The following is a 1,153,433-nucleotide window of genomic DNA, read 5'->3' on the forward strand; positions in this document are numbered from 1 at the left end:
TATGACTGGTACTTTTGGTGTATTCTAATACAGCGAGGCCTCCCTCGCTATACAAACACTGGTGCCAGTATGGTGGCAAGACCTGCATTTACTCTGCATGCTAATGGTGGTAGCTGTCTACCTGGTTCTAACACAGCATGCATGCTACAGCTCGCTCAACAATCGGTGATGTCACTGTGCCCACATTCCCCCTATGCAGTCTGAAGATTAGTATTTGATTTCTAGTTGGTTCTAGTGCAACGTGTTTTCGTGCTCTATAGACACTGCTGTTGATTTCTGCCTGGTCGTAATGCAGCTGATGTGTCTGGGTCGGCATACCTGCACGACCTGCCTTTATTCAAGCACGTCTGTAAAAAGACGAACGCCACGCTCACTTTCCCCCCCTCTGGGGCCGAAGATATTATTTCAGGTTTTTTTAAGTCAACAATTTAGATGAAAAAAGAGCTAAACATATGACAGGAACTAAACAAATAGCATTTTAATCCACCCACTGCGTTCCCACACAAGCGTTTATAAAACATCACTGAGGGTATAAAATACAGCTAGTCAAAAGTGTGATTGTTTTTCTAAATGAAAAGGCTTTTATCTACGACTCCATCTAAACCAACTAACAGGAACATACATCTTTGCATGAGTATATTTCACATACAGTATGAGCGAACAGTACGTCTTTACAGCTTGTTAGGCCGCCGTCCCCTCACCCTGACGCCGTTTTGCTGCCCTCTGGTCACGCGGGCACCTTGGAGGGCCAGAGGCCTGATCTGGCGTCGGAGTTCCGTTGTTTCCGCCGGACCGAGGCTTAGCTTCGATGGTGGTGAGTCGGTTTGCTCGAAGGTTTTGGTTAATTGTGCCATTTCGGGTGAGGGGACAGCTGGGGGTTCAGAGGCCTATGCCATCTCCAGTGCCCGGTCGTGGGTTTTCGGGGGCATGTGTGCCTGTCTCGCGTGTATGGGCCCGCGGGTGATGTGTTCTTGCCTGGTTATGGTGCGCTATGTAAGCGCTGCTAGTACTGTGGGTTCAGTTCGCAGTGATTGACTTTCCTCCCGGTCAGAAGGTCTTTCCATACGAGTGGGGGTGCAGGGGTCGAGCGCGATATCCGGTGCAGGGCATCGGTTAGATCCGATGGCATGGGGATTCGCTGGTGTGGGCCCGCGCTAGTTTGGTATGGGCACGGTTTCCACGGAGATGCCATGGATGGTGAGATTCAGCTTGCCGCACTTCTTGGTCGCAGTTATCGTTTCTGTGTATTTCCACGCCCTTCTAAAGACTATTGGGGTAGGCGGTGTCTGGCCGTTTTTTGGTTCGTCCGGCTGTCGCCATCATATCGTGGTCTGGCGTCGGGTTGTTCCGGGGAGTGTGTGGGCACTGTAGCGATGTGTCTCCCTCTTTCTGTCTGTGGCTCCGTGTGGGAGTTTGATGCACTGGTCGTGGTGGTGACGGTTTAAGGCATCTGTGTTGCAACGCACCGCTATTTATGGCGCTGGGGCTGGTGAGGAGTTGTTTGGGGAGAAGGTTGGAGCTCTGGTAGCATAATTGTTGTGCGGGAAAGGCTCCGATAACTTTTGCGCTACCTCAAGCCCAGAACAGAAATAGCGAGTCATTGGCGACGTTGTGATCTCTTCCGAGGTTTTTGTATTCAGACCGCTTTTACACGGTAATCGGAACCGGCCATGAAGCATTTGCTTCAATACAGCGCTCTGGGGTTTCTGCCTCAAAATGCTGGCTGAATCAGCGCAGCGCGTCGGGTTCCCTGTGGCAGATCTCTGGTTACAGAGGGCGCCGTAATGCAGAAGGTTTATATCTCCCCACTTCCTCAAAAATAATATTTACGTGACCCGCTGTCATATTCGAAAATGAGAAAAAGCATGGCGACAAAATATAAACATGTATAACAATAACACGTGTAATCGACGCATGCACACACAATATCAATAAAATGCACATGGAACATGCGCCCTTTACCTCGATCTCTCCTCTCCAAATACTCTGCAGCCGCTATCAACCGCTGGATGTTGATCATGTGCACACCATCCATGTTTACATCGTTTTAAAATGATTTAAAAATAATCCCTCAAAAGGTCGACCGAGTTCAAAAAAATGAGCGTACTGGTTCCTTTTCGAGTACATTTGAAATTAAAAAATGCACCGTTGCTTATCGCCTCCACGGGGGAAATATCGCAGCAGCCGATTAAAACAAGGAAGCTGCGCGCTGAGCGCTGCAGAATTGTGAACGCGCCCGGCCATCTGTATTCACTAACGGAGGCACCCTGACAGCTCCTAATTATAATTTATGTACTTCTTTGCGCAAGCACGCACGAAATATGCCCAAAATGGCGGAACAAAACTACATTTACCCTATCACTTCAAGCCTATTAAAACGAAAACACAAGGAAGACGAATCACTGACCAGATGACAGAAACCCTAAGGAATGTGTGGAATTTCTCTCTCCAAGGCCCTAGGAGATACTTCTTTTTCTCCTTTAACATTAGTTCTCGAAACTCCTCCCAGTTTCACTGGGGAGGAGTCCGAGCTCTAAAAAAGAAATGAATACCGCATTTTTACAGTATAAAACAAGGACTTGCACTGCTCTCTGAGGACATACCTCCTATAGGCCTTCTATGGGTTTTTGGATTGGAAGGGCCTAATGATTAAACAATGTTTACATCAGGGTCCTTTATATTTACCTGTAAGAGTAGGATAAGGTTGTATGCTGATCACGATGTCTTGAGTCTCTAGGATTTGCTGATTGCTTCGACTGCCACTTGAACCTCTATGTCATAACCTGTAAAAGGCACATACACAAGAATACAATTAGAAAAACTGATGTGGTGAGGCACAGCTGTTAGCAAGGGGCTCTGAACTATAGAAGTCCAGGGGGCCGATTTACAAGCCCCTTGCGCCACTTTTGCGCCGCCGTTGCGTCACTTTTTGTGATGCAGAGGCACCATAAACAATGTGCCATGTTGCGGCCCCATTACAATGTGACCCATCTAGGGAGATGCGTCATGTTGTAAAGCCCTGCACCACATTATACCTGTGTCAGGTATAATGTATGCAGGGTGTGCTTTCCCATGCAGGAAAGCTTCCTAGAAGTAATGCAGTGATATTTACAAAATGTCACTGCGCCACTTCTAGGACACCACTGCGCCAAAACCTTACGCCTGCTTGGAGCAGGAGTAAGGAGTGAAGCAGCACAATAAGTATAGGCCCCCCATGCATTGCTGGAGTTGTGTCATGCTTGTGACACAACTCCAGCATTGTGTGACTTTTGCGCCAACAAATGCATCAGAATTTCTGATGCATCTGTCAATCCTTGCGGCACGGTGCGCCGTATTGTAAATACGACGCATACACAGTGACGCAAGGGTCTTGCACGCAGGCACAGGGAAACTGACGCATCTCTGCTCTAACGCAGTTTCTTGTAAATCTGCCCCTAAATATCTATAACTTGCTGAAAGGTGAATGTTTCCTCGTGAGTCAGGGTTTTTTCAGGGCGGTCTTGTGGGTAGAACAGACAGGTTTGCTTTAACAATAACACGAATAATCAAAGCATTACCATTTGTTACAATTAACTCCCAAAATGCTAATACACATTTAACATAGCAAAGCATCTACAAATACATTCACAGTTTGTAAATAATTTTGCAAGGGTAATACACAAGAGACAGGGTTACAATCCACTCCGGGTATTAAGATAATATACGTAATTCAATAACGCCAAATAAACCCTCGCAAAATAAAAAAGCTTTATACAAAAAAAAAGAAGAGCCCTTTTTTGCAACCTTAGGCTAACGAAAGATGGTGGATGGGGGGATAACTAGGACTAATAGTATGGTTACAGGTCTTTGTGACAGTTAATAGCACACTGCTCTATATTAGGATTTTAACCTTTAAACTACAAGTAACAAACGGATCTCTTTACCAATAGCAGCAACCCACTGAATTAACTATATTATGCATACATTTTGAGCTGCACGTACATGTTCTTTGCAACAGACACATTAGCACCACTTGCGCTACTATGGCTTACAAAAACTACTGCTAGACAAAACTGTGATCTCTCTGCAAAAGTACCATTAAGCAGCAGAGTTATATTTGTGCCACGCAGGGCTGGCTTTAGTGTGGATGATGCCAGAGGCAAAAATGCTTGCTGTCATCTCCAATCAACTGCGGGGTAAGTGGTGACCACCTCCAGCCCATGATTCATTCACCATCACCTTTTAACAGTGTCCCTCAAGTCTCCACAATCCCTCTCTTTCAGATGCCTTTCATTAGTTATATATTACCAAGCGTACCAACGTACAATGTCATAATGCTTTGCAACACAAAACCACTCAAAAATACATGTTTAAATCAACGTATAGAAAATATTACATATGTCAGAGGACTACAAGACCTAGGAACCACCTGTCATCCCTACTGGTAGACAGTATAGTTAAAGAGTACTTGGCCTAGAGAAGCACAAACTCAAAATTGAAAATGCTACACCCCAGCTGGGGTTGTATTTTAATAAGAAGAATGGGTTTCTACCCATATGAACCCTTTTTGCAACATTTATCTATGTTTAAATCTATACTTAACAGTGTATATGTTGCTCTTTCATGGCCTTTAGTATTTCACCCTTCTATGTTGGGATTTTAACTCATAAACCGCAAGTAACAAAAGGCTGTGTCTTAGGGAGAAAACAAGTGCAACCCTCTGATCCTTTAAAATTGCGTGCACTTTGTGACCTGCATGGTACACATTCTTTGCAGCAGACATTTTGATTTACAGCTTTGTGCAGCGTTCGCAACCCCATGGGGCTCTGCTAAAGCAACACAGTGCTGTAAATCAAATGTCTGCTGCAAAGATTGTGTACCATGCAGACATTTGATTTACAAACAAAACGAGGGTTCACTGTTGCTAAAGGAAAAGAGTCGGTCTAGGGTATATATAGAAGAACAAGCAAGGCTCTTACTTGTTGCCCTCACACATCCCAAGGGATGCTTCATCATAGGGAGGTTGCTCCTCATCAGGCCAGGCGCTGCAATGCCCTAGGGGCCCCCTGAAGTGTCACTTGGCCTGGCTACCAAGGGCCAATAGAACGCTTTAGTAGCCCCACCTATTAAACTGATTCAACATCTTTAATTTTACACTAAGTCACAATCCTATGAACACTACCTCACGGATAATATGGTGAAAATTCTCTAAAATATCTCCACAAAAGTGCCCCTTTGGGGACCTGTAGGGCATTGCTGTGTCAGCCCAACAAGGAGCAACCATCCTATGATGAAGCATGACATCCCTTGTGATGTGTGAGAGCAACAAGTAAGAGTCTCGAAGACTCTTCTATCTATACCCTAGAGCGACTCTTTTCCTTTAGGAGCAGTGACCCCTCATTTTGGTTTATACTTTACGTGGGAGCATGGGCACTGGACCTTTTTTCAGCTCCCAGTCCCCTTTCTTTTTTGATAAAGTGACATTTGATTTACATCATTGGGCCACATTAGCAGATCCCCAGGTTGCTAACGTGGCCCGAGGCAAGAAATATGGCAGCACTGCAGACAATCAGGACTCCCTGCAACCCCAGGGTGTTTCTAATGCACCCCGGGGCTGTAAATCCAACAGCGCACAGAACGAAGATAAACACCAGCAGGGAGTTCCCCTATGCTGCCAGCCATAGCCGATGTCAGGGTGAATGGGGGTCGTCCTTCCATGTCATTGGCAGAAGCCATCTCCGCCCCTGTGACGTAGGTGTTTCACAACACTGACATCACGGGCGGGGTCAGCCTTCATCGAGAACATGGAAGGCCGGTCCTGCATGGTCACAATGGGTCCACCGGCAACACCAGGCACCCGATCCATGAGCACCGCATGGCTGCAGTGGTCTCTGGGGGATACGAATAGGATGCTGGGATTGGCCATCCCTGAGGATCAACCATTACAGGATCCCAAGAGCACTGCAAGGTTAAGGTGGCTCTGGAGATTGGAATAGCATGCAGGGTACAGCGCTCCCCGAGGACCTGCCATCATGCAGCACACAGCCCTCCAGAGAACCACATGCATTAAGCATGCTCTGGGGTGAAATTGGATAATGGGGCCAGCAGGCCCCGATGACTCAACACATGGTGCACAGGCCCCCAGAGCATTGCTTCGCTGCAATGAGCTCTGGGGTGGAAATGGGAAGACAGGGGCCAGCTGAGCTCAAAAGACTCAACAAGTGGTGCATAGACACCCGTGGCTGCAGCATGCTCTGGGGGGTGAAATATGATGACAGAGCAGAGGGGCTCTAATGACTCAACACTTGGTGCATAGTCCCCAGAGCAACATATTGTTGCATAATGCTGTGGGGTGGTATGGGACTATGGGACCAGCGAGTCCCAAAAGGATAGGGCAACAAGTGGTCCCCAGTCACCCCAGAGCAGCGCATGGTTGAAGAGGCCTCTGTGTAGAGTAAATATCATGCAGAGGATGGCATTCCCCTCACAATTTTGTGGATTTTGCAAAACCACAAAAGGAAATTGCTTGTGAGATACCTGCAGGGTATTGATGAAGTAGATAGAGAAACACAACTAGGGTTGGTCATATGCTATCAGGTACCACATATAGCATGTGTTAGGTTGGTTTAAAAGGGTAGATCACACCATACAACTACCCATGTGTAGATAGATTTTATTTTATTAGGTCCTGACGAATTGCCACCCGATTGATTAACTACCAGGAGAGAAACATGTTGATCGCACAATAGAGCGCCATACCTGAGACATAATCTCAGACATGCGCCTTTGTTTCTTTTAATTAGGGTGCGAGACCTATTGAATAAAAACAGTATTCTCTGTTACTCACTGGCCTGTTTTAATACTATTTTTACGTTATACACCTTCACACCTTCATCTACATTGATTAGGCCCCTCACCCCCACTGCACCAAACGGCATTTGGTATATAAGTTCTCCGCCAAAAAGCCACTCATAGGGAGCTCGTCAAGTATTGCAGCGCCGACCTGATGAAGAGCAGCCCATATGATGAAGCATGACACCTTGCCGGGCGTGTGAGGGCCCTATATCCCAAGAGGAGGAATCTGGATTCTCCTACACTTCATGACCACACAAAACCAGTTTCCTCTTGTCTCAAAATTAGGAACAGCATACCTTTTGTATCTTCATTATTGTTAGGGCATGTATGCTCGACCTGTCTAAAAAGCCCTCAATCCCTCCTTTGTGATTGTTCCCCACACAGGACAAGTCAGCACCAGGTGCCCAAACCAACTCAGGGCCCAGGACCCACATCATAAAACCACAGAGACAACAAACATAGGTTGCAATTTGGGTGAGTTCTGAAAGTAATGTTGTTTTCAGTCTTTGTTAACTGTTTAGTATATTTTTATGCTCAGGCCCCCTTACAAAACCACAGACCCCACCCTGGAAATTGTTTTCTAGGAGGTGTAAAGGCTTTGAAGTTACTACCAAGTTTGCCTCCCTCAACCTCCAGCATTATGGTGCAGGATTAGACACATCAAAATACACATAGACTGCTCTAAATACCTATCAAAAATACATAGTAAATATAAAACATGTCCTCCAGTTATTTGCCTGAAGCAGTTGAGCTGCAGCATCAGTTTGCGCACTGCCATTCTGATCCATGCTTTTCTCCATTTTGAATGATGGTGTCCCAAAGGTCCTCAAACTTGTAATAGATGGTTTGTGGCCATTTCTGCAACTGCTTCTGTGTAGAGAGGGCTTGGGAGGCATTTTTATACATGGGATGGGGTCATTTGCTAAATATGCAAAGACCTGACTTTGGTGAGAGGTGGGCACTGAAATAGGTGTTGAGGGTGTGGGTTTCAGTTAGCATCTCCTGTGTGCTACTGTGAAAGCATACAAAAAAACTAAAGTGGAAAGGTCATCATTTGAAGTATGCATTAACAAGCAAGACAGCAAAGATAATAGTGGTGGTGGTAGCAATAGCACTCCTGTAGAAAAGGTGTTTCTGCATTAAACTCCCTTGGGTGTGCTGGGAGTACTTATCTACCCTTTACACAGTTCTCCTGAGTCAAGGCAGGACTGACTTACAGTATTGAGATGCCTTGCTTTAAGTTGGGATACACCCACCTTGCACCAGTCTGGTCATGTGCTGCATGTAGTTCCCTGGTTTGTGCTGGACACACTTATCTGACTTTTACAAGTTTCCTGTGTCAAGGCATCTCTGACTTACAGTTTTTGGAGAACTTACTCTAAGTTGGAATACACCCTCCTCGCTCAAGTCTAGTCATGTGCTGTATGAAACTCCCTTTGGGCATTCTGGCCACACTTATCTGACCTTTACACAGGTTTCCCTCATAAAGACCTCTATGACTTGCAGTTTTTTAGATACCTTGCTCTAAGCTTGATACACCATTGCTGCTCCAGGCTGTACAGGGGATGCATTAAGATATTTTTAAAATAGCATTTGACCATCCCTTTGGGTTAGTAAGTCGTTGGTCTGAGGGCTGGCTGTGTATTTCTACTGCCCCACCCTGTGGTGAGACTGATACGGGGCCGTGACACATGTCGAAACATGCCCCGGCATGCCCTTTTAGATTCAGAAGCACGACACACACAGGTAGGGCTACAATTTTACACACCCATTAGCCCTAGGCACTATGGCAGGGACCCTGGCATGTGACTAATGTGTGACAGGTGGTATCACAATGCACTTGACTCACCTACTTCAGTTCCAGGGAGGGCTCTCACACCGTAACACTATTGAAACCCTCGGGTTTAATATGAGCACAAAGAAGAGAGAAAACATCCAAGGTGAGCCTTTAGTGTCCTTGGGGTGTCCCTTTATTAGGAGGAAATCCCTCACCCATCATTGGTGGCATGCTTCATCATTGGGATTCTCCACTTGACAGGAAAGTCTAGCACGGCCACGGACCATGCCCCCACCCCCTCTCTGAGAGGGAGGAGCTCAGGGATGTTTTGTTTCTAGTTTTGGATGTACTAAATAGAACAATGATGAGGATGATGGGAAACTAGGATGATGGGAAACTAGGTTGGGTGAGATGCATAGCGCAAAGAAATATAGTAATAGTGAAAAAGTGAGATAAAATTGGCCACTCTGTACTTAATTTACCTTTATTAGCACATCCTGGGGCCAGGATTAAAACCAAAGTACTAGTAGGGGTAACATAACTGTGAGTTGGTGATGAAAAGGCAGTAGTCTACATGTATGTTTCAGCCTGTTGACCCTTGATAGAGGTGTCGTGTTGTAGATTTCGTCAGGACTTAAGTGTGATGCTGCTCGCTATAGTAGTTTGTCCACAATTACTTCAATCAGGAAAAACAGTGAAAGAGGTGCAAAAATTAAGGGGAAGAGAAAATACAAAACCAGTGATCTTTTTCTTCTCAGGAGATTCACTAGTGGTACCTATGCAGAAATATAATCATAAACAAACTGGCTAAAGTAATCTCCAAAAAGCATAGATAAATAGCATGGACATTTTTACTCTGCTTTGTTAAATTCATAGCAGTCTAACTGTGCTGCACCAGGCAAAACAGTGTGTGTTGACTCTGTAGATGCATATAAACAAGAAAACAAACATATATCTTCATGTCTTACCCATATATTGCGGTAAATTAGCCACAACTTAACCTGCATGCAGCTGAGGGAGGGGACACCGCTTTGTGAAAACATATGTGAGAAAATGTAATATCTTCACTCTTATTTTCTCATTTTTCACATGATTATTTACAAAAACAATCAAATCACTTAACCAGGGAAAGAGGTGTTATTACTATATTACAAGTTAGGGGGAAAAGGGGGGAAAGGGGCGTTTGATTAGTCTGTTTTAATGGTGTTTTACATCTCATGAACACCCGAAGGTATTTGTCAAATGGATAAATGTGGGGAAGGCGGCACTATATCATAACATTTATGCCTCGCTTGAAAGCCCAGAGTTTTAATTGTACTAAAATGAAACTACAACCCAGAGGAACCCTCCTGTAGATGCAAGACCTACAGACTAGGAATGCCTTTTGCTTTCTCGCCCTAAGTGCGCCGGGTTTGCCCAGACGTGGCTCCTGGGTTCACTTTGCCACTGGATTCAAGCTAGCCTGGCTGATGAGGGGTGATGATCTGAAACCGGTCCCAGGATGCTTGTTTCAGGTCCAGGGATGACCTGACCTGGCTTGGCAGTTTGGTCTGGACAGTTCCCATGAGTCACAGGTTTCGACTCGAGGCTTGAGCGGGGGAGAACATGGCGGCTAGCACTATCGGCTAGTCGGGAGACTCCGGGAGGCTCGGGTGTCCGGGTGGTTGCAACGCTAGACTAGCGTCTTCTTGGACCATCGGAGGATAGAGGAACACTGGTCTTTTTCCTACAGGATGAATTTTTGGTAAATTTCAGTCTTTGGGAGATTTTTGGGTCGAACGCTGCAGGTTCGGCTGCCGCAGCGCCTGGGTCGCGGCTGGATCGCGCTACTCGGATACTGTGTTTGGAGGCGGGACAGGCTTCAGAGCTCCCGGTGGGCATCGGCCGAAGACGCAGTTCGGCTTTTTTTGCTTAGTTTTTGGCACATGGGGCTGATGCTCAGCTGGACTCGGACCTGGATAATATACAGAGCCCCGACGCGGCAGGAGCCGCCACTATCGTTATAAGGCATCTCCAAAGCGGCAATACAAAGGTGAGAGGACATAGTATCAGTATTGCTGAAAGGGGGCTTGTACGGTGGGCAAAGGCAGCCTCTGAAGTTAAGAGAGGGAGAAGAGTAGCATCGAGGATCTCCTACGTTGGTAGAGATTTTAGTACCACGCAGCAAAAACTACCTAACCCACAATGCACCGGGGCGGGCTTTCAAAACAGCTTGTTTAATACTGGGAATATTGTGAACAAATAATAAGTGGCTGGAGAAGCTGTTTCTCGTATGTCAGGCAGTGAGTTACAGGGAAGCCAGTCTTCCGGTTACACGCTTAGAAGCAAAGGTGGGGAACAAGGTGGTGGGGGCGTACGGACAGATATTGTACCACCGGTATTGGCTAAATCGAAGGCTAAACTTTCCAAGAAGACGGGCAAAAAGAATACTTTTAAAGCTCAGAAGCCTGTTATTAAGGTCAAACCACCACCTTCATTAAAGGCTTACTTTAAAACAGTTCCTGCAGTATTGGAACTTAAACCTTCAGATAGGGGTTCCTCATTAGAGTTCCCAGAGGATCTCCATACGCCCAATAGGTATCATCTTTTGGGTCAGCTAGAACAAGATCAAGATCAAGGGTCTGAGCAACCAGAGTCTTTAAGGGTTGCTACGATGCAGAGTTCAGAGATGGTTGAAAATGAGTCCAGGGTCCATGACAATATCTTAGAAAATTCCAGTATTGACGAATTAACACCTACTCACAACCTTGGGATAGATCCCTCAGCCATATCAACTAGTAGTACTTTTACGACTGTTGAGACTCCACTTAGTGATCAACCTGTTTTGCTTATGCTTTAGTCTTTAAGCTACGAGGTAAAAAATGGGTTCGTAGCTTCGCAGAAAAATCAGCAAGAAATAAAACTATATTGTGAGAAGCTGGAAGAAAAGTTTGACGCGTTGGTGGCTAGAACCACTGAATTGGAGTCAACAGTCTCTGACTTAAGAATACTCTCACTCCAACATATCAGGAAAATAGATGATCTTCGACAACGAGAACAGGGGTACCAGGAGAAGATGGAGTCGCTAGAAAATGCGCAAAGGAGAAATAATTTGCGTCTCCTCAAGGTCCCGGAAGGGGCAGAAGGGAGTAATATCAAGGAGTTTGTGGTGAAACTTATCAAGCAAGTAACTGAAGTCGAATTTTCAGAACAAGATCTGATGAAGGACATACAACGAGTGCATAGGGATCCGTTTAGACAAAACCCTAACAAACCGAGACTCGGGAAGATATTAGTCCATTTCCTGACCTATACTTTTAAGGACGCGATACTCAATAGGGCGCTCAAAAGTAGTTCTCTTTCAGCTGAAGGAATTACTTTCCAGATCAGGTCAGATGTATCCTCGATCACATCATCCAGACAGTGGGAGCTTGGTAAATTTTTAGATCCCTTTTGGCAACTTGGCGCTACTGCCCAATTGAAGTTCCCTGCATCTCTAAAAACAATGTATAAAAACAAAATGAGAGTCTTTAAAAGGGTTGAGGAGACGGAAGAGTATCTCCAAATAGTTACAGAGGATGCTAAAGGGGACCAGCGGAAGTGAGACTAAGGGACTAACATATTAACAAGCTAATACGCTGACTCAATCACTGAATGTTCTCCCAAGAATGGTTTTTGTAAATAGTTTAACTTTCAGTTTTTTTTTTTTTTTTTTTTTTAGCAGTTTCACTAAATACTTACACCATCCGGACATCTGAGGAAGGAGCCTCAAGGCCTTGAGTGAGGCCAAGAAGAACGAGGGGGGTTCTCCAGGGGAGCACAGGAGGGATAGGGGTGTACAGTATAGGGGAGGGAGGGCACTGGGTGGGGAGCATGTGGAAAAAAAAATGTCAGAATCGCCAAATAGGATACTCAATCGTTTACACCTACCAAAGAAAATATGTTACAGGATAGGGTAGCCCCACTGGGATATATGAAGCTTCTGTCATGGAATTTAAACGGTTTATTGAAGAGAGAGGATTTTTCAATATTTTAAAGATGCCCCCAAGCATATTCTTATTGTGCAAGAGACGCATTCTACAGAGCAGGAGCTAAAGGAAATTTGTAGTAATAAAAAATGAATTCAGCATGTTATAACCACTTCACAGCAAAGCACTATTAAGGAAGTTGCAATTTTGATTAAATCAAACCCTGCTATAACACTGTTAGAATCAAGAGCCGATAAAAAAGGGAGATGGGTCATAGCAAAGATAAAATTCCATTCTTATAAATTTATGGTAGCGGGATATTATGGGCCAAATTTAGATGATCCGCTCCCTCTTAGAGAACTGTTGGTCGAGCTCCTTGATTTTGATGATCCTCTAATACTAGCTGGGGATTTTAACCTAGTCCTCGATCCGCAAATAGATAAATCATATAAACTTAAGACTTCGCACAACCCTAATACAAGATTATTATTAGTAAATGCAATCAATAAATTTGGCTGGAAGGATATATGGAGGAAGAAATTGGGTACAAAAAGAGAATTTACGTTTCACAATAAGAAGCTGCGCCATAAGTCCAAATTAGATTTTTTTCTAATTTCAGATCAGCTTTGTTAGGTCAGACACGAACTTAAACATTTAGGAGCACATATTTCAGATCATTAGACAGTTTCTCTAGCTTTGAAACTATCTGGCTCACAGAGCAATAAAAGATGGACTATGGATAGGAGTATTTTGTTGGAGGAAGACATAATAGAGAAACTGATGTCACAGTCTAAAGCATTTTTCGAGAACAATTTAGGGACAGCTACACTTCCTGTTGTCTGGGACTCGTATAAAGCTTTTTTGAGAGGGATATTATTGGCAATTCATTCTTCCAGACATAAAATATATAGGGCAAAGATCTCTGAGATTGAGTTAAAAATCACTACATTAGAACAAGCCTTATAAGATCGAACTTCAGCTTCAGCGTCAGGAGCAAATACTCGGAAAGAGTTGTTAAGTTGTAAATCACAACTCGAAGACATTCTAGATGATAGACTTAGAAAGCGATGGCAGGCTAGTTCTCTCGCTCATTTTGAATATGGGGAAGCTAGTGGTAAGCTACTAGCTTGGAAGGCTAAAAAGGAGCAGAAGAGGTATATATTTAAAGGAGTCCAGCTGGGCAACACGGGCTTGATCTCAGAAAGCAGGGCTGATATAGAGGAAGCTTTCTTTAATCACTTTGATCAAATATATAAGGAAGACTTAGTCCACAGGAAGACTCAATTCAGACATGGCTTGCGCAATATGCTGTTCGGCAAATTATTGAGGAATTAGTTTGAAAGAAATAGTTGGGGCAATAGAGTTAGCTAAAAGAAGTAAGGCTCCGTGTCCGGATGGGCTGCCTGCCGAGCTTTATAAAGCTCTAGCTCCAGTAATCCCTGTTCTCCAGATGCTTTTCACATACATTTTTGAGGAAGGAGGTAAAATCCCTTCTTTTTGGGATGAAGCTACGGTCGTTCTTGTCCTCAAACCTCTTAAATCTCCCTTCCAGTGTGATTCTTACAGACCTATCTCTCTGCTTAACTTGGATTATACATTTTTGCCCAAAATATTAGCAGAGAGAATAAATGGGGTAGCTGGTAGGTTATTACATCTTGATCAAAAGGGATTTGTCAGAGGGCGATCCATTCAAGATCTGACGCAAGCATTAGTGGGGGCTATTGTTCTTGCTTCCCTTCATAAACTTCCGATGGCGATCATAACACTAGATGCCACTAAGGCATTTGATCGCGTTAATTGGAGACACTTGGCGAAAGTCCTACAAAGGTGCAATCTGGGCAGTAATTTCTGCAGATCTATATCTGCATTTTATCATGCTCCAATAGCAAGAGTTTTGATAAATGGAAGTCTTTCAGCACCCATAAAAATCAACAGAGGTACAAGACAGGGGTGTCCTCTCTCACCCCTGCTTTTTGATTTATATATAGAATCATTGGCCGAAAAGCTTAGATTAGATCAGGGTATTCTACCATTCAAATATAAAAGTTGGGAGAAAAAAGTGTCTCTTTATGCCGATGACTTGATGCTATATACTTCAGACCCACTTAACGCAATCCCCCGTATTTATAGCGCCACCGTTCAGTTTGGGCAAATTTCTGGATACCAGATTAATCAGTCTAAATCTGAATGCATGACTTGGAATATAACCACTCCTACTCCAATTCCAATCTTCAAATATGAAATAAGATATCTGGGGGTACAAATTACGCACGATATAGAACAACTGGCTGATAGAAATTTGGCGAAAATTGAAAGAGAGTCTGCTGAATCTCTGAGAAGCTGGTCACTTCTTCCCTTGACTTTAATTGGGAGAGTCAATATTATCAAGAGGATGTTGCTCCCTAAATTAATTTTTTTATTTCAGAATATTCCGCTAGCTTTTAAAGAAGTCAAGTTAAGCAAAATCCAAGCTAAATGGAATTCCTTTGTATGGGCCGCTAAGGGTATAAGGATTGCATGGAAAAAGCTCCGTAGGAAGAAAAGCAAAGGAGGGCTTTGTGCTCCAGATTTGAAATTTTATGCCTGGGCCTTGCTAATGAAGGCGGGGGTAACGCTATTTGATACCCCAGAGAGGACAGAAATAGGCAATATGTTCCAGACGATGTTATCAGGGGTTCAAGGAGGCGCTCAGGGTTTCCTGTTGAAGTTCGGGGATCCGCGTTTCTTTAAGAAGGTTCGTTTAAAGATGTTGAGAGATATGGCATACGTCCGGGCCAGGATAAGAAGATCGCTGAGTATCCCATATTATTCTACTTGGGCTCCAATTTGGGAGTCACCTGGCTCTCCAGAGTGCACTAAAGATTCATTGATTACTCCTCTTCTGGTGGCCAATTTAAAATCTTGGGGCCAGCTAATGCCGGAAGGGGTGTTGTTAACTTGGGAGGAGATCTCTATTCTCACGGACAACAACTTATTCAAGTTTAAATATCTACAAATTAAGAGCTGGAGTCAGGCCATCACAGTTGAAATTGGCGCTAAGACAGTGTTGCAGGAGCTTTTACTGCGGAAGCCCAGGCGGATAAAAACATCAATCTTGTACTGGACTATATTTGAAGCAGAAGATGGGTACTTCTCTCTGCCGGCTCAACTATGGGGAGACCAGATTCCGGATGTCGACTTGCAGGCTTTATGGCAAGTATCTTTTGATCTACTTTATATTACAGTCTCTCCCGCCAATTTAAAGCGCAACCATCTTTTTTCTCTTCACAGAGTATACTGGTCTCCTGCTAGATTGGCAAAATTTTCTAACGGTCCCACTCCCTGTTGCCCAAAGTGTACGCAGGAAAAAGCTGACGACCTTCACATGTTTTTAGCTTGTCCTATTCTAAGAAATTTTTGGGCCACGATAGAAGAAGGTATGAAAAAGCTGTTTAATTTTGATATACAGGTTAGTATAACACTTGTTTTTTTTGGAATGTTTGCTAATTATGAGGAACTCCCTCAAGATATTAATAAATTATCTCTATATCTAATTATTTTGGCACGCAGAGAGATATACAAACTTTGGGTTAATGATATTGCACCTTCATACCTAGAATGGATCAGGGCAATTAAACATACACTTAAGTTAGATAACTTAGGTTGGAAGAGAAGGAAGCATTTTTGGATTCCCTGTACTGAATGGCTCGATAGGATGTAAACGATCTTGTCCAATGATTATGCCTTTTTGCAGAATGTGTTACACTAAGATCAGTTCAAGGGTCCGGAAAGATTGATGAATTGAATTGGATTTATTCTCCGTGGTACCGTTTGGCACCCTGTGGGTATCTGCAGAAAGAGCATCCAATAAGATCTTCAGGGTTTAAGGTGGGGGCCTCTACGCTGCTGTGTAGTGGGTGGCACGAACCTGCAACTTTGAGAATATCTTTTTATAATAATTAAAAAAATGAGTCACAGGGTCAAGACTGATTTGCATATTGCTGGGTCTAAACTGGGGTGGCATGGTGAGCAAAAGAATGATGGATTTAAAGTGTGTATTTTGCATTATCACCCTAAGAGCTCTGGGTATGCCCATACGTGAGTCCCGAGATCACTGTGCCACTGACCTCAAGCTAGCCTGGCTGATGAGGTGTGATGCTCCGAAACTGGTCCCAGGATGATTGTTTCTGGTCCAGGGTGGACCTAGCTAGGCAGTTCGGTCTGTGAAAGGAGGAACCTACCCAAAGGAGGGAACAAATCGCCACCTGACAAAAAATGTATATATAAAGGGAAATATCTTGCTATGATTCAATACATTCAACCAAAGATGGTATGGATTGAAGGTACAAAGAAATATACATTTCATAATATAATTAGTCCTTATGTAATTTATTGGATTATTCAAAAATCATATAAAAAATATAATATCTAATAATAAATAGTAAAAATATAATGGTAGGTGTGACAAAAACGTATTTCAAAATTCTTCTTTTTTTCTTTCTTTATCTTTTATACTTTTTCACCCCACAACATTCATGCTCAATCACTCAAACTTCAATCAACATACTTACTCCTCCCACATTTATATTCAAACCACTTAAGGTGAAAATTCATAGCTACATCAATTTGGACAACAGGAATAAGGACAGAAATGACACATATGGCTGTAACAAATTGCCATAAAGGAAAATATTTCCATCAGTCCATAACGTCAGACCAAAGGCCTCATATATACTTTGTCTCAAGGCAGTTGGCTATAACAAGAAGCACACTATTTTTTGCATTCATTTGTGTAGTAATGAGGCCTCTTCTTCATACTTGATTCCTCAGAAGAAGTCAAAATGTTCCTGTTGGACCCGAACCTAGTGCCGATACACACTTCTGTAAGGGCTCATGGAAGGGCTAAAACCTTCTTCAGGGCACAGTGATGTGTTTCAATTATATCTGAAAAGGGGGTAAGGGGACTATTAATGAAGACACACTAAATAGGTTTCCTTGAGTAGTTAGGTTTCCTCAAGTTATTGATTTTTAGGAGAAAGGAACCGAAGGCTAGATATCGAACATTCTGAGAAACCAGAAGGCCCAACAGGGTCCTCAACTATAGTTAGGATTCGGAACAGTACAATGAGCTAGGTTAATAGGTCCGAATCCAGCGCATCTGGACAATCTTCGGTATCAGCGTAAAAAAGAGCAAGGAACTCTCCTGCCTATAATAATCAGCATGGGAGGTCAGTAAATCTGGTTCTCCTGGGCATGTCTAAATCCAATATGTAAAATGGCCACAGATTCAAGTGGTGTGTAGTCAAGGGACGGTATTCCCTCCAATGATGTGGCTAATAGACTCGTCTTTCATTGAATAGAAGTGTTGGCAGGAGTGTAAATTGCCAAAAATGGTCAGGGATCGAAGAGAGCGGTGATCCCTGATGCTGCGGGCATGCAGCTCAGAATACTGCCCCGAAACCGGTCACAGGATGCTTGATTCCAGGCCAGGGAGGACCTGGCTTGGCAGTTCGGTCTGGACTGTTCCACTGAGGCACAGGGTCAAGACTGTTTGCATTTAGCTTGGTCTAAAGTGGGGTGGCATTGGTGAGCAAAAGAACAATGGATTTAAAGTGTGTCTTTTGCTTTCTCGCACTAGTGCACCGGGTATGCCCAGACGTGGATCCCGGGCTCACTATGCCACTGGATTTAAGCTAGCCTGGCTGATGAGGAGTGATGATCTGAAACCGGTCTCAGGATGCTTGTTTCAGGTCCAGGGAGGACCTGGCATGGCAGTTCGGTCTGGACAGTTCCCATGAGGCACAGGGTCAAGACTGCATTTGGCTTGGTCTAAACTGGGGTGGCATTGGTGAGCAAAAGAACAATGGATTTAAAGTGTGTCTTTTGATTTCTCGCCCTAGTGCGCCAGGTATGCCCAGACGTGGGTCCCGGGCTCACTATGCCACTGGATTCAAGCTAGCCTGGCTGATGAGGAGTGATGATCTGAAACCGGTCTCAGGATGCTTGTTTCAGGTCCAGGGAGGACCTGGCTTGGCAGTTCGGTCGGGACAGTTCCCATGAGTCACAGGGTCAAGACTGATTTGCATATGGCTGGGTCTAATCTGGTGTGGCATGGTGAACAAAAGAACAGTGGATGTAACCCAGATCTATTGACTGGGGGGGAATGTTTATTTTGCTCTGCATTCTGTCCATAATCTGTGTGTCTTTCATGCATCACAGTCAGCATTATGGAAGCCCCTGTTGACAGCCAGAGTGAGCGCTGCTACAGCTGCGTGTCATGTTTCAAGGGAGCATAGACAAAGAGGTATGTTGGTACACAATTTGGACGACACTTAATATCGAAAATACAAAGTTGTTCCAAATATCTAATGGAACATACAGACTTGGTATGCCTCATGCATCACAGTCAGCAGTGTGGAAGCCAAAGTTGACAGCCAGAGCAAGCGCTGCTACAGCTCTGTGTTATGTTTAGAGGGGGCACTGACACAAAGGGATTTTGGTACACGATTTCGGTGACAGTTAATATAAAAAATAAAAAGTAATTCCAAATATTTGGCAATATGTCAAATATGACAATATAAATAATCTGACTGCCGGTGACCCCTTTTCCTCACAGTCAGTACTCCGGGCGCGGTAGTCCGACGCCTAGAAGGAAATATGTACTCCGCTGATTGACAACATATCTAGAGAGAACATGAGGGGTGTGTCTCACAGGGGTTGTGTCTCAAGGTCTCTGGTATCTTGACATCCGAGCTGTGTCACAGATGTGACCTAGATACTGGGAATTGTAGTTCTAATTTGTGCTCCAATGATAGACGTGTCTCTCTCGATTCATAGAGAAGAGTTTGACGATACAAAGAGCCTCATATGCAACTGTAAGAGGGTGACAAAAGTTTATTTAAAACATCTCATTCAAATGTTGAGTGGCAAACAGGACCGCTCTTGTTAGAGATGATAATTTTTTGTATATCATAGTTCCTTGCCTTATTCATTTCATGACTATTTCAGGGGTTTCCATGAGTAAAACTAAGTCTTATGGATGACATGAGATCTAAAACACTATATAGTATAGGATATTACAATATTCATAAGTGCATTTTATGGCATACGTAGGTTATTACGGTCTTCTTCATGAAAAGAGGTGGTAGAGTATTGTTACCGGTAAGTGTTCTAATGCACCGGGGGAGTATGTAGTTAGCTCCTTGATTCAAGCTGCTCTAAGTTGTGAAGAACATGAAATTGCCTCTAGATGGAATCTAAGTTCAAATGAACTCCATGTCATAATCATTTCTTAGTGATCAATCAAACAATCAATCAAACATTTGTAGAGCGTGCTACTCACCCATGAGGGTCTCAAGGTGCAGAGGGGGGGAGCTGCTACTGTTCAAACAGCCAGGTCTTGATGAGTCTCCTTAAGGGCAGCAGGTCCTGGGTCTGTTGCAGGTTAACGGGGAGGGTGTTCCATGTCTTGTCAGCGAGTGAGATAAGGATCTGCCGCTGGTGGTCACATGGTGGATGTGTGGGACGGTGCGAGGTCAGCAGAGCGAAGCTGGCAGTTGGGAGTGTAGAAGGTGAATTGTTTGTTGAGGTATGCTGGTCCGGCACCGTGGAGTGCTTTTATGAGCGTGGGTGAGGATCTTGAAGGTGATCCTCTTGTTGACGGGGAGCCAGTGCAGGTCCCTCAGGTGGCGGTGATGTGGCTGTGGCGGGGGATGTCGAGGATGAGGCGAGAAGGGGCATTCTGTGTGTGTTGAAGTCTCTTCTGGAGTTTAGCCGTGGTTCCCGCGTAGAGGGCGTTGCCGTAGTCCAGCCTGCTGGTGACGAGGGCCTGGGTGACCGTCCTTCTGGTTCCTGGGGGATCCATCTGTAGATCTTGCGATGCATGCGGAGGGTGTTGAAGCAGGAGGAGGAGATGGCCTTGACTTGCTGGGTCATTGACAGAGATGAGTCCAGGATTAACCCCAGGTTGTGTGTGTGGTTGGTGGGTGTCGGCGCAGCTCCCAGCGAGGCTGGCCACCAGGAGTCGTCCAAGATGGAGGGGGTGGAGTCGAGAATAAGGACCTCTGTCTTGTTCGAGTTCCGTTTCAGGTGACTTCTCTTCATCCATTCGGTGACAGCCTTCATTCCTTCATGGAAGTTGGTTTTGGTGGTGGTAAGGTCTTTGGTGAGGGAGAGGATCAGCTGGGTGTCGTTGGCATATGAGATGATGTGGAGGTTGTGCGATTGTATGATGTTGATGAGCGGTGTCATGTAGACATTGAAGAGGGTTGGGCTGAGGGATGATCCTTGGGGTTCACCTTGGTGGCTTCGGATCGGAATGGAGGGAGGCGAACTCTCTGGTTTTTGTCGGTGAGGAAGGAGGTGATCCAGTCCAGGGCTTTGTCGTGGATCACTGCATTGTAGAGGCGTGTGCGTATGGCATGGTGGCAGGTTTAGGAGGATGAGGGCCGCTGTTTCACCGTTGTCCAGCAGGGTCCTGATGTCGTTGATGGCAGCGATGAGGGCGGTTCAGTGCTGTGCTTGCTACAGAATCTGGATTGGGTGAGTCCAAGGTTTTGTTTTCTTCGAAGAAGCGCGTCAGTTGTCTGTTGATGATCTTCTCGATGACTTTGGCCGGGAACGGGATTAGGGAGATGGGCCGGAAGTTCTTCAGGTCCTTTGGGTCTGCCTTGGGTTTCTTGAGTAGGGCGTTGATGTCTGCGTGTTTCCAGCTTTCCAGGAAGGTGGCAGTCTCCAATGAGCTGTTGAAGATCTGTCGGAGTTGGGGTGCGATGATGGAGCTTGCTTTGTTGAAGGTGTGGTGGGGCAGGGATATGAAGGTGATCCAGAGTGGATGGTGTTCATGGTTTTGTTGGTGTCTTCATCTTTGACGTTGTTCCAGGAGATCAGGAGGCCTGTGTGACGGGGGGGGTGAGCATAAGGTGTAGGCAGCTGTTGGAGGGGCCTGGATGTTTAAGCTGTCATGGATGTCTATGATCTTGCAGTGGAAGAAGGTGGCTAGAGAGTCGCAGAGGTTTTGTGACGACAGGATGTCGTTGGAGCTGGGGTTGGCGAGTTCCTTCAAGAAGTTGAAGAGCTCTTTGCTGTTGTGTGCGTTGTTGTCGATGCGTTCCTTGAAGGAGGTCCTTTTGGCAGTTCGAATGAGTTGGTGGTGCTTACGGCTGGAGTTCTTGAGATCTGCATGGTTGTCCGGTGTATGCTCGTGGCACCATTTCTTCTCTAGTCTTCGGCAGGTCTGCTTGGATCCCTGGAGGTCAGCGGTAAACCAGTTGGCCCTTCTGTTGGTGCATCTGTTTGAGGACTTCTTGATCAGGGCGTGAGTGTTGGCACAGTTGTCGATCCATTGCCAGAGGTTGCGGGCGGCTGTGTCGGTGTGGTCGGATGGTGGGTCTTGGGCGAGGGTGGTGATTAGCTGGTCTTCGATGACCTTGTTCCAGCTGCGGTGGGGGATTCTTTCCTGGCGGTTGTGTGCTGTGGTTTTCTCGAAGGAGAAGTGGATGCAGCGGTGGTCGGTCCAAGGGGGTTCGGTGGTGTGGCTGTAGGTGATATGGCTGCGGGCAGAGAAGATAGGGTCGAGCGTGTGTCCAGCGGAGTTGGTGGGTGTCGTGATGAGCTGTTTGAGACCGAGGTTGATGAGGTTGTCCAGCAGTGTGGTGAAGGTGCTGTCGTCAGCATTCTCGAGGTGGATGTTCAGGTCTCCGCGGAGGATGTAGTCTTCAGTGGCCAAGGCGTGCGAGCTGACAACATCTGTGATGGAGTCATTGAACTGTGGCCGGGGTCCAGGGGGGTCTGCACATGAGGGTTTCAATTAGGGTGGTGTTGGGATCAATGTGGATCTGGAAGTGCCGGTGTTCGGAGGTGCTGAGGGTCAGTGGCGTAACAAAACCTGAATGGGCCCCCCTGCAAAGTACATGGAGGGGGCCCCCGACTCACCACTCTGCCCCACCACCAACAAATCTGGTATATTTTGATTTGAAACCTCCAACATTAATTGAAATTTCTCTATATTTGCGTACTCCATGTTCGAATAAGAAAGTAAGAAACACTCTTAACATAAAAGCTACACCATTTGTAACATTATTGTGAAGAGCAGATTATTTAATTGAGACAGGAATCAGAGCAATGCCAAGGAGCGGTCCTATTGTTTGAGGAACTGCCTATCCCTGCAGAACAAAGAACAACTACATAGGGTCTGAATTAGAATTGACATTCATGGAAAATAACTTGAAACTTTGAAAGACAAACCCAAATCTGAAATTTAAAAGGCTCAACTGACAATATACATGAGCAGTACACAAGATATAACCCAGTATCCTGCCGCTCCAAGAGAAATAAACTGGTGTGAATTGTCTGCATGCCACACGCTTGCGTCTGTCAGGGATGTTGTATCATGTTTACCACTCTATGGTATTTAAAATGAACTGAGGATGCAATTTCAATATTTACGATCAGGGCGTTATTAGTAAGCAGGGCATAAACAGGCAGGCACACGAGGATGAAAACTGATTGGATGCTTCAGAACACTGATGCAGATGTGTGTCCAGCAATATACAAAACTCAAGCGTGTTTTGTAAGCAATCCCCCTTTCTTCTTGCATCAAGGTGAAAACACTTTCAAAGTGCGTGATAAAAACAAATCCACCAGTATGCAGAAATGAAGCTAGGTTGGTCAAACAATTCCCCCTTTGATTTGTGTATGAAGGCACAAATACTTCAAAGTGACTGGTCAAACAATAACAAGCACAACAGCATACAAAAATCAAAACTAACCAGTATAATCAGACTATGGCCCTTTGGTTTGTGAATGAAGGTGCAAATATTTCACAATGACTTTTTAAACAATAACAAGTACAGCAGGCAGCATCATACAAAAATCAAACCAGTTTAGTCAACAAATGCCTACTTTGGCTTGTGCATGAAGGTGCAGATATTTCAAAGTCACTGTTAAAACAATAATACGTACAGCAGGCAGAAGCATATAAAAATCCCTGCACTGTACCCTTCGCAGGCACACACACATCTAGGCCAAGGGTGAGTCAAGCACACAGCAGCTGAACTTTAAAAAAAATTAGTGAGCCTGTAGGCCTCACTCCAGTGACAGGGTAAAAAGGGACCTGTTCACTACTACTGATCACTACCAGTCTCTTCAGCCATGAGTAACTTACGACACTGGTGTGTCTCCTTCTCTATCAGCCACCCAACTACACTGCACTCTCGCCTCTCGACCATTGCCACACTGTCTATCCTTACTCCTTCCTATCCCATTTTATTTTTCTTATGTTATTCCTAGTCTGTCATTTCTCTTTTTCTATTTATGATTCGCTGCTTTCTATTTTACCCAGCTCTTTCCTCTCCCCTACAATACCCCCTCTTTCCACATATCTTTTCCAAGCTTGTTCTTCTTCTGTCTCCCTCTTTTCGGCCACTGTTTGCAAACTTCCTGTTCCTATCACACATTTATTTACCCTTTACTTCACACACTTTCCCTTCATTTTATAGACATATAAGCGTCTCCTTCCCACCTCTTTCCTGTGTTGCCGATCCCTTCATTACCCCTGACTAGGCCAGCTCCTTTCTTAAGTTTGGCATCTCTATTCTTACTTTCTTTTCACATTTTTTCTCATTCTTCTCCCCACCTCTAGCTCCCTACCCATCTCCGACCTCTTCTCTTCTCCTTCCTGTTAGGTTTCTCCCCAGTCCCTTCCACTGCCTGATCAGCTTTTCTTTTTTGTCTTTTGTCTCCAACTCCATCTCTTCATTGAACTTTCCCCTTTCTCTCATTTTTTCGTAGCACCTTCCCTGTCCCCTCTCTTTGTTCCTCTCCCCTTCCTCCTATCCTTCCTTCTCTCTTAAGTCCCACCTTCGTCTTCCTCTCCTGTGATTCTCGCCTGGATTCCAGTGTTCATGTTATCTGATTCCGGGCAGAGAATATGTTAAGTGGCTTCCGGAATATGGACTCTTGTGTGTGCCTGGACCCTCCCTGTAACACTTGCTCCTCATTAACTGCAAGCACAGCATGGACAAGGAGGCTGGCCCAAGAAATCTGTGCAGCTGGAAAGGCAGCAACACTCTGAATAAACAGCAAAGTGTCTATGTGTCTACTCACTGCAGGTCTGACACAATGCTTGTTTATTGACAGCAACTAGTGTAAGGATTTCCATTGCTTCTGTCAAAGCACTTCATGCAGAGAATTAGTCAAACTGCAAAGTGCTAGTCCTGTTGGAGTGTCTATATTCCAACAGCAACAGACAGACGAGATCTAGGACTGTGGCCCTATGGAAAGACTGAGGGAACATTGTGAAATGTTGTCTGCCTTCTTCCTGTGTCACATATGGAATTGTCGCAATTCGAGGAAGCCTTGTCTCGGATCCCAGCATCGTGAAGGCGTGTGCGTAGGGTGTTGGCAGGCAGTGTTGAAGGCAGCTGACAGGTCCAGGAGGATGAGGGCCGTGGTTTCTCCGTTGTCCAGCAGGGTGGTGTTGGGATCGGTGTGGATCTGAAAGTGCAGGTGTTCGGCAGTACTGAGGGTGTCGTCGTCGTTTATTTTGGTCCAGGAGAGCAGGCGATCAGTGCGGATGGTGGCCGCGGGGACGGTGGTCTCAGTGGTTGTCGGGGTGGTCATAACGTTGAAGCTGTCGTGAATGTCTACGATCTGTGATGGAAGACGGTGGCAAGGGAGTCGCACAGGTCTTGCGAAGGTGGGATGTCGTTGGTGTTGGAGCTGGGGTTGGAGAGTTCCTTCACGATGTTTAAGAGCTCTTTGCTGTTGTGTGCGTTGTTTTCTAGGCGGTCTTTGAAGGAGGCCCTTTTGTGTGATGATGTGATGGTGTCTGCGGGTGGCATTCTTGTGGGCTGCGTAGCTGTCCGGTGTCTGTTCACGGTGCCATTTCTTCTCTAGCGTTCAGCAGGTTTGCTTGGAGGCCTGGAGGTCTTCAGTGAACCAGCTGGCTTTCTTGCTGGTGTGTCTGTTGGAGGGTTTCTTGATCGGGGCAAGGGTGTTGGCGCAGTCGCCGATCCATTGTCTGTGGTTGCGGGCGGCGGTGTCGGAGTCGGTGGGTGGGCTCCAGGCTAGGGTGGTGGTTAGCTGGTCTTTGGTGACTTTGCTCCAGCATCGGCGGGGGATCTGTTGGGTGCGGTGGTGAGTAGTGGGTTTCCGGAAGGTGAAGTGGATGCAGCGATGGACGGTCCAATGGAGTTTGGTGGAGTGGTTGAAGGAGACGTGGGAGCTTGCGGAGAAGATAGGGTCAAGCGTGTGGCCGGCAGAGTGGGTGGGTGTTGTGACGAGTTGTCTTAGTCTAAGGTTAGCGAGGTTGTCGATCAGGGTGGTGAAGTTGGTGTTGCTCTCAAGGTGGACGTTCAGGTCCCCGAGAAGGATGTAGTCTGTGGAGGCGAGGGCGTGTATACTGATGAAGTCGGTGATGGAGTCGCTAAACTGTGGTCAGAGTCCGGGGGGTCTGTAGACAAGGGTTCTTCTGAGGGTGGTGTTGGGATAGGTGTGGATCTGGAAGTGCAGGTGTTCAGCGGTGCTGAGGGTGTCGTCGGTGTTGGTCGAGACTCTGAGAGTGTTCCTGTGGACGATGGCGAATCCTCCTGGTGCAGGCCCAGCGGGTGATCTTGTAGCCATCTGGGATGGCTATGGCGATGTTGGGTGCCGAGGAGGGGTTCAGCCAAGTCTCGGTCAGGAAGGCAACGACCGGGGAGGTTGAGTCGAGAAGGTCCCAGAGTTTAACAGCGTGTTTGCAGGCAGAGCAGGTGTTGAGAAGAATGCATCTGAGGTGGTTGCGTTCTTTCACGGTGGGTGGATGGGTGGGTCGGATGCTGGTGAAGCTGCAAGTCCTGAAGAAGGGTCCTTGTGTGCGTTTCAGGGCGGTGAGGAAACAGGTGTGTGGTCGTCCGATGTTGAGGGCATGGAGGGTGCTGGCATCGTAGCGGCGTTCGGTGTCATGGCATTTGCGGCGGCCAGGAGTTCTGGCGCTGGGCACGGACAGGTGCAGATGGGCTTGCCTTAAGGGTAGGTAGGAGGGAGGAGCAGCTGGGAGGCGGGAGTGGCGAATGGGTGAGCAGGGGGGCGGGGACGCAGTGGACGCAGCGCCGGGAAAAAAGGGTGAAGCAACGGGTACAGAAGGCAAAAGACAGGCAGAGAGGCACAGTGAAAAAGGGGAAAAACGCAGGAATTAAGGTTTACAAAGGCAAAGTAAACAAGGCAGATGACAAAAATGACGTGTGAACATGTAGATCATGTGAGAGAAATACATTCACACTGCATCACTACACAAAGGAGACTTTGGCGTGCTCCCTCAGATCTTTTAAAACATATTGAACCCTGCAAGACCATGGATCCGGGCCTGAGATCTACTCGGAAACAACAATGACATGCCACTAGTAACAGTGAGAACTATCACCAAGACATTTGTGAACCAGGCCCCTCCCCCTCGTGCTGAACCTGCTACACCACAACAGCTGACACAAACGCTACTCTATTGTTAAAAGAAAAAAAAATGTTTCCTTCCTACCTTACAACTCGAACCTACTTAAAACTTTGCTAAAAGGAGGCCCCTGCACTACGAGGAAAGCCAAGCCGATAGTGTGTCTCAACTCAGTGCTACACATTGATCCTGCTGCCGTAGGCCACCCTGAAGTGTCCGCCTGTCGAGGTCAGGGAGCACAATCAAACTCCTGCCGGCGGCACGGGCAGCAGCTCCTGGGGGCCCAGGTCCATTGGCAGGAAATTGAGAAAAAAAAACACATAATGGTGCCTGCCTGACGCGGAGTCTGGACCGTACAACATAGTCATAGTCTGTTCACGTGACGTCTCACGGAATCTCGCGGACGCTGTAGTTCATTTTCGGCCGTAGAATGAAAGAATAATTCCACTGTCCTGACAGTTCAAGAGCTGCTGCACGTCGCCTTACACTTTCATTGACCTCACTTGACCTAAGAGTTCTGCCCGCCATTTTGCAATTCATTATCAGCCAGATTTACAGTATGCATACTCATAGCTGCCAAGGTTTCGGATTGGTATGTGTGACATATTCATAATTTCAGTGAAATTCTGAGTGACATTTCAATGACTTTGAGTGACATTTTCTTGCAAGCAAAAGTAAGTAATGAAGCTGATGAGGGAAACATAAATATCACAAATTACAACTGTTTGACTAACAAGAAATTCTAAAAACTCACCAAACTAAAGTGTGCTAATGGTATGCAGCTGAAAAATTTGCAGAGTACTGCAGAGTCAGACTGCGTGACCGCACAGTTGTAATTGTTTCTGTGTTTGCTGCGGTTTTCATGACTGTTCGCTCATGGCTTTTTTTTTGTACCAACAAGCCTCCATGGTAATGAATTTATCGACCTCGGAAAGAAGAATGGCTGTGGAGGTCCTAATATGATCCAAATCTGTCTTGCAGGCTAGACACAGATTAGTAGTGTGTTCCTAATACACTGAAGCTTGCTAAGGAAATAGCCACTTTCCCTATAAAAATACGCATAAAGAAACTACTTATGAAAAACATAATATTGATACAGTGTGTAACGTACTACAAATCATCATTATACATAGTTTTGAAATAATAAAGTAATTGAATGTAAAATATGTTATTTAAAGGTTTTCATTTGAGCAACTAAGGAGGCAAAAGCCACTGAATGTCAATGATATTAGTGGTTTGATAAATAAAGATGTTTCGATTACAGAAAAGTTATTGCTTTCTATATTATTTTAGTTCTGTCAGATTCGTCCATGTACAAAATCACACAAGTGCTTCGAAGCCCTGTAAAGCAGACATTGCCTAAAATAAACACGTACAAATAAAGTATTTCATGGCTACAATAATCCTCAGCCCTCAGCCCCATGGCCCATAATTCTACCAGTCAAAACAAGTTCAAGCTCTCACTTCATTCCATTCTCGGTACCTGCTAAAAACCTCCTGAACTACCTATGCGCATCAGAAAGACACAAGGCACGTTGACAAATAGAATATTCAGCTGGCTGGATTTCTGTCGGACTCCTGGGCATTTTAGTTTCTAAAGTATTCAATTAAAATTCAACCACGACGACAAAGTTATATAATTTAACAGTACGAAAGTCACTGAAGGATCAAACCAGATGCCTGACTGACCTCAAGGCCCTCTTTCACGTCGATCTGATCGCACTCTACACCATATAAGTTTCAAACTTCAGTTTAACCAGTAAAAAAATTTATTATAACACGAGAGTTTTGCAACTTAACATGATGCATATAAATTACCTTAATTCCAGTGGTGCCTTGTGTCCCTGAAGTCCAAACGGGGGCGGCCAAACTGGGTGTCACCTGCAGGGTTTGGTGTAGTGGCGCGTGTAAGTCTGCAGCTGCAGATACAGCACCAGCCCCTACCCCTCAGCAACGGAACTCCCGGGTACGACTCAACTAATGATCCTGAGGGGCAGGGCTGGTATTTTCCATGGATCCAGGTGCAACGTGATAATTGAGCAGCCATGATTGCCGCCGGAAAATAATTTAATATCGGAGCTGCGCAGAGCGCGCTCGCTCTTGCTGGCTGTCTCAGTAGCGATACAGAAAAGGGGGTGGTGATGAACAGAGTGTCTGAATTAAGCAGACCACTCTTACCCAGTCCAAAGATCAGGGCTTGATCCATCACCGTTATTTATCTCACTGCCCCATCCCAGCTCAGAACCTGGCTATATGCAAATTAGTCTGTCCCTGGCCCAGTGCATCATGGGAACAGGGCAGACCAAACTACCAAGCCAATTCTTCACCAGAAAGGAGACAAGCTACCGGGGACCGGTTTCTGGCATTTCAGCCTCTTCGGCCCGGCTTGCTTGAATCCTGATGGAGCAGTGAGAAAGGGACTCATGTCTGAGTATACCCTGCCACACCTATAGTGGCCAAAAACGATACAGAAAAGGGGGTGGTGATGAACAGAGTGTCTGAATTAAGCAGACCACTCTTACCCAGTCCAAAGATCAGGGCTTGATCCATCACCGTTATTTATCTCACTGCCCCATCCCAGCTCAGAACCTGGCTATATGCAAATTAGTCTGTCCCTGGCCCAGTGCATCATGGGAACAGGGCAGACCAAACTACCAAGCCAATTCTTCACCAGAAAGGAGACAAGCTACCGGGGACCGGTTTCTGGCATTTCAGCCTCTTCGGCCCGGCTTGCTTGAATCCTGATGGAGCAGTGAGAAAGGGACTCATGTCTGAGTATACCCTGCCACACCTATAGTGGCCAAAAACGATACAGAAAAGGGGGTGGTGATGAACAGAGTGTCTGAATTAAGCAGACCACTCTTACCCAGTCCAAAGATCAGGGCTTGATCCATCACCGTTATTTATCTCACTGCCCCATCCCAGCTCAGAACCTGGCTATATGCAAATTAGTCTGTCCCTGGCCCAGTGCATCATGGGAACAGGGCAGACCAAACTACCAAGCCAATTCTTCACCAGAAAGGAGACAAGCTACCGGGGACCGGTTTCTGGCATTTCAGCCTCTTCGGCCCGGCTTGCTTGAATCCTGATGGAGCAGTGAGAAAGGGACTCATGTCTGAGTATACCCTGCCACACCTATAGTGGCCAAAAACGATACAGAAAAGGGGGTGGTGATGAACAGAGTGTCTGAATTAAGCAGACCACTCTTACCCAGTCCAAAGATCAGGGCTTGATCCATCACCGTTATTTATCTCACTGCCCCATCCCAGCTCAGAACCTGGCTATATGCAAATTAGTCTGTCCCTGGCCCAGTGCATCATGGGAACAGGGCAGACCAAACTACCAAGCCAATTCTTCACCAGAAAGGAGACAAGCTACCGGGGACCGGTTTCTGGCATTTCAGCCTCTTCGGCCCGGCTTGCTTGAATCCTGATGGAGCAGTGAGAAAGGGACTCATGTCTGAGTATACCCTGCCACACCTATAGTGGCCAAAAACGATACAGAAAAGGGGGTGGTGATGAACAGAGTGTCTGAATTAAGCAGACCACTCTTACCCAGTCCAAAGATCAGGGCTTGATCCATCACCGTTATTTATCTCACTGCCCCATCCCAGCTCAGAACCTGGCTATATGCAAATTAGTCTGTCCCTGGCCCAGTGCATCATGGGAACAGGGCAGACCAAACTACCAAGCCAATTCTTCACCAGAAAGGAGACAAGCTACCGGGGACCGGTTTCTGGCATTTCAGCCTCTTCGGCCCGGCTTGCTTGAATCCTGATGGAGCAGTGAGAAAGGGACTCATGTCTGAGTATACCCTGCCACACCTATAGTGGCCAAAAACGATACAGAAAAGGGGGTGGTGATGAACAGAGTGTCTTAATTAAGCAGACCACTCTTACCCAGTCCAAAGATCAGGGCTTGATCCATCACCGTTATTTATCTCACTGCCCCATCCCAGCTCAGAACCTGGCTATATGCAAATTAGTCTGTCCCTGGCCCAGTGCATCATGGGAACAGGGCAGACCAAACTACCAAGCCAATTCTTCACCAGAAAGGAGACAAGCTACCGGGGACCGGTTTCTGGCATTTCAGCCTCTTCGGCCCGGCTTGCTTGAATCCTGATGGAGCAGTGAGAAAGGGACTCATGTCTGAGTATACCCTGCCACACCTAATGTGGCCAAAAACGATACAGAAAAGGGGGTGGTGATGAACAGAGTGTCTTAATTAAGCAGACCACTCTTACCCAGTCCAAAGATCAGGGCTTGATCCATCACCGTTATTTATCTCACTGCCCCATCCCAGCTCAGAACCTGGCTATATGCAAATTAGTCTGTCCCTGGCCCAGTGCATCATGGGAACAGGGCAGACCAAACTACCAAGCCAATTCTTCACCAGAAAGGAGACAAGCTACCGGGGACCGGTTTCTGGCATTTCAGCCTCTTCGGCCCGGCTTGCTTGAATCCTGATGGAGCAGTGAGAAAGGGACTCATGTCTGAGTATACCCTGCCACACCTAATGTGGCCAAAAACGATACAGAAAAGGGGGTGGTGATGAACAGAGTGTCTGAATTAAGCAGACCACTCTTACCCAGTCCAAAGATCAGGGCTTGATCCATCACCGTTATTTATCTCACTGCCCCATCCCAGCTCAGAACCTGGCTATATGCAAATTAGTCTGTCCCTGGCCCAGTGCATCATGGGAACAGGGCAGACCAAACTACCAAGCCAATTCTTCACCAGAAAGGAGACAAGCTACCGGGGACCGGTTTCTGGCATTTCAGCCTCTTCGGCCCGGCTTGCTTGAATCCTGATGGAGCAGTGAGAAAGGGACTCATGTCTGAGTATACCCTGCCACACCTATAGTGGCCAAAAACGATACAGAAAAGGGGGTGGTGATGAACAGAGTGTCTGAATTAAGCAGACCACTCTTACCCAGTCCAAAGATCAGGGCTTGATCCATCACCGTTATTTATCTCACTGCCCCATCCCAGCTCAGAACCTGGCTATATGCAAATTAGTCTGTCCCTGGCCCAGTGCATCATGGGAACAGGGCAGACCAAACTACCAAGCCAATTCTTCACCAGAAAGGAGACAAGCTACCGGGGACCGGTTTCTGGCATTTCAGCCTCTTCGGCCCGGCTTGCTTGAATCCTGATGGAGCAGTGAGAAAGGGACTCATGTCTGAGTATACCCTGCCACACCTATAGTGGCCAAAAACGATACAGAAAAGGGGGTGGTGATGAACAGAGTGTCTGAATTAAGCAGACCACTCTTACCCAGTCCAAAGATCAGGGCTTGATCCATCACCGTTATTTATCTCACTGCCCCATCCCAGCTCAGAACCTGGCTATATGCAAATTAGTCTGTCCCTGGCCCAGTGCATCATGGGAACAGGGCAGACCAAACTACCAAGCCAATTCTTCACCAGAAAGGAGACAAGCTACCGGGGACCGGTTTCTGGCATTTCAGCCTCTTCGGCCCGGCTTGCTTGAATCCTGATGGAGCAGTGAGAAAGGGACTCATGTCTGAGTATACCCTGCCACACCTATAGTGGCCAAAAACGATACAGAAAAGGGGGTGGTGATGAACAGAGTGTCTGAATTAAGCAGACCACTCTTACCCAGTCCAAAGATCAGGGCTTGATCCATCACCGTTATTTATCTCACTGCCCCATCCCAGCTCAGAACCTGGCTATATGCAAATTAGTCTGTCCCTGGCCCAGTGCATCATGGGAACAGGGCAGACCAAACTACCAAGCCAATTCTTCACCAGAAAGGAGACAAGCTACCGGGGACCGGTTTCTGGCATTTCAGCCTCTTCGGCCCGGCTTGCTTGAATCCTGATGGAGCAGTGAGAAAGGGACTCATGTCTGAGTATACCCTGCCACACCTATAGTGGCCAAAAACGATACAGAAAAGGGGGTGGTGATGAACAGAGTGTCTTAATTAAGCAGACCACTCTTACCCAGTCCAAAGATCAGGGCTTGATCCATCACCGTTATTTATCTCACTGCCCCATCCCAGCTCAGAACCTGGCTATATGCAAATTAGTCTGTCCCTGGCCCAGTGCATCATGGGAACAGGGCAGACCAAACTACCAAGCCAATTCTTCACCAGAAAGGAGACAAGCTACCGGGGACCGGTTTCTGGCATTTCAGCCTCTTCGGCCCGGCTTGCTTGAATCCTGATGGAGCAGTGAGAAAGGGACTCATGTCTGAGTATACCCTGCCACACCTAATGTGGCCAAAAACGATACAGAAAAGGGGGTGGTGATGAACAGAGTGTCTTAATTAAGCAGACCACTCTTACCCAGTCCAAAGATCAGGGCTTGATCCATCACCGTTATTTATCTCACTGCCCCATCCCAGCTCAGAACCTGGCTATATGCAAATTAGTCTGTCCCTGGCCCAGTGCATCATGGGAACAGGGCAGACCAAACTACCAAGCCAATTCTTCACCAGAAAGGAGACAAGCTACCGGGGACCGGTTTCTGGCATTTCAGCCTCTTCGGCCCGGCTTGCTTGAATCCTGATGGAGCAGTGAGAAAGGGACTCATGTCTGAGTATACCCTGCCACACCTAATGTGGCCAAAAACGATACAGAAAAGGGGGTGGTGATGAACAGAGTGTCTGAATTAAGCAGACCACTCTTACCCAGTCCAAAGATCAGGGCTTGATCCATCACCGTTATTTATCTCACTGCCCCATCCCAGCTCAGAACCTGGCTATATGCAAATTAGTCTGTCCCTGGCCCAGTGCATCATGGGAACAGGGCAGACCAAACTACCAAGCCAATTCTTCACCAGAAAGGAGACAAGCTACCGGGGACCGGTTTCTGGCATTTCAGCCTCTTCGGCCCGGCTTGCTTGAATCCTGATGGAGCAGTGAGAAAGGGACTCATGTCTGAGTATACCCTGCCACACCTATAGTGGCCAAAAACGATACAGAAAAGGGGGTGGTGATGAACAGAGTGTCTGAATTAAGCAGACCACTCTTACCCAGTCCAAAGATCAGGGCTTGATCCATCACCGTTATTTATCTCACTGCCCCATCCCAGCTCAGAACCTGGCTATATGCAAATTAGTCTGTCCCTGGCCCAGTGCATCATGGGAACAGGGCAGACCAAACTACCAAGCCAATTCTTCACCAGAAAGGAGACAAGCTACCGGGGACCGGTTTCTGGCATTTCAGCCTCTTCGGCCCGGCTTGCTTGAATCCTGATGGAGCAGTGAGAAAGGGACTCATGTCTGAGTATACCCTGCCACACCTATAGTGGCCAAAAACGATACAGAAAAGGGGGTGGTGATGAACAGAGTGTCTGAATTAAGCAGACCACTCTTACCCAGTCCAAAGATCAGGGCTTGATCCATCACCGTTATTTATCTCACTGCCCCATCCCAGCTCAGAACCTGGCTATATGCAAATTAGTCTGTCCCTGGCCCAGTGCATCATGGGAACAGGGCAGACCAAACTACCAAGCCAATTCTTCACCAGAAAGGAGACAAGCTACCGGGGACCGGTTTCTGGCATTTCAGCCTCTTCGGCCCGGCTTGCTTGAATCCTGATGGAGCAGTGAGAAAGGGACTCATGTCTGAGTATACCCTGCCACACCTATAGTGGCCAAAAACGATACAGAAAAGGGGGTGGTGATGAACAGAGTGTCTGAATTAAGCAGACCACTCTTACCCAGTCCAAAGATCAGGGCTTGATCCATCACCGTTATTTATCTCACTGCCCCATCCCAGCTCAGAACCTGGCTATATGCAAATTAGTCTGTCCCTGGCCCAGTGCATCATGGGAACAGGGCAGACCAAACTACCAAGCCAATTCTTCACCAGAAAGGAGACAAGCTACCGGGGACCGGTTTCTGGCATTTCAGCCTCTTCGGCCCGGCTTGCTTGAATCCTGATGGAGCAGTGAGAAAGGGGCTCATGTCTGAGTATACCCTGCCACACCTATAGTGGCCAAAAACAATACAGAAAAGGGGGTGGTGATGAACAGAGTGTCTGAATTAAGCAGACCACTCTTACCCAGTCCAAAGATCAGGGCTTGATCCATCACCGTTATTTATCTCACTGCCCCATCCCAGCTCAGAACCTGGCTATATGCAAATTAGTTTGTCCCTGGCCCAGTGCATCATGGGAACAGGGCAGACCAAACTACCAAGCCAATTCTTCACCAGAAAGGAGACAAGCTACCGGGGACCGGTTTCTGGCATTTCAGCCTCTTCGGCCCGGCTTGCTTGAATCCTGATGGAGCAGTGAGAAAGGGACTCATGTCTGAGTATACCCTGCCACACCTATAGTGGCCAAAAACGATACAGAAAAAGGGGGTGGTGATGAACAGAGTGTCTGAATTAAGCAGACCACTCTTACCCAGTCCAAAGATCAGGGCTTGATCCATCACCGTTATTTATCTCACTGCCCCATCCCAGCTCAGAACCTGGCTATATGCAAATTAGTCTGTCCCTGGCCCAGTGCATCATGGGAACAGGGCAGACCAAACTACCAAGTAAATTCTTCACCAGAAAGGAGACAAGCTACCTCGGACCGGTTTCTGGCATTTCAGCCTCTTCGGCCCGGCTTGCTAGAAGCTTGTTTCCTTCCCAGTGTAAGAATTGGCTGTTGTAGTCTGGTCTGCCCTGTTCCCATGATGCACTGGGCCAGGGACAGACTAATTTGCATACAGCCAGGTTCTGAAACTGGGATGGTGCAATGAGCTAAAAAACGGTGTTGGATCTAGCCCTGATCTCTTGACTGGGTGAGAGTACTCTGCTTAATTCAGAGACTCTGTCCATCACCACCCCTTGTTGTAAATAATTTTGTCCACCCTAAGCGTGGAAGGGTATACTCAGACGTGAGTCCCTTGCTCATTGCACCATCAGGATTCAAGCAAGCCGGGCCGAAGACGCCTGAAATGGCAGAAACCGGTCCCCGGAAGCTTGTTTCCTTCCCAGTGTAAGAATTGGCTGTTGTAGTCTGGTCTGCCCTGTTCCCATGATGCACTGGGCCAGGGACAGACTAATTTGCATACAGCCAGGTTCTGAAACTGGGATGGTGCAATGAGCTAAAAAACGGTGTTGGATCTAGCCCTGATCTCTTGACTGGGTGAGAGTACTCTGCTTAATTCAGAGACTCTGTCCATCACCACCCCTTGTTGTAAATAATTTTGTCCACCCTAAGCGTGGAAGGGTATACTCAGACGTGAGTCCCTTGCTCATTGCACCATCAGGATTCAAGCAAGCCGGGCCGAAGACGCCTGAAATGGCAGAAACCGGTCCCGGGAAGCTTGTTTCCTTCCCAGTGTAAGAATTGGCTGTTGTAGTCTGGTCTGCCCTGTTCCCATGATGCACTGGGCCAGGGACAGACTAATTTGCATACAGCCAGGTTCTGAAACTGGGATGGTGCAATGAGCTAAAAAACGGTGTTGGATCTAGCCCTGATCTCTTGACTGGGTGAGAGTACTCTGCTTAATTCAGAGACTCTGTCCATCACCACCCCTTGTTGTAAATAATTTTGTCCACCCTAAGCGTGGAAGGGTATACTCAGACGTGAGTCCCTTGCTCATTGCACCATCAGGATTCAAGCAAGCCGGGCCGAAGACGCCTGAAATGGCAGAAACCGGTCCCCGGAAGCTTGTTTCCTTCCCAGTGTAAGAATTGGCTGTTGTAGTCTGGTCTGCCCTGTTCCCATGATGCACTGGGCCAGGGACAGACTACTTTGCATACAGCCAGGTTCTGAAACTGGGATGGTGCAATGAGCTAAAAAACGGTGTTGGATCTAGCCCTGATCTCTTGACTGGGTGAGAGTACTCTGCTTAATTCAGAGACTCTGTCCATCACCACCCCTTGTTGTAAATAATTTTGTCCACCCTAAGCGTGGAAGGGTATACTCAGACGTGAGTCCCTTGCTCATTGCGCCATCAGGATTCAAGCAAGCCGGGCCGAAGACGCCTGAAATGGCAGAAACCGGTCCCCGGAAGCTTGTTTCCTTCCCAGTGTAAGAATTGGCTGTTGTAGTCTGGTCTGCCCTGTTCCCATGATGCACTGGGCCAGGGACAGACTAATTTGCATACAGCCAGGTTCTGAAACTGGGATGGTGCAATGAGCTAAAAAACGGTGTTGGATCTAGCCCTGATCTCTTGACTGGGTGAGAGTACTCTGCTTAATTCAGAGACTCTGTCCATCACCACCCCTTGTTGTAAATAATTTTGTCCACCCTAAGCGTGGAAGGGTATACTCAGACGTGAGTCCCTTGCTCATTGCACCATCAGGATTCAAGCAAGCCGGGCCGAAGACGCCTGAAATGGCAGAAACCGGTCCCCGGAAGCTTGTTTCCTTCCCAGTGTAAGAATTGGCTGTTGTAGTCTGGTCTGCCCTGTTCCCATGATGCACTGGGCCAGGGACAGACTAATTTGCATACAGCCAGGTTCTGAAACTGGGATGGTGCAATGAGCTAAAAAACGGTGTTGGATCTAGCCCTGATCTCTTGACTGGGTGAGAGTACTCTGCTTAATTCAGAGACTCTGTCCATCACCACCCCTTGTTGTAAATAAGGCTGTCTCAGTAGCAGCAGCCATTGGGGCCCACATGTGACGTCAGTTAACAGCTATGCCGTGGCGTGCACAACTACAGCTGCTACAATCGGCAACCTAAATGGAAAGACAATTACGTCGCAAGCGCCCTAGAAAAAGAAAATTATGGTGCAGCGGCAACTGAACAGAGCATAACAACCAATTACTCAAATACTTTTTTTTTTTTGGGTCAGTTTTTATATAGCGCAAACTCAACCTGAAGGGTATTGACATTACGTGACTGTTCCCAGGCGAACCGTGCCGTGACACTGATGGCTGCGAGTTAATATTTACGGTATTTGGTCCCATAGTCAAGTCAGTCTGCATTGTGCTGAGGGGGCAGGGGGCCCCCTAACCTTCGAGGCCCCCCCGCACTGCGGGGGCTGCGGGGGCCTGTGTTACGCCCCTGCTGAGGGTGTCCTCGGTGTTGGTCAAGATTCTGAGGGTATTTCTGTGGACGATGGCGATTCCTCCTCCTGGTCTGTTGGTGCGGTCCGTGCGGGTGATCTTGTAGCCATCCGGGATGGCCATGGCAACGTCAGGTGCCGATGAGGTGTTCATCCAGGTCTCTGTCAGGGAAGCGGCATCCGGGGAAGATGAGTCAAGCAGGTCCCAGAGTTCAATGGTGTGCCTGTGGATGGAGCGGGTGTTGAGCAATATGCATCTGAGATGGTTGTGGTCTGCCTTGGTGAGGGGCAGGTCGTGCTGCTGCACGCTGGCTGGTAAAGCTGCAGTTTCGGCAGGTGAAGGGTCCGTGGGTGCGCTTTGGGGTGGCCTGGAAGCAGGTGGTAGATCAGCTGGCATGGAGTGCGTGGAGTATGTTTCCATCATAGCGGCGTTTGGTGTTGTGCTCGCGAGAGCTACGGGGTTTGGTGCTGAGCAAGGTCCAGGCGCGGACGGGCGCAGACAGGTTTGCCTTTGGCATGCCTTGGGGGAGGTGGGAGGGAGAAGCAGCTGGAAGGTGGGTGCGGGGCCAATGGGCGAGCAGGGGACGCTGCGGTGGGAAAAGTGAATGGCCGAAGGACAAAAGTAAGAGAGGCAAAGAAAGGCGGGATAGAGTGAAGCTGCAGGCAAGAGGGCAAACAGTGAAAGAGGCAGAAAAAACTGTGCTTTTAAACAATCCAAATAGACAAATAGAATAAAACTACAGGCAAGAGGGCAAAAGTAAGAGACAGAGGAAAACGGCAGCAGGGAGGCGGGGAGATGACACAGTTGGCAGCGAAGGCGGGAGCATGGGCGCAGCTAGGTTTAGCTGTGCAGCGTGGAGAGCGACCTGCCTGGAACAGGGTCAAGGGTCGCTTGTCCATGAAATATCATCATTGAGTCCATCAGTGTCACAGTGTAGCCGATACACCCATCTTTGTTCTCTTATAAATAAGAAGCTGGTGATGTCAGTAATGTGTGATGGGATATAAGGCTGATTGAGGACTGTCCACTTCAGGTCGTCTGCAGTGTGTTATTTCTCCAGAAAATGGTTGGTCAGCTTAGTTGCCAGTTTTTTACAGTGCATTTTACTTTTATTTTCCGTAATACTTGTCTTGATTTTCTGGGTAGTCATCCCTACGTAATGTAATCCACAGGGGAATGTGACCAGGTGAATCAGTTTGTTGCTGTTGCAGTTCATATGTCGTTTCAATTCCTATGGTCTATCAGTGCCGATGTCAACAGATATTGTGTGGCTTGTTTGGGAGCATATCCTGTCGGAGCCGCATGGAAAATGTCTTTTCACAGCAGGTAATCCCCATCGGGTGTCTTGATCCAAATTCTTTTTATCACGGGTCCTAGTGTGCACCAATCTGTCCCTTAAGTTGGTGCTCCTTTTAAATGCAAATAGAGGTACTTCGATGGAAGTATTGCCTGTTTTCAGAAATTTCCAATTCTTTCAGATCGAATTCTTAATCTGATTGGAGAAAGTGCAGAATGTGTTAACACATGTTAGTCTAGACATTTGCTTCCTAAGCGGTGCCTTCTCTATGAGTGCATCCCTGTTGTTGTCCTGTGCCCTCTTTGCTGATTGTTGTAGCAGATGAGATGGATAATCTCTTTCCTTTAGTTCAGAGGTCAGAGTTTCTGCATGTTCCACAAATTTTTCTGTGGATGAACAGTTCCTCCTAATGCGTAGGAAGTGTCCAAAATGAAGATTGTCTGGTAAAGACTTCGGATGGTGGCTGTTGTATGATAACAATGCATTTAAGCCATTGGTTTCTTGTATAGTTCTGTTGTGAGGCCTTCTCCTGATGGATAGATAGAAATGTCTAGAAAAGGTAGACTGGTTTTGTTGTATTCCAAAGTGAACTTCAGGAACCAGTTCTGGTTGTTCAACCACTGGTGGAAATTGTTGATGGTGTCTAGTTCTCCTCACCAGATGACCAAAATATCATCAATATACCATTTCCACAAAAGAATGTGGGCTCTGAAAGGGTTGTTTTGAGGCAGTACCTGATCCTCTTCAAAAGTGTGCAAGTACAAGTTAGCTAAGCCTGGCGCGAACGTGCTGTCCATCGATGTCCCTCACACCTGAAGATAGAGCGTATCCTTAAAGTGGAAGAAATTCTCCTTCATTGCTATCAGTGCACAGTCTATAATAAATTCAACTGGGGTGATGGTGTCCAGTTCTTTTCTTCCAAGTAGTGTCTCAATGGTCTCTAAAGTTTCATCTTGTGGAATACAGGTGTATAGAGACTCCACATCGAACGATACCAGGTAGTCTGTTGAGACTTCAAAAGGTATCTGTAAGTTGTCTAAGGACATTCTTGGTGTCTTGCAGGTATGTGGGCATATAGCTTACCAGCGGTCGGACAAAGAAATCCACATATTATGACAGGGTCTCGAGTATAGAGCCAATCCCTGAAATGATGTGTCTACTGTGTGGAGGTATTTGTTCTTTGTGTAATTTTAGGGAGTATGTAAAAATAGGGAGTCACAGGACTTGAGCTGATTAGGAAATCTGCTTCTTTAGTAGTAATACATCCGTTTTCTTTTGCTTTATCCACTAGTGCAGTGATTTTTATCTTGAGCCTTTTTGTGGGATCCATCTTCAGAGGTTGGTAGGAGCAACTTTTACTCATTTGTTTTATACATTCCGTTCTGTATGTGCTTGTATTCATTATTAATGTTGCTCCGCCTTTTTTTCTGCAGGTCTAATAATGATTGATTCAACATTACGCAGTGTGTCGAGTGCTCTAAGTTTGCTCTTTGGTAAATTTAGAAAATGCATTTTATTAGTCCCGAAGGTATTTGTCACCTCCTATAGAACAGTATTCTCGAAGGTGAGGACATGTGGTAGTATCGCATGTATGGGCGGGTTGAAAAACCGAACTGTTGCTCATGTTGGCGTTAGGGTTATTATCCTCTTTCATATTAGGTACCTTATCTTTGGGAAAAAAAGTAATCGCATCTTGCGGAAGAACTGACCTAGTTCTTGACGGATATGAAATTCATTGCCTCTGTGTGTAGGTACAAAACCTAGTCCTCTGTTAAGTACTTTTGTTTCCTCTACAGAGAGGGTTCGGTCACTTAAATTCACAATCAAACTGTGTTGTTGCTCGTCCCTGGCTGAAGAAGGCACAGCGGAGGGCTCCAATGCACCTGTGTCTGCTGTTGTTGTATTCTTCTTACTCGTGATTGTCCGTGACCAGGTCCTAAAAAAGGCTGATGCTGATACACATGGGGTTGTGGCTGAAATGGGAACATTGGCAGCTGAAAATTCGATGTCAGTTATCCCTGTGGTGTGGGCGGCTACCACTGTCGTTGCGATGGACCATATTGGTGACTTCTCCAATTACCCCATGCTTTCCTGGTGAAGCCTTTTCTTTGTGTCTTATTGCTGTCGTTAGAGTCTGAGTTGCTGGACCATTCTTTGATGCCAGACGATCAGTAGTTAGATCCATATCTCTTGCCTTTCAGATTGAATTGTGGCTGTGTATAGTCATCACTGATTCTTATGTAATGTGACCGAAACAATTGTTTTTAGATGTGTCTCAATAGCCTGTATCTCTATCAAAATTGCATCAGCAATGCGTTTGGCTGTGCTTATTATGAGAATCAACCAGTCTCTGGTGCATCACCAAGCGATCAGAGACCAGTCTTTCTTGAATTGTTTATCATTCAGAAATAGTGTGGGGGCATTAGTTACTATTAGGCCTGAGGGGGGCTATTACGATGTAGATATTCTGTCATAATCTCTCTGTGTATGTGGATATGAGTGTGGGATCTCTTTAAAGTTAGAAGGTTAGTCGAATAATCCAAATGGGCTGGTGTATTGCTCTGCATGGTGTCAATAATGCTTGGTGTAGTAAGGATAGTTTGGCTATGGCTTCAACAAATGCAAATCCTTGAAATTCTGACATGGTGCTGTTGGATAAAGTATAGATTTGCTGACAGTAGATTTTTCTCTCCGGTCCCTCTCCTCCCCTTTGTGCATATATATGGCTCTTACACCCCCACACTCTCACCCCCCACCTATTTCGTATTCGGGGCGGACACCTGTCACTTTTTACTTGACTAGCAAAGGTATCCCAGTATACTACTAGTCTACACACTGGCTTTGGAGTGGTGGGCCACGGTAAAGCTAAGCAGGAGGAAAGCCAGTAAGTCCACAAATCAGGTGTTGAATCAGGGTAGAAGGGAAAGGAATAAGGAAAACAATATGGCTTTGGAATGGTGGGAAACAGTAACCCTAAGCAAGAGGAAAACCAGTAAGTCCACAAATCAGGTGGTGAATCAGGGTGGAAGGGAATGGAATAAGGAAAACAATATGGCAAAGCCAAAATGTAAGCCAAAGAGCAAGGTCATGGTAACAGTCAAACGGTCAGGTAATCGAGGAACTGCAATAGTGAGAAATAACAAAGAAGGGTCACAGGAAATGGTGAATGAACTATATGATAAGCTGAATGCCAATTCAAAACAGAAAGTTGAAACATGACAGATGGCGGAACCTTCATAGAAATGCACCTGATCCAAAGTAACCCCAATCGTATCTTCCCCTTTTAAATGGTTAACTGGGGATTATGTGCACACTGGTAAAACACCCGCCATCACAGTGTTAGTCCTAAACAGAACATGACATCTATTGAAATAAGCACAGGTGCACCATATATCACAATTGTAATTCAAAACAGAAAGTTGTTGGCCAGCTTTCTAAAGCTTTCATGCTGTTCAAATAGTGCCACTGCTCTTTCTGAACTAGAAGTCCCACCCTTGGCTCAGGGTGGCCTGCTAATCAGTGCACTCCAGCTGCCAAAGACCAGTCTGCCATAGTATTAAGGGAATAACCTTTGTGTGTTTTTCTGCAAGAGTTCTCTACTTCCTATATCTTGCTGATTACTAAATTTGAGGCCCTCTACATGTACAGTGAGTCTGTGACATGAGTGATAGTAGTGTGAGGCTGAGTATTGTAGCCAGTGGGTTCTATTGTATTGCTCCTGGTTGTGGATAGCTTCCTCAGACAGTGGGTGTGTATTTTCTACATTCCTGTGGATGGAAGTTGTAGAGCCAGACACTGAAGTGAGGAGGATTGAGACAGGGCAACCTTTAGTAATTCCATGCAGACTTTGTTAGCAAGGATTTGATAATAAATTATTTCTGGGAACTGGCATTTGGTATATGGTAAAGTTGAAGGGCAAGACATCAATCTATGTTGTTGAAGGAGAGAATAATTCTAGGCCTGGCCTGACCTTTCATATGTCTCTAATTTGTGCTTCGGGAACAGTGATGACAGCCAGATGCAGCAAAACATGTTGTGGGGGTTTCTGCTTAGAGTCAGTGCCAGTGCTACCTGCCATGAGAAGCATCACTTTATGCAATGACTGTGTTTAGAGAACAGTCTAAGAAAAACAATTAAAAGAGAACAACACCAAATTGGTTCAGAAGCTTGAGACACTATATCCACATCCCTTGTTAGCTTCTGCAAGTAATATGTTATACCTTACCCACATTATCTCTGGTTGTCCTTTCTCAGTGTGTCTCTCAAATCACCTCACAAATATCGTTTTCTTAGCATATTTTAATGTGTTCACGTTTTGTCTCCACGATGCTAGTCACTGCCCTTAATATTAAATGTTAATCCTTTCCAATGAAGAGTTCATGTCATGGCCCGCTCTCTAACCTTGTGCTTAATTTGCAAAAAACATGAGCACAGGTGATCAAACATTTATTTATGAGCTAACTGCGGGCACTCTACAATGCTTAGTCTCTATTCCAATGAATGCCTCTATCTTCAACTACACTATCACTCTTCACTTCCTGTAATTTTATCTCATCCTTGTAGTTTGTTTTCATCCCTCCTATTTCCCTGTTTACAATTTCACTCTTTCGTTTGCATTTGCCTTTTTCTATCTCTCTCTCGCTCCCTGGGGCAAATTCCGAAGAAAGAAAATAGGCCCACATTTCAAAGAATGAGTGCTGGTACTTACTACCTCCAACCTCCAGCACAGTTTAACCCCTTCGACGCTCATGACGAGCCCAGCTCGTCATGGAGTTTCCATTGACTTCAATGGAAATTACATTCAAAGCCATAAAACACCTTAGCATCCAAGTGGTTAAGTACTCTTCATCCTACTCTAAGATTCTTTCTGGAGTCTTGATTTTTTTAATAAAAAGACTTTTTTAAAGTATTTTTTAAGTGCAATTTCCATTCATCTGCAACATATGGTCCAGGATGGGGAAGCCCTTCTTCCTGTTAGGTGTTTGAAAGAATGTACATCTCTTTTTACATCTCAATTTTACTGCTGGCTACAAACAATTGTAGCTAGACTGGTGTCTGCATTTTTTCAAAAAAACTACAGCTAGAAATATAGAGAGAGGGAGGTATTTGCTGAGCCCACTTCAGCCATTGTTTTTCATCTATATTTAATGGTTTGTCATTGTGTAGATGGTACATCAACAATAGCTGGCAATTTATGGCTTTTTGTTGAGTAAGTGCTTGTTCTTTGAATGTTTTAGTCTTTTATAAAACCACAGTGTTATTCACCTGTCACACTTGCTTGTTCATTTCTTTTACTTTTCTGTCTTGATAAAGATTTGTTGAATTTAAAGTGTTTTTATTCACAAAGTAAAGGCATGCATACATATAGGACCTTTTAAACGTTGATTGATTAATTGATTGTGAACCTGTTGCTGAGCAAAAATAACCTTGCATGGGTGAGGAAGCCATGAAGAATAAAAGTGGAAAGGCAATATCATGAACAGAGAGAAAATGAGAATCAGTCTAAGTAGGCAAATCATTGTGCTAAAAGAAGATAGCTTAGCAGTGATCTCAGTATACAAAAGAAATGTAGCCAAAGAGCCAGGTTTTAAGTAAGTTCCACAATTTCAGATGGTCCACCTGCTATATGTATTTACAATGGAAGGTGATTCCAAGTATACCAGCATTTGAGGAGAAGGACTTTCCACTGCTCATTGCATTTCAGATGATAGGCACTTTTACGGGGCATGCCTTACGTGATCTAAATGTGTGAGAATGTATATATTTGACAAGTCATATTTGTAAATTTATGACTCTCAATTTGTATAGGGCAAATTCACTTCCTAACAAGGAGCTATTGCAGGTATGTTAGTTACTGCAAGACTAAGGGGCTGATTACGATTTGCGGGTGCGCAGTGGTGGCGGTCTTCCAACCGCCCTATTATGATTCAGGTTGTTGGAGCGCCCTGGGACCATCACAACTGCCTGGGATGAGAGATCCCTGACGGTGGTTCGGTGGTCTTGTGCGTGCAATATGCTTAGCGGGACCGCCAGCGGGCATATTACAACTTTCCTCTCTGCCACGGTTTTCATGGCGGTTTCTCCTCAATGAAAAATGTGTCAGAGAGGAAACAAAGGGGCCCCTCCAGGGCCCCCTGTTGCCTTAAGACCTGGGGATTCATGCAGGGGGGCACATGATGTACCCCCCTGTGTGCATGCACCCCAGTACCTGCATGACATGGACTGCAGCAGTCCATGCCGTGCAGGTACTGACTTGACATTCCCATCGCAGTTCCTATTTTATAGGCACCACTGTAGCAATGCCAAAGAACCTACCACCAGACATGAGAAAACTTGTAATCTGGTGGGCAGTAAACACTCAGGTTTGGCGATGCGGCGGCGGGGCAGGCGGGCCTCCGCAGAGCCAATCTAATAATCAGACCCTGAGTCTTTTCCATTTAGGCTCAGTATTGATCATTCACCAATGTTCTGTATTGTCTGAAGTCTATTAATTGAATAATTGGGAAGACCGAAGTAAAGCGAGTTCCTGTAATCCAAGCAAGATGTAAGAGCTGCTAAATTACTGACTTTCAACAATCAATCAGAAGCAAAAGAAAGATCATTCCCAGAGTTTTAAAAAATGAGAAATAGTTGGTCATGACTTTATTAATCTGAGAGGCCTGTGTAAATGTAGAATATAATATAACACCTAGATTTTGCAGCATTTGGATGGGACAGGGGCAGACCCTAAATTGGTTGGCCACCACAAGTTAGACCAGATATTGGGATTTTTGTGAATAATGTCAGCTTCACGTTCATCAGTTTTCAGATTTAGCTTGTCTTCCCTTATCCATTTATCAACAGCAATCATACAATTCTGAAATGTAGCTTGCACTTGTTGCATCACTACGTCTAACCTCATCATTGACTGCATGTCACAAGAATAACTATATAGGCAAAATCCGAAAGACTGAGATATTATAAAGTATGGGTCTCATGGATGAGCCCAGAAGGCCCCCTCAGGAAAGCATTTTAGGTGTAGATGAATTCGTGAGTGGGAATACAGCCTGCAAATATGCAATGAATATACTGACCCACGTCAAAAGTATTCACTATGCAATATTTGGGTGTGTATGCCTTTCATGGTTCACCACTTACAGTAAAATGCAAACTTCATTTTCTGATTCCTTTTTAATAACATTCTTCTTTAAGGGTACAACTTAACTTTGCTAAAGCAATTTGTTCAGAAAAATGCCCTAATTGCAGCTTTCGTGCTGGTGTAGCCTATGACGTTGCTTAATTAGAGAGTTTTCTTTATATTACAGTGTGTGCAACACACATTAAGTTGACCATTACAAATGACTTCTCCTTACAAAACAAGACCTTTGGCTTTATCAAAGTCAAAAAAGTAAAAAAAGTACTTTATTCGGTTAAAAAGGTATAACCATAAAAGCAACAGAAAGTCACATTTCATTTACAGTTCTTAGTAATACAACAGTTGAAGGAGGATATTAAAATAATACATAGTATTTACACTGTTACAGTTCGTTTAAACAAATTGACTTCCTAAGTTTAAAAACCTGTTTAAAATACTCTGATAACGAAGCAATAGTAAAAACATTGTCCATTTTTTGCAATTCTAGATACGCTGGGCGACATCTGTACAAATTCATTTCCTTTAAAATAGGGATAATCAATTTTCTGCGAGGCAATATGTAGAATTTACAGAAGAATAAAACATGGATATTAGATTGTGTAGAAATTTCATCACAGGGGCATACAGGCAATTCCTTGGACCACGAGTTCATTTCAGGGAAGGTAAATAATCTAAAAACAATGTTAATTCTGAAACGTGTTAAAAGTAATCTGTCATAATTTGGCATATATAAATTTAGGTATGGCTGTAGTTTGTCACTTATTAAAGTTAGGTGGTGGGAAGTGACAGAGTTTTTATTCAATTCTTCAAGCTGTCTTTTATCTCTGAGCCAGTCCATACAGAGTTTTTTCAGTGCTTTCCTGGGGATGTGTGCCATGGAAGGCGGATCATCATAGTATTGCGAACAGTCTATTTCATTGAGAAACTTTTTAATGTAGTTTAGCCATTCGACTCCATTTACTCTCCCCAGTTTTAAGACATCCTGTAATATGGCACGGTTTAAAACACATTCATTCACAGTCCAGACTCTGTGCCAAAGTTTGCTATATCTCCTTTACGAAATGCCATTACAATACATAGAAACCATGACAGCTGACATATATGTTAAACATATGAAATCAGAAGGTACCTTGTGTGTGGTCTTTACAAGCCAAAGCCAGAGTTATATGTCTTTGCTCTGATTCGCCTTTTTAGTTCCTAAAGCAGAAGTTCGAATGGTTTCAAAACGGATAAACCACAATCCCTATCTCATCTCTAAATGGTGGGAAGAATGTCTCAGCTTGCATGACTATAAATATAACATTTCAAGGATGGGACCAAGAAGCAAAACAACACAATGCAAGAGCTTTTACGTGCATTTTTGTATACCATGGCTCCTGTGTATGATTCGCCCAAATTCTCATATAACAATTGTAAGCTATTGTTTGTATATGAATTCATATTCTAAATAGCAGAAGAGCTATCTAAACGTTAAAAAAGAAATACTACCATGGCAATATAGTTAAGATTAATAAATGTCCTTTTCATATAATGAATGGGAAAAAAGTATTCTAATCTTTTTGAATCTTTTTGAATCTTTTTGAAAATTAAAGCTGGGATAAATCACAATCATTGCCAAATTATGAGGAAAAAAATAACGGTACACAGCTTCCTTTAAATCCTTTCTACTGTTATTACCACGATAGGCTTTTTTCAGTTATTGCATTGGGGGATCAGCTATCCACTATAGAGCTTTTTGAAACAATTATTTGTCGTGTTTGTTAGTATTTTTTTATATTTTGAAGACAACTTCCTTCAGAAACTGCAGAGATGCATGTCTCGGACGCCCAAATTCCATGGTCTTTTGCTGTGACTCAACAGAGCCCCTGGCTGCTTTGCTTTTGTTCTATTGCTAGGCTGCAGCTGTTAAAATGCGTCTGAGGCTGAACCAAGTGTGAAGAGTTCTGACCTGATGTACAGTAAATCACCGGCTCGGCGGTGAACACATTAGCATCACCCTTAGATAAGTGATTATCCGTTACCACAAGAACAGCATTACAAGCACCAAAGCGTTCGACCTGACAAATTCGCCATTATAATTTATTTGCACTTCAGTCAGAGATTTGATGTTTTTAATTTTCCCGAATAGTAGCTAAGGGGCAGCGTGTTGGGGGGAGGTGAGGTCGGCGCCACCACTCACTCTGTGGAAATTGAATCAGTGTTTCTATAAATCATGTGCTGCATTAAAACGCACTGTGAAATAAACAATGATGTATGCGAATTTGCCGCACAACCTTAGTCAATACATATCAAAGTGGCTTTATGAAGGTATTGATGTTTTCATCTCTTTGTGAAGGTTGAATACATTTAGGCATTCACCCCCCTCCCCCCAACCGCCAGGGGACTAGTGATACAAATGAATCCTTTCACTTTGAAACCGGATCACGGCGGGCCCTGCGGAAAACAAGCTCACTCGCACCGACCCAAAATGGCAGCTGCGTAAAAAGCACTTGCCCGGCTCTTGTAGTTGAAAGAGCTGAGATATCGCATTCACTCTGCCACCGAGGACCTTACAAATGCCCTAATGGTCGAAAACATGCATGGCCTGGCTTTGTTGAATGCACACTCAGAAATATTAGGGTTTAATAAGATATAAAAACTCTGGCGCACTGAACGCTCTGTGCACTCAAGAAATCCATTATCCATCATCAGTTTTATGCTGTTTTCTCATTGAACAGCAGTGAACTTAAATGGTCATTAGGAGAGCTGTTAATTGCAAGTAGGTTGTTTTCCTTTAATAGAGGTTGGATAAGGATGAAAGGAAAGCCAGAATTGTGAGCGACATTTTGCGTCTTAGGAAAAAAATCCTGAAATAAGTACTGAGTAAAATGTCGACAACACTTCAAGAGATGCATAATGAAACTGCACCTGGGTAAGTAGGACACTGCAACACCATCTGTGTGAGAAAGCGCTAAATGGTATAAGAATAATTGAGGGGTTGAATCGCTTGCTTAAGTAGGCAATAATTCAGAATCAGTCGAGCATTAAGAGAGTTCCCTGGAGAAAAGGAAGGGTCAAAGTCACCCCTTATAGCACCAGGGGTGCAGCTAAATTCCTCAATAAACAATTAGGCATGTATTATGTCATTTCTGAATGATTTAAAATGAAATATGAAAAAAATCTTTCTTCAAATAGCAAAGAAAAAATGGTCTGTTTCGGTTTTGCTCAAAAGTATAAAAAAGTTTTTGCATTTGGATGTGAAAACAATCCTATGCTTTCTGTGAAGGACAAGGTGTCATGAGAAATGACCGTCTGATGTGGCACAGTCATTTATCAGCAGCCACTATCTCCTTTTAGAGAGCCATTTATTAACACCCACCAGTCCATGCCTTTCCTGTCAGTTCATAAAATATCTTTCAGGCCTCCTCTTCTTCTATGAATGGCAATGCACTCCAAGAACAGACAAAATGAAGGAACTAAAAACAATGTAACGTATTATGTCTGACCAAACATGTTCCATCAGATTAGCATCTTGTATATCTACTCTTGTCACCCTGACTTCTAGAATAAGAGTGTTATATATGATATGCATCCCTTCTATCTTGAAATGATTAAATGCCACACAGTTTTTGAAACCTTTCAGGTTTGTGACTGAGCACAACCATTTTACCTTCTTTCTGTCCAGAAAATATTCTTTAGGGTGCTCCTGGTGTTAATAGTCATTCGAATGCCTTTCTATGATGGTTTTCAAGCCTATTGATAAAGCAACTATGCATCTACTTGGGAAAAGGGATTGGGTCGGCAATACATTCCTGGATTAGACCACTGTACAGTTGAATGCGAATTGCAGGAACTTTCTGCTGCATCTAGCATTCATTAATGATACTCAACCAAGATTGCAAAGGTAATGGTGGATCAGGAGGAACATCGCGGCGGCAGGCTGACGGCTGCTGTGGAGCTCGGCACCCTGAAGAAGGCCACAGCATAGCAGTGTTTCCCATGTGATATTGACCCAGCCAGCGGATGAGAAATTTGTGGTGTGCAGCGAGGACGCTCCTTTGGTCAGATTTTCTTACAGTCTACTTTAATCGTTTTTTGGTGTTTTTTTCTATTCTGAAAATCCGACGAGCACTAGGACCTCCGCGGAATGCCCGAGTCATTCTGCCGTCCAGTCAGGAAGTGCGAGGTGGAAGAGCCGCTCCGCGGACTGAGAAGGGCAGCTGCGGGGATTTCTGAGCCCGAGGTGGGCAGGCAGAGACAAGGGGACAGCCGGAGAAGTCTTTGGTGCCGCTCCAGGGGCGCTCTCATTCTCTGTATTAGAGGACCGGTATGTTGGAGCTTTCTACGGATCAAGTCGGTAAAGACAGGCGTTAAGGAGGTATTGACGGGGAGGGCCTGTATGGAGGCAGCAGTCTCGAAGGCAGTGCTAACTGAGTCAGATCAGTGCCCCCCAGCGCTGACTGCGCTATCTTTGAGGAAGTTACCGCAAGAGAAAAAGTAAGTGAGGAGGTGACTTCCAGTACAGTGGGTTTTCACTGTGTCTCTAAAAACACAGAGCCTCAGACCAGGAATAGATATCAGCTCAGGTCTAGGCAGGCGGTCTGGAACCCAACAGAGCTTGCCGAAAAAGGAGGTCCAACACCCCGGTCCCCCTATAAACAGAAGAGGAAGGGAGATACAAGGAAGGTGGTAGTCACAAAGGCTGTAAAGCAGTCCCAGGCTCACAAAGGCACCCCCTCGCTCAAAAGTTATTTTAAGATAATGGAGCAGGCTGTAAAAGCTAAGGATAAAAAAGTAAAAGAAACTGCGGGGTCCAAGTTAGGAGCGCTAGAAGTAGAGATTATTAGCGTAGCGGACACGGGAAAAGGAGGAGGGATACCAGCTGAAGTGGAAGTGGAAGTGGGGGTGGGAGGTTACTCCTCCGAAGATAATGTGTTCTCTTTTCCATCGGTACCTTTGAGTAACAGGTACACAGTACTTGAGCTTTCTAACGGGGGGGGGGGTCAGAGGCTCCAATACATCCAATACAGGGAATTCCAGGGACATTGACGCTATCAAAGCTCAAAATCGAACCCTCACTATGGACTTGGACTTGGAGAAACTGGAAATTGCGAGTCGTCGGAACAATCTAAGAATTCTTAAGATACCAGAAGGTGAAGAGGTAGAAGATATCAAGGGATTTGTATGCAGACTATTGCGAGAGGACATACTAAAGGACCGGTTAGATATTGATCTAGAGGCTGAGATCCAGCGTGTACACAGAGATCCCTTTAGACTGCATGCAGACCGTAAAGTTCCAAGAAAAATCTTAGTTTACTTCCAGACATATAGTGTTAAGGAGTTAATCCTGACTAGATGTCTTGCACGCTCTTCCCTCCATTATCGTGCAAACCCTTACCAAATTAGATCGGATATAGGGGGGAAGGCAGCCCACAGGCAGTGGGAGTTGGGTTCAAGGATGCCAGAGCTTCGAGCGTTAGGTGCCCAGGTCCAAATGAAGTTCCCTGCCTTACTCAAGATAATGTGGAACAATAAGATGTTCAATTGCAATCACCCAGAGGAAGTAGATGAATTGCTTCTAAAAATGAGAAAATAGAGATAATAGTAAATTTCAGTCCTCTGGTATTAGGGTAAATGAGAATGATTCATATTCCTTATAGCCTCTCTAGGTTCATATGATTTCATTTAATTTGGAAAGACATATTGAAAAGTCAAATGTAAGTCAATATCCATACGTAGGCCATATATTCACTTTACTTTCTAGGCTTGATTCTGTAAGGCACACTTAAGAGGTGAATTTTACTCTTTCTTGGTGTTTATATAATAGAATGTGACTGGCTTTTCACAAAAAAAAAATATATATATGTAGGGCTCCTTAAGGCGTGATCACGCCCGGAATAAGGGGAGGGTTCCTCGGGGGGAGGGTTAGGGGGGGTTTAGGGGGGAGGGGAAAAAATCATATAAAAATGTCCTCATATGCCATAAATTGCCATTTTGTAACACAGAGCTTAAACAGAAATCTCTATTAGCTGCAGGTCTGGTCATAGTCTCTGATGGTTCCTAACACAGTCTCCAACAATAAATTCCTGTCCTGGAATTTGAATGGTATAAGAAGTTGGAGGAAACAACAAAGAATATGTGAGTTTCTAAAAAATACCGAGGCGTATATATACCTTTTGCAAGAGACTCATCTGGAGGCGGAGATCTGTGGTCAAATATTTGGAAAACTTAGTTGGGTACAGGAAGTTCTCTGCTCTAAACAGAGTGGTTCTACTAGAGGAGTAGCTTTAGTTGCGCGTACAAATAGGGGGATTAAGGTTCAGAACTGGGAAACCGATCGATCGGGTCGATGGCTGGTGGCAGTCCTCTCTATCAGAAGTTTTATTTTTCAGTGTGCTGTGTACTACGGTCCCAATGAGGACAACCCAGGTTTTCTTCAAAAGTTAGAGGAACATATTATTCTACATCCAGCTCCAGTCATCTTGGGAGGGGACTTTAATCTTTTATTAGACACACAGCTGGACCGTACTTCAAACGCTAAATATAATCCCCCAAATAAATCCCTCCTAGCTCTTAGGAATATCATGAAAGACTTCTCGTTAATTGATACATGGAGAGTAAAACATGGCAACCTCAGAGAGTACTCCTTTTATAGTAAGAAGTATAAACAGTACTCCAGAATAGATTTCTTTCTCCTAGATCGTGTCTTTGTGCCTGACATTACTTCAGTCTCACACATTGCCGCAGGATTGTCCGATCACTTTGCTGTTGAGTTAAATATCAACTTCAAGGTTAGCCCCTCGGAGTTCAGGTGGACCCTGGACAGAACTATTCTTCTCGATGACGAGATTAAAACCAAAATCAGAGCTAGTCTTTTAGAGTTTATTTCAGTTAACGTTGGGACTGCCTCAGAACAAATAGTCTGGGACACTTTGAAATCTTATCTTAGGGGTATCCTTGGTTCACATATGGTATTAAAAAGAAAACTAGAGAAAATAGAGAATACAAAGGTCCTCGACTTAATTAAAAAGAAGGAATTTCAGTTGCAGTTAGCCGTCTTGGAAGAAAGAGATAGGATTCCCATACTTGAAAAAGAACTGTTGCAGCTACAGATAGGCCTTAAGGCTAGAGCTGATAAGGTAAACAAAGACAAGTGGGAAGTAAGCAAGCTTCATAATTTTGAATATGGAGAAAAGTGTGGCTCACTCCTGGCCTGGAAGGCGAGGACCGAGAGGAGTAGGAATAACATAAGCTTGCTAATTCAGAAAGACTCTGGGATGCCCCTAACAAAGGATGTAGAAATCAGGATAGAGGCTAGAAGATTCATGGAGGATCTCTATCACGAAGAAAATAACTGTGGACCGGAGGAGCTTGAAAAGTGGTGGGATCGGAGAGAGCTACCCCAGCTGAGTGAAAGTGATATAGCTTTCCTAGGTACAGAGATCACTGAAGGAGAAATACGGGCTCAGATAAAAAAGATGTCTAGGAATAAGGCCTCTGGTCCGGATGGACTGCCATCCGAGGTGTATAAAGATAATGTGGAGGAAGTCTTAACACCCCTATTAACTCTGTTTAATAAAATCTTCTTGCAGGGAGACCAAGCACCACCATCTTGGTCAGAGGCTACGATTACCTTGATAGTGAAGCCCAACAAAGATCCTAAAAAAATAGAGTCATACAGACCAATCTCCCTGCTCAATTGTGACCAGAAAATATATTCCGGAATACTCGCATCTAGGTTGGCAAAAATAATTAAATCTATAATCAATTCGGATCAGAGGGGGTTCATACCTGGCCGTCAACTTAATGAACTTACGTTCCAAGTCCTAGGAGCGATAGATATAGCAACAGACAGGGGGCTGCCATTTGCCATCATTGCGATCGATGCAGCAAAAGCCTTCGATCAGGTGAACTGGTCTTTTTTATGGAAAACTATGGCGAAGTTTGGGTTCCCGGATGCATTTATCGAGGGCATTGTAACATTATATAGGAATCCCCGGGCCAAAATCTTGGTCAACGGTTGCCTTACAGACTGGTTTAACATCTCAAGAGGAACAAGACAGGGTTGTCCCCTGTCTCCCCTCCTTTTTGATATATACATTGAGCCCTTTGTCTGTTCCTTAAGATCAGATCCAGTAATTCTACCTTTTAAAATAGGGGATTTGACGCTCAAGACAGCATTATATGCTGACGATCTCCTCCTATACACGTCTAATCCGGTTGAGGCTATTCCTAGGTTGTTTGATTTAGCGTAGGATTTTGGTACTGTGTCTGGATATAAAATAAATAAAGATAAAACAGACATTATGAGCTGGAACAATACAGTTCAGATACCAGAAGCTAAACAAAAAAATCAGGTATCTAGGAATTTATGTTACCCACAATTTGGATAATGTCACGAAAGTAAGTTGGGAGACGGTAGTAAAGGAAGTGAGGAAACTATTGACCAGATGGAATACCCTGCCACTCAATATCTATGGTAGAGTCAATCTGGTCAAAATGATCATCTGGCCGAAAATCACCTTCCTATTTAACTCCATCCCCCTTCATTTAAAAAAAAACAGACATTGCGAATCTCCAAGGAAGGATTGGATCCTTCATCTGGGCAACTAAATCTCCAAGGATCGCCTGGAGGAAATTGAGAAGAGGGTTGAAGTTAGGTGGGCTGGCTCTCCCTGATTTGCTTCTTTACTGTTATGCTTTTCAGTTTAAGAATTTCAGACTTTTAGCAAATAAACTTGATTCTTCATCTCAGGGTAGACTCTTTCAGGCAATGCTTTCAGATCTGCCACATGCCCTAGAGTTTTCCCTTTACAAATTTGGGTATCAAATTTTTTTTTAAAAGGTTCGACTGAAGCTCCTAAAAGCAGCACTCAACAACTGGCAAACATTACGTAGAATGTTCGATATACCTTATTACCATTCCCTAGCCCCAATTTGGGACTCCCCAGGTACACCAGAATGCCTTTTGGATCGACTGGCCCTACCTTTGAGGGCGGCAGGTATTGCAAACTGGGGGGACCTGTGTATCAATTCGGCATTATTAAGTTGAGAATCCCTTTCGAACCTAACGGAGGGTACTATTACTAGGTTTAAATTTTATCAATTGTCCTCGTGGTGGGCGAGGCAGTGTTGGGCCTATAATAAGGAAATACTTCTATTGGAATTAATTAATAGGGACAAGGGATGGAAAGGTGAGGTTGCGCATTGGTATAATATATTTGTGGGGGCCAAAGATAATCTAGAAGCTGAAATCGTTAAGCTATGGAATGACCTTTTAGACCCTAATGCTGGAGAGGTCCTGAAGGTCTGGACAGACTCTTTTACATTCTCCCAAAAAATTATAAAACCTTACAATCTTAGAAGAAACCACCTATTCACATTGTATAGGGTCTATTGGACTCCAGCAAAACTAGCTAAGTTGTCAGCAGAAGTATATTTTTGCCCAAGATGTAAGTCTCCAGCTGCGGATGACAGACATATGTTTGTCGATTGTCCGTCTATTAAGGGCTATTGGAGTGAGGTGTGTGAATTCATAGAAGAAGTGGTATCATCCCCAATTGTTCCCAGCCCCAGATTGATTATGTTTGGTCTCCCCAAAGATTATAATATTCGAAATTGTATGTTGCAGTTTATTTTCTATGTTATTGTCATTGCCAGGAGAGAAATCTGTAGAGAGTGGAAGTCTGTTAACCCCCCCAGATTTGTAGACTGCCTTAGAAACATCATGGCGGTCAGTCGTTTAGATATGTTGTGTGGTGGAGAAAGCGCCAATGAGATCTGGTGTGCTCTGAATGCATGGACTGAGCGATAACATCCAATGAGTCCAATGATTATGCCAGAGGTTAGTGGTCCTACTCTCCCAAAGTGGCAAGCTACATCGTGAATGGGAGCTGGCTTAGGAAACAACCTACCTCTTGGTGACCTCCATCGGCTATCCATAGACCCCAGGGCGGGAACAGCTGGTTTATGCCTGTGGCCAGGAGAGCGCCTATCTAGAGTTGACATTATCTGGTGGCATGTATGAGGACACAAAAAAAGACAACAACAAAAAAAGATTGCAAAGGTAAGACTGGCCTGACACCAATTTATCCCAAGGAATATTATAAGAGAGGTGGAAGCTGCCTTACCTCTCTGTCAGGGGGATGTCTAGACATTCCTGTTGTCTATTACACTCCAGACACCACTGTGGAAAAGGAAAAGGCTTGGGAGTGTCCATGAATTGTAGAGGGCAGAGTCCTATAGGATGCCCATGACTGTTCAAAACCTGCATTTGCCAGGCACTCTCATCATTGGTGCCTTGGTTCGTCTGGTTTGTCCATGAACAAGTAAATGCTGCCACACATGGATTTCTTCTTTGTAGCTGTTTACAAAAATAAAATAGTGCCTGAATCAGTGTCTGGTTCTTTAGAAGTCATCCAGTCAGTCATAAAGCTTTATTCTACTTTTTATGACTTATAAAAGCTTGTACATAAATAGATACATTTCAACACCAGATCTTCAGAAGTTAAATCACACAGCTTCAGATCTAAGGTTATTAGAACTAGAATTCTTGCATGACACTTTCTCACTATTCATGAAGATATGTGCAAACGTTTGTGAGAATTAAAAAACGTAATTTGTGAGAACAAATGTATCAAAATTGCCATTCATTAAAAAAAATGTTCTGTCAAATAAGTGAACCATATGTAGAATGAACAGTTTTTCTCCTAATTTGATGGAAACATAACTTGCAAATTGATGTTTTACAAGATTATGTTTGTTAAAAAAAATATTTGGGAAAATGGTTATCAGGTGAATAGTTGCATAAAACTGCAAAATTAATTTTAACAAATAACACTAACAGAATGACAATTGTACACATTACTTACTAAAACACCTTTTCTGAATTGTCCGATCATAGAAGTTTTTTTTTTCCCAGACCACAAATTACTATTTAAGGCCAAATCTCTGTCCACTAAATTAACAAAAAACAGAACTGGTGTAGCTAGGAAAAATACATTAGGTCTGATTTATATAATGAAAGATGGCCCGTCGTTCCACCATGAGTAAATTACTCCATCAACTGCAGAGGGACTGCCCACCAAATTTATGAATGACGGTTAAGCAGGTGGTCATTTTTTAATGCACTGGCAGGAATCACCATCACAGCGGTTCTGGTCAATGCGTATTGCTGTTTGGTACAAGGCTGAGTCACCATGACGCAGCCCTGCACAAACAGTTTTCTTTTCAAAAAGAAAATCCTGAAATTGGATTTTCTTTTTTAAAACAAAAAATGTAACGCTCCCTCGCCATGGGAACCACCTCCCATGGTGGGGTGGGGGTCATTGTTTGCATTTTACTGTTGGACAGTAAAACAATTGCTATATGTCCACCCATCTAGATTGGGTGGGCACACATACAGCCGTCTCTCCATTGACCCTTACTCTGTGGGGCTGTCGGAGAGGTTTGACAATGGCGGTGATGGAGGAGTCACCAACATAGCCAAACCTAAGGTCCGCCTGAATATAGATTTGGTGGGTGGACCATTGTTTTGGTGGTATGTCATTGTTGCAATGGAGTACACTTGCTGCAACATATAAATCAGGGCCTTTATCTTTACATATTTTAAATAATAGTCATAACTAATTGATAATCCAAACTAGAGTTATTGTGACATTCGAAAATATAGTAGTTCTATAATATTTTGCCAATAGTGTATTTGTTCATATTTCGCTGTAGGTTTTGCCAATAAGGCATCCAAATATTGGACAACTTGAAAGATAGGGCACAACATTCATGACCAAGAATGAGTACCATTAGTGGAATTGAATATATAATTGACCTAACATCTACATTTGATTTAGTAACTTGAAATACTTCTGATATGGGGAACTATTGCACTCCACTGAAATTAGACCTGAAGCACACCCTTTTATTTTTCCTTAACAAACTTAATGTTTCTTTTGATGTTTTTTTCCGTTTTGGCGTGCAGCACTCCGATATGCTCCGTCCCAAACAAGCACCTGACATAATAAGCTCTGTAGGTGGTACGAGGTGTCCATGCCACGAAGGAGTTGCACAGCTGTATACAAATATGTAAATGATATTCACACGTATCCCATATTTTCACCAAATTTTATTCCAGGTTTTATTCCAAAGTTTACTCGTTCTTTCACCATCACGTCAAAAACATAAAGTTTTCATGTTTTATGCATCTTGAAACTCTGAGAGTGCCCATCCGGGCTTAATCGCAGGCAATAACTTAAAACTTCATAGTTCCAGAACATTCCATTCTACCCAATGCATTTCGGTCCACACGACCTTCTTCGGGGGTATCTATAATGTTAAAAGCATATTTTAGTGAACGCTACATTTACAACATTGTTGTGATCCCTGCGGGCAACTGGATAGCTTAAATTATTTCCATTTTCTGTACTATCCATTGCCCTACAAGAATGTATTCTATGAATCATATCATATGTTTTGTAATGGCGACAATGTACTAGTTTAGTGTGCCTGATTGAGACTTGATAGAATGACTGGTATGAGTGTTTTTTTTGTATGAGTATGAAAGTGAGCATGGAACGTGTGGGACTGCACATATTCAACTTTGAAATGTTTTTATTGAATGGTGATAAATTAATGTACTATGACTTAGATGTGTATGTATGCACCTTTTTTACATATAACTGCAAATCAATTTAAAATGAATAATAAATTCACATATATATATAAAAAAGTTGACATGATGGATTTTTCTAGTATCTGGTTCTGATTACTGGTTGTGGCTCCATTGAAAGTATAGGATCTCTTTATGGGCCCTGTTTTTTTAATCATAAAGGCAGGGGTTTCGTTCTAATTAATTTGCTACATTCTGTGTCATGTAGCACAAATATTTGGCCAAATCCATGCCCCTGAGCAGAGAGTGCACTGGCAAGTAAAGTGAAGATGGAATAGTTATTGGTCACCTACAAGTACCCACTGCATAGATGCCAATAAGAATCCAATGTACAGAGCATCGCCATAGCCTTATAATACATGAAACAAGCATAGGACAGACCTGCATGTAGTGCACACAGGAAGATAGGGAAAACAAGGCAAGCCCTGCTTCACTGTTGAGACCACACATGAGCACTTTGATGTATGTGGTGTTTATGAAAGCTGCATAGTGGGAATTATGAATGTGCACCTAACCAAGTCTGTTGAATTATAGAGCTTTTTTTATCACTTTTGGATTTGCTCAATAACATCCTTTTAAGCAGCGTTTCCCCCCAGCGATATCTGTGATCTTTTTATAATGTAGTTATATTAAGTTCCCTTAACCTGATTTGTTTTAAGGGAAATTCTTGAAGTTTTTAATTTACTCTCATCATTGCCCGCAGTACCCATGAAGGATGCACTGCAGCTTTGGCAAAGATGTATTGCTTTCAGGGCATGGTGTCTAGGCATTATCTGTGCAAAATCCCCATGCTTGTGGCTGTGTTTACTGGGCTAAGCGCTTAATCATCGACTCTGCTCTGATTAGCGATAGGTCATGGCCTATGGGGACTGGGTAAGAGTCCTTACTTTGCCTTCAGCCATTGGATAAACTCTGTGACACTGGCCACATCAAAATGCAAAGACTGCAGTCACAAACTGCCAGTTCAGTGCACACCCAAGGCATGTGACATTCCTCTGTGTATTATACAGACCCTGCAGCGCATGGTCTCTTGCCATGCTCAGCAGATTATGTACATAGGACATGCAGGGCCGAACTGGCAATCCTGCCACTCTTGCATTTCCAAGTGGGGTCAGGCTTTGGAGATGCATCCAGAGCAGAGGGGCCTGCCGTGGCCCACCCTTGCCGCCATGGCACCATTCAAAACGCAGCCTCCTGTAGTGTGTGACTGGTGTGAACATTGTTGCTATGGCTACTTTGAGTATCCACTCCGACCCTGAGGGTAGGGATCAATTCACCTCCTTGTATGGTACATATCGAAAGTTTCCTATGCATTTGTAAATCAGGGCCGAGCGTATACCTGCTTAAAAGTGTTCCTTTTGCTAAGGGAATTAGCAACTTATTAAAACCTTTGCAGAAAATGGATGTCTACTGCCCTGCTGTGTCACTGATACGCTTTAAGTTGCCTTTCTTGCTTCTATAAAGGCATTACAATGGGCATTTATTGTAGACAAACCATGTAATCGGCGTTGACAAGTATTATACTTTTATTTTCTGTCCCTGCTAGTTCAAAGTGCTCTTGCGGAAATAGTAGTTTTGTAGAGAAATGAGCACCTTTCTGCTACATCCGGCAACATGTTCTCTCTTCAGATGCTGTGAAAACAGAATACCAATTGTACAGAAGAAAGGACAATACAAAAGAGGAAATGATTCAACACACGAAGACACGTTATAACCCAAGCTCGTACAATTCACAAACCTTTCTCTCATAACTCCTTAAATAGAACCGGCCGACCTGTAGCCATGCGTTTAAAGGCTAACATATTGCTTCCACTGAACTATGTTGAAGGGCAGACCTACTCTAAATTGCCCTGTCTTTCCTGAACCGATGCCTTTTGAATATATTTTTCGGAGTGCCCGTGATTGAAGAATACCAGCTTTCTTTAGCGACCTTTGCAAGGAAATCATACATTACTGTAAGGTTTGGATTCTGAAGGTGAAAAAACATCTGGCAAACTGAAAGATCGTGGATTCAGTATATCTTTCCGAGTTGACTGAGGCGCCGGGGCCCAGATGCCGGAGGGCCCGCTGAATCCTGATTTTATTGCTCTGCAAGCAATAGGGTGGGGGGAGGTGGCATTTACTCAAACAGTGTACGCGCTGTCAGGGTTATAAAACAAATCCTCTCTCTCCCAACCCTTTCATTACTTAGTGCAATCTTTAAGAGGATTAGCCCGAAATAAGAATGTGCTTCTCAGTTGATTCTCGGATTGGTAACATGCGAGGTTCTTAATAGATTGCCCCAGGCTTTCGGGTTGCCGCAGAGCGAGCTCTTTCAGGCGGAGCTACGGAAGTGAGAACAGTCTGTTTCGCAGTGTTTTCCCATCTACGCAGAAATATATTATTGGCTTTGTGACGAGACACTCCCGAAGAGACTTAAAACATGAAGCTCGTTTGGGTTTTAAATGCGACGCCGTCGTGTACAGAAGAGAATGGATTGGGAGGGGGTGGAGGGATGCTGAGGGGGAGGGGTGCCCGTGCAGCTGGGGGGAGGGGTGTCGGTGCAGCAGGGGGAGCGGTATCCGGTGTGCACCGAAACACGCTCTAATGCCTTTTTAATATGATTAAAAGCTGCTGACAGGAGGGGTTTAGCAGCTAGCAGCTGACTCGCTTGATGTTCATATCAGTAGACGGTGACAAGAAAAAAGCAGGGAATATATTTGTTCATCCCGGGTTCAGGAAAAAGGAAACATAACATGAGAAATGTTGTGTGATTTACTTTTAATGACAGCGCGTCTGACATTGTTCAAGGCCCATCACATTGATTGGACGTGGCAGGGCCTCTAACAGAGGAATTTTGAGAGTGAAATAAATGAGAAATAATACTTCAATCAGAGGTGTCGTTTCAGGCATTTGAAAGCAGCGTCTGGCATTACAAGGCCTTGTAATCCTGAACGGGTAATTTCGGTTAATAAAAATATGAATTAATACTAATAATAACGGTGTAGGCAGGTTGACAGCCTATGATGTAGTGATATATTTGTCTTAGCACTTTGTACTCTGACACTTGAACTTCTATTTTACCATTTATCATCCTGGAATGCAAAGTGTTGTTCACTATAAAACTCAGGGTTGGCTGAATGTGTCTTTTGTTCTAATTTATGTATAAGGCACCTTGCAGCTGTGGTAGCTATTAATGGTTTAACGAGGATTACTGTTGGTTGCATATCAGACTAATATTAGATTGAACTCTTAACCCTGACAAAAGCATTCTTCAAGTATGTAAGTTAAATGCTTGCTCAGCGCCCAATCTTCCATTACGCAGTGAAAACACAAAAGTTGACAGCCTGCAGAAATAATGCATCGGCATTAACTCGTTGATAGTGTCCAGAGGTAGTTGTGACATGAATGTGTGACTTTTGAAGATTCTTGATGCCCCTTTGTTTGGATTGTCACAAATTTTGTTTCTGTTTCAACATCAAGAAAACAAAGCAATCCCCCAAAACGAGCTATAGCAGAACCTATTGTAATCTGCACATGCTAAAAGAAAGTGTTTTGTGCTGTCGCAGACAGGATGAAGCTCAGCTTTTTTGGTAGCTTCATGGTAAGTAAATGTAAGGTAATTGATCTTGTGTAACACTAATCAATGGAAAACTGCTGTCTGTAAAAAACTGTGCAGTAATTAGTCAAACCCCCATCCTGCCAGCAGAGGACAAAGCAAGGGAACATATCCTTAATGTGTCCTTGCATTGTTAACAACCAAGGTTTTATGAAAAGTTATTGAGATTAGAAGAACTTCAGTGGCAAAGCATCTCAACCCTGACCTCCTTCCAGTTAGAGTCAGCTCCCAATCCAGGCATTTCTAATGTTGTTTCTGGGGGCTGCACGTCCGCATGAGATAAATGTACGTGCAATAATGAATCGAAGTGGGAACCATTTACACAGAGAGCATCCTGAAAAGGGGACATATATCCATCTCCCAACATTCCCAGTCCGTGGTGGGACTACCTTCCTTTTGACACGGTTTGTGAATTACATTAAAGACAACAACGCAAGTGCCCTTGTTTTATCTGAAGATTTCATTCCCTGAAGACACTTATTTTCAGGTCTAAACTGGGGTGGCATGATTTGTTCTGCATTCCGTTCCTCAATTGTGTGTCTTTTACTTTTTTTCTGTCCTCCACCCTCAACTGGGTTCAAAATTGGATGTCCACCACTTGAAACTCAATCCCACTAAAACAAAATTTCTTCTAATCTTACAAAAAAAATCCAATCTGCCTCTCCAAAAGTGTCTGGAATTCTTCACGACTCTGAATAGGGTCGGACTGGGACAGACCCAGGCACCAAAATAAAAGTGGCCCCATATTAATAAATTAAATTGCTAAAAAAGTAGCCCATGTTTGCAAATTGGGCAGTTTTGAACTTGTAAAGGGATGTTGTATAAGTGTTTTGCAAAGTATGGGAGATTTGAGCTTGCCGCAGGCAATGTTTGTTTTAATATTGGGGAAATCAACAGTAAAAACCAGCCCAGCAGACCATAAACAGGCTCACAAACAGCCAAAACAATGGCCCACACACTGACCTGTCAAACTAACCCATCGGACATGGCCTGTTTGCTCTATAGTGCAGCCCAACCCTGCATCTGTACTGCAATTTAGCCATTGTGTAGGATGCCAAATTTTTGGGCTTATCCTTGACAACCATCAAGACCACAAGAAGTAAATTTCAAGCATGACCAAAAGTGCACACCTCCAGCTGAGACTGCTCTAGGGCCTCATGCAATTAAATCCTCAGCATGACGTGAAACCTGTGGTCCAGGCACTGTTTCTTTCAAGGCTAGATTATGGTGACTCTCTCATCTCTGGTCTTCGTAAAGTGCATCTACCTACACTGAAAGCAGAACTCCATAGTGCTGCCCACTTTATGACAGGCCATAGGAAATTCAGCCACATCTCTCCTATTCTTTGAACCTTGCAATGGCTCCAGATCGATGCAAGAGCCCATTTTAAACTACATACATTACTCAAGTTCAAGTTTATTTATGTTTAGACAAAAGTCTTCAAACAATAATAAATAAATATCTTGACATAAAATGGTACACCCCCATCACTCCCATCTTTCTCCACTCCAAAACCCCCACTACTCTAAAAATCGTACAATCTGCTCTGCCCAACCAGCAAATTCTCCAAGTATCTCCAAATAATACTTCAAAGATCCAATACATTTGAAACAACTTTAAGCCATGTTATGTAGATATAGTGTTTCTAGTTCAATCATGTTTTTAAAACTTTGAGATCGTACATACTAAATTAAAAAATTCCATAGTCGTCAAAATTATGAGTGCTTCAGATCGATGGGAGATATTATATTTTATAAAAAGTGGTATTAAAAACACACAGCAAATCCTATAAAAGTGCAAACAATATAATAAAACATTAACATTAACATTTTGAAATCCTAATCCACATGTACAGTTAGTTATTTTCAGCATTCAAAGTGCATCAGACTTCTCTGGTTCCTAGATATCGCACATTCAGAGCCAACCAAAAGTTTAAGAGTACTAACTGTACCTGAGCATTAGCCAAGGCAGCTATATGCGGAAACACCCTCTGATCATCCCACGATTCCATTATATAGCTTGCTGAGGGTTTACACTTTACATACCCTAGATCAGACATGCTTGACTCTTTTTTCCAAGCACTTACATTTATTACTCATAAAGTCCTCCACTACTCAATTCTCACCTACATGGTTGGAATACTGCTTGGACCCCAGATTTTCACACTACAATGGAGCTTGAGACATGCATTCTTTAGAAGATAAACAAGGCTTTGAAACTCTCTCCCACCAGGCCTTTGCACAACCTCTTCTCAGCTCGCATCCAAAAGGAAACTCAAAATCTTCCTATTAGAGAGACACTTTGGTTAAAGGTGGAATCGTTGCTTGCATCTCCTAAGTTGACTTGACCTATCTTTCCTTTAATGAAATATTTGTTCTCTCTGCTCTTTTGGATACTTATTGCTCATTTTCTATGGTGGTTAGCTTTAGCTAGCTACTCTTGATAATGTAACATCCCTACTGGTATGAAATATGTGTTCCTTGTTTTCCATGTGATAATAGTTTTGTTTTTATGATGTTTGTAAATCAGAACTTACTTCTTGCTCTCTTGTAAACCTTTATAATGCCTTGGGGCTAAGTCTGCAGTATATGAAAACTAAAATAAAGAAATACTTTTCCCTGTATAGATCTGTTTTTGGCTAGGCTGCTACTAGGTGATGGCTGGCTCTACAGCATCAGTAGCAGCTGTAATTGATGCAGATACATAGCTAAAATACCCTCTGTCTGTCAGATATATGTCTAACAATTTCGAAAATCTGTGCAATTTCCTAGAGGTGCCTTCGAGGAAGAGATAAAAAGCAAACCATATGTGCATAAATCAGCAATTTCATGAGGAAAATGGAAACTGAAAAACTCATTCCTAGCCTAAAAGAACACAGTCAGTACAGTCTCTGGACGATCGATTAATGTAGTTGTAGATAATTGCTGTCATTTTCATGTTATATCTTTGGTATCATCTCATGCATCTGTAACGTATTTTTCAAAATGACTTGAAAAATATGTTCTGTTACTTCAATGGTGCTGTCTTAAATGAACCTGCTTGTAAATCAGTTTCCTTCATTTTAACACAAGCATTAACAATGCCAAAAGAACTGGGATTAATTTCTTAAAACGCGTAGAGACAGAGTTGCCCATATGTATGTGTAATTGTAATTGTAAATTGTGTTATATAGCGCTTGGTGCACCTGACTAGGCATCGGAGCAATTGCTGCCAGTAGCATGCTACTTCGGAACCTAGGATTAGAGTTAAACAGTTAGCAGATTAGTAACACGTCTTTTTTTCCTTGTTGAGTAGTTGTGGTAAGTTTGTGCTCTCGAGTTCTTGAGTGTTTAATACTGTTTTGAGCAGATAGAATTGATTGAAACGGATTAGAAAAGGAAATTTACAAGTTGTTATTGGGAGTAGTGCACATGTGTGCCTGTTATTTGGGTGAATTTTAGCAACAATGGAGGGGGACATTTGAAATGTTTGGAAGTTTATAGTAGTCAGAAAGGTTTGGGATAGGTCTGAAAAAGGAAGGACGAGACAAAAGTTCAAGATAATATAATTTTTTAAAAACAAATAATTGAAATTAATTTGCACATATATATTACCTACTGGCGGTCGCCAGTAGGTATATATAGTTAGGACCTAGATTCTATAGGAAATCCGCAACATTCTGTTGGGAATAACTTTGGCGCCGTTTGATGAATCTCCGCGAATTTCTCAAAGAAGATGGCCCGCTCTGCTCCGCTCCTTCCCTGAAAGTTTTGGGGGGATTCGTCAAGTGGGGGCTGAGAAAAAAGAGGGTCTCAAAACGTGTTTTCCCCATGTTATTTTCCATAGGACGATTAGACACGGCTACAGCCCGAACCGCTGAACGGAATTACACCAAACTTGGCAAAATGGTAGGGACTGGTACGCAGTACGGCCTTTTGTTTAAATGGTGTAAATCCCTCCAGTAGTTGTTGAGAAAATTGAATTTGAAAAAATGTATATATCTATATAAGCTTACTGTAAGCTTACTGTACTCTGTACCTTCCCGAGTACGAGCTGCATTCTGATTGGCTGCCAATGTCTGTCAACACTCCAAAACAGAAATTGTTGGCAGCCATCTTGTACCTCGGTAGACTGAGGCACAGGAAAGCAGAAAAACAAACATGTAGAACTCAAAAAGGGGGCAGGGTAGAAGCACCCTGACCCCCTAGGCCTGCTTAGGGGGGTCCCACAAGGACCCCCCAGGCCCAAAACATTTTTTTTTGTTGAAAAATCGCGGGGTACGCATGAGATATGATTGGCTGTCAGCACTTCATCCAAGAAGTGTTGACAGCCATCTTGGGACCAATATACATGATAGCACCTCATTAAAAAGCATTGCAGTTAATAGAAGGTTTTAAGGCTTTAGTTACATTATAAATCATTTGTTGATGGTACCATACTCATTTTAGGAATTGTAGTGTGTTCTAAGGTGATTTTACCATGTGAAAAAGCCTTCTGCTGGGATATCATGAATCATGTTTGAAAGAAAACTATTATCTCATGCTTTTCCCACAGTGGTTTAGAAGGGGATCTATAAGCTAAACTGAAAGCATATTTTCTGTAAATTCACATTATCTTTCTCAGTCATGTGAGAATGAAGTCTGACATTCTAAGTAAAACATGTACATCCAACAAGGACAGAGACTGTCAGTTGATTCCTTTGTGTTCTACTGCAGCCTCCTAGAGTGTTCTAAAGAACAACTAGAGCGCTAACAGTCCTACTTATTACAAAGGTATGGCACACCTGAAGCCATCTTGATTGGAATAAAGTGGTAACTCTTAAAACATTTAATTTAAAAAGGAACAAAATTAGGGGGTATATTTTGCCATAGAAAGTATGATTAGTGCTGCAGAAAGAAATATTAGGGCAGGTTTTGAGTGACTTCTCAAATCCTCTTCTATTTCATAAAAAAATTCTGACATGCAGTCTCCCAAGATGGCCACCAGAGACAAAAGAGCCCAAATGTAGCCCAAATATCACCCAGATGTAGCCCAAGTATAGCCCAATGACAGAATAACCCAGAGTGTTCTAAAGAACAACTAGAGCGCTAACAGTCCTACGTATTACAAAGGTATGGCACACCTGAAGCCATCTTGATTGGAATAAAGTGGTAACTCTTAAAACATTTAATTTAAAAAGGAACAAAATGAGGGGGTATATTTTGCCATAGAAAGTATGATTAGCGCTTCAGAAAGAAAAATTAGGGCACATTTTGAGTGACTTCTCAAATCCTCCCTATTTCATAAAAAAAATTCTGAAATGCAGACTGAAACATGCACTTTGAATACCAGCTGCAGACCTCCCTGGTGAGCAGTAGCTTTACTACAGTGATCTAATGAGCAACTAGAGTGCTAACATTCAGAATTTATGGCAAACGTGTGACACATCTGAATGCCTTCTTGATGGAACCAAAGTAAACAAGCATGGAAAATGCAATAGATCTCGCCCTCGTTTAAGTTAAAGCCATTCTGTTTGTAATGAGGTGGCTTTTTAGCTTTGCTTTTATTAGTGTTTTTAAAATTTTCATGTAAATAACATGCATATGTATGCATATATATATATATATGTATGCATGCATTTATATTTGTATTTATATAGATATGCAGATTATATATGTTTATATATGTATGTATATATATGTATATATATATACACACATACATATATATAAATCCATATGCATATATATGCATATATATATGTGTATATGTGTGCATGTAGAGAGAGGTAGAGAGGTAGAGGTGTAGAGGTAGAGAGGTAGAGGTAGAGAGGTAGAGACTAGTAGAGAGAGAAGTAGAGAGAGGTAGAGAGGTAGAGAGTAGAGAGTGAGTAATAGAGAGTAGAGAGTGAGTAGTAGAGAGTAGTAGAGAGCAGTAGAGAGAGTAGCAGAGAGTGAGTAGTAGAGTGAATAGTAGAGTGAGTAGTAGAGAGTGAGTAGTAGAGAGTAGGTAGTAGAGTGAGTAGTAGAGAGCAGTAGAGAGTGAGTAGTAGAGAGTAGTAAAGAGTGAGTAGTAGAGAGTAGTAGAGAGTGAGTAGTAGAGAGTGAGTGGTAGAGAGTGAGTAGCAGAGCGAGAGAATAGTAGAGAGTAGTAGAGAGTGAGTAGTAGAGTGAGTAGTAGAGAGTAGTAGAGAGAGTAGTAAAGAGTGAGTAGTAGAGAGTAGTAGAGAGTGAGTAGTAGAGTCAGTAGTAGAGAGTGAGTAGTAGAGAGTAGTAGAGAGAGAGTAGTAGAGAGTGAGTAGTAGAGAGTAGTAGAGTGAGAAGTAAAGAGTGAGTAGTAGAGAGTAGTAGAGAGTGAGTAGTAACGAGTGAGTAGTAGAGAGAGAATAGTAGAGAGTGAGTAGTAGAGAGTAGAGAGTAGTAGAGAGTGAGTAGTAGAGAGTAGTAGATAGTGAGTAGTAAGGAGTGAGTAGTAGAGAGAGAGTAGTAGAGAGTAGTAGAGTAGTAGAGAATGAGTAGTAGAGAGTGAATATTAGAGAGTAGTGGAGTAGTAGAGAGTAAGTAGTAGAGAGTAGTGGAGAATATTCCAAAGTTTGGCACAGCACCACTTGCACAATAAGTCCAATCAAATCATATCACTTAGAGTCCTTATTGAAGCGCTGAATCTTGGTGTATATTCAAATGCTTTTATTTTCCTTAAGTTTATGTACCACAGCCTGCCGACGCGCTTCGTTCTGTACAATAGAACTTCTTCAAGGCGTTCTTATTTCCTTCAAGTTATGTCGGTATCCTGTTGTCATATAACTAGATATTTCTTCCAAATGTTAGACGAGACGTAAGTACATTCTTATTCAAAGTGACTAGGTATCAATTTTACCCACACAATTCGGGCAGACTTGAGTAATTTATAGCATCCTCAAAGTCAGTCTTTCAAAAATTCCAAAGTATAGGACATGATAATCCAAATCCAAATGTTTCTCAAGAAAAGTCATTTTCAATCGTTCGGAATATCGGCGTTTGGGCAGATATGACCCAGGGACCCCTAGTATGCAAGGGGAATTAGTTCCCCCTCTGCAAACGAGCCAGGGGGCTGCGTTGCAGAGAGGTGTAACAAGAGGCATAGCCTCATTACACCTCTGCAATGCAGCCCCCTGGCGCATACTGGAGGTTCCAGGTGGGCTAGTTGGCCCCCAGGGGCCCCCAGTATGCAAGGGGAATTAGTTCCCCCTCTTCAAACATGCACGGGGGCTGCGTTGCAGAGAGGTGTAAAAAAGGGTGTGGCCTCATTACACCTCTCTGCAATGCAGCTCCCAGGTGCATACTGCAGGTTCAAGGTGGGCTAGTTGGCCCCCAGGGACCCCCAGTATGCAAGGGGAGTTAGTTCTCCCTCTGCAAACACGCCCGGGGGCTGCGTTGCAGAGAGGTGCAAAAAGGGGCGTGGCTTCATTACACCTCTCTGCAATGCAGTCCCCTGGCGCATACTGGAGATTCCTGGTGGGCTTTCAGGTCTTATATAGTTAGGAATTAGCATTAAAAAACACCTTTGAAATTCACTGAAAAAACCATAGGTTTCAGGCCTTATATAGTTAGGAATTAGCATTTAAAAAACCTTGCAAATTCACTGAAAAAACCATAGGTTTCAGGCCTTATATAGTTAGGAATTAGCATTTAAAAAACCTTTGAAATTCACTGAAAAAAACATAGGTTTCAGGCCTTATATAGTTAGGAATTAGCATTTAAAAAACCTTTAAAATTCACTCAAAAAGAGCATGTGTAATGTGGTCCTACATTGCCATCAATGTACACTCCATGGCACACCAGCACTCAGTGATTCTTCGCGTATGAAGATGAGGTTGTCAGATACATTATTGTAAAAGGAGGGGAAAAAACTTTGTATACTTAGCCCCAAGATAAATGTGTATATCAAACCATGTACATATTGTTGCTTCTAAGTGTTTAGTGAAGTGTATATAAAGGACTTTGTGCCTGCAACCAAAACTTTAATAAGTATCATGGGTATATATATATATATATATATATATTCACTGAAAAAACCATAGGTTTCAGGCCTTATATAGTTAGGAATTAGCTTTTAAAAAACCTTTGAAATTCACTCAAAAAACTATAAGTTTTCGGGGTGTTATAGTTAGCTGGACATTTCACTCATACAAAACCATTGAAATTGCTCCTATATAGTTAGTTGTACTAACTATATTTCGCGCACCCGCAATCCACTGCTGATGATGGCACATATTACATCATTCATGACATGGTCAGTGACATCACTGATGACATCTCAAATGACATCACTGATGACATCACATATATTTATATATATTACCTACTGGCGGTCGCCAGTAGGTATATATAGTTAGGACCTAGTTTCCATAGGAAATCCGCAACATTCTATTGGTAATAACTTTGGCGCCGGTTGATGAATCTCCGCGAATGTCTCAAAGAAGATGGCCCGCTCTGCTCCACTCCTTCCCTGAAAGTTTTAGGGGGATTCGTCAAGTGGGGGCTGAGAAAAAAGGGGGGTCCCAAAACGTGTTTTCCCCAAGTTATTTTCCATAGGACGATTAGACACGGCTACAGCCCGAACCGCTGAACGGAATTACACCAACCTTGGCAAAATGGTAGGGACTGGTACACAGTACGGCCTTTTGTTTAAATGGTGTAAATTCCTCCAGTAGTTGTTGAGAAAATTGAATTTGAAAAAATGTATATATCTATATAAGCTTACTGTAAGCTTACTGTACTCTGTACCTTCCCGAGTACGAGCTGCATTCTGATTGGCTGCCAATGTCTGTCAACACTCCAAAACAGAAATTGTTGGCAGCCATCTTGTACCTCCGTAGACTGAGGCACAGGAAAGCAGAAAAACAAACATGTAGAACTCAAAAAGGGGGCAGGGTAGAAGCACCCTGACCCCCTAGGCCTGCTCAGGGGGTCCCACAAGGACCCCCCAGGCCCCAAAAAAATGTTGGTACGCGTACTCCGCGATTTAAAAAAAAATAAAAATGTTGGGGGCCTGGGGGGTCCTTGTGGGACCCCCTGAGCAGACCTAGGGGGTCAGGGTGCTTCTACCCTGCTCTCTATGCGTGTTTTCCACCTTTGTTTCACTGCTTTCTTGTGCCTTGGTTCTACCGAGGCACTATATGGCTGCCAACACTTCCTGGTTTGGAGTGTTGACAGACAGTGGCAGCCAATCAGCATGCCTTCCCGAGAAAGCTGCATGCTCATTGGCTGTCAACACTTCTAACCAGGAAGTGTTGGCATCCATCTTGGGCTCGATAAACCGAGGCACAAGAAAGCAGAAAAACAAACATGAAGAACACAAAAAGGTGGCAGGGTAGATACACCCTGACCCCCTAGGCCTGCCCAGGTGGTCCCACAAGGACAAAAAAGGCCCACATTTAAAAAAGAAAAAAAAAAAAAAACTTCATTGGATTGTGCATTAGGGGCAAGATGGCGGCCGCAGCAGTGGCCGAGTGAGGTGCTTGGACCGTTGCTCCGTTTGACCCCTCAGTCAAAGCCTCCACTCCTCCCTCCGGCTTCCCCTGTATATGCTGCGGTAATGCTGCGGTAATGCTTTAAAAAAACGACGATTAATGTTTGGCAAAGTACTCACCGTGAAACTTTGAACGCTCGAGGTTTTTCTATGCTGGCGTCCATCGGCGGTTGCTGACCGGCGGAGAGAGGAGAAGGAGGAGCCGTGACGGGCGGCGGCCGCAGCGGCTCCACCTGTCAGCCTAATCGGAACGCGGCTGCGTTTGGGAGCGGCCGTGGCTGCTCCGTGCTGGGAGAGATCTGCTGTGGTGAGCTGAGGACTGACTGACTGGCCGCGCTGGGATTGTTGTCCACGGTCTGCGCCCTCCGCAACTGGTGTTGGTGAGCTAGACAATGGCAAGGGGCAGAGGAGCTGCAAAGAACCGCGGAGGGATGGCTGCCCCCACACCTGTGAGTACTCCTGCTGATGGGGGAGTAACTACTGTGGAAACGGAACAGGTGGGCGCTGGGGGTGGCGAATGTGGCGCATCTGAGAGCTCTGGGAACAAGCCACCGGACAACACCATAGTGGGGGGCAGGAATAGTCGAAAAACAGCACAACTGCCAGATATATCGAGCACAAAAGGGCAGAATGAGCACTTGGTGTAGAAGGGTGGCCAAACTCTCTCTTTTCAAGATGCCACAATGAAACAGAGAGTAGTGCCTGCAATATTTAATAAAAAGGGGACTAAAGTCAAGTCTTGTGTAAATGTGGAGCAGCAGGATTTGCAAACTACCAACAACATTCCAAATATGATAATGGACGGTCAGCAAGAACCCCTGATGTTAGAGAGCGGGAACCTTTCTGACGAAGGCTCAATACAGGCGACCTCTCTAAGTCAGCAACTACTGGATACTGGGGGAGTTAGTGAGGGAGCACTAGGAAATACAGACGTAACAAACCCTACTGTTTGTCCAGCAACTGACCTGGGTAGTGAGTCTGAATATGCTGGCTCTGATGGCAAGTTCTATTCTATGACAGATCTGACTATGGCGTCTGATAAAGAAAATGATGAGGACAGTCTCAGCAATCCGGGCGACTGGGGGGAAACCCCTCTCGAAGAAGACCAGGAGATTCTGGAAGAATTTGAGTATACAATTCCCAATGGAACTGTAAGGAGAGTTGTAGATCCTTCAGAATCTGCAGCGATTGTAGGGTTTGAACAAAGCTTAACAGTGACCCAACTTAATCTGGATGCAGAGGATCTCGATGAAGAATCAATTACCTTAGGAATGGTCTATAAGAGTATTATGGCGCATCGGAATGAGACCAGGGCAGAGGGCTTGCGCACACAAGGAGCAGTGAAAAAGCTCCAAAACACAGTACGACGCCTGGTCAAAATGTGTGCGGAGGTTTCTACGCGTGTGGTAGAAGTCGAAGAACGAATTTATTCAGCTGAAGATACTCTGGGTAAACAGCAGGTGAATATTGAGAACTTGCAAAAATCCAGGTCTGATGTTGATTGGAAGTTGACAGATTTAGAGAATAGGGCAAGGCGCAACAACCTGCGCGTTTTGGGCATTGCGGAAGGAAAAGAGGGCTCAGATCCACGGAAATTCATTACTCAGCTATTTAGAGACGCTTTCCCGGAGCTCAATACCTGTAACTGGGACAATGAAGTAATCAGGGCACATCGGTTCCCATTCGTGATCAGGCAGCGCCAAAATAAACAAAATGCATATCCCAGGGCAATTTTAATCTGTCTTAACAACTATCTATTGAGGGAGGCATTATATGACTTAGCTCGTCCTGAACGGAAAAGGAAAGGCGCCGGATGTGAATTCTTTGTCCGCCCAGACTTCTGCCCGTCGACGGTACACGAGCGATGGGAGCTGCGAAAGTTAATAGCTCCATTCCAAGAAGCGGGCGCACAATGTTTTCTGCTTAATCCGGCAAAACTAAAAACGATCTATAAGGGCCAAACCCGATATTTTACTTCTTGCTCAGCTGCACAGCTTCATTTAATAATAATAAACTTTACTTTATTGCGTGATTTAAAAATAAACCATTGCAAGTACAAAACATTTAAGAGGTTCAAGATTGCATTTAGAATGTTGAGTTCATTAAAAGTCGGTAGTATGTATAGATGATAACAAGTGAAACTTCCATTTAAAAAGTCATATTCTTAAAAGCCAGCAACAGCAAGTAAAATTTGGCAGCATTATTCCAATGGGGTGTCGCAAACTCTGGGCAGCTCAGTAAGTTTTTTTGCAGCGCGCTCCATGAATCTTACTAGGGCACAATTTAATTTAGTGTTCCTAGGGTCGAAACAGGCCAAAACTGCTGCTCTACAGCTTCTAATCATGTTTCTATTCCAGTGATGCTTGAGTAGGGCCCGTCTCTCTGTCAATAGTAGAGGGCATAGGCATATGATGTGTATGATGTCTTCATTTTGCATCCCACAAAGTCGGCATTGAACTTTTCCATGTTCTCTTTTCCATTTTGGCCAATGAGTCAACAGGTTAATAGCTCCCAGTCTCAGTTTTAAAAAACTTAGTTTCATCCGAGCACTAAACAATATAGTAAGGTACGGCTGTGGAATTAGCGAGGCATAAGATTGAAGGGTCATCCACCCATGGCTTGTTTTTGCAAGGCTGGCTTTGTCTTCCACTATTGATAATTGTTTACTGCTGATTTTCGCTAGCCTTTTAAATTCCATCTGACTTGCGTGCAAGTTCCAGAGGTCATTTAGGCACAGGGTTTTTAAGCCTTTTGACCAGTATTCATGTCCTGCTCGCCATGAGTTGTTATCAATGCTGGCCCACAAATGGTATCCTAAACTTCCCTCCTTTGATAACCTCAATTTGTGACAGCACACGAGGAAAGACATGGCTCTGGCCAATCGTTGTTTGCAAATGCCAAGTTCCAACCTAATTTGTGCCGGTGATGTATGGTTTGGTAAGTTGAACACAGACCTGTAGATCTTAGTAATTATTTTATCCAGGTGGTCACTGTCCAATCCTTTTAAAGCTTCGCTGCCGTAAGTTAAGGTAGGAATGATTTTTGCCTGAGCCACTTGTAGAGTGGGTGCAAGAGTAGGGCCTTGTAGTTTCTTTTGAATTAGTCCGATTGCATAAGCAAGTGCCGTACCCTTCCTTTTTTGCTCTTCTAGGTGGGATTTGTATTTTCCGTTGTTGTTGAAAGTGACTCCAAGGTACCTTTGGCAGTTTGATTCGACAATGCTTTCATTGTTCAAAGCCCATGACAGTTTCTTAACTTTCCTTGAGTGCACCGCTAAAATTTTCGTCTTCCTGTTGTTGATTCGAAGCTTATTGTCGTTTGAGTAGTCGGAAGTAGCATCCAGAAGTATTTGCATTCCGATCTTTGTTTTACTTAACAGTACCACATCATCTGCATATAGTAGATTTGTCAGCGGCAAGCCAGATAGTTTGGGAGCGTGGGAGTTGACCTTATTAAGGGCTTCAGGGAGGTCAGCTAAGAATAGATTAAAAAGTGTCGGGGCCAAGACACAACCCTGTTTGAGGCCTTTTTCCGTCGGAATCGGGCGAGACAGTCTTGAGCCGTCCCCAATCTTAATTCTAACCCATGTGTCCTGGTGTAGGAGTTGTATGGCTCTTAGAAGGGCCTCAGGAATGTTGAGTCTGGACAGCTTCTGCCAGAGTTTACTTCTGTTGACATTGTCAAAAGCCGCTTGGTAGTCAATAAACCCCATATAAAGTGAACAAGAGCAGAATTTCGCTTGGTCAATTAAGCATGATAGGGTCATGAGGTTGACTGAGGTACCGGTGTTTATTGTGAAACCTGTTTGATTCGGAGGAATTATAGAGTTTTCATCAGCCCATGCCCTAAGTGAGTTGAGCAGCACTCCCGCAAAATACTTTGCTTCGTTGTCAATGAGTGCGATGAGACGGTAATTCCCTGGGGATTTTTTGTCCCCGCCTTTGAAGATTGGTGCAAGGATGGATCCACGCCAGGAGGGCGGTATGGTGTTGTTTTGCAGACATGTGTTAAAAAGGGGGCTTAGTTTCGCAGCCCAGAAAGTTGCATCTTCCTTGAACAGAGCTTGAGGAATTCCACCTGGGCCAGGCGCGCCATCCTTGCGTCCCTTTTTTATTATTTTTTCAATTTCGTCCTTCTGGACTGTCGCAAAATTGACGTGGCTTTGGGTCGAGTGACGTTCTTTTGTTGGTGTCATTTTATGACCTAGCTTATTTAGGGAGTTTGAAGGGTTCAGGAGAGGTTCCAGGACAATCTCTGTTTGTGATAATGTGTCCATGGGAGGGAGATTTGGATGGTTAATGAGCAGTTCCTGGTCATTAAAGTGGGAAAAGAGAAATTCAACCCACTCTATTTCAAGAATGCTCGAGGAAACAACTTTGGATGTGCGCCCAGATGCGCTATTGATTGTGCGCCAAAACCTGGCAGAGTTGTTTGTTTTAATGTCATGCTGCAGTTTGACCCAAAACAGGTTCCATTGGCTTGTGCGTAATTCACGTTTCGCTTTCTTGAGGTGGTTACGGGCCTCTCTCAATTTTATTATTTTAATGGGATCCATTGGATCAGCTTTTAAAGCCCGCCATAATCGATTCATCGATCTTGTTGCAGATAGTATTTCAGAATTTGAGCGCGGCGTATACTTTTGATCAGTTTGACTTGTGTATTTTGTTGGTTTGGCGAATCTGTCAGTAAGTTCGGTAGCAAATGTTGACCAGTTGGCACATATATTGTCCAGGCACGTTTGGCGCTCAATTATTTGTTTGGCCTCTGCTGATATGAGTGGAAGATCCTTAAAGGAGCATTTGATGCGTTTGAGGTTGATTGTAAGGCTCTCAGATGGCATGTCCCTTACCTTTTTGTGTTGTGTGAGGCAAGTCCTCAGAATAATTTTTTGCGGGCAGTGATCACTTTCTGTTCTGTTTCCAAGACAGTATCCTGCTACTTGGTGGAGCAATGAGATGCTGACGAAGGTATAGTCAATTAATGAAGTGCCTTTTTTCGATAGATATGAGAATCGAGGTGGCTTGTCGTCAGGATAACGCCCATTTAAGGCTCTTAAGCCCAGATTTTCAAGGTTACCTTGTAGAGAACTTCCATGTGGATCGTCCTTGTGCCAACCAGGCTTGGCTTGTGGTGGAATCACCCAGATGCTATCATGTGATTTAGTGACCTCATTTTTTTGGAGGACTGACATTAACCACATGTTAAAGTCACCAGTGAGTAGGATTTCTGAGTTTAGAAAACCTGTTTGCACTCTTACTACTGAAGCTGTTACTTCGTCTACAAAGGATTTCCTGGATGCTGTGTTTGGGCGGACGTAGGCATTCATGAAGATTAACCTCCAATTTTGGCCATTGTTCAAAGTAAGAGAGATTCCCACACATTGGAGGCGATTTGATGAGCCCGGCAGGTCCCAGGAGGTGACTGCATTTTTTGTCGATATATAGACTGCAAGACCGCCACTCCCTCTTCCTGGACGATTCAGTTTGTGCGCTGGAATATGGTGGGTTTTAAAGCCTTCTAGGTGCTGCGGTGCCGTAAGCCATGTCTCTTGTAGTAAGAGTATGTCGAAACCCCGAAAGTAGGAAATGGTAGCGTTGTCCTCGAGTTTGCTCGTAAGGCCATTTATATTCCATGAACAGATTTTTAAAGGAATCTTTTTGTGGCAGTCCACCCTGCTGGGATGTCAATTTAAAAGGCGGGTTGTATTCAGGGCGCCGGCCAGCCATGACCATGAACCCACCTCGTCCTGATTCCTATTTAGTGTGATCCCGTCTTCTTTTGCTTTCCTCATTGGGTGGACAGAAGTGGGAGTTTTGTTGCATGCACCCCTGAGGACGGAGTAAACTGTACCCCTCCCTACACTTCTATGTTCAACACCACAGCTTCCCTGTAGAACGTATGGATAGCCCTCTTCCCTGCCCGGTTGTATCAGTATTCCCCATTGCTTGAAGGTGTCGATTTGCCCTAGAATTTTGTTCATTGCCTCTGCGGTTCTCCAGGTGATCTTTGTGGGTTCGTTTAATTGGCCTTGACATGGTGCAATGAATTCTACCGATATTATGTCTTGAGTGGTAATTTCGTCTGACAAACCTGACGCTTGTATCAGGATATCATGGCTGCCTTTAGACTTATATTCTGGATAGAAGAGGGTAGAGAGGTTGTCCCCACTCCGAACTGTGCTATTTGGCCTGGGAATTGCCTCTGTTTTGTCCATGATTGGCAATTGCGCAATTTTTATCGAAGGACCCGTAAAAGGGATCTCGTTGCGCACAGTATCAGGCCTTTCATTGTTTGCCTGACCAAAGTTCCAGTTTTCACTTGCTGGGAGTGCGCCCTGTTGGTAGTTGACACGCTTTACTGTATCTTCCTGCTTTAAAATGGGGCCTCCAGGCGGCCTTGTCGCGAGACTCGGAGTATGATTCACATCTGTTTCATTCTGCGTGATGTGTGTGTTAGGGGGAGCCGAGTTGGTAGTGGTTTTTTGTTCTTTTGCTTCAATGAGCAAGCATTTTCCCGGGGGGACCGTTGGTGGTTTCTTTACTGTTGGCGAGCTGGAAATGAGGCTCTTCCTTTTGTCACAATCCTGGTTAATTAGTTGTGCTTCCGTTGTTATTCCTGGGACAGAGGGATTTCCTTGCTCATCGTCTCCGGAGACACCAGGACGTCTAAGGCTGTTGAACATCGGGTAGAGGTTTAGGACTTGTTTGCTCCTTCTCATTTTATTACGTCCTTTCCGCTTCCTCTGTCTTTTGACTTTTCCCGCAGGGTTTTCCTCTTCTTGTTCAATTGGGGAGAGAGGAGTGGAACTAACTCTACTAGTGACCTGGGGAGATTGCTTTCCTCTCGTGCCGCCACCTTGCACCGTATTCTCTTCAGGTCGTGGGGAGATGACAGCTTCTTCCTCACTTAGCCTTGAATTAGAAACTGTTGTGGATTGACGAGCTTCGCTTGGATTACCGGCATCTGGATCGCTGCCATTCCCAGAGATAGGTGTAGCTTTTGCTATTTCTTTTAAGTCTGCTACAAGCTTTTCCATTATGCCTGGAAGCGAACAAAGTTTCTCCACTTTTGGTGAGCAATCACATCCTTGCTGCGGGCGATCTACAGTTTCCTGGGCCCGTCTAATCAGGCTGTTTAGATTTGAGATCCTTTCGTCGATTTTTGCAACATATACGGCAAGTGTATTTAGAAGGCTGATTTGAATGTCCATTTTATCAGCCTGGTAGAACATTGCGTCTGCTGACTTTTGAAGGATATCAAGGGCGGTAGCCCATGCTTTTTCTTGTGAGGGGACCTCGCTTTTGTCCTGCCTTGGAGTTGCTGGTGGCTTGGGAGGGCCAGGATTTGAGTTCCCATATGAATTCAACATATTTGCCCATTCCGTCGAATCGAGGTAGGAAAGCTCCTTCATGACACCCTCAGCATCTTCTGTGTTCGTTACGATTTCAGTGTGCACTGGCTCAGATTTGCACACACGGTATAGGTCCTGTTGGTTGCAACCACCCCCCCCGAGGGAGTTGCCTGGTTTTTCCGTCGTAAAGGCGGTGTTAAAGCCCTTGATGAAATGAAGCGCAGATTCTCCGTTTTGACTGCACGGGATGCTGAAGCTGGCTTCAGGAAGCATTTGGTTAAAGTTTCCCAAAATGCTGATTTTTTCTACCGCTGGTTCTATATCGATTTCCTTTGTGTTGAGGCCAACGCTGGATATGAATAAAGCGAGTCTGGATGGAGCAGATTTGTGGCGACACGCTCTCAGTCTTGGGGGAGTCTTCCTTACTGGGCTCCACCTGAGCGCGGTTCGAACTGCCGTTAGCGGTTTGATGGAAACTGTGGTTGACTTGTAACTGCATTGAGGAGTCCTTAATGCCCCATCTGCTGCGCGGCCCTTGGAAATGATCACCAGTGGGCTTAGGGGGGTTGGAAGCCCAGTGATGTTCTTGTTGCTAGAAAAAACCGTTGACCCGGGGTCCTTTATGAAGTTGAATTTTGTTGTTATCTTCGGTTTGATTAATAGGTTTACTGCCCCTTGTATCAGGACACTTCCTGGGGGCCTGAGACTCACTATCAATTGTGATATCGGTGTCGCTCAGCAGCAGAATAGGTGACCGTTCTGGGTCCGAGACTGTCCTCACGTCTCTCCCTTTGCTTTTCTTTTTCCTTTGGGGAGCCGTTGTCCTCACCCTGCCAGATCTCATCTCGAGGCAAAAAGTAGATGAGGAGCTTAAATGAGGAGAGGCTCACAGAACTGCTGCTGGACCTCTGCTACGGCAGAGCTTCAATCTGCTGCTACTGGCCACCAGTCGCTGGGCACAGGTCCCTTTTCACAAGGCCCAGATCGCTGGTCACTGGTCTCTTATGCCTACACGCCTCAGGCCGCGCTGGCTAGCGTTCAGGCATAAAACCCACAAACTCGTGTCCCTTGCCTTGTCCCCGCTTTCTCTTCTATTCGCCAGCCCGCACCCCCAGCACTCAGGGTGATGGCGACGACGGTACAGTCTTTAGCCTTAGGGCTCAGTTTTTAGTGGAGACTGGGTGTGGGTGTGGGAGTAGGTGTGGTAGTTCTCCGCCGTGTCCCTGTCAACCCAAAAACCCAGAAGGCAAGCGACAGTTTTGGATAACACGAGCCTCAAACGCTGCACCCCTACCTCTTCGGGTGTGGTTAGGTCACGACGCGCGGTCCAAGGACTGGGTCCGACCCCTTGGAGCAACCTTTTGAGGCAGCTGGACTCCTCCTGCCAGTACCCTCAGCAGACTTGGATTGGCTCAACACAGCAGCTCAGCACCACTCACACTATCTCCCTAGCGCTGTCTCTCTAGCGCTGTCATTCTCCCTGCCATGGTACTGAAAGCACAGGGCAGCCGGCAGCTTCAGGGAGTTGTGGCCCGATTGGGGAGGGCCAAGTGGGGCCAAAGGCGGCCCGGCCGGCACGCTCCAGGTGCAGCCCGGTACTTAGAGGCTCAGAATGCTGAAAACGCCAAACGCCAAACCGCTGCCAACCAGCCTCTCACAGCCGGTCCGCTCTTCGCTCTAGCTCCGTGCTCCTCGAAAAACGCGGCAGGCCGGACTCCCCCAGTACTGAGGGCTTGCTTCACGCTTCACCTTCGCCCCCGACTCTCACCGGAGCTTCGGAGCTTCGGCCCTGCTCTGCTGCTCTGCTGCTCTGAGGCTGCTCTGGGGCCGCGCACGTGATCGCCACCTAGCGGTCACCGGCAGGAACTGCAGTCACACATGGGATTGTCTTTAAAAGAAATAGCAGCGCAGTCCAAAAGTCCTAATCCGCACAATACTAACTAAAAGCTAAACTTGAATGTGTTTCAAAACTGGGCGAGAGGTAGCAATTTCTGAAATGTATTGCTAGATTCTTGTGTTATGGCAGCAAAGGGAAAGTAATGGTGTTGATAAAGATATATTTTGGGGGGCTCCACTTCTCCCTTAGATTCACTTTTGTATTATTTCAATAATGTTTTTCTGTGGCTTTCTTTTTTACTTCTTGAACAGTATCTCTTTTCTTCAATTTAGGGAGAAAAGTTATTGGGGAGACATACACAGTTGCACAAAGTCGTACAAAGTTATATAAAACTAAGTAAAGTGGAATAGAGTCTTTAATTTTGGGGGGAGGGGAGGTAGTCAGAGGGTGGGGGCCGGGGGGGTCAAACACAGGAGCACGGGGCTAGGTACGTCCACAGCACAGAGGACATTGTCCTTAAGCCTCGCCGCGGGTGGTGGAGGGGTGGTGGGAAGGTAAGGGGAAGGGTGGGTTGGGGAATGGGGGGTAGTTGGTGGGTAATGGGTAGAAAAAAGAAAATAATACATGAAGCACGGTTGGGAAGGGGTCCTCGTGATGGAGCAGTCAGCAATTTTGTTTTTTTTTCAAGGGAGGATAGGCGGGAAAAAGAGGGAAGAAAAAAGAGAGAAAAGAATAGATCAGATTAGATGGCAGGTAGGGGGATCAGGGTAGGCATGTTGAATGTCAAGGGGCTGAATTCATTGGAGAAACGACGCCGGGTTGCACAGGAATTACGAGCTCTCCAATGTGATATAGTATGTCTGCAGGAGACTCATATAAGTTGGTCAAAGCGGCAACTGTTAGAAGAACTAGGGTTCAATGTAATTACTTGCACCAAATATTCTGGTGCTGCAAGAGGTGTAGCTATTCTTGCTAAAAGACATGTAACCAATACAGGCAGGACACTATCGGATGGGCTAGGTCGATGGGCAATTGCAGAATGTCTGGTGGACCATATTAAATTTACGGTCTGTGTAGTATATGGTGCAAATTTGGATGAAGCAAAGATTTTGGAACATCTGAATGTTGAATTAGCAGCGTGGCCCACACCTTTGATCCTATGTGGTGATTTTAATATAAATCTTGCACCGAATATTTTAAATAATGAACAGTCAAAGTATGTTGGCAGGAAGCCACAAGTGTTTAAAGCATTACAGGCTCTAACTGCTGATCATGGGTTAGTGGACGCGTGGGCCTTCTTAAGGGGGGCTGCACCTGGGAATACTTTTTTTTCTTTCCCCCATCGGAAGCTAGTCCGCTTAGATTATTTTTTCACCACCCAATCACTTCTAAACCAGGCAATGATACAAGTATATCCTAGAATCACTTCTGATCATGGGCCAGTAGTTCTTTCTATTGCTGGTATAACATTAACGACTCGACCAAGAGCCTTTTCTTTTGACCGTAAATTATTAGTGGAACAGCAATTCATTGAGCAGATGAAACAATGGATAATGTTTTTTTTCAACACTAATCGAGGGAGTAGTAGCGTTGGAGGAGTGTGGGATTGTTTTAAAGCCGCCTTCCGCGGAGAGGTACTCAGTTATGGTATATACAACCAAAAAAACAGACAGCCAATACCAAAAAACTATATCAGGATTTGATTATAGCTGAGGAAAATCTTATGCAAGGTATACCGGCTGGGAGGGATCCATCGGATCAGGTTTCAGCAGTGGCACGGCTAAAAGCAAGATTAAATTTGATCTGGGCTAAAGGGGCAGCAAAAAAGTTTTTTGTTAAATGACAAATTCATTATGAGTACGGTGAGGCAAGTGGCAGATGCCTCGCCCAAAAAATGAGATCAAGTGAAACTGCTCAGCGTATAGATGAATTACTAGATATGAAGGGTGACTCTGTTAAGGACGATCAGGGAATTTTGGAGGTATTTAGACAATTCTATGAGATCTTATATAAAGATGAAGTATATGATGAGGTAGTGGCTATTACCCTGATCAACCAATATTTTACCCAAGACCTCTCATTGGAGGAGATACAAGTAATGGAGAACCCCATCTCACTAGAAGAACTCGAAAAGGCAGTAAATGGGTTAGCATTAGGGAAGGCGGAAGGCCCGGATAAGCTGCCGCTGGAAATATTCAAAACTTTTTTTTCTGTTCTGAAGACAGATTTATTGGCAACAATGTTAGAGGCACAGAAAGGTGCACCTCCTAAAACATGGAGGGAGGCGTCTATAGTAGTGTTCCATAAAAAGGGTAAGGCGGCTAATATTCCTGGATCATATAGGCCTATCTCGCTTTTAAATGCAGATGGGAAAATATATTCAAAGATCTTAGCCAATAGACTTTCTGTAGTTATAAAGGGACTAGTATCATCAGTACAATATGGGTTTATCCCCCAACGCAGTACAATAAATCACGTTAATCGTGTGATTTCCTTTTTCGATTATGTTAAAGTCACTCGGAAACCATTTTGTTTAATCCTGCTTGATGCCGAGAAGGCTTTTGACCGTGTTACATGGCGGTACTTATGGAAGGTGATGAGGAGACGTGGCTTCGGGCCACAGTTCATTAAATCAATCCAGGCACTGTATTATCAACCAATTGCACGCATCAACACTATGGGACTCGAGTCGGCGGAGGTAGAAATTAACAGAGGTACAAGGCAAGGATGCCCCTGCTCTCCGCTATTATTCTCCTTATATATTGAACCTTTTTTAAAGATGTTAGAACTCGGTAAGCATATACCCCCTTTACTTATACAGTCTTATCAATTTAAAGTATTAGCATACGCGGATGACGTGGCTGTGGTCACGCCGAATCCAGCAGCAGTGATGCCAGCAATTGAACAACTATCTACAATTTTTGGTAGGCTATCTGGCTATAAGTTAAATTCTGCCAAGACTCAGCTGCTAAGTATTAATATTCCGAAATTCACCGATCCAAGGTTGTGTCAAGAAGTTACATACTTAGGGGTTAAACTACGAGCATGTACTACCACTTTGGTTAAAGTAAATTGGGAACAACTATTAGTTGGTGCTAAGAAACAACTAGATCGGGCCGAATGCCTACATCTTTCCCGAGTAGGGCGATGTAATCTATTAAAGATGTTGATATTGCCCCAAATATTATATTTATTTCGTTGTATACCCTTGGAGATATCTAAAGTCAGATTGGCACAATTACAAGCAATCTGTATGAGCTTTATGTGGTCAGGGAAAAAAGCACGACGGGCAAAGCACTTCATGACATTGCCGAAAAAACTAGGAGGATTCTCAGTACCTGACTTTGCATTATACTATTATGCATGTAGGTTACAAGGGATGGGTATCTTGTTGACAGGAATAGCACCTGAGCATTTGGCAGAATGTCCCTCGATATATCAAATGGTATTGGGTATAAAAGCAAAAAATCTCTTATTTCTCTATCTTGAATGGAGTTACTACAAGCGTACACGGTTTAAAATTTTAGAAGCGGCCTACAAGGTTTGGCGAGCAGTTAAAGCAATGTTTGGTTTTGCGAAAATTTCTTATTACACACCGTTGGTATCGCCAATATTTTTACCAGTCGATCTATGGGATAGAGTGATGTATAATTGGAGGGGGAAAGGAATAAGAGTGGTGGGAGATTTGTATTCTGAGGGTGCTCTTATATCTTTCGAAAAGTTGCACATGCAATATCAACTCCCTAGAGAGCATTTCTCTAAATATCTTCAGATTAGGGAGTTTTTAGAGAAGAGTGGCATTATCTTTCAACCAAATCCCTTGATCGAGGCTAATACAAGAAGAGTAAAGATAGGTATCTTATCTAATCTGATGCTAAACACAAAAACCAATGATATTGAACAGCAGAACCTCAAATGGGGGACTAAGTTAGAAAGACAAGATATCCAAATTGAAATCTCTTTGGATATGGGAACAGATTTATTTTTATCTGCAAAGCTTTCTGCTCAGCATTTCAAATCCCTCTTTAATTTATATTATACACCCGATAAGGTCTCGAAATGGTCTGGGGATGCTATGGGGAAATGCTTCAGATGTGGTCACATTTCTGCAAATGATGTACATATTTTTTTTATTTGTCCATCACTGGCTCCCCTTCTGTTACAGATAGAACGATTTTTATCGGGAAGTGTAGGTTGTCAAATTCAACTATCTGCAACTCAGATTCTTTTGGGGGTAGAAATGGGATCAAAGGATACTGGAATTGCAAAGCAACATGCTAAATTAATATTTGTGGCGACTGCTGTTTATAGACTATGTATAGCTTCATATTGGCTACAACAGGAACCACCCTCATTTGTGGAATGGCGGTCCAGATTTTTTGTCATTCATAATATGGAGCACAGTCTGTATGCGTTGAAGGGCGTACGTAAAAAAGAAACTTGGCACACAAATATGGGGCAGAGTCACACAGTATGTGGAGTTATAAAATAGGGTTATATCTTTTTACCATTTTTATTAGTGTCTGCCCGCAGAATTAAACCAATGTCTTGATTTTTTTTCTTCCCTTTTTTCATTTCATTTTTTTTCCTAATAGACTAATGTGTTAAGTGAATATCTAGATATAGTTTTTTCCTCTCTGTTTCCTCTTGGTTTCTCTATCCATAACTATCAATCCCCTCTTTGTGGATTGTTTATGACATGTGCTGTAACTTTTGCTTGATTTAAAAAGCGATGTTATTATTTGTATTATATGCTAATAAGCGATGATTTATGTGGCATTTATTTGTATTGATTGGAATGACTCATGCCAACTGCTTCATGTATCAAAAAATAAATAAAATGTAAAAAAAAAACAAAAAAAAAACCTGGACTGTTTTTAAAAAAAGTAACCCCCGGGGGGACCAAACTGTGGCGGCATGGTTATAAAGAAGTGTGGGGGGTCCACAATCCCCCCTCACTGCCCCGGGGACCGCCGCCCCCGGGACAAAGCAACGCAGCCCCTTGGCACATACTGGAGGCTCCTGGTGGACTACTTGGCCCCCAGTGACCCCCAGTATGCAAGGGGAATTAGTTCCTATTCTGCAAACACGCCAGGGGTTGCTCTGCAGAGAGGTGTAAAAAAGGGTGTGGCCTCATTACACCTCGCTGCAATGCAGCCCCCTGGCACACACTGCAGGGTACCGGTGGGCTAGTTGGCCCCCAGGGACCCCCAGTATGCAAGCAGAATTAGTTCCCCCTCTGCAAACACGCCCGGGGGCTGCGTTGCAGAGAGGTGTAAAAAAGGGTGTGGCCTCATTACACCTCTCTGTAATGCAGCTCCCTGGCTTATACTGGAGGCTCCTGGTGGGCGAGTTGCCCCCCAGGGACCCCCAGTATGCAAGGGGAATTAGTTCCTCCTCTGGAAACGCGCCTGGGGTTGCGCTGCAGATTGTTGTAAAAAGGGGGCGTGCCCTCTGAACATATGACTGCAAAAATGTAGTAATCAGTATAAAAAAATAATTAATACATTTAAAAATTGTCATTTAAAGAACCTTCGAAATTCAATGAAAAAACCATAGGTTTCAGGCCTTATATAGTTAGGAATTAGCATTTAAAAAACCTTGCAAATTCACTTAAAAAAACATAGGTTTCAGGGCTTATATAGTTAGGAATTAGCATTTGAAAAACCTTGCAAATTCACTGAAAAAAACATAGGTTTCAGGCCTTATATAGTTAGGAATTAGCATTTAAAAAACCTTGCAAATTCACTGAAAAAACCATAGGTTTCAGGCCTTATATAGTTAGGAATTAGCTTTTAAAAACCTTTGAAATTCACTCAAAAAACTATAAGTTTTAGGGGTGTTATAGTTAGCTGGACATTTCACTCATACAAAACCATTGAAATTGCTCCTATATAGTTAGTTGTACTAACTATATTTCGCGCACCCGCAATCCACTGCTGATGATGGCACATATTACATCATTCATGACATGGTCAGTGACATCACTGATGACATCTCAAATGACATCACTGATGACATCACATATATGTATATATATTACCTACTGGCGGTCGCCAGTAGGTATATATAGTTAGGACCTAGTTTCCATAGGAAATCCGCAACATTCTATTGGGAATAACTTTGGCGCCGGTTGATGAATCTCCGTGAACTTCTCAAAGAAGATGGCCCGCTCCGCTCCGCTCCGCTCCTTCCCTGAAAGTTTTAGGGGGATTCGTCAAGTGGGGGCTGAGAAAAAAGGGGGTCCCAAAACGTGTTTTCCCCAAGTTATTTTCCATAGGACGATTAGACACGGCTACAGCCCGAACCGCTGAACGGAATTACACCAAACTTGGCAAAATGGTAGGGACTGGTACACAGTACGGCCTTTTGTTTAAATGGTGTAAATCCCTCCAGTAGTTGTTGAGAAAATTGAATTTGAAAAAATGTATATATCTATATAATCTTACTGTAAGCTTACTGTACTCTGTACCTTCCAGAGTACGAGCTGCATTCTAATTGGCTGCCAATGTCTGTCAACACTCCAAAACAGAAATTGTTGGCAGCCATCTTGTACCTCGGTAGACTGAGGAACAGGAAAGCAGAAAAAAACGTGTAGAACTCAAAAAGGGGGCAGGGTAGATGCACCTTGACCCCCTAGGCCTGCTCAGGGGTCCCACAAGGACCCCCCCCCCCAGGCCCCAAAAAAATGTTGGTACGCGTACTCCGCGATTTAAAAAATAAATAAAAATGTTGGGGGCCTGGGGGGTCCTTGTGGGACCCCCTGAGCAGGCCTAGGGGGTCAGGGTGCTTCTACCCTGCTCTCTATGCGTGTTTTCCACCATTGTTTCACTGCTTTCTTGTGCCTTGGTTCTACCGAGGCACTATATGGCTGCCAACACTTCCTGGTTTGGAGTGTTGACAGACAGTGGCGGCCAATAAGCATGCCTTCCCGAGAAAGCTGCATGCTCATTGGCTGTCAACACTTCTAACCAGGAAGTGTTGGCATCCATCTTGGGCTCGATCAACCGAGGCACAAGAAAGCAGAAAAACAAACATGAAGAACACAAAAAGGGGGCAGGGTTGATACACCCTGACCCCCTAGGCCTGCCCAGGTGGTCCCACAAGGACATAAAAGGCCCACATTTAAAAAAAAAAAACCTGGACTGTTTTTTAAAAAATTACCCCCCGGGGGGACCAAACTGTGGCGGCATAGTGATAAAGAAGTGTGGGAGGTCCAAAATCCTCCCCACACTGCCCCGAGGACCGCTGCCCCCGGGGCAAAGCAACGCAGCCCCTTGGCGCATACTGGAGGCTCCTGGTGGGCTACTTGGCCCCCAGGATCCCCCAGTATGCAAGTGGAGTTAGTTCGTATTCTGCAAACACGCCAGGGGTTGCGCTGCAGAGAGGTGTAAAAAAGGGTGTGCCCTCATTACACCTCGCTGCAATGCAGGCCCCTGGCGCATACTGCAGGTTACAGGTGGGCTAGTTGGCCCCCAGGGACCCCCAGTATGCAAGGGGAATTAGTTCCTCCTCTGCAAACACGCCCGGGGGCTGCGTTGCAGAGAGGTGTAAAAAAGAGTGTGGCCTCATTACACCTCTCTGTAATGCAGCTCCCTGGCTTATACTGGAGGCTCCTGGTGGGCGAATTGCCCCCCAGAGACCCCCAGTATGCAAGGGGAATTAGTTCCTCCTCTGGAAACGCGCCAGGGGTTGCGCAGCAGATTGTTGTAAAAAGGGGGCGTGCCCTCTGAACATATGCCTGCAAAAATGTAGTAAATCAGTATAAAAAAAATAACAATTAATACATTTAAAAATTGTCATTTAAAGAACCTTCGAAATTGAATGAAAAAACCATAGGTTTCAGGCCTTATATAGTTAGGAATTAGCATTTAAAAAACCTTGCAAATTCACTGAAAAAACCATAGGTTTCAGGCCTTATATAGTTAGGAATTAGCTTTTAAAAAACCTTTGAAATTCACTCAAAAAACTATAAGTTTTAGGGGTGTTATAGTTAGCTGGACATTTCACTCATACAAAACCATTGAAAGTGCTCCTATATAGTTAGTTGTACTAACTATATTTCGCGCACCCGCAATCCACTGCTGATGATGTCACATATTAGATCATTCATGACATGGTCAGTGACAACACTGATCACATCTCAAATGACATCACTGATGACATCACTGATGACATCATCCAGTGAATGTGGTTTGCTTCGCTATTTAAATATGCATTATATATATAGCAATTTGCATTGAAGAATGAGTGGATATATATTAATAAATATTTGGCTGGAGGATTTAGTAGCAGTGTAATTGACTGTTTACTTGACCAATTTATAGTGTCTCACTAAATATAGTGGATAGTGACTAAACTGTGTGAATATCTCTATCACTTTGTCAGTTGTTGTGTAAACTGATTCTACAGTTGGTTACTAGCTATCTGAAAGTCTATATTAGTTATTGATTAGTTAACTGAGTATTTGTACGGGAGTGTGAAAGTGTGTGTGGTTCGGTAGGGGGTGTGTGACTGTCCAAAGATGTGTGAATAGTTGATTCAGTAGATATATGAAGTTAAAACTACAGGTTCTAACAGTTTGGGTGAGTGAATCTCTTTATGGGTGTGTTGATGAGCAAATATATTTCTCAATGGTACATGTCCAACAAACTAGAAAAATAAAAGGCAGTGTCAGTCAGTCAGAAAACTTTATTTTGGTTTGTTCAAACCATAAATGTACATGTACAATAATAACACAATTAAAAATACATTTGTTATAGAAACATATCTGATAAAGTGCAAAAAAGTGCAAGAGTGTACTATCTTCGTTACATAAAAAAGAGGATTAGAAAAATTCATTACAAGAGTCCACTACTGATCCAGACAATTTCTCAGTTTAACACTTAATTTCAAAAATTCAGAGTTTGATCTGTTTTGTGTGCGATGTAGGAGAAATGGCCACCTCCTGCTCTTCTTTTGCAGATTTTGGAGTGTGTGCGAGTGAGACAGCGTGTAGGTTTATGGCAGGCTGGTGAAAGTCTAGGCAGCTGTTCAGGTATTTTGGTCCTGTAATGTGTAGGGCTTTCAATGTGTGCATGAGAAGTTGTAATTGTCTGCGATTGTGCATGGGGTGACGATGAAGCTTCTTGAGGTGCGATGCAATGTGGTTGCAGCGGATTTCTGGGTAGTCTGGAGTTTATGTAAGAGTTGTTTGGAGATTCCAGCATAGAGAGTGTTGCTGTAATCCAGCCTGCTGGTGTTTAGGGCTTGCATGATGGTCTATCTGGCGTTTTGTTGCAGCCATTTGAAGATCTTTCTTAGCATGTGTAGGATGTGAAAGCAGGAAGTGCTCACTGTGTTGACATGTGCGGCATGTGGGCTTATCATCTAGGATGATCCATAAACTTCTTATGTGGTCTATGGGTGTGGTTGTTGGTCCTAGCTCCAACGGCCACCAGATGGAGTCCCATGGTAAGCTTTTTTGCCAAAGCCAAGTACTTACGTCTTGCTGGAGTTGATCTCCAGGCCGCTGGTTCGTTTCCAGCCTGCCAACATAGTCATGCAGTTGTTGAAGTTGGTTCTGGTGTTGGTTGTCTTATCCATCAGCGAGAGGATGAGTTGGGTGTCAACAACGCAGGAGATGACAGTGAGTTCTTGTGATCAGATGATTTTGGTGAGCGGTTTCATGAATACGTTGAAAAGGGTGGGGCTGAGATAAGATCCCTGTGGGGCTCAACATGTAGGGTTCCTGGTCTTTGATGAAAAGGGTGGCAGCCTAAGTCTTAGGGTTTTTCCCATTAAGAAGGAGTAGACAGTTTGAGTGGAGATGCTTGTATGGCACTGTTGATAGTATTATTGAAGACAGTGTCCAACCCACAGAGAGGTTATGTAGGATGAGGGCCGCTGTTTCTTCTTCGTCCAGGATGATTCGAGCATCATTGGTAGCTGCTATGAGAGCTGTTTCAGTGCTGGGGTTCTTTCTGAATCCTGATTGAGCATTGTTTAGTTATGTTATGTATTTTATCACATTACATAATTTATTACTTGATTGAAGTATTCTTAACAAAGATTTAGTACATTTGAAAGTCATCTTTTTAATATTCATTGTTTTCTGGATATTTAGAATGAATGTTATGAAACTTTTTATTATTATTATTATTAGTCAAATTTAAATGGAAACCAAACCACATTGTAAGGACATTAAAAAAAACATTCTAAAATGTGCTTTTTTTGTAGTACATGGACTCTATGGAGTGTGCTTAATTTGATATATACATAAAGAAAAAGAAAGAAAATGTGGTACAATGTGGAATACTATAAATTTTTGCTGACAGGGTTCTGCAATTGCAATGTTAATTTTCCCACACTGGGGAGGAATCATTGGTAGATGCTTGCTTCAAGGATGGACCTACAAGTGTGAGCTTGTCAGCTGTGCTGATGAATGGTCTGAGATCAGCATTATCATTGGGAACATTTTTATTTTTTTACCAGCACAGAAAGAAAGATGACATGCTGTGGTTAGTTCATTTATTGTTTAGGTAAGCTAAATATCATGCAAATGAATTCGGCACTGTGAATTTCAGGAAATAATTCAAAGAGAGACCTTGCTTCTTTGAAATATAAGCTTTGAAACCACTGACAAGCATTCACTAAGAAACTAATACACATAACTCACCTTATAATATAGAAATGAAAATAAAAGGGCCAATAAAATATGTTATTCAGAGTAAGTGAAGTTATAAACATAGAATGTGACATGTATTACTGCAGTGCAGATGTCAAATCCAATGTTCCTACCATAGTAAAAGTGCCACCACTTAACCACCATCATACGCTTCATCTTCACTAATCACTATTTTGGCCTCTGCAATGAGACTGTGGTCGGTTCTGGTCAAATACTTCTCTTTACAACTCATGAACATGGAAGAACAGCATGGAATAAACTGTGTTTGAAGACGGGCACAGCTTAAGGGGCACAGCTTATTATGCTGTTTCAGACATTTACACTCCCATAGTGCAATGTTTGCATGCAGGGATGTTTTCAGAGTAATGCAGCACTACAAGGGAGGGCACCAGACAGACATCTATCAGCGAGAAATCTCAAAAGCCTTTGCAAACAAGCCCTAAAAGCACTTCAGCAGAGCAATCATCCGAACATCTGTAAATGCTGCTCAGTTTCGTGAAAAGGCTCAATTGCTTCTTGATGGGGATTTCAGACTTTTTTCTTTCTCTGACAGGCTTGTTTAGCAAGTGAAAAAGCAACTCGTATCTCAGGCTCACAGAGGGAATTGTTTAACAGATGAGCGCGTCACTGATGAACTTGATGCAGCAGTCCCTGGCCTTAGCTAAGTGTCTTCCGCCTTAGTCTGAGCACTGCCACTGAGAATGATAAAGTGTCTCCTCATCCGTAAACAGAAGAGGAGAGCAATGTTAAAGTGCACCAGTGTCGACAAAAACAACAAGCAAACACCTCAGCGAATTAACCTCGAGCTGAAAGGTGCCCGTGGCTGCGACATAGTATATTAAAGCTTTGCCTAAAATTCCAAGCAGCTGATGATTGTATGCAGTTCGCTGTACGTTTATCAGTTGATATAATATGCCCGTTGTTGCTACATACTAAAGGAGCTATTAATTGTGTGCTTGTGGTGAAACAAAAAAAAGCATTGGTAAAGTCTGGCTTTAGCTAACAGTTTTAGGCGTTTGTCAAGGCTTGGTCTGGCATAGTTTTTCCAAAACTTTATTGCCGGGGAAGCTGACAGGGCCCTCACAAAGGTAAATTACGAAATAAACAGTGATTAAAAGCAAACAATGTTTTTTGTCTCATAAAACCAAAGTTGTTCCTGGCACTGAAGGAAACCTCTTTTTGTGTGAATGTGCTCCTTTTGAAATAACTAATTGCCCTCACTCACTGTGAAATTAGTTAATAGCTGAAATAGGCTGACCCACTGCCACACGACGTGTGCTATAATGGGAGGAATTAAAATATGAATAACACAATAACAGACACATGGATGAAGGGCACTGGCTGACAGCCCCTCCTATAAGTAGGTAGATCATAAATATAATTTTAGTAAAATCAAAAGATTTTGGCTAACACCAAACCTTATGAGATTACCACTTACTTGTTGAGCACAGAAAGAGGTTGTTTATATGAACCATTCCAAAATCTAAATGTTTTGTTAAGTTTTATTGCAATGACAAAAATCATAAGCAATTTGCTAATGGATATGCTTTTAATGGCCCATGGTCATGATCCTTAGATTTCCTGGCATGTACAAGGGGTAGTGTGTGCCTCAAGTTAGTAAAAGTGCAGGTGCCACTCTGCACAAGTAACAGCGGTGGTGCAGGAGCAGAGTGGGGGGATACCCCAGGACAGAGTCGCCATTCAACATCCTAGAGTAGCTATAAGAATTTGCCCTAAAAAGACAGAAGCTGAAGCAGAAGAAGGAAATATGGGATCATTTGGTTGTTGCAAGTTCTCTGCACGATAGGGCCAAGTTTTGGACTATAGTGCAAGTCCACTGATGATGGTATGGGGAAAGTAAAGCAAAAAAACCTTACAGGGAGTGTCTGAAAAGTTTCAACGCTCCGTCCATCATCTTCTTGTTGGAAGGGTATTCCCAGATATGGGTGCCTTGCTCACTTTGCCACTGGATTCAAACTAGCCTGGCTGATGAGGGGTGTTACCCTGAAACTGGTCCTAGGATGCTTGTTTCCAGTCCAGGGAAGACCTGGGTTGGCAGTTCAGGCTGGCCTGTTCCCATGAGGAACAGTGCCAAGACTGATTTGCATATGGCTGGGTCTGAAGTGGGGTTGGGAAGTGAGCTAAAGAATGAAGATGGATTCAACCCAGATCTGTAACTGAGGGTGAGTATCTGAAAAGTGTCATCGCTCTATCAATCATCTACTTTTGTTTGCTTTGTTTGCCCTAAGTTGGCAGGGTATGCCGAAATGTGTGACCCTTGCTCACTTTGCCACTGGATTACATTTTGCCTGGCTGACGAGGGATGTTACCCTGAAACCGGACCCAGGATGCTTGTTTCCAGCCCAGGAAAGACCTGGCTAGCAGATCAGGCTGGACTGCTCCCAAGAAGAACAGGATCAAAACTGATTTGCATATGGCTGGGGCTGAACTAGGGTGGCGAATTGAGCTAAAGAATTATGATGGATTCAACCCAGATCTGTGACTAGGGGTAATTGTCTTCAAAGTTTCAGTGCTCCGTCCATCATCTCCTTGTGTTTGCTTTGTTTTCCCTAAGTTGGCAGGTATGCTTTGATGCCTGTCCCTTGCTCACGTTTCCACTGGATTCAAGCTAGCCTGGCTGATGAGTGGTGTTACCCAGAAACTTTGTCCGCAGATGTTTATTTCCAGTCGAAGGAAGACTTGGCTTGGCAGTTCAGGATGCATGGTTCCCATGAGGAACAGGGTCAAGCCTGATTTGCATATGGCTGGGTCTGAACTGGAGTGGTGAAGTGAGTTAAAGAATGATGATGGATTGTCAGAAAAGTTTCAGCGCACCGTCCATCATCTCTTTGTGTTTGCTTTATTCTATTATACACCATAACAACTGATCAAACTCGTCATTTTAGTCCTTAATAAACTCAGTTAACATTTTTATAGGTGTCTTCAACCTCATTGGATAGACAAAAATACACTTCTGCATCATTTTCATCCTCCTTAAATTGAAAATGGTCTTAATCAATTTTGTGGAACCCCCAACCACGAAAGGATCCATGATGGACTTCCTCATAAATGAAATAAGTGAGGATTAAGAATGATATAGTGATCCCAGTGACTGGTCTGACCTCTTCCTAATTCTTTCCTGTCTGCACTTATCAAAAATTAATTGCAACCACTGTCCAGCCCAATAGACCCAAGCAATGGGTAAAACATCTGAGGAATATTAATACTCCCACAATATCTTTCAAAGTAGCACACATATTAAACCCCCTACCTCCCTTCACTGAGGGGGGGCAATGGGCTCACAGCTTAGTACAATAAAACACAATAGGAAACATAAACAACTTCGCCTCAAAAAACTGAAAAGATAAAAAGCAAATAGATCAGAGAATTTGTTATCTAAAGGATTGAAGAATGAAAGTAAAGCGCTCATAGCTGTGAATGTATTTGCAAGGAAAACATCTCTTCAAACAGCATAGCACAACATTGCATTGAATATAAAACACTGATCTTCATAACCAAATCTACCCATGTAAAATGGGTGCTAAAATCAGCAAAAGCCACCCAAAACATATTCCAGACAGTGAAACAAACCACCTCCACATATCAGAGTGAGTGTCCATATTCTTCAAAGAAATATGCGATCAGTTCTCTGTTTTAGTTGTTACAAAGATAAAGAGGTTTTTGCACTCCCTCCCTTGATCAATGAAACACTAGGGTGACAGAAATCTGAAATCATAAAAACCTCCTTCAGAGAAGTCATCCTAAATCTACTTCCCCTATAATTGGCAAACCTAAGTAATCCTCGCATACATTGGAAACATTCACACCATGCTTTACAAGGAAATGAGCATCTCTGTTACTCCCTACTGGATCAACCTGAATAATACTTCAAAGCAATAGTTCCTGCATCTTTCAGAATATGCTGCAAAATAGATCACCAGTAGTAAAAAGAACAAGGAGAAGACTGCTCACCAGAATTACTTTCACCTGGTCTTGAAGTTTCCTCTCCTGGCATTTATCCTAGGGACCTGCATGGGATTCCAGCACAATCACTTTATTGAGGAAACCAACTTATTGGAAAAACTATTGTCACCTTTCAGAACAGGATGTGACATTGATACTAAAATCTTGACAATAGAAGATAATGATCTACATGTTGAGATAAGGGTGATTCTTGTCTCCTCATACTCAGTGGCTTTTCAACTTCATCGTAAATAAAAACCTTAGACTAATCTGCAGGATTGAACCTTGCGACAAGTTCAGATTTTACGTAGAGGCAGATGAAGGGACACAAACCAGACGTTTTAGAAACAAATTTTCTGTTTGTTGTAGTGTATTATCCTGAAAGTGACCCCAAACACCTGCCCCATAAAGAGCTGCGGTGACGCATCGTATCTCATAAATTGTCAACATATCTTTGATGCGTCGATTGCCCAATTTAGCCGCAAATCTAAAAATACCATTTATATTTCTAAGCATCTTAGAACAGGCATTTTCCTGTTCCTGGGCCCAAAACCTATTCCCTGCAAACGTAATGCCCAAGTAACAGAATGTCTTGACTAACTGAACCTTAGAACCTTCAATATAGTAAGAACTAGATGTTATAGGGTTCCTACCGCAAGTAATAACAAAAGTTTTTGATTTATTAATTAATAAAAGCAGTAAAATTATCGATAAGACGCTATAACCCAATAGGGGTGCGAGAAAGTAAAACCACATCATAGGCATATAAAAGGATTGGGACAGACTTCCCATCCACCCTAGGGGCATCCGACTCAGACAATTATCAGGGCTGCGTCGACTTCATTGATAAACAATGAGAAAAGTAGTGGAGCTATGACGCAGCCCTGTTGGATGCCTCTTTTAACTTTAAAAAGCGGGGTATATTCGCATATGGGACCGTACCGCACCTTACTTGACAGCTCCCTGTGAGAAGTTGGCCTGGTATATGATGTTCACTATTCTAGTGAGCACCTTGCACCAGTCGAAACAGCCCTTATGGTGATGGTTGTAAAGTCAACCTTATAGACCAGCTATCCTAGTGGTAGCATGGACAAAAGCAGTCTTAGGCTAAACTCAAGAGGGCATGTGAAGCCAGCTGTTTTACCATATGCAAACCTTTTAATACCAAATAAAAGGGCAACACACAGGTTATATTTTCAAAATATATATGTATTTATTTCTAAACAACCCCCTGTACTCTTTATGAGCACAGAAGCACACGCGTATAACAAGGAACTTAATATAACATACAATAAGTTGCACAATATGGATAGGCCCTGGTGGCCCGTTAAACCATATACTAAAATTGTGGTATAAATACCATGTCACGAACAATGGTAAGGCCTAGGGCCTTGGGAATCGCTGCGGCTACACTGGACTAACAGTAGTTAGGGAGCAAGAGGCCCACAGGATGCGGGTGCAGTGTCTAAATGCACACACGTGCACCTATTGAAGTCAATGGGTGCGTAAAGTTAGAAAGTTAAAGAGTTAGGAGTCTTCCGACTGGACTAGAACTAAACCACTTGAAACTAGGATACTAGGAGAGTAAACCTACACAGGAGCACCGTAGTACTCGCGTTACCTCACCCACAGGAAGCGGGTGCATAGGTGTCAAAGTGCGTTGGGTTTCGTCGTGGAGTTCTATAGAGCCTTGGAGAAAAGATGCTGCAGGCGACCAGGAGAGAAGAGTCCGGTTGGATCCAAGGGTGGATCGAGGATGAATAGTACCTGAAATCAGAGGGGACAGAGTCTGGGTCACTAGCCAGTGACCAGGAAGGGTCCAGGAAGGAACCAGGCGATGTTGGGATGCGATCAGGTGCTGTCGTGAAGCTTGTCTCCGCTGCCACGGAGGACAGGAGGTGTCGACGACAACCAGGAGCTAAGCACAGACTGTCCCACAAAGGCTCTCACTGATGGCGGTGTCGGGTCTTGTTTCGGAATCAACAGGCCTTGGCAAATGCAACCCATGCAGGAATTGAAGATGGCTTCTGGATCAGACCAGCAAGGTCTGATGGACTGCTCCTTTTCAGGGGAGCAAGGGGCAGTCGGGAGCAACCAGACCATCATTAGAAATTCAAAGTTTCGTTGTCGCAGAGGCCACTAGCCAATGGGCAAGTGACCGGACAAACGCGTCAAGCAGAAAAATGCAAAAGGGCCCCACGCAGCACTCGGTGAGGTTGGAAAGGTGATCTTCGGTGCAGTTGGTGCTCGAGGTTGGGGCTTCTTAATCTCCAATGCACAACTTCGAGGGTGTCTCAGAAGTTGCACGGAAAGCAATTCGCTGGCTTTCCAAGATGGCCAGTCCCACGTCTCGCGTCGCCTTCACGGGTCTCAGCTTTGCTGTGGCTGTGGATCAGGTTGAACGAAGTCTGGAAGTCTGGGTCTTGTCAGGCTCTGTGTTCAAGCTCCAGCGGGAGCAGCGACAAAGCAAACCATTGAGCGCTTGATGGTGCCTGCTTGCACAGGGTGGTCACTCCTTGACCACAAGGGAGATTCTTCAGTCTTCTACGTCGAGTACGATGTCGAATGGGGCAAAAGAGTTTTGTATCAGAGTTTCAGTCAGGATTCTCTAAAGTATAAGGACACAGCTCCTACCTAAATACCAAATCTAGGGGCTGGATTACCTGCTAGGTCCCTCCTATGGGTGGGACCCAGGAAGGTGGTCCAGTTTTGCGCCAGAGCTGGGGCTGGAGTGCCCCAGCACTGGTTTGAACTGGCCTATGCATGGGACACCTTTTGTGCCCCAGGCAGTGTCTCGTTTCATTCTGCCCTCCCTGCCCCAATCCACTATCTCCTGTCTGGGGTGGTGCTAGCACCTCCCTGTGACAGGAAACCTATTGTCCAAGCCTCCCTCGCTGGAAGGACTCCCAGCAGCAGGAGGTCAGACTTGTGTCTGTGGCAGCAGCATCCATTTTGTGATGCTGAGGCTCTGGTTAACTTTAACCGGGATTAATGGAAGTAACATGTCTTCTCCCTCTAGAAGTGTGGAATGCTACCCCCGTTGCCAGAATTGGTGGGGGATTAGTATTCCAAAGCGTATGACACCTTACACGACATGTTTTGATAAAGCCAAACCAAAGTTAGCATCTGACCGCGAGGTACGTAAAGCACTTAAGAGTATATGGTATGGCAATATCCTAGAAAAGCTATAAGGACATGGTTCCGAAAGCTGCAGACAGGCTCAGCCCATGCTAGAGCACCATCTCACATAAAACCAAGCACTCTGCCTCCAGGATTGTTAAGGCCTGCCATAGGAGTGACTTATAGGTGCATATGTGTCTAGATATAAGGTTAGATATAGGAATACTATACCTAAGCAAAGGGTGATTACACGACCTTGTCCCAGCTGAGTGATCAGCCAGTTGTGTCAGTTTGGATGGCCAGCCAGGGGTGGCAAAAGATATGCTGCAGCCCCTGATAGGCCTTGGATGCACCTATGCCCTGGGTACCTGTAGTACACTATACAGGGGCTCATAAGGTGACCCAATATCCAATTATGTATGTACCTAAGGTACATGGAGTCCATTTTACAGAGAGAGCAGATAGCCTGGGGCCCTGATTAGCCGGATCCCAGGCCAACTAAGTCGAAAACCAGCTAAACACAAGGGAAAACATCTGGGGTAACCATAGTCAGGTATCCACCTTCCTATACTCCCCATATAATCTAGCCAAGAAGTATATTATCTCTTTGGGAGCACCCATGTCTAACAAAAAGGGCCGTAAAATAGAATGGCCTACCAAATCAAAAGCACTGCTAAGGTCAGCAAAAATAAATATAAATTTCCCTCCTTAGCTAGGGTGTACTTGCCAATCAAAAGATCAAGGTTGACACACTGCTCTAGTGTGCCAACTCCCTTTCTGAATCCATATTGCACCTGCGTAAGGCATGACTTCTCTTGAACCCAGGCTTCTAGTTTTGATAGCAGGACCCTATTTATGATCTTTATAGACGAGTCCAATAAGGAGATTGGACGATAATTACAAACATCGGTTTTGACTACCTTCTTATGAATTGGTATTATAATTGACTGGCCCCATGATAATGGAAATTGGGTTTCAACAGCGGCGTTAAAAACTCTGGTTAAAAACGGCAACCATAAAGCCATTTCATTTTTATAAAGGTCTATCTGGACCCCATCGGGTCCCGGTGCCCTACACCCCTTACTACTAATTATACCCTCAAACACTTCCTCTAAACTAATTGACAGGGGCATTATTGAACAGTCATCGGTGTTTTGTTTAGGCAAGGTGGATGGGACATCTTTATCGATTGGATTGAAAATATTTGAAAAATGAGCTACCCAAAAATTGCAATTAATATAGGAATTAAATTCTGGAATATGCTCATCCTTCAAGAAGGAACTATTGACAGTATAAAACATGAAAACCCCTGAAACAGGTTCAGGAGCCTAGCTATCTCAATTTGTAACAATATTCTCAACACTCACTGGGGTTGGAATAGTTGTGTTTTGAAGAAAAAGAAGACATTTTTCTTTTCTTGGTTCCCCTCACTCACCAGGGTTGCCCCATGGTGACATGCTTCATCATTGGGGCCATCCCAGCCCTCTATGGACTGGGGCATGCTACGACTTGCGAACTCCGTAGGAGCACTTAAGGTGATGGACTATGTGTAGTGCGACAAGTGTTATGTGGTGGAGTGGAATTGGTGTAAGTGGGTTAAAACTACCTACCTAGTGGGCTACAAATGATTTATTCTTGCTCCTGGGGGTAAATTAAAAACGGGGTAGAATACTAAGGTGCTTAAAAGAAATGAGTTAGGTGTACCTAATGATTCCTGTCATCATGTTTCGAGCATTCTCCAAGCTCTTCCTCAGGACTACACGGGGACCAGTACTGTGTTCGCCACTCCTAATAGTGCTCAAGTGAGCTTTTTAAAAAAAAGAAAACAATTCATTGCTGCAATAATAAGGCATGCATTAGTACATACGTAAGAGGATAATCATGTAGTATCTGTAGGAAAGAAAAACACACATGATGTGCTTACGGGGTTACATGGCCCCTCAAGATATACACATATTTTTATACACACACAAGACACAGAATATGAAAATGTATGCGCCTTTGTCCATGCTTGAAAAAGAAGAAAGCCTAATGGCGTGTTTGTTTCAAAACGCTTTCAAAAAACGTAATCAACACTTCGTGAAACATCATACACACTTCACACATTCAAAACGGCAGTTTGTTACATACATGAAAGGCGACCTAAGTTTGCCCCATGGATGCGGAGGGTTGATGGTATTCCTTCAATCTGGTGAATAAAGAGAAAATAAGGGAAAAATTGAGGGAAAAATTGCTGTGTTAGTGGTCGGTCATGCTACAAAGTAGCAAATTGGTGGCGGCAGCTGCCCGCTGTCTATCGGCACCTGTGGGTTTTAAAATGCACTTACTTAGATGAGATGATAGTGGAGTCACACAATTCTTACACTGGCTAAACTTACAAGACCCATTTCTTAAATTCACATCTACAATGAGCAGATCCAACCTTGTATTCCTGGATCTTAACATACAAGCTCAGCAGGGTAAACTAACTACAACTACACACTTTAAGCCTACAGCTAGGAACTGCCCACTCAAATCAAATCAAATCAAAATACGCTTTATTCGATATTTACATAGAATATCATAAAAGCATTCAACAGAAATTTTTGGTTTAAAAGAAAAGCTTCTCATATTTATAACGTGTATAACAATTAAATATATTTTCCATAAAAAAGAATCATTCGACAGGGATGATAATTTAAGAACATACTAATATACAGTAAAAGCTTTAGCGAATCAAGTTGTACCTGCTAACGTATTTCTAAATTTAAGTAGTAATTTTAAAAAATGTTCCATTTTACGTATAACATCCTTGTCCTCCAGCTCTTGTAGGCGTTCAAAGGCGTCTCTGCAGGACCTTAGGCCCCATTTTCTCAGCAGGGGTCTCAATAAAGATTTCCTTGGGGTGGTATAATAAGTGCAAAATAATATGGAGTGAATATTTGATTGGGCCGACATGTGATCACAAGGGCATAGGCTCAGATTTCGCGACCAGTCATTACAATTTGGAAAAGTTATTAAGCGAAAAAAGGAGCCCAGCCTGAATCTTGTAAGCAACATTCTTGTATAGCAGGAATTGTCACTGGACAGATATCGTTGTAACCCTTTATTCACTGTGATCCTTTGATAGGCCTGAACAGATTTGTTTAGTTTCTGGGTCGCCCACCTTTTGGCTTCTAAATGATCCAATAGGATCTTTCTAAGTTCTTTTCTTGAGATGTTCTCCAAAGTCGTTGGGTCGATGTAATATTCAGGACGATCTATATCTTGGAACATCTTTTTGACATATATAAGCCATTTCATGTGTTTTGCTCCCTCCAGTTTAAAGATATCCATTATTATGTCGCGATTTAGAGCAGTCTCGGCAGTGGTCCAAATTTTGTGCCATAGAAGCGGTGGCTCGACTTTAATTAGATCTATAATATACGGTAGATCTAATTCTATATGCATCATATAGACTGATGTGGATTTCGATGTCGCCAACAGGTACCTTAGGAAGTTGTTTTCTGCCACTTGGATTGATGAGATGTCATTTTCAATACCCCAGAGGCCGGCCCCATAGATGGCTGTGGACACACACTTGGCTTTGTAGATCTTAATCAGTTGTTTAACTGGCCTCCCTCCTATTTTGCTTGAAAAGTCACGTATGCCTCCAATTGCTCTAACAAAGGCAAGTTTCCTAGCTTTAACAGCGGAGTGCCATAATACCTTCCTGTTTATACTTATACCAAGGTACATGAAATTGTCAACTGTCTCCAGCTTTTGGTCCTTGATAAAAATGGGGCATGGAATTTTCTTTCTGCCTTTACTACAGGCCATGGAAAAAGTCTTCCCAATGTTGACTTTTAAGCCCCTTTCATGCATATAGATGGTAAAAGCAGTAACAGCTCTTTGTAACCCCAATCTTGTTTGTGAGATGATAGCCGCATCATCGGCGTACAACAAGATTGGGATGTATTGGCCTCCCACCTTAGGGTAGTCACATTCGATGTTTTTTAAATGCTCACCAATGGCATTTATATAGAGGGAGAAGAGCAGGGGGGCTAGGATGCAACCCTGCCTCACCCCTCTATTGATGGTAAACCTTGGCGAGCATTCTCCCTTCAGGCCAAACCGGACCCTAGCACCAGTATCCTTGTACAATTTCATGATGAAGGCAAGAATTGAAGGGTCCATCCCTAAGCGGTCAAGAGTTTCCCACAATTGGTCATGGACCACACAGTCAAAAGCAGAGCTTAGATCTATGTATGTTATGAAGAGGCTTCCCCTCTTAATCACCACATATTTTGACATAATAAGATGTAAGTTCAAGCTCTGCTCGATTGTACCCCTTCCCGTTCGGAAACCATATTGCAACCTTGAGAGTATGTTCTCCTCTTCTGTCCACTTTTGCAAGCGTTTCAGGATGATTCGCCCTGTGATCTTCATGGTGGCATCGAGCAAGGAGATAGGCCGATAACATGATGGTAGATGCCTGTCTCCTTTTTTATATATGGGTATCACTATTGCTTCGGCCCAAGTTGGAAGTTGGCCAGAAGCGTTCGCTGAATTCAAAACAGCAGTTAGAATTGGTGCCCACATATGTATCTCGGCCTTAAAAACGTCTGCTGGGATGGCGTCCGGACCAGGCGCCTTCCCGGACGGACTCTCCTTTATAGCTTCAATGACCTCTTCAAGTGAAAACACAATATTCGAGATACTTTTGTTCCTAGAGGGGAATGTTAAATGCGTAGACAGGGTAGAATCCGGAGGTGTGCCGATTAAAGGACTGGGTTTACTATATAATTCTTGGAAATGGGCAGCCCACATATCACCCCCTATTGCAAGGTCCAGGTGTCTCTTAATTGTTTTTACCCATGGGAGTGGGGTGTTTAAGAATTTCCAGAAGGCTGAGGAGTCCCTATTTTCACTTGTTGACAAAAGAGTCTGCCAGGCTTCTTTCTTAAGAATATTTTTTCTGTTTTTAATGGCAAACTGGTATCGAAGTCTGGCTTGACGAATCTCCATAACTTGTTTAGGTGTTGTGTGGAGAATTTTCTTGAGAGATTTTAAAGCTCTTGTACACTCTTTGTCAAACCATCCTTTCGGGGTAGTAGGGCCTTGCTTAAACTGTCTTGTAAGTAGCGTTTTCAGACTATGTTGGATTTTCAAGAAGGCTTCCACAATTGCTTGGGGATGTTCTTCGGGGGACAAGCAAGTGTGTATCTCCTTCCATCTCACCTGAAGTAAATTCTTAAGAAGGTTAGCTGGATTAATTTTTTCCCATTTAATAGAGTAACCATTTAGGGTACCTAGTCGGATGGGTTGTTCATATTTAGGTCCGGGATTACCATGGCTAGTGGTAGAAAAAGGTAAAACAATGGCTAGGGCAAGAGGATAGTGATCTCCAAAAAGATGGTCCAAGGTATCCCAACTTGATATGTAAGAGGCATGCACCCTCGAAAAAAGGATGAAATCAATGGTGGAATTTACTCCTCTCCCATGGTATGTCGGTTTAAAAGGTTTCAAAGGGGATAGTAAAGTATTTGCAAAATCTAAATTAAACGATGCCATAAAGTTATTTAATAGTTCCCCTGAGTTTGTGTGGACAAAGTGATTGGTCATATCGTCCCCTGTTTCCTTGTCGTGTGAAGGAGAAAATTCGCACACCCCCCTAGTTATGTTTTGACAAGTATAACAGTTAAAATCACCCACTAGTGCTGTCATACATTCCCCCCCCCTCATTTCTTTGATTGAGATAATGGAATGCAATAAATCATCTAGTGTTTTCTCCAGCCGATCTAAGGGGATATTATTGTACAAATTAATAATTAATAGACTCACAGCTGAGCCCAAATCCATAACTAAAATTTGGTAAAAAACCCCCAATACACTTTTCCGAACCCTATGTCCCACGTCTACACTTACATATATACACAGTCCCCCCCGGTGTCTGCCCTGATCACTCTCTATCGCTGCTGAGTGAAAGGTTTGGAAACCCAATAAATGTATCGGGGTAAGGACCCAGGTTTCCTGGAAACACAGGACAGAGTATGAGTTAACCACCTCCAGCCATGCAGGTTGAGTAGTTTTTGATGATATACCCGCCAAGTTCCAACTAAGGATGTGTAAACTGGGGGATAGATCTTGTGTTACCATGCAGGTAGGTAAAGTATTTGTGGTAATATGGTGGACAACTGGGGGAGAACGATGTACTGGCGATTGCATGTTAATTCCATTTGCCAGGTCTTTTATTGACTCGGTATTTTTTGGGAGACTCTTCATAGATGGTATATTTGAAGGTGTATCAACCTTTTCCTCCCCCTCTACCCTTAGATTATTCTCGAGGGAGAGTCAGTCTATGTCCTCCAAACCATAGAGCGGCTCATAATAATTATTACAGGGAAGATTCCAAAGTGGAGTTATTGGCGGAAAATAATTGCCATAGCCAGCTTGGTCATATCTAGGGGTTTGATAAATTTTGTTTCTCCACGACCTGCCATTATGCGGTTGTGGATTAAAGGTAGCAAAAATGTTTTCGCCCCTATTTCCCTGTCCTTGAATTTGGAACTTCCGCATTGATCTTTGATGGAATTGGGGTGTGAAGTTCTCATAATAGTTTGTGGCGCGATATGGTTTTGGGGGCATTAGGGCTTCTGGGTAAAAATATAATAAGGATTTGGGTGAAATAGGGCCATTATTAGTAGCAATAAACCAATCCATTATATGGGTTGTAACTCTGGGGTCTTTGAAAGTAACTATTATTACATCACCCTCAATATCTTTGGGGCGTAACCCTACCCAGCTAGTTCTCCTCACCATGATGATATCACCGTTTAGGTGTGGTGGCAATGGCCTGTTGTTTTTAAGCCAATAAATGACCTTATTTTTGAGGCTAACAGGGTCTTCATATCTTACTTCAGTTGATAGGGGGGGAACCCCTGTTAGAATGATAACATTGTGGGATGCTGCCGGAGGTAGATCCACATGTCTCTCACCCGGTGGTCTCCTATGTTTCTGGGCAAAGGTCTTCATGTCCCGCATGGGCTTGGTATTCCCCATTTTTGCCGAATCCATAAGAGATTGGATTTGAGTGGACTGTGCTTGACGATCTGCCGGCAATTTGGATGGAACTTTGGGGACTTTGTTCGTTTTGCACAAAGGAACTGCGGGAGGTGGTATGGTACATGTTTTTGGTGCTATTACAGTTATGGCACGGTTGGATGTTTTTACCTCTTTAATAACTTTCTCTTTATCTTTGGTGGTCAATGGGGATTTTGCCATATTACTATTTACGATGTTTAGGGTAGGACATCCTATAAGAGTGTCCAATTGTGTTCCTAATTTCCTAACTCTCTCCACTATTGGCATGAGTAATGCTTTCATAAGATGTTCCATCGCATCTACAAAGTCTTTCAAAGTTGGAGGTGCCTGAGCCATCAGTGACTTATTAAGGGTATTGGTAAGGACATTTGGGACCCCTTCTATTATATTATGTAGTTCTTTCGTTAATAGATCCTTTTGGGGTATTAATTTGTCAACAATTGTGTCGGCGTGGCATAGATTTTTCTTCCTTCGCTTTTTTGGAGGCGATTTGATAATGGCCTTTTTCCTTTTCACTGAGTTAATGCCTCTCGGCATTTTAGGGCCTTTATGTTTAAAAGTAAATAATATCGCCTCTGAAGGGTTGGATTTCTCCCTAATACATGTGCTTTCAGGGGTGTTAGTAGGTTTGGGGGTATCGAGATCAATAAGGTCAATGATTGTGTTACTGCTAGGAAGGGAATGCTCCAATTGATGGGTGATAAAGATCTGATCTTTGGAGGACGAACTAGACTGAAAAATTAAAGGAACATTGTCCGTATTAAATAAATCGTCATCAGAAGTTTCCTGGGTGTGATGATCCCCCTGGGCATCTGGGATGGTTTTAGGACCGGTGTTACAGGCTGTGTTTTTCAATTGCTCGATTGATAGCCGCCGAGCTGCACGGCGCTCTGCCAGGGCCAGCTCTCTATCAACTTCCACGTTGGCTTTTATAAAATATTTGTCCAATGGGCCCAGGATAGAGGAACCTACCCTGGAAGGTAAGACGTCATCAGTGGGTGTAGGCATACTCGGCTGGTAATCCCGCTCTTACAGATAGTTGGCGTACAATGTCTTAACTTTTTATACTTAAAACGACAGATGGATGGCCAAACCAAACCTTGTCTGGCCTTGGAGGGCCGTAGAGGGCCCGCCCTTTGCTTGGGCTGCGACCCGCGCGCGTCCCGCGATGCGCGTCACTAACCTTGCTTAAGTATCCAGTGATAGGAAAGGGGGCGTGGCACTGGGAGGGGGCGCGGCTCGCTCGGGAAGAGGACCCAGCTGGTGCTGGTGGACGCTGGTCCTCGCAGTCCCGGGGCCGCGCCTCTCACCTCTCACCTCCTCTGCGGCCAGGCAATCAAACTCCTTCCTCTGCCAAGCTGGAACAAGCTGGGGGAAATGGTGGTCAGCTACTCCTGTAGCGACATTAAAGCAAAAACAGAGGGCAAATCAGGTCAATCCTCACGGCGAGCGGTACAGAGTCAATTTATGTTTTTATACTCCTTGCAGTTAGTTGACAAAGTCCTTGGGCAGCTGCAGTTAAAGGGTAAAATTGTTGCTCTACAAGGCTAATCCCAGCCGAATCAGCCACGTACCTAGGACAGATAGTGAGTCCTACCGCGTCCTGGATTCCCTTTCGGGCTACTGCCACACCTGGCCGAATCCGGGCGGTAGATTGCTGCCCCCTGCGGCTGCTGCTACGTCCGGGGGTCCCCTGGGGGACCACTCGCGTCCGCTTCCGCACTCAGAGGACTCACGCTGCTCCAGCCATAGGCAAAAACACCGTTCACCGTGAGACCAGGCGGCTCCAGTCGCTCCTAGAACCGGTCGCTCCCAGGACCCTCCTCGCGGCTCCTTCTGTTGGTCCTTCACGGCCGCGGCCTTGATTCTTTTAGCTTTCTAGCTTTTCTAAGCTTTCTAGTTGTGCCTCGGAAGCAGGGTGAGCTCACTGCTATTTCGTCTTTTGATTCGGGAGGGCTGCAGGCTTTCCCCCGTTTTTCCGCACCGGGAGCCGAATGCTACCACCGGCGTCTTTCCTCGTCTCGCCTCGTCACTCTCCGCACTCGAGCGGAGTTTGCTCAACAGCGACCTCCAGTGGACCAAGGCTTACTCCTTCTCAATCGACCTTTCCATCTGCCTACTCAGATTCGACAGTTTCCATCCTAGACAACTGAGGGAGAACTTACCCTTTGGGCAGTTTCTGCGTCTTAGACGTAACTGTTCGGAAAAACAGGATTTCAACATCCAAGCAAAAGACTTGAGCACTAAACTACTTCAGAGAAACTACCCTCAACTCATTGTATCGCAAGCCAAAAAAAGGGCCTCAAATAACAATAGAGAAGCCCTTTTAGAACACAAGACCACTGATCAGACCACCAAGAACAATAGACCTATTTGTATAACTACTTACAATGTAGCCTCCGACCAAGTAGTCAAAAGTGTGAAAAAACATTGGAGAACACTTAACAGTGGTGGTTTGAATTTTGAACAGCCAATGTTCAGCCACCAGAAAGGCAAAAATCTCAGGGATTTTGTGGTCCATACACAACCAAAAGAAGTACATGGCTCTGAAGGAACAGTACGCCATCTACACCCCCTTCCAGCAGGTCATTATCCTTGTACAAACTGTAGTGTTTGTCATTTGACTACAGTAGTAAAACAAGTACTTTGTAACAATGGTGTCACCTGAGACCTGAGATCTTTTTCTGATTGCAATACGACTGGTGTGGTCTACATGATCACCTGTATGTGTATTTTGCACTATGTGGGTATGACCACAAGGAAGGTCAGTACACGCATCATGGAGCACCGCAGCAGCATCAGGTGAAAGCGATCAAATACTAAGATGACCACACACTTTCTTGAAAAACATCATACCCCCAATGGCATGAGGTGGGTGGTCCTTGAAACCATGCAGAACCAAATAAATATGGAGAAAAAACTGTTTGAAAAAGAACAGCGCTGGGTTTTTAAATTGCGTTCAGATACCCATGGCCTTAACGATGACATACCATGGGGGCAATTCACACAATGATTTTTGGGGAGTTTTTCGCTGTAACCTTTCTGCAATATTTGAGATCACTATTGTCTGAATTGCACTATCCATCGACAAATATAAGAGGTCAATTATGTTTCTTTCCTGTTAACCTTTATCAAAGTACCTATTGATACCCTCCTCTGAATATGGCCATGTTGTATTAGAGAACCCCGTTTTAAAATAACCAGTTAAAGTTAGGAGTATTTACAACCACAGTATCTCGATATTAATGATCTGATTACTTGCTTAAACGCGCGCTGTACCCCTTTGATTAATTAAGAGCCATGAATTGAGTCTCTTAACCCCTTTCTTTGAAATTAAATCCAAAATGATCTAGAACAATTGAGATCGGGAAAGTGAACTGTAACAATTTAGTATAGATGGATGGCCGCTGGTAGTTCCAATATAGCCTTATGAACTACTAAGATGGCCGCCACAATTTGTTTCACTATGAGCCAAAAAACTGCCTGTCCCGCAATATCGATGAAAAATCCTAAATTTCACAATCGATATGGGCTCATAAATAAGTATTCTAATAAATAATTATTTGGACAACAACAAACATCATACGTTGGTCGCCCGCTACTAGCATGGGCGACATACACCTAAGATGGCTGCCGCAAGTCCCAGGTGCTCAATACCCATCCTCGCAGGGTCTACTCGGACCACGATGACAGTGCGGAAATAGAAGTACATAAGCAACCACCGGACGCTTCGTCTCTAACATGCGGTCCGGATGTTGCAGTGTAGGTGATTCGGCCTCTAGTATCCTGAAACTCAGTAAGTGCATTTTAAAACCCACAGGTGCCGATAGACAGCGGGCAGCTGCTGCCACCAATTTGCTACTTTGTAGCATGACCGACCACTAACACGGCAACTTTTCCCTCAATTTTTCCCTTATTTTCTCTTTAAACACCAGATTGAAGGGATACGATCAACCCTCCGCGTCCATGGGGCAAAGTTAGGTCCCCTTTCATGTATATAACAAACTGCCATTTTGAATGTGTGAAGTGTGTATGATGGTTCACGAAGTGTTGATTACATTTTTTGAAAGCGTTTTTAAACAAACATGCCTTTGGGCTTTCTTCTTCTTTTTCAAGCATGAACAAGGGCGCATACATTTTCATATTCTGTGTCTTGTGTGTGTATAAAAATATGTGTATATCTTGAGGGGCCATGTAACCCCGTAACCACATCATGTGTGATTTTCTTTCCTACAGATACTGCGTGATTATCCTCTTATGTATGTACTAATGCATGCCTTATTATTGCAGCATTGAATTGTTTTCTTTTTTTTAAAAAAGCTCACTTGAGCACTATTAGGAGTGGCGAACACAGGGCTGGTCCCTTTGTAGACCTGAGGAAGAGCTTGGGGAATGCTCGAAATATGTTGACAGGAATCATTAGGTACACCTAACTTATTTCTTTTAGGCACCTTAGTATTCTACCCCATTTTTAATGTACCCCCTAGGAGCAAGAATAAATCATTTGTAGCCCACTAGGTAGGTAATTTTAACCCACTTACACCAATTCCACTCCACTACATAACACTTCTCGCACTACACATAGTCCATCACCTTAAGTGCTCCTACGTAGTTCGCAAGTCGTAGCACACCCCAGTCCGTAGAGGGCTGGGATGGCCCCAATGATGAAGCATGTCACCAAGTGGCAACCCTGGTGAGTGAGGGGACACAAGAAAAGAAACATTTCTTCTTTTTCTTCAAAACACAACTATTCCAACCCCAGTGAGCCTTAGCCCATTTCCCTCTATCTCCCTCTTACTTTTGAATACTATTGACGGTATCCCAGAAAAGTTTACTTTTTTTGGTATCGGCTGCCTGGCTTAAATCTTCCCAGGCTATTTTTTGAAGTTCCGATTTTCTGGTTTTTAGGGCTAAAGCATATTCTGCACGTGAGGCCCTAATTATATCCGGATTTCTTGGGTTCCCCCCAAGGGCTTGTTTGAGACGGCCCAAAGCCACTGTGCAGTTATCATCAAACCAGCCCACCGTAGGTTTTTTATTTCTGCGCACTGGTTTCGACAAGAGGTTCTCCACAATATTATTGATCTTAGTAAAGTTATCAAGCAACAATACTGGGTCAACCTCATCCCCTAAACAGACTTGGATTTCGGTCTGGCATTGTGTGATAACATCATGCTGAATTTTGGATGGATCCAAACCGGCCCATTTTATCCGGACACCGTTCGGTCTGATGGGAGCAATACATGGGCTGTAAGAAACACCAGTAACATTTTAAAAAACCCAACATAATAAATACAGAGAAATACTATTATGATCGCTGGTTGGGTCGTCCGTTATCCAGGGTGGTGAAAACAAATGTACACTATTACTGGATATAATAATGTGAACGATATTAGACATTGCATTTCTGCCTGTGAATGTGGGACGTTTCATGTTATGTTTATCAGTAGCACAATACAGTAATTCTAAGTCCAGCTTAGCGATAACACCATTGAAGGCCCTACCATAATCACAATGGGGGAAATGCATATAACAATCGTCTTCAGATTCCCCCCTCCTGGGCCCACAGACTTTAGTCAAAGATAATGGGCATATTTGAACATTAAAATCTCCAACCCAAAGAATATTAATCGGTTTCCTAATGGTACTAGTCAGCTTCTCAAGTTCCCTTTCCAGGGCATAAACAATTGAACCACATAGAGAGTTAAACACATTGTTATAAAAGTTGATCACGATAACATCTTTACACACGGTGGATACCAGCCACATAATCTGAGCATGAGTGCCCACAGTAATACAACCCTTAATTTTACATTTGTTCAGATGGTGGAAATCAAAATCAGAAGACCACCCTTAGCTCTACCCGAATGGGAAGCCTGGGCTGGTAGCCAATGTGAGGTAAAACCCTATACATATATTGGATCAATACACCACGTCTCCTGTAGGCATATAATATCATGTTGGGCCAAGATAAAATCAGACCATGATGGTGTACCTATTTTGCTTTTAAAAACAGCAATGTTCCAGGTGGTAACTAGATACCCTTTGCCCGTATTCGTTTCATGAAGTTACTGAGGGGGTACTTCGCGCCCCGCCTCTTTACTAGTGATAATTGGTTCTACTGAAGTACATTCTATATTGCTAGAGGTACTAGGTGTCCATATTACATTAGTGGATAATGGCCCACCATGCTCTGGCATGCATAGATCAACCTTGCTAGTTATGTTCTTGACGTTTAGAATTTCCGTTGTGGGACTTTTAGGTACATATCTTTCCCATGCAACCTGACTAGTCAGTATCGGTCCCTCACGTCAATCATTGGTATCCAAATTAATCAGAGCCTGGTACCTGTTAGTTACTGGGATGACAAAATTGGACAGAACAGAGAGGGGGCTCTCAAAGATCCATTTCTGGGCCAGCTTATGTTTCCATGCGTCACCATCAGGTGTCTATAAAAATACCCTAGAGGGAGAAATGTGGTATTAAATTCCCGAAGTGAAGGTGGTGGTGCATTTTTAATTGTATTAGATGCCCACTTTGGGGATCTAAAATTAATAATAATACAGTCCCCATCAAAGCATTTTTTCAAAGGCCCGATCCAGCCCACTCTACGGGTTGTTAAAACCTAACTTACTCCTTCCATAGGATAACCACAACTATTGGTCAACCAGAACACTACTTTGTTCAAAAGTGAACCATGTTCTTCTACCCGACCAATTTGGAGTTTGGGAACATTGGCCATAATTGCGACATAGGCGCTGCATTCGGGAGGCAAGTTTGCAACCGTGGCCATTTTCCTATCCCCATGGGCTGAGGCTATTGGACCATCAGTCTTTCCAGGATCAGATGTAATAGGTTTGTTTAACTTGTTCACTATTCTCTCCTTCTGGGGTGGTTCAAGTCTATTATTGTTAATTAGATTTCCTGTTACTGTATTTCTAACTTTTTCCCTATTTTCCACTTCAGTAATAGGGGTCCGCTCCTTAGGATTTTTACTATGATCACTACCCAAGGCAGTGATCGGATCAATAGGGCCTACAATAGCATCCTTTTGATGATTCCTGTCTGACTCATTTTGAAGTTTACAGTTGACTTTATCCAGCACTCCGCTAATGTTATGGATTTCTCTAGCTAAAGTATCTAATTTATCATAGAGCGGCCTTAGGAGCTCTATCATTTTATCAGAAATAGTCGCTAGTGTTAAATGTTGGGGTATAGCGTCTGTACTAAGCGAATGATCGGCAGATGGACCTGGTTTCCCATTACGAGTACTCTTATTAACATTTTTAGCTTTGGCTTTAGAATTGGGATTCCCCTGTTCTAGGGCATTTTTTCTGCATCCCCTGGTCTTTTTTGGTAACGGGGGCTTTCGGGGATGGTCAAACTAGGGGTCATAGATATTCGGGTAAGATCCCCACTAATCCCTCCCGTATCAATGGCGACCGGATCCAGCTCCTCGACTATCAATGAATTATTGGTTGATTTATTGGATCCGTTCTCGCTAGGGGGGACCAGAAGAGACCCTGGCCCCGTTCCCCTGTTCTGCCCCCATATAGCTTGAGCCCATAGAGAGACGCCTCTCAGTACGATCGATTTCTTCTGAGAGAACATTAACTGCTTTGACCAGAAATGAATCGATTGCAGTGCATGACGTATCAGTAAATGGCTTAGCTATCTTCCTCCTAGCCATAATAATACAACAAAGAGGGCTATACAGACAAAGGATAAATAAATGGCCTTATAAATGTGCCTACAGGGGCATAGGTGTTACTTGCCCAAATGTAAGGTGGAGCTAAAGGGTGCTAATACAGAGCAGTGGATGTTAACCTTGTAAAATCTTAAGGCCTTAAGTCCTTACTAAACAAAAAGTTTGCTTCCTTTACGGCTCTCTTGCTATAAGGTATCACATCTCCGAATAAAGTGCAAAGTAGGTTGGCTTTAAAGTGGAACGTGCTACACAGTATAAATTAGATTTCCACAGGCAGACTCGCTATGCAGACTTTGGATACTAAGCAACCCACTAGTAGTAAAGTGCAAGATAAATGGGCCTTAAATAAAGTGACATGTGCTAAAATAAAACAGTACAACAGTAAAAACTGTAGTACAGCAGTTCGAAAACCCACAGAATCTGAACAAACAATTTGTTAATATGTCATCATTGAGAATCACCATTAAAATAAAGTGCAATGTGAGTTGGCTTTAAAGTGATACGTGCTGCAAGATGTAATTTTATCTACCACACAAGCGTACTCGCTATGCTGGAACTTGATGTTTTAAATAGTCCATTAGTAATAAGGTGCAGGGTAAATAAACCTTAAAAGTGTCATTTGCTAGGCAAAGTAGATATATCGCACAGTTATGCAAAATCCCACGGTATCAGACATACAGAACAATATTAAAATAGAAAATTAAAACCCGGGAAATATTAAAATATTAATAAGTCTGAGGACAAAAGCAGCAGAAAGATATTAGAATATAAAAGGTCAATTTGGAGTGACAGGCACCAAAGTTAGGGGAGGATCTGAGACGATATTCTGTATCTCCAATCGCTCATAGTTCGTTAAGGGAACACGACTATTAGGCACAGTACCTTTCCCTTGGTTCTGTATTCCGATGGGAGTCCTGGTTGTTAGGGCGGGCCCTGCCCTGCCTCTTCATGGCTGTGACGGGCTAAGACGAGCCAGCCCTTGGCCCGGGCTTTGCCCGGGCACCGCCCGCATGTGTCCCGCCCTGCGGGGGGCGCTCGGCGGATTTGTAGAGCCTCCGGGTGCAGACTGAGGCATCACAGGTGTGCCCTGGGTCCCCGGGGGCTGCTGGGGGTTGTAGTTGCCTCACGATCATGCTGGCCGTTTCCCTTACGGTGTGGAGGAGAGTGCCTAGCGCCCAGCCGTTTCCCTCACAGCGCCCGATGGCTAAGATGCAGGCCGTTCCCCTCATGGCTCCCGATGTGACACAGCGGGTAGGTTACTGTTTGTCATGTGCTGCGGGGGCGCTCGGCGGATTTGTAGCTCCTCCGGGTGCAGACTGAGGTGTCACAGGTGTGCCCTGGGTCCCCAGGGGCTGCTGGAGTTTATAGTTCCCTCACACTCACGGTGGCTGTTTTCCTCACGGTGTGGAGGAGAGCGACCAGCGCTCAGCCGTTTCCCTCACGGCGCCCGATGGCTAAGATGCAGGCCGTTCCCCTCATGGCGCCCGATGTGACACTGCGGGTAGGTTACTGTTTGTCCCGCGCTGCGGGGGGCGCTCGGCAGATTTGTAGCGCCTCCGGGCACAGACTGAGGCGTCACAGGTGCGCCCTGGGTCCCCGGGGGCTGCTGGGGGTTGTAGTTGCCTCACGCTGGCCGTTTCCCTCACAGCATGGACGAGAGCGCCCGGTGCCCAGCCGTTTCCCTCACGGCGCCCGATGGCTAAGATGCAGGCCGTTCCCCTCACGGCTCCCGATGTGACACTGCGGGTAGGTTACTGTTTGTCCCGCGCTGTGGGGGGCGCTCAGCGGATTTGTAGCACCTCCGGGCGCAGACTGAGGCGTCACAGGTGCGCCCTGGGTCCCCGGAGGCTGCTGGGGGTTGTAGTTGCCTCACGCTCATGCTGGCCGTTTCCCTCACAGCGTGGAGAAGAGCGCCCAGCGCCCAGCCATTTCCCTCACGGCGCCCAATGGCTAAGATGCAGGTCGTTCCCCTCACGGCTCCTGATGTGACACTGCAGGTAGGTTACTGTTTGTCCCCCATTGAATGCCCCTTTCACACTGTTTAATGCGTGAAAGGGGCACATATTTACAAGGTCCTGAAAAGCCATATGAAGTGGCTTTACGTGGCCTTGTAAACATGCCGTGGCACCTTGCACCACCGGAATGTCAAACAAATGATGTTACAACATTGCAACAGTGCTGCTAGGGCCTCATAAAGGAGGCCCTCTGATAATAGAAGAGCTCCCACAATTCATCCTTGGCAAGGTTAACGACGCCATGGACCGCCTGCCTTTGCAGCCCAGAGAACTAAGGAGACAACCACCACCACCCCTTACATTCATTGCTCACCTGAACAACTGCTCTGTTCCTTTTGGGTGACCACTGAACCTGATCCCCTCTAAGTACTGACTTTGGTAGTCCGGAACTTCAGCAACAGGAAGCTGGAGACCTGGAACCGCAGAAAGCCAGAGACTCTCCGGAGCTATCTGTAACCATGGAAGAAGGAGAGACGCACAACCAGTCAACATTAAATAAGTTAATCTGCCATCTGAAGAGTCACATCCAGGGGCTGCACAGACTCTGCACCAGATGACCACGTCGCAGTTGAGACCACGTCACTGGGGGAGCGTTCAGGGGAAGTGTCAGGATTCTGTTTCTGAGTGCGATTGCGCATCATCACCACTGCATGCAGCGCCTTCCGCCTCTCTTTTCTAACCTGCCGCAGATTAGGGGTGGATTGTAGTTGTGGCGGGGGACAGCTGCTACTCCTACGCCTCCCAGTATGACTGGCTCCATGAATGACAGCTTGTTGTGCAGACCCTTCACTCCCTGTCGGCAGCACCTGACAACCAGTAGATTGCAGCCAGGTCCAGACCTGTTTAGTGGTGTCAATGATTTGCGTGTCAACATTTGAGATCACTCGCAGCCTTTACAGGTAGAAGAGGGAGTATTTGATGCCCAACTCTCGGAGACATCGCTTAACCATTAGAACCAAGGCACCCCTGTAGTATAGTCAGGGAAGAAAATAACTGTGGTCTTCTCCACTTTCACCTCCCCCAGCTTGCGTACCTCCCGCAGGACAGCGTCACTATCCCTGTAAGTGGCAGAAAAGAAAGGGTCTAGGACTTGTCCTCGGCAGTGGATTGCTCGCCGGCACTCAATGTGCCTGCATCACAACAAAGAATGGGGAGAGTGTACCTGCTGGTAGTAGGTCACTCAACCATGTCTCAGTATATGCCACTGCTTCAGTCCCTTCTGCTCCCTCGGGCAGACCCAACACCCTCACATTGTTATGCCAATGCTGCACTCAGGGTAATCGGGGGTACTTTAGCCAGTTCTTGCTCAATATCATGTATCTTGTAAGTCAGCTTTTGATGATCTGTGTGCTCCAGGGTAAAATCGAATGTGATTTTGTTTATGTTGCCCTCAAAGGAAGTTCAGAATTATTTTGGGGAGGTACCTGCTGCGAGTACATAGTCTAATTTGGAGTCCAGGTTGTCCTCTGTCACCTGCCATGCTGGACAGCATACCCCAGCCACTCAGTTCACTGACATGGAGGATCAGCCAAATGTTGACGCCACTCCCATCTGCACTGAGAGGAAGGGGTCCCAGCGTGAGAGTGATGTCTTAAAAATCCAAACAATTAATTACACCAACATTAGATACATCCACATTGTTTTATTCACAATGGGATTCGGTATATCAAATATACAAAGGAACAAATCAATATATACAGTTGGTTGTACAGTGCCCCAAGGAGAAAAGGGGGAGGGAGGGGGTTGGTGGTAAGTGATAGGTGGGGATGAAGTGATGGAAAAATAGCGTGACAGTAAAATCAATAAATCACAGACACTGTATTGGATGAATCATATACAGTACAGTGGACCAATGGTTCGTGACATTTAATCAGAGGATCATACTTCACATAAAACAATGAATGAAACAGATTGTGGAGTGAAGTTGATAATCAATTAAGTAGTTGTCGACGTTTCGACCCTCTAAGAATTGCAGGGATCAGTTGAACCCTTGCTGCGGGGTCTTCATCAGGACAAAGAGATGGGGCAGGCAACCTAATTCGGTATATAAAAATATTAAATCAAAATTTCAAAATAATGGGACATACCTCATGTTATACGTACCATTGTAAGCACACACATATAAACAAGTGGTAGAATACATGAATCATACTAATGATTACTTAAATATCGGGGACCGTTGAGTGTCACATTTAGATTTAAATAAACGAAAATGAGATTCATAAATGGGTTCACAGTGGGGCAAAGCCCATCTGAAAGAGCGTTAGGAGCCGAAGGAATGGACCGGAGGGAAGGTGACTGTGGCGCTCACAACAGCATGAAGGTAATGAATGGTTAAATACCTTGTATCTGGTTTTTGAGGAGCGTGGTCAGAAGCCAACCATCATATTTGTTCCAGTAGAAGGACAATTTTTAGTCTGAAATGGAACACGTGGTATGAGGCCACCAGTTAGTACTGGGACACCACTACTACGACAAGAATAGGCAACACAAGAAATCATTAAAATACACTAACTTACCACGCGGTAAACAAAGATTTTGCCACGGGTTGATTTGGGCAGTATATACGGCAATTATAGGTTCCTGTGGGTCACAAAAGGGGGGAGAGAGGGAGAGGAGAGAACCACCCGTCACTCTTAGTCGTTAAAGACGAAGTGAGAACATCACATGGTTGGACATAAAAGGACCGAATGCTTACCCGAGAAAGTGGGAAGCTACGAATAGAGCCGACGGTAGTTCTAAGGTCCTCGATCCCTGTTAAGTGAAATAAACAGGAGTACGATGTCACACAAAATCCTAGCCTATGAGGCAGTGGTTTGGAGTGATGTACAAGAACTTCTACGGGCCAAATCCTTTACGAAGTACAACACTAGCAAACTGGAGAAGGCAGCATTACAATCACTAGCCCTCAACACTCAAGTAGTGATCAAACCGGCGGACAAGGGCGGGGCAATTGTTGTCCAAGATACCTCTGCCTACGAATCTGAAATTCTCCGACAGCTGGGTGATGACACTAGCTATCAACTACTGCGCTCTGATCCATCTAAAGCCATTGCCCAAGAGATTTTGGAGTTAACACAAGCAGGCCTGGACCAAGGTTTCTTATCGGAGAACGAGTTTCACTACCTCAATCAAACACATCCTCGTTTGGCGACAATATATACCATACCCAAGATACACAAAAATATGGTTAATCCACCTGGCCGCCCCATTGTCTCGGGATGCGGCTCCATTCTGGAGCCTCTTGGGAAATATATCGACTTTTTTCTGAAGCCCTTGGCAGAATCCACCCAATCCTATCTAAGGGATACCATGCACACGATCAATATCATCGAAAATCTATCTTTTGACCACCGTCTTCAACGATTAGCAACTTGTGATGTGGTATCATTGTACACATGCATCCCCCAACAAGAAGCTCTTATGGTGGTATTACGGTGCTTAGAACGACGACCTGCCCCGGTACAAGTACCATCTGAATTTATCGTGGCATTATTGACAATAGCCATGACTAAGAATTTTTTTCTGTTTAAAAACAAATTCTACCTCCAGACATCAGGAGTAGCCATGGGGGCACCCTTTGCTCCTGATGTGGCAATACTTTACATGGCAGCTTTCGAAGAAGACACTGTTCTCAATCAAGTCAATCCATTCAGAGACCATCTGGGCCTTTGGGTGCGATACATTGACGATATTCTGCTAATTTGAAACGGAAATCAGGAGGAATTGTCCTCTTTTTTCACATGGCTAAATCATCAGTCTTTACATTTGAAATTTATGATCCAGTCGGACAACCATACCATTGACTTTCTAGATATTACCATCTACGAGGAATCAGGGATACTGCTTACCACACTATATCGCAAACCAGCTGAAAGAAATTCGCTGTTGCAATACAATAGTCACCATCCGAGGGCCCTCCGTGACAACTTGCCGTTTGGGCAATTCTTACGGATCCGTAGGAATTGCTCCAGCAAAGAAAATTACTTTACACAATCAGAGGACCTTGCTACTCGACTGCAACAACGCGGGTATCCAAGACGTTTGGTGAAGAAATCACGTAAACGCGCCTGGTTCTACCCACGTGAGGAATTGCTCTCAGCAAAAGATAAAAGTGATCTACCAGAAAAGAGGATTGTCTGTGTAACCACCTTCAACACCAAGAGCAATAAGATCAAGCGTATAATCAATCATCATTGGTAACTGATATCGGATGATATCGACCAGTCTGAAACTCCTCTACACGCCTTCAAGAAAGCCAAAAGTATCAAGAATTTTGTAGTACGGTCACTCCTTCCAACACCTGATGAGCCTAACATCACCTCATTGTGGGATTTACCCCCAGTGGTCGGCCACTCCAGATGTGGCCAATGCAAAGCCTGCGACACTGCCATTCAGACCAAGGTATTCCAACACGGCCAATACAGAGTTGTGCTTAAGACACACAGCAATTGCAACTCCTCTAATGTTATTTACGCAATAACTTGCCCGTGTGACAAAATCTACATTGGGCAAACGCAACAAAAGGTGAAAGCTAGAATCCTTCAGCATAAGAGTAGGATCAGATGCCAAGTACAGGGAGCTCCCCTAGTAGATCATTTCAAAGGGGCAGGACATTACTCGGACAGCCTCAAATGGGTGGTAATTGAGAAAGCTGCTCTTGGTCCACGAGGTGGCAATATCACTGGTATCTTAAATACACGTGAATTGAAGTGGATGTATTTTTTTGACTCTATTGAAACTGGCCTGAATGAATATGACAGCTCGTTTTCACAATTGGCAACGTTACCTTGATTCGTTTCCCCTTACATCCAATACACAACATGCCTTCTGGGTCCACTGGCCGAGATATATATATATATACATTGTTGGTACGCCACCTATGGGTATGCTTTAAATCATTCAAATTTTGAATAGATATTTCCATGTACCGAACTGGCTTTTACCCTCATGTATCTCTATGTACCGAACTGGCCTTTACCCTCATGTGAGAGGTACGCCATAGTAATTCTAACAACGTAATCTTGAGACAGTTTCATTCTTCTCTATCTGGAATGGCTTTTACCCCAATGTTGGAGGTACGCCACATATACAGTAGGAGATCAATTGTCATCACATATTACAGTAATTCTGGTCACCGATGATGCATGGCACACTATTATCAGGACGTATACACACGCATATACTTGCAATGTCACTATGGAATGTACATTCATAACCAGCAAGGTTTTTTTGTTGATTAGATTTTTTTTGCTGATTTGTTTTTCTTGCCGATTGTTTGTTGTGCTGATATGTTCACCACTGCTAACACTTAATCCGTCCATAATTCACGAAGGACGGAATATTCAACTTTTAACTTAAACTTAGTCTTTTTTCTACCTCTACACGCCTACCATCTACCACGTGATATGGTTTCCATAGTGATTTAATAAACAGGAACGGCTGCTCGCCATTGCGAGTTCGAACGGCGTTACACGTCTGATTGAGTCAGCGATTTCGAGTAAGTCTCCGACTTTGGTCTACCTCTTCACATTTAGGTTACCAATTTTATGGCCACCTAACGTACTCCTGTTTATTTCACTTAACAGGGATCGAGGACCTTAGAACTACCGTCGGCTCTATTCGTAGCTTCCCACTTTCTCGGGTAAGCATTCGGTCCTTTTATGTCCAACCATGTGATGTTCTCACTTCGTCTTTAACGACTAAGAGTGACGGGTGGTTCTCTCCTCTCCCTCTCTCCCCCCCTTTTGTGACCCACAGGAACCTATAATTGCCGTATATACTGCCCAAATCAACCCGTGGCAAAATCTTTGTTTACCGCGTGGTAAGTTAGTGTATTTTAATGATTTCTTGTGTTGCCTATTCTTGTCGTAGTAGTGGTGTCCCAGTACTAACTGGTGGCCTCATACCACGTGTTCCATTTCAGACTAAAAATTGTCCTTCTACTGGAACAAATATGATGGTTGGCTTCTGACCACGCTCCTCAAAAACCAGATACAAGGTATTTAACCATTCTTTACCTTCATGCTGTTGTGAGCGCCACAGTCACCTTCCCTCCGGTCCATCCCTTCGGCTCCTAACGCTCTTTCAGATGGGCTTTGCCCCACTGTGAACCCATTTATGAATCTCATTTTCGTTTATTTAAATCTAAATGTGACACTCAACGGTCCCCGATATTTAAGTAATCATTAGTATGATTCATGTATTCTACCACTTGTTTATATGTGTGTGCTTACAATGGTACGTATAACATGGAGTATGTCCCATTATTTTGAAATTTGATTTAATATTTTTATATACCGAATTAGGTTGCCTGCCCCACCTCTTTGTCCTGATGAAGACCCCGCAGCAAGGGTTCAACTGATCCCTGCAATTCTTAGAGGGTCGAAACGTCGACAACTACTTAATTGATTATCAACTTCACTCCACAATCTGTTTCATTCATTGTTTTATGTGAAGTATGATCCTCTGATTAAATGTCACGAACCATTGGTCCACTGTACTGTATATGATTCATCCAATACAGTGTCTGTGATTTATTGATTTTACTGTCACGCTATTTTTCCATCACTTCATCCCCACCTATCACTTACCACCAACCCCCTCCCTCCCCCTTTTCTCCTTGGGGCACTGTACAACCAACTGTATATATTGATTTGTTCCTTTGTATATTTGATATACCGAATCCCATTGTGAATAAAACAATGTGGATGTATCTAATGTTGGTGTAATTAATTGTTTGGATTTTTAAGACATCACTCTCACGCTGGGACCCCTTCCTCTCAGTACTTATTGAACCCAGGTCCCAGCGACCATGCTTGGGTAAACCCCCCCTCCATACTCTACTCCCATCTGCAGGCGGGACATTGTTGCACCAGATGCCCAGGCACAATATAAGACTTGCAGTGCATTTCAGTGTGTCCAGCAGGCCCCTTTCATCCAGTCAGGTGTATGTTAGCCAGGAGTCTTCATTTGGGCGGCACCATTAGAAATTCCCCGTACTGCCAAGATCTCACTACCAGGGAGTGAAGAAAGGCAGCCCACTCGCTCCCCTCCTTCGAGCTAACAGTGCCATCCAGATTCTGTGTTCCCCAGTGCCCCAGTGAGTGAGGAAAGATCAGGCAGCGTGGCCTAGGGCCAGTACCTGAATGACTCCTGTGCCCCTGGCACCCACCACCACCAACGTCCCATATCAGTGACTAAAGCCAGTGAGTGTAGTCCCCCACCAGTCTTGTGCAGTGACCTTGGTGATGTAGGCCCGCTTCAGTGCAGGGATTGCTCATCGCATGATATGTGCCACCCACAGGAATATGACACGTACTATTACCATGCGTGTCATTCACCACGACCTACCATAACAACGCATACTTTTACCACGAAGATACCTTTACCACACATGACATTACAAAGCACAGGCATGCGTTGTAAAGGTATACTCTTGGTAAAAGTATCTAAGGTAAGTTACACTACCCTGCCCTAAACCCTAATATAGTACCCCTGTATGATCCTCCCTGAGCCCCAATTCTTTCCCTACCCTAAACCCTAAATCACTACCTCTGCATGGCCCCCCAAACCCCAATCCTTTCCCTACCCTAAAACACCACCTCTGCTTGACCCTCCCCCAACCCCCAGTCCTTTCCCTACCCTAAAACACTACCCTGCATGACCGACCCTACCCTAAACCCTAAAACACTACCCAGCATGACACCCCTCGACCCCTCGACCCCCAGTCCTCTCCCTACCCTAAAACACTACCCTGCATGACCCTCCCCGACCCTCATTCCCCTTCATGCCCTAAGAAACTACCCTGCACGACCCTCCCGACCCTACCCTAAACCCTACAACACTACCCCTGCATGACCCTCTCCCGACTCTCAGTCCTCTCCCCACCCTTAGCACTACTCTGCACGACCCCCTGACCATACCCTAAACCCTACAACACTACCCCTGCACAACCATCCCCCGATCCCGAGTCCTCTCCTAACACTAAAATACTACCCTGCATGACCCGACTCTACCCTAAGCCGTAAAACACTACCCTGCATGACACCCCCTCACCCCAGTCCTCTCTCTATCCTAAAACACTACCCTTTACGACCCGCCCCCTTCCTCCAGTCCTCTCTCTACCCTAAAACACTATTCTGCATGACCCCGACTATACCCTAAACCCTTAAACAGTACTCTGCATAACACAAACCCCGAACCTCCTGAGCCCCTTTTACCATAAAAAAGTAACCCCCACTCAGGTCCAATCCCCCTTACCTCTCCCTCCTCATGGTACTCTCTCTCCTCCTGGTCCCTGCTGCACGTCGGATCTGAGGGGGCGGTGCACGTAGTTGTGAGGAAACTGAAGAGTCTTTGTTTCCTCAAAACGACATGGATCACCTATATTTTTTTACAAGGTATGTGCTTTTACCACACATACCTTTACAACAAAATTTATTGTAAAGGCAGACTTGGTAAAAGCACATACGTTGTGAAAAAATGCATAGTAATGACTACGCGTTGCTACAATGCAAGCGAGGTAACACATGCATTGAAATGGTATGCGGGGAAGCAATCACGTTGTAATGGCTGTTTCCAACCCACAGGCACTAGGCCTGGGCCCGAGCCAACCCCCGGGCCTCCTCCTCTCCCCATCCCACCTTCTCCCCAACTGGACATGGACACCGGGGATCAATCTGCTACACTATCTCAAAATCTATGACTCAGCCAGCAGGAGCATAAACCAAGCCAGATTTCACAATATTGGGTGCAGCAGTCACCGCCAAGTCAGCTGGGAAACCTCCCGATGAAGGTGATGCAACAGGGCCCCCTTAGGCATGAAGTTGCAGCTCTCGCGCCACACAAGTTCAGTGCAGCTCAGGGGCCTTACCCTTCCAGCCTCCGGCCAGAGCAACATCATCCAGCCTGTGAGGCAGAGAGGCGCAGGCCCCCATTGGCATTCTCCACCATGCATCCCGGTGTAGTGGTGGTGCATGTTATGCAATGAAGACCTCCCCACGTCAGTGTGCAGGAGCACTCTACTGATCACAGCTGCAAGGGCCGCAAGCTGGTCTTCTCACCTTAGGTCTGCAATGTGTCTCCATGCTACCTGCCAGACTACGCCACCTGGTAAGGGCGATCTCCGACACCTCAACATCTACTGCCATGCCCCACAGGCTCACGCCCAACATGGACAGCCTACACCATCAGGCCGTAGCAACTCCACAGCACCGGTGCCTCTCACAGACGAATGCCCAGCTGGGCCTCCAGGCCCCAGGGACTGTCCGCACTTTCAGGCAATGTCAGCATTGGTGTAGCAAGGATGGCTTAATGAAAAGTGCTCAATCACTGTTTTTCCCCAGCGATGCACCACTTTTCATATATGAGATCCTGATTTTGCATTTCCTCTTCTCTTGGCACTCTGGCTGGACATCCTGGCTGTTAGGGGGTGTGGGGGGTTGTTGACCTGTGCTGTACTTGGCCCTGGCTGCTCCATTCTGCATTCCACTGTTTTTTTGTTTTTCTCATTAGAGGTAGATTTATAGGCCATTTTTGCCTCTAGAGGCTGAAAAGTGACATTGGGCTGAGTATCGTGAATTTTTTTGCCACACATTGGCCTTTCGTTACTTTTGTCTCGCAAATGTCAAATTTGTTATTGCCTTGACATTAGTTTTAAGTCAGTTTTCATGGCGGCTAGCTGATACTATCACCATTTCACGACTTATTGTAAATACGTCACTTACATGGCAATGAATTTCAGCGATAGTGAGAGGTAAAATTGCTGCTAAGCAATGACAAATTTGCTTAGCGGCAATTCTTGTACATATACTTCATAGTCTTTGTTGACTTTAACAGAGCGAATTGGACAAACATAGCTGTCATGTTAAAAGCAAACAACATAGAACCTGGCAATATTACACATAATCTTAGAGAAAGGGAGGGGCTCAACACATATGTATTAAAAGTTTGTATAGCTGCACTAGCCTTTAGGAACTTAAAGCCCTGTTGCTGAAGTCTGGAAAGAGGGAGCCTGCAGAGGTAGGAACAAAGAAAGTGCTGCAGGAATTTGGAGACAGTGAATTAGGGCACATAATTTGTACAACAAACACACATTTTCTGGTGTTTGTACACGATGCTGAGTTATTTTGTAGGCTTTAGACATGCAGAGCTCAGATTAATAACCCTAACACATACTGATTTCTGATTGCGCATCTATTTTTCATGGATGTTAATTTCCCAACATGTTAGGGGTATCAGAAGTGACACCGCATGCCCTATTATCCACCCACAATGATATCACAAGAAAATACAATACAGAACATCAGGCACGGAGAATTACATAAATTAATGTCGTATAGCCTTTTACTCTGATGACATCCAGAAAGTAACACCACTGAAGAAAATAAAAAACTAAAATAAGCGCAAACATTTATTTTCTTTTTTAATAAATCTTTATATTACGTTTTGAAAACACATAAATAACAAACAGTGTAACATAGATATGAGCCCCCCAAGGGGCAATGTAGCCATGGAATCATCATCTAACTAGCATATCAAGTATATAGAAAATAATTGCAAACTTAAACACTAAGTTATACGGGATTAGCATAACAAACAAATTGTTAAACTAAGTAAGCCTATTTCAATCACCATGCATGTAATAACTAGGTGACTGCCATGATATTTTAGAGATGCATCAGTTACAGATCCAAGGGCAACCAACCATGTGACAGTCATAATAAGCCTAATAACAGCTTCCAATGCCAGCCACAAATGCCAAAACCCAAATACAAATGGAAGAGTCCCTCAGGCACACATTAGTAAAAATATAGGCGGTTATAACTGTACACCTTTTCAGAGTCCCAAATAGACCATAGCAACGGCAGCAGCTCCCCTCAGCACACAAAACAGAGACCTTAACAACACCAAGGAACAGGAATGTCTTGCTGTGCAACTGCGGTGTAAAATACTTCATACTACAAGTTCTTGCTATCAACTCAGAGGTCTAGTGATAATAGCAGCAAAGTGCTCCAAACGAATATTTTTGGTAATATTCGGATTACAAAATTGCATATAATCTTTTTCCCCATATGCGAATATGTGTAGCTAGAAGATGAAAGCATTGTCTGGCTCACATAATTGCATAACAAGCAAATATACCTTTGCATAATAGAAGAGGCAGGCACCGCGCGGTGCCTGCCGCTTCTATTGTGCAAAGGCGTGCTGTTTTTTTTTAACATTGTGGCGGGCGGTGCAGTGAGAACCGCTCGCCACAATGTTAAATCGTGAAATGCGCCCGCCACTGTGGCGGGCGCATCATAATTGTGATGTCGGGACCCCCGCCCTTTAGGCGGGCGGTCCCGATTGCCGCTAGGGTGGCGGGCGGGCATCCTAATGGACCCCTAAGTGTTCTTAGACATGTCTGGGGATATAGAACAGCAGCACATTAGGCCAGGGTGTCCTTCTGGAGGTACTCCTTACCCTAAATGTGCATTGAGAGACTGCATCCTCTTTCTAGAGAGGGAGGAATATTAATACATTGAAATGGATATTGTCCGGAGAGTTACCACGACTAACTAGAATTTCCTAATCTATACTTTTTTTGTGGAACTGAAATTGTATAGAACAGAATAGAATAGAATACAATGGAGTAGAATAGCAATTGTCCTCCGTATTCCCATGTTGCTTCTTTTCTTATCACGAACAACTTCTGCCATTAGAACTTACAAATAATGATAAAATCATTACTACTTGTCTTTAATATTTTATTATAGGTAACTTGGTGCTATCACAATGATCTGCAGTGAGAAACTGTCCCATCCATTCCTGCCACCTCTCAAAACTGGAGGTAAGGTAAGCTTGGCCTCGTGTACTTTTGTTGTATTAAGACTTCAACATAAATGAAATAGTCAATTCTCAGTGTTCTTTGATTTAAAAGTAACTTTCAAACAAATGACAGCATAGTTGTCACCCAGATTTAACCAGGTAATATACTTATCCAATTGGCCCTCTGACCCTCTCCAAAAAAGATGATGTCATCTATGAAGCAGTACCAATATTGCACATTTTCGAAAATTGAGACATTTTGTTATAAATATTCTTCTTTTCAGAGGCCCCACATAAAGGAAGGCTAGACTTGGAGCACAGGTGGCTCCCATGCTCGCCTCTTTCAGTTATAAATACAAATCGTCCTTAAGAAGGAAAATGTTATTCTTCAAAATGATGGTCCCACACCTCACCAGAAAATCAATACTCACTCCTTGAGGTTCACCTTCAGCCAATCCATCCCTAATTTCATTAACGTATCGTCGTAAGGGATGTTCGTATATAAAGTTTCTATGTCTAAAGTGACTAGAATTCCAACTAATCATCAAATTCCACACCTTCAATCTTGGAGATCATATTTGCTGAGTCTTTAATGTAAGCTTTGTATACCTACAAACCGTATTAAAAATAGTCCACATATTTACTCAATGGCTCCATCAATGACCCCAAGCAAGAAACAATATCTCTAAGAAGGGGGCATTTATATCTTTATGGATCTTCAATAATTTATAAAAAGCTGACATTAATGGATCATCCTACAACAAAAACCTGCAATCTTCCTCACAGGTCCAATCATTTTCTTTCGGCCCTGCTACAAATTTAAAAAACTTCCATTCCTAATCCACTCAATCTCCATTGAGTCCTCCTTTCATTATGTTCTGTAACAGAGCGCAACTTCATTACTCTAGACTAATAATCAACCGCATGAAATATAACCACCCCTCCACCCTTATAAGCAGGCTTAATGATAATGGAGAGGTCATCACTTAATAAATTTAAGGCATCCCGATGTTCCCTCGAAAGGTTATTCGGTTGGCGAAATGAGCTCTCTAAAATCTTCTGAACCCCTATTTCCTCTACTCTTTCAAATACATCAATTTCTCTTCCAGGTGTGTGAGTGTTTGAGTAAAGTTAGATTTAGGTCTCAACCCTGACTTATTAGCAATGGTAGCTCTTTCTGTTCCCTAAAAAAACTGACTAAGACAGATCTTCTGAAAACAAGCTTTTAGATCCCTTTCTCTATCAAACTTGTTTACACCTTTTTTAACCCAAAATTAAAGTCCTTCTCTAATACCGCTCTCCCTTTTGTGGTGATACCCTCCTGGAAAGATTAATAATGGGAGTTTTATTTACTGGTAATACCGTTGGCGTCTTATTCTTATATATTCTTGAGGAGGTCGATTTCTCTGCTGTTGGCCCCTCCCCCTTTTCTGATTGTTCCTTTGATTCCTATTCTGCAGTTGCTCTAAAAAAAACGGAAAATTCACCATTGAGGTCAAGCTCTTCTCTCTCCTCCCTTCTAAATCCTTCCTCATCACTACTAGAACATGAGTATTTCAAGAAGGTCAAATTTTGTTTTGACCTATACAGAAATGATCTACCCCTGTATTGCCTATCCCGTGATTGGTCATCCTTCTGTTCTTCATAATATTCTTTATTCAAATGGGGATACACCTTATTGCAACTAAATTTACTAATATCTTTTTTCAGTTTCAATGTCTTTATGTTAACAAAATATTCTCTGTATCTTTCAATCTCTTTGTTTGTATCAAGGCTCACCTGAGGATTCCACAGGAACGAGAGGCAATAGACTGAAGAGTAGATCTCCACTTTGCTCTATCACCTAGTCTGCCAAACAAAGTCAAAACAAACCAGTGTACAGGGGGAAGAGTGAAAATAAAGGAAGGAAAAGAGAAGAAGGTTCTTCTGTATGACCCGGACAGCAACATTTCATCACTGGAAAGGTACGTGATCCTGTAACCAAGGTATTAGAGTAAGAGTATGCTTAACCCGTTAAGTGTTGCGCAAGTTCAGCGAACGTCGTGTGCACTACCTTGGTAGTGCTGCGCGCGTCCGCTGAACGTCGCTGCCCCGCCCACGCAATAGAACGTTCCGCACCAGCGCGGAACGTTCAGCGTAGCGGAGGGGTTAAGATAGAGAGAATTAAATTTCGTAAATAGTAACTAAAACATATGTCAATATTCTATACTTGATTTATTCCCCTCTTCCATTAGCATCCAAAATAACTGTTTCAGGAGTCAACAAGTAATTCTGCATTGAAAAAAGCAAACAGAAAATGTTACAATGTGTAGCCTATTCCCTTGTATGGAATGTAAATGTACAAGGTAATAGGCTTACCATGAATATAAACATAGAAAAAGAAATATAGCCTAAAAATTATAGCCTAGTCATAAACCCATATGAAGGGTCTGAGTAAGCAACAAATAAAAATTCAAAATAATGCAGACTAAACGTAGTTCTTATTTCCTTAATTTCAGGAATCTAGTGTTCTGACTGCTATACTTCAGCATAGCCTAAAGCAATGCAACAATGAGGCATGCAGATGTCCATTTCAGCCATGGAGATCCAATAAGATAAGTGTTTCTAGATTTATACTCTGGAACTTCTATTTTAAGCATCTAAAGCACAATCGCGTTACTGCCTTCACCACGCGATGCTTTTCAACATTCTTTTCTTTTCATTAAGCAGGAAGGATTCCTGCCAGTGCCGCCGAGTGGATGAAGAGACACCGACCAAGAAACGGACGCGTTGACCCGGAAGCAGGTGAGTGACCCCGGACAGGAAGGAGACTCTTGCATGAACTAGAATGCGTAGTGCTCCTTTCGTCCCAATGGGCTCGTTTAATCATGAGCGGCTCCGCCCCTGCTGCAACTTGCAGCCAGGAGGGAGCATTCTTGACAGTTTGTCTCATCTAATTTCTTTTAGGCAGCATCTAATGCTGTGTTGTCCGTCAAGCTTTTTTCTAATTCTTCAATTTCTTTATTCTCAACCAACATGGATTGTGTTTTGATTTTAGTTTCTACCTGTGAATTATTGGGTTGCTAAGTAAAAAATCCAGACTTATCTTTCTTGTGTCCGAGACATTGCAACTGAATTGATTATTGTGACAAGTACCAGGGAAGCTTTATATTTCTAGTGTTCCAATCTTGTTTTGCCTTGGTTTTTGTCATCAGGGCACTACACCTTAGTGTCTGCCTCTACTGGTACATGATGTTGTTAGCTCCCGACTCAACCAGGGTGAGTTTGCTAACTATGCCATTAGGTGTTGTTAGACATCGATGTGTGCTGTTCATTATCTGCTGCCTTTTTAAATGTTTTCAATATTTTCAGATCACAGTTGATGCATGTCACAGCTCACCTGTGTTCTACACGTGTACAAAGCACAATGTGTGTCCAATGGTGCACCTCACATATTGTTACTAGTCTGATATGATATTATAATATTGTCATATTGTGTTTTTATTGCAGGTTTGTGTATATATCTACAGGTACCACTTTTTAGGGTGCTGAACGGGTGGTCATGTATATTCTTGACCACCACCAAAAAGTGTAGGTAGATCCATTTTTGGTCCTGAGGAATTGCCATTCATAGATAACAGGCATGAAACTTATTGACCTATTACACCAGCACATATTCTCGCATACCTCAGAGTGCGATTTCCTAGTTTTAACCAGGGTAGTCTCCACAACTCATTAAAATTGTTCTGAGTGGATCACTAATCTCTGTTTTATTTTCACACCACAGCACATTTTCACCACCTACACTACACACATTCGCTAGGGCCCTCACACACACGGCACCCAACGGCGTAACGGAAAAAAGATCTCCGCCAAGAAGGCCCTGATCGGGTATTGCAGCGCCGACCCGATTAGGCGCAGACCTGATGATGAAGCAAGACACCTGCTTGTTGGGTGTGTGAGGGTCTTTTTCCGTGAGGAGGAAACTCTTCTCCTGCCCATTCAATTATCCACACACTGGGTTCCCCTTTTTGATCCCTTACCACTGCCTGCACCACATATTAGGAACTGCATACTTCTTCAGTTTACACTGGTTATTGGGCGTGTATGCTGGACCTAAGTAAAAAAAAGCCCATAGCTCCCCCTCTTGGATAAGAAGCTTTATATTTCTATCAATATGTGCCAGTATAGTTTCAATAATTGATAGCATCCAGTTCCAACTAAACCGATTAGCTATAAAAGTTCCTGGTTTGTTGAAACTTCCAGTTATCCAAACACCCAATGTCCACTTCTAATTTGAAGACCAATAGGCATCACACCTGTTTTACAATATTCTATTTGAATTATGTCCTTTAGAATTGTTTTCAAATTCTTGAATTTGTACCACTTCTCACTATCATTTGAGACAAAGGGCAATTTATTGCCAGTTTTTGTATTACCATTGATGATATTATGAACTGGTCTTTGCTAAAATCAAACATTTTTAGCCTGTCCTTCACAAGTTGCTATCCTAAAACAATAACTCTTCGACCAAAAAGGTTGTACTCAAAATTTTAAAGAAATTGAGAGACCCCTTACACCACGGGGACAGGTTTCTATCAACCATAAATTATTCAACTCTCCTAGGAACCCTTCCTGTCTCAATATTTAGAGTCCTCACACAAATCAAACCAACAGCACACACAACCATATATCATTGAATATTTAGAAAAATGATGTGGTTTGAATTTTTTCTTTGACACATTAAAAAAACGCCACATTCAAAATTCATTAAATAATTACTCAATTAAAAATACAACAAATATATATCATAAAGGTGAAATCATCACAGAGAGCACAATTGGTCTTTACAACTAGACACATTCACAAATGATGTGACTAGTGTAATATAAATTCATTTAACGTAAAAATCTACAGTGTGTTGAAGTGCCCTTAAGGCTTTGTCAACATATTTCAGTGGACAACACAAATGACAACCATCTTCTTCAGTGAATGCCCACAGTGCCAAATTAAAACCATGCCAATCTCCAAATTTATGTGGCATATGTACATAGCTACACATAAAATATCATCATTACTTGACCCAATACACATATGGATAACCACCACACCAGAGAAGGTCACATTCACTCCATCTGTTCTTCATTTGTTTTAATACTAAGCACTCATCAGTTGGTAAATTGTCCTTGATCAGTTATTATTTACCTCCCCTCAGTGATGCACCTCAGGTTTTGGATCCTTGGAATGGCCTCAGTGAATGTGAATGTAAGTGTTTGGGCTCTTTGCGACTGTAAGTGGGCCAGTTGGCACATAAAAGTTGATGCTCACAATGCCCGCTAACTTGAAGTTCCGTCAGCGAGACTCTTTGTGCTACATCATCAATTGCTCGCAGCTAGCACCACTGAAAATCTTCAGACCATCAGTTTGCGACAACAGCAGGATCTTCACGCTACAGTGGCGATCATTCACAATGTCAAGCTTGTTCTTCAATCTACATTGCCGACGTCCATTACTCGATCCTTCTCCTCACAGCCCCCTCCACTGCAAACCAGACTCATTGCGCTGGACTGAGAATGTAACTTTTCAGCAAGACTAACCTGGTCCCTATATCTGACCCATGCTCCATCATGATCGGTTTGAATTTGTAATTTTTTCAGGTCGTGCATGACCATATAGCAGCGAGTGGCACTATGGTCATTCTCGTTCTATTTTGACTTACCTATATTAAGTTGCAAACTCAATTTGCTCACCTCAAATGTCTGCTTTTCTATCAAAGTAAGTGGAGGGTTAACACAGTACCATCCACTCTGAGATAGAAAGGGACAAAGTATTTTACCATTTCCTCAGGAAAGTCTTTAAGCATAGGATTAGCACAGTGCTATCCATGCAGAGTAAAATACTATCCTATCCGACCTGAAATTAATAAAAGCAACCCCTGACATGTGTTTCACTCTCATTAGAGCTCTTCAGAGAGGGAGTACCCAGTATAAGTCAAAAGAATACTACCCTTTAAGGCATAGAGTGACACATAATGTTTGCAAAAAGCTGCTTTCCACCTAAACTTGAGAACTGTTCAGAGTTCTATGCTTCTTTTTTTTAATCTGAAGTGCTCTAATGAGAGCAAAACATGTGTCAGGGATTGCTTTTATTAATTTCAGGTTGGTTTGGATGGTATTTTACCAATCCAAAGCTGTAGTACTGTGCAGCACTACAAATACCAGGATGCTCGGAGGCCCTTTGGGGGCAGGACATCCCTGCTCTTTGTCAAAGGCTTGGTTACAGGGCGCTGATTGCACACAAATTTAAATCTTTGTACTGGCCCCAGTGGGCGTGGTGACTGCAATGGCTACTGGTACATGTGGTGCAATTTAATAATACTCCTGTGAAAAAACTATAAGTTTTAGGGGTGTTATAGTTAGCTGGACATTTCACTCATACAAAACTATTGAAATTGCTCCTATATAGTTAGTTGTACTAACTATATTTCGCGCACCCGCAATCCACTGCTGATGATGTCACATATTACATCATTCATGACATGGTCAGTGACATCACTGATGACATCTCAAATGACATCAATGATGACATCACTGAAGACATCATCCACGTGACAATCACATACACCTTTTCATACAATAGTAAAATCTTTCATCACTCTTTGTAAAATACAGAGTATCATATTTGAATCCATTGATACAGCAATACAAGTATTTAAAAACCCACTCATTGATTCCTAGATGTATACACACATCTAATCACTTACCTGTAGATTCACTCATACATGCTGTCAATGAAAAATAGAACACTATCAAAAATACTTATACACCTATATCGACATTACATACCAGCACACAACCTATTCACATATGAAGTTATCCTACTCACTTATGCAAACAATGGATCATACTTACATACTTAGTTAGCTACACACTTATACAAACACTACTTCATCTATTCATTTAGATAGTAAGTCATATTTAGTATATTATAAAATCATTATTACAAGTATACAGTTATCCATACAGTCACTCACACAATCATTGAGTCTTATGTATACTTATTTATATACAACAACTGACACAGACACTGCCTTTTATTTTTCTAGTTTGTTGGACATGTACCATTGAGAAATATATTTGCTCATCACCACACCCATAAAGATATTCACTCACCCAAACAACTGTTAGAACATGTAGTTTTAACTTCATATATATACTGAATCAACTATTCACACATCTTTGGGCAGTCACACACCCTCCACCGAACCACACACACATTCACTCTCCCATACAGATACTCAATTAACTAATCAATAACTAATATAGACTTTCACATAGCTAGTACCAACTGGAGAACCAGTTTACACAACAACTGACAAAGTGATACAGATATTCACACAGTTTAGGCACTATCCACTATATTTAGTGAGACACTATACATTGTTAAAGTCCTCCATCCAAATATTTATTTTTATATATCCACTCATACTTCAATGCAAATTGCTATATATATAATGCATATTTAAATAACGAAGCAAACCACATTCACTGGATGATATCATCAGTGATGTCATCATTGATGTCATTTGAGATGTCATCAGTGATGTCACTGACCATGTCATGAATGATGTAATATGTGACATCATCAGCAGTGGATTGCGGGTACGCGAAATATAGTTAGTACAACTAACTATATAGGAGCAATTTCAATGGTTTTGTATGAGTGAAATGTCCAGCTAACTATAACACCCCTAAAACTTATAGTTTTTTGAGTGAATTTCAAAGGTTTTTTAAAAGCTAATTCCTAACTATATAAGGCCTCAAACCTATGTTTTTTTCAGTGAATATATATATATATATATATATATATAGGCAGTTACCATTGTTTAGTGATAGTTCCATAAGATAAGATGAGGGGTTTCTGTCTGTTTTGCTAATACATTTGGCACCATTTGACGCAACTGCACAAACCTTTTCATAAAAAAGTTTATTCACCTGCGTGCCTTCCTGGAAAGTTTCAGGGTGATCCGGCATGAGTGGACCAAGAATGTAGAGGTACAACAGATACAGAAACTGCCACTATGGACCATTCACTGGCGGGAGATAATTGATAGAGGTGAGGCCTCTGGGATGCCCCACCTTCCTTCCCGTTTGGGATAATTATGAATGGGGGAGTCCAGCGAGGGATGATCAGGGGATGAGGGGGCAGAAGAGGACTGCAATGAGATTACCCCTCATGGACGTTATCTTTTGAATGATGAGATTTTACCTATAATGGACTTTATTCCAGCACTGTCCACAGGTTGGAAGAGGTGGGGGTTTGCCTCTGTATTATGTACGTATGAATAAGATCATCCAATAAATGAAGATGTTAAAAAAAATGAGTGGATCAGTAAAAAAGGGGAGTCCCTAAACATTGATTTCCCATTCTAATCCCTATAGGAAACTTCTGTAATAGATACATTGGTGTAAATCTGTTTAGCAGTTTAGTTGTTTCAGAGAAATTTGCGTTTTATAGAGGTGCTCGAGCGGTCATGCAGGCTAACTTCCAGCTGTGCATGCCTGTGTGCCATGTAGGATGTGGACAACTGTGCAGGCCATGTGTATTGAGAGGATCACCGCATGGGAGCATTGGCAGAGGGCCTGACAATGGGCGAGGCCCTACAGTCAACTCCCCTCTGTGCATGACCGAAGGCTGTTTGCAGACGGAGGTTAGCAGTCTTATGAAGGTTGACCTTCAGCCAGATTCTGTGGCCAACCCCTTGCTTTGTATGGCCAAATGCCATGTTTTAAAGAAAAGTTCACTGAATATGATAAAAAAAAACAGACATTTACTGACATTTTAAAGTGGTATTCTAATTAGGTATGGTAACAAGTGCGTATCTTATATGTAAAAAGACTCAATTTCATAAAAACAAAACCAGTAAAGTGACATTATAGTAAGATCTTAGCATGCGTAAAAAAAAACTAGAAATGTACTGAAAAAAATAAAGCTTATAAGTGGCCTTATACTTAGATGTATTAATAAGACAAACACATAGGCCCCCATTAGGATGACGGGCGGACTTTGTCCACCCGCCATCCCATCGGAAAAAGGACCGCTCGTCATAAGGGCGGGGATCCCGATGGTGGCATTAGGATGCGCCTGCCACAGTGGCGGGCGCATCCTGTATTTTTACCATTGCGGCGGGCGGCATTGCCGCCACGGAAAGGCATTCAAATTGGCCCATCATAATATGGCTGGCGGTGTCTCATAGACACCGCCACCATATTATACCTTTTCCGCCCCGGTCGCCTTTGCGACCGGGGTGGAAAAGCGGCGGACGGTCTTACCGTCCGCCACGGTCCCCCCCGCCATCCTACTATGGCGGGGGTTTTCAGAGCAAGGATGGCGGGCGGATCGCCCCCGCCAGACTGGCGGTGGCTACCTAATTGGCACCCTAACGTTTAAGAAAAACAAAAAAGCACTGAAATTCACCATATATTGTTTGTTGAGCAAAATATTACTTCTGCCCCTGTCAGACACTGCATATGATCTCACATATTACATCACCGATGACACGGTAAATGACATAATTGATGATATATCACTCTAGTGATAGTTAAGTCAGAGTTTCAAGAGGGAGAGTATTTTTTATTTTGCTGATGACTTTGCCACTGTTTAACAAATCTTCACAAAACTTTCTTAAAACAAAGTTCATCCACCTCAGCTCCTTTGTGGAAAGGATTAGGGTGATCAATCATATGGGTGCCAAGAATAAGGGGCGTCCCAAACTTTGAATCCACTTGTTAATTACAAAAAGAAATGACTGCTGCAAAGGCAAAAAAAAAATCTGTACATAATAACACCAATTTTATAAAAAAGTTTAAACTTAAATCTTTATACAGAAAATGTGCCTTTTGTCATTTGGTGTAAATCTGTTCAGATATCTGCATTTTAAAGAGTAACACTGTCCAGACATGAATGGGTTAACAATAGGTATATCTGGACTATTGGTAAGCAGATACACTTTGATTGGCCTCTTTAAAGGGTACTGGTCATTCCCGAATGACTGAGCACAACATGAACAAAAGAAGTGCTTGATGGGGTCACAAGTTACAATTAGGTCACTACTCTATAACCAGTGCATTTCAGGGTTTTTAGTATTTTTAAAGTTGACTTTTCTCTCATTCAAGCACCTAACTACAAAGTCACTTTAACCTTTTTTTGTGAATATAGAGGTGTACGTTTAGATAGATTGATAGATAGATAGATAGATAGATAGATAGATAGATAGATAGATAGATAGGTAGAAAGATAGATAGATAGATAGATAAATAGATAGATAGATAGATCCCCCTTTGCATGATTACATGTATAATTATATATGCAATCAGTTATCACTACAAGCAAGCAATGCAGTAAATAATGTAATTTTCACCAGTATCAAAAGAGGTATTACCAGTATCAAAAGAGGACCAAACAAAGAAAAGATAGTCCTGCAAACTTTGTGACTTTTATTCAAGTGTATATTCAGCATATATATGTACACCCAAACTGAGTAAAATACAATTTGGGGAGGATACTTACGGGTCTTGTCTTTGTTATCTTGGAAATTATGCTAAAATTTAAAAAATCAATCTCGTAATGTAATTATAATTGCAAATCATGGGAGAGAATTGTATGATAATTATTTGACAGCTCTCAGTGTGAACATTCTAAACAGAGAAGCAGGGCCAGAAGTGCTCAGTACAAAATGGCAGGATATTGGAGTTGTTAATTTAAGTAAGTGATTATATGTGTGGTAATCTGCTCAATCTATAACTCAGAATATAATATATTACATATTGGTACAGTTAGTGTACAAGAAAGATGTGCTCTACTATGGTGAACACAAGCAGTTTAGTTAGTTTAGCATGGTGGTGGGGGATTAGTTGCTCAAGAAATGGATAGGTGTGTGAAACTCTGTACGTGTGTGTGTCTCATGAATAGCATGTTACTGCTTTGTTTATACTGGTGACAGAAAACTGCCTTCCAATGTGGTTGCAGAAAAATCAACTAGACCTCCAACTTTATACAAAGCTGAAACAATTAGAGCACAAAATGTCTGTATAGAAAGTCCAATTATGTGTCAGTAGGCAGTTGCTTGGGGTGTGTTTTTCAATCTAAAATTACAGAAACCACAATATGAAAATTGTAAGAAATTAGGTTGAGGGGGTGGAAGCCCCACTCAGGCAACGACAACAATCCCTGTCAGGGCTAACCACAAAAGTCACAAAATTAATCTGTGCCTAACCCTCTGCCACAAAAGCAGCCGTGGTTAACTTAGAGGCAATGTATATGGTATTTATGCAGCACACAAACAGTAATAAAATGAAAACAGAGCACATGAAAAACTAAAAACCTGTTTATTTTAGAAATACCAAGTTACTTTTAATAAATAAAATGATACCAGAATCACAACAATCCAATGAGTATAACCAGAGATGTGCCACTCATGGTCATCTGATTGTGCTAGACCATAGGAAAGTAACAAGTTTAGGCCAAACCCGATAGGAAGGCAAGTCGGATATGGGGATCTGGCTAGTCCCACTGAAAAGCTACCTTCTCAGGACCTCATGTAAAAAGTTCCATTTGCTGTGGAGGAGCCGCAAGGAGCAGGAGAGTGTCACGGATCGTTGTCACTGTAGCTATTGTCATATTATTATTATTATACTATTATTATTATTATTATACTATTATTATATTGTCATACTCGCAGCGCTTTGAAAGTGGTGCCTGGGTCTTTGATGCTCTGATCGCGCTTCCACACTGTTTGTGAGCCGAATCTCTGTTGGGTGTTCGTGCTGGCTTATAGTAGGAGCGCTTTAATCTTAACTTAATTAGAGCGCCGCTTTCGTTGTTGTGTGGATCCCTTGCTGACACGCATTCGCCCCGTGTTTTCGTTTGTTTTTACCGCCATCTTGTGACGGTGCCTCCCGGCCCGTAGCTCCGCCCCGCTCCCGCCTCCCAGCTGACCCTCCCTCCCACTAGCAGATAAGGAAGACCTCGCCAGCCCCATCGCTGTGACCGTCCTGTCTCTGGCAGCAACGGCCGCTCCCCCACGCTTCCCTGGCCATCGAATACCGTAGCTCTTGGCTGCTTGGTAACGTTCTTTGCTTTGCTCAGACATTGTAAAACGTAGCGATTTGACATAATTATAGTAGCGCTTGGCTGCTTTGTGACCTAGATTACTCTGCTTGCACATTCCAAAACGTAGCGCTTTGCCGAGATATCGCAGCGCTGGGCTGCTTAATGACATTGAAATTGTTTTTGTGCATACCTATAAGCGTAGCGCTTACTGCATACTCGCAGCGCTTTGAAAGTGGTGCCTGGGTCTTTGATGCTCTGATCGCGCTTCCACACTGTTTGTGAGCCGAATCTCTGTTGGGTGTTCATGCTGGCTTATTGTAGGAGCGCTTTAATCTTAACTTAATTAGAGCGCCGCTTTCGTTGCTGTGTGGATCCCTGCCTGCTTGCTGACACGCATTCGCCCCGTGTTTTCGTTTGTTTTTACCGCCATCTTGTGACGGTGCCTCCCGGCCCGTAGCTCCGCCCCGCTCCTGCCTCCCAGCTGACCCTCCCTCGCCCCTCCCCCTCCACTATCCACATATGACTGATGTCTCTACGCGCAGCGGTCACGCGCAGCGGTCGCGCCCCAGTTGCGCCGAAGGTGCGCCAAAGGTAAGCCCGTCTGCGCCCGTCCGCGCCTGGACCGCGCCCAGCGCCCGTCCCCCTACTCTATGCCGCTCCCAACCCCCCAGAGTAACTTATGATGCCGCTACTCTCCTCGCCCTCAACGCCGGACGCACCCCACTTTGCTGCGCAGCAACCCCAGGACGTACCCACGGCCCATTCTCCTGCCTCTCCTGTAAGTTCAACTGCTTCAGGACCCTCACCAAACACACTTCCTCCACACACAGCTCCGAACCTAACGACTTGAAATGCATCCTACTGAACACCCGATCGGTCCACAGACATGCAACCGAACTCTGGGACCTAATCGACACAGCGTCACCTGACATCGCCTTCCTTACTGAAACATGGATGAATGCATCCTCTGCCCCCGACATCGCCATAGCCATACCGGACACTTACAAGATCATTCGAAAGACCGCACCGAACAAACTGGAGGAGGCATCGCCATCGTCCATAGAAACACCATCAAAATTACAACCAGCTCTGACGACAATCTTGCAACCGCCGAACACCTCCACTTTCAGATCCACACCGATCCCAGGACCACACTTAGAGGAACTCTCATCTACAGGCCCCCAGGCACCCGATCTCAATTCAGCGACGACATCACTGACTACGTCAGCCCGCACGCCCTCGCCTCAGAGAACTACATTCTTCTAGGAGACCTCAACTACCACCTTGACAACATTCTCGACAACAACACCACCACCCTTCTGGACAACCTGTCCAATCTCGGACTCAAACAACTTGTTGACACCCCCACTCACACAGCCGGACACACGCTTGACCCTATCTTCACCTCCAGCAAGCACATCTCCTTCGAGCACACTACAGCTCTCCACTGGACGGATCACAGCTGTGTTCACTTCAGCTACAAAACAACCCTGACCCACAACCGTCCACAACCCATTCCCCGAAGAAAATAGAACAAAATCACCACTGACCAACTCCTCACATCACTCAGCCAAAATACTCCCACCCTAGCAACGGACCCAGACCAAGCGGCCACCAACCTCAGGCAATGGATTACCCACAGTGCAGACGAACTAGCACCCCATAAAAAACACCAGTTGAAATCATCCAGCAAAAAGGCTCCCTGGTTCAATGATGACCTTAAAAAATCCAAGAAGACATGCCGCACCCTGGAGAAGAATTGGAGAAAAGAACCAACCTCAGACAACATGACCTCCCTCAAGACAGCCACCCGCAAACACCACCAACTGATTCGATCCGCCAAGAAATCAGCATTTAAGGACCGTCTCGACAACAATTCCCATAACAGCAAGGAACTCTTCAATATCGTCAAAGAATTCACCAACCCTCCCGCAGCATCCAACGACATCACTAACTCCCAAGACCTCTGCGATGCGTTATCCTCCTTCTTCTACAACAAAATTGCCGACATCCACAACAGCTTCAAGAATACTCCCAATGAACAACTCACCCCACCCCCCTCAGATCCCACCCCTCCAACTAACTACCTTAACTCCTGGAACCCAGTCACCATTGAAGACACCATTCGCCTCATGAACTCAATCCACTCTGGCTCACCTTCTGACCCCTGTCCCCACTACATCTTCAACAAAGCTGACTCCATCATCGCCCCCCAACTCCGCGACGTCATCAACTGCTCCTTCAACTCCGCCACCTTTCCAGAAATATGGAAACACGCCGAACTCAGCGCCCTTCTGAAAAAACCAACAGCACACCCCTCAGAACTGAAAAACTACCGACCCATTTCCCTCCTCCCTTTCCCGGCCAAAGTCATCGAGAAAGCCGTCAATAGCCAACTCGCAGCCTTCCTTGAATCCAACAACTCCCTGGATTCCTCACAGCACGGCTTTCGAGCCAAACACAGCACCGAAACCGCCCTCAATGCGGCGACCGACGACATCCGAGCACTCCTAGACAACGGTGAAACAGTGGCCCTCATTCTACTCGACCTCTCCGCCGCCTTCGACACTGTCTGTCATAACACCCTCATACAACGCCTCAACAACATCGGCATTCAAGGTAAAGCCTTGGACTGGATCATCTCGTTCCTAGCCGGAAGAACCCAGAGAGTCCGACTCCCCCCTTTCTACTCAGAGCCCACCGAAGTCATCTGCGGCGTACCTCAAGGCTCCTCACTCAGTCCCACCCTCTTCAACGTCTACATGAGTCCCCTCGCCTCCATCGCACGTCAACACAACCTCAACATCATCTCCTACGCCGACGACACCCAGCTAATCCTTTCCCTCACCAAAGACCCCAACACCGCCAAAAACAACCTTCACGAAGGTATGAAAGAAGTAGCCGAATGGATGAAACAGAGCCGCTTAAAACTCAACTCAGACAAAACGGAGGTGCTCATCCTAGGATCCTCCCCCTCAGCTTGGGATGACTCCTGGTGGCCTTCCGCTTTGGGATCAGCGCCCACACCCACAAACCATGCACGTAACCTTGGCTTCATTCTAGACTCCTCTCTCTCAATGTCCAGACAAGTCAACGCCGTATCGTCCTCCTGCTTCAACGTCCTTCGCATTCTCAAAAAGATCTTCCGCTGGATCCCCCTCGAAACAAGAAAAACTGTCACCCATGCACTGGTCACGAGTCGACTGGACTATGGCAACACACTCTACGCCGGAATTACAACAAAATTGCAGAAAAAGCTCCAGTGCATCCAAAACGCATCAGCGAGACTCATATTAGACATCCCGCGCCAAGAGCACATCACCGGTCACCTAAAAAAGCTCCACTGGCTTCCCGTCAACAAAAGAATTACTTTCCGCCTTCTTACCCACGCACACAAGGCCCTTTATAAGCTAGGACCCGAATGCCTCAACACCCGACTGTCCTTCTACTATCCCACCCGCCAACTAAGATCATCCAATCAAGCCCTCGCCGCAGTCCCGCGCATCCGAAAAACCACCATGGGTGGCAGATCCTTCTCCTTCCTGGCTGCCAAGACCTGGAACTCACTCCCCACCCACCTCCGCCTTACTCAGAATCACATCTCCTTCAGAAAAGAATTGAAAACATGGCTATTCGACAAACAATGAACCCCTCCCTCTAGCGCCTTGAGACCCTCTGGGTGAGTAGTGCGCTTTATAAATGCCTGAACTTGAACTTGAACTAGCTTGAAGTGCAAATCAGGCAGTACAAGCTATCATAGCTGTAGCATGAAGAAACAATCAGGCGTCATGAGCGGTCCTTGCTGGAACTTTGCATTGGTGGTCAAATCCCGCTGTCATTGCTGTAGCGTGAAGTACAGATCTTCTGTTGCTGGTAATCCTTGATAGTCACTGTAGCATAAATAGGCAGCTTCACCAGAGCTTTGTGTTCGAGGTCGTTGCTGGAGGCAGAGTCTTGGTGCAAACGGACTGGTTTGTAGTCAAAACATCAGGATTTCCCCTTTTATCACTGAAGAAACACAGCTAATGCCAGCATGGGCCCAGGACCTGTGGAGGCACCTCTTGGGGATCAGGATCTCACTCCAGCAGAGGACAGCAGGGCTCAGGTAGGGGCAGCTGCATGTCCAGTGCAGCAGATCAGCTAAGTAGTTGCAGGGAGGCCTCTGGACCTTGTTGTGTTCCTGTAGCAGAGACAGGAGTGCAGCCAACTAACACTTGGAGTCACTCATGAAGCCTGGAATGTAGGGAGCAGGTCCAGTCTTCCTTCGCAGAAAGAAGGGCAGTCCTTAAAAAGTAGGGTGGTCCTATGGTAGCAACAGGGCAGACCTCTGCAGGGTCGGGCAGCCTTTCTCTGTGATGACCACAGGTCCAGAAGCTTACAGATGAGTGGCTCGGGATGTCCAATATTTGTAACTGGTGCAGACTTTGAAGTGTGGTGAATTTCCTATACAATCCCCACATCTGGCTTTATGAAGTTCTTCTCTTCTTCTGTCAAGGCTCCTGAAGTCTGAGGTTACAAAAGACTAGTTTTAGGTTCCTAGGTGTTGGGTGGAGGCAAGACCTTTGAAGTGTAAATGGAGCAAGGCATACCTCTGCCCTCAGCCATCCTGGCAGGATGGCCTACCCTGTCCACTTCTAGTCCCCTTTGTGTCACTGTCTGGAAGGAATAGACAAAACCCACCAGATGATCCGTTCACAGCCATGTGACCCAGGGCACTGGCAGAAGGGACAAATGATTAAGAAAATAAAATGCCCACTCTCTAAAAGTGTCATTTTTAGAAGTGTACTTCTAAATCCGACTTTACCACTAATGAGGATTTAAAATTACAATTTATTTGAGTGTAACTGTTAACACCATATTTCTATCAGCTCTCAGTCACAAATTTTCACTTATTAAATATAATTAGGTAACGCAGTGTTATTCAATAGGAAAGTTAGGCCTTACAGCAGTGAAAGCGATTTTAGGAGTTTTTCGCTGACAGGTCATGTAGACTTAAGCAGACATGTCCTGTTTTTTAAATATAAAAGCACCTGCCCTATAAGCCTTTTAGGGCCTACTTTATGGCTAAATGTGACTATTAGGTGTCGTCGAATTTGACTAGGTTTTAGGAAAAGGAAACGTGCACTTCAGCACTGGTTAGCAGTGGTAAAGTGCACAGGCTCCTAATGCCAACAAAAACAAATTCAGCAAAATAGGGGTAAATGCAAAAAGTATGGGAGAATACCATGCCAAGGATGTCACGTCTAACAAACCGGCCAGTTGTTTACTATGAAGGAACAACAAAATACAATTTTTATACCAATATTGTTTCAGAAATGACTGTTACTGTTTATATAAGGGGTGGTAAATATAAGTTCTAGTTCATAAATGATTAATAAATATAAGTGAGGCTTCATCCTTATCAAAAATTTGAAAACATCAGTCCTATAAACAAATAACACATTCCATGTGGTGCATATCAGGGTCATTAATGTTGTTTTATAAAACATATTGACGTATTTGAACTCATGGAAAGCAAAGTTACAATGTTATACATGACTGAAACCATGCTGGACTATAGTATACATGCACTCTCTAATAAATATCTAGATATGATAATAACTACACAATTCCAACAGAGGTCCATATAACAAATCATTAATTCCTTGCTGACAGGTTGAGAGTAGTATCATAGAAAATAACCTCAACTTCTTATTTAGAATTAAGATAGGGCACAGTGAATTCAGACGCAGCTGAGCATGGATCGTGCTGTGAGGAGCTCAGTGACTGTACAGAGACTCAAAGCGGAAATGAGAGTTGGTGTGAGCTACAAGTGGCTTTCACTGAGGTTGGGTAAGGAGAGAGCCAGGGGAGTGGCGGAAAGGGGCGAGAGTCATGAGCCCGTCCTGCTGTACTGATCACAGCCGCCTGCCAGCTTCAGTCCTGCCCCTCCCACAGTGGCCATCCCCCAGCTGCCAGCCTAGCCACCTCCTCAGAATTTTTTGCCATCCTACCTCACAGTCACATGGAGCAGCTAGCAGCATTGCTGGACCTAAGCTAGAGAGACAGCAGGAAACAAACAGGCAGAAGCTAGGAGAGGTGTTCGGCCCCAAAGTAGTGCAAGACACCATTAGGATGTCTGCGCTAGGGTAGGAGTGCCCCACTGTCAGTATCATCGAGAGGGCCCCTGAACAAGCAAGAGCAGGACCAGTCCCAAAGTCAGGAGCCACATGCCCATATTCTTTCCTCATCCCCAACAATGGTATGAACCAAGGCACATAATCAGAGTCTACTGGTGGCTAAGTCACAAGTGCATACAACAGATCTGTGGTCCAGTAAACTGCAACCATGGGGTGAATGCACCCACACTTCTTCAGCAGTGACTTTCCCTAGTCCTCAGGAAAAATCAGAAGCCCCGAATAGCCCCCGGGTGGAAACTCACATGACCCCAAACTGCCTTTCCTCCCATAGTTTAGATAACGCTTTGCTGAAGGGGGTCCGAGAAGGTCTTTTATGTGGCATGAGATGCTATAAAGTCCCTTTGACCAGCCACATGAAGGCAATATAGATCCGGCATAGCACTTGAAAGAACTGTGGGCCAAAGCATGATTACAATGTTTTGCTCTCAGTCCATCCCGAAGGACACCCAAATTGAGATTATGAGAGACCAGCTTTGACTTGCCTCATGCTCAACTAAGCCACAATGAGGGATGGGTTAATTCATTCAGTGATAATAAGGGGAGGCCCTCACCAGTCAAAATAAGCCTAAATTCCCTAAATCCCATGAGGTGTCCCCCGTTAGAACCATGAAGGTGATACCTCGGGCTCTAACTTTTCCATTTGGAAAAATTTGAGATTCAGGTGGACTTACTAAATACCCTAGTAGCCTACATTTTAGGCAATAACCAAAAACTGCAGTCTTTAAATGGCATGATTAGGAGAGTACAGCAAGACCTCTTATCACTCATGCCAATGTTCAATATCCATGGATCTATGCACAAAAGTCCCAACTCTCCTGTTGGACAGTCTAGAGGAAGTCAAAGCATCTAAAGCCTCCCTGCCATTACATACAGAACAACCTGTATTCCAGGTTCACTACACTCCAAAGACCGGAAGGAGTGGGACCAGCAACAGCCAACACGGTCGCTGTGTGACTCCTCATACCATATTCCACTAAGTCCAGTCATAAGCACGAAGTAGAAACCACCACAAACTAAAACAGGCCAAAAAGGCAACAGAAGCACCCCTTAATCTGTACCTTGAGGAGGCCACCCTATCCCCCTTCCACCTCAACGGGAGCAGGACCTAACCTATCAAGGTCCAAGAAGTTCCCTCTTGAAAAGACAGCATAAGCACCTTAGAAAATCCAGGAACAACAGAAGAACAAGGAGAGGAAGCAGTGCACAAAAGCCACGTTCCCCCTATCTAACCAGTGAGGGGTCATGTGACCTTCAGGCCTTCACAGAGGCCCAACAAAAGCAGTTAAGTCAATTACAGTACCTTCATGCCCGATGTTTCAACAAATGGAAGGAAAAAACAAAGTTAATCAGTGGTCAAGGATCTGACCCCGTGGCTCAATGTCTGGCAGTTAGAACCTAGCACCTCTAAAACTCAAGAGCCTGAAAAGGTCAGCACATCCTCCAAAGCGACCACATCATCCCCTCTTGGGGCATAGGAATTTCTACTGCAATCAACAAGCCCACTCCCACAACACAGTAGTAATCACCTGAGACCAGCTGAGTTAAGTCTCACCACACCCTCCAAAGGCAGTAGGCCAGCCTCACATAAACACACCCATAGCACATTTCGAAGTAGGCACTTGCTGATCCGCCAATATGCAACTATAACTACCCTTTCAAAAGCTCCAACTGCACATGGCTCTCAAATGAACTAAGCACACAGACTTGACGCAACAGGAAAATCCCCTCCCAATATCCCACCAGCCCGCGAAGGACGTTGTATTACTACCAAAGGTAGGCGATCCTGATATGGCCCTGTCAAGGCTAGAATTGATCTCACACTAGAAAATGAGAAGACATCATGATATCTCAAACAGAAGTGCCTTATTAAAGCCGATCAGTGCCTGATTCATTAACAATCCAAGCACCTAGAAGCAGTTGAATTTAAACCCAATACATCAATTCCCGGGAACAAAATCACTGTACGCACTTGGGTCAATCTAACAATAGCAACTCACATTTGGTAGAATAAGGAACAATTTTCAAGACAGGGCATCGAATTAAGAAGGGTAGACCGAAGCTCTACTCAAGCCCCCTACGCCCCTCACAAGGTCAGCAATACAAGGTGATACTCCTAACCAGAGGAGTTTTAATGGGGACAATTGGTGCAGCATATCCAAACGGACATAAAGTTTGCATACAAATATCAAGTAACCACCAACTTGATGGACTAGGAGTGCCATCAAACATAAGGCTGGTCACCCTACAGCCATTGAAGGGATCCTCATCAAACAGACATAGAGTTTGCCTACAAATATCAAGTAACCATCAACTTGACAGAGTAGGAGTGCTATCAAACATAGGGCTGGGCACCCTACAGCCACTGAAGGGATCCTCATCAAAGGCCCCGTGGGAAGCATGAGTTCAATGGCAAGGGGGCACCAGCATGGAAATAATATCTTTAAACTTTTGTTCTCGGACCGTGAATAGTCTCAGCAGCAAGGTGGGTGAGAAAGACTTCACAACCTACTTAAAAAATGTTTACATCCTGCTATTCACAATGAAGCAATTAAACAAAACCAGATAGAAGAGCAACAGGAGGGCTTTCTACTTACATCACCACCAATCTTCAATAGGACCAAGAACCAAGACCTTTAGATCTGGGCCTATGGTCATAAATGGCTCGATGGGGAGTGCCAAAAAAACTACTGGAAGCCGTTATTAACTTAAACTAATAAGACATTTGGGTCCAAGTCAAGGTCGTCAACAGCCGTAGAACCACTCTCAAGATAAGCAAACACATAGGCCTAAAGCAGGGCTGAGTTCTGTCTCCCTGTCTATTTAACATCTATATGGCTGACCATGACAAACCACAAATGAACCACATTTTTCTTCCACCAAATATTTTATCTGTTTTATCCATATTTTTATCTTCAATGCTTTTAGTCCTTCTTTCTTGACTGTTCGTTCAATTCATTTTATGCATTTCACAAATATACGAAGATGTCAGCACAACCAACAGACCCAAGTGCTATGCGACCCCCCAAACTAGCCCACAAACTAGTGCGATGCCTTCACTACGTTGATGACATTGTTCTACTAAGCCAAACCCCGAATTACCTTCAGCACCTTATCATCCAACTCGCAGAATACACCTAAATGCTGGGGCTGGAACTAAACCATAATAAAACAAAAGTGCATGTTTCTCAACTTCATCTCTAAGATCTAACTCCCCCCTTCACTTGGAAAGTGTTGTATCCCAGCAACCTTGTTGAGGATGTAGCCTAGTGACGGTTACCATGTTAACTTAGAATGTTCTGAGGGACTGGTGACTTGGTTGGGCAGTTGATGCAAATACTGACATGCATAGGAGTTTCTCCATGTAACTTAATAAATACATTAAGATCCTAATCTATGTATTGTACTTTGTAATAGAAAGTATCAGGTCAATCCTTAGAGTTGGTCAAATCATGAGATGTTCAAATGGACGCCCAACTAACTTTCAGAGAGCACCTCTCTTCTAGAAGAGCCACCGGAAACTCCAGCTCGCTTTCAAACTGCTACAAAAAAAGATATGCAATTTATCTCATCACTGCCTGCTTAAGGTCATCAGTGCAAAGTTTATGTCATCACTTACCTATACCTCTGAAATATTGTAAGGGTGCCATGTAACCTCACTAAATTTGCTCCCATTGACACCCTTTAAGAGATTATATGCCCTCCCACATCATACTTCTCAGGTCAGACTGGAGTTTTGTCTATTTCACCAAGGGCCAGTAAGGAGTGGAGCGCTTATAAAGTTCTGTTGGAAGCTCAGACCAGCTCCATTCGATTCACTAGAGTGCATGTGCTGGTTAAAAAGGGAGGGCAGAATCGCTATAAAAACTCATGGCCAAATGTCCTGCAGCAGGCCATTATCGTCCTAAAATTAGAAACAGCCTGGAATTCAAATGTGGAATTAGCCCCTTCAAATGAGCAACCAATAAGGTCACAAAACTGCAATCCAGGATCATCGACAAAGCAGAACTTACCCACAAAGGACAAGCACAGACAGTCTAACAATCCTACCCTTTCTGAGGCCCATTGCCATAGCTGATCAGACATATGTAATTGGCCATGAAACAACTTTACTGCTCTTATGACTTGGCGAATTTCTATCAAACAACCGTGCACCTACCTGGAAGCAGGCCTGGCCAGTTAGCCATTGCCGTTTATGTGGTCATAGCCAAGAAAGCATGCTCCATCTAATCTGTGTGTGCCCTAGCCTTCTATCCCTCAGGCGGATATTGCTATGCCCAGCTCTGAGGGCCCTTCTAATCAGGTCCTGTAACCCTGCAGTAATAACACTTTTGAATGGTCTCTCCATCCAGCTATCAGTGCTTTTGCTATAACTAACATGACAAAATAGAGACCACTAAAGACCCAGGCTCTGGGTCTTTAGTGGTCTCTATTTTGTCATGTAATTTTGTAAAGAAGAAAGGTTCACTCACTTGTCTTGTTTAGTTGTCTTTTGCTGTCAGATCAATGACACTAAGTCTTATGATACTGCAGGGGAGAGGATGTAGCCTTACGGCTAGAGTGGTCAACCTCGAAGCTGGGAAACTGGATTTGAGTCTCGGCAACGACGCTCAACATCCTGTGATTCTGGGCAAATCACTTAATCTCCCTGTGCCTAACAAATATGAATGTGTTCTTCTGTAATGAAACTGGTGCTTATGTAAAGCGCTCTGATACCCGATGTCGTAAGTCTAGTTTGCGCTATATAAAACAAAAACAAAAAAAAGTGCATCAACACTTAAGAGTAGTGAATTCACAATACTCACAAAGCCATTTCTCTTCCCTCATGTGCAGTATACCCGTAGTTAGCACTTTCCAGCAGCCTTAAAGTTATCTGCCTTAATGACTATGGAACTGGCATCAAACCTTCAATGAGAGGGGACCAGTGAATAAGGAACTCGGGGGTTGGCATCTCTTGCTTTTCCCTGCTGGATACCATACATGTAGAGCCTGGGTGTTGAATCTCTCCCTCAGGAGTTTCATGAAATCTCTTTGCACAGTTGTTGCATGATAGTTTATTTATTTATGTTTTATTTATTTAATGTGATTTTATATGGCGCAGACTTTACTCAAAGGACTAGTTACATTACATAAGGACTTCCGAGTACATGAGTCACATAAAAGATAAAAACAGAAACACTCTAAATTCACATAAGAATGGTAGTAAGTACAAAAGTCTACTACAGATACTAGTGGTTAGAGATGCATATATACAAATTGCAAATTCACTCAAGGAAAAGACGCAAACAGATACATTCTAAATTCACATAAGAATGGTGGTAAGTATATAAGTCGACTACAGATACCTGTGGTTAAAGTTAAATATATACAAGATGCAAATTCACTCAAGATTACATTTTAAGAAGCAATCAGGATTGGACAATTATAAATTACATATTTACAGAGCATGAACTTCTTGCCATGGTTCAGCCAGGCCTTTAGGTGCTGTTGCATGAACAGGCGGTGCTCTAGGGCCTGGAAGGATCCCCGAGGTTGTGATGGCCATAGGGGCAGAAGGTGAGGGTGGGTGGAGGCAGCATGATGGATCCACGGGCTGATCTTGAGCTCATGCTGGGCTCCATCTGTGGGAAGTTGGAGGACGCTCAAAGCAGGTGGATCTGTGCCACAAAGTCGGGTCTCCCGTCAGGCTTGTGGTAAATAAATAATTAATTACCGGTTCTATTTTTGACTATAATCAATAAACGGGTAGCTCAATAAATAAGAGTCAAGATACGAGGTAGCTAGAGTTGACAGGCTTTAATTAAGCATAAAGGACAAGAACAGGACAGCCTGTACGGGAATGGGATGATGCGCATCTGGGGGCAGGAACAGGGTAGGACCTGGGAGCATAAGGGGTAACTTTTAATAACAGTGCACAATATTTATAGTTAAACAAATACATTGCATTCAATACAGTAGGCGTAGCAGTAGGCGGAGTTTGTAGCAGTCGCGAAAGATAAGGGCAGAATGAGGTAACAAGAAGGCGTGTACAGGGCGTATACATAGACATGTGATACAAACGTAACAGAATATGTCATAAACGGGGCGTAAACATGGAGGGGGCTACCTGAGCAGCTGGGACCTCTAACCTAGTGGTGCGCGCAAACTGACAATGATGTGTTACTAGGGAGAACTGGGGGGCTATGACTTCTGCGCTAGAAGAGGAGACGAAAGTCTGGAGTGTCAGAGCGACATGTACCTAAAGCCTATCTAGTATCTAGTGTTTAGAGAACATGTTGATAGAATCCAAAAGTTATCAGGGCAAAGGCTAACAGACATTAAGACTGGTGCATGCATAATTCTACATGTAGTGTGTGTGCGAGGAATATTCTATGAATATTAATACAGTATTTCTCTTACATGGAGACATAAAGGCTAGACCATGACGGAAACTATTGATGCGATTCAGTAGCTTAGGAATGCAGAGAAGGAGGGCTGGACTGATAACTAGAATCGTAACATACTCTTGGCAGACTAAGAGGCAGAGCCAGGCCGAGCCAGGCACTGCGAGGCATGAAGTAAGTGAAGGGTCAGGGATACAGGTGGGGGCTGTATCGCTCCTCGGAGAGGGTTCAGAAGACAGGAGCTGAATCTGAGTCCGGGCCCTTTTGAGGCCTAGAAACGGGGATAATTCAATGAATTAACGTGCACACTGTAAAACGTGGCAACGTAGGATTACATAGGCCTGATATTCGTTGCTTTCACGAAGACTGGAAACTGGCATACTAGAGATGGACACAACTGTAATTGCATCTTTAATCGATCAGAAGGGAATACATGCATATCGATCATGCACATATAGCATAAGATGGGGAACACGTAGGCACATATGACATGGCAAAATTTACTTTTCCACATTCCCTCCTTGTGCCCTACGTTTCCATCAGGAAACATCTATATTCATGATACCATCTATCATTTCATATAGCATCATTTGCTCGTCTCGAATTGTCTTGGAACGGGACTTAGGACTAGGAATACAAGAGGTAGCGCACATGCCGCAAATCGCAGGGCCACATTGTATACAGAGGCAGCAACTGAATATGATCATTACTGCAATACCTAGGAATGACAATACTTTCCATCCCCAGGCAGATATGATACTCCAAAGCCAACCGGACCATGTCCAGGTGCCTGGATTCTGGTGTAACTGATGGGCAATTTTATGAAGTCTGGTTATAGCTGAATAAACAGACGGCGCGTTATTAGGAATGAAAATGCAGCAACTAGATCCGATGACTCTACATGCTCCTCCTCTATCGGCCAGTATGACGTCAAGAACGAGACGATTTTGGAGCACGACAAATCTCATAGCAGATTGCTCTTCGGTTAAGTTACCTAGAGCAGAAGTAGTCTCATTCACTACTGCTTCAAGGGTTCTGGTTAACCTACGTATTAGCTTACTATTCTGGACAGGTCCTATAAAGAAGAAAAAACCTTTATTGAAATCTGTATACTGTTCTAGAGCAGTTTCAGTTTGATCGACAATTGGGGACTCGATCTCCCTTCTATGTCTGACGTGTACTAGATGTGTGTTTCTGTGATAATCAGATGGGGCTAGAAAAACTGGTGGCAGTAGGAAGGCAATGTAACAGGTTCCATCCCAATCGAGGGGCAGACGAACATATGCGGTCTGACCACAAACAAAATAAGAATGACGTGAAGCTTTGAAAATAGATTTCCCACTGTCACTATACTCGACAGTAGTAGTACAATCACTATGTCCTACAGGTGCGGAACCATTATTTCTGACACATAATTCGCCTTTGACTGGTAGTACTGAAATAGCAGGTAAGTCTGGAGTAGTATCAGACTGAACATTCAGGACCATAAAATTCGAAGAATAATTACCTAAATTGTAAACTTCATTTTCTAGATCTAACCCTGTTCTATGGGAGAGACCTTGCTTGTCTGGAAAACATGTTCTATTCAGAAGGGACATATCATTGGAAGATGACGTTAACGTGGACCATGCTCCACACAAACCATTATGTGAGAACGGATAAGGAAAGAGTGGCAGAACTCCCTTCGGTGTCTGGAAAGGGGGGAGTCGACCACACACCCAACAATTAGTAGCATTGCTGGTCTGGTGTGAATAATGTAACATTCTGATAAATGTATTATTTCTCATAGCAAGACGATAGGATAACTCGTGAGGAGGCAGATCACTAAATGTGTGCTCTACTGTAGCATTAGAAAACTTATTTACATGAGAAATTGGAAAACATAAATGCAATGCATAACTTGTGCAGGTAACCATCAAACTTAGAAACAATAGAAAACTTAGAAAAACGATACATCGGATAGAGTTTTGACTAACTCTCTCACTATGGGGGTCTATCTCATACATGTCAGATACCTGTCTAACCGTTTCACCCGAGGGGGACTTAGACAATTAAACTGGCTGACTTATTTTACTAGACCGGAGTTTTAACTTATACTCCTGCTGCGGAGTTTTCTCAAACAGAGGAACTTTCAGTTCCGGATTTGAATCAATGTCTGATTTAGAGTCTGGTTTCAGGCAGTCTTTAAAAATGGAACAGCCTTTGGAATCGTCATTAAAAGTCTTTTTCCGGACCCCATGGAATTTCTTGATATGCGACAGATGGACCCAACCCTTGCGGCCTTCCAACTTCACGGCCGTACGGGTGGTCAGAAGGACTAGTCTCGGCTCCTTCCAACGAGGCTCCAGCGGACTTGAACGATCAAAGTTCCTGACCAGTACTAGGTCACCTGGAATGACCTCATGCGGTTTCACTTCAGTATTGTCTGGAAATGCAGCGGCAACCTGCGAACGACAAGAGTGTAGGGCAGACATCAAGGAAGCTAGGTAATCTGTCAACATATTACTGGAAACATCTGTAATACTGCGGGGTCTAGGTGTACCCCACATATTTGGGGGACGGCCGAATACGACCTCATAAGGGGACAGACCTGATCTGGAATGTGCAACCATGCGCATGAAGAATAAAGCAACTGGCAGGGCAACTAGCCAGTCTACACCTTTTTCTTTACATGTCTTAGCAATACGGACTTTCAGAGTTTGATTATGTCTCTCTACGAGACCGACTGCTTCAGGATGGCGCACACAATGGAATTTCCACTGGTACCCTAACAAAAGGGAAACATGTTTCATTAACTCAGATGAGAATGGCTGGCCGTTATCAGAATACACGACCCTAGGGAGTCCATAACGGGGGAAGAATTCACGAACCAACTGCTTGGCAGTGGTCGCTGCTGTGTAATCTGGAACTGGATATGCTTCTGTCCACCTGGACAAAGCGCATACAACTACGAGGACATACTTGAAACCTCGACATCGCTCCATCTGAATATAATCCATCTGGAGGACTTCAAAAGGGTGGTCAGGAGGTTGGAATCCACCTTGTTCCACCGGGACACTTTTACCTGGATTGAACTGGCAACATATCATACAAGTACGGACTTTCTGCTTGGCTGCAGCTCGTAAGTGCTTGTTAAACCAAAGGTTCTGTATACTATCTAACATGGCTTTTTCTCCTAGATGTGCTGCACTATGTGCGGTATTAATAATGACTTGAACCATAGAGTCGGGGAGAAACCATGTGGCTTTTCCCTTTGTCAACCATCCCTGATCTGTCTGGACCCCTCCTTGTTCGGACCATTTCTTTATTTCTTCGGGAGTAGCATGTAACTGTATGTCTATGACATCTTGAGTAGGGTCCTTAACTGTCATACAAGTAGTCTGTTCTGGAATGCATGTCTGTGTCTTGTTAACTGGAATGTCTGGAGTCTGAGCTGTAAGCTTGGCTGTTCGATCTGCTAGATCATTACCTTGGGAAATGATGTCAGTAACTTTCGTATGTGCCTTGCACTTCATAATAGCGATAGATGTCGGTAAATGTATTGCATCTAACAGAGCTTGAATGAGGAGACCATGCTGAATCTTGGTTCCATGAGAAGTCATGAAACCTCTCTCCTGCCAGAGTACTCCGAAGTCGTGTACAACTCCGAATGCGTAACGTGAATCTGTATATATGTTTACTTTCAGGTTCTTGGCACGTATGCAGGCTTGGGTCAGAGCAACTAGCTCTGCTGCTTGAGCAGACAGGGTGTCAATACGGTGTGTTTCAATAACTTCAGTGTCAGTAGTCACTGCATACGCGGCTACTAGTTCTCCTGTACTAGTTCTCATACATGAACCGTCCACATAAAGTGTCAGGTCGGGATCAGGTAATGCAATGTCTGTCAGGTCTTGTCTTGGCTTAGTCATAGTGTTAATGACTTCCACACAGTCATGTGTGGCAGGATTTGAAGTAACTGACGGTAACAGTGTAGCAGGATTTAAAACGTTGCAGCGTCTGATTTCTATGTGTGGCTGGAACAGTGTCAGTTCATAACCTGTTAAACGTGCAATGGTCAAGTGCTGAGTCTGTGTTCGGTTTAAAAGAACTTCCACGGAATGTGGAACTTGTACTGTCAAGGAGTGTCCTAATACTATGGAATCACTTTGTCTGATAGCTAGAGCTGTAGCTGCAACTGACTTGAGGCACGCAGGCAGAGCCTGGGCTACTGGATCTAGTGTGCTCGAAAAATAAGCACAAGGCTTGTACTGTCCTGCTTGATCTTGTGTGAGAACAGATAATGAAGTACCATTACGTTCTGTGACAAAAAGTGTAAAAGGCTTACTGTAGTTCGGTGTTGCTAGAACAGGTGCTTGGCATAAAGCTTTCTTTAATTCATTAAAACTAAGTGTATGTTCAGATGTCCAAGGGAGGACAGTCGATACGGCTGCCTCCTGTGTCGTTAACTGTATCAGTGGCTTGGCTAGAAATGCATACTGAGGAATCCATTGTCTGCAATAAGAAGTGAGGCCAATAAAAGCTCGTACCTCCTTCTGTGTCTTGGGCTGTGGAAGACTCGCTATTAACTGGATACGGTCTGGTGTCAACTGCCTACCCCACTTGGACAGTAAGTGGCCTAAGTAGATCACTTGCTGGACACAGAACTGAAGCTTCGAAGGGGACACCTTGTGCCCCATCTCGGCTAGGAAATACAGAACTGTAAGTGACGCACGCTCGCAGTCACGTTCAGAACGGGCTGTGATCAGTAGATCATCGACATACTGGAGCAGGGCAGTGTCAGCTGGCATGTGAATATTGTCTAGTTGTCTTTTAAGTGCTTGACTGTAAATACTAGGACTTTCTGTGAAACCTTGAGGAGCTCGTGTGAATTTATAGCTCCTTCCATTTAAACAAAAACCGAAAAGGTACTGGCTGTCTGGATGAATGGGAACACTGAAAAATGCATTCTTGAGGTCTATTACAGTAAAAAATGTAGCTTCGGGATCAATAGCTGTCAATAAGGATGAAATATCTGGGACTACTGGATACTGGGGTATGATACATTTATTAAGTTCTCGAAGGTCAATCACTAATCGATATACTGGAGGTGCATTTGGATCAGTACGTTTCATGACTGGAATGATAGGAGAATTACATACATTGGAGTCAGTTTCTACAACCACTCCTTGAGCAATGAGCTCGTCAATAATTTTGGATAAGGCTGCTACAGCCTCAGGTGGCAATCTGTACTGTCTGATTCGTGGCAAGACTATGCCTTGCTTGAGAGTCACACGATGGGGTGTGATTTGCATAAAACCTACATCAGTTGGACCTTGCGCCCATAAATGCTGCGGTACATTTGACAATCTTGGATCAAAATCACGTAATACATAGTGACCTTTAAAGTCTCTCAAAAACAAACGTATTCCTTCTGGGGAACAGCAAATTACTGCACCTAATTCTTTCAATGTTTTAATGCCTAACAAATTTTCTGGACATGACTTCGTAAGTAATAAATCAGTAGTTCGGGACAATGGACCAACTTCTAGAGTAACTGGCTTTGATATCTCGTTTACAATAGGCTTTCCTGAAAATCCAAGGGAAACATTTCTAGAGCCTGAGAGCGGAGCCCCTGGAACCTCGTCATGACTGATAGTAGTCCTACTTGCCCCTGTATAAATCAAAAACTTTCTGTCTTTCCCTAATACTTGACTGTGTACATAGGGACCCTCTTGATCTACAGGTATCTCGATGAGAGGCAAGCCTACCTCCCTCTCTAGGCTGTTTCATGAATACGGTTGATACTCTGGATATTCTGTCTGGGCATACTGGTACATCTGCTGTGTAACATGCTGTGTTGCAGCGATAGGCTGCGGTGCTGGAGCTGTCTGTTGTGCATTCTGTGGTGGCTGAGAAGTCTGCGAAACTTGTTCTTGTCTAGGCGGACGTGGTCTTTCTTTAGTTTTACCAGTTGCTATGTTATGTTTCAGAACTGCACACTCGTTTATAAAATGACCTGGCTGTTTACAATAATTGCATGTCCCTTTAACGGGAGCTGTAGGATGACTGGCTTGATTCGGACCCCTCTTCTGACTGTCTTGTGGAACAGATTGTGCAACTAGTACCTTCATTTTCGTGTCTTTCATACGTCTCCTTTCGTGTTCTTGCTCTTCCCTGATTCTATTCTGGTGATACTGGAGCATCTGTAACATTTGTGACGGGGTACTAGCTTGCCAAGTACTTTCGACTTTCAAAACTCGATTTTTAACTTGTGGACTTGAATTCTCGACTAGTTTAGTAACAAAAAGATGAGGGTATGACTCGCTACCTGTCTTTAAACCACTGTTGATAATGAAACATTTTTCAAATCTAGAATAAAAATCACTAGTATCTTCATCCTGTTTCTGTTTACATGCTGAAATTGCATCCCAATCTTCCTTTTTCGTGGCTAGTAACCTTGGCAAAACCTGAATCAATAACTCGGGCAATTCTTTACATTTCTCCCCAAGACCGGTACCTGGTACTCGTATTTTATCTTCAGCTTCTAGAGCTGTCCAATCAATCTTTTTCTCTCCCACCTCCCATTCCTTTTCCTTGAGTTTTTCATATACCCCGGCGGGCAACAGGACCTTTAACATTTTAATGATATCTGGATACGTGTATTCTCCCATACGGAGCATGTCTTTTAATTCTCGATGGAACCCTGCTGGATCTTTGTCGTGACAGGGAATTAATTTCTTCATCTCTAAGAGTTCCATCTTTGTAATAGGGGTGTAAACAAATACTCGTTGCATTTCACCATCCGGTGTCCTAACTGGGTGTACTTCTCGTAACGGATTCTGTCTATCTATGTAAAATGATTTACTTTCTGGAGGTGAGACATGACCAAAATGCGGATTCAGAAACGTTCTATATTTGTGGCGCTGTTCTAGAATGACGCTAATTAAATCAGTACCTAAACCTTTCCATTTATACTGGAGTAACTCGTTCAGAACATCATGTAACGGACCTGGATCAGAATGCTGACCCTCATACAGTGTAATGAGGTGCTGGATCGTATACATACCCACCAGTCGCTGCTCGGCTGGGGGCAGTTTCAGAAACATTTGTGCCACTATTTCGTCTGGAAAAGTGGTAGAATCAGTAGCCCATCGGACTGCTGATCGGGCTAGTTCTTGTTCATGCATGGTACTAAGTTCACTATAACCGATTCGTGATTTCAGAATGTGATCGGTAGCTTGAAATACTTGTTCAAGAGAACCTTGTTCTGGTGCTGGAAGATGAAAAACTCTCTTGTGTTCTAGGCGTGAATGTCGGTCTGGAAGTCTAGATCTACCTACATACGCTATTCTGGCGGTATTCTCGTCTTCTACTTCTTCAGTATCAGTGTTGTCTTCTTTCTCGCTTACTTGTGCTGCTTTACGATTGTCGTGTAACCTTATTATTTCCTTACGAATTTTCTTGTACATACTCTCTATACTACTGAGTGTCTTGTGTCTACCCTCGGCTATATTATCACTCCACCTTGTCAGAACTTTCATTTCGGTCGGATCTTTAGTCGGACAATCTTGTTCCCTTATTAAACAATTAATTAAAAATTTTAATAGCATGAGCTGAGTCTCAGCTTTCCTTAGAGACATGATTTCGCCAATACTTTCTGGATCGTCTCCTGTACGGATGAAACGATATATTCTGTCTAGATCTTCTTTCATATTCGGTAGGGTGTCCAAATACTCGGTCATCCGTCTTACGCGCAATGAATATATAACCATATTATCATCGCCTGGGACTGGATCATAACGGCATTCGGTAAGAGCTCGTCTGATATCTGCAACGGACTGATATTTGGGCGTACGCTGTAACGCACGTTCATGTAACTCGACTAACGTTACACGTTTGTGTGGCGGCGGGGTACCAGGAGGACCTCCCCCCGCGGCCCCTAAACTGGAATCGTCGACTGATACTCTTCGTGCTGGCAGAGTGACCGATGTAGCGGGAACTTGTACTATGGGCTGGACCGGGGGTACCGTAACAGGTGCTGTAACAGGTGCCCCGGTGACTGGAAGAACAGGAATTACATTATTTACAGGAGCTGGCGGCGTAGGATTTGCATATTCTGGGACTGTGTCGTCCAAATAGGACGAGAGAAAAATATCAGCTGCGGTCGGTTTGTGAGGTAGCTTAATCGGAACTAATGGCGGCGGAAAATTACATGGTGCTTCCGGGGTTGCTTTCAGCAAGCCCTCGGCAAGAAGAGGATACATACCCTTAATGAGGGCATTTCTCTGTCTGTCTGACTGTTCGGCTTTAACTCGTTCACCTACTTCGATCAATTCCCTTTCTTGGGCTCTTTCTGAGGATTCTCTACTTAATTCTGACTTTCTGATTTCTTTCTCTGTTCTTTTATGAGATTCTTTGCGCCATAACTCGATGGCATCTTTCTGGGACTGTCTAGATTTCTTTTTCCATAATGCTTCTTCTACTCGCATGATGCACTCGGCATCCCACGTACCTGATACAGGCCATCTATATTTCTCTTCTAATTCCTTGGTATACTCGACCCATAAGTCTAGATATAATATGGCACTTATGCCATGCTTGTGATACATAAAATGACCTGGACTGTCCCTAGGCGGGACAGGAACTGCTTCTTCGAGCAGACCTTTTCTAGTTTTTAACTGACGTAACTTCGTGAACAGAGGCATAACTAAGGCTGGACTCAATACAATACACGATAAACACAATAATAACTTTGAAAACAAATCATTCATACCACGACATTGAAAACACATGAAATAACATTTAAAAATAACGGTTCGGACAGAATACTACCTGAAATACTGAGAACAGAACACATGAATTTCTCGAGAACAGAACTGACTAGAATTACTAGATGCACTGCTGAAACAGTACGAAACTTACCGGTCTCATAAAGAGACACGTCAGGACCCGCATCCACCTAAGTGGACACTTCGTGTTGGATCTGTGTACCCAAACCCACGGACCAGAGACAAATTATTTGACCCTGTCTAGATACTACCCCAGCAACGGTACTCACCGGGCAGCAAGAACGGAAGGCCTCGGACTGGACTGGACTGCTACGACGACGGACGGACGAACTTCGGACTTCAGTTACAGGTGGGCCTCCGGATACCTCGGACCTTGGACTCTCGGCTTGGGCTCTGGTCGGGACTCGCCGCGTTCCTCCACCGCCTCGTCTGGACGCTGGACCGCAACCTCCGTCTCCTCCGTGGGCCTGAGGGATACTTGAAGCAGAAATATCTGCACGTGCACGGTATGGTTCCGTCACGGCTGCAGAGGATCAGGGGGCCTGCGTGGCTTCTCCGGCGCGTGGGGAAAGGGCAAGTCCCTATTCGGGCGCCATTATGTGGTAAATAAATAATTAATTACCGGTTCTATTTTTGACTATAATCAATAAACGGGTAGCTCAATAAATAAGAGTCAAGATACGAGGTAGCTAGAGTTGACAGGCTTTAATTAAGCATAAAGGACAAGAACAGGACAGCCTGTACGGGAATGGGATGATGCGCATCTGGGGGCAGGAACAGGGTAGGACCTGGGAGCATAAGGGGTAACTTTTAATAACAGTGCACAATATTTATAGTTAAACAAATACATTGCATTCAATACAGTAGGCGTAGCAGTAGGCGGAGTTTGTAGCAGTCGCGAAAGATAAGGGCAGAATGAGGTAACAAGAAGGCGTGTACAGGGCGTATACATAGACATGTGATACAAACGTAACAGAATATGTCATAAACGGGGCGGAAACATGGAGGGGGCTACCTGAGCAGCTGGGACCTCTAACCTAGTGGTGCGCGCAAACTGACAATGACGTGTTACTAGGGAGAACTGGGGGGCTATGACTTCTGCGCTAGAAGAGGAGACGAAAGTCTGGAGTGTCAGAGCGACATGTACCTAAAGCCTATCTAGTATCTAGTGTTTAGAGAACATGTTGATAGAATCCAAAAGTTATCAGGGCAAAGGCTAACAGACATTAAGACTGGTGCATGCATAATTCTACATGTAGTGTGTGTGCGAGGAATATTCTATGAATATTAATACAGTATTTCTCTTACATGGAGACATAAAGGCTAGACCATGACGGAAACTATTGATGCGATTCAGTAGCTTAAGAATGCAGAGAAGGAGGGCTGGACTGATAACTAGAATCGTAACATACTCTTGGCAGACTAAGAGGCAGAGCCAGGCCGAGCCAGGCACTGCGAGGCATGAAGTAAGTGAAGGGTCAGGGATACAGGTGGGGGCTGTATCGCTCCTCGGAGAGGGTTCAGAAGACAGGAGCTGAATCTGAGTCCGGGCCCTTTTGAGGCCTAGAAACGGGGATAATTCAATGAATTAACGTGCACACTGTAAAACGTGGCAACGTAGGATTACATAGGCCTGATATTCGTTGCTTTCACGAAGACTGGAAACTGGCATACTAGAGATGGACACAACTGTAATTGCATCTTTAATCGATCAGAAGGGAATACATGCATATCGATCATGCACATATAGCATAAGATGGGGAACACGTAGGCACATATGACATGGCAAAATTTACTTTTCCACAGGCTCGAGCACCCAGAGTGAAGCTCCGGCAGGTCCAGTGCGCCAACACCGCATTCAGGCCTCAGGACTGCTGGATGGGCAGGCAGGCTTGTTCCCCCAAATGTACCAACAGCAGCCAATCTGGGCTTGCGTGGCCACCGGCACTCTTCCACAGCTTATGGTTCCTCCCTGGGAGCCTCTGCAACTGGGAGTCTCACTGCAGGGTCGATTGGTGGGTGTCAACCCATACCACGTAGGCTGCAAAGAATGGATGGGCCATGCCTAGTAATCAAGGCCCCACTAGGCCCACTAAGCTTACCTCACTCTCAGGCCTCAGGGTGATCGGGCCAGAAAGCTCGGCCGGGCCCAGAACCTCGCAGGCAGACAATCTGGCACTCTCATGGACGTCGGCGCTTGCCTGCTCCTTCTGGGACTTATGCGTGCGCTTCCACGGCGGGAAACATACCACGGCTTTGGTACTGCTGCTGCCCCTCCACACCGTGGGCAAGATTCTAACGCCCCCATGCGGAATAAAGGTGAACCAATAACATCCAGGAAGGCAGGGTAAATCTTTGGGATGGTAGAAGGAGCACAGGATAGTGACAGATTTCCCTGGGTGAAGGCCGAAGCTCAGGCCGACACGTCTGCTCCTGCCTACATCTCATAGAACTGTGCCTTTTAAGAGAAGAGTATTTCAATCTTCTTCACTTTAATGCAATACGATGGGCAGTGGTGGGTGATTTTCTTCTTGCATATGCACATTTTTCTAACCAACACGAGTTTTTCGAGGTGGACTCTGAAGTCCTTGTTGTATTTGTCTTTGAACCCTACCAAATTGTAACTGATGTGCTGAGATTTCTACTTTAAATGTGCAAAGTTTTCAAATCGTTTTTGGGAAAACTGACTTTCTGCATCAAATTCTATTCCGGGATACGCAGCCCAAAGTGATAACTGCAGTACTATACTGACATAGTCAAGTCTTCCCTGTCCATAGCCATGTAAAATGTTATAATTGAGTTTATTTGCAATAAAGGCTAAAGGGGTATTTTTCTGTTGTTTGTCTAGAGAATGTGGTGTCCATTGTCTATGAGAAAGTCAGCTAGACAAGAGATCTTGCCACTCTCTTTGATCGTGGGTTTTTACAACATGACACAATGCCTCTGCCTCAACCTCAAGCACCTGCACTTCAAGATGGCCAGGCTCCTACTTCCACCTATCCAGCTCAACCCCATTCCAACGTCCATGAAAAGCAAACACACATTTTATTTTCTGTCATCAATTGGTTGATTCTTATTTGATAGGAAACTAAAAACAAAATATAACAACTAGTTTGCATTAAAACGTACCAAAATTTGGGATGTATGACGTTACATCGCGAACTTTTACAATGCACACCATTACAACGCAATTTTTACAACGCAGATACATTTACAACGAATGCTTTTACAACGCATGACATTACATATCAGATGCTATTAAAACGCATGCCATTACAACGTAAGTATAGGTAAGTATATTATTATTTTTTTTAATGTAATTTATTAAAATGTAATTAATTTAATAAATTAAATTATTTTTTAATAATTAATTTTTAAATATATATACTTTTAAAAATAGTTTATTTTAAAAAGAACAATTATTATTAAAGAACTAATATTAAAAAATAATAAAATTATTAAAATTAATTATTTAAATTATTTAAAATTATTTATTTAAAACCTGAACCTTAAAAATACCCATTACCCTGAACCCCATAACCCATACCTAGCCCTGAAACCTAAAAATACCCCTGTATCCCAAAACCCAAACCTAGCCCTGAAACCTAAAAATACCCCTGTACCCCAAAACCCATACCTAGCCCTGAAACCTAAAAATACCCCTGTACCCCAAAACCCATACCTAGCCCTGAAACCTAAAAATACCCCTGTACCCCAAAACCCAAACTTAGCCCTGAAACCTAAAAATACCCCTGTACCCCAAAACCCAAACTTAGCCCTGAAACCTAAAAATACCCCTGTACCCCAAAACCCAAACCTAGCCCTGAAACCTAAAAATACCCCTGTACCCCAAAACCCAAACCTAGCCCTGAAACCTAAAAATACCCCTGTACCCCAAAACCCAAACCTAGCCCTGAAACCTAAAAATACCCCTGTACCCCAAAACCCAAACCTAGCCCTGAAACCTAAAAATACCCCTGTACCCCAAAACCCATACCTAGCCCTGAAACCTAAAAATACCCCTGTACCCCAAAACCCAAACCTAGCCCTGAAACTTAAAAATACCCCTGTACCCCATAACCCAAAACTAAATATATACTATTACTTAAATTAATTTATTTAATTTACATTTAAAAAAAATGATTTAAAAAAATAACATACTTACCAATACTTACGTTGTAATGGCATGCGTTGTAATAGCATCTGCTATGTAATGTCATGCGTTGTAAAGTCATGCGTTGTAACGGATCCTGCGTTGTAATGGTGTGCGTTGTAACGGTGTGCGTTGTAATAGTTGCGTTGTAAGGGTTGTTTCCCCAAAATTTGTTTTCCCTTATTACTAAACATTAAATTCTTAAAATATATTGCTGCTTACTTACTATTTTGACAGCTTGGACTTTTTCTTATGTGCACTAATGATCCTTTATTTTTTTTGAGTTTAGAAAGCTTTATTGAAAAGAAGTATACAACGTAAAACACCATTACAGAGGTAAAAGATACAAAAGAAAAGTAGAACATCTAATAAAAAAAGACCTTGAACTACACATCCCTAAAAAAGGGGTATGAACTGTACCAATAAAAAGACCTTTTGTGGGTATTTTATCATAGGGGTAGGAGAAAAGGAAAAAAGAGAAAAAGGAGGAAGAGAAGAGGGGGAAGAGGGGAGGGGGAAAAAGGGCAATCTATAATACAAAATCAATACAAATGGTTACCAAATGACAGTAAAAGATAGAGAATAACAATAAAAATAATCAAGGAGCATGTGTGGAAAGGTATTCAGTAAAAGGCAGCCATAACAAGTCTCTTTTGATTAATAGGGGTACAGTTGTAGCATAAGCACGATCAAGTCTGTGGTGATGACACAACAAGTTCCGCCAAGCGTTATATGCAATCTTTGAAGTGTCTTTCCAGTTGGTAGTAATGATCTGAAATGAAATTGCTATGAACATATGAATAGATTTACGAACATTGCACTGAACATTCCATATGGGGGAAGACCCACCCAAAAAAACATGAACAATCTCGAAGAGAACATTAGTAGATAAAATATTATTAAGTGTAGACCACAAGCGAGACCAAAGCGATTTGACCAATGGGCAATAAAAAAACATGTGGAGAAGGTCACTATTATCACATGAGCATGACCAACACTTTTTTAAATCAAGTATTTTGAATTTGTGCAGATCAGAAGGCGTAAAAAAGAGCCTATTGTAAAAGAAATAAAAAGTCTGTGTAGTGCTAGCCGAGCGAGAAATTATGTGTACTTTGGACCAGATAGAATCCCAAACTTGTAGAGAAAATTCCTGATCTAAATCTGATTCCCAAAGAAGTTCAAGTTTAGATTTGGTCCTATCAGCAGGGGAATGTGATAGTAACTTGTAGATGGCCGAAGCACTGAAGGGAATAGTAAAGTCGGGCGGGGAAGCAAGGGAAGGTGTGACAGTGGATGAGGGGATGTTCTGAAAAATAAGAGAAGATAGGGTATGTGTAAGCGAGGTAAAGTGAGCCGAATGTATGTGAGAGAGGTTAAAGGAAACTCGTAAATCCTGAAAAGTTCTTAAAGAGTTATCTTTGAGCAAGTGGTCATAAGTAATAATTCCTTTATCAATCAATTCCTTCCAGAAAAGGTCTCTATTATTGATTTTAAGAAATGTATTGTACCAAATTGGAGTCAATGCATGAAAATTAGAAGAAGAGAAGAAAGAGCAAAAAAGTGTAAGAGCTAGTGCCTTAGAGTGCTTAAAAACAGGAGTAAGGAATCTTATTGGAGGTTGAGATAGGCGAGTGACTATAAGGAATGAAAAGGGAGTAAGTTGTGCATGTTCTAGAGAGCTCCAGGCTGTTAAGGGAGAAGAAGAAGAATCAGTGAGGAATGGCCAAATCTGTTTAAGTGTGAAAGCGGAGTGAAAACGAGAAATATTAGGAAAATTAACACCACCTAAGCTCTTGGGTTGCTGGAGACGAAAAAGGGAAACCCTAGCTTTGCGATTATTCCATAACAATTTCACTAAGAGACGATTGATGGTTGTAAATAAATAGTGGGGAAGGGTGATAGGAAGCATAGAAAGGTAGAAATTAGTAATACGGAGTAACATCATTTTAATAGTCGCCAATCGGCCCCACCAAGAAAGAAAAAGGGGGGACCAACCTTCAATAAGTGAAGAGATTTTTTTAAGTATATCCGAATGATTGATTTTAATGGTTTCTCTAATGGTATTAGCATGCAAAATACCCAAACATTTAACAAACCCTGAGTTCCATTCAAAGCCAGATCCCTCAAACATGTGAGCGAGACAAAACTTGTTAAGAGGAAGGACTTCGAATTTGTCAATATTCAGTTTATAACCGGATACTAAGGAATAATCATGGAGCAAAGAGAAAAGTACAGGTAATGAGGCAGTCGGATTAGAAATATAAAGTAAAATATCATCCGCATACGCTGTGAATTTGATTTCAACATCCCTATATACGAATCCGGAGTAAGAGGAGGAATTTCTTATTTTTTCCAAGAAGGGTTCTAAGGCAAGGATAAAGAGAAGAGGGGAAAGAGGGCAACCTTGCCTGGTGCCTCTATGAAGGGAGAAATATTCTGATTGTGCGCCGTTGACCCAAATAGAAGTCTCAGGATCCGAGTATAACAATTGAATATATCTGATAATATGGGGACTGAAACCATGCCATCTAAGAGCACCAAACATAAAGTCCCAATTAACTCAGTCGAAAGCTTTCTCAGCATCTAGAGTAATTGCTGCAACGGCAGAATCCATCTTGACAGCAAGATGTATAATATTAAGAAGGGTTCGTGAATTATCAGTGATAGATCTGCCTTTAACAAAGCCAGATTGATATATGTTCACTAGATCAGGGATGACCTTATTAATGCGAATAGCTAGAATTTTCACATAAATTTTACAATCAGTATTTATAAGAGAAATGGGCCTGTAATTTTTGCAGAGGGAAGGATCCTTATCCTTTTTAGGGAGTAGGCAAAGCATTGCCTGCGTAAAGGAACCTCTGGATTCGTCTGTGGTAAGGAAGTGATTAATTAAAGTGAGTAAATATGGTACTAGAACTGTTTTAAAATGAAGAAAAAAGCGCACTGTAAAACCATCCGGACCAGGAGTTTTGTCCTTGGGAAGAAGAGAAATCGCCTTAACAATCTCCTTCTCCAAAATAGGAGCATCAAGGGAGGAAAGATCTACAAATTTATTGGGGGATTTCGGGATAGATTGAAAAAAATAATCAATTTGCTCAGGAGTAGGGCTGGATTCAGGTGTGTAAAGGAAAAAGTAATATTGAACAAAGCAATCAAGAATTTTGCCATCCGAGGACTGCGAAACCCCCTGAGAATCTTTAATAACAACAATCTTGAATTTCTGTTTTTTAATTTTAAGATAGTTCGGAAGCGATTTGCCAGCTTTATTATGTCTACCATACATTTTGGCATTAAATGTAAGGAGTTGATTAGAAGCAGAATCCCAGGAGTGTTTATTATATTGCATTTTAGCTTTGATGAGGAAGGATAGTGTGTCAGGGGAATTAGAAGTAAAATAAATGTGCTCAAGGTCCTTAATGTGTTGGAGAATGTGTGATGCATGTTTGAGGGCTTGCTTCTTTTTCTGGGAGACAAATTCTATAACACAACCTCGAGCAGCGGCCTTAAAGGCATCCCAAAGAAAGTGAAAATCTGAGGCAGTGTTCAGGTTATTACCCAAAAATTCATCCATAAAAAGCGCAAAGTGATCAGTGAAATGGGGGTCAAGGAGTAGTGAGTTATTGAAACACCAACGACGAGAAGCAGAAATAGGTGAAGGATAGTCCATATCTAAGATAACAGGGGCGTGATCTGAAATGAGAATGGAACCTATTTCAGAGTTAGTCATAAATTGAAAGGCATGGTGTGAGAGAAAAATGTAGTCAATGCGGGAGTGTGATACATGCACTGGAGAAAAAAAAAGAAAATTCTAGGGAATCGGGATGAGATATTTTCCATGAGTCTATTAGACCTCTGGGGGAGATAGATTTGTGAAATTATTTTTGCATTTTATTGGGAACATATCGTGCTTGTGACTTACGGTCCAAAAAAGGGTCCCTAAGTTGATTACAATCACCACCCACAATCAAATTATCATTCACTTGAGAGGAGAGAAGTAAAGAAAAGTCATTCCGAAAAGTCAAATCAACACCATTGGGACCATAAACGTTACAAAAAGATAGATTAACATTATTTACAATACTATCTAGAAACAACCGTCTACCATTAAAGTCAGAAATTTCATTTTGTATTTGTACAGACAACGATTTATGAAATAAAATGACGATACCATTCTTGTTGTTAACAGCAGGGAGCAAAAGGCTTCTCCTACCCATTGTTTACGCAGTGAAGAAATATCCTGTGAAGAAAGATGTGTTTCTTGCAACAAAGCCACTTGACATTTCAAACGAGCCAAATGAGACAAAACATGTTGCTTTTTGATAGGGTTTCGAATACCCTTAACATTCCATGAAATGATTCTAAGATCATTCATAATGAGAGATGAAAATGAAATAGGAGAAAAAGCATAGACCAGTTAAGAAAGGAGAAGAGAAAATGAAAAAAGTAAGAGTAGGCGGTTAAAAAGAGAAAAATACTCAGAAGATCAAAGGGACAGTGAGGAGACATTAGTAGCCACCACAACAGCAAGATCGAAATTAAAACAGGAAAGTAGTAAAAATCAACAAGACAGAGTACCAAGAAAAAAGAAGAGAATAAGAAAAGGTAAATAGGAAAACTGTTGCCAAGGAAAGAGAATTAGAGGGAAATAGAATTTATATAGGAATGAGAGAAAGTGAGATAATCGGGAGTAAAAACTCCCAAAAGAGTAAAAACAGAGTAGATGACAAGAAGCCAGGAGGCTTCAGCCACAATACGCGAAAAATAGGAAGAACAAACAATGAAAGGGGAGGCAGAAAAAAAAGGACCAAGACAACCGTATCGCCGGGAGGGGGAAGACAGAGCCGACAATAAATTGCAGGATAATAGGAAGGAAAGAAATGTACAAACGTGACATGTGAAACAAGCAGAGCTATAAGAAAATATAAAAGGGGGGCTTACCAGGGTAGAAGGGTGAACACCAACGGAGTGTGTCGAACTAGCAATGATACGATGGAACACACAAGAATCCACGACCCTGACAAATATCGAACCTAAAACAGACAAGAAAACATAGACCAATTAACCGAAATACAGAGCAAAAACATGAACCAAAGGGAGAGATCAGAAGGAAGCCAAAAACATGAAACAGAAAAATACAATTAATATTTGCTCAGTTATGATCCTTTAGTTTTGACATCTTGTTCTGTGGTTATTGCAAGCAAGTCTGCTAACTAATCCTAAAGACTGAGAAAATACTCTGAGTAGTGTTAAAAACTCGTCTTTTTTACCCTGTTGCACCATCATATTCCTGTGCATAACTTGCTGTAGTTGCGTTAGTAAGCTATACCACTGTTATTTCATTTATTAATGTTCTGCTATAGATAATATATGAATCTTTGAATAATGTAAGCGCAAACATGTTCTGTCTCTTTCTAATGCTTTCCATAGTCCCTAGCTTATCAATTCTGTTGTTCATAAATATTTAAAGTAACCAATTTAAACTCATGTTTCAGAGTTTGACTGGTAAATATACCCAACAATAATTTCTAGACCTCAGTTGAAAGGAGTTTGTGCAACTTCTTTACTGAATATTTTCCCGAATATATTTCGGATGAGAAAACACAGAAGCAGTTAATTAGGAAAACCCGAAGTCCCATGCTAATTTCACTGAGACACGGGGGAAAGTTTAATTGCTATTTATTGAAGCTAGGATTTCTTCGTGTTAATAATTTGGAAAGCTGCTTGCCAAGACCAGTTCAAAGAAGGTTAATTGGAAAAAGGAAATGTGATGTGATGCTACAAGTCCATGACTTTTTCTGTTGGGGAAAAGATGAAAACGGAGCACAACTTGGAAAAAGGACATATTTTTACAGCAACCAAGGAGTTGGCTGTGAATGGAACTGTGTCCTGAACGTTGTTTGATGCAGCATTTTTAATCCATGTTAGTTTACTTCTTAACAATAAACCATATACACAAAATATTATTTCTTAGGCATTTGGACTTCTTACCTCTCGTTTAGTTATGAGCCCCAGATGAGGCATTTTTTATCTGGACAGAGATATTTCTGCAAATGTTGTTCATTCACCAGCACAGTCTCACAGTGTTACTACACATTTGCATGCAGTCTAATCCAATAATGCAACAGTATGTTTAGCTGGGCATGATAAACTTAGGGGTATATTACCAACAACTAGCGATAATTTTTGTCTCTAACTTGTTTAGAGACAAAAATTATCGCCGCACATCGGCGATTTTTATCGCAGATAAACCTTGCTATTAGCAAGGTTTATCGCAAATGCGATAAAAAACGGCCGCAATGCATGAATATCGCTGAAAAGTCAGCGATATTCATGCATTATCGAGCAAATGCTCTTAGCCATGTTATCCACCTCCCATTGGATAACATGGTGAAGAACTGCTCAGGGCAGGTGTTAGCTTTTGGAGATATTCGCGCTTAGCGCGAATATCTCCAAAAGTTGGTAATAGGAGATAGCGATGTTAGCGACTGTTTCCAGTCGCTAACATCTTGGCACGCCCACTTTGCATGTCATTAGTGATAAATATCACTGACATGCAAAGCGGGGCCCAAGATGGTCGCTATCTCCTATTAGCTGTCACTAACTGGTGTTAGCGACAGCTTGGTAATAGGGAGATAATTTTATCTCCGCTTTCTTGGCTTTTAATGCCAAAAAAGCGGAGATAAACCCCTTGATAATATACCCCTTAATTTTTAAGTTCAAACAACATAAGACCCTCACCTACCGCAGTGAAAATTAAAGAAGAGCTTCTCACCTTGTGTAACTCAGCTATAACCTATGCATTGATGTTACTGGGCCTCGCATAAGCCTGCCATACTACCCACCATAAAGGACTACTCAAAGTCCTGACCTCATCTTCAGGTAGTGTGGAACAGTCTTGGCCTGATTTGCATTGCTTCTGGGGAATAGCATGCACTAGGGGAAACTGACATCCAATTTTTCCAGAACCACAACCATGGCCTGCAGTGGTCCACAAGTATAACCCATTTACTAATGCTCTTCAATGACTGTATGGCCACACCGTTCCACAACGTGGAGAAACCCTACTTTGGTGTGTGCATTTATGCCAAAAAAACCTGACATTCACCTCAAAGTAAAATAGACAGACATATATGTATAGCATCATTGGGCTCTCAAAATGTATTATTATCTCTCTGCGTGTTAATGGGATTTCTCATTTCCACAACCCTTGAGGTTTTTTATGACAGATTTGGTCAGTGATGATCCATCTGTTCAATAGTGATTGTTGATATTGGTTCAGTGAGATACGCATAATGTGTTTGAACTTACAACTGTTCTTTGTGGCGTACATTGCATATAAGAACAAGAGCCATAAACAATACCTTTTATTTTACTCTTCAAGAGGGAACAGTTGTCCATTATACAGCCTCTTTGATGGTTTTTCTATTTAGGAAACAATTGCTGATAATAAGGTTACTGGGAGGTGTTATGTGCCTGAGGTTGCCAGGTGATTTTCACTAACCTGTTCTACTGGTTCTGAGATGGATGATTGTGTGAGAAGCAGGATGTGTTGATGGGCCGGCATTGCTTTAAGAGCTACGCAGCTTTGTTATCATGTTGTTCTCTTGAGTGTGCAAGTGTGCTTTCTGATGTGTTTATTATTGCCATGAATGGAGGGGTGTTTACTGTTGGAGTGGCATTGTTTTGCCAACCACCTGACTTCTGTGCTGTTTTTTGAGCATTTTGTTGCAGCATGCACCTGCATCTTACGCCTGAAGTGATATGCAAAAAGAATGTAAAGGATAGGCTAACAGATTTTTTATGCAAATCAGTATAACTTGCAGCCTGAAGTCAGTTAAGCCATGAGTTGGAGACCAGCCATTCCATTATTGCTTTCCTGAAATCTAGGTGACTGCTCATGATCCTCACTCTCTTCGGTGGCATATTCTTGAGCCTATATGTATGCACAGTAAGAGAGATCCCACCAGTACTGTTTTTAAGTGGAAGAATGGGGTGGGTCAATTCTGAATCTGTGGTTCTCCTTTCACTGTACAGTCTGAGGTAGGAGTGTATGAACACTTGTCCTGTCCCATAAATTATCCAATGAGCAACACAAATTGCTTTCAACAACTTTCTTCTTGAGACTGATAACCATTTTAGATCCTAAAGGGCAGAGGAAACATAGTCATGACTTCTACGATTGTGGCTTTAGGGGTTTGATGTAGCCTGCTGATTTGGAACAAGTAATCAAATGTAGAGCCCCCGGGCATAATCAGTTTGCGACAGTACCAGCAATATAGGTTACTGTATTCTATCGAAAAGACCCAGGTAAGGGAAGCAGGATTGTAATGTTCTTATCAAGTAAAAAGCACCGTTGGTCCCTTGGAAAACATAGGTTTGGAGAGAAAGATTTGAGATCATAATCACCTCCCGGTTTCTTGCATGACTTTTTAGCATTAGGTTATGCGCTCATGTTATATTTTTAGAATGACAAACCAGCAAGTGAGATTTGCAAAATTTCACATTATTTTGCCTTATTTTGGTGAATTTTCACAATAAAATTCCCAAATTTAAAAAGCCTTTCCTCTTACCTATGCATTTCAAATCAGGGAGATATGCTTGGGGCGTCATGAAGATAACCAAATTATGAGTTAAGAGGGGGAGCCCAGAGGTGCAGCCTGTCCAGAAAGATAGACATTTCTTTCCAGAACAGCAGAAAACTCCCATTCCTAAAGTACAGCACTAACAGCCTGATTCATGTAGGCAATAGCGCTCGCAAAAGGGCCAGATTCTGAGAATCTGGCCCTTTGCGAGTGCGATTTTTGCATTTGGTATTCACAATCCCAAATGCAAAAATCGCTATTTAAGAATTCGCATATTTGCGAGGAATGGCATTTAAGGAATCTCTAATAGAGATTCCTCAAATGCTATTCATGACACATCAAGAAATAGCGATTTTGCACTTTTGGGGCCGCTATTTACCGAGAGGTCAGACCTGTCGGTAAATAGCAAAAACTCAGAAAAATGCTTTTAAAAGCATTTTTCTAAGTTGCATGTTGCACACACACATGTCCTTTGGACATGTGTGTGCGCAACATCTGTTCAAATGTGCATTTTAGGGGTGCTACAGGGCGTCCTTTGGACTCCCCTGGCACCCTTAAAATCGCTATCTCATTTGCGAGTAGCAAATTGCTACTCGCAAATAAGGGATACTCCCCATTCATTCCTATGGGCCTCTTGGCCCATAGGAATGAATGGGGAGTTTTTGCGAGTAGCAATTTGCTACTCGCAAATAAAGAACATGTAGGAATCGCTATTTTATTAGCAATTCCTACATGAATGCCGTTTTGCGTGTCCTCAATAGCGAGTCGCTATGATTCGCTATTAGGGCCACGCAAAACGGCATGTACATGAATCAGGCTGTAAATTCTGAGAGGTCTTTCCAAAATGGCAGTCTGTTACGGAGAATCTTCCACCATCTTGTTCGTGACATTCATTCTTGAAATTTGTATTATACGTTTGCCTTGGGGTTATCTGTAGTATTGCTATTACTTTAGTGGGAAGCCATCAAAGATTTATCACCTCATCTTTAAAGAGCAAAGGATGAAATTGGGATGATTAATTAGGAGATTATAACGCCACAGGCCCAACATTATTTTGCTTATATAACTAAGAAAAATTGATAAATACAAATGTTTGAAAAGGGATACCTTAATTGAAGAGATAGATGTTTATTACAAAGATTTTTATTTAAATGAATCCCTCATCACCCAGAACTGATTCAATAAGGAAATAGTCAGCTTTTGATTAAATACAACAATCCGTTAAAAGTGAAAACTAAATAATAACGTGAAGAATACAATATAATGCAAAAGTAAACGTTATTACCACAGAGCCAAAGACATGCATGTGAACACATACAAACAGCTAAATCATGTATAGTCACAATGACAGGAACCTAGGGGAATCACATTACAAACCCGGAATAAAAAACCCACAGATTACCTAAGAAGGGACAATGAAACCTATTAACAATCAGGGATGAATAATACATCCTTGGATTAAAAAAAATCAAAGTTTTAAGAATCAGATATGATAGAGCTCATTTCCAAGCGTCCAAATTACTGCACCTCATCAGCATACAAGGGCTCTTTCATCAGGAAACGAACAATTGAATTTCATAAAGGTTTCACACACATTCTGAGTAACAAGACAGAATCAAAAGGGTAATAATAAATTGAAAACTACTTTGGACACAGAAACCGCTAGCTTACATTTGCCTTCCAGAGTCTTTTTTAGAAGGCTAATCGTGTTTAAATCATATACACCAAGAAAGAGATTCCGGTAGAAAAATGAACTCGATCTTAATTTACTCAAAAAATGAAAAGCAGAAAGGGAACCTGAAAACAGCTAATGGTAAAGAATAGGCTACAACTGTCTAAATAAGTACAAACAACTAGATCAATACCGAAGGCCAGTCAATACTGATTGCATCTTCACTACTACTACCCACAGGTCATTCTGAAGTTTGAAAGCGCAAATCAGCATCCCAGGCCTCATACTGTGCTCTGTATTGACTTGCTCACAGGGAATGTACCTAATTTCGTGATGCACTATGATTGCAGGCCAACACATAACACCTCACTGATGGAAAGGGGCCACTGTTTGTTACTGCTGGACATACCTTTGTTTGGGTGAAAGCAGCATCCACAATAACAGGGTTCAAAGATTATGAGTCTTTTTACTACTTTTTGTGCAAATGACTATGGAGACCATGGCACCAGTATTCTAGAGATTATTTTGTATTAATTAAACAAACAGGCCATCACCCATAGTAGTTCGCCTACTCTTGGAGAGGTTGTCTCCGTCCCTCATTTAACATATTCTCCTAGCTGTCTACCCTTCATTTCCGGTTTCTTGACTCTCATTCGGAAATAGTTCAGTATCCACTTCAGCGTCTGGCTACCCTGAGGTTCCTGAATCCTGAGTGTATACAGATGGCTAGGAAATTTAGACTGTTACTATACAGTTGTCTTGAGCAACTGAACTACTGGGTCAAAGGTTCTTGTGCAATGAAATCACAAGGCCACGGGTGGGAGTAAAGGAGGAAGGATGAAGGTTTGATAAGAGAGACTTTCCACAGTCGTAACCAGCTTGAAATACACACAGTCACACATCCCACACACAAATATAATCAGGTTCCATAGTCACAACTATGACCTGAATGTCGAGGAAGGTCTGGGCAGTGAGCTCAACTGTAGTGCAGCCAACTTGCTGTACATAATGCTGTATTGTGGATGCACAATACTTAGTTTAGCATTAGTGCTCCACATGGGCGGGGAGACAAGGTATGTGGTCATATGAATAGGAGTCGACTTCCACTCCTATCCTTGATGACACACAGTTCATAGGACAGAAATTGATGACTCACGCTCTGAAAGATACCTGATTTCATTTCTACCATTCACAAAATAATGGAAACTGCTGTTGGTGTATGGAGTTATAAGAACAAAGGAACAAGCCGTAATTGACCACTACATTAATCCACATCTTCTATGGCAATGTCTACCAGGTGCAGGCAAGCAGGGGAATTGCATGCATGTCAACGAGAGGTAGATAAATGTGGCCTATCTACACCCCCTTATCGCAAACAATAGGTTCATGCCAACCTGCATGGAATAGCATAATCTTTACACACCTAAAACAGTTCTCACAGAAACAACGAATTTATTTATTAACGTATGTGTTTTGTTTCGTTTTACAAAATCCCTTTCTCGTAGTTGTTGGGTTTATCAGAGCTCTTTGCAGGGGGGTGTTTCAGGTGTAGGTGCAGCTGGTATAGCAGTGATTGTTTCTTTTGCATATGTCATCCTAAGTGGGAAGGGTATGCCTAGACGTGGGTCCATGCTCACTACACCACTGGATTCAAGCTAGCCTGGCTGATGAATGGTGATACCCTGAAACCAGTCCCATGATGCTTGTTTCTGGTCCAGGGAGGACCTGGCTTGCCAGTTTGGGCTGGACTGTTCCCATAAGGAACAGGGTCAAGACTGATTTGCATATGGCTGCGTCCAAACTGGGGTGGGATGGTGAGCAAAAGAATGATGGATTAAACCCATATCCTTGTGACTGTGGTTTGCATTGTCTAGAATTCGTCCATCAATTGTTTCTTTTGCAATTAAATCTTTGCAGTGAAATCACTAGGCCACTTGTGGGAGTTAAGGAAGAAGGATGAAGGTTTGATAAGAGAGATTTTCCACAGTCTTAACCAGCTTGAAATACACACAGACACACACCCCACACACAAATATAATCATGTCCCATATTCACAATGTATTTATTTATTAACGTGTATATTTTATTTATTTTTACAAAAGCCCTTTCTCGTAGTTGTTGGGTTCATGATAGCTCTTTGCAGGGGGTGTTTCACGTGTAGATGCAGCTGGTACTTCAGCGATGTCCAAAAATGCTGTGATTCCAGGTCTGTCATTGGTGGACGAGAGTTGTAAACCTCTATTGGCCTGTTGAAATACCAGTTTTGGGAGATGGCCAAGCTGTTGGATCGGCCCAGGTACACACGTATGACGGCCCCAATGAGGCTTCGCGGAGACCACTTATAAGATGGTAGAAAGATGGTAACAGGTTGGTTGAATTGAGCCATGAACTGCAGCTTACAGGTCAACCGGCTGGACATAGGCATGTGATCATCGTGTGCAGATTTAATTGGAGGTAATCACTGTCAAGAGCGTTTGAAATGGAAAATGCAAGTGCAGGTACTGACTATGCCAAAGCCCCTGGTTTGTCCTGCGAGGTACCGGCGCTCTCCCATTGATGAGAAGCACTTGCTCTCAACTGTAAGATAAAAGAAGTACAGGTATTGGTAACCTTGCCGTATGTGTGCATTCATAGCACTGGTTTATCAAACTTAAGGTCTCATGTCAGAGAAAGGATGTGGCGGAGAAAGCAGGTAAACACATGCGTAGAGGCAGATTTGCAAACCGGCGCGTGCAAAATATGCAGGCAGTTTAAAAAAACACAAGTGTAATGTGTCCCAGTCATGTCCTTTCAGGGACTCAAGGCTGGCCCACCGGTGCAGCAGGGGGGCAACCATACAGGGGGCCCAACCCTTCAATGGGGGCCCCATTCAGTCGAAGTGAAATACAGGAGACACTCACTCACCATCCCCGACCCTTGGGCTCTGGCTGAGTGACACTTCAATACTTCATGAGATTAGGCATGTGCTTCAGGTTCCAGCAGATGCTCACGCATCAATTTACCTACTACTAGGCACAGTACCAAAACACCTTGTTGACGGGCATCTGAGGCCACAACGCACAGTTCCTTTTCTTAATCCAGCCACTATCAACATTTCCTTATTTACTGGTGTTTAAATGACGCCTGTTTAATGTGGCAAGTGGCAAGTGGAAAAACATTTCGCGTTATTAACGAGCCACTCATGCCCAAAGAAGACCAATTTAAATAGAAAAGTGCGTTTTAACAAAACTGTAATGAGAATGTTTGCCTCGACTAAGAAGGCAGACATTTTTGCTACGAAACTAAAATATTGGGTTCTGGAACTTTGGTCACATTTCTGATACACAAATGTTACCGGCCACTGCGACCTTTTTAGAAGAAAAAAAACTAAGCCAACTTCTCGGAAAGAAATCTCAACGTCGATAAAACGGTTCTAACTTCTGAAAGAAAACATGCTTTATTACCCACACATTTTTACGAGCAAATAACATATATCTACCAGTTGTATTTTTGACCTGATCTCCTGCACAAACCAGTTCAGTTCTCAGAACAATGTAACTATACTTTTTGATGTCTATTTTATTTTAGGGCCCCGGATGATTCCACAATTCCCTCCCGCCACGAGTAACAAAACATTAAGCACATGTTGTTGTCCCTTAGCCCATTGTTCCTATAACAGCACAGAGTAGGTTCTTTGTTTTTTTCGTTCTGTTCTGTTAATGTATTCATAAGAGAAGCTGGTGCTGGGGGCAGCTTTCCAATTAAGACAAACGAGCCACATTGAATTCCCCCCCAGGACGCAGCAGGGGTGTTGGCAAAATCTACTTCATTCTTTCCTGTCAAGGCCCAACTGGAAACAAAGGCATAAAAATTCAACACATCCACTTACGGAATAATAAAGGCAGTTGTTTAAAGCGTGAAGAGTTTCTGGCACCCTCCTGGGAACTTATGCAAATTCGCCTTTCCGTGCACAGCTACTAAACCATCCCTTTTGGAAATTAAATATGTACTTGCTTGGCGAGGAGCTGAGAGGGGAAGCGCGGGCCGGATCTCCATTAGATTTGCATTAGGAAATAAATCAGAGCTCACTGACGACACGGACAAAGTGGATTGAAAAAACGGCAATGCGGCACCCCTAATCTGATAGAGAGACTTAAACGTGGAATGTTGTGTATTCAGAGAAGAGTAGAGCGTAATCCTATATGTAGCAATGCAGTAAAAACAATCATACAAATAAAAAGTGAATCACAGAGAACTGAAACTCTGATCACTTCTACCGACACATTACTGTAGGATGCGCTCTAGTCTATGAGCGTGAACGCGATGACGCGTCACGCTATAGACAGGAGCGCGACGCGCGCGCATGCGCAGTAGGCGCGGATTGCAAGGCGCGAACGGGGAGAACGGCAGTTGGCGACCGGAGCAGTCACTGTGCAGACGCTCGGCGCCCTTATGCTCAAGTTACTTGTTTTGGTGTAAATAAAGAGGAAGAATTTATACACCTACTTAGTCTCAGTGTGAAGTGTGGGCAAGCAACATTACATTGGCGACGAGGCTGGGACCACGAACACCAGGGAGTACAGTGGTCAGGAGTAGGCACTCCACGACAGCCCCACACCAACCAGCAGAAGGACAACAGCAACAAAAGACGAGCAGAGGGTGTGGCAGTAGCGGAAAAGCACGGAAACAACCAAATACAGCTCCAATAACCAGGTCAGTGCCGGGCCAGGGAAGGAGAGCACAGCCAGCACCCTGGCAGCCAAAGGCATCGACCCCAAGACAGAGGAAGGGGCACAAACTGACGACCCCACGCAGGCTAGAAGGGATAGCACCCCAGGTAGCCCCAGAGGGCAAGGGAACACGGCAGGGAGTGCAGGAGCATCCGGTGTACCCATTCAACACAGTGCCCAGGTGGTAGACCCCAGAGGCGAGGCCAGGATGGCGAATCAAGCGTCGGCGCTGATGGCCCCTGTCCCATTCCTGCCTAGACCGGGTGAACCACAGCTAAAATGGGAAGACTGGAAGGAATACTTTCAAAACTACATTGAAGCACTTGAAGATGAAAATGAAGGGGCATTCACCCCGGAAAGGAAGAAGAGACTGTTACTCCACAACCTGGGCCCGGAGGGGGTGAGAGTGTTCAAGAACCTGGTGCCTAAGGAGAGGGGAGCGACTGAAACAGATGTCTTTAAAAACGCCCTGGATGACTTGGACAGCCATTACCGTCCAGCAGTTTGTGTCTCCATAGACAGGTATAATTTCCAACAGAGGAAGCAGGAGGTTGGTGAATCGATTGATGATTATGTGGCGGCGCTCCGACGCCTGGCCATCACGTGCCAGTACGGGGGTCTGCAGGAGGAGTATATCAAAGACCAAATTGTCATGCACACCACGTGCAGGACTGTCCAGGACAAACTTTGGGCGCAGAGCGAGACATCGCTCAAGGAAGTTGTTGCTATGGTCAAAAAGGCTGAGATGTCAAAACGCGGTGCCGAAGCAGCCAAACGTGAGAACGCACCGAGACAGATGGTAAACAAGATAGACGAGGCACCCCAGCCCAGCAAACCCAGAGGGGTGTATGGAGATCAAAGGAAGGATTCGAGATGGTCAGGGAAGCAGACAGTTCGCTCTGGTCCAGACAACAAGTTTGCGTGTTATAGATGTGGCAGCACGGCACATTCGGCGCAGGATAAACGCTGTCCCGCGTTCCGCGCCAGATGCTCGTTTTGTGGCCTGGTCGGCCATTTTGAAAAAGTATGTCGCAAGAAGGGGAAGAAATCCACGGTCAAGTGCGTCGATGCGGCCACAGCGGACGTCAGCGGGGAGGACGACCTGGAAGACGACGATTTGGTGTTATGCATCGAGGACCAAGTGTTAGAGGTGACGGGGAAGCGAAGAGATAAGCCTCGCACGGACATGCTGATAGGGGGAATGAAGGTACATGTGGCCGTCGATTCAGGATCTCCTTGGACCATCGTGCAAAGATCCATATGGGAAGAAGACTTTGTGCCTGTGGTGGGGCCAGACCTATGGCCGCCGGACATCAGACCCATCTCGTATACTGAGAACGCCATTCCACTAGTGGGGTGCCGAGACTTCATATTCGAATTCAGAGGGAGGTCAGCCACGTGCACCCTGTATATAGCAGAGAGAGGTCCTTCAGTGCTGGGGTGGAGAGACGCAGGAGATCTAGGAATCATACTCAACCCGGGAGGCAAAGAGCAGATTCTCTTGACGGACGAGTGGCCCCTCACGAGAGAGGAAGATTGGAAGTCAGCATACCCCAAAGTTTTTGATGGCTCAGTTGGGAAACTGGACAAGTTCGTCCACAGAATGGTCCTCAAGGAGGGCGCAGTACCAGTGGTGCATAAAGTCAGGAACATACCCATGTCTACCAGTGGAGCGGTACAACAGGAACTCCTAAGGCTGGAGGAGCAAGGCATCATAGAGCCGGTGGACAGTGCGGAGTGGCTATCCCCCTTGGTAGTGGTCAAGGAGCCCAATGGACAGGTTCGTCTCTGCGTTGACCTCCGCGAGCTCAACAAAAATCTCATCGTGGAGAAATTTCCCCTACCTAGAATTGAGGAGATGCTCACCAAGACAAAAGGTGTAACTCACTTCTCCACCATAGATCTCACGTCTGCTTACTATCAGATCGAGCTGCATCCATCGAGCAGGAAGTACACCGCCTTCATTACACCTTTTGGGTGCTACCAGTTCCGGAGGATGCCCTTTGGCCTGGCATCCGCAGCGGCTGTCTTTCAGAAGCTGATGCATCGGCTGTTCAAGGACATTCCGGGGGTACAGTACTTTCAGGATGACATCCTGGTGATGGGCTCTTCCAAAGGAGATCACGACAGGAAGTTGCAGAGAGTTCTGGAAGTGCTGCAAGCCAAGGGGCTAACGGCGGAATGGAGCAAATGCAAGATTGGGACCCACTCGGTGACATACTTGGGTCATGAGATCAGCACGAGTGGAATTTCACCCAAGGAACGGAACGTGAAGGCCATAAAGGATGCAAAGGCTCCCGGCTCCAAGGAGGAAGTGCGGTCGTTCCTTGGAATGGCCGAGTATTATAGCAAGTTTGTGAGACACTTTGCCACCAGGACATACAGAATGAGGCAACTCATCAGAGACAAGACAAAGTTTGAGTGGGACTCAGAAGCGCAATTGGAATTTGACACGATCAAAGACTGCATCAGCCAAGCTGTTCCATTGCAAGGGTTTGTCCCCTCGGGCAAGACCGTGGTGACAACAGATGCCAGTGATAAGGGCTTAGGGGCTGTTCTGGCACAAGTGAGGGATGATGGTGCCACTGAAACGATCAGCTTTGCTTCACGTGCGTTGTCTCCGACGGAGCAAAGGTACAGCGTCATTGAAAAAGAGATGCTGGCCGTCACCTGGGCTTTGGGCAGGTTCAGGCAGTTCGTTTGGGGCACAAGATTTAAGCTGCAAACTGATCATAAACCCCTGATCAAAGTCCTGACTTCCTCGGGTCATGAGACGGCGACCCCGAGAATAGCAAAAATGACTTTGAAGCTGCTCGATTACACCTATGATGTCGAATACCTGCCAGGAACGCAGAACAGGGTCGCGGATTATCTCAGTAGGGCTGCGGCGATGGAAGTAGCGCCGGAGGATGCCCTGGATAAGGAAGAGATGGTGGCAAGCATGGAGGACCATGAGAGATCGATAAGTATCCAAGAATGGGAGGCCGCCTATGATCAGGACGTGGAAAAAATGGAGATAAAGAGTCATTTGACGTCGGGCTGGCCAGACAAAAGGAGGCTCACCGATGGAGTACGGAGGTTCTATGAAATAAGAGAGGAACTGTCCCTGAGTGACTCGGGAGTGTTCATCTATAGAGGCGAGAGGGTTGTGCCGCCAGATTCACTAATACCCAGATTATTAACTCTACTGCACGAGGGCCATCTAGGTATTGTAAAGACCAAAGCACGCGTCAAGCAAATGTATTGGTGGCCAGGCATGGATGTCCACATTGAAAGGCAAGTAAGGGAGTGCGGCCAATGCCAAGGCGCTGACAAAGTGCTTAGACCACTCCGACCGGCCTTGGGGAAGTTTGACACACCAAAGGGGCCCTGGGAGAACGTGGCCATCGACATACTGGGGCCTGTCCTGGACAGTAAAGGAGTGAACAAGTATTTATGTGTGGTAATGGACAAGTATTCTAAATGGCCTGAGGTGGACATTCAAGAATCCATGGACACTGACACGATTCTGAAATTCCTGACGACAGTGTTCTTAAGAGAAGGCATTCCCAAAACTATCCTCAGTGACAATGGCCCGCAGTTTGTCTCGGACAAATGGATTAGGTTTATGAGAAGGAATGGTATTGAGTCGAAACACACGGCAGTGTATCATCCTGCATGCAACGGTCAGGTGGAGCGGTTCAACCGTGTGCTAATGGGCTCCATACAGGCGGCCATCACGCAGGGAAAGGATTGGGAGACCGAGGTGATGAGTATGCTGTGGTCCTACAGGATCACCCCCACGGCTGTGGGGTACAGTCCATTTCAAGTGCTGAGAGGACGGCATCCGTTCACTCGGGACAATGTAGTATGGAGGGAGAAGACCATCACCAGTAAATGGTCCCCTGCGGTGGTTCAGCACAATTTGGAAAAGGCCCAAAAGATCTATGCCGCTAACTACGACAAACGTCGAAATGTGAAAGGAACAGAGCTGGAGGAAGGAGAGTGGGTTAGGGTTAAACTCCCTACCCTACAAAAGAAAGGTGACAGCAAATATAGTCAGCCGTTACAAGTCAAGGAGGTGCGAGGTAGAGCAGCCCTCCTCAGCGATGGCAGGGTGTGGTCCCAAGACCGCATGGCCAGAGTGAACAAGATAGTCGTATGGCCCAAGCTGGAGGAGATAGAGACACAGAGGGACTTCCATGAAACCAGGCCTCAACCAGAGCAGGGTGATGAAGTCCTTCCCGATGGAATAGGAGAGGACAGTGAGATGGAAAATCCCGGCACAGGGTCTACAGCCAGAGATGTTATACCGACTGGAGTAACACAGAGTGGAGATCGGAGAGATGGAGCGAGATCCGGCGGAGAAAGAGAGGTGGATGAGAACATGCCGGTAAGACACACCCGTAGTGGCAGGGCAGTCACAGTGCCCTCTCGATATAGAGACTTTGAAATGGGTGGACATTAATCATAGGCTTGTCAGACTGGTGGCCCAGCCAGAGAACATTGGGGACCATGGACCCACTGTAGAGTTTGAGAAAAGTTATTTTGTTCATTGTTAAAAAGGGGAGATATGTAGGATGCGCTCTAGTCTATGAGCGTGAACGCGATGACGCGTCACGCTATAGACAGGAGCGCGACGCGCGCGCATGCGCAGTAGGCGCGGATTGCAAGGCGCGAACGGGGAGAACGGCAGTTGGCGACCGGAGCAGTCACTGTGCAGACGCTCGGCGCCCTTATGCTCAAGTTACTTGTTTTGGTGTAAATAAAGAGGAAGAATTTATACACCTACTTAGTCTCAGTGTGAAGTGTGGGCAAGCAACATTACAATTACGAGGTTGTACAAAATTACAATTTGTTTGGAGAGGTGTGACGGTTTTTACCAAGTCCACCAAATATAGTGCAGCTTTTTAGCTCATGGGCATTTTGCTGACAATTGCAATATGCTACCTATTAATGACTTCCCAAGCAAGTACGGACAAAGCCAATCTTTCTCACTTTGCCAATGCAGTCAGGTTGTGGCTATTGGCCTTTTTCATGCTTTTAAAATTGCACTAGCATTGACAAAGCCAACAGCAGAGGCCGGCCATCTTGGAAGTGCATTTTTATACTTTCAAGATGGCCATCATTTGCAGACATAAATTGGTGGCCAAGGTGAAAATGAAGAAAATAATGCTCTGTCATCTTTGAATGTTATTTTTTATGCTTTTCGAGGTACCTACCATGTTGAGTAATTCCACAGTGTGTTATGCCACGTTGCATCATGGTAGTATAAATATACACTTATAAGATGGCTATCAGTCACTACTGGCTTTGCCAATGCTGGTGACACTTCAAAAGCCTCTGACATTTCAAAGTCAATTGCGGTGGGTGATGTCATTGGAAAAAAACAGATAAAATCCGAAAGGTGCCAAGGGTGTGACAAACAAAAGAATAGAGAAGAAAGTCATTGCATCATAAGCATGTAAATGGAGTAGAGTGGACAAAAATGTCATTCATTAGTATGGGCCTGGCCCAAAGCCAACTCCATTTTGTACTGTATAAAATGGTCTCTGATACAACAATAGTCTCACTGTCGATGGCGAGATTACAAAATGGCACACGCTACAAAAATCACTTTCTGCAGACAAATCTTCTGAATAATAAATATCCCATATTCTTAGGACAACTTCAAGAGAAAGTCACATATTTGAAAGCATTTTTCATAATGCATATGGTACCGTACTTTCCTCGTGCCTATCGAGCCGTACAGGTATTTGCATTAATTTGGCACTTCCATATTACAAAAGTGTCTGAAGATGTTTGCCCATCCTATTCTCTAAGAGCAATTGTGGTAGCCCACAAGTAGTAACCAAACGAAGGGACCTAACTACTCACTCATACAAATGCACTTCTAGATTTCTTCACATATTTTAAATCTTCAATTTCTTGACAAGATGTGTATTTGTATTAATTTATAAATAATACATTTCGACCAAAAATGCTGTGCATACAGCAATATCGATACAGTGCATTAGGTCAAAAGTCTTAATAGTTACCAAAATGCGTTTTGGAGTTGGTTGGAGGCACTACAATGATAAAAGGTCACTATTATTATTCAGCTTTGTATAGACATGCTTTAATGAAGTTTTACTGAGATCCAGGGCCATGAGCTGCAAAGAGAGGGGGCCAATGCCAGCTTTGGTCAGACTCCACAGTCATTGAGGTTTTGGAGGTAGGGTTTGAAGGCCAGCTTGAAATCTATTAGGGAAGATTCAGCTCGAAGTCTTGTAGAACATAGGAAGAAATGGAGAGGAACGCAGCTTCTCTCTGCTGTGAAACAGTCATGTATTCTAGATTTAATGTGCACGTTAGGGAGGAACAATATTTATATGCCATCAGCAGAGGGGCCGTAAGAAAATCCAAAGGAACAGACTATGTCCTGGGGGGTGCAGGTTTTAAGAGAGCCCAGGACCAAAGAGTTTTAGGACGTGGCATAATGGGCAATGAGGAAACTGGATGCTTGTATGACATCGGACTTTACATAAAAAATTCATGAAATGAAAATGACTTAGTAGACAGGATGAAAGTGGAAAATATTAGTGGGTCAGCAGACATTTTTTTCAGTAATACCATTTACCACTTTACTTTTTAAAGCATTGTGGGTAGAATTTAGAGAGTGCCTGTGGTGTTTAGAGAAGTAAAGAGCTTTTGGGGCCGATTAATTTTGGACCAAACGGAATAGATAAGCGTCAGAGAGATTATCTGATATAAATACATGATTTAAATTAGCAGATGCACAAAGAAAGGAGGGCAACGGAAGGCCCACAATGATCCCATCAAAGGTTTCTGCAATTAGATTATTTGGAGATAACAATAGGTGGGGCAGTCACGTACTTGTTGGTTGGGCTAAACGGATGGGAGAAATGAGTGTGGGAGAAGAACATAAGGTTATAGGGATGTTATAGTTAGGAAATAGTAATTAAAAAGCCTTCGAAACCTTAGAACTTAGTTAGGCTCAGATTTCACTTGTACAAAGCTATAGAAATCCAGCAGTTATAGTTACCTGAGCTAGCTATAACTTATGCCCCTGCAATGCACTGCCTATGACATTACATATTACATCATGCATGACATGGTCAGTGACATCACTGTATGATACCCCGTTTCTGTATAGTGCACTAAAATGAAGTACACTCTGTAGAGAGTCTAAGATATCCTCAGAGGAAGACAGAGGCAGCAGGAAGATAATACTAACTCTCTTGTTGTGGTAGTGTGGGCGAGCAGTTAGGCTTATCAGAGGACAGTGTTAACCATTTTTTTTAACTCATAAAGGCAATAAATGAGACGCACACTCACAAATCAATAAAGCTGGGAATTGTAAGTGCGCTACTCACCCATGAGGGTCTTAAGGCGCTATGGGGGTGTCAGCAGTGCTGTTCAGCCGAAGAGCCAGGTCTTGAGAGTCTTCCTGAAACTCATTTTGTGTAAAAGTAACATGACTTTAAATTGAAGATATACTTTGTACAGTTTTAAAATACTTTAAGTAATACTTAACAGACTGTTGTATTCACAATAAAAGGGAATGTAGTTCAAAATATGCAGTACTTTCAGTATCTATGCACACATTGGTTGATGCCATCAAATATTTGCCATCGTGGTCAGCGGAGGAAGCCCGGGAGGTGTGTAGCTTTAATGGAGTTCAGCAGCCCGCTAACACTGTTAACATTGCGGTCACCAGCAGCACCTCACTGTAGTTCTATGGAAGCACCGTAAAACCCACCAATCGCTGGGATAAAGGAGTTGTTTTGGTTGGTGGAGTACCGCCAATATAGGGACCCTCGTGCTTGCATGTAGGAGGACTGCACTGAGGAGTTTCGGAGGACGAGGCTACCTGGGATGGTCGGAGGTCTTCTTCACCGACTGGATGTCGGAGTTCACCTGCAGCAGTTGAGCCACAGGTGGGTTGCATGGCAGATTGTATCAGAGGGGAGGTGGTTGTTCCAACGTTGCTGCTTCCACCATCGGGGCCACCGGCGGAGGGAACAGTCTGTCAGGAGCAGGAATGTTTCCATCCCCTGTGCTGAGAAGATCCCTTAAGGTGATGGAGGCTTGCTACAAAGTTTCTTTATGGTAGTTAGTCACATCAACATGAGTGCCAGTCCCCAACCACCGTGGTTCTTTATCAGCAGTCATCAGGGACTAAAGCCTCTAGCCCAAAGGGAGGTTCTTGACAATTTTCAGAAGGCTGGAGGGCTCCAGGGCTTCTTGGAGGCCTCACAGATGTAAAAAAAGACAGCAGGGTGCAGAGGTTGAGTCTTAAGCAGAAGCGTGGGGTTGTGCCAGTTTCTTCTGGATCGCCTCTCAATTCTTGAACTGCAACTGTTTTTTCCCGTCTTCTTCTTTTTGTCCTTTGAACCTGTAGTCAGGTTCTCAGGAAGCCACATATATACTGGGCGCTTTCAGGTGGGCTAGGTAAAAGCCAATGGGTTGCCTATCTTTGGGGTGCCCACACCCTCTTTATGTTCACCTCACATGGGATGTGGGTATACCCTGACTTCTAATTGGTTAATATCAGCAAGATGGTGGATAGTGAAAACTGGGGTCTACCTTGCCTGCTCCTCCTGAGGGGTGGTTCAGGGTGAAGGTAGACCCATCTCAAACACTACCTATTTTTCCTGTCAGTCTTCCCACCAAAAGTGGAGAAGGACTGGGGGGTCACCATCTGCCTCTACAGCAGAGGGCTAGAGGCAGGGTTCAAAGGCAGTATTTCCTTTGAAGCTCTTTTGCCAAGACAGATCCTGCAGGGGGGATGGTGTGACCACCTCCACCCAGAGCAGGCATTGTCTCTGGATACAGGAGAGCTCTGGCCAGGGTTCCAGAAACATGTCTGGTGATGGCAGACTAGCTAAAACTAGACAGGGATAACATCAGTGGTCAGTAGGTTTCAGGGGAACCTCTAGCCGAGACTCCTGTGTGAATTTATTAAGAAATCCAATGCTGGCATCAGCATGGATGTATTAAGACAGCGCTTAGACACCTACGGGTAGTAGTGCACTTTAGAAATCCTAATTTCATTTAATTCATTTCACAAGATTTTGGTGCCAAACAATTTAGAAATCATTGAAACCATCATGGAGCTAGGAAACTCATGCTGAAAAGTATCCAGCCCATGCGCCCAGAAGGGACTGGGCATTGTAGGGGCTTATCTTCTCATGCTGATATGCCCTCACATAGGATATAGTGCACCCTTTCTTAGGGTGGACGACCTGCCGTAGGGGTTACATGCCTATATTGTATGCAAAGTGAGGGTGGCATGGCACACAGGGATGTGTCCCATGTCAACTTTTTGTTTTGTCCTACACCTGGACATGAAGCCTGTGATAGCAGCACCACCTGTGCTGGGTGAGGGGTCCCTGGGGGACCATATTCTGTACCCATGCCCTGGGTACCAAGGGTACCATTTACAGGGGTTACAGGGGAACAGGAGTCATGCCATTGTACAGTCTTTGGGAAAGGAGATCTGGCTAGGGAAACCTAGTTAGCAAGAACCCAGTGCACTTACAGTTCAAAATCACATCTGATATCAGGCAATAAGTGAGTAACTGACCATGTCAAAAGATGAATTTTATAGTGTAAAGAAACAAGGGCCCCCTGCTATACTATGAGAGTTCCTTTAGGCAGGGATCAAAATATAAATGCAAAGTCTTAAGGCAACTCAAATAACAATTGAAGACAGACAATGATTCAGAATAAACTGAAGGAAGAGAGTATTAGAAAGATACAAAATGTGTTTTATTTCTTCATACAATACAAAGAACATGAACTGTAAATCCATCCACATGCTCTCTCCAGTCAATCTACATTCACTCACTCATTCTCATAGCTGAAAACATTCTAATAAACAGTAGCAAAAAAAATCGATATATATAATTAATTCCACTCTGGATGGTCAGTCTACTTCATAAAGATATTGATGATTAAAAAAGCTAGGTTCTGCACAACAGCAGTGGATAAAACATGGATCAAGACAACAGCAGTAGAAGAGAATGTGGCTAGAAACCAGATGGTATCTATGTGCGTTTTGGCACAAGAAGTGCCTTCATCAGCAGAAGCCACAGATTTATATATCTTGATACCTGTAAGTACAGAAACAGTAAATGTAAATATCGTTGCATCAAAAAAGATGATTAATCCAAGGATAAAATGAAGTGTTTGATTGCTTCGCATCTGTGAGCAGTAGTGTATGAAGTCCCAAATACCAAATATTCCATGCACACACAAGACATTTTTAACAAAAAATAATACATTTCCAGATGAGGTGCTGCCGACTTATTCCAGTGGATTGACCAGAGTAGAAGAATGTGTCTAGAAGCGGAGGAGAAAATTGTTACATGCATGAGAAAGTGTCCAAGACACCCAGTGTGGTTAGGTTGCCAAAAAATACCCTAAATGAATGCAGGAGTCTATCAGGCATAATACAGGGATTGTAAGAGAAATCCTCTCCAGCAACGTTTTATAGGAAACAGTATATATCTGAATGTAAAATTAAAGATTTTTGTAGAAGATTTGCAATGGTTATCATTATAGATCATGTCACTTCTAAAAACCTTAAGGTTAAGCACATCCACCCACCTAATGGATTAACAGGGTGTCCAACATATAATTCAGTCGAAAAATGCCAACTCGACGGGACCCGTCAAGGAAGGATTATACATACAGTCAGTCTTTAAAAACAGCCTCTTAACCAACACAAAGGGCATACGTTAACCTTACCGCCAACACGAGAAAACAGAAGGTGCGCTACTGGCAATGCACACTCACACAATATGTAGTGGTCAGCAAGCCCAATGAGAACGAATCCACCCGCTGCTACAAATAATTGATTATGCATCTGAAACAGTATTAGCCGCACTGTGATTAATGCTCAATAGTCTGTAAGGACAGGCAGTTAATGAGTGCATAGAAGAACCATCCCCACAAGGTCCTATGTTAATCCTACAGCTGACACACAAAAAAATACTAAAGAAATGATTCATACTGTTGAAGGTCTCTCTTTCAACGCCATGAGGGAAGCCCTTGTCACGTTGGACATTGAGTCCTTATACAGTAACAGACCCCAGGGAGATGACCTAAAGCAGGACAGTGGTTTATTGAATAAAATCAAATTGACTGCTGTGATGTTTTTTATCATAGAGATTCTACAGGTGATATTAGTGGAAACACATTTGAATTCAATGGGAGCCTCTACAGGCAAACAAAAGGATTTAGTATGGGAGCCTCTTGTGCTCCCACAGTAGCAAACATCTACATGGCTCATTTTGAGAAAACGTTTCATTCAACGATATACCCCCATTTTATTTATTCATCAATCATTGGGTTTGTTATATTGATGACATTTTTTTCATTTGTGTGGAGAGTCAGGCTCCCTTCATGAATATCTGGAATGGATCAATTACTGAGACACTAATTTGAAATTCATGGCTAACAGCAACACTCAAAAGATTGAAATTTCTAGACATTGAAATCAAGGATCATAATCATATATTAAAAGTTGATCTCTATGTCAAACCAACAGCTAGGAATACACAGTTATATTTTAACAGTTATCATCCTAAGACTCAGAAGGAAAGCATCCCCTTTGGGCAGTTTCTCCATATACAATAAAATTGCACTAATTTAAAAGATTATAATGCAAGATCCATCATGATGAAATCCAAGATCACATCTAGATGCTAGCCTAGAAGAATGGTACGTGAGGCGTACAAATGTTCCTGGTTTTTTGACAGAGATTACTTGTTGGGAAACCATCCACCCATAGGGGAGCCCAAATTGGTCTGTGTAACTAGACATTCAACTCTGAATGAGAGAGTCCATCAGATTATATGTGGCAATTGGCACATTTTGAATATTAATGCGGATCAGAGCGATATACGGCTGCATTCAATGTTTGCCCATAGGCGTGACAAAAATTTGAAACATCATGTAGTTCACTCTCGCATGAACACTGAGGTGCTCTACATTCAGAAAGCATTGATGGACAAGATGCAGTGGTTGGCAAGTACACATGTTCATAATGCAAGGCATGTGATAATGCAATTACCACCGCAACCATTGAACACAATGTGCATCACTTGGTCATGAAATATTTTACCAATTGCAAAACTAAGAACAATGTATATCTTTTATTGTGTCCATCTAGATTAGGATATTTAGGGGAGACATCTAGAACTTTAGCTACAGAGCTCTGGGAAAACCAATCGGCCATTCATACAAAAAAAATCATAGCGCCCCTTGTGAAGCATTATTTTGAGCTAGTGCACAAACCATGAAGAAATTGATTTGCTTATAGCGGAAACAATTACCCACAAACCAGGCTGCGATCCAGCAGCTATAAGAAAAAGCAGAGAAGAATACTGGATCTTTACTTTAGATACTGTTTCCCCTGGATTTAATCAGGAAATTCCATGGGAACGGGAACAAGCCATACATTTTAATTAAGCCTGGTCTTATTTTGCGGAGTTTTGCTACGCAGAACTCTGTGAAGTTATATAAACACTCAAACTGCTGTTCGCGCTGGTCTTCCTGTCGTTTGGGTAGAAATTCTACCCGAACTGAGTGTATCAGTGTGTGAGCTTGGGTGTGTTATAGGATGCATGAGTGTTTGGCTGGCTGTGTCATAGTCTTCATTACTGTTTGCCTGGGTGTGTGAGTCTCTGCATTGGTAAGTCCCTGGGTGTGTCAGTGTGTGCCAGGTTGGTTATTGGATGAATTAGTTTTTGGTTGAGTGTGTCACTGTATGCACTGCTGTGTGCCTGGGTGTGTTAGTGTCAGCATTAGTAAGCCTCTGAGTGTCTCACTGTGTGCATCAGTGTGTGCCTGGGTGTGTTATTGGATGGATTCATGTATGGCTGGCTTTGTCAGTGTCTGCGTTGCTGTATGTGTGTGTACTGATGTGTCTGCTTTGGTAAGTCCCCGGGTGTGTCAGTGTGTACCTGGTTGTGATATTTGATTCATTAGTGTTTGGCTGGATGTTTCAGTGGTTGTATTGGTGTGTAGTTCTGTGTGTCAGTGACTGTATCAATCTGTGTTTAGGTGTGTCAGTGGCTGTATCAGTGTGAGACTGTGTGTGTGAGTACCTCTATCTGTGTGCAGCTGGGTGTGTGAGTTGCTGCACTGATGTGTGCTTGTATGTGTTAGTAACTGTAGCTATCTCTCTTTGGGTGTACATCCTCAAAATGCAAAGTTAAGGGACAACAATGCAAGAACATTACACGGAATGGATGGTGTCATTGATCTGCAAAAAAAGAACAAACTGAAATATTAATTTCTTTTACAATTATTAGGATTAAGAAAATAATTTTACAATTTCATCAATGCATAAATACATAATTCTATGAAATTACCAGACATATCTCATACTGTAATGGTAATGGTTTTTACTAATCTCAGCTTCTTTGCTCATACACTGTAAATTATGTACTTTTTAAGCAGTCATCATTGAAGAGTGGGGAAGAAAGAATAGCAATGATTGTGGGAAAAACTGCACACTATCCCATTGCAATTAGGGAACACTGTGCATGGCACTCACCATAAATAAACAAATAAACAAAACACAACTTATTTAACTATTTACTGTTAGAGAGGGGTGTCTCTAGTTGGCAATGGTTTGCTCCTTTGTCCAAGTAAGGACTCCTGCTTCTAGGCAGGATGAGGGAGTTACACCCTTACGCAACCCCACTCACCACATTGGTAGCTTGACATGAGCAGACAGGCAGAGGCAGTGTGTAAAGGATTTGTGCATACATACAGTAACACAGTGAAAACACTACAAATGGACACCACACCAGTTTAGAAAATTAGGAAATCTTTATCTAAACACAGCAAGACCAAAACAGCAAAAATCCACCATACTTATATCTAGAGCTAACCAAAAATATGTTATTCGCAAAAACAAAGCGTGTAGCAAAAAATAACTCCACCTGGGGCTATTACGATGTCGTGACAGAGGAAAATCCCAAAGTACAGCACCGACCGCGAGTTGCGCGGCGTGGGGTCTGGAGTCCCAATAACAGTACCTGGGCTCAAGATGAAAGCAAAGACGGTGCACAGCTTTGGGGAGGTGATGCTTGGTTGGTGCTGGGCGGCGTCAGTTCCTTACAGCCAATGGGGAGGTGAGGCGTTGGTTCCTTACTGCAATACAGGGGAGGTAAGGTATTGGTTCCTTCCTGTTGCCGGCGAGGTGACGATGTGGTGGCGATGAGGTGTTGGTTCCTTATGATGATGCAGGGTCGATGGATTCAAGAGGTCACCCATATCATGTATCGTCTCCACAATGATGAAGCACCGGTGTAGTTGAGGTCGGGGTTGCGGTGCCAGTCAGAGCTTTGTGTTTTAAGCATCACGGGCAGTGCCCTCAACTCAGGTACATGCAGCGACCTCGATGACAGTGTCAGAGCTGGTATGGTGTGGCATCCGCAAGCATTGGGGCTGCGGTGTAAGTCAGACGGTGCACTGTGTACTTCACAAGTCGTGCCCACGGCTTTGTTGCAGGTCTCGGTGTCGCTCGCTGACATCGATGTTGCTATTTCCCTCTGTGGCAGCTGAAACAGCAGTCCCAGGTGCAGGAGGACATATGTGATGACATCTTTGTTCCCCTGAGACGTCAGAACAGGAAGCAAACTCTACACCAAGCCCTTTGAGATCTTCTTCATGCAGGATACACAGCACACAGCAACGTCTTGGTCCTCTCCTTGGCAGAAACAGCCACTGCAGGCCAACCCCACAGATTACACAGGAAAGGGGCAGTACTTCTCCTTCTGTTTTCCAAGCTCTTGTCCTTGACTGAGGTTCCTTTTGAGTCCAGAAGTAGTCTAAAGTTTTAGAGTCTGGACCACAATATGTATACCACTTTTTCCTTTGTTCTTGTTTGGTAGAGAGACTCTTAGCTCATTCCAAACCAGTTTTGTCCGGAGGTGGAGCCAGCAATGTGTAAGGAAGACCAGGCCTGTTCAGGTGCACGGAAGTCTCCTCCCACTACTCTAAATGTAGACGAGGTCTTTGTAGCCCAGCCGACTCATCCAGGAAAGGCAGGACACACCTCAACCCCCCAGTGGCTGTCTATAGTGAATGCACACTCCCAGCTCCTGTGACTCCAAAGCCAGTCAATCCCCAAAGCAGCAGAGGCACACAGGATGGTTAAGCAAAAAAAATTCCTACTTTCTAAAAGTGGAATTTTCAAACACACAATTTAAAAACCATCTTTACTAAAAAGATGTGTGATTAATTCATGAGTTCATAGAGTCCAAACTCCATTTCCCCATCTTGTACCAATGAGAAATTATACTTGTAAGCTGTTGCAAAATTTCTCCCATTTTATCCTTTGGGACAGATAGCCTTTCAATTGTGAAAAATGAAAGACACAGTATTTCACTACCACGACATTCCACACACCAGTACATGTCCTACCTTTCAGATACCCTGCACACTGCCAAAGGGGGTACCTTGGGTGTACTGAGGGGTGCCTCATATGTAAGAAAAGGGAAGGGTAGGGCTTGGCAAGTAGGTGCACTGGCCAGGCTGACATGGCACTTTAAAACTGCACGCAGACACTGCAGTGGCAGGTCTGAGAACCCTTTCAATGGCTGCTTCTGTGGTTGGCACACTTAGCAGCCTTTGAATTAAATCCCTGGGCACACACAGTGCACTGTACTAGCGACTTACTAGTAAATCAAATACACCAATCATGGAAACACCAATCCTTAAACACAATTTACATAAGGAGCACTTGCACCTTGACACTGATAAGCAGTGGGAAAGTGCCCAAAGCATCTGGACCAGCAAAAACAAAATTTAGGAAACAGCAAAAATACAAGAGGCAGAGGCCAAAAAGACAGGGGAAACCATGCCAAGGATGTCAGGTCTAACATTTAAAAATACAGTTTTGTGCACAACCACTATAAACATATGCAGGTATATCTTCACACCAGCAAGTACAAAAGAGAGTGATCTCTGCAAGCATTTTGCAATACCTTCAGGGTAAAAGATTACAGCGCAATATGTGCAGTGTAATTTATGTGGTATACATTTACCCAGCAGCGCTTCCAAGAAGTATTCACATGGAACAAGTTCCAAATGGAACCACTTAAAACAATTGAAAGGGTGTACAACTGAATGATGCTGCAAAATATTCCATCTCTACAGCACTTTTAAGAGAACCTTCATCAGCTGCAGTCATCTTAATACCAGCAGCCTGTGAAGATTTGAGTGAGATGATTACTCACTGTGCAAAATGCCACATGTTTTTTGCTGTACAAATAGGTTCTGTGGGTCCATTTTCTATTCTACTGTTTTTAGGTTGTATACTCATTCACCACAAATGATGTACTCTGGAGATGATGATCAATGATCAGTTTTAAAAAAAACAACCATAAAGATTTCAAAAAAACTTCACAATATGGGGGTCATTATGATGACGGGTGGACTAAGTCCACCCGTCATCCTAGCGGGACTCGGGACCGCCCGCCATAAGGGCGGGGGTCCCGGGGGTGGTATTAGGATGTGCCCGGCACAGTGGCAGGCACATCCTGCATGTTAAGCATTGTGGCGGGCGGTGCTCTCAGCAACTCCAACTCCAGTGAGTGCAACAGTAGGGGAAATGTAGGCTAGCCTAGGTGTTAAATTAACATACTTATACATTAATTTTAAAAATAAATAAATAACATATTAATAATTATTTAATACAAAAATTATTAATAAAATCCTAATAAAATAAATTAATATTTAGTTAAATACTATCACATTAATTCCCACCATATTCCCCTATCAACAAACAATGCGCTACACATAAAAAATAACACAATTAATTTAATTATCAACTAATCAATTAATAAAAATGAACTACCAATTAATAACTAATTAACAATAAATTAATTAACAATAACAATAAATAAAATGTAATAATACATTAATTATAATTAATAGCATTTTAAAATAACCAATTAATAAAAAATAAATACCAATAAATTAATTAACAATAACAATAAATAAACATTATTAATACATTAATTATAATTAATCAAATTTTACATTAACCTTTTAATACAAATTAATTACCAATCAATAATTATTTAACGATAAATTAATAATCAATAACAATAAATGTGAACATATGAACTAATTAATCATATTTAAATTACTTCCCACCCTTTTCCCCTATAAACCCACAACACACTACAGATTACAAATAACATGATTCATTTAATTATTACTTAATCAATTAAGAAAAATTAATTACCAATGAATAATTAATGTACAATAAATTAATTAACAATAAATAAAAATGTATTATAATTAATATAATTATACATTAACCAATTATTATAAATTAATTACCAATTAATGAATAATTAACAATCAATAACAATAAATAAAAACATATTAATTAATTAATTATAATTAATTTACTTCCCACTCTATTCTCCTATAAATCCACAAACCGCTCTGATACTAAAAAGCAAGATTTACTTAATTTGTTTTACTATTTTTCAAACATTTAATACATATATTTAAAAATATGAAAAAAACAAAAAAATGTTTTTAAACATACATATAAAACACATACTAAAATACATAACACAAAAAAATCGATATTATTTGCAACTATATTTTTGCTAATGATATTATTTACTTCGATATTACTTACTATGATATTAAAAAGATCGATATTAGTTACCTTAAGGTCGATATTCTTGACTTTGATATTCTGTCCCTACGATATTAAAAACCTGATATTAGTGTAGGTCGATATTAAAGGTATCATCTACTATGCTCTAGAAATAGCTTAAAGGTACAGTTGTATATTTTACTTTAGATGCCAAACACAATATTGAAACTGTGGATGTAGAGAAAGATTTGGAAAAACCGCTTGTTATTCTAGTGAAAGGTGTGCCCACAAAAAACAAATACATATGGCAGGAAATCATGGATGTAAATAAGGCGAAAAAACTTATATTATATCTTACAGACAATAATGTTTAATATAAAGATGTAGATGTTTTTTAACACAGAAGTTGCACAGAGGAATAAATGTTGCGTTCAAGTGGACAGTTTTGAAAAACTGCAAGAAGTGGATATTAACAAATATATGGGAATAACAATATCCATCCACTAGATTTAAAAGAGGTTATTGGGGATGACATTGAACTGTATCAAATGAAACAAGATAAAAGAGCTCTAATGAGTGTCTGGAGAAAACTTTACAGGGTCAATATTTTCCACAATTATTTCGAACTGTAGCAGAGTTTACGTCAACAAGACATATTCCAAGGACCCTAAATTTCATATTCCATATTTATTCCATCTGTTGTTTGAATCAAGTAGCTTCTTCTCAATTATCTTTGGAAAAAAAGAAAAAACATAGAACATTTTGAAACACCTTCTTAAAAAACATCAGTACTTTTAACAAACATTTCAAAAGTACCCCAACAAACTCCTGTCCAGCAGTAATGCCCCAACTTCTGACTTACCCTGAATTTCAATCTGTTCTCCTCTGGGGTTAATTCCTACTTGCTGACAAAAGCCTCCTTTATAGTGGAATACCTCAACCTCTTCCCCTTTTCTAGAGCCAGTATGTTGTCCCTCAGATCACCTCAAATATGACTTCAAAAGCACCTCTGAAATCCTCCTCAGGCATCCTCTGTATCTCAAAAGCTACTTCTTAAGCCAGAAATAACTTGCCTATTGTCACCCCCTCCTATAAGTCAGGCAAAATGTCTCTGAATATATGAAATCTTTTTTCTGCACTGGACACAGTAGTGGTGTTCACCACATTTTTGCTAGACTCTGCTATTTGGCCTTTAAGTGCACCTCCTTGACACTCCAGCCAGCAAGACCTTGTTCTCCTCCAAGGTTCTCTTTGCCTCACCTTTTCTGTTCCCGGCACCCAGCTCGGCCAGTTGCAGCCTCAGGTCCCACTCAGCCTGTCTGTCCTTGAGGTCCTAAGGGGACTGGATTTGGGAGTAGACAGTTCTTCCTGCACCAAATCCAATAGGGAAGTCTCTCTCTGGGGATCATCTCTCTCCTCTGGAGACTTTACCCACTTATTTCTCCACTTCTCGCATTCCATCTAAAACGCAATACCCTTTGGGGCCACAATACTGAGGTCAACCACAATTAAGGTTCTCTATTTTCAAGAGTGCTGATGTAGTCATCTTCAAACGCTTCTTGTGGTGCAGGTTGCATTCTGCGGATGGCGCTCCATGTTCTAAGGGCAAACTAGTTACTCAAACTTGGACGTACATATGAGTAAATGGGTGTGTGAATGGTCTTTTGGGTGTGTAAGTGAGTGTGGCAGTCACTGAGTGATGGGTACATAACCTGTTTTGTGAGAGTTTAACTGGGTCTGTGTATGCACCTCCCTGCCTTTGTGAGTGTGTGCAAATTACATTTAAGTTGCATTTCTATAGGCAAACACCCACCTCTAATTTCAGATGCTTTCATTCATACTAGCATAGTAATAATGATATACATTCAGTATAGCAATTCCTCTTTATCATTTCCTGTTCACTGTATTTTTAGATAATATTCTAATCTAAGTAGTCTTCTATTTTCCCTTCTACTGTACTTTCTAGAAGCTACACATTTTCTTTCACCTTACATACACTCACTATTTTCTTTCTGAATATGCATTTCTGTACTACAAACTAATTAACATACTTGTAAAAGCTCGTTGCTGTTCTATCAGTTTTATTTTTGTGTCTGGTAACAACTGTTTGCATTTGAAATATCCAGTCAGAACTCCTGTAAACCTCCTCCTCTCTCATAAGAAAAGCAGGTAAAATAGCAACTCCTCACCATGTGCTCTTACTTATGTCGATCTAGTTAACAAATCACAGGTTTCCTTACATCTTTTTTTTGTTATACCACTTCTAAAAGAACAGTATCTCTTTAATCCTTTCAAGAAGTCCACTTTGGTTATTTTTTTTTACTGAATCTGCGAATCAACATTGCACCCCATTTAACATTACAAATCCCTTGTGAATTTACACAGGGCCTGCGCTGAGCCCCACAACGGCTCAGTGGATCTCGTGTATGACGCCAAAAATCTTTATGGGCAATTTTAATGCCCATTAAACATACTTTCACCTCATAAGCAAGGGATCAGGAAAACTGTAATCTGACCCCTTGAATTAGTATGCAAGCAACTTTTTAGCCATGGGTATCATTCCCCGAGATATAAAATGGAGGGCTCAATTTTTCTGTCTAGTTGAGGCTAGTCAATCAGGACCTTGCTGTGGCGAGGTGAGCTGTGGATTTCCCACAGGTGGATCAGCGGAGGATCTGTGTCCCTAGAAAGATAAATTTGGTTTTCAGTTAATATCTCTAAACTTAATGAACAGATCTACACCAAATCACCAAAAAGTCATGCATCCTTGACAAAGACCTAGCTTTCTGCAAAAGTTGGTTCAATTCTGTCCAGCAGTTTGGGCTGTAGCCGTGTCTAAATTCTCTATGGAAATTAAGATGGAGAAAATGCAATCCCCCCCCCGCACCCACCCACCATGTCTCGACCCTGCTTGATGGATCATCCAGAAGCTGAACTGAACAGTGCACTAATTTGAAAAATGTTGTGAAGATTAGTCAAAACAAAAAATGTTCATCCTATGCTTAAATACTATACTGTGGAAATGGCAAAAGACTTCGTCCCTTTCTTTCTCGGCATGGATGACACTGTGCTAATCCTATGCTTAAAGACTTTGATAGAAAAGTAGGCATTTGAGGTCAGCAGATCTAGAGTATCGCTGGTGTTGAGAGTGCTCTATACAAGAGCTGCTTTCCACCGAAACTTGAGAACTACCCAGAGTTCTCTGCTTATTTTTTGCATAATCTATCCGTCACACTTTGCAAAAAAGGTTTTTTTTGTTACTTATACTGGGTGCGCCCTTCTGTCTGGACAAAGCTATACCTCTCTGAAGAGTGTCAGGAGTTGCTTTTACTCATTTCAGGTTGGCTTGGTTGGTATTTTACCCATTCAAAGCTATAATATTCTGCCTGAAGTGGTAAATGGCTTTTGTCATTTTGCAGCTCGGCAAGGACAGCACTGTGCTAGTCCTATGCTTAAAGACTTTGCTGTAGAAATGACAAAACACTTTGGGACAGCACTTTGCTAGTCCTAGGCTTAACGACTTTGCTGTAGAAATGGCAAAAAATTTTGTCCCTTTTCATCTCGGCGTGGATGGCACTGTGCTAATCCTATGCTTAAAGACTTTGATAGAAAAGCAGACATTTGAGGTGAGCAGATCTAGAGTGAGCTGGTGTTGAGAGTGCTCTATACAGGATCTGCTTTCCACCTAAACTTCAGAACAACCCAGAGTTCTCTGCTTCTTTTTTATATAATTTAATCGGCACTCTATGTCTAAAAGGGTATTTCTTATACTTATACTGGGTGCTCCCTTGTGTCTGGACAAATCTATACCTCTCTGAAGAGCTTTAATTAGAGAGAAACACTGTGTCAGGGGTTGCTTTTACTCATTTCAGGTTGGCTTGGTTGGTATTTTACCAATTCAAAGCTCTAATAATGTGCCTGGAGTGGTAACTGGCTTTTGTCATTTTGCAGCTCGGCAAGGACAGCACTATGCTAGTCCTATGCTTAAAGACTCTGATAGAAAAGCAGACATTTGAGGTGAGCAGATCTAGAGGGTCGCTTGTGTTGAGAGTGCTCTATACAGGAGCTGCTTCCCACCTAAACTTGAGAACTACCCAGAGTTCTCTGCTTCTTTCTTGCATAATTTATTTGTCATTCTATGCCTGAAAGGGTATCATATATATATATATATATATATATATATATATATATATATATATATATATATATATATATATATATATATATATATATATATATATATATATATATATCAATATATCAATATATCAATGGTCCCGGAGAGACCCATCCATTGACACACCATCAAGAACAACAGTGAGGCCCAATACCGGAGTAAAGCACTTTACTTGCAGATACAGCAGTGCAATGAAAACTCTGTCTCCTTTTGTGTTTCGGCAACCTTTAGCCTTGGTCACAGGTGGAGTATGCAAATGCAAAGTGCAATTGTGTGCGTCTTTTCAGTTAAAAGCCACGTGACAGTTTTACAACACTTCAGTTCCCATGATGCATTTCAGTGGGCCTTTTACTTCATGGACTCTTGTAACATCCGTCTGCCTTTAAATCAAAGTTCTTTATCATACCTGCATCAAAAATAGTGGGTATAATTAATTCACACTGTCCAATGCTTGTTTTGTGTGCCCAGTATCCGTATCATAATGCCCCTGCAACAAAGCCTGTCCTCTGACACGATCAAAATGAGGGGTCACCCCACTTAAAATCCCTTCCTGCAAAGCCACACATTTGCTTTTTAGCATATCCTTCAGTGGGGTTGTGGCGATGAGTGAGTCGAGCTCCAGGTTAAATATCCAAACAACATGCCTCCGGGCACAGGAGCCCCAGCCCTGCAGGGGGCCTCACTTAACAATGGTCCCGGAGAGACCCATCCATTGACACACCATCAAGAACAAAAGTGAGGCCCAACACCGGAGTAAAGCACTTTATTTGCATGTACAGCAGCGCAATGAAAACTCTGTCTGCTTACGCATTTCGCCACCCTTTTGCCTTGGTCACAGGTAAAGTATGCAAATGCAAAGTGCAATCGTGCACGCCTTTTCAGTTAAAAGTCATGTGACAGTTTTACAACACTTCAGTCCCCATGATGCATATCAGTGGACATTTTACTTCATGAAATGTTAAAACATCCATCTGCCTTTAAATCAAAGTTCTTTATCATACCTGCATCAAAAATAGTGGGTTTAACTAATTCACACTGTCCAGTGCTTGTTTTGCATGCCCAGTGCTCCGTATCATAATGTTCCTGCAACAAAGCCTGTCCTCCGGCATGATAAAAATGAGCGGTCACCCCATCTCAAATCCCTTCCTGCAAAGCCACAAATTTGCTATTTAGCATATCCTTCAGTGGGCTTGCGGCGATGAGTGAGTCGAGCTCCAGATTAAATATCCAAACAACAAAAAATATAAAGTTTGGGTATTATTAGCAGCTCTAGAGGTCTTATGAAGTTTATTCCAGATTTTATCCCAGAGAAGAATCAACCAATCTTGGGAGAGATCTGATTCCCATGCGACCTCAATTTTGGATTTTACTCTATCAACCGTATAGCAGAAAGAATTATAAAGTGCAGAAGCAGAAGGAGAGGAGAATAACAGTAAGGAAGTGGATTTGCGATCTAGAGGAATATCATTGGTAGGTGGTAAAGATTGGAGATATAGAATTAGAGCTGGATAAAGTGCATCATATTGTGAACGAGCACTAGAGGGTAAGGAGAAGGAGGATTGAAGTTCCGAAAACGAAAGAGGGACGCCATGTGAGAGCAATTGAGAGATCCAACACAATCCTCGAGAGTGCCAAACCTTCCAAAAAATTGTGCGATTATGAATTTTAAGTAATGAGTTATGTCAGATCGGTTGTTCGTGAATGGAAAGAAAGGAAGGATAAGACGACAGCAAAAAAGGAAGGAAAAGGGTACGAGAATGGGAAATAGTAGGAGTGCGAAGGCGTGTTGGGTGAGATGTGAAAGACATAAGTTCACGGAAATTGAAAGGGGAGATAAAGGAGGATTCCATGGATAGCCAGACGGAAGGGTAAAAAGGAAGATCAGAAGAAAACCAGCGAGATGACTGTTTCAAAGAAAAAGCTCGATGATATTCTCTAAAATCAGGAAAACGTACACCGGCCTGTGCTTTGTCCTTTCGTAAGGAGGTAAGAGCTATCTGAAGACGTTTACCATTCCATAAGAATTTCAATAGTAAAGAGTCAATCTTTTTGAAGAGAGAAGTCGGAATACGCAATTGGAGCATAGAAATAGTATAAAGAAGAAGAGGAGAGAGCATCATATTTATAGAATTAAGCCGACCCCACCAGGACAAAAAGAGCGGATGCCAACGTGTGATGGCTGTTTCCATTTTCTTAGAAATATAATCAAAGTTCAATTTGAGAGTGTCAGATAGGAGAGGAGCAAACCAAACACCCAAATAACAGCATTTTATTTACCCCACTTGCACTGTCAGATTTTTCACCAGATTCTCCTCCTACTTGCTGGTCTTGCCCATGCCCTTCTGCAGACCTAAAGCACATGTTGTTCGATTGTCCGCCCATATCCGGGTTTTGGATATTAGTTTGGACTCAAATACTAAAGATTTTCCAGTTTCAGATTTCTTCTCCCCATCTCACATTTTTCTAGGTTCTCTCTCACCTGACCTCCCCCAATCTCCATGTCACTACCTGCTCCTTGACCTTTTGATTGCTGTTGCTTTCCATATCATCACTTCTAATTGGAAACAAGCTACAAATGTTTACTATCGCTCCTGGTGGAATGCAGTCTGTTTTCATTACCGATTAGACACCAATTATTTATCCCCCATTTCCCTGGAAATTAAACGAGATTTGATTTGGCTTCCTTTGGTAACTTATCTTTCATCTTCTGCTCCAGTAAGCAATTCTCCGAATCCTGATACTGTTGTGGTGCGCAAACCACCATGACTCTCCTATTGCCTTTCTTTTATTCAACATGTTAATTCCAAGGTAATTTATTGTAATTTTGCTTTATACATAATTCCTTTGTTCACGTAATTCTCATGCCCATTGTATACATGCCTTTCATGAGATTTTATTGTAATATTTAATTCCTGTATGTATTTTAAACTTGCTAATCTTCTCCCTTAGGATATACTTTATTGTCATATCCATTTTCCTGTTTTTTCTTTTCTCTCCCCCCCTTTTTTTCTTCCTTCAATAAAATCAAACTTAAATATCCAAACAACATGCCTCCAGGCACAGGAGCCCCAGACCCTGCAGGGGGCCTCACTTAACAATGGCCCCGGAGAGACCCATCCATTGACACACCATCAAGAACAACGGTGAGGCCCAACACCGGAGTAAAGCACTTTATTTGCAGGCACAGCAGTGCAATGAAGACTCCATCTCCTTATGCGTTTCAGCAATCTTTTGCCTTGGTCACAGGTGGAGTATGCAAATGCACAGTGCAATCGTGCGCGCCTTTTCAGTTAAAAGTCATGTGACAGTTTTAGAACACTTCTGTCCCCATGATGCATTTCAGTGGGCATTTTACTTCACGGTACACTTCATATATATATACATATATATATATATATATATATATATATATATATATAATCATTATAATCACTGTATTCTGTCAATTAATAACGGCATAATATATATACTGCATGTATACAAGATACAAAAAGTCAATCATAAAATTACATAGATATATGATTGTGTATATAAAAGTCCCACTTAAGATAGATATAAAAAATGTAGAAACATATAGTAAAAAAAGAAATCAAAACTTTAAAATCATGCTTATAATGACATGTCATGCAGATTCTGTTCCCTCCTTTTTAGAGCACACTGAAAAAAAGAGGCCAGGAAATAACAAATGAGGGGATCAGATAAAAGTTTAAGAAATGTAATGCTGGACGACAGTGTCTAAATTTAAGGCTACACATGAGGGGAGCAATGTACATCTTCCTTTCCTCCCTGCACAGACTGCAAAAGAATAGGAGATGTAAATCGCCTTGGAAGGAACGAGAATCACATGGATGGACAGACAGTACGGCCTCTAGAGAGTATCTATTAGATGGATAACGAAAAAATAAGGGGAAATAATTCAGCCGGAAGCTTAATAATAAGTGTCTGTGTTTAAGATTTGTCACAAACGTTAGATACGTATGATCAATTGAGCTTAAACTCTGGGCAGAAAGCTATAAATTAACCCTAGACTTTGAACAATTTGTCTCCCATCTTACTGTCCTCTCCTTCGCCAGCAGTTTTTCTTTCAATTCAAATCTTGAGATGGATCTACATGAGGATGGATAGGCAAATAGATTAGCATGAACAATGGTGTAAAAACTAATGTTTACATATAGGAGCCACTCACTTTAGCAATGCCATAAAGTTTTAGGGAGTCTCTCACAAAATTTTGTGTGAACTTCAGATCTTCCCTTCTCCACACAGAGTGCCACAAAAGAGGCAGAGCGATACGGATCTGATCTGACATAAAAGGAACGTCCAGTTCAAGATGGCAATTATAGGATGAACAGGCTTTAGGAAGGCCTACCATGTGTTTCCAAAAGCAGTCCTCAATTTGTTGTAAAGTGGGTGTGCTGGCAGCACCCCAAATAGTAGCACAATAGGTAGCAACAGATGTTGGTTTTGCTTCATAGATCTTTTTTATTACATCAATTGGTTTTGACCCAAGCTTTTTTATGAATCTAAATAGAGCCCCTATACTTCTTTCCATCAATATCCCCCTATTATCCACCATGGTTTGCCACATGTTTTTAGAAACAAAATGTATCCCTAGATAACAAAAAGCGTCCACCACCTCCAAATTCCTCCCTTCTATATTCCATCTTGGGCTTTGTTTTATCCTCTTTCCTGTTACAAGCACAAAAGACTTGGCTTCATTTTCTCTAAGTTCTAGATTATTCATGAACCTAGTATACGTCTCTATCAGATTCTGGAGTACATTGCCAGTCCGAGCTAGAAAGACCGCATCATCTGCATAGCGAAGTATAGGCACTGGGGTGGAATTAATAATCGGAAGGGCAGCTTCCACACCGTTTGTGCACAGTGAAAAGAGGAAAGGGGCGAGTACACAGCCTTGCCTGACACCACAGGCTATTCCAAAGAGGCTAGTACTTTCGCCCTCTCCTCCATACCGAACACAGGCGATCGCACCAGAATACATTTCGTGTATGACATTAATAATGGATTTCTCCATGCCAATGCCTTCCAATATGGACCATAATTTTACAAAGACTACTAGATCAAAGGCCGATGACAGGTCCATAAAAGCCATGTGAAGTTGACCTCCCATAACTGCATAGTATTAAGCAATTAATAGATTGATCGATATTCCCTTTCCCCTTTCCAAACCCATACTGATTACGTGATAAGATGTTCCTTTCTTGGGCCCAAACCTCTAGCCTGTTCAAGAACAAACAGCCTATGAATTTTATAGTTCTATCCAATAAGGATATTGATCCATAATTTTTTGACAATGCCTTATCCCCCTTTTTTCAAAGAGGGGGTTACACCTACTTGAGTACTAGCATTAAAGGAATTGGTAAGAATTGAGACCCATCAATATTGGTTGTCTAAAAAGAAATCTATTGACACCCTATCAGGGGCAGGTGCTCTCGAGGGACTACAAAGTTTCAATGCAAATGTCACTTCATCCATTCCGAAGCATCAAGGATCTTTGGATATGGAGACCTGTAGGTCAGGTGACTGTGCTAGAGCTTTACCTGGCTGTTCAGACACCTCTCCACAGTGGGTTACCCTGGCCTCCTCAGTGACATGTGGATTGGTGGTAAACTCTGCATTACCATTGAGAAAGGGTGCATTAATGACTTTCCAAAAGTCCCTGCTGTTCTTTAGGACAGCTGCCTGGGATAGTTTATCCCAGGCCTCTTCTTTCGGAGTTCTCAGCCAATTGGTTCTAGCAGCTTTATACAAAGATTACAAGACTTTTACCAGTGCCACATCTTGTAGTTTTACTCTTAAAGCAGAATGAACATCCATAAGTGCCTTAGAGCAGGCATCATCAAACCAGTGAACTACTGCCGGCACCTTAAGAGTGTGTGGGTAAAATAGGTCATTATTGATTTCAGCTACAATTTGCACAAATGCTGGCATGATCTCATCAGTCAGCAGAGAGGGCTCTGAGCAGTTAAACATTTGCTTGGACATCTTTGCAACAATTCTACATGTAAATTTAGAGGTATCAATTTTTCCTCATTTCAGTACTGTGCCGTTTTTCCTTGCAATTAAGGGTTTTGGAGTTTGTTTCCAGCAAGTAATATTACTGGAGTCCCAGAGCATTTGACAGGAGATCACAGCATGGTCACTAAATGCGTAGACTTTGGCCTCAATAAGGAATATTTGGCCACTAAAGGGTTCAGAGACCGAGATGTAATCAATGGTCGAGTTGCTAGCCCGAGAGGAACATGTATATTCAAATTGGCCCATATAGATGCCTATTGGGTAAGTTATCACAAGTTTATGAACCACTAGCTGTCTATTACCATAGTCATTGTGACAAAAGTGATATATTGGGTACCCTGAGACATCAACCAGACTGCATGCCCCAAGGTCCGCTCTACTGCAACTGCAGGAATTAAAATCACCCAGCCATATAATGTCAAGAGGTCTAAGATAGGGTTTTTTAATTAGATGGACAATATCCCTCTCAATTAGTTCTATAACTGAGGACATACTTACAGCAACATTGTTATTATAGAAGTTGATTAAAAGTCAGTCCCTCCCCTTTTGACCCTCAATTAAAAGAATGTGGTAATGTGGCAATGGATTTAGGAAGGAAATTACCTTAATTCTAACTGTGATTGCTATTAGGGTGACCAAACTATGCAAACACATTTGACTGATAATGAATCAGCGTAAAATCCCAAATTTCCTGAAAATAGGGGATATCATATTTTGAGACAAGGGATAGCCAATCATTGTACACTTCTGATTATAGCCTGTAATATTCCAGGACATTATTCTACGGTTAGCCATGTCTGTTTCCACTGTTTCATCCTGAATGGGAAGTGGCCTTTATACACACTGGGGTTTAGATAAAAGAGGCACACAAGCAGAAGCAGAGAGCCAGTCAAATTCTTCTAGTATGCTCAACAGGGATATCTATTGTTAGTGATAGTAGAAGTGTCTGTCAGAACATTGTGGGAGCTGGGAAGGGATGTGGTACCTACATTCGTGTAGGGTCTACAGCTGGACCTATGTGGATTGTAGAAAAAACCCAGGGGAAGGACAAAAATCTGCATGTCAAATCATATAGTCAGGTAGAATGCTCAATAGGTATTCAACCAGTAGCTGATAGTTTAAATTAATGACTATACAGTCCCCCTTGATGGTTTCTGGTCCAGAGCCCACCCAAGACACATGCCTGGCTATAATAATATGATTATAAAGTTTAGGATAACCCTTATAAAATTTCGAGAGCCAGTGTAGAACCTTACCCATTAGCTGCTCTGTGGTTTCCTGTTTAGTCGGCTTTAATTCAGGGGTATTAACAAGAACAATGACAAAAGGGCAAGCTGCTTGTGATAAATCTAATTGTCCACGATGAGTGGGTTGCTCTGAAGGCTCGTAGGCCTATAGATTAATGTGGCCACAGATCATTAGGTTCTTTTTCAAGGATAGTTGTACCATTACGAACCAACCCTTCAGTGCCGAGCTGACATGCCGCTCTGGGTAAAACTGGGTTGGATTGTAATTGGTCATTGCCTACCACAGCCCCAAGATGCCCGTGAGCGTGTGCAGGGACTTCCAAAGTCTCAATGAAAGGTGGATAAGGGGGGCAAGCATTTGAATTTAAGACGGAACAACGAGTCAAGTGCTCCGTTGAGAGTATTGTGGATTTCCCTCAGATACGCCTCTTTGCCCTGGTCACTCATTCCCCAATTTAATGTTAATGATGAAATTTAAATTCTCCTCGATTTTGGACAGTCCGAGCAGAATAGGCTGCAAAAGAGTGTTAAGCGACTGTTCCAACTTGTGAAACAGGGAGTCTCTATGGGGCAATAAGTGTGAAGCAAGAACAGGGGCCGCATGTGACCTGTGAGGTGAGGCAGTTGGTATAGTTTTACACACTGTAGAGGAGTTAGCCCTCCCTCTCTAAAGTTTTCCTTGGGGTTCCAATCAGCGGCTGCCATCTGGTCACTGCCACCTCACTATTCCATATTCCATATTTCCCCTCACTGTTGCCACACTCTCACTTATATTTACCATTTTCACTCAATTTAACTTTTCCAGCTTCTCTGTTGGCTTAATCTCTACCTTGTGCTCTAAGTATAACTGTTTCTTTCTTATCACCTCTAGACTACTGTTTCTGCCCTTTTTCTTGTCCTTAATACTTGAATGCTTTTAACCGTTCTCCTATCGGTCTTTCCCTTTCGCTTTTCTTTCTGCTTTCCATCTTAGCTATCTTCTGAAATGTCTCCTTCATCTTTCACACAATTTCTCCACTCTTCCTTCCCTGCCTCAATCCACGGTTTCACATTCTTTGTGCTTACCTTGATCACTTTTGGTGTTCCTCTCACTTTCTTTTATTATTTTCCACCTCCTACTACATTCCTTCTTTCTCATTTGTCTTTTTTCTTCCATCTTTCTTTTTGCGACGGTAATTTCAAGCTAATTTCTCAATACAAAACCTCATCTACCTTGATTTTACCGCTGAAAAGGTGTTGGGCCCTTGACACCATGTATTACCTTCAGGAGTCATTACATACACATGAACAGTCAAAAAATGCAATTATTATTAAAGCCAATGAAGAGAGTTGTTGAATATTTTAAAGGGTTTTATTTTCTAGTCAAAAGTTAAGGTTTTCTCTGACCCTTTATTCATCAGTAAAATATCAATCAGGTTACAGAATTTTGAAAACAGGAAAAATATCATTAATACAGAACATATTACAGTCTGCACATAAGCATCACATGTAGAAAAGAAAATGTGGCGCAAAATGTAAGTCAAAACTCTTAAAGAGTTTCTAAGAAAAATAAGTCTTGCAAGGCTAATCAATAATTAATTTGCAAAAACCTCTCATTAAGAGAAATAAATGAATAAGACAAATAAATCTTTTCAAAACGAATGAATTAGTCAAAAGTATAAACTTAGAAATCGGCATCTAAACCTATTCTAATCAGCTGCACTCTCTGCTCTGGTGATGCTCAATCTGTCTCTCTCCCTCTCCATGATCAGACAGGACTTGCTCCTTGAAAGCGCCCCCTCCTTTACCAGACCTTAGAGAAATGTGGCTTGCCGTGCCACAAATATGACATGCAAGAACTTCTCTAAAAGAAAATATGAGCAAGGAACCTCCCCTCTCCTCGGACGCAAATCTCCTCCCAGGCTGCAGCAATCTCCTGTGACGTTTCTCGTACCTAACCCATATGAAAGAAGCAGAGTCTAAGGAGCCTAAGCTGAAGCCAACCACGCCTCCAAAGATGTCATTATATATACTCAAATTCTTGGCAGACTACACAAAATGTTGCATTTTCAGAAAAGCTTGTACCTGATTGGTCAGCCACGATGGCAAGAGGTTTCATCATCCCGATCTAATTACAAAATCCTAACCATAACAGTTTTAACAAAGGAAGTGTTAATGATTTAATACATTTATATGTTTTATCAACATTTACTAGAACAAAATTTCATTCTATTTTTCCTTCCTGTTATATCGCAGGCAGGAAAGATACTTTAACTAACACTGATACATTGGCACAATAACAAGAATGTACAGTTCACAATGGCCTTGACTCCTTCTGTTCTTGAGGCTAGCTGGTACAATCTGCGCATGCTCTGCTCTTTTAATGTAAGTCACAGCCTTGCTGGAATCACACGCGGCCATTTTTTCTTAGGCCCAAAAACAAAATAAACACAAAAGAGTATTTAACTTTATGTAAATAAACCCATTATGTTTTTCCACCCATACTAATACCTTGTATTATTTTTCCCTTTCAAAAACTATTAGTTTAAAGCAGCTTTTCTTATTATTTGTGCACAACATGCAAAAAAAGTGCAATGTACAACATAGCATTATTATGCATTAGAGTAAAATTTCAAAGCGCACAGTTAATACATACTCATGGTAACTATCTTTAATTTTTTAGATAGCTTTTCATGCAAAAAAGCGTTTAGCCCCATGTTCAGTGTTTGTTACATTATTAATTAACACACATTATAAAAAGAGGTGTTACATTTTTTTTTCCTTCTAAATATGCAACAAGCCATAGTCTTTTAAGACAGGGAAAGCGGTGTACATTACAAGGAAAAATGAGCTGGGAAAAGAGAACACATTTCATGGTTATTCTTCAAAGCTAAAACGGCTCCTTAAATCACAAGTTTTCTCTACACGGCAAAAAAAACACATGTTAATTCAGCAAAAGCATTTCAGACTGACTAGGCTCATTTCATGTCTTATGTGCCGTTTGCTTTCACTTGCACCAAATGTGCGTGTCAATTTAAATGCAGTCTGTCAGAAGCGCAAAAATAAAGCAATGCCTGACTCCAGATGAAATCTGCTCCATCTCTTTTTTCTGTTCTTTGTTTCACCTTTGCAACTGTATGTATCTTTCCATCTTCTTCTTTCCTATCCTTTCATATTCCTATTGTCTCTTTCTATTTTTGTTTCTTTTATTTTCTTTCCCTTTCCTTACCTTCCATGGTTTGTCTTTTGGGCTCAGTTTTGTTTTTCATGTAGCTTATTTTCGTCTGTTGTCTACTTCCGTCTTTAGTTCTACCTTGACCTTGTGCTTTTTTCATAGTTTTTTAATCTTGCTTTCTTTTTTCTACCTCATTTTCACAATTCTCCCATCTTCTTTCTTTGTTCCTTATTTCCATCTCCATATTTCTCATAATCTGTGTTTTATTTATTCTTCTCGTTCATCCCCACATTTCTCACTTTTCATCTCATGTTCTGTATTTGTCCTTTATTGGCTATGACTCGCTTTGTTTGCTTTTCTAAATTTATATTTAATAATACCACTATTGTTAGCCTTTATGCATTCCATATCTCTGGCAATCTGGCTATACTTTGTTCAGTCTTTGTTTCTTCTTTAATCCATCTTTCTTTCCTTCTATTTTTTCTTTTTATTTCCTTACTTTGCTCTCTTTTTTCTTTTTTTTCTTTCTCTCTTTTGTCCATCCAATTAATTCTTCATTCATTTCACATCTTTCTCTTTTTCCTTTTTCCTTCTTTTTCTTTTTTTTTCTAGTGCTCTCTCTTTCTTTGTTAAATACAGCCATATTGATCTGGCATCAAAGTTGAGAACCAGAATTGTGAGCCTAGAGCCAGTGACATATTTCAATGAAGTATAATTATGGTGGAGTGGCCCGGATTTAGTTCAGATAAAAGACACTCTGTCTATATTATTATTATAGTAAACACAATCATGGATGATTGCTTCACAGAAAGTTAATACAGGCTTTCAAAGCCAAATACAAATAAAAAACTACATGGATGTGGTGAGAAAAATGTTTCACAGAAGCTATTTATATGGGTCAGATACATAAGCCAGCACTGTAATAACAGCGCTCCCAATTCCTCAAATAGAAGAATTTACTTTGAAATGCTGCCGCCTGTTACTGTCAAGCTATAACACCAGAAAATGAAGAGCTCATTGCAGAAATAGTGGATTTATTTTCATCTTCAACACAACACATTCTCATTCCAGTTCACCTTAAAGAATGTGTTTGTTCAAGAGAGTTCTGCATCTCTTTTATTGCTTCAGCTGAAGAGGAATGTGAGGGTTTATGACAAGCAACTGCAGAGATGTCACAATCCTTTATGCTATGAGGAAGTGAATATTTAGCAAAGAATATTCTTATAAGAATGATGCCTATTTTATTTGGTATGGGGTGAAATCAATGCAAAAGTATATCCTTTGCTTTTCATAAATGTACTCATTAAAAACAAAACTTGTTCTGTAAAGAAGGAAGATAGTGCTCTCACTGGGTATATCTACAAAAACACACACAATGCAGTGCAGCAAAGAAAGTTGTTGTGCTGCATTTTGTGGAAAGGAGAGAGCAGGAAAGTTTGCATTCTCTCCATAGAGCTGACACACACATGTGCACACCCAAACACACACACACCATATACACCATAGTGCTGTCTGTGTAGGTCTGTCACAGGTTTTGTGCTGGAAGGGTACCATTCCTGTACAAGATGCTATGCCTAAATACAGACACTTTAAAATATTTCCCTCCTTTGATGTGAGCGGGACAGTGCAACACATAGGTAAAGTTGGGAAAAGATTGGAGAAATATAAGCATATCTCCAAGTTAACCCCACTCTCTAAAAGACATTGGGGCATATTACCAACAACTAGCGATAATTATCGCTAGGTTGGCTTAGCTGCAATAATTTTATCGCCGTGTAGCGACGATTTTTATCGCTTAGGAGCCTTGATATTATCAATGTTTATCTCCTAAGTGATAAAAATCGGCCGAAATGCATGAATATCGCAGAAAAGTCAGCGATATTCATGCATTACCAAGAAAATGCTCTTAGCCATGTTATCCACCTCCTATTGGATAACATGGCTAAGAACTGCTCAGGGCAGGTGTTAGCTCTTGGAGATAGCGATGTTAGCGACTGTTTCCAGTCGCTAACATCTTGGAACGCCCACTTTGCATGTCATTAGTGATACATTTCTCTGATATGCAAAGCGGGGCCCAAGATGGTCGCTATCTCCTACTAGCTGTCGCTAACTGGTGTTAGCGACAGCTAGGTAATAGGGAGATAATTTTATCTCCGCTTTCTTGGCTTTTAAACCTAAAAAGGCGGAGATAAATCCCTTGATAATATGCCCTATTATTTTTTGGTACTAAACCCTGTCTACTGTTGTTAGTAAATAGGACTTTGAGTCAAAACCCATGGTTTGTCGCATGGGATCATCCATGGAACACCCATATAAGACCTCGCTGACACAAAGATTTGAACTGGAAAGTAAATTCAAAATACACTTTTTGCTCAGGTTTGTGACATGTTTTTTGACACAAACCCAAAACAAAGTATTAGTAAATTTGCTCCGCTGTGTTCTATTTGTTCTGCTTAATTTTAAAACAAATGTAAACTTACACAAAAGTGTACATTTACCTTGTGAATCAGGCCCAAAGTTTGAAGCACATTGAGATATGAAGCACAAATAAAAGCAATTGTTCAATGAAGAAGAAAGTCGACATCAACTCTGGAAACAAAGGGGAAAAACTGACCAATGTGAATCAAATAGGTTAGTTAGAATACCGCCTAAAAGTTGAATATGTATGCCATGTATACATAGAGAGTTATTTACAACAAGGGGTGGTGATGGACAGAGTCTCTGAATTAAGCAGAGTACTCTCACCCAGTCAAGAGATCAGGGCTAGATCCAACACCGTTTTTTAGCTCATTGCACCATCCCAGTTTCAGAACCTGGCTGTATGCAAATTAGTCTGTCCCTGGCCCAGTGCATCATGGGAACAGGGCAGACCAGACTACAAAAGCCAATTCTTACACTGGGAAGGAAACAAGCTTCCGGGGACCGGTTTCTGCCATTTCAGGCGTCTTCGGCCCGGCTTGCTTGAATCCTGATGGTGCAATGAGCAAGGGACTCACATCTGAGTATACCCTTCCACGCTTAGGGTGGACAAAATTATTTACAACAAGGGGTGGTGATGGACAGAGTCTCTGAATTAAGCAGAGTACTCTCACCCAGTCAAGAGATCAGGGCTAGATCCAACACCGTTTTTTAGCTCATTGCACCATCCCAGTTTCAGAACCTGGCTGTATGCAAATTAGTCTGTCCCTGGCCCAGTGCATCATGGGAACAGGGCAGACCAGACTACAAAAGCCAATTCTTACACTGGGAAGGAAACAAGCTTCCGGGGACCGGTTTCTGCCATTTCAGGCGTCTTCGGCCCGGCTTGCTTGAATCCTGATGGTGCAATGAGCAAGGGACTCACATCTGAGTATACCCTTCCACGCTTAGGGTGGACAAAATTATTTACAACAAGGGGTGGTGATGGACAGAGTCTCTGAATTAAGCAGAGTACTCTCACCCAGTCAAGAGATCAGGGCTAGATCCAACACCGTTTTTTAGCTCATTGCACCATCCCAGTTTCAGAACCTGGCTGTATGCAAATTAGTCTGTCCCTGGCCCAGTGCATCATGGGAACAGGGCAGACCAGACTACAAAAGCCAATTCTTACACTGGGAAGGAAACAAGCTTCCGGGGACCGGTTTCTGCCATTTCAGGCGTCTTCGGCCCGGCTTGCTTGAATCCTGATGGTGCAATGAGCAAGGGACTCACATCTGAGTATACCCTTCCACGCTTAGGGTGGACAAAATTATTTACAACAAGGGGTGGTGATGGACAGAGTCTCTGAATTAAGCAGAGTACTCTCACCCAGTCAAGAGATCAGGGCTAGATCCAACACCGTTTTTTAGCTCATTGCACCATCCCAGTTTCAGAACCTGGCTGTATGCAAATTAGTCTGTCCCTGGCCCAGTGTATCATGGGAACAGGGCAGACCAGACTACAAAGGCCAATTCTTACACTGGGAAGGAAACAAGCTTCCGGGGACCGGTTTCTGCCATTTCAGGCGTCTTCGGCCCGGCTTGCTTGAATCCTGATGGTGCAATGAGCAAGGGACTCACATCTGAGTATACCCTTCCACGCTTAGGGTGGACAAAATTATTTACAACAAGGGGTGGTGATGGACAGAGTCTCTGAATTAAGCAGAGTACTCTCACCCAGTCAAGAGATCAGGGCTAGATCCAACACCGTTTTTTAGCTCATTGCACCATCCCAGTTTCAGAACCTGGCTGTATGCAAATTAGTCTGTCCCTGGCCCAGTGCATCATGGGAACAGGGCAGACCAGACTACAAAAGCCAATTCTTACACTGGGAAGGAAACAAGCTTCCGGGGACCGGTTTCTGCCATTTCAGGCGTCTTCGGCCCGGCTTGCTTGAATCCTGATGGTGCAATGAGCAAGGGACTCACATCTGAGTATACCCTTCCACGCTTAGGGTGGACAAAATTATTTACAACAAGGGGTGGTGATGGACAGAGTCTCTGAATTAAGCAGAGTACTCTCACCCAGTCAAGAGATCAGGGCTAGATCCAACACCGTTTTTTAGCTCATTGCACCATCCCAGTTTCAGAACCTGGCTGTATGCAAATTAGTCTGTCCCTGGCCCAGTGCATCATGGGAACAGGGCAGACCAGACTACAAAAGCCAATTCTTACACTGGGAAGGAAACAAGCTTCCGGGGACCGGTTTCTGCCATTTCAGGCGTCTTCGGCCCGGCTTGCTTGAATCCTGATGGTGCAATGAGCAAGGGACTCACATCTGAGTATACCCTTCCACGCTTAGGGTGGACAAAATTATTTACAACAAGGGGTGGTGATGGACAGAGTCTCTGAATTAAGCAGAGTACTCTCACCCAGTCAAGAGATCAGGGCTAGATCCAACACCGTTTTTTAGCTCATTGCACCATCCCAGTTTCAGAACCTGGCTGTATGCAAATTAGTCTGTCCCTGGCCCAGTGCATCATGGGAACAGGGCAGACCAGACTACAAAAGCCAATTCTTACACTGGGAAGGAAACAAGCTTCCGGGGACCGGTTTCTGCCATTTCAGGCGTCTTCGGCCCGGCTTGCTTGAATCCTGATGGTGCAATGAGCAAGGGACTCACATCTGAGTATACCCTTCCACGCTTAGGGTGGACAAAATTATTTACAACAAGGGGTGGTGATGGACAGAGTCTCTGAATTAAGCAGAGTACTCTCACCCAGTCAAGAGATCAGGGCTAGATCCAACACCGTTTTTTAGCTCATTGCACCATCCCAGTTTCAGAACCTGGCTGTATGCAAATTAGTCTGTCCCTGGCCCAGTGCATCATGGGAACAGGGCAGACCAGACTACAAAAGCCAATTCTTACACTGGGAAGGAAACAAGCTTCCGGGGACCGGTTTCTGCCATTTCAGGCGTCTTCGGCCCGGCTTGCTTGAATCCTGATGGTGCAATGAGCAAGGGACTCACATCTGAGTATACCCTTCCACGCTTAGGGTGGACAAAATTATTTACAACAAGGGGTGGTGATGGACAGAGTCTCTGAATTAAGCAGAGTACTCTCACCCAGTCAAGAGATCAGGGCTAGATCCAACACCGTTTTTTAGCTCATTGCACCATCCCAGTTTCAGAACCTGGCTGTATGCAAATTAGTCTGTCCCTGGCCCAGTGCATCATGGGAACAGGGCAGACCAGACTACAAAAGCCAATTCTTACACTGGGAAGGAAACAAGCTTCCGGGGACCGGTTTCTGCCATTTCAGGCGTCTTCGGCCCGGCTTGCTTGAATCCTGATGGTGCAATGAGCAAGGGACTCACATCTGAGTATACCCTTCCAATCAGGATTCAAGCAAGCCGGGCCGAAGACGGCTGTAATGCCAGAAACCGGTCCCCGGAAGCTTGTTTCCTTCCCAGTGTAAGAATTGGCTTTTGTAGTTTGGTTTGCCCTGTTCCCATCATGCACTGGGACAGGAACAGACTAATTTGCATACAGCCAGGTTCTGAAACTGGGATGGTGCAATGAGCTAAAAAACGGTGTTGGATCTAGCCCTGATCTCTTGACTGGGTGAGAGTATTCTGCTTAATTCAGAGACTCTGTCCCTCACCACCCCTTGTTGTAAATAATGTATACATAGAGAGTAGCACTCTGCATCTTTGACCCTTACCAGTAGATATTTGGATTTTCCTGTCAGCTGGTCAGAGGGCCGACCTCTTTCTCCACCACTCTGCAAATGTGACTACTAGTTAAAAAACCATAGAAAGTCATTTAAAAAAGCAAAGGTTACAGGGTCGTTATAGTTAGCAAATAGAATTTAAAACACCTTAGAAATTCACTGAAATACCAAAGGTTATAGGGACATTACTGTTAGGATCAAATCTCACTCGTACAAAACAAGTGAAATAAATGTTTGACTCCCCTTGACAAACCTTCACAAAATATTTCCCAAAAAGTGTGCTGGTAATTGAGTTGTACATGTAAAGTTTCAAAACGACCCGCAAGCGGGGCTGAGAAAAAGGGGGGGAGGGGGTCCCAATACGCGTTTACACACATGTTCATTCCCATAGAATTTTAGACACAACTATAGCCCAAGCTGCAGGATGCAATTACACCAAACTTGTCAGAAAGCGAGATCCTGATATGCAGATCGTGCTTTTGTGATTTGGTGTAAGTTTGTTCAGTAGTCTGGGCGATATTGATAGGAAAACAAATTTGGATATATAGGGACTCGGATTATCCACGTAATCACCTGTGAGTAAACCGCAAATTGAGGCACTTCAGCGAACGCCTCATTGGTTGGCCACACCTTCATAAAAAAGGTGCAGCCGCCATTTTGTGTGCCGTGGAATGGTTGTGCAAAAAATTTAAAGTAAGGAAGTAAGGGCATGTCCAATTGGTTATGAAGAGTATGTTTGTAATTATATACACTCAACTACACCTGCAAAATTTGCTTGGGAGTAAGCATGCTTCCATAGAGAGAGTTGTGAACGTCGGACCTACTGCTAGCAGAGAATATAAAATGTTTGGTCACCATGGAACGGAGCTAAAGGAGTTTTGGAGAGGGAAAGAAAAAAAACTAGAATGTTAATGTGAGGAGACATTGTTCATTAACGAAATAGTGAATAAGAAATGTGTTCGTCTGAATTTTGGGATTTGTAGGAAGTGTTGTGTAAATAGTAGTGTTTAGGAATAGATCTTAGAAAAGATTTTGGTTTGCATCACGGATCAGTGGTTCCTCCACAAGGTTACGCACGGGCCCACACTGAGAACCTCAGATCTGTCCTTGCATCAGCAGATCTCGTTCAAAACCGCTATTGAATTGGGCTCTCTTTAGAGGAGTTAAAAAAGGGTTAAGAAATGTGCCATTTAGAAGAGTTGTATGATTAGTAGGGAAACTAAATGGAATGGAATGAAAGCAGTGTTTCTATTTGTTTGCCGTCTCTGTAACCTTGAAATGAAGGTCGCATAGAGTGCCAATAACTGTTGCCTTGTATGAGAGCAGTTTACCATCCTTCTGCTCAGTTTTTATGTGCTTTCTTGAGACACGTTTGAGACCCTGAACTGAGAAAAAAAATACTCTCCAACAATCACAATTTAACATATATGTCTCTTATGCTGTAGCATAAAAAAAGTTGAAACATAAGAACTGGATGTTATTAAGGTGGATGAAAGTGAGCAGGATGTGTGAGAAAAGTAAAAGTAAATGTTGAAAGTGAGTGTAAGAAGTAAAACGTATTGTCAGCAACTATGAACAAAAAGTGGTATTCAACAATGTAGGGAGTGTCACAAGGAGTGAAATGCTAATGTATACAGTGACATATTAAGACATTTTATTATGTATACAGTTATGCATTTACATATACACAGATATGTAAATTAACATGAACTGATTCACAATGTTGCTTTTGCTAAGATAGCAAGGTATAGTTAAATATATTTACTTTTCACATATAATGATATAGCAGTAACATAGCAAATAGTACAGCGATGCATACATTTACAGAGAGAGAAGGAAGCTCATGTTTGTAGTAAGTCACTCATAGTGATATTGCTGTACACAGTTAGATAACTAGCTAAATAGTAAGATATAAGCTGAGGTATTAAAGAGAAATTGAAGTATATAGCAGGACATGCAGAGATAGTAGAATACATAGTGATAAATTAAAGTAAACAAATATATATACAGTAACACACTTACAGACACAGGCACAAAGTAATGGGGCTGTAATATAGGTATGATATACAGATAAGTATTGAGACATTCTAAACAGGCACTGTAAGGTAGGGACAACCACTATAAGGTGAATTACAGATTTTCTAAAATGATACTCACTCAAAAAATACAGACAAAGGGGCATATGTATCAACCGAATTTTGATTCGCAAATTCAGAAAACGGTATGTATGTGGATAATCGCATCGCAAATTTAAGGAATCACAAAATTTACGATTCCTTAACTTTGCGTAAGCATTTAAGGAATCGCAAATTGCGATTCCTTAAATGCTATGCATGAAGCACCCAAGTTGTGCGATTTCTCATTAAGAAATCGGAAATTACCACCAACTTCAAGTTGGTGGTAATTTGCGATTTTTTTCCCAAATGCACGTTTTGGCATTTGCAAAGGTGCCATGTGGGGCACAGGGCATGTATGTGCGCCATATGCGCACACATGTTCATTTCAGGGGTGCATCAGGGTGTCCTTGTGACACCCTTGCACCCTTGAAATTATTCTCAATTTGAGATTCTCAAATTGCGAATCGCAAATTGAGAATGACTTCCCAATCATCCCTAGCCTCCTGGCCCATAGAAATGAATGGGAAGGTATTCCTTAATTGCGATTTCGCAATTTGCAAATCGCAATTAAGGGATATTAAGAATTCGCAAAAAAATTATGATTTTTTAAAGACATCCTGTTTTGCAATTCTCAAATAGCGATTTAAAAAAATCGCTATTTGAGACTCACAAAGACGGAGGTTGATACATATGCCCCAAAGTCACAACAATTTGCATAGTCATACAGAGACTCTTACACCCTCACACATACCCATACATAGAATGACACACCCTCTCACATAGCCCATAGAGATAGTGTCATAAGTATCCTCATACCCATAACGAAACTCTCACAGTTTCATACACCCATATAGATACCATTTTGTCTATTCACATGCCCATTCACAGACTCTCACAACCTCTCACATACCCATACATAGACTGTCAGACCCTGTTACATACCCATATAGGCACCATTATACCCATTCACATACCTATACAGATACTGTCACACCCTTTCACGTATCCATGCAGACACACTTATAACCATTCATATAGCTATACGCAGATTCTGATACCGGTTTACATACTCAGACACGCCTCCTTTATTCCAATTTACATGCTTATACAGGCTGTGTGACACATATTCACATACTCAGCCAGAGACTATTACACCCTTTCACATACCCATACAGACACCTTTATACCTATTCATATGCTGATACAGATTCTCCGACATCCTCGCACATACCCGTGGAGAGCATGTCTCACTCTCTTACATACCAAAACGTAGACTGTCACAGCTTGTCACATACCTATGCAGACCTCCTTTATCCTACCACATACACATACACACAGCCTGACACCTATTCACATAAATCGACAAAGACTCTCACACATCCATATACTCTTACACCCTCTCACATACCCATGTAGACATCCTTATACCCATCACATAACCGTAAAGACATTCACACAGACTGTCATATACCCATATATAGACTTTCACATCATCTCACATAGCCATACAGACAGTGCCACAGCCATTCACATAGCCATACAGAGACTGTCACACACACTAACATACCCATATAGAGACCCTTATATGCATTTATATACCCATATACAGGCTCTCATACCCTCTCACATATTCATTCATAGACTGTCAGTCCCTCTCAAATACCTATACAGACACCTGTCATAACTATTCAAACACCTTTAGAGATACTCTGACAACCCCTCACGTATCCATACATGCACCCTTATACACATTCGCATACCTATAATCTTACACCATTTCTCATACTCATATACACCTCCTTTATTCTGAATCACATACTTATACAGACTGGGACACCCATTTCCATACTCAGAGACTCATATCCTCTCACATGCCCATTTGGATACCATAACAACCATTCATTCACATACTGATACAGTGACTCTGATATCATCTTACACACCCATAGAGAATGAAACACTCTGTCACATACTAATACATAGACTGTACTGCCTCTCATATACTTATACAAATAGTGTCATAATAATCATCACACAGAGAATCTCAAACACTTTCACATACCATGTAGACACCATTATGTCCATTCACATACCCATGCACAGGCTGTCACACACTCCCACATACCCATACATAGAATGTCAGTCCCTTTCACATGCCCATACAGAGACTGTTATCCCCATTCACATAGTGATACAGAGACTTTCGCATCCTCATACATATCCATAGAGACTTTTACACCCTGTCAGACATCCATACATAGACTGTCACACCCTCTCAAATTACCACATAACCTTTCACACACCCACACAGAGGTTCTTACACACTATCACATACCAAGATAGACACCATTATATCCATTTACATACCCATACACAGGCTCTCACACTCTCTTACATATTAATTCATAAATTGTCAGACCCTCTCACATACCTATACAGACACTGTCACAACCATTCACATACCTCCAGAGATACTCTCACATCCTCTCACATTTCTATAGAGATATTGTTATACTCATTCACATACCCATAAACAGGCCACACCCTCTTTTAATACGTTATATTGTTTTGTTGATATACTAGGTACTTAGTGAATTAATTATTAGATTATTTAACCTGGACCTTATGTATTGTTTATTACTAATCCAGATGATTAAAAAAAAGAACTACAATGCCTGACAAAACACAAAAATGAAAGAAACAGAAGACACATTATTATGAGCTTCAAAAGTGAGACAGAAAAACAAAATAAGGTTGAGAATGTACGGAGGAAAAACAATAAGCTGGTAAGAGTGCTAAGAGGTTCCTCAAAAAAAAATGTTGTAAGATGCAGTACAATCTTTTCTAAAAATGGATTTTGCACTTCAAGTGGAAAAAAGCAAGGAGTGCGTATTTCACAAAGTATGAAATGTTCTAAGAAATCAGAGCGATTGTCATGGAGACAGAAACAATTTAAGGAGGTAAGAGCTAAAATGTTTAACCTTCTGGCGTAGACTTTGGGTGACCCCAGAACTAGCAGTCTACCAGTCAGAACTAAAGGAGATTTTGGGTCTCCGTGGGGTCGGGTAAATTGCCATGGTTTTCACATATAAGAGATGTATGCTATAGGATAGGTCTTCCAAACTTATGGAGTAACCCGAAGGTAGTGTGCCAGGTAATTTCATGCCTAGAACTAGTAAGAGCCTATAGATCGCTCAAAGTAGCTGATATCCAGGGGGACAATCAACTTGGTCACGGAACAGCTGATTTTCTAAATATTAAAGCTGAGTATCACTTCGAGCCCCTCCTGGACGACATTCAACCTACATTGACAAGGAAACTATACATTCAGTTTAGACTAGGGACCATGCCACTTTGTGCCTTCACTAACAAATGGCTAAAAGCACCCCCCCCTTGGGTGCCCCTCTTGCAACTGCTATTCATGTCTTTTTCTTTTGTTCTGGCTATAAAACAGCCAGACAGTGATGGCTAATCCCACTTTGTAGAAATCTGGGTATAGGCAGTTTGTGGAGGCATTTAGAATACTGGGAACGGATACTCACCACCCATTGTTTTTGCCGTCTCCTGTTTTTTTAACCCCATGTGGCACAATCGAAGAGTGTTGTTAAACTCATCACTGCAAGTATAAAACTTCCACAATGTACATCTTGTCACATTTTAATGGTTTTAATCATTTTAACTTTTTAACTAATTCTTAACTTACCTTTTAACCTGTTACATTCCAAAAACTAATATTACTGATGAACTGAAACTCGACTAAATCAACATAAATAAATAAATCGTTTATTGTGATGATTATTTAAAATCTTACAATATTACACATCTCAGACAAAGACTAAAAACTGTATTCTTGAATAAAAACACAAAATGTTATTTGTAAATACTTAGGTATCTAAAATAGTCATGACATCTACATTACTTTTAACTATCATTAAAAACTTTACAAAAATAGCATTAAAAATGATGTCGTTTGAGTTCATGCAATTAATCAAGGCCTGTCTACATGTCCTTATGCCGCGTGCTTTGTAGGGAAACTTTAGTAATGATTTCCTCTCCTGTAGAAGCTTAGGGCAGGTACAGAGAAGATGAAGCATATCTTCCTCACCATAGTTACACAGTCTACATTTCATTTGAGTTTTCGGTCTCTCCCATGGGGGGAGGTGAGATAGGCCTGGCATAATTCCAAATCTGGCTTTAAGGAGAACCTGTTTGTTTTTTTCTGTCCATGGTGTTACCAGGTATTGTTGGATTTCCTTCTTTTTGTATCCATTAATTACCATCCATGCGTGTTTGGATCAACATGATATGTGGTAAATGTCCGATGAAGAAGAAGCTTTGAATTTTATTAACCCCCCTTCCCGTGATGAATTCTAATGCTATTTATAATCAAGTTTTGTTTCTATTTTATTTTCACGTATTGGTTTCTGCCATGTATTCTTTCTGCTACTGTTTGTACTGTTTACTTTTTATGGTCTATACTGACCGAAATAAAGTTTGCTGGAATGTAATGGCTAACATGTTTTGCACTAGAGTAATAGAAAATTTACAGAAAAGAATGAAAATATAAGAGGAAAAGTGATGTATTTAAGCAAAAGCAACATAGTGAGAGTGTCACAGAGCGAGCATTTGCTTTGAAGAGGAAGGCATTATTATTGAAATTGAATAGAATGAGGACACAAAACAAAATTGTGTTGCGCATGAAGAGAAGAAGTGTTAAAATGTGTATTAATAGAACTAAGTTTTCCAAAAGTTTGACAGGTGAATGGATGAGTATATCTAGTAGTGAGCCTTATTTCAATGAGGAAAACTATTTCCAAGAGAATACGCTAGTGCATGCAATGATTTAACTGGTCATTGCTATGAAGTGAATGATGGTACTCCTGTTGCAAAAGAGGAGATAGTTCCTAGGAATGGAGAGGGAGTGCTAGCTGAAGAGGTGCAATGAAGGCATAGAAATGCCCCATTTTACCAATGGAATTGTAGTTGTATTTGCAGTATTAGTCAGGAATAAATTGATTTATTGCAAAATGTTCTATGTGACTTTCCATGCAGAAGTCTGAAAACGAAAATGACAATTTTGAAAGGATTAGATCCATGCAAAGTTACAATATATAAATATTTACAGGGACATTCACTGGCATGTCTTTCAATTAAAGTTTTCAGCAGCACATTTCATCATTTCAGGATGTTAGCTGTTCCCCACTCCAAAATATGAACTTTGGTTAGAAGACTTTGGGCCATATGTAGGTAAATGGCATTTACCGAATCGTAAATACCGAATTTCACCGATTCGGTATTTACAATTCGGTAAATGCCATGTAGGTAATTATTCTGTAACAATTACCGAATCGGTAAGAATTGGTAATTACCGATTCGGTAATTACAGAATCGGTATTTGCCATTGATTCCTATGGACCTTGAAGCCCATAGGATTCAATAGCAAATATCGATTCGGTAATTACCGAATCGGTAAAATTACCGATTTTACAAGGGGGACAGGGTGTCACTTTGACACCCTGTTGCACCCCTGTTACTGGCTTGTATGCCATGTGACACCCATACATGCCCTTAGGGCATGTCTGTGTGCCACATGGCACAGGTGTACCTGCACAGATGTGCATGTACACAGGAATTCGGTATTTACCATGCCATAATATTTCATGGTAAATAACGAATTCCTAAGGGCCTGTGGCACTGTTTCCAGTGCCACCTACATCCCATATTACCGATTCTGTACATTTACCGAATCGGTAATTTACAGATTCGTTAAATTTACAGATTCGGTAAATATACAGAATCGGTAATATTTTGGCCACCTACATCTGAAAATCAAAATACCGGTCGGTAACGGCCGAAATCGGCCGTTACCGACCGGTATTTGGCCACATACATATGGCCCTTTATCATGTAAAAACTCCTACTTTATGTTTAGGAGATAAGAATATAACTTTATTGCATAGGACATTAGCAGAGGTAGAGAAAGTTTGTGAAGATGTTCAGTTTCGATTGTTTGGTTCAGAAAAAGAGTGTGGGGAAAAAGAAGAGTTGGTTGTTGGATGTGTAGAAGTTGCAGAATTTACAATTGAAAACTTTGCTAAAGACACTGCACAGTTTAACATAGTTTCCTCAGAAAAAAACAAACTGTGTTTGTATTTGTTGTCGACGCACTCTCTTCAAAATGAAAACTCAGAATGTAAGTGTATACTCTAAAATTGAAAAAGAGAACAATGATGAGTGGCAATAATTTGGTGCATATTTATATTTTGAGGAAATATTTGATTTATCCACAGAACAGATTATCTTTTGAAACTACTATGACAGGTTAAAGAATATTAAAATGCTAGCTAGATGTGTACATAAAGAGTTAGACTTGATATCTATTCAACAAGAGCTGAAAACATTGACAGGCTTATTTACAAGTCCATTGTGCCGCCGGTGTGTCATGGTTTTTGATGCACCAGTGGCACAGTATCCCTGTCCATATTTACAAGGCCCAAAGTCATTCTGCGTGACTTTTCATTGCCTTGTAAATATGAGACCCTTTCACGCATTACTCTGTGTGAAAGAGGCTTTCCATGGGTGTTGCTGTGGGTGTACCCAAGCAACATTTTTGGATCCTGATACATTCCCAGATTCACAAAGTGTCATAAACATGTTTATTTATTTATTTAGGAAGTTTTCTATAGCGCTGTCAAGACCCGGAGGTAGCAGAGCACTTTAAGTAATAGAATGACAAAAATCTGTATAAACATATACATAACATAAACATGAACATGAACATAACATATGCAAGGTATAAGCATTCAATGAGTGACATTGTAAGCGGAACATGGGTGAGTTGCCGAGCTTCTATGGTTATGGGATTCACTGTAGTCACATAGTTCAGGGGTTGCTTGCTGACCCCGGTTATCCACAGCCAAGGGAGCGGATCAGGAACAAGGATTTGAGTTGCCTTTTGAATTCCACAAAAGAAGGAATAGTTCTGATGTGCGGGGGATGGAGTTCCAGATTTTGGGGGCGTTTCCAGTGAAGGAGCAGTCCGCTGTTCTTTTCTTTCTGGTTTTGGGTAGGATGAGCAGGAAGGAGTTAGAGCTTCTCAGATTCCTGGCTTGGCCTGCTTTTTTGAGTTTATTTGCCAGGTATTCGGGTTTGCCGGTATGGAGGGCTTTGTGGGTTAGGCAGGCCGTTCTGAAGTTACTACGCATTTCTACTGGGAGCCATTTGAGTTCCTTGAGTGCTGGGGAGATGTGATCCGATTTTTTGATGCCGGTAATCATTCTAGCTGCAGCATGTAGTGTTGTTTTGATCGGTGCCAAGTTCGATTTCGGGATGCCTGTTAGCTTGAACTTTGTTCAAGGTATCATTGAGGAGAAGAATGTCAAGGTGGCAGAGGAGCGCGGTGAAGTAGGAATGTTAGGAAGGAGGTGTTGGCTAAGGGTAGATTGGTATGGGAGAGGAGGAGAAGAGAAGGATAGTTTGATCAAGTTGACTTTGTTCGAAAAGAAGCTGCCGATTTCTTCACATCTTTTAACATTGTCAAGTATGTTAGGGGGGCCAGAGGAAGTTTGTTTTTTAATGATGCTAAAGAGTTCTCTGGGACGGTTTTTGGCCTGGTCAAGTTGTGAACGGAGGAAGGAGGCTTTTTCAGTGAAGATGTGCTTCTTGTATTTGGCTCTGGCATTTCTGAGGAGAATCAGGTTATCAAGGGAGGGAGGATTCCTCCATGTGCGTTCAGATTGTCTGAGGGCCTGTCTTTCATTATTGAGGTCAGAGTTAAACCAGGATTTAGGGTGTATATTATTTTGATATTTAAGTTTGATAGGGCAATTTGGTCAAGCACTTGAAGGATAGAGTTATTGTAGTGTTCAGTAAGGTCAGTGGTGCTGTGAGGGGGGTGGAGGAGTAAGCAGGTTTTGATAGAAGATTCCAACTCGCCAGGAGGGATAAGGTGAAGATTGCGGGTAAGTTTCAAGGGTAGAGAGCCAATAGGGGTGGGGATAGTAATGGAGCAGTTCAAAGAGAAGAGGATAAGGTGATGGTCCGACCAGTCAACTGGAAGAATCATTGAGAGAGAGGCAAGATCCTTGCTAGTTATAATAGCATCCAGGGTGGCGCCTTTCGAGTGAGTCAGGGCTTGGCAGAGTTGTGTCAGGTCAGTAATGTCCATGATATCTTTAAGGCGGATGACAGACGGTTCGTCGTTATTATTCCAATGGATGTTATAGTCACCGAGAAAGAGATTCTTGGGGTGAGTGAGCAAAGATTGAATGATGAGATCCGAAAGCTCTTCGGTAAAGGGGATGGGATTGCCGGGGGGGGTGGTAGATAGTATGAAGACGAATGGAGGGGGAGTCAGGAGCGGTAAGATCAACGCAGAGGTATTCAAAGGTAGAAGGGTCCTGGGGATGAACAAGTGTGAGATTGAGTTCATTTTTAAAACTTAGGGCAAGGCCACTTCCAATTTGCTTTATTCTGTCTTTCCTAATGATGGAATATCCAGGAGGAATGAGCAGGTCAAGGATAGGAGTAGAGTGGGTGTTGAGCCAAGTTTCCGTAAGGAAAGCAATATCTATGTTTTCACTCAGAATGGTTTCCGCAGTATCAGTGGCGTGGCAGGATGCAGATCGGCAGTTAATCAACATGCAGTGAAGTGGAGAGAGGTCAGGGTATTGAGTGGGGGATCAAGGAGTATGGAGGTTAGTTGTTGTGGGGGAAGGCGATGTCGGGTAAAGGGGGAGTCGACTCGGGATAGTAGACTGCGGAAAAGGGGTATTTGAGGACGAGGAGGGAAGGGGGGAGACGGTGGGGTTCGTTGAAAAGTTAACCTGCATGGGAATTGGGTATGCAACATGATGGGAGCTAGAAATCGTGGAAGCCGTGTGGGGTTGGGGTGAAATGGAAGGGTCAATGGGTTTGGGGGGAGTCAGGCAGTTTGTAGGGAGGAGGGATCTGTGAGAAGAATAATCGACGATGCCAGTGCCAGGGGGGCTGTTATTGGAGAATGGGTGGGGGGGTAGTGTGTGGAGATGTGCGTGCATGGTCAGAGGAGTGGGCTTTAGTAAGGAGTGAGACGTCGGATCTTAGGGAGGAGAATTCTAGAACAAGGGACGAAAGGAGAAGCTCAACATTAAGGAGTGATAGAGTAAGAAGTGAGGAATGGAGTGGGTCAGAAGTTATTGGGAGGAGAGAAAAATAGGGGGTGGGATTAGGGATAGGGAGGGGGTAACCCGGGGGGGAAGGAGAAGGGGGTTATGACGGGTGGGAGGTTTCGTATTGGGGAGGGGAGGGGCCAAGGAGATGGGAGTAGTTGAGGCATTGGATTTGGTAAAATTGTTTGTTAAATAAGGGGGAGGGGTAGGCCAGGATGTAGATGTAGGTGTGATGAGGGTTGCAGGGGAGATCAGGGGCAAGTGAGAGGAAGTGGTCAGCGGAGGGGACATAAGAGTTGCTGGGGGAGTATGGGGGGCGATAGAACTAGGGGGGGAGGATAAGGAGCATCAATGGGGGGGTGTTACAGGAGTCAGTAGAAGAGAGGTGAATGGACGAAGGAGGATTGTTGAGAAGAGGGGGGAAGGGTGGGTCCATGAGAGGGGCTGGAGGGGACGAGGGAGAGCGGTATGAAGAGGAGGATAAGGTAGGTTTGTCCAGGGGAAGATCACAAGGAGAGGAGTGTTCAATAGTACTTAGAGACTGCAGGGTAGTAAGGGAGGCAGGAGGGGCAAGTAGGTAGTAGAAATATCGAACAAGTTTGGAGGTTTAAGAGAAATGTGTGGAGCAGACCCTAGTTGAGAGAGGCAGGGCGTAGGGGAGGGGGGCAAGGAAGGAAGCAGGAGGTGCCGGGCGATAGAGGGGGGTTGGAGGAGCAGGGAATTAGGGTTGGGAGTCAGGGATGGACGAGGGTGGGAAATGGACACTGGGTGGTATGTGGATGGGGAATCATTGGTGAAGGAGGATGTGAGAGAGGCAGAAGAACTAGGTGATTGTGAGATAAAGGTGTCGGTAGCGTTTATAAAGTTAGGAGGGGGGTGGTAGGTATTGAATGAGGGAGAACATCCAGGATCGTGGAAGATGTGGGGGAGACAGTAAGGAGATCAGGATGGGACCGTGGGTGAAGGGACTCAGAGCTGGTGATAAGGCAGTTAACTATGGGGGACAGCTGTGGTTGGGTGAGGGCAACCAGGCTGGGTGGAAGAATGGAAGAATCAGAGAGGAGGGGACATGAGTCATAGGGGAGTAGGGAGTCAGTGCTAGTATCAGTGTTGAGACTTCGAGTAGATAGTGTAGGAAGGGAGTAGACGTTACTGTTAGGAGAGATTGTAGGTAGATCAGAGAGAGGAGATAAGGGGGTAGGAGACAAGGGGGGAGATAATGGAACTAGGGGATGAGGGGGGGAGGGAGGAGTTGAGGGACTGATTGAGGGATTGAGATAAGGTACTAAAGTGGAGTTCGAAGATGTATAGGTGATTTTCCGGGGCTTGAATGAGGATATTACCAGATTTGAAGATGGAAATATCAATTTCTCCAGGAAAGGAAGAAGAGGGGGAGGTGGAGAGTTTAATACCATACGGAATGTTGCGAGAGTTAGTGACAGGGAGGGTTTGAAGAAATAGTCTTTTCCATTTAGAAGGACGTTTGGAGAAGAAGATATAGTTGGTGATTAAGGAGGAGTTAAGTGTATTGTGGTAATCAGCAAATAGGGTTTCAGAGTGGAGACAGTGGAGATTGTGTTTGAATTTCTTCTTCCCATGTTTGGTGAGGTGGGAAGGATAGAGGATAGACCAGGAATTAGGGCCAAGTTTTGAGATAGGCGATACAGAGGAAGAAGGGGAGAGATAGAGGGGAGGCATGATTGGGAGAGAATGGAGAGAGCGAGGAACGGAGAGTACAGATTAAGCCGAGAATTTAATTAGAACAGGAAAAAGGAAAGGAAAGGCGGAGATAAGGAAGTGATACATTAAACCAAAGCAAAAAGTTACAAGGAAATGAGAGAAGGCAAGGTAAGGGAACATCCAGGAGGGGGACAATAAAATCAGATCGAATAAACAACAACAAAAGAAAGCATAGTAATAAGAACAAAAAAATGCATTTGAAATAAATAAATAACAGGAATAAGTGCAATACTAATAATGGGACGTAAGTGACTGAGGCTAAAGAGAATAAACAGAATAACTAACAACAAAAAATAGAAGTCAATGCCTAGATAGCGCAAAAAAGTAAACATTAATTATAGGTCTGTGTGTTTAGGTCATATGTCAGTGAGTTTAGATAGTGCACGTAATTCCAAGGGAATGGGGGAGTATGCTGTGAAAGGGAGTAGTTAGATAAGGAATAGGATGGTGAGAGTAGAACAACATCAACAAAATACAGTATGAGCTACATGGATATCGTACTAATGTTACATTAGTTAAGGGTTGATTTAAGTCACACTGTTATGTTTCTAAATTAGGAGAACCTTTAGTAGTATATTGCGGCCCCAGCACTTCATTAGGCTCTAAGTCATCAGACTAATCCAGACGTGATTCTTATACCATTTATCTGGTGTAAGGTTAGTGAGGTCCCTAGTGCATGGCTGTACTTGTGCAACTAGATGTAAGCTAATTGTGAATTAGGCCGTGATCTATGACCTCATAGAGAGTGCAGAGAGGTTGTCTTAAGAATAAATGCATATAAAAACATATATATAAAAAATAAGAATAAAAAGTCTAATCAAACATTTACAGAAGTATTGGCCTAATTAAATAGTGATCAAATGGAGATGCGCTATTGTTAAGGACCAACACAGAAGTAAAGGGCAAGGTCCGTTACCTCATAGAGAGTGCAGAGAGGTTGTTTAAGAATAAATGCATATGAAAACATATATATAAAAAAGAATAAAAAGTCTAGTCAAACATTCTCAGGAGTATTGGCCTAATTAAATAGTGATCAAATGGGAGATGTGCTATGGTTAAGGACCGACAGAAGAAGTAAAGGGCAAGGTCCGTTACAAGCTGGCCGTAGTATTAGCATTGTATTAAGGCTTCTTGATTGCTCGTCAGTCATTGATGGGGGAGGGATTCGCCATCTTGGGCTAGTTGAGGAAGGCACCCCAAAATGGAGGACAGGATCTCCACAAGAACTGGGGGGATACTATCACAGTCAGTCATACACCGTCCACAGGGAGCAATCAGTAACTAGGTTCGGTCCGGTACCTCCGCCCGATCTCGGCACCAGGGAGGAGCACAGGGGACCAGTTCAGATGTAGTCAATCAGGTGGGGCTTCAAATCAGGCAAAAAGGGCCCACAGCTCCTAGCCAGGCAGTGGGGGGGGGAAACTCGGCTTCTCTCCACACTGAGAGACAGCCTGTAGGCCAGGCGGACATAGGCAGCCGAATCTCCAGAGTCCGGAAACAGCCACCGGCCCCGGGGATCAGCAGGGGCCACGGCGAGCGAAACAGCAATTTGGTCAGGCGTCTCGGCCGGGGATCAGCGGGGGTCGGGGCGAGCGAAGCAGGAATGCGGTCTGGCACCTCGGTACGGTCCTCGGTAGCAGGGGGGACAAGGCGACCTCCACTAGGCACCAAGGGAGACCGTGGGTCGGTTTTCGAAGTGGAGCCAGTCAAGTAGAGACTCAGTCAGGCGGAGCGGACAATGGCAGATCGGCGTACACAGAATCTGTGTGGAACCGCTGTCCGTCGGCAGGAACAAGAGGCCGAGGGGCCAACACTCACCTCTCCGCAGCCAGGGAAATCGCAGCGTGCCACGCCGATGGGCTCCATGGGGGCTGGGAGATCCAAAGTCCGAGATCCCGTGCAACCGCCTCAATGCTTCAGCCCGGCAATGCTCCGGTACACGACTCGTGGGGGGCGGGCTGTACGCGGGTGAGCCATGGAAGGGCGAGGCAGAGGTCACCGCATCAAGTGCTGGCCTCTGAGGTCGACCCAGAGAGGAGGTCGAAGTGTCGTGGTCCGGCAGGGGTGCCGTGGCGTGATGCAGAGCCGGCAGAAGCGAGTCAGAGCGGCGGTCCCAGGGAGCCGAGAACGAGTCGAGCCACCAGAGACCCCCGCACTCGCAAGCAAACTCCCAGTCCTGTTTTCCTCCTGACTGTCCACTGGTTGTCAGGCAGCAGGAAGGCAGGGTTGATCAGGGATTTAAACCGACTAGGTTATCCCGAACCCTGGAGCTCTTTCCTCGAGCTCCCTACCGAGCGGCCATCTTGTTGATTATTCTTCTGTATTAACCGCATGCGTGCGGTCGATATTCTGCTGCTGCGCTGGGATTTACAAAAACCCATTATTCATGACGAGCTGGGCTCGTCATGAGCGTGCGAGGAGGCTACCTCATGACGAGCCCAGCTCGTCATGAGCGTCGAAGGGGTTAAGAGCCATTTCATAAATGTAATTTTCATGATTCATTCAGTCATCATTCCAATCTACAATTTATGCATAATCTGAATGATATCATTGCTTGAAAAGCGTACAGTATACTACTCATTTTTAGTGTACATACCATTTCAAATGCATTTTATGTATTTTGGGGTGGGCTGGAAAACACATGCATAGGCATATGTTTAATATTGCTTAGAATTTAGTAATGATGGACATTATACGTGGAGTGGGTGTTGTGAACGAATATAGGACCCTATTTAAATATTCCCGATTTATGCCCTTATGTGGTTATAACAAATCATATCCTTATAAAGACATAAGAATCATATCCATATTTAGTCATAGCCAATGCAGTCCATATACGGCAAGGCTACTCCCATACACTCCTAGAAAGTACAACGCGTTCTTTAAACAAACCAAGCCTCCAGCAGCCCGGGAATTCCCCCTGCTTCTGTTTTGATTTGTCCAAGAACTCCTGGAGTCCTGAAAGAACTGTAAGTTCTTAGTGACATCTTATGTCCAACCTTACGTCAAACTCGGCACCTTCCAGGTATAAATATACCAACAGCTGCCCTAACAAACACACGGTGGTTTGGAGCAGATCGGCTATCTACTTACCACACGCCCTGCTGTAACGAGTGCCGAAGGAAGCTGACCCTCCCATTGACGCACTGAGAGAGACGCTGTCTTTTCTCTTGCCGAGAAATCCAGCTCCAGTGTTTCCAGTCACCCTTGCGGGTTACTGGGAGATCGAGACCTGAGAACGAGATACCAGACCTCCTTCATTCTATAACCAAGGTACGGAGCTGATTAGATCCTTAGAGAATTCTTGATTCCGATTATTGGCAAAAACTATCTTAACTTAAACTACAGCACACTAACAACTCCTTCCCACGTACTAGGCTTAGGTTAGGTACACCGGGGTAGGCGTATTTTAGAAGCACCAGTTGAGTACGTTTAGTCAATGATTTTATATATGTATATATTTTATCTATTTTAAACACGGTATGGCTTAGAAACTGTACCATGCTTTTACAGTATTATTTCATAATACTCCTTTTACTGTACGCACTTTACTTTATGATAAGTATTGCAATTGTGGCAACTCACTTCTCTTGCATGAGAAATAAGACTGTTCAATAAATAACCACTTTTATTGAAAACGCCCGTCTCTCTGCGCTTCTGGTGAAACTAAGCATGCACGATTGACTGAGTGAAATAGTTATCTACTCTTTCCGTGACTCTGGAGAGATACTCCTTATTCTGGAGGGAGCAAAGTTGTCATGTTTATGCGGTTGTCAGAAACTAATCCCTTCTTGTCTATTCAGGAAAGTTAAACACCTTCCTGTTTACTCGAAAAAGTTTCTAGTGACCTCTGAGCTAGCTGGCATTCATAATTAAGTCTAACATATTCAATAGAGACCTAGTCGACCTCAGTCCTACGTCTAAACTATCGTTTATGTTATTCCAATGCGCAGAGCCTATTGGGAATATAGGAACTACACTACATTGTTGTGGTTGTGTGTGTGGTTGTGTTTGTGGTAGTGGTTTTGTGTGGTTGTGTGTGTGGTTGTGTGTGTGGTTGTGTGTGTGTGTGTGTTGTGTGTGTGTGTTGTTGTGTGTGTGGTTGTGTCTGTGGGGTTGTATGTGTGGTTGTGTGTGTGGTTGTGGGGTTGTGTGTATGGTTGGTTGAGTGTGGTTGTGTGTGCTTGTGTTTGTGTGTGGTTGTATGTATGTGGGGTTGTGTGTGTGGGGGGGTAGTGTGTGTGTGGGGTTGTGTGTGTGTGGGGTTGTGTGTGTGGAGTTGTGTGTGTGGGGGGTTGTCTGTGCGTGGGGTTGTGTGTGTGGGGTTGTGTGTGTGGGGGGTAGTGTGTGTGGGGTTGTGTGTGTGGGGGTAGTGTTTGTGGTTGTGTGTGTGGGGTCGTGTGTGTGTGGGGGGATGTGTGTGTGGTGTGTTGTGTGTGGGGATGTGTGTGGGGGGGTTGTGTGTGGGGGGGTTGTGTGTGGGTGATTTGTGTGTGTGGGGTTGTGTGTGTGGTGGGTGTGGTGGGTTGTGTGTGTGGGGTTGTGTGTGTGTGGGGGATTTTGTGTTTGTGTGGGGTTGTGTGTGTGGGTGGGGTTGTGTGTGTGGGGGGGGTTGTGTGTGTGTGGGGTGTTGTGTGTGTGGGCTTGTGTGTGTTGGGTTGTGTGTGTGTCTGGGGTTCTGTGTGTGTGGGATTGTGTTTAGGGGGTTGTGTGTGTGTGGGGGGGTTGTGTGTGTGTGGTGTGGTATGTGTGTGTGGGCTTGTGTGTGTGTGGTGTTGTGTGTGTGGGGGGTTGTGTTTCTGGGGTTGTATGTGTGGGGTTGTGTGTGGGGTTCTGTGAGTGTGGGAGTGTGTGTGGGGGTGTTGTGTGTGTGTGGATATGTGTCTGTGGATGTGTGTGTGTGGGAGGGTCATGTGTGTGGGGTGTGTGTGTGTGGGTGTGTGTGTGGTGTGGTTGTGTGTGTGGGGGGTTGTGTGTGGGGTGTGTGTGTGTGTGGTGTGTATGTGTGTGGTGTTGTGTGTGGGGGTTTGTGTGTGTTGGGTTGTGTGTGTGTCTGGGGTTCTGTGTGTGTGGGATTGTGTTTGGGGGTTGTGTGTGTGTGGGTGTGTGTGTGGGTGTGTGTGGGGGGTGGTGTGTGTGGGTGTGTGTGTGTGTGTGGGGGTGTGTGTGTAGTGGGTGTGTGTGTGTGTGAGGGGGTTGTGTGTGCGGTGTTGTGTGGGGGGGTTGTGTGTGTGGGGTTGTGTGGGTGGGGGGTTCTGTGAGTGTGAGATTGTGTGTGGGTTTTTTGTGTGTGGATGTATGTGTGGGGGGGTCGTGTGTGTGGGGTGTGTGGGGGTGGGGGTGGGGGTGTGTGTGTGGGGAGGTTGTGTGTGTGTGGGGTTGTGTGTGTGTGGATGATGGCTGAATTCAGTGCTCAGTACCAGTCTCTTGACACACTGTGAGACCCTTAAATTTGGTTTTATACACATTATGAAAATGAAGCCAGAACAAAATTGGAACCATTGGAATTCACATGATTCCAGTAGAGGCCTAGTAGCAACGTTTTGTGGCGTACAGTTAAGTAAGCAGGAAATTTATCAGGCATTGATAGAGAATAGTAAAATATTTAAGGCAAAAAGGAAATCATTGATTGAACCCCCAGCTATACTTTGAAATGGGAATAATATTGGTATTGGTAAATCAGATATCATCTAAAAATCGACACTTGCACCTTGTCTCTGCACGCCATATATAATGAATTGTTACATCACAGGATGAAGGCCAAGCCGAGCACTACAACAGTAAAAACTAGTGACTTCAGGCTCTGGTGGTCTCAAGGCACATTAGGGTGTGAGAGGACACAGAAGGTCGGCTGTGGTGATGAGATGTATTTATATTTGCACCGGTATCCTCTTAATAGACCTGTAAACAAAACCCTCGTTATCTATATAACATTGATTAACAAAGCATGGGATGTGTTATGAAGAGAGACGAGTAGGCACAGATCAATACTGCAATGATTTTCTTAGCCAAGAATGGAAGTATGTCTGCAAGATGAAGAGAGGGTGGTAAATTGGATGAGGAAGATGAATGAATAGGAGACGGGAACAATAAGCGCGGGAGAGGCGAGGGAGAGAGGAAAGAGGAGGAGGGGCCGAGATCCAAGATCAGCGTGGGAGGAGGTTGGAGATAGGCCAAAATCCATAGGATCAAAAGCAGCGAGCAACAGAAGTGAACCTGTATGGAAGAGAAGAGCCAGGGCAAACAATATGAAACAACAAGGTTGAAATCGAGAGAGAGGGGAAGAAACAGAGGTAAGGAGAGAGAGAGCTGTATGAAGAATAAACCATGAAAACAAGTAAATAAAGGCTCACGAGAGCGAGGCCAGCAAGTTCTGGAGAGCATTCCTTTGACGTCTGATGAGGCGGCGGGGGAGCAGGGGAGTGGCTTCCTTTGAAGTCTGATGCCGAGGCACAGACAAATGGTGGTGCTCGATGTGCACGCGGGGAGGAGGGGGAGCGGCAGCCTTTGAAGTCTGATGCCGAGGCACAGACAAATGGTGGTGTGTTATGTGGCTGGCGATGGTGCGCACACGCATAGATCACATGAACTGTATGCAATCCGCAGCCGTTTTGGTAGACTTTTCTTTTCCGCTTACTATGATCGCGCCGAAGCAATGCGCAAGCGCATTGGCTCAGGCGAGACCTAAAATTCACCATTATTGATTGTTTATGTGCAGGAAGGGACCCCTTCCTGCACATAAACAATCATTCCATTCAGGCGGGCGCCCTTGCACTATGGCGAAGGGTGTCTGTGTTGGCGCAAGGCAGCTATTTTTAAGCGAGGGAAAACACAGAGATTCCCCGTAGTGTAAAAAAGGCACATCCCTGCGTTTTGGAATGGCGGAGTGCAACGCTGTGAAATATGCCTCAATGCCACAGTGCCATTTCTTTGTAAATATACTGTATTGTGACTCACACATTTCTGTAAAAGGAGTACTAATTGACACATAAATTGAATTACAGACAATTATCTCGTAGTAGTGTCTGAGGTTCCCAAACTCCAACACCGACATAACTGGTTGCATGTAAGATCAAAGAAATCGGGATATATATATATATATATATATATATATATATATATATTACCTACTGGCGGTCGCCAGTAGGTATATATAGTTAGGATTTTTTCTCTATGGGATTTTTGAAAATTCTATGTCTAATAACTTTGGCGTTTGTGGACGGAATTGGCTGAAACTTTCAGGAAAATGGCACATTTTGTTTCTGAGCAGCCCTTGAAAATTTGGGGGGGTTCGTCAAGGGGGGGCCGAGAAAAAAGGGGGGTCCCAAAACGTGTTTTTAACATTGAGTTTTCCATAGGGCGGTTGGCCTCACTTTTAGCCCGAACGGCTGAATGGATTTGCACGAAACTTGGCAAAATTGTAGGGACTGGTAGCCCGATGTGCCTTTTGTAGGTCTCAATATATGTGCTACAGTGGATTTTGAGAAATTAACGTTTAAAAAAGATATATATCTGTAACAGCGGACCGGGCAGCGTCCCAGGACGCGTACTTTTCGCGCAACGGAGCTTTGTGAAGCAAAGCTGATTGGTTCTCTGGCGTCTGTCAACATTCCAAAAAGTCCGTAGCGGCCGCCATCTTGTCTCTCGGTAGGATCGAGAGACAAGAGGAGGCCAAAACAAAGGGGGAAATAACCATAAGGGGGCATAGTAGATCCTCGCTGACCCCCTAGGTTTGATGTGGAGGTTTTAAAAGGGCCCCGCGGGGCAAAAAAAATAATAATAATAATAATCGAACGGCTGAATGGATTTGCACGAAACTTGGCAAAATATTAGGGACTGGTAGCCCGATGTGCCTTTGCTAGGTCTCAATATATGTGCTCCAGTGGATTTTGAGAAATTAACGTTCAAAAAAAGATATATATCTGTAACAGCGCTCCGCTTCGCGTAACGGAGGTTTGCGAAGCTGATTGGTCATTCTGTCACTGGGCTATAGTTGGGCTACATCTGGCTGATATTTGGGCTACATTTGTTTTTTTGTGTGTCTGGCGGCCATCTTTGGGCTACATTGGGCTACATTGGGCTTCATTGGGCTACATTGGGCTACATTTGGGCTCCAACATATATATAGGCCAATGTAGCCCAATATATATTTTTCAAAGTTAATTTTCGTAAAAACCACTGGAGCATATATCTTGAGACATAGCAAAGGCATATCGGGCTACCAGTCCCTACAATTTTGCCAAGTTTCGTGGAAATCCATTCAGCCGTTCGAGCTAAAAGTGAGTCCAACCGCCCTATGGAAATGAAGGAAATGAATGGGTAATTTGTAATTAGCAAATAGCTAATCGCAAACTAGGAATGGTAAAGAATCGCTATTTATTCCTTAAAGTTCGCTATTTAGGAAATGCAAAAAACTTTGATGATACATATGGCGGTTCATCTCTAACAAGATAAGAAGCATAGGGATACATTTATGATGACTGGCGCATCACCAGGGATGTGTTAGTCATTCTGTGCCGCTGTTCCGTCACCTATGGTGTGCTGCATTTACAATGCGGCGCATCATGGGGCAAAAACAGCACAGATGCGTGATGTATCTGTGCCGTAAAGGTGGCGCATTGCTGGAGTTGTATCGCAAGTGTGATGAAGCTCCAGCAAGGGTCGGGGGTGCCCCTGTCGCAGGGTTTCTGTTCTCACACAGAACTGTGGACAGAGGATTGGAACCTCGGCGAATTAGGGTGTCCCAAAACTCACGTTAGTAATCAAAAACTCCTTAGCAAGCTAGGTACAGTGTCACATTGGATATAACAAACTCTCAATGTTTAGACAATCCAGAATATGAACTTATAGTACCTCAGGATACGTGACACTCATGAACAGTCGGTCGTTATATATTTCTTAGAAACCAGAACATGGAGTTAAGAAGAACACATGTGTATTTGAAATGTTTATTTACTAATGCCGTCTTCTCAGGCGTAGTATCTTAGATAATACAAGTACACATATTATCAGTAGCAAAATTACCAGCATAGTTACTAGTACATAAAAAGCGAATGGTGATAGTATGTTAACATGCTGTAAATGAATAAGGGTTAGCAACACTTATAAGCAGCCGCGGGCCGTGGAGGGAGTTACGGTGAGGCAGGGAGGCGGGGAGGGGGAGAAGCAGGGTGGAGAATACAAGTACACATATTATCAGTAGCAAAATTACCAGCATAGTTACTAGTACATAAAAAGCGAATGGTGACAGTATGTTAACATGCTGTAAATGAATAAGAGTTAGCAACACTTATAAGCAGCCGCGGGCCGTGGAGGGAGTTACGGTGGGGCAGGGAGGCGGGGAGGGGGAGGGGCAGGGTAGAGAGGGCTCCACCCTGCTTCTCCCCCTCCCCGCCTCCCTGCCTCACCGTAACTCCCTCCACGGCCCGCGGCTGCTTATATCTCACCCTCCCTAATACACATATTATATTATTTGCTAAGAAGGTCTCTTTGTGTTGGTTTAGGGCGTGCCCATACTTTAGTGTCTTAGATTTGAAGGAATCACATCAGCATACACCAGCTCTCTCTTCATGTGAACCGCATCAACTGTTGTGTATGTGTGTGCGGCAAAGCAATATAAAACCCGCCTCATGCCCAGAATTGGCAGAAGTTGCACTTATGTTATGAGTATGAAGTCGTGGAGATCAGACCTCATAACAATTCTGTATCGTGTTGTTCTTGAAACTTTAGCACTCGCTGTACAGATATAGTTTAACAAGCAAAGCAGATAGTAGAGCAATAACATATTATTCTCATGTAAACCACGATGAACTACTAGGTGGAAAGCTAAAGCAACAACTAAGTGTCGTGTGCAGAAGTTGCAAAAAAGGAAAAATGGCGTTTAAACCGGTAATGAGCCCATGCTAACTTAACACGGTGTAAAGATATCCAGGACCTAGATGACACCTCCCCATGATCCGGAAACGAACTGAATAAGATAATAGAAGTGCCATCTCATGAGAGCAGATTGCAAGTTTATATGTGGACGGTCCGCAAGGTAAAGCATTAAAAACTAGGAAAATTTAATGCTAAAGAAAAATAAAACAGCCAAGTACTTTATCGAGTCTTAAGCCAATAGGCAAGGTAAATAATAAAAACTTGACAAATAAGTCAATGAATTGTCAATGAAATGCTAGTACTCAGCATATCAAACATGAAAAAGGTCTATGACATAACTGTGTATGCAAAATAAGCTGCAACAGCCTCCAATAGGAAGTCACCGTCTTCATCCGAAAACAGTTCAGCCATCCAATTTAAAAGCGGAAAAGAACATACGTGCTCTCCCAGCACCGGATCCTCTATCACCATCAGAGGACAGCTCGGTGGGTTTTCAAGAAAGCTCTGTTCCAAGAAAGACTGTGCTGCCGCCAATAAATTCCAGGGACCAATTAGTCCATGCATCAATGCCACAGCCATAATCCTTTCGCCAGGACAAACCAACTCGTGAGTAATGATAGGAGTCATCAGCTGATTAAAGTCGACGTCAGGAGAAACCGGTCCGCAGAGACACAAATCAATGGCCCAATCGAAATCACAGGTCAGGCAGTGAAATACAGGCTGGACACAGGTGAAGTAGGAGAATCGAAAAGATAATCCATATGCCGTGCTTAATATCGCCAACGGCATTGTGCCATAATATTCTAGCATGCGATTGCGGAACAGTGTCAGCAGCTGCAGGGTGGGAGGTTGCATAGGAGGGACATCCATATTTAAAAATGTAAAAAAGCACAAGAGCGTCCGCTGGTAATGCAAGTAAAAATGCCAATCCACGAAGCAGAGTGGAGAAAATAGAATGAAAGAAAGCAGGGATGACTCCAAAGATTTTCTCAAATGAAGTCACGAGACCACTGGTAACAACTTTAAAAAAGTGCGCCAGGGTCTTTGTGGAGGATGCGTTAAAGATAGTCCGAACCATCTTGCTGAAATTGAAAGGCAAATCTGAATTGAAAAGGGTCTGCACCTCTGTACGGGTGTTCGCTATGTGAAGCACGAAAGTTTCACGGGCCGAACTCAAGGCCACCTCTCTCTGAGACAAAAGAGCTCTTATTCTTGCCATGCCGTTGAAATCTCTCCCAAGGTTGGTATTTGTGGCCAGATTGAAAACTCCCTATGTTCATGTGTGGGAGAAAATAGAACATTTCTGCAGCAAATAACCCGTTCACTTACTGTTACGATAAAAGGAATACTTTTAATTAACTCAGAACAATCTTCATTATTGAGCATCAAATACCTACCATTTTCCAACAACTTGAACGTGGGGATGATAGCAGGAACTGGCGTGCCTTGCAACACGCAAGCCATATTTGGTCGGTGTTTGTTGCATGAACCGTGTAACTGTATGTGCCTACACATTAGTGAATGATCTGGCGTCTCAGTGCATTCCTCTCCATTCAGATAAACTTCTTGATCATCTTTGAAACATCTGTATGTGTATGGAAGCGACCAGACCTCATGAAGAAAAGCACTACCTAAAGGTTCATAACGACCTATTGGTATATATTTCATACAATTTTAAAACTTATATAAAGCAAAAGGCAGCATTATTAAACCGTGGATAAGGCACGTTGCCAAAAAACCCGCAATCCTCTGCTGATGATGTCACTGAGCATGTCATGAATGATGTAATATGTGACATCATCAGCAGTGGATTACGGGTAATAGTATCTCTAGTTTACTCCCCTATAGCTGTCTTTCTTTTAACATAAGTGTCTGTTTCCTTCCCTTATACTTACTGTTTTTGGTTCGCTTCCGGTTCGCGTACCGGCGAGCGAACTGGGAAGCGAACTAAGAGAAATAGAGGTTGGCACAGTTCCAAATATTGTACCAATTTTTTAATAACGGGGAGGTAGTTCTGAAAAGAACTTTTTTTTTTATTGTTTTTGTTGTTTTATATTTTTTTTATTATTTTTCGGAACATTTTTTTACTTTTTTTGAATTTTTCTGAACAGTTTTATATTTTTTTGGGTTTTTCTTGGAGGGGGCAATGAAAACGATTCATTGTAAAGGGCTCAACAGGAGCAACAAAACAAAAAAAGAAGTATTTATTATTTTGGGCGTTTCGTACAAACTTGCATATGATAGTCAATAGCTCTGTTGATCAGAGTGATGCTTCTTTCTCCGTAGGAAATGAATCCATCGCAAAATACGCAGATGTGTTTTACTTCACCAAATTTCATTTGTATATTTGGCACCATCTCCCTGCCCTCTGGTCCCGTTACTTCCGGTACAACAGATCTTCTGGCCATAATAGGGAGATTATCTAGGTCGTTCCGAAACTGTGCAGCACTGTAGTTGTTAGGATGCCACCTAGTCATATGGCGATGCATTGTGTAGTTTCCGAAACTGTATTTTTTCTCGGTTCCTCTGGACAGTCTATCTTGACATATAAGGCAAGTTACGTATCTTGCATTTACTTTTTTCTGACCTTTGGGAATTTTAAAAAATTGCCAAATTAAGTTTTCTTTCCGGTGAGACGTCCTGGGCTGCTCAGGCAAAAACTGCCTCTCTTCGTGCTCGTCGTCCTGTTCCTCTTCTTCCTCTTCTTGTTGAATTATAACTTGAGCAGGTGGTCCACTCTTCCTTGGATGTGGTGGAGGTGGTGGGGAAGCACCAGCTGAAGCTACTAAAGAAGCCATTGCTCAGTGATCACAAAGGGTCTTTCTCTCACAATGATGAAAGTCAGAGTGAGGAAAGAAGGAGGGATTTTCATCATTTGGGAAAAACAAGAGTTCTCAACCAATCAAAAGTGTTCATTTTAGATTATATGACCTAGTCTTACATCATTAGGAAACCAAAAGTGAAATGAACCAATGAAAAGTGTTATTACCAAGTCACATGACTTGCTGTGTTTACGTTAAGCGCTTTGCAGGGCCTCCCGGTTTGCTTCCAGAAACCTGCGCTTTGCGACTCGCTTCGCGTACCAGTTCGCTAACGTAGCACGTCATATGACGTATCACGCGACAACGTGAAACGTCATGCGGACGGGAGGCGTCACGATGTTGTTTTCTAACGCGGCACTTGCGGTAAAGAAACGTTTACCGGCTCGCGGTCTATTTCGCGGCATCAAGGTCAGCTAACGGGAAGCTTCCCGATTCGCGAAGCGGGATCGAAGAAAAAAAAATATTTTAAAAAAAAATTATTCATAAACATATAAAATATATTTTTGGATTTAAAGAAGAATAAATTTTACAGCTACAGATATTAGCTGTTAAAAAACCAATGAAATTCACTGAAAAAACCATAGGTTATAGACCATATATAGTTAGGAATTAGCATTTACAAAACCTTGAAAATTCACTGAAAAAACCATAGGTTATAGACCATATATAGTTAGGAATTAGCATTTAGAAAACCTTATTTTACTCACACAAAACCATTGAAATTCCATATACAGTTAGTTGCACTAACTATATATCGCGCACCCGCAATCCACTGCTGATGATGTCACATATTACATCATTCATGACATGGTCAGTGACATCACTGATGACATCACTGATGACATCTCAAATGACATCACTGATGACATCACTGATGACATCTCAAATGACATCACTGATGACATCATGACACACCAATACCAGTTACTACATACGCACTCACTGATTCCTACGTCTACACACACATTCACTCATTCACCCATACAATAACTCATACATACAGTCACTTATTATTACAACACTATCATATGCACTCATACACCTATGCAGACAGTCACACACTGCCACTCATCCATGGAGTTACTCACACACCAAGTCAGTCCTGTAAAGAATCAATCACACTTCCATTTCTTCATCTATACAGTTAAACACAGAACACCATACTTCAGTGACATCACTGATGACATCACTAATGACATCTGAAATGACATCACTGATGACATCTCAAATGACATCACTGATGACATCATGACACACCAATACCAGTTACTACATACGCACTCACTGATTCGTACGTCTACACACACATTCACTCATTCACCCATACAATTACTCATACATACAGTCAGTTATTATTAGAACACTATCATATGCACTCATACACCTAGTCAGTCCTGTGAAGAATCAATCACACTTCGATTTCCTCATCTATAGTTAAACACAGAACACCATACTTTTCACACATATACTAACACATACTTACTCTCTTATACAATCACTGATACAAGTACACATTGATATGCACAGAGTCACACACCTCCCAGCCAGCCACACACACACTCAGTCTTCCATACATCCAGTCATTCTTCAATATGTAAAACGTATTTAAACTTTACAAAAACACACAGACACTAGATGATGTCATCAGTGATGTCATTTGAGATGTCATCAGTGATGTCATCAGTGATGTCACTGACCATGTCATGAATGATGTAATATGTGACATCATCAGCAGTGGATTGCGGGTGCGCGATATATAGTTAGTGCAACTAACTATATATGGAATTTCAATGGTTTTGTGTGAGTAAAATAAGGTTTTCTAAATGCTAAGTCCTAACTATATATGGTCTATAACCTATGGTTTTTTCAGTGAATATATATATATATATATATATTACCTACTGGCGGTCGCCAGTAGGTATATATAGTTAGGATTTTTTCCCTATGGGATTTTTGAAAATTCTATGTCTAATAACTTTGGCGTTTGTGGACGGAATTGGCTGACATTTTCTGGAAAATGGAACATTTTGTTTCTGAGCAGCCCCTGGAAATTTGGGGGGGTTCGTCAAGGGGGGCCGAGAAAAAAGGGGGGTCCCAAAACGTGTTTTTAACATTGAGTTTTCCATAGGGCGGTTGGCCTCACTTTTAGCCCGAATGGCTGAATGGATTTCCACGAAACTTGGCAAAATTGTAGGGACTGGTAGCCCGATGTGCCTTTGCTAGGTCTCAATATATGTGCTTCAGTGGATTTTGAGAAATTAATGTTCAAAAAAAGATATATATCTGTAACAGCGGACCGGGCAGCGCTCCGGTTCGCGGACTTTACGCGTACCGGAACTTCGCGTAGCGAAGCTGATTGGCTCTCCGGTGTCTGTCAACATTCTAAACAGTCCGGAGCGGCCGCCATCTTGTCTCTCGGTAGGATTGAGAGACAAGAGGAGGCCAAAACAAAGGGGGAAATGACCATAAGGAGTCATAGTATATCGTCCCTGACCCCCTAGGTTTAATGTGGAGGCTTTAAAAGGGCCCCGCGGGGCAAAAAAATAATAAATTTTTTTTTGTTTTTTTGCGTGGGTAGCGCCCGGTTCGCGAACCGGGAAGCGTTCTGGGCAGCGTACTATAATGAAAAATGAATGATAGACTTTTCAAATACTGTATGTTAATTGATTGTTGGTTTTGTTGATTATTTTTTAATTTTTTTCTTTTTTAAGCAATTATTTATTATTGTGATTGTGTTTCAAAATGTAATAACATTTCTAACATTTAACTAGTTTATGAATTACATATAAAAATGATTAAAGACTCAAACAATTTTTTAATATTACATACAATTTTATTTTTCAGATTGTTTTTCAAAATTTAATAGAACGTCTAGCATTTGACTGTCCGATATGTCCTCTTGTTGAGTGAACATAAGTTCCCACATTTGACCGTCATCATAATGGAGTAAATGATCGACAGATTCTACACATTGAAGTAATTCATAGTCCCGTGACTCATCCATGAATTCTAAGTCATCAATGGGTTCCATAACTTGTTCACTGTTGCTGTCCAGAACAATTTCGAAGGAAACATTCTGCTCACCTTCCATTTTATTGCTGTAATTTGCATAAAAAATAAATATATCAGTAGTGATAGGGCACTGTTGGGTTTAAGTTCAGACAGGTACTTGTGAGTTTATAACAGAGAAGTAATCTATGGGCACTGTATGGTTTCAGGCGTGAAGTAGTACTATTAAAAAGTGCCTGTGAAGAAGCCTAAGTAAATTCATAATTATACCACAGAAACCTAAATCAATCCATAATTATAATAAAGAAGCCTTTCTCAATGTCTAACTCTTACAGAGGGATAGTAGAAGAAGCCTAAGTAAATTCATAATTATACCACAGAAACCTAAATCAATCCATAATTATAATAAAGAAGCCTTTCTCAATGTCTAACTCTTACAGAGGGATAGTATATAACTATCTGAAAATGTTTTCAAATTTATAAAATAATATCTCACCTTCTAAAAACAAGTTTAAGTTGTGAGTGAAAATGATCTTGCAATGTAATTCAGGAAGTAGTAGTCAAAATGGCTGTGTTTCTCTCTCTTTCTTTATATATATTCGGGTACATAACCAATCAAATGTCAGGTAAAAAAAGTAGAAAATGAAAGTAACATTTTAATTGGTTGTCAATTCCAACACTTCAGATGTGTTTTGTGAAGTAATTTACCTCAGGGTATTTAGAGAGGTCTACAGGCTAAATGGTTAAATGGAATTTCAATCAAATTTGTGAAAATGGTAGACATTGGTATGTAGTATGAGGTAATCTATATTTGGTGAAATTGTCTCCAGTCGCTTTTCTGTAAACTACTTTCCCACCTTTTTTGATGGTGCGCTTCCCAGGGAGCGACCCGGTACGCGAACTGGTGAGCGCCCCGGTTCGCGAACCTTAAGCGTTACGGGAGTCCACCATTTTGTGTTTCGGTCGAATTAAGATACAAGATGGAGGGCAAATAATGTTCAGAATGGGTAGAAGGGGGCACGGTAGACTTATCTTGACCCCCTAGGTTTTCTGAGGGTGGCTGAGGAGGCCCATATGTGCGAAAAAAAAACATTTTTTTTAAAATTTAGCGAGGTTAGCTCCCGGTTCGCGTACCGGGAAGCGCCCCAGGGAGCGTACTTTGTTGAAAATTAGTGAAAAAAGTTAGAGCAAAATAATAATTGTGAGTGATCAGATGTAGGGTAGCTCTGAGAAGAGCTTTTGGGTTTATGGTACATTTAGGTACTTATAAGTAGGTACCAATGCACAGTCTTAAATTCAGAATGAAAACTCTGTTGCCCTCATCTGAGAAGTGAACTCCATCTCCTCTGTAGATATCTTGCATGTAGTAACGCAAGTTATTGTTGTACAGGGAGCCCATTCCATGGTCTCTCATGTAAGCTGAAACAGATTTGTTTACATGCTTCCTCGACTTCTCAATTTGTGGACAAAATTGGTTTGACCACCTCCATTTCTGTCTTTGGCATATATTTGAATATACCAAGGCAGTCTGAGGAAAAAGTGCCATCAATTGCTCAAAGGTGTCCTTTAAAAGCATTTCCAGACCTACCCCAGTCAAAGTGCCCAAATCATTACCTCCACAGTGCACAATTAACAGGTCAGGTTTTGGCAAATGCATAAAGGTTTTCACCAATGGTATCAATTGGTGACATTTTAATCCTATGTGGCCAAACCACTTAATTTCCACATCTTGTAAATTGAGGTTAGGTAAATTCCTGTTCTCAGCATACCTCTGAGCCCAATAGATGTAACTATGTCCAACAATCCAGACAGAAAACATGGTGAGAGAAGGTTCTCCTGCAGTCAGATGAAGTGTGGCAATGAAATGGCAGTTGAAAAAATAAGAGTTTAAAATGAAAAAAACTGTGGAGTTTCTGTGTTAATGAAGCAGTAACAGTGATTGGTGGAATTTGATTGCTGAAAACAGAAAGTTAGGGTGCATGGATGAGTTGTTTGAAAGATGTATTTTGAGTGGTCAGGAAAAAATCATTAAATGAAAGAATGCACTGGATATGAGGTGCACTGAGAGTTCAGAGTTCAATTGCAACATTGTTGTGTGAACTTGCAAACACCAGAAGTCTTCCAAGAGGTGGTTGCCATGCAGAAAAGGCAGAAAGGGCAGAGGGGGGAAGGGTTTTCATTTGAAAAAAAGTGAGGGAAGAGTTTTGATTGGGTGACATGAGAGATATGTGTGAAGAATTACAGCATTTCTGTGCTTTTGATAGCTGCAGACTCTGGAGTGCATACCTTTTGCTCTGCTGAAGACAAATTGGTGTGTTTCTGAGACTGTTTTCAAACTCAAAGTATTTGCTAAGGTGAGAAAATATTTCTTTAATTTAGATAGAGAATAGTGTGCTTTAAGGAGAAAATTATGAAGAAAGTTGTGTTTTTCAAATGTTGCTTTGTCTCAAGTGTTTTACAAATAGATTTTGTTTCTTTGAGAAAATGTAATTGGAGAAAATGTGAAGTATTAGTACTGACAGGGTGTTTTTCTGCATAGGAGCTGTGGAGTCTTTTCAAATTATGACTAGAAAATCGTTTTTGAGGAAAATTATTGGTTATAATATTTCTGACAAGGACATAATGGTGTATGCTTCTTTATAATGCAATTGACTGTCTCTGATGTTATTTTTCCCATTTTAATGTAAGACCTTTCTCTGTGGCGCAAATTGCTTGTAAATATGCTCCCACCTGTGCATGGCAAATTTAGATTTTGAATGTTTGTGTTACATAGCCATGTTAAAAGTGATACAAACATGCTGCAAAGGCAATCAAAAAACGCTTTTATGTGTCTTAAGGACATTTTAAGTAATTTTCCCATGTGCAGTGTTTTGAAATTATGATTTGAAAATCGTTTTTGGGGAAAAGGAATTGTTTTTAAATTTATGACAAGGACATAATGGTGTATGCTTCTTTATAAGGCAATTGACTGTCTCTGATGTTATTTTTCCCATTTCAATGTAAGACCTTTCTCTGTGGCGCAAATTGCTTGTAAATATGCTCCCACCTGTGCATGGCAAATTTAGATTTTGAATGTTTGTGTTACATAGCCATGTTAAAAGTGATACAAACATGCTGCAAAGGCAATCAAAAAACGCTTTTATGTGTCTTAAGGACATTTGATGTCATTTTTCCCATATTACATTAAAAGACCTTTCTCCGTGGGGCACATTCCTTGTAAATATGGTTACACTTGTGCATGGTAAATTTAGATTTTGACTGTTTGAGTTACATAACCATGTTAAAAGTGACCCAAAAAAATTGCAAAGGCTTTTAAAAAACACTTTCATGTGTCTTAAGGACATTTTAAGTCATTTCCCTGTGGGCAGTGTTTTCAAATTATGAGTTGAAAATCGTTTTTGAGGTAAAGGAATGTTGTTAATTTTTATGTGCGCCATATGCCCCCAAATTTCTTTTTCAGGGGTGCAGCAGGGTGTTCTTGAGACACCCCTGCACCTTTCGAAAAATTCCTAATTTGCGATGAGCTAATTGCTAATCGCAAATTGCACCTTCATTCCTATGGGCATCCTGGCCCATGGAAATGAATGGGTAATTTGCAATTAGCAATTTGCTCATCGCAAATTAGGAATGGTAAAGAATCGCTATTTATTCTTTAAAATTCGCTATTTTGGAAATGCAAAATAGTTTGATGATACATATGGCGGTTGATCTCTAACAAGATAAGAAGCTTAGGGATACATTTATGATGACTGGCGCAATGAAGTGGACATCACTTACTTCATTGGTAGAGCTTTACATGTATTATCTCCTCTGTATTCTTCATCAAGCGTAACTTTAATCTGCAATCCTGAGTAGGCCTCACCTTAAACAAACCTCTGGATAGGCCACCACTTATCGTCATCATGAATTAATCATTTAAAATGCTAGGGACAGATTTATGATAGGTGTATGCCTCTTTTGCGCCACTTACAAAACACTGCCCATGGGGAAATGACTTAAAATGTCCTTAAGACACATGAAAGTGTTTTTTTAAAGCCTTTGCAATTTTTTTGGGTCACTTTTAACATGGCCATGTGACTCAAACAGTCAAAATCTAAATTCACCATGCACAGGTGGGAGCATATTTACAAGGAATGTGCTCCATGGGGAAAGGTCTTATAATGTAATATGGGAAAAATGACATCAGAGACAGTGAAATGCCTTATAAAGAAGCATACACCATTATGTCCTTGTCATAAATTTACAAACCATTCCTTTTCCCTAAAAACGATTTTCAAATCAAAATTTGAAAACACTGCACATGTGGAAATTACTTAAAATGTCCTTAATTCAAAATTTGCTATTCCTTATTTTGCGATTGCACTGAAGGATTTGCAAATTTTGCGATTCCTTAAATGCAATGTATCAAACAAAAAATATGTAAAAAATGACATTAAGGATTTGGAAACTACCACCAACTTCTAGTTTGTGGTAATTTGCGAATTCTTTTCAAAAAGCTTTTTTTCCAAAAAAACAAAAGGTGCCATATGACGCCAATACATGTCCTTAGGGCATGTATGTGCGCCATATGCCCCCAAATTTATTTTTCAGGGGTGCAGCAGGGTGTTCTTGAGGCACCCCTGCACCCTTGAAAAAATTCCTAATTTGCGATGAGCTAATTGCTAATCACAAATTGCACCTTCATTCCTATGGGCCTACTGGCCCATGGAAATGAATGGGTAATTTGCAATTAGCAATTTGCTCATTGCAAATTAGGAATGGTAAAGAATTGCTATTTATTCCTTAAAATTCGCTATTTAGGAAATGCAAAATAGTTTGATGATACATATGGCGGTTCATCTGTAACAAGATAAGAAGCTTAGGGATACATTTATGATGACTGGCGCAATAAAGTGGACATTACTTACTTCATTGGTAGGCCTTTACATGTATTATCTCCTCTGTATTCTTCATCAAGCGTAACTTTAATCTGCAATCCTGAGTAGGCCTCACCTTAAACAAACCTCTGGATAGGCCACACCTTATCGTCATCCTGGATTAATCATTTAAAATGCTAGGGACAGATTTATGATAGGTGTATGCCTCTTTTGCGCCACTGTGCGTCACTTTTATGATGCAGCGGAGGTGCAAAAGATTTGCTATGAGGCGACAAAATTACAAATTGATGCATTTAGGCAGATGTGTCATGGTGTAAAAAAAACGTGCCACCTGAAACTGATGCAGCAGTGATGCAAAAGATGCACCATGTTGCAAGACAGGCCTCACTTGGGACATATGTATCAAGCTAATTAGCATTCGCAAAGATCAAAATTCTGCAAATTTCGGCCTTTGCGAATGCTAATTAGACAAATGGTATGTATCAAACAAGTTTGATGCAAAATAAGGAATAGCAATATTTGCTATTCCTTATTTTGCGATTGCACTGAAGGATTTGCAAATTTTGCGATTCCTTAAATGCAATGTATCAAACAAAAAATATGTAAAAAATGACATTAAGGATTTGGAAACTACCACCAACTTCTAGTTTGTGGTAATTTGCGAATTCTTTTCAAAAAGCTTTTTTTCCAAAAAACAAAAGGTGCCATATGACGCCAATACATGCCCTTAGGGCATGTATGTGCGCCATATGCCCCCAAATTTCTTTTTCAGGGGTGCAGCAGGGTGTTCTTGAGACACCCCTGCACCCTTGAAAAAATTCCTAATTTGCGATGAGCTAATTGCTAATCGCAAATTGCACCTTCATTCCTATGAGTCTCCTAGCCCATGGAAATGAATGGGTAATTTGCAATTAGCAATTTGCTCATTGCAAATTAGGAATGGTAAAGAATTGCTATTTATTCCTTAAAATTCGCTATTTAGGAAATGCAAAATAGTTTGATGATACATATGGCAGTTCATCTGTAACAAGATAAGAAGCTTAGGGATACATTTATGATGACTGGCGCAATAAAGTGGACATTACTTACTTCATTGGTAGGCCTTTACATGTATTATCTCCTCTGTATTCTTCATCAAGTGTAACTTTAATCTGCAATCCTGAGTAGGCCTCACCTTAAACAAACCTCTGGATAGGCCACACCTTATCGTCATCCTGGATTAATCATTTAAAATGCTAGGGACAGATTTATGATAGGTGTATGCCTCTTTTGCGCCACTGTGCGTCACTTTTATGATGCAGCGGCGGTGCAAAAGATTTGCTATGTGGCGACAAAATTACAAATTGATGCATTTAGGCAGATGTGTCATGGTGTAAAAAAAACGTGCCACATGAAACCGATGCAGCAGTGATGCAAAAGATGCACCATGTTGCAAGACAGGCCTCACTTGGGGCCATATGTATCAAGCTAATTAGCATTCGCAAAGATCAAAATTCTGCAAATTTCGGCCTTTGCGAATGCTAATTAGACAAATGGTATGTATCAAACAAGTTTGATGCAAAATAAGGAATAGCAATATTTGCTATTCCTTATTTTGCGATTGCACTGAAGGATTTGCAAATTTTGCGATTCCTTAAATGCAATGTATCAAACAAAAAATATGTAAAAAATGACATTAAGGATTTGGAAACTACCACCAACTTCTAGTTTGTGGTAATTTGCGAATTCTTTTCAAAAAGCTTTTTTTCCAAAAAACAAAAGGTGCCATATGACGCCAATACATGCCCTTAGGGCATGTATGTGCGCCATATGCCCCCAAATTTCTTTTTCAGGGGTGCAGCAGGGTGTTCTTGAGACACCCCTGCACCCTTGAAAAAATTCCTAATTTGTGATGAGCTAATTGCTAATCACAAATTGCACCTTCATTCCTATGAGCCTCCTAGCCCATGGAAATGAATGGGTAATTTGCAATTAGCAATTTGCTCATTGCAAATTAGGAATGGTAAAGAATTGCTATTTATTCCTTAAAATTCGCTATTTAGGAAATGCAAAATAGTCTGATGATACATATGGCGGTTCATCTGTAACAAGATAAGAAGCTTAGGGATAGATTTATGATGACTGGCGCATCACCAGGGATGTGCCAGTCATCCTGCGCCGCTGTTCCGCCACCCATGGTGTGCTGCATTTACAATGCGTCGCAGCATGGGGCAAAAATGGCACAGATGCGTGACGTATCTGTGCTGTAAAGGTGGCGCATTGCTGGAGTTGTATTGCAAGTGTGATGCAGCTCCAGCAAGGCTCAGAGGTGCCCCATCTCCACAATGTTGCGTCAAGACCTATGCCTGCTTAAAGCAGGCGCAGGGTTTTGACGCAGCTTTCTCCTATCTGATTGTAAATGCGGCACACCATGGGTGGCAGAGCAGCGGTGCACGTTAACTGGTGCATGCCTGGGGATGTGCCATTTAACATAAATCTGCCCCTTTACATTTAAGTATCTGCAGGGGACACAGAGTCGGTGAGGCTTATCCAAGGTTAAGAAGAGATGAGTCCTGTTCACTGAAAAATTAGACATAGGCTTCACCTGCTCAGCATCGCTGGACATGGCTAAATAATAGCTGCAAAATGTTACTCTTGTTAAACAAATGTACTATTATAATCTCTGAGATTTGTCTCTTACTCTGCAACATCTCATTGTTGTTATCTTTCTTTAAAGATAAAGACAACATCAACATGAGCGATAATCTGCAATCAGTTGATTTTGACCTCATCATTGAACTTGTAATTGAAACATCAGTGGATGTTGATCCCTTGGATAATTTAAATCCTGAGGATGAAGAAGAACGTGATGAGGATGCAGATTTGTCCGAATTATATGACATAGGGTGGGAAGCTGACCTGCTTGAGCCTATGGAACTATAAACATTTATTTTAAAATTTTATAATAAAAAAAAAGTAAAAATGTAAACCGTTTAATTTAAAAATAAAGACACCTTCAAAAACAGGTTATGTGTAGTGTCTTCAATAAAATATTAAAATATGCTCATAAAATTAGATCAGATTCACATATAAGATAGCACAGGTAACATGATTATAAATTCCATTTCTTTTCTGCTATTTCTGTATTCTAAAATTGCCATGCACTAAAAAATCTTATATGTAAAAATGTAAAGTAGTGTTTTAAGTTTTTGATTACTGTTATTGATGTACTGTTGGGTAATAGTGGTTAATAACATTTTTTAATATATTTTACCACAGATTCAACTGCAGATCATTTCAACATTTCACCATGCCAACGAAAGAAAGACTGAGAAAGGCTGCAAAACGTCAAAGACAGCAGGTGATTGAAAAAAAGCAGCAGTCCTCTAACAAAAAGATTTGTCAAGTCAACAAGAAAGCACCGGGTAAGAGTACAAAAACATTCATAAGAAATATTTGCAGTAAAAAAAATATTACTACAGAAAATGTTTCAGTCCAGAAAAAGAGAACCAATTCAAATGGAAAGGAAAGGCCAATCAAAAATGTTACTGCTAGAGCAAGAGATAACTCTGTGCATGATAGTAGAAGGAAACAACAGTTTAGGGACATTCGTAAACGAATGTTCCGCAACAGGATAATTGGCAATTTGTTAAAAAATATTAAGAAAGGTCAACAGAAAGTGGTTTTTTATAAGAGAAAAAAAAAAGTTGAGAAAGTTATTGATCAGGCATTTGAAATTAAACGTAAGTTATTTATTTTGATAATCAATAGAATTAGGAAGCTAAACAAGGCAATTTATGATTTCAAAAGAAATAGTAGATGGAAGAGAATAGTTAATCGTAGTAATTTTTGTGAAGTTTTTTCTGGAGAATGGATGCATAGTTCAAGCTGTGAGGCATTTTTTAATGAGGAGAGTTATTTCCAGGATAATGATTTGGTGCATGCAGTTGACACCAGTGGTCGTGCTTATGAAGTGAAAGATGGTTGTCCAGTTGAAAAAGAAAAACTTGTGACAACAGAGACAGAAGAGGTGTTAGGTAATGAGGTTTTAGGAAGACGTGCTAAGGGTCCTGTGTACACCTGGAAGTGTAGTAGTATTTGCAGTGTGCGACAGGATTCCATCAATTTGCTTTGTGATTTTGTACGGTCATTTAATAAGAAAAGTTTGAAGCAGAAAATAAGGTTGTTGCAAGAATTAGATCCTTGCAGAGTGAGAGAAGTGACAGGTTTGCATGGTCATTCACTGGCTTGTCTTTCCAGGAGAGTATGCCAGAGTGTTTTTCATCATTTCAGGATGCTAGCAGTGCATCATAATAAAGTGAGGAAATTAGTTAGAATGTTGTATTATGCTAAGAGTCCAGCAATTATGCTTAAAAAATTATGTGCTGCTCTTTTGCATGGTTCTGAAATAGATGTGAAGAATATATGTGAAGAAATTGAGTTTTGTTACTTTGGAAGTAAAGAGGAGAATGTTGAAATTGACCAAGAAGAAGCGGGTAATGTGGAAGATAGTGTACAGGTTTCCAGTACAGATAATTTCCAGAGGGAAATTGCCACGTTTCAGGTCAAATCAAGTGAGAGGCCCAATTTCACTTGTGTGTGTTGTCGACGCACTTATTATAAGAATCAGACTAAGTTAGTGGATTTATATGCAAAAAGTGAAAGGGAAAATAATAGTGAATGGAAGGATTTCGCAACATACTTGTTGGTAGAAAATTGTTTTGATTTGGGATTGGATCAACGTGTGTGTACTTATTGTTGTTGCAAATTAAATCAAAACCAGATGCCTGCTAGAGCAGTTCATAATAATCTGGAATTGGTTGAGATTCCTTCTGAATTGAAGGATTTAAATACTTATGAATCTATTTTGATTCAAAGTATCCATCCCTTTCAGGCTATTGTAAGAATGGAGCCAAAGACAGGGAAATTGCCTCCATCAGATTTACAGAGAGGATTAAAGGGAAGAGTTGTTTATTTGCCTCTAGATTTGAAGAAAAACATTAACACAATTGGAGTAGAAAAAGTGGACGAGGAACCTCTGGTTATCTTAGTTAATGGGGTTCCGACAAAGAATAAGAAAATATGGCAAGATTTAGTAGATGTTAGGAAAGTTAAAAAGGCAACATTGTATTTGAAAAAAACAATAAATACTATAAGAATGTATATGTTGCAGAAGAGGAAGTAAGTGAGGAAGAGGATAGCGATTTGTGTGCTGGTCAAATTGAGAAAGTAGAAACTTCTACTAGTGAAGAAATATATGAACATTATAGTGTTCATCCTTTGCATTCCAAGGAAGTCATGGGGAATGCTATTGAGTTGTTTCAAATGAAACAAGCCAAAGGGAGTCCCATTAGTGTTTGGGAGGAAAGTTTGGAAGCTCGGTGTTTCCCACAGCTTTTTCCAACAGGTCAGGGAGGAAGATATGATGAGCGACCTCATCAAATTCCTGCTTCTGAATACCGGACTTTGCGATTGTATGCAGGAGATGCTAGGTTTCGACAATGCATTCCTTATTTGTTTCATCTCCTGTTTGAAAGCGATCTGTCTGGACTGTCATATGCAGTGAACCACATCTTGAAAAGTGGTATACACATGCAAAACATCTCGGCAAGTGACTTTATGGATAAAGTCAATGTCCAAGACAGTATTTTGGATTCTCACCTGATTAATCTCATGGCGTGTCAGCGTGGTACTAATGAGTACTGGTACCGTCGTCATGGTGATTTAAAATGTATGCTGAGGAACTTAGGTACTCCCACATGGTTCCTCACTCTGAGCTGTGCCGAGTATGGCTGGGAAGACTTACTTGAATTTCTACGAGAGGCAAATGCTAACGTCGAAAACATCGAATTCAAGACACCCGGAGAACTGTGCTCTTTGGATCCAGTCAATGTATGTAGGTACTTCAATCATAGATTTGAAGCTATGATGTCTTTCATCATGAATAAGAAGAATCCACCTCTTGGAGAGGTGTTGGATTTCTTCTGGAGAAAGGAGTACCAAGCAAGAGGTGCTCCTCATATACATATGTTGCTGTGGATCAAGGAGGCACCTAAATTTGGAACGGATCCAGAAGACTCAGTGATGAGTTTTATACAACAGTATTCTACGTGTGCTGTTCCAAACGCAAAGGAGAAGAAAAGCCTAAGAGAAAAAGTTCTGCGTTTCCAAAGCCATCGATGTGGAAAGTACTGTCGTCGTAAATTCCGAAACAAGGACAAGTTCTACACCAAATGTCGTTTCGGTTTTCCACGACCGGTGATTTCTAAAGGAAGAGTAAACAGTTTGATGTCTTCGCTGCGAAATAATGTGATGAAGAAATCACCTACAAAAAAAAAAAATTTTGAAGAGGAACGAAGAGTCCAAGTACATCAACGACTACAACCCGGTGATTTTGTCCATGTGGAATGCTAACATGGATATACAGTTTGTGGCTGATAACTGTATGGCTGTGGCTCGGTATGTGACGTCTTACATCACCAAAAAAGAGAAGACAGAATTGAAGGATATGTGGGAGGACATTTCCCATGAAAAGAGCCTCAGCAAGAAGTTGTACAGTTTCAGTCTGAAGATGTTGTCGCATCGAGAAATCGGAGCGTACGAATGTTCTGACCGGTTGTCTTCAGCAAGTCTCTATGCCAAGTCCAGGAGTATCATTTGGGCGAGTCTTGGTCTTGCTGCAACGCGTAATCGAGTTCTCAAACCTGTGCGGGAAATTGAGTATTTGGCGGAAAAGGAGCCAAACAGTACCGACATTTTGAAGACCAACATGTTGGATACATATTATCCAAATCGAAGCAGTCACCTCGAGAATATTTGTCTGTATGAGGTTCTGCAAAATTACATATTCAAGAGGAACATCAAAGAAGATACTGAGAAAGGAGTGTATGCTGTAATAGGAAGTGAGGGATGTCTGGTCAAGCAAAGAAAATGCCACTTGGTAAACCATCGAAAATTGAGTGGCGAATCTCCTGAAAAAAAGGAGTTTTTCTATTTAGCACTTTTGCAACTTTTCAAGCCTTGGCGTGCAGAAGAGGAACTGCTTGGAGATTTTCTCTGTTGCGAAGACTCTTTCAATGCCGCCAAGGAGACCATAGAATGTCCTGCTTTTCCCAAATATGTAGAAATGTTGAATGCGGAAATTGAGCAGGAAGCAATGATTGCAGCCGAGATTGCCAGAGACAGTTCTCAGGACAGTCAGAGTTCTGCTTCATTGAGTCAGGATCCACTAGGAGGACCTGTTATCGAAAATGAAGCTGCCACTGCTATGAATGAAGTGGAAAGAGCCATGGCACATGCTCAGGAGGATGCAGTTAACTTAGAAGAGTTGGAAAGACAACTCAACGTTGAGCAGAGGAAAATATATGACGAAGTTACCATGCAAATTGATCATGGATTAAGTCATGACAAGAAAGAGTGCTCATGTACGTCGTTGAAGCCTGTCCGACTGTACGTGAGTGGAGAAGCGGGAACTGGAAAAAGTTTCCTCATTAAAGCAATTTCATGCTATTTGCAGGAAAGGACAGAGTCATCGCTGTCTTGTGTTGTCACCGCTCCAACTGGACTGGCAGCACATAACATTAAAGGGATTACTTTACATCGTTTACTGATGCTGCCAGTGGAGCATGACAACAAATTACAATATCACAAGCTATCTGGAGAGGCTTGTTTTGAAGTTTCAAGAATCTTGAGGAAAATGAAACTTCTTATCATTGACGAAGTAAGCATGGTTTCCAATGTCATGCTTGCCTTTGTGCATTTGAGAATGCAAGAAGTTCTCAAAACAGAGTATGATGTGTTATTTGGTGGCAAACACATCATTGTTTTCGGAGATCTTCTGCAGCTGACACCAGTGAAAGGGCAACCTGTGTTCAAAATGCTCACGCATGAAGATACCAGGAAGTGCCTAGGCAGCATTGGCAACGTCAATATATGGTTAAACTTCAATTATGCTGAACTGCATGAAAATATGCGTCAGGCGAAGGATGAAGTTTACAAGACTATTCTACAAGATGTTAGAATTGGAAAAGTGACCGAGCATGGGAAAGAAGCTTTACATGCACGATTACTGTCAAATTTATATCCAGAACAAGATGTTGTGCCTGAGAATATTTTTCAGAAAATTACTGAGAAGAAATCTGGAATATGTTTGATGCCAACTCTTGCAGAATGTGCCAAATTCAACAACAAAATGTTGCATTTAGAAAAGCAAGAGATTGTGAAACTGGAAGCTATTGACAGAGTAGAGCATATGGGATCAACAATTATTTTGTCTGAGAATCTGAAAACAAAATTGGATTCATTAGAGAAGAGTATATCTAAAACTGCAGGTTTTGAAAAGACTCTGAATGTGTGCTTGAACTGCCGTATAATTTTAAGATGGAATTTACATGTTGAAAGAGGTCTGGTAAATGGATCAATGGGTAATGTTGTTGATTTTGTAAAATACAGAAATAGAGATGGAATTGAATTTTTAAAAATTAAATTTGATGGCATTGAGGAAGTACAGCTAATTGGTTGTTGCTCTGCTAGATTTTTGCTTGTAAAAGACTTATATGTTCGCCGTAAGCAGTTTCCTGTTTGCTTGGCATATGCGGTGACAATCCATAAATCGCAAGGTTTAAGTGTAGACAGTGCATTGGTGACTATTGGCAGTTCTGTGTTCAAGGAGGGTATGGCATATGTGGCATTGTCACGAGTTAGAACTTTATCGGGATTGTACTTGATTGAGTGTGATGTCACAAGCATTTGTGCGGATCTAGATTGTGTTAAGGAATACAATAGGTTAAGAAGAGAGTATGCGCCACATTTGCCTCAATATCCTTTGTTTGAGAAACGTGTGGTAAGCCGGAAACGAAGAAATGTAACCAATACTGGGGAGGTTGTAGCAAAAAGACGAAAAGTCGATGAACCTGAAATTATAAGCAGAAACAAAAAGAATTCTGTTGAAGATGTTGTTGGTTTTCAATTTGAAAACAGTTCTGGTGTCAACTGCTATGCTAATGTAGTGGTTAATGTTTTGTTTTCTCTAGAAAATGTAAAAGAAGAGATTGTGGTCAATTCTGATCAAAGATTTTGCAGTTTGTTAAATTCTGTGTTAGAGAAATGTAGCACTGATAGAACAAACATAGAAAGTGTGTCTGAAATTCGAAATCTGTTAGACAGATGTTCAGGCCAAACACAATTCTGTCAAAATATTCAGCAAGATTGTCAGGAGTTTTTAATGTATATGCTTGATGTATTGCATGCTGAAGGTGTAGATGTAGATCAGCTGTTTGGGCTTTCTTATCAATGGCAGCATGACTGCGAGAACTGTATGGTATCAAGTACTACTAGTGTAGACTCAGAAAGATTTATATATTTAACTTTGCCAGACAGTAAATCAGTCTCCTTTAATAAGCTAGTAAAAGCAGCTGATCACAACATGGAGTGTAGCAAATGTAAATCTGAAATGATGTCCACATTATTTATACGAACATATGGCCAGTATGTCATTTTAATGTTCCAACGATGTAGGCCTGATGGAACAAAATTGACAACTTTAATTAAAAATTTTGTGGCTTCGCAGTTGTCAATATCAGGAAGGACTTTTGTAACTGCAGCAATTATATATCATGACGGTCCTTCAATAACATCAGGACATTACACAGCTTATTTAAAGTCTAGAAATGGCTGGTCATTCTGCAATGATTCTGTTTTAATTTTCAAAAAAAAATTGCCGTATGACCTTAAAAACTCTTACCTGGTGTTTTTAAAACCAAAATTTTAGGGAAAGAATCTCGGTATGTGCTCTGTGGAATTTCAAGACGTTCTAATGGCTCCTACACGATTTGGCCTTGAGGATAAGTGTAGTTCAGAGACATAACTTCTAACCATAAGACTGGACGTCATGGAGAAATAAGTGCACTTTGAATGAGTTCAGAAAAACTATTTCTTTTTATAAGCTAATTGAAGCAGCCAATCAAAACATAGAGTAGAGGGAATGTAAGTCTGCAATGCTGTCTACTGTTTTACATTGCTTTGTGAGTAAAAGTGATGTAGAGAATTAAATAATTGTAGTAGTCATAGAGGTAGTGTAAGTCTGCTTCATAGTAAGCAGTATCAGTGTCATAGGAAATGTAGAACATGACTGAGCAAGAAGGGGAAGATATTACTATTCCAGGATTGTGAAAATGATCTTCAACATTTTAATTCTGAAAGTTGCAGAAATGCCAAATGACGGGATTGGCTTACAAGAAATCCAAGAGTTATAAATGGCTCTGACAAGATTTGGCTTTGTGGAAACTTGTGGTAGAGAGCAAGAAGTCATTTATTGCATGTAACATGTTTTTAAAAACGATGGAGGTTTTCTTTCAGAAAGTGGCGGGCTGAAAGTAATAACAGCACAACAGAGTGTAAGCTGTTCATAGGACATCCTTTGACGTCATGGAAAGTAAGTTAACTTTAAGGAGTTCTGAATTCTGATTTGTTATGTTGTATGGGTTTTTTAAACACAATCATTTTGATTGTGTTTTTTTTTCCCCGCTGTTATATGATGAATACCTTCAAGTCACTGTTTTTAGTGAATTTTGATACATTCTGAGAACAGCAAAAATAAACCATTTAACATGTATAATTAATTCTGTACTGTTTGCATTTATGATGTATATGTAGAACTGTGTAGGAGGCATGGAGAAGGTGAGGCTTCTGTAAGAGTCAAAGTTGTTGCATGCAGTGCTGCACTTCTGCGTACTCTTTCATATGCTGGACTACATCTGCACAATGAGTTACCTAAGCAAAGGAAACACAAGTGATGTGATTGTGAAATGAGCAAAAGAAATTGCACGTATTTCAATTACATCACCTGTGTTTCCTATCATTACGAATCACATTGTGCAGATCAAGTTTAGGTCTGTCCAGGGAAACATAGGAGGTTTGGACTTTGTTCAAGAGTGCAGTGGACATGACTCACTTCATTGGTAGACCTTCACATGTATTATGTCCTCTATTCTCTTCAACAACTCGAAATTTCATCTGCAACCCTGAGTAGGCCTCACCTCAAACAAACCTTTGGATAGGACACATCTTATTGGCATCCTGAAGCAATCATTTAAAATTTTAGTGTCTTGCGACACTTTTCTGAGACAACAGCAATGCAAAAGATGCACCATGTTTTAAGATAGGCCTCACTTCATCTGCATCAAGATACTGTTAGTTTAAAATGTATATCTTTAGGACTGTGTAGGGGGCCTCGAGAAGCAGAAGCTTCTGTAAGTGTCAAAGTTGTTGAAAAACTGTTTGTCCTTCAATCTTTTCCCTTGTCTTTTGTAATTTTTAAATACATGTTTTAATATTTTTCAAATGTTTGTTCTCTCTTTCACAGATTGAAAGTATAAAAACAAAAAGTGAGTAATTTAACGACAATTATAAGGTAAATGTTTTGTACTCTTTTCGTTACATTTCTATCACATTTAACTTCTATTAGTTCCACTGCTTCATTTCTTTAACCCTCAGTTTCCTGCCTTTGCTACTTCCCTCATTCCTTTCTCTATTACCTACTTACTCAACTCCTTCCACTCTTTTTCTCAGTCCCTCTCTTCTCATAGTTCCTCACTCTTGTTCACTCACTCCGTCTCTATTACTCTTAGTATCTTTGACTGATCACTCTATGACTATTTGTTCATAATGCTTTCTCTGTGTAGTTGAAGCACACTAAGGGGCATATTATGAACACAGCCAATAAAATTATTGCTGTTTTTATTGGCAGAAAACTGGTGCAAAAGTGGTTTTAGCGGCAGTTTTCTGCCGCAAAAGCGGCTTTAGCGACACATTTCTGCCAATAAAAGCTGCAAAACTTTTATTGCCTATGTTGATGATATGGCTCTATGTTACTTACATTTCTTTGCTGTTTCAATTAATCTTTTTCTGTTATTTTTTGTTTTCTGTTTTCTATTTTTTCTCTCTGTTATTCCCCATGTTTTAATCTTATTTTGAACATTCACTCACATTCTCCAAGAAACTCTTCTTTGTTAATGTTATACTCTCTTTTTTTTTCTTTCACTTCCTTAGCTATTTTGTTTTTCACAATTATACCCTCTTCCGTCTTTTCTTCGGTAAATAGATCTATTAAACAGTATCTCTTCTTTACTCCCTATAGCTGTCTTTCTTTTAACATCACTCTCTGTTTACTTTCCTTATACTTACTCTTTTTTTTCTTTTTTTTTTTTTTGGTTAGCTCCCGGTCCGCGTACCGGGAAGCTAACCGGGAAGCGAACCAAAAGAAATAGAGCTTGCCAGAGTGCTAAACATTCTAGCAATTTTTTTTGAAAGGGGAGGTAGTTCTGAAAAGAACTTTTTTTAAAAATATTTTTGTTGTTTTATATTTTTTGTATTTTTTTTGAACATTTTTTGTTTTTTTTGTATTTTTTGAACGATTTTATATTTTTTTTGGTTTTTTGGGGGGGGGAAACAACAAAAAACAGGCATTGAAAAGGGCTCAACAGGAGCAAAAAAAAAATTACTGGGGGCGGTTAGGGCAATTATGATGTTCATAAGCCAGGTTGATAGCATTTATACTCATATTGCCACATGCTATCAACGCACCATAGTGCATACAAGTATGTTTCATGTGGCCAAAATTCTCTTGTATGTTTGGCACAGTTTCCCGTGCCTCTGCTGGTGTCAATGAAATTGACGATCTTGATCTGGCCACAGGAGTTGATGTAGGATTTTCCTCCAAATCCCGTATTTCCGCCCGGCTGTAATTAAGTGGATGCTTCCTGGTCATGTGCCTGTGCATAGTATAGTTCCCATAACTATACTTCTTATCCGTCCCCCTTGATAATTTATCTTTGCAGATGAGGCAGGTGACATACCTCGCATTCACTTTTTTTTGGCCAGGAGGGATTGAATAAAACTGCCAGATGAAACTGGCTTTCTTATGGGAAACCCGGGGCACCTCTTCGAGGAACTGTGGTTCTTCTCCCTCCTCTTCCTCCATTTCTTCCTCTTCCTCCTCTGTGTTGGTCATGACCTGGGGAGGTGGTCCTCTCTTCCCATGAGGAGGTGGAGGTGGTGGTGGGGGTGCACCAGCTGAAGCAACTACTGAAGCCATTTCTGAAGTATTGAAGTACTAATAAAGGTCTTCCTCTCACAATGATGAAAGTCAGAGTGAGGAAAGAAGGAGGGGTTTTCATCATTTGGGAAAAACAATAGTTCTCAACCAATGAAAAGTGTTATTTTTAGGTCACCTGACCTAGCCTTACATGATTATGAAACCAAAAGTGAAATGAACCAATGAAAAGTTTTATTAACAAGTCACATGACCTCTCACGCTCATGTTACGCGCTGCGGAACGCGCCCCGGTTAGCTTCCGGGTCGCTGCGCTTCGCGCCTCGGTCCGCGCCCCGGAGCACTTCCAGGTGCGCTAACGCGGTACGTCACAAGACGCATTACGCGGCAACGCGATACGTCGCGCTTTCGCGACGCGCCGCGGATCGCTTCCGGGGAGCTGCGTTTCGCGCCTCGGTCCGCGCCCCAGGGCACTTCCGGGTGCGCTAACGCGGTACGTCATAAGACGCATTACGCGGCAACGCGATACGTCGCGCTTTCGCGATGCGTCACGATGTTGATTTCTTACCGGTTCGCGGACCGGGTCGCGGCATCAATTTGAGCTAACGGAAAGCTTTCCGGTTCGCGGACCGGGAGTGAAACAAAAAAAATATTTAAAAAAAAATTATTAATAAACATATAAAATATATTTTTGGATTTAAAGAAGAATACATTTTACAGCTATAGATATTAGCTTTTAAAAAACCAATGAAATTCACTGAAAAAACCATAGGTTATAGACCATATATAGTTAGGAATTAGCATTTACAAAACCTTGAAAATTCACTGAAAAAACCATAGGTTATACACCATATATAGTTAGGAATTAGCATTTAAAAAACCTTATTTTACTCACACAAAACCATTGAAATTCCATATATAGTTAGTTGTACTAACTATATATCGCGCACCCGCAATCCACTGCTGATAATGTCACATATTACATCATTCATGACATGGTCAGTGACATCACTGATGACATCACTGATGACATCTCAAATGACATCACTGATGACATCACTGATGACATCTCAAATGACATCACTGATGACATCACTGATGACATCTCATTTGACATCACTGATGACATCACTGATGACATCTCAAATGACATCACTGATCACATCACTGATGACATCATTCATGTGATAATACGATGAAGCTCTTCAGACTCTAATATAACCTTAGATACACTCAGTGTAAACAGACACTCACAGACTGTCACTCATCCATGGAGTTACTCACACACCTAGTCAGTCATGCAAAGAATCAATCACACCTCCATTTCCTCAACTATACAGTTATACACACCTTACTTATTCAAACATATACTAACACATATTTACTCTCTTATACAATCCCTGATACAAGTTCACAATGATCCATACAGCCACTCACACATTCACTGGCTCTTTTGCACAGTTATTTATATATGTCAACTCTCACATGTACTGTGTTTTACATATGTACTTACTTTGACATGTAGCACTGAGATATCCATTCACTCACCAATACACTCATGCACACAGTCAACCGCCCATACAGCTGTTTTCACATGCACTTTTGAACCCATACATCTAGTGAATCAACTGCTCACACATCTATGCACAGAGTCATACACCTCCCAGCCACCCATACACACTCTCAGTCTCCCATAAAAATACTTGGGCAACCAATCAATAACCCATATAGTTAATCATATAGCTAATGATCAACACATGCAGCAGTTTATAGAACAACAGACATAATGATGCACAAATTGAGACAGTTTAGTCACTAACCCATGCACTCAGTGAGACACATTTAATCACTCATACAGTCAGTCATGCACCTACTAAATCCTTCATCCAGACATTTATACATCCACTCATTCTTAAATATGTAAGACATATTTTAACTTTACAGAAAAATACAGTCACTGGATGTTGTCATCAGTGATGTCATCAGTGATGTCATTTGAGATGTCATCAGTGATGTCATCATTGATGTCATTTGAGATGTTATCAGTGATGTCATCAGTGATGTCACTGACCATGACATGAATGATGTAATATGTGACATGATCAGCAGTGGATTGCGGGTGCGCGATATATAGTTAGTACAACTAACTATATATGGAATTTCAATGGTTTTGTGTGAGTAAAATAAGGTTTTTTAAATGCTAATTCCTAACTATATATGGTGTATAACCTATGGTTTTTTCAGTGAATATATATATATATATTGTATTAGCAAATGTCCCAAGATGAGAGGAGCAACTATAGTGGCTGGTGCTGGCGGCAAGGTTCAGGACACCCTCACAAACAATGTTTTCAGCAAAAACCCTTCAAAAAAGAAGACGCCGCACACTTTTGTAACCGTGATCAGGGACAGTTCTTGTCCGAAACGCGTAGGTGGGGAACCTACAGAAAATAAACTAAAGATCAACAATCGAAGTAGTGTGCGGCGTCTTCTTTTTTGAAGGGTTTTTGCTGAAAACATATATATATATATATATATATATATATATATATATATATATATATATATACATATATATATATATATATATATATATATATATATTGCAGCTTGAGTACGGAAGAAGAATGCAAATAAGAAGTGCAACAATAACCTTCATTGGAAAAATCACATCTCAAATTTAGAGCTGGAGGGGAAAGTGTTCAAATGTTAGTTGTAAAGTTTATTATAATCATATCGGTCTGTAATTTGTTGCTGTAATAAACTTCAATAAAATATGTTTGAAAAATACACATGATCATAATTCATTTCTGTACCTTAGCTTCACGAAAGATTTCACCACAGGTATTGTGCATCAGATGTACTGCAATTAGAACTCTGAAGGCTTATAATTTTAGCATATCCTTTTTGTTGAAATCTGTGGCATACAAATTAGATATTATTTGTTATGTTCTCAAAGGAAGTCTTTGTCTGTCTCCTCCTATTTTCCAAGCAGCTTGCGTTTCTGCCTCTGCATGGGTCGTTATTACTTTTATTATTACAGTGTTTCTGCTCTGGCAGCAAGAAAACAATCACTGCTTTCTGTTTGTTAAATTAAATCTGCAGGGATAGCAGTTACACGAGCCCTTTTAATCTCCCAGAGACAACTCAAAATCGTTTCCTGCTTGTCTCCTCTAATCTTGCCCTCCCCCTCAGCATCACAGCCTTGCTTACTTTGTTTGTCCTTGCTGTTATCCCTCTACGCGCACAGGCATCCGCTTTGTGACAGCTCCTTCCAGCCCTTCCAGAAGGGATCTCTGAACTAATTCACCACACTTGACGCTAATCACATACTGGCTTTGACTTTGTGTATACAGGAACATTCTGAATGTGTCTATGTATGCTGCTGTCTCGAACATCATTTACAGTAATTACCTATTAACCAATTAAAGATGGTATGTGTGCACGACAAAATCAAGATGTAAATAACCAACAGGAGTCCACATTGGAATTTTATATGTTTTTGCGCTCTAATTATTATCATTAGTTTGTGAATGCTTAGAAACTGACCTGTTTGCAAACTCATAAGGGAAACCAGGCCTTGTTGCATTCACAAATGACACTTATTTGTCGGGATTACTTCTGCGTAATTGTATGCAGTTCAAATGTACAATTACGCAGATATAAAAGAATTTACACCTGAAATTAGTATTTAGTGAATACATGGCATTTCTATATAGCCAGCCATATTCAGTTGCAACAGTCGGTTTGCAGCCAAAAACGAATACTATTGTAAATTGTCCCCAAAGCTTTTGCTAAATGACAGATACTCAAATATGTGTGGAGGGGCGCTGTTTTGCACCCTTAAATAGTTTTAAAGGGGCTTTTGTGGCCAAGTATGAAAAACAGTTTTATGCCGAATTATGAAGTTAATTCTACAGTATACTTAACCATCTATTAATATGTCTAAATCAGTAATTAGTCTGTTGGTATATTAACCCCTTGCATGCTGATGACGGCCCCCGGACGCCATGCATTACGGTGGGCGTGTGCTGATGACGGCTGGGGGCCATCATGATCCCGCCCACTCTTCAAAACAGCTGCACAGCGCGAAAATTCACGCCGCATGCAAGGGGTTAAATAAAGCCAATGTTGGTGTCATTGACTTTTAGCTCGGTATTCCAGCTTAACAATGTATTTATACAAAATGGAGGCAAACAAACATGTGACAGCAAAAGTACAGACAACACAGAGTTATTGTTGAAGTGGGTGAAAATAGCAAATATTACAAAATCAAGCAAAACCCATGTTAAACAGAGGAACCAACTTGTTGCATTAAATGTGCTACCAAAAAAAACCCAATGGCAGCCACTCAGTTAGCTGCAAAATAACCCTCCTCAAGAAGAAGAAAACACACTCTTTTCTTATATAACCCTAACGGCCTTACCCGAACAACCTCTATACTCAGCATTAGCCGTTTTTAGTGGCAGGCCAGGGATGCCCAAGAGACAGGATGAAGAAAAGGAAACGTGTGTAGTGGGCCCCCATGCAAGAACAGGTTGAGATGACGAACAGGAGCATGACAAGGGAAACACAACTGAGCTCGAGCAACCAACCAGGCCTAAGCAACCAACTAGTCTAGCTGTCAACCTGACTGACAAAAAGCTCTCCATCGCACAGATGCAAGTTTTGTGCCTATGGCACATTGGGCAAATTCAAAGTCAGCTGTGAGATGAATGAATTCATAAGGAAACTCAAACTGGGGGCCTTCTTTGAAGGCCCACCACATATCAGCAACATCCAGGGGAACACTGGTTTGAGAGTAAAATACACCTTCACCCCTGCTGCTAAATCAGTGCCTGTAGAGATACTGTCCTTTGAAAAGGCAGTCCTGAAAGAAGCAGGGAAAATTGAGCCTAACACCATTAAGACCTTTCACAATACAACCAGGCAGTAAAAGATAGCCATCAAAGAACTGGCTGATGACAAACACATGGTGATCAAGCCAGCTGACAAAGAGGGAGCATTTGTCCTACATACAACAGAGACATATCGGAAAGAGTATCTGTGGCTCCTAAATGAGGGGAGACATTATGAAGTTCTCCTCACTGATCCAACTGAGTTTCTGAGAAAACAAATAGGCCACATGACAGAAAAGCTCTTGAATATGACTGGATTTCAGAAAAAGAGAGTGTTCCTTACCAATAAAACTCTGGTCTCACCACATTTCTACATGGTCCCAAAGATACACAAAAACTTGGTGAACCCACCAGGATGACCTATAGTGTCTAGGATAGGCTCTATTTTAGAGCCACTATCCAGATTTCTTATGCTTTTTTAAGGGTACTAGTTCAAAACACCAACACTTATCTCAAAGACACTAAGTATGTTTTATGCCTCCTAAGAGATACCCAGTTTGACCCTAAAATTGACCAACTCCTGGGGCTTGACATTAACAGCCTTTATATAAGCTTCCCTTACAATGAGACCCATAACATAATCAAATACGTGTTCTTCGAGTTGGATTGGGATTATCAAATACCCAAAAATGTTTTGATGGAGTTTTGCAAATGGGCCTTTACTCACAACTTTTGTTTAATTTGAAGTGACATTGTACCTATAGAAACTGTAGTGTAGCTCCTATTTTCCCAATAGGCTCTGCGCATTGGAATAGTACCTACAGCAGTAAAGGCCTAGACCAGACGTTAACTAGGTCTACTACTGTCGATACTAGACTTAATTTTTGGGTTTGCCAGCTAAGCTCAGAGTTCGCTAGAAACTTTCTCGAATGTTCAAGGAAGGATTAACTTCCCTGATTAGACAAGAAGGGATTTAGTTTCTGACAACCATAGAACATGACAACTTTGCTCTCCCCTAATCAAGAGTCAATCTCATGAGTCGTGTGAGCACAAGGCAATTATTTTACTCAGTCAGTACGTGCATTCTTAGTCTCATCAGAATGTAGAGAAAAGGAAGAGACGGGCGTGTTCAATAAAAGATGTTATTTATTGATCAGTCTCTTTTCTCGTACAAGAGAAATGGATCGATATTATTGCAATACTTATAGTTAAGTAAAGTGCATACATTAGAAGCAATAGTATAAAATAATACTGTAAAAACATTGATATGGTTTCTGAGCCATATGATGTTTAAAATGATTAAAATATATTTACATACACATATACTTTTGACTAAACGTACTCAACTGGTGTTTCTAAATACGCCTACCCCGTGTACCTGACCTAAGTCTAATGCGTGGGCGGGAATAGAAAGTTACAGTTTAAGTTAAGTTTGTTTTTGCCAAGTGAATAACTAAAGAATTCTCTAGGAGGGGTTATTCAGTTCTGTACCTGGAATTTAGGATGAATGAGGAATGGTATCTCTTTCTCTGCTCTCGATATTCCAGGCTGCCTGCGAGGGCTACCCGGAAGCGCCGGTGCTGGGTCTCTCGGCTTGAGATAGCAGCGCGTCTCTCAGCGCGTCAGGAAGGCGGGGCTGCTGCCAGCGGGGTCTGCTTCTGCTCTCGGCTTCGGCAAGTATGGCTGCTCCGTCTTGTCACCACGCGTGTGTTTGCATAGGGCAAGGTCGGCAATATTTATACCTTAAAGGTGCCGGGATTGACGTAAGGATGGACATAGGTACGTCAATAAAGATGTCATACGACTTGCTCGTTAGCACATTCTTTACTAAAGTTCTCTGTGAAATCAAAACAATGGCCGCACGGATTATCCAGGTTGTCATAGGTTTGATTTGTTATGAGAACGTCGTATGCCTTATCAGGGGCTGGAGGAATGTCGCTTGTCTAATTAGATCTCAAGCGTTATGACCTAATCAGATAACACGTTCCTGTGCCGTAGTGTGACTGCGTCAGATAACGGTATCTGCATCATGGGGGTTTTCTTGCCTCATGGGCTGACTGTTAGTTAACTAGCTAGGTAGTTTAACCAGAATAGGGTCAGGAATAGGGGGATCGATTCAGAACCTATAGAAATACACGACACCCACTCCACGCTAACTATGGTCATATCTACTAATCTATGCATAGTATAACATAGTACAACATACTATAGAGTATAGTGTATACCTTACCACCCCAAAATACATAAATGCATTTTGAAATTTTCAAATATACTGAAAAATTGCAGTCATATATATTGTATGCACTTAAGCTATGAATTAAATGCAAAATAAAACACGCATTGTTATGCATTATTGCTTTTTGGTATATGAGAAATACACATGAAATGGCTCTTAATATAGCTATACAGAAAGGAAGGTCGAGACCATTTCATCACATAATAAAATATTTGTGAACATACCAGCGGGCAGCTAAAGTCTATATAAAGTATCTAAAATAGAAATCTTAGTTCTTTAGGAATAGTTTCTTACTTTAAGCAGAAGATCAGTGTCCCGGGGAAAAAATATATAGAAACATTTTTTTTAAGGGCTTGCTGAAAAAAGTTGCTGTCCGTGAACTGGATTGTAATTGTTCATGTGACTTTATTTTTAAAGTTGAAGGCCGAATTCTGGGAACGCCGTGTGCGAGTTTACTCAAAAGTCTCTATTTCTGTTCCGGAGAGAACATCATATCATTCAGGCTTTCGAAAAAACTGTCAACAGCTTCATGGGAAAGTTCCACTAAGTCGGAAATAGGGGTAACCATGCATTCGTGCGCATGATTGTCTCCATTGACATTCTGATTTGCATTGCTGACAGAAGGTCGTACCTGTTCGATGCTGCTTTCATCTCGAACTTCACTACCCTTCAATCGTAGTGGTGAAGATTCCAGGAATGCCGTCATCAGAATTGGCAGCCTTTGAGGGCAGCACAGTGCGTGAACCTTGGTAGGAACCAACAGTGTATCTGCATCCACCGGCGCATCCGATTGTAGCGTCAGACAGGTGTCTAACACGCATTCTTCTCCGCATAGCAGACACCTTAGTATAGGTAAAACACACCTTTGCCACATTGGTCGAAATGATAGAAACCAAGTCATGTTTAGGTCTCTAAGCCGGGAGAGTCCCAGGATTTTTGATATCCGGTCCCGGTATCCAATGGCTAGGATCGTATCTTCCATTGTCGCGAGAGTTTGATCTGTGACATGGGTTGCCATAACGGAAAATAAGGACTAGGAATAGGATTCCTGCAATTAGTCCCAGGATCAGGGGAAGTCCGCCAAAAATCGAATGGACGAAATCTGGAAAAATACCCAGTATGGCTTTGAATGGTGTTAATGCCATCGAAAATACTGTCTTAAATACCTTTGAGACCCCAGTGGTATCAGAAATATTTAAGATTTCGCTCAGGATTTCCACGAAATGTACGGGGGAATTAGTTGATAATAATGTATGTATCTCTGCAGTCGTCCTTGCGACTTGTAGATCATACAATTCTTTAGATGACGTGAGCCTTGTAGGCGTCTGAAGAAGCACTGTTTTCATTCTGCTTAAAGTATCTATTCGAATAGAAGTAATTTTCAAACCGGGCCATGCCCTTGCCTCCCTGTCTGGAAAGGAGCTGGGGAATAAAGAACGTCCACAGCACTTGACCTTCGCCGTCGTAGTGACGAGATAAGGAGTCCCGGGCATAAGACTACAACATCTGCGGTCTACAATAAGAATGTAACTCCCATTATAGAGTCTTTGAAAGAATGGTTCTATTTCAGTTGCAGGTGCGCCTTGCTGGTGACATGAAAGGTTGTATGAATTCCCTTCACAGGCTCCGTGCAAACTAATACCGTTACACAGAAGCGTGCCGCTTAGTGACATAGCACAATTGTTGCCACTAAGAAACACTTTCTGTCCTTTGTTACTGACACATGCATGTGAATAGGGCAGGTTCCAAGTTGTTTTAAGGTACCCCTTTCCCAATTTCTCGTACATGCCAGCCTGAATATATTTTTGGCAGTATTGAAACCTGAAGGTTGAGATTGGAATATTTATGATTCCGTGGATTATCCATTCACTGACAGGTCGTTCTGACATTGTCATTGGTAATCTTTCTAGTTTTTCAATGCTCAAGATTGTATAGTCAGCACCCTTCTGCGCCATACCGATTTGTCTATCAGTAAGGTTAAAGATTTGGAATAGTGACGTTGTGTTGATTAAACGCCAAGGCACATAGCCTGAACGCAGATTTTGTAACGTCCAGCCAAGCTGTACAATGGAACGCAATTGTGACTGTCCATGTTGTAATAACAGTAAGTCTTGCGATAATATATCGATTGCTGAAGACACAATGCTGTCCAATGAAAAAATTCTGGAGGACAGAGTCATTAACCCATTGTCCACTACAGAAAGTGATTTTTCCAAATTAATACGGTCAATTTCCCGTATTCTTTCTGCTGTTTCAATTTGAGTAACCTTCCAGGCCTCATTGTATGCTGCATATACAGAGGCTGCTATGAAACGCTTTTGACGCTGTTTGCGTGGTCCCATTATGAAATCACGCAAGTCAGCACCATCAGTAAGTAAAGTTAGGTGTTGCTTAATTTCAGGCAGTGTGGAAGTTTGTAGCCATTGAAGGCATAATTTGCCCACACTGTAGGTTGTTATTATCCCTGGGTGATGTCTTTGAGGATATCTAGGGTCTGGCCTGGTCATTTTGAAACCCTGTGTTTTATTCAGGAATCTATCTTGACAGTTATTTGTATCTGTGGGCCAGATTAACCATTGTTTCCAATCAGGATGTGTTCTGTTTTGGTTAAGTATATGGTTTATGTCTATTTCTTTATCTGTTTCAGAGCTATTGCTAAACATTGTTGGCTTTGGAATAGACAGGTTATTTAAATCTTTGATTTTGGCTAAGCCAAGACAGGTGGTTTGTTGAACAGTGTCATTTAAAAATATCATTTGTTCTGGGATCATGCAGGCTCTAAACAAAGCTTCTAAACCCTGTACTTGCCATTCTTTTGTACCCCAAACACTTTTCAAATCAACATTTTTGTCCCAATAATCAAATCCAAAAGTATTCATTTTTTCAAAGAACGAATCAGAATAAATCAATTTTGTGTTGGTTATCATGGTTTTCATCCCTGTCTTGTTTGACAATTTGTAATAAAATGTTTCAGCATTACTAGTGTTAAAACCTTGAAAGTATGAATATTTGTCATAAACGGTTCTAGAGCTCCCTTTTGGAGGTGTAGCACAATGTTCCCATTGATTATAATTTAAAACATTTCTTGGTTGTGCAGATTTATGCAAAAAACTGTTATCATAATGGTTATAGCAATACATACTATCATAGTTTGTAGAACCTTGCAAATAATCATGTTTTGTAAATTTAGCAGACATTACTAAGTCAGACATCATATTGTTTATACTTTCAAAGTCCCAATCATCAGCAAATGAGTTTGGTTTTGCAAAATCACTCAAGGAGATCTTGATTTGGTGTGGATATTTCAGGATCTCGACCGGACCATAAATTTCATAGTCAGTGTTGTCCCAGGCTACCCCACCAGGTATTGGAATTGCTGTGAAGTTGGCTGAAGAAAGTTCTGAAGAAAGTTCTCGTTTCTCGACGTGTGAAGATGTGTGTGGTTTGAGGACCAAGTTGATGTTCTGACTTGCTGTGTCCATTTTAGCATATTTTCCCTCAATGAAGCGTCCCAAGGTAAATACCATGATGAGCCAAAGTATGAGGATAAATGCACCAAAACCCACCCAAAATTCAATCCATGGAGAAACCAGATATGTTTCTTTCAGTTGTTTCAAAAGTTCCTTAGCTTTGTCTTTAAAGGATTTTGATGATGGCTGTGTTTTTTGTTCGCTGAAACCTTCAGAGGAATCATCGAAGTTGATGAAGTAACCAGATGCAGTTCTGTCAATTGTTCCAATTGGTTCAGGATTTTTGTTTCTTGCATTTTCACTTGGAACTTCATTGTAGATTGGTGTGTCTCTGCTAAATGTTTTTATTTGGGTTTTCAGAGGTCTTAGTTCTATTGCATTGTTGCATAGTCCTTGTTGTTCTTCTGTAGGCGTTTCGAATGTGATGAGCCTCTTTGATAGGACCTCTGTACTGGTAGCAAACCTTGGTGTTCTGCTACTTATTGGGAGTCCACTTGGCCTAATGTTTGTTATTGGCCACATGTTGTGGTTTTACCAGGTCGATGGATACAACTCGGTTCTCCTTTTTTCCAGCAAGTGGCGGTAGTACAACTGATCTTGTCCCGTTGACAGACAAGACAGGAACTGCTTTTCTGTAAGAAGGCCCAAATTCCTTCTTTACCGCGATCTTCTCCCTGACTAGATCCCCGACTTTTGGAATCCAGACAGGTCTTGCTGGGACAGGTGGTGAATCTTCAGTGGTCGTTGGCTGTTGTTTCAACTGTATGTTGCTCAGGTCTTTTCTTGTTTTGTTTAAGTCCTGCAAAATAGCCAAACGGTCTTTGACATCAAAGGTTTTTTCTATTACCACTGAAGTCTGACTATCAAGGTCAGAGATCAACATCCTAGTTCCGAATAATAATTCGTACGGACTGAATCCCTTCAGAGAATTTCTTGGCAAGTTATTTAGACTACGTTGGACACTTATTAGATGTTTGACCCACCCAGCTCCCGAACCTAATACCTTTGCCGTTATAGATTGCTTTATGTCACGGTTTTTTCTTTCAACAATTCCGTTCCCCTCAGGGTGAAATGGACAAGAGTACCGCAATTGCACGCCCATGCTGACCATGGCCTCCTTATAAGCCCGAGAGCTAAAAGCAGGACCATTGTCCGAATGCAGAATGCCAATTGCGTATGTGCCGATAAAGACCCGCAAATCTTTTATAACAGTTCTGGCGTCAGCCGTTCGCTGGGGCCACATCCATATGAATCTCGTGCATGAGTCCACTGCGACCAAGATATATTTATAGTTACCATCCCTTTGTAAGGGACCGCAGTGGTCTAGATAAACACATGCTAATGGTTTATCCGAGATTAGAAGGGGCGTCTGTGCTGGACGTCTCACAGTTGATACTTTCATTTTTTGACATATTTCACATGCTAGAACATAGTTCCTTGTTTGTCTTCTCATTTGTGGCCACCAGTATCTCTGTTTTAATAATGATACTGTGGCTGAGACGCCAGCATGGGTAGAAGCAAGCCCTTCGTGTGCCGCTATTATTAGTCCTAATCTGTGTTCCATGTTTGGAATTGCCCTATCCCCCACTCCAGGGATTCGAGCAAAAGGAACATTGTTTTCATCAGTTATGTATGAGTATTTTACTGGAAAGCCTTTAGGGAGTGGTTCTATCGAATCCTTTTCTGAAGCGCTGACAGCTTGTAATATTTCGCTGTCTATTTTTGTTTTTGACCGGGTGACGGCTGCTACGGAAGCCGTTTGCACAGCTGCTTTCGCGGCCTCATCAGCCAATGAATTCCCTGCAACGTGAACGCCATCACGTTGATGACTCAGTGTATGTATCACGTGAGTCTTTGGTAGTTCTTTTTGTAAAAGAGCTACTTGTTCCCAGAGCATTTTATGCTTGATTGTGCCACCTTTCGCATCCTTGAAACCGTTCTGAAGCCAGATCTGCAAGTATTCATTATAAGACTGAACGCAATAATACGAATCGCACACTATAAGTGTGGGGAATTCTCGATCGGTATTTTCAAGCGCCATCTTGAATGCTAGTAGTTCAGCTCGCTGAGCTGTGCAATCTCCTAGAGATTGTGTTTTAGTGAGGGTTGGTTTAAATTTCCCTTCGTGCCAACGACCTTTAACAATCGCGCACGCAGCACTGTAAGCTTGTTTACCCCCTACTGCGGGTTGTGCTGATCCGTCTGTATATATTATACAGCCGTAGTGTTCTAGAGGCAGAATTTCGGTTGGCGGAGGACATTCAAATTCATATTGGAGAAATTCTTGTGTTTTTAAGTAAGGATCAAATTCGTACACCACGTCTGTTGCAGCAAGAGAGTTAGCCCATTGTATCCATCTCGGATGGAGTGCTTTAGCATTTGGAATGCTTGCCTTTGTTACCGCCTCTAAGGCTGGTATTGGTGTCACGATTACTATTCGTTTACCTTGTGCCAGGGCTCGTTCTTTTGCTATAGCTGTCTGTGTTGCTGTAAGAATTTTTTCCGTTGGGCTAAATTTCATTTCAGCCTTAGTTTACAAGTGTGATTTGAATGCAATTGGTACCTTATCTCCCTCATTAGAGGTTAGGTATGTGAATCCGCATTTCCCTGGGATGACTCGGATCACAAGGTTGCGTGTATTATCACGGGTTTCTAATTTTGTCTTAATTAGCATGTCTGTTTGTAAGGATCTCAAAATTTCTGTGTGTGTTTGAGTCCAACTGGATCTTTTAAAGTCTGGTTTAATTAGATCGTAAAGGGGTTTCACCCTTTCTGCGTAATTTGCAATGTATGTTCTTCCGAAATTTAGGAAGCCTAAAATTGACTGTAGGTTTTTTAGTGTTTTAGGAGCTTGGATAACGGCACATTTCTCTAGGAAATTGTCTGCCAGGCTTTTACCTTCACTTGATAGCTCATATCCTAAGAATAGGACCGTCAGATGGGCAATTCTGGACTTTTTGAAGTTGAATTTGTAACCCTCTGCAGCGAAACCAAGTATTATGGTGTTCACTCTTTTCAAGTGAGTCTCCAAGTCATCATCTGTTAAGTAAATGTCATCGACATAAGATAATGCTTCATCATCATATAGTTGTAGTAATTCTGTTACTCTCGCTGAGAATACCCCCGGGCTGTTCTTGTACCCCTGGGCTAACCGACAGAATTGTTTTTGAGTGCCATTTACTGAGAAAGCTGTTAAATATCTGCTCTCTGGTGCTATGTTTTGACAAAAGAATCCATTGGAGATGTCCAAGGTTGTTTTGTATTTTTTGCGCACTATGTTATTCATTAGTGCAGCACTGTGTGAGTTTTGCACTGCAAAGGTTTTGCAACATGTGTTAAGGTGTCGGTAATCCAAAACTAGACGATATGAGTTGTCTGGTTTGGCGACCGGAAACAAAGGATTGTTCATTTGTGAGGTGCAAGTTTCAATCACCCCCTGGTATTCTAGCTGATCTAATATTTCATTTACTTGTTTTTTAGCTTCTTGCTTAATTGGGTACTGCCTTTGTGCAGTTGGTTGTGATTTTAGCTGGATTTTGTGAGGAGGAGAGTCCTCATCCCATCCTACATGATTTTTGTATAAAGCAGGTGCTAAGGCCACTGCCCACTTTCTAGCAAGTGTATATTTTTTATGAATCGGTATTTGATTCGAGAAGGCAGGCATAATTACTTCTTCGCCATGAGGGCACTCCCTGACAAACTCTGGTGGCCAGTCTTTTTCAGCTAGAAGGATGTCATAGCCCTTGGATAGGTTATCCCCAAATAGTCCCCTTATTTTCCTAGTCTTATCTCCCTCTATACGTAATGTTATCTCGTATATTTTGTGGGGCTTGCTAACTCTGGTATCTGCAGTTTCCACTTGAAGGTATTCATTCGTGTCCACTGTCTCCAGATGATTCATAAGGACTTTGCGAGCTATGCTCACCTCTGCTGCGCTGTCTAGCATTGTCTGAGCCCATTCTCCGTTTTTCAGTTGTGTCCTCAGTATTCTCGGCATTTTTAACTACCTTGATACTGGCTACCTTCTTTTTTGGAAATTGTGATTTCTTTTTCAGTTGAGCAGGTTCCTTGTCTTTGGACTTGGCGTGCTCTTCTGATCGTCCTCTTCTTTCCGATTTCTGCGAGGAATTCTGAAAAGATTGAGAGGGACGTGTATCAATGTCTTGATATCTATCAGGTTTTTTAATATTATCCCTATTTCTAAGGTTATATCTATTCCCAGAGGGTTCACTCTGGGGTGACCTTTGTCTCGGGTTTGGAGATTTCTCTCTTCGCCTAGGAGACCTTCCTCTGGACTGGAATTTCTTTTCTTTAGGATTGGATTGTTTATTTCCATCCCAGTTCTTTTTTGGTGAATTATTATTATTATTAAAAAACATTTTTTCTGGACTTGTAGTCAGTTGCGGTTTTACTGGTATTCCACCTAGACTATCTCTGCCTAGTTCTTCATAGGATTTTTCTATGATTCTGGCAATTTCAGCTGGTTGGTCTGCTATATCTGTCTCTTTTAACCTCTGGCGGATCGCCACGTTTGCTGCTTCACCCTTTATGTTGGCTAGTAATATAGCCGAAACCTGTTTGAAGTCTTTTAGTAATTTCATACCAAGAGTTAAAGCAGGTTCTGGACCGTATTCATCTTGAATTTGTTTTAGCACATCTGGTATTACCGAAATGGATGGAACACCGTGCGTTTTTGTATAGATGGAAGCAAAGACTGTACCCCAAGTGTCACAGTCCTCAATGTGTGGTGCGATTCCCATTGGGAGACATATAGTCAGAATCCTGTGTTTTTCTAATGGGGTGGTGTCAGGAAACACCGCCTCTATTTGGGTAATTTTCTGTGCCAACCAGAATGGTATTTGTTCCCGTTTAGCTGGAACTTTACCTAGGCAGGATTGGATGTTCTGTGGTGTAATTTTATTTGTGTTCCCCTGGTGAGGGGTCAGCTGTGGTAGTTTAATCGCTGGCTGAATTGTTGAAGTCCGCATTACATACTGAACTAATTGTCTATGAATTTTTAGTAGTTGTTTTAGCTGTATTAACAGCTCTGCTGTAGTTATTCCTTCGATGTCTGGGTGTGGTGTGTATCCGGCCAAGACCGGCCACGTTGCTCCTGGTCTACCTAAAGGACCGAGCCTTGTAATGTGATTGTTATGTTTTAGGGCGCCATCAAATAAGAGCAAATGCTCTTGGAATTTGAGTGGTACTTCCACCTCCTCGAAAGGAGTGTACGTTTCAGGAGGTTCCTCTACTTTGTAATAGTGGAAGTACTTTGTTACAGCATTTGCTGCTGGAAAATGTATCCATGTATAGTATACCTCTGTCTGCCGATATTCGTGTGCCTCAATTACGAATATGACTGTGCCACCTCTAGGTGTCAGTCCATTTTCTATAAGTTTTAAGGTTATAGATCTCCTTTTGGCGACCTGGATGAGTATTAATCCGGGTCTGCTGTTTGCATGGTAGCATCAGCATCTGCTATTTCAGTAGCTAATCTAATTGCCTCTCTTTCATCATCACTCTCTGCCATTTTACAGACAGGATGGTATTATTTTTATTTGCAGATCAGGTTTCTTTATGGAAACAGAGATTAGATGCACAATATTCTGGAACTGTTTTATCCTTCAACGTTGACTAGACCAAGAACCATACATAGGAGTTCCCTCCTGCGAGGTTTTGGAGGATATAATAACCTTTCACCCACTCCAGACGTCTTTGGAGTATTTGGGAAAAGGGGTCTGAGTGAGAAAGCACGACTGAGTTACTCTAAATGTCTTACGTTAGTTTTATCGCCCTTTCCAAACGCGTTGGGCGCCATGTAGTGTAGCTCCTATTTTCCCAATAGGCTCTGCGCATTGGAATAGTACCTACAGCAGTAAAGGCCTAGACCAGACGTTAACTAGGTCTACTACTGTCGATACTAGACTTAATTTTTGGGTTTGCCAGCTAAGCTCAGAGTTCGCTAGAAACTTTCTCGAATGTTCAAGGAAGGATTAACTTCCCTGATTAGACAAGAAGGGATTTAGTTTCTGACAACCATAGAACATGACAACTTTGCTCTCCCCTAATCAAGAGTCAATCTCATGAGTCGTGTGAGCACAAGGCAATTATTTTACTCAGTCAGTACGTGCATTCTTAGTCTCATCAGAATGTAGAGAAAAGGAAGAGACGGGCGTGTTCAATAAAAGATGTTATTTATTGATCAGTCTCTTTTCTCGTACAAGAGAAATGGATCGATATTATTGCAATACTTATAGTTAAGTAAAGTGCATACATTAGAAGCAATAGTATAAAATAATACTGTAAAAACATTGATATGGTTTCTGAGCCATATGATGTTTAAAATGATTAAAATATATTTACATACACATATACTTTTGACTAAACGTACTCAACTGGTGTTTCTAAATACGCCTACCCCGTGTACCTGACCTAAGTCTAATGCGTGGGCGGGAATAGAAAGTTACAGTTTAAGTTAAGTTTGTTTTTGCCAAGTGAATAACTAAAGAATTCTCTAGGAGGGGTTATTCAGTTCTGTACCTGGAATTTAGGATGAATGAGGAATGGTATCTCTTTCTCTGCTCTCGATATTCCAGGCTGCCTGCGAGGGCTACCCGGAAGCGCCGGTGCTGGGTCTCTCGGCTTGAGATAGCAGCGCGTCTCTCAGCGCGTCAGGAAGGCGGGGCTGCTGCCAGAGGGGTCTGCTTCTGCTCTCGGCTTCGGCAAGTATGGCTGCTCCGTCTTGTCACCACGCGTGTGTTTGCATAGGGCAAGGTCGGCAATATTTATACCTTAAAGGTGCCGGGATTGACGTAAGGATGGACATAGGTACGTCAATAAAGATGTCATACGACTTGCTCGTTAGCACATTCTTTACTAAAGTTCTCTGTGAAATCAAAACAATGGCCGCACGGATTATCCAGGTTGTCATAGGTTTGATTTGTTATGAGAACGTCGTATGCCTTATCAGGGGCTGGAGGAATGTCGCTTGTCTAATTAGATCTCAAGCGTTATGACCTAATCAGATAACACGTTCCTGTGCCGTAGTGTGACTGCGTCAGATAACGGTATCTGCATCATGGGGGTTTTCTTGCCTCATGGGCTGACTGTTAGTTAACTAGCTAGGTAGTTTAACCAGAATAGGGTCAGGAATAGGGGGATCGATTCAGAACCTATAGAAATACACGACAAAACACGGGTACAGCATGGGCAGCAGCTTCGGCTGAGCATTGCTGGTCGCCATGTCCATCATCTAGAGGAACAGAAGATCTTATGCCCTCTGAACCCCTATCTCAATCAAATAAAGTTGTGGAAAAGATACATCGATAATGTCTTGGTCACCTTGGTGGGTGATGAAGACATTGCAAGGAATTTCCTACACTGGCTGAACACACAGAACAATTATCTTAAGTTCACTCACACTATCAGCAAAGAGGAATTGGTATTCCTTGATCTCAATAGTGTTCCTGCCCAGGATGCACTCAAAACAACGGCACATGAGAAACTAATGGCCAAGAACTGCCTACTCCTGTATTACAGTTTCCATCCCCGCCATCTGAGAGGAATACCTCCCTTTGGACAGTTCCTTAGATTGAGAAGAAACTGCTCAAACCGAGAGGATTACAAAATATAGGCAGGGCAGCTGGCAGCAACACGTAAGGCCCCGAAGTATCCTCAAAAGGTAGTGACAAGAGCTATGATAAAGGCTCACAGCAATGACAGGGAAGCCCTACTGGACATCCACACTGAAAAAGAGAAAGCAGAGAGACCCATTTGTGTCAACACTTTCAATATAGCTTCAAATCCAGTAAACAAGATTATCAACAAGCATTAGCGCCTCCTTATTAGTGGCACCTTCCAATTCCCAAAACCAATGTTCTCACACAAGCAAGGGCAAAGTCTTAGACATATGCTAGTACGGACAGACCACGGGGTATTATACCCCCGTAATGGGCCATTACGCCTGTGGTGAATGCAGCGTCTGCCTCTTAACCAAAGACATGGAAACAGTCACATTTAATAACAACACCACTTGGGACCTTAGAAAGCTCACAAACTGTAACTCACAAAGGGTAGTGTACCTCATAACCTGTCCCTGCAATCTACACTATGTTGAGATGACAAACCAGAAGGTTAAGACAAGGATCTGTGAGCACCGAAGCAATCTTAGTTGCGGATGGTCTACTACCAAAATGTCAACCCACTTTATTGAGAGGAGACACACAACTTAGAACTACAAATGAGTTGTCCTCGAACACCTGAGAGAATCAGTAAACTCTTAGTCAAAGTAGATGTGATCACCATTATTTTGCAGCATGAATTAGTTCACTTTTTATGACACTATGAGGTGGTGATCAGAATGAGTTTTAGCAGGATGTACTTGGAGTAATTTTTATATATGTGTTCGTTGAAATATGTTTCTCTGCTAAAGCTTTGGCGGACTAACTCTCTCATGATTGTGTATTGCAGATTACAAAACAGTGAATATCAAGTATGTATAGTCACCTCTTACATGCAATGGTCATGGACAAATTATTCAAGGGAGAATTAGATTAACAGAATTATCAACTTATTTGAGCTTACATTAATCAGCTCACAACGTCTGTAAATCGTAAAAATAATTAAAACAAACAGATATGCAGAAAAACCATTAAGTATTATTACAATATATTTATTTAGTCATTTAAAGGAACAATCATTAGAGGGTCAAGAAGGTAGGAAAATGTTCTAGGGAACGTGTAAGAAAGAGCACTAAAGTGTATATATAGGAGTCAAGAGAGCTCAAAGTGTGTATAAAAGCAAAGGGCATATATTTACAAGACTGTACAAAACGGATATTCAATAAACAGATGCAACCTGGCCAAAAGCAAATTTTTCATTAGAATAACATTTTCTAAAGTTGCAAGGAGAGTTTCCTTATGTCTATAAACAGGGGTAATGGGGAAGGGGAATTGGTCCAGGTACGGTAGGGGGTAGCGTTGACGTTTCGATCCGGCTTATCAGCAACCGAGGGACTTTAATACCTCAGCCATGCGGATCTTCCTCAGGACAAGGGGACAGGTGAAGTGACCCTCATCAATCTTGCAATGCTCAATTGGAGTCCAAAACCTTGTTACACCAATGCCCGTAAAGTGGAAAGGGCCAACTAAGGACAAATCCCGTTATTCAGTAGAAACTATGACAGTGGTGCCCAGACCATCCATGGAACATAATATTCTGCCCTGTATGTGAGGCAAGAGTTTGCTAAACGAATCAGGCAATCCTGGGCACAGTGTAATTTATATGACTGGAGACAATCTGATTGACGCCCTTACTCCAGTGGCTGCTACCTCAATGGAGTAAGGACGTCGATCAGATCGTCTCCAGTCATATAAATTACGCTGTGCCCCGGGTTGCCTGAGTGGATCTCTGTGTTTTGGTCACTTATCGGTATGAGGATGAGCCTCATCGTCCCTCTATCTCCCCCTCTTTTTGAAAGCATTAAATGTGTTGACATTTGGACCTCACTTTTGTATTAGAGGGGAACAGCTTGAGGACAATCAGTACAAGTTATTAGTGGTTGCTACCATACTATTTGAATAAAAACTGCATGCGACAATTAAAAGCCAAGGGGAGATATGAGACACAAAACACGTTAATGTGCTACATGCTCATTAAAGTCAAAGACACAGTCCTACAATGATTCAACTCTATCTCTTTGAACTTATCGAGTTTAAACATATAGAAATCACAAGAAGCTAAACGCTCATTCCTGCAGAGTTTCCTATAGATCCATTGTCTTTCCCTTTTTCTTCAGTCTCTCCGAGAAACATCTTGGAGTCTTGCTTATGGATAACAGCATCGATATCCACTAATATTCTCACAACACTCAACCATGAAGTGCCCTTTACCAACAACATTCAATAAATAAAGACCTGCCTCAGATAATCCTGAACTGGATATCAAGAACTGACCTATCACATTACCAGAGACAATTGAAGTTCTTCCTACTCATGACCAGCTCCATGCAACCACAGATCTGCCTGGATATCCTCCAAGAAGCTTGACAACATCACTTCACTCCTCTGCTGGCACAGTGTAAAAGTCACTTGGATTCACCCTAAACAAAGGCCTCACCATCAAAGAATACTTTGCCATAAAGACCACTACAGCATAGTATGTGATGTCACTCCTGAAAAAAGTCAAATCCTTCCTTCCAGTAACACATTTCAGAACAATAGTGCAAACCTTGTTCTCCTCATGCCTGGATGAAGGCAACACTCTACTTAATGGCCTGCTCAACACCATTCAGATATCACTCACACTTGTTAATCATTTGCCACAGTATGCAAAATACCTTTGTATTCTGCACATCATTAAAGAAATCTATCTATCTCAATCCAGAAATTACATAGGCTGCATTGTGTATCAGCGATTCCTAAGAAATGCAAAGCTGCAATGCAAGGTCTTGCAAGCTGCAATGCAATGCAAGGTCATCAAGGATTCCCTAGACGAGGGGCTTGCGGTACAAACTGCTGGGTTGAGATGTGTCATGCACTGGTTGGTTCTGAGAAAGCTGCAGGGCTTGCGATGTGAAGGCCGGCTTGGATGATGCATGGCACAGTGGTGGTTTCTTTAAGACTGCAGGCAATGGTGCAAAGTCCTGGCGTTGGGGGAAATCAAGGCAGCTGAGGCAATGCAGCGGTTTTGCTCGGGTTGCCCCACAAAGCAGAGGAGATTGATCTGTTCTGCTGATACCACAGATGAACTGGCAGAGGACCTTCAGGCACACTTCCATGGGTCCAGGACTGGGGTGGCACCACTTGGCAGGCCAGGACATACAGATGGCAGAGTCCAGGTGATGGGTTCAAGGTCATTGAAGCCTTCTGTCCCTGTGTCTCTGACAGAAGGCCACCCAACTAGCCCTTATTGTCACTCTATTGTGCTGAGTTCAACACATGGAGGTCCAGTCCTTCTCACCCAGAGAATAGGACAGCAGGCAGCAGGTCAGTACAGCAGGACAGTAGTCCTTCAGAGCAGCAGTCCAGCAGAGTCACAGTCCTTTCAGCAGCACAGCAGTTCTCTGCTGGCAGAGTCCACAGGTCCTGAAGTGTACTGAAGAGTTGGGTCTAAGGGTCCAACATTTATTCCTGGTGCCCACTTTGAAGTGGAAGAAACTTCTAGAGGTTTCCACCACCCTTGAGGTGTTAGGCATCCACCTCCTCCCTGTTCTGGCCTTTTTGAGAGTGCAGAGGCAGAGCCTTTGTGATTCGCAAGTGTGGTAGGTGACAGCTCTACCCCCTCTTTAACTCAGAATGGCCTATTCTGCCAACACCTATCTTGCCTTTGTGTCACTGTCCGGGAGCAATATACAACAACCAACTGTCACTTACACCTAGTCATATGACCCAGGATTAATCTATAGGCACCAAATGGTTAGAACAAGAAAACGATAACTTTCTAAAAGTGGCGTGTTCAGAATTGTGATTAAAACCCGACTTTAGCTTTGAAGGGTCTAGTAATTATAATTCTTTAGAAGCCAAACTCAAACTGTCCACCTGCTCCCAATAGGAAGTTACAGCTTATTCAATGTGATAAGGTAACTCCAATATTATCCTATAGGAGAGGTAGACCTTGTAGTAATAATAAACTACTTTAGGATTTTTTCACTACAAGGACATGTAAAACTAAAAATTTACATGCCTTTCCATTTAAATACACTGCACCCTGCCCTCTGGGCAGTTCATGGTGTACCCTATGAGTAACGTATACGTATTAAAAAGGAAGGTTTGGGCATGTTATGTTATGTTATGTTATGTTAATTAATTCTTGTATAGCGCAGGTTCACCATCAGGTCTCTTCGCGCTTCTAGAGGAAAAAATTACAACAGACAGTGCATTAGATCCGGAAAGGCCAGACTTAAATTGTGGTCAGTGCCTCCAAAACAAGATAGTTTAAAGTTTTTCCTAAAAGGAAGGAGACTCGGTTCTTTACGCAGATTTCCAGGAAGATTGTTCCAAAACTGTGGAATCAACGTGGAAAAAGCTAACCCACCCTTGCGAGCCAAATTAAACCATGGGACAACCAACTGGCAGGCAGCAGAAGACCGGAGAGCCCGCGCAGGAGTGTAACGCAACAGGCGATCCCTAATGTATGCTGGGGCCTGTCCATAAATGGCCTTATGGGCGATGCAAAGGCCCTTAAAAGATGCTCGCTGCCTGATAGGTAGCCAGTATAGTTTGGAGAGCAGTGGGGAAGCCTGGGACCTTCTAGGGAGGTTAAAAATGAGGCGTGCCGCATCGTTCTGCACAACCTGTAGTCTTCTTAATAATTTCCAGGGGAGGCCGATGTAAAGGGCATTCCCATAATCCAACCTAGACAGTATTGTGGACGAGACAATGACCTGGAGGGAAATAGTAGTAAGAAGAGGGACAAGCTTCCGCAAACTCCTCAGTATCCATGTACAGGTGCCAACCACTGCGACACTTGGTTGTTCATAGAGAGGTCGGCGTCGATTTTAATACCCAGGCTTCTAACCACTGAGACTGGGGTAGGAGAAACTCCTAGTTCCTGCGGCCAAAACAGGTCACACCAAGGGCTGTTGATACATGGAACAGCCAGGATTTCCATCTTGTCTGGGTTTATTTTGAGTAAATTATCGGTCATCCAGCTTGCTGTAAAACGCAGCACTTCTTGTACGTGATCCTGGCTGACACTGGTGTTATTAATCCGTACAAGTAGCTGAGTGTCGTCTGCGTAATTGAAAACCTGGCAGTCCAACTGAGACAGACTCTCCACCAACGGTTGAAGATAAAGATTAAAAAGCAGGGGTGACAGGGCCGAGCCCTGTGGAACACCGCATGTCAGGGAACCGGCGATCGATACCTGATCCCCCAACTGTACCTTCTGCGTTCGGTCGGTCAGGAAGGATTCAAGCCATCGAAAGGCAGGTCCCTCTATCCCTACATTAGTCAGGCGAGACAGGAGAATTTTATGGCTGACCGTATCGAATGCCGCTCAAAGGTCTAATAAAATCAGGGCACTCGATACTTTCTTGTCAGCCATTATTCTCAACTCATCCAGGACAGATAACATCACCAACTCTGTGCTATGGTGAGCTCTAAAGCCAGCTTGTCTAGGATGTAACACTCTTTGTTCCTCAAGAAAAATGGTCAGTGTCTTGAGGACATGTTGTTCAAGTACTTTAGCTAAGTACGGAAGCTGGGAGATCGGCCTATAATTCTTGAGGACAGAGGTATCTGCACCTGACTTTTTAAGTAGGGGAATAACTCTGGCCTCTTTCAGCACAGGAGGAAGGTAGCCTGTATCCAGGGAGGTATTCAATAATTTAGACCCTCTAGACTCGGCAAAGCCAATTGGAAAATTCTTGGAGGACACGGGTCTGCTGGTGAGCCTGATTTCACTCGGTTTGCCAATGAGGATAAGGTTTGAACATCCAAGGGAGGGAAGTCGGCAAGCCGAGTTTCAGGAGGAGGGGAGGCTATGGATTGGAAAGGGGAGCCATGGCTCAGAGGGGAATTTTCTATTTCTAGAAGGATGTCATCAACTTTTTGTAGGAAGAAAAGCTGGAAAGCATCACAGTCAATCGGAGTATCTGATGACTTAACCTCCTTATTATGACTGAGTTCTTTCAGAATTTTAAAGGTTTATTTTGCTTATTTATAGCAGACTGAATTCTACTCTCATAATATTCAGCCTTCCTTTCAATGATTGCATGTTTATAGGAAGAAAAAATAGATTTATATAGCTTAAGATCTTCCGGCTTATAATCTAGCCGCCACCTCCTCTCGGCTTGGCGAAGCTTTTTTCTTAGGTCCCTAAGTTCATCATTAAACCAAGGGGCGCCATGCTCTTGATGTCTGATTTTTACCTTTCTCACAGGTACTATTAGGTCGAGAGCAGAACAGATAGTAGCCGTGAGTTGGTCGGTCTCTTGCGCCAAATTACCTGGATGTGAGTGGGTGCCAATAACTGTATCAAGGGCAGAGGCTAAGTAGCTAGCCTCAACCTTCTTCCAATCGCGAATTAATCTCCAGGCTGGGGGTGGCCATGGTAGCTGGCAGTCACCCGGGACCCGGCAACTCAGAAGAAAGTGATCAGACCAAGCGCACAGGGTAATTTGTATCTGGCTAGCCAAGGGCGGTGACGACCAGATAAGGTCCAGTATATGACCTTTAATATGTGTGGGACTATCGACTAACTGGCAGAGGTCAAGTGCTTTCATTGCAGAGTCAAGATAGCATACTGCGGAATCCTTTAAAGCACTGTCCCAATGAAAGTTAAAATCACCTACAATTAAAAGTCTCTTGTAACGGGTACATAGGTCCGTAACCACTTCCATGAAGAGGTCTGTGAAAGTGGGAGGGGACTGTGGGGGGCAATAGACTACCATAAATAGGAGGCAAGAATATTTAAACAAAATCCTACCCCCTAATAGGTCAGCCCCCTCAAGGTGTTCAGCAAGGGCTTTAGTGATCGTGAGATGTTTCTTAAAAATAATGCCCACTCCTCCTCCTCTCTCATTTCCCTGCCTATTAAGCCATAGTGCTTCATAGCCGTCTGGAAGGGCTGCAATGATATCCGGGGCTGAGGAGTCCCCTAACCAGGTCTCCGTAAGAGCTAGGACATCAATGTCGCTCTCATAAAGCAAGGTAAACACTTCTAGATGGTGTTTGTGCAAGGAGCGTGTATTCAGGACACGTATATTGAGTCCACATGGTTTACCAGCGGTAAATTCCGATTTAAAGGTCGCCTCATCTTTCAGTAACCGATGTACATAGAGCTTCTCAAGGGTCCACCTATCCACATGATGAATGCTAGATGCCAGAGATTTTAAGAAAGTGGAGGTATAACTGTGCCGGGAGACAGGGGGGTGGCCCCTGGTCCCGTCAGGGCGCGGACGGGCGCAGACGGGCTTGCCTTTGGCGCGCCCGCTGCGCTGACTGAACATACTGCCCAATATAGGAAGTGAAGGGGGGAGGGAGGGGACCTTGACGCTGCCAAACAACTAGACCGTGTACAGCCCCAGCGCTACTCTTCAGGCGGTCTAATTATAGATACCGCGTTAGCGCTGAGGTTGTAAAAAATGCACCCAAGCACACAATGCGCACAAGTTCAGTAACTAACAGCCAGGATATAATTTTTAATAAGGCGCGAAATGCGCTAAAAACGCTAAAAGCAGTATTTTTAAAATTGCATTCCCACAGAGAGCGCGTCCTGCGCTGAGTCAGGTTGTATAATTTCAATCAAAAAAGCCGAACCCACCGCTCAGCAATCCTGCGGTAGAATTCAGCCCTCTAGACCGAGTCCAGCGTCACTTCCTTCTACATATAGGAAGTGAAGGAGGGAGGGAGGGGACCTTGGCGCTGCCAAACAACTAGACCGTGTACAGCCCCAGCGCTACTCTTCAGGCGGTCTAATTATAGATACCGCGTTAGCGCTGAGGTTGTAAAAAATGCACCCAAGCACACAATGCGCACAAGTTCAGTAACTAACAGCCAGGATATAATTTTTAATAAGGCGCGAAATGCGCTAAAAACGCTAAAAGCAGTATTTTTAAAATTGCATTCCCACAGAGAGCGCGTCCTGCGCTGAGTCAGGTTGTATAATTTCAATCAAAAAAGCAGAACCCACCGCTCAGCAATCCTGCGGTAGAATTCAGCCCTCTAGCATGAAGAATTGCTTTCTTTGCCAGGTTGAAAATGACAGTTTTATACTGTACACACATAGTGCAATGGCAGGCCTGAGACATGTTTAAAGGGCTACTTAAGTGGGTAGCACAATTGGTGCTGCAGGCCCACGAGTAGGATTTAGTTTACAGGCCCTGGGTACATCTAGTACGACTTTACTAGGGACCTACAAGTAAATTAAATGCACCAATTGGGTGCAAGCCAATATTACCAGTGTTTTAAGGAGAAATCACAAGAACTTTAGCACTGGCTAGCAATGGTAAAGTGTGGCAAGTCCTAAAGCCAGCAAAAATAAAGTCAGTAAAAGAGAGGATTGAAGACAAAAGGTTAGGGAAGAACCACACCAAGGGTACCAGGTCTAAGACTAACCTTTATATTGGATGCACTTATGTGGTCCTTGTCCCATTTAGTGCCCGTTAGTGCAGAGGAAGAGACATTCACCTCCTTCATATTGTTTCAAAATATCCTTTGATGCAAGCACCAGAAGGTTTTTATTTTTGTAAAATAAACTCGAGACCCGAGGGAAGAGATCTTTTTGTCATTATGTGAGGAACAGTAGGCTAATGTCATTCAATGAAAGTGAAAGGAATTGGCTTTAAAAAAAATGATTTGTTCTACCCTACTATTGATCCAGGGTTGTTTTTTTAAAAAAAGGGGTGGGGGACCACCTTGGCATTGTGTCATGCCCTCACCCAATAAAGGCCACCACAGTCTTTCTGCCATTGGTTGCTGCTTGCAAGGTTTACCCAGTATATTACCATAGAGGAGGCAGAAAGCCTACTAGGCAACAAGACTTTTTTTATTTTTACAAACAAGTTTGGTTGGGGTACCCTACCCTACCAGGGCCATTTAGGAAGCCAGACCCCCATCCATAAATGGCCCTGCAGACTTTCTGCCACCCGGGTTGATTGGGGCTTTACCCCCTGGAGGTGAACTCACCATTGTACACAAAATCTCCTTCTGACTTACTACAGCCAGCACAAATGACTACCAGTCCCCCATGGAGCACCTCCATTTCAAGATCCAGGCCAACCCCAGAATGACTCTACGCGGCAACCTCGTCTACAGAGCTCCAGGATTGCGCAACACATTCACCACAACCATCACAATCCTTATCACCCTCCACGTCCTCGCCTCCGTGGACTATGTACTGCTCGGAGACATGAATTTCCACCTCAACAACCTCAGGCACCCCAACTCCACCGCCCTCCTGGACAACCTCGTCAACATTAGGCTGAAACAGCTCATTATGTCCCCCATCCACAAGTCAGGACACACCTGCGACCCTATATTCACAGGAGGAAACAACATCCGCTTCAGTCACACCATGCAACCCCTCTGGACGACCACCACTGCGTCCATTTCTCCTTCTTGAAACCCACCGCACACAAGCCTACACCATGCCCCAGGCGCTGGAACTGGAGCAAGGTCACAGAGGAACACCAAACTCCGCTCTCAACTGCGCTCCCCCACCCACTGTGACTGACACCAACTCAGAAGCCAATAAACTCCATAGATGGATTGCTGAATGAGCAAACACGCTCGCCCCTCCTCCGGAACTCCCACAACGCCCTACGAGAGCTACCTGGTTGACCACCAACCTCTGAGAATCCAGACGCACGTGCCGATGTCTTGAGAAAGCTTGGAACAATAGCAAAACCTTGGAAACATGCACTGCCTACAAAACCGCCATGACAGAACACCACCAACGCATGAGATCCACAAAGGGGAACTTCATACAGGACGGAATCCTCACTAACTCCCGCAACTCTAAGGAACTCTTCAGCATTATTAAATATTTCCGCGAAACCTCAGACGCCCCTCCCTCCCAGGACCTCTGCAACCAACTCTGCTCCTTCTTTCTTCTCAAGATCAAAACTCTCTAACACAACTTTGACAAACTGAACCAAGGCACCAACACTACACCAGCCGGCATACCATCACCGCCTGGGCCCCTGTCACCACAGAAGACACTGCTAAGACCATGAGGAGCATATACTCAGGAGCCCCAACTGACCCATACCCGCAGCAGAGCTGCCGCCACCATAGAACCCGAACTACGACATACCATCAACTTCACTTTCGTACCCGGCACATTCCCTGATGACTGGAAATGCGCAGAAGTCAAGCCCCTCCTCCAGAAGCCCTCTGCAAAACCAACTGGCCTCAAGAACTACAGACCCCTCTCTCTCCTCCCCTCACAGCCAAAGTCACCAAAAAGATCATCAACATCCAGTTCACGGAATCCTTGACACCTCCCAATCCAGATTATGCAGCAACCACAGCACCAAGACTGCCCTCCTAGCCGGCACAGACGACATTCGCACTCTCCTCAACCAGGTGGCCCTCATACTGCTAGATCTCTCAGCGGCCTTCGACACCGTCTCGCGCCCCACACTCACAACCAGACTCCACAATGCTGGCATATATATGAAACTACCCTAGACTGGATCCGCTCCTTCATCACCGGCTGAACCCAAAGAATCAGACTCCCGACCTTCCTCTCCGAACCCACAGAGATCTGCTGCAGAGTACCCCAAGGATCCTCACTCAGCCCCACGCTCTTCAACATCTACATGGCCCCCCTCGCCACCACCATCAGAAAACACAGACTCACCATAGTATCCTACACTGACTACACCCAGCTAATCCTCTCCCTCACCAAGGAATCCGACATCAACAGATAAGCTTCCAGGAGGGCATGTAAGACATCGCCTCCTGGATGAGCAGCAGCTGCCTGAAGCTCAACTCGAGGAAAACTGCAGCCCTAAACCTTGGATCCACCCCCTCTGCAGGCGAAAGCACCTGGTGGCCCACCACCCTCGGAATCCCTCCCACACCCGCGGACCATGCCCGCAACCTCGGCATCATACTTGACTCCTCCCTCAAAATGAACTGACAGAACAATGCTGTTTCGTCCATGTGATTCAATACCCTCAGCATCCTCTGCAAGAGCCTCAAATGGATTCTCCCCGAATCCAGAAAGGCTGTCACCTACGCTCTCATAACCAGCAGACTGGACTACAGAAACACCCTCAATGCCGGGATCAACAAATCTCTTCTCTGCAAACTCCAGAACATCCAGAACACGGCAGCCAAACTCATTCTTGGTATCCGACGACAAGACCACATCACCCAACATCTACAAGACCTCCATTGGCTTCCCATCAAAAAGACAGTGACCTTCACTCTGCTCACCCATACCTACAAATCCCTCCACAACACCGGACCCCAATACCTCAACAAAAGTATCTCCTTCTACGTACCCAAGAGAAACCTCCGCTCCGCCAACTTTGCCCTGGCCAAAATCCTACGCGAATATAGTATGTTACAACGAATGCTATAACATTGCATACATAGTTACAATGCGGTCGTTACAATGACCGCATTGTTAGTACGTGATGCATTTACATCGCAAGTCATTACAATGATTTGCACTAGGGGTACTAGACTTAGAAATAGTATTAATTACTATTCCTACTCCAGTTTGCGTAACAGTAGGGAAAGTTTTGGGAATTTATTTCCAATACCTGAGCGCCCCCTTGTGCAAGGTTTTGCAATGACTTGCAATGTAGATGCATCGCCTACTAACACCGCGGTCGTTGTAATGGCCTTGTTGTAATGGTAGCGCGATGCAATGACAGCGTTGTAAATGCTGTTTCCCATCCCACGCATCCGCAGAGCTAGATCGACGGGAGCAAGAGCCTTCTCCTACATCACAGCTAAGACCTGGAACAAACTCACCCTCAGCATCAGACATTCCCTCACTCTGCAAGCATTCAGGAAGAGTCTCACGACCTTGCTCTTCAGATAACTGAGCTGCACAAACCCTTCTGCACCTTGGGACCCTCACAGGTGAGTAGCACGCTTCACAAATCTCTGATTGATTCATTCATTGACCCCCCGTTTGCCCCCCATGAGGAGTCAAAAATCCCAAAAGAGGCCAGGGATGATTGCTTCACTAAAATAAAGGGTGTGGGCAACTCATCCATACATCTGGCCTGGCTCTTACTCCCAGAAGGCCCAACAGTCTTTCTCCCTCTGTGTTCTGATTAGGGGCTTTACATCAACATGCCCTCTCCAGGGGGTAGAAAGCTCACAAGAAATATGAGCTGGGGAGGACTGTGCAGACATCAAGCTTCACCCCAACCCAAGGTTCTGACAGTCAATGATTCTATGATAACGTTTTAATGAACAATGAGTGATACTTACTCTTCAAGTGATAAAAATTCAATGAAGAACTTAGTAACGTCCCTCCCTATTGGCAAGATAAATAACTCCAACTTCATATTTATGTGCCCTCTTATATTAATTTACCCTAGTTCTATGTTGTCTTTAACAGCAACTGAAAAATATTTACCATTTGTTAACACTCCATGATTCCAAATCTAACCACACATGAATTTTCTCACAATAATATATACAAATATATGTTGCAGTTGTAAGAAGCTTTTCTGACTATATTGTGCTGTCCTTATAAACTGAACATCTAAAATGTACTGAAAAGGCTGCTTAATCATCTATATGAATCTGGGGGGGCTTATTAGGGGTAACTCTTTCCTTAGGAATGACTATTACAGATTATTCAATCCTAAGAATTCTGAATAATTCGTTGAGCAAAATCTCAAGCTATATTTGCTCACTGGACCTAAATGGCATGATAGAAATATTATCAGGGAGGAGCTGATGGGATTTAAATTGTAAATGCATTGAATTATGATTACTGGCATTCATAAAAATAATGCCATAAACAATATTAACACCTTCCAAAATATTCTTTATGTGGGTAATAAAGAAGCTTTGACTTGCAAGATCGACTTTTCATGATCAATAAGCGGGTCTGGTATTTATTGAAAGTACTTGATTGAAGATTTTTATAAATCAGTGCATGTATGATAAAAGAACTCCTATCTTAATGTGGGCACTACAACTCTCCCACTTGTAAAGGATTCTCTGAAGCTTATTTCTATGCTGCTCTGTGCTGAAGGGTAATCCATCGCAATATTCAGCTTTGGATCTTGTCCTACAAATATATTGTATCCATAACATCGGCTATCACTTTATTATGATGGGCAAGGCACATTGATATATGTAAATAAATCTATACTTACCTATATATTCTTACCTTGATAATATTATGATAATAAATGTTGTGATTATGGTATTTTTGCGGAACAACATTTTTCATACTATATTATGAAACACCATGGTATTGGTTTCTTCCACACCTATAACTGTTTTGATATATATTGTGATACAACAGGGTACTGGTTTCTTCCACACCTGTTACTTCATTGTGGCTATGGAAATATGGAATTTTCATGTAGCTATTATTTAAATATTTATATGTACTAGACTCACTTGATTCCCCAAGAAGCCAGAAAATAGTGCATCCCATAAGGGAAATACTGCATGTATTAATCTATGGAAAGCATCTATTATTTTTGCTACATAAGAATTTCCAGCTGGAGTGATGGCAATCTTCCACCCCATGCCACAACCACTTCTGACCACACACAGTATGATATTTGAGACAAATAGAAGAAGCAGAGAAAGTAAATGGGAAAAGCGAAAAAACAAAGACACTGGATATCACACTCCGCCTTGTCACTCTGGTAGGCACTGATGTCTGGAAGTTGGAATAGATTTCTAAAGACAAAAAGGAAATACGTAATAGTCTGCTGTGACTGTTCAGTGTTTAACTCAAACAATCAGAGCAATATCCCTTGAAGTTATGTCTGTATTACCAATTCTCTATTCTTGGTAAGGTGCTGACTTTCCTGAAACTGAAAGGAAGTGAGATATCAATGAGGTACTTAGTAACTTCCCTCCCCATTGGCAAGATAAATAACTCCAACTTCATATTTATGTGCCCTCTGATGTTAATTTACCCTAGATTCTATGTTGTCTTTAACAACAACTGAAAAATAGTTACCATTTGTTAACACTCCTTGATTCCGAATCTAACCACAAATATTAATTTTCTATTAATTGCAATTTTTGGCTTGATTCCACATAATACATGCATACCATAAGTAGTAATACAAAAGGTAAGAATTCCTCTGTTCCTTCAAAGAATTCAAAGTTCAAAAAAGGAGGTAATTGTCCTCAAACTCTTTGACTATTAAAGTCTAAGGGCCTTATTTAGATCTCAGCGGACTGGTTACTCTGTCACAACGGTGACAAATATCCTGTCCGCCAAAATCTAAATCCCGTAGGTTAGAATGGGATTTATACTTCGGCGGACGGAATATCTGTCACCGTTGTGATTGAGTAACCCTACGGCTGAGATCTAAATCAGGCCCTAAGTTGAAAAACACAATTCAAGTTTATTTTCCTACTTCAGCTGTTTTCCAGAATATGTCTCTGAAACAAGAATGTCTTTCAGCAAACTCTCCAAGATGAATATTGTTCATCCAATGCAAATCACAAATTCACAAAGCAAGAGTCATGAATGCAGCAATGTACTGGCTTCATTTCCTAGCAAGTTTCGACAAAGACTTGCTTTATTTCATGATGCGGGTCCGACGCTGCCATCTGTCCTTCAGTGGGGATCGTCGTCTGTAAAAAAGGAAGAATTTAGAATGCTAAACAGAGTAAAAAGACTATTGAGAGAAACATGAGCAGAAAAAGTGAAAGGACTGAGAGGAAAGAAAGAAACACAACTAACTATAAATGCCTATTTAAATTGAGTTCTCTGGCTTTAGAAGCAGGAAGGAGCAAATGAAACTCGGACAATGAAGCCCAGGCAGCAGCTGACAATCACCCCAAAGAAAAAACTTTCTGAAGCCCAATGCAGAAGTGGATCTCAAGAGAGAGAGGAGACAGCTGTGTAGAACTGAGACGAGGTGTAGGAGGATGGGACTGTGGTCCCAGCTCTCGACTTATCAGCCACACGACAGTCCACTGAATGGCCAAGGCTATTCCAATATTAACCAGGGTGGCAATGGCAGTAAACACTATCAGGCAGTGATGGCCAGTAATCCAAAGTAATGCTCAGCAATTCCCGGGTATAGAAAGGGGAGGGGGCATATAAGCTAACTCACAAAAGAACCAAAGGACACTAAGACACAAGAAGAAACCCACAGGGACACCCCAAAACCCAAATGACACTGAAGATGGAAACAAATGCAGTTCCCTAACTGTTGAAACAGATGAAAGACAGAATAGAAATTCTCAGAGTTAGGGCTTTACCTCTATCATTATTTTACTTACGCTTACCTTTTTCTGTGTTTGAGGGACCTGGAAGTGGAGGTAGACACCAGTAAGGGTAGACACGCTGTACACCAGTAGGAATCCTACAGCAGAGTAAATGAAAGAAATGTTATAGACTTGTTCCCAGACAAGGACTCGAATGACCTAACCAAGACATTGACAATTTTTGTTATTTCTTGGACAAAACCACAAGAAACATAAATAAAATCCAATTTTCCTAAATAAACCTTGAGCCCCATGGTCCAAATTTCGTGAACTGAATCCCCACCGTCTACACAAGGACACTGTGATAAACAAGGCAGGTTATATTTGAGCATTTTAAATGGCTGCTGTCAACTGCAAGCATAGCTTCCAGAGAACTGTTGTTTCATAGTCAGACTTCACCATCTAGTGCATTTTCCACAGGTACGAAGGATTACCTCAGGCTGCACTGAAACTCTATACATACCACCAGCCTTTCTGCCCTTGAAATAGAAGTGGTGCATGCTGGTTGAGAGTGCATCACCCTGCTCCGGCTGAACCAACATTGCAAAGCTCTGATTCCAGAAATTGTCTCCTGACACTGATTCATTTGTAATTAGATAATAATGTATTGATTACCTTTGGATAGTATCATAGCAAAAATATCCAAAGGGGTCCTGCTTAGCTTAGGATTTTATTTTAATATTTGATTAAAGTAATTTTTACGTGATAAGACTTTCAAGGAACAGAACAGTGCATCCATTGAATCATCCAAACACTTAAACCACATCTCCCCAGCTCTCAAAAGTCTCGCTTGGCTCTCCATCGAAGGAAGGTGCATCTACAAAACGGCATGTATCACCCACAAAGCTTTCCATACTGCAACCACCAAATATCTAGAATCTAAACTATCGCAAGCAGGGACAAACTGGGTTCTGAGAAGCTCCAACTCGCTCCTCCTCGTAACCTTAAATTAAAAAGACAATCATCATAGACATGCTCCTTCTCTGGAAATGGCCCAAAATCTGGAACTCACTCTATAAGGAACTACGCTGCAACCCTTCCTTTTCCTGCTTTAAACAAGACCTCAAGTCTCTATTACTCACCAATTACTTCAGCTAGAACATGCAATTGCTTATGCCTTCTAAAGACCAAACTCTCTTGGACAATTCCAATCAAAATATTTACCAGGCTAACTCAAAGTCTATCCTCCTCCCCAGCATCTAATTACTTTATTGATTATATTACTATGCTCTCACTGTGCCTATATTAATACTCTGTGCTCCTATATTTCTGTATACGACTTCTTGTGATGGCTTTTTACCTCGCACCATGTACGTGTGTACATTTATTTTATTTATCTAAACATGTAAAGCACTCTGTTACCTTTGGATCGAGACAGTGCTGCATCAAACTCAAATAAATAAAGAAATCCTTGCTTGCATGGTGGTTAAATCATATTAGGAAAAAATAAATAAACAAAATAACATGTTGCTTTCTTAACAGGAGTTCAGGAACTCTAGAATCTAAGACAGATTCCATACTCAGGTGTGCAACAAGTATTTTTTATATAATATTACCCAATGCAATTGTTTTTCCCCAGAACTATAAAGTGTACACTAGAGTATGTGTAGATTTAGGAACAAAAACCAATGAAGATGTGGTTTCTGAACAACCATCCAAATGTCACAAAATAGCCGAAATAGATATTTTCCAACATAGTTAATCATTTTTTTAAAACATACTTTATTAAGTACTACATCATAACAGCCATGTGTCCTAGCAAGGACATTGTGAGAGTTAAATTTTTTGTTGCACAAATCACTTCTTAGTACAGACTAACCACCAAGGTTCCTATGCCACCAATTTGCCTCCTCCACCCTCCCTCCTGGTCTGTCCTTCCCTGAATAAGTCACAACCAATTACAGTTACGCATCAGTAATGTCTATTAACCCTGCTGACTTGCCGTTGGAGAGTTAATAGGGTGGGTATGGTGCCCGTTGTCTTGTACCTACAGGTGCTGCCGGGTGGATTATGAAGTGGGGTTGAGGTGCGTAGGTAGGCGGTCTTTCTGCCTAAAGTCTTCCAGTGTAATGTCCCAGTCCATAGAGATGGGATGTTTTTGCAGCCTTCGCACCTCATCCCGTCGAATGGCAGCACTTTCAGCTTCACCCCTTCTAACCATGTAGTCCTGCCACGCGGTCAATGGGGGGCATCTGGGCGATTTCCATCTCATGGTGATCGCCCTGATAGCCAATACAAGGGCGAGGTCTAGAAAGCGTAGTTGGACCTTCAGGGCACTGGTGCGCCTGCGGAGTCCCAGCAAGCACTCCAGAGTGTTGTCTTGGATTGTGAGGTGCGTGATCTCCCCGAGTGTAGTCCGGACCTTTCCCTAATAGTCAATAAGGTGAGGGCAGGCCCAAATCATGTGTAGAAACCCCGCCTCACCTGTTTTGCATCGTGAACAGCAGTGTTGGGCCTCCTGAAAAATGCGCTGGATTCTCTTATGGGTTAAGTATGACCAATGGAGTATCATGGTTTGTAAAAATTTAAGTTTGGCATTGCGAGAAACTCGCTTAGTGTGTTCCAAGATACTCACCCAGGCTTTGCCAGTAATTTCCAAGTCTGCATCTTCTGCCCATTTTGTGCAAAGGGCAGTGTGCCGTAGAGGCTTGTGCCTGAATGCCAGTGTACAACCATTTAACAAGATGGCCACCCTCTCCCATATAATAAAGCATGCGCACTAGCTCGTGTTGTGGGGGTTCCATATGTTGGGGTACCCATGTCGTCTTAATGTAATGAGCTATTGTTGCGTGCAATAAGTATAGGCGGTCTTGTGCACCAGTACTCTGCACAAAAGTGTTGTGGTTTAGTAGGGTGCCATCCCCAAAGAAGGATCCGACCTCTTTCACGCAGGCTTCTTCCCAATCTCGTAGACAGGTTCTCGTAAGTCTGCCCCCGGGGGTGGGTAGTCCTAGGAGAGGTATATTGCACGCATATGGGACTGCCCCTCAAGTGTAGCGCAACGCCCTCTTCCAGCACTGAAGTGTAGTTTTTAGCAGTGGGGCCCCATCCGGAGGAATTTTTATCTTGGGAAGAAGTAAGTTGTGTAGGGCTCCACGGTCAAGGTCACAGGTTTTGTAGCCTATTTCTTGCAGGTTTCTGCCTGCCATCCAGAATGATAGCCATTGGAGCTGACTTGTGTAGTAATACGCTCGGAAGTCAGGAACTCCTAGTTCGCCCTTTTGGGGCTCTAGTTGTATCTTCTTGAGGCTGACCCTACGCCGACCCTTCCCCCAGATATGCTATGTGAGGAGTGTGTCCAGAGTGCGGAAGATGGATTGTGGAACTAACAGGGGTAGATTTACAAAGAAGTAGCTGAGGCGGGGAAGCATCACCATCTTAGTGATGGCAATTTGTTCCATTGCTGATAGAGGTACAGATGTCCAGAAAGCGATACTCGAATGTATGGACGTGATTGCCCTCATAAGGTAACCATCTAGTTGATCAGTGGGTGACCGGTATATGTGGACAGCCAAATATTTGCAAGTATTATGTGCAAAAGGCAGATTATATGTGCTGAATTGGTGCACATATGGGCGGGTGCCGTCTGAAATTATAAGGCATTAGATTTCCCCTCATTGATGGCGAGGCCCGAAATATGCTCAAAAGTGGAGGACATGGTGGGGAGGGGCACCGCCCCAGTCGTCAGGATGCGCAGAAAAATAAGGATGTCGTCAGCATAGATGGAAATTAAATGCGCGGTACCAGCTATTGGGATTTCCAGCTGTTCGGCTGATTGTCTCAGAGCTATTGCTAACGGCTCCAGCGCCAGAACAAACAATAGGGGTGAGAGGGGGCAGTCCTGTCTTGTGCTCCTGTGTATGGTATATTCACGTGAGATTTGGTTCCCAGTGCATGCTCTGGCGGTGGGATTAGAATGGAGCAATCATACCCATTGTAGGTACTCTGGAGGGAGCCCAAAGCGTTGTAGGGCCGCAAACATATAATTCCATGTTATTGAGTTAATCATAATTAATTAATTTCAATGAATCGCATTTACTGATTTGAAAATTTCCCTGTCTGAATCAAATAGTAATTTCTTAAAAATGGCTATATAAATATTGATTTTCTAAAAGCTGATCAGTAAAGGTCACTATTTTTAAATTGCTAAGATACCATAGCCAGAAAGTGACTGACACCTTGCACAGTATACTTCAGAGGAGATTTCAGGAGAGGTGAGGCACAATTAACTGGAGAGGAGAGTTGCTATGGCCTGAAAGCATGTAGTGTGCAAGGAAGACAAAAAGGGGTTGATTTAGAGTTTGATGGAGAGGGTACTCCGTCTCAATGAAGACGTTTGCGTTTATTGATAGACTGTGTGATTGCTTAAAATCTTTACAGTGTAAAATACAATGAATTACAAAAAAATGCAGTAAAATGCAGTAAAATCCCCCCCTTCTCGGCCAAAACCAAGTAAAACCATTAGTGCAAATATATAGTTACAAGACTGACATATTCTCTACAATTGTCCAATCAGGGTTCTTTTACAAGAATGAGAATTATGATTTCACCATGGGACCACGCCTACTAAAGTCTGAGAGACGTATAGAGGTTCGACATCCACACTCACGCTGCAGAGCCAGATGGCAACTGGTGGATTCTGCATCAGACCCTTTGCCGACCCAGATTAAGTGCCTAAGTCCGATGGTTCCGATTGCTTGTCGACACTCCCTGGATTAACTATAGGCTGACAACTTTGGGGCAGCGGGGGGAGCACTAAGCCCACTGTCAGGGCACATCGGAACTGTATCCTGTAGTTGGGAATCGAGTGCAGTTTTAACTTGGTGGATAAACTTGCCGACCCTAGCTAATAAGCAGGTCGTAGTTTCTGAAAAACACCAGTCCGAGGCCTCTCTGCATGTTCTGTGGCCCAGATTCCGTAAAGCCGGGCGGATCAGTCGCTGTCGGTCGCTGGCCAACTTTGTACAGCAACATAGCAGATGTAGCCAGGATTCTCTGCGATAGTTGCAAAGACGGCAAGCAATGGTGCCGTCCGTACGTGCCCAAGTTGGATTAAAGACGCGATCCTGAGAGCCAAGACGCGCATAAACAGAATTTTCTGTCTTGCCTGGGTTGTTAATGAATCATGCAGATATGGTTGGAGTTTGCCAGAGATATAGGACTTGTCCAGGGCCAGAGTTAGTGGGTTGTGCCTGAGCGAAAAAAGATCTAGTTCAAAAGAAATGGACTGAACTTGGCGCTTAACGGCTTGCGCTCAGGCGGTAAATGGAATTTCGTGAAGATGCAGGCTCCTTCCCTCAATTTTCAGAACTTTAATGGCTAATTCCACCTTGGAATGCCATGGGGAGCCTGCGTCGCCAAAGACGATTTTTAGGGAATGCTTTAGGGTGTTTTCAGGCGATTTCAATACTCTTATGTAGTATTTTAGCAAGTCCCCCAGTAGTACCAGCTCTGGACGTTTCAGGCCTATTTCTAATCTAAACCTGTTGTTCCGTGACTGTCTGGGGGCCCGAAACACCATCTTGTATGCTTTCACCTGGGCTGCTTGGACCACTTTCTCAAAGGCCCCTGGGTAGGCTATATGTCCGTACGTGATGGCGGGAATCAGTTTAGCCCTGAGTACTGTCAACATCGGGTCCGCAGAAGGACTGGCCAGGCCATAGCTTAAGCGCCTTAAAGACGCTATTATTTTGTTTATTTTTGGTTTGAGCTCCTTCAGATGTTTAACTGCAGTGGTCCTCTCACATACCCATGTGCCCAGATAGTTGTAAGATGGAGTCGTGGTGATTCGGTGCTCCCCCAGTGACCATGAAGTTTTTGTTTTAAGATGGTATTTGCCAAAGATTACTATCTTGGTCTTGCTCACGTTGATACATAGCTCATTGTCCTTGTTGTAGGTGGCAAGACTATTTAAGGCTCTTTGAAGCCCTATCCTGGTGTGGTCCATGATTACTGTATCATCTGCATACTGCAGCGTACCCAGGACCAGCTTCCCTAATCTAGGGAGTGCTAGGTACGCATCTTTCAGGGCTTGCCCCATGTCCGCTGTGTACAGATTAAAAAGTAGAGGGGCCAAGACGCACCCCTGCTTTAAACCAGAGTTGGTGGCAATTCTTGTGGTTGTAGTTGAAGAGCTTAGTTTCACCTGGACCCAGGTCCCCTCATAAAGTGCTTGTATGGCTTTTAGCAGGACTTTGGGGATCCCCCAGGTCACTAGTTTCGCCCATAGCCGGCTTCTGTTCACTCGGTCAAAGGCCGTTGAATAATCTATAAAGCAACAGAACAAAGGTAATTTGTTCCTCGAGTTAGCCTTCTTCGCAAGGTACGTGAGCGCTATGATGTTATCCAGCGTGGAACTGTTAGCCCTAAAGCCGGTCTGTGTGAGCGGAAGAATGCTGTTCTTATCCACCCAGGTCTCCAGATCCTTTAGGAGAAGGCGGGCATATACCTTAGCTTCAATGTCAAGAAGGGCTATGAGTCTGTAGTTAGCCGGGTTTGAGTGCTCGCCTTTTTTTATGAATTGGAAATAAAATTGAGCCTTTCCAAGAGATTGGCAAGATTGCGGTTGCGAATGAGTGGTTGAATAAGGAAGTAAGTTTGGTTGCAAAGAAGGCTGGGGCGGTCTTAAAAACCTGAGCGGGAATCCCATTTGGGCCAGGGGCGCCATCAGTTCTAATGGCCTTGATGTGCTTTACTATCTCCGCCTCTGAGAATTTTCCAGGTCCGGTCGATCTTGATTCTTCGGTAGGGGCGCTTTCAGTAATGGTGGTTGCGGCTGCCACCTTAGACCACGTGGTGTTACAAGGAGTTGGCCGATTTGGTTCACAGGTATACAGCCCCTTTGCATACTGTTCCCACACTTTTCCTGCAACACTGTTTTCCTTATATACACCTCCAGATGACAGGCTGTTAATATAACGCCAAAGCTTGCTGTTATCTTTTTCTTTGATTAGGGAAAACACTGTCAGCCAGTTTTGTTCGGTCCGCTTTCTTTTCAATTCCCAGATTTTCTTTTTGTAATTGGCTCGCAGAATGGCAATGGGGGGCCACCCTGGCAGGTGGATGCCTTTCTTTTTTGCCCTCACTGCATTGTTGAGTGCATGTTTAGTCGGATTCAGGCTCTGTGTTATTAGGCGGCATGGCCTGGTGGTTTTTTGACAGCTTCTTGGTTGATGGGTATTGCCCAGGCACTTCAATATATCTTTGATCAGTGTTTCCCATCTGTATATGGTGTTCTCACTGTCTTGTGGCCTTAGTACTTCCACCCTTTTGGCTACAAATGCCGAGAGTCTATGGCTGAGATTGGTCGACCATTTTATTCTTTTGAGGACTAGATGATGTTCTTCGCCTGTGGGCGTGCCAATTACTTCGTAGGGGTTCGCCTGTTCTCGTGTCAGGTTGAATGTGGCACGGAGAGGCCTATGGTCGCTTTCGACTCTGTCATCCACGGTGAAATTACAAAGATTGTGAGTCAGGCCTTCGTTGGTGAAGATGTAATCTATAGTGGAGACATTCCTGAAGGTCGGATTGGCGGTCCATGCGGGGTGGCTCGTTTTTTGTGTCCCATGGGTGGATTGCAAGTTGCAATTTGCTAGAAGTTCGATCAATGGAGCTGACTTCTTACTTGGGGGTGCCACAGGGATCAGGTCCAGTCCTCTCAGATTGAAGTCACCCGATATTATTACATCATAGTGCAAGCGGCTTATTAGTAGGTCTCCCAGGGCGATGGTAAGTGCTTCCAAGGCGTGGGGGGAATGCAGTTTTGCTGGGTTGAGATAACAGTTGATTAATAAAAGCGGGCGGGGTGTTTGATCCACTCTCAACCCTTCTATTGTAATGGCTTGCAGATCGGGTGACTCCAGATTTAAATCCTTTACATTAAGTTTACAGGCATGGCTTATGAAGATGGAAAGACCCCCTGACGGACGACCAAAGATCGTCCTTTTGGTAGCTGATTTAAAATGTTCGTAAAAGCCAGCTATTGAGGTCGTTGACCTAGCCCAGGTCTCCTGGATGCATAATATGTCCCCCTGAGGCAGATAGTCGTGAGTGGTCGTGTCCCTGCGGATATTATTTAGCCCCGCAATGTTCCATGAAATGATGGTTAACTTGCGAGCTTGGGCCCTTAATGGATATACGCATGCTCTGTTTTCATGGGTATAGGCGGGGTTAGGAGCCCTGTCTCCATGTGTCCTTCGTATGAGCCAGGCCTTGCCGCTGCACACTGCGCTGCTTTTCTTTTAGCTGGATTTTTATTTTTAACAGGGATCTTGGCCTCCCTGATTTCAATCCCCCGTCTGGACTGGTGGATTTTGTGCCTTTGAGAACAGAGATAGATTCTTGAAGGCCGTAGTGCGGTCTAAGGACGTGCGGGTATTTTGGTGCCCTGGGGGCGGTGACTTCTATGCCCCATTCTGCCAGTTGTGTTGCTTCATTGAGGACTGCTTGTTGTGCCTGCTGATTCACGAATCCGACTATGGTGGAATCACTGTGTGTGTCAGTCTCCAGGCTCTGAAACCTCACCAGTTCGATCATCACAGAGGTGATGTATGTCAGGAATCTATATGGCTGAAAAGACGTACAATGTTGGACCTGTTCAGGATGTCAAAGGAGCCTAAGGCTATGAATCTAGGGGTCAACAGCAGCTCATATGTTTCTGATGGATTTTTATGTTCAGTGGAGCGCCGTTGAGCCCCTTCTCCCAGGGACATAGGCCTCTGATGATTTGGATGTGGCGGGTTTTTATGGGTGTCTCCTGGCCACAGTCTATCTGGCGCCACTATTGGAAGTCCTACCTTTCTTGACGATCCTTGCCTTTCCTCATTGATTACATTCTGGTGTGGAAAGTTATTGTATGCAACTCTTGGCTGCTGACTGCCAGGAACCTCAATTGGTTGGCCTACCGGGCAGGGTGGTCCCAACTGCGCCCCCTGGTGTGGTAAAAGGTTTGTTTCTGTCTTTCTCTGAAGTGCCCAACCGGTTGGGCCGTTGGTGCTGGGTTATCCACCGATTACCACCTGTGATGACCTTGGTTGAGCCTCCACATTGGATTGTTCCTCTGTGTGAGGGATTAGATGTCCAAGGGCCTCGCGTGGAATGAGAGATGCATCGCTAGGCTTGTTGGTCTTGGGTGCGTGTTTAGCGATGAAAATGGGAAAAGGTGGTTTAAGGCTGCTTTCAGTGGCGGTGGCGCCAGGGGTTGTTATGGCTGGAGATATGATCCTGCTTTTGACTTTAGACTTCTTTAGTTGTTTCTTTAGTCTTTTCTTGGCTCTCCTTGACAGCAGAGCATTTACACTGGCCGGTACGCCTTCGGCTTTCTCCAAGAGAAGTATGCTGGCCGATGCTTTGTCGCATTCGGTGTCGGGGTCCAAGACATCAAGGTCCCCGTTCCCTTGTTCTGCCAAGCTGTGATTACTGCATGGCCCTCCCAGTGGAGCTCTTGGTGGGCTGATAATCGCAATGCATTGATCGGGCATTACGTCATGCACTTTCGTCAGAGCTGGTAACTTTTGTGCCGCCTGTACTTGAGAGGACCTCTCACCCAGGCCCTTGGCTAGAGCAAGCATATCTTTTAGAACTACGGGTAGGCTTGCCCATTTATCTATAATGGCGGCACAAGAGTGCATATTAACCTCGTGGGCTTCGAACAGCGCTTCAAGCTTTGCTAATTTGACATCTTGGCGCACCAAGTGCTGGGCAATTGAGTGCAGGAGATCGACTTGAACCTCCATCTTCGTAGACTGCCATAGTAAGGCCCTAGCCATGGTGTCTTGAACTTCTCTTATAACGATCAGGTTTAAATCTTTGACCGTGGCTTGGTCAGTGGAGTCTTGATGTTGAATCAGGCCCAAGGGGCTCCATTCCTCCGTCTGCGATGTTCTCCTGGTGTTGATTCTACCTGAGTTTATGGGTGTATCTTCAAGTGTGCGTTCTATTGACTGTTCTAGTTTTTGTAGGAACGATGCCGTTAGCGTGACCATGCCAGGAGTGGTCGACTTCATTGATGACCGGGGTGTCACCGTTGTGCTTGGTCGTAACCCTGTGCTCTTTGGGGGAGAGGGTGCAGTAGCCGTGTTTTGCTTTGCAACGCCTGTCTCCTTGTGTGCCCCTTCCGTGGATCTCGTGTGAACATCAGCTGTGATCTTTAACAAACTCTTCATCCTGCAACAGGTTGAAGTCATGCTTCCGGGATTCTGATTTTTTCGATATAGGGGGGCTTGCTGGAGGAACCGCCAGTTTGATCTTAGTTGGCCATTGGCGACCCCGGTTTTGCACTGCCCTCAGAGCCTGTTTGTCTCACGTCCGGGGGTATCGGTCCACTGGGGGCCTGGAAGAATTGAGTAATGAGACCCTGTGGGAGGGAGCTGCCCGAGACTGAGTCCTGAGTTTTTTGGGTGCTAGCACTTCTAGTTACTCTTCTTTGTGCCATGTTTTCAGGGTTCACCTCCGCTCCTTCCACCTCCGAGCTGGACTTGATCTTTTTGAGCGTCATCTTTAAAGCGCCATAGACTGGGGCTCTATGTGGTGAGATTCGTTTTCATATATGCTTATTTGTTGGGGTATCTCACCTATGGGGGCCTTATATTGCTTGTGTGAGTCTGGTTGATATTGTTGGTTAGTGTTTCTAATTCACCATGCAAACAGTACTGGTCAGGGTCCTTACAGGGGGAGCGGGAGGCGGCAAGCGGTGCACACAGGGGGGCCGCGGGCTGGGAGACCTAGTCAAGCAGCCCCTTGGTCCGCGCCCTCGGCTCTTACTTTGCATCCGCCCCTACAGGCAGCCGCGCTCGCCACTGCCACTTACCTCCCGCACTGGCTGCACAGTTAGACTCCAGACACGCCAAGACACTCCAAATGCTCCAGGCTCCAGATATTCCAGATAACCCAAAGTGCTCCAGTTAGCTCCCAAAAGGCAAAGGGCAGCAAAAGGCAGCCAGAAGCTCGCAATGCTGGGGTCGCAATGCTGGGGTCGAGGAGCGGAGGGGCCAAAAGTCTCACCACCTTCCTCACTTCTCCTCCCCCTCACCTGGGACCCAACTTTTCTGGCTTACCGGGCTTTTACCACAGTTTTTTCCCTGTTCGCTGAAACAATACTGATGCTCCACTTGCCTCTCCTCCCTTCAGTCACTTCACTTCCTTCCTTCCTTCCTTCTAGCTAATGCACTCCACCGTATCCAAAGATAGTCTGCAAACAAACTGCTCACTTCTTCCTCTAGTCACACCCCGGAGCCCATACCACACACCTGTGTTGGAAACTTCGTGCTCCTCCACCCTCACTGCCAGGCAGCGTGGACGAGCCCCAGATCCAGCCACTATTCCGGCCACGGGCTCAATGGTGCACAACAGTGCTCCTGCTTCTGTCACCGCGGAGGTTCCTTTTCTTGGAGCTGCTCTCCCAAACAGCACCTTCACAGCAGCTTTGCAGTCGCACACCGCTGCAAATTGATGGCAGTTTTGAGGGCTTGGGCGTGCACCCCTCCTGGGGTCACTGACCCTGGGGCACTCACCCCCCACCGTCACGGCGATGGCACTGGTTGTTTAGCCGCTAGTCTTGGTGCTCGGCGGTGGCTCACCGCGGCACACCCGCGGCTTATGGAAAACCGGGCACGGACCAGCCACTACGTTCGAACGCACACCTCCGGCAGTGAATGAGCACTCGGTAATCGTTTGCCAGTGAAAAGTGGGCCAAGTGTTTCAAACGTTGTTTGCGCCGCTGCCACCAACCTCAGCAGAAAACTAGAGCCGGGGATCACGCCAGTCCAAGCCCGCAACTCGGCAGCCTTTCAGCCCTTTCAGCCGCTCTTCTCAGCAGCTGCGGCAGCGTTTCTCAGCGGCGTTCACAGCGGCGTTTGGCGTACTGGAGTTTGCGCATGCGTCCACCTTCCAATCCCCGCAAAGAGTGAAAAGGTGAAGACAAAGTACCCTCTCTGCCCAACTGAAGGTCTGCCCTCCTGATACACAGATGGGTAGACCTTATGTATTTCAGAAAAGGAGACTATTCAGCCATACTCATCTGGTGGCCTGACAGTGTATATGCATTCTAATTGTCTTTCAATAATACCAGTTGGGATACTATATGTTTATTCTGACAGTGTAAGGGCGTTGGCGATTTAGTGATTCAACCTTCCACCAATTTAGAGTGGGTAGTCAAATGTCCAGTTTTCACTGACCATTACCATCAGGTTTGGGGCAGTGAGAACTGCAAAATGACCCCATACCATAGGATACTCCTCCCATGGTATGGGCATCATTAGTTTTTTTAATTTTCAAAACATAATCCCACTTTTGGGTTATGTTTTTGAAATTACAAGAAAAACATGTTAAAAGTTTGATGGATGGTACCATCATTTTTACAATACCATTCCTCAAACTTAAAATATATTGGCTGAAACCGCCATGATGGTGGTTCCGTCAATTGTTAAGAGATATCCACTGGGCCAGTGGATGTCTCTAAATTTGGTGGAAGAAGGAGACTCGATTTGGTGAGAGTAAAAAGTCCACCATACTGCTGGATTTACTGCCATCTGCCAAAGTCTAAATCAGGCCTAATGTTATATCGAAATGGTGCTTGAGATTCTTCTGGAAGAATGTGTGGCCAACAGTGGCACACTTTTTGGAAAGTTATCCTTGCTTGTTCATCAGGCCATAAAGCATTGCATATGGTAGGAATTCTTGACTGAATAAATGTCAATAGAGTTGTCACACGAATCATAGAGGACACTTACCAAAGGTGGTGTGATATATGGTGTAGGATAAAGAAAAAGGACACCAGCAGAAGGCAGAATGCACCTAGCAGTGATGTGGATCTATTGACATAGCTACCATCCACACCACTGAAGGAGGCAATTGAATTCACCCTTGCACCTGAGTCAGATACTGGGGTGTGTACCATCGATACATCTGTCACACCACCAGCAGGTCAATCATTGAACCCCTGACTCCTATAATGTTAAACAAGCTTGTCGCTGGGGTTATCATACTTTGGAAATTAGTACTGGATATGTATGAATACAAACTTATCCATACCAACAGTTTGTAAGACAAGTAAAATACAACACTTCCACCTGACTGGTCCCACTCATCCACATTTCACCTAACTGTAACACCATTACTGTCCATCAAATAGTGACCCACTCATCCTACATTTGATCAAGTGTTGTATTCAAGAGCCTAAAAAATCCTTTGCTGATTTCATCCCCTTCTCTGCTGCATTACCAACAGCTTCACCTTTCTCTCCATCATATGAAGGTCAGCCATTATGAAGTGGAAAAGAATGGCATTCCCTTTTATAATTGTTATTTTGTTACCACCAGATTTTACTTGGTGGTATTAAATTAAAGAAAAAACGTAATTTTGTGAGCAGCTTGTTTGAAGGCAGTATACAGAGCTACATGGTAGAAAAGTGTTTTATTCATCCAACTCATTGTGCTTCATTTTTGTAACATTCCAAAATCTGGGGTCACACCTGGGTACCATTGTGATATCCTTCCACCAGTTGTGCTCATCAATATTTAAGATATGTGTTTGTGCTATTGTTTTTTTCTTTGGTCATCTCGTTGTCTCTGGATCTGCAGGCGTGTACTCCTTAGTCAGTTTGCATTGACCACTGTACTTTGACTGAGTATTCCGCCTCTGTGTTACTGCTTATGTTTTCCCTTGTGGCTTGAGTTCCTGCCTGTTGATAGTGATGTTGTTTAGCTGTTCAATTCCTACGAGAGATTTCCAGATGTTGTGGGCCACATTCCTTGTTTTAGGGAACTAGGTCTCTATTCTTACTTAGGTCTTGGTCTTCAGTTTTATAGGTTTGAGGCCCCTGTTTTTTTTTTCATTTGCTTCTGCATGACACCTCTTGTCTGTCTAGCTACTCTATTGGCAGCCTTTGTATGGATTTGCATTAACCATCCTTTTCACTGCCAGCTTTCTTCCATACCCTATTCTATTCATGCCATCTCTTCCACACAAGAGAAAGGACTTCTGTTTACTTCTGAACATTGTGTGTGTACACTATATTCAATTTCTGCTTATGCTACTGCTTCCCTTGGAACTTCAAGGCAGCTTGCAGAGTGACTGTGGTCAAATCTGTCTCATATGGGCCTCCTAAGTTTCTTTGCTGTGCTAGTATTGAGAGTAAAGACCACATCTGGTTTAAAGTGCCACCTGTTTTCCCCATGTACCAGCCCCCCCGCTGCCTGTTGCAAGGTGTTCTTTTAGTCAGTTTTTTTTTCTCAGTGCAAGGCAACTGCAAGTGTCACTGTTTACCTTTCGTGCAGCAGTTTGTTCTTAACTTTGACCTCGGTTTGGTTATGGTCTCCATAGTTGGTGTCTTGTTTCTACTCTGCTGTATATATTTTGTCTGCAGTATTGTTTTGGGGGGTGAGGCTTTTTACTGCCCTGAGTGTCTCTGTACGTCATGCTGACACCTGTGTTTTTTTACTTGATAAGTGCTGTTCTACCTCTTTGTGAGCCTTCTACTGGCCGCAAGCTGGAATGTTTCTTGATAGGGGAAATGTAATTTGCCAAGTCTCTTGGTTTCGTTATATTGACACTAGTGTGAAGTTCCTCAGAGCACTGTTTCTTCTTGCGCTTTTCTGCCAATTGCTTTTCTTTATGCAATTTTTCTGCTTCCTTAGTTCTTCAGTATGTGAACAATCGATCCATGGTATGTATTCACGAAGCAGTAAATTAGAAGATTACACCATCAAACTATAAACATATTGGACATGATTCACAAACTCCATTTTCTATACATCAATTAGCACTATAAAATGCAATTCACGAACCTTCTGGTGTAAATCTCAACCTACACCTCTCTTATCTCTTATCTTTAATAGGAATGAGTTTACTCTTTTGTGAGTGGGTGCACTTCCCTCCCTAAGGCCCTCAGTAACACTCCCTTAACCACTGTTTAAGCTTCCCTAAACCCGATCTATTTAGTAGTAAGTACACCCTATTTTTCAAACACTCTCCGTGGTCTCTTACACATTTACTACTAAGTATTAAACTTACATGTGTGAGGATCTACATATTAGAAAGAAGACCTGAAGGCGGAGAATATCCCCCTCAGTATAGCAACAATCGGGATATTCACAAATGTAACTTACACTTGTGAGTAAGTTAAATGTGTAGTGTTCTTCCTACACTTTTGAATAACTTTACTGCTTTTGGCAATTCATCATTTATGAACATAATGTTACTCAAAAGTGTAGACTTAAATATCTCTACCCCCCGAAACAAGGAGTGGAAACAAATTCATGAGTATAAGTTAATGATGCATTAAAAGTTCAGCACTGATCATTTGGTGAGGGTTTATCATCACCTGGGTTTCAAGTTTTTGGGTGCTTGGGTTTTAAATATTTTCCTATTTATAGAAGCTAGGCCATTATTACTTTGCCACTTGTAGTTTAGGGAAAGAACTATTTGCAAAATCTACAACATTTATATTTTTCATCACAGCTAACTGAAAATTAGGAGTTTTAGTCTGCACAACACTGGTAACGTTACATTAACCTTTAAGCCTTTAAATATTTGTATGTCTTTATGGCCACAGCACTCTTCTGCAATAGTCGCATTATTATTAGGTTTTGGCTATTTGCTCAGAATGTATTAAGTAAATATAAACAAAGTAAAAGGTGCATGTCAGTTAAATTCCCATGGGACGCACGCATACAATGTATAATGTAAGGTTTCTTTATGAATCCTTATTTCCTGTTTGCAATTACCTCAGAGTCATGAATTCCACATGCAATCCTTTTAAAAAACAATACAATAAAAGATAAGAAGTTTAGTACACTGATTGGAAAGCTGTCTAGGTAGTTCACTTTCAGAATAGTATAGGGTCTGATATCAAATGAATATTTTACTACTAGAGAGGAAATGTGTTTCAATATATAAAGGCTGGTTTTTTTAAAAAAATCTACAATCTAAACTTCACAAATTCAGACTGACATTTCTGGTAACCCATGGTTAAGAAGAATTCCAGTCAAGAATGCATTAATATAAACTAATTTCATTTCTCCCGGCTTCATGCTTTTCAATTCTTTATCCCAGCTATTGGTTTTGAATACATTTCATCTCTCACACTAGAAGTAATGAGCAGGCAATGACTTATGAAGCCTAGAGACCATGTTGAGACGGAATTAGAATACAATTTTAATGAGACCGTGCTGAGAAAGTGGAAGTGTTATCCATTTGACAGACTTGGCAACATACCACGCATTATTTCAAATGCTCTTTCCCTCTCCAGCGAGGAACTGTCAAATATTCAGATCTAAAAAATGGCAGCAACTGTGCTGAATTCCTTTGGGGCTATAGCACATCATTAATGCAATTTTAAATCCCCAACTGCTTTTTAAAGAAGGTGATTCAGAGCAGCTGATGAAAAGTGACTTAAAACACAATACACAGAAAATGCTCCTGGTGACATAATAAACAAGCATTGGAAATTGAATCAGTCTTGCATTTGTTTGAGTTAGAGCTATTGGCTTTGTAAATGGCAATGTTTTCTACCTATGTGTTATGGAGTGTATGCATGTGGTGTGTAGGTGAATTATGTGGGTTGGATTGGATTAGTTAGTTATGTAATTGAGTGGCATGGACTTGGGTGGTGTGTGGATTTGTGTTGTGGAATTATGTGGCATGGTGTGCTGTGGAATGATGTGGATAGTAATTATGTGGGATTAGGTGTGCTGGGTTTATGTGAAATGGGAATGTGTGTTAGGGAGTGTAATTATGTTGAATAGAATTTTGCTTTGTGGAGTTTAATTATGTGGTGTTCTGTTGACTTTTGTGGCATGATGTGTAATTGTGTAGTGTGGATTAGATGTATGTGGCTTGTTTTGCAATTGTGTTGTTGACCTGTATTATTTGGTTTGGTGTCGAATTATGTGCTGTGGATTGGAAATGTGTGGAGTTGAGTCATGTGGTGTGTAACTGCCTGGACAGCTTTGTGTTTTCGAGAGCTATTGCCATTGTCAATGCTAATGTGTTTTAGCCATGTGTTATAGAGTGGAGTGGATGTATGTGGTGTGGACTGAAATTATGTGGGTTGGATTTTAATTGTTTGTTGTGTAATTGTGTGGTGTGGAATTGTGTGGTGTTGAGTTGGGTTATATGGCGTGGAATTATGTGGCATGGTGTGCAGTTGATTTATGTGGATAGTAATTATGTGGCATCAAATGTACTGGAACTATTTGGAGTGGGATTGTGTAGATCACATTTCATCGAAAAAACGGGTGGCCATTATCACCAGCCAAAAGCTAACGTCATCTACACTGTAGCACATTCCAACTGTGGCAAGCTCCTTACTGCCCTGGGACTTTAACCCTGCCTTTTTTTTTTTTTGCAGTTTTATATAGCGCGAACTAGACCCGAACCGAATCAGGTATCAGAGCGCTTTACATAGCACCAGTTACGTTACATGAGGACACACTTTCATTTTTTTAGGCACGGGGAGATTAAGTGATTTGCCCAGAATCACAGGAGGTTTTTGGCGTCGTTACCGAGACTCGAACCCAGATCCCCAGGTCCGAGGTTGAGCGCCTTAGCCGTTAGGCCAACCCCTCTCCCCTTAACTTAACATACATGTGTGAATGGGAGGACTACAAATACTAGCGACCACTATACAACACTGCCTCATAAAAACACATTTAAAAATCCACCATCCAAGAACTTTACAGTATCAAAGATCTGTCTGTGGTTTCACTGTATAGTCAAAACCAACCTGGATGCACATCCACAGCCTGATTTTTTTGGGACAACTCAATTAAAGTAGTAACTAGTAAAGTAGTAAGCTCCGCACATAAGGCGTGTAAGAAATGAAAGCAATTCTAATAATGCAAGTTGGAAGAAGGGAACTGCTATTCCCCACCCATCCACTAGATGGTCCTTTGAAAAATTTGAGGAGGCGGGGTACCTGGGGACTCCATAGGAACTAAGCAACAGATAGGAGGGTGCTGCTTCTCTGAACAGAGACACACAACGATTCTATTCCAGAACTAGACAACATGCTCTGTACAGCAACTGGAAAACGTTTTTTATGCTTGCATGGAATGTCCTCAGCATTAGTTTCTTGGGCGGAAGGAGGAACTCGGTCCCCACTAACTGGAAACATTGGTTTCACGTGTAAGGTGTGCAGTTGTCAAGAGGTTATTGTAATTGTAATTGTAATTGTAATTGTATTTGAGCTTGTAAAGCGCACTGCTACCCGTCCATAGGTCTCCTGGCGCTGTATAACTCTGGGGAACCCGTCCTGGCTTTCCCTGTGGGATGGTCCCTGCTGGGAGTCCCCAAGGTGGAGCCAGGCATCCCCGGAATTAATGGAGCCGTTGTGGAGATTAGGAAAGCTAATGCCCAGAGTTGCCGAGTGGAACCCCTGATTAGAGTAAGCACCGAAGCGAGAATTATCGAGTCCGCTGACCCAGGTCCATGACCCTGCCGCGTTGGGAATTGAACCCTGGTCCCGGGCCGACTTCTGCTCTCGGGTATGCCGCCTCTAACCAGTGAGCCACACTACTCCACCTGTCCAACATTTTTAGCCAACAGAAGGTTGCATTCTAGGACTCTGGGTTTCGGTTTCAAATTGCACCCCCAGGCTAAAAAAAAAAGCACACAAAATACTGTTGCTCGAAATGCCAGGATCAGGCAATGGCGCCATGCCCGATACTGGACCATTTGGTAGGAATGCATGATCCATCTGATGAATCAATTTGTTTCTTGGAATTCCACAACTGCAATGAAAAACACGCCTATGAGTGGCAGTGTTATGCAACAAAAGCAATTAATACAAGGGGGTCTGAAGTATTGTTGATGAGGTTTTTAAAGGTGAGGGAGATGGCCTTATCTGGCAGGTGTCTGTCAAGCAGTCTGTCCTCCAAGGGAGAGGATTCTGGTGGGCAGGACCCTGATGGAAGGTTAGTTTGGAGGGAGTGTTGGACTTGCATATATCTGAAATATTTCTTGTATACTAAGTTGTGCGTTCGTTGAAGTGATGCAAATGAAACCACCCCACCTGCCCCCCAGAGGTACCTGATTCGGTACAGCCCAATAAGATCCCATTTGTCAAACCCTCTTGTCCTCCCGAGGGAGCCCAGTTGTTCTATGTCCCATAATGGAGTGGTGAGTGTGAGCTTTTGGGTCCAACCCAGTCTACGGTTAAGTATGTGCCACAGTTGGACTGGGTGTTTTATGGGTCCCGTTAGTGAGTAAACACCAAAATTATGGGGCTTCGTTTTAGCCCCAATCCAGTGGCGACAGCATTTTTTTCAAAACTGCATTTGCTTCAATTTACTTATTCTGTCATTTTCTTCGCTTCATTTTTCAATCCTTGTTTTCATGCACAATATTTCTTCCTCTTATTTCATTATCCTTTTTCAAGCCACACCCTCATGCAAGGAAATGCAATTTTTCAAGTTTCTCATGTTTTGGTCGGCCATCCGAACCTTTCTTCCCAAAAAGACGTACAAAAGCAAGGTTCTGTTCAAGCAGTTTATTAAACCCAATGCATTTCGGACCTATCAGGTCCTTCGTCAGGGGAAAACTGTAAATGACAATAAGACATGTTTTAACATCATATTTAAATATATAAACTTAACTTATTTTACTAATTTACATGTTATCTATCAGATACACACCATGTTCCTCATAATTACCACTGTAACTTGTGTTGCGTTCGGGTACCCCCTCCCATCTGATTCCTCACTTTTAATTTTCCTAGCTGTGCGCTCGATCATTAGTTCTCAACCAACAACTCTTTAAACTCCATCTTCATTATCACGCTGTTTTCCCTGCTCTCTTTCCATTTCTGTTCCTCACCACCCTCTTCTTCCCACAATACTCTTTTCACCTACCAAAAACCGTTCTAGAACCCTCTTTACTCGAGTCACTCCTTCCCCACCCTCTCCATTTCTCTTGCTTTTTCCCGCTATGCGTACCTGCTCAGATGAAATCATCCTCCCCTCTCGTGGCAATGGAAACTACACCTTCATCGTTCCTCCCCTCTTTTAAATGGAACATACCGCCCTTTTGACACTCCCCTTAATCACGCACTATTATTCCCACATAAATCATCCTTAACTAAATGGAAATCCTACAACTCCCATAATCCCCTGTGCTTTCATCCCCAAACGCCGTAATTAATCCAGTGAAACAAACTGAACATCTTAAACTCATACAGTCCAATAAAAACAATAGTGTGAAAAATATCTAAAATATGTTAATCATATGTCCAACATGTTGTGTAATTATTTGTCATTTTCAACTAACGCCTTTGAAAATAAACAAGCTAGATGAACCAGTTCTTTCAGCCTTGCATGAAGATTCCGGTGTTCTCTCAATGTTCCTTGTTTTTCATTTATTTTAACGGGTGCTAACCCGGTGGGGCTTAAACGTCGACAACTACACACAATGAACGGGTTGCACACCATTCTCTTCACCATTTAATTTCTGAGTTCTTAATCATAAACTTTCTTCGTGTTGCGTGCTCACTGTTTGACATGCCAAGCCCATACTGCACGTAATGAACTAAACACCGTTAGTGAGTACCTATTGGGTCTGGAGTAAAGCGTTCTGTTAAAGTTACCCCCGGGGAGTAGCCATCTGTCCATTCTGTAACCTGGGTCATCCCCGATATGGTATGTGCCGTGATTCACGGCTGTTAGATGGGCTGCCCAGTGTATTTTTTTATGTCTGAGAGCCCTATGCCTCCATCGTACCATTCGAGTGTGAGTTTGTGTAGTGCTCCACGCGGTCTACCGTCCCATCGTAAGTCCCTCTGGATGCTCTCAATTTCATTGAAGAGCCTAGTCAGAAGCAGGTCTGGGAAGTTCTGCAAGGCGTATAGGAAGCGTGGGAAGGTCATCATCTTGAAAAGTGGTGCACATCCCAAATGTGACAACGGCAGCGCCTTCGAGGTCGCGGCGTCGTGCCTGAACTTCTGTAGTGGGGGGAGAAGATTATGCTCATAGCAAAGTTTGGCATTGGATGTAATGAAAATGCCCAAGTATTTAAATCCCTCTGGTGCTACTAGTATGGGTCAGCCCCGCGGTGGGGAAGGGGGGTCTCCTTGGAGAACGTACAACAACGACTTACTTCAGTTAAATCTATAACCAGAGTTTCTCCCAAAGTTGGTAAAGATATCAAGAACGACTCAAGAGTGCCCTCTGGGGAGAGGCGAGATATAAAAGGATGTCATCTGCGTAAAGGGAGATGTGGTCTTCCCATTCCCTCCGACCACTTGAGACCCTTGATGGATGGGTCTTTGTGTATTCAAGCTGTGAGCGGTTTGAGGGAAAAATTGAAGAGCAGGGGCAAGAGTGGACAGCACTTCTGAGTCCCCCTGCTGAGGGTGTACGTCTCAGATATCTTGTTGTTGACTACCACTTGAGCTAAGGAGCCTGAGAAGAGGAGCTTCACCCAACCAATGAAGTTAGGGCCGAAGCCCAACTTCTTGAGAACCACCAATAGGTATGTCCATTCAAGCGTGTCGAACGCCATAGTGGGGTCCGGCGAAACACTACTGCATCCTCTTGAATAGTGGTCAACCGCCCCAAAACTCCAAGCAACTGTAGTAGGTTTAGCACTGTGTTGCGATGAATAATGAAGCCGGATTGGTCAGGATGCACCAATTTGCATATAACCTGTTTTAGTCTGCTTACCAACAGCTTAGTTAGGATTTTGATTTTCGCGTTCAACAGGGAGATGGGCCTATAGGATGAGCATTCATCTCTTGGTTTCCTGTCCTTATGTATGGTAACCAAAGTTGCAATACGTTGATCACGTGGGAGTTGGCCACGGTCTCTGCTTTCCTCAAACATGTTTCTGAGATGCGGTCCCGTTTATCAGGTTTAAGTTTATAGTGCTCAATTGGTAGTCCACTTGGGCCCAGGGCCTTCCCTGGTTGGAGGCTCCAGATTTCCATTGCTATTTCATCATTCGTTAGTGCACTATCTAATGATTGCTGTTCTTCGACTGTAAGGGTAGGCTGAGCGATGTCTGCAAGGAGTGCAGATGAGTCTTCCTCCGGCAAATCCAAGCCGCTCTAGTAAACCCTTTGATAGTGGCCTGTGACTCTGCAACAATGTCTTGGGGGTCCTTTAATACTGCACCGGAGCTGCTCTTGAGCTCCAGGACCAGTCTGTGTGCTCTGTCTTTCCGGTCTAGCCATGCTATTAATTTACCCGCTTTGTCCCCCTGGTCATAAAATCTACCGACCCTATCCCTCGCCAGGGTTTTGGCCATGTCGGTCACAAAGGCTTTATATTCCATTGTTTTAAGTTGCAGTTGATGGAGGGTGTCCTGGTCCTCCCCTTCCTCCACTTCCTCCTCAAGGCGGAGTCGGTCATGCTCGAGACGAGCCATGTCTTTAAATTTTTCTTTGTGCGACCCAGCGATGGCCGACAATGCCTGCCCCCTAATACCACTTGCTTGCTTATTAACCTGGGTCATTCGGGATTACTAGCTATGAAAGTGAAATCAATGAAACATTTTGTGGTACTATGATACATAAACATCATAAGCAAATATGTCCGTACTGACACACTTTTAAAAATAACCCGTTTCTTATCGGAAGGGATCATATACAGAATGAACCTAAAGATTTGTGGTTTGAGAGTTACCTCCTTTAACCAGTGTATACCAGTATTTTTAATGGTGTTTTATTGCAGTCCTGTTGAAAGTGTGAACCTCTGTTTGCATATAAGTGATTTTCTGTGTTTTTACTTTCTAAGAACATATTCGCCTCTGACCCAGAGACATTGTGTTAAATTGGGCGCTGTAACCCAAAACCAGCCTCATCGTCATGTTGTACTATTTCCTTTCATTTAATGAACACCCCTTTAGAAAATGTTGTCAGTGGCTGATTTCAATCCTGCTATCTTTAAGAACGTTTTGTAGTCAAATGGCGAGTGAGAACGAGGGTTGTATTCTGAATAACTGTAGTTTGATATTCGGAGAACCTATAAAAGAACAGGTCCAAGAAGCAGGCGAGAGCTTTCTGCCATTGTCCGTACCTGTACTTTACAGTAATGTCAGTTTGGTCGAATTGCACGCGAACTGGTACAGAAAGAGATTTCAGATTTTTTTAATAAAGTCCTAATGACATGCTCATTTCAAAACTACCTAACAAATAGCGGAATCTTGCATTTTCACTTTAGTTGCGGAGGAGCAAGCACTCGAGTACTCTCATTTTATATAGGTATTGATTTTTGATACTACCCTCATCTACCCACCCATCCACACAACCATTTCACACAATCAGCGAAGGGCTGCTGTCTTTTCCCATGATTGTTTTTTTTTTTTTTTCGAGCAGTTTTGTGTTCATGCGTTCATGGTACTAACTTTAGAGCACTGTGCAGAGAAATGTCTTTAAAAAGTTCCTCTGTACGAAAAGCAAAACTTTTTTGGATTAGTAGTTGTGAAAACTATTTTCAGATTTTAATTAGGTCACCCACTGTAGTTATCTTTTGCGCTCTAATATTAGTGCTGTTGCTCACCAGGGAGAGCAGTTTGAGGCAACTCTATTAACAGCGAAGGTTAAAACTCTTCCTTGTTTTATCCTGGGACATTATCTTTCCAGCACTGGCGCGCGGTATTTCACAGGGAGTTGCAATTTGCAAATAACATATTGACGGAGCTGGGAGAGGCCTGGGAGGGCAGGCAATCTCAAAGAGATAAAAAAACATTCAGATGTAGGAAACTTCGTCAAAGTTTTTGTTCCACAGCTTGATAAATACAGCTTTGGACCTACAAAGGAAACGAGGCTGCAGGGAGATGTTAAGCGGCAATTAACTGCAGAAAAAAACACCCTGACAAGAATTCCTCATATGATTTTTCTGAAAGGAGAGGGATATTTATGTGAAGTCTCAAATACACACTCCCCTTTGTTACTCGATGCTAAAACAAGTTACATTTATTGGTCCCGTGATCGCCAGAAATATTCTACCAAAAATGCGTTTTCACAGCTGTGCAATTGTTCAGAGTTTATGTCCCAATTAAATCCTTTTATGAAACAGTGCAGTTAAATATGGCAGAATTCAGAAAGAAAAATGTGAACAGGAAAAAAAAAATGTGTGGCAAGCCATACAATATTATGTCAATAATTAGGAACATTTATTTGCAAATAAGTTATTTGCCCATTTGTGAGTGCATGCGCTGTTATGTTAATTGCGAGTTCTGTTGGGATCTTCTATACAGTGGGTGTAGAGGCTGATGTTGCTTACCATAGGTTGACTTAATTGTCAGGTTCATGTGCTTACTTCTTATTGGTCAACTTCCATAGGCTTTCTTCCTCTTCATGTGTTTGCCATACCCTGGAGCATTTACACATTTCTTTTATCCTTCCACTGCTCATTTTGTTAGATACTACTTTTTCCTGTGTGTTTAAGCACTCTACCAGGGTGCGCCTTTTTTTTTTACTCCTTTGTATACTTCCATCCCTTCTTTATTCCTGCCACACTCCCTTATCTGTGTTGCTGCTAGTCACCCAACTGCCCCCATCCCTCGTCCATGTTGCTGCATGCCCCATCCTCATTGTGTTGCAGATGGCCACTTCCCTCCCTAAACGATCACTCCCTCCCTCATCTATGTTGCTGCTTGTCCCAACCCTCACTCCCTCATTCTCTGTTGCTGCTTTCACCCATCCTCACTCTCTCCCTCGTTCATGTTGCTGCTTTACCCAACCCTCTCTCCCTAGTCCATGTAAATGCGTTCCCCCACCCTCCCTCCATAACAAAAAAAGTGCTTTGGCAAAGCACGACAATAGTTGGACATCCTCTGTTGCAAATCACCCGAAATGCATTGGGCAATTGTAAATATTTATGTAAACCACATGATCTGTAAAGAAACATTGTTATGATTCAATAACGAATGTAAGCATTGGAAAAGAGTTTACTATTTCAATAAAGCATTGAGAAAATTCAAATGAAATTGGTTAATTTGATTACCTATCAACATCAGAGTGCAATTAGGAGATGCCCCTCATGACGTGAGGTCAGCCTTGTGAGAGTTTCAAGTATCCTCACCCTCAGGAGGATTTACCCACTTGCACCACTCACCTGTTTTGAACTTTTTTCACCATCATCACTCACAAGGGAGTACAACAGTCTATCCAAATATTGGGTCATTCAGCCAGATTCATCATTCTCCCGTTTTGCGAGCCCCTAATAGCGATTCATAAGGAATCGCTATTAAGGACTTGCAAAACGGGATTCATGTAGGAATTGCAAAAAATATTGCGATTCCTACATGTTCCTTATTTGCGATTAGCAAATTGCTAATCGCAAATAAGGAATAACTCCCCATGCATTCCTATGGGCCTACAGGCCTATAGGAATGAATGGGGAGTTATTCCTTATTAGCGATTAGCAATTTGCTAATCGCAAATAAGGATGCGATTTCAAGGGTGCAGGGGTGTCCAAAGGGCACCCCTGAAATGTAATCTACATTGGTGTTGCGCACACACATGTCCAAAGGACATGTGTGTGTATAACATGCAACTTAGAAAAATGCATTTAAATGCATTTTTCTAAGTTTTTGCTATTTACCACGAGGTCTGACCTCTCTGTAAATAGTGGCCCAAAATTGCAATTTCGCAATTTTAAAATGATTCATGAATTGCATTTAAGGAATCTCAAATAGAGATTCCTTAAATGCAATTCTTCGCAAATGTGCGAATTCTTTAATAGCGAATTTTGCATTTGGGATGATGAATCCCAAATGCAAAAATTGCACTCGCAAAAGGCAAGATTCTGAGAATCTTGCCCTTTGCAAGTGCAATTTAGCTTGATGAATCAGGCTGATAGTTCTTATTATATTCGGAGTACATAGACAACTCACTCACCACAATGCAGTTGAAGAGACTGCTAAATTTACTGAACAAAGAGCAACAAAGGGCAAAAACCTTTGTATTCACATTGGATGAAATTCAACGGATCTACTATTTAATTGAGGAAACTGAGGGAACCATTACAAGTACTGGTAAATCAACGTCTTCACATCAGTACTTTAATCAAATATCACAAAGTACAACGGATCCCTTGAGGACTAAGGATCTCACTTAAATCCTCACTATGTAAAAACAACACCAGATTCAACAAAAAATGGCAGGCAATCTTAAACAAATGCTCTCTTGATCTTATATTGCTAATAATTAAAGAATTATCAAAACTTCTAGAAGATCTTAATAAGGAAATATATCAACTGAAACAGGAGCTAACCGACAATATGTCAAAAGAGAATTGGAATGAAACACTATCTGATCGAAATAAATAATTGGATACATACACAAAAGAAATCAATGTGAGAAAAATAAGGAAATTCAAAAGAGTTACCATTTATTATAAGCTAGGGAAAGTCTACAACTGGGCTGACATCTATGTGCAGAGGAGACAACAATGATCAAATTTCGGACGATTTTCAGATACAGACGCATTATCCTCCGATGACGCATAACAAAGAGATCAGCCACACAAGACACTGGGGAACCAAAGATTTGATAAAGACATGCCTTCTACATCGATCAACACCAATGGCAACAGGTCTTTTTTAGAGAAAGGCCAAAAATCACCAGACGAAGCAGGAGGAGAATCTCAAAAAACAAATTTGCTGCCGGTAGCGAAAGGCACACGAAGCCAGAGAACTTAGTCATTAACATCTCTAAACACCAGTTTACAAATTTTCAAATCAACACATTACAAAAAGGATCATCGTTTGTACCTACTTATTGCTCGAACATTTTGGAATCTGAAATCAGTCTGCACAAATTCATGCGCTTACTAAGATTAAAACAGTTTTTCAACAACGTAGTAGAAGAGAATCAAGGGCCTCAAGTTAACACCTGGTTGGGTTTGCGGAACAAAAGTACATACATGGCTCTGAAAAGCCATAAGGTACTGGACACTTTTGAAACAGTGGTTCAAAAAGGATTACGCAATATTTTCAGACAAAAATAATCCAAAGCCTCCAACATTACACAAAAGGAACGACAATTCTTAAAACAAATCACATCTAATCAAGAAGTCACCATTCGCCAGACGGATAAGGGAGGTGTCTGATTTTTACGTGGATAATGTCCAAGAGCATGTTCAAGACATGGATACCTATATGAAGTTGCCATTTGATCCAACAAATGCGTTTTTCAAAATTCAGTCAACGATCATAGAAGGTGCCCTGGAAAGCGGCACTATAACCAAGGCTGACAAAGATTACCTTCTTAAAAGCAATTCATCAGTACCATACATATATATGATCTCTAAAATTCATAAACACGCCACAAAACCCTCTTTTCGACCCATTGTATCAACGGTGAATTCTATACATGAGCCAATAGGCAAATACTTGGACAAACACCTCCAACCACTCGTACAAAGTATGACCACCTACATAAAAGATACCACTGACTTTCTAAATATACTGGAGTCCATAAAAACTGAGGTTACAAATGACACCATCTTGTGCACAATCGATGTTAAATCACTGTATACCTCGATTCCGCACAACCTAGGTATCCATGCAGTCGAATCATTTCCAGTTAACAGTGAGAAGGATGAATCAATCAATCAATCAGAGTACTTGTAAAGCACGCTACTTACCCGTGGGGGTCTCAAGGCGCTGAGGGGAGGGGGTGCCGCTACTGCTCGAAGAACCAGGTCTTGAGGAGTCTTCTGAAGGCGAGTAGGTCTTGGGTCTGCCGTAGGTGGGTAGGGAGGGTGTTCCAGGTCTTGGCGGCGAGGTAGGAGAAGGATCTGCTGCCGGAGGTTGTTTGTTGGATGCGGGGGACAGTGGCGAGGGCGAGGCTGGCGGAGCGGAGCTGGCGGATGGGGGTGTAGAAGCTGAGTCTGCTGTTCAGGTAGGCTGGTCCGGCGTTGTGGAGTGCTTTGTGTGCGTGGGTGAGGAGCTTGAAGGCGATCCTCTTGTCTACAGGGAGCCAGTGTAGGTCTCTCAGGTAGGGGGTGATGTGATCTCAAAATATTCCTCATGGAATTACTGCACTTCACGCTATTTCACAGTTACTTTAGATGGCAAGATGACTTTTATATACAATGCTCTGGAACATCTATGGGCAATTGCACAGCACCAGCCTATGCCAACTTGTTCATGCATAGCTTCGAACTTGATCACATCTTAAATCAGGAAGCATGGTTGAAACATCTCATCATATACAAGAGGTATATTGATGACATATTTGTTTCATGAAAAGGGCCACAAAAAGAACTAGTAGAAGCCATCGAGAATCTAAACAAGGTGAATGAACACATTGAATTCACGTCATCAATCAGTACAGAACAGATAACTTTTTAAGATACTTGTATCACTAACTACAATGGACAATTAATCACCAGGGTATACACCAAACCCACTGATTGAAATAAGTTCCTGCATTTTCACAGTTTTCACCAACCATCTCTAAAGAAACATCTCCCTTGCTCACAGTTACTCCTATTAAAACAAATTGCCTCTAACGAGGATGCATAGCAAGACAGTATGAAGACATGCATTAAAAAGTTTAAAGAACAAGGCTATCCTGACTCCATACTACAAGAAGCCATCCCCAAAGTAGAACAGAAGACACGAGAAAGCTTAATGGAAAATACCAAGCATAAAGACAATGCCAACAGAAGAATATTTGTTTCTAAATTTTCTACCCACAGTTATCAAATTAAACAAACTATATTGAAATACTGGCCTATGTTAAGCACAGAAGCTGATTTCAAAGGAATATTCAACACTACCCACCAAGATTTGCCTCCTTGAGGACGAAAAATTTGAAACAGATATTAAACAAACCAACAGATCAAAAAGAACAAAACTTCAAAGGGACTGTTCCCTGTTTAAATTGTGGCAGTTGCAACTCCAATATTAAAGGCAATACCATCAGACATCCGAACATAGGAACCTTAATCAAACTAAGAGTGACAACTACTTGTAACAATCAAAACGTCATATACATGCTGAAATGCCTGTGCGGCCTGGCTTACGTTGGGAAGACTGAGAGTAAAATGAGAATATGTTTAAATTAACATAAGAGTAACATAAGCACAAAGGATTCTGAAATCCACAGTGGCAGCACATTTCCACACCATGAACCACAACATCAGTCAATTAAGGTTCTTAATCTTGGCACAAGTCCCTATACACCAGGGACAGGATAACATGCAGTATCTCTTGCAAAGGGAAATCCACTGGATCAACTTTTTGGACTCTGTTAACCCGAAAGAGTCAAATGAACTCATGGATTTTAGTTGTTTTCTTTAACCTCATATAGTAACTCTTCATGCTTTATATTCATGAATACCAGTCTGGTTATGTTGGCATTACATTTTAGAAGGTTAAAGTTATTACCTTCTTGTACATTGCGATTTACGAACATTTGCAAACCTCATATTGTTCTTACGGACCAAGGGTATATCTTTCATCTTCACTATCACCCAAGTTCAGGATAAAATTCACTTCCGGTTTCCCACAGGTTCAAATATCTCTCACGGGCACACCAGGCTTTATAGAAGGCATTGGGAACTAATCGGTTCATGCGCGCATCTCTCAGGACGGGTAAGTCAGATGTTTTGATGTACATGGTTTCCGTAGGTTATCTTTCTTTTACTCTCAGCGAACATTCTCTAACGTAATGAACCCTTTGTCGTGCAGATATTTCGAGACTATCCGGCGACATCGCCGTAGATTCAATTTACGTGTTTCCAAGTAAGTGCTGAGGTAATTTAGAATACACGTTTCACACAGGGCACGTCACCATAAAGTGAAACTTTCAAAATAACCGTTTGAAGGTTTATACACGTTATTTGGCACCAGCGGTTTTCCTTACTATCCACTTACGTTTAATTACTTTGTTTTCAAAACTATAATTTTGTGCACTTTTTGGTACAACTTCTAAGTTTACTCGTCAGCACACATTTTTTTTCCATTCGCTTTTTGCATAGCACAACTCAGCTGCTATCGGGCACCTTTTAGACACAACGTCTTTAGTCGTGTTTCGCATACGTTTGCTCCTATTACTGTTACATGTTATGACTTGGTCATTTTCACATTGCATGTATTGCAAGTTCTTTGACTGCGAATTTGAACATTCTATGTTTTTGACTGCTGCAGCCAGACTCATCCTGGATCTCCCTAGATGAACCCACTTCACCCCCTACTCAGGATGCTCCACTGCTCCCAGTACAGAAAACATGTCAGTTCCAACTCCTGAGCCATGTATACACAGCCCTATGCAACTGCTGACCCACCTACTTGAATCACTGCCTGAACTTGCATCTGCCCATCCGCTCCATGTCCCTTTGTCTAACCCTCTCCCCCTGCATCCGACATAGCAGATGCAGAGGTTGCTCCTTTTCCTACATAGTAGGCTAATCAACTGGACTCTGCCACCACCTAGATACCCTCACCGGTGACAAGAAGCACTCTACTGATTAACCCCTTGGCTGCAGCAGTAGATCCGCCACAGCGCTAGGTGGGAGGGGGGCCGCGCGGCGCCACCATGCTCGTGACGGAACCACTCCATCACGAGCCTCGGGCGAGCTGTGCTTGTGACGGAGTGGTTCCGTCACGGCCCCGCCCGCTCAATAGAACGCTCAGTGCTGGTGCGAAATCACTGCCGCGCAGGCGTGGCAGCGGTGCCGTGACGGAACCAATCCGTCATTAGCACAGCCAGTCCATGGCTGGTGATGGAGTGGTTCCGTCACCAGAACCCAAAGGGTTAATTGATTAGGGCCTCACTAACACTTTGAGCAAGATATGCTTTATTTGCCTACTATATAATAGACCATCATAAATCACTTACAGTAGACTTTTTCCACTTTATGTAATAACTTGTACTGTTGCCACTCCAAGAAGCTCGCCCACTCTCTATGCCTAAATTAGTCTAACTTTCTACTAAGCATATGTTACTATATATTGGAAAGTAGTTTCATTATTGTTTAAATACTGCAAAGGACTGCTTGGCCATCCCCTTCAATGCAATTCTTTAGAAGAATGCACTGCTCTATGAAGAACTGACCTCCTCCAAAGGACTGAAAGTGATGTCAATGCACACTGCTATCACACTCTCAGCACAAGCCATGGTCATACAGTTGAAGGTTTGAAAAAATGACAATACACCTGACAAAATTGGCTATTCAGTGCCTTTTTAATACATATGCCTGGAGACAAGTTTGAGAAAATAAAATTAAAGAACATCTGCACAATCAGTGAAGCAGTTTCTAACATAAAGTGTAAGGTATTGAAGCAAACATTCAAAGTTCAAGAAACTGAAGAAACTGGCAGCAATTTGTATTAAACAATCACCAGAAAGCTAGTTTTTTAAAAGTCTGAGAAATAAAAGGTAATACAGATGTGTTCTGAAAAGTTCTATCTGTTTTTGTGAGATTCATGCAGCATATCCTGCACCATATTGATGGGAACATATCAGCTCTACATTTAATTTTTAGTAATGGCAGTTATTGGCAGACACAAGTGTCTCATTGGAGTAGCTTGCAGTCTATCTCCATGCCAAACTATAGTTAGCCTTTTATTGAATTTGGCAATCCAAACACTCCAGATATTGATTCAGTTTATTAAGACATCTGCAAATAAAATATAGGTACAAAACATTATCTGTGATTATGTAAGACTCTTCTTCAACTAAAATTTGAGAATATTTTACAAAATTTCAAGTGAGCGAATTAGTGTTTTTTTTCATAGACACAATTATATTGCATTGAAACTAATATGAGTTTGATACCGAAAGTGAACTTTACAGTGCCAGATTTATATTTCCCAAAAGGCTCAAAATGATCTGAAGAGCTTAAATTTGGTCCTAAGACATTGTTAATAAATATGTGTAAGTACATGTGTGATTAAAGGTAGGTTAAAAAGATTTTAAAAATATGGCATTGGAATTTCTTTGTGACCTACTCATCAAATGTAAAATGTACTACTATCTGGTCACAAACTATTGCTTGCAAATTATCACCAGTTTTTTTGCGACCAGTAAAGGTTTTTAAGAACCTACCTATATAAGAGGTTGAGTCTTAAAAATCCAGTTTGGAGTGTGTCACAATCTAAACTACCTCATGAAAATGAATGAGGTAGACTGTAAGTTATGATTCACTACGATTGATTTTTTTGATAGGGATGGTGGTCTGCCAGGGCCAACAGACCACCTTTCAATGAAGTAAACTTTTATGTGAATGCAGGCCATTTTCTTGAAAGGAAATAGGACTGTTTTTAAAAAGAAAGTATTTTTGTTTGTTCGTTTAATAATTGGCAGTTATCCCATTGACCACTGCCTACTCTTTAGCAAACCTTTTTTACATTCACAAAGTAATAGGAGTCTATTTTTTTAATGCATTAGCTCCTCCTTTGAGGTGTCGGTAAAATATCAATGTTTTGTGACCAGATTTCTGTCGCATAGAATTGATACATTCGATGCTGCTTCGGTATTTGGAAGAAACGTCTACAAAAACAACTCACAAATCCTAAAAAAAGGAATTTGTATGTACTACAAAGCATCTTAAGTGTCACAAATGCTGAATTGGACAATGTATGACCATTAAAATGCTTAGTCTGACTGACTCCTAGTGTTTTTGCAATTCTGATTGAGAATGAATGTGTAGACAGTACATAGGATTAGTAATATCCTAAAAAAAGGAATTTGTATGTACTACAAAGCATCTTAAGTGTCACAAATGCTGAATTGGACAATGTATGACCATTAAAATGCTTAGTCTGACTGACTCCTAGTGTTTTTGCAATTCTGACTGAGAATGAATGTGTAGAGAGTACATAGGATTAGTAATATCCTATATACTGAGATATGGAGTTTAAAAGCAAAGCCAGCTACAGAATGCATTCAAGTAAATTCTCTGTTGGGGACAAAGGCATGTATTGTTTTCCCTAAGAAAGCTATTACTGCTGGAAAATCATTCCAATACAATATGGCTCAACAAGAAAAAGATTCTGCATAATTTAATTCTTCTTCATATATTTATAAACTGTAGACCATCTATAAACAGGCAGGGTCCTGGAGCATTTGACATTTTATAAAGAAAACATGGTTATAAACATTTTCTTTTTGTTTTTAAATTAGTGTAATGAGAATGAACACCAGTCCTTACAAAGCATCGCTCTCTGAACAAATTACTACTTTAAAACCATTAAAAAAGCAAAAACGTGGAATGATGTTGCTAGGCAGAAGCTTTTCAAGGACCCTCACAGTGAGAAAAAGATTGCAGAAGAAATAACCTGCCCATTTTCTCACTAATGCATCATACTAATTCTAGGGAATCTCTGACTGCACCTCTCCCAAAGGCCTTTCAAAGAATTGTAGCAATGTTTGGTTATAAGGAGGGTATTTGTTTATCTATTGTATGTGATTCCACTAATTTGGTGTTGAAATGAGGTGTCTGTAGCCATTAAATCGAGGCCAATCCTGCCCTGTCCATTGTGATTCTCTGCTCTTCTTATCTCCTCCTTCCTTTGTGCCTGGGTTTCTGTCCCTCAGCTACGCCTTCTTGAGACGATCACAGTTCCTCATCCCTATTCTGATCCCTGTTATCCTCTCCTCTCAGGACATCCAGATAAAGGTCAGAAGGTTAAACTATCTTTCAGTGGTGTTTCTCTGTTTGAGCTAGGTAGGGCGTAAGGCTTGACCAGCTGGGGTTTTCTTTTCTTACTTTGTCCCTATACTACCTCTTCCTAAGCTAACCATATTACTTCATAGAGGTATACGGTATACTGATTGTTGCAGATTACTATTCGTTATTACCGCCTGCTATCTTGCACTGCAAAATCATCACTACTGAACAAACCCTAAAGCCCATTCACTGTGGTGTTAATTGTTGTCTGTAGGCTACATATTAGCTATGCCTCTAGTATCTAGGCCTAGACTAGGGTTGACTCTTTGTAGTTTTTTGGCCAGTTATTTACAAGATAATTTACTGGTTGTTTAATAGTTCTTTAAGAGATTAAGCCTTTGTTTCACCTGGGAGGACACCATGTAGTACTCCCTGCAACTTAACAGTACCGGTAAAGGTTAGGCCTCATGTATGTCAGATAGATGAAGAGTGCTGCACGGTGCAGAAGTCTTTCTGCGAAGGATTTATGTGGGTCTGGGAAGGGTACTGTACAGGGATAGAGCAGTACTGTGCAGTGCATGTGTGGAAAGTGGATGTATTGGGTTTATGTATGCCTGTGAGGAATACATTACATGAGAGATGTATTGCTGTGCAGTGTGTGCATAGAAGCATATCCTGGGTGTATGTGTGCTTTGTGAAGTATAACACATCAAGATTAAAGTGTTGTGCAGCACACTTGGTGAGTGAATGTGTGCTGGCCATGTGTGTGTTTGCAAATAGCACACCCTGGGACAGTACAGAAAAGTTTCAGCCTGCTGCACAGCCTGAATGTGCATGCTGAATGTATGTGTACTTGCAATGGTACAATACATGGAAGTAACAGTGCTGGACAGTAAGTGCACTGTGAATGTAGAATGAGTGAGTGTGACTGCATTGGTGCATTACATGGAGGCCCTCCATGAGGAGTAGTGGAACATTCCCAGACAGAATAGTGTATTTCTCCTATCCTGGGAGCTGGGTGGGACACACTGTAGAAATGGACGAAGGGACCTTCCATTTACAGTTCTAAAGGTTTCTCATTGATTCAGTGATAGATCACAAGGTGGAGACCTCAACACCTCTCAGGAAAGGAGATGGGACTGATAAGGGAATCATAAAGAGTAGGGCTGGGAGCCTGGGTTAACCTATTCATGCACAAATCACTGTGTCTGCCAACCAGGTGTAAACTCTGGGCACTCCTATGTATTGTGTTGTGAATCAATCAGCTTTAGAGTTATGCCTGTTGTGATAGACATCCTTTAATGAGGAAAGAAAAAAAGGGAAGAGGACACTTCAAAAGAAGTAGAAGCCCAACACAAATCTTCAACGGCTCAGACCCTAAATCCCATGTTGGTGTCTGGAAATCAATAATATGAAGGGTAGATTGCGGACCCAAATGTTGTCATCTGCCAAGCAGCCAGACGGGCTGTGTGATGAGGGGAAGGTCTGCAAGACTGCTGCCTTTGACCAGGACTAGGGGCCAAAGACTGCTAGTCTCTCTGCTGGGTGAGAGCACATCACCCACAGAAAGGCCAAAATCACCTGCCCTGGAGACTGGAGCACCTGCACCTGCCTACTTGCCAAGACCAGTGTACTCTGTGAGGAAGAGCAGAGCATTGGAGGGAGTGAGGTACAGTAGGGTGTCCTACTATGAGATCTCCCTTTGCAAGGTGTGTGGAGTTGGCTGTGCATGGATTAGGCTGTAGCCAGTGTGCAAGATTGTTTTCAGCGACACCCATATGCTACGAAAGGGCACTGTAGAGTAAGCCATGTAACGAGCGATGTGCGGGAAGCACCAAGCCCATACTGTCTCATAGCGGTGACCCGGTATGCCAAAGAAAGCTACCAAGGAAATAATTGTGTGACCAGCACACCAGGACTTGTAAATGTCTTAGCAGCAGTCCTGTTTGCAAGGAGGAGCTGCCGATACTAACTTGCTCAGGATTTCAGGCCCTCCCCTGGGACTGGAGTGAAGATATGGCTAGCAGATCGAGCATGCCCAATGAGATCTGCTCTTACTGACTACCAGGGGCACAGAGGACACAGAGAAATACATCACACCCTCACTGGGCTTCAGTTGGGAACTGAGTGATTGAATTACCCCCACCCCAATGAGGAGAAATTGGCTTACCACGTCTTTGTGTGCTGGGAAGTTCTCTAATCGCTGGAGAGAACCTGTCCTACCACTCAGAAGTGTGAGCCTGTCGGTTGCTGCAGGATGTGCAGCCAAACTTCTTGAGCAGTCTCTGAGAAGTCTCTGAACCCGCACATGCCCATGCTCAGGGTGCCCACTGAGCCCTGAATGCTTCCGTGCAACTGGAGTGAGTAAGACTCAAACTGGACCTTTGGGCCCTGGGGGATGCACAGCTAAAGATGCTGCAGCACCACAGACATGTTTGACTAGATTCCTAAGAGTCAAAGGGAAACTCTTAAATACAGCCTGTTGGTGGGCATTCCTTGAATGCACCACCAATGAATGAGGAATAATCCCTGACCACATTATAAGCTAGAATGTGGGACAGGGATGTGCCTTACAACTACTAGAGCCTCGACCTCAGGGTATTGTGTTTTTGCTCATGAATGTTGTTATTCCTTTGAATGTGAGGAGTGAGAAATAAAATACTTCTTATAAAACCAAGTATTTCACTGAATATTGATTTATTGTTTGTACTGTGTGCATTTTGAGCTATGAGTCATGTTCACTTATGTGTTTCTACCCTTCCCCTTGAGGGAGCCTTTGACTGCCCATCCACAGCTACCATTGAGAGTCAAGTGCAGAAGCCGTACTTGGCCAAGTTGCTCAGGATTCACAGAAGGTCAGCTCGAGATATCAGGAGTAAAAAGGTCTCAACCAACACGGTTGGGCGCAGTAACTCCTGCATGCCCGGTGGCCCTCTGCAGGTGTTCAGACCCCATGTTTAGAGCATGTCTCCTGCTGTCAGACTCCACATCAATGCCCTAATTTACTTACATTTTTCATCAGGGCTGTATTACTTTTTTGACACAGAATCCAATTTGGCATTATAAATCATGGCTTTGTAAAAGGAATAAAAGTCAGGTAGGTGTTACATGGGTGGTGTTTGGACATTCCCACGCATCTATACATGTTTCATGAAGCATACACATATCTAGAAAGACTTGTAAACATAGGTTTGCACCAAAAGTATGTGCCTACCTGATGCTGGTGTAACAGGGAGAAGTAACTTTATTTCTCCTCGTTATTTCCTCTTTTCATGTGTGTTGCATTCTGCAGCACAAATACGAGGAGGAAATAGTCTCAAGGGATAGTGTTTGTGCACAAAGCTGTCCCTCCTGCCTAAAAAAGAACAAAACATACACCATTGCGCATTAGCGCAAGGTGCATGTGTTGGTAATAGGCAGCCACGAGTTTGCCAGTGCTAGCAAAGCAGAACTACACTATATCTTTGAAAATCATGTACTTTTCTGCTTGCTCCCTTTAATGCAATGCAGTGCCGCAACTTCACTTGTGTTGCATTGCATAAAATGTTAATAAATATGGCCCCCACAGTATCTTTCGTATAGGCCAAAGTTCAACCAACTCCCTTTTGTACCACCGACCTAAGAATCTAATGCAGCTTATAGATCTTTCCATGTGGTCCAGGGTATTACTATACAAAAACTACATCAAAATGGTGAACAGTCTAAATATCGAATTTTAAATATCGAGTTGCCAAAATATTGAATTTTAAATATAGAATTGCCAAAATATCCACTTACAAAAATATAGTGGTGCGGAATATCGAAATGGAGGTAAGAAATATCGTTTTTAATAATATCGAAGTTAGTAAAATCAAAAGTCATAATATAGTTGTTAAAAATATTGATTTTGTTTAGTGTTTTAAGTGTTAGTATATGTGTTAAAAGTATATATTGTGTTTGTAATGTATGTTGGAATTTTTTTAAGTAATTAATTTTATGTTAAATTGTTTTGCATATTTTAATTCCGTAGCGGGTTGTGAGTTTATAGGGGAATAGAGTGGGAAGTAATTTATTTATAATATATTAATTAAGATTTTATTAGAATCAATTAATTATATGTTAATTACTTTTTGGGTAATTTTATTTCGTAACAGGTTGTGGGTCTATAGGGATATAGGGTGGGAAGTAATTAAATTAAATTAATTCATAAATTATTTAATTAAGAATTTTGTGTTTAATTATTTATATTGTTAATTGTGTTCATTAATTAATTCATAAATAATTATAATTTGCTTAAAATAAATAATAATGTATTGGTAATTATATTTATTGTGTAAAAAATATAAAAGTGTTTTTAATTTTATATTAAATATTAATAATGAATTTGTTAATATGTTAAATGTATACTTTTTTTAGGAGAGGGTTGTGGGTTTATAGGGAATAGGGTAGGAAGTAATTTAATTGTTATTAAGTAATTATTGCATTTTATTTATTGGTATTGATAATGAATGTATTTTTTTTATTATTTGTTGGTAATTACTTTTTATTAATTCCTTAATTATTAATTGGCAAATAATATTTAATATGTATTATTTATTGGTATTGATAATTGCAGTATTGCTGATTAATTATTAATTGGTAATTAATTTATATTAATTGAATAATTGAAAATTATATTAATTGTGTGAAATTTTATGTGGATTGTGTTGTGTGTTTATTGGGGAATAGGGTGGGAAGTAATTTAATGTTATTAAAGTTATTATTAATTTGTATTTATTGGTATTGTTAATTAATTTATTGTTAATTTAGGATAATTCATTATTTAATTATAAAAATGTTTTAATTTATAAGTATGTTATTTTTAACCCCTACGCTATTCAAACACTTTCCTTACTGTTGCACTCACTGGAGTGGGAATAGTATTTTTACCCACCCGCTATCCAACACTTTCCCTACTGTTGCACTCACTGGAGTGGGAATAGTAATTTTTACCCACCCGCTATCCAACATTTTCCCTACTGTTGCAATGTTTGGAGTGGGAATAGTAATGCTTACCCACCCAATATACAAAACGTACCCTACTGTTACACTCTCTGGATTGGGAAAAGTAATTTTTACCCACCCACTATCCAACACTTTCCCTACTGTTGCACTCACTGGAGTGGGAATAGTAATTTTTCCCCACCCGCTATCCAACACTTACCCTACTGACCACTCGCTGGAGTGGGAATAGTCATTTTTAACCACACGCTATCCAACACTTTCCCTACTGTTGCACTCACTGGAGTGGGAATTGTCATTTTTACCCACAGCTATCCAACACTTTCCCTACTGTTGCAATCACTGGAGTGGGAATAGCAATTTTTACCCACCCGCTATCCAACACTTTCCTTACTGTTGCACTTGGTGGAGTGGCAATAGTAACTTTTACTTTCCCGCTATCCAATACTTTCCTTACTGTACCACTCGCTGGGGTGGGAATAGTAATTTTCGGCAAAATTCCCTACGAATCGCCGTCCAGAGCGTTTTTCCCATACAATTCGTACACCATTCGGTCAAACACAGTGCAACCAAAAAATACATACGATTTGTATCCGGTTAACGCAGTACGCGACGTCCCTACGTAAACAAGCAGCTGTTTCCGGCCCAGCAAGTACGATTCGTGTCGGCGACACTCCGTACGACCCTTTTTCTATGGGAACTGAAACAGCCATAAGGCACAGTCCCGCTCGAACCGGACCCCGGTACGCGACATACACGCCATGAACCCCATCGTCCGTGTCATCCCAGTCCTGTACGCCTACCACCAGGTGCATAGATACCGATGACGGCACAGACGGTGAGTACAACGTACCACAACAACGGAAGTGTACTTGTACGGTGCGTCTTACACGTTTGCCTATACCACCATTGCTTTGATAGAACTTGCGACTCTTGAGGCGGAAGCCGGGAGTCAGGGGCTGAATATTTTAAACTTATTGAAATTTTTATTTCTGTGACACTTAGCTGTTTTTAAAAATCATTTGTAGAACGTTGTGTGATTTTGTGCACATCTTTTAAAATTCCACCTCATTTACTCCTACCCTTCACGCGCTCCTCCCGAGGGTCCACGCGGTCTCAGGTGGCCGATTTGGGTCTCCTGGACTACAGGATCAGGCAATTGAGCATTTTTTGCACAGGCCCCATCTTGGGGTAGGAACGGTCGGCGCTCTAGTGTCGTGGGCGATTTGGCCCTCACACTACAAAATGCCCGTCTATACCTCATACGTGCAGCGGACGAGCACAGCGGGCGTGACGATGGTGCGCCGGAGGTGCGCCAGAGGTAAGCCCGTCTGCGCCCGTCCGCGCCATGCCGGGCCCAGGGCCTAGTACTCTAGCCCCAAACCCTCACAAGACTCTAACATACTCCAGGGCACTCTTACGCCAACTGAATCAGCTCCCTCTGCCCCTCTGTGCCCACTCTATCACAGTCGATGGCTCTTGTAACTATTGTTCTCACTGCACTTATAAACTATCCTCTCCGAAGACCGGCCCTCTTGCCCATACTGTCATTAACATGGCCATGTTAAATTGTCGATCCCTGCCTAAATACGCGCAGGAAGTCTATATGCTCTTAGAGGAGCAACAATTGGAGATTCTGTTTTTAACAGATACTTTGCTCTCTTCAGACTCTGACTCGGACATTGTTCAGGCGCTGCCTCCGGGCTTCCTCATACAACATTTGGATCGAGCGAAGGGGAGGGGAGGAGGGATAGCCATAATTCATAGAGACTACCTCTCTTGCCGGCTCCACGGCAGCCCCCTTTCTGACTGCGAAAATGTCTATTTCACCAACCAAGGGTCCCCATGTAAATCCCTTTCGGGAGTTCTTATTTACCGTCCCCCAGGTACTATGGGACAGTTTTGCAGCTCTCTCTTGGAAACTTCAATGGCCCTGGCCAGTACCCTTTCCAATTTTATGATCCTAGGGGACCTAAATATCCATTTTGATAATAGTAGAGATAATTCAGCTTCGGAATTGTTATTAGATCTAGCAACACACCAGCTCCATTTGGGGAGCCACCAACCCACGCACTCATTGGGACATTTGCTGGATCCGATTTTTTCGAACATCTTGGATCTCAAAGTGATGGCACCAATTCCAAAACCGTGGACCGACCACCTGCTTATTCCGTTTAGCTGGTGGATCCCGACCACTCCCCGCCCCAGGCTAGCTCCCGGCAGACCTACACGTCCTTGGTCTAAATTAGACCCTGACAAATGGAAGCATGTTCTGGAGCTCTCCTCTCCAATCTATGAGGCAGACCCCGTAGTTTTGGACTCCAAGTTTTCCTCGTAGATCGAAAACTCCTTGAACATAGTCCTTCCCAAAAAACCTTCCCTTAAACCACGGGGAAAAAAACCCTTGCCCTGGTTTACTCAGGAGGTTCGCCTCCTAAAAAAACTTTGTTAAAAGTCTGAAAGGTTATGGAGGAAGGACTATGACCCTAATAGTAAGAAGGACTATAAACTTACAATTCTAAACTACAAAAAAGCCCTCAAAGCAGCGCAAGTAGTTTTCTGTGAAGAAAGGATAAGAGCTGCCTCTACCTCGTCAAGAGAAACCTTCCAAATCGTGAAAAAACTCCTAAAAACCCCAGAGCCTCCCCGCCCCGGGGATTTCTCGGACAACAACTGTAATGAGCTAGCAAAATTTTTTGATCAAAAGATCCAAAATATCTTGAAACAACTCCCCCCACATAATCCCGCTGACCAACCCGACCCGTTCCCGACACAGTCGCAGAACCTCAAAATAGGACTGGACACGTTTATCCCTATTATCGAGGATACCCTCTCTCCTATTCTACAGTCAATGAAGAGTGGCTCCCCGCTTGACCCAGCCCCTGTGAAGGCCTTAAAACTTGTTGCACCCACCATCTTTGCCCCGATGGTGAACGTGATCAATTCCTCCCTCTCGCAGGGAATTGTACCTCCTAGCTGTAAGAAGGCTGTGGTTAAGGCCCTACTAAAAAAACCTAACCTCGACCCCCTAGACTTGAACAATTTCAGGCCTATTCCACTTCTGCCAAGCATCAGCAAGGTGGCAGAAAAATTCATCAACGGTCAGCTGTCTAACTATCTCGAATCTAGTGAATTACTCAAACCCTCACAGACAGGCTTCCGCCCGAGCCAGGGCACGGAGACTGCGATGGTGGCAGTAGTTGAAGAGGCCAGGAAGATCATCAATGCAGGAGGATCAGTGGCAGTGATCCTCCTGGATCTGAGTGCGGCCTTTGACACCGTTAACCACCGTACGTTGGTCCAACGGCTCAGGGACCTGGGTATCTCCGGAATCGCCTTGTCCTGGCTAAGATCCTTCCTACACAGCCGCTCTTTCCAGGTGGCAGAGGGTAACTACAGCTCTAAAGTGACCCCCAATATACTGCGGAGTCCCGTATGGCTCTTCCTTGAGCCCCACGCTCTTCAATGTGTACATGTCTCCCCTCGAAAAAATTGTCACCCCTTATGGAATCAAACTGCTGACATATGCTGATGACACCCAGCTCGTTGTATCACTAAGCCATCAGGACAATCCTGCCATCGATCTGTATTCCTGTCTGAAACTGAACAGTGACAAGACGGAGATACTGGTTATGGGCAATCAGTCACATTTTCGTCCGGAGACCTTGTGGCCTCCCTGTATGGGTTTGCCCTCAACTTCAAAATCTGACATCAAAAGCCTTGGGATCTGGCTGGACCAGGAGCTTACTCTGAACACCCAAGTAAGGAAAACGGCCAGAGCCTGCTATGGTCTCCTCCGTACCTCCCGCAAAATTCTACCGCTGCTTCCCTTTCAGTCCAGGAAGCTCCTGGTCCAGTGCCTAATATTGTCCAGATTGGACTACGGGAATGCCCTCTACCTCGGTGCAACCAAGAAAGTGACAGCCAAACTTCAGGTAGTGCAAAACACGGCTGCCCGGATTCTCACAGGCGCCAACAATCGCTGTTCGGCCAAACCGGCCCTTAGAGCACTTCACTGGCTGCCAATACTTGAAAGAGTGCATTTCAAGGCCCTTTGTATAACCCACAAAATACTGCATGGTAAGGCCCCACCTATCCTCAAAGATCTCATTGTCCCCTACACTACCAACAGAACCCTCCGATCCACGAACCTTCGTCTGACCTTGACGCCCAGGATTAAGAGGGCTCGATCTGGAGGTCGTCGCTTCTCGTTTAATGCCTCCAAACTGTGGAACTCTCTCCCACTGGACATGCGTGCTCAACCCAATCTCCTTTCTTTCTGTAAACTCCTAAAGACCTGGCTGTACCCTAAATCTTTCATATCTGTTCTCACTCGTCTCTATCATTAGCACTGGGACACTCACGGGCAGCCGTGCGCTCTAGAAATTTTTGAACATAAACATTTTTTAAACATTGCAATAGTGATACGAGCCGCACATACGCCATGAATGTTGGGTTATGGTGCGTTTCTTGCGCTCGCGTATGGCACCATTGCAATAGTGATACGAGCCGCACACACGCCATGAATGTTGGGGTACAGTGTGTCACACACGCTCGCGTATGGTTCCATTGTATTATTGATACGAGCAGCACACACACGCCATGAATATTGGGGTACGGTGCGTCACACTTTCGCGTATGGCACCAGTGCAATAATGATATGAGCCGCCCACACGCCATGAATGTTGGGGAACGTTGCGTTTCACGCTCTGGTATGGCACCAGTGTAATAGTGATACAACCCGCACACACGCCATGAATGTTGGTGTACGATGCGTGACATCTGAGGGGTGGGTGGATATGACTCCCAGCAGTGTCCAGACATATGAGGGGGTGGGTGCAGAGGACTCCCAGCATAGGCCAACAGTATGGGGGTGGGTGTATATGACTCCCAGCAGTGTCCAGACAGATGAGGGGTGGGTGCAGAAGACTCCCAGCATAGGCCAACAGTATGGGGGTGGGTGGATATGACTCCCAGCAATGTCCAAACATATGAGGGGTGGGTGCATAGGACTCCCAGCAGTGTCCAGACATGTGAGGGGTGGGTGCAAAGGACTCCCAGCATAGGCCAACAGTATGGGGTGGGTACAGAGGACTCCCAGCAGTGCCCAGACATATGAGGGGTGGGTGCAGAGGACTCCCAGCATAGGCCAACAGTATGGGGGTGGGTAAAGAGGACTCCCAGCATAGGCCAACAGTATGGGGGTGGGTGGATATGACTTTCAGCAGTGTCCAAACATATGAGGGGTGGGTGCAGAGGACTCGCAGCAGTGTCCAGACAAATGAGATGTGGGTAGGTATGACTCCCAGCAGTGTCCAGACAGATGAGGGGTGGGTACAGAGGACTCCCAGCATAGGCCAACAGTATGGGGGTGGGTGGATATGACTCCCAGCAGTGTAAAGACATATGAGGGGTGGGTGCAGAGGACCCCCAGCATAGGCCACCAGTATGGGGGTGGGTGTATATGACTCCCAGCAGTGTCCAGACAGAAAAGGGGTGGGTGCATATGACTCACAGCAGTGTCCAGACAGATGATGAGTGGGAGCAGAGGACTCCCAGCAGTGTCCAGACAAATGAGGTATGGTGGATATGACTCAAAGCAGTGTCCAGACAGATGAGGGGTGGGTGCAGAGGACTCCCAGCATAGGCCAACAGGATGAGGGTGGGTGGATATGACTCCCAGCAGTGTCCAGACGAGTGAGGGGTGGGTGCATATGACTCACAGCAGTGTCCATACAGATGAAAGGTGGGTGCAGAGGACTCCCAGCAGTGTTCAGACATATGAAGGGTGGGTGCATATGACTCCCAGCATAGGCCAACAGTATGGGGGTGGGTGTATATGACTCCCAGCAGTGTCCAGACAGATGAGGGGTGAGTGCAGAGAACCCCCAGCATAGCCCAACAGTATGGGGGTGGGTGGATATGACTCCCAGCAGTGTCCAGACATATGAGGGGTGGGTGCAGAGGACTCCCAGCAGTGGCCAGACATATGAGGGGTGGGTGCAGAGGACTCCCAGCAAAGGCCAACAGTATGGGGTGGGTACAGAGGACTCCCAGCAGTGCCCAGACATATGAGGGGTGGGTGCGGAGGACTCCCAGCATAGGCCAACAGTATGGGGGTGGATACAGAGGACTCCCAGCATAGGCCAACAGTATGGGGGTGGGTGGACATGACTCCCAGCAGTGTCCAGACATATGAGGGGTGAGTGCAGAAGACTCCCAGCAGTGTCCAGACATATGAGGGGTGGGTGCAGAGGACTCCCGGCACAGGCCAACAGTATGGGGGTGGGTGCAGAGGACTCCCAGCAGTGCCCAGACATATGAGGGGGGGGCAGAGGACTCCCAGCACCTCGAAACATGTTGACCCACATAGGAGAGAGAGCCCATTAAATAGCTCCATCTCTCCGCTTCACTTTTCTTTTAATAATACCAGCCGGTGTTTAATAAAATTTCTTTTTTCCACTAGGCCAGGTATTTTTTAATGTTCACTCTTATATCACTCCTGACCCCACTGACACTCACTCCCAACACATAGCACCTCCACCTAAAGGTGCTCCAGCGTATCCGCTTGTCGCAGCACTGCCCCGCCCCGCAGCGGGACGGGAAGACCCCGATGATGAAGCATGACACCAAGGGCCCTTTTGGTGTGTGAGGGGTATTTTAACAATGAAGGTGTATTCCAATGACATCCGGATATACACCCACCCATTGTGAGGTGGCCCTTTTTGATTAACCTATAACCCTGATAAGAGGAGGACGTGCCCACCTCGGTGCCCACCGGCATCACCTCTTCAATCCCCCCTTTTGATTTCCTTAGACTCCCAGCATAGGCCAACAGTATGGGGATGGGTGCAGAAGACTCCCAGCATAGGCCAACAGTATGGGGGTGGGTGCAGAGGACTCCCAGCAGTGCCTAGACATGTGAGATGTGGGTGCAGAGGACTCCTAGCATAGGCGATCAGTATGGGGGTGGGTGCAGAGGACTCAAAGCAGTGCCCAGACATATGAGGGGTGGGTGCAGAGGAGTCCCAGCAAAGGTCAACAGTATGGGGGTGTGAAAAGCAGCGAGTCTCCTAAGACCCCCAATGCTGCCCGGCACAGGGTCACCTTTAATTCACTGGATTTACTATCAAAATAATGAGGCAGGCGCGGGAAACTGCAAGGCAAGAAAAAGGTTTATTACTCTGGAGAGGAGACCACGTCAACTGCAGACACTGATGTCTCAGGGAGGTGTTCTAACAACAGTTCTCCTGCAGGCCACTTTTATACAGTATCAGGACAAAGTAATCTTTATTATCAGTGTCATGTAAGCTTGGTATCCTCGCCCCGGACAGGTTGCCATACAAGCCGGACAAGTTGGTTCATACCCTCCCATCCATAAACAAAGGGACAAGTGATGATAATCTGCCAGCTGGTCCTTGCCTCAGGGTCGAGAATATGTGAGACCGGTCAGGCTTCAGTGTCTTTTACTGTTGATAGGAAACAAGTTCCATTGTCCGTTGAAAGGCGGATTCTTTGGGGTGCAAGAAACCATGTTTGCACGGGTCCTCGGTATCTGAAATCTTTGGTTTAGTACACAAGTGTGGGGAGGGGAGAAGAATGCAAAAGTTCATAAGTTCATTAGTTATCGAGGACAGGAAGAGGTGGTGGTTTAGCCAATGGGCGCTAATGTTTGTTGTAGCAATAGAATGTCTCTTTGAAGATACCATAAAAGGCAGGCATGCCTGTTAGTTATGGCCCCAGCACACATACCAGGTTTGGTCAGAGGGTCAGATGGTTGCTAGTGAGGGCAGGGTGAAATAAAGGGTGACCTCTAGAATACAAAATGGCTGCGGTCGGTCAGAATGGCTGCAGTTTATATGCCGTGGAACTTCCAGCAGACAAGATAGTGCAGGCAATGTTCACGATCTTTATTTTGCTCTCAACATTGGCTGTGGTGAACATAAATGAACGCCGCTTATGTACACCTAAAGTTTATCGATTCTAACAGTCCCTGCTTTTTCACATAAGTTAGGTAATTTTTGTTCATGTTCATCTGTTGTGGTGATGGTCAAGTTAACATTATTATACATAAAAACAGAGGGTGAGTAACCAGTATTGATAGTCGTTTGGAGGGGAATGAGGGTGGTAGAGGAGAGGAGGGTATCATTATTGAATCCATTTTTCTTTGTCAATATTTATCTCCATAAGTTCCTTTACTTTCTGCCTCATAGCTAAACATGCAGTTGGGCTGTTCATTGTGGTCTTTGGTGGCATACAGGTATTATAGGCAGATGCACAAACATCAGGAAAAGAATATTGCTATCAGTACAAACAGTATTGTCAATAACCTATGCAGTCAATGTAACAAGCTGGGAGACAGTGTATACAAAAGGGCATTTGTTGTACCATACGTTTAGACTTGGTGATGAGCATAATTCCTAGTTGATGCAGTAAATTCATTCTAACACAAAAACTAGGTTATTATACTAATTGCTTGGTAGGATAAGGACCATTAAGTGCATTATTGAAAACTGGACTATATGAGGAGCCAAACTAATAAGTATGTTCATGAGGACAACTGGTGTTCTATAATCCTTGTGATGCACATTTTACTCTTTCTTCCATATGGTGTGATACTCCTACGTTATTATTCATACAATGACACTATGGATGCAATTGATGTAGAATTTCAAAGGAAAACCTTAGCATTAGTTTTGTCAAAGCTCTTCTTTCCAGTGTCTTTTCCAGTGAGCCATCACTGGTAGGCCCCCATTGTTCATCTAGCGTTGGCGCTGTTGAGCACCGGCGGTGGAGCTATGTGTCCAGCTCGGATCCAGATTCCACGTTGCAGGGCGAGGTCGTTATTTCTCTGGGATCACAATCCCTTTGCCCTGTTCACTAACTAATTTATCGCTGGTACCTTAGACAGGGTACCCACACCTTATTCTTGATCCATGAAGTCCATCCCTACTAACCCTATTCTATCTTTGTACACTGTTCCTTCATCAAGTGGATTAAAACCCCATGTGAAAAAGGGGGTTGGGGGAGCAAAAGGAAGAGAGGCTGGAGTGGGGTCAGACTGGAGATGGACCAAGGGGGGCAGAGACTCCACAGAAGTGAGCCCACCAATTAGGTCTAATGGGCTAAGACTTTAGGCACAAGTAGACCAACAGGCTGGGGGCTTCTGGACAGCCCTCTCTCTTTCATTCTTCTTGTTGGTGATAGTGCCTCGTCCAGCATATCTTTGCTCTGCGGTTCCACCTTGGTCGTGGTCATAGGTGTTTCATGACAGGCAGCCAGGCTGTGCATCGCGTCCGACCTCTCTCTTCCAATGACTGGAGGGCGTCTTGAATCTAGCAGTGAGTATAAAATGAATTTTCAGAGTACTGGAAGGGGAAGACGTTACACAATTTAGTTTTCTCTCCCAATCCCAAGCAGCTGGGGAAATATGTATTATTTGCTTAAAAGGAAGATAATATGGATACTCTGAATCTTTACATCTGTGTATATTATTCACTCATGAACCTTCACTGTTGTGCAGGTCTGCAAACACCTATAGGAATTTCCAGCATACATATTATCTCTTGTGTCCATTTTTTTACGTTTATGGCTGTGGCAAGAAATCTAAAATTATTATTTATATAGCCTGTCAAATTTAAACTGACTTCTCCAGCAAAACCCCGTTGTTACAAACAAATTCCTGCAGGGCTATATTTTCATCAAGATCTGCTAACCACAATAAAAAGTGTGATGCGCTATTATCATGTGCATACAGGTACCCTTTCTAGTATTGTGCACCATAAAGTACACAGACTGAGCATTGTCCTTCCTGTCAATGTTCCTTACTTTTAACTAAACATCTTGACCCCAGTACCCACTCAGCAGTGCTTACTACAACATTCCCTTCAGTTTAGCTCAAATAATTTTCTTTTAAACATTATTCTTATTTCTTCATTATCCGTTATAACCTAGCTACTTCACTAGTTAATGAAGGACTTGCCATGTCCCTACAAATTATATGCAATGTTTGGGGTAACAAGAACAATGATGGTGGTGCCACTAAGGCATTCAAACGAAAACCACCGACATATAGCTCCCTTTTAAGGGTCAGATTAGGAGACATCAGTCGTCTTAGCCATCCTTTCATTTTCAGCCAATTAAATTCCATCATTTTACAGAAAGGAGGGGCAGTAACATGGCATAATATGGTATTTTGTTCCTGTCAATTTGTTCAAACACTGTTGTGTTAAAGCCAATTAGACGTGTACTTGTGAGGTACAGTGTCTTCATTTATTCAAAAACTTATTCACAGCATTCTGTGAAGTGAACGGCTAAGAGTGAGTCCACCCAGTTGTCTTATGGAATAGGTCCCAGCATGGTCATTCCTGGACATCATAGGTAGGCTCAAAGAGAGAGAGAGAGAGAGAGAGAGAGCAATAGAGAGAGAGAGAGTGAGAGGGAGAGAGAGAGAGTGCACTACAACAAGCTATCCAGTGCACTTACCACGTAGAACAGTACAGGACAATTCGCATAATAAGCACATAAGCCAAAGGAAAACACAAAACGCACAGCCTTTGTATACACACAATACAGAATAGGACGTGACAATACATGTACCAAGCACGAAGAAAAACGCAGTGTTAGTTGCACAAAAGGACTTTTTCATACACGTTGCGCATCTCATAGTTCATTTAATTTACCCAGGGACCAGGCTCCTTCCTTCCGCCCTTTTTGACAGTTGATGACCTAAGCAAGTGACCTGAAAATACTTATTCTTTTTAGTGGCTGGACACAAGCACAGTCGTACTAATACTCACAGTGGTGTCCCCCAACATCTAGCAACGATAATCCGAGTTGAGGTATAGGTGTAAAGTAGGGATGCCAGTCTTATGTGCAATGGTACAGCTCTTATGTTTCTATGTGGATGGAAGAAGAAGAGGTAAATCTGAAACATGACAATGTCTCTAACTTCTAGGTGGAGCGAGATAGGATGAACCCCAACCCAGGGGACCCTTCACTACTCCATTTGGTCAGTACATAAATCAAATTCATCATTCTCACTAGTGTGCGTCACTTTGGTCTAAATAGGATAGAAACTGTTCCTAGGAAAAGTGAAAGGTTGCACACTTGTGATACCTGCTGGAGCAGGGCTCTTTGTACTGCAATAAACCTTCAGGCTCCTGATGTAAACTGCCCTCCCATTCACTGGCTTCCAGGAGACACATTTTTAGTAAGAAATGTGTCACATTTTAATAAAAATGCTATTTGTCTTTCGCATGTGGGCACCAGGTTCGGGCCTGTTTTTCACATCCCATTTGCCACCTGGTTAGCAACCCAGCCATACAAAAGCGATCTCACATTGACCCATACACACATGACACATACACATACATACTATACAAACATTTCATGCACTCAGAGATAGTCCCTACACACAAAGCACAATTTCATAACACTAGCCTATTTTCGCACAAAAGACAGTGTGCTAAGCCTTTCCAACCTTCAGTTGAAACACCGCTATAACCTAAAGAAAAGGGGGTGAGGAGGCAGCATCTAAAGAACATCAATACGGGTGATGATGAAGATTTTTAACCCACCATGAATCAGACTCATCTCTGAGATGCAGTCCTTGGCACCTTGGTATTGAAGCCCAGAAAGATTTAGTGCAGTAAGGTTAACTAATGGCAGAACGTTCACTACATGGATCATTCAAGTGCAGCATTACAGACCGCGTGTAGGAAAAGGTCAGATGCCAGAGGTATTCAGTATAAGGTAGGGGGATGATGTATTAATGCTTTCATTTAAAAAAACAATCTACAGTGGTCTGGGGCTGTCCCCATTCACAGAATAGGGAAACTATAGGAGGTGGCAAGTTTCCTTGGGTGCATCCTTGTTTCTAAGTGCTACAGTGGCAAGACCACTAACAAACTCGTTTAATGTTTACATGGAGATCAGTTTGCGGGCGGATGGGGGAAACAGCGCAGCTCCAGTTAAAGAAAACGTGTGGGCACAGCTGTGCTAGGAAACCACAGATTTGTAACTGCCAGGGCTGGCAGACTTACCCATGGGGCCCGTAACCACTGACTAGGACATGCTTAAATGTTTGTGTAGGATGCACCACTCTATATGACATAAAAGAAGCTGTGCCTATCTAAAACTAGTAATATGTGTTTGCGCCTGATTTCTAAAATGCTGTGGCTAGAAAAGCTTTTCCATATTACAATCTAAACAGATGACCTTTTTTCCTATAAGGTTGTGGGTGTTTAAAACAGAGCAAGACTTTCCTTAAATGCTCATTCAGGTCATGGAACTTGTGCATGGACATGAAATGCTAACACTTAAAATGAGCTTTGTTGTGATGTTTCTCCAAGCCCTGGCTTTGGCAATGCAAGCAATTAGGGAAGATATTTTCTCTCTTTTCATTTAATAGATTTACATCTCACTTCTGTCTAATGTTAGACTGGATGGCATACTCCTGGTAAGGCTCAGGAGCGTTTGAAAAACCCCTCTGAAGGTCGGCAAGATTATTAGAGTGGAACGTGGGTGGGAAGGTAGGTGAAACACATGGTGTGCAAATTAAAGATTACGATGTTTAGGACCACAAGAACCAGAACGCACCTGGGGCTCACACTCAACCAATATCTGACTAAAGTACTCCCTTGGAAACTGTATAATAGTAGTACCAAAATGTTCAATGAAAATAATGTGTGCTTTTGCTCCTTGAAGGGAGCTGCGAAGTAAATGAGGCTGAATTTACTATCCTCTTCATTGACATATCTTAACGCCAGGATCTTACAAATTGCTTATGTTGTAGAAGTGAAAATAAATAAAACATAGCTTGACTATTCTTTTAGCGTTGTTTCTGCGTACTGCATCTTTTTAACTTTATAGAATTGTATTACTCATTCTACTGGCCATTGAAAATCGAGTTTCTTCTTTGTGTATTTGTTCCACAATGAGACCTACATTATGGAACAAATACCGTACTTAATATCTAACAAACGATTCGAGCTTAAACAACCATTTTCCAACAACTTTAAAAAAGAAAGGCATGATGGATATCGGTTAAAATAAATCTCTCAATTAATCCTAAATTCAGACAAGAAGTCTGCATTACCTGCCCTTTACTATTTGCAAATAGTAACTTCTGTTCAAACAATCAATCAATCAATATTCACGAGGCTAATTCATTTTTAACGTACATGTCTTTGTTAGGGGTGCCTTCCGGCAGTGCCGGATGACTGACCTCTAACAAACAGTCCGGTCCAAAACAACTACAAAACAATCTAGAGAAAAACAGGCATGACGTATTTACCGGTCAACATGAATATCTCAATCAAACAATTTAGACAAAAAGCCTGCACTACCTGACCTTCGCTGTCTGCAAAGAGAGAGAATATTCCTATTCTCTGTTGTTTGCAAGCAGGGAATGTCTCAAATAACTCAAAAAGGAATGCTAGTATTCGATCAAACTATTCAATCAATCAATCAATAAATCAATTTGTCGCTTTTTCACGACCTTACCCGGAGCTTATGTACAGTTCTTTGTCTTTCCCTTCCAGTGCCTGTTTGTCCTCTCACTCCAATATCAATGCGGCACTCCTCTAAGGTCCCAGTCAGGACCGCAGGTCACTTGAGAGAGGTCCGTTCGGAACCGGTGAAGTTCAGTTGATCGGCAGCCAGACGAGGGTCTCTTTCAGGCAGGTGCACTCCATTTGTTAGATGTTCACTCCGTAGTTTGGACCTCTCTCACCGGACCCACGTATCGCTGATGGACCCCGAGTTGGGACACCAATTGTGAAAAGCAGCGAGTCTCCTAAGACTCCCAATGCTGCCCGGCGAAGGGTCACCTTTAATTCACTGGATTTCCTATCAAAATAATGAGGCAGGCGCTGGAAACTGGAAGGCAAGAAAAAGGTTGATTACTCTCGAGAGGAGACCACGTCAACTGCAGACACTGATGTCTCAGGGAGGTGTTCTAACAACAGTTCTCCTGCAGGTCACTTTTATACAGTATCAGGACAAAGTAATCTTTATGATCAGTGTCATGTAAGCTTGGTATCCCCGCCCCGGACAGAATGCCATACAAGCCGGACAAGTTGGTTCATACCCTCCCATCCATAAACAAAGGGACAAGTGATGATTATCTGCCAGCTTATCCTTGCCTCGGGGTCGAGAATCTGTGAGACCGGTCAGGCTTCAGTGTCTTTTACTTTTGATAGGAAACAAGTTCCATTGTCCGTTGAAAGGCGGATTCTTTGGGGTGCAATAAACCATGTTTGCACGGGTCCCCGGTATCTGAAATCTTTGGTTTAGTACACAGGTGTGGGGAGGGGAGAAGAATGCAAAATATCATAAGTTCATTAGTTATCGAGGACAGGAAGAGGTGGTGGTTTAGCCAAAGGGCGCTAAGGTTTGTTGTAGCAATAGAATGTCTCTTTGAAGATACCATCAAAGGCAGGCATGCCTGATAGTTATGGCCCCAGCACACATACCAGGTTTGGTCAGAGGGTCAGATGGTTGCTAGTGAGGGCAGGGTGAAACAAAGGGTGACCTCTAGAATACAAAATGGCTGCGGTCAGTCAGAATGACTGCAGTTTATATGTGCGGGGGAACTTCCAGCTGACAAGATGGTGCAGGCAATGTTCACGATCTTCATTTTGCTCTCAACAGTGGCTGTGGCGAACATAAGTGAACACCGCTTATGTACATCTAAAGTTTATCGATTCTAACAGGGGTGGGTGCAGAGGACTCCCAGCATAAGCCAACAGTATGGGGGTGGGTGGATATGACTCCCAGCAGTGTGCAGACAGATGAGGGGTGGGTGCAGAGGACTCCCAGGAGTGTCTAGACATATGAGGGGTGGGTGCAGAGGACTCCCAGCATAGGCCAACAGTATGGGGGTGGGTGGATATGATTCCCAGCAGTATACAGACATATGAGGGGTGGGTGCAGAGGACTCCCAGCATAGGCCAACAGTATGGGGGTGGGTGGATATGACTCCCAGCGGTGTCCAGACAGATGAGGGGTGGGTGCAGAGGACTCCCAGCAGTGTCTAGACAATGAGGTGTGAGTGTATATGACTCCCAGAAGTGTCCAGACACATGAGGGGTGGATGCAGAGGACTTCCAGCATAGGCCAACAGTATGGGGGTGGGTGCAGAGGAATCCCAGTAGTGCCCAGACATATGAGGGGTGGGTGCAGAGGACTCCCAGCATAGGCCAACAGTATGGGGGTGGGTGCAAAGGAATCCCAGCATAGGCCAACAGTATGGGGGTGGGTGGATATGACTCCCAGCAGTGTTCAGACATATGAGGGGTGGGTGCAGAGGACTCCCAGCAGTGTCCAGACATATGAGGGGTGGGTGCAGAGGACTCCCAGCATAGGCCAACCGTATGGGGGTAGGTGCAGAGGACTCCTAGCATAGGCCAACAGTATGGAGGTGGGTGGATATGACTCCCAGCAGTGTCCAGACAGATGAGGGGTGGGTGCAGAGGACTCCCAGCAGTGTCCAGACATATGAGGTGTGGGTGTATATGACTCCCAGCAGTGTACAGACAGATGAGGGGTGGGCGCAGAGGACTCCCAGCATAGGCCAACAGTATGGGGGTGGGTGGATATGACTCCCAGCAGTTTCCAGACATATGAGGGGTGGCTGCAGAGGACTCCCAGCATAGGCCAACGGTATGGGGGTGGGTGGATATGACTCCCAGCAGTGTCCAGACATATGCGGGGTGGGTGCAGAGGACTCCCAACATATGCCAACAGTATGGGGTGGGTGGCTATGACTCCCAGCAGTGTCCAGACAGATGAGGGGTGGGTGCATGGGACTCCCAGCAGTGTCCAGACATATGAGGGGTGGGTGCAGAGGACTCCCAGCAGAGGCCAACAGTATGGGGGTGGGTGTATATGACTCCCAGTAGTGTCCAGACAGATGGGGGTGGGTGCAGAGGACTCCCAGCATAGGCCAACAGTATGAGGATGGGTGTATATGACTCCCAGCAGTATCCAGACAGATGGGGGGTTGGATGCAGAGGACTCCCAGCATAGGCGAACAGTATGAGGGTGGGTGGATATGACTTCCAGCAGTGTCCAGACATATGAGGGGTGGGTGAAGAGGACTCCCAGCATAGGCTAACAGTATGGGGGTGGGTGGATATGACTCCCAGCAGTGTCCAGACATATGAGGGGTGGGTGCAGAGGACTCCCAGCATAGGCTAACAGTATGGGGGTGGGTGGATATGACACCCAGCAGGGTCCAGACATATGAGGTGTGGGTGTATATGACTCCCAGCAGTGTCCAGACAGATGAGGGGTGGGTGCAGAGGACTCCCAGCATAGGCCAACAGTATGGGGTTGGGTGGATATGACTCCCATCAGTGTACAGACATATGAGGGGTGGGTACAGAGGACTCCCAGCATAGGCCAACAGTATGGGGGTGGGTGAATATGACTCCCAGCAGTGTCCAGACAGATGAGGGGTGGGCGCAGAGGACTCACAGCAGTGTCCAGACATGTGAGTTGTTGGTGTATATGACTCCCAGCAGTGTCCAGACAGATGAAGGGTGGGTGCAGAGGACTCCCAGCATAGGCCAACAGTATGGGGGTGGGTGCAGAGGAATCCCAGCAGTGCCCAGACATATGAGGGGTGGGTGCAAAGGACTCCCAGCATAGGCCAACCGTATGGGGGTGGGGGCAGAGGACTCCCAGCATAGGCCAACAGTATGGAGGTGGGTGGATATGACGCCCTGCAGTTTCCAGACAGATGAGGGGTGGGTGCAGAGGACTCCCAGCAGTGTCCAGACATATGAGGTGTGGGTGTTTATGACTCCCAGCAGTGTCCAGACATATGAGGGGTGGGTGCAGAGGGCTCACAGCATAGGCCAACAGTATCGGGGTGGGTGGATATGACTCCCAGCAGTTTCCAGACATATGAGGGGTGGGTGCAGAGGACTCCCAGCATAGGTCAACAGTATGTGGGTGGGTGGATATGACTCCCAGCAGTGTACAGAAATATGAGGGGTGGGTGCAGAGGACTCACAGCATATGCCAACAGTATGAGGTGGGTGGATATGACTCCCAGCAGTGTCCAGACAGATGAGGGGTGGGTGCATATGATTTACAGCAGTGTCCAGACAGATGATGGGTGGGTGCAGAGGACTCCCAGCAGTGTCCAGACATGTGAGGGGTAGGTGCAGAGGACTCCCAGCATAGGCCAACAGTATGGGGGTGGGTGTATATGACTCCCAGCAGTGTCCAGACATATAAGGGGTAGGTGCAGAGGACTCCCAGCATAGGCTAACAGTATGGGGGCGGGTGGATATGACTCCCAGCAGTGTCCAGACATATGAGGGGTCGGTGCAGAGGACTCCCAGCATAGGCTAACAGTATGGGGGTGGGTGGATATGAGTCCCAGCAGTGTCCAGACATATGAGGGGTGGGTGGATATGACTCCCAGCAGTGTCCAGACATATGAGGTGTGGGTGTATATGACTCCCAGCAGTGTCAAGACAGATGAGGGGTGGGTGCAGAGGACTCCCAGCATAGGCCAATAGTATGGGGGTGTGTGGATATGACTCCCAGCAGTGTACAGATATATGAGGGGTGGGTGCAGAGGACTCCCAGCATAGGCCAACAGTATGGGGGTGGGTGGATATGACTCCCAGCAGTGTCCAGACATATGAGGGGTGGGTGCAGAGAACTCCCAGCAGTGCTCAGATATACGGGGTACATCATCATCAGCATACCACAACTACATGGAGGTATGTGCACATCGCTAACTTGTGACTTTGATGACAGTGCCATAGCAACACATCACTTACAGCTGTGTCCCACTCCCTGGAGGATGGCTTACTGTCACACACTGCGTGACACACCACATGTGGGTGTGATGTCACATTCCACAAGCATACCCACCCATGGAGTTTGCTAGCTAAATGCACACCCGACCATCATGACACAATAGCGTATAGTGATGTAATAGCCCACCAAACAAAGACAGCGAAAGGGAACACACACTTTCACGTACATCCCTGGGCTGATATGAATGTCCAGGTGGTGGGCAGACCACCAAGATGTAGTTTATCATGGAAGCAATAGGGTCAAAAATCCTTAGGTACAATGCTCAGAATTGTGAGTCATGTGCCCAAATACCCTGCAGAACAATTTTCAACATAGGGGTAGGTTGTGATAACACACATGCATAGTGCCAAAAAGGGTGAATGTGTCCATGAAGGCATTTGTACATACTCAAAACACAAGTACAGTGAGTAGCATGGATGGCACAGACAAATGAGCAGTTGACATCTGTGAGCAGGCATGGCCCTTGCTGAAGGGAACCGTCACCAAAACAGGAAATGTGCACACATGTCAACACAACAATTGTGCAACTGTCTGCAGTGAAGATCTCAGGTGTCACAGAGGAAGGAACACTTTTTCGGACAATGTCTGGAGCCAAACTGAACATACACAACCAATGATTAATTGCAGAGACTTTGTGAAGCCACACAGATACCATGGTCCACCTCATGACCATCATCAAAAAATATATTTCACAACCCCAAAACATTACCATGATACCAACTCCAGGGCCCTCATCAACAACATCAAGTACCTGAAATGCAATAGTGTAAAATGCAAAATAAAAAGCTTTATTAGGCTTCAAATCCAAATAAATCGAAAAATGAGTCCAAGCTCTAATGAGTCCAATTGGCAGTCCATAACAAAGGCCTTTGGTGGACGTTGGGGAGGTCGTCTACCCCAAACTTGCCTGCACAGGAATGGACTAATGGTCTGTTGACCCTTGGGGGGCATCATTGGGTTCAGGACCAGGCACCGCAGGGACAGTAGTGGGAAGGGTAGGTGTGGTGGGTGCAGGGTGGGACGTATCGTCCTCTGGGGCTTGTGCAGCGCAAAAGGTGGAAAGGTTCTCAGCGCTGCACACTGCTGCCAGTTCGTCATGACTACCCCCTGCACCCGAGAACACTATGGGAGTGGAGGTTGAGGGCTGTGCGGGTTGCGAACTGTGAGTTTGGCTGTGTATCTGTGGTCTGACCCCAGTCCCTGTTGGTGTGCCTGCTGCCCTCTGAGATTGCGTGCCAGGAGGTGTGCGCTTTGACTTTCGTTGGGGTGTGCTGCATGTGTCCGTTGGTGTGCATGATTGTGCCTTCCTGCGTGTGCTTTGGACAGGTATGGGAGAGGGGAGTGTGGATGGGTCCGAAGGAGGGGGGACAGACCGCTTCAGGAGGGCAACTGCTGCCATCAGTGAGGAGTCCATGGACGTGAGAATCCGACGTTGGTCAGACATCGTAGCTGACATGCCCTCCATGAACGACAACAACAGGGTCAGTATTTGAGTCTCGCCATGGAGGACTATCAGCATTGATGTCTGACCAACCTGAATCTGCCGGAGTAGGTCGACAGACTCCGCACTGAGGGCAGCAGGGGAGACAGGGGCAGGGGGTGCAGTCCCTGGGCCGAAGGAGACATGGGGGGCTGCACGGACAGAAGGGACCGGAGCAACTGGGAGGGTGGAGATGGTACTGGAGGAGGCGGGGACAGACACAGTGCTGCTGTCGGGTGTTGCGGCGTATTCCCCCTCCTCCAGGGAGTCAGAGGTGGACCCATCAGAGTGGTAGGAAGTTTCGCCTTCCAAAAGGTCCGCAGGCCGACTCCCCTCACCCTCCATGCCACTGGCTCCCTCCGACTCCACAGCGATGGTGGCATTGTGGCTGGGTCCCTCCTCTTGGTCCGTGCATGTGTCTCCTTCTGTCTCTGATGATGATGCTGTGGGCAAGTAGAAGAAACAGAAAGGCATCAGTCACCTGTACACATCTGACACATGAGCACAAAAACAGTAGGTCACACTGCAAATCATGGCATGCATCATGAGTAACAGCCAGATAGCCCTGCACATATTTAAGACTTGTACTGCCCAGTTGGTATGGACACAATGATACTTGGACACAAGGAACCAAAGAACACACCAGGCCACAACTTGAATGAGAATTACACAGAGAGGATACTGTTTGTTTACAGGAGAGCTGATCAATACAATGAAGTGATGCCACCTCAAATACACAAAAAAAGTAACAGTAGTGGTGACCCTCAGGGAACAATAACCCACCTTACTCCCCAATGTGATACAACACTCAGAGCCCTGTAAGTACATTGTTTAAAAAATCAATTAAAACAAATATTAGCATCTAGGGACTCACCAGACTTTACACAATCGACATGTATTGAATGTGGTAATTCACCATCTTGTGAAGGCAACACGCATGTGCCTGCATGACAGATGTCTCACAATGAAATGCACACAAAAAAGATTTACACATTCTTTGAAACAGCTGGCACCCTTTAAGATAAAACACTGTTAGAAACAAATGGCATTGCAGATTTGCCACATACATGGTCCAGCGGAGTTCTGGATGTCTTGACACTCATTACTTTGTACAATTGACAACAAACGAGTCTCAAGACCTCAAGACCACTGTGGGGACATGTATATGGAGATCAAGGCACACCATTAATCACTAACACTGGACTCTTTGAAAAGCTGCCTGCTTCTTTGACGAAAGTGGAAATGTTGTTTTGTGTGCACTACCTTGTGAGACAACTATCATGCAGGCACATAAGTGTCATTTACACAATTCATCATATTAACACATTCAAAACATGAACAACTTTTAACAAGTCTTGTGAGTGCCAAGGTACAATCATGTATGTGACACTACTTGAAATATGACAGTCCTCACATGGGCATCCATTCCCTGATGACACAGTTGCTTGCACATAAGACCTACTGGTTGTCATGTGAAGTGGCACATATGTCCCAACTCAGGACAATGCTTCAGCTAATGGGCCTGCAATTGTGATGAACAAAATCATTGCTGCATTGTGGACACACCGTTATCCCCAGGCAAAATGTCAACGCAGAAGTGTGCACACTAACACAATACACCGTACCATCTGAACTACATACGTGTGGCAAAATTGTGTGAGGCACTATCATGTCTGGAACCAAATGACATCGGCTTCCAAGCCCTAAATGAAATCACTGGCCAACATCACAGGGGCAGTGCATGGTGGAACATTGATCAGCCAATTCACACCCACAGGTCAGACCTGGCAAGGGTAAATCAGGCAGGCCCATGTAGACCTCTCCTTCACAACACCCCCATACCTAAGTCAATGTGACTGATACAGCTCAAGAAGTGAGACCTCTGAATCAGGGTAACAAAAACTGTGCAGCAACAATTCCAAAAGTAACAGCAGCTCACCTAGTGGGGCTGGCAATACATATTACTCACAAACAACCAACAACAGATTGTTGTGAATAGGCACACAGGCACTGCCCAGTGTGAGTATGCACAAGCCAAATCTTGTATCCATGTCCAGTGGACACATGTAGCAGACACAGGAAACATAGAAACTATGCCAGGGAACAATACCACTGAGGCAGACCCATGCTGAGGCCACATAGAATGGGCACAGTGTTGGATGACACACATGATTAGGAGGCCAGGGTGTCTCAGGAGACAGTAGTGGGCACACTGATCCGTGGGTCTGAAATGAGCTGACTCTACCATGAGTAACCGTAATGGCACTATGCATATCTCACACTGATGTACATCATGTCTGAGAACACAACATGGGTCATGCATGCTGCAAGGATGTGCACTAGAAACCTCACACTCCTATGTTGAGACTCATCATCAGTGCAAACAAATATGAAGCCAAAACACAGTGCACGTGTCATGGCACAGGCAAGGCCCAAACCTATGTCACAGACCACCCTCCCACATGATGCGGAAATCAATGTGAAGTCTTATTTCCTTGATCTCTAGATGAGCATGATGCAAATGTGATTACACACAGACCAGGGGCCACATGTGAAGGAGGGGAAGGGATGAAAATGAGTACCAGGTGCCTATGGTCTACTGATTGAGGGTACGAGTGCTGCTGCGCTGCTACCTGCTACCGTTCACTTAGCGCTTTATTTTAATTGCAGGGGGCACGAGTTTGGTGCTCGCATTGCACTATCTGTTTTAACTTTTAGCTGCCATCGCAGGTGGCACGATTGAGGTGCTCACACTGCGGGTTTATTTTAATTTGGTTTTCCTAGCGCACTACTGTCCCTGGCACTGGCGCTGCTGCTGTAAGAGAGCAGGGGGGCACGATCTCAGGCGCTGCGCTGTATACGTTTTAAACATCACGTGTACCTTCACCTAATTCCCACTCCCCGGTCCACCCCGAGCCTAGCTCGTTGTTGTGGAGGGAGTTTCTTGCTGTCTCTTGACTCACTTCCGGCGGAAGGGGGGAGCGGTCTCATTTTCTACCGCTGCCTCCCCTCTTATACCGATGTGCTGGCCGACGTGACGATGGCGCGCCGAAGTCGCGCCAAAGTCCAGCCCGTCTGCGCTCATCCGCGACGGGCCGGGACCAGGGACCATGCCCCTTGGTATTACATTCCCAGGACCATCTCTTATTTACTCTAGAGAAGTCCTCCTCAGCCTCAGATCATCGTATTGCGCTTACAGCACACCCCTGAACTGTCATCTGGCCCCCATTACTTGTCCAAACTGCAACCTTTCCCTCTCTTCCCTTCCCTCTCTAATGAATACAGCTACTAGCAACTTCCCGTCATTTCAATCTTGGCCTAAATATATAGACTCTCCCCAAGTGTGCACGTACATTAGCCTAAACTGTAGGTCATAAGTCTTCGATCTTCTCACTTCTTCGCAACCAACGGCCCTATTTCTCACAGAGACCTGGCTTAAAGACTATTCTGGTCCGGACATTGCATCCGCCCTCCATGATAACTATACGTATAGAGGGAAAAACAGAGAGGGGAAAGAGGGTGGAGGGATAGCTATAATTTTTAACAGACTATACTCCTGTAAATGGGAGGATCTTGACATACCAAACTGCAAAGCAGGTTATTTTAAACTATTGTTATCTCCCAACTTCACACTTTCTGGGATACTCATCTACCGTTCTCCTGGCCCAGCTAGCTCCTGGGCCACGGTCTTTCCTGAGTACATAGCTCCACTACTTCAGAACTCCACCAACTTCTCGATTATTGGTGACCTGAACATACATTTTATTGATCCATCTTGTCCTATTAGTACCAATCTTCTTCAGGACCTTGCAGCTCTCAACATCACTTTACACAACTCTGGCCCCACCCATAAGGCAGGGAATCTCCTCGATCCCATCTTCTCAAACTTAGAAACCATTACGTGCAAACCGTCCCTACCCATTTTATGGTCAGACCAATATATGGTATCCTTCTCTGTCACTATCGGTTGTTCGTCCAACATCCCCTCTACCTCTATTGAAGTTAGGCCAACCAGAAACTGGAAAAATCTGGACCCCATGAAACTCAATTCTTGTCTTGAGACTACCAGGCCCCTCACCGAAGTCACCAGTATTAAAGCAGAGGCTGCTATTCATAGTTGGCTCACTCAAGCTGCCAACGTATGTCTACCCCAGCGAAAGCAAAAGCACAATCTACACCATCCTCCTGCGCCCTGGTTCACAGATGCACTGAAAAAAGAAAAAACTATATGTAAAAACCTTGAGTGCAAGTAGCGCATACACTATGATTTAGGCTCCAAGCAAACTTATAAGACCGCCTTAACCGACTATCACCTACTTTGCAAAACTGCCAAAAGGGAATATGTCAATATAACCATACTTGAGGCACAAAACTGCCCAAAAGCACTCTTTAAGGTTGTACAAGAACTTTCGGGCGCATCTTGTCAGCCCAAAGCGCCCTGTTTAGACGCCTCACAATGTAACTCCTTAGCAGAATTTTTTATCTCTAAAATCGACGCCATCTATACTGACTTTGACAAATCTATTCCCCCTCTCCCCCCCCCCAAAATCACTCGATTTTGCTACTCTCTGTGATCCCGAGGCTTTAGTGGATATACACCCCATACCCTCTCAACAGAATAGCCTCCCTAAAGCACCTGTTCCGGTGATTTCCCTTGAATCTGAAGTCTCAGAGGAGATCTACTTTTCACCCGCACAGCAGATCTGTACTTGGGATCTCCTTAACGGCCCCACACTTCTTGATATCATCAGCAATATCAAATCTGGTTCTCCACTGGATCCACTTCCCCACACATTCTAAAAATTCTGGTCACCCCCTCCCTTAATCTTATCTTGGATCTACTTAACTCCTCCCTCAGAGAAGCCAAGGTACCCTCTACATGGAAACATGCAATGATTGTGCCCTTACTAAAAAAGGCCAATGCTGACCCCAATAACCCATCTAATTTCCGCCCCATTTCTCTCCTCCCTGTGTTCTCCAAAATATTGGAAAAACATATTAATACACAACTCTCCCGGCATGTTGAATCAAGAAATATTCTTCATCCATCTCCATCAGGCTTCAGGTCCGGCTTCTCGACAGAATCTACTCTGCTGGGGGTCTCAGAAACCATTCAATGCCGAGTGGCTAGGGGGGAAACCGTGGCACTCATTTTGCTCGACTTGAGTGCTGCATTTGACACGGTTACCCACCCTATCCTTATTAATGCCCTTAAATCTTCTGGCATCACCGGCTCAGCCCTCAACTGGCTTGTTAGTTTTCTTTCAGACCGTACTTTCCAAGTATTCTCCCCTTCCTCAGCCTCTCAAACCTATAAATCGGCGTATGGTGTCCCCCAGGGCTCCATTTTGAGCCCCTTACTTTTTAATTTGTATGTCAGATCCTTGGCTACGATTGTAGAACAAGCTGGGCTAACCATATACTTATATGCCGATGATACACAGATTATCTACTCCCTCTCAATGGGATCTCACTCCACCCCCTCTTCCCTCTGCGTAGGACTTAGCAACATCGCCACGTGGATGCACGAAAACAAACTAAAGTTGAACGGGGGAAAACAGAGCTCCTTCTTTTTGGCCAGAACACTACTCTGTGGCGCCCCAACATTGGCCCACGCAAATGGGCACCCCCCCCGTTCCCTCCAAAACAGCACGTAATCTTGGCATTATTTTTGACGACCGACTTTCCATGAAGCACCACGTGGTCTACTTGCATCACCATCATCAAGTGGCTCAGAAAGATCATCTGCATGTTGCCTCAGGAGACTCAGAAAACCGTAGTCCAGGCCTTAATCACCTCTAGACTGGACTACGGAAAGATTCTTCTCCTGGGGGCTTGCAAAGAGGTGACCCGCAAACTACAGACAGTCCAGAACATGGCGGTTCGGCTGCTCTGTAAACTTGCCAATAAATCCCCCACTTCTAATTCCCAACGTAACTTGTACTGGCTTCGCATCGAAAGCCGCACGAAATTCAAGGCTCTCTGCTTTATGCATAGAATCAATGCAGGTCGGGCCACACCCTACCTTAGTACCTTGGTTCATCAGTACTGCCCAGCCCGTACTCTTCGCTCATCCAATCAGCAAAAGTTTCAGGTTCCTAGAGTTAAAAAAGCCAGAATGGGTGGTCGTTCCTTCTCCTGTCTTGCTCCCGTCCTCTGGAACTCCCTTCCCCTATCTCTGCGTAATGAATCTTGCTACCTCAAGTTCCGCAGAGAGGTTAAAACTTGGTTATTCAATCAATAACCCACCTCCTTATCTTTCAGTTGCCTCCCCCCCTTAATCTGGTTCTTAGCGCCGGGAAACCTCCGGGTAGCTGCGCGCTCTATAAATTTAAATATAATAATAATAATAATATGGTGAACGGAAAAGACACTGCACATATAACCTGTCTGACCAGACACCACAAATGTGGGAGTGTAACCAGGCTTCAGAGCACTTCAAAAAGCAGGTGACACACAACACAACAAACAGCCATGTACCTACCCCCTCCTTGCTGCTGTCTCTCCTGCAACTGCTTACTGAGGTCTGGAAAGACGACTGCCAGGACCCGGAGCATGTGGAGGGTGAGGTGACGGCTTCCACCATGCCGGCGTGGGGGCTCCAGGTCCGGCTGGACCTGAGCGATACGCTGGGTCCAGCACCGGATGTCCTGCCACCGCTTCTGGATGTTGCGCAGCCGCCGGCGATGGCCCCCCCCCCGCAGACCTGACGGCCCTGACAATCTCCAATATTTCCCCCTTCTCGATGGCAGTTACCTGTCAGGAAGACAAAGTGAAACCACATCACTACACCTGCTCCATGTCCCCGGCACACACACTTGCACACCATTGATAATGTGAACAGGGCATAGGATGGTGACAGGACTTGCATCATTGTCCATGTGAATTAGGCCTGTGTGCAAGCCACAATGCACTACTTGGCATTGAAAGCCAACAGATGGCGTAACGGGTGCAACAGACTCACAGATCATGGCACACACTGGGCAACACATGCAACTGCAGGGTTAGTGACAGCACGTGATAAGCACTCACATATCCCACTCCACTTGAGAACCCTCAGCAGACCAGACAGTTACACCCTGGCACAGATCACTCACCTGTCCCTGACAACAGCGGAAACAACCCTCACTTTGCACATGTGCCAGTTGACAATGGGGTGTCACAGGTGTTGTGCTAGCTTTGCAAGTCAGGCACACAGCACTGCTTACATGTCACATCAGATGGCAGAGCAGCTGCATGCGCCATGCAGCAGTGATGCAAGACATCACATACACACTCACCCAGATGACAAGGAACATTCATACACTTCAATGTCCATGAGGTCTAACACATCATTTGGATAATCTCACCACAGGTCCCCTCAAGTCATAAACATCTGTGAGTACAGTCACTTGTCACTCCTGGGGGAACACTGTTCCACCTCAGGACATTTGAGAATAAAGCCACCAAGGTCTGGCATGGCTGAAAATGTCATTCACTATGCTGTGTAGGTCACAGTAAGCACAATGCAAGTGAGGAGTGAACACACATGAACTACATCATGCTCTGCATGACAGGCACCACCATGTACATCCCCGGGACTCACTCACAACCACATTGCATGTCTGTCCCACCAATACACAATGCCTGTTGTGACACACACACAACAGGTGCACACTCAAAGGTAGTGCAGTCAGCACTCACCTGCTCCTCTGGTCTCCCATACAGCTTGCTGTACTGTGGTAGAAGGGCATCCAGCAGGGCCTGGTTTTCCTCCTCACTGAAGGTTAGGGCCCTATCCATAGTACGATCCATCATGATATGCCAGAGGATGCAGAGACAGCAGCAGTGTGGTCCACTCCAATGTAGTGCAGGCAAGTGCCCTACCAGGGCTTCATGCAGCCTTAAATCAGTGCTGCTGAGGGGCTTTTGGTTCGAGGAGTACAGAGTGATAGGTCAGATTTGTTTGCATCATAAGTTTCCTCCAATCCCTTTAAACATACAGCTCTGACACGTATTCGCATCGTTCTAAATTTGAGCTTCAGCTCCACAATCATTTTGCAACATTGTATATTTTTGACCAACTGACTTTTGCAGGGCACCTGTAGCACACACTCAAATCCCAGTATCCATGACAACCAGGATGCATTCAGGGCCTACTACTCGTCCCCTAACTCTTTTTTGACATACACACATGTGTACGGTGCGTTTCACGCGCTCACGTATGGCACGATTACAATAGTGATACGATGCGCACACACGCACGGAATGTAGCGGTACGGTGCGCTCGTGTATGGCACGATTACAATAGTGATACAATGCGCACACACGCGCGGAATGTAGGGGTACGGTGCGCTCGCGTATGGCACGATTACAATAGTGATACGATGCACACACACGCACGGATTGTAGGGGTACGGTGCGCTCGCGTATGGTCCGATTACAATAGTCATACGATGCGCACACACGCACGGAATGCAGGGGTACTGTGCGTGTCAGACAGTACGTTTCACATGCTGTAGTGAATGCAGGGGTACGGTGCATTTCAGAAGGTACGTTTCACACGCTGTAATGAATGCAGGGGTACGGCGCATTTCAGACGGTACGTTTCACACGCTGTAGTGAATGCAGGGGTACGGTGCGTTTCAGACAGTACGTTTCACACACTGTAGTGAATGCAGGGGTACGGTGCGTTTTTCAGACGGTACGTTTCACACGCTGTAGTGAATGCAGGGGTACGGTGCGTTTCTCACGGTACGTTTCACACGCTGTAGTGAATGCAGGGGTACGGTGCGTTTCAGACGGTATGTTTCACACGCTGTAGTGAATGCAGGGGTACGGTGCGTTTCAGACGGGGGGTACGGTGCATTTCAGACAGTACGTTTCACATGCTGTAGTAAATGCAGGGGTATGGTACATTTTTCAGATGGTACGTTTCACACGCTGTAGTGAATGCAGGGGTACGGTGAGTTTCACATGGTACGTGTCACACGCTGTAGTGAATGCAGGGGTACAGTGCGTTTCAGACGGTATGTTTCACATGCTGTAGTGAATGCTGGGGTACGGTGCATTTCAGACGGTACATTTTACAATCTGTAGTGAATGCAGGGGTACGGTGAGTTTCACATGGTATGTTTCACACACTGTAGTGAATGCAGGGGTACGGTGCGTTTCAGATGGTATGTTTCACATGCTGTAATGAATGCAGGGGTATGGTGCGTTTCACACGGTACGTTTCACACGCTGTAGTGAATGCAGGGGTACGGTGAATTTCACACGGTACGTTTCACATGCTCACGTATGGCACTATTACAATAGTGATACGAGGTGCACACATGGCAGGGATGTAGGGGTATGTTTCAAACAAGGATGTCTATCAAGTTCTTGTCATTGCATACTTACATGAGCAGGCCCTAGGTGTGGCAGGCAGTGATATAGCACAGGGCATCTGATCTTGTTGCACAATCGATGTGTGATGACCTGTTGACACATGTCATGTGTGATGGGGCACTATGTGGTACACATCACCTTTACACTTGTCTGCATCGTGACAATGGCTGTGTTGTTTTGTTGTCACATGCACACCTTAATCGCAATGTGTTTGATATGTATATTTGACCTTCCATGTGACCTGTGCGTGTGCCTTGCAGTCAGCTAACTGGATGGCATGACAACCTTCCACTGCAGGTATCGTGACGTGTGTCACCCCCGTGATATCTGGGGCTGTTCACTCAGACCAGCACAGCAGCTCATTTGAGGACGTGTAATGTTTATTTGTAAACCAACAGGTGTATCTGGGTTGTCGTAGGAGTGCCAGCAAGCTGGCATATGTGTCCTGGATGTATTGCACACGCCAGACTCCATAGTTACCTGATGTGTACTAGCAGTTTTGCATGTGCTATGTACATTGATATCGATATTGGCTGACAGTTATTCTCCATTCTTCCCAAATATGTCCTGCAGGGCACTGCCTCTACCAAGGCCATTCCCAGACTTGGCTACCGTGAGGGAACGTGACTGCATCCGATGTTATAGATTCACTTGACTGTTGATTCAGGACTTGACGAACAGGCTGGAACCACATCTCCAACCGCGACATAGGTATCCTACTGCGCTGAGCCCCAAGCTAAAGGTGATGGCAGCCCTCCATTTTTTTGCAACCGGTGCGTTTCAATTAACCATAGGGGATGTCGGGGGAATGTCCCAAACAATGTTTAGCCGTGTCCGGCGTGATGTTTTAGCAGCCATGTTGGAGCACATTGATGAATTCATCAGATTTCCAACTCCGGAAGAGTTGACAGATGTCAAGGGTGAATTCTATGCCCTGGGAGGGATGCCATATGTCATTGGGTCCATTGATGGGACACATGTGGCATTGGTGCCACCACAGGCTCAGGAGCAGGCTTACCGTAACAGGAAACATTATCATTCAATAAATGCCCTGGTGGTGTGTCTTGCTAACATGCTGATTTCCCATGTTTGTGCACGTTTTTCAGGATTGTGCCACGAATGATGCTGCAGCTGCGCAACAATCGGGCATGTCTTGTTGGTGGGTAAACTCTGTTGGTGGGAGAGGTGTGGCGCCGCGGCCAGGGCGACTGATGCTGGAATCTGGGGATCAGGGTTCGATCCCCGGCTCCGGCGGCAGGTTAGCCCAGCACCATGTGACTCTGGGCAATACCTTGCTTAATCTTCCCGACGGCCCCCAGCGCCTAGAGACCCTTACGGGCGATTGTGCGCTTTACAAATGTGGATTATTATTATTATTATTATTTGTCCTCTGTGTCTCAGTATCTTTTGCTCTGAAAGCATCTCCTGAACCACTTATTTACATGATGTATATTTGTAGGTGACGCTGGATATCCAAACATGCCATGGCTAATGAAACCTCTCCGCAACCCAAGAACAACTGCAGATCAGCGGTACAATAATGCACACGGGCAGACCAGGCGAGTGATTGAGCGGACATTTGGCCACCTGAAGTGCCTCGATAAGACCGGCGGATCCCTCCCATATGCCCCGGCCAAGGTCTGTAATATCTTCATCATGTGCTGCATGCTGCACAACAAGGCAGTTGAGAAGGCAGTACCACTTATCCTGGATCCTGAGGAGCAGGAACATCCACCCGTTGAGAATGAAGGGCTTGGTCACAATACAAGTGATGAGAAGGAGGAGGATGTATCCGGAGTCAGCTCATACGCAACTTCTTCTCATGATGGTGAGGTGAGTCACTGGGAATGAGTGTGCAAGCTTGTAGCATTGAGTGGCATGTGTTGATATGAGTGTGTCCAGCTGACTGTATGCAATGTAACTTTGATGTGTGTGTTCTGATGTGTCACGCAAGTGCTGATGTCATGCCACACTGAAATGCGCAATGACTGAGCTAGAAATGTACATGTGTACTACATTGTTCCAGTTTTTTACATGCCCATATCTTTGGCAAAGATTTTAAACGGTGAGCCCTTGTGTGTCTGTCATTCCCAGGTTGCTGTGGTTGTCTGTTCGTGTCATCTTCATCCTTCTGCTATTCCTCATGATGATTGCAACATGGCCCGAATCAGCGTTCCATGCACGGACATGTGTAAATGTCAGTTCGGGTAAGAGATCAAAACAGGCTGTTTGTGGTTGGTATGGTTTGAGAATATGTGGGAACTGTTTTTGTGCATGTTGTAGAACCATACATACATGTCTCATCACCATGGATCAAATTTCATGTTGCACCACTCCCATGACAGACAGTCACCCTTTTTGACAGTCATCTGTTGTGGAGGTTTTTACTCTGGTGAATGCATCAATGTGTTTAAACCTTGACACTGACACATTGCGGATACCACCGGTTGACATTGTGTGGGACATCACAGCCACAGGCTCTATGGAGAATTGCAGCATCACTGTGTGCAGCAGGATGTGTTTGGCTCATCCACTTAATCTTGTGTGCCAGTACTATTGGATTTCCAAGCAACCATGTTGTGAAGGTGTAGGCCAGGTTATGTCCCACATGTTCTGTCAAATGTCCGGTGAGTATGTTTGTATGGATGCATTGCCCCTTGTGCCAGTATGTCATGTCACTGTCACGTCGCAATCTCAGGGCCGGTGTAGAACACTGCTTTGCAAGCCTTCTCGGTAAGTTGATGTTAACTTTCTATTCCAATGATGCCAGGAATGTTGTGCTTATCACGTCACAACGTTGTGCTGTAGCTTCCGTGGCACCAGTCGGGTGACGTCAATCCCAGGATTCTCTTGTGGCGTGCTGCATATCCTGGTCACGGTAGGGGTGGTTTTGTGCTATTGTTCCTCATTACTCTCTGTTGGGTTCCAGACCAGCAGCTTGTTATGTTAGGCATTTCAAAGCCCAGTTGGACGAGCCAATGACTGGCTCTTGCGGGGCTTCCTTGTGTTTACCTAATTCCCTCCCTCATTGGATGAGCTTCTTAAGGCTCATGCTGGTGATGTGTCATTTCCCTTCTTGACCCTCACTGATTCCCAGGGGTAAGTACAGAATGTTGCCTTTCTGTGAGTAGCACTGCAGCGCATTAGAATTTCTGTTTTTTGGAGCAGGATTCATACGCTATTATTCCTTGATACCCGCATGGCTCTAATTGCATTGAAGCAGCCTGCAGAGCGTTATCCCCACTTTATTTAGCTGCCAAACTCTGCTACCTTTTATGTGTCTGTGTTCAATCCTCAGATCTACTATCATTATTATTACTGTGATCCCAAGTAGGATGCAGTGGCTGTTGTTTTCCTTTACTGGTGTAACTGTTACGGTACAGGTCCTAAGGTATTCTGTGATTCAGTGACAAGAAGTGTTGAATCCTTATGCTTGTTTACCTTTGTTTCAGATCTCCCTCTGTTCCCTTCATTTCCTTCCCTCTCCTGATCACCCTTTTGAGTCAGTCATTTATACTCAGACCAAGGGGCTATTGGGAGATGGGCCACTTTGCGCAGCACACGTTTCTGAGGATTCAAGGATCCGACAATCCCAGGCAGTCCTGTGCAGATTGTTTCTGCAGCATTACAGGTAACCTCATTGCATGACTGTTATTTTCTTCAGAGCAATGCCACTGGCCATGGACATTGGATATAGAAGCATGGTCTCAACACAAACTTGATCCATTTGTGTGGTAAATGCGTTCCCCACAGTACAATGTGCCGCATTACTGTCACTACAGATCTCTTGCCAGTTTGCATGCGTCATCTATGGCATACTTTACAATGATTGTACATATGGGAGTATGTGTACTGTGGCAACATGCATGCAGTTTATCTTGGCTAATGATCCATAATGTGCATGAGGGACATGTTTGTGTATGTATTTGTGCAGCTTGCAACCACAACGGGCAGGCAACACCTGCTGACGCTGTGTGTCCTGGGCGCAGCTTGGCCTTTTGGTGCCTGATCCTGTGCCCATCATATTTGGTGATTGATCATCCATTTTCTTTCAGTGACCCATGAGTAACCAGACACTCCTTCCTTTCCATACACCTGTTACATTGTGCCTTTCAAACCTCCTTGTCTTTGTGAGCTACTTTCTGCATGGTGTCTCACCCCTTCCGCCGCCATGTGTTCACTCATTCCTGCTGCTGGCCCCCCTGTGGCACCGCACCACCAAGTGCCCTGATTCTGCAACACACACACCTCCCAGATGCTCCTCCCTCCCTCCACCCATTCTTAATGCAGGCAGCAGCTTGTCAGTGCCACTGTTGCTCCACCTCTGTGCCAAAGGCAGGACCGTCAGCACCTGCAACGTGCACAGTGCAACACACTCTGGTCTTGAACCAGGGTCAACGGACTCGATAATTCTCGCCTCAGTGCCTACTCTAACCAGGGAACACACTCAGTAACTCTGGGCATTAAGCTTGCCTCATCTCTACAACGGCCCCCCACAGACGCCGGGAATGCCTGGTTTCACCCTGGAGATACCCAGAAAGGGAGCATCTCACAGGGAAAACCAGGACGGGTTCCCCAGCGGTCTACAGCGCCAGGACACTCGGGTAGAGTAACAGTGCGCTTTACAAGTATCCAACATTACATTACATTACATTACATTCCATGAAGCAGGTAACACAACAGACTCATGCTCCAGCCACCCTCCAAACAGTGAACACCAGACAATCATCCACCTGCTGTCAGCCAACCCCTAAGCGCACCCATGACAGCTTCGCAGCCTGTGTGTGCAACTCCTAATGCCAACACCGTGCTGCCATGCATGACAGATCATGTCCGTACAACAAGGTCATTTGCCTACTACTGCACACCCGCTATATGCACCAGCACACCGTTGGACTCTGATACCTCCTCAACTCAACTGCCCCACACATCGCCTTCATTACAGTAACCTGGTTGAACGCATCCTCTGCACACTACTTCACCATTGCCAACACAGACGGATACTAGATCACCCGCAAGGATCGCAACAACAATCCAGGAGGATGATTTGCAATTCTTTCTGAAGTATACCCTCAGAGTCACATACAATACCAAGGACATACTCAGCATTGTCAAACATCTACACTTCAGGGTTCACACCAACCCCCTGATCACCCTCAGTCTAACTATCATCTGCAGATCTCCAGGCCTACACCCACAATTCTGCTAAGCCATCTACAATTATATTAATAGTCATTTATTGAGCACACATCTAACCCAACGGGGTGTATCAGCGCTGTAGTGTGCAGAAAATGAGGCAACCTACGGAGGAGCAATTAATCAAGCAGGCTAAATAGGCAGGTTTCAAGGACTTTGCGAGACTCCCATTCAGACAGAATCATACGCAGCGGAAAAGGTGGCTTAGTCCAACATTGGGTGGTTCCTACCTGAAAGGTTTGACCTCCTGATCTAGGTTTTGCAAACCAAGGACCAATGAGCAAGTGGTTGTCATTGGAACGTAGATATTGTGATTGACAATAGGGACGGAGGCTCCTCCTAAGGTAGCCTGGACCACGGCCTTGTCCTGCCCTGAAGGCGAGTGTCAGCGCATTGAAATCTATTCATGTAGACATGGGCAGCCAATGTAGTAGTATAAGATAGGGGGAGATATGTTGTCAAAGTGAGACTCCACATACCAGGCGGGCAGCAGCGTTTTAGACCGTCTGCAATATATGGAGCAAGCCTAATGTGAGACCCACTTATGAGCCTTTTGCGTAGTCTGAATGGGAGATGATCAGTGCGTGAACCACCGTTTTCCAGGTTACATTGTGCAGATAGTTAATAAATGTCTTGATGATTTTAATCTTACCAAAACAGGCAGCACATGCCTCTTGTACCTGTGTGGCAAGGGATAGCTGATTGTCACATCTAACTCCCAGATTCATGACCAAGTCCTTGTGTGCCGGAGCAATGGCCAGTTCTCCTGGCCACCACAGATTGGAAGAAAGGGGAGAGGGTTGGTTGAAAAAAAAGGACCTAGGTGTTATCTGGATTAACTTTCAAGAAATTGTGGTCCATCCAGGCCACAAAAATCTTGAGACAATTTTCAAGTCGGTCCAAATTTGCGGCACACACAGCATTTTAGGTGAATAGAAGTTGAAGCTCATCAGCATATGATATGATTTTGAGTTCAGACATGGCAATCGATTCAGCCAGCGGGGTTAAGTAAATATTAAAAGTCAGTGGGCTCAGAGCACAGCCCTGCGGCACGCCCCACTTCAGTGGTTTGACTGGGGAGATGAATGGATGAGTCCCGAGCTGCTGTGTGTGCTCAGATAGTAAGGACGATATCCAGTTCAGCACTGAGCCCCCCACGCCTATGGTCTTAATGTGGTTCAGAAGAATGGGATGGTCGATGGTGTCAAATGCTGTAGACAAGTCTACCAGCACCAACACTGCCTTGGTACCTCCGTCGACCACCCAGCGTATAGAGTCTGTCATTTCAATGAGGGCCGACTCCTTACTATAGCCAGGATGGAAGCTGGATTGAGAGTCGTGAAGGAAGCTGTTATCTTCAACAAAGGCCATCAGTTTCTGCCCGAATAAATTTCACTGAAATCTTGTCCGGAGCTGGTAAAAGAGAGTTAGGTCTATGATTGCAAGGAGATTCAGGATCTGCGTTGCCTTTCATTAAGATGGGCAGGAGGAACGCATGTTTCCACGCATCCGGATTAGAGCCCAATCTGAGGGACAGTTATCAGATGGTGTTTAAACGGTGATTGGGAATCTTAGCAAGGATGTTGTTTTGCTAGCCGGGCTAGGGGTCAGTAGGGGAACTGGATTTACACATCTGCAATATGAGCAGAGAGACTTCCTGTGAAATTGCTGCAAAATCAGAGACCACTGAGCTGGGAAACGGCTTTACTGATTGGTCCTCAGCCATTGGACAACTACATCAGCATGCAGGCCCTCGCCTACACAGACGACATGGGTCAGGGGGACTGCAACTCCTGGCTGGAGGACAACCACACCGCCATCCTGCATTGGTATATCAAAGTTTGCATCCAGTTGTCCAGAAAACAACACACTGCACCACACTCCGCTACAGATCCACCAAAAAAGCTTTACCTTATTCAACACAAACAAGCTGTGTGGCACCCTCACACAGGACACTCCAACCAACGACACCGCCAAACTCTGCAACCGCACATACTGGATCTGCGAGTGATCTAACACTCTTGCCACATTGGCAGACTTTCCTGAGAAGCACAACAACATTTAAGCCACAAGGGTCAAGGCAGACCTACTGGACTCATACAGGTCTAGCCGGACTCATGTGCAAATGTTGTAAAGCAAACAAAAATCAGTTACCTTTCAGCCCTGAAATCAACAACACACAGACATCACCATGTCATCAGCACAGACAAGAGGACAACCTTCAGGTATGGCCTAGGCACCAACAAACACAACATGAATGACCTCATCAGCATTATGAGTGAACTATGTAACCCCAGCTCTCCATCCAAAAGACATCCCACCCTTGCAAGGCCAATGGGTTCACTTGCAACTTACTACCACTCCAATCTCATGGATGTACATGACAGCCTTGCCACACTGAGGCAGACAGCACTTTTTTTCCAGAGGACATACCCCCCCTCAAGTCCTGGAATCCCATCAGCAGCAAAGACACCAGCCGGCTCATGTACACCATCCACTCCAGCTCTCCATCAGGACCCTTCCCACACAACATCTCAATTACAACATACACCATCCTTGAAGCCCACCTCCGGCACATCATGAATGTCTCCTTTGAGTATGCCACTTTCCATGTGAGCTGGAGGCATGCAGAAACCCAGGTCCTTCCTTGACAACGGATATCAGTACCGCAGGATGTCCTGGAACATCACCCTGCTTGCCTACCCGGCAAATGTCAGCAAGAAGACAGTCAAGGAGCAACTGACCATCTCCCTCCAAGGAAACATCTCCTGGAAACTAGCCCCGGACGATCTTCCACAGTATTCACCCCACTGCAACAGCCCTCATTGCCATCATCAAATACATCTTGGACCCTGCTCAACAATGGGGAGAGCACCACCCTCACCCCATCAACCGCTCAACGGCATTCAACACCATGTGCTACCACACTGTCAGATCACACATCTCCAACACTGGGATCCACAGGAAGACCCAGGATGAAATCGCCAGGTACCTCCCCAGCAAGGCCCAGAGAGTCTGCATCCCCCCTTCGTCACGTAGTACACTGGGGTCATCGGACCCATGCCCCAGGCCTCATCTCTCAGCGTGACAATCTACAATGTCTCCATGACCCCCCTCTCCACCCTCACATGCACACACAACCTCATCATCATGTCTTATGCCATTGACACCCAGCTGCTCCTCACCCTCACCAAAGACCCAGCGACTCCCAGATGCAACCTTCAAGAAGGCATGAGGTGCGTTGACAAATGGATGCACATCAGCCACATGAGGCTGGAGTTGGACAAGACTGAGCCCATCATCTGAGGAATGTCCCCCTACGGCTGGGACAACTCCTTGTGTCACACCGGCCTGGGCAGCGCACAAGCACACAGTGGCCACGCACGCAAGCAGGTGCTCATCGTACACTCATCACTCACAATGACCATGCAAGTCAACACCATTACTACCTGATGCTGCAAGACCCTCTGCATGCCGCAAATGATCTTCAGATAGATCCACTCCTAGTCAAGACAGACAGTCACCCAGGTCCACGACACCAGCCAGCTAAACTACAGCAACGCCCTCTATGCAGGAACAAGAGCCAGACTCCAGGAGGACTTGTGCACATCCAGGGTGCGCATGCACACACCTCTTCCTCAACATCCCCTCCCACAGCCACATGACCGTCCACCTGAGATACCTACAATAGTCTCTTTGTAAACTGCAGGATCACCTTCATACTCCTCAGCCACACTCAGGAGGCACTCCACAGCCCCAGCCCCAAAGACGAACATGGAGGTCTCCCATCCAACATCCCGTTGCCCCAATTCTGTGCAGCCACCCTTGCCATGGTCACCATTCGTCACATCCACAGTACAACTGCATGAGGGAGAAAGTTCTCCCACATCACCAAACAGACCTGGTACTCCCTCCCTTGGCACCTCCACATGACCCATGACCTCTACACCTTCATGAAAGTCTTCCTAAACTGTCTGTCCGAGCAGTATGGCAAGCCCCCCCCCCTCAGCAAATTTGAACCACCACTGGTGATTATTTTGTTTCATGTATGTATTTGATGATAAATTGTGACCTATGTGTGTCCTCAACCGGACTCAGATCCCAGTGTATGGATGGCTTGAATTTGTTCCACACTCTGGCATACTTTGACATATCCCCACACGTATGTTGTTGACTCATGTAAAAAGACTGCAACATCCAATTCTATTGTGTTTGTTTTGTTTATTTATGGATCTTGTGCGTGAAACGTGAGTTAGTGATGGGTGCTGTACAATACGGGAGGAATCCAAAGTTCGCAGAGGGAGATGTGATGCCTTGCAGTTTGAGTCAACAGAGTCCAGACTACAGTGCTTGGCATCATTGTTCAGACTTCGACCAGCAAGTCCATGTGGGACAGTAGGACAGTCAATAAGGTTATGCTGTTGCACAAAGGCATGATGCTAGACCAGGTGACCTGGGAGATGCGCATGGCCCACTGCCTCTCACTGTCTTTTCCGTGGATGACCCACCTTCCTTGGGGGACCTTCATATGCAGGCCTTGACGATGCATGGGATGCTCCGTCGGACGATTCCTCCTCCTCCCTCCCTCTGCCTGTTGGCGGTCTTGGCCTTGATGTTTCTTGCCTGGTGAGACAGGGAGGGTGCTGCATGTTGTCAGTGATCCGACGGAGTGAATGGCTTATGTCCCTCTGCACCGCCAGGAGCTCATCCAGTCTTGCCTCCATCCGTCTTTGGTGTTCTCGTTGACTGGTGTGTTGCTCGGCCTGCAGGTTTTTTTATCTCTGTGAGGGCCCCCACTGCCTGGCTGAACTCCCTGGTGTCCCGCCGGTATGTCTCCATGATGTTTCGTAGTTCTGACATACCTGGCACTGCAGCTGGCTGGTCAGGTTCTCACCTCCACCTGGTGCCACTCCCACCACCCCTGCCCACACGAGCCTGGCCTGCCATTGTGGGCACATCAGGTCGACGGGACCCATGAGGGATGGCAGTAGTGGTGTTGTCTGCCACCTCCTGGGTGCCAGGCGAACCTTGTCCCTCATTGTCAGTCTGGCTCAGTTGTGAAGTGTGGGCAGGGCTCCGAGCTATCTGCTGGGATGTGGAAAGAATGGGTGTGGTGGTTGGCACAGATGTCCCTGATCCAGCTGCTGCATGGGTTTGGGCTCCAGAGGTGCCAGGTTGGTCGGGGTCATCCACGGAGTGGTGAGAGGCTTCGCTATCGGCGGGATGAGGATCCTGCGCAGCCTGGGACTGTGATTCATCTCCCCCCTCGTTGGGGGTAGATACCGCACGCTGCCCTGTGAGTGTGAGAGACAGACAATGTTAATGCCATTTAATGCAACATCCAATTTTCATATACATTGTCGTTGGCACTGTTCCACCTGGTAGTTGTCTATGCTTTGGATTGTTTACAATGTTCACTTGTGGATGGGTATGTTGTGGGGTCCGATTGATCTGTGCTCAGGAGTCATTGACATGTCAGTGACTATTTACAATGACTGGCACAGCCATGCATAACAGTAGGGATTTGCCAGTCATTGTGCACCAGAGCTATGCCAGCATGGATGCAACACATTTACACTGTGGATCACCATCGTGGGAAAACGGCACAGCTGCGTCATGCATCTGTGCCATATAAGTGGCACATTGTTGGAGTTGTGTCACTGGCACAATGCAGATCTAGCAATGCACTGTGTGACCCTATCTGCACAATGCTGCTTCAATCCTTTGCACAAAAGGGACTGAGTAAAATCTTTAAGATTTCACTCAGCTACTTTTGGGAGGTGTTGCTGCGCCGTGACGGCCACCCACCACCCCCCTTCCCCCCGGAACAGGACACCTACTTCTGGTGCAGGGCTTTAGAACGTGGCACATCTCCCAGATGAATCACCTTGTAAATACCCAGCACCATGGCGCAATTTTTGTGCGTCCACTGCGTCACACAGGTGAAGCAACGGCGTCGTGAAAGAAGTGCAAGGGACTTGGGAATCAGCACTGTGTATTTTTTGCTTGGATGCTTCATCAGATCTTTATTTATTTTGTTGTGTGACAGTGGGGCACTCAATTGCCTGTCCCCGGAGGCTATGTTTATGTAAGGGGTGTGTGTGACAGGCCGTGCTGGTAGTTGGAGTCTGATTTGGAACTGGGCGTCCCTCGTGGTGTGACTGTCCCCCCATGGAGCATGCTGCCATGACAGTGTTTGTGGGTTACGGTCTAAGATATCTGACCTTGTTGTCCTGGTGTTAATGTTTGCACTGGTCCCAGGAGGGCCTTGTGCTGCCTACACCAGGGCCCAGTGTCAGCTATCTTGTCAGTACTTTCCCACTCCCTGTGCATTGAGCATGGTGCATGGGTGTTTAACTGGGCCATATGGGATGAGTGCAATTGGCCATGGGCGTACACACAAATGTTGATAGGGGTGACAACATTTGTAGCTTCATCACCATTCCCCTTGCACCCTCCTCCCCTCTGCCTTGCACCCTTCTGGCCATCCCCCTTGCACCCTTCTCCCGGTCCACCTTGTACCCTGCTCTCCCTCCACCTTGTACCCTGCTCCACCTCCACCTTGCACCCTTCTCTACCTTGCACCCTTCTCCCCTCCACCAAGCACCCTTCTCCTCTCTGCCTTGCACCCTTCTGGCCCTCCCCCTTTCACCCTTCTCCCCTCTGCCTTGCACAATTCTCGGCAAACCCCGTGCACCCTTCCCACCCAATGGAGGGGACTGCCACCTGGGAGAATGGCACCATTTCAAAAGCATGATGGAGTAGGGCCGGCCCTGACTGGGCCCACACCAGACACACTGGCGATCCAGGGGGGCCAAGAGGCCCCCTTGCGCCCCCGCGGACGCCCATGCAATTGGGTCTTATTTGGAGTCACATGCATGTTTTGTCAGCTATGCTGGTCTGTCTGACCAATGCTCCAAACAGCTGTGGCTTGACTCTGATGACTTCATCTACAAGGATCTCCATCTCCTCCTTTGTGAACTTTGGATTCTTTTATGCGGACATGGTGTGGGGTGAATGTGATTGGGGGGGGTGACGGTGTGTATGGATGTGGGAGTGTGGGTCTGAATGTGAATGTGGGTGTGTGGGTCTGAATGTGATTGGGTGGGTATGTGTGAATGTGGATGTTTGCAGTTGTTGGTGTATTGTCTGTGTGTCTGTAGCTAAATGGCTATGTTGCCAAGGATGATGGTTTGTGTGTGTGGGCCCTTTTTATTAGTCAATTTGTGGGTGGGGCTTAGTTTGGAATTTTTGGTGGGTGTGTTATAAGGGGTGGGTCTGAGTTGGGACCTCTGTTTGCCTGTTTGGATCTGGCCAGGACATTCATTTCCAACGTTTTGTACACAGGGGGCATTTTCTGTGGTGTTGTGCGAGTCGTTTGCACCCTCCTTGTGCTGTGTTTAGGGGTTCACGTGTGCTTCGTTCAAGGAGGCTTTGTTTCGTATTTGATGGTGTGGCTCGCTCATACGTGACGTTTTTACAGGGTTCCCCAGGGCTTCATTAAGGGGGGTTTGTTTCGTATTTGATTGTGTGGCTCGCTCATACGCGATGTTTTTACGGGGTTCGCGTGCGGTTCGTTAAGGGCGGGTTCGTTTCGTATTTGATTGTGTGACTCGCTCATACGCGACGTTGTTATGGGGTTCGCGTGCGCTTCGTTAAGGGGGTTCGTTTCGTATTTGATTGTGTGTCTCGCTTATACGCGATGTTTTCCGTACAAATCGCAGTTCATACGCGACGATGTTTTCCCATACGAATCGCATTCTCGGTCCCCGGTCTGGATCGTACTTGTCGGTTCGTACGGCATGTTTACGAATCGTACGGTTCACTTTCCGAGTCCGTATGGTATGGATTTTCGCTTGTTTTTCGTACGGTTCGCAAACATTCGGACTTATTTTTTGACAACGGATAGTACTACACGATTCGGACGGATTTGTACGATTCGTACGGAAACGGCTACGAATACGAATTGTCAGACAGTTTTCTTTCCCGAATACGAATCGGCCCCTTAATGTACTGTCAAATATTAATTTAAAATATGTTTTTAACATTTTAAAAATTATAAATAATAATTACTCTTTAATATTATTAAATATATATATATATATATATATATATATATATATATATATATATAAAAAATAAAAAATTATGTTTTTTTATTTCATTTTTTATTTATTAATTTTGACCTTTGCTACTTAATTTGGAGTATGTTTTCCTTATTTATATGTATTATTTAATTAATTTCATATTATTTTTAAGACATTTAAAAAATTTGATATTTCAGCATTTTATATTTTTAACATCGATATTTTTTATTCTATATTTTTGCACTTACATGTTTGTAGATAGGGTGTCGATATTCTGTCATTCTATATTTTTACTTCGATATTCTGGTAAGTTGATATTCTTGTATTCTATATTCTGTCAGTGATCCCATCAAAATATGATAAATAGACACCCACCACTGATTATTTGGGACTAAAACTGATTAGTAGAGTTTATATAACTTTTTTTGCTCTGCCATTAGCCAAGACCTTTTGATTTTACTAAAATTACATGTATAATATACTTACTTAAAGGGGATTTCAGCCACCTTTCTTCATCCATTGGTCTGTCAGCATTGGGCAATAGGTCAGTCTACTTAAGCCACTGGCTAAGTTCAATTTGAGTGACTGCATTTTGCCCTTTAAAAGGAGCACAACCATACACAAGGTACTTCCCTTGAGCGCCAATGGTTTTGTTTTCAGTTTATAATTGCTTTACTGTTCTGTTTAGAGCCTAGTGTGATAGCAGGACAGGTTTGATGTGACCACAGGGCACATTTCAGCTTTATCAGATTCCTTGCTAGTGTATTTTCCTTTGGGCAGGCCTTGTTCATCTGACTGCTGCTATTTCACATAAAATCCCATGAACTCTGAATATAAAGTAATCAGTGTGATCTATCTATCTTTACATCCATGTCCTTCTTTCTTTATTGTTTTGTATCTTTTTTCTTTCCTTCTTCTTCTTACCTTCTCGCTTTCACTCTTTCCTTCTTTTTTCTTTCCTGTCTTCCTCCTTCCCTTCTTTCTTGCGTTCTTCCTCTTACCTTCTCTTTTATTCTTTCCTTTCCCTCATTCAATTTTCCAGCCTTCCTTTTTTCTTTCCTTCTCACCTTCTCTCTTTCATTCTTTCATTATTTCTGTCTTTTTTCTTTCTTTCTTTCTTTCTTGACTTCCTTCTGTCCTCATTACTTCTTTCTTTCTTTCCTTTTTTCTTTCTTTCTTTTGTCCTTCTTTTTTCTCCTTCCCTTCCTTAATTCTTTCCCTCTTTATTTCTATCTTTCATTCCTTCTTCCCATCTTTTTACTTCTGTGTTTCCTTGCTTCCTTCTTTTTTCTTCTTTCCTTCTTTCTTTTCCTTCTCCCCTTTTTTATTATATCTCTCCTTCTTTCCTTCTTTATTTCTTTCTCTTTTCTCTTTTTTCTTTATTTCGCCTTCTTTTTTCCTTTCTTCGTTTTTTCTTTCTTTCTTTCTTTCATGCCTTCTTTCCTGCTTGCCGTCAGCTCACATGAACACTGAATGTAAACTAATCAGTGTGCCCTATTTTGCAAGGCTGCTTTTCTTTCTTTGTTGCTTTCTTGATTTGTTTCTTATATTCACTCCTTGTTTGAGGGTCTAACTGCTGGTAAATAGCTGTTGAAATCTGTATAGGGCTTAATAACATAATAACACACAAATTAAGCTTTTTAGACGGTATGCGACGTTTACGACGCAACCATTACAACGCCGTTCCATTACGACGCGGTCATAACAACGAAAGTTGTTACAACGAATTGCGCTGGGGGGCACTCAAGGATAGTAAATCATTTAATTTACTATCCCAACACCTTCCCTACTATCCACGGGGACTGGTGTTGGAATAGTAAATAAAAAAATTTTAATTTGCGCCCCCTCAACGCAAGTCGTTGTAACGACTTGCGTTGTTACAACCGCGTTGTAATGGAACGCGTTGTAAAAGTGTGCGTCATAATGACGTACATCCGCCATCAGTTAAATTATAATGTTTATTTTCTATTTGCAAGCCACCGGTGAAACGGTACATCATTTTTGCTATTTACCAGCTGGGTAAATACTGAAATTGTTTTCTACTTGCCAGTGTACTGGTGAAATAGTATATACATTTTTCTATTTAACAAACAGCTAGAAAAATAATTATGTTTATTTTCCATTTGCATGGCTGCAGGCCAATTTGTCAATATGTTTTGCTGTTTTGCCACCAGCCGGGCAATGAGGGACTTTTTTTGCTGTTTCCTTGACTGCTGGCCAAGTAGTACCTAACATCTGCTATCTAGCCAGTGGCAAAGTAAATAGTGAACATTTCTTGTTAATGGCAAGGCCGCTGCAAAACAGTGCAACATTTCTTCCAATCAGCCACCAGCAGGATAAATAGTCACTTTGTTCGCTATTTACATGCCTGCTGGCCTAACAGTGCATAGTCTCCATTATATGCCAGTTGCAGGGTAAATAGCAAAGTTTTGCTGCTGTTTTTAAGGTGCTCGGCCATCAGTAAAAAATGTTTACTTTTTAAAGTGCAGCCAAGTAAGAAGAAGGGAAAATGTACTAAGGCCAACTAAATAGCTTCTATATGATCTCTGCAACTAAGTTGATGGCTAGATAAATAGTGAATTCTCTTTGCTATTTGCACGCCTGTGGGCAAATAGTACATATTCTCGCTATTTAGTCAGAGGTCAGGTAAGTAGTGCAGTTTCTTACCTGCTTGCGTGTAGCTGGTGAAATAGTCCATAATCACTACTATTGTAGTGGGAAGCTGGATAAATTGTGAAGTTCTTTGTTGTTTTCATGGTCACTGGCCAGATAGTAGATGATCATTGTTATCTAACCAGCAGCTCAATAGGTACATGATCTCTGCTCTCTAGCTGGTGACCAGGTGAATAGTGAAGCTTCTCTGCTGCTTCCCTGGCCTCTGGCCAAATAGTACATAATCTTTACTATCTAGTTGGCGGCCGGGTAAATAATTGCATTTGCTACCTATTTACACAGCAGTCACTCAAATAGTGCATAATATCTTCTATTTAGCCCACAGCTGTGTAAATAGCGGTGGGGTTTCTCTATTTACCCAGAGGCCAGGTAAATAGACGATACCAAATGCAATGCATTTAACAAACCTTCAGCCAGAGACCTCCGCCTCTCCCTTCTTTTACTGTCACTGCTTGTCCATATTCTAAAGCATGGTGGCCTAGTTTAAGGAAGTGCTTGACTGAAGAATGAACAACTATGGGGCAACTGTCTCGGCATGCAGAGAGAATGGCTTCCAGAGTCCAGTGCATTACCTGCTCAGCCTACAGCAAACGTATGTAGCACCTAGAAGAAAGTAGATGCCCATTGCAAGAGCGGTGACTAAGGAGTTGTTTGAATACAAGCTCACAGTTTGTATTAAAAAGCATGTAAAGTGATACTTGTCTATATTCAGTGACCAAAAAGACATGGGCTTTTCAGGTTTCAAAATTGCTGACATGGTTCTCCTCGTACACTCACTAAAGCAGTGACAGATGTTACTGCACTTCCATCGGCTCTGTAGCAGTGAGAGAGTGAGAGGCTCCCTCATGCACTCATTGAAGCAGTGATAAGATGTTACTGCTCTCTTGCATCTACCACTGTAGCAGTGAGAGGCTTTCCCCATACGCTTTCACTGTAGCAGTGACCAGATGTTACAGCATTCATACATTCAATACCCAGTTACCTTCGACACTCACGCTCAGCGTCAGGGGGCAGATATATCTGCGTGCCAATTACACCACACAAGGTCACATGCATTATTTATAGGCACGGGGAGATTACATGAGTTGCCCAGAATCACAGGATGTTGAGTCGACGCGGTAGCTTTGGTTGTTACGCCACATCTTCTCCACTTTTATTTTACCTCAAACTAACATTTGTGTTAAGTAAACCTCTATATAATGCTTAATTAAAATAAATACAGCAGAGAAAACACATTACCAACTTGGCAGTCGTGATAAACATTTTCGCTGCATGGAAAGGTGTTGTACAGAGGGGATTACTGGATCAATCCATTCACTCCTTCTCAACAATGCATGCTGAAGCAAGCACAAGGCACTACAAAACTAAAGTGATAATGTTTTGGAGTGCGCACTGCAGAAGCGGAGGGGTTCAGGGCCAGGGCCGGTTCTAGAATGGTTCAGCGGCCCAGCACCGATTTTACCCGAGGAATGTGCTGTAGCGAAAATATACCTGCTAGTCGGCGGGTGGTGAGAAGTGGGGAGTGGAGCAGTGCCCTGAGTATGGGGGTCACCGGTAGTGCCTGGCCGGTGACAGTGGGGAGGTATCGTCGCAGCACACCCTGACTGCCGTTGCGTGCGGCTTTCTTCTCAGGGGGTTATAGTTTAATTTGGCATCAGTATAGCGCTGTCCACGGCCCACGAACCCCAAAGCGTTTGTAAATACCGCAATCCTGAGAGAGGGCCCTTGTTGTGCTGAAGAGCCGAGCGACCTCGGCTGCGCTTACTGAAACCCGCAGCGCTATCCGTGCTCACTTCACCGAGGGGAGAGTCTTCCCTCTGCAGCCCGAGTCCCACACCAGGACTCTGACACCGCGTTTAGCTCGGGTTTAGCAAGGGTCTTTCTGAAACGGCTTGGAAGTGTGCTTTTAAGGGATGCTGGCACCTATGTGCCTGTCCTCGCCACTTCTGATTATGTGAACGGTTCCGCTGCCCAGCGCCGATATTACCAGATGAGCGAATGCGCCAAAAATGTTTTTTATTCATCAAGCATTTTAATTAGCAAGAAAGAGCTCTTCTTAAATTGTTATTTGTAAATGCTTCCACCGTCCCTCTAAAATCATCTTGTTAAGCATTCTTCTGTCAGAGCAGCTGCGTCTTGTGGCAGGTGATGGGGGATGCCCCGGGGAGATGAGGTGTTTTATGGCAAACATAAAGCGTGGCGGCCCGGCACAATTCTATCATGCAATGCTGCCGCTGTAGTTACAAAGGCTAATGCCACAAAGGAGAGTCTCGAGTTACAGACGCAGGGGTGATCTCTAAAATAAATAAACAGACGCAGCACACTGCACAGCAATTAAAACAAGTGTGAGCAGAGCGGAGGAGAACTGTAGTTAGGCGCCGCAGCTTCCAGACTACACGGAAGTTAGCATAGGATCAACAGCCAACCGAAAGCTAGATAACAAAAGCAATTACACAGGTAAACCAATCACAAGAGGAAAAACAAATTACATGGAGTTTAAGCCAACATACAGATTATTTTAGGTGTCGCTGAGACAGCGCAGGCAGCACATGCGCTGCCAAGGCGAGACCTAAAAAACGGTCATGCCACAAGTGTACTGTGGTTTCTTTAATATTTCTCTTCTTCTGAAAATGCACACTCAGTTCAGCGATGTCAGATGGCAACTCCAGAACTGTGCATCAGCTGTGAAATATGCTTGCCAGCACATTACATGCTTTAAAAGACTTGTTGATGAATCAGTCTGCTGATGTAGCTCTATTTTGCTGTTAAACTGTTTTATTCTGTAGGTTCCTCGAAAGTAGTGGTAGGATTCCAAGGAATCGGGAGGCTTAGTTTTTGCCAAAAAGGCAGTAACTTACCTACTAAATCAATAGCGTATGCATCTCCACCCAGTCAGTAGTGCAAAATTGCTCAGTGGCTAGTGAAATGGTTGTAATTTAGCAGTGTTTTGAATTGCCCCTTAAAGTTCTGAAGGCCAGTGGCCAGTTTCTGCACCTATGGAGGGGAATGCCATTGCATGGTTAACATTAGGTGAAACATTGATCATGTATTGTTCACTATCGGTATGACCTGTAGGTTAAGGAAGTACTCTGCAGATCCGACAAACTCGATGTGAAGCCAGTACAAAGGATACCATTAGTGTGATGCAGTTGAAATGACACACGCATTGGATCAGCCATCTTCACAAATGTAGTGACTGAATTTCTTAATGGATGACGTTGGATGGACCTTTTTTTTTACAGTAATGTTTATCTCTGAATTGTTCTGAGTTTATTATGTCCTGGTGTGGAGTTCAGCTAGATTTTGGTGACAAAATGAAGGGTAATAATGTAGAGGGTCATGCAATTCCATTTCCCACTGGAGTTTCATTAGTTCTGGGTGAGACGTTGGGGGCAGAAAGCCAGCAATAACAGCTCTGTATTTTGCGTGTTGAACTTCCAGACCTAACATACCAGTCAGCACTGAATTTCTGTTTTTCATTTGGTGAGTCTACATGGTGTTGAATGAACTGTCAAAATCTTAGTTGATAATTTTTTTTAAATAGTTCAAACCACTGCCTAATTTTTAAAAGTGTAAAGGCCAGTGCCCAGTATCCCTTGGAAGCTAATGTCGAGGTGCCAAACACTAAGGCTTCCAAGTCAGAATTTCTCCTCATGCCAACAAGAGCATGGCTTGGCCGGCTGCAAGATGGCCACACTCTGAGTGGGCTCTGCCAGCCAAGCTTCATAATCTGACATCATCCTGATGACAACCATACTGTTACTGCCTTCTGACGGCATTTCCTGACTTGGCTTCTCTGGTGGAATGGATTGAGCCCTTTCCCGTCTCTTGGTGACCACTGGAGGCCGAGGAACATCACCTGACGACAACGCTAGGACTCTGCACTGAGGCCGGGCCTGGATCGGCCCTCCTCCCTGATCCCCGAGCGGGGCTCCTGGTGCTCTCTTCTGCCTGCAGGACAGCGGTGGACTTGGCGCCGCAAGGTCAGGTGAGTGACACCGCTGTGGTGGTCGTCTCTGGCGGGGAAGAGGGTTTACGAGCTGTACTGCCCGGCCCGGGCGGCTGTGGCTAGGGCGCCATTTTCTCCCCAACTCGGCTGCACTACACGGCGGCTGCGGGCGCCTGGGCCCGGTGACGGAAGCGGTGAACCCCCGCGTCTCCCTGCTAGCGGGGCCGCAGATTGGCACGCGTCCCACAGACTTTCACCGGACTTGGTGTGTAGGTGCTCTCGCCACTGCTCCGCCCCTGATCTGACTGACTGCGGCCTGAGTCATATGAACCTCACCACCACTTGCGGCAGGCACTCCATTTGCTGCTCTGGGGTGCAGGGCCCTGGGCCCCTACCTGACTGGCCTCCTGTGCGACCCTGGGTGTCCCAAGCTATGATACGGCGCCAATTCGGCTCCATGGGCCGGCCCACGAGTCGGGGCAGTGCCTTGTGAACTTCCTCTGTGACACATTTCCGCATCCCACTTTACCTACTGCTCTTTGGCCCCTGTTGCTGTTGCCTGGAGCCGTTGCGGATCCCGGGATTGCGCCGGCCCGGAGCCCTATTTGCTGCACCCCCTGGAATTGGGCCTGCTTAATTTCACTGGCCGCACCTACTACAGCCTGGGGGCCCGAGCTTCACCTGCTCGATTTTGACGTGTCGCTACTACTGGTCTGCACAACTTTTCTCAAGAGCACCATTCTCTCTCCACTCCACGTTCGCCGTCCGCGAGGAAGGCATTTGAGCCACTGAGGAGTTACCCTGCACTTCTTCCTGTTTTCCCGGCCATCCGCTCATCCCCGCCATAACTGGCCCTGCGGGGAGGGCCTCACGCTAAAGTATCGCCTTGCCTCTTAGTGGTATTTGGTATGCTCGCTAGTCTCCCTCTGTGTCCTCTGCTCTGGTGAGGCGCGGTGCTGGTGTGGCACTGTCTGTCCCTGCTGGAGTTCCACAGTCCATGCTGTTTGCTGCGCATCTTCCTCACCATTCCTGCGCTCACTGCTCTAGGAGGCCGGCCATGACTGCCCTCACTCATTGAACCCTGATTGACTCTCCTGGTTCAGTCCATACCCGGTGCGGGGGGCTGCCCGCCCACAGCACCTTCTTCTGCAGCTCCTCTTGGCCGCTCCCTCTTCTCCAATGCCCTGGTACGGCCTGATGTCTGGTTTTCCCTACCATGGGGTAGACGGACCCAAGGCAGCCCAAAATTGCATTAAACAGCTCAGGTCGACTCATCAAGACGGTGCCAGTTCGGACAGTGGTGACCCTGTACCCATCATGGATGCGTCTCCTGCTCACGAAGATGAACTGAAGGCAATTATGCTTGATGTGAAAACAACGGTCACTGGCATAGCAACCCATCTGGACCAACCACCCCCCTCTCTGGACTCAGTAAAGGCCTGAGTTGACTCCCACGACAATCGTCTCCTCTACATCGAATCCAGGGTTTTGGATGCCGAGGATGCAGACACACGAGACCAGCAGAAACTGTTGCAGATGAAAAAAATCCTAGCGGTCATTTGTGAGAAAAACTAGGACTTGGAGGCGCGTTTTCGTCGGAGCAATCTATAACTGGTGTTCCTGAATCCACCAATATCTCCTGCATGAAGAACTTCGTGGAGCAACTTATCAAGGAACTTTGCAGTGACGTTCTTTCCTCTGTTTTTATTGTTGAATGGGCCCATCGTTCCCTTGGCCTCCGCCCTGGTCCCGGATTACCACTGTGCCCCATCATTGCAAAAATCCCACATTTCAGAGATCGGGACACAATTCTCTGTGCACCACGCAACATGGGCAAAATTAATCACCAAGGTAACTCACTTTCGTTTTACCCGGACTGCACTCTTACTGTCCAGGCTGCCCGGCGTGAATTCCTTCCAGCAAAGCGGATTCTGCAGAAACATGAGGTCTCTTATTCACTAGCCTATCCGGCAAAGCTGAGAGTCCGGCAGGGCACAAAAATGCTTGTATTCTCTGATCCCAGAGACGCCCTAGCATTTGCTAAGAAGCTCGACAAGTCATCACGCTCTTCTCCATCTAGTTCTCAGCTAGTCGCTACTGATCATCTTAGTGATAATGACTGAAATGCTGTGACATGTACACTGTTTCCTCTCCTAAATGTTGTCTGCTGTTATTCTGGCTTGGCCACCCTGCTTTACTGCAGGGGAGTACGCTGAGCTCTCACGAGATAATTCCCTCTCTTAATGTTGTTTCACCTCTTCCCAGTTGCTGGTTCTTGGGGTGGGTTGGGGTGGCATCTCAGCCGGATTGGGGAGTTGGAGTGGGTGCGGGTTGGGGGTCCTTCTGGTATTGTTTTTTGGGTTGCAGGGGTGGGGTGTTCGGTGGAGGTTGGGTTACCGGGTATGCTCTTCATTACTATTTGTACGTTCTTGCACTTTCAGAAACAGGGTTTCCCAATGCATAGAATGCGTGTAAATGGGTTGGCTGAGGTTGGGGGTTTCTTTGGATTTAGTGGAGCGGAACAGTTGTTGGGATTCTGTTGTCAGCTCTCTATTTGTCCATCATTTGCCTGATCCTGGTTTCAGGATTTTTGTCTGTGCGGGGGATTGGGTGGGGCCGGGGTGGGGAGTTCTTTGGGTCTGTTCGTCACTTTATGGTAACCTTGGTGTTGTTCTTTAGTCCTTATTTTATGACTTCAGTTGGCTTGTATCATTGTATTGCTCCCCAGGCTTATCGCAGCAAAATGGTGCACCACATCCTCCTTTTCCCTTATGGTATTGCTTCCCTTCTATTCTCTCGCTCTAAGCGCCCTGACGGCACCCCCCATTATTTGACCCTCTGGTGCTGCAGGATGCCTCCTAGGTCCACAACTTATCATTGGCATTTTCCTCTCTTTCCATTTGGACTGCTCTTGATCGCCACAGCGCTCCCTATGGCTCGCTCCAATGTCTGGCCTCTTACTCCAAGTCCCATATTACCTGATTACGGGCAAGATGACCGACACTGTTTGCTGGACCTGGAATTTACATGGTCTCAATGACCACTGGAAGGCCAGGCTCATCCACGTACACCTGCAATGGCACAAGGTAGACATCTTTCACTTGCAGGAGACCCACTTGCTGCCTGGGACCTCATCGATAGGGGTACAAAAGGGGGTGTTGATGAACGCAGCATCTGAACCAATCAAACACTCACACCCAGTTAACAGTTCTGGGTTTAATCCAACACCGTTCTTTAGCCCACTCTGCCACCCCACTTCAGACATGGACATATGCAAATCAGTGTGACCCTGTGCCTCATGGGAACAGTCCAGCCCGAACTGCCAAGCCATGCCTTCTCTGGACCGGAAACATGCTTCCTAGGACCGGTTTCTGGCATTTCAGCCGTCTTCAGCCAGGCTTGCTTGAATCTAGTGGCAAAGTGAGCAAGGGACTCACGCCTGAGCATACTCTGCCAACTTATGACGAACAAAGTGGTACAAAAGGGGGTGGTGATGGACGGAGCATCTGAACCAATCAAACACTCACACCCAGTCAACAGATCTGGGTTTAATCCATCACCGTTCTTTAGCCCACTCTGCCACCCCGGTTCAGACATGGCCATATGCAAATCAGTGTGACCCTGTGCCTCATGGGAACAGTCCAGCCCGAACTGCCAAGCCATGCCTTCTCTGGACCGGAAACAAGCTTCCTAGGACTGGTTTCTGGCATTTCAGCCGTCTTCAGCCAGGCTTGATTGAATCCAGTGGCAAAGTGAGCAAGCGACTCATCCAGGATACAATTGCGATACTGGGGTGAATCGCATTCCTCTTTTTACTCCTCTTATTGCCGGGGGGTCCATTTTGATGCGTAGGGGGCTCCCCTGGCAAACTTCTTAGGCACTCACGGATCCTGATGGCCGGTATGTCATTGTGCATGGCTCCCTATTGTCCCAACCTCTGACAATTGCGGCAGTGTACGGCCTAAACTCTGACCATCCCGATCTCTTCACTCATATTTGGCACCTCATTTCTTCCCTTGGCCAGGCGGCCCTTCTCTGGGGGGTGATTTTAATGTCAACCTTTCTACAACCTACTCCTTTCACCCTCGTGCCACTACCCTCTATCAGTCCATACTAGCGGATAACTCTCTACATGATGCTTGGAGTCACTTGTGGCCCGAGACCCACGAGGGCACTTGCGTCACTGGAGCTGCTGGCTGCTGGTCACGCATTGATTTTTGGATCGCCTCGCCGGATATTCTCACTTGGCTCACCTCCGCTAAATATATGGCACACACATTTTCAGATCATGCTCTTGTCCAAATCTGTATCTGTCCTCCTCACTCCCCACAGCGCGCTTTCACATGGCGGCTCCCTCCGAATGCCCTCCGTGACTCTGTCTTTTGTGACGAGATCCAGACATCGATTACCAACTTTTTTGATCTACATGTCGGTTCCGTGGACTCCGCGTCCACCTTGCGGCAAGGCTTCAAAACGGTAATACGTGGCGAGTATATCTCTAAACAAGCCGGAGTTCTTCGGTCCATCCGCTCCACATTGGATAGGCTGGAATCTGAAATTAAGACTTTGGATGCCGCCCAGGCCGCCCACCCCGGGCCTGAGAACCTTGAACGCTTATGGGAAAAGCATACTGAATTTGCAGAAGAGGCTGACAGGGAACTTGTTTTTCTTGGTAGAGAGGCCTGAGCCTGTCGTTTCAGCAAAGGTGATCAGCATGGAAAGACCTTGTCCAATGTCCTGAATCCTCCCCGTGCTAGGTCATATGCTGCGGCTGTCCAGGATGGTGGCCCCACTAGGACCACCAACCCTGGCGAAATCAAGTCTTGCTTAATGGATTACTATTCGCAGCTGTATACCGCCGGCTCTCCTCCTTCACACAAGGCCTTTGAACAATATTTTGACACCCTCGTATTAGTGTGGTTGAAGGACTATCATCGCAAATATTTGGATGAGCCTTTCACGAAGGAAGAGATACTCGCTGCCATAAACAGTCTACCTAGTGATAAGGTCCCAGGTCTCGATGGCCTCCCAGACTATTTTTCTTTGCTACTATCCTGGAACCACATCTGGCGGCCATGTATAATAATTCCTTTGACAATGGCCTCTTCCCGTAGTCACTCCGCGAGGCAATGATAACATTACTCCTCAAGCCTGACAAACCAGCAGACTGCGGCGATTCCTATCACCCCCTTTTTCTTATTAATATTGACAACAACATTTTAAATAAGTTATTGGCCTCCCGCCTTCTTCCCCTTATGCCCCTCATTGCTCTCCCTGACCAGTCTGGTTTTATTCCTGGCCAGGCCACCTCACACAACCTCAGGACTATTTTTTCGGTTCTTCATCAAATTAATCCTAGCCTTACAGCAGTGGCCGCCCTGTTAGATGCCACCAAGTTGTTCGATATGCTGGAGTGGCCTTTTTTCTTTTTTCTTTTGCCATGTCTCTGATTTTGCAATATGTTCATACGCAAGATATCCCTCCACTACACCCGCCCCTCTGCCCGTCTTTGTATCACTGGACAGATATTGGATCCTATATCAATCGAGCGCGGCACTAGGCAGGGATGCCCGCTATACCAAATGCTCTTCGCCATCGCTTTGGAGCCCCTTGCGGCCAGACTCCTGCAACACCACACTCAAAGGCCATAGGTTTTTCGCCATGCTCCCTCCTGGTCTCCTTGTATGCCGACGACATCACATTGTATGTCTGCCATCCCCATGACAACCTCAGCCCACTTGTGCAAGAGGTAATACGAGTTGGCGGACTATCCGTTTTACAGGTGAATTGGATCAAATCAGTGTTGTTCCCTCTAACTGATGCCACCGAACCATTTACGCCAGATTTTCCCTTTCTTTGGGCCTCGGGCCTAACCCGCTATTTAGGCATTTGGCTAAGCAGGGACTTGGATGACCTTAGAAGTGCCAACTTTGGGCGTGTGCGGTGGACTGGCTTGAGTCTAAAATACCCCATTGGAACCAACTTCCATTGTCCCTTGCTGGCCGCATAGCCATTGCGAAGATGGTGGTCCTCCCGAAATTCCTCTATCTCTTTTTAAATATCCCCATTCTTCTAACTGTCCATTTCTTTTGTAAACTTCATTCTTTGATCATCTCTCTTGTCTGGGCTGGGAAACAGCCCAGGATTGCATACGATATCATCACCCTCCCATGGCGGTGGGTAGTATGGGCGCACCGAATTTCAAGCTTTACACCTTAAGTGCCCTGGCCAGTTTTTTACATTTCTGGATTCACCCCTCCTCTTATAAGCCACATGTGGCGGTTGAGGCCGACATTGCATCTCCCTGGCCACTGACCACCGCCCTGTTCACCCCGGTGAGTCGTCCGCGTGCTGAGGTGAACACGGTTGAGACATTGCGCTGGGCCTGGTCCGGATTGCGCAGCCTCTCCAATGTTCCAATGTTATCGGTGAACTCCATGCTGATTATACGCCATCCCGCTTGCCCTCCTCTTCAGCCAACCGGCATGTCTAAACTGACCACCCGATTTGGGCTGACTACACTGGCGGATCTTTATCCTGGTGACACGTTCTACTCCCTTCCGGATTCCTCCGGTCCTATGACACATTGCTTTTTTACCAGCTGCGAGCTATTTGTAGGGAGCTGCATGCAACGTTTCCCCAGCCCCCACCTTTGATGCCCTCCCTCGATTTTATATATACATCCCCCTCTCCTTGTAAATTGGTGACTAAAATATACGCCCTCACGTTATCGTCCACCTCCATCTCTGCTGACTGAGCGCGCCAGGCTTGGGGTGAGGACTTGGGCATGGATATTGCTCAGGCTGTCTGTCTCTATTGCTGCAACCAGACAAAGAAATTATCGCCTAATTATCGTCCTCTTCTTATACATTTTAAATATTTGCATAGGTTATATCGCACTCCTGCTCTGCTCCACAAACTGGTACTCATACCTAACGATAGTTGCATGCGCTACGCTGCCCATGCCGTGGATTTTGCTCATCTGGCATGGTTGTGCCCAAGGGTGTCGGAGTTTCGGTTGGCGGTCTGTGCCTCCATTTCTGAGATTGTCTCTTGCCCGGTACAGCCGGACCCACCGTTGTGTCTGTTTGGCTTTGTCAAATTTTGCCCTGACTCTTCTCGACGCCTAATCGCTATGCTGCTCGTTCTGGTTAGGCGTAGGGTGGCCATGTGCTGGGGGCGTAGACCGGCGTTTGAGTTCTCTAATTGGCTCGATGACGCCTTGAGATGTCAGATCCTTTTATCAGAATTTTGGGACTTACTGTCTGCGCGATCCCGTCCGATAGACATATGGGGCCCCCTGGTGACACACTTCCACTCTCGTCCACACCTGAGCCACGCTGCCTCCCCTTCATTTTCATCCCTGCTTTCTTTGTCACTGTTTTTTTTCTTCTTACTCTTTTCCTCCTTTTGAGTTTCCCTCTCTCTTACTGGGAGTCAAAGCCTGATGAGGAAATGCTGGTTCCCAAAAATAAGTGCCTGTGGACCTCACCTGCAACCATTGGCTCACATAAAGCACTGGAACATACACAGCGCATTCACTTTTTCCTCTAGTTTTTAAGGACCATTTCTCTCAAAATACATATTACCAAGAAGTTTTGTGATACCACACTAGAGGCTACTGTGCACCTTGCAAATGCCATATAACACGATCGGCTTAGGCAGCCTCCCACCTGTCTTTTTCTATTAATTTCTTCAGTAAGAACTTTAGAATATCAGTACAAATATGACTAATCTGGATAGTCAGTAGCCGAATTACTCTTTTATTATTGATTGGTTCTCTTAAATTCTCCAAATTTGGCTTTTCTTTGGCTCCCATTAACTCCATTTTATCTGCCAAAAAAAAGGCTAAAGAAGCAAAATGGAATTTACTTCCATCCACATACCAAAAAAAACTGTACTGGCACAAAGTCCCACAGTTTGAGATATTATTGGCCAGGTTTCCGGAAAGAAAACAATTGCCCACTTCCAACGGGGTGAAGTGATTTGCACCGAATCACGCAGAGAAAGAAGTTGTTTGCAGCCTCTGCAACCTGTCCTTTTCAAGTCCGCGCTTGAACCGCGCCTGCTCCCTCAAATGAACCTGAAACAATCTCTTTTGTTTTTGCCTGTTACGCACTTTGTCATAACCCCGTGTCACGAGCTATATGACAAGATATTTTCTGTCCCTGCCTGCGCCAAAAGTGCAATATGTGTAATTGTTAAAATCAAATCACCCTGACAAGTTGGGGTCATGGCAGTTCACATCCAAAAGCGCGCGCATCCCTTAGGGGAGTGGGACATTATTAATATGTTGCAGACAGTAACCCGCCAGTGATAGCATCGCTCTCGCTGATGAAATGAAAGGGGTATTCCACTGGGTGCTGCGAAATATATTGTGTGTCTTGCACATAGCTGGTTGGGGATGTGCTGCCAGCTTCTTCACGGTTTGAGCTCCTGATTGAAGCACCAGCTGCGTTCCGGGCCCTGAAAGAGACCTTGAGATCTGCAAAGCCCGGCTCGGCATTCAGAGCTGACAAAACAAAACTGACAAGGAAAGCGATTGCTATTCTTTTTGAGTGTTCATCATAGGAAATGCCATTGAAAGAGGAAGAAAGAAGGGGAGATGAACAAAACAGAAGAACAACAAAGCCATTAGTGTTGGGCTGAATGGATTTCAGCCAGTCCGTGACACCGCTCGTGGGACACAGCAACCTCTGGTGCATGTTTCTTTAGTTCAGTACAATTAAGCATATGCTACATGTGTCTATTTACATAGACGACGTGTGTGAGCGACTGTGTTAATGTATGTTTCGTAATTTCTCTTTCCCCCTTCTTGCTCTCACACAAACATACAAACATGGCACATCTTTAAGCACATTCCACGCGCTCGTTGCTAAAAAAGCAATTAGAAACAATAAGATAACAATTAGTTTTCATATTTAACACTTTTCCCCACAGCTTTAAGGAGGGCAGTCCTGTCAGAATGGACATTGCTATTATTATTATTATTACCAGTGGCATTTGCCTTTTCCACTCCTGTCACATGTAATTCAAGTCAAGATTGATGTTTATTTTGTATTCATAATGTTGACTGGAAAGCAGATTTTCTAAAATTAACTGTAGGATACAATACATGCATTGAGCTAAACAACAGAGCTGTTTGTTGGAATATATGAAGATACTGTGGTATACTATGGCTTCACCAAATTATGCCAAATAAGACCATTTCTCCTTTTCAAGGTTGCAAACTAAATTTCACATTCTAAATTTATTTGAGAAAAAAACCATAGCAAATGATTGCAAATTATTTTTCATATTTACATACAAAGAATGAAACAGATTCATCTATTCAGTATACAGAGGGTTATTAAACAATTTGCTGTCACAACCTAAAGCATCTCAGATTTATCTGATTTTTAGCTGTCTATATCTGATAGACGAAAACTGAATTATTATGGGAACAATACTTAAATTCCTTTAGCCTTGTGACCTTATGGGAAACATTATGGATAAGAATTCATAAGTCATCACACACTGCTAGCGCAACCCAAACTTTGTCTTTTGTATTTATACTAGATTAATGATCACCCCTAAGATATTAGTCAAATTAGACTTTTTAATTTTTTTAAATTTATAACGCACACAAATCTACCCGGGAAGGGTTTCTCGACGCAGCCCAGCATCCCATACAGAGTCTCAGCTAACTAGACTGCAAAAAGATCTGCCTTAGGAAATTTTCGAAATTGGGAATGATCTGTGGAATGACGTAGGTAGAACGGAAGCCTATTCCAGTGCAGAGTGGCCAGATAGGAAAAAGACCTGCCTCCTGAATGAAACTTTCGTATTCGAGGAGCCATAAGCAGGGCTTTATAACTGGATCTCAAAGATCTGTCTGGCCGATAGGGGCAAAGCTTGTCAGACAGGTCATTTGGGTCTTTGCCATTTAAAGATATATGTGTCAGACAACACATGTTAAAAGTTTATTTACTCCACTTGCTCTATCCCGTTTTTCATCAGATACCCTCTCCACCTGCTGGTCTTGTCCCTGCCCCTCTGCTGATCTCAAGCATATGCTGTTTGAGTGCCCTCCTACCGCCCAGTTCTGGCAGAAAGTTTGGCAGCAAATCCAAAAAAAAATCCATTTTCAGGTCCCCTTTTCATCCACATTAGTTTTTCTAGGCTCTCTTTCATCCGAACTTCCTCATTCTCCCAGCCACTACCCTTTACTTGACCTTTTTATTGCTGTAGCTTTTCATGTCATCACCTCTAGCTGGAAACAGGCTGCAAATATTTCATATCAGTCCTGGTGGAATGCAGTCTGCTTTAATCATCATTTAGATACCAATTATGTATCTCCCATTTCCCTAGCTGTCAAACGTGACCTGATTTGGCTCCCTTTGGTATCGTACCTTTCTTCATATGCCCCTACACATCCCTCTCCTGATTCTGCAACAGTTGAAGTACGTAAACCCCCGTGATTCTCTTATTACTGCATATTTTCACTCTGTACTTATTAAGTCTCAATGTAGCATATTTCATTTGCTGTATTTATATTTATATGATGTGTTCATATTTCTTCATGCTTATATTGCTTACTTTTTATGAATCTACTCTTGTATTGCTTGTATTATATTGCTTATTTCGCTCATCTACTTATTTTAACTCTTCTCCCCCCTCCCCTTCCCTCCCCCTTTTCTTTCTATTTCTCAATAAATCAAACTTAAAAAAAGTGATTCTTTTATGAATTGGCAACCAATGAGGAGAATGCAAAAGAGGAGAATAAGGCATTCTGGGTGAGAGGTTAATTATGAGACGAGCTTCAGTGTTGTGGACAACTTGTAGTTTCTGAATTGTTGTCTCATTGATGGAAGTAATAAGGCATTGCAAGAATCTAGACAGCTGATGTCTGGAGTCTGAATCAAAGTCTTCCTCATAGAATGAGGGAGAAAAGGGAAAGCCCTCCATAAAAGGCTCTTTCAAAGTAATTGCCTGATCTCGTTGAACCCCCACATTTTTTTACCACTAACTTAGATTCTGTGGACCATGGTATTTGTTGGACTTGTAAAGAAGGCTTTGCAGATCTAAAAGATATGCTGTTTATATGCCCATCTGACCTTGATTTTTGGATGAAATTATTGAATCAAATAAATTAAATCTTTCATTGTGAGTTCCATTTAACTTTAAAAATATATTTTACGTAGCTTTTCAGATTATTGGACATTCTGATCGTTTGATTTGCGTATTTTAGATCTACTTTTAGCAGTTGCTTTTCTGAAAATTTCAAATAACTGGAAAAGTGCTAGACCTATTTCTTTTACAGCATGGTGGTACAGCATTTGTTCTAACCATTGGCTTGATACAACAAATGTAACACAGTTGTCACTTGCTATTAAGAGATAATCTCTATGGTCTTCAATAACATCTTTTCCTCAGTAATATTTCCAGACTGAGGAAAGATTTGTTGAAGAAGTTCTCAAGCCTACGTACAGAAAAAAAATATTCTTTTAATACACAACTATATAATATTAATATTGTCATTGAAATAATGCTTATATTTTATTTTACACACATTGTCAAATAGTAGTGTGTCATTCTTAGAGTTTTATCATAACCACCAACATTTATTATTATAGATGATGATATTAATCAATCAATCAATATTCTTTATTCGATCACTAAAAAGCACATCATAAATGATACGATTACATATAGATACACCATAAATACAATACAAAAGATCAAATCATCAGCAGAGTTATTATTTGTAAAATCAATAAATAACGCAATCGTACTCCATATTTTAACAAGGCACGCACAGCTAGATATACATCAAGGCAATCTAACTGTTACAAATAAAGCAGTGCCACCCTGCACCTATTAAATTTGGGCTTAATATATGAGGCAATAATAACGTTGTGTGAAGGAAAGATAACATTTGCAAAAGAAAACAAAGTGCCACAAAGTCTGGGTACACACCTTGTCACATTGGCAAATACATAGAGTAGAGGAGGGAAATTGACCTTGTGGGAAACATGTTCTGATGGAGCCCAGTCTGACCCGAGACAACCACATATGTTCCTAGGATGCCAGGACCAAGTAAAAAAAGTGCTACCAGCGTGGTTTGCACAAGGCAGTAATCCCTAATGGAGGGCTTCAGTAATTCTCTGCCCTCCCTTTGGACCCTTCTATCTGATAAAAAATGATTCTGGATCCACCCTTTGCCCTTCTTGCATATGTTGGTGGGACTCACATAAAATAGAAGGGCTACCAAGAGCAACAATTGTGTTCCTGACATATTTGACCTAGGAAATGCTATTCCCATAAGAGCAAGAAAGTAATCTAAAAAGTATCTCCCTGTTTAGGCTAGCCTGCTCATTAGACCAAATTAAGCACCCCAGCAGGAGGGGGCAAGCTTGATCAAATCCTCGTCTTAGTCCATGCCCAGTTCTTGGTGGTCAGCAAAGTGTGAAGTTGTCAAAGGAATCCCCAATATGCACTGGCAAACTCTATTTTCTTCTGATTAGATACAACCCACATCCCTGTAAACCCATTACCCCACTCCAGAAGAATACATCGGAATACATTTTCTTTTATAGATCTCAATTCGAGGCTGTAGGGGCTTTACCCTATAGAGGCAATAAGGGAGAAGATCATATTGACTGATTGTAAAAATAAATTTTTCCTATTAGCAACACATGGTACCCATGTGCAAGAAGTATCAAACGACAAACCAAGATATGGGAACTGACTCACTTTCTCAATAAACCTATCATTGACTCTCATTCAATGAGGTTTTGTGTTTGGAGGCAACAGACCATATTAAAATTTTTAGACAAATTAGTTTCCATTTCTAGCTGTGTCGTCAAAGAAACAAAAGTGCCAAGCAGCGGGTTAAATGTAAATGTAAATGTAAATGTCATGGTACTTATAGAGCGCACTGTCACCAGACGGTCACCTTGCGGTGTCACCTATGCGGTTTCCTGGCACTGATACTCATACCGCTGTGGAACCCCTCCTGGCTTTCCCTGTGAAGTGTCCACTCCTGGGCACCCCCAGGGTGAAGCCAGGCATCCTTAGCGCTGTTGGGGCCGGTGTGGAGGCTAAGCAAGCTATTGCCCAGAGTTGCAGCGTGGGGCCAGTGATTAGAATAGGCACCGAGGCGAGAATTAACAGGTCCAAGGAAATTGAGCCCGAGACCCCGCCGAGGCGGGAATCGAACCATTGGCGCCATACTGGTGAGCAACTATGCATCATCTGCATACTGAAGTGCTGGAATGGGTTTTTGTTTACCACTGCTACATCTATTCAAAGGTTCACAAGGACGGATTGAAGGCCCTTTACATAGTGCAAAAACAAGATAGGTGTCAGCACACAACCCTGTTGAACATTCCCCTTTCCTGAAATGGGTGCGATACACTCCCCTCCGTCCCCGTATCTCACAGAGGCAATCTCTCAGGAAGTTCACCAAGCCCCATTCAATACACACTATGGTTAAAATATCCCACAATTTTGATTTATTAAGACAATCAAAAACACTGAACAGGGCCATTAATGCTAGATGGAGGGAGCTGTGTTTAGCAAACATGCATTAACTCACTAAAAGGTGCAAGTTTACACATTGATCTATTCATCCAAGCACTTTCCTCAACTCACATTGGAAATGTGATTATTTTCCACGGATAAGAAAAGCAGTTAACCAAGAATAATTCTACCAATAGCCTTTACCATAGAATCGAGAAGGGAATTTAGGCAGGAGTATTTTGGATCCTGCACATTTCCTTTTCTACAAACTGGTACAATTATGGATGAGCACCAAGAGGTTGGTATGTGTTGGACTTGGCCCTTTTTGAAGGGTCATCCCTGAACTTTTTGCCTTCCTCCTAGCCTTTTTCTGACATGGTGTTGGTGGTTCTAGGACTCAGGGCACTTTAGCACTGCTGTCCAGTGTAAAGTGTGTGTGCTTCATGTGGTAAACATGGTAAGGTTGGTCTACACTGCTTTGGTGTATTTAATTTACCTATCAGTCCCCAGTAATGTGGTATCTCATATACCCGGGCCAGTAAATTAAATGCTACTGGTGGGCTAGCAGCATTGATTGTGCCACCCACCAAAGTAGCCTTTCAAACCTGTCTCAGGCCTCTGCCATTGCAGGGTCTGTTCACACAGTGTTACTGCCGTTGTGACGGGACACCTAAAGTGTGTGCCACGTCTGTGACCCCCCTTTTACTGCAGTCAGTCACCCCTAAGGTAGGCCCTAGCTAGCCCTCTGGCCAGGGTGCATTGTAGTTAAAGGTAGGACATGTACCTTAAATGCGTGACATGTCCTAGTGGTGACAAACAGCCAGTTTGGTTTCTCACTGCTGTGAGGCTGCCCTCTCATAGGAATGTATTGCAGATTCCCTGATAAGTGTTTCAGTGGTAATTCCTGATATGAGAGGAGCAGCGTGGTCAAGTTTGGTATGTTTGGAATAGTAATAATAAATGCTGCGCAATGGTGCGTGCAGTTTTATTATCACTATTTTAGAAATGCCACTTTTAGAAATTGGAATTTCTGTGTGCTATGTGTATGCCTGCCTGATATGTATTGCATGTCTGGATCTGGAGTGACAGGGGCTGGTGAGGTGTGTGTGGCTCCAGGGAGGGCAGGGTGAGTCAGCTCTAGGCTGAATAGGAGATCTGCCCTGACCCTGAATAGGTGTGGGCCTGCCTAGGTGAATGCTTGCTCCGCCCCCCTGTGGTGTGTCTGAAGACAGAGCACCCACCTGACAAAGGGGAAGAGGAGCCCTGTAAACAAAGTGCTCCAATACCCAAAGAACCAGTTGAGGCTGGTTCCCCCAAGCCCTGTGCCAACGCAGAAAAAAGAAAATGTTATATATATGTATACTTGGGATGTGACCCCCATGTGTTGTGCTTCCTTGTGCTGGGATAATTGCTGCTGGGCCCAGGAGGAATCGCCAAGAGGGACTGCCTCGCTGCTGAAGGGCCCTGTGAGCTAGTCTGCCTGGGCCAAGCCTTGCGCCCGTGGAGCTTTAGAGTTCCTTGCTCCTAGTGCCTCGAGAGTGCTGCGCTATTCGTTGTGATTCCCCTAGGCCAGGAGAGACTTTGATGGCCTGCAACGCTGGGCTGCAACATCTTCAGGAGGGAATCCCGACGTGGGAATTCCCCCGATTGCTAGAGATAATGAGAGCCCACCCTGCATTTGCATGCTGGTGGGAACTTTGGCAGCTGACCGGGAGCCCACCCCGCATTGCTGCTGCTTATAGGAGCGGGAGCCCACCCCGCGTTGATGGTTACATTAAAGGCGGGAGTCTACCCCGCACTTTAGTGAGGAGAGAGAGCCACCGGCACTGCAACGCCACCCGGAAACCAGGCAAAGTGCCGCCTGGTTGTGGGAGGAGCCTCGCATCACCGTGAAGAAGCCCCCGCGCGCCAAAGCCGAGAGATGCCACAGCTGAGCCTGAAGTCCAGTCAGGAGCCTTCCCTGCGTTGGTGAATGCCTAAGGAAACCGGAGACTTCGCTCCAGGTCCAGCGAGGTGCAGAAGGTGGTGCGGCTGCCTGAGGAGAACGGCCCTGTCATGTATATAATCCCCTGTAAATTATGACCTGGTGCCAGTTGGCACAGTATATATTGTGTGATTATGATTCTAATGTGTTATGGATAATGTAAAGGTTATTTTTTATTCAACCTTGTATGGAGTTCCTTTTGTGGTGTGCCTAGTGTGTTGCTGCGGTGTGTGTGGGTTGTGCAAATGCTTACACATTGCCACTGGGATAAGCCTGACTGCTCGTGCAAATTTACCAAGGTGGTGAGCAGGGCGTTATCTTCAGCGTAGATCTACCTTGCCCTGACTAGGGTGGTGGTTTCTGTCTGGCTTTGGCACATGCCCTAGCCAACCACAAATCCCATTTCTAACAGTATGTCAACCTTACCTGACAAGTTAATAACATCTGTGATAGAGCCCAGAAGCCCAAGGTTTTCTCATATAGATCCATGGGGATCCCATTGAGCCCGGGGGCTTTTTTAGAAGGGCTGTTGAGTATGGCTTCCATCACCTCCCCAAAGCAGAATGAAATATCTAGTGGCAGGACAGGACAATCATCATTTTCTCTGTCCTGGTTACTTACAATCACTGATGCAATAACTTTTACCAAAGTGATGCATCCAATCTTCAGGGCCAATATGCACGCACAATTGTTAGGAGTACCACATGAAGGAAGGCCAGTATGTACTGCCTTGCAAAAGTCTTGGGAATCTTTAGCTTGATAGGCCTGCAGCAATTTTTTCTATTTTTCAAACTTCAGGACAGCCTTTCTCTTTTTTAGCGACCGCGTGTATTTCTACCTGCAAACTCTTCTTGCTTCTTTAGCTCTTGTGCCGCACTTTAAATCCCTTCTAAAATTATTATTATCTTCTCTACATCCCTGGTCAAACCATGACTTGTTATGAACGACCTATTACCTATAGGCCTGGCGAGTAGGGCCCTAATATTGGAATTTATCTCCCGAAAGCTACCATAAACTACAAAAGTGCCATTTTCCTCTGAAAGATAAGTATTAATCAGACCCTTGCAACCAGTCATGGTTTTATTCAGGATTAGTGAGATGTTCACCGAGTACCAAAGTAGTCTGCACCCAGCGTCTTTTGTAGAAATAGGCTGATTGGTGCCAGCTACAGGCTTCAACCCTTTCATGGGGATTCATATCTCAATCGTTATGGGGTTATGATATTATTATTCAAATAATTGTTTGTTTGCTCTGAATGCTATTCTTTCATCCTCTTTTATTCTCCTTGTTTCAATCTTCCTCTCCATTGTTCTTTTCTTTTCTTCTCCTGCTCTTACCACACTAATAGATAATATATAACACCTTTTAAATGTTTTCCCATTATTGAAGGATGTAATTTTTCCAATACATCATAAGCTAATAATTCCTTTCTCAAATTTCTCAAATTTGTTAATGTACTTATCTTATTATCATTTGTATGTACTCTGTATTTAAATTGTAATACATTTTTTAAGAAAAGATTTGTGTTTATTTAAAACAATTTTGATGTTATTTTTTGTGTTCATGCATATACTCTAATGAATTATTCAAATAGAGTGTAACATCAGTTACAAGATAACTTACAACAACTTGCGGTGGATGGAGCTCTACACTAAGGAATAGTATGATTTCGTATTCCAACACCTTCTCTACTGTTACACACACTGGAGCTGGAATAGTAAATCATACTATTCCTAAGTCCAGCGCCTCTAGTTCAACGACTTGCATTGTGATAACCACGATGTAACATACCGCAATCTAAATTATCGCGTTTTAATGTCACATATTCAATAAAACGCATGCCTCAAACTTAAAGCTCCAGTGCTCTCAGAGCCACCTATCACTCCTAAGATCATCAACACCAGCAATCTGGACCTGCAAACCTATGATCAACCAATAAAGGTCCCATATGAAAGAATCTAATTTAGTGCATGAAAAAAACATGTGGATGATCTCAGCCTGCTCTGCCCCACACAGATGGCAGTTGCCACTAGGTCTGCTACCCCATCTAGCCAGATTAGCCAGACTATAATATAGGTCCAATATGGTTTTAAAATGCTGGCTTTTTAATCCAACCGTCAATAATACTTTACTGCCTAAATCCCACAACTCCTGAAGAAGCAGTCCCTCTAGACTGAATTTAGTCTCCCATTTGGTATTTTGGGCTTCTAAATGGTCCGGTAAGATCTCAGATTTACAGTCTCTACTAAGGGGGTCTGATCAATTTAGAGTGATTCCTTCTTTCTTTTGTTAATAAAGTCTTGAATCTGGAGATATTTAAAAAAAATCACCCTCAGTCAAACCATCTGCAGGAGCTCCTGCAGATCTGCAGGAGCTCACCAAATAAATGAAATTGCTCTTCCCCGTATTGATCGGCCAATACAATAATTCCCTGCTGTACCCACCAACTAACAATTACATTATAAAACACTGATGGAAGCACTGGCAAGCCTGATAAAGGTGTTTTATAGTTGAGCTTAGTGATGCCCAGTCCTTTGCCTTATTTTCCGCCATACCCTATATGCAGCACTTTCAATCTTAAATGTTGTCTTTGTTAGACCTGGCACCATTGGCGTGGGTCTCCCTTCCATTTTCTTTGCTGTAGCGTCCTGTGTTTTGCTATGTTTTTGCTGGTTTAGATGCTTTGGGCACTTTGCCACTGCCATTCAGTGCCAAAGTGCAAGTGCTCCCTATTGTAAAGTATTGTCATGGATTAGTGACTCCATGATTGGCTTATTTGGTTTACTTGTCAGACCCTAGTACAGTGCACCGTGTGTGCCCTGGGCCTGTAAATCAAATGCTGCTGGTGGGCTTGCAGCACTGACTGTGCCACCCACCGGAGCAGCTTGTAAACTATAGCTCAGGCCTGCCATCGCAGAGCCTGTGTGCAGACTGGGACTGCCATGTCCACTTGGCAAGTGCACCCACTTGCCAGTCCCTAAACCTTCTATTTTCTACATATTAATCACCCCTAAGGGAGGCCAAAGGTACCCCCATGGGCAGGGTGCATTGTATGTAAAAGGTAGGACATGCCCTGCTTTGTGTGGCATGTCCTGAAAGTGACTTACAGCCAATTTATTTTTTTCACTATTGCAAGGCTACCTGTTCCCATTGGCCATAATGAGCAGTTTGATTATAACATCGTATAATCCTAACTGACTCAGGGAACTAGGTAGAAATTCGAGTTTAGTATACCTGAACTCAGAATGATAAAATACATCTTTTAGTGAAGTTGGTTTTGTTATTCTGTGTTTGAAAATACCACTTTTAGAAAGTAGGTATTTTCTTGCCTAACCATCCAGCCTGCCTCTGCTAGGTTTGTGTATTACATGTCTGGTCTGTGAGTGACAGGGGCTGGGGTGGCTCCAGGAGACAGGGTGTGTCAGCAATTGGCTGAATAGACCTATCTGCATTGGAAGTGGTGGGAGGAGTAGAACCTGGGCCTGAATAGGGCTGTGCCTGCCTTTCACAATGCTGGCTCCACCTCCTGTGGTGCGTCTGATGACCCTGGCCCACACTGACAAAGGAAGAAGTTGTGCACTGGCACTGGCAGAATGCACCTAGTATTTGTTTGGACTAGGTACAGGCAAAGGATTTGTGTGTATAAAAAGGGGGACCCAGACCCCAAAACTTTAGATCACTTCTGGGAATCAAGACAAACCTTTGCTGAGGAAAAGAACCAGAGAAACTGAAGGAGGAGACTACCTATGTGCTGTGTGCTGTTTAGGGGTAGGCCTGCAGTGGTTGCTTCATTGCCAAAGAAAGGAGAAAAAGGACTGAGTGTGCTTTTGTCATCTTGAAGAACAATCTCCAAGGGCTTGAACTGTGCTTGCCTCCTGCCTGACGTCTCAGGGATACAAGACTGCGCCCCCAGCTACCCCCTGAATTGGGAATTGAAGTGCCTGCTGTTGTGCTGGGCCTTGTAAAAGACTGCGTGTCGCTTGGAGCTGGAAGCGCGACTCAACGAAGAGAAGCGTGTCACCACCGCGGCAGTTGCCATCGCAGAAGAAGCGTGCAGCCACTGCCGCTGTCGCCATCGCATCACCGAAGTGCGTCGCATCACCAGAGAAGCATGTCGCCGCTGCAGAGGTCGTCGTCGCATCCCCGGAGAAGTGTATCGCAGGGCCTGTCGCGGCTCAGAAGTTCATCGAGTCGCGCATCGCATCTATGTTGTTGCATCGTAACCAAGACCCCATTTTGAGGCTTCGCACTATGAGCGTCATCGCATCAGATCGCAATAAGAAACCGGAACATCAACTCCCCACACAGTAAGGAAGGGAGCCTCAACTCCCATGCGCAGCAGTAAGGAATCGATGCATCCACTCCCCTGAGTGTAAGGAACTGTACACCACCTTCCCTGTGACCATTTTGTTTGTTTGCATCCCAAGTACTGTGAGTGTATAGTGTCGCATTTACAATCTAAAGTGAACTAAGCTATTTCTACAATTTTAAAGACTTATTTGGAGTACATTATTGTGGATTTTTGTCTGTTGGTCTTGTGTTAAGTCTAGTAAAGATTACTTATTTTTCTAAACTGGTGTGGTGTACCTTTGTAGTTTTTTCACTGTATTACTGTATGTGTTCACAAATGCTTCTCCACAATGCCTCTGAGATAAGCCTGCCTGCTCATGCCAAGCTACCAAGGGGGTGAGCAGGGGATATTTAGGAGTGTAGCCACTTACCCTAACTAGAAGCAAGGGTCCCTATTTAGACAAAGGTGTATACCATTGCCAACTAGAGACCCCCAATTCTAACAGACATCTTATGATAGCTCGGTTCCACATTCTTTAGAAGATAGCCCTTGGCCTCACTTCCCAAAAATAACTGCACCAAATTTAGACCACGTGTCACACCCATTAAAACCCCATATGTTGTAGCATGCAGAACCAATAGTACACTGAGTAATTAGGGGCAGTCCAATCACTGTGCATTTTGGGGAGAACCATTTATTTAGAGGCCCATCTTGGTTTCTTATATTCCCACAGAAAGTTCAAACATGCACTTTCAAGCTTAGTTAGCCAAGATTTGTAAATTTCCAAAGGAACAGCCCTAAAAATAAACAGCACCTCTGGCATAATTGTCATTTTGAAAACATTGCATCTCCCCATCAACAAAAGATGTAGATGATTAATCCTATCAATTATGTTATGTAACAGTGGTGCTAGATTCAATTCAACTAATTGATTCAGGGCTGCTGTTACTCTAACCTCTAAATATACTGCGTCCGTCACCACCCGCTGCTTTTAAATCCAGTTTCTTACTACAAACAACTTGAGTCTTACCCTCATTCTATCTCTACCCAGAAAACTTCCTGAATTTCTTGCCTTTGTTTTCAATTGCAGAAGGGAGCCTAAAGGGTCTACTGTAACCACTGCTATATCGTCCGCTTAGGCCTGGACTTTATATTCTACTTGGTTCACTACAACCGGCCTATTCCGTACATTTGTCTCCAGTTGTGCTATAAAGGTGTCAATGTACAAAGTGAATAACAGGATAGAACAGTGACAGGCCTTCCTTGCCCCTCTTGTAATTGATATACTGTCCGACTCCATCCCCATCATTTGCAATGTGGCCCTAGGTGCTTGATACAATGCTTGTATTGCCTTTATAAATCCTGGGTCAAAGCCGTTCCATCTTAAAACCATCCACAAAAACCCATGACACTCGATGAAAGGTCTTTTTGCCATCCAATAATACTAGGCCCATTGGGCTCACCATGGCCTGGGCTACTCTGGGCAGAGTAGTTACCTCTCTAACATGATCCACAGTCCCATGCCCCGGGATAAAGCCATGTTGTTGAGGGGATACCACAGTGGAGATAACTTTATCCAACTGATTTGCTGGGATTTTGGCAATTATTTTAGCATTTCAAATTATTAAAGAGATTGCTCTATATGAGCCTTGGTGTAGGGGCGAGTTACCTTTTTTCCTAAAAATAAAGTTGTTTCCCATGAGGGTGACATTTCGCCAGCCTGTGCCTTTATAAAAACCAGGAGCACATCTTGTCAAAGTTCACTCACAAAAGCCCATAAAAGCTCCAGAGGCAGACAATCTTTCTTTAATCTAGCCCTATCTAATACCCCCACTAGATCCTCATACTCATCTAGAGGGTGGGGTCTATGTCTTCCAGGAATAGATTTTCATTAAAATCTTTAAAGACCCAGATTATATCCAAGGGGGAGTAACATTTCTGCCCTTGAATATCCATTATCACCTCTCTCCCTTTTTCTGCCTCTTTTTGTCTGATTCGTACAGCTAGTAAACTTCCAATATTCTCATCATACTCGTAGCACTCTGATCTACAGTTATGGAATTTAGTGGTCAACTCTTTACTTAAATACTGAGTGATCTTTGCTTTTAATATAGCCATTTTTTGCTGAACCTCCAGGGTGTCTAGATTTCTAGCAAGACGTCTATTCAGGCTCTCTTCTACTACAGATAAATCCTTATTTAACCCCTGAATCTCAGTATGCCTTTGTTTTTGTTGGTATAAACTAAAACTAAGGGTATTCAGGCTCTCTTCTACTACAGATAAATCCTTATTTAACCCCTGAATCTCAGTATGCCTTTGTTTTTGTTGGTATAAACTAAAACTAAGGGTATCACCCCTGATCCCAGTGTTTAAGGCATCCTACATCTTACCGTCCGAGGCCGACCCCCTATTGAGCTCCAGAAACTCTGTTATTCATTTATGCATATGATTTAAACGTGTTACATCAAGCAAGAGTTTCTATTATATCGCTCTATTGCAGACTGGTCAGCCAGTATGGTGGATACAAAAAAAATATCTAATCATACTAGTTTAGTATGTGGAAAGGAGAAAAACATAAAGTCTGGATCAGTAGCGTTCCAATTTTTCCTACATACCTGTAAGGCTGTGATCTTTGATCATATGTTGTAATGCTCTAAATACTAACGTTTTCCTACCCCTATAAGATTGAGTTACTGATTGATCATTCTTTACCTCTAAATGGACTTTGAACTCCCGATATAGAATGAGAGGGGTTGACCATGAAGACAGTTCAGTATTCAGATAATCACAAACTTAAACTTCATTCACGTTAGAGCCATAAGCTGAACATAACGTAAACCAGCCACTGCCCAAACAGCATTTTAAGATAATCCATCAGTTGAGCTTATCAGTTGAGCTACAGCTACAGAACACCTAGACTTATTCGTGAGAATAGCAACCCCCATGGATATCAAACCTTGTTGTGTACAGCCCAAGAGTGAGAAACTGTTATCCTTAAAAATTCCTTGTTTATCCCAAGGGATGTGGGTCTCTTGTATGCATACAATGCCTGTTTTTATGACCCTCAAGCCCAGTGCCACCCTACCCCTTTTCGCCTGTTCATTATGACCACAAACATTGAATGAGAAAATGCGTAACTTCTGATCAGCCATTCAATCCTTTCTTTAGGCTGCCACCACTCAAGCCACCCATCTGCCACCCAGCTACCTGTATCTGACAAGATGGACAAGCTTTCTGCACCAGAGAAATAACAGAAGAATCAAGAATTTGCAATGCAATAGGTCTCGCATTCACACAAGTTTAAGCTATTGGCATTGTAAATGACAATGCCTTTTATTAATGTTTTCAAATCCAAAATATACATTAAGGCACTGTATTTTACAATGCCAATATCCCAAACTAGCGTAAATGCGAGACCTATCGCATTGCAAATGCTTGTTTGTAGTAGGTACTAGACCGCACAACTTTGCAGTCGCGGACAAGGAGCAAATTGCACCCATATGAAATGGAAATATAGCTGTGTACTGATCCTTTGTCACATGGGTCACCTTGAACAAGTCTTGGCTTTTTATCCAGAAATATATTGCCGGCTGGGGCCTGGCTCTTCATACTTATTATGGAAATATCAGCATTACAACCCACAGCATGCAAGGCGATGTTGGCTGAAAACTCTATGCTAAAAGAGGCTGGTGCTCATAACATTGGTCAGTGGCAGCCATACAGGAGCATGGTAGCAGGGCTTGGGCTAGGCATGGGCAGTTGCCCAGGTTCCCCTGGTCAGCCCTCCAACTTGGGGTCTCGCCCCAATGCAACACAGTCAGACCACAACATGAAGGTGCCACCACGCAAGTGCGTAACCTTGGAAGAGCCCCCATCCCCTTGCCTCACAGCTATGGTGTAGCAAGGAGAACCCTATTCCCAGTTACAAGAAGACACATTCCTCAGGTTTGTCCAGCAATTTGTCCTTCCCACGCAGAAGCAGAGTGGGATGGCTAAAGCCCTGCTGTTTAGCTCCCAGGCAGTATTAACTCTGCCTGGAGATAAGAAACCATCACACCTTCAGCCCTTGATGAGCTGTTAAGAGGTGCTGAAATGTGGTTGAAAGGGAGGGTATGCAGCTTCAGGCGCAAGGGTATCTATTTAGATGCAAACAGCCCTGAATGTGTAACGTCTATGCAATTTAGAGGGGCCTCGCTCATTCCCTTTCTGCCCAGGGCCCCAAAAATCCTAGAACCGAACCTGCATAGTAGTCCTCCTTTTGTGGGCTTATGGCTTTTATAATATTACACAGAGTGGGAACGTTACCAGATGTATCCATGTCACCAAACAGCAATGTTAGAGACCCGTGCTCTTTTTTTACTGATCGTTATTTTCGGCAACGTTAGTACAACTGGATCAAATGACGGACTACAACTCCCAGAAGGCAATGCATTAAACTAAACACTAATTGTGGAACATCATTTCCGGGATGAAATATGGAGTTACCTGGTAACTTGTATGGTGGGTTAGTTGTCCTAATTGTCAGCATGGGCAACCTTTAAGGAGAATTGTGGCCTGCTCCAGAGGTGGTGGTGACGAGTGCTGGCAGTCTTTTCTAGGGCAGGGGGCAAGCAACCCTTCTGCATTAAACCTGAGAGATTCTGATGAAGCAAAGCTTCGCATATTTTGCGGCTTGCCGAAATCAAGAACCTCGTTTATGTGTAACAAGGTAACCCGTGTATGTTTTACTAACATTTTTATTTAGTTTGGAGAAAGACCGTGAAGCTTGCACATGTGTTTTACTAAAATAATTACTCGTGTCCCCTAAAATGGCCGCTGCTTGTATTTTAGTTACTGCGCATGCGTCAGCCACACTCACGTGTCCTGACGCGTCTGCAGAAGTGGAGGGAAAGTTATGCGCATGCGTAATTCATAGCTGTGCTTATCATGTGGTACAGCTCGTGCCACTGCTCTTGTGTCCGTCTCAATGTAGCTAACATTTAATTGCATAAGTTTATTTCTTGATGATGAGTTAAAAGTACAAACCCTGTGATGTGTTTTCCTAATGACATTATTATGTATTAATTTGTTTTCGCTTACTTTTCATGTACCGCGGGAAATGGGGGTCTGAGTGAGAGGAGAGCCATATTGGAGGTCCCTTCTGCGCCTGTGCGACATTCGGCAGCACGAGGGACCTTGGCTGATGGAACATAGCCAGCTGGCAGTGATGGGCGAGATGCTCCTGAGAAAGTCACCTCTGCCCTGCGAGAACAGCGAATGTGGCTCCTTATATGATACATTGTAATGTTGCGCTACTGTTTGCCGTGTAACTTCTCATGGGAACCCCAAACCTGCTAGGCGGTACCCAAATATGTTAATGAAGGCTTCAAATCGCGTATTGTGATTGGTGTGTTACCCAAACCCTACCTTAGGACCAATCGAAATTGAGGGATTCTGACACTTTGCAACATTGGGGGGTGGTACACTGTCCCCAAACTGTATATCTACCCTGGGTTCACCTAGTGAACCGTCCGACTTGTCTGGTTTAGCTGACCTGTCACTGACCCAACGCACTCAATAGGTGACTGAAGATACAGAGCGCTGCGGAGCACTCTGTCCGAATTTGACCATAGACTAAGGTTCTACTGAACCTTAAAGTGCTGGCAAGGCACTTAGCTGGGAGTTCGCTGACCCAATCGGGGTCTTGATCGATAGCTGCAGAGCGGGTGGAGCGCAGGCGTTGCTTCCGAACTGTGGGTTCCGGTCCTGTCCTGAAGAGGGTCCTGTCCTGAGGGTTTGCTGTCCTGTCCTGAGGGTCCTGTCCTGATTCCTTTTCCGAGGGTATCCTGTCCTGTCCTGGGTGTCCATTCTGCACCTGCTGTCCTTTGAGGGGTATCCTTCCTTGAGGGTTTCCTGTCCTTAACTGACCCGTGGCCAGGGTTTGGTTTCCACACCTTTTCTAGGTAAATATTACTCTGAACCTCTTGAAATTCTTGCACCTTCTGAATTTCTAACTTTTGCTTTAATAAAGTTAAACATTGCATATGTTATATTTCCATGCCTTTCCGCAACTATTGAACTATCATTTATAATTTTGCAAAGTTATTCCTATGTCTTCTCATTTGTTAGAAATTATATTTTGCATAGCAGTGTGTCATTTTCTGATATGGTCTAGAACTTCGTTGCCTAGATTGTTCAAAGGCCCCTTCACCTTAAGTGAAGCGTGTTATTCATTATAAGCTCTTCTATAGTCACACACACTTAGTCTATCCCTGTCTAGATAATACTGACTTATATAGTATTTTTCTTGTTACAATTTATTAGTACATTTGATGATTACTCTGTCATTATTTCTTTCTGCCTATGTGATTTACGTTATCTTGGTTATTAATTGCCTTATTTTACTGTACCTCATGCAAGAAAACATTGAATTTAGATAAACATTTTAAAACTTCCAGTTGTCCGTGGTCATTTAAACAGTATTTGAATGTTATTGGTTGGGTTTGTATTTTGCTGCCTTTCCTTTACAGCTAGCTCCCTGATTCATTGTGGTCATTAGGCACCTGCATCGGTGGATGGTAAGTCGGGTGCACTGAAAATTGGTAGCAGGGAACACACACACACCAACTTGATAGAGCTCGTGAAGTCACCCGATCGATGTATATGGTGATTTGAAAAGTATATGGGCCCTGAAGCCGGAAACGGCGAAAACTATTGGCCGGGTGGCCTCGCGCGCTCTATCAGTTTTCTGGTAGATCAGAGGATGGTTAGGGACTAGCTAAAGTTTAGGCAGGATTAGTTAGACTAGTTAAGTCGGAAGCTGCTAGTATATTAATACTGCTATAGGAAAAGGTCATTACGAGAGACCTGATCAATCTCTTGTGAATACGCATGAATAATCTTTTGTAAAAACAATTCATGAATTACTGTATTGTTATTATTCTTGTTCTTATATTGTTATATGTACTAATCCATGCAATTGTCAACCGTCTTGTTTCTTGTTGTCCGAACTCCCCGGGGAATTGAAAGGGCAAGTGGTGAATAGAATCCATTGTCCTGAGGTCACAGGTTCGAGGAAAGTTAGGTGCAGGTTAGGATAACCGGGAAGCACTAACTAGGGTTTTCTGAATACATGTGTGAATAAATGACAGTAACGGGGTTCATTGGCAAAATTCCCATAGTGGCGTAACCTAGTAAGGGTCACATCGGAAGAGTAGCAGGTTCCTCGGAGCTAGCGTGAAAGCAGAGGGGTCCGCTGAGAAACCTTAAGCTCGGAATATATCCCGGAAAGAAGTGGATGAGTTTAGGGGAATAACAGGTTCACCGATGCTAGAGTGAAGGGTAGGCGGAAGAGATCTGCCCGCAGCGAGTGAAAAGTAAATGGAAGTAGTTTACTTGCTGTAAAAGAATTCTTTCTCTGTCTAGACACTTGAGCACTGTGGCGAATGTGTATTTGTTGTAAAATAACCAAGCACTGAGCACTTTAAAAGAAAGAAAGTTTCCGTTACCTTGTGAAGGGAGGGAGTCAGTCGCGAAGCACCTCTGACGTCACTCTGTGCCGCGCTGGGATTGGTAGAAGCAGCGGGCGGGTAGCGGAGCTGAAATTGTAAAGGAGGGGTGAGCGCCGGAGCGTGGGAACTGTCTCACGAAGGGGCCGCGCACCCATTGGCGGAGCTTATTTTGTGTCGCGCACCCATTGGTTGCACGAATTATTCTGAAGCGCGTTCTGATTGGAGGTAGTTTGTAAACAAAGTTAGCGCAGAAGTCGTATGTGGCACTCGCGGACTACAGAGACTCGACCTGATCCAAGGCATCTAGGGTTTGAAAGGGATCAGTGGAAGGCTAATAGATACGATATTATGTACGGAACCAAGAGAAAAATGTCCCTTGTAAATAAGGTGAAAAATTATTTTAAAACGGACAAACCGATTAAATCTAGGGAAGGTGTTCTTGTCCCAGCACCCAATACTCCCGCCTCATTCATGATGTTTGACCGAGGGTACAATACCTGTGTGTGGTTGGAGAATTGGGTGAAGTACACAAAAGATGACGGAGTATTGGCTTTTCCGTTAGATGGTACTTTCAATGGTAGGATCTTATTTAATTTAAGAACCCGAATGAATGAACTGCATCCCAGACCGAGACTAACGCAGTATGAGGCATTAGAGGAATGGGAAATTGAGGCTTTTGAAAGAGAAAGACCCCGAATGGACAAGGGTTTGACCAAGTGGTACCCCAGGCAGAAACAGGAATCCAGGGATAAAAGGATGAAACAGTGGAGGCAGAGCATGATTGTTGAGGGTCTGTTTCCCATGATGCCGGCATGTCATAACATTGGAGCGGGTGAGAAAAGCACTGAAAAATGTAAGCATTGGGGGGCCCTGGGGGATTCAGATGATGAACTAATAGATGACATCTGTACCAGAAGTCCGCCACCTTACAATGAGGGAACCCGACCTTCCAGTGTAGGAGATGTTCCCCGACGCCACTTCCTAAAGGAAGAAGACAGGTCCCTGGGACTGGGAGGGGGTGGTCAAGTATTACCCTATCCTGAGAAACCCGAACTGGCGGAAACAAGGGATATATATCCCAAAGTGCCCGCAAGTCAGGAAGAAAAATATCCACGTACGAAAACCTTTTTTCCCAGACCCTTGTATGAAAGCGAAGAGAAACCATCGAATTCAGGACTGCCTTTTGTTCAACCTCCATATGGGGAAGAGCGCAGGTCCTTTAATACTGGAACTTTATTCCCGAAACCTAATTATGGGGGAGGACCAAGTGAAACGCATCCTACTGCCCCGAGTTTTACTCCTCCATTGACCCCACAGATATTACATGACACAACTCTAAGAAGGGTACTAGTGGAAAAGGAGCAAGAGGCTCTAGCTAGACAAAGAACAGAAATAATTCAGAAAATTTCTCAGATAAATACCAGTCCTGAGGCATTGACTATTCCAGTAACTATTGGACCGGTGGTCCCGTTATACGGAAATGGTAAGGGAAATCCGATTACTCCAGTCATGACCCCAGTCATAGCAACCCCGAGACAGGAACCAATCATCATAGATGATCAGTCCAGTGAATGCGAGTCTGAAGTTGCGTTCTTGGAATTGCCAAACAAACAAACTGGAAAGGGAATACAGCAGAGGTATAATCCTTTTAATACAAAAGAAATTAAATTAGAGACAGCAACAGGTACTAGGAATGTCTCTCTGGTAACTCCGGATGAAATTGAGAGTTGGAGTCGTGAATTAGAGAAGCAGACTCCGCAAACAAAGCCTTTAGACCTCTACAAGCTGAGGGTTGAAATAGAAGAATTAATGGCAGGAAATGTGGGGTTGGATCGATTGAATACCTACTCTGAGGAAGAATTGTCGTTCATATGTAAAAGCTTTACAAGGAATACCAGAGTGCTCCACGAAAAACTGACCGAAACAGCAGTTAGCATGGGGGTAGATATCTCAAAATCCAAGCCCTTACAGAAACCGTACAGAGCAGACTTCTCAGACAAAGATATAGAACACCTGAATGTGGCAGGGAAGAAGTTGCAGATTAAAGAATTAATGGGGGTACTGCAGAAATGGGGAGATGTGGAAAAATGGAGAAGCAGGTGGGCGAAAAAGAGGGAAGAGGTTCGCTCCCGACAAGTGACTCCCGAGTTTGCTTTAAGAGAGGTAGAAAAACCTGAGCAGTTATGCCCCATGCGCGAAGTTCCAGGAGGGAAATATGTGCATGTCCCCTGGTCTAGGCAGGATATTGTGTCCTTCACGAACGATTTTCCAAAATTACGAGAGAAACCAGTTGACTGGTACCGGCAAGTGGAGAGGTTCGTGAAGGTACAGAAATGTCTGTGGAAAGACCTGGATGGGTTTTTCGACATTGTGGTTCCAGTAGACTTATGGACCCAGTGTAAAATAAACATAGATTGGCCCAGTGAAGAGTATCCCAGAAACAAGGAAACAGGGGAGCCATCAAAGGAAGTCATGCGAAAATATGAGCAGGTAATTCAGCACTTGAAAGAAAAGGTGCCCGCCAAGGAAACTGATTGGACAAAAATAGATAGAACAACACAGGAAAGGGACGAAACAGTGCACTCCTTCTATGAGAGGTTATTGCAGGTATTTAAAACATACAGTGGTATTGACAACATCGACCTGAAGGATATGACGCACTTTATTTACAGGTTTGTAAATGGTTTAAGACCTGAAATTTGTCAGTGGATAAAAGACAATAAAATCTGTTGGCATACTAAGAAAATGGATGAGGTCCTGCGGTACGCTAAGTACTGCGAGGACGAGATGGCCGAAAAGAAAAAAGCCCTTAAAGAGAAGGTTATGTGGGCTCAGGTGAAGCTCGCAGAACAACAGGAAAAACAATTGAGTAACATGGTTAAAAATGCTGAGAACAAAGGTCCTGGGGGAGGGGGTGGAGGAAAGCCCCGGCCCAAATTTAGCAGGGAAGAGGCTATGAAAAAATTTCCCTGCCATCAGTGCGGCGAAATTGGACACTGGCGAAACGAGTGTCCCCAATTAGTCGATGTTAATGAGAAAACTCCTGATTTAATTCCACAGACGCAGAAAGAAAGACCAAGAAAGACTCAACCCCAGGTAAAAACAGTTCAGGTGCCTCGAGCACCCAAGCAGGTATACAGGGGAAGACAGGCAGAAAACGAAGAGATAGAGGTTTGGGAAAGCGGGGAGAACAGAAATACAGCAACTTCGCAGTATCTGCTGAATGATACCTTCCTTTGTAATGATCAGGACTGACGGGGCCTGAGAGGGGAGGAAGAGGAGTGCGTACTTGGCGCTTCCTTGCCGGTAGACCAGTCTGGACCATATATTGAAGGAAAGGTTGACGGAAATGATGTCACCTTTCTGTTGGACACTGGCGCTACCCGTTCTACTGTAAGAACAGTGGACGTTCCAAACCTACCCCTCTCGGGAGAAAATATCCAAGTAGTAGGTGTATCTAATCAATTGATTAGTACTCCTGTTACCGAACCAATGGAGATTTCAATCGGAAATTTTAAACAGATGCATAGATTTGTCGTCTGTGACACCAGTCCAGTAAATTTACTGGGACGTGATTTGCTGTGCAAAATGAACTGTACCATCTTTTGCACACCAAAAGGTGTTGAAATACAGACCCCAGATGAAGACGGCATTTATAAATTATTATTGCTTAGACCTGACTCAGAAATTAAAAGATTGACCCTGCAGGACTTGCCCCAAGAACTACAGGAAGCCGTAAAGCCAGAGGTGTGGGATTTCACTGGAAAAGATGTGGGTTTGATGAAAGATGTGGACCCCATACAAATAGCCATCAAGGACAATGCAGTATATCCTAACACTAGGCCCTACCGAATGAATGCTGAAGTGAAAGCAGGTGTCACTCTGGAAATACAAAAATTATTGGAAGGAAACATCATACAGGAAGTGATGAGCAGCCCATGCAACTCACCGATTATGGGCATTAAAAAGCCTAGTGGCAAGTATAGGGTAGTGCAGGACCTGAGAAAGGTTAACAAAATTGTAGTTCCTTGCTGCCCTATTGTCCCGAACCCTGCAGTAATTCTGTACCAAATTCCTTGGGATGCTGAGTGGTTCACTGTGATTGATTTGTGTCATGCATTCTTTTCGATACCCCTGCACCCCGACAGCAAATTTCTTTTCTCATTTGCCTTCGAGGGTCACGTGTATTGTTGGAACAGGGTCCCTCAGGGGTATACAGAGAGCCCCTCTATCTTTAATCAGATCTTGAAAAAATGTCTAGAGACTTTGATCTTACCTGGGAACTCTGTGTTAGTGCAGTACATAGACGACCTTCTACTGGCATCTAAAAGTCACAGGGACTGTGTAGTTGACACCATTGCCCTCCTAAATCATCTGTGTGAGAAAGGGCATAAAGTGGCCCCTGACAAACTACAGTTCTGTGCAAAATCAGTGAAATATCTAGGACACCAGATAGAAAAGGGTGTCAGAAAAGTCACTTCAGAAAGAGTGAGAATAATTCAAAAAATGCAGTTGCCCCGTACTCAAAAAGATGTCAGAATGTTCCTGGGTGTATTAGGGTACTGCAGGCAGTGGATTCTGGGATTTGCAGCCTTAGCCAGGCCCTTGATAAAAATGACCACGAGAGGAATGCCAGATGTTGTACAGTGGGACGATGAAAGTCTAATGGCTTTCACAAGATTGAAAAACTGTCTGTGTACAGCCCCTGCGTTGGGAATGCCAGATTATTCCAAAGAGTTTGCCCTTTTCTGTGACACTCGCGATAATTGCGCATTGTCTGTCCTGACTCAAGAACATGGCACGACCAGAAGGCCTGTGGCCTATTTCTCTGCCACACTGGACCCAGTAGCTGCTGGGTTACCAGGCTGTCTGAAAGCAGTAGCTGCTACCTGTGCAAGTTTGGAACAGAGTGAGTCCATTGTCATGGGACATCCTGTGACCGTGTATGTTTCACATGGAGTGGTAATTCTATTGACCAGAACTAAAACACAGTATCTCACCCCTAGTCGGCTGACTAAATACGAGAGGATTCTTGTGGGTGCAGCAAATGTGAGCATTGTTAGGTGCGGTATTCTGAACCCTGCCACCTTACTCCCCGACCCCTTGGAAATGGAAGGTGGGGATGATGATGAACATGATTGTATTGATCTGACAGAGTTCAGTACCAAGCCACGCCCAGACATAAAAGAAGTGCCATTGCCTGAGCATGATAAAGAACTATTTGTGGATGGTTCCTGTCTAAGACATGAATTAGGAGGCTTGAGTGCTGCTTATGCAGTAGTGTCTTTCACAAAAATTGAACAAGCAGGTTACCTATATAACATCAAGTCTGCACAAGTAGCCGAATTGATAGCCATGATAATGGCTTGCAAAATTGGGAAGGACTTACGCATAACAGTGTATACTGACAGTCAGTACTGTTATGGCGTTGTGCATGACTTTGGCCAATTATGGCTGCAGAGGGAATTCATGACTTCCTCAGGTACTCCCATTCGGAATGCAAAAGTTGTTCATGACCTTTTAGAGGCCATTCAGTTGCCCAAAGAACTGGCAGTGGTAAAATGTACTGCTCATCAAAGGAGCATGGACAGGATATCAATGGGAAACGATTATGCTGATCGAGTGGCTCAATGGTGTGCCAAAGATCGGTATATTGTAAATCCAAAACGAGGGGGGCCAGGAACCAGCTGCCAGCTTCAGGTGTTTGAGGAAGTGCCTACATGGGATGAGGTGAGAGAGTGGCAGGAGTCGGCTCCTTGGCAAGAAAGAGAGAAATGGAAGGAGGATGGATGTAGACCGAGACGTGTGGATGGTGTCATCATAGGTCCAACTGGTATGCCTGTGTTACCCCGACACTTGCTTGGCACAATGGCAAGATTAATACATGAAGGATCACACATTGGTAGGGATGCCATGATTCTGGTATTTCAACAGACTTGGTACAATAAAAAGTTCAGGAAGGTAGCAGAGTCCCTCTGCCAGAGGTGCCTGTCATGTCAACAGATGAACCCAGGCAAGAGGACAATGGTTGAACTGAGCAAGATTGGGAGATCAGGGGGTCCCTTTATAAAGATACAGGTTGATTTCATCACCATGCCCCGTTGTGAAGGGAAACGATATGTCCTTGTCATTGTTTGCGTATTCTCAAAATGGGTAGAAGGTTACCCTACTCCTCAAAGTGACGCACTGACAGTAGCGAAGTGTTTACTAAAAGAACTGATACCTAGGTTCGGAATACCATGCATTATTGAATCAGATAAGGGTGGACATTTCCAGAATGACATACTGGCTGAACTCTGTAAGGCCTTCGGAATAAGGCAGAAACTCCATTGTGCATACCACCCAGAGGCTTCTGGAATAGTGGAACAAGTAAATGGAACTATCAAAAACAGACTAGCAAAGCTGACAGATGCTACTGGCATGACCTGGGTGAAGGCCCTGCCCCTGGTCCTGATGGGACTGAGAAGTGTTCCAGACCGCAAGACAGGCCTAAGTCCCCATGAAATCATTATGGGAAGAGTGATGAGACAAGCATGGGTGCCAGGAAGCAAACTGTTGAGTATTACTGATGATTTGGTGCTTGAATACTGCAGAAGATTGGGTGACCAAGTGCGTTCTATCTCTCGCCAGATTGGAGACGACGGCATCCTCAATCCAACGACTCCTCTCCACAGCTTGGTTCCAGGAGACTGGGTCAAAATAAAGAAGCACACTCGATCAAGCTGTCTGGCACCAAGGTGGGGAAAGAAACGCCAAGTAATCCTGGTGACAACCACTGCAGTAAAAGTCGCAGGTGTTCCCCAGTGGATCCACGCCGGACACACCCAGAAGGTATTGCCAGACAAAGGATTTGAAGAACCAGGGCAACCAGCAGAGGACCCTGAAGAAGCCAGACCAGTAGCAACTGACAACGAGCAGCCCAGCACCAGTCAGGTTGCAGGAACAGCAGACGTTGGCCCAGGAGTAGTTGACTGCGAACTGCCAAGAAACCAGCCTGCTGAAGAGGTCCAGGAAACTGAGCCAGGAGTAGCTGAAGACGAGCTGCCAAGCATATGGCCAGAAGAATGGATACCGATGATTGATCTGACCGAAGATCCTATCAGAACAAGAGAACGACTTAGTGAAGGTAGAGAGTGGACTAGTCAGGAAAAGCAAGGCACAGGCGAAGAACCTCAGCCACTTGAGATTCAAATCAAAACTGAGGAAGGAGAAGGTCAGACAGGGACAGAGCACGTGATTGATACAGATCAAGTGAATAAGACTGAACAAGTACCCGATACTGAACAAGTGCAGGATACAGAGCAAGTGTTTGATACTCCTCCACTAACTCCTGATGTGGATAAGGGACAGACTAGACATAGAGTAATAGTTCGAGCAGAAGAAAATCAAGAGATCGAAGTGCTTGAACAGGATCAGATAGGGTTAAAAGAACGGGTTCAGGAAACAGAAACAGAAACAGAGACAATCGAAAGCCAAAAACAAAATATTTCTGAACAAGGCCAGATTAGCAACCAGGCAGAAGAATTTGATGTTAGCCCTGGAACTAGTCAGATAAGGGAAGTAGGAGAAGAAAGTGGAGAAGAATTACCACAAGATAAAGAGAACAAGAGAAGAAGAAAAGAAAGTGAAGTCCAAGTACCGACTAAGAGACTAAAGAAAAGAAACAACCTTGAGCCTAGGTTTGTAAAAAGACTGAGACTAAGGATAAAGACAGTGGAAGAAAAACGTGCAGAAGCAAGAAGAAGTGCTCGAATAGCAGAGCAAGAAGAAGACTCTTCCAAAAGAAGGAGTGAGCGAATAAAAAGACAAAACAAAAAGTACAAGTCTCCTGAATGGACACTGGTTTTGGAAGAACTTGAAGATCTTGATATAACTGACGTGAGCGACGGAGAACCTGTCCCAGAGTACTCAGCTGAAGAGGAAGACGAGCCACCGTGAATTTGCACAAAGTAAGCTAATTGTGTAAAGCCAAAAAGAGGGGTTCAAGAGACTCCTTCTGAGCCAAAATGTCTGATTCAACAGTGAATGGTAGACCTAGTTGCAGCCGTTTTAAGACGTGTTGCAAGGTGTGTATATGTAGTATAGTAGTACTGATAGTTATCTGGATAGGATTAACAATTTTCATTCCCTTTGCTGTAAGTAAAGATACTAACATTGTCCCTACTGAAGTTGTAAATACTGACAGTGAGGAGCTAACAACACAGAGTGTAGCACGACATGAAAGAGCCCTGAGACAAACAAAACAGAACTTAGAAGCATCAGATGAGGGAGGACTACATTATCATGGAGTTAAGAACAAGACACACTTAAATGTTTTCGCAAACTTGTTAATACACTATGTAGAGACTATGGAAATTGAAGATTGCTATGTCTGCATGAAGCTACCTACTTCTGTGGCTGAAGGCGTGACATACCATCATCTGCCATTGACATATGGAATTTCCTGTAGCATTTTAGCTAGTTTATTTTACAAAAGGGGACCGTTACAGTATTATTACTCTAACAATGACGTGATCTTTTCTGAACTTCCTATACGTGGGAACTTGAATCCTGTACATACCAAAACTGACACCATAAGATATATGGGAGACTACTTCCTGACTATAGGGAACATTGACATAGCAGACGCACACAGAGATAACTTGACTTGTTCTTTGCGTGAGCAGGAAAAGATGTTCCTGAACATGGCAGAGAAAAGGAGAATTAAAATTCAGAAGAAGGCTAATGACGAAAGTCAGAAAAAGCCAAAGTGGGCAGAAAACATGGAAGGCACCTCATCTGGTGGAGCGGGTCCTGCTCTGTTGCTGGATTTTGAAAAGAAAGGCAAGCTATGTCTTCACCGCGAGAAGACTAGCTATTATAATAATGTTTTCATTGGTTCCAGTGAATGCGAACATAATTACAAGGTAATTGGAGGTTGGGGTTTCAAAAATGGGTCAGAGCCTGTGTTTCCTGGAATTTATTATATTTGTGGGGACAAGGCTTATTTCAAATTGCCGGATCACTGGTATGGGAGCTGCTACTTTGGCATTGTTTTCCCGAAAATATACCATGTGAATGGAAAAGCTGGAAGCAATGAAGATACTAACGGCTTAGTGCGTAGTAAAAGAGAGAGTATAGGTGAAATTATGGGTAGTATTTTCAGTGCACTGATACCTGGAGTGGGAGTGGTTCTGAACACTCACCGAATTTGCAAATTGTCTACTATAGTAGATGTGCTGTCTACTGAAACAGCTCATGGATTTCTGCTGGTCAATACCGAAATGGTTGCGATCAGATCAATGGTTTTACAAAATCGACTTGCTCTTGACACCTTATTAGCGAAAGAGGGCGGAGTCTGCCGGATGTTGAAGGCGCAACATTGTTGCACTTATATTCCGGATAAAAGTGTACAGATCAAAAGATATGTGAAAAACATTACTAATTTGGCAAAGGAACTCAAACCACTCGAGGTTGATAGTGCCTGGAAGAGACTGGTAGATGGTCTCTCAAATGTAGGTCATTGGCTTGCTAGCATAGGTAAAAGCTTATTATTCAAAATTCTGATGCCAATTGGTATTATAGGTCTTATTATACTTTCCATTTTCTTATGCTGTAAATACCGCAAGCGCACCAAAAAGCACGAGGTTAATGCAAGAGGAGTGAAACGAAGTGTGGATGAGATTGAATTAGAGGAAGTGAATGATCAGATATACAAAAAGGTGAAGACTTCTCACCCTGCTAAAACTGAAAGAGAAAAGCTAGAACGGTTGCTGGAAGAAATAGAACTTTATAAAGTGTGAAAGAAAGTTGGCATCTGGTTCCATTATAATTTGTGATGATAGTAGATATCATCAAAGAGGGGATTGATGAAGCAAAGCTTCGCATATTTTGCGGCTTGCCGAAATCAAGAACCTCGTTTATGTGTAACAAGGTAACCCGTGTATGTTTTACTAACATTTTTATTTAGTTTGGAGAAAGACCGTGAAGCTTGCACATGTGTTTTACTAAAATAATTACTCGTGTCCCCTAAAATGGCCGCTGCTTGTATTTTAGTTACTGCGCATGCGTCAGCCACACTCACGTGTCCTGACGCGTCTGCAGAAGTGGAGGGAAAGTTATGCGCATGCGTAATTCATAGCTGTGCTTATCATGTGGTACAGCTCGTGCCACTGCTCTTGTGTCCGTCTCAATGTAGCTAACATTTAATTGCATAAGTTTATTTCTTGATGATGAGTTAAAAGTACAAACCCTGTGATGTGTTTTCCTAATGACATTATTATGTATTAATTTGTTTTCGCTTACTTTTCATGTACCGCGGGAAATGGGGGTCTGAGTGAGAGGAGAGCCATATTGGAGGTCCCTTCTGCGCCTGTGCGACATTCGGCAGCACGAGGGACCTTGGCTGATGGAACATAGCCAGCTGGCAGTGATGGGCGAGATGCTCCTGAGAAAGTCACCTCTGCCCTGCGAGAACAGCGAATGTGGCTCCTTATATGATACATTGTAATGTTGCGCTACTGTTTGCCGTGTAACTTCTCATGGGAACCCCAAACCTGCTAGGCGGTACCCAAATATGTTAATGAAGGCTTCAAATCGCGTATTGTGATTGGTGTGTTACCCAAACCCTACCTTAGGACCAATCGAAATTGAGGGATTCTGACACTTTGCAACATTGGGGGGTGGTACACTGTCCCCAAACTGTATATCTACCCTGGGTTCACCTAGTGAACCGTCCGACTTGTCTGGTTTAGCTGACCTGTCACTGACCCAACGCACTCAATAGGTGACTGAAGATACAGAGCGCTGCGGAGCACTCTGTCCGAATTTGACCATAGACTAAGGTTCTACTGAACCTTAAAGTGCTGGCAAGGCACTTAGCTGGGAGTTCGCTGACCCAATCGGGGTCTTGATCGATAGCTGCAGAGCGGGTGGAGCGCAGGCGTTGCTTCCGAACTGTGGGTTCCGGTCCTGTCCTGAAGAGGGTCCTGTCCTGAGGGTTTGCTGTCCTGTCCTGAGGGTCCTGTCCTGATTCCTTTTCCGAGGGTATCCTGTCCTGTCCTGGGTGTCCATTCTGCACCTGCTGTCCTTTGAGGGGTATCCTTCCTTGAGGGTTTCCTGTCCTTAACTGACCCGTGGCCAGGGTTTGGTTTCCACACCTTTTCTAGGTAAATATTACTCTGAACCTCTTGAAATTCTTGCACCTTCTGAATTTCTAACTTTTGCTTTAATAAAGTTAAACATTGCATATGTTATATTTCCATGCCTTTCCGCAACTATTGAACTATCATTTATAATTTTGCAAAGTTATTCCTATGTCTTCTCATTTGTTAGAAATTATATTTTGCATAGCAGTGTGTCATTTTCTGATATGGTCTAGAACTTCGTTGCCTAGATTGTTCAAAGGCCCCTTCACCTTAAGTGAAGCGTGTTATTCATTATAAGCTCTTCTATAGTCACACACACTTAGTCTATCCCTGTCTAGATAATACTGACTTATATAGTATTTTTCTTGTTACAATTTATTAGTACATTTGATGATTACTCTGTCATTATTTCTTTCTGCCTATGTGATTTACGTTATCTTGGTTATTAATTGCCTTATTTTACTGTACCTCATGCAAGAAAACATTGAATTTAGATAAACATTTTAAAACTTCCAGTTGTCCGTGGTCATTTAAACAGTATTTGAATGTTATTGGTTGGGTTTGTATTTTGCTGCCTTTCCTTTACAGCTAGCTCCCTGATTCATTGTGGTCATTAGGCACCTGCATCGGTGGATGGTAAGTCGGGTGCACTGAAAATTGGTAGCAGGGAACACACACACACCAACTTGATAGAGCTCGTGAAGTCACCCGATCGATGTATATGGTGATTTGAAAAGTATATGGGCCCTGAAGCCGGAAACGGCGAAAACTATTGGCCGGGTGGCCTCGCGCGCTCTATCAATTCAACAACCACCTCTCTGGTGAATGGATAGTAACAGCCCGCCTCTGCAGTGCAGCATGGATGGGGCATCTCCCCTCTCGGCTGTGGGACACGACGCCCCTACCCCCTTCTTGAAAATAGTGTGCTTCCGATCAGGAGGACACAGTGACCCAGACCCCCACCTCTCCTCCCTCCCTGGTGCCTGCACCATCACTGTGGGCCTAGCCGAGGCCGCCGGTGTGTTGCAGTGAATCTCTTCCCCCTGCTGATGGCTCCCATGAATCCCTCCTGCTCTAGGCCTCCCCTGCACGGGACGTGGGGGCCGGCAGTGGGTGCACTGTGCAGAGGGCACTCACCATGTTGCTGTGCGGCCTCCTCTCCTCCAACTCCACCCGGGCTCGGGCAGCTGCTGAGACGAGCAGTGCTCCCTCTCTCTTGTTGGATCCTGGTGGTGCCTCATCCTGCTCTCACTCGTGCCACAGGCTTGCCGGCAAACCGTACCGGACCTGGGGAAGGGATAGAGCACGACACAGCAGCCGCCTGGAGGGGGAAACATTATATGAAGCAGAGCTGATAGCAGCACCGGGTGCCCGTGCGCTTCTGGAGGGACAGCAGTGCTTCAAGGTGGCTCGTCCACCAAGGCACCCTGTGACTTTCGCAACAAAAAAAATGAATTATTCTGTGCATTTAATCAAAAAGTCAACAGAGAGAGTCAATATAAAATGTCTACTGCAGCAACCTCATGGCACGAAGGCAAATTCTGGGGAGTGACTAAAAATTCAGGACAAGGTTAACAAGCATTTGCAATGAAATAGGACCTGCATTTACGCTAGCCTATTGCATTCCAAACTGGAGTACGGGCGGGAGGTAGGGGGGTGAGAAGGCATGAACAACGGGAGTTTGGGGGGGCCAGAAAGGCATGGACTGAGGGAGGGGCGGAGAAGGCACGGGCAGTAAGAGAACCTCATTAAAGGAAATGGTGCTCACAATCTAAATAACACATACCATGCAACACTCAAAGTAAAGGGGCCACAAGCAATGGAAGGATACAAATGACGACGTGGCCATTGTAAGGAGGGACTAACAAGTCTATAAACCAATCGTAAGGCAGCATTTAGGAAGGACAAAGATACAAGCCAATGAAAAAGATGGGCGGGGATCGGGCAGGGTTTCCCTCCCCTATTGAACTACCTCAGATCAACCCCAGAGCAGCGCTTGCACGCTGGCTCAGGGCTTGACCTAAAAAAACGGCACATGAATATCGCTAGTTCTGATTTGTCTGCTGGGCCACATACAAGTGACCCAGAGCCTGTTCAACCCCAAACTTTCATTACTTCGAACACCCTGAACAAATCCCCACCCAGCCACCCGCCCTCTCCCTGCCCCCCATCACCCAGGAGTGGCAATTAGACCTTCCAGGTCTGTTGATGGTAATGTGCCCTCCTCCCAGGTCCAAATACACAGTAGCTGACCACATATACAGCTGCACCATCCCCTGATGTGGTCAGATGTATGCAGACTGAGTGCCAAAAAAAGTACTACTTGTGTGACAATATATAAATAAGCAATTCTGCAAACCAATGTATCCTAAATAATCATGATGTTCAAAATAATCGAGCTATTGCATAAACCTTTAGTCATTTATTTATTTTATGAGATTACAAGTCAATAATCATCACGTAAAGGCAAATATATCCACAAACATATCAACCAAACAATATTTATTAATACTCAAACTATCATATGGATACCTGATCCAGACTTGGACACGCCTATCCCGAGCTCAGGATCTCAAGAAGCTCTTTTGCCTTGATTTCTGATGTAAAAAGAAGGGTCTTATATTGTACGATAACAGTTCATTTGGCAGGATTAATGAAGTACACCTGAGCTCCTTCATTTTGAAAGGGTTAAATCCTTAGACTCAGGCACCACCTCTTCTCCACAGTGAAGTGGCAGAAATCAGGCCTCACGAAAAATGAGCCGCCATCAAAAGAACCTTTCCAATCCATGTGAGCCAGATCGAAAACTGTTTGCTGAAGAAGAAAATTACCAAAATAGATTAAGATTGCCCTTGGCTTTCCTCCATCCTGCAAAAGCTGGGGATGTTGCTTAAATGGGAACCTATGGGCCTGCTGGATCTCTGAATCCCAGTTCCAGTCGAAAGGTCCAGGGAAAGCCCTGGAGTCTGACGCGGTGGAAAATAGGTGGCCAATCTATTCCTGCAGATTACTCTGAAACCCCCCACCCCCGTATGCAATGTGATCTTGTGCACCCCATGATATCCCTGATGTGGATACAGCAGAACCTGCCACAGCTTTAGATCTGACCGTGACATCATCTGCGGGTGGCACCGCTTTCAGAAATGCCTGCGCAATCAGCATGGCTGGATAGACTGCCTGATCCTGCAGTGACGACAGGTATGGTCACGATAGGCTAGCTAATGGGGGTTCATTTGACTGGTATAATCTCAGGGAAAACAATTGACAATACTGCTCAGGTCTCGGAAGGGGGCTGCCTCAAGAACCCTGTGAGATAAGCTGCTTTTGGAACCCTGCAGGCATCATATCAGGCACACATGGCAAATCTTATAAAGCCATGGCACAACCACTGCAAAATTCTGATCGATCTCAGATAAAGGCCTGTATAGATGCTGACTCTGGAGAACATTTCTTCTATGTCTCCGATCAATCAGACTGGTCTGAGAAGGATTTAGACTCTTCCGGAGAATGCCATTGGCGAGAATTTGCTGGGCAGCATCTTATGCTTTACAAGCAGTTTAGACTGCAGGCGTGGTACACCACCTTTTGTGGCTCAATCAGACTCATGTATCACAGTAAAAAAAAAAGCTTACAACAAGAATGTTTTTTTATATCTCAAAATTCGCCAGTCTGTTTTACATGTTCCTAAAATTAGCTTAATCAGCCCTCCTGGCAGTCGAATTTTTTTTGTAACGGGCAGCAAGTGCTTGACTTATTGACCTCTCTTACATAATTCTACTGTTGCTTTTGCAGACATTCACTGATTAGAAATCTTTATGCCTCTGTAGACACTGAAAACTAGCCTATAACATGCATATGGTACACAAACAAGTAGTCATAGATTATGAATGCTCTGGGTATTTATATACATTGTCTATCCTAGGTGTGGATACAGTATGCTTGGAGTAACATACATGCAAATGTTGATTTATCTATGTACTTTGTTACTGTATTCCTGGGTTGCTAACCACATGTGTGTGTGTGTGTGCATCAATCTATACACTGCGTACAGCCATATAAAAGTTTAGAATTATGATAGAATATACATTTTTCTCTCACCGTAGATAGCATTATTCCATCAAGCATGTCTTCCTAAACACACCATCTAACAACATATGTCAAAGTCAATAGGTCTCCCCATTGGGCTTTTTCAATGAACACCTATTAGATTTGCCAATGCATTTTTCTGATGCTTTTCATCATTGTAAAAAGGAAATAAATGGTTATTACTGATGCTGAGAAACTTCAGCAAAGAAAAAAAAAACATGATGAAGTCTATGGACGTATGTATCATCACGCATGCAGCATGCGTCATGTCACTATGGCAGCACCAACATAAAGACTCATGCTCTTGAATTTGTCACCAGGCCTAATAGCCACTCCCTGCTATTAGACAGACTGGAGGCTTTTGGGATAAGGGGTCAGGTACATCAATGGCTCCAATCTTTTTTGACTGGTAGGACCCAGAGAATCCAATTGGGGGATGCCATCTCTAAAGCGGGTACTCTGGAGTGCGGAGTCCCTCAGGGCTCCGCACTATCCCCATTGCTCTTCAACCTGTACCTCCAGCCGCTGATTGACTCCCTGGCCAACATGGGTTGTCGTGTATTCAATTACGCTGACGACACCCAGTTATTGGTGAGTATCGATAATACGACTCAGGCACAAACTAATGCCCAGAATATCCTCAGACATACAGTTGGCTGGATGACAGCCAATCTGTTAAAAATAAACCCGGCAAAAACTGAGGTACTGGTGGTCTCTACCCAAGCCTCGCCCTGGAGCGATCTTTACTGGCCCCAGGAATTAGGGCCCTCACCAATACCGAGGGAAAATGTAAAAAGTCTTGGAATTAAAATCGACAATGAGTTGTCTATGGCCAGTCAGATCTCCTTAGTAGTAGGGATGTGTACTGGTCTGATTAGGCAGCTACGAAAGTTGGCCCCACTCCTTTCCTTTTCTGCTCTCCGTATGGTAGTTTCTGCTACCATTGTTTCGAGGCTAGATTATGGGAACGCTCTTTATCTTGGTCTACCTAAACTCCTGATTAACAGACTGCAGGTAGTTTTGAATGACGCAGCGCGTTTGATCTTCAAATTACCCAGAAGATCTCATGCCTCTGATCTATTACGCATGCTACATTGTCTCCCCATTAAACAGAGGGTGGAGTTCAAGAGCCTGTGTACAGCCCATAAGGCCATCTATGGGCAAGCACCTGCATATATTAAAGAGCGTGTGGAGCTATATACCCCTGAGCGAGTACTACGGTCCGCAGAATCCCAGCTTTTGGTCTGTCCCCGCTATAAGCTAAAAACTAAAGGCGGCAGGTCCTTTTCGGTTCTGGTTCCACAGATTTGGAACAACTTACCAGAATCACTTAGGAAAGAAACGAATCTCCTGCGTTTTAGGAAGATGTTAAAAACTTCTTTATTTAGGGAGGCACTTGATTCAGCTAAATAAATTTAATTACAGGCTCCGACTACCTCTCCTTCATGCACTGTTTTGTTGTTTGTTTTAAGCGCCTAGAGACCTGTTGGTGATTTGGCGCTATAAAAGACCAAGTTAACAATAACAATAACAATAACATGTCACCACAACCATTTTGTTTGTTATTTAATTCACTTTTCCAATATGGAAAACATCCATCTTGGAGAGTTAAATTGAAAAAGTGTAAAAAATGTGTCAACACACATTTTTTAATGAAAGGGGCTGATCAGAAGCATCTGGATCTGCCAAAAAAAAAAAAGAAACTAGAATGCTATCGTAATGGCGGAGCAACTAAGGAGCAGGTGCGGGTAGTTGAGCGGAATCGGTAGAGGGAAGAGCAATGGAAGAGCTAGGTGGGGCGGTGTTCGATTTAATAATGCAAAGTGGGATGAGAAGGGACCCTGGAAGCAACGGAAACGCTTTGGGGAAGTAACTTAAAGAGCATGGGGACAGGGATGTGAACAGAGTAAGCACTCATGAGAGTTCTATGTTGTTCTAGTGCTCTGTGTTGTTCTCTTGCATCCGTGTGCTTCCCTCCTCCATGCTCAGTGTAGCTCTCAGCCATGTGCTTCTCTCCCTTCACTCTGCTTTGTGTCAGTGGCGTAGCAAGGTCTGGTGGTACCCCGTGCAGAAAATTTCTTGTCACCCCCCGCCCACATTGAAATTATTAAAATAAGGAAAAAACAGATAGTTACACATTTCTTTGCAATTTTGTCACCCCCCTCAGTGATAACACCGGGGGCGGCCCGCACCCACCGCATCGCCCTTCCTAAGCCAACGGCACTGCTTTGTGTATCTTTTGCTGCCTTGTGTACTTCTCCTCATCCCATTGCTCTCCATCATCTTTTGCTTTTCTTCCTTTCCTCACCTACGCTCAGTTGCTTCCCACCCCCAAATAATCCTCGGTTGTCCCATGCCGCAGTCATGATTTATTTTTTTAATATATTTGTAATTTAAAAAAAAAAAACTTTCAACCCACTTCTTTAGTAATTATTTTACCGATCCGTTTCAATCAGTAAATAAAAAACAAAAAACAAAAGGGGCTTGTGTAATTTTAAAGGCGTTCACACTTGGTTTGCATGAGTGTGATGATGCATGCTCATGCAAACTTCACCACACTTGCCAGTGCAGGCAACTGATGCTGCCACCAGTGAGCGCATCCTCGCACCTTTTTTTTATTTTTGTTCATTATGCACAGTGCATGAGACAGAGGTTCATCGCTGGGCTCCCTCAAACAAAAGGAACAATGGTGAGAAACATAAAAAAAATATTAGAAGAATTGTTTTGGTAACGGTTTATTTGGTAAAGGGTATCTTGATTTTCAAGTAGATCCAAAAAAGTAAAGCATTCTATGTACGTTCTTCTAGATTACATTGGCTTTCACCGACCACTTATCACAAAGGTACAAAGTTCCCCGGGGAAGATAACAATGTGTGTGTACGAGGGAGGAGAGCATAGGCAGGGGACAGACTGTTCCCTTGTTGGAACTAGGAGACCTCACACATCCAATTAACTAGATGTCATGCTTCATCATTGGTCTCCTGCTCCTCGTCAGACTGGCGCTGCAATGTCCGACCACTCCCATGAGAATAGCCATTATTCTAGTGTAAATTGAAACTTAACACTAATGTAAATCCCAATTGCAGGCATGCATTTTGTGTATGTCATTCTCCATGTATTCCTCGCAATGTACGCATGGAATTCTCGCTTTTATATTTACCAATTGATGTATCATACAGATTCACTGTTGTCACCACGGGGAAGGGTTAATCTTCATCATTAATTGTTGTGTTTTTCATAGCATGCTAAACGTGGCACTAAAATGGTTGCTTGGGTGCATAGTTGTTGTATGCAACTAAACAAGACACACTGGTATGGAGCCGCAGGCCAGAGACATGAGCTGTAACGAGATAGACAGGCTAGGAGGGATGTTCCGACGTAGTTTTGCACAAATAATTGTTCTCACCACAAAAGGCGCATCTGTGAATGGAATACACATATTTAACATTCAGCAGCGCTGAGCTGTCCCGCATTCTTTCAGGGGGTCACTCGATCCTTCCACACAATAGCATGTAGCAGTCTGAAAGGCCTTGACTCTCAGCTGTGAACGCTCATTAGGTAGTTCCTGGCTGTGCCTCAGACTTATTACAAAGCCCTTTAATAGCTTTATTTCCCTTTTCTGCTATGCCTCTTTCAATGTGTTTGTGTGAGGCAGCTCCACCAGTTGAAATGTCAATAGGTAGCCCCTGGAGACTTCAATTTCTTGCCCCTGGCACTGTCATCACTCTAGTTAAGAGTCTATCATTCTTGTTGTGAGCGAGTTTGAAAAACCTTAATGATTCCCACATAGGCTGATAATTTGTCTAACAGCTTTGCCTCCATGCCAATAGATCGCCTTCTTGGACAGAGAAGGTATTTTTACACATACTCTACAGAGCCTTAAACCTGGGTGAAAGCTTTTTTTGTTTTTTAACTCATGACTAATCTTGCGAATATTGCACTTTTTTGGAATTAGTGCATTTCATGTACTTTTTTCCACACTTAGACATTTCATATAGTTTTTGCATGGAGAGGCTGGGTCAAGTGGGAAGATTTCACATACTTGGCCATCCAATACACTGAGAACAGAAAGGGCCCACCTCAAGATTTTTTTTTCATGCAAACCTCTGTCCAATACATTGATCAGGTATCTTGCATAATGTTTATAGTTTTGGACACCTCAAGTCAAATTTTCGGCCACCAAAGTATAATTCACTACTACTATTTTCGCAACTGTTAAGTATGGATAAATTGACAAAATGTTACCTACCTTGAAAACAAAACTAATCACAAGCTGTGTGGCTTGAGGAAATCACGCACTGTTCACCTGGTGCATAAACACCTGTTCATAATAATCATAATCATCACAATGTTAATTTTCACACTGTTATATTTGCATCATTTGTTTTAAACAGTCAAAAATCAAAAAGTTCTCTGAATTGTGTACATAACGATAGAATAAATCAGCTTCAATCTTTTACAAATCTTGCAATTGTACATTGTACATAATACATTGAAATGAAAATCACTGCAACAATTACATTGACGTTGCCCAATGCATTTCGGAATCTAGAGGTTCCTTCTTCAGGGGCTGATCTGTGAATGAAATATATTATAATGAGATGTTAGTGTCCATGGTGATAGCAAAACCCATGTATGTGATAAATAAAGTGAACATGGTGTGTGCCTACCTTATTAACTTTAGTGTGGTACTCCTAAAGTCTCAAGACAACCTTATCTGCAAAAACCAAAGTGGCACAATAACTATATGCTAATTAACATCCATAATAACAATATGGCGCAGTAATAGAAAGAAAAAAGAAAAAAGAACTAAATGTATCTAAGCTTACCATTTAGGGCCAAACTACAGAACGTCATATAGCTGTAGGTGAAAATGAATTAAAATGTCAAGTAACACTACCATATCAATAAATCGAACCACATACACAACCAATGGACCGATCATACCTTAAGTCCTTTATCAATGCGATTAACTGAAAAAGATGTAAATAAATGCATGTGTTAGAACACCATGTGCTGCAGCACACCACGAGTGAGGTAACGTAACACTAAAATGATCTTACCAGGTTTTCTCTATTGCAAATGATTATCTAGAAAAAACGAAAAACAAGTCCAATATAAACCTCTACATTAAATAAATAAATTTGCTATATCTCCCCAAGGTTACTTCATCTCTACGGTCCGTACCTGAAATATAAACCGGTTACTCGATATACTCGACGTAATCTTTGCCTCGCCGAGACTCCACTTAATGCGTATCAGGAGGTAGAACTAAACGACGGACTCCAAAACAAACGCTCAATGCTCTGAATCCAGTTACAAGGAAAACAAGGGAACCCTACTCACTATGGAATCAGGGTGCGTACTATATATCCGAAACAGTGGTTCCAGTGGCGCATTCAATGTATAATTGATAATCAATACAACATATGGTATTCAATAACACTTTGAGGGATTTTAGGGATGTCGGAGGGAAAAACAATACTCTTCACACTTATATTTCAACCATCGTTAGTTTTGTATTTATCAGAGATAGAAAAATATTTTCATACATGTAGTGTTCAAAGGAAAGTGCAGAGGTGTCCCAAGTGTAAAGTCAGAACCAAAAAAGTACATAAGAATACAATTAAGTGACAACAAGTGCGATATACACGGTTTCTTCAGGGGATATTTTAGAAGGGAAAGAAAACGACCATTGGAGCAATAATTGTAACAGCAGTAAATGTCACAGTGACTATCTAGAATCATAGGCACTGTTTGTAGGGTTCGTTTTCAGGGGGGCGTCGATGGCGTTTCGACCCTGGGCAGGATGTAGGGTCTCGTCAGGACTGAGGGGATGTGGGACATCTGGATATTGACATGCTCAATCACTTGTTAAGAGTGCCCACCATGCGTGAATAACGGAAGTTACAGTGGACACGGCCGGGTACACTGTTGTGGTGCGATCGGTGATAGGCGTATCTGGGGGGCAGGTTGCCGGATTGGGAGGCAGGATGTGCCTGTACGGATGTGGAGCTGCACAATGGCAGGCCGGGATAGTACCCGGGTGAAGTAGCGCGATTGCTTCTGTAGTCTGTCCCGATCTGACTGCAGTGGTGGGCTACCCCCCTCCCCGTGCCCCCCACAGATACGCCTATCACCGATCGCACCACAACAGTGTACCCGGCCGGGTCCACTGTAAGTTATTATGCTTCTGTTATTCACAGCATTTTATTTTGAGTATTATGAAATGCATGTCAGTAGATGTGTACATAAGCAAAGTATTCATTTCTTTAGATACCAGTAGAAACACACCAAAATTTGAAATCATATGTTCATGCACAAACTGTCAGAATTTCATTTCTCCTTTAGGTTTTGGAAAGGATAGATACTAAAACATAGGCAGAACTGCGTGGATGGCACCTTCGGATTTTAGTGCCCTCTATAACTTTTATCCTATCCTATCCTATCCTATCCTATCCTATCCTACCCTATCCTATCCTATCACAAGAATGCATGGTGTGAAGACCAGAATTCAGACTGTATAAATGTAGGTTCACCCCTCTAAATGGCCAGAGTGGGAAAATGTGGTTTAGCGCCACAAATGGCACAATCAATTATGTTAATTCCTAATATAGGGCAGGAATAGGGACCCAATTGTCAAATGTGCCTCATGCACTAATATTTTGCCTCTAGTGAGAAAGTGATTGTAGTTACTCCTTTTGAGAATTTCATGGCTCAGTCAGTGAGACCCCCACACATAGACATAGACCAGTTAGTTTACCTGCCAATCTAATTGCTATACCTTTCAATGCAGTGGAACACACGTTTTAGGCAGTGTGCATTAACTGTCTTTGAGACATGCTGTATTTACTTAATGGGCTTCAAGCACACCCATTGGCTTGTGATTATCTGGTTCCATTGTCACTCTTGTAGCCTTGCTTTCTATTTGTTTATTGTTCATGGCATGCATTTGGCATGCCTCTGTCAGGCGCCAACGTCTCAGCGAGCAGCCCCTTTAATGGGTGGCGCAAGCAGACCTTAAGACTGTGCGCTGCACCTTGAGCGACTGCTCGTCGTTCTATTTTTCTGACTGGCATACATGCTGCTTGCATTCACAACGTCTCCTGCGTCTCCTTCTTTTCTACCTGTTGGAGTGTCAGGCCCATCTTCTCACATCATGTTCTTGTGGATTTTTCCTGAATTTTCCTTGCTAAAGCTGCACCTGAAATAAAGAAAAGAAAGAGGATTAAAAAAGTAAGGGCCATTTGTAGGTAGCCCAATACTGGTCGGTAACGGCCGAAATTACCGAATTTCGGCCGTTACCGACCAGTATTTAGGGTTTGAGATGTAGGAGGCAGGTTTAAGGATTCGGTAATTGCCGATTCTTTAAGGAATTGGTAAAATACCGATTCCTTATTTTAAGGAATCGGTAATTACCGAATCCAAAAAGCTATGTACTGCCTTCTTGGATTCAGGATTCGTTATTTACTACCAACTACAAGTTGGTGGTAAATATCGAAAACCTTTAAAAAAGCAACATTGTTCTTTTTTAAAAGTGCCATGTGGCAGACATACATGCCCTTAGGGCATGTATGTGTGCCACATGTGCACACATGCACGATTCAGGGGTGCAACAGGGTGTCAATGTGACACCCAGCCACCCTTGAATATGTGCCCCCTATTACGGATTCGGTACTTACCGAATCGGTAATAGTGAATGGCTTACCATTCATTCCCATGGGCCTCCAGGCCCATAGGAATGAATGGGAATTACCTAAACGGTAAATACCGATTCTTTAATACCGAATCTTACAGATTCGGTAATATTTATCAAATTGTTTCCTACATACCATTTACCGATTCTGAAGTACCGAATCGGTAAAATTCTGTATTTTAGAATCGGTAAATGTATATTACCTACATATGGCCTTAAATCTCTTCAACTGGGTAACGTGCTACGACACTTGAAAATATCAAATCTTTTACACTTATCAGAAGACTTGTTGACAGTGCTTGAAGTGTAAATGTCTAAAAGAAAATAAAGCAATCTTGAGTACTATAAACATTGCGATTTAACTATGTAGATATTTTGAACATTCCAAATTGTTATTATCAACATTCATATGTGAGGTGTTTAACATGTCTGTTTTGGTTGATTTGAGTCTATAAATGAATTACTTTAATTCACACAGGAGGACTGTTTCAAAAATAAGTTTGAATTTTCAAAGAAATTGCTGCCTGAAAGCCTATGGTGTATATATAATTGCTCTTTTCTAGGGCATCTGACACTTTCCAAAAGTGAGCATCTTGGGGGAAAAACGGTTATTATAAGAAGTTAATGGAGAGTACTTAAAATATAGGTATGACATTAAAACCAAGTTTGATCAAATATGTGAGATAATACTTTATAATTTAGATTTTACATTGTGGTGTCTTAGCAACAGATACAGACCATGTACACATGAAAATATCGGTAAAACAGATAGAAGGGAGGAAGGGTGAAAGGGACTTTTAGGTAATTAGATCAGGTTACATCCAAAATATAATCAGTGTGAAAAGATATATTTTTTATTTTTTTATATTTATTTTATTTCCACATTTTCAGACACATGATATGACAAATCAAAACAATCTTGATCAATCAAAGATACACCAAAAAAGAGAATACAAATGTCTAAGAGAGTTAATGCATCCAAGTACAAAGGCTTTCTCACGTCCCTTCATATATCATATCTATACTAAATACTAGAAAGGACACACAATTGAAGCTCATACGTTCGTATATACCTAGATAATCATGTAATCAATTATTCATATGAGCAAAAAAAAGTTCCCATACCATCAGTCCTAATTTTCGTTTCCTTACCCCCTTTAATGAGTATAAACTAAATTCCAGGCTGGCTAATCTATACATTTTTGCCCTCCAAACTTCAAATCTTGGCGGTTCAGGGCATAACCAATCTGCTGCAATACATAAACGGGCCACTGTCATAGCAACGAATAAAAACATTCTATGTTTATGCATAATACCCCCTTTTGAGACTGATTGCCCCATCCCTAAAAGCATCAAGGCAGAAGTGATACGGAGAGGGTCCCCTAAAATAATATTTAAGAAACGTTCCATATCACGCAAAAACAAATTCAATTTAGCACAACTGGAAAAAATATGTTCCATATCGGCCTTTTCTACATCACAGCGGAAACATTTACCATTGTGCCGATTACCCCACTTTTCCATCCGTGCTGGTGTATAGTATAATCTAAATAAGGTTTTATAAAATTGAACTTTTAAGTTTGCCGACATTAGAACTTCTTTTGATCTTGTAAGAGCCTCTTCCAGTGGTATATCAACTTCATTTTCCCCCAGTATCACTGACCATTACAAAGTATGCTTTTCCAAATCATCCTTTTTTCCCAAACTTAAAATCTTGTATAGCACCCCTATTTTGCTCTGAGATTTTATAGCCTCAATCAAGGGATTGGAAATTAAATTTAATGGGGCGGACTTCTCCATTCTCCATTCTCCGTTTGTAGTGAATGTAGCGGCTGACCGGCGGACTCGATAAGCTGCTGGAGAAGCTGAGCGGTGAATGCTGAGCTTGGATAGCGAAGCAATAAGCGTGATTGCAGCTGCAGGCTGAAATCAGCAGAGCGCCGGTTTTCACTAACACTTGGCCGGGAGTGAGAGCTGCTGCAATGCCGCCAAAGGGTATAAGGGGGAAGCCGCGGATGCTCGAGGAGCAAGGAGAGAGAGTCACCCCTGCTGAGGTGAGCAGAAATACTATTACCCCTACGCAACTAACGTGTTAAGAATGCCATGGGTCTCACTGATACAGCTAAAGCAAAGGGAGGGGCACTTGACAAGAATAAAGTTATACTGGCAATTTTCGCTGCCGCCGCATCAGGGAAGGATAAGTCCAAGGGGGCCCCTGCAAAAGGGTTGATAGATGCATCTGCCCCCAAATTCATTCCGAATACTGCAGAGACTCAACAGACTGGGGACAGTTTACCGGCAGACAAAGGCGCTCCCTTGCTATCAGGAACTGACAGTGGGGGTAAAGATCAACTAATGCAACAGGATGCAGAAATTGGTGACTTTTACTCTATGTCGGAAACTTCTTTACCCTCATCCTGTGAGGACTTAGTTGCCCAATATGCCCAGCATATGAGCATGGAAGGGGAAGGGGGGAGCCCAGTCAGCAGTATCTGCCTGGATGACTCGGTGGATATAACAGAGGACAGTTCATCTACTGTCTGAATTTTTTTTGTTAAAACCCCAGGCATATTCGGCGAAAATGGCGCACTGTATCATTCCCAGGAGGACTCTCCTAATGCTACAATTGGGGATATTTCATTAGCTCTGATTTATGAGTTCATAATGTCCCTTCGTGATGAGACAAGGGCAGAAAGTCAACGGGTTCAAAACCTTTGTCGCAAGCTCCAGAGCTTGGTTCGCCAAATTGCAAAATGGCAGGCGGATTCTGCAAACCGGTTTAACGAGGCTGAGACCCGTATCTCCAACTTAGAAGACATGGCTGAGCAACAGAAAGGGGTAACGGATGCATTACAGGGAATAAAGGAGGACACTCAATGGAAATTAGCGGATTTTGAAAACAGGGCACGTCGCAATAACTTAAGGGTCCTCCAAGTGCCAGAAGGAAAAGAGGGACAGGATTCGCGTAAATTTATAGTAGACTTATTTAAGGAGGCCTTTCCTTAGCTAGGCAAATGGGATTGGGAGAGAGAAATCGAAAGAGCACACCGTTTCCCTTTCCATGCTCGGGGAACCGCTGGTCAAACCACTGGCAACTCAGGAGAGAGAAATCAGGGTAGACCTAGGATATTACTAATTTCCTTCAACAGCTTCTTAGCTCATGAAGACGTCTACAGACTTGCTAGACCAGATAAGCAGAGATCTGGTCCTGGTTTTGAGTTTTTTGTCACCCCAGATTTTTGTAAATACACCATGGAAAATCGCTGGCAGCTTCGTCAACTAATTACCCCGTTTCAAGCCAAAGGAGCACAAGCCTATATTCTGAACCCTACAAAGTTAAAGATCATATATAAGGAAAGTACACGATATTTTACCACTGCAGGGTCAGCTAAGGAGTTCTTGAATAACATATAGAAAAATATGTTTTTTTTTTGGGCTAATGGGGTAAAAAGACTAACGGGGCTTCAATGTGGACAGTAACATCTGTATTATTGTAATGATAACTTTCCAACTTGGTACTTATTTTTGTTGGCTAGATGTAATTAAGTGTTTACCCTTTTCTCTTTTTCGTTTTGGTTTTTGTCTTTTGATGCTTATCTTGTTTTTCTCCCAACTAGGGGTGAAATTAGGATAAGAGAGGGGGTTTATGCTTAATCTACTTTGCATATGTAGTCTAGTCTCTCCTGATAATAAGGAAGGAGTTTTCTCCTTGTTTTTCTTTATTATTATAGTGCATCAGAGGGCTTGTGGGTGTGTATGAGGAAGCTGACAGCAGGCATCTGCAGGACCATAAGTCCTAAAGCCTCGCTATTGGGTTGGGAGGGAGGGGTTTGAGGGATCACAGGGGTTTCTGGGTGTACGGGAGGTGGGGGGGTATGGTGGTGGGGTATAAGGGGAGAAAAAGTCCACACTTTCAGACAAGGAAAAAGATAATAAAATGAAAAGAGAGTTGATAAAAAGTTTTGTATGCAGCAGGAAAGAAAGGCTTTTCATGGAACCTGTACTGTTTATATGTGTTAAACATCACTGGGGAACTTTATTAGGGAATCATGGCTGCTAGGGATATTCAAATATGTTCCTTAAATGTGTCAGGTTTAAATAATTTTAATAAACGCAGAAGGATAGCTGCTGAACTAAGGTATGTCTCGCCTGATATTGTTTGTGTCCAAGAAACTCACATTCCATGGAATAAACATCATTTGTTAGCAGAGTTGGGGTTCTCTGTTCTAGCCTCCTCACAACAAGCAGGAATGACGCAAGGGGTGGCTTTCTTAGCTAAAAAGAATATGTTTACGGCACAAAGGAAATTAGCAGACAAAATGGGTCGATGGGTGATAGTTGAATGTATGGGTCGGTCTGGGATCTTCACGCTATGTAATAAATACGGGTCAAATTTAGATGAGCCTCTGATTTTGGAAGAACTTCATATCGAGCTTGCATCCTGGCCCATCCCCTTAATTATATGTGGGGACTTGAATATTAATCTTACTGGTTTGGATATTGAAGGAGGGATAAAAAAGTATAAAGGGCGGAAACCACAGGTGTGTAAAGCGCTCTTTAATATTTTAAAGGACTATGGCTTGGCGGATGTCTGGAGTACTTTATTCCCCGCAGATCATGTATTTACTTTTTATTCCCATCCCCAAAGAAAGAAAGTGAGATTGGATTACTTTTTCACAGGCATCATGCAATTATCTAAAGTTAAAATGCGATCTACCCTAAAATTGCATCAGATCACTCGCCTATTGTCTTAATATTTCCGGGGCTGGGGGTATTGGGTACGGCTAGAAAATTTTCCTTTGATCGGAAATTGTGTCTGAATGATAAATTTAGAGAGCATATGACAGGATGGTTAAAGGAATTTTTTGATAATAATATGGACCCAGCTAATATCAGTATTGTGTGCGACTCCTTTAAAGCCTGTTTTAGGGGGGAGGTCTTAAGCTTTGGGCTAGCCAGCCAAAGAATATTGAAATCTGAGATGGAGAGGTACTATGTGGAGCTGCGACTGGCTGAGGAGAATTTGACTCAGGGAATAGCCATGCAGGGTAATATAGATAGTTTAGAGGAGGAGGTCGCCAGAAAAAGGGCTACAATTCTGGGAGTATGGGATGCTGAGAACGCGAAAAAATATGTGGCACAGAGAAAAATCTGTCATGAATATGGGGAAACTGTAGGAAGATCTTTAGCCCTAAAATTGCGTATGAACGAAGCAAGTCGAAACATTGCAGCCTTAAAAGATAATACTGGGGTGTTAAGGTATGATACAAAGGAGATCTTGGCCATCTTTCATCAATTCTATTCTAACTTATATACTACTGAGCAAAGTGCTACTGCGGAATTAAACCTTGCCTCATTTGGGGAGCTCGCCAAATTAGATCTTGAAGCAGCAGATATGCTGGATTCTCCGATAACGTTAACCATCGCAGTAAAACGTTGTTGATGGGTAAAGCAGCGGGCCCGGACCAACTACCCGGGGAGATGAGTTAAAAGAGGTGATGCTGGCCACGTTCAGGGCGGCTCAAATCGGGGTAGAACCAAAGACATGGAATGAGGCTACAATAGTAGTTTTTAGTAAAAAAAGGTAAAGCGGTAGAACTTCCGGGTTCATATCGGCCCATTTCACTTTTAAATTGTGATGGGAAAATATATTCCAAGATCTTAGCCAATCAGCTTTCTAAAGTTATATCCTTCCTAGTATCTCAAGATCAACGCGGTTTTATACCGGATAGGGGGACGGTGACACATATTAATAAAGTTATCACTTTGTTTGATATCGCGGAGGTAGAGAGACGGAAACTTGGGCTGATTCTGCTAGATGCAGAAAAAGCGTTTGACCGCGTGGAATGGCAGTATTTATGGGCACTAATGGAGAGTATGGGCTTGCGTCAAAAATTCTTAACCGCAGTCCAAGCTTTATACGAATCACCGATAGCTAGAATAACATCATTAACATCAGAGGTAGTGCAAATCACTAGAGGCACGAGGCTGGGGTGCCCTTGCTCTCCCCTACTCTTTGCGTTATACATAAATCCTTTCATTGAAATGCTCTCTAGTACCCGGTTCATTAAACCCTTTGTGGTACGTAGTATCCCCCACACAGTATTTGCATACGTGGATGATATTGCGATAACATCAGAGGATCCGGCCTCCGCATTGAGGTAGATTGAGTGGCTAGCAGGGGAATTCGGTCGTATTTCCGGGTACAAGTTAAATGCCATGAAAACTCAGCTTGTTTGTACTGATACTGTGGTAGTAGATGCTCCAAGAGTTGTTGTGGAGGCTATGTATCTGGGAGTTAAGATCCGGGCATCAATGTCTGCTGTAGTGGAGGTAAATTGGGGGTCACTATATAGTAATATCGCAGATTCTTTAGAGAGGTGGGGGAGGCTGCATTTTACCCTGAATGGTCAAACGAATATATTGAAAATGAATATTTTGCCACGAGTGCTTTATCTTTTTAGATCAATGCCATTAGAAATCTCGGCAATTCAGCTTCAGAGCACCTTGTACATAGGGCGGAGGCAATCTCAACAAATGGGACATTAAGGGATCTTCGTCAAAATCCTTGCTCTGTGGGGAAGTAGGCAACACAGGGTAACATTTATCTATTGCCATACAATGCTGTCTGTCAGAGACTTCAATCGCTTGATCAATCTCATTATTCTTAAACCGCTGGGCAGCTTGTATAATCGTCATATCTTTCTTTTTCATATCTCTTTTTGCCTGCTTAATTTCTCTCTGTTTGGCTTCCTTACGCCAGAGGCGGAAAGAGTGAGTCAAACATTGCCGGACGGGCTTTTCTCTTGAACAAAATTGCTTCTAGATTATCTAGTATGTCAGATTCAAAACTACCATTTTGTGGCCACTGCAGAACACCATCTTTCTTTGTGTATCGGATCCATGCATCGTTAAAGACAATGGGGCCAACACCATGTTTCGAATAGAGCTCATAAGTGGAGTTCCAACCAGAGGAATTGGACAAGAATCCTCCAACCGGGAATCCCTATTACAACCGAAACAACAGAACTTCCTAAACTTACTAAAACCAGGCATTTTCAAAGTCACTGGTCTATTTGCAAACCTCAAGGGGATTTGGAGCAAATTACACAGTACAAACGTACTTACCCCTTGGCTTCGGCTATTGCAACAGTCGAATAACAAATTAAAAGAAAAACAAAGAAATGGGCGCTACCCACAAATACTTAACTAGATGTTTTTCTCACGCCAACAGAGGTCCGTCTAACGTCTCGCAATACCAATCATCACCAAAGGGGCCAAGGCAGGGCGGAAGTCAGGGCAGCAGTCGTCAGCAGCTGTCGAGAAGGAGTAGCTGCGATTCAAAAGACCTTCGGTCCACTTCGACATACAGGGGTCGCTTGACGTGGTTCGCGAATCCTCCAGAATTTTCCTGCGGGGCTCCTCATGACCCACGGGCTGAACCGCTACCACTGATCCGGCCCCACGTGGGCGCCAGTTGTAGAACCGGGCCTTATGGGCCTGGCAGCGCAGGGCACGCCTTAATCTCCGAGTTCACCTGCCTTGTCGGACAGAGACACGAGACACTCTGTTGGGCGTAGAAAATCAGGTTTATTAGCTGCAGCTAAGCACAGTTGTCCCAGAAGTACAGAGTAGGTTCTCAGGAGACTGCCACTTCAATTCCGTGGCGTGCAATCTTTTATAACACACATATTTACGACGTGTATTCTCAACACATACAAAGCTAACCAAAAGGAGAAGTTGGAAAACAAGCTATCGATTGTCCCAAATACGCCCTTCTTTCAGACTCTGTGTGTTACCCCTCCCCATAAGTTAATCAATGCTAGTGCCATACTCTAATTCGCAGGTGGCAGGACGTATTTGTGTGCCTCAAAGGATAGTTGTGTAACAAGAGAATACAAGGAGAGAATAGCGAAGGCCAGTCGGATAAGATAGAATAAGGAAAGAATAGAGAAAGCCAAACAATCAGTCGAGACAGGGATCAATCAATCCAGACATGGATTAGTGGACTCGGCCAGACCCTGACATCGGTTTCGTAAGCAAGGGCAGGGGGCTACTTTTTAACAGAAGAGACACGTAGCAGATGGAAACGGCAAAAACACTCCGTTCGCCGTGTCGCCTGAGTGAAGGCAACACAAAATGGCGGCAGGCCACAAAATGGCGGCTGAATACTGAAAGAAGTCCGAAATCAAAGAACTTCAGAAGCCGCGAAGAGCTGTGAAACTTATGACATTATCAAGATCCAGGGGTGGCTTAGCAGCACCTGATTTTGTTTTATATTACTATGTTTGTTTTCTTCAAAAAATGGGTGGTTTATTATGTGGAGTGGATGATTACAATGTAACAACAAGAACTTCTAGTAGCTCCATTACCAATTAGTCTTAGGAACTGAAGCTAATCGTAGTCTATTCCGGGAAATTGATTGGAGTTACTTTAAAAGAACTAGGTTTAAGACCGTAGATGCAGCAATCAAAGTCTGGAAAAAAGTGCGTATAATTATTAATTTAGGGGCACTGTCTTACTACACTCTGATGAGTGCGACAAAATTGCTCCCCTTTATAATCGATGATAGGGCGCGGAGGGTTTGGCAGGAAAAGGGAATTGGGCTGCTAGGTGATTTGTATGATCAGAGGGGAAATATTAAACAGTTTGAGGATCTAGCAAAGGTGATAAGGTATTAATTGAGTACTAAAACATTCTTATTTGTTTAGCAGCCATAAGGTGCTCAAGACAAAATAGAAGCCTAGAATTGGTACTATGATGTCCACCAACTCATGTCCCTTCATGCCCTTGGGTCAGGTAGGATCCATATTACTGATCCACATGATCTATAGGGAAGGTGGGAATTTACGGCATATCCAATTCACTCTTGTGACTCAAGTCCGGTAAGAGCCTGACAGCCTCCTTTAGTGTTTATCCATCCTCAAGTGCTGCATCCAAGTACAAAGTCCCTCGACTGGTTAGCATTATACCATCTGTTTGTGGAACTTTTTTTGTGTTTGAAAAGGGATTAATACAATTGCTCATGTTTCTTCTTTTGAGGATGTATTTCTCTTTCTGTAGGGGCACGTCTTTTTTCATTGATTTCAGCCCGGACCGAGCCCAGTTTGTGTTTTTGGAAAGTTTCAAGCCACTACCGTGCCCTCTTAACCCCCATAGCACTCACTTCGAATTACCTGCTCCTCAAGCCCATCTCCTCCCCGGTCTCCTTGTGTTCCTGCCTTCTGGGGCTGTGTGGATGTGGGGTCATCACTGTAGCGTGAGGCCCAAGGCACGAGCCAGGCACAGCGCCGTCCACAAACTGCAAAGAACATGAGCTTCGGAAATCTATAGCAAGGATCAGAGAAAACACGAAGGAGAGAGAGGGGCATCACAATACTAGACGCAATCACACAGTCATGAGGTTTTACTAAATTAGTCTACCATAGGTCATTGTTCGGCAAGTAAAATTTTGCTCTCACATGTTTACCAATTGCCCCCATATCTTCTTGTGACATATAAGAAAATCCATTGTGACATAGCTCACCAATAGTCATTGTAGGATGATGCAGGCAGGGCCGGACTGGACGTAAGGGGCACCGGCTGTTTCCCTGGTGGGCCACTAGAGTGGGGGCTGGTTTTGGGCCCCAGCGGGCCATTTTTGTTACCAGGGGCCAGCATCAGCCCCATGTAACAAAATTAGCTGAAATGGGCCCTAGCAAACAGCTCGCTGCACCACAGGGGTGGCAGCCAAATAGATTGCCAGGGCTAGTTCGGTTCCCAGTCTGGTCCTGGAAGCAGGGGACTGAGCGGCCCAGGTTTTCATGACTTCGCCAAAGGCGAGGCCAAGCTGTTGGAGGGGATTGGGTTGTTAGCCATTGATGTCAGAGGTAATTTGTTCCCTGTGTATTTATTTACAGCTTTGTGGCTTATTGTTAAATACACAAATCGCCCAAGGTGTGTTGTCAGTTTAAATGGCATGAATAACTCATGTAGTAAAGGCATTTCTTTTTTTAAAGTAATCTACTTTATTTATTACAAACAATTTGTGCGTTATTTTTGTGAAAGTAACATTTAATAAAATATTTTTGGTGTTTAGCTCTAAAAATATGTAAAGTTCTGTGGTGACGTAACATGTCCCCTTAAAATGCCTGCTTTGCTTTCACCCTTCCTTTGTTCACTGGCGACTCCGCTGCCAGCACCCCATCCAGCAGTAGTGAGTGGGCGTGGTAGTTACAGGTTTTTGAAGTTGTGTTGCTGGAATGTCCTGAAGGTGCCTGATACCGGCTCTTGTAGCCATGCAATAACCTGGGATAACAAATAGGCAGATTCTGAAGTATGGCTCTTCAAGGCTGAAAGTGAGACTAGAAGCCAGATGTACGACCTGACAAATAGCACCTCACAAATTGCATCTCATTTGCGAATAGCAATTTGCGAGGGGCTATTTGCCATGTACAACAGTGTGTTTAACACTGTTTGCGATTCCCAATGCGGTCGCAAATTGTGAGGCTCATGAATATTAATGAGCTTGTCGCAATTTACGACCCCATTGGGAATGGCTGGCCCTTCCAGGGATGGTGGCCTGCTGGGCTCAACAGACCTCCATGTCAGGGATTGCCTTTCAATAAAGTTTTTTTTTTTTAATGCAGCACGTTTTCCTTAAAAGAAAATGGGATGCAGTCAGTCAAATTCACTTTATTCGATTTTTAAAAAAATCATAAAAGGCATAAAACATTTATGTACATGAGTTAAAAAACACATAATTCATGAATTTAGATTTACAAGCACCATGCAGGGGCATTTAAAACAAATACAATACAAAACCCGGACTGTAAACGGTGTGGATGGAACAATTACTTAGGAGGTATAGATACACTAGATGACACTTTTTTTTTGTTTTAGTTCTACATGCTGCCACCAAAAAACCTGCCATTCCATATATAATGCGGGTGCTACTCAAAGACTGTAGGTACGCTAGGGCCGGCCTAACTTGGACAAAGCCAGCCTCTCTCAAAATTGGTGCCAAGTATCTTTGCCTTATGTCCGAGTATAGCCCACAAAACATAATAAAATGCATGGTATCCTGTGTGGAAAAATTGTCACATTTACAACATGGACCCCCTTCTGGTTTGCACCAGGATTGGTAACTGCCTAAAGAGAAATGGATCAAGTTAAATCTAAATTTAGTTAATAAAAATCTGTGAAAAGGCTTAGTTACAATCCTAAGGTATGGCTCGAGTGTGGGAGAAATTAATAATATGTAATGCAATCTCACAGTAGATTTTAACAATTCTTGCTCCTCACGAGCTAGTCTGACCCTGTCCATGAAATGCTTTTTGGTCCAATTGACGTCCTCCCTCCTAATAGTGTATGGTAATAAGAAGGGTTCCGGACGCCCCAACTGAGCGAAGGTGTGTCTCACATATTCCAACCAGGGAATATGCTTAGCATGGTCCAAGGACATGACATCAGTCAGGATTGCGTGGTTAAGGGTTAATTCTTGATTCAGCCATGTCTTTACCCAGAATATTAATGCGGCCAATTTAAGCTTGTTGGTTACGTAGTCCAGACCCACCTCACAATGAATCGAGAAGGTGTGGGTGGACATAGGAACGGACAAAAGGAGTCTCAGAAACCTGTTTTCCACCTTTTGAATCAATTCCTGAGACACATACCCCCAAAGGGGTGAGCCATACATGGCAATCGGGATGTATTTGGTGTTGTAAACTTGGAGGAGCGCCTCCATAGGCCTGGCCCCCAATCTTTTTGAGAACCCTATAAGGGCGGATGTTGCTCTAGCCATGGATATACTCTTGGCCTTGATTTGGGGACCCCATGATCCCTTCTCATCAAAAACCACCCCTAGATGGGGGAAGACTGTAACCCTCGAAACCACCTCGCCCTTGCACATAAAAGGTTTAGATTTACTCTTATTTCTATGGGGGCCGACCACCATCGTGTGTGATTTTTTTGCATTAATTTTTAAATCTAATCGGTCTATAAAGGCGCCGAAAAGATCCAACAAACGTTGGAGACCCACCCCAGTACGGGCTATCAGGACTGCATCGTCCGCGTATAGGAGAGCCGGTATTCTTACATCCCCTACACACGGAACGTCCACCTCCTCTGCCTCTAGATATTTGCCCAGGCCATTTATATAGATTGTAAAGAGGAGGGGGGCCAAGATGCAGCCCTGGCGTACTCCTCGCTCAGATCTAAAGCGGCTCGTGCACCTTCCCTCCTTGGTGACCCTTACTGTTGCAAACAGCTCCTGATGGAGGGACGCCATACAATTCACCAACGATGTATCGATCCCTATCTCCAGTAGGATATCCCAGATTTTTGCCCTGTTTACTAAGTCAAAAGCCGAGGAGAGGTCCATAAATGCCAAATACAATGTCCCCTCCTTGGCTACCGTGTATTTTGAAATTAGCAAGTGCAGGTTGGAACACTGGTCCAAGGTGCCTCTCTTCTCTCTAAAACCATACTGGATGTTAGATAAACCTCCGCTCTTCTCGATGTTACCCCTTAATTTAGACAATAAGACTCTGCCTAAGATCTTGATAGCAGAGTCTAGGAGGGAAATGGGTCTGTAACACCCCGGATCATTGCGCCTCCCCTTTTTAAAAATTGGCACAATAATTGAGGTGACCCATTTAGTAGGAAAGACTTTGCCATTTGCAGCAGAAAACACGTGCGTTAGGACCCTAGCCCAGAGTTTGGGGAATGTCTGTATAAGTCCGCAGGGACGCCGTCCGGCCCCAGGGCCTTGTTTTTAGACGTCTCTAGAATGGCTCTCTCCACCTCGGCTTCATTAAAAAGTAGAGGAGCGCACTCAGGTGCCATCCAAGGACCGCCTTGGGCTCCAGAGTTTGACTCGCCATACACCTCTCGGAAGTGGGTGTGCCATTTATCATCTGTGATGAGACAGTCCATAATGACATTATCTTGCTCTGAAAAGAAGGGCTGATTTATTGTGGCCCAAAACTGGGAACTATCACGCAAAGCATCAATAGAGAGTAATTTCTCCCAAGCTGCATTTTTTATCTCAGTCTTCCTCCCGTTAATTATATGCTTATACTCCTTCCTTAAACAGGCAACAACTGCCTTAACTCTCGGGGTGGTTTTTAGAGCTAGCAATAGAGCCCTATGCGCACTAGAGCACTTAGAATCAAACCATCTGTGGTGATTGTTGTCTCCCTGCCTTGATTTGACTGTCAGAGCTTTAGATATTTGTACACAAATGGCCTCAAACACCCCCATAATGTCATGATTGTGGCGTATTGATACTGACATATTGCCATGTTACCCTCGATTTTAGGGAGTAAATCGTCGGTGAAGTTTCCAGGGACTACCTTAGCCCGTTTTAACCTGCGCCCTTGGTCCACCGAGCGCAAGGCGGGCCCTGGTGGAACAGGGCAGGGCTTTGTCCCCACCTTGTGGAGAGGTGTGTCTCACTGGTTAGAGGCAGCAGATCTGTAAGCAGAGAACGGCCCGGGACCAGGGTTCAATTCCCGACGCGGCAGGGTCTTGGACCAGGGTCAACGGACTCGATAATTCTCGCCTCAGTGCCTACTCTAACCAGGGAACGCACTCGGTAACTCTGGGCATTAAGCTTGCCTCATCCCTACAACGGCCCCCCACAGACGCCGGGGATGCCTGGTTTCACCCTGGAGATACCCAGAAAGGGACCATCTCACAGGGAAAACCAGGACGAGTTCCCCAGCGGTCTACAGCGCCAGGACACTCGGGTAGAGTAACAGTGCACTTTACAAGTATCCCACATTTACATTTTAGAATCCCCCCAAAGCACCTAAAGCAACACTGGATTGTGGTCACTATATATTGAGACTATTGCTTTATAGGATGCTACCCTGTGTAGGATACCCGGGGTCAAAAAGATGTAATCAATCACAGAGCCAGGGTCAGAGCCCTTATAGGTAATTGTTCTTGCCCCCTCCTCGGTGTTGCAGGGTTCAAAAAGATTGAAATTGGCCACCAACTCTTCGAGAGCCTCCCCTGGCTTGGTATGCTCAAAATGGGGTACCATCGAACCCGATGGTCCCTCATGTTCACCTATGGTGCACAAGTCCCTACAGAGGTGTATGTTCAAGTCGCCCACTAAAATCAACTCGAAATTAGTGTGATTATTTTGACTGTATGTAAAAAGAAAATTACCCAGTGCATCAATGTGTTCAGTGCCATTGTCTCTATCCCAGGAGTTATAAAAATTAATAAAAATTATTTTACTAGATGGAGAGACTGCCCATTCCACGATTAATAGATTCGGTGAACTAGTTTGGATCATATTTAAAGTCCCATTAAGAGTCAGTGAGAAAAGGGAAATAAGGCCACCCTTCGCTCTACCAGCGGTACTAGGGACGGCCGGGACGGAAAAACTAGTAAAGCCGTCTAGCCAAAAGTTGGAGGTTGTGTCCCATGATTCCTGGAGGGCTATAATATCATGGCTAGTAACAAAGTCAAGCCAGGCTATGTCTGCCCTTTTCGCTCTGATTCCAGCTGTATTCCAACTAAGGATTTTGCAGGTCGCTAACTTGTCAGGGGCAAATACCCCGGGCATGGCAGGCTGCGTTAGGGCTGGCTGTCAATCATTATCCTCGATTGCTGAAAGAGGAGCAAAGCGGTTGCTCAGGGTTGGCCCGCCACCCACCAAGGATGTATCAACTGGCTGAGGATGAGAAGCTGGCTGGGTTCCTAGCCCCCTTCTTTGGTGCTGACTCTGTGTGTACCCATCTAGTATCTCCACACTCGCTAATGGGCTCGTTCTCCTCCTTATGGAAACTGGGAGATGGGCCATATGTTGAGTGCCAGGGGATGGGTAAAAAAAGCCCAAGGGAACCGGTCTCATATGGCTTGCCTCTGATATCTCTGAGCCATCCCAAAACAGTCTATCTGCCAGGTCTGGGGTGTCAAAATTTATTATCACACAATCCCCCTGAAATATCTTAGGCCGTCTCCCAATCCAGGCCACCCTTCTGGCAAATATGATCCTGTTCGAAATGTTGACCCCACCACTGCTAGTTTCCGTACACCACAATCTGGCCTTGTTTATCAAATCTCGTGCAGGTTCAGACACACCCTCTTCTAGAGGTGGTACCCCAATAAATATTGCAGCTAAAGGGGCAGCCTCCGGGGGTAGATCAACTCTTGTCTGGCGGCCCCCTACCCGCCACTTTAGAGATGTTTTGGAAGGATGGGCGGCGCTGCCTGTGTTGCCTCGGTTCGGGTGAGCTGCCTCTGAGGTGGAACAAACTGTGTGGGAAATCCGGGACCTATCGATTTCTGTAACCCGCTCGTTATTAGGCGGCAAAATGCCAGATGAGCTTGACAATACATCAGATCTTATGCTTTGCGAAACCATACCCCCTCTGTGTAGAGCAGGTACTAGGGTCAAGTCATTGACAATTTTATCAATTAGGGTACATTTCTTTAGTAAGCCAGCAAGGCAGGTATTCAAGGTTTCCACAATGTCTTTGGCTATGTTCACCAACAAAGGCTCAATGCGAGCAACAAACAAGGACTCTAACTGGTCACCGATGTTCACAGCAGTCCCGTTGGCAGTGATCAGAGTGGCCTCCGTTTTTTTCAGTTTTTTCGAGGTCCGTTTTGGGTTTTGGCCAGTAACCTGTGGGTCCTGTGGCAGGGGCGGAGCTGCAATGATGTCATTAGGGGGACAAGCTGTTAGTGCCACAATCGGAATGAGGCTGTGAAAGATTAATTGACGAGGAAGGAGCCAATCCCAGCTGATGTTCAGCGTTCACAATCTCCTTTGTCAATGCCCCCATAGCTGAGGAAAGGTAGGAAATAATGGTTTCAGAGTGTCTTGGCACCTTAGCCTTCTTCCCCCCCTCCTCTGCATTCACAGCTTTCTTGCGCTTACCCATGAGTAGATGTGGATGTTAGAGGGCTGGCCCTGCCCTACCTCGTCCAGCCCCGGACGGCCACAGATGGCCCGCCCTCTGCCCGGGCTTCGCCCGGCTCCACCCGCGAGCGACCTGCGACGCGGGAGGGACTGCTCGAATTTAGGCGCCTCCGGGCGGAAATGACTGGTGGTAGGCAGCGTCCCCGTCTGGCAGGGGATGCTGGGAGTAGTAGTCCAGTTGGTCCGTGAACTCGTCCCCTCTCAGCGGCCGTAGGAATGCGGCGGAGGCGGGGGAGAGTAAAGGTGGCTGCAGACCCCTTGAGCAGCGGTAGGTGAACATCTGCTTATGCCCCCACAGACGAGCAGGAGCCCCCGCTCCACCGGAGGGACTGCTCGAATTTAGGCGCCTCTGGGCGGAAGTGACTGGTGGTAGGCAGCGTCCCCGTCTGGCAGGGGACGCTCGGAGTAGTAGTCCAGTTGGTCCGTGAACTTGTCCCCTCTCAGCAGCCGTAGGAATGCGGCGGCAGCGGGGGAGAGTAAAGGTAGCTGCAAAACCCTTGAGCAGCGGTAGGTGAGCGTGTGCTTATGCCCCCACAGACGAGCAGGAGCCCCCGGGATGCATTTAAAAAAATAAAAACGTTTTTGTTTCTAATTTTAAGGGCAGGTAGTGGTCCCTGGGACCACTGCCTGCCCTTAAAAAATATTTGTAGGGACAGACTCAAAGTGGAAGGGGTCTCCTGGGGACCCCTTCCAATTTGTGACTGCATTACAACCCTCTTGAAGAGGGTGGTAATTTGCGAGTGTTTTGCGACTGCAGTTGCTGCCGCAAAACATTCATACATGGGGTTGCAGTCGCTATTAGAAAGCGAACACTCCTTCCTAATAGCGACTCGCACTTCCTAAATAGCGAGTCGCAAATGAATTGTGACTCGCAATTTAGGAATTGTACATAGCCCTTTCACATTTTGCATGTGCAAACAGGTCGCAAACGTGTTTGCACATGAAAAATAGGGTTGTACGTCTGGCCCCAAGTGACAAATGACTTCTCACTGTCATGTGTACTTCTCGTCCCTGCGTTCTGTGTTCTTCTCTCCCCCTTCACAATTGCACTCTGTGCTCTTCCCTACATGCGTGATTCTCCCCCACTCCCAATGTTGCTTTCTGCCATATGTGATGCTTCGCCTTTCGCTCCCCCACTCGTTTCCCATTCACTATACCCCAACCACTATAATCCCTTTAAGTGAGAAAAGACACCCCACAACAAAAAAAGTGTTTCCTTCACTGCCTGTTTGCGGCTTATAAAATTGTGCAAGCAATGTATGCATCAGTGACCATGTAACATCACGTTTATTTTTCTACTTGTTGAGTTATTCCCACACACGCTTGTGCATATATCTACGGGAAGGAAGTTCGAATATCTCTGGCACCATCGAGTTAATCCTCTTATCCATGCGCATCAGTATTTCACATGTGCACAACCAGATGGTCTTGGCTGCAGACATAATTCACAGGAAAAAATTGAACTTAAAACATTCAAATTTGAAAAGCCTTATATTACAAGTGAAAAAAACGTACGTTCAGATGACACTCAATGCTGTCATCATTTACTTAACTGTTGACTCAGCTGAAAGTAACCCAGTAGTGGCTTGTGGCATCCCTGCGTGGTTTGGTTGTTTGAAATTTCACCTGCTAAGAATTGAAAAAAAAGTATATTTATAATTCAAACGCTCTGAGTATTTTAGTTGCATTTAAGCGTAATCTTTTAAAAGTTTCCTCCCATTCTCCTGCACTGGCCAGGGCCAGAAGGCACTGATCTCCTGCTGTTAGGCCTCATATATTAGATTAGTGCTTCTTCAGATTCGTTTAAACTGTAAACACTATACATGACCTATCACAAATTGAAAAATAAGACATTTATGTCTGCACTCCAGACTCAGCCTTTGTGTAATGTGGCCCCTCACAACAGGGAAGTCTCTGGGCTGGAACACCCACAACAGAGGCGCAGAAGGTGTGAAGCTGCAGCCCTTACCTGACAACAGTCAGTCGGAAAGCTTGATCAAGAAAGACAAGGCTGGGCCTCAGCTTAAGGGTTCCCTTCACCTTGCATGACAGAATCTGCTGTTCAGTCACTGCCCTCTACCATAAATCAACGGACAGTACTTCAGGAAATCTAATAAGCAAGCCTTTAATATCAACGTCTGCATTTGATTTTTAAAGGAGTTCCCTCACTTCAGAGTCTTAATCTCCACCTACAGGAATGCTGGCAGTACACTTCTGTCTGTGAATATTGTCTTTGTCCTTCATCTTATCATGTCAATTCATGCATGCTTCTTTGTCACTACCAATGTTGCTTCCTGCCACGTGCAATGCTTCCCCTTTCGCTCCCACACTTGTTTCGCATTCACTCCTCTGATATTCCACCCCCTTTACACCATCATAACCAAGAGACGCGTTTGCACACAGAGGCTGGGTACTGAAAAAGCCAATTGGTATCTTTTTGTTTTTATGATGATAATATGCATTTTGAGCTTGGTGTAGCTGAAAGGATAATTACTCCTGCACCACTGGTATCATATGCTAACCGCTTACACAAAACACAGTGCACCAAGACGTAGACTATAAACAATGCATTGTTCATAGGGTGCTCTTAGTGTGGTCAGACATGGGCCACACACACTGGAATAGTGCACCCTGACACTCACTGTAAAAAACACAGTGTGCAGAAAATGTATAGCTCTTCAATCCCTCGCGGCACAGCACCAGGATAATGTGCTGAAAAGCTACACACTCAAAAGGCCCAAAAGGCGTGACCTATTGGCTTTGCTAATGCTTGTTTGTTAATGGAGTGCACAACCAGGGTCGTATTGGGATCGCAATTAGGCCATGGCCGTCCCAAAAAATGTGACTCATATTCCCAGACCACGCCCATTCATGAAACACCATTTTGTTAGTCTCATTGGACTAATTTTTAGAGAAATGTTTGGTAAATTAGGTATTTTTAAGCTTACAGATCCAGTAACATTGACGAAAAGTTGAACCATTACATGTTGCCCAGATGGGCAAGGTGAAAAAACTGTCAGAGAGCTACAACACGTGATGAGGCTAGAGTTGCCATCTTTCAATATGACCAGTATCTTAATTTCCTGGCTGGTACAAAAATAAAGAAAATGAACCAAAGGCTGCATTTTTACCTCTCATGCCTTTGGACACATGCATCAAGCATTTTTGTCTTTCCAAACGAATCAGCCCCTTTGCAAATCCCAAAAATGCTTTTCAGATGCAGCAAACCCTATTTTGCGGTTTGGTAACCTGTTACAGAATCGCAAAATGCGTTTGCGATTTGCTATTAGGAAGGGGCTTGTTTAGGGCGTCCCTTCCTAATACCGTATCGCATCGGTATGTAGGAATGTTTTGTGACCGAAATGCAGTGGTAAAACATTCTCATTTTACCACCTACTTTTAAGTCGGTAGTAACCCCTTCCCCTTTGTGAATGTTTGTAAAAGCATTTTTTAAGAGCAGGCAGTGGTCCCATGGACCACTGCTTGCTCTTAAAAAATGAAAGGAAAACTTTTCATTTTTATTTTTGTAAAGCAGCCTGTTTTCCTTTAAGGAAAATAGACTTCTTTACAAACAAAAGATTGCTTTATTTAAAAGCAATCACGGACATGGTGGTCGCTGAACCCATTCCTAGGGGCCCGCAAATTGTGACCAACCTCATTAAAATAATGAGGTAGGTCATTTGCGATCCCCTGGAAATCCCAGAAAGTGTTCAACACACTTTCATGCATACCGTTTTGCAATTTCCTAATTGCGAATTGCAAGAATTCGCAATTAAGAAATCGGAAAACGGTTTCTTCATGTATCTGACCCTTTGTATTTTTAAATAGTAGACATAATAAAAAGGCAGTTAAAAATGTGTTTTAAAGCTGTCTTTTGACTCATAGTTAAACTAAACAATGGCAAAAAAATGTTAAAAGGAAATACTAACTCCTTTAATATAAAGAACTCTAATTATAATGCTCTGGCGTTTGTAGAATCTTAGAACATGATCAAATAGCAGGTTATTTATTTTTGTAGTTTTATATAGCGTGAATGCGGTGTAAGGGCACCAGAGCAATTGACGAGTTACACTATATGAGATCAAATACTTTCCTATTTCAGGCTTATTGTGATATGCCTAGAATCACAGGATTGTGAGCCGAGCCCGGGACTCCTTGAACATATTTCCCAGGTCAGAAATCGGATGCTCTGACCTTAACACCACATCCTCTCTTTTGTTTTTCCTCTGGGTAAGGTGTTGTTGCAGCAAACCTAGGTAAACCCATCCACCCATCCACCAAGGCCTGAAAGGCATAGGGCTAAGGTGACAGGTGAAGGGGTCAGAAAAAGCAAATACCTGCTACTGCTCCAGCAACAGGAAGGACGGTGCAAAATAACCTGACCCTCAGCAAGGCACATGCAGCTTCTCTTTCTCACCTCCTCCCAGTTCACCTTAGCCTCAGGGTGATGGCATGGCAGAGAAAGGGTCAAGAAAAGCACATAGTTGTAACTCCAGGGAACTGAGGCGAAGATGACCCAATAGTCTCAAAACCACTTGCACTCCCCATACCCCCACACGAGGCCCTGCATAACTCCCACCATGCCCTGAATGTAATTGCCTAGGGAGGGGGGGCTGAAGGGGGCAGGACAGGGCAGGAGAAATGACATTGCTTTTGGGTCTGGCAGGTTCCACAGAATGGCTCAAGGGCCAAAACACCACCTGGCCCGGCAAGGCCCCATCTCCGACTCCCCCCTCCCCCACCCATCATAGCCTGAAGTGCAATGGCCTCTCAGGAAAGGAATGAAACGTAGGCAATTGCGAGGGACGGTTAACAGGGGGTCCTAAAAAAAGTCAGCCCCAGGCCACCCTAAGACACTGACCCATCGCCCGATGCCCGACTGCCTGCCTTCCCAATTCAATCCTGTGCACAAACCCAAGATGCACCTGGGCAATGAAACACATATTTTTATTTTTAAATTGGGGGCACACCCCGGTTGGGTATATAGCAACTCTAGAATAAAACAGATATGCTCATATCAGGTCATGTATAGCATGGCCCAAGATGTATTTAAATAGCAAATTCCATTAGCGAATGACTGACACTTGACAGTGCCAAAAGGCGAGCCAGGGAATGTTTCTCTTCCTGTACTTGTGGTACTTCAGTTTGGTGCCTGCCCCCCTTTACAGTTTCAGAGTGTTTTGTGCTCGTCCTCTGACACAGGATATATTATGAATAATAGGCTTATATTTGACAACAGATTCACCATTCAGAACGAAGTCACTGCTCTGGTCCAAGTCATGTAATCCTAGTTTTAAAAAATAAAGGCAGTGTCAACTGATAAACAGCTGAAGAATATATACACTGCCCCAATTTCATGAGAACGTGAATGTAATGTTGTGTCCCCCAGGGACGTCCATGGGCAGTTTTCCGGTATGTGCATTTTGGAAACAAAAACCCATAAAAGTGGGGGCGTGGCTTGCGCACCGCAACGTGATGGCGGTCCGTGAGTAGCTCCGGGGCTTCGGTGGCTGTCGGGACGATTTAGGTCCCCTTTCAGCACTACCTACTCATCCAAAAGTGGATTTTCGGTGATGTGAAACTGCCAGGAATGTAATTCGCCGCAGTCCGACATACGGAGAGCTGTCTTTGGCTTCGTGAGGGGTTCTGTGTCTCGGAGGCTGGGAGCGGCCGCCATTTTGTGGTGTGACGACGCTCGCTTTCTCTCCCTCATGGGCCAGTGAACATTCCTTCTCTCCACAGGCACAAATCAATTAAGGTGACATTTTACAGCTATTTATCATTGCCTATGGCCCCTATTACTTCTGTTTGCTGCATAACCATTTTAGAGCGCTGTTGCTTGCTTCTGACGCTTCTGGGATTATAAACTGCTCCTCATTGGATTTTTCAGTAACGCTTTTGACCTGCATACTTCAACTGCCTCAGTGTTACTTCCTTTAATAATCATTTTTCTTCCTGCTTGGGGTCTGCGCCTAATTTATTGGCCGTGTTTTTTCTTTTTCCTCTGGAGTTCTTACTGTGACTTGTTCCCCTTTTAATATTGAGATACCTAACCTCTTTTGTGTATTATCTGCTACCTTGTTACAGTGGTGGTATCTCTTATGGCTGATATTATGGGTCCCCCCCTCTACTACTAAGGATGCTAAAGGTGCGCTTAAGAGGTTGAAGCAAATTTCTCCTACCCCAGAGTCCTCTCAGAAGGCGGCGACCACTACTTTGGACACCATTTTGTCACGTCTTAATGCTGTTCATGACATTGCGCAATCCACTAAAACTAACACTGACTTGCTGCAGGTTGAGGTAGCGGCTGTTAGAAATGAGTTTAAGGCACTGTACGTGTTTCGACTGCGGAGACACGGATTAGCGATGTAGAGTACTCTGCAAGGCAGCATTCCACACACTTTCAGCGAATGGAACGCTCAATGGCGGCGTTGAGGAGAGTTCTCACGGAGCAGGAAGATCGCAACCGTAGAAGTAACCTACGTATTTTTGGTCTGCCTGAGGAGACGGAGAAGTCAGCTCTCTCAATGGTTGACTTCTTACACCAGTGGCTTCCCTCTACGCTTCAAATTTCCTTTCAGAGAGACTTTGAAATTGAACGAGCTCATCGTGTGCCAACGTTTAGATCCAAGTCTTCCACACAGCCGAGGGCGGTCATTTTTAAGCCGCTGCGTCACCAACACTCGGAACAAATCCTGGCACACATGAGGAAGATTAAGACGGTATCTTGGCAGGGCCATCGGATTTCTATCTCGCAGGATTTTGCTAGGGATACAGTGATTCGTCGGAAAGGTTTTCTCAATTTACGGAAACCCCTGTCAGAGATGAATATCCCTTTTTCTTTTGCTGGTCCCTCCAGATTTTGTATTACCTTCAAGGGCCGGTCAAGAATTTTTGATGATCCCACTGAGCTCTCTGCCTTTCTAGACAATCAGTCTGAAACTCAAATGGATTCCTCTTCTTCTCCTGGTGCCTCAGGCACTTGATTCTAATGCTTCTGGATTGTTTTTTTACTCTTAATTCTCAAATGATATTCCTTCCAGTTCTTCTGGATAACTATTACTCGCTGTTTGTTGGTTTGTCTCATTTCGTATTTTTTCGTGCTTCATGTAGTTCCATTTTTTAGTGATCCGTTTGTGCAGGTGATTCTTCTTTTCGCTCCTTCTTCTTTCGTTATTTGTTCCGTATATCTACTCTTTTATTGGTCATTCTATGGTTGGCTTTTGTCTAGTCCGTTCTTTTTCTCTCATCTATTATGTTGTTTATTTTCCTCATGCATTTCCGCTAATTTAATGCCGTTGATGTCGTTGGCTTGATGTCTTCTATCTTTGGAGTATTTTTGGTGCTTGTTGTTTCTTTCGTTTTTCTTAGACCATGGATATTTTGTTTCTTGTTGATTATTTTTTTCCTGTTCGTGTTCTTAGCTCTGTCTCCTCTTTTAGGTGACTTCCATGTAGTTCTTGAGTTTAGTCTCTACGCTAATTATATGTTTTGCTATCCGTTGTTGGGAGTCTCTTTGATGTAATTTATTTCCATTTTTTAATTATTTTTTTTACGTGGGATTTTTTATGAGGTCCTTTTTCATTATATGGATAGATGTATACCTTTTTTCTTTTTGACTATTGTCCTATTTATTACTAGTCTCCCTTCATAGTTGTTGATGATGTTTTTATTATAGTATTAGTATGGTTCTATTTTGCCTAACTCCTTGACGCATATTTAGTTGTTTTTTTAATATATCTATGCTTGTCACGAATAGTAGACTATTTTTCTCAGCAGTTACTTTCTTTACTTCTTATATTTCTTGCGTGTATTTTTCCATGTTTTGTATTTCATTACATAATGTGCTTTTTATGCCTTTACTTATCCCTTGCTATCCTTACTTCTTAGGTATTTATGATGTTCTTATTGCAACATTTAGCGTGACTCTAGTTTGCCTAACCTATTAAACATATTTAGTTTATATGAAATGTCTATGCTTGTTACAAATTGTAGACTGTTTTTCTCAGTAGATAGTTCTTCATTTCTTAATACTCTTGCTTACATTTCTTCATACTGTTTTCTATCTCATTCTATAATGTACTTTTTATGCCTTTATTTATCTCATCTGGTGATGTCACATTAGCTTCTGTCCTCCATTTTATGAGGTATTTGATATCATTGTGCATATTTTCTCTGCTTCTATACTTTTTCTCTGTTCCCCTGCCTGATTATGGGTTGGGTGGTCTTGCTTTTATTACCGTTAGTTCCCTGGCGGTTCCACTGTTTGCCTCCTCCATGTCCCCCCTGGCATGTTGTTGGTCTTATCTAGACCTCCCCCTGTGGATCTTTCTATGTCTCTCTTTCTTCCCCTTTCTCTTCTTTCTTTCTCACTTTTCCTTTCATTTTCTTTTCTTTTCTCTTCCTTTCTTGTGCCTTTTGGATCTTCTGTTGGTGCGTTACTGTTTTGTTATTGGTCGGTGATGTATTCTTGTTGTTGCTGTTGTGTTTATTTCATGTTAATTGCTTTTGTGGTTGAATGATGCCTGGTTTGAATGTGGTTTCCCTTAATGTTAAGGGACTGAATCATCCGGTCAAGAGAGCTAAAATTCTAGATTATGGTAAATCTTTATCTGCAGACTTGGTTCTATTGCAGGAGACGAAAGTCTCCCTAACGGAGGCTTTGTGGTTAAAGAAGGACTGGGTTCTGAATGTGGCTTGTTCGGACGCCCTTGGCAAAAAGAATGGTGTGATAACACTTATATCTAGGAATTCCGGGTTATCATTTATTTCTACTGAACAGGATTCTGAGGGCCGGTGGCTTCTATCGAAGTTATCTGATGGGATTTTGGATCTTTATGTTATGAATATTTATGCGCCGAACAATGATGACCCTGCTTTTTGGCAAAACATTATTAAAGTTCTTGCTCGCTTACAGCATAATGGCAATCTAATAGTTAGGGGTGATTTTAACTTGCCTTTGGACCCTATCTTGGATAGAAACTCTGCTTTTTCCTTCCACCCCCCTAGATCCCACAAGCAATTGTTGAATATGTGCTTTTCTACTAATCTTCAAGATATTTGGCGTCTTCATAACCCTACGGGTAGCGAATTTTCCCTTTTCTCCTCTCCTCATTCTAGCTTTTCTCGTATTGATCATCTCTTAGTGCATTCGTCCTTAGTACAATCCTCGTCTTCACCGTACATTCATCCTATTCTTGTCTCAGATCATGCGGCAGTTTCCTTCTCTTTGGCAAGTTTTGCTCCTAGGAATAAACACTCTTCGTGGAAATTGAATACGGAGATTTTGCATGAAGCTTCTCAAATTCAGGCAATTACAATCTGCAATTCAGCATTTCTTCTCTGAAAATGAAGGTTCCGTCAGCTCCCCAGTGGTCTTATGGGACGCATTTAAATGTACTCTTCGGGGGCAAATAATTAAAATTATGGCGAAGAGAAATGCTGATCTCAAGAAGGAACTTGCTGTTCTATCAGATAGTATTCGACACCATGAACTTCTTTTTCGTCAATCTAGAGGTAAGCAACTGTTGCAAACTATTAAAAACTTGAAATATTCCTATAATTCTATTGTTACTAGGATGGTGCATATTGGGGTTCAAGCCCAGAAATCGAAACGGCTTCTTTTGAAAAATCGGACTGGTAGGATCCTAGCAACCACATTAAAGTTTCAGGAGTCTAGTTCTAGGTCCTCTCAAATTTCTTCTATCACTGATAGTTCTGGTAGTAAGAAATTTAAATCTAAAGAGATTCTTGAGGTCTTTCGTGATTTCTATAATACTTTATGTACCCCCACTAATCAGTCGTCTTTTGAGGATTGTCAGGAGTTCTTAAAATCTATTCCTCTTAAATCTGTATCAATGGAAGATGGGGAGAAATTGGGTACCCCGATTACACATGATGAGATTATCCAGGCCATTAAATACACTCGATCTGGCAAGGCCCCTGGTCCGGATGGTTTTCCTATTTTGTTCTATTAAACCTTTCTCCCTTCTATGGTTCCCCGTCTTAAAGGTATTTTTGACCTTTTTATTCAACAGAGTGCGGTTTCTGGAACGGCGGCGGATGCTACTATTGTGGTAATCCCAAAAGAAGGGAAGGATCCTTCTGATCCTAAGAATTTTCGTCCTATATCCCTCCTCAATATGGAGGCTAAAATCTTTGCTAAGATTCTTGCTAAGAGGTTGGAATCCTATATTCCCGTGCTGGTTCATCCATCTCAGACAGGTTTTGTTAAGGGTCGGCTTGCTAGAGATAATATCCGTACTTTTTCCCATATTCTAGGTACAGCCAAACGTTCAACACTTCCGGCTGCAGCATTAGCCTTAGACGCCGAGAAGGCTTTTGATAAGGTCTCTTGGCCTTTTCTTCATGCTGTTCTTCGTGCACATAATCTTGGGGATTCTTTTGTGAACATGGTTATGTCCCTTTATGCCCACCCTAGGGCGAATATTAGAGTTAATGGTGATACTTCTGATTTTTTTGAGTCTTCGTCAGGGGTGTCCACTATCCCCGCTCTTGTTTTTATTAGTTATTGATCCGCTCCTGAGATTGATTGACCTCCACCGGGCCATCAAAGGTTTTACTTTTGGTTCGCATTGCCTGAAAACAGCAGTGTATGCTGATGATGTTCTTATTTTTTCTGATGATATCGTTTCCGCTATCCCTGCGAATACGGATACTATTGCTCTTTTTTCTAAGGTCTCTGGGTATACTCTTAACAGAGATAAGACAGAGATGTTTCCGCTCAACGCGTATTGCTTCCGGTCACATATGGGATCAGCAGGTTTTAAATGGCAATCAAAACACCTCAAATATTTGGGGATCTGGTTCTGCGGTACCCTCTATGATACTGTAGCTTATAATGCGTCTCAGACCCTAATTAAAGTACGGCGTCTTTTAGATACTTGGTCCCCTAAACATATTTCTTGGTGGGGTAGGGTACAAACATTAAAAATGATGATCACACCTATCATTAGTTTTGTCTCTTCAATGCTCCCGGTAAAGCTGTCTTCCTCCTTCTTTTGGGAGATTGATTCTATTACTTCTAAATTTCTCTGGAGTGATAAATGGGCAAGATTCGCATATAAGTCTTTACGGAAGCCTTACGAGTTGGGTGGTTGTAATTTTCCAGACTGGGACAAATACCAAGTGGCTTTCTTAGCCTCTCAGGGAGCCTTGTGGTTTTCTTCACTTCCTGGTCACATACCTTCTTGGATGTGCATTGAACAACATCTTTCTTCTCCTCTACCTGTCTCTTCCTTTTTAACCACGTCCACACTAGCTATTCCGTTTTCTCGTACTATCGTATTAGATACTATTGCTGCTGTTAGAGCTGTCGACAAGAAAGTGATTACCCCGATCCATAAATCAAGATGGTCTTCCTTGTGGCATAACCCTAGAATAAAGTTTATTTTTGATCCTCCACTAATACAATACTGGGCATCCAAAGGAATTACGTTGGTTCGTCATTTATACGACGACCATAATGATTCACTACCCTTCTCCTCCTTGGCTCGCCAGTTCTCGCTCTCGAATTTAGATTTTTACACCTTCCTCAAAATTAAAGTGGCCCTCGCCAAGGTTCGTTTGGTGCCCACTTCTCCCACTATTGCATTATTCTCTTTGTGGCTTAAGACTGGTCATACTGCTTCACAAATTTATAATTTTTTATTATCGACTTCCTCTGGCTCGGATACTGTTGCACAGCAGAAGTGGCTACGTCACTTTGATAAGGAAACTATTGACCATATTTCTCCGGAAACATGGCAGCTGATTGGTAAGCTCTCTCTTCGTGATAAAATTGCTCCTTCTTTGTTCCAATCTAAATTCTTTTCTGTTAATCTTCTTCATTGGACTCCTGTGCGATTACATACTCTACACTTAAAAGATGATGATCTTTGTTGGAGCTGTGGTTTGGCTGCTGGGGATTTTCCGCATATGTTTTCCACTGCTCGCTTTTGCAACCCTTTTGGGATCTTATACATAAACATCTTATGTTAATCTTTCAAATCAATTTCCAGCTTTCCTTGCCCATGATTTTGTTGGGGCCTTTGGCTTCCCGTGATCCTTTACCGTTGGATGCTGTAGATATGCAGTTATTAGATCTATTATTGACTGTTGCTGTTAAGGTGATTCTTATGGAATGGAAGTCCTTCTCTTCGGTTTCATATCATACATGGTGGGCATGGGTTTCTTTCTTAAGAAGTACACACACTTCTGTTGATGCGGCTCACCTCTCCCCCGCTATTTCTAGTAATGTTTGGAGAGCTTTAGACATATATATGGATTTGGCCTCAAAGGGCTTGGTTGATCAGTATCCCTTTCTTCCGTCTACCTGATTGCTGTTTGTCTTTTTTTTAATGTATATGTGGCGCCACAGTAGACCCTTTTCCTTTCCTCTCTTTTCTTTCCTCTCTTTCTTCTTCTTCTTGTCCCTCTCTTTCTTCTTCTCTCTTCTTCTGGTTTCATTCTCTTCCTTCTATATTTCTCGCCTTTCTGATAATGATACCTTTGAGGGTCTGTACGGTTCATTACTGTGATTCTGTTATTATTTACTCCGTACTTGATCTGAATATTAATTGAGATGCTCTATTTATTATTTGATCAATTACTATATTGAACTTCTGTATTTCTTTTCTTTCCCTACCTCAATTGTATCATTATGTATTGTATTTTAATCACTTTACTCTTTTAAAACTCTAATAAACTTATTGAACTAAAAAAAAAACATAAAAGTAAAAGAGTGAATCTTACAGCAATTTGATGAAGAAATGAGTGAAATTCCATATATTTTATGTGCAGTCAATTAACCGATGTATGTTATTTGACAATGCTTCCTATCGTTTTCTTAATGTTTTATGCATCTCCTTTCATTTCTAAGTTTTAGCTTCCTTTCATTTTCCAGGCCTAGCCAGTCTAAGTAGATTGGTAGTTAAATATAATTTTAACGTTTGACTGTATAATTAGTGTGTTATATTGTAATGCTTATTATTATTATTCATCAATAACCTTTTATGGTTCTAATTATGACTGTGGATATTATTGGAATAGGCAACATGGGACATTAAACACCACAGACCTCAAAATCTAAAACCATAGACAACATGTATATCCTTTGTATCACACAGCAAATTAATCCATAGGTTACAAAATTCTTACCCGCTTCCATGCGTCAGATGGCCCTTGATCGTCTGACGTCACGGTGGGCTTGTGCGGAGGATGGCCGGGGGCCGTTACAACTGCGCATGCATGGAATTCTCCCACACCGCAGGGGAATTCCGGCTGCAGTGAAGTGGTTAAAGTATCAAAAAACAAATGTATTCCTTAAGTTAAACCAGTTCCATAGGTGCAGGCCTCAAACATCCATTCTACATATTTATAATACAGCCACAACAAGCTAGTTATTAAAATGCATCCTGGAAGGGGGCTGAGATAATTCCAGTTTTTAAAAAGGGGGATAAAGCTGTAGCAGCAAATTATAGGCCAATCAGCCTTATTGACTCCATCCAAAAGATCATGGGAAGACTGATCTTACAAAAACTTCAGTCCTGGATGGATCATGAGAATATTCTTAGCCCTCTGCAGGCAGGCTTCAGACCCCTCACAAGTACTATTGACCAGGTATTCCGTTTTATTAATATTTATTGGAAGACCGTCACCCTGGGGAAGGGGGCATTATACGCGGTATTTGTGGACTTGAAGGCAGCCTACGACCTGGTACCACGCTGCAGGCTGTGGTGTGTTTTAAGGGAGATGGGGCTGTCCTTAGAATTGTTATCCCTGATCGCCGCCTACATGAGGGTAACCATGCACGGGTTCGGTGGGGGGCCAGGGGGGAGGTCACCAAGTCATTTGCCGTGAACAGGGGAGTGCGACAGGGTTGCGTGCTCGCACCGACCCTGTTCTCGCTCTTCGTTAACGGTGTGGCCGATTTCCTCTCCGAGGTACCCTCCGATGCCCCACAGCTGGCCGGTGTACACATACGGATCCTCATGTTTGCGGACGACACCCTAATCTTAGCAAAAACACCTAGTGGTCTGCAGAAAGCCTTGGGCAGGTTTGAGGAGTTCTGCTCAAACCGAGGTCTAATTATTAACATGACAAAGACAAAGTACATGACTTTTAACGAACATAGATCATTCCGGGGGAAGTTATATATGGATAATGCGCCTCTCGAAAAAGTGGATGCTTTTACGTATTTGGGGGTCACGCTACAGGCTGATATGAAGTGGTCAAATCAAATTGACGTGGCCACGTTAAAGCACAAACAACAGGCTGGGATTCTGGCAGCCGAATTTAAGACTTCCCTCTCGAAACCAATTAGTCCCTTGCTAGAGATCTATAGCATGAAGGTCTTCAGCTCCTGTTTGTACGGAGCTGAGCTATGGGGGTTCACGAATGTCTCTACTTTAACGGTAGCAGAAAACTCATTTCTACGTAAGGTCACAAGTGTCCCTAAAAGCACACCTATGTGCCCACTGCTGCATGATTTGGGAAGGAAACCTGCATCGGACCTGGCGAAACTACACCCCCTTTTATATTGGCGGCGATTGTGGAGTACGGCTGAACTATCTCATTATGCCATGGGTATTAAAGATGTAATGGATAGTGACCCGTTCCACAAGGTGAAATGGTTAAGAGAGATTAGATTGCTGCTAGAGAACCTGGGACTGAGTGAATTATGGACTGACCCCCCCAATGCTATATTCCCTTCAAAGAAGAACTTGAAGGAGTTGTATTGGGAAATGATACGGGTTTCTGTTTGCTCCAATGGCTCAGTAAAGCATCTAACTAGCCGGTTCTTAGATTTTAAGTCAACGCCGGCCCTAGAGCAGTACTGGGATGCCATTGAGAAACCATCAGATAGGAAGCTGTATTTTCAGTTGAGGGTTGGTACCCTGCCTGTCAGGGAATTTACCAGCAAATGGGCAGGGCTCGCTGAGACTGGTTGTCCAGGGTGTCAAGACAGGCGAGAGACGATCAGCCACCTGCTGTTTTTTTGGCCATTATATAAGAAACCTTGTGTGAAGTGGATTACACCTATTTGCAAGTTGCTAGGTTTCAGAAGGCACGAGGAGGCGTTGAGAGTTCTTTCAACAGATCCATCGCTATTATTGTCAATAGCTATGGCCAAGTTTTTGGGTTGGTCCTGGTGTATTCGTTCTAGGGCATTGCCACAGGCCCCTCGTATTGTTGTTGATCAAGTGTCACCCCGGATGAATAATAATTAACTGGAATTATGAAATGTGAATGCCTAATGATGTATTCTATTGAACTAATTTTTATGGAATTTTAAGACATTGTCATTTATCATTATCATTCGACAGTTATTATATGTTTAATCCCATCTTAAAATGTTTTTAGGTCTGGATTATTTATGTTTTTAGACTGTATGTTTCTATGTATACTGTGCTTTTATGACTCATCTGTCGAATAAAGCTATTCAAATTGTTAACAAAAAAAATGCATCATAAAATGCCTGGAAGCAGAATTATCTGCCACAAAAGTAACAAAGTGCCCCCAATTCAGCATCAATTATCACTTAACTATCAACTTGGATTTTGTGTAAATACATGTATTTTGTTCAACAACAGAAATGTTTCATTATAAAAAATAAAACGTATTATATCTTCAGAATGTAGTAAAAATACACAATTTCAATGTTAGTCTGCTTCCTAGCCACACTCCTTGATGTTATAGATCAATTGGCTCCGGGTTTAACTCTCATAGGGAGCAACTTTAATGCGATTCTAGACCCCATGACGGATTCTACGGGACCCCCATAGATGCCCGCCACCAAAGAGCTAACTACCTACATAAGTGGATGATTACTCTAGGTTTTTGTAACATGTGGGGAACCAGGAATCCTAGTCAGAAGCAATACCCACATACCTCTACTGCACTGGTATATGGGTGGGGGGAGAAAAACATCAAATTATTATACTGGCTGGCCTCTTGACCCCTGGCCGGACGGATCATACTCAAGATAGCAGACAGTTAGGGCAGCATGCACCATTCCTCCATGGCAGTTGCACAGGTCTTTGCTGACTACTATGCAACCCTATAAAGGGCCGTCAATTGTCCAGACTCTGAAAGGGCCACCCCCATTCTTGACAATAGACCACTGCCCAGCCTTTCTAGTGCTGAACAGCAAGAGTTGGACCAGCCAATTACCCTCGAAGAAATTGGGAACGCAGTCTCAGTGATGTCGCCTGGGAAGACTCTTGGACCAGATGGCTACCCTATTGGATTCTATACTAAATATATAAACATTCTTGTGCCTCATATACTAGCTCTTTATAAGGAGGCAGTACAGACAGGCTCCTTTCTCGGAGAACACGATCAAGCCACTATCCATCTCCTGTGCCAATTACCGGAATATCTCTCTTATTAATGGGAAAGTTATGATTTGGGCAACTGTGCTGGCCAACCGTCTATGGCAAGTTCTAAGTTCTTTAAGTCCCCCTGATTAATGAGGCTTCCTGGCAGCCTGCTAGAAGTACAAGGCACTGTTTGGGGTGCTGACATGTGAAAATGGCTCACGGTCATAAGCTTTCAACCCCACTGGTTGGTACTTCTGATATACTTTGAAAAAGCCTTTGACTCGGTGGACTGGAACTATTTGACCCATGTGCTAGAGAGGCCGGGATTCGGGCCCTGCTTCTGTGGACTTGTGAGCATCCTATACTCCAACCTGATCTTTTAACATCACCTTTCTCACTTGCAAGGTAAAAGTGGATCTTAAGAAGTTGCAGACTTTACCATTGAACATCATGGGAAGGATAGCCCTTTTACAAAATGATGGTACTGTCTCGATTCTTGTATCTCTTCCAAAATTTCCCCCATAGTATCTCATGCCACTGGTTTAGAGAGATGGCACAATGCCAGGCCCCATTTAGCCTTCCCCATCTCTCAGTGCCCTTCTTACAAAGGGAACCTAGGTATGGCTAACATGTATTATCTGGCCTCCCACCTCTTGATCATGAACAAATTGTTCAATGGATCACGGTTGGACCCAGACTATAAATAGGAACTTGCTAGACTGGGATATCCACAAATTATGAAGCTGCTCTATTGCTGCGCTATACCCAGGATGATTCTGGGAAGTTATCCTGCTGTTGTCTGTGGGTGGAGGCTGTGCTGCGACATACAGGATGGTCCATGTGCAAATTAACGGGGTGGTTTCTTATGAATTTTCCATCCACTGAGGGACCAGGCAGGGTTACCCGTCAACCCCTCCTACTTGCGTTGGCCATCAAGCCCTTAGGTCGACTTATACAATGCGATGCACAAATCAGAGGATTGGAATTGGGCATGGGACATGAAGAACGCATTGCACTTTATGCGGATGATGTGCTACTGTATCTTTCAAACCCACTGAATAGTGGAACACAATGTCTCCGCCTCTTGCAGCTCTTTGCACAATCTTTGGGATTTACAGTGAACCCGGCCAAATCGATTCTCATACCACTTTTTCCCTCATGAGACTGTGAGTATTGGCAAGCAACTACCCACTCCGTTGTCTATGTTTTCAATATCAGGACATCAAAGTGGCTCTCGACCCAGCTCTAACCTGGTCTTTTAACATCACCTTTCTCACTTGCAAGGTCAAAGTGGATCTTAAAAAGTGGCAGACTTTACCATTGAATGACATGAGTGAATAGACCTTTTACAAAATGATGGTACTGCCTCAATTCTTATATCTCTTCCAAAATTTCCCCCATACTATCGCTTACCACTGGTTTAGAGAGATGGATTCACTCTCCGAGTCCTTTTTGTGGCACAATGCCAGGCCCCATTTAGCCTTCCCCATCTGTCAGTGCCCTTCTAACAACGGGCTTAGGTATGGCTAACTTCTACTATCTGGTATCCCACCTCTTGATCATTAACGACTGACTCAATGGATGGTGGTTGGACCCAGACTTATCAGGAACTTGCTACATTGGGATTCCTACAAATGATGGAGCTGCTCTATTGCTGCGCAATACCCAGGACAATTCTGGAAGTGACCCAGGTGTTGTCTGTGGGTGGAGGGCTGCTCTGCGACACACAGGATGGTGGAAAAGGGTAATTCAACACACCCCCTTGTGGCACGGCACGTAGTTGGAGAAGGTGGTGGCGTTGGAAGGATTTGCTCAATGGTACACCATCAGTATCACTCATTTGGGTGACAACTTGGAAGGCTCACATTTTTTATGAATGAATGAATGAATTATGTCTTATACCGCGCGACTTAGCCCAAGGGCATCAAGGCGCCTACAGATCGTGCAGCTTGTGTGTAATGGAGAGCCAAATTACAGATAAGCCTCTTCAAAGAGGTACTTTTTCAAAGCTTTACGAAAGAGAGTGATGGATGATTGTCCTGCTAATTCGGGGGGGAGAGAATTCCAGAGCCTAGGGGCGAGGGAGGCAAAGGCTCTCCCTCCCCACCTTACTTTGAAGGACCGAGGGACTGACAAGAGGTTTTTGTTTGAAGAGTGGAGGGCTCTGCAGGGAGAGTAGGGGTGGAGAAGGGCCCTAATACCCTCCGAGCCGGAGCCGTATAGAGCCCCATGGGCAATGCAAAGGATCTTGAAAGAGATCCTGGACTGAATGGGCAGCCAGTGAAGGTTCTTCCTGGCTATGGAAGCAGAGGAGAGTCTAGGGAGGTTAAGGACCAGCCTGGCTGCCGCATTTTGCATCTGTAAGCGCTGAATAAGGTTCTTGTTGATACCTGAATAAAGCGCATTACAGTAGTCTAGCCTCGAGGAAACCAGGGCCACAGTAACCTGCTTCCGCACTTCCGGAGAGAGGAAGTGAGCAATCTGTCTCAGGACCCTGATGATTCCACAGCAGGTTGAGACAGTCCTGCTGACCTGATGGTCGAAGGAGAGAGTGGAATCGATCAATTCCCCCAAATTCCTGGCAAATTGAGACGGGAGAGGACACGCCCCAAGGGACGGGGGCCACCAGTCACTCGACCAGATGTCCCGATTAGCTCCAAAAATCAGGACCTCTGTCTTCTCCACGTTTAACTTCAGGAAGTTCTGAATCATCCATAGGGAGACTGCTTTCATACACTTCCTGAAGTTAGAGGCGGAGAGGCTGACCGATTGAGTAAGGGAGACCATGATCTGGGTGTCGTCAGCATATGACAACACCTCTAGGCCAAATGATCGTACTAACCTGGCTAGTGGGGCCACATAGATGTTTAAAAGTGTGGGACTCAGGGAAGAACCCTGAGAGACCCCACACTGCACAGGTTTAGAAGGAGAGAGGAAGTCGCCCAGCTTTACCTTCTGTTCTCTTTGACTAAGGAAAGAAGTCAGGAGGTTCAAAGCTGAGCCGCCAACACCAATCTCCTGAAGGCGGGCAATCAGAACGGAGGGGTACAAGGTGTCAAAAGCCGCCGTGAGGTCGAGCAGGACCAGCAGGGTGGTCTGGCCCGTATCGACCTTCACTCTGATGTTGGTAATAACCACCATAAGAGCAGACTCCATGCTGTGGTCTCTCCGAAAACCATGATGGGAGGGGTACAGCAGACTGGCGTCATCCAGAAAGGCGCTTAGATGTTGGTTGAGGTGGTACTCAAGAATTTTAGCAGGGGCGGGTAACAGAGGGATTGGGCGGAAGTTATTCAACACCCCAGGATCCAGAGTGGCCTTTCTCAGGAGGGGCTTAACAACCGCCGTTTTCCACAAGAGTGGAAAATTTCCTTCCATAATTACTAGGTTCAGCACCTCTAAGAGGGGAGGGATGACCACCTCCCTGCACTCCTTGAGGATCTTAAGGGGACAAGGATCCAAAGGGGAACCAGATTTAGTTTTATCAAGGAGTAGAGTAAGCGATTCACGGGTAAGGAGGGGAAAATTAAGGAAACTAGGGCGATGTTCATTCGCCCGACTTTCCGGAAGGAAAGAGGTAGGAGGATAGGGGACACCAGAGTCCAGGTTGAGGGCTTCAAGCGACCTATAAATATCAGCTATTTTGGTATGAAAAAATGAGGAGATCTTATCACACAATTCTTGGGACCCTACTATGGGATCCGGTGACTGAGGGTTGGAGAGGGTGTCAATGATCTTGAACAGATCACGGGGGGGAATTTAACGAGGACGTTAGGCTAGCAAAGTGCGCCTTCTTTTCCTCAATTATTGCTAGTTTATATTCTGCAAGGAGGCGTTTGTGCACTTCTCTCTCCTTCGGGTCAAGGTGGGCCCGCCAACGTCTCTCCTGTTTACGGCAGCACTGCCTTAACAGTCTGAGCGAATCAGAGAACCAGGGGGAAGAAGGTCTCTTTCTGGCTGAGTAATGATGTTTAGCGGGAGCTAAAGTATCCACCGCTCTCAAGATGGAATTGGAGAGTTCGAGGGCCGCAGCGTTAGTATCCCCGAGGTGTGGGGCCTCAGGTTGGACAGAAAAGGGGCTAGAGTTGCATTATTAACCTCCTTTCAAGAGCTTCAGAAGACATGCACGTTATCCAAAACACAATTCCACAAATGTATGCAGTTGCGCCGTGCCTTTAAGAGTGCAAATTCCCCCGATGCATTTATCCCAGAATTCAGTCCCATCGAGGCGAAATTAAGGATTAAGGCTCTTAGTAAGTGATAGTAAAAGGGGGAAACCCAATATACCCTTGTAGGTTTGGGCAATACAATGATTAAGTAAAAGGACCTGCAAGGGATTTTGTTACACAAATAACTTCTAGTTAGTTATATGATTCAATCTGAAAGTGACGCTCCAGCAGGAGATGACTTCAAAATGTCAATAGACAACTGAGCAATAATGCAAACAAAAAAAGAAAGAAAACACGGGGAACCTTGGATATTTTGAAAATGTCAATCATATTTAGACAGTAGGTATTCGAATAGGGTAAAATATTTACAGCAACAAAGTGCACTCTTTGTCCTCAAGTGTATGCTTTAATTGTAATGTATATAATAATATCATCACCCATAAGGTAGGCAGATTTCTAAAGGATGTGACTTTTGTGGAGGCCAATCAGACACTCTTCATCTTTGCTAAATAATGTAATTTAATCCCTAAATAGTGTTTCTCATTTTATGTAAATAATAATTTGTTCCCATTAACCTGAAAATGGACCCGTTTGGCTCCCAAATGTAGTTTTCAATTTTAACAAATAGATGAATTTGTAGTTGGTCAGCCAGTCAAGATATCTTTATTTGTTATACTCTCCAATAAAAGATACACAATATTTTAAAATGCATGCACATAATATAAGATTCCTGTGGTGTAAAAATATTAACAAAAAAACAGTTCTCTGACTCACATCTCTTATTAAGCAAAAGTAGTGGCGTAAGGTTTTTTTCTGTAAGCCCTTCTGTGGAACAACAACAGGAAATTATTTCAAATCAATCTAAATCTAGTGAGAAAGAATCTACGATGCGTATTTGTCACAAAGGCTAGGTATGCTTTAATCAAATTAGCCGTATTTTGCTTTATAGGAGCACAATGAGGGCATAATTACCTCCACATTCCTTCTTGTTTCCCTGTATTTCCCCAAAACCTTTTTTTAACATACTTTTGCACAAAGATCACAGTTCCCCATGTGTGAGAAAGATCTCTGGTTTTTCTATGACTTCTAAGCCTTCTTAATATGTTTAAACCAGGGTATTTGTAATGATTGCTTCAGCGGTCGGAATATCCTTTCACCGTTGTGACAGAGTAACCTGTCTGACTAAATCTAAATTAGGCCCCTAATTTTCATAGAGTGAGGGCCACAGGTCATCATAAAATATTTGGGAAGGTTTGTACCAAGATTCAGATTCACCATTAACTGTGCAAAGTAATCTTACAAGCATTGCAAGCCACTGGCTGTTCAAACTATTTAAATAATATCATCTGAGTATGAGAGTAAAGGAAGTGGGCAAGTCGCTATCTGTGGCATGTCCTGCCCCCTTCCTCTTAGATATACCTCCAGATCATTAATGCATAGTGTGAAGAGAAAGGGGCTCAACACACACTCCAGTTCTCTTTTTTGTTGTTGCAATTGCTGATTGATTAGATTGGTTAGCGAGGAACAAAGCCAGTAATACAATACAAAAATACAGAGAGTAGTACTCAGCGATAACATATATGCTCAATGGGGTAGTCACAATTACAAAAACATATTACGGCAGATATATGCTTGAGTTATAATGCATTGAATGGGAACCACAACGAGGGCACAATTAGGGGTGGGCGATAAATTCTGCTCTGCTGGCAGTGTTGGTGACGTTTTGGCCACACCGCATTACGCATGTAATGTGGAGTTCTGGCCAAAGTCTGCCAATCACCACATTTTTGTCTCAGATGGCTCACCCATGGTAAGTTGGTGAGGGAGAATTGGCATCCCCAGTGTGAATTCCAGGTGCTAGGAGGGCACCCAATTAGATTTTCCCAACTTTGGTTGTGACCATTTGGATGAGAAAGCTGCAGCTCAAGAAGAAAATCTACTTGAGCTGCAGCAAAACCAACTCAAGATGCAGTACCCTCTGGCTGATTTTTCAACGTGGAGCATGCTCTTGGTGCTAAAAATACGCTGGAGCAGCATGATGTGCCAATTTCTGCCCATTCGCTGAACTCCATAGAATCTCATAGTTTTCATATAACTCCATGAGTTAGGTAGAATGAAGGGGGATGTGTGTTTCCAGCAACAGGGGGCTAAGGGAGTGAATGGGGAGGGAACAACAGAGGAATGGAGGAAAATGGAACCAAAGGTGAAGAAGGGACCATGGGGGGAGGGGGGTGGGAGGGAGAGAAAGGAAAGAGAAAGGAGGACCCACTGGAGCAGGGAAGGTGGGAATGCCCAACAACAAGATGCACCCTTGGGTTAAGTTCCCTATCTGGGAAACAGGGTAGAACTGAGGAGGCCTCAAAGCTAGTGTCCCTTACTACATATCGGAGGGAAGAGGAGGATGGGGGGAAATCATGGTCAGGCTACTACCTCCATATCGAACACATGTCTGCCAACATCTTTAAAAAAGGGAGCCATTTGAGAAGAAATGTGTCGGCATTATGTTTCAGATTGGAAATAATTTTTTCACAAGAGGCAGTTTTATACATTTCAATGAGCTCTTTATTCCTAGTGTGTTGGTGACTGTGTGGACCACCAGTGGCATAGAATGCAGAGCTCAGTCACTGTCAATGCCGTGGTGAACAATCTGCGTTCATGTTAGTACAGCTGGGGAGAATCCTACAGTGAACAGTCACAATATCGATTTTTTAATATCGAAATGGCAATATTGTTATTATATGTGTTAAAAGTATGTTTTATTTTTTAAAGTAATGAATTTTATGTTATTTATTTTTTGTGTAATTTTTTTCCGTAACGGGTTGTGGGTTCAGGGTGGGAAGTAATTTAATTATAGTAAATTAAATAATGATTTTTATGAATTATTACTTATTTGTAATTTAATTTTGCATTTTAGTTCTGTAGCAGGTTGTGGTTTTATAGGGGAATAGGGTGGGAAGTAATTTAATTGTAATTAAGTAATTATTTGTTTTTTATTTATTGGTATTTAAATTAATGTATTGTTCATTAATTATTAATTGGTAATTTATTGTTATTAATTGGTAATTGATTTTTCTTACTTGATTAATTGATAATTATATTAATGGTATTAATTTATTATTTGGAGCAGGTTGTCGGTTTATAGGGCAATATGGTGGGAAGTAATTTAATTGTAATTAAGTAATTAACATTATTTTTGTGTATTGATAATTCATTTACTGTTAGTTCATTATTAATTGTTACATTTATTGTATTATGTATTAATTTTTTGGGATTGAAAATTAATTTGTTTGTTAATTATTTAGTAATAGGTAATTAATGTTTACTAATAAATATTTATTGGTATTTATAATTAATTTACTAATAAATAATTTGTAATTGGTAATTAATTTATATACATTTTTTATTTGTATGAATAATTAATTTATTTGTTTTTAATCATTAAATCATTACTTTCTCTACTGTTGCACTCACTGGAGGGGGAATAGTACTTTTTACCCTCCCACTATCCAACTCTTTCCCTACTGTTACATTTGGCTATCCAACGCTTTCCCTACTGTTGCACTCACTGGAGTGGGAATAGTAATTTGTACCTATCCGCCATCCAACGCTTACTTTTGTGTATTGATAATCAATTTACTGTTAATTCATTATTAATAGGTACATTTGTTTTATTATTTATTAATGTTTTGGTATTGAAAATTAATTTGTTGTTAATTAATTAGTGATAGGTAGTTAATGTTTAATAATAAATATTTATTGGTATTTATAATTAATTTATTTATTAACTAATTTGTAATTGGTAATTAATTTATATTAATTTTTTATTGGTATGGATAATTAATTTATTTTTATTTAATCATGAAATCATTACTTTCCCTACTGTTGCACTCACTGGCGGGGGAATAGTAATTTTTACCCCTACGCCATCCAATATTTTCTCTACTGTTGCACTCACTGGAGTGGGATTAGTAATTTTTACCCCTACGCTATCCAACACTTTCCCTATTGTTGCACTGTCTGGAGTGGGAATAGTAATTTTTACCCCTACGATTTATCCAACACTTTCCTTACTGTTGCACTCTCTGGAGTGGGAATATTAATTTTCACCCCTACGCTATCCAGCACTTTCCCTACTGTTGCACTCTCTGGAGTGGGAATAGTAATTTTTACCCCTACCCTATACAACACTTTCCCTACTCTTGCACTCTCTGGAGTGGCAATAGTAATTTGTACCTCTACATTATCCAACACGTTCCCTACTATTGCACTCACTGGAGTGGGAATAGTAATTTTTACCCTCCCACTATCCTACACTTTCCCTACTGTTACATTTGGTGGAGTGGGAATAGCTAATTATTCCTACCTGCTATCCAACGCTTTCCCTACTGTTGCACTCACTGGAGTGGGAATAGTCATTTTTACCTACCCGCTATCCAACGCTTTGCCTACTGTTTCACTCACTGGAGTGGAAATAGTCATTTTTACCCTCCCGCTATCCAACGCTTTCCCCACTGTTGCACTCACTGGAGTGGGAATAGTAATCTTTACCCTCTTGCTATCCAACGCTTTTCCCACTGTTGCACTCACTGGAGTGGGAAAAGTATTTTTTACCCTCCTGCTATCCAACGCTTTCCCTACTGTTGTACTCACTGGAGTGGGAATATTAATTTTTACCCTCCCACTATCCAAAGCTTTCCCTACTGTTGCACTTACTGGAGTGGGAATCGTACATTTTACCCCTGCTATCCAACGCTAAAAATTTAGAATATTTTTTAATATTATTAAGTTAATATATATGTATTAAAAAATAAAAATACATGTTTATTTTATTTTCAATTTACATTATTATTTATTAACTTTAAGGTTATTTAAGTATTTTTAAGTATGTTTTACATAATTAGATTCATTATTTCATTATTTTACATTACTTTTAAGACATTTAAAAAATGTGATATTTTAACAAACTATATTATCTACAACAATATTTTGGATTCGTTATTTTTGTACTTACCTGTTTGTAGATAGGAATTCGATATTCTGGTAGTCGATATTTTGTCAGTGATATTTTTGTAGGTCAATATCTAGCTCCTCGATATTCTGTCAGTGATTCTAATCCTACGTGTCGTAAAGCAGAATCAGGTGGCATGGCATCGGAGTGGATATGGCTATCGTCTCCCTCAACGTGGAACCCACTTGATTCCAGAGGGCACGATTGTCAGGGCAATAGTGTAATATGTGAACAATGTCACAGTGTACATGTCCACAGCTCCAGCAAGGGGAGTGGGGTAGTGGCCCCACCGACTTAAGTCTTGCCGATGTCCAGTTTTACTCCTGCAAGATGATAAAAAGGCTGAATTTCATTTGAGCCTCCAGTACACCTTGGCTAAGGTTATCAAGGATCTTGGCCAAGTCCTACATCTCATATTCTACCTGAAGTCAATCCTGTTATTTCGCTAGCAGTCATACCTCCTGTGGCTGGGAGTGCAGATGGCAGATCAGAAGATTCTACAGTGCTGACATCACACCTTTGAACTGCCCCCAGGTATTGAGATAAATGAGCACTGAGGTGAGAGGGACATTCCAAGGTTGAGTGCCTAATGTACATGTGAGACAATGGCTTATTTGCGTGTGTCTCTACTGCTGGCTGGGAAAATGTTGAATTGTTCCAGGAGCATCTCAAACGATTTGAGCATCTGAAGAGAGTTCAGATGACTCAGGTTAGGAATCCCACCTTGCCCAGGGGCCTCAATTGAGCATTCCTCCCCATGCAAATACTGGCATTGCACCAAATGGGAACCTTTTAATGGAGATCTGTGTTCACCGAAAGGAACCTATGAGCCCTTGACCATGTTCTGAACATGCAGTAGTGATCTACGGGGAGAGACCAAGGCCACCCAAGATCTATGGGCCATGAATTTAGCAATGGCTAAATGGGACCTCATCTTCCACCACATGGAGGGCTTAATGTACCTGTCTACCTGCTGCAGTAGCTTGAGGGTCGTTAACAGATGGACCTTTCCCAGCATGTAGGTATATCTAGGGAGGGTCACCATCTTTACCACCTGCGACCTCCCCCACAATGACAGGTTCAGCTGTATCTCCTTCTTAAAATCATATCTCCTCCACTCCAAGAGCTGTTCCAGATTGTACGCCACTATGTGCTCAATTCCCTGATTAACATGGATTCTCAAATACATAAGATGAGAAGACTTCCATTGAAACAGTTAGCCATCTATGGCAGCACGGATAGTCACCCTAGAGGGCAGCAGAGGTTTGCTCCTCCCCAGTTAACCTTGTATCCAGATATGTCTGCAACTGTGGCAATAGTCTCCATCAGTGCCAGGAAGGAGGAAGAGAGTGCTGACAGTGTGGCCATAATATCATCTTCAGATAAGTAGTGCATTGAGGGGCCACACAGAGTAGGAATCCCCACCATTCACTCTGACTTGTGCAGTGTGGCAGCCAAGGGTTCCATGGTTTGGAAGCAGGAGCAAAGGTTACAACGGATAACCAGTCACGTCTGCTTTCAGACCTGAAATAGTTCAAGAGAAATCCTTCAATATTGACCTGTGTCGTTGGGGAATTGTAAAGCCAACTGACCTTGGTGATAAAGTCCACACCCAGACCAAACTTGAGGAGTGTGGCAAATTTGTAATCCTATTCTATTCTGTCAATGGACTGCTTGGCTTCCAGCGATAGTGCTGGAGCTACCTCTGACAGATTCTTGGCCAGCCACATGGCATGAGCCAACGTGCGGAAATAATTATGAGACGATCTACGCAGAACAATCCCTACTTGTGTATGATGGATCAGGGAAGAAATAACCCATTTGAGATGGGCAGCTAGAATTCCAGCCAAGATGTTGATGCCTCTGTTGAGGAGAGATATGGGCCAGTACCTGCAGAGAGAAGGGGGTCCTTCTAGGGCTTTGTGGGGTCCGTGAATAGGGCCCTGTTGAAAAGGAGGCCAAGGGAACCAGCCCGGTCAGCTTCCTTGAAGGCATCTTAGAGGGAATCCATCACTTCAGCTTTCGTCCACTTATGAAACTCGTCAGAGAAGCTGTCCTCCCCAGGGGCTTTATGATATGGGAGGTTAAGATGGCTTGCGCTACCTCCTCCTTAGTGATTTCTCCCTAGAGTAACTCCCTACCCTTTTCGATGAGGCCGGGTACATGGTTCATTTTGAAGATCTGTTTTGGATCTGCAACTCTGTTGGGGTAGTAGATTTCTCCGTAGTAGGTTGCGAGGGTGATTGTGATTTCCTGAGGGCAGCTGACAATACAGTCGGAGTCAGTTTTAATGGTGGGGATAGCCATTCCCACTTCTCGCTGCTGCAGCTGCGCCTCTAGCAACCTGCCCAGCTTTTCCCCATGTTCCTAGTGATGGTACCTACATTTTTGTAGTAAGTATTCAGCTTTGAAGGTAAAGAGGGCATTGAGATCCATGCATGCTTTCTTGAGACTGTGAGAGATGGGCTGTACAGAGATATGTGAGGCCAGTTATTCCTCCCTTAAGCATTTACTGTTGTGCCACTCTTTGTTTATTGATCACAGCTGTGCCTTTTATCAGCTGGGCCCTAATTGTTGCCTTAGTTGCCTCCAACAGGGCTTGAGCTGAGGACTTCAACCCTTTGGTATGCTCAAGGTAAGTCCAGACATGGAACATAAGCTGTTCCTGGCTTATGAACTGATTAAAGCGGCAGAGGTTTAGGCTCCAGGGCTTGAGTATAGATGTTGCAAGGCCAAGGTCAACCAACAAATGGATTAGTGAGTGGTCCAACAGCTCAGTCTCAAATATGATGGGGTCACTCAAATTGGGGAGCATGAGTTGGGCGACAAAGAAGAAGTCCAGCCGCAATAGAGTGCCCTGCAAAGGTGAAACATAGGTGTATCCTTTGTCAGCAGGATGAATGAAGCGGCACATCCCAATAAGGCTGTGATCCACTAAAATGTCACCCAGGAGGGCCTGATCCTCATGGTTAAACACATTGACCAGGCTGGTGCAGTCCAATATCGTATGCCAGTTTCCAGTTGCCCACTACAAGCAGTTAGGTGGCATCGACCTCTGTCAACACTCGGTTAAGCAACCAAAGAAAGGGTAATTTCGGCCCTGTTGGTGCATAAATGGTGCCCACACAGAGCACCTTGTCACAGACACACAGTTTTACAAATACGTACTGACCCTCTAGGTTGATCCATGCTATGAGTACCGTTGGTGTTTCTTGCGAGTCAGTATAGCCATGCCGTACTTCCAAGGCGTTGTTATCCTGTCATTCTGTGGAGGGGGAAGCAACTATATCACCTTGCCCAACCAGTCTCGCCAGAGCTTCTTAGCCTCCACACTCATAAGTTGGGTTTCCTGGAGTAAGGCTACATCTACATGTTTAGAGTTAAGGTATGTAAGCCGTTTTTTGCGTTTGATATAGTGCACAAGGCATTCACATTCCAAGAGATGACATTCAGGGCACCCTGCAGTAACATCTTGAAGTACTATGTCAATAGGGCAGTAAAGGTAGAGGAGGAAGGAGGAATGACTGTGCTCACTATGCGAGGAGTTCAGGCCTCCACTAAAGCAGGTCCGGGATAGAGGCGGGACACAGCTAATGAAGTGCAATGGGGATGTGAAGGGGGAAAAGGTGAGGAGAGGGAGCAGAAAGAGGGCACTCCTACAGAACTATGCACATTCCAGGGGTGGTAATGTATGGAACAGTGCCAAATGTCCTATCGTGGAGCCCGAGTGGGGGGCCAAATATAAGGGGAGGGGAGAGAGACAAGGAGAGTGAGTACAGTGCAGAGCTGGGAATGGGTGAGGGAAGTAATACAGATAGATTAACCAGCAAACTGGCAATGTCTGCTAAGATACAAAACCAAACTCACAAGAAATGTAATCAATGGGTCCAGACCTCTACGTCCACTGAGACCAGGGAGGCCCCTTGACTTTGGAAAGAGGCAACCAGCTTGGAGTCTAACTGGCCTGACAGCCTAGGAAGACTGGGAGAAGTAACAGTGCAAACTATAACAGACACTCAATATACAGCAAACAGTGAACAGACATGCCATACTCAGCAGCCTGTTAAAAAGAGAACTGGAAACAAAGATGCATCAGGAATCACTAGGGTTCTCAGGTAATAAGTGGGCCATGTGTCAGAGGAGAGTGAGGCTTGTTGCGTCCCTTGTCCAACGTCAGCTTTGCTACAGCCTTGATCATCTTCTATTTCCTGCTCTGTAGTCATTGTGTCTTGGTGTGTGACTCCAAGTGGCTGCCAGTCGGTGAACAACCTTTACAACGAAACTATTACAACGCACTACCATTACAACGCGGTCATTACAACGCAAACCATTACAACGCATTGCGCTGGGGGGCGCTCTAGGATAGGTAATAAGTTTAATTTTGTATCCAACACCTTCCCTAGTGTCCACGGGGACTGGAGTTGGAATAGAAAATTATACTTACCACTATCCAGCACCTCTAAGCGCTATGCGTTGTAAAGGTTTGCGATGTAAAAACCGCGTTGTAAAGGCAGGCATTGTAATAGCCTGCGTTGTAACGTCATACATCCCAGCCAGTCCTCAGTCCCTCGCCACAGCATGACCATGGCTGGGATAAGTCGGGTGGGAGAACCAGAGCAGTGCCCATATTCTGGTCTTGCATGCTATTAAGGAAAAATTGCAGTACCTCTGGATCATGGAAACCCCGGGATTTGCTGTCCAGCATGATCCACATGCATGCTAGTTTATAGATGCCATACTTTAGGTGTCATTAGTGGCTGGGACCAAAGGGGCTGGAAAGGCTTCTTGTTTGTCTCACTAGAGAAGTCAGCTGACACTTGGATCTTGTGGCCTTCATAGTCATAGGGTCCATGTCACTGTGGCGTTGTGAGTATCTACCATGCCTGTTTGTGGTAGAGGAAGAAAGCTACGATGGGCCTCTGTCTATGACAGGGGGCATCGTGGCTGGATTCTGTGGGCTCTCTGCTTTTTCAGTGGGGCAAGAAGAAAGTAAGGTTGGGTAGCAATTTCAAATGAAACTGTGGACATTTCTGCATTTTCCGGAATTCCAAAGAAGCCATTGTCCCTGCAGCTCCTATCCTTGAAGTCAGTGATCTTGTCATGCAAGATCCGGAGTCCAACAAATGGGTGTTTACGAGATAGGAGGCACTCATATAATTATCCCATATAGAATTTAAATGCGCAAGATTAGGTTCTGTGTTGTTCTCAATTGATGGGAAGGTACACCCTACTAACCTCAGGCCACCAGTTATTTAGCAATTATGAATAGTTTTTATGTGTTTTCCCCGTCGGAGCTACACTCCCTCATGCTTCCATTGGCACTCGGACACAGAGGGATTGTGCCAATCTCCTTAAACAGAATTACTAATTTTAATACTGTGGACTATTTTGCAACTCCTATTGGGTGAGTGGCTTACACATAACACATTTATGTAGACTAATATTCTGTTATCCTATGTTATTTGACTTTTATAGGGCTGTAATTAGATATTTCCCCCTGATTTGTTTTATGCAAGGACTACACCCGAGCACACTTTGTAAAAATGTGACTACACCGCACTGTGAAAGGACTTTACTTGTTGGGAACAGTGCATTTTAAAGGATCAATTATTGATGACACGCCGAGAAGGAGGTGTGCATTTCCTCATTTGCCTATTACTCTTTTGTTTATATTCATCATATAACATGTTGTTTGATTGCAAAATTCTTTTACCAAATATATTTTCCGCTCCTCTTCTATTTTAGGACAGACTACAGAATTATTTCAGGTACCCATGAAATTACCCTACTATCTGGCGTTTAACTTTAATTTTGTGTTACTTGGCACACTCTTCCTGCCACAAACAACACTGGGATATAAGGACTGGCTATGAATGTTCTCCATTATAGATGCCCATGATACACATGAGCAGTCTACCAAATATTCACATATGCAACACACGAACCTATACTTAATACCATCACATTTTATCTGGACTGATAACGCCATATAGGTATCGTCCATAAATATCTTGAAAACCATGTGGGATAATGTAAACTGGCACTAGTTTGACTGTGAAACTGAATGATGCACTTGGGTCTCCATCTCAGGAGCTCATATAAATTAAATAAAAAAGGTGTTTCATTACTATAATTAATAACTGTAAATATGACATTTGTTTTGACCATCTGTAATGAATACTTACACAATGTACTGCAACATTGGTTATTTGTATTTTTTTTTAGCCTTGATGCAGTCATAGTGATACCTTCCTGAGATGACGAAACACGTGTTGGCTAAAGAAGGTCTTTCGGCATAAAGAAAAATCCAGAAAAAAAAACTAAAAAGCAAGACAAGAATTGCTCACTGTCTACTATTCTTTACTAAATGTGATTACATATGCTGATATGCAGTCTGTGTGCCTCATGTGTGTAACCTAAGATCTGGAGTTTGCAGTCCCAGACCAGGGTTTTTGATCAATTCTCTCTTCTAGTGCTGATAGGCGCCGGTCGAGCCCTCCACTTTGTCGTGGAAGCCGGTGATGTCCGCCAGGAAGTACTCCATCTCCATAATGAGGCTCCTTCTCTTTGCATTGATGATCTCGACTCTGTGTCCCACTACTATGGTTTCCTGGAGAATCAGATCCATTGTATGTTCTGAGGAGCCAGTAAGAGCGGCAGGTGCTGCTTTTAGTCTGGGAGACGTCCTCTGTGAAAAGAACCTGTCCGGTAGACTTCCCGGAGGCCATTGCAGGCAGTGCAGAGAGTCAGGGGGGAGCAGACGTGAATTCTCAGCAGGTGACAGGTCAGTCTCCCACCCCTCCAGGCTAGCAGGCAGGTTTCAGTAAAAGGAAAAAGGGAGAGGCTGGTGGGCACCGCTACACATGCAGCGGGAACCCCAGATACCAAAGGTATGGTCAGGAGGTCCCCCTGTGCACTCGTCCTTGCTTGCTTACCCTTGAGTGGGATTTAGAATGGCAATGGGGGCACTTGGAATGACAGAGGAAAGAAAGACAAGAACAGCCAAACACCCTCCGTGTGACCAGGGACCAGTCAGTCCATGGTACGCTGGTCATTGCCAAGATATGTATTGTCTGGGCATCCTCCCTTTTTGGGGGGTCTGTAGTCTACCCCCAGTGCTTGTCGAATCATGGGGGGGCACCTGTGCAGGAAGTAGCTGATCTACCAGGGCTTGGTCTGTGCCCCAGCCTGCCCAACAGGGCCAATCAGTTAAATGGCAGATCTCATGCTGCATCCCCTTCGAGACAAGAGTAATCCAGGGGAGAGAGTAGGGCATGGGGTGGACCCCATCCAAAGGGGCAAAATGTGTTGATGAGTCTGCTGGGTAGGAGGTCCCACAGGCCAAGAAAGCAGGTAGGAAGCAGGCTCCATCATGCAGAAGTCAGGGATTGGCAGCGACACTGGCGATTTGTGCCTCTCCCTGATAGTATGTGTGGGGTGGGTGTGATATGTCCCGGACACCCCCACCCCGTGGAGCTTGGCTCCAAGGGCTGCCCCAATGCGCTGGGCTGAAAGGGCTGATGTTGAGTGCCGGCCACCTGCTACTGGCTGTTGCAGAGGGAGAGAGGGGCAGCTGGACCCCCCATTGGGTCCGCTGGTGTTTTGAGGGACCCCACGCTCACTGGAACACCGAGATACTGCCGGAAACCATTGCTTTGTCCCCTAAGCCTCCCGGCTTAGCTGAGCCTCCAAGCTCAATGGCCGTCACAGTCTGTGCCCAGAGTCCGTCCCACTACAGCTTATCTCTAAGTGACTTGACAAGTCACCCTAAGCACCATATATTATGCAAACGGATGTGATCCTGATTCACAAAGGTAAACTTACATTTTTGTGTAAATTATGTTTCTGCACATAACAAGATATGGCAGTTTTATCTTTTGATGTGCAGAGACTGCACATAAAAGATACTACTCATAAAATACCTTTGTGAATAGCAAGCAATAGTAAACTTACACTGTAAGGGGGCTGCTTGACTGTTGAGGGGGCATTGGAGTCCGCGATTTTGCTCCCCATCCTGCCTGTTGTGCCTCTGGACACCTGCTGGTCTACCTGACCTTTGCCTTCGCTGCCGCTGCCTGTTACCGCGCGGCCGCTGGGGGACTACATTACCCAGCCTTCCTTGCGGCGGAAGCCGCGTTCTTCACATCCGCGCCCGGAGGCGCTTTAAATTTGAGCGCAGCCCCAGTGGAGCGGGGCTGCTTGACTGTTGAGGGGGCATTGGAGTCCACGATTTTGCTCCCCATCCTGCCTGTTGTGCCGCTGGACACCTGCTGGTCTACCTGACTTTTGCCTTCGCTGCCGCTGCCTGTTACCGCGCGGCCGCTGGGGGACTACAATACCCAGCCTTCCTTGCGGCGGAAGCCGCGTTCTCCACATCCGCGCCTGGAGGTGCTTTAAATTTGAGCGCAGCCCCCGCGTCGCGGGTAAGCGCGCGGGTCGCGCCGGGCTAAGTCCGGGCAAAGGGCGGGCTTTCTGTGGCCATCCGGGGCCAGAGGAGGCCGGGCTGGGCCGCCCCACTAACTTTCCCTACGTGGGCTGCGTTATCTATTAGGGTTTCCAGGTCAGTTGAGTGATTGTGTTCCATCGATAAATAGTTTGTATATGCTACTGTTAGCTGTGGCCACAGTGGAAGCTCTTATTCTGATGCCCAAAAAGTTTGTGGGTAATCTGGTTGTATTATCGTTCTGTGTCATTCATAATTGTTTTACAATTAGTGAGATTATATGAGGTGGATTTAATATGACGCCTACCAAAGGAAAAGGGAAAAAAAGTGTGACCAGCAGCATTGTAGGGTCTATTACTGGGATCCTGGACCAGTTTATTACAAGGGCTGCTGTCGTGTTGGAACGTGAGATAGTGGTTTTTCGAGCCGTGGATGAGACGTTTCCTAGGTGGAAATACGGGGAGTCGCCAGCTTGACAGTGCTGCCGTGAAGATATCCATCTCCACGGACTTATGGAATCTTCATTTGGGAAGATTTGAACTCGCAAAGAAGAGTCTCATACCTCAGTATAGATTCCATACACCTCGATGAATAGAGGTTTGCACAAGACATAGATCCTCAAGTGGGTATCAATGTTTCTTTTGCGAATATCCACCGACCGTGAGTAGGCACTTTAGGGCGTGTTCTGCCCGGTTGGGTGAGTTTATTATTATTATTTTTTCTGGTCCTGAGGAATGCTGGGTCGAAATAGACCAGAGAGCTGAAACATGTCGACCGTATTTTAGGACAGGGAGTTCAAATTTGCTTAACTCTCGATGTCCCCTTTTTTTGCACATCGTTTTTAACTGAGCTCGAATCACCCCTCTATTAAAAATGTTGGTTGAGGGAGTGGTCTATACTCATTTTTAATCTGCACATTTCGTTTGGTATGATGTTGTCCACATACACTAACTTGTGAACCCAATGAAGACAAACGGCTACCCATCTGCGGAGGGTGCCTGAGGGTTCCATTTTCCATCTGGGCTGCACATCATTTCTCCTCTGTTTGACACAGTAGATTTATTTGCATGTAGCACTGGTATTTGCCGGTAGCCACTTTTATTGCTATTTTCCTTAATGGGATCTCTCTTTTTGCTGATATAATTGTTGTTGTTGTACATACTCTCTTGTTGTTTAATCTGGAACGTGAGATAGCTCTAACTGAAAAGAGACTCTTGTTAGAGCCCATCTTCCCTAAGCGCTCGTCGCTGGGCACCATCAGGGATGTTGTTACCCCTGAGCAGTCATCTGTTTATCAACCTAAGGACGACAACTGGTTGGACACTAGTCTGGAACTGACTGTCACTGACGTATCTGCTGCATGCTCTATAGCTAATCCTACTTCTTCGAGATTATTACCAGAGCATAGCTCTAAACAATGTCCTAAAGCAGCTACAAAGACAGGGAAAAGAAAGCGTGGGGGAGGTGTTTAAAAGGGCAGGTGTCCTAAAGTAATTAAAACTATTAATTCAGGAGGGGCTTCTGTTACTTCGTCTCAATCAGTTATTAATAATATGGCGCCCAACAACAATAAAGATCTGGGGGTACAGATGCCTGAGTTGTTACTGCACTTGCCGTTGACAGCTCAGTCTCTTGATAGCATTTTTGGTCAGATAGAACATCTTATGAAGTCGCCGATGCTTCCCCTACTTGAGAGAATAAAATTAATTCTTGAAAACCTGGGGAAGTTGGAAAGAATTGTCACGGCAAATTCGATTACCTTAGAAAAGACTGTGGGTTGCTCTTTGGTCCCCGCTTGTATAGCTAAAGGAAGACCAGCTCCAGATCCTGGTGGTATTTTAGTAGCCACCCCTAATACAAATCTTCCAAGATTATCCAGGTATCTAAATCAATACGATAGTAAGGGCGTTACTGAGGTAAATAAGACAAGTATCCCGAACAGCAAGAGAATTGAAGTGCCGGTGGGTGAGTGTAGGAAGGAGTTGGCACCTTCTATAGTGGCGGCAGAGGTAACTCCTATTGTAAAGAGGGTACTAGTTCCAGAGAGTGGGAAGAGGAAACATCTCTGTATTGATCTCCGCCCTGATTCAGCACCTTATACTGTAATACTGACTGGGGTACCAGAGGTCCAACAAGAAAAGCTGGCGAATCATAGGGAGTTGAAAAATAAAGTCATTTTTTGGCTCAGCAACCATAGACCACTTCCAGGTTATATTAACGGTGAAATCATACATGTAAGGAGGGTGAATTGGTTGGGCAGAAAATGAAAAGACCAGGATGGGGATTGTATAATTGTAGATTTTAGAGATCTTAGAGTTGTAAGGTTCATCTGTGAAGGAAGTGAGTTTAGAGGGGAGGGAGGGATTCAAACCCGTAATTTGAGTTGCTTCTACCCTCGACCAGTCTCAGGTACCCCTCTGTTTTCTCGGAATAGGATCGAAACATCATTTAGACACTCTAACTTTGCATATAGGGAAGAGTGCCGTCCCCCCGAGTTAATCATTTTGATACATTATATAATCAGCCTATTCCCATATATAATCGATTCGACCCCTTATCTACCTTAGAGGAAATCGACTGACTTGGGGATGGCATCGGATTGTATAAGTTACCATCACAGGGGGGTACGGCACTACTTCCTGGGGCAATTACTCCTAGTGTTGAACCAATGTCTCATGGATTTACCCCTTCCCAGCGCTCCTCTTTTATTGAAGATAGCACTCTCACAGGGTGTTCTGTCCCTTGCCATATGGCGGTCTGTCAGACAGCGAACGCCACTACTGTTACCCCCACTGTGAAGGTTTCTTCATGGAGTATTGCTGGCCTAGAATCTAAATTACACTTATCAGATTGGGCTAGCTTTATTGACGAGTCAGACATTTGGTCCTTTCAGGAAACGTGGGCAAAAGCCCCTCTTTTTCGCTCTGGCTTCCTGAACTTTTTTAAACCTGCAGTTAAGGGCACTAGAGGCAGACCGGTGGGTGGTTTGTCTATTTGGGTACGACAATGTGTCGATGTGTCAGTGGGGGAGATTCCAATTGATAGCCCGGATATTATGGTTATTAGGGTCAGTTCTACGAAGGGGCTCAGCATTGTTATTATCAACATTTATGTAAGGGGCCTTCCAGGTGGAAGATGCTCGCCAACAGTCCTCTTATTGGAACACTTTCTAAGTGTTGAAACTAAAATCGTAAATAGGATTGTGGTTGGGGACTTCAACACCTGTTTTGAGCCCCTGGACGTGGATGATGGGAAGCTCTCAGAAACTGAGGACTCTATCTGGGGTATCCCCCAATTGGAGCTTACACCCATTAAAAAATGGACGCAAGCGGCTCTGTTTATGAAGGGTTTGTGCCTTGATAAGGGCTTAAAGGCCGTTAATGGCAGAACGAAGTCAGATAGGTCTGGGGCAGTGACCTTCGATAACGGAAGATTTGGATCCCGCATTGATTATATATTGGTTAACTTGGAGATGTGGTCGGTCATTGCTGACATGGTGGACACGTGTAGACCAGAAAGTGACCATAATCCTCTAGTCCTGTCTGTGGTAGATAATAGTTTTATGAACACCCCCATGGTTTATGACCCTTTTGTACAGGCAAAAGTAACCCTAACTAATGATGAAAGAAGGGTACGCTGGCCAAAAACAGCTATGAATGAGAGTTTACGGGATATGATTAGGAACCTGCATGGGCGGATTTTGCGAATTGGCAATCCGCGAAATTGCGTATTTACGGATTCGCAATCTGCAAAATCCGCGAACTCTCACGAATTTTGCGGATTCCTTTTTTTGTGTTCGCAAGTGTTTCTGCCATTTCGCAAGGGTTTTTCACCAGTTCGCAAACGCAAACTTACTTGTCGGGTAGCAACGGTCGCGACCATGTTGTTTCTACGTCTGGTTCATCACAGCACCCTCTGTTTAACCACTGCCACCCTCTGTTTCACCACTGCCACCCTCTGGCTCACCCATGCCACCCTCTGGCTCACCCATGCCACCCTCTAGTTCATCACTGTAGATTATGGGGGGAAAAGCACACCTGCCGTGCCTCAACTGACATGAATGAATTAGGGGCTGATTAATATGTCACTGAATTTGAACTTCCAGGCTGGCACCTGCTTCCTTATCTGTAATTGCTTTCTGTTGCAGTGTAATTTTTTTAACAGGACCTTTGTTGTATACTTGTAGCTATTCTCTGAGCCTGCTGTGAGGGTCAGAGCAGGGTCATAGAATAGTTGCAAGTAGGCAACTGAACTCTGAAGGGGCCCCTCAGGAAGCACTACAGGGAAGGTTACTAATGATAAGATTGAACTTTTGCACCTGCTGAGTGCTTTCAGTTTTGCAAAAATCCAAATATCCAACAGCATCCACAAAAAGTAATCCTTCCAGGCACTACAGGCAGGGAATGGTTACTAATGATAAGATTGAACTTTTGCACCTGCTGAGTGCTTTCAGTTTTGCAAAAATCCAAATATCCAGCAGCATCCACAAAAAGTAATCCTTCCAGGTCAAGATCCAAATCAAAGTGACCAGCACATGAAGAAAGCACTGGGAGGAGCCTGCTGGACAGGAACAGGAAGTTGGAGACTGTGGGGCACTTCCTTCCTCCCAGCCCCCCCCCAAAATGGACTCCTTGCAAAAACAAAGTGCAGGCAAATGTCAACCTGAGGAGTTATTCTGATAAAAATCATAATTTTCAAGGTTTATGTTATGTTATGTTATGTTAAAGATGCTTGATACCGCGCACGGACACCAATTGGTTTCATGGCGCTCAGAGACAAGTGGGGGGGCGAGACAGGGGGGTGAAGAGGTTAATCGTAAGCAAGAGGGAACAAATGAGTCTTCAGGAGTTTACGAAAGGTGATGTAGTCCGGGGTGAGCTGAATTGGGAGGGGAAGGGAGTTCCAAGTAGCAAGAGCAAGAAAAGTAAAGGAAGCGCCCCCATGTTTCTTGCGTTTAAACCTGGGAGTGATCAAGAGATTATGGGCAGAAGACCTAAGGTGTCGTGAAGGAATGTGAGGGTGAAGGCTGAGAGAAATAAAGGCAGGGACAGAAGCGGAAAGAGATTTAAAGACAGTGCATCCCATTTTGAAAGTACAGCGGTGCGCTACCGGGAGCCAGTGGAGTCTTTTCAACAGAGGAGTGACGTGTTGGAATTTAGGCTGTTGAGAGACCAGTCTGGCTGCCTGGTTTTGCACCAGCTGGAGCCGGTGGAGGTGGTATGCAGGGATCCCCACGTACAGACAGTTGGCATAGTCGATACGTGAGGTGACCAGGGCCATAATGACTAGAATGAGAGCCTCCGGGGATAAATACCTTCGGATTTTCCCAATTCTTCGAAGGTTTATGCTGCCTGCTGGTGGATTTCTTGTGCGAAATTGCAAATTTTGCAATCTCGCAATTGCGAGATTGTCGCTGCCCGCCGCATCTACGTGTTCGCAAGTGTTTACTCCCGCGAAATTGTATAGTATTCTAGTTGGCAAGTGCGACCAAGCAAAAAATCCGCTATGCACGGATTTATGAATTTTCGGCAAGTTCGCGAGAGTTCGCGGATTGCGAATTTGCCGAAAATCCGCAAAATCCACGAGAGGAACGGATTTTACACCCATGCTTACTTAAAATCACAATGGATAAACTCAATAGCCTCGAGTCCCAGGTTGAGGTAAAAGAAAACATACCCAGTATCCATAGCGAGTTATTTTCAGTGCTTAAAACCTTTTTTGTTAAAAGCTTACCCCCTGACAATAAAAATAAAGCGTTGAGATCTTGTTCTTGGTTTGATAATGGTTATAAGGGGCCCTAAGAGCACTGCTTATAGCCATTAAATCTAGATCACCAGATGTTATTCACACTTGTAGGACCACATATAAACTTGCCCAAACAAAAGCAAAGAGGAATTGGGATGAGAATCGCTGGAGGGGGTTACTCCAGGCTTGTGATGGGCGGAATATATTACAATTTTGGCACCTCCTTAAATGGGGTAACCGCTTGCAAGATATGCAACCCTCATCTCATGTGGAGCCACAGCAGTGGGTCTCGTATTTTGAATATCAGTTTAAGTCTAAGAGTAGGTCTGTAGCTGTAACACCTACTCTCACTTGTGAGGATATCTTGGTTTTTGCCACTAGTGAAGTGAAGTCAGTCTTAAAAGTGATCCCGAGTGGTAAAGCACCGGGGCCTGATTGTATCCCTGCTGACCTATTCAAACACGAGCAAGATGTGTGGGTCCCCTATTTGACAATGCTAGCTAATGCCCTTGCCAATGGAGCAGCGCTTCCCGATTCTTGGCTAGGGGCTGAGATATTGCCAATCTACAATAACGGCGATCGCTCTGCCCCCGCCAAGTATCGACCGATTAGCCTCATAGACGCGGTACAAAAGATCGTTGCCCGTCTTCTCTTGGGACGTATACAGGGCTGGATGGCCGATTTTGACATATTAACACAGCTCCAGGCGGGTTTCCGGTCACATATTGGGACACTTGACCAAGCATTTAGGTTTATGCTTCTGTATTGGAAAGAGGTTTCCCTTGGGGGTGGCATGCTCTTTGCAGCCTTCAGGGACCTAAGGTCTGCGTTTGACCACCTTGTTCCAAGGATCAAGCTGTGGGAAGTTGAGGATGGGCATGCCTAAAGAGCTGGTGGTTCTCTTGATTAACATGCATGAACATACGCATGCCATGGTGCGATGGGGCAAACCAGGGGAGATGACCGAAAGGTTTGAGGTTTCAAAAGGGGTCAGACAAGGGTGTGTGCTAGCCCCCACCTTGTTTTCTTTGTTTATCAATGGGGTTATGAACTATTTTTCTAACCATCCGACAGACGCTCCCTCCCATGCCGGTATGAAAGTCCCCCTGCTCATGTTCACGGACGATACTCTCTTAATATCTAAGACGAGACAGGGTTTGCAGCTAGCCCTGTCTCGCTTCGAGCTCTTCTGCCGCGAACATGAGCTGGAAGTTAACGTAGGGAAGACTACATTTATGGTCCTCCGTGGTCCTAGATCTGTCAAAGCAAGGGTTAATATGGGGTGTGTTGTCCTGGACCAGACAGCTGTTTTTACTTATTTGGGAGTTACCTTTAGTGAAAACTTAACTTGGAAACCCCAGATAGACCTCCTTACCCTTAAGCATGCCCAACTTGGTGGAGCATTGTTGAAGGAACACAGAAATTCCTTAACGAAGCCATTGGACCCCCCTGATCAAAATCTATGGCTCGAAAATTCTTTACTGCAATTATGTATGGAGCGGAACTGTGGGGCTTCAGCGACACTTCTCAACTTAAGGCTGCACAGAACAAATTTCTTAGGTCAGCAATTGGGTTACCTCAATCAACTCCTCGTATTCCCCTATTATATGACCTAGGTTGTCAGCCCGTAGAGGATATGGTACGGTATAGACCTCTGGCGTTCTGGCGTCGTCTGTGGACGACACCGGAACTGTCTATGTATGCTAAGGCCCTTTTAGAAGTTAAAGGGTTAAGGGGCTCATATACGATTCCCTGGCTATCTGAAATAAAAACCTCTTTGTTTGATATGGGGATGGGGTCCTTATGGGACGACCCTGCTACCGCTGTTTTTCCCTCAAAGAAGCTTTTTAAGGAAGCTTGCTGGAGCAGGATTAAGGCAAAGAGATTAGCATCCGTTCTGGGCGGTTCTATGACAGCATCATTCCTTGCTATTAAGGATGACTCTATTTATGAAGAATATTGGGACACCATAACAAAACCTTTAGATCGTAAACTGTATCATCAGATTAGAGTAGGCTCCCTTCCGCTCCGAGGGCTAACGAAAAACTGGAATCTATCTGGTAATGATAGATGTCCCTTTTGTGTGGAAGAGGTTGAATCTGTTGAACACTTCCTCTTTTGTTATCCTATGTATCTACAACCTAGACGTGTATGGCTAAGTCCCGTATGCCGTTTATTGGGAACCAGATCCGCACAGGCCGCTAGAAGAATCTTGAAATCTGACACTTCAAAACCTATTGTTATAGGTGTGACTAAATTCGTCAGTTGGGCCTGGATAATTCGGTCCCGGAATATGAGTCTTTAATAAAATAGTGCATATGATGTTGATTTAAGAAAACTCTGTTTTTATTTTATGTACATTGGATTGTGCTTAGATGGTCTTTATGGATTGTATTAGTCGCGAGTCTTTGCTAAATGTATTTAATATCCTTTTACTTCTGGTTTTAACTTGTTACATATTTATGGATTTTATTGCTTACTCTACGACATTTTTATCCACAAATGTATAATGTATTGTGTAGTATGTCTTTTATGATGTAAATCGAAATAAAGACCTCTTTTGACTTTGACTTTGTAAACTTACACAAAAGTGTAAGTTTACCTTTGTGAATTAGACTCCATGTTGGTATGTAGCTGTAACAAGAAATGAACAAAATTGAGGATCAATGCTGCAGCCCAGAGTTTTGTGCCACAACCAATTGACTCAATCAATTGCCCTTGATAAATCCATAAAGGTGAATTGTATGGCATTGTTTTTAGTGATCGTATATTTGGATGTTAACAGGAACAAGCTGAGGCACTGATCGATGGTGCCTAAGATCTGGTGAGAGACTTATTGCACATCCAAAATGTATGAGTTATCAACAGCCCATTGCTCCATTTAATCTAATAAAGACTCTCTCTGCCACTTTAGCCATTGAATCTACTAGTGAAATTGGGCTACAGCAGGCCAGGTCAGCTTTATACCCTGAGACCAAGACCTTGGTCATGATATTTTAGTGGCTGCCCTGGGTACGTTTATGAGCAATTGAGCCCAAAATTCCGTGTTGCTATTATGAAGATCAGCAGAGATTCCATTAAGGGCAGCAGTTTTTCTTGACAAATTCTTTGTCAAAGCCAGCTTAACCTTTTTATGCTCTAACTGGCTGTCATTACCAGAGGCATTGGTGGGTGGATACGTCAATTTTACTAAAATGCTCCCTCCAGTTAGTAGATGGTATACATGTTGTGCAGAGGTTTCCTTAACGAAGGGGAATTTACAACCTTCTAGAAGGCCACATTATCTCTAAGCTCACTAGCAATTGACCACTTATTTGCAATCCAAGCTCACAGCTGTAATTCAAACCTCATGGTGTATCACACATACATTTGGGAATAATTCCAGTGTTAGGGGGTTATGATCACTAATGCACCTTGACATTATCATGAAATTTACAAAAAGGCTTCACAGATCCTGTGATAAAAAGTATAAAATAAATAGTGGAAGAAGCCCCACTGCCCATAAACGTTAAAACTTGGGAGGTGCAAATCCTACATATATTCCTCAGCAAAATATAAATTGTACATAATTAAAAGGCCAATTTCAACATCATTTAATGGTTGTGCTGAGAAAAATATTATTTGGATTAAAGAAACACACACTCCTTATTTGATGGTTGATAGCAAAGACACATTAAAACCAGCCATCAATAAAAGAACCTTGATTATTTCGCCATCTTTATATATAAAGCGGTTATTATAAGCATTAACTAACACAGTCTTCTTGGAGCTTACACCACCTACTCACACCAGACGGTAATGAGGAGAATTCAGCTCCTGCCTAAAGATTTGCACAGAGTACCTGTGTGATATTAAGGTGGCTAGGTCACCTTTAGACACCTTAAGCTCGCCCACACCTCAATGAAATGGGAACAATGAATAAAAACAAAACTGCAAATAGACTACACATTTTTGATACGCATAAGCTAATCTGGGTATCCCAACTTGGAACTAATAGCCTCCACATTCCGCAAAATACACATTAACTGCTCATTGTTGTGGCCTGACGTATTCAAACAGTCTAATCTGTAATTTACGCCACAAGAATTAGAAGTGTCTACTATACTGTTTTGTTTCTGGCACAAATTCAGGCAATCCAAAATTAACAAATATAACAATGATGAACAAAAAATTTGATTCAGTTGTTAGGAGTCTTAAGAATGTGTCCAGTATCCAACTTTTATAGATTTTTCAATATAGGAAATTTTCCAATCAGCCCGGCCAACGCGTTTCGTCCTCTATGGACTTCATCAGGGCTGTAAATCAAATTAATATATATATATACACCACTCATATGGAACACATTTATATATATACTAGCAGCCCGCCCCAGCGTTGCCTGGGGCAGAAGGGGGCTGGGGGCAGCATTTCCGGATTGCGGCAGCGTTGCCCGGGGCAGAAGGGGGCTGGGGGCAACATTTCAGGCTTGGGTGCACTCCCGCCCCGGCCCCTGCCCGCCCCAACATTGCCCAGACCGCCTCACACCTCCCGCCTCCCTCCCGCCTCCCGCAGCCCGCCCCAGCGTTGCCTGGGGCTGGGGCAGCATTTCCGGATTGCGGCAGCCTTGCCAAGGGCAGAGGGGGCTGTGGGCAACATTTCAGGCTTGGGTGCACTCCCGCCCGCCCCAACATTGCCCAGACCGCCTCCCGCCGTCTTCGTGGGTAATAAATCATCTATAATTGAAACATAGCAATAATCAGCATCTACTTAGATTAGTGAACTGAAATGGAGCATGAGGAATTTGATGATTTGAGGCCTGGATTGGAGAAATTTAGAGGAGAACTTTAGGGGGACTGAGCACTACTTTGTAATGATATACAGACTACTAAATGTGGATTTTGGGAGAAAGATAGTTTATATTATGCTGATTATTTGCATGTTTTAATTATAGATGATTTAGGGAGCACTACACCTCCTGAAAAGCTTTTTATTACCCATGAAGACACTGAAACAGGAGGCTATACCTCTTGCTATATAAAGTCTCAAAAGTTTGCAAAGCACAAGTGAGTTGAAATTCAATAATGGTTATGTGCAATAGTTTTTTTTTGGAATACGTTTTCAATGGGAATCTTTTGATACCTGACTGACATTTAGATTTGACAAATTTAGGTAGGGAATTTTTGTATTATAAATTAAAATATGAAATAAGGTAAAAAAAAGTCCTTGGAAGGTTTTAAACAATTGTTTTTTTTAAAAAGATGTGTAAATAGGCAGGTAACCGGGGTGGGTAGAGCTATGTACATATTGCATTAATGATGACAACAGTGGAAAATGGAAATTTGATAGAATAGCCCTATTTTATTTATGTGCGTAGACTCCACAGTAGTAAAGATACCACTACTAAAATACCTTTCTGAATAGCAAACAAACATAAACCTACACAAAAGTGTAAGTTTACCTTTCTGATTCAGGCACCAGGTATTCAACTTCTCCCTTGCGTGACTCTCAGTGCTTGTGACTGGTGATATTCAGCTACCTGTACACTGAAAAACCCCAAGCTCTAAGGAATTGGCTCTGCCCTCTGCCCTAGACTGGGCTTACACTGATTATGGAAAGCAATAAAGATACACATGCATTTGTTTTGTATTAAAGTTAGGAATGAGAGCAGAAACTATTGACCTAGGCAAAGGTTTCAATAATAAACTGATTGGTAGCTAATAGTAATTGGATATCCTTACCATCCTAATGCTTTAGCAACTACTGTGTGTTCTCTGCTCCAGTGGTGAAATCAAGGACATTTCTTGAAGCCTCAGCACCGTAGCACTGTCTATATGGCTGACTATACCAAGGTCAAAAGCTATAACTAATCTAGTCATCATTCAACATCAAGCATTAAGGGTTTAATTAATTGAGACTTGTCTTTGGAGGAGTGAAATCAGGGAGCCTTCTTTCTATTCAAGAGCAAGAATTCTTGGACAGTATTCCAAACACATTAGGGTATATTGTAGAAGGTAAAATAACAAGATTGTTACCTGAGTACAAGGCACAGCATTGTTGCAATGGACATTTCCAGTAAGGGTTGTGGCAGGTGGATTTCTCAAGCTTAATGATTAGTCGGGGTCGAAACACAGATACTTACACACTTCAGTGTATCCACAGGGAATTTGATGCTGAACTATTTTGAATTAAAAGATTTTATTTGCATTTTGGAGCGAACAATAACTTTCCCCAAATCTGCTGCAGCACTTCCAACACAAAAATGAATCAAGGATCAAGTGCACTGATATGAATATGCCAGTATGAACATATCTGAGTGCCATTTGGTTAATTAAAATCTAAACATGGTGTTACACACCTGGTATGAAAAGGAAATTCATTGATGGTACAATTTGTATTACGAAGAGACTCCATGCATGTTGTAGTTCCCTAAATTCCTACTAAAACTACCCTATGAAGGAGGACTAGTCCATGCCAAATGATGTATTCACATACTTAATGGTAGCAATTATTATTTACATCCCTAGGGTCTCCATGATGTGTGTATATCAGTCCCCGAAGGATGGCTTTGACTCCCTACTGACAATTAACACCAGTATCAACAGATTATCCATTCGTAATGTGAAATATCTCAATATGGGGTAGGATCATATATGGATCTCAGGAACATTCACCTCAAATATACTGTCTATTGACAACAAGAATTATTCCTATTATCTACTCAGTTTTAGACAGATCATAACAAGTGCATAAGCATGCCTGTTTTATCAACAGCTTGCCAGTCTTCTCTTGTTTCATGCTTTCAGTTTTTGAAAGATTTGGAACCAGTACATGTTCACCTTACAGATTGTCTTTCTCCATTCTGCATTACAGGACATTAAGCATGCCTGCTCATTGATGCTTGCCTCCACTTTATTGCTATGTTCTGTGCCTAACTCTTTCTCCCCTTGTTTCTGACCGGTGCATTTGCCTGGTGGAGTAGCCAGCAGTATTCTTTTATATGTGTTAAAAATCACATGGATATCATGAGTCTCATTTTTCATCCACCTTTCAGAGTGAGTTTGCGGAGGCATCCTGATTAACTTTTGGGTTCGGATTCAAATAGAGCAGCTAAAGTAACTGAAACGTTTTTTTTTTCTGGAAGACCAAAGTTTCCCTCAATGTCCTCAAAAGACTGAATATGTCCCTTATATGAACAGTGAGGTAACCATTACACATTGATTCCCTTTCCAGTCTTTAAAAGCCCTTCAAAACTCCTATATAACCCCAGTGTAAATTGAGTAATTTGGAACAGAAATGAGGAAATCCTGTTCCATATCTAGAACGTGATCCTTCTGATTGGAGAAGAATATAGACCATGACCTCTATGTTTTTTTTAGCCTCTACAGCAAAATACAAATGGATGGTTAATGCCTGAATTAATCTCAGCCACTGGACATCACTTGGATCTCATTCCAGTCAATCGGTTTCCATCCATTATGCCATAGTGGACAAAGACCACTCATGTGCATATTAGTCTTGGTCCTGCTCCAATAGAAATGTCCAGCCAAAACTACAAGGCCAGGTCCCTCCAAATGAGAACAGAAGTAATGCCAGAATTAAGTTTACTTAGAACTCATCAATTATTTCAGGACAGTTGTCCAATTACTTGTCCCCTCCAAAAGTGATAACTACACTCATGGTGTCTATCAAAACAAACATCAAAGTGATGAAAGAAATGCTTAAATGAATCCCAACATTCACAAGCTGCCAGGCCATATCACCTCCAGATGAGAGCGCAAGCAATTCCAGACCACATAACGCCTTCATAGGCCGCATAAGTGAGGTAAAGCTTGAGTCCTGTGGCACAGTGAGTGTTGGATCAATATATGGACTTTCCAACCACATTTGGGGCATCTACTACAAGATGTGATGGCAGCAATGATTGTATTAATCTCAGCAATTGCTGTTTGTGCAGATCTCATTACAGTCCAAACTAGCCCTGGCACCATCCATAACAATTTCCCAGGGAGGACCTTGTTAGCAAAGCAGCATTGTTTGTCTGTTCCAGGCATTCACCCTCCAATCAAAAACCACATATGAGAGGCATGAAAGTAGCAGTATATAGTTGGAAAAGCCCAGACCCAGATCTGGGCACATACACACACCTATTATCCCTATGTTGATACGTTGTTTTATTAAATCTGATGTGCACTTTTGTATTTTTCTGAGTAACCATTTTGGTGAAGCCTTTCCAGAATACAGGATCAGTTAACTCTCTCAAATACTTAGCAGTCAACAATTGAAGCAAAGCTTATTTATGGGACCTTTAATGCATTTTCCACTCTATGATTTTTTATTTTGTTTTATCCTTACACTGCCTGCGTAAGGCCCATCCAGATTGGTCTGGATTCTATTAATATCGGTATCAGTGGACATAAACTTGCAGACAATGCCCCTTTGAGAAGAGGAAGGATGAACTAAGAACTTTTGTGGTTGTAAACCCTGTGTTTCTCAGAATTACAGGGATTGCAGAAACAAAATCCCTATGTCATATTTACTAAACACATTTAATGGGTAAGATACATTTTTACTGACTCATAAAATTGGTTTAGAAATAGTTCGATCCATAATTTGGAAAGGTATCTTTTTGGTGTTTCCTCCCAATTATGAGTTGTAACATAGGTATCCCTGGCTTTGACCGTATCTCCAGTTGCAAACCATTGAATAGTAATCCACTCTAAATCTGAGGTAGTAGCTGATTTGCAAAGGAAATGGGGTCCAGAGTGGACTGCTTCACCTTTAGAAAAAAAGTGGCAACCTCAGGGGAGTGTAGGCAGTAGCCCAGGAGGTTGAGAAGGTACCACTGCCAACTCTCACTGTTTTTCCTCAAATGGAAAACATCTTTTTAAAAGCAGCCCTATTTCTTTTGAGTTTTGAAATGCATTCACAGGGATGTTGGCCTGCCGGCCCTTTCAGATCCCCATCCCTTTATTACAGGCAATGGTAGGAATTTGCAGATTGCAGACTGCCTTGTTAGTACTCATTAGGCAGACCATTCTGCGACCCCTTACAAATCCTTACATTGGAAACTAATCAATCAGTAAATAGGTTTGTTAACAAAATTAAAGCTGGTTGTAACATTATCGTCACTATTTTGACTAATGTTTGTGACCAGAATCTTAGTCTATCTGGCCCTATGTTATGTGTGTTATGTTATGTGTGGCTACATATGTGTGACTGATGGGCATCATGGTCCATCAGTCACACATATCTGCTACAAGCTTGTGCTGTGGCAGTAAACCTGCCATAGCACTAGCTCCCATAGACAAATGCAGGATCTGTTCATCTCAGTGTGCCTGCCACACAGTGCAGGGATTAACAGGGGGCTGCATAGGTGCCCCCTCTGCCCCCAGTTGGAGGCAGCAGGGTGAAGGGGACTCTGTTAGGGGCCCCCAATGTCGCTTCCTGACAGGCTTTCCGTTTCGGAATGCCCAAAATGGAAAGACTGTCGGAAACCAACATTGCAATCCTACACCGGAAATGCCGTCCATAGGGAATACAGGCCGGTCTCTGACCAGCCGATGGGCTCCTTGAGCCCGTCGGAATCCAGCGGGTATGACCGGCCACTTTGAAATCCGACCGCCTTATTCATAATACAGCGGTCTGAATTAAAACTGCGGATGTCGATAAGAAAGCCTCCGACCTGGGGTCAGAGGCTTACAAACCGACATCCAAATCAGCCGCTAAGTGCCTTGCTTGCCCGGCTTGCTTGAATCCTGATGGTGCAATGAGCAAGGGACTCACATCTGAGTATACCCTTCCACGCTTATGGTGGACAAAATGATTCAGAAAAGGGGGTGGTGATGAACAGAGTGCCTGAATTAGGCAGACCACTCTTACCCAGTCCAAAGATCAGGGCTTGATCCATCACCGTTTTTTAGCTCACTGCACCATCCCAGCTCAGAACTTGGCTATATGCAAATTAGTCTGTTCCTGTCCCAGTGCATGATGGGAACAGGGCACACCAAACTACCAAGCCAATTCTTGTACTGGGAAGGAAACAAGCTTCCGGGGACCGGTTTCTGCCATTTCAGGCGTCGTCGGCCCGGCTTGCTTGAATCCTGATGGTGCAATGAGCAAGGGACTCACATCTGAGTATACCCTTCCACGCTTATGGTGGACAAAATGATTCAGAAAAGGGGGTGGTGATGAACAGAGTGCCTGAATTAGGCAGACCACTCTTACCCAGTCCAAAGATCAGGGCTAGATCCAACACCGTTTTTTAGCTCATTGCACCATCCCAGTTTCAGAACCTGGCTGTATGCAAATTAGTCTGTCCCTGGCCCAGTGCATCATGGGAACAGGGCAGACCAGACTACAAAAGCCAATTCTTACACTGGGAAGGAAACAAGCTTCCGGGGACCGGTTTCTGGCATTCCAGCCGTCTTCGGCCCGGCTTGCTTGAATCCTGATGGTGCAATGAGCAAGGGACTCACATCTGAGTATACCCTTCCACGCTGAGGGTGGACAAAATTATTTACAACAAGGGGTGGTGATGGACAGAGTCTCTGAATTAAGCAGAGTACTCTCACCCAGTCAAGAGATCAGGGCTAGATCCAACACCGTTTTTTAGCTCATTGCACCATCCCAGTTTCAGAACCTGGCTGTATGCAAATTAGTCTGTCCCTGGCCCAGTGCATCATGGGAACAGGGCAGACCAGACTACAAAAGCCAATTCTTACACTGGGAAGGAAACAAGCTTCCGGGGACCGGTTTCTGGCATTCCAGCCGTCTTCGGCCCGGTTTGCTTGAATCCTGATGGTGCAATGAGCAAGGGGCTGTGGCCCTGTTTGGGGGCCACAAATTTTCTTTCCGACAGTGTGGTATATAAATAAATAATACCGGATCTATTTTTGAATGAATAAATGAATAACAGATAGCTCAATAAATAAGAGTCAAGATTCGAGGTAGTAGGAGTTTGCAGGTTTATTACAGCATAAAGGACAGGAACAGGACAACCTGCACGGGAACAGGATGGCAGCGCTGCCGGGGGCAGAATCGGGACAAGGACCAGGATCAGGATCCCCTTTTAATAACAGTACATGAGCATATATACATAACGCAAACACATAGCATTACATTGCAATAGGCGTAGCAGTGGGTGGAGTAATAGGCGTGACGCGTAGCAGTCGCGAAAGATAAGGGTGAAAATAGGTGTAACAGAGGCGTATACATAGACATGTGATGCAAACGTAACAGAATATGTCATGAATGGGGCGGAAACATGGAGGGGGCTACCTAAGGAGCCGGGACCTCTGACCTAATGGTGCGCGCAAACTGGCAATGACGTGTTACTAGGAGAAGCTGGGGGCTACGAACTCTGTGCTAGGAGCAGAGACTGAAGTCTGGAGAGTCAGGGCGACATGTACCTAAGCAGTATCTAGTATCTGATGTTTAGAGAACATGTTGATAGAATCCAAAAGTTATCGGGGTAAAGGCTAACAGACTCTAAGACTAGAGCATGCATTATTCTACATGTAGTGCGTGATGAAGAATATTAAATGAGCATTAATACAGTATTTCTCTTACATGGGGACGTAAAGGCTAGACAATGACGGAAACTATTGATGCGATTCAGTAGCTTTAGGAATGCAGAGAAGGAGGACTGAACTGATAACTGGAATCATAACATACTCTTGGCAGACTCAGAGGCAGGGCCAGGCTGAGCCGGGCACTGCGAGGCAGGAAGTAAGTGAAGGGTCGAGGATACAGGTGGGGGCTGTATCGCTCCTCAGCGAGGCTTCAGGAAACAGGAGCTGAATCTGGTGTCCAGGCCCTTTTGAGGCCTAGAAACGGGGACTTTACAATGAAATAACGTGCACACTGAGAAACGTGGCAACGTAGCTTTACATAGGCCTGATATTCGTAGTATTCACGAGAACTGGAAACTGACATACTAGAGGTGGATACAACTGTAATTGCGTCATTAATCGAACAGGGGGAATACATATGCATATTAATCATGCACACATAACATATGATGGAGGACGCGTAGGGACACAGAACATGGCAAAATTTACTTTTCCACATTCCCTCCTTGTCACTACGTTTCCATCAGGAAACATCAATATTCATGATACCATCTATCATTTCATACAGTATCATTTGCTCGTCTCGAATTTTCTGGGAACGTGTTTTAGAACGGGACTTGGGACTAGGAATACAAGAGGTAGCACAAATGCCGCAAATCACAGGGCCACATTGTATACAGAGGCAGCAGCTGAATATGATCGCTACTGCAATACCTAGAAAGGACAAGACTTTCCATCCCCAAGCGGAAATTATATTCCAGAACCAACCGGACCATGTCCAGGTGCCTGGATCTTGGTGTAACAGATGGGCAATTTTATGGAGTCTGGTTATAGCTGAATAAACAGACGGCCCGTTATTTGGAATGAAAATGCAGCAACTAGATCCGATGACTCTACAGGCCCCGCCCCTATCGGCCAATATGACGTCAAGGACGAGACGATTCTGTAAAACGACAAATCTCATAGCAGATTGCTCTTCAGTTAAGTTACCTAGAGCAGAGGCAGTCTCATTTACTACAGCTTCAAGGGTTCTGGTTAACCTACGAATTAGTTTACTATTCTGGATAGGTCCTATAAAGAAGAAGAAACCTCTATTGAAATCTGTATACTGTTCTAGAGCAGTTTCAGTATAATCGACAATGGGGGACTCCCTTCTATGTCTAATGTGTACTAGATGTGTGTTTCTATGATAATCAGATGGGGCTAGGAAAACAGGTGGCAGTAGGAAGGCAATGTAACAGGTTCCCTCCCAATCGAGGGGCAGACGAACATATGCGGTCTGACCACAAATAAAATAAGAATGGCGTGAAGCTTTGAAAATAGATTTCCCACTGTCACTATATTTGACAATAGTAGTACAATCGCTATGTCCTACATGTACGGAACCATTATTTCTAACACATAATTCGCCTTTGACTGGTAGTACTGAAATAGCAGGTAAGTCTGGAGTGGAATCAGACTGAACATTCAGGACCATGAAATTCGAAGAATAATTACCTAAGTTGTAAACTTCGTTTTCTAGATCTAACCCTGTTCTGTGGGGAAGACCTTGCTTGTCTGGAAAACATGTACTGTTAAGAAAAGACATATCTGTTGAAGATGACGTTAACGTGGACCATGCTCCACACGAACCATTATGTGAAAATGGATAAGGGAACAGTGGCAGAACTCCCTTCGGTGTCTGGAAAGGGGGGAGTCGACCACACACCCAACAATTAGTGGCATTGCTGGTCTGGTGTGAATAATGTAACATGCGGATGAAAGAATTATTACGCATAGCGAGGCGGTAAGAGAGTTCATGAGGAGGCAGATCACTAAACGTGTGCTCTACTGTAGCATTAGAAGACTCATTTACATGAGAAACTGGAAAATACAGGTAAAATGCATAACTGGTGCAGGAAATCATAATACTGAGAAATAAAATGAAACATAGAAAAACGATACATCGGATTGAGTTTTGACTAACTCTCTCACTATGGGGGTCTATTTTATACATGTCAGAAACCGGTCTAACCGTTTCACCTAGGGGAGGACTTAGACAATCAAACTGGCTGACTTATTTTACTAGACCTTAACTTGAGTTTATACTCCTGTTGCAGAGTTTTCTCTAACAGGGAGGGTGCAGTATCATTGTCTTTTGCGGGACAGTCCTTAAGAATAGTACTTTGGCAGTCCTTTGAATCCTGGGAAATGTTCTTTGGGACTGGCTTCAATCCATAAAAATTTTTAATATGCGAAAGATGCACCCAGCCTTTGCGTCCCTCCAACTTCACGGCTGTACGGGTGGCCAGGAGGACCTGTCGGGGCTCCTTCCAGCGAGGCTCCAGTGGACTTGAGCGATCGAAATTTCGCACTAGGACCATGGATCCGGGAACGATTTCATGCGGTGCCACCTCGGTATTGTCTGGAAATGCGGCAGCAACCTGTGAACGACAAGAGTTGAGGGCAGACATCAAGGAAGCTAGGTAATCTGTCAGCATATTACTTGAAACATCGGTAATACTTCGGGGTCTAGGAGTACCCCACATGTTAGGGGGGCGGCCGAAAAAGACCTCATACGGGGACAGACCTGATCTGGAATGTGCGACCATGCGCATATAGAACAGAGCGACTGGCAGAGCTACGAGCCAGTCCACACCTTTCTCTTGACAAACTTTTGCAATTCGAATTTTCAGGGTCTGATTATGTCTCTCTACGAGACCGGCTGCTTCAGGATGGCGTACACAATGGAACTTCCACTGGTACCCTAACAAAAGGGACACATGCTTCATGAGTTCAGATGAGAATGGCTGGCCGTTGTCAGAATATACGACTCTAGGGAGTCCGTAACGGGGGAAGAACTCACGAACCAGCTGCTTGGCAGTGGTCGCAGCTGTGTAATCTGGGACTGGATATGCCTCCGTCCACCTGGACAAAGCGCATACAACTACAAGGACATACTTGAAACCTCGACATCGCTCCATCTGAATGTAATCCATCTGGAGGACTTCAAAAGGGTGGTCAGGGGGCTGGAATCCACCTTGTTCCACCGGGACACTTTTACCTGGATTAAACTGACAACATATCATACAGGTACGGACTTTCTGCTTGGCTGCAACTCGTAAATGCTTGTTGAACCAAATATTCTGGATACTGTCTAACATAGCTTTTTCTCCTAAATGTGCTGGACTATGTGCGGTATTAATAATGACTTGAACCATAGAGTCGGGGAGAAACCATGTGGCTTTACCCTTTGTTACCCATCCTTGATCTGTCTGGACCCCTCCTTGTTCGGACCATTTCTTGATTTCATCGGGAGTAGCATGTAACTGGATATCTATGACATCTTGAGTAGGGTCTTTAACTGTCATACATGTAGTCGGATCTGGAGTATGTGTCTGTGTCGGATTAACTGAAGTGTCTGGGGTCTGTGCTGTAAGCTTGGCTGTGCGATCTGCTAGATCATTACCTTGGGAAATGATGTCAGTAACTTTCGTATGTGCTTTGCACTTCATGATAGCAATGGATGTCGGTAAATGTATTGCATCTAACAGAGCTTGAATAAGGAGACCATGCTGAATCTTGGTTCCATGAGAAGTCATGAAACCTCTCTCTTGCCAGAGCACTCCGAAGTCGTGTACGACTCCAAATGCGTAACGTGAATCTGTGTAAACATTAACTTTCAGGTTCTTGGCGTGTATGCAGGCTTGAGTCAGAGCAACTAGCTCTGCTGCTTGAGCAGACAGGGTGTCAATACGGTGTGTCTCAATAACTTCGGTGTCAGTAGTCACTGCATACGCGGCTACTAGTTCTCCTGTACTTGTTCTCATACATGAACCATCCACATAAAGTGTCAGGTCGGGATCTGGTAATGGAATATCTGTCAGATCTTGTCTTGGCTTTGTCATGATGTTAACTACTTCCACACAGTCGTGTGTGGCAGAATTCGAAGTAACTGATGGTAACAATGTAGCAGGATTTAAAACGTTGCAGCGTCTGATTTCTATGTGTGGCTGGAACAGTGTCAATTCATAACCTGTTAAACGTGCAATTGTCAAGTGCTGAGTTTGTGTTCGGTTTAAAAGAACTTCCACGGAGTGTGGGACTTGTACTGTCAGGGAGTGTCCTAAGACTATGGAATCACTTTGTCTGATAGCTAGTGCTGTGGCTGCAACTGACTTAAGACACGCAGGCAGAGCCTGGGCTACAGGATCTAATGTGCTCGAAAAATAAGCACAGGGCTTGTACTGTCCTGCTTGATCTTGTGTGAGGACAGATAATGCTGTACCTTCGCGTTCAGTGACGAAAAGTGTAAAAGGCTTACTGTAGTTCGGTGTTGCTAGAACTGGAGCTTGACATAGGGCTTTCTTTAACTCATTGAAACTGAGTGTAAGTTCAGATGTCCAAGGGAGGACAGTCGATACGGCTGCCTCCTGTGTCGTTAACTGTATCAGTGGCTTGGCTAGAAATGCATACTGAGGAATCCATTGTCTGCAATAAGAAGTAAGGCCAATAAAAGCACGTACCTCCTTCTGGGTCTTGGGCTGAGGAAGACTCGCTATTAACTGGATACGGTCTGGTGTCAACTGCCTACCCCTCTTGGACAGCAAGTGTCCTAAGTAGACCACTTGCTGGACACAGAATTGAAGCTTAGAAGGGGACACCTTGTGTCCCATCTCGGCTAGGAAATACAAGACTGTAAGTGATGCTCGCTCGCAAGCACGTTCAGAACGGGCTGTGATCAGGAGATCATCGACATACTGGAGCAGGGCAGTGTCAGTTGGCATGTGAATGTTGTCTAGTTGTCTCTTGAGTGCTTGACTGTAAATACTAGGACTTTCTGTGAAACCTTGAGGAGCGCGTGTAAACATATAGCTCCTTCCATTTAAACAAAATCCGAAAAGAAACTGGCTGTCTGGATGAATGGGAACACTAAAAAATGCGTTCTTGAGGTCTATGACTGTGAAAAATGAAGCTTCGGAATCAATGGCTGTCAATAGGGAAGAGATATCTGGGACAACTGGATACTGGGGAATAATACATTTATTAAGTTCTCGGAGATCAATCACTAAACGATATACTGGAGGTGCATTTGGATCAGTACGTTTCATAACTGGAATGATCGGAGAATTACATACATTGGAGTCAGTTTCTACAACTACTCCTTGAGCCATGAGCTCGTCAATAATTTTGGATAAGGCTGCTACAGCCTCAGGTGGCAATCTGTACTGCCTGATTCGTGGTAACACTACACCTGGCTTGAGAGTCACACGATGGGGTGTGATTTGCATATAACCAACATCAGTTGGACCTTGCGCCCATAGATGCTGTGGAACATTAGACAATCTCGGATCAAAATCTCGTAATACATAGTGACCCTTGAAGTCACGTAGGAACAATCGTATTCCCTCGGGGGAACAGCATATAACTGCACCTAATTCTTTCAGTGTCTTAATGCCTAATAGATTTTCTGGACATGACTTAGTAAGTAGCAGATCAGTAGTGCGGGACAATGGACCTACTTCTAGAGTAACTGGCTTTGATATTTCATTTACAATAGGCTTTCCTGAAAATCCAAGGGAAACATTTCTAGAGCCTGAGAGCGGAGCCCCTGGAACTTCGGCGTGACTTATAGTGGTCCTACTTGCCCCTGTATCAATCAGAAACTTTCTGTCTTTCCCTAGTACTTGACTATGGACATAGGGACCTTCTTGATCTACAGGTATCTCGATGAGAGGCAAGCCTACCTCCCTCTCTAGGCTGTTTCATGAATATGGCTGATACTCTGGATACTCAGACTGTGCATACTGGTACATCTGCTGTGTAACATGCTGTGTTGCAGCGATAGGCTGCGGTGCTGGAACTGTCTGTGGTGCATTCTGTGACTGCGGAATCTGTGAAACTTGCTCTTGTCTCGGCGGACGTGGTCTTTCTTTAGTCTTACCGGTAGCTATGTTGTGTTTCAGAACTGCACACTCGTTTATAAAATGACCTGGCTGTTTACAATAATTGCAGTTTCCTTTAACGGGAGCTGCAGGATGACTGGCTTGATTCGGACCCCTCTTCTGACTGTCTTGAGGAACAGATTGTGCAACTAGTACTTTCATTTTCGTGTCTTTCATACGTTTTCTCTCGTGATCTTGCTCTTCTCTGATTCTATTCTGGTGATATTGAAGCATCTGTAACATTTGGGACGGGGTATTAGCTTGCCAGGTACTTTCGACTTTCAAAACTCGATTTTTAATTTGTGGACTTGAATTCTCGACTAGTTTAGTAACAAAAAGATGAGGGTATGACTCGCTACTTGTCTTGAGGCCACTGTTTATGGTAAAACATTTCTCAAATCTGGAATAATAATCACTAATATCTTCATCTTGTTTCTGTTTACAGGCTGAGATTGCATCCCAGTCTTCTTTTCTAGTTGTCAATAACCTGGGCAAAACTTGTATTAACAGTTCAGGTAATTCTTTACATTTATCTCCAAGACCGGTACCTGGTACTCGTGCCTTGTCTTCAGCTTCTAGAACTGCCCAATCGATCTTTTTCTCTCCCACCTCCCATTCTTTTTCTTTGAGTTTCTCATATACCCCTGCGGGCAACAGGACTTTTAACATTTTAATAATATCTGGATACGTGTATTCTCCCATACGGAGCATGTCTTTTAATTCTCGGTGGAACCCTGCTGGATCTTTATCATGACAGGGAATTAACTTTTTCATCTCTAGGAGTTCCATCTTTGTGATAGGGGTGTAAACAAACACTCGTTGCATTTCACCACCGTCTGTCTTTATTGGATGTACTTCTCGTAACGGATTCTGTCTGTCTATGTAAAAGGGTTTACTTTCTGGGGGTGAGACATGAACAAAATGCGGGTTCAGAAACGTTCTGTATTTGTGGCGCTGTTCTAGAATGACACTAATCAAATCGGTACCTAAACCTTTCCATTTATACTGGAGTAACTCGTTCAGGACATCGTGTAACGGACCTGGATCAGAATGTTGACCCTCATACAATGTAATGAGGTGCTGGATCATATACATACCCGCCAGTCGTTGCTCGGCTGGGGGCAATTTCAGAAACATTTGTGCCACTATTTCGTCTGGAAAAGTGGTAGAATCAGTAGTCCATCGGACTGCTGATCGGGCTAGTTCTTGTTCATGCATGGTACTTAACTCGCTATAACCGATTCGTGATTTCAGAATGTGATCGGTAGCTTGAAATACTTGTTCCAGAGAACCTGGTTCTGGTGCTGGATGATGAAAAATTGACTTGTGTTCTAGACGTAAATGGCGATCTGGAAATCTAGATTTTCCTACATACGCTATTCTGTCGGGATTCTCGTCCTCTACCTCTTCAGTATCAGAGTTATTTTCTTTCTCGCTTACTTGTGCTTCTTTACGTTGTTCGTGTACCCTTATTATTTCTTTACGGATTTTCTTGTACATACTCTCTATACTACCGATAGTCTTATGCTTACCCTCGGCTATATTATCACTCCACCTTGTCAGGATTTTCATTTCGGCTCGATCTTTGGTCGGATAATCTTGTTCTCGTATTAAACAATTAATCAGAAACTTTAATATCATGAGCTGGACTTCAACTTTTCTTTGGCACATGACGTCACTAATACTTTCTGGATCATTCCCTGTACGGATGAAACGATATATTCTGTCTAGATCTTCTTTCATATCTGGTAGGGTGACTAGATACTCGGTCACCTTTCTTACGCGTAATGAATATAAAACCATACTATCCTCGCCTGGGACTGGATCATAGCCACATTCATTAAGGGCTTTTCTTATTTCTGCAACAGACTGATACCTGGGCGTACGCTGTGACGCTTGTGCATGTAATTCGGCTAACGTTAAACGCTTGTGTGGCGGCGGGGTTTGAGGAGGACCTCCCCCTGCGGCCCCTAAACTAGAGTCGTCTACTGATGCTCTTCGTCCTGGCAGAGTGGGAAATGGAAATGTAGGCTGGACTTGTATGGCGGGCTGGACCGGGGGTACCGTAGCAGGTACTCCGGTGTCTGGAGGAGCGGGAAGTGCCTGATTTACAGGGACTGGCGGAGCGGGATTTGCATATTCTGGGACTGTGTCGTCCAAATAGGACGAAATGAAAATATCAGCTGCGGTCGGTTTGTGACGTAGCTTGGTCGGAACTAATGGTGGCGGGAAATTACTGGATGCCTCTGGGGTCGCTTTTGGCAAGCCCTCGGCAAGAAGAGGATACATACCCTTAATAAGGGCATGCCTCTGTCTGTCTGACTGTTCGGTTTTAACTCGTTCACCAATCTCGATTAATTCCCTTTCTTGGGCTCGTTCTAAGGATTCTCTACTTAATTCTGATTTTCTGATTTCTTTTTCGGTTCTTTTATGAGATTCTTTGCGCCATAACTCAATGGCATCTTTCTGTGACTGTCTGGCTTTCTTTTTCCATAATGCTTCTTCTACTCTCATGATGCACTCGGCATCCCATGTGCCTGATACAGGCCATTTATACTTTTCTTCTAACTGTTTGGTATACTCTACCCATAAATCTAGATATAGTATGGCACTTATGCCATGCTTTTGATACATGAAATGACCTGGACTGTCCCTAGGCGGGACAGGAACTGCTGCTTCTAGCAGACCTTTTCTGGTTTTTAACTGACGCAGTTTTGAAAATAGCGGCATGACTGAACTATAATCTGGACACAATACAATACACAATAAACACGAGAATCACTTCGCACTCATACCACGACATTAAAATACATGAATAACATTCAGAATAACAGTTCGAACAGAATACTACCTGGAATACGGGAAACAGAATACATGAATTTTCTCGAGAACAGAACTGACTAGAACAGGAACTAGATGCACTGCTGAAACAGTACGAAACTTACCGGTCTCATACAGAGACACGTCAGGACCCGCATCCACCGGAGTGGACACTTCGTTTGTGGGTCTGTGTACCACCAACCCACGGACCAGAGTCAATTAGATTGACCCTGTCTAGATACTACCCCAGCAACAGTACTCACCGGGCAGCAAGAACGGAAGGCCTCGGACTGGACTGGACTGCTTCGACGCCGGACGGACGAACTTCGGACTTCTGTTACGGGTGGGCCTCCGGATACCTCGGACCTTGGACTCTCGGCTTGGGCTCTGGTCGGGACTCGCCGCGTTCCTCCACCGTCTCGTCTGGATGCTGGACCGCCTCCTCCGTCTCCTCCGTGGGCCTGAGGGATACTTGAAGCAGAAATATCTGCCGGTGCGCAGAAGAGTTCCGTCACGACTGCAGAGGGTCAGGGGGTCGGCGTGGCTTCACCGACGCGTGGGGAAAGGGCAAGTCCCTATTCGGGCGCCATTATGTGGTATATAAATAAATAATACCGGATCTATTTTTGAATGAATAAATGAATAACAGATAGCTCAATAAATAAGAGTCAAGATTCGAGGTAGTAGGAGTTTGCAGGTTTATTACAGCATAAAGGACAGGAACAGGACAACCTGCACGGGAACAGGATGGCAGCGCTGCCGGGGGCAGAATCGGGACAAGGACCAGGATCAGGATCCCCTTTTAATAACAGTACATGAGCATATATACATAACGCAAACACATAGCATTACATTGCAATAGGCGTAGCAGTGGGTGGAGTAATAGGCGTGACGCGTAGCAGTCGCGAAAGATAAGGGTGAAAATAGGTGTAACAGAGGCGTATACATAGACATGTGATGCAAACGTAACAGAATATGTCATGAATGGGGCGGAAACATGGAGGGGGCTACCTAAGGAGCCGGGACCTCTGACCTAATGGTGCGCGCAAACTGGCAATGACGTGTTACTAGGAGAAGCTGGGGGCTACGAACTCTGTGCTAGGAGCAGAGACTGAAGTCTGGAGAGTCAGGGCGACATGTACCTAAGCAGTATCTAGTATCTGATGTTTAGAGAACATGTTGATAGAATCCAAAAGTTATCGGGGTAAAGGCTAACAGACTCTAAGACTAGAGCATGCATTATTCTACATGTAGTGCGTGATGAAGAATATTAAATGAGCATTAATACAGTATTTCTCTTACATGGGGACGTAAAGGCTAGACAATGACGGAAACTATTGATGCGATTCAGTAGCTTTAGGAATGCAGAGAAGGAGGACTGAACTGATAACTGGAATCATAACATACTCTTGGCAGACTCAGAGGCAGGGCCAGGCTGAGCCGGGCACTGCGAGGCAGGAAGTAAGTGAAGGGTCGAGGATACAGGTGGGGGCTGTATCGCTCCTCAGCGAGGCTTCAGGAAACAGGAGCTGAATCTGGTGTCCAGGCCCTTTTGAGGCCTAGAAACGGGGACTTTACAATGAAATAACGTGCACACTGAGAAACGTGGCAACGTAGCTTTACATAGGCCTGATATTCGTAGTATTCACGAGAACTGGAAACTGACATACTAGAGGTGGATACAACTGTAATTGCGTCATTAATCGAACAGGGGGAATACATATGCATATTAATCATGCACACATAACATATGATGGAGGACGCGTAGGGACACAGAACATGGCAAAATTTACTTTTCCACATTTCGGTCGGACCACCATGAAAAGTCTGTGAAAAAAGGGACATTCAAGGATTGCGATTCTGACCACCGCCCGTCATGATCTATGATCCCAGCGGAGGGGACAGTCTCCCCTCTGGCCATTTGTGCTTGACAGCTGGTACTGAAATCCACGAGTCGGACCGCATTGCTGTCTGTCCGTTGGACTGCCACTGACGGCCTGTCGGTGGTGGTCCTACCGACATCGTAATGAGGGTCATAGTCTGACTGTGCTCTTGCTGTTACTTTATCTTAATACTTGAAACAAAAGTTTCTGCTACCTGTCATTAACAATGGAGCAGTCATGACTATTGAACATTTGTCAATTGGGCTGAACTATAATTGAACATATTTGACATGTCTTTATTGCCGTAATTTCTAGATTTTATAGGTGCAACCTTTATATAGGAATTACTCTCTAACCACCCTTTTTGGTGTAGTGAGTGGTCATCAATGCTACCTATCCATAGCAGTCAGTTGGTAAAAGCTACGTCACAATTACATGTTTGTGCATACACCTATTATTAGGCCAAAAAGGCCACCGGGTGCAATGAAAGCTAGTGCATGGACTAAGCTAGTCAATTGGCTGTTAGTCTTGCGGTTGTATAAACATGTCTATTATGCAAAAAAGGCTTTAATACAGAAACCTAGAAAGTCAATTGATCATATAGGTTATAATAATATATAATGACATCTTCTCATTAGAGTATGAGGGCTATGGAAACAATAGCAAATATCATTGGCTGGGATGTTAGATGCAGAATTGTATAAATAGATAAAACATATCAATCACTCATGAACGGTCCCAATATGGAAGCCTATCTTTATCAAGACGGAAATTTGCCCATATGTTTTCATTGTTTTCTACAGGAATAGTGAAGTAAAATGACATTATACAGTTGTTCTTCAGTTGATGGCAACAATTCAGACAAATGCTGTTTGGTTATTGTTTTTTAAAGGAGCAACTCAAACTGATGAGATGGGGCCTGATCAGTCTGTAAGATGAGTGCTGCTATTCATTGGAAAGCCCTGGTTATTTGTATATGTCACTTGGCTCTTATCACCAGGGGTGTAACTTGGTCTGTAAGACTGGGGTGTGAGCTTCAGATTTTTAGACAATCACGCTGGCATATCATTCTTGTCGTTATACGAGAAACAGCACATCAGGAGGGCTTAAGGGCCAGTGGAACAGAAAACAAGTGAGGATTGTGAGGGATACTTAAACACAGTATTTTGTAAAATAACCAGGTTTTAAGACTTTCAAAGGAGAGAAGAGCGTATGTGTATGTGTTTTTGTCTGAGGGAGTATTTAAAAATCCCATGTGAAATCTGACAGACACCTTATTATACCTGACTGAAAGCTCCTGTACCCAACTATTTATTGAATAATACATTTATCAACGGTGTGTAATACCCCAACCTTTCCCTGAAGCAATGCCCCTACTTGTTATGAGTGGCATCTTAATTCCAATGAGGCTAGTAACTACAGTTACTGGTCCCATTGGACTAGATCCACAGGAACACGACAATCTCTTTACTTTCATATACGGATTTCAGCTACAGACAATAAAGGTACCAGTTCCCCTGGTAATTTCTAATTTCTTAGTAGACCATTGAATCCAATTCATAAAAGGCTGCATTTTTTCCACCTCCGGAGCTATTGATATTTCTGGTATTTGTAGCTTAGGTGCAGGGGGAAATTCCAGCCCATTTTAAAGAGCACAAGTTCTTTGGAGCTGACTCTGCAGATCTAATTTCTTCACAGTTGTTTGGCCAAGCAAGAACGTTAACGTCAGTCGGGCATGAATAGACTTTGCACTAAAGACGTCCACCTGTAAATTCTATAAGTCTGGAATTATTGATTCCATCATGCAAATATTGTTGAACTGCACCTGTTTTAACCAAGCTCACACTTTAACAAACTTGCATATCAAGGAAATTGATGCCTCTCAGACAGTGAGGAAGTAGAAAAAGGTTTAAAGAACTGTGCTGCCGAATTTGTAATTTAGGAGGTCTATAAAGAATGGAAGATGTGAAGGTATTTTAAAGTGAATCTTCATGTTTTTAGAATGTATTACATATTTCTACTATAGTGATTATTAAATTGTTTATATTGGCTTTATGAAACCTATACAAACAGTGCATAAATAAGAAAAAAATCTACCTTAGACAATGATAAATGGATGCTGTTCACTGGAACTTTTAAACAAAATGTATTGATTTTAGATGAAAATGAAGCACCAAGTCTGTAAAGGAACTAGGGGCCATAAGTACTAAAAATGTGTTTGGTAAAAGTTGTCAAAATTGTGCACCAACTTTTACCGAATGCATTAGTGTTTTTTGAATTAACCTATGTACTAACAGGTCAGTTCACAAAATACTGAATCATACAGGGTCACAAACCGACCTACCTCCTTATTATTAAGAAGGTAGGTTGCAAATTACAACCCACAAAGTTTCAATGCCGTCACACTGATGGTGGCCTGCTGGGGCCACCAGGCCACAATGTCTGTGATTGCTTTTAAATATAGCAGTCTTTTTTCTTAACCACATCCCACATGGGATGCAGTTAAAAAAAACGTTTTCAAACTATTTTCATGAGTTAGCAGTAGTCCCATGGACCACACAGCCTGTTTCTAATAATGTTTTTGTCAACATTGAAAAAGGGAAACGGGTCCCTTTAAGGCCCCTTACTGTTTGTAAATGGGTTACCACCACGTTTGTGGCATCAGTAAAATATTAATGTTAATCAGTATTTGGAAGGGACTCCGTTAACAGGCCCCTTTCAAATAACCATTCAGTATGGTTTACTAAACCCATTTAGGGATTTTGAAAACCTTTTCGGAATCATGAAATGGGCTTAGCACATTTGAAAACATGTTTTGGCATTCACAAACCTTCTGATTTACTGTATCAAAAGGTTAAAAAATGCTACAACCCTTGGAGTATGAGGTTCTTTATGAAATATCAGACCCCAATAACAACATGCTAGCCCAACACATTAATACAAAACAAAAACGCACCAAACATAAAATCATTAAGGAAGAACATAAGATAACACAACAAAATAGCCACAATAGAACTCAACATAGGAGCATCACAATGAAAGCACAACCATAAGACAACCTATGTCAAAGACTATAGCTAGGCTATCCTATTGCAGGTTAAACCTATAATAACTAATAAAACCACCGAAAGGGAAACTGCCCTCAACAGTGTAAACATATAAACTCAGATAAACACCTTGACAGCCACAAAATAAAATTACATACAAAGAAAGGAACGTGAAAAAGAATTAGTCAATTTTATTTCTTCCTGAACAGACCAGCAGAATGTAACTTTCTTATACAAGGTAGCAACAAGAAAGACTACTGGAAGATCATTCCGCTTGAGTTTTATTGTTTAGGTGTGTCACTAAAATTTTTTGATTCTTCTTTCTTTGCTTGGATTAAAAGTAGAGGGCTAAGTATCATATTGTAGGCATGATCTAGCTACTGTTTACACTGTAAAGCATCTGCAAAAATTGAAATCATATTTGCTCTTTTGGCAGTGTTGAATTATTTCACTGACTGGTGAAAAGGCTGGCTCATTATAATGGCAAATATGTACTATTACATTTGCCCGCAGACACAGAATAGTTAAAACCCCTTTGGTTCATCAGCCCCTTTACTAACAAGTCAGGATTTGTAGAAGGTCCACTGACCAACACCCCAGGCTTTACACATTCAATGCAAAGTGTAGTGACAATGCTGACACCATACACATGGTATAGTTGTGAACTCATGGAACCAGATTTTCCCCATACCAACAAATCTTGTGGCAGCAAGGTGTCTCATCATTATGTATAATACCTTCAGCTAATACTGGCTTTTAGCTAACTGCATTTTACTGAAATTTGAGAGCTCATATTTACTCTATTAACCACAAATTTGTAAGCCTCAGAATACTATGTGATCTGTTAAAGGATCAGGATTAACTTAAAGTGTGACCTATGCCATGGGGACACATGACAGCTATACATTTCCACGTACAAGCAGCTTCACCTTAAAGTAGTCAGACAAAGAGGGCATGCTTAAAGCATCAAGTTTCAGGTGCCTTAAAATGCACGCTACAAAGTATTCTGGTGTAATCCAACATTTCTTAGGTTTCACAAGGTACTATGCTATAGGCAGAGTTGACCACCCTTACAATGTCATATTATTCAGTAAAGAGTAGGAGAATATCACCCAACTGTATGAGGCAATTTACTTCAAATGTTTGAATACAGCACTCTTATATTTATAATCCATTAATAGTCCTGGAAACGAGGCAGAGTCCTGACTGAGTGAGTATGAGAGCTAAAGAAAAGTGAGAGAGGAAAGTGAGATGTAAGTAAGGCTGCAACACACAGACTTTTTATGATTAAAACAGTCTAACATAAATCTACTGGACACACTGCCAGTGTGAAGACATTAGATACCCTGTAGTACTTCTCCTTTAAATTAAATATGTGCTTTATAACAATCTCTGCAAAAAGCAATGTGTTTTGTAAATATTGGAAAACATTTTTTTTAATCTATTTAATAGCTAGCCAGCCGTATAAAAACAGATAAGTACTGATTTCAAAAGGTTCGGAAAACACTGAGAAAACACTAAGGAAATCCACAAAAAATGAACATTGAAAGCAGGACAGCCTAGTTATAACACCCAACAAAACAACAAGCAAAATAATGCCGCAAAAACAACAGAACAACTAGAAAGCAATTCAGAATACTACTAACACAACAAAAATAATAACATACAACTACAATTCACCACCACAACAAAAGCTTAAGGGTTTAAAAAATAAATGCAATCTGATATGACAATCCAAAAGAAACAGAAAATCACAAAATGACAAAGCACAATAAAAACACAACAAAACAAAAACATTCACAATTGCACTGACGAGAAAACAAGACAGTAGCACAATACTAACGCAATACGACACAGTATAAAAACACAATACAATAACAAAACAACACTACAATAGCACAATACAAGAATGAACTCCAAAGCAGCACAACACAACAATACAATACAATACAAACAGATTAAAGATTGATAATACAACATGACACAACAAAAACACAACCACATCAAAATAGCAGTATAAAACAGCTAGACAACAAAATGACCTAATATAACTTACCGCAACAACAGAAGAAATAAATCACAATCTCCACCTTGTTATACTGTGTTGCAATGTTTAATGTATATTACATTGGTTAAGTATGTTTATATGTGCTCTGTGTTATTGTGCTGTGTTGTGTGCCTTAGTATAGTGCTGATTATTTTATTAGTTACATTGGTATGCTTTTATGTTGTGGTTTTGTTGTGTGGTTTTCATGCAAGTATGCTTTTGTCGTGCAGTGATGTTGGATTGATGCTATTTTGTTCTTGTGGTTATAATAAAACAATTATAAAAAGAATAGACAAACAATGCTAACAAACATGTAAGCAATAGATTTGTTTTTCTGGAAAAGATATCATATTGTCGGACAGTCCAAAGAGAATAGTTTTCAGTCGAATCTATACAGAGGTACACTTTTATCCTTATTTAAAAAAATATTAATAAACCATTTTAAAAAGTTAAAAACAGGAATGCTCACAAAAGTTGCCAATCTGTACCGTTTTAGGCTGATGGGGTGCTGGAAAAATGTCAAATAACATCCTTTAAATCTAATTATTATATTTTTTTCGAAATTACAGAAAACTATGAGGCTCACAAAAGTTGACCAATGAAGTGCTAGATGAAAATTGCAAATAACATCCTTTCTAATCTAATTATTATATATATATTTTTAAAAACACAAGGTACTCACACAGTAGACATCCACCAGATTTTTGAGAGAACCAGAATAATCTACTGCAATTTAAAATGTGAATAGGACGGGGCGAAATATTAAGCAATTTATCAAACAAATGTAACAATTTAGGGGCATATTATCAAGATAGGCGATAAAATTATTGCTGGTTTAGCGGCAGAAAACTGCCGCTAAAACTGTGATAATGGGCTTGATAATATGCACTATGGAATTCCAATTGAAGCCCATGTTAGATGTCCTTCATATTTAACATAGGCTTCAAATGGAATTCCATAGAGCATATTATCAAGCCCATTATCGCCGTTTTAGAAGCAGTTTTCTGCCGCTAAAGCGGCGATAATTTTATCACCTGTCTTGATACTATGCCCCTAAATTACTAACAGGTTTTAACAAAACAAATAAAGCTTTTACTTTCTTTCCAAAGGAAAATTATTAAACTTCTTAAATTACAGAATTATAAAGGAATCGAGGAAATCAAAATCTCAAGTAACAAAAAAATGTATGTTTCCTAGTTTTCCTCCACTGGAATAAACAAGCAAAGTTTAGAACCATACCACACCCAACATAATAACGAAAACACCACAGCTGAACCAAATTATAATTGCAACAATTACAAATAGCAACAATAAAAAACAAATACTTCTACTCAAATGTGGGTATAGAATATTAAAGTACCAGGGGAACCTTATCTGTAAGGACAGACATACTGAACTCAGGGCTTATAGGAGGTGTGTTAATTATTTCTCTACTCATTGCAGATGCACAGCGGTCACTCTGGTGACATATATTGAACATACATCAGAGCATAACGACTCTGCTCTGCAACTGACGAAGGAGTAAGGGAAAATACAAATCTTGCAACCACATCCAGTGAGCCATTTGGTGAAGTTCTGAGAGAACCTATTCTTGTTGCTGGAGTTTCACCTGCCATTCCAAGCAGAAGAAACTAACCCTGGGTGGAACACTATGCTACGCTCGCTGAGTATGCGTAGTTTGCATAACTAAACGCTATGCGAATTGCACGTAGCACAGTGCAAAAACGCGTATCTGGCTTTTTTTGCTCGCTCGCGGTCCTCAACGTCAAATTGGAGACTGCAAGCTGAATCCCCGAGAGACTTTTTGCTTGTTTGCGATCAGCAACATCAACTTGCCGATCGCGAGCGTAGAAAATAAACCTCCCTGTGAGATTCTCAACACGGGGAGGTCAGGTTTCTCATTGCGAGTGGTCGCATATGCTCGCGACCGTTCGCGCTGAGAAACTACCAGTCCACGTTGAGAAAGCTGCTGCTCGAGTACAAATCTACTCAAGCGGCAGAAAACGATCGCTTGCACTGTGCAAGATGCTCTTTGCAATGATTGCACAGTGCGGACAAGCATCCAGCACTGTGCAATCAGTTCAAACAGCATTTTCCCTAACACACTATGTATTTCGCGTAGCTTGCGTAGTGTGAAGTGCACTTACGTAGCTATGCATTTTGCTACTACGCGAACTACGCCCAGGGTTAGAAGAAATACCAAATTCACAAATTTCACACATAATGGTGGAATTGCTACCTGATCTTATAGAGGGTGGTGCAAATACTAATAATGCAGTAAAGTGTTGGCATAACTTATTCAGTGCCTCAATTGGTAAAGCTGTACTGCACCACTATAATTTTTGGGAAATTTTAAGAATGGAGCAAAGTTTCCATGAAATGACAGAAGGCTTATATTGTTTAATATTCATCCATTAGGTGACAGCGCTATAACGGGGACAATAATGCTTATGGTGAAACTATGAGCTAGCAGGACTATAGGCCAATGTATCCTGAGGAGGTGCATGGAATCAGTATGGCACCAACGCGTACGTTGTCCAACAAACAGTAACTACTGAAAACTGGAAACCGCATGACAAAATCTGCTCTAGAAAAAAAACATATATACAGCATCAACTAGGGAACCTATTTGAAAATTCCATCCTAAAAAATCTCAATTAAAGGAAAACAATATTGTAGGGAGTATTAGGGCCTTATTATGAGTATGGTGATCCACAGGGCTGCCAAACTCACAGGATCCAGGAGCCTGCGGTGGTCGAACAGCGGAAGGGGCCAATAAAATGCTGGCAGCACATCTGCAGCACCACTAAGCATGTTACGAGTTGCCTGTCCACTTATTTATTTTATTTATTTATTTAGTGTATTTTGGTATCGCGCGCAGCTACCCCAACGGGATGTCCCGGCGCTCCTGTGTGATTACATGCTGGCTGAGATGTTTATTTAGAGAGAAAGATGATCAGCAGAACAGGTAAGTTTTTAGGGCTCTCCGGAAGGGTTGTTCATCCTGGATAAACCGGATGGCATTTGGTAGCTTGTTCCAGAGAGCTGAAGTCAACACTGGGAAAGTTTTCCCGCCTGAGCGGGTTTTCTTGAATCTGGGAACATTAAGGAGATTTTTTGAGGAGGAGCGTAGAGTCCTAATGTTGTTATAAGGAATCAAGCAGGTGGAGAGATAAGCAGAGCCCTTGCCTCTCAACGCCCGATGAGCCAATACCAGAGCTTTGAATTTTGCCCTTTTATGTATCGGTAACCTTTGGAGTTCCCGACGGTGGGGAGAAATGTGCTCACGTAAGGGAATACCGCCAACCAGTTGAACCGCAGCGTTCTGGACTGTCTGGAGGCGATGACAAAGACCCACAGACAGGCCAGTATAGAGGCCGCTGGCGTAGTCCAGGTGCGAAGTAACCGACGCCTGGACTATGATCTTCCTGGTGTTACTGGGCAGAAAATGGATGAACTTTTTTACCATTCTAATCTTGGCGAGACATGCTGCGGAGACTCTATGAACTTGATGGTGGAATGTGAGGTTGGATTCCCATCTAAGTCCTAAATTTTTCACAGATTCTTTAGGGAGAGGGGGGAACACTCAAATCTAGAGGCCACCAGATGTTAGGGTCAAGTGGAGTCGGCTGGTGGAAAAAGAGAACCTCCGTTTTCCCTGCATTCAGCCTTAGGAAGTTATTGTCCATCCACTGGGCAATTGTGCGGAGGCAGTTTTTTAGGGGATCAAAGGTTGTGGAGGTGATGCTGTTAAATGAAAACAAAAGCTGGATATCATCAGCGTAAGAGGTGACCTTTATTCCAGTTTGGGCGATGATATCAAAAAGGGGTGGAAAAATAAACATTAAATAGAAGGGGGCTCAGCGAGGAGCCCTGAGGGACTCCCCACCGAAGCGGACGGCTTTCTGAGGTGAATGGGGGAGTGAACACTGCCTGGGTCCGGTTGGACAGAAAAGATGAAATCCATTTTAAGGCCGTACCCTGGATACCCTTCGATTGGAGGCGTTCAAGGAGGAGGGGGTGGGAGACGGTGTCGAATGCTGCTGACAAGTCCAGCAGCACCAATACCGCTCTTGATCCCTCCACCGTACTGCATCTGACATCTCGATTAGTACCGACTCAGTACTGTATCCTGGCCTAAAGCCATGCTGAGAATCATGGTAAGCACCTGATGCTTCTAAAAAAAAACGCTAATTGTTGTTGAGCGAGTCTTTCGAGTACTTTAGCAGGGGCTGGTAGCAAGAAAATTGGCCTGTAGTTGGAGGGCTCATTTGGGTCGGCACTAGCTTTCTTAATTATAGGGACAAGTCGTGCTTGCTTCCAGGAGTCTGGGAATACTCCCGACTGTAAGGAGTCATTCCAGATCCCATTCAGAGTGTGGTTAAGGATGGGGGCTGAAAGCTTATATTGCTTAGCAGGCAAAGGGTCAAGAGGAGAGCCAGATTTGCTTTTAAGAAGTTCCATAAGAGATTGTTCCAAGGTAATCTCTGCAAAGTCGGAGAACGTACACTCAGGGCCAGAGGCAGGGGGGTTGATTGAACTTTTATTTACGTGAGTATTGCTGGGAAAGGAATCATAAATAGTGGCTATTTTGTTCTAAAAAAAAACAGAAAGGTTATCGCAAAGAATCTGTGACACCACTGGAGGTCGTTTTAAAGCTAAGGGATCCGTAAAAGATCTGACTGTCTCAAATATTTCCCTAGATGAGCCTTGTGAGCGATTGATTTTTTCTTCAAGAAAAATTCTTTTATGTTCGATGATCTTCTTCCTGTAGTTTTTTAAAGCAGACTTATAAAGGGATTTGCGGTCAGGTGAGAAGGTGATTCTTCAACGTCTCTCTAGGCGTTTACATTCCGATTTAAGTTTTCGAAGATCATTGGAATACCATGGGGCCGATGGGGCAGAACGATAGGTTTTTATGGGCCTGACTGGGGCAATAAGGTCGATTGCCGAAGTGATCCGATCATTAATGTTGGTCAGGCGAGTATCGAGATCTAAACTCGTATCTGAAAGGTCAATAGGTTGGAAATAAGAAACAAGGCTGTCCACTGCCTCTTTCATGGTGGTGAGCCCACCATGACAAGGGTGGCAGAGAGGCAACTAAGGGTCCCATGCCGCTTGAGGGCCCGAGGATGCATGCGGGGGGCAGATGTTGTGTCCCCTAGAATTGCACCCAAGTTACTGCACAGTGTGGCACGAATGCTAGACAGTGCAGGGACATGCTGCAGGCACTGTTACAGCTGCTGTCTGCTGTGAAGGCTCTTCTATTAGCCTACCACTGCCACCAACGCGAGACCGCGGCAGCACCACCCTCTTGACTTGGATTCAACTCTGAATCCGGTGGCCCGTGTGGGTGCACCACAGCACCACTCTATGATCTCTTAAAGCGCTGTGAGACTATAGAAAATAACAAATCCATAATAAAGAAAGAAAAATTTCCCCAAGAAGACAGAGAACATCCAATCTCCTGAAAGGAAATGTATGGCAATTACTTCGCCTATCATGGTAGCTCCTTAATATCAAATCTGCCTGCGCCCCAAAACAATGGGTGCCGTCAAAAGGCATATTGATAAAAGTCGCCTGGACAGCCTCCAAAAACCTGAAGTTCTTTCCTGATGTCTGTCTCTAATTAGCTGCTTAATATCAGAACAGAGGTTATCTGGAAGTGAAGTGATGGCAACATAGTCTACAAAGAGTCCCAGAAAACATGGGAAAACCCCCCAAGAACACAAAACATGTTTGGAGACCTTAAAGCAGAACTAGCAGAAGAAAAGATTTTCTTTGCCACATATATCTTGACTCCTATACTCCCTTTTCAATGGAGTCTTCGTCGAAGAATCCATATCCTGTGAAGCTGTATCAGCCTGCACTGCCAGACTACAAGTGGTAGGATGCCTGAGTAGACAAACTGCGTCTCCAGAAGCAGGCAGGTGCCTGTAAGATATAGCACGGTCCACTGAGGCACCTGTATCAGGTTTTGACCAAGTTTCAAACAATTGGTCAAACAGGGCCTCACTGTATGGAAAAACAGGTTCTTCTCCCATTTGACCTTGGTAGACTTCTCCACTGTAGGCAGTGACAACTCCAAAACGGCAGCCACTCTCCTCAGCATATCAGCAAAGGAGGAACTTGTCTCAGTAGTCAGACTAGGAGGGGTAAGTAGCCCTGAGGCTGTGCAGACTCCAGCCCACTAACCTCACAAAGTGCACAAATCCAACTCTCCTCCACTTGAGGTGGAAGATTCTAAGAAATGGCCCTGACTTCCTTGAATCACCCTCCACAAGGTGACTCCCAGAAGTCTCACCATGAAAAGGAAATGAAAATGCCACATTCCCCTCAGTTTGCTCAATCGACTCCCCATCCAACGCCAATCAACGCAGAGAAGGCGATGCTTTGTCATGTCATCGATAGGAAGAGGAGGCGTGACTTCAATTGGCCGCTTTGACGTCAATGCCAAAGTCTGCTGATCAAGAATATACACTGAAGGTGGATTCCCTGAAGGGCTGTGCACCGGCATCAAAGCGGAGTCGGCTGACCCAACAACTCAGATGGCACAACCGAGGGAGAACGCACCAGCGTTGCTCCACTTACCTTCCTTGGACCCGAGGGCTCTCCAGAGGAAGGCTGGGGTCCAGAGATGAGAAGGAGAGAGTTATAGTACTTCCTCGTCTGGGCCATTGATGCCCCGGCTCCCAGAAAGATGGTGAGATGCGAGGGGGAGTCAAGCGGGAGGAGCTGGGGGAGTCAGAGTCTACATGCAGCAAAGTTGGGGGGTATCGCAACTTTAAACACCTGCACTTACCTTTGGATGACTCTGGAGAGCCTTGTCCCTGAGATCAGCTTCGGCTCCTGGAATGGTCCAGTGAACAGAACTCCATTTTGAAATATGAAGACCGGGGCTGTGAAGTCTCCGAGGATCGTGACAGATGTGCCACCAATAATTTCATACAGTGTTCCTTGAGTGCCTTTGGATTCAGCCTCTGGGGTGTACTCACGATACACCTGCAATCATGGGGTGTACACACCGTACCCCTACGCACCGTACCCCTAGGCAGCGTACCCATGCAATCATGGGGTGTACGCACCGTACCCCTACGCACCGTACCTGGGGGGCTCCGTTTCATGCGCGGTTTGAGTCGAAATCTGCTTCTCTGGATGTTTTGAGCTCCCATAGAAAAAGAGTTGTACGGAGTGTTGACGAGACGAATCGTACTTGCTGGGTCGGAAAATGCTGCTTCGATCCGTACTGACGTCACGTGCTGCGTGTTCCGAATGCGATTCGTACAGATTTTTAAGTCGTATGGTCTTTCATACGATTTGTACGGAGATCTGCTTTGAGTCCGAATCGTACTTCATCGTACTTATGGGGACGTTTAAGGGTACGATTTGTATGGGAAATATGCTCCGTATGGCTATTTGTAAGGGATTTTACCGAATCGGAATCGGCCCCATAGTATCTAAAGTATATAAAAAAACTTACAACTTCAAATTCCTCTTTTTCACAGTTGAATCAAAAATGGGCACCACACTTACATCTTCATTCACTTAGTATATCCTGGAAGGACATCTGGAATTTTAACACAGCTAATTATCTTCCGGCCCCCCGGATACAATCTAATATTTACCTACTTTATCAATGCTTCTGGACTCCTGGCAAATTATTTAAAGCTAAACTCCTAAATAATCCAAATTGTTGGCACTGTCAGTCTGTGACCTACAACAATTGTTCTATTGTACATAATTTTTTTTATTTGGAATATGGTATCTTATTACTCAGATCCTTAAGATCCAAACAGCTTTATCATTTCAGGTTTTAATTCTAAAATCCTCACTCTTTAAATCCATTTTATCCCCTATGGATTGTAAATTGTTCGATTTCCTTATTTCTACTGCAATCAAATCTATTACCTGTAATTGGAAAGACACTCCTTAACTTTTGGTTAATGCATGGTGGAAATGATTATTTTTCTTAGACACGGGCAATGTTTTTATCCACACTCTCATAAAGACCCTTCTTCCACTAGGTCTAGTATGTGGTCTATCTTAGATTCTTACATCAGTACTTGTTCTACAATTTAGGTACTTTTCTCAATTTGTATTATTAATCTTTTCTTACTGTGGCCCTTTTATGTTTTATTTTATTATTTGTATCATATTTGTACTATTCTGTAATGTTGATATAGGTATTCTATGTTTTATTATATACTGTAGTATGTTTCTATACATTATGATTCGGTATTCATTTTTATATTGTGTTTCATATATATGAAAATGTCTTCAATAAAACATTTTGAACATAAAAAAATATATATTTGGCAGTCCTTGAGTATTTCTCAATACATTTTATAAAGATGATAATGGTCACATGCAGAAAATATTTTAGAGAACATTTCCCAATTGTTCGTATCCTGTCTGTATGACATCTAAGACTCAAATGTGATTTTTCTATACTTTATAAAATTCAGATTGCTAGCAAGTCTGGTATGTTCCGTTTTAGCTAAAAATGTAGCCATCTCTCTTTTGCGCAGCCCATTACAGAAGAATATAGTTAACTTGTCAGTATGTAAATTATTGAGTGGACATTTATTTTTTCCTTTAACTTAAAAGATATTTTCTTAATGTTTACACAAGGAGACTGAGCAATCTAATTCCGCAGTGGGTTTTAAATATTGCTCAACACTTTGACATATAAATATAAAATGAGTATTCTTGTATGGAAAGCTTTATGAATCAGTGAAAGAATCTTAGCTATGTCTCTGACTGAGCATACTGAACTTTGTCAGTATGCCGCACGTTAGCCAATAATAACAAGTCCCTACAGCATAAATTACATACTATTAAATTTAATGAGTTCTTGTAAAAAGTGTCTGAAAATACTTAACAAAGTCCTCAGCATGAGCACAAACATTACGGGGTAAAGTAATGCATTCCAGATGAGTGATAACATGCGAATAATAGTTTGGGCTTTTCTAAAACATTTGCACAACATGTGTGTTTGCTTAATGATAAACACGCAGTGACAGCACCAATTTCGTGTTAAAACATTTGAATATTTAATGTAGCCAGTGAAAATAACTTCTTGCATATAAAGATTGCCTTTGATGCACCAACCACAAAACCCAATGAAGGTTTTCTGGTTTCAAGCACATGTATTCTATAAAAGGTATCGCCCAATAAGAGTAAAGTGGCACAGATGAAGTAAAGCAAAAGGTACAGGTTCAAGAATGTATTAATGGCCCTAATGCACTACGGCCGGATATTAGTTAAAAAACCAAAGCAGGGTTGTTTGAAACTTAAATTGTGTAGAAGAAGTTGTGACAAGATGAAACGTCATAAACTTTTAGTTGAGAATCCGACAACTTTTCCTGGGAATAAAAAGTCAGTCAAATAAAGTCAGAGAATTCTTTTTGAACAAGGTATTTGCGACAGAGTTCTCTAGAGAAAAAGTTATTTTTTCAGATTTCTTTCACGTGATACCTGTTTTTGCAAAATAGTCATCTGTTTTTTGCTGTTCATCTCAGTTTTTGCTGTCACAAACTTCCTCTTCTCAAAAGTTTTCAAAAACGTCTTAGAATTTGCAGAAAGAAAATGGTTTAACCTCGTAAACAAGAATCACTAATAGAGCTGGGAAGAGTATTTATGTATTAATTTTTCTAAAATGCTTTATTGCATTTAGCCATTTGTTCAATTACGGTTTTTGATGGGTTCATTACTTTATATTGCTTACATTAACCCCGGGCGGTAACTCAGCTCCGCCAGCGGAGTTTTGCCTAGTCCTACGTTCCATTGCGAACGCGGAGTTTAGGCAAAACTTCGACTCCGTGGTGGAGCGGAGTTAGCCGGCCCCTCCACCCTCCCAAAGTAATTACCTGCCGTGTGCGCCTCCTCCTCGCCATGGCTGATCTTCCTCGCCCTAGTCGTCCTTCTTCTTTGATAACCCTTACCTTGTCTGTCATAGCTTACATTCATTGCTCAAGACTAAAGTGGTATAACTTAAATGTAGCGGATGTTATTTCACGATATAGAAACATGTTTGCATCAAATTAAAGAACTTTGGAAATATTTTCTTTACGTCTCTTTATCGAAGTTTTAAAATCAGTTACACAGAAGAAACAAACTGCATGTCACATTCGTAAGACAATACATTGAGTAGTTAACACAGCCTCACAATCAAATAACCAGCGAATTCTCAGCGCGAATGAGGCCAACAGGAGCAGTTTTACGTAGCATCATGCAGCGAAAACACAGGGGAGGAATAACAGAAAGGAAATGAGGAGAGAAAGGGAGAGGGTAAGTAGTCACACATAGAGAGAAGATCGTGAGAGGTCTCGCAATGGCGACCCTAATCCCAATAACAAGGGGATTTGACTGAGGGGTGTTGCACCCAAGCTTGGGCCTGTCACACTGGAGGGCACATAGTATAAAGGGACAAAAGATGTGCTGATCGACCTAATGGGCATACGGGACAGCGTCCACTTCTCCTTCTTCATCCCGCAGCCACAAATATGATTCTAGGGGGTACCACATATATTTGGGGCATGACCGGATGGGCATAAGGTTCTAGTATGCAGTCCGCTGGTCGTCGCAGTATGTGCCATCCTTGAGCCAGTCAACCAGCCGAGGGACCGGCCGGTGGCCCCCACTCGCTTTTTGGCCAGGAGGAGCAGGAGGGCGGTCAATGTCCACAACTCAGGGCAGACCTCTTTAACATAGCCAACAGCGCTACCTGGGGAGTGCGCTCCAGCTGCAGGTCCATGATCTCGTCAATGGCCTAAAAAACAAATTGCAAGAAATGACTTACTCCAGGACATGTCTCAGCTAGGTGGAAGAAATCAGTGCATGGCTCCGAGCATCTAAACAGCAGGCATCTTTTACAATGCCCAGTCTATGCAGACGTTCTGGGTCCTCTACAGTCTGTGCAGATTTTTAAATTGCACCATGTGGAGCCTATAATTGGGCAATAGCACCCTGGCCTGATTGCAGCAAAAGTTCCACTGAGCCTCTAAAATTGAACCCACACCGATGCTGACCTCTGCATTCCAATATATAATCTGGATTTAAGCCTTTGTGAGAAGGTTCTCAAGTACCTGAAATGTGGGGGGCACTGCCGGGAAGAAAGTACAGAGTAAAAGTATTGTCGCTCTCAGGTAGCAATATGTGAACCTGTCTATGGTAGTGGCGTTGAGCTCCTGCAGGGTTTGCTATGGTGTAATAAAAGAACCCTCTGGGTACACGGCCCCCATACTTGTGAACTGCAGCCAACACATCCTATTACGCATGCCCGGCATCCTGGGTAACAGGTAAGGCAGGGTTTCCAGGCAGGTGAATAAAGGGGGCAAACAGGGCATTCAGGCAAGCCCACCTTCGCATCTCATTCCATGCCCACTCAGGACAGCTAACCTTGTCAAGTGTTGCTCGCTGGCATCGCTGAGTCAGATATAGCATCATATGGAGAGAGCATGGAGCAGCATGATTGTGTTCAGGCACTGTGTGTGCCATGAATTGTGTGAGGTATAGACAATGAAATGTAAACTGCACCTGTAAACTAAAATAGTAAAGATCCATGACTGGTGCACACAGCCCACCTTGCACAAAGGGGAGGATGAGTACTTCCCAGTTGATCCTTGGTTGGCATGTGTGATCTAATTTGGCGCCAAAAGCACAGGGGGAGTTACAGTGGGAGATTAATGTACAAATATACAAATTTGGGCAGAACAATCACATTCACTGGGAATAGTCTCCCAGCCATGGAGAGTGGTAGTCTCGACCAGGTCATCCCTCCAGCCAGTCCATCAGGTAGCCAAAGCTAGATCTCCAAAGGTAGTCTGAGTTATGGCACAGCCAGACACCCAGGTATTTAATCAGTCCACTTGCCCAGCAAAAAAGGAAATTCCGTGTTAATCTCCTCAATTGGTGCTGTGATTGAAAAAAATCACAGTTTTTCCCCACTTGACGTTAATACCAGAAAGACCACAAATTTGGTGAATTATCATATCAGGAGGTCTAGATTATTGCACAGGTTTTTGATGTATAAAGTGACATCATCAGCATACATGGATACCAGTACCGCATGGGGTGTGAAAGCCAATCTGCTATGGGTTTGATGTTATTACAAGGAAGAGGGACATAGATAGGACAATGTTTTACGGGGTCCAGTGTACTCGTCCTATAGACTAGTGACACAAAGAGATGTACAAAAGTTCCCCGGGAAGAGTGACGGAGAGGGGTGTGTGTGCTAGTGAGTGGGGGGAATCCCCAAGTTGGAACTAGAACCCTCACACACCCAGCAAGCTAGGTGTCATGCTTCATCATATGGGCTCTGCTCCTCGTCAGACTGGCGCTGCAATGTCTGACGGGCTCCCGAAACCGGGGCTCTTTAACGGAGATCTTCTGTTCCCGCCATATGGTGCATGCGTGTGAGAGGGCCTGTGGAGTGTGGTCGTGAAGTGGGTGTTAAGTTAAAAAAGGTGAGTCAGTCTACATACTGATTTTATTCTCGTAGTAGACTCCCTTGGTTAAAAACAAAGAACAGTGGTGTGGGAGGGGAGAGACAATGACCCTAACACTATTAGGGAGAATTGGACTACTACCCTCAATTATCGGTCGACATGTTTCTTGCCTGATGGCAATTCTTCAGGACCTAAATAGGATCGTACCACACAGTGAAAAAACTAGTGACGAATATATACAAAAACAGAAGTAGGGGGTCAACACTTGCAGGCAGGTATACGGCCGTAATACAGTCAGTAATACCAGGGTGCAGGCTAGTCTGTCCTGCTGCAATTAGAATGCCCTAAACCGGATCCCTGATGGACCTCTCAGTCTGCTCCCGTGGGACTGGCTGGGGAGGTATAGTACCTTCAGCGGCAGCAGTCCAAACGGCTTCACCTACCCCACGAGCAGCGTCTAAGCAATGACGCAGAGCAGCTGGTCAGCGTCATTGCTTAGACGCTGCTCGTGGGGTAGGTGAAGCCGTTTGGACTGCTGCCGCTGAAGGTACTATACCTCCCCAGCCAGTCCCACGGGAGCAGACTGAGAGGTCCATCAGGGATCCGGTTTAGGGCATTCTAATTGCAGCAGGACAGACTAGCCTGCACCCTGGTATTACTGACTGTATTACGGCCGTATACCTGCCTGCAAGTGTTGACCCCCTACTTCTGTTTTTGTATATATTCGTCACTAGTTTTTTCACTGTGTGGTACGATCCTATTTAGGTCCTGAAGAATTGCCATCAGGCAAGAAACATGTCGACCGATAATTGAGGGTAGTAGTCCAATTCTCCCTAATAGTGTTAGGGTCATTGTCTCTCCCCTCCCACACCACTGTTCTTTGTTTTTAACCAAGGGAGTCTACTACGAGAATAAATTCAGTATGTAGACTGACTCACCTTTTTTAACTTAACACCCACTTCACGACCACACTCCACAGGCCCTCTCACACGCATGCACCATATGGCGGGAACAGAAGATCTCCGTTAAAGAGCCCCGGTTTCGGGAGCCCGTCAGACATTGCAGCGCCAGTCTGACGAGGAGCAGAGCCCATATGATGAAGCATGACACCTAGCTTGCTGGGTGTGTGAGGGTTCTAGTTCCAACTTGGGGATTCCCCCCACTCACTAGCACACACACCCCTCTCCGTCACTCTTCCCGGGGAACTTTTGTACATCTCTTTGTGTCATGGGTTTGATGTTGCCAGAGCCTAGCCTCCAAGGGCTCCATTGTGATGGCAAAGGGGATGGGTGACAGGGGACATCCCTGCTGTGTATCACGAGACACTGAGAAGGGGAGGAAATCACGCCATTGACATAGAGACAAGCTGTTGTTTTCGAGTCTCAAAGAACAATTAATCTGATAAAGTTGCGGCTAAGGCCCAAGGGGTCAGCAAGGTTAACAGATAACGCCATTGAAGTGAATCGAATGCCTTAGTGGCATCCAGAAAAATTGGCAGCAGTGCTAAGGGAGGGTTCTATTTTTTTTTAACATACTTTTATTAGAAGGTATCAATACAGTACATCGCTGGGTGCAGTATTCAACACAGCCTTATCATAACGATGCGAATCATATTAAACACAATAGTGAAAATAGTATGTTAAACCATGATTTATGGCATTTACCGCATCTTAGCACGTGTACACATTTAAAACATACCCAGTATAATTCCTACTTTCATTTTTGTTTTTAAGAAAAACATCCCCCGCTGATCATGTCTATTCTTTGTACAGCTCTGAAAGGATATATCTCAGAATAAGCGACCATACCCGGAAAATACTGCATCAACATGTGGCATAGCATGAAACTTTTGAAAGAAACAAACACTCACTAACATTCCCACCGTCTCCCTTCTTCCGTAGGCTCAGCGAATAAGAAATTGTGCATTCGTATATACAATCCAGTTCAGCATATTGTCTTTTTGTTATATACATACATTAATATGCTGGCCCCTAGCAGCTACCCATTGTATTCCACAAGGCTCTTGTACCCCCTAGTTTCTGCACATTCCAAGCTCCATCAGATCACACTCTAGGGGCAATACTCTAGTATGTCTACAGCGCCAAGCTCCTCTAGCAACGGATTCCATTCCATAATTATAGGTGTCTTACGCAATCTGCGCTATTCCTCCCTTTTCAATTCCGAACCTTCTGCCCTTCCTTATCGCATTAGTTCTTCATACCAATCTTTCAATGCCGGTGGTCTAGCAGCTTTCCATTTCATTGTGATATTACTTTGGCAGGAATGAGTGCCAAGTTATAAAATTTAGTGACCGGGCTACCTTTCTTCCCTTTGGGGCCCAGCCCCATCAAACAGTATTCCAGACTGTCGTTATTCCTCACTGGAGCTATATTTGTTAGAATCCCACTGACTGTCACCCAGTAGTGTCGTAGTCGTGGACAGTTCCACAACATGTGTATCAGATCTGCCGCCGGCAATTGGCAACGCGGGCACACATCCAATATATCTGGAAACATGGCTCTTAGCTTACACGGTGTCAGGTAGGCTCGATGTAGGAGCATGAGTTGTACAAACTTGAATTTCGGGTTCCTCAACACCTTTCTCGGATGTTGCACCATCACACTCCATTCCTTGTCACTGATCGCCCGGCTTATATCCGCGTCCCACTTGTCACGAAGAGTCTGGAGAGACACCGCTGCCACTGTACGGATGCCTTTGTATAGCCACTTTGTAAGGTGTCGACCATTACCCATCAAATGTCTCATTGTGACCAATCTGTGCATGGCTGGTTCCACCCCCCCAGGTGCCCACTTACTTCGGATGTAGTGAGATAAACTTGTGTGTAAAAGAAACAGCGTGTCAGGCGCTCCGTGTTCCCGTACGAACACATCATGTGGCATCAGGGTACTCTCCCTGAAGAAATCACCCACTGTGGTTATACCTACGTCTTTCCATGCCCTTATTCTCCTCACCGTAACCCTGCCCATCTGAGTGGGGATCCCCAGTAGAGGTAAAGTCGGGGCATATGGGTCTCTATCTTGGTGTATCTAAAGGAATGTGTCCAGTATAGCAACGCAATTTTCAAAAGATGTGGCGCTGTTGGTGGGATCTTGCTATTAGGCAACATAAGCGTATGTATCTCACCCCTTTGCCAGTCCAAGTGTGTCATGTCTATTTCTTGCAAATTCCGGCCTACCAGCCAATATGCCAGCCACTGTAATTGACTAGCTTAACAGTAGGCTTTCAGATCAGGGACCCCCATTCCCCCTTGTTTAGTATCTAGGTACAATTTTGTAAGTCCTATACACCTCCTGCCCCTACCCCAGATCAATTCAATCAGTAGAGAAGAGAGTAATTTAAACGTCTTGGATGGTACCATTATGGGTAAATTGGTGAAAAAATACAATAGTCTAGGGAGCACCGCCATTTTGGCAATCGCCACTTTGCCTGCTACAGTTATTGGCAAGGTGAGCCAGAACTTTATTTGGGACCTGATTGAGGCTAAAACCATGATTCAGATTGCCTTCTAGAAGGTGCATTGTATCCCTATATATATTAATTTCTAGGAATTTGAAAGTGCTAGATGCGATCTGGAATAACCAGGTCCCAAAGTCCAGTGAACCAGTACGTGCCACATCCGTAAAATAATAAACATAGGATTTGTTATCGTTGATAGACAGCCCAGATAGTGCTTGGAATGCGGCAAAGACAGAAGGCACAGGCTCACAATCATTATGTAAGTCCCTAAAATATAATATTAAATCATCCGCATATGCAGATACAATATGTGTAGTGGGACCCAACACTATTCCCCTGTGACCAGCAATAGAGTGCAATTTCTGTAGTAAGGGTTCTAATGCCAGGGTAAACAGTAGAGGCGACAGTAGGCATCCCTGCCTGGTTCCCCGCGCAACCTCATATTGCTGCGAAATATGTCTACCTGTTTGTGCCCGCGCCGTAGGGTCCTTATACAACAACATCACTCATTTTATGTATTCTTCAGGTATGTCATATTTGGACAGAGCATAGAACATATACTCCCATTGCAGTGAATCAAAGGCCTGGCATAGGTCCAATGAAATACAACCTACTGTACCGGCTCGCTGGAGGGTATGGGGCATTATTTGATGCAGCCACCTGATATTAAGGGATGTGTTCCTGCCTGGGACAAACCTGCACTGGCCATTGTGTATCAACTGCGGTATGTACTGACAAAGCCGAACCACCAGTATCTTGCTCAAAATTTTATAATCTACATTTAATAATGTGAGGGGCCTATACCCTGCCATGTCAGTGCTATCCCGACCCGGCTTTAACAGTGAAACCACCATGGCCTGCAGCGTGGTATGTGGAAGGGTGCCTACTTCCAAGGATGAGTGATATAATCACTGTAGGTGGGGTACCAACAGATCAGCAAACGCGGCATAAAATTCAATGGGCAGACCATCCCCGCCAGGTGATTTATTACGAGGCAAGCTATGAATCGCTCTTTTTTGTCCATAGCAGTTATCGGGAGCCCCAGCTCCTCCTTGTGTGCCTGCAACAATTGGGGGAGATGCAGACCGTCAAAAAAAGCATTATGTTCCGCTCCCACAATGGCATCCGGACGTGTATATAAAGTTTCATAATATTCCTTAAAGGCCTCATTTATGTCTAGTTGCGTACACACCAGTTCACCTTTTGTATTCTTAAGCGCTAATACGGGACAACCTGTGGGGCATCTTTAATAATTCTAGCCAGTAACGGTCCCACATTCTCTGCTACCGCATGCTGTTTCTGCGCATAAAGCCTATAATCCAACAGCCTTAGATCTTCCAACAGTTCTGCTTGGCCTATGTGAGCTTCTTGCAGCTGTACCGTATGCACCTCGTCTAATGTAGTCATCTGCTCCAACCTCCCCAGTGTATTTTCTATGTCGGTAAGCTGAGTGACAAGGGTATGTCTCGCTCCTACTCTTGTGCTAATCGCTACTCCCCTCACTACAGTCTAAAATGCGTCCCACTCTATCTGTCTGGAGGAAGCTGTATTTGCATTTTCTGAGAAGTAATTATCTATAGCAGTAGCTAGTGTTGTCCTAAAAACTGAGTCTTCTAACAGCTGCGGTTGTAGTCTCCATGTCGGCATCAGAGTCGGTATTTTGCCCTATTGCAGCGTAATCTCCACCTGGTTATGATCCGATAATGCTTTCCCCAGGTGAGTGGAGTCACTGACTGCATCCACCACCAAGACCGAGCAAAATATCCTGTCAATGCGAGTACGTAATTTGTGCATTGGGGAGTAGAATGAATATTCACTGTCCCTCTGATGCGTTGCCCTCCAGGCATCAATTATACCCCACCCATGTGCCCAGTTTCGTAGTAGCTCCACTAGCTTTCTACTGGGTGCGGCATGCAGAGGTGGGTATGACCTGTCTAGCTCTATATCTAGCACAAAATTAAAATCACCCCCTATCACCGACGGGTAGCCCTCCCAATCTACCAACAGTGTACTCAAAACCTTCCAGAACTTGCCTTGCTCTGTATTCGGAGTGTAGACACTCCCCAGTACGATGTGTTTCTCATCAAGTAACCCATGTATTAGCACATATCTGCCTTCTTTATCAATATTTTGCTCTATTTGTTTAAAGGGCATACCATTTCTAAGCCATATCGCGGCCCCCCGAGCGAAGGCCAAATATGATGTAAAGAATAATTGCCCCCTCCATTTCTTGTTTAGCTTCACTGCCTCATCATGGTTTAAATGAGTCTCCTTTAGAAACGCCACATTCACTTTTCATCTTTTCAAATGGGCTAGCAGTCTATGTCTTTTCTGGACTGAGCCAAGCCCCCGAACATTCCAGGAATTATATTTATAGGTATCAGGGTGTGCCATCAGGCCTTGTGCGAGGTGGCCTCCTAGGACCACAGGCACTACTGAGTTGGAACAGTGTCATATTAGCTAACGCTGAGCCCACGAAAACAATAAACCACCTCAATACTCGGGTCCCCCTATGAACAGCAGAGGACCAAACCATAACTAACAGTTCAACTGGAACTCTACTGAAACAGTACCACACTGCAGTCGCCAAGGGGGCGGAGACAACCACCAAAGTAGTATAGGTCATATACCTTGGTCATGTACCGTTCCTGTATTGCTCCATCACAAACTCTTTAAATGCCGAAGCAATGACATAGAGAACAGCGTAACTTATTACATCATCAGCAGAATAATCTACTAGGCAGTACATTATACAATACCACTCTTGCCGAGCCCTCTTCAGCAATTCAATAATTGTATGCCGTTTTTGCGGTGATTAAAGGGAACAGTGTTAGGCTGGATTCAGACTCCGATCGGGCCGAGGCCCCATCTGACGAGTGAGTAGATACAGCTCGGATCCTGGCATCATGTTCTGCCAGTGCCGCTCCCGTCAGCAGAGCATCCGTCTGGCTGTTCGTGATCTGTTCCACGGATGGAGTCATCCTAGGATGTGCCCCCCTGTGTTCTGTAACTTGCAAAGTTGATGTGGCTTCCCGTCTCGGCGGGGAACACATAGGCCAACTTCGTGGGAATGAGGCCTGCGAGGCAGGGGGGTGAAAGTGATTTCGAGCCAGTTTGCTACTTCCTCAGGGTTCTCGAAGAAAATTGACTTTTGTCTATGGATTACCTTCAATCTGGCCAGAAAGAGTAAGGCATACTTCAGACTGTGCACTCTCAATTTCTTCTGAACCTCTTGGAACGTGGCCCTAGCCCTCTGGACCACTAGCGTAAAATTCGGGTACAAGAAGATCGTTTTATTCTCAAATCGGATAGGACTATTTTCTCGTGCCGCTCTTAGAATCGTGTCTCGATCCTTGTAATTTAGGATACAGGCAATCAGGGGCCTCGGGGGTGCTCCCCGCAGGGGAGGCCTAGGCGGCACTCTATGAGCCCTCTCCACGCTATACAGCACCGACAGCCCCTCTTTCCCCACATGTTATTTTAGCCAGGTCTCCACAAACTGTGTGGCGTTGCATCCTTCACTTTTCTCCGGTATTCCCAGAATTCGCACATTGTTCCTACGTGACATCCCTTCTGCATCATCCACCCTGTCCTGGAGCCCCCCGTAATTGACGCCGCACCTGTTCCATTTGAGTAGTTTGCTCAGTTTGTTGAGGTTTCAAGTCATTGATAGCAATTTTATTGGATTTCACCTTTTCTGCCAGTTTTTTGTGGTCCGCCTGTAACAGATTGAAGCTAGTAGAGAGTGAGCCCAACTGCATTTCCATTGCCAGGAGCGAGTCCCGTATTTCCTTCAATATGAAGTCTAATTTATCCATAGGTTGTGCTTCATCTGTGGGGGGGACCACATCTGTGACCGCTTCTTGTGCCCGGCCACTCGACATTACTGTGCTCGTAGTCTCCAAGACATGCAAGTCCAGTTGCTTAGCTCTAGTGCGCCCCATGGCGCCGAGTGTATTCTGCGTTTGTGTAACCTGTTATTCACAATCTCTAGGCCAGATGGGAACACCAGCAGTCCCGCCGCAATAACATGAGGGGAGGGCTACAGTATATTTCTGCTCCGTGATGATCACTATCCTTGGTTTAGGATCGTAGGTGGCCCTCCTCGCCGTCCCTGGACCTCATCCGGCCACCACCTGTAGCATCACGTGATTCATACAGGCCGCCCACATGAGGTGCGTATAGTTGGTTTAACGTGTGAGTGTGGTTCTGCTATCTAAAACACCAAGGCGGCGCATCTTCTTGTCACCACAGATTCCCAGGGCCCAGCTATGTCACTTCGGAAGACCATTCAACCCAGTTCCTCTACTGTTTAGAACACACCAACGTGTAACTACATGCTGTCCAGTTCAGTCCAATAGCCCCTCTTTCGCCAGGTACCCGCAAGTACAGGCAGTCAAATCACAATTCGTATGGCCCAGGTCTAATAATAGAGCCACAGTCTGTATGTAGACACCACTCGCAGTCAGCACATTGCTGGGGTCTCAATATTGTATAGGGGGAAGGGCGCAGAACACGTAGGACAGCGCGCCCTGCAGCCCGTGCATCACCCCACTACTATACCTTTGCCATGTTATCGGCGGTCCATCATGTAATCCTTATCCGATCAGGTTTCTTTAGGCGCACAGTCTCACAGCACTTCAGTCTTCAGTTTTCCGCACCCCTCTGCGTGACTCTCAGTGTCCCTTCCTATGCGCAGCAGCCACTAGGTGTCCGTGGGTCACTGCAGTTGGCCCCCCAGTTCATGCGCCCTAATGCCAGCCGCGTAGCCCAGTCTTCACTCCTCCACTGCCCACGTACTGCACACCTCCAGGGTCACAATATTGCCGATGGGGGAAAGGTGCAGATCACGTAACACAGCGCTTGTGTATGTCCGTTCACCACTCTATTTTTGCGCTCCTACCATATTGCCGTGTCTCCGTAGGTGTCCCGCTCTTATGCCACAGCTTTCAGGTTCGGGATCCACAGCCCAGCAAGACCGCCGCTTCTTACTGGTATCGCTTTCATCAGCCTCCGGCCGCCATCTTGTATTACCTTTGTCGTCTAGTGCCGCCGGACCCCATCCAAAATGTCAGGGATCACAGCCCGAGGCCATGTGTGCCTGTCACTGCCTGTCACGGCCCCCTTTTGTGTGTCGAGCGGGAAAGAAGGGGAGAAATTCCTTCAGCGGTTTCGTGAGGCCCCACACTCAGCCACGCCCCAGGGCCCTCATCGTCACTCTCCTTCAGGCGCTCCACGCAGCAGCAACGGTCTGACTCTTTTCTTTCAAAAAGGGCGACTCGCCTCTCCTCGTGCAGTCCGCTCGCTCTTCAGTTGATCCGCTACAGCTTGCAGGTGTTCAGGGTTCAAGAGTGCCCCATTCCATCAGGATATTTTGGCAAAGTGTCGGGATGGGTACGGAGTTCTCTCAGCTCACGTCCGCCATGCTCGGCAGTTAGCCACGCTCCCAAGGGAGGGTACGAAGACCTGTAGTATTGCAAAGAAACTGTAAAGCATGTGTAACATGGCCCACCCGGGCACAATGCCAGAATGGTACAGCGCACAATGAGAGGAATCAGAGGGAGCAGAAGAGAGGGTATCAATTTAGCGAGAATTGTATTATCCATGTTAAGCACGGATAGTGGTCTGTATGACTTGCTGTGCTGCAGGTCTTTGTCCAGTTTGAGGAAAATGACTATTAGCGCCTCTCGGAGAGATGGAGGTAACTCGCCCCTCTCAAGTGATTCCCCAAACATGTTAATAATGTGCAGAGCCAGGATGGGAGCAAACTCCTTATAAAATATGGCAGTGAGGCCATCTATGCCAAGAGCCTTTTTGCTAGGAAGTGCCCTAATAACCTGCACAACTTTCTCCTCTGTGAACTGCTCATCTAGGTTTCTGCGATGCGCATCCTCCAACAAGAGCAGCTGCATCGATTCAAAGAAGGAATCGAGGTCTGGGGGCATTTTGGGTGTATGTTTGGAGTGTGACTCCAAGTCCTCATTTTTGTTGGGGATAGATTCCAATACCTTTCCATTAGTAGCAGTTTCTCACTTGCTGCTGCGCCGTCATCCTCCACAGCTGACCAATATGTTCATCATGACTGGCCACTTTCTCCTTGAGGCGATCAAATCTATCAATAAGCAGGTCTATTCTGTTGATAATGGCCATCAGGCTGTGCCTTAAACCCCAAAACATCTGCCGGGAGTCAGATTCTGGGGCTGATCCGCCAGCACTTCCGGGCCTGGGTGGGGGGGTGATCCTCCAGTGGTCCGTCCACCCCACATGTCTCCTTATGCTGGTCAAATGGCGGTTTGGTCTGCCTTGTGTCAGTTTTCCTCATCTTGATGCAGAGGAGAAGTCAGCCCCAGGTGAGGCCACCAAATCACTCGGATCTGCATGCTCTCGGGAACACACTCTTGCTCCTCAGCGTAGCCCCGCCTTGTCCCAGGCAATCCGCGCTCAGGGGGCATAAGCAGGCTGCAGAGCACAGTTGCATCACCAGCAGAGAGAGGAGGAATGGGCCATCCCCTGGGGTGGCTGCAGTGCCAATAGGAAGGGCCAGTTGTCTGGTGACTGAAGAGAATGAGGCCCCACCTCGCCTCAACAGCACCAGGGGGCATGAGCTGGCCAGCTCCAGGTAGCACTCCTAGGTCTCCACTAGTTTCAGCCACCCCAGTCTTTGAAGGACAAGCCAGAGGATAGGCACTACCTGCTGGGTCTAGCTCTTAGTGTATGGGGTCCCCAGCCGCAGAGCAGCAAGGTCGCGATAATGCTTCCCCAGGCCCAGGTCGCAATCCAAGGGCCCCGGATTGACCCGCCACCCTGCAGATATACAATTAAACCTTGCAAGGCCCGTGCTTGCTAGTCAATTTCAATGCTGATGGCCCTGCACCATCGGCATCTCAGGGATCCAGGTCATCAGTGAGGAGCAGGACCGGACATAAACAAAATACACAGTAAATAATCAGAAGGACCTCGCTGACCAGGCGCATTTGGGGCGCTGGCCCAGGGAACTGCCTGGGGGCAGATCAGCTGCTGCAGTCCCAGTATTGTGCCTATTTTAGCAGCCAGATAGCACCGCCACTCAGAGGCACACCTGTTATCGCTTTGCACATGGAGCCCGGCTCTGACATGGGAGTGGCTGCTGCACATGGTCCCCAGACCACCGACCTTAAGTGCGCATGTCTCCACAGCTTCAGCCCACAGCAAGGTTGACCCCTCCGCCAGCGTCACTCCAGTGACCTCAGGCCAGCGTTCCACTCACCTGCCACTAGAGTAGGCCGCAGGGTCTTTCCCAGTGGGCAGTGCCGTCCCAGCTGCCCAATCACCAGAAATGTGGGGGTCCATTCCCAGGCCACCTGGTGTCTGCTGTTCACACCCTCAGCTCTCCAATAAAGGCTGTACCAACTCTTGGCCACCTGCAGCAGCTGCAGGCCAACACACTATTTGCCCGTCTGTGAACCAGGCCACAGATTCATTGACAGCAGTCTGCACTGTCCCGGCTCATCAGGCATGAGCAGTGAAGGGGCCCCCGCCTAAAGTAGATTTAATCATGTGCTACCACTGATCGGCGAGGGCAGATGCTGCTCTAGAAGACAGATTAAAGCAGGATTAGTCCTCCAGCTGGCAGAGCCTCGTGGATTGTCAGCTATCTTGCGACCGGGCCCTCTAGCTCAACCTTTGAATATTTCAGGTGTATTCCGACAAAAATTGAAAAATTGCACCAAGTGTAAAAGTACAAAAACTGATTTCTGCCATTTCAACTCAAGCATGATCATGGTTCACCCCAATTTGTGAGCAATGGATGCTAGGAATGGTACTGTTTGCTAGGCCTGGACCTGGAGTATTTTTCTCTGTGCTTGTTATGGATAATGGGGAAGGCATCTTAGCAGCTACACACAAGAGATCTAAATCTGTTAGCATCGATTGGGGCCATCTTGAAGAATTAAACTTGGAAAAGGTATTCTTGTGTAATGTAGATGGCCATCTTAAATTAGTTTTTCACCCATAATGCTACATGATGATACAATTATGACGGCAGCTTATAATAATCTCCGATCATTTTTCCATGGGCATTAACTCTCCAATTCAGTTTTCCGGTCCTTTCTGTTACCAAATTACTAAACATAACCTTCAAAATGCAAGTTTACAACTGCCTCATTCCATCATCAAAAAATTCACAATATTATGTGAGGCTCCAGAATCACCCAGTAAGCAGTGAAATATCGGACTTCTCAATCAGCCTATCCCAATTCACGATAGCCAATCACTGTCCCAAAGGGCCTTGTTATACAGTCCTACTTTATGATATTCACTTCCTACCTGTCTCTGTCACAGGGAGCACTGCATTGCTGATATGGTCTGCAGGCAATTACCCTACCAGTGACCCACGTGGCTTTTTCAAATGACCCCCGTGGCCTGCTTTAATGGCCCAAATTCTAGAATCACTAAAGTATACAAAGGAGTGATGGATGAAATGCTTGAATTAATCTCACTTACTGGTAATTACTCGGACCACATCCCAATCCATCATTTATTTCCAAACCATGTCACCTCAGTTTGGACACAGCTATATGCAAATCAGTCTTGACCCTGCTCCAATCAGAACAGACCAGCCCGAACTGCCAAGCCAGGTATTCCCTGAACCAGAACACAAGCAACCCAGGATAAGTTTAGCCCTAGTTATGGGCTCATCAGGCAGATACTGCTTGGTTCCAGTGACACAGTGTGCACGGGACCCACATCTGGGAATACCTGTCTCACTAAGGGTTGAATATTTAATTTAATCCCAGCCACTGGTAATTACTCAAGCTGCATCCCAATCTATCGTTATATTGCAAGGCATGTCACCTCGTTTTGGACCCAGCTATATGCAAATCAGTCTTGACCCTGCTCCAATCGGAACAGTTCAGCCAAAACTGTGAACCTGGGTCCTCCCTGAACCAGAACACAAGCAACTCAGGACTGGTTTCACCCTAGTTATGGGCTCATCAGCTGAGGACAGCTTGGTTCCAGTGACACAGTGTGCATGGAAGACATATCTGGGCATCCCCAGGCCTGGCAGTTTGGGCAGAAATGTTCCCATGAGGGTCAGGAACAAGACTGATTTGGATATGGCTGGGTCTGAACTGAGGTGGCACGGTGGGTAAATAGCGATGTATTGGGATGCGGCTCGAGCGATTGCTAGAAGCTGAGATTAATTTAATCATTCCATCCATCACCTTGTTGTTTTTGCATTTGCCGCTGTAAGAGCGCCAGTTATGCTCAGACATGGGTCCCCGGCTCACCATGCCACTGGATTCAGGCTATCTGACTGATATGGGGTGATACCCCAAAATCAATCCTAGTATTCTTGTTTCAGGTCCAGGGAGCACCTGGCCTGGCAGTTCTGGCTGACTGTTCCCATGGGGAGGAGGTTCAAGATTGATTTGCATATGGCTGGGTCCAAACTGGTGTGGCATGGTGGGCAAAAAGATAATGGATTTAACACAGATCCATGAGTGGGTGTTTGATTTGTGCAGCATTTCATCCATCATTTGTTCATGCTGTAAACTGAATACAGAAAACAGGACCCCAAGCTGAGGACACGAACGAATAAAACAGAAACGATTGTGAGTTTTTATATATATATCGGCTTTTGTGTTTGAGTAATTTTGTTAAAAATATATGATTTTGTGAAATATATATACATATATGTATATATATATATATATATATATATATATATATATATATATATATATATATATATATATATATATATATATATATATATATATATATATATATATATATATATATATATATATATATATATATATTGAAAAATAATCCCAAATTTATATGAACATCCAAAAAGGAACGGCCACGCACTCCAAAAATAAAGTGCCCCAATATTTATTGGCCTACGACGCGTTTCAGCCACCACGAGTGACCGTGATCACATATAATGCGCTGCCGCATTGTTAACCATTTAAACATTTCTAAATCCCACATGAACAACCATGTGAATGGCATTAAGGAAATCCTAACAAAACAAACCCTTTACTTGTTGGAAAAGACATACTACTAGCATTTCCCAATTTCATACATAGAAGACATAGTAAACGTCTACAATACATAACATTTCGAAACTGAAGACCTTTGAAAATATAACAAGCATAAATGATCGGACTTCAATAGAATGCACATTAACCAACTAAACCACAGTCTAAAATGTTTAAATATGTCATATTAAGTAAACTTATTATGTTGTATAAAAATGTGAAGTACATTGCTAAACATCTCTAATAGAAGTAGTGGAAGTAGAGAACAATGCTCACAGATGTATTCAATGCAATCTATGATAAAAACAACATATTGTTGCTAATTCATATGGTCTCATCCTACCAATGCCTAAAGTCTCCACATACATTTCTAGAGTGTTAACTGTAAAAAGCGTGAAGTGCTAAGTGTAATACAGTACAGCGGCGGAGAAAACCTCACATTTTTTATATTCTAAGTTCTTATAATACATCAATCAATCAATCAATCAGAGTACATGTAGAGCACGCTACCTACCCGTGAGGGTCACAAGGCGCTGAGTGGAGGGGGGAGGGGTTGCTGCTACTGCTCGAAGAGCCAGGTCTTGAGGAGTATTCTGAAGGCGAGAAGGTCTTGGGTCTACCTGGGTGTTCCAGGTGTTGACAGCGAGGAAGGAGAAGGATCTGCCGCCGGAGGTCGTTCGTTGGATGCAGGGGACAGCGGCGAGGGCGAGGCTGGCGGAGCGGAGCTAGCGGGTGGGGGTGTAGAAGCTGAGTCTGCTGTTACGGTAGGCTGGTCCGGCATTGTGGAGTGCTTTGTGTGCGTGAGTGAGGAGCTTGAAGGTGATCCTCTTGTCAAAGGGGAGCCAGTGTAGGTCTCTCAGGTTTGGGGGTGATGTGGCTGCGGCGGGGGACGTTGACGATCAGTCGGGAGGAGGCGTTTTGGATGTGTTGTAGTCGTCGTAGGTGTTTGGCTGGGATTCCTGCGTAGAGTGCGTTGATGTAGTCCAGTCTGCTGCTGACGAGGGCCTGTTTCACCGTTCTTCTTGTTTCAGTTGGGATCCACTTGTAGAACCTGCGGAACATGCGGAGGGTGTTGTAGCAGGAGGAGGAGACGCCCTTGACCTGCTTAGCCATAACTGTATATTTATATTCTCATGTTCCCACCCGCGTAAAATTCATCTGGAAAAAAGGTCCTAATATTGTATTATCCAATTCAATAGAATTAGGTCTATAATGTCAACATAACCAGCATACATATATTAATACAACTATTTATAAGAATATTAATATAACATATTTATAGAAAATTGTGCAAATACTTGCTACTGTTAAGGCCATAAGAAGTTTCGGAATCCAATCCGAAAATATATTGTGACTCTAGTTGTTGGATCGTTTTTTTCTCTGTTGCCATGGCACTGCTCCAATCGCGTAATATTTTAGACAACTGAGTTCAATGTTGTGTTTCAGTTTAAAATGTCTTGCTACTGGATATGTGGGATCTGAATTCACTATTGCCCTCATGTGTTGTAAAATCTTAATGTGCACCTGCAGCTTTGTACTGCCCACGTAACACAGTCCACAGGTGCACTTAAGGACATGTACTGCAAACTCAGTTCTGCAGTTGTAGACACCCTTAATTTCTGCTGGTTTTGGACTAAATACTGTTGTATAGTTCGAAGTGTTGACACCAAATCTGCAGGTCCTACATGAACTACATTTGTAAGCCAATTTGTCTTGGCAACAAATTCAGGGCTGCTCTTAACCAGCGTACTTCTCATAGATGGTAAGGGTAGGCTTATCATGTAATAGTTGGCCGAAAACAGAATCCGTTAAAATATTAGGCCATTGGTTGTTGATAATGGATCTAATCTTCCTTGCCAGCTGGCTGTAGGTGGTAATGAGTCTAACCTCAGACTCTTCACCCTTACTTGCTGTACTGATGTTCTGTTTGGAGTTAGAGCTAAGATGCGTTGAAAAAGCATGGTTTCTCTAGGTTTTTCATTCGCTTTTGAAATTGCTTGCTCAATAATCTTAATGCTGTATCCCCGCTCTTGAAATCTATCTTTGGCTTCTTTTTGGCATGATACCACATCTCTATCTAAGATGCAGATCTGACGTAGTCTCAAAAATTCACAGGGTCTTGTTAATCAAATGTCTTGGGTGGAAACTGGACGCATGTAGTGTGGAGTTGCCTACAGTGCTTTTACGGTGCAATGTAGATTCTAATTTATTAACTGCAACATAAATGTGCACCTCCAAGAAATCAATTGCATATTCATCTATGTGTGCAGTAAACTCCAAGGTGAGTTTGTTTATATTAATACACTCTACAAAGGCTGCTGCACTGGTAATGGAACCTTTCCACACTATAAATACAGCGTTGATCTACCTCAGAGATAATCACATGTGAGTCCCAATCTTTTTGGTGAGTTACCATGAGAACCTGCTCCTCCCACCAGCCTACAAGTAAACATGCATAGCTGGGGGAGAAACAAACTTCCATTGCCACACCCTTTAGCTGTTGGAACACCTCCTTCTCAAATTAAAAGAAGTTGTTATCTAGACACCAGGCTATCAAATCTAAGAGCATTTTGTTGTGATTATACATTTTGATTGATATTTTTCTTAAATAATGCTCATCCGCCAATTGCCCATCATTATGGTCAATGCTGGTGTATAGGGAGGTTATATCTAGAATAATAAGGATGTAATCGTCCAACCAGGGCACATCATTCAATCTGACTAAAAAGTCACCAGTATTCATGATGTAGGAAGGCAACTTTTGTACAAAATCCTGAAGAAAATAGTCCACATATTGAGGGATCTTTTCAAAGAGGCCATTCTTTGCAGATATAATTTGTCTGTTCGGTATTGGGGAGACTCCTTTACGAATATTCACAATGACATATATTACAGGTAGAACAGGAAATTCGTTATGCAAGATTTGGTATTCATTTTTGGAAATAAGACCCTCACATTTCCATTTAATGAAATCATGTTTCCATGCCTCTCTGATTGATTTGACTTGATGTAAGTTTGCTATTCTGTAGCACATGGTATCGTTGAGATGTTTATATGCCTCTTTTAAGTAATCATCATTTGACCAGAGAACTATATTTCCTCCTTTATCTGATTTACTAATCACTATGTCATTATTTTCTTGCAATGTTTTCATCAGATTAGCATAGTGTTTGTCTTGAAATTTGAATTTTCTGAATGTATGTCAGGTTTTCTGATGTAACTTCTTGATTTCTTCCACAACATGATCGTGGAAGATATCCACTGCGGCCCGCAGCATCATAGGCATGAATAAAGAGGGAGATTTAAACGGACTAGATGCAGCTGCAGAAGGATTAATACCAATATTATGTGGTGCTGTCTTTGTTGAACTTGCCACGTCCCTGTTGTTCTCTTCATTTGCTTAATCATACAGTTTGTTTTATTGCTGCATCTGACACTTGTAAATTGTTGAGATTCCCACCACTATAAGGAGGATCTTGAGTATTCCGGCCAAGAGATTGTTTGATTGTAAAATATTTTGTTCATTTTAGTTTTCTGATGAATTTAAAAACATCTACTCTTGTTTAGTCGTAATTGAAATTACTCTCAGGGCAGAATGTTAAACCGAGTGACAAAAGTTGAATTTCTGCTTGATTTAAGTCAGTGTCCGACAAACTAATCACAGTATTGCCCATCTTTTTTACTTTCTCCTCCATCTGTTGCCTTGTTGTTTCTTGCTTTTTGTATTTGCTGAGTTTCCTCATGGCCTGTCATCTTTGATTTCTCTTTTGTCTAGTATATTCTTTGGATTTTGCAGTCTGAGAGTTCGTCGACAATCCTGCTGTAAAAAATCAAGGTCTTCTGCTAATGTTAATTTTCCTAGGTCACCTCCTCTATTGTTGTGAGTCATTCTGCCATCCTCAGAATCTGTCTCAACTTGTATTAAACAAAGGTCAGATGCAGATGCAGCCACTGTGTCTTCTCTTAGGTTAATGAGTCTTTCATTTTGCCCAACTATGTTAGAGCTGGTGATGCGCTGCCGTTTGATGGAATCAAATTTCCTCAAGAAGGTAAAAATCGGACCAGCTCGTAATCTGTCTTGTCCCCAGCGAATTTGTAAGCTTTTCTTGTTTTAGTGGTATCTTCTTGTTTCCTAAGTCTATCTTTTATTTCACTTTGACTTTTAGCAATTAAAACCTTCAAATCAGACGTGTCCATTTCATTATTAATATGATCAATTTCTTCAAAAATGTATTCACGATCAATCTGCACATACTTAATAAGAATTTGGACCAGCCTCATAGATGCATCGCGATACTCTCAGCCCTTTTCTTCAGCATCATTGGGTTCGGGTTTGCAAAACTCAGAGCTACCAGTATACGCAAACCACGTGGAATGCAGTCCGCTTCCTGATATTTTTTAAGGGATTTTTGCTCCCACTATTTATGTATATCTATTCTCATATTCTTCTCCAAAACCTTTAACAATGATTTTGCATCATTATCCACAGATGGATTCAGCAATCCCTTTTTCTGTTTATTTTCAAAAACTGCAGGTAAATTGTCAAATAGTTCCTCTGCCGCTGCCTCCCTCTCCCGCAGCGCGTCATTAGACATGTTGAAACCTTGTAAAGTGTTTCTATGAGTCCTTCAGATGCAATATCCTCAATCCACCAGTTTAAACTTGCACACCTCCCCATCTGTCAATTACTGCACTACTCACCGCCGGTGAAACCAACATAAGTTACAGGGATGTTATAGGTTCTGATTTCACCCATACAAAACCAAAGAAATCCATCAGTTATAGTTAACTGAGCTAACTATAGCGTATGCCCCAGGAATGCACTGCTTATGACCTCACATATTACATCACTCATGACATGGTCAGTGACATCACTAATCACATCTCAAATGACACTACTGATGACATCTTCCACAGAACCACTTACAAACCCACTCATACCCCATTCAGTCTCTCATACACCCACTCACATACCCATAGAACCACTTGCATACCCATTCACAGACCCATACAACCACTCACACACCCACTCACTCAACCATAGAGTCACTCGCACACCCACCCACTCACCTATGTAGGTACTCACACAGCCACTCACTCATACAGATACATGCACAACTACTCACTCACCCTTATAACAACCCACACAACCACACAATCACCCATACAGCTGCTCACACACACATTTATTCAACTATACAACCACTTATACAACCGTTCAGTCACACATACAAACTCTGAACACAGCCATACACTCATCCATGCAGGCATTTACATAAACATCACTCTCCAATACAGCCACTTACACAGCAACTGACCTAACCTATCACCCACTGTAACAGCCCAACACTCACCCAAACAAAAAGATATAAACCCACTCACTCACCCATATAGCCACTCACACACCCACTCACCCACCCCTACAGCAACTCACAGAGCCACTCAGTCACTGATTCAGCCACTCACACACTCACTCACCAACCATTGAGCCACCCTCGCAGCCACTCACCCTCCTATAGAGTTACTCGTACACCCACTCACTCACTAACACAGCCACTGACTCACCCATAGAGCTACTCACACACCCACTTATTTATTCACTCAGACAGCTACTCACACATCCTCCGATTCAACTATACAGCCACTTTTTCACGAATACAGATACTCAAACATCCACTCACATAAATATATAGCCACTCATGCGCCCACTCACACATGGATAAAACAGTCACACAGGCATTAACATAATATTTATAAGACATAGTATCACACATTAGTATTTCACAAATTATACTGATTTAACTTTTGTAGTACCTTAGTATATATGTTTAACACTCAGGAACCTTTAGAAAACACTCACAATCCCTGGATGATGTAATTCGTTATGCCATCAGGGATGTCATTAAACACATCATCAGTGATGTCACCGACCATGTTGTGAGTGATGTAATAAGTGAGGTCAAAAGCAGTACATTGCTGGGGCATAAGTTATGGTTAGCTCAGAAAGCTATAACTGATGAATTTCTATGGTTTTGTGCAAGTGAATTCTGAACGTCTCTGTAACCTTTGTTTTTTTGTAAATATTTATATATTTTTACATACTAAAAAAAAATGTTTGAATGTTTTAGAATACGACAGATACCTTAGCCTAGATGATTTTACTGGCCTGGATTCGTAAAATAATGACATAAGAAGGGATAAAGTTGCTCAACAGGTCACTAAAAAGTTGTTATTTTTCATAAAAAGGTTATGCTGTTTTGATTTTTAAAAATGTTTATGATTCATTTGTCAAAATGGTGTTTCATCAAAACAAAAAACAAAAAGTCACAAAATGTTTTTCTTTTTTTTCTTTTTTTGTATCCATATAGGTCAACTCCCATCAGAAGAAGGATATTTGGAAGGCCATCAACAAGAAGGTTTAGATACTGGGGCTCTACAAGCAGTGCAGCATCCACTGCTGCCAGAGATGGGAGGACCTATGACGCTGGACCAAGAAGTCAGCAGAAGTCCCGCTTGGCTAGTCCTCCCAACACTCTAAGCATGTGCGCCACACCTTGACCCCTCAGTGGACCACATACTTTTGGTGGCCTATCCCTAGCTTGATGGGCAGCTGAAAGCAAGACAGCAGCATTAAGGGGGTAAGTTATTTTTATGTTTCTCATTTTAAATAACTATGTTGTTATTGCAGCAACACAATTTGTCATCAACATAAAGGTTGACACATTACCAATGCATAAGAAGAGTTCTTGAAGGTGCACGTTTGGCACAAGAATGTGCTTTAAAAAAAATGATAAAAATGATACAAATATATTTTGGATCACTTACAAGGGACTCTTTTGAGCAGACACATGCCTGCCTAAAATAACATGATTTTTTAGATTTTATAGATTAGATTTTATAAGGGACAGTGGAACCAAACAGGCCAAAAGTTTTATTTGTGTCAGGTGTAATGTTCCATCACAATTGTTAAGAGTGTTATGTTTCTCCTACTACAAGTGATATAACATAAAAGGCACCTTTGGTACAGTGGATATTCAAAACTTTACATTTATGAGTTAGTATTATAGACAATTTTAAACATGTGAGCCAAAATGACTAAAAGCATTTTTTTAATGCATAAAAGTTTGATTAATAATATATAAAAAATAAGTTTTTAATAAAAAATACAATTTATGCTAGAAGTGACAAATGTGCATGTTTATTGAAAAATGTATTCTATAGGTATATATTTTTTAAACATACAGACTGGAATGTGAAAACATTAGTGACAGAGGAACACATACCAAAACACATTAATATTATGTCCTTTGTATGTCCAGATGATAAATCAATAATGAACACAAATAGAATAAGTAAAGGGACTTTCGCAGATGGAATGTTCCATCACAAATAAAACAGATATTTTGTTCAACCTATTCCAAGGGCAATATTTTATAATGCACTTGGAATTTGACAGATGCAAATTCCGTCACATATATGTTGGAGTATCCTATTTGCAAAAATAAAAATTAGGCACAAAAAATGACTCATTTAGAACAATTTGAACTGCATTATAGTTAAAAAAATGGGCTTGTAAATTGCATTTAGTTTATTAATTTCTAAAATATATATGAATCAATGTGTTTCAAAATTTACTATAATGTTCTGCCAAATTCTAACTAAACTAAAAACCACATTTCTTATTTTTTTTTATTTTCCCAAAGAAAAGCAAACTAACAATAAATGAAGCTTTTTTAGAGAAAATGTCACTTTTTGATTTCTGTACTAAATTGGATTAAAAATGTATCAAGCCCTTTTTTCCTATGCTATAGAAGTAATTTAAAATAACAAAAAAATATTTTTGGATTTCTTCAACCGCATAAGTAAAGACATAGGACATGATACAATAATAAGCAATTTAAGTACTGAATCAAAACATTTAATTTTAACATTTAAAAAATACTTAAGTTAATTAAAGTAAGTCTTACTATTGTGAAATGTCCAAAGAAAAGTTTAAACAAATATTGGTACAACATTAAGTAAATAATGGCACACTTTGATTCATATTTTTATTTTTTAAGAATCAGCTTTCTTTGCCTTGCCCTTGAACAAACATTATACAAAGGGATTTTGGTTTTATATTAATTTTTTTGCAACATACGTTCACTATTCCAAAAAACTAATCAGAACCATTCAGAAGTGTTAAACAGTTCCTGGAGAGAATTGAAAAAAGTTAAGAAAAATGATAAAAATAAGTTCAGAGCAATAAAAGAAAATGATAAAACTGTGACAAAATGGTTTCTGAAGATGGTCCTTACATGTAGGAGATAAAGATTAAAAAAACAAAGTTTAAAAGTCTTGAAGCAAGTGAAATATAAACATTTTGAAAATGTTTTGAGGAAAAATCTTAATGAACTGTTATTTTTACAAAATACAACTATTTATATTTACAGCATCTTCAATAGCAGGTGAAGGAGATATTGGCCAAGAAGGCGGAGAAACAGCTGCCCACTGTGTTTTGTCTGGTGAAACATCAGACACTCAATGGACACAGTGGCATGGAGGCTACCATATTGTCATTTCATTGTTGGCCTCCACAAGTGAACAGTCCCTGGTGCTAGTGGACCCTACCAGAACTGTAACAACCTCATCCTTGCCCACTACTCAGAGGCACATCTCCACCCTCCCTCTTGCTCAGCCCCCAGTTTTGAAAATCCGAACCTCCAAAAGAGCTGAGGTGAGTAGGCTATTGACCTATTACGCAGCATCTCTGTAGGCCAGACAACGATGGAGAATGTCATCCAGAGTCTAACATGCCAAATGCAACAAATGGTTGCATTTCTGGATGCCATTAACAGTTCAATTTCTGGCATTCAGAGATTGCTTGCCAAAATAGCAGCCTCCTCACTCGCCCCAGCCTCCCAAACAGGTCCCTTCCTCAACCAAAATCCAAACTCCCACCCCAATCCCAACCACACTCACTTAATTTCATCCACCCACACCACCAGACACAAGCATCACAATTACATACACACATAAACACAGCAAGAAACACAAACAAATACACACACAACTTGTGCATACTATTGAAAATATACCCAAAGCACCACATATACAATACCTATAACCACCACACCCACAACTACCTCCACATATACCAGAACCAAAACCACAGTCACAAGCACCACACCCACAACCACCACCACGCCCACAGCACCACCATATCCACAACCACCATCACATCCATAAACACCACAACCACCACAACACCCACAACCACCACTGTACCCACAACCTCCACAACCAACACCACAAGCACCACCACACCCACAAGCATCATCAAACCTACAAGTACAACAACCACCACATCCACAAGCACCAAAACCACATCAACCACTGCAACAACACACTCACCAAAACAAAAGCACTCACACAAAAGCACACCTACACCAAAAACAACACCAACAAAAGCAAATGCGCACACTCACCAGAATATCAAACACCAGCCACAAAACACACTTCCAAACATACACAGCAAACACCAGACCCACATGCAAGTGCCAAACATACTGAAGTAAGCACCACAACCACACCAACCACAACAACACTCTCATCAAAACACAAAACAACACCAACCAAAAACCGATGCCAAACATACAGATGCAAGCACATCATCCACTCCAGCTCCCACTATCTTCAAAAACCAATGCTCTATAATCCCTCCCACCCTTATTCCTCCTTCCAAATTCACCTCTTATCTGTCCTTAACACCAACCATACCTAAACACACCCCTCCTAAGAAACATCTTTGAGGTGCCTGCTCTGTGCCCAATAGATGCTCCTTCCTAAGGAGGTTACTCTTTGGATCATATTTAGGAGGCAAGATATGGGCAACAAAGCCACAAGCTGTTGTTGTAGAAACCCCTTTTTTTCTGTTTTTGTTTTATAGAAAAAAGTTCATAAGAGAATTAGCTCAATTATTAATTAAAAATGATTTGACAAAGTTTGCACTAACATTAATTTACAAATCATTGATTATTAAAAACTTTAATGATGAAAATGGGAAATACATATTCTAAGTTACATTTATAACAGCAAATTAAAAATATTTGTTATATGACATATTTCTAAAGTCCAAACATTAGATTTTCTTTTTTAAATGAACATAAAAGATTTGATCATGATAATGGACACTTCAACAAACAAACAATTGATTTTGTTATGTATTAATTCAGGAGTGTTTATTTAAATGGAATAATTGAAAAAATAAATACATATGCATTACACCTTAAAAAAAGAAATACAATTTAATAAAATACAGAAAATGAACTAGACAATGGGAAATATTACATTACTATAAATAGATAGAAAATATGATTTAATTTTTGAACTAACATTAATTTTATATATTTTTGTTACCTTGTCTAGAGCAATTACTGAATTATGCTAAATTGAAATTATTAAAAAGTGTGTAATGCATACATTTATACTTTGAAAGTTTATGAAAAATAATTAAACACAACCGAATTAACACATTTTGAATTTTGATTAATGTCAAATTTTGTGTAAGTGTCCATTATCATGATTTATTTATTTATTTATTTATTGGAAGCTTCCATCATATTTGGGGGGAAGAAAGTTAATAGAGGTGTGTCTCTTTACATTTTTTAACCAAGAACATTACACACATATGCATTGTGCATTCGAAAATAAAACTTAGTGGTAAGGAAAATTTTAAATGCACATGTCCAGAGCAAATGTAAGCAGAAAATTGAAAGAAAACAACCCAAAAAAAGCTTACTTTCGATTTTGGCAACAACGGGGATGATTTGCTTCAGCAGCAGCAAAGGAAGTACTTGGACAATCAGGTTCAAGACGGAAACCTTTGAAACCGCCACCTCAAGCGTGGAGGTATACCCGCCACAGCTAAATCTACGAAAAGCCACATCGTGATTGGACCAGTGGATATATTGGCTGAACTGTCTCCGATAGCTGCATTTGCGCATGATTCCATCAAAGCAACAAGAAAATTCTGGAGGAGATGGTGGGGCTCGGATGGACTATCGTCCAAAGACCACCTGCATCTAAATTGAGTGTGCAGACCACCTAGTAGGCTGATGGATAAACCAATGGAAAAGTAATGGCGAGACCAGATCTGTCAAGATATAAATTAGGCCCTAAGTCCGTAAGATTGTCTTTTTGGCATTGTAAGTCCTCAATCCCATAACAATCCTAAAGGGGAATGATCAGAAAGTGCTCCTTTTAGTATGTCTGTTTCCTCTGTATGTGCTGTTAGTGTATGTGTGATGAGAAAGTAGTCTAGCTTAGGCTACAGAGTATTGTGGTCTTTTGATGGAAAAATGTACTCTGTCTCAGTGTGTTAATTCACCAGATATCTATGATGCCATCATCCTCCTCAATATCTTTCAACACTGCTCTGGCAGGATTATTTGGCATTTCTATGTATACAGTAGAGTCTAGAATAGGATCTGGGGCCAAATTTCAATCACCACCAATTATTTTGAATGGTAAGGTAGTTTCAGATAGAATTCTATCCAGTTTCTGGAAAAAGGTAGTTTTTTCAAGATTAGGGTAATCACTGAGCCACTACTCGAATCGTTTCCCTCAACACAAAGCCCCTCTTTGTATCTGTCTATGTCTTCATAACTTTATGTGGTAATGCTTTCTTGGATAAAATATTCAGCCTGCTTTTTGGTGCTTCCACACCATGTATTCATTGAGGCACTGTGGAATGCAATCCTACTACTATGTATTACTGTACCCACCCAAACCCTTTTAAGCTTTTCTGGATTCAGTGTGGGAGAGAAAGATTTCTTAAAATAGTATATATTCACTCTCTTCAAAGCAAAAAATATGAAGATGCTTTCCTAGTTTACATTGTTAGATACTCTGCATTAAATGATAAAATGGTGAGGGGTTTAGAATACATTGTCGAAATGTTTCTGAAATAGTTTGGTGTTCTACTCTGCTATGGTTATATATTATCAGTGGTCACTTTGTGTATGATTGTGTGGCTGCCATCCTTAGGAGAATGTGGGATATATACATCTCAATGGGAGAGGGGTGGAGGTCTGGGGAAGAGGAAGTTGTGTGTGACTAGCTCTGTATATATATTACCATAAATGGAAGATGGAGGGGAACAACTAAATTTATGTGTACCCTTGGACTGATTGGGTGGGGGAGATGTAGGAGTGTGTTCCCCACCCTGTCGAGTTCCAATCAGTACTTTGAGCTGTAACAATCTCTAAAAGGTATATTTTGGCTTTTTTGCAACAGCTTTTTGTTAATGCTTAGCATTTTCCCTCTCTATACTTCTACATCTCAGTGTGATATTGTTAGGATTTGTGCACAGCAAAGAGCATGTCCCCTCTCATTGTACTAGTGGTTTCTGTAATAGCTCTCTTTAAACATATTATTGAAAGCCTTTCTTGTTATTGCAGCCCCTCCTTAAGACTTCTGTGTATGTTGCTCAATGTATTCGCAAGTTTGGACATTGCTGTCTTGTTTGCACATTGGACATTGCTTTACCAAGGCTTATTTAGAACACTCCTCCCTAGGCCATGTGCTATTTCAACTCATTAGCATAATAACTGAAGCTCTGTACACCTGCTTGTGAGAACCACACCCAGTTCTTCGAACCACACCCAGCTCTTCGAACCACACCCAGCCCTGATTATAAAAGGCAGCCCCTGAGCCTCACCCAGTGCTTGTGCTCGTCTACCTCCCACTTACCTGAGAACAGATCCTTCGGGGCTGGCACTCCTGCTCTCTCCAGACCTACATTGGCTACAAGGGGCGCGGCTGCTGGCTCTTCCTTTTTCCGGTTTCCGGCTCCTTCTTGCCTCATCCCCTCTTCTGTCAACTGCAATCTACCTGCAAAGAGAAAGAGGACAAGGTTAGACTGATCAGTATCCCCTTTCAGCAACAAGTAAGTGCAAAACTTTTTATTACCTGAAAGAACTTTGTCGGCGATTTCTGGATTCATGTAAAGACAATTTGGAACAAGATATCTCCCACGAACTTTGTTGTTCCAACCCCTTTGTTACAAGACTACTTTGTGCTTTGTGGAACTTTGTGAAATAAACATTGTTTTACATGGAACTTTTTTAAGAATCGAACAGAAGAAACCATTGACAGCAAGGCAAACAGCAAATCAAGGACTTGCACGAATTACCTGCTGTATTTTGATGTAAAAGTACAGTATTTGTTTTATAAGAAGTCTGAAAATGTGTGAAAAGTGAGTTTGTTATTAAGAATTTAGGCTTTAGTTATATTAAGGTGAATGTTATATGTTGGTAATTCTGATAAAGATATTCGTTGATTTTACAGAAGTTTTACAGTAATAGAAAGCACATCCCAGAACAGTAACACATTCCAAACCTGGAAGCTAAAGACCAGGATCCAAGAGGTACTTTTAGAAGAGAATTTCTAAATAGATTAAGGGTTTGTCAGGAACTCTTTTAGGGATAGGTTGCACTTATCTGTTCTTTGTTTATGTTTCATTAGGCAGCAGTTTCTACAAGAAGTCAGAGAGGGCCGCAGATTTTAGCAGCACTTCTACAGTGGAAACGCAAGAACGGTGTTGTCTCTCTTTTTTTATTTTATCCACTTCCACCCTTCCCTTGAGCTCCTGGTTCTTAGTGCACTGTTTAAAACTAGTGTGCTGGAACAAGCAGTTTCAGGGTGGGGTCGGACTGTCTTCAACCTCCATCAGAACTGAACAGAAACTCAGGTGAGCTGGGCTTTGACAGAAGCACAAGCCTTTAAAATATTCAGTTCTGTTGGACGATGAATGCCGGGGAAGAAACAGAGGGCATTGACGCCATGGATATGGCGCAGGCCCTAAACGAGGACTTAGCCCATAATGAATCAGTGTCTGGCATCTTGCAACAAATGCAAGAGGAAATAGAGAAAATAAAGTTGGAAAACACCTTTTTAAAACAGGATTTAAGCAGGTGTAAACCTAGGGAATCCCAGTGGAACACAGCTTTTACGCCTTTGTTTAAAACCTCCTCAGAGACAGGGGGGCGAGCAGAACATACAACTTTCCCTCCTCCTGTTGAGGTTACTGTTAATGTTCCTAATGCTGTGCCTTTAGCAGCACCTGAACGTTTTCACGGAGATAGTAACAAATTCCATGTTTTTATCAATCAATGTCAATTACACTTCGTTTGTAAACCACAACAGTTCCCTACTGATGCTACGAAAGTGGCATTCGTCTTGTCTTATTTGGGCGGTACAGCAGCCAATTGGTCAATTCCTTTTGTGGATAGAGATGATCCCATCCTCCATAATTGGAATCAATTTAAACGTACTATGACCAGCCTTTTTGCAAAACACACTTTTATGCAGGCAAGTGATAATGAGCTTTTAAATCTTAAACAAGGTAACAAGGATTTATTGACCTATCTCACTAGTTTTAATCGTTTACTCACTGAGACACGTTGGCCAGAAGAAAAGCGTGTCTCCCTTTTTTATAAAGGTTTGAGAGACAAGTTAAAAGACGCGCTGGCTCATATCGTTGATTTGCCAGAAGACTATTCTGACTTTGTAGATTTAGTCGTGAAATTGGAACACAGACTAGGAGAAGGAAAGGGAGATAAATCCAAACTGGAATCGCGGTTAACTTTTATTAGACATGAGAGGAAAGACACAGATAATAAACTCCCTGAACCTGAGCCTATGCAAATAGGAACACTCAGAGGTCCACTCACGTCAGAGGAAAAAGAAAGAAGGAGAAAACTTCAATTATGTTTATATTGTGGCAAGGCAGGACATTTTGCCAGAGAATTTCCAGTAAAACCTAAAACTTCACGAAAGGGTACTGTTTCCTCTGTCTCCTCAACTGAATCGTCAAACGTTTAAGCTCGACAAGGGGGGAGGTTACTTGTTTGAGAAAACCTCCTAATCAAACTTCTAATTCTGCAGCCTTCATGGTACCGCACATACCTAGACATTTCATAATTCAGATCTTTTTAATTGTTACTACCCAAGTTAGACATTCTCTCCCTGTCCTACTGGATTCAGGAGCAACAGGAAATTTTGTGGATAATAAGTTAGCTAACACATTAGGTCTTCCTATTTGCCTAAAGCCTTGTCCAGAAGCAGTATGTGCAGTGGATGGGTCAGAATTGACCTCTGGATTAATCACAAAACAAACAAGTCCCCTTGTCATGGTCTGTCAAAATGGGCACACAAAGATGATTAGCTTTGATCTGATAGATACCCCTAATTTTGGCTTGATTCTCGGGGTACCCTGGTTAACAACTCATAACCCAAAAATTGATTGGGTGAACAGAACAGTTACTTTGTGTTGGAACCTAAATATGTCAGGTCACCTAGGGTAGCCTGGCCTAGGGTAAGGCAAATTCAACAGAGGCACATGTGTAAAGGTTGCAAGCCACCCCGCAGTAATTCAATGCAATATCACCCAAAAATGACACTACACCACTGTTTGGAAAAATACGAGCTTGTTTATAAAAATATTCTTTGCTTTCTTGTCTTCAGAAATTACAGCTCAGTACATTACATTTAATCATGAGATTATTAAGTTCCTCAAAGTTGCCAAAACTCTTTCACTATTTGGCTTTCTAACTTTACATCACATTACAGAAGTTCCCAGGGAGCAATGACTGCACTCCTCTAAAAGAATGGTTAACACATTTACTCCCACTCCACCACCGACATCAGGAAGTACTGGCTAACCCTCCACACTTCCCTTATTTAAGGACTTGCTCTTCTGGAGAACTGTCACGAGGCAGGCACTGTACCAATATTTATATAGCCAGTAGGAAACAACAATCTGTGTAGACCCCTATGGAAGTCTTTATGGGCGCTGCACGATTTAGGCTTGATACTTTGTTTAAATAAATACTAGGCCTTGCTTCTCTGCCTTTGTTTTTGTTTACTTAACCCCTTCCATGCTCATGACGGAACGGTTCCGTCATGAGCTACGGTTGAGCTGTGCTCATGACGGAACCGTTCCGTCACGACCACACCCGTTTTTATTACGGCCCAGCACCGGAGGGGGAATCGCGGTCGCGCTGAAAAGGTTAAAGAGGACAACTTCCCCCTCTCGACTTCCTCCTTACTTGTAGAGAATCTGCTGGGCTGGTGTCTTTGATCGCCGGGGGCGGCAAGGAAAAGGAACCGAATCACACTGTGGCTCACCAGCCTCTGGTGGCTCCTCGGCTCTCCCCTCCCGCTCAAGCCAGCTCCTCCGTGTGGCGCTCAAGCGGGGAAAAGAAGGCACAACAACAAACACGAGCCGCTGCTACACTCCAGGCGCTTCCCTGTCCGGTTCCGTCTCCGCCTTCCTTGAGGGAAGCGGCTCGACCGGGCATGCGTGGGAGAGTAGCGGCTCAGGCCAGAGCCTGCTCGACTTCGCAGGACTACCTCCTCCGGTCCCGCCCACACGTGCCGACTGACGCGCTCAGACAGCAGGGCCGGCGCTGATCAGAGACAGGGAAGGAAAGGGTGATTCTCCTCACACGATGTCACCGCCACAGTCACCGGACCCAGGGCGATGAGAGCGGACTTTACCAGGCGGCCAGTACACTCGGTGACGCCTCGCCAGGCACACAATTTTAGCCCCAATCCAGTCAATCCGACTACTCCTTGACAAGGGGCTACCCCAGGTAACGGGGAGTTGGGGGGAAGAAAGGTTTGATTAAAATGTCTGATGACTCCTCTTTTGCTCACAGTCCCCTTGGCTACCGATGGAAGTATCCAGGAGTCCCTTTCCTCAAACTCTGCACTAGAGCCTCTTTCCTCACTGGTCAGGGGGCTTCCCACAGGTACAACCTCCCTCACCCACGCCTTTCGCTGGGATCAGATGAGTACAGGTGCCCAGGGTCTTCAGGATCCCCTACAGGCAGGGTCAGGACAACGACTATAAGGGTAGAAGGGTGGTGAACCAGTAAGGAGCGTCCCTACAATGGGAGGTCAACCCTCTGATGATCCTACCCCCTGTCTTATACTCCAGCCAGCTTACACTGCAAGACAAAATGGCTGACCAACATTCCGCCTTATATAGGCTGACCCTCAGAGGTCCAGAAAGGACCAGAAGGTTCTGGAATGCCCTACTCTATCCTATGGGACAGGTTCCAGGTATGACAGTTGTGACAGTTGGTAGCCACCATTTTATGACTCCAAGGAAATTCCTGTCAGGAAAGGCCTCTAGGCCTGAGGTGAAAAACTATGAGGGCGAAAGAGCACCTATCCCCTAGACCAACACCTTGAAAAATCTAGTGGACACATAAATGAATAAGGGTATGAGGGGTAGAAAGGGAACAAAATAAATAATACATTGGAGGGACTACGCAAAGGGCCAGACAGGTCTAACACTTTGGATTCCTCATTCTGTAGAACCAATGGCTAACAAGAAGCAGGTACAGAACAGAGCAAAGTAATACACTGTGCTAGTGTTACACAAGACAAACCAAGTCTCCCTCCTGAATATTCTGACTTTAAAGACGTTTTTGATCCAGTGAAGGCTAGTGTGTTGCCCCCACATTGGTCATATGACTGCCGTTTAGAACTTATCCCAGGGGCCCCTTTACCTAATAACAGAGTATATGTTTTGACTGACGAAGAGACCAAATATTTAAGAACCTACCTAGACGACCTACTACAGTCTGGGTTCATCCGACATTCCACATCTCCGGTGTCATCTCAACTTTTTTTATCCCGAAGCCGGAAAAATCTCTGCGTGCGTGTATCGACTATAGAGGACTAAATAAGGCTACAATAAAAAATAAATATCCTCTTCCTCTAATACCTGTGTCGTTGGATCAATTAAGACATTCTACTGTATACACTAAACTAGATCTGCGGGGAGCTTACCACCTGGTTCGAATAAAAGAGGGGGAAGAGTGGAAGATAGCTTTCAAGACAAAGTTTGGTCTATTTGAGTACACAGTAATGCCCTTTGGGTTGTGTAATGCCCCTGCGGCCTTTCAATTCTTTATAAATGAGGTCCTACACGAATTCCTGGATGTTTGTGTCATAGTATACATAGATGACATCCTCATTTACTCTAAGAACCCGGAAGAACATACCCAACATGTTCGTGTAGTATTATCAAAGTTAAAAGAAAATCATCTCTTTGCTAAACTAGAAAAATGTACTTTTAAAGTCAGCAAAGTGGACTTTTTAGGATACTGCCTGTCACCTCAAGGAATAATTAGGGATGAAAAGAAAATTAGTGAAATGATGAAATGAAATGAAATGATTACGCACTTGTATAGCGCACGACTACCCGTAGGCATCTCGGCGCTTGTACGAATACCACCGAGGAACCCTTCCTGGCACCCCCAAGGTGAAGTCAGGCATCCTCAGCGTTGTTGGGGCCATTGTAGAGATTAAGCAAGCTATTGCCCAGAGGTGCAGAGTGGGACTCATGATTAGAATAGGCACCGAGGCGAGAATTTTCAGGTCCGAGGAAATTGAGCCCGAGACCCGCCGAGGCGGGAATTGAACCCTGGTCCCGGCCAGACTACTGCATCAGGATCTGCCACTCTAACCATTGAGCCACACTTCTCTAGTGCTATAACTGATTGGCCAGAACCATCATCTGTAAAGGATGTCAGAAATTTCTGGGTTTCGCCAATTTTTATAGGAGGTTTACTTCTCATTTTGCAGACATTGCAGCCCCAATAACCACCTTGTTGCGGAAAGGGCAACGATTTATTTGGTCTGATGAGGCGGCACACGCCTTTCAACTTCTGAAACAAAAGTTCACTTCAGCCCCAATTCTGAAACATCCTGATCCTGACTTGCCATTTTTTGTTGAAGCGGATGCTTCACAAGTAGCTTTAGGAGGAGTTCTCTCTCAACGAGATGCAGTAGATGGCCAATTACATCCTATAGCCTTCTATTCCAAAAAGTTATTACCAGCTGAACAAAATTACACTGTGGCTGAAAGAGAACTATTAGCTATCAAAGTAGCCTTTTCTGAATGGAGGAACCATTTAATAGGAGCGGAGTACCCTGTTACCATCTTCTCTGACCATAAGAACCTACAGTTTTTGGGATCACTAAAAGCATTAACTCCACGTCAGATGCGCTGGTTAAATTATTTTAGTACATTTGACTTCGTTATAACCTATAGACCAGGTGCACAACAAATTCAATCTGATGTGTTATCTAGATACGGACATACCTCAGACATGAAACAAGACAAAATAGGAGAACCCATTATTCCTCCCCAAAAACTTTTGGCACCAGTACAATAGAAGGATTTCATCCCAGATCTATATAATGCACACATGCAAATAGCACCTCAAGATTGGTTAAAGGATTTCCATAACTCAATACAACGAGGTTTATTGTATCACGACAACATGCTGTTAGTGCCCACCACAGAATTACAAACACAGATGATAATTTGGCATCACGCCTCACCATTGGCAGGTCATCCTGGCTGGGTAAAAACCCTGGAAAATGTGCGAAAACACTTTTGGTGGGATAATATGAGTAAGGACATTAAGCAATTTGTCACTACCTGTCCAGTTTGTGCAAGACATAAATCTTCTCATAAGGCCCCTGACGGTTTGTTAATACCAATGCCATCACCCAAACAACCTTGGCTGCACTGTGAGTGTAGACTTTATTGTAGGTTTACCACCAGTAAAATCCTTCACAACAGTGTTAGTGATAGTGGATTTTTTGTCTAAAATGGCACATTTTGTACCATTACGGAAATTGCCAACTGCGACAGAATTTGCCGATATTTTCATAAGAGAAATTGTGCGTTTACATGGTTTGCCAAGTAAAGTGGTGTCATACCGAGGTAGCCAGTTTAACTCTAGATTCTGGAAAAAATTATGCGAAAAACTGAAAATAGATGTGGCATTATCTACTGCTTTCCATCCAGAAACAGATGGACAAACTGAACGACTGAATCAAACCTTACTTCAAACGCTACGTTGTTTATTGGCTGATTATTCTAGTGAATGGTTGGAAGCTCTCCCTGTAGCGGAGTCTGTTTATTATAATACTGAGCATGCAGCTCTACTTTGCTCACCATTCAATTTCATGCAGGGGTATCATCCCAGAGCTATACCCATTTTATTAGAAGATTCCCTGTTGCCTACAGTAACAGATAGACTAACGAGATTAGGTGACATACAAGACAAGGCCAGGAAACATTTATTAAAGTAAAAAGAAAGCGTGAAAAGACAGGCAGACAAACACAGATCTGAGGCCCCAATGTATAAAATCGGTGACAAAGTATGGCTCTCCACAAAGAACCTAAATATAGAGGGATCCCGAAAGCTGCAACCACGTTTCATTGGACCCTTTAGTATAACTGCCATAGTAAACCCGGTAACAGTAAAATTGGACTTACCAAAAGAATACCCAGTACATGCTACATTCCATGTGTCCTTGCTTAAGCCGTACAACCCAAATACCCGACCTGAACCACCACCTCCACCCATACCAATTAAGGGAAATCTAGAATATGAAGTGAAAAGCATAAAAGACGCAAAAAGAATTCATGGACGTCTGTTTTATTTAGTAGAATGGAAAGGATATGACGAAACTGAGAATTCATGGGAACCAGCGTCCTATGTATATGCCCCACGGTTGATTAGACAGTTTTATCTAAAAAATCCAAGGAAACCCCGTCCAGTAGGAGGGCCTTTGAGGGGGGCGACTGTTAGGGTTTGTGCACAGCAAAGAGCATGTCCCCTCTCATTGCACTATTGGTTTCTATAATAGCTCTCTTTAAACATACTATTGAAAGCCTTTCTTGTTATCGCAGCCCCTCCTTAAGACTTCTGTGTATGTTGCTCAATGTATTCGCAAGTTTGGACATTGCTGTCTTGTTTGCACATTGGACCTTGCTTTTACCAAGGCTTATTTAGAACACCCCTCCCTAGGCCATGTGCTACTTCAACTCATTAGCATAATAACTGAAGCTCTGCACACCTGCTTGTGAGAACCACACCCAGTTCTTCGAACCACACCCAGCTCTTCGAACCACACCCAGCCCTGTCTATAAAATGCAGCCCCTGAGCCTCACCCAGTGCTTGTGCTCGTCTACCTCCCACTTACCTGAGAACAGATCCTTCGGCGCTGGCACTCTTGCTCTCTCCAGACCTTCATTGGCTTGAACGGGCACGGCTGCTGGCTCTTCCTTCTTCCGGTTTCCGGCTCCTTCTTGCCTCAGCCCCTCTTCTGTCCACTGCAATCGACCTGCAAAGAGAAAGAGGACAAGGTTAGACTGATCAGTATCCCTTTTCAGCAACAAGTAAGTGCAAAACCTTTTATTACCTGAAAGAACTTTGTCGGCGATTTCTGGATTCATGTAAAGACAATTTGGAACAAGATATCTCCCACGAACTTTGTTGTTCAAACCCCTTTGTTACAAGACTACTTTGTGGAACTTTGTGAAATAAGCATTGTTTTACATGGAACTTTTTTAAGAATCGAACAGAAGAAACCATTGACAGCAAATCAAGGACTTGCACAAATTACCTGCTGTATTTTGATGTGAAAGTACAGTATTTGTTTTATAAGAAGTCTGTGAAAAGTGAGTTTGCTATTAAGAATTTAGACTTTAGTTAAATTAAGGTGAATGTTAGATGTTGGTAATTCTGATAATGATATTCGTTTGATTTTACAGAAGTTTTACAGTAATAGAAAGCACATCCCACAACAGTAACACATTCCAAACCTGGAAGCTAAAGACCAGGATCCAAGAGGTACTTTTAGAAGAGTATTTCTAAATAGATTAAGGGTTAGTCAGGAACTCTTTTATGGATAGGTTGCACTTATCTGTTCTTTGTTTATGTTTCATTAGGCACCAGTTTCTACAAGAAGTCAGAGAGGGCCGCAGATTTTAGCAGCACTTCTACAGTGGAAACGCAAGAACGGTGTTGTCTCTCTGTTTTTTATTTTATCCACTACCCCCTTCCCTTGAGCTTCTGGTTCTTAGTGCACTGTTTAAAACTAGCGTGCTGGAACAAGCAGTTTCAGGGTCGGGTCGGACTGTCTTGAACCTCCATCAGAACTGAACAGAAACTCAGGTGAGCTGGGCTTTGACAGATATTGGCTGGTATCTCTAACCGTGAGCTTCACATTCTCCCTCTTTTTCTGTATAGTGACCTGAGAGTGTGGGGAGATCTTTCATAAGATAACATGTCTCAAATGTATGTGCCTTCTGTTTATAGCCCATGGGTCTGTGAGGTAGGCAAGTTGTTGCTTTAATTAGGGGTCACTGTTGCTCCTGATGCGTAATGTATTAACCAAACAACTTACAGGCCTATTCAGAAAGACATTCTGATGGTAAGCCAGTTTTACCAATAGGAGGTGCAGTATTAGCTAGGGGAATCTCGACTTGAAATCTACACTACATAGTTTAGCTATCAATATTACAAAAGAAAATAATTGGATACTCATCCAACTTCATTCGGTGTAAGGTCTGTTTTACAGGCCCTCAATTTAGGCAGGCTGGTTTGCTTTCTTCTCTTTAGCTGGCTTGAAGAGAGACCCGCATATATCCCCTCTGTCAGTTTACCCTGGCAGGGGTTAATCTCCTGATGGTTATGGCATTCTCCTTCCATATATGTTGCAGGGTCACTATGTTTTATATCCATTGGGTAGGATTCTAGACAGTCAAGATGCTTTTCTAGTTCTCCTGGATCTGTGCAGTCTGAGGATTTTCTGTCCATCATTACCCACATGGTTGCTGCGTTTAGAAGGCTGTCCTTTATGTCCCATTTTCACAATATTGATCTTGGTGCTAGGAAGGGCTTTCTCTTTTGCATTGGTTTCTGTTGACAAATCTACTGATACGTGTGTTGTGTGTCCATTGATGGTGAATTGGCCAGATTTCCAGGCTTGTTGCAAGACTTGTCTTGCCGATCAATCCTCAGAAAACATACTATGATTTTTCATGGTCTGTGCTAGGTTGGGCTAAGAAATGAATTAGGCATGATCTTGTATGTCTACTGAATTTCTAGTGGTGGTGGAAGTTCATGTTTAGGATATTGGGTAGTTCACTGATCAGAAAAGCTTTCACATTGCCATTCTCCATCTCCTCATGTATCCATAAAACCTAACGTTTGTTGAGTAATAAATCTTCCAAACCTCCTCAGAGTGACATAAAGTAAACGCAGACACCAGGGAAGCTTCAAAACAGAGGAAAAATGTCTTTGCACCTTTCTTCTTTTATTGGCATGCCAAGGCACAAGGTAGACGCATATCCCAGTGTCACGTCTTGGAACAAGCTTCTTCTGCCCCCCATAGATCTGTCAGGGGAGCTTATATAGGGTATAAAGTGCTGTCATCAGTTAAATCCTTAGCTCTGGACAAGGCCATTTACTGGTATATATACAAATAGAATTGCCATGCAAGCCCAAGACATAGAGCAAAATATACCTATTGCCGTAGAAGGGAACAGAAAATAAGTTTAACCTAAACTTGCAAGAATTTGAGTCCTTTTGACAGCTGTTACCCAAGGACATGTCAGAGAGGGCAATAAATGTCCTTGGGTCAGGCTGGAATAGATCTGTAAAGGAGGGGGGTTTGAGGAGCACAGAGCAAGCAGTTTGGTCAGAGACAGACATAGTTAGCTCAGTGGGTCTGAGATAGTGCGGGGGAGAATTGGGACTGATTCCCTTATCTGGCTGGTGCATACATATAGATATATATTTTCCCCACAGTTGCTTCACCTGGCTCTGTCTTTGAATTCTGTTGCTTTCTGCCTGAGATACTAGATGTCTGGGCTCCATTTCATCACTCTATTAAGGAGGTTTTCAACATCTGCTACATTTTACTCTGTCATTCCCCGATTTCTTTGATAGGTGGATAGTTCAGCCCTTGTTGTTTTGATCTCTGTTGTCACGTTCTGAATTTATGAGTCTGCAAAACTTATTCTGAGTCCTATACTGATGATGATGGATTGCAGAATATTACTTAGTTGTGGCTTAGCTTATGCCATTGCTGTCAGTTTTTTCCCTCCCACCACTTCAGTGAAAAGCAGCTATCTTGTGTGTTTTGAGGAGGACATGCCTCATGGCTGAAGTTCCAAGATCAGGGTTTGCTTTAAGGATGTGGTTGATGCACCAAATAAGGTAATGTCTGTTATAACACTTTTGTGGACAGATATTATGATTCCAACAAAGATTCTCTGGCGTTGTGTCAACTTTCAACCTATAGGCCTTGTTGTAGTCTATCTATAATTCTATGTTTTTTAGATCTTGACATTTGCCTGTATACACTCCTTGTATCCAGGTGAAACTGATGATATGATCCTGTCTGTTAATCTTACTTGTGTCAATGGCCAACTGGTTAAGGGAATACTTCTCACTTCCTCTGAATGGCTCATCAATAGTGACTGAAGTACTAGGGTAACATTTTCCTTAGTGTAAATGCTATTAGTGGCCTTCCCAGTGAGTGTTTTGGGTATATTTTACATAAACATTTTTTTTTTGTTTTTTTATATTCTTTATTCGGCATTTCATTAACACCATAAAAGTACAGTATAAAAAGAATACAAACATTTTTAATTAAAAAGGAACATCCACTATAATACAGTGCCACCAGTTTCACAGATCATATATAAGAACATAATTTTCCTCTCCACCATACAATCAGAATTATTGTGATGTCACTCCACAGCTTCCTCTGGTAGCCCTTAATTTAACTGAGGTTCTTAGAAAATTTATCACACAGAGTAAAGTAAGGGGATCTCGGGCCATTTGTAAAAATACGAGAGCTTCTTTCACAAGTCTAAGATTGGCCTTTTTGAACAAACCTATTAAAAAGCGACGGCTGGGCATTAGATAAAATGGGCATAATAGTACAAAATGAAGGGTATCCTGCGGAGATCGATGATCGCAGCCGCAGGGACCCTTTGACTCAACTGAATTAGTGAAACCCGCTGGCTCGGCTAGTAAATGATGAAAAAGGTTGAGCCTAAAACGTGTAAATAAAAATCTGTCCTGGGGATTATGTACAAGGGCGAGAAAGCGCTCCAAACCACTACAGGACCTCACTACAGCATGTGCCTGAACTGACTGTTTATTTCTGGCTTCCACATCACGTGCTGTAGCTTTATATTTAGAGAGCATCTCCTTTACTCTAGATTGGTCTCGTTTCGTAATACATGATGGTGTTAAAAAAAGATCTACACACCCGATCCTCTCTAGGCCATCCTTCACATATTTAAGCCAAGGGATAGACATCCCTTTCTCCCTCCCCATGCAGTCTATGATTATCTGTTGAGTCAGACTGGCTTCTTGGTTGACCCAGATCTTTAACCAAGCGGCAAGGGGCCTGCTCCTCACCCTGTCCTCTAGGTACTCGCATCTCAATTCTTCATGTACAATATGGGATGATTCACACTGGGGGACTTTGAGGAGTTCTCAGGTATTTATTTTCCTCTATTTGTACTTTAGATGCCTCCACCATCCCCCACAGTTCTGCCCCGTATGCTACTTTAGCACAGCAGATCGAGTTGTACAAAGTCAGCATCTGCTCTGGGGACCATCGCCCCAGTCTACGGCCAAAGTTCATTATGGCCCCTGAGCTTGATACTAGCTTGTTACAACATTCCTATATCAATGATTTAAAACTTAAACCCCTATCGAAGAAAATGCCCAAGTATAAAAAGGTCTGTACCTTTGCCAAGCTTGCTGAGCCTATTTTGTAGTTAAAATGTTTTTCGAAATATTTTGGGCCCACCTCCATGACATATGATTTAGTCAGGTTAGCAGATAAATCTAAGCTGTTCATAAACTCTACAAACCCGTCTATCAGACGCTGCAGTACCAATGGAGTGCGTGCCAACAGGACCGCGTCATCTGCGTAGAGCAAGACAGGGATTGATCTGTTTCCTATTCTTGGTGAGTCCACTTTTAATTTAATTAAAAAAATTCTAGGCCATTAATGTATATAGAAAACAGGAAGGGGGCCAAGATGCATCCTTGCCTGACCCCACTGGTACACTTAAAAGACTCAGTGTGCCCTCCCTCCAAATTATACCTCACTTTTGCAGATGTGTTCTGATGAAGGGCTCTCAGGATATTAATGAGGCCAGCATCAGCCCCGAGATTGGACCTTATGGCCCACAGCTTCTCCCTATTCACATAATCAAAGGCTGCTGCCAGATCCATAAATGCTAAGTATACCTTTTCCTTGTTAGCTACTGTGTATTTCGTGACCAATAGATATAAATTTAAACATTGGTCAGTCGTGGATCTGCCGGCCCGGAAACCGTACTGGACGTCTGTGAGAATATGGTGTTCTTCTTCCCAGCTCATAAGGTGATTCAGGATAACCCTGCCCTACTTTAGCTGTTACGTCTATCAAAGAAATAGGACGATAACACTGGAGGCTATCCCTACTGCTCTTTTTAAAAATAGGCACTATTGTGGCCGTTGACCATGAGCGGGGTTGGCCAGAAACCGTGGCCGCGTTTATCAATCTAGTTAACACTGGTCCCCACAGTTACGCATTGCTTAGAAAGAGGTCCGGCGGAATCCCGTCCGGACCTGGGGCTTTATTTCAAGTGAGGCCCTTAATGCCCCCCACAATCTCTTTTAATGTGAATACAGGCACCTCTGTTCCACGCTCCCTGTTTGCCTCATACTCCCCAGTCACGGGGGTCCCTCTATTATATAGTCCACTAAAATGTTCCACCCACTGTTCCGGGAGCACATTGGACGCTATCTGGGGACTATTTCCATCTTGGAAGCAAGGACTGTTAATTATCGACCAAAAAGTGGAAAGATCTCTTCTTTCTGCTGCCCCTCTTAAACCTTCCCACGTTTGGGTTTGGAGCGTGTTCCTCCGGCGCCTTACTGCCTGTTTATAGAGTAGTCTGCAGTGTGTGACCCTTAAACAGTCTCTGGGCTTGAGTTTGAGAGCTGTTCTTAGATTCTTTTGGGCTAGGGAACACCCTCTGTCAAACCATTTAGGCACAGTTGTTATTTTTCCTCTCCCTGTCGTATGCATTAGGCTATCTACTAGCCGCCCTATCTCTTCAAATGCCTCAACCAACGGGGGCCCATTAATCTCTAGGTTTAAGCACACCTCTAGGTGCTGTTTCCCCTCTTCCAAAAGTGATTTATAAAATCTATCTCCGTCAAGTTTAGACCATTTTAGGCGACGCCCCTGATCCGTGACTGTCTCCCTAACACCTCCTATTCTCCTCCTTATTTCTTTACTTACCCATGATACTGCCACTGTCACTGTTAGAGGATTATGGTCACTGAAACCACTACAGTCAATATTAAATCCCAAAATTCGCTGTCTTAACAGGTGGGATACGATTACAAAATCAATATAGGAACAATATCCTCTTCCTTTAAAGATGGGGTTGACCTGTCTGTTAGGTGTAATAGGTATCAGATCCATTGAATGTTCCATACTATAATTTTTCATCACCCTGCTTAGTTCCCTTCCTTCCACCGTGTGGTCAAAGTGGGCTCCCTCATCTACGTTACAAGATCTCCAGTTTTCCGTGAAAGGTATCAAATTTGGACACAAATGACAATTAAAATCCCCTGCTATTAAAATCAGTGGGGCCGTGGCGTCCTTCTCCCGCTCTCTCTGTGACCCCAGTCTTTTTTCCAGCTCTCCCACTCTGCATCCTCTCGCATTATAAAAGTTGACTTTAATTAGGTTGAGATCCTTAGTTTTATACTGCACCGCTATTATACAGTCTGATTTCCAGTTTAGGTCCTTCCAGTTCCCATCCAGACTCAGATAAGCCCAAAAAAGGAGACCACCCTTGGCTCTGCCTGCGGATGATCTATTAGCTGGGACTCCGAACACTTTATATCAGACCAAGTTAAAATTAATCGGTTCCACTTCCCAGGTTTCTTGGACACAGATTACATAAACATTTAATTAACTGCACTCTGCATCTTATTGTGGGTAGGAGTGATGTTAGGGTCTCCCCCTTGACAATCCATCTATCACCTTGTTTTTTTTAATTCTAGTTTGTCTGCCCTTTTGCCTTACCTCTTATGCCAGTTATATGCCCCCTTTTCTCCCTGATGTGAGCCTCCTTTGTCTGTTGGCCCTCACTGTGACTTTCTTTCTTGAGGCCTGGTAAAGGTGCATATGATTATATAAAGAACCTATAGATAGTATAGATAGGCTTATTTTCTCACTACTTTTGTGCCTCTACTTCTATTCTGTGAAAGAGAGGGGTCTTAGGTCTCAGCCACTAGTATAGTGGTCAATACTCCTCTACCACACAACTTCCATTTGTGTTTTTATTTGGTCACTGGCAGATTTTGTTTGATTTCAGACTCCACCTCCTAGTACTCTGTTTTCCACTCCAGCTCTGATTTTTAGTCAGCTGTGGGTTGGGTACTGACTGGCACTTTACCTCTCTGCTTCTCTGACAAGAGGTATTTGTGTGGCCACCACCAGATCTACACTTTTCTACAGTCTTTGTTGTCCTCTGGTTAGCCGTGCGTCTATGCTTTTATGCCTCTGCCCTAATGGTCAGCCTCGCCGTGCTCTACAAGACAAGAGGGAGTGTAGCCCCACTCTGGTCAGTACGATCCGTTCTTTACACATTCATTCTGCAGCAGCTTCACCCCCGAAGGTGCATCTGTTTTCCTGTGCTTGATTTATCCCTGATGCATATTGTCAGACACTATAAGTCATAGCAAATTAAGGTTTTTCCATTATTACCTAAAGGAGCTCTAGCTTGAGGCGGCCATCTTAGTCAGTGGCCAAGCTCCCTTTCCATTTCTGAGATTCCCTTTCACCCTTAGATTTTTTTTAATGCTTTACAGTTACTAACTCATTTCTCATGTGTTACTTACTACATTTGATTCACTTACTTCATTGTGCTAAGCATGCCTTCATACAATATTTCTGTATTACATAGAGCCCATCTATCTCTTACTTTTATTGTTCTTGATTTATGAACTCATCAGTGTCATTCAGTATCAGTGTCCTTTTTCCAGTGTTGTCATATGCTCTGTTCTTTCTCATCCCAATTTATAAAATGTTTGTTGTCTATAGTTGTGGAAAGATGCACCTGCTATGATTTACTATACAACACTCTTTCATTAGTTAATTAATTGATGTCACAGTGACAAGCCTAAGTAGGAAATCAAACTTACTTCCTTCTCCAACAAAACTGCCTCTGTTTGCCAATCCCTCCCTATCTTACGTTAACCAAATTCAGCTTCAACACCGTTCAAGGCTGATCTAACAATCTCTGTTTTCAACAGTGTAAAAAATGATGATCCAAGCTTTGGATGAAAAGCTGAACATGTGCTAATTACCATTCCAATCTTTACTAGATACCATCAACGTATTTGCTCCTCTCTTTCATCCATTCTTCACTAAACTTCTCCCTAGAACCATATACTTTGCGTTCTTCAAATGACCTTCGACTACATGCATTACTCCTCAACTCCACATCTTCTACCTTCTCCATCTAACCATTCCTCTCACACACTGAAGACAATATTAAAACAATCACAGTACTCAAATAATAACATATCTTTCCCTTTACATAATAACCCTTGCTCCCATGGTCCACATTATCTAAAACAGGGATTCTGGATCTCTCTCCAATTCACAAATTTCTCCATAACAAATATCACTAAACTACCTCAACAGCAAAATTTCCCTTCCCACTTTATGCCTCTCAGAGACCCTTTATTAGTCTCTGCCCGAACTAAAAGCTCTCAGAAACCACTAGATATATAACTGAAGTTTGAAACTTTTACCGTGCTTCATTCAGTTTGAGATTTTTGTCTTGCTCAGTTGACCTATAAGGGTGAATATTCTAGTCTCACTTGTCTTCCTTTGCTAGTGACTCCCATGCCTTGGGTATTTGTGCTACGATATTCATTTCAGATCTAACTAATTCTAGAACAACTGGATAGTATTCCCTTTCAGTTTTCTTCATTTCTGCACAGAAAGGCAGTGTTGCAGCTGAAGAGGAATACATATGAATTTAAAACAGACAAAGAGATTATTGGGAATTTAAACAAGACTCTTGTTCAAATCATCTGTGACTCCCTGGTAACATAAGGTGGAAAAGTGTATGCACACCATCTCAGATTGCTTTCTACATATTACATCCTTAGAGCTCTTGCTATCTCGCACTATATTCCTAAAACACTGCATGAACAACTGAACTTGAATGACTTACACTTGATTCCTTTCCGCATGATTCCTCTCCTTTCTTTCTTCCGAGTAGCCCTCTTCTTACTTTTTATCTTCAGCATGTTTTCTATCTCTGAGTATAGCCTCTTTCAGTCTCAGCTTGTCTGCCTTAATCTCTCTCTAATGCAATTCTGTAGTTGACTGATACCTAATTTCATTGATCACAACCTCTCTTTAATACCCTTTGTTTGCAACCTAACATTACCTAGTCTCCACCAGCCTATCTACCTTACCAACCATTCATTTGAAACCTCTTAGCCCCCACTAATGATCACACTTAACTAGTAATAATATAATCTATCACAAAATAACTGAAGTAAACACATGGAATATTTTTTGTTGAGACTACATGTCTTATGACAATAACCAACATTTAATTATGGTATTAACCACTAACCTTGGGTTTTGGATTACCTTGCTACTTGCCATAAAGTGTTTCAATGCCTCATCGGGTGTAATAAATGCTATATAAATGCAATTACAAAAAAGCTGCCCTTAACAACCTTCCTAGACGTGTAGCACTTTGATGTAAGAGTGCACACGGTGATATTGTCATATATTTGTTTTTTAGAGCATATATGTTGTGTATAGGTTTTGTAGATATTGTATATGAGATTTATATATTGTATATTGTATTGTCCATAGAGATGAATTCAAATTAGGGTATTTCATTGTTGTAGAGTCTTTTGTTGATATAATTTTTTGTGCTCCACCTTGTCTTTAGATACTTATATATGTGATTGTGATCTGTGAATTCATTTTTCTAAAAATCATTTTGAAACATCAGGGTTATTAGTTTATCCCTGTATGTAAATAAATATTGAATCGATCCCTCTGTACTTTATTCTTATTTATACACATCTTTTGATGTAATGTGCTCATGTATAGGAGGGTAATTTGGGCATAACCCCTATTTTTCCTAGTAGCCCTCAACAATTATGGCCACTCAGACTTCACTAAACTGAAACGGAGCCACTATACAGTGATTACAAACAGAGGTATGTGAAATTATATTTAGGGGTGTGCAAAATTACCCCATTAAGACATTTACCACACCCATATGGGTAGTGCAAAATGTGCCTGCCAATGTCATTGGTGACATTTTGTACTTAAGATAAATATACAAAACACATCAATTCCAGACGTGATTCCTTGTCCAGAATCCCAAGCTGCCATGGAAGTCCCAACGAGGGCTCATTTGAACCTTCAAGCCCATTCATAGCTTTAGGAGGTTGGATACATTTACCCGAATGTCCCCATTCAGCATTCAGTATGCACTGATTACAAAACTGACAAGCAGATTTCCTCTGTATTCATAGGGTAAAGGCATTGCTGGCATTCCATCCATCTGTTTGCTCTCTTTGGATGGTACAAGGGTCCTGGAAGCCTGATACATGTGCTCAAATGGTCAGTCTCTGCTCCCGGTGGAGGAAAGAGTGCTGCCAGGCCAGAGCTACTGTTGGGCCTTCCTGAGGTCCATATGCTCAACCGCCATGTCTAAAATTCGTGGGTAGAGCTCACCTGCCTTGCTGGTCTGAAAAGAGGTGACTCTGCCCTGGATGAGAGCTCTGGTGGGTCCCAGGTAAGGACCTGAGAAGTGAAGGCCTGCAGTCTGTGTCTCAGGAAGCCCAGGATGGGCTTCCACATTGCCAGGAATGGCTCCGCTACTTTGCAGTGATAAGACGCTCTGATGGGGCCCCCAGTCAAGGCTCTTACAGGACAGCAGCCAGTCTCTACGAATTGCAAAGAGTAGGGGACGGGGCTATACCGAGTCACTGATCCAGCAGGCCTGGGCTGAAAGCCCCGCAGCCCTGGGCTCCCATCCCCAGCCCACCGTTTCACTTGGAGCACAGGACGAGGTCCTGTGGGCACCAAGAGGACTCCACTGATTGGCCAAGTTAAGAAGTCACAAGCCAGAGCTTTAGCTGGCCTGGAGTGGTGGAAGCCTCCTCCCATGGGTTCCATTCTCCAGCCTCCCATGTCACTTAGAGCCCAAGACAGGGACCAAAAGACGTGGCCGCCTCCCTTCTTGTCTGGGTTGAGAAGCTCTGACTGGACCTCGGATCAGAGCTGTGGCAGGCCTGCGGGTGGGTGTTGAGGACCTCAGCTGTGGGCTCCATTTAATGGCCCATTATGTCACAAAATGCCCAGGATGGAGTCCCACACGCACACAATAGTCTGCCCTGCTTGCAAGCACATGATGGCTACTTGTGCTGAGTTTATTACCTATGATGACATGAGTTTAAGAGGGGGCAATAGAACATGGTGCAGCAACCATTTGTTGAACTATTTGGAAGGGCATTATGGGAGGAAATGGGGCACAACAATTATGTGTGAAGTGAGGTATCTCAGGTTTGGTATTTGTTGATTATTCTATTAAACACATTAATGGCCAGCTGACAAATCAGGGATTCCCCTTCAAGTTCAACTTTGCCAAAAGGTGCAAATCATTTTACTCACCTCTGTCCTTTATGATAATTCTAATTAAACTTGAGGTTGAGTTTTTTAAATAGACTCAGATATAGCCACTCTCTATGAAGGGATAAAAGGAACAAAGGATCCCTAATGTGTATGCCATCTCTAGGAAGGGATAAAAGAAACAAAGGATCCTTGAAGCATTGTATTTAGCTCTCTAGTAATGTGTTTTTAACTCAATGTTAAAAGTTTGAAATATTCTGCATTCTTGTCCCTCTATGTTGGTAGCGCAAACTTAGCAGCCAAGGCATTGTCAAGTGGATTACATACTGCTAATGGAAAAACAACAATGTGCTTAACATTCTGCGATGTAATATGCTAAAAATATGAACAAGTTCTGAAATATGTGTAGGTAGAATTCAGCTGAAATGAGTATAAAAAAAGATTTTTGCTCAGTACTATGTCGGAGCCCTTACCAGATTAAAGGATTCATTTTCAGGATCTAACTAGTGACCCAAGCAGGTATTGTTCACCTCATACACATGTTTTTAGTTAATTGTGTGTCATTGTGAGTCAATGTAAGAGTTAGACCTGGCATCCTTGGCATGGTTCTCCCATAACGTTTTGCGTTCAACCCTCCTGTTTTGCTGACTATGTTTTTACTTGCTTTAGGATTCTACACAATTTATCTCTTGTAAACCGCGTTAAAGTGCTTGTGCTCTTCCTTTAAATGCAGTAGAACTGGTTGACACCCCAATTGGTACATTTAATTCACTTGTAAGTCCTTAGTAAAGTGGTGATTCATGTACCCAGGGCCTGTAAATGAAATGCTACTAGTGGGCCTGCATCACCTATTGTGCAATTCACTTAAGTAGCCATTTTAACCTATCTCAAGCCTGCCAATGCAGCCTATGTGGTCAGCCAGGTCTAAACCTTCCTTTTTAAAACACGTCACTACTGGGGTAGGCCCTAAAGAGCCCATAGCGTAGGGTGCAGTGTACTTAAAAAGTAGGGTATGTACCTTTAAGCTTAACAGGTCCTGATAGTATAAAGCTTTTACATTTGTTTTTCACTACTGCAAGGCCTACCTCTCCCATAGTATAACATTGGGTTACCTTATTACATTTAATAAGTGATAACCTTCAGTTAGGAGCAGCAAGACAGGTCAAGTGTGCTGTCTAAAGAATTGTAATTAAAAGCCCTCTTAAATTGTAAAGTCTTAGTTTTATTCACAGTTTCGAAAATGCCACTTTTAGGCCTGCAGCCTGTTCCTGGGTCACATACCTAGGTGTGGCATATAGTTAGTCTGTGTGTTTTGCTCTCAGACCAGCAAGACAAAGGGACTATAGGTGTTGGCAGAATGGGCCACTCTTGAGTTGATGAGGGTTAGGGGTTGCCACAGACCTTACTTGCACACCACAAAGGCTCTGCCTGAGCATTCACAAAAAGGGTTTGACACTGGTCCTATGTGGCCACAGACAAGCTGAGGCCAGGACAGGGAGGAAGGCAATGAATTATACCTCAGGGGTGGAAACCTCTAGATGGGATAGAACAGGCTTCCAACAACCTTAAAACCAGCACCTGGACCCTGCCATCTGTGAGTCCTGCACTCCTAAGTGGTTACATCCAAGACCTGGACCCTTGGAAGTAGGCCAGAAGGTGCTCTGACAGCCAATATGAGAATTTAGCAGAACTGACACATTTCCTTCGCATCGCAGCACATATTCCACAGAACCAGAACACTGCCTCTGCTGCTTGATGCATTGCCTTTGGAACTGACGCATTGCCTCTGCTGTGGGGACTTCTCCAACACAAGAACACCACATTGCCCATCGCAGCCCATGGGAACTGCTGGCTAGGCGATACATCTCCATGCAAGGATATTGCATCGTCCAACTAAATCCATTAGAACCATGTTGATACAGCTTCTTTAACCCAGAAACTACAAGGCTGGACATTTGATAGATCTCTGCTACTTGAGAACGAATACTGCAATCATATGAGAAGCTGGATTCTTGAGTTTTTAGCAATAAATAAAGGAAGCACAGCGGTAAACTTTGTATGGGATGCCCTAAAAGCAGGAATTAGGGGAGAAACTATACAATATTCCTCTAGGATTAACAAACATGGTAGAGAATCTCTAAGACTGTTACAGGACGAATTAAAGAGGGTGGAAGAAGATCTTATAAGGGTGACAAGTGGTCCTTCCAATATAGAAGAAATAGATAATATCCAGCAACAGGTTGCAATAGCCAGAACATCAATCACAAATGAATACACCATTAAGGCAGTAAAAAAAGCTACAGCCCATCGCGAAATAATGTAGGAAGTTAGCGAAACAATGGGGCAGCAGCTAGCTATACAGATGAGACAGCAGACCGCACAGAATGTTATACTCGAGATCGTTGACCCGACAGAAGGTAGGGTAACTGACTCAGGGAAGATCAGAGAAGCATTCTGGCGCTTTTATAGTGTACTGTATACAGAGGAGGGAGAAATAGACCAAGCTATGACTACCGAATATTTAGAAGCAGATACCTGTAAGCAATTAAATGTAGAAGATCAGGAAAGTCTAGAAGAGCCCCCCACTCTTGATGAAATAATAAAAACAGTGAAGGATCTCTCCCGTGGGAAGGCAGCGGGACTAGATGCAATCCCATTAGAATTTTATATAGCATTTCTGGACCCACTTCAAGAAATACTGTTAGATCTATGCCTACATGTATTTGGAGGAGGACAGCCTCCAAACTCATGGTCCAGGGCACAAATTGTGATATTTCCGAAAAAAAACAAGCCCCCGGACCAGATGGGCTCCTATCGCCCTATTACTTTAATAAATGCTGATTCAAAAATGTATTCCAAACTACTGGCTAATCGTATTTCAATAATTATCCATAAATTCATATCCAATATTCAACATGGCTTTATCCCCGGGAGAGAAACCACAAATCATACACAGCGGGTAATCAGCTTATTCGACAGTACTCAGGTGGCAGGAGACCCTATGGCGCTAATATTACTCGATGCCGAGAAGGCTTTCGACAGGGTCTCCTGGCAATTCCTCTGGCAGGCCATGTCCCGGGTGGGATTCAAACAGGTTTTTATACAGGCAATCCAAAAGTTATATAATAATCCACGGGCCATGGTGATGGTTAATGGCTGCCTTTCTAAAGAATTGATAATTGCGAGAGGAACTAGGCAGGGATGTCCTTGTTCCCCATTGTTATTTGCCATCTATATTGATCCGTTCATTCGAAGATTGGAAGGCAGTAGGAACATAGCCCCTATATCGACACAAGGCTACCTAACAAAAACCCTCGCATATGCCGATGACATTGCCATCGCTACTTCCAATCCAAACTTGGCTATGCCTACTATTGAGTTAGAGGCCAAAATATTCGGAAAAATCTCAGGGTATGCATTAAACCAGGGAAAAGCCCAGATTATTATTAATAATAACTGTGATATGACGGACTCGCGTATAACAAAATCTGCTAGCTACTTAGGGGTGACCATTACATCTGACTTAGAAAAACTTGTCGACTTAAATCTGAAACCCGCATTGAATAAAATGCAGAAAGATCTCCACCGTATTAATAATTTACACCTCTCATTGATTGGAAGGGTCAATGCACTAAAAATGGTCTACTTTCCAAAGCTACTGTATATATTCAGAGCTATTAATCTTGAAATTTCAGACCGCTGGTTTAAGACAATGGAGCGTATCTTTACAAACTTTATCTGGTCATACAAACAACCCCGCCGTTCATACAAACTGCTGACGCTCCCCAAAGAAAGAGGAGGTTTAGCGCTCCCAAATCTTAAAACATACTACTGGGCAACAGTCTTGTTATATAACCAGGAACTCTTCCATCTCGAGAGGATAGAGGTAGGGGAAGATGAGACCCCATCAATTCACCGGATAATACTGGGGGATAACAGCACAGGCTATCTGTGGAGATATCTATTCGATAGCTATCACAAAAAAGTGAGATTAAAAACGCTTATAGGAGCGTTTAAGGTATGGAAATCTGTGAGGAAGATGGTGGTTTAGGTCATTTATCCTACTATACACCAACTCATAATAATCCTTTCCTACCGGAAATCTTTAGAGATAGCTGTATTAATAGGTGGAATGCGGCTGGGATTACTCATCTGGGATGTTTTTTTTCCTCAGAGGGGCTACACTCCTTTGGAACCATGAGAGATAAGTTTCATTTGGAATGGAAAGTATTTACAGATTAGAGACTTTTTGTCAAGACATACAATGAGAGAGGGTATTAGGTGTAAAATAGACATAGCCGATATTTTAAGCCACATACAGAAAAAGTTTAAGATCGGGGACATATATTCTCTATTACTGAGATATCATACGGATGATATTCAAAAAATTATCCAGAAGTGGCAAAGTAAAATCTCGATCTCCTCTGAGGAATTTGAACAATCATATGGGTTATCTCAAACGGTCCTCATGTCTACTAAACTTCAAACCCAATTCTATAAAATATGTTTTTTTATGTATTATACCCCGGCCAAAATATCCAAATGGGGCAGTGGGAGAGGAACATGTTGTTTTCGATGTAATCTACAAAATGCGGACTGTATACATATTTTTTCTTCCTGTCCCGTTTTAACTCCACTTAAAACAAATATTGCACGTTTTCTGACTCTGATTCTTGGAATAACGATTAATCTAACAGATGAAACTGTAGTTCTGGGTGTTACAAACCCTGCTAACCACAATGCCGGTCGCGAATTGATTTTTATCTCGATGGCTGTAATGAGAATATGTATAGCCTCGGCTTGGTTAGATCCTATAGCCCCATCATATCAACAATGGTTTGCAAGATTGTTAGCTATTTTTAATTTAGAGATGGCGATATACAAAAACAAAGGCAGGAAGAGTCAGATTAAAGGACAAAAAATCTGGTCTCCCTTAATAGAATGGTCTAAAATGCAATGATATATACAGTAGTAACCAGTCTGTTTTGCTTAAACCGCAACTCAACTTTGCAATCTCAGGAAATTGAATGTTAATACATTAATTTAACTTGTAAATTTTCCTTTTCAGTGTTGTTTTGTATAGCTTTCAATGGCTTTTAAGTGGCCAATTTTGTGTTTTTCTGATCTGCTCGACCGGGGAGGGAGGGACGGGGTCTGTGTTATATGTTGTATTGTCTTTCTGTTGTAAAATCAAATAAAAAATGTTAAAAAAAACTAATAAAAGCACTGAAAACCCCATAAAAAATAAATTAAAAAAAAGAACCATGTGACGCATCACATTTTGGCACAAGGACAACACATCACACTTCGCAGCATCCCAGAACCGTGACTGCATGATACATCTCCTTGTCAAACCTCGCATCGCATCTGCTGCATGATGCAGCCTCAACAAGGGACTTGCATCTGTTCGCAACCAGGATTAAGGTACTGCGCTCACTGTTCCTAATTTGATGCCTGTAGCCAGCCCTGCTTCCATCACAGTTGGCCTGAACTTTTGACTTTGTCCCAGTCCAGTGTGATCAGATAACCACAGTTGAAATTTGGTGCTTTTTGGCCCTATTGTCACTGGAATCTTTAAACTTGCATATTTCCGGTTCTGCTGATTGCATTTTTGTCATTTTGATCTTGATTTATGTATAACTATTTACTCTGTGTGTCTAAATTGGTGTGGGATGTGCCTTGTTCTGTATTGTTAACTTATTTCTGTTTGAAGTGCTGCATAAGTACTTTGCATACTGCCTCGGAGTTAAGCCTGACTGCTAGGCACCAAGCTCCCAGATTGTTGAGGACAGGTTGATTTAGGGTTTGCTTCTGACTTCACCCTGACAGGGACTTTGGTTGCAGCTTGATTAGGGTTTCACCCTCCTGAACCAGTAACCCAATTTCTTGTCTTAAGCATTAGAGGTAAGTCTGGTCAGAGATATATATTCTCCATGCAATTAGCTGTACATTAAAAGGTTCTTCTAATATGATCATCATCCCAATCCGTACCTCAGTCTATCCTAGCTAACCTAAGTCTGGTTTAGCATAACGGTATCTAATGTAAATGCACCAATCAAAGAGCATGATAAAAGAGTTCTGAAATAGTTATGTGGCAAGACATACATTGACCCATTAGATCAAGCATCTTCACTACAGAGACTAGTGAAACCTTGTGTTTATCACTGGTTGAGATGAGAGGCCAGCAAAAGGCACTTCTTGCTTCTTCATGCTGAACATTGCAGGAGGTGGTCATAGATGCTGACTACGAGAATTGGGAGTGACAATTTCCGCACATGCCAGGTAAACGCATTTGTGACAGTGACCTTTTGACATTTTGTGCTATTTTTTTACTGCAAAATGCACCTTTTGTAGTTTTTGGTGCAAGAGCATATTTCATGCTAAAAATGTGCAAAATAGCTTGGCATGTGAACAATAGCTGCTCCTATATATTTGATCATGTTCTTTCACTCCTCACACAATAGAATTTTACCTGAACAAAATCTACATTACACAATATGTCATAATGGGGCATTCTCATTAATTATGTTTAAAAATTGTAATGCAAAATGTCAGAAATGTGTGGATTACACTGATGTCAAATGAAATTAAACCTGGGCCTAATAATGATGTCGCACAAATGCAAGCATCCCTTCCATCTACTTTTGTATGCCTGATGTATTGCCCTAAGTGGCAAGGGTGTGCCCACACGAGGGCCTGTGCGCACTGTGCCACTGAAACCAAGCTACACCAGACAAATGAGGCCCAATCAGACAGACAACGGTCTTGGGTTGCTTGCAGGACCTGGCCTGGCAGTACCACTTGGACTGCTCCTATTGGAGCTGGGTCAAGACTGATTTGCATATGGATGGGTCCAAACTGAGGTGGTATGGCATGCAAAAGATTAATGGGTTGAAATGCTACCCGAAAGCTGTTCAGCATACTTTATTGGAAAAGTTTGACCTTAAAACTGTCTTGAATTTTACTCTTTGAGCTTACCGTTCGACCCTTCACTTGACCACAGGTGAAATCCCTGCAATTGATGTTCGAGAGAGCCATGACAAATACTTTACCTCAATGGATCAACAGAAGATCAAGTCTAAGGAAGAAACCCTTATAACAGACTTGGATCATAAATGGAAAATGAAGGTCTCTGCAGACAAGCACCAACATGCAAAAAGGTGTTACTTTCACTAGAGGAGATTGAGTGCTTGTTTGTCAGTCTAGAAAACAAAAATCTGATGCTCCCTTTGATGCTGAGTAATTTTATGTTGTGACCAGCCAGCAAATGACACATGGTAACTGCCCAACGTCCTTGGAAGTCCATTATGCGAGATTCCTCGCATTATCGACATGTGGCTCATCGCTCGTCAGGCACTGATGTCAATGTAGAGACTGGGTCTGAAAGGTCAATTGAAAATTGTTCCTACTTCGCCACTGCAGGTCATGGACATTTTACTTCATGTTCCCAGTTTCCAAAGATATGATCGAGACGTGTGGTCACAGCACCAAGAAGACTCATCGAAATACTATGATTGTATATATATTTGTAGAAAATTAAAAAAAATTATTTAACAGAGAGGAGCAGAGGGGAGATGTAATGTTGGGTGAGTTAGCAATGACGGAACCCTTTTGGCTCCTGATGGACTCCGTAGAACTGTGACGTCAGTGTTAAAGTGAATGCAGGTTTAGAATGTTGAGTTTGCGGTTACACACAATTAATAAAGCTGTGTAATACCAAGCTCCGTGTGTGGTATAGTCATTGGTAGGTACCCAGGATAGGGAGGATGCTATACCTACTACTTGCTACTTCCCACCTTTACAACTTGGTTGAGCCTGCAGATTAGTCAATTGTATTTGGAGGTAACGAACTTCCCATCATTCAACCACCATCAGTCTATTTGAATGATAGCCATAGGCATCATGCATATGCATGCATGCACCCTTATTCAAAGGCACAAGTGCCCAACTTCCCCTTTCTACTGGGTAGCTCATCATGTATAGAGCTGATCTTCTATAGACTCTCCCATGCCACCTTGAACGAGCCCAATCATACAGGTGCTCAAAATACAATCACACCCTATTCTACCTATGTATTTGGATTCTATAAAACCTTTTGACCTTCCTGTCATTTGCAGAGTAGCTTACTTATCCCTTGATACCCTGTCATTCAACAACAGTATGGTTGCATTGTTTAATTCTACTTGGATGCTATGTTTTTTTTTGTTTTGTGTCAGTCCTCATTATAGTTTTTTTATCAAATATTTTGATTGCATTTAGTATAGCATTGTTATACATTAGTGAATCGAAAGAGTATACATGTATGTTGCAAGCCGTCAATGTGAAAAAAACAGACACTGACAACAACCAGTATATCTCCTGCCCTCCCTCCCATCTCCAAACCTCCGTTGCCTGCCCCTGGGCAGTGTATCAAAATCAAAGGATGTGTTCTGCCTCTCAGCCTGCTAGAAACAATATAACCAACTCTGGTGTCAGTGCTACCTATGAGAGTCATTTTCAGCATATCATGCAGAATGATTTCCAGTACTTTTATTTGTCTGTGACGTAAGATTTATTTTGAGCTGGAGGGCAAGTATCTCAGCTAGGGCATCCAATCGATCTCAAAGAAGCTGGCCCTTTCCTCTAGTGTTCCTGTGATTTTTTTTCCATACCGGGAAAAACCTCATAATCTATGTTTCCATTTCCCCATCTTAGGTTTTTTTTTTACTCCATTAAGCTGTGATTGTTTATCTTGCTGCATAGAATACCAATAAGATCTACCGTCCTCTGAGAAAGTATTGAGTGATTGTTTGTCTGTTGGGTAGAGATAGTATGGGATACATCAGGAATATGGGAATGAAGAATCAAATATTGAGTCAAGAGCATTTAAATCTTCAGACCAGAAGGTATTACTCTTGTGGTAGTGCCAAAGGACATGAACCAACATCTTTGTGCCCTGACAGGAGCAACAGCATCTGTCTCACTTGCACGATTCCCACCTGTGAAGCTTCTATGGCATGTAGTACCAATGTGTCAGTATTTTAACCGCTGCTTCCCTCACCGAAGTGTTCGAAGCAATGTTGCAAGCCAAGGTGTGCATGTCACTCCATCGCTCATCAGATAGCTCACTATCCAGCACCTCCTCCCATTATCTCTGACTCAGGACCTCAATTGATTTGAGATAAGACCTCTAGCATCAATTCTTGCGATTTGCTATTTTTTAAATTCAGTAAGATGTTTAGAAATCAAAGTCTTCACTGAACTCTGCAGATACCTAGCACCTAATCTGGTAAAACCTAAACCTCTCTTGACAGTTTTGTAGACCAGCAGCCATTTTAATCCAGAATTTACTTATACTTTAGCTTCAGCCCTATTCAAAGAGTTTTATTATACGGCTATGGTTTACAGCATAAGGTTACTCAATGGCTAATTGGTTTTCATTTAAAACTTTAAACAATAATTGATTTTGCTGATGATTAGATTTTAACACCCCTCAGACTTGCCTTGTTTTTGATGTCCTCCTGGTAATTACTGAGATTTGAAAAGTTATTCCCTAACATGAATTGGTTTTATAATCACATCATTCACTTCTATAAAATACAAAGAGTGGCTTCATCATGTAGATTAATGGCCCTCTTACTAGAGAACTTTGGCCTGGCAAAGACGCAGCAGCTAGGGAAAATGTATCGCTGACTGTTGTGCAAGTTGTGGAGGGGCTATGGGTCATAAAACAGGCCCAGAAACTTCTAAAAGAATGGTCCACAGACTGACCTGCCAGACCAGCCTATCGAGCACTGCCTCATTGCCCTAAAAATCAGTCCGACCCTGCATATAGGCCCAATTATGAGTTGAGCAGAGCAGTATACCACTTCACTCAATTATAAATGGCCTGATTTTCCTGCACCTGCATTTTCTGAGTTCAGGAATCCTGCACCAGATGTTACCGTGTGGAAAACCCATCCAATAAAATTGCTTTGATATGGGCTGCAAGTTCTTCCCAGCATTGGGACCTGCCCTTACTCAATCCATTTCCAAGTCATGCAGGGAGCCCTGCCAGTTCACATCCCCCCTTTTCCTCAGCCACACACTTGCACCCAGCTCACATTTACCACTGCTCTGAGGTGCTTAATGTGGGCGTTAATCCCAACAGATTTGGTATTTCCATGCAGAATACCTGGAAAACATAATTCAACACATACATTTTCCATTTCGCAGGGATTGACTTGTAATAGAAAATGTATGCCTAGGGATACGATACAGAATCGAATATACCTGGTCACCTGGGGGCATATTTATGAATTTAGTGGTGCAGGGCAGTGCATCAAGCCACCTTGCTGCGCTGCCCTGCATCGCTGGGAAAGGGCAGGATTGCACCGTATTTATCCAATACAACACATTCCTGTCCTTTCCCTCTGTGCTGGTGCTCTTTTGGCAGCATAGCACCATGGTGCAAGGGTGCCTCCATTGCATTCAGGATTGTGCAGGAAGGGGCTTTTTCCTCTTTTTATGTGTGCTTCAGAATGCGGCCTATGTAGAAAGAGGAAACAACGAGGAGAAATAAACAATAGAAATTTCACGTCACCTGGAGAGGCATAAGATTTTGGCGCATAAGATTTTGATGCATTGCCAGAAATCATGGGAATTGCATGAGAACACCCACCGCAATTGTATTGTATTGTATTGTATTGTGATTTGTAAAGCGCGATTGCTGCCCGATGGGCATCCAAGCGCTAATGCATGGAGAACAGAGCTGGGGGGAGGTAGGAAAAGACTGAGAATTAGATGGGCCTGGCAAATAGATGGGTTTTCAGTTGTTTGCGAAATGAGAGTAAGTTAGGATTGGACCGGATTTGTAGTGGGAGTGAGTTCCACATCTTAGCAGCATTTAAGGAAAACATTCTTCCTCCGGTCCTGGCTCTCCGTACTCTTGGGACTACGGCCAGAAAGGCCTCTGTGGACCGTAGGGTTCTGTTGGGGTGGTATTGAGTGACCAGATTGTTAATGATCACTGGGCCTGATTTCCAGAAGGCAATGCCCATGGAATGCCTCCATTGCACAGGGTAAGGCAATGCAGTGATTTGTGCGGTGTTACCTTACTCCAGATTTTTGAAGTCATTCAAAGCCATGATGAGCGGCTTTGCATGGCTTCATAAATCTGACTTAGAGGCTTGTGTCATGCATGCATCACGCTGCATGGTGCAAACACAACACACACCTCTGATAAATATGCCCACTTGTACCCCTGCACCTAAATCTGCCCCTCTCTTCATTAGAGCCATATTGCTATAAGCTTGTAAAATGTTTCAATACAGCTATGTTAAAACTGTGCAGTTCTCTGGGTCACGATGGACCACTGAAAATACAGCCTATTTCACTGTGAATTATTTTAAATATGTTATGTCTGCTGTGTGAATTCGGTGAGAAAATAGACACTTCATATGCATTCATTCAAACGTTATACAGTAGTGTCATTTGAAAGCTGTTTAATAGCTGCTTCCAGGCATGGCCGGTGCAGGTGAGAGCAGTGGGGCGGTGGGGCGAGGTGAGGGGGGGGGGGGGGGGTGTGGAGAGACGACCTCAAGGGAAATTATTTATTTTTCTACTTTTCCCTAGTGATCGCCTCTCGAAATCCCCCTCACAGGGCCCCACTGCCCCACCGCTCTTACCTGCAGCGGCCGCGGCTGGCAGCTTCTATATACCTTTCGTACATACCTATATTCCAGTGCAGAGTGAATCACTGGGGTGCCTGGTTTCTGTATGCATCCGCTTAACTTAACCATTCTTTATTGATTTTTCAGCAGGTTACAGATATAAACAAACACCATGCCAGTAGCTCAGAACCACAAATATATGGCGATGCAGTTTGTGCTAGTAGTATCACAGTCTACAATCACTCATAAGGGAAAAATGTGTCTACCTAGAAACATTTATCCTGGTTACACCTTTCAGAAACATAAACATGAACAAGTACTTGCCTCCTACATAACATTTCATGTTCATTGTATTGTATTGTAATTGCATTTATATAGCGCTTACTACCCCTGACGAGGCATCGGAACGCTTTTTCGGCGAGTAGCAACATACTGCGGGACCCATAGAGAATTAGTGATGAATTAGTAAAGTGAAACATGCAAGTACATATTAAGTGGTGGATAGGTTAGTCAGTTATATGGATTTGAAATGATAGCAGAAGGATAGAGAAAGACAAAGGTTTGTATTTATATAGCGCTTGTTGATGCACGCTATTCAGGAAGCCTATAAAGGATTAGTGGTGAATTAATATGGTGAAATATGAAGTAATTTCAGTGGTGGATATTAGTCTGTTAATTGGAGTGAGAGGGATAGCGGAGGGATAAAAGGGGAAGAAAGATTTACATTCACATAGCACCTGTTACCCCTGTTGGGTGTTGAAGCACTTTTCTGGTGAGTAGCACGCCACTCTGGAACCCATAAAGGATTAGTGTTGAAAATGAGTATAGTATAAATATGAAGTAATTTGAGTAGTAGATATGTTATATGCAATTTGAGAAGTGAAACATGTTAGTCAGTTAATTTTGATCGAAAAGGATAGTGGAGGGATAAAAGAGTGAAGGATTTTTTTTTAAATGTTTGGGTCTTAGCAGTAGGAGGAGACTTTTGGATAAGTAAAAAGGAGTTTTGGAGGGGAGGAGTCAGAGGGAAGAGTTTAGAAAGGTTTGTCATAGGGGATCGGTGTTGTAAAAAGAGGTGTCAAATGATGCAAGGAGGGGTAGAGTAGGAGAGAGTCTAGAAAGGGTTATTTTGGCGATCATAGTAGTGGTATGGGGTTTGGGATAAATGAGAGAGTGGATGTAGAGGATATATTGATAGATGTATAGGATAAGGGGTCAAGCGTGTGGCCGGCGGAATGGGTAGGCTTTGTGACGAGTTGCCTCAGTCCGATGTTGGCGAGGTTATCCATCAGGGTTGTTGAGTTGCTGTTGTTGTTGTTCTCAAGGTGAAAGTAAGGACTCCAAGGAGGATGTAGTCAGCGGAGGTCAGGGCGTGCGTGCTGATGAAGTCGGCGATGGAGTCTCTGAACTGGGGTCGGGGTCCGGGATGAGGGTGCCTCTGTGGGTGGAGTTGGGGTCTGTGTGGATCTGGAACTGCATGTGTTCAGCGGTGCTGAGAGTGTTGTCGGTGCTGGTCGAGACCCTGACTCTGTTCTTGTGAACGATGGCAATTTCTCCTCCGACTCCGTTGTTGCGGTCTCTGCGGGTGACCTTGTAGCCGTCTGAGATGGCAATGGCAATGTCGGTGCGGAGGAGTCATTCATCCACGTCTCTGTCAGGAAGGCGATGTCCGGGGATGATGTGTCTAGCAGGTCCCAGAGCTCGACGCCATGTTAGCGTGCAGAGCGGGTGTTCTGAAGGATGCATTGGAGGTGGTTGCGGTGTTTTGGTGGGTTGTTCAGCGGCTCTGAGGCTGGTGTAGCTGGAGCTCTGGCAGGTGAAGGGACCGTGTGTGAATTTCGGGGCAGACTTGAAGCAGGTGTGGGTCCATCTGGAGTTGAGAGCATGGAGTGTGCTGGCATCGTAGCAGTGGTGGTCGTCGTGGCTGGTACAGGGAACAGGGGTCTGGCGCTGGGCGTGGTACGGGCTTGCCTTAGGTGTGCCTTCGGCGCGGCCGCCAAATATGGGGATGTGGGAGGGAGGAACAGCTTGTAGGCGGGAGGTGGGAGGTAGGGGCAGCGATTGGACAGTGAGGGGGCGGGGCAGCAGGGGACGCAGCGACGGGAACGGGAGCGGCGAGGGCATCAAAGGCAACCGGACACAATCAGGGGCAGCGAGGGGGAACAGAATTCTAGAAAACGAGCACAATCAGGGGAACAGAAGGCAAGAAAATGGGCACAAAACAGAGGAACAGAAGGCAAGAAAATGGGCACAAATTAGGGGAGCAGAAGGCAAGAAAACGGGCACAAATCAGGGGCAGTGAGGGGGAACAGAAGGCAAGAAAAACGTGCACAGATAAGAATGCAGGCACAGGGGGGAGACAAGCAACAGCGATCACAGACACCACAAGAGACTATGGGCAGTACAGGGAAGACAGACAAACATCGACAGTGATACAAACCAAAGGCCAGCACTGGCCACCAGGGATGAGGCGCAGGTGGTAGCCTGCGGGTGGAGGAGGCCCTCAACTGTGGGTCAGGACACACATGCGGAGCTGTGTGATGGGGGAGTGACCTACCAGCAAGGTCAAGGAAAACATAAGGAAAATATTAGTATGTGCACTCATGTGAATGTCTGTATTATTCAGTGAATGCACCTTCAATATTTCAAGTGCACCACTTTACATTAATGATTTTAAAGTACACAAATATATAGTATTATATACACACATATATGGCATAGTGATGACGTGAAAGAGTGGGACCAAAATGATGGTACTCCAGTGCTACATTTTGATATTATGACAATTGAAGTAAAGGATAGGTACTAGTACAATTAAAATGGAATAAGCTGTTCATGTTTGAAGGTCAAATCTTTAGGAAATTCACAATCAAGTTCACAAAAAGTACAAAGGAAAACCTTTGCAGTGCAAAATTCATGCTAGCTAATAGGAAATCAGAATGTAGAATATATGCAAAAGAAAAGGTAAAACCAATAGCGAATGACAGAGAACTGAAGTGAAAAGATAAGGTATCCCTACTACCAAGTAGCGTTAATGTGCAATGAAAGAACAACTGTTATCCCTATGTGATTAACATGTGATGTAACTGGTGCTCATGTAAGTCAGCACTCCAATACCTTCGGATCGTGTATATGCAAAAAAATGAACAAGACAAAGTTCAGATGATGTGCCTTTCTGGCAGCTCTGGCTCCTCCGTAATGGTGAAGGAGCATTGTCCCACTGGCTCAGAGCTAGCAGCTGAAAAATGAAACAATATCTTACTATTGTTTTATTTTTTAGCTGCTGGCTCTAAATCAACATGTGCAGGGAGCGGCGGGCTGGGCAAAGGAGGCGGCAGGCAGACTGGTTTGTGCACTTTTAAGTGCGCATGTGTGTTTGGCCAGCCGTCTTAGGTCAGCCAAACACTCATGCGCACTTAGGTTTCTCCAACCCAGCTGTATTGCACAGTCAGGTTGGAGAAACAGCACAGATTCCCTGTGCCTGAGCGAGCGTTGATCCAGCCCGCTTAGGCCAATCCCTGTGCTGCTCTCATGCTCGAGAGCAGTGCGGGATTTGATGGGAGTCGGGATGCTGTCCCAAGGGCACCTGGGACCGGAACTGCAGCAGAGGAGAGCAAGGTGTCTGGCAGCACCAGGTAAGTGGTTTACTATTTTTCTTTTTATCATTAACGCCCCCGCGCACTCCCCCACATGCATCCTACCGGCCCACTCTCCACCCTCCTTCACTCCCTCCACCCTCCCCGCCAGTATTTTCCTGTTTCAGCCGCCTCTACTTTCTGAAAGCCTTGCATGTACTAACACAGTGAATGTATGCTATAGGCCTGTCATTATTTTTAAAACTATATGACTTTTTACATTTACTTTGCACCTACATAACAACAGATATGTTGTCATGGAAATGTGTCAACTTTTTATAGGCCTCGTTTGCACCATTTTGGATCCCAAACTGCTATTTGAGATTACTAAAATTTACACATAGAATTATCCAGTTTGTCACATTTTGTGAAAACAAACATTCCATTTGTTTTGTATGTTGGAGCCAGAAGGGTAGCTACCTGTAGTACGGTCAGTGCAGTGGCACCGGTACCTAGAGCTTCGAGAATTCCCAATTTGCCCTGTACCAGTTGCAGTCATGTTAGAGGCTGCCCTTATAGAGTTTATTAAAAACAAAGACTGTCTGAGGCCTGAATTTGTGTTTACTGTTTGGGGAGGCTCGAAGGGGGAGGTGTACAGAGGGAGGAGAAGATAAGGGAGAAATGTAGGAGAGGTAAGGGATGAAACAACATTTGAAAGTGAAAGATAGAAAGGAAAGGGTGAGAAGAAATCCTAACAGAATGAAAGAATGAGTGATGGATCAGAGAGAAAGAGAAACAAGGTAAGTACGGGCAAAAAGGCAAGGGAAGAGAAAAAGAAAAGGGACAGATTTAAGAATGTCAAGAGGCACGGAGAAGGAGGAAAGGAAGAGACGGGAGAGGGTGAAGAAAGAAACAGATAAAGGGAGTAGGGAGTAGGGAGGAGAATGTGAAAAGGAGGAAGGAGATAAGAGAGAGCTAGAGATAGGAAGGAATGAAGAAAGAAAGTTTCAATGGAGAACTTTGGGAGCCATAGGCAGGGAGCAGCTTTTCTTATTGCAGCAGATGCAATATTAAACAAGCATTGCCATTGCCAATAGGTCTCGCTTTTGGGAGCTTCTAAGTAGTTAGTTTTGCAGCACAATATCCTTGGGTAACAACATCAACTGTTGCACGGCTAAACACTTATAAGGTACCAGTTTTAGCTATGCAACAGCATATGTGATTGCACCAAGGATATTGTGCTGCAAAACGAAACACTTATAAAGTCCCAAAAGCGAGACCTATTGGCTATGGAAATGCTTGTTTATGCATGTATTGGCTAACCTAGTCAGGGAAAAATAAAGGCCATGATAGTGAGATAATGACAGTGCATAATTTGCATTTACTACCTTTTTTTATGTAGCGCGAACTCGACCTGAAGGTATTGGAGCGCTTTACATCGGCACCGTATTTACAGTATACATTGGGGTATGGGGAGATTAAGTGATTTGCCGAGAATCACAGGATGCAGACGCGACCCCGAGGCTCGAACCGTGGTTTCTAGCACCAAAGTCGGCAGTCTAGCAGACGGACCACATCCTCTCGCCCTAAGGAGTCAGGGTGAAAGTTATTTTGCAACCAGCACTTTACAGGCTGGGACTTGCAGGTCTGCTTTCACTGATACAAATAGGAACCTGGAGATCGAAGTATTTGCAAAATATTTTGGTTAAAAGGCAGAACTCGCTAAAACTGACAAACATTGGGTTAGTGGAAGCTAGTTTATGTGTAATAGTGAGATAAATACAGCTGAACCGAATAAACCACATTTGAGTGTTTTAGGCACAAACACACACAACTTTTCATTGCATGGACTTGGTATTCTATTCTAGTCCCTCACCATACTTGGAAAAGTATGATTTGTTAAACAAGAGACTGTTACCACTGTAGACCCAAACAGACACAAACGTAAAACCCTGTCTCTACTGAAGCCGCATAATTTTATAATATCTGAATTAAACGGAGGAGATTATCACACTGGATTGAAACACGGGTAATTGCATGGCTTCTTCTTTAACACTTTCTTCACAGATCCCTACAACGTATTTCAGGCCTTTTCTTATTCTAGATCTGTAGCAAACGAACCAAACTGAGAAGAGATTGAGCATGGTTGGCTCCAAGAGTCATTAGAACATTTGACATGAGGCCCTTGCCCGTATACAGTAATCCTCAATACTAATCTCTTATGATGCTACTCTTTTACCCTCTCTCCACACATCTGTATTTTAAGCACTGGTAATGCACCAATAGCTCATCATTCAGCAGCCTGGATACTGACATACAGAAAGCAAGAACATCTGAAACAAGTATGCATAACTGTTACATGACTGTTCAAAACACCAAGGGGCATATTATCAAGGGGGTTTATCTCTGCTTTTTTGGCTTTAAAAGCCAAGAAAGCGGAGATAAAATGATCTCCCTATTACCTAGCTGTCGCTAACACCAGTTAGCGACAGCTAGTAGGAGATAGCGACCATCTTGGGCCCCACTTTGCATGTCAGAGAAATTTATCACTAATGACATGCAAAGTGGGCGTACCAAGATGTTAGCGACTGGAAACAGTCGCTAACATCGCTATCTCCTATTACCAACTTTTGGAGATATTCGCGCTAAGCGCAAATATCTCCAAAAGCTAACAACTGCCCTGAGCAGTTCTTAGCCATGTTATCCAATGGGAGGTGGATAACATGGCTAAGAGCATTAGCTCAGTAATGCCTGAATATTGCTGACTTTTCAGCGATATTCATGCATTGCGGCCGATTTTTATCGCATTTGCGATAAACCTTGGTAATACCAAGGTTTATCTGCGATAAAAATCGCCGCAGGTCGGCGATACATTTTTGTCTCTAACCAAGCAATAGCGATAATTATCGCTATTGCTTGGTAATATGCCCCCAAATATCTACTAAGCATGCGGCAAATACAAAGATAGCGACACCAGATGGACTCATTAAGGCATACACCCCTCAAGTGACTTTACTCACTAGAGAACATACCGCGATCTCATTCTGAAATATATACATTTTAAAAATGTTTTGATGCACAGAAACACTTTGATTCAAAACACAGCCTAAAGCTAGTTGCACTTTAATGCCATTAACAGGCTAGAGCCACGGCTGAAAGTTTCGTCACTTCAAAAAGCATGTTTGGAAAGTGAGAGTAAATCTTTTTACACTGCCCAGTGCTAACCAGTGACTCTGACATGCCCCACGCTAAGGATAGAGAGGACCTCCTTCAGATACCACCAGTACAGAACTGGAAGAGTGCGCTTCTGGTGCAGGTACAAGAGTGTTTTTAAATCACTGTTAAAAATAACAAAATGTGGTGTGTATGACATTCAATTTTGTGTGTGAAATACCTAATTAAGGAAAAAAATCTCAAGGTAATTTACAGAAATGGTTTATGAAAAGGGCATGTGTGTAACTTATTGTATTCTTTTTGAAGTAATCTTAGTATTTGTAGAAAATATTTTACAGATTTATGTTTTCAAATGCCTATTAAAATGAACATAAAAATGAGGAATCAAATATTTATTTCAAAATGCATTACGTTCATTTTTTTGCGAGATAACTGATTATTCAAAAACAATTTTGAAGATATTTGTTTTGTAAATATGGTTTATGGAATGGCTTGGAACTTATTACAAAATAACTACTTATACTAATGCTAGCTATTATGGAATCATTTAAATAGTTTTTTTACACAGGATGTCTTTTTAATTAAAATAAATGTTGCAGGAATCATTTTCTTTTAGAAAATGTGTAGCACAAAGTTCTGCGATCCTAAGTACAATGCTCCATACACGGCAAAAATGAACCACGAAAGGCTGTTGATGACTTGTGAGTTAACGAGACAACAGGCTGATACCAGACTGTATGACACAGAAAAGAATGTTGCCTACCAGGTAGAGTCAAATGGCCGGTATGGAGTGGTATGTTAAAAGGGCTGAGCAGTGACTCTGCGGGTACTTCCGAGGCGATGTGCTTAATATCACATAATCACCTCGACCTGCACCCATTTTAATAGTACCAGCCCGGGGGCTCATTAAAATAGTTCTGTCCTACCCCACGAGTCAGGCACTTTTTAAGCCATTCACTCACTCATATTACCCCACCACATACTTTCACCCAACCCTCACACACACCACACATAGTCTATTTGATCAGTGCTCCCGCGTAGTCGTAGGTCGCAGCACGCCGCATCCCATAGAGGGGGGCGAAGATCCCAATGATGAAGCATGACACCAAGGGTCCTTTTGGTGTGTGAGGGGTATTTAAAAAACACTATGTGCTCCCCACCACAGTAGGGAACAGGGTGTCAGCCAGAACATTGGGACATTTTCCTGCCTCCTCACCTTGACTGTTTTACCTGAGCTGGGACGCTGTTTCCTGATCCCTTGCCCTCCCGCCGCCGCGATAACACCACCTCGTGGCTGCCAAGTGGAGGACTCACTCTACCAGGGACCCTAGCGGCTGGAGACGCCCACACCTTTCCCCCCGCCCGGAGGCGCTTTAAATCCCGCTGACTCCCCGCGTCACGGGAACGTGCGTGGGACACGCCGGGCTAAGCCCGGGCAAAGGGCGGGCCTTCTGTGGCCGTCCGGGGCCAACGGAGTCCGGGACGGCCCCCCCCCCCTTTCCAACTGTGTTCCCGTAAAGTAAGACTCTTTCCTCATTGACATTGGGCAGCATTTACTGACTGGTTGAACATCGTTCGGGTTATTGTTCAGGGCTTATACCTTTGTTAGTCCATCAGGGGCAGTGTGTAAATTGAAATTGCTTTGTGCTCATGTGTAATCCGCCCACGTTTACATTTACTTTTAAAGTTGTTGATGCCAGCTTTGCCACTTTTTATTATTAACTAATACCTCATATCGAGCACTAGTAATGTTGCTACATCTAAGAAATGGGAGAATGATTGCACAGGGTAGTGTGGGTGGTTCTGTATCAGGGACTCTGGAGCATATCATATCGAGAGCAGCAAATGTTCTTGAGTATGAAATTTCTGTTACTGAAAAAAGACTATCCCAAGAGTTGGCTGCCAAAAGATCCTCTCTGGGTAAAATTATGACCGCTATCACACCAGAGCGGCTGCTTGCTCGTAGTGAACAAAATCTAAGCATTAACCAGGAAAGGGCAGGTGTTGATACATCTATAAATAGCTCTTCACTAGACACCACTACTGATAGTATATCGATTCTGGGGAGTAGACCACCAGAACCCAATCTCCCCACTACTAGTAATTTGTGTATCGAGACTAATTCCAGGGGGAAAAAAAGTAAGGGAAACTCCACACCGCCAACCATAGGCAAGAGAAAGCGTGGCAGAAGGATACAGATGGGTGGATGTGTGAAAGTACAAAAAGTAAAAAAATTCTCCACCACCACTCAAACAGACCCCCCCCCCTTATACTGCACCATTTATCGGCTAATGGCCCATGTAACCAAGCTTCTATGACTACTCCCAGCCAATTTCCGGCAAATCCGCTCCCAAGAGGTACTGTAGAAACCTTAGAACAACTTCTAAAATCTTTAATACTTCCAATTCTGGAGAGAGTTAAACGTCTTAGTGAGAGTGTAGGAAGGCTGGAAAACATGGTAATAGCAAACTCGGCTACATTGGAAAGGGCTGTGGGATACGAAATTGGTCAAGGGCCCCCACTACCTCCCGATATGGCTGTGGCTTCTACAAATGGTCAAAATTATATTTCTCACTCCTTACCGCTTAACCAAAGTGAGAAACAGCACCCCACCCCTGTTCCGGTAGGAGCCACCAAACCGCGAGAAATAGTTCAACCTAGGAGGGTCGCGGACCCAACTGTTGATGATGGTGGGAAGAGGGTAGTTACTAATGACCCCAAAACTGTATATACTAGAAGATGCCAAAATCCCCTTCGGAACGAGGCTATTTTAGAAAAAGTGCCTAGTATACATTTACCTCCTGAGGCAGCACCCTACACGGTAATCATGGCAGGTGTACCGGGACTCCACCATGACAAGCGAGATTCACACAGAGAGCTCAAAAAAAAGGGTACCCACTGGCTTAATGGGAATAGGCCACTCCCCCCTACATGAAAGCAGAAATCTTATCTGTTAGAAGGGTAAGCTGGTTGGGTACTAGAAGAAAGGACGTGGAGGGTGATTGCATTATCATAAACTTCAGGGACCTGAGTGTGGTTAGCTTCATCGCTGACCATTATAGAAACCAGGGTGAAAAGGGAATTCCTACCCTGGACTTGGACTATTTCTTTCCCCACTATTGGAGAGGAGAGATATTTGATCAACTAAACGGGTGGGATATGTTCTCCAGACGCCCTCATGGCCCTTGTGGTCAGAAGTTTCGCGTCCCCGTGCATAACCGCTTTGAGACGTTGAGTAGCCTGGAGTATGTGGACTGACTGAACTATAGGCGAAGGGAAAACAGTATAGTTAGGCATAGTGGGAAAGCCTGTAAAAATTACGCGGAGATGTCTTCTAGCAGCTGTTTAAACGGGGAGTCATTGGGTGCTGGAAATTCAGAAATTGATATTGAAATCCCTTCCCCCTAGTACCACATGGCAGATCAAGCTTTCAAATCTACACTCCCCCCAAAGAGAGCGCCCATGACACTGTTATATCTATTACAAGATCTTTAAATCCCGGGGTGGCTTTATCTGTCAGGGGACTTAAGTTGGGTGACGATGAGCCCAGATCCAGGGACCATTGTTTGAGTGTAAGTGGGTGTATTAACACGGGTAGCATTGACCTCCCGGACTCCCAGCAGGTTTTGCCCCCTCAAGTAATGCCCAAGATTTTTGACACCCACCAAACTACCCTGGTTTCGTGGAATATATCTGGTTTGAGGAGCAAGATCTCTATATGGGGAATGGTCTGCCTGGGCGGAGAAATTTGATATACTAGTCTTTCAGGAGACATGGGCAGTTGAGCCGGTCTATTTACCAGGTTTTCTTAACTTTTATAAAGCAGCAGTTAAAGGGGTAAAGGGTAGACCTATGGGCGGCCTCTGTATTTGGGTCAGGCAAACCATTAAATGCAGCCCCATTTAATTAGCCATAGACAACCCGGACCTTTTGGCCATAAAGCTGCATTTTTCCGGTGGCCCTGACATACTCATTATTAATGTTTATAATAGAGGCCTGCCTGGTGGGCGTGGTACCGTTACCTTTCAAAACCTTGATAGTTTTTTGGATTCAGTTAATCCGGGTATAAACAGAATAATAGCAGGGGACCTAAATTGTTCTTTTGAACCACTGAACGTCGATGGGGATACTTTTCTGACAGAATTAGACGCCCAATGGAACATTCCCCCCCCCTCGACCTTGCTCCCATTAAGAAATGGACAGAATCGGCCTTTCAATGGTTGGGCCTCTGCCTAGAACGTGGTTTTAGGGCAGCAAATGGGCGGTCTGTCTCTGAAAAAATGGGCAGGGACACTTTTGACAATGGCTTGCATAAAAACAGAATAGATTATGTCCTCATCAAGGCTGAGTGTTGGTCAACTTTAAGGGATATGGAGATTGTGGATCGCCCTGAGAGCGACCACAACCCCCTTGTAGCTACCTTTCAGCTAAGCGGAGTTCTGCACTGTAAAGAAAATACGGAGATAGTCACGGCTGATGCGCTTTTAACAAATGACCAACGTAGGGTGTGCTGGGCAAAGGTTGCTATTGACCCGGGGGCACTAGATGCGATCAAAATCAAAGTAACTAGGGCCCTGGAAACCTTGCGCTCTTTTCCAACACAAGCAGACATAAATCTGAGGATAACACAACTTCATGTAGACCTGTTCTCCAGCCTAAAAATGCACTTTTCTAAATCTGGTAATCTCAAGGGTGAAAAGGGGTAAACCCAAGTCCAAAAACTGGTACAACAAACAGTGTAGGGAGAAATATGGTTTACTAGCTGCAGCCATCAAAGCAAAGAACATGGATGTTATTAGATCATGGATGTTATTAGATCTGCCAGACGGAGCTACTCCAAAGCCAATAACCAGGCCAAGCAAGAGTGGGACAATGACCACTGGCAGGACCTCCTAGATGCCAGTAAACAAAAAAACCTGACCAAGTTCTGGCACATTGTGAAATGGGGCATTTCTCAAAACTCGCAGGCACCCGCAAACCATGTCCCTATAGATAGATGGGTCGAGCACTTTGAGTCCCAATTTTCAGGGTTAAACCTGGTTGAGGCAGACATTCCCCCTATCACCCAAGATACGGCCAGTATGCACGATCTAGTCTTCGAAAGTAGAGAAGTTGAGGAGGCCCTGAGTAAGATCCCTAGTGGAAAGGCCCCGGGTGTTGACTGCATACCGGCAGACCGCTTCAAACATGATCTAGACAACTGGGTACCCTATATCACTTTTTTGGCTAATGCCATATCCAAGGGGGCGGTTGTCCCAGAATCATGGAGAGGCGCCGAGATAATACCAATATATAAGAAGGGGGACCGCTCAAACCCGGGTAGCTATCGCCCTATCAGCTTGATAGACACAATCCAAAAAATCATTGCTAGGATGGTCCTGGCTCGAATACAGAGTTGGATGGAGCTGGAGGAAATTTTATCACCCCTCCAGGCTGGGTTCAGATCATGCACCAGCACCATCGAACAGGTCCTTAGGTTCAAACTTATCTACTGGAAAATTGTCAGCCTTGGCGGCGGTACCCTGTTTGCCGCCTTCGGTGACCTTAGGTCAGCATTTGACCTTGTCCCTGGGGCCAAATTGTGGGAGGTCCTAGATAGTATGGGGATGCCCCCGGAACTTCTTAATATTGTAAAAAGACTCCACGAGGCAAATTTCGCTCAAGTGCGATGGGGCAAGCAAGGGCAGGTCACAAGCAGATTTCCAGTGTCAAGGGGTGTTAGGCATGGGTGCGTCCTTGCGCCAACCCTGTTTCTGTTATACATCAACAGGGTGGTACAGTATTTTTCAAACTTCTCGACGGACGCCCCCTCCCTGGGTGGGACTAAATATCTGTTATTAATGTTTGCGGATAATACGCTTTTATTGTCTCAGACGCAGAAGGGCCTGCAGGCCACCCTAAATAAGTTTGATGAATTTTGTAATGACCACAATTTACAGGTTAATGTCTCAAAGACCAAGTTTATGGTATTTAACAGGGGTAGACCTGTTGTGGGTCACGTCACTATGAATAACACAAAATTAGAACAGACTAACGTAATGACATATTTGGGTATCATACTACAGAATAAAATGAGTTGGAAGCTGCAAATTGACACTCTAACTCTTAAGTTTGCCCAACTCACAGTGTGTCTGATAAAAGAACAGAGAACGTCCCAGACCAAAAGGATCGGCCCAGCCATGAAAATATATAACTCCAGGATAGGTTCAGCGATCCTGTACGGAGCGGACTTATGGGGTTATGCTGACCTTTCCTCCTTTGTTAAGGCCCAAAACAAATTTCTAAGAAATCTAATAGGTCTCCCCGGTTCCAGCCCCACGAAACCGTTACTAATGGACCCTGGGTGCCACACCATAGATGACTTTGCCCGCTTTAAACCACTAGCTCTATGGAGGAGGTTATGGTCTACCCCAGAACTGGCTATGTATGCAAAGACAGTGCTGGATGTACGTTCCATATTGTGTTCGGGAAATCTTCCATGGTTTAAGTAGATCAGACTGTTCTTGAAGGGTATGGGTTTGGGAAATTTGTGGTCTTACCCTGTTAAGAGCCCCTTTCCACCCAAAAAGCTATTTAAACAGCAGTACTGGACCATGATTACCCAGAAGCAATTTAGCCAGACTTCGGCCACCTCTCTGTCTGGGATGTTTCTGGAATTAAAAAATGACCCTCTACTAGAAGAATATTGGGACACTATTACTAGATATAGTGATAGGAAACTATACCATCAGTTTAGGGTTGGCTGTCTACCCATCCGTTCATTCACCAAAAAATGGCAGGGACAGGTTGGTGATTCTTGTAGAAGGTGTATGGATCGCAGGGAATCTATAGGCCACATATTTTTAGAGTGTCCGGCCTATGTGGCCCCACGGGTGAAATGGTTAAAATCGATTTGTCGGAACCTGGGCACAAGGGTGGGATCCGAAGCCTTAAGGGTCCTAAGATATGATACTAGCGAACCTATTGTTATCGCCATAGAAAAATTCCTAGGATGGGTATGGATTATTAGGGCCAGGCCGGAATCAGTGTAGCATTTTTCTTAAAGTTTTTAAAGTTTTATCTTGCACTAAGTGTGTATTGTATTTTAACTATGTTTTATTATTGTTTACTCTAAAAGCCAAGTGTCTTTTTTAACTTATGAAAAATTGTATTTTAACTATATTTATGAATTACTGTTTGTTTTCCCTGTGGCTGTACTTACAGTACAAACTGTCTTTTATGATGAATTGAATCGAAATAAAGACATTTGAAATTGATAAATTGAGGGAACACACTGCCCAATCCGATGGATTCTTGTTGTTTATCTACTTCCGAGTGCCGTCATGAGGCAAAGAGGATGAGGTGGAGCACCTTGATTATCTACATCATTCTGTAGTATTGTGCTGCCCACAGAGGAGTAAAGGCGAGTCTGATCTGATAAGACACTGCCAGTCCTCAGCTTTTAGTGAGCTTTGGAGATCCTCTTTTAAGAGCTTAAAACCAAAGAGGTTACACATCCGAGCTTAAAAAAAAAAAGGCCCAACCTACAGGGTCAGTCTTAGTGATGCCGGAGCGACAAAACATGCAAGAGAACCAACTGGAAAGAAAGTTACTTAAACAAGGGCTGGGATTAACCCTATTCCCTGTTCTGAATTTGAGGTCTATCATGAGGAGGAATAGGAAGCTGAAATTAAGGATGGGCTACAAGACCTTAATGTTAACAGCTGTAGTAATAAGGGACTAGAGTTCACTGTTCACATCAGTAATGATGGGCAACTGGTCTTCAGTGTTGACAACTATAGTGAATGGGGACAAGACTTAAGTGTTCACATCAGGCTTGATAGAAATGCATCGCTAGACTACACTGTTCACAACAGTGATGGGCACCAATCCTTCAGTGTTCACAACTGACATGATGGTGATGGCGACAAGACTTAAGTGTTCATATTAGTGGTGGCTTCGGAAATATTCCTGAACGGTCGCAGCCCTACACTGGAAGGCGATCAGGACAACCGGCAATGTACAGAGCGGGTTCATGTTGTTCTGGATTAAGATGCATTTACCCCATTTGTTAGTTCATTCTCATCAAGGGCAGAGATTCAACATTTGTAGGGTCAGGTGGTGCCCACACAGCCGGATACCTGGAGTGCTGCCTCTCTGGAAAGAGGAGGAAGAGACTACAGAGTGACTGGGCCCAATCCCTGGCTGCCTTTCCCCTCCTGCATCCTGGGCCGTGGCTTATCCACTTCATAGAAGGAATAGCAGAACCCTCTCCCCCCCAATATCTGGTCCACCCCTCACAGCGGGGGCGCCTATCCTAGTCCTAATGGTGTAGCATAAACTGATGCACCTCCTCCCTGCAGACAGTGGTGAGGGGTCCCCGACTATCCTGTCTCTCAGAGGTTCGTAGCCCCATACTCACCACCCCCCGGTTGTGCAGTAGCACTGATGTCTACAGTCTATACCCTGACACCCTTCCACTTAGGGGCTAGCAGGACATCACACAGCAAGGATCCCACGTGTAGTATCCAGAACATAAACTAGGGGCAGCACAGCGCAGCCTGGCAGAGGCTGCCCGAGGACACCCACAGGCTGTCCACAACACAGCAGAGGAAACTCTGAAAGTGCTGCTTCAGCAGCGGCACCTCTGCCCTCTGGATCTCACACTTATGCTGACAGCCTCGCTTGGTGCTAATACTTGTACATGTTCATCTGCCCCGTTTGGACAGAGGTGTGCGATACCAATTCTTTAAGTGGAAGTAGAGAAGGGCCGGTACTCATCCTCAGATGCCTGGTCCCTACTGAGGAGTGCAATTACTCTCCTGTTAAAAGTACTGCAGCCCTGCAGGGTAGTGCAGATACCCTGCCTTTCAGATGGAAAACGCGAAGGTACTCAGTACATGCCCATTTAAAGCACTAACATTGGTTACGCAACACTAAAAAGCACATAGGTCAAAGGTCAGTTGCACAGAGGTCGCTGATGAGTTCCAACATCACTATTATCGTAATTACGCTTTTTGAAACCTCAAAAAAAGCTTACCTGTTTCCAGTCACAGACCGCTGATAAATATGTAGATTTTAGGCTGAACGGAGGATCCTGGAAGGTATGCCTGCACCACGGGCGCTGCAGCGCCCTGCGTTACGCCCATCACCGGACTTGGAGTAAGTCTTTTCTCTACAACGCTCTGTTTGGTGCCCCCTCCTCTGTCCCTCCAGGTCTCTGCTGGTTTTCTCTGGATTCCCGGAGTCTAACCAAGGTTAAGTCAAATGCAGGAAGTCGTAAACACGGATTGCGCTGTTCCTACCAAATTGTTTTATTTATTTTCTGTTTTTATGCAGCGCAATCTTGGCCAAGCGGCTCAGGGCGCTTTACATGGGCCCTGCTTGTTTACATGTATTAGGCATGGGAAGATGAAGCTATTTGTTTTCCTCGTTGTACGGCATTTAAGCCCGTGGGTTGCGACCTAGGGAAAGCTTACATTACCAAAAAACATAACCACAGCGCCAGCAGCTCTGACATTTTGAACCTGCGTTTTTGCAATTTTTCTTTTCATTGTAAAGGCAATAATACATCAATCATGAAAAACAAAGTTCAATGTTATACCCGATGCTGCCACCCTGTGGTCTTTTAAAAAAGTTATTTGGATAGTTGTAGACGTATTTGATAAACAAATCAAACGCCCCCATCCTCTTTCCATGCATTCAAGTTTTTTTTCATTCTATCCTCTCATACATAACCTCTGGGATGAGAGCGCTGCACACTAATATTGTAATCATAACGTAAGAGCAAAGACAACCCACAATGCTAAATAGTGTGTACCACGCGATAAGGTCAAGCAAGTAGGGGGTGGGTGGTTGGGGGCAGGAGTGCGGCCGAGAGCAGGCAGCTTTTCCCTTGCGGGAGCGAGCGGCGCCAGAAGAGATAATTGATAACATATGGTGCCGCTCGCTCCCGCAAGGGAATCGCCAGACGTGCATGCGTTGCCATTGGAAGCAATGCAACACATGCACATTTTTGCCCGCAAAGCTGTGCCAATGGCTTACGGTCTCTTTCCTATGCAGCGCATGCGCTGTGTAGGCGAGACCTAAAAAGGTCCAGGTGGTGTTAGCCCAATGAACTGTAAATAAATATTTATTTAATACCAAGCCTAGAGGAGATCACACTTACTTTCATTAGGGCCATGGCACTCAGGCTATGTAACTGGTTAGATCCTACTAAATTCTGTATGTGCATTGATTTAGGGTGGATGGGCTGATGCACATTGAGAGATGGCTCAATGGCAAATGGGACATTGGTCAAAGGTTTCTGACGCAGAGCCAGAAGAGTCAATGCATTCATAAACATTGTGCTTCCCTTGACTCTAAGTAGAGTTGGGGTATTGCAGGTTTGGTGAATGAGACACTTTTGCGTGCATGTCCAACATCGGCAAAAACCTTTAAAGGAGTCCATGACCTGCTCCTACACTGCTGTATATCACTTTTCAGTCTTTACATTTGTTTTGTACTGGGCTCTAGTTAATGATTTAAAACCCAATGTTTCATTGCCTGCTTGTATTGACTCTTGATTTTATTTCCTTGCACCGGTTTCGTTACAGTTTTGCATCTGACTCTCTATAATAGATGTCTGTGTTTTCCATCTCAAGGTGGTAGACATATCTTCTATGATTTATTTGGCCTCTCCATATGTCTTTCTATTTAGACAGTGCTCATTTCCTTCTAGTCCTACAATACACGTAATTTGACTAGTCAAAAACAGTTGAAGGTAAAACAGCATAATAGTAATGTGTCAAAGTAATAACAGTTTGTGTGCTGTCTGTGCATCGACACTTTAATTTGTACAAGATTAAGCAATCACTATTGCTACAAATATCTAGTCCCAGTTTTCAGTTTCAATTCAATTAATGTTGCAATGCTTGTATTTACAATTAGGGACATGCCTGTGCATAATACATTTCAGAATACATGTACTTTTCTGTGTCTTTTCCCCCCTCCCTTACTCCGATGCGGTCAGTCTGTTGCCCTGTGGCTAAGCACTGGCCCAGGTGCAAGCTGAGACAACCTGAAGAACTGGTGCCATCAGGGGCATGTAGAAAGCAGGTCGGAGTGAGACAAAGAGGCAAAGTGAATTGTCTGGCAGGTACCCCTCTACATTTCCCCCTATCTATATCAGGACAGGCTAGTAGTGGCCAGGGGAGGTTAGTAAGCATATGCATGTCTCTCTCTCTCTCTCTTTTGCTCTCTTGCTTCGCATGTAGATATATGTTTGCTCATCTGCTGCTGGCCTCCCAGAACCAAGCTGGTCTGTTATTGGCTATCAGCCAAGGAGCAAGGAGGCAGGCCTATCACCATCCCACATAGAGGTATAGGCCTTTACGATTATTGGCCGCCTCTTCCTCCCATCCCATTGTTCCAATGTCAGTATGATGTTAGATGTACCTAGTGTGTTACAGTCTCTAGGTAGCACGAACAGGACTCGAAGGTGAAGAACTTCCTTAAAACTGCTGAGCTGTTGAGTACCGATTACCTCTGCTCTTTGTGTCTACAATGTTTTAGAGACAATGGAGACAGTGAAGGCCACCTCTGCAACAGGTGCAGCATCAGTGGTGCTACATCTATACTTCGCAAAATATTTGTTGCATTCAGCACTAGGGTGACAGAAGTGACTGTCAGTGCCAAAATTAAGCTGTGGCAAATTTTAGATGCAACTTTTCTGTGTAGCAACATTGTTGTGTTTGTCTGTGTTCTTTGTCCCATTTTGCATCCCACCTCCCACAACACCAGGTGTGTAATTATATTCGTGGGCAGGCAGTCCACTGAGTCAGGCGAAGGATATCCTTTGCCCCACTGAAGACACTTAAGCTGAGCTGAGTGGGCACTATGTTTAATGTCCCAGCACTGCAAAGTTGTTTTTGTTTTTCAAAGCAACGGTTTGATATTAAAAAAGTAAAACCAAATGCCCCTGGTATGTTGGCAGTTTTCTTCTACAACGTGGTGTCATTTCTTTGGTTTCCTTTTTGGCACCACCAGGATTTTCCTGGCAGTCCCAAGCAGGAATAACGTACATTGGAAGATCCATATAATTTAGGGTGGATGGGATGATTCACATTGAGAAATGGCTCAATGGCAAATGGGACATTAGTCAAAGGTTTCTGATGGCAGATCCAGAAGAGTCTCTGCAGTTGGAAACATTGTGCTTCCCTTGACTTTAAGTAGAGATGGTGGAATTGCAGGGTTGGTGAATGAGACGCGTGTGTTTAAGTGCATTTCCAAAACTCTAAATTAGTTCATGGACTGCTCGTACGCTGCTGTAGGTCACTTTTCAATGTTTACTTTCGTTTTTTACTGGGCTCTAGTTAATGATTTTAAATAACCCAATTGTTCATTGCCTTCTCGTATTGACTCTTACATGAACCGGTTACAGTGTTGCATCCATCTTTATATTATGGATTTCTTTGTTTTCCATCCCAAGGTGGTAGACATATTTTCTATGATTTATTTGGACTCTCGCCATGTCTTTCTATTTGGACAGTGCTAACTTCCTTGCAGTCTTACAATACACTTAATTTGATTAGTCATAAGCAGTTGAAGGGAAAACGGCATGATAATAATGCGTCAAAGTAATAACATTTTGTATGCTGTAAAAATCTCACACAAAGTATTCAATAATTACTGAGGAAACTACTAGGTTTGCACATTATTATCTCAATAAAGTATTGTCATTATAAGGCCTGCTTTAATTGGGCATCGCTCGACAATTTTAGCTTACTTTTTCTGATGTGATTTTAAATCATAAATATTTTGCAGACCATTGATAATTCATTTCTTTTCAAACATCGCCCGAAGACTACATAACGAGCTCCCTCCCGCTCTTCCTGTCTCTGGCTTCAATATATTGCTGGTTGCACTTTCAGCAGGTCTGAATTCCACGCATGACACCGAGGTTAAGTACTGTGTTATTTAAACAAGAAGCATGCTTTAATAGCAGACAAGTATGGAGGGTGGAGGAGGGAGAGGGGGAGAAATGCGCCAAGGGAATAAAAATCTTATCAGCAGTGCATGGGAGGAAGCAATAGTACATTAATCTACTTTTGTAAAAATATCCCTGGCATTGCATAATTCATCTCTTCGCAATTTTATTCCTCCAAGTTTGGAAAACATAACTGCAATTTCATTCTTGTTATTAGGCCTCTTGAGAAACCAGCCAAAGCCAATAAGAAACAATTATCCATCAAGTCATTGAAGATGTCAGACTCCTCTGGCGTTCCCTAAGTGGAATGAATGCAATTCCCTGCTACTACATCCCATTTACAATGACTACACATAAGTGATGAAAGTCAAAACGAGCATCAAGGACGAACTCATCCAATTTTGTGGTTTCCTATTAAAGAAACCTATGTCTTGCAGAAATAGATTTCTAAAGCGCCACCAGTACTGACTAGAGAAAATAAATAAACCCTGAAATACTAATATTTTTCTTATTACGTGACATGTGGAACAACGAAAGCACTTTAAATATATTTTGGGATGTCATTTTAGACTAGTTATAGTCGTATTTGCTCCCATAAGATGCGTTTCCTATCTTGCCTTGAAAGCTTCAATCACAACAATGTGAAGAGTGGATTCAGACGAGAATGGGAAATGAGTAGAATAGTTTGCAGCTCCCAAAATTAAATTACACTGTGTAATTCAACTTAAACTGATTATGTTGACTACATCTCACCAGAGCACTCATCCTATATTATTACCACATCCGCCCCCTGTTTGAGAGTATTTAGAATTTTAAAATAATATAAAAAAATATTTAGACACACTGCTTCATTTGTTAAATAATAAGTCAAGGTGTCCAAAGTTGTTCTCAGAAGCTGTGCACCAGTGGTGACTAATGTCAGGATTGCCAAATTCCAATATCAAAGCTGCATAGTCTTGATTCCATCTCATGACTCTTTCATTCACTATCATGTACTCTCTGCCTCTTTTCTCTTGCTGGTTATGTTTGATCACTGCTTCCTACCTTTGTCACTGTTTTTCAGTCTTTCTCTTTTTCCTCCTTTTGTGTTTTTCTCTCTCTTCCTCTGTGTCAAAGTCTGATGAGGAAACACCTGCACTCAAACATGAGTGCAGGTGGGCCTCACCTACTCGAATTAGGAACTGATTACACACAAACATAAACCCGGAGTCCCTACTATAATTCAGTAAAGGTACATCTGGAGTTTTAACATATGAAACAAAGGACCACTCAGTAGTGTAACGAAACGTTTAAGTGCTCATTTCTTTGGCAGCTTTCTCATCTCCTAGCAACTCATTTCTACTGTTGGAATCTTGCTGTGGAAGCAAACATAGGAGCTTGGCTGTGGAGCTGAGAGGTTGGCACCTGGGGGATGTTGAATCTAAACCGAATAAACATCGTCAACATGGAACTGTGTCCTGTCATCCCAAAATTGGCAACGAGGATGGGATGCACCTGAAGAGGATAAGCACGTTTCCAAGAAGGAAAAAAAATCCTTTGAGAAACTGAAGAAGTTTTAAGGGTTGACAGTGTTTAAGAAAAATATGAGAAACAACCTGACACCTGCAACACCCAGCCATGCTAACTATGTGCTGAAATTGTACTCATTCTACTGACTCAAGGTGAGAGTCTATTGATTTTCCTGTGGGAGATTGTGGTACTGAGGAGTTCAATGTACGTTATGGTTTGAGTTCAAGTGTATACAACCCGCCGTCGGCGTGCTGATGCATGGCAAAGCTACTGGATTGTGGAGGCGTTCGTGAGCTTGGAAGCTGCAATGCGTAGCTTCATACTTGATTTCGGTGACGAAGTGAGTTCCAGCCCTGCAGGGGACGTCTCTGTGACAGCAGCAAGTTCTAGTCTTTGACGGCAGAAAGTTCGAGTCTGGTGTTTGTTCATGTGATAGTTCCTGTGACACCGCATACACTGTGCATGCACAATGACGTGGTTGCTACGTGAGGAAAAGACGCTGTGCGTGCCGTCATCTTTTATCTTGTGTCAGCATATAGAATCACACGGGATTGCAGCGCATTGTGTGTGGAGCATCTGAGGAGCTCTTATTTAGAATACTGTTTGCTAGCTGCAGTGGGCATAGGTGATGGGCAGACAGCTGTAAACGACGTTTGGGATCGACAATACAGCGTTTGGGATCGACAATTGTGATAATCTGTGATGAGGCATCAGTGACGGGCACACTACCTGTCGCATTTTCGTGAGTGAATTTTTTTTTGTGAATGTGAGTGCTGCAGGTCTGATGTTTCCGCAAGGTTGTGTACACTAGGTGTAATCTGCATAATATGTTTGGTTGCTTGATAATACATGTGGTATGTGGTGATCCAGTTAGCTTAATTCTACATCAAAATGTGTAGGTGTTCATTAAAGCACACTGCACAATGACCTCACAGTCCATACCTCTTCCTTCAACATTCCTGCAAGAACCAGGTCCAACCTGCGTGGAATGGGTGGACTGGAAGGAGTCATTTAGTACTTATCTGGAAGCTATAGGCGGGGATGTATTCATTGCTAAGAGAACATTTGCAATTCTCAAATACAGTCTAGGGGTGGAAGGTAGGAGAGTGTTAAATACATTACAAAATCAAAAGTCAGACGAGGAAGAGTCAATCAATCAATCATAGACATTTATAGAGCGCTCTACTTACCCGGAGGGTCTCAAGGCGCTAGGGGGGGGTGCTGCTACTGCCCGAACAGCCAGGTCTTGAGCTTCTTCCTGAAGGCGAGGTGGTCTTGAGTCAGGCGCAGGTCGGTCGGGAGGGAGTTCCAGGTCTTGGCAGCCAGGTAGGAGAAGGACCTTCCTCCTGTTGTCGTTCTTCGGATGCGGGGGACGGCGGCGAGGGCGTGACTGGCTGATCGGAGGTGTCGTTTGGGAGCGTAGAAGTTGATGCGGTTGTTGAGGTAGCTCGGGCCTTGATCGTGTAGGGCTTTGTGTGCGTGGGTGAGGAGACGGAAGGTGATTCTCTTGTTGACCGGGAGCCAGTGCAGGTCTCTTAGGTGTCCGGAGATGTGGCTGTGTCGTGGGATGTCGAGGATGAGTCTGGCTGAGGCGTTCTGGATCCGTTGGAGTCTCTTCTGGAGCTTGGCGGTGGTTCCGGCGTAGAGGGCGTTGCCGTAGTCCAGTCGGCTGGTGACGAGGGCCTGGGTGACAGTCTTCCTGGTCTCGGTGGGGATCCACCGGAAGATTTTCCGTAGCATGCGCAGGATGTTGAAGCACGACGAGGAGACTGCGTTGACTTGCTTGGTCATGGAGAGGGAGGAGTCCAGGATGAAGCCCAGGTTGCGTGCGTGGTCTGTCGGTTTGGGTGCAGTTCCCAGGGCGGGGGGGCACCAGGAGTCGTCCCAGGCGGAGGGCGAGGATCCCAGGATGAGGACTTCCGTCTTGTCCGAGTTCAGCTTCAGGCGGCTGGTCGACATCCACTCGGCTACTTCTTTCATTCCTTCGTGGAGGTTGGCTCTGGCGGCGGCGGGGTCGTTGGTAAGGGAGAGGATCAGCTGGGTATCGTCGGCGTAGGAGATGATGTTCAGGTTGTGTTGGCGTGCGATGGCCGCGAGGGGGCTCATGTAGACGTTGAAGAGGGTTGGGCTCAGCGAGGATCCTTGGGGTACGCCGCAGATGACTTCGGTGGCCTTTGATTTGTACGGAGGTAGGCGGACTCTCTGGGTTCTTCCGTCGAGGAAGGAGATGATCCATTCCAGTGCCTTCTCCTGGATTCCGACGTCGTAGAGGCGCTGCACTAGGGTGCGGTGGCAGACGGTGTCGAAGGCCGCGGAGAGGTCTAGGAGGATGAGCGCCGCTGTTTCTCCGTTATCCATCAGGGTTCGGATGTCATCGGTGGCAGCGATGAGGGCGGTCTCGGTGCTGTGGTTGGCTCGGAAGCCAGACTGTGAGGGGTCGAGGGATCCGTTCGTCTCAAGGAAGGCGGCCAGCTGCTTGTTGACGGTCTTCTCGATGACTTTGGCTGGAAACGGGAGGAGCGAGATGGGGCGGTAATTCTTCAGTTCGGTGGGGTCCGCTGTTGGTTTCTTGAGTAGAGCGCTGAGTTCGGCGTGCTTCCAGCTCTCAGGGAAGGTGGCGGTGTCGAATGAGGTGTTGATGATGTCCCGCAGGTGGGGTGCGATGACAGCGTCGGCCTTGTTGAAGACGTGGTGAGGGCAAGGGTCGGTCGGAGATCCGGAGTGGATGGAGTTCATCGTGCGGACGGTGTCTTCGGTGCTGATAGGAGTCCAGGCGCGGAGGGTGGTGGTGGGGGGCGGTGGTTCGGTTGAGTCGGGCGTGGCGTTCGTCGGTTGGGTGTTGAAGCTGTTGTGTATGTCCGCGATCTTGTTGTGGAAGTAGGAGGCGAGGGAGTTGCAGAGTTCTTGCGATGGGGTGATGTCGTTGTTTCCGGCGTTGGGGTTGGAGAGCTCTTTCACGATGTTGAAGAGTTCCTTGCAGTTGTGTGCGTTGTTGTCCAGTCGGTCCTTGAATGCAGTTTTCTTGGTGTCGCGGATCAGCTGGTGGTGCTTCCGGGTGGCAAGCTTGAGGGTGGTCATGTTGTCCGGTGTTGGCTCCCTTCTCCAGGCTTTCTCGAGGGCTCGGCAGTTCTTCTTGGAGCTCTTGAGTTCGTCGGTGAACCATGGGGCCTTCTTGCTGCCGGGTCTGCTGGGCGGGGTCTTCAGTGGGGCGAGTACGTCCGCGCAGTTGCTGATCCACTTCGTGAGGTTGTCGGCGGCCTGGCTGGGGTTCGCTGAGCTGGCGGGAGGGTGCTGACTCAGGGAAGCGGCGAGCTGGTCGGCTGTAATCTTGTTCCAGCTTCTTCGGGCAACCTGTTGCTGGTGGTGGTGGGTCGTCGTTCTTCTGAAGGTGAAGTGGACGCAGCTGTGGTCCGTCCAGTGGAGTCCAGTGGCGTGGCTGAAGGTGATGTCTTTGCTGGATGAGAAGACGGCGTCGAGTGTGTGTCCGGCGAGGTGGGTGGGGGTGGTCACCAGCTGCTTGAGTCCGAGGTTGGCGAGGTTGTCCAGCAGGGTGGTGGTGTTGCGGTCGTTGTTGTTCTCCAGGTGGAAGTTGATGTCCCCCAGGAGGATGTAGTCAGCGGAGGGGAGGGCATGCGGGCTGACGAAGTCGGCGATGTCCTCGCTGAATCGTGTGCGTGGTCCAGGGGGTCGGTAGATCAGGGTGCCTCTGAGGGTGGTCTTCGGGTCGGTGTGGATCTGGAAGTGTAGGTGTTCGGCGGTGGTCAGGATGTCGTCTGTGCTGGTCGTGATGCGGATGGTGTCCTTGTGGATGATGGCGATGCCTCCTCCTATCTGGTTGGCAGTGCGGTCCCTCCGGGTGATCTTGTAGCCCTCTGGGATGGCGATGGCGATGTCGGGAGCTGAAGAGGCGTTCATCCAGGTCTCCGTGAGGAAGGCAACGTCTGGTGCTGTGGTGTCGATGAGGTTCCAGAGTTCGATGGCGTGTCTGTGGACTGAGCGGGTGTTGAGCAGGATGCACTTCAGGTGGTTGGTGCTGGTGTTCGTCTTGGCGGGTGCTGGTGCGAGGCAGGTCCGGATGCAGGTGAACTTGCAGGACTGGCAGATGAAGGGTCCGTGGGTGCGTCTCGGGGTGGCACGGTAGCATCCCGGGGCTCGTCCGTCGTTGAGTGCGATGAGGGTGGCGGCGTCGTACGTCCGGCGGGTGGGCTGGGGTCTGCGGAGGCCAGGGGTCCTGGCGCTGGGCGCGGGCCAGGCGCGGACGGGCTTACCTTTGGCGCACCTTCGGCGCTCAGTCGGTGCTCCCGCTGCGCGCGTCCGCTGCGCGGTCGCTGAGGGGGCGTCATAAGAAGGGATCCTGGAGGGCGGGTCAGGCGGGAGGCGGGGAGCGCGTGGGCCTATCGGTAGGCGGGGGGCGGGGTCGCGTCAAAACCGGCGCGAAATCCAGGCGGCCGGCCCTGCGGCGGCTGGGGCGCCGGGCTGGATCGGCGATCAGGCGGGCGGGCCTGCGGCGGCTGGGGCGCCGGGATGGATCGGCAGCAGGCAGCAGGTAAGTGGCAGGCAGCAGGCGGGGAGCGAGGGGGCAACCAGGCCGAGGGCACAGTGGTCGCTGCAAGAGTGGGGTCGGGGTCCCCTTAAGAAGGGATCCTGGAGGGCGGGTCAGGCGGGAGGCGGGGAGCGCGTGGGCCTATCGGTAGGCGGGGGGGCGGGGTCGCGTCAAAACCGGCGCGAAATCCAGGCGGCCGGCCCTGCGGCGGCTGGGGCGCCGGGCTGGATCGGCGATCAGGCGGGCGGGCCTGCGGCGGCTGGGGCGCCGGGATGGATCGGCAGCAGGCAGCAGGTAAGTGGCAGGCAGCAGGCGGGGAGCGAGGGGGCAACCAGGCCGAGGGCACAGTGGTCGCTGCAAGAGTGGGGTCGGGGTCCCCTTAAGAAGGGATCCTGGAGGGCGGGTCAGGCGGGAGGCGGGGAGCGCGTGGGCCTATCGGTAGGCGGGGGGGCGGGGTCGCGTCAAAACCGGCGCGAAATCCAGGCGGCCGGCCCTGCGGCGGCTGGGGCGCCGGGCTGGATCGGCGATCAGGCGGGCGGGCCTGCGGCGGCTGGGGCGCCGGGATGGATCGGCAGCAGGCAGCAGGTAAGTGGCAGGCAGCAGGCGGGGAGCGAGGGGGCAACCAGGCCGAGGGCACAGTGGTCGCTGCAAGAGTGGGGTCGGGGTCCCCTTAAGAAGGGATCCTGGAGGGCGGGTCAGGCGGGAGGCGGGGAGCGCGTGGGCCTATCGGTAGGCGGGGGGGCGGGGTCGCGTCAAAACCGGCGCGAAATCCAGGAAGAGGAAGATGTGTATGAGAATGCTATGACAGCATTGGTTGAAAATTATGGAAAACATAGTAGTAGAGAGACACAAGTTATTTTCGCAACCTCATATTCAAGGAGAAAAAATAGAGCAAAATGTGGAAAGCTTTGAGGAGATTGGCAGTAACGTGCAGATTCAAAGAACTCAGATCATTAGAGATAAATTGATCAATAGAACCAACAACCTAAAAATTCAAGAAGAATTATTAGATTTGAAGGACCCAACATAAGACAAATCTATAGAAATAGCCAGACGTATTGAAAATACATCTCAGTATGTTAAAGGAATTAGCTGGACCAAGCATTAAGATTTAAAGTGATCAGTACTAGGTGTGTGCTGTGAATTCTAATAAGAAATCTGTACGAGTTGTAGGGAAAGATAACAAGAAACCTATTAAGAAACAAGACAGGGGATACAAAAGGTCATGTTTTAGGTGTGGGAGCATTAGACCTACTGCTAAACCCAGCCAGTGTCCCGATACCAAGAGTGGATGCTTCAAGTGTAAAAAATTTAGCCATTTTTCAAGAGTATGCAAAGGGGATGAATTCTCCAGAAATCAGAGATCAGTAAATGTGATAAAAATTTCTATAGCATCTATTTCAGAAGATGAAATGTATATCAACAATGACATGGACATAGAAGTGTTGGTTGTTAGCAATGTTGACATGCTATGCAAGGAGTCCATAAATGGATATAGTCCCCCAGATGCATTGTGCACATCAACAATGCTGACGTACATATGTGGGCAGACTCCTGTTCCCCTTTTACATTAATTGATAAAAAGAAATGGGAAGGCTTAGAAGCCATGGAATTGAATCCTACCGATGTCGAACCTCAAGGTTATTGTGGCAAAAAGTTACCTATTTTGGGATATTTCAATGCTGAAATGGGTTTCCAAAAGAGAAAAGCATTTGCAAAAAAATATGTAGTGGAAGTAGGAAGATCCCTTTTGGGTGGGAGGGAACAAAAGGTGTTGGGTATTGTTCTTAATCACAACCATCCCTTACAAGTTTTGTTAACTGAACCTCATGAAAGCGGTGAATGGATTAAAAAGTTTCCCAATTTATTTCTCAAATAATTTTAACATCGAATTGTTCTGAAGAAGGATGCCAGACCCAAGGTGCACAAGGTGTGTAATGTACCAATGACTCTAAGAGGTAAGTTAAAAGATGAGTTACAAAGATTATGTAAGGAAGAGGTTATAACGCCTCAGAATGGTTAAGGCCCATTGTAATTGTGCACAAACCTAATGGAAATATCTGCATGTGTGTGAACTTGAGAGACTTGAATGAGTGTATTTTGGTTGGCCGACATCCTTTGCCCGGTATAAACGAAATCTTGACAGAGTGGCTGGTGGAAAGTGTTTTACTACATTGGATTTATCCAGCGCTTGCCACCAGGTGCGATTACAACCAGAGTTGAGACACTTGACACCTTTCATTACATCAGAAGGGGCATTCCAATTTACTTGAAGGCCTTTTGGTCTTGCTTCGGCATCTGCCATATTTCAAAGGGTAATGCAATGAGATTTGAAGGAAAAATGCAATGTGTTAGTATTCCAGGATGCTGTTTTGATCTGGGGAAAGGACAAAAATCAGCATGATTAAATTTTGCTGGAAGTACTTGCAAAATTGGAGGAAACGGGGCTCACCATCAGTTTTAAAAACTGTAAGTTTCGGAAGTTGAATACTTGGGACACACGTTATCACAGAAAGGCATCAAGCCTAAATTAATTCTGGTGGAAGATTTGAAAAAAGCCCCTCCCCGTGTGACAAAGATCAACTAAGGTCATTTCTTGGTTTAGTTGAATACTACGCCAAATTTGTGCATTATTTTTCTGAAAATGTACATCATTTGCGAGAACTGATGAAGAAAGGGGTGGTGTTTCAGTGGGCATAAAAGTGTCAACTAGCGTTTGACACAGTAAAAAAAGTCGTAGTGAAGGCCATTGCTTTGAGACCCTATGATCCCATAGACATTATAGTAACGGATGCTAGTGGTTATGAACTAAGAGCTGGATTGATGCAAGAGTGTCAGGGTAAAGAAAGACTCATAGCTTTTGCATCACACACTCTCAGAGAAGCAGAGAAGCAGAAAGCACATATCCTATGGTGGAAAAGGAAGCTTTAGCCTGTTGGTGGGGTGTACAGCATTTTCGTGTTTGGCACAAAATTTGAACTGAATACTGATCACAAACCCTTGATTGATATATTTTCCATGGGGGGAGCGAGCAGAGCCACTCCATGCATTGCGAAATGGTTGTATCGAATGCAATAATTTTCATTTGTTTTGAAATATGTTCGTAGAATGTGAAACTTGTAAGCAGATTGCTTGTCTCGTTTACTGGTTGAGGAAAAGGAAGAAGAGTGTAATGTGGAAGACGAGTGGGTGGTAGCGAACATAATCGATATATGCCAATCTATCAGTGAAGAGGAATGGAAGGAAGCCATTTTGGCTGATGCTGTTTTAGTGAAGGTGTTAGAAACACTACTGTGGTGGGTGGTTGGAAACCGGATGAAGAGGATTTGTCCTACAAGGATGTGTGGGAAGAATTGTCAGTGGTGAATGGGGTTATACGGAGTTGTTATAAACTGGTTGTTTCTGAACAACTGAGGGTTAGATTAATGGAGTAATTACATGAAGGCCATGGTGGCATGTGGGCTATAAAAAGGAAAGCCAGGGTGGTTTTTTGGTGGCTGGTGATGGACAGCCTCATGGAAAGGTTTGTAAGGAAGGGTCTATCTTGCACTTGCAGTGATAAGCCACACGTGTTGAGGGACACTGCAATTAATCCTCTACGGTTGCCAGAGAGAGCTTGGGAAAGAATTGCCATTGATATATGTGGTCCATTTGAGGGGCTCAAATTTTGTGAAAAATATGCTTTGGTAATGATGGATTATTATTCCAAAAGGCCGGAGGTGGCGTTTGTCAGGGAGGTCAAATCACGCAGCGTCAATGTTTCTTGTGAAGAACAATTCTGGAGGGAGGGTTGTCCTGCAGAAATGTTGATAGATAATGGGCCTCAATTTGTCCCTGAAGAGTTGTGTGACTTCTTAAAGAGGTGGGGTATCAAGCATAGTAGTTTATCATCCCTGGGGAAATGGTTTAATTGAACGCTTCAACCGCGTGATGGGGGAGAATATTCAATTGACTTTTTCCATGAGTGAATGTTGGAGAAGTCAGGTTAAGAAAATGTTGTGGAATTATAGAACCACTCCACATTCTGAGACTTTTTTGTTTATTAAAAGGAAGAGTTGCCTGCACTGTAGCAGTACCGGCTTGGATGGCGAGGAGCAGTAGAAAGGAGATTGATGATAAACGATTATGTGCAAAAGTGGATAAATACCAAGATACTTATGAGCAAAGTCATAATGACAAGATAGGAAAATATAATAGAGTTTTTGAAGAAGGGAAGTTTGTGAGAGTGTATTCGGGCTATACTGTGAGGAAGGGAAGCTCTAAATTAACCGAACCAAAAAAAGTGGAGAAGGTTGAGGGCAATTTGCTCAATTGTCAGACGGTAGGTGCTGGAATGTGAGGAAAGTAGTCAAGTGCAGTCAAGTGTAATCCCGTGATTGAATGAAGTAGTTTACCAGAGGAAGTGAAGTGTTAGGGGAAGTGTGCAAGGGAGACTCAAGTAAGCGTTCTAAATTTAGACAAAGTAAACTGGGTGAGTATATCTGTACTTAGAAATTATTTCATTTTTATTCTACAGTTGCATATAAAGGCGTTTAAGATTTTGTGTTAGCAAATTTAATTGTGTTAAGAAAGGGAGATGTGTTATGTTTTCTTTGAAGTGCTCATTTCTTTGACAGCCTTCTCATCTCCTAGCAACTCAGTTATAGTGTTGGGATCCTGGTGTTGAAGCCAAGAGAGGAGTTTGGCTGTGGAGCAGGGAGGTTGGCTGCTGGAGGTCCTTGCATCTATACTGAATAAACATCTTCAACTTGGAACTGTGTCCTGTCATCCCAAAAGGTGCCTTGCAAAGAACATACAGTGGTCCCCCCAGGCTCCAGACCCAGTCAGGAGCTCTCAGCTGCTGTCCCTGCACAGTGCTAAAGGGGGCCCACCCGCAGCATGGCGCTGTGGAGGCTATTGTTACGCCACTACTACTCATCATCGCTCTGTTATAATTTAAGCAAAGAATATACAGCAAGCTTTTTATGTTACCTCTATTGTGGCTTCCTATGAGAACCCTAATAACCTCACCATTTTGAATACTCCTTCAATACTTTCAAGCCTTAGAAAGATCCCTGTTGTGTGCCTACTGCAGCAGTGTATTCAATACTACAAAGTATTGCTAGAGTTTATGCAAATCATTTGCACCATACATAAACTATGCATATACTATAAAAAGATATGTTATGTAAAAACTCACCATCTTAAATATAATGAGACAGTTGACAAACACATGCAGCAATCATTATTAGTAAATTCAGGCATGTTTATGTGATCAGTTCAGTACCTGATTCACAAGATGCTGTCCCCTCCACCTACCTGAAAAGCACAAGACCCATAGAACAGACACCATGCCCTCAGAATGGATGTGTCTGAGGTCACACTGTTACCTTCCAGCATCCACCTTGCAGCAAAATGGACCATACCTGGCCCTACTTTCTGAGTGGGGGTCTGAAGAGAAAATGATAAGTGCAACCTTTAAAAAGAAGCCCAAAAAGGAAATTACACAGTGGGGCTTACTTATGAGACAGTTTGTGTTGCGTTTGCACCATGCAACATGGTACATGCACAACACAAACCTTAAGTGAGATTTATGAAGCTAGGCAAGGCCATTTTGTGTGGCCCTGAGCGGCTCCATAAATCTGGAGTAAAGCAATACAGCACAAATCGCTGCGTTGCCGTACTCTGCGCAAGGGAGGCGTTCAATGGGCATTGCGTGGGTGTTTCAATGCAACCTCCAAATTTTTTTACGCATTCCTAGATTTGCCAGAACTAGTAAATCTGGGAATGTGCCAATAAAATATGCCATCCCAGGAGAGGCGTAACGAGGGGAAAAATCTTTACTTCTCCTCGTTACTTCCTCTTTCTATCTGTGCTGCCTTCTGCTGCACACACAGAAAGTGGAATATGGCTCCCAGTATTGTGTTGAGCAGGAAGGTGCCCCTTACTGCACAAAAACAACCTTGCATGCAATCCAGGCACCCTTGCACTATGGTGTCTGTGTTGGCCAAAAGGGCGCCAGCACTGGGGAAAAGGCAGAAATGTGTCATATTGCCTTAAACATGCGATCCTGCCCTTTCCCTGTCACGCAATGCAGCACAGCGAGGTGACTAGCAGCGCTGCACTGTGTGGCAGGTTGATAAATCTATCCCAGTGTATCTGGATTATCTGCATTTCATGCCATACCGATGGAAGATTGCACACTATACAAATGCCAAATAAAAGTAACAATAAAATAGTGTCTAGGCACTGACATTAAAAGCAATCAGGAAAGAACAGACAAGGGCAGGCTCGGTTTCCACTTAATAATTCGAAAATCAAAAACATTGGCTCTAATTAAAAAAAGTTATTTCGTTTTGGATAAATTAGAAACGTTGTCTGAAGAGGCTGACAGATGGTTTTCACTTCATTTGCAGCCAGTCAATAATTCATTCCCAGCTATCCTGCATGATGTCCTAGTCAAGCAGGCTATTAGAAAAAAACGCAGAATAGCCTGTTTCACACCACGACAACTCTATTTCCTCTCTATTCCCGTGAAAATTAATGTTATGTATCCAGCCACATGCATTATTATTCAGTGTGTGTCAATTGCTTTCATGTTGCCTTGTGTCAGTGTGCACATAAAAAAGTCTGAAAAAGGAAGCCCTGTGGATGTCTTTATCTGAACTGAGGAAACGTGTTTACGATTGGTAAATAAGAAAAGCTGTTCCTTGGGGAAGTGTTTTTCTGTGATTGGTTTGCTTGTTGGGGTGGGCTTGGAAATAATGTTTTCTGGAGCTCAAAAACCTAGGTCTGAGCGAAGTGGAGCAGCCGCAATGATCGTAGCTGGCAGAAAAGAAGGAATGGATGTGGTTGCATAGCTTATGGGCATCTGGGTGCCATTTTTTTCTCCTCTTGTGAGCTTGCTGCTGGAAGCCCAATTCTACTCTGATCTATCCTATGAAAAATTCAAATTTAATTTAGATTGGTGGTATTTAATCCAGAGAAAATATTATACACACAGCATAACAATACAAAATGGAGCATCTAAACTCATTATTCATGTTACTGCAATTTCCACTTGGCAAAATACACTAGATTTAAATGAATTAAAATGAATATTGAAAAGTGTCATGTTAAAGAGCCCCCATATGATTTGTAGAACAAACAATTGTGTTATTAACTAAACATATTATTATTTGTGCGACTAAATATGCTTGAAGTTAAAAGCAAAAGCTGCTCTGTAATCAGTTGCCCCGTGGAGGGAGTTCAGTGAGGCAGACAGGCGGGGCAGGGGAAGGTGGGGGAGGGGGGGTAGTAAACACCTGAATATGGATGATTGCAGGTGAGTAAACAAGTTAAATGAATAAAACGAATTTCGTTGCACGCCCTGCATTGTAAAATGCGATGCAGCTTGCGCTACAAAATTCGTTTTATTATTTAATTGTTTACCTACCTGCAATCATCCATATTCCGGTGTTTACTACACCCCACCCTGCCCCTCCCTGCCCCGGCCTTCTGCCCACGGAACTCCCTCCACGGGCCGCAACTGTCTGTAATAATGTATATTTTGAGAGAACGCACCTTAAAATCTGTCGTACAACTGAAACAATAGGTGTCTCTTATTCCACTCCTTTTATCAACATGTCAGTCATTTAAACAAGCATTTGAAATGCAATAGGTCTTGCATTAGGAAAGTTTGAGCTATTCATATTGTAAATGTCAATTTTTTATTTATGTGTTGGTTTTGAAAATAGCAAAATTAATAGCTTTGTCATTTACAATGCCAATAGTTATAACTTTTGCAAATGTGACACCTATAGCATTTGTAATGCAATATGTTTGTATTTACGTGACTTACATGTATTGCTATTACAAATAACAATGGCTTTTAATTTTTCTTAATCATTAATACTTAAATAAAAGTTATTGTAATTTATAATCGCAATAGCTTAAACTTTTGTAAATAACATTTGTGAAGATTATGTTCAGTGTATTTTATTGTGACGAAAATCCAAGAACAGAAGTGATATATTAACATCTTTTTGTGACATTTGTAATAAAGCTTTAAACATTGAGAGAACATATTTGAACCAGTGATGCTGTGGTGGTGCTGAGTGATGCTGTGGTTGCCCTGAGTGATGCTGTGGTTGCGCTGAGTAATCCTGTGGTTGCGCTGGGTGATCCTGTGGTTGCGCTGGGTGACCCTGTGGTGGCACTGAGTGACGCTGGGGTGGTGCTGAGGGATGCATTCTTGGCTCTGAGTGATGATGTGGTGTTGCTGAGTGATGCTGTGGTGGCCCTGAGCGATATTGTTTTGTGCTGAGTAATGCTGTGGTGGTGCTGAGTGATGCTGTTGTGGTGCTGAGTGATGCTGTTGTGGTGCTGAGTGATGCTGTGGTGGTGCTGAGTTGGCGTTTTGGTGGTGCTGAGTGATGCATTCTTGGCCCTGAGTGATGCTGTGGTGGTGCAGAGTGATGCTGTGGTGGTGCAGAGTGATGCTGTGGTGATGCTGAGTGATGCTGTGGTGGTGCAGAGTGATGCATTCTTGGCCCTGAGTGATGATGTGGTGTGTTGCTGAGTGATGCTGTGGTGGTGCAGAGTGATGCTGTGGTGGTGCAGAGTGATGATGTGGTGTTGCTGAGTGATGCTGTGGTGGTGCAGAGTGATGCTGTGGTGGTGCAGAGTGATGCTGTGGTGATGCTGAGTGATGCTGTGGTGGTGCTGAGTGATGCATTCTTGGCCCTGAGTGATGATGTGGTGTTGCTGAGTGATGATGTGGTGTCGCTGAGTGATGCTGTAGTGATGCTGAGTGATGCTGTGGTGGTGCTGAGTGATGCATTCTTGGCTCTGAGTGATGATGTGGTGTTGCTGAGTGATGCTGTGGTGTTGCTGAGTGATGCTGTGGTGGTGCAGAGTGATGCTGTGGTGGTGCAGAGTGATGCTGTGGTGATGCTGAGTGATGCTGTGGTGGTGCTGAGTGATGCATTCTTGGCCCTGAGTGATGATGTGGTGTTGCTGAGTGATGATGTGGTGTCGCTGAGTGATGCTGTAGTGATGCTGAGTGATGCTGTGGTGGTGCTGAGTGATGCATTCTTGGCTCTGAGTGATGATGTGGTGTTGCTGAGTGATGCTGTGGTGTTGCTGAGTGATGCTGTGGTGGTGCTGAGTGATGCTGGGTGGTGCAGAGTGATGCTGTGGTGGTGCTGAGTGATCCTGTGGTGGTGGTGGTGAGTTATCCGGTGGTGGTGTTGAGTGATGCATTCTTGGCCCTGAGTGATGATGTGGTGTTGCTGAGTGATGCTGTGGTGGCCCTGAGCGATATTGTTATGTGCTGAGTAATGCTGTTGTGGTGCTGAGTGATGCTGTGGTGGTGCTGAGTGATGCTGTGGTGGCGCTGAGTGATGCTGTGGTGGCGCTGAGTGGCGCTGTGGTGGGGCTGAGTGACGCTGTGGTGGTGCTGATTGATGCATTCGTGGCTCTGAGTGATGATGTGGTGTTGCTGAGTGATGCTGTGGTGTTCCTGAGTGATGCTGTGGTGTTGCAGAGTGATGCTGTGGTGGTGCAGGGTGATGCTGTGGTGGTGCAGAGTGATGCTGTGGTGATGCTGAGTGATGCTGTGGTGGTGCTGAGTGATGCATTCTTGACCCTGAGTGATGCTGTGGTATTGCTGAGTGATGCTGTGGTGGTGCTGAGTGATGCTGTGGTGGTGCAGAGTGATGCTGTGGTGGTGCTGAGTGGTCCTGTGGTGGTGCTGAGTGATCCTGTGGTGGTGCTGAGTTATCCAGTGGTGGTGTTGAGTGATGCATTCTTGGCCCTGAGTGATGATGTGGTGTTGCTGAGTGATGCTGTGGTGGCCCTGAGCGATATTGTTGTGTGCTGAGTAATGCTGTGATGGCGCTGAGTGAAGCTGTGGTGGCGCTGAGTGATGCTGTGGTGGCGCTGAGTGACGCTTTGGTGGTGCTGAGCGATGCTTTCTTGGCCCCGAGTGATGATGTGGTGTTGCTGGGTGATGATGTGGTGGTGCTGAGTGATGCATTCTTGGCCCTGAGTGATGCTGTGCATATGTGTATGTGTGCAGTTAAGTTTATGTAACTCCTGTGTGTGTGCCAGCCTCTCCATGTAAGACAACGTGTGTTAATGCGGCCCGCAAAAAAGAAAGACTACTAACGAAGTATTAAAGGCCTGCACATAACCTGTAGTGCAACCTTAGCAGTTATGTTTGTGCAACTCTCTTTGTGTGTGCCTGTTTATATAATAGAACAAATGTTAATGCGGGATGCTAGAAAGTATTTATTCGTTTTAATGAGACCTAAAACAAGTCTTCACAGCTCAATGCTGTTTGGGAGATGGGAGGGGAAGTAGGAGAGGGGGGAGTGATAGGGATGAAAGCGCTAGCGGCCGCATGCTGGCAAATGGTGACCTGCAGAGCGCTTGAAAAACAATCACTTCAGAAACAGATGTCAACAGCTGACTCTATTTCTGCAAGTACTATGGCAAAGCTGGGCATTTTGTACTGGAACAGACATTCACAGCGTAACGTTTACATTAGGCCAACATATCATCTTATTGTTTACAGCGTTCATTTCCGACAGCAATGTATTGTTCCTGGAGCAATGTGGGGTGAATGCAGACAATGGTGGTGGAGGGGAGTAACGAGGGGGGGAGCACGCCGAAACAAAATGAGGGAGGTTGTGAGGTTGAAAGTGAAAGCAACTTTGGGGAAAGCATGTGGTGTTATGGCCAGAGCTGCTGGCTTTGCAAGGGGAGGACCCAGGTTCGAGTCTCTGCGTTGGCTCAATATCCTGTCATTCTGGGCAAATCATTGTCTAAAAAATAAAATAAATAATGTAACTGGTACTGATGTAAAATGCTTTGAATATCTTCGGGTCGAGTTCGCACTATATAAAACTGCAAAACATAAATAAAAGCAACATGAGGGAGAATGGGGGGGTCGCAGAAGGAACACAGTGGGAAGAAGCACACTGGCGAGTGCAACAGGCTGGTGACTGGGTGACAGAGCAACATCGAAGAAACTTACATGAGGGAGGTAATAAGAATAAGAAAAAAAAACAGCATTAATCTCTGCCCTGTCGGTGCAACCAATCTGAGCCGAGGCAGGAGATGGTGGTATTGGAAGAATGAATGAATGAATGAATGAAGGAAGATTTTTAAAGCGCGAACTAAGCCCAAGGGCATCAAGGCGCTATAGTACAGACAGGCCAATAGGCACAAACAGCGTGCATACTAGGATTTACTTCACAGAGATCATTCAGGTCTTTAAGGACTTACAAAAACAGGCGTGAGTTTGCTGGCCCGAGAGGGAGACGGGTAGAGCGTTCCACGCCCTGGCCGCTAGAAGAGAAAAGGCTCTTCCCCCCCATTTAGTCTTTTTGAAACTAGGGACCACCAACAGGTTTTTATTGGCAGACCTAAGATTCCTAGCGGGGATGTACCTGTGGAGGTTCTTCTTTATACCCATCGGGCCCTGTCCATAAAAAGCATTATGAGTAAGGCAAAGGGTCTTAAACAAAACTCTACGATCCACTGGAAGCCAATGCAGTGAAATGAGAGCGGAAGAAGCCGAAGAGCGCTTGGGGAGATCCAGTACGAGCCTAGCCGCGGCATTTTGTACCAGCTGTAAGCGACAAAGCTGGGCCTTATCTATACCCAGATTAAGGGCATCGCAATAATCCAGTCTGGCTAAAATTAGGGCAACCACAACCTTTTTTCTGGTTTAAATGGACAGAAATTGGGAGATCTTTCTAATCACCCGAATAAGGCCAAAACAGGTGGCAACTGTTCTAGAAACCTGGCGAAGCATTGAAAGACCAGTGTCCAATATCACTCCTAGATTTTTTCCCTGAGAGGCAGGAGTGGGGCTGAGACCCAGGGAAATGGGCCACCAGTTACTGGACCAGATGTCCGACCTGTCCCCAAAGATCAGAATCTCCGTCTTCTCACCGTTAAGTTTCAAATAGTTTGAAACCATCCAAGTGGAAACAGCGGTCATGCAGTTTTTGAAATTGAGCGCAGCATCACTGGGATTTTGGGTGAAAAATACCATGATCTGTATGTCGTCCGCATGGGACAACACCTCAAGTCCAAAGGATTGCACCACCCTGGCCAGCGGGGCCACATAGATATTAAAAAGGGTAAGACTCAGAGACGAGCCCTGAGGCACTCCGCAGACCAGGGGGTGAGACTCTGAGTAAAAATCACCCAGTCTAACGGTTTGCGACCGTTTGGTAAGAAAGGAAGCAAAAAGGCCCAGGGCCCATCCACCCACCCCTATCTCGCTGAGATGCTCTACCAGCCTCAAAGGGGAAAGGGTGTTGAATGCAGCCGTAAGATCAAGTAGGATGAGGAGAGTGGTAAAGCCTGCATCCACCTGAACTCTTATATTGTCCAGCACCGTGGTAAGAGCCGTCTCCGTGCTATGCGCCTGCCTGAAGCCGTGTTGGGAACCATCAAGAATGCTGTGGTCCCTCAGGTATGTACTCAAATGTGAGTTCATGTGGGATTCGAGAATTTTTGCTGGGAGAGGCAGCAAAGAGATAGGGCGAAAATTCTTAAGATTTTGGGGATCTAAAGAAGGTTTCTTAAGGATGGGCCTCACCACCGCCGCCTTCCAGGCTGCCGGATAATGGCCCAGAGAGATGGCTAGATTAAGGACCATCATGAGATGCGGGATCAAGGCTTCTTTAGCTATTTTTATCACTTTGGGGGGGGGCAAGGGTCCAAAGGAGAGCCAGACTTAATACCTTCAAGCAGAAAGCTGACCGAAGTAGGTGAAAGCTCGGGAAAATCGCAAAAACTTGCTGGGATGAGGCTGTTGGAGGAGTTATTCAAGCAGCCCTCAGTGGAGACAACCGAAACCAAATTGGCATTAAGGAGCTTCAGCTGATTGTAGATATCTGAGATTTTAGAGCAGAAAAAAGAGGATAAGCGGTCACATAGCTCCTGAGATGGTTCTACTTTATCCTAGACTGTCGGAGTCACAAGGGAGTTAAAGATTTTGAAAAGCTCCTTGGGGGAGGTGACAGCCCCTGTGATCTGTGGTGTTGGAAGGGAGAGTACAACATGAGGAGATGCAGCGCGAAGCTGCAAGTAACACGAGAATGTCGTTATTGTAAACAAGCTCTTGGCATTGCTGTGGGGGGGGCGGGGCCGTATTGCTTTGAAGTCTGATGGCGGGGGGCGGGGGAGAAGCTTGGGAGGCATTCCATTGAAGTCTGGTGCGAGACTGATGGGTTTGACGTGCACGCGCGTCTCACACGACTGGATCACATGAACTGGGCGAAATCCGTACTTGGTCAAGAGTTTGTTTCGCCTTCTATATCCTCGCCTATTAATCCCTGCGGGATATAACAGCGAGATCTAAAAATCTCATGGCTACCCATGAAATGCATTTGCTGCACCTATGACCAAGTGAAAATGACTCTGTGGCTTGCAAATTAGAGCTAGTTCCGAGACAAAAACGGAAAAAATGGAGTTAGAGTGCAAACGAGAGTGAGTGAACGATCCGAAGGAGGCCCCTAGCGGAGTACATTACAAGGGACCCAGCTCAGTGGCTCACGGCTTCTTAACGATCTTCACAAGTGATTGGGGACTGGCCGTGATAGCAGTAGTGGCAGCAGCAGTGGCATATGAGAGAGGAGGGAAGCAACTTTCTGTCAAACATGGTTGTGGTCACGGTGGGACAAATATCGTACTAAAGCCACCACAAAGTCTCCTCTGCTCGTCAACCTATCTGGGAAGTGGAGCATGACTATGGTACGAGACAAAGAGAGACTTCAGGATTGCCCTGCCGCAAAAATTAGCGAGGCATGAGAGACTGTGAGGTAGCTATGGGAGAGCAGTGAGGATCAGAGTCGTGGGTTCCTCAGAGCGGGCATGGAAGCGGCAAGCATTAGGTTGTTGGGGATTGCTACTAGAGTTGACCCACTAATGTACTACCTACCTCTCTTTTTGCTCTCCTTGCTCCAGAGGTGAATTCATTGAATATAGACTGTGCATAGAGATTAAAGTGAGCAATGTAATATTGAACCTGTTTAGGTCTGCACGCTTTTAGCTAACGGAGTGTAAAATCTTTTGGTGAATTTGGCTTTTGGTGGCCTCTGCCAGGAGGGAGTCTAACAGAGGTGAGCCCTTTTGGATACATGGTCAGCTGTTGAGGGTTCAGCTATGACTGCCAAAAAGTAACGCTCTGGGAAGTTGTTCTTTACAAGAGTCTGTAAAAAGACCAAAGCTAGCCCCCTGAGAAATAAGACACTGCAGTTAAATACCCTAAAAGGATTGAATGCGATTTCCACCTTTTTTTCCAAAAGAGAGGCAGGATCATATAAATTGGCTTCAATGGAGAATAAGCCAAAATTACCCGAAAAAAATAGAGGTTGAAGCTGAAACACAAATCAAATTACCAAAGATACATTGGCAAAACATTCCATCCAGCCAAGTGTTTTTACCAGGGAAGAAGTACCTCTGATGGAAGATTATACTCTCCCTGACATTGATATTGCTATTACCACTAATCTGGCACAGTCATCCAGAGGATCCACTGGCCTTTTTCCATCACCAGATCCAGTGGAAAGCACGCTGGGTACCCCTTTAGGTTCTCCCCTCAAGATGCAGCTCTTCAGCAGTACACCTAGACGACCTTCCACAACCAGCCACAGCTGCTGCAGGTAAGGGCGGAGGGGGGACTGTAAAGAAATGGATAGCTGAAAAATATATTGTGTTAAGCTGTCCAGGATTCCCTGTCAAAAGAGGTCAAGTAAAAGAAGGTATAGCCGTGTTGCTTAGCACTAAATTTAGATGGTTTTGTAAAGATATTTTGCTTGTTTCAAATTGAATTCAGGTGGTAATGATAATTTTTAATGAGAACCAGGAAAGTATTGTCTATTTGTAAAGGCTTACATCCCACCGGATTATTCTCATTCTCACCTGTTGAATGATCTGTTTGATTTAATTTCTATTACCATGGCAGGAGAGGATTGTACACATTTAGCTCTGGTAGGTGATCTGAATGCTAAAGTTCCTATCCACCGTTGAAGGTTATTTGCAAATGCCCAGAAAGAAGAAGCTTTAAAAATTCTTCCTGCTATTTTATCCTGACAATAATTGAGTAGATAAAAGAGGTCTTCTTTTATTAGAAGGCATGAGAGATTTGTTATCATTAATTGTAAATGGGAGAAGAGAAAATTATACTTTTGCGAAGGTTACCCATAAATCCATCTCTCGTGAGACTATCATTGATTATATAATTGCCTCAGCTGTTACTTTTAATAGGCCTTCACATATGGAAGTACAAGGTAATACTTAAAGTGATGACATGTTTATCTCTTGTGAGATTGCCGAGAGCCTAATAGAAGTAGGGCCTTGGAATTTTAAAGATAAATCAGTAGGTTTACAAAAATCAAATGGTAGAATGTACTGGAATACTAAATTATCAGTAAAATTAAAATATTCATTGGCAATATTAATCTGAGATTGGCAGCTTTCCTTTCCAGACCCATTGATTTCGCATGGACCTTTTATAAAAATCCTGGTCTCTGCCTGTAAAACTAACTATTCATCCACTCAGCGAAGACAATATCCATATTCAGTAATTCCTCTATATACGGAAATGAACAAATTAGTGAGGGCACAATTCAAGTATTTCTCTATAGAACAAAGCAAAGTAATCAATTTCTTAAAGAGGAAAGGACAAGGAAAAAACGTCTCCCAAGAAAAGAAAAGGAAGGCTATACCTACGTCTAGTTAAAAGAGGAGTCCTCTAGGAATGATGCTTAAAGGTTTTGGGAAATCATTTCTGATAGCTGTGGATCTAGGGTAGAATCTTTCCTATTCCCATAAAAGAAGCAGATTGGAGAACTTACCTTGATGAACTGTATTTTGCCAACCTCGATTCAGTTTGGTTATCTTTCCCTATAACAGGAATTGCTTTATTGCCCCAGTTATGTTATGCTTCCTGGAGGTGTGAGACCATGGGTTTCATTAAGAGAATGAGCACTTCTGGAGCAATATGTCCAGACAAAATTCCTATGACAGTGATTTAAAAAAGCCTATGCTATGGGCTTGCTATCTTACTCTCCCTTTTGCATATTGTTACCAGCATGGGACAACTCCCACTTACCGGTCTGAAGCCTTTTAATTCCACATTACAAACAAGCATTGGCATAGCCAATAGGTCTTGCTTTTGGGACCTTATAAGAATTTAGTTATGCAGCACAATATCATGGTGCAACAAAATCAACTGTTGCATGGCTAAACACTTATAAGGTCCCAAAGGCTAGACCTATTGGCTATGCCAATGCTTGTTATGATTTACAACAGCAAAGTGAGAGTGTGATTGGTGTAGGGATCACTTTAAAATCAAGAGTAAATTGATACTGCTTGTGTGACTGGCAGAACTCCTTAAAAAATGTTGCAATTAGTTGGTTGAATTAGGAGGTATGGAAAATGCAAATACTGCAGCTTATTAAACGCTACTTATGCAGTGCATTGTCGCATTATTGTCTAGCTATCATGACATTCTAATAAACTGAACAGAACCCAGTAGATTAGAAAATGCATTGGTTGAATAATAAAACACTGGCAATTCAGAAAATACTATTTTGATCAGTGAATGTTTTTTTTTGCTTGGAAACAAACCAATTTGTTTTGTCACACAAGTCTATGCAACCTCTCAAAATAAATGTCAGTGTTCACGCAAGAAGTACCCCCAACATTCTGTACATATTTATTATGTGAGAGTATTGTTAGTAATCAATATAAGATTCAATATATTAGGCCTTAAATCCAGGCCCCCACTCAGGAGTATATATTTTGGGAACATGCCTCCACCCCAACAACAATGCAAAAGAGATTTTAAGGGAGGAAAGTACGGGGTCACCCAATGAATTTGTTGATAAGAAATAACAAACTATTGTGAAATTTTGAAGTGCGCATTACTTTTAATGGTGTTTTGCAATTATTATTTTCTATTCCAAAATGTATCTGGAGAAAGTAGTGGAAGATTGTGTATTTTAAAGCTCATTGTGCTAAGAACATGAGTGAAAAGAGAATATAATATGAAAGACGGTTCCCCTACAAGTTTCTGGAAATATTTAGCAAATCATTCTAAAGCACTTTAAGCCAAGAACATTGGTAAAAACTGGAAAGAAATCAAATACAGTTTAAAAAATAAGAACATGCTTACTACGCATACAAAGTCTGAATGCCATGCGTGGCAGGAACACATCAAAGTGGGTATCTGTTGGCATAAAGTGACACAGTTGAAAGGAACATTAAGAGTAAACAAGGCTTGGGGAGGACCTGGAACAAGTGTTGTATTGTTTTTCTTTTTCATTGTTGCCAAGTTCCATACATGTTTATTTCACAGTGTAACCGTAACAAATACACAATCTTACACATATACACACACAGTCGTAGAACAGAGACACATTTATTCATGCAACGCCTTAAAAACACACTCGTATATAAAGACGAGCGCAGACACACAAAAAAAGAAGCATTTTGGCACTGCAAACGCAGGCACACATATAGGTAACTACACACATATCAAAAAGAAACACACACACACACACACACACACACAAACATCCTTTCAAACACACTAATATGCATTGATGAGTGCGACCCGCATACAAATAAACACAACGCATTCACTCAGGCAAACACACACAAATGAATAGGCACAGACACCACAGACAAATACCCACCTGCGCGTGAATAGGCACATACACCACACACAAACACACACACGCACACAGACATGAATAGGCACAGACACATATACACACATCCTTACAAACACACTAATATGCATAGATGAGTGCCCACACCAACACAATGCAGACAATCGGGAAACACATATGAATGAAGAGGCACACACGCAAACACTCACCCGCGAGTGAATAGGTGCACACACACCACACATACGCACACAGACATGAATAGGCACGAACACATACACACACATCAGTATAAACACACTAATATGTGTAGATGGGTGCCCACACAGAAACACAATACAAACACACACGAATAAAGAGGCACACGCACAAATAAAGAGGCCCATTGATAACATTGATTCATATTACAACGATTAATTATTCAAGCGCCTCCCTCCCTCCCTTTTAGTATTTAATTTGGCTGCACTCCACATTAAGTCAGACGTGTCTTAGCAGTGCTTACTTTAGGAGATTAAGGTGCCCCTGCCTTTAAAAGTCCACTCACGTCATTTATATGAAGCAGAGGTCAGGGAAGCAGTCCCCAAATCTGAGACTAGTGCTTTCACAAGGCCCGGGCCACTCCTGGCGCTGCGCTTGTGCCCTGGGTTCTTTCCGTTGTCTTTAATTCAAAAATGTGCCTTCTGTCTCGGGTGTCAACGGAGCTTTATTTTGGCGACCCGACCTGCAAGCCCCTTCAAACAATGCACCTTTCACTGGCAAATCCCGGCGCACCCAACAGCTCCTGCATGCTCCTGGGCTCGGCTGCTGTACGAGGCGCCTAGCAATGACTGCGGTATGAATGAAAGCACTGGACTCGCAACTTATTTACAAAGCACTCATTATGAGTGAGTTGAGTTAAGGTTTGACTGGCGACCTGCGTGGACAGCCTGCATTACTTTTTAAGCGACGCTGGCAATGCCCGCTAATGTATGGACAAGCCGTACACAATAATATAGGACTTCCGCCTGAGAAGGGTGTTTATCATTATGGATGGGCTAGAATGAGCCGGCGCTGTATCTCTCTGCATTTGTGACAAACACGTGGCCTGTGTTTTTCACTTTTTCCCTTTCAGGGTGGTAATGGCAAAGTAAAACCTTAACGCGTGGAGAACCTGACCTTATGGGCCAGGCGGCGCAGGGTACGCCTAAGAACTCCGAGTTCACCTGCCTCGACCGACAGAGACACGAGACACTCTGTTAGGCGTAGAAAAGTAGTTTTATTAGCTGAAGCTAAGCACAGTTATCTAATAAGTACCACACAGGTAGGTTCTCAAGAGACTGCCACTTCAATCCGTGGTGCACAGACTATTATACAACACAAGTTTACAATGACAACTCCCAATATACACAAAACTGACAAATAGGAATAGTTCTAAAACAAGCTATCGGATGTCTAAAACACACTCTCCTTTCTGACCCCGTGTGCTCTCCTCCCTTCAGGTTAATCAACACTAGTGCCCGTAATTCAATTTGCAGGTGGCAAAACATGTGTAGAATGCTTCAAAAGAAGGGCTATGTAATAAGAGAACACACGAAGAGAATAGTGAAGGCCAGTTAAATAAGATAAGGTAGAAAAGAATGGTGAGACCCAAACAGTGGAATAAGACATGGATTAATCAGTCTAGACATGGCTTTGCGAACTCGGCCAGACCCTGACATCAGTATCACATACAAGGACAAGGGTTGTTCTTTAACGAGAAAACATGAAGCAGCTGAAAACGGCAGAAAGACCATTTTACCGCGTTAGCCGTGCTGCCTGAGTGAGGCAACATAAAATGGCGACTAAACACAAAATGGCGGCTATTGCGAAGCGGGGCCGAAAACTACATAACCTCAGACCCTCCTTTTGCCATACTCAGGCAATGCACAAAGGAACCCATGTTAGTCTGAGTCAATATCAATGGTCATGAGGTCACTGAGATGTTGTTGCACCATCATCTTGATGTGTTCTGTCTGCTGTGCTACTGGTGTGGAGACACAGATCGTGGCACAAAGTCCACAAATGGCTGGACCACATTGTAGACAAAGACAACAAGAAAATACGAGTGCTAAAATCATTCCAAGGAAAGTTGGCACTTTCCATCCCCAAGTGGACAGTAGTCCCCAAAACCATCCCATCACAGAACAATCTCCAGTATCTTGGTGAATAGACTCAGAGATGACATGTAGCTTAGAGATGGCTTGGTATACTGTAGGGGCATTGTCAGGAATATAAATACAACAACTAGACCCAATCAGTTTACAGACTCCTCCTTTATCTGCCAGGATTATGTCTAAAACCATTCTATTTTGTAAAGTCATAAGTCGATCCGCCTGAAGCTCAGCAGTCAAATTCTTTAATGCTCCAGAAGTTACATTGATAGTGGCATCAACCACGCGGACCAACTGTCTGATATTTTTGCTATTGGCCATCGGACCCCAAAAGGGAAGAAACCCTTTCAGGAAATCCTCTCCTTCTTGCCCTGCTGTATCTTCCGAATCTACAACTCCTCTAGCAACTCTCTTTTTATGATAATCAGCAGGAGCAGTATATGTAGGAGGGAGGAGGAAAGCTATATAACACGTCCCCGAGAAGTATGGGGGAAGCCATGTATAAGCTTTGTCATGACAGATAAAATATGTACCTTGCGATGCCACCAATGGTGCGGGGGTAGAAGGAGTATAGACATAAGTATGGGAGCAATTGCTCTTCTCTTGCTTAGTTTTGGTATTCTGGCCATTTATTTGCAAGCACAAACGACCTCTTTGGGGTAATACCCAAATCGGTGTAGAACTCTGTTGCTTAAGCTTGTCAGTGAGGCTGAGAGTATAACGAGTTATATTCCACCCATCGTATGCTCTCTTCTCGTCCTTGGAAATCTTGATAATGTCAGCAATCTTTGCCATCGTTACAATACCCTTTATCAAAGAACTGTGACTGAAATCCACTCCACCATTATAGGATCCACCAGAAGGGTATCAAAGTAAGTTCTGGTATGCATTGGAAAACATAGCCAGATAGGCCCAAGCAGAACCTTCGTATGAAAAGGGGAGGACTAGATACGGCATCCCTCTTTGTGTATTATGTGGTATGAGACCACAGACCCAACAATCAGTGACATTTACTATCAATTGATGGTGGTGTAACAGTTGAATGAACAAATTATTAAGATATTCCATTCTTCTCATTTGCTCGTGGTCTGGGAGTGAGTAAAATTTATGCGGAGAAACAGTAGTAGAGGGAGTGAGAGGGGCAGAAGCGGGAACAGGTACCAACTGTAGGACGTGAATAAGCCATCCTATGCATGCTAATAAACTACATAAACATACTAAAACACATAGTGCTACGCCACAACGACCGAATAATAATTTCTTATAATGAGCTCTCTTCATCATTTTAATATCACTTCCTTTCCCTGTACTATCCATTACTCTAAAGGCGTTGCTCACGATAATCTTCCTTAATCACTTGGCTGTGATTGTTAGCCGTCCTATGACACTGCAAGTCCTGTTGACCTAGTCACTATTCAGGTCACAGCTCAAGACTCCTACCATGACCCTGCAACTTGATGGATAAAGGAAAAAGGAACGTTTCCTTATAAACAAAAATTAAAGGAAACCAAAATTAATTGTCTTTAGGCAATCTGTTTCTCAAATTGTATCGTCTCTTTCCAGGCATTGTTTGGTCCTTGAATAAATGTTCGGGATCTGTAGTGTTAAGTCTCAGATGAACAGGTACAGCTTCCTGTAAGACGTCATCGTCCTCCTTCTCTGAGCTAGTCCAATCCAGGCGTGCACTGCTGAATGGTACGAAACTGGGTACCTTCTCACACTCACTATCACCGATACCTTCTCGGACCCACTGGTCATAAGGTAAAGGCAATGGTACCCTTTTGCAATGCACGCCATGGATCCAGTTCTCTTTCCCAGGACCTTGACAGCTGTACGAGTTGTGAGTAACACTTGTCTCGGCGGCCCCCAGCGAGGTTCCAAGTTCTTTTTCCTCTGGAAATTCTTCAGACACACCCAATCCCCAGGCTGGATGGAGTGTCTGGGATCTGAGGAGGCCTCTGGTAAAGCGTTTTGAACCTGTTGACGAATAACATGCAATTTAGTGGTGAGATCATGCAAATAGTCAACCAACAGCGGGTATGGAATATCCGAGTACTTTTTGGGTCTGGGGACTCCCCAGACATTAGCTGGGCGCCCGAACACAATCTCGTATGGGCTAAGCCCCAAACGAGAATGAACAGTCGTTCTAGTAGAAAGGAGTGCCAAAGGCAAGGCATCAGGCCAAGAAAGGCCCGTGCTGGCCTGAATCTTTGCTAACTTAAGTTTAAGAGTGCCATTATAACACTCTACCAGACCTGCTGACTGAGGATGGTTTGCCGCATGGAATTTCTGTCTAATGCTTAGACCCACACACACCTTTTGCATAATTTGACCTACAAATTCACTTCCATTGTCACTCCAGACAATGCGCGGCAAACCAAATCTCGGGAAGAATTCTTTCAAAAGTATTTTTGCAGTGGACAGGGCAGTGTTGTCCTTTAGGGGGTAGGCCTCTATCCATCTGGAAAAGGCACAAACCACCACCAGGACGTACTTGAGATTATTAAAGTGTTCCATATGGATATAGTCTATTTGCAGTACCTCGAATGGGTACGTAGGGGGTGCAAGGTGGCCTGCTGGAGTTGGTGTTCCCTTTCCTGGATTGTGCATCAAACAAACAATGCAATGTTTCACTACATTTTCTGCACATTTAGGAATACCCTCATTCTGCCATACTGGAGCTAAAAGCTTACATATACCCCGTGCATTAATATGGGCTGGTCCATGGGCCATAGTAACTACAGGCAGTACATACGCATCTGGTAGCAACCATCGTTGGTGTTCTGACAATTCCGTCCAACATCCCATACTATCCAACATTCCCGTACTCTCTCTCCACGTACTTAATTCTTTCTCAGTGGCCTCCTTCTGAATCGCTTTCACACTTTCCACTGTGTCTTCACACATACCAGCTTCTGCGACCCATCTAGCAGGGCCCGCAACATACATGCGACTTTCAACATTCCTCGCTGTCTCCTTCGCTATTTCGTCTGCAAATGCATTTCCTTGACCGACGTCATCAGTGATCTTTTTATGTGCACTGCACTTCACAATTGCTATTTGAGTAGGCAAAGCAAGTGATTCAAGAAAGTCAGTTACCAACTGACCATGCTGTATCTTGGTGCCGTGGGAGGTAAAGAATCCTATTTCCCTCCACAAACGACCAAAATTATGGGCAACGCCAAATGCATACTGACTGTCAGTATAGACAGTCACTCTTTTCCCTTTCGCCAACACACATGCTCTTGTCAACGCAATCAATTCTGCAGCTTGCACTGAGTTATGCGAAATGCGTGCAGTTTCTACCACTGTGTACAAAGTCGTTACTGCATAAGCTGCTGTCGTTTCGCCATTAGGAAGCTTGAAACAAGACCCATCTACTCATAGGATCCCATCCGGATCCACAAGTGGTGTATCCTTCAGGTCTATTCGACCCTTTGTTTCTTCTTCAGTGTGAAGAAAACAATCATGCTGATCTTGTACATTGCTCGCATCCAAAATCGGCAACAATGTTGCTGGATTCAGAACATTACATCTTTTTATGTGTATATGGCTAGCTAGAAGTGTCAACTCATATCCAGACAAGCGAGCACTCGTTAAGTGCTGAGTTTTCGTCCTGTTAAGAAGAGTATCTACTGCATGTGGCACCATAACATTAAGAGTATGATCTAGCACTAGGCCAGCAGATTGACGAATAGAAATTGCCTTTGCTGCTGTTGCTCTAAGGCAACTAGGTAATGCCTTAGCTACTGGATCTAATGTTGCAGAAAAATAGGCACACGGCCTTTGTTTATCGCCGAATTGTTGAGTCAGTACTGATAATGCGCAACCTTCCCTTTCATGGACATAGAGCGTGAAAGGTTTACTGTAATTTGGAGTACCCAACACAGGAGCTGAACACAAGGCAGTACGTAAATCTGTAAAACTCTTTTGACATTCATCAGTCCAAGGCAGAGGCTGGGGCGTATTTTTAAGTGTAAGTGCCAACAAAGGTTTAGCAAGTAGGGAAAAATTTGGAATCCACTGTCTACAGTAAGATGTAATGCCTAAGAAAGCACGCACTTCTCTTTGTGTGGATGGCACAGGCATCCGTGCAATTGCATGAATACGTTCTGGAGTCAATCGCCTTCCCTCCTTCGACAAGAGATGGCCTAAATAGGTAACTTTTTGTCGGCAATATTGTAACTTGGAAGATGATACTTTATGATGTAAATCAGACAAATGTCGTAAGAGCGATACAGTTGCAGTTTTACAAACATTTTCCGAATCAGCAGTGATCATCAAATCATCCACATATTGGATAAGAGTGGCACCGGAGGGTAAAGAAAAGGTGTCAAGCTGAGACTTTAAAGCTTGACTATATATGGAAGGACTTTCACAATAGCCCTGAGGTGCACGCTTAAACCGGAAGCTTCGGCCTCCGAGAGAGAAGCCAAAGAGATCCCTACTTTCTTCAGCAATAGGAATGCTACAGAAAGCATTCTTAAGATCAATAACCGAGAACCAGACTGCTGAAGCAGGAATCATAGTAAGCAAAGCTGTTATATCTGGCACAACAGAGAACTGAGGGACAACAATTTTGTTGACCTCTCGAAGATCAATTACAAAACGGTACACGGGTGGCTGAGAAGGATCAGTACATTTGAGAATAGGTAAAACAGGGCTATTGCAAACATTCCCTCTAGTCTCTTCAACCACACCCTTCCGAACCAAATCATGAACAATCGCCAACAAAGCTCTCTCACCATCACTAGATATTTTATATTGAGGAACACGTGGCATCTTAACATTGTCTTTAACAGTAATCACATATGGTGGAATTTGCAATAAGCCAAAATCATTCGGACCCACAGCCCAAAGTGTAGCAGGAAGTGAACGCAACTCGGGTGGTAGCTGTTCTTTAGATACATACATCGGAGAAGTTAGTTTATCACCCAAAGTAAGGTGCACACCAGAGGATGAACAGTACAGTGTAGCATGTAGACGTTTCAATAAGTCCAAACCCAATAAATTCTCTCCGCATCCTGTTGTTAAAAGGAGTGGAGCTTCCAAATCGTATGGACCAATGGAAATGGGCAAAGGGCAAGAAATAGGATTTGAAACTGGGGCGCCAGAGAATCCCACAGAAAAATTTGTTAAGCCAGACAAAGGTGCCCCAGGGAGTTTAGAATGCATTATGGAACTTCTCATAGCACCAGTATCCAAGAGAAATGGTTCTGTAACACCTAATGCCACAACATTAACATAAGGTCCTTCCTGATCTACTGGAACTGATACGACTCCCTTACTTTGCCTATGGCTGTCCTAGCTAGTATGAAAATCAGCGTCCTCATTATCGAAACAATAGTCATCATTGTAGTATTGTGCAGATTGAGAATTCTGCTGATGAAAGTAATTTGTAGAATCCTGAGGGGGAGAGGGACGTCGTTCCTGCATGGAGGCACCACGACCCCTACCTCTGGATATGGATCGAGAATCACCACGACCTCGTGGCGCTAATGGTCCACCATACCGCTGTAATAAAATTGGACAAGTATTCTTAAAATGACCATCTTCCTTACAATAGGCACATTGATTAGGGCCCAATGGAACTCGTGAAACTGAGGGTACTGGCTTCTGTAACAACCTCTGAAACTGTGGGGGCTGCGGAAATTGGGGCTGAGCAGAACGAGGGGGATAAGCCTGTTGCAGAAGGACCTTTGTTTTTAAGTATTTAGTCTTTTTCTCCGCTTTCTCCTTATCTTCCTTATCCCTATTCTCATAATATTGAGCAGTAGCCAATATCTGAGCAGTGGAAGAGACAGCCCACAAACTCTCCGATTGTTTTAATTTATGCGATAATTCTGGAAGTAAATTAAAAACAAATTTGTCTATGAATAATCGCTGTCCACCTTCAGTACTCATGTCTTGCCCACTATGGTCTATGAAAGTCTCCTCGAAACGGGTAAAGAAGTCGGAGACACTTTCATCCGTCTTTTGCTTACACGCAGCTAACTTATCCCAGTTAACGCACACCGCAGGCATCAATTTTTTCATTAAATCTATTATTCTTCCAGGTAATTCCGTAATCAAGACATCCAGTTTGGCACCACCTACTTGTCCTGCATCCGCAGCTGTAATGGCAGCCCAATCACCACCTAAAGCTGCAGCATGTTCCTGCCTACGAATCTTGGTCCATATTGCTTGTGGGACTTTATTTCTCATAAGTAAGTCAATATCTGCCAAATTCATAATACAAGCGTCAACAGTCTGAGACAGCTCTTTATAATACCCAGCAGGATTCTTACGGGGGTCCGGTAAAGACTGTTTGAGTGCCAATACTTCTGACCTTTTACAAGGGTCATGTACCCATATACGCTGAAAATGAGCAGGAACACCAGGAACATTACCTACCTGTGCAACCGCATCTCTCCATATTGGAGGAACTTCTCGCATCGGATATTGTGCTGTTTTATGACGAACCGCGGGATCAGGCTCAAGAGAACTTTGAGAGAAAAAGGCAGATCGAAAAGTAACAAGCTTCTGAACAGCATGCTCTACAGCAGGATCCACAATAAGTCACTTATCAAATTGATCCTGAATTTCAAATAAATCCTGAGGAGGTGAGTCTAGATCCACGTCTCCCTATTCTTTAATCAGAGTATTGCACATAACATTAAATACGTATCTCTGGGTGGGCGCTTTCCGTTGACGGAAAGTATCTAAAATATCACGTATACTATATTGTACACTACTCATAATCCAATTACGAGCAAGAGAATCTAATTTAGTCCGTTCTTCCAAATCCGGAAACTGACTACGAGATTGTCTCCTAGACGACACAGGAGAAAAGTAAAGAGGCCCAAGAAAAGGTGACAAAATACCTGAAACAATATCGACTAAACGTTGTCGGGCTGTAGGGGAATCTGACACCAAAACAGGGGACAACGTATTCTGTAAAATAGGCGAAGCATCCGTAGCAAAGGAAACAACAGATGGAGAAGGCTGAGGCACAGGAGATTGAGGTACAGATGTTGCTGGCAAAGGGGGTGGAGGTGGAATCACGGGAATAGGCAACTGTGCAGGAACTAAAGCAGCTGGATTAACAGCAGGCTGCAATGGCGGTGCATTAGCACCTAACACATAAGGTGGAGGTAATGTCACCAAATGGGACATAAAGGAATCATCATCAGGTGTTTTACCCTTTGATACAGTAGGTAATACAGGATAGCATCTATCTATTGCCATACGATGTTGTCTTTCCGACACCTCAATCACCTGATCAGCTTCATCATTTTTAAACTGTTGGGCAGCCTGTAGAATCGACATACTCTGCTCTTTCTTATCTTTCTTCATTTGCTTAATTTCTTTCTGTTTGGCTTCCTTACGCCATAGGCGAAAGGAGTCAAACATTACCGGCCGGGCTTTTCTCTTAAATAGATTTGTTTCCAAATTATCTAATATATCGGGCTCAAAAGAACCATTTTGTGGCCTTGCAAAACACCATTCTTCCTAGTGTATCGGATCCATGTTTCGTTAAAAACAATAGGACCCAGACCATGTTTCGAATGCAGTTCGTAAGTAGGAGCTGGAGGAATCGGACAAGAATCCTCTAGTCGGGAATCCCGAGAACAACCAAAACAACAACATTTCATAAACTTACTAAATCCAGGCATTCCGTAACGAACTGGACTTCCTTACAAACGTCAAGGGATTTTCAGACAATAGAGTCACAGCACAAGCTTACTTACCCCTTGGCTTCGGTTAGCGCGCTAATCGAATAACAAAGTACAAAAACAAAGAGAGTGGGCGCTACCCACAAATACTTAACTAAATGCTTTTCTCATGCCAACAGATGTCCTTCTAACGTCTCACGATACCAATCATCACCAAAGGGCCAAGGCAGAGCGACAGTCAGGGCAGCAGTCATCAGCAGCCATCGGGAAGGAGTAGCCACGCTTCAAAAGACCTTCGGTCCACTTCGACATGCAGGGGTCGCTCACGTGGTTCGCGAAATCCTCCGGAATTTTCTTGCGAAGCTCCTCACGACTCTCGGGCAAAACTACTACCGTTGAAGTCGCCCACACGTTGGGCCGCCAATTGGAGAACCTGACCTTATGGGCCAGGCGGCGCAGGGCACGCCTAAGATCTCCGACTTCACCTGCCTCGACCGACAGAGACACGAGACACTCTGTTAGGCGTAGAAAAGTAGTTTTATTAGCTGCAGCTAAGCACAGTTATCTAAGAAGTACCACACAGGTAGGTTCTCAAGAGACTGCCACTTCAATCCGTGGCGCACAGACTATTATACAACACAAGTTTACAATGACAACTCCCAATATACACAAAGCTGACAAATAGGAATAGTTCGAAAACAAGCTATCGGATGTCTAAAACACACCCTCCTTTCAGACCCCGTGTGCTCTCCTCCCTTCAGGTTAATCAACACTAGTGCCCGTAATTCAAATTGCAGGTGGCAAAACATGTGTAGAATGCTTCAAAAGAAAGGCTATGTAATAAGAGAACACACGAAGAGAATAGTGAAGGCCAGTTAAATAAGATAAGGTAGAAAAGAATGGTGGGACCCAAACAGTGGAGTAAGACATGGATTAATCAGTCTAGACATGGCTTTGCGAACTCGGCCAGACCCTGACATCAGTATCGCATACAAGGACAAGGGTTGTTCTTTAACGAGAAAACATGAAGCAGCTGAAAACGGCAAAAAGACCATTTTACCGCGTTAGCCGTGCTGCCTGAGTGAGGCAACATAAAATGGCGACTAAACACAAAATGGCGGTTATAGCGAAGCGGGGCCGAAAACTACGTAACCTTACGCGGATGCATTAAAGCGTGCACCTAAATTAAAAATATGAATAAACTAACACAAGGGAGGACGGACAACTAGATGTTATAAAACGCCTGTACCTTACAGAAAATGCACAGTGACTGCTACTACCCCTTTTCACCTCTCCAAATTTTCAGCAGCACATCAAAGTCCTGCGGTTTAATTCAAATCTAAACTGTGTTACCCCTCCTGGTTTGCACTGCAAAGTCCGCAGACAGGGGGCAGAGCACACACTTTCCTTTGAAGGCGGCGGATCACAACCCGTTACAACTTCCAGACTCGTCAGCTCAAGCACTGCCGCTCAAAAGCTAAATAAAAACAAGCGCGTTCCTCGCACTTAAAAGAGGCAGCAGGGGGAGGGGCGAGAGGAGGGAGCAAGTGAAAGCCTTTCACTTGCGGGAGCGCGCAGCGCCAGGAGCGATAATTGCTCACATATGGTGCCGTGCGCTCCCGCAAGTGAATAGCTACATGTGCACACGTTGCCATTGAAGACAATGGGACGCCTGCACGTTTTTGGCTGAAAAGCCAAAGCAATCCCAAATGGTATTTTTGCCTTTGCAGCGCATGCACACTGCGAAGGCGAGACCTAAAAAGATCTTAGGTGCATTTCTGAAAACTACCTTCGATAAGCATTATTAGATGCAATAGAGAACGTTTTTGCCTGGAGTATTTTGGAGCAGGTAACTGAGTCGGTAATGGAGGAGAAAATATTATGTGCTGTAGAACGAAGAAAAGATTGGAAGTGATATCCTTATCTTTCTATCAGAGAGTAGCCCAGAAGTATTTGACCATGGTATCTGCTGTTTTTTGATTTTATTCCATATGATTTTTCTTCTGTTAAATGACTAAATGGCAATACAAACACGAGGAGATGATTGATAGAGTGCTGGAACATTTCAGACACTCAGACCAAGTCACAGATCTGGGTTGAATTCATTATCGTTCTTTAGCTCACCTCGCCACCACTTTTCAGATCCAGCCATATGCAAATCAGTCTTGAGCATATTCCTCATGGGAACAGTCCAGCCCGACCTAGAAAGAATGGTCGTCCCATGACCGGAAAAAGCATCCTGGGACTGGTTTTGGGGTAACACCCCATATCAGACAGGCTAGCTTGAATCAAGCCGGAAAGGAAAGTGACTGACATCTGGACTTTCCCTGGCAACTTAGGGTGAACAAATCGAACACAAGGAGATGATGGACAGAGTGCTGAAACTTTTAAGACACTCACGTCCAGTCACAGATCTGGGTTGAATCCATCATCATTTTATGGCTCACTTAGCCACTCCTCTTCAGACCCAGCCATAAGCAAATCAGTCTGAAGCCTGTTCCTCATGGGAACAGTTCAGCCTGAACTGCCAAGCCAGGTCTTCCCTGAAATTGGAAACAAGAATCATGGGATCGGATTCAGGTTAACACCCCTCATCAGCCAGGCTAGCTTGAATTCAGTGGCAAAGTGAGCAAGGGATGCACATCTGGGCTGAGCCTGTCAACTTAAGGCAAACAAAGCATAGACAAGGATATGATGGACAGAGCACTGAAACTTTTCAGACACTCACCCCCAGTCACAGATCTGGGTTGAATCCATCATTGTTCTCTAGTTTACTTCGCCACCTCAGTTCAGAACCAACAATACGCAAATCAGTCTTGACCATGTTCCTCATGGAAACAGTCTAGCCTGAACTGCCAAGCCAGGTCTTCCCTGGACCAGAAACAAGCATCTTCAGACCGGCTTTGGGGTAACACCCCTCATCAGCCAGGCTAGCTTGAATCCATTGGCATAGTGAGCAGTGGGCCCACGTCTGGGCATATCCTGCCCACCTAGTGCACACAAAGCAAACACAAGAAGATGATGGACAAAGCGCTGAAACTTTTCTGACACTCATCCCTAGTCACAGATCTGTGTTGAATCCATCATTGTTCTTTAGCTTACTTCACCAACCGAGTTCAGTTCTAGCCATATGCAAATCAGTCTTGACCCTGTTCCTCATGGTAACAGTCCAGCTTCGACTACCAAGCAAGGTCTTTCCTGGAACGGAAACAAGCATCCTGGGACAGGTATTGGGGCAACACATTTCATTAGCCAGGCTAGCTTGAATCCAGTGGCAAAGTGAGAAAGGGACTCATGTCTGGTCATACCCTGCCAACTTAGAGTGAACAAATAGAACACAAGGAGATGATGGACATTTTCAGACACTCACCCCCTGTCACAGATCTGGGTTGAATCCATCATTGTTTGAAGCTCACTTTGCCACCCCTGTTCAGACCCAGGCATATGCAAATCAGTCTTGACCCTGTTCCTCATGGGAACAGTTCAGCCCAAACTGCCAAGCCAGGTCTTAACTGGACAGGAAGCAAGCATCCTGGGACCAGTTTCTAGATAACACCCCTAATCAGTAAGGCTAGCTTTAATCCAGAGGCAAAGTGATAAAGGGACCCACATCTGGGCACACCCTGACCAACTTATGGTGAACAAAGCAAAAACAAGGAGATGATGAACAGAGCGCTAATACTTTTCAGACACTCACACTGAGTCACAGATCTGGGTTTAATCCATCACTGCTCTTTAGCTCACTTCACAACCCCAGTTCAGTCCTCGCCTTATGCAAATTAGTCTTGATCCTGTTCCTCATGCTAAAAACCCACCCGGAACAACAGAGCCAGGTCTTCCCAGGACCGGAAACAAGCATCCTGGGACTAGCTTTGGGGTAACACCCCTCATCAGCCAGGCTAGCTTGAGTCCAGTGGCAAAGCGAGCAAGGGACCCATGTTCGGGTATACACTGCCAACTTAGGGCGAACAAAGCAAACCCAAGGAGATGATGGACAGAACACTGAAACTTTTCAGACACTCACCCCCAGTCACAGAGCTGGGTTGAATTTGTCATCGTTCTTTAGCGCACCTCCCCACCCCAGTTCAAACCCAGCCATATGCAAATCAATATTGACCCTGATTCTTATGGGAACATTCCAGCCAGAACTGTCAAGCAAGTTCTCTCCTGGGCTGGAAACAAGCATCCTGGGACCAGTTTAGGGCTAATCCCCCTCATCAGCCAGAACAGCTTGAATCCAGTGGCAATGTGAGCCAGGGGGCCACGGCTGGCCAAACATACCCTGCCAACTTAGGGTGAACAAGTGAGAATAGGGAAAGATTGTAACATGTGAATTGGGGATTCAGGACCTTAACCATGTTCCCATTGTCTGTCCTGCCCAGCTACCTCAGAGTCATCAACTGTTACAGCCAATGTTTTTACAGAATCAAACCGTAGTGGCAGCATGTGAGTTTCTCTTTAATCCAAAGAATGAATGCACAAACATATTCAAATTGTTAAAAGAAGTTTTTTAATTTATATTAATACTCTCAAGAATGCTGCTATACTAGGGGAGGGTATTTATGTGGCTGCCTGTCTTGGAGTAGCTGGTACATAATAACTGATGCTATGGTGAGGAAAGAGTTCCTCTTGGGAATCAATGTGGGATTAAAGCTCAATTCAATTTCTTTTCTTGGGCACCTGTAATTTAGCATGAATTGTTTTAGACCTAAGTGTAGACTCTTGCTAAGACTTTCTGTTAATTATATATTCTTGGAGGCATTTGCACATAATCTTTGCTGCTATGATGGAGAGAATGAAGACGCAACTATGGAGCATGTACACATAATTCACATTTGTACTTCTTTTTTCTTGTTTTATGAACTGTTTTTATTCATAGTTTTTAATTGTAATGAAATTGATGTATGTATTTAAATAGATTTAGGACTGTGGCTTGAATGGGGGCAGATATTTCCTCTTGTTCAGTATGTAGCACTTTTGTAAATAATATCTAGTACTATATTTTAGGGAGAGATTATTGGACATTAAGTGGAATATTTGTTTGAAATTTTTTTACCCCAGGTTTTTCTAACTATATCTAGTATATATGTCTAAGTGATTGCCATGTAAAGGATTTGAGTGTACATATTCTCAATCATTATTAGGTTTTCTAATGTGATTCTATTTTCGTGTGATTTGTTTTAACTTTCTGCGGACTTGATTTGAGATTCAAATCATAATAAAGAAATGAATTGATTGAATACGATTCCTTTAAATATCTGATATCTGCTTGTTTGAAACACATTTTTAGTAACTGAATGATAATATATTCTTGGCAGTCCAGATCTATAATTTTCACATTCTACAGAGACTTGTATCCATAGCTACAGGTTTTCTGGGTCTCTCAGATTCTAGCACCAACACGTGCCAAAATGTAAACTTCATAATTCTGTGTCTAACATTTGTTTAAAGTTTGCAAGAATACACTTCGGAACTCTCTTGTGTATAATGTCTGGATTTAAGCTTTACCACCCTCTCAGTATGCTAATAGACTCCATTCCTTTCTTGAAGTAAAGGTTCTTAGTTTATTTTTAGATCCTATGGTGTCTTTTTGGGTCTTTGCTATAGGTTCATCCAGTCTGTGGACAACATTGAACTAAAGCTTTTCAGACCACCTTTGCAATAGCTTTATCAAGCAAACATTTAGTCCCTGAAAATATAGTTGACATAATTAGTCAGCTAGTTAATGTGTACACAAATTGCTTTTTTTAAGTGAAAGACATTCAATCTGATGTGCATCGTTTCTATCAACAATATTTAGGACACTATAATACAGACCACAACAGTGAACAGTGGAAGAATGTAAAGTACTCTGCAGTTAATACCTACATCAAGGTCCCAAGGTGTTCACTCTTTATTTTCAATTACAAAAGATTAAATCCAGCGATATCTTTAAGGCACTGCAAATTATTAGATTCAATATGCATTTTAACTTACAATTTGATGTATTGTTACCCACACATGGGCATATGTTGTATTCTTTGTATTCTTTGCATGTGTATGGCCCAAGTCACAAAGGCTTTTTAATACTTTGAAATCTCAACATTGTAACATACTTCATTAATTAACATAGATTTACAAACGTTTCTGGAATTCACAGTTACACTTGAGAATGTATGGATATTATTGTGCCTTCATGAGCACAACAGCTGATTATCAGCAGGAGTCACAAACCATAGAAGTGCACCTAGAAAAGTTCCCCATTCTACCACATATCAATTGAAATACAGGAAAATAAGCTGAGAATACTTTTGATTAACAACAAACTAACGCCTTATTTAGATTTCGGTGGATGAGATTTACTCCAGCAGGACGATGGACTAAAGTCCATTGCACTGATGGAGTATCCTCCCACTGAATTTAGAGATGTCTGCCAGACCAGTAGACATCTCCTTACTGGGCAGGAACTGGTGTCATGGTGGTTCCTGTCAATGCATTGAAATTTTGACAGACAGCTCTGGCAACCTGATGGAGTCATACAGCAAACAATCAATACTATTTATACTGAAAAACAAAATCACAAAGAGGTATTTTCTTTCTGGCTATAAAAAAATGACCCCCCCTCGCTATGAGAAATTTCTCTCACTGTGCAGGGGTCATTTACAACTTTCACTTCCTCTTACCACCTGGTAGTGATCAAAACTTCCCATTTGACCACCTACTCTAAATTGGGTGGGCAGTCAATGGCAAAACCTCTTACTCCTTCTGGCATCCGAGGTGTATGTCATGGGTGGAGACAGAGTACTTTCCCCACTGACATACTTCAGTTCTGCCCAACTCTAAATGAGGCAGGCTTAACTTCAGTTTGGCAAAGGGGGTACTCTGTTGCCTTTGCAATGAAGCACCCTTTCTGCCGAACTCTAAAACAGATCCCAAGAGATTTGTAACCAACCTCCACACCCCAGCAATACTATTTTGCTGTCTTTACCCATTCACAGATTGTCAACAATACTAATTTCTACCTGCACATGCACACATCTGTGGATCATGATTCTGTGAATCAGAATCCAGGCAACTGTGCTCACTCATAACTATTGGGCACACATAAGTTCTACTTAAGAACTTGCTATTTGCAGCCATTCTACGTAAATCTTTAAAGTGCTTTTCACCTCCAAGAGATCACAGTCATTGTATTCTCAATGTAAATATTACATGCAATGTATATATTTCAGTTACCAAATGATTGATTAAAGCCAAACCAAACGTAGATGCAACTTGCCTGAATCCATTGACCAATTTAAGGATAGTCACAAGTTACATACATTACTAGATTAATCCCACAAACCTACACTGTTGTGCTGTCATTCAAGGCAATGCCTTTTTCTTATTCTGAATGATTGATTTATCATCTATTACAAGGGAGACTATAGTGAAGAAGGATCTAGTAAAATGTCTTGAATTTGATCCCAACCTTCTACTTATTATATGTTAACTCCTTTCAGTGTTGGCATAATCCATGTTTTATATCAAAGAGCCTTTTTTATTTTTTCATTCACAATATAATACATTTTCTATATTCATGGTGAATCAATAATATTATTAATCTCTTATAAATCTCATAGAGAGTCAATTACCCTGTCCCAAAATCCATAAAACATCACAACCATGCATGAAAATATCACAATACATCTAGACAAATTTCTACTTGGATGCCTACAATTAAACAGTCTTTTTGCCATTCAGTCTCCAATCAGTATTGTTTGTGTGCAATTCCTGTACAACCTAACATTGATTATTTTAATGACATTCAGGGGGTACACTTATTGGTAAAGGTGTTTTTACTTGATATTCTTGTCACCAAATTCAATGGGCTCGATTCACATAACTAACTTAAGACAAAATCCTAAACTTACTACCATGTTGGTATTCACAGAAGACACTTACTCATTTTGGTACTAAGAGAAGGCACTTACTCATTTTGGTATTCACAGAAGTTAGGAGTCCTAACTTTAGGACTCCTAAATGCCTTCTGTGAATACCCGAAGTTTTAAAGTTAGGATTTTTCTCAGTTTAGGAGTAGTAAAGTTAGGACTCCTAAATGCCTTCTATTAATACCTAAAGTCTTAAAGTTAGGATTTTTTCTCAGTTTAGGAGTAGTAAAGCTGGGACTCCTTACTTTAGGACTCCTAAACTGAGAAAAATCCTAACTTTAAGACTTTTGATATTCACAGAAGGCATTTAGGAGTCCTAAATACCGAAATGAGTAAGGGCCAGATACATCAAGCTTAAATCCGTTCGCAAAGGGCCAGATTCTGAGAATCTGGCCCTTTGCGAGCGGTATTTTTGCATTTGGGATGCATCATCCCAAATGCAAAAATCGCTAATTAGGAATTCGCTAAATTGCGATTCTTTGCATTTAAGGAATCTCAAATTGAGATTCCTTAAATGCAATGCATGAAAGTGAAAAAAATAGCGAATTCGCTATTAGGGCACGCAAATTACCATGAAGTACATCTTCGTGGTAATTTGCAAAATCTTTGACAAATGCACTAGAGTGCATTTTTCAAAGTTTCATGTTTCACACACACATGCCCTAAGGGCATGTGTGTTTGCAACATATGTGCACACATCAATTTCAGGGGTGCAACAGGGTGTCCTTTGGACACCCCTGCACCCTTGAAATCCCAATCTCAATTTGCGAATCGCTAATTGCGATTAGCAAATTGAGATTGTCTTCCAATTCATTCCTATGGGCCTCTATGCCCATAGGAATGAATGGGGAGATATTCCTTAATTGCGACTCGCAATTTGCGAGTCGCAATTAAGGAATTATTAGAAATCTCTATTTTTGTAGTGATTTCTTGATGCATAGCATTTTGCTATTCCTTAATAGCGAATCGGTATTTTTCGCAATTAAGCAATAGCAAAATGTGTTCTTGATGAATCTGGGGGATGGTGCCTTCTGTGAATACCAAAATGAGTAAGTGCCTTCTGTGAATACCAAAATGGTAGTAAGTTTAGGATTTTGTCTTAAGTTGGTTCTGTGACTTGGGCCCAATGTCTCTATATCAACTGCAACCCCTAGGTTATAGCTTTCCAATTATTAAAAGGCCTTCCTCAAGATAAATGTAATAGCTTCCATGGTAGCTATCATGACTTTGCCTCTCTTTACAATGATACACCACCAAAAACTGTAAGCTATGTTTACTCTTAGTCACCAAGGTTGTTGAAAAACAATTTCAGTTGATCCCTTCTTAAATATTTTAGGGATATACTTTATTCTTTCTGTGTGAATGATTAGTATTGTTATTCAAATACTACTTTAACCTCTTCAAGTAGTTCTCCTTAATGAAATGTATTCTGATCTAAATATTCAATGATTTCTAGGGAATAAACTAACAATAAAATAATGAATTAAGCTCTTCATTCACATGTTATCATATTTCTAATTCAATGTCGTTAAGGGAATATCCTTCTTACTCAGGCACTTCATATTGAACATTGAATGAGTCTGTTTTAATACACTTTTTATTGTGTTTCACATGAGTTGTACATGACATCAATTTCTGGAGCCTTGTAACATATACAGCTGTAGGATCATACTGAGTTATCACATACATGTATTTTTCCCAACTCGTTCCACCACCCTTAGCTGCTCATATAGTAATGCAATAAACACCTTTACTGCCATTGGTTAACACATCAACAAGCATGTGGTGTAGCTTTCCTTATCCCGTCTGGGTTTTCCTGTCCCACAAGAGCATTACAGTTCTGATCCCACTTGTTTCACATACACAGTGTTTTTCCTTATGTCTACTTGCTAGTTCCAACTTCGGCTGTTACGTCACTCTGGAGATCCATCAACATCTCTGTTGATGCTGCCAAATCATCCTCCTAGTGCTCATCAAGCGCTCATCCCATCTTGCTTGGTTCATTCCAACTTCCTCTGCTACTTCCCATTTGTACAAATCACGCAACCACTCAGGGTATCTGGGGGGGTGTGCTCCGATTCATTTGATAACAATCTGTAGTTTCGCCAGTACCAAGCCCAGTATTAGGAACTTGGGATTAAGCTTCTTTTTTTGATGGGGCTGGGATCAGACCCATCAGTATCACCTGTGGGTTATGCAGGACCTCCCATCCCGTTAACTTATTTAAACTTTGCAAGACTTCTACCCAGTAATGCACTATCAGGGAGCACACCATATGTGCAAAGTCTGCTTCATCATGGACATCTGTCAGACAATGTGGGGTAAACCTTGTGCAGGGTCTTGGGCAAGAGGTATGCTTGGTGTGTGTAGTGATATTGTATCAGCTTAAAGCATGCATTAGAGCTGATGGTACGCACCCCCATATGAACCTTTTCCCATTCTTGTGTAGGGAGTACCTCACCTAGTACATCCTACCACTTTTCATACATTGTGTTCATAATCTTCGTCAGATCCTCATGGAGTCCTGATCATAAGTACGATATTAATCTACGACCTCCAGACATCTCTAATAGACTGATCAGCATCTGAAGGGTAGTGGTTGGTCCTTAAAAACAAGGTCAAATCTCATGGGCTGTGACAGATATCTTGGTGTACCTTGAGTGTTGCCCTGTTCCTAATGCGAAATAATCTATTGCATCATCATGATAAACTTCCCATCTTGGTATAGAGTTCCAAAGACGTCTCAGCCTCTGGCCTACTACTTCTGCATGGACATCACCTACATTATGGCCACAAACGGTTTCAGGTCCCAGATAGGCATTTAGCACAGGTAAGGCCTGTGACTAAGTACCTTCATGCCCATCTACTCCCACGTTTGGCTCACCTGCTTGATCAGGAATGGTATTGTTGCCATTACCCATTTACCACACATAAGCAGCTCAGGGAGCATGCAGTCTCCATGAGAGCCTTTCAGGAGCCTTTCTCCCAGCTGTCCCTCTCATCCAGCCAGTGGACCAATGTTGGAGGTGAGCCACAAAATAATAAAGTTTCAAATTGGGAAGTTCAATTCCCCCGCTCCCATGTCTGCTTTAGCATGGTGAGGCCTATCCGTTTTCCTTCAGTGGCCTACAGGAGGTCTACGATCAAACTGTCTAACTCTTTGAAATATCTTGTAAGGACCTCTTCCCTGTAGAATGTATACAAACTGCAGCAGTACCACCATCTTAACTAGTGAGGCCCTGCCCATCAGCAGGGAGGGAGAACCATATCGACGCACGTACACCCCCCCAGCACTCTACCTATATTAAGATCCAGAAATTGCTTCTTCCTATAGGAAATCCTGATGTCTATATATCATATCCCCTCTTTACTCCATGGCAGTCCGACCATTGGGAGCATCCCAAGGTTTGCTGCAGTCAGGTCACCCAATGGCAATAATTGGGATGTGTGAGGATTCATACGTAGCCCCGACACCTCACTGAAGCAGAAGCACTGGGGCTGCATCCTCTCGGTTTTGCAAGTACATCAGGGCATCATTTGCATACAGAGATAAAATATGTGTAGTGCTGCCTACCAGGATCCACCAGGGCTCAAGACTACAACCCAGCAGTTCTGCCAGAGGGTCCACCGCCAGGGCGAATAACAGGTGCAACAAAGGACTCCCCTCCTCGTCCTGCGATGCAGGTGAAAGCTTGTGGACACCACACTGCCCTTCCAAACCCTAGCACTCAGTTCAGCATAGAGCAGTTTAATCCACGATATATACTTGGGTCCAAGACCTACCCTCTCCAATATGAGCCAAAGGTATTCCCATGTGAGCGAATCAAACGCTTGTTCAATATCAAGGAATGCCAATGCATATGAACACTCGTGCAAGAGTACAGACCCTCGGGGAACAGTCTGCACAGATTATAGATGGTGCTTCTCTGTGGGATGAAGCTACACTGATTTTCATGTATCAGTGTGGGCAAATATGGAAGCAACCGTGCATCTAAAATTCCACTCAGACTTTTGACATAAACATTCAGTGGAAGAACGGCCTGTATGACATTCCCTCCACCAAATCCTTGCCCGGTTTCGGTACCAGCAGCACTTTGAGAGCTTCACGCATAGTGTCAGGAAGACATCTATCATGGAATTTGAAAAAAAAAATTTGGGGAAGTTTTCTATAGCGCTGTCAAGACCCAAAGGTAACAGAGCGCTTTACATTAGAGAATAGCATATAATCAACAAAATGCCTCTTGATATATCTCCAGGAGTTAATCAGCCACTGACCTCTGCATATTTGTGGTAAAATGTATCCAGTAGGCCATCGCCTCCCGGTTTTTTCACCAGTTTCTGCCGTTGCATTCCTGCAAGCACTTCTTCTTTCGTAATGTTCTATTCAAGAATCACCCTCTCCTCTGCACCTAACCTAGGAAGGTCTACATCAGCCACAAAGGCTTTCCCATCGTAGTCTGGCACCTTCCAACGCTTCGTATACACCCCTTCAAGGTGAGCTCAGGAAACTTAATTTATTGCCGTCTGGAAGTTGACTAAATAGCTGTTCCTATCCCGTAACACCAATATCAGTTACCGGGACTCCTGCTGTCTCACCAGATGTGCTAACATGGCACTGCCCTGTCCCCCACTGTGTTCCACTTCTGCCATAGCATGGTATATGGTATAAGTATGCTTTTCTAGCCTGCGTCTGTCATCTAACAGGTGGGACACCAGTCCGTAAATCTTTGGGGATGAAAGGGAAGCGCTCATTCTATGTTGAGTAGTTGGGATTCTCAACTAGCCAGGTCTCTGACTAGCTGCTGACAGACAACATACATGGTTTTTAGACAGACCCCGCTGAGCACTAACTTCATTGCATCCCAGGCTTGGGCCCTGCTGACAGAGCTGCCCCAGTTTTCCCAGAAACAATGAGTGATCTCCTACCGCAACATAGCTACATTAGGATGGGCCCATCAGTGCCACAGCGCATGAGCACCACAGCGGCACGGCAGCACAAGTACGTCCCCTCTTCAGGCACACCAGGACTGGGGAGAGGTCAGATAGATACTGTGCCAGATAGGAAACTTCCCGAACTTGTTGAGCCAGCCAGGGGTGATAAGACAGTAGTTAACTCGACTATATGACCCCATGGCCGGGGGATAGTAGTAGAACAGCCTGAAGTCTAGGCGCCTCGCTCTCCAGACTTCTAATAGACTAAAGCCGCACATCAGTTCTTTTAGTCTTGTGTGGTTTTGTGTTTTCCCATGGGGGTTCCCGATCAAACATCCGATCAAGCACATGATTACAATCACCTGCAAATACCATTTCAGCAGTCAAATAGGGGAAATAGCCGCACTCCAGTGGCAAAGCATGTACAATCAGTGTGAGGAGCATATATATTCAGAAAGTACATCTCCCTACCATCCTGAACTCCATACAGTATAACAAAATGGCCCTCTGGATCCAGCACATGCCCCCTTGCATAGCCAGAGTATGATTATGCATATGTCGCCTCCACCTTTGAAGTATGCATACACTCTGTACCTTTTCTCCAACTGCGCCAGTCCCCTGACATTCCACGTCAGGAATTTAAATACCTCATCCACCATACAAATACCATTTAAATACCTCATCGTACAACCAGCACGAGATCTGGGCCTCTGGGCAAATGTTCCCATCTCAGTCAAAACCAATCCACTCCGTTTACCACAGTATCCATTCACATGAACAGCTAACCGACCCCTTGAACAGTGTAAAGAACAAAACATTATCTCAACCAACTCCCCCCAACCCAAGGGCAGTAGCTCAAGCTCACCCCATCTATTACTAGACAGTGCATGAACATGTGGTTCCCTCCCCATTCTCATTATACTGTATGCTTATCAAACCAAGAATACAAGAAACAAACAACTGAACGCTTTGCTAGAGATAAATTCCCTGCGGCGGCGTAAGGCAACACCCCAGCACAGCTACCTGGCGCCCTAAACCCTGGTCCCTACAGCCCCCGCCAGCCCTTACTTTCATATTCAACAGGAAAGTGATCAGGCATCTGTTATGCTGTCCCCTTCCATCCCCCCACAAGAAGAAGGGAAAAGAAATCAAGAAAGAAAGTAAGGTCACCCCCATAAAAGTAAAAATCATTGATTACAGCCATTTCAATCTACAGACCATTAACTAGGATACATCATTGTCCTGGAGCAAGGGTCCACAACATTTAGTTCTTTTGCACATATGCACAGCCACAGGTTTACAGTTACTACATTTGCAAAACGTCTCTCACTGGAGCACTTCAATGTGCCCGTACTCACTGCGCCATTGGTGCTGTCAATGTCAGACCCTGTGTTACTCCATCTGTTCAAAAAGGAGTCTTGTGAGTTCAGAATTACATTTGTGCCACTGAGGGTGCCATCTGGTTGCACCACGATGCTGCTCAGTAGGTTCAAGGCCTCTGAATGTCTGCTTCTCCCAGCTTTTTCTTCATGCAAGCCCATTGCCTCTGCACAGCTGGGGAAGGCACTCCAGAGCCCGCCTATTTCAGGGAGGGGTTCCCAGCCAGCATATCCACCCAGTCACTGGCCTCATCTGCTGTGTAGAAAAAGTGCACGTTTCCGTCATGGACCAGATAGAGCTTTGTTGTAAACATGAGGTTGTTGCGCAGGTTGAGATTGCACAGTCTCTTTTTGATAGCTAAAAATGTTTTGTGCTGACTTTGGACCTTATGAATGTAGTCCAGAGAGATAGATATTGAACGCCCCTCAAAGTTCAGTGAACCCCTCACATAAACCTGCTGTAAGATCACATCACAGTTCCTGAATGGAACAGATGGGCAATAATGGCACAGAGCAGGGCACCCGGGTGCGATAGCTGGACCAAGGCTTGATGCGCCTGCTCAACTGTGAAGAATTTTGACAACTTGTGTGGATGCATCATTTTGCCAACACATTTCTCAAGGAAGAGTTCCATGGACTGACCTTCTGCCTTTTCATAAAAATCTACGAATCACAGATTATTCCTCCTTGATTTTCCTCAACATGGTCCTCGAGGTGTACCAACAAGTTCTGCAAAGAGGACGCTGTTTCTCGCAGAGTACCCACCTCTCGTTGCAGGTCTTCTACATGGGTTTCCATGGTTGTTACACGGTCTGCCATCTTGCAAAGGTCAGTCTTGAGCAAGCTCATATCAATGGCTACCATGTCTATTTTTGAGGCCAACTCTGCTCATGAACCCTTGATGACATCCATCAAATCGGACAGAGACAGGTCCTGATCAGGTTTGCCTGCAGCTTGAACCACTGCGGACTTTGCCTGTCCCTCATCCCACCGTTTCTGCCATTGGGATTGCGTGGATATGGTTGACTGTTTTGTTTGGCCTGGATCAATTTCATCCTCTTGACCCTCACAATGGCATTTCTGTGCTCAAAACCCACAGGTGCACCCCTTCCCACTAACATCCTCCAAGGTGCTTCTAGCATGTAATCCTCCACACAGGCTGGTCTCCGGTGTCTCTCAAGGGTGCAGTCACAAGTGCACAGCTGCATCCAGCGTACACAGACCGGTCAGCTACACCCCCAGATGCGGTCACCGTGGTAGCTCCGAGTGTGACACAGCCCCTCCCAATGTTGCAGCCCTCCTGTGCTTCACCATTGTCTCTGGTTCTCCAGGGGTGTGCTGATATGGAATGAGGGTGTTTTTCTAACAGGCAGCCGAGCTCAATAAGCGTCTGTCCTTCGCACAGCCACCTTAGTATATTGGCTGGTTCAGATTACCCCAGAGCAGCAGTATCAAGACTAGTAAAAACTCTAGGTGTGCTGTGTGTCGGGGGCCCCCCAGTATCTTGACCCCAATGCACAAGGGACCCACAGCGCTGAACCTCTTAGGATTCCCAACAGGTGCATTCATAAAATGAGCTCCCCCTCTCGCAGTAAGTTACCAGCATGTGGCCTGTGGGACAGGACCTCATATGTTGCCCCCTTAGCTTTGCAGTCATGCCCGTACTGCAGTTCCCTCTACGGATGGCCAGACATGGCCCGTGACAATCTCCAACCCCACGCCTCATGCATCGCTCCACAGTTGCTGTAAGAAGGTAGATCAGGGGGCATCTCTGCTCCGACATGTCCTGGGCTCACACAGGCTGCATCTCTTCCAATGGAGCGGGTGGGAGGTAGACGCACTGTACAGCATTTACGTCTGATAGGCAATTTTCTCATTTGGAGGGCAGGCCCCCTTGCCCTAACCTCCACTGCGGCCACATAGTAACAGCAGGCCTGCCCTTAACCTCACTGGGACAGGGTATCTCTGATGTGTCCGCAGCACCGCCTGGTCCTGCAATGATCGCTGACACCGTAGCAGCTTCTAGGTACTTCCTGCAGGTCCAAACCCAGCAGGCCACTCGATCCTGGTCGGCTTGTAGGTAAACCAGTCTCGTTCCACCTCACAGTGCTGCCCAGCAGTCTACGGGTCAACCCAGAAGGACCACCGCAGTCATCAAAGCAGCCACCGTGTGATACACCTGGTGAGATCTCTTTCCTGCATAATCGCTCACAAAGAATCAAAATGAGAAGCTTTGAATCCGACCTTCATCCAGTCAATAGAGGAGTTCCACAAGGTTCAGTGCTCTCCCCTCAACTTTTCAACATCTACATGGAACCCCTCTCCACCCTACTCAGGAAAGCTAACATCCCCTTCCACCTCTACGCAGACGAAACCCAAATCTATCTGGAAATCTCCTCCGCTAAAGACATTCACAGACTCAACGAAACACTAAAGGAAGTCCAATGCTGGCTGTCAAGCAACCATCTAAAGCTGAACCCTGACAAAACTGAATTACTTCTCATCTCGAACAAAGAAGAGAACCCACAAATGATCGAATGGCTAAAAGATATAGACGCGCTCAATAAGAATCTCTCCCTAGCGGACTCCGTCAAATCACTAGGCATCACACTTGACTCCAAACTAGATCTGACCAAACACAGCCTTCCTTAATCTGAAGCTACTAAGCAAAATAAAACCTTTCATTCCACCCAATGATCTCAAACAAGCTACCCAAGTATTGGTGTTATCAAGACTTGACTATGGGAATGCAATCCTCTTCGGAATACCCAAAATACATCTTGCTCCTCTGAAAACAACCCTCAACGCGGCTGCCAGAATGGTCACTGGAATAAAGAAATTTGACCACATCTCTCCCGCAGTAAAAAAACTCAAATGGTTACCAATAGAATTGCGGGCGAACTTTAGAACAGCCTGCCTCACCCACATAGCCCTTCACACTGGCAAACCTGAATATCTGGCGGCCAAACTTAAAAAAGCGGGTCAGAACAGGTACCTCAGAAGCTCTAACACCCTACTCCTGATCCCACTAAAAACCCGAAAACAAAAAACCACGGTCCGGTCTTTTGCCGGGAATGCACCCAAAATTTGGAACTCTATCCCCCCCCGACATCAGAACTATTCCTTCTTTCCCTAAATTCAAAAGTCTGCTCAAAATCCTGTTCCTTGATCGCTCCTTAACTATCAGATAGGATCACCCTGGAGTGTCCTAAGAGATTCTGCTCCCCGCCCGGACGGGGATGGCCAATAACCATGTAATGGATTTCTCCCTCTTCCTCCTACTGTGACTCGCACCTTGAATGTCTCTTTGCACTGTATTGTACTTTGCTATGCTCTGTTTGCTTTCTTTTGCACCGCCTTGTAATTATGTGAAGCACTATGATACCTTGCGGTCTGGCTAGCGCTATACAAAACTTCCTAAATAAAAAAATAAAAAAAATAAAAATAAGATCTCTCCAGCAGTGTCCCCACACTCAAAGAACACCCAGTCAAAAAGTGAGGGTATGTAAGTGCCAGATAGGTCCAATTAAGCAGGATTATTACTTGGGCTGGCAGGAGCTCCAGCAGGTGCGACGAGGTAGCTATCTAGCGAGCTTGAGGGAGTATGTTGTCTTTAATTTTCTACATTATTGTTTAAACAAAAACTGTTCATTTACATCCTTGTGTGCCATAGTCTCACACCTTTTTAAATTAATATTTGGGTCATTGTTCATCCATTGCCTTGTCAGGTAACTCATTTGTCCGCCAGCAGAGAGCAGCACAAATATTAGATTCTTTATGTACATTAATGATATACATCTGCACATATTTATGTTTTTTGTTACCAGTCTTTTCCCTTTTAGACTTAAGGGAAATATGATTCCCTTATTACTCTTTATTCATACATCTATGTGAAATAGAGTTCACAATTATTATTAATTATTTATTACTATTGCTTTGAACTACCCCATCACTTGGTTTTATTGAATCTCAGTTTATCTAATTCCTTTGTTGATCGTATGGGATTCAAGGAATATTACGTCTAGTGTATTTTTCTTCTCTTTTTTATTCACAGTCCTGAAAAGTGACAGGTGTAGTGAAACGCATGCTGAATGTACTGTAACTTAATTTATAGACTCCTTTATTTAATATTCACACATTTATATTGGAAGCATGTGCACTACATATAATTATTTGTAAAAAAAAATTAAATATATACATGAAAGCTGTTACAGCACATGATGATGACAGTGTGAAATATCATACATCTACAGTTCATAATAAGTATCTGATTTAAACAAGGAACTGCATTCTGAATTGCCTGGTATTAGCGCCTCTTACTCTCACTCTCTTTGGGATATACAAACAATGGCAGGCAGACGGAAAGCCAACACACAGGCATAGAGACAATCCCTGCAGGCACTGTGCCAGATTGGTATAAAAATCATTGTACATGCAACTTGGAGGAAGAATCCCTATTCATTCGAGCTGCCCATTCCTAAAATGCTGCTAAAGAACGACGTTCAACAATTTAGTTACCGGATATTTTTTCTCTGCAGAGCACATTGAACATTTTCAAAAATTACAGATACTTGACGCCGTGAAACCAGAGGTAGACCCAGTAATACTGCAAACCTTACGGAAATGTCCTTTTTCTGAGCTGGGAGATTTGTGATGATAACTGTCAGAAGCAATGTTTCTGCCTATCGGTTAGTCTTCAAAACTGGGGATTTTTTTAACAAATACCAGGCCGTAGCAGCTGATATTGCTAGGACAAGACCGTGCTTTTTGACACATCTTACACTTGACATTATTGCCACACCACGGGGCTTCATAACAACAGCATTTTGGGGTTTGGAAACAGGTACTCCTGTACCACTCTCTTACGTACTCTTACATACGTTTATGATCAGTGTAGAATCGACCCAATTCCTACTAGTAAAATGTTAAGAGAGGGTACAGGCGTTTCGTTTGTACTAATGGTATATGAATATTCCCTAAGTATTTCTATTTTAGACGTTTTGAGGATAATTCAAAAAGGCATATAAGAGATAATAAGTACTACAAAAGCATGTTTTTACAAATGCCAAAATGACAGTATTGGCTGGCACGAAAGGTTGGCGGAGGGAGGCGGGGGGGTAGAAAATAAAAACAAAGAAAAATAATTAAGAAAACTTACCTGCTGGTCGAGTTGCCAGCTGCTGCCTCTCTGTCGCAGGAAGCACCCGGGCTCCTCCGAGCCAATCCTAATGCTGCAATGCAGAGTTGTGATTGGATCTTCTAAGCCAATCACCACGCTGCACTGCAGAGTGGTGATTGGTTTGAACACCATAGTTCGGCGTTCAGATGGGGACAGGGAGCCTGTGTATGTTCCCCACCCAGGTTGTAATGCAGCCTGGGTGGAGAACATGCACAGTGCACATGACTGTTTGGCCGGGCCAAGATTCCGGCCAAACTGTCATGTGCACATAGATTGGGCTTAACACTCCTCCCCCTGCCCCTGCCTTGGCTATCCCCACCCCTTCCAACTCCTAGCAACGGAAAAATAAAATGATAATAACATTCCATTATCATCATTTTATTTTTCATCTTCACCTTAGCGAAGGAGCTGCCCTGGAAAATGCCTTTCTGAAGAGGACCTCCTATGTGTGCAGTGGCAAATAAGTGGATTATAAAAGTACAGACTGAAAACCTATAGAAGGAAAAAAATACCATTTATTTTATTGCCATCTTTTGTTTGTTGTACTTTACAAATAACTAATTAGCCTTATTTACCTATTTTATCGCGGAGGCCTAGTTTCCCAAATTAAATCAGCAGTAAAGCTCGAGTATACGCCATACAGTTCTTCATACACCTTGAAAAGACAAAACAGAAAGAGGTATATATTATGGTACCATGACGTTAAAATGCACATAAATAAGTGCATCACCCCTCTCCCCTAGGTAACTGCCCTCACAGTTCGTTCACAGTACAGGGTCTGATGCTGCTCAATTTAAAGGCATGATGTCCTCCCCTCACAGCATTGTGGTTGTATGCTCCCCTCTGTGAGTCACTGCAATGTACTACGGTTCTACAGATCCCTATTCTTATAATTAGGCCACAAGTCCTTTGGTTTCCATCCGCTCACACATTAACTAATGATTTGAACACGTCGCCACCCAGCTCTAGTGTTCAGAGGGCGAATATTTCTATTTCAAAACCTATGTTTAATTCAAGCCCTTATTGGAGTTCTGCTGGTTTATCCATGCCCTCCCAGCGCCCCTGCTCCTTGCTGTGAATTTGTTCGCTGTGTGCTCAGTGCACACATTCGCTCAATCAGTTAATCAATCAGTCACTCAGTTGTGTCCCCTCTGAATCTCTAATGGATTAGTTCTACAATCTTCAACATCTGAGCACGTGGAGCTTGCTTCTTTAGTCGGAGGCGGCAAAGTGTGCTGCGCTTCTCATTGTAACTGTGAGAAGTCTGACAGCTGGGATGTGCATGCTCTGAATGAGTTTATTGACTGAAATACCTTTGTGTCAGGACTGGTAAAAAACATGCTGGGTTTGGCACCAGCAATATTAACACCCTAATTACTTTCCTGCGAAACCTCTGTGTCACTGTCTGAGGTAACTGCAGATTAACAATCCCCAATGCATAAATGTTGCCGGCTACCACCACCTGTCTTGTTTCATGGTGGGGACAGTGGCTTCAAGGAGGGATTGGCCCCCCTAGATGAATAGTGATTCTTTTATGGGTTTTGTGTAGAACTGTAGAATGGCAGGACTGCACACAAAATCCTATATTATTATTGAAAACCCCTCAACAAGCCACTCTGTCATACAAATCTCTTGTTTTTGTTGTAAATTCAATTCACCGTCCTACCTTTTCGCACTTTTTTACATATATTTAGCACCCTCTTTTCTTACAGTAATTTTCTACAGACAACAGCTGTTAGTCCTGGTCATGTATGACATCTTCAACTAGTCCTGATTTTTTTAGCTGGCAGCACTGTACAGACAGACTAGTAGTTCCACTTTCACTTTTATAAGTATGAGTTAAACAATCCGAAGTATTAAATTCTGCTGAGTAAAAGGCCCGTGCCTGTAATGCATGATAAGGTCAATTTAGCAGATACAACAATATTAGCCCCTCATTTTAGATTTCGCAGGACTACACACAGTATTCCTGATACTGTGGGTGGTTTTAAATTCTGGGTGACGTGTTACAGCCCCATTGTGAATAGGGAATTACAGACTAAGTGCTTGATTACAATCTTGACAGACAGGGTTACTCCGTCACAGATGTGACGGATATCCTGTTACCAAATTACAATCCCATTATGCCCTATAGAACTTAAAATACAGTGCACAGAATATCCACCATGTTTGTAACCGAGCAAGTCTCTACGCCAAAATCGTAATCAGGCCCTGAATCAGTTATGACCCCCTGATTTCTGCATATAATTCACTCATTTTAGTATATTTCGACCAACATATTCCACCAGGTGTTATTGTTGTAATCAATAAGAAGCTGGATCTCCCTTGTTGATTAAGATAGTTACTTTATTGAATTAAGATAATAGATAGTAAGTTATAACGTTAACCCCATCAGGAGCAGCTGTCCTGCTGCTCAGCCCTCACCCAACTGACATTCTCACAGCACTAGCATTCCACACATCCAACATTCTATATCACATGCATTCTAGCTGAGCAGCAGGGAGACTCAAGATACAACATATCTCCCTTCGTTATGGGAACAATTACAATGTGAAATGTAAGAGATGAATTAATTAATATAATGAAATACAACATATCTCCCACCGTTATAGGAATAATTGCATTGTGAAATATAACAGAAGAATTAATTAAGATAATGGCTACTTGTAAAGTACTCATAGCCACAAACTTAAAACAATGCATATATAATGAATATGTAAAATATGTAATACTACTCTACTAATGAACTTATAAAGAAGATACATCCTGAACTGCTATACACCGATTTACCCTACAACAAAAGAATACAACCCGAGACGCTATATAACACTTCATCTCACACACCACTGCCTGAGCAGAATGTCACAAAAGGTCCCTGAAATAAAGTACTATTCTTCTTTACACATTATCAAACCCAAATGCTACAATTCGTACTGGTTGGCCAGACCAGAACAACTAGCAGCACCCATAGGAACAAACCATAATACTAAATATATCAGGAATCAGCGTGTACGCTACAGACAAACGAACCAACCCTTACATAACTCAATCATACACTAGAACGAGCACTTACATAACTCATTCACATACCAGAACGAGCACTTACATAACTCATTCATACACCCGATCAAGCACTTGCATAACTCAATCATATACCAGAATGAGCACTTACATAACTCATTCACACACCAGAACGAGCACTTACATAACTCATTCATACATCCGATGAAGCACTTATATAACTCAATCATACATCAGAACGAGCACTTACATAACTCATTTACACACCAGAACAAGCACTTACATAACTAAACTATACACCAGAACGAGCACCTACATAACTGTGCAAACCACTCAGCTCTTGGTGACTAAATTACTTACAACTAAACTTCACAACTAAAGGATGACCACATTGTTCACCTCATTTCTAACATAAACAAGAGTGACCTGACCTCATTCATAAATAACATTAATGTTTGCTACCAAAGTTCTGGGTCGTATAATCTTAAGATTGTCTCTTTGGCCCCGAATCACTTCTTTTCAATCGGGCTTGACCCATCCAAATAAATACTGCTGTGAACGTCCTGCTGACAACCACTGAGAAACGTTCAAAACAGAAGTAAATCTTGTTGATGGCATCCTTTGTCAGCATCATCATCCTGTTTTTCCGTTTCCGTTTTTTTTTTTTTTTTTATGACTTCAGAGTTTTCAATATTTTTCCAAAACGCTCCGTACTACTCTTTTTGCCAATACTCGCTTTAATCAGAATTAAATCTAGTACCTTGTACACAACCCACAGTGCGCGGCATACTCCTCTCGACAATACTGAGGTTTACCAATACCAAAATGGATGCACGCAAATCGACGTCGTGCCGGCTGGTTCACGGCACGAACAGTTATAACGTTAACCCCATCAGGAGCAGCTGTCCTGCTGCTCAGCCCTCACCCAACTGACATTCTCACAGCACTAGCATTCCACACATCCAACATTCTATATCACATGCATTCTAGCTGAGCAGCAGGGAAACTCAAGATACAACAGTTATCTAAACAAATATGTGGCGGTCTCATTTCAAACTTTTGGCGCCTTCCTGCTGCTCTGCCGTGCATCAAAAGAAAAAGGGCAGGAATGTGCTGTATCTACAAGATATTGCACATTCCTTTCGTTTTCCCCTGCGCTGGTGCGCAATGGGCTGTCATGCACCAACATAGGCACCCTTGCGTCATGGCGTCTGCGTTGAAGTGTTCTTATCTTTCTATGTGTGCTGCAGAATGCAGCACATATAGAAAAAGGAAAAACAAGGAGAAATAAAGGTATTTCTCTTCGTTGCGCCTCCTTTACTCCTCCTCTGTGGAGGTATAGGAATCTGACCCATTCCCAGGTTTAAGAAAGTTTGTAAATTTGGGAATGCGTCATGTTCCATTGATTTTATGTGGGAACACCCACAGCAACACACATGGAACGCCCCTTTCTCGCAGAGTAATGCGTGTAATGGGCCCTTATTCACAAGGCCATGAAAAGCCACTCAAGGTGGCTTTAGGTGGCCTTGTAAATATGGGCAGGTACACCACACCGCTGGTGTGTCTAAATGTGTGACACACAGGCGGCACAATGGGCTCGTAATTAGGCCCAGGGTTTGGTAACACTACGTACTATCTCAAAATATCGATTTGGTTCCTAGTTAACTGAGATACTATTGACAATTGTGGAGTAACCGAATTAATGGGAGGATATTAAGGACATACAATTATAATTAAATTGACTTGACATGAAATTTCAGGAGTACTAATGATGTTAACAGCTTAACTAATATAATACCAAGATTCTAATACTAAAAGGTAAATGATTCTAAACAACACAATTATTTATTTTCAGTTTTTGCAAACCTGTTTTGGCGCGTTCAGAATGGCGATGTTCAACTTAAAATGACCCCACGTTCAACATAATGTTACTACCTTCCCCTGTAAGTCACGCACCAAATGTTAGACATATAGACACATCAGAAACTTCAAGAAGCAGAGATCACAACAGAGGAGGTGAATGTTTATTTATGGAAAAAGTAGGCTCAGCAGCATACACATGCAAGAACAAGGGAGTAAATGCATTCGATGCAGAATACGCAAGACACACACACACAGTGACAACAATTCCCTGAATTTTGAAACAGGAATTGGCATGTACTTTTGTCACACATCACCAACCATCAGCCTTGTAGCACTGTGCCTTTCTGTGGGCAGTTGCATCATCTAAAACCCTATAGCAGTACTATATAGATGAAAGACCATAATCACAGATCCACTATGGTTTAAGCTTGGAATGTGTGCATAAGATGTTGTGCTGTGCTATGCTATTCTATGCAATGCAGAGCTAGGCTACTTTGTGATTTGGGGCCAGATGTAAGTCGCCAAATACCAGTCGGTAACGGCCGATTTCGGCCGTTACCGACCGGTATTTGGCGTTTGAGATGTAGGTGGGTCTGAATTTACAGAATCGGTATATTTACCGATTCGGTAATTTTACCACTTCGATATTTTACCGAATCGGTAAATATACCAATTCTGTAAATCCATATGTAGGTGACACTCCTAAGAGTGCCACAGGCCCTTAAGAGTCGGTGTTTTACCACCCAATCCTATTGGGTGGTAAAATACCGAATTCAGGTGTGCATGCACATCTGTGCATGCACACCTGTGCCATGTGACACACAGACATGCCCTTAAGGCATGTATGTGTGCCACATGGCACACATGCCTGTATTTGGGGTGCTACAGGGTGTCAAAGTGACACCCCCTGCACCCTTGCAGGATTCGGTATTTACCGAATCTGTAAATACCGAATCGGTATTTCACATTGAATCCTATGGGCTTCAAGGCCCATAGGAATCAATGTGAAATACCGAATCGGTATTTACAGATTCGGTAAATACCGACTCTTACAGAATCGGTAATTTTTTACCTACATCTGCCTCCTTCCTATTTACCGACTCTTAAATACCGATTCGGTATGAGTCAGTATTTAAGAGTCGATAAATAGGAATTACCTACATCTGGCCCTTGGTGTTTTATGTAAAATTATGTGATAGGTACAAACTGTGGAGCCTATTCACAAAGGCATTTTGGAGTATCTAAAGTAGTACTTCTGTAGCACTCCTACATCCCAATGTAAACTGGCATCCAACAATTTCGAAATGGGAATGTTTAGAGAATATTCATATATACAATTAGTACAAATAGAAAGGGCCAGGCCCTCTTGCACTTTTTCTAATCGAGAGTTGGACGTTTAGGGGCTGATCTACAATGGCATTTAAATGCCATTTAAAAGTATTACGGCTTCCCATACTCCTAAATGTTTTTTGTGAGGTGGCGCTGTGTCCTGAAAGTGTTTTTGTGGGTAAGTAATTCCATCCTACCTCATGATCACGTTTATGAACGCGTACACGGTGTTTGCAATAGTGAGGTCCTTTGTAGTATCTCTACTTCCCTCCTCTTCGAGGCTCAGGCTCCTCCTTCACTTCATCAATGGCCATTTTTACTGCAGGCCAAATATATTTGTCTGCCCTTTAAAATGTCCACAGTTAGACCCCAAAGCACAATTTCCTAAAGTCTCTTCTCTTCCCTTAGTAAGGGGACTTTGCTTGGGTTTGCCACGTTGAAGTTACAACATTGGAAATTGCTTTTCTATTCTCTATCCGTTTTCAATTGTGTGGTTATTCCTTTTCACACTTCTGAGAAGTGTATGAATGTGTAATACATAAATATAGCATTAATTATGCAGGTATAAAATCACGCAGACCAACCCTATTCCTAATTCCATCATTTTCACGGTAATCCTTCACCTTCAGTGCACATAATACCAATTTTTCAATTGTGCAATTATTTAACAAAAGTGTTTTTATTGTTTGCTAACGTCCTTTTAAAGATGCCTTTTTACATCCTACAGAGCTTAGTTGGGAGCTATGGGGAATTTGATGTTAATTGGTAGCAAAGGGTGATATTTAATCGTCCACATTAAAGAGATATTTGGTAATTAGGTGTAGGTCCTTTCTGTAGCCTTTGAGATATTTATGTTCAGAATGGTGCTGGGTGACCTTACCGTTCCGTAGAGGCTCTCCACTCCCTATGTGTAGTGTACTCACTGTGTGTACGTGTACAGCTGCATAGATCACGCACTCTGATTACTTGTGTCTATGTCTCTTTGTTGTGCATCAGCTGCTACAGTGATAGCCCAAGGCATTGTAGCCCCGACTAAGGGTAACTCAGGACAAAGTTGACTCCCTGAACAAAGAAACAGATCCAGTTTCTGACGCCTATTTAGGAAGATTATGCTAGGGTAACTGCTAAGTTAAATATGGAGGGCAAACATTTGAATGATTGTAACTGTTTGATAGTCAACTGTGGAAATGGGCACACAACTGTGGGTCTGATTTTGATGTAGGTCGGAAAGCCTCCAGCCGCAGGTAGGAGGCTTTCCGACATCAATGGTTTAAATTCCGACTGCTTAATTTCAGTGAAGGATGTCAGAATTGAAGCCAGCCTGTCATTCAGCTGGATTCCAATGGGTTCAAGGAGCCCGTCGGCCTGTCTGAATTCGCACGTAATCCCTATATGATGGCGATTCTGCCATCGGGATTACGATGCTTGGTTTTCGACAGGCTTATTATGTTGAGCACCCTTCTCCCTCCACCCTCCGGTTAGGGGCCGAGGGGTCACCTATGGTGCCCCCTGTTAATCCATGCACCATGTGGCAGGCACCTCGAGGTGCCTGCATGCGGTGTAGGGATTAACAGAATCTCTCATTTCTCTATGGGAGCTTGTGCCACAGCTGGTTTATGGCCATAGCTCAAGCTCCCATAGAGAAATTGGAGTATGCGACTGCACCATGTGCAGCCGCATTGTAATACTGTGGTCGGGCCTCCGACCAGAGGTCAGTCGGTTCTGAATGCATGATGAAGTTGTTTGGAGGCAACACAGACCAACATCATAATCAGCACCATATTTGTTCATTTTAGCAAGGTAGTTGGTAAACAAAAGTGAAAATGTTATCCTTGAAACAATTCAATAGGAGCTTGACATCTGTCTCCTACATTAACTCTTAGATTCCCACGACACCAGCAGTGCAGTGAATTTTTAAGGTAGTAGATCAGATATTGATTTTGTCATCCAATAGCTCATTGCAATCATGTTCTTATTATTGAGGAAGAGGTTGCCAAAAGTGTGTTGTGGGTGTGTTTGGTGGTAGATGATATTTTTGCTTGAAGAGTCAGTTTATAAACCTTCAATAAAGGTTTACCACCTCGATCATGTTTGAAATGCATTTGCAATTCAGGACGCGTTTGAGGGTTTCCGGAATTAGTGGAAGTGAGAGAGGTTACTAGAAATGAATTCATAGATAAAGGTGTGTGGAGGGGATAACAATATGACGACATATGGAGAACTTGGGGTGTGTAGGCATGTAGGTAACAGTTTCGCTGTTGTTGTTGTCTCAGTGTTTTGTAATTGTTATGACTTAATCAAATGGTATTCCTTCTAATATATTTCATGTATGTTTAGATTTTAAAAGCTGATGATGTCAATAGTATGTCATGCTACATTATGCTAAACGCTATTTATAAGAGCATACATGCCAGACCTGTTTCGTGGTGCTATGAAAAATGGTGCAAAGTTGAACACCAAGCAGAGGTGGAAAAAAATCCAGGCTCTTAGGGTTTTCTGAAATATTAAGAGGCATGAAGATGCAATGGAAGAAGCTCCAAACAGACACTGCATCCTCCTTCATGGGTGTAAGGAAAGGTTGTTTATTTGCATGTAGCAGTGAAAACTCTCCAAAGCCTTTTCCACTGTTGCAAAGCTGGCTCTCCCATAGAAAAACACTGGTTACATTATACCATCTTATAATGTAAAACCGTTCTGAGAAAATCTGCAGCTGTCACATGGCAGCTTGTTGGAAGGTGTGAATTGCTCTCAGAAAAGAGAATAAATGGGGCTCCACTGAGAGGAGGTGTGACCTCCTCCTGATAGGATGGCCTGGGGATGGAGCCTCCAACCGTACAAGCTTCATAGTAGCAGCCACTGTACATGCAGATGTAACCCACAGCTATGACTGCCCCTGCAATTGTGCAGGAAACCAGAGTGGCACCAATCCTTGGGGAGGTAAAACCTGTCCCAGAACTGGTTTTACAGGGGGAGCTCCACAGTTCCTTAGACACACCTCAGGGTTTTACCCTGAGCTCTGACCAAAGAGTTTGGCAGAACAAGGCACTGTGGGCTTGGGTAGGCCCCAAACCCCAGGAAATGATGTCAAAGTGGGAAGAGTTACCACTAGGAACTTTTTCCCTATGCGTTATGGAGTCACCCTCATAAAAGTGGCATCCCATGGACCTTATTCAGAACACTGCTACAACTGAGAAAGACAGAAAAAACTGTAGTTGATGTACCTCTTGGACTTCGGAAAGAGTACTGCACCTACTGTAACCTGTGGAGAGAAACTCCAACGGTTTGACCTGCTAACACAGAAGCCCAGGACAGAAGAGTGGTCTTTAAGGGCTAGTTGACTAGCCTCCTGTTAAGATATAGCGTCACAAAAACTGCAAGTAGCCGAACTTCCTGAAGAGCCCAGCTGCCCAGCTTTAACTGGTCTTCACCTGGGCCCTGCTGGTGGCTTCCCTTGGAGTGACTCCTGGCCCCATAAGGTCATGGAACCTTGGATAAGGGTCAGAGTGTACTCTTTCTGCCAAATCCTAAAAGTTGTTACTTGGAACCTTTTCAAGGATTTTTGCCAATGTATCCAGAGGTTACCATTAGACCTCTGCCGAGCCACAGCTGATGGCATTGCACAACCAGTCCAGCACAACTTGCTGGTTTACCCTGCTGAAAGGATCCTGACATCCCCAAAAGTTTCTGAGTCTCAAGGTAGAAATTTTCATCAGGCGAAATTGCCAAAAGTATCTGGCGTGAGGGACCTTACTTGGGTATGAATTAAACATTTCTCTTGCTCAGAGCTTTCCCACCAAAAGCGAACAGCTTCACCGAATCTTTATCCAACAGCTATCTGGCCTTTCGGAACCCATTTCACCGACAGCCTGGTGCCTGGTGCCTTGTCCTAGTGAGTATTTTTAACTTCCATTTGAGAGACAAAGTCAGAAAGAAAAACCTGGACCATATATCTGACTGCCGCTCCAATCGCTGCCCTGCATAATGCAATGAGATATCTGCAGTTGGCACTTGTCAATTTTGAGACTCAAACATCTAAAACTTTGAAAAATAAATTCATATCTCCAGTTCAATACATACAATATTTGCCATTTTGATGTCAATCTGCACATTTTACTTGTCTCTGTTGTTATAAATGTTGTGCCATTTATTTTGTTCTCTGTTTCTGTTCTTTAACTGTTTATGTTCTGATAAATGCTTTATACATTTCAGTTAAGCCTGTCTTCTCTGTGATACAGCTAAGTGTTGAACTCAGGTTTAAATGAGTGTGACCCAACTGGACCTAGCAAGGGATAGTGCTGCTATTACTTGAAGAGGACTTCATCTATTTCACCTAATAATTAACTTTTTCACAATAGGCCTGCCAGAATTAATGTATGGTAAGCAAGAGTGTCGAGAAGCATATAAGTTATTGGTTAAGTGATTTGACTCTAATGCAGCAATACATTAAATGCATGAAGGGCCTGGTGAGCTGTACAGAGCATAATGAAAGTGACAAAATCCCTAGCTTTTTCAATGCAGGCAAAGTAATATTCACGTTCTCTGCATTACCTTTTCAGAGAGGAGAATGTGACCATCATGTCCTTACACCAAGGAATGGGAAACCCTTTGTGATGCTCCAGAATGCTTCCTTTTTATGGCTCTCACTTCAGGCTGCATGGGAAGAGATTCCTCAGCAGCCAGGGGCCTTTGGTGAATAGCATAGATGTAATCACTATGAATATCATAATGGGAGAGGTTCAAATGGAAAGGGGAGACTCCTCTGTCCAATGTTACTTCTCTGTATTGGATCCCTACTCTGGGATGGGTAGTGGAGGGTGTCCTCTGAGTAGGGATCCGCCCACTAGATACCAGGGTTGTCATAATGAGTGGCAGGGTCCCCAATCGTGACCAGCGGTGCAGACAACAAGAAACTTGAGCAGTGCTTCTGCCCCCTGCCCTGGGGCAAAGATTGGGAGGTTTACCTTAATCTGCACACTCCAGTGGGCAGGACGTTCACTATACATGAGTTAAATATTAAAAAATCAAATAAAGGGCTGTGGAACCGGCCACCTCCCTCACCCCTGGGACTAAGACAGTAGTTACGCAATGGAGAGAGATTTGAGAGCTTACCGCCAATATTCCCCTTGATGGATAAAAAGCTTAAAAACACACAATGGAAGTTTCAGCATGTTTAATTTCAAATTCATTGATTAAGAGTAGGCACACATGGGAGTCCAGGTTACTGAGGCTCGCATTGATCCCCCTTTTTCTTGCTCAGAATGGCCTGTAAAAATCAAACAATGATTACAATCACAAATTGTGGAATCTTGAGCGAAAGAATTCTACCACTCACCTCATCCATACTTCCCCTGATTCCAAGGGTACCCTGCTTGTGTCCATGGGTCTACTGATAAAAACAGCAAAGTCAGCTAAATGCAATGTGGAAACATCCAGATGTTTCCTTTGAATTTCAAATATTCAGGGCTTAGGGTCCACCTGCACAAATATAAGCCTGCCAACTTCATATATCTTTGAAAACTGGCAACCTTGTCAACTCCAAAGTGGTAAGCTTGCATTGATCTCACTACTTATTCTTACCCAGAACACCCTGCAAATGTCAGGATTTGGCTAAAATCACTGATGTTCCTCACACCAGAATGGTATAATGCTTTTGTAGATAGGAGTTCAGTAGAAAATAATTATAGATAAAAACGTTGTGACCTATTGCTACTTTGTCCTACTTTCTTGGGAAAACTATCAGCCCTCTACACAAACATTCCATTTCGGAGTTCAAAATCTTTCCGCTTTCAAGAAATGTATAGTTTTCAGGATTAACCCATGGGCTTTCCACCTCCTTCCCAACAAACTGCAAGTACATAAAGACCACAAAAATAGGAACCTTTATTTTCTCTATATTGCTTCCTAATTTTTAAAAGCTGTAAAAAGAGCAATCATATCATAGCACAGTAAAACGTTTATTGATACCACTTTTAGTAAAAATCCCATACTTTCTTATACAGCACTCCTTACAATTGTTTTTTTGGCTTTTTTCTTGGTTTCAAGAGGAATCTGCAAACTGTGAGTACATCTGCAACACCTACTTATGTGGTAAAAAAAAGGCACAAATTTGGGCTGGATATGTTTTATGGAAAAAATCAGCTCCAGAGATAATAATAACTGCCACCGTCAGGAGTTTGCCAGTGTCTTTGAGAAAGTGAGTAACTTTCCTCAAGTTTTAGAGATCGAAAAGTGAAGCTGGGCATAACGATTGAAGTGCTAGGGACAAGGGAAAGTTCAGCATCAACAAGTATTTTGGGCCATATTAGCAGAGGAGGGGTGGACACCAATCTCCTCTGGCTAGCAACAACAGAGCCAAGAGCAGGAATCGGAACCAACTAAACCTTAGCATTACCGGAGTTCACCTTGAGACCCTGACTGCCGATTCCTAAAATCTTGAAACAATAAGGATAACAATAATACACCATCATGTTTAATATTATGTTTAGTATCAGCATTATAAATGTAGAATATGAAACTGACAGTGCTGATGAATCAATTTGAGTGAGTGTGGTCAGCAGCTTATTATTCCAATGTCGATGTCACAAATCTTTATTTGGACACTTTTGGAATTTATCAAAATATTGCCTTTTTCTTCCTTAGTCAGACAGTAACTCATCTATGTTGGACAGTGCTGTACGTGTGTTTTCATGCTATAGAGAGCATTTCATTGTATACTTGTATCAGTGGTGATACAGAAGCCCTCAAGTACAAGCGTGTTTTGCATTGGCAACGCCTGCTTTTTGCAAAAACACAAGGTTGGCAGCCACAAAACACCCTTTTGAAATATATTGAAGACTGTTTAAGTTCTGAACATTCTTTACAGCTCATAAATAGGCTTTAATGATTCATTATCCATTGAGAATTATAGTGGTGTGCACCTCTTCAATGGGATTTGAAGTGGAATGTATCAATGGTTTGTGAACGCAATTGAGGCCACAACCTATTGATTAATAACTGACCTCTGAGTTGCAGTGGTAACTGTTTTGTAAGGGGGAAGATGTATCCAAGGAGTAGATTCCCATTTGGTAATCATCATTGACAGCCTCAAGAGGAGCAGGCATTGATTAGTGGGACCACTGCCTTATCCCCAAACTTGTTTCCAAACAGTTGGGCATTTTTTATCAAAGTTTTGCATCAGCCTTGCACCAAGCAAGTTAGCACAATGGTGTTGCAAAACCTAAAATGATGTTTACCAAGCACCTTACGGGGCCCCACAGGACTTGGTAAATCTGGAGTAACACAAGTTACCTCAAGTCCTTGCCTTGCTTTTCTCTGCCCCAAGGCAGTGTTCCATTAGTGGACCGTGGCTGTTCCCAAGCATCCACCCGTGGATTGTGGAACATTCTCAGATTTGCTAAGAGGGGTAAACCTGGAAATGTGTCAAAACTAGGCCTGGGCAGAGTTTGTGTAGTCGTGCTGCTTGGAATTCCACAAAGTGTCAACAAAACGCCGCCAGACTAAGCGGAGGTCCGCGAGCAGGCAGAGTTACTCCGTGTGCCCGTTCACATCACATATTATGTTTTTTCGCACTGGAAAAGTGTGCACGAATGGCACTACAAAGTTTGCATCGGTGTGGCCATCTTGTTTTTGCTTGGTTTATGGTACTGGGCCTATTTTTTCAATCTTTCTTTAATCTCTTTAATCTAACCCTATCTAACTTATCTACCCCTCATTTTTATTTGTTATATTAGTCTGTGTCTTTGTGTTTATGTATTTTAAGTTTTTTGTAATTTTTGGGTGTTTTTTTTGTGAGTTTGTACTTTTTTCATTTTTCGCTTTACTTCCTAATTTTTGTCCTTCCTTTCTTCCTTTTCCTGTTTCTCTCTTCTCCCCCACCCAGCACCATGGCAGAGCAGGTAGAGATAGCACCAAGCCTCCCCCAAACCACCCGCAGCACCAGCCACCTACCTTGCGGTCGATGGTGCCATGAAGGGATGCATCCCCAAGCCAATTTTTTCAGAGGTGGTGGTGGCTGACTAGTTTTTTTATGTGCACCCTGGCTGCAGACGGCAGGCTGGGCAGTGGGTATGGCCTCTGGAGCATCAGCTGCGCTAGGAGAGAGTGCCCCAGGCTGTGCGCCGGAGCTCTGGGGTCCAGCACACCCAACAATAGTTAATGCACCAGTGGGCCGACATCCTGGATATGGAACAGGGCCTGCTGGGCATGGAGGTTGCGTGGCTTGGTGAGTAGTAATTATTTATTTGTTGTGTTTTACGCTAATATTTTTTCCAAAATAACAAGCATGCAGCTCACACTCAGGTAATTTAGGTTTATGGTACAAATATTATGTTATCATCATATAGCCAGGTGCTCTGCGCTACCTAATACTACTCATTGGCACTCACTTGGGCTGATTATTTAAGAAGTCATGCAGAGACTCCTCTGTCATCTCACTAAGAAAGTGGTAGTTATTAGTTGGATGGTATAGTCTGTGATGAACGTGCCAAATACAACCTATATCTTGTTCATAATCCTTTCACTGTCCTGCAGTACACCACTTTTCCCACCGTCTGATTACGGCAGATAGGATGTCCAAATGATTTTATATGTAACATGTATCATTCATTACTATTCATTCACCTTGTAGTCAGGGTAAAATTGAAAGGCATTTTGAAGAAGAGCAGAGCCATTGGAATATAATAATTGTCTATTACAGCTGCCTGAGCTGCACACTGCAGAGAGTAGCAAAGTATGAGTAAAGAGTATGATGGGGGCGCCAGCTAGCATGCCTCCATTCATTTAGCAGAACAAGAGAGAGAATACTTGTACTTGGTGCAGTGAAAGGTGAGAGTACCATGGGTAACCCCCCCAGTGCATCCACACACCCCCAACACAAGGGTTGCCTGCAACGGGCCCCAAAACACAATCCCCACCAGCCTTCCATAGTGGAGAGACCAACACGGAAAAGCTGGCTTCTGCATGCATCCTAATCCGGACGGCGGAAAAAGCTAGGCACCAGCACCATTTTAGCTGTCCAGTACTGCCCGCGAGGCCGGCGGGCAGATTGCTACCAGCGGAAAAGTGGCAAATGGATTTTCACACCACCTTGGTCACCACCACCATCATAATCTTACCGGCGGTTTTCAAGGTTACGATCACAGAAGGGAGGCCAACGCCGGCCCGGCGGTGGCAATCCGCCTTCCATCGTAATAGGCCCCAAAGTGTTTGGGTTTTTTTTCAACTAAAAAACCCTTCAAAATATCAAATAAAGAACTGTTTTTCAAACTGGTGTGCTGTTTATTCTGCCTTAATTTCTTTCAAATGATTGGGTAATGGCTGCGACTCTAATCACATCTAAATTGAATGGTTCTAGGGGACCGGCAATGTATTGCTACAGGTTCACCACATGTTTTGCACAGAGCATTGTTTACAATTTGTCTTTTTCTTTCTCGATATAGCTATTCCTGCTGTTTCTTCTCGGTGGGATATAGCAGTCCGGCTGTGGCAGCAAAAGCTGGAGGTATTACAGGCAGAGTATCAGCGGTTGGTGGTCCAGGAGGAGGAGGATGAGGGAGCTGCCCAGGACCCCAGCTAGCCTCCAGTGCATCCAGACTCTCAGCAACACCACCACCACAGTCCACTGGCAGCCACCCGCCATCATTGCATCACTGCTGGCCCCCCATTTTCAGACCACACCTTTCAATGCCGTGTCCTGCCATGCCTAGTGCCCTCTTCGTCCCCCTTTCTTAACATTTATTTTGGTGAGTGGGACTTGTTGTGGGTGGATAGGGTGGCAATGACAGGAGTGGGACTGGGACAGTTTGGACTTGAGGTTTTTGTTGGACATTTTGGACGCTGGTTGGGGACGGGGAGATTTGTTTGGGGAGAAGGGTGGGCGAGTTGTGGGTGGAATGGGTGGGTTATATTATATTGTTAAAATGGGTAATACATATTATTTTACTTTATTTATGCCTCAAATATTTTATTGGGTGTTTTACTTTACTCTGTTGCCTTTTAGCGCAGCCTGGTTTCAAATCTGCTTATAGTGCATAACAATTAGTTAAGCAATACCCAAACTATGTTGATCACTAAGTGGGTGGGATGCCATTGCCTATATTGCCTACAAGAATGCTCCAAAGTTCTCTTACCTGAATAGATGAAGCTAGGGCTGCATGGTTTCCCAAGGTGCCATCTTTCTTAATGTGGTGATAGCAGTAGCAGGCTGGTGCATTAAAAGTGAAGGAATCAGAAGTGAGATCCCACTCCCAACTAAGTGAACTTTAACTGTGGGATTCATTGGAAAAATCATTGCAGGCAACTAAATTTAAATAAAAACACTGAGTTTGTGGGATAAGGTTAAGCATTTATGTAACACAATGCATGAAGTACGATGCTGATGAATGTTGTTTTTCTATATTTAAATATCCATCACTTCTTATGCGTGAGTGGGCAATTGGGCCCACTGTGGGCTATTGTTTAAGCAATAGATCTGAATATACTGCAGTGAGTTGGTGTTGCTTTCACCACATCATCCACCTCACCAAGTGTGTGATCAATTAATGGTGTAAATTAAGTCACACCTCAATAGATCACAAAGCCCGTGGGAAGAGGGTTAGGGGTTTGACGAATGTATGGGAAAGGGGATTTGTGGGAAGGTGTGACAGAGACAACCCCTACACAAAGACAATGCTCAGCTGGGCAATGAGCAGCCAACCATCATCAGTCTGTTCTGAAAGTAAATGAAGGAATCTGTATGACACAGCAAACAGTCCGTCAGCTACAGAGACCCAAGTTATTACATTATTAAATATCTGAATGTTCTGTTACCTAGGTTTGAAAAAATAGTAAATACAAATTATGGCGTAGTGAAGCAAACCCACACAGTTCTAAAAAATTATTCTTAAATGAAAAATGATACTGTATTGCCAAATTGGGTGGCGCATCTGAAATCTTCTTGGATTTTTCAGTCAATCTTGGGTGCCTGGCTGGAGTGGTCAGGAAAGATACGCATGAGTGTTATGGTGCTTTTGCCTTTTGATGTGCAGGAGAAGAGAAGGCCTGCAGATTGTAATACAACAATGATATTGTAGATTCAAGGAGAAAGACCGATGGTAAGCTTCATAAGGAGTGTACCAAGAAGACTCAGAGACACAGCAAGAGCATAAACAACAATCGGTGGTAGCCTCTAACCGATCAGCTTTGGAAGTCACACTGATCTCATGTGATGAGCTGGCTGTCTTTTATTAACATTGATCTGGAAACCAGGAGGGCTCTATTCTTACCCAATGAACCTGCACCCCCCTGGCCTTACTAGTCAAGGCAGCACCATGTAGCTGGGGTATCAAGAACAACGCTTCCTGGGACACCTTTACCTCCCTTAATGAAAATGATATCAAAAAGGTCCCATCTAATCACTTCAGTGATCCGTTACCACCCACCATCTTCAAAGTAATTAAGGATGAAATCTCCCCCTTTGGACAAAGATCGTCAATGCATCTCTGTCACAAGGCACGATCCCTGAATGCCTAAAAGAGGCTCAGGCAACACCTATATTAAAAAAAACCTACAACTGACAGTACAGATCTTAACAACTTCCGACCTATCTCTAGTAACCCACACTAGCCAAACTCCTTGAAAAATGTGCCCAGTCACAACTATGTGCGCACATCGAACATTTCCGTCTCCTGGACCAACACCGATCTGGTTTTTGTAGTGGGCACAGCACTGAATCGGCTCTCACTCATGTGATGGATGACATCTTAATAATGCTTGATCGAAATGACTCCTGCCTCCTTATCCTACTCAACCTTTCCTCCGCATTTAACACTGTCAATCATGACAAGCTCCTAGTCATTCTTGAGCATAGGATGGGCCTCTCTGGTCAGGTACTGCATTGGTTCCCGTCCTTCCTGCAACACAGGTCCCAAAGAGTTAAAGCTAACCACTCACTCTCCCAGCCATCCCCAGTCACCATGGGGGTTCCCCAAAGGTCCTCCTTATCTCCCATTCTCTTTAATTTGTTACCATTGGTTAAAGTTCTAAAATCTTTGTACATTCGCTTCCATATGTATGCCGACGACACCCAACTCTATCTGAAAATCTCCTCCCCGGATGACAACACGTCACTCAACTCCACCATACTGATTACCCAAAACTGGTTAACTGAGAACCACCTCCTGCGAAACACCTCCGAAACAGAATTTCTCCTCATTTCTCCCCCGAAACATACTCCTAAAATCGACGAACCAACTCACCGCCTTCAAGTGCTCCCCCTGCATTATTGACTCAGCTAAATCTCAAGGAATCACCCTGGACAAGCATCTGTATATGAAGACCCATATTAGGAATGTGTGCAAAGGAGCCAACTGCCTTCTGAGAACACTCGGGAATCTCAAACCTTTCCTATCTCAAGCAGATTTCAAGCAAGTGGTCCAATCGCTTGTTTTGCCGAGGCTTGACTATGGCAGTGTGATGCTATGTGGCCTCTCCAAATACACTTTGGCCTCCTAAAGGCTTCCCTGAACGCGGCGACCAGACTGATTACAGGCACCAAGCGAAATGACCCCGTCTTAAAATCTCTGAACTGGCTGCCCTATAAAGCTAGAATTCAACTGAAGATTGCCTGCCTAACACAAAGCCCTCCACAGCAAAACCCTACCTTGCGCAAAAGCTAGTACTATCCGGAGGGGGAGACCGTGAAGGAGTGTTAACTCTCTCCTCTTAAAACCTCAGATCTTCCGCAAAAAGAGAACATGCCAGCGAGCCTTCTCTGGCTCTGCACCAAAAATTTGGAACTCTCTTCCACCGGAAATTCGTAGAATCTCTTCCAACGTTGCTTCAAACTGGAAGCAAAAAGATTTCTCATGAATAAGTTCTCATCTTAACATGAGGGACGATTGTCAGCTCTAATCGCATCGGACATACTACAGTATTGGTTATTAATCCTGTTTATTATTATTGTATTTGCTCCCCTTATGTCATTATGTTTCATCGAACAGCCCATTTTTCGTTACCCCAGGTTTATAAAGGATCTGTTATGTGTGCACTATATGATTCAATGCCTATTAGATTCCCCATTTGATTCTTGTTGTGATCTGTTACCTTCCTTTCCCTCAAATTGTAAAGCGCTCTGATATCCTTCGGGATCAAGTTTGCGCTATATAAAACTTTTTAAATACATAAATAAATTAATAAAAATAGTCCTTTGCAACCATTCATTTTAATGAATGATGTGCAATTAAGTGAGAGCAATTACAACAACCAACAATCACAGACAAGTGGCTACATGTATTGGGCTGATCAAGCTTGCAACTGTCATGATCATCATCAAAACTTTAGCCTAGTGTGGTCATAATGTGATGTTGTGATGTGACATCATCACATGTCTGTCCCCAGTTACTTATAACAACAGTCCCCACCCAACGAAATAGTTTAAAATTTGAGCCAGCCAGCACACACACTCAAAGCATTGCAAATCCCAAATCAAGTAATCAATGCACCTCTCACCAGTCCACAGAGTTGAGTAGGCCTCTTACAGCAATCACAATGTTGATTTCAAACTTCCTTCTTCTAGTAGTTGTTGAGGTAGTCACTCCTTAAGTCCTTCCAATCGCCCCCTGACACAGAGTAACAAATATGTCCAACTCCGTTCTGCCTCCTGACCCAAATGAGAGAGACTGACCTGTAGTCCAATGCTGTTGATGAATAACAAGAGAAACACTCAGTAATTGTGGGGGTGTAAACATAGCTTTGTGTTTGTTAGCTAAATGGACTGGTCAGGCTTTTGAGGAGTGTGAACCAGAAAACAAAGCAGTGTGGACCCAGCAAAGTAATCTCACTAAATATCAAAGGGGAAGGAAAAAATCACCTTAAGGAAAAAAATTATCATCCATTAGGCCACCAACACTGTAAATCATCATAAACACTATCAAACTTACAAATTATGGCTGAGCACCCACCCTCACTATGTGCCACCACATGAATCATCTCAACACTCACAATCACTCATATATCACTCATTGGTGCATTACTTACCTATTTCACTTCAAGCACAGTGGTACATTGCTGATTCTCTTTGATTCATGCAAAGCACATTGGCCAGTCTTGTATATCAAATATTCTGGGGCAGTCCTGCTAGGGGATAAAAGAAAGGATAGGCATGGGAAAAGGGCTTCTTCACTGCACCCTGGTCCAACTCAAATCTGACCATACATGTGTCTAAATTGGTGTGGCTGCATTAGTCAGTGAGATACAAAAAGAATAGATAATATAATGTTCCCTAAGCTTAGTCCTTTTTCTTTTGTCAAAGCTGTTCAGTGATAGAAAGTTCTATGGTGGCACAGGCCTACTCAGTAGTCAGAAAAGTAGAGTTTGCTTTCAAACTCAGGTGGTTTATCCAGATGTTGGTCAGCAAACACACTAATATAACTGACGTCTGGCAAATTACCCTCATCCTCCTCCGGTCATGCTTCAGGTTTGGTGTAATTCGATGGTATAAAAAGCTTATTCATTTTGATCATGGCTAATCTCTCCGCATTTTGGAGAGTGAGACTGGTCTTTCTCACTGTGACAACTTTATCAGCCACACTAAACACATGCTCAGTAGACACACTAGCTACAGGACAAGCCAGATACTTTATTGTCAGCCTGCTGAGCACTGGCCATTGGTGCCTCTTCCCATACCAATACACCAATGTATTTTGATCCAGATAGACCACTGTTGGGTCATCCAGATAGGCCCGGACAATCCCCTCAATAGTCATTTGTGCTTCAACTTTCTCGACCTAATTTGCCTTTGCCTCTGCACTGGACTTAAGTCCTGCTTTTAAAAACCAATCAAATGTAGATTTTGGAGCTGATGTTCATGTTGTTGTTTTTGTTGCTAGAGTTCTTTTTGTTAGTTAACAGCACTGTCCTCAGGCTCGATAGAAGTTGAAGGCTGCACCCAGAACTTCTACCCATAAGTGGGCCTCTAATTACCAGCTGTTCTTTTTCTAGATCACTGGCTTGCTCAGCAATCCATGTTTGGTAGTTTGAAACATTCCCATCTGGAAAAGGAATGAAAGTGGCCTGTAATTGTTTGCACCATGGATCAAGAATTGTGGGACAAATGTAATGTTTGGATGATACAATGAGGCATATTTACAAGGAGATTGCGCCACCGGAACATCACTTTTTGTTGATGTTCCTGAGGTACAATGTCCTGCACAAAGTGGTGTTAAGCCACTTTTTGCGGCCTAAATTAGCTGGTAAATATGGAATCCTATGACACAGGCATCTGTGCATAAGGTTCGTGCAATGGGTGTTGCTCTTGGCATTCAACTGCATTTCCCATCATTTTTTGATGCTGCCCCAGATTTACAAGGAGATGTACACTGGAGGCAGCGCCAAAAACTAACATCATGATTAAGCAGGCATTAGAATGGTGCCATGAGGAAAAATACTTTAGTGTCTTCTCGTTTTTCATGTGTGCTGCATTCGGCAGCACACATAGCAGTAGCAAATCGCCATTAATGAATGTTTATGTGCAGGAAGGTATCCCCTCCTGTACATAAACAATAATTCCCGGCAATGCAGGCACCCATTGCACTAGGCAGCTATTTTAAGAGCCAGCGCTCTGGAAATACGGAGCATTTATGCATTTTGGAAATGGCAGAGCTTGGCGCTGCAAAGTTTTATGCAGCTCAGCACTTCATAATCACCTTGTAAATATACCCAAATGTCTCTTTGCAGCCTTGTATAAACAAACAAGTTAAGGATTAAGCTCTCCACCAACTCATGCACATTTGTTTTTTCACCCACACCTGCGTACATATCAGACACCTCCTTTAGATGTACCTGTAATAAATGCAACAACAGGATAGCTTGGCCCATGCTACTGTCCTCCTAGCTGACTACCTGTATTAAAACCTCACAATGAAGCAGCATCCCTGTTAGGCATTTTACTAAGCCCCATTGGACCATCTCAATGATCATGCCTTTCACAGTTGCATACCCTCTTTGTATCACATATTCATTGATCGGTCGGTACGGCTCAAAAAGACATTGCAACATGTAATAAGTCAAATTCCAACATGTTGGCACCTCTTGTATGAGTGTTTTAGCTGACATTCTATTATCATGCTGAATGATCCTCATCTGCTTCTGAGCTTTAAAAGAATGGCTTAAATGAGTGAAGATTCTTCTACAGGTGGAGAGTAAGTTGCTGACTCTGCCTTCTTTTCTCAGAAAGTCCCGTACAGTGATGTTAATGCATTGCGCCAAACACAGGGCCCTGAAATAGCCCTGAAATAGCCACCATAAGACATAGCCTTAACTATATTACTGACATTGTCCGTGCCAACAAATCTAATCTTTGGCCCTCTGGGTCTCAGCCATTCAGAGACCTTGTTGTTAAAGTCATCCAAGATGTTTGCAGCTGTATGGGATTTATCCATGTCAAACATGGCTACTGTTGCATGCTTCCGAGCACCATTAAAAATGTCAGCAGTGCCAATACCTGCAGATGTCATTCTCTAGGCCCCAGCAAAGAGATCCAGTGTGCAGTGATGTATATGTAATCAGTGGCTTGGCAACTGGTTCACATGTATGTTGTCAGGTGGATAGTGTGAACAGCACTCTGCTGTAAAGCTTGTCCAACCAATCCCAGAACATTATGAAGTAACACTGGAACAGCAACTCTGGCAAAATATATCCAGCTGGGAACCTTCCATTTCAGACATATGGTTGTCTTAATTCATAGAAAACCCACTCCTTCCACAAAAGAAAAAGGGAGAGCGGGCCAACGCTAACATTTTAGCCAGCTTCCCATTGTGGAAGTATGCCATTGGGTGGTTGCATTCATACTGCCCATCCTGCCTAAACATGCCAGGAATAGTAGCCTGGATTTTTCTTTTCTGGAGCCACTGATGCAGGGCACTTTTTGAGAGTAGAAGGTGGTAGGCTCAATGTGCATCCCAGCAGGACAGTCACTGTATACTCTTGCCTTGGTGTCTGGACCTGACTCTGGGTTTTGTGCCACTGTAATGCTAGAGACAGGGCTGATTTGTGTAGCAAAAATGTCACCCTTTAATTTACCTTCACCTTCCACCGTAATCTGAGCAGATTCCCTGCTCTCACCACCTTCACCAACACCACATGATCATCAGGAAGGACCGCATCAACCAGACCGGAGGAGGCATCGCCATCATCCACCGGAACACCATCCGCATCACGACCGACGCCAGCGACTACTTCGCCGCAGCCGAACATCTCCACTTCCAGATTCACACTGACCCTAAGACGACCCTCAGAGGCACCCTCGTCTACAGACCCCCGGGACTACGCACACAATTCAGCGAAGACATCGCGGACTTCATCAGCCCACACGCCCTCCCCTCCGCTGACTACATCCTACTAGGGGACCTCAACTTCCACCTGGAGAACAACAAGGACCGCAACACCACCGCCCTGCTGGACAACCTCGCCAACCTCGGACTCAAGCAACTGGTCAACACCCCCACCCACTACGCCGGCCACACGCTTGATCCCGTCTTCTCTTCCAGCAAGTACATCACCTTCAGCCACGCCGCCGGACTCCACTGGACCGGCCACAGCTGCGTCCACTTCAGCTTCAAAAGATCCACGACCCACCACCACCTGCAACAGGTACATCACAGGAATTGGAGCAAGATCACCGCGGACCAACTCACCACCTCCCTCAGCCAGAGCCCACCCGCCAACACAACGGACCCCAACGAAGCAGCCCGCAACTTCACACAGTGGCTGACCGCCTGCGCCGACGACCTCGCGCCACTAAAGAACCCTCCCAGCAGACCCAGAAGCAAGAAGGCATCCTGGTTCACCGACGAACTCAAGGACTCCAAGAAGACCTGCCGCACCCTCGAGAAAGCCTGGCTCCTCGACCGGACTACCGACAACATGACCGCCCTCAAACACGCTACCCGCAAGCACCACCAGCTCATCCGCACCACCAAGAAGAAATCACTGAAGGAACGACTGGACAACAACGCCCACGACAGCAAAGAGCTCTTCACCATCATCAAGGAGTTCTCCAACCCCAGCACCGGCACCAACGACATCACTCCGTCCCAAGACCTCTGCAACTCCCTCGCCTCGTTCTTCCACCGCAAGATCGCCGACATCCACAACAGCTTCGGCGCACCACGCACGCACCCAACCGTCAAACCAACGCCCCCCACCACCACCCTCCGCACCTGGACCACGGTGACCACCGAAGACACAGCCCGCACGATGAACACCATCCACTCCGGATCACCGACCGACCCCTGCCCACACCACGTCTTCAACAAGGCCGACTCCACTATCGCACCCCAACTCCAGAACATCATCAACACCTCATTCAACACCGCCACCTTCCCGGAGAGCTGGAAGCACGCCGAGATCAGCGCCCTCCTGAAGAAACCTACAGCGGACCCCACCGACCTCAAGAACTTCCGCCCCATCTCGCTCCTCCCTTTTCCTGCTAAAGTCATCGAGAAGATCATCAACAGACAGCTGACCGCCTTCCTCGAGACGAACGGATCTCTCGACCCCTCGCAGTACGGATTCAGAGCCAACCACAGCACCGAGACCACCCTCATCGCAGCCACCGACGACATCCGGACCCTGCTCGACAAAGGGGAAACAGTGGCCCTCATCCTCCTGGACCTCTCCGCGGCGTTCGACACTGTCTGCCACCGCACCCTAGTCCAGCGCCTCAGCAGCATCGGTATCCAAGAGAACGCACTGGAGTGGATCATCTCGTTCCTCGCCGGAAGAACACAAAGAGTCCGCCTCCCCCCGTTTCGCTCCAAGGCCACCGAAGTCATCTGTGGCGTCCCGCAAGGATCTTCACTCAGCCCCACTCTCTTCAACGTCTACATGAGACCACTTGCAGCCATCGCACGCCAGCACAACCTCAACATCATCTCTTACGCCGACGACACTCAGCTGATCCTCTCCCTCACCAGAGACCCCGACACCGCCAGAACCTGCCTACACGAAGGGATGAAAGACATCGCCGAGTGGATGAAGGACAGCTGCCTGAAACTGAACTCGGACAAGACGGAAGTCCTCATCCTGGGATCTTCGCCCTCCGCCTGGGACGACTCCTGGTGGCCCCCAGCCCTGGGCACCGCACCCACGCCAACCCACCACGCACGCAACCTGGGCTTCATCCTGGACTCCTCCCTCTCGATGACCAGACAAGTCAACGCCGTCTCCTCATCGTGTTTCAACACCCTGCGTATGCTTCGCAAAATCTTCCGCTGGATCCCGACCGAGACCAGGAAGACTGTCACCCATGCACTCGTCACCAGCCGACTGGACTACGGAAACGCCCTCTACGCCGGAACCACAGCCAAGATACAGAAAAGACTCCAGCGCATCCAGAACGCCTCCGCCCGACTCATCCTGGATGTCCCCCGACGCAGCCACATCTCCAGCCACCTGAGGAACCTGCACTGGCTCCCCGTCGACAAGAGGATCACGTTCCGGCTCCTCACCCACGCACACAAGTCTCTCCACGACCTGGGCCCCAAGTACCTCAACGACCGCCTCACCTTCTATACGCCCACCCGCCAGCTACGGTCCACCAGCCTCGCCCTCGCAGCCGTACCACGCATCCGAAGAGCAACCGCCGGAGGAAGATCCTTCTCTTACCTGGCTGCCAAGACGTGGAACTCCCTCCCCATCCACCTTCGGCTGACCCAGGACCATCTCGCCTTCAGGAAACAACTCAAGACCTGGCTGTTCGAGCAGTAGCATACCCCCTCCCCCAAGTGCCTTGAGACCCTCCCGGGTGAGTAGTGCGCTATACAAATGGTTTGATTAATTGATTGATTGATGCTGTTTTTTGGCTAAGTTGTGCCTCTCAGCAGATTGTGTAGTGTTTTCTCAAATGGCTTATTTGAAATACCATAGTTTGTACCAAGATTACCCCGACTAACACTTGCTTTGCAAATGGAGCATACAGCAATGTTTGGTTCCTGGTTGCTAACTTTAAAGTAATCCCAAACTGGAGAGGTCAACTTTCTGATACTGGTGACACTGCCAATGTCAGAAGAAGTGGCGGTAGGTGGTGTTTTGATGTTTGTCTCTCTGCAGTGCCTAATTCTATTGAGGTGGTTGCGGATGTAGCTTGCAGGGCCTTGCAAGTATGGAAGCTGGTGGTGGTGGTATCTGTGCCACATCCCTCAGAATAGGTTGAGATGGGGTAATGTCGGTCTCCTTTGGAGCTGGGCTAACAGTCATGAGGACTAGGTAATCACCATCCTTCTCTTCTTCATCCATAACTGTAGTACTTTCAAGAACCTTCCTTTTCAATAGCCTCTCCTGGAGTGTCTCAGACTGAGGCGGCTTCCAATTGGAGTGTTGATGATCAGAAGGGGGCATGGAGAAGAAGATGGTAGAGTACCCTTCCTTTTTCTTGCTGGAGATAGGGAAAGCAATGGATCTTATGAAAGAAGGGCTTCTTCTCCTTCCTTAGCATGAAGCTCCTATTTCTAAAGAAACTATTATTGCTGTCTCTGGCTGTTGTTGTCCACTGAGTTTCTGGCAACGATTGGGTACTATTTTGCAAAAGAGATAACTTTAATTCAACGTCACTGCTCGCCGGTGCTGCTCTGATTAGAGTGGCTGTCTCTGTGCCAGACATGGGCTTGGGCTTAGGCTGAGGTGGGGCAGTTGATGTGGGAGAGCTGCTCCCAGCTTGCTCCCTGGAGACCGGTGCAGCAGGCACACATTTTTGTCTGAAAAAGTTCTGGAGTGAAATACCAATGATGGTTAGCTCCTTCTTATCACTGGCCACTTTCTTGGTAGCACCGTTCGTTGGGGCCATTTTGAAGCAGTCAGTTGGCAGTAGCACTTAGCTTCACAAGCTGAAAGAGAATTCTGTGTTGTGTGGTCATGCGTCACATGCACAGGCCTTCTGTTTGGCAGTACTGTGAAACCTGAATCTGCTAAGTTGCCATTTGCCCCACCATCTTTGTGACTACAGCATCCATTTCAGCTCTGTCCCACTGACCACGTACAGGTCGACCTGCACTGGAGCTGACCTTTTCTCCGCACCCATGCTAAAATGTTCCAGGAATGTTGAGATGGCAGATGATCTCGCCTGGGGGGGTTTCATTCCTGTTCCAACTACTGGGCAAGAGGCAGGTGATGTGCCTGAGGCTTAGACTGCCCCATTCCTGCATCAAGCTCCGTGACAAAGGGCAGGTGATCTGTATCTGCATCAAGCTCTGTGACAAAGGGCAAGTGATCTGTATCTCCATCTCCGCAGGCGATATATTCTTTCTGCGTACCTTTTCTACGAAGGGGAGTGTCCACGTCCTATAAAGGATGCTGTGTGCTCCTTGCAAATTGAACAGTCTCCTATTACCTACCTCCAGTGGGTGACGGACACTTTTCCATCTCTAGAGATTCCTTTGTAAGATTAATAAACCTGTGGTCCTTCACTATTAGTGGTGTGGTCACCCATTCTTAAACGTACTTGGAGGAAACTGTGGACTTGGGTGTTTCCTGCACCGCTGGGTGGTCTGCTTCTAAGACCCCTTGGTTCTACAGTAATGTGGGAGATGCCACTTCTCTTGTGTACCTACAAGTAAACAAGCAAGGAGAACATCAGTGTATATATAATAATTTATTGCATGATTAATTAAAATCTTACAATTCGAAAATCACCAATACAACCATTAAAACATATCTATGCAAACGAAATGCACTATGGCCCTCAAACAAGCGATATCCACAATAAGTCATAAAAATACATTAAATACACAAATTCAATTCATCATTATTACAATTCATTAATACAAATCTTAAAATAACAATTATTTCCAGGTATAGGTTCATTACTTTTGTGCAATATCTCATGTGCAATTGTACCCTAACTTCCATTCTTACTATGCTTGAATTACTGACTTCCAATTTCTTTTTCACAAGGGTCATAAATGTAGTAAAATTTGCAATCATTACAATATCCGTTGGTTTAAAACAAGCTAACAAGTATTGTCTGCATGATCGTAATCCTCTTTCATTAAAGCAGTTCTTTAAATACCTCTTTCTTTTAACCTTCATTGATATACATATGCAAACCAAATGTATAATATTTTCTTCCCATCGATTACATAATCTACAAGGGATTGGCTTCGCTGGTCTCAGCCAAAGCTTTGCATGCATTAGTCCCGGCAGATTGCCAAATCTTGTGATCATTAATATATTGTTTATTTGTATTGACCATGGTATTTCTAGATATGGCTGCACTTTGAGGATCGTATATTGTTTCACTATCATCCAGGCATGAGATCTCTTAATAAATAACTCTTTATCCTTTAAAAGGGATAGATGTTTTGTTAATCTATAAAAAAATTATTTTTAAGATAATGGTGTTAGTGACATCTCCCACATCTCATGTGCTAACAGTTCTTCCAGTGCTGTGTGAAGATATGTGTAGAAACGGGAAGTTTGGTTCTGTTGCATTTCTTGCCAGAGTAGACAGATCATTGGATTAAAAGTATTGGCTTTAATTTATTTCGATACCTTTACAAACTGGCCCATCCTTACATTTTGCTGATTACAAAAGCCAAATTCCAGTTGAATTTGGGCTGTTGATGCATTAACCGGAAGTCAAATTATATATTTAAATGTTTTTGTTACAGCATTGTTCAAAAGTGCAGAATCTATACCGCAAAGAACTTCGCTTCCATAATTAAGGCTGGGCATTAATTTCACTTTTATAACCTTTAATAATGGAAGATAAGTTGGTCCACCCAAAGAGCTCTGTAATGAACGAAAGGCCATAGTCAAACAATTACTTCTTTTTATCAGCTCTGTTTTGTGTTGTGAAAATGAGCCCTTCATGTCAAACCATATGCCCAAATATTTGTAATGTTTCACATGTTCTAGCTGCCGATTTTGTAAATACCATTTATGTTTACTGTAACTCAATGCCCTGTTGCAAACTTCCATTACTTTAGTTTTTGTTTCATTTATTACCATCTTTTTCTTAATTGAAAACAATGATATTTTATTTATAAATCGCTGCAACCCTATCTTAGTTTGGCTGAGCAGTATAAAATCGTCAGCATACAGTGAATTTGAAATTTGTTTGTTAGCCAATTTCGGTGAGTGAGCCAACTCGTCCAGCTCTTCCATATGGTCAGATAAAAATAAATTAAATAAATATGGTGCTAACACGCATCCTTGCTTTAGACCCTGAGATGTATTTATTCTTCTTGATTTCCGTGAGCCATTACCTAATCGAACCCTGGTCTAAGTCTCGGTGTATAGTAATTGAATTGCTTTTAAAAGGCCAGCATTAATATCGTAGTTTTCCAATTTCCTCCATAGAATTTGCCTGTATACAGAATCAAAAGCTGATTTATAATCAACGAAACATAGATATAGAGGTTGTTTTTTCACTTTATATTTTTCTATTAACATTCCAAGTATTAATATATTATTTGCCGTGCCTTGTCCTTCTGTAAAACCTGGTTGGTTTGGTGGAAATAAATGCTCTTCCACTGCCCAGTCTGTTAGTTTGTTCAAGAGAATTGATGCAAAGACCTTAGCTTCTATATCTTGCAGTGTTATTAATCTATAATTAGCTGGTTGGGACCACTCACCACTTTTATAAATGGGTGAGATTATAGAATGCCTCGAGGAGGCAGGGATGGTTAATGTTTGCACCACTTGATTAAATACTAATGTTAAGTACATGGTCCATATTAATAAATGTTCTTTATAGACGGCAGCTGGAATCTCGTTTGGAACAGGGGCACCATCAGATCTCTATTTCTTAATAAGTTTGCATACTTGACTTTCGGTTATAGATATGTCAGTTTTCTTTTTATCCTCTGACTTTCTCAAGTCATCTATCCCGGGACTCAAATCCATGCTTATGTTGTAATTTAGATGTGAATGAAGGAAGTTGATCTATTCTGAATTTGGAATGACAGAAGATGTAGTTGCTCTACTAGGTCATTTCAAGTTGTTGATTAAAGACCAAAATTCCCTTGCATTATTCTTTTTACTGGTATATATTGCCTTTGCCCAAAGCGCTTGTTTTGCTTGCATTTTTTCATTCTAAGTTGTTTTTCTTACTTCTGCATTCCTTTTCTTTAATTTGTCTCTATAGATTTGATTCCCTAGGCATTTCTTCACAATCTTAAGATTTTATTACGCTCTTTTTTTTAGTAGATGTCATTCCGAAGACAGTTTAACCAACGCCATTTACTTTTTGTCCTTCTGCTCTTTATTACCAGCTTTTTGTTTCTGGCTTAAAACAAATTAATTTGTAAAGAGTGACCATTTTTCAACAGCGTTAGAAGAATCTCCAGCAAAACAATTTTCAACCATTACTTTCGATGTTGCTATGATTTATTCTTTGTTGAGTTCAGACCAATAAAGTTTCCTTTAATTTACCGTATTTATGTCTCCCCGAAGTGTCATATATTCTCCATGACTTACACAGTTTAACTTTAACTCTATTGTTTGTTGATTATGATCACTCCCATTTGGTCCTCCGATCTGATAGGATGAAATCTTTTCAAATAATTCTAACGAGGCTATTGTGTAATCTATTAGGGACTTGTTACCCAATGCTTGATAAGTCCAGGCAGGTGGTCTGTCTTGCAGAAAACGTCCGTTTAGCACCCTTAGACCTAAAGATTCTAGATCTTTTAAAAACTTCTTCCCAATTTTCTCTTTCTTTTCTCCCCTAATATCCGATGGAAAGCAAGGACTCAAAATTGCCCATAAGTAGTTCTGTGGTTGTATTTCTTTGTCTCTAACATAAGACCACAACATGTTCATATTAAAATCACCCGTAATGATGACCTCAGGTTGCTTATCCTTTCCAGTTGCTGAAGTATTATAGTTGTCAAGCTGCTAGCCATTGCTTTTCTTGAACTACAATCAGGGTGAATATATACATTTATTAGTAAGAGTGTTTTATTTATCCTTTTTTCTTTATATCGTATTTTGACTATCAGACAGTCAGTTATATTTTATACTTCCTCTTCACTTTTAATTCTGTTGAGATAAAAGTAGCCAAGCCCCCACAGGATCTTCCGTATTTACTTGTTTTCGTGGCGGACATAAAATATCCCTTAAAACCTTCTAATATAAAAGGATCAGTTGCCCAGGTTATTGAAAATCTTCTGACGTGAGGTCAGTTGTTCATTTTGTAACTTTGATTGGATTCCTTTTATATTCCAGGAGCATAATCGAATTGTACCCCTTGAGCTTGTTATTCCCTTCTTGGGGTCATCATTTGTAAATTGTCAACCCTCCCTTGCTCTGTGTAGTGCTGTTGTTAAACAGCCAAATTGTAACTCCTATATTGGCCCCCCTTTATTCTCAATAAAAGATTTTGATGTTTGCCCCATGTTTTTTCCAATTGGATTTTTTAATATTGAGTATGTCTGGTTATTATCCGACCCCTTCCGTTGTTTAGTTGTTGATTTTTTTAAGAAATAAACAGACTTGGGTAGGAAGGTTGGGGCGGTATCGTAACTTTGATTCCCCGAGCCAAAAAAATGTCATATTCTTGTATAATAAGGTCTACCCAGGTGGGTGAAGTCCAGGTTACCATAGTCGATTCTTGATTGGTGCTTTCATTTGCTAGAAATTCAATATCATTACTTCTGATTCTTTCTAGCGCCGGTATTTCTTTGCACAATCTCAAGATGTTACCACGATTCAGGATGTCCTTATTACCCCTGGATTTATATTCAGATTTGAAAATAAATTGTACTCCTCCCTCCTTTTGACCTTTATCTTTTATTTTGGCTTTTTGCAGTGGGTTACAATAATTTGATAGCTTGTGCTCTTTTGGTTCACCTTTATGTTTCTGTGGCTCCTGGATCCATGAAGGATGTTTTAATGATTAGTTAACCTGGGATACTGCGTTCAACGTATTATGTATTTTTCTTCTCTCTATTTCACATTCTCGTGTTTCTATTATTTTCCTTCTGATTTTTTATCTTACCTATAAGATCTTCAGTTGATTTAGTTTGGTCAGATTTTGCTTTTTCCTTTTCGTGTTGAGGTAGTTCACTTTTCACTTCCTTATTGATATCCTCAGTTTTTGGGGTATCCGTTTGTTGTTGTTTATTTTCTGAGTCATCCTGGGGTTTTTTATCTACTGGGTCTTTGATGATTTTAATTATAACGTCTGGAAATTTTTTATTAAACAAAGGATAGAGGGGTTTTGTTACCTCAATAACTGTATCTGCTTGTATCGAAATATGGTTAATTGGCCATTTTGAATTCACTAGGCTGTTTCCTGCTTTTGTTATCTCGATCTCAGGCGAAGATACAGTTTTTGTAATTTTTATAACTTTATTCCTTGCTTTCCATTCTTATTTCCTCTGTCTTTTTGAAAATTGGTATTCATGTGCTGTTTCTGATGGTATTATTTGTGAAACCAGTGAGATTCCCCCTGTTTGGGCTTCTTTTTTCTCTTCTGTTAAATCCTTACTACTTTCCTCATTTAAGTTTTCATTAATCACAATTTTTTCAGTTATGCTCTCATTTTTGTTTCCAGGGGTGAATGAATTTCCTCTTAGGTCTTCAAATATTGTATTTAATACTTCAGGAATTGTGGCCTGTTTGTTAATCAGGGGAGCACAACTACAATCTGTGTATGAAGATATTCGTTGTGACTGAGCTCTTATTACCAGATTATTTAGCATGGCTATCTTATGATCAATTCCCGCTACTGAGGATGTCATGATGCTAAGAAGGTCTACCTGCACCTCCATTTTATTTGACTGATAAGTTTGAGCTTCTAGTATTATTTGAGAGGTTCTAAAGACAGGTCCCATATTGATCCCGAGTCCCAATTGCCCGAGCAGTGTGCTCCCTGAATTTGGCTTTTTACAGAAGAGGGTTGTTTATTATGTTCACATGCTGTGCTTCGTTGTTCTTCACCTTTATTTCCTGATTCAATGAATTTTAGCATGTATTACATTCATCCTTTCGATAGGGTGTACTCCATCGCTGCAGATTATCCAATTTCATAATGTAATCATACATTTTATTTTGGGATTTGTTGTCCTGATTGAGATTCTCATGACCCGAGTTTTGCTCTGCATCCGTTGAAATTGAAATGGTGTCAGTTTGAAGGGGATTAGATAAGTTAATTTTATCCTTTGTTGCTTTTGGCCTATATACCCCCTTTTTACAATTGTCTTGTTGACAATGATTTATTTGCACCAGTCTCTTTGGGTCGCCTGCTACGTTAGCTTTTTCATATTTACTTGCACTTCCATTGGTAGCAGCACCCCTGTTACTAAGAGTTATTGGAGATCTCCAGACTGTGTTCTCATGTCACTTGGGTCATCTTGTTGCAAGTGTGCTGTTAGAGGAATCGTTAACGTCTCTAGGCCAGTCATTTGACCCCATTGGTTGTCAGGATCTTCATTTGTTTTTGTAGTTAGGTCCCTTTCGTACTGGTCAAGTTCCTTTACATCATGCGTTTGGGAAATTGCACTTGATTCAATCACTGGCCTAATTGGGGTTTGTAGACTATTTGAATCAGTTTGTAACATTAGCATTGCCCCTGCTGGGTCCTTCATAAGATCAAACTTTGTCGGAAACTTCCCAACACACAGTACGCAGCACACTGCTTCTCAACTTTATCTGAATTTACAGCAGTTTACTGTAGTATGGCTGCGGGTTGCACACTATCTGATATAGTTCAGGGATGTTGGGCCACGAGGTTTTGCGGGTCTGTAGGGTTGCTTCAGCCACAGCACCTCCTTTTTCAATCCCAAAAGCAGCTCCATCCTAGTTGCAGGGTTGCAGAGTTTGCGGGATCACACGTTGCTCTATTCCTCACCGCTTGTGGTTGCAGGTGTAATTACAGCTGTTCCCCGTTCTCTATAGTGTTTGCAGGGGCCGCAAAGGTCATTCTTTATGTGCATCAAGTTGGTATGTTGGCTGCTAAGGGAGATGCAGGTGACAATGGTATAATTCTTAGAAAATGAATGCTGTTATGAGGCTGTGCATCTATGGCAGACATGAGGTTGATAAATGGTGAGAAAATGCAAAAAATAAAATTACACAAAAAAATGTAATTAATAAAAAATTAAAACAGATGTACTTTCTTTTTTTAATTAAAAAAAAAACGTTAACTTTTTTTAAACAAAGTAAAACTGAATTTAAAAATGTATGTTAAAGCATTAACAAAAAATATATATAATTTCTGATGTACTACGGAACTACCATGAGAAACCCATTGGGATTTGGGAGGAAATGAGTGGTGCAGGTGAAAAAAACAGAAACGTGTATAGTAATATAAAACACTGTTAATGCATTTACTATGAGGTTTGAGCTAAAAGGACTCAGTATATTAATGTATTCAAATGATATCAGGGAAAAGTAATAAAAAAATGAGCACCAAGAAAAAGGCTTAACATACATTAACAATGGCCACATGGTCAAACAACAAGCAAAGAGGCATGGCCACAACAAAGAGCACATGCAGGCTAATGGCAAAAGCACACTGGCTGCCTACACAAATGGCTGCCAGCAGCTGGTCAAACAACAACAACAACAAGCAAGGAGGCATGGCGACAAAAAAGAACACATGCAGGTGAATAACCGGTTAAACCCACTTACTGGTCTTGGCGGCGGGGGAACCGCCCAAGCCTTCCATTCCTTCAATACTTGGAATACTATGTATGGAACAAAGTCCGAAGCTAGTCAGAGACAAGACAGAGGAGGCTGCTGCTTTACTCCGCAGCTTACAAGCCTTTTATACTTTTTCATTCCAGTCCTTTGGAGGTTAGTTCATTGTTCAATCAGGGCAATGTTTGCAGTTGATAACCAGATCCAGACGACGTTTGTAGATGGTGACCTGGTCAAGGCTTGGTACACAAATCATTGTTCACTTGGCTTGATCAAGGCTCAGTCTTTCAAGTCATTGTTTAATCACCCTGATCAAGGCCCAGCAGTCAGACCATTGTCCAGATAACCTGATCACGGTGTCAAGGATGTTTACCAGGCTGGGAGCAGGAGATGGAAAACAAATCATTTACTCAGGGTGTGAGTGTCTTGTGGCTTCCAGTTGAATTGCAAAGAACAGGGGGGTTGGGTGTGCGACAGTTACTGGGTGGAAAAGCAGGCTGCAAGATGGCTGTTGTTGTGTTAGTTAGATTTTCCTCAGGCATCAGCAGAAATGACCAGGTGGGTCGTGTGGAAGTGTTTGACATAAGATGGCAATGAAAAAAACAATGGAGTCCTGGTACAAATGATGCCGATCAGAAGAACACTTTTCCTCAGACCCTCCTTTTGCCATTGAGTGGCAAATACTTTAAGAAATGTCAATGTTCATAAGGCCATCGGTTTCTTGTTGGAGCATCATCATCATATTGGTGTTGTGTATGTTAGAGGGTGGAGGCTTGATGGTCTGGACACACATTGAACAGAGCACTGGCAGACACTGAAAGCACAAACAGCAGGAGACCAGGGCAGTTACTCCCAAGGCAAGGAAGATGAGGATCTTCCACCCCCACTGGGAAAGGAGGCCCCAGATCCAGCCTGTAAGGGACCAGTTGCCTTCACCCAGATCAATTTCTGAAGAAAGGCAATGCAGACGTTGGATGGCATCGTACACTGTAGATGCGTTGTCTGGGATGTACACGCAGCAGCTGGAGCCGATCAATTTACACACACCACCACGATCGGCAAGGATGATATCTAAGACCATTTTGTTCTGAAGCATTATGAGGCGGTCCACCTGCAGCTCTGCAGTGATTTTGGAGAGGGCACCAGCTGTTACTGTGATGGTGGCTTCAAGGACCCTGGTCAGTCCTCGTACAGCCCGACTGTTGGCCATGGGGCCCCAGAAAGGAAGGAAACCTTTAAAGAAGTCCCTGGTTTCCTGGCCTGCTGTATCCTCGGCTGATATGATGCCCCTACGTGAGCAGCGCAGAGCACCCTTCATTGACAGGTGGTAACCTCCATGGGTAGAATACGTTGGTGGAAGGTGGAAGGCCAGAGAGCAGGTACCAGACCAGTTACGGGGGAGCCAAGTGTGGGCTGCAATGCCACAGATGAAATAGGTGTTGAGGGATGCCACCAGCTTCGGAGGAGATGTGGAGTATAAAGCTTTTGTGATATCACACGTACTGGTACCAACTTTCTTAGTCCCTAGGCCATGAATGCAGACACGGCGTTGCACATTTATGACATTCACAGTGTCTCGTTCATCAGGCAGTATCCTTCTTGTGAGGAATCTAGAAAATGTTCGTCGAGTGGTTGAGTTGAATACTACCATCTCACCGAGTTCATCTGGTGGTAGTAGCGATGTGGATGAGCTGGTTGGGCAAAAAGGAGCATTGGCATGGCCGGATCTGTTCCGTCAGAAGTCATCCCGAAATGTTCCATGGGCAGATTTGGCAGTACCATTGACAGTGTAGGCCTCCTGCATCAACATCCACCATGCAAGATAAGACCCAGAGATGGAAAAGGGGTAGGGAAAGAATGGGACAGGGTGTATCATTGAATGTGGCATCAGTCCACACACCCAGCAATTGGAAGTGTTCATGATCAGCTGGTGATGATGCAACATTTGGATGAAGGTGTTGTTGAAGAATTCTGCACGGCGTGTTAACTCGTGGGCTGGTAACGTGTTATACTGGTGTTCTGCAGGAGTCGGGGTAGGAGTTGGTGAGGTAACAGGATGGTAGATAAGTAACAGCCAACCAAGGATAGACAGGATGAGGAAGACAAACAGCATCACCACTGTGACCATGAAGCATTTACTATGTCGGAGGCTAACATCTTGTTTCTGGATTCGGGTGTTTTGGACGGCAGCCATTGTGCTAAGCCAGGGACCTCTAGTGGCTGTCTGTGATTGGTGGTTGCTTCACTGGGCGCAGGTGCCAAGGGCCCTTATGGCGTACCTTAGTCTGACACACCAACACTACTCAGGGAAGATCACAGCCTTTCAATCCATAGATACTTGGTGAAGTCAAGGGCAAGCCTTTCCTAGGGGGGGCAAGTTGTATTGTCGGAAGTAGGGACAGTATGGTCGGGAAACAATTGTTCTTGGTGTTGAGCAGAGTTAAGGAAGGGTTCCACCCTTCCTTTCAGTATGCTGTCACTCTCTGCTTCCGTAGATGTAGAATGCAGTTTGGCATCGCTGAATGGGACAAACGTCTGGACTGTTTCTGTTTCTGAGTCTCCTAGATCTTCCCTCACACACTGATCATAGGGGAGGGGCAGAGGCACACGCCTGCAGTGCGATGAATGCACCGAATTCTTCCGACCTTCTACTTTCACGGCGGTGCGGTGGCTAGTAACACCTGACGGGGTTGTGTCCAGTAGGGCTCGAGGCTCTTAGTCCGTTGAAAATTACGGATCAGGACCCAGTCACCAGGTTTGATAATGTGTCCTGGGCCCTCGCTTTTGTCAGGTATCGCCTCATGCACCTGGTGATAAAGAGTACGAAAGGTATTAGTCAGACTGTACAGATAATCAGTTAATACAGGGTATTCAACGTCAGACAGTTTCTTAGGCCGCGGGACACCCCATACATTGGCAGGCCTCCCGAACACAATTTCATGGGGAGATAGCCCTATTCTGGTGTGGGCCGTTGTTCTTGTGGACAGTTGGGCTAAGGGAAGAGCATCAACCCAAGTGACACCTGTTTCGGCTACTATTTTGTCCATTTTAGTTTTTAGGATGCCATTGTACACTTCCACTAGACCTGCTGACTGCGGGTGGTTAGCTGCATGAAATGTTTGTTTTATACCCAATACTGTGCAGACATATTCCATAATTTGAGCCGTAAAGTGTGTCCCGTTGTCACTCCAGACCAAGTGGGGCAAACCGAATCGTGGGAGGTACTCCTTTAATAGCACTTTGGCGGTGGTGATAGCGGTGCAGTCTTTGACGTGGTAGGCCTCCACCCATCGGCTGAAGGTACAGACCACTAACAGGACATATTTCAAATTGTTACATCTGTCCATCTGGATGTAATCAATTTGGAGGACTTCAAAAGGGAAGGTAGGAGGAGAGAATCCTCCCTTAGGAATAACTGTGCCTTTTCCTGGGTTATACATTAGGTAAATCATGCATGTTCTAACCAGCTCGTCAGCATATGCTGGTATCTTAGAGTTATACCATGTCGGTTCCAACAGTTTACATATCCCGTTTGCACTGATGTGAGCAGGACCATGGGCCATTGTAACTACTGGTAGCACCTGACTGTCAGATAACATCCATTGTCTTTCCATAGTCGTACGGACCCAGCAACCATCAATTCCCTCCTTTGCTAATTGCTCCATCCACACCCTTAGTTCCTCAGGAGTAGTATGGGACTGAATATCAATCACACTCTGTACTGTGTTTTCAACCATGCCCTCGTCTGCCACCCACCTAGCGGTACCTCCAACATACATTCCTTCCCTTTTCCTTAGAGCTGTTTGTCTGGCCGTCTGGTCAGTCAGGGCATTACCTTTCCCAACATCATCTGTCACTTTCTTATGGGTTTTACATTTTATAATGCCCACCTTTCTGGGGAGTGTAAGGGAGTTTAACAATCAGTGAATTAGGGGGCCATGTTGATTCTTGGTCCCATGGGAAGTAAGGAAATTCCTTTCTTTCCATAACCTCCAGAAGCTGTGGGCCACTCTGAAGGAGTATTGGCTGTCAGTATAAATATTTACTGTCATCCCTTTGCTTAACTCACAAGCTCTAGTGAGGGCCACTAATTCTGCTGCTTGATCAGAGCACTGCAGAATCTGAGCTGTTTCTACTACTCACCCTAATGTCGTGAGGGTGTAGGCGGCTGAGGTGTTACCATCTGACCCTCTGAGACATGATCCGTCCACATACAGTGTACCTTCTGGTTCTGCTATCGGGGTATCCTATAAGACAACCCGTCCCTTCGTCTCTGCATCTGTCCTTAATATGCAGTCATGTGGGTCTAAGCGTGCATCCTGAGTATCCAGTGGGAGTATTGTGGCGGGGTTTAGTACAGTGCATCTTTTGATGTTAATGTGGCTGGCAAAGAGTGTCAGTTCATATCCTGTGAATCGTGCACTAGTGAGGTACTGTGTCTTAGTGTTATTAAGGAGGGTATCTACAGATTGGGGGACCATCAGAGTCAGGGGGGTGTTCATGACGATCCCAGCACTCTGACGGACCATGAGAAAGGCCGCAGCGGTCACCCGTAGGCATCCTGGGAGAGCCCTTGCAATAAGATCTAAGGTGGCTGAAAACTAGGAACATGGCCGATGGTGACCCCGGAACATCTGGGCATGCGCATGCACAGCCACCTGTCTCATGTACAATAAGAATTTTTTTTTGTTATAATCAGGAGTACAGAGGACTGGAGCAGTACACAGAGCCTTTTTTAAATCTTGGAAGGCCTGCGCATGCTCTCTAGTCCAAGGAAAGGAAGTGTCTGATATGTCTTTAGCGGTGAGGGCAAGAAGAGGTTTTACCATGGCCGAATAATTGGAAATCCAATGTCTACAGTATGAGGTTAGGCCTACGAAGGCTCGCACCTGCTTTTGTGTTCGTGGGGCCGCCATAGCATTGATAATGGCTACACGATCAGCGGTGAGCTGTCTTCCCTCCTTCAAGAGGAGATGACTTAAATAGGTCACCTTCTCTTGACAAAACTGAAGCTTTTTCAAAGAGGCTTTTTGATTATGGAGGGCAAGGTGGTGTAACAAACAGAGAGTAGCTTCTTTACATGCTGGGGCAGAATTTGTAGCAATGAGGAGGTCATCTACATATTGTAATAGTGTGGAATTATCAGAGAGTTCCAAGGAATCTAGTAGACTTTTTAGGGCTTGACTATAGATACTGGGGCTCTCGGTGAAACCTTGAGGGGCGCGGCAGAATCTAAAGCTCCGCCCACCAAGGGAGAAACCCAAAAAATGTCTGCTGTCAGGATGTATAGGAATGCCAAAAAAAGCATTCTTCAGGTCTATGACAGAAAAGTGTGTGGCGTCAGAATGAACCATCGTTAAGAGGGCTGTAATGTCGGGGACAACAGGATATTGGGAGATTGTTATTTTATTAAGGGCTCTCAGGTCAATCACAAATCTGTATATTTTAGGGGAGAGAGCATCTCCATTTGTCTTTTTAAGAACAGGAATAATGGGACTGTTACAGATATTGCCATGTGTTTCCTCCACTACGCCCTTGTCCATTAATTCAGTTATTATTGTTAAAAGGGCCATTTCTCCTTCCGTGGGCAGTTGATACTGCCGGAGGCGGGGAGAAGTGCACCTGACTGGGTGCGTACAACATGAGGGGATATGTTGAGACACCCTACATCAGTGTCTGATGATGCCCAGAGAGAGGAAGGTAAAGACTGCAATTCTGGTGGGAGGGGACCGGGCAGGTACATAGAGGAAGCTGTGGTGGGAAAAACTGTTAGGGATACACCTTGGGGACTACATGATATGGTCGCATACAAAGCTTTCAGTAAATCCATGCCTAAAAAGTTTTCACTGCAACCTGTAGTAAGGACCAAGGAGGCGTCAACATGTGCAAGGCCAATATCGAGAGGAAGGGGTTCAGAGACAGGGATCGTCACAGGTGTTCCTGCGAAACCCACGGAGACATTTATATTGCAAGAAAGGGGTGCCCCCGGATCTGACAGATGTGCAATAGAAGACCTGGTGGCCCCAGTATCCAAAAGGAAATTCTGATAGTTCCCCACAACTGACATTTGAACATAAGGGCCCCTTTGATCCACTGGAATTTGAACTCTGGTAATACCCCTTTCCTGGCTGTCCGATGCTTGGTAGTACCCTGTCTCATCAACTTCATCATAATCATCATTGAAATAAGTGCATCTTGCTTCGTACCCATCAAACCTATTGGCCGGGCGCTGCCGGACGGGAGCGTCATCCCTGGGTCTACGTTCTTTATCCTGTGGAAGGGGTGGGCCATGGTCCCTAGTCGGCCTCCCCTCCCTGGGAGCGCGAGGCCGAGTGTTCCCTGTTCGGATGTTTTCAGCTAATAGGACACTCATCTATTCAATGGCCGTACCCCTTACAATAAGCACACTGATCTGTTTGGAGGGCTCCCGTATGTTGAGGGCTAGAGGGGGTAGACTGGGGAGCCCTCGGAGGGAGTTGGGGGTTGAGGTCTGAAATTCCCGCGGGCATCGGGACCTCGGGGAGGGTAAGCCTGCTGCAGAAGTGCCTTAGTCTTAAGATCCCTAATCTACTTTCTTTCCTTGTCTCTATCTTCATTTTCCCTATTTTCGTGATATTGTGCCATAGCCAAGATACCAGTCATAGTTTGGGCAAACCACATACTTTCAACTTTCTGAAGCCTGGCGGAAATCTCAGGAAGCAAGTTGCTGACAAACTTATCGACAAACACTGGGCCAGAACCTGGGGTACGGAGATCCAAACCACTATGTCCCTTGTATTCTGTCTCAAAACGGGTGTAGAAGTCAGCCACATTCTCATCTTTTCGCTGCCTATAGGTGTTTATTTTATCCCAGTTAATGTCAGTTTCCGGCAAAAGTATTTTCATAAACATCATTATTTTATCGGGCAAAGTCAGGATGGCAGCTTCTGGTTTAGTCCCTCCTACCCTTGCTTCTTCCATAGCCTCTAGGTCAGCCCATTTACCTCCCAACGCTACTTCATGGTCAGTATGTCGAATTTTGTCCCAAATTTCCGTGGGGACAACTGTACCAAAAAGTAAATCTATATCCTCAAGAACGAGAGTACCTGCAGATATAATCTGACATAATTCTCTGTAAAAGGCAGCCAGATTCTTCCGGGGATCTGGTAATTGTCCTTTTAACTGCTTTACTTCTGACCTTTTCCAAGGAACATGTACCCAAAGCCTGCACCAGTGTGCCTCAACAGCCCCTTGGCCATTATTTTGGGCATCGGTAAGTGCGTTAACAAAGACGGGGGCTGCCTCTCTCATGGCATAGTTGTTTCTAGAGGGGTGTTGGAAAAAGCGGTCATATCACGGTAAGCCATTAAAGCAGACATAGCGTCAAACATCCCCTCTCCCTGAACATCGCCTCTTTTTAAGGTCCATTCATCCGATGGGTATCTGCATAAGCGCATTTTCAAATCTTTGCATGACCAGGGTAGGCATGTATTCAGCCTAGGTGGTCTGTTCCATAATCATCCACTGGGAAAAGGTGGACCATATTTCTTTAAAGGCATAAATATTCCCGTTATTTATTCAACATTCACACTTTTGCCTCTGTAGGTCATTTTCTCGAAGGGACGAAAAGCTGACTGCAGAGCGCAAGGAGGCCAGTCGGGGGGAATTCAGGACATAAGTCCTGCTTAAATGTAGACCACGGGGAAGTAGGAAAAGGGCGTGTAGGAGTAAAACCGCAGGGTTTGGTCGGATGTAGACTTGTTGTCATTCTCGCAGCAAGAACAGGGTTAGCGGGCTTGGTCTGTGTCATAGGAAAAGTCGGGAGGGATGCAGTGACAGGGAGAACAGTAAGAGGAGCAGTGGGGGCAGGAGTGGGCTGTGGCGGGGGAAAATGCGGGATGTGAGGCGTCAGGGCAGGGTACATTGGGGCATATGCAGGAGGACTTTCTAGCATGGTATCAAGCAGGGTATCACCTTCTTCTCCCCCTTCCATATGGCCCTTGCCTTTCTCCTCACGAGCTGGATAACATTTTTGTACCCGGGCCCCATGCTCCCTATCGGCTATTTCTACTGACTTTGTCATTTGATTTTGTAAATTTTCTCTGGCGTGGTCAGCCATTGACATACGTTCCTGCTTTCTTTCTTGAGCCTTCTGATTTCTAGCTCTCTGCTATATCTCTTTCCTCCAAAATCAGACAGATTCAAACATAGACGGGCGCATTTTTCTTTTCATTAATTGTTCCTCTAAGTTGGCGAGAACTTGGGAATTAAAGGAGCCATAAGGTGGGCACTGTAATTTCACATTACTTTGTTTCGTATATTTTACCCAGAATGAGGAAAACATTATGGCAGAAGGGCTATGTTTAACATACATCGTATGGCATGGGGTCGTTTGTGGAGGAAGCGGACAAGCCGCCTCCAGCTGGGAGTCCTGCATACACATATAACAACATAATTTCTTGAACTTACTACTGACTGGCATGCTTAAAAACAGATAACAGACACCAGCGGGTTTTTAAAACTCACCTCGCTTGCTTTGCTTTTGCAAAAGTCAATAACAGCAGAATCATACAAAACAGACACCAGCGGGTTTTTTAAAATTCACCTCACTTGCTTGGCTTTGGCAAAAGTCAATAACAGCTTGGCTTTTGCGAAAGTCAATAACAGAATCATACAGACTTGGTGGGTGATCAGTCCACCCTTACCTTACAGGGGTAGTTCTCTTCTGCAGACGTAGGACTGTGTCCTGCTCCAGAAATTATTTGCTAGGGGACTCCAGCGAGAACGCAGTCAAGTGGCCCAGACCGGGTGGGGAGGAACAGCGGGCGAGTCATTCGGCTTACCAGATTGCAAGAATCCCTTGGGTAGGGTACCTCCGTCGGAGTCTCTCCGTGCACCCCCTCACATCCTCCGGGCCTGACCTTCATGCTCGTGGAGTCCCTATTTGGGCGCCATTTGAAGAACCGGTTAAACCCACTTACTGGGTCTCGGCGGCGGGGGAACCGACCAAGTCTTCCATACCTTCCATACTTAGTAAAAGGAGACACAGGAGCCTTCGTCTGCAGAAGGAACCCAGATTTATTCAATAGCCCGGGCTATGGAACAGATTCCCAAGCTAGTCAGAGACAAGACAAAGGAGGCTGCTGCTTTACTCCACAGCTTACAAACCTTTTATACTTTTTCATTCCAGTCCTTTGGCTGTTAGTTCATTGTTCAATTAGGGCAGTGTTTGCAGTTGATAACCAGATCCAGACGACGTTTGTAGATGGTGACCTGGTCAAGGCTTGGTACACAAATCATTGTTCACTTGGCTTGATCAAGGCTCAGTCTTTCAAGTCATTGTTTAATCACCCTGATCAAGGCCCAGCAGTCAGACCATTGTTCAGATAACCTGATCACGGTGTCAAGGATGTTTACCAGGCTGGGAGCAGGAGATGGAAAACAAATCATTTACTCAGGGTGTGAGTGTCTTGTGGCTTTCAGTTGAACTGCAAAGAACAGGGGGGTTGGTTGTGCGACAGTTCCTGGGTAGAAATGCAGGCTGCAAGATGGCGGTTGCTGTGTTAGTTAGATTTTCCTCAGGCATCAGCAGAAATGACCAGGTGGGTCGTGTGGAAGTATTTGACACGAGATGGCAATGAAAAAAACAATGGAGCCCCGGTACAAATGATGCAGATCAGAAGAACACTTTTCCTCACAGGCCTATGACAAAAGCACACTGGCTGGCTAAGCTAAACGGCCGTCAGCCACATGGTCAAACAACAACCCGCAAGGAAGCATGGCAACAACAAAAAACACACAAAGGTCTATGGCAAATGTACACTGGTTGCTTACACCATATTGCCACCAGCCAAATGGTCAAACAACAACTACCAGCAAGGAGGCATGGCTGCAACATAGAACACATGCAGGCCTATGGCAAAAGCACACTGGCTGGCGACACAAAATGGCCACCATTCACAGGCTCAAACAACAAAAACGACCAGCAAGGAGGCTTGACCACAACAAAGAACACCTGCAAGCCTATGGCAAAAGCACACTGGCTGACAACACAAAATTGCAGCCAGCCACATGGTTCTACAACAAGCAGGCGGCATGGAAAACAAAGAACACATGCAGGCCTATAGACACTGACCATACAAAATGGCCCCAAGCCACATGGCATGGTGAACAAAGACAAATGGTGGCCTATGGCAAACAGACTCATACACTGGCCAGACAAATGAGGCATGGTAAAAGAGTAAACAGCACTAACTAAGCAATGCCAAAAACATAAAATAACTGGGCTAAACATATTTACAACACACATCCTCCAAAGGCATCACATATATTAGCCCACCTATACACTGGTTGCAGAAAAAGATTTGAAATAACCAAAAAAACACATCTTCAAATCCAATGGTCTAAATTCAACAGACACAAAGAGTGATAATTCCAGCTCCAGATCCAAATGAGAAGTGACCAGGAGGTGGGTAAAGCACTGGGAGGAGCCTGCTGGACGGGAGCAGGTAGTTGGAGTCTTTGGGAAAGAAAGTAAAATAAACAAGCATTGGTAATGTATTGGTTTGATCTATGTGTTTAATAATAATGATTTGCAAACAGTACCTTGAAACTTATTTCAGTGAGATATGTTTCAGTATTTACATTTATTTAATAAACAAATAATGGTGCGATGAGGGTGCAGGCACCATGAGCTGGGCAGTGCACGAAGTGCTGATGTGGCAGGAGCGGTGACCAAGTATGAGCAGGAGTGTTGACCATGCAGGAGCAATGACGGTGCAGGAGCTGTGATGGGGCAGGAGCAGTGTCCGGGTAGGAGTAGTGTCGGGGCAGGAGTAGTGACAGGGAAAGAGTAGTGATGGGGCAGGAGCAGTGACGGGGCAGAAGCAGTCATTTTTTTTATTTTTATTTATTTATTGCACTTATAAGGCGCACAGCTACCCAAAAAGGGTTTCCCGGCGCCATGACACAGCACAGAAGAAAAAGGTGGGAAAGTACGCAGGATCGTTCACGTTATTGTTCGAACAGCCAGGTTTTGATGTTTTTCCTGAACCTGGCATAGTTTTCTTCTTTGCGAATGAATGGGGGGAGAGCGTTCCAAAGCTTGGGTCCTAGCTGGGCAAAGGATTTTCCTCCCATTCTTGCAAGTTTATACCTAGGCACACAGAAATTTGCTGCTGATTGTGACCGTAAACTGCGTTTGGGGGTGTGGGGATGGGCTAAAGCTTGCAGGTATTTAGGTGCCGTACCTGCCTTTATTTTAAACATGTAATTGAGGGCCTTAAATCTAATCTGGTTCTCTACTCTGAGTCAGTGCAAGTCATGAAGACATTTTGACACACTGGTGGTATTAGGGATTCTGCATAGCAGCCTAGCGGCAGAATTCTGGACAAGTTGCAGCCAAGGTACAGGATGTTTCCGTAGTCAAGCCTAGATGTAATGAGGGCATTGACCACTGTTTTTTGGGTGGAGGTGGGCAGCATCCACAGAATTTTCTTAAGCCACTTTATGATTATAAATCAGAGGCCAGCAACTTTGTTGGCCTGTTGTTTCATAGAAAGGGAGCTGTCCAAGATAACCCCTAAGTTGCGTACCTGAGTGGCTGGTGATGGGAGATTTCCCATCTGGGAAGTCCAATGGACGGAATTCCATAGGTCCCGTTGTTTACCCAGCAGGAAGAGCTCAGTTTTGTCTCCGTTCAGCTTCAACTGGTTGGTGGCCATCCAGCTGAAGATATTATGAAGACCCTGTTTGAGAAGTGACGGGGCTAGTGGACTAGATTCTGACAGGGAAAAAATGATCTGTGAATCGTCTGCATAGGTCATGAGGGTGAGACCTGAGTGGTCCGCTAGATCGGCCAAAGGTCTAAGGTAGAGATTAAAAAATAGCGGGCTTAGAATAGAGCACTGGGGCAATGAACACTCCAGAATGCGCTGAGGAAGATGTAATCTGGAATGTTCGGTGGGTCAGAAAGGACCTAATCCACTCCAGAGCCGCACCACAGATACCATTTTTTTCTAGCGTGGTTAGCAGGCCTGCATGCGATATGGTGTCAAAGGCCGCACTCAGGTCTAAAAGAATGAGTGCGACCGTATGACCATCGTCAAGGAGTTTCCGAATATTCTCAGTAACTCCTAGCAGAGCCGTCTCTGTGGAGAATCCTGCTCGAAAACCAGACTGTGACGGGTGGAGAAGGGCGTTTTCTTCAGTGAAAAGAGTAAGGGAAGAATGGGCATGTCGTTCCAACAGTTTGGAAAAAGCAGGGCGAAGAGATATGGGCCTATAGTTAGATAGCAACTCTGGGTTTGCAGTAGGTTTCTTCAGTAATGGACTGACCATCGCGTGTTTCCAGAGTTCGGGGACTGTAGAGAATTGAAAAGAGAAATTCAGCATGTTAACAATGATTTCCAAAGATGGGGCATCCAGTTGTTTCAGTATTTTAATAGGGATAGGGTCGCAAGGGGAACCAGACTTAATTGTCTTGAAGATGGATCTAAGTGTGTCAATAGTAATAGGAGGTCAGTGATCCAAGGTGTTTTTTTACTGTGGGGACGAAGTCCTCATGATCTTGTGAGGTGGTGTAAATATTATTGCTGCTGATGTCAATGATTAATTTTTCAATTTTCTCAGAGAAGAATGTAGCGAGATCTTGACACTGTTGTTTAGTTAATGGACGGGCACTTGCTAGTTCCTTAACAGTGTTGAACAATATTTTTGACCTGTTAGTTGCCTTCATAATAGTAGGGTTTACATACAGGGCACGGGCTTTAGTGCAAGCAGCGTGGTATTTATTTCTTGCATTTTGATAGCCCACTCTTTTGTCAGTCGCGTAATCCTTCCTGCACTGTCTCTCTAAAGCCTTAAATTTGTTTTTCTCCATTTTTAGTTGGTCATTGAACGATGGGGCTGGAGGGCGGTGACTATTTCCTCTAGTGTGAGAGGAAGGTAGGCAAGAGTCAGCGGCGTTACTGAGCCATTGTTGTGTTGCATTAGCAATACTTTCCATGTTATGGCCCGGTTTAGGTGGGTTTATGCTAAGAGCTTGATTAAGTTGAACAATGTTAAGGTTTTTCCAATTTTTCATAGGTGTAGCGGGAAAGACTGACTGCATGGGAGTAGTTGCTGGCAGTCTCAGGCTAAAATTAATTAGGGAGTGATCTGACCAGCAAATGGGGATGGTATCCTGCCCTATTAGTTCGGTGAGATTGGTAATAATCGGGTCTAGTAAATGCCCCGCCTTGTGAGTAGGTCCAGAGTTTATTGATCTTATATTTAACGGTGTCAGGTCTTCCAGGAAATTGGCACATGTAGAATTAGCTGTGTAGTCTAAATGTAGGTTTAAATCTCCAAGTAATGAAAAATGTTTAGAAGCTAGAATGAGAGGGGTTATGTAATTCACTAGTGTGGAAGCCCAAACAGTGGAGTTCCCGGGGGGTCTATACATCAGTAGACCTGATAGCGTGAAGTTAGAGTTTATAGTTAGTTTGAACAGGCCAGCTTCACAGTCTGGAATATCAACCGGTTCAAAACTGCATTTTAGCTCTTTGTTAAAGATGATAGCGATACCACCACCAGTTTTACTCGCTCTGTCCTGTCTAACAATCGCATAGTTGGAGGGGAGGGCTGAGGCTACATCGGGGCCCGCACTGGCGTGAAGCCAGGTTTCGGTGAGGAAGAGAGCACTGGGTTTCTCTTCTAGTAGCAGGGTAAAAATATCTAGCTTATATTTGGGTAAAGAGCGGCAGTTCGTACTGTAAAACAGGAACTCTTGTGCCTTGGGACTCGATTTCTGCCTCCGCTTTGTGTTTTTGTTTCTGTGGTCATGGTAGGGTTGGAAATTAGTAAGAGTAAAGTTACAATGAGTACAAATCGCATTGCCTAATAGGGGTACTTCGAGTGTAGCACAGTTTACATGAAAAGTGGGGCGAAGTGACTTTAAAAACTCAGGGGGCATTACCAGTTTGTTCTGGTCGGTGTAGCATAGCCCTCTGCCCCGTGCCCCGTCCTGGCCCGGACGGGCACAGACGGGCTGGTCTTTGGCGTGTCTTCGGCGTGTGGACAGCGCGGACACTGCGCGCATCCACTGCGCGTATTAGGTGGCATTGGGTTATGTAGAGGACGGGCTAGTATTCAGCTCCGCCTCCACCTCACTCGCCCTATCAGTGCCTGCACCGGGAGGGAACCCGGAAGAAGGTACCGCCCTGCACCTTACCACACAAACAAGCCTAGCGCTTGCGGTAGACTCAGGTTGCCAGGGGAGACAAGTGCCACAGTAGTAAGTACCGTTTACAATTTTTAAGAGGAAGAAGGTGCTTCCGTGCAATTTTAAAAATCAATCGCTTCAGTGCAAATTTTTAAAATCAATCGCTTCAGTGCAATTTTTACAATCAATCGCTTCAGTGCAATTTTAAATTCATTCGCTTTCGTGCAATTTACAAGTCAAATGCACCGCAATTGCAGTCTGTCAGGTCGGGTATCAACCCAGCGCGCTGCCACCGTTCGTGCACGTGTCATCAGGGGGAGAGCAGCTTTGATTGAGGGTTATGTAGAGGACGGGCTAGTATTCAGCTCTGCCTCCACCTCACTCGCCCTATCAGTGCCTGCACCGGGAGGGAACCCGGAAGAAGGTACCGCCCTGCACCCTACCACACAAACAAGCCTAGCGCTTGCAGTGGACTCAGGTTGCCTGGGGCGACAAGTGCCATAGTAGTAAGTACCGTTTACAATTTTTAAGAGGAAGAAGGTGCTTCCGTGCAATTTTTAAAATCAATCGCTTCAGTGCAAATTTTTAAAATCAATCGCTTCAGTGCAATTTTTACAATCAATCGCTTCAGTGCAATTTTAAATTCATTCGCTTGCGTGCAATTTACAAGTCAAACGCACAGCAATTGCAGTCTGTCAGGTCGGGTATCAACCCAGCGCGCTGCCACCGTTCGTGCGCGTGTAATGGGGCAGGAGCAGTGACGAGGAAGGAGCAGTGATGGGACAGAAGCAGTAATGAGGCAGGAGCAGTGATGGGGAAGGAGCATGATGGAGCAGAAGCAGTGATGGGGAAGAAGCCGTAACAGATCTGAAGCAGTGACGGGGCTGAAGCAGTTTTTCCACCTTTTTAAAACAACATATTTTTTCTCTCCCTGAAATAGTTATACTTCTGGCCCTTTAAGTTAAGATCAAATACAGCAATGGCTCTAGGAGCATGCCTCTGGTCAAATGTGATCCTCAACAATCATTTACCACAAGCACTGACACATTGGTAAATGCAGGGAAAGTATGCTACAGACATCAGAAATGGATGAAAAGTAAATAGCAAGCACAGGAACCAAGGAATAGCAAGGAAAGCATGGAGGTGGGATGTAAGCCCCTTCTAAGTTATATATTAAAATCAAAATATTCCATAAACACACTGTGTAGGTGAAACCTAAATATGGCAAAGCAATGAAGTAATGTGCCTCAACATGCCACATAATTTGCTTGTCTTGCTGCACAATTTAGCCAACCTTTCTGAGTAATTGCAGTGGCCCAAACTATTCCTATAATGAAAAACTATAAAATAACAAATGAAAGCACCAACATTTTTAAATATTCACTACGTCCCCTTTAAATGGTCACAAGTCATTCAGAGTATCTTAGAATGGCTATGGGGGAGTCCTTCTTCTAACGTTTGCATTGATCTTCTGTGCTCAGTTTCCTTGGTGAAAATGATTAGAGGCATGCATTGAGCAGAGTTGGGCACAGCGCAGCCAAGCAGAGTGCAGTGAATTAGAGGATGTGAGTACAAACTATGCACAACTGGCATAGCTGCTACAACAAGCTATGACTGCCATCTGACTACTGAAGGCATCAGAGACACACTGGGGCATATTACCAAGCAATAGCGATAATTATCGCTATTGCTTGGTTAGAGACAAAATTTTACCTCAGAGCTGCGGCGTTTTTTATTGCAGATAAACCTTGGTATTACCAAGGTTTATCGCAAATGCGATAAAAAACGGCCGCAATGCATGAATATCGCTAAAAAGTCAGCGATATTCATGCATTACCGAGCTAATGCTCTTAACCATGTTATCCACCTCCCATTGGATAACATGGCTAAGAATTGCTCAGGGCAGGTGTTAGCTTTTGGAGATATTTGCGCTTAGCGCGAATATCTCCAAAAGTTGGTAATAGGAGATAGCGATGTTAGCGACTGTTTCCAGTCAGTAACATCTTGGCACGCCCACTTTGCATGTCATTAGTGATAAATATCACTGACATGCAAAGTGGGGCCCAAGATGGTCGCTATCTCCTACTAGCTGTCGCTAACTGGTGTTAGCGACAGCTAGGTAATAGGGAGATCATTTTATCTCCGCTTTCTTTGCTTTTAAAGCCAAAAAAGCGGAGATAAACCCCCTTGATAATATGCCCCACTGTCCCTTGTCTAACAGTTAACGACTCTCATGCCAGTTATTCCTTAAGGATTTGATTTGCCTAAAGCAAATAGAATGAGACTGTGCTTTAAATACTGTGGCTCAACAGCGGCTATGGTGTAGTCAGGCATAATTGCACTAGATTAGAAAGGCGATTTATCAATAAACTCATTGACTCTCTTGCAACTAGCATATATTTAAACCGAACACAGACAGCATGGGGTACACCATAGAAATTCTTCATGAGGTTTCAGAATACCGATTGCATCAAGATGGAATTAGGATAAATTCCTAGTGCTTGTCATTTAGTTAAAAACAATTGAGCGATGTCAAACAGAGACTTGGTAAACATTTAACTTTGTTTCCATTTTGTGGCAATTGGACAGATTTGAAACAGTCAACTAATGTGTGTGTTTACACTGGTTTGATATTTTTAAAAGGAATTCAAAAATGTCTGCGTCTCCGATTCTGTATCTATGAGCATCCATATCAGCTTTTGGTCAGGCATTAAACTAGTGTGAGGAGGGAATGGTGACTAAAACGCTGTGGGGCAGATTTACTTACATTTTAGCTGTGGATAGTGTGGTAAATAAATAATTAATTACCGGTACTATTTTTGAATACATTGAATAAAACAGATAGCTCAATAAATAAGAGACAGGATTCGAGGTATCTGAGTCTAACAGGCTTTAATCAGGCATAAGGGAAGGGACAGGAACGGGATAGCCTGCACGGAAATAGAATGGATGGCAGCTGCAATGCCTCATCGACAGTGCAGCATATATATAGTATAATACATTACATTACATTGCATACAATAGGCGTAGCAGTAGGCGTAGCAGTCGCGAAAGATAAGAACAAATGGGTGTAACAAGAAGGCGTGTACAGGGCGTATACATAGACATGTGATGTAGACGTCACAGAAGTGTCATAACTGGAGTGGAAACACGGAGGGGCTACCTGAGCAGCTGGGACCTTTAACCTAGTGGTGCGCGCAAACGGGCAATGACGTGTTACCAGGGAGAACTGGGGGCTATGACTTCTACACTAGAAGAGGAGACTAAAGTCTGCGGTGTCAGGACGACATGTACCTATAGCATATCTGGTATCTGGTGTTTGGAGTACATGTTGATAGAAACTAAAAGCTATCAGGGCAAAGGCTACTTGACACTAAGACTGGTGCATGCATTTATTCTTTGTGTAATGCGTGTGCTATGAATATTAATACAGTATTTCTCCTGCATGGAGACAGAAAGACTAGACCATAGCTGAAACTGTTGATGCGGTTCAGTAGCTTAGGAATGCAAAGACGAGAGGCTGGACTGATAACTAGAAGCATAACATACTCTTGGCAGACAGGCAGGCAGAGCCAGGCCGGGCCGGGCACCGCGCTGCGCGGAAGTAAGTGAAGGGTCAGGGATGCAGGTGGGGGCTGTATCGCTCCTCGGAGAGGGTTCAGGAGACTGGAGCTTGAATCTGGCGTCCGGGCCCTTTTGAGGCCTAGAAACGGGGATAATTCAATGAATTAACGTGTACACTGTAAATCGTGGTAACATAGGCCTAATACTCGTTGCTTTCACGAGAACTGGATACTGGCATACTAGAGTTGGACACAACTGTAATTGCGTCTTTAATCGATCATAGGGGGATACATATGCATATCGATCATGTACATATAACATAGGATGGGGAACACGTAGGGACATATAACATGGCAAAATTTACTTTTCCACATTCCCTCCTTGTGCCCTACGTTTCCATCAGGAAACATCAATATTCATGATACCATCTATCTGTTCATATAGCATCATTTGCTCGTCTCGAATTGTCTTGGAACGGGACTTAGGACTAGGAATACAGGATGTAGCACACAAGCCGCAAATCGCAGGGCCACATTGTAAACAGAGACAGCAACTGAATATGATCATTACTGCTATACCTAGAAATGACAATACCTTCCATCCCCAGACAGATATGATACTCCAGAGCCAACCGGACCATGTCCAGGTGCCTGGATCTTGGTGTAACTGATGGGCAATTTTATGAAGTCTGGTTATAGCTGAATATACAGACGGTGCGTTATTAGGAATGAAAATGCAGCAACTAGATCCGATGACTCTACAAGCTCCTCCCCTATCGGCCAGTATGACGTCAAGGACGAGACGATTTTGGAGCACGACAAATCTAATGGCAGATTGCTCTTCAGTTAAATTACCTAGAGCAGAAGTAGTCTCATTCACTACTGCTTCAAGGGTTCTGGTTAACCTACGTATTAACTTACTATTCTGGACAGGACCTATGAAGAAAAAGAAACCTTTATTGAAGTCTTGATATTGTTCTAGAGTAGTTTCAGTTTGATCGACAATTGAGGACTCAGTCTCCCTTCTATGTCTAACGTGTACTAGATGTGTGTTTCTGTGATAATCGGATGGGGCTAGAAAAACTGGTGGCAGTAGGAAGGCAATGTAACATGTTCCATCCCAATCGAGGGGCAGACGAACATATGCGGTCTAACCACAAACAAAATAAGAATGACGTGAGGCTTTGAAAATAGATTTCCCACTGTCACTATACTTGACAATAGTAGTACAATCACTATGTCCTACATGTGCGGAACCATTCTTTCTGACACATAATTCGCCTTTAACTGGTAGTACTGAAATAGCAGGCAAATCTGGAGTAGTATCGGACTGAACATTCAGAACCATGAAATTCGAGGAATAATTACCTAAATCATATACTTCATTTTCTAGATCTAATCCTGTTCTATGGGAAAAACCTTCCTTGTCTGGGAAACATGTTCGATTCAGAAGGGACATATCAGTTGAGGATGACGTTAATGTGGACCATGCTCCACACGAACCATTGTGTGAAAACGGATAAGGAAAAAGTGGCAGAACTCCCTTCGGTGTCTGGAAAGGGGGAAGTCGACCACACACCCAACAATTTGTGGCATTGCTGGTCTGGTGTGAATAGTGTAACATTCTGATAAATGTGTTATTACGCATAGCAAGACGATAGGATAACTCGTGAGGAGGCAGGTCACTAAATGTGTGCTCTACTGTAACATTAGGAAACATATGTACATGTGAAATAGGAAAACATAAATGAAAAGCATAACTTATGCAGGTAACCATAAGACTCAGAAACATAAAAAATAACAGAGTAACGATGCATCTACTGCAAATATTCTTTTGATAGCGTATTCTCTTAGAGTTTTGACTAACTCTCTCACTATGTGGGTCTATCTCATACATGTCAGGAACCTGTCTAACCGCTTCACCCGAGAGGGACTTAAACAATTAAACTGTCTGACTTGCTAGACCTCAACTTGGCTTTATACTCCTGCTGCAGAGTTTTCTCTAACAGGGGAAGTTTAGAGTCTGTGTCTGGACAGTCCTTAAGAACGGGGCAGTCTTTGATAAATGTCTTTGGCCGTAATCCATGGAATTTCTTGATGTGGCTGGTATGCACCCAGCCCTTGCGTCCTTCGAGCTTGACTGCGGTCCTTGTTGTTAATAACACCAACTTGGGCTCCTTCCAGCGGGGCTCCAGCGGACTTGAACGATCGAAGTTTCTCACGAGGACGAAGTCGCCTGGTATGACTTCGTGCGGTTTCACTTCTGTGTTGTCTGGAAAAACAGCGGCGACCTGTGAACGACAAGATTGTAGTGCAGACATCAAGGAGGCAAGGTAATCTGTCAGCATATTACTGGAAACGTCTGTAATCTTTCGGGGCATAGGTGTACCCCACATATTTGGAGGACGGCCGAATACGACCTCGTACGGGGACAGACCTGATCTGGAGTGTGCAACCATTCTCATATAAAAAAGGGCAACTGGCAGTGCTACCAACCAATCTACGCCTTTCTCTGCGCATACTTTTGCAATGCGGATTTTCAGTGTCTGATTATGTCTCTCAACTAGACCAGCTGCTTCGGGGTGCCGTACACAGTGGAACTTCCACTGGTACCCTAACAGAAGGGATACTTGTTTCATGAGTTCAGATGAGAATGGCTGGCCGTTGTCTGAATACACGACCCTTGGTAAACCATAGCGTGGGAAAAACTCACGAACCAACTGCCTGGCAGTGGTCGTGGCAGTGTAATCTGGAACTGGATATGCTTCTGTCCTTCTGGACAAAGCACATACAACTACGAGGACATACTTGAAACCTCGACATCGCTCCATCTGAATATAATCCATCTGGAGGACTTCAAAAGGGTGGTCGGGAGGATGGAATCCACCTTGTTCCACCGGGACACTTTTACCTGGATTGAACTGACAACAGATCATGCAGGTACGCACTTTCTGCTTGGCTGCTGCTCGTAAATGCTTGTTGAACCAAATGTTCTGGATACTGTCTAACATGGCCTTTTCTCCTAGGTGTACTGGACTATGTGCGGTATTAATAATGACTTGAACCATTGAGTCGGGGAGAAACCATGTGGCTTTTCCCTTCGTCAACCATCCCTGATCTGTCTGGACCCCTCCTTGTTCGGACCATTTCTTGATTTCATCTGGAGTGGCATGTGACTGTATATCTATTACATCTTGTGTAGGGTCCTTAACTGTCATACAAGTAGTCTGATCTGGAATGTGTGTCGATGTCTTGTTAACTGGAATGTCTGGAGTCTGAGTTGTAAGCTTGGCTGTACGATCTGCCAGGTCGTTACCCTGGGAAATGATGTCAGTAACTTTCGTATGTGCTTTGCACTTCATAATGGCGATAGCTGTCGGTAAATGTATTGCATTTAACAGAGCTTGAATGAGGAGACCATGCTGAATCTTGGTTCCATGAGAAGTCATGAAACCTCGTTCCTGCCAGAGCACTCCAAAGTCGTGTACAACTCCGAATGCGTAACGTGAATCTGTGTATATGTTAACTTTCAGGTTCTTGGCACGTATACAGGCTTGGGTCAGAGCGATGAGCTCTGCTGCTTGAGCAGACAGGGTGTCAATACGATGTGTTTCTATAACTTCGGTGTCAGTAGTCACTGCATACGCGGCTACTAGTTCTCCTGTACTTGTTCTCATACATGAACCATCCACATAAAGTGTCAGGTCGGGATCTGGTAATGCAATATCTGTCAAGTCTTGTCTTGGCTTTGTCATGGTGTTAACAATTTCCACACAGTCATGTGTGGCAGTATTTGAAGTAACTGACGGTAACAGTGTAGCTGGATTTAAAACGTTGCAGCGTCTGATTTCTATGTGTGGCTAGAACAGTGTCAGTTCATAACCTGTTAAACGTGCAATTGTCAAGTGCTGAGTCTGTGTTCGGTTTAAAAGAACTTCCACGGAGTGTGGGACTTGTACTGTCAGGGATCGTCCTAACACTATGGAATCACTCTGTCTGATAGCTAGAGCTGTGGCTGCAACTGACTTGAGGCACGCAGGCAGAGCCTGGGCTACTGGATCTAATGTGCTAGAAAAATAAGCACAGGGCTTGTATTGTCCTGCTTGATCTTGTGTGAGAACAGATAATGCAGTACCATCACGTTCAGTAACAAAAAGTGTAAAAGGCTTACTGTAGTTTGGTGTTGCTAGAACAGGTGCATTACATAAAGCTTTCTTTAACTCATTAAGAACAAGTGTATGTTCCTGGGTCCAAGGGAGGACAGTCGATACGGCTGCCTCCTGTGTCGTTAACTGTATCAGTGGTTTGGCTAGATATGCGTACTGAGGAATCCATTGTCTGCAGTAAGAAGTGAGGCCGATAAAAGCTCGTACCTCCTTCTGAGTCTTGGGCTGTGGAAGATGCGCTATTAACTGGATACGGTCAGGTGTCAACTGCCTACCCCTCTTGGACAGTAAGTGTCCCAAGTATACCACTTGCTGGACACAGAATTGCAATTTGGAAGGGGACACCTTGTGCCCCATCTCGGCCAGAAAATACAAGACTGTCAGTGACGCACGTTCGCAGTCACATTCAGAACGGGCTGTGATCAGTAGATCATCGACATACTGGAGTAGGGCAGTGTCAGTTGGCATGTGAATATTGTCTAGTTGTCTCTTAAGTGCTTGACTGTAAATACTGGGACTTTCTGTGAAACCTTGAGGAGCTCGTGTGAATTTATAGCTTCTTCCATTTAAACAGAATCCGAAAAGAAACTGGCTGTCTGGATGAATGGGGACACTAAAGAATGCGTTCTTGAGATCAATTACAGTAAAGAACGTGGCTTCAGAATCAATGGCAGTCAATAGGGAAGAAATATCTGGGACTACTGGGTACTGTGGTATGATACATTTATTAAGTTCTCGAAGGTCAATCACTAATCGATAAACTGGAGGTGCATTTGGATCAGTACGTTTCAGAATCGGAATGATAGGAGAATTACATACATTGGAGTCAGTTTCTACAACTACTCCTTGAACAATAAGTTCGTCAATAATTTTGGATAAGGCTGCTACAGCCTCAGGTGGCAATTTGTACTGTCTGATTCGTGGTAATACAACACCTTCTTTCAGAGTGACACGATAGGGTGTAATGTGCATACAACCTACATCAGTTGGACCTTGCGCCCATAAATGCTGTGGTACATTCAATAATCTTGGATCAAAATCACGTAATACATAATGACCTTTAAAATCTCGCAGGAACAGTCTTACTCCCTCTGGGGAGCAACAAATTATGGCACCTAATTCTTTCAGTGTCTTAATGCCTAATACATTTTCTGGACATGACTTCGTAAGTAACAAATCAGTAGTTCGGGACAGTGGCCCAACTTCTAGAGTAACTGGTTTCGATATTTCATTAACAATAGGCTTTCCTGAAAATCCAAGGGAAACATTTCTTGAGCCTGAGAGCGGAGCCCCTGGAACCTCGTCATGACTGATGGTAGTCCTACTTGCCCCTGTATCGATCAGAAACTTTCTGTCTTTCCCTAATAATTGACTGTGTACATAGGGACCCTCTTGATCTACAGGAATCTCGATGAGAGGCAAGCCAACCTCCCTCTCTAGGCTGTTTCATGAATACGGCTGATAATCTGGATACTCTGTCTGTGCATACTGGTACATCTGCTGTGTAACATGCTGTGTTGCAGCGATAGGCTGCGGTACTGTAACTGTCTGTTGTGCGTTCTGCGGTGGCTGGGAAGTCTGTAAAACTTGTTCTTGTCTAGGCGGACGCGGTCTCTCTTTAGTCTTACCAGTAGCTATGTTGTGTTTCAGAACTGCACATTCGTTTATAAAATGACCTTGTTGTTTACAATAATTGCATGTCCCTTTAACGGGAGCTGTAGGATGACTGGCTTGATTCGGACCCCTCTTCTGACTGTCTTGCGGAACAGATTGTGCAACTAGTACTTTCATTTTCGTGTCTTTCATACGTCTTCTTTCATGTTCCTGCTCTTCCCTGATTCTGTTCTGGTGATACTGGAGCATCTGGAGCATTTGTGATGGAGTATTAGCTTGCCAAGAACTCTCGACTTTCAGTACTCGATTTTTAACTTGTGGACTTGAATTCTCGACTAGTTTGGTAACAAAAAGATGAGGGTACGATTCACTACTTGTTTTCAGACCACTATTAATAATGAAACATTTCTCGAATTTAGAATAAAAATCACTAGTATCTTCATTTTGTTTCTGTTTACAGGCTGAGATGGCATCCCAGTCTTCCTTTTTCGTGGCTAGTAATCTGGGCAAGACATGTATTAACAGTTCGGGCAAAGCCTTAGCTTTATCCCCAAGACCGGTACCTGGTACTCGTGTGTTATCTTCGGCTTCTAATGCGGACCAATCTATCTTATTCTCTCCCACCTCCCATTCTTTTTCTTTAAGTTTTTCATATATGCCCGCAGGCAACAAGACCTTTAACATTTTAATGATATCAGGATACGTGTATTCTCCCATACGGAGTATGTCTTTTAGTTCACGGTGGAACCCTGCTGGATCTTTATCATGACAGGGAATTAACTTTTTCATCTCCAAAAGTTCTATTTTCGTGATGGGGGTGTAAACAAATACTCGTTCTAGAGCACCCCCCGTTGTCCTAACTGGATGTACTTCTCGTAACGGATTCTGTCTATCTATGTAGAATGACTTCCTTACTGGGGGTGAGACGTGAACAAAATGCGGAGTCAGGAACGTACTGTATTTGTGGCGCTGTTCTAGAATGACATTAATTAAATCGGTACCTAGACCTTTCCATCTGTACTGGAGTAACTCGTTCAATACATCATGTAAAGGACCTGGATCAGAATGCTGAACCTCATACAGTATGATGAGGTGCTGGATCATATACATACCCACCAGACGCTGCTCGGCTGGGGGCAGTTTCAGGAACATTTGTGCCACGATTTCATCTGGAAACGTGGTAAAATCACTAGTCCATCGGACTGCTGATCGGGCTAGTTCTTGTTCATGCATGGTATTAAGTTCACTATAACCTATTCGTGATTTCAGAATTTTATCGGTAGCTTGGAATACTTGCTCAAGAGAACATTGTTCTGGCACTGGAGGAGGAAAACTTTTCTTGTAATCTGGACGTGAATGTCTGTCGGAAAGTCTAGTTCTACCTACATACGCTATTCTGTCGGGATTCTCGCTGTCTACCTCTTCACTTGAAGAGTCATTCTCTTTCTCTGCTATTTTTCTTGCTTTCTCTTTTTCGTGTATGTCTAGAATTTCCTTACGGATTTTTCTGTACATAGCGTCTATACAATTCTGTGTCTTGTGTTTTCCCTCGGCTATATTATCACTCCACTTTGTCAGGACTTTCATCTTATCTTTATCTTTCTCAGGATAGTCTTGTTCTCTTATTAAACAGTTAATCAAAAACTGTAAAATCAGATGTTGAGTCTCGACTTTTCTGTGTGCCATAGCTTCGTGAATACTTTCTGGATCCTCCCCTGTACGGATAAAACGATATATTCTATCTAGATGGTCCTTCATGTCTGGCAGAGTAACCAAAAAGGTGGTAACTCGTCGTAAACGTACTGAATACAGTATCATGTAATCTTCACCTGGTACTGAATCATATACGCAATCAGTAAGGTATTTCTTGAGGGCTGCGTAAGTAGAGACTTTCGGTGTACGTTGTAACGCTGCTTCTCTCAGCGTCATTCGTTTTGTTTGAGGCGGGGTGGTAGGAGCGCCTCCCGCCGCCCCTCCTGGGCTAGAGTCGTCAGGTAATACCGGACGTGCGGGTGCTGGTAACGTGACTGGTAAAACGGGTGCATTTACTGTAGGCTGGGCCGGGGGTACATTAACTTGGTCCCCGGGACCAGTGGCTGGAGGAACAGGGATTACATTATTAACAGGGTGCTGAGGTTGAACAGGCGGAATATGATTTGCATATTCTGGGACTGTATCGTCCAAATAGGACGAAAGAAAAATTTCAGCTGCGGTCGGTTTATGACGTAGCTTAGTCGGGACTAATGGTGGCGGAAAATTACTGGATGCTTCCGGGGTTGCCTTCGGCAAGCCCTCGGCAAGAAGAGGATACATGCCCCTTATAAGAGCATTTCTCTGTCTGTCTGACTGTTCTGCTCTAACTTGTTCACCTTCTTCTAGAAGTTCCCTTTCTTGGGCTCTCTCTGAGGATTCCCTACTTAACTCTGTTTTTCTGATTTCTTTTTTGGTTCTTCTATGAGATTCTTTGCGCCATAACTCGATGGCATCTTTCTGGGACTGTCGGGCTTTCTTTTTCCATAATGCCTCTTCTACTCGCATGATGCACTCGGCATCCCATGTACCTGATACAGGCCATCTATATTTCTCTTCTAGATCCTTGGTATAGTCGACCCATAAATCTAAATACAATATGGCACTTAAGCCATGCTTATGATACATAAAATGTCCTGGACTGTCCCTAGGCGGGACAGGAACTGATTCTTCGAGTAACCCTTTCCGGGTTCCTATCTGACGTAACTTGGAAAACAGAGGCATTCTAGACTTGAATCCAAACACAATACAATACACGATAAACACAGTAATGAATAGCAAAACAAATCACTCATACCACGACATTGAGAACACATTAAATAACATTAATAACAGTTCGAACAGAATATTACCTGGTACATTTAAAACATAATACTCGGACTTCTCGAGAACAGACTTACTAGAATTACTGGATGCACTGCTAAAACAGTACAGAACATACCGGTCCCATAAAGAGACACGTCAGACCCGTATCCACCTAGGTGAATACTTCGGACTGGATCTGTGTACCCAAACCCATCGGACCAGAGACAAATTAATTGACCCTGTCTAGATACTACCCCAGCAACGGTACTCACCGGGCAGCAAGAAACTGGAAGGCCTCGGACTGGACTGGACTGCTACGACGTCGGACTACGAACTTCGGACTTCAGTTACAGGTGGGCCTCCGGATACCTCGGACCTTGTACTCTCGGCTTGGGCTCTGGTCGGGACTCGCCGCATTCCTCACCGCCTCGTCTGGATGCTGGACCGCAGTCTCCGTCTCCTCCGTGGGCCTGAGGGATACTTGAAGCAGAAATATCTGCACGTGCACGGTATGGTTCCGTCACGGCTGCAGAGGGTCAGGGGGCCTGCGTGGCTTCGCCGGCGCGTGGGGAAAGGGCAAGTCCCTATTCGGGCGCCATTATGTGGTAAATAAATAATTAATTACCGGTACTATTTTTGAATACATTGAATAAAACAGATAGCTCAATAAATAAGAGACAGGATTCGAGGTATCTGAGTCTAACAGGCTTTAATCAGGCATAAGGGAAGGGACAGGAACGGGATAGCCTGCACGGAAATAGAATGGATGGCAGCTGCAATGCCTCATCGACAGTGCAGCATATATATAGTATAATACATTACATTACATTGCATACAATAGGCGTAGCAGTAGGCGTAGCAGTCGCGAAAGATAAGAACAAATGGGTGTAACAAGAAGGCGTGTACAGGGCGTATACATAGACATGTGATGTAGACGTCACAGAAGTGTCATAACTGGAGTGGAAACACGGAGGGGGCTACCTGAGCAGCTGGGACCTTTAACCTAGTGGTGCGCGCAAACGGGCAATGACGTGTTACCAGGGAGAACTGGGGGCTATGACTTCTACACTAGAAGAGGAGACTAAAGTCTGCGGTGTCAGGACGACATGTACCTATAGCATATCTGGTATCTGGTGTTTGGAGTACATGTTGATAGAAACTAAAAGCTATCAGGGCAAAGGCTACTTGACACTAAGACTTGTGCATGCATTTATTCTTTGTGTAATGCGTGTGCTATGAATATTAATACAGTATTTCTCCTGCATGGAGACAGAAAGACTAGACCATAGCTGAAACTGTTGATGCGGTTCAGTAGCTTAGGAATGCAAAGACGAGAGGCTGGACTGATAACTAGAAGCATAACATACTCTTGGCAGACAGGCAGGCAGAGCCAGGCCGGGCCGGGCACCGCGCTGCGCGGAAGTAAGTGAAGGGTCAGGGATGCAGGTGGGGGCTGTATCGCTCCTCGGAGAGGGTTCAGGAGACTGGAGCTTGAATCTGGCGTCCGGGCCCTTTTGAGGCCTAGAAACGGGGATAATTCAATGAATTAACGTGTACACTGTAAATCGTGGTAACATAGGCCTAATACTCGTTGCTTTCACGAAAACTGGATACTGGCATACTAGAGTTGGACACAACTGTAATTGCGTCTTTAATCGATCATAGGGGGATACATATGCATATCGATCATGTACATATAACATAGGATGGGGAACACGTAGGGACATATAACATGGCAAAATTTACTTTTCCACAATAGACCCACATACACCCAGAAGCAGCAGGTAGGCTCCACCTGGTCTCTTAGTAGATGAAGCCATATGTGCCTGAGCCCACTGGGGTGAGGGTGGTATAGTGTTCGGGTACCTCCCACACAGTCTTGACCAGCTCCTGCTGGTAAACGCCAGCTGACATCTTCAGGCAGCAGCTGCAGAAGGGCCAGAGGCTGCCAATATGTGGCTCTTCCTCTGGCCTAGGAACTGCTTCTGACCAGGTCACTCTCTGTAATGAGCGGTACCTCGGTGGCAAGTTGGCCCACACAATCGGGCAAAATATTACCCAATTGTGCGTTCTAGCCCAATGTGGCAATCCTGGCAGTAAGTGATCAGCGCGCTGAACACAGGGGGCGGTGGAGTGGTTTTGAAGTTTCTGGGTGGGAACCTATGCACTAGCAAGAACAAGGCAACATTCTGAGATGCGGCTATTTTAAAGTCAGACTGTCTGTGTGAGCGTGAAGCTACTAATAATAAAGAGCCAACAAACAGAAGCGAGCCAGCAGATAGAGGACTACAAATTAGCAGAGGGATGTATGACGTTTCAACGCATGCTTTTACAACGCATGCCATTACGACGCAGGTTTTACAACACAAGTCGTTACAACGACTTGCGTTGGGGGCGCTGGATAGTGAATAGTTTAATTTACTATTCCAACTCCAGTCCCCGTGGATAGTAGGGAAGGTGTTGGATAGTAATTAAACTATTCCCTATCCTAGAGCGCCCCCCAGCGCAATGCGTTGTAATAACTTGCGTTGTAAAAGTTGCATCGTAATGGTAGTGCGTTGTAAAAGGTGCGTTGTAAAGGATGTTCACCTTAGCAGAGCCATGCACTTCGCTGAAAGGAAATAAGCGCCGTGCATGCAAAACCTTAAAGAAAAAATAGTTCCACAACAGTGGATGGAAACAGTACGTCACCAATGGGAAACTGATAAGAGAAGTGCATGAGGAAAAAGCATTGGTAAACGCATAGAAATGGAGAAAAGGATGTTGGCAAGCACAGGAACCAATAGAAAGCAAGGACAGCATGGAGGCTGAATATAAGCCCCTTTTAAGTTTTATATTAAATACAAAATATTTCAAAAACACAACGCAAGTACTGTGTAGGCGGAACCTTAAGAAGGGCTCCTCGCATGATAAGCCAACGTGAACTCTTCATTTGAGACGTTTTTTAACTCCAAATAGTCTTTTTGAGGAGATTTAACTGCTTTTCAAGGAGAGAATCTTCTCCAAGTTGCAGCCATGGTCGATCGCGCTCAATGGCACTCGCTTACGACACAAAAGAAGTGCTGGAAGTCACTGGTGCATCCTAAAGCCCCGTCACAGGAGCTTGCGGGTGGCTAGCAAATCTTGTGGGCACTCGTGAGCTCCCGGCAAGTCTTGTTGTGCTCTCCGCATGAAATTACGTGACGTGTGCACCAACTGGGAAAAAAAACCCTGCTCCATTGCTTTCTTCTTGGAGTTGCCGAAATCCTCAAACTCTGCGAACGGAGCAGTTTTACACCCAGGCCTAGTCAAAATGCTACACCTTTCCAGGGAAGGTGTAAAGAAAAATAATATCTTTATTTCTCCCTGTTTTATCCTCCTTAAAGGTGTGCTGCATTCTACAACACACGTAGAAAGAGGAAAAAACCTCAGAGGATTGTTTTTGTGCAGGAAGGTTTCCAATGCAAACACCTTTGCATCATGGAGCAAGGTTGCCTGCATTGCCACTAAGCAGCAGTTTATGCGCCAGTGCAGGCATAGAGTAGGAATGTGGCATATCTTAATAGATATGGTGCATTTCTTCCCTCTCCCTTTCACTCAGTTCAGCAAGGTGACTTGCTGTGTTGCATGAAATAATGATAAATATGTCTCAGTGTGTTTTTTAATTAAAGCAGTACCTGCCCAGACTGCTTTAAAAAAAAGTCTCTCTTCTGAAAATGCAAATGCAAGGATGGAGTATTTCCTGTCCATTGCAGGCCTCTGTTCCTGAAATTACAGCCAACCTCTTGGGCTCACAAATTGTGCCTGCCTAGTTCATATTCATTAGGGGGGTCATTTTGCAATTCCCTGTGACTGAAAAATTGCAATGCAGCCTAACAATACATAAGTTACGTAACAAATTGAATCTCATTCACAAACTAATCAGTGTGCAAATTGCACATACCTGCTTTGCAACTGGGAATAGTACATCAGATCCAGACAATCTAACTTTTAGCAATAACTGTCTCCAAAACTACTGCTCATTGCATTGGCTTTATTTTTTTTTGTATGCAATTAAGTATGTGAAGACCCTTGGGCAGGCATATAATTGATTATTTTCAGTGGATGTAATCTTTAAATCTCAAATATCCTATGGATATCTTTTTTCAATAATCCATTGTAAATAAGGGCCAGAAGTACAGATTTTAGGAATGGCGATTATCTAATTGTGAATCTCTGTGAATTGCAATTTGGAAATTGCTATTCCTAATGTATGAAGCACATTGAATTTCCGTAAAGTAAAACGGGATGTATGTCAAAAAATGAAATGAAGCATTTAAGTTTCTTTATTAGGAGTGGGCTTGGACCACTGTCTACTCTTAATAAATATTTTCTTCAACATTCACAAACGGGAAGGGGTCCTGTGGGGACCTCTTCCCATTTGCAAATGGTTACCACCACCCTTGGGGGGTTGCTAAAAATGAATTTTCTGCTACCAGAATTCAGTCGCAAGACATTCATACATACCACTGCATTTTGATATGTGGAAGTGTCACCCGAACCACACCCCTTCCAAATACTGAATCGATAAACACAAATTGTGATTCAGTAACTTTATCAAAACACAATTTGTGTTTTATACATATCAAAAAGTGGTTTTAAACTGCAAAAATGCTTTTATACATATGACCCAAGTATGTAAGGATTTGTCTCAGGACCTTCTACTTTAGTTAACATGTTAGTGGCTTAAAAGTGTGATTCGAGAGATGTTGGTAGCTGTAGCATATGACACTGGTTGCTGAAGGTAGTCAACCAATGAGTACTATTACCGATGGATAAAATCAGAAGTTTAAATCATTCACTGTTGGATTGTGCAATCTCTAGGGACATCATGTCCTAGATGTGTCTGTAATATTTACAGCATTATTGTATTTTTGAACAACTCAATGTAGCCAATGAGAGAAGCTAATATGGTACAACTGGCATTATTTTGATCACACCTGTTTCTGCTTCAACAGTGTAATGTATTTAAAGGCAGCTCCGCAGAATGCAATGTTGTTGAAACAGGAATGCCCTCTTCATGGTAAATGGATGCGCTCTCCTATCCTGAGTTCCTGACTGCATATGAAACTGTAATCCTGACTTTTATTTTGGCCCTGACCTCACACAATGCATATAAATGTGGGATCCAAACCACCCCACTTTGGTCCAGTATCAAGTTCTCCTGGACTAGGCCTAGCTGACATTTAAATTATGCAGTGTAATTCATGTGATATTGAGAATCTGGTGTTACACTTGCTATTCGAAATTCCTAAACTTACTTCATCACACCACTTTGTGTATTTACTAGGGGTGGGTGATAAATTCTGCTCACTTTGTGTTGAGCTTGTTCCAGCAAAACTCCATCAACTGTTCATGTTGTGGAGTTTCTTCTTGCATGCAGTCCATTGGGGAGCGCAAGCAAAAATTTGCATCTCCTAGTGCGATTTTTAGGTGCCAGGACGGCACCGATGAGATGTTCTCAACGTAGGTGATTGCGGACGGTCGCGACCATTCACAATGAGAAAGCTGCTGATGGTGGTGAGAAAGCTGCCCTCGAGATGAAAATCTACTCTTGTAGCAGAAAAGAAATAGCACCTCGGTGTGCTGCGTGGTGCATTTACTAAGGTTGGGTGACAAATTCTGCTCCTATAGCGGAATTTGCGAAATTTGAGCAATTCCGCATTCCGCGCAGAATGTGGAATTGCCGAAAATTCCGCGATCCGCAGCGTAGCGGAATTTGTGAGCAAGGTGAGTAGAGGTATTTCCCAAACCAGTGGCATCTTTTTGAATAAATATGCGGAGCAGGATGGATTCTGGCACAATGCTCCTGTCACAAAAATTAAATCTCAACAGGAAGAACTTACAGATATAAATAAAGCAGGTGTCCGAGTTGAAGCTCAAATTCAGTAACGCATTAATCAGCGAAAAAAGTTTGTGATAACGGTTGAGGCTGGGCAAGTGTGTGCTCTCCCCACATCTACCTTCCAAAATTAGCTGTGATCCTTGATGGAGGTCTTTGCATCCATGAGTTTCTCGAGCGCAATCCCCGTGCAGTTCCTGTGACCAGGAGGTACTTTCTCCTCAATTGACCAGCTGCTCTGATCGGTCTCTGACCATTCATAAACAAGAGGCATGTGAATTTGCATAGAAACCCCTCCCATTTGGCCCCACCCCACATACACTGGGTGTATGCAACATCTACCAGCCCTTGACCCACTATGATGGACAGCTCACTCAAGGGACCCCAGCGCCTTTCGGCGCGGTGGCAAAGTTACAGACACACATGGTCACTGGAGACACCTCTTCTGGCCCTTTACGCAGCTGTAATGTAGGAAAAGCACTATACATTTACCCAACGAGGTAGTACTTATTAATTAGCCTGTAGAAAGTACTCCCGTTGAGTAGAGGTATTACACAACACAGTGGCATCTTCTTGGATAAATATGCAGGGCAGCATTCATTTTGGCACGATGCTCCTGTCACAAAAATTAAACCTCAACAGGAAGCACTTACAGATGTAAATAAAGCAGGTCCCCACATTGAAGCTCAAATTCAGTAATGCATTAATCAGCCCAAAAAGGTTGTGAGCATGGTCAAGGCTGGTAAGGGGGCCTTTCTCCCCACATCTACCGTCAAAAATTAGCTGTGATCCTTGATGGAGGTCTTTGCATCCATGAGTTTCTCGAACGCTATCCCTGCGTAGTTCCTGTGACCAGGAGGTTCTTTCTCCACATCTGCTGTTCTGATTGGTCTCTGACCTTTTATAAACAAGAGGCATGTGAACTCACATAGAAGCCCCGCCCTTTTGGCCCCACCTCACATACACTAGCAACGTCTTCCCACCCTTTACCCACTATGATGGACAGCTCGCTCAAGGGACTCCGGTGCCTTTCCGAACGGTGGCAAAGTTACAGACACACTTGGTCACTGGAGACAATACTTCTGGCCCGCAGCTGTAGTGTAGGAAAAGCACTATACAATTTCCCAACAAGGTTTCACTTACTGATTAGCCAGTAATACTCCAATTGAGTAGAGGTATTGCACAAAAAGGTGGCATCTTCTTGGACAAAAATCTACTCGAGTGGCAGCAAAGAAGTAGCACCTTGGTGCGCTGTGTGGTGCCATTTTCTAAGGGTGGGCGGCAAATTCCGCTTCCCTCGCGGAATTTGCGAAAATTGCCAAAAATGTCGCGATCCGCAGCGTAGCGGAATTTGTGAGCACGATGAGGAGAGGTATTTCACAAAACTGTGGCATATTCTTGGATAAATATACTGGGCAGGATTCATTCTGGCACGATGCTCCTGTCACAAAAGCTCGTGGAATTCCGCGTGCTCGCAGAGTTTTTTGCCGTTTTACAGAACTTTGCGTAGAGTGACTACACATATTCTGCCCACCCCTACCATATACTCTGATTTTGCAGCGTAGACAAACTCCCAGCACTAAAAATCAGTGGAATGTGGTGATTCCATCTCCTCACAGAACTCAGCAGAATCTCTGAGAGTTTTTATGTAAATCCATGAGTTCCGCCCACCCCTAATATTTACACCCCAGTTCATGGCAAAATTATAGTAGGGGAGAGTGGGAGCAACATGAACATAGCAATTGTTGTTTGCAGTAATGTTATACTTTGTGCTACTTTTTTGAGGCAGGAAATGCATCCTTGCATTAAAAATTGATATGCAGAGACATTTTGCACCAAAATATAGCTCTAAATGACAGACTTGGATTTTGCATCATTGCACATGTTTACTTTCCCCAAAATTTCGTGCAATTACGCAAAAGTAAATAATGTGAATGTCATGAATCTTGCCCCTGTAGGGTAATATTCCATGGAATTTGTCATAGTGTCTTTATAATATGAAAGTTTGCCGGTTCATACGGTTTTCTGCTTGCATTGATGCCATTTGTATATTAGTCATTATTGTTCATATTTTCATGTACCAATAATACGTATAGGTGGCTATGTTCTCACAGTCTTACACATGTGCATTTCTCATGCCACACACCAACCACAGCTTGGAAAGCAATAAAAGACGGGTCACATACTTTTTATTCAGAGAATGATTTTTATTAAAAAAAACCTGGTCTTCACACAAAGTCAGAAAATGACCAGTGGAGATCTCCTCCTCTTCCTGTGTGTAATGTTCTGTCTTTCTGGAATTCACAATTGTTCACAAAAGTATGCCTGAAAAGGTGCTCCAGGCAAAGGTTTCAACCATACTTCTGGGGATTTCATATGACATTTCCATCAGGGTCTTTCCTATGCTGCACAGAGATCTATCAACATTGTGGAGAACTCTGCACAGATGGTATAGGATGCTTTGTGCAACACACATTTCTTTCTCCTTGGAGAAAAATATTTTCAGTATTATATATTGTGCAAAAACTCCTTCTCCTACATGCCCACCAAATCTGCCAGCGATCCATTCCAATTTCAACCCTTGAACCAAACATGGACCTCAGTAAAAATCCTTGTATTACCATGGTGGAAAGCAGAATGAAAGGATTTTGTGAATGCCCGCAAACATATGTTTGTGGGAATTCACAAAATTCAAAGTCTCAACACTCCTATGAACAGCTATTTCTCCACCATTTTAGTGGGATTTACTAGTGCAGAGAACTTAACATTCACGGTGGAGCTTTCTGCACATGCAAATTAATGTATGACTGCCAGGAATTCCTTCGTGAATTTCTGCCAGGCATAAAACAGGAATATTCAGTTGTATACTTTTGTTAACACTTTTATAAATTGCCAGGTATATTTTAAAGTCAATTTTCTAATAACTGCCTGTGCTAATGCACTAATTAGTATCTCTGCAAATGTTTTCACTTGGTGTGCTAAGTTATTATATAATAAAATCTGAATTGATATATTTGCTGTATTCCTTGGCATTTAAAGATCAAGTGGGGAATTTCACATAAACTTATCACCCATGTATGGTCTCTGGCATGTCTATCCGGTGCCTTGACGTAGACAACGGGTGGATTATGCAGAGCCCACAAGTTAAAGAGGTAAGGGGAATATTGGCAAGGGAATAGTGAGAGGGATAAATCATTTAGCATGCATTGCCACTCTCATGCAGGATGCCATGGGCTCAGTGTGTAGATCCATGACCTCAGTCTAAGACCCCGATTACGATGTGTGATAACTCCTGGTACTGCACATATCACAATTATGATTTATGTATTAAGCACCTCATCCCCTACATTCTTCTTTGGTAAATAGAAGAACATGTGGATTTTGTTGTGCTAAGCACCAAAATCCATATGTTATGCCCCAATTATGAGGTAATAATCCCAATTGAGTTCTTTGTATTACCTCTGATAAATTCCGATCCCTACGGTGTTGGACTATGGTGGGTGCACTAAATATTAACCTTTTTCTGGGATGACTGGAGCCGAAGCTCGGTCTAAAGCCATTTGTGAATTAATAGTAGAGGACCTGATCTCCTACGTGCAAAATGTCATGGATTTTTTATGTAGAAAGAAGAGAATTTGAATACTATGTATTTTGTTTGGTTTAAATTAACTTGATAGTTGTATAATGCTTATAGCTACTGGCTATCTTGCTTGAAGCTCTTTTGCTAATAGCCAGTACAATTACACAGCTCAGCAATACTTGGTTTATCAACCTCAGAAAACGTAAAAGTTAACTGTTCTGTAACCTGATGTGAACCTCTGATCTGCAGAGGGCACACACATGTATGCAGCTGGAGCACTAACTCACTCAGCCATCTTACCAAAGTTTTCATTTTGCATAGTATTGTAGATTCATTTATATTCACTGCATACATCGTATGAGATGCCAAAGCACCTTTGTAAATGAGTACCATGCCATTCCTTAGGAGTCCTAGGGAAGGAAAAGTACCTCTCATGTGGCCATTATGCATAGTGTTGCGCCTACAGCAGAATTTGAAACCAAGAGGACTGAGAGACAGGGAGCTTAAGCATGGATGAGTAGAATGTTGGTGAGTGCAGTCTGACCTACATGGTATTATACGTGTATGGGAGAGACTGTTTAAACAATGTTGCAGTTAGCATGTCCCTACACCTATAGAGGGGTGTAGAAGAAATGTGTGATAATATATATCTATACTACTACTATAAAGAGAGAACTGTGTCCTTTGAGCCAGGTAAACTAGAAAAGTACACCACCAATCGCAACACCCAATACAGCGTTGGAAAGAGGGGCTCCAGTAGATGGACATAGGCTATAAAAAAATAAAAATAAACGTTATTTAAAAAATAAACAATAAAAAAAGTAGTCCCTAAGAAGTAGTGCCGGCCGTGTGTGCTAACAACGTGCGTGCTGACATCATCGGAGGACAGGAACGCGAGGACAGCACGGGGAGGAGCGGAAAACTTAGCCAGACTGGAGGGAATGAGGTACGTGAACCGCGGGGAAGAGCGGTGAAGTAAGGCGGACTGAAGCGGAATGGAGGACAACAGCGCATGGAGGAGCGGAGAACGTAGCAAGACTGCAGCGCCATGAGGTATGTGAAACGCGGGGAGGAGCGGTGAAGTACGCAGGGAGGAGCGGTAAGTGAGGCGGAATGGAGCGGGATAGCAGACTGCAGCGGGGCGTGTAGACTGGCTTGGTGTAGTGGGGGGGCGGTAAAGTGAGGCGGACTGGAGCGGGATAGCAAAATAAATGATAGGTTTTAAAACGGCTTTGACATTTGGTGCAGACATTTTACGTGAGAGTACTGGGGGGCCGGTGAAGTGAGGCGGACTGGAGCGGGGGCCTGGGTTTGTGCGACTGGGAGCAAGCGCTGAGGTAAGGTGCACGCAAGCCTGAAATGCTGTCCCCAGCCCCCTTCTGCCCCGGGCAACGCTGGGGCAGGCTGCATATATATATATATATATATATATATTTATATATATATATATATATTACCTACTGGCGGTCGCCAGTAGGTATATATAGTTAGGATTTTTTCTCTATGGGTTTTTTGAAAATTCTATGTCTAATAACTTTGGCGTTTGTGGACGGAATCGGCTGAAATTTTCAGGAAAATGGCACATTTTGTTTCTGAGCAGCCCTTGAAAATTTGGGGGGGGTTCGTCCAGTGGGGGCCGAGAAAAAAGGGGGGTCCCAAAACGTGTTTTTAACATTGAGTTTTCCATAGGGCGGTTGGCCTCACTTTTAGCCCGAACGGCTGAATGGATTTGCACGAAACTTGGCAAAATTGTAGGGACTGGTAGCCCGATGTGCCTTTTGTAGGTCTCAATATATGTGCTCCAGTGGATTTTGAGAAATTAACGTTTAAAAAAAGATATATATCTGTAACAGCGGACCGGTTAGCGCTCTGGTTCGCGGACTTTTCGCGCAACGGAGCTTTGTGAAGCGAAGCTGATTGGTTCTCCGGCGTCTGTCAACATTCCAAACAGTCCGTAGCGGCCGCCATCTTGTCTCTCGGTAGGATCGAGAGACAAGAGGAGGTCAAAACAAAGGGGGAAATAACTACAAGGGGGCATAGTAGATCCTCGCTGACCCCCTAGGTTTGATGTGGAGGTTTTAAAAGGGCCCCGCGGGGCAAAAAAAAATAATAATAATAATAATCGAACGGCTGAATGGATTTGCACGAAACTTGGCAAAATTGTAGGGACTGGTAGCCCGATGTGCCTTTGCTAGGTCTCAATATATGTGCTTCAGTGGATTTTGAGAAATTAACGTTCAAAAAAAGATATATATCTGTAACAGCGCACCGCTTCGCGTACTTTTCGCGTTACGGAGCTTTGCGAAGCGAAGCTGATTGGCTCTCCGGTGTCTGTAAACATTCCAAACAGTACGTAGCGGCCGCCATCTTGTCTCTCGGTAGGATCGAGAGACAAGAGGAGGCCAAAGCGAAGGGGCAAATGACCATAAGGGGGCATAGTAGATCCTCGCTGACCCCCTAGGTTTGATGTGGAGGTTTTAAAAGGGCCCCGCGGGGCAAAAAAAAAAATAATAATAATAATCGAACGGCTGATGACCATAAGGGGGCATAGTAGATCCTCGCTGACCCCCTAGGTTTGATGTGGAGGTTTTAAAAGGGCCCCGCGGGGCAAAAAAAAAAAATAATAATAATAATCGAACGGCTGAATGGATTTGCACGAAACTTGGTAAAATATTAGGGACTGGTAGCCCGATGTGCCTTTGCTATGTCTCAATATATGTGCTTCAGTGCATTTTGAGAAATTAACGTTCAAAAACAAGATATATATCTGTAACAGCGCTCCGCTTCGCGGAGATAAAATTATATGTGTATTACCTAGCTGTTGCTAACACCAGTTAGCGACGGCTAGTAGGAGATAGCGACCATCTTGGGTCCCACTTTGCATGTGAGTGATATTTATCACTAATGACATGGAAAGTGGGCATGCCAAGATGTTAGCGACTGGAAACAGTCGCTAACATCGCTATCTCCTATTATCAACTTTTGGAAATATTCGAGATAAGCGCGAATATCTCCAAAAAGTAACAGCTGCCCTGAGCAGTTCTTAGCCATGTTATCCAATGGGAGGTGGATAACATGGCTAAGAGCATTAGCTCGGTAATGCATGAATATCGCGGAGTTTTCAGCGATATTAATGCATTGCGCTCGTTTTTTATCGTATTTGCGATAAACCTTGATAATAGCAAGGTTTATCTGCGATAATTTCTGACGGTAAAAAAATCTTTGCAATGCATCGTTAGGGATAAATATCGCTTAACTTTGGTAATATGCCCCAACGTCTGTTAACGTTCGATTCGAAGGAAATCAGGAATTGTTGAAAAACATTGTGTGCGCCATCTTGTCTTTTTTCAAATGCCACACTTTTGTCGTGCACGGCAGCCATTTTAGATGCCTTGACCAGATCCACTCTGTGCACGCTGTCGATCCTTAGCATGGCTCCCCACCCTCGCAAGCATCTCCCCCAGGCAGTGGTCACCCCCGCTCTCTGTTTTATGCATGGGTAATAAACCTCCCCCCATCTGCGCTGTTCTTCCCTGAGAATCACACCCTGTGCCCGCCCGACACCTCCCTTTCGCCCTATTCACTACCGCACCCTCTGACACTCCTTTTCCTCTGTGTCCGATTGTCCAGGCCGGTCCTAGGCTATCAGCTAGCCCTGCAGATGTAGTTTATGGCCACAGCTGTAAAGAATCACCCATCTTCAAAGGAGTTATAGTAGATCAAGGCCCACACTCGATGAGATCCGTCACAGCAGAAGCGTTGCTATTATCTGAAAACCATCCTGTATTGTGATTGGGGAGGGGACCGAGCGTGAAGCGGAAGATTCCAGGGATGACTCTTTGTACATCAAAGTTTTTACAATTATGTGTCACATTAAAAATATATAGCACTCCGACAAAGTAGTAAGATTATAAAACTTTAATAATTTATAAATATATACAAGAAAACAAAAATAGTAATAACATATAAACATTTTTAGAGAAAAACAACGAAGTAGCGGTCGGCTGTGCGAATAGTCCCAACGCAGCACAACGTCCAGATTTCCGGCGTGGGGCGTCGCGGGGGGTGGGTGATCAGTAGCAAACTGTTGTGCGAATAGTTCCAAGGCAGCAGAACGCGCCGAAATCTAGATGACACAAAAGTGATGTCTAGTAAGTTGCCACCCAGCAAATAACGGCGTGGGGCGTCGCGGGGGGTGGGTCATCAGTAGCAAACTGTTGTGCGAATAGTTCCAAGGCAGCAGAACGATGGCACCAAGGTGATGTCCAGTAAGTTGCCGCACTGGTTTTGGTATCCTACAATGCTGCTCCGAATAACGGCGTGGAGCGCCCCGGGGGAGGCGGCGTGAACGGGCCTCTCCAGGTGGAGTCTCGTCTGTTGTAGTGGGGCGCCCCTTTACCGTTTCAGTTGCCATTCCGTCCGCTTTTGGTCCACTGTGTCAAAATCCGCCATTCAGCTGAGTTGCGCCCACTCTTGCGGTGCAGCGATAGGCGGCTGTCACAGGACTCTCAAAATGGCGGCAGGCTGTTTCCTTTTTGGGCCTGGTCCACTGAAATGGCCCTGGGACACCTTGGAAATCGGACGCTTGTCTGCTAGGTCTTGGACCCCATTCTCGAAAGCGTCCCCTCCGCCTTGAGAATTCATCAAAAGTTTTGGGGGCCCCGACTCCTGCAGGCTTCTGGTGGGGAGCGGCTGCCATGATTGCTCGCGGAATGACCACGACGGAGCTACGAGATGGTGGTGCTCTCATGCTGACGCCAGCTTCAGTCTGAAACATCCAGAAACAAGGTGGGGCTTTCATCGTTTGGGGGAAAAAAAAAGTTTTCATCCAATGAAAAGTGTTGTTTTTAGGTCATATGATCAAGCCTTCCATCATTAGGAAACCAAAAGTAAAATGAACCAATGAAAAGTTTTATAAACAAGTCACATGACCTGTTATGCGGCATAGGGTATAAAATGCGGAGAAAATACGTTGGCACGTGAGGCGGCGTCAGTAGCGGACCGATGTGCGAATAGGCCGAAGGCAATACAACGCGCCAAGATCCGGATGGCATCGAGGTGGTGTCATAGTTGAGAGTTCTGAGCAGCGGTTGTAACACTGTCTGAAGCTTATTTGCAGCTGCTGCAGCTTCACTACGCGCCAAGATCCGGATGGCACCGAGGTGGTGTGTAGGAAGTTGCCGCACTGGTGTGGCCATCCTACAATGCTGAAAGTCGGCGTGGGGCGCCCCGTTGGCCTGTGAGTTTGCGTCAGTAGCGGACCGATGTGCGAATAGGCCGAAGGCAGCACAACGCGCCAAGATCCGGATGGCACCGAGGTGGTGTCTAGTAAGTTGTCGCACTTCTGTGGCCATCCTACAATGTTGAAAGTCAGCGTGGGGCGCCCCGTTGGCCTGTGAGATGGTGTCAGTAGCGGACTGATGTGTGAATGGGGCCAAAGGCAGCGCAACAATATTTTCTACTATATTTCCGGTGTAGAAGAGACCACAAGGCGCTGAGATGCCAAGATCCGGATGGCACCGAGGTGGTGTGTAGCAAGTTGCCGCACTGGTGTGGCCATCCTACAATGCTGAAAGTCGGCGTGGGGCGCCCCGTTGGCCTGTGAGATGGCGTCAGTAGCGGACCGATGTGCGAATAGGCCGAAGGCAGCACAACAATATTTTCTGACTGACACCACAAGGCGCTGAGATGCCAAGATCCGGATGGCACCGAGGTGATGTCTAAGTTGCGGACTGATGTGCGAATGGGGCCAAAGGCAGCGTAACAATATTTTTTGTATGGAAGATACCACTAGGCGTTGAGATGCCAAGATTCGGATGGCACTGAGGTGATGTCTAGCAAGTTGGTGTGGTCATCCTACAATGCTGAAACTCGGCGTGGGTCACCCCATTAGCCTGTGAGATGGCGTCAGTAGCGGACCGATGTGCGAATAGGCCGAAGGCAGCACAACGCGCCAAGATCCGGATGTCACCGTGGTGGTTTCATAGTTGAGAGGCACTTCATCTGCAGTGGGGCGCCGAGATCCGGATGGCACCGAGGTGATGTCTAGCAAGTTGCTGTACTGGTGTGGTCATCCTACAATGCTGAAACTCGGCGTGGGTCGCCCCATTAGCTTGTGAGATGGCGTCAGTAGCGGACCGATGTGCGAATAGGCCGAAGGCAGCACAACGCGCCAAGATCCGGATGTCACCGTGGTGGTTTCATAGTTGAGAGGCACTTCATCTGCAGTGGGGCGCCGAGATCCGGATGGCACCGAGGTGATGTCTAGCAAGTTGCTGTACTGGTGTGGTCATCCTACAATGCTGAAACTCGGCGTGGGTCGCCCCATTAGCCTGTGAGATGGCGTCAGTAGCGGACCGATGTGCGAATAGGCCGAAGGCAGCACAACGCGCCAAGATCCGGATGTCACCGTGGTGGTTTCATAGTTGAGAGGCACTTCATCTGCAGTGGGGCGCCGAGATCCGGATGGCACCGAGGTGATGTCTAGCAAGTTGCTGTACTTGTGTGGTCATCCTACAATGCTGAAACTCGGCGTGGGTCGCCCCATTAGCCTGTGAGATAGCTGTTCTTTGGATTTGGGCCTGGCTCGTCTGCTGTAGTGGGGCGCCCCTTTACCGTTTCAGTTGCCATTCAGCTGAGTTTCGGCTGCTCTTGATGCTACAGCGACAGGCGGCTGCAACAGGACTCTCAAAATGGCGGCCTGTTCTTTGGATTTGGGCCTGGTCCACTAAAATGGCCCTGGGACACCTTAGAACTCGGACGCTCGATTTTTTTTTCCTTTCCTGTACATGCAAAAAAAGGTAAATGCCCGGTACGTTACACGCTTCATCTGCCACGATGAACTCTCCAGAGGAACCGAAAAAAAATATAGTTGTGGTAACTATACCATGCATCGTCATATGGAGAGGTGGCACCAATTAATTATAGTGCTGCATAAAAGAGAGATTTGGAGGAGAACCCCTGACCTGCTAGTACATTCATCAAAGAAGTGGCACTGAGAGATTCAGAGGCAAGGGAAACGGTCCCAAATATTTAGAAGAACTTTGGAAAGATTAAAATGACATGTTTAGATTGTGGCAAATTAATTTCATGTGGACAGATGAGTGTTACTCTAATAAATACAGCATATGAACATCATCATAGTCGATGGTTGGTAGAGACATTTTGACTATATCCTGGACCTGCCCGTCCTCGCCCAAAATGGCGCCAGAATAAATGGGACTCGTAACTCCTTGTTGTGTACTGGTTGCAGAACCTTGAAATCACGAGATACGTATGCAGTTTTGAAGCACATGGCGGGCGGGGACGAGAATTGATTGAATATTTCGACATCCCTATTGATATTAAGTTCTGATGTGTTATTGATTACTGTACTGTTGAAAGTTCGAATTAACGTCACCCATGGTACTTGCCCGCAAATGTATATCTAGATAATTTTATTGTAACTGGCCCTGTCGTATTTTAATTATAAAATGTACGTCCACCGATTCCGTAACTGTTAGACACCTTAGTTCTTGCAACCTAATGGCCCGCCCGTTACGTTCCTCTACAGTGTAAATGTCTATTCATCATATACGATTACAGTTTGCTCCGTGGCCGGCCCACGTGGTTATAGGCTCGTATTTGTATGATGAAATTTTCACAATAAAGGTTTTTAAAAGAAAACATGGTAGTAGTATATACATTGGTAAAGTTTTTAATAATAGTCACTGTTTTAGAATCATTAAAAGGCAAGTGAAATAAAGCAGACCAATTACATGAAGGGTAAAAGGTATAATACGAAGGAACGCAGTAAAGATAAATGGTCAAGGGCTGTTGTGTTTTCTATTCCTGCAACATAAAGTGATCGATAAGAATCTCATATTCAGGCGTATCGGCGACTAAGACAGCAGGTCGACCCTCTTTTGCTCAACGGCTCCGTCATGGGACGAAGAAACGCTCTTTTTCTCGAAAAAGAATATATTTTACTTGCAGGACAGTTGTAAAATTTCCGGGAAAGTACATTAGCCTGGAACATTATAACATATATTTAAGAAAAAATAATGTTCGGAAGTAATGAAAAGCGTAATTTTTAGGTCATATGACCAAGCCTTTCATCATTACAATAAGAAAAGTAAAATGAACCAATGAAAAGTTTTATTAACAAGTCACATGACTTGTTATGCTTACGTTACGCGCTGCGCGCCCCGGATGACTTCCGGATGCGCTAACGCGGCGCGTCTTATGACGCATTACGCGACAACGCAGGTACAGAATATAGTCAAAATGTCTCCACCAACCAGCGGTCGGAACACAACCCCTTTCAGCAGGCTAAATAGTTCTGTTAAATGACAACAGAAGGGACAGGCAACAAGAACCATCAGTCAAAGAGGGGAGGGCTAGTTCTTCTCTACCGGGTTACATTGGGGCGCTACCGGAACTGATCGAATTGGTAGTCTACAGTGTTTCTGGATGTTTCAGACTGAAGCTGGGGTTAGCATGAGAGCAGCACCATTTCGTAGCTCCGTCGTGGTCATTCCGCAACCAATCATGGCAGCCGTTCTTTATCGTTATTTTGGGCGGGGTGGGTGGCGGAGCCGAGCTGTTTTGCAGCCATCATTGTGTGGAGTTCAGTTCATCTCACTAGTTTTGTATTTGTCATGAGGGGTTGTTCCTAATGTTTCTATTTTAGCGAGGTCAAAAAGAGATCCCATTAGTGGCCTACTGATTTTGCTCGATTCCTTTTCTTTTTTTTTACACGATTTTTCGTTATCTGCAAAGACTAAACAGAGTATTGCGACTCTGTGTTTGTTTGTAAATAGAGAATGAACCAAAGAGAACTAATTCTAAAACAGTAAATACTTGGATAACAATGAATCAAATGGAGAGAGAAGCAGGCACGACGGATTACAATGGGGGCAAAGACCTGCGTTAACTACCTTTCACTATCTGCAAAGAGAGAGTACTCCTAATAGAAATGAGGGGGGGGGGCACCATTCAAAGCAGATCAGTGTGCATAAACACGAAAATGTTTTCACTTACCACGTACTTGACATTCGACAGCTTATGATATTTGCTATTAAAAAACCATTGAAATTCACTGAAAAAACCATAGGTTATAGACCATATATAGTTAGGAATTAGCATTTACAAAACCTTGAAAATTCACTGAAAAAACCATAGGTTATAGACCATATATAGTTAGGAATTAGCATTTAAAAAACCTTATTTTACTCACACAAAACCATTGAAATTCCATATATAGTTAGTTGCACTAACTATATATCGCGCACCTGCAATCCACTGCTGATGATGTCACATATTACATCATTCATGACATGGTCAGTGACATCACTGATGACATCACTGATGACATCTCAAATGACATCACTGATGACATCACTGATGACAACATCCAGTGACTGTATGTTTCTGTAAAGTTAAAATGTGTCTTACATATTGAAGAATGAGTGGCAGTATAAGTGTCTGGACAAAGGATTTAGTAGGTGCATGACTGAATGCATGAGTGAGTGATTAAATGTGTCTCACTGAGTGCATGGGTTAGTGACTAAAGTGTCTTAATTTGTGCATCATTATGTCTGTTGTTCTGTAAACTGCTGCATGTTTTGATCAGTAGCTATATGATTAACTATATGGGTTACTGATTGATTGTCCAAGTATTTGTATGGGAGACTGAGTGTGTGTGTGGCTGGCTGGGAGGTGTGTGACTCTGTGCAGATCAATGTGTACTTGTATCAATGATTGTATAACAAGGTAAGTATGTGTTAGTATATGTTTGAAAATGTAAGGTGCTCTATGTTTAACTGTATAGACAAGAAAATGGAAGTGTCATTGATTCTTTACAGGACTGACTAGGTGTGTGAGTAACTCCATGGATGAGTGGCAGACTGTGAGTGTCTGTATAGGTGTATGAGTGCATATGATAGTGTTGTAAAGATGAGTGATTGTATGTATGAATGATAGTATGGGTGAATGAGTGAAGGTGTGTGTAGACGTAGGAATCAGTGAGTGCGTATGTAGTAACTAGTATTGGTGTGTCAATGGTTTCAAAAATTATATTCTGTATTTAACACTGGGTGAAACAGAGGTTATATTAAAATGTGAGGAGATGCATTGTATTGTCACATGAATGATATCATCAGTGATGTGGTCATTGATGTCAAATGAGATGTCATCAGTGATGTCATCAGTGATGTCATTTGAGATGTCATCAGTGATGTCATCAGTGATGTCACTGACCATGTCATGAATGATGTAATATGTGACATCATCAGCAGTGGATTGCAGGTGCGCGATATATAGTTAGTGCAACTAACTATATATGGAATTTCAATGGTTTTGTGTGAGTAAAATAAGGTTTTTTAAATGCTAATTCCTAACTATATATGGTCTATAACCTATGGTTTTTTCAGTGAATTTTCAAGGTTTTGTAAATGCTAATTCCTAACTATATATGGTCTATAACCTATGGTTTTTTCAGTGAATATATATATATATATGTACCTGAGGGTATCGGAGAATCCAGGATTTCAGGATTCACCGTGATATATATATATATATATATATATATATATATATATATATATATAGTGTATCTGGATACTTAACAACTTATCATCTTCAGAATGGTCTCTAACATACAGATTAAACCACACTCAATAGGAGCATATAAATCAGTAGCGGCTCCTCGAGGGAGTGCTGCGGGTGGTGGGCAGGGAGGGGCAGGGTGGGGGGTAGTAAACTACGGTATATGGCCTAACAAAGGTAACTAAATAAATAAAACAAATTACATTGCGCACGCTGCGTCGTCATTTGGCGTTGCAGCGTGCGCAATGTAATTTGTTTTATCTATTTAATTCTTTACTTACCTCCATTCGGCCGTATGCCATTGTTTACTACACCCCACCTTGCCCATCCCCCGCCCTGCCCCTCCTCATCGTCCCGCAGCCTCCCTTGAGGAGCCGCTACTGATATAAACATGACCAAAGATGAAGGTCACTATCATTTGGAGTTGCAATTTTGCATCAGTTGTAGTATGTGCTGGGGTCCAGGCAAGAGTGGCTGAGGACCAACACGGCAGTTGTTATGCAACAGACATGGTATTTGCTCGGAATAGTCAAATAAAGAGTGGCTGAGACCAAATCAGAGGGATGTTTTTTATAATAACAGCAATTAAATATGCTCTGATAGGTCAACAGTGGAGAGATTGAGGAGCAATCATTGTACACTGTGAATCACCGACAGTATTTGCCTGATGAGTCCACACTGTTGTGGCATTTGCTTTCCACAAGAATGGACATGAAGAGAGGGGGCATTAGTCAACAAATCTGTAGATGGAATGCAGTTAGGTTATGGGAAGGCAATAGATGTGGTGCAATGAAGTATGTAAAGCGGAAACAGAGCAAGGGCTCTGACCCTAGCCCCCACTCTTCCTTAACAGAGACCATAAGGGGTGATGTGACTGGGAGACCCCCCCTCACCCTTCCATCGTTTGCCTGACGACTTCTAAGAGAGAGGATGTGTGGATGCTACCACTGCATTCTGTATTTACTCATATACAACTAATTATCCAATTTACATACATTTTGCTTTTCATTTTAGTGGACAACTCTACTTTCGAATAACACATTCATTCCTTATTTCATTTGACATGTAATAAAATGTAATCATTGTGGAATTACACTCTTAATTATTTCCAGTGCCCTGTAGATGTTTCTATAACAAGTCATTTGCGAATGCCACAATTATGTATGCTAACAAACCGACAGCTGTGCTGAGCTCATTAGGTCGCAGGCGTAGAACCAGTTAAACAACAGCTGGATCCTCCCATGCTGCAATGAGGAAAAAAATGTGTGTGATCTGCACAGTTAACTGCAAACTCCCTTTGACCTCAGTCGCCTTGTAAAACGCGTTCCAGTCTGAGCATGGTGCAATACAAAAAGAGCGTCAGTGGAATGAATGCAGGGACGGCTCGGGCTCAACTGGATAATTTAAATAAACGAACTCGTCTCGAGTAAAACAAATCTAACCAAACACAGGGATGTTAACGGGTATGGAATTACCAGGCCGGCCGTGCTCTTTGTACTTACTTCGTTCCATTGTTTTGCCTTCCCAATGACCCTGCAGGGATTCTGATATCTCATGCTGATTTACTATCGACTAATCTTTCTACGTGTCAAAGCAAACGATCTGCTGAACCAAAACATCATTTCAAAATGCTCTTCAATATTTGGCAGCCCAAAGTTTATCTTGGGGTGCGACCATGAAAAACAAGTGGAAAGGAAATTCTCCGCAGTGGAAGAATGCCGCTTCAGTTCAGCGCGCCTTAATCTCCTCAGGTTCAGCCCCTCTCGGAGCTAGAAACTCATCTGCGAACGCTGGTCCTCTGGATGCGCAGTTGATAGATTTAGATGGCCTGTGTGGATTACACGGGTTTCATTACCGTAAATCCGCCTGCATACCGCAGTGTGAGGGAAGCGTGCTGATGGACAACACAAACGGCAGGTTTCTGGTAGATAACGCGAACTCATTAATCATCGCCCTCTTATACTAAGTGCTGCGGCTGGAATTTGAAAAGCACCCCTGTAATAAAGCAGAGGAATGTTTATCTTCCCAGTGGCACGATTCCATTGGACTCGTGCTCTTTCAGGAATTTGAAATGAAACATTGAGCAGAGAGCATAATGTCGATCGAGAGTGATTGGATAGGGGCAAGGTTGAACTGTCGAAACAAACTGCGTCCGACGTAAACAGGGTTAGCACAATTTAGCAATACTGTACTACAAGGCCTCTGTGGTAAATGCGGGGAATTTCAGTATATCAATAACTGCAATCAGATTCTGAATGAGTATTTGTGCACGACTGACTAATGATTCATTCCTTTTGCCAGGTTTAAAGGGCCAGATGCATCAAGCTAAAAACCGGTCGCAAAGGGGCAGATTCTCAGAATCTGCCCCTTTGCGACCGGTATTTTTGCATTTGGGATGCATCATCCCAAATGCAAAAATCGCAAATAGAGAATTTGCGATTGTTTGCATTTAAGGAATCTCAAATTGAGATTCCTTCAATGCAATGCATGAACGTTTCAAAAATAGCGAATTCGCTAATAGGGCATGCAAATTACCACGAAGTACAACTTCATGGTAATTTGCAAAAACTTTGAAAAAAGCACTTTTGTGCATTTTTCAAAGTTTCATGTTGCGCACACACATGCCCTTAGGGCATGTGTGTGCGCAACATATGTGCACAGATCAAATTCAGGGGTGCAACGGGGTGTCCTTTGGACACCCCTGCACCCTTGAAATCGCAATCTCAATTTGCGAATCGCTAATTGCGATTCGCAAATTGGGATTGGCTTCCCATTCATTCCTATGGGCCTCTGGGCCCATAGGAATGAATGGGGAGGTATTCCTTAATTGCGACTCGCAATTTGCGAGTCTCAATTAAGGAATTTTAAGAAATCGCTATTTTGGTAGTGATTTCTTGATGCATTCCATTTTGTTATTCCTTATAAGCGATTCCTTATTTTTCGCTAATAAGGAATCGCAAATTGGATGCTTGATGCATCTGGCCCAAAGTCCTTTCCTGAGGTAAGCGAATTTGTTATCATCCTTTGAAAAGCCGACCCAATAATTAACCATTTTATGAGGCTGACATAAAGATCTGATGAGATGTGCGAGGTCTTGTGACACAGTATGACTTTGTTGAAAGTCAGTAGAAAGTATTCCAAGAAGAATGCTCTGAGATTAAACACCTTACATATTTTTAGGTCGAGACTAGAGCCAGCGCACATGCTCTGCTCTGCAAGACTTATTGCAGAGGAGTAGGCAATAGAAGCCTCGTCCACTCTCCGCCAATGTTTGCCATTGCCTCGTGTCATTGTCCGTTCTTAATGCTGTTTTCTGATTTGTCAATATGCTTGTTAGTCCTGCCTTAGTACCGCCTCCTCTTCATTTGTCACCTCCCATGGTGACTGGCACCTTTACTTCGGTTCTCGTACTGCAGGCACAACATGCTTTGGTGACTTCTTTACTCCCCCGCACTCATATTGTCAATGCCTTCTCCTCCCCTAACCCCCTCCAGTTGCCCATGCCTTCTCGCCCCCCACCTGCCCTCCCTCCAATTGTCCGTGCCTTCTCCCCGCCCTGCCTTCCCTCCCGTTGTCCGTGATGTCTACCATTTGCAAAAGCAATAGGTCTCTGGTATATTTTTTCTCTATCCTTTATTGTTGAATATTGCAGCTCACAAGTGATAGCTGTGTGCTAATGTGAACAATTTTAGTTACTGAACGGTGACTGAATAACTGTGACTTATTCATCAAGGGGTTTTGAGTGACATCAAATAGCCAAGGAGATCAAAGCTCAAATTGTCTATGATGTCACTCAGTCCTCCAATGTGAATAATATCCCCACTGTTCACATTTAAAAAAAAAAAAAATTTACAATTTTTTTAATTAAAAAAAAACCTGTTCTCATACATTCATTCAGGGACACTCTGGATGGGAATCCTCCATGCCTTCCAAACAGGCAAATTCGATGTCGACCCTTGTATAATGCCTATGGGAGAGGAGCGTAGTTATCCCTCAAGATAAAACTGTTTTCCTAGTCCCACTCGTGTACTACCAGGAAGGACCGGACCAATAGTACCCTGGCATAATCATAGGACAGATTTTACTTCTCCCTCCAGGCCACTAAGGCCGCCCAGATCTTGCATCTGCTTGTTTCATCACAGGCCATATCAGATTTACTAATAAAATAGTATACTTCAAAAAATCCGCAAAGGAAGGAGGAATTTCAGACTTCCACGCTCTAAATATTTCCCTTCTGGCGATAATTATTGCATAAAACACAAATTTTGAAGCTAATGCATTAATACCATAGTCCGACATGAGACCGAGCAAGATTAATCTTTGGCTAACCTCAATCCGCTGAAGCAGCACATCCTCAAGAAAACCACGTACCTCTGTCCAAAAGAGCTTGATTCTTGGGCAATCCACAAACATGTGTAAATCGTCTGCTGCTGGATACTTACATCTGGGACAGCTGTAGACCCCCCAGTTGCTTTAGATAGTTTTTTAGGAGTCCAATAGGCTCTGTAAGCAGTATAAAGGTGATTCCTCTTGAGTGTAGCCGGTTTTACCACTACCTGCAACATAATAAAAGAGTCACAGCAAGATTTCCACATTGCCTCCCCATCTTCTCCAAAAACACTGCCTCAGAGTTTCCCAACCTCCAGTTCCGGGTGGTCACCAGCTTCCAGAAGGGCCCCATACCAAAATGACACTTCACGTTTCCATGTGCCTGTTCTAGAAACTGAATAAATTTGAGTCTTGCGCTTTCATTGCCCATGACTGCGTTGCCCACCATGCGGATAGCTGGTAAAACTTAAACCTTGTCAAAGTCCCACCGGTCAAACAATGAATTGACTCCCACCTAATTAGTTCTGAATCCTGCTGAAGATCTCCCCACAGTCTAATACCCGCTAACCTGAGTGGTTGGCAAAGTTGGTCTTGGAGGCATTCAGGGGTGCCGGGGAACCCCAAATTGGAGCCTGTACTGCGTAGTATGGGATTTTCAGGACCCTTCTGATGTAAATCCAGTTATTAAGTGCTGCTCGTAGGGTCTTAAGTAGGACTTTCTTGTAGAACTTGGAATCGCCAAATTTATATAGAAAAAACTCCTGTCCCAGCGGTACATCACGTAACATGGCCTGGAATAACAGACCCAGAGAGGAAGAGTCCATTTTATTGGCCAGAATTCTGAAGTTCTTAAAATGGAATGTGTGGCAATACAAGAGTAAGTCGGGTAAAGCAAGGCAACCCTATTTTAAACCTCTCTAGAGCTTTTTCCATGCAATTCTCGGGGTATTTGTAGCCCATGTAAAAGACCCAATTTTGCCTTGGAGTATAGCAATATCTTTAGCACTAAAAGATAATGGAATTGAGTTAAACAAAAAAGTTAATTTGGGCAAAATTACCATCTTAACGAGGTTGACCCTCCCATAAATATTCAATGGGAGGTTTGCCTAGCGTAACAATAGGCTGCCAACCTCCTTAGACACCTTGTTCCAGCTGATCTTTGTTGTATCTACCAGAGTCTGGGCAAGATGGATCCCTAGGTATCTCATTTGACACTTTGCCATCTGTGGTACATCCACACAATTCCATTCCATTATATCAGTCTTCTCCTTATTGATTTTATAACCTGAAACTTCGCTGAACTTCTCAGCCAAGTCGAACAGCCTGGGTATAGATTCTGCGGGATTTGAAGTATACATGAGTAGATCATCAGCATATAAAGCAAACTTTAACTCCAATTCTGCAATTTTAAAAGGCTTAATGAGGGGATCTGCCCTAAAAAAACATACGAAGGGTTCAATATAAAGATTGAATAATAACGGTGACAAAGGGCACCCCTGCCTGGTGCCTCTTGAAATACTGAACCACTCCGTAAGAGCACTATTAACCAAAACATTTGCTTGGGGGTTAAGATAGAGAGATGTAACAGCCTGAACAAAATTTCTCTGGAAACCAAATCTTTGCAAAGTCTCCCAGAGAAAAAAACAGTTCACCTGATCAAACGCCTTAGCGTCATCGATTGCAACTATTGTAAGTGGCAGCTTTTTATATGTTGCAACATCTATCGTCCCTATGACTTGAAAGGTAAGCTCGTTTATCTGCCTACCCGGTATAAACCATCTCCGGTCTGGATGCACAATAGTCTTAATAATTTTTGCCACCCTTGCAGCCAATATCCCGGCAAAGACTTTATGGTTGGAATTTAGAAGCGAAATAGGTCTATAGGCCTCAATTTTCTGAGGTTCCTTTTTCGGTTGAAGGATTAAGGAAACTGTTGCCTCTGACCACGATTGGGGGGTGCACTCTCCCTGCATGTATATTTTGTTAAACGGGGTTTTTTAAAACCGGCACCACCTTATCCAATAACCCAAGATAGACCTCTATTGGGAGTCCATCCGGACCAGCTGCCTTGCCCCTAGTCATTTTCTTTAGTTGTGCTCTAATTTCTCCCTCGGTGATACTAGTGAGCAGAAATCGCCTATCGACGTCAGACAGCTGAGGGAGATCCCTTGAGTTTAGCCACCCCCTGACTTTCTCTGGTCTAGAGTCTATATCTTCTTCATACAGGTTATGCATGAAAGATCTTGCCTCTTCTCTAATCATGTCATCATCATATAGTAGGGTTCCTGACCTTCTTTGAACCAAGCTCTTTATATGACTCCTTATCCTATCTACCCTAGACTTCCATGACAGAAGGGACCCGCATTTTTCGCCATAGGCGAAATGTTGTAATTTGCTGGCATCCCATCTGTCCTTCAGGGTCTTATCAAGACTGACCTGAAAGTCTGCCTGAAGAAGCACCAACTCTCTTTCCAGCTGCGGTATAAGATTCCGGGAAGCATGGGCGGCTCGCTGTAGCTCGGTCTCTTTTTCCTTAATCCTCTAAAGCCTATTGGCTTCCACCTCTCTCATAGATCTTCTCTTATTGATCATAATCGAACTTAATAATCCCCTTAAGTAGGCTTTAAAGGCCTCCCAGACTATCTGATCTTTAGCAGAGTCTATATTGAGCCTAAAGAATTCTTCTGATTTAATTTCTAACTCGGACCTCACTCCCTCATTTAATAACAACGCCCTATCTAGAGTCCATCTCTTCTGACGCTCTTTATGCTTAAAATTGAGTATCAGCTCAACAGCAGAATTATCTGATAAAGTCGCCGCAATATAGGCTATAGACTCGAACTCCGAGAACAAAATCTGATCCATCAAAAAATAATCGATTCTGGAGAGGTGTTAATATTTTTTGCTATAGAATGAAAACTCCCTCTAATTGCCATTCTTCACCCTCCAGATATCCAACAAATTAAACTCCTTAATAATATTTTTAAGCAAAGAGAATGTTCTAGGTGGAATAATATATCTTGCTTTGGAGGTCCGATCTAACAACTTATCAAATACCAGATTAAAATCTCCTCTGAGTATAACAGGAGCAGATGTATTCAGCAAGCTGGCCTCTAGATTCAAAAGAGCCCTCGAGTTGTCTTCATTCGGCCCGTAATAAACTGCACAAACTAGCCGGGAACCACCTATTGTCAGGGTAGCCAACAGCCATCTCCCTGACTGATCAGTGTCTAATTTTTCAACCTTAATCCCCGTATTCCCTCTTACGATAAGTGCCACCCCCATCGTGCAGCCAGTTTGTTTAGAACATACTACATCCTGCACCCAGCTTAACTTACTAAACAATAGTTTGCATTTATGGGCCTCTAAATGGGTTTCCTCTAGCAAGCATACATGAGCTTCACTATTCTTTAGAAACTCACAGCTTCAAGCTATTCCTCAAACCATTAACATTCTAGGTGAGGATTTTAATTTTATTCGACTTACTCATATTTAAAGCAAAGGACTTCCCAACTTAAGGAGACATATTCTGCTTTAACTCGTATGAGGACATGTTCTTCTATTTTTCCCCCATGCTCCCAACACCCTGTGCACCCCTCCCTCTCCCTCCCATGAGGAACCCCCCTAACATCCCTTGGCGATAAAACAACCCGCCTGTTTGGGACCCCCCCGGAACAGCAAAGGCACTTAACCCAAAAGAAAAAAATAGAAAATTTAAATAATACCCGATACACCCTGGGCCCTGTACTTTTATGTGCATTCTTTTTTTTTCTATTCCTTAATTTTATTAGATTGCATCTTTTCTCTTTATCTATTCCTTTTTATTTTCCATCACGTTTCCATCACATTCAATCTATGATTGTAGAGAAGCCTATCGAAACCCTGAGCAGCTATGACTACCCCTTCATTTTAGCCAAAAATTAGTCCACATCTTCTGGGGAGCTGGAATTATACATTTTATTTTCCACATTACTTTCAGTAACGCAGGGAATTTCATTTGGATCTATGCCCCCAGACTCCTCAGCTCTGGCATTTTGGAGCCGCTCCCACTGCCTTTGCACCGTTCTTTTTCCGATGTCAGAGCGAATTTGGTAAAGCCCTGAGTCAAAATACAAGGCCTTCTCAGTCAGAGCTCTCCCCAGAATCAACTCTTTAACCGTGTACGTCTGAAAATTGACTAATATTTTCCTGAGGGCTTTCCTGTCCGGGTGAAGTTTAAAAGGGTCTCTATGTACTCGCTGGATCTCAGACTCCAGATCTATGTCTTCTCTGCCTTTCAACACACCATCCCTTAATAATTTGCAAGCAAAAGTCTTAATGTCCCCCTTCTCCGATCCTTCAGGTATTTTGAGGATTCTCAGGTTATTTCTCCGCGCTTGCATTTCAAGCCTCTCCATATCTACCTGTAGAGATCTGTTTTGAATGTTTAAGGACTCTCTATCTTTCTTATTGCCTTGCAGAGTTTCTGAAAGGGTTTGACCTCTAGCTCAAGAGACCCAGTTCGTGCACTGATATCATCCAGTTTCGTCTCCATGGCTTCACATTTCTCATGGATCTCCTTCTGATTTGTCTCCGATATCTCAAATTTAGAGAGCAAGTCACCCCTAAGGGACTGAAGCAGAGACTCAAGCTGCAACTGACTGCCATCTATTCTCTCTCCCCCCGAAGCCTGAGTTATAGAGCCATCATCTACTTCCCTACCTGCTACTGAACCACAGCTGTTGACTATAGTGGATGCAAGTACTAACAAAACTGATGGAGCTAATGAAGCTGTTGGAAGGTGAGCGTTTATGGAAAACAGGGTTAATCCCACAAAAGTCTAAAAGGACCTGGGTAATTATCGGTATGAAAGGAAGGGGTCCTAGACAAAAAACAAATAATTCAAACTTATTCTGTTTATATTCAATAAATTCAAAGAGCAAAGCTATTGATTGCAAAAAAGTTTAATTCTGATTTGCATATACATCCTATTCAATGGTTGAAATTCATACGACATTTAATTATGTACATAATACATTTTCATAAATGTCCGTGCCCACATTCACAACGGGGAGGGGTGAAGTGAGGGAAGTGTCAAGGATAGGGTAAGGATGTTCTGATTCATTCAGTGACAAGTCTTATTCTCAATTTAAAGACTGTGTAAACGTGGTCCCTTAAGCCAAAGGCCACATCATAAGGCTCGTAAAGAGTCCAAAAAATTAACTAATGAACAATGGCCTAACTCCGCTGAAGCCGTTAATGTCTTGATTGGGGTTGGAGTTGGTTGTTGGTGTTGTAGTCTACGTTTCGACCCGGATTCACAGTAGGAGTGTGTTCCTTACAGAGTGGGTCTTCGTCAGGACAAAGGGAGTTGTGGGTGGGCAACCTCCTGGGGAATAATTAAAAAAGAATCAGTTAGACCACTCCTGTCCTATTAATTGTTACAAGGAGGGCGTATTTTCTGAAGAACACTTAAAAACGTGTTGTCAAATTGTGTCGAAAACACAATACACATATTGTTGAGGAATACATAGAATAGATCGATAGCTCACCTATCGCTGGGGGCGAGAGGGGCTGGATCAACAGAAGATGAATTCTCCCGGTCAAAATGATATTTTCTAACTGTGAAAAACGAGGAAAAAGGGGGGTTTTATTCATCTAAAAGTGGTACGATTGCCAGTTTTTAAACAGGAATTCTAAATACAAAAAGGCTTGTCAGGTCAGCGCTACCTAGTCAATAACACCCTGAAGGTAAGATGTCCCAAATTACTGACATCTTGTCCAATATATGATGAACATATAGTACATGTAGTGTAGTTCCTATTATCCCAATAGGCTCTGCGCATTGGAATAATATCTTCAATAGTATAGACCTAGGGCAGAGGTTAACTAGGTCTTCTACCGACGATATTAGACTTAAAGGTTTGTGTTTGCCAGCTAGCTCAGAGTTCACTAGAAACTTTCTCGAATAGACAAGGAGGATTTTAACCTCCCTGGATAGACAAGAAGGGATTTAGTTTCTGACAACCATAGAACATGACAACTTTGCTCTCCCCTAATCAAGAGTGTATCTCTAGAGTCGTGTGAAAACAATAGACAACTTATTTTACTCAGTCAGTACGTGCATTCTTAGTTTCACCAGTTTGTAGAGAATTAAGAGACGGGCGTGGTTCAATAAAAGATGTTATTTATTGATCAGTCTCTTTTCTCATACAAGAGAAATGAATCGCTATTATTGCAATACTTGTAGTTAAGTAAAGTGCATACAGTAGAGACAGAATTATAAAATAATACTGTAAAAGCATTGATATGGTTTCTGAGCCATATGATACTTTAAAATAGATAAAATAGATACATACATATATACATTTGACTAATCGTACTCAACTGGTGCTTCTAACCACGCCTACCCCAATGTACCTGACCTAAGCCTAATACGTGGGCGGGAGTAGATAAGTAGCAGTTTAAGTTAAGTTTGTTTTGCCAAGGGACTGGTTCGAGAATTCTCTGCAAGGGGTTATTCAGTTCTGTACCTGAGATCTAGAATGATGGAGGGCTGGTATCTCTTATCCCAGGTCTTGATATTCCAGCTGCCTGCGAGGGCTGCATGGAAGCGCCGGAGCTGGATTTCTCGGCAGGAGAAAGACAGCGTCTCGTTCTCAGCGCGTCAGGAAGGCGGGGCAGCGTCTGTGGGCTTCGCTCTCTGCTGGGCTCCTGAGCACGTCTCGCTGCTCCGATCTCGTCACCACCGCATGTGTTTGCTTAAGGCAATGTCGGTAATATTTATTCCTGAAAGGTGCCGAGATTGACGTAAGGATGGACATATATACGTCAATAAGGATGTCATATGAACGGGCTCGTTCGCACATTCTTTTGCTGAAGTTCTCGGTGAAATCAAAACAATGGTTATGGGAATTTCCCAGGTCGCTGTAGGTTTGATTTGTTTTGAGAACTCCGTATGCCTTATCAGGGGCTGGAGGAATATCGCTTGTCTAATTAGATGGCATGCGTTATGACCTAATCAGATAACGCGCTTCTGTGCCGTGGTGTGGCTTAATCAGATAACGGTTCTTGCACCGTTGGATGGCTGCTAGTTAATTATTAATCAAACCAGGGTCAGGAATAGGGGAATCGATACAGTACCTATAGGAATACATCACACCCACTCCACGTAGACTATGTCCATATTTACAAATCTAGGCATAGTGAAACCAGTAGCGTTTGTGTATACCGTACCACCCCAAAATACAATCATATGCACTATCACGTGTACTATATGCACAAGCAGTCTAATAATGCTAAACATATAATGCATATTTTTAAATTCAGCATGAATAAATGCGAAAACCACACATGAAATGGCTCTTAATACAGAAAAAAGAATGCGAGACCATTTCATCACAATCATAAAGTTATGTATAATAGTGCTAGAGGATAGCGAATGTCTCGTGACTACCTAAAATAGAAATTTAGTTCTCTAAGAATAATGTCTACTTTAAGCAGAAGATAAGTGTCCCAAAAATCGTAAATATTTTGGAATTGGGGAAAAAGTTCTTGCAGTCTGTAAAAAAAATGATGAGAACATTTTTCATATCGCTTTTCTTTAAAAAGTTGAAGGCCAAATTCAGGATGTGTGGAACTCCGAGGGCTAGTTTGCTCAAAGTTATTCCTGCTGCTCTGGTGAAAACATGATATCATTTAGACTGTTGAAAAAACTGTCAACAGCTTCTTGCGTAAGTTCCACTAATTCGGAAACAGTTGTTACCATGCATTCATGAGCCTGAGCATGATTGCCTCCATTGATGTTTCGATCAGCATAGCTGACTGAAGGTCGTACCTGATTGATGCTGCTTTCATCTTGTACTTCACTACCCCTCAATCGTAGTGGTGAAGACTCCACGAATGCCGTCATCAGGATTGGTAGCCGCTGGGGACAGCACAATGCATGAGCCGTTACCGGACCCAACAAGGTATCTGCGTCCATTGGCACATCCGATTGTAGTGCCAGACAGGTGTCCAACACGCATTCTTCGCCGCATAGCAAGCACCTTAATACAGGCATAACACAACTTTGCCACATTGGTCTAAATGAAAGAAACCAGGTCATGTTCAGGTCTCTAAGCCGGGATAGTCCAAGGATTTTAGTTACCCGGTCCCGGTAGCCAATGGCTAGGATCATTTCTTCCCTTGTCGCAGGTGTTTTGTCTGTGACATGGTTTACCATAGCGAAATAACAGGATCAAAAATAGAATACCCGCTACTAGTCCTAAAAGGAGAGGAAGTCCGCCAAAAATGGAATGGACAAAGTCTGGAAAAATACCCAGGATGGCTTTGAATGGAGTTAAAGCACCCGAAAACACTGCTTTAAATACACTGGAGATACCAGTGGTATCAGAAATATTTAAGATTTCGTTCAGTATTTCAGCGAAATGTATGGGGGAATTAGTTGATAATAATGAATGAATCTCTTCTGTTGTCCTTGCAACTTGGAGATCATACGTTTCTTTTGATGACGTGAGCCTTGTCGGCGTCTGTAGGAGCACAGTCTTCATTCTGCTTAAAGTATCTATTCGAATAGAAGCAATTTTCAAATCGGGCCATAACCTTGCCTCCCTGTCTGGAGAATCGCTGGGGAACAATACATGTTCACAGCACATGACCTTCCTAGTCACAGTTATGAGCTAAGGTTTTCCGGGCAGCAAACTACAACATCTGCGATCTACTATTAGAATGTAACTCCCGTTCGAGAGTCTCCTAAAGAATGGTTCTATTCATGTTGCAGGTGTGCCTAGCTGGTAACATGAAAGGTTATTTGAAGTCCCTTCACAGGCTCCGTGCAAACTAATACCCTGACACAGAAGTGTACCACTTAGTGATCTTGCACAATTATCGCCACTGAGAAACACTTTCTGGCCTTTATTACTTACACATTCGTGTGTATAGGGCAAGTTCCATATTGACTTAATGTATCCTTTACCCAACCTTTCATACTGGCCTTCCTGTATATATTTTTGGCAGAATTGAAACTGGAAAGTAGTTATCGGAATATTTATTATCCCATGTATTATCCATTCAATGACAGGTCGTTCTGACATTGTCAATGGTAATCTTTCAAGTTTTTCAATGCTCAGAATTGTATAGTCAGCACCCTTCTGTGCCAAACTGATTTGTTTATCAGTGAGGTTAAAGATATTAAATAATGACGTTGTGTTGATTAAACGCCAGGGCACATAGCCAGAATGCAGATTTTGTAACGTCCAGCCAAGCTGTACAATAGAACGCAATTGGGACTGACCGTGTTGTAACATCAGTAAGTCTTGCGATATTATATCGATTGCTCAAGACACAATGCTGTCCAGAGAATATATTCTGGAGGACAGAGTCATTAACCCATTGTCCACCACAGAAAGTGATTTTTCTAAATTAATACGGTCAATTTCCCGTATTTTTTCTGCTGTCTCAATTTGAGTTACTTTCCAAACTTCGTTATAAGCTGCATATATAGAGGCCGCTATGAAACGTTTTTGACGCTGTTTGCGTGGTCCCAATATGAAATCACCCAAGTCAGCACCTTCTGTAAGTAAAGTTAGGTGTTGCTTAATTTCAGCCAGTGTGGACGTTTGTAGCCATTGAAGGCAGAGCTTGCCCACGCTGTAGGTGGTTACTATCCCTGGATGTTGTCTTTGGGAATATCTAGGGTCTGGCCTAGTCAATGTGAACCCCTGTATTTTGTTCAGGAATCTGTCTTGACAGTTATTTGTATCTGTGGGCCAGATCAACCATTTTTTCCATTCAGGATCTGTTCTGTTTTGGTTTAAAATATGGTTTACGTCTATCTCAACATCTTTAGAGCTATTACTGTTCACTGTTGGCTTTGGAATAGACGGTTTGTTCAAATCTTTGATTTTGGCTAAGCCAAGACAGGTCGTTTGTTGAATAGTGTCGTTCAAAAATATAATTTGTTCTGGGATCATGCAGGCTCTAAACAAAGATTCTATACCTTGTACTTGCCAATCTCTTGTACCCCAAACAGTTTTTGCTTCAATATTATTGTTCCAGAAATCAAACCCAAATGTATTCATTTGTTCAAAGAATGAATCGGAATATATCAATTTTGTGTTTGTAAGCATGGTCTTCATACCTGTCTTATTTGACAATTTGAAATAAAATGTTTCTGCATCACTTATGTTAAACCCTGAAAAGTATGAATATTTATCATAAAATGTTTTCGAGCTATCTTTTGGAGGAGTAGCACAATGTTCCCATTGGTTATAATTCAAAACATTTCTAGGTTGTGCAGATTTATGTAGATAATGGTTACCATAGTGGTTATAGCAGAACATCTGATCATAATTAGACGAACCCTGCAAATAATCATGTTCTGTGAATTTAGCAGACATCACAAGATCAGACATCATATCATTAATACTTTCAAAGTCCCAATCATCAGCAAATGAGCTCGGTTTTACAAAGTCACTCAATGAGATCTTGAATTGGTGTGGATATTTCAGGATTTCAACCGGACCATAGATTTCATAATCAGTTTTGTCCCATGCTACACCGCCTGGTATAGGATTGGCTGTGAAGTTCACTGAAGAAAGTTCTCTTTTCTCGATGTGTGAAGATGTGTGTGGTTTAAGGACCAAGTCGATTTTCTGGCTTGCTGTGTGCATTTTAGCATATTTTCCTTCAATGAAATGTCCCAAGCATAGTACCATTATGAGCCAAAGAATGAGGATAAATGCACCGAAGGCCACCCAAAATTCAATCCATGGAGAAATCAGATAGGTTTCTTTCAGCTGTTGAAAAAGTTCTTTAGCTTTGTCTTTAAAAGTTTTTGCTGATGGCTGTTTCTTTGCTTCACTCAGGTCTTCAGATGAATCATCGAAGTTGTTGAAGTAGCCGGATGCTGTTCTGTCAATTGTTCCAATTGCTTTTGGATTTTGCTTTGTTTCATTAGCAAAGTCTGCAGTTACATCATCATAGGTTGTTGTTTCTTGATGAAAAGTTTTAATTTGGGTTTTAAGAGGTTCAAGTTCCATTGCTTTGTTGCATAGTCCTTGTTGATTCACTGTAGATTTTCCAAAGGTGATCAGTCTTCCAGTTTGATTCTCTGTATTCGTAGCAAACATTGGTGTTCTGCTACTTCTTGGGAGTCCACTTGGCCTACTGTATGTTATCGGCCACATGATTGTGGTTTAACCAGGTCGATGGATACAACTCGGTTCTCCTTTTTACCAGCAAGGGGCGGTAGTACTACTGATCTTGTCCCGTTGATAGACAAGACAGGAACTGCTTTTCTGTAAGAAGGCCCAAATTCCTTCTTTACCGCAATCTTTTCTCTGACTAGATCCCCGACTTTTGGAATCCAGACAGGCCTTGCTGGGACAGGTGGTTTCTCTTCAGTGGTTGTTGGCTGTTGTTTCAGCTTTATGTTGCTCAGGTCTTTTCTTGTTTCATTTAAGTCCTGTAAAATAGCCAAACGATCTTTGATATCAAAGCTTTTGTCTTTAACCACTGAAGTCTGACTATCAAGATCTTGGATCATCATTCTAGTCCCGAACAATAGTTCGTACGGACTGAGCCCTTTCAGAGAATTCCTTGGCAGGTTATTTAGACTACGTTGGACACTTATTAAATGTTTGACCCACCCAGCTCCCGAACCTAATACCTTTTCCGTTATAGATTGCTTTATGTCTTGGTTTTTTCTTTACACCATCCCGTATCCCTCAGGAAGGAAGTGAGAAGAGTCCCGCTATGCAATGCTCATTTGGCCATGCTTCCCCATAAGCTCGAGGGCTGAAAGGAATACATTAGTCAAAACATAGCATGCTCCTAGCGTATATGCCATTATAGACTTGCAAATCCTTTTATAACAGTCCAGACGTCAGCCGAGCGCTGGGGTCTACATTATAAGTGAAAATTAGTCTTTTTATGTTAATATAGCGCTTTTTTCATGATGGGTGCTTTCTTATTGTTGTTGTTTATTTGGAGTGAAATGCCATGGCAATAGTCCTCCCCGCTCGCCACTGCGATCTCTATTGCAGTCTGGGCAGTTTTTTACAAAAATGTGATGATGCAGGCTCATGCCTGGCCACCAGTACACTGATTGTAATTCTTCCAGAGAATCTTTTTGCTTAAGGTGTCTGAGACCCTCACCCATATGTGCGTCTGCTATTAACAAGCCTCTCCTGTCCGTGTTTGGAATTACTCTATCCCCCACTCCAGGGATTCGAGCAAAAGGGACTAAGTTTGCATCAGTTATGTATGTATAATTGAGTGGATAATTGATCGGTAACGCTGAGCAGTCGCCTTTTGATGACGTTTTCACCGCCAGCACAGTTTCACCGTCGATGTGTTTTACTGTATGCTTTTTTGTAGCTACGGAAGCCGGTTTAGTTGCTCCCGCTGTGGCTGTCTCAGCCAATGAATTCCCTGCAACGTGAACGCCATCACGCTGATGACTCAGTGAATGTATCACGTGAGTTTTTGGTAGTTCTTTCTTTAAAAGAACTAATTGTTCCCAAAGTGCTTTCTGCTTTATTGTGGCACCTGTGTCATCTTTGTAACTATTTTGAATCCATTTCTTCAAATCGTTATTGTATGTTTTGACGCAGTAATACGAATCGCACACAATAAGTGTCGGGAATTCGCGATCGGCATTATCTAGCGCCATTTTTAATGAAATTATTTCCGTTTGTTGTTCTGAATTATTTTCCACTGAGTGTGTTTTTGTAAGTAGAGGTCTTAATTTACCTCCGCGCCACACTTCTTTTACAATTTCGCATGTGGCGTTGTAAGCCAGCTCTCCCCAAACTGAGGGTTGAGCATACCCGTCTGTATATATTACACAGGCATACTGTCGTAAAGGCAGAATGTCGATTGGCAGAGGGTATTCTCTTTCATATTCTAGATATTTTAATTCTTTCATTTCTGGGTCAAAATAGTATTTTACTTTGTCTGTAGCAACAGAATTTACCCATTGTATCCATTCTGGATTTAGTGCACTTGTCGGTAAATTACATGGTGTTGTTAATGCCTCAAAAGCTGATTCTGCTGTTCTGACTGTAACCTGTCTACCGTCTGCTTGGTATTTTGCTTCTACTACAGCTGTTTGAACTGCATGAACAATATATTCTTTAATGCTGAACCTTTTTTCAGCTTCTGTGTACAAATGTGATTTGTATGCTATTGGTACCTTCTCTCCCTCATTAGAGGTCAGGTATGTGAATCCGCATCTTCCCGGGATGACTCGAATCACAAGGTTGCGTGTGTTGTCACGTGTTTGTAGTTTTGTTTTAACTAACATATCTGTTTGTAACAATCTCAAAATTTCTGTGTGTTTTTGAGTCCAATTGATTCTTTTAAAATCTGGTTTTATTAGATCATAGAGAGGTTTAATTCTCTCTGCATAATTTATAATGTAAGTTCTTCCGAAGTTTAGGAAGCCTAGAATTGATTGTAAGTGTTTCAGTGTTCTAGGTGCTTGGATTACAGCACATTTCTCTAGGAAATTGTCAGCCAGGCTTTTGCCTTCACTTGATAGTTCATATCCTAAAAACAGGACTGTTAGATGGGCAATTCTTGACTTTTTAAAGTTGAATTTGTAACCCTCTGCTGCGAACCCAAGTATTATGGTGTTCACTCTCTTCAAGTGAGTATCCAAGTCATCATCTGTTAGATAGATGTCATCGACATAAGATAATGCCTCGTCATCATATGTTTGTAGTAATTCTGTTACTCTCGCTGAGAATAATCCTGGGCTGTTCTTGAACCCCTGGGGCAAACGACAGAAATTCTTTTGCGTGCCATTTATTGAGAACGCCGTCAAATATCTGCTCTCTGGTGCTATATTTTGACAAAAGAATCCATTAGAAATGTCTAATGTGGTTTTGTATTTTTTGCGCACTATGTTATTGATTAGTGCAGCACTATGCGAGTTTTGTACTGCAAATGTTTTGCAACATGAGTTAAGGTGTCTGTAGTCCAAAACAAGACGATATGAATTGTCTGGCTTGGAGACAGGAAACAAAGGATTATTCATTTGTGAGGTGCAAGTTTCAATCACCCCCTTGTATTCAAGTTGATCTAGGATCTCTTTTACCTGTTTTTTAGCTTCTTGCTTAATCGGGTACTGCCTCTGTGCAGTAGGTTGTGATTTTAACTGGATTTTGTGAGGAGGAGAGTCCTCATCCCATCCCACATGATTTTTATATAAGGCAGGGGCTTGAGCTACTGCCCACTTTCTTGCAAGTGTATATTTTTTATGAATTGGAATATGGTTTGAGAAGGCAGGCATAATTATTTCTTCGCCATGTGGGCACTCCCTGACAAACTCTGGAGGCCAGTCTCGTTCAGCTAGAAGGATGTCATAGCCCTTGGACAGATTATCCCAAAATAGTCCCCTTATTTTTCTAGTCTTATCCCCTTCTATACGCAATGTTATTTCATATATTTTATGAGGTTTGCTAACTATGGTATCTGCAGTTTCCACCTGAATGTATTCATTCGTGTCCACTGTCTCCAGATGATTCATAAGGACTTTGCGAGCTATGCTCACTTCTGCTGCGCTGTCTAGCATTGTCTGAGCCCATTCTCCGTTTTTCAGCTGTGTCCTCAGTATTCTCGGCATTGTTGATTACTTTAATACTGGCTACCTTCTTTTTTGGAAATTGTAATTTTTTATTCAGATGAGCAGGTTCTCTGTCTTTGGACTTGACGTGCTCTTCCCATTGTTCTGATCGTCCACTTCTTTCCGATTTCTGCGAGGAAGTCTGAAAAGATTGAGAGGGACGTGTATCAATATCTTGATATCTATCAGGTTTCTTTATATTATCCCTATTTCTAAGGTTGTATTTTTTCACAGAGGGCTCCCTTTGGGGGACTTGCGTCCTTGGTCGGGAGATCTTTCTCTCCGCCGAGGAGACCTTCCTCTGGACTGGAATCTTTTTTCTTTAGGATTGGATTGTTTATTTCCATCACAGCTCTTTTTTTGAGTGTTTAAATTATTTTTTATAAATACCTTTTCAGGACTTTCAACTAGTTGGGGTTTCACTGGTATTCCACCCAAACTATCTCTTCCTAGTTCTTCATAGGATTTTTCTATGATTCTGGCAATTTCAGATGGTTGGTCTGCTATATTTGTCTCTTTTAACCTCTGGCGAATCGCCACATTTGCTGCTTCTCCCTTTATGTTGGCTAATAATATTGCAGAGACCTGCTTGAAGTCTTTCAGTAATTTCATACCGAGAGTTAAAGCGGGTTCTGGACCGTATTCATCTTGAATCTGTTTTAGCACATCTGGTATTACTGACATGGATGGTACACCATGTGTTTTTGTGTAAATGGAAGCAAAGACTGTTCCCCAAGTGTCACAGTCCTCCACATGTGGTGCGATTCCCATTGGAAGACAGATAGTCAGAATCCTATGTTTCTCAACAGGGGTGGTATCTGGAAACACTGCCTCTATTTGAGTTATTTTTTGTGCTAGCCAGAAAGGAATTTGTTCCCGTTTTGCGGGTACCTTACCTAGACAGGACTGTATGTTCTGTGGTGTAATTTTATTTGTGTTCCCCTGATGACTGGTCAACTGTGGAATTTTAATTGCTGGTTGGATAGTTGAAGTCCGCATTACATATTGGACTAATTGTCTATGTATTTTTATTAATTGTTTTAGCTGTGCTAAAAGTTCTGGTGCAGGCATTTCTTCAATGTCTGGATGTGGTGTGTATCCGGCTAGGACCGGCCACGTTGCTCCTGGTCTACCTAGTGGACCGAGCCTGGTGATGTGATTATTATGTTTTAGGGTGCCATTAAACAAGAGCAGGTGCTCTTGGAATTTGAGTGGTATTTCCACTTCCTCGAAAGGAGTGTACTCACTAGGAGGTTCCTCTATTTTGTAATAGTGGAAGTCCTTTGTTACAGCGTTTGCTGCTGGAAAGTTTATCCATGAATAGAATACCTCTGTTTGCCGATATTCGTGTGCCTCAATTACGAATATGACTGTACCACCTCTTGGTGTCAGTCCATTTTCTATAAGTTTTAGGGTTATAGATTTTCTTATGTTGACCGGGATGAGTATTATATCCGGGTCATTTTGCTGCAGAGTATTATCTGCTTCTAGGAGTTCAGCTGCTAGTCTAACTGTCTCCCTTTCTTCTTCACTTTCTGTCATTTTATTGACAGGAAGGTTATTCTGTTTGTTTGCAGATCAGGTTTCTATGGAAACAAAGATTAGATGCACAATATTTTGGAACAGTGTATCCTTCAGCGTTGAGTAAACCATGAACCATACATAGGAGTCTCCTCCTGCGAGGTTTGGCGGATATGACCTTTCACCCACTCCAGACGTCTTTGGAGTATTATGGGAAAAAAGGGGTTCTGTGTGAAAAAGCACGACTGAGTTACTCTAATGTCTTGCGTTAGTTTTATCGCCTATCCAAACGGTTGGGTGCCATGTAGTGTAGTCTCGCTGCTCCGATCTCGTCACCACCGCATGTGTTTGCTTAAGGCAATGTCGGTAATATTTATACCTGAAAGGTGCCGAGATTGACGTAAGGATGGACATATATACGTCAATAAGGATGTCATATGAACGGGCTCGTTCGCACATTCTTTTGCTGAAGTTCTCGGTGAAATCAAAACAATGGTTATGGGAATTTCCCAGGTCGCTGTAGGTTTGATTTGTTTTGAGAACTCCGTATGCCTTATCAGGGGCTGGAGGAATATCGCTTGTCTAATTAGATGGCATGCGTTATGACCTAATCAGATAACGCGCTTCTGTGCCGTGGTGTGGCTTAATCAGATAACGGTTCTTGCACCGTTGGATGGCTGCTAGTTAATTATTAACCAAACCAGGGTCAGGAATAGGGGAATCGATACAGTACCTATAGGAATACATCACACTAGGTAGCGCTGACCTGACAAGCCTTTTTGTATTTAGAATTCCTGTTTAAAAACTGGCAATCGTAACACTTTTAGATGAATAAAACCCCCCTTTTTCCTCGTTTTTCACAGTTAGAAAATATCATTTTGACCAGGGAGAATTCATCTTCTGTTGATCCAGCCCCTCTCGCCCCCAGCGATAGGTGAGCTATCGATCTATTCTATGTATTCCTCAACAATATCTGTATTGTGTTTTCGACACAATTTGACAACACGTTTTTAAGTGTTCTTCAGAAAATACGCCCTCCTTGTAACAATTAATAGGACAGGAGTGGTCTAACTGATTCTTTTTTAATTATTCCCCAGGAGGTTGCCCACCCACAACTCCCTTTGTCCTGACGAAGACCCACTCTGTAAGGAACACACTCCTACTGTGAATCCGGGTCAAAACGTAGACTACAACACCAACAACCAACTCCAACCCCAATCAAGACATTAACGGCTTCAGCGGAGTTAGGCCATTGTTCATTAGTTAATTTTTTGGACTCTTTACGAGCCTTATGATGTGGCCTTTGACTTAAGGGACCACGTTTACACAGTCTTTAAATTGAGAATAAGACTTGTCACTGAATGAATCAGAACATCCTTACCCTATCCTTGACACTTCCCTCACTTCACCCCTCCCCGTTGTGAATGTGGGCACGCACATTTATGAAAATTTATTATGTACATAATTAAATGTCGTATGAATTTCAACCATTGAATAGGATGTATATGCAAATCAGAATTAAACTTTTTTGCATTCAATAGCTTTGCTCTTTGAATTTATTGAATATAAACAGAATAAGTTTGAATTATTTGTTTTTTGTCTAGGACCCCTTCCTTTCATACCGTTGGAAGGTGAGCAGCAGTGGCAGCAGCATCCATGGAGATAAAAACAGCAGCTGAGGCCCAGGACTGAAGAATATTGCCAGAAGTGGGTTCTAGTTGTTTAGTTCCAGTGGCAATACCAGCAGTTTTCTCCAATTCAGAAATGCCTGCAAGGGGAGAAAAACGATTCTCAAGAGGAATTGGATTGGAGAAGAACTCTGCAGAGAAGCAGAGGTTGGCTCACTAGAAGTCACTGCCTGCTCCATTATTTTGAAGTAGGATTTAAGAGAGGGGGTGGGCTTTAATGGAGGATGTGCAGTTTTAGAGCCTTTCAACTTCTTAATTTCCCCGGATTTAGTAGCCTTCTATTTGCGTGGGGTCGTGGGAACTATTCCTCCTATATGCTCTGCAATATCCTGACACCCTTTAAACTTGGAGTCTGACTGGGATCTCAGCTGGTATCTGTTTTTGCATGAGGGGCAGACCCCCCTGGGAAGCCCAGTACAGGAGCCCCCCTCCCCAACTTGCAGCCTCCCCGAGGGATCGAGCTCACTCTCAGGAACTTTCACGACTGCCGCTCCACAAACTGCAGTGCCAAAATTATTTGTTAGTTCGGGGGTGGCGGGGGGGGGGGGGACAGAATCCAAACACCAGCACTCATTCCCAACGGGCATCCATCTTACCAGGTTGCTGCATAGGACGGAATGATGCTGTGCCGTATCACGCACTCCCTGGCCTGCTGGTCGTCGTGGTGCCTCCCAACAAACCACTTCCAGCCCACGAAAACAGACTCTTGCGGCTGCCGCCTGGATCCGCACCCAGAGCCTGGAGCGACGAGCTCCGTATCCGCAATATGTTGCTTGCTCCACCTCCACCCCCATACGAGCCTCAGCTGCTGCAGGAAGACAGAGAAGCCAGCTCCCGGCAGAATGTCCACCAGAGAAGAAAAGCGATAATATAGACCGAAATGTAAAAGGTAGAATGTTTCCGACAAATATAAGCCGGACGGCATGCTCTTACTGGGCAATCTGCTTTAGCTCTTAAAGAACGCCATATAGTATTGAAATGTGCCTCGCTGTTCCCGGAGCTCCCGCGACCGGTGTCAGCCGCCGCCATGTTCCTCCTCCTGAATGTATCCCACTGTTCACATTTTATCCATCTATAATTTTATGTTGTGTATGTGACTCCACCCAATCATCCGCCACTAGTACCAAAATGTATGCAGGGGCAGAGGGGTAATGTGGATGTCGATACAACATGTATTAAAAAAGGTAAAAACTTGTTCTCCCACCATCCACCCACTCCACCCTCTGCACAGTCCTCCCACGACCCTGCTCAAGCTGAAGAAAATGTACCCAGTCTCATGCCACCCCCACCACCTTCTCCAAAATTCTACACCCTCCCAGACCAAAGCCACACTCTCAGCTTTAGCACTGAGAGGAGAGTGAGTGTGCCACACTGAGGGCAACTCTGCGAGAGCCACTTTTCAGTGTGGCTTCATTTCCCTTCCGCATAGGGAGATACCAGTCTGTGCCTGCACAGCACAGCCAGCTTTTTCCTACCTCCCTCTGGTCTCTGAAAAAAGGTCAGACCTAAGCACCATTGCGCCACCCTTTTGTGGTCGTTCAGTGGTCCATGGCCATGTAGGCTCATATTTCCCGTTATACATGCTCTCTCTCTCTTGCTCCTGTAGTTGCTAATGAGTACTCAACATGTTTGCTTGTCTCAAGCTTGAAATTTTGCCACTTGACATTGTAACACATTTGACACATTTATTTAGGTGTTTTTAGCAATCAGACTTTTACACAAAGAATCAAGCACCCAATATATACATACACACATATGCAAAGAAAACAACTAAATAAAAAGAACAACGTCAAAGTTGAATGCACAACCAATAGCAGTGATCAATAAAACACTTGATTTGCCCCATAAGGGTACAAGTGGCTCACTATCATTGGTTGTATTTCTTACACTGGAACAAAAGTGCTGCATTTCTCTACTGATACCTCTCGGTCTACATCTGATGACCTGTGATATGTTCCTCTCTTGCTGCTCACCCCTTTGCTGCGCAGCAAGCCATCAATCTCGCTGCAACCTCAAAGTTGTCATCGAGCAGATTGAATGAGACCGCCCTATCCACTTCAGTGACATCCTTGGGAACGAGAGTGTTAATGTAGTTTTTCTTCCAGGCAAAGCAGCCATTTAAGGACAACATGGATTTGCAAATAGCTGCTGAAGCAAACATTGTCTTTCACAGCATGGACACACAAACTCACATACCAAACCCCTTAATTAATTGGCAATGCATTTTGCCATAGCTCAGAAGCTTTGTTGTGGTGCATTAAAGAGTAAAATCCCGTCTGCACCAATGTTACTGCTTGTGGGTTAACGAATAGTATTTGCACAAGGACTAAAACAGGATCACTCATATTTCTTACTATTTTTGCTGTTTACTTTTTTATGATTTGTATTACAGTAATGTAATGGAAATTTGGTCTGTTTGTTATAAGATAATTTATGGTTTATGATTGTTATGCTTGCATTTAGTTTAGAATATGTTGTGAGCAATAGGCGTCACGCATGAGTTCACAATCCCTTTTTTTGAACTGGTGCAAAAATCCTCCCATTAAAAAAACTTAAAATAATCAGTTTGCTCCAGTCCATATTACACAAACAGCAAAATAGCCTAAACAGATCTAAGGTGTAGTGCAAAGTGAAAATACTATATAGAGTCATAGGTATAAAGGAAGTAAGTTCAACAATATCCAAAGAGGGGGCCACACTAGAGCCTAGCCCCTTGACATTGACACTAGGTAGGCCAATAGCAGTTTTATAATAAATCAACACCATTTTACCTTTCAAGCTTCTGGTAGGTAGGTGGCTGGCTGTATGTCATCTATGGGCAAATATGAGGGTGTATTTTAAAATGTTGAACACCGTCTTATTTTCAAGGCTCTAGGAGAGCCACGTATGAGATGATCTAAATAGGAAAATGTTTTCTTTCCTTAATTCTTTAACTGTGACATATTATAAATGCATTGACTAGTGGGAGAACTAACGGGAACAATCCACTAAATCCTAGGAGTGAAGAGGAGATACTACAACCTTTTCAAATCATTGCACATTTTCTGCGACAAAATCTGTTTTAAAACTCCATAAAGGGATTGAAATTGATTGCAATTTCTTATGCCAGGCAATAAAAAGCACACAGATGCATCAAGTTACAAAGAGGGTAATGTCTAAGAAAAAATTCAGGAACAGTGAGACAAGGAAATCAAAGCAGGGTTGATTGCATTTCCATTTCTTTTGTTTATTTTTGTGGAACACTGGCCATTCTACCTGAGATAACAGTGATAGTTTTAGAAACACATTGACTTTCTAAAAATATCCCAGAGAAGCAGACAACTATGACAGCCATCACCAATTAAATACACTGTCATGATAATGGATCAGAGGTCTTTCTAGCAAATTAACAATGACATTTTCAAATGTTTCTACTCACAGAGGATTTTCAGTGAGCTAATCACTTTTGGTGCAAAATGTACATTTTGGATGTTGCTAATCATGTCTAGTATCTCTTTGGGAGTTGAGAGATTCTAGGGGCAGAGAAGAACAGTGAAGGATGAAGCTTCCAAAATAGGGTTGAGTCTAGTTTAACAATGTAGCACTCAGGGTGCACTACATCAGCCAATCCACATAGCTCCACGAACTACTTGATTCACAAAGTGAAGCACAGCAGTTCTGATAAAAAAAGCTTACACCCTACACCAATATCAGCTCCCAGACTCCATTACAATAAGCAAAAGCAAGCTGAGTGATGTGGATATGGAACACCCAGGATCAAAGTGTGAGTAGACACGAGAGTGGTGAGTGGAAGTTAAACTACTGGTAATCTAATCATTTTACTTTAACGTTATCCCCTTCAGTCTATGTTATATCTTATCCAGTGATCCTATAGTGTGGCAATGGAAGCATTGTGGCTAGTTGAGGCCACAAAACCTTCAGTGGAAATGGAGCACAGAATCACACTACACTTTTAGAGCATCATTTAGTCACATTGGCGTTTGCCACACTCTTCTATGGATCTACAAAAGAAAGTTGTGCACCCCAAGCACATACAGGTGCTTCCCTAGGTTGTGCCAAAGTAGGATGCCAAATATGTGGACACATAACTAAAGCTAGAGCTAGTTACAATGCATGAAGTCAGTAACACACCAAGGAGTAAGGCCCTGTAAGGCTTGGAATAATGTCCACAACAAAGGGGTTAGGTCCTAATTCAGAGTTTGGCAGATGAGTTACTTCACCACAAACATGACAGATGTGCCTTCCACCTCATTAAAAGTGAGTTATAGCCTATGTAACATGTATTAAGGTGTTTAATATATCTGTCAAGTTTGCGATAGACTAACCTGTCTCTCAAACTCTAAATCAGATCATTAGTCTTGATTTCTAACCTTTCAATGATTTATATTGATGTACAGTTTCTTCACATAACACTGAAATATACATTATTTGGAGCTGACCCATAGATTTCTACTGTACCCGGTCTCTGCAAATTGATGAAAGCGAAGTCCTTGAGAGAAACATTAAAGTTATAAATTGACAGGAAGACTGTAAAAAGAGAGAGCAAGGGAATTGTGAAATCATTTGAGGCTGTAGTGGTGGCAAAAGAAATGAGAATGAAAGAGAAATACATAGTGTGTGAGACAGCAAGAGAGAGAGAGAGAGAGAGAGAGATGGAGAGAGTGGGGCCAGGACGAGTTAGAGGAAGAGAAAGGGAATGAGAGGGAGACATCCCAGTACAAGTTAATACACAGATTACAAGAACATTAATTTGCTATGGGCTGGGCGCAGATAAATGGACTGGGGTTAGTCTACTCTAGTCTAACCTGAATATGAAACAGATCTCCTGTCAGGCTTATGGCAGGAGAGAGCGGCATCAGAGCCAGAGCACATCACTCTGCTCAGGCAGTCAAAAGACTGGAGGATCTAACAGGGGATCAGATGGATGTACTGAAGTGGCCTACCCAGGAGTGGTCAGTTTATTTCTACTATTTTGAGCTTTGGCAAAAGGATGCCTGATGGATGAGGTGGGTACTAAGGTTCCTAATTGTGCATCTTAGATCCAGAGATTCAGTGTAAACCTAGAATAGGGAAACATCATCCTCTAGAAGTCCACGTCTTAGAAATCCACAAACAACAACTAACAGAACATCTGTTACCCTAAGCACAAGACACCAAAAAGAAGTGCCTAGAAAAGCAGGAAGGCTTAGATACACTGAAAGATGACAATGCAACATTATTGTAGGTTGGGAATTAAAGACAAGACAGAGGTAGAAGACGCCTTAGATGAGAATGGGAGGCAAGTAATATTAGGAATTTTGCAAAATTAGAAGGAAATGTGATAGGAAATGTTATGAAAATGTTGGAACCCTCTTTAACGTAGTTCATTATTATGTGAAGTTGCTGATAATTTTGACAAACACACAAGCAACTACACCCTATGCAATTACACCCTATGCAATCAAAAATTGAACTAAAACTCCAAGACGGCAATAACAAACCTGGTTGGGAAAAAGAGACAAGGAATAAAACACGTGTTAAGAACAGTTAGGGTCGTATTTATGAGCCTTATTGCTTCGTGGTTGAACCAGGCAACATAACGATAATGGGACGCAACTCAAAAATCAGATTTATGAAGCCAGGCAAGGCCACCTAGGCTTCATACATCTGTAGAGTAATGCAGTGCAGCACAAATCATCGCATAGCGTTTCTCTGCCCTGGGAAGGCATTCCATCAGCATTGTGTGGGTGTTCCAAAGCAACATCTGTGTTTTTTAATGCATTTCCAGATTTACCAGAACTGGTAAACCTGGCAATGCACCAAAAAGATATGCCTGAGGCATAATGAGGAGAAATATAATTATTTCTCCTTGTTACTTCCTCTACCTGTGTGTGCTGCATTCTGCTGCACATTTAGAGGAATATGCCTCTCAGGATTGTTTTTGTGCATGAAGATGCCCCTTCCTGCACAGAAACAATCCTGCATGCAACACAGGCACCCTTACACCATGGTGCAAGGATGCCTGTGTTGGCGTTAGGCAGCCAAAATGGTGCCAACACAAGGACAGGAATACGGTGCATTCCTGTCCTTGTGTTGGAATACGGTGAATTCCTGTCCTTGCATTCTTTTAAATATGGCACATTTCTGCCCCTTCGCTGTGATGTGACTTGCTGCGCTGCACTACATCCTCATAAATATGCCTCTAAATGTATACTTATCTATGTGCACTTACCTTTGGTGATGGATAATTGGCCACAATATTTTTGTAGTATGATGTTTCTATAGCTGATACTATACCACACAGGCCAAGCGGATGGACCTCCAGTAGGGATTATGTTGTGCAGGTCAATTCTCTGATCAAGACAGGACCAAAATATTATTTTTTTTTAGCAAAAAGAACACTATAGCACACACAGACACATGTGGACTTGTCCCACAGAGACTTACAAGACAAAACCAGTAAACGCTATGCAACATCGTTGACCAAAGTAATCTTCAAGGGAGACTATTTATGATTTTGTCCCTGTGTTAAAAAAATTACTTTCACTTAATTTAATGGTCTTCATGCTTAAGGTCTTGAAGAAAGTGAGCATTAGAACATAATCTAACAGTACAGTTATCTACCTTGTACACGACTGGAGGCAAGGGCATGAGTCAATCAACATCTCACCAATTCAATTATGCCACAGATAGACAAACTTCATGTAGCTGTCTGCTTATACACTTCTGATTTGCTTAGGCCATCTAGCCATTGGTTAAAATGTTAAGTATCAATCAGACATGGTGCAGTTTCAGAGGGCTCCGGGGTGGGAAAAATAGGATTATACTGTGCGTAGATGATCTTTTCATATAAATGAAAAACCCAGGCTGCCAAAATAATGGACATGTACATAGTATACATGACACAAATCAAGGATCATTACCCTGGAAGAGGTCCGGATGGACTTACCAAGGTACTGATCCATGTCAAGAAGTAAGAAGAATTTTAGTTACCTGGGAAGAAAGTAGCCATGGGTATATCAAAGATTAAGGACCTAAATATTGTGTTTATTTTGGCAAGAGTCACACTGGACCATTGGGCCAAGCTCCAGTCATACATTCTATGTAAGACTAAGACAGCAGTTAAAAAATGTTCACCCTTCCAACAATATAGTATGCCCGCCAGTACTAAATGATAAAACTTCCCCAAATGTTTTTAAAAAATTTAGTGTCTGAGGTAGATGATTGCCTGGCGGAGAGGCACCTGAGGCATGTCATCACAGTTGTTTTATTGGTCATTTTTGAGTGGTGGGGAGAATGCCCCAACAAAGATAAATACCACTGGGCATCTGCTACTAGCGGTACAAGAAAGGGAGTTCTACTCTGATGTAAACTGCTAATCCTACTTTAAATAGACTGCAAAATATTAAAGAATGGGAGTACATGTACAATATGGGGCAATCTTAATTGACTACTAAATAAAATGCAAAGGGTACTGAATTTACGGGGCATATTTTTTAGAAACAACTGGACGGAATGGCAATATTACACTGCACTTGCCCTTCTGTAAAGGTAGTACTAGCTAAGGGAATGAAGCACTACAGATAATTGGAGGTGGTAGGGAAGAATTATTGAAATGCTTGAGGAATCAATAAGAGAAAAAAAGCTCAAAAAACTTTCAATAATCTAAAGAGGAACACAGACTCTCAACAATGTCACATTTTCCATATTGAAATTAGACATATACTGAATGGCTATCAAGTGGGGAAGAGCCCTCTTAGGACAATTTTTATTTTAAACATATACATAAATAGAACAAAATACAAAATCAGCCTAGATCGTAAAATTCTGAAGATAGAGTGCATACTATGGAAATACATGAGCAATGTATAATGAAGAAAGGTGACATACTTCCTATCATTTGATTCTCTCACTGGAAGCAGGACCTTTGATGCTATTTCTGGATGAGCAACCAATGGTGCTAATTTTGGTTATATGGAGATAGAAGAAGACCGATAAATAAATTAAATCATTAATAGCGCAAACAATGTTCTTGGGAGACCTATAGTGCTCCAGAAAAGCACACTGACTAACGAAACAGATAAATGCATGGTATTTTATAAAAATGGTCTACAGAAACAAGGGATGCCTGAACAAACCTATAACTATTTAAGAGAAATTAATCTAAGCCATGCACTTTAATAGCCAAGAGGCAAGATGGGTAGGAAAGGGACCCAAGGTGAAAAGAATCCTCAAATAGGGTTATTAAGCACATGACTCTTACTAGAAGGGGGAGTTGTAGGAGGGGGTTTGGTTTGTTGAGTGTTATAGGGTTCATGATTTCATGCTCATTTTCTTTTCTATGCTCCAGAGCTTCCGGATCTAATACCTGTTACTGCCCTTTATCACATTGTGCCTTGCTATAGAAATGTGATGGTGGGCTTTGTTAGTGGCCACCGAACTGTTCTTCAGTATGGCATTGAGCACTCCCAATTGCATCCGTGGAGTAACGGAGAGACCATATAGGGAGACATGTGTATTAGGGAAGGTATATGCGAGCGTAAGCTCATGTTTGAATTGCTTTCGATTGATATTTGATGATAATCAATAAACATATTTCACACAAAAAAAGACTCTTATTAGAATACCAGGTATCTTTGGTTTAACGATGAGTAGAAATGCCTTGATTAACTAATCGTAACAGTAGAAGCTCTCAAATGCCTAGACAAATGATGATAGTTGCATTTCAGCAATTATTCAATAAATGGCTCTATTTCAAAAAAAGGTTTGCATGACACTTTTCGTACTGCCACACAACATTTTGTGCATAATAAATTAAAAACAATTGTATTTCATTTCTTTTTTTCTTGACTTTACTTTGCTGTCTAAGGGCCATGCTCAGAAAGCAAATCTACATGTGTGGATCTACTCATGTGTAAACTTGTTCCTACACCTAGTTGCAACTGTGCACGTTTTTGCTTTTCACCATTTCCAAGTGTAAATGTACTACTGGGTGCAGCTTTATGTTTATTTACCCCCTCAAAACAGTGGGTGGAGCCTGCTAGAACAGGGTTTATGGTTGTAAAGTTACTGCTGGTAACTTTCCACATGTAGATGGAGGTCTCCAGCACTGGAAGGAGCTCTTCCTATTGATTTAAAAATATATATATTTATTTGATTTTATCACAAGTACCAAACACCCCCCCACCCCCCCTTCCCCCAGGTCAGACAAGTTAACATATGAAAATTTCTGTACATGATCCACAAATCCCCACTTTGGCAGTTTCATAAGCATCTTCCTTGGCATTTAGGGCATTTCATTTATACAATTTGATAAAAAAAGAATGTATACCAAGGAACAAAAAAATGTACATCATAAAATATAAAATAAACTATCCTTTTGGGCTTGGCATAAGCAGATTCTTAGAGCAGGTTTATACATTTACTATATAAATTGATCAAAACCAAACATGTGTGCCAAAGGGGAGTATTCATCCCAAATCGTACCATACTCTATTGGGCTTGACACCAATCCATTAAGGGCGCCCAAATTCTCAGTCCCCATTTGCGTCTCTTCTTGCCCTTTCTTTTATAAATAGCAATTTTTAAATTAAAGATAGCTAATAACCTCGCCAGCCATTGCTGAAACGAAGGAGCAATCGGATCCAGCCAGGCCGAGGCTATGCAAATCCTCAACACAGCCATTGCAATAAAAATGAATTCCCCCCTAATCCGGGAAACTCAGAGGCGACAACCCCTAACAAGATTATTTCATCAGATAACCTAACAGTTCTTTTTAATACAGTCGATAAGAATTTCTCGATCTCGTGTTTAAGCAGGATTAATCCTTCACATGTGGAAAAAATATGTACACAATCAGCTTCGAATTGATGACATCTAGGGCAGCATGTCCCTTTACCAGACCCCCATTTGGCAATTTTATGGGGAGGGTAATATAAAAAGAAGCATGCTTTTCCTATTGAAATGCATAGGAAAAAAGAATTATTAAAAAAATATATTTAAAATGTTAATGTAAAATATGAAGGTAAATTAACCAAAAATAGTAATGTTTATCTTGCTGCTTAAAATATAACATGTTCTGGCACATGAACTCATCACATTACCTTTTTAAATAATTTTCATTTAATTAAATAAATAAAATGTACTAATATACTTTATGTGTATATATATATATATATATGTGTGTATATATTACCTACTGGCGGTCGCCAGTAGGTATATATAGTTAGGATTTTTTCTCTATGGGTTTTTTGAAAATTCTATGTCTAATAACTTTGGCGTTTGTGGACGGAATTGGCTGAAATTTTCAGGAAAATGGCACATTTTGTTTCTGAGCAGCCCCTGAAAATTGGGGGGGGGTTCGTCCAGGGGGGGTCGAGAAAAAAGGGGGGTCCCAAAACGTGTTTTTAACATTGAGTTTTCCATAGGGCGGTTGGCCTCACTTTTAGCCCGAACGGCTGAATGGATTTGCACGAAACTTGGCAAAATTGTAGGGACTGGTAGCCCGATGTGCCTTTTGTAGGTCTCAATATATGTGCTACAGTGGATTTTGAGAAATTAACGTTTAAAAAAAGATATATATCTGTAACAGCGGACCGGGCAGCGCTCCAGGACGCGTACTTTTCGCGCAACGGAGCTTTGTGAAGCGAAGCTGATTGGTTCTCCGGCGTCTGTCAACATTCCAAACAGTCCGTAGCGGCCGCCATCTTGTCTCTCGGTAGGATCGAGAGACAAGAGGAGGCCAAAGCGAAGGGGCAAATGACCATAAGGGGGAATAGTAGATCCTCGCTGACCCCTAGGTTTGATGTGGAGGTTTTAAAAGGGCCCCGCGGGGCAAAAAAAAAAATAATAATAATAATCGAACGGCTGAATGGATTTGCACGAAACTTGGCAAAATTGTAGGGACTGGTAGCCCGATGTGCCTTTGCTAGGTCTCAATATATGTGCTTCAGTGGATTTTGAGAAATTAACGTTCAAAAAAAGATATATATCTGTAACAGCGCACCGCTTCGCGTACTTTTCGCGTTACGGAGCTTTGCGAAGCGAAGCTGATTGGCTCTCCGGTGTCTGTAAACATTCCAAACAGTACGTAGCGGCCGCCATCTTGTCTCTCGGTAGGATCGAGAGACAAGAGGAGGCCAAAGCGAAGGGGCAAATGACCATAAGGGGGCATAGTAGATCCTCGCTGACCCCCTAGGTTTGATGTGGAGGTTTAAAAAGGGCCCCGCGGGGCAAAAAAAAAAATAATAATAATAATCGAACGGCTGAATGGATTTGCACGAAACTTGGCAAAATATTAGGGACTGGTAGCCCGATGTGCCTTTGCTAGGTCTCAATATATGTGCTTCAGTGCATTTTGAGAAATTAACGTTCAAAAACAAGATATATATCTGTAACAGCGCTCCGCTTCGCGGAGATAAAATTATATCTGTATTACCTAGCTGTTGCTAACACCAGTTAGCGACGGCTAGTAGGAGATAGCGACCATCTTGGGCCCCACTTTGCATGTGAGTGATATTTATCACTAATGACATGCAAAGTGGGCATGCCAAGATGTTAGCGACTGGAAACAGTCGCTAACATCGCTATCTCCTATTATCAACTTTTGGAAATATTCGAGATAAGCGCGAATATCTCCAAAAAGTAACAGCTGCCCTGAGCAGTTCTTAGCCATGTTATGCAATGGGAGGTGGATAACATGGCTAAGAGCATTAGCTCGGTAATGCATGAATATCGCTGAGTTTTCAGCGATATTAATGCATTGCGGTCGTTTTTTATCGTATTTGCGATAAACCTTGATAATAGCAAGGTTTATCTGCGATAATTTCTGACGGTAAAAAAATCTTTGCAATGCATCGTTAGGGATAAATATCGCTTAACTTTGGTAATATGCCCCAACGTCTGTTAACGTTCGATTCGAAGGAAATCAGGAAGTGTTGAAAAACATTGTCTGCGCCATCTTGTCTTTTTTCAAATGCCACACTTTTGTCGTGCACGGCAGCCATTTTAGATGCCTTGACCAGACCCACTCTGTGCACGCTGTCGATCCTTAGCATGGCTCCCCACCCTCGCAAGCATCTCACCCAGGCAGTGGTCACCCCCGCTCTCTGTCTTATGCATGGGTAATAAACCTCCCCCCATCTGCGCTGCTCTTCCCTGAGAATCACACCCTGTGCCCGCCCGACACCTCCCTTTCGCCCTATTCACTACCGCACCCTCTGACACTCCTTTTCCTCTGTGTCCGATTGTCCAGGCCGGTCCTAGGCTATCAGCTAGCCCTGCAGATGTAGTTTATGGCCACAGCTGTAAAGAATCACCCCTCTTCAAAGGAGTTATAGTAGATCAAGGCCCACACTCGATGAGATCCGTCACAGCAGAAGCGTTGCTATTATCTGAAAACCATCCTGTATTGTGATTGGGGAGGGGACCGAGCGTGAAGCGGAAGATTCCAGGGATGACTCTTTGTACATCAAAGTTTTTACAATTATGTGTCACATTAAAAATATATAGCACTCCGACAAAGTAGTAAGATTATAAAACTTTAATAATTTATAAATATATACAAGAAAACAAAAATAGTAATAACATATAAACATTTTTAGGGAAAAACAACGAAGTAGCGGTCGGCTGTGCAAATAGTCCCAATGCAGCACAACGTCCAGATTTCCGGCGTGGGGCGTCGCGGGGGGTGGGTCATCAGTAGCAAACTGTTGTGCGAATAGTTCCAAGGCAGCAGAACGCGCCGAAATCTAGATGACACGAAAGTGATGTCTAGTAAGTTGCCACCCAGCAAATAACGGCGTGGGGCGTCGCGGGGGGTGGGTCATCAGTAGCAAACTGTTGTGCGAATAGTTCCAAGGCAGCAGAACGATGGCACCAAGGTGATGTCCAGTAAGTTGCCGCACTGGTTTTGGTATCCTACAATGCTGCTCCGAATAACGGCGTGGGGCGCCCCGGGGGAGGCGGCGTGAACGGGCCTCTCCAGGTGGAGTGTCATCTGTTGTAGTGGGGCGCCCCTTTACCGTTTCAGTTGCCATTCCGTCCGTTTTTGGTCCACTGTGTCAAAAGCCGCAATTCAGCTGAGTTGCGCCCATTCTTGCGGTGCAGCGATAGGCGGCTGTCACAGGACTCTCAAAATGGCGGCAGGCTCTTTCCTTTTTGGGCCTGGTCCACTGAAATGGCCCTGGGACACCTTGGAAATCGGACGCTTGTCTGCTAGGTCTTGGACCCCATTCTCGAAAGAGTCCCCTCCGCCTTGAGAATTCATCAAAAGTTTTGGGGGCCCCGACTCCTGCAGGCTTCTGGTGGGGAGCGGCTGCCATGATTGCTCGCGGAATGACCACGACGGAGCTACGAGATGGTGGTGCTCTCATGCTGACGCCAGTTTAGTCTGAAACATCCAGAAACAAGGTGGGGCTTTCATCGTTTGGGAAAAAAAAAAAGGTTTCATCCAATGAAAAGTGTTGTTTTTAGGTCATATGATCAAGCCTTCCATCATTAGGAAACCAAAAGTAAAATGAACCAATGAAAAGTTTTATAAACAAGTCACATGACCTGTTATGCGGCATAGGGTATAAAATGCGGAGAAAATACGTTGGCACGTGAGGCGGCGTCAGTAGCGGACCGATGTGCGAATAGGCCGAAGGCAATACAACGCGCCAAGATCCGGATGGCACCGAGGTGGTGTCCAGCAAGTTGCAGCACTGGTGTGGCCATCCTACAATGCTGAAAGTCGGCGTGGGGCGCCCCGTTGGCCTGTGAGTTTGCGTCAGTAGCGGACCGATGTGCGAATAGGCCGAAGGCAGCACAACGCGCCAAGATCCGGATGGCACCGAGGTGGTGTCTAGTAAGTTGCCGCACTGGTGTGGCCATCCAACAATGCTGAAAGTCGGCGTGGGGCGCCCCGTTGGCCTGTGAGATGGCGTCAGTAGCGGACCGATGTGCGAATAGGCCAAAGGCAGCACAACGCGCCAAGATTCGGATGGCACCGAGGTGGTGTCTAGTAAGTTGTCGCACTTCTGTGGCCATCCTACAATGTTGAAAGTCGGCGTGGGGCGCCCCGTTGGCCTGTGAGATGGCGTCAGTAGCGGACCGATGTGCGAATGGGGCCAAAGGCAGCGCAACAATATTTTCTGACTGACACCACAAGGCGCTGAGATGCCAAGATCCGGATGGCACCGAGGTGATGTCTAAGTTGCGGACTGATGTGCGAATGGGGCCAAAGGCAGCGTAACAATATTTTTTGTATGGAAGATACCACTAGGCGTTGAGATGCCAAGATTCGGATGGCACCGAGGTGATGTCTAGCAAGTTGCTGTACTGGTGTGGTCATCCTACAATGCTGAAACTCGGCGTGGGTCGCCCCATTAGCCTGTGAGATGGCGTCAGTAGCGGACCGATGTGCGAATAGGCCGAAGGCAGCACAACGCGCCAAGATCCGGATGTCACCGTGGTGGTTTCATAGTTGAGAGGCACTTCATCTGCAGTGGGGCGCCGAGATCCGGATGGCACCGAGGTGATGTCTAGCAAGTTGCTGTACTGGTGTGGTCATTCTACAATGCTGAAAGTCGGCGTGGGGCGCCCCATTAGCCTGTGAGATGGCGTCAGTAGCGGACTGATGTGCGAATGGGGCCAAAGGCAGCGCAACAATATTTTCTGAAGAGAAGACACCAAAAGGTGCTGAGATTCCAAGATCCGGATGGCACCGAGGTGGTGTCTAGCAAGCTATGCAGTTGAGTTGTGTGCGCACTTGCGGCGAATAGGTCGAAGGCAGCATAACAATGTTTTTTGAATAGAAGACACCACAAGGCGTTGAGATTCGGTTACCACCGAGGTGATGTCTAGCAAGTTGCCGCACTGGTGTGGCCATCCTACAATACTGCTCCGAATAACGGCGTGGGGTGCCCGAAGGGGGGGGGGAGCCGGCGTGAATGGGCCTTCCTAGGTGGAGGCTCGTCTGCTGTAGTAGGGGGCCCCTTTACCGTTTCAGTTGCCATTCAGCTGAGTTTCGGCTGCTCTTGATGCTACAGCGACAGGCGGCTGCAAGAGGACTCTCAAAATGGCGGCCTGTTCTTTGGATTTGGGCCTGGTCCACTAAAATGGCCCTGGGACACCTTAGAACTCGGACGCTCGATTTTTTTTTCCTTTCCTGTACATGCAAAAAAAGGTAAATGCCCGGTACGTTACACGCTTCATCTGCCACGATGAACTCTCCAGAGGAACCGAAAAAATATATAGTTGTGGTAACTATACCATGCATCGTCATATGGAGAGGTGGCACCAATTAATTATAGTGCTGCATAAAAGAGAGATTTGGAGGAGAACCCCTGACCTGCTAGTACATTCATCAAAGAAGTGGCACTGAGAGCTTCAGAGGCAAGGGAAACGGTCCCAAATATTTAGAAGAACTTTGGAAAGATTAAAATGACATGTTTAGATTGTGGCAAATTAATTTCATGTGGACAGATGAGTGTTACTCTAATAAATACAGCATATAAACATCATCATAGTCGATGGTTGGTAGAGACATTTTGACTATATCCTGGACCTGCCCGTCCTCGCCCAAAATGGCGCCGGAATAAATGGGACTCGTAACTCCTTGTTGTGTACTGGTTGCAGAACCTTGAAATCACGAGATACGTATGCAGTTTTGAAGCACATGGCGGGCGGGGACGAGAATTGATTGACTATTTTGACATCCCTATTGATATTAAGTTCTGATGTGTTATTGATTACTGTACTGTTGAAAGTTCGAATTAACGTCACCCATGGTACTTGCCCGCAAATGTATATCTAGATAATTTTATTGTAACTGGCCCTGTCGTATTTTAATTATAAAATGTACGTCCACCGATTCCGTAACTGTTAGACACCTTAGTTCTTGCAACCTAATGGCCCGCCCGTTACGTTCCTCTACAGTGTAAATGTCTATTCATCATATACGATTACAGTTTGCTCTGTGGCAGGCCCACGTGGTTATAGGCTCGTATTTGTATAATGAAATTTTCACAATAAAGGTTTTTAAAAGAAAACATGGTAGTAGTATATACATTGGTAAAGTTTTTAATAATAGTGACTGTTTTAGAATCATTAAAAGGCAAGTGAAATAAAGCAGACCAATTACATGAAGGGTAAAAGGTATAATACGAAGGAACGCAGTAAAGATAAATGGTCAAGGGCTGTTGTGTTTTCTATTCCTGCAACATAAAGTGATCGATAAGAATCTCATATTCAGGCGTATCGGCGACTAAGACAGCAGGTCGACCCTCTTTTGCTCAACGGCTCCGTCATGGGACGAAGAAACGCTCTTTTTCTCGAAAAAAGAATATATTTTACTTGCAGGACAGTTGTAAAATTTCCGGGAAAGTACATTAGCCTGGAACATTATAACATATATTTAAGAAAAAATAATGTTCGTAAGTAATGAAAAGCGTAATTTTTAGGTCATATGACCAAGCCTTTCATCATTACAATAAGAAAAGTAAAATGAACCAATGAAAAGTTTTATTAACAAGTCACATGACTTGTTATGCTTACGTTACGCGCTGCGCGCCCCGGATGACTTCCGGATGCGCTAACGCGGCGCGTCATATGACGCATTACGCGACAACGCAGGTCCAGAATATAGTCAAAATGTCTCCACCAACCAGCGGTCGGAACACAACCCCTTTCACCAGGCTAAATAGTTCTGTTAAATGACAACAGAAGGGACAGGCAACAAGAACCATCAGTCAAAGAGGGGAGGGCTTGTTCTTCTCTACCGGGTTACATTGGGGCGCTACCGGAACTGATCGAATTGGTAGTCTACAGTGTTTCTGGATGTTTCAGACTGAAGCTGGGGTTAGCATGAGAGCAGCACCATTTCGTAGCTCCGTCGTGGTCATTCCGCAACCAATCATGGCAGCCGTTCTTTATCGTTATTTTGGGCGGGGTGGGTGGCGGAGCCGAGCTGTTTTGCAGCCATCATTGTGTGGAGTTCAGTTCATCTCACTAGTTTTGTATTTGTCATGAGGGGTTGTTCCTAATGTTTCTATTTTAGCGAGGTCAAAAAGAGATCCCATTAGTGGCCTACTGATTTTGCTCGATTCCTTTTCTTTTTTTTTACACGATTTTTCGTTATCTGCAAAGACTAAACAGAGTATTGCGACTCTGTGTTTGTTTGTAAATAGAGAATGAACCAAAGAGAACTAATTCTAAAACAGTAAATACTTGGATAACAATCAATCAAATGGAGAGAGAAGCAGGCACGACGGATTACAACGGGGGCAAAGGCCTGCGTTAACTACCTTTCACTATCTGAAAAGAGAGAGTACTCCTAATAGAAATGAGGGGGGGGGCACCATTCAAAGCAGATCAGTGTGCATAAACACGAAAATGTTTTCACTTACCACGTACTTGACATTCGACAGCTTATGATATTTGCTATTAAAAAACCATTGAAATTCACTGAAAAAACCATAGGTTATAGACCATATATAGTTAGGAATTAGCATTTACAAAACCTTGAAAATTCACTGAAAAAACCATAGGTTATAGACCATATATAGTTAGGAATTAGCATTTAAAAAACCTTATTTTACTCACACAAAACCATTGAAATTCCATATATAGTTAGTTGCACTAACTATATATTGCGCACCCGCAATCCACTGCTGATCATGTCACATATTACATCATTCATGACATGGTCAGTGACATCACTGATGACATCACTGATGACATCTCAAATGACATCACTGATGACATCACTGATGACATCTCATTTGACATCATTCTTGTGCTAATACGATAAACCTCTTCAGACTCTAATATAACCTTAGATACACTCAGTGTATACAGACACTCACACACTGCCACTCATCCATGGAGTTACTCACACACCCAGTCAGTCATGCAAAGAAACAATCTCACCTCCATTTCTTCAACTATACAGTTAAACACACCTTACTTATTGAAACATATACTAACACATATTTACTCTCTTATACAATCCCTGATACAAGTTCACAATGATCGATACAACCACTCACTCATTCAGTGGCTCTCATGCACAGTTATTTATATATGCCAACTCTCACATGTACTGTGTTTTACATATGTACTTACTATGACATGTAGCATTGAGATATCCATTCACTCATCAATACACTCATGCACACAGTCAACTGCCCATGTAGCTGTTTCCACATGCACTCTTGAACTCATACACCTAGTGAATAAACTGCTCACACATCTATGCATAGAGTCACACACCTTCCAGCCACCCCCACACAAACTCAATCTCCCATAGAAATACTTGGGCAACCAATTAATAACACATATAGCCTCTCGTATAGCTAATGATCAACACATGCAGCAGTTTACAGAACAACAGACATAATGATGCACAAATTAAGACAGTTTAGTCACTAACCCATGCATTCAGTGAGACACATTTAATCACTCACTCATACAGTCAGTCACGCACCTACTAAATCCTTCATCCAGACACTTATACATCCACTCATTCTTCAATATGTAAGACATATTTTAACTTTACAGAAACATACAGTCACTGGATGTTGTCATCAGTGATGTCATCAGTGATGTCATTTGAGATGTCATCAGTGATGTCATCAGTGATGTCACTGACCATGTCATGAATGATGTAATATGTGACATGATCAGCAGTGGATTGCGGGTGCGCAATATATAGTTAGTGCAACTAACTATATATGGAATTTCAATGGTTTTGTGTGAGTAAAATAAGGTTTTTTAAATGCTAATTCCTAACTATATATGGTCTATAACCTATGGTTTTTTCAGTGAATATATATATATATACACACACACATATATATATATATATATGTATATATATATATATATATATAAAACCTACTGGCGGTCGCCAGTAGGTATATATAGTTAGGATTTTTTCTCTATGGGTTTTTTGAAAATTCTATGTCTAATAACTTTGGCGTTTGTGGACGGAATTGGCTGAAATTTTCAGGAAAATGGCACATTTTGTTTCTGAGCAGCCCCTGAAAATTGGGGGGGGGTTCGTCCAGGGGGGGTCGAGAAAAAAGGGGGGTCCCAAAACGTGTTTTTAACATTGAGTTTTCCATAGGGCGGTTGGCCTCACTTTTAGCCCGAACGGCTGAATGGATTTGCACGAAACTTGGCAAAATTGTAGGGACTGGTAGCCCGATGTGCCTTTTGTAGGTCTCAATATATGTGCTACAGTGGATTTTGAGAAATTAACGTTTAAAAAAAGATATATATCTGTAACAGCGGACCGGGCAGCGCTCCAGGACGCGTACTTTTCGCGCAACGGAGCTTTGTGAAGCGAAGCTGATTGGTTCTCCGGCGTCTGTCAACATTCCAAACAGTCCGTAGCGGCCGCCATCTTGTCTCTCGGTAGGATCGAGAGACAAGAGGAGGCCAAAGCGAAGGGGCAAATGACCATAAGGGGGAATAGTAGATCCTCGCTGACCCCCTAGGTTTGATGTGGAGGTTTTAAAAGGGCCCCGCGGGGCAAAAAAAAAAAATAATAATAATAATCGAACGGCTGAATGGATTTGCACGAAACTTGGCAAAATTGTAGGGACTGGTAGCCCGATGTGCCTTTGCTAGGTCTCAATATTTGTGCTTCAGTGGATTTTGAGAAATTAACGTTCAAAAAAAGATATATATCTGTAACAGCGCACCGCTTCGCGTACTTTTCGCGTTACGGAGCTTTGCGAAGCGAAGCTGATTGGCTCTCCGGTGTCTGTAAACATTCCAAACAGTCCGTAGCGGCCGCCATCTTGTCTCTCGGTAGGATCGAGAGACAAGAGGAGGCCAAAGCGAAGGGGCAAATGACCATAAGGGGGCATAGTAGATCCTCGCTGACCCCCTAGGTTTGATGTGGAGGTTTTAAAAGGGCCCCGCGGGGCAAAAAAAAAATTAATAATAATAATCGAACGGCTGAATGGATTTGCACGAAACTTGGTAAAATATTAGGGACTGGTAGCCCGATGTGCCTTTGCTAGGTCTCAATATATGTGCTTCAGTGCATTTTGAGAAATTAACGTTCAAAAACAAGATATATATCTGTAACAGCGCTCCGCGGAGATAAAATTATATCTGTATTACCTAGCTGTTGCTAACACCAGTTAGCGACGGCTAGTAGGAGATAGCGACCATCTTGGGCCCCACTTTGCATGTGAGTGATATTTATCACTAATGACATGCAAAGTGGGCATGCCAAGATGTTAGCGACTGGAAACAGTCGCTAACATCGCTATCTCCTATTATCAACTTTTGGAAATATTCGAGATAAGCGCGAATATCTCCAAAAAGTAACAGCTGCCCTGAGCAGTTCTTAGCCATGTTATCCAATGGGAGGTGGATAACATGGCTAAGAGCATTAGCTCGGTAATGCATGAATATCGCTGAGTTTTCAGCGATATTAATGCATTGCGGTCGTTTTTTATCGTATTTGCGATAAACCTTGATAATAGCAAGGTTTATCTGCGATAATTTCTGACGGTAAAAAAATCTTTGCAATGCATCGTTAGGGATAAATATCGCTTAACTTTGGTAATATGCCCCAACGTCTGTTAACGTTCGATTCGAAGGAAATCAGGAAGTGTTGAAAAACATTGTCTGCGCCATCTTGTCTTTTTTCAAATGCCACACTTTTGTCGTGCACGGCAGCCATTTTAGATGCCTTGACCAGACCCACTCTGTGCACGCTGTCGATCCTTAGCATGGCTCCCCACCCTCGCCAGCATCTCACCCAGGCAGTGGTCACCCCCGCTCTCTGTCTTATGCATGGGTAATAAACCTCCCCCCATCTGCGCTGCTCTTCCCTGAGAATCACACCCTGTGCCCGCCCGACACCTCCCTTTCGCCCTATTCACTACCGCACCCTCTGACACTCCTTTTCCTCTGTGTCCGATTGTCCAGGCCGGTCCTAGGCTATCAGCTAGCCCTGCAGATGTAGTTTATGGCCACAGCTGTAAAGAATCACCCCTCTTCAAAGGAGTTATAGTAGATCAAGGCCCACACTCGATGAGATCCGTCACAGCAGAAGCGTTGCTATTATCTGAAAACCATCCTGTATTGTGATTGGGGAGGGGACCGAGCGTGAAGCGGAAGATTCCAGGGATGACTCTTTGTACATCAAAGTTTTTACAATTATGTGTCACATTAAAAATATATAGCACTCCGACAAAGTAGTAAGATTATAAAACTTTAATAATTTATAAATATATACAAGAAAACAAAAAAAGTAATAACATATAAACATTTTTAGGGAAAAACAACGAAGTAGCGGTCGGCTGTGCGAATAGTCCCAACGCAGCACAACGTCCAGATTTCCGGCGTGGGGCGTCGCGGGGGGTGGGTCATCAGTAGCAAACTGTTGTGCGAATAGTTCCAAGGCAGCAGAACGCGCCGAAATCTAGATGACACGAAAGTGATGTCTAGTAAGTTGCCACCCAGCAAATAACGGCGTGGGGCGTCGCGGGGGTGGGTCATCAGTAGCAAACTGTTGTGCGAATAGTTCCAAGGCAGCAGAACGATGGCACCAAGGTGATGTCCAGTAAGTTGCCGCACTGGTTTTGGTATCCTACAATGCTGCTCCGAATAACGGCGTGGGGCGCCCCGGGGGAGGCGGCGTGAACGGGCCTCTCCAGGTGGAGTGTCATCTGTTGTAGTGGGGCGCCCCTTTACCGTTTCAGTTGCCATTCCGTCCGTTTTTGGTCCACTGTGTCAAAAGCCGCAATTCAGCTGAGTTGCGCCCACTCTTGCGGTGCAGCGATAGGCGGCTGTCACAGGACTCTCAAAATGGCGGCAGGCTCTTTCCTTTTTGGGCCTGGTCCACTGAAATGGCCCTGGGACACCTTGGAAATCGGACGCTTGTCTGCTAGGTCTTGGACCCCATTCTCGAAAGCGTCCCCTCCGCCTTGAGAATTCATCAAAAGTTTTGGGGGCCCCGACTCCTGCAGGCTTCTGGTGGGGAGCGGCTGCCATGATTGCTCGCGGAATGACCACGACGGAGCTACGAGATGGTGGTGCTCTCATGCTGACGCCAGTTTAGTCTGAAACATCCAGAAACAAGGTGGGGCTTTCATCGTTTGGGAAAAAAAAAAAGTTTTCATCCAATGAAAAGTGTTGTTTTTAGGTCATATGATCAAGCCTTCCATCATTAGGAAACCAAAAGTAAAATGAACCAATGAAAAGTTTTATAAACAAGTCACATGACCTGTTATGCGGCATAGGGTATAAAATGCGGAGAAAATACGTTGGCACGTGAGGCGGCGTCAGTAGCGGACCGATGTGCGAATAGGCCGAAGGCAATACAACGCGCCAAGATCCGGATGGCACCGAGGTGGTGTCCAGCAAGTTGCAGCACTGGTGTGGCCATCCTACAATGCTGAAAGTCGGCGTGGGGCGCCCCGTTGGCCTGTGAGTTTGCGTCAGTAGCGGACCGATGTGCGAATAGGCCGAAGGCAGCACAACGCGCCAAGATCCGGATGGCACCGAGGTGGTGTCTAGTAAGTTGCCGCACTGGTGTGGCCATCCTACAATGATGAAAGTCGGCGTGGGGCGCCCCGTTGGCCTGTGAGATGGCGTCAGTAGCGGACCGATGTGTGAATGGGGCCGAAGGCAGTGCAACAATATTTTCGGAATAGAAGACACCACTAGGAGCTGAGATGCCAAGATCCGGATGGCACCGAGGTGGTGTGTAGCAAGTTGCCGCACTGGTGTGGCCATCCTACAATGCTGAAAGTCGGCGTGGGGCGCCCCGTTGGCCTGTGAGTTTGCGTCAGTAGCGGACCGATGTGCGAATGGGGCCAAAGGCAGCGCAACAATAGTTTCTGACTGACACCACAAGGCGCTGAGATGCCAAGATCCGGATGGCACCGAGGTGGTGTCATAGTTGAGAGTTCTGAGCAGCGGTTGTAACACTGTCTGAAGCTTATTTGCAGCTGCTGCACCTTCACTACGCGTCAAGATCCGGATGGCACCGAGGTGGTGTCTAGTAAGGTGCACTGGTGTGGCCATCCTACAATGCTGAAAGTCGGCGTGGAGCGCCCCGTTGGCCTGTGAGTTTGTGTCAGTAGCGGACCGATGTGCGAATAGGCCGAAGGCAGCACAACACGCCAAGATCCGGATGGCACCGAGGTGGTGTCTAGTAAGTTGTCGCACTTCTGTGGCCATCCTACAATGTTGAAAGTCGGCGTGGGGCGCCCCGTTGGCCTGTGAGATGGCGTCAGTAGCGGACCGATGTGCGAATGGGGCCAAAGGCAGCGCAACAATATTTTCTGATTTGAAGACACCACAAGGCGCTGAGATGCCAAGATCCGGATGGCACCGAGGTGGTGTCTAGCAAGTTGTGGCACTGGTGTGGCCATCGTACAATGGTAAAAGTCGGCGTGGGGCGCCCCGTTGGCCTGTGAGTTTGCGTCAGTAGCGGACCGATGTGCGAATGGGGCCAAAGGCAGCGCAACAATAGTTTCTGACTGACACCACAAGGCGCTGAGATGCCAAGATCCGGATGGCACCGAGGTGGTGTCATAGTTGAGAGTTCTGAGCAGCGGTTGTAACACTGTCTGAAGCTTATTTGCAGCTGCTGCAGCTTCACTACGCGTCAAGATCCGGATGGCACCGAGGTGGTGTCTAGTAAGGTGCACTGGTGTGGCCATCCTACAATGCTGAAAGTCGGCGTGGAGCGCCCTGTTGGCCTGTGAGTTTGTGTCAGTAGCGGACCGATGTGCGAATAGGCCGAAGGCAGCACAACACGCCAAGATCCGGATGGCACCGAGGTGGTGTCTAGTAAGTTGTCGCACTTCTGTGGCCATCCTACAATGTTGAAAGTCGGCGTGGGGCGCCCCGTTGGCCTGTGAGATGGCGTCAGTAGCGGACCGATGTGCGAATGGGGCCAAAGGCAGCGCAACAATATTTTCTGATTTGAAGACACCACAAGGCGCTGAGATGCCAAGATCCGGATGGCACCGAGGTGGTGTCTAGCAAGTTGTGGCACTGGTGTGGCCATCGTACAATGGTAAAAGTCGGCGTGGGGCGCCCTGTTGGCCTGTGAGATGGTGTCAGTAGCGGACTGATGTGCGAATGGGGCCAAAGGCAGCGCAACAATATTTTCTGACTGACACCACAAGGCGCTGAGATGCCAAGATCCGGATGGCACCGAGGTGATGTCTAAGTTGCGGACTGATGTGCGAATGGGGCCAAAGGCAGCGTAACAATATTTTTTGTATGGAAGATACCACTAGGCGTTGAGATGCCAAGATTCGGATGGCACCGAGGTGATGTCTAGCAAGTTGCTGTACTGGTGTGGTCATCCTACAATGCTGAAACTCGGCGTGGGTCGCCCCATTAGCCTGTGAGATGGCGTCAGTAGCGGACCGATGTGCGAATAGGCCGAAGGCAGCACAACGCGCCAAGATCCGGATGTCACCGTGGTGGTTTCATAGTTGAGAGGCACTTCATCTGCAGTGGGGCGCCGAGATCCGGATGGCACCGAGGTGATGTCTAGCAAGTTGCTGTACTGGTGTGGTCATTCTACAATGCTGAAAGTCGGCGTGGGGCGCCCCATTAGCCTGTGAGATGGCGTCAGTAGCGGACTGATGTGCGAATGGGGCCAAAGGCAGCGCAACAATATTTTCTGAAGAGAAGACACCAAAAGGTGCTGACATTCCAAGATCCGGATGGCACCGAGGTGGTGTCTAGCAAGCTATGCAGTTGAGTTGTGTGCGCACTTGTGGCGAATAGGTCGAAGGCAGCATAACAATGTTTTCTGAATAGAAGACACCACAAGGCGTTGAGATTCGGTTACCACCGAGGTGATGTCCAGCAAGTTGCCGCACTGGTGTGGCCATCCTACAATACTGCTCCGAATAACGGCGTGGGGTGCCCGAAGGGGGGGGGAGCCGGCGTGAATGGGCCTTCCTAGGTGGAGGCTCGTCTGCTGTAGTGGGGCGCCCCTTTACCGTTTCAGTTGCCATTCAGCTGAGTTTCGGCTGCTCTTGATGCTACAGCGACAGGCGGCTGCAAGAGGACTCTCAAAATGGCGGCCTGTTCTTTGGATTTGGGCCTGGTCCACTAAAATGGCCCTGGGACACCTTAGAACTCGGACGCTCAATTTTTTTTTCCTTTCCTGTACATGCAAAAAAAGGTAAATGCCCGGTACGTTACACGCTTCATCTGCCACGATGAACTCTCCAGAGGAACCGAAAAAAAATATAGTTGTGGTAACTATACCATGCATCGTCATATGGAGAGGTGGCACCAATTAATTATAGTGCTGCATAAAAGAGAGATTTGGAGGAGAACCCCTGACCTGCTAGTACATTCATCAAAGAAGTGGCACTGAGAGCTTCAGAGGCAAGGGAAACGGTCCCAAATATTTAGAAGAACTTTGGAAAGATTAAAATGACATGTTTAGATTGTGGCAAATTAATTTCATGTGGACAGATGAGTGTTACTCTAATAAATACAGCATATGAACATCATCATAGTCGATGGTTGGTAGAGACATTTTGACTATATCCTGGACCTGCCCGTCCTCGCCCAAAATGGCGCCGGAATAAATGGGACTCGTAACTCCTTGTTGTGTACTGGTTGCAGAACCTTGAAATCACGAGATACGTATGCAGTTTTGAAGCACATGGCGGGCGGGGACGAGAATTGATTGAATATTTCGACATCCCTATTGATATTAAGTTCTGATGTGTTATTGATTACTGTACTGTTGAAAGTTCGAATTAACGTCACCCATGGTACTTGCCCGCAAATGTATATCTAGATAATTTTATTGTAACTGGCCCTGTCGTATTTTAATTATAAAATGTACGTCCACCGATTCCGTAACTGTTAGACACCTTAGTTCTTGCAACCTAATGGCCCGCCCGTTACGTTCCTCTACAGTGTAAATGTCTATTCATCATATACGATTACAGTTTGCTCCGTGGCAGGCCCACGTGGTTATAGGCTCGTATTTGTATAATGAAATTTTCACAATGAAGGTTTTTAAAAGAAAACATGGTAGTAGTATATACATTGGTAAAGTTTTTAATAATAGTGACTGTTTTAGAATCATTAAAAGGCAAGTGAAATAAAGCAGACCAATTACATGAAGGGTAAAAGGTATAATACGAAGGAACGCAGTAAAGATAAATGGTCAAGGGCTGTTGTGTTTTCTATTCCTGCAACATAAAGTGATCGATAAGAATCTCATATTCAGGCGTATCGGCGACTAAGACAGCAGGTCGACCCTCTTTTGCTCAACGGCTCCGTCATGGGACGAAGAAACGCTCTTTTTCTCGAAAAAATAATATATTTTACTTGCAGGACAGTTGTAAAATTTCCGGGAAAGTACATTAGCCTGGAACATTATAACATATATTTAAGAAAAAATAATGTTCGGAAGTAATGAAAAGCGTAATTTTTAGGTCATATGACCAAGCCTTTCATCATTACAATAAGAAAAGTAAAATGAACCAATGAAAAGTTTTATTAACAAGTCACATGACTTGTTATGCTTACGTTACGCGCTGCGCGCCCCGGATGACTTCCGGATGCGCTAACGCGGCGCGTCATATGACGCATTACGCGACAACGCAGGTACAGAATATAGTCAAAATGTCTCCACCAACCAGCGGTCGGAACACAACCCCTTTCAGCAGGCTAAATAGTTCTGTTAAATGACAACAGAAGGGACAGGCAACAAGAACCATCAGTCAAAGAGGGGAGGGCTAGTTCTTCTCTACCGGGTTACATTGGGGCGCTACCGGAACTGATCGAATTGGTAGTCTACAGTGTTTCTGGATGTTTCAGACTGAAGCTGGGGTTAGCATGAGAGCAGCACCATTTCGTAGCTCCGTCGTGGCCATTCCGCAACCAATCATGGCAGCCGCTCTTTATCGGTATTTTGGGCGGGGTGGGTGGCGGAGCCGAGCTGTTTTGCAGCCATCATTGTGTGGAGTTCAGTTCATCTCACTAGTTTTGTATTTGTCATGAGGGGTTGTTCCTAATGTTTCTATTTTAGCGAGGTCAAAAAGAGATCCCATTAGTGGCCTACTGATTTTGCTCGATTCCTTTTCTTTTTTTTTACACGATTTTTCGTTATCTGCAAAGACTAAACAGAGTATTGCGACTCTGTGTTTGTTTGTAAATAGAGAATGAACCAAAGAGAACTAATTCTAAAACAGTAAATACTTGGATAACAATCAATCAAATGGAGAGAGAAGCAGGCACGACGGATTACAACGGGGGCAAAGGCCTGCGTTAACTACCTTTCACTATCTGCAAAGAGAGAGTACTCCTAATAGAAATGAGGGGGGCGGGCACCATTCAAAGCAGATCAGTGTGCATAAACACGAAAATGTTTTCACTTACCACGTACTTGACATTCGACAGCTTATGATATTTGCTATTAAAAAACCATTGAAATTCACTGAAAAAACCATAGGTTATAGACCATATATAGTTAGGAATTAGCATTTACAAAACCTTGAAAATTCACTGAAAAAACCATAGGTTATAGACCATATATAGTTAGGAATTAGCATTTAAAAAACCTTATTTTACTCACACAAAACCATTGAAATTCCATATATAGTTAGTTGCACTAACTATATATCGCGCACCCGCAATCCACTGCTGATCATGTCACATATTACATCATTCATGACATGGTCAGTGACATCACTGATGACATCACTGATGACATCTCAAATGACATCACTGATGACATCACTGATGACATCTCAAATGACATCACTGATGACATCACTGATGACATCTCAAATGACATCACTGATGACATCTCATTTGACATTACTGATCACATCACTGATGACATCATTCATGTGATAATACGATGAACCTCTTCAGACTCTAATATAACCTTAGATACACTCAGTGTAAACAGACACTCATAGACTGTCACTCATCCATGGAGTTACTCAGACACTTAGTCAGTCATGCAAAGAATCAATCACACCTCCATTTCCTCAACTATACAGTTATACACACCTTACTTATTCAAACATATACTAAAACATATTTACTCACTTATACAATCCTGGATACAAGTTCACAATGATCCATACAGCCACTCACACATTCACTGGCTCTTATGCACAGTTATTTATATATGTCAACACTCACATGTACTGTGTTTTACATATGTACTTACTTTGACATGTAGCACTGAGATATCCATTCACTCACCAATACGCTCATGCACACAGTCAACCGCCCATACAGCTGTTTCCACATGCACTTTTGAACCCATACATCTAGTCAATCAACTGCTCACACATCTATGCAGAGAGTCATACACCTCCCAGCCACCCAGACACACACTCAGTCTCCCATACAAATGCTTGGGCAACCAATCAATAACCCATACAGTTAATCATATAGCTAATGATCAACACATGCAGCAGTTTACAGAACAACAGACATAATGATGCACAAATTAAGACAGTTTAGTCACTAACCCATGCACTCAGTGAGACACATTTAATCAGTCACTCATACAGTCAGCCATGCCCCTACTAAGTCCTTCATCAAGACACTTATACATCCACTCATTCTTCAATATGTAAGACATATTTTAACTTTACAGAATTATACAGTCACTGGATGTAGTCATCAGTGATGTCATCAGTGATGTCATTTGAGATGTCATCAGTGATGTCATCAGTGATGTCACTGACCATGTCATGAATGATGTAATATGTGACATGATCAGCAGTGGATTGCGGGTGCGCGATATACAGTTAGTGCAACTAACTATATATGGAATTTCAATGGTTTTGTGTGAGTAAAATAAGGTTTTTTAAATGCTAATTCCTAACTATATATGGTCTATAACCTATGGTTTTTTCAGTGAATTTTCAAGGTTTTGTAAATGCTAATTCCTAACTATATATGGTCTATAACCTATGGTTTTTTCAGTGAATATATATATATATATATATATTCACATTTAAAATGAATCTAATTCACACCCTCACTATTGTGTCTCAATTTAATTATTTTTAAAATTAATTTCACACGAATCTGTTTCATTAATTTTGATTTATTATTAAAAGTTTAAAAACTTTATTTACTTTCACAAACATCATTAAATATGAATTTGTTTAATTTACAACATTTGAAATTCAATATGTTAAAAATAGCAATATGTATGTACATAAGCGGCGTTCATTTGTGTCCACAGTACCCCTTGGCGTAAACAGAATGGATATCGCTAAGACTCTGACTGTGTTGTCCCGCTGGCATAGCACACACGCACACGACAGCCATTTTAGGTACCACGGTCTCCCTGTCCACGATCGCTCATCAGCGCACTTCCCTGACCCTGCAAGCATCCCCCATGCACCCTGACTGCTCCCGCTCTCTCATGCGCGAGTCATGAGCCCTCCCCTCCCCCATGACTCTGTCCCTAAGAATCGCGTCCCGCGCCTGACCGACACCTCCTGCCCCCCCCATGAATACCCCTCCTTTGATGACCTCTTCCTCTGAGCCTGAATGTCTGCACAGACCGCTGGTCATCCCTTAGCCCAAGGATACAGTTTATTGCCCATCACTGTACGCACTCGTCTCTCTCGAAAGAAGCCACTATTGACCACGACCGCCCCACCCCCTGAGATTCGATTAGGCACACACATTCCAATAGAATCAGCAGAACACTCAGCCGCATGACAGCCCCCTCCTATTGCATGGAGGATAAGGGCCCTACTGTAGCCACGTGGTGGAATACCTCCATACTATACAAAGTGTTGATTGTAATAAAGGTTGCCTGTGTGCCACCAACCTGTGTATAAAAGACGAAGTGTCAGAGAAACTTGTTAGAGCACCTCCCGAAGACACTATGCGAGTGTCCCAAAGGACAGGCTCTCCTCATGAGTAATAAACCCTGTTCTTGTTTTCCTACTTCCAGTGCCCGTCTCTTTGTTTGGTAATTATTCAAGATGAGAATGAAGAGTCGCCCTGCACCAGCAGCCTGGGCATCGGGTGCGATATGGGCTGACTTTTCCACAAATATCACTTTTATCAATTGAAATATATATATTTCCTATGGGTTAGTATAATAGGTACCTGCCCCCATTAGTTTCCATAGAAGTGTGTTCCAGAACCTGTCAGTGGCCATGTGTGGTTCTGGACTTACTCCTAGGCTGGGCTAGAGTACATTTACAACTTTTTTGTCTCCTTTTTGACAGCAGTAGCTTTAGAAGTGCAGTTTGTGAATAGCATTGGGAATAATGTTTTGCAGGTGCATTTTCATATTTGCATGACCTTCTCTAAGCCCCTCCTTGCTTCTTCATAAGCCCATCTTTACCACTGACTAATCTACTCCCATTTCGGTATAGTTATTCCCCATTTTCTAGCCGCTCCCTCATGATTTACCTATGTATGTGGCAATCTCTGCACATGTGGTGGAGACCTCCCCATAGAAAAGATAAGAGAGGCAGAGTTGGAGGTCTCAATACATAGGCTTGTGTGTAGCATGATAGTACCGAGGAGTACTGCTGTGATGCTACGAAAAGTACTGTAAATTGCAGTTTGGGAAAAGGCTCCATTTTTGTGGTAATATATCAAAGTGAGAATGTTGATTTAATGTCATATAGCGGGTTCATATTTGCGACACAGGTAACACATCTCTATTCATTGAAGTGTACATGTATATATCTCTATGCTATCACAGTGAACACTTTTTAGTTCTCCACAACTAGATATTCTACGTTCCTTCAGATGTTACAAGTAACAATGATGTTATTAATTTTTCAGAATTTTTTTAATAGCCACAGGCTGCCATCACCATTTGGTGAGATGAAGCCATTAATAACATGACTGCTCTCTACGACTACCCCTTTGCTGCTTTAAACGACCTAGTAAATGCAATCTCTCCTTTTGCTATTTTTAGGTCTTGGCCACTGGATAACTTCACTTTGAGTGACTCCTTTCTGCATGTTGCTCTTTCAGACAGAGCACATCTGCACAGAAGATAGTTCTCTTCAGTGCTAATGTATATATATATATATATATATATTGTATGTCTTTTAAATCTGTGCTTTTATGGTATATTCTACCGAAATAAAGATTTTATGAAGATGATGATGATATATATTTTCTAAATGATTACTTTGATGTTGCCTTTCGTTTAAAATCTGGTGGGACAGTACAACATTATACCAGATGTGAGAACAGATCCCATTCCACACTTTACCCGTTCCTGTCTCCTGCCAATTACGCTGTAGATTCCCTTTGGAGTGTCCTTCGTGTACAGTTTGACAGTATAACAGTTTGTGTCCATTTGAAACTGTTCTGTATTAATTCATCTAATGCTTCAATATTATAGATGTGAATTCAGGCAGACAATTCTTCAAAACATGTTCATTCTGAACTCAATTTTACCAATAGTTTTTAATGAACCTTGCCAAGCAAGAAAACCAGCCTTTATCATGTTTAACGTGCAGCACTTGTTTTATCACTTTCCTTTCCTTTCCTTTCTTTTTCTTTTCTTTCCTTTGTTTCTTTCTTTCCATTGCTTTTTTATCATGTGTTCATTCCTCTTTCCTTCTATTTAATTTTATCTTTCATTCCTTCTTTCTTTCTTTTCTTTTCATTCTTTCGTACCTTATTTCTTGTGCACTTTTTTCTTTCATTCCTTCTTTCTTGCTTTTCTTTTTTCTTTTATGCCTTTATCCTTATTTTTTCCCTTTTTCCTTTTATTCTTTCAATCTTTTATTCCTTTTTTCTTTTATCGCTTCTTTCCTTCTTGCTTGCTTTTCTTTCATTGCTTCTTTCGGTCTTTGTTGCTTTCTATTATTATTTCTTTTTTTCATTCTTTCCATCTTGTATGCTTTCCTTTTTCTATAATTCTTTCTTTCTTTCTTACTTGCTTACATTTTTCCTTTCATTCATTCTTTTTTCCTTTCTGACTTAATTCCCTTGTGCCTTGTTTTTTCTTTCTTTATCTCTTGCCTTTTTTCCTTTCCTACTTGCTTGCTTTCATTCTTTCTTTACTTTCATTCTTCCTTTCCGTTCATTCTTGCTTTCGTTCCTTCTTTCTTGCATGTATTCCTTCATTCTTGCCTTAATGCGTTTTTTCTCTCTACTTTTCTTTCTCTTGCTTTCTGTCCTTATTTCTTTCTTTCTTTCTTGCTTTCAATCAATCTTTCCTTATTCCTTGCTTACTGTCTGTCTATCTGCCTTTCATTCCTTCCTTCTGTCTTTCTAGCATTCTTGCTCAATTGCCCTCCTTCGTGCCTTATTTCTTTCCTTCTTTCTTGCCTTCTTTCTTTCTTGTTGTTGAAAGGTAGGGCCGAATTCGACCAAGAACCCTTCAGTATTTGCCCGGCGTTAGCCGCCTCTCATACCATTCGAGATTACCAAACAAAGAGGCAAGCGCTGGAGACAGAAGGCAGGAAACAGGAGTTTATTCCGACGGAGCAGAACACGTCAAATCAGACAACAGGGTATCTTCTCGAGGTGCTCTAAACGCATCCTTGAGGCCTGGCCTCTTATACACAGGTTTATTGCTTTATTACATAAAACACCTTCTTGTTAATGCTTTGATGTACGGAAAGGCATCCTCGGAATCCCCGCTTCACCCCCGTTCCCACACATATTTACAGTAGAGTTCCCACCTCGACCTCAGCATGAGGTGGTTGTCGCGCAGCTGGACATTCTGCTGGGAACGGGAAAAGGGGGCGATCGGTCGGATCTGGAGGTGTGAGGGTATTGATTAACCACCGCTCCTTTGATGTGAGGCGGGGCCCTACTGTAGGGGGCAATAAACTGCACCTTGCCGGGCTAGGTGATGGCCTGGGATCGGGCTGGACAATCGGGCAGGGAGGAAGAGGTTATCAAAGAAGGGCCTGTTCTTTGAATGAGATGAAAGAGCGAGGGGGTTCAGCACGGGATGCGGCTCGGAGACAGGGTCGTGCTAGAGGTGCGCTTATGGTCCAAGCAGGAGAAACCGGGGGCTGCCGGGGCGCGGGGGAATGCTTGCGAGGCTGGGGTGTGAGGGGGAGAGGCGCGCAGGCTATTGGCAGTGGGTAGAGAGGTCGTGACACAAAAATGGCTGCCACCTACTTTCACGATGGGGCCTAAAAGGGACAAGATGGCGTGGCTACTGTTTTCATGATTGTCGCTCTACTTTCAACAGTGGCTGTGGTGAACATAAATGAACGCCGCTTATGTATACCGATTTTAGTCATTTTCCACAGTCCCCAGTTTTTATCATGAGTAAGTTCATTTCTGTTCATGTCTGAGGTAAGGACGTACAAGCTGACATTTTAGTTATACTAATAAGGGAGGTATGTGGCTGGGCTGTTTATCGAGGTCTTTGGTAGCCCATATGTATCACGGGCAGATGGGAATAATCCTACTATAAATGTTGACAGAATCGTACATAACCACATGTAGTCAATGCGATAGGCGAGGAGGCAGTGCATATAAAATTACATTAGCTGTGTCATACGTCAGACCTTGGAGACGGGGACATTATTTAGACGATGTAGGAAATTCGTTCGAATACAAGCATGATGTCATACAGAAAATGTTCTGGCAGAATAAGGGCTATCATCACTTGAGGTCTGGACTCCATGGGGATCAAAACTAAACAGCATGTCCATGTGCATAACTGGTGTGCTACAATCATCAAGGTATAGAGTTAACGCCTTCTTAGTTATCCTTGTACAATTGAAAAGCGACCGATGTAAGGTTATGACAACTCAATTGGGTGGTAATCAATATGAAGCGGTTGGGAGAGAAATTCAACTTGACAAGGGACGGTCAAGGGGTGGCAATGTTCAAAAAAGGGTTTGTCTGTCCAGTGTCTTTTTACAGCGAGCCATCACTGGTAGGCTCTCATCGTTCTTCCTCTTTCGTTGGCGCTGTTGAGCACCGGCGGTGGAGCTACGCGTCATGCTCTACTTCAGATCTTGCGTTGCAGGGTGTGGCCATTCTTTGCTCTTGGACCACAGTCCTGTGTTTGTCCTCAGAGTCAAGTTCAAAAATTCCATATGAAAAAGGGGGGGTTATGGGGGCGTGTTTTGGGAGGCCGAGGGAAGAGAGGGTGGAGTGGGATCAGATCTGAAATGGACCAAGGAGGGCAGAAATTTCAAGCAAGCGGGCCAATCAATCGGGCACAATGGGCTGGGACTTTCGACACGAGCTCATCAACGTGCAGGGGCTTCTGGGTGGCCCTTCTTTCCTTCACTTTCCACGCTGAGAGCGGTGCCTTGTCCCGCAACTCTTTGCTCTGCGGCTCCCCCTAGGTCGAGGTCATAGATTTTCCCCGATCTGCAGCCAGGCTGTGCGTCACATCCGGCCTCTCTCCTCCCGACGACTGCACGTTATCCTTGAATGAGTATAAAAAAACAATTTTTAGAGAATTGGCAGGGGAAGATGTTTACACACTTTAATTTCTCTCCCAACCCCAAGTAGTTGGGGAAACGTTCATTGGTCACGATAGGGTGGAGGCTTAGTAATCCTTACATCGGTGTATGTTGTTAACTCATGCATCATTGCTGTAGTGCAGGTTGGCAAGCATTTTTATTTTCAAACAACACGTCTGTCTGGTGTTTTACTCTTGTTATAGTTGCGAACGTGGCAAGAAGTCTGATGTCTAAAAGTTACATAGTTTATCGAATTCAAACCGGCTCCTTCAGTAGAGACTCGCGTTTGTCTAAAACAAATCCTGATGAGCTATATGTTTCTTCAAGGTCTGCTAATTTATAAAAATTGTGAAATGCTGTTATCATGGGACTATAGCTACAGTCTTTAAGATTTTCTGGGACGGCTGGTACAGAACTGGGACCATTCTGGAGGAACGGGGAAGTATCGGACATTCTATTTTTGTACAATGGACGGAGGTAATCCGAACGATGAGGGTGGTGTTACCAAAGTACTTAAGAAAAAAAGCCAGAAAAAAAGCCACTGACATATAGTTCCCTTTTTAAGGGTCAGATTAGGGGACATCAGTCGTCTCACCTGTCCTCTCTTTCTCGGCCAATTAAGTTTCATCATTTTACAGAAAGGAGAGGCAGTACTATGGCAAAAATACGATCGTTTTGTTTCTGTCAATTTGTTCAAACACTGTCGTGTCTAAGAGCCAATTATTCCCGTACCGGCGAGGTACAGTGTCGTCATCTATTCAAAAGGGAGCGAGGGAGCCCTCAGAGGGAGAGAGCGTCCTGCGTTCCCAATAGGCTATTAGTACACGTACAACATAAAAGAGGGAGAGAGAGAGAGAGACGTGTACAATAATAGGCTGTGCACACACATATAGATCAGTACGGGTCAGTTTCACGTAAAAAAACACAAGCTGAGGGAAAACATAAATTCATAGTGTACGTAAACACAAATACCAGATAGGGTGCGACAGTACATACATCAAGTACGAAAACTTAAGATAAAACAGAGGGCTATTTTTGGCAAAAGAGCCTTTTCATGCGGGTTGCATATTTTCAGTACTCCATTTAATTCATTCGGGGGCCGAGCTCTTCGTTCTCCTTCCTTCCTAATAGCAGACAATTTCTGTTGGTAACCTCGCTTCAATAAATACTTACTCCTTTTAATTGGTCGGACACTGGTCCAGTCGTGCTTATACTCACGGTGGGGCCTTCCAACATCTAACAAATGACGATCCGAGTTGAGGTAAAGGAGGGGTGTCTGTTGGACGTGCGATGGTGCAATTCTGACTTTTCTATGAGGATGTAAGAAGAGGGGGTGAATCTAAAACATGACAATATCCCTAATTTCCGGGCTGAGGGGGGATTTTAGATGAATCCCAACCCGGGGTATCCTTAACTTTTCTAATCTAGTCTGCACATTAAGTTGACTCACTGGTGCGCGTCATTTAGGGCGTTCCTTTGGGATATCGGTTGGGGTCCGAGGTACTGCAATAACCCTTCAAGTTTCTGGCGTAGGCCACTCTCCCATTCACTAGCTCCAGAGAGGGAGAGAGAGTCGTTCCTAGGTAGGGTAAGTGCTATATTCTTTCTCGTCCAGGTACCATGTTCGGGCTTGTTTTTCTTATTCCATTAACCGCTCGATCCATACCTCAGTCATACAAAAAAAAGCATTCGTTCGTCAACCCAGACGTGCGCCACACATGAGCATTCATACAACACAAATCGGGGCCCACGCGTGCATTCATACCATACAATTCTTCTTCTTTCTGCGTGTAACACGGTGCATTCTGGGTCTTCTCCACACTCCAGCTGAAATTCCGATATTAACCTGCAGAGAAAGAAAGGGGGGGGGGTGACAGCGTACAAAGCACATCAGCGCGCAAAGACACGAAAATGTTTTTACCTACCATGTGCCTAACTTATCTTCTGTGGGAAGCAGTACCTTGCATCTCGGCATTGCAGCCCAGAGGGACTGGTCTATCGTCCCATTCATAGATATATCTAAATATCCGAGCCTTTGACCTATTGCTTATGCTGCAGGAATGCAAAAATACGACAGATCTTGACTATTCTTTTCGCATTGTTCGTATGTACCATGCCTTTCTAATTTTTCATAACCAAAATTGCTTCATTTTATCTGTAAAAACTCAAATGAGACAAATGGTTGCAGGATCAATGAAGGTTGATTTTATAATTGAAAGTAAAACAAGATTAGTTACAATAAAATCGTTTTATACGCATACCATGGGCGAGCATCATGAGTAGCATTACTTCGAAAATACAATAATCAATAGTGAATAAGAACCAATATCAGCAGGGTTGTCCGCATGTCCAGTCAGTACCCTTCCCCGCCCGCCACGTGCTCAAGGACCGTATACATATCCCATAATATCAAGGCTACGCAGCTAAAACGTCATAAGGAGTTGCAAGTCTCGCCCATACTGGTGCCATTTTGGGGCGTGGCCGGGTGGGTCCAGAGTATAGTTCAAATGCCTCCGACAACTAGCGGCCGGACCAGAATCCCTTTCGGTAGTCCCAAAAGTTTGTTAGCGCCAACAGAGAGGACAAGCGGCGTGGACTGCGGCTTAAAGGCGAGGAAGGCAAAATCTTCCCTACCGGGTCCCGCTAAGGTCCCACCGGAGCTGATCGAGTTTGGCAGCACAAAGGCTGGTGTCAGCACGAGAGCACCACCATCTTGTGACAATGTTGTGGCCACTTCGGAGAGCGGGAAGGCAGGTGTATCCCTCCACCGACACGTTGAACCAGTCTTTCCTTCGATACCAGATGTGGATAAGGTGGTGGTTGCCCGGGGCAGTGGCATATCCATGGGGGATAGTCGAGCAACAGTGGCGGTGGCCCCCACCGGAAGCCTGCGGGAGCCGAGGGCCAGTGACTTTCGAAGAATTTTTAAAACTGAGAGGACGTCTTCAAGAGTGGGGCTCATGCCCGAGCAGGCAAGCATCCGAATTCCCAAGGCAGCCCAGCGCCACTCCAATGGACTAGGCCCAAATCCGGGGTGTCAGCCGCCATTTTGTGAGCTCCGTAGCAGCCGCCTGTCGCTGCACCGCAAGAGCGGGTGCAATTCAGTTGGATGGTGGATGAGACACTGTTCCGCCAGAGCGGGCGCAACTCAGCTGGCCGAGCGGGGCACTGTGCCGCAAGAGCGGGCGCAACTCAGTTGGCCACGCGAGGCACTGTGCCGCAAGAGCAGGCGCAACTCAGTTGGCCGAGTGAGGCGCTGGGTTGTAGCTGAGGCACCTCCACCTGGGGAGGTGGGGGAGGCTCGTTCGCGCCGCCTCTCCCTCCCGGCGCACCCCACGCCGTCCGGATGCCACCTCAGGGCGGACGAATGGGAAGGCCCGTACAACGACATCGTGGCCGTGGTGCTTCCGGGCCGTCCACCCGACGACCTCTTCGGCCGATGGATGCCAGCAAGGTCTTGGCGCGTTGGGTAGCCTCCGGCCTATTCGCTCAACGGGCCGCTACCGACGCTACCTCGCCGGCTGATGGCTTTTGTAGACTTTTTTATAGCCCAAAGCCTACTAAAAGTAGCTCAAAGTATCCCAACATTGAAGGCGGGACAGGAACAGCGTTAAGCAGACGGTGAATGCGTTGGGTTTGTTGTTGCAGCCGGCTGCCATGTAAATAGTTGTTTAATAAAAAGTTTTAAATAGTTGTTTAATAAAAAGTTTTAACATGTTACTTTGCTGGAGTGTTGTATATATTTATAATGCTTGCATAGGGTTTGTCGTTATTTGGGCGGGGTGGGCGGTGGAGCCGAGCTGTCTTGCAGCCATCATGGCGTCGAGCTCGATTCTTCTCATTAGTTTCATATTTCTCATGAGGGGTTGTTCCTAATGTTTCTATTTTAGCGAGGTCAGAAAAGAGATCCCATCAGTGGCCTACTGATTTTACTCGATTCCTTTTGGTTTTCCTAACGATTTTTATGTTTTTGTTTGCTAGCACGATACAGCGGCTAACCCGCAATTTTTTATATATATTTATGTCCTTTTTATTAGGGGCGTCCTCCGGCGGAGCCGGATGATCTACCTCTAATAAACGGTCCGGGCTGAACCACCTACCAACAAACGGGGCAAAGATAGGCATGACGGGTTAAAAAGGGGACAAAGTCTGCACTACCTATCCTTCACTATCCGCAAAGACTAAACAGAGTATTGCGACCCTGTGCTTATTTGTGAATAGAGAATAACCCAAAGAGAACCAATTCCGAACGATCAATGTTCGGTCAAACAATCAATCAAATGAGGGATAAAAATAGGCACGACGGATTACAACGGGGGCAAAAGCCTGCGTTACCTATCCTTCACTTTTCACAAGGACTAAACAGAGTATTGCGACTCTGTGCTTTTTTGTAAATAGAGAATGATCCAAAGAGAACCAATTCCAAAACAGTAAATGCTTGGATAACAATCAATCAAATGGAGAGGAAAGTAGGCACGACGGGTTACAACGGGGGCAAAGGCCTGCGTTACCTACCCTTCACTATCTGCAAAGACTAAACAGAGTATGGCGACTCCGTGCTTGTTTGCAAATAGAGAATCTCTCAGGAACAATCAAATGAGTAATACTAGTATTTTCAAACAATCAAACAATCAATTCGCAATTCGTCGTGTTTACACGACCTTAACCGGACCGCATGGACAGTTTCTCGTCTTCCGCTTCCAGCGCCTGATCGTCCTCTATTCTCTGTAATTGCTGTGGCACTCCTGATGGCTCCCAGTCAGGACCGTAGATCACTCGAGAGAGGTCTGCTCAGAACCGGTGAAGTTCGGGTGATCGGCTGCCAGACGAGGGTCTATCGGGCAGGTGCACTTCCCGATCGTTGCAGTCATTCACTCTGTCGTTGGGACCTCTCTCACTGGATCCACGCGTCGCTGATGGGCCCCACGTTTGGGACGCCAATTGTTGAAAGTTAGGGCCGAATTCGACCAAGAACCCTTCAGTATTTGCCCGCCGTTAGCCGCCTCTCATACCATTCGAGATTACCAAACAAAGACGCAGGCACTGGAGACAGAAGGCAGGAAACAGGAGTTTATTCCGACGGAGCAGAACACGTCAAATCAGACAACAGGGTTTCTTCTCGAGGTGCTCTAAACGCATCCTTGAGGCCTGGCCTCTTATACACAGGTTTATTGCTTTATTACATAAAACACATTCTTGTTAATACTTTGATGTACGGAAAGGCATCCTCGGAATCCCCGCTTCACCCCCGTTCCCACACAGATTTACAGTAGAGTTCCCACCTCGACCTCAGCATGTGGTGGTTGTCGCGCAGCTGGACATTCTGCTGGGAACGGGAAAAGGGGGCGATCGGTCGGATCTGGAGGTGTGAGGGCATTGATTAACCACCGCTCCTTTGATGTGAGGCGGGGCCCTACTGTAGGGGCAATAAACTGCACCTGCCGGGCTAAGTGATGGCCTGGGATCGGGCTGGACAATCGGGCAGGGAGGAAGAGGTTATCAAAGAAGGGCCTGTTCTTTGAATGAGATGAAAGAGCGAGGGGGTTCAGCACGGGATGTGGCTCGGAGACAGGGTCGTGCTAGAGGTGCGCTTATGGTCCAAGCAGGAGAAACCGGGGGCTGCCGGGGCGCGGGGGAATGCTTGCGAGGCTGGGGTGTGAGGGGGAGAGGCGCGCAGGCTATTGGCAGTGGGCAGAGAGGTCCTGACACAAAAATGGCTGCCACCTACTTTCACGATGGGGCCTAAAAGGGACAAGATGGCGTGGCAACTGTTTTCATGATTGTCGCTCTACTTTCAACAGTGGCTGTGGTGAACATAAATGAACGCCGCTTATGTATACCGATTTTAGTCATTTTCCACATTGTGTTCTGTCTCTCCATCTTTCTCTCATACCCTCTTTCTTTCCTTCTTTCTTTTTCTTCCTTTCCTGCTGTCTTGACTTATTTCTTTTCTTCTTTCCTTCCTTTTTTCTCAAAGGCAATGGGCTGACAGCCGATGGTATAACAATTGGCTTTTTTAGGTCTTTGTTAGCCAAGACCTTTTGATTTGACAAAAAATATGTTTGTGACATAGTTACTTGTAGGGGTTTTCAGTCACACTTCATCCATTGTTCTATGATTGTGGCATTCACATTTTTCTCAACCTACTTGAGCATGCATCAAGGGACAGCGTGTCATCCCACTTTAGCCATTGGCTGACTTCACTATGAGGTGCAGCTTTTTTAGTCAGTCATTTTTTTTACATTGACTAACTCCCAACAGTTTCCCAAACAATAACGTTTTGCAAAAGCTAAGACAAAAGAAAAGTAGAGTTGCCAAAAGGGTGGCGGATGATGCCAGACTTATGGGCTTTGCCAACGCTTGTTTTTCCAAATGCCAACAATGGATTAAAAATAATCAGCTTCTTTCAAATAATTTGCTCGTTCAGATGCTTTCAGTTTTAATGTGTGAATGTAGAAAATACTAGCATCTGAAATCTAATTTTAACAGATTTAATTAATTGACAATTTGTTTTTTCATTACCTTTGCTGTTTTTCAGGACATAATTTTTGAATAATGAGTAGATTCTAGTCTCTTTTAAAACTAAAAAAAAGGATTTCTGATTTCGAACGAGAATGTAGGATTTGGTATATTCTTAAGTGCACACCAAGCTGGCTAGAAAAGGTGTACCGGACAGTGTGTAAGCCCCAGTGTGTACACATGTGAGGGTGGGGAGGTCTGGAGAATATAGCGAGAAGGTGGAGCTAATGAAGTGTGAGAGAAGTCACTGCTGGTGACAAAAACTGATGGACAGTAACACTTGCAGCATGATTCATCCACGAACCCTTCAGCTAACACATAAAATCACTCCTCGAACTAGATTTAAACAGGTTTCCCATGAGCAGATTGAAAAGGCAAACATCACACCTGACCTGAAAGCTTTCGCAGTAAATAGTGCCCGCATAACAATACGCACCAAACCCTCTCGAGTGAAGCAGATAGAAGGCAAACGGTTGAATTTCATGGTAAGGATACTGCCTTGTTTGCTAACATTCCAGTGTAGTATTCAGTCAGTGAATATAGCAAGTTTGTACCTATTCCCTACACATATACTCTCATGCAATCATAAAGAAACCCTGCTTACACATATCTCTACTCGTTAATGCGTCACCACATCATTGAGTTCAATATAATTATTTTCCTAAATGCTCTTTGAGAGGCAATTTTGGAGAGCTCAACATGCATTACAAGCTACATTTACTTCGAATCTAGCACACTGATGTATGACAAGTACCATCATATATCACCCGAATTCCAAAACGGTTAATGTTAATCATAATTTCCTTTCCCAGCAATTCTCGTTGGTCGTGTAATTCTTCTTTCCACTTAATCTCCTTTTTAAAACATATTCTGCCTTTGTTTCTTTTCAGTGGAATGTTTTCCTCTCTAGTAATGTTCAATTCAGCCTTGATCCTCTCATCACAGATATATTTGCGGTATCAGTTACTGCAAAAAATAGAAACGCACATTTAGGAAACCGATGCTGCAAAAAAGGAAGTGTGCCGATAAGCCTTTAACCATGTATCTTTTTTTCGGCAATTTCTTGAAATATCCGTTATTTGGCATTGGAAATGTGCTTAAGTGTTTGTGTGTAGACAATGAGTTCATACTAAATCTAACAGCCTTTATTGGAATTATTATGCCATAATTTGAAGGCTCAATTTGGAAGTCATCTGTAGTTCTCAGGTCATCTGGCCTTGTAGTGTATGAATGTATGTATGACACTTGCATTGAACAAACATAGCTAAAGAACAGCAGATCGCTTATACAAGAATGATAAACAGTAGAGTCACGCCAGTGGACAAAGGAGGCTGTAGGGAAAGACAAGATGGGGGGAGAAGGAATGAAAAGGGATAGTGTGGGGATAGTGGAGAAAGGAGAAGAAAAGTGTTGGCTTAACAGGGCTAGATACCAACATCAGCATTTATGAAGCAATGAGCTTCAACCAAGTGGTAGAAGTAGCCGAAAGATTCAAGCCTCCAAAAGCCCAGTCTTTCTTTGCTCGAATCTTTGGATGAAGGAATTCTTGGGCCCACTGGCCCTGGAATTTCTACACGTAATTAATGCCTTAGTAGCCCTGAGCAGAGCTTACACCTATAGCCAACTACGGACAATTATTAATCTTACCATTCGTATGCAAAATCTTGGAAACAGAAGCCACTAATAACCTACAGGGTGTTTTTGTAGAACAACAAGCTCCAGCTCCACCGACAACCATGCATTAGATATAGTAGAGTGACAGGAACTGTATTAATCAGTATCTATGAAGTCCTCTTTTAGGCCTTAGATATAATCAATATGCTGTCATGATCCTCATTGACATATCCAAAGGGGAAACAGCGTTTACACCGCTCTCTCCACAACGTGGTACCATTACAACGCAGTAGTTACAACGACCACGTTTTACACACATAACATTACATCGCAAGTCATTACTACGACTAGCTGTAGAGGACGCACTGGTGCTGGATTTAGAATCCAACAACTTCCCTGCTGTTGCACAAGATGGAGTAGGAATAGCAAATAATACTATTCCTAAGTCCAGCACGCCCCCTACAGCAAGTCGCAGTAATGACTTGCGATGTAATGGTATGCGTTCTAACAACGCGGTCGTTGTAATGACCATGTTGTAATGGCATGCGATGTATTCACATGCGTTGTAAGGGTATATATTCATCCAAAGTCTATGACCATTCTAAGAAAATCATAGGTGTGGACTGGAGTGTCCAGCAGGTTAGGATTTGGTCTGCGGAGTCTGTTAGGAGACCAGTCTGGTTAGGGTACTTCCCAGTTCCTCACTTTGTCTATTCGTATTCCACATTTACATTTGCACCCTTATCCATGCCATCTTTCTCTATCAGCTCCAAGTTCAGATATACGCCAACAAGACCCACATCCATCTGTAACTGAAAAAGAAGATGGATGTCAACAGCTACATGAGCACATGCCGGAAACAAACTTTGTCATAGATGAAGGAAAGTTTCCTCTGTCTGAACACTATCTGTAAGGTCAGAGCTCAACACAACCTTGCGGCCTCCATTCTCATGACCAGCATTGCTAAGCCAGCCACCAACTCCACTGGAAAATTTCAAAACTCAGCTTTGATATGGAAGTACCCTTTGTCCCTTAAATTAAAAACATAGTCAATACCACCAACATCCAATTAGTAATGCTAAGGAATGTTTGCCAACTCCTGCAGTCAAATCATTTCAATGAACTCACAGGAGCCTTAGTACTAACGAGACTGGTTCACTGTAATTCATTTTATATTGGCATAAACAGATCACTAAGTTTTAAACTGCTAAGGATATAGAACTAGACAGCTAGTTATGAATAAATCTGACCTTAAATCACCCTGGGACTGAGGTTCTGTCTTTCGATGCAATATAGACATTATTTGATTCTATGTGCTATGCTTCACACATGAAGCCTGTCACCACAGAGGCCCACTCTCTCTATAAAAACTGATTTATCCTACACTAATAGCCCACAAGAGACCGGAGGTCAAAACTTCTCCTGTAATTAAATAACAACCCTCAGTTTTAGCTGTCCATATCAAGGACTGGATATTGTGCAAGCAGACCAGTTAATCAGGCTGTTTCTCTCCTCATAAAAGCTGAGTCTGACCAGGACAGTATTTTACTTTATTTGCAGGAGGTTTGTAGTTCCATATATGGACCACAGTACAACCAGGACAAATGCTCTGCTTCCAAGATTTTGATCCAGGTTGTGGGAGGAGGTAGCATAGGAGATAGATGCTCTCTCCATAAAATGGCACTAGAAGATGTTATTTGCTGTTATACCTTTTCCACATCCAGCAAGAAAAAGCCCATGTTATGGTGGTCCTATCATTTTGACCCAGAGTGCCCAATCTCTCCTCTCAAAAGAACAACTCTTCAACTTCTGTGGGTCCTTCTTCAAGTTCCATCTCCTCTGAAGAATGCCAGTCATCTTCCCTTTACCCGTTTCTGTGCTTATGACAAAATGGTTCCATGATGAGCACCAGCGCTCCTGTGCCATAACGGAATCTTCCTTCATGTGCACATGCACACTGAATCCCTCTGCTGCAAACAGCAGAGGGATTTCAGTTTTTTGTTTTGGCCTCAGGAGGTGGGGAAGAGCTTCCCCAATCTCCCAAGGCATTTTTTTCTTTCTTCAATGTAATGATGATTGTGCGCTTGGGGATCTGACGTCATTAGAGTGAATTTGAAACTGAAACTTAGTTTCAGTTTCACTGTTTCGGTGCTCGTGGGATGTCTCAGCCCCCAATCCCTGAAACACTTGGGAGAGGTGTATTTGAAAAGGGTAGAATCTCCCCTATCCAATGGTACTCCTCCTAGTGGATACCTGCTTCGGGATCACCGCAGGAGGGTGATCCCCAACAGTGATCTACCCACTAGCCACGTAGGAGAGGGGAGTGGCCCATTGGGCAAGGGTCTTTGCTCCCCAATTACTAATAAGCATATTCAGTCTTTCTGTCCCTTCTGGGTGGAAGATCGATGCAGAAAGTACCCCAGATGGCAGGGATTTTGTTTTTATAGTTTAGGGCTGGGGGCTGCCCAGAATTGGCATGCCAATGCTCCCTCCCTTTCCCTAAACACTAGACACCCAGGAAAGTCCAGAGAGGTGTGACGTGTGGATCCCCCAACATTTTCCTGACGAGAATCCCCTACAAACCTCAAATGTAGCTGAAAATCATGACATTTTCCACACATTTTCTGTGTGGGAAAGTTGTGGGATCACTGGGCTGACACTAATCTCTTACCACCCAGCGTTCCCCCAGGTCTCCGGTTAAAAATAGTACCTCACTTGTGTGGGTTGGGCAAGGACCTGCGGCAGGGAAGGGCCCAAAATGTATTGTGGAGACATCAACATTATATATCACAAAACGATCTGGTTTTGCAAGAGTTCACCTGTGTTTTTGGTCCCGGGCTCGGTGTCCATCTAGGGAAACCTTCAAAACACACACATTTCTGAAAACTATACACCCGGGGGAGTCTTGAGAGGATCCCCCAACGTTTTTCTACCCGGAATCCCCTGCAAACCTCAAATTTAGCAGAAACAAATCAAATGTTCCTCACATTTCTGTGTTGGAAAGTTGTGGGATTACTGGGCTGACACTCATTTCCTACCACCCAGCGTCCCCCCAGGCCTCCCAATAAAAATGGTACCTCACTTCTGGCAGGCAAGGACTCAAAACGTATTGTGGAACGATCAAAATGATCTATCACAAAATGACCAGGTTTTGCAAGGATGTCACCTGAGTTTTTGGCGCCAGTCTCGGTGTCCATCTAGGGAAACCTACTAAACCAACACATTTCTGAAAACTAGACACCTGGGAGAGTCCAAGGAAGTGTAACTTGCGTGGATCCCCCAAACGTTTCCTTACAAGAATACCATGCAACCCTAAAATTTAGCAAAAAATATCACATTTTCCTCACATTTCTGTCTGGGATCACTGTGCCGGCACAAATGTCCTACCACTCAGCATTCCCCTCAGTTTTCTGAGTAAAATGATACCTCACTTGTGTGGGTGGGCCAAGGGTCTGTGACTGGGAAGGGCCTAATACATAGGGATTGAGGGGATAGCACAGCGAATTCTAAGTGCTATATTTATTGTGAAATCCGTTTTTAGGCGATTCTGCATTGGACACCCACACAAGTGAGGTATCATTTTTATTGTAAGACTGAGGAGAAGGCTGTGTGGTAGGATATTGATGCTGGTACGGTAATCCCATTCTTAAATGCAAGGAAAACATGATTTTTTTAGCTAAATTTTAGGTTTTCAGGGGATTCTGGGTGGGAAAAGTTTGGGGGATCCGCGCAAGTCCGATGGAAGAACTCCTGAGTATGGCCTATTAGTTTATATTCCCTGAATGTGACCATCAGTGAATGGGAAATAACACTAGAGGCGGGAGAACAGGGAGTGGCCCGACACCTACTTGAGCCACGACCTCAAGGGGATTGTGTTGTTGCTTCCTTCTTGAATGAATATCATTTTTCTTTGCATGTTTAGAGTTGTTAAAATAATTATTCTTTTCATACAAAAACAAGTATTTGACTGGACATTGATTTATTGCATCACTGTCCACATGCTGAGTTAAGAGATGTGTTCACTGAGCTATATCTGAGCTTCCTCTGAGGGAACCTGTAGTGCTCAAGCCATGATACTCAGTTGAGAGTCAGGCGTTGAAGGGGGCGCTTGATCCAGTAAAGCAGGATCCATAGTAGGGTGGGCTCGAGACATCAGGGTTAAAAGGCCTCAACCACCTCTGTTGGGCCCAGCAACTCCCCCTACATCACACAAACACCACTGCATTACCTTAAACCCTAAAACACTATCCATAGCATTACCCTGTACAGTACATACACACCACTGCAGTATGCTAGAACAGTACCCCAGCATGACTCCCTACACTACCTACACACCATTTCACTACCCTAAAGTTTAAATATATCACAGCAGGACTCCTTACATTACCCAAACACCACTATACTACCCTACAACTGCATTTATAAGAAGTATAGTATAGTTATTTGTCTAGAATCACACTGTGAGTCAGTGTCCATTTGGGGAAATTGAGAGACAATGATTTGGTTGGTTTATGTGTTTGCAGACATATAAATACATGTACTCTTGCAGTGACACTATCCCTAGCATGATTCCCTATACTACACAAAGACCAGTGTATTACCCTAAACCCTTAATCTACCTCCAGCACGATCACCTACAGTACCCATTCACTACAGCAGTACCCTAATCCCTAAAACACTACTGCAGCACAACAGCCTACACTACTCAAACACCATTGCACTACCCTAAACCTTAAATCTACCCCAGGCCAACCTCCTACACTACCGAAACACCACTACACTACCCTAGAACACTCTTGACTGGATCATCTCTAAGGAGGCAACCGTCAAGCTTATCTCTATTGACCTCTGTGACTGGTCTGACTACCACGCCATCGCCTTTTTCTACCTGGCACCCGCAAGACAAGGGCACCACAACCGGTGCTTCCTAAACGCTGGGTCAGAGACACCAAAAACCTAGACCACAATGAACTTGAGATCCGCTGCAAATCCAACCCCCCACACATATCACATCGGTAAGTGACCTCAATGATCACTACTCTGCAACGATGTCGAACATTCTGGATGACCTAGCCCCTCTTAAACTAAAAAGAACTCAAGTCTAAGATAGAAACCCATCGTTCACTGGTTCCCTCAATGACGAGAGGAGATCTCTCCGACAAGCCGAAAGAACCTGGAGACAGCACCCTCGGCCGATCACCTAAAACTTCTCCGCCAGGCCAGAAATACATACAACAAGAACATCCTCAACTCAAAAAAAGAGTTCTTCAGAGCGGAACTAGGAAATGCCCAGAACAGACCACGCAAACTCTTTCCAAGGAATTCTCCTCGTTTTTCGCAAACAAAATCAAAACCTTAGGTAACGAACATAGGGCCAGATGTAGGTACTTCCGATTTACCTACTCTTAAATACCGAATCATACCGAATCGGTATTTAAGAGTAGGTAAATAGGAAGGAGGCAGATGTAGGTAATTTTAATTTTACAATTACCGATTCTGTAAGAGTCGGTATTTACCGATTCTTTAAATACCGAATCGGTATTTCCCATTGATTCCTATGGGCCTTGAAGCCCATAGGAATCAATGGTAAATACCGATTCGGTATTTACAGAATCGGTAAATACCAAATCCTGGCAGGGGGAACAGGGTGTCACTTTGACACCCTGTAGCACCCCAAATGCAGGCTTGTGTGCCATGTGGCACACATACATGCCCTAAGGGCATGTCTGTGTGTCACATGGCATAGGTGTACATGCACAGATGTGCATGTACACTGGAATTCGGTATTTTACCACCCAATAGGATTGGGTGGTAAAATAAGAAATCCTAAGGGCCTGTGGCACTGCAAACTGTGCCACCTACATATGGATTTACAGAATCGTTATATTTACCGATTCGGAAAAATACCGAAGTGGTAAATTTACCGAATCGGTAAATATACCGATTCTGTAAATTCCGACCCACCTACATGTCAAAAGCCAAATACCGGTCGGTAACGGCCGAAATCGGCCATTACCGACCGGTATTTGGCTACCTACATCTGGCCCTTAGTGCTGCCTCACTCCCTCTACTGAGCCTTGACCTTCTGCCTCCTCCCCCCCTGCCTCCACAGTCCTCACCTAAGAATCTAGCACACTGGACTGATTTCTCACTCTACGATGAAGACTCTGTCACCAAAATCCTTTCCACCTTAAACCCGAACAACCATTACAATGACCCGCTCCCTTCAAACTGTCTTGCGACCGCTGCCCAATCCATTATTCCTATCTGGACTGCGATAATCAACGCCTCTCTCCGGCAGGGATCAATCCCGGACTCTCTGAAAGCGGGCCAAGTCCTCTCCATTCTGAAAAAGACGTCGCTGGACCCAGCCTCCCCGGACAATTTTAGAACGATTTCCAACATTCCTCTCTTGGCTAAAGTGCTGGAAAAGTGTGTGCAACTACAGCTAAGTCACCACATCAACAACTTCCATCTACTCGATGACTGCCAATCTGGTGTCTAACCTGGACACAGCACTGAAACCACCATGCTCCACATCGTCGATGATGCTCTACAAGCCCTTGACCAAGACAAAACCTGTCTCCTAATCCTCCTAGATCTATCCTCGGCCTTTAACACTGTCAACCACGAGATGCTACTTGAATGCCTCAAACTTAGCATGGGATTAGATGGCACAGTCCTCGACTGGTTTAGTTCATACCTCCAAAACCGATCTCAGAGATTCCTAATCAATGGCAACCTGTCAGCTCCATCCTTGGTCACAGTGGAAGTCCCTCAAGGATCAACGTTGTCCCCCATCCTTATCAACCTCAATTTAGAACCCCTTGCCGAAGACCTTCGCACTGCACATATCTCTTACCATATGTACGCCAACGACACTCAGATCTACATAAAAATCTCATCTCTTGAGGAGATCCTCACCTTGAATGAGGCCCTGAAGCTGACCGTCCAAGGGCTCTTCTCCAACCAACTCAAACTCAATGCTAAAAAAACTGAGTTCCTCCTAATCTCCCCGCCCAAAAGCAACTCTGAGATCCAGACATGGATTAAAGCTTTCACAGCCTTAAACTATCCCCCGACCATTGTGGACTCGGCCAAATCTCTGGGAATTACCTTGGATTATAACCTAAACATGCGAGACCACATCAACTCAATGGCCAAATCTGCCAGATTCCACCTGAGCTACCTATGGAAACTGAAACCCTTTCTTGATGTTCCCGACCTAAAACTCGCAGTCCAATAATTATTTATTTCTAGGCTGGAATATGGTTGCTCCACCCTCTCTGGTTTACACAAGATCTCCCTAGCACCCTAACAAGCCTGCCTCAATGCAGCCGCCAGTCTACTTACCGGCACAAGGAAATTTGATCACATCACTCCTCATCTGAAAGCGTTGAACTGGTTTCCTCTCGAGACTAGGATTCAACTCAAGCTGGCATGCAACACGCACAAGGCCCTACACTCAAACTCGCCTGCGTATCTTGCACAAAAACGTGTGATGTCCGGAGGAAGCGGAAATTCACGATTGGCCAGTGCCCTCCTAAAAAGGCGGCTAAATCCTTCCTCATGGGTAAATTCCTTGGCTAAACCCGTTCCACAACCACCTCAGAGACTACTGCCCTCATCCTGCGACCTCGCCCACCAAGTAACCGGGGGTCTGTCTTCAGTAATTGTAATTGTAATGTTATCCTTGGATCTCCCATGCCTCTGGTACCCAGCACCCCCTCCCTCTCCCCCTAATGTACAGTACTCTTGTGATATCCTGCCTATTGTATGACTCTCTGACTCTGTAAAGCGCTCTGATGTACAGTACTCTTGTGATATCCTGCCTATTGTATGACTCGCTGACTCTGTAAAGCGCTCTGATACCCTTACGGGTCAAGTTCGCGCTCTATAAAACACTAAAAGAAATAAATAAATATCACACATAGGCCTTCTTCAATTTTCAATACAATGAGCATGGACCATGTCTAATGAAAATAAAGGCAGGACTAAGGAATCATTGACTAAAAGAAACAACGCACTCTGAAGAAGGTTCACATTACATTTCTTTTGCTTCTTAAAGCTTCACATTACATTTCTTTTGCTTCTTAAAGCTAGCATGTACAAAGGAGTGTTCTAGTGTTTTATAATGTTAAATGTAGCTAAAGATATGGGGTATCAAAGCTAATCAAGTGTCTTATTCAAATACTCTTTCCCTCTTTAAGATGACAGTACCATAGGGGGAATTGGTGAGGATCCAAACATGGCAGCAGGTTGCAAAATACTGTAAGACTGTACATATAATGGAGGTCTGAGGCCCACTTACTGGGGACCTCTTAATGGAAATGACAGGTGCTGCCAGTGTTCTCCTCTTCTGGTGAGAATTCCTATACCAGAAATGATCTTCAGTATGATGTTGCGCTAAAGCAAGTGAGACTAACAGTGTATCCAGATACTTTCTGCTGCAGAGTGCAGGGTTGGGTCTGAAGGCTAGGCTAAGCATATTGCCAAGTCAAAGAACCTAAGGCAAGAAAGGAATTTATGCTTTCAATGCAATGAAGAAGAAATCCAAAATCACCAAAGGATCTTACAGGAGACACTGATCTGCCAAGGTAAGTTGAGTGAGGGGGGCAGAAGATGGATAGCCAGACCAACCTTCTTCCCAGGATCTTTATATGACCAATGCATTGACGATGGAGAGACTGTTGAACCTCTGCTTAGACCTGGAGGGCTCTTTGATATTGCAGTGAGAGTCCTGGAGAAAGTTCTAGTTAAGGGGCCACAGTGGACCATAGTCAACCACTTATCTCAGACTGACCCTCCTTCAGCACCTTAGCTTGTCCCTTTTATTGAATTTCTTCTCACCTCTGAGCAGTCTTCCAAAGCAAGTTTTCTCCCTTCTTCTCACAGACTACAGACAGGTTAAGATGCTCAGAATTCATGGGTTTGAAATATATCCAGCATGTGTATGCATATGCCTATTCAAAACTTGTGGGCATACTTTTGACATTCTAGGAGGGTGTATATATCTTTCATTTTTTCCTAAAATGTCTGGAATGCCTTGTCTTCAAACCTTTATCCCATTTCTCACCCTGCTAAATCTATTTAACTCACTACAATCATACCTCACATTTACTGACACCACCCTCTCTCATGTAAATGCTTTTATTACCTCAAGCTACGATAACAATTTACTTTGTAGCCTTATTTTCTCAACCACACAGCCGCATAGAATACCATTGTTTGCTCCACCCTTTTATCTACCCTTTTCACTCTTGCAAATGACTGAAAATACTTTGCTGGTTCTATGCCTATCTTCATGACCAAACTGTCTCCCTTTAAGAGTGCCCATTGTTCTTGCCAGCAACTCTATTACAAACTGGCATTCTACAGTTTTACTTCACTGCCCTCTCCTTTCCTCCCTCTATACTACATATATGGGCATCATTATTGCCTGGTTGGGTTTCTTTTATCATCTCTTGGCAGTAGATCTCCAAATCTACTACTCTTTTTCTAATTTAACCCTGCCCTTAAACATATAGTTGCTCATGGCCTTGCAGTCAACTGGCACTGAATGGTCCTTCACTCTCCTAAGACTAAAATTATCTATTTAGCTGTTAAAAATTCTGCTACTTTGCTAACATATATCTAACAAGTCCCCCGTAATGCCAACTTCACCAGCTTGCTATCATTTTCAACTATACAGCTTCTGCTGCTAAATACCAACTGACGTAAGACTGCAAAATTTACCTTAACATTTTCTTCCATACTGCTAAACATCGATCTCTGCACTAGTCGTCAGCAAGTTGGAATACAGCAGCAGTTTATTAGTGGACCTGCACCCGCTTTAATTTTACTCCTAGATAAGGTGACACATTTCCCCACCAGGGGCCGCATTATACATGTGGCGTATTTTCCTTAATTTCACTGGACTCACAACAATTACGAAAAATGTATCTAATTATGATGAAAGGGATGCCCTCAGGGCAGCAATGAACTCACGCTGCCCTCGGGGCAGTGCATTCATGTGAAAAACAGAGCGGCTGCTTTGAAGCAGCTCCTTGTTTTCACAGTGCAGGCGTCAACCCACCTGCACTTTTAAAGGGGATTACAGATCCCCTTGCATGCCGTTGCAGTCGGTTACTGAGCCCACCTGAATGTCCCTTACCCCTCAAGAGGGCCGCTCTCAGGAAATCACTCACTGACAGTGCTCCATCGTTTGGGTGGCACATTGTCAGTGCACCTCCTGAGAGTTTCTTTGCCTCTGTGTCTGTAAGATGGCGCGGACACTGAGGTAAAGGGATTCCCTCATTTGCATGGGGCATGCCCTCATGCAAATGAGGGAACACCACCTGAAGATAGCGCTGATGCTTTATGTGTGCCAGCAATATTGGTGTTACAGAAGGGGGCGCACAAGCTTCTGCAGCAACTTCTGTAATACCAAAGTTCCGCGGGGGATTAGCAAAGTGGGCGCAAACGCCTGTTGCGCCCCTGGGGCACTCTATGTAATATGGCCCCTGGGGCCACATTAAACATGCAGCACATTTTCCTTCATTGCACTGAGTGCTCCTTTTAAAAGGTTAGCCCAGCGCAATGAAGGAAAATGTGCTGTATTATGATTATTGTGCTGCCCTGAAGGCAGTTTGTTCAAGTGAAAAACAGAGCTGCTGCTTTGAAGACACTCTGAGTTTTCTCAGGGCAGTTGACATCCCACCTGCAATTTTAAAGGAGATTACAGCTCCCCTTACAGGTGGGTGCAGTCAGTGACTGCTCCCGCTTGCAAGGGAATGTCTGGTGGTCCACAGGACCCCCTTTACCCCCTCCAGAGGGCTGCTCTCAGTGGGTGCACTGACAGTGCACCCCCTGAGATCTTCTTTGCCTCAACGCCTGTGTCTGTAATACGCCACAGGGTCAGATTAAAAGGGATTACCTCATTTGCTTGGGGCATAATCCCATATAAATGAGGGAACGCCCCCGGAAGATTGCGCTGGCACTTCATATATGCCATCCCTATCGGTACTACTGAAGGGCCAACAAAGCGTCTGTAGCCCCTTCTGTATTACCAAAGTGCCCCGGGGTCAACAAAGCAGGCGCTAACTCCCATTATGCCACCAGGGCACTTTGTGTGATATGGCCACTGGATTCTCTATGACCTTCACGGATATAACCTAATCTCACACCATGGGCACAAGGAACATGGGCTACCTGTCAAAAAAGGGATTCTGTGTACTACTTGTCTTGTTCTTTCCAGCTACGTTTAAAGTATTCCATATCTACCAATATAGCTTCCTTATTAGGTACTCACACCTCCCACAGACCTTCCACAATGTTTACTCTGAAAACCATACTATTCTAGACACATCCACATCTCCTTGTTCAACCTCATAGTTAGAGTCTTTTAACTTGCTTGGATCTCTTGACTGAATTTCACTGTGCTCCCCCTCCCCCTCCACTTTTAAGATTGCTCTAAAACATTCCATTTCAATCAAAAAGGAAAGATTGGCTAATCTATCATCACAAACCCATTTTTGATCGCCATCATTTTAGCCAGCCCCTATGTCAATAATATCCTCATATACTTAAATATACAATGAGGTATATTAAATTATGCAATGTCTTTTAATGCATGGAATGTCTTGCATTAACACACATAATTTTTCAGTTATCAACTGTTTATTTTTTAGCTATGAGCCAGGAAACGTGTTGCTGTGTATTTCTTGCTGAAAAGCTCTTGCTTCTATTCAATAAACTAAAATAATGATCCCTGTATCCTTATTATGCGTACACATTATTGAGGAAAGTGGTTTCATGCACTAATTTCTGCTTAAAATGCTCAAGATAAGGTTAAGTTTTATTTATTATGGTTACAATTTTTTCGTATTTATCACTCTTTCTAAATTCTCTGCTTTTCTTTCTTTTCTATCATCCCTTCCTATATATCTTTCATTTCTCTCAAAAATGAGATACCATTTTCTCACAATATGATATATTTTTAACAGTATATGGGGCATATTCTCAAGGAGTTATCGCTGAGTTATCGGCACTTTGTCGCAGCCAAAGTCGCGATAAATTTATCACCCCAAGCTGGTGCTAACAGCCCATAGCACCAGTTTACCCGTGATAGCAACCGCAAAAAACATCACCATAGACAACCCCGCAACTATCGCTAATGAGATGCAGAGTAGGCATTCCCGTGCCAAAAGCTGCGACAACACCACATTCTCAACAAACAGCCAAATCGGCAAAAAGACCTTGAAAAAAGCAATAAAGCGAGTTAGCAGCAGATAATTAACACCTGCCCTGCCCTGGTGTAAAGTCGAACGGCAGCCTGCACCAGAGCCACACCTGAAGAACAACAGATGCCATGGAGCCACTGAACATGCGGGCTGGACACCTAAGAGTGCCACCACGCACACCACCTCCAGGACCCCCCACCCCCCGGACACCCACCGCCACCACCCCGGACACACACTGAGGCAGGTCAGACAAAGACAGCGACCTTCAGAAAACACACCAACCTCACAGCCCCAACACCAGAGAATGTCATCGCCCACTACATGCTCAAAGGGACAGCCCTACTCGCATCCTGACCACCATTGTTCACAGGCTTGCGTACCAACACAGCGGACAACCACCATCCCACCTCAGACAAAGTTGCTGGCAGTGCTGCACGTGTTGGCCTCTGGTACCGTACAACCAACATCCGCCCGAGACGGAGGAGTCACACAGCCAGGCCAATCCAAGTCCCTCACAACGGTCGTGGATGACACCATCAGCTTGGTACCCCACTATCTATACTTCCCACTCTTTGCGCAGGAACAGCCGGAGATCAAGCAGGCATCTATGCCACAGCTGGCTTCCCACAAGTGCCAGGGGGCAAATGACTGCATACATGTCCTACTAGTGGCCCCTGGCAACACTGCACACAATAAGCGCAACAGAAAGCGCACACATCCCACCAATGTGCAGGCAATAGTGCACCACCGGGAAATCTCTGCCAATGTCGCCGCCAACCACTCAGGCAGTGGGCATGATTCCTACACCTCTGCTAGTCCATCATAAACCTGCGCTACCAGGATGGCACCCACGGAAATGCACTGCTCGTTGGCCAATACCAAATGCACACACCACACACCTCAACTTCACAATCATGCAACTCACTACACAGGAAATGCACACGTCACAAGCTCACATACAACATGCACACCCACCAGACACAACAGCACAATTCACTGTGGGAACCTAGGCCAGCCATGCACATAAGCCGTCAATGGCATGGCACCTCAGCCACACAATAGCAGAATGTCAGAAGAGGTGGGGACCAGGCATGTGCAAAGGAGGCAAGTGACCGATGAATGAGAATATACACAATGCCACGTGTGGCGTGAATGTGATAGACAGACTGCAGTATGCAGACTACACACATATCCATGTCGACACATGTACTGGACAGTGGATGCAACCATGTCACCCCAGCCAGTGGGGAAGATCGCGGAAATGTAGCTTGTTACGTCCCCCTTATAAGTGTGAGCTGAGTGGGCTGGCCCAGCGTATGCCAGGCCAGCATAGGGGTGTGAATAAAAGGCATGTAACCTCTTCCAGAATGCCCAACGTCTCTGCCAGGGCGGCGCCTCTCACCCCGCCACGAGGCTGACACCCTCGCCGTGAGCGGGGTTGCCTGCAATCCTATACGCCTGCTGCACCCTGGGACGCTGGTCCCCGAACCTGTCTTACCCCCCCCTGCGCACCCAGGCCTCAATGCTCACCTGCTGACACTGGTGTGTGTCAAAGAGCACCACATGCCAGTGCACGCTCTGAGCTTGAGGCCTGCGACCCTGGCAACCTGCTATGACCATCACGGCCTCCGCGAGCAAGGCCCGCAGTACTCCATTCTCATTTACGTACTCTACCGGCTGACACAGCAGACTAGTAGGTCACACATTTGGAACTGAGTCTTGATAACACCATGGCAGAGCACATTAAAAAAGACTAAGTTCATGTCACTATACTCCCTTCGAGGTGGTGCCACCAGGTCTTATTAGTGCACCACAACCGCAAGATTCTGTGGGCCCACGCAGACTACTGCTGTCGGCCTACGCTGCGCTCGATTAGATCACACAACTGGAACTGATCATCGATTATTCAAAGGCAGAGTACATATCATTGCACACAAGGAGAGGCGTAAGAGGATGACGCAGTGCATTTGGGAGATAAAAAGTATCATCGTTACGGAGGTGAACGAACACTACTAACAACTGCCCTGGTGTCACTAACTCTGTACATCACGAGCCTACGACACGTGGCTGTGGGCCACTGCTGACCGCTGCCTCCGGCCTACACTGCTGTCCAGTAGGTCACAGAGTCTTGATTTAGCAATGGCGGAGTTCATTTCAGTGTACCAGCATCATCGCAGACTGCATCCCCTCCCAGCCCCGGTGCTACTAAGTCTGTTCCCCGACATTCATGGGCACTCTCTGGTCGAACATTAGTGGCGTCCGTCTGAGTCTATGGACTAGGGGTAGTCATCATCCTCATGTACCTGATACCAAATTGGGAGCGGCAACAAGGCTGTGGCACTCCACTCCTCCATTTGCTGCTTCCGGATAGCTTCTACCCTCTCCATCATGCCCTGGAGGACACCTTCCACTGTTCCCTGAAACTCTCCACCACATTCACCTTCCACATTGACGATGACCTGCTTAGTCTGTGTGGCCCTACCTCAGTGGACCGCAAGTCATCATCCCATGGTGTTGTGCCTGTGCCGGCTGCTGTGCATCCGGGGCCCCTAACTCTGTGCAGCTCAAGTCAGGGACCCTGTCTGAATAAATATTGGATGACCTCTGTGACGGTGGTCATGGGGGTCATCTACGCCATGTGTATGTGGCCCTTTGCTGTCCGCTGCCTCTGGCCTCAACTGCGGACCACTAGGGCTCACACATCAAATTGAGTACTGATTGGGCTGGACGTCGCATCACCACAGGAGGCACATGCCACCATCGCCAGGGTCAACTCCAACCACCATCTGCCAGAGACCAAACAGTGGTACTGGCAGACTAACAGAGTTGCTCAGACCTGTCGTGGATGCCATCATCTGCCTGATCCCCTGTTCAGCCCTCAAGGTGCCACTGACTCAGTGCATCACAACCCATGGACCATTACTGATTGAGTTTTGTCCTGTGGAGAGGTTGTGCAGCAATGTCACCTCAGGCAGTGTGGGAGACCTGGGACGTTGATGATGAAGATGATGCAGGTCTAACACACCCCACTGCATCTGCATCAGGAATATCCCAAATGGACACAATCCTAGTCATTTTCATCACATGAGCGCGCTCAGCTCTAGTGCCCCAACCTCAGTGCACTGCAACTCACAGACATTTCTGTTTGAATGTTGGCTGACCTCTGTACTTGCTCCCTTCATGCTGCTCAGCAGTTGACTCTGCTATGCAGGTGTTTTCAGTTTCTGTTGCACTGGTGTCCACTGTTCAAGTTGTTACCACCACCAAGTACTCTTTGCGGGCTGGCGTACACCCACCCCACGTTCCATTATGCAGTTTGCATGGACCCTGCAGACAGTTAAGGCCGGAAAAGTGCCTTGGAATTACATGAATGTCTCCTCCCTTTTTGCCCCTGTTAATTTGACTGACAAGCAGTGTTTGCTTTCAATGAGAGATGCATCTTTTTCTATGTTACACATTGAAAAGTTGGAGTCTTTGCCATTCTCTGTGGCAGAGGACACGGCTGCGACGTGGCTTATCCACGGTTTAATCATGTTACCGTTTGCTTTATTTAAGTTTACAAATTGTAAGAAATATGTTGCCATTGGTAGATACGAACCGCTGGGTAGTTCATACCTCCATGAAGCCTGGTCGCTCCTTTTCACATACAGATGCCTTAGACAAGGGTGGGAGGTTTTTCTAAAAGGTGAAGAGTGCACAGAAACGCCTGATCACTCATTAATGTGTAGACATATTCAGTTGCACGGTTCTTGCAACCAAGAACAGCCTAATTTAGCCTGTGTTTTGAAGGGTACTCCCGTTCCCGCAATCGTCCCCACTTTCAAATTACTGTCAAACAGCAGCTTTTTACTTTTAAATAATGAAGATTGTTGCAGGTTAATAAAAGGCATCGCTTATGTGGTTAAAGTCACTGAACGTGTGGTTTGCTATAAAAATGTTTTGTATCCTCCTCCGCATGGGAACTTGGATGTTTCCATCTGGCCGCGAATTCCAACCTTGAAGGCAGAGTTCAATGGAATGAGTAGAATAAGAGCCCTATTGTCACAAAAAGAAGTTGCCCTGACTTCAGCTCGTGAAACATTTGTCCTTCACATAGCCAACACCCGCACAGAGGTGCAGGCTTTATTAAATACTGACCTACCATTGCATTTCAGTGAACTGATTCATACAATCTTTGACGCGATCTCCACTTCGGGCCTCGCACATTTTTTTAAAATAGTTAGCAGTGGTCTTGTGACTTCCTTTGAAAAGATATTTGGAGTAATTCCTGCTTTCTTTCATTCAATCTTTTCGAGCCTGTTAGGTGGTTTTCCTGTTTTACTAGCGTTGGCCACAGGCTTTCTGGTAATATTTTGTTTTATTAAAAATGGATGCCCGTCCTGTGTTTCAAGACGCTCAATCCCGCCTGGCACTGTTTCGCAACAGGATGCTTGAATACTCTGGCGCGCTGCCATTCGCCACCTTAAGTGCAGCGTATGGATTATCGTTTCGATTTTCCTATTTTACATGTGTCCAGCCTGTCTTTCATTGCCTGAGCTGCGATTTCGATTGGGCCCTGGATTTGTGTCTCTGCAAAGTGGTTTCTCCTGACATGGATTTTAATCATCTCATGAGTCCCTTAGTTGCTCACGAGTTGTTTTGTTCTGACGAAAGGATTATGGCCTTGGCAGCGATGCATGGAGTAGTCGGTCGATGGAATATATTTGCAGCGGCGCAAGATTTCTTGGCACACAGCTTCATTGAGAACCCACCTAGTTGTCCTCTGATGGTGCTAGAGGCTCCGGTAATTGAAGAGCATGAATGTTCATTCCCGCTCTTAGATTGGATGGCTGAATTGTTTTCGGATGATAACAGTGATTTCCTTTTGGAAGCTGTAGCTGCTTATTTTGCATATTCAGTCCTGGACTGAGACCACTCGAGGCCTTTGTTGAAATTAAACTTTTTTCGACATTTTTTTGGGGTAATTATGACAAAATTTTCATGTCCCAGACCTATTGACTTTGCTAAAATTGTCAAGATGGTGTAATTTTGGTTTATTTTTTTAAAGTGATGAAATCAATTTTTCTCACTTCCTCGAATTTGAACTGATTTTCGTTCTTGAACTCTGCACTTCAAAGATGAGCCCCTTATCTTATCTTATCTTATCGGTGCTTGGATCTTGCGGGGATGTCATATAGATACGCTTTGCCTATATGCTGTGTTAAGTTAGCATGAGCTTATTAGAAGTTTAAACGCCATTTTTCCTTTCTGTTGCTTTTGCACACGACACATAAACTGTTGTTTTAGCTTCGATTCACACGAGAATAATATGTTATTACTCTGATATCAGCTTTGCTTAGTGAACTGTGTCTGTACAGTGAATGCCGAAGCCTTCAAGGATAACTCGACACAGTGGTTGTTGGGAGGTCTGATCTTCGCACCTTCCTAGACATAACATACATGCAGCGGCAGCCAAATTCTGGCTTTAGGCATGTTTTATATATTTCTTCACGTAGCGCACCCACACACACTTGATGGTGCTTCGCATGCAGAGAGCTGGTGGAAGGTGATGTGATCCCTTACCACTAGGATCTTGAGGTATAAGGCCGCCCTGCTAAAACCCAATGAGACCTTCTTAGATATAATAAAATATGCTAATTAGGGAGGTTGAGAATTAGGTGTTGTTAAACCCGATTCATTTCTGCATTTTAGCATGTTGTCACCTTTCGCATTCTATGGACTAGTAACTATGCTGATTACTTTGCTTCTTATAATATGTTTGTTGGTATTATCTAAGATACTGCTTTTGAGAACCCTGTATTAGTAAATAAACATTTCAAATATGCTTGGGTCCTCATTTACTCCCTGTTTTGAATTGAAATGATTATATAACGAAAGAGTGTTCATATGTTCCACGTTACCTGAGGTAATCTAAGTCCATGTTCTGGTTTTTCTAAGTATTGGGAGTTTGTAATGACCAATGAGACACTGTAGCTAGTCAGGTAAGGGGATTTTGGGTACTAAGGTGAGTTTTGGCACACCCTAACTTACTGAGGTTCCAAGTCTCTATGCACAGTTCTGTAGGAGAACAGGATCCCTGCTACAGTACATCGCCTCCATCAAGCCAACTACAATGTTATACTTGGTGTATTGTGAGAACTGCTCACTAAAGAGCTCTTCATCATTTGCTGCTCACTGTTTTGTTCTCATTCTGCCTGTAGATGTGGTGCTCGTTCATGTCAGGGAATAATTCCCTGTTCTCTGAGTCTCACCCATGGAACCTCTTCATGCTGTGTGGAATGGCTAGCTTTCTGCCCACTGTTTCTTTCAGAACACTTGAAGACCCTAGTCCCACTGGTGGTTCTTGGCAACCTGTTGTCCAGAAAGCAGGTAAAGTTACTTAATAATAATAAGGCATTTATTAAGTGCACAGCTAAACCAACGGGGTGTCCCGGTGCTATCACAGAAAGAAAGCGGGCCGCTGACCAAGCTTAGACTAGTCCTGATGACTGAATAGCCATGTTTTAAGAGATTTGCGGAACAAGGGTTCCGACTAAATGAGGCGCAGGTAAAGGGGCAGTTTGTTCCAACATTGAGTGGCCTCCACCTCAAATGATTTACCTCCAGATCTAACTTTTTGGAATCTGGGGGTGACCAGCCGGCATTGGGTGTTGGACCGTAAAGTTCTGGTCTGAGCATATGGGCGAAGTCTCCTACTAAGATAGACTGGCCCTAACCCTTTGCCAGCATGAAAGGCTAGAGTCAGGGCCTTGATATGGATTCGCTTGGCGAAGGGAAGCCAGTGATGGCTGTTTGTCCCATCTAACACCCAGATTCCTGACCGAATCTTTGGGAAGTCGGGCCGTGCCCAGTTCCTCCGGCCTTTTTGAAAACAACAAGGGAACCCAAAGAAGTCGGCAAGGGACCTTGGGAGTCAATATTAATAAGGCAACAGTGGTCCCTTACAAATAGTAATGCTTAATCAATAAATATAGACGAAGTCTAGGTATTTACTTTTCAGTCAATGTAAAACATGAATAAGACACAATATACAAGACAGGGCACAAACCTGTACCCAGTCAATCACACAAGAAATATCAGGACAGGGAACAATTAAAGGGAAACAAACAAAAGGGCTTAGGCAGGAGCTTAACGTTCTGTAAACTTGTTCATCGCACAGTTTTGATTGTAAAACAGAACAATATTGACACCTTCACACTTTTAAAGGACAAATAAATCATTTCATGTGTGTAAGGTGCTCATTGTTGTCGACGGCGTTTCGATCCGTTTAACACATTCTGCGGATCTCATCAGGACATTTAATGTATGCCTAATAGTAAAGTAGCCTCATTCACCAAATAGGAGAAAGGGAAGGAAAATACCAAGAGACATCCGTAAGGACAAATCGGCAAGGACGCATGTATACATAGCGTGAATTTTGTGGGCATGCACTCTGTGGGAGTAAGGTCCGAGTGCGACAGGCTGATATCAAGTACTGAACAAAAGAGACCTAAACACATGCAAAAAAACGAATTTGAGGTCGGTGCATGTGCATGACGTGAAAATTACATTCGGCGCAAGGTGTGAAATAATTACATTCGGCGCAAGTGCTGAGGCAGGTTAAAAGGGGGGAAAGAGGGGTGTGACGACGCGTTCAACTAGGCTAGTGAAGACGACATTGGAGAGTGTCACTATCTATAGGAGAAAGCTCACCAAGAGGAAAGCCAAGGGGTCAAGGCTTATTGTGTACCCAATCACAGAAATTTCCTGTAAAAAACAACAAGTAGGTTACAGTACGTTGCAGGCGAGGTGTCAGATAAGGTGGTGGGTGGGACGGGTAAAAGGAGGCTTACTGGGCGGGCTGTTGCTGCGACCTGTTGGGGTTAGCTTGGGTTTGAATCCTGTTAGCAATGTGCTTGTGAAGGGCCTGAAAGAACGAATAGGAGTGTCAAAGTGAAACCAGCAGTGAACTAGGATCATAGGCGACACAGGAGAATTGTCGCAAGGGCGCTTACCAAGGTTTGGCCAGTAAAAGAACGTCAGGCGGACCACATTCGGGAATATAGGGATGTTCAAAATAGTCCGGTACGATAACCTAGGTGGGGAAGCAAAAGGTTGGCGGGAATTAGATAGTTGACCCAGCAGCCCCAGGGGGGAACCAGCGTGAAGCCTGGTGGTCGGGCAAAAATTCTTGGTAAGAACTTACCGATAGTAAGGATGCAGTGCTGCTCAATCGCGGGTGCCGGTAGGAGTGGCGAGTCATGCATGGAGTTTATATGTTGGAGGAGAGTGCATTTGATTGGGCAGACACTCCCATGCGATTATTAGATATAGAGGAGGTGACAAGGGGTAGTGTCGACTGCGTCGGCCATTTTGATTAGGCAGACACTCCCATGTGATAATTAGACATAGAAGAGATGGCAAGAGGTAGTGTTGACCGTGTCGGCCATTTTGAAGGGGTGAAAATAGATAGGAGAGAAGGAGAGAAGGAGGGCCACATTTTTAGAGCAATATAAAATTTAGCAGATAAGGTAATTAGAACAAAACATTTGTAGAAGAAAAACTATCCTATTGCATAAAATAGATAGTGGTTTGTAAACAAAGGAAGGACACGGAGGAAGGCATGGGACTTGGGCTAAAAAGTTAATATCAAGGTGTTCCAGTCCTCCTGTAGGTTTAATCCTGTGTTGAGACTATCAGTCTTTAAAATCCATTTCAACTCCTCCTTATTGAGAATGCGTGTGAGATCCCATCCTCTCGGGGGAAGTTTCACAGTGGTGATAACTGTCCACCGAATGTCATTTTCTGTGTATCCCTTCTCAAGAAAATGATCCACGAGCGGCGCATTAGCTGTCTGGCATCGAATTCTGCTGCGATGTTGCGAGATGCGTAGCCGGATCTTTTTGCTTTGTTTGGCCCACATAAATCATTTCACAAGGACAAAAAATGGCATATATCACGTTGCAAGTATTACAATTACTCAGGGATTTTAAGACATTTTTCACATCCTTAAAAACAAACTCCTTTGTCTCTATGGTAAACTCGCACACTATACAATTACCACATTTAATATGTCCTTTCGGGGGGCTAAGGACCAAAGGTCATTCAGTGTGGGGTTAGAGTTCCGGATGGATGGCAGTGCTGCTCGAACCAGGTGGTCTTTCACATTCTTACTTCTTTTAAATGCGAACATAGGTGGGTCTATGTTGAGTGAGCCCGCATTAAGAATTGGCCAATTCTTCCTGATGGTTTAGCGAACTATGCTAGAAACTGCGGAAAATGTTGTGACGCAGACAAGGCGTTCTGCCACTGGTTTGGGTTCAAGTAGTGTGTCTCGGGGGCAGTACCACGCTCTCTTTAATGCGTTACGCACTAGGCGGCGGGGATAGCCTCGGGAAGTGAGTTTGGTGGAAAGTATTTGTGCTTCAGAAAAATAGTCATTCTTGTGTGAGCAGTTTCTCCTGATTCTGAGGAACTGCGAATAAGGTAGACTGTCTCTCAGGGCCCTGGGGTGACAGCTTTTATAGTGTTGCGCTCAGTTGGTTTGCAAAAAAGGGATGTGAAGAGAGTACCGTCTTGATGCTGGATAGTGAAATCGAGGAATGGAATACTGTCTTTGTTGTGTGTCAAGGTGAATGTGAGACTATTGCAGTTTTCATTAAGCCAGTGAAGGAAGGCATTAAGAATTTCTAGTTCTCCTGACCAGATAAGGAAGATGTCGTCTACATAGCGTTTCCATTTTACAATATATATATATAAATATATATATTATAAAAAAATATATATATATAAATATTAGTGTAGAGAGATTCTCTCTACACTAATATCCCACAGAGAGACTCACTCATTGTCATGGAATCCATACTCAACAAAAGACCACGTCCCCATACAGTCCCCACACTCTTTATCTTACAATTACTTGAGATATGCCTAACAAGGAATTTTTTCACTTTCAATGACCAGTTTTACCAGCAGGTCCGGGGAAAATCAATGGGGGCTATTTTTGCCCCTACGCTAGCTATTCTCTATATGGACTGGCTTGAATACAACAATATTCTTCCCTCTAGCAACCCGTTCCACACATGCATTATAAAATGGAAACGCTACATCCCTTTTTCGCAAACCAACTGAGCGCAACACTCTGCTCAGCTATAAAAGCTGTCACCCCAGGGCCCTGAGGGACAGTCTACCTTATTCGCAGTTCCTCAGAACCAGGAGAAGCTGCTCACACAAGACTGACTATTTTTCTGAAGCACAAATACTTTCTACCAAACTCACTTGCCGAGGCTATCCCCGCCGCCTAGTGCTTAACGCATTAAGGAGAGTGTGGTACTGCCCCCGAGACACTCTACTCGAACCCAAACCCAAACCAGTGGCAGAACGCGTTGTCTGTGTCACAACATTCTCCGCAGTTTCTAGCATAGTTCGCAAAACCATCAGGAAGAATTGGCCAATTCTTAATGCGGGCTCACTCAACATAGACCCACCTATGTTCGCATTTAAAAGAAGTAAGAATGTGAAAGACCACCTGGTTCGAGCAGCACTGCCATCCATCCGGAACTCCAACCCCACACTGAAAACTGTGCGATTAACAAGTTTACAGAATGTTAAGCTCTTGCCTAAGCCCTTTTGTTTGTTTCCCTTTAATTGTTTCCTGTCCTGATATTTCTTGTGTGATTGACTGGGTACAGGCTTGTGCCCTGTCTTGTATATTGTGTGTTATTTATGTTTTACATTGACTGAAAAGTAAATACCTAGACTTCTGCCCGGCTGGGCATGCCGTTTTCAAATATAGCAACGACTTTGTCTATATTTACATTTACTCCAGCCAGCACAGATTGGGGGAAAGAGGGGAGGGTTGATTAAAGAATACGATCTCGGTCTTATCTACATTAAGTTTCAAGAAGTTGCGGTCCATCCAGGCTGCAATGTTCTTAAGACACGCCATGAGGGGATCAAAGGCGGATCAGATACGCCTTAAAAGTGAACATTAACTGGGTATCGTCAGCATAGGATATAATTTTGATCCCGGTTTTTTAGATCATCTCCGCTAGCGGGGTTAAGTAAACATTAGAAAGAAGCGGGCTCAGGGCAGAGCCATGAGGCACGCCCCATTTAAGAGGTTTAACAGGAGACATAAATGGGTGGGTCCGGACCTTTTGTTTGTGGTCAGTGAGACATGACGTTATCCAGGTCAGTACTGTGCCTTGGATTCCTATGGCCTTAAGTAGATTCAGAAGAATGGGGTGTGAGACGGTGCCAAGTCCAATCCTCCATTTCAATTAAGGGCGATTTTGTACTATAGCCGACCCGAAAGCCAGATTGAGACTCGTGAAGAAGGTCTTTAGACTCAATGAAGCCGGCCAGTTGTTGATAAGCTAGCTTTTGCAAGACCTTCATGGGAGCGGGCAGCAGAGGGATGGGTCTGTAGTTACCAGGGACTTCCGGATCCGCATTAACTTTTTTAGGATTGGTTGGAGAGGTTTAACAGGAGACGTAAATGGGTGAGTCCGGACCTGTCGTTTGCGGTCAGAGAGAAATGACGTTATCCAGGTCAGTACTGTGCCTTGGATTCCTATGGCCTTAAGTCGATTCAGAAGGAAGGGGAGTGAGATGGTGTCAAGTGCTGCAGGCAAGTCTAACAGCACTAACACTGACTTTGAACCTCCATCTACCGCCCAGCATATTGAATCCTCCATTTCAATTAATGCTGATTCTGTACTATAGCCGACCCTAAAGCCGGATTGAGACTCGTGAAGAAGGTCTTTAGACTCAAAGAAGCCGGCAAGTTGTTGATAAGCTAGCTTCTCCAAGACCTTCATGGGAGCGGGCAGCAGGGAGATGGGTCTGTAGTTACCAGGGACGTCCGGATCCGCATTAACTTTTTTAGGATTGGTTGGAGAGGTTTAACAGGAGACGTAAATGGGTGAGTCCGGACCTGTTGTTTGCGGTCAGAGAGAAATGACGTTATCCAGGTCAGTACTGTGCCTTGGATTCCTATGGCCTTAAGTCGATTCAGAAGGATGGGGTGTGAGACGGTGTCAAGTGCTGCAGACAAGTCTAATAGCACTAACATTGTCTTTGAACCTCCATCTACCGCCCAGCGTATTGAATCCTCCATTTCAATTAATGCTGATTCTGTACTATAGCCGACCCTAAAGCCGGATTGAGACTCGTGAAGAAGGTCTTTAGACTCAATGAAGCCTGCCAGTTGTTGATAAGCTAGCTTCTCCAAGACCTTCATGGGAGCGGGCAGCAGAGAGATGGGTCTGTAGTTACCAGGGACTTCCGGATCCGCATTACCTTTTTTAGGATTGGTTGGAGAAAGGCATGTTTCCAGACCATCGGATAGATTCCAGATCTGAGTGATAAATTCCAGATGGGATTCAGGTGCGTGTTGAGGAACCCCGCCAGGGCCTTACATTGTTTAGCTGGCCAGGGGTTACTCTGGGAAACCAGATTTGCATTTCTGCAGTTCCAGGAGAGAGGCTTCCTCTAATACTTTTGCAAACTCCGAAAGGAATGAACTGGGGAACTTCCCTAGGTCCTGATCAGCAGAAATCTGGGATTCTTCCCCTGGATCAGGAAATGCTGCGTAAATCACTGGGTTTTTTCCTCAAAGAACTCGGAGAGTTTGTTGCATAAACTCTGTGAAGGAGGGTGAGTGTGGGCGAGAGCTAAAGGATCAGTGAAGGATTTAACAATTTTAGAAATCTCCCTGGAAGCGCTTTTAGCATTGTCAATACTCTCGGCTAAAAAATCTCTTTTATGTTTTTGTGAGCATTCTACGGTATTCTTTAGGAGCATCCCGAAAGCCTGTCTTGTTTTCCGCAGAATACTTGGCTGTCCATTGATACTCTCCACATTGCACTTGTCTCCTGTGATCACCACCTGCCCATCAAACACTTTATCCAGTGCAAACTGTTTCAACAGCCTGTGGGCCAAGAGGAGGCTGGTCCATTAAACTGTGGCTGGTTAGTCTTACTTTTGTGTCATATCTTGGGAGCTTGCGGGAGTATTGCGTGCACACAATCATGAGTCCCTGAAATCTGGTGAAAGATATCTGGTATATTCCAGCTGATGGTATGCAAAATCAGTCTGTATATTGGGGTATTGTATTTCTTATTGTCTTGAATGACCAGCGGCCTGATTCATAAAGGTAAATTTATGCTTGGGCTGTGGCCAGATAGCCAAGCATGGCGGACGCGAGTTGCTAGAGCTCTGTCCTTGCACCCCTGATTATCCTGCCAAAGACTAGTATCCCCCGCCATCTGAGCGAAATCAAGCAGCACAAAAGTGTCTGAGCAGTGACAGCCCACGTTCGTGGTTGGGGGGAGGTGGAGGTGGTGGAGAAAGCCAAGGGCCATCAAGACGACCGGGGGCCCTGCGGTGGCCCAGCAGCACCACACACACATACAGCAGGGTACAGAGGCCTGCATATACGGCCCACAAGGTACGGGCCAGTGCATAAGAGACTGCCAGAGCGGGTGGGGAGCAGCAACATGCTGCCGGGCCCCACCGACTTCGGAATTACGATGCTCCCCTGCTGAGGAGAGATGGGGGAGGCCTACCACTGGCATGTGCCTGCGACGCCCGAGTGCCACTGTGGAGGCAAAGAGGGAAGAATGCTGAAGTGGCCCAGTGGCCCTGTGAGAAACAGTGAGCACTCAGGAGCCGCGCTGTGGGGCCATTGCACAAGACTGCCGTATGAATAAAGAGGTGAGTGGCCTGCCCCCCTGCCTTTCTTCCCTTCCTGCCTGGATGGCTGCCATAGGTGTGTGACTAGGGGAGGTCGCTGCCGCGTTCTGGATCTCACTGGGGCAGCAGCGCAAAGCGGATGAGTCAGGTAGATGACCCCGATGGAGGCCCAGTGGTGACGCGCGCACTAGTGGTGATGCACTGGGACCTGCAGACGCAGCCCGGGAGGCATGAACCTATACTTCCCACACCACCAGAATGCAAATGAACCCCCTGCTGAATGGGAGGAGTAGATGCCTGCTGTTGCTGTGCACCTAGGCCATTCGAACGCCACCGCAAAAGTCAGGAGGGAAAGAAACTGCGGTGGCTCAGCGTCCCCTTGAAAACCGCATCTGAACTGTGTTGTGGAGCCATTGAGGGAGGCTGTTACACGTGTGCAGAGGTGAGCTGCCTATCCCTGGCCCCCTTCCTGTACTGGTACCATGTAAGTGTGACTAGGTTACAGCAACATCCTAGACAACACTGAGGGGGCCACACAAGACAGCACAGTATCAGACATTCACCGCCTGAACTGGACCACGTTGTCGACCTGGGCCCAGACTGCGCAAGCGCTGTGGAAAGCAACGCAACGTCTGCAAATACACAGACTAGCCCGGAGGCCATATCGGGCCTTGGCCATCTACATACGGAGGTGAGAGGCACAACAACCCTGCAGAGTTAAAACAAAGACGTGAGGAGGTGACGCACACCCGCTCTGTGCTGATCTGCACTGCAACAGGTGAAGAGGACGCAGTTCACTAACGTAACTAGCATGATTGGGCCAAGCAGCAGCATAAACCGCCAGATAGTACGCAGAGACACCTAAACACACACCTGCGATCTGGGACACGAAGAAGTCAGACACTGGAGAAGCCCTACCTTGCTTCAACAGAGCAGACTTGATCAGACCCTGACAACGTCCACACAAGACAGAGGCAGTAGCCAGAAGGTAGGCCACGAGTATGTAAACCCATACACGTACATCCGTGCTTGTGCCTACTGTACAAACAAGGTCACTACCCCGCCCTGATAACGCCTGCACATACTGGTGGCGAATGTTGATAGCGCGACATTTAGTAATGAGCCACCTATGCAAAAACACTCAACAGCGAAATGCATGCACTGGCAACTCGGAAGCGGCAATGGCGGGCGGCGACCCAGCCACAGAAATGCCACGCGCAACACTCGCTGCCAAGCTAGACTCTGTTCTGACAGCAGTAGAAAAGATAAGAGCCATGATGGACCATACCCGATCCTCGTTGGAGTAAAAAATTGCCAAGGTCACCTTGGATTGCACCCTTATGAGAGCCGACCTTCACAAACTCGGGGACAAGGTGCGCCTCCAGGAACAATCACTCGCAGAACAAAAAACAGTTACACAAAGCCATACATCAGCCCTGCAAGACTTAACGACATGCACGGCCTAGAAGATAAAGTGGAAGACACAGAAGGGTGCTCATACTGCAACAATATCCGCATGGTGGGACTTCCAGAGAGTGAAGAAGGACAAAAACTGGACGAATATGCCGAGCACTGGATTAGAGAATTACTTCCTGCTGGCTTTTTATCTCTCCACTTTGTGATCGAGAGAGTGCACCGCTTCCCCGAAAATAAGCCACTGCCGGGAGCCCGCCCATGCCCATTACTGTTAAAAATCCTCAACTATAGAGACAGAGACTCAATCCTCCATGAAACCCACAAGCTGGCAGACATAAAATATCGTAAGCAATCAAATCATGATCTTTCCAGATTACACAGCGCATATCCAGTGCCACAGAAGTGCATTTACTGTAGTCTAAGCTACTCATTACTGTTCCCTGCTAGGCTTCGCGTGGTCGCAAAAGGATTGGCGTGCTATTTTGATTCACCTGTGGAGGTTTCGGACAGGCTGGAGGAATCGGGAACACTGATGGGACCCAGGCTGCCTGTGGAAGATGGGCCAAGAAAACTCAACAGGAAAAGACACCTTCTGAGCAGAGACTGTGGATACTATCAAGAGTCACTGCAACGTCCACAGCCCCTGACCTAGAACAGAGGAGAGTGGAGAGGCAAGAGGCATTACAAGTGGCTGCGACACTAGGAACTGCAACACAAAACTCGGACCGCCACTTGAGGCCCTCCAGTTTCTCAGAAACTGGGGACTCAACGCCATCCAGACTAGAGGACCCTGAAGAGTTTCCACTGCCAGAAGTTACACCAGAAACAGCTGATGACATCATATGACTCTTTCTAAGACCTACTGTTGAACTGTTTAACGCAACCCACGCAAGTACCCGCCGTGCTGGCACAATGTTGTGTTAAATCATATGTTGCTTACGTAACTGTGCCTTGCAAAAATGTGGTGGTGCCCTTCACACTGCTGTACACAGCACACATCTAGCCTGATATTTAGGGACATGTGCGGCTCGCAGACGGCCCCCATGCTGCAAACTGGTTGAGGGGATATGCAACCGCAACATGACATCAAGGGGCGAAATATTCCCTGCTGCCAACGCAGCGCACAAACCCACGCTATACGTCAGTTCGTCACTGTTTTTTGCCTTAAGTTGGGCGACACAGTGTGGACAAATTTCCACTCGGAACTCGCCCTCAAGGTTATGCTTAGTTCAGTTCATGCAGGCACCCTGTTTTTAATAGCACCGAGCTGGAGCACACCCCCACAGGTCAGGAGTCGCAACACCTTGCCCCCCCCTGCGCTGACCTGATAAATGTAAAAAGGAACCATGGCACAGGTCAACATAGTCACATGGAATGTGAGCAGTATACACACACCGTCATGTAGATACTCGATCTATGCCTATCTGCGACGCAGAGACACTGACATAGCGCTGCTCCAAGAAACACACATGTCACTCGCAGTACTGAGGTGCCTCCGGCATAGATGGAGAGGCCAAGTGTATGTTACCAGCTACTCTGCACATGCACGAGGCACTCTCATCTGGGTGAGAGCAGGGGTTCCATTCACAAGTGAGGAGGAGCTGGTCGAACCTGAAGGCAGATATGCGCTCGTGAGCGGACAACTCAATGGCCAACCGATCCTTCTTGGGTCCATCTAAGCCCAGAATGTCAGTAAACTCACTTTTTTAAAAAAACTCACAAAAACTTTAGCAATGTGGAGCGTGGTCCCCTGGCTCCTGGGAGGGGGTTTTAATTAATGTAGAATTAGACAGATCGTCCCCGCCCTTGTCCAAGACTGCAGCAACGTCCAATGCGCAGGTTCTCGCATTTTGGCTGACACACTGGGCCTTATTAGACATATGGCGCGCCATCAAACCGGATGATCGGGTCTACTCACACTACTCAGCGGTACACAGACTACATGTGCACCTAGATAGAATAGTGGGATCCTCTGCGCTGCTCATTCTGGCCCACCAAATAGAGTACCTGGGCTGGACACACTCTGACCACAACCCCCAAATACTGAAAATCACCTGGGATCCTGAACGCCCCCCACGTGGAGAGTCCACACAGCTGCGCTCGAAGATCCTCCTGTTCACTTTTCCCTGGGCATGGCAATTCTTGATTACTTAGAACTTAATGAAGACACAGCAGGGGACACACAAGTGTAATGGGAGGCTTTCAAAATTGCGACAAGGGGGCACTGTCTGGGAGCGACCTGGAACATACGCCAGACTCTCACCTCCAGCCTGAGCAAAAGAGAACTAGAACTACTGCTATATGAGACAGAGGGGAAGGGTGTGAGCAGGGACATACATTGTCTAGAAACATTGCGCACACCGCACGCGGAGTTGATGGAACGCCTCCGCTGTCACAACTACACCGCGCACACGGCCCACACGCATGCCACTGCTGATCACGCAGGCCAACTTCTAGCCTGGCTGATCCATCAAGAACAACCCCGCACACCGATAGTCACGCTGTGCCATGGCTCAGGGCTTCTAGTACAAACACAGCAGGACATCCACACGGCCCTGATGCAACACTTCAACAGCTGTACCAATCCCAAAGCCACCATGAACTGGACACCCTCCCAGTATTCCTAGACCAGGTGCAACTTCCTGAGTCGACGCGGACACACAATGAGATACTGGAAGTGCATATTTCGCCAGAGGAGATTCGGGAAGCAACCATGTCCCTGGCTACAGGGAGGAATACGGGACCAAAATGTCTCCAGGCAGAATTTTACAAGGCATATTAGTTGTCATTGGTGCTGCGACTACATACCCTCTACGCAGCCGCTGTTGATATTGGATGGCTCCCTCCCTCACTACGCCAAGCACACTTGATTTCACTGTCCAAACCTGATAGAGATCAAACAGACATGGGGTCATACAGACCCCTCGTCCTGCTCAATACCAACAATAAAATCTTAGCAAAAATACTAGCGGGCAGATTGGCGCAGTTAGTCCCCGCCCTGGTCCACGCGGACCAAAAAAAAGCTTTGTGCCGTCTCAAAACATCTCATTCAATCTGCGCCGCTTCTTCAGAATCGCAATCTACTCTATATAAGAATGGCCGAGAGCAGGCTGCCTCATACTTGACCTTGAGAAAGCATTTGATTATCTTGAATGGAGTTATATGTTTACAACTCTTGAAGAATACAAATCAGGCTCAGATTTTTTACAGTTGACCCGCCTACTATACACATATCCTGTTTTGAGTACGAAGGTGGGACCATATGTGTCGGCCGAAATCCCAGTGCGACGAGGGACAAGACAAGGCTGCCCGTTGTCCCCTCTACTTTTCGCGCTTGCAATGGAGCCACTGGGGGAGTCACTTAGAACACAATTACATGATGGCATACCTCTGGGTGAAGGCACACATGTGGTGTCACTATATTCTGACAATCTGTTAATCTGCTTAACGGATATCACTAAAATGCCAGACCGACTAGCCCAAATCCTCCGGTAATTTGCAGCGCTATCAGGGCTAAAAGTAAATGTCACCAAATCCAAACTATATGCCTTTAAAGAGGAGTGCCACGTCCCAAGCCTTATACTCAATGAAGTGAGAGAGCAGTGGAGCGCTGATACGTTCCGCTACCTGGGCATACATGTGTATCGCCGCTCACTAGACCTCTTTGATGGCAACCTCTGGGTAGCGCTGACTGCTAAGAGATCCGAGATGCACTTCTGGAGTACACACCCCCTTGCTGTAGTGGGTAGAGTAGCACTGGTCAAAATGGTGACTCTGCTGAGATTCCTATATTACTTTGCCAACCTGCCCATTTATGTGCCTGCCTCCTTCTTTACCACGCTGAAAAATTTGACCAGAGTCTTCATCAGGGGCCCCAATCAACATCGACCAAGGATGCCTGGCAGCACCTTGCTTCGAGTACTATTACCTGGATGTAGATCACCAGATGGATGGCAGCCCATCAGCGTGACGACACAGCGACCACACGCCCACCGTATATGCTCCCCCAGATCCTCGCGCTCTTTCACCCCGACACATGAGTGCGGCCTCCTGAGCCCCAGTTCCTGAACATGGCATACAGGTGCTACCGCAGAAGCCTCTGCTTAACATGGGACACAATGCCCTATGCCACCGCGCTCCCCTGGAAGGTGCCCCTATGGGACAGGCAACACTTACAGCTGCAACACTGGCACAAAGCAAGTACATAAACCCTAGCGGAAATTTACCGTGAAGGCTCGCTTATTCCCTACACTACACTAGTGGATGACAAGGGGCTCCCTGCAGGGCAATTCCTCCTACACCGGTCATTGTTGACTACACTCTCAATGCAATGAGTAGACCTTACAACTGAGCCGCAAGCACAACTCACCATACAATACATACATGTCATGGGACGAGGTAGGCACCTGATGCAATGGTTCCCAGCCTCTTTATGGCAGCATGCAGCAGTAAATTTAGATCCCCACAGACACAAATGGGAGCACGACCTGGGCTGACAATTCACAGACAAAGAATGGGAACTGGCGCTTCCAGTCCAGTTCAGATTCCCAGAAACGCGAGATTTAGACAAATCACTAGATCACTCAGAGGGCGTACCTCACACCAGCTAACATCAACAGATACTTCCACCGCACCGACTCAGCCTGCCCAAAATGTTCCGCCGTAGACGCTGACTTGGTACACATGCTCTGGAGTTGAGCCAGCCTGAGCACGTATTGGGGTGGGGTAGAAAACACACTTCACGCCTGCAACGAGATAAAGATACCCTTTGACTGGCCAACATATTTAATGCACCTATTCCGTAGGACATGAACCACTAAAGTCAACTTCAGGTTCCTGGAGGCACTCTACTCTTGCATGGGCCAGGGCCATAGGCACAGCAATTTGATGCGAGGAAACCTTGGGCATCAGGAAAATACCTATAATCGGAAGCTGGGAAGCGATACTGGCGGCACTACAGCAGAGTGCGGATCAGCTAGATCAGCCCTCAGAACCACCCGACCCAGTGGAGTGATCCCGCGCATGAGTCCAATATCCTTAGGCCGTTCATAGGCCTTAGACTCATTGTCCTTAAGCTGTGCAATGGCAAACCAACGCACACATGCACTGGACACCAACCACCCAGGGAATGGACGGGGGCGCATTAAGCGACACACACGTGCACCAACAATGATAGACACATGGGGTTGTTTCAGCTTACTTCCAAGTTCTGTACTCCGTCTCCTTGTCCCCCCCCCCCCCTTCTCTTATCGAATATACAGTATGCCAGATGAAACTAAGCTGTACTGGACTTAAGCGTCATACTCACAATGTGGCAAATCTATAGGGCAACTAATGTAATTGGACATATGAGGCGTGACCAGCTACAAAAAAGATGATAGTGATTGTTGCTACATGTTGTAGCAGAATGTTTCAATTGCTGGAGCCAAAGCTGTAAAACAAAAAAAATCAATAAAACAAAGAAAGGTAAAATTATGCTTTTGTGTACGTCTATGATTGTTTTCTATTCACAAAGATATTTTGCAAATAGTCTGTTTACGGCTACGAGGTCTCCGTACATAAAAAGATAGTACAGTCCTATATTTTTATGTGCGGTGATATCGCAGCTGTAAAGATATTACTAGTAAAATACATTTGTGAATGGGAAATAATCATAAACTTATACAAAATTGTAAGTTTACCTTTGTAAATCAGGCACCAGGTGTTTCTGCGTATGGTAATATGACTTTCCCTCCCAGCTATGGTGGAAGTGGACCAGTTACCGCTTCAAGAAAGCCTTGTTCTTGACAACTTTTACAAACCTCATTTCGTGCGCCTGAATTACTTAAGTAGGGACCTCAGCTGGAGGCCATGGATAGCCAGAAAAGTGGATTCTTTTAATTTCGTGATGCCAGAAAAGTGGATTCTTTTAATTTCGTGATGCAATAATATAGTTCCACACTCACAAACACCTTCGTTTACACTCAACATTTTTTCACATGTAGATGATACATTCGTGTGAAAAAATGATCTGCATGTAGAAATTCGCTGTTCCTAACTTACAAAATGAGGATCAAGGGGAATTTTCTTTCGCACATCAGACTTTTAAGTGCAAAAAAATTGCACATTTGCGGATTGTCCAAGTTGGCTCTCCAGCAGCCGTCAAATAGTAATGTAAAGGCATGTAAACCCCTAAAAACATTTATTTCTTCATAACGCCTGTGTAAGTGCCTTTCCAATTGGGAAAGCGTGTGTTACATTCCAGAATTTCATTGTGAATCAGCTCTTATATTTATGTTTCATATGATAATTCACAGGTTATTTTGATATGCGTAGAATCTACACTTGAAAGCTAGCTATGCATCAGTGAGTGATATATTTTTTTCCAGTGTCTGAGTCAGTGATAAATTGTGTTTTCTTCACCCCACGGAATCATCTTTCTTTGGTAATTGTTAAACAGCACAGTAATATTTCTGTCTGTGGAATAGATTCATGTTACACTTTGGCAGATCTGGAAAATAAATGAAGGCATTTCTAATTGTGACTTGCTCAGTTCATTTATTACAATTTTCAACTTGTAAACAAAGCAGTGCGGACAAGTTTAATTTATATGTAATTAATCAGGCTGGTAGGATCAATGTATTTTACTGACATGATTCACTAATAACCACCGTGTATGATTGCTTTTGTCATTGTGAGCATTCAGAACATGTCTTGTGCGCAGACGGGGATCAAATGAGTGCTTCAATATGCATAAATGTACCATCAAAACATACTGAATTGTCTGTTATAACTTCTACGACAAAATTGGCTTTGTCTTTCCTTTATATGCCACATCTTTAGAGTAGCAAACTCAGAGAGACCAGCTAAGTATTGCTGTGAATGCTATCTGCTCTTTTGTGTTTTATCAAGCTTTAGTTATTAATATAATAATTGAGAAAACAAATGAACTGCCTCAGAGACAATGCAAAAGGTTAAGTGATGTTCATGAATTGTGATAAATGACTTGGTAGCGAATTAAGCACCAGTAAGAATGATCAGTGTGAACACACACTCTAAATGAATTTCAATTAGGTGCACATAAGTTATTTATATAACTAGATAGGTGATATTTTGTGTTTCCTCACAGACCAGCTTGAGTATCTTCTTAATCACATATTAGCTGTGTTTACTTTCCAATACTGGGCCCTTGAGGATTTCCAGGACCGAGGACAGTGATACAGTATTAAACTGTGCACAAGTCATACAAAACTGGCTTTCATGCTCAGTTAGGATGTTAGTCACAGCACTGTTTCTGTCTTCCAGTAGTGGAGCAAATGCCTAAGTCACATTTTATGTTTACTATTATATGCACTTAACAAAGTTGACATTAAGAAAATCAGTTGCATTACCTGACATCATAGTAAATGAAATTAAGTACTTCACATTTTACTCAGAAACATTGCAAGGAATCAAACCATTGCTTGGGAAATATAATGCCAGCACTAATTTGGTGAAAATAAAATTATGTATTTATCACAGAAATTGACATATGGGTCTCAAAAGTAATAATTAAGCCAAATGGCAGTCCATAAGGTGGAAGATCGTCACTGTTGTGGAGTGGAACAAGGCTTCCCTTCAAATAAACTGGCAATGGGAACCTCCTTAGGAAGGGGCATCTAGTGGATAGACCAGGCACTTCCAAGATCTTACATGGGAGGGGGTTTGGCGAGGGGTGCCCTTGGATTTGGGACAGAGGATGGTTTTGGAAGGGGTGGCTTTATGTTTGGGAGAGAGGTGAGGTTTTGGGAGGGATGGCCTTGGGTTTGGGGGGGTGGTTTTGAAAAGGGTGGATTTGTATTTGGTGGGGGTGGCATGGGATGTGTAAGGGATGGGTTGGGGTATGGAAGTTGTAGATTGGTGTTTGCTAGGGGTGGGTTGGGGTTTGACAGGGTTTAGGGCAAGGATAAAAACAACATCATCAATGGGTAAATGTGTAAGGTGTTTGGGAGAGAGGTGTATTTGGATTTGGGAGGTAGAGGGAGTGGCACTGTCTGAATTGCATGTGTCTGTTGAAGGTACAGGTGCCAGTGGGTCTGGTGTATGTGGTGCACGTCTAGCTGTGTCTCGTGTCATGGGTGTCTGTTTTTTAGATGAATGTGGGTGTTTGAGCTTTGTGGGTGTGAATTCTGATGTGTGTGTGTGTGGGTGTGGATGGGTGTGTTGCGGAAGTGATGGGTGTGCTTGTGGTGCATGTGGATGTGGCTGAGGCTCATGTGGGTATGATGGAGGGTGTGGTGTCTGTGGGTGTGCTGGGATGGTGGTGGTGCATGTGGGTGTAGTAGTGGGTGTGAAGTCTGTGGGTGTGATGGTTGGTGAAGTGTATGTGGGTGTGGTGGTGGGTGAAGTGTCTGTGGTGGTGGGTGCAGTGCCTGTGCTGGTGGAGGGTGGTACATGTGGGTGTGGTGGTGGCTACGGTGTCTGTGGCTGTGCTGGGGATGATACATATGGGTGTGGTGGTGGGTGCGATGTCTGACGTGGTGATGTTAGTGTCTGTCTGTTAGGATGCGCACCTGTGTTTTTTGTGGTGTTTGTGTTTCTGTGTACATGTGTTGATTGTGTCTGTGTGGGTGCGTGCAAAGGTGTGAGTGTGCTTGGGACAGGTCTCGTAATAGGAAATTTTAATGGGGAGGGGATAGAAGGTGGGCCACAAATTTGGGATTGTTTTGAGGCTGCGGTCAGTGAGGTAGCTAGACCTTTAAAAGTCCTATGTAGACCAGACATAGCATTGTGAATGACTTCCAGGTAGACTACCATTTGCTGCAATTGACAGCCAAGCCCCATGATGACTCTTTCCCTGGATCCCATTAATCAGGTGACTCTTTCCCTGGATCCCATTAAATTGCAGACAAACGGTAACACAGGCTCTGCTCCTGAGCATACTGAACTACGGCAACGCCCTTTATGTTGGCATGGCTGACTATGTTTTCTCTAGACTCCAGGTGGTCCAGAACGCCGCCGCAAAATTAATATGTAATAAAAAACAATACCGTTCAGCATGAATGAATTAATACATTTGCATTTCTAAAGCACATGGCTAACAGAAGGCCTCCCAGCTCGAGGAGCAGAGTCATCACAGAACTACAGCTAGGTATCAAGGAAACAGAAAGGTTTTCAGGAGTTTTCGAAAAGATAAGTAATTATACTCAAGACAGATATGATTAGGTAGCTGGTTCCAACATTTAGCCACGTTGTATGAAAACAGGCGTTCATCACTCCAACATCTGTTTATCTTTGGAACAGCTGCCAGATGTTTATTCCCAGAACGCAAGGACCTATTGGGGAAATAGGAGGAGATGATAGACCTGCGAATCGGTGGACCCTTGGACAATAAAGTCTTATGGACGATACACAGAGCTTTAACCTGAACTCTTTCCACAACCGGAAGCCAATGGAGGGAGGCAATAGACGGTCTTGCAGATTCCCGGTTATGGACCTGCATGAGGAGGCGTGCTGCACAATTTTGTCCGGTCTGTGGTTTTTTTAATCGTTGAGCACGGAGATCCTAAATAAAGCGCTGTGGCATAGTCAAGTTGCGAAAGAATCAAAGCTTGAACCAACAATCTCCCAGCATTGAAAGACAGCAGGGGAACATTTTTACTTGTCATCTTCAGGATCCCACAGCAGGTACCTGCCACTTTCTGTGCTTGCTCCTTAAAGGTTAGATTCTGATCCAGCCAAACACCAAGGCTTTTGATCTGATCTTTGGGAGGAGGCATGATGCCCAAGCACCTCAGCCAGAGTGAGCTGGTATTCAGGGGGGAGGCTTTGCCCAAAGACATCAGCTCAGTTTTTGCCCCATTAAGTTTTAAGTACAAGCCTCCTATCCATGCAGACATCCTTTCCAGACAGTCGGCCAGATTAGTTTCCGCATTATCGGATTGGTTGAGGGAGAAAATCAGCTGAGTGTCGTCAGCATAGGTAACAATCTGAATGCCAAAGGGCTTGACAACCTCAGCCAGGGGGCTCATATAGACATTAAAACCCGTGGGGCCCAGGGAAAAACCCTGAGGGACCTCACATCTCAGAGGCATCCTATCAGAGACAAAGTTATCCTCAAAGACTTGAAATGATCTGTCATCCAAAAAGGACTTTAGCTACTTAAGTGCCGTTCCAGTCACTCCTACCTTTCTAAGTCTCGAAATAGGTAGTTGATGATTAACCGTGTCGAAGGTCGCGCTAATGTCAAGCAGGACAATTGCCGAAGAGCTGCCGACATCCAGAATTTTTTTGGCTTTTTCAACTACTACCAGCAGGGCGATCTCCGTGCCCTGTTGGGGTCTAAAACTGGTTTGCGAGGGATGAAAGCATTCTTCTCCAAGAAAATGGAGAGAATGGAGTTAATATACTTTTCAGCAATTTTTGCAATCCCTGGCAGAAGCGAAATCGGCCGGTAATTCACAAATACTTTTGGGTCCAAACTCGGTTTTTTGAGAAGGGCTTTGACCGGTTCCCGTTTCCAGAGAGAGGGAATGAGCCCAGAGGAGAGTGAAATATTGACGAGGTCCACTATAGTTGGGGAAACTATACCAGAGGCCTGATTTAGAATATTGGGGGGCCACGTCGCTAGTGGAACCAGATTTCAGTTGGTTAAGATAATTTTTAGGGATTTCATATCAATGGGAGGAATTACCACTAGGAAGAAATCAGGAGTTTGTGACTGGTTCTCCAAAAGGGTGGTGTGTAGAATTGCTGGAGATGGGGAAACTGCCAAATAAATATCTTGAATTTAAAAAAAAAATAATTATGCCAGATTGTTGCAGCACCCTAAAATATCATCAGAGGGCAAGGATGGTTAAGAAGGGATTTCGCACTCTGAAAAACTTTGCGAGAAAAGTTGGAGGATGAGATGATCATTTTTTCGTAGTACAGGGATTGAGCACTTCTAATTACTGCATTGTATGCTTTAGTAGCCTCTCTGTATTTAAATTTCTTAACGGTGGAGAAATCTTTCCTCCAACTTCTCTCCAAGCATTTACATTTTTGCTTCGACTCTCTAAGCTTGGGAGTGTACCATACTATTCTATTGGAACCTTTCTTATTAGTCATCCATATTTTTGGGACCAACAAACCTAAAGAGGAATCAAGCCAGTTATTAAACTTATTGTTGGCGGTTTCTGGGTCATCCTCAAGCATGGGCCTGGTGTTACTAAGAATTAGCACCCAGTACTCAGTGGGAAGTTTAGACCAACTGCGACTCATTTTGTTAACCGTTTCCACTGGTGGACTGCTCACCAGAGGGGTCCATGAAAAAGGAGTCGTATGATGATCCGACCAAGGTAAGGGGATTGGCTTTTCAACAACAAGGTTGTTAATGTTGGGAAAGTTAGGGTCAAGTAGATGGCGTTTTTGATGAGTGGGGCCAGTCACTTTTAAATTGAGTAAAAGAGCACCAAAACTGTCAGTCACTTCCTCTGCAAAAGGTGAAGAAGTGTCATCAAAATGGATATTAAAATCACCTAGTATGGAGAAATTAGGAAGAGAGCTGACTGACTTAGCTAATATCTCAGGTAGATCTCTACTGAAATGGCCACTAGCTCCTGGGGGCCAATATATTAAGACTCCAGAAAAGGTACAAGTATGGGAAAAACCAAGTGCAAAAGAAAAACTTTCACAATCAGGAATCAGACTTGCCAATATGCGACAATCGATTTTATCTTTATAAATAATAGCCAGGCCACCTCCTCTATTTATTTCACGATCTTGCCTCTGGATCAAATATGTAGGGGGAAGTTCTTTGACCACCACCGGATCTAATATGTTGGTGAGCTATGTTTCGGTGAGAAACAAGGCATCCATGTCTTCTTCTTCCAGCAGTAGCCGGAGTTCGATTGTGTGCTTAGGCATCAAATGGCAGTTCAATAAGCACATTTTAAAAGCAGACTGATATCATGGGGACTTAACAACTGAAGCTATGGCCAGGGAGCCTAGTTCAAATGAATAGTGAGGACATTTACTCCTGGTGTTGGTCGGCGCGATTATATGACCACATTTATGTAGCCAGGTCTCTCTAAGCTTATACAGCTGGTCTGCAGAATAAGAAAGCTTTTCTCTTGTGGGGGAACCAGGGGTTCTGGCCCCTGGGCCCGGTTGGGTGCGGACAGGCGCAGATGGGCTTGCTTTAGGCGCGCCTTTGGTGTGCCAACTGCGCGCGCCCGCTGCACTCGCCCGCTGCCCGGCCGCATAATCCACCCCTTTTCAACTAGGGCGAACACGGAAACCATCACAGCTAGACCGCTGACCAGGATGAACAATGCCCCCGTCTGTAGTTCCCCACCCAGAGCATTGAACACAGCTCCTTACCCCAGAACCACAATGTGCAAATTCACTGTTTAAAACGTTGTGTAAATGGGCAAAGATTTAAAATAATTAGGACTGTCTCCACACAATTAGACTACTCGCTGCAACCAAGAACCGAACCGCTTGGGTTCAGTAGAAGAGCTCTGCTCCGCTGCGCGGCTGCGTCTTCCGCCCCGTTTCAACTCGGGCAAACGCGGAAACCGTCGCAGCTAGAAGGAATTACATTGGCTACCAGTCTGCCTGAGAGCCAGTTTCAAGCTCCTTTGTTTTGCGCATAAAACCTTGCATAAAAAAGGGCCACACATCTTGCAAGATAAGCTACAATTCCATGTCCCTTCGCGTAACTTGAGATTGTGTCATCAAGCTCTCGCCTCAGTCAAAAGCACATCCAACGTCAGGATGGGTGACCAGTCCTTTTCCAAATTAACTGAGGTCCTTTGGAACAACATACCCCTTGATCTTGGCCTGACAGATGTTTACTTGCTGTTCAGGAACAAATTGAAAACCACCCTTTTCACCAGCTGCTGATCCTATCAATTGATCAACCTGCACTGCACTAAAACCCGTCCTAGCGCTGTGATGTCCCTCGGGATGATTGATGCGCTTTATAAATACCAATAAATAAATATATAATTAAATTCAGTAGTGCAGTCTGGCCTACAGCAATGTTCCTAATGTGGTCAATAGCCTCCTCACTCAGAGCAGCAGGGGGACAGGGGCACGGGGTCAGGTGCCTGTATTGAAGGAGACACCTTCCCTTTTAAGGGGGCAGATTTGGCCAACTTGGGGGGAGCAAGAGGGAGGGTTTAAACAGTATTCTGGGTGACAGACAAGGATGCAGGCAGAACAGATACAGAAGGGTCCGCAACCACTGGGGAGTGTTCACTGGAGGAGACCTCTGAAGAAGATGTTGATTCACTGGTTGCCACCATTCACTCCCCTTACACTCCCTGCCAATGAGTCTCTTAAGGTCAGTGGTGTCAGCACCAGTACCACATGGCACAGCTGCTCCCTGACACAGTGGCCAGTGTCTCCAACCCCTGCTCCTGATGGAGATAAAGGACATATACAATAGTTTTATGAACTTTGTTCTCAAAACAATACCCAGATTTTCAGGTTTTACCTGCTTCAAGGCTCTCAAACTTTGTTCTACATTAGCATAAGCTCATGCATGTAGGCAACATTTTTAGACACCAGTTAGTCACAGTTATATCATTCCCAATGCTCAATCCTATATCATGTATGATCTTGTCTCTTATTCATCATCATATCTCTCCAGGAGCTTATTCACATCTCTGAATGGTTGGCCTTTTTTTGTTTAGAATAGTGAACTGATGTCACCAAAAAAGATATCAGGCAAAATTACCTTTGCACAGTGTGTTCACTGGGCCCTAAAATCTGCATACTTTTCATTCTCAATACGTAAAATATTAATACAAGCATGTCAACAAATTGTGCAATGATGTACCAATATTAGCATAAACTGAAAGCAGGTTATCTGAGTTTGGGCATGCCACCGTGGTAATACTTACTTCAAGACACTAAAATATATGTCTATTAAAAAAATCATACATTAATTCTGCACTGAAGTGGCTTAGCAATGTATCACATACTATATAGATACTTAATCTGTTGAGGACAGTCAGAAGCAAATATTTGGGTAGATATACAAATGACTTTCACATAAGTAAAAGCATAGCCCATGAAACATCTCTAATACACCAGTACAGAGCAAGATACATTTTCACATTTCACAATTTCACATTAAAATACCTATAGTTATTTGAAGTCTGTTGTATTTTGGTGAAATGGCTTCACTAAGTATGCTGGCTTCCACTGTAGTCAAAAATGTTTGGAACATCACAGTAATTAATTCATATATAATACTTTCTTCAAAGATTCACATATAAATCGCAATATGCAACATATTACAACTTGATGCATTTCAACAGCTGCCTAATGAGTTACCATTACATCATGATGCCTGACACCTGACACATCAAAAACTATTGCCTATTTGGTACAGCTGTCTCTCATGACTTCAAACAACATCTTGTATATGTGGAGTTTATACAGCCATGCGTCTATCAGAACAGTCCAGTGGTTGTGAACAGGAATCAGGTGGGATCCTTTCCAACAAATGAATCGACAAAGCACATCATCATACACATTGTGCAAAACCTACTCCTTCAAGAACTCTTCTTGTGCGATGGACAGGGGTCATCCCTTAATGTTAACGGAAAAAATCCTGGCTGTAACAAAAAATGTGTCATGTAACATGTGAAACTCTGATAAAAACGTACACCCATGTTGTTGCTGTTGGGCCCATTAAATTCCGGATAGGTCACCACAAGAATGTGGGCCATGGGCAGGGGTTTTCAGGGTGCAGAGCACATGCCTTCCATGTTGGGCAGTCTGCGAGCTGGACGCGCCAGCATCATACGTCCTCCCACCTCTGGCGGGAACAGACACTGCACTGCTTGTGGACCCCCAGGGTCTGCACCTTCCTGGCAATGGCTTATCATATGTCCTGCTTATAATGGGCATTGACCTGTATGAATACAAAAAATAAAAAACAATGGTTTTGCGTCTTTTTGTTAGTCTGTATTGATGTAACAAGATTGCACTTCATCTATCACAAGCATAACTCATAGGTTATCATGCAAGATATGTAACGTCACATGGTGACCAAACACAATATCTTAATGCACACTTTTGTAGTGACCTGTTGTTAACCATCATCCATGTCATTGTCTAAACTCACCAATTCTGGCCTGGGACATCATCTGTCATAGGGGGCTCCTACATATTATGTGATTTGAACCACTCTTGATCAGCGCAAAAGATTGTGAACTACTGAAGGCTAAACATATATACTTATGGGACAGTGGATAGTGGTCACAGTAACTAAGGGACCTGCATTTTAGACATGACACAATTTGAAATGGGAGTAAAATGAAATTAAATCAGGTTACTCTCCCTTTCAACTGTCACACCTCAAATTATGACTTGTCATAGATATATGTTTATGCCAGGTGTACCTCAGTGCTTCAGTTGTTTGTCCCTGTGACTCAGGCCCAGCTTGGTTCATTATTCTGACTGAGCAAGACTCATTTTCAGGCCTGATGATCATGATGTCACATGAACACAACATTCTCTTTACTTGCACATTCAAAAATGAACTTGTGCCCATCTAATAAATGACCTCAAGGCTGTTTGCTACTCTGAAGGGGTCTGGACGCTACTGATAAATCCCATAATACTGTTTGGAGAGCCCTGATATAGGCTGAGTGATATGTGGGTATATACACATAGCTAACATAATTTTCATTTTGTACAAAAACATGTGTATTTAAACTTGTAAAGAGCATATAATGTGTTTTCTAATTTCCATGATGTGAGTTTTCAACATATCACATGGATTTGAATCTTCTAAATAAGCACATCTCTCCATTCACACCAATTAGAATCTAGGGCTTTAAACACGCAACATATACTAATGTTGTTTTTTAACATTGTAAAGTGCTTAGAAATCCTCAACATCATTGTCCTTTGTAAGATACAAAATATATGACAGTTCATATCACTAACTATACTGCACTCAGGACCTCAAAGGAACATTGTAGCCTGTGTTAATGGAAACAAAGCAGTCAGACATATTCCCATATACATTTCAGACATATACCTGTTCCTCTGGTGAGCCATGGAGCTGGCCATACAGGGAAAGGACATCCTGTGCCAGCAATTCAAGCTCCACTGGGGAGACAGCAGTGATCATCTAACCTGTTCGATCTTGCATTGTTGTTCCCAGAGGTGTCACATAGCAGCAAAAGTGGAAGAGGTCTTGATGGTAGCAGTGTAAGGTGGTAAGTGAGCTTTAGTTCCAACTACGATCATCTGCATAGATGGACACAGCCATCGGTCTTCATATGTTACTTTGATCAATGTTAGCCAATGACTATGTCCGTCGTGGAGTTTACATCGCACTACACTGTGAACTTCCATAGCGCCTGTCTGATTTCAGAATTCCTATCAGTAAGGTCAGGCACCCGCCATTTTAGAAGACTAAAATTGTATGTTTGTTACTGTTAAGTGCATCAACACCACTCAAAATGGGGGCTAGATTGTTTATATATTCAAACTTTGATGGACGCTCACTCTTTTATAAAGAAACATTTATATGTATGGTGTTACTGTGCGGTAAAGCAATATTAGCTTGGTGTTGTTTACACCTCCGTTGACGGTAATTTTGGAGGATTTTTTTTTAAAAAGCAATAAGGTATAAATAACACATTTGAAATGTATAATTTCCCATTTTAAAAATGTTCATTTTATATTAGACTATAAACCTGATTTGTGAAGAATAAAGGACAAAAAGCAAATGTTTGATTAAAATATGTAGTTAAACCATATATGTTTTATAGAACTACATGTCTTTAGTGTTAATTACCAAATATGTTACTGTTAAAAATGTGTCAATTGTTCAAATGCATTTTCCAATGCATTCACATGAACCCTGGGAGAGTAAGGAGATGACTGCCAGAGGCATACGACCCATTTCTAGACCTTGCAACCAATAACGAAAGGGATATAATGAAGAAGATCAACTTGAATAGGCAATCTAGATTTATGTCATCAGCTGGAGCCAGATCTTCAGCCTCACAACAGAAATCCCACAACTATTACACCAATTGTCAAATTCATTGCAGTACTTCATTTTGTGGCCACAGTATCCTTCCAATACAATGTGGCAGTATCTGATGGAATGTCATAACCAACTTTCAGTGATGTGCCACAAGAAGTTCTTTCTTCAATAATGAGACACATCAACAGCTTCATCCAGTTTCTATAGCAGCAGGATTTAGCCAATGTGAAGAGGGGGCTATTAAGGTTTGGGTCGAATACCACATGTGGTTGGAACAATTAATGGTACACATATTGCCTTTGTGCCACCACACACCAGAGAACAGGTCTACCGGAATAGAAATACTTCTATTCAACCAACGAACAAGTTGTCTGCTTACTGGAGTTGTACATCATAAGCATATGTGTGTGTTTCCTCTGCTCTGCCCATGATTACTTTGTCCTACGGAACAGCTCCATAACCCTGCAAATGTCACAACTTGGGTCTAAGAGGACCTGGCTTGTTGCTCAGTACAATCTTTCATAATATGATTGGGGAATTTCTAGTTAAATTATCTGCAATTGTGTTAACTTTTTTGGCACTTTTTGTGTCTTTCATCTTGGAGACCCAGCTAGTCCCAACCGACCATGGTTGTTGGCACTGCTGAGGAATCCAACAACACCAGGATGAGTTTGCTTCAATGAGGCCCATGGAAGAACACAGTGGCAAGTGGAGCTGACTTTCAGGCTCCCCTACTCACTCTAAAAGGTTTGCAAAATAACCATGGCCTGCTCCACAACATCGCTGTTAGATCTGTGGGTCTCTAGTTGGCAATGGTATTCACCTTTGGCCAAATAGGGACCCTTACTTCTAAGTCAGGATAAGGGGATTTCACTCCTTAATAACCCCTGCTCACCCCCTTGGTAGCTTGGCACGAGCAGACAGGCTTATCTCAGAGGCAGTGTGTTAAGCATTTGTGAATATACACAGTAATACAGTGAAAACACTACAGATGGTTTTATAAAAATAAGTATTTTTTAGATAGACTAAAACACGAGGCCACAAACGACAAACATCCACAATACTACACTTAAGATTGCTTTAAAGATGATCAAAGTTACTTAGTTCAAGTTTATGATCAATGCGACAAAGTTCTCAACAAAGTACCTGGATGCGTAACGCAAAGTGAACAATAGGCTTGCAAAAAAGTTAGATGCGTCGGTTCCGTAAACAGGGGGAGATGATGCGTCGTGCCTCAATGCTTGTGAGAGTATGGGATGCGTCGTGCTTCTTACTGGTGCGGAGGTGACGTGTAGATTCTCGACCTGCGGGCCCGTTGCGGTGCGCAAGATGGCATCTTAATGCGATGCGATGATCCGGTTGTGATCCGAGAAGATGGCACCCTTGATGCGGTGATACGATGACGATGCGTAGACGCCCTGGCAGATTTGCGACGACTCTGTACTTTGGAGCAGCGACAGGCTCTGCGACACGCTTCTCCGGTGATGCGATGGCGACTCTCTCGATGGTGTCACGCTTTTCCGGTGATGCGACAGCAGGCAGCGTCAATGAACACACACTTCCAGGGTGATGCAGTGAAGGCTCGCTTCTCCGGCGATGCGATGATTTCAGCTGTGGCGGCAACACGCTTCTCTCGATGCGTCGCGCTTCCAGCTCCCAGTGACACGCAAATGTCTGGAGTTGAGAATTCCCAGCGAGGAAATTCAGAGGGGAGCTGGAGATGAAGTCTTTTGTCCCTGAGACTTCAGCAGGAGGCAAGCACAGTTCAAGCCCTTGGAGAATATTCTGTAGCTGATGAAAGTCCTTAAAAGGTTCCTTCTCCTTTCCTTGTCAATGAAGCAACCACGGCAGGCCAACCCAGCAAACAGCACACTGGCAGAGGGGTAGTCAAACTCCTGCAGCTTCCTTGGTTCTTCTCCTTGGCAAAAGGTTTCTTGTTCCAGAAGTGATCTCATTTCTTGGGATCAGGGTCCCAACATTTATACCCCAAAATCCTTTGTTCTCTAGTCCAAACCAGTTCCTGAGCACTTTGTTTACATGACTCTCTTCCTCCTTTCACTGTGCAGGGCATAGACATCAGCCGCCCCACAGGAGGTGGAACCAGCACAGGGGAGGGAAGACACAGCTCTGGAGCACTTTTTTGACATGATTCCTTCTCTCCTTTCACAGTGCAGGGCAGAGACATCAGACAAGCCACAGAAGGTGGAGCCAGCATTGTGGAGGGAAGGCCCAGACTTATTCAGGTCTCAGGTGCAACTCCTCCCTCCCATCCAGATGCAGATCTTCCTATTCACCACTGGGCTGCCCCGCCTGTCTTCTGGAATCCCCCAGCCCTGTCACTCAAAAACCCAGACAAGGAATACACAACCTAGCAGAGGAAGGCCTGGACAGTTAGGCAAGAAAATACCTACTTTCTAAAAGTTGTATTTTCAAACACAGAATATTAAAACCAACTTTACTAAAAGATGTATTTTATCATTCTGAGTTTAGGCATATTAAATTCGAATTTCTACCATGTTCCCTGAGTCAGTTAGGATTATAAGAATGTAATAACCTAACTGTCCATTCTAGCCTATGGAGAACAGGTAGCCTTGCAATAGTGAAACACAAAAATGGCTGTAATTCACTACTAGGACATGCTGCACACATCAGAGCATGTCTTACCTTATACTTACAATGCACCCTGCCCTTGGGTCTACCATAGGGGTGTCTAATATGAAGCAAAGGGGAGGTTTAGAGACTGGCAAGTGGGTGCACTTGCCAAGTCGACAGGGCAGTTCTAGACTGCCCACAGGCCTTGCAATGGCAGGCCTGAGACACACTTTACAAGCTGCTTCACCGACCCCCTCAAAGACTCAAAGAAAGCATGCAGGACTCTCGAAAAAACCTGGCGCCACGAACGGACGACAGGAAAAATGACAGCCCTCAAGAACGCCACTTGCGAATACCACCAGCTGATCCGCTCCACCAAAAGGACATCTTTCAAAGAGCGACTGGACAACAACACCCACAACAGCAAGGAACTCTTCAGCGTTGTAAAAGAGCTCTCCAACCACAGCGCCAACAACAACGACATCGCATCGTCACAAGACCTCTGCAACTCCCTCGCCACGTTCTTCTACCGCAATATCGCAGATATACACAGCAGCTTTGATGCCCAGACTCCGCCTCCAGTCACCAAATCAATGACCCCCACTACCACCCTAAGCGACTGGACCCCCATCAGCACAGAAGACACCACCCACGTCATGAACACCATCCACTCTGGCTCTCCCTCTAAACCATGCCCCCATCACATCTACAACAAAGCCGACACCATCATCGCATCCCACCTACGGAACGTCATAAACAACTCCTTCACATCAGCCACCTTCCCAGAGAGCTGGAAGCACGCAGAGATCAACGCCCTTCTGAAAAAACCCACAGCTAACCCTAAAGACCTCAAGAACTTCCACCCCATCTCTCTTCTTCCCTTCCAAGCTAAAGTCATCGAAAAGACCGTCAATAAATAGCTGACTGCATTCCTCGAGGCAAACAACTCGCTCGACCCATCCCAATCCGGATTTCGAGCCAACCACAGCACCGAGACAGCCCTCATCGCAGCCACCAACGACATCAGGACCCTGATGGACAACGGGGAGACTACCGCCCTCATCCTCCTAGACCTCTCAGCCGCCTTTGATACCATCTGCCACGGCACCCTAATAACCCGCCTCCACAACACTGGGATCCAAGGAAAAGCAGTGGACTGGATCACATCGTTCGTCTCCAACAGAACCCAGAGAGTCCGCCTCCCGACGTTCCGCTCCACGGCCACCAAGATCATCTGCGGCATACCCCAAGGCTCCTCGCTCAGCCCAACCCTCTTCAATATCTACATGAGCCCCCTCGCCGCCACCGCACGCCAACACAACCTCAGCATCATCTCCTACGCCGACGACACCCAGCTGATACTCTCCCTCACCAAAGACCAATCCACCGCCAAAGCCAATCTTCAGGAAGGAATGAAAGACGTTGCGGAATGGATGAAGCTCAGTCGGCTGAAACTGAACTCAGACAAGACGGAGGTCCTCTTCCTCGGACAATCCCCATCAGCCTGGGACGACTCCTGGTGGCCCACAGCACTGGGCACCGCACCGACACCCACCGACCACGCACACAACCTGGGATTCATCCTGGACTCCTCCCTCACGATAACCAAACAAGTTAACGCCATCTCATCCTTATGCTTCAACACCCTGCGCATGATCCAAAAGATCTTCCGGTGGATCCCCACAGAAACCAGAAAAATGGTCACCCAGGCCCTCGTCACCAGCCGACTGCACTAGGGGAAGGCCCTCTACGCAGGAACCACAGCCAAACTCCAGAGACGACTTCAGCGCATACAGAACGCCTCCACATGACTCGTCCTCAACATTCCTCGCCATAGCCACATATCTGCCTACCTGAAAAACCTGCACTGGCTCCCCGTCAGCAAGAGGATCATGTTCAGACTTCTCACCCACGCACACAAAGCGCTCCATGACATGGGGCCCGAATACCTCAACAACTGCCTCTCGTTCTACACTCCTACCCGCCAGCTCCGCTCCGCCAACCTCGCCCTCGCAACCGTCCCACGGATCTGCAGAGCCACCACTGGAGGAAGATCGTTCTCCTACCTGGCCGCCAAGACTTGGAACTCCCTCCCCGCACAGCTACAACTAACCCAGGACCATATCACCTTCAGGAAACACCTCAAGACCTGGCTATTCGAGCAGTAGCAGCCCCCCCTCCCCTCAGAGCCTTGAGACCCTCGCGGGTGAGTAGCGAGCTCTATAAATGTATTGATAAATTGATTGATTGATTGATTGATTGATAGATTGATTGGGTGGCACAACCAGTGCTGCAAGCCTACCAGCAGCATTTGATTTAAAAGCCCTGGGCACACATGGTGCACTGTACTAGGGGCTGACAGGTAAATCAAATAACCCAATCAAGGAGTCACCAATTAATACATCAATTTAAGATAGGGAGCACTTGTATTGTGGCACTGAAAAGCAGTGGCAGAGTGCCCAAAGCACGTAACCAGTAAAAACATATCAAAACAGAGGAGGCAATCCTTCAAAATGGAAGGGAGACTCACACCATTGATGGCAGGTCTAACAATCGCCCAACGACAGAACATCGCTTACATAGCAGGGATGGAGATCATGAAGAACCACCGAGTGAGGATCCTGAAATGCCAAATGAAGATGAGAATGGTGAAGAGGAAGGAGTTGACTTACGCGAAGATGTCTTTGACAACTTCTTCTCATGAGTGTAAGTATAACTTTACATGTTATCACTTTCACAATTACACCAACTATTGATGTGATAATGAGGTCAGTATGTGGTGGAAATTGGTTCGGAAAGGAAAGTTCAGGGAAAATCAGGCCAAAGGTGTTTGTTGATGAAAGTTTCGACACATTGACTACTGTGTTCAGTTACATTGTTTATATCTGATTGTTTTGTGAAACTGTGTCCTACAAAAGTTGACTTTGTAATCTCTCTATCATGTTGTGTATGATTGTTTTTTTTTTGTATTGATATTGACAGGGATATGGTACAGAGGGAGCATGGGTTGATCCTGGGAAGGACAGACATAGACTTTGGGTGTATAAATCTTGTACCAAGGCAACTTGCACTGTGATTGAATGGAAGATTTGAAGATTACATTGGACTTCACACCGGTCATGTGTTGGCATTAAGGCAATATGTGTGCCATCATTAGCTCAAACCACATGTGGCAGTGGAGCCAAATCATGCTACTCTCCTTTCGCATGGGCAAAATCATCATTCTGTGTGATGTGTATGTAGCTGTTGTTGTGCCTCGTCCTTGTAGGACATACTTCTTGTGTCACACCACTGAAACTTGGTTGTGACATTCACCAGATACTGGATCAGTGGATTGGAATGATCCTCTGTCTACAAAATGTACTACCATCTTATTTATATTGATGTCACTGATGTGGGATTCTGTATGTAAGTCATAAGATCTGGCTTCAGCTGATGACACGAGTCAATGATCATTTGCCTTTCAAATCTGATTGTGTTGGATATATCTTCTTCCATGTTGGCAAGGTCTGGGACTCTAAATGTGAAAACTTGCACTGAGTTTCAGTGACATGTAGGGATTGTTATATTAGTGCAAATGTTGACAGACAATTATTGCTCAGCTGGACGAAACATAGTAGTAGATTATTTAATGGTATGATATTTTTGAGTCATGGTTGGGAGTTTTAGATAAACATTGCTGACTTGCAAATCATCTATGTTTACACCATCTTTTGATCTTGTGAATGTAAAGTTATGATCGAAGAAACCGAATGCTTTGATAGAAATAATACATACCATACCAGCCTAAGAGTTGTTAAGTTGTGAATTTATTGAACTAAACATGAAGAAATTAAACAGGGTGGGAATGAAAAAGCAAACCAAAAAATGAAGAAGTCAGTCATGGTGAATGAAACCACAGTTAGAGAGCCACCAATATTTAAAATCCAATGTCCAAAATTCAACTGGCATCAGAAAGGCAAACATGTCCAGATATAGTCCACAAATTGAATGATAGGCACACACTGGAGGAAATTAGGGTCATGGTTTCTTGCTGGTGGTGGCAGAGGTCTTGCCATTCTCACCTCCTTGTAATATGTGTGGACGCCCCCTCCTGTGGGGGAGGGGGCTTCCCAGTTGCAGGGCCTGTGGTGGCTGCAGGTGGTTCTTCCAGAGGCATGGCCTCCTTTCCTCTGGCTGTGGGAGATGTAGATGGGCCAGATATTGTAGGACCACAGAAAGGGGTGGATGGTGCTGGGAAAGCCCTGTACATATGGGTGCAAGTGTCCTGAAGCATCCCAGTCATGGAGCAAATTGTGGACTTGTGAGCCTCCATCTGATAATTGATCTCCTTCTGCAACTGCTTCATCTCCTGGAGCTCAGTGAGTACCTAGCCTATCGTGTCTTGGGTTTGAGGATAGGCTCCCAAGACTTGGGTGATGGTGGCCTTGGATTTAGTGACCCTGGTCACCACTATGCTGGCCCACAAAATCCCTCCTACAACTCCTACCACCACTAACCTGGGCCCAGTGTGCCCCAACTGACTGGATCCTGGGTGAGCTGGAGCTGGCAGTGCTGTGGTCTTAACATCACCTAAGACTGGGGGCATATAATCACTGTTACAGCGGTAGGAAGACAGGATGTGGAGGCTTCGGTTAGCAAAGGTGTTAATGCTGTGGTGGGAAGTGTTGGTGTGGGCCCAGTAAGACTGACTGGAGTCGTCTGCCCAGGCTGAGCTGATAGACCAGGATCCTCTTCATCATCATCCAGATTACCAGGAGTGGTGTCCTCACTGGAGGCTTGATCCTGGGCTGGAATAGAAGCCTACTCAATGGCAGATACCTGGCCATGTGCTGTGGCAGTTGGACCTATTGAGAAAATGAGAACATTTGTATTAGCAAAGTGTTTATCTCACACCCAAATCTTTTGAGACAAACAACATAGATACCTAGAAGGAAAAAAGGTAGAAATTATCGATAATAGCTTTTCAGTGGTATTGACCCTAATGCTCTGATATTTTACTTTTCCAAACAGTCCAACTTCAAATAAGCAGGTAAAAGATGTCCTAAAATGTTTATTAAGTGATTAGGAAGTATAACTCACATCTCCCAACCTTTCAACCAAACACAGTGTAGACGTCAAATGTATAATTGACAATTCCAAGGCCTAGCTGACTTCAAAACAGACGTTTACACAGCTTGGATGGATGTTTGGCATTCACCATCATATGAACAGCGCAGGCTCACGTTTTGCAAGTACCCTTTATATTCAGCGTAGTAATTTTCATACCTTACACATTTTGGGTCAACACAGTTTGAATTTTTGAAACTCATGACATCAATTGGTTGAGAAGAATAGGACAACAATCAGAAAACAACCCAAACCATTTTCAGAATAGAGCATTGAATAGGTATTGATCAACACATGATACATCACCATATTTAGAAATATGTTAAATAAGAGAGAATATATATGACATAGCAATATTGCTTTGACAAAACAGAAAAAGGGCATCATTTAAAAAATAACTTCCAAAAACTTACAAAATCGTTAGCATAACATATCTGTGGAAAATATGCAGTTGAAATGGGACAGACACTCACAATTTGACATACATATGGGTAAAGGGTTACTTTGTGATCTAACACTTTCTGGAACCATCCTATCATGTGTTATGTAATGGAGATTGACACCTGTAATGTTAGATGCAAAACAATACATTCATACAAACAATCCAAATTATCTGAGACTTTGAGGTTTCTACGTTCAGTAAATATGTGCAAAACACATTGGCAACAGCTGAGTTGAGAACAAACAGGATATTAAGGTTTAGTGAGACTTTGTAAAGTTTAACTCCCCCTGGTATTTCTGTCAAGCCTTCAGGATGTAAGATCTGCAAGACCTTCTCCTCCCGGGCATGAGTTGTAAGGGTGGCCTAGGAGAACCACCACCAGTCCTCTGGCCTCCATGTGATGCTTGGAAGCCAGGGAATGCATCTTCCCCATCAGGTCATTCTACCGCTTCCTAATTTCCTCAAGTGTGTGCAGGATGTTAGCTGCAGAGTTCACAGTGATAAGGTTGTATTTAGGACTTGGGCTCCAAATAAATGTGGCTCTACTCTTAGGATTTCATCCACCATGACTGAAAATTCTCCCTCAGTAAAACATGTATTTTTGGTGCCTGGCATTTTGAAAATAAATTTGATTAAATAAAAAAATGAATTACTGGGCAATAAATTAAAGAAGATAAATGGAAAAGACACTGGAAAAGGAACTGGTAACATTTCTGGTAGAAAATGTGATGGTGTTGTGGAATGGCAAAAGATCATGGTCTGAAACGGAGTGTGTTTTATAGTGTGGTATATACAGGTGTTTCCATTTGGCCAATGGACATCAGGTGTGTTCTACAAGCATCCTTTGAATGGCAACAGTGATGATACATTGTTCAGGGCATAACACAACAGACTCCCTTCACCAGGGTACTGCTGCTAAGAGTCCGCCAGCAAAGCTGTTAATTCAAAATCTGAATGGCGGGATCTCGCAGCCCTGACAGCAACAAAGTACTATACTCCAGCAAATAGAGTCCACTACATCGGCAGCAGTGTGCCACCACCACGGAGGGAAACACTCTGTCAACATGGATGGTGAGTAGGCTTGTACGCATCCAAATTTGTGGTCAAAAGACCATCGACTTTGCAGAGTACTTGGGACCACTGCCATGGCAGGGCGGCGTTAAGGCTGTCAAGATATAAATCAGGTCCTTAGCGATTTTTTGCTAATGTCCATGATTTTGTATTAATCCACATAACATACATTCACAAAAATAATAAAAAAAACTAAATGTAACGATATAGCCACAGGAAAAAATCATTGTCCTCAGGAGCCATCCAAATCCACATATAATGTAGGGAAACAGTATTCCAGGTAATCTCAATGATAAAGAAAATTAAAATTAATATTGGTTATTAAATAACCAATATTATTTCCTTAATAATAAAAAATGCATGCAAAAACTTTACAAAATTCTTGCGTCTGACAGAATCCCATAACAAACTTAAAATAGCTATTCCAATAAAAAATATGAGTTAAATAACACATATTTTTTTTGTTATGTTATGCTTATTTATTAAATGTGGTACAAAAGGGGGTGGTGATGGACGGAGCATCTGAATCAATCAAACACTCACACCCAGTCAAAAGATCTGGGTTTGATCCATCACCGTTCTTTAGCCCACTCGGCCACCCCAGTTCAGACATGGCTATATGCAAATCAGTCTGACCCTGTGCCTCATGGGAACAGTCCAGCCCGAATTGCCAAGCCATGCCTTCCCTGGACCGGAAACAAGCTTCCGAGGACCGGTTTCTGGCATTCCAGCCGTCTTCAGCCCGGCTTGCTTGAATCCAGTGGCAAAGTGAGCAAGGGACTCACGTCTGAGCATACCCTGCCACACTTAAGGCGGCCAAACGCGGTACAAAGAGGGTGGTGATGGACGGAGCATCTGAATCAATCAAACACTCACACCCAGTCAAAAGATCTGGGTTTGACCCATCACCGTTCTGTAGCCCACTCTGCCACCCCAGTTCAGTCTATTTGCATATAGCCAGTGTCTATCCCAGGGTGGTGTGGAGTGCAAAAATACGATGGATTTAGGCCCAGATCCTTGTACTGGGATGAATGTATGACATTGTTCTACATTCTGTCCATCAACTGTGTTTTTTGCAATTTTCACCCCGAGTGGGCTGGGTATGCTCAGACGTGAGTCCCAGGCTCTCCACACCACTGGAGTCAAGCTATCCAGGCTGATGAAGGCTGATAGCCAGAAACCGGTCCTTGGATGCTTGATTCCAGTCTGGGAAAGACATGGCTTGGTAGTTCGGACTGGACTGTTCCCATGAGGCACAGGGTCAGAGCTGATTTGCATATAGCCAGTGTCTAACCCAGTGGTGTGGAGTGCAAAAAAACGATGGATTTAGGCCCAGATCCTTGTACTGGGATGAATGTATGACATTGTTCTACATTCTGTCCATCAACTGTTTTTTGCAATTTTCACCCCGATTGGGCTGGGTATGCTCAGACGTGAGTCCCAGGCTCCCCACACCACTGGAGTCAAGCTATCCAGGCTGATGAAGGCTGATAGCCAGAAACCGGTCCTTGGATGCTTGATTCCGGTCTGGGAAAGACATGGCTTGGCAGTTCGGACTGGACTGTTCCCATGAGGCACACGGTCAGAGCTGATTTGCATATAGCCAGTGTCTTACCCAGGGTGGTGTGGAGTGCAAAAAAACAATGGATTTAGGCCCAGATCCTTGTACTGGGATGAATGTATGACATTGTTCTACATTCTGTCCATCAACTGTGTTTTTTGCTATTTATTAAATGTGGCATCACACTTGGGGTTATCCTGTCTCTGAGCAGGTGGATTCTAGCCTCGCCTAGGGCAGGCAGGAAATGCTATTCAAAGAGCCTGGTCTTCAGCTTCTTGTGGAACTCAAGAAGTGAGGAGAAGGTTCTAATGTGTATCAGCAGGTAATACAGATTTTGTACTGATGGGGGAGTAGTCCCGACCACAGGCTCAAGTTTTGCAAATGCATAGCATGTGTGCAAATAGTAGTTCAGCCAAGCAGAGATGCCTGAATGGTTTGTGAAAAAAGATGCAGCAATTGTGGTAGACCGGGCTTGTGCTGTGCAGTGCTTTGAAAGTGTGTGTGAGGAGCTTGAACAAAGCCCGCTTGTGTTTTGGGAGCCAGTGGCATGCCCTGAGTTGTGGTGAGATGTGTGTGGCATGACAGGTTAAGTGTGAGTGTAGCTGCCAAGTTCTGAATTTTTTGCAGTTGTCTTGTGAGTTGCTTAACAATCCATCCGTATTGGGTGTTCCTGTGGTCTAATTGTGACAAGGGCCTATGTGATGTTTTTGCTAGCGCTAGTAAGGGTCCATTTGAAGATTTTCTTCAGCATCTTCGGGGGGCATGAGACTAAACTGGCTTTGACTTGGGTGGTCATGTTGATTTTGCAGTCTTTGAGGATGTTGAGGTTCTTGGCATGTGGGTTGTGGGTCAGAGTGGCTCCTAGTTCATTCAGCCACCAGGTGAAGTCCCATGGAAATGGGTTATTAAGATCATGGCTTCTGTCTCTGTAATGTCAGGTTTGAGACAGTTGGTCATCATATTGTTTATAACTCTAAAAATACATACATATATTACAGTTTTCTGAAACAATACATTAAAGCATACATAATACATTAAGGCCTACAGCACACCATGACCAAAACTAAAGCTAAAATCTACTACATAACCACTAAATAGGAACAATACCCTAATATATACCAACCCCACACATATATCCCCTAATTACTAAATGCCTGAAAAGTAACTTGAAATTACTTTTATCTGAACCACAAATCAGCAACATGGAACCACATCCACCGGCATCTGAAACAACCCAAAATAAGGTTCATACACTAAAGAAAGATGTTAAAAAAAACAGCTGCTAAATTAACATAAACAATACTATCTATAGAAAACAATAAAAGATCAATAAAAAAGATTTAAAAATATTTTTCTGTGTTGACAATAGTTATAAAAATGTTTTAAAATTAAGTAAATTTTTTTTTAAATGTGCAAAAATATAAGTGAAACTATAATAAAATGTACTGTGATAATTATATATATTAATTTAAAGCACAATATATTTAAAACCAGAAAATGAAAAAATATTTTGTGAAAAATATGTACATTTTTAAGTATTGTATACAAATATGATAAAAGCTGTACAAAAAGTAAAGATGTAAAACATATGAATAAGTCAAAGAAAATGCATAACCATTTCTGTATAATAATGAAGGTTAAGAAATGTTGTTAAAGAAAAACAAAAAAAAACTTCTGTAAAAAGAAAAGTGACATAAAAACAATTTGTCATCATTATTTATAAAATTGCAAAAACACACTACTGTACATTCAGGAACATATTACACTATAAGGAGGGTTCATTTACTATTCTCAATCTAAGCTATGTTGGGGAAAGTATTGGACATTAAGGATCGTAGATTTACCATTTCCATTTCAGTCTAAGCTACATTGTGGAAGGCGTTTTAAATTGTTGTGGAAAGATTTAGCATTCCTATTCTAACCTATGATTCAGTGGGAAGGGGCTGGACTTTAAAGGGGTTACATTTACTCTACCCACTCCAATACAAAGCTACATTTCTGAAAGTGCTGGAAATTGAAGGTGGTAGAAGTTCCATTCTCACTCCAAACTAAGCTATATTGGGGGAAGGCAGTGGACATTGATTGGGGTAGGTTTACTATTTCCACTCCAAATAGAATTTCATTGGGGAAGATGTTGAGCATTAAGAGGTCAGATTTACTATTCTCTCTCCTATCTAAGCTAGACTGTGAAAAGTGTTGGACATTGATGGGTTTTATTTACAATTCTCACTCCAATTTAAATACATTTGAGAAGGCATTGGAAATTGAGGTGGTTAGATTTCCACTAAAATCTAAACTACTTTGATGAAGATGTTGGACTTTAAAGGGGGAATGCTTACTATTCCACCCCCAACCTACATTGGGGAAGGTGTTTTATGTTAAAAGATGTGTATTTGCAAAGTGCACTATTATCCATGAGGGTATCAAAGCTAAACCTGAGTGGAGTTTGCGGAGTTCTGCTATGCGGAAGTCCACGAAGTGTGAAAAAACTCTGCTGAGCTCCGCAAGCGGTGGAGTGCGTTGGTTAAATGCTTTTTGCTGTGATTTCTAGTGCCAGGTTCCTGTCTGCACTGTGCAATTATCGTGAACAGCGCCATGCACAGCGCAAGGGGGCATTGCTTCTTTTCTGCCGCTAGAGTAGATTTTTACTTGAGCTGCAGTTTTCTCAATGCGAGCGGACAGTTTATCAACGCATGCAGTTGCGACTACTCGCAATGAGAAATCTGGCCACCTTTGTTGAGAAATCTCACCAGGCTGTAGGTTTTCCACGCTTGCGCTTGCCAACTTGATGTTGACGTTGATGAACGCGAGTGGGGGAAAGAAAACTCTGCAAACTCCATGAGCGGAGCGGAGTATACCATCCAGACTTAATCCTGGTGCTGAGTAGGTGGGTATGCCTAGCCCTACCTATGGTAGGTTTGCCTTCTGAAAATCCATATCATGAGAAGAAGAGGCTGTGATGTGCAGAGGGGGGTTGTTCCATGCTTTAGGAGCGATGCAAGAGAATACTTGTGCTCCTGATCGGGTTCTGTGTATGTATAGGATGGTTGTGAATAGGATTTCTGTGGAGCTGAAGTGTCTGGATGGTTGAAGGAGGACATGCAACTTTTTAGGTAACTGGGGCCTGCATGATGGAATGCCTTGAATATGTGCGGGAGGAGTTTGAATTGAGTGTTTTGGAATCCAGTATAGTTCTTTGAGGTGGAGTGTAGTATGATTTCTGTGTGGGAGGTCGAGCATGATTCTGGCTGTTTTTGGCTGGTCTATAGTCCTCTAGTTTGTTGCTTGGTGATCCCGGCATAGAGGGTGTTCCCATAGTCCAATATGCTTGTGATAAGGGTGTTAGTACTAGTTTTTCTTGTGCTGCTTGGGAGCCATTTCAAAATCTCTTTGCATCTTCGGGTGTGGAAGCAGGATGCAGTGTTGGCATTGATTTGTGCAGTCACATTCAGTTTGCTGTTGCTGATTATTCAGAGGTTCCTGACGTGGGTTTTGGGTGTGGGTCTGAGTTGGCCGGCCACCTGTTGGAGTCCCATGGTGGGATGTTCTTGATGAAGATCTCTACTTCTGTTTTGTAATGTAATATAATGCAAACGGCATTTGTAAACCTTTCTGTTACTCCACAGAGTGTGCTGGTGCTCTGCACCTGAAGTGTTTATCTGCTAAAGGTCCTGTGTAGTTCCAATATTCCCAATACGCTCTGCGTAGCTTAGACGTAGGACAAAGGTCAACTAGGTCTCTGCCGAATATATTAGACTTAATTATGGTTGTGCCAGGTAGCTCAGAGGTCACTAGAAACTTTCTCGAAAGTACAAGAAGGCATTAGTTTCTGACAACCATATAACATGACAACTTTGTTTCCCAAGAATAAGAAATCAATCTTCAGAGTCGTGGAAAAAATAGATAACTATTTTACTCAGTCAATCGTGTATACTTAGTTTCACCAGAGTTGCCGAGAAATTATAGAGACGGGCGTTTTCAATAAAAGGTATTTATTGAACAGTCTTCTATCTCAAGCATGAGAAATGTACTGCTACAATAGTAATGCTGGTTATAAAGTATAAGGAATATAATACAAACAGTAATATAAAGTAGTACTGTAAAAGCATGATATGGTTTCTAAGCCATAGGTTGCTTTAAATAGATAAAATGCATAAAATACATACATAATGGCACCACAACAATACCAGTGACGATTTTCCAATTTCAGTATTGTCTACGGCATATACCAGCGGGCCTGTATGAAAGGTTGGGTAAAGAATACATTAAGTCAACCTGGACTTTACCTTACACACACACAAATGTTGGAATAGGGGAACAGAGGTATTCCTTAGTGGTAATAATTGTAAAATTTCACTAAGTGGTACACTTTTGTGCCAAGGTATTAATTTACATGGAGCCTGTGATGGTTCTGCAAATAACCTCTCATGCCACCTGCACGGAACTCCCTCCACAGTAATAGAACCAATTTTCAGACAGCTATCCAATGGCAGCTACATTTTACTGAATGACCACAGCTGCTGTGGCATGTTGCCAGGAAAACTTTATCTTGTTAGTGTGTCCTCCAGGGTTACTTGTTGTATGCAAATATTGTATCCAGGGAGCAAGTCAGACAGAGGGACGGCGTTATGGCCTTCATTGAATATCTCTTCTATACGGATTGATACTTTAAGCAGAATGAAAGCCATTCTTTTGCAAAAAAATGTGCCACTGACCTCGTCTAGAGAAATGTATGATCTGCAAGTCGCGAGGACTTCGGCAGAGATACATGCCCTATTATCAACAAATTGTCCTACGCATTTTGTAGAAATGTTGAGCCAAATCTTAAACATGTCTGATACGAGCAGAATCGCACATGTATTTAAGACAATTGTTTCCGGACTGTTAGCACCTTTTGAAGCAGTCCTCGGCATTTTTCCAAATTTCGTACACTCTGTGTTCGGCGGACTACCTCTCATCTTGGGACTCGTAGCTGGGATACTATTTTTACTTCTCCTGCTTCGATATGGCAAGTCCGGCAAACAACGATACCCAGATATCCATGGAAGAAGCCCTCCGTGCAATGAGGTATCATGAGCGGATAACACAGATTCTCTGCTTGGCTCGTTTAAGAGACCTGAACACCACATGGTTTCTTTCGTTCAGACCAATCTGGCAAGATTGCATCTTACCTGTTCTGCGATGCCTGCTTTGCGGAGAAGAATGCGTGTTAGACATCTGTCTTATACTTCCATCAGTTCTGCCATCGGATGTTAATGCTTTGCTAGGTCCTGTAACGGCTCTTGAATCGTGTTGTCCCCAACGGCTGCCAATTCTGATGACGGCATTCATTGAGGTCTCACCGGCAAGTTTAACTGCGGGTGAGGTACGAGAAACTACAGGCATACAGGTAGCATCGACTGCTGATGTTGCTAATGCTTCCTAATGCTTCCTATGCTGACGGCAATGATCCACACCAATGCACATTTGATTTGCATGATCAGGTAGTTCCACTTTTGCCTACTACGGTAGACGGCTTCTTTGCCAGCCTCAATGATCTGATGTTTTCTCCTGACTCTGAAAATAACTTTTGATAATATTGACACAGCGTTCCCTGAACTCTGCAATTCGTCCTTCATTTTTCAAAACAAACCCTCCGGCTTACAAACTTTTCTACAAATGCAACTTTTGAACTTTTTCCAAAATTAGAAAAAAAAAATTGCGGCACAGAGTATTCTGCTTAAAGTAGAACTATTCATAGAGAACAAGATTTCTTTATAGAACTTCCTACTGACAATATTTTGGCCTAGCCATCATAACACAATGGTTTCAAATATTATGCTATGAAATGGTCTTGATTTAATTTTTCTTTTCTGTACAGACTTAAGAGACATTTCATGAATGTATATTTTCGTTTTGCTTTGTAAATATTTGAAGGTATGCTTTCTTATTAGCTTATACAGTGTACTTTCACTTTTGTTTTTTCATGTAAACCAGCCTTTTCAAATGCAAATTTGTAGGTCTAGTCTTATTGAACTTAAGATCCTGGAGTGGGTGTTGTAAACGATTCATGCCCTTATATAGGTGTACTTTACCCGATCCTTATATAGGCATAGAAATCATTACCATATTTGGCCTGAGCCTTACAGCCCAAATACGGCAAGGCTATTTCCACTAAGTTCCGAGAATTCACAACGATTTCTTGGAACAACCCGCCTTCAGCAGCTAGGATCTTCCCCCTGCTTGAATATTAAGTTATCCAAGAAATCCTGGAGTTTTCTGGTAATTGAACCTTTGAGTGACGTTATTAAGTCCAATCATGCGTCAAACTCGGCACCTTCATGGTATAAATATGCCTACATTTGCCCAAACTAACACACGGTGGTTCTTGGAGCAGATTGACTAACTACTTGCCCGATGCCCTGCAGCAGCAAGTGCCGAAGGAAGCCGACGCTCCAGAAGACGCACTGAGAGACGCTGTATCTTCTCTTGCCGAGAAATCCAGCTCCAGTGTTTCCAGCTTACCCTTGCGGGTATCTGGGAGATCGAGTCCTGAGAGAGAGATACAAGACCTCCTTCATTCTAAACCAAGGTAAGGAGCTGATTAGACCCTTAGAGAATTCTTGATTAGACTCTTGGCAGATTCTAGGCAAAGAATACTAAACTTAAAACTACTCCTAAACTTATTTCTTCCCTTGTGCTAGGCTTAGGTCAGGTACATCGGGGTAGGCGTATTTTAGAAGCACCAGTTGAGTACTTTTAGCCATCTCAACATTATGCCATTATTGCCTTCTTTAAGTAAAGATAAGTGTTGTTAATCTCCGAGAGTGTAGATGTCTGTAGCCATTCAAGGCATAGCTTCCCAACACTATAAGTAGTTACTATCCCTGGATGATGTGTCTGGGAGTATCTTGGATCTGGCCTGTTAATTTTGAAACCTTGTGTTTTGTTCAGGAATCTATCTCGATAGTGATTAGTGTCTGTGGGCAAGATTAACCATTTTTCCCAGTCAGGATCAGTTCTGTTGTGTTTCAAAATGTGGGATACGTCTAAGTCCTTATCAGTATTGGTATTACTGTCAGGTATGGGATTAGGTATAGACGGTTTGTTTAAATCTTTTATCTTAGCAATGCCAAGACAAGATGTTTGTTGAACAGTGTCATTCAAGAACATTATGTGTTCTGGTATTATGCAGGCTCTGAATAATGCTTCTAAACCTTGCACCTGCCAATCTTTTGTACCCCAGACGGTCTTCGTCTCAATGTTGTCATTCCAAAAGTCAAAACCTAATGTAGACATTTGAGCATAAAAGTTTGCAGAATAAATTTGTTTAGTGTTGGTCAACATTGTTTTAATTCCTGTCTTATTTTAATTTCTAAAATAAAACATTTCTGGATTGGTAACATTATACCCTGAGAAGTATTGAAATTTCACATAAAATGTTTTCGAGCTGCCTTTTGCTGGCGTTGGACAATGTTCCCATTGATTGTAAGTAAAAACATTTCTAGGGTTAGCAGATTTATGCAAATAATGATGACCATAGTGATTAAAACAATACATTTGTTCATAATCTGATGAACCTTGTAAGTATTCATGTTCTGTGAATTTTGCTGACATTTCTAAATCAGACATCATGTTATTAACAGCTTCTAAGTCCCGATCATCACTGAATGTGCTGGATGATGCAAAGTCCCTTAAAGAGACCTTAAATTGGTGTAGAATCTTCAGCAGTTCCACCGGGCCATAAATGTCATAGTCAGTAGTGTTCCATGCTATACCACAAGGTATAGGTGCGGCTGTGATTTTCACTGACGACAGGTCTCTTTTTTCATGATGAGATGATTTGTGAGCTGTCAGGACCAAGTTGATTTTCTGACTTGCTGTGTCCATAGAACTATATTTTCCATCTATCATCCATCCCAAGCTTAACACAAGTATGAGCCAGAGCAGGAGAAAAAATGCACCTAACCCAATCCAAAATTCAACCCATGGTGAAACTAGATATGTTTTTCCAAGCTGATGAAAGAGTTCTGTTAACTTTTCTTTGTATGTTCTTATCTTTCCTGGCATTTCTTCAATTTCACTGGGATCTTCTGAAAAGGTATCAAAGTTTATGAAATAGCCAGAAGCAGTTCTGTCAATTGTAGGGATAGCTTCAGGATTATTCAAAGTCACTGGAGTCTTTTCTCTTTTTACCATATCTATGAAGTCAGATGCCACATCATTGTAGATAGGTGTGTCTTGATGAACTGTTATTTGAGTATCAAGAGGCATACGTTCCATTGCTTTGTTGTATAGTCCTTCTTCTTTTCTTACTGCAGGTTTATCATATGTGATAAGTCTTTCAGTTTGAACCTCTTGGATTGTAGCAAGGTTTGGACTCCTGCTACTTCTCGGGAGTCCACTGGGCCTACTACTTATTATTGGCCACATGATTGTGGTTTGACCAGGTCGATTGACACAACTCTGTTCTCCCTTTTACCAGCAAGGGGCGGTAGTACTACTGATCTTGTTCCGTGGATTGCCAAGACAGGTACGGCTTTTCTATAAGAAGGCCCAAATTCCTTCTTTACCGCAATTTTTTCTCTGACTAGATCCCCAATCCAGACAGGTCTTGCTGGGACAGGTGGTTTTTCTTCAACAGTCGTTTGTTTCTGTATTGTATTACTCAGACTTCTTGTTTCATTTAAGTCCTGTAAAACAGCCAAACGATCTTTGATATCAAAGGGTTTTTGTTCTACCACTGAAGTCTGACTATCGAGGTCCCCGATAATCAGTCTAGTACCAAACATTAGTTCCTACGGAGTGACTCCACCCAGAGAATTTCTTGGCAGAATATTAAGACTACATTGGGCACTTAATAAATGTTTGACCCACCCGTCACCCGAACATAATACCTTGGCTGTTATGGATTGCTTTATGTCACAGTTTTTTCTTTCCACTACCACATTAACCTCAGGATGGAAGGGACTAGAATACCGCAATGCACCGCCCAAGCTGACCATGGCCTCCTTGTAAGACCTAGAGCTAAATGCAGGACCCTGGTCAGAATGTAGCGTGCCAATTGCGTATGTGCCGATAAAGACTCGCAAATCCTTTATAACAGTTCTGGCGTCAGCCGAGCGCTGGGGCCACATCCAAATGAATCTTGTCCTAGTAGTTGTGGGATCGCATTCATCTTTTGTGACTTTTGCGTATAGATAGTCTAATGCTGTCTAACAACTGTATCTGAACTGGGCTGGCTACTCTGTAGTCTGGTGACTGGTGATCATAAAGGCTATGATAACTGTAACAAGTATCACAGTTTATTCCAAATTCGTAAGCTTGGACGCTCATTCCTGGCCACCAGTACATCTCTTCTAATTCTTTTAAAGATTCCAAGATCCCATGGTGTCTCAGACCCTCTCCCATATGTGCTTCTTGAACCAAGTAAGCTCTCCGCTTCCTGTTTGGAATCACTCTTTCCCCCACTCCAGGGATTCGAGCAAAAGGAACGGAGTTCGCATCAATTATGTATGTATACGTGAGTGGATAGTTTATAGGTAACGCTGCATGATTCCCTTCCATTGAGGCTTTTACTGCTAATAGCATTTCACCATCTATTGCTCTTGTCGAGCGTTTTATTGTAGCTACGGAAGCCGTTTGTACAGCTGCCTTCACGGCATCATCAGCCAAGGAATTCCCTGCAACATGAACACCATCACATTGATGACTCAGTGTGTGAATCATGTGAGTCTTTTGTAATTCTTTCTGTAAAACAACTACTTGTTCCCAAAGCATTTTATGCTTTATTGTGCCACCTTTTACGTCTTTGAAATCGTTCTGAACCAAGTTCTGCAGATACTCATTGTAAGATTGTACGCAGTAATACGAATCGCACACTATTAGTGTGGGGAATTCGCGATCGGTATTTTCAAGCGCCATCTTGAAAGCCTGTAGTTCAGCTCGCTGAGCGGTACAGTCCCCGAATGATTGAGTTTTAGTGACCATAGGTCTGAATTTGCCTTCGCGCCAGCGACCTTTAACAATCGCGCACGCAGCACTATAGGCTTGTTTACCCCCAATAGCGGGCTGTGCTGATCCGTCTGTATAGATTATACATCCGTAATGTTTCAGAGGCAGAATTTCAGTCGGCAGAGGACATTCATATTCGTATTGGAGAAATTCCTGTGTCTTTAAATTAGTGTCAAAATGGCATTCAACGTCTGTTGCAGCAAGAGAGTTAACCCATTGAATCCATCTCAGATGTAAAGCTTTTGCATTGGGAATGCTAGCTCTTGTAACCGCTTCTAAGGTAGGTACAGGTGTAACAATCATTATATGTTTACCCTGTGCGAGAGCTCTCTCTTTTGCTACTGCAGTTTGAACCGCTGTCAGAATTTTTTCTGTTGATGGGAATTTCATTTCAGCTTGTGTGTACAAGTGTGATTTGTAAGCGATTGGTACCTTTACACCTTCATTAATGGTCAGGTATGTGAATCCGCATTTTCCTGTGATGACACGGATCACTAGATTGCGAACGTTTTCGCGTGTCTGTAACTGTTTTTTAGCTAACATGTCTGTTTGGACTGAACGCAGAATTTCTGTGTCTGCTTGAGTCCAATTAGTTGGTTTGAAATCTGGTTTGATTAGTTCATAGAGAGGTTTAACCCTCTCTGCGTAATTCAAAACGTAAGTTCTACAGAAATTCAGGAAACCTAGAATTGACTGTAGGTTTTTCAGTATTTTTGGAGGTTGAAGCAGCGCACACTTCTCAAGAAAGTTTGCTGCCAGGCTTTTGCCTTCACTTGATAACTCGTACCCTAAAAATAGGACATTGAAGTGGGCAATTCGTGATTTCTTAAAATTGAATTTATACCCTTCAGAAGCAAACCTAAGTATTATGGTGTTTACTCTTTTCAAGTGTACATCCAAATCGTCATCTGTAAGATAAATGTCATCGACATAAGATAATGCCTCATCATCGTACATTTGTAGTAACTCTGTTACTCTGACTGAAAATAACCCTGGACTATTCTTGAATCCGTGGGGGAGACGGCAAAATTGTCATGTGTCCCCAAGATTGAGAAAGCGGTGAGGTGTCTGCTTTCTGGTGCAATGTTTTGACAGAATAACCAATTTGGAATGTCCAATGTGGTTTTATATTTTTTGCGCACAATGTTATTCATCAGTGCAGCACTATGTGCATTTTGTACTGTGAATGTTTTACAACAGGAGTTTAGGTGTCTGTAATCCAAAACTAGACAATATGAATTGTCTGGTTTGTAGACAGGAAACAAAGGATTGTTCATAGATGAGGTGCAGGTTTCAATCACCCCTTGACATTCAAGTTGATTTAAAATCTCCCTGACTTGTTTTTTAGCTTCCTGTTTAATAGGGTACTGTCTCTGAGCAGTAGGTTGGGTTTTTAACTGTATTTTGTGGTGAGGAGAGTCCTCATCCCATCCTACCTGATTTTTATGTAATGTTGGAGCTTGAGCTACAGCCCATTTCCTTGCATATGTGTATTTTTTATGAATTGGAATGTAATTTGAGAAGGCTGGCATAATCATTTCTTCGCCGTGCGGGCACTCCCTAACAACAACAGGTGGCCAGTCTTTTTCAGCTAGAAGTATGTCATAACCCTTGGAAAGCTTGTCCCAAAAGAGAGCTTTTATTTTTCTAGTTATGTCCCCCTCCATCCGGAGTGTTATTCCATATAACTTGTGAGGTGTACTAACCCTGGTGTCGGCAGTTTCAACTTGAATGTATTCATTCAAGTCCACTGTTTTCAGATGATCCATCAGGATCTTGCGAGCTATGGTTACTTCTGCTGCGCTGTCTAGCATTGTCTGAGCCCATTCCCCGTTCTTGAGTTGTGTCCTCAGAATCCTCGGCATGTTTAATTTTTATGCTTGCTACCTTCTTCTTTGAAAATTGAGCTTTTTTACTTTGGTGAACGGGTTCTTTGTCTTTGGACTTGACGCGTTCTGCTTTGTGTTCTGACCGTCCTCTTTTTTCTGATTTCTGCGAAGAAGTCTGAAAAGATCGAGAGGAACGTGTGTCATTATCTTGATATCTATCAGGTCTTCTTAAAGTATCCCTATTTCTAAGGTTATATCTTTTTTCAGAGGGCTCCCGTTGGGGAGATCTTCCTCCCCATTCAGGAGATCTAACGCTTCTCTCTAGGAAGTGTCTGTTTATTATTTTCCCACTTCTTTCTAGGAGTAGTGAGATTGTTTTTAATAAAAAAAAAATCAGGATTTTCCGTTAATTGTGGTTTTAGTGGTTTCCCACCCAAACTATCTCTACCTAATTCTTCATAAGATTTTTCAATGATTCTGTCAAGCTCATATGGTTGCTCATTAATGTCTGTTTCCTTTAATTTCTGGCGGATTGTCACTGATGCTGCTTCCCCTCTAATGTTGGCTAGTAGTATAGCCGATACCTGTTTGAAATCTTTCAGTAATTTCATACCTAGATTTAAAGCTGGTTCTGGACCGTATTCATTTTGAATCTGCCTTAAAACATCTGGTATTACCGCCATGGACGGAACACCATGTGTTTTTGTGTAGATTGAAGCAAAGACTGTGCCCCAAGTGTCACAATCCTCTATGTGTGATGCAATCCCCATAGGTAAACATATTGTCAGAATCCTGTGTTTCTCATGAGGTGTACTATCAGGAAATTCTGCCTCTATTTGAGTAATTTTTTGTGCTAACCAAAACGCAATTTGTTCCCTTTTGGCAGGCAACTTTCCATTGACCGATTGTATAGTCTGTGGTGTGATTTTATTTGTGTTCCCCTGGTGAGGGGTGTGCTGTGGAATTTTTACAGCTGGTTGGACTGTTAATGTCCGCATGACATATTGGACCAATTGTCTATGTATTTTAATTAACTGTTTTAGCTGAGCTAACAATTCTGCATCTGACATCCTTTCAATGTCTGGATGTGGTGTATAGCTGGTTAGTACTGGCCATGTTGCTCCAGGTCTACCTAGTGGACCGACCCTGGTAATGTGATTTTCATGTTTTAGGGCGCCTTTAAACCAGAGCTGATGCTCTTGGTAAGTTAATGGAATTTCAATGTCCTCGAAAGGAACGTATTCCGCTGGAGGTTCCTCTGCTTTGTAGTAGTGGAACTCTCGTGTTCCTACATTTGCTGCTGGAAACTGAATCTATGAATAGAATACCTCTGTCTGACGATATTCATGTGCCTCTATAACAAAGATTACTTTGCCTCCTCTTGCTGATTCTCCATAATTTATCAGTTTGTAAGTTATACTTTTCCTTACTTTTACCGAGAGCAGTATAGCATCTGAATCATTTTCTAGGATTTCAGCGTCATCTATGATCGCTTGAGCTGCTGCTGCAGCTAATTCTTCGTCAGTAACCATTATTTTTACTTATTGAAGAGTTTGCAGAAAAAGTTTCAAGGAAACAAAGATTAGGTGCACAATATTTTGGGACACGGTATCCTTCAACGTTGAACAAACCAAAAAATAATACATAGGATTTTTCGTCCTGCTCAGTTTTGGCGGATATTATCCTTTCACCCACTCCGGACGTCTTTTGGAGTTTTTACGGGAGAAAGGGGTCTGTGTGAAAAGCACGACTGAGTTACTCTAGTATCTAGCATTAAATTATCGCCTTACCAAACGTTGGGCGCCATGTAGTATAGTTCCTATATTCCCAATAGGCTCTGCGCATTGGAATAATATATACTGCAGCTCAGACGTAGGACTAAGGTCAACTAGGTCTCTGCCGAATATATTAGACTTAATTATGTGTGTGCCAGCTAGCTCAGAGGTCACTAGAAACTTTCTTGAAAGTACAAGAAGGGATTAGTTTCTGACAACCATATAACATGACAACTTTGTTTCCCAAGAATAAGAAATTAATCTTCAGAGTCGTGGAACCAATAGATAACTATTTTACTCAGTCAATCGTGTATACTTAGTTTCACCAGAGTTGCTGAGAAATTAGAGAGACGGGCGTTTTCAATAAAAGGTATTTATTGAACAGTCTTCTATCTCAAGCATGAGAAATGTACTGCTACAATAGTAATGCTGGTTATAAAGTACAAGGCATATAATATAAACAGTATTATAAAGTAGTACTGTAAAAGCATGATATGGTTTCTAAGCCATAGGTTGCTTTAAATAGATAAAATGCATAATCAATCAATCAATCAATCAATCAATCAATCAGGAACATGTGCAAAGCCCGCTACTCACCCGCTAGGGTCTCAAGGCGCTGGGGGGGGCTGCTACTGCTCGAAAAGCCAGGTTTTCAGTTGCTTCCTGAAGGAGAGATGGTCCTGGGTGAGTCGTAGGTGGGTGGGGAGGGTGTTCCAGGTCTTGGCCACCAGGTAGGTGAAGGATCTTCCTCCGGTGGTGGTTCTGCGGATCCGTGAGACGGTGGCGAGGGCGAGACTGGCGGAGCGGAGCTGGCGGGTTGGCGTGTAGAACGTGAGGCGGTTGTTGAGGTATTCAGGGCCCAAGTCGTGGAGAGCCTTGTGTGCGTGGGTGAGGAGTCTGAACGTGATCTTCTTGCTGACGGGGAGCCAGTGCAGGTCCCTCAGGTGGGCGGAGATGTGGCTGTGTCGGGGATGTCCAAGACGAGTCGTGCTGAGGCGTTCTGGATGCGCTAGAGGTGTTTCTGTAGTTTGGCGGTGGTCCTAGCATAGAGGGCGTTCCCGTAGTCCAGACGGCTGGTGACGAGGGCCTGGGTGACCGTTTTCCTGGTTCCAGTGGGGATCCAGCGGAAGATCTTACGGAGCATGCGGAGTGTGTTGAAGCAGGAGGAGGTAACGGTGTTAACTTGCCTGGCCATCGTGAGGGAGGAGTCAAGGATGAAGCCCAGGTTGCGTGCATGGTCTGTGGGCTTGGGTGGGGGGCCCAGAGCAGGGGGCCAGCAGGAGTCGTCCCAGGCGGAGATGGATGGGCCGAGGATGAGGATTTCCGTTTTGTCTGAGTTCAGTTTCAGGCGGCTGAGCTTCATCCAGTCTGCGATGTCTTTCATTCCGTCCTGGAAGCTGGCTCTGGCGGAGGTGGGGTCGTTGGTGAGGGAGAGGATCAGTTGGGTATCGTCGGCCTAAGAGATGATGTTGAGGTTGTGCTTGCGTGTGATGGCTGCGAGGGGGCTCATGTAGATGTTGAAGAGGGTGGGGCTGAGCGAGGAGCCTTGAGGTATGCTGCAGATGATCTTGGTGGCTTCTGCGAGGAAGGGCGGGAGACGGACTCTTTGGGTTGTGTCGGAGAGGAAGGAGGTGAATCATTCCAGGGCCTTTCCTTGGATCCCGGTGTGGCGGAGGCGGGTTGTCAGGGTGCGGTGGCAGACCGTGTCGAACACGGCCGAAAGGTCGAGCAGGATGAGGGCGGCAATACATACAATGATAAAAAAGATGGCTAAAAGTACTCAACTGGTGCTTCTAAAATACGCTTACCCCGATGTACCTGACCTAAGCCTAGCACAAGGGAAGAAATACGTTTAGGAGTAGTTTTAAGTTTAGTATTCTTTGCCTAGAATCTGCCAAGAGTCTAATCAAGAATTCTCGATGGGTCTAATCAGCTCCGTACCTTGGTTTAGAATGAAGGAGGTCTTGTATCTCTCTCTCAGGACTCGATCTCCCAGATACCCGCAAGGGTAAGCTGGAAACACTGGAGCTAGATTTCTCAGCAAGAGAAGAAACAGCGTCTCTCAGTGCGTCTGCTGGAGTGACGGCTTCCTTCGGCACTTGCTGCTGCAAGTGCCGAAGGAAGGCAAGTAGTTAGTCGATCTGCTCCAAGAACCACCGTGTGTTAGTTTGGGCAAATGTAGGCATATTTATACCATGAAGGTGCCAAGATTTACGCATGATTGGACTTAATAACGTCACTCAAAGGTTCAATTCCCAGAAAACTCCAGGATTTCTTCGATAACTTAATATTCAAGCAGGGGGAAGATCCTAGCTGCTGAAGGTGGGTTTTTCCAAGAAATCGTTGTGAATTCTCGGAACTTAGTGGAAGTAGCCTTGCCGTATTTGGGCTGTAAGGCTCAGGCCAAATATGGTAATGATTTCTATGCCTATATAAGGATAGGATAAAGTATACCTATATAAGGGCATGAATCTGGAAAAGTTACACTAGTGTCTTAGATTTGTTTACAACAATTAGTCCTGTTTACACAGCTATGTTTTCAGTTTCTTCTGAATTTGGAAGGTGGTTAAAATATCCCACAACTCCAGGGGAAGTTGGTTCCAAGCTGATGGTCCTAGGAATGAGAAGGACCTATCACCTTTTCTGGACTGCCGGATCCCTGGGATTGTGGCCAGAAAAAGTAAGTTGAATGAAAATGTCTGGATGGAGCATAAAAGGAGATCCTAGCTCTGAGGTACCCAGCACCAGTCTGATGAAGGGCCCTTTGTGCCAGTAACAAGGTCTTAAAATGTGTATAGTTTGAGAAAATCCGCTTTCATCCAGTTAGCGACTTTGGTCATACTCGCGCTGAACTTGTTTTCGGTGTTGGGGGTTTTATCTAAAAGGAAGAGTATGAGTTGGGTGTCAACTCCATAAAGGATGCTGATGTCATGTGCATGCATGACATTGGTCAGAGGGATCATGTATGTGTCGAAGAGGGTGAGACTGAGCAATTGACCTAGAGAGACTCCACATATGATTTTGCAGACTTCTGAGGAGTAAGGTGCCAGGCTGACAGCTTGTGTTCTATTTGTTAAGAAGCAGCAGATCCAGCAGAGAGCAAGTACTCGGATGCCAATCTCATGATGGCCTGGATTGGCGTAACTGCCGGATTAGAAACTGTTTTTACATAAGCGCCTCACATGTAACAGATTAGAAATGAACGAACCTTGGACTATTTTGAATAAATTGTTTTCAACATGGATGAATTCATAGTATTTTGTGAAGTAACATGGAGTATGCTGTGCGTCCAGTTTTGGTGTGTAACCTCGCTTCAAATTCATTGTAAATCTCATAATGGCGCCTGATAAGGATGGGTTGCGATACTGTGTCAGATGCTTCAGAGAGGTTCAGGAGAAAGAGGGATGAGAGATCTCCTCTGTCAAGGTTCATGTAGATGTCGTCTGTGGCGGCAATGAGTGATGTTTCTTTACTGTGGTTGGGCCTCAAGCCAGACTGCATGACATCAAAGAGAGGGTGGTTGCTGATTTAGTTGATGAGGTATCAGTTGATTAGTTTCTTTAAGACCTTTTCTGGGTATGGTAGTACGGAAATGGGTCTGTAGTTGGAAAGTGCGGCAGGGTCAGTGGTTGGTTTCTTGAGCAATGGCATGATGATTGCATGTTTGTAGGTGTTTTGGAATGCAGCTGAGTTGATGGAGCCATTTAAGATGGGTGTTAGTCCTTCACTTATTGGTATGATCCCTTGGGGGAGGCATTGTGGTAGCATCGGTCAGATGGAGTCTAGAGTGGATAAGTCCCAGAATTGGATGTTGATGGGTAGATTTACTATTCCCACTCTACTTTAATCTACATTGGGGAAATAGTTGTATTTTGAGGGTGTATATGTACTATTCTCACTCCAATAAAACCACAATTAAAAAAGATTGTAATTTAAACTAGTATTACATGAAATAAAAGATGTAATGGTAAGTTTTTAAACAAGTATTACATCACACCACCAATGCAAATATAATTTCTTACCCTGATTTTCACTTTCAGCTGCATCAGCAGTGTCCGCCATCCAACTCAAAAGATATTAGAGCAGCTACCTGTTCTTCCAGCTGGTTCAGTTCAACTGTGTCAGTCCATTTGGCCATAGCAGTCTTGCAGTTGTGGGCTATCTTCAAAATGTTTAAATCTCATTTAGGACAAAGGATTTATATGCTAGATTATTTGCTGAGCTAAGTAAAGGGTAAATTTACATTTGGGAGCAGGGTTTTATGCAACGTTTCTGTTTGTACTTGCCATTTATTTTAGACACTGTGTCTGTTTTTCTTTATTCCTCTGCCTCTAAATTGTAGAGTTCTTTCAGCTATGTACAGATAACAGACTCCCACTGAGACTGGTTTGTGTGAAATAAAAGCTGTGAATAAATGAACACATATTCCTAACATCCCAGAGTAGCCATATATTTATGAATATTACAACCTGTATTTTTTTCACCAGGATTTAGTGGCACGGAGAGTGTGCTAAATACTCTACTTCATGGAAAATTTTAATTGGATGTCAGCAGTTAAAATAATGCACTTTTAAAGGGTAACTATTTTCATTGCTGAATTTATTTTTATTTGATTCTTGATGTTCCTGCTACAAGCAAATTGTTGTAAACATTTAATAAAGAAGATGAAATACTAATATTTAAATGTGATATACTGGAATCATATGAGCATAAACATGGTTTCAATACTAGTGAAACAGTCAGCATGAGAGGTAAAAATAACCATCAATTTATTCTATATGCATTCAGTGAGGGAACAGTAGCAGTTAAAAATAATTAATGCAACATTGATTTGCGCTGTTCTTCAAGATACATCTAAATAATGCAATTTTTTTAATAGCAATAATAAATTATTACAAAAGTCAACATCTCAATCTGAGTCAGGATATTGTGTAACGCCCTTGTTAAGACTACGGCGGTCCATTGGACTGCCGTAGTTGTGGTGGTGGTCCAACGACTGACACACAGTGGCAGTGCCTTCTGTATTACAACTGCGGCAGTCAGACCACCACCAGACCGATGGCACCAACAGGATAAAGGATCCCACTGCAACAGCAGTTTTCCCTGGGAAAAATATGCTGGCTGTGCCGCAGCCAGCACTGGTGAGCATATTTTGAGTTGGCTCACCACCACCCTTTTCATGGCGGTGCGACCGCCATGAAAAAGGTGGCGGAGAGGCAACAAAGAGGGACCTAACAGGCCCCCCTGCTGCTCCAGAGCCTGGGGGTGCTTCAGGGGGGGCACATGTTGTGTGACCCTGCATTTGTGCACCCAAGTTCCTGCACATGTGAAATACAACACATGTTGCATGCCGCACCGTGCAGGAACTTGAAGACGTCGCTGTCACTGTGGTGGTCTGCATGTGAAGCTCTCCAATGAGCCTTACAGACTGCCACTATTGCAGTGCCACCTTGCCACGGCCTGCCACATATTCCAATGGTAATGCAGCGGGCAATGTGGGCACAGCTTTGGCAGTCCTCCCACGGGGCACTGTCGTGGCGGCCCGAAGGAGGACCACCAAAGTCATATTAAGGCCCTACAATACCATGAGGAAAGCTACGGCATCTGTTAAAATCAATACTAATAGCCAGGCAGGCCAAAGACATCCGACATTCAGGGTTATTGCGATACAATAGAGACCCTAGATGAAAAACACACAAGACAGCGACACAAAGATTTAGCTGTGAGAAGATGTAACTTACTCCTGGCTTACTCTTGAATTTCAGGATAAAGCAGAGAGTAAGTTAGTAGTAGTTTTAGTTTGCTACTAACTTCAAGGTGTAAGGCAAGAGTAGAACAAGAGTAAATCACACCTATTTACAGACAAATCTTTGTGACATTTGCTGATAAAATGCAATTGCCAGCAATGACTGATACATTTTGAAACACTACGTCTGCCATTGCTTGGGTGCAGGCAGACAGGTGTTCGTTATCAAAAGCAACACTTTACTAAATCAGTCTGAAATGGAACCAATGCTCATTGCATACACTCATATCAATCACATTTTAAACATATAAACATAACAGATGCACATACTTAGAAACTTACACTTATCTAATTTGTTAATAAAATAGACAGCTCATCTAACACTACCCTGCGTACATGGACGAACACACACACGCATGCGCATGCATACGCACACATAATCACATACACACACACACACACACACACACACACTCTCTCTCTATGGGCTCCCTTTATGTGCTCCTAATAGTAATTCTTTTCACATGTGCTATTTTCCTTAGGTGATGCCTATTTCTCTATTCTTTTCCATTCGTACTCAAAAGGCGTGGAGGTGGATATCTTCACCTATGCTTTGTAGAACAACATATGATGGTAGATTTACCCATAGAATAATTATTAGTTACTCTAATGTCACAGTTTGAATCCTACATATTTAGAAGTCCCCGTGTACTTGGTGGAGGCACACACGTCTGCTACTAGACCTAAATCTCGGCCCCAAGTTGCTGAATTGTAGCTAGGCGAAGATATAAACCCATACATAGATATAAATCTGCATGTGAAGCAATTTCCTCCAAAAGAATTCCTTTCGTGAAAAGGTCCTGTGATTATCACAGAAGGATTACATGTTAGTAAGCATAGATCCCTTAAGTTGGTGATGATGCCTTTTCAATATTTGTGTAGAGATGGGTATATATCTATTATGTTACATTATTGACCTCTCTGTAGACATATTGGACTCTGAGTCTTGGCGACAACTCCTCACTTACTGAGTTTTTCTGTGATGATTTACTTTTGAAATGCTGTTAAGTAATGCTGCAATTTTACATTGCAGGGGTTAGAAATGTATCAGGAGCTCACATGATATTGTCCATCCATCTTTTATTTTCTCAAGCTTTATCAGTTGTTACAGAGGTTGTGTGTTTTATCATGAGCTAAGTTCCATATAGTTCTATACTGATTTTTATTGAATGTCTCTGATAATAATATGAAAAATGATATGATGTCATTTGAGATGTCATCAGTGATGTCACTGACCATGTCATGAATGAATGTAATATGTGACATCATCAGCAGTGGATTGCGGGTGCACGAAATATAGTTAGTACAACTAACTATATAGGAGCAATTTCAATGGTTTTGTATGAGTGAAATGTCCAGCTAACTATAACACCCCTAAAACTTATAGTTTTTTGAGTGAATTTCAAAGGTTTTTTAAAAGCTAATTCCTAACTATATAAGGCCTGAAACCTATGGTTTTTTCAGTGAATTTGCAAGGTTTTTAAAATGCTAATTCCTAACTATATAAGGCCTGAAACCTATGGTTTTTTCAGTGAATTTGCAAGGTTTTTTAAATGCTAATTCCTAACTATATAAGGCCTGAAACTTATGTTTTTTTAATTGAATTTGCAAGGTTTTTTAAATGACAATTTTTAAATGTATTATTTTTTTTATACTGATTTTCTACATTTTTGTAGGCAGGTGTTCAGAGGGCACGCCCCCTTTTTACAACACTCTGCAGCGCAACCCCTGGCACGGTTGCAGAGGAGGAACTAATTCCCCTTTCATACTGGGGGTGCCTGGGGGGCAACTAGGCCACCAGGAGCCTCCAGTATAAGCCAGCCCACTTGTGGGACACCCCCGCGCCGCACGGCCACCAGCTGCTGCGTGTGCCCCCCTGCTGTGCCCTCTGCCTCACTGCCAGCCGCGCTGCCGGCCGACCCTGCTCTCGTTGCTCTGTCCTGTTTTTAAAATCATTTGTGCTTGCTTTTTTCCCTCGTTGTTTTTGCCCGTATTAAGTGTTTATTGTCCAGCATTTGTGCTTGTATTGCATAGTTCTGCCCGTGTTAGCGTGTTTTTTGATTCTCATTTGTGCTTGTTCTCCTCGTAGTCGCTGCCCGCTCTCCTTCGTGTTTCCCGCCTCCCTCGCCGCCCCCCGCTTCCCGCCACCACCGCCGACCCCGCCCCTTTTTTCCTTCTGTTCCCACCCCGCTCCCGCCTCCCAGCTGCTCCGCCCACCCGCGCACTTGGCCTTAAAAGGCGACCGTGCGACACAGGTGAGTGTGACCCACTTGTGGGACACCCCCGCGCCGCACGGCCACCAGCTGCTGCGTGTGCCCCCCTGCTGTGCCCTCTGCCTCACTGCCAGCCGCGCTGCCGGCCGACCCTGCTCTCGTTGCTCTGTCCTGTTTTTAAAATCATTTGTGCTTGTTTTTTCCCTCGTTGTTTTTGCCCGTATTAAGTGTTTATTGTCCAGCATTTGTGCTTGTATTGCATAGTTCTGCCCGTGTTAGCGTGTTTTTTGATTCTCATTTGTGCTTGTTCTCCTCGTAGTCGCTGCCCGCTCTCCTTCGTGTTTCCCGCCTCCCTCGCCGCCCCCCGCTTCCCGCCACCACCGCCGACCCCGCCCCTTTTTTTCCTTCTGTTCCCTCCCAGCTGCTCCGCCCACCCGCGCACTTCGCCTTAAATGGCGACCGTGCGAACGCGCAGCGTTGACGCGCAGCGGGCGCGCCGATTGTGCGCCGAAGGCGCGCCAAAGGTAAGCCCGTCTGCGCCCGTCCGCGACCGGATCGCGACCAGCGCCAGGACCCCTGGCCCCCACCGACGGAAGCCGACCCGACGAACCTACAACGCCGCCGATCTCATCGCACTCAACACCGGCCGCATCCCAGGATGTCATCGAGCCGCCCCGAAGCACACCCACGGACCCTTCAGCTGCCACGCCTGCAAGTTCACCTGCATCCGGACTCACCCTGCACCAGCACTCGCCAAGCCGAACATCAGCAGCAACCACCTCAAGTGCATCCTGCTCAACACCCGCTCCGTCCACAGACACGCCGTAGAACTCTGGAACCTCCTCGACACCACCGCCCCTGACGTTGCCTTCCTCACCGAGACCTGGATGAACGCCTCCTCAGCCCCAGACATCGCCATCGCCATCCCGGAGGGCTACAAGATCATCCGGAGGGACCGCACCGCCAACCTGATGGGAGGAGGCATTGCCATCATCCACAGAGACACCATCCGCATCACGACCAACACCGACGACACCCTGACCACCGCTGAACACCTGCACTTCCAGATCCACACCAACCCGAAGACCACCCTCAGAGGCACCCTGATCTACCGACCCCCGGGTCCACGCACACGATTCAGCGAGGACATCGCCGACTTCGTCAGCCTGCATGCCCTCCCCTCCGCCGACTACATCCTCCTGGGGGACCTCAACTTCCACCTGGAGAACAACAGCGACCGCAACACCATCAGCCTGCTCGACAACCTCGCCAACCTCGGACTCAAGCAACTGGTGACCACCCCCACCAACCTCACCGGACACACACTCGACGCCGTCTTCTCATCCAGCAAAGACGTCACCTTCAGCCACGCAACAGGACTCCACTGGACGGACCACAGCTGCGTCCACTTCAGCTTCAAAAGAACGACGATCCACCACCACCAGCAACAGGTTGCCCGAAGAAGCTGGAACAAGATCACAGCCGACCAGCTCACCGCTTCCCTGAGCCAGCACCCCCCCGCCAGCTCAGCGAACCCCAGCCAGGCCGCCGACAACCTCACGAAGTGGATCAACAACGGCGCGGACGAACTCGCCCCTCTGAGAACCCCGCCCAGCAGACCCTGCAGCAGAAAAACACCATGGTTCACCGACGAACTCAAGAGCTCCAAGAAGAAGTGTCGAGCCCTCGAGAAAGTCTGGAGAAGGGAACCAACGACGGACAACATGACCACCCTCAAGCTCGCCACCCGGAAACACCACCAACTGATTCGCGCCACCAAGAAAAATACATACAAGGACCGGCTGGACAACAACGCACACAACTGCAAGGAACTCTTCAACATCGTGAAAGAGCTCTCCAACCCCAACGCCGGAAACAATGACATCACCCCGTCGCAAGACCTCTGCAACTCCCTCGCGTCCTACTTCCACAACAAGATCGCGGACATACACAACAGCTTCAGCAACCAACCAACGCAAGCCACAACCGCAACAACGCCACCCACCACCACCCTCCGCACCTGGACTCCGATCAGCACCGAAGACACCATCCGCACAATGAACTCCATCCATTCCGGATCTCCGACTGACCCCTGCCCTCACCACGTCTTCAACAAGGCCGACGCTGTCATCGCACCCCACCTGCGGGACATCATCAACACCTCCTTCGACACCGCCACCTTCCCTGAGAGCTGGAAGCACGCCGAACTCAGCGCTCTTCTCAAGAAACCCACAGCAGACCCCACCGACCTCAAGAACTACCGTCCCATCTCGCTCCTCCCGTTCCCGGCCAAAGTCATCGAGAAGACCGTCAACAAACAGCTGGCCGCCTTCCTCGAGACGAATGGATCCCTCGACCCCTCACAGTCTGGCTTCCGAGCGAACCACAGCACCGAGACCGCCCTCATCGCTGCCACAGATGACATACGAACTCTGATGGACAACGGAGAAACAGCAGCCCTCATCCTCCTGGACCTCTCCGCGGCTTTCGACACTGTCTGCCACCGCACCCTAGTACAGCGCCTCGGCAACATCGGAATCCAGGACAAGGCACTGGAATGGATCACCTCCTTCCTCGGCGGAAGAACACAGAGAGTCCGCCTACCACCGTACAAGTCAGAGGCCACCAAAGTCATCTGCGGCATCCCTCAAGGATCCTCACTGAGCCCCACCCTCTTCAACGTCTACATGAGCCCCCTCGCGGCCATCGCACGCCAACACAACCTCAACATAATCTCCTACGCCGACGACACCCAGCTGATCCTCTCCCTGACCAACGACCCCGCCACCGCCAGAGCCAACCTGCACGAAGGGATGAGAGAGGTAGCCGAATGGATGACGACCAGCCGCCTGAAACTGAACTCGGACAAGACGGAGGTCCTCATCCTGGGCTCCTCGCCCTCCGCCTGGGACGACTCCTGGTGGCCCCCCGCCCTGGGCACCGCACCCAAACCGACGGACCACGCACGCAACCTGGGCTTCATCCTGGACTCCTCCCTCTCCATGACCAGACAAGTAAACGCCGTCTCCTCGTCTTGCTTCAACATCCTGCGCATGCTACGTAAGATCTTCCGGTGGATCCTCACCGAGACGAGGAAGACGGTCACCCAGGCCCTCGTCACCAGCCGACTGGACTACGGCAACGCCCTCTACGCCGGAACCACCGCCAAGCTCCAGAAGAGACTCCAGCGGATCCAGAACGCCTCGGCCAGACTCATCCTCGACATCCCCAGACGCAGCCACATCTCCGGACACCTGAGAGATCTGCATTGGCTCCCGGTCAACAAGAGAATCACCTTCCGTCTCCTCACCCACGCGCACAAAGCCCTACACGACCAAGGCCCGAGCTACCTCAACAACCGGATCAACTTCTACACTCCCAAGCGCCTCCTCAGATCAACCAGCCACGCCCTCGCCGCCGTCCCCCGCATCCGAAGAGCGACAACAGGAGGAAGGTCCTTCTCCTACCTGGCCGCCAAGACCTGGAACTCACTCCCAACCGACCTGCGCCTGACCCAAGACCACCTCTCCTTCAGGAAGAAGCTCAAGACCTGGCTGTTCGAGCAGTAACGGCACCCCCCCCCCCCCCAACCCAGCGCCTTGAGACCCTACGGGTGAGTAGCGCGCTCTATAAATGACCTGATTGATTGATTGATTGAGGGGACTGCCTTGCAGAGAGGTGTAATGAGGCCACACCCTTTTGTACACCTCTCTGCAATGCAGCCCCTGGGCGTGTTTGCAGAGGGGGAACTAATTCCCCTTGCATACTGGGGGTCCCTGGGGGCCAACTAGCCACCTGGAACCTGCAGTATGCGCCAGGGGGCAGCATTGCAGAGAGGTGTAATGAGGCCACACCCTTTTTTACACCTCTCTGCAGTGCAACCCCTGGCGTGTTTGCAGAGTAAGAACTAATTCCCCTTGCATACTGGGGGTCCCTGGGGGCCAACTAGCCCATCAGGAGCCTCCAGTATGCGCCAAGGAGCTGCATTGCTTTGCCCCGGGGGTGGCGGTCCCGGGGAAGTGTGGGGGGGATTGTGGACCCCCCACACTTCTTTATCACTATGCCCCCGCGATTTGGTCCCCCCGGGGGGTAATTTTTTTAAAAAACAGACCAGGTTTTTACAAAAAAAAATGTGGTCCTTTTTTGACCTTGTGGGACCACCTGGGCAGGCCTAGGGTGTCAGGGTGTATCTACCCTGCCCCCTTTTTGTGTTCTTCACGTTTGTTTTTTTGCTTTCTTTTGCCTTTGTCTATCGAGCACAAGATGGATACCAACACTTCCTGGTTAGAAGTGTTGACAGCCAATGAGCATGCAGCTTTCTCGGGAAGGCATGCTGATTGGCTGCCACGGTCTGTCAACACTCCAAACCAGAAAGTGTTGGCAGCCATCTTGTGCCTCGGTAGAACCAAGGCACAAGAAAGCAGTGAAACAACGGTGCAAACCACGCAAAGGGAAGCACCCTGACCACCTAGGCCTGCTTAGGGGGTCCCACAAGGACCCCCCAGGCCCCCAAAAAATTAATATTTTTTTTCAAAGATCACGGGGTCAGCGCACCGTACGCATACCGTACAGAGTACAGTAAGCTTACAGTAAGCTTACTGTAAGCTTACTGTACTCTGTACCGTACGCGTACCCCGCGATTTAAAAAAAAATAATTTAGTTTTTTGTGCCTGGGGGGTCCTTGTGGGACCCCCTGAGCAGGCCTAGGGGGTCAGGGTGCTTCTACCCTGCCCCTTTTTTGAGTTCTACACGTTTGTTCTTCTGCTTTCCTGTGCCTCAGTCTACCGAGGCACAAGATGGCTGCCAACACTTTCTGGTTTGGAGTATTGACAGACAGTTGACAGCCAATTAGCATTCAGCTCGTGCTCGGAAAGGTAAGTTTACAGTAAGCTTACAGTAAGCTGCTATAGATATATATTTTTTTTCTCTTTTGATTTTCTCAGGAACTACTGGAGGGATTTACACCAAATATAGAAAAGGCACTTCTGCATACCAGTCCCTACCATTTTGCCAAGTTTGGTGTAATTCCGTTCTGCCGTTCGGGCTGTAGCCATGTCTAATCGTCCTATGGAAATTAACATGGGGAAAACACGTTTTGCGACCCCCTTTTTTCTCAGCCCCCGCTTGCTGAATCCCCCCAAAACTTTCAGGAAAGGAGCAGAACTGAGCTGGCCAAAATTTTTGAAAATTGCACGCAATTTCCTCAATCGACGCCAAAGTTATTCCCAATAGAATGTTGCGGATTTCCTATGGTAACTAGGTCCTAACTATATATACCTACTGGCGACCGCCAGAAGGTAATATATCTAGACAGATATATATATTACCTACTGGGGATAGCCAGTAGGTATATATAGTTAGGATTTTTTTCCTATGGGATTTTAGAAAATTCTATGTCGAATAACTTTGGCGTTTGAGGACAGAATTGGCTGAAATTTTCCGGAAAATGGAACATTTTGTTTCTGAGCAGCCCCTGAAAATTTGGGGGGGTTTCGTCAAGGGGGGGCCGAGAAAAAAGGGGGGTCCCAAAACGTGTTTTTCCCATGCAATTTTCCAAAGGGCGGTTGGCCTCACTTTTAGCCTGAACGGCTGAATGGATTTACACCAAACTTGGCAAAATTGTAGGGACTGGTAGCCCGATGTGCCTTTGCTATGTCTCAAGATGTAGGCTCCAGTGGTTTTTACGAAAATTAACTTTGAAAAATATATATTGGGCTACATTGGGCTATATATATGTTGGAGCCCAAATGTAGCCCAATGTAGCCCAATGTAGCCCAAAGATGGCCACCAGAGACAAAAAAAAACAAATGTAGCCCAAATATCAGCCAGATGTAGCCCAACTATAGCCCAATGACAGAATGTCCCAGAGTGTTCTAAAGAACAACTAGAGTGCTAACAGTCCTACTTATTACAAAGGTATGGCACACCTGAAGCCATCTTGATTGGAATAAAGTGGTAACTCTTAAAACATTTAATTTAAAAAGGAACAAAATGAGGGGGTTCATTTTGCCATAGAAAGTATATTTAGCGAATATATGACGAAATCCCGCATACCATCAGTCCGCAAAAAAAATCCCGCATGTACTATTAGGCCGCAAATTAAAATAACGAAAACTTTTAGAACGAATATGCCTTTAGCATACACTAAACTACTAAACTACCCTAAACCCTAAAACACTACCCCCAGCATGACCCTACACTACACAAACAGTACAACACTACCCTAAACCCTAAAACACTACCCCCAGCATGACCCTACACTACACAAACACTACAACACTACCCTAAACCCTAAAACACTACCCCCAGCATGACCCTACACTACGCAAACACTACAACACTACCCAAAACCCTAAAACACTATACCCCAGCATGACCCTACACTACGCAAACACTACAACACTACCCTAAACCCTAAAACACTACCCCCAGCATGACCCTACACTACACAAACACTACAACACAACCCTAAACCCTAAAACACTACCCCCAGCATGACCCTACACTACGCAAACACTACAACACAACCCTAAACCCTAAAACACTACCCTCAGCATGACTCTACACTACGCAAACACTACAACACTACCCTAAACCCTAAAACACTACCCCCAGCATGACCCTACACTACGCAAACACTACAACACTACCCAAACCCCTAAAACACTACACCCCAGCATGACCCTACACTACGCAAACACTACAACACTACCCTAAACCCTAAAACACTACCCCCAGCATGACCCTACACTACGCAAACACTACAACACTACCCAAAACCCTAAAACACTACCCCCAGCATGACCCTACACTACGCAAACACTACAACACTACCCTAAACCCTAAAACACTACCCCCAGCATGACCCTACACTACGCAAACACTACAACACTACCCTAAACCCTAAAACACTACCCCCAGCATGACCCTACACTACGCAAACACTACAACACTACCCTAAACCCTAAAACACTACCCCCAGCATGACCCTACACTACGCAAACACTACAACACTACCCAAAACCCTAAAACACTACCCCCAGCATGACCCTACACTACGCAAACACTACAACACTACCAAAACCCTAAAACACTACCCCCAGCATGACCCTACACTACGCAAACACTACAACACTACCCAAAACCCTAAAACACTACCCCCAGCATGACCCTACACTACGCAAACACTACAACACTACCCAAAACCCTAAAACACTACACCCCAGCATGACCCTACACTACGCAAACACTACAACACTACCCAAAACCCTAAAACACTACCCCCAGCATGACCCTACACTACGCAAACACTACAACACTACCCAAAACCCTAAAACACTACCCCCAGCATGACCCTACACTACGCAAACACTACAACACTACCCTAAACCCTAAAATACTACACCCCAGCATGACCCTACACTACGCAAACACTACAACACTACCCAAAACCCTAAAACACTACACCCAGCATGCCCCTACACTACGCAAACACTACAACACTACCCTAAACCCTAAAACACTAGCCCCAGCATGACCCTACACTACGCAAACACTACAACACAACCCTAAACCCTAAAACACTACCCCCAGCATGACCCTACACTACGCAAACACTACAACACTACCCTAAACCCTAAAACACTACCCCCAGCATGACCCTACACTACGCAAACACTACAACACAACCCTAAACCCTAAAACACTACCCCCAGCATGACCCTACACTAAACAACCACCACAACTCTACACTACACTAACACAACACTACACTACACAACACTACACTACACTACACAATCACTAACCCACGAAAAAATTAACACAAACCCACTTACCTCTCTCGTCATCGTGGTTTTCACAACGCAAATGCATTTACCATACATGCCTTTAAAGCGTAATTCTTTGTAAAGGCATGCGCGATAAATGCACATGCGTTTTGAAAAAATGCGGGATAATGGTATGCGAAGTCAATGACCTTGCGGGATAATGGTATGTGGACTGAAAGTCTGCGGGATAAAAAATGCGGGAAAATGGCTGCAAACCATGATTAGCTGCAGACTTCCCTGGTGAGCACTAGCTTTACTACAGTGATCTAATGAGCAACTAGAGTGCTAAAATTCAGAATTTATGGCAAATGTGTGACACATCTGAATGCCTTCTTGATAGAACCAAAGTAAACAAGCATTGAAAATGCAATAGATCTTGCCCTCGTTTAAGTTAAAGCCATTCTGTTTGTAATGAGGTGGCTTTTTAGCTTTGCTTTTATTAGTGTTTTTAAAACTTTCATGTAAATAACATGCATATGTATGCATATATGTATATGTATGCATGCATTTATATTTATATAGATATGCAGATTATATATGTTTATATATGTATATTACCTACTGGGGATAGCCAGTGGGTATATATAGTTAGGATTTTTTCTCTATGGGATTTCTGAAAATTCTATGTCTAATAACTTTGGCGTTTGTGGACGGAATTGGCTGAAATTTTCGGGAAAATGGCACATTTAGTTTCTGAGCAGCCCCTAAAAATTTGGGGGGGTTTCGTCAAGGGGGGGCCGAGAAAAAAGGGGGGTCCCAAAACGCATTTTTCCCATTCATTTTTCCATAGGGCGGTTGGACTCACTTTTAGCTCGAACGGCTGAATAGATTTACATGAAACTTGGCAAAATTGTAGATATGGTTTGCCCGACATGCCTTTGCTATGTCTCAATATATGTGCTCCAGTGGATTTTGAGAAATTAACGTTTAAAAAAATATATATATCTGTGACAGCGCTCCGGTTAGCGCCCCGGTTCGCGTACCTGACGCGTAACGGAACTTCGCGAAGCAAAGCTGATTGGCTCTCCGGTGTCTGTCAACATTCTAAACAGTCCGGAGCGGCCGCCATCTTGTCTCTCGGTACGATCGAGAGACAAGATGTGGTGAAAAACGAAGGGGGAAATGAAGGAAAGGGGGCAAGGTAGACCACTCCTGACCCCCTAGGATTGATGAGGGGGATATTAAAGTGCCCCGCGGGGCAAAAAATAAATTATTTTTTTTTTTGCGAACCGGGCAGCTCACCGGGCAGCTCACCGGGCAGCTCACCGGGCAGCTAACCGGGCAGCTAACCGGCAGCGTAGCTGTCAACATTGTAAACAGTCCGGAGCGGCCGCCATCTTGTCTCTCGGTAGGTTCGAGAGACAAGATGTGGTGAAAAAAGAAGGGGGAAATGAAGGAAAGGGGGCAAGGTAAACACCTCCTGACCCCCTAGGATTGATGAGGGGGATATTAAAGTCCCCCGCGATTTTTCGCGGTAGAGGCGCTTCCCGGTACGCGAACCGGGCAGCTAACCGGCAGCGTAACGGGAGTCCGCCATCTTGTGTTTTTGGAGCGTCCGGTTCGCGTACCGGGTAGCGTCCCGGTAAGCGTAACAAGGGGAAAACCAAGAGAAACAGTAAAAAAAAGAATTAAGGGAATAGATTTTCAGCAAACTTGGCAAAATTGTAGGGACTGTTTGTTTGATGTGCCTTTGCAAGGCCTCAAGATATGTGCACGTGTGGATTTTTTCTAATTAAGGTTAAAAAAAATATATATATCTGTAAGCGTGCTCCGGCACGCTTACGTTACGGGTTTTGTTTGCGCTGCAGAGCCGATACGTCACGGTTATGCGACGCGTCATGAGGCGTCTCACGTGGCTACGTGATACGTCACGTAATAAAGAATATATTTTACAGCTATAGATATTAGCTTTTAAAAAACCAATGAAATTCACTGAAAAAACCATAGGTTATAGACCATATATAGTTAGGAATTTGCATTTACAAAACCTTGAAAATTCACTGAAAAAACCATAGGTTAGAGACCATATATAGTTAGCTGGACATTTTATTGACATAAAACCAATGAAATTCCATATATAGTTAGTTGCACTAACTATATATCGCGCACCAGCAATCCACTGCTGATGATGTCACATATTACATCATTCATGACATGGTCAGTGACATCACTGATGACATCACTGATGACATCTCAAATGACATCACTGATGACATCACTGATGACATCTCAAATAACATCACTGATGACATCATGACACACCAATACCAGTTACTACATACGCACTCACTGATTCCTACGTCTACACACACATTCACTCATTCACCCATACAATCACTCATACATACAGTCACTCATTATTACAACACTATCATATGCACTCATACACCTATGCAGACACTCACACACTGCCACTCATCCATGGAGTTACTCACACACCTAGTCAGTCCTGTAAAGAATCAATCACACTTCCATTTCCTCATCTATACAGTTAAACACAGAACACCATACTTCAGTGACATCACTGATGACATCACTGATGACATCTCAAATGACATCACTGATGACATCTCAAATGACATCACTGATGACATCATGACACACCAATACCAGTTACTACATACGCACTGACTGATTCCTACGTCTACACACACATTCACTCATTCACCCATACAATCACTCATACATACAGTCACTCATTATTACAACACTATCATATGCACTCATACACCTAGTCAGTCCTGTGAAGAATCAATCACACTTCGATTTCCTCATCTATACAGTTAAACACAGAACACCATACTTTTCACACATATACTAACACATACTTACTCTCTTATACAATCACTGATACAAGTACACATTGATATGCACAGTCACACACCTCCCAGCCAGCCACACACACACTCAGTCTTCCATACATCCACTCATTCTTCAATATGTAAAACATATTTCAACTTTACAAAAACACACAGACACTAGATGATGTCATCAGTGATGTCATTTGAGATGTCATCAGTGATGTCATCAGTGATGTCATTTGAGATGTCATCAGTGATGTCATCAGTGATGTCACTGACCATGTCATGAATGATGTAATATGTGACATCATCAGCAGTGGATTGCGGGTGCGCGATATATAGTTAGTGCAACTAACTATATATGGAATTTCATTGGTTTTATGTCAATAAAATGTCCAGCTAACTATATATGGTCTCTAACCTATGGTTTTTTCAGTGAATTTTCAAGGTTTTGTAAATGCAAATTCCTAACTATATATGGTCTATAACCTATGGTTTTTTCAGTGAATATATATATATATATATATTCACTGAAAAAACCATAGGTTTCAGGTCAAATATAATTAGGAATTAGCATTTAAAAAACCATTGAAATTGCTCCTATATAGTTAGTTGTACTAACTATATTTCGCGCACCCGCAATCCACTGCTGATGATGTCACATATTACATCATTCATGACATGGTCAGTGACATCACTGATGACATCACTGATGACATCTCAAATGACATCACTGATGACATCACTGATGAAATCTCAATTGACTTCACTGATCACATCACTGATGATATCATTCATGTGATAATACGATGCACCTCCTCACACTCTAATATAACCTTTTATACATCCAGTGTTAAACACAGACTACCATTCTTGAAACCATTGACACACCAATACCAGTTACTACATACGCACACACTGATTGCTAGGTCTATACACACATCCAATCATTTACCCATCGAATCACTCATACATACAGTCAATTATCAATACAACACTATCATCTGCTCTCAAACACCTATACAGACACTCACACTCTGCCACTCATCCATGGAGTTACTCACACATCTAGTCAGTCATGCATAGAATCAATCACACTTTCATTTCCTTAACTATACACACAACACCTTACATATTCAAACATATACTAACACATACTTACTTTGTTATACAATTACTGATACAAGTACACAATGATCTATACAGCCACTCGCACAATCAGTGGCTCTTATGTATAGTCATTTATATATGCCAGCTACCCGCACACACACTCAGTCTCCCATACTAATACTTGGGCAAACAATCAATAACACATATAGCCACTCATATAGCTACTGATCAACACATGCAGTTGCTTACACAACAACAGACATACTGATGCACACATTCAGACAGTTCAGTCACTAACCCATACATTCAGTAAGACACATTTAATCACTCACTCATACATTCAGTCAAGTACCTACTTTCATCAAGACACTTATACATCCACTCATTCTTCAATATGTAAAACATATTTAAACTTTACAGAAACACACAGTCACTGGATGATGTCATCAGTGATGTCATCAGTGATGTCATTTGGGATGTCATCAGTGATGTCATCAGTGATGTCACTGACCATGACATGAATGATGTAATATGTGACATCATCAGCAGTGGATTGCCGGTGCGTGAAATATAGTTAGTACAACTAACTATATAGGAGCCATTTCAATGTTTTTTTAAATGCTTATTCCTAACTATATATGACCTGAAACCTATGGTTTTTTCAGTGAATTTGCAGGGTTTTTTAAATGCTAATTCCTAACTATATAAGGACTGAAACCTATGGTTTTTTCAGTGAATTTCAAAGGTTTTTTAAATGCTAATTCCTAACTATAAGGCCTGAAACCTATGGTTTTTTCAGTGATTTTGCAAGGTTTTTTAAATGCTAATACCTAACTATATAAGGCCTGAAACCTATGGTTTTTTCACTGAATTTCAAAGGTTTTTTAAATGCTAATTCCTAACTATATAAGGCCTGAAACCTATGTTTTTTTCAGTGAATCTGCAGGGTTTTTAAAATGCAAATTCTATTAGCGGATAACGTTTAAATATGTTAATATCCTTGTGGGACCACCTGAGCAGCCCTAGGGATCCGATTTTTGGACCGGAGCAAGATGCTCTCTGATTGTGCCGTATTTCTTGCCTTCTGCCCTCCTGATTGTGCCGTATTTCTTGCTTCTGCCCCCCTGATTGTGCCATATTTCTTGGCTTCTGCCCCCTGATTGTGCCGTATTTCTTGCCTTCTGCACCCTGATTGTGCCATGTTTCCTGCCTTCTGCACCTTGATTGTGCCGTATTTCTTGCCGTCTTGCCGTTTGTCGGGCCTTCTGTCCCCTGATTGTGCCGTTTTTCGTGCCCCTGCCCCCCTGATTGTATTATCTTTACCAGTGTTTTCTCGCTGCTGGTATTGCCTTTGCCTGTGTTTCTTTGCTGCCGTTATTGTCTTTGCCAGTGTTTGTTTGCTGCCGTTATTGTCTTTGCCAGTGCTTGTTCGCTGCTGGTATTATCTTTGCCAGAGCTGTGTGGGCTGTGTGGGCTGTGAGAGCTGTTTGACCTGTGAGAGCTGTGTGGGCTGTGAGAGCTGTGTGGGCTGTGAGAGCTGTGTGGGCTGTGAGAGTGTGAGTTGTGTGAGCTGTGAGAGCTGTGTGGGCTGTGAGAGCTGTGTGGGCTGTGAGAGCTGTGTGGGCTGTGTGGGCTGTGAGAGCTGTGTGGGCTGTGAGAGCTGTGTGGGATGTGAGGGCTGTGAGGGCTGTTTGGGCTGTGAGGGCTGTGAGGCCTGTGAGGCCTGTGAGAGCTTGTGGGCTGTGAGAGCTGTGTGGGCTGTGAGAGCTGTGTGGGCTGTGAAAGCTGTATGGGCTGTGAGAGCTGTGAGAGCTCTGTGGGATGTGAGCTGTGTGGGCTGTGAGGGCTGTGTGAGCTGTGAGAGCTGTGTGGGCTGTGAGAGCTGTGAGAGCTGTGTGGGCTGTGTGGGCTGTTGAGAGCTGTATGGGCTGTGAGAGCTGTGAGAGCTGTGTGGGATGTGAGCTGTGTGGGCTGTGTGGGCTGTGAGAGCTGTGAGAGCTGTGTGGGCTGTGAGAGCTGCGTGGGTTGTGAGAGCTGTGTGGGCTTTGAGAGCTGTATGGGCTGTGAGAGCTGTGAGAGCTGTGTGGGCTGTGAGAGCTGTGTGGGCTGTGAGGGCTGTGTGGGCTGTGAGGGCGTTGTGAGCTGTGAGAGCTGTGTGGGCTATGAGAGCTGTGTGGGCTGTGTGGGCTGTGAGAGCTGTGAGAGCTGTGTGGGCTGTGAGAGCTGCGTGGGTTGTGAGAGCTGTGTGGGCTGTGAGAGCCCTATGGGCTGTGAGAGCTGTGAGAGCTGTGTGGCATGTGAGCTGTGTGGGCTGTGAGGGCTGTGAGGGCTGTGTGGGCTGTTAGAGCTGTGTGGGCTGTGCGAGCTGTGTGGGCTGTGAGGGCTGTGTGAGCTGTGAGGGCTGTGTGGGCTGTGAGAGCTGTGTGGGCTGTGAGAGCTGTGTGGGCTGTGAGAGTGTGGGCTGTGTGGGCTGTGAGCTGTGAGAGCTGTGTGGGCTGTGAGAGCTGTGTGGGCTGTGAGAGCTGTGTGGGCTGTGTGGGCTGTGAGAGCTGTGTGGGGTGTGAGAGCTGTGTGGGCTGTGAGGGCTGTGAGGGCTGTGTGGGCTGTGAGGGCTGTGAGAGCTGTGTGGGCTGTGAGAGCTGTGTTGGCTGTGAGAGCTTTGTGGGCTGTGAGAGCTGTGTTGGCTGTGAGAGCTGTGTGGGCTGTGAGGGCTGTGTGGGCTGTGAGAGCTGTGTGGGCTGTGAGAGCTGTGTGGGCTGTGAGAGTGTGGGCTGTGTGGGCTGTGAGAGCTGTGAGAGCTGTGTGGGCTGTGAGAGCTTTGTGGGCTGTGAGAGCTGTGTGGGCTGTGTGGGCTGTGAGAGCTGTGTGGGGTGTGAGAGCTGTGTGGGCTGTGAGGGCTGTGAGGGGTGTGTGGGCTGTGAGGGCTGTGAGAGCTGTGTGGGCTGTGAGAGCTGTGTTGGCTGTGAGAGCTGTGTGGGCTGTGAGAGCTGTGTGGGCTGTGAGAGCTGTGTGGGCTGTGAGCTCTGCTTTTTTTTTGTCTCGGTCTACCTAGCACAAGATGAATGCCAACACTTCCTGGTTAGAAGTGTTGACAGCCAATGAGCATGCTGCTTTCCTGTGAAATGCATGCTGATTGGCTGCCACTGTCTGTCAACACTCCAAACCAGGAAGTGTTGGCAGCCATCTTGTGCCTCGGTCGAACCAAGGCACAAGAAAGCAGTGAAACAAAGGTGCAAAACACGCAAAGGGGGCAGGGTAGAAGCACCCTGACCCCCTAGGCCTGCTCAGGGGGCCCCACAAGGTCCCCCCAGGCCGAATTTTTTTTTTCCGAAAAATCGCGAGGGTACGCGCATTGTACAGAGTACAGTAAGCTTACGGTAAGCCTACGGTAAGCTTACTGTAAGCTTACTGTACTCTGTACCCCCGCGATTTTCCGAAAAACAAAATATTTTTTGGGGGCCTGGGGGGGCCTTGTGGGACCCCCTGAGCAGGCCTAGGGGGTCAGGGTGCTTCTACCCTGCCCCCTTTTTGAGTTGTACAAGTTTGTTTTTCTGCTTTCCTGTGCCTCAGTCTACCGAGGCACAAGATGGCTGCCAACAATTTCTGTTTTGGAATGTTCACAGACAGTAGCAGCCAATCAGCATGCAGCTCGTACTCTGGAAGGTACAGAGTACAGTAAGCTTACAGTGTGCCACATATAGATATATAATTTGAACAAATTCGATTTTCTCAACAACTACTGGAGGGATTTTCACCAAATATACAAAAGGCACTTCTGCATACCAGGCTCTACCATTTTGCCAAGTTTGGCGTAATTCCATTCAGCTGTTCGGGCTGTAGCTGTGTCTAAAAGTCCTATGGAAAATTGCATTGGACTCAATTTCACATTCAATTTTCTCAAAAACTACTGGAGGGATTTACACCAAACATACAAAAGGCACTGCTGCATACCAGCCCCTACCATTTTTCCAAATCTGATGTAATTCCGTTCAGCCGTTCGAGCTGTAGCCTTGTCAGAATGTCCCTATGGAAATTAACATAGGGAAAACACGTTTTGGGACCCCCCTTTTTTCTCGGACCCCGCTTGACGAATCCCCACGAAACTTTCATGAGTAAGTATATGTATGAGTGACTATATAGAACTGTTGGTGAATGAGTGGATGTGTATTTAGATGGTGGAATTATTGAATTGGTTGTTGTAACTGGTATGGGTATCTCCATTTTTTTAAAAATTTTTGTTTCTATTTTTGAATATGTGTTTCAAGGGTTACATTACAGTGAAACGAGGTCTGTCACTCTGTCACAAGGATGGTGTCATCAGTGATGTCATGAGTGATGTCACTGACCATGTCATGAGTGATGTAATATGTGACGTCATCAGCAGTGCATTGCACGTGCAAGTTATAGTGAGTCCAACTAACTATAACGTGGGAATTTCAATGGTTTTATGCGAGTAAAATTTCTAGATAACTATAACTGGTGTAAAACCTATGGTTTTTTCAGTGAATTTAATAGGTTTTTTAAATGCTAATTCCTAACTGTAACTGGTGTGAAACCTATGGTTTTTTCAGTGAATTTCATAGGTTTTTTAAATGCTAATTCCTAACTATAACTGGTGTGAAACCTATGGTTTTTTCAGTGAATATATATATATATATTACCTATTGGCGGTCGCCAGTAGGTAGTTATAGTTAGGATTGGCTACCATAGGAAATCCGCAACATTCTATTGGGAATAACTTTGACGCCGGTTGAGGAATTTGTGTGTAATTGTCCAAAATTATGGCCAGCTCCGCTGCGCTCCTTCCCTGAAAGTTTCGGGGAGATTCGTGAAGTGGGGGCCGAGAAAAAAGGGGGGTCCCAAAACGTGTTTTCCCCATGGTAATTTCCATAGGACCGTCTGACAAGTCTACAGCCCGAACCGCTGAACGGAATTACGCCAAACTTGGCAAAATTGTAGGGACTGGTACGCTGATGTGCCTTTGCTATATTTGCTGAAAATTGCTCCAGTGGTTTTTACGAAAATTAACTTAAAAAACACATATATATCTATATGCGCGCTTCGAGCGCTTACAGGTACGCGTACCGGGGAGCGCACCCGGCGTGCTACGGGAGTTCACGAGCGGAAAGCTGATTGGCTGTTGGGTGTCTGTCAACATTCTAAACAGTCCGGAGAGTCCGCCATCTTGTGTCTCTGTAGAATCGAGACACAAGAGGTGAAAAAGAAAGCGGGAAAAAATTAAAAGGGGGCAGAGTAGAGACCCCCTGACCCCCTAGGTTTTCTGAGGGGGGCCTAGAAGGACCTTGAAGGGCAAAATTTTTATTTTATTTTTAAAGTTTCGCGGGGTAAGTGCTGGGTGCGCTCCCGGGTACGCTCTCCGGTACGCGCACCCTGTGCGCACCACTAGGAAAAACTGTAAAAAAATAGAGTAAAAAAATAATATAGAGTGTTTAGAGGTAAGTTAGCTCTGAAAAGAGCTGTTGTGTTAAGTGGGTGTTTTTTGTACCTACAAGTAGGTACTAATGCAGAGTCTTATATTCAAGAGGAAAACTCTATTCCCCTCATTTGTAAAATGCACACCATCTCTCCTATAGATGTCTTGCATGTTGTAACGCAAGTTGTTGTGGTAAATGGAACCCATACCATAGTCTTGGAGGAAAGCAGAAACAGATTTATTTACATGTTTCCTTGCTTTCTCAATCTGTGGACAAAATTGGTTGGACCAGTTCCATTTTTGCCTTTGGCATATATTAGAAAATACCAAGGCAGTTTTTGGAAAAAGTGACATCAATTGCCCAAAGATGTCCTTTAAAAGTATTTCCAGACCTACCCCAGTCAAAGTGCCTAAGTCATTTCCACCACAGTGCTCAATTATAAGGTATGGGTGTGGTAAATGCATAAAGGATTGTACCAATGGTATCAATTGGTGACTCCTCAATCCTCTCTGTCCAATCCATACAATGTCCACATTTGGTAAATCAAGATTGTAAATACCTCTGTTAGCTTCGTATGTTTGACTCCAGTGGACATAGCTATGACCCACAAACCAGACTTTTGTCATTTTGAAGGTAGATGTGCTTCTAGTCAGATGAGTTGTGGAAATTAAATGGCAGTTTGATTATGAAAAAAAGTGGTTGTGAATCAGTGCAGTTGAATAACCATAATTGATTGGAGCTTTGTTAAAAATCTCCACTGAAAATTAGGGTGCATACTTTTTTTTTGTAAGAAGTCATTTCAATGGTTTAGAAAAAATCATTTAAAGAAACATTGCATTTCATTAGCTAGTAGATTGAGAGGTCATACAGCCTTGAAGGATTGTTTTGCAACATAGTATGATGAACTTGTGAACTGTGTGCTGCTTTAAGAGGGAGTTACCATGGTTACAGGGTAAATGGGCACTGGGGGGGATGGGTGAATGTTATGTGAGTTTCAAAATCTTGAAATGTACAACCAATTAAAATGTGCAGTTTGGTTTTGAATTTGTGTGGGACAATTTTTATTGGCTATGTACAAGAATATGGGTCTGAAATGAGTGAGAATCTGTGCCATTATTGAAAGGCTCCAGTGAAGGAAGCATTGTTCAGATATTCTGCTTAAGAAAATCTGTTGAGTGTGACTGACACTGTTTTACATCTTTCAAATCATTTTTAAAGGTGAGTAATGATTCTTTTAAAAAAGATTGAGAGCTTAAAGATTTTTGACAAGTATCAAGGTGAGTGTCTGTGTGAATTAATTAATTATATTTTTACCTTTTTCCATAATGTTAGCTGTGTGTTGATAAGGTAGACTTCTTTATAAATTGTTTTTTATGCTTGGATTCAATGCTGGTTTAGAAATTGTGTAATGGTTTCATTGGACTTGTAAATATGCTCCTTTTTCTGAAGCGCCTTGTGCAACCTTTAGTATTGGTGGAAGCAGTGAATGTATGGAGAGGGATAGGAATAGCAGATAGAAAACCATATGAAATGGTGTGGGAGATGCTTAAAGTATTTCAGTAATGGTATCAATTGAGATAGAATATAAGATAAAGAGGGGCATATTTACAAGACTCTTGCGCAATGTTTGACATGGGTGCAAGCAGAAAATGCATGCAGAATAATAAAATTGGCACCCAGACAAGAATATGAAATGCCGTGAGAGATGTTTAAAGGTTTCTTTTAATGGCATAAATTGAGAAAGAATATACAAAAAAAGAGAGGCCTATTTACAAGCTGCGTGCGCAATCTTTGACATAGCTGTGTGTTTATAAGGTAGACTTCTTTATAAATTGTTTTTTATGTTTGGATTCAATGTTGGTTTAGAAATTGTGTAATGGTTTCATTGGACTTGTAAATATGCTCCTTTTTTGAAGCGCCTTGTGCAACCTTTAGTATGGGTGGAAGCAGTGAATGTATGGAGAGGGATAGGAATAGCAGATAGAAAACCATATGAAATGGTGTGGGAGATGCATAAAGTATTTCAGTAATGGTATCAATTGAGATGGAATATAAGATAAAGCGGGGCATATTTACAAGACTCTTGCGCAATGTTTGACATGGGTGCAAGCAGAAAATGCATGCAGAATAATAAAATTGGCACCCAGACAAGAATATGAAATGCCGTGAGAGATGTTTAAAGGTTTCTTTTAATGGCATGAATTGAGATAGAATATACAAAAAAAGAGAGGCATATTTACAAGCTGCGTGCGCAATCTTTGACATAGCTGTGTGTTTATAAGGTAGACTTCTTTATAAATTGTTTTTTATGCTTGGATTCAATGCTGGTTTAGAAATTGTGTAATGGTTTCATTGGACTTGTAAATATGCTCCTTTTTTTGAAGCGCCTTGTGCAACCTTTAGTATGGGTGGATGCAGTGAATGTATGGAGAGGGATAGGAATAGCAGATAGAAAACCATATGAAATGGTGTGGGAGATGCATAAAGTATTTCAGTAATGGTATCAATTGAGATGGAATATAAGATAAAGAGGGGCATATTTACAAGACTCTTGCGCAATGTTTGACATGGGTGCAAGCGAAAAATGCATGCAGAATAATAAAATTGGCACCCAGACAAGAATATGAAATGCCGTGAGAGATGTTTAAAGGTTTCTTTTAATGTCATAAATTGAGATAGAATATACAAAAAAGAGAGGCGTATTTACAAGCTGCGTGCGCAATCATTGACATAGCTGTGTGTTTATAAGGTAGACTTCTTTATAAATTGTTTTTTATGTTTGGATTCAATGTTGGTTTAGAAATTGTGTAATGGTTTCATTGGACTTGTAAATATGCTCCTTTTTTGAAGCGCCTTGTGCAACCTTTAGTATGGGTGGAAGCAGTCAATGTATGGAGAGGGATAGGAATAGCAGACAGAAAACCATATGAAATGGTATGGGAGATGCATAAAGTATTTCAGTAATGGTATCAATTGAGATGGAATATAAGATAAAGAGGGGCATATTTACAAGACTCTTGCGCAATGTTTGACATGGGTGCAAGCAGAAAATGCATGCAGAATAATAAAACTGGCACCCAGACAAGAATATGAAATCCCGTGAGAGATGCTTAAAGGTTTCTTTTAATGGCATAAATTGAGATAAAATATACAAAAAAAGAGACACATATTTACAAGCTGCGTGCGCAATCTTTGACATAGCTCTGTGTTTATAAGGTAGACTTCTTTATAAATTGTTTTTTATGCTTGGATTCAATGCTGGTTTAGAAATTGTATAATGGTTTCTTTGGACTTGTAAATACGCTCCTTTTTTTGAAGCGCCTTGTGCAACCTTTAGTATGGGTGGAAGCAGTGAATGTATGGAGAGGGATAGGAATAGCAGATAGAAAACCATATGAAATGGTGTGGGAGATGCATAAAGTATTTCAGTAATGGTATCAATTGAGATGGAATATAAGATAAAGAGGGGCATATTTACAAGACTCTTGCGCAATGTTTGACATGGGTGCAAGCAGAAAATGCATGCAGAATAATAAAATTGGCACCCAGACAAGAATATGAAATGCCGTGAGAGATGTTTAAAGGTTTCTTTTAATGGCATAAATTGAGATAGAATAAACAAAAAAGAGAGGCATATTTACAAGCTGCGTGCGCAATCTTTGACATAGCTGTGTGTTTATAAGGTAGACTTCTTTATAAATTGTTTTTTATGTTTGGATTCAATGTTGAATTAGAAATTGTGTAATGGTTTCATTGGACTTGTAAATATGCTCCTTTTTTAGAAGCGCCTTGTGCAACCTTTAGTGTGGGTGGAAGCAGTGAATGTATGGAGAGGGATAGGAATAGCAGATAGAAAACCATATGAAATGGTGTGGGAGATAAATAAAGTATTTCAGTAATGGTATCAATTGAGATGGAATATAAGATAAAGAGGGGCATATTTACAAGACTCTTGCGCAATGTTTGACATGGGTGCAAGCAGAAAATGCATGCAGAATAATACAATTGGCACCCAGACAAGAATATGAAATGCCGTGGGAGATGTTTAAAGGTTTCTTTTAATGGCATAAATTGAGATAGAATATACAAAAAAAGAGAGGCATATTTACAAGCTGCGTGCGCAATCTTTGACATAGCTGTGTGTTTATAAGGTGGACTTCTTTATAAATTGTTTTTTATGTTTAGATTCACTGTTGGTTTAGAAATTGTGTAATGGTTTCATTGGACTTGTAAATATGCTCCTTTTTTTGAAGTGCTTTGTGCAACCTTTAGTATGGGTTGAAGCAGTGAATGTATGGAGAGGGATAGGAATAGCCGATAGAAAACCATATGAAATGGTGTGGGAGAGGCATAAAATATTTCAGTAATGGTATCAATTGAGATGGAATATAAGATAAAGAGGGGCATATTTACAAGACTCTTGCGCAATGTTTGACATGGGTGCAAGCGAAAAATGCATGCAGAATAATAAAATTGGCACCCAGACAAGAATATGAAATGCCGTGAGAGATGTTTAAAGGTTTCTTTTAATGTCATAAATTGAGATAGAATATACAAAAAAGAGAGGCGTATTTACAAGCTGCGTGCGCAATCATTGACATAGCTGTGTGTTTATAAGGTAGACTTCTTTATAAATTGTTTTTTATGTTTGGATTCAATGTTGGTTTAGAATTTGTGTAATGGTTTCATTGGACTTGTAAATATGCTCCTTTTTTGAAGCGCCTTGTGCAACCTTTAGTATGGGTGGAAGCAGTCAATGTATGGAGAGGGATAGGAATAGCAGACAGAAAACCATATGAAATGGTATGGGAGATGCATAAAGTATTTCAGTAATGGTATCAATTGAGATGGAATATAAGATAAAGAGGGGCATATTTACAAGACTCTTGCGCAATGTTTGACATGGGTGCAAGCAGAAAATGCATGCAGAATAATAAAACTGGCACCCAGACAAGAATATGAAATCCCGTGAGAGATGCTTAAAGGTTTCTTTTAATGGCATAAATTGAGATAAAATATACAAAAAAAGAGACACATATTTACAAGCTGCGTGCGCAATCTTTGACATAGCTCTGTGTTTATAAGGTAGACTTCTTTATAAATTGTTTTTTATGCTTGTATTCAATGCTGGTTTAGAAATTGTATAATGGTTTCTTTGGACTTGTAAATACGCTCCTTTTTTTGAAGCGCCTTGTGCAACCTTTAGTATGGGTGGAAGCAGTGAATGTATGGAGAGGGATAGGAATAGCAGATAGAAAACCATATGAAATGGTGTGGGAGATGCATAAAGTATTTCAGTAATGGTATCAATTGAGATGGAATATAAGATAAAGAGGGGCATATTTACAAGACTCTTGCGCAATGTTTGACATGGGTGCAAGCAGAAAATGCATGCAGAATAATAAAATTGGCACCCAGACAAGAATATGAAATGCCGTGAGAGATGTTTAAAGGTTTCTTTTAATGGCATAAATTGAGATAGAATAAACAAAAAAGAGAGGCATATTTACAAGCTGCGTGCGCAATCTTTGACATAGCTGTGTGTTTATAAGGTAGACTTCTTTATAAATTGTTTTTTATGTTTGGATTCAATGTTGAATTAGAAATTGTGTAATGGTTTCATTGGACTTGTAAATATGCTCCTTTTTTAGAAGCGCCTTGTGCAACCTTTAGTGTGGGTGGAAGCAGTGAATGTATGGAGAGGGATAGGAATAGCAGATAGAAAACCATATGAAATGGTGTGGGAGATAAATAAAGTATTTCAGTAATGGTATCAATTGAGATGGAATATAAGATAAAGAGGGGCATATTTACAAGACTCTTGCGCAATGTTTGACATGGGTGCAAGCAGAAAATGCATGCAGAATAATACAATTGGCACCCAGACAAGAATATGAAATGCCGTGGGAGATGTTTAAAGGTTTCTTTTAATGGCATAAATTGAGATAGAATATACAAAAAAAGAGAGGCATATTTACAAGCTGCGTGCGCAATCTTTGAAATAGCTGTGTGTTTATAAGGTGGACTTCTTTATAAATTGTTTTTTATGTTTAGATTCACTGTTGGTTTAGAAATTGTGTAATGGTTTCATTGGACTTGTAAATATGCTCCTTTTTTTGAAGTGCTTTGTGCAACCTTTAGTATGGGTTGAAGCAGTGAATGTATGGAGAGGGATAGGAATAGCCGATAGAAAACCATATGAAATGGTGTGGGAGAGGCATAAAATATTTCAGTAATGGTATCAATTGAGATGGAATATAAGATAAAGAGGGGCATATTTACAAGACTCTTGCGCAATGTTTGACATGGGTGCAAGCGAAAAAGGCATGCAGAATAATAAAATTGGCACCCAGACAAGAATATGAAATGCCGTGAGAGATGTTTAAAGGTTTCTTTTAATGGCATAAATTGAGAAAGAATATACAAAAAAAGAGAGGCCTATTTACAAGCTGCGTGCGCAATCTTTGACATAGCTGTGTGTTTATAAGGTAGACTTCTTTATAAATTGTTTTTTATGTTTGGATTCAATGTTGGTTTAGAAATTGTGTAATGGTTTCATTGGACTTGTAAATATGCTCCTTTTTTGAAGCGCCTTGTGCAACCCTTAGTATGGGTGGAAGCAGTGAATGTATGGAGAGGGATAGGAATAGCAGATAGAAAACCATATGAAATGGTGTGGGAGATGCATAAAGTATTTCAGTAATGGTATCAATTGAGATGGAATATAAGATAAAGAGGGGCATATTTACAAGACTCTTGCGCAATGTTTGACATGGGTGCAAGCAGAAAATGCATGCAGAATAATAAAATTGGCACCCAGACAAGAATATGAAATGCCGTGAGAGATGTTTAAAGGTTTCTTTTAATGGCATGAATTGAGATAGAATATACAAAAAAAGAGAGGCATATTTACAAGCTGCGTGCGCAATCTTTGACATAGCTCTGTGTTTATAAGGTAGACTTCTTTATAAATTGTTTTTTATGCTTGGATTCAATGCTGGTTTAGAAATTGTATAATGGTTTCTTTGGACTTGTAAATACGCTCCTTTTTTTGAAGCGCCTTGTGCAACCTTTAGTATGGGTGGAAGCAGTGAATGTATGGAGAGGGATAGGAATAGCAGATAGAAAACCATATGAAATGGTGTGGGAGATGCATAAAGTATTTCAGTAATGGTATCAATTGAGATGGAATATAAGATAAAGAGGGGCATATTTACAAGACTCTTGCGCAATGTTTGACATGGGTGCAAGCAGAAAATGCATGCAGAATAATAAAATTGGCACCCAGACAAGAATATGAAATGCCGTGAGAGATGTTTAAAGGTTTCTTTTAATGGCATAAATTGAGATAGAATAAACAAAAAAGAGAGGCATATTTACAAGCTGCGTGCGCAATCTTTGACATAGCTGTGTGTTTATAAGGTAGACTTCTTTATAAATTGTTTTTTATGTTTGGATTCAATGTTGAATTAGAAATTGTGTAATGGTTTCATTGGACTTGTAAATATGCTCCTTTTTTAGAAGCGCCTTGTGCAACCTTTAGTGTGGGTGGAAGCAGTGAATGTATGGAGAGGGATAGGAATAGCAGATAGAAAACCATATGAAATGGTGTGGGAGATAAATAAAGTATTTCAGTAATGGTATCAATTGAGATGGAATATAAGATAAAGAGGGGCATATTTACAAGACTCTTGCGCAATGTTTGACATGGGTGCAAGCAGAAAATGCATGCAGAATAATACAATTGGCACCCAGACAAGAATATGAAATGCCGTGGGAGATGTTTAAAGGTTTCTTTTAATGGCATAAATTGAGATAGAATATACAAAAAAAGAGAGGCATATTTACAAGCTGCGTGCGCAATCTTTGACATAGCTGTGTGTTTATAAGGTGGACTTCTTTATAAATTGTTTTTTATGTTTAGATTCACTGTTGGTTTAGAAATTGTGTAATGGTTTCATTGGACTTGTAAATATGCTCCTTTTTTTGAAGTGCTTTGTGCAACCTTTAGTATGGGTTGAAGCAGTGAATGTATGGAGAGGGATAGGAATAGCCGATAGAAAACCATATGAAATGGTGTGGGAGAGGCATAAAATATTTCAGTAATGGTATCAATTGAGATGGAATATAAGATAAAGAGGGGCATATTTACAAGACTCTTGCGCAATGTTTGACATGGGTGCAAGCGAAAAAGGCATGCAGAATAATAAAATTGGCACCCAGACAAGAATATGAAATGCCGTGAGAGATGTTTAAAGGTTTTTTTTAATGGCATAAATTGAGATAGAATATACAAAAAAGAGAGGCATATTTACAAGCTGCGTGCGCAATCTTTGACATAGCTGTGTGTTTATAAGGTGGACTTCTTTATAAATTGTTTTTTATGTTTGGATTCAATGTTGGTTTAGAAATTGTGTAATGGTTTCATTGGACTTGTAAATATGCTCCTTTTTTTGAAGTGCCTTGTGCAACCTTTAGTATGGTTGGAAGCAGTCAATGTATGGAGAGGGATAGGAATAGCAGATAGAAAACCATATGAAATGGTATGGGAGAGGCATAAAGTATTTCAGTAATGGTATCAATTGAGATGGAATATAAGATACAGAGGGGCATATTTACAAAACTCTTGCGCAATGTTTGACATGGGTGCAAGCGAAAAATGCATGCAGAATAATAAAATTGGCACCCAGATAAGAATATGAAATGCCGTGAGAGATGTTTAAAGGTTTCTTTTAATGTCATAAATTGAGATAGAAAATACAAAAAAGAGAGGCATATTTACAAGCTGCATGCGCATTCTTTGACATAGCTGTGTGTTTATGAGGTAGACTTCTTTATAAATTGTTTTTTATGTTTGGATTCAATGTTGGTTTAGAAATTGTGCAATGGTTTCATTGGACTTGTAAATATGCTCCTTTTTTTGAAGCGCCTTGTGCAACCTTTAGTATTGGTGGAAGCAGTCAATGTATGGAGAGGGATAGGAATAGCAGATAGAAAACCATATGAAATGGTATGGGAGATGCATAAAGTATTTCAGTAATGGTATCAATTGAGATGGAATATAAGATAAAGAGGGGCATATTTACAAGACTCTTGCGCAATGTTTGACATGGGTGCAAGCAGAAAATGCATGCAGAATAATAAAATTGGCACCCAGACAAGAATTTGAAATCCCGTGAGAGATGTTTAAAGGTTTCTTTTAATGGCATAAATTGAGATAGAATATACAAAAAAATGACACATATTTACAAGCTGCATGCACAATTTTTGACATAGCTCTGTGTTTATAAGGTAGACTTCTTTATAAATTGTTTTTTATGCTTGGATTCAATGCTGGTTTAGAAATTGTGTAATGGTTTCATTGGACTTGTAACTATGCTCCTTTTTTTGAAGTGCCTTGTGCAACCTTTAGTATGGGTGGAAGAAGTGAATGTATGGAGAGGGATAGGAATAGCAGATAGAAAACCATATGAAATGGTTTGGGAGATGCTTAAAGTATTTCAGTAATGGTATCAATTGAGATGGAATATAAGATAAAGAGGGGCATATTTACAAGACTCTTGCACAATGATTGACATGGGTGCAAGCAGAAAATGCATGCAGAATAATAAAATTGGCACCCAGACAAGAATATGAAATGCTGTGATAGATGTTTAAATGTTTCTTTTGAAGGCATAAATTGAGATAGAATATACAAAAAAGAGAGGCATATTTACAAGCTGCGTGCACAATCTTTGACATAGCTGTGTGTTTATAAGGTAGACTTCTTTATAAATTGTTTTTTATGTTTGGATTCAATGTTGGTTTAGAAATTGTGTAATGGTTTCATTGCACTTGTAAACATGCTCCTTTTTTTGAAGCGCCTTGTGCAACCTTTAGTATGGGTGGAAGCAGTGAATGTATGGAGAGGGATAGGAATAACAGATAGAAAACCATATGAAATGGTGTGGGAGATGCATAAAGTATTTCAGTAATGGTATCAATTGAGATGGAATATAAGATAAAGAGGGCATATTTACAAGACTCTTGCGCAATGTTTGACATGGGTGCAAGCAGAAAATGCATGCAGAATAATAAAATTGGTACCCAGACAAGAATATGAAATGCCGCAAGAGATGTTTAAAAGTTTCTTTTAATGGCATACATTGAGATAGAATATACAAAAAAAGAGAGGCATATTTACAAGCTGCGTGCGCAATCTTTGACATAGCTGTGTGTTTATAAGGTAGACTTCTTTATAAATTGTTTTTTATGCCTGGATTCAATGCTGGTTTAGAAATTGTGTAATGGTTTCATTGGACTTGTAAATATGCTCCTTTTTTTGAAGCGTCTTGTGCAACCTTTAGTATGGGTGGAAGCAGTGAATGTATGGAGAGGGATAGGAATAGCAGATAGAAAACCATATGAAATGGTGTGGGAGAGGCATAAAGTATTTCAGTAATGGTATCAATTGAGATGGAATATAAGATAAAGAGGGGCATATTTACACGACTCTTGCGAAATGTTTAACATGGGTGCAAGCAAAAAATGCATGCATAATAATAAAATTGGCACCCAGACAAGAATATGAAATGCCGTGAGAGATGTTTAAAGGTTTCTTTTAATGGCATAAATTGAGATAGAATATACAAAAAAGAGAGGAATATTTACAAGCTGTGTGCGCAATCTTTGACATAGCTGTGTGTTTATAAGGTAGACTTCTTTATAAATTGTTTTTTATGTTTGGATTCAATGTTGGTTTAGAAATTGTGTAATGGTTTCATTGGACTTGTAAATATGCTCCTTTTTTTGAAGCGCCTTGTGCAACCTTTAGTATGGGTGGGAGCAGTGAATGTATGGTGAGGGATAGGAATAGCAGATAGAAAACCATATGAAATGGTATGGGAGATGCATAAAGTATGTCAGTAATGGTATCAATTGAGATGGAATATAAGATAAAGAGGTTCATATTTACAAGACTCCTGCGCAATGTTTGACATGGGTGCAAGCGAAAAATGCATGCAGAATAATAACATTGGCACCCAGACAAGAATATGAAATGCCGTGAGAGATGTTTAAACGTTTCTTTTAATGGCATAAATTGAGATAGAATATACAAAAAAGAGAGGCATATTTACAAGCTGCGTGCACAATCTTTGACATAGCAGTTTGTTTATAAGGTAGACTTCTTTATAAATTGTTTTTTATGTTTGGATTCAATGTTGGTTTAGAAATTGTGTAATGGTTTCATTGGACTTGTAAATATGCTCCTTTTTTTGAAGCGCCTTGTGCAACCTTTAGTATGGGTGGAAGCAGTGAATGTATGGAGAGGGATAGGAATAGCAGATAGAAAACCATATGAAATGGTATGGGAGATGCATAAAGTATTTCAGTAATGGTATCAATTGAGATGGAATATAAGATAAAGAGGGGCATATTTACAAGACTCTTGCGCAATGTTTGACATGGGTGCAAGCAGAAAATGCATGCAGAATAATAAAATTGGCACCCAGACAAGAATATGAAATGCCGTGAGAGATGTTTAAAGGTTTCTTTTAATGGCATAAATTGAGATAGAATATACAAAAAAGAGAGGCATATTTACAAGCTGTGTGCGCAATCTTTGACATAGCTGTGTTTTTATAAGGTAGACTTCTTTATAAATTGTTTTTTATGTTTGGATTCAATGTTGGTTTAGAAATTGTGTAATGGTTTCATTGGACTTGTAAATATGCTCCTTTTTTTGAAGCGCCTTGTGCAACCTTTAGTATGGGTGGAAGCAGTGAATGTGTGGAGAGGGATACGAATAGCAGATAGAAAACCATATGAAATGGTATGGGAGATGCATAAAGTATTTCAGTAATGGTATCAATTGAGATGGAATATAAGATAAAGAGGGGCATATTTACAAGACTCTTGCGCAATGTTTGACATGGGTGCAAGCAGAAAATGCATGCAGAATAATAAAATTGGCATCCAGACAAGAATATGAAATGCAGTGAGAGATGTTTAAAGGTTTCTTTTATGGCATAAATTGAGATAGAATATACAAAAAAGAGAGGCATATTTACAAGCTGTGTGCGCAATCTTTGACATAGCTGTGTGTTTATAAGGTAGACTTCTTTATAAATTGGTTTTTATGCTTGGATTCAATGCTGGTTTAGAAATTGTGTAATGGTTTCATTGGACTTGTAAATCTGCTCCTTTTTTGAAGCGCCTTGTGCAACCTTTAGTATGGGTGGAAGCAGTGAATGTATGGAGAGGGATAGGAATAGCAGATAGAAAACCATATGAAATGGTGTGGGAGAGGCATAAAGTATTTCAGTAATGGTATCAATTGAGATGGAATATAAGATAAAGAGGGGCATATTTACAAGACTCTTGCGCAATGTTTGACATGGGTGCAAGCGAAAAATGCATGCAGAATAATAACATTGGCACCCAGACAAGAATATGAAATGCCGCAAGAGATGTTTAAAAGTTTCTTTTAATGGCATACATTGAGATAGAATATACAAAAAAAGAGAGGCATATTTACAAGCTGCGTGCGCAATCTTTGACATAGCTGTGTGTTTATAAGGTAGACTTCTTTATAAATTGTTTTTTATGCCTGGATTCAATGCTGGTTTAGAAATTGTGTAATGGTTTCATTGGACTTGTAAATATGCTCCTTTTTTTGAAGCGTCTTGTGCAACCTTTAGTATGGGTGGAAGCAGTGAATGTATGGAGAGGGATAGGAATAGCAGATAGAAAACCATATGAAATGGTGTGGGAGAGGCATAAAGTATTTCAGTAATGGTATCAATTGAGATGGAATATAAGATAAAGAGGGGCATATTTACACGACTCTTGCGAAATGTTTAACATGGGTGCAAGCAAAAAATGCATGCATAATAATAAAATTGGCACCCAGACAAGAATATGAAATGCCGTGAGAGATGTTTAAAGGTTTCTTTTAATGGCATAAATTGAGATAGAATATACAAAAAAGAGAGGAATATTTACAAGCTGTGTGCGCAATCTTTGACATAGCTGTGTGTTTATAAGGTAGACTTCTTTATAAATTGTTTTTTATGTTTGGATTCAATGTTGGTTTAGAAATTGTGTAATGGTTTCATTGGACTTGTAAATATGCTCCTTTTTTTGAAGCGCCTTGTGCAACCTTTAGTATGGGTGGGAGCAGTGAATGTATGGTGAGGGATAGGAATAGCAGATAGAAAACCATATGAAATGGTATGGGAGATGCATAAAGTATGTCAGTAATGGTATCAATTGAGATGGAATATAAGATAAAGAGGTTCATATTTACAAGACTCCTGCGCAATGTTTGACATGGGTGCAAGCGAAAAATGCATGCAGAATAATAACATTGGCACCCAGACAAGAATATGAAATGCCGTGAGAGATGTTTAAACGTTTCTTTTAATGGCATAAATTGAGATAGAATATACAAAAAAGAGAGGCATATTTACAAGCTGCGTGCACAATCTTTGACATAGCAGTTTGTTTATAAGGTAGACTTCTTTATAAATTGTTTTTTATGTTTGGATTCAATGTTGGTTTAGAAATTGTGTAATGGTTTCATTGGACTTGTAAATATGCTCCTTTTTTTGAAGCGCCTTGTGCAACCTTTAGTATGGGTGGAAGCAGTGAATGTATGGAGAGGGATAGGAATAGCAGATAGAAAACCATATGAAATGGTATGGGAGATGCATAAAGTATTTCAGTAATGGTATCAATTGAGATGGAATATAAGATAAAGAGGGGCATATTTACAAGACTCTTGCGCAATGTTTGACATGGGTGCAAGCAGAAAATGCATGCAGAATAATAAAATTGGCACCCAGACAAGAATATGAAATGCCGTGAGAGATGTTTAAAGGTTTCTTTTAATGGCATAAATTGAGATAGAATATACAAAAAAGAGAGGCATATTTACAAGCTGTGTGCGCAATCTTTGACATAGCTGTGTTTTTATAAGGTAGACTTCTTTATAAATTGTTTTTTATGTTTGGATTCAATGTTGGTTTAGAAATTGTGTAATGGTTTCATTGGACTTGTAAATATGCTCCTTTTTTTGAAGCGCCTTGTGCAACCTTTAGTATGGGTGGAAGCAGTGAATGTGTGGAGAGGGATACGAATAGCAGATAGAAAACCATATGAAATGGTATGGGAGATGCATAAAGTATTTCAGTAATGGTATCAATTGAGATGGAATATAAGATAAAGAGGGGCATATTTACAAGACTCTTGCGCAATGTTTGACATGGGTGCAAGCAGAAAATGCATGCAGAATAATAAAATTGGCATCCAGACAAGAATATGAAATGCAGTGAGAGATGTTTAAAGGTTTCTTTTATGGCATAAATTGAGATAGAATATACAAAAAAGAGAGGCATATTTACAAGCTGTGTGCGCAATCTTTGACATAGCTGTGTGTTTATAAGGTAGACTTCTTTATAAATTGGTTTTTATGCTTGGATTCAATGCTGGTTTAGAAATTGTGTAATGGTTTCATTGGACTTGTAAATCTGCTCCTTTTTTGAAGCGCCTTGTGCAACCTTTAGTATGGGTGGAAGCAGTGAATGTATGGAGAGGGATAGGAATAGCAGATAGAAAACCATATGAAATGGTGTGGGAGAGGCATAAAGTATTTCAGTAATGGTATCAATTGAGATGGAATATAAGATAAAGAGGGGCATATTTACAAGACTCTTGCGCAATGTTTGACATGGGTGCAAGCGAAAAATGCATGCAGAATAATAACATTGGCACCCAGACAAGAATATGAAATGCCGTGAGAGATGTTTAAAGGTTTCTTTTAATGGCATAAATTGAGATAGAATATACAAAAAAGAGAGGCCTATTTACAAGCTGCGTGCGCAATCTTTGACATAGCTGTGTGTTTATAAGGTAGACTTCTTTATAAATTGTTTTTTATGTTTGGATTCAATGTTGGTTTAGAAATTGTGTAATGGTTTCATTGGACTTGTAAATATGCTCCTTTTTTGAAGCGCCTTGTGCAACCTTTAGTATGGGTGGAAGCAGTGAATGTATGGAGAGGGATAGGAATAGCAGATAGAAAACCATATGAAATGTTGTGGGAGATGCATAAAGTATTTCAGTAATGGTATCAATTGAGATGGAATATAAGATAAAGAGGGGCATATTTACAAGACTCTTGCACAATTTATAAAGAAGTCTACCTTATAAACACACAGCTATGTCAAAGATTGTGCACGCAGCTTGTAATGCTGGTCCAGAGATATGTATAAAGGTTTCTTTTAATGGCAAATTTATAAATTAAAAAATTAAAAAAGATAAACAATGCAATAGATCTCGCCCTCGGTGTCACACATACTGTTGGCAGAGACAGACATGGTACATTATAGCTAAAATCATATTAATCTGCCTAAGATCACACTGGAAGTCAAGCTTGATTCACCCATCATTGTAATCTTAGGCAGAGTCACACATACTGTTGGCAGAGACACACATGGTACATTATATCTAACATTCTGATCATGTGCCTAAGATCACACTGTGACTGAAGCTTGATTCACCCATCACTGTGATCTTAGGCAGAGTCACACATACTGTTGGCAGAGACAGACATGGTACATCATATCTAATATTGCGCACACGGCTTGTAAATATGCAGCTTGATATAATGAGCAACTAGAGCGCTAACATTCAGAATTTATGGCAAATGTGTGACACATCTGAATGCCTTCTTGATGCAACTAAAGTAAACAAGCATTGAAAATGCAATAGAGCTCACCCTCGGTGTCACACATACTGTTGGCAGAGACAGACATGGTACATTATATCTAAAATCCTATTAATCTGCCTAAGATCACACTGTGAGTGAAGCTTGATTCACCCATCACTGTGATCATAGGCAGAGTCACACATACTGTTGGCAGAGACAGACATGGTACATCATATCTAATATTGCGCACACGGCTTGTAAATATGCCAATGAAACCATTACATTATCTCTGGACCAGCATTAATGTCAAACATTGTGCACGCAGCTTGTAAATATGCCAATGAAACCATTACACTATCTCTGGACCAGCATTAATGTCAAAGATTGTGCACGCAGCTTGTAAATATGCCTCTTTTTTTGTATATTCTATCTCAATTTATGCCATTAAAAAAACCTTTAAACATCTCTCACGGCATTTCATACTCTTGTCTGGGTGCCAATTTTATTATTCTGCATGCATTTTCTGCTTGCACCCATGTGAAACATTGCATCAAGAAGGCATTCAGATGTGTCACACATATTTCTAAAATCCTAATAATCTGCCTAAGATCACACTGTGGGTGAAGCTTGATTCACCCATCATTGTAATCTTAGGCAGAGTCACACATACTGTTGGCAGAGACACACATGGTACATTATATTTAAAATCCTAATAATGTGCCTAAGATCACACTGTGACTGAAGCTTGATATAATGAGCAACTAGAGTGCTAACATTTAGAATTTATGGCAAATGTGTGACACATCTGAATGCCTTCTTGATGGGGCCAAAGTAAACAAGCATTGAAAATGCAATACATTTGGTGTGATGTTAGGCACATGTCCACCATATTACATGTAATCTACCATCTCTTTCTCTGCAAGCAATATGTGTGTCTCTGCTCATATTATTTCAAAGTATGTACAAGCCAAAAACAGAGCACCTATATATAAACAAGACATAAAAATTAATTAGTTAATCGTTTTTGACAGAAAGCAAAGCACATGTAATGTAAATGAGCCTTTTGTTGTAAACTAGTGTTTATATTGTTTACTTATTGCAATTGATGTGTAATATGTTTGTAGAGGTCTATAATATGTTATTTTTTCTTTACTACAGATTATAATCATCTATACAAACAAACTAAAAGATGCCTTCTAAAGAAAGAAGAGAAAAAATTCATAAAGGAAAATTGAGGACTAAGGAAAAAGAAAATCAACAACCAACCAAAATAAAATTTTCAGAGAAAAAGAAAAATGCTCCTGGTAAGCAAACTAAAAATGTTCTCAGGAAGTTATTGAAATGCCAAGAAAACTTTTTTTTTTCTAGAAAGAACAATGAAACACCTGTAATTTCAAAGAAAACAGGATGTCCTTCTAAAAATGTTAGATCTGTACAAGGAGATGATATTTTGCATACCAAACGAAGAAGCAAGCAATTTTCTGAAATACGTAGACGAATGTTTTACAACAGAATAGTATTACATTTTTAAAAAAATGTAAAAAGGTATAAAAAAAAAGACAGCTTTTTACAAGAAAAAAAACATAGTTAAGATTGTGGATGAAGCATTGAAAGTGAAAAATAAATTGTTTAGTTTAGTAATGAATAGAATTCGTACACTTGATAAAGTAATCAATGTGTTCAAATCAAAATGTAAGTGGAGGAGAGTAATTAATCGAACTAATTTCTGTGATGTTTTTTCTGGAGAATGGAAGCATAGTTCAAGTTCTGAGCCATTTTTTAATGAAGAAAGTTACTTTCAGGATAATGATTTGGTGCATGCAGTTGACACCAGTGGTCGAGCATATGAGGTAAAGGACGGTTGTCCGGTTGAAAAAGAAGAGATTGTGCCTAGAAATACAGAAGAGGTGTTATCTGATGAAGTTTTAGGGAGATGTCCTAAGGCTCCAGTGTATACATGGAATTGTAGTAGTATTTGTAGTGTCCGACAGGAATCAATTGATTTGTTTCGCACTTTCTTACGGACATATACTAAGAAAAGTGTGAAACAAACAATGAAAATTTTTACAAGAGTTAGATCCTTGTAGAGTGAGAGAAAAAACAGGTTTGCAAGGGCATTCACTGGCTTGTCTTTCAAGAAAAGTATGTCAGAGTGTTTTTCACCATTTTAGGATGTTAACAGTGCATCATAATAAAGTGAGGAAATTAGTGAGAAGGTTGTACTATGCAAAAAGTCCAGCACTTAACAGTTAAACAATGCTCTTTTGCAAAGAACTGAATTAGATGTCAAAAACAGTTGTAATGAAATTGAGTTTTGTTACTTTGGTAAAAAAGAGGTTAGTGCAGAAATTGATACAATTGGTGTTGAAAAAGTAGAAGAGGAACCTCTCGTTATTCTAGTTAATGGTGTTCCGACAAAAAGTAAGAAAATCTGGCAAGAATTAGTGGATGTTAGGAAAGTCAAAAAGGCAACGTTGTATCTGGTAAAAAATAATGAGTACTATAAAAATGTGTATGTGGGAGAAGAGGAAACAACTGTACAAGATGACACTGATGTCTCTGCTGGACAAATAGAAAAAGTTGATGTCTCTAGAAGTGAAGAAATTTACGAACATTATAGTGTTCATCCATTGCATTCCAAAGAAGTAATGGGGAATGCTATTGACTTGTTTCAGATGAAAAAAGCCGAAGGAAGTCCCATTAGTGTATGGGAAGAAAGTTTAGAAGCTCGTTGTTTTCCACAGTTATTTTCAACAGGTGAAGGTGGACGATATGACGACCGACCTGTTCAAATTCCTGCATCTAAATACCGGACTTCAAGATTATATGCAGAAGATCCAAGGTTTCGTCAATGCATTCCATATTTGTTCCATCTACTGTTTGAGAGTGACTTGTCTGGACCTTCCTATGCAGTAAACCATATACTGAAAAGTGGAGCACATCTACAAAATGTTTCGGCAAGGGATTGTATGGATAAAGTCAAACTGCAAGACAGTGTTTTGGAATCTCAGCTCATTAATCTCATGGCATGTCAGCGTGGTACTAACGAGTATTGGTACCGTTGTCATAGGGAATTTAAATGTATGCTAAGAAACTTAGGAACTCCTACATGGTTCCTCACTATTAGCTGTGCTGAGTATGCTTGGGAAGACTTACTTGAATTTCTACGAGAGGCAAATAAAAACATTGAAAATATTGAATACAAGACACCTGGAGAACTGTGCTCTTTGGATCCAGTTAATGTATGCAGGTATTTCAATCATAGGTTTGAAGCTATGATGTCTTTTATTACAAACAAAAAAAATCCTCCCCTTGGAGAGGTGTTGGATTTCTTTTGGAGAAAGGAGTATCAAGCAAGAGGTGCTCCTCATATACATATGCTGCTATGGATTAAAGATGCACCTAAATTTGGAACAGATTCAGATGAGAAAGTGATGAGTTTCATTGAGCAGTATTCTACATGTGCTGTTCCAAAAAGTACAGAAGAAAACAATTTAAGACACCAAGTTTTACGCTTTCAAAGTCATCGTTGTGGGAAATACTGTCGTCGAAAATACAAATCCAAGGACAATTTCTATACGAAATGTCGTTTTGCATTTCCACGTCCAGTAACATTGAAAGGAAGAGTGAACAATTTTATGTCTTCTCTGCGACATACTGTGACAAGGAAATCACCCAAAAATACATACAACCTAAGAAGAAATGAGGAATCCAAATTTATAAATGACTACAACCCAGTCCTTTTGTCCATGTGGAATGCTAACATGGATATTCAATATGTGGCTGACAACTCTATTGCTGTGGCTTGATATGTGACGTCTTACATCACAAAATCAGAAAAAACGGAACTGAAGGAAATGTGGGAGGAAATTTCACATGAAAAGAGTCTAAGCAAGAAATTATACAGTTACAGTCTAAAGATGTTGTCGCATCGAGAAACTGGAGAGTATGAATGTTCTGATCGGTTATCATCAGCAAGTCTATATGCCAAATCTAGAACCATCATTTGGGTGAGCCTAGGTCTTGCTGCAACACGAAACCAAGTTTTGAAATCTGTACAAGAAATAGAGTATGTGGCAGAGAAAGAACCAGACAGTACAGATATTTTGAAGACAAACATGTTGGATACATACTATCCAAATAGAAGTACTCACCTTGAGAACGCTTGTCTCTATGAAGTTCTGCAAACCTACATTTTTAAAAAGAACGTCACAGAAGACATCAATAAAGGTGTATATGCTGTAATTGGATGTGAAGGCTGTCTAGTAAAACAAAGAAAAGGCCATTTGATTAATCATCGAAAATTGAGTTGTGATTCTCCAGACAAAAGGGAATTTTATTACTTAGCTCTTTTGCAACTCTTTATGACTTGGCGTAGAGAAGAGGAACTACTTGGAGATTTTCTTACTTATGAAGATTTGTTCAATGCAACCAAGGATACGATAGAATGTCCTGTTTTTTCAAATTATCTGCAAATGTTGAACGAGGAAATACAGCAAGAAGCTACAATTGCAGCAGAGATTGCTAGAGACAGAGTTCTGCTTCATTGAGTCAGGATCCACTAGGAGGACCAATTATACAAAATGAAGCTGCCACTACCATGGATAAAGTTGAAAGAGCCATGGAACAAGGTCAGGAGGATGGAGTTGACTTAGAAGATTTGGAAAAAGAACTAAACGTTGAGCAGAGACAAATATATGATCAAGTCACACAACAAATTGAGCATGGTTTATCTCATGAGAAAAAAGAGTGCTCATGTACATCATTTGTACCTATCCGACTGTATGTGAGTGGAGAAGCAGGAACTGGGAAAAGTTTCCTGATTAAAGCGATTGCAACATATTTGCAGAAAACAACGGAGTCATCGCTCTCTTGTGTTGTTACTGCTCCAACTGGGTTGGCAGCACACACCATTAAAGGGATTACTTTACATCGCTTATTGATGCTGCCAGTGGAGCATGATAACAAATTACAATACCACACGCTATCTGGAGAAGCTTGTTGTGAAGTTTCAAGAGTCCTAAAGAAAATGAAACTTCTTATCGTTGATGAAGTAAGCATGGTATCAAATGTAATGCGTGCTTTTGTGCATTTAAGAATGGAAGAAACTCTTAAAACAGACTATGATGTGTTATTTGGAGGCAAACACATCATTGTTTTTGGAGATCTACTGCAACTAACTCCAGTGAAAGGACAGCCAGTGTTTAAAATGATTAGGCATGAAGATACCAGGAAGTGCTTAGGAAGCATTGGAAATGTTAACATATGGCTAAATTTCAAATATGCAGAAATACTTCAAAATATGCGACAGGCAAAGGATGAAGATTATAAAAATATTCTACAAGATGTAAGTATTGGGAAACTAACTGAGCATGGCAAAGAACCTTTACATGGCTGATTAATTTCAAATTTGTTTCCAAGGAAAATATTCTCCCAGAGAATATTTTTGAGAAAATTCCTGAAAACAAATCTGTCATAAGCTTGATGCCAACTCTGCAAGAATGTTCAATCTTCAACACCAAAATGTTAAAGTTGGACGACCAGGAAATTGTGAAACTGGAAGCTATTGATAAAATAGAACATGAAGGAGCAACTATTATTTTGTCAGAAAAGTTGAAATCAAAATTATATTCTTTAGAGAAGACAATATCTAAAACTGCTGGTATGGAAAAGACTCTGTATGCATCTTTAAATTGTCGTATAATTTTATGACGTAATTAACATGTGGAAAGAGGTTTAGTAAATGGAGCAATGGGTCATGTTGTGGATTTTGTGAATTACCGAAATAGAGATGGAATTGAAATTATAAAAATTAAATTTGATGGTATTGAAGAAGTACAACAAATCAGTCATTGTTCTGCTCGTTTTTTGCTAGTGAAAGATTTATATGTGCGCAGAAAACAGTTTCCTGTTTCTTTGGCATATGCAGTAACTATTCATAAATCTCAAGGTTTAGGTGTTGATAGTGCTTTGGTGAATACTGGAAATTCTGTGTTCAAGGAGGGTATGGCATATGTTGCTTTATCTCGAGTCAGAACTTTATCTGGATTGTACTTGATTGATTTTGATGAGACAAAGATTAATGCAGATCTAAATTGTGTAAAAAATATAATAGGTTAAGAAGAGAGTATGCTCCAAATTTACCTCAATATCCTCTGTTTGAAAAGCGTGTGGTAGGCCGAAAAAGAAAAAATGAGAAAAATTGTTGTGAAGTTGTAGCAAAAAGAAAAAAAGTAGATGAAACAGTAATTGTAAGCAGAACGGAAATGGATTCAGTTAAAGATGTTGGATTTCAATTTGAAAATAGTTCTGGTGTCAACTGCTATGCTAATGTAGTGGTTAATGTTGTTTTTTTCTCCAAACTGTAAAAGAACAGATTGCTGAAAATCGTGATCAAACACTTTGTTGTTTATTAATTTCTGTATTAGAGAAATGTAGCAGTGATAGAACAAAAATACAAAGTGTTTCTGAAATTCGAAAGGTTTTAGACATATGTTCTGGTCTAAATCAATTTTCACAGAATATTCAGCAAGATTGTCAGGAATTTCTAATGTATATGCTTGTTGTTTTGCAAGATGAAGGAGTAGATGTTGAAAATCTTTTTGGCCTTTCTTATAAATGGCAACATGACTGTGACAATTGCTCCTTTTCAAGTAGTACTACAGTAGACACTGAAAGATTTATATATTTGACTTTACCAGACTGCAAATCAGTGTCTTTTAATAATGTAGTTAGAGCAGCAAATCAAAACATGGTCTGTAGTCGATGTAAATCTGAAATGCTATCAACTTTATTTTTAAGAAGATATGGACAGTATGTTATTTTAATGTTCCAACGATGTAGACCTGATGGAACTAAATTGACAACATTAATTACAAATTTTGTGGTTTTCAATTATCAATTTCAGGAAGAACCTTTACAACTGCAGCAATTATTTACCATGATCGTCCTTCAACAACATCAGGACATTACACATGTTATTTAAAATGTCAAAAAGGTTGGAAGCTCTGTAATAATACTCAAGTGACTTTCAAACAACGTTTGCCTTCTGACCTACTAAATTCTTACCTAGTGTTCTTACAACCGAAATTTTAGGGAAGGTAATTGGCCTATGAAGATTGCAGCAGTTAATATAACTTAGTTTGCTCTTCAAAATTACTTTCTGAATGAGAGTGATGAAGATAATAAAAAACATGTAGTTCTCATAGAGATAGTATATGTTTATCATATAGTGTGTGCTGTGAGTATTATAGAAATTATTTATAAAAAGTAAGCTAGAGGTGGAAGTAAAACTCTTGTTTCATAATGTAAAAGATGTTGGAGCTTTTCTTTCAGAAAGTCGGGTAAATGAGAAATTAAGAATACTCTGGACTAATTTCCATAGAAATGGACTTTCCATATACTATTTGGCCTCGTGGAAAAGTGGATGGATCAAAAGTGAGTTTAGATATGGTTTTTAAAATTTTACATTATTTAAGAAATTATTGAATGGTTTTTTTAAACACAATCATTTTGATTGTGTTTTTTTTTGCCCGCTGTTATATGATGAGTACTATTGAAGTCACTGTTTTAAGTGAAATTCAATATATTCTGAGAACAGCAAAAATAAACCATTTAACATGATGTTGAAATTATTATTAAATATATATTACTTTCCCATTCTCTTATGCTCACTCACCTATTTCCACCCTCTATCACTCCTCTTAACTCACCCTCACTGGCCTTTTTTCACTCTCCCTCACCTCCCTTCCCATATTCCACTTTCCTCACTTATTCTTATTAACCACTCCTTCACTGGCCTTTCCCTCTCTCCCATTCACTACTTTCCAGCTGTCAGTCACTCTACTTCACTCCCCTTCCCGTTGTTTTCTTTCTTTGTTTCCTCAATAATTCCCCTTCTCTCACTCACCTTATTACACTTCACTCACTCCTTCTCTCACTTCCTCTGTCCACTCACATCCTCACTCCCTTTCCCTCACTCCCTGTCTCTTAGCTTCAGTCTTTCGATCCTGTTACTCTCTCACTCCTCTTCCATCAGCCACACTCCCTTACTTATCTTACTTTGTCTCTTGTATTCTAAAATATATATTATAAATAATCTATTTTTTTGTCTTTCACAGATATACATTTTAATGGAAATATGATATTAAATTTACATTACTTATAAGGTAAGTTTCATGTACAATATTTATTTTCACTATACTGTTTTCCATAACCTCACTACTCTTCTTTGATACTCCCACACCTCTGGTCCCTTATTGCGCTTGCCTCACTTTTTCTGAATCCCCACGTTTACTCTCTTTTTTCACATTTTTCTCTTACACTCACCTTCTTTCAGGCCTTCTCCTTTATTTTCTTTCCTCTCTCTTCTCTTACTTCATTGTTTTATTTTTTCCCTTCTTTTACTCTCCTTACTCCACTTCACTTACTCCTTCTCTTTCATTCTCTGTCTTCTTACTTCTACACTCCCCTTCCCTCAATCTCTTTCTGTTAGCTTCATTCTCTCCATCCCCTTAGTCTCTCACTTCTCTTCTGTCACGCTCACTGCCTATAATTCAGCTATACTCCCACACTCACCTTCTGTCAGACCTTCTCCTCTAGTTTGCTGCCTCTCTCTTTCCTTCATTTGCTCCTTCACTCTTTTCCCTTCCCTTACTTTCTTATTCCACTGTACTAACTCCTTCTCTTACTCATTCTGTCCTCTTATTTGTACACTCCCCTTCCCTCATTATCTCTCTGTTAGCCTCATTCTCTCTGTCCTCTTAGTCTCTCACTCCTTTTCTATCACGCTCACTCCCTATAACTCAGCCATACTCCTACACTCACCTTCTTTCAGACCTTATCCTTTACTTCCCTTCCTCTCTTTTCCCATCCTTCACTCCTTCACTCTTTTCCCTTCCCTTACTCCTCTTTCTGCAGTTCAGTAACTGCTTCTGTCAATCCCTCTGTCCTCTAACTTACTCACTCCCCTTTCGCACTCTCTGTGTGTTACCCCCATTCTCTCCGTCCTCTTAGTCTCTCACTCCTCTTCTATCATGCTCACTCCCTATTACTGAGCCATACTCTCACACTCATCTTCTTTCAGACCTTCTCCTTTACTTTCCTTCCACTATCTTCCCATCCTTCGCTTTTTCACTGTTTTCCCTTCCCTTACTCTCCTTAATCCACTTCATTAATTCCTTGTCTTACTCCCTCTATCCTCTTACTTCTACATTCCCCTTACCTCATTCTCTCTCTGTTAGCCTCATTCTCTCCGTCTCTTTAGTCTCTCACTCCTCTTCTGTCACGCTCACTCCCTATAACTTAGTTATACTCACACACTCACCTTCTTTCAATCCCCCTTCTTCACTTCCTTTCCCCTCTCGTCCCTCTTTTTTGCTCCCTCACTCATTTTCCTTTCCTCTCTCACTATGCTCGAACAATGATCATAATACCTTGTTTCCCGTAAAAAAGTAGGGCATCACAATGTTTGCATTTGATGGATGCCTCATTAAAAAAAGGCTGAATATTTGGGATCAGCTGCTCTGGTCGCCCCCTCACCGATGCAGTTGTTCCTCCAGTTGAAGTAGAGGCACCATCTCTTGGAGCCTCTCGTGCCAGAGCCCTGACACTCTCCCGGGCATAGTTCTGGGGGTGCCTCCTCTGGACGTGCCGAATCATAGTAGAATTACCAAAAGTGTACTTCCTTCTGGGGTCTCCTCTGGAAAGTACAGTATGGCAGATCTTTGGAGCATTACATTTCACTGTCTTCTGAAAGTACACAAAATGGCGGCGATAGTGTACATTAGAGAGAGACAGTGAGAGAAAAAAGGCATGAGGTGAAGAACAGATGTGAAATGCACATTGGAGAAAATATAGTGGGAGAAGGGAAGTGACTGTGAGTAAACTTACTATGTAACACAGAAATGTTGCACTCTATACTATAAGTCTCACTTTATACCACAATCATTTCACTACTATCTCATAAATTACAAATAGAAAAATAAAAATGTCTCAAACAATATATAATTTCTAAATATAAATTTATTCTTCAGAATTTTCATAATTTAGAAGAACTTCTAACATTAACTGATCAGAAATCTCCTCATCAGAAGTCTCCATACATGAGTCCTGGAACTCAATATAGTCCAAACATTCGATTAATTCAGCATCCAAAGTCTCATCATTAAAATCCCCCATTCCATCTCCTCTCAAAAAAAGTCTTCTTCATGGATAGTGTTATCAACAGGATCATTCAAGACCTCAATAAAACTCGCCTCATCAAAAGTCGCAGAAATTTCAAAAATAATATCAACGGTGTCCTCATTCAGATCCATCTTCTTTTCAAATTTCTTGCTGTAAATTGCAGAAAAAAAATCACTTTAATTTATCGTTTTTAGTAATAGATAATATAAAACTAGCTTTATCAAGTATTAAATTCTCCTTACAAATTAACAACTCACCTTTTAGAAAGCAGTAGGAGTTAGTACTGTGTACATTTTACACCAGAAATAGAACACCAAACATTCCTCACAAATGTACCTCAAAGAATACTATCACAAAATGGCGGTGTTTCCCTCTCATTTTTCATGTATATTCATGTAGAAAACCAATGAAACTTCATCACACACAAATTCAAAACCAAAGAAACATTTTAATTGGTTCTAAATTTCAAAAGCTAATTGGCTCTTGGGTGTCTGTAAACATTCTAAATGGTCTGCATAGTCCGCCATCTTGTGACTCTGAAGAACAGAGACACAAGAGGTGAAAAATAAAAGTGGAAAACGTTGATAGGGGGCAGGGTAGAGACACCTTGCCCCCCTTATGTTTTATCAGGGGGGCCTAGGAGGACTCCGAAAGGCAAAAAAAGTTGTAGTTTTTTTTTTAATTTCGCGGAGTAAGCTCAGGGTGCGTGCACATGGGCGCTTACCGGTACGCGTACCCTGAGCGCACCACGGGGAAAAACAGTGTAAAAAATTAGAGTGAAAAAAATAATTTAAAGTGCTTAGATTGCTGTTCCCTTACTCCGGTTCCCTCACTACCCTTCATTCCCTATCCTTCATTCCCCTTCCCCTTTCTTTCATCCCCCAGTCACCTTCTCTTAGTACCTCTGCTTCAGACCTGTTCCCCTCTGTTCCCTTCCTTCGCTCCCTCACTCATTGCCCTTCCCTCACTCACCTTACTCCGCTTCACTCACTCCTTCTGTCACTCCCTCTGTCCTGTCACATCCTCATTCTCCTTCCCTCACTCCCTCTGTCTTAGCCTCACTCCCTCTGTCCCCTCACTCTCTCAGTCCCCTTTCCTCATGCTCACTCCCTTTAACTCTACCACACTCCCTTACTTACGTTTCTTTGCTCCCTCACTCAGTCCCCTTCTCTCACTCTTTCCTTTATTCCCTCTGTCTCCTCACTCTCTCAGTCCCCTAGTCTCATTCTCACTTGCCTTTATCGACCCTATATCACCCCTCTTTACTCATCCTCACTGCCGTTCTCTCACCCTCCCTCACTTCTGTTCCCTTACTCCGGTTCCCTCACTACCCCTCATTCCCTATCCTTCATTCCCCTTCCCCTTACTTTCATCCCCCAGTCACCTTCTCTTAGTACCTCTGCTTCAGTCCTGTTCCCCTCTGTTCCCTTTCTTCGCTCCCTCACTCATTGCCCTTCCCTCACTCACCTTACTCCACTCCACTCACTCCTTCTCTCACTCCCTCTGTCCTCTCACATCCTCACTGCCCTTTCCTCACTCCCTCTCTCTTAGCCTCACTCCCTCTGTCCCCTCACTGTCACTTCCCTTCAATTACCCTCACTCATCTTCAAACACTGACTGTCATCAACTCACTCTCAATCAGTCCACCATCCTTCTCCCTCACTCCCCTTGCCTTACTCTCAGTCCCATTACTTTATCGTCCGCCACCCTCTTTCTCTCAATATCAATCCCCTTTTTTTCACCTTGACTCCTTTCTTTCCGTCACTCCCTGTCACTCTCCTTCGTTCTCTCCACTTCAACTCACTCTTGTTTACAACTCACCTTCTCTCACTCGTCTTCTGTCACTTTTTTCCCTCTATCACTTTCTCCCCTTCATTCACTCATTTTATTCATTCATTTATTCAGTACACATTCTCTGAAAAAAAGAATTGTAAAATATGTAAAGAATACAGCTCTTTTTTGAGAATTGGAGGTAGTTCTGAAAAGAACTTTTTTTTTCTTCTTTTTTTTAATATTTGTTTTATACTTTTTATAACGATTTTATATTTTTTTGTATTTTTTTTCAGGGGAAAAACAAAACCAGGGATTCCAAAACTGCTCAACAGGAGCAAAAAAAAAAGTGAAAAATTAGGGACGGGGAGGGCAGCGGTGTTCCTGTCTCTTCATAGCAATGAGTTCAACGCTCTGCTCCCCATAACAGAGCAGTTCATCACAGTCCATGCATAGAAATTTTATGCCTGCAAAGACCGGCTGCACGTTAGGGACCATTCTTCCACGTGGTGTTCCCGAAGCTGTTGCTCCACCAGTGGAGGTGCTGCCGCCATCTCTTGGTGCATTCCGTGCCAGGTCCCTGACACTCTCCCTGGCAAAGTTATTTGGGTGTCTTCTCTGGACATGCCTAATTAAAGTGGCATTTCCAAAGCTATATTTCCTATTAGGATTGCCTCTGGATAAAGTAGTGCCACATATCTTGCAGGTTACCTTAGCAGCATTAACCTTTTTTTTTCCTTCAGGGATGGAAAAAAACTTCCAAATGAAGTGGTCCTTTGTTTTGTGCTGAGGAGGGTCCTCAGACAAAAAACCTTCAGAATCACTGCTGGATGACTCCCTTGCAGCCATTGCTGTAGATCAGAAACCTTTGAGAAGCAGATAATGCACAGAACACCTCTTGCTCTCTCAAAGTACAAAGCAATAGTGAGAGAAATGGGTGGGGTTCTCAATATTTGGAAAAAAAAATGTTCTGAACCAATGAAAATTGTTATTTTAAGGTCACATGGCTTGACGCGCTTACGCTACGCGCTCCGGAGCGCTTCCGGGGAGCTTACGCGGCACGTACATGGGCGTTTCCTGGAGCGCCTCCGGGGGCGCTTACGGGGTGCGTAGCAGTGACGTTTTGCTCATTTTTCGGGAATGCGTTTAAGTTCAAATACGGTTCTTAAATATTATAAATAGTACTTTTATATATTATTATTTACTTTTAATACATAAATAAAATAAAAAATTGATCGCGATAGGGCGCTCTCGCTGCGCGTACCGGTGCGCGCGCCAGTACGCGTACCGTGAGCGCACCGGTGCACAAATAATAAAAAAACATATATATGAAAAACATGTAAAAAATAGTTTTTTACAAATATAGAATTAGGAAATAATTAGAAAAAAATAAAAACATTAATAATAATTACCTATCATTAAAAAACAATATTTCACCTAAAAATTATAGTTTTCAAACTCGTTAAAGTTACGAATTAGCTTTTTAAAAAAGTTGCAAATTCACTGAAAAAACCATAGATTTTACACACGTTATAGTTAGGAATTAGCTTTTAAAAAACCTTTGAAATTCACAGGAAAAAAACATAGGTTTCACACACGTTATAGTTAGGAATTCGCTTTTACAAAACCTTTGAAATTCACAGAAAAAAAACATAGGTTTCACACACGTTATAGTTAGGAATTAGCATTTAAAAAACCTTGCTAATTCACTGAAAAAACCATAGGTTTCACATCAGTTATAGTTAGCTGGACAATTTACTCATACAAAACCATTGAAATTCCCACGTTGTAGTTAGTTGTACTCACTATAACTCGCGCGCCAGCAATGCACTGCTGATGACGTCACATATTACATCACTCATGACATGGTCAGTGACATCACTCATGACATCACTGATGACATCTCAAATGACATCACTGATGACATCACTGATGACATCATCCAGTGCCTGTGTGATCATCCTTGTGAGAGTGCCAGACCCTATCTCAGCGTAATATAACTTTTCATACACACAATGAACAATAGAAACTATACATTTTAAAACAATGGAAATGCCAATTCCAGTTACAACAACCTATTCAGTAATTGCAAAATCTACAAACACAACCACTCATTCACCAACATTTACATACAGTTACTCATACATGTACTCAATCATCAAATATACTCATACACCTACACATCCTGTTACACACCAACACTCATCCTTAGAGTTACTCACACACATACTCACACATGCAACTAAACTATAAAACATCCATTCACTTGCTTATACAGCTATACACACACCACTACTCTTACTTTTACAGAAATGTACACATACTTATAATGTAAAACAAACATTTATAGGAACAAAAACGTATTTATTCAGGAACACTTACAATCTCTCACTCTCACATATACTTACTTACCTACATCAATTCTAACATGAACTATTTTAAAACACATGTATTTACTCATTAAGATATGATAGAGACAGTTATTCACTCACTAACACACACATACACACACTCATCCACCCATACAGTCCTGCACACATGCTGTCTTCAAAACATATACAAACACTGAGCCACTCATTCATTCATCTATGCACTAAGTAATACCCCCCACCAAACCATACAGACACTCATACTAATACTCAAAAAACTAAGTAATAACCCATATAGACACTCATGTAGCTACTCAGAAACCCATGCAGCCGCTTATAGATAAAGGGAGACAGTGATACAGATATTTACAAATTTAAAAAAAACTTGCTAATACATGTGTTCAGTAAGATACACTTAATAAGTCAGTTATACAATCGATTAAAAAAAACCCAACCATTTAAACACTTATTTAACAGTATGTTCTTCCATCGACGTTTAGGTACACATATATAAAACATATTTATTTTAAAGAAAGTCACACATTCACTGGATGATGTCATCAGTGATGTCATCAGTGATGTCATTTGAGATGTCATCAGTGATGTCATGAGTTATGTCACTGACCATGTCATGAGTGATGTAATATGTGACGTCATCAGCAAGGCATTGCTGGCGAGCGAGTTATAGTGAGTACAACTAACTATAACGTGAGAATTTCAATGGTTTTGTATGAGTAAATTGTCCAGCTAACTATAACTGATGTGAAACCTATGGTTTTTTCAGTGAATTAGCAAGGTTTTTTAAATGCTAATTCCTAACTATAACGTGTGTAAAACCTATGTTTTTTTCTGTGAATTTCAAAGGTTTTTTAAAAGCTAATTCCTAACTATAACGTGTGTGAAACCTATGTTTTTTTTCTGTGAATATATATATTACCTACTGGCGGTCGCCAGTAGGTATATATAGTTAGGATTTTTTCTCTATGGGTTTTTTGAAAATTCTATGTCTAATAACTTTGGCGTTTGTGGACGGAATTGGCTGAAATTTTCAGGAAAATGGCACATGTTGTTTCTGAGCAGCCCTTGAAAATTTGTGGGGGGTTCGTCCAGTGGGGGCCGAGAAAAAAGGGGGGTCCCAAAACGTGTTTTTAACATTGAGTTTTCCATAGGGCGGTTGGCCTCACTTTTAGCCCAAACGGCTGAATGGATTTGCACGAAACTTGGCAAAATTGTAGGGACTGGTAGCCCGATGTGCCTTTTGTAGGTCTCAATATATGTGCTCCAGTGGATTTTGAGAAATTAACGTTTAAAAAAAGATATATATCTGTAACAGCGGACCGGGCAGCGCTCTGGTTCGCGGACTTTTCGCGCAACGGAGCTTTGTGAAGCGAAGCTGATTGGTTCTCCAGCGTCTGTCAACATTCCAAACAGTCCGTAGCGGCCGCCATCTTGTCTCTCGGTAGGATCGAGAGACAAGAGGAGGTCAAAACAAAGGGGGAAATAACTATAAGGGGGCATAGTAGATCCTCGCTGACCCCCTAGGTTTGATGTGGAGGTTTTAAAAGGGCCCCGCGGGGCAAAAAAAAAAAATAATAATAATAATCGAACGGCTGAATGGATTTGCACGAAACTTGGCAAAATTGTAGGGACTGGTAGCCCGATGTGCCTTTGCTAGGTCTCAATATATGTGCTTCAGTGGATTTTGAGAAATTAACGTTCAAAAAAAGATATATATCTGTAACAGCGCACCGCTTCGCGTACTTTTCGCGTTACGGAGCTTTGCGAAGCGAAGCTGATTGGCTCTCCGGTGTCTGTAAACATTCCAAACAGTACGTAGCGGCCGCCATCTTGTCTCTCGGTAGGATCGAGAGACAAGAGGAGGCCAAAGCGAAGGGGCAAATGACCATAAGGGGGCATAGTAGATCCTCGCTGACCCCCTAGGTTTGATGTGGAGGTTTTAAAAGGGCCCCGCGGGGCAAAAAAAAAAATTATAATAATAATCGAACGGCTGAATGGATTTGCACGAAACTTGGTAAAATATTAGGGACTGGTAGCCCGATGTGCCTTTGCTATGTCTCAATATATGTGCTTCAGTGCATTTCGAGAAATTAACGTTCAAAAACAAGATATATATCTGTAACAGCGCTCCGCTTCGCGGAGATAAAATTATATCTGTATTACCTAGCTGTTGCTAACACCAGTTAGCGACGGCTAGTAGGAGATAGCGACCATCTTGGGTCCCACTTTGCATGTGAGTGATATTTATCACTAATGACATGCAAAGTGGGCATGCCAAGATGTTAGCGACTGGAAACAGTCGCTCACATCGCTATCTCCTATTATCAACTTTTGGAAATATTCGAGATAAGCGCGAATATCTCCAAAAAGTAACAGCTGCCCTGAGCAGTTCTTAGCCATGTTATCCAATGGGAGGTGGATAACATGGCTAAGAGCATTAGCTCGGTAATGCATGAATATCGCGGAGTTTTCAGCGATATTAATGCATTGCGCTCGTTTTTTATCGTATTTGCGATAAACCTTGATAATAGCAAGGTTTATCTGCGATAATTTCTGACGGTAACAAAATCTTTGCAATGCATCGTTAGGGATAAATATCGCTTAACTTTGGTAATATGCCCCAACGTCTGTTAACGTTCGATTCGAAGGAAATCAGGAATTGTTGAAAAACATTGTGTGCGCCATCTTGTCTTTTTTCAAATGCCACACTTTTGTCGTGCACGGCAGCCATTTTAGATGCCTTGACCAGACCCACTCTGTGCACGCTGTCGATCCTTAGCATGGCTCCCCACCCTCGCAAGCATCTCACCCAGGCAGTGGTCACCCCCGCTCTCTGTCTTATGCATGGGTAATAAACCTCCCCCCATCTGCGCTGCTCTTCCCTGAGAATCACACCCTGTGCCCGCCCGACACCTCCCTTTCGCCCTATTCACTACCGCACCCTCTGACACTCCTTTTCCTCTGTGTCCGATTGTCCAGGCCGGTCCTAGGCTATCAGCTAGCCCTGCAGATGTAGTTTATGGCCACAGCTGTAAAGAATCACCCCTCTTCAAAGGAGTTATAGTAGATCAAGGCCCACACTCGATGAGATCCGTCACAGCAGAAGCGTTGCTATTATCTGAAAACCATCCTGTATTGTGATTGGGGAGGGGACCGAGCGTGAAGCGGAAGATTCCAGGGATGACTCTTTGTACATCAAAGTTTTTACAATTATGTGTCACATTAAAAATATATAGCACTCCGACAAAGTAGTAAGATTATAAAACTTTAATAATTTATAAATATATACAAGAAAACAAAAATAGTAATAACATATAAACATTTTTAGGGAAAAACAACGAAGTAGCGGTCGGCTGTGCGAATAGTCCCAACGCAGCACAACGTCCAGATTTCCGGCGTGGGGCGTCGCGGGGGGTGGGTCATCAGTAGCAAACTGTTGTGCGAATAGTTCCAAGGCAGCAGAACGCGCCGAAATCTAGATGACACGAAAGTGATGTCTAGTAAGTTGCCACCCAGCAAATAACGGCGTGGGGCGTCGCGGGGGGTGGGTCATCAGTAGCAAACTGTTGTGCGAATAGTTCCAAGGCAGCAGAACGATGGCACCAAGGTGATGTCCAGTAAGTTGCCGCACTGGTTTTGGTATCCTACAATGCTGCTCCGAATAACGGCGTGGAGCGCCCCGGGGGAGGCGGCGTGAACGGGCCTCTCCAGGTGGAGTCTCATCTGTTTTAGTGGGGCGCCCCTTTACCGTTTCAGTTGCCATTCCGTCCGCTTTTGGTCCACTGTGTCAAAATCCGCCATTCAGCTGAGTTGCGCCCACTCTTGCGGTGCAGCGATAGGCGGCTGCCACAGGACTCTCAAAATGGCGGCAGGCTCTTTCCTTTTTGGGCGTGGTCCACTGAAATGGCCCTGGGACACCTTGGAAATCGGACGCTTGTCTGCTAGGTCTTGGACCCCATTCTCGAAAGCGTCCCCTCCGCCTTGAGAATTCATCAAAAGTTTTGGGGGCCCCGACTCCTGCATGCTTCTGGTGGGGAGCGGCTGCCATGATTGCTCGCGGAATGACCACGACGGAGCTACGAGATGGTGGTGCTCTCTTGCTGACGCCAGTTTAGTCTGAAACATCCAGAAACAAGGTGGGGCTTTCATCGTTTGGGGGAAAAAAAAAGTTTTCATCCAATGAAAAGTGTTGTTTTTAGGTCATATGATCAAGCCTTCCATCATTCGGAAACCAAAAGTAAAATGAACCAATGAAAAGTTTTATAAACAAGTCACATGACCTGTTATGCGGCATAGGGTATAAAATGCGGAGAAAATACGTTGGCACGTGAGGCGGCGTCAGTAGCGGACCGATGTGCGAATAGGCCGAAGGCAATACAACGCGCCAAGATCCGGATGGCACCGAGGTGGTGTCCAGCAAGTTGCAGCACTGGTGTGGCCATCCTACAATGCTGAAAGTCGGCGTGGGGCGCCCCGTTGGCCTGTGAGTTTGCGTCAGTAGCGGACCGATGTGCGAATAGGCCGAAGGCAGCACAACGCGCCAAGATCCGGATGGCACCGAGGTGGTGTCTAGTAAGTTGTCGCACTTCTGTGGCCATCCTACAATGTTGAAAGTCGGCGTGGGGCGCCCCGTTGGCCTGTGAGATGGCGTCAGTAGCGGACCGATGTGCGAATGGGGCCAAAGGCAGCGCAACAATATTTTCTGACTGACACCACAAGGCGCTGAGATGCCAAGATCCGGATGGCACCGAGGTGATGTCTAAGTTGCGGACTGATGTGCGAATGGGGCCAAAGGCAGCGTAACAATATTTTTTGTATGGAAGATACCACTAGGCGTTGAGATGCCAAGATTCGGATGGCACTGAGGTGATGTCTAGCAAGTTGGTGTGGTCATCCTACAATGCTGAAACTCGGCGTGGGTCGCCCCATTAGCCTGTGAGATGGCGTCAGTAGCGGACCGATGTGCGAATAGGCCGAAGGCAGCACAACGCGCCAAGATCCGGATGTCACCGTGGTGGTTTCATAGTTGAGAGGCACTTCATCTGCAGTGGGGCGCCGAGATCCGGATGGCACCGAGGTGATGTCTAGCAAGTTGCTGTACTGGTGTGGTCATCCTACAATGCTGAAACTCGGCGTGGGTCGCCCCATTAGCCTGTGAGATGGCGTCAGTAGCGGACCGATGTGCGAATAGGCCGAAGGCAGCACAACGCGCCAAGATCCGGATGTCACCGTGGTGGTTTCATAGTTGAGAGGCACTTCATCTGCAGTGGGGCGCCGAGATCCGGATGGCACCGAGGTGATGTCTAGCAAGTTGCTGTACTTGTGTGGTCATCCTACAATGCTGAAACTCGGCGTGGGTCGCCCCATTAGCCTGTGAGATGGCTGTTCTTTGGATTTGGGCCTGGTCCACCAAAATGGCCCTGGGACACCTTAGAACTCGGACGCTCGATTTTTTTTTCCTTTCCTGTACATGCAAAAAAAGGTAAATGCCCGGTACGTTACACGCTTCATCTGCCACGATGAACTCTCCAGAGGAACCGAAAAAAAATATAGTTGTGGTAACTATACCATGCATCGTCATATGGAGAGGTGGCACCAATTAATTATAGTGCTGCATAAAAGAGAGATTTGGAGGAGAACCCCTGACCTGCTAGTACATTCATCAAAGAAGTGGCACTGAGAGCTTCAGAGGCAAGGGAAACGGTCCCAAATATTTAGAAGAACTTTGGAAAGATTAAAATGACATGTTTAGATTGTGGCAAATTAATTTCATGTGGACAGATGAGTGTTACTCTAATAAATACAGCATATGAACATCATCATAGTCGATGGTTGGTAGAGACATTTTGACTATATCCTGGACCTGCCCGTCCTCGCCCAAAATGGCGCCGGAATAAATGGGACTCGTAACTCCTTGTTGTGTACTGGTTGCAGAACCTTGAAATCACGAGATACGTATGCAGTTTTGAAGCACATGGCGGGCGGGGACGAGAATTGATTGAATATTTCGACATCCCTATTGATATTAAGTTCTGATGTGTTATTGATTACTGTACTGTTGAAAGTTCGAATTAACGTCACCCATGGTACTTGCCCGCAAATGTATATCTAGATAATTTTATTGTAACTGGCCCTGTCGTATTTTAATTATAAAATGTGCGTCCACCGATTCCGTAACTGTTAGACACCTTAGTTCTTGCAACCTAATGGCCCGCCCATTACGTTCCTCTACAGTGTAAATGTCTATTCATCATATACGATTACAGTTTGCTCTGTGGCAGGCCCACGTGGTTATAGGCTCGTATTTGTATAATGAAATTTTCACAATAAAGGTTTTTAAAAGAAAACATGGTAGTAGTATATACATTGGTAAAGTTTTTAATAATAGTGACTGTTTTAGAATCATTAAAAGGCAAGTGAAATAAAGCAGACCAATTACATGAAGGGTAAAAGGTATAATACGAAGGAACGCAGTAAAGATAAATGGTCAAGGGCTGTTGTGTTTTCTATTCCTGCAACATAAAGTGATCGATAAGAATCTCATATTCAGGCGTATCGGCGACTAAGACAGCAGGTCGACCCTCTTTTGCTCAACGGCTCCGTCATGGGACGAAGAAACGCTCTTTTCTCGAAAAAAGAATATATTTTACTTGCAGGACAGTTGTAAAATTTCCGGGAAAGTACATTAGCCTGGAACAATATAACATATATTTAAGAAAAAATAATGTTCGGAAGTAATGAAAAGCGTAATTTTTAGGTCATATGACCAAGCCTTTCATCATTACAATAAGAAAAGTAAAATGAACCAATGAAAAGTTTTATTAACAAGTCACATGACTTGTTATGCTTACGTTACGCGCTGCGCGCCCCGGATGACTTCCGGATGCGCTAACGCGGCGCGTCATATGACGCATTACGCAACAACGCAGGTACAGAATATAGTCAAAATGTCTCCACCAACCAGCGGTCGGAACACAACCCCTTTCAGCAGGCTAAATAGTTCTGTTAAATGACAACAGAAGGGACAGGCAACAAGAACCATCAGTCAAAGAGGGGAGAGCTAGTTCTTCTCTACCGGGTTACATTGGGGCGCTACCGGAACTGATCGAATTGGTAGTCTACAGTGTTTCTGGATGTTTCAGACTGAAGCTGGGGTTAGCATGAGAGCAGCACCATTTCGTAGCTCCGTCGTGGTCATTCCGCAACCAATCATGGCAGCCGTTCTTTTTCGTTATTTTGGGCGGGGTGGGTGGCGGAGCCGAGCTGTTTTGCAGCCATCATTGTGTGGAGTTCAGTTCATCTCACTAGTTTTGTATTTGTCATGAGGGGTTGTTCCTAATGTTTCTATTTTAGCGAGGTCAAAAAGAGATCCCATTAGTGGCCTACTGATTTTGCTCGATTCCTTTTCTTTTTTTTTTACACGATTTTTCGTTATCTGCAAAGACTAAACAGAGTATTGCGACTCTGTGTTTGTTTGTAAATAGAGAATGAACCAAAGAGAACTAATTCTAAAACAGTAAATACTTGGATAACAATCAATCAAATGGAGAGAGAAGCAGGCACGACGGATTACAATGGGGGCAAAGACCTGCGTTAACTACCTTTCACTATCTGCAAAGAGAGAGTACTCCTAATAGAAATGAGGGGGGGGGGGCACCATTCAAAGCAGATCAGTGTGCATAAACACAAAAATGTTTTCACTTACCACGTACTTGACATTCGACAGCTTATGATATTTGCTATTAAAAAACCATTGAAATTCACTGAAAAAACCATAGGTTATAGACCATATATAGTTAGGAATTAGCATTTACAAAACCTTGAAAATTCACTGAAAAAACCATAGGTTATAGACCATATATAGTTAGGAATTAGCATTTAAAAAACCTTATTTTACTCACACAAAACCATTGAAATTCCATATATAGTTAGTTGCACTAACTATATATCGCGCACCTGCAATCCACTGCTGATCATGTCACATATTACATCATTCATGACATGGTCAGTGACATCACTGATGACATCACTGATGACATCTCAAATGACATCACTGATGACATCACTGATGACATCTCATTTGACATCATTCTTGTGCTAATACGATAAACCTCTTCAGACTCTAATATAACCTTAGATACACTCAGTGTATACAGACACTCACACACTGCCACTCATCCATGGAGTTACTCACACACCCAGTCAGTCATGCAAAGAAACAATCTCATCTCCATTTCTTCAACTATACAGTTAAACACACCTTACTTATTGAAACATATACTAACACATATTTACTCTCTTATACAATCCCTGATACAAGTTCACAATGATCGATACAACCACTCACTCATTCGGTGGCTCTCATGCACAGTTATTTATATATGCCAACTCTCACATGTACTGTGTTTTACATATGTACTTACTATGACATGTAGCATTGAGATATCCATTCACTCATCAATACACTCATGCACACAGTCAACTGCCCATGTAGCTGTTTCCACATGCACTCTTGAACTCATACACCTAGTGAATAAACTGTTCACACATCTATGCATAGAGTCACACACCTTCCAGCCAGCCCCACACAAACTCAATCTCCCATAGAAATACTTGGGCAACCAATTAATAACACATATAGCCTCTCGTATAGCTAATGATCAACACATGCAGCAGTTTACAGAACAACAGACATAATGATGCACAAATTAAGACAGTTTAGTCACTAACCCATGCATTCAGTGAGACACATTTAACCACTCACTCATACAGTCAGTCACGCACCTACTAAATCCTTCATCCAGACACTTATACATCCACTCATTCTTCAATATGTAAGACATATTTTAACTTTACAGAAACATACAGTCACTGGATGTTGTCATCAGTGATGTCATCAGTGATGTCATTTGAGATGTCATCAGTGATGTCATCAGTGATGTCACTGACCATGTCATGAATGATGTAATATGTGACATGATCAGCAGTGGATTGCAGGTGCGCGATATATAGTTAGTGCAACTAACTATATATGGAATTTCAATGGTTTTGTGTGAGTAAAATAAGGTTTTTTAAATGCTAATTCCTAACTATATATGGTCTATAACCTATGGTTTTTTCAGTGAATTTTCAAGGTTTTGTAAATGCTAATTCCTAACTATATATGGTCTATAACCTATGGTTTTTTCAGTGAATATATATATATATCTGTCTAGGTCTACCCTTACTATATGGGCACAGGGATATATTTGCAGTCTCTGTAATTGACCTAGGACCTCATATATGGTGTATGCAGTAAGGTGGTCCGCTTCATGAGTTTATAATTAGTTTACGCAGAGCTGCATGTCAGTCATTGCTGTCATACCAAAACAGTAATCTCTACTGGAATTCACCTCTCTGGCCCCCAAGGGGACGGGACACAATTTACATGATAAAACTACTGTGCTGGAGATGCAGCTGTTTTACTGTGTTATGTCTAAACATTAGAAACTGTTTCTGAATAAGCAAATAAAACTGTGCACTATGTTGTTGTGCATTCCCAGCAACCATGTATGAAACACAAACTCCTGTGCACACAATACATAGATTCAATCGTATTTTGAACAGTTATCCAATAGGTTTAGATTTAGAAAATAATATTTCGCTTCTTCTGTTTGAGCAATTGTTGTTCTTTATTGCTCAAAAAAACCTTTACGCCAGCCGACACGTGTTTCGCCAGAGTACAGAATTGTTTCCGCATACCTCGTCGAAACTGGTGAAGGTAGAACGCCGGATTTGCGGCGGGGCGCATAAGAAGGTCCAGGGACATACGGACTTTTATCGAGATACGAAAATTTAAGTTTCCAGTTAACACTTTCACCGACTGTGCAGCACCGTTTATAAACACTGCCGATCTGTCTTTACGGATCAACTATATTTCAATCACGCGCCCCAGATACGGCCACTTTCTGATTTACACGATCCCTGTGGTCACTGAATCGAGACGAATTAAACCATATCAATTGAATGCGCAGGATACCCTTACCGGGTTGGAATTATCACCGGTCAAGTGGATTCACAACAAACGCCATCATCTCGAGAAAGCCCTGAAGAGTCAGAGCAATTCTGTACTCTGACGAAACACGTGTCGGCTGGCGTAAAGGTTTTTTTGAGCAATAAAGAACAACAATTGCTCAAACAGAAGAATCGAAATATTATTTTCTAAATCTAAACCTATTGGATAACTGTTCAAAATACGATTGAATCTATGTATTGTGTGCACAGGAATTTGTGTTGTATATAGTCTAGGTGTTGTTTTCAATAGCTGGTAAAGGGTTCAGAGGGTTTCCCTTTTCCTGTGGCACCAATGGTAAACGTGGTATCCAACCTAACAAGTTGTCACAAACTTATGTAGAGCGCAAGTGGTCCCTGTCCATAAAACCCATTGCCTTTGAGTATATAACCATGTATGAAATGTGTAGACTACATCCCAGGAAGAGTCCCCGAATAACAAATAACATGTACAGTGTATTCTCAAAATACTGTCACAAAAACAAATGTGTTATATGTCACTATGCAAAGCGCAAAGAGGCAGCCAAACTAAGGGGAGAACCAAAGTGGGCCCAGAAGGAAAATCACAACACCACTCAAACAGTCACATCATCATTGTCTTCATTCAGACTGCAACTGGTGTGCTTAATATATCTTGTTCTGTATTATGGAATGTTGTAAGAGGCTAATTAAGTGGAGATGGGTTTCTGTCATAGTTTCCAATTTGTACTTTAATGTCTTCAGTACAGTTAAACAGCTTTTTAAGAGGTGCTTGTTTCCCATTTATTTTTGCTAGTCATAGACTTCTACCAGTTTTTTAAAATATATAAGTCACAGGGCTGTTTTGCTGTCTGAAATATGTACCATAAGTGTACAAATCTATCAAGAGTGTCTTGTGCAGGTTAGTCAAGCACTGTTCAATTGTCTGTGATGTGTTATCACCCTCCTTTGTGCTAACACTAGTTGTAGGGTTGGTGCCCTTCCAGGAGTTCATTTTTATAATCTGTTTGACGAGTTGTTTAAAGTTCTGCTGGTTATCTTCGTAGTTTGAATCTGGATCATGTCCACATTGAAAAGTCTGCTAAAGCAGTTGAGGTTCCGTGAATTCTGACCCTGGGTCATAATGGTTCTGGTTCTGTTACGAATTTGGTAACAGCGAACCGTAAACATTGAGCTCAGCAAGCATGAGTGTTTCCGTCATGTTACACTGATGGATTCACTGTGTATTTGAGGATTTTGTTCTGAAACCCTTGGGTTCCATTTTGTGCATGGCAGCCATTTTGTGGTTGCCCTCACATAGGCCCATGACTGTGGCTAAACAAGTTTCTGGGACACGTGCACCTTAGTTTGAGTTTGTGCTGACTCCTGTTTGACCTGAAATGAACTGACCCTGCTGGCTGAGGCTGACCTTGCCAAACCAGTTCTTGCCCTTTAGCTGATGGAGATAGAGATCAAAGAGCAGGACATTGCTGAGTTTATGATAACACACACACCTTTCTATCTTGTGTCCCATCTCTTTCTGTTCCTTCTTTATGGCCTATTTACGATGGGGATGTGCCCGTTTTTATTATGGGTCCGATCGACCTGTCTGATGAAAAATGTTAAGTTTAACCAATGATTGATTATGGGCTGGACAAACTGGAAAATGGGCTTGTCATCATGCTCCTGCTTTTTGTCGTGGAAACATGTGAGTGGTCAAACTGTAAATAAGGAATGTTTGCCTGAAGCACAATTTTTTGTATAAAAAGGGATGGCTTGCTTTGTAAAATTGAGCAGTCTCTTGAGAACTCATACCGTGTTGACTTCTAGGACTTCTGTTACTGGCTGCAGCCAATAAATTTGATCTTTGACGCCACCAAGAAGAGTCCCGTGTCTCTGTGTTCTAAGACAGGTGATACCTGAAGACTTTGGGCGTGCCCCCTGGCGCCGCTGGGTCTTAAAACCCAGTTCTTCACAGTAGTAGCTACCATGTAGTAAGATTGATGCCTCTCAGTACCTGCGATGCAGTACGATTTATGAGAAATTAGATGAACCTTACCTCCACACATTTAAGTCTTATACATGTGATACTAAGTTTTGATAGTTTCCTTGTTCACTTTAATCAACCACAGTCTTAAACTGATGTGTGTTTTCCTTTTCTCTTTGAATTTATTTCTGAATAACACTGAGAGTGAACGAACGTTCAATGTTATGAGTAGTGGGAGTTCTGTGAAAGCCCATGGTGATGTTTGATATAGAAAGTCTCCATTGGTGCTTTTCATCTACTGTTCTGACTGATTTATTAATTCAAGTTTTATAACACCATTTGACTGACATTGGTCATTAGCATTTGACTAAACATCTTTTGGCCAGATGTACAACCGTTTTTTGCGATCTTAAACAGGAAATCAACCGCAAAATAGGTCTGGCCCATGTACAAACCCTATTTTGCGAGTCTGTAACCTGTTAGCGACTCCCAAAATAGGGTTTGCGGCTCGCTATTAGGAAGGGGGGTGCCCAGGGCACACCTTCCTAATAGCGAGTCCCAATGATATGTGCTGTTGTTTTGAAACCGCAATTGTGGTTGCAAAACACTCGCAGTTTACCACCTACTTTAAGTAGGTGGTAAGCCACTCGCAAACGGGAAAGGGTCCCTGGGGGACTCTTTCTCCTTTGTGATTGGCATTCAAAATATTTTTTAAGAGCAGGTAGTGGTCCCATGGACCACTGCCTGTTCTAAGGAAAACGGACTGCATTTTTTTTTTAAAAACAGTTTTTTTTAAAAAGCAGTTACAACATGGTGGTCTGCTGACTCCAGTAGGCCACCATCCCTGGGAGTGCTAGCCATTCCTAATGGGATTGCAAATTGCACCTGCCTCATGAATATTAATGAGGCAGGCAATTTGCAACCCCATTAGGAATTGAAAACAGTGTCTATTGTAGATTGCTATTTGCAAGTCACAAATTGCAAGTCGCGAAACAACTCAATTTACGAATCACAAATTGGTAGGGGTCGTACATCTGGACCCATGTTTCTTCAGGTTGGAGTAGGAAATATGTTTGTGTTCTTGCTTTTCAATAACATTTTCTGGTTTTCTATGTATTTGGGTATTCAAATTAGGCTGTCAGTCTCTGGAGCATCTGGCGCTTTGTTTAACTGGTATATCACTTCATTAACAAATTAATTAAATGGGACAAATCAAATGTTAAACTCTGCATTAAAATCATAGAAATTAATTGGGCAAACCTCATTCCAAGGGGCATTACATCAACAGTTTAAAAACTAAAACCACAGAACCTGACCAGCTATTTTATTACCTAAGGAATAATTGTGACCCTTGTCCTTACTCATGACCTCTGAAAAGATGTCCAAGGTGACATCATCTATTCTGAAATATGCAATTGCAATGCAGCTTTAAAAGAAGGACGGGGTAGTTTAGCATATACATTGTATTGTAATTGTATTGTAATTGCATTTATATAGCGCTTACTACCCCTGACGAGGCGTCGAAGCGCTTTTTCGGCGGGTAGCACGCTACTCCGGGACCCACAGAGGATTAGTGTTGAATTAGTATAGTGAAACATGCAAGTACATTTTAAGTGGTGGATAAGTTAATCAGTTATTTGGATTTGGAATGATAGCAGAAGGATAGAGTAGGACAAAGGTTCGTATTTATCTATCGCTCGCTTGTTGACGCATGCTATTCAGGGAGCCTATAGAGGATTAGTGGTGAATTAATATGGTGAAAAATGAGGTAATTTCAGTGGTGGATATTAGTCTGTTACTTGGAGTGAGAAGGATAGCGGATGGATAAAAGGGGAAGAAAGATTTGCATTCATATAGCACTTGTTACCCCTGATGGGCGTTGAAGCGCTTTTCTGGCGAGTAGCACGCCACTCCGGAACCCATAAAGGATTAGTGTTGAAAATTAGTATAGTATAAATATGAAGTAATTTGAGTAGTAGATATGTTATTCAGTTATTTAGGCAGTATATTAGTATAGTTGAATATGGAATTTGAGAAGTGAAACATGTTAGTCTGTTAATTTTTATTAAAAAAAGGATAGTGGAGGGATAAAAGAGTAAAAGATTTTTTTTATATATATATTAGTAGTAGGAAGAGGCTTTTGGATGAGTAAAAAGGAGTTTTGGAGGGAAGGAGTCAGAGGGGAGAGTTTAGAAATGTTTGTTTTAGGGGATCGGTGTAGTAAAAAGGTGTCAGATGATGCATGGAGGGGTAGAGCAGGAGAGAGTCTAGAAAAGGTTATTTTGGCGATCATAGTAGTGGTATGGGGTTTGGGATAAATGAGAGAGTGGATGTAGAGGATATATTGATAGATCTATAGGATGCGAGATAGGGTAGTGCATTAGAAGGAGTAGTAGAAAGAAGTTTGAGAGGAGTCTGAAGGTTGGGCTAGAAGATATATTGAGTGAAGTATAGGCTGAGAAATAGGCTAGTGCATTGGAAATGCTAAATTAGAAGAAAGAGATAATTATATAGATCCATAAGTACATTAAAAATATATAGATACATAAAAAAGTAAGTATATTTAGATTAAATATATTGATAGAGGCACAGGATGAGAGATAGGGTAGTGCATTGGATATGCTTTTTTTCAGGAGAAAAGTAACAGACACACAGATCCAAGTACATGGATGGTACATAGATGTACAATGGAAGTATGTACATGTAGACCAAAAATGATTTTTATTTATTGATGATTATTATTATAATTTTTTTTCTTCTCTTAACAACATAATTGTTTTACATGTTTTATAAAGTAATACACAAAGATAGATACATATCTATAGTGAAAACAAATGCTTATATACAGAGGGATATGCTGTAAATTTCTATTTCCGTATGGTACCTATGTGGGGAAGAGCCAGATCTTGAGTAGTTTTCTGAAGATAAGGTGGTTGTCGGTGGATCTTATGTTGGGGGGGTAAAGAGTTCCATAGTTTGGCTGCTTGAACAGAGAAGGATGTGCCACCCATTGTTTTTTTCTTGTATGGTGGGATTTTGAGGCGAGATGCTCCTTTAGAGCGTAGGTTTCTTTGTTGAATGTGTTTGGTGATTTTATTCCTGATGAAGAGCGGTCCTACTCCATGTATTGCTTTGTGGGTAATACAAAGCAGCTTGAACGTGGATCTTCTGGCAACCGGTAACCAATGCAGGGCTTTCAAGGCAGGGGAGATGTGGTCTCGTGGTTTGATATGCAGGAGTAGTCTGGCAGCCGAGTTCTGAATCCGTTGTAGTCTTTTCATGGTCGTTAAAGGTGATCCGTGGTAGAGGCTATTGGCGTAATCGAGTTTGGATAGAACAAGGGAGATGGTAGCTTGGACCTTGTGTGGAAATCCCAAATGAGGGAAAATTCGTCGCAGCGTTTTTATAGTAGCAAAGCTTGATCTTGCTAGTTTATTTACTTGGACATTCATCGACAGCTTGGAGTCCATGGTCATTCCGAGGTTTCTTACTTCCTTCGATACTTTAGGCAGTGATCCCAGTTCATCAGGCCATGCGGCAAGCGGGTTGTAATTTTTCCAATCGCCACACGTGAGTATTTCAGTTTTTGAAGCATTCAATTTGAGATGGCTCCAAGTCATCCACTGATCCACGGCTCTGAGACAGCTGAAAATTGGTGATTTTCCAATGTCTTTGGGGCATTCCAGTTGAAGGAGTATTTGCGTGTCATCTGCATAGTTGTAGCACGTGAGGTGAAATTTATTGATCAGTACTGGTAAATACTTCATGTAGATGTTGAAAAGCATGGGCGAGATGATAGAACCTTGAGGGACCCCTGTTTTTGTGGAGTACGGTTTGGACGAGAAAGGTGGGGTGTGGATGACATTAGTTCTGTTTCGAAGGTAGGACGCGATCCAGTCTAGAGCAGTTCCCTCTATGCCGGCTTCATAAAGTCTTTGTTTCAGAGTGTCATGGTCAACCGTGTCAAAGGCTGCTGAGAGGTCCAAGAGGAGTAGCGCAGCAACCCCGTTGCGGTCAACTGTATTCTTTAGGTCATCCCAGATGGCAAGGAGGGAAGATTCAGTGCCTCTTCCCGGACGGAATCCTGTTTGAAAATCTGAAAGTATGTCATTCTCTTCAATGAATTGGGACATCTGGGCGAACGCTGCTCTTTCTATCAGTTTGCCCAGGAAAGGTCCATTTGTAATGGGTCTGTAGTTTTCGGGGTTCAGCGGGTCCAAGTTTGTTTTCTTCAGTAAAGGGCGTATGTATGACTTTTTGAGTTCTTCTGGAAATATTCCAGTAGTTAAGGAATCGTTGATGATTCTTCTTACTGGAATGGCAGCAGACGTTGATAAAAGAATTGTCTTGAAAGTTTGTGGCGGACAGGGGTCAGAAGGGCTGCCGGCAGGCCTGCTTGCTTTGACCAGGTCCATAAATTCATCGTGTGAGATGTGTTGGAAGGAACGGAGAGGCTTGATTAGAGCATTCTTGGATAGTTGTTTTGAACAAGGGTTAGTGCTGGTGCTTTGTTTCTGTTGTAAGTACGAGTCCAACGTGTCTGCTTTGTCCTTGTAATGATTTGCCAGTTTGTCTGTGAAATCTTGAGTAACAGGATGAGTTCCTTCTAGGCAATTTGGTTTTCGAAATTCATTGAGTATTTTATAGAATTCTTTATTTGCACATTTAGCGTTTTGAATTCTGTCTGAATAGTACCTTTTTTTAGCTTTTTTGATAGCAGACTTATATAATCTGTTAATTTTTTGTAGGTGAAGTTTGTCTTGTTTGGCGTTTGTTTTGAGCCATGATTTTATGCGGTAGGTAAAAGTACTTTCAGTGGATTCAGTGGGTATGATTGCATATTTATGAAAATGTGACACCACCTATTTGGCTTCAAACAGCACATCATAGATGTATAATCATAGACTGTGATATAGCATGGATTTTGAGAACATGACATCGCTTTTGGAGCAATGTGACTGCAGTCACAATGGCTGACAGACAATATCCTGGCCCACAGCACTTGTCAAATGTTATATGGAAGTTCAGAAAGCAGCACCACAGGCATGCTGCAGCATAGGCCTCTGCACCAAGGGCCAGATGTACTGCCTTTCCATTTTGTGAGTCGCAAATTGCGACTTTTTGCAACTCGCAATTTGCGACTCACAAAATGGAATGTACAACAGTGTCTCAGACACTGTTTGCAATTCCTAATGGGGTCGCAAATTAATTGCCTCATCTTTACTCATGAGGCAGCGCTCAATTTGTGACCTATTGGGAATGGCCGGCACTCACAGGGATGGTGGTCTAGGGTCAGCAGACCACCATTTCTGGGGCTCCTTTAAATAAAGCTGTTTTTTTTTTAAATGCAGCCGTTTCCTGAAGATGCATTTAAAAAAGAAAAATTAAACGTTTCTGTTTCATTTTTGAAGAGCAGGTCTGTGGGACCACTGTCTGCTCTTAAAAACTATTATTGGATCCATTCACAAAGGGGATGGGGTCCTCTGGGCACTCCTTCCCATTTGCTAGTGGCTTACCACCTACTTGAAGTAGGCGATAAACTGCGAGTAATTTGCCAGCGCAAATGTCGCGAAACAATGGTACACACCATTCTAACTCTCAGTTAGGAAGGGATGCCCTTGGCACGCCCCCTCCTAACAGTGACTCGCAAACACTATTTTGCAAGTCACTGACTCACAAAATAGAGTTTGTACATACCACCACCCTATTATGTGCTTGCAACGGGCCGATTTCCCATTTGCAACTGCAAAAAACGATCATTCATCTGGCCCCAAGCACAATAAAGCAAAATCATGGTCTGCAGTGCTATGACCCACCTTGTCTGCTCAACGGGAGTTCATTTATTTCCTTAACCCAGGGATAAATATGTCACAAACTCAAGTTTGTAAACACTTAATTACAATGTACAAGGCACATAACAAGCTTGTAATCTTGTGGGCAGTATTTTTTCTTACAGGTGTAACATTGTAAGAGATCAAAAAAAAATCTCAATTAGCACCAATGTATGTTATTAAAACTAGTAAAACTACATATATACAGAAGTATGATTGAGAACTTGTGTTGCTTAACTAAAAAACATAAGATTGTTTTTCGCTATTTTGTTTTCTTATCTTCGTATCTGTGGGTCAGCCCCCACAGCAAGAAAAAGAGCTGGTGGGCCATTTCCAAGCAAGTGCGCCAACATAGAGTCTTCAAGTGCGGTAGCATCCACTGCTGGAAATAGTGGGAGAACCTTTGGCACTGGACCCGACTCATCATCCTTAAGAAACTGAAAGGTCCTTACAGTCAAAAAAGGTGGGTGTTGCCACTGCAAACCCCCACCATTTGGTGCATTCTGGCAGTGGCTAACCCCAAATTGGATGCTGAGCTGAAGGCATTGGAGCAGTGTCAAGTGGGTAATTATATTGAAGTGGAAAAATATGCATACCGTTGTTAACTGTTTCTTCCTGTTTTCTGGTTGCAGTATAATGTCACAATTTTTTAAGACATTATGAAGTTCCTGTTGCAAATGCATTGGGATAGATTAGACTTTGGCCCAGATTTAGAGTTTGCACCGTCTTACAAGTGCAGTTTCTATACTTGTTTTAAGGCAGATGGAATAGCCGTCATGTAACATAACCATCAGACTATAAAGCAGACAGAATGTAGTTACGATATTTGTAACTTTGCTGATTGAATATCTGCCACTGATTGATTATGGGCTCAAAAGTATTTCCAACCTGCCCCTTCATCAAGTAGTTGAGGAGACTCGCCCCCCTTTGGTGTGAGTAAACACTTTTGGACTTCCGCATAGCCATTTGAAACACAATATCTTGCCACAACTGCAATTTGTAGTAATATTGATTTATAGTATACCATGGCCAGTACTTGAGACGCACAATTGTAAAAAGTGGCCTAGGCATTGACAGACACACAAGTAAGTTTGCACTTAGGTCTATAAAATTGTGCAAGTCTGATAGTAGATATGTATAAATGTGAATGCTGGTGATGGGCTACAAGTATGCATAATGTGTGCACAAAGTACTAATACATGAATATGCGCCTGGGTTTCATTCTAGAAGATGGGTTACTCCTTAAAACATGACTGTGAAGACATACAACCTCTTCCAAATGCAATAGAGCATACCTAATGTATAATGTGTATTCCAAACGAATGCCCAGATTTAGTAATGCTTTGGGTTGTACTGTAACACAAACCCGACACAAAGTGTTATGGTGGGATTTACAACACAATGCAAAACAATATTTGTATTATATAGCATCCTAAAGTAATGCAAAGATTAGTGAAACACTACTTTGTGTTTCTTTGCATCAAGGACACGTTATATGGGTGGTGCATGGGTATTCCCATTCCACCACCCATGGTTTTGTATTGAAATCCCTATTTACTAAAATAAGAAGATAGTGAGTTATTCCAAAATCCTACGCCTCCTTCAGGCAATCACAGTGAGGAGAAATGTTTTATTTCTTCATGCTTTTTCAACATTGCATGTGTGTTGCATTGTATGTACAGCATGTATGCAAAAGAGGAAAAGCCTTAAAGCATGCTTTTTTGTACTGGAAGGAATTCCTACTATTACATATGCAATGCTTTAGACAACCCCCACACCTTTGCACTATGGTGCAAGGGTGTGTGTATGGCACATTGCTGTCAAACGTACAACAGCGCAGTGAGAGAGGAAAACGGCACCACATTTAGTGGATATGGCTCTGATTCTCTTTCTCCTGTTCACACAATGCAGCACACCAAGTTTAACCCGTCTGTCAAACTATAAATCAGACCTAGAGTGCCCCAATAGCTAAATGTATAGACGTCACATTGTTTTCAAGTGAATTACAATTGTGGATGCTTAGGGGAATTAGGCTTTGCATGAAATCAGTTCATTAAAAAATAGAGTGCATGATTTTGCATTTAACAGATGGGTGTGTGTCACAAAAGTGAAATATATTCAATGTGCCTTATTTCAGGTTATAAATAGTATAATGCATTTGTAATAAGAACGACAGAATATCCTGACATTTGTGATGGAGCAACTGGTCTTCCAAAATTAAAACCAGGCCCTTCATGAATATCCATGTGTGCCCTTCATTGACATTATTATTAGTAAAAAAATATAATGCTTAGCCCTCTCTGATGTGTATCTTTTGCTTTTTAGTACTGCACTATGTAACTATCTGTACATTTGTCTGCTTTCAGCTTACTCTGGAACAAACAATGGAGATGCTGGTGATGGAGCAAGATTTGCACGTAAGCAACTTGCTCGGATATAATCCTCTCATATAACATTGAAATAAATGACTAATATTATTGGTAATACTAATTCAACACTACATTTTACATTTGCTAGAAAAGGGGGAAGCTTGCCTATGTGTTTTACTAAAAAGTAACCAGAGTGTAACTAAAAATGGCTGCTAACGTGGGAAAACGAACTGCGCATGCGTCAACTGCATGACGTTTTAACAATTGGAGGGAAAGCTTTGATTCCTGTGCAACGACAGTCAAAATGGCCGCTTGAGAACTCACATACTAAGCTTCTGCTTTGCCTGAAACTAAACCGTGTTATATACTAACTTAATTAAATGGGATTAGAGTAGAGATAAGTGGTATACAGTGAAATCATTTTATTTGAATCTTACAGGAGTTTCATAAGGTTGAAACATTTAGGGGTGGTACATGCCATTAAGAAAGTATAATTGGGGTAGTTAGTTAGATTAGGAAGCTTAATCACTGCTGAGGTAACGGGTTTTTAGGAACCCGTTTGGTGCCAGGGGATAACACCCGAAGACCTCTGAGTTCTCCATTGTTCCGGACCACAGAAACACTGAGTCTTCTAGTCGAGTCAGAGATCAAGTTTTATTGGCAGCTACCAAGTAACAGGTGTCCTAGAAGCACGACAAACACGGGTCATGTGTTCTCAGGAGACTGTTCGTTTTTACAGAACCAGCCTTCTCCTTATATACAAAAATAATAGCTGCAAGCAAGAATTCTTGAGTTTACGATATGGCTATACACATATTTCTACGACAATACAAAAGAGCGAAGTCATGTAGGCAAGCCCGTATTTTAGATGTCCAATTCGTGATAGATTACCCAGCCAAGCCCGGAACTCCCATCAGATATCGGTGAAACCCCAATAAAAAAAGGCACCTCCTAGTCATAAAACTGGCCATAAACAGGGAACGCGGACAGGCATGTGTGTAGAAAACATGATCTGGATGTAGTGAATTGTTTGGGGCATGTTATGCATTGATGCTATCGTATTAGGCCACTGGGCGAGGAGCTGCCCAAACAGGTTTGGCTGGAGGCAAGGGAGTCAGTGGGACAGGTCAGGGGGGAGTCAGGGAAGGTGGACGTGTCCTTTTAGATCAAGCTCGACCTTTAATTGACTTATCATGAGGGCAAGACACAAGATGGATACCGTTTACAAAATGGAGTCTGAGGGGTCGGGACGGAAACTACGATTCAGGGGTGTTAGCATGCCTCGATCATGACGCAAATGCATAGGAATGATGTCCTAATCATTATCGGTTCGTCGACACCAAATTCGTCATGGTACGTTGATGTTTCGGGACACGGGTATCGGACCTCGATACCGGGACAACAGTAGGGTCCAGAATTTCAGAACCACAGACCCTCCTTTTGCCCTCATATAAGGCAATAATTCATGTTAATCCGAGTCTAAATCTGTATGAAGGAATTCGTGGAGATGCTGCTGTAGCATCATTCTGTTGCTCAGTTCGTCCCTTGACACAGGCTTCCGTACACATGAGGTAGCACAAAGGCCACATATTGCAGGAGCGCACTGTACACATAGGCAGAACATAAACAGAAGTGCTAAGATCATCCCAATGAAGATCAGTGTTTTCCATCCCCAGGTAGCGATCAGTTCCCAGAACCACCCTAGTAAGGACCAGTCCCCTTTTTCTACGTGAAGGGAACCAGATATCTCGTGTAGCTTAGAGATGGCCTGGTACACTGTCGGTGCGTTATCAGGGATGAAAATGCAACAACTGGATTGGATCACTCTACACACACCACCACGATCGGCGAGTATGATATCTAGGGCAACTCGGTTCTGAAGGGTCATAAGTCGATCCGACTGAAGTTCGGTCGTCAAATTGCCAAGGGCTCCGGCCGTTGTAATCACGGCAGATTCAACTATCCTCGATAACTGGCGAATATTCCTGCTGTTCACCATAGGCCCCCAAAATGGCAGAAAACCCTTTGCGAAGTCAGCGAATTCCTGACCCGCGGTGTCGTCTTTACTCACGACACCTCTAGCTGTCCTTGTCCGATGGTAATCTGCTCTGGCCGTATAGGTGGGAGGCAGCAGCAATGAGATAAAACATGTACCTGAGAAGTCAGGGGGCAACCAGGTGTAGGCTTGGTCATGGCAGACGAAATACGTGCCTTTGGCTGCTAATAGTATAGGGGAAGTTCGGGAAGCGAACACATATGTTTCCGTGCATATACTCTTTCCTAATTGTGCTTTGGGATCCCTACCGATACCTTGTAAACATAAGTGACCTCGGTTGGGTACTATCCAAACTGGGCGGGATTTCTTTGCTGTCTGGCTCTTACTCAGGTAAACCCCATATTTAGTTACGTTCCAACGAGTGTACGGAGTGAGTTCATCTTTGGGAATCGTTAGATAGGTGTCGAACTCTCTACTCATATTTCTTATCCCTGCTACTAGTGCCTTGTTACTGGAATCACTCTCAGTAGAACGGGTCGGGTATGGTTCTAGGGCGAATAGGAACAAAGTCTGGAAAGCCCACAGAGAACCATAATAACTGAAAGGCAGGATGAAGTATGGGATACCCTTATCAGTCATGTGCGGCATTAGTCCGCATACCCAACAGTTCGATGTGTTCATTATGGACTGGTGTTGGTGTAGAAGTTGAATGAATGAGTTATTTACAAATTCGAGTCTTCTGGCAGACTCGTGTTCAGGTAGAGGGTGAAAGGAGTGTGTGGAGAGAGTGAGAGAAGGAGTTGGCCGAGTGTCATTTGAGAACAAGGAAACTTGAAAGACGAATAGAGTATAACCAGTCAAGAACATTGCTATGCTACACAACATAAAAATACATATTATCAAAAAACTCTTTTGGCCAGTATCGGGCATAATTGTCTTTCAAAGTCCGTGAGTCTGGCAGGTCTCTTTACCCTAGGAAACTCCATCCTCTAGTTGCTGCCCGCGGTGGTAGGTTGGTTCTGCCAGGGAGTGCGCTCTGTTCAGTCCGGGGTAACTCCCTTGGACCAACCAGAACCGTTGACCTAAACGTCCCCAGTTGCACTCCCCAGACTTCAACCGCGACCCTAGCAGCAGAACCGGATGGCGGTTCGAAAATCAAAAATGAGCAAGTTCCCTGGGCGAGAGAGCTGAAAAATCAAAAATAGTTCTTAGGGGAAAGGAAAATCACATTAGTTTGCTTTTATTAGTCTCTTTGTTTAGACCTTAAATTGTACCGTCGTTTTCCTGGTACGGTGTGGTCTTCAAACAATGTCTCAGGTTCGGTAGTGTCCAACTGCATTCACGGTGGCACAAGTCCTTGTAAAATATGATCACTCTCCTTTTCGGTACCAGTTTCTTTTAAACGTGCATCGCTGAAAGGGATGAAGCGAGGTATGGATTCTGTCTCGGAGTCGGCAATTCCTTCCTTGACCCACCGGTCGTATGGAAGGAGCAGAGGGACCCGTTTACAATGGGTCCCGTGCACCCAGTTCTTTTTGCCTTCCACCCGAACAGCTGATCTCGTGGAAAGAAGTACCAGGTACGGTCCGGTCCACCTCGGCTGTCCGTTGTTTGTGCGCTGGAAATTCCGCACCAAGACCCACGTGCCGGGTTTGATGGAGTGACCTGGATCGTCAGAGGCTGGCGGAGAGGAACTGTGAACCTGTTGGTGTAAAACACGCAATTTAGTTGTTAATTCGCACAAATAGTCAAGCAGTACGGGGTGCTCTATTTCGCTGAGTTTCTTTGGCCTTGGCACACCCCAAACGTTGGCTGGGCGGCCAAACACTATCTCATGAGGACTAAGTCCTAACCTGGAATGGACTGTCATTCTGGTTGACAAGAGTGCTAGGGGCAAGGCGTCAGGCCATTTAAGACCTGTACTGGCTTGGATCTTGGCTAATTTGAGCTTTAAAGTGCCATTGTAGCACTCTACTAATCCAGCTGATTGGGGGTGATTCGCAGAGTGAAACTTTTGTTGTATGCCTAAACACTCACACACTCTCTTCATCACGCGTCCTACGAATTCACTTCCGTTATCACTCCAGACGATTCTAGGCATACCGAATCTCGGGAAGAACTCTTTGACAAGGGCTTTGGCAGTTGACAAGGCAGTATTGTCCTTAAGGGGGTACGCTTCCACCCACCTGGAGAAAGCGCAAACAACAACGAGCACATACTTCAGATTGTTGCATCTCTCCATGTGAATGAAATCGAGCTGCAAAACCTCGAACGGATACGTTGGAGGCGCAAAATGACCAGCTGGAGTTGGGGTTCCCCTACCGGGATTGTACTTCAAACACACCATACAGTTTCTGACCACATTCTCTGCATATTTCGGGATATTACCATTTTGCCATACTGGGGCCAATACTTTACAGATTCCTCTCGAACTAATGTGCGCAACTGCATGAGCCATGGTTACTACTGCAAGTACATATGCGTTAGGTAATAGCCATCGCTGGTGTTCTGACAGTTCGACCCAACAACCATTCGCGTCTAATCTACCTTTACTTTCTCTCCATTCATTCACCTCTTTCTCAGTTGCCTCGGCTTGTATAGATTTCACGCTTTCAATGGTGTCCTCACACATTCCTACATCTGTAATCCATCTTGCGGGACCTACAACATACATCCGACTCATCGTGTTCCTTGCAGTCTCTTACGCAACCTCGTCTGCAAATGCATTCCCGCGGCCAACATCATCCTGAATCTTTTTGTGTGCACTGCATTTCACAATGGCAACTTGTAGTGGCAAGGTCAGTGACTCGAGGAGCTCATTAACTAACTGACCATGTTGTATCTTTGCACCATGTGACGTAAGAAACCCACGTTCACGCCACAATCTCCCAAAACTGTGAGCCACACCAAAGGCGTATTGGCTGTCAGTGTACACATTCACTCGCTTTCCTTTCGCTAACACACATGCTCTGGTAAGCACAATTAGCTCTGCAGCTTGTGCAAGATTTTGTTCGAAATGCGCGCGGTCTCTATAATGGTGTGAAATGTCGTTACGGCATATGCTGCAGTCGTATCACCATTCGGCAGCTTGAAACATGAACCATCAACCCATAAAGTATCGTTGCATTCAGGAAGGGGAGTGTCCTGTAAGTCTACTCTCCCTTTTGTCTCTTCTTCTGTCCTAAAACAGCAGTCATGGTTATCAATCTTGTCTGTTTCTGTCGGAATGGGTAATAACGTTGCGGGGTTCAGTGTATCACACCTCTTTATGTGGATGTGACTTGCTAGCAGTGTAAGTTCGTAACTGGATAGTCGAGCGCTAGTAAGATGTTGTGTCTTCGTCCTGTTTAGTAAAATGTCTACTGCATGCGGGACCATAACGATCAGAGTATTATTCATGACTAATCCAGCGGATTGTCGAATGCAGACAGCTGCTGCGGCGGTAGCCCTCAGACAACTTGGTAGGGCTTTAGCCACAGGGTCTAGAGTTGCCGAAAAATACGCGCATGGGCGCTGTCTGTCCCCAAAATGTTGTGTTAAAACTGATAATGCACAACCTTCCTTCTCATGGACATATAATGTAAAAGGCTTACTGTAGTTGGGGTTTCCCAACACAGGAGCCGAACATAATGCATCACGCAACTCGTGGAAACTCGTCTGACAATCTTCAGACCAGGGCATAGGATTTGGCGTGTCTTTACAGAGTAGTGCCAGCAAGGGTTTAGCTAGTAGTGAGAAATTTGGTATCCATTGTCTACAGTACGATGTAATGCCCAAGAAGGCCCGAACATCTCTCTGTGTCCTTGGGGCACTCAGTTCTGCAATTGCCTGTATTCTTTGGTGTCAGTCTCCTTCCCTCCTTCGACAAGATGTGACCTAGGTAGGTAACTTCTTGTCGACAAAATTGTAGCTTGGAGAGAGAGACTTTGTGCTTCATGTTACATAAGTGATGCAATAATGACAGCGTAGCTTGTTTGCAAATTTCTTCAGTGTCTGCAGCGATCAGCAGATCGTCTACGTACTGAATCAGAGTTAAACCATTCGGTAGAATAATCGTGTCTAGTTGTGTTTTCAGGGCCTGACTGAATAGTGATGGGCTTTCGCAGTAGCCTTGAGGAGCGCACTTGAAGCGGAAGCTTCGTCCTCCTAAATTGAATCCAAAAATATCTCTACTCTCCTCAGCAATCGGGATGCTGAAGAAAGCGTTCTTCAGGTCAATCACCGAGAACCAAGCTGCTGAAGCTGGAACCATCGTCAATAAAGCAGTAATGTCGGGGACAACTGGAAACTGTGGGATAACTATCTTGTTCACTTCTCTGAGGTCGATGACGAACCTATACACAGGCGGTTGTAAAGGATCAGTACGCTTTAAGACGGGCAGAACTGGACTGTTACAAACATTTCCTGTTGTTTCTTCGATGACGTCTTTATCAATCAGGTCATAAACAATCGTCAATAACGCCTTTTCACATTCGCTAGATATTTTGTATTGGGGAATACGTGGCAACCTAACGTTGGCTTTCAATGTTATGACATACGGTGCTATCTCCAAACAACCTACATCATTGGAGCCTTTAGCCCAAAGTATATCAGGAAGTGATGACAATTCAGTCGGAATATTGTCCTTTGACAAATACATTGGAGAAATGACTTTCTTACCTAAAGTAAGTTGTACTCCCAAGGGGGAACAGTACAAAGTCGCATATAACCTTTTTAGCAAATCCAAACCTAACAAATTTTCACCGCAACCTGTTGTAAGAATGAGGGGTGCTTCTAATTCGCATGGGCCAATAGAAAGAGATATAGGACTAGAGATCGGGTTTCTAACAGGGGCGCCAGAGAAACCTACTGAGACATTCATTTCACCAGACAAAGGTGCGCCAGGAAGTTTTGAGTGCATGATAGAACTTTTTGTAGCACCAGTATCCAGCAGAAATGGCTCTGACACTCCTGAGGTAATTACCTTCACATAAGGTCCATTCTGATCTACTGGAACTGAAACAACTCCCTCTCTTTGTCCATGGCTGTCCTAGCAATCGTTACCCTCATTTTCGTGTTCGGTGTAATAGTCGTCAGCATAGTACTGAGCTGACCTAGACAATTCATTATTCTGTTGGTCAAAGCTGTTCATCGAATTCTGAGGCGGAAAAGAAATTGTATTCTGGGTGAAATTTCCACGGCCCCTACCTCTAGGGGCATGTTGAACACCTCTTCCCCTTACACCTGAAGCACCGCTCAAACGTCGCGCAAGAGCCGGACAATTACCTTTAAAGTGACCCTCTTCTTTGCAATACGCACATTGATTCGGGCCATAAGCAATACTCTGATGGGAAAACTCGTTTCCTTGCGCGTTTCTCGAATACTGCTGTTGTGGTTGATAATTGGGCTGACTAGCCGTACGAGGCGGATAGGCTTGCTGGAGAAGAACTTTAGTTTTTAAATCTTTTGTCTTTTTGTCGACTTTTCTCTAGCTCGTCTTTGCGCCTATTTTCATAGTACTGGGCTGTAGCTAAAATTTGCGCTGACGTAGAGACAGCCCAAGCACTCTCTGAATCTTTCAGTTTATTACACAGTTCAGGGATTAAATTATGTACGAATTTGTCTACAAACAATCTTTGACCACCCTCGGTAGCCATATCCTGACCACTATGATCGGTGAAAGTCTCCTCAAATCTTGTGAAAAAGTCAGACACATTCTCATCTTTCTTCTGCTTGCACGCAGATAGCTTGTCCCAGTTTACGCGTACTTCAGGCATTATAGTTTTCATGTACGCGATAATTCTACCGGGAAGTTCAGCTATTAACGGCTCAGGTTTAGAACCACCTATTTGTCTAGCATCTATAGCGGCAATGTTCGCCCATGAGTCACCTAGTTCTTGGTCATGGTTCGTATGACGTATTTTGCTCCATAAAGGATATGAAACAACGTTCCCAAACAACATGTCTATATCCGCTAAATTCATTATACATGAGCTTGCAGTTTGCGATAACTCCTTATAATACCCAGTCGGGTTTTTACGAGGATCAGGCAGTGTCTGCTTGAGTGCTAAGACTTCGGATTTTTTCCAGGGGACATGTACCCATACACGCTGGAAATGAGGCAGAATTGGTGGATTCGCATTCGCATCACCTTCCCTCCAAACCGGAGGAACCTCTCTCATGGGGTACTGTCTCGCTCTTTTCCCACCTGGTGCATCGTCTTCGTGACATGATCTAGAGACATTTCCCTTACTCCTATAAGAGAACAACAACTCTATCGCTTTCTCAACATCTGCGCCTGTAATCATACCTTCATGGAACTTAAAGCGTGTACGCCATAGTTCGTTCATTGTGTATTTGGGATCATTCGTCTCCAAATCTTCGCCCAGATATACACACATCTCTTCGAATACGTATCTCTGAGTGGGTGCATTCCATTGACGGAAAACTTCCATAACAGACTGAACATCATATCTAACAGTATCCATAATCCATTGGCGTGCTAGTTCATTCAGCACTTTTCTTTCCTCGTAATCAGGCAGTTGACTACGGGACTGTCTATGTTCTGTTTTAGGCGTTGTTTTAGGCGACCCAAAGAAAGGTGAAAATAGATTAGTGACAGTACCTGTCACTCTTTGTCTAATAGAAGGAGAACCTTGCGGAGGAGTAAGTGCCTCGGAAAAAACAGGCTGAGGCAAAGAAGAAGTAGAGGCAATAGCAGAGGAAGTCGAAGTAGTAGCAGACGTAGTATCATAGACAATAGCTGGAGCTGTAGGCAAAGTCGTAGAAGTAGATGGAGTATGTAGCAAAGATGGCGGCCCTTGAGAAGGCTGCGCCACAGAAGTAGAAACCAGCTGAAGAGGAGCTGGCGTTCGTGCAAGAGCTGGGTTACGTGCGCCGGGCGCAGTATAGTAAAATGCTTTGGCGTTGTAGTAGCGTCTAACGCATACGGTGGAGGTGAGCTTAATAAGTGGGACATTAATGGATCTTTCTCGGATCTCTCCTCTTGACCTTGTCCCTTATTTGGTAACATCGGGTAGCATTTATCTACTGCTAGTTTCTTGCTCCTAAGTATTTGTTCGTTTTCCTGCTCTTCCTCGTTATCCCTGTATGCAACGGCAGCTTGCACCATTGACATACCTCTTTTATTCCTTTTTGCTAATTTTATTTCTTTCTGTTTGGCTTCTTTGCGCCATAAGCGGAAAGAGTCAAACATCGCCGGCCGGGCTTTTCTCTTGAATAATTTGACCTCTAGGTTATCTAATATTTCTGAGTCGAAACTACCATATTGGGGCCATTTTAAAACACCATCCTTGCGGGTGTATTTTATCCACACTTCATTATATGTGATAGGACCTACGCCGTGTTTTACATAGAGCTCATATGTTGGAGTTCCAATCGGAGGAACCGGACAGGAATCCTCTAATCGGGAGTCCTTACTATAACCAAGACAAAACAAGTTTCCAAGTCTGCTAAAACCAGGCATCTTTGCTCACTAGTCTAGCTTCAAACTTCAAAGGATTATCTGTTACGATATTTCTCGTGAATACACAAGTCCTTCGGCTTTGGGGTTTGCAAGTACCAAATCAAAGTGTATCTCAAGGATACCAAAAACTAAGGACAAACTAAGGACTAGGAGACGCTCCACTTATACTTAACTGAAGTATTTGAAGATCGGTGACGTCGCTAGAAGACTCGTCTATCGTTTCGCTCTACCAAGGATCACTGGGTCCAAAACAAGGCGATAGTCAGGGCAGCAGTCCTTCGTAGCCGTCGGGACGCGGGGAACCTCGCAGCAAAGACCTTCGGAACCACGTCGACATACAGGGGTCGCTGAAGTGGCTGGCCGTCCTCTGGAATTTTCACACGAAGCTCCTCACGAACATCTGGCTTGGACCGCCGCCGCTTGATACCGCCCCGAGTTGGGCGCCAACTGAGGTAACGGGTTTTTAGGAACCCGTTTGGTGCCAGGGGATAACACCCGAAGACCTCTGAGTTCTCCATTGTTCCGGACCACAGAAACACTGAGTCTTCTAGTCGAGTCAGAGATCAAGTTTTATTGGCAGCTACCAAGTAACAGGTGTCCTAGAAGCACGACAAACACGGGTCATGTGTTCTCAGGAGACTGTTCGTTTTTACAGAACCAGCCTTCTCCTTATATACAAAAATAATAGCTGCAAGCAAGAATTCTTGAGTTTACGATATGGCTATACACATATTTCTACGACAATACAAAAGAGCGAAGTCATGTAGGCAAGCCCGTATTTTAGATGTCCAATTCGTGATAGATTACCCAGCCAAGCCCGGAACTCCCATCAGATATCGGTGAAACCCCAATTAAAGAAGGCACCTCCTAGTCATAAAACTGGCCATAAACAGGGAACGCTGACAGGCGTGTGTGTAGAAAACATGATCTGGATGTAGTGAATGGTTTGGGGCATGTTATGCATTGATGCTATCGTATTAGGCCACTGGGCGAGGAGCTGCCCAAACAGGTTTGGCTGGAGGCAAGGGAGTCAGTTGGGACCGGTCAGGGGGGAGTCAGGGAAGGTGGACGTGTCCTTTTAGATCAAGCTCGACCTTTAATTGACTTATCATGAGGGCAAGACACAAGATGGATACCGTTTACAAAATGGAGTCTGAGGGGTCGGGACGGAAACTACGATTCAGGGGTGTTAGCATGCCTCGATCATGACGCAAATGCATAGGAATGATGTCCTAATCATTATCGGTTCGTCGACACCAAATTCGTCATGGTACGTTGATGTTTCAGGACACGGGTATCGGACCTCGATACCGGGATACAGTAGGGTCCAGAATTTCAGAACCACACTGCCAGAACGCTGAGAGATAGAGATGCTGTCTGATTGCTGATTGAAATACTCAAGGAAGCAGACTTAGAATTTTCAAGCAAATACAATTAGAAAGAAGATTGCGGAAGAATCGAGGAGGTATTAGAATTGGAAAGAAGAGTGTGAAAGAATTGAGGAGGAAATTAGAATCTGAGAGGGGTAAGACACAGGTATCAAATCCAGAAGAGGCTACCTGTCCTGTCCTAATCCTGTCCTGAACCTGTCACCTGAATTTTCCTAGGGGGCCCACAACTCTTGGCCAGAGGGGTCTGATCTTGCATCATCCTAGGTAACTATGAATCTGTGTATTGTGTCACAGTGCCTTTTGTCTCTGTCCTCTTTTCCTGAGGTACTTGTCAGTGAAACTATAGTTTAATCTAAATAAGTTGAATCTTGCCTCTTCAGAATGATGGAGTTAACACTGTAATTTGTTTTTGATTCATATGGTAAAATTCAGATAAACCTTTAAACTTATCCAAGTCCGTGGTTATTTAATGAATAAAACAGGTACACTTTTTTTGGTCATAATTGCCAAATATAATCAACTAAAATAGATAAATTTTTAAAGAAAGGGCGTAGTATTAAATAGGCTCAAGACTGAGAGGCAAAACGGACATATATAATTAGCCCTAAAATTGATCCCCAGCAGAGTTTCATCGACCAGATAACTAGTGAGTGTCGTTTATGGTCCTGAATGAGTATTTAGTGAATATTGTCCGCAGGTTGGGGTCCCGCTGGATCACTGGTGAGACTTTGGAGGACACGCAGGAAAGTGACTGGGAGTCAGAAGGTGGAACCAAAAACACCGAGGGACACAGGGCAAAAAAGTTGATGGTACTGGCCAGGATGTGAAAACAACAGTAGAATCTGACTTTGACCAGACCCTCATGATGGTGGCAGAATCAATATAGGTTGTAACAACTGTTCATTTGGCCACCTCCACCACTATCACCCCTACCACCCTCCCACCTGTTCCCCCGGTACAAAGCCACCACCTAATCCAGAAATGGGCTTGGGTCTCCTTCAACCAATTCATCCCTCTATCTGTCCCCATACTGCCAGCACTGGATTCAGAGGATGATCTAGAAATTATAAACAATGACTCTCTGTGGTAGGTACATTGTTGTTTGCTCTCCAAAGTGTCAGTCAGCATCACACATGAGTGTTTGACATACTTGTTTTATCAGCCAATATTACCTTTCCACCAGTTAACAGGAACTGTCATGATATCAGATACTGAGTCTCAGGGCCCTGTATGCTAATCTTCATCACTGCATTGCCATCAACAATTTTAACACAGATGCAGCTTGTGATTCAAAACTCTATCCAATTATGAGACAGCCTTGTAATCATTGTAACAAACCTCATGCAGTACAGGGGACACCTGGCTACTTTGAATGCAGAATTCCTGCCAATATTAACCTGATGTCTCCCTCTTGACACTCACTCTTCTGTGAGGCTATTTAGAATACTCAGATTATTGGGATACCAAGCTGGGTAGTATATTGCGTGCCAGCTCAGTCAGGTCACACCCAGATGATTTCTCTTAGCCCCAGACAATAGTAGTATAACAACTTATTATTTGGAGTGAGAAAACTGCACAGGTGTTCAATTAGGCTTTCCCAATATTCTCTAGAATGGATCCAATTTAGGAATGTGCATTACCTGCAGAGATTGTGGATATTTTCTTAAGTTTCTCTCACACTTTCAGCAGGGTGAGCACACACATAACACATATGAACTGGTTTTATTAGAGGCTTTTCTTAGGGGTGTGTGTAACTTGCATAATTCTCCATCGCATAAGTACATGGATTTACTGCAAAATTATGCTTAATTAAGTGAGAACTGTAATCACAGAATGTAGCACTATTTTCTTAGGGCAAAATGCACCCTTGCATTCAAAAGGGACCCAAGGATGAATTTTGAGATAAGAAAGTAGCACTAAATACTACACAACATGAACAGCAGCAGTCAGCACCCACTCGTGGTGTCAGAGTTTATTGTTCCCTATACTTTTCTGGTAAGATTGGCGATCCATATTATTCCTAATTTCGTGAGTTGGTGTAACTGCGATTTCAGTAATTTTGAATCACAATAGAAGCACATAGTTACCAAAATTACTCCGATTACTCCAGAGTAAATTACATTTCGGCTAGATGTAGCTTTTAGAAGAAGCCAAATATTTGTAGAATATATGCAAAATTATTGTTGCACATATCACATGTGGTGTCAGACCTCATTCAGGGTGGCCAGAGAGAAGAAGGGGACTACAGAGCCCCAACCATGGTGGATGAGGTCATTTGCTACTGCTTACTATGAGCCCATCCTAATATAGCTCTGCATACTGGGCCAAGTACAAAACCCCTTCTACACTTGATTGTCAAGGTAGCGAGCCACAAGCTTCTCAGGGTAGTAGTGAGAGGGGCACAACTTTAGAACTGAATAATCAACTAACAGACACAGTAGCATCAAGGTCCTGCCCAGTGCTTGTTTTTAGTAAGATAAGATAGTATTTAATCACCAGCAATACTAAATACTAAACAATTCAAATTAGGACACAAGCTAGTGTCCCTGGTGGAATTTTTCCGTTGTGGCAATACAAACACTGAGACCCCCTCATGCTTAACCCTTCAACAGTGACCCCTAGAGAGTCTGTCTCCTCCAGTAGTCATAATTAAAGCATGAATCAAACAGACTCAACTGTCTCCCACAAGTCAAATTCAAATTTTAAATCTCTTATCCCTGTTGATGTAGGGGGTAAAGTTGTCATTGGTGGTGCTCCCCCAGAGTGTATCTGGCAGCATTGTATTCCTTACCAAGTGCAGACCCATGGTCAGCAAGGGCTGCCACATATGCCAGTTGCAGCAATGTCTCTGTTTGCAGAGCTGCTTAGCTCTAGCTCTAAAATGCAGTTGCCCTAGCGCATGGATCATAGATGAGGCCTTGTCTGATGTGGCAATGTTCAACTATGAAGCAGGCCTTGGTTCTCTACTAGGCCTTGCCAGTCAGTACTGCAGATGTAGGCTAGATAGAACCAATGTTGGCCACACAGGAGGTGCAGCCTTTACTAAGCCCGTACAGGAAGTAGCAACCAGAAAGCGCCAATATTGTGGATTAGCCATGTGCACAACTGGGCAGCAACAGGCTGTTTCAAGGGTTGGTAGGGCTGATTTTCTCAAAATGGCAGATGCAGCCTAAACCAGAACAAACAGTGGTAACACAATTGGACCAAAGTCCTCAACATGGCACATGCAGACTCAATTGGGCTTAAGCAGGAAGATACACACTAGACAGATTTCGGCAGACGGGTTACAATGTCACAAATGTGATGGTGTGGCGCCGCGGCCAGGGCGACTGACGCTGGAATCTGGGGATCACGGTTCGATCCCCGGCTCCGGCGGCAGGTTAGCTCAGCACCATGCAACTCTGGGCAATAGCTTGCTTAATCTTCCCGACGGCCCCCAGCGCCTAGAGACCCTAACGGGTGATTGTGCGCTATACAAATGTGGATTATTATTATTATTATCCACCATATTATAAATACATTATATCCAATGATACTCATAATATGGTGGATGGAATATCCATCACATTTGCAATGGAGTTACCTGACTGCCGAACTCTAAATCAGGACCTTAGTTCCAAATCCCAGTCAAGTTTCTCTGAATATCCCACAGCTACACACATGATGGGATTCTCCTCCAGGATAGTCTTTCCTCTTGCAAGGCTAGGCAAACTTCTTCCCTCTCTCAGCTCAAACACAGCCAGGCATGCTTCTAGGAACTCGGGCAAACTCGCAGGTCTTTCAGCGGAATCTTCATACTTCATGTGACGTTCCTTTACCTCTGGGAGACCTGCTGTTAGGCTAACACCAGGCCAGGTCATACAGGAGTCCAAGTACTCTGTGGAGCACTCTCTTCTTTGGTCTTGAAGGACTTGTAAGTGAAACAAAGCAGATACATTTTTCCACTTTTATGCTTACAGACAGGGAATGAGGAGTTACTCTCTCAAATGGCAGAAACAGTTTCAGTTAGTGCTCTTCAAAGTGTCTTTCTTAGAATGCTCTCTAGACTCAGCCTTTGAATAAAGTGATAATTTTCACAGCAGGTAGCACTGGGGCTGTCTCCAGAATACAATACCTAAAACATATGCACAATGAGCTGAGAGGTTTCTGCATCTGGCTGCCAGCAGCCTCTTTGAAGCGGTAGGAGGACAGACAAAAAGGGCTGTCCTGATCCAGAAACCTCCACCGTTGTTACAATGGAAACTGCAGTTCCACCCCTCTCCTAATCACCCCTACCCATCAATAAAATAGGATTGGTGCTCATCAGCCCATAACAAAAGTCGTATAGAATTTCGAAAGGCAGTCCTGCGTCCATCCTGTTCAAATTCAAATTCAAAATTTCTTTATTCGACTGAAAATAAAAACAGTCATAAAAGTACAGAGAAAAGCACATATATATACAGTTCATTAGTTAAAAGAGAAAAGCACATATATATACAGTTCATTAGTTAAAAAGAATTCAATTTAAAACAATGGATCACGTAATAGCCTGTCACAGCTCATACAAATGTGAATGTTGAGTTTATCAGAGATTTATATAAATAAATAAAACGGGGCAAGTAGGGGTTATCCTTCCATACTTTTTCTAAATTTCAGGGCTGTTTTTAGAAAATTACATAAGTATAAAGTGCTTTCACAGTGCAGCATTTTAAGGTAAATTAGTGCAGGCCTTAATTGCACAAAATTCAATTTTTTAAAAAGAGGTTTTAAAAACATTTTCCGTGGTAACGTATAGTAGGAGCATATAAATAAAAAGTGTGCCAGATCTTGCGGAGACTTATTGTCGCAGCCGCAAGCTGGCAACACTTGTCCCCTATGGGCTCCACTGGGCACGGCTAGCAACAGGTGAAATAAATCAAAACGAAATCTAGTCAATAAAAAGCGCTCATATCTAGAAAGGGCCCAGGATAGATATGGTTCTATTTGAATGCACGATTTGGTTAAAACATGACACATCACACTACCCTTCTTCAATTCGGCCTCTTCCCTAGCCAACTGTCGCATCATTAAAAAAGTGCTCTTTACAGATGTTACATCGCGCTTAGATACTAACTAAGACTGTATGCAACGATATGAAGGAGTAGGAAAAAATGTCCAATCATTTGATTGGCAAGGACTTAATGTTGTGAGCTCGGGCTTTTCGGCTCAGTTAAATGGCCCAATAAGATCATATAATGTAACAAATTCTGTTCCTATTTCAGATCCTACTAGATATAATCTTGCAGAAGAAGAGGTCAGCTGTAGTAGTGATCAAATGCCCCCCATCCCTGGTGAGCAGGAAAATGGTGACATAACCCGATATTCACCTCATCCATGCAACGAAAGCTTGATATCATGGAACATAGCCGGGCTTCATGACAAATCCAGTGACAACGAGTGGCTGTCGTTTGTTAGGGAGCATGCGGTAATATGTCTCCAGGAAACATGGTTGGTGGAAAAAAACGTACACATTGAGGGTTATCAAAGTTTCTTTATCCCAGCAGGTCCCTCAGCCAGTGGTAGAGCAAAAGGGGGCTTGGCAATTTTTGTTAATTTGGCACTTATATGCTTTAAAGTCGAACATTATTCTGGTAATAGAAATATTCAGGCCCTAGAGCTAAGGAGGGGAAAAACAAAGTTCCTATTGATTAATTTTTACAATGCAGTGAACCAATCCGGCGATTGTAATATACAGCCTTTACGCGAATTCTTAAGGGAAAATGTTGGATTTTTGCCTTGCCAAAAAATAATTGTAGGAGATTTTAATACACACCCATGTGGGAATCCTGGTGAGACTATTGTTGGCCAACTGGGTTGTAATAGCCTGGAAGGCTTTCATTTTGATCATTCGCGGCGTGGGACAGAACTAAATGCACTAATGGACGAAAACAATCTTATTTCAGCTATGTCCACAGTATCGGATCAAACTCTTTTCTCTATTCCCACATTTAAAGGCCACGTAACAGGAACATATATAGATCATATGTTATTATCGGCAGACCTTGTTAACGTTGTTCAGGATTACTGCATTCAACTGAGTATTTTCAGCGACCACAACCCCATATGCATTAAAATGGGCGGGAAAGTATTTGAAAAGCGAATCCCACGTGTGGACCGTGGATCCACAAAATGTATAAATGGAAGGCGTCGCTTAAAATGGTCATTGGTGGACTGTGAGAACTTGTACACTTCTATTAATAAAATGTGTAGCCCTGAATTTTCTGTATGTATATCCCCAGTATCAGCACCACAACAAATTTTAGCATCTTTTAAGGAGGTCGCAATTAAGGTAGAATCATTGTTAACGGTACCAGTCAAAGGGAACGTAAATCTAAATAATAATCCAAAGTGGTTTGATAAAGATTGCTCCAAGGCTAGTCGCGACCTTAAGAAGGCCTTGAAAACAAAACCTCGAGACCCGGCGCTCATTAAGGACATGCGGTCTAGGTACAAAAAATCCATTGCTAACCGCAAGAGAATGGTAAAAAAAAGCGTTTGGGAGACTCTGTTGGAACCCGAAACATTAAAAAACAGCTCGAAGTTTTGGGATATCATAAACAAACCCTTATTTGATCATCCTAGTAATTCCTCTACGGATACTAATATCCCAGAGGAAGAATGGGTTAACCATTACAGTTCCATTTTTTAAAATAATGAGTTGCAGGCAGAATACATTTCAGCTGATTTTAAAGATAATATGTTGCTCTTCTCAATTGATGAGGTTGTAAAGGGAATTGAAGGGCTATCAAATAACAAGGCCCCAGGACCGGATGGTCTCCCACCGGATCTTTTTAAATCTCGTATAACACTCTGGGCTCCAGTTCTGACTGCCGTACTTAATGCGGCCGTGACATGCGGATGCCCAAAATCATGGGGGGTATCTACCATTGTGCCCGTGTTCAAAAAAGGTGATCGAAATAGCCCCCTCTCCTACAGGCCGATATCGTTAATTAACTCTGTTGCCAAAGTAGTGGGGGGAGTAATTTTAAACAGACTGGTCACATGGTCAAATGAAAATAAAATAATATCCCCAATACAATACGGATTTAGGCCTGGTCACTCTATGATTGCTCAATGCTTAAATTTATATCTAATCATAGGGAAGTATACCAAGGCCCGACAAGGAAAAATTCACATGGCATTCATGGATCTCTCATCGGCTTTCGATTGTGTGAGCCGTGGGAAGCTCTGGGACGCCATGGCGAAAATGGGAGTTGAGCAGAACTTAATCAATCTGTTAGAAGACATGCATTCAGATACGAAAGCGAACGTCAGATACACACAAGATTTAAATGTGACAAAACATTTTGGAGTGTATCGGGGAGTTCGCCAAGGATGCATTTTGGCCCCATTCCTTTTTAACCTATACATAAATCAATTGGAGGAGCATCTTCTTTTAAGTACAAATACAGATTATCCGTACATAGGTCGTAAGGGACTGCCGGTTCTGCTTTATGCGGATGACGCAGTCCTTCTATCCAGAACTGCCAATGGACTTCAAATTTTATTAGACCTCTTTTTTACTTTTATGAAGTCCAAAGACTTAAGTATAAATAACTCTAAATCCTTCATAATGAAGGTTGGCCAGGGTTTTAAAAAGCCAAATCGTTTAAATGTTAATGGAGTACAAATTCCTGTGACAAATACATTCTCCTACCTTGGAGTCCTGTTCGATCGACAACTGAACTGGGGTCCCGTAATACAAAAAAAAAGAGGAGAGGTAACTAGGGCAAATGCGGCAATATTTGATTTCGCCAGGAAAATGGGAAATAGCCCAGTTGCAGCATTACTCCAACTTTACCAGGCTAAGAGTGTCACTACGGCGTGTTATGGCAGTGAGATATGGGGATATGTCCCTCTGGGAGCCCTAGAGATAGTTGAAAATAACTTTTTAAAACAGCTACTAAGGGTCCCCAGGGGAACGGCAAATTTTTCTGTGCATGAAGAACTGGGTACTCCTTTTCTAAGTGATAAAATGGCAGCAAATCCCCTATTATGTTGGCTAAATTGCTGGTTAAACGATAATATACCACTTACTCAGCTTATATTGAGAGAAGCACTTACTTGGGAAAATAGGATGAAGGTTCCATGGATAAAGTATTTGAGTAAGTGTTTTACTGAACTAGGACGACCAGAACTTTTTTCAGCTCCTGAATCTATCACCAAGTTAGATGTCATTATGGTAAAGAAGACATTTATCTCCTCCAGATATCTGGATAGGGAGTCTGTTGAACTGAGAAAAGACAGTGTACGTAATCACGTACTAATAAAAACTACTCTGCTCATGGAACCGTACCTAACATGGCAAATGTCTAGTTATGATCGTTTTTTACTGACAAGGTTTAGGTTCAATTTATTTCATTTACTCATGGCTGTACCCAAGGGATCTCACCGTGGTCAAGTGTTGCCGGCTTGCGGCTGCGACGATAAGTCTCCGCAAGATCTGGCACACTTTTTGTTTTTTTGTTCGTATTATATTATACCGAGGAAATTATACCTAAAACCTTGCTTAAAAAAAATGAACTTCTCTCAATTTAGACCAGCACTTTATTATCTTCAGTTGCTAAGTAGTGATTGTACCTTGTATATATGTAGCTTTTTAAAACTGGCAATGAAATTTAGAAATAGCATGGAAGGATAATAGTATTGGTAACTGTTATGATACATTTTAAGCATTTTTCTTTTCTTTTTTAAATATTCTTATTTATTAATCTGAATGTTTAATGTGCCTGCAACTTTTGGGAATATTTCCTGCCCTGTTAAGTCTTTTTTAAACTGGTAATTTTTATGATAATATGAGTAAATACATGTATAATGTAAAATGCTTTTATGGTTGTTATTACAAACAACCGAATAAAGTTTCTTGACTTGACTTGACTACTAACTGTGGTGTTAAGAAGAGATCCATCCTGCCCAAATCATGAAGACAATTACGAATATATTTTATCCAGGGTATCTTAAATTTCCCATCCCATTCCAGTGCTTCAGATAAAATCTCTTGGGTAAAAGGTATTTCATTGTTCATCCAACAGTTTAGCCAGCACAAGAGGGGGTTTACCGCAATTTTGTCCTCTAAGTAGGGCACACCCAGTTCCTCGTGAGTGGAAAAATTAGCCGTGCTCTTCGGTAAACATAAAATTTGTTTTAAAAAGTTATTTTCAATAATTGCAAGATCGGACACTGGTAAAAAACCCCAGAGGTCACTCCCATAGCAGGCTACTGATATACTTTTTGCTTGGTATAGTTTCAGTAGTGCTACCACTGGGGTATTACCCATTTTACGAGCAAAATCAGTTATTGCAACATTGGTCCTTATTAGATCTCCTCTCTTTTTCTTTAATGCAGGTCCCCATGAGAGTTTACTGTCAAACAATACACCAAGATATGAGAACGATGATGTAGTAGGTATTTTTTCCCCATTAACAGTAAATGGGTAGGGCTTTTTGGATCCGGATCCTACCTTCATAACATATGACTTGGCATTGTTAATAGACAGTCCGCGTGAGTTCATAAATTGAAAGAAAGAATCTAATAAAGTTTGGAGGCCAAGTGCAGTTCTGGAGATAAGGACGGCATCGTCAGCGTAGAGCAGGACAGGAACGCCCTTTTTCCTTATATATGGGTAGTCCGTATTTGTTTTTAAAAGATGCTCCTCTAAGTCGTTAATATAAAAATTAAAAAGAAAAGGCGCTAAAATACAGCCCTGTCTAACCCCCGATTTATTTTGAAGTCTCTGGTTACTTTTAAGTCTTTAGTATACCGCACATTTGCTTGTGTGTCGCTGTGAAGGTCGGCCAAGAAGTTGATAAGGTTTTTTTCAACCCCCAGTTTTAGCAAGACGTCCCAAAGTTTACATCTGTCAACGCAGTCAAAGGCCGAAGAAAGGTCCATAAAGGCCATATTTAGTGTGCCATTTCTGGCCAAAGTATATTTACCGCTAATTAAGTACAGGTTCAGGCATTGGGATATTGTGGAATGCCCTGGCCTGAAGCCATATTGTACCGGTGACATAACTTTGTTGTTTTTGGCCCATGCGGTCAACCTGTTTAGGATAATCCCACCAACAACCTTGGCGACTGAATTGATCAGAGAAATTGGCCTATAACAGGTAGCGTTGTTTCTGTCTCCTTTCTTGTATACTGGTACAATGGTTGAGGCACCCCAGGACTTTGGTGCCCCAATATCGGCTCCAGCATTAATGACCGCCGTAAGGATTGGGGCCCAGAAGGAGACATCAGATTTAAATAGATCTGGGGGAAGACCATCTGGGCCCGGAGCCTTATTACTAGATAGACTATGGATCCCTCTTTCCACTTCCTTGTCTGAAAACGCCAGCAGAGCTTCGTCAGGAAATTTGTGAGCTTGTGTTGGCCGGATGTCATTGCTCTAACAAATTAGGCTGAAATGGGAGATCCACTCGTTTTCGGGAATACCAGTTTCGATGCTAGCGGCATTATAGTCGTCGAACATTGGTTTGTTGATTATGCTCCAGAACTTGGAGCTGTTGCCCAAAATTGATGGATCAAGTAAGGATTCCCATATATTCACCTTTATGGCCTTTTTACGAGATGCCAAAGCAGATTTATAATCAGAGCGCAGGATTTTGATTAATGTGGGATCCCTTGGTTTATTCTTAAGAGCCATTTTCAATTGCCGACAAGCTCTTGAACAGGTATGATCAAACCATCTTGGCTGTTGGTTATTTTTAGTGTCTGGATCTCCACCCTACAGCCACAGATACAGACAATTCACTACCATTGTCTGGGGAAATTGTGCACACCCTCCATTTTGTGCCAAAGCGAATGCTACTGGCTTCCCAACTCAGGGTCACTGACACAACTGCTAATGGACATGTGTTACATTCACATTACACATGCCTATAAACTCAGCTTGCACACTGTATGCAGTTAACTTTCTGGGTGTACACATAGCAGTGGAACTTTATACAAGAGGGGCCTGTAAACCATACTCTCGGTAACACAGAAAATCAGGCCTGCTTGCACTATCAATCTCAAAAGCACAATATGCTGCCACCATGGGGTAATGTGCTATGAACAGGACAGGGGACAATAGGGCTCTGTCTACCTGTGATAGAACACAGGAAGACAGAACACAGTCCTCCAGGTCACAGGACAGGCCTAGGGTCTCACCTACTCAGTGACAGGCCTAGGTATCGCCTCAGGTGCTAGATTAATGTGACACTAGGGCCAAAATATGTCAGGATATCACATGTACACAGCGCTGTGGAATCAGGGGAGAGGTATATTTAGTAAATGGCTCCACTCAAAAACTGAGTTCCAGATCAACAGAAAGTTAAAGGGTTTTATTACAAAATGTTAAAGTAAAGCGTTAGAGAGTCAATGGAATTAAGGCTCTCAAGATAATATGCTCATATACCATGGGGACCTACCCATATCAACATCTGTTGATAAATAACAGAATATATAAAATATCTACAATGGCAATATGTTGCGCTATAAAATTCCACTTCCTACTGATTGTTGGGCAGGCTGCCCTCTGCCAAATGGCAAGGCTTTGCCTGTGAGAACTTGGTGGAGAAACAAGCTCCCTAAGAATAGCTCAGCTGTTGCTCTGTATAGCACGTTTAATTTAGGAATCATAAGGTCCCTGTTCAGTTGCAAGTCTACATACCATTGACATGATGATAAAATAATAGCAGAATGACGATAACCTGAACCACACGAATAATCTGGGGAAAACTTCCAGCAATTATGAATTGAATGTATTTTTATAACATTCTATTTTAACAATTCCATGATATTATTTTGTGTTGCATTAATATTTATCAATGTTTCAATGAAAATGTTTTTTTTTAACTTGTATCTAATTTGTATTGTGATCGTTTCTATTAACTAATAACAATAAACAATCAATCAATATAGGAATCTGCTTCCATGATTACTGATTCAGGGTGTGAAATGTTTTGTGGAAATTCTTCAAGTCCTACCTTTTTTGTCAACATAGGAGACCACTATACCTAGGTTCCTGAACTAAAAAAAATAGTTTCATATTACATAAAACATAGCTAACATACTATCATATAGTTTTCATCCTAATGTAGTTATAGGAATCTGAGTGAGCAACAAATGATTGAGGGCTTTAGGCCATAAGTGAATGATGCTTAGGTGCATGGTGGGCGTTACAGGAAAACATTCATAAACACATGACTCTTGCAATTAAACCTGAACGAAAATTGAATATCACACAGCTTGTCAATGCCAGACAGAATTGCTTTGCCAACGCTTGCTTGTGTTGCAACATCTGCACAGTGCAATGATCTTATCTAGTCACGGATTGTACACTGCACACCTACAGCACCAGCATTGGACTTGAACAGTTATTCATTTCACCCACCCTTGTTTTGTCCTTATTATTATTTTAAGTTATACGTTATCAACTGAGTGTGAATGAACCTAAGCCCACCCGTATTGCCACATGTATTAGTAGATAGAAACATTGTCCTCCATCAAACTCAAAAGGAATTCATGAACATATCCACAGGCAGACTAGCTTCCGATCGAAGTCTCACCTCTCTGAATAACGTCCTTCAGGCTCAAACCCACCCCAAAACAACATTATTTTTGGACCAGGTTAAAAATATAGTTCATAATCCTTTGGCCTCAAGTTTCTGCCCTCCTTCAAAGTACTGTATTTCATGTCAAAGGGCCGTTGTAGTGAGCCCACTTTAAACGTGACTATGCCGTTTTTGGATTTCCATAAACAAGCTTTTACGTTAGCCTGCATAATGATTTCTGTAGTTTAAGGGAACTTGTGATATCTCTCAGCATTGTTGGCAGATTTAAATCATATCACCTGGGATGTCTACAACTGATATGCAAATAAAAAATCTCAGAGGTATGTCTGCATGGCCACCACACACCTCCACTTCGTATGAACCAGTCAGCAAATTATTTTAATGTTTTTTCTACGAAATAGCATGAGAAGCTGAATTTGCTATGGTAATGATTTGTTTTCAATGACTGTTGATCGGAAAATGATAAACTGAAAAAGAAATCGTTCAGAAGACTTCCTACTGATTGTTGGGCAGGCTGCCCTTTGCCAAATGGCAAGGCTGTGCCTGTGAGAACTTGGTGGAGAAACAAACTCCCAAAGAATAGCTCAGCTGTTGCTCTGTATAGCACGTTTAATTTAGGAATCATAAGGTCCCTGTTCAGTTGCAAGTCTACATTCAATTGACATGATGATAAAATAATAGCAGAATGACGATAACCTGAACCACACGAATAATCTGGGGAAAACTTCCAGCAATTATGAATTGAATGTATTTTTATAACATTCTATTTTAACAATTCCATGATATTATTTTGTGTTGCATTAATATTTATCAATGTTTTAATGAAAATGTTTTTTTAACTTGCATCTAATTTGTATTATGATGGTTTTTATTAACTAATAACAATAAACCATCAATCAATATAGGAATCTGCTTCCATGATTACTGATTCAGGGTGTGAAATGTTTTGTCGGAATTCTTCAAGTCCTACCTTTTTTGTCAACATAGGAGACCACTGTACCTAGGTTCCTGAACTAAAAAGATAGTTTCATATTACATAAAACATAGCTAACATACTATCATATAGTTTTCATCCTAATGTAGCTATAGAAATCTGAGTAAGCAACAAATGATTGAGGGCTTTAGGCCATAAGTGAATGATGCTTAGGTGCATGGTGGGCGTCACTGGAAAACATTCATAAGCACATGACTCTTGCAATGAAAACTGAACGAAAATTGAATATCACACAGCTTGTCAATGCCAGACAGAATTGCTTTGCCAACGTTTGCTTGTGTTGCAACATCTGCACAGTGCAATGATCTGATCTAGTCACGGATTGTACACTGCACAACTTCAGCACCAGCATTGGACTTGAACAGTTATTAATTTCAACCACCCTTGTTTTGTCATTATTATTATTTAAGTTATAAGTTATCAACTGAGTGTGAATGAACCTAACCCCACCCAAATTGCCACATGTGTTAGTAGATAGAAACCTTGACCTCCATCAAACTCAAAAGGAATTCATGAACACGTCCACAGGCAGACTAGCCTCCGATGGAAGTCTCGCCTCTCTGAATAACGTCCTTCAGGCTCAAACTCACCCCAAAACAACATTATTTTTGGACCAGGCTCGAAATATAGTTCATAATCCTTCGGCCTCAAGTTTCTGCCCTCCTTCAAAGTGCTGTATTCCATGCCAAAGGGCCGTTGTAGTCAGCCCACTTTAAACGTGACTATGCCATTTTTGGATTTCCATAAACAAGATTTTACTATAGCCTGCATAATGATTTCTGTAGTTTAAGGGAACATGTGATATCTCTCAACATTGTTGGCAGATTTAAATCATATCACCTGAGATATCTACAACTTATATTCAAATAGAAAAATCCCAGAGGTATGTCTGCATGGCCACCACACACCTCCACTTCGTATTAACCAGTCAGCAAATTATTTTTATGTTTTTTCTACGAAGTAGCATGAGAAGCTGAATTTGCTATGGTAATGATTTGTTTTCAAGGACTGTTGATAGGAAAATGATAAACTGAAAAAGAAACTGTTCAGAAGACAGACATGCACATTGCTGAGCAGTGCAACTGTCTTGAATGATGTTGGGAGACAGCAAATGTTCAGGAGACAGAAACTATTAAGAAATCCTCTTCATGTGCCTTGAAAAAAGCTATCAAAACCATGGTAATAGCGACTGTTGAGCAGACAGATGTGATTCTGGTGTCGCATACAATTGCGTTGATACTAGTTGGCCAAACAATGGATAATGAAAAGCTGCAGAAGAATCCTGGTGGTCACCTCACTAGTTGTAGGGTACAATTGCCTTAAATTCAGTTGTTGAACAGTTGCCACCATAAAAGCAGCATCTGTGCAAGGAACAACATCAGTTTGCTGCATACTACAATTGCCTTGTTTGAAGTTGATGAGAAGAGGACTGTTAATTGAAGCTTGACTATCAAGAAACTGATACTTTAAGTTATTTTTTTAATGTGAGCTCGCAAAACTGCACTACTATACCTACTATATTGGCTGCATTTATAAAGTGTGATAGAGAAAATGAGCTTCATAGGTGATCTATTTCCTGCAACCTGAAGTAAAGCTAATGTATGATATTTACACTTTTAAGTACATTGTCTGCCAAATATCGACAGGACAACAGTTAAGATTAAAGATGGCTCCAAGGTTGGAGACAGCTTTCCTTCCTTACCTTCAGAGTGGTATCAGGAACAGAGAAGAAGATATCAGAGAAGATCCAAAGAAAACACACTGGTGAGTAAGGAATAAGATTCTTCAGCAAACAATTGGGACCAAATGATTTTCCTTCGGCCAATTTTCACAAATAACCAAATACAGTATACACAAACAATACTAAGGTCTTTACCTACAGAATTGCATTGTACAATTCTGACACATAAAACATAATTTTAGCATTGTGCAAAATTTGTGTAATTGGCATTTGTTTAATTTGCAACATTTTGGAAAAACTAATCATAATTATGTGAAATGCAAAACCGAAATTTGGCATTATATTTTAGAATGAGATGCTTCCATTTTGGACTAGGACACGTTTCAACGCTTCCACCTCAACTAACATTCTACCTCACGGTATAGCCTGAATCGGGATCAAGTACGCACAAAGAAGACACTTCCGCCCCACAGGGTGGACACAGTCACCGTATCCGCGAACTGACACTACCTCAACCACCCTGGGACGTGTGGAAGGTCAACATGGTACCAACTCCTGTATAGACTAATTATATATCCTTTTCTGATATTCCTGGGTTCATGCACGGCGCAAATATCACAGACAACTGTAACCCTCGGGGAGGAGGAGTGGGGGGAAGGAACTTTGCTGTCGCACGCCCATCTATCAAAATGCGGGGGGAGGGAGGGAGGGGGGTGGGGGGCGGGGGGCAGGGGGGATAGACCAGTACAGACTATTTATTCCTTTTTTCTTTCTTCCTCTACTTCTTTTATTCTCAACGGACACGCATACACAGCCACCATGCATCGCAAACAGTCCAGACGGGGCACGCAGGGAGGCATAAGGTGGGGGGCGGATAGTCCAAAACACATAGCAGCCATCCATACAGCACCCAGCATGGGCGATAACTTACACCCACGATAACAACGCACAACGACCCCCAACTACTATCTGACCTGAAAATAACCTCACTTAACGTCAAAGGGCTCAACCTCCTGATAAAAAGAAGGAAGATAATGAACTACCTAACCAAACTTAAAAGCGATGTATACGTCCTGTAGGAAACAAAACTTTCTGAAGAGGACACACAGCGCCTAAAGGCGAGCTGGGTTGGACTAACCCTGTGCTCACCAGCCATACACAAAAAAAGAGGAGTAGTAATGATAATAAATAAAAAAGCCAGACTGATCTTACTCGAACACCAGGCAGACGAAGATGGACGCCTGTTAATCACTAGCCTGAAGCGAGGGGAAGAAACAATACACATTGCCAACATCTACGGCCCCAACACGGAGGACGAGTCCTTCTGGGGAGCAGTGGGAGACAAACTCGGCAATCTCCCCCAAGAGGAACTACTGATAGTAGCAGGAGACCTCAACCTGGTACTAGACCAAACTCTAGACAGACACCCACAAAGAACCAGTCACCAAACACAAGCCCTAACACACACTTAGGAACCTATGCGCGAAACACCACCTCAGCGATCCAAGGAGACTCCAGAACCCAGACGCCAGAGACTACACATTTTACTCTCACCCCCACAACTCGTACAGCAGGATTGACTACATCTTAATATCAGCCACTCACACTCACCTCATAGAACACACGGAGATTGCACCAAGAACAGTGTCCGACCACTCCCTCATTAGCCTAACACTTAGCGGTCGCCACAACAACCCAACTAGCTGTAGATGGAGATTCAATAGCGATGTCATTAGGGACCCGACCAATGCAGCAGCAATAGAGGAAGCCATCGAAGAATATCTAGAAATTAACGACAAACCAAACATAGACAAGGGAACACTCTGGGATGCTCTGAAGGCCACAATAAGGGGGAAAATTATAAGCATCAAGGCCAAAATAAACAGGGACAGGAACAAAACAATTGCAGAACTAGAGAGACAAATCAAAGACCTGGAGATGCACCACAGCGTCAACCTAGCAGACAGGAACACACTAACTACCCTGACAAAGAAAAAATACGAGCTAAACAAGATACTAAGCGAGAGAGCGGGTACATGGATCAACAGGTACAAAGCCATAAATCTCTGTTCAGCAAACAAAGCAGGGAATGCCCTGGCATCCTACCTTAAAAGCAAGCAAAGACAACACGCCATAGCAGCCATGACCGACACCAACAAGAAATCTCAAACATCCAACAAAGAGATCCTCAGTGTTCAAAGAATTCTATGAGATATTATACAAAGCAGACAAAGACCTCAACCCCGACGGGGGAGCAACCCTCCTAAGTAAACTCAGCCTACCCAAACTAACAGAGGCACAATGCGCATCACTAGAATCTGGAACAACAGGGGCAGAAATAGATCTAGCAGTAACGGCCCTAAAAGACTATAAGGCACCAGGCCCGGACGGATACACAGCCAAATTCTACAAACACTTCCTCCCCATATTAGAAACACACTGAAAGAGGTTTTCGCACACTGTACCAAAGCAGGGAGGATGACAAACTCAATGGCAGAGGCCAATATCATAGTCATACCCAAAGAAGGCAAAGATACGCAATTTCCGCAGAACTATAGACCCATCTCTCTAATTAACGTAGACTGCAAAATATACGCAAAAATACTAGCGGGTAGACTCAACGCGCAACTCCCAAACCTCATACACAAAACGCAAGTAGGCTACCTTAAAAACAGACTATCCCAAGACAATACAAGACTCCTCTGCCATATAATTAACTGTGCCTCCTCCAACACTAAACCAGCGGTGATGATCGCGCCGAACGCAGAAAAGGCCTTTGACAGAGTTTCATGGCCCTTCCTGGACCAGTGCGTGCAGAAGTTCGGCCTAGGCGAGAAATATAGGTCAATGGTCATGGTCCTGAACAAGGCACTAAAGCCCGAGTCGTAGTTAATGGAGGCACATCGGAGGCCCTATCTCTGGAAAGAGGAACCAGACAAGGTTACCCACTATCCCCGGCCCTGTTCCTACTGACCCTAGAACCCCTACTGACCATGATTAGGAATAATACCGAGATCAAGGGGGTGGAGGTCAACGGGAACACGGTCAAACTAGCAGCATATGCCGATGACATACTCATTGTGACAGAGGACCCTAAACCCTCAATAGAAGCACTAATGAACACCATCGAAGTTTATGCCAATGTAGCAGGGTACAAGCTTAACAGAAGCAAGTCCGAATGCAAGCCTCTCAACGTTCACACCACCAGGGAGGTGTTAGGAAACTCGGCCTACTCTGGCAGAAGAAGGCACTGAAATACCTAGGTATCTACTTTGACAGGGACCTCAGGTCAACACTGAAGCATAACGAAAAATCAATACTAAACAAAATAAAAGACAGACTTGACACGTGGTCCCCCAAGTACGTTAGCTGGTGGGGCAGAGTAGAAACCATTAAAATGATGCCAACTCCAATGGTCAACTACCCGCTGAGTATGCTGCCACTGATAGCCACGGAAGAATTCCACAAAAAACTGAACACAATGATAAACTCGTTCCTCTGGAGGGGTAAAAAAGCAAGGATCAGCCTCCAGCAACTCAGGCTCAGCCAGGACCTTGGGGGGCTTAACGTCACAAATGTTAAGACATTCCAAACAGCCTGCCTGGCCAGACAAGGCATATACTGGCTCACGCAAGAACAGGGTTACACACCAGCCTGGCTGGAGCTTGAGAAAGCTCTGATGGGTGGCATAAACCCGGCGGCCCTCCTCACGGCTAACAAACACCCGGCAGCCACCAACATAATCCTCAGAAACACCAAAAAGGCCCTATTTCAAGTAGACAAAAGAATGGAGAAAAATATAAAAAACACAAAAGACGAATCCATTTGGTTCAACACAAAAATCAAATATAAGAACAGCGTACTTAATATAACCCCCTTGCTCCGGCGAGGTACTCACACCCCATCCCAACTAGAGGAACGAGGGTCCCCGACCACCTTCTCCAATCTACAAAAGGCGCACAACCTCCCTGACATAGAACTATATAACTTCCTCAAAATCAAACCGGCCATCACCAGAGCAAAACTAAGCAAAGAAGTGCCAACAATACACCAATACATGTCAAACCTCAACAAACTTGGACATCAAACATCACACCTCTGCAAACTACTTAGGGCAAAAACAACAAATCTGAACAGGAAAGTCATAGATTTCTGGGAGACACTAAACGAGGGACGGCTTAGCGAGAAAGAAAAGGCCCTCCTCTGGGCCTCGGCTAGCAGGCACAAAGTCACCTCAACACTAGCGCAAACAAAATTCTGGCTCCTACACAGGGCACACTGGACCCCGGCACGCCTAGCAGCGGTCGGCCTAACTGACAACGACTTATGCTGGAATTGTCAGAAACAAAGAGGGGACCTAGAACACATGATAGTCCATTGCCCTAAAGTTAAAAACTTCTGGGGGAAAGAAACAGAGTTCATCCACAGTGTAACTGGGTACACCCCAAAAATAGATCTCCTCAGCATAGTTTACGCATTCACGGCACCGCAGATTCAATCTGCCAATGACAGGAGCCTCATTGACCTGCTCCTCACGGCGGCAACCAAGACAATCCTGTCTAATTGGAAAGATATAGGGAGAGCCACTTTCAAAGTATGGTTCAACTGGGTCACCTTCCTAAGGGGAGCTGACAACATAACGAAAAAACAAACACCACAAGTTGGACGCAGCAACGAGATGTGGCTCTCCCTGGACAAATACCTTGCCTCACAAAAACCGCCGTGAATGCACCTCTCGCCCCTACACAGACCCCCCCTCCACCCCCTGCCCCGTGACGCAACCCGTCTGCAAAGTATCGCTGGCCATACAACCGCTATCCACCGCACCTGTGTCCGTCCTTTCTCTCTCTCACTCCCTCTCATCTCTCTCCTACTTACTTCTACACACTATTTCTTTCGACCGTAGGGGGCAATGCATTGACCGGTATGTAAAGACAAGGACTCAAGCAGCCTATGTATAACCTGCCTACATTAGCCATAACTAGCATGTATACATTATTACAGATACGTATGTTTACACTTACCAATGTTGCCTTCGACCGGCTTACTCTGTACTGTTTTGTAAAAACTTCTTCTAATAAAATCTTTTGAAATAAAAAAATAAAATAAAAAAAGTGCAAAAAATCAAGTGTTGCAAACAACAGCTGTCTGTGTTTTGGTCACTCACATTGTTCCTCAGGGCTCGTGGCACTTTTTTAACATGAATGGCTCATAATCACGTGACCATAGTGTAATAATTTAATTTTGGAAAGGATAATGGGAGATTATCAAATTTATGTAAGAGTATGTCAGCCTAATGGAAATTTCACTTGGTCTGACTTTTAACTTCCAGCTACACCTTCAGAAACCTATCCCATCTCTTTTATTAGATGTACCTTCTAATATGACTGTCATATCTGCCCATCTTATCTTATTTGCCAAATGAATATTGACATTTTTATTACGCCTAAGACTTCACTTAGAGGTGAGAGGCTACATGGCATGTGCCCAAATTGGCGTTGTTGGACATCTGTTCACCTCCTGCATAATTAACAGGTGGTCATATGGCTTTGTTTCTAACAGCAACTATGCTGTTAGAAATACCTTGTCAGTCTGCAACATGTCAGGGCCTCTGACTCTGTTTGGTAGTTCACCCCGTTTAGGGCGACTTTCTTCTACTGACATTTCTTGCATGGCATGGAGTTACTTAGCTGTAAAAACACAATGGGTGCAAGATTCTAGCAGGAACTCCCTAAATGTTAGGAACATTATTTTAGTTTTTCAAGACATCCTTGATAGTCAATAAGGCACTTTCTATAACAGTTGTGAATAGGCCGATGAGCTCTCTCTGGTCTCTCTGCCATTCGCTATTCTAAATGTAACATGTTTTTCCCTGTATTTCAATATTTACTTCTTATCTTTGTCAACTGAATTTCCAAGACAGTATTCTGCTCCATCTCATGAGCACGTTTTTGGTTTTGTAAGGCTATAAACTTGTCTGTTGAACAATAACCTCGAAGAATGGCAAGGCCAGACAAACCGTAAAAAATAAAGAGACAGATAGAAATTTTAAATTAATCTCAGCCACTAGCGATCACCTGGTGCCAGATTACAATCCATTTGTGACACTCTAGCCATACGTTATCAGTCGAGGTCGTGCGCCAGGAAGACAAATCCTGCAGAGCTGCTGGGGCAGGCCCCCTCTGGATGGGAACAGAAGTTACCCTAGAATGATTTCAGACAATTTAGTCCTTTCCAATTAGGTTTAGCTTGAGACCTTTGGCACAGTGAACATGGTACCCATGCCTGGGCATACTCATCATAGTTAGGCCATCAACTGCCACAAACAATAAGCTGATTGATGGAATGCTTGATTTCATGTTAGACACTGGCGCTCACATGAGCCAGATTGCAGTCCATCCAAGCTGTTGTACACAGAAAAAAAGCCATATAGATATCAGTTGTGGGTCCAGCTACTTTAGAAACAGTCCAGCCAAAATTCCCAGGCCTGGTTCACTCCAGATGACAGCACAAGCAACCTCAGACTGATTCCACTTACTTAAGCCTCATCACTAAAGTGTAGCTTAAGGCCGTGGCACAGTGACAGCTAGTCTGGACCGTCAATGCCACCCTCGATTGAGGGATCTTCCCTGATGACTGGAAGTGGGCAGAGGTCAAACCCCTCCTCAAGAAGTCCTCCGCTGATCCGACGGACCTGAAAAGCTCCCGGCCCATCTTTCTTCTTCCCTTTGCAGCCAAAGTCACCGAGAGATTCATCAACACCCAACGGACCACCTTTATCGAAGAGAGCACCATTCTCGACCTCTCCCAGTCTGGATTTCACCGCAACCACAGCACCGAGACCACCCTCCTTGAACTCCCTCTACATCCTTTGGAAGACTTTCCAATGGATCCCCCCGAATGCCTCTACGCCGGAATCAACAAAACCCTACACAAGCTCCAAACCATGCAGAACACCCCAGCCAGACTCGTTCTCGAAACCCCATGACACAAGCACATGACCCAGCACCTACGAGACCTCCACTGGCTCCCCATCGAGAAGAGAATGACCTTCAAGCTAGTTACCCACGCCTACAAATCCCTCCACAACATCGGACCCAAATACCTCAACGAAAGAGTCTCCTGCCACATACCAAAAAAGGAACCTCTGCTCTGCTGACCCCGCCCTGGCAGAGACCCCACGCATCTGCAGAACCAGAGCAGGTGGAAGAGCCTTCTCCTACGTCGCAGCAAAGTCCTGGAATGAGCTCCCTGTCAACATCAGACGCTCCCCCACTCTACACACCTTCAGGAAGTGCCTCAAGACCTGGCTCTTCGACTGATCCGGAGCTGCACCCACAGTGCCTTGAGTCGCTCTTGGGTGAGTAGCACACTTTATAAACCCCTGATTGATTGATTGAGTGAGCACTAGACACACATTTGGGCATTCCAGCCGTATTTAGTGCATTCACTACCTCAAACAAAACAAAAAGGTGACAGATGTAATTCTTGAATTAATTCCAGTCACTGGTGATTGTTCAGGGCCACATCCAGTTCTAGTATGTGCATCCAGAGAGAGGACTGCCATCTGCAAATTAGCCTTGACCTTGTTAAGAAGTAACAGTCTAGCCTGAACTGCCAGGCCAAGTAAGACATTCCTTGGGTATTTAAATATTGTATAAACTAGGCAGCTACTGACATGACATGTGGCCAAGTCTTATCATTTCTCGCACAAAAGGTGATGAGAGAAATACTTGCAAATAGTCTAACCAGCGGCAATCGCCCGCACTAGCATACCAAAACTTAGCTGAATTAACAAATGTGCCAAGATTTCTACAGATTGGTCTAGGTAGATTGAGGAAACTTAACCATAACGTTATAATTGATATTTTTGAACCTGCAATAAATATTTGTATATGCAATCCGTGAAAAAAATAGCTGATGCCATTTTGAACTTGTTGCACAACACATAAAGTCCCCAAATTTCACAGTTAATGTTGGCTACAATTTCAAGTGCTCCTTATTCCGCTCCTCAGGACTTTAGCAGGGTAGGTTAGTAAAGTTCCTTACCAGTTTGAATGATTCAATACACAGATTTCTGCTTTTCATCTTTATTTTTGAATGTCTAGGCGACAGTGACACACTTATCTTTATAAAAAAAACAATAATTTGTATTTTATTTTTGCGTTAATGTCCTGTTGTCAGCTGTCTAACTGCTCTCGCTATTATATTAAATAATTGCAATTGGTCGCTCACTTTTATTTACAAACTGTACTTTGATTGTAGCTTTTGCTTTTAATATGTGTTTCGGCCATTTTAATTTTAAGAATCTTTACTAATTAAATCTCCCATCTAGCATTGCACTGATTTACATGTTAGTCTAGCGATCACATCGAATCAATTAAAGTTCCTGTAAACTCACTAAATAATCAACAAACCACAATAAGGGAACACAATGTATAATGAGGGGTAGGGCGCATGGTTTCCATCAGGTTACATGTTGTATTTATTGTATGTTACATTTAGATGATGAGTCAAAACATGATCATTACTGTATATTTTGCGAATCTAAATTGCAGATCAGAACTATTTACATATCACTAAAGATCTGTGAAGGAGTTTCGAGCTGTGCAGCATGCCTCTAAATGGGACAGCAATTTCAAACAAAATCGGTTCCGTCAGAAAAGTGGCGTAAATGATGTAAATGTTGTGATAGTCTAGTATGCACTTTGACTATATTCAAAAGCTCTCAAAGTCCAGCTTCGGTACACTGTGAGAGTTAAACTCCAAGATAGCACAAAACGAATTGAGTAAGAGACAGCATAGTCCTTGTTGGAGGCAGATTTCCTTGTGAGTACCACAGAATAGAGAAAAAAAATCAAAAAGTTCCGAGTGATTCCGGTGGAGTGATCATTACTCACAGTAGTGCTCCTAATCTAAGTTACATTCGAACAGGTCCGCTTTTTCTTATAGCAATGTTTCAACATTGCGCATTTGTGTAAATGCCATTTGTACATATGTGCTGGCTGGTAACAGGGGACGCGGTGTGATATTTAGTTGGGTCAAAAATCCATGTGTGGCGTTCGAATTTGACAGGAGTCTCCTGTCCCCGAATTATTGGTGTATCTATTAAAGCAGGTAAAATAGTTGGGACCTACCAAATGAGAAATGCCCAACTGGCAATCTTCAGAAAAGGGGGAACATTTTGATCAAGTACATATCAGAGGGAAGCCTGGGCGGATGCTCTGGCATCAGTATCGCTTCCTGGTGATGTAGACACCTGTAGGACAGGAGGGGACAGTATTTACCTGCATGGCACTGTGCTACTGCAAGGTGTTCAGTCACCTAACCTCTTTCATAGGAAATAGTTGTTGCAACAATAAAACCAAGCATTGGCAACACCAGTAGGTCTCGCCTGCACAAGAGCTATTGGCTTTGTCAATGCATCTTATTCATGTTCTACAACAGCATGACTGCTGTTCAGTATGACTGACAGAAATAATAAGAGTAATGACTTGGCTAGCGCTGGCCGCGTCATAGTGTTTTTTACTCTGGAGGGATGGGAGGGGGACAGGTATAGGGTAGGGAATGGACAGGATTTGGGGTATGTTGACCTTTCTTGAGAGCCTTTGGTGGGGTATGAGCTTTTGCCAAATAAGGAGGTTAATTTCAAATTGTACCACTATGTTTGCTTCTACGGATTGTGTATCAAAAATTGGTTTACGGTTTGAATTTCTCTCCACACGTTCTGGTGTACTCATTGTTTTACAACATTGTTTTAAATTAACGCAACCGTTAATTGTGCACCGGTGAGAGCAGACCTCGCCGTGTGGTCCACAATAAGCTTAGTTTGTGAAGTTTGCGATGCATGGTGGTAGCTGATGATTCAGCTGCTGGTGACTTGGATGCTAAGTGTCCACTGCTGTTGAAGTTACTCACATGAAATACCAGGGGACTGAATGACTGTAGGAAAGTATGCAAAGTGATCGCATACCTACAGCAGCATAGCATAGATGTTGCCATACCTAAGGAAACATAGCTGGTCCCTGTGAGTGAGTGAGCTACTTACACAGTGGCACATGAGGGATGCATGTTACGCAGCGGGATTCACTGCGTATGCCCAGGGCGTGCTGATTTGGGTTTGGCATCATTCTGGTTTTATGATACAGGAAGTGTGTGTGGATCCCAGTGGGCGATTTGTGGTAGTGCGCTGTCAAAAGGATACATTTACTGCTTTACTAGTGGGGGTATATGGGCCAATTTATGATGACCTGCAGTTTCATCATGCTTTGCATGCTACGCTTTCCCAGTGTGGCGATCTAATCCAGATATGGAGTGGAGATTTTAATTGTATTTTATGTTCAGATAGGGATCACTCCCGGGGTCAAACATGATGGCCCTCGGCTGCAGCTGGTACGCTCAATGATATTGCTGCATATTGTGGGATACTGGATGTTTAGTGTCATAGGTTCCACACAGGCATGGGTTATATCCATTACCCCACAGTCCACAACATTCACTTGTGCATAGATTACTGGCTGATATCCAGGAGCCTGCTGTCTCGTGTCTGACAGTGTGAACATGTACTGTATACATGTTTAGACCATACACCTGTGTTGCTGGTTGTTGGGCTGGACAGCTTGCAGCTTCCTGCGTTCGCATGGCTGTTACCACAGCACACTCTTTTGGATACTCTGTTCCAAAAGGAGCTTGCACAGGCAATGGATGAATATTTTAATACCAGCCTAGGATCAGTGGAGAAGTTTGCTACTATTTGGGAGGGTATCAAGGCATATATCCGGGGGGTTATTATATCATTAGCAACATTATACAATTATATAATACATCTCTATCATTATCAGCTGTAGGTGATAAGAGATATGATGTCAGACCCTGGTTCACTACACCGAAAGACAAACCTGGGCCATTCTGCCAGGAAGGATTCAGTGCTTCACACTGTAAAGCAAGTATAATTGAACGTTGTTTTGCCATATTAATATCAATGAGGAGAGGATCTATCAATCTAAAGGTGGGATGTGATATGATAATTACCAGTTATGTATTTCCCAACAAAGCAGACCGTGGTGACATGTCACTGGAGGACTTTCTTTCAATCATAAAGTAGCAGATGATAAAGATGAGAACATAAATCCGACACATGAGCAGGATTTATATGATTACATGATGAACATAATATGAAAGCTGACATAATTAGTATATTCTTTGAATTGAGTCATTTTTTTAGAAGTATTCTTCCCTTAATTGAGTGTTAAAATATGGAGTTTGTAAATAAATACATATACAAAATATTATACGTTGGTTATATATTGTTAAAATGTACTCATGGTTACTAGTCAGCATGCAGTTTATGGAATATATACAATTCCTTTTGCCATATACGATTTCACAAATTAAATATTTTTTTTACATAAAGTATGTTGAGTGCCAGAGAGCTACAATGGACACTCATTTGAATGAAGTGGATTTACATATTTTGTTAAAGTAGGCATTAAGATGACATGACCAATTTTTAATTCACATTTACAAAACACACAAAAGGTTGAAAACTGAAGAACAATATATGCTTTGAAATGTATAAATACATACTCGTCATTATTAAAGAAATGCATAAACACACAATGATAACATTTTTTCAAAAATATTTTATGTTTGTTTCAAATCAATTTGAAAAAATAATGTAACATTTAAGAACTAAAAACGGCAAAGATACAAATGATAATGTGTACGCAGTTCAAAGGCCACAACAGAAACATTAAAACAGGAATATGTTAGGTTGTTATAGTAGGGAATCAACATATGAGTCCCTGCTTAGTCTTAGATTACGATGGTAGGATTGTGACAATCCAAGACGTTTGATACTGATATCGTTCAAATTAATGAAAAGGTTAGTTTTATAAATCTACTAGAAATACAACAAATTAGCATTTGAGTCTCAGGTTAACAATGTTTATCAGTTGGAGATTTGCTCATTGTGGTAATATAGTGTAATACACCCCAGGACAAATACATTAAATTGTGAGATGTAAGTTAATTCACTCTGATCTCACACAACATAATACATCAAATTACAATTCTTAAATAGTACATATTTGTATAATATCCTAGTTTGTTTTGGTGACCCATCTTAGGTTAATTCTGTGTGATCATTTCTTGGCATTCAAAATGTTCTACAATCATAAACCATTCTCTGGTGGCATCCCCATTATATGATTATTAGCTGTATGTTCTAGATCTAACGAAACCAAGGTTGTATGTCAGGATGTACCATTTTTTCATTTGTATCGTTGGATATCTGTTGTCAACACCATCTAGATTTCTGGTGATGTTACACTGCACCTTCTCATATTATTTTATTTAGAATTCGTTGCAGTCAGTGCCTGAGTTCTTGTTTAGTTGAAGTTTGTCTCATTATTTTTAACAATGCAAGACACATCCAGTCCAAGAAACAAGTATCGTGCCTACGCTATGTAGACTGATGTAATAATGCCACCTTTGCTGCTAGATGAAGATGAGCAGAGACAGTCCAAACACAAGTGAAGGGTCCATTATTTAAATTGCCTTTTTACCAGCTTGTTGCCTTATGTGACTTATGTATTGATTTTGGGCCAGACACAAAACAATGTACAAACAATGTAGGAGCACCACTTTTTGTCTCCTTTAAATTTTTTACAACAGCTCCAGTATGTTGTCATGCTCATTTGGCACTGGGGTTTCATATCCATGGCGACAGCAGATAGTAGGACAATTATTCTTATCAATATGTACTTAGGAATAGATTATTTACATATGAAATCAGATGTAAATGAGATTCTATCGCTCTGTCTCTGTGAAGGGGTATTTTCTTTTAAAGGCTGTTACTACACACAGGCAGGGCTTGGGCTCAGACACATCAAGATCTTTCAAGTAGAATGAGGGTCGCTGTGCCTTTAGCATTGCAATATCAGAATTCACTTGTAATAACGTATTACAAGCGACTGGGTGCAAGTGGTAGCTGGTGACTTTCAAAGTGGTGGGCAGCAAATGTTTGAGAAGAGTTCAAATTAGCGAGCGAAGCATGTGAGCCTGACTAACAGAAGGAGGTTCAGGGGTGTTGCCCTACGAGAAATGTTTGACAAACAGAGGAACAAAAGATGCATTTTAATTGTCATTTTGGTGAGAACGCAATAATGAGATTCTTCAAAGTCATTAATCAATCACAAACACAAGTTATGCTTAGAGAGAAGGGTAGTGGGGAGATTGTGAAAACCACTACCAATATGAGTGCACCCACATGAGAAATTACCCACTCGCACTGGTACAGATATAATTCCTTTGAAATATACCCAAAGGCCTGACCCCATCACACCCTTATCACAGTAATTCACCTCAATTCAGGCCACATTCATTACCACTGAGTATGCAAATTTGCCTGAGACTGGCACTTTGTCTTTAAGAATGCAGCAAATCCTTTATAAGAAACATAACATTGCATTCCCTTATTTTCACTAGAGGTGGACAGGCCACTGAAAGCTTAAGCCAGGCTCAAGCCCCATTCCTGGCTCAGCTCGAGGTACTTTTGGACACTCAAGGCCCAAACGAGATTACCTTTCATGAGGCTTCGGCCTGACACCCACTGCCTGACTTCATGCGCAAAGAATTAAACAACAAAGCACTATCGTTTGATGTAAAACAAAAAAGAGAAATAGTTAGCCCCCCCTCCCACCTCCTTTCCCTCAGCGCCTTGAGACCCGTTCCGGGGGTGAGTAGCTTGCGCTTTATAAACCCCTTGATTGATTGATTGATGTAGCCATCTGGCTTAACTACATAACAAGTTATGTGATCCTATAGAAATATTTTATTTCAACGTGCCTTCTTTTTTCTTTATTATCACATGTGAAAGCACCTTCAAATACATTGGTTTAGAATACGTGCTGTACAACACCCTGTAATCTAACCCAAACGCCACTCAACTAAACTGCCACTTTACAAGATTCCTCAGCACAGCAGAAAGAAGACTGGCCCAAAAGCCACCTTTCAATGGAGCAATAGGCGAGTAAAAAAAATATTGGGCCACAAGTAATCTTAACTCTCCAAACATGAGAAAACCAGCCTGCTACAGTAACTTTTTAATGCTCGAGAAAGCTACCACTCTATGCAATATGCACTCAGAAGCAGAACTCCCACTCAACAAACCAGGGTAAGCTGACAAAACCGGCAAAGCAAATAAGCATCCACAAACCACAAGGCAACATAAAAACCTAACTGATGGTCTATTCTGCACAGTAAACTTTGCACAATGGACTGTCTGCAGCCTGAATTTTAAGACGGTTTTAATCCTTTTTATTATCTTTTTTCGTGTTATGCAAATGAACTCACAAAGTGATATGTATATGCTAACGGTTTTTATTAATCATACATAATAAACTTCTTTGAACCTCTAGTCTATCATAAGAATCCAGGCCAATAGGCTGCGCTTGACAATTGACTTGCCACTTAGTGCACTAGTGATATTGGCATGATTGTGGGAGCATAAACGTTTCTAAATTAGTTCTTTAAAAACAGTCACTTTTAACAAACGCCTCTCAATGCTGTAATATAATCTAATGTACTGAGAACACACGCTTACCTGTGTTGAAGAAGTACACTGTTTTGAATTCTGAAAAGTTCTTATATTTAAAACAAAAATTCTAATTTTTTGTTGCGAAAAGTACACGTACTCCTGAAATTGGTGTGGGCTTCCTTCAGAATGTAGGGGGTAGATGTATCAAGCCTTTTGCGAATTTCGGCCTTTGCGAAGCGCAAAAGGCTTTTTTGCATTTTTTTAAATGTATCGCAAAATAAGGAATCGCAAAAATTTGCGATTCCTTATTTTGCTTTAGCATTTAAGGAATCGCAAATTTTGCGATTCCTTAAATGCGATGTATGTGGGTTTTAAAAATTGCGAATTTGTGTTAAGAAATCGCAAATTACCACCAACTTGTAGTTGGTGGTAATTTGCGATTTCATTTAAAAATGCCCTATTTGGCATTTGTGAAGGTGGCATGTGACGCACATACATGCCCACAGGGCATGTATGTGCGCCATATGCACACACATGTACATTTCAGGGGTGCAGCAGTGTGTCTTTGAGACACCCCTGCACCCTTGAAATTATTCTCAATTTGCGAATTCGCAAATTGCGATTTGCAATTAATAAATATTTCACAATCATTCCTATGGGCCTCCTGGCCCATAGGAATGCATGGGAAATTATTCCTTAATTGCAAATTCGCAAATAAGGAAGACTAAGAAATCGCTAAAAAATAGCGATTTTCTACATACATTCCATTTTGCGATTTCTAAATAGCGATTCCTTAAAAATCGCTATTTAGAAATCGCAAATGGAATCTTGATACATCTACCCCTAGGTTTCTACAGGAAGTTCAATGTGTTACATATTTTCTGAGTACATGGAGAAATAGCACACACAGTTATTTCACTCATCTATGCATAAAGGATGCTTTCTGTGCAGCATGCAACGCGGCAACGGGTGGAGCCGTCAGCAGCTGTGTTTGACATGGATACAAGTCGAGTAAGCAAGCACCTCTTTCTAAGTGAACCACTGGACGACTTTAAGAGCCAAATTTCTACATTGAAATATGGGCCGACAGCGGTTGCCACAGTTTACAATGCGCGCCATTCTTCCAGAGTCTTACAAAATACAAAACAACACCAGGGGAATTACAAGTAGGGCTCTCCTGATGTCTTCACTGTACCTACCGGTTGTCACACCCCAGCCTCGACACAATCCGCAATGCTGTGACTGCAGTAGGTACTTTGAGCCAGTGTCGGCCCTGAGCAACGAACAGACAACACGTTAGAATAAAGCACACCTGCTGCAAGCTGATTATCGCTGAAAGTGGAGCTGTGCAGTCAAGCTCTTCCACAGCCCACTCCCCCAGATTCCATTATCAAATCAGGAGGCCTAAGCTGTAGTGTGAAGGCAAAGGGAATGTTTCAGTTGTTGCCACCCACTCCATTGTGTCGATAAAGGCCAGCCCTGCCCCTTACCTTTTTTTTAAATAGTCCTCTCCTGAAACTGCCTGGGCAAAAGCATAAGCCCCCCGGTTAAAAAGTAACCATTGCTGCTTTCTCCGGCCATTCCAAACAGGCTGGCATCACTCTCCTAGAATGTTCTTCAAAGGCAAGCAATAGTTCTTGCCTGGCCAGCACATGTGCAGGAGGACTCTGACCTCAACCCTCCGTCAATAAAAGCGGAAGTTGTAATCAGCTCAAAGCAGTCAATCAATCAACCATTGTTTATAAAGCGCAGCTGCTCACCTGTGAGGGTATCAAGGCGTGGGGGTGGGGGGGGGCGGTGCTCAGTGGATCAGACTTAGTGATGAGTTCATCTGAAGAGCCAGGTTTTGCGGTCCTTTTTGAATTGCGTCAGCTAGGGTGATTTCCTGAGGTGGATGGGCAGGGTGTTCCATGAACTGGAGGCAAGGTAGGAGAAGGATATTTCTCCAGTTCCGGCCTTGCGGATTCGTAGGACAGTAGCCAGGGAAAGCTAAGCAGAGCGGAGGTGTCTGTTGGGTATGTGGAATGAAAGGCGTTGTTTCAGGTATGCAGGACTGCCATTGCGAAGGGCTGTGTATGCATGGGGGAGGAGTTTGAAGGTTATTATTCTGTCAACTGGGAGCCAGTGGAGGTCACAGAGATGTTGTGTGATTTGGCTGTGATGGGGGATGTTGAGGATTAGTCCGGCTGCACAGTTTTGGATATTCTGAATTCTTCAGGGGAGCTTCTGGGTGATGCTGGTGTAGAGTGCATTGCCAAAGTCGAGTCTGCTGCTCAGGAGGGCATGGCCAAGGGGTCAGTGTTTTTCTAGTGGTCCATTGTAAGTGAGGAGTCCAGTACGATGCTGAGGTTTTGTGGATGGTCCGTAAGGGTAGTCTGTATTCCTAGAGCAGAGGGCCACCAGGAGTTGTTCCAAGCTGAGGGGGAGGCTCCCAGGATGAGAACTCCTGTCTTGTCCGAGTTGAGCTTCATGCAGCTGTACTTCATAGAGGCGGTGATGGCTTTCATTCCTTCCTGGAAGTTGTTACTGGCAACAGTGGGTTCTTTGGTGAGGGATCAGCTGGCTGTGGTCGGCATAGGAGATGTTGTTGAGCCCATGGTTTCTGATGATGGCTGCAGGGGGCCATGGAGATGTTGAAGAGGGTGGCCTGAGGAGGTAGCCCTGGGGAGCTCTGCAGCTTATCTCTGTTGGTTTCAAGAGGAGCGATGGGAGTCTAACTTATTGTGTTCTGTGGATGAGGAAGAAGCAGATCCAGTTGAGGGTCTTGTCTTGGATACCAGCGCTGTGGAGTCTTGTTGCCAGGGTGCGGTGGGAGAAGGTGTCAAAGGCCGCCGAGAGGTCCAATTGGAGGAGAGCTGAGGTTTCGCCCTGATCGAGGAGAGAGCAATGTTGTCAGTGGTGGCAAAGACAGCGGTCTCGGTTCAGTGATTGCTTTGGTATTCGGATTGGGACAGGTCCAGGATGTGGTTGGTTTTGATAAAGACGGCAAGCTGGGCACTGATGACTTTTTCAATGACTTTGGCTGGAATGGGGAGCAGGGAGATGGGCCTGAAGTTCTTGAGGTTCCATGCTGCCGTCGGCCATTGGCCGACGGCAGCACTACCTCGCTGGTGCTGCTGTCGGCCAATGGCCGACTCGGCCCCGCCCATTTTGCGGAAGTGCGGCACTTCCGCAAAATCGGCGGCGCAGCCGAGGGGTTCAGGAGGGGTTGATCATGGCATGTTTCCAGTCATTGGGGAAGGTGGCGGTCTTGAGGGAGCAGTTGATGGTTCGGCAAAGCTCGGGGCGATGGCAGAGGCGGCTTTGTGGAAGATGCAGTGTGGGCAGGGGTTTGATGGTGCTCTGGAGTGGATGCTTTTCATGGTCTTAATGGTGTCATCCGTGGTGGGTGGGGACCAGCTGTGCACAGTCGGTCGAGGGGGTTGGCATCAGTTATGGTAGTTGCTGCCATGGTGTGGTGGTTCTGGGTGTCAAGGTTGTTGCAGATAGTCTTGATCTTGTGGTAGAAGAAGGTGCTGAGTCTGTTTCAGTGGTCTTGGGAGGGTGGGACGTCAGTGGCCTTGCTGTTGGGTTTGGCAAACTCCTTTATGATGCTGAAGAGTTCTTTGCTATTGTGTACATTGTTGGTGATTCTGTCTCAGAGGGCCTTCTTTCTTGTGCTATTGATGAAGTTGTGGTGTGCTGTGGTGTCTGCTTTAAAGATAGCTAAAGCTTCTGGGGTTTTATTGTTCCTCCATGTCTTCTGGAGCCGTTTATAGGTGTGGCTGGACTCTTGAAGCAAAGGGGTGAACCAGCCTGCTTTCTTGATGTGTTGTTTGCCAGTGGCTTTCTTGAGGGGTGCAACAGTGTCAGCGCAGATTGAGATCCATTGGTGGAGGTTGCTTGCCGTGGTGTTGACGTCTGAGGATGTCGGTGGTGATGTGTCATTGAGGAAGATGGTGAATTGATCTTCTGTGACTCTGTTCCAGCTTCTACAGGGTAAACGGTGGGTGTGCTTGAGTGCGGTGGGTTTGTTGAAAGAGAAGTGGATGCAGTGGTGGTCAGTCCAATCAATCAATCAATCATTCAATCAGAACATTTGTAAAGCGCACTACTTACCCGTGGGGGTCTGAAGGCGCTGGGGGGGATGCTGCTACTGCTCGAATAGCCAGGTCTTGAGTAGTCTTCTGAAGGTTAGATGGTCCTGGGTCTGCCGTCGGAGGATGGGGAGGGTGTTCCAGGTCTTGGTGGCGAGGTGGGAGAACGATCTGCCGCCGGAGGTCGCTCTTCAGAGGTGGGGGATGGTGGTGAGGGCCAGGTCAGCAGGGCGGAGCTGGCGTTTGAGGGTGTAGAAGGTGAGTCGTCTGTTGAGGTATGCTGATCCGGTGTTGTGTAGTGCCTTGTGTACGCAGGTGAGGAGCTTGAAGTTGATCTTCTTGTTGACGGGGAGCCAGTGCAGGTTTCACAGGAGGGATGTGATGTGGCTGCGGCGAGGGATGTCAAGGATCAGGCGTGCAGAGGCTATCTGAATGCATTATAGTTGTTTCAGGAGTTTGGTCGAGGCTCCTGCGTCGAGGGCGTTACCGTATTCCAGCCTACTGCTGACGAGGGCCAGGGTGACCTTTCTTCCTGTTTCAGTGGGGATCCACCTGTAGATCTTGCCGGAGCATGCCGAGGGTGTTGAAGCAGGAGGATGAGACAGCGTTGACCTGTTTTGTCATGGAGAGAGTAGAGTCGAGGATGAACCCCTGGTTACGTGCGTAGTCGGTGGGCGTTGGTGCTGCTCCCTGTGTGGTCGACCACCAGGAGTCATCCCAGGCCGTGGGGGTGGAGCCGAGGATGAAGAATTCTGTCTTGTCTGAGTTTAGCTTCAGATGGCTGTTCTTTATCCACTCGGCGACGGCTTTCATTCCTTCGTGGAGGTTGGTTTTGGCGGTGAGGGGGTCCTTGGTGAGGGATAGGATCAGCTGGGTGTTGTCGGTGTAGATGATGTTGGGGTCATGCAGTCGGGCGACGTGGGCGAGCGGGGCCATGTAGATGTTGAACAATGTCGGGCTGATGAATGAGCCCTGGAGAACGCCGCAGATGATCTCGATGGCTTCGAAGCGGAAAGGGGGGAGGCGGACGCTCTGGGTTCTGCCGGAGAGGTCCAGTCCAGAACCTTGTCCCGGATCCCAGAGTCTTGGAGGCGTGTGCATAGGGTGCGGTGGCAGACAGTGTCGAAGGTGACTGACAGGTCCAGGAGGATGAGGGCCGCGGTTTCAACCGTTGTCCAGCAGGGCCCTGATGTCATTGGTTGCGGCAATGTGGGCAGTTTCGGTGCTGTGGTTGCTGCGGAACCCGGACTGGGACTGTTCCAGGATGCTGTTCTCCTTGAGGAAGCGGGTCAGTTGTCTGTTGAAGGTCTTTTCAATGACCTTTGCCAGGAATGGGAGCAGGGAGATAGGTCTGAAGTTCTTGAGGTCCTTAGGGTCAGCCTTGGGTTTTTTGAGTAAGGCGTGCTTCCAGCTCTCCGGGAAGGTTGCTGTTTCGAAGGAGATGTTGATGGCTTTCCAGAGATGGGGTGCGATGGTGGTGCTGGCTGTGTTGAAGATGTGGTGTGGGCATGGGTCTGACGGAGATCCGGGGTGGATGGTGCTCATGATTTTGATGGTGTTGTCGTAGCTTATGTTGATCCAGGAGAGCAGGGGATCGGTGAAGATGGTGGCTGTGGGGGAGGAGGCCTACGTGGCTGTCGGGGCTGTCGTGGCTTTGAAGCTGTTGTAGATGTCTGTGAACAGGTGATGGAAGAAGGTGCCGAGAGTGCCGCATAGGTCTTGTGAGGGTGGGATGTCATTGGTGTTGGAGCTAGGGTTGGAGAGTTCCTTCATGATGTTGAAGAGCTCTTTGCTGTTGTGTGCATTGTTGTCTAGGTGGTTTTTGAAGGAGGCTCTTTTGGCGGATCTGATGAGGTGATGGTGTCTGTGGGTGGCGTTCTTGTGGGCTGTGTAGATGTCCGGTGTCGGTTGGTGGTGCAATTTCTTCTCTAGTTTTCTGCAGGTTTGCTTGGAAGCCTGGAGGTCCTCAGTTAACCAGCTGGCTTTCTTGCTGGTGTGACTGTTGGAGGGTTGCTTGATCGGGGCGAGGGTGTTGGCGCAGTCGTTTATCCACTGTCTGAGGGTGCGAGTGGCGGTGTCAGGGTCAGTGGGGTCGGCGGGTGGGCTCCGTGCAAGGGTGGTGGTTAGCTGGCCTGCGGTGACTTTGCTCCAGCAGCGGCGAGGGATCTGTTGGGTGCGGTAGTGCATGGTGGGTTTCAGGAAGCTGAAGTGGATGCAGAGATGGTCGGTCCAATGGAGTTTGGTGGTGTGGCTGGAGGAGACGTGGGTGCTTGCGGAGAAGATGGGGTCAAGTGTGTGGCCCGCAGAGTGGGTGGGTGTCGTGACGAGCTGCCTGAGTCCGAGGTTGGCGAGGTTGTCGATCAAGGTGGTGAAGTTGGTGTCGTTGTTGTTCTCGAGGTGGAAGTTCAGGTCCCCGAGGAGGATATAGTCTGTGGAGGCGAGGGCGTGCGTACTGACGAAGTCAGCGATGGAGTCGCTGAACTATGGCCAGGGTCCGGGGGGGTCTGTTGACGACGGTTCCTCCGAGGGTGGTGTTGGGGTCGGTGAGGATCTGGAAGTGCAGGTGTTCGGCGGTGCTGAGGGTGTCGTCAGTGTTGGTCGAGGCTCTAAGGGTGTTCCTGTGGACAATGGTGATTCCTCCTCCTGTTCCTTTGGTGCGGTCCCTGTGGGTGATCTTGTAGCCATCCGGGATGGCTATGGCGATGTCGGGTGCCGAGGAGGGGTTCATCCAGGTCTCCGTCTGGAAGGTGACATCTGGGGAGGTTCAGTTGAGTAGGCCCCAGAGTTCAACGGCATGTTTGCGGGTGGAGTGGGTGTTGAGATGGATACATCTGAGGTGGTTGCCTTCCTTCACGGTGGGTGGCTTGGCGGATCGGATGCTGGTGAAGCTGCAGTTCCGGCAGGTGAAGGGTCCTTGGGTGCGCTTCGGGGCAGCCAGGAAGCAGGTGTGTGATCATAAGAAGAGGAGTTGGGAGGGAGGAGCAGCTGGGAGGTGGGAGCGGTCGAATGGGCGAGTGGGGGGCAGGGCTGCAGGGGGCACAGCGGCGGGAAAACCGGGGTGAGGAACTGCGAGGGGACCAGAAGGCAAAAAAGGGCACAGGGCACAGAAATGGCACAAGAGGGAAAAAGGACGAATGGAAAACTAAAACAAATAAACAAATACAACAAAATGCAAAGACAATTACACTAAGGTGAAGTGTAGCGAGCGGGGGGGCGTGGCCGCCAGGGACACAGCGGCGGGAGAACCACGGGAGGAACGGCGAGAAGGCAGAAAAGGCACAGGACACATAAATAGCACATGATGGAACAAGAGGAATGAAAAAGAGAGCAAAATAACAATACAACAAAGTGCAAAATAATTACACTAAGCAACCTGCGGCCTACCACTGGCCACCAGGGATGAGGCGCAGGTAGAAGCCTGTGGGGGAGGAGGGCCTCGAACTTGCCTTGGGGCAGCAGCAGCAATCTGGGAGCCACAGGCGAACAGGTGGTGCTGTTGCGGCGTGGGGGAGTGACCTGCCTGCAGAAAAGTTCAGTGGTGTGGCTGTAGGAGATGCTGTTTCATGCGGCAAAGATGGGGTTGTGTGTGTGTCCTGCTGTGTGCATGGGAGAGGTGACTAGCTGTTTAAGTCCTACAATGGTGATGTTCTTGTCATTTGAAGCTGCACCATGGTGTATATTCTCCCCCTTTTATCTCGCCCACAATACTAGTAAGTCTGCGCCCCTGTCATATGTTAACACCAGCCGCCCCTGCTGGGTGCACCATTTTCTTATAATCAGCCCATTTTTACAACAGAAAATTATTTATAAAAAAATACTCAATACATTATAGGGAGCTTCTAAACTCCCACATATTATAAATATATTACCTTCCTCTACTGATATAACTGTTAGGTTCTGCTAACCAAGTGAACAATGACTATGAAAAGAACAGGGATAAACTTTGCAGACACAACTTTGCCTTATATTTCCTCTCATTCACAAACTTAAGTCGCATCCACAACAAAGCATCTCAGGAATGTTTGAGATTCAAATCTAATATCTGTGCTTTTTTAAAATTAGCAATTTATTAGCAATTGTAACGTAGTCAGTATAAATCGAATCATTTTAAATATGACCACATATTCTCAATACACGCACAAGCTATACTTGCCTAAATATAGACACATTCACATGCTTGTCAAACATGTATGTGTAAGGCCACGGTTTTGGGAGAGTTGCTGATAAATAAAAAAATGCATTAAAATAGTAAACATTCCATGGCAGAAATAGTAAAAAAAAAATTCTGCTCAGCCAATGTAAACATTATTTCTCCCACTTTCAGTTTTCACCAATGCAGGTACCTGAAGGTAGTCATGCTTGACAAGGAATTTAAAATTGCTGTGCTCATCCATTCCACTGAATAGCATTTTGGGTTGCAAAACGTGTCACAGAAATGACTCTGTTGCACTCACTTGCTTTGTGTCTTCAAGGCTATTCATTAATTAAACATTCCTATATTGAACGTGACCGGCAAGTACATGACCCACATAGAAATGTAGATGCTATTTCTCTCTTTCAAACATCACTGATTTTACAGTTGTTATTTACATTTTTTAAAACAGATATTTGGGAGTTTTTTGCTGTAAAAAATGTGTATTATTATGCAAACATTATTTTGCAATACGTAGAATCAAAACGTTATGCAAATATGATTTTTGCATAAAAATTTGCAAGTTGTCATTGCAACTAATGCAAAACGCATACAGCGCCCTGGCCATTTTCTCTTATGGTTTGTCTAAGAGCTTGGGTTTCAATCATTTGTTGTGAACTGATGCCATTTGGCGGTGTTTCTTGTGCTTCAAATACTGTTAAAGATCTGGAGGTGTTCTCTAAATCTTACCGAAGCTCCTTGTGAGAACTTAAATGTGGGCAATTTCTAACTGTATGATGCGAGAGTTCTTACCTTAATTGTAACAACCCATCTTGGAGTAAATCTACTATGCGTTTAATATTGACTGTCTCTAGGGTAAGAAAAGTTATCTCTAAACATTTCAGGGGTACTAGATGAATCCCACAGTGGTTGAAAGTGCCCCAATATGCTACACCTATAAATTGGGGAATTTCATGTTAGATCTTAAGAACAGTTAAAAAAACCTTTCAACCTAATCTTTTTAAAACAGTTTGTGGACAAGTATTTGTATGCAAGACCTCTCCAGTTTTAAAGAAATCATTGATATCAACTGGCATTAAACATAAGGATTGATCCACTTTCCTTGACATTTATTGTCCAGTAATGGAATTAAAGATTTGGAAGTGACCATACATCGCTCTTTACTTGCCAAATCAGTTTTTCCTAGCCACTCTGTGGCCCTCATTTCCCAATACAAACTATCATAACATGGCTAGTATCTTCTGCAATTCTGATCTTTCGAATTTGTAATAGAAGTCTATTTGTGCTGTGAATGAAATAAAATTTGGGGAGTTCTGTAATTTTCAATATGTTAATTCTTCATATCAGAGTTAGAGAGATCCCTATCCATTTTTTCAAGGAGTGCGCTAACTTTTTATGAACTTAATTGAAGCTCTTTTTTTCCCATCTAACATTATAATAACTCCTAAATAGCGTATCCTCCCTCTTAGACCTGTCAGCCTTAGGGTATTCTTCCCTCAATCCTTTTGCCTCTCCTCCTCCATGTTGCTGAACTTATTTTTATTGGGCTTAGGACTTTTGTTCACTTTAACACTGCTAACCAGTGCTAAAGTGCTTGTGCTCACTCCCCTAAAACATGGTTAGATGTTGGCTTATATCTAATTGGCATTTTTAATCTACTTATACGTCCCTTGTAGGGAAGTATACCAATAACAGAGGGTTTGTAAAGTAAGTGTTACCAATGGGCCTGTAGCACTTATTGTGCCTCTTACTTAAGTAGCACCTTACAACATGACACAAGCTTGCCACTGCAGCCTCAATGCAGTTTTAAACTGCCATGCTGACTTGGCTTTAAAACCAGTCTTAAATTCCCCTTTTATTACAAATAAGTCACCCTTAAGGTAGACCCTAATAGCCCATAGGGCAGGGTGCTGTGTAATTTAAAGGTTGGACATGTACATTAAATGGTTGGACATGTACTTTTAAGTTTTATATGTCCTGATAGTGAAAAACTCCTACATTCCTTTTTCGCTACTGTGAAGGCCACCCCTCCCATAGGATAACAGTGGGGATTTCTTGTTACATTTCATAAGCTGTAATTTTCAATTGGAAACAAGTTTCTATGACATGTTTCGTGTCATTGGAATCATAGTAAAAAATTCAATTTAATGGAAAAGTCAGGTTTGTTATTTAAATGTGTCTTTTTATAAAGGTAGCAAACACAATAAGATTATGGACGGAGTCCTGAAAAATTTCAGACTCTCAACCCCAGTCACATTCTGGGTTTAATCCATCATCATTCTTCAACTCACCAATCCACCCCAGTTTGCAAATCAGTCTTGACCCTGTTCCTCCTGGAAACAGTCCAGCCTGAACTACCAGGCCAGGTTCTCCCTGACAGGAAACATGCATCCTGGGAATGGTTTCGGGGTTTCAGCCCTCATCAGCCAAGCTAGCTTGAATTCAGTGGCAAAGTGAGCAAGGGATTTTCTTTGCTTTTTGGTATAGTGCTACTGAACAGTGTCTTTCTGGTTTGAGGCTATGTGACTTTGTTCATTGTCTGTTGTAAGCTGGCTTGCTTCCTGGCAGAAGCGGTTCAGTAGATTCACATGTTATTATGTTGATATTGCCTGCAGCATGTGGAAGATTGGGGCCTTATAATTTAGTTGTCCATGCCAGATTTCCTTTCTTAGTTAAGATCTCCTCTTAAAAGTACTTTATTTTGAATTGCCCAAAGTAAAATGGGGGCTTATCATTTCCTGTTTTAAGCGGCAGCTGGCACAGATAAAGGTGGTGGTCAGGGCACAGCAGGAGGGGAAGCCGATAGACAACCGAATAGGTATTATTTATTCATTTAATTATACCTATTCCGTCATTTGTCGGCTTCCCCCCTCCACCCCGCCTTGCCCCCTTCCTGCCCGAAAGCCACAACTCACTAGCCTGTGCCGGCCGCCACTGCCTATTTCTTTCCACATGTTTACAGTTGTCGCAATTATGTTTGTTTGCCCGTTGCTTGCTCATTGGACTTTATGATTTTCATTCCTCGTCTGCTTCTTTCTTCAAACTGCATTCCTCTGCTTGTCCTTTTGATTAGCCTTGCTTGGTAGAAGAATTTTTTCACTGCAATCAGTTTTATTTTCCTTCGATTCAGTTATATTTTCCTTCCATTATCCTTCACTATTTGACTAACTGTGACTAATCTGGAGTCTGAGGTTGCTTCAGAAAGTGGTGTCAAGAAGAGTCATCCTCCATCACCTTAGCAGCCTGCCCTTGACAGGAGGGCTGCTAGGTTCAGGAATGGGAACAGAAGACTGTGTGATTAAAAAACATGAGTGATCATAGCAATATTAAAAAGATATTTGGAAAATGTGTTAACACATAGATAACAATTGAAAGATCATCCTCCGAGAACACAAATAACGAAAGTGATGTCAAAGTATCTCACATATGAAACTCAAATTAATGCCCTAATGTTTTCAAGGGTGGAAAAAAACACACGAGAGGTGCTGACAAGCTTGGAGGATCACGCAAAATGAAACAGTCTCAGCATAGTGGGATTACAGATATGCCAGAGGGAGAGGAAATAAAGCAGTCTGTGGTTGAATTATTACAATAATCAGTCTGAAAGGAACTGACAAATCGCGAGATAAGCTGTTATTTTCAAGGAGTGTACAGACATCCCTTTAAATGCAACTCAGAGAAAACCAAGTACAATTCTCATAAACGTTCTTATTTATAGCTTAAGAGGGAAGGTTATGAATGCCTCCTTGGCAGCAAAAACCCTACTGAAAAACAGATATAAGTTCACCATTCACATCGATCTCTTGAAAACTACGGAAGACAGGAGATGGTAACCTGGGAAGAGGATGGACATTTTTAAAGATTTAGGGGCTACGGCTGTTTTAAAATGTCCAGTTTTGCTGACAGTTATGTGGGCGAACACGATGCATAATCCAACTAACAAAGCTGACTAATTTTGGGGGGAAAATATATGGGCAAGGGAATCTTTAATTAACTAACTTTTTTATTTACAGTGGTATTCTACTATATCTTGAATGTACACTTGCACTTTAAATGATTACCACATTGTGTGCAAAAACGTGAGAGAGCTTGAAAGGACCCGATTGCGGATACCAATGGAGGAGCATAGGTTTCCAATGAAGGAGGTAGGTCATGGAGGTATGAGAGAGGTGGGTCAAAGAGCTGCACAGGGTGGGAAGGTGGTAGTGCTGCAGTTACAATGATACACACAATCCCTAGTTCACCAATAATCGGGATATATCAGTATACGCCTTTCTGATTATTGCACTCCACATCTAAGGCTATAAACATGGAAAATCAATGGCCTAGGAAATCAACATGCAAGGGCATTGGAAGAGAAATTACATGAACCAGACGCAGACAGTTTAATCCCTGGAGTCTGGTGTCTGCCCGGTGAGGGAGCGAGGGAGCGAAGGAACTACAACTCCCTACCTGCAGAGTGACGCGCCCACCACCAACATCACTGCATCGTAATCGGTCGCGTCTGGAGGTGCTTAAGTGGCGGCAGAGGCTCAAGCAGCGCGGGCGAAGCCCGGGCCAAGGGCAGGCCCATCTGCTCCCGTCTGAGACTGGACGAGACCGGACGAGGCTGGGCTGGGCTGGGCCACCCCTCTTGGTGCTGTGATTTGATGCGATTGCATACCGGTAAGACTTCCTGAAACTATTTTTCTTGTGCCTCGGCATTACAGTTTAGCGGGCGAAATGGGAAAAAGGAAATTGGCAGTAGCTACCAAGAGGAAGCAAGTGGCTAAAACAGTACCGATCACAAACTATTTGATAAATGCCATGGGGATCATCAATAATGAAATTGTCCAGGTTGAGGAGCAATAAGCCGCTACTAAAACAGCACTGATTTCCGTCCACAAAGAGACTAAACCTATGGTTGTGGGAGATGGCGAAAGTAGCTTTGTCTCCGAGTCTGAAGTACTGGAACTTGGAGATAAAAGTGGCAGGATCGATCCCAGCTTGAAGAACAAACATTCTAGTGCCTCTAACTTATCTAATTCAGTTCTTGCAATTATGCTCGGCCCTTGTGTTTTGACAATCTCTCCTGAAATTTCTGTAGCAACTAACTCACCGGAACTGATCTCACCACCTGCGAAAAGGTCTAAGCAGCAAACAGCATTAGCACGGCTAAAGATTGGCGCTATGAAACCCAAAAAAAGGGGTAAGACAGCAAAACAGGATGAGAGAAATTGCCAAATAGGTCTTATAGACACAGCACTATATACGCAAGCTATTAAGACTCTTTTTAAAAATTACAAGGGAAGATAGACACTATTGAGAGGCGAGTCACGTCCGAGATAAAAACTGTGCAAAAAGACATGTCCACACTAATGGAATTGGTCTCAGCTCTGCGGTCACCAAATGTTAATACTTCATGTCAGAGACCTATACCAGTGAGGAAAGATAAGGACAAGGAACTACAGCAAAATGAGTGAAGCTCCAGTAGTGATGTAGCAGAGTCTAAGAGACAACAATCCCCTGTATTGCATAGTAAGGATATATCAAATTTGCACATATGACAACCAGCTACAAATTGTACAAATGGTAAACTACTAAATGGTAACTTAAGGAATGGTAAAATATATACACAACTGTTTGAAAATCACCATCGACTAAGGACAGACCAGGAGGGATCCCTTAGTTTGCCGTCCCAAGCTACCCCTTATGGTATTGTCCTGAAAACTTTTCAAAACTTCATACAAATGTTACAGAAACATGGGGCTCATTAAGGAACCAGCAGCCTGATTCATGAAGTAAAATTGCGCCCGCAATCGCTGCGAAAATGCAATTGCGGGCGCAATTTACGTAATTGGCATTCAACAACAAAATAGCGAATTCGCTAACACATAATAGCGAATTCGCAATAAAATTCGCAGATTCCCGGTAGGCGAGCTTTAGCGAATCGGAAAATGCGACAAACCACGGATTCTGCAAAATAAATAGCGAAATCGCAATATAATCTCAATCGGCATTCATGAAAAATCGCTAATAGCGAAAAACCCAAAAATCGCTGTTTGCGCGGCGCAAATTAAGGACAACTCAAAGCAGGTGGTAACCATAAAAGCCATGAACTAATTACATTTGAAAAACCGTTGGCCAATCACCAACAGGTTCAGGCCTGACCAATCACACATAAGGACATTCAGCAGCAGCATTAGGAGTTCCACAATGCCAGGAATGTACATGGTGGTGAGGCGTCGAAGGCTACAGCGAGCAGCACGGAGGAGACGCAGGATGCAGGACAGGATTTTCCGCCAGCGGGTCACCTTGCTGGGCCAAACCAGAGAACAGATATTTGCAAAATACAGGCTGAATGGGGAAATGATAATCCAGCTAATACATGACCTTGACCCCCTGATGCAGCACCCAACAAGGCGAACCAATGCGGTGCCTACACATGTGCAGGTATTGTGTAGCCTGCACCTCCTGGCCTCCGGGAGTTTCCAGGGGATAGTAGCGGCTGCTGGGGGGATATCCCAGCCCACCATGTCACGCTGCCTCCACACTTTCGTTGACGCCATGCTCACCCAGCTACACCGTCACATCACATTTCCCACGAGCCAACAGGAATTGGACTTGACAAAGCTACAATTCTACAATGTAGCCCATTTTCCCCATGTACTCGGATGCATAGACTGTACCCACGTCGCCATCTGCCCACCAGCTGCCACGGAGTATATGTTCCGCAATAGAAAGTCCTACCACTCCCTCAACATACAGATGGTCTGCAATGCTAAGACCTACATCACTGACATTGTCGCCCAGTACCCAGGGAGTACCCATGACTCCTTTATATTCCGGCACAGCGGCCTCCACACATGACTGCTCAGGGTAGAGTTTGGGGAAGGACACCTACTTGGTAAGTACACTTTGTCGACAATGTCACATTGCTATGAAGTAACTGCGCAGCACAGGCAATCACCATCTGCTCCTCTCATTCAGGTGACAGTGGCTACGCCCTACGTGAATACCTCCTGACCCCTTACCTCAACCCTGCCACACCCCAGCAACGGCGCTACAATGTTGCACACATACGGACAAGGAATTGCATAGAAAGGACATTTGGCCTGCTCAAGAGCAGGTTCCGCATACTGCACAAGACAGGTGGGGCCATGTATTACAGTCCTGCAGTGTGCTGCGGCATTGTGGCTGTCTGTGCAATACTACATAACATTGCAACCAAGCGCCGGATACCTGTCGACATCTCTGGCAGTGAATCTGAAGGGGACGACCGGCCACCTGCACATGCGCACCATGCACGCGGGGAGAACCCAGCTGAAGGCCACAGACGTCGCAACCACATCACAGTGAACAGTTTCTAGGCCACCCTCTTCCCTCACCCCACAAATCACAATTGCATGCAAAATGTAATGATGACACAACGCTAATGTGTGCTGCAAAATAAATATATTTGTTTCATTCACAAAAAATGTCACCAGTACAACTATTTTCTACTAACAGTATTACTTCATACTGCAGTGTCAAAGGACAGGGCAGGCTTATAGTCAGCCTGTGCCTGTAATTGTCTAAATGAGTCAATTGCGCCTCACGCGCGTTCCGCCCAAGCGCCTCTGAGGCTCATCCTCTTCCGGGGCACCTGTACCTGGCGTTGCCCTGGTGCTGCGCCTGAGTGGCGGGACTAGTGTGGCATGGTGGCTGCTGATGCTGGATGCCCCCTCACTGCCATCATCACCCCCAACAGTGGCAGGTAGAGCAGGAGGGTGTAGTGCCGTAACCGCCGTGGTGAGGTGCTCCAGGACCCTGGTCATGTCCTCACAGCACTGTACGAGTTGGTGCTGCTGTACTAGTGACCGCCGCGACAACTGTGAAGTGGCATTCGCTGCCACATAATTGGACCTGCTGTAGGAGGCCAGCCGGCTCATGAGCTGGTGGTGGCGCCGGCGTGCTGCACTGCGCTGCTTAGTCATCGCAGCGGTGTTGGCCTCCATGGCTGCAGTCATGCGGGCCATTCCCTCCCCCACACCTGCCATGGCTGCAGTCATGTTGTCCATGCGGTCCCCCATACCTGCCATGGCCGCCGTCATGCAGTCCATGCGGTCTCCCACTCCGGCCACATTGCGCCCAATCTTGTGGAGCTGGAGCTGAATGGCACCTTGCTGCCGTGCCTGGCGCTGATGTATTCTCAACATGCGTCTTTCGACGCTCATACAAGCAAGACTCTGTTCATTGCCCCTCCTGCTGATTGCAGCAGTGGTGTGCTGGCGAGACCTCCCACGCCTGCTCAGCTGGCCTGTCACTGTGGCTGGCCGCTGTGTTGGCGCTGTCGCAGGCCCAGATGTTGTAGCACCAGCTGCTGGTGGTGTCACAGCAGGCGTTGCTGGTGCGGCAGGGACTGGAGGCACAATAGTGGCGGGCCTGGCTGTGGCTGTCGGTGGTCCCCCAGATGCAGGGGGCACAATGGTGGCGGGCCTGGCTGTGGCTGTCGGTGGTCCGCCAGATGCAGGGGGCACAATGGTGGTGGGCCTGGCTCTGGCTGTCGGTGGTCCGCCAGATGCAGGGGGCACAATGGTGGGGGGCCTGGCTGCTGGTGTTGTAGCAGCGGCAGGGGCTGGTGCCTGGGTTTTTGGTGGAAAATCCTCCTCCTGGGCCTCCTCATCTATTTGCAGCCTTTCACTGTCGCTGCTTTCAGCGCCACCTGTGAGGGTAAGTGGACAATCATTAGTTGCATGTGTCTGTCAGACGTGCAGTTGTTACATGCATGCTGGGTGACATTCCCTGAATGGCTGTGTATTTGCTTACTTTGGAACCTGTCTGGCTGCATTGTGGTACTACTACATTGTGGCCACACTACATCTCCCACAATGCTTCAGGGCATTCCCAGATGTGCAACAATGGCATGACTAAGGGACATTATGGGAGCCTATTTGGTCAAGGACAGTCATAGGGGACAGGGTCGCAGTCGCATGCCACTTACCTTGGGTGTCGTGGGTGGGGCGGGAGGAGTCCAGACGTGTGACGCCAACGCACGCCTCCCTCTCAAGGGTGTTCTCCACCTGGTCCTCCAAGGGTGTGTTAGGAGGGACTGTAGGTCCGCCACCTCCAGTGCCCGATGACTCTCCAAGGCGCTCCGCCACCCTCTCCTTGGCACGACCTCGGAGGTCATACCATCTTTTCTTCAGCTCCTCAAGTGACCTATCGGCCACCCCCACAGAGTTGACAGTGGAGGCTATTCCCTGCCAGATCCTCCTTTTTTCTTGCTCCGGGACCTTCCTGGAGTCTTTGCCAAAGAGTTTTTCGTGGTTGGCCACCACCCCTTCAATCAAATGTTCGAGCTCCTGCTCAGAAAATTTGAGCTTCCTCTTCCGCCCTGTGTTGTTGCTGGGGCCAGGAACAGGTACCTCTGACATGGCAGCAGAGTAGTTGCAGTTTACAAATCACCAGAATAGCAGCAGCTCTCCCACTTGCTCCCTCCAGGTCTGCCTCACTGTGGTGAATGGGGGTGGGAACTGCCTGCTTCCTGGTTGTGATGTCATCACTGTGCTCGAAATGCGACTTCCCGTTTTCCCGATCTCGCGAGTTTGCGAATCGCAATCCCGACGCGGGTAGCCGGAAATAGCGATTATTCTGCGATTATCGTTAATCGCAAACGGAATTTGCGCCCGCGTGCGAATCGCTTTTTTTTATCGGTAATCTTCATGAATTCAGATTTGCGATGTCTCAATAGCGATTCGCAATTTATCGCTATTTGAGATTCGCAAATCCCGTTTTTCATGAATCAGGCTGCAGGTTGTACACTGGTTTTCCAGTAACACTCATTGTAGTCCAGGGTTGTTGTTTCAAGAAATAATTATGCTAAGAAGAGTGGCATGGGTAGGCAAAGGGGATAAGCAATGTGATGGGGATTGTATTGTAGTACATTTTTGCCATACAAATGTGGTAGGTCGCTTACTGGAAGAGGCTTCAGCAAAACACTCTTCGCAATACAATGATTGTAATGAGGGACTAATTTTCCCCTGGGATACTTTTATAGGTTTAGTTCTGAGCCATCTGCTCAAATAGTGAGAAATCACTGCACCCCTGCAAATTTTAGGTTATCGCCATGCCAAATAGGGTTGCACCCCTTGAAAGCTACAGAGAGGTTGATTGACTGGGCTTAAAATCAACTACATTGGATGATAGCCTATGCAACTTAAATCACGTAGACATATCTTGGGATGTAGTAGTATGTAAGATAGCTGAGAGGAGGAAGGAAGTTAATCCTTGCATTCCCTTAAAAGGAATAGAATTAAGTCCCATGGAAGAGTTGAAATTAGACACTTGTAGCGATCCTGCTTACCAAAACAGTATGATCGGGGTAGTACCAATGGACATCTCACCGGTAGGGTCACTACAAGTGATGACTTGGAACAATGGACGAGGCAAAAATAAATTACAAAACCCAGTATAGCTAGAGAGCATACAGCACTGTTCCCTGATCCTTTTACAGGAAACAGAACCCTTTTATATTAATGGTTTTAAAACTTTCTTTTCTAATGCAATACCTTCCACGGCGGGAAGAGCGAGCGGAGGCTTGGTAGTATGTAATTCTTTTTTAGCACCCCTGGTTTTAAAGAAGATCTGTACAAATTCACTGTATTTTCAGCTCTTAGCTTTTACCTTCAAAGGAAAGCAGAATATTGTATTTATTAATTTTTATAATAATATATTTGATAATACGAGACAGGAGATAATTGCACATTTGGAGGGAGAGTGGGATCGTTTTTTGAACGGACTGAGGGGAGGAAGCATCATGATTTCGGCTGGGGATTTTAATACGGAATTATGTGGATATACTATAGGGGACACATGTGGCCTTGAAGACATACTTGGCAATCAAATCTCTCACCTCCCTCATAATTTATAAGGCAAAGTAATTAATCATGTTATGTTTGAATTCAACTTAGAAATCATGGAGCCAGGATCTCATGAGGGAGTACATTTTAAACACACCTATGAGGGGGCCAGGTCGTCTTCACACATTGACCACTTTTTAATATCCAGAAATTGTAGGTGTATGGTGGAAAAATGTTTTATACTACCTAGTCTGCTAAGTGATCATCACCCGGTTCTGTTAACATTAAATTCTAAATTATTCTATAGAAAGAAGTTAACCCCACTTGCAACTAACATTAAAACCCAAGGTAAAAACGGGATCTCGATAAAATGGGCATTGGTAGACCCTACAGCCTTCGTGGAGACCATAATGCAGGATATTAACCATCATATAATAAAATGCTTGGACAACCAATCAAGTAATGTAGATATTGTCTTTGCTTTTCAAAATATCTCTGATGCAATTTCCAAGGAATTGAAAGCCAAAAGCAATATTAATTGTAATGATTGTCCACGTTGGTTTAACCACCATTGTTCCAGATTAAATAGGGATTTGAAGAAAGAATTAAAAAAGAAACCAAGGAATGGAGAAAACAGAAGTCAGGGAGAATGCCTGGGATAACCTGGTTCAAGCAACTGAGACAAAGAACTCTATTCTATTTTGGAAAACTATCGACCAGCCCTTGTTTAAATATGATTCCTCGGCTAGGGTTGATACATTAGTAATGCCAGTTGAATGGTTACTTCATCTTGAAAACATTTTTAATCCCTCACAACAGCTGATGGAAATCGAAGAAACCCAACATTTTATTCTAACAAATACTCCCAAGATAGTAAGAATCACCAAAGAAGAGATACAAATTGCTTTAAAAAGTAGTGCAAGTGGGAAGGCATCAGGGCCTGATGTTGTCCCAATTGATGTTTTTAAACAAGATGTAGAACTTTGGTCCCCTATTCTAGTCAACCTGTTTAATGCTATTGTTAATGGGGTGTTATCATCAACCTGGGCTGAAAGTGTGGTTGTCCCCATTTTTAAAAAAGGCGATAGAGGTAGCGCACAATGCTACCGACCAATCTCCATTCTTGACTCCACCTCTAAATTTATGGGTAAAGTCCTGTTAGCCAGTTTGGAAAGCTGGTAAAAAGAAAAAAAAACATCTTGAGAGACACCCAGTATGGTTTTAGAAGGGCGATTGGAACAGTGGAGCAATGCGTAAATCTAGAGCTCATTATTGGGAAATACACACAAGCCAAGGAAGGATCGCTCCACCTTTGTTTTATCGACCTCTCCAGCGCGTTTGACCTGGCAAATCATAGCAAGTTATGGCAAACACTAGCAGAGATGGGTGTACCTGGTGACATAACACATTTTATATCACAGATATATGCCCATCTAATCTCACAAATATGATATGGCAAGAAAGGGGAATACACCACACACTTTAGAGTCACTAGAGGAATCAGACAAGGCTGTGTCCTCGCACCGCTTTTATTTTCCCTTTACATCAATGGTATTGACTTTTTATTACAGAGCTTGCAAGATGATGCCCCTGGTATTGGTACACGTGTCACCCCCGTTTTATTATATGCAGATGATGCAGTCCTAATATCAAAGAATGCAAATGGCCTCCAACTTTTGGTTGATAATTTTATGACATTCAAAAAATCTAAAAATAAATTTGAGTAAAACACTGGTCATGACATGTGGGAAGATGAAATCAAAAAGTAGAAATCATAATGTTGGAGCAACTATAATTGAAAGAACATCTAATTGTTCTTACCTGGGGTTACTTTTTAATGGCAAAGGACCATGGGCTGCACATGTACACTCTTGTAAATTGAAGTTCGTGAGATCTAGCGAGGATATCCTTAGATTCTCTGAGAAAATAGGGAACAAGCCCATACGTGAATTATCAAAGCTATATGGGAGTAAGTGCATCACAGGGGTATGCCATGGTGGAGCACTTTGGGGTATGGCAGACATCTCCCTGTTACAAACTCTCGAGAATAAATTCTTGAGACAGGTTTTATCTGTCTCAACTTCAACAGTGACCTATATAATTCACAGGGAGTTAGACACACTGTATATAAGTGACCTGATTAATGTAGCGGCCCTTGAATTGTGGCATTGAATTTGCACTAAAGAAGAAGCTCATTTTACTAAAGAAATAATCTTAGATTGCCTCAAATTAGACCACCATAGGAACATACCTTGGCTGCATTATATTCGTAGTCTTATGACCGAGTGCAATATAGAAATTAATTTTAAAGATCCCGTGAGCATTCAGACCTATAATAAAATAGAGCTCAAGAGGAGATTCCTGAAATGCAGAGAAACCAAGAGGTTAGCTGAACTAAGCATGAAATCAGGCGTTAAATCCTACTGTGAAGGACCGCTTTCCTCTGGTAAACAGCCGTACCTTATCTTTACTAGAAATGTACAGCACAGATTTTACTTGACAAGATTAATGTTGGGTTCACTCCACTTCCAAGTAGCATTCCCAGAGATGGAGTCGAAACCTACCTAAGTGCCAGTGTGACAGCAAAAGCCCCAGAGTACTTTGCATTTTATACTTTTTTGTAACTTTTACAGGGACATCAGAAAACGATTTTACGACCCCTTTTTATCATAAACAAATTGTATTTTTATAAGTCTGCTTTTTATCATGTCTGTAATTTGAATAATTCATCGATATGTAATGCAGTGATCCTTTTTACTCACATGGGACTTAAACAGAGAAAGGATCCCACATATCTGGAATTGCTAAATTATGAATTTGATTAGGTTGAATGTTCCCTATGAATCTTAGTATCATACTTTTTGATATTAAGGGTTTTATAAATAACGTGCTGCTATTGTTTTTGAATTTTAAATTAAATCTGTATGTATCTTCTGGAGACCTGTGAAGCTCTTTACAATCCATATTGTGTGTACTTTTAAATATTTAAGGATACTGTTGCCTACACTCATGATGAATACTGCCTGTGACAATTCTCGATACTATTTGTACGTTTCTTCTAAATTTTATGATGAAATGCTTTTTTAATAAATGTAGAATGCCTTTATGGTTATATACTTATATACCGAATAAAGCTTATTTGACTTGACTTGACATGCCAGGGAATTGTTGGCAATCCTAAACAACATATATTTTCCATACATCATCAAATAGTTCACAATGTTGTTAATCAATAACATGTTTACATTTAAAAAAACTTTTATTAATCACAATAGAACTTTGTATACTGTTTAAAATGTCTAAATGTTTCAATCATGTGAGTTTTGCAATGATATCTATGTCAAGTACAGCTTTTCCATGAGGACATAATTTGTAATTATAAAAACAAAATCACTAATAATTCTACTTCTGCATATAGGAGTAAATTTTATTTAATTGGTCACAGACAGAAAATGCTGACACAGAGTCAGTACAGTATTAAGCACAGAAATAAATGTCAAGGGGCAGATTTACAAGAAACTAACGCAGCGTGGTGCAGCAAGTCATTTTGCTGTGCTGCGTTATTTTCTAAGCACAGGGATGCAACATATTTGTAACAATATGTCGGATCTCTGTGCTTCCCCCTGCGCTTGCGCACAAACTGCTGCTGTGAGCCGGCGCAGGCACCCTTGCACCAAGGAGCAAGGATGCCTGCATCGTGGGGAGATTGTTTTTGTGCAAGAAGGGGCACGCTCCTGCACAAAAACAATCAATTGAGGTGATTTCTTCTTCCAATGTGTGCTGTAGAATGCAGCACACATTGAAAGAGGAAAGAAACGTGGAGAAAATAAATAATTTCTCCTTGTTGCACCTCGCTACGCCACCCATAGGGTGGCGTTGCATTCTGACGCATTTCCAGATTTACGATTTCTCGTAAATCCGGAAATGCATCAGTGGACATGGGTGTTGCGTAGAAACACCCACAGCAACACCCATGACACTCCCCTAACATGCAAAGTGTTGTGTGAACGGGTGATATTTACAAGCATAGGTTAAGTCATGCAGGGTGACTTTACCTGTGCTTGTAAATATCACTCAGCATGCTGCACCACCGGTGCATCACGCAACGTGATGCACCGGCGGCGCATGGGGCGTGTAAATCTTCCCCCAAATGTGGTAAGACACAGGCTATAAATATTGGTCTTAAAATGCCTGCCAACTATTTGCCAGCTGTGTTTGATTTGGCCATGCATGCTATATACTGGCAGGTCATGTAGCAAAATGTACATTTATTTGGGTTTGTCGAATGAACAGTCTAATGAAGGTTATTAGTCAGGTAGCAATTTCCAATCCAGTGCAATCGTTACAAATACTGTGACAGCAGACTGCGAGGATCAGCAGAGCACTATGCTGCGTTTACATTCCCAAATAATAAGTTCATGGTTATTTTTTGGCCTGAGTGTGATGGAATATCCGTTACCTCATAAGGATGTAAAACAATGTATAAATCATTATTAATGCTTTTAAAAATATTTTGGGGGAAAAGTGTGAGTTATTTTTATGTTGGTCATTACTCAATGCCATGTGATGGCAGTAAGATCCCCACTCAGGAACACTTATTTTTTAGGACAAGTTATGGCATGACAATGTGTAGCTGCATTGTCCATCCACCTTAATTAGCACTGGACTTCTAATTAGGTGTATGGCCTAGATTTCACAATGAGATGTAGTAGACATTCTGGCAAATGTCAGGGTGTACCCTGTCAACAAAAATTAATGTCAAGGTCATTCTTAAAGTCAAGTGCAATTTGAATTGTCAAGAGGCATGCTCCCCCTTGACTTAGCAGTTGGAAATAGAACTCCCACACCTAGGACATCCCTTGGCTCTGACAGTGCCATGTACTAAAACAGATTGGAAATTAAATCAACATTTACCCTGATCCATGACATATCTTCTGACACCATGAATGTTAATTAGTTTGTCACTCTGATAGTTGTTAGTAGTATATAGTGATACCTTCACTTCAACTCTGGCCTTAAATTTGACAGCTCCGGCCAGGAATCCTGGCCTTAAATGTGATGGTTCTAGTCTTAAATATGACAGGCCTAGTCTTAAACTTGTGTCTGGAAATTTGACAAGTCTGGCAGCAACTTGCTGGCCGCAAACACTCTGGTTTTAAATGGGTGACATGTAGGGCTAGTCCCAAAACTGACAGGTTTGATTGCAAAACATGGGGTAATTGTGTATGTGTTTTTAAAAAAGTACATAGAAAAAGTGTGTGCATGTAGTAGGGAAATGCCTGGGCATGTTTAAAACTGGGAGGTTGCAGACAGCTGTTGGCTGAACAGATGCAGAGCAGTCCTGAGTCCCCACAGCCCAGGGCCTGGGAGGAAGTCTGTGGCATGTAGGTGTCAAAGTTGTAAATGGTCCTCACAAACCTGCCTATGGTAATTCTCTCCCAAAAAAAATAGGTTAATACAAACACCTTATAAAATAATAAACCCCAGCAACCCCTGAGCTTTGAGATGCGAAAAAAAACAGGTAGCATGTTGAGGCAAAGCTTCCCATGAGACCCTGAAACAGGGGGCCAGCTGTTAGGATGAAAAAATCACATCGCAAAACCCCTGGTCCCAAATCTGACAGGCCTGGCAGCAAACTCTGGCCTTAAATTTGACAGGTCTGACCTTAAATTTGACAGGTCTGGCAGCAAACTCTGGCCTTAAATTTGACAGGTCTGGCAGCATACTCTGGCCTTAAATTTGACAGGCCTTAAATTTGACAGGTCTGGCCTTAAACTCTGGCCTTAAATTTGACAGGCCTTAAATTTGACAGGTCTGGCCTTAAACTCTGGCCTTAAATTTGACAGGTCTGGCCTTAAACTCTGGTCTTAAATTTGACAGGTCTGGCCTTAAATTTGACAGGTCTGGCCGTAAACTGCTGGCCTTAAAATTGACAGGTCTGGTCTTAAATTTGACAGGTCTGGCAGCAAACTGCTGGTCTTAAATCTGACAGGTCTGGCCTTAAACTGCTGCCTTAAAATTGACAGGTCTGGTCTTAAATTTGACAGGTCTGGCAGCAAACTGCTGGTCTTAAATTTGACAGGTCTGGCAGCAAACTACTGGCCTTAAAATTGACAGGTCTGGTCTTAAATTTGACAGGTCTGGAAGCAAACTGATGGTCTTAAATTTGGCAGGTCTGGCAGCAAACTGTTGGTCTTAAATTTGACTGGTCTGGCTGCATAACATGGGTAATTGTATATGTGTTTAAAAGTGCAAAGAAAAGTGAGTGAATGTAGGAGGGAAATGTCTGGGCATGTTTAAAACTGGGGGTTGCAGACAGCTTTTGTCTGAACAGCTGCGGAGCAGTCCTGAGTCCCAGCCCAGGGCCTTGGAGGAAGGCTATGGCATGTAGGTGTCAAAGTGGTAAAGGGTCCTCACAAACCTGCCTATGGCAATGATCAAAAATAGGTAAATACAAACACCTTATAAAATAATAAACCACAGCCACCCAGGAGCTTTGAGCTTTGAGCTCAATATCTAGGTCTGTTTCTATCTGTAACCATCTCTGTCTATCTCTCTGGCCCTCTGGCCATCCTTATCTGCCTATATATCTACGTATAGGGCTGTGTTGCAACCGCTCTCACTTTCATTATGTCTCTCACTGTCATCTATCTAGTGATCTATTCTAGTCCCTCTATTCTCTTTGTCAATATTTTTCTGTCTCCTTATGTCTTTTTTCTGTTTCTCTGCTGTGAGTAGGACAATAGTTTTAGCTAACAGTAAAATGTGAATTTGAAGCACCCACAAAATATAAGGAGTTTGTTGAATGTTCTGATTCGATGTACTACCCACCATTTGGGAAATGATTGAACAATATTTCATTTTGCAGTAACGTGTTGGAATACAGTGAAGGTTTTTAAAAGCTTGTGACTTCCATTTCAGATTTAATCACATCATGTGTCATCTCAGTTTTGGAAAACTAAGTTTTTTATCTTTTAATCCAGCCTTATGAGGAAAAGTGTAATCTTTTGGCTCAAGATGTGGTGACTGCTTCGTAAAGTCGTCTTTCTTGAATACCTAAAGCAAATACCTGGAGGATTGGGGGATGAGGATGCTTGGCTCTGGCTTTACATACGTTAATTTGATCTTCTTTCCCCGGCGTGGCTGTCCTGCTGCTGAAGAAAGGCTTTCTAATCCAGCGCCAGCCAGGTAAAGAGACAAAAAGACATGACAATAGCTGGAAGTTATGGGTCACGCCTTCCTCTTGAGGCTGACGGTCGGATCGTAGGATGCAGAACATTCGGAATCCTGCAAACTCCGAAGAGGCTTTTGTGCGTGACGGGCCGCACCTGCACAGTATAAAATGAGTTTTTCTGCGAGAAACAATCCTTTCATTATTGTGGCCCCTCAACAGAAACCTACAACTTGTCCGCACCTTGTAGTTTATTGTAAACTGGATACAGATTACCCCCACTGATTTAACAATTCTTCATATTATGTCTGTTTTCATAATCTGCTTCAATATACTAGAAGTCTCTAATAGCTTTCTCCAAACTACCGCGGTGCCTGCATATATTGTGTAAACGGGAAAAACATTATTTTTCTTTGCTGTTCTGGCCATATATCTCCCCACCCTTAGAAGATGTCCAGTGCAAGTAAAAAAACTGCTAAAACTGTTGAAATGGTTTTCAGCCCAAAGATTCTAAGCGGTTAAACAGAGAAATAGTCCTTTATTTGCTTTAATTTGAACTGAAAGGCACCTCTTTTTGGGGGGAAATGAATAAAGTACTGAACCATCAGAACCACTTTTAATTTCTATTGTCTAAATACATTTACTTGACTATTCACTTACAACTAACATTGGCACCCCAAAGACTAATGTGCTACCTGACTGAAAAAGCTTTGGTATTATGTTTGGAATTCTTTCACTGAATGTACAAAACAGCGCTATTTTAGGCACGCTTTGCATTCTTAGGAACACATTTGGTTCTGTATTTATCCAGAAGAGCCATCAGAAAAAGATTTCCCAGTAAGGGCTGGTGTGTTTTAAGAACTAGATTCTCGGAAATTAATACTGAAAATACATAATGTGCATCAACGTTAAGGAAATTATCCAAGAAAGGCGTTAGTTATTTACCAAAGTACGCTGCATAGCCAGATTTAGTCAACCACGGTAAATCCTGTTAAAATCCTCCAGTGGGAAATATGTTTCATTTAGTATTTAGTAATAAATTAAAAGGCATGCAACATTGTAAGATCATTACTACACTGTGTTGCATATTTCTTTTCCACTCAGTTAAAAGTAGTATTTTGCGGGCTGCAAATACAAATTCATTTTGCTCTGTATTAGGTATTTTTTGCAACACTAATGCATAAAACAACATAACACACAGTCCTTCATTCTGGATACTGTGGTTCACGCAGGTGCATCATTTTTCATGAAGAGGTATGGTTACCGCACATTTGATGTTTTACCACAGTTGGATTTCCACTCAAATGGAGTTTAAAAGTGTGACATGGTCAGATGCTTATGAATAGCTTTCCAGGTTAGGATCATTGGCCATAAGAGTGGGTTGTCCATTGTTTTCATGAGTGGGGAATCATGGTACATGTGTGGTATACCTTTGGGGGTAGAATGTGTAGCCTCTATCGAGTCGGGCCGTTATTGATTAGGTCTAAGAGTTTGTTAGCAAGATAGCAATATGTGACAGTTGAAACATATGATACAGCAATATCGTTGTCAGAATATCATGTAAATATTGTGTCACAAACATTTTCAAAAAGTATTGCCCCAATGGAGTTAAAAATAGTAAATCTACATCCAATGGGACTATACTTCTGTGAACAATATTAAGGAGACAATAAATAGGTCAGGTAATATTTTTGTAGATGATATCGTAATATCCAATTGTGTTGACTTGCTTAATCACAGGATGATATACCACAGGACTGCATATCAGCTCTTAGTTCAGAAGAGTTTGGTGTGTTTTATGTACCCCCAAAGAATAGTATATCTTTGTCTATCTGGTGAAGTAGAAATATTAGGATGAGCAGGGGGATCAATCCTAACAAGCAGGTAAAATGTGGACCACCCCCATATTCACTGTTTAGGCCTTCCTCTAAAGAGTCAATTGTGAGATGGATCTTTGTATAAAGACATTGGTCTTCTCAGAGATTAAGGATGAACCCTCAATTTACAAGTATTCCTAAAAACTCAAGATTATTCTGTCTCCACTCCAATTCAAAACCTAGTGGGCACTCTTGACATGGTTAATGTTATACTACCGTTCCAGTTAGCCTTAAAATGTACAAAAATGAAAATTATGAATTGAGGGGAAGTAGGGAGGGCTGTGAACTAAACTGCTGAGTCAAAGCAGAATACTAATAGCATGGGGCAGTGGTATAATTGTTGATCTTAGAGTGTTTGCTCCTATGACATCTGTCAGACAGTTGCCTGTTTCTAGAGGTTCTGGAACTAACAGGAAGAGATCAGGCAATAACGGGGCATCCCTGTCTCAGGCCCCTGTGAACTACAAAAGTATTGAATAGCTGCCCCACATATTTCCTGTGCCACAAGGATAACACATGGCCGACACAATTTTTTTATTCATACTCTGTCCTATCCATGTCTTTTTCAAGTGTTCGGAACAGATACCCCATATAACAAACAAATTCCTCTTCGGCATCCAGTGAGATAAATATAGCTTCTTCCAAGGTGTCCATGCTGAGCCATAACATATGACGCAATGTCCCATGATGTTTTTGGAATGAGAATCCAAGGACAAATAATTTAAAAACGTGTATTTTAGAATGCACATGTAGCCTTAGGTCTCTTGGTGCTAAAATAATATGTTTATCGTTACCCACCAATAGTACAAAGTAGTCTTTCTATTGACTTCAGAATTATGAAGATCTGATTGGACCCACAGTGATCGAAACCTGTTCCCATGAGATAAAACAGAGATTCCTGAAGTGGATACATTTGTCCACGGAACCACCTGGGCCGCCATCTAGTAACAAATGTCACTTGTGACTGAGTTTATGATGGGCGACCATATGCCTGTTAGAATTTTAACCAGAGCCTTCAACAATACATTGATTAAAAATATTTGGAGATAGCTGACACTTTATAAGGTGCCCCTGACGGGTTTGAGATGAACACAAACTAACGCCTTGTACAACAACAATCCAAGTACCAGTGGATTACTCTTCCTTGTGTGAGTGAATCATGAATGTCAGTCAGCTGTGCTTTGCCCAGCTTATAGAATCTTTCTCCAACAATTGGGTTAATGGCAATTAAGTGATGGGTAAGTAATTTCACCCGCTGATATTTTCTTTCTTGTAATGCTTTCTTCTCTGTTTCCACTTGAGGTATGTCTTGCCAGGAAAAGAAATCTTCCGCTGCAGATGTGGTTTCCTCACTCCTCTGCAGGTTTGGTTTCCCCAATCCCTGAAATATACAACTCTATATAGTAACTATCTAATGTATTTAATATGTTTTGAGTAAGGCCATTGGGTTTATTCAATTTTGCAGCTGCGGCGATTTTCACATCATTATAGATTTGTCACATTTGACACATAAGCCATCATCTACCACATGATCTGCAGATATTAACAAAAAGTAGTTTCTAGCTCAAACTGTTCAAAAGTTATAAAAATAAAGCAACATGTGTTGCTGCTCGGTAGTAGGCCCTTTGCAAAGATGGAATGGTCACCTTTCTGTTGCTTATTGCTATATTTGGGTGTTAAACAGGTTTTATTGAGATGCAACCGATACCCAGACAGTGTTTACAAGTTTACAAATTACTAAATAATGATGTAATTCTATTACAAAATATGCTGCTTTATGCTGCATAATTAGATTTTTCTTGCCATATCATTTTCTCAAATCAGCTGCATAATTTACTTAACTCTGCTGTATAATTTGGCACTCTCAAGCCGCATAATTCTGGTGGCCCTGGTATTGGGGATGCTTTTGTACGAAGCCCTGGCTATATTAGATGATAGGTATCGCAGAGAGTGCAAGGTTGAGTTGCTAACTGCATATCGAATTTTCACCTTCTTAATAAATTTGTCATTGTAGATGAATAAAGGAATGACCAGATCTGGGGTTAAAGAGCGAGTTAAGAGAGATCTTAGAACTTTTCTGTTTCAGTCAGTGGAGTGTCTTTTGTATCTAGGTGATAGGTCTTGAAAGAAGATTTAAGTCACTTCTGTTCCCACTTAATCTTCTTCTTGTGTAAGGCAATCTCTCTCATCATTCCCACTTGTAGAGAAGTCCTATCCGCTTCCTATGAGGTTACGCTGTTTTCCAACGGATATGTCTTAATATGGTTTGTAGCTCATTCATTTCAGCAGTAAGTTTACGCTTGGTTAATTTTCCATGATTTGAGTAGAAGGGCAGCCTGGATACACTCAAGGATTAAGGTCTCTGGAGAGTGATCTGATAGTGTGCCCACATGGATGTATCAATGCAAAACATTTGGCAGCAGTGAGCCAGTGATAAAGACGCATTTTCTTCCCTTGGTGCAAATGGCATACAATAGAAAGGAGTGATCAATCTTGGTTGTATGTACCGGTCTGCAGACATCCAGCAGGAAGTCTCAGTTGCACAATTCTAGTTGCCCTGGTTATAAGACATATTTATGCTTAGATGTTTGGGTGTGCCTCTTGGTGCCATTTCCAATAGTTCCAATCCCATGAAAGGGGCAGCTGTCCTGAAGTGATTGTAAAGTCTGAATAAAGGCAAGAAAACCTTGTTCATAAACATATCACCCATCATGAGAAGTACCACTGTCTTTCTACCTCTTCCAGGCATTCTCTATCTCGGTCTTTCCATGTCTGCAAATGTATTTCTCTCTGTCTCCCATGTCTCTCTCCCCTGTGTCTCTCTCCTTTTGTCTTTCTCTGTACCAGTCTTTTTATCCTGTTCGCTCACTCTGACTCCCCTGACTTATCTTTGCAGCGTGATGTCTCTCTCAGAACCCTTCTTCTCTTTCTCTGACTTTGTATGTATCTCTCTGTCTTTTACTCTTTCAGTTTCCCTCTATCCATGTCTCTTTCTTTCTCCACATCTCTCCCTGTCCTAGGACGTTCCTATTATCTTGGACAAATATTTTCAAACTCTGCACTTAATCTTTGAAGCCTGCTTTGCAAACTGGAAAGTTTCAGAGGCGAACATGTTTGAATGTGTTTGTCAGTGCTCAATGTAGTCTGCTGTGCATTTTTATTACTACCATCTGACCCTGCTTCGATGGGGTCAGTGGACACTTCATCTTCTTAAATCTCAACTATTCTTTTCTCTATTTATAAATGTTGGCTGTAAGTCATCCTCTTCCCTCCCATATCACACTAGATCTTACCATTTGCACCTACTCACATATACCACATACCAGACCTTCAATTAACTTCGACGTGAGAACCTTATGAAAAAGCTACAAATATGGATTCAGCTTTTGAAGGGATCTGAGAAATATTTGTCCCTTTACTAAGTAAGAAATGCCTCAGACATTTGTAGACTTAGAAGGACTAATTTGTGAATTTATAACTGTAACTAGAAAACATTGATACATTTAAATATACTATGCGCTTTAAAATTGCACATGTTGTTTTATTGTTTTTAATGTAAACTCGAGCTGAGCAGGAGGCTATGATCAGTCAGCCTCTTTTTGAACACTGTAGCCCCATCCTTGCTGCAGTCAGGGTCTCAAATCATAAGCACCTGAGGCTTCTTGTTCCTCGAAAGTGTTTTCCTTGCAACAGGGCCCATCCCCCAGGCTGCAGAGTAAACTGACTTCATGAGATCCTGGAACACTGGCCTCTTGATATTCTAATGGCCCTTGTAATGCACAGGTGTCTATTTACACGTTGATAGCTGCCCATATCGAAGTCCTGCCATGAGCGTCCTCTCAAGGCACATATTTTAACATCTTCGATGGTAGACTGAGGAAAGGGCATTGTCTACATGCTATGGAGCAAAAACTAAAGGCTTTTGTGTTTTAAAAGCAAAATAATGTGAATTGCACAGACCCCTAATCATCAGGCATTACAAGGGCCATTAGAATATCAAGAGGCCAGTGTTCCAGGATCTCATGAAGGGGCTACAGTGTTCAAAAAGAGGCTGACTGATCATAGCCTCCTGCTCAGCTCGAGTTTACATTAAAAACAATAAAACAACATGTGCAATTTTAAAGCGCATAGTATATTTAAATGTATCAATGTTTTCTAGTTACAGTTATAAATTCACAAATTAGTCCTTCTAAGTCTACAAATGTCTGAGGCATTTTTTACTTAGTAAAGGGACAAATATTTCTCAGATCCCTTCAAAAGCTGAATCCATATTTGTAGCTTTTTCATAAGGTTCTCACGTCGAAGTTAATTGAAGGTCTGGTATGTGGTATATGTGAGTAGGTGCAAATGGTAAGATCTAGTGTGATATGGGAGGGAAGAGGATGACTTACAGCCAACATTTATAAATAGAGAAAAGAATAGTTGAGATTTAAGAAGATGAAGTGTCCACTGACCCCATCGAAGCAGGGTCAGATGGTAGTAATAAAAATGCACAGCGGACTACATTGAGCACTGACAAACACATTCAAACAATTTCGCCTCTGAAACTTTCCAGTTTGCAAAGCAGGCTTCAAAGATTAAGTGCAGAGTTTGAAAATATTTGTCCAAGATAATAGGAACGTCCTAGGACAGGGAGAGATGTGGAGAAAGAAAGAGACATGGATAGAGGGAAACTGAAAGAGTAAAAGACAGAGAGATACATACAAAGTCAGAGAAAGAGAAGAAGGGTTCTGAGAGAGACATCACGCTGCAAAGATAAGTCAGGGGAGTCAGAGTGAGCGAACAGGATAAAAAGACTGGTACAGAGAAAGACAAAAGGAGAGAGACACAGGGGAGAGAGACATGGGAGACAGAGAGAAATACATTTGCAGACATGGAAAGACCGAGATAGAGAATGCCTGGAAGAGGTAGAAAGACAGTGGTACTTCTCATGATGGGTGATATGTTTATGAACAAGGTTTTCTTGCCTTTATTCAGACTTTACAATCACTTCAGGACAGCTGCCCCTTTCATGGGATTGGAACTATTGGAAATGGCACCAAGAGGCACACCCAAACATCTAAGCATAAATATGTCTTATAACCAGGGCAACTAGAATTGTGCAACTGAGACTTCCTGCTGGATGTCTGCAGACCGGTACATACAACCAAGATTGATCACTCCTTTCTATTGTATGCCAGTTGCACCAAGGGAAGAAAATGCGTCTTTATCACTGGCTCACTGCTGCCAAATGTTTTGCATTGATACATCCATGTGGGCACACTATCAGATCACTCTCCAGAGACCTTAATCCTTGAGTGTATCCAGGCTGCCCTTCTACTCAAATCATGGAAAATTAACCAAGCGTAAACTTACTGCTGAAATGAATGAGCTACAAACCATAGTAAGACATATCCGTTGGAAAACAGCGTAACCTCATAGGAAGCGGATAGGACTTCTCTACAAGTGGGAATGATGAGAGAGATTGCCTTACACAAGAAGAAGATTAAGTGGGAACAGAAGTGACTTGAATCTTCTTTCAAGACCTATCACCTAGATACAAAAGACACTCCACTGACTGAAACAGAAAAGTTCTAAGATCTCTCTTAACTCGCTCTTTAACCCCAGATCTGGTCATTCCTTTATTCATCTACAATGACAAATGTATTAAGAAGGTGAAAATTCGATATGCAGTTAGCAACTCAACCTTGCACTCTCTGCGATACCTATCATCTAATATAGCCAGGGCTTCGTACAAAAGCATCCCCAATACCAGGGCCACCAGAATTATGCGGCTTGAGAGTGCCAAATTATACAGCAGAGTTAAGTAAATTATGCAGCTGATTTGAGAAAATGATATGGCAAGAAAAATCTAATTATGCAGCATAAAGCAGCATATTTTGTAATAGAATTACATCATTATTTAGTAATTTGTAAACTTGTAAACACTGTCTGGGTATCGGTTGCATCTCATTAAAACCTGTTTAACACCCAAATATAGCAATAAGCAACAGAAAGGTGACCATTCCATCTTTGCAAAGGGCCTACTACCGAGCAGCAACACATGTCACTTTATTTTTATAACTTTTGAACAGTTTGAGCTAGAAACTACTTTTTGTTAATATCTGCAGATCATGTGGTAGATGATGGCTTATGTGTCAAATGTGACAAATCTATAATGATGTGAAAATCGCCGCAGCTGCAAAATTGAATAAACCCAATGGCCTTACTCCAAACATATTAAATACATTAGATAGTTACTATATAGAGTTGTATATTTCAGGGATTGGGGAAACCAAACCTGCAGAGGAGTGAGGAAACCACATCTGCAGCGGAAGATTTCTTTTCCTGGCAAGACATACCTCAAGTGGAAACAGAGAAGAAAGCATTACAAGAAAGAAAATATCAGCGGGTGAAATTACTTACCCATCACTTAATTGCCATTAACCCAATTGTTGGAGAAAGATTCTATAAGCTGGGCAAAGCACAGCTGACTGACATTCATGATTCACTCACACAAGGAAGAGTAATCCACTGGTACTTGGATTGTTGTTGTACAAGGCGTTAGTTTGTGTTCATCTCAAACCCGTCAGGGGCACCTTATAAAGTGTCAGCTATCTCCAAATATTTTTAATCAATGTATTGTTGAAGACTCTGGTTAAAATTCTAATTGGCATATGGTCGCCCATCATAAACTCAGTCACAAGTGACATTTGTTACTAGATGGCGGCCCAGGTGGTTCCGTGGACAAATGTATCCACTTCAGGAATCTCTGTTTTATCTCATGGGAACAGGTTTCGATCACAGTGGGTCCAATCAGATCTTCATAATTCTGCAGTCAATAGAAAGACTACTTTGTACTATTGGTGGGTAACGAGAAACATATTATTTTAGCACCAAGAGACCTAAGGGTACATGTGCATTTTAAAATACACGTTTTTAAATTATTTGTCCTTGGATTCTCATTCCAAAAACATCATGGGACATTGCGTCATATGTTATGGCTCAGCATGGACACCTGGGAAGAAGCTATATTTATCTCACTGGATGCCGAAGAGGAATTTGTTTGTTATATGGGGTATCTGTTCCGAACACTTGAAAAAGACATGGATAGGACAGAGTATGAATAAAAAAATTGTGTCGGCCATGTGTTATCCTTGTGGCACAGGAAATATGTGGGGCAGCTATTCAATACTTTTGTAGTTCACAGGGGCCTGAGACAGGGATGCCCCGTTATTGCCTGATCTCTTCCTGTTAGTTCCAGAACCTCTAGAAACAGGCAACTGTCTGACAGATGTCATAGGAGCAAACACTCTAAGATCAACAATTATACCACTGCCCCATGCTATTAGTATTCTGCTTTGACTCAGCAGTTTAGTTCACAGCCCTCCCTACTTCCCCTCAATTTATAATTTTCATTTTTGTACATTTTAAGGCTAACTGGAACGGTAGTATAACATTAACCATGTCAAGAGTGCCCACTAGGTTTTGAATTGGAGTGGAGACAGAATAATCTTGAGTTTTTAGGAATACTTGTTAATTGAGGGTTCATCCTTAATCTCTGAGAAGACCAATGTCTTTATACGAAGAACCATCTTACAATTGACTCTTTAGAGGAAGGCCTAAACAGTGAATATGGGGGTGGTCCACATTTTACCTGCTTGTTAGGATTGATCCCCCTGCTCATCCTAATATTTCTACTTCACCAGATAGACAAAGATATACTATTCTTTGGGGGTACATAAAACACACCAAACTCTTCTGAACTAAGAGCTGATATGCAGTCCTGTGGTATATCATCCTGTGATTAAGCAAGTCAACACATTTGGATATTACGATATCATCTACAAAAATATTACCTGACCTATTTATTGTCTCCTTAATATTGTTCACAGAAGTATAGTCCCATTGGATGTAGATTTACTATTTTTAACTCCATTGGGGCAATACTTTTTGAAAATGTTTGTGACACAATATTTACATGATATTCTGACAACGATATTGCTGTATCATTTGTTTCAACTGTCACATATTGCTATCTTGCAAACAAACTCTTAGACCTAATCAATAACGGCCCGACTCGATAGAGGCTACACATTCTACCCCCAAAGGTATACCACACATGTACCATGATTCCCCACTCATGAAAACAATGGACAACCCACTCTTATGGCCAATGATCCTAACCTGGAAAGCTATTCATAAGCATCTGACCATGTCACACTTTTAAACTCCATTTGAGTGGAAATCCAACTGTGGTAAAACATCAAATGTGCGGTAACCATACCTCTTCATGAAAAATGATGCACCTGCGTGAACCACAGTATCCAGAATGAAGGACTGTGTGTTATGTTGTTTTATGCATTGGTGTTGCAAAAAATACCTAATACAGAGCAAAATGAATTTGTATTTGCAGCCCGCAAAATACTACTTTTAACTGAGTGGAAAAGAAATATGCAACACAGTGTAGTAATGATCTTACAATGTTGCATGCCTTTTAATTTATTACTAAATACTAAATGAAACATATTTCCCACTGGAGGATTTTAACAGGATTTACCGTGGTTGACTAAATCTGGCTATGCAGCGTACTTTGGTAAATAACTAACGCCTTTCTTGGATAATTTCCTTAACGTTGATGCACATTATGTATTTTCAGTATTAATTTCCGAGAATCTAGTTCTTAAAACACACCAGCCCTTACTGGGAAATCTTTTTCTGATGGCTCTTCTGGATAAATACAGAACCAAATGTGTTCCTAAGAATGCAAAGCGTGCCTAAAATAGCGCTGTTTTGTACATTCAGTGAAAGAATTCCAAACATAATACCAAAGCTTTTTCAGTCAGGTAGCACATTAGTCTTTGGGGTGCCAATGTTAGTTGTAAGTGAATAGTCAAGTAAATGTATTTAGACAATAGAAATTAAAAGTGGTTCTGATGGTTCAGTACTTTATTCATTTCCCCCCAAAAAGAGGTGCCTTTCAGTTCAAATTAAAGCAAATAAAGGACTATTTCTCTGTTTAACCGCTTAGAATCTTTGGGCTGAAAACCATTTCAACAGTTTTAGCAGTTTTTTTACTTGCACTGGACATCTTCTAAGGGTGGGGAGATATATGGCCAGAACAGCAAAGAAAAATAATGTTTTTACCGTTTACACAATATATGCAGGCACCGCGGTAGTTTGGAGAAAGCTATTAGAGACTTCTAGTATATTGAAGCAGATTATGAAAACAGACATAATATGAAGAATTGTTAAATCAGTGGGGGTAATCTGTATCCAGTTTACAATAAACTACAAGGTGCGGACAAGTCGTAGGTTTCTGTTGAGGGGCCACAATAATGAAAGGATTGTTTCTCGCAGAAAAACTCATTTTATACTGTGCAGGTGCGGCCCGTCACGCACAAAAGCCTCTTGGAGTTTGCAGGATTCCGAATGTTCTGCATCCTACGATCCGACCGTCAGCCTCAAGAGGAAGGCGTGACCCATAACTTCCAGCTATTGTCATGTCTTTTTGTCTCTTTACCTGGCTGACGCTGGATTAGAAAGCCTTTCTTCAGCAGCAGGACAGCCACGCCGGGGAAAGAAGATCAAATTAACGTATGTAAAGCCAGAGCCAAGCATCCTCATCCCCCAATCCTCCATGTATTTGCTTTAGGTATTCAAGAAAGACGACTTTACGAAGCAGTCACCACATCTTGAGCCGTCAACATTAGGTCATTTGAATCTCGTCAGTAAAACGGAATACTGACTCCGAGATAACACAGTTTGAAAATGTAAAAGGTGCTTGTTTTTTTTACAATTTAGTTGTGATAGTAAGCAATATATAACGGCAATTCAAACAAATGTAAACACCACAGATTGTTATAAGCTGAACTTTCTCAGTGTATTAAAACTATTTTCAAAGTAACGTTGTGCAGAAAGATTACACTTTTCCTCATAAGGCTGGATTAAAAGATAAAAAACTTAGTTTTCCAAAACTGAGATGACACATGATGTGATTAAATCTGAAATGGAAGTCACAAGCTTTTAAAAACCTTCACTGTATTCCAACACGTTACTGCAAAATGAAATATTGTTCAATCATTTCCCAAATGGTGGGTAGTACATCGAATCAGAACATTCAACAAACTCCTTATATTTTGTGGGTGCTTCAAATTCACATTTTACTGTTAGCTAAAACTATTGTCCTACTCACAGCAGAGAAACAGAAAAAAGACATAAGGAGACAGAAAAATATTGACAAAGAGAATAGAGGGACTAGAATAGATCACTAGATAGATGACAGTGAGAGACATAATGAAAGTGAGAGCGGTTGCAACACAGCCCTATACGTAGATATATAGGCAGATAAGGATGGCCAGAGGGCCAGAGAGATAGACAGAGATGGTTACAGATAGAAACAGACCTAGATATTGAGCTCAAAGCTCAAAGCTCCTGGGTGGCTGTGGTTTATTATTTTATAAGGTGTTTGTATTTACCTATTTTTGATCATTGCCATAGGCAGGTTTGTGAGGACCCTTTACCACTTTGACACCTACATGCCATAGCCTTCCTCCAAGGCCCTGGGCTGGGACTCAGGACTGCTCCGCAGCTGTTCAGACAACAGCTGTCTGCAACCCCCAGTTTTAAACATGCCCAGACATTTCCCTCCTACATTCACTCACTTTTCTTTGCACTTTTAAACACATATACAATTACCCATGTTATGCAGCCAGACCAGTCAAATTTAAGACCAACAGTTTGCTGCCAGACCTGCCAAATTTAAGACCATAAGTTTGCTTCCAGACCTGTCAAATTTAAGACCAGACCTGTCAATTTTAAGGCCAGTAGTTTGCTGCCAGACCTGTCAAATTTAAGACCAGCAGTTTGCTGCCAGACCTGTCAAATTTAAGACCAGACCTGTCAATTTTAAGGCAGCAGTTTAAGGCCAGACCTGTCAGATTTAAGACCAGCAGTTTGCTGCCAGACCTGTCAAATTTAAGACCAGACCTGTCAATTTTAAGGCCAGCAGTTTACGGCCAGACCTGTCAAATTTAAGGCCAGACCTGTCAAATTTAAGACCAGAGTTTAAGGCCAGACCTGTCAAATTTAAGGCCAGAGTGTAAGGCCAGACCTGTCAAATTTAAGGCCTGTCAAATTTAAGGCCAGAGTTTAAGGCCAGACCTGTCAAATTTAAGGCCTGTCAAATTTAAGGCCAGAGTATGCTGCCAGACCTGTCAAATTTAAGGCCAGAGTTTGCTGCCAGACCTGTCAAATTTAAGGCCAGACCTGTCAAATTTAAGGCCAGAGTTTGCTGCCAGGCCTGTCAAATTTGGGACCAGGGGTTTTGCGATGTGTTTTTTACATCCTAACAGCTGGCCCCCTGTTTCAGGGTCTCATGGGAAGCTTTGCCTCAACATGCTACCTGTTTTTTTTCGCATCTCAAAGCTCAGGGGTTGCTGGGGTTTATTATTTTATAAGGTGTTTGTATTAACCTATTTATTTTGGGAGAGAATTACCATAGGCAGGTTTGTGAGGACCATTTACAACTTTGACACCTACATGCCACAGACTTCCTCCCAGGCCCTGGGCTGTGGGGACTCAGGACTGCTCTGCATCTGTTCAGCCAACAGCTGTCTGCAACCTCCCAGTTTTAAACATGCCCAGGCATTTCCCTACTACATGCACACACTTTTTCTATGTACTTTTTTTAAAACACATACACAATTACCCCATGTTTTGCAATCAAACCTGTCAGTTTTGGGACTAGCCCTACATGTCACCCATTTAAAACCAGAGTGTTTGCGGCCAGCAAGTTGCTGCCAGACTTGTCAAATTTCCAGACACAAGTTTAAGACTAGGCCTGTCATATTTAAGACTAGAACCATCACATTTAAGGCCAGGATTCCTGGCCGGAGCTGTCAAATTTAAGGCCAGAGTTGAAGTGAAGGTATCACTATATACTACTGTTGTTGTCTTGGTTGACAACACAGCTTTTTCATGCCAAAAAGGAGGCGCCGGCATTCCCTCACCAATCTCTGACTGCTTTGTTTTGGATCAAAACATACCTTGCAGGTAAATTATTTTGTCTTAACATTTTAGTTTAATGTTTGTTTAGCAAATATTTTTTTTTATTTTTATTTTTATTTTTTTTTAACCAGGAAAAGCAGGAATCTCTTTACAGCAAAATAAAAAGAGTATCATAACATAATTATATACACAATACAGCAGATGAAACGAAATAGACAATTAAACAAAAGCAGAGGTAATGCATTAATTTGGCCAGAATCAACATAGGCACAACGGTAAGTACTTAGAACAAATGAAATAAAACAATAGATTTTGGAATCAGCCAATCCCGCTAGGAATGATGCCAGCTTTCCATCTTACAATTGGTTGCCAAAGTGCTTCACCGCGCGCCCTAGATTTAGCTCCTCTTGTTTCAAATATAGCAGTTTCATATCTATAAACCGCTAGGAAGTGCGCTATCCACATCTGAAAACTTGGCGGATCTGATTCTTTCCAGCGAGCGGACAAAATTAGCCTTAATACTGCTGTACCTATAAAGGTTAGTTTTTCTTCAGGTTTAGTCAAATTTAAGGAGTAGTCATGGCCTAATAAAAATAAAGTTTCTGATTCTAATATCTTGTGACCAAATATTTCTTCCCAAAAGGATAATATCATGCTTTTAATCAACAACAAGTCAGGACAATTATAAAACATATGAGTAAGGGTTGCCGGACCTTGATTGCATCTAGGGCACAAATCATTCTCACGTTTACCCCACGAGAACAGTTTAGCCGGAGTAAAATAAAGATCGAAAATGGTTTTATAAAGTTGCGCTTTAAGGTTACTTGCCATCAATAACTTCTAGCTCATTTCTATCACTCTGTCTATATCTACATTGGGGTTGTTTAATTTTGTGACCCATTTATTTTCAGTTTTATCAAGATCGTCATGTTTTTGAGCCAAAAGAATATTATAAAGGGTTCCGATCCTGGTGTTTATTCCAGGAATTGCATCTAAAATTTCAATTTTAGAAAGACAGATTAGAGACTCTTTGGCCTTTAATTTAGCAAATATCTGTGCAAAATTTAAAAAATCTCCATTTGTTAGATTATATTTTACCTTTAAATCAAAAAAGGTGGAGTCGAAGTCATTTATTAGGAACTCACCAACTGTTCTTATCCCCAACTTTTCCCACTTCTTTACGACGGAGTTGAAATCCTGGCATTCAAAGATATTAGAGCGCCAAAGCGGTGTATATCAGTTAATCTTCCCGATATGCATATATTTTGTCACTTTATTCCAAATTTTCCAAGCGCTAGCTATAACTTCTCCCTTAAAAGCCTTATAGTTTCTTGCCTCGGTTTTTCGTAAGAGTAAACCCTTAGCATCCTGACCTATGAGAAGCTCGTAGATTGTGGGTATTTCTTCACCTCCTTCTGGGCTCCCTACATTATAGCCATTAATCATTGGAGTAAGTTGTTTTAAAAATGCTGCCCAGTAGTATAGGGATATATTTGGTATACTGAGACCACCTCTATCAAAGGGAAGTGATAATAATGCAAGTGATCTCCGAATCTTGCCATTTTGCCACATGAATTTTGTTATAAGTGAATTAATCAACTCTAACACTTCCTGTTCAATGGCTAGTGGTATTGCCCGGAATAAATACATACATCTAGGTAACGTGTTAATTTTTACATAGTTAGCTCTTCCTATGATAGAAAGATGTAGGCTATTAACTCTTTCAAAATCATTCTTAATCTTGACCAGTAGTGGGTCAAAATTAGCTTTTGATAACAACTTGGTATTTGCACAAAGAACAACTCCTAAATACGTAGCCTTTTCAGCTCTTCGTTGATCCAGACAGATGGTATTATCTGTACACAATATAATCGTTTTTCCCTTATTAAGAGAATGTAAATGTAAATGTATTTCGATTTATATAGCGCACTAATCACCCAGGGGTCTCAAGGCGCTTGCTTAGGGAACCCGTCCTGGTATTCCCCTGTGAGATACCCCGGCAGGGTATTCACAAGGTGAAAGCCAGGCATCCCGCCGCGAGGGGCCGTAGTGGAGATTAAGCAAGCTATTGCCCAGAGTCACAGAGTTTGACTCCGTGAGTCGAGTAGGCACCGGAGCGAGAATTGTCGAGTCCGTGGAATTTTTTGAGCCCGAGACCCGCGGAGGCGGGGAATCGAACCCTGGTCCACGGCTGATCTCAGCTTCCAGGTCTGCCGCCTCTAACCACTGAGCCACGCTTCTCCACGAGTAATGTCCAAATTCGGTAGTCACTTTCTCTATCTCTCTTATAGCCTCGATCGGGTCTGGTGTAGTAACTGCGATGTCATCGGCATAGGCCAATACTTTAGTTTCAAAGTGGTGACTAATAATCGGCTTAATAATGGTGTTTTCAATTAATTTCAAAATAAGGGGATTAATATATAAAGCGAACAGCAGGGGTGAGCAAGGACATCCCTGCCTAGTGCCCCTGGCAATATTAATATTTTCAGATAATAATCCTGCTGCTAGAATTTTTGCTTTGGGGTGGAGGTACATTGACTTAATAGATTTGATAAATTTAGGGCCAAAATTATTACGTTTCATAACTTCCCAGAGGAAGTCCCATGAGACGCGGTCGAAGGCTTTCTCAGCGTCAAGTAGGATCATCTACATTTGTCCCCCCGTGGCAACCATGGCATCAAACAGGGTGATTGCCCGACAAGTGTGTTCTGTAGTTCCTTTACCAGGAATAAAGCCATGTTGCCACGGGGAGACAAGCTGTTCAACAACCCTACTGAGTCTGAGTGCCAATACCTTGGCATATAATTTGGAGTCCGAATTGATCAGGGATATAGGACGATATAAGGTTAGTAATTCGGGGGATTTCCCTTTCTTTGGAAAAACGACTATATTAGCCTCATCCGAGGAGGCTGGTGGTACACCGTTACATTGAATACCAAGAAATAAATCATACAAAATAGGACATAATTGTTGGTTAAGTATCTTGTATAAATCAATCGGTATTTTGTCAGGGCCTGCTGCCTTACCAGATGATAATAATGATAAAGCAGCCCCCACCTCTGCTGAAGTAATTTCTTTTTCGAGTTCTCCCTTCATGCCTTCATCTAATAACTTGGTAGCCTCTGGTTTAGTAAGAAAATTATCCAAGTAGTCTATTATATCTTTTTCCATAGCTGTAGTTTCCTCTGAATAAAGATTCTGGTAGTATCTTTGAAATTGGTGATTAATATCTGTCACATGTGTAAAAGTTTGTCCCTTTTCTACTATTGAGGAGATGTTATTCCTAGTAATTTTCTGGCGTGTGCAAAGAGCCAAGTGTCTACCCACTTTCTCCCCGCTTTCATACACTTGTCTCCTATGTGTTTGATATGTTTGGGCAGCTCTCTGGCTGAGTCTGGTGTTTAATTCGGATTTCAATATTGCTACCTGCAACAACAAATGCCCGGCTTCCTGCTTTTGTATTATTTTAGCGGTATGTTCCTCCTCTGCTTTAGCTAAGGCTGCAATTTTCAGATCATATTTTTCTTTCAAGATTTTTCGGGTTTTATTTTGGAAGCTAATTGTTTCATCCCTTAATGCAGCTTTATAGGAATCCCAAACAATGTTTCTTGACGAGCTAAAGCGATTCATATTAAAAAATTTGTCCGTCCAGGTTTTAATGTGATTAATATATTCATTATCAACTAATAATTTCCTATCAAAGGACCAAGAACATTTTTGGGTAGGGTTATTATTAAAGGTGGTTAGCAATACTAGAGGATTATGATCCGAAATTATTTTGGGAGGTTTGATTATGTTAGAGTGTGATGCCAGTTCTCTGGAAGTAAGCATATAGTCTATCCGGACATGTTTTTGGTGAGGGTGGGAGAAATACGTATAACCCGGGTCATTTGGATTATTTAGTATCCATATATCAGTCAACCCCAAACTATACATTAATCTTTTAACCGCCCTATATACTCTTGGTTTTCGGCCCATATGTTTGTGATTTAACATTTGAGTTGATAATACTGGGAGAAGTGAGATATTAAAATCTCCACAGAAAATTAGCGGGCCTTGCCACGTAGCTAATTCTGTTTCCAGGATTTCAAAAATTGCAGGATCATCCTGATTTGAGCTGTAAACGGAGCATATAGTAATGCCATTGGCTAGTTTAACGATTTGCCCACCTTCCATGTGCGTCCGATAAGGAACGAATCTCCTGACCAAAGCAGGATTTTGCAAAAATTGCTACTCCCCTGATATTTGAAGATTGGGATGTTGTTATCAACAAATTGTACCCTTTGAGATTTAATAAAGTTCTTTTACTCCAAGGAATATGTGTCTCTTGAATACACAAGATGTCTACAGGATTTAGTTTTATTAGTTCTCCCAGTCTAAGCCGTTTGTCTCTGCTTAAAAGCCCTCCTACATTCCATGATTGCACACTAAGTTTACCCATTGTTAATGTGAAAAGATTGCATGATATTCTTATTCGTATAAAATCCTTTGTTCTGCTGTATCTCCTTTCTCTTTAATTCATAAATTAACATTGCTCCTGCTACAAAACCTGGTTCATTTTTTGTTTTTTGCTCCCCTAGCCCCCTTCCCCCCTTCCCAGCTCCACACCCCCAGCAACCCCTCCCAGAAGCTCCCCCGTACCCCCTCCCTGTTTACCCCTCTCCCCTGTGCGTAGGCATTCAGACTCGACCAGAGTCTGTGTGATGCCATGCTGCACTTTTGCTGAGCTGCCGCTTCCCGCTATATATATGAAAAAAAGAAAAAGATCATAGTAATATATGAAAGAAAAAAAAAAAAGGAAAACTATTCACAAAGCTTTGTATAACATGCCCTTAACTATAAAGGCCCTATATCTAGTCAAACATTACTGAAATTCTCCGTTCAAGTCAGTTAGATAATACAAAGGTAGCAACATCACATTAAATAATACAGTCGTTCAAGAGTTGATGTTGTCCCTACTTAAACGTATATCAGTTATATCTAGAAATGTATATAGCCTGTCTAAGGTCTGTCTAGGATATTTCATCAAGATAGGCTTTTGCCTTAATTTCAGATTGAAAAAACTTTGTCTCGCCACCATGGATAATTTTAAGTCTGGCAGGATTATTCAGATATGCCAAGGCACCTTTTTCTTGAAAAGGTTTGATTAGTAGGCGCAGCCGCCACCGTCTTTCCACAGTCGCGTGGCAGAAATCAGGCCTTGTAAAAAATGAAAATTCATCGAAGAATAGCTTGTGATCGGTCTCGCCTTTTCAGCCACCATTTGCCGCAACAAAAAATTTCCAAAATATACTAAGATGGCACGGGGGTACACCCCTGGCTTGGGTGGTGGATTGAAAGGGACTCGGTGGGCCCTCTGTATTTCCAAATCCCAGTTCCAATTTTGGGCTTCGGGCATAGATTCACTAAAAAGTTTAATAACAAAAGCTCGTATATTCTCCCCCTCGATTTTCTCCGGCACGCCTAAAATGCGTAAATTGTTGCGGCGCTGCCTATTTTCAAAATCTTCGAGTTTCCATTTAATATCCATTAGTTCTGCCTCCTGTAGCTTAATTTTCTCCGAGTTCTCAGAAGAATCTTTTTTTGCCGTCAATACCCTTACTTCCATTTCTGTAACTCTTTCTCCTATGTGATTACAAGTTTTAGTAAGCTTCTTGACAACCCCCTGCATTTTGCGTAAGGCTGCCCGAGATCTTTTGCTGTCTAACGCGGTCTCTTCCCTGTGAGCTGCTATCGCTTGTAAAATAGTCTCAACCGCCGTATGAGGTATCTCTGAGGTGGCGGAGCTGTCACCAAGATTGATATTAGAAGGTTCTTTAGCTAGAATTTTTGCGGAACTCTAGTACAGGCTTTAGATTTCGTTTTAACCGTATTAACATTCTGTCTTCCATCGACGTAGCTATCTTCTGAGGAATAAGGATGTTCCAATTCATCATCCTCCTCTCCGTCTTCCGTAGACAGATAGCTCTCGGACCATTCGCCTACAGCTGCCGCTCCGATCTCTCCAGTTTCATCAGAGAAAGAGTAAAACTCGCTAAGATCTTTTTCAGCTTCTAGGATCTGAGCAGTTTGAAGTAGATTTGCATTTGTTGATACCTCATAAATGCATTCATTTGCTACACTTAGCGCAGTTTGCTCAGGAAATTGAATTTCGGATAACAGCTCTTCAGAGGTACCCAACCGCAAGGTAGGCGTTGTAAATATGACCTGGTTTATATCTGTCTCCCCATTCAATTCAAACAGCTCACTCTGTACCCCTAAGATGTTTCCACCTGGTCCTGTGAATGACATAGTACGCCCTTCCTCGGCTTGATTCTTACTGGTTTCTGGCCCCTCAGCCATCCCACTGGTTTGTATGGGTTGAGAAGTCTTAGCTGATTCATTGTTGGATTCTGAAATAGCCAATTTATTCACTATTTCCACCTCTACAGGCCGAAGGACAACGGGTGTACTTAGGGGTTCGGTAACTCCATTATTTGAACCCAAAGGGTCATTTGTCAGAGAGACGGGGTGGCCTGCGGGGTCCTCGTTCTGAATATAGTTTAGTTCATCATTCAGAGGTAGAGATAGTAGTGGCCCACCCTCAGCCTGAGGGCTAGCCAGAACTGAGCGTTTCTTTAACAATAAATCAAGTACTGTCTTCCCCCCATTAGTACTTAGCTTTCTCCGTGAGGCGAGGGCTTCCTGTCTTGGAGTGATGAGGGTAGCCGCTGCAGTTTGTTGCTTCTTTGAGTTTGACTTTGTTCTCACTGTTTTGGTTGGAGCACAGTCAGAATCTTCCCCGGCCAATGAGTCCTCTCGTTGTTGCCTTTCAATTTCTTTGCGGAGTGTCCTGGCTGCTTTCGCCACCCGCGCTCTAGTTGCGGCGGCTGAAGCACTTTTCAGCGGCATTCCTGGTCTTTTCGTTGCTCTCGGCGTCCCGCTCCACGAGCACGGCCGCACCCGGGAGGAGAAATCACACGCCAACAACACAACCTTGAAGCTCCTCTGCAGCAGTGGATGGGTTGTTTGATCTGCCCACCGCAGCAACGCAATAGACACTGCACGTAGTCGGAGTTCGCCCCAGTCCTCACACGAAGAAACCACGAACCTCCGAGTAACTCCAGTTAAGTTTGCGTGCGCGTCCAGACTTCTCTTTATTTTGCTATGTTGAAATACCTTTTGTAGCATACCGCCCAATTGTAGAATGGCATGAGAGGGAAGCGAGAGTGTTAAATAAGGTATTAACTCAGGGTTCAAAACAGATTTTTTCTTTCGATTCTCAGACTTCAGTATATTCCGTATATTCCGTTGATAATCAGTAAGCAGTCATCTGTTTTCTTTGCTTTAGCCGCCCGACTATCCAAGAGACCCAAAGCTGTTCCTTAAATCCGATAAAGCAGGTCGGGTCATCCTCAATCGGTGCGGTGAAGCGGAGCTCAGCTAAGTGCTGCTAACCGGTCTAACGCTAGACCGCCATCTTGCCCTTGTTTAGCAAATATTAATGCTAATTGAGTGCATTGTTTACAGATTCTGATGTGCTTGATTTAAAACATTCTAACACAACACAGATCCAAAATACTATTAGAGCTATATATATATTTAAATAAAGATCTGTATCTGTGTATTTTTTCAGGCATTGGCTTTTGATATTGGAAGTTGGACAGTCACCAAAGGGTACTCTGTTTTTCATATTTCTTCAGTACAAATATGGTAAACTCAGTCATTAAATGTATATTTAAGTCACACAAGGTAAAATACACATCTAGTTTTGCAGTAGCACATGTGTAAATCACAAATTCCCACATAATAGGGTTATGTCCATTTATTCTTATGGTAGATGTGATTTTTAAAACATCAGGGCCGGAGTGTGAAATCACTCACTATGTTCTTAGTAACTAACTGAATATAAATATTACTGCATTTCATGTATCCAGCTTACCTGACTTTCATAGTGACCCATATTGCTGGGTTATTTAGACATCGGGTGATGGTCTTTGTCTATCATGGACCATTATAATCAATGTTGTAAAACGTACTCTGTAAAAGCTAGGTACAGACTGAATTTAGTAGTCTGTCACCCATAAAGATATATCAGGCATCTGACATATTTGGTCTATCATAAATAAACTTTGTCAGTATATGGTATGCCTAACAATATGGCGGACCAGTATTGAGTTATTGTGGAGAGCATCTGTTATCTGTGGACTTGCTTCTGTCAATTACAACACTATTTCAGCATTATAAAACAATGGATATATATCATCCATTGTAATCTATGTCAATCTTGATGGGGTTTTCAGCTGATAATTTGAAAAAAAAACGGAGACAAAACAATTTAAGTTTGGATACAGTATTTAATTTTTTTTAAATGTAATTGATTTTTAGTAATTTAAAAATTGTTGAATTTTATTTTTTACTTTTGGCAGATTTTTATAAGTTTGTAGTCTTAATAATACATGTTTATGTAGCTTGTAAACCAAATATATGTATAATAGAACCAAATGTAGAGAAATAATTAACATTCTTGAAATATTATATGTGTTTTAATTTTACAAGGGAAAACAATGTTCATTATTGTAATATGTCCAACAGCCTTATGTGAACACCCAACTTGAACACACTGCACTCAAAAGTTGCAGATTTGTTTATCAAGAACACCAGGGAAGATGGAAAAGGATATGTAACATATGTTATCTTATGTTATGTTATTTATTCTTATAAAGCGCGCTGTTACCCTGCGGTGTCCTGGCGCTAGGAACTGGGTTACCTGGGAGAGCGGAAGATAGTTATTGAGAGAAAAGCCATGTTTACAGACCCTTGCGAAAGGAGATTAAATTAGAGGCATTTCTTAATTGAAATGGGAGTTCGTTCCATGCTTTAGAGGCGCAGTGAAAGAAACTTCTGCCTTCCTAATTTGTTTTCTTGAACATGGATGTTTGAACAAGTTTAGAGCAAATAGAACGCAGGGTTCTACTAGGAACATACCATGAGAGTCTGTGCTTAAGAAATTCCGGGCAAATGCCATTTACTGCTTTAAAGACCACGCAAAGGGCCTTAAACCGAGCTCTCAGCGGGATAGGGAGCCAGTGTAATTTCCTCAGCTCACCTCTGACCGATGCAAACCTTGCCGTTTCTGACAGTAATCTGACTGCCGCATTCTGGACCAATTGCAACTTGTACATGTGTTGTTTTTGTACATTAAGATAAAGACTGTTGCAATAGTCCAGCCGGGACAAGATCACGGCCGTAACGACCGTCCTTAGGTTGCTAGCTGAGAGGAAGAGCTTGATTTTTTTTTATTATTCTAAGGACCATGAAGCAGGATGAAGTCATCTGGTTCACTTTGTCCTCCATAGTGAGTTTGTTGTCGACTAAGACTCCCAGATTCTTGGCTTTCCTGGAAGGTATTGGGCAAGATCCCAGCTCTACCGGCCACCAGTCTGGTGTCCAAACCCGGGTATTGTTGCCGAACTTTATGACCTCCGTTTTAGCTGAGTTAAGCTTTAGACAATTGGCTGACATCCAGATGGAAATGGAGCTCATGCATTTCTGAAACCTTTTCTCTGCCTCTCTTTCCGCTCCCTCCCTAAGCGACAACACAATCTGAGTGTCGTCAGCATAGGAGGTGAGCTGGAACCCAAATGACCGGATGATATTGGCCAAGGGAGCCACATAGATAATAAAAAGGGTAGGGCTCAGAGATGAGCCCTGTGGCACCCCACAAGGGAGCGAGAAGGGGTAAGAAACCACGGTCTGGGACCTATCTGCCAGGAAGGAGTGTAGCAGTTTCCATGCTAAACCCTTAACTCCAATGTCCGCGAGCCGATTCAGCAAGACCCCATGATGGACTGTATCAAAGGCCGCGGATAGGTCCAGAAGGATTAAGATGGCACTTCCTCCCCTATCCACGGCCTCTCTGGTCTCCTCCGTAGACTTTATTAAAGCCAGCTCAGTACTAAAGAAAGTGCACACACCATAAAGAAGTATAGGCAGAACAGTACCACCATAGAGGCTTTATCATTCCGAAATTGTAATGGATAGAAGAATTCATACTGACATCTCAGCTATTTTAAAGCCTATGCCTTGTTACATTGTACTGTTAACCCATTTTAGTTCACAGTTAGTGGCCACTATAGGATATCACAGCCAACCCTTTCAGCTGTCCTCAACCATGCCCTGGATATTATGTTCAGACATATGAATGTCTACATCCTATTTTCAGCAGATAATGCTACACTGAACAAAACCAATGCTGAGTTTTATAGTTTGGGAGGCATACCATATAAATAGAACCCATGTAACATTGGTGCTGTCTCATCACCAGAAGCAAGTATATCCTAATAGGAACAATTTCAATCGATCCTTGTGCAGGCGTTTGATGTAACTGATATCTACATCACCAGTGTTTGTGTGTGTAAGATTTCCAAGTTCCACTCATGTCTTGCTAGTACTACACAATAAGTCCATACCACAACAGACACAGACTGTGTACCAAGCATGGAATGTCTTGTTGGTAAGTATCAAACATTATGTTGAAGTCATTAGTTATGCACTTTGAAACATTATTTCACTTGCTTTTGTGATTATATTTTTCAGGGGATTCATCTTATCCTAGTCATATGTGACTTTTAACACCTCTGGAACACAAAAATACCAGGGCAAGTCGGCTTCAATTAGGCTCATTTGGGCTTGTGAGGTCTGATTCAGGCACCTTGCTAATATGAATGGGACTCCTCTACTTTCCTGGGAATGTGGGAGATATTGTTATGGTATGTTGTATGCTTCACAACATTGAGCTGCCGAGAAATATTTACTTCATCCGTGATGACAGTTATCAGTGGCATCCCTAGATTGATGTTGGTGGCATGCAACAGCAAGTTTACTTTCATGATAAGCAACTTTAAGGGTAATGTCATTCATTTGTATTCCATGTTGACAGATCCTCTCTTATATTGTATGCTATCAATACAATCATTCCATTCAGACTTTTTATTTTTCATGTTATTAAATGTGTGTATGTTTTTAACATTTGTTCCAAAGTACAATAGTATTTTGCCAATAGCTTACTTTGGGGGCTAGAAGTACGAATATTAGTAAAGGTGATAACCGAATAGCAATTCTTTTGCAAATCGCTATTTGGTAATTGCTATTTCTAATGTACTGAAGTGAAATAGACCTACCTCATTAATATTAATGCGGTAGGTCTCAATTAGTGACCCACTAGGATTCACTGCCATCACAGAGATGGTAGCTTGCTGGAGTAAGCAGACCACCATATTGGTGATTGCTTTTAAATAATGCAAACATTTTCTTAAAATGCAGCTCAGTTTCCTGAAAGGAAAACAGGATGCATTTAAAAATAAAAAATCGAACGTTTCATTTACATTTTTTAAGACTAGACAGTGGTCCGAAATATTTTTTAAAACTATTCTCATTCATTTGCGAATGGGTTACCATCAACTTTGAGTGCATATTAAAAATGTTTTGCAACTGCATTTAGGTCGCAAAACATTAGCGCATACCACTGCGATTTATTATTTGTCCCTGAGCATACCCTTCCGAAAACACAAACACAAATTGTGGTTCGGTAATGTGTTACGGAACCGTAAATTGGGTTTGATACATTAGAACATGCCTTTTTGCATTCTCAAATTGCCCAATTCTGCGAATCAGGCCATTTGCATCAGCAAAAAGGCTTAGTATATCCATTCCTTAATGCTGAGAATTTTTAACAGCTACTGGTGTTTGATTCTCTGAAAATGGTTAAATATTAGCACAATATTTATAAAGTTAGCCACAAATAGATTAACAGTTGTACTTAATCCTTCCTATGTATTGTCATCCTGTCTTCTGCTGGGGCACTAGCAAGTCATAGGTGGATACTTTGGAATATTGCACAGATACTGGTTATTGAGAGATCTGCTGTCCAAGTTGCCTGAGCATAGGTCATGAAATAATTGATGCATTTCCTCTTAGTCATGGAGTGATGCCAATCTAAATGAGTTTCATGTCAGGTGCCTGACACATGTTGTGTCTGTGTGTCAAGGTCTAGAGCTCAGATTTGCTGATGCCACTGTAGCATATCTATTGAATTTTGGTGTCGCTTTTGACTGCGTCTGAGCATAATGTCTGAACATTGCCCAATGTGTCGCTGAAGCCTACAGTTTGTGTTGCTATTGTATTTGGAGAACCAGTTGCTAAAAAAATATTATATACACTGCTTTGCAAAACATGATTTAATTTATGTTATGCCTGATAAACTTTTTTAAATTTGAATCTGTACTTTCTAAAGTTGTATCATTTCTGTTTTCTATGATTCTCCCTTGCAAGGCATTTGGAAGTATACCACTTTTCTATTAAGCTGGGAATGTGGCAAACCACTCTAGATGTAGTTAAACATTCTGAGATGACGGTAATAACAATATATGTTATTATGAAATGTGTATTGTGTTAATATAGTAAAAGATTGACAAACCTGAAATATAAAGAAAAGCATGCATGTTTTCATAACACCTCAATGCAATATTTAATTAATTTTACATGAAGAATTTGTATTTCAGTATTTCATAAATTAAAACAAAACATACAATTCCTGATTGTCTGAAAGTAAGTAAAGATTTTGATAGGATGACAAATTAAAATTGACCCAATGACTGCTTAGAGCCCCTTTCAAGATAATTCATAAGTAGATTAGAAATGTGTGCACTTAACAGGTGCATATAATAGTTGAGATGCTTACATTAGGACATAGTTTATTGTGTTTCTTGGTGATGGCTTCTCAGAAGTTGTCTGTCCACAACTGGGCCTAATAAACAACCCCTGCTAGGGGCCACTGAAGAGTCATGATTGTCAAGTGGGGAGGGGTTAAGGTGACTCCCTGTGTAACAGTCCCGTCTTGCCATGGAGCTGCCAGCTGTAGATGTTCTGGCAGCAGATGGTGCTTGACCATGGATAGCAGCAGCTCAATGAGACACTGCTGCAGACAATGTTCTTAAGCCATCCTGTATCACCTCAGAATGTAAAGTGGGGACACCCAGGTGATGCTCCCAGAGATCATATTGGGCCCTTTGGATATCATTCTGGCCCCTCATGAGAAGGTTATATGCCCTTGGAGGTTAATTAATCTGTCCATGCTGACCTACAACCTACTCTTGTGTTGCTGCATATAGCCGGTTTCTATTCATGGTGTTGAAATTGGTGATCACACCTTCAGTCTCCATCCCCATAGCATATCCTGTGCCTGCCCTTTCCACACTGCTCTGTGAATTTGAGTGGGTGACCACTTGTGTAGTGTGTCTTAGCTCCATAGTTGGTCTGAGGGGCAATGAAAAGTATAATGGGACAGGACCTGTTGGAAATAGATCTTGGTTCAACAGTGAGAGGAAGAGAGTTGGGCACTAGCCACACAAGCCTGATGTACCAGGCTGGTCTTAAAGGTAACCTTCATCAGCAGTGGTGCTGCTCCCACTCTTGCTACTTCACCTTGTTCTAGCTAATGGCAATTTATATGATTTTTTAACAATATATTAACTCTCAAACACCTGACCTATATTTACTATTATAACGTTAAACTGGTCTTTAATATTTTCTTATGCTACCGATCAAAAAGTGTCCATAAAATGTTTTTCTTTGTGTTAAACCACAAAATATTGAGAAAGATTGATACAGAGTGAAATTAGGTTATTTAGGGTATTCATATTTCAGAGCTGGGCTAGTGTGTGTGATCTTTCAAGCCTAGAGTTCTTTAGCTCTTTTGCCCTAGGTCCATCGTACTATGACTTAGCAACACTGAGTAATGTAGAGTTCGTCAAATACGTATATGTGAATATACGTAATGTTGAACAATCCAAGTCTTCCTATGAAGATTAATGGATATATACAGCCCAGTATGATTTTACCATTCCAGATTTATGAAGGTCTGATTCACACACATCTAGGTTTGCTGATTCACTGTCACTCAAATAAGCCCCGATTGTAGAATTGTAGTCTAGATACACAGTAGACGTGAAACACAAACTCCTCATTGTTGCATGCTATCTATGATTGTACTTAATTTAAAAACTGACAAAAATATCTGGGCATCAGCTGGCAAGTGTGCCCCATCTGTAATTAGCAGTTGTATGTTGTGCCACAGTTGAGAGAGACAGCTGACCTACTCTGGTTAGAAGACAGAGTTCACGTTGCAGTGCTTTTGAGTGACTTAAATATATATCACTCTATTTCTTTTTCTACGTAGACCAACCAATGGATGTGTGCTTGTTATTTTAATAAAAATAAGTAGTCCTTGCACACTTCAAGGAACAAACAGCTTAATATGATGATAATATGTGTAAAAGAAAGACAAACTGGATAAACGTCATTATGACTTCACTTTTCCACTCCTTAATATTTAGGTATGATTAAAATGATGCTTGTCTGTACAATAATATAAAAAAGTATAGAAATAAAATCCCAAAATGCAGTAATATGGAACTGAAAGAAACAGAACTGTAACATTGTAGTCCAGGTGACATGGATTCATCTTTTCAAATTTCTATTACCACAAAGTATTTATTTGTTATTGTATCAGATCAAGACAGCTTCAACTGTTAGAAGTCACTTGATAGATTTCTATACATATGGTGTGTGTGTGTGTGTGTCAGATGTAAGATCGCACCTAATAGACTGTGTTTTCTATATGCGTTGAGTAGTGCAGTTAATGGCACAATGCCTTCAGTGCATTCAGACAAGGCTTCTCCTTCCAGAACATTAGGTAGAGGGGCCTTGAAGAGCTTCCAACAGCTGACATGGCACCTGGTGTGCCCTGGAAGAGAGTGGACAGACTCTTCCCCTCAGGGTCCTCCAATGTGGGTTGACGTACCCTTGTGAGCATCTCATATATGCTTCAGCATTCACATCATCCATGATTCTGGCCCATATTTCCCTAACCTTGATCATTGTTATTGTTTAAACTAGTGTTCCAAACAACTGCTACTCTGCCCTAATTGCCTCATTCACCATGGCAATTAACTCATTTTCAGAGAACCCAGGTTGTCTTCTTCCAGGCATTTTTTGTGTGTGTTAATTAACGGCATGTGTGAACATTGATGGATGTGCCTGCTGTTGGAAACACGATCTGCCAATTATGTCCTCAATTGTGAGGGTCAGAATCAGAATCAGTATACATTTTATTGTTTAGTTAATTAAAACCATAGCAATGTGCCAGTAAATCGCGATACATAACACCAATAAAATGTTAATTAAAATATATGCTTAAAAGTTATTTATCATGGCATTCAACATTCAGTTGCGGCTAAGCAATGCATGAGATAATGAGAAAGAGCATCCCAGTGTTTGGGCACTCCCTCTGGTTCTTCATATGTAAGAAGACTCCATTATTTTCATAAATTTCTTTATTTTCAGTATTAATGACGATTTTTTTATATTTTCATAATGTAGATTCAATTCATCAACATCATTTGATTGTTTTCATAATCATAATCGCTCCAATGCATTTCGGGCAGGTTGCCCTTTCTCAAGGAGCTCTAAAAACAAAAAAGAACGAACTGCATTTGCTTCAAGGTACAAGGTTCATGTTACATACTTATATGGCAAGCTCACTAAATTCCCAGTGACGGTTTAAGCTCATTTCAATAATCAAGTTGTGCAAACGGCATAAAACCACCTCAAGACCAAGATTACCAGGAAGAAAGTAAAGGAGTAAAAACACCATGAGTGATAACAAACGTGATCGTTGGCGTACTAAGAAGCAACGAGGTGAGTGAGGTATAGGTAAGAGTGTAGGGGCCCCGGATTGAAGTAATAAGACGGGAAACGTGATAGCTCAGCTCGTAGTCGGGCTGAAAAATACATAAGTAGAGACAGGACGTCCGCTTTTTAAAGTATACCGGGTGCGGTCAGCGTTACACAATTAAGGCCAAAAGACCGGAATCTTACCGATTAAGTGTTCAAAGGGGGACTCGCAAAGTCTCCGTGTGTGTTGTCGGCTGAACGCAACTCACTGGAATAACGCGATAGTATATCAAGTGTGATAGACATAAACGAGGGACTCGTGAATCAAGTGGAAACACAGTGCATCAAAGAAGGACTGAGTGATACGAGAATAGGTCGGCCATCTTAGATCGGGTGTGTGGCGGGTAAATGAATAGGGTGAATTATGAACGAGGTATAGATGAGTGAAACAAAATAGAGATTTTCAAGAAAAACGTATTAAACATATAAACATATTGACAAGAGGATACAATAATCATGATGGAACAGGTGTACCATATTTAGTAACATTAATCTTATTAGCAGATGTTGTGTTAAAGGCGCATCAGGGCTCTGTGTCAGTAAATACCATGCCAGGTACTAATCCTAATATCCAGTGGGGTAATTAAAGAAAGCAACTCAGTTCAATACGGTCGTTAAGACCAAAAGGTTTGCAAGATTGCAAAAGATAAATCCATGCTGTTTCTCTTTGTAGAAGGAACTTGTTATTGTCCCTTGATATTAGGATTAGTACCTGGCATGGTATTTACTGACACAGAGCCCTGATGCGCCTTTAACACAACATCTGCTAATAAGATTAATGTTACTAAATATGGTACACCTGTTCCATCATGATTATTGTATCCTCTTGTCAATATGTTTATATGTTTAATACGTTTTTCTTGAAAATCTCTATTTTGTTTCACTCATCTATACCTCGTTCATAATTCACCCTATTCATTTACCCGCCACACACCCGATCTAAGATGGCCGACCTATTCTCGTATCACTCAGTCCTTCTTTGATGCACTGTGTTTCCACTTGATTCACGAGTCCCTCGTTTATGTCTATCACACTTGATATACTATCGCGTTATTCCAGTGAGTTGCGTTCAGCCGACAACACACACGGAGACTTTGCGAGTCCCCCTTTGAACACTTAATCGGTAAGATTCCGGTCTTTTGGCCTTAATTGTGTAACGCTGACCGCACCCGGTATACTTTAAAAAGCGGACGTCCTGTCTCTACTTATGTATTTTTCAGCCCGACTACGAGCTGAGCTATCACGTTTCCCGTCTTATTACTTCAATCCGGGGCCCCTACACTCTTACCTATACCTCACTCACCTCGTTGCTTCTTAGTACGCCAACGATCACGTTTGTTATCACTCATGGTGTTTTTACTCCTTTACTTTCTTCCTGGTAATCTTGGTCTTGAGGTGGTTTTATGCCGTTTGCACAACTTGATTATTGAAATGAGCTTAAACCGTCACTGGGAATTTAGTGAGCTTGCCATATAAGTATGTAACATGAACCTTGTACCTTGAAGCAAATGCAGTTCGTTCTTTTTTGTTTTTAGAGCTCCTTGAGAAAGGGCAACCTGCCCGAAATGCATTGGAGCGATTATGATTATGAAAACAATCAAATGATGTTGATGAATTGAATCTACATTATGAAAATATAAAAAAATCGTCATTAATACTGAAAATAAAGAAATTTATGAAAATAATGGAGTCTTCTTACATATGAAGAACCAGAGGGAGTGCCCAAACACTGGGATGCTCACACCTCTTGTGTGCACACGTTTTTGAGATCCTACATTCGGCGCAAACGGACGGTTACGCCACCAGTTGGAGCACCTCTATAATCTAAACAGATTTACCACCATCAAACTCACACCATTAATTAATACGCTGTGCATTGCCCACAATAATTTTTCATAATGAGAAAGAGGACATGACACTTGGTCTCTAAAGTGCCATTGTGCTACTCCCATAAACATTTTACGCTATTTCCTCAAGCTTGTGATTGAGGATTTTTCTGGATAGGAGGATTGTGGAGTCCATTCTCCATTCTCTCTAAAGTGCTGTTGTGCCATGCCACTAGCCATGTTTTGATACTTACTCGTGATTAATACATTTTTTTATTAAACCACAGTTAAGCTGCGGGTCCTTCGGATAGAGACATTTTAAAACTGCTGTTCTACATGAACGATTGAAGGTCTTTCCATACCACTCTGATGGTGGACAGCTTTAAATACGGCTGATGTATGTCCACCATATCAATGATAATAGAGTAGCGTCTGTCAATGGTGGGCAGAGGCATGACAATAATGGATGATTGAGGTTAAGTCAACAGATCATCCTACAGCACGATGGAAGGCAGTCCATCTAGCTAAACCCTAATAAAGTGGATGGATATTCACCGGCTTGATGAACATATCAGTCCTCCATGAATGGGGAACAACAGTCCACCTACCAAGCTCTAGATCAAGCCCTTAGTTATTTTCCTGTTAAGTGGTTTGTTACCACTATTCCTTGGGGAGTCAGGGTTGTAATGTTCTGAGGTTGCCCAAACCATTTGTTACCTTGCTAGGTTTAGGAATATATTTGGTGGAACGGTGAGCTGCAAGGTCTATTTGCTAACATATCCTAAGGGGGTGCATGGAATTAGTCTGGCACCATCCCAATTTTTATGTTGTCCAACAAATGAACAGTTTCTACTTAGAAAGTTGAAATCATATGACATTTTCTTACAACATTTCCTTTTCTTTTTTTACTAGTTTGTGGGTTTATGAGAGAATTATAGGATTCAATATTGATTTCTTTCGTGGATCATCTTGTTAAACAGTGGAATATTTTGTTAATTTTTGATGAATTTTTAACTTGGGTTTCTATGTGTGGTTTAGGATATGGACTTCAAGTGGTACTTAGCTATTAAAATGTAAGTATTAATATAATCATTTTTAAAAGTTGATATGTTTGGGTGTGGTAATTTTGTTTTGTAGGGATTTATCATGCTTTGTGTTTCATGATCTGTCTGTATAGAGTGACAGTTAATGCACTGATTTCAATATTATTGATTTGATATGATAACTGTTGAAGGTGTTATGTTATAATTTTGTGATGTTTTATGGAAATTAAATAATTTCTTTCTAAATATTGATTGTTGATTTGTTAGTACTATGCAAAGTATTGTTTTTATAAACTTTGTTTTATAAGGCATTTTATTATGTTGAAAATAATCGTTTTTTGTTAATTTGAAATCTATTAAATAAGTATTCATGTTTTTGTTTTTTATTGTTTTGTCAGATTAGTTTAGTTTGGTATTCTATTGAGTTTGATGGAGGAGGCTAAGTAATGTTATAGCTTAAGTTTCTAAGTAGTGTAGGCCTTGAGTATTTTCAAAGAGTTTGACCTTTGCACCTTAAATTGAGTACAATTGTTGAGTTTTTTCGTAAAGTCTAGCTCATAGGTTTTGCGATATGGCTAGCATTCACATAGAGATACTGATAATTGTGTTGGTTTTCAATTTAAATAAACTGGAATATGATAGTGTAGCTTCTTGCAAGTGTGCCTTGTAAAGAGAGATGTAATCCTTCCACTGCATTATTTGTTTTGGCTTCTTGGTTTAGACTACTTTTATATACATTCCTCCAGAAATGCAGAATCTGGATTGGTTTCTTTTAACTGAATAGTGCCTGCATGGCCCATCAACTAGCATTGTGGGAGGGGGGGGTAAGCTGGGCAAAGGCACACTGCAACTGAATAGGCTGTGTTCTGCCTTCACACAACAGACTTGTCACCACTGCATTGCTCATGCAGCCTGCTTGGAGCCAGGGCAGGGGAAGAAGGAAACTTCAAAGACTACAAAGTTAATTCTCTAGAAACTTCTCCTATTTCAAATGGGCCGCAGGTACAAATAATGGACCCTCAGACTCAACTCTTCAGTACACACCTGGGCCAAGGGAAATAAGGTAAGCTACCAAAAATGAGAACAGGTATGCCCAAGACCCACAAATTGTAAATATTCAGCACAGAGATATGAACTTATCAAAAAATATTTCATTTATTAAAATTTCATGATTCAACAAAACACAGTAATTACACACTAATCAATATAAAATTATAAAATCAGATAATGCAAAACATTTTGTACAACAATCGATGCAAAAGGTGACAATACTCACAGAGTTTACAATTAATAAAACATCCTTATGACCAGCATAATTGCGACAGACAGAAAACTGTATAACATGAAGTTTATAGATTACTGTTTGTACATCTAAATTCCACTCTAAGACACTGTTTCTTATACTTCAAGTAATTGATATTTGGAAACGATAGAATTATTCATAGGATTGTACTATACGTTGCGTCGACCCGTTTCGATGGTTCTTTCTTACTGTGTTTTGATGAATCATGAAATTTTAATAAATGAAATGTGTTTTGATAAGTTGATATCTCTGTGCTGAATATTTACAATGTGTGGGTCTTGGGAATACCTGTTCTCAACAAGTTCCAGTGAACACAACTCTTTGCACCATAGCAACCACCAGAGATGTCCGGCAGTGATAGATCTGCACCTTGTGCTGCATCATCAACAGCTTGTGGTGACCACCAACACAAAGCTCCGGCAATGATTTTCCATGACGCCCAACAGGATCTTAGTGCTACAGTGATTAACAAGTTTGATATCCAGCTTACTCTTTGTGCTACATTGATGACCATCCACAATGCTCTCCATGCTCCTCCCAACCCCTACCACCCCAAACATAACTCTTTATACTGAACTCTGAATGTAACTCTATCAGCATGAATGACCTGGTCCTTGTATCTGGCAGGGCTCAATCAAGGTTGCCCTGAACTTGCGCTTTTCACCCAGTTTTGCACATCCAGATAACCATGAGTGGCCAATTTATTAAATTTTACTCTATTTTTCTAAATCAATGTATGATTTTTCTTGTGTTTTGTTTTTACTTTATTTTTTTTTGAAGTGCAGCATAAATACCTTATACATTTTCTCTAAGTTAAGCCTGACTACATTTTGTGCCAAGCTACCAGAGTCTTAAGTACAGGTGGATTTTGGGTTTGCCTATGTTTCAAACAGACAAAGAATGTGGTTTTGGCTTCAGTAGTGTTTCACCCCACTCAAATAGTAACCCAATTTTCAACATTGATCATTAGCTGGTGAGTTTGAAAAGTATTTTTTTTATATGACCATGCATCTGTTACAATTAAAGTATGTACTAACTCACCACCTACCCCCTCCCCATGACCTGGCCAAGGGTAAACAATGAAATGACTGTTAAGGATTCAGCCCTTAAAGCTTCTGTTAAATGATCTTTAGAACAGAATTGTGTTGAAGACAATAATGGTAAGGTCTGCTTGAACATGGAATGGAATTCTGCCAAAGTGGTGTTGTGAGGTAATTTAATTGCCTGCATGACTGCTTTCATGAGGTTAGCCAAATCCCAAAAGATGACCTTGATTCTTGACTACTGAATCCTTAAAAATAAAATCAGCAATGTTCCAATGAAGATATAAAGGACTGAGGAAGGTCTGGGAAAAGCAAGAGCAATTATACATGAGACGCAACTAGAAAGTTACTAAGTATTAAGCAAAAGTGCTACTAAAAGGATGAATAAGCCAATCGACTATGTGCTTATAAAATTTGAAACTTTAGGGCAAGAAATCCTATTGCAAACATGACCTATACGATCAAAGAAGTTTATACAGACATACCAGATATTCTCAAAGCATTTCACATGTACTATTACTCACTCGACAAGCGGTTCCCAAAAAAAGGAGGAGGATGAGACACAAAGATACTGCACCTAACACCTGTAAGGGTTATTCGTTATTCAAAACATAGTAGTGCTTGAATATTGTTGACCAGCCATTTTCGTCCTCAGACCCAGGAGAAAAAACTCCATCAAATTACACAAATGTGTGACTCAGCACTTACATCCCAAAAATATCATGGTAAACTTATGTCAGATCAGTTAGCCAATTTATTTAACTGACAGCACTGTAATACTTGTAAAACTACTCATATATCTTTATCCAAAGTGCATTGATGGAATCCTGTATTTCTATTCCTTTGTTCTGTTTCTTTTATTTATTTTGTGTCTGAAAAACCAATAAAGCTTTTGAAATCTAAAAATACCATGGTTGAAGATAGCTAGACTAATAACACCAGTGATTTGGGCAACAAAATGCGCATATTCCCAAAATCTTTTTCTTGACAATAAGAGAGTCATTATTCATACATTCTCTCATTAAAAAATGTCATTTTCTTCTGTGAATTTCCTCTGTAGGCAATGCGTTTCATTCGAAATGACTTCTTCAGGGCTACAAGATGCATAATACAAACTTATTTTAAAAACCTATACATTTTTAGGATACATTATAAATAATTAACAAACTAAAAGTATTAACATACAAATGAATGCTCACAGGAGCCAAACGTCTCTTCACCACCAAGTGAAAACTGTTTCAGCCTCACCAGCAAAGGTTAACATGCAGTATATAATTTATGGAAATTCACTTGAATTCACTGTGCACAACCTGTAAAATAAATATTATTCTTGTGCTCTGTTAAATAAGGGAGAGAAATTAAAAAGAAAAGTGGGCTAAGATCAAGCACACAAAGAAAGTAGAATTTGTGAGTGAGGATTCCACCAAAGAAAACTCCATATGAAGTATAGCAAAATGTAACATCAATAAAGATATTATCACACCTTTGGACTCTATTGTCCTTAGTGTCCCATGATTATGTACCTCGTTGATTGTTTATCCTTGGAGTTTAGGCTGCAATTTTCCCGTAACAAGTAAATTGAGCAATATTATGCAATATTGGGGTTACCTGTGTGCACTGAAAGGTTCCTAGTGCAAAATAATACATGAGAAAATAGAATTGATGACTGTACAAGTGTAAAAATACAAATGCAGTTAGCTACCTGCAAATTGATTCATTCTTTGAATAAATACTCAGCGTAAAAATATATTGAAGTTTGCATTTTAACTAGTCTTCAGTGGCCTCAAATTTGTGATTTGATGATTTCTTTGTCTTTATGAATGTGCCTCTAGCTCTTATGAATTGTTTTCATAAGTATACTCTCTTACAGACACGAATTGAGTATAGCTAGGATTGTCTAGGACCATTGTAATGTTGTCTGGGAAGCTGATTTTGTATTTTGTGTCTCCCCACCTGGTTCTACTCCTCTTTTGTTTGGATTTCTTTTTCTGTTCCCTAGTCTGTATTGTTGTACCTCCCATAAAAAACGAAGAGGACTTGTCAGTTTCATCCATGCTAATCAACTCCCCTGGGTCCCTCTCGAAAGATGATAAAGAGGTATCACTAAAAGAGATATTCATGTCTCTGGTGTTGTTTATTGGACCTCCTCATTCTACCAGTCTGAAGATCTGGTTTACATAATACCTATCTAAGTGATTTTACTTCTACCCCCATGTAAGAAATTTCCATATTTTACATTGTGTACCCTCAGATGTTTGCCCTGTCTGGTTTTGCTGCCTGTAGGACTCTAGGGGCCAGATGTACGACCCTTCCATTTTGTGATTTACAAATTACGACCTGCCTCATTAATATTCTTGAGGTCGGTCTCAATGTGCGACCCCATTGATATTGGCCAGCACTCACAAGGATGGTGGTCTGCTGGGGTCAACAGACCACGATGTCTGTTGGAAAACGTGATGCATTTAAAAAAGAAAAATTAAACTTTTCTTTTTCATTCTTAAAGAGTAGGCAGTGGTCTTGGAATACTCTGAATACTCTTTTTAATATTTATTAACCCTTTCGCTGCGGCGGCAATTCCGCCGCAGCGCTAAGGGGCGGGGGGCCGCGCGGCACTCCGACGCTGGTGACAGAACCGCTCCGTCACGCCCCTCTGGTGGGCTGTGCTTGTGACGGAGCAGTTCCGTCACGGCCCCGTCTGCTCAATAGAACGCACCGCACAGGTGCGAAATCAGCGCCGCGCAGGCGCGGCGAGCGGGCCGTGACGGAACCGCTCCGTCACCAGCACAGCCCACCCGAGGGGCATGACGGAGCGGTTCCGTCACCAGCGTGGGGGGGTTAAATCCAATGTAATGGTTATGTTGGATATTTTATAAATATTAACCTTACTGAACCTTCAGTGGACTAATTAGCAACAGCCTACTGGCAGTTGGCAAGCAAGTGCGTCATTTAATGGGAAGTGAAAAATGCTTACAGAGCAGACCAATGTCCTGGATGTGGGTAAGTATGTTTCTTCCTCTTGTAGGAGGACCAGTGAGGGTGGCCCAGGAGCTTCATTTACTTGTAAAAAAGCCTGATCTTTCACAAGCAACTATAAGGTGAAACTTCTAGAAGACGTTGCTTTGTCCCCCTATCCAGTCTGGCAACAAATCCAGTTGTAGGGGAATATATCCCAAGAACTGATTTTAAGTGACCACATAGGATGGGACTGTTCATTTTCCTAGCCACACTTCTGGGAGGGCACATAGGCTCTGCACAAGAGAAGATGAGTTTCTCTGCCCTGAATTGTAGGTGTAAGATGCAACATGAGAGTTTTGCAGTAAATGTTGGAAGAGTTTGGTAAATGTTGGTAGAGTTGCCCACTTGAACTTTCAACCCATTGGTTAGGGAAGATACAAGAGTCACCACCATCCATTAGCTGGTCCCCACCCTTAAATATGTCACCCCAAGGCACCCTCCTTAGAACACTTTATGGACCCGCTGAAGAAAAGAAGAGGAATGGACTCTTCTTGCTGTGACATGAGGAGCCTAGAGTGACCAAACCGTCTCCCTCTTTTAACCAGGACACAGGGTGAGTTGACTGGCCTCCTGTGTGGCTACTGGCACACAACAAGCTGCAAGAGGCATTTTTACTGAAGTGACCAGTTTACCAGCACCAGCTGGACCTAGACTGCCCACTGCTCCTCTTTCAGACACTGTTTCAGGCTTGCTGCGCTGGAGACTATCGAGCTGCATAAAAACGATTGTAGTGTAGTTCCTATATTCCCAATAGGCTCTGCGCATTGGAATAACATAAACGATAGTTTAGACGTAGGACTGAGGTCGACTAGGTCTCTATTGAATATGTTAGACTTAATTATGAATGCCAGCTAGCTCAGAGGTCACTAGAAACTTTCTCGAGTAAACAAGGAGGTGTTAACTTCCCTGAATAGACAAGAAGGGATTAGTTTCTGACAACCGCATAAACATGACAACTTTGCTCCCTCCAGAATAAGGAGTATATCTCCAGAGTCGCGGAAACAATAGATAACTATTTTACTCAGTTAATCGTGCATGCTTAGTTTCACCAGTAGCGCAGAGAAATAGAGAGGCAGGCGTTTTCAATAAAAGTGGTTATTTATTGAACAGTCTTCTTTCTCATGCAAGAGAAGTGAGTTACCACAATTGCAATACTTGTTATAAAGTAAAGTGCGTACAGTAAAAGGAGTATTATGAAATAATACTGTAAAAGCATGTTTCTATGCCATACCGTGTTTAAAATAGATAAAATATATACATACATAAAATGATTGACTAAATGTACTCAACTGGTGCTTCTAAGATACGCCTACCCCGGTGTACCTAACCTAAGCCTAGTACGTGACAAGGAGTAAGTGAGCTGAAGTTTCAAGTTAAGTTAGTTTTTGCCAAGAATCTGAATCAAGAATTCTCTAAGGATCTAATCAGCTCCGTACCTTGGTTATAGAATGAAGGAGGTCTTGTATCTCGTTCTCAGGACTCGATCTCCCAGGAACCCGCAAGGCTGACTGGAAACACTGGAGCTGGATTTCTCGGCAAGAGAAAAGACAGCGTCTCTCTCAGTGCGTCAATGGGAGGGTCGGCTTCCTTCAGCTCTCGGTACAGCAAGGCTTCGGGTAAGTAGATAGCCGATCTGCTCCAAACCACCGTGTGTTTGTTAGGGCAGCTGCTGGTATATTTATACCTGGAAGGTGCCGAGTTTGACGTAAGGTTGGACATAAGACGTCACTAAGAACTTACAGTTTTTTCAGGACTCCAGGAGTTCTTGGACAAATCAAAACAAAAGCAGGGGGAACTCCCGGGCTGCTGGAGGCTTGGTTTATTTAAAGAATGCGTTGTAATTTCTAGGAGTCTATGGGAGTAGCCTTGCCGTATTTGGACTGCATTGGCTATGACTAAATATGGATATGATTCTTATGCCTTTATAAGGATATGATTTGTTATAACCACATAAGGGCATACATCGGGAATATTTAAATAGGGTAATTATCCCAGCACAGACCAACACCTGGGCAGCCGCGGTCAGTAGTGGGTGAACCTGCAGGGCGGAGATGTGGGGAGGGGCAGGGTGGGGGGTAGTAATCTATGGATTATGAAGCTTTACAGGTAAGTAAACATATAAATAAATAAAACAAATTTCGTTGCGTGCACTGCATCCCCAAATGCGATGCAGTGCGCGCAACGAAATTCGTCTTATTTATTTATATGTTTACTTACCTGTAAATCTCTGTAATCCATAGATGCCCTTAGGACATGTATGTATGCCACATGGCACACAAGCACTAAACAGGGGTGCAACAGGGTGTCAAAGTGATACCCTGCCATCCTTGACTTTTTCGGTATTTAGCAAATCGGTAATTACCGATTCAGTAATTGACATTCATTCCTATGGGCCTCCCGGCCCATAGGAATGAATGGCAAATACTGAATCGATAATTACCGATTCGGTAAATACCAAATCTTACCGATTCGGTACTTTTTTACTGAATTATTATCTACATCCCAAATACCAATTCCGAAATACCGAATTGCCCCTAGTGTGCAGAATTACGAACAAAAACTGTGATTAAAACTAGCACAGGAAAGTACTCAAATTCCTTTAATCCTGGTCCTCATGGCTAATATTAAAAGATTAAGGACAGGGTTGTAAAAAGGGGACATTATGGCAACTTCATCCCTCCTTTCTGTAGGTTGTCGACATATTTTGCCCACCTTTAATCACCCGACGGGATGCTTGGCCGTCCCAAGGATTTAAGATCCCAAAATAACGGTATCCCTCTACCTGGAACTTCCGGTCAGGGAAAAGTAACCAATTCTGGCCATTTAGGTAACCACACAGCGGATACTCCTGATTTGACAATGTGATTTTCCTCAATTCATGTGACCCCCCCCCCTCATTTAAAAAGAACCCATTCAATCATAGTTCTATAAATATTCATAATGGCCCTAAAGTTGCAGGGCACATCCACACCACTGAAACTCCCACACCATGCAAAAATAATCATGATTGCAGATTCAATAGCACCACACTCAAGCTCCATCCATGCTTGGCGAAGGAAATAAGTCATGTTAAATGTTAAAAAGTGCTTACCAAGTGTCACTGTTCTACCCTCTGAAACTGGATTGCGATCAGGAGGGATGTTGTGTCGAGTGCATAAATAATTTTGTGCTTAAAGTTCTATTCCCTCACAGCAAATAGCGCTTTCCACCACTTTGCGTACATGACTCAATCTAGTGATAGGCAGAAGGGACTTTGTGTCAAAAAGTAAAGCCTTTTGAATCAAGAGCTAACAAGGGGAATTGTTTTCATTTCTTCAAACACTCCAAACATTCCACACATTGCATGTGTGTTGCATGGTTTATGATCCAGTTTTGAGAGTATAAGAAAGGAAGCTTTTCCATTACATTTTTTGACCCCAGAGCTGCAACCATTGTATCACCAGATGCAAGTGGGCATGGGGTACGGATAGTACTTTCTCAAATTGGTGAGAATAACCAAGAGTATAATATTTAATGTGCATCACAGTCTCTCATGTTAGCTGAAGAGAATTTTTCAACTATCGAAAGAGAAATGTTGGCTTGTGTATGGGAAAGTGAAAAATATATGCAGTAAGTCTGGGGCTCAAATCTTTGGGTTAGCACTGATCACAGTCAATGTGTGGAATGTTTCAGAATGGATCTAGGTATAGTATTGTGTAATCTTCCAGTACAAATCCTACTCTAGACAGCCCACACACACACCACTGCAGCAAGGTGCAAAGGTTGTGCATCATGCTAAGTGGCCTATTTGTGTGCCAGCTCAAGGAATGAAAGAAGCAGCAGTCCATTCATTTGTAGAAATGTAGCTCTACCCAAAATGTGCAATAAACTACAGTTATCTATCACATGCTGAAGCATTCTCTTAGAACACTGATATTTTAATGATGACTGGACAATATAATTCAAATTTTATTAAATAAAACAAAGCAAATTCCGATTGAAATAACAAAAGAAAGAATAAATGTGAAATGAAATGAACATCTTAACAAATAAAAGAACAAAAAAAAGTTCAGCCCAATTCTAGAAACATTTTTCCTAATTTAAAAAGTAATTGTACAGTGTCAGTAAATTGTGATTTTCGAGCTTTTTTCTGTAGCACTCAAAGTTCAAAGTTCAAAGATGCTTTATTCGGTTTGTAAAAGAAATACAACCATATAGCAGCATACACACAAGAGAATTTTTTTACACAATACTAAATTAAGCTATCTCAAAAATAATCTTGCATAATAGCACTCATGTTAAAAACATTTTAACAATATTAAAAATGCATAGTCATAGGATCAACAAATTTGGCTAAAAACGTAACAATCCTACGACCTTTGGTTATGTGCAAATATACAATTTAAAGTGCTAAGTATTATCTCAAGATTAGTATATGTGCAAATTAACAATTCTAAAGTGCATATCCAATTAGCAGCACCTAAACTAACTATTGGATTAAAATAATAATGAATAAACTGCAGGTAATAAGACAATCCTACACAAGAAAATATTGGTAGCAGCAATTAGTCCAACAACAATATATGTGCAAAATACAATTATATGATTCAGCAGCATCAAATTCAAAGTGCACCATGGTTTTGTGCAAAATACAAATACGTAGTTCAGCAGATTCAAGTTTAAAGTGCATAGTACAATTAACAACTAACAAAAATTCATACAATAATTGATTTTCTTACAGAGATGCATTTTAAAATATAAGTAGCCACATAAAAGCATACATCTGAAGACTCTAGATTAAATACTAGTGACATTGCTGTTTGTAGATGATGCGTATTATATTTTAAAAAGATGGGTTTCAAGTAATATTTCCTTAAAAAAGTATAAAAAGTACAAGATAGTATAAAGTGACATGTGCTCTGCTTTGATTTACCATCACATGGGCATACAAAAGTTCCAGGTTTTTTGGGCACAGGAAAAGCCACAAGATGATGCACAATTCCTAGGCGGAGACGGGTTAAAACAAAACGGTGGGATGGAATACTAACTGTTACAAAATAAGTTTGAAAGCCAACATTAATATTATAGCGTTGATAAAAAATGAATGTGCTCTGTTTAGTATATTTTTCCAGCCTGGTCTCTTCAGCATATTTCATAAACGAGACCTTCAACTCCCGTTTCGATAAAATAGGGTCCATTGTTAAATCATTATAAATGTCCAGTCCATATAAAGTTTTATACCAATAATGTATATGCTTCAGCCAAGGAATGTTCGATCGGCAATCAAGTTTAATACAATCTGTTATTACGTCCTGTGTGAACCTGGTTTCCTCCTTTACCCATATTGAACGCCACAGGGATAGAGGACGAAGGGCAATTAGATCATTGATGTAATACATATCTAATTCCTTGTGTATTAACTCTGTTGAAGCCATAACTGGAGCACAAATTAATCTTTTTAAAAACGCATTCTCCCTCACCTGGATGGATTTAGTACACTGTGCATCATACCCCCATACTCCAGCCCCGTAGATAGCAGAGGAGATGCATCTAGCATTAAAAAGGGTTAACATTTCACGAATTCTGCGATCCCCCAGTTTCGCTGCGAATCTGAAAATACAGTTTGTATTCCGGGCCATTTTGAAAAGGACGCTATTTAGTTCATTTGTCCATTTCCCATTACCCGAAAAATTGATTCCTAAATAGCAGAAACTATTAACAGATTCTAATTTCTCTCCATCTAAGAAAAAAGGTTTGTGTTTTCTAGGTTTCTTACCACAAACCATGGTGACGGTCTTCCCTTTGTTGATTTTCAAATTCCTGTTCTTAATAAAAATTTGAAATTGGTCAATTAGTTGTTGTAGACCATTCTGTGTCCTAGAAAGGAGGACCGTATCGTCCGCATATAAAAGGACAGGGACGGGGTTACCATTTATAGTTGGAGCATCTGTATTAGTCAGTTTCAGAAATGTATCCACATGATTAATAAAAAGTGAAAATAATAAAGGAGCTAATACGCATCCTTGACGGATGCCTCGCTTGACTTCAAAGAAAGGGGTACACTCTCCATCTATTCCAAACCTTACTTTGCATGATAAGTTACTATACAGGCGAGCTAGCAGATGGATAATTTCGGTAGGGGCACCCATAGATATTAATATCGGCCAGAGCAGTGCGTGTTCCACCAGATCGAACGCGGAACTCAAGTCGGCAAAGCATAGATAAAGATTACCTGATTTTGCTTTGGTATACTTGCCAACTATGAGTTCCAGGTTGACGCACTGTTCCTGTGTTCCTAATCCCCTACGAAACCCATACTGCACTGGAGACAGAATGTTATTCTCCTCGGCCCAGGCTTCCAATCTCACTAAAAGGACTCGACTAAGGATTTTAACTGTCGAGTCCAAAAGAGAGATTGGACGATAGTTCCTAGCCTCTGACCTGGGTCCTTTTTTATAAAGGGGTATAATAATTGATTGGCTCCAGGTCAGTGGTAGATCATCTTCCACCGCAGCATTAAAGTAACGAGTTAAGATTGGTGCCCATAATGTTATTTCATGCTTATAAAAGTCAATGGGTACCCCATCGGGCCCTGGGGCTTTACCACCCTTACTTTTTTTAATTGCATCTATCACTTCATTCATAGTTAAAAACAACTGCATTTTCTTCCAGTTAAAACATAAAATCGACCCATCAATTTTAAGATCCGAATTAAAAATCTCTGAGAAATGTACAATCCATGCAAGACAACTGACATGGGAACTAACCTCGGGGGTATTTTCATTCTTTAAGAATGGGCCATTTATTGTTTCCCAGAAAAGTTTATGGTTTTTAGTTACAGCGGCCATATCAAGTTTATTCCAGGCCTCGTCCTGTAGCTCCCTTTTCCTAATTGCCAGGGCCAGTTTATAATTATTACGTTCTTCTCTGACTCTTTCTTTATTTCTAGGTCTAGCATTCAATACACTTTTTAGTCTTTTCAGAGTCTCAGCACAACTTTTATCAAACCATACAGTTTTGTTTCTTTTAACCCTTCTGTTTCTTTTTAACAGGGAATTTTCAACTGTACATGTAATTTTCATAAAGTTGGAGAGAACATCATGCGCTATCACATTAGGTGCAAGGCAATATTCAACCTCTCTGGTACATTTACAAATAATATCCTTTGTTAATTTATTGGGGTCAATTTTGATCCATTTGATTCTTGCTCCATTTGGTCTCTCAGCGGAAATCCCGTGAACAGCTTTACTACTCACGACACTTTTTTGACCCAAGCCCATTAATTCCATAGAGATGCTGTTATGATCACTCACAGGCTGCTCTATTACCCAAACATTGGAAAAAATTAAGCCACTAGACACCAGGATGTGATCTATATTAGTATGGGCATCTCTCCCCCTAAAAGTTGGACAAATTTCATTATTTTTGTTTTTTATACAATCAAGCAGTTCCAAATTAAACTTGGCTATTAAATTATTCAATGCGCTGCCATAGTTACTGTGCGGGAAATGGTTAACATAAACACTGTCACCCCCTATATAATCCTCGTGGTGACCACATATCCCCTTCCGGGCGTATCTGCAGGCTTGAATGTTAAAATCACCTTCCCATAGAACTATATAGTTATTCTTGGAAAGAGAGATTGCAGCTTCAATAGCACGTTCAACATCGGGGACAATCCTATCTCGTTTAGGGCCCACAATGTTGTTGTAAAAATTCACAATGATTAAATCCCTACCATGGCTATGTTTTAGGCGCAATATAGACGCATGTTGACAGACTATAGAGTGTTCCCCAAGCATAAATTCTGTCAAGTTAGTTGAAACCAAGGTCAGTAGACCTCCCTTGGCTCTACCAGCTTTCGAAGCCACTGCTGCCACATTGTAGGAACTGTAACCTTCAACTTCTATTAATCCTGTATGCCATGTCTCTTGTAGACAGATAATGTCATAACCACAGGTGATGAAGTTGTCCCAAAATGTAGTACCTAATTTGGAATTAATTCCAGCTATATTCCAACTGTTAAATACAAGCGAGTCAGCATTACTAATCTCTGTACTTTCAATGTGATTAGACAAAACTGAAACTTCTAAACTTGCAATCAGAGGAACATTAGCGTTGTCATTGGTTACAGTTAATTCATTATCTGCAACATTGCCTATACATAACTCAGTACATGATGAAGCTACTTGCGTCTCAGTTATATTATTTACCCAGTTTTCATCACCCTGCTCTTTACCCTGAGTAGATGTTAATGTATCGCCTGTTACGGTGCTTCCAGAGCTCGGGGTCAGGGGTAATTCACACAGTCAATCATTCTCCTCAAGTGAACTGAGCAGCTGGAATCTATTAAAAGTTGGGACCGCGAAGTTATCATACAGGTTGGGCACTAGGTTGGGCACTGAGGGGGGACAATTAGGTACGACATTTGGATATTTAGTAGGAACCACTCTTGGATGCTGGAAGTTATATGTAGTGATGTGTCTTCCTGACTGGTTCCTATAAAAATAATCAAGTGGGAACAATGTAATATTATATTCGTGATTCGATGGCATAGGTGCATGCAAAATCGAATCTCTTGCCCACTCAGTGGTCCTAAAATTTATAATTATGCAGTCCCCATCTATTTCCTTTTTGTTTGGCCCTACCCAGCCTACCCTCTTTGTAGTTATAATCTCTTCCGTGCCTCGTAATGGGAATCCACAATTTTTCACCAACCAATGCAAGGTCTTATTTTTCAAAGTTTCTTGGTTTTCGAATTGGTTAGGCAACAACTTGGGGACGTTCGCAAGTATTGCTACGAATGGTCTGCAATCAGGTGGCAGATTAATAGTAGCTGGAATAACATTGTTAATATGGCGCCTTAGTGCGGGTAAGCTCTTGTTAGTGGGGGCGAATTCATTGATGTTCCTTTGTCCCCCATCTACTTTTTGCCCTCGACCTACCTTGGGGATGATGGTTATTGGCCCTTGCCTTCCACTTGTAGAGGGTGCCAGATTTCCCTTCGCATTGGGCGCATTAGGAGCACAATTTACTGCTCTTGGTTTACTATTACTCTGGTTCCCGGGATTTAAGTTAACTGAGTGAGATATAACTTGTGTACCCAGTTGTTCAAGGACATCCAAGTTAGCTATTCCCAGTTTCTCAAGATTTTCTATTTTTTTACTTAGAATTCCCAGGGATTCCATCACTGGTAAAATGCAAACCTTTACTATTTTCTCGAGACGTTCTATAACTGCCTCGACATTAAGAGTTTGCAATTCTAGTGACTTTATATCTTTTGCCTGTCTCCCTCCACCATTTTGCTGTTTGTCACCTTCTCTTACATTGGGTTCTGAAATTTGTATAACCCTCTTCTTCTTCCGTCTATATATTTTAGTCTGATTATTTATTATTAACCTTTTTCGACTTTGGGTTAATTTCCTTTTTGAGGGTACGGTCTCACCGTCAGTTTCACTACTTAACAGGCTAGTGTCACTGATTTGTACAGTTGGAGTGACAGAATTAGTAACACAGCAATTCAAATCCCCATTAGTTACAGACACAATACTAGATATTAGGGGCTGTGGTAAAATACTCGCTGATAAGTGAGGTGTTATAGACAATCTACTCTCCCTAGTACAAGGAACAGTAAGTCCCGTAAACTGTGGTACATCAGAATTAATTAAATCATACCTTGGCAAACCTACAAATGATTCCAATAGAAGTGAATCATGTGACATTGTAGTTTCATTTGGAATGCTAACATGTACATTTTCTGTGTGTGGGGTTTGATTTATTAAGCACATACTCGCTGGTAGTGATAATCTTCTCTCTGTGCTTTCGATAGCATTGACAACAACACCAATCGTTTGTTGCAACATCCTGTCGATGGCAGTTAAAGTAGGTAGAGGGGTCGGCGCCAGAATTTGTTTTCTTGTGGTTGAGCGAGTAAGCATAGGTGTCTTTTTAGCCGCTACCTTATTTTTGCTTTTGGCCTCCATCAGACCTATTACCCACTGCTTAATATATTGGTACAAATAATAACGCGAATGAATACCTTAGGTGGACAAGAGAGAGTGGATATCAAGGGGGTAGCCCAGTCCAGTCTCTTTCAGTCTCTGAGGGCCTCAGAGGGCCCGCCCTTTGCCCGGGCTTAGCCCGGCGCGTCCCGCGCGTGTCCTCGCGGGACGAGGGAGTGGGTGGGTCTTTATGCGCCACCTGGCGCTGTGCAGTGATGGTAGGGGAGGCGTCCTGGAGCAAGGGCTGATGGGGGCTGTAGTTTGTAGCCTGCCCGACCGGCGGAGCCAAGCCCGGCCAGCCGGAAGCAGGTGTTGGTCCCAGACAGCGGAGCTAAGCCCGGCCACCCGACAGCCATGACCCACAGGCTGCTGCACGCCTCTGCGGAGCCCCAGGGACAAAGGTACACTCGTCCGGTGCGTTCACCCTTCCGACAGACAAACCGCCACCCGGTCCTCGGCTGTGGGTAGGTCTTTATGCGCCACCTGGCGCTGTGCAGTGATGGTAGGGGAGGCGTCCTGGAGCAAGGGCTGATGGGGGCTGTCGTTTGTAGCCTGCCCGACCGGCGGAGCCAAGCCCGGCCAGCCGGAAGCAGGTGTTGGTCCCAGACAGCGGAGCTAAGCCCGGCCACCCGACAGCCACGACCCACAGGCTGCTGCACGCCTCTGCGGAGCCCCAGGGACAAAGGTACACTCGTCCGGTGCGTTCACCCTTCCGACAGACAAACCGCCACCCGGTCCTCGGCTGTGGGTGGCTCTTTATGCGCCACCTGGCGCTGTGCAGTGATGGTAGGGGAGGCGTCCTGGAGCAAGGGCTGATGGGGGCTGTTGTTTGTAGCCTGCCCGACCGGCGGAGCCAAGCCCGGCCAGCCGGAAGCAGGTGTTGGTCCCAGACAGCGGAGCTAAGCCCGGCCACCCGACAGCCACGACCCACAGGCTGCTGCACGCCTCTGCGGAGCCCCAGGGACAAAGGTACACTCGTCCGGTGCGTTCACCCTTCCGACAGACAAACCGCCACCCGGTCCTCGGCTGTGGGTGGGTCTTTATGCGCCACCTGGCGCTGTGCAGTGATGGTAGGGGAGGCGTCCTGGAGCAAGGGCTGATGGGGGCTGTAGTTTGTAGCCTGCCCGACCGGCGGAGCCAAGCCCGGCCAGCCGGAAGCAGGTGTTGGTCCCAGACAGCGGAGCTAAGCCCGGCCACCCGACAGCCATGACCCACAGGCTGCTGCACGCCTCTGCGGAGCCCCAGGGACAAAGGTACACTCGTCCGGTGCGTTCACCCTTCCGACAGACAAACCGTCACCACTCAGATGCTGTCCCATTGTGTGTTTCCGGGTGTATGGGTACTATGTAAGGAGGGCGTTGAACTGAAAAGTGCTACCTCCCTCTTTAGGTTCCACCTGCATATCGCTTGCGCTGTGCTTGAGAAATTGATTGTTTTTAATATAAACTTAAAAGGGACTTACATCCCCACCGCCTCTCTTTCCTGGCTTCTCATTGGTTCCTGTGCATGCCACTTACCTTTACTTCATTTCTATTGTCTGTAGCATATTTTCCTGCATTTACAGATGCTTGTTCCTCATCTGCTTCTCTTATCAGTTTCCCGCCACCAAAATACTGTTACATCTGCTTTGGTGGAACTATATTTTCATAAAGTTTTTCGTTTTAGGATTGCAGCATATTTAGGAACTAGAGCGATGAAGTGATTTGCATAGAATCACAGGATGTGGTGTGATGCCTTCAGCTGGATCCCCAGCTCTCGAGCCAGCAGCTCTGGCCACTGCGCCACCTCCTCTCCACTCCCGTGTTATCTATCAGGGAGCTCTTTCCTTCTCCCGGACGATGATTGATGAAAACAGCTCTTTATTCATTACCGAGGCAAATCTGATGCATTACCAATGCTTGTTCTGCAGGGTTGCTGTACAGAAGCACTGTTTACGCTGTAGAATCGCAGCTGGCTTTCGGGGGCATTCGTCAAATTGGGTAGAACGTTTCAAGCGCATTATTTTAATGAACTCAATTGAGCTAACTTGAGGTTTGGCATTTGAAACACAAGTATGGCCTAGTTCAAAACCACCACAGATGCCAAGGCTGGGTGAAATCACAACAAAACTATGTTAGACAGGATTTCTAAAACGAATCTGGCTGGAAGTACCTTGAAATTGAAGCCTTCAACAGTACATTTGCATTTACAGCACAGTTTCACAGTGAAAATATAAACAAATATGATCAGATTGAGCTACTCAAACATGATTGTTTATTGGACCAGTATAAATATTTATCAAATGAAAAATGACTCCCTAGAGAGATTTCCTTTCATCTGTAGTGAAGCGTTACGTTCCAATTGGCTGTTGGCATTTTCTATTTGTGCAGGAGAATAAGTACTTGCTTTTAAAATCTGTTTGCGCTTTCGTCTTGTCATTAAAAAGCAACGTTTCGTGCACAAGTAACCAACATGAAAGACCTTAGCTCCTATGAGAAACAGTGTGACTGTTCAAGGAAATAGAACGGAAAACGCAAAACGTGGGGCAGTCAAGATTCAGGAGACATTGTTTTCGACAATATGCAGCCTGTACTCATATTGTTACTTTGACACTGCGACGTAGGTAATGCCCGTGTCCTGTCTACCAGTGCTGTAATTATGTTGTAAGGGTACTGTCTACAGAGGCACTTTGTTGCTGAAACAAGCCCGTATCGCAAACGCACATGCAGTGACAATCGCCTCAATTTTTTTTAAAAAAAGTAGCCGAAGTTTCCAGATTCACTGACTTGAAAGGAACACTTCCTGCGGAACTAATGCTCATTGAACACTCCACTTGACTTGAGCCGCAGGTCGTCACGGGTCAAATACTCGAAGCACAAGTGTGTTTTGTGCAAGTATTTCAGAGTTTCCACATAACCGGCATGTTACTTAATTTCATCATTGTTTGGATTGGGATCACAGATTAAAAATAATCGTCTATTTAGCTAGTCAGAAAACAAATTACTTACCAACACTAGCCAGAAATACCGTGAACCCCCTGAACATTTATTACATGTTAAATGTCGGCTTCTAGTTTTTATTAGAACATTATGTGACAACATGTGCTACTCAGCAAAAGAGGAAACAGAGATGAATAGTAGAGTCTTTCAAAAATAAAAATAGGCAACCCCATTAGGCCTGGTTTGCATTATCAGTGACGAGTGAAATTTTTAAACACACACATTGGCAATAGGACTTGCCTAAACAAAAGTGGCAGTTTTTCTTTAAAGCTGGTGAGGGGGGGGGGGAGCAACACACAGTGCAGATGTGGGTACAGAGGAAACACTGAGGGTAGGGACATGAAAGCAACACAGGGAGCCACGGGGGCAGAGGCAACACAGAGGATGTGGATGGGGGCAAGATGGAGTTTGAGGGTGTGGGCGAGCAACACGTAGAGTGGTGGAAGGGTGGAAGGAACACAGAGAAGGAGGGAGGCACACAGACAGAAATAAACATGTGGGGCCAGTGGGAGAAGAGAAGCACTTGCACAGGAGCGAACAAAGTGGCGATGAGGGTAGAAGTACATGGATAAGAAAGTAATGCAGGGTATAAGCACATCAGGGCAGTGCATCATGGAGAGGGTGGGTTAGAAGCACATGGGTGAGAGTGAACAAGGGTGAGAAAGACCAACGACGAGAGAAGTGCTGAGGGAGGAGAAGTACACGAGGGAGACAGCTGAAAACACATACACTATCATGGAGTGTTTAAGTAAGAGAAAAAAGAGTGCTTGAAAAGTAAACAGTGGAAGGCCACAAGTAATGAGTCCATACTCCAGGGGAATGACGAATACAGAAAAGAAATCCCACATAACAAGCACTGTAAAAGCCTATTGGTCTTGATTATGCAAGAGCTATTGGCTTTGCCAATGTGTTTTAGCCTTGTTGTACACCAGCATGGATGCTGTTCAGCAGGGGGGGCGTGGCTAGCCAGCCAACATGGCGGACGCAAATCCCTAGTGCTGCATCCATCATTTTCCTTTCATCTGACATAATTATCCCGTAAAGTGCCATCTACGGTAACACTGACTGGGACCAGATGCCAGAAGGTTTGCTGCACCTGAGGAGCCTTGTGCTGAGTCGATTGACCCGTCCAGACCGTGACAGTGTGGGTGATGAGCACGCGACCTTGCTTGCTGTGAGGCCGCGCGCCGACATTTTGTACTAGAAGATGGCCGCCCGCAGTTAGGTGTCTGCCCCCGTAAACACAGCGGAATCTCGACTGAACTAATCACTGGTAGGGCCGGGCAGCAGGAACGTCACTGCACACCCGGAGGACGGAAACCATGCTGCTTCGCCTCCCGGGGCTACCGCTGCCGTGGTGTGGAAGACGGTGACCCATCAGACGTAAGGAGAAGATGTCCATGCTGGGTGGCGGCAGAAGAGAGTGGTAAAACCCCCCACGCAGAGTTAAATATGCCTTAAAATAGAGATACTGCAGTGACTGCCGAGCACCCCCAATCACACTCCCATGCCACCCGGGACAGCAAGTGCTACGGACACGCCACCTAGTAGCCTATGAGCTGATGGCTGCGCGGTGTCGGCGGCCAAATGAGGAGTATCCGTCAGGGACTGAACAGGCGACGGGAGTGAGGACCGGGACACTCACGGATCCCCCGAGGCGCAAACTGGCACAACGGAATACACCGAACGCCAACGCGAGGAGCCTATAAGCTGGGGGCTGCATGGCGACAGCGGTCGATCGAGAAACAATTGCCTGGGACTGGGATAGCGGCGTGAATGAGGGTCGGGAACATCATGGGACTCCCGAGGTGAAGGGAGACACAGCTGAACATACTGAACACCCCCAATGGTCTCGGTGAAGTCGGCCCCGGTGAGTCGGAGCCCCTGGAGCAACACTACTATTTCAAAGTGTGTCTGGCGGTGGATCTGGGGGTCCCGGTGAGAAAGGCCTAGGCCTAGACCACTGCTGAGGCGCTGACAGTGTGAGGTGGCAGTTGACGCGGCCCCATACTGGAGTGGTCCGTGGTGTACAGGCGACTGGACTAAGCGGCACCGGAGGAGGCGACACATTGTAAACCGTTGAGAAGGCAGCAGTGGACGCATGGTCGGCATTTACTGAGGGAGGTCTGAGAGGGACTAGAGTAGTGCTGGCGAACAGCCATGATAATTATGGAGAACCGGTCCTTATGGGCCTAGCGGCGCAGGGCACGCCTGATATCTCCGGGTTCACCTGCCTTATCAGACAGAGACATGAGACACTCTGTTCGGCGTAGAAAATCAGGTTTATTAGCTGCAGCTAAGCACAGTTATCCAAGAAGTACAGAAATATATTCTTAGGAGACTGCCACTTCATTCCGTGGCGAACAGTCTTTTATACAGTACACATTTACAATACTCACTCCCAAAACATACAGAACTGACAAATGGGAAAAGTTTGAAAACAAGCTATCGGGTATCTCGTATACGCCCTTCTTTCAGACCCCGTGTTCTCCCCCCCCTCAAGGTAATCAGTGCTAGTGCATGTAATTCAATTTGCAGGTGGCAGGACGTATTTGCGAGCCTCAAAGGACAGTTGTGTAATAAGAGAATACACAGAAAGAATAGTGAAGGCCAGTTAAACAGGATAAAATAAAGGAACAATGGTGAGACCCACACAGCCAACTAAGACAAGGATCAATCAGTCTAGACATGGATTAACTAACTAACTAACTAACTAATTGCCAGTTCCTGACATCGGTTTCTTAGACAAGGACAAAGGGTTACTCTTTAACGGGAGAGGCGAGCACCTGAAAAAGCAAAAACACTATGTTCGCCGTGTCGCCTGAGTGAGGGCAACACAAAATGGCGGCTGTCACAAAATGGCGGCTGACTACGAAGCGAAGTCAAAAATCACGGAACCTCAGCCCCTCCTTTTGCCATTACTCAGGCAAAACACAAAGCACTCACGCTAGTCTGAGTCAATGTCAATGGTCATGAGGTCATTGAGCTGTTGCTGCAACATCATCTTAATTGTTTCTGTTTGCTGTGACACAGGCTTTGGAACACACAAGGTGGCACACAGACCGCAGAGAGCGGGGCCACATTGCAAACAGAGACAACAGGAGAAAATGATGGCTAATATCATTCCAAGAGAAGTTAACACTTTCCATCCCCATGTGGACAGTAGTCCCCAAAACCATCCCATCACAGACCAATCTTCTGAGTCCTGATGAATAGACTCGGAAATGACATGTAGCTTAGAAATGGCTTGGTATACTGTAGGAGCATTATCCAGAATGTAAATGCAGCAACTAGACCCAATCAATTTACAAACTCCTCCTCTATCAGCAAGGACAATGTCTAACACCATTCTGTTTTGTAAAGTCATAAGACGATTCGCCTGAAGTTCAGCTGTCAAATTACTCAAGGCTCCGGAAGTTACATTTATTGTAGCCTCGACAACACAAACCATCTGTCTAATGTTTCTGCTATTGACCATTGGGCCCCAAAAGGGGAGAAACCCTTTAATGAAGTCTCCTCCCTCTTGTCCAGCTGTGTCTCCAGAATCAATAACTCCTCTACCATATCTTTTCCTGTGGTGTCCTGAAGGAGCAGTGTATGTAGGGGGAAGAAGGAAAGCTATATAACATGTTCCTGAAAAATAGGCAGGAAGCCAGGTGTAGGCCCTATCATGACAGATAAAATATGTAACTTGAGATGGTACTAGTGGAGAAGAAATCAAGGGGGAATAAACGTAGGTATGGGAACAAACACTCTTTTCCTGTTTATTCTTATTGTTCTCACCAGTTATTTGCAAACACAGGGTGCCTTTATGCGGTACTGTCCAAATTGGTAAGGATCTTCTTTCTTTCGCTCTATCAGTGAGGCTAGTAATGTAGCGAGTCACATTCCAACCATCATATGCTCGTTTCTCATCCACGGGAATCTTACTAATATCAGCAATTTTGACCATAGTCACTATTCCTTTAATCAAAGGATTATGACTATAGTCTGATCCACCAGCATATCGATCACCAGGAGGATATCGAAGTTGGTTCTGATATGCATTGGAAAACATAGCCAAATAAGCCCAAGCGGAACCTTCATATGAAAACGGGAGAACTAAATATGGCATCCCTTTCTCAGCGTTATGGGGTAAAAGCCCACAAACCCAACAATCAGTAGTGTTAACTACCAGTTGATGCTGATGTAACAACTGGATAAAAGAATTGTTAAATTATTCTGGTCTCCTAACTTGTTCATGGTCTGGGAGTGTGTAGAACCTATGCGGAGAGTCAGTAGAAAAAGAGAGCAGAGGAACAGAAGTTGGAACAGGTGCTTGCTGCATAGTGTGGACAATCCAACCCACAAAAGCTAATAAAATACATAAACACACTAGAATACATAGTGCTACGCCACATCGACTAAATAGCAGTTTCTTGGATTTGTTTCTTTTCACAATCATAACATCATTCCCTTCCATCTTAGTATCCACTACTCTAAAGACGTTGCTCACGATAATCTTCCTAGATCACTTGGCTGTGATTATTAGCCGTCCTATGACACTGCAAGTCCTGTTGACCTAGTCACTATTCAGGTGACAGCTCAAGACTCCTACCGTGACCCTGCAACTTGATGGATAGTGGAAAGGAAATACCTTTTCCAAAAAAAAAGGTAATTACAGAAAAAGAAAACACAGTTCAATTGTCTTTTAACAACCTGGGTCTTAGGTTGTACAGTGTCTTGCCAGGTATCTTTTGGTCCTTAAACAGAGTCTCTGGTTTAGTAGTGTCCAATCTTAGATGGGGTGGTACAGCTTCTTGTAGCACATCATCATCTTCTTTTTCAGAATTTGTCCAGTCCAGGTGTGCACTACTAAAAGGTACAAATTGGGGTACTTTCTCACATTCGTTTTCGCCAATGCCTTCTTGAACCCACTGATCATAGGGTAAAGGCAGGGGCATCCTCTTACAGTGCACGCCGTGGACCCAGTTCTTCGTCCCAACAACTTTAACTGCTCTACGGGTGACGAGAAGCCCTTGTCGTGGCGGCCCCCAACGAGGTTCCAGATTCTTTTTCCTCTGAAAGTTCTTCAGACAAACATAATCTCCAGGTCGGATGGAGTGACCTGGATCTGAGGAAGCCTCCGGTAAAGCGTTTTGGACCTGTTGATGAATAACACGTAATTTAGTGGTGAGGTCATGCAAGTAGTCAACCAACAATGAGTATGGAATGTCAGAGTATCTCTTTGGTCGAGGGACTCCCCAAACGTTAGCTGGGCGTCCGAAAACAACCTCATAAGGACTAAGTCCTTAACGAGAATGCACAGTTGTTCTCGTAGAGAGAAGTGCCAAAGGTAAAGCGTCAGGCCAAGCGAGGCCTGTGCTCGCCTGAATCTTTGCTAATTTGAGCTTGAGAGTGCCATTATAGCACTCTACCAAACCCGCTGACTCAGGATGGCTTGCCGCATGGAATTTCTGTCTAATACCAAGACCCGCACACACCTTCTGCATAATTTGACCCACAAATTCACTTCCATTGTCACTCCAGACAATGCGCGGCAAACCAAACCTTGGGAAGAATTCTTTCAAAAGAACTTTGGCAGTGGACAAGGCAGTATTATCCTTTAGGGGATAAGCCTCTATCCATCTGGAAAAGGCACAGACCACCACAAGGACATACTTAAGGTTGTTGGAACGTTCCATATGGATATAATCTATTTGTAAATCCTCGAAAGGATACGTAGGAGGAGCAAAATGACCTGCCGGAGTTGGGGTTCCCTTTCCTGGATTATGCATTAAACAAACAATACAATGCTTCACTACATTTTCCGCACATTTAGGAATACCTTCATTCTGCCATACTGGAGCCAGAAGCGTACATATTCCTTTCACACTGATATGAGCTGGACCATGCGCCATAGTAACTACAGGCAATGCATAGGCATCTGGTAACAACCATCTTTGGTGTTCCGACAATTCTGTCGAACATCCTGTCTCATCCAACATTCCCGTAATTTCTCTCCACTTGCTCAATTCCTTCTCAGTCGCTTCTGCTTGAATCATTTTCACACTTTCCACTGTGTCTTCACACATACCTCCTTCTCTAACCCAATTTGCAGGGCCTGCAACATACATATGGCTCTTAACATTTCTCGCTGTCTCCTTCGCTACTTCATCTGCAAATGCATTCCCACGACCTACATCATCAGTGATTCTCTTATGCGCACTGCACTTTACAATCGCTACTTGGGTAGGCAAAGTAAGTGATTCAAGAAGATCAGTAACCAACTGACCATGCTGTATTTTAGTCCCATGGGAAGTAAAGAATCCTTTTCCTTCCACAAGCGACCAAAACTATGAGCCACGCCAAAGGCGTATTGGCTATCAGTGTAGACAGTCACTCTCTTTCCTTTTGCTAACACGCATGCTCTTGTCAGCGCAATCAACTCAGCTGCTTGTGCTGAATTGTGTGTGATACGTGCAGTTTCTACTATTATATGCAAAGTGGTAACAGCATAGGCTGCAGTCTTATCACCATTAGGAAGCTTAAAACACGAGCCATCTACCCATAGGATCCCATCCGGATCCACGAGTGGTGTATCTTTTAGATCTATTCTGCCTTTAGTTTCCTCCTCCGTTCGGAGAAGACAATCATGCTGATTTTGTGTACCCTCCTCTTCTGGAGTAGGTAACAACGTTGCTTGGTTCAAAACATTGCATCGTTTGATGTGTATGTGGCTTGCTAAAAGCGTCAACTCATACCCAGACATACGAACACTCGTCAGATGTTGCGTTTTCTTTCTATTCAAAAGAGTATCTACTGCATGTGGTACCATAACAACAAGAGTGTGATCTAATACCAATCCAGCAGATTGACGAATAGAGATCGCCGCTGCTGCTGTTGCTCTGAGACAACTAGGCAATGCCTTGGCTACTGGAACCAAAGTAGCTGAAAAATAGGCACATGGCCTTTGTTTGGGTAAACAACCTTTACAATGCGGTCAAAACACCGCAGTGCCATTACGACGCATCTTTTACAATGCAAGTTGTTACCACAACTTGCGCTGGAGGGCGCTCTAGACTAAGGAATAGTAGATTTACTATTCCAACCCCTTCCCTACTGTACGTAGGCTGGAGTTGGAATAGTAAATATTACTATTCCTAAGTCCAGCACCCTACAGCGCAAGTCGTGGTAACGACTTGCGTTGTAAAAGATGCATTGTGATGTACCGCGATCATTTTGATCGCATTGTAACATCATACATCCCCTTTGTTTGTGTCCAAATTGTTGTGTTAAAACAGACAATGCACAACCTTCCCGTTCGTGCACGTAGAGTGTAAAAGGCTTACTATAGTCTGGAGTACCCAACACAGGAGCAGAACACAAAGCAGTTCGTAAGTCAGAAAAACTCTTCTGACATCCGTCAGTCCAAGGAAGAGGTTGGGGTGTGTCTTTCAAAGTAAGCGCCAACAAAGGTTTAGCTAGCAGAGAAAAATTTGGGACGCACTGTCTGCAAAAGGAGGTAATACCCAAAAAACGTGCACTTCCTTTTGCGTGGATGGTACAGACATTCGTGAAATTGCATGAATACGTTCTGGAGTCAATCGCCTTCCCTCCTTCGACAAGAGATGACCTAAATAGGTAACCTCTTGTAACTTAGAGGGTGACACCTTATGATGTAAATCAGACAAGTGGCACAAAGTAAAATAGTCGCATCTTTACAAACCTCTTCCGAATCAGCAGCCACCAACAAATCATCCACACACTGGATTAGAGTAGCACCGGAAGGCAAAGAGAAGAAATCTAATTGGGATTTCAAAGCTTGGCTATAAACGGAGGGACTTTTACAGTAGCCTTGAGGTGCACGTTTGAATCTAAAGCTTCGGCCTCCAAGAGAGAAACCAAAGAGATCTCTACTTTCCTCAGCAATAGGAATACTAAAGAAAGCATTCTTAAGATCGATAACTGAGAACCAAGCAGCCAAAGCAGGTACCATTGTGAGCAAAGCAGTAATATCTGGGACAACAGGAAACTGAGGGACAACTATTTTGTTGACTTCTCGAAGATCAATCACAAAACGATACACAGGTGGCTTGGAAGGATCGGTACGTTTAAGAACAGGCAAAACCGGACTGTTGCAAACGTTTCCTCTCGTTTCTTCAATGACACCTTTCTGAACTAAAGCATGCACAATAGCCAACAGAGCTCTTTCACCAACACTAGAAATCTTGTATTGAGGAATATGTGCAACTGAACATCTGGCTTGACAGTAATCACATAAGGTGGTATTCTGAGCAAACCAACATCTTTCGGACCCGTGGCCCAAAGCGTAGCAGGAAGTGAACGCAATTCAAGTGGTAGCTGATCTTTGGACAGATACATAGGAGAAATCAATTTGTCTCCCAAGGAAGATGTCCACCAGAGGGGGAACAATACAACGTTGCATGTAGACGTTTCAATAAATCCAAGCCCAACAAATTCTCACCGCAACCAGTCGTTAAGATGAGCGGGGCTTCCAAATCGTAAGGACCAATAGAAATGGGTAAAGGACATGAAACTGGATTGCTAACTGCGGCGCCAGAGAATCCTACAGAAACATTTGTTAAGACAGACAAAGGTGCCCCAGGGAGTTTGGAGTAAATAATAGAACTTCTCATTGCACCAGTATCCAAAAGAAACGGCTCTGTAACACCTAATGCTACAACATCAACATAAGGTCCATTCTGATCCACTGGAACTTATATGACTCCCTTGATCTGTCTATGGCTGTCCTAGCTAGTGTGAAAATCAGGACTTTCACTCTCTGCATAATAATCGTCATTATAATATTGCACAGACTGAGAATTCTGTTGATCAAAATAATTCATAGTATTCTGCGGGGGTAAGGAACGCTGTTCTTGAGACAACGCACCTCGCCCTCTACCTCTAGGGGTTGACTGGAAACCACCACGACCTCGTGGCACAGATTGTCCACCAGTACGTTGTAGTAAGACCGGACAGTTAATTTTAAAATGACCTTCCTCTTTACAATAGGCGCATTGTTTAGGGCCCAACGGAGGTCGCGGAACAAAAGGCGTAAGTTTTTGTAACAATTTCTTAAACTGTGGAGGCTGTGGCGATTGGGGCTGACCGGAACGAGGAGGATAAGCCTGCTGCAAAAGAATCTTCGTTTTCAATTCTTTAGTCTTTTTCTCTGCTTTATCCTTTTCTTCCTTATCCCTGTTCTCATAATACTGAGCAGTAGCTAATATCTGGGCAGTCGATGAAACGGCCCATGAACTCTCTGATTGTTTCAATTTGTGGGATAATTCCGGAAGTAAATTAAAGACAAATTTGTCCACAAATAATCGCTGTCCACCTTCAGTACTCACATCTTGACCACTATGGTCGATGAAAGTTTCTTCGAAACGAGTAAAGAAATCAGAGACACTTTCATCTGTCTTTTGCTTGCATGCCGCTAACTTATCCCAATTAACTCGTACAGCAGGCATCATCGTTTTCATGAGAGCCATTATTTTACCAAGTAATTCTATAATCAAATCATCGGGTTTAGCACACCTATTTGTCCTGCATTTGCGGCTGTTATAGCAGCCCAGTCACCACCCAAAGTCCTCCTTACGAATCTTAGCCCATAATGCTTGTGGGACTACATTTCCCATCAGCAAATCAATATCTGCCAAATTCATAATACACGCATCAACAGTCTGGGACAGCTCTTTATAATACCCAGCGGGATTCTTACGAGGGTCTGGTAAAGACTGTTTAAGCGCCAGAACTTCCGATCTTTTCCAAGGGTCATGTACCCATATACGCTGAAAATGAGCAGGGACACCTGGAACATTACCTACTTGCGCAACCGCTTCTCTCCATACTGGAGGAACTTCTCGCATAGGATATTGTTTCATTTTACGCCGAACCGCAGGATCAGGTTCAAGAGGAGTTTGAGAGAAAAAGGAAGACCGGAAAGTAACAAGTTTATGGACAGTATGCTCTACATCAGAATCCACAATAAACCCCTTCTCAAATTGGTCCTGTATCTCAAACAAACCCTGAGGAGGTAAATCCAAATCCATATCTCCCCATGCTTTGATAGGAGTATTACACATTACATTAAAAACATACCTCTGCGTAGGCGCATTCCATTGAAGAAAAGTGTCTAAAATATCACGCACACTATACTGTGGACCACTCATGATCCAATTACGAGCGAGAGAATCTAACTTAATCTGTTCTTCCAAGTCCGGAATTTGGCTGCGAGATTGCCTTCAAGGCGAGGCAGGAGAAAAATGAAGCGGCCCGAGAAAAGGTGACAAAAAAAACGGAAACAGTGTTAACTAATCGTTGACGAGCTGTAGGAGAATCCGACACTAGAACAGGAGACAATGAATTCTGTACAGCAGGAGAAGAGCTAGTAGCAAAAGAAACTGAAGGTAAAGAAGACTGAGGCATAGAAGACTGAGGTACAGAAGTCGGTGGCAAAGGTGGCGGAGGTGGAATCACTGGAAGAGGCAATTGGGCAAGAACCAGAACAGCTGGATTAGCAGCTGGTTGCTGGACAACAAGTTGCAATGGGGGTGCATTAGCACCCAATACATAGGGTGGAGGTAATCTCAACAAATGGGACAGAAAATGATCTTCGTCAAGATCCTTATTCTTTGAGGAAGCAGGCAACACAGGATAACATCTATCTATTGCCATACGATGCTGTCTTTCCGAAACTTCAATCATCTGATCAGACTCATAATTTTTAAACTGCTGGGCAGCCTGTAATATCATCATATCTTGCGCTTTTTAATCTTTCTTTGCTTGTTTAATTTCTTTCTGTTTGGCTTCCTTACGCCATAGGCGGAGAGAGTCAAACATTGCCGGCTGGGCTTTTCTCTTAAAAAATATTGCTTCTAAATTATCTAATATGTCAGGCTCAAAGCTACCATTGTGTGGCCACTGTAAAACACCATCTTTTTTTGTGTATCGAATCCAAGTTTCATTGAAAATAATAGGACCAAGGCCATGTTTCGAATAGAGCTCATAAGTCGGAGTTCCAACCGGCGGAATCGGACAAGAGTCCTCTAGCCGGGAATCCCTAGAACAACCCAAACAACAACATTTCTTAAACTTACTAAATCCAGGCATTTCGTAACGAACTGGACTTTACAAACGTCAAGGTTTTTTTTGTGTTTTTTTAAAGACAATATAGTCACAGCACAAACGTACTTACCCCTCGGCTTCGATAAGTGCGCTGATCGAATACAAAAAAACAAAACAAAGAGTGGGCGCTACCCACGAGTACTTAACTAAGTGTTTTCTCACTCCAACAGATGTCCGTCTAACGTCTCGCTATACCAATCATCACCAGAGGGCCAAGGCAGGGCGACAGTCAGGGCAGCAGTCGTCAGCAGCCGTCGGAAAGGAGTAGCCGCACTGTAAAAGACCTTCGGTCCACTTCGACATACAGGGGTCGCTCTCGTGGTTCGCGAATCCTACAGAATTTTCTTGCGAAGCTCCTCACGATCTTCGGGCTGAACCACTACCACTGAAGTGGCCCCACGTTGGGACGCCAATTGGCGAACCGGGCCTTTTGGGCCTTGTGGTGCAGGGCACGCCTGATATCTCCGGGTTCACCTGCCTTATCAGCCAGAGACACGAGACACTCTGTTCGGCGTAGAAAATCAGGTTTATTAGCTGCAGCTAAGCACAGTTATCCAAGAAGTACAGAAGTATACTCTTAGTAGACTGCCACTTCATTCCGTGGCGAACAGTCTTTTGTACAGTACACATTTACAATACTCACTCCCAAAACATACAGAACTGACAAATGGGAAAAGTTCAAAAACAAGCTATGGGGTATCTCGTATAAGCCCTTCTTTCAGACCCCCTGTTCTCCCCTCCCCTCAAGTTAATCAGTGCTAGTGCATGTAATTCAATTTGCAGGTGGCAGGACGTATTAGCGAGCCTCAAAGGACAGTTGTGTAACAAGAGAATACACAGAAAGAATAGTGAAGGCCAGTTAAACAGGATAAAATACAGGAAGAATGGTGAGACCCACACAGCCAACTAAGACAAGGATCAATCAGTCTAGACATGAATTAACTAACTCGGCCAGTTCCTGACATCGGTTTCTTAGACAAGGACAAAGGGTTACTCTTTAACGGTAGAGGCAAGCAGCTGAAAAAGCAAAAACACTATGTTCGCTGTGTCGCCTGAGTGAGGGCAACACAAAATGGCGGCTGTCACAAAATGGCGGCTGACTACGAAGCAAAGTCGAACCTCAATTACAGGACTCCAAACCCCCCAGCTGGAACCTGAGGGACAAACAACAATTGCATTAGCGGAAAGGTACGTGGTAGAGCCATTGAAGGTATGAGATTGCTGTAATTCCCCGTTTCCACGCCCATAGAACACTGCTGCTCGCGAGTAATTGCCCTCAGAAGGCTTGATATTGGCTGAGCCGCCATGCGACTGTGAAGCCAGAAGGCCCTCATTTTGCCATAAGTATACTGCTGGGTCCGGATGCGTAATCACTGCTGGAATACATGGCATATCCTCCCACCAATAAATTATCCAGGCGGAGACAACCCACGGATCCCACAGGTCGGCGCAAGTGATATTCTTCGCAGGGAGCGCAGGATGGCGAGGCTGCCACATACAGCCCCCGCCTGATCACACCTCCTGGGCTACCCTCCCGGAAGCGGACCTCTCGAATAGTGATATTGCTGCCAGCGAGTCGCCCCTTCTACTCACTACTCGCAAATGCACGCGGCGCAGTAGCTTATAATGGGCCAGTTAGAGACAAGACACAGCAGGGGCCCCTACGAGCAAACAGCCTGGACCCTATACACACGAATACTGGGGGGATGACTGAACCAATGACCACAGCCCTGGCGACCAAAATGCACTCCTTCTTCGCAGCAGTGGAGCGGATCAGCGCTGCGCTGGACCACACCTGGACCTCCCTAGAGACCCGGATCAATAAAGTCACCTCGGACTTCACCTTGCTCCATGCAGACCACCGAAAGCTGGCAGACAAAGTCACTACACAAGGTTAAATGCTGAAGGAGCTCCAACCTGTGACGCAAAGCCATACAGCCGCACTGCAAGACTTGATAGACCGCATTCACATCCTGGAAGACAGAGCAGAAGATGCGGAAGGGCGCTCACGCCGCAACAACATACGCGTGGTGGGCCTGCCGGGAGGCGAAGAGAGAAGAAACCCGGAACAATTCACAGAACAGTGACTACGTGATCTTCTGCCCCAGGGAACATTGTCCATGCAGTTTGCAGTAGAACGTGCTCACTGCATACCGGCACGGAAACCCCCACCATGAGCCAGGCCACGACCGTTCATTTTCAAATGACTCAACTACAGGGACAGAGATGCGGTGCTCCGTGGAACAAGCAAGTTGAACTCCCTCAAGTTGAGCGGCAGCCAAGTTATGCTCTTCCTAGACTACACCACTCTTTTGCAAAGACACAGGAGCAACTATACAGCTGTGAAGCGCCAACTAGGAACCCTGGAATTACCATATTTGTTGCTGTTCCGCTCCCGATTGTGAGTGGTCACGAAAGGTGGAGCCCACTTCTTTGACTCTCCTGAAGAGGCATGGGACTGGCTGGAGGAGTCTGGATTGTGGATGGGCTTGCGACCCTTGGGTCCAGACGGCGACAACTCATCAAGCAGGAGAACTAGACGACGACGGCAAAGGGGGTCCATGAGGAATGAGGAACAAGGACCCAGGAACTGCAGCACCGACCCCGGAGAACATAAGGAAGGAAAAAGAAGATGCCTTGGAAGCTGTTATGACCCTTGGATTTCCTCATCTCAATGAACGATCAGACTTTTACACACGAGACACGCGGGTGACCAGTTGCTCCTCGTCACCATCCACAGAAATCTCTGAAGATCTTGGCTTTCCAATGATTACCCAACAAACTGCTGATGGCATTATATGACGGAGCGCCAACGAGATGAACTCTAACATAAGCAGCTCACGCAAGTAGAACACTGTTTGCTGAAGTCTATATGCTTGCCTGCTGCTAAGTTGGGGGTGGCCCGCTGGGTTAGACATCACACACGCCTCACACTGAGTTGGTATAGTAGCAATATGCCCGCTATTGGCCACAATATGGATGTTACCAAGAGACACATACATGCCTGCTTTCCCACCCAGGCCTGTGCACTGCTGGCCCCATAGGACAACTCTGATGATTTTATTGATAGCACACTATGCACACTGGAAATAAGGGGATGGCTATAATACAACACCACTAGCACACACACCCCAATAGTCAACACACTGACCTAGTTCGTAATAATCAAATATTACAGAGGTTTGGACGGCCATTGCGAAATGCCCGCCCCAGATGTTATGATGTTCATTGTTGGTTTATTGTTATTGTTTCTGATGCAGCACTCTGACATGCTCATACACGGCCCTGGCCTCCGCGCCCTGCGAGGCGCCCCGTCCTTGGTGCCCCTGTCGATTAACACCATCAGAAATGACACGAGTTGATATAATCACATGGAACATCCGTGGCATGTACACACCTGCGCACTGCTACTCCATATTTGCGTAACTACAGAGACACTCGGTCGCAATCACCCTACTACAGGAAACACATATGACGCAGCCGGTGCGCTGGAGGGGACAAATATACGGCATAACATACTCAGCGCATGTGAGGGGTACATTAATCTGAGTGAGAGCAGGCATCTCGTTCATTTGTGCTGACACGGTGACAGACCTGAAAGGCAGACACACCTTAGTGAGGGGGACACTTAATGGGCAACAGATATTGCTAGGCTCAATATACACCCCGAACACGGATCAGCCCCCGTTCCTTGCACGTTTGTCTGTAATACTGACCCCTTACGTTGGGCTACCCTGGTTACTGGGTGGGGATTACAACTCAGTACTCAATGTGCACACGGACAGATCCTTCCCCCCCTCCGCACAACAAAAGCAGTGTCGAATGCGCAGGCGCTCACAGACTGGCTATCACACTGGGCAGTACTTGACTTATGGTGCTTCCTACATCCTACTGACCGAATCTACTCCTATTACTCTGCAATACATGATTTGCATGTGCGATTGGATAGGGTGGTGGGCTCACAGTCACTACTCCCCCTGGTTGAGATGGTGGAATACCTGGGCAGGACACATTCCGACCACAACCCCTTAAGACTACAGCTGAATTGGGAACCGGATCACCCTCCCATACCCACCTGGCGCCTCCAGCCATCCGCACTGCAAGACTCAGAATTCTGGGCATCCCTGGAGTTGGCTGTCCTAGAGTATTTTGAGCTTAACGAGGAGATGGCGAGCACTGCACAGGTGGAATGGGAAGCTAAAAAAAATCGCCGTCAGGGGGCACTGTCTCGGTGCCAGGTGGAACATACGCAAGTAACTAACTTTGGTGCTCACTCGCCTAGAATCACAATTACTCCAGTACAAATGAGAAGGGAAAGGTGGGGGTAGACAATCAGGCCAACTAGAGAACCTTAGGACACAACACTCAGACCTCATGAAATGATTGAGATGCCACAACTACACTGCTCACACAGCCCGCACACATGCTAAAGCAGACAGAGACCGGGCAAACTACCGGCCTGGCTGTTGAAGCAAGAGAGTAAACATACCCCAACTGGTGCCATACGCACACCCGAGAGGACCCTAGTATACACGCAGCGAGAGATACACAAAGTGATGTCAGATCACTATGCACAACTGTACCAATCCAAGGGGCATTGCTCCGAGCCCGACCGGTAGAGATTTTTAGCATCTATCCAGCTGCCTATGGCCTCCGGAACACATAAATAGTCCCCCAACTCTTAGGGAAATTGGGGAGGCGATTGGGTCCATGGCATCCTGGAAAATGCCAGGCAGGATGGCCTACCTGCTGAATACTACGAGGCCTACCGGGAATCTCTGATGCAACGTCTGCACACTCTCTACTCCACAGCCCTAGCAGACCACACACTGCCCCCATCGATGCGCGAGGTCTACCTGGTGTCCCTGCTCAAACCAGATAGGAACCCCGAAAACCTGCAATCAAACAGACCCTGGAACTCCTTAATGTGGATTACAAAATATTTGCTAAGTTACTGGAGGAACACCTGGCACCAGTGGTCCCCGAACTGGTCAACAACGACCAAAATGGATTTGTACGCAAGCGCAGTACATCGCTGAATTTGTGGAGGTTCTTTCGGGTGGCGTCAGACAGTAGGAGGGAGTGGCCTAGGGCGGGATGCCTTGTGCTGGACCTTGAGAAGGTTTTTGACTGCTTAGAGTGGAGCTACTTTGCAGCAGTGCTGCTATATTATGAGCTGGGTTGGGGATTTCTCCCGATGGTTGACCTATTATACAAAAATCCCACAGTCCGGGTGCGGCTATGGCCATACATCTCTGACGCCATTCCAATATGCAGGGGAACAAGGCAGGGGTGCCCACTCTCGCCCCTCCTGTTCACTCTCACAATCGAACCCCTGGCAGCGGCTCTGCGATAAACGCTAGGAGACAGAATACCTCTAGCGGATGCAACACACCAGGTATCTCTGTAGGCGGACGACCTCCTAGTTTTCGTGAGAGACATAGAAAATATACCAGCTCAACCAGTACAGATATTGGGTGATGCCAATAAATCCTATCTTGACGTGTGTGGGGGGACACTCAAGATCCTGGCTATGTTCTCGAGGGTACAAGGGTGCAGTGGAAGGCTGATATGTTCCGCTACCTAGGAATCCAGATATACCGCCAGCCGGCTGACCTCTTTGATGGTAACCTGGGATGTGCGGTGACAGCCATCAATTCACAAATGCACCTTTGGAAACGCTCCCGCCTACAGTCACTGGCAGGGTGGCATTATCCAAGATGGTGATCCTTCCTCGTCTCCTTTACTACTTTGCTAACCTACCACTGTTTGTCTCAGCGGCCTTCTTTAGCACATGCACTAAACTGCTTAGGGACATCCTCTGGGGTAATGCGCGTCACAGGATAGCAATGGCAAAGTTATACTTGCTAAAGATCAGGGAGGCCTCGCTGCGCCTTGTTTCGAACACTACTATTTGGCTGCATAATTGCAGTGGATAGCCCGCTGGCTCACAATCAGAGGCCACAAAAACACTGCGACCATAAACCCCCCCTCTCTCTGGACTATATTACCAGAGTCTTTCACACAACGTCTAAGGCTCCAACACAGCCCGTTCCTTCTGGCAGTGGCTCAAAAGTGCTACAGCCGATGTCTATACCTAACAAGAGACCAGGGGCCAGTTGTAGGTAAAGTACATTTACCGATTCTAAACTACCAAATTTTACCGATTCGATATTCTAGAATCGGTAAATGCTATGTAGCTAAATATTCGGTAAGTAAGATTCGGTATTTACCGATTCGGTAATTGCCATTCATTCCTATGGGCCTGGAGGCCCATAGGAAAGAATGGCAATTGGTAAAATGCGGAACACATTCAAGGGTGCCAGGGTGTCACTTTGACACCCTGTTGCACCCCTGAATCATGCTTGTGTGCACATGTGACACACAGGCATGTATGTCTGCCACATGGCATAGTTCAAAATGCACAGATTTGCATTTTCAAAGGTATTCGTTATTTACCAACCACTTATAGTGGGTGGTAAATAACGAATCCTTAAAGCACATGAGCACTCACAAATGTGCTTCCTACATGCCATTTACCGAATCGGTAAATTATGATTCGGTAAATACAGAATCGGTAAACACCTACATGGCTAATGGCCGGTCGGTAAGCCTGAAATTTACCGAATTTCGGGTTTACCGACCGGTAATGAGCCACCTACATCGGGCCCTAAGTCCCCTATGCACCGGCCATACCACTCGTTGGTTCCCCCAGTGGGCCTGGGATCCTTACACCTCTCGAACTCATGGAATGGCACTAACATACAGACCCTGGGAGACTTACACCGAGATGGCACGCTCATACCATATGAATCCCTAGTCGAAGAAATGGGGCTACCAACGGGACAATTACTATGACACTGCTCACTGATTACAACACTAGCCGCTATATGGGGGGACATGAAGGAAGAGCCGAGTCAGCACCTTACCATACAGTACATTCACATCATGGGCCATGGCAGGCATTTGATCCGATGGTTTGTGGCATCCTTTCGTACGTGGCGATAAGTCTGGACTCACTTTGTTGCAGATGAGAGGCAGACTTGGAGCGACAGCTGGAGGACAGGGAGTGGGAAAAGATATTTAAAAGCCCAACACGCATTCCCAGAAACATGAGGTTCTGACAAATACAATTGTTCATAGTCCACAGAGCGTACCTCACACCTGAGAAGATCAATAGGTATTTTCATCGTGTCGACGTGACATGTCCCCGCTGTGCGGAGGTAGGGTTTGGGCTGGCACACATGCTGTGGAGCTGTCTCAAACTGCACACCTATTGGAAGGCTGTCGGTGAGGCGCTATATACACGCACGGGTCGCAACATACCCTGTGAATGGACTACTTAATTGCTACACCACTTTCGCAGGACCCCGGCCACAAAAGTCTCCTCTCGTTTCCTTGACCTGGGTTTGATGGTTGCTAAGCGGCTCCTAACAAAGAGATGGAAAGCACAGTACCCGATGCACATACAGACATGGGCCAAAGCAGAGGGAATCGCCATCCTGCGGGAAGAAACGCTGGGCCTACGGAAGACACCTATAGCACCACAATGGGAGGGTCTGCTTCAGGCCTTGATACACATTGAGCGGGCCAACTCTGAGTGACGAACTGAAGATGGGAAGCCATCCCCACAGTAGGTGATAGGTAGCCTGTCAATGAACCCCTGCTACACCATGTAGGTACACACACACACCAACTGGCACTCAGGATGGGCACCAATGTGTGCAGTGGGTGGAGTTGCTGGCCTATGGAGAGCCACTGGTTGAGAGAAATGGTGGGTGGAGGGGAAGCCAGGTCGAACTAAGTGAGGAGCGTACAACCAGAAGTCGTGCTAAGCTGCTGATGCTGGTTTTTTGAGTTATTATTTGTTTTACCTAAAACATCTGTGCACTTGATTGAATGAATGACCTGTAAAAACCCTGTCCAATGCACCATTGGAACCACATTACTAATGTACGGAGGCTTTTATCTTTGCTGGCATGACCCACCTGTTGAGGTTTAATAAGCAACTGAGACAATAATGTCATCAATATACACATTCAAACACTCCCTGCTCATCCGTAGTATCTATTCGGCATTGATAGAAGGTTCTAAATACCTTTGAACCTGCTTGCAGGCAGGTCTGCCCCACACAGCCACTCGTCGCCTGCAAACCCGCTGATTGCTGCTTCCTGGTGCCCCTTCTACCACCGTCTTTCCCCACCGCCCCCTACCCGGCCTTCCTGCCGCTGCCTCCCTGTGGCCCCACCCCCCAGCACTCCCATTTGCCTCCCCGCTCCCGCCTCCCAGCTGCTCCTCCCTCTCAAGCCTCCTCCTATGCAGGCCGAGAAGCAGCCGCGCAGTGGCCGCGCCGCTGGCATGCCGATAGCACACCTAAGGCAGGCCCGTCTGCGCCTGTCTGCGCCTGGACCGCGCCCAGCCCCAGAAGCCCTGGTCCATACAAACTCCACAACACCAGACTCCACTACGACACCAGCAGCCTCCACGCAATCAATGCAGGCCGAAACCACACCTGCTTCCAGGCTGCCCAGAAACGGACCCACGGACACTTCTCCTGCCACACCTGCAGCTTCACCTGCGACAGAACCACCAAATCTCCAAGGACCGAACCCAACCACCTCCACTGCATACTCCTCAACACCCGCTCCGCACGCAAACACGCTGTCGAGCTCTGGGATCTGCTCGACACCTCCTCCCCAGACGTGGCCTTCCTGACCGAGACCTGGTGGAACGACTCCTCCGCGCCCGACATCGCCATATCCATCCCGGACGGCTACAAGATCACCCGCAGGGATTGCGCCAACGGAATTGGAGGAGGAATAGCCATTGTCCACAAGTCCACACTCAAGGTCGCCAACCGCGCAGATGACACGCTCAACACCGCCAAACACCTGCACTTCCAGATCCACACCGACCCCAACACCACCCTCAGAGGAACTCTCATCTACAGACCCCCCGGATCCCGGGCTCAGTTCAGCGACTCCATCGCCGACCTCGCCAGCTCTCATGCACTCGCTGGCTCGCCACTGCTGGAGCAAAGTCACCGAAGCCCAGCTACTCACCTCCCTTGCCAAGAACCCAGCCACCTACCCCACCAACACCAACGTCACAGCCCTCAACCTCAGGCAGTGGTTCGACAACTGCACCAACACCCTCGCCTTGCTCAAGAAACCCCCCAACAGCCACACCAGTAAGAGAACCACATGGTTCACCAACGATCTCCAGGCCTCCAAACACACATGCCAAAAACTGGAGAAGACATGGCGCCACGAACGCAGACCAGACAACCACGCAGCCCACAAGGACGCTACCCACAGACATCATCACCTCATCAGATTAGCCAAGAGATCCTCCTTCAAAGATCGCTTGGATAACAACGCACACGACAGCAAAGAGCTCTTCAGTATCATAAAAGAACTAACCGACCCCAGCGTCAACGCCAATGACCTCCCGCCCTCACAAGAACTGTGCGACTCACTGGCCATCTTCTTCCACCGCAAGATCGCTGACATCCACGACAGCTTCAACACCACGACCGTCCCGAACACGCCAGATTCCACCTTCCCTGTGAACACCACCAGCGCCAACCCCCTGACCTCCTGGTCCAACGTCAACGACGACGAGACACGCAATGTCATGAACTCCATCCACTCAGGATCTCCGTCGGACCCATGCCCACACCACGTATTCAACAAAGCAGACGCAGTCATCGTACCCCAACTTCGGAAGGTCATCAACATCTCCTTCGAAACAGGGACATTCCCGGAAAGCTGGAAGCACGCCGAAATAAACGCCCTCCTCAAGAAGCCCGAAGCAGAAAACCAAGGAACTCAAGAATATCCGGCCAATCTCCCTGCTCCCATTCCCGGCTAAAGTCATTGAGAAAATCGTCAACATGCAACTGACCCGCCACCTGGAAGACAACAACGTCCTAGTCCGGTTTCAGACGAAGCCACAGCACGAGACAGACCTCATTGTCGCCACAGACGACATCAGGCGCCAACTAGACAATGGCGAAACATCAGCCCTCATCCTCCTGGACCTGTCGGCCGCCTTCGACGCGGTCTGCCATCGCATTCTAAAGACACGCCTCCTAGAAGCCGGAATCCAAGAGAAGGCCCTTCACTGGACCACGTCCTTCCTCACCGGCAGAACCCAGAGTGTCCACCTCCCTCCCTTCCGATCCGAAGCCACCGACATCATCTGTGGCGTCCCCCAAGACTCATCCCTCAGCCCGACGCTGTTCAACGTCTACATGGCCCCCCTCGCAATAGTGGCCTGCCATCATGACCTCAACATCATCTCCTACGCCGACGATACCCAGCTCATCCTCTTCCTCACCAAGGACACACACACCGCCAAAACCAACCTACACGAGGGAATGAAGGCCGTCGCCGACTGGATGAGGAGCAGCCATCTGAAGCTGAACTCGGACAAGACAGAGGTCCTCATCCTCGGATCCACCCTCTCAGCCTGGGACGACTCCTGGTGGCCGACCACACTAGGAACAGCACCAATACCCACTGACCACGCACGCAATCTAGGATTCATCCTTGACTCCTCCCTCTCCATGTCTAAGCAGGTCAACGCCATCACCTCCTCCTGCGACAACACCCTCTGCATGCTCCACATGCTCCGCAGGATCTACAAGTGGATACCGACCGAAACAAGAAGAACGGTAACACAGGCCCTCGTCAGCAGCAGACTGGTCTACGGAAACTCACTCTACGCAGGAATATCAGCCAAACACCTACGATGACTGTAACGCACCCAAAACGCCTCGGCCCGACTGATCGTCAACATTCCCCACCGCAGCCACATCACCCCCACCTGAGAAACCTACACTGGCTCCCCGTAGACAAGAGGATCACCTTCAAGCTACTCACCCATGCACACAAAGCACTCCACAACACCGGACCAGCCTACCTGAACAGCAGACTCAGCTTCCACACCCCCACCCGCCAACTCTGCTGTGCCAGCCTTGCCCTTGCCGCTGTCCCCCGCATCCAACGAACGACCTCCGGCGGCAGATCCTTCTCCTACCTCACCGCCAAGACCTGGAACACCCTCCCTACCCACATACGGCAGACCCAAGACCTACTCACCTTCAGAAGACTCCTCAAGGTCTGGCTCTTCGAGCTGTAGCAGCACTCCCCCCTCTCCCTTCAGCGCCTTGGGACCCTCACGGGTAAGTAGCGCGCTCTACAAGTACTTGATTGATAAATTGATTGAATATGGTCGGCTGTATATGATGTATTTGTTCTTTCATGCAGATGTAACTCTTCTAAAAATCTAATAAAAACAGATTTAAACAAAAAAATGGATGTTGTTCAGCAAGGTTAAAAGTTAGTGGGGTGGTGGGGTAGAGAAGAGATGCGTTGAGTGTTGTAGAGTGGAATGGCGAAGAGTGGAGTAGAGTATTGTAGAGCAGAGTGGCAGAGAGTACTGTGTATTGGAGCGTATTGGAGTGGCATAGTGTGGAGTAGCATAGAGTGGCATACACTGGAGTGACAAAGGAGATTGGGCTGGTACAGAGTGCAGTGGTGTAGAGTGTTGCAGAGTAAAGTGGTGTAGAGTGCAGTGGTGCTGCATTTAGCGGTGTCCAATGCAGTGTTGTGGAATGCAGTGGTGTAGATTAGAGTGGTACATAGTAGACTGGAGTGGCGCAGAATAGAGTGGCACAGAGTAGTGTGACGCAGAGTAGAGGAGCATACAGTGCAGGGACATAGAGTGCAGTTGAGTGGTACAGGGAGGAGCAGCACAGAGTTAAGTGATGCCGAGGGCAGTGGCGCAGAGTACAGTTTAGTGGCATAGGGTGCAGAGTAGAGTCGAGTGGCATAGAGTATCGTAGAGTGGAATAGTCAAGAATGGAGTAAAGAGTTGTAGAATGGAGTGGTAGAGAGTGCCGTGTATTGGAGTGCCATAGTGGGGAGTCATGTAGAGTGACATACACTGGAGTGGCATAGAGTGGAGTGGACTGGTGTAGTGTGCACTGGCTTAAATTGTTGCAGAGTATAGTGGCACAAAGGACATAGACATTGAGTGTAGTGGCATGGAATCCAGCGGCTTACAATGCAGCATTGTTGAGTAAAGTGGCTCATAATAGAGTAGAGTGGTGTAGAGTGGAGTAAAGTAGAGTGGCATAGAGTGCAGTGGCATAGAGTAGAGTGGCGTAGAGTGGAGCAAAGTGGAGTGCCATAGATTTGAGTGATGCAGAGGACAGTGGCGCAGAGTACAGTCAAGTGGCCCTTGGGTCCAGACGGCGACAACTCATCAAGCAGGAGAACTAGACGACGACGGCAAAGGGGGTCCATGAGGAATGAGGAACAAGGACCCAGGAACTGCAGCACCGACCCCGGAGAACATAAGGAAGGAAAAAGAAGATGCCTTGGAAGCTGTTATGACCCTTCGATGTCCTCATCTCAATGAACGATCAGACTTTTACACACGAGACACGCGGGTGACCAGTGGCTCCTCGTCACCATCCACAGAAATCTCTGAAGATCTTGGTCAGACTGATTTGCATATAGCCATGTCTGAACTGGGGTGGCTGAGTGAACTAAAGAATGGTGATGGATTAAACCCAGATCAGTTGACTGGGGGTGAGTGTTTGATTTGTTCAAACGCTCCGTCCATTATCCCCTTTTGTATCGCTTTGTTCGCCCTAAGTGTGGCAGGGTATACTCAGACGTGAGTCCCTTGTTCACTTGGCCACTGGATTCAAGATAGCCTGGCTGATGAGGATTATGAATCCGAAACCGGTCCCAGGATGCTTGTTTCCGGTCCAGGGAAGACATGGCTTGGCAGTTCGGGCTGGACTGTTCCCATAAGGCACAGGGTCAGACTGATTTGCATATAGCCATGTCTGAACTGGGGTGGCTGAGTGAACTAAAGAATGGTGATGGATTAAACCCAGATCAGTTGACTGGGGGTGAGTGTTTGATTTGTTCAAACGCTCCGTCCATCATCTTCTTTTGTATCGCTTTGTTCGCCGTAAGTGTGGCAGGGTATACTCAGACGTGAGTCCCTTGTTCACTTGGCCACTGGATTCAAGATAGCCTGGCTGATGAGGATTATGAATCCGAAACTGGTCCCAGGATGCTTGTTTCCGGTCCAGGGAAGACATGGCTTGGCAGTTCGGGCTGGACTGTTCCCATAAGGCACAGGGTCAGACTGATTTGCATATAGTCATGTCTGAACTGGGGTGGCTGAGTGAACTAAAGAATGGTGATGGATTAAACCCAAAATCAATTGACTGGGGGTGAGTGTTTGATTTGTTCAAACGCTCCGTCCATCATCCCCTTTTGTATCACCGGCCTCCACGGACCATCACCTCCTCGGGGCCATAAAATGAAAGTAAAAAGGTGAGGGGGATAAGGTTAAAAAGAGGACGATGTTATAGGATGAGTTAGTAATCCTACACATCCTAGTGCATTAGGACAATATCTTTCAGCCAGTAGGTAAATACAGTACAGTAAGTAAGTCCCACACAGTGGAATTGCTAAGAGGTCTTCGGATGCCATTCTCCCTTTATCCACCACTTTACAAACGTGTCCCCTGGTGCATTACTGGTTGGGGGATAAAGTCCTCTTAGATGCTGAGGGACCTTGGGGGCCAAGAAGCCCTCCTGGTACTTTCTGTAAGTCCTACGCAGCGGGGTTCCTGAGTCCTGGTCAGAGGCTCCGCTCCGTTTCTCCACCACTCCGCAAACACCATTACTACTTAAAAAAACATAGAAATTCACTGAAAAAACAAAGTTTACATGGATGTTATATTTAGGCTAAGGTTTCACTCTCATAAAACTAGTGAAATTCAGCAGTTATAGTTAGCTGACCAAATAATAACTTACGCCGGAACAATGGACTGCTCATGACTGCACATATTACATCATTCATGACATCTCAAATGAAACTGTTGCAAAATATCCATGTCCAGAGACATATCTATAATTTTTGGATTAGATTTCTCAAATACTTGTGGACGGATTTGCACCAAATGACAAAAAGCACAATCCTTCATCCAGACACTTATACACCCACTCATTCTTGAATATGTAAAACATATTTAAACTTTACAGAAACACACAGTCACTGGATGATGACAATAGTGATGTCATCACTGATGTCATTTGAGATGTCATCAGTGATGTCATCAGTGATGTCATCAGTGATGTCACTGACCATGTCATGAATGATGTAATATGTGACATCATCAGCAGTGGATTGCGGGCGCGCGAGTTATAGTGAGTACAACTAACTATAACGTGGGAATTTCAATGGTTTTGTATGAGTAAAATGTTCAGCTAACTATAACTGGTGTGAAACCTATGGTTTTTTCAGTGAATTTCAAAGATTTTTTAAATGCTAATTCCTAACTATAACGAAAGTGAAACCTATGTTTTTTTTAGTGAATTTCAAAGGTTTTTTAAATGCTAATTCCTAACTATAACGATTGTGAAACCTATGTTTTTTTTTTTGTGAATTTCAAAGGTTTTTTAAGTGCTAATTCCTAACTATAACGATTGTGAAACCTATGGTTTTTTCAGTGAATTTCATAGTTTTTTCAAAAGCTAATTCCTTTATATATCAAGTTTGTAACCTACGATTTTTAAACAGTTTTTTTTTATTAGCTGTTTTTTATAACTATTATTTTTTTTTCTTTTTTTACCAATTTTTTTTACAATCTATTTTTCATGTTTTTTTAAAATTATTATTTTGTCTTGGAGCGCTCAGGGTGCGCGCACCGGTAAGCTCACCCCAGAGCGCAGCGAGAGCGCTATTTCCGCGTGCGTAAAAAAAGCTAGCAAAATGTCATTCAGGCGCGCCAAGTAAGCGCCCCCGGAAGCGCCTACGTTCGCGCCGCGTTAGCGCCCCCGGAAGCGCTCCGGTGCGCGCAGCCTAAGTGCGTCAAGTCATGTGACCTTAAAATAACTCTTTTCATTGGTTGTTAACAGTTTTTTTTCCAACTAATAAAAACCCAACCCATTTCCTTCACTTCTTCTTTCACTTTGGAGACAGCAAGACCTGTTCTTTACTGTTCTTCCATTTTGTGTAAAGAATGGCTGCCAGAGCACCCAGCAGCAGTGAGGAGTCAGATGACTTCATTGAGGAAGAGCCTCCTCAGCCCAAGGTCAAGGAGCATTTTAATTGGAAGTTTTTTTCAATACCTGCAGGATTAAAAAAGGTGAATGCTCCTAAAGTGGAATGCAAAATCTGTAAAACTGTGCTTTCCAGAGGGGACCCTAGAAGGAAGTACAGTTTTGGGAACTCCACAATGATTCGCCACGTCCAACGGAGGCACCCCCAGAACTATGCCCGGGAGAGTGTCTGAGACCTGGCACGTAATCCCCCAAGGGATGGTGCCTCTACATCTACTGGAGGAGCCACAACATCAGGGAGAGGACGTGCAGCGGAATTGGAGATGATTCCGAACATTCAGCCTGTTTTTAGTGACATTACTATAAAGTGCAAGCAATGCGATGAAATGCTTTGCTATGGTGAGCAGAGCATCACGCTCATTGCACGCAGGAGGAAAGAACACCGTTGCCCTCCCCAGCCCTAATTTTTCCCCTTTTTTTTGCTCCTGTTGAGCAGTTTTGCATTCCCTGTTTTTGTTTTTGTTCAGAAAAAAACCTAAAAAAGAAGAAAAAAAACCAGTTCTTTTTAGAACTACCTCCAATTCTCAAAAAAGAGCTGTATTCTTAACAAATTCAAAAGGAGTAAATGAAGTGGAGTGCAGTGAGAGAGGAAAGGAAAATGAGTGAGAAAGCAAAGAAAGGGACGAGAGGGGAAGGGAAGTAAAGTAGGGGGACTGAAAGAAGGTGAGTGTGGGAGGTGAGTAAGGAGAAGGGGAGTGAACAAGGGGAATGAGGATAAGTGAAGAAAATGTAGTAAAGGAACAGGGGAGTGGAAGGGTAAGAAAAGAGCAGTGATGTTGAGGAAAGAGTGGTGATACAGACTGGATAAAGGCAAGTGAGTGTGAGACACGGGGAGTAAGGGAGTGAAGAGACAGAGAAAGTGAAGGAAAAAGTTAGAGTAGAGGACTGAGTGAGGCAGGAAAGAAACATAAGTGAGGGAGTGTGGCTGAGTTATAGGGAGTGAGCGTGAAAGAAGAGGAGTGACAGACTAAGGGGTCGGAGAGAATGAGGCTAGCAGAGAGAGAATGAGGGAAGGGGAGTGTAGAAGTAAGAGGACAGAGGGAGTAAGAGAAGGAGTTAGTGAAGTGGAGTAAGGAGAGTAAGGGAAGGGAAAAGAGTAAAGGAATGAAGTAAGTGAAGAGAGAGGAAGGAAACTAAAGGAGAAAGTCTGAAAGAAGGTGAGTGTGGGAGTGTGGCTGAGTTGTAGGGAGTGCGCGTGACAGAAGAGAAGTGACAGACTAAGGGGACGGAGACAATAAGGTTAACAGGGAGAGAATGAGGGAAGGGGAGTGCAGAAGTAAGAGGACAGAGGGAGTAAGAGAAGGAGTTAATGATGTGGAGTAAGCAGAGTAAGGGAAGAGAAAAGAGTGAAGGAGCAAAAGAGGGGAAGAGACAGGAAGGAAAATAAAGGAGAAGGTTTGAAAGAAGGTGAGTGTGGGAGTATGGTTGTGTTATAGGGAGTGAGCGTGATAGAAGAGGAGTGAGAGACTAAAGGGACGAAGAGAATGAGGCTAACAGAGAGAGAATGAGGGAAGGAAAGTGTATAACTAACAGGACAGAGGGAGTAAGAGAAGGAGTTAGTGAAGTGGAGTAAAGAGAATAAGGGAAGGGAAAAGAGTGAAGGAGCAAAAGAAGGGAAGAGACAGGAAGGAAAGTAAAGGAGAAGGTTTGAAAGAAGGTGAGTGTTGGATTGTAGCTGAGTTATAGGAAGTGAGTTTGACAGAAGAGGTGTGAGAGACTAAGGGAATGGAGACAATGAGGCTAACAGAGAGAGAATGAGGGAAGAGGAATGTAGAAGAAAGAGGACAGAGCGTGTAAGAGAAAGAGTTAGTGAAGTGGAGTAAAGAGAGTAAGGGAAGGGAAAAGAGTAAAGGAATGAAGCAAGAGAAGAGAGAGGAAGGATAGTAAAGGAGAAGGTCTGAAAGAAGGTGAGTGTGGGAGTGTAGTGTGTTTATCTAGGTGCCTATATTGATACTCCTATTTCTGACCCTTGTCCGGTTATTAATTCAATAAATGTCCATACACCGGCACAGAAACCCGTTTTCATATTAGGTCATAGCGCATGTTGTCACATTAAGCAAGCACTATCCCTCCAGCCCCCTAGAAAGCACACTGAGTTCTCAAAACAAATCAAACCTCCAGCAGACCTGGGAAATCCCCCGCAGCTATTGTTTTGATTTCGCTCGAGAACTCCTGAAAAGAATGTAAGAACGACCAGTCCTTATGACATTCTTACTGACGTCTTATGTCCATCCTTACGTCAAACTCGGCACCTTTCATGTATAAGTATACCAACGCTGCCCTAAGCAGAGACACGGTGGTGACGAGCTTGGAGCAGCGCTACTTGCCGGAGAGCCCAGCTGATGCAGAAAAGCCCACGGACGCTGCCACTCCCTTTTGACGCGCTGAGAGAGACGCTGCCTTTTCTCCTGCCGAGAAATCCAGCCTCCGGCGTTTCCAGCCGCCCTCGCGCGTAACTGGGATATCGAGTCCTGAGACAGAGATACCAACCCTCCAGCCTTCTAAATCCCAGGTACTGAACTGACTAACCCCTTACAGAGAATTCTTGAGTCAGATCCTTGAACTTAAACTGCTACTTATTTACTCCCGCCCACGTATTAGGCTTAGGTCACGTACACCGGGGTAGGCATAGTTAGAAGCACCAGTTGAGAACGATTAGTCAATATATATATGTATGTATATCTTTTATCCATTTTAAGTATCATATGGCTAAGAAACCATATAAATGCTTTTACAGTATTATTTTATAATCCTGTTTTTACTGTATGCACTTTACTTAACTATAAGTATTGCAATAATAGCGATTCATTTCTCTTGTATGAGAAAAGAGACTGATCAATAAATAACATCTTTTTATTGAAACACGCCCATCTCTTATTTCTCTACAAACTGGTGAAACTAAGAATGCACGTACTGACTGAGTAAAATAGTTGTCTTTTGTTTTCACACAACTCTAGAGATATACTCTTGATTAGGGGGGAGCAAAGTTGTCATGTTCTATGGTTGTCAGAAACTAAATCCCTTCTTGTCTATCCAGGGAGGTTAAACTCCTCCTTGCCTATTCGAGAAAGTTTCTAGTGAACTCTGAGCTAGCTGGCACACATAACTTTAAGTCTAATATCGTCAGTAGAAGACCTAGTTAACCACAGTCCTACATCTATACTATTGAAGATATTATTCCAATGCGCAGAGCCTATTGGGAAAATAGGAACTACACTACATGGCGCCCAACGGTTTGGATAGGCGATAAATCTAACGCAAGACATTAGAGTAACTCAGTCGTGCTTTTTCACACAGACCCTTTTTTCCCATAAAACTCCAAAGACGTCTGGAGTGGGTGAAAGGTTAAATCCGCCAAACTTAGTAGGAGGAGACTCCTATGTATGGTTTTTGGTTTATTCAATGTTGAAGGATACAGTGTTCCAAAATATTGTGCATCTAATCTTTGTTTCCGTGGAAACCTGATCTGCAACAAAAACCCTTCTTAACAGTAAAATGTCAGAAACTGAAGAAGAAAGGGAGACAGCTAGAATAGCAGCTCAACTCCTAGCGGATGACAGAAGTCTCCTAGAGCAAACCCGGATGCAATACTCATCCCGGTCAGCATAAGAAAAACTATAACACTTAAACTTATAGAAAATGGACTAACACCAAGAGGTGGTACAGTCATATTCGTAATTGAGGCACACGAATATCAGCAGACAGAGGTATTCTATTCATGGATAAATTTTCCAGCAGCAAACGCTGTAACAAAGGAGTTCCACTTTTACAAGATAGAGGAACCTCCGGATGAGTACACCCCTTTCGAGGAGGTGGAAATACCACTCAAATACCAAGAGCACCTGCTCTGGTTTAAAGGCGCCCTAAAACATAATGATCACATCACCAGGCTCGGTCGACTAGGTAGACCAGGAGCAACGTGGCCGGTTCTAGCCGGCTACACACCAGATCCAGACATTGAAAAAATGTCGAAACCAGAACTTTTAGCACAGCTAGAACAACTGATTAAAATACACAGACAATTAGTCCAATATGTAATGCGGACTTCAACAGTCCAACCACCTATTAAAATTCCACAGCTGACCCCTCATCAGGGGAACACAAATAAAATCACACCACAGAACATACAGTCCTGTCTAGGTAAAGTACCCATTAAAAGGGAACAAATTCCATTCTGGTTAGCACAGAAAATCACTCAAATAGAGGCGGTATTTCCAGATACCACCCCTGTTGAGAAACACAGGATTCTGACTATCTGTCTTCCAATGGGGATCGCACCACATGTGGAGGACTGTGACACTTGGGGTACAGTCTTTGCTTCCATTTACACAAAAACACATGGTGTTCCGTCCATGTCGGTAATAACAAAGGTCCTAAAACAGATTCAAAATGAATACGGTCCAGAACCTGCTTTAACTCTGGGTATGAAATTACTGAAAGACTTTAAGCAGGTCTCGGCAATATTACTAGCAAACATAAAGGGAGAAGCAGCAAATGTGGCAATCCGCCAGAGATTGAAGGAAACAGATATAGCAGAACAACCATTTGAACTAGCCAGAATCATAGAAAAATCCTATGAAGAACTAGGAAGAGATAGTTTGGGTGGGAAACCAGTGAAACCCCAACTATTAGAAAATCCTGAAAAGGTATTTATTAAAAATAATCTAAACACTTCAAAAAAGAGCTGGGATGGAAATAAACAATCCACTCCCAAAGAAAAAAGATTCCAGTCAAGAGGAAGGTCTCCTCGGCGAAGAGAAAGATCTCCAGACCAAGGAAGCAAGTCTCCCCAGAGGGAGCCCTCTGAGAAAAAATACAACCTTAGAAATAGGGATAATTTGAAGAAACGTGATAGATATCACGATATTGATACCCGTCCCTCTCGATCTTTTCAGACTTCCTCGCAGAAATCGGAAAGAAGAGGACGGTCAGAACACAGGGAAGAGCACGTCAAGTCCAAAGACAAAGAACCTGCTCATCAGAGTAAAAAATTACAATTTCCAAAGAAGAAGGTAGCCAGCATTAAAATAATCAAACATGCCGAGGATCCTGAGGACTCAGTTGAAAAACGGAGAGTGGGCTCAGACAATGCTAGACAGCGCAGCAGAAGTGAGCATAGCTCGCAAGATCCTGATGAATCATCTGGAGACAGTGGACACAAATGAATACATTCAGGTAGAAACTGCAGATACCAGAGTTAGCAAACCTCATAAAATATATGAAATAACCTTACGTATAGAGGGAGATAAGACTAGGAAAATAAGGGGTCTATTTTGGGATAATCTCTCCAAGGGCTATGACATCCTTCTAGCTGAAAAAGACTGGCCACCAGAGTTTGTCAGGGAGTGCCCTCATGGCGAAGAAATGATTATGCCTGCCTTCTCAAATCATATTCCAATTCATAAAAAATATACACTTGCAAGAAAGTGGGCAGTAGCCCAGGCTCCTGCACTATATAAAAATCATGTGGGATGGGATGAGGACTCTTCTCCTCACAAGATCCAGTTAAAATCTCAACCGACTGCACAGAGGCAGTATCCAATTAAGCAAGAAGCTAAAAAACAGGTCAGGGAGATCTTAGATCAACTTGAATACCAGGGGGTGATTGAAACATGCACCTCACAAATGAACAATACTTTGTTTCCTGTCTCCAAACCAGATGATTCATATCGTCTAGTTTTGGACTACAGACACCTTAACTCATGCTGCAAAACGTTTGCAGTACAAAACTCACACACTAATGAATAGCATAGTGCGCAAAAAATACAAAACAACATTAGACATCTCTAATGGATTCTTTTGTCAAAATATAGCACCAGAAAGCAGATATTTGACCGCTTTCTCAATAAATGGCTCGCAGTAAATTTCTGTCGTTTGCCCCAAGGGTTCAAGAACAGCCCAGGATTATTCTCAGCGAGAGTAACAGAGTTACTACAAATATATGATGATGAAGCATTATCTTATGTCGATGACATCTATCTGACAGATGATGACTTGGATACTCACTTGAAAAGAGTGAACACCATAATACTTGGGTTCGCAGCAGAGGGTTAAAAATTCAACTTCAAAAAGTCAAGAATTGCCCATCTGACTGTCCTATTTTTAGGATATGAATTATCAAGTGAAGGCAAAAGCCTGGCAGACAATTTCCTGGAGAAATGTGCTGTAATCCAAGCACCAAGAACGCTAAAAAACTTACAATCAATTCTAGGATTCCTGAATTTCGGAAGAACTTACATTATAAATTATGCAGAGAGGGTTAAACCCCTCTATGATCTAATAAAACCAGATTTTAAAAGAATCAATTGGACTCAAAAACACACAGAAATTTTGAGATCTTTACAAACAGACATGTTAGTTAAAACAAAACTGCAAACACGCGATAACACACGCAACCTTGTGATTCGAGTCATCCCAGGAAGATGCGGATTCACATACCTAACCTCTAATGAGGGAGAAACGGTACCAATAGCATACAAATCACACTTGTACACAGAAGCTGAAAAAACATTCAGCATTAAGGAAAACATTGTTCACGCGGTTCAAACAGCTGTAGCAAGAGAAAGAAACCAAGCTGACGGCAGACAGATTACAGTCAGAACAGCAGAATCAGCCTTTGAGGCATTAACAAGCCCATGTAATTTACCTACAATGGCACTAAATCCAAAATGGATACAATGGGAACATTCTCTTGCTACAGACAGAGTGAAATACTATTGTGATCCAGAAATGACAAAATTAAAAAATCTAGAATATGAAAGAGAATATCCTCTGCCTAGCGACATTCTGCCCATACGACAGTACGCCTGTGTAATATATACAGACGGACATGCTCAGCCCTCAGTTTGGGGAGAGCAAGTTTATAACGCCACATGCGAGATTACAAAAGACGTGTGGCGCGAAGGTAAATTGAAACCTCTGTTTACAAAAACACACTCAGTGGAAAATAATTCAGAACAACAAACTGAAATAATAGCGTTAAAAATGGTGCTAGATAATGCGGATCGCGAATTCCCGACACTAATAGTGTGCGATTCATATTACTGCGTCAAATCATACAATAACGACTTGCAGAAATGGGTTGAAAACGGGTACAAAGATGACACATGTGTAACAATAAAGCAAAAATCGCTTGGGAACAAATAGTTCTTTTAAAGAAAGAACTACCAAAGACTCACGTGATACACTCACTGAGTCATCAGCGTGATGGCGTTCACGTTGCAGGGAATTCATAGGCTGAGACAGCCACTGCGGAAACAACTAAATCGGCTTCCGTAGCTACAAAAAAGCGTTCCGTAAAATACATTGACGGGGAAACAATGCTGGCGGTAAAAACGTCATCAAAAGGCGACTGCTCAGCGCTACCCAACATGTATCCACTCAGTTATACATACATAATCGATGCAAACTCCGTTCCTTTTGCTCGAATCCCTGGAGTGGGGGATAGAGTGATTCCAAACATGAACAGGAGAGTCTTGTTAATAGCAGACGCACATATGGGTCTTAGACACCTTAAACTTAAGGATTCTCTAGAAGAATTACAATAAATATACTGGTGGCCAGGAATGAGCCTGCAACATCACATATTTGCGAGAAACTGTCCAAACTGCAACAGAGATCGCAGTGGTGACCGAGACGGTGTACTGCCATGGCGTTTCACCCAATAAGGATTAGGCTATCGACATAAAATACCCAGTATGAATAATGCGTCATATTAACATGTAGAGACTATTTTCACTTAAAATGTAGATCCCAGCTCTAAGCTGACGTCTGAACTGTTATAAAAAGATTTGCGAGTCTATAATGGCATATACGCATGGGGCATGCTACATTCTGACCATTGCACTGCTTTTAGCTCTCGAGCTTATGGGGGGTGTATGGCTAGGTTGCGCATTGCATTGCGGGACTCTTATCACTTCCTTCCTGAGGGAAACGGGATGGTGTAAAGAAAAAACCAAGGCACAGAGCAATCTATAACGGCAAAGGTATTAGGTTCAGGAGCTGGGTGGGTCAAACATTTAATAAGTGTCCAACGTAGTCTTAATAATCTGCCAAGAAATTCTCTGAGAGGTCTCAGTCCGTACAAACTATTGTTTGGGACTAGAATGTTAATCCAGGACCTCGATAGTCAAACTTCAGTGGTTAAAGAAAAATGCTTTGATATCAAAGATCGTTTGGCTATTTTACAGGACTTAAACGAAACAAGAAAATACCTGAGCAACATAAAATTGAAACAGCAGCCAATAACCACTGAGGAGAAACCACCTGTCCCAGCAAGGCCTGTCTGGATTCCAAAAATCGGGGATCTGGTCAGAGAGAAGATCGCGGTGAAGAAGGAATTTGGGCCTTCTTACAGAAAAGCAGTTCCTGTCTTGTCTGTCAACGGGACAAGATCAGTAGTACTACCGCCCCTTGCTGGTAAAAAGGAGAACCGAGTTTTATCCATCGACCTGGTTAAACCACAATCATGTGGCCAATAACAAGTAGTAGGCCAAGTGCACTCCCAAGAAGTAGCAGAACACCAAAGTTTGCTACAAACACAGAGGTTCAAACTGAAAGACTAATCACACCTGATAAACCTATAGTGATTCAACAAGGACTATGCGACAAAGCGATGGAACTTAAACCTCTTGAAACCCAAATCGAAGCTTTACATCAAGAAACTCCATTATACAATGATGTAACCACAGACTATGCTAATGAAACAAAGCAAATACCTAAAGCAAAAAGGAATACAGAAGCAATTGAAACAATTGACAGAACAGCATCCGGCTACTTCATCAACTTCGATGATTTTTCTGAAGATCTGAGTGAACCTGAGGAACAGCCGACAACAAAAACTTTTAAAGACAAAGCAAAAGAACTCTTTCATCAACTAAAAGAAACCTATCTGATTTCTCCATGGATTGAAATTTGGGTGTCACTAGGTGTATTTGTCCTCATACTTTGGCTCATCATGGTACTATGCTTGGGACATTTCATTGAGGGAAAATATGCTACAATGGACACAGCAAGTCAGAACATCAACTTGGTCCTGAAACCACACAAGTCTTCACACATCGAGAAAAGAGAACTTTCTTCAGTAAACTTCACAGCCAATCCTATACCCGGTGGGGTAGCATGGGACAAAACTGATTACGAAATCTATGGTCCGGTTGAGCTCCTGAAGTATCCTCATCAATTCAAGATTTCATTAAGTGACTTTGTAAAACCAAGCACATTTGCTGATGATTGGGACTTTGAAAGTATTAATGATATGATGTCTGATCTAGTAATGTCAGCTAAATTTACAGAACATGATTATTTGCAAGGTTCATCTAATTACGATCAAATGTTTTGTTACAACCATTATGGTAACCATTATCTGCATAAATCTACTCAACCTAGAAATGTTTTAAATTTTAACCAATGGGAACATTGTGCAACTCCACCAAAAGGCAGTTCAAAGACATTTTTTGATAAATATTCATACTTTTCAGGGTTCAACACAAGTAATGCAGAATCATTTTATTTCAAATTGTTAAATAAGACAGGAGTGAAAACCATGCTTACAAACACAAAATTGATATATTCGGACTCATTTTTTGAAAAAATGAATACGTTCGATTTTGATTTCTGGAACAATAACATTGAAACGAAAACGATCTGGGGCACAAAAGATTGGCAAGTGCAAGGTATAGAATCATTATTTAGAGCCTGCATGATCCCAGAAAAAATTATATTTTTGAATGATACAATTCAACAGACATCCTGTCTTGGCCTAGCCAAAATTAAAGACTTAAATAAACCGTCTATTCCAAAACCAACACCTAACAGTAATAGCACTACGGATGTTGAGATAGACGTATCCCATATTTTAAACCAAAACAGAACACATGCTGATTGGAAACAATGGTTGATCTGGCCCACAGACACAAATAACTGTCAAGACAGATTCCTGAACAAAATACAGGGGTTCACATTGACCAGGCCAGACCCAAGATACTCCCAGAGACAACATCCAGGGATTGTAACTACTTATAGTGTGGGGAAACTCTGCCTTCAATGGCTACATACATCCACACTGTCAGAAATTAAGCAACACCTAACTTTACTTAAAGAAGGTGCTGACTTGCGTGATTTCATCATGGGACCACGCAAACAGCGTCAAAAACGTTTCATAGCGGCCTCTATATATTCAGCTTACAACGAAGCTTGGAAAGTAACTCAAATTGAGACAGCAGAAAAAATACGGGGAATTGACCGTGTTAATTTGGAAAAATCACTTTCTGTTGTGGACAATGGGTTAATGACTCTGTCTTCCAGAATATATTCACTGGACAGTATTGTATCTTCTGCAATCGATATAATAGAACAAGACTTACTGATGTTGCAACACGGTCAGTCTCAATTACGTTCTATTGTACAGCTTGGCTGGACGTTACAAAATCTGCGTTCAGGCTATGTGCCTTGGCGTTTAATCAACACAACGTCACTATTTAATATCTTTAACCTTACTGATAAACAAATCAGTTTGGCACAAAAGGGTGCTGACTATACAATTCTGAGCATAGAAAAACTTGAGAGATTACCATTGACAATGTCAGAACGACCTGTCATTGAATGGATAATACATGGGATAATAAATATTCAGATTACAACTTTCCAGTTTCAATACTGCCAAAAATATATACAGGCAGGCCAGTATGAAAGGTTGGGTAAAGGATACATTAAGTCAACATGGAACTTACCTTACACACATACATGTTACAGTAATAAGGGACAAAGTGTATTTCTTAGTGGTAATAATTGTGAAAAATCACTAAGTGGTATACTTCTGTGTCAAGGCATAAGTTTACATGGGGCCTGTGAAGGGACTTCAAATAACCTTTCATGTCACCAGTTAGGCACACCTGCAAAACAAATAGAACCATTCTTTAGAAGACTTTCGAACGGGAGTTACATTTTAATTGTAGATCACAGATGTTGTGGCTTGCTGTCAGGAAAACCTTATCTTGTAAGCGTGACTTCCAGGGTCATGAAAGAGTATTGTTCCCGAATGATGCTCCAGACATGGAGGGAAGGTTATGGCCCAGTTTGAAAATCTCTTCTATTCAAATTGATACTTTAAGCAGAATGAAGACTGTGCTCCTACAGACGCCAACCCAGTTGACGTCATCAAAAGAAACGTATGATCTCCAAGTTGCAAGGACAACGGCAGAGATTCATTCAATGTTATCAACAAATTGCCCCCTACACTTTGCAGAAATGCTGAACGAAATCTTAAATATTTCTGATACAAGTGGTATCGCAAGTGTATTTAAGACAGTTTTTTCAGGAGCTTTAACCCCATTCAAAGCGATCCTGGGTATTTTTCCAAATTTCGTCCATTCCATCTTTGGCGGACTTCCACTCCTGTTGGGACTCGTAGCAGGCATTTTATTCTTGCTACTCTTGCTTCGTTATGGCAAGCCATGTCACAGACAAGACTCCAGCAACAATGTAAGAAACGATCCTAGCTATCTGCTACCGGGACCGCATAACTAAAGTCCTTGGCTTAGCCCGGCTACGAGATCTAAATATGACCTGGTTTCTTTCATTCAGACCCATCTGGCAGAATTGTGTTATGCCTGTATTAAGGTGCATGCTATGCGGCGAAGAATGCGTGTTGGACACCTGTCTTACACTACAATCAGAAGTACCATTGGATGCAGATACTTTGTTGGGTCCAGTAAAGGCTCATGCATTGTGCTGTCCCCAGCGGCTACCTATCCTGATGACGGTATTCGTGGAGACTTCACCACTACGATTGAAGGGTAGTGAAGTACAAGATGAAAGCAGCATCGACCAGGTACGACCTTCTGTAAGCAGTTCTGATCGAACCATCATTGAAAGCAATCATGCGCATGACTGCATGGTAGCGACATTTTCCGAACCTGGTCGAACTTTCACCAGAAGCTGTAGACTGTTTTTTCGAGAGTCTGTCTGAAATGATGTTTTCACCGGAACAGAGAGAATAACTTTAAACAAACTTGCACACGGCGTTCCCTGAACTCTGAATTTGGCCTTCAGTCTTTTGAAAACAAAGTGACTGTGAACTATTTTTTCTCTTCTCCCCTGAAAAGCGAATACTTTTTTTCCAATTCCAAAATATTTACCTTTTTGGCACTTATCTTCTGCTTAAAGTAAAACTATTCTTAGAGAACAGAGCTTCTATTCTTAGGAATTCTAGAGACATTACATTACCTCAACCTCTAGCTTATATGCGAATAATTTTGTTTATATGTGATGAGATGGTCTCGCAACTTTTTTCTGTATCAAGAGCCATTTCATGTGTAATTTCGCAACTCATTCATGCCGATATGAAATGTGCAGCTCCTTTGTGGATGATTATACTGCTTGAATGCATACAGTACCTATACTCATTTCGTGCATTTTGCATACGCCATTTTTCAAATACAAAAAATAAAAAAAAGTTTTTGGGGTGGTTCGGTATACACATGCACTGTTAGTTATGTTTACTATTGCTTAGGTTAGTAAATATGTACATAAAATCGTGGAGTGGGTGTAGTGTGTTTATCTAGGTGCCTATATTGATACTCCTATTTCTGACCCTTGTCCGGTTATTAATTCACTAAATGCCCATACACCGGCACAGAAACGCGTTTTCATATTAGGTCATAGCGCATGTTGTCACATTAAGCAAGCACTATCCCTCCAGCCCCCTAGAAAGCACACCGAGTTCTCAAAACAAATCAAACCTCAAGCAGACCTGGGAAATCCCCCGCAGCTATTGTTTTGATTTCGCTCGAGAACTCCTGAAAAGAATGTAAGAACGACCAGTCCTTAAGACATTCTTACTGACGTCTTATGTCCATCCTTACGTCAAACTCGGCACCTTTCAGGTATAAGTATACCAACGCTGCCCTAAGCAGAGACACGGTGGTGACGAGCTTGGAGCAGCGCTACTTGCCGGAGAGCCCAGCTGATGCAGAAAAACCCACGGATGCTGCCCCTCCCTTTTGACGCGCTGAGAGAGACGCTGCCTTTTCTCCTGCCGTGAAATCCAGCCTCCGGCGTTTCCAGCCGCCCTCGCGGGTAACTGGGATATCGAGTCCTGAGACAGAGATACCAACCCTCCAGCCTTCTAAATCACAGGTACTGAACTGACTAACCCCTTACAGAGACTTCTTGAGTCAGATCCTTGGCAAAACAAACTTAACTTAAACTGCTACTTATTTACTCCCGCCCACGTATTAGGCTTAGGTCAGGTACACCGGGGTAGGCGTAGTTAGAAGCACCAGTTGAGAACGATTAGTCAATGTATATATGTATGTATATCTTTTATCCATTTTAAGTATCATATGGCTAAGAAACCATATAAATGCTTTTACAGTATTATTTTATAATCCTGTTTTTACTGTATGCACTTTACTTAACTATAAGTATTGCAATAATAGCGATTCATTTCTCTTGTATGAGAAAAGAGACTGATCAATAAATAACATCTTTTTATTGAAACACGTCCATCTCTTATTTCTCTACAAACTGGTGAAACTAAGAATGCACGTACTGACTGAGTAAAATAGTTGTCTTTTGTTTTCACACGACTCTAGAGATATACTCTTGATTAGGGGGGAGCAAAGTTGTCATGTTCTATGGTTGTCAGAAACGAAATCCCTTCTTGTCTATCCAGGGAGGTTAAACTCCTCCTTGCCTATTCGAGAAAGTTTCTAGTGAACTCTGAGCTAGCTGGCACACATAACTTTAAGTCTAATTTCGTCAGTAGAAGACCTAGTTAACCACAGTCCTACGTCGATACTATTGAAGATATTATTCCAATGCGCAGAGCCTATTGGGATAATAGGAACTACACTACAGGAGTATGGCTAAGTTATAGGGAGTGTGCGTGACAGAAGAGGAGTGAGAGACTACGGGGACGGAGAGAATGAGGCTAACAGAGAAAGAATGAGGGAAGGGGAGTGTAGAACTAAGAGGACAGAGGGAGTAAGAGAAGGAGTTAGTAAAGTGGAGTAAGGAGAGTAAGGAAAGGGAAAAGAGTGAAAGAGGGAAACAAGGGAAGAGAGAGGAAGGAAAGTAAAGGAGAAGGTCTGTAAGAAGGTGAGTGTGGGAGTATTGCTGTGTTATAGGGAGTGAGCGTGATAGAAGAGGAGTGAGAGACTAAAGGGACGGAGAGAATGAGGCTAACAGAGAGAGAATGAGGGAAGAAAAGTGTAGAACTAACAGGACAGAGGGAGTAAGAGAAGGAGTTAATGAAGTGGAGTAAGGAGAGTAAGGGAAGGGAAAAGAGTGAAGGAGCAAAAAAAGGGAAGAGAGTGGAAGAAATGTAAAGGAGAAGGTTTGAAAGAAGGTGAGTGTTGGATTGTAGCTGAGTTATAGGGAGTGAGTGTGACAGAAGAGGTGTGAGAGACTAAGGGAATGGAGAGAATGAGGCTAACAGAGAGAGAATGAGGGAAGAGGAATGTAGAAGAAAGAGGACAGAGGGTGTAAGAGTAAGAGTTAGTGAAGTGGAGTAAAGAGAGTAAGGGAAAGGAAAAGAGTAAAGGAATGAAGTAAGTGAAGAGAGAGGAAGGAAACTAAAGGAGAAAGTCTGAAAGAAGGTGAGTGTGGGAGTGTGGCTGAGTTGTAGGGAGTGCGCGTGACAGAAGAGAAGTGACAGACTAAGGGGACGGAGAGAATGAGGCTAACAGAGAAAGAATGAGGGAAGGGGAGTGTAGAACTAAGAGGACAGAGGGAGTAAGAGAAGGAGTTAGTAAAGTGGAGTAAGGAGAGTAAGAAAAGGGAAAAGAGGGAAAGAGGGAAACAAGGGAAGAGAGAGGAAGGAAAGTAAAGGAGAAGGTCTGTAAGAAGGTGAGTGTGGGAGTATTGCTGTGTTATAGGGAGTGAGCGTGATAGAAGAGGAGTGAGAGACTAAAGGGATGCAGAGAATGAGGCTAACAGAGAGAGAATGAGGGAAGAAAAGTGTATAACTAACAGGACAGAGGGAGTAAGAGAAGGAGTTAGTGAAGTGGAGTAAAGAGAATAAGGGAAGGGAAAAGAGTGAAGGAGCAAAAGAAGGGAAGAGACAGGAAGGAAAGTAAAGGAGAAGGTTTGAAAGAAGGTGAGTGTTGGATTGTAGCTGAGTTATAGGAAGTGAGTTTGACAGAAGAGGTGTGAGAGGCTAAGGGAATGGAGACAATGAGGCTAACAGAGAGAGAATGAGGGAAGAGGAATGTAGAAGAAAGAGGACAGAGGGTGTAAGAGAAAGAGTTAGTGAAGTGGAGTAAAGAGAGTAAGGGAAGGGAAACGAGTAAAGGAATTAAGTAAGAGAAGAGGGAGGAAGGATAGTAAAGGAGAAGGTCTGAAAGAAGGTGAGTGTGGGAGTATGGCTAAGTTATAGGGAGTGTGCGTGACAGAAGAGGAGTGAGAGACTAAGGGGACGGAGAGAATGAGGCTAACAGAGAAAGAATGAGGGAAGGGGAGTGTAGAACTAAGAGGACAGAGGGAGTAAGAGAAGGAGTTAGTAAAGTGGAGTAAGCAGAGTAAGGAAAGGGAAAAGAGTGAAAGAGCGAAACAAGGGAGGAGAGTGGAAGAAAAGTAAAGGAGAAGGTTTGAAAGAAGGTGAGTGTGGGGGTATGGCTGAGTTATAAGGAGTGAGCGTGATAGAAGAGGTGTGAGAGACTAAGGAAATGGAGAGAATGAGGCTAACAGACAGAGATTGAGGGAAGGGGAGTGTAGAAGTAAGAGGACAGAGGGAGTAAGAGAAGGAGTTAGTGAAGTGGAGTAAGGAGAGTAAGGGAAGTGAAAAGAGTAAAGGAATGAAGTAAGAGAAGAGAGAGGAAAGAAAGTAAAGGAGAAGGTCTGAAACAAGGTGATTGTGAGAGAGGAATGAGGAAAAGGGGAGTAAACGTAGGGATTCAGAATAAGTGAGGCAAGCGCAATAAGGGAACAGAGGTGTAGGAGCATCAGAGAAGAGTAGTGAGGTTAAGGAAAAGAGTATAGGGAAAGTAAATTTTGTACATCAAACTTACCTCATAAGTAATGTAAACTTAATTACAGATTATCATTAAAATGTATATCTGTGAAAGACAAACAAAATAAGTTAGAATATTTATAATATATATATTACAATACAAGAGACAAAGTAGGAGATTAAAAGTCATAAACGGTTAGTAAGAGATAAAGAAAAACAAAGGAATGGTGAAGGTCAGAGAGAGTTAAAAAGAAATAGAGAGAGAGCAAATTACTAAAATGATAATGACATGGATACATTCAGTGACAGTGAACAAGAGCAGGAGAGAGAAATAAACTGAAGGTGAGTAAGATCCTAAAGGAATATGCATTAGGAAAACTAAAGGCAGAAAGGGGAGTTATGAAAGGGGAGTGAGTCACAGAGAAGCAGGAGTGAATAACGGTGGATTAATGACAATGAGGCATGGAAGGGGAGTGATGGTGAATGTAGGGTTGTAAGACAGTGAGGAGACAATGGGAGTAAAGGTAACAGAGAGGGAGTGAGGGAAAACAAGTGAGAATATGAGAGAACAGAGGTGAGTCAGAGAAAGAGTGACTAAACGGCAGTAAGGTGAGTAAAGGAAGGAGAATGACTGAGGGAGCAAAGGAAGGGAGGAAAGGGAAGAAAAGTGAAAAAAAGGGACTGGAAAGAGGTGAGTGTGTGACAAGAGAAAGAGGAACGGTAGTTAAAGATGATGAATGAGGATAACTGAGGGAACTGAAGTAAGGGAACAAGGGTGAGGGAGGGTGAGTGAAGGAGAGTGAGGTTGATGAAAAATGCAAAATAAAAAGAGGATAAAAGCAAGTGGGCTTGAGACAAAGGAAGTGAAGGAGTGAGAACATAGAGGTAGTAAAGGAAAGAGTGGCAGAAAGGAACTGAGTAAGAGAGCAAAGAAAAGTAAGTAATGGAGTGTGGGTGAGTTATAGGGAGTAAGCGTGATGGAAGAGGAGTGAGAAAGTGAGAGGATCCAGAGACTGAAGCTAAGAGACAGGGAGTGAGGGAAAGGGAGTGAGGATGTGAGAGGACAGAGGAAGTGAGAGAAGGAGTGAGTGAAGTGTAATAAGGTGAGTGAGAGAAGGGGAATTATTGAGGGAACAAAGAAAGGAAACAAGGGGAAAGGGAGTGAAGTAGAGTGACTGACAGCGGGAAAGTAGTGGATGGAAGAGAGGGAAAGGGCTGTGAAGGAGTGGTTAATGAGAATAAGTGAGGAATCAATGATAAGAAGTTTCATTTTCTTTAGGACTCTTGAAACTTCACAACAAGCTTCTCCAGATAGCTTGTGGTATTGTAATTTGTTATCATGCTCCACTGGCAGCATCAATAAGCAATGTAAAGTAATCCCTTTAATGTTGTGTGCTGCCAACCCAGTTGGAGCAGTACCAACTCAAGAGAGCGATGACTCCGTTGTTTTCTGCAAATATGTTGCAATCGCTTTTAATCAGGAAACTTTTCCCAGTTCCTGCTTCTCCACTCACATATAGTCGGACAGGTACAAATGATGTACATGAGCACTCTTTTTTCTCATGAGATAAACCATGCTCAATGTGTTTTGTGACTTCATCATATATTTGTCTCTGCTTTAGTTCTTTTTCCAAATCTTCTAAGTCAACTCCATCCTCCTGAGCTTGTTCCATGGCTCTTTCAACTTCATCCATGGCAGTGGCAGCTTCATTTTGTATAATTGGTCATCCTAGTGGATCCTGACTCAATGAAGCAGAACTCTGACTATCTTGAGAACTATCTCTAGCAATCTCTGCTGCAATTGTAGCTTCTTGCAGTATTTCCTCATTCAACATTTGCAGATAATTTGAAAAAACAGGACATTTTATCGTATCCTTGGTTGCATTGAACGAATCTTCATAAGTAAGAAAGTCTCCAAGTAGTTCCTCTTCTGTACGCCAAGGCTTAAAGAATTGCAAAAGAGCTAAGTAATAAAATTCCCTTTTGTCTGGAGAATCACAACTCAATTTTCGATGATTAATCAAATGGCCTTTTCTTTGTTTCACTAGACAGCCTTCACAACCAATTACAGCATATACACCTTTATTGATGTCTTCTGTGACGTTCTTTTTAAAAACTATAGGTTTGCAGAACTTCATAGAGACAAACGTTCTCAAGGTGAGTACTTCATTTGGATAGTATGTATCCAACATGTTTGTCTTCAAAATATCTGTACTGTCTGGTTCTTTCTCCGCCAAATACTCTATTTCTTGTACAGATTTCAATACTCGGTTTCGTGTTGCAGCAAGACCTACACTCACCCAAATGATGGTTCTAAATTTGGCATATAGACTTGCTGATGATAACCGAGCAGAACATTCATATGCTTCAATTTCTCGATGCGACAACATTTTCAAACTGTAACTGTATAATTTCTTGCTTAGACTCTTTTCATGAGAAATTTCCTCCCACATTTTCTTCAGTTCCGTCTTTTCTGATTTTGTGATGTAAGACGTCACATATCGAGCCACAGCAATAGAGTTGTCAGCCACATATTGAATATCCATGTTATCATTCCACATGGACAAAATGACTGGGTTGTAGTCATTTATGAATTTGGATTCCTCATTTCTTCTTAGGTTGTATGTATTTTTGGGTGATTTTCTTGTCACAGTATGTCGCAGAGAAGACATAAAATTGTTCACTCTTCCTTTCGATGTTACTGGACGTGGAAATGCAAAACGACATTTCGTGTAGAACTTGTCCTTGGATTTGTATTTACGACGACAGTATTTCCCACAACGATGGGTTTGAAAGCCTAAAACTTGATGTCTTAAATTGTTTTCTTCTGTACTTTTCGGAACAGCACACGTAGAATACTGCTCAATGAAACTCATCACTTTCTCATCTGAATCTGTTCCAAATTTTGGTGCATCTTTAATCCATAGCAGCATATGTATATGAGGAGCACCTCTTGCTTGATACTCCTTTCTCCAAAAGAAATCCAACACCTCTCCAAGCGGAGGATTTTTTTGTTTGTAATATATGACATCATAGCTTCAAACCTATGATTGAAATACCTGCATACATTAACTGGATCCAAAGAGCACAATTCTCCAGGTGTCTTGTATTCAATATTTTCAATGTTTTTATTTGCCTCTCGTAGAAATTCAAGTAGGTCTTCCCAAGCATACTCAGCACAGCTAAGGGGGTGTCCTAGTTCTAGGGCACCCCCGCGCCGCACGGCCACCAGCTGCTGCGTGCGTCTCCCTGCCTGTGTGCCTCGCTGCCTCGCCACCGCCGCGTGACCACGCCCCCTTGAGCGGCGTGGTCCGTGCTCGCTCGAGCTGCCTTGTTGTTTTTGCCTTTTTTTGTAACTTTATTGTCCCTCTGCATTGCCTGTGTATTTTTCTCCCTGTTAATTGTACATTCCTTCCTGTGTGCCCTTTTCCCTAACCCTCGCCTCGCCACCGCCGCGTGACCACGCCCCCTTGAGCGGCGTGGTCCGTGCTCGCTCGAGCTGCCTTGCTGTTTTTGCCTTTTTTGTAACTTTATTGTCCCTCTGCATTGCCTGTGTATTTCTCTCCCTGCTAATTGTACATTCCTTCCTGTGTGCCCTTTTCCCTAACCCTCGTCCTCCCTCCCCGCTTCCCGCCACCTCCGCTAACCCCGCCCCTTTTTCTTCTGTACCCTCCCCGCTCCCGCCTCCCAGCTGCTCCGCCCCCCCGCGCACTTGGCCATATATGGCGACCGTGCGACGCAGGTGAGTGTGACCTAGTTCTAGGACACCCCCGCGCCGCACGGCCACCAGCTGCTGCGTGCGTCTCCTTGCCTGTGTGCCTCGCTGCCTCGCCACCGCCGCGTGACCACGCCCCCTTGAGCGGCGTGGTCCGTGCTCGCTCGAGCTGCCTTGTTGTTTTTGCCTTTTTTGTAACTTTATTGTCCCTCTGCATTGCCTGTGTATTTTTCTCCCTGTTAATTGTACATTCCTTTCTGTGTGCCCTTTTCCCTAACCCTCGCCTCGCCACCGCCGCGTGACCACGCCCCCTTGAGCGGCGTGGTCCGTGCTCGCTCGAGCTGCCTTGCTGTTTTTGCCTTTTTTGTAACTTTATTGTCCCTCTGCATTGCCTGTGTATTTCTCTCCCTGCTAATTGTACATTCCTTCCTGTGTGCCCTTTTCCCTAACCCTCGTCCTCCCTCCCCGCTTCCCGCCACCTCCGCTAACCCCGCCCCTTTTTCTTCTGTACCCTCCCCGCTCCCGCCTCCCAGCTGCTCCGCCCCCCCCGCGCACTTCGCCATATATGGCGACCGTGCGAACGCGCAGCGTTGACGCGCAGCGGGCGCGCCGTTTGTGCGCCGAAGGCGCGCCAAAGGTAAGCCCGTCTGCGCCCGTCCACGCCTGGACCGCGCCCAGTGCCAGGACCCCTGGCCCCCACCAACGGAAGCCGACCCGACGAACCTACAACGCCGCCGACCTCCTCGCACTCAACACCGGCGGCACCCCGGGATGTCACCGAGCCACCCCGAAGTACACCCACGGACCCTTCAGCTGCCACGCCTGCAAGTTCACCTGCATCCGGACCTGCCCTGCACCAGCACCCACCAAGCCGAACACCAGCAGCAACCACCTCAAGTGCATCCTGCTGAACACCCGCTCCGTACACAGACACGCCATCGAACTCTGGAACCTCCTCGACACCACAGCTCCTGACATTGCCTTCCTCACAGAGACCTGGATGAACGCCTCCTCAGCGCCCGACATCGCCATCGCCATCCCAGAGGGCTACAAGATCACCCGGAGGGACCGCACCGCCAACCGGACGGGAGGAGGCATCGCCATCATCCACAGAGACACCATCCGCATCACGACCATCACCGACGACACCCTAACCACCGCCGAACACCTGCACTTCCAGATCCACACGGACCCCAGAACAACCCTCAGAGGCACCCTGATCTACCGACCCCCAGGACCACGCACACGATTCAGCGAAGACATCGCCGACTTCATCAGCCCGCATGCCCTCCCCTCCGCCGACTACATCCTCCTGGGGGACCTCAACTTCCACCTGGAGAACAACAGCGACCGCAACACCATCACCCTGCTCGACAACCTCGCCAACCTCGGACTCAAGCAGCTGGTGACCACCCCCACCCACCTCGCCGGACACACACTCGACGCCGTCTTCTCATCCAGCAAAGACATCGCCTTCAGCCACGCCACAGGGCTCCACTGGACGGACCACAGCTGCGTCCACTTCACCTTCAAAAGAACGACGATCCACCACCACCAGCAACAGGTCGCCCGAAGAAGCTGGAACAAGATCACAGCCGACCAGCTCACCACCTCCCTGAGCCAGCACCCTCCCGCCGGCTCAGCGAACCCCAGCAAGGCCGCCGACAACCTCACCAAGTGGATCAGCAACTGCGCGGACGAACTCGCCCCTCTGAGGACCCCGCCCGGCAGACCCGGCAGCAGAAAAGCCCCATGGTTCACCGACGAACTCAAGAGCTCCAAGAAGAACTGCCGAGCCCTCGAGAAAGTATGGAGAAGGGAACCAACAAAGGACAACCTGACCACCCTCAAGCTCTCCACCCGGAAACACCACCAACTGATCCGCGCCACCAAGAAAAATGCCTACAAGAACCGGCTAGACAACAACGCTCACAACTGCAAGGAACTCTTCAACATCGTAAAGGAGCTCTCCAACCCCAACGCCGGAATCAACGACATCACCCCATCGCAAGACCTCTGCAACTCCCTCACCTCATTCTTCCACAACAAGATCGCGGACATACACAACAGTTTCAGCATCCAACCGACGCACGCCACGACCACAGCAACGCCACCCTCCACCACACTCCGCGCCTGGACTCCGATCAGCACCGAAGACACCATCCGCACTATGAACTCCATCCACTCCGGATCTCCAACCGACCCCTGCCCTCATCACGTCTTCAACAAGGCCGACGTGGTCATCGCACCCCACCTACGGGACATCATCAACACCTCCTTCGACACCGCCACCTTCCCGGAGAGCTGGAAACACGCGGAACTCAGCGCTCTACTGAAGAAACCTACAGCGGACCCCACCGAACTCAAGAACTACCGTCCCATCTCGCTCCTCCCGTTCCCGGCCAAAGTCATCGAAAAGACCGTCAACAAACAGCTGGCCGCCTTCCTCGAGACGAATGGATCCCTCGACCCCTCACAGTCTGGCTTCCGAGCCAACCACAGCACCGAGACCGCCCTCATCGCTGCCACCGATGACATCCGAACCCTGATGGACAACGGAGAAACAGCGGCCCTCATCCTCCTAGACCTCTCCGCGGCGTTCGACACTGTCTGCCACCGCACCCTAGTTCAGCGCCTCGGCAACATCGGAATCCAGGAGAAGGCACTGGAATGGATCACCTCCTTCCTCGAAGGAAGAACACAGAGAGTCCGCCTACCACCGTACAAGTCAGAGGCCACCGAAGTCATCTGCGGCGTCCCCCAAGGATCCTCGCTGAGCCCCACCCTCTTCAACGTCTACATGAGCCCCCTCGCGGCCATCGCACGCCAACACAACCTCAACATAATCTCCTACGCCGACGACACCCAGCTGATCCTCTCCCTGACCAACGACCCCGCCGCCGCCAGAACCAACCTGCATGAAGAGATGAAAGATGTAGCCGAGTGGATGACGACCAGCCGCCTGAAACTGAACTCAGACAAGACGGAGGTCCTCATCCTGGGCTCCTCGCCATCCGCCTGGGACGACTCCTGGTGGCCCCCCGCCCTGGGCGCCGCACCCAAGCCAACGGACCACGCACGCAACCTGGGCTTCATCCTGGACTCCTCCCTCTCCATGACCAGACAAGTCAACGCCGTCTCCTCATCATGCTTCAACATCCTACGCATGCTACGGAAGATCTTCTGGTGGATCCCCACCGAGACCAGGAAGACCGTCACCCAGGCCCTCGTCACCAGCCGACTGGACTACGGCAACGCCCTCTACGCCGGAACCACCGCCAAGCTCCAGAAGAGACTCCAGCGGATCCAGAACGCCTCAGCCAGACTCATCCTTGACCTCCCACGAAACAGCCACATCTCCGGACATCTGAGGGATCTACACTGGCTCCCCGTCAAGAAAAGAATCACCTTCCGGCTCCTCACCCACGCACACAAAGCCCTACACGACCAAGGCCCGAGCTACCTCAACAACCGAATCAACTTCTACGCTCCCAAGCGCCACCTCAGATCAACCAGCCACGCCCTCACCGATGTCCCACGCATCCGAAGAGCGACAACAGGAGGAAGGTCCTTCTCCTACCTGGCCGCCAAGACCTGGAACTCCCTCCCGACCGACCTGCGCCTGACCCAAGACCACCTCGCCTTCAGAAAGAAGCTCAAGACCTGGCTGTTCGAGCAGTAACGGCACCCCCCCCCTAGCGCCTTGAGACCCTACGGGTGAGTAGTGCGCTATATAAATGTCTTGATTGATTGATTGATTGATTGAACATGTAGGAGTTCCTAAGTTTCTTAGTATACATTTCAATTCCCCATGACGACGGTACCAATACTCGTTAGTACCACGCTGACATGCCATGAGATTAATTAGCTGAGATTCCAAAACACTGTCTTGCAGTTTCACTTAAAACATAAAATCCCTTGCTGAAACATTTTGTAGATGTGTTCCACTTTTCAGTATATGGTTTACTGCATAGGAAAGTCCAGACAAATCACTCTCAAACAGTAGATGGAACAAATATGGAATGCATTGACGAAACCTTGGATCTTCTGCATATAATCTTGAAGTCCCGTATTCAGATGCAGGAATTTGAACAGGTCGGTCGTCATATCGTCCACCTTGACCTGTTGGAAATAACTGTGGAAAACAACGAGCTTCCAAACTTTCTTCCCATACACGAATGGGACTTCCTTTGGCTTTTTTCATGTGAAACAAGTCAATAGCATTCCCCATTACTTCTTTGGAATGCAATGGATGAACACTATATTGTTCATAAATTTCTTCACTTCCAGAGACATCAACTTTTTCTATTTGCCCCGCAGAGACATCAGTGTCGTCTTGTACAGTTGTTTCTTCTTCTCCCACATACACATTTTTATAGTACTGATTATTTTTTACCAAATACAACGTTGCCTTTTTGACTTTCGTAACATCCACTAATTCTTGCCGGATTTTCTTACTTTTTGTCGGAACACCATTAACTAGAATAACCAGAGGTTCCTCTTCTACTTTTTCGACACCAATTGTATCAATATTTTTCTTAAAATTTAGAGGCCAATAAACAACTCTTGCCTTTAATCCTCTCTGTAAATCTGAAGGAGGCAATCTCCCTGTCTTAGGCTCCATGTGAACAATAGCCTGAAAAGGATGCACACATTGAATCAGAATAGACTCATAGGTATTTAAATCCATCAATTCAGAAGGAATGTCTACCAACTCCAGATTATTATGAACAGCTCTAGCAGGCATTCTGTTTTCAATTAATTTATTATAGCAATATTTACAAATACGTTGATCAGAACCCAAATCAAAACAATTTTCAACCAACAAATAAGTTGCAAAATCCTTCCACTCATTATTATTTATCTTTTCGCTTTTTACATATAAATCAACTAATTTAGTCTGATGCTTATAATGAGTTCGTCGACAACACACACAAGTAAAATTAGGCCTTTCACTTGAATTGACCTTAAACTTTGTAATTTCATTTTAAATTTTTTCTGTACTTAAAATCTCTATATTCTCTTTTACATTACCTTCTATTACTGTATCAATTTCTGCACTGACCTCTTTTACACCAAAGTAACAAAACTCAATTTCATCACAAATGTTTTTCACATCTAATTCAGTTCCATGCAAAAGAGCACTGTTTAACTGTTTTAGTTTAAGTGCTGGACTTTTTGCATAATACAACCTTCTCACTAATTTCCTCACTTTATTATGATGCACTGCTAACATCCTAAAATGGTGAAAAACACTCTGACATACTTTTCTTGAAAGACAAGCTAGTGAATGCCCTTGCAAACCTGTTTTTACTCTCACTCTACAAGGATCTAACTCTTGTAAAATGTTCATTTTTTGTTTCACACTTTTCTTAGTATATGTTCGTAAGAAAGTGCAAAACAAATCAATTGAATCCTGTCACACACTACAAATACTACTACAATTCCAAGTATACACAGGAGCCTTAGGACATCTCCCTAAAACTTCATCAGCTATCACCTCTTCTGTATTTCTAGGCACAATCTCTTCTTTTTCAACCGGACAACTGCCCTTCACCTCATATGCTCGACCACTGGTATCAACTGCATGCACCAAATCATTATCCTGAAAGTAACTTTCTTCATTAAAAAATGGCTCACAACTTGAACTATGCTTCCATTCTCCAGAAAAAACATCACAGAAATTAGTTCGATTAATTACTCTCCTCCACTTAAATTTTGATTTGAACACATTGATTACCTTATCACGTGTACAAATTCTATTCATTACTAAACTAAACAATTTATTTTTCACTTCAAATGCTTCATCCACAATCTTAACTATGTTTTTTTTTTCTTGTAAAAAGCGGTCTTTTTTTGATACCTCTTTACATTTTTTAATAAATTTGATACTATACTGTTATAAAACATTCGTCTACACATTTCAATAAATTGATTTCTCCTTCTTTTGTTATAGATAATATCATCTCTTTGTTCATGTCTAACATTTTTAGAGGCACATACTCTCTTCTTTCTAATTACAGGTGTTTCATTCTTGGAAGAAAACAAACATTTTTTTTTTTACATTTCAATAAGTTCCTGAGAAAATGTTTAGTTTGCTTACCAGGAGCATTTTTTTTTCTCTGAAGATTTTATTTTGGTTGGTTCTTGATTTTGTTTTTCCTTAGACCTTAATTTTCTTTTATAAAGTTTTTCACGTCTTTCCTTCGATGGCATTTTTTCTTTGTTTGTATAGTTGATTATAATCTGTGGTAAAGATCACACTATGAGTGAAGCTTAATTCACTCATCAGTGTGATCTTAAGCACATGTCCACGATGCTACATGTAATCTATCATGTCTTTTAAAAACATGTACTTCCGTATTTTGAAAGACATCAACTAAGCATATTATTCACCCAGATCCATTTAAAATCAAGCTTGACTCATAGTGTGATCTTAGGCACATGACCAGCATGTAACATGTAATCTACCATGTGTGTCTCTGCAAGCAGTTTGTGTGTCTCTGCTAATACTATCTCACTGACTCTAGAGACCAAAAACAGGCCGCCTAAATATAAGCAACACATAACATTAATTTCTCATTACATGTAACATCCTACTCATGTGCCTAAGATCACACTGTGAGTGAAGCTTAATTCACCCATCAGTGTGATCTTAAGCACATGTCCACGATGTTACATGTAATCTACCATGTTTTTAAAAACCATGTACTTCCATATTTTTAAAGACATCAACTAAGCATATTATTCACCCAGATCCATTTAAAATCAAGCTTGACTCACAGTGTGATCTTAGGCACATGACCAGCATGTAACATGTAATCTACCATATCTGTCTCTGCAAGCAGTATGTGTGTCTCTGCTCATATTATTTCACTGTCTCTACAGACCAAAAACAGGCCACCTATATATAAGCAACACATAACATTCATTTTCATTACATGTAACATCCTGCTCATGTGCCTAAGATCACACTGTGAGTGAAGCTTAATTCACCCATCAGTGTGATTTAAGCGCATGTCCACGATGTTACATGTAATTCACCATGTTTTTAAAAAACATGTACTTTCATATTTTTAAAGACATCAACTAAGCATATTATTCACCCAGATCCATTTAAAATCAAGCTTGATTCACAGTGTGATCTTAGGCACATGACCAGAACGTTACATGTAATCTACCAAGTCTTCAAAAAACATATACTAGCATATTTTTAACAGCAGTGTATCTTCATTAAATGAATCATATATCAGATTACACACAGGCACAATCTAAAGTGAGACACAAGCAAAGATTACTCTTTAAGCTAATTGAGGCAAACTGTTACAAGGCACAGGTGACATTATTGAAACATGTGTACATGTTTTCTCTTTTTTCAAACAGAAAGTCAGTGTAATGCTTCTCCAAAATTTTTTCAAGAAAAGATTTTGCATACTAAATCGTTTTAGGCACAGAGCACAGCTCATTTAAAAGACCACTACAGAAACAAAGCAGAAACCTAACTCATTTTCAAAATACATTGCCAATATGCACCATTTTATTTTTAAACAACATTACAAAAAAACATGACACAAAATACAAGAATAAAGAAGTACAATATGCTTCTTAATCTTCCCCATATTGCATACAGCACTCTACCTAAAAGAATCATTACTCACCTTTAAAAATGCTTTGAAAGATGTAGAACAGTGGCAGTCACACTCAACAGATTTTGTTAAGCAGAATCTCTGAATAATGCTTCTTTCACTGGAGCCTGAGAATAATGGCACAGATTCTTACTCAATTCAGACCCATATTCTTGTACATAACCAATCAAAATTGTTCCCACACAAATTCAAAACCAAACTGCACATTTTAATTAGTTGTACATTAGAAGACTTTCGAAACTCACATAACATTCACCCATCCCCCCAGTGCTCATTCACCCTGTTACCATGGTAACTCCCTCCTAACCCAGCACACAGTTCACAAGTTCATCATACTATGTTGCAAAAGAATGCAGCAAGGGTGTTTGACCTCTCAATGTACCAGCTAATCATGTGCAATGTTTCTTGAAATGACTTTTTCTCAACCATTGAAATGACTTCTTTAAAAAAAAAGCATGCACCCTAATTTTCAGTGGTGAATTTTAAGAAAGCACCAATAATTTCTTGTTTTTCAACTGCACTGAATCTGAACCACTTTTTTTTAATAATTCCTACTTTCAAACTGCCATTTAATTTCCACAACTCATCTGAATAGTAGCACATCTACCTTCAAGATGCCAAAAGTCTGGTTTGTGGGTCATAGCTATGTCTTCTGGAGTGAAAAATTTGCAAGCAACAGAGGGATTTACAACCTTGATTTACCAAATGTGACATTGTATGGATTGGACAGAGAGGATTGAGAAGTCACCAATTGATACCATTGGTAAAATCCTTTATGCATCTTCCACACCCTGACCTTATAATTGTGCACTGTGGTGGAAATGACTTGGGCACTTTGACTGGGGTAGGTCTGGAAATGCTTTTAAAGGACATCTTTGGGCAATTGATGTCACTTTTTTCAAAAAACTGCCTTGGTATTTTCTAATATATGCCAAAGGCAAAAATGGAACTGGTCCAACCAATTTTGTCCACAGATTGAGAAAGCAAGGAAACATGTAAATACATCTGTTTCTGCTTTCCTCAGAGACTATGGTATGGGTTCCATTTACCACAACAACTTGCGTTACAACATGCAAGGCATCTATAGGAGAGATGGTGTTCATTTTACAGATGAGGGGAATAGAGTCTTCCTCTTGAATTTGAGACTCTGCATTGGTACATACTTGTAGGTACAAAAAACACCCACATAACACAACAGCTCTTTTCAGAGCTAACTTACCTCTAAACACTCTTCAATATTTTTTTTACTCTATTTTTTTACTCTGTTTTTCCCCGTGGTGTGCTCAGGGTGCGCATACCGGAGAGCATACCCGGGAACGCACCCAGCGCTTACCCCGCAAAAATATTTAAAAAAATAGTTTTTGGGCCCTTCGGGGTCCTTCTAAGCCTCCCTCAAAAAACCTAGGGGGTCAGGGGGTGTCTACCCTGCCCCCTTTTAATCATTTCCCCCTTTTTTTTTTACCTCAGGTGGCTCGATTTTCCCGAGACACAAGATGGCGGACTCTCCGGACTGTTAAGAATGTTGACAGACATCATACAGCCAATCAGCTTTCGGCTCGCGCACTCCCGTAGCGCGCCGGGTGCGCTCCCCGGTACGCATACCGGTGAGCGCTCGGAGCGCGCCTAATGATATATATGTTTTTTTGAAGTTGCCTTTCATAAAAACCACTGGAGCAATTTCAAAGAAATATAGAAAAAGCCCTACTACATACCAGTACCTATCATTTTGCCAACTTTAGTGTAATTCCATTCATCCGTTCAGGCTGTAGCCGTGTCTAAATGTCCTATGGAAAATTGCATGGGGAAAACACATTTGAATGTTTTGAAATTTAAAACCAATCAAAATATTACTTTAGTTTGGAATTTGTGTGTGATGAAGTTTGATTGGTTATGTATATATCTTAAATGAGAGGAAAACACGGCCTTTTTGTGATACCCTTGTCTGAGGTACTTTTGAGAGAAATTTTGGGTGCTCAATTGCTGGACTTTGAATAACACAGTACTAACTCTTCTACTTTCAAAAAGGTGAGTTGTTAATTTGTAAGGGGAACTATGTTGTACACTTTAAGATAATTTGGAAAATCTTTTTTGTTAGTTATTTACAGTCCTTCTGTTATAATTATGGATTAGGATAGGCTTCATCACATGCAGTGCTTTATATTTCTAGTACCTGTCTGATACTATACACTGCCCAATTAATTTTAAAGAACTAAATACTTGATTAAGCTACTTTTATGTTATGTATTACTAAAAACGATAATTAAAAGTGATTACTTTTTTCTGCAATTTACAGCAAGAAATTTGAAATAAAAATGAATCAAAATGAGGTGACCTTGAAAATTTCATTTGAAATTTCAACGATATTTATTGAAATTCAAGATGACACGGATAATTTTTGGGATGAATCTCTTGACGAAGAATTAATCGAATGTTTGGATAAAATAGAATCATCATGGCACACTTTTAATGAGGACATTCCTGATCATATGATTGAAGAGGAAATTCCAGATGAGTACATGCTACAAGTTCTATTAAATTATGAAAATTCTGAACAATAAATCAATATTTACAAATTCAAAATTAGTTGACATATTATTCATTTTTAATTCTAATTTATGATGTAGTAGCCAAGTGATTGTATTGAAGTGAATTTTAGACTCTGCATCGGTACCTACTTGTAGATACTTAAATCACTCACATAACAAAACAGCTCTTTTTAGAGCTACCCTACATCTAAGCACTCCAAATTCTTATTTTACACTATTTTCTTTCAATGTTTTTCCCTGTGGTACGCTCTGGGTGCGCGTACCAGTGAGCGTACATGGGAGCGCACACAGCGCTTACCCCGTAAAAATTGGGGAAAAAAAGAAAAGTTTTTTTGCCCTTCAGGGTCCTTCTAGGCCCCCTTCAGAAAACCTAGGGGGTCAGGGGGTGTCTACCCTGCCCCCTTTTAATCATTTTCCCCTTTTTTTTTAACCCTTAGACACAAGATGGCGGACTCACCGGACTGTTTAGAATGTTGACAGACATCCGACAGCCAATCAGCTTTCCGCTCGCGCAGTCCCGTAGCACGCCGGGTGCGCTCCCCGGTACGCGTACCGCTGAGCGCTCGGAGCGCGCCTATAGATATATATGTGTTTTTTAAGTTAATTTTCAAAAAATTCACTGGAGCAATTTTCACCAAATATAGCAAAAGCACATCTGCGTACCAGTCCCTACAATTTGGCAAAGATTTGCGTAATTCCGTTCAGCGGTTCGGGCTGTAGACATGTCAGAACTTCCTATGGAAATTAACATGGTGAAAGCACGTTTTGGGACCCCCCTTTTTTCTCAGCCCCCACTTCACGAATCCCCCTGAAACTTTCAGGAAAGGAGCGGAGCGGAGCTGGCCACAATTTTGGAAAATTACACGCAAATTCCTTCACCGGCGCCAGAGTTATTCCCAATAGAATGTTGCGGATTTCCTATGGTAGCTAGGTCCTAACTATAACTACCTACTGGCGACCGCCAGTAGGTAATATATATATATATATATATATATATATATATATCCATTTTATTTTTACATGTGTCTTTTTTTGTAACCTCTCTATACACACATGTATATTAAGCATGTATGTGTGTTTGAAGAATTTAGGAAACACCATCATATAGGAGAAGAAACTAAATTACAAATGAATGTTAAACTAACATAAAATAACAAAAAAATCATATATGTATATTTCTAAAAATAAAAATAAACATAAACACAGAGATACATAATAACCTAAAACATCATTATAAACTTTTTTTGAAGTTTCAATGTAAAGCAGTTTTATGTAGTGACTCCTGAGGGATTGCCTGTAGTATAATGTGTCCCAATGTGCTGCCTACATTGTAAAGTCATATAACAATTTTTTACAAAAAAACTTGTTTATTAACATTTTTATACATGTCATTCCAGCTTCGATAAACAAACCGTCAAGTTTCCATGAACAAGAGAGTCCACTTTAAACAAGTGATAGTTATAGCTTGCCAAACATTTGGCCCGAATTATACACTGAGAAAACATCAACAGGAAATGCTTGTGCAATATAACTCAACTGAAAAATGACCGAGGGATGAAGAAAAAGAAGAAGAGGAAAACCAGGGGGAAAAGTAAAAAAAAAAGACTAAATGAGAGCTCTGGAAATGTGCCAAGTAGTGAGGGTGTGAGTTGGGTGGGTGAGGAAGCAGCCAGGGCAAATGGGCTTTAGGAGAACCCTGCAAGCAGTCATACCTGGGTGACCCTCTGAGATTGGAGGTGCCTTTGCCGTGATGGTGTTATCTATTCCATAAGGATGTGAGGGTCAGGATCTGATGCACTTCTTGTATGTGGGGCGTGAAAGCATCTTTCAGGGTGGGTGCTCATGGGTTTTTGCCTCTACATTAAGAAGAAAGGTCTCCCAACATTCTCCATCTGTACAGGATTCCCCTCTCATGCACAGCAGTTTAAGTCTGTGGGCTTCAGTCTTGGTCGACGGCAACAGCACGGAGAGCCATTCCCGGAGCTCCAGAGGGATGGGAGATTTCCATTTTATGGCTATTTGGTGTTTGAAAAACACAAAGGCCAAATCAATAAAACAATGTAGATATTTGTCTCCCTTGGCCCGTCCCATTGAGTGTGTGCCGCAACTGGATGGTCCTTCAGGGGCTGTTGAGGTGTAAAGGGATGTGTTGGGGTGTCGTGTGGTGGCAGACGTCAACAGCACATTCAATACCACTGAGGTAGTGGGCTCCGCATCCCCGTTCTCCCATGTATCACACAGTGCATATTTTATGGCATGAAATGTAAGGTACTGACCTGCGCCCAGGCTATATGTGTCCATGACCTCCTTGGAAGACATTGCTGCTCCTTCACTATAGAGGGCGGGTGTGAACAAATTTCACATTTCTCCATGGTATCAGGTTAATGCGCTGTACTATGGCCTGCAAGCAGGGATGCTCCCAGAGATTGATTGGGGAATATGGAGGGTGAGGCCCCTTGGGGTGTACGTATCATCCCCAACAAGAGTGGGCCACTGCCATTTGTTTGTCTCCCTTTGAGGGCAGACGGTGATATCAGAGAGCCATGTGAAGGTGCGTACACTATTTTTTAGCACATCATGAATGAGTGGCAACTCATTGCAGTTTCGTGCATATAGCCATACCAGCGGCCACTGCAGTTCTGCCACCACGTAATAAAGTTCAAAGTTAGGTTCTCCAACGCTGCCCTCCGATAGTGGTTGTTGAAGTTTTATCAGTGCTACTCGACGCCAATCCACGCCCCAACCCAGCTTCAGCAGTAACCCATTGAGTTCATGGAAGAAACTCTTTGGAAGTACAATTGGGAGGGATGCAAAAAAGATAACAGTCGCGGTAATACCAGCATTTTAGTGATCGCCATACGGTCCAATGGAAATAGATGGAGCCAGCGCCAGAAAGGAAGGGATTGGTGGATAGAGCCAACTGTTTTGTCAATTCTGCCTTCCTTGAGGTCTTTCTTGGTGCGGTATATCCAGGCACCTATATATTTAAAGGTGCTGTATCACCACTGCAGATGGGATCCTGTGGCGTTAGTCCGATATAGGACCAGACTAGTAGCCATGGGGAACAGGCAGGATTTGGGCCAGCTGACACAATAGGATAGTATAAAATCTATAGAGCGCACTAAAACCTGAAGGTGCGAAGCTCTATAGCAGAACAAAGGATTCAGCAGGAGTGAAGCGGCAATGATAGGGATTCTAAGATGAGAAAAGCCAGGTTTTCAGATGTTTTTTAAAGGTCCTGAAAGAGTCCACATCTGAGATTGAGGTAACTAAGTTGTTCTGTGTTTTGACGGCTGCTACAGAAAAGGAGAGCACACCACGTCTTGTCTTCCGTCAAAATTAAGATTTAAGTGGTCTGCCAGGAATGTACCAATGAAAAAGGGCATTCGTTTGAGAGGAGCCCTTATGATGGTGTGCTTTAAAAACTAGGCACAAAACCTTTAAAGAAATACATATTCTGAAAAGGAAGCCAATGAAGGGAGCAAATCCCCTCCCTAACTAAATGCCGCTTGGGAGTGTTCAGAATGAGGTGAGCTGCATATTTTCGTATAATCTGAAGTTTGTTCAAGGAGGAACTATTGATGTTCAGGTATTGAGCATTGCAGTAGTCCCACCATGAGGTGACAAGGGCAAGATGTTTGGCTGTACTGACAGGGGAGGAGAGAGACATCTGGCCACCATGTGCGTGACCAAATTATGTTTTGTGAACCAAACAATTTTAGGGAGCAGGCGATTCACCAGTACTCTGCCCAAGATCTTGCAGTCCAGGTTGAGCAATAAAAGGAGCCAGTAAGACCGAATGTTGAGAGGGTCTCTGTCCAGCTTGGGGAGAACCACAATCAGGGCCTCCGGAAGGGTGTCTGTGGCCCACTCCTTAGCTTCATTGAACATGTCAAGCATGTGCTGGGTGGTCTGAGTACGAAAGGTGGCATCATACTTGATTGGTAGGTCATCAGTGCCTGGGGTCTTTTTGCAGGGAACCTGGGAAACGGCTGCATGTATCTCCTTCAGTTGTAGAGATTTGTCCAGTTTGCTGTGCTGCAGCAAGTTCAGCCCTGCAGCTGTAAGCCTCTGTAGAACTCCTGTGATCACCCAGGGGATGGGTGTTCAGGTGTGGTGTATAACTTTCGATAATACTCTTGGAAGGTCATGTTAATGGTTAGCTGCAATATAGCCAGCTCACTGTCAGGCCGGTGGAATTGACCAATTGGCGATTGCTGTTGGTCTTCATATGTGAGCCATGCTAGCGCCATACCTTCAGTAGGCCTCAAGGCTGTTCAACGTCTATCATTACGTCTGTACTCAGGAGTGCCTTGAGGTGTATACATAGTTGCAGAATTTGTTCAGTCGGGGTGCCCGGTTGGTGACTCGTATTTCCAGGGATTGGAGGTCGTGCTCAATAACCGACAGCAGCTCGAGCTGATGCTGCCATGCAGGGGCCACACACCACAATATTGTGCACATTCCATTGAGTGGCTCGGGACGAAGAGGAGGTGCTTTTGAGTTCATAAAAAGTTTGATGCATTGTGCCAGGTCTGTGCAAAATGAAGAGCCAAAAAGAGCTTCGAACTGGAGCCACCACCTGGGTGTGGCAGTACGTAAGTAGCGCGGAGATACCCCTTCGGGGGTCTATTCAGGCGCTATAGAAGAATATAAAATAAAATAAAATAAATAAGTGGTCCAACTCAGGGTAAGCAATGGGGGAGAGTGACCCGATAAGGTGCATTCTAGGTATTCCACATGGGTGAGGCACGCGCCAAGCTGTCTGTCACAGAAAAAAGGTCAATTCGAGTATGTACGTCATGCACTGGGGAGTAATATCATTACTGGCAGCTGCTTGCCGAGGGGGATAGACCAGTAAAGGTTCACATCCAGTAGACCGTTAAAATCGCCTCCCCACAGCTCAGTGGATGACGTGTCTTTAAAGAGTGCCGGCCCTAGTGTGTCAAAAAGCCTGATTGGTTCGTGTTGGTGCGTATGTCATTACCAGTGTAAGGGGAGCTCTGTCAAAGTGACCATCGAAGATTATATAGCAGCCATTTATGTCCACTCTCTTTGTGCCCACAACAAAGGGGACCCCTGCGGCAACCCAGGTGAGAACCCTGTGAGCAAAGGTAGACGTGGATGTGTCATACACCTGTCCCCTCCATTTTGTGCGAACCTTCTGTAATTCCGAAGCAGTACTATAGGTTTCCTGGAGTATAGCAATGTATAAGTGGTATCGTTTGAGTTAGGATTTAATGCAATACCTCTTTAATGGAGAGGCCATGCCGTGCACATTCAATGTGATGACATGATATTGTGGGGTGTAAGTTTCAGGTGTCGCCCTAGCCATGGATTGTGATAGTAGCCTCAGATATAGAGGATACGAGACCCCCCACTCCCCCAGTTAGCCCCTGAATATTCCAGGCAGGACCCACTTCCCCTTGGTCAAGTGACCCCAGGTAACACGCTCCGGACCAACAAACCTAATAATAGGCATTTATGTAGACCATAGCAACACAACCAGGACAGCCAGTTTCCTCCAGGACAAATACACTCCAGGTATCACCCCATCTGTAGGTTACAATGGCAAGATCAACGGTAAAGTGCATGAGAACCCCACTTTCACCCAGCTGACATACAGTCACACCCAGTGAGACCCTCATATATGTGGTTAGGAGCTCACTTGTCTTAAGCATTTGAACGATAATCCCTTCAATAGGCAGAACCACAGCAAGGTGATAAACATTAACATCAAACAACCAGGATAACTGGTTCCTTCCCTAGACATTTTCTCTGTATGAGCCCGTCCAAAAATCCCCAACTATAAAGCAGTAGGAGTGTAAGAGGAAACAAACTGTTATTAAAATCCACATGGGAGCACTGGTGGGATATGGCATTGTATCAAGTGTCCAGTCTCAACTTCTAGGTGAGAGTGTCAGTGCTCTCAGTGTGTGTGGTATAGGCCTTCGTCAGATGGTGTGCCATCCAGCCCCCCTGTCAGTGCTGCTAATAGGCCTGGGCGGTAAATTTCTCTCCGTTCGCGGAATTTGTGAAATTTGGGTAATTTTGCGTTCCGCGGAGAACGTGAAATTGCCCAAAATTCTGCATTCCGCGACATTGCAAATTTTTTTGCTTGTTCACGTTCTCAAATGCGTGTTCGCAAGATATTTCCCCGAGCACGCAAACAGTGATTGCGAACAGTAAAAAAGCATCGCGAACAGGCAATTCTGCGTGTTCGCGGATTTGCTGCGTATTCGCGGATATTTTTTACCGTGTCGCAGAGATTTGCGTAACGCGATTACGCAAATTCCACCCACCCCCAGCTGCTTACCTGCAGGGGAGATATCAAAGTCAGGAGGAGTCTCACCACAGTCATCTCAGAGATAGGGGGGCAAGCTTTATAAATCATCTGCTGATTGTTGGGTGACCTTCAGGAACAATGGACCTCAGCAGTCAAAGAAAGCGAGATATATGTGCTCAGAGCACAGAGGTGTCATGGTGGGAGACGTCCGACACTGCGTGAACCTGCTCAGCCACCACCTGATACTTTTTTGGTATCATCGTGCGGAATCTGCATTTGCGGCATCTGAGTTTGGGTACCAGCCAGTGACCACACATGAGTCCTGAGGCAGAGCCTGCACCTCGTCCTTAACATGGAGCAGAGTTCATACATTCTCTAGAGAGTGGATGATCTGGGTTGTGATCCATCCACCACTCTTTGCTTCACCAGGAATAGAAGAGCATATTTTAATTCTAGTTCTCAGAGACGTTGCCTGACCTTAGAGGAAGACCCCTGGCGTTGTTGTACCTACATGGTGAAATCAATCTCATAGTACCAGGAGCCCTTAGCGCAATATCAATGCAGTAGCAGATCATGATAATTCAGAAGGTGGGCTATGATGGGCGGGGTGCCAGGGCGAGGAGGGCTGCATGGTGTCCAGTATGCATGCTCGATGGAAAGCAAACTTAGTGAATTATTTTCAAGAACCATCTTCATCAGACATTCTTCAAGTAACAATTCTACTTTTGGATGCTCTGCATGTTAGATAAAGTCTAGCAGGCATGTATTGTTTCACCTTGAGCACCACTCTGATTTTTCCCCTCTGCGATGCAGGATGGCTTCCTCGCCTTTCATGTGTTTCAGTCATTCCTTCAGGTCCTGCAATTTCGGTCGCACCATAAACAAGGGTGCATTCTGTTTCCTCCTCCCTGTTCACTAACTTGTGATGGTCTGCTCATAGAAAATTAGCATTAAGAGAGTTATTGTAAATTTGGGTCTCCAATGAATGTTTAGTGTCCATAATGGCTTGGGGCACCTTATCAAGCTATGTATAGTGGGTTTGAAGCGTCTCTTCAAGACAACGGAGGGTGTCAAGAGTTCTGTCAGCAGGTGCCCAGAGAGTGCTAATGTCTCGCCAGGCCAGTAGATATTGGCCTAGTAGCCTTGTGTTCCCCATCATCATAAGCCTGTAAGGGAGTACTTTTGGGTAAATTCAAGAAGCTGTCGTGGAAAGGTGTTCTCTGTTATAGATAGAGCATTAGAGGCGGAAGAACCCCAAAGTTCAGCTCCATAGAGTGAAGCTCCCCATGCCTGTATTTTATACATTTCTGCAGGTGGACCTACCACTTTTGGGTGCAATTTTTATGTACTTTTAGAATGCCCCCAATGGATTGTGTGAGTTTTAAATTTGCTTTCTTTAATTGGGTCCTCTAGTCCATCTTGTCATTAATGGTAAGACCCATGTAATCGAAAGTAGATACCTTTTCTAGGGGCTTACCTTCCATTTGTGGCTGTGGGTAATTGCTAGTATTTGCATGGAATACCAAATATTTAATTTTTTTGATATTTATCTCCAAATCCCTCTTCTTACAAAATGTACTGAACTCCTCCAATACCCGCTGCATACCCATTGGAGTCTTGGAGAGTAGAAGCATATCATCTGCGAACATTAACGCAGGAATTTTATCATTTGCTAACCTTGGTGAGTCTATATCTTTTATCGCCAGCAGAGTCTCAATTAAACCATTTAAAAAAAGGGAGAACAGGGTTGGCGCGAGCACACAACCCTGTCTCACCCCTTTCTGTACTGGGAAGGAGGCTGTCAATTCCCCTTTCTTGCCATATCTAATTATTGCATACGTGTCCTGGTGCAGATGCTACAGCTGGTGTCATAAATAGACTGGTGCTCCCATATCCTGGAAAATGCCCCATAGCTGATCACGTTGCACCATATCGAATGCGGATTTAAGATCCACAAAAGTTAGGTTTAGACTGCCACCCTCCAAGGTCACTGTTTTCCAGTGGATCAGTTGCAATCTGAAAATCTGGATAATAGTTGAGATTTTACTTTTAAAACCAGCTTGTAGAGGTGATAAAATGTTTTTTTCATCAATCCAAGACTGCAATCGACCCAGGAGAACATTAGCAAATAGCTTTTGGGTCACGTCAATTAAGCTTATTGGGCGATAGTTGGCCGGGTTAAGCAGGGAACCCTTCTTGTAAATCGAGATAATTTGTGCACCAGCCCAAGTCAAAGCTAACCCACCCCTTGAAGGATGGCGTTAAATGACACCCAGAGGTAGGGTACCCACATAGATCCTTCATTTTTAAATATCGCCAGGGATTTTATCCAGCCCGGGCGCTTTTGCTGGGAGCATTTTACTCAGTGCTGCAGTAACCTCCTTTATTGTGCGAGGAGGAGCACTAATATCCAGGGGAGTATTATAAGATGTTGGATCCTTAACAAACACAACTTCATCCGCGGGTCTGGAGTATACCCTGGTTTCTTTGGTACGTTGGATGTCCTAATCTTTAACCGCTAACACCAAGGCACTCTTGGCATCCCTACACGCTTTGTTGTACCAAGAGTGTCTTTTTTTAGAGTCTGGGCTATTTTTAGTCTCTCCATTATAAAAGTACACTGCAAGTTTAGAGAGCATTTCCTGATGGTTCTTGCTTATTTCCTGCACAGAATCTAAGCCTTGGTCATTTGCAAACATTTGAAAAGCAAATTCCAAATGAGGAATGATTTATTCATAGAGAGTGGCCACTTTTTCAGGTGACTGTACAAATGTTCCCCACCGAACTCTTCTACCTCCTTCGATTGCTACCAGGTTTGGGGCAGATTGTGCAGGTAAGTTCGGGTATTGCTCAAATTTTGGCAAGGTTTTTTCTAACACCAACGGGTTATGGTCACTTTCACAATGGGAATTACCTGCAAAATCTACAGTTCTGTGCCATAACTCCACATCTACTAATATATAATCAATAATAGATGTTTGGCTCAGCTTATTATAGGCGGAAATGCCCGGACTGTCAGAGGGAAAACGGCCCTTACATGCCCTTAGCAGATTGGTAAGACAAAGTGAATTCATCTGCAGGACTATGGGGTCCAACCTCTTACCTGATATATATTACATTCAGAGATTGACCAGTCCGAGTCCTCCTCGCTGGTAATAGTAGTATTCAGACTGTTTAATGGTTCAAACTGACAATTAAAATCCCCCCCAATGATTATATGCAAGGACTCGGGCAATGTGTGTAAAAATGTTGCGAGGCAATCTAAAACCTGCAATATCAGCCCCTGTTTCACTGGCCGTTAATAGACATTAATGATAGCAATTTTCAAGTTATTAAAAAAAGTAAGGAGGATACACAAAATGTCTGGGGATAATGTATCTATTACTTTAATGTTGCAACCTAGATGTATGCCAACCCAGATGCAGAGGCCACCAGAGCGTCTCCCCCTGGGCCCCTGAACAGCTGGAGTAAAGTATGCACCATATTTTATATAAAACCTCCCTAGACCAAGTTTCCTGGAAGAGGCATAGCTTTAGAGGTATTTGATTCCAATCGGTGTTTGACTCTGTTACTTGTGTCTGCTGGTCATCTGGTATATCTGTAATGGACGTCCCAGCCCTAGAATTTTGCGCATTAGTAGGGGAATGGGGTGCCCTACAGTGAGAACAACTTAATAATTAGCTCGAGTGGGAAGGACAGTTGGTCATAATTGGTGGATTCACTTGTAAGGCATTCTTAGTGCCTTCAGGTGGGGGATGCCAGACACAGGGAGGCAAAGTAGCCTGTGATTTTGTGTGTTTAGTTGTATAAATAATATTCAGAGCAACATCAATTTTAGATCCCCATTCATCTATAGAAGTCTTTAATTTAGCAATACTTTTCATTGCATCTCTGATTTCAGATTTAATGAGCTGTTCCAGGTGTGATTTAAGCTCCATTATAATGGTGGTACCCAACACGGAGGCTCGGGGATTTTATCACCGGTATCATCCGAGTTTCCACCCCTGGAGTATTAGTTGGCAATGTCCCCAGAAGATGCTCTACATGCTTCACACCCTTAAGGGCACTTGTTTTCCGCGGGGCTTCTTTCCTTTTCACCCTCCCACCCGTGCCCAGCCTACCAGTTCTCGTTGGGGCTATGTTAGTTTGTGCAGGGGGTAATTCTAAGGAAGTGGAAAGAACTAGTGATTTGGATGTAACAGGGTTATCTGTCTCCGTAAATTGTGAGATGCTTGTCATTCTCGATGTTAGTGAGAGACGCCTCTCTATATATTCTATTTTACTGGTAACCTGCTACAGCATTCTATCAATCGCAGTCGGCTGGGTAATGGGGGTTTGAATAGGGGTTTCTGTCTAGTGTTGGGCCTTGTACGAGGGGGGAGTTTTTCCCCATAGTTCTTTCCTATCTTGACCAAACAAGACCTACAACTGTCAACTATTATTTATAGCCAATGTGTTACTGTAAAACACAATCCACGGTAACTTTCAATTAGCTTGTAAGCAGTAGAGTGGTTGCTCTCTAATACCCCCAAAGTCTCAACCCAGTTCAATGGTGCTCAACAGGAGCAAATAGCCATGCAATAGTACTCACGAAGTGTAGATGAAAGGGTGGTGGCCCAGCCCAGTCTCTGACAGTCTTGGACCGGCTCAGACAGGCTCAGACGGGCTCAGACGGTCTCAGACGGGCCCGCCCTTGGCCTGGACTTCGGAGTGGAGCTTTTCAACAATCTTAAAAAATTGAATGACTGCCTTTGCATCAACTAGAGGAAGGATCTCACAGGTCAGGCAAATGTTTTCTATTGTCCAGCACTGATGAACCTCATTTGACTCTACCTCAACAGACTGAAAATGAAGATCTTGCTCTTGTACTAAGTGGACCTCTTACTCCCTTTCTTTTGATGGGACATATTCTGTGGTTTCACCATCAACACTAACACATGACACATGTAAAATAGGAATCATGTTTTATTGTGTCATTTGCCACATACAGAAACTCCATTGAATTTGCCTCGGCTGATTTTTCCTCACAAGACAGCATTGGTTCTTCTAGTATTCTCCTCAAGGATTTACTAGTATCACTTATTTTGCACAGGATTGTTGAAAAGAATATTAAGACATCTCAGAGGCATACATTCAGAATTCTGGGCTCATCCTCAATCTGGGATGCCATGATCATCTCAAATCAGCCATTATTCCCTGCAGGAACATCTTGTAACAAGAAAAAGCAACCTTACGAGACTTCTATGTGCCGTATCATACAGTCTCAGCATCCTCACCAATTTTCCAAATAGATACCAATGGTTTTAATGTAGTCGTTGTGCACATATTTTCACTGTGAAAGAACCCATGTGTACACTAGCAAGTAAAAAAGAGTCCCTGTAGTTTGAGAAAGATCTCAGCACACACTTCTTTCAAACAGCCTACGACTAAATTCAGACCCATTGAGATTTTACAATACATCACTCTGGTCTCTCTAGCCCCAGCTAGTTGGCATGCCAGGGCTGATGTATGTTCCTTGGGACATATGCAGGGCATTTTCATCTTATCAATTGTATCTGTCTGGAGAATTGCAGTCTATTTCTGAAGATCTACTTCTTAATCTGTAATTGTCTTGATATCCAATGCACTCTTAGGCAACATCAAGTGGAATGCTGCACTTTAAAGATTAAATAAATGAATCAGCAACAACACACATCTCCTGGTGCTCATAAGGAAGCATTTTGTTTTAGATTTGTTAGCTTCATGTTTTAACCAATTTATAGCAAACAACCACTTTTTGACATGCTTGAGGGCTTTTTATCTGCACTAATTGCCTTGCATATTTGTGGTGAAGGAAACAGCTCCACAGTAGTGGATTTCCGTAATACATTCTTTGTGTTGTTTCTTGGCTCCTGTTGTTGAAGTCTTTACAAATCCTATAAAAAAGGACTAAATCATTTATTTATTAAGAGCTTCATAAATCACTGATCATCTCCTCCTGCCTACTTCTGAACTTGGAAATTGTCCTTCCTCACTTCTACTTGAAGCCAGCAGAGGGCCATAAGGACTGGCCCATTGTAGTCACATTGGCTTGGTTCTATAACCTTTTTACTGGTGATGATTTTCTTGAGTAAAAGCATTCAGATAATATTGAAGTGATCCAGGCATGGCATTATAGTCAGCTCCATCCAATGATTAGTTTGGAGATGAAGGAGGATTTTGCAGAGACTAAAGAGCTGAAGACAATGGGTTTGAGTACTGGTTGAAATATTTCAGAGTCAAAGATTATCCCCAGGTTCCCTAGGTTTTTGTTTTTTAGGGCTTAGGCAGACAGAGCTCTCAATCAAGGCTCTTAGACCTTGATGTCAGTTAAATGATACAGCATGGAGCATAGTTAATTTCATTACAAAGATCTGAGAGACATATGTCCAAGGACTTAATGCCGCAGTAGCGTCAATCTTTTGACGTTACAGCAGCTTTTTTTATCGCTGTATTTACAAGTTGCTGCTAACTGCAGTTAGCAGCACTTTTCCGGCGTAAACGTGATTTTTTAAGATTGCCACTTCTGTTAGCTGGAGTTAACGAGAACGAGATGCAAGGTGGGCATTCCCGAGCAAAACAAAAGGCCAGGAATGCCTACTATCAATAAAATAAGGCACATTCTTGGGCTTCATCCATGAAAACTGCAACAAAACAGTGTTGCAACACTTTTCACTGCTGAGGTTACGAAGTTTTCGGCCCCGTTTCGCAACAGCCGCCATTTTGTGTTTAGTCGCCATTTTATGTTGCCTCACTCAGGCAGCACGGCTAACGTGGTAAAATGGTTTTTCTGTCTTTTCGGCTGCGTCATGTTTTTCCCGTTAAAGAACAACCTTTGTCCTTGTGTGCAATACTGATGTCAGGGTGTGGCCGAGTTCGCAAAGCTGTGTCTAGACTGATTAATCCATGACTTACTCCACTGTTTGGGTCCCACCATTCTTCTCTACCTTATCTTATTTAACTGGCCTTCACTATTCTCTTTGTGTGTTCTCTTGTTACATAGCCCTTCTTTTGAAGCATTCTACACATGTTTTGCCACCTGCAAATTGAATTACGGGCACTAGTGTTGATTAACCTGATGGGAGGAGAGCACACGGGGTCTGAAAGGAGGGTGTGTTTTAGACATCCGATAGCTTGTTTTCGAACTATTCCTATTTGTCAGTTTTGTGTATATTGGGAGTTGTCATTGTAAACTTGTGTTGTATAATAGACTTTGCGCCACGGATTGAAGTGGCAGTCTCTTGACAACCTACCCGTGTGGTACTTCTTAGATAACTGTGCTCAGCTGCAGCTAATAAAACTACTTTTTTACGCCTAACGGAGTGTCTCGTGTCTCTGTCGGTCGAGGCAGGTGAACTCGGAGATCTTAGGCGTGCCCTGCGCCGCCTGGCCCATAAGGTCAGGTTCTCCAATTTGCGGCCCAGCGTGTGGGCGACTTCAGCGGTAGTAGTTTTGCCTGAGAGTCGTGAGGAGTTCCGCAGGAAAATTCCAGAGGATTTCGAGAACCACGTGAGCGACCCCTGCATGTCGAAGTGGACCGAAGGTCTTTTGAAGCGTGGCTACTCCTTTCCGACGGCTGCTGACGACTGCTGCCCTGACTGTCGCCCTGCCTTGGCCCTTTGGTGATGATTGGTATCGCGAGACGTTAGACGGACATCTGTTGGCGTGAGAAAAGCATTTAGTTAAGTATTTGTGGGTAGTGCCCACTCTCTTGGTTTTTGTATTTTGTTATTCGATTAGCGCGCTAACCGAAGCCAAGGGGTAGTACGCTTGTGCTGTGACTTTATTGTCTAAAATCCCTTGACGTTTGTAAGGAAGTCCAGTTCGTTACGAAATGCCTGGATTTAGTAAGTTTAAGAAGTTTTGTTGTTTTGGTTGCTCTAGGGACTCCCGGCTAGAGGATTCTTGTCCGATTCCTCCTGTTCGAACTCCTACTTACGAACTTTACTCAAAACACGGTCTGGGTCCTATAGTTTTTAATGAAACATGGATCCGATACACTAAGAAAGATGGTGTTTTACAGTGGCCACAAAATGGGTCCTTTGAGCCAGATATATTAGATAATTTGGAAACAATTCTATTTAAAAGAAAAGCCCGGCCGGCAATGTTTGACTCTTTTCGCCTATGGCGTAAGAAAGCCAAACAGAAAGAAATTAAGCAAATGAAGAAAGATAAGAAAGAGCAGAGTATGTCGATTCTGAAGGCTGCCCAACAATTTAAAAATGACGAAGCTGATCAGGTGATTGAGGTATCGGAAAGACAACATCGTATGGCAATAGATAGATGCTATCCTGTGTTACCCACGGTATCAAAGAGTAAAACTCCTGATGACGATTCTTTTATGTCCCATTTGTTGACATTACCTCCACCTTATGTGTTAGGTGCTAATGCACCGCCATTACAACCTGCTGTTAATCCAGCTGTTATGGTTCCTACACAATTGCCTATTCCTGTGATTCCAGCTCCGCCCCCTTTGCCAGCGACATCTGTACCCCAGTCTCCTGTTCCTCAGCCTTCTCCATCTGTCGTTTCTTTTGCTACAGATTCTTCATCTGTTTTACAGAATATGTTGTCCCCTGTTCTAGTGTCAGATTCCCCTGGAGCTCGACGACACTGTTTCAGATCTTTTGTCACCTTTTCTTGGACCTCTTTTCTTTTCTCCTGCGTCGTCTAGGAGACAATCCCGTAGTCAGTTCCCGGATTTGGAAGAACGGACTAAATTAGATTCTCTTGCTAGGAATTGGATGATGAGTAGTGCACAATATAGCGTACGTGATATTTTAGATACTTTCCTGCAATGGAACGCGCCCACACAGAGATACGTATTTAATGTTATGTGCAATACTCTGATTAAAGGATGGGGAGATGAGGATCTAGATTCACCTCCTCAGGATTTATTCGAAATACAGGATCAATTTGATAAGGGACTTATTGTGGGTCCTGCTATAGAACATGCTATTCAGAAGCTCGTTGCTTCTCGATCCGCCTTTTTCTCTCGAAATTCTCTTGAACCTGATCCCGCGGTTCGTCGTAAGATGGCGCAATATCCAATGCGAGAGGTTCCTCCGATATGGAGAGATGAGTTTCCTCAAGCAGGTGCTAATGCAGGTGTTCCTGCTCATTTTCAGCGTATATGGGTACATGACCCTTGGAAAAGGTCGGAAGTACTGGCACTTAAACAGTCTTTACCGGACCCTCGTAAGAATCCTGCTGGGTACTATAAAGAGCTTTCCCAGACTGTTGACGCTTGTATTATGAATTTGGCAGATATTGACTTATTTATGGGAAATGTAGTCCCACAAGCAATATGGACCAAGATTCGTAGGCAGGATCACGCTGCAGCTTTAGGTGGTGATTGGGCTGCCATTACAGCTGCGGATGCAGGACAAGTAGGTGGTGCCAAACCGGATGATTTAATTGCGGAATTGCCTGGCAGAATGATAGATTTGATGAAAACTATGATGTCTGCGGTGCGTGTTAATTGGGATAAGTTGGCAGCGTGTAAGCAAAAGTCGGATGAAAGTGTCTCCGACTTCTTTACTCATTTCGAGGAGACTTTCATCGACCATAGTGGGCAAGATATGAGTACTGAAGGTGGACAGCGATTATTCGTAGACAAATTTGTTTTTAATTTACTTCCAGAATTATCACACAAATCAAAACAATCGGAGAGTTCTTGGGCTGTCTCTTCCACTGCTCAGATATTGGCTACTGCTCAATATTATGAGAATAGGGATAAGGAAGATAAGGAGAAAGCGGAGAAAAAGACTAAAGATTTAAAAACGAAGGTTCTTCTGCAACAGGCTTATCCCCCTTATTCTGCTCAGCCCCAATATCAACAGACCCCGCAGTTTCAGAGGTTGTTGCAGAAGCCGGTACCCTCAGTTCCACGAGTTCCATTGGGTCCTAATCAGTGTGCTTACTGCAAGGAAGATGGTCATTTTAAGAATACTTGTCCGATTTTATTACAGCGGTATGGTGGGCCATTACCACCACGGGGTCGTGGTGATTCTCGGTCCCTGTCCAGAGGTAGGGGTCGTGGTGCATCGACTCAGGAACAACGTCCCTCTCCCCCTCAGGATTCTACAAATTACTTTGATCAGCAGTCTGCACAATACTACAATGATGACTATTGTTTCGATAATGAGGATGTTGATTCTCACACTAGCTAGGACAGCCAAAGGCAAAGTAAGGGAGTCGTCTCAGTTCCAGTAGATCAGGAAGGTCCTTATGTTAATGTTGTGGCATTAGGTGTTACAGAACCATTTCTCTTGGATACTGGTGCTATGAGAAGTTCTATAATGCATTCTAAACTCCCTGGGGCACCTTTGTCTGGCTTAACAAATGTTTCTGTGGGATTGTCTGGCGCCCCAGTTTCAAATCCTATTTCTTGTCCTTTGCCCATTTCCATTGGTCCATACGATTTGGAAGCTCCACTCCTTTTAACAACAGGATGCGGAGAGAATTTATTGGGTTTGGACTTACTGAAACGTCTACATGCTACTCTGTATTGTTCACCCTCTGGTGTGCATCTCACTTTGGGTGATAAATTGACTTCTCCGATGTATGTATCTAAAGAACAGCTACCATCCGAGTTGCATTCACTTCCTGCTACACTTTGGGCTGTGGGTCAGAATGATGTTGGCTTATTGCAAATTCCACAATATGTGATTACTGTTAAAGATAATGTTAAGGTGCCACGTGTTCCTCAATATAAAATATCTAGTGATGGCGAGAGAGCTTTGTTGGCCATTGTTCATGATTTGGTTCAGAAGGGTGTGGTTGAAGAAACTAGAGGAAATGTTTGCAATAGCCCTGTGTTGCCTATTCTTAAACGTACTGATCCCTCTCAGCCACCTTTGTACCGTTTTGTGATTGATCTTCGAGAGGTCAACAAAATTGTTGTCCCTCAGTTTCCTGTTGTGCCAGATATAACAGCCTTGCTTACTATGATTCCTGCTTCAGCGGTTTGGTTTTCGGTTATCGATCTTAAGAATGCTTTCTTTAGCATTCCTATTGCTGAGGAAAGTAGGGATCTTTTTGGCTTCTCTCTCGGAGGCCGAAGTTTCCGCTCTAAGCGCGCACCCCAGGGCTATTGTGAAAGTCCCTTAATATACAGTCAAGCTTTGAAATCTCAACTTGACACCTTTTCTTTGCCCTTAGGTGCTACTCTTATCCAATATGTGGATGATTTGTTGATCGCTGCTGATTCGGAAAATATCTGTAAAACTGCAACTGTGTCGCTTTTGCGACATTTGTCTGGTTTACATCATAAAGTATCATCTTCCAAGTTACAATATTGTCGACAAGAAGTTACCTATTTAGGTCATCTCTTGTCGAAGGAGGGAAGGCGATTGACTCCAGAACGTATTCATGCAATTGCACGGATGTTTGTACCGTCTACACAAAGAGAAGTGCGTGCTTTCTTAGGCATTACCTCTTACTGTAGACAGTGGATTCCAAATGTTTCCCTACTTGCTAAACCTCTGTTGGCACTTACACTTAAAGATACGCCCCAGCCTCTTCCCTGGACTGATGAATGTCAAAAGAGTTTTTCAGATTTACGTACTGCTTTGTGTTCTGCTCCTGTGTTGGGTACTCCAGATTACAGTAAACCTTTCACACTCTATGTCCATGAAAGGGAAGGTTGCGCTTTATCAGTACTGACGCAACAATTCAGCGATAAACAAAGGCTGTGTGCCTATTTTTCTGCAACATTAGATCCAGTAGCTAAGGCATTACCTAGTTGCTTTACAGCAACAGCAGCAGCGGCAATTTCTATTCGTCAATCTGCTGGACTAGTGTTAGATCATACTCTTAATGTTATGGTGCCACATGCAGTAGATACTCTTCTTAACAGAACAAAAACTCAGCACTTAACGAGTGCTCCCTTGTCTGCTTATGAGTTGACACTTTTAGCTAGTCATATACAAATAAAAAGATGTAATGTTCTGAATCCAGCAACCTTTTTGCCTATTCTGGATGCGAACGATGTACAAGATCAGCATGATTGTTTTCTTCGCACTGAAGAAGAAACAAAGGGTCGAATAGACCTAAAGGATACACCACTTGTGGATCGGGATGGGATCCTATGGGTAGATGGGTATTGTTTTAAGCTTCCTAATGGCGAAACAACAGCTGCTTATGCAGTAACAACTTTGTACACCGTGGTAGAAACTGCACGCATTTCGCATAATTCAGCGCAAGCTGCAGAATTGATTGCGTTGACAAGAGCATTTGTGTTGGCGAAAGGGAAAAGAGTGACTGTCTATACTGACAGTCAGTATGCATTTGGCGTTGCCCATAGTTTTGGTCGTTTGTGGAGGGAAAGAGGATTCTTTACCTCCCACCGCACCAAGATACAGCATGGTCAGTTGGTAACTGACCTTCTTGAATCACTTACTCTGCCTACTCAAATAGCGATTGTGAAGTGCAGTGCACATAAAAAGATTACTGATGACGTGGGTCGAGGAAATGCATTTGCAGATGAAATAGCGAAGGAAACAGCAAGGAATATTGAAAGTCGCATGTATGTTGCGGGCCCTGCAAGATGGGTCGCAGAAGGTGGTATGTGTGAAGACACAGTGGAAAGTGTGAAAGCGATTCAGAAGGAGGCCACTGAGAAAGAATTAAGTACGTTGAGAGAGAGTACGGGAATGTTGGATAGTATGGGATGTTGGACTGAATTGTCAGAACATCAACGATGGTTGCTACCAGATGCGTATGTACTGCCTGTAGTTACTATGGCTCATAGACTAGCCCATATTAATGCACGGGGTATATGTAAGCTTTTAGCTCCAGTATGGCAGAATGAGGGTATTCCTAAATGTGCAGAAAATGTGGTGAAACATTGCATTGTTTGTTTGATGCACAATCCAGGAAAGAGGACTCCAACTCCAGCAGGTCACTTTGCACCCCCTACGTACTCATTCGAGGTACTGCAAATAGACTATATCCATATGGAACTCTTTAACAATCTCAAGTATGTCCTGGTGGTGGTTTGTGCCTTTTCCAGATGGATAGAGGCCTACCCCCCTAAAGGACAACACTGCCTTGTCCACTGCAAAAATACTTTTGAAGGAATTTTTCCCGAGGTTTGGTTTGCCGCGCATTGTCTGGAGTGACAATGGAAGTGAATTTATAGGTCAAATTATGCAAAAGGTGTGTGTAGGTCTAGGCATTAGGCAGAAATTCCATGCGGCGAACCATCCTCAGTCAGCGGGTCTGGTAGAGTGCTATAATTGCACTCTCAAACTTAAGTTAGCAAAGATTCAGGCCAGCACAGGCCTTTCCTGGCCTGATGCCTTTGGTACTCCTTTCAACTAGAACGACTGCTCATTCTCGTTTGGGGCTTAGCCCATACGAGATTGTGTTTGGACGCCCAGCTAATGTCTGGGGAGTCCCCAGACCCAAAAAGTACTCAGATATTCCATACCCGCTGTTGGTTGACTATTTGCATGATCTCACCACTAAATTGCATGTTATTCGTCAACAGGTCCAAAACGCTTTACCAGAGGCCTCCTCAGATCCCGGACACTCCATCCAGCCTGGGGATTGGGTGTGTCTGAAAAACTTCCAGAGGAAAAAAGAACTTGGAACCTCGCTGGGGGCCGCCGAGACAAGTATTACTCACAACTCGTACAGCTGTCAAGGTTCTGGGAAAGAAGAACTGGATCCACGGCGTGCATTGCAAAAGGGTACCATTGCCTTTACCTTATGACCAGTGGCTCCGAGAAGGTATCGGTGATAGTGAGTGTGAGAAGGTACCCAGTTTTGTACCTTTCAGCAGTGCACGCCTGGATTGGACTAGCTCAGAGAAGGAGGATGATGACGTCTTACAAGAAGCTGTACCTGTTCATCTGAGTCTTAATACCACAGATCCCGAACATTTGTTCAAGGACCAAACGACGCCTGGAAAGAGACAATACAATCTGAGAAAGAGATTGCCTAAAGACAATTAATGTTGGTTCCTTTTAATTCTGTTTATAAAGAAAAGTTCTTTTATTTCCCTTTATCCATCAAGTTGCAGGGTCACGGTAGGAGTCTTGAGCTGTGACCTGCATAGTGACTAGGTCAACAGGACTTGCAGTGTCATAGGACGGCTAACAATCACAGCCAAGAGATTAAGGAAGATTATCGTGAGTAACGCCTTTAGAGTAATGGATAGTACAGGGAAAGGAAGTGATATTAATATGATGAAGAGAGCTCATTATAAGAAATTATTATTCGGTCGTTGTGGCGTAGCACTATGTATTTTAGTATGCTTATTCATGTTCTGCAGTTAGTACCTGTTCCCGTTTTTGTCTCTCTAACTCCCTCTACTACTGTTTCACCGCATAAATTTTACTCACTCCCAGATCACGAGCAAATGAGAAGAATGGAATATCTTAACAATTCGTTCATTCAACTGTTACACCAGCATCAGTTGATAGTAAATGCCACTGATTGTTGGGTTTGTGGTCTCATACCACATAATACACAAAGAGGGATGCCGTATCTAGTCCTCCCCTTTTCATACGAAGGTTCTGCTTGGGCCTATCTGGCTATGTTTTCCAATGCATACCAGAACTTACTTCGATACCCTTCTGGTGGATCCTATAATGGTGGAGTGGATGTCAGTCACAGTTCCTTGATAAAGGGTATTGTAACAATGGCAAAGATTGCTGACATTATCAAAATTCCCAAAGACGAAAAGAGAGCATACGATGGGTGGAATATAACTCGTTATACTCTCAGCCTCACCGACAAACTCAAGCAACAGAGTTCTGCGCCAATTTGGGTATTACCCCAAAGAGGTCGTTTGTGCTTGCAAATAAATGGCCAGAATACCAAAACTAAGCAAGAGAGGAGCAATTGCTCTCATACTTATGTCTATACTCCTTCTACCCCCGCACCATTGGTAGCATCGCAGGGTACATATTTCATCTGTTATGACAAAGCTTATACATGGCTTCCCACACACTTCTCGGGAACGTGTTATATAGCTTTTCTCCTTCCTCCTACATACACTGCTCCTGCTGATTATCATAAAAAGAGAGTTGCTAGAGGAGTTGTAGATTCGGAAGATACCAACAGTCTAGATTAAGTAGATCAAATGGAACCTAATAGTGCCCCACAATCATGCTGGAACTACAAAGTTATCCCAGAGAAATAACATTGTTATACAAGGAACAGTGAGAGAGAGAGAGAAGATACAAAGTCTGAAAACTAGAAAAAGTACCCATCAGCCCACTCAAAAGTGGAATTTCGTCATCTGGGTTGTTTGCGTTGAAAAAATGGTGTCCTATAGGCTCCTCCTCAGGAAAACTCTGAGGCTACCTAATTTCGGACCCAGTCGTTGAGCATACAGCCAAAGAAGATGACAGTGTGTGAGCGGAGGGGTCAAAAAGTTGCAGTGCTCAAATTAGAAAGAAAGAAAAGGAAAATGATCCACGCGGAATTGCCTGGCAGAATAATAGATTTGATGAAAACTATGATGTCTGCGGTGCGTGTTAATTGGGATAAGTTGGCAGCGTGTAAGCAAAAGTCGGATGAAAGTGTCTCCATGTTGCAATAAATGACAGATACGTATGGAATCCTGACGTATCTGTCAGAGCTAAAGTCACACATTGCTGCAGTTCTGTCACAAGCATGACGCAACTCCAGCAATGCATCGGGACTGCCTATCCATGTGGCACTGCGTCACCTTTACGCCTGCCATAAGGCAGGCATAAACTTCTGACGAAGTGGCTTTCTAGAATTGTTGCAGTGAAATCTGATGGATTACACTGTGCCACTCCAATGAGGCTTGGTGGTGTGGGAACACCCACCCTGCATAATTCATGCACAAGCAGTTATAGTGTGGCACAGGGCTTCTAAAGGTCACGCATATGCCTAGATGCGTCACTTTATAAATACGGCACAACGTGGTGCAAAATTAATGCGGCAAGTACATCAAGAAAATGAAGCACTGGCGGCTTTAAACTGTTCGAAGTGGCTCATGAATGAGCCTGCCTGTATTTTTCCCCTAAATTGACACACAATGGCTGCCTTGTACCAAGGAAGGAACGCTTGTGCCATGTGTTGTGGAGTTGATTGATGTTGTACAGGAAGGGACATCTACCTGCACAAAACCTATCAATCCAGGGGATTTCTTCTTCTTCTGTGCCATTTGTGTTGCCAGTGGATTTGAAGGTTGTGTGAGTTTCAGGGGTATTGTTGTGGCTCCATCTCTTCTCAAGATGTCTGCAGGTTTGTCTGGACTAGTGGAGAGTGGGAGTTAACCAGTTGACCTTCTTGGAGTGCTGTTTGCCTGGTCTTTACTTGAGGGGTGCCAGGGTGTTGGCGCCGTTGGAGATCCATCGGTGGATGTTGCGCGCTGTGGTGTTGTTGTCTGTAAGCGTTGGTGGAATGGTGGTGCTGAAGGAGTTGACGAGAAGTTCTTCGGTGACCTTGATCCAGCTGCAATAATGATGGTGGTGTATGGTGGGCATGGGAGAGGCGTGATGTATACAATGATGGTTGGTCCAGGAGAGTTCAGTGGTGTGGCCGTAGTTGAAGTTCCTGCTGGCGGAGAAGATGGGCTCGAGCGTGTGTCCCGCTATGTGGGGTGGTGCTGAGGTGACTAGCTGCTTTGGTCCAATGTTGGCAAGGTTTCCCAGGAGGGGACTGGTGTTCTGGTCACTGGGGTTGTCCAGGTGGAACTTCAGGTCTCCGGGGAGGATGTAGTCAGTGGACAGGAGATCCTGGCCTACAAAGAGGTCATTGAATGTGGGTTTATGGGCCGGGGGCCTGTTGACCAGGGTTCTGCAGAGGGTGGTGTTGCGGTTGGTCTGTATCTGGAAGTGTAGGTTTTCCATGGTCACCGTTGGGTCACTAGAGAGCATGGTCAGTCGGAGTGAGCTTTTGTAGAGAAAGGCAATACCTCCTCCTGGATGGTCGGGTTGGTCCTAGTGGCTGATTTTGTAGCCGTCAGGGACGGCAATGGCGATGTCTGGTCCGGAGCAGAGATTGCTCTAGGTTTTCGTGATGAAGGCAATGTCTGAGGAGGTGGCGTTGAGAAGGTGCCAGATGTCTGTTGTGTGTCTGTGGAGGGACCACATTTTGAGGGGGATGCAGTTAAGCAAGTCTGCTGCCCTGTTGTTTGACTGGGTGGCAGGAGGCGCTGGTGGTGAGGTGGCAGAAGGTGCATTTGCATCTTCAGCAGGCGCAGGGTGCAAGGGAATTCTACAGTTATGTAAGATGGTAGGCGGTGTGCCATCCAGGGCTGATGGGGAGGAGGGGGCTGACGTCGTAATAGAGGAGTGCCCCATAGAAGGGTCATTGGTGCTTGGTGCAGTCCATGGGTGGACAGACGCAGACAGGCTTGCCTTTGGTGTGCCAGTGGTACACCTGCTGTGCATGGCCATACAGCGGCCACCATTAAGTAGTGCTGCGGGGGGACTCGACAGCTGTGGGAAAACGGGAAAAGGACACTGGAGGGGGTGGAGATGCGGGGAAGAGCGGGGGTGTAAATATATTTTTTTTAATTTTAAGGCTGGGTCCCGCGTCTTCTGTGCTCCTTCTCTCCTGTGTCTGCGTCCAGAAACAGGAAGCAGGTAGCCTGGCTCCCTCCCCTAAGCCAATCACAACACTGCAATGCAGCATTGTGATTTTTCTAGAGCGCCATGACAAGGCATTCAGCCAGATGCTGGAGGGGTGGGCATGTGCCCCATGCAGGCTATCATGCAGCCTGCATTGCAAACAGGGAAATGTGCATGACTGCTTTGGGCATCCTGAGAGTCATTGCACTCTTGAGTGGGCATACCACTCTTCCCCTGCCATGCTCCGTGAGTAGAGCAGCCCCACCCACCATCCCACCCACAAAGGAAACATAACATGAGAATATCAGAAAGTTATTATCATGTTATGTTTCCTCTTCTTGCACTGCTTGAAAGCAGTAGGGTGACGCTCTTCCACCCTAGCGGAGGGGCCGTCACTGGGGTGCGTCACACACAGGCACTATGCCTGGGCAAACTTGACCCCAGGACCGTCTCCGTTACGCGTCCCAGATTCTCCTCACCTGGACATTGACACCATAGTGAAATCTGTTGCACTCTCTCCAAATCTGTGACTCAGCCAGCAGGAGCTTCAGCTAGGTGGGATTTCACAAGCCTGGGTTTAGCAGTCACCGGCAAGTCCGCTGGGGAACCTCCTGATCAAGGTAATGCAACAGGGCCCCCTTATGTGTAAAGTTGCAATATTCCCACCACACAAGTTTGACACTGCTCAGGGGTGTCACCCTCCACATCGTCTGGCCAGCGCAACATTCTACGACCTGTGATGCAGAGAGGCGCGGCCCACCATAGGTAATCCCCTCCGTGCACCCTGTTGTATTGGTGGCACATGGTATGCGATTTGGACTTACCTACGTTGGTGCACAGGAGCACCTCTACCGTTCAAAGCTCCAAGGAGCACCAGGTGGTCTTCTCATGCAGGTCAGCACGTGTCTCCGTGTGACCTGGCGGACTTCACCAGCAGGTAAGGGCAATCGCTGATGCCTCAATGTCTACCGTCATGGCCCAGCAACTCCACGGCACCTCCGCATCCCTATCCGGGTCCCAGATGCAGGCACAGCGAGGTCTGCAGGCCCCGGGGACTGTCTGCGCTTTCAAGGTTTTGGCTGCCATGGCGTTGCAAGGAGGGCGCCATGAAAAGTGATGCATCACAGGTATTCCCCAGTGATGCAATGCTTTTCATATATGAAGCACTGATTCTGCATTTCCTCTTCCCCTGGGACTCTGGCTGGTCATCCTGGCATTTGTGGGGTTTAGGGAGGTTGTTGATCTGTGCTGCACTTATCCCTGTCTGCTCCATTCTATATTCCATTGTTTTTCTTTTTTTTTTTTCATTGGAGGAGGACTTATTGGCTCAAGTCAAGTCAAAACAAGCTTTATTCGATTGTTAAAATCATAAAAGCAGGAGTCAGTAAAATAACAATGTCACATTTCATCAGTTTAAAAAATATTTCATCAGTTTAAAAAACATACAAACGTTCGTGATAATAATAATAATACAATTGAGAATATTTAAAAGTGGGCATCTTGGACTTATTGGCTATTTTTATCTCTAGAGGAAATAAAGGTGAAGTTCTGCTGACTAACATGATTTTTTTCCTGCAAATTGGCCGTTCGTCAATTTTCGCCCGCTTACGGCAGAATTTGTATCACCTTCACGCTAGTGTTAGCAGCAATTTTCACCGTGGCTACCTGAAACTATCTTAACAACACGGTGGGTGGGGGACCTAGGGAATTTTAAAGACCAGGCATAGACAAACTCCCTTCACCTACAGAAAATTAACAGATTATACAAGTCTGCTATCAAAAAAGCTAAGAAAAGGTATTATTCAGACAGAATTCAAAACACTAAATAGGCAAATAAAGAATTCTATAAAATACTCAATGAAGTTCGCAAACCAAATTGCCTAGAAGGAACTCATGCTGTTACTCAAGATTTCACAGACAAAGTGGCAAATCATTACACGGACAAAGGAGACACATTGGAATCGTACTTAAAACAGAAACAAAGCACCAGCACTAACCCTTGTACACAACAACAATCCAAGAATGCTCTAATCATGCCTCTCCGTCCCTACCAACACATCTTACACAATGAATTTATGGACCTGGTCAAAGCAAGCAGGCCTGCCGGCAGCCCTTCTGACCCTTGTCCGCCACAAACTTTCAAGACAATTCTTTTAACAACCTCTACTGCCACTCCAGTAAGAAGAATCATCAACGATTCCTTAACTACTGGAATATTTCCAGAAGAACTCAAAAAGTCATACATATGCCCTTTGCTGAAGAAAACAAACTTGGACCCGCTGAACCCTGACAACTACAGACCCATTACAAATGGACCGTTCCTGGGCAAACTGATAGAAAGAGCAGCGTTCGCCCAGATGCCACAATTCATTCAAGAGAATGACATACTTTCAGACTTCCAAACAGGATTCGGCCTGGGAAGAGCCACTGAATCTGCCCTCCTTGCCATCTGGGATGACCTAAGGAATACAGTTGACCGCAATGAGGTTGCTGCGCTACTCCTCTTGGACCTCTCAGCTGCCTTCAACATGGTTGATCATGACATTCTGAAACAAAGACTCTATGAAGCCGGCATAGAGGGACTGCTCTAGACTGGACCGCGTCCTACCTTCGAAACAGAACTAATGTCATCCATACCCCACCTTTCTCGTCCAAACCGTACTCCACAAAAAGCAGAGGTCCCTCAAGGTTCTATCATCTTGCCCATGCTTTTCAACATCTACATGAAGTAATTACTAGTACTGATCAATACATTTCTCCTTACGTGCTATAACTTTGCAGTTGACATATTTTCAGCTATCTCAGAGCCGTGGATCAGTGGATGACCTGGAGCCATCTCAAATTGAATTCTTATTAAACTGAAATACTCATGTGTGGCGATTGGAAACATTACAATCCGCTTGCCGCATGGCCTGATGAACTGGGATCACTGCCTAAAGTATCGAAGGAAGTAAGAAACCTCAGAATGACCATGGACTCCAAGCTGTCGATGAATGCCCAAGTGGATAAACTCGCAAGATCAAGCTTTCTTCTATGAAAACGCTGCAATTTTTTTTCCCTCATTTGGGATTTCCACACAAGGTCCAAGCTACCATCTTCCTTGTTCTGTCCAAACTCGATTACACCAATAGCCTCTCCCACGGATCACCTTTAACAACCATGAAAAGACTACAACGGATTCAGAACTCGGCTGCCAGACTACTCTTGCATATCAAACCGCGCGACCACATCTCCCCTGCCTTGAAAGCCCTGCATTGGTTACCGGTTGCCGGAAGATCCACGTTCAAGCTGATTTGTATCACCCACAAAGCAATACATGGAATGGAACCACTCTTCATCAGGAATAAAATCACCAAACACATTCAACAAAGGAACCTCCGCTCTAAAGGAGCATCTCGCCTCAAAATCCCACCATACAAGAAGCAAATCCTTCTCTGTTCAAGCAGCCAAACTATGCAACTCTTTACCCCCCAACATAAGGTCCACCGACAACCACCTTATATTCAGAAAACTACTCAAGATTTGGCTCTTCTCCACATAAGCACCATATGCAAACAGAAATTGACAGTATATCCATCTGAATACAAGCATTTTTTTCATTATTGATATGTACCTATCTTTGTGTATTACTTTGTATAAACATGTAAAATAATTATGTCGGGGAGAGTAAAAAAACTAATAATAATAATAAATAAATAAAAATCATCTTTGGTCTACATGTTCATACTTCCATTGTGCATCTATTTACCTTCCATGTACTTCGATCTGTGTCTGTTACTTTTCTCCTGAAAAAGCATATCCAATGATCTACCCTATTTCTCATCCTGTGCCTCTATTAATATCTTTAATCTACATATACTTACCTCCTTTATGTATCTATATACTTTCAATGTAATTATGGATCTATATAATTATCACTTTCTTCTAATTTAGCATTTCCAATGCACTACCCACCCTATTTCTCAGCCTATACTTCGCGCAATATATCTTCTATCCCAACCTTCTGACTCATCTCAAAGTTCTTTTACTACTCCTTCCAATGCACTACCCTATCTCTCATCCTATACATCTATCAATATATCCTCTACATCCACTCTCTCATTTATCCCAAACCCCATACCACTACTATGATTGCCAAAATAACCCTTTCTAGACTCTCTCCTACTCTACCCCTCTTTGCATCATCTGACACCTCTTTTACTACACTGATCCCCTAAAATAAACCTTTCTAAACTCTTCCCTCTGAGTCCTCCCCTCAAAAACTCCTTTTTACTCACCC

This window comes from Lissotriton helveticus, chromosome 2_1 (genome assembly GCF_964261635.1).
Source record: "Lissotriton helveticus chromosome 2_1, aLisHel1.1, whole genome shotgun sequence".
Taxonomy (NCBI): domain Eukaryota; kingdom Metazoa; phylum Chordata; class Amphibia; order Caudata; family Salamandridae; genus Lissotriton; species Lissotriton helveticus.